The sequence below is a fragment of the Caretta caretta genome, chromosome 4 (genome assembly GCF_965140235.1).
Source record: "Caretta caretta isolate rCarCar2 chromosome 4, rCarCar1.hap1, whole genome shotgun sequence".
Taxonomy (NCBI): Eukaryota; Metazoa; Chordata; order Testudines; family Cheloniidae; genus Caretta; species Caretta caretta.
This window is the reverse complement of record NC_134209.1, coordinates 118,127,168-119,067,270: the sequence shown is the minus strand read 5'-3', so window position 1 is coordinate 119,067,270 and position 940,103 is coordinate 118,127,168. Positions and strand designations below refer to the sequence as shown.

The 940,103-nt window shown below is 40.8% G+C and overlaps 2 protein-coding genes and 1 long non-coding RNA gene across 4 annotated transcripts; all 3 read right to left on the bottom strand.

Annotated features, from left to right (window-relative positions):
- Nucleotides 1–352,601: 352,601 nt before the first annotated feature.
- Nucleotides 352,602–846,990, bottom strand: PPARGC1A (PPARG coactivator 1 alpha). Of its 2 annotated transcripts, none has more exons than XM_048848707.2 (13): nucleotides 846,703–846,990; nucleotides 426,466–426,645; nucleotides 389,754–389,948; nucleotides 388,238–388,360; nucleotides 387,163–387,367; nucleotides 382,931–382,976; nucleotides 382,749–382,822; nucleotides 372,408–373,311; nucleotides 371,770–371,874; nucleotides 371,513–371,633; nucleotides 362,423–362,544; nucleotides 361,912–362,063; nucleotides 352,602–356,229 (listed from the first exon to the last, which is right to left on the bottom strand). In XM_048848707.2, exons 1-13 carry the CDS (start codon nucleotides 846,787–846,789, stop codon nucleotides 356,126–356,128), a joined length of 2,418 nt encoding a protein of 805 aa, XP_048704664.2. In that variant the 5' UTR covers nucleotides 846,790–846,990; the 3' UTR covers nucleotides 352,602–356,125. The 2 variants fall into 2 exon arrangements, with proteins under 2 accessions (XP_048704664.2, XP_048704665.2); XM_048848708.2 differs by lacking the exon at nucleotides 846,703–846,990 and adding an exon at nucleotides 432,626–432,794.
- Nucleotides 567,281–569,975, bottom strand: LOC142071787 (uncharacterized). The gene is made up of 2 exons (XR_012667979.1): nucleotides 569,186–569,975; nucleotides 567,281–568,076 (listed from the first exon to the last, which is right to left on the bottom strand). It is a non-coding gene; the product is annotated as an uncharacterized LOC142071787 (long non-coding RNA).
- Nucleotides 846,991–865,478: 18,488 nt separating the features above from the next.
- DHX15 (DEAH-box helicase 15) lies at nucleotides 865,479–933,649 on the bottom strand. The gene is made up of 14 exons (XM_048848706.2): nucleotides 933,427–933,649; nucleotides 927,366–927,714; nucleotides 914,828–915,021; nucleotides 911,803–911,962; nucleotides 911,157–911,375; nucleotides 892,002–892,169; nucleotides 885,827–885,913; nucleotides 883,750–883,899; nucleotides 883,310–883,418; nucleotides 880,958–881,149; nucleotides 877,281–877,403; nucleotides 872,760–872,950; nucleotides 867,234–867,403; nucleotides 865,479–866,047 (listed from the first exon to the last, which is right to left on the bottom strand). Exons 1-14 carry the CDS (start codon nucleotides 933,495–933,497, stop codon nucleotides 865,930–865,932), a joined length of 2,301 nt encoding a protein of 766 aa, XP_048704663.1. The 5' UTR covers nucleotides 933,498–933,649; the 3' UTR covers nucleotides 865,479–865,929.
- Between the last annotated feature and the right edge of the window lie 6,454 nt (nucleotides 933,650–940,103).

Here is a 940,103-nt window from a genome sequence, read left to right as displayed (position 1 = left end):
TGTCTATACTCCCAGTATTACCATCATTGGCTGCTAGATTGGGCCCATAGGACCACTAGCATCCAGCTCAAGATAGAGATTCTCCCCTGAGTTACCCTGTGTGCACTTCAGATTCAGCCAAGGAGATGGGTCATAAACTTTTGTGGCTAATGTCTGTTGCTTATCAGTGTTATTTACAGCACAGGCATGTTTGAAACAAAGCAGGCCAGGGGAGAGTCCCGAGGAATCCTTTCAACCAGACTTCCTGTAGTTTTTTATTGAAATAAAAGCCAACTATAGAGAGTATGATCTAATATCACTCTCAAGCATATTGTGTAAGACGGACTGTGTGCATCTCTTGATATTCATGCAAGGTGAAGATAGGGCTTTAAGGCGCATCATCTAAATAATAGAAAGTGTAATTGAATTAGCATTTTTGTTAGTAACTAATCACTTCTGCACCATGCTTGACAGTTCCACTTTTGCACTGCATAAACAATGAAATGTCAGTGAGATTCTAACCAATCCAGTTTTTATATTTGCACGTAGTGTGCAGGCTGTTTGATTCAGTGGTTTTGGATCTAGAGCCCTGAGCAGATCTATTGAATGCTTCAAGTCTCTCTTAATTTGGGTTTCCTGCTTTTGCGAAATGAGATCATTGGCTTCCCATAGCAGGAGATCCTACTGCTAATCCATACAGTCAGGGACAGCGTTACTTTCTATTGTAAGAGAGCCCTACTTGGATTTCTGATATGTTAGACCTTTACAACTGTGTTCATGGTATACCTGCCTAATGAACATCATAAATAGGAATTCTGTAGTGGCATTACAGTCTTTCTGGGATTGACCAACTCCACCTTACTGAGATAATTTTCCTTCACTTCTTGTTGACTCATACATCTGAAACGATTACTTTCCATCCTCCCATTATTATAGCTGTCTAAGCATGTGCATACGTACACTATAATAGCTGGCACTGTCTAGTTCTCTGTTTGCATAGGAAGCGAAGTATGACACATTTTATTCCCAGTCTTTTTAAAAAGCAAAAAAAATTCCTATCCGTGGTCCTGATCCTGGAATATGCCACACACCTCATAGAATATGATGTATACCCTCAAATCCCGCTGACAGTATGTTGCAAAATTGAGTCCCGTATCATCAGGAAAGTGCTGATGAATTAGGGCTCTCTTGTTTGCATAGATTGTAGTGTGATCACTAAGGGAGCTCAGCCCTGCTGTTAAATCAAAGTCTCCTTGAGCCTATGTTACATTTCTGGATGTCTTTCATGTTCACTTGAAGATACCCTAAGTGACTTGGGATAGAGGGTTGAACAGCCCTAATGTTAAACTGGATTTACATTAAAAAAAAAAAAAAGGTAAAATAGGAATGATTTAATTTTTATTTAATATTTTGTACTTTGTCAATTGTTAATATCTAATTGCACAATAAAAGTTCTTAAACTACATTTACTCAAAACTAATCGATATTGTTCATTTTATTTGTCTTTCTTATGCAGTCTTTATCTTATTTGTGTTTCCTACCCATTCTTCCTTGTTACGTTTTATAGTGTATCTTATTTACAATTTACCTTCTCCTCCCATAGTACTATAGAATATAGGGGTATTTCTTGATTTTAATTAGGACATTAGTGGAATATTATTTTATTCTATAGGGCAGATTTATAAGTTTTACAACAATACAAATGGGCAATGCATTTTTTGTCTGCAAAAGAAATTAATAGTTTTCACTGTAAATAATATATTCCATCACATTTGGTCTACCAGGTTAAATAAATATTCTGAGTGCTGACATGCAGGCTTACTGAAAGTGCAGTGACCATCTGCATCTCTCTGTTGGGCTTTAAAGGCCAGTTCTCCCTTCCAAAGATTTATAATACAAAGGGCAATTCACTAATTAGTACTGTAAATTAGTGTTGCCATGAGGTTAAAATAAAAAAAAAACCCAACCCTAACAGCCCCTGCAGTATTTCAATTAATGTTATTTTTAATTGCTTGTATTAGCATTTGAGAACAAGATTGATTAGCTTTTGACCGCCAAAAAAACCAGAACTTGAAGAAGTTAAATACTGAAATGGAAGTTGTTAATTATACTTAAATATCCATAGATACTGTACATAGAAATCTGGAAGGTCATCAGAATGCTGGAGAGGGTGTGTTTTATTTCTATTTTATTTAAATGAAAACATATATGTTTGGATAGAGCCACATTTATTTCTCATGTTCTCTTAATTGATCACAGAAATTAACATCCCCCAAATCACTTTAAAAACAAAACAGCTTTACTATTGCATCTGTTTATTGAAAGTAATTTTAGAAGTTGCTGAACTTTAAAGTGATTAGTTAATTCTCAATTTTTGATTAAAGCTGCCAGCATGACAACTCCTATTAAAGCTGTCATGAGTTATCCTTTTTAAGGCCCCAATTCAGTAAATGGTCCCTATTCAGCAAGACATTTAAGCACCTGTTTAGTCCCATCAAAGTCAATGGGGCAGATCCTCAACTGGGGTAATTTGTTAGACCTCCATTGACTTCAACTGAGTGATCACCATTTGCACCAGCTGAGGATCTGCCCCATTAATGGGCTTTACCACATGCTTTGCAGAACTGGAGTCTAAATTCTTATACATGAGAGGCCTGGTTGTTTAATGGGAGCTGAAAATGCCTCGCACCCTTACATTACCTTCCCGTAAATGAAGGATATGAATCTTGCCATGGTAACAAAGACTGAAGTGTTAATTGACAATGTTGCTATGTCTTCTCTGTCCCCATCCCAACCTACTTGCTTGTGTCATCCTGTCACATCTTGTCTTTAGACTGTGTCTACACTTCAGGCTGGAGTGTATGCAGCTTGAGGAGACATACTTGAGCTGCTCTAATTGAGCTAATGAGCTAAAAATAGATCTCCAGCAACTCCTGCAGTGGTGCAATATTGTAAGCGGGTGCAAGGCAACCTCTTATGCCCCTGCCCCTTCCCACCATGGTAGCAGTGCGGGAGGAAAGCAGAGCTTTCCACACTTTCTTAGTGGTTTCTAACTTTTTGCAGTTGAAATAAAAGGGAGAGAAAGGGGCGAAAACTCTGAAAATCCAAACACCCAAAATGAAAAACCTGTCTTTCATTTCCCAAAAACTGAAAGGAGGAAACAGCATTTTAAGTCAAAATGAAAGAAAAATGGTTTTGTTTTGAAATTTCAATTCAGGCTAAAGATTTTGTTGTCTCAAATTTTCCAACTGGAAAAAAAAATTACACTAAAATCAACATTTTCTCAAAAATATTTTGATATTGAAAAACTCACATTTTCCAAGAGTAAATATTTTCATGCCAAAAATGTTGACCAGCTCTGTTTAAACTGAAGAGGATTTTTTGTCAATTTAATAGAGGATCAGGGTGTTTTTTGTTTTCTTTTTTAATATTAGAGGCAATATTTTAGATTTAATTTGATTAAGCAATGAGACTATGGTAAGTGAAGTGACTGAGGATCATGTGAGAAACAGTGATCACAAATAGACAAGGTTGCAAGAGTCAGTCATTAACTTTTTATGTATATAAATGAGCAAATCTATATCTTCAGTTAATACACTAAAAAAATCCCCAACATAGTGACCAGCACGGAATTTGTTTGATAATTCTTAAAAGCTGTTGTTGAATTTCTAGATGCAGTGCACAAGCCAAATAGGATGCTCTATGTCATTAGTAGAGAAGCAGATGATAAATCAAGTTAGATAGAATTAATAGTGTCTAATACTGGATTACCATATTTGGTAGTGATCACCATATTTTGGGATATAATTGTCCTTAGCGGATATAATAAAGAACATAAAGTATGAAAAAGCTTTAAAAAAGTGAAAAGGAAAGATGATAAATGTGAGACTTAAACACACCCATTCAGTTTTAAAAATAATTATCTTGAAGGATATTTTAAAAGAAATTGTACATGGACTTGTACAATCATAACACAGTAAGCTGTGTACTGGTGCAAGTAAACTATGCTCACCAATCAAGAAAGGAGAACAACCTTCCAAATGTTTTGCATTTTTCCACAAGAGACGAGGTATTTACAAGAAAATAGCACTGAAAGTACTTGGGAAAACTGGTGGGTTGGGTTTTTTTTCTTTGTTTTGCTTTTTTAATGCTTTACATTTGGACTTCATTAGTGTGAGTCATTTGCCTCTTATCAGGATTGTGGCACACAAAAATTGATACCTTAAACACTTTTTTTTTTTTTTTGCTTTTTGTTACGCTTTTATTGTATGTAGAAATGCAATGGGATTTTTTCCCCCTGTCCTGCCCCACTCACCACCAAAGAGACATCTGTGCCACAGAATTGGAATAATTGCTTCTCGGTGAATTCCACAGACTTTTAATTGGACCTCAAGTACCACTTTCTAGAGTCTGTTGCCATAGTTGTATATTTTGCTGTAGTTCCCAAAAAAGGGCAGCATTGGAAGCTTCAGTCAGGCACTGATGAGTGTACACTTATGCTCCATGCAAATTTCATGGTATACTGCCACAGGTACAAAATCTTGAATAGAACTACCCTAAAAAAACCAAGATAATAATCATCTTGCTGCTCACTACTTTCCCCAGGGTTTAGAGGAGTGAGCACAAAGCTGGCTACAAGGAAGTCCTTGGGTTCTCTTCCATTAGCTGACCATAATACTTTAAAACTATTATTTAGTTAGGCCACAGAGAACCACTGTGAACTAAACAGTTATGATTCCCACTTTAAAATGGAATAACCAAGGCAGAGAGAGAGAGTTTTAGGTAACTTTTCTCACACAGTAAGTGCTTGTTGGGGATTTGATAGACAGATGCCTAATCTACAGTATCACTGAGGGAAATCCCTTAACCTCTGTTTCTCATTTTATCCATTTGTATATTGGGGGGTAATATCTACCTATCTACGTATGTGAACGTTTTATTTCCTGTATATGTTTCGATTTCACCTGCTATATAAGGGTCATTCCTTCCCTCTCTCTCACACTACTAAGTCATGTACCCTCTCTTCATCCTCATCTGTAAAAATGGGGCTAAAAATATTTACTTCATAAGGACAACCCTGAGGATTAATTAGTAAGGTGCTTTGTAAATGTAACATGCTACATTATGGAAAGAAAATCTTACCACTATCAAAGTTGTAACTAACTTTCCTTTGTGCAGTTTTGATATGCCCACACCAGCAAACAGACATCAATTCACCCAGAATGGCGAGTAAGAATGTATCACCCTCTGGTTGCTGACACCCTAAGGGTAATCATCCTATTATGACAAATGACTGTTCTCCTTAACCTCAAGTTCTAGTGGTTTGTAACTGAGAAAGATCAACAAACACTAGGAGAGGAACAGGCAAATGGGTAGATGAGGATTACACAGCTATCCTTAAAAAGAAAAGGAGGACTTGTGGCACCTTAGAGACTAACAAATTTATTTGAGCATATGCTTTCGTGAGCTACAGCTCACTTCATCGGATGCATTCAGTGGAAAATACAGTGGGGAGATTTATATACACAGAGAACATGAAACAGTGGGTGTTACCATACACACTGTAACGAGAGTGATGAGGTAAGGTGAGGTATTACCAGCAGGAGAGCGGGCAGGGGGACCTTTTGTAGTGATAATCAAGGTGGTCCATTTCCAGCAATTGACAAGAACGTCTGAGGAACGTTGAGTAGGGGAATAAACATGGGGAAATAGTTTTACTTTGTGTAATGACCCATCCACTCCCAGTCTTTATTCAAGCCTAAGTTAATTGTATCCAGTTTGCAAATTAATTCCAATTCAGCAGTCTCCCATTGGAATCTGTTTTTGAAGTTTTTTTGTTGAAGAATTGCCACTTTTAGGTCTGTAATCGAGTGACCAAAGAGATTGAAGTGTTCTCCAACTGGTTTTTGAATGTTATAATTCTTGACGTCTGATTTGTGTCCATTTATTCTTTTACGTAGAGACTGTCCAGTTTGGCCAATGTAAATGGCAGAGGGGCATTGCTGGCACATGATGGCATGTATCACATTGGTAGATGTGCAGGTGAATGAGCCCCTGATAGTGTGGCTGATGTGATTAGGCCCTATGATGGTGTCCCCTGGACACAGTTGGCAACAGGCTTTGTTGCAAGGATAGGTTCCTGGGTTAGTGGTTCTGTTGTTTGGTGTGTGGTTGCTGGTGAGTATTTGCTTCAGGTTGGGGGGCTGTCTGTAAGCAAGGACTGGCCTGTCTCCCAAGATCTGTGAGAGTGATAGGTCATCCTTCAGGATAGGTTGTAGATCCTTGATGATGCTTTGGAGAGGTTTTAGTTGGGGGCTGAAGGTGATGGCTAGTGGCGTTCTGTTATTTTCTTTGTTGAGCCTGTCCTGTAGTAGGTAACTTCTGGGTACTCTTCTGGCTCTGTCAATCTGTTTCTTCACTTCAGCAGGTGGGTATTGTAGTTGTAAGAATGCTTGATAGAGATCTTGTAGGTGTTTGTCTCTGTCTGAGGGGTTGGAGCAAATGCGGTTGTATCGTAGAGCTTGGCTGTAGGCAATGGACCATGTGGTGTGATCTGGATGAAAGCTGGAGGCATGTAGGTCGGCATAGCGGTCAGTAGGTTTCCGGTATAAGGTGGTGTTTATATGACCATCGCTTATTAGCACTGTAGTGTCCAGGAAGTGGATCTCTTGTGTGGACTGGTCCAGGCTGAGGTTGATGGTGGGATGGAAATTGTTGAAATCATGGTGGAATTCCTGAAAGACTTCTTTTCCATGGGTCCAGATGATGAAGATGCCATCAATGTAGTGCAACTTCAAAAACAGACTCCAACGAGAGACTGCTGCATTGGAATTAATTTGCAAACTGGATACAATTAACTTAGGCTTGAACAAAGACTGGGAGTGGATGGGTCATTACACAAAGTAAAACTATTTCCTCATGTTTATTCCCCCACCCCCTGCCCACTGTTCCTCAGACGTTCTTGTCAATTGCTGGAAATGGCCCACCTTGATTATCACTACAAAAGTCCCCCCCCCCCACTCTCCTGCTGGTAATAGCTCACCTTGCCTGATCAGTCTCATTTCCGTGTGTATGGTAACACCCATTGTTTCATGTTCTCTGTGTATATAAATCTCCCCACTGTATTTTCCACTGAATGTGTCCGATGAAGTGAGCTGTAGCTCACGAAAGCTTATGCTCAAATAAATTTGTTAGTCTCTAAGGTGCCATAATTCCTCCTTTTCTTTTTGCGGATACAGACTAACACGGCTGCTACTCTGAAACAGCTATCCTTGACTCTTTAAAGCACTGTGAGACCCTTGGGTGGAAGGTGATACAGAAGTACAAATTGTTATTACTTCTGTCAGACGTGAAATAAGAATCAGACTTTCCCTGTAGCAGAATTTTGCTAATGTCTTTATCCACTATTGTTTATGAGAGCACAGCATTTCTCTGCTGAGAAGCCATTCCTTCCTGATTTTGCCTTGCCAATGGGAAGGAAACTTCTGTAAAGAATGACCTTCTCACAACATGTACTGTATACATATAGAGACAGACCTGAGGAACCAATATGCTGAATATTACTGTTAGCAGTGTTATGATTTAGGAGCTGCCACTCTGGGAATCCAACCTCAAGCCTTTTCATGCAGTTGGCTTTACATGCCTTTGTATATTAAGCCAGAGTATCATTCAGAACTGAAAACATTTTATTTACCACTATAGCCGCAATAAACGAGACTGTGATGGGAATTCTACATTATGTTTTCAGTATTCTTGTAAATGTGCTTTTATTCATAAAATATAATATAAAGTTCTTATTTCTTTAATGGACTGTGAATGGATTTGCTTGCACTGTAGAAGCAGTGAGAGGGTGGCTTTGACTGAGAATGACATCTTTCTTGTAATTTGATTTTTTACAGCAGAATGGGTCATGGAAAACCTTGCAAATCCTATATATTCTGATAAACCATTCTACTATAATACTGCCTGATACCAGTCTTCACCTTATTGACTCTAAATTACATTTAATCCTGTTAGGATCACCTTTATTGAAAGACAAAGACCACTTTGTGATGACACTGGAAAAGGGCTCCAGAGCTGAGAGAACAGACTGGCAGAATGTGAATCCTTTTGAAACATTCTGACACAGTGCCTTTACAACATTGTCATGCTGTGTGGGGCCTCAGCTGACAGTATTGGGGAGATCAATACAAGTCATTCTTTTTGCACAGGAAGTACATTCTGTACCACACAGGATAATACATGATGTGCCCAATGAGCTGTAAGCCATAGGCCATTCTGTTGAAGATGGTGCAATTTGATTAATGGGGATACCTTTCAGGGGGGAAAAATGCCGTTGCTGTGCACATATTAAAATAACATGGCTGCAGGGAAAATACCTATATAGAAGACGTTTGGGATAGAATGCATAATAATAGCCTTGTCACATTAGGATCTAGGGTGCCAAAGATACAGTTTTTTATTTTTTATTACAGTTTACAGGGCCTTCTTTACTGAACTTTTTTATTAGCAATAAATTCTGGTTTGGATACTAATTTGATGCATTTGAAAACTATGCCAAACCGCACTTTTGTTATTGTCATGAAAATATGGGGAATAAGGTCTACATATCACTGGCTGTGGCAAGTTGACACTAACAAGATTTATACTATTTGAAAATCCTATTCAATGGATTGCATAGGTAAGTTCACTACAGTTTACTTGGAACATTGCTGCTACAAATAATGTTAATATCTTTGTTTTGATATGACATACAAAATTTATTTAATCCGGTATCTCATTTTTCAATATATTCATGAAAAGTGTTGAATGGCGGGGTGGGGGGGAAGTCTGCCAGTACAAATGGTGTTCGTTTTCAATATGACAGCGTTCACAAGTCCCAAGAAGCAAAACAGTTGAATAGATAATGTCACATATCATAGCATTATTCGGATGGTGTGATCTTATTGATTGGACATCAGTTGCAAATTTAAAGCTTATGCTACATTTCACTAATAATTTGACAATGAAGAGCATGAGCAACAGTCTGTCAAATGTGTGAAAATTGTGCCGTGCAAGTAAATAAAGGCCCCCTTCATAATTCTGTGAACGGATGATGGTAACATTTATTCTGGAATTAAGCAATAATGGAATACAGGCTATGCTTTGCGCTCTAACCTAATATTGGGTTACAATACAAGAGCATTACTAGTATTAGGAAAAGGCTAAAATGTTTAGCTTCCCATCCCTCCATTGTAAGGAGATGACTTCTAAGAAAGATAAACAGAGAGATCAGTATTGAAACAGTGGTCTGAAACCTCAGTAGTTACCAACTATTTAGACAGCAGGTGTTTTATGCTGTTACATAACAGTGAGTAATATTCGAAGATTTTCTTAGTAAAGAGATACAGTGTAATTTGTTTTGTGCTGTTAAGCATTATAGGCTTGAGTGAAAGACCAAATAATTCTACTCCGATTTTAAATGGCACCCCTCACTCTGCTATGTGAGTTCCTAGCAATGGTGCATTAAGCAAGATGACTAGAATGTGTTACAGGTGGTTCCTTCTCCATTCCTCTTCCTAAGGGGGAAAAATGTGTATGGGTGGTTAGTTTATGTGCTTTGAACTTTAATTTGTGAGGGCAGGGCCAAAGAGATGCACCTTGGTCTTGGATCAGAAAGCAGTGCTCATCATACGGAAAAACTTATTCTTATTTATTCGAGGAGTGCCTAGAGGTCCCAGATGAAACTGGGGCCCCATTAAGCTAGGTGCTATGCAAACATAGTTATAGACATTCCCTACCTTAAGGAAATTCCAATTTAAATTGACAAGACAAAGCATGGAAGGGGAGAAATAAAGTGACTTTCCTGAGGTCACATCGCAGGTCATGGCAGAGACTATGAACCCAGATCTGCCAAGGCCCAGACTGCTGTCCTACCCACTGGACCAGTAGGTTGTTTATTTTTTTTTAAATTACTTGTTTTTCCTAACTTCTGATACATCCTCAGTAGAACTGGTTGAAAAAGGGGGAGTCAGTGGAGGGAGAGGGGAATTCACAAATGTTTATGCATTTTTTCCTTGAGGGTTTGTAACTTTTTTGATTTTGAAATGCCATTGAATAGCCATTGAATTAGTTTTCTATCTGTTAGCCTAAAAATGTCCACTTGAGAGTCAAGTTTTCATTTTATTTATACATGATTCTGAACTCTTACCTCTGATTTCCTTATTTTCTATTCACTTTTAAAATATTGGAAAGAAACTACCATCCCTGATTATAAACAGGTTTTTTTTTCAAGGCCAGTTCAGGAAAACATCACGACCCACCTTAGACTTACAGGGCCTGAATCTGTTCTCAGTCAAGCTGATATGAATCAGGAGTAACTCTGTTGAAGTCAGTGGAGTCAAACTAGTGTAAGAACAGTAAGGTTCAAATCCATACAATTGCAGTCAGAATCAGGCATCTGTTTTCCCACAACCCTGAGAAACAGGAATCAACAGTTCTAATTCCAGTCACCTCCATGACCAGGAATAAAGCTGAAGAAACCTCTGTCTTTCTATTGTATATAATTCAAGGAATTATACTTCCTTCTAGAGCAATGAACTCTTGCATAAGGAAAATAGCTGAGATTAGACAAGTTATATGGCATAAACTGTGGTTTACTGAAGATCGAAGTAAGCAATTTAAGCCAATTAGATATGTGCTATAAGTAATTCTACTATGTACTTTATAAGTGATATTTTTACACTCCTGACACAGTCTATATATTCTCCTGCTACAGCTATTCAAATGGGTTATGACTTTCTTTTCTAAAAACAGTAAAATAAGATTCCCTCAGCCTCTGGCAGCTACAAATGAGGTCCAATATTTTTACTGCTGTCAGCTACCTGGTGTGATCTATCTTTAGTCAAAGCAGCATACCAACCATGCTGTGCAGTAGCTCCATGAGAAATATAAGATTTCAAGCCTATGCCAAAATTTTAAGTTGTATTCACCCTAGAGTCACATCTGTGGAATGTGCTGGGAGAACAGCAAAACATACTGCCTCCTCTATGGGGTATCAAGGAATCCTTTATCTTGCTATTACCATTCATAGACCCTATCACTTTCAGATGATGACAGAAAATCATTGAAACTAAAGTCCCCACTGTCCAGCAATGACAAAGAAAACATCCCAGCATATCAGTTGTCTTGTAGCGATTGTCATTGGGCATTGACAGCATGCAAAATGTAATGTCATCCTAATAATTAAAAGATCTTTTAGACAAACTTCTTTTTCCCAGTGGTAATTGGTGTCAATTTATTTATCAAGTTTTCTTTATTAAATTGAGAAGAAATATTGCCACAGTGAGATAAATAGGCATTTCATAGCATTCCCAGGGAAAAGAAAACAACAACAGCAAAAACCCAGAAAAGCAGACAAAATATGTCTCTAGGAGAATAAGATACCTCATTCTCTTTCGATTTAAAAGCTTCATATAAGGAAAGTTTTACTCAGAATGTTAACAAAAAAATTGAAAAGTGAATGCATTGGATTTTTTATCTGTATTATCAAAGACTAGGGTTGGTTTTGATTCAGCCTTTTCTTTTTTCCCGATGAAATGTTTCATGTTGTAATGTAATAGAATTGATAAGATCTGAGACACTGAAATGGAATTTCATTTTTTAAAAATAGGCACATAAAATGTCTCCATAATAAACTTAATTAGAGAAAACAGAAGATTGTATTATTTCATCATTAATACAAAGAGCTGGATAATTAGGATGATGTGATATGCAGATTGATTGAAATTCAACACTCCCTGTACAAAACGAGAGCTATTGGGCCTTGTGTGGGGAACTCTCAGAGGCTGAAGGACAGACTTCACCTCCCAACCTGTAGACTCACTACAGAACTGCTCTTTATATCCTCACTCACAATGACCATATTTACAGCTTATGCGGCGCTTCACGTATACAGTATCTATGCAAGGATCTTGTGCCTTTGGATCTGAGGTACTGCAGACCTAATAGGCCTGTCCCTACTAAATTTACTTATAGCCAACATTGATATCTGTCCCTTCATGGCTCTGAGGGCTGCACAGACCCTCTTGCATGGCTGCTCTTGTCCACCCCAAGAAGAGGCACTGTGGACTAAAAGTGATCCAGCATACTCTATAGTTGGCCCTCCTTATTTGAGGGCAATTTCACCTAAATTAAGAAATTACCTATATAAAGGATGAAGAACTTTATGACAAAGCTCTCTTGTTCTGTCTTTTTATAACCTCATGTTGCTGGTGAAATCATTTGGGCCAGATCCCAAGGTGGTGTAACTTAATGTCGCTCCATTCCTTTCAGTGGTACTCTGGCAATTTCTGCCAGCTGAGGATCTGACCCACTATCTCCCTAGCCTATTATCCTATCTCCTGTCAATGTATTTCAATAGCATTCTATTTCATTTTCTTTGTAATCTGAACATTTCCTGTTAATTATTTTGTTCTACCTCTTGCTGCAGCATCATGACTTCCTAACTACAATGTACTGTGCTATTAATTCCATCCTTTTATACCATGTTTGCCCCACCATTTTCTCTTCCTTTATGCAGTTCCCCAAGCTACTTCCCAGCCTTTAAGGGCACTTTGCTTTCTTAGCACTAATAATTTTACAAACATTTGTCTTCATTATTTTGTACTACACATCTAAATATGTCTCACCAAATGTTATTGTCAAGGTCTTTCTATTTTATAGTTTCCAGTCATGGCAGTTGAAATACTGTACATGTCAATACCTCTACCAACTAACCATTTTTTACTGACAAAAAGAATAAAAACCTTTCAATCAATTTGAAACCAGTTTATTCCTGAATGTACTGTAAACTGTATTGTCCAAAACTGCACTTTTATGAATGAACCAGTTTCTGATTTGAGGAAGCATGGAACAAATTAATTTTCTGATACAATCAGAATGGAAGGTAGCTTTTCAAAACTCAAAGTGAAATTCAGGTCTGTGCTCAGCATCTGTACAAGCACTTAAATGTGACTTAACAGATGCATGAGACCTTTATATGTGTGGTCTGCACTGGAGTGAAATTTACAGAGCTTCATTAGCTCACTATGTTACATTAGTACCCATTGGAATAAGCTAGGGTTTTGACTGGTCAGATTTCTACTATCTCATGCTGTTCTCAGTCTTACGGTTGATGAGAATTTAACACTGTCAAGAATGGTATGCTCCTAAATTGTCCCTTATTTATTTAAAAATTTCAGTCAATATGTTTTAAAATAAATGTTTTACATGATGTATGTATTAAGATTCCCAATACCTAGAATTCATGAGAAATTGTATAATGATAAACCAATGGGGCAAGATTTGGAGAAAAAATAGTTAAGGAAACATATTTCCATTTAAAGCTTCCAAATATTTGTTATATACAATACAAATGTTTTGAGAATGAGGAAATGTGTGTCATTTTTCTTTCAAACTGACGTGCCTGAGATGGCTCTTGAATTCATTTGAAATTAATTTGGCTTCCATGGAATGCTGCATTGTCAGATTTCCCCAAGTCTGCCAAGTAGCTTATTTATTTCATTATTCTTAAGCTTATAACCCTGGGCTGCTATGACACATGGCATGGGACTTACTAAGCATTCCTAAACTAAACATCACAAAACTACCAGACCAGACACCATCTCCCCTTCCAGTTGCAAGAACCCAGAATTCTCACAGGGTTTAGTGGAGTCCATGACATTAGTCAAACCACCTATCTTCCCATGCTTGCAATCGGCATAGGGCCAGTGTTCCTTTGTGTGCCTGTTTCCCACAAGAAAAATCCACCAGACCTTCCTCTTGTGTATTCTTCCTATACTCTAAGTAAGCACATTTTATTGTCCCCTCCCTCAGAGTCCCCATTCCCTTATTTCCGCCCCTGATGGCATGTTGGCCTGTGTAGCTGTCCTTCAGATTTAGCATATAGCTACACCGTGGTATCTTCAATGACCCTACGAGGTGCTAACACACTCAGCAATCTCCCAGGCACGGCACTACGAATTGCTCCAATATCAAGTCCATTCATTTCCATATCGTTTGGGTCTCAGACTTGAACGAGTCAGTTGCCAAGTCTGTCAGGGCCAGGCAAAGGAGTAGAGCCACATTCCTAGAAAAAGAGGATCACCTTGAAACCACTACTGGGATTCTTCCTCAGAGACACATCATCAGTTTCATGGCCTCCATCTGTAGCAATGTCCTCATCTCAGGTCGGATAGGCGGCTTGTGCATGCACCATAGGAGGCCAGATAAAGAGATCAGAACTCCCACTGAGCTGTAGCAGCTACATACTTTTAAGAGAATAAGTCCTCCCCTGGGTCCTCTTCTGATCCTAAGGTGGACAGCGAATGGCTGGCTTACTAGCAGCATCAAAGGTTAATAACTTTCTGAAACGGTGCTGGAACAGTTTCCACTGTTGGGCTGCAGGCTTATTGTGTGTCTGTTGTTGTCAGGGTGGTCTTGCTGCTACTTTGTAAATTGCTTCAAGGCCTGTAGTGCTGCAGAAGAACACTGTCAGTTTGTTGTGCCACCAGATGTTCCAGGACTGCTTCTATTTCCTTCACTTTGTGCAGAGGGGTTCTAGAAATCCTGTTACTTGTAGTAATGTTAATGGCTCACTCCCCACCCCCATCTTCAGCAGAGCATGCAGACGTGGCGTTAGTGTGCAAACTTTCACTGCTTTCCTGCAGGTTGGCTTTAAGGATAACAATAGAACTGCATAAACCAAAGCCTCTAAGCTCCTTCCTGAGTTTAAAGAAAAGGAGGACTTGTGGCACCTTAGAGACTAACAAATTTATTTGCGCATAAGCTTTTGTGAGCTACGGCTCACTTAATCAGATGCATACAGTGGAAAATACAGTGGGGAGATTTTATATACACAGAGAACATGAAACAATGGGTGTTACCATACACACTGTAATGAGAGTGATCAGGAAAGGTGAGCTATTACCAGCAATGGCGGGGGGAGGGGAACCTTTTGTAGTGATAATCAAGGTGGGCCATTTCCAGCTGTGGACAAGTTTAGACTCCCTAGACCAACCCCTGAAGGGAAAATCCTGTTGCTTGTCTGCCCAGAGACCCACTCACACCTCCCTTATATCTTAGGTGGAGTTGAAAAGCCACACCAGCCACAAATAGAGTAGCAGAACATCAGCTGCTTCGTGCAGGATTTTAAATCCTGCTAACAGAATGGGGAAAAGGAAGCACCTGTAACAGCCAAGATGCCTTGGCTTTGCCTCAGTATTCATCTTCCAGCAGCAGAACCTACAGCCACAGCCTATAATTCAATTAACATTATCCCTTATATTCTTCTATCTGCAGAATTGCTCAAACTTATTCCCTGTTTACTCCTGTGATTGACTTTTTAGCTTTATTTCCTATTGCCATCAATCTCTATCTTTTTATTTCTTTGCTGGAAACCATGTAATTCTTATCAGCTCCCATAGTACCTCATCTAATCCTCCTTTACTTTATATTGTATGGTGCTATTAATATTCCATTCTTATATATATTTTTAATCCCAGACAATAGTTTCGTATCATCTTTACTTTTGCTCTGATAAAAGAAATATAATATTTTGGTGTGAAAACTACTTTGTAATCCACATGAATATACAAGAGATTTGATTTCTGTATTGTAAACAGGTCTGGGTTTTTTTGTTTTTTTTTACAATATCTTTAAATCTGATGCAACATTACAATTTTTTACGTTTTTCTCCTTTAAAAATGAATGTAGTGCTCATGAAAGCTGCCACATTGAAAGCACTGAGAAAAGAAGACTATTTAATAGACCATGGAATAGATAAGTAGTGACAATGTAAATTTCGGAGAGTGCTTAAACATTGACCTGGAGAAGCTACCTGGTCCTTCTCCCATTCAAGTCAATGGTGAAACTTTCTCACTCTTAGCCCTTGTTCTTGCTTCTAAGACTGAGACTGTGGTTTATAAGGAATAGTATATAGATACCTTTCCAGTAAGATCTGGTCTGTGCATATGTTAAAGAACAGCTGTCAGATGGTTATATCTCTGTCACTATGGAGCTGGGAAAGATTCAGATCAGTTGGGGATAGGTTTTGTATCCTGTTACCAGTCTTCCAAACCACGCAGTCCACCCAAATTGTATTTAAAATAAGAGTGTGGTACAGTTAACTTTGGCTGATATATGATGGGTTTCCATTAACTGTTCACATTTTGGCTATAAAAGTTGGCTAGATAGAAATCTGAAAATGAAGGATTTTTTTTCAATATATGTGATACAGTGACTATCATCATGGTTTTTAAATGTGATGGCCAGAAGAAATCCTTGAAATTTTATAAACAGATGGATCCTTTTTGCTTGATTCACTAATGTTTTACAATTAACTCATTACAAGGTTTATTGCCAAAATTAGCAATAAAAAGTGTTCATGAGCTTCGACCAAAAGCAGTTTTTTGCAATTACAGAGATACAAAACAATCTGTATGATAGTTTGGGGCTAAACATTGCTCAGATCAGAATTTCACCTGCTGTTTTCAAATAAAAGTTGACAAATAGGAAAGTGAACCCTGCAGATTCCCTCAGTCATTTCATGTCTGAGAGCCTCAGCCTTAATTAATATTAATTACAGGTAAGAGCAACAGATGAGTTTGAAAGGCTGGTTGTATCTATCCATCTTCATGAACAAAACTGCTTACTAGACTAGGCGGCTATGACGGACTAATTTCTGCAGGACTCCTTTAGTTATATTTTTCTGTACCTGAGACCACCATGCTTTCCATGTTATAAATAACATTTGGTTTTAAAGTGTATAATATGTAGAAATATTGTACATGGGACATTTCAAACCCAATTCTTTAATATTCACTGATGGTCTGGGACTGATTTAGGAAGTGAAAGGAGATTACAGCCAAGATTTTCAAAACGGACCAATTATTTTTGGACACCTCAATTTTTGGGTGCCCGATTTGACACCCCTTAAGGGGGCTTAATTTTTCAGAAAATACAGAGCACCTCCTCTCTCTGAAAATCAGGGTCCTCAACTGAGGCACCCAAAAATTACTCGTCCCTTCTGCAAACCTTGCTCATAAATTCTTATCGTGGATTCAGCTTCAGGATTGATAAGTGGAGACCAATCTTTCTCTTCTGACCAGATAGGCCAAAAGGAGAAACACAAACCAAAAGTACGAAACACAATGATGCCAGCTAGATAATATATCGGTTCATACAGTATACTGGGTTGGTGTATGTGGACCGTGAAATCCAAGTAATCCATACTGACTCACTGAAGATGCATTGTACTTATCCAATGTAAAGTGGACTTTCTCTAAAGACCCAGTATACCATAAGGCCCACTACACTTTCTCCTTTGCATTGTTGTATCTTGGACACTAGTTAGTTTGTTTGGATATTTTGATGAAGTAAACGTTTGCATTAACATTGCATTACACAGAGCACTCAGTCTTTAGTGCAATGGACAGATAATTAAGTGTACAACTACTATTATTGAGAATAGGAATTTTTAAACATCGTTCTCTTGAATACGGCATTGAAAACATGCACTGTCATTTCATCCCAGTTTCTGCTGGGGGATAGCAAAAATTGCTTAAATAATTATAATTAATAAAGAAATGGCTTATAAATTATCAGAAGAATAAAATAGCTTTCTTTTACAGGAAGGAGATAAATAAAATAGGCCATATTGTGTGGACTTATGAAACTCAGAGGTTTAGTTACATGCAGAAGATCTTGGTAGCACCATTAAACAAGCACAACAACTTTGCTATATATGTAAGAATGGATGTTGGACTTTGGAAATTAAGGTAAGATTTCCACCCTGTCTCCTACTTTCCCCAGTGGCAATTGCTGAGACTTAAGCTGTGGACTAAGATATTCACATGTTGTCTTAAGTGGGAGTTATGAGCATTTTTATGAAGGCAGAATTTGATCTTATTTTAAAACTTCAAATCCAGACTCCAGCGAGAAACTGCTGAATTGGAATTCATTTGCAAATTGGATACTATTAATTTAGGCTTAAATAGAGACTGGGAGTGGCTAAGTCATTATGCAAGGTAGCCTGTTTCCTCTTGTTTTTTCCTACCCCCCCCCCCCGATGTTCTGGTTTAACTTGGATTTAAACTTGGAGAGTGGTCAGTTTAGATGAGCTATTACCAGCAGGAGAGTGAGTTTGTGTGTGTATGGGGGTGGGGGGGATGTGAGAAAACCTGGATCTATGCAGGAAATAGCCTGACTTGATTATGTAAAGAGTTGTCACTTTGGATGGGCTAGCACCAGCAGGAGAGTGAATTTGTGTGGGGGGGTGGAGGGTGAGAAAACCTGGATTTTTGCTGGAAATGGCCCACCTGTTGATCACTTTAGATAAGCTATTACCAGCAGGACAGTGGGGTGGGAGGAGGTATTGTTTCATATTCTCTGTGTGTATATAAAGTCTGCTGCAGTTTCCACGGTATACATCTGATGAAGTGAGCTGTAGCTCACGAAAGCTCATGCTCAAATAAATTGGTTAGTCTCTAAGGTGCCACAAGAACTCCTTTTCTATTCACAACAAGGTGAGTTAAGGACTGTTTCCAGTTTTTACTTTCTTGTTTCTATGGATTTAAAAATAGTGTGTTTAAAAGTTTAATTGAAGATTATCATGAGAGATCACATACATATCTTGCAATGACTTCTCTGGACCTGATATATCTCTTATATCTAAACATAATGATGAAAGAGTAATTTGCATGATAAGCCATAAAGTTGTGGCTAGGCGTTTGTATATTAAAAAAACAAAAAACAAAACAAAAAAAACCCCTACATGTCAGATGGACAATACTGCACATTCAGAATGAGCATATGTACAAAAAGCTCCAGTTTCAATTTATAGTGATTTTTTAAATAGAGGATGTTATAATTCCTTAAGAAATAGGGTTTATAGCAATAGAAACATTGAAAGACCCTTAACTATATCAGAACTAGTGGGCACCACTGTAATGCACAATTTATCCTTTTTGATACTTGTCAATAAGGTCAGCGATCCATGAAGAAGAATCTTCTTTGAGTTTTGGTGTCTGAGAGTTTAAATTAATGGTTTGGGAGTAGAGTCTATTACCATGGGCTGTATAGCTAGCAATCATTTAAATTCAACATAAACTACATACAGTCTGGGGCATTCAAGGTGCCTAATTGTACCTGTGATTGGCAACCAATCATTTCTTTCTCATTCTCATAACAAGATGTCATCAAAAATACAAGTTTGTAAGATGTTTCCTCTGTTTACCATATGTTTGATATTCATGACCCAGCTGCAACAAAAAAGGAGTAACTTAGTAATATTGCTATCTGTTCCAAATATGAAATAAGTACATACCTCAGTTTTCAATCTAGCTGACCTTTAAAGACTAGAAAAGGAGAAACAGACATCAGCAAACAGCATTTGAACCTTTAGGGACAGTTGATGTTATCCTATGCCTGTGTGCCCTACACAGTAATATGATGTTTCCCAAGAATAATACAGATATTATGTCAGTGAAACAGAAATCATAGAATGATGATCTGAGGATCAGCAAGAAGTAAGGCTTTGACCTTGAAGGGGTTTAAGAATGCCTTAGGACAGCTATCTGGGACATAATTAAAGGCATTTTAACATCATAAGCCCTGAAGAATGCAAGCCATCATCAGTGCACACTGAGGAGTAAAAGATATTGCTTTTATAGCTGTGGAGCTTATGGTCAGAAGTGAAATGAAATATTAGAAATGTGACAGTTTTATAATAATTTTATACTTACTTATTGTAATTTTCATTTGCAGCTTTTTGCCTCTGACTGTCTGCAATAGCATTAAGTATTTCTCACTGCAGCATGTCTTGTAATATCAGAGACTTTCTGAGGTCTTCATTTTTGTCATTACAGTGAGCATAGCAGCAATGAGCAAACAGTTAATGATATTAAAACGATGCAAATTATTCATCCTAACAAAAGAATAGGAGATAAGGGTTCTCAAAGACATCAGGTTATCGTTTATTTTAACTTCCTATGTTAACAATACTCTACAGAAGAGGTGGCGCGCGGGACCGTCCAACCCGGCAGCCTCCCTTCCTGCTAGTCCCCGGCCCCGCTCCTGCTGTCCCCCGTCCTGCGCAGCCTCAGCGCGGGAAGGGGCTGCACTGCAGGGGCAGGGGACAGCAGGAAGGGAGGCTCACCTGCAGCCTCAGGGGAGCAGGTGGGTGGCGGGAGCACGGCAAACGCGGGAGGCCGCGCAGCCGGCCGGAGGGAAGCAGCGTTTTTCTCTGGCTGCGCGGCTGGCCCTGCTCCTCCGCCCATGTTCGCAGGGCCGCATTCTGAAAGGGGCTTTGGGGAGGGGGTCCCCAGGGGCCTGTCAGGGGGCGGGGGTGTGGATAGGGGTTGGGGCAGTCAGGGAGCAGGGGGGGTTGGATAGGGGGTGGGGTCGGGGGGGGCTGGATGTGGGCAGGGGGTCCTGGGGGGGACAAGGAGTATGGGGGGTTGGATGGGTCGGGGGGTTCTGAGGGGGGCAGTCATGGGGTGGGAAGTGGGAGGGGGCAGATAGGGTTAGGGTTTGGGGAAGCACAGCCTTCCCTACCCATCCCTCCATACAGTTTTGGAACCCCAATGTGGCCCTCAGGCCAAAAAGTTTGCTCACCCCTGCTCTGCTGGATCTGTGGGACCCCAAACAGAAAAGTCCAAGCGGACTATTTTGAGCTGGATAATACATTAATAATTGTTGACTTTTGCAAACTAATTATTGCAAAAAAAAAGAAAAAAGAAAAGAAAAGAAAAAAGAAGATGAAGAGAAAAATAGAGGAATAAGGAAATTAACAGAACATTTGAATGTTACTTGAAACTCTGGGGCTGTGTGATACAATAGCCCTCCTTGGAACATGGAGGACACAAGGCAGCTTAGCTCATCTGGGTACACCATGTGCCTGCGAGATCCACACTGAGTGTATGTCACAATGAATGTGCAAACCAGTGACACTTTTCCAGTATGAATTTGTCAACTCTTGGCATATGCAGGAGCCAGGAGTGCAGAAAGGCCTGTGTGGTTACAACAGAGGTAAGTGCTTTTATTATTAATAACCTGGAAGTGACACAGATCATCAGCACTACTTCTGGGTGTAGCGAGTCCTAAAGCATTAACTCTTAAAGTGCTCCTTTAACATCTCTCCTCTTTCACCTTTTGAAACACACTAAAAGTTATCTGTTTAATTTCCCTTATTGCGCCACTATCCTGTTATAAGACTACATCTTCACAGTCAGAACAATAGACAGTAATGGAATTCCACAATGAAATAAATGCAAAATTCTCACTTATGTAACAAGTATTTATGACTTTTTTTTAGGTTGTTGCATAATTCTGTAGCTAGCATTGCAAACCTAAACTCGGAGGAAATTCACTCTGAATAGATACGGATCCAATTCTCTCCTCACCTAGACCTTGATTATTTTTTAATTAGTGCTGTAAAGTGGCCTGGAGGGGCTGGTTACTTGGAAAGCTTTGGTTTGTGTAGATCAGCTGTTTTGTGAGCAATCTTTATGCCAAAAATGTCTTGAAGTCTTAGCACTAAAGAAAAAGTATATTATCCGCAACTTCCCCTAACTCAAAACTGGAAGAAGGGATTTTGTTTAAACCTTCAGAACAATTCATCTTTGGGCTAAGAGCAAGCCTGGAAAATTTAATCTCAAAAGAATTTTTCAGAGAGCTATAAACAAGTGAAAATGAGTTTATAATGGATATATGTTTGTAACCTTAACTGCAGCCTTTGCTAAGCAAACCCCATAATAGCATATAATTTTTCATTAGGAATGAATTTGACTCAACCCTGGTCTACACTAGGACTTTACGTCAAATTTAGTAGCGTTAAATCGATGTAAACCTGCACCCGTCCACACAATGAAGCCCTTTATTTTGACTTAAAGGGCTCTTAAAATCAATTTCCTTACTCCACCCCTGAAAAGTGGATTAGCGCTTAAATCGGCCTTGCCGGGTCGAATTTGGGGTACTGTGGACACAATTTGACAGTATTGGCCTCCGGGAGCTATCCCAGAGTGCTCCATTGTGACCGCTCTGGACAGCACTCTCAACTCAGATGCACTGGCCAGGTAGACAGGAAAAGAACTGGGAACTTTTGAATCTCATTTCCTGTTTGGCCAGCGTGGCAAGCTGCAGGTGACCATGCAGAGCTCATCAGCAGAGGTGACCATGATGGAGTCCCAGAATAGCAAAAGAGCTCCAGCATGGACTGAACGGGAGGTACGGTATCTGATCGCTGTATGGGGAGAGGAATCCATGCTATCAGAACTCCGTTCCAGTTTTCGAAATGCCAAAACCTTTGTCAAAATCTCCCAGGGCATGAAGGACAGAGGCCATAACAGGGACCTGAACCAGTGCCGCGTGAAACTTAAGGAGCTGAGGCAAGCCTACCAGAAAACCAGAGAGGCGAATGGCCGCTCCGGGTCAGAGCCCCAAACATGCCGCTTCTATGATGAGCTGCATGCCATTTTAGGGGGTTCAGCCGTGTTGTTTGACTCCTTCAACGGAGATGGAGGCAACACGGAAGCAGGTTTTGGGGACAAAGAAGATGATGATCATGATGAGGTTGTAGATAGCTCACAGCAAGCAAGCGGAGAAACCCGACAGCCAGGAACTGTTTCTCACCCTGGACCTGGAGCCAGTACCCCCCGAACCCACCCAAGGCTGCCTCCTGGACCCGGCAGGTGGAGAAGGGACCTCCGGTGAGTGTACCTTTTAAAATACTATACATGGTTTAAAAGCAAGCATGTGAAAGGATTACTTTGCCCTGGCGTTTGCGGCTCTCCTGGATGTACTCCCAAAGCCTTTGCAAAAGGTTTCTGGGGAGGGCAGCCTTATTGCGTCCTTCATGGTAGGACACTTTAACACTCCAGGCCAGTAACACGTACTCGGGAATCATTGTACAACAAAGCATTGCAGTGTATGTTTGCTGGCGTTCAAACAACATCCGTTCTTTATCTCTCTGTGTTATCCTCAGGAGAGTGAGATATCATTCATGGTCACCTGGTTGAAATAGGGTGCTTTTTCTTCAGGGGATACTCAGAGGAGCCCGTTCCTGCTGGGCTGTTTGCCTGTGGCTGAACAGAAATGTTCCCCGCTGTTAGCCACGAGGAGGGGGAAGGGTTGAAGGGGTAGCACGCGGTGGGGGGAGGCAAAATGCTACCTTGTAATGAAAGCACATGGGCTATGTATGTAATGTTAACAGCAAGGTTTACCCTGAAAGAGTGTAGCCACTGTTTTATAAAATATGTCTTTTTAAATACCACTGTCCCTTTTTTTTTCTCCACCAGCTGCATATGTTTCAATGATCACAGGATCTTCTCCTTCCCAGAGGTTAGTGAAGATTAGAAAGAAAAAAAAGTGCATTCGTGATGAAATGTTCTCTGAGCTCATGCTGTCCTCCCACACTGACAGAGCACAGACGAATGCGTGGAGGCAAATAATGTCAGAGTGCAGAAAAGCACAAAATGACCGGGAGGAGAGGTGGCGGGCTGAAGAGAATAAGTGGCGGGCTGAAGCTCAAATGTGGCGGCAGCGTGATGAGAGGAGGCAGGATTCAATGCTGAGGCTGCTGGAGGACCAAACCAGTATGCTCCAGTGTATGGTTGAGCTGCAGCAAAGGCAGCTGGAGCACAGACTGCCACTCCAGCTCCTGTGTAACCAACCGCCCTCCTCCCCAAGTTCCATAGCCTCCTCACCCAGATGCCCAAGAACGTGGTGGGGGGACCACCGGCCAACCAGCCACTCCGCCATAGAGGATTGCCCAAAAAAAAGAAGGCTGGCATTCAATAAATTTTAAAGTTGTAAACTTTTAAAATGCTGTGTGGCATTTTCCTTCCCTCCTCCACCACCCCTCCTGGGCTACCTTGGTAGTCATCCCCCTATTTGTGTGATGAATGAATAAAGAATACATGAATGTGAAGCAACAATGACTTTATTCCCTCTGCAAGCAATGATCGAAGGGAGGAGGGGAGGGTGGTTAGCTTACAGGGAAGTAGAGTGAACCAAGAGGCGGGGGGTTTCATCAAGGAGAAACAAAGAGAACTTTCACACTGTAGCCTGGCCAGTCATGAAACTGGTTTTCAAAGCTTCTCTGATGCGTAACACGCCCTCCTGTGCTCTTCTAACCGCCCTGGTGTCTGGCTGCGCGTAACCAGCAGCCAGGTGATTTGCCTGAACCTCCCACCCCACCATAAACGTCTCCCCCTTACTCTCACAGATATTGTGGAGCACACAGCAAGCAGTAATAACAGTGGGAATATTGGTTTCGCTGAGGTCTAAGTGAGTCAGTAAACTGCGCCAGCGCGCCTTTAAACGTCCAAATGCACATTCTACCACCATTCTGCACTTGCTCAGCCTGTAGTTGAACAACTCCTGACTACTGTCCAGGCTGCCTGTGTACGGCTTCATGAGCCATGGCATTAAGGGGTAGGCTGGGTCCCCAAGGATACATATAGGCATTTCAACATCCCCAACAGTTATTTTCTGGTCTGGGAATAAAGTCCCTTCCTGCAGCTTTTGAAACAGACCAGAGTTCCTGAAGATGCGAGCGTCATGTACCTTTCCCGGCCATCCCACGTTGATGTTGGTGAAATGTCCCTTGTGATCCAGCAGAGCTTGCAGCACTATTGAAAAGTACCCCTTGTGGTTTATGTACTTGCCGGCTTGGTGCTCCGGTGCCAAGATAGGGATATGGGTTCCGTCTATGGCCCCACCACAGTTAGGGAATCCCATTGCAGCAAAGCCATCCACTATGACCTGCACATTTCCCAGGGTCACTATCCTTGATATCAGCAGATATTTGATTGCGTGGGCTACTTGCATCACAGCACACCACAGTAGATTTGCCCACTCCAAATTGATTCCCAACTGACCGGTAGCTGTCTGGCGTTGCAAGCTTCCACAGGGCTATCGCAACTCGCTTCTCAACTGTGAGGGCTGCTCTCATCTTGGTATTCATGCACTTCAGGGCAGGGGAAAGCAAGTCACAAAGTTCCATGAAAGTGCCCTTACGCATGCGAAAGTTTCGCAGCCACTGGGAATCGTCCCAGACCTGCAACACTATGCGGTCCCACCAGTCTGTGCTTGTTTCCCAAGCCCAGAATCGGCATTCCACAGCATGAACCTGCCCCATTAGCACCATGATGCATGCATTGGCAGGGCCCATGCTTTCAGAGAAATCTGTGTCCATGTCCTGATCACTCACGTGACCACACTGATGTCACCTCCTCGCCCGGTATCGCTCTGCCAGGTTCTGGTGCTGCATATACTGCTGGATAATGCGTGTGGTGTTTAATGTGCTCCTAATTGCCAAAGTGAGCTGAGCGGCCTCCATGCTTGCCTTGGTATGGCGTCCGCACAGAAAAAAGGCGCGGAACGATTGTCTGCCATTGCTCTGACGGAGGGAGGGGCGACTGACGACACGACTTACAGGGTTGGCTTCAGGGAGCTAAAATCAACAAAGGGGGTGGCTTTACATCAAGTAGTATTTCAGGGAGGACTTCACGGAGGGTTCCAATAAGAAATGGTGCACCTAAGTTATTGTTCTTATTGGAACAAGGAGGTTAGTCTGGCCTCTGATTGATACATGGATAGATTTACCTCGCTGCACCTTCCCTGTGAGTGACTACAGTGTGACCTAGAGGAATGAGTCCCCTAGACAGGGGAGGGGGGGAAGCAAATGAGTACAAAACAAATCTGGTCTATTTCTTGTTTTGATCCACTCCATCTATCTTTTACATCTTTGGCTGGCAGCAGACGGTGCAGAAGGACTGCATGCCATCCACATCTCATGGCTGCTCGGCAGAAGATGATACAAAAGACTGCTAGCCATCTTCACCTCTTGCCTGCCTGGCAGAAGATGGTACAATATGACTGCTAGCCATCCTCATCTCTTGCCTGCCCGGCAGAAGATGGTACAGTACGACTGCTAGCAATCCGTATTGCCTGCCTGCTCACCATAAGACGGTTCAATAGGACTGACTGCAGGACTAAAGAGAATGACCTGGTCAAGTCACTCCAAATTTAGTCCCTGTGCCCATGTCTGTCCAGGCGCTCCCGGCCGACGTGGCCAGGAGCACCTCGGACATGACGATGACGGCTACCAGTCGTATTGCACCGTCTGCTGCCACAAGGCAAGGGGTTGCTGCTACTGTGTAGCAATGCAGTACCACGTCTGCCAGCACCCAGGAGACATACGGTGACAGTCAGCTGAGCAGGCTCCATGCTTGCTGTGGTATGGCATCTGCACAGGTAACTCAGGAAAAAAGGCACAAAACGATTGTCTGCTGCTGCTTTCACGGAGGGAGGGAGGGAACGGGGGCCTGACGATACGTACCCAGAACCACCCGCGACAATGTTTTAGCCCCATCAGGCATTGGGATCTCAACCCAGAATTCCAATGGGCAGCGGAGACTGCGGGAACTGTGGGATAGCCACCCACAGTGCAACACTCCGGAAGTTGACTCTAGCCTCGGTACTGTGGAAGCACTCCGCCGAGTTAATGCACTTAATGCACTTAGAGCATTTTCTGTGGGGACACACACACTCGAATATATAAAACCGATTTCTAAAAAAACGACTTTATAAATTCGATCTAATTCCGTAGTGTAGACATACCCTCAGAGAGCAGAAGTGAAGCCAATCACAATCAGAGCTATGGAGAGAAGTTTACACAGGGACTACTCACAAAGGGGCCCAATTCTGCAAACAGATATGAATGCACGTCTCCTAATGGATAGATACGTCACAGGAGTAGCAGTTTGAGCCTGCACTAAAACAGTCAGTGGGACTTTTAGACATGACTTCAACCACAGCAGGATCAAATCCTACCTGAGGGCAGGCATGGGCTTCATATACTGACTTCGTGGTCATGGGGCATGTAAATAGCTCCCAGTAAATAGATAATGGCTATAAACCCCTCACTTTCCCAAATATTACATTCACCTGAAATATGTTAAAAGCTTTTAGCACAAAGTCATCATTTGCTCTTATCAAATTTCAATAAAGGCCTCATAATTGCATCCAGTTAGCCCCATGTTCAGAATACCAGCTAACTAAGACCAAAATGAAAGCCACCACATTAGTTTACACTCACTAGGAATCTTTAAATTGAGTCACTTGACCTAAAGCTATAGTTGGTTTCTGAAATGCCAAATTAATCTGAAAGATACTATAAAGTCTTGCATATAGATAAACTGCAACAAGTAGAATGTAACAACTGTAGTAGTCCCTCTGAGATGAGGAAGATTACTTCCCTTGATCAGTTTTTTATTGTTCCTTGCTGATAAGGCCCTTTACTACCCGTAGGGTATTTCTCTTCTGTTTAACCAAGAACAAAGCGAGCTATTTTTATCACTGAACAATATTTAGTTCTGTGTAAAGAATATTTTTATATTTGTAATGCTTTGAGCTTAATGCCTGAGAGAAAGCCCAGAAAAAAGACTAGCTATTCTCAATGTATCCATTCATGTGGCTCAACAGAAACTTTTTGATTTCCTTTGTTTATTAATCTTTAAATCTCTGCTCTGTATTTTAGTGAATGTGAATGTCATTCTTATCTTTTATTTATGTCTGTGTTAGCCTCAACACTGATATACATTGCTAATTAAAGATGCATGACATTTATTTTATGCCATGACAAATACACTGCCAGTTTCTTCAGCTTGTAAACAATAAGACTGAAGTATGTTTAATCACATTAAGGGCTAGGGTAACAGTTTGCATGCTGCACATTGGTTTCCAATAGCCATAAAGGTTACTGCACTGAACTGAGGGGAAACTGCAGTATTTTCCTTCCAACATCAATATTGCTTCATAATTTTGACTGTTTGGAGTATCCAGTTCTTTAAGAAAAATCAGCAGGAGTGCTATTTAGTATTTCTAGCTAATTATTATTTCCCCTCCTTTCAAAAATTATGGCAAGGTTCAGATGGTTTGCTGACACTATTTAATAAAATCAAGTAGTTATTTTTTTAAAGGCTGCCCAAGAATATGACTTATTTTCAAGTTATTTTATATAGTTACAGAAATACAGTTTTTGTCTCTGCGTTGCTGCTTTCAAAAGCACAATGCTGACTACCACATAGATATTGATGTGCATGGTGTCTCTCTTAAATGTTCCAGACTGAGACAGATGAATGAGCTCTGCTGCATTTACCCACACTCCCTGTTAATTCTCTGAGGAAAGGAGATGGTATGTTTAGTCTGAACTACATCTAGCTATTCTCTTGCACTGCTCTCTCAAAATTTTTGCATTGAATGGCCCAGTCTCTGGATCTTGCTTATGTGGGTTCCAAATACTAAACAAAATTTCTTGGGACTAGGGGAAAAAATTGATTTGAATTTTTTTTATTGTGTTCTACTAACTCTGAATACATTACATCTCAATTAAACTTTTAAGTTAGAAACAGTGAACTGTGAGCTTTCTGGCCACATTACTGAGAAATGTCACGTTTACTGCTAACAAGGCATGTAATTGGTATGTAGTTGTCCTAAATGTTAAAACTAATGTCTTCAACAGTGTTGCCCCTTTCTTCCATGTCTTTAGCCTACATTTGGAACCTTGCAGGTTTGTTTCCAAGAGAATGAGAAATTGATGATATGAGTTAGGTATGTTCTTGGTGTATTCCTGTTTATTTACAAAAAATGCACACTTCATTCAGTTTTGCTGAGCACAGTAGAAACTGTGGTTTCCTTGCTCAGAAATCCCCAAGTATGCCACTCCAATGTTCTCTAAACCCCAAAAGCTCTGTCTCTTTGCTTTCTCTCAGGGTAACACTCACACACCTTCTAGTTTACTACCTCCAACACACATAGACTCCAACCCAATCTCTGAGCCTCTGGGTTTACAGCCAGGGCAACCCCTTAGCTCATATAAATTAGCTCTGACCTGCCATGCAGCCAGTGGCCTTGGGCAGTCCCTCCATTGGTTGCAGCTGTCTTTACTACTTAAAGGGGTTTGATTGCTTCCCTTTTGAGTATGAAAGACAGTGCTTGGCAGACTCACCTGATGGCAGGTGTTAGCACCTTTCAGCATGGCAACATAATTATGAGTCACACAAAGAAGGTAAAAATAGAGACAAGTTACAATTCAAGTCAGTGGGAAAAGATCTTTGGACATATCACACCATTGTTGTTTGAGTAAACTCCCTATTGAACCCCCTCAGAAGACACTAGAGGAAGAAAGTGTACAAGAAAAGTGTACAGGCAGCCTTTTCCCAGGAGAAAACTCAAAGGAAGTGACAGTGGGAACCTACAGCATGTTGAGGAAGGGGAGGAGGTCTCAGGCAATTCTGGGAGCGATATTCAGTTCAGTGGTAATCTGATTTGAAGTCTGAAGGTCAAATATAAACAGCATCTGAAGATCAACTTATTTGCTCATCTCTTTTAAAAGACTTTCTATAAATGATAAAGATCTTAGGCCTGGGCTACACTGTGGGGGGGGGGGGGGGGAGGGTTCGAACTAAGATACACAACTTCCGCTACGCTATTTGTGTAGCTGAAGTTGAAGTATCTTAGTTCGAGTTACCTGGCCATCCTCACGGTGGCGAGTTGACCGAGGTGGCTCCCCGTCGACTCTGCTTACTCCTCCTGCCGAGGTGGAGCACAGGCGTCGATTCTGGGATCGATTTATTGCGTCTAGATGAGAAGCGATAAATCGATCCCCGATAGATCGATCACTACCCGCCGAGCCGGTGGGTAGTGAAGACGTACCCTTAGAGGGCAAGCCTGACCCTTGAACATTAAAGAAACGGTTCCATGCAGAACCTGAATAGACATTAAAAATAAAAGCAGAATCAAGAAAATAACAGTCATAGTAAAAGACAGCATTTCAGCCCATTATACCAAAGGGCCTGTCAGGGTTCCTTCCCCACTCTGAACTCTAGGGTACAGATGTGGGGACCTGCATGAAAGACCCTCTAAGTTTATTCTTACCAGCTTAGGTTAAAAACTTCCCCAAGGTACAAACTTTGCCTTGTCCTTGAACAGTGTGCTGCCACCACCAAGCGTTTTAAACAAAGAATAGGGAAAGAGCCCACTTGGAGATGTCTTCCCCCAAAATATCCCCCCAAGCCTCTCCCTTTCCTGGGGAGGATTGAGAATAATATCCTAACCAATTTGTTACAAAACCATCAAAGATACAAATCTCTGGATCTTGGAACAATGGAAAAAATCAGTCAGGTTCTTAAAAGAAGGATTTTATGAAAAAAAAAAAAAAGAAAGGTAAAAATCATCTCTGTAAAATCAGGATGGAAAATACTTTACAGGGTATTCATATTCAAAACACAGAGGATCCCCCTCTGGGCAAAACCTTAAAGTTACAGAAAACAGGAATAAACCTCCCTCTTAACACAGGGAAAATTCACATAAAACAAAAGATAAACTAATCTGCCTTGCCTGGCTTACCTATACTGGTTGCAATATTGGAGACTTGGATTAGGATGGGTTGGAGAAGGTGGATTTCTGCCTGGCCTCTCTCAGTCCCAAGAGATAACACTACGTAAAACAAAGAGCACAAACAAAAGCCTCCCCCCCAAGATTTGAAAGTATCTTGTCCCCTTATTGGTCCTTTGGGTCAGGTGCCAGCCAGGTTAGCTGAGCTTCTTAACCCTTTACAGGTAACAGGATGTTGCCTCTGGCCAGGAGGGATTTTATAGCACTGTATACAGAAAGGTGGTTACCCTTCCCTTTATATTTATGACAGGGCCACACTGTGCTATTGATATTTAACAGACCAGCAGCCAAAGTCCCTTTAAAGAGAAAGCTGCTGTCTTTTGGAACCTAGCTCTTCCACTGCTATAGTTGGATTTTTATCAAGACTGAAATCTTTCATTAAGACCAAATAAATTGAGATGTTCACATAATTGTGTTGTTTCTCAATGACCTTCTTTAAAATTCTGGAAAGAAATGGAAACTTGGTAGATACCAGACTATACATGGAAAGGCTATATAACATGCTGGAGGGGGTTGGGCTTTGATTTAGTTTAATCAGAGGGCTAATGACACTAGACTGCAGTGGTGTGTGAACGACAAGTCCCTCCCTCCCCCCGTGAGGAATTAATATTATTCATGAAGGTTGAACAGAATATGGAAACCTGTTCATGTAGCAATCAGAAGTTTAGAGGAACAGACTTGGTGGTAGTAAAATTAAAACATTGCAGTTGTTTTGTTTTGTTCTTTTGTCTGCAATGCTACACTTTAATTTTACTACCACCATGTCTGTGCCTCTGAATTTCTGTTGCTACAGGAGTAAGGTTAAAACTTCCCCAGAGCAGAATCTATAAAAGGATTTGATACAATCAGCAAGATAATTATGTAAGACTAGTTTACAAAGTAGTTGCTCAGAATTAGAAACAAGGCTCAAAGAGGCAACAAAGAGAGAATTCTCACTTCCTCTTTCTTTCAAGATAGCTGCTGCTGCAATGGTGGGGCTGAAGGAGACTTTGTTCCCCCCAGTAAGTTGTTTGGATGTGATGGCGGAAGAGTCTGTTTGTCCTGGAGACTGATGCAGAAGTGTCTGTGCACAGGGTAGTGGATGCTGTGGTGCTATCAGCCAATGTTGTGAGCCTTGTTCCTGTGTTGCTGGGGTTTGTGCCCTAGGCCAGAGGTACCTGTGGGGTAGCTGCCTTGGGAACTGCATGGGGGTGGGGAAGGATTTGGGGTGAAGCCACAGGCAGGAAAAAGAATTTGCTTTCCAGCCTCATATTGTTGGGGTGCAGCTGCCAGAGGGAGCCCTGAGTATGGAGGTGGTGGAACTATATGTCCCCTTACTTTGAGAAATGATTGTCAGGGCGTGTCCTCCATTTCACACTCTGCATAGGGTCTTGAGGAGGGGCAGGAATACAGTGGAACTTTGCCACACATGTGCTGTATCAGTAATGTAGGGAGGGTTAAAGAGCAGTTTAGCAGCCACAACTGTGGCTTCTGCTTCCCCGTAAGTGGAGAGGGGGCTACTAGTATGGTCTCTTCAGTTGCAGGGGGTCCATTCATTTTAAGAACTCCATTCCGTTGACTAGAGGAAAAAGTGGTTGAAAAAACCCAATTTTTGGAATAATCTGAAGTGGGATCTTCTGTTCTTCTTGACCTTGGGGTTTTCAGCAGCACAGAGGGAAGCCCCAGTGCTAATGGTGGAGCACAAAGACCTGTCATGAATGAATAACTGAGGAATAGTGGCAATAAGGAAGGACTTGAGGTACCTGTTTCCAGCCGTGAATCTCCTGAAGGGCCATCTGGGAAGAAATCCCGTGCAGCAGTCAGAGGCAGTCAGGATTAGGCTTCATCCCAGTGGAAACATCATGCTACAATGCCCCAGCAGGAATACATAATTTGATTGTGCTACATGGGGGACATGGACAAATGTCCCGCTAGGGATTTTGTTGTTGGGACTCTTGTTAAAAATCTTTTGGATTCTCTCCTGAACAACAGAAAGCTGTGATACACCTGCCAGGTAGCAGAGGATTAGACATCTGCTTTTACTCTTACGGTGAAGTGGAATTTTTCTGGGAGCTGTTTGAAATTAAGAAGGGGACTAGGGTTTGAGATGATCTAATAGACATTTCCTTATACCAACCTGCTATTAAGACTGTGACAATTTTCTGCCTCAATGAAAATATACATGAAGCAGATGTTCTGCACTGAGTTTCATGTTATGCTAAAGTGTTGCAGCCTTCAGTTAAAGTTTATGATCAGTTTAGGGTTTGGAATAGTGAATTGAAAGGCATCATTTAATTTTTCCAGGTAAGTAATCAGTGCAATATCTTCCCAATATACTTTACTTAGGTGCTAGGTGGGGTTACTGTAGGTGTCCCAGCATGCATCTTGTCTTACCTGTGGCTCTACAGAGCATGTTAGGGTAGGCTGTGGTGTGAGGAAGTGGTTCTAATGCATGCTACATTGAGGACTGAAGGGACTTCATTAGATGCAACATGACTGGAAGGGAAAGTGGATGTGTTTATGGGCAGCACCCAAAGGCATGGCACAATAAAGACATCATCCCCAGACTATTGAGGATCCTTCCTTCTTCCATGACCCATCCTTGTTTAGAGGATTCTAAGCAGCCCTGCAAGGGTTGACGAAGTCGCCATTCTGAGTGTCGGGACCTTTGGGGGAAGGACTGACCTTGTCCTTGCCTGATAGAAGGTTGGGAAGGGGTCAGGGTGGGGGAGTTGGAATCACTGAGTCAGGACAACACAAATGGGGACATGAGCATGGGTAATATGGGGGAGACTATCAGAGATGGGGAGGGTGGCAAAAGGAAAACTGAAGAAGGAACATCCACAAGCTCAGTTGGTTATGCATGAATCCCAGTGACCAGGAATGGACAGGCAGGCTTTGGATATGTTAGACTTGTTAGCTGGGGAGTTGCTCAACTTTAGGAACAGAAGCGTTTCTTGTAATCGGACAGAGGGTCCAAGGAGAATGGTGGGACTATAGTAATTTAGGGTGGTCTATAGCGGTCCAAACCATACAGAATTTCCAACATTTCCAACACACAGCAAGTTTTCTGCATTAGACACTGTTGCGGATGGGCAAGAGTAGAGAGAAGAACCAGTTAATGTGTTACAAACATATTTGTTGAGGGAAAGGGACATGGGTTACTGGGCTTGAGTAACTTCGGAAAGAACTATCGGAGTTGGGATTGGGATTGGGATCTGGGGTCTCAACTCTCCCCATCCTTCCTCTCCTTCCCCATTGAGATAATGAACCAGTCAGCAAGAAATAAAGGCCAAAGAAAAGGGAAGAGTGAGAGAGAGAGAGAGAGAGAGAGAGAGAGAGGAGGAAGTCAGCAGGTTTAGTAGCAGTGACAAGGTGGTCAACTATTTAAAGATTGTGAGTTCTTGTGATGATTCAGACTGGAGCCTTTGTCTATGTAGTACTGAAAACTGCAACTTGGAACATGCACTCCATCCTGAGTATGCATGATGAGCTTTGTTTTTTGTAAAGGAAGGATTTGGATGTAATGGGGATCCAGGATACAAGACTATGTTCTGGGCATGATGTTATAGTAGCTCAGAGGGATTGAAGGAGAGACCCAGCTTTTTGGTCCAGAGGGCCTTGTACTTATGATGGAGCAGGGGTGTTGGAGCAGAAAGTGGTAGAACTGCAGCCAGGAAAGGGGCTTCAGTTGATTTCTGTTATTTGGGTGTTGGGTATAATTGTGCCTCCATCTGTGGCCCACAGTGTCAGAAGCTGAGGAAAGATCTTTTCATAGAGGTTGCTCTTTTCTTATTAATTTCTTAACAGGTTTTTTAATGGGGAATTTTAATTGTTTAGCTGCAGTGACTGATAGAGGGAAGCAACCTAAAGGGTTATGAGCTGATGAAACTTATTACAAGCAGTGTGTGATGCCACTGGGTTAAAGGTTGTTTTTGCACATCCTCATTTAAGAAAGCAGAGGGCATTTAAATTTTTTAGAGGGGAATCAGGTAGTCAATAGGGCAGGGTGTATGTGCAAGCTATCTCAATGACCGGATGATGTACAGGGCAGTGCAGCCTGCAGACTTTTCTGACTACTGCTTGGTCTGAGTTGACCTCTGGGTGTACAGGACAGTAACTTGGCTGGGGTTATTGGAAACAAAATATGAGTTTACCCAATGTAGTTACAATTAGGTATCTTTATGGAACAAGTTTCAGAGTAACAGCGTGTTAGTCTGTATCCACAAAAAGAACAGGAGTACTTATCTGTATGTATATAGGCTGTAGCCCACGAAAGCTTGTGCTCTTATAAATTTGTCAGTCTCTAAGGTGCCACAAGTCCTCCTGTTCTTTTTATCGAACAAGAAACATTTCAGGAGTTTTATGCATCTCCGATAGAGTGGTGGGAATTGATGAAGTAGATCCTGGTGATCTCTCTACGTTCCTTTTCAGGAAGTCTGTATACAGCTGATTGCAAGCATTATTTAGCATTGCGGAGCCATTTGTGAGCTCTTCATAGTTGACTGCAAGGTGGAGAATGCATCAAAATAAGAGTGTCAGAGGAAGTTAAGTTCCTCTGGTTCCATGTCAAAGGGGAGCAGGAATCAGCCACATTTGCAAAGGACTTTGGGGAAAAAAGGTTGGGGCAGTCTACTCTGATATATTCGCAGGATGATAGGAAAAGAGACTACAGCAGGATATGGTGGGGTTATGGGAGTATAGTACTGGGCAGGTCTGCCAGGACCCTGCTGTTAAGTAGAGGCTAGTTCAGGAATATTACAGCGAGCTCTTTTGAAGACAAAGTTCCATTCCTCCTTTCTAACAGATGTATTGCAGGCTTTCCAACATTGGCAGATGAGGAACGGAACTTGCTTGTGAGACCAGTAGAGGAGATGGAGATTCACACAGCTGTCTTGTCACTGATGAAGGGAACTTCCTCAGGTGCGGACAGTTTGACACTGGAATTTTATCAGAGGTTTATGGATTCCCCCTCCCCCCCATGGTTCCCTTGTGTGCTTTCAATTATGCCTTGATTAGAGGCATACTGGGATGTTCCTTTTATGAAGACTTCCCCCTCCCAGCCCCCCACAAAAGGGAGACTTGGAGGAAAATTTGAGTCTTGTTGCCATATTGAACAGTCAGTCTTATGCAGTTAAAGGTCTTACAGTGGCAGATACTTTGTGTAGTTTGAGGGCAGTTTTTGAAATCATGCAACAGGGACAGTGAGTGTTATGTTGTGACCTTGGATCAGGCCACAGCTTTTGACAGAGTGAACCTACCTTACTTATGGTTGGTCCAGTCTCAATATAGTATTCCCCTGTAGTTTATTAACTGGCTACAGATGTTGTATATTTATGTAAATGGGAGGAGGAGAATGGCTATACAGATAGATTCTTGGGTAAGGCAAGGTTGTCCCTGGAATCCATTGTTATATTTGTTTTCTTTGGATCCTTTATTGTGGACAGTGTATAACAACAGGGCGTTTCAGGGCTCAAATGTGCAGATTAAAGAGAATAGGAATTCAATTATGTCAATATTTTTTTTTTGCCTGCAGATGATGTCACAGTGCTGGTGGGCAGTACAGAAGATAGGGACATATTTTTGACACCTTACACAATTATTCAGCTAGAGGCTGTGGATTTAGCAGTGATCAATGTGAAGAAGAGTAAGTCTTTGTGGGAGTAAGTCTTTCAGGGTACTCTTTTGCTCTGCCTGAGGCTTGCAGGTTGTGGTAAGCCGTCCTAGGGTTATAGATATTTGGGGATTTATTTTCGGCAATGATACGGTAGCTGTGTTGAACTGGGAGAAGCAGTGTGCCTCCTGCAGGTTAAGGTGATGTGATGGAAGAGATGGACCTTGGCACTGGAAGAAACACTGGTATTAATGAAAATATTCCTGTTTCCCCTTTGCATTTATATGGCATATGTCTGTCCTCCTCCTGGAAAGTTTTTGGTCAAATTGATGGGTAATTTTATTCAGATGGTCTGGGGCAATAAATATAACCTAGTGAAGAGAAGCATAGCTTACCTGCCAGTTAAAGAAAGGGGTGCAGAGATGGTATTCCCTGAAACTTTCTTGATGGTGGTGTTCTTGTTTTTTAATTTTCATATGGTTCATATGGCTGTGGGTAGAGGATGGACTCTAATTTCCCAATATCCCTGAGAAATGTCACAGGGGAAGAAATGGAGTAATTGGTGGAGAAAAAAGGGATGCAGCCCCTCAAAAGGTATCACTTGCTGCGATAACCCAGCAGGCTCCCTCTTACATACCAGTTGCTTTAAGATTTATCTCCTATTGGCAAATTCAGGCAACAAAATTCCAGCATGGTAGCTCACAGTTTAGGAAAGTGCTGTACCAGAGGATGCCTAAGGAATATCTTTCAGAATGTCACTTAACAGTAGTGAATTGTCCAGAAGATTGTCTCAGTGGGCCATTTTTGTACCTTTGAAATAACAGAATTCCCTTCAAGTACAGGGCTACATGGTAGTGGGTATTTCATGTTAAATTGTATGTCAGAGGTAACCTACGAAGGAAGAACCTAGGAGATAAAGGAAGCCTGCTCTGCTCCTTTAACATCCACATTTTGGGATTTGTTGGACTCAGAACTGAGTCCCACTGTTGCATGGCCAGAATTGGCTTTTCAGACTTTTTTGGACACCAGAGGAGTCAGCGCTTGCAGTAAGGAAGGTCAAACCTTTGCAGTATATATTCTTTGAGATTTTGGCAGTTGTCAATGAGGCAGTTTTACACTACCTATGGCAGAGCCACTGGTTCAGCTTGTTTTCAGGGACATGATGACTCACCTGAAACTCCTTCTCACACTATTTGTGCAGTAAATTGGAGAAAAAAATGAATGAGTTTGGCAGAATGGAGATCAGCATGGGGACCTAGATTGACCTAGTTTTAAGGACAAAGGTCTGGGGTGAGGAGGTGGTTGGGATGGGGAGAGGGGTGAGCATTAGATGGCTTCTTGCTGTTTGGATTGTGACTGTAACTTTTTGGAGTTAACTTTTGAAGTGTTTGTTTAAATTTACATGAATGGCATGTTAAAATGAAAGAGAGAAGAATGACCTTATTTTTAAAGGTGGGGGTGTGAGGTGAAATGAGCCAAACTCTCACAGGCATGAAAAGATTTTGAAAGTGCGGCAGAAGAGTACTATATTGCTTTTGGTTAAAATAGATGATTTACCCACAAAATAAAGCTAAAAGGCAGCATTGTTCTCAGCATAATGTTAGAAAAATGGGAAAGTTTAGCTGTAATAACTATGTCTGTGTTCCTTCAAGAGTTGGATATCCATTAATGGCTTACAGTCCTCCTTGTGCCTGTATCTGTTTGCTCTTCATTTCAGGATCAAATGGTCTAAAATAGGGCTTTTGGAAAGATGGAATGAAACTTGGTGCTCAGCTTAGTATCTTGTGCACAATGAGATTTACAGGGGTACTCTCAAGAAGTAATTATTTGTCTTAGGAAGCTATTCTCCACTCTGTCATGGAGAACTAAAAAACATACTAGGACAACACTGGACAGAAGCCTGGGACACATAGAAGTGTTCACCCAAGTGAGTGAAAGTGTCAGGTTTCCTTCTCACCCGATTAAGACAACAGGGAAGACTGGGGGTAGGCTGAATGAGGGCAGGCACAGCACCACTGAGCTGGCAATCAGGGAGGAAGTGAGGGGGTGGGGGGGCTTAAGCAGAGCAATAGAACTGAGCTGCCAGTGTGAGGAGAAACAAATAGGTCTGGTCACTGTTAGTCATACAAACTGAGAGAAGAGATTACCTAAATCTCAGCCTCAGGGCTGATCTTCACACAAACTTGCATCAAAGTAACTCAATCTGTTTTAATTCACACCTCTTATTTTGATGCAAGTCTGCATGAGGACACTTATTTCAGAATAATAAATCCCTAAAGATTTCAAGTGTCCTTTTAAATGTGCAATCCTGCTGCCAGGTGTCGACTGGCAGCAAGAAGGACCAGGTTAAAAATGTCTAGTTGTTAGAAAATAACTCAAACCTTGGCTCAAGCCCCCACCCTATGCTTTTACCCTATACTATACAAATTTCATGGGGGGAGACGGACCAGCATTTCTCACACTGGGGTCCTGACACAAAAGGAAGTTGCAGGGGGGTCACAAGGTTATTTTAGGGGGTCATGGTATAGCCACCCTTAGTTCTTTGTTGCTGTAACCCACACACCTCTTGGGTGTGGTGTTCAGTCCCATCTACTGGTACTGAGACCACTTAGAGAGAGAGATTAATGAGTTTGCTCTACAGCTTTAGCTAACAGCCAGTTAAGCTCCAGAGGTCCCCGGTTCGATCCCGCCCGCCAACAACTGGGGACCTCTGGAGCTTAGTGCATGAGCTAAAAGCCACATGGCCTTTAGCTAAGGCTGTCGAACAAACTCATTAATCTCTCTCTCTAAGTGGTCCCAGTGCCACTAGATGGGACAGAGCACCGCACCCAAGAGGTGTGTGGGTTACATTGCCTTCAGAGCTGGGTGGCCGGAGAGTGGCGGCTGCTGACTGAAAGCCCAGCTCTGCAGGCAGAAGGGCAGAAGTAAGGGTGGCAAGATCATACCTATGCCTTCCTTACTTCTGTGCTGCTGCTGGCAGGGCTCTGCCTTCAAGGATGGGCTCCTGGCCAGCAGCTGCCGCTCTCCAGCTGCCCAGCTCCGAAGGCAGCACTGCCTCCATGCAGCAGCAGCAGTACAGAAGTAAGGGTAGCAGTACCGCAACCCCCCCTACAATGATCTTGCAACCACCCCCCCCCGCAACTCCTTTGAGTCAGGACCCCTACAGTTACAATACAGTGAAATTTCAGATTTAAAGAGCTGAAATCATGAAATTTATTATTTTTAAAATCCTATGACCGTGAAATTGATCAAAATGGACCTTAAATTTGTAGGACCCTACTCATATCTATTTTGAGACATGAATGATGGAATCTCTGGGGTGGGAGGTACACAGCCAGAAAGGGGACACTCTTGGGGCACTTTTGTATTATAAACAATAATAAGAGATTGAAAGCTAGAGGATGAATTGGACAAATTTGTATGTTTTGCAAAGCATTTGTTCAACAGTTAGCTGAGAAAGAACCTTTGTTGATTCTTCAAACTATTTAGCACTTTCTTTCTAGCATAGGCAGAGATCTATTTAGTTGGCATCTGCCTTGTACTTCATATATCATTGTAACTGTTTCTTCCCAGACTGACTGCTACTTAAGGGATAATAGGAGGGGTGCTCTGTTTTACTAGAAAATAATCTGGTTCCTGCTTGAATCAATTACAAGGCTGAAGGGAACCTGATTATTGCCAGAGAAAATGGGGCATCCCTCCTATTGTGCTTAATATACTAGAAGTGAAACAATAAAGTTTATTTTCTGATACAAAGTTAATTACATTGAAAAATCAGTTGCAATCCAGCTGATGAACACTGCTCTTAAACACCCAGAAGTATACCCATTTAAGCCTGTTATTTCCTATTTGTAGGAATTAGGGTCTCTATAAAGTTAGCCAATCAATTTAATCTTAATTGTTCCCTTATTATGGAAAGAAGTATAGAATGGGGCTAATACTTATGTACCTACCTCACAGGAGTGTCATGAGGATTAACTAGTTAATGCTCTTACAGCACTTTGAACATGTAAAGTACTATGTAAATTCTATTCATTATTAAGTAATGATTAGAATTAAGCAGAAGTTACCTAAAGAGGTACCACAGATAGATTTCTCATCCATCTCACAACCGTTTCCGCTCCCTTGGGGTGAATCCCAAGGGATGAGGAGACAGGCTGGCACAGGAAGATAGCTTACACATACCTGCACTCGCTTCAGTAATTCTAGCCCTACAGCTATCTCTTTCTCCATCCCATAGGTAAAGAAAAGGCTGAGGAGGATTGATCTAAAGTTTGTCTTCCAGCAATGCAATGTACAAGTGAGGTATGCATACAATCCAGGAGAGGAGGTGGGGTGTGTGTCTCAAAATGGAACAATTCACAGTTGATTGTAATAAAGACTCTCCACCTTGCAGGGCTAGGCCCTAGATGATGTATCAGAATTCACTGTGACATAAACCTACTACGGGAAAAATGGGCTTCATTCTGTCTAGCAGTGCACACACTCACCTGTCAGAAAACCTCTGACAGAGAGCAGGAGGAGCATGTGACAACACCTGACCTTACTGTCTTCACTGGTCCTCTGTAATTGATTTGATATAGTGGTGCATTGGGAAGTGAGTGCAGTTTGCATGTTGAAACACATACAAATGTAAGCCAACTAGACTAAACGATGGTGGAACTACAGAACCCTGTGCAAATTACTGCTTGAAGTGCCATTCTCGGGTGAAACATGGGGTTATCAATGTTACAGGGTGTGTGTGTGTGTGCACAAGTCTGCTTTCATGGGCGGGGGGGGGGTGAAGGGGAAGAAGGATGGTTATGGCATTTCCATCTCAATACCTAGAATTTAAATTGAAGTATATGTATATGAAAATTATGGCTGTGATAGGGGGTTGGTGGCTGGGGATTCACAGGAAGGAAACTGATGACAATGTCAAAGAATTTATCCGAAAAGCAGTCATTTGATAGAGACACAGTCTAACAGCAGCTCTGGGTTGTTTTCTTTGGCTGAGAGTCTCCACTTGTACCGAAACCTGTAATCTGACCAGAAATTCCTAGGGAAATGAAAGAGACAGTATTATGTGCTCCTGCCACACTTAGTTCTATCACAGGAGCAGGTCATCAGAGCTTTGAAATCTGAAGTTAATAAATTCTGTACACAGTTATACTGTAGCTAGGACTGGCAGGTGGGACCATTTAGCTTAGAGAAAAGAAAGGAAAAAGGGAGAAAACTCTCCCATCACAGGGGTGAGGGGTAATATTTCAAGGCCTTGTTTAAAGTAGCATGTAGTAGTCAACATACCAAGGGCCAAATTCTCTCCCTGTGCAAAGGCAGAGTACATGGGTTGTAGTCAGGGAACTTCTACAGTGCCTGGGAAGGAAGGATCCACCGAAGGCCATGGAACAATCATGCGAAGGCTCCAGAGCACCTGCATTTTCCCCTTACAAAGCCCCACTGGTCATGACCTCCAGCCAGCCATCAACTCACTGCATATCAAGCCTGCACAGAGCAACAGTTTTATGAAGAACCATAGCCTGCTGCCCTGCATGGCAGAACCCTTACAGTGCAGCTGACTCTGGTGCTATGCATGCTGGGGTTGATGGAGAAAGAGCAGGATGATATTTGGTTATGCAGATTGTTATTTTTTTAACATGATCTGCTTGCCTCGGAAAACAAATATTCTCATACACGTGTCTGAGTTATTTAACTATATCCTCAATTTTTAGCCAGCATTTATCCTTTGGCTGCACTACATTTCTGTAACGTATATCCTTTATGTGAATTTTCAGTCCCAACACATCAAGTGCTTTTTATGAATGCAAGTCTTTTGCTAGTCAGAAATATTAGTAATTAAATTCTCTCAAATACGCCAGTGTAAAGCAGAGGGAGAACACCCCAATTCTGTCAGTGCTGGTGTTAATTATTTTAGGCAAGCTGTCATTTATGTTTTCTAAAGTGGATTTTGTTCTTGCAGTCAGGAACATTGCTTAGTGCAGAATTAATTAATCATTATAAATATAAAACCTGCAGTATCAGCTTCTGTGTTCAGTAAGGTTTCAAGAGGCAAGGTTGAAGGAGTCAATAGGCTGCTGTGGGGAATCACAGTTTTTTCCATCTGACACAAGGACAATTAAGTTATGCACTTAATCTTTGCAGGGTCACTTATTTCAAGTATCATTGCAAAAAACATTATTGATACCTTGTGATAACTAAAATTTTCTAGTATGCAATGTTATTAAAAAAATAATGCACATAAACCAAAATTGGCTGTGTCAATAGCTGAAAAATTAGATTTACCAGAAACCTAGACATTATCTTTATAAGCATCTTTATTGTCTTAACTCTTCAGTAAGGGTCATTGATCTAGTCACAAAAATTGTCCAAAGAAATACAAGCCCACAAAAAAAAAATGAAATAAAAGCCCAACCTTCACCTATGGTGTGTTGCACAGGAATTAAGAATTACTGATGATAAAACTGTGGAGATGGCAATGTTAGTCCAAGATAGGTTGACAGCTCAGTAAAATTGGAATTGATATGATCTTGGGATTTCATCTCCTTATTTGACAGAAATGGTGCTGGAATTGTTACACTCGCCTGCTGTTTTTCCCTAAAGAAACAATTGAGCCAAATTCTCTGTCAATGGGCACAGTTCCATTGACTGGGTGTGGCACTCATTTACACCAGCATTAGTTGGCCCATTACTTTTCTCCAACTGGAATAAAGAATTGGATAGCTAACTACTAACCATTTCTACTGAAATGAATGCAGTAGTCATGGTCCGTGTCTTATTGTTCTGAGATTTAGATTTGCCAGTGCGTAATCTCCAAAAGCAATGTTTAGCCATGAAGGGTCAAAGTTCTTCTGTACACATGAACCTCTGAATCCTGCTTCATGTATTTTGACCTCCTCTTCAAATTTTACATGTCAAAGGCATCCTTTCTACATAACTACTGTCCATGATTGAAAGGTGTGGGTCTGCTTGGGCAGTCCACAGCATTAATTATACAAGCTTCCTCATTTTTATAGTTTATTGTAAAATATTATTTTATGATTTGTATCACTACAATTGTATCTAATGGGATTTTAATTGATTTTGAATCCAATTAAAAAATCCCTATTTTTAAAGCACACCTCAGCTGCTGCCACTTTGAATCTGTGCCAAGCTGGCAGACTGTAACTCATCATGTCATCATTTAAATGTCTTGCTGCAGTGCTGGCTTTAGGGATTTGGAAGTGACCCACATTTAATGCATTCTCTTAACTGTTGTAATAGTATTTGAACTTACTGATGCTGAAATATTAAATATACCCACTGCAGACCGGGTTAGCAAACATTTTGTATATGATTACATTATTTCACTTTTGTCTCAGTACTTGAGTTGACATATAATCCCGATTTTGAGTGTGTTTTTTATTGAGTAATCATTACTTTTTATTCTATATTCTTGGAGGTTGGCCTAACCCCAAACCCATCTCCTCCAAGCAGTCCCAGATTTTGGAAGGTGTATGAAATCTCATCCCAATCTGGATCAAGGCCACAAATTGGCCTCTTTCTTAATAAATGAGCATAACCAAACCCCTAAAATCCCCAGACTTTGGATTGTTTACAGTATGAACCCAGACTTCTCAATTTCGGCCCCTGTGTAGTTTATGAATATGTCCTTCCCACCACCTATGCCTAAACTGATTAAATGAGTGATTAAATGTCCATACTTGATAGTAATAAGTCATAAAAACCAGTAGTTGCTTTATACATGTGTTAAATCTTTAAATCCATTGGGGTAAATTCAAATATGCTTATCTGACCAAAAATATGTATTACCCCCCAAACTGAAACAACAGGCTAACAGCCCAGTGTAGAAAGTAAGAGTTCACCCAGCAAGATCATGCACATTCTGCTGTTTCTGCCATTGCTGAGAATCTCAGCTTGTATTTCAGCCCCTCTGTGTTTCCCAGAACAAACTTTATTTTAACCCATCAGCCCAATCCAAAAAATGTTAAACAAATGCTGACTGGGTTTCAGGGGAAATTGCAGTAAACTATAGGCCAAGGATATTAAAGCTTCCGGAGACTGGCTTCATAAAGTACTGTATAATCTCAGGAATGGTTTTAACCTACAGGCAATAGTTAACTGTAGCTGGTCTCAAATCCAGTCAATATTTTGTATTTACTATGTTACTCTATGTCTGCTTATTTTACTGTGGGAGAGGAGGGTATATATAGTACTATATATATGCATCCGATGAAGTGAGCTGTAGCTCATAAAAGCTTATGCTCAAATAAATTGGTTAGTCTCTAAGGTGCCACAAGTACTCCTTTTCTTTTTGTGAATACAGACTAACACGGCTGCTACTCTGAAACCTATAGTACTACTGAAACCCCAAGATGTGCATGTGCCTAAACTGAGTGACCTTATTGCTTTAATCCTTGTCCTTCCTCATCCCATCCCCATCATTATGTTTTACCTTCCCCTCCCACACTCAATATATTATAGTTACAAGGAGATTCTAAGATGTCTGGAAGCACAATTCTTCTATTTTTACTGTAAAAGCATCAGCACACTTTTGGCATCAGATATTACAGGGAAGGGAGCCACTTAACTAAGTACTTAATGGACAGAATTTCAAACAACCCTTCTATTCTGTGCTCATGGTTCTGAGAGCAGCTCAGCCAGCAAGACCCAAATACCACATTTGCAGGTGCAAACAGGCATTTGGGAGTATACAATAGGTAACCATGTGCATAAGTGCAGCTATGACTATTTAAGCATGTGCTTTTTAGGATTTTCTTTTGAAGATTTGGCTCACTGATCAAATGGTGGCCCTGCTGTAAACCTATGCAACTCCACTGCCCTATGGCTTCAACCTCTTATACCAAGTCTGAATATAGGCCAGTGCATCTCTTCTTCTCAAAATATAAACGTGCAACCCACTGAATGAAGAATAGCTGCCAATGCAATTACTCATATTAGCACAGATTCAGTTATATGGTTACTAATGTGTCTAAATTGAAGAAATCATACTGAGAAGGAAAATTATATATATATTGTTATGATATATTTGGATTTTTTTTAATCAGAAGTTTTATAAGTTGGTTCTATAGAGCCTGCACAAAATAGCATAGAATAAGTTTGTTGAATTATTATACAAGTTAAGCTGGCTGACGGCAATAAATGGTACCCACCAACTTAACAGGTAGCTGAGGTAGCTGAAGCATTTAGACACCTGATGGCAATCTTTCCTTAAATCTGATGATATATGATTTGTGCCTCCTACTGTACAGGGATGTCTCAGTATAACATAATACAATTTATTTTTGTATAGCATTCTTCAGACAAAGTATAACAAAATGTCTTATAATGAGAGGCATAATAGAGAGATAACATTTCTCAGAGTCAGGTTCAGTGGTTCTCAAACCGACAGCAGATGAAAAAATGACGTAAGTTGAAAGAATAAAAAAAAGATGAAATTTTAAAGCAATAAAGATGCAATTAAGCATTTTGCAGCCTAGCTAGAGAGAAAGGAGAATGAGAGACTGTTGCAAAGGGAGGGAGGAAAAGGTGAGTGAGGTTTATACTGTGTTAACTAATGCAATCTAAACTAATGCCATGCCTGGACTGTGTTACTTCCAAGACATAAACAGATGTTGTTTAGGCTTGATTTAGGGCTGAATGTCCACTGAGCTAAACCGCCACTATTGCTGTGCTAGGTATTATAATTAAATTTATTTTTGCAAAATGAATGTGACTGTCTATGACACACATCTTACCCTTTCCTCTGTATGCAGACTCCTCAAATGCACCAAATTTTGTGGTATGCTCCACCTTGAAGGCTGAGAGGAAGGTGCATGGGAAGGGAAGTTGCATTAAGCTGGATGGCAGAAGATCATGATGTCTGGGCTCAGTGCTACTGACTGTCATTTATATTTCTGTACAGTTTCCAGACTGTATTGCTGAGACTTCATAACCCTACCCTAAAAGGCAGTCAGTATTAGCCTCCCTCGCTTTACAAATAAGACAATGGAAAGGTTTCAGAAGATCACTTCAGCCAGTTGGAAATAGAAACCACATCTCTAATAGGGCAGACCTATAGTTATTTTTATAAAACTGGATATGCCAGCTCTACCATATGCAGCTATAAGGTCCCCTGGTGGATATCTTGAATCATAGACCTTCAGATGCCCAGGACAAGACTTCTATTACTTGAGCTACAGAAGACATTGTTATCCCCTATGTTGACCAGTCACTAGAAGATGACTTACACAATTTTAATTTTTATAGAACAGGGAGAAAGCATCCTTTACAACAAGGGTTATAGTTCAAGACATTATGATCTGTCAGTTATGGTGTGATGCACCACAAAATGCAAGCATTCCACATTTCAGTCACTTGTCACCTATGTTGATTGCTGGTATCAAACACAGGGAGACATGAAAGTTGTAAGTCCACAGGGTCTGAAGGCGGTGACCCAGTGGAACTTCTGCAGTCCTGCTGTACAGCAGTCACAGTTTGGCAGAAGTCTGTACAGAGGGGAGCCACATATCTCAGCCCCAATGGGCTCTTAGTGCAGCAGCATGTAGTAGCTCTTTGGGCTTCTAATGGGGCTTCCCCTATTGGATCCTTAAGCCCTTCCTTTATCTGGAACAGGGACTAAATGTCATCCTGTTGGAGCATTGGCTATGGAGTAACTCATTCCTGTTCCATTGGTTTTGGGTCTGGGAGTGAGTAGCTGAACATTAATTCATCTTTCTGTGCCCCCTGGAGACGTCCAGCTCAGTTGCTCAGGATAGGCACAGTGAAGAGGGTACTTATACTTGCACTGACTTCCATTTTATAGTTAAAATACACATATTGTATGAATCCATTTGCCTATGCTGATGGGCACTCACATTGCCTAGGAATGAACATGAGCATAACTTCAATTCCTAGCCACACTTTCTCACAGTTTGCTTCCATAATTCTGGTCACTGCGAATTAAATCCTCTTTAGTTTTCAGAAGATGGTAGTAAAGGCCCTTGAACCAGGCCCTGGCACTGTCTTCATCATGAAAATATAGTTCATTCCCCATGACAGTGTGAAGGAGAACTTTATTTCTTATTGTGAATGATTGATTAGTGATCACAGATAGGATGTTTGGCACTGTACAGAGCATGGAAGCACCTTATACTGGACGAGTTTCTCTGACTAGTGCATCTTACTTGGTGTATGACCTGTGAAGTATTCAGTCAAAAATGCTGGATTCAGAATGTCTCTTGGTTTTAATAAATGATATTTTCCCTTGGATTGAAAGCAAAAGCTGAAATTTTGAAAACCTTAGAAAAGAAAGAGGTAAAGATTAGTACAGAAAAAAGTGGAATATGGTTTTCAGTATTCAACCCTTCCAAGTACTGTAACCCATCTGATCCTGATACTTTGTAACATGTTGAGTCACAAAGTCCACATTTCCATAATAAACAAAGTATCTATTTTATAATCCGAATAAGATAGAATGTTAAAATTATGTTGGAAATCTCTCTGTGAGCAGTTCTCATCTCTTGGACATACATAAAATATATCTTTTTTTCATTTCAAGAAATTGCTTCTTGCTTCTGTCTTCTTAATGAATAACCAAAATATGTGATAGAAGTTTAATATAAACAAACTCAGTATTAACCACTGTTTGTTTATCTGGTCTCCTCCCCATTAACAATGAGGCTTCCTACAGTCAATACAGATACCGATGCTACTATTGTTTTAACTACTCTATGGTCAAATTTGACTTTCTTCTAAAAATTCAGGTTAGACGATATAGAACTTTTAAATTTGGATTCATAATTAAAACTTGACTCTAATCAGTAGCCGCTGAAGTCTTCCACACCCACCCCAGAGTGTCTTGGCAATAGTCTTAAATTCAGTCTTTCACTTACGGTTGTGAGTATCCAGTGAGGCAAGTCGTTCCTGCAGTAATGACTTCCCTCTTCCACGGCACCCCCCACTCACTGTTTGTTGTCTGGGGGTAGCGGGGTCCAGAGTTTGGACAGGTCTATCTCCAGCGCCTAAGGAAGTGCTTGCTGGCCTACTCTAGGGACTTTGTCACCTAACCCAGCTGTAGTGATTAGCACTTTGATTGCTGGATAGTGGGGCCCCTCACTGGAGTTTCTCAGCACCCTCTGTGACTTCAGCAAAAGCCATGTCTGTACCACTTCCTGCCTCAAAGTCATCTCTCATTCTCAGAAGCTGCCTTTTTGCCATCTTCAGAGAGGGTCAGTAGCATGTAGGACTCTGAACAGAGCGCTTGCCACCAGGCAAGGACTCCTACCAGAAGCTGAGTGCCACCATTGCCCCTTTCTTCTGTCCCCTGTCTGGTTTGTGCCAGCGGTGGAAGACTAAGGCTTTGGACAGGCACATTTGGTGCAGTTCTCTTGATGTTTATTTCCGAATCGGGATTATACCATCTGATTACCCCCAAACATAACTGATTTTTTACCCAAATGCCCCCAAACTGTCCCATAAAAGAAATGCTAATGAGGCCTGGTTCATTCAGTTGTTTCTCCTTACTCACCAGCTGATGCTGGCAGACAGCTCCCTCCCCTGTGGAGCTTCTGTCCACCCGGAGTTCTAAAGCAGCTTTGGGCTGTTTTCGCAGATGTGAGCTCTCTACTCTCTTGGGCTTCAGGCCACAGGCCTTACATAGGAAACAAAACATTGCTAAGAACATTATTTAATTGCAAATATCCATTATGATGGGCCTGTGGATGAATGATCACTATATTAACATCCTCTTGTCAGGCAGGCTGAAGGGACATGTGTAGCTGAGGCTCTCTCAGAGCTTTACTTCAATTTGATTTTTTTTTAAAAAAGTTTGTGTTGTTTTTCCCCCAAATGGCTTAATTTGTGTAAAACTGAAAGGCTGCTGTGAAGATTTTGAATCCAAAACTTCTCTCCTCTAAGGAAAATATCTTTGATCAGATGGTAGCTGCACAGTTTCTGTGGTGTTTGATAGGGCTGGGAATCTGGTCTGTAACTGAAAGACAGAATATGGCAAAAATATGGGATCTCTAAGTAAGAGACTTGAGTGTTCTGGTGCTCTTTAAAGGCAAGACAAAAGCCTTTGACAGAAGTGGAGCTAAGCCCTTTGCTACAGCTATGAGGTCTTTATTTTTTAGCTCATCCAGGATAATTTATTTTATTTAGATATAAAATAATAGTCTCCTACCCAAGGTTTTAATTAGATTAGGGCACCTAATTATACAATAAACCCAATTAAATTTCAGCAGCATTAAAATCTGTTCTGCAGGAACTCAGCCAGCCAGCCACCTACCTGCTTCCACCTTCTAGGAAGCATACTCATAGCCCTGTCCCAAATCCCTCTCAAACTGGTGTCTTTTTCAGCATTGCCTGGAAGATCACCAAATTCAAGCTATTTCAGGCAGGTGAAGTAGGCTGTGTGGGCGAGCAGGCTCCAGAGGCTCAGAGCCCTCTCAAAGTATGCCCTCCCAGCCACCCCCTCTCTTTTATAAGAAGAAGCTTCCAGCCCGAGTGTACTGCTGCTGACTGCAGCTGTGGCAGCGTGACACTGGGAGATAGGCAATCTCTCAGGTCAGCCACTCAGCATAAACCACTAATACAGAGATGTTGAAGGTAAAGGCATGAAATCTATCCTCCAGGCAATATAAACTTTGGAGAAAACTTTGGAAAAACATAATATATCAAAGAGCGAGATTCCTGAGCACTGAAGATGCTTCAAAGCTGAAGTTGGAACCAAAACCCTTTCTAATTTTGGTGCAGGTGAAGACATGGTTCTTGTAAGCTAAAGCTAATTGAAAACTCTGGAAACAGGTACATTTGGAGAAATTAGTTTGTAATTAAGCAAAAATTGTAATCGTATTTGTTTATAACTGTTACTGTTATAGCCGGGGCCGGTTCAACGGCTCAGGTCTTTTTTAAGTACTATCATTGCGACATGAGTGGTAACTTATCCCTATCAATCGTCCCTATTTATGTACAGTTAATTTGCATATTTCAAGTGTTAGGATATAGATATTCAGGCCTGTCTGTAAAGGCCTATACTCTAAGAATTTAGGTGTATTCTTATCACTTGGCTAGTGATAGAGGTATAAAAGAAAGAAAGAATCAAAACCACTGTCTGCCAGTGTAAGGGCCTTCTCTTACTGTGACAGTTTGTGGCCCTGTGCTTAGGCTCAGGCCTTTGGCTAAGCAGCAGAGGCAGCCATAAGCTGGGAAGCGAACGGTCACATCCTCACATTCCAAACTAGTCACATTGAAATAAGGTGCTATTGGGCTGTTAGGCACTATCGGGACAGGATTGTATTCCTATCACCTCCAGAGAAAGGGAAGTGCCTAGAAAATGTAAAAGGAAACTTAGTTTGATAGCATCCTGTCTGGCAAGAACTCACTTATCAATAGCTGGGATGTGAAATCCTCACTTCTGTATTGTTTTGTCATTATAGTTCCCACTTTGCTGTTGTTTGTCTGTATAATCTCTGTCTGGTTCTGTGATTGTTCCTGTCTGCTGTATAATTAATTTTGCTGGGTGTAAACTAATTGAGGTGGTGGGATATAATTGGTTACATAATCATGTTACAATATGTTAGGATTGGTTAGTTAAATTTCAGGAAAATGATTGGTTAAGGTATAGCTAAGCAGAACTCAAGTTTTACTATATAATCTGTAGTCAATGAGGAAGTGACTGGGTGTGGGGGGGGGGTGGGCATGTGGGTGTGTGAGATGGGAACAGGGAATGGGGGTAAGAAAATTGGAATCATGTTTTGCTAAAGGGGGAGATGGGAACAGGGAATGGGGGTAAGAAAATTGGAATCATGTTTTGCTAAAGGGGGAAATGGGAACAGGGAATGGGAGTAAGGAAGTTGGAATCATGTTTGGCTAAGGGCAGGAATGGGAACAGGGACACAGGTGTAAGGCTCTGTGGTGTCAGAGCTGGGAAGGAGGATACTAAGGAAGGAAACTGGAATCATGCTTGCTGGAAGTTCACCCCAATAAACATCGAATTGTTTGCACCTTTGGACTTTGGGTATTGTTGCTCTCTGTTCATGCGAGAAGGACCAGGGAAGTAAGTGGGTGAAGGAATAAGCCCCCTAACACCTATTTATGTACAGTTAATTTGCATATTTCAATTCTGATAGTTGAAACGTGTCAGTGGGGACTGTGTATGTGAGTCAAGTGTTCTGAGGGCTAAATGTCTTCATTGATACACAAACAGAACACTGGTTGGCTCCATCTCCTAAGGTCCTTAGGCGCAAGGCCTCATCTTCCTTCCAGCTACAGTTTTGTCTCAGTGCGGAGAGTCCCCTCAAAGGCTGTAGAATGCAAATGCTGCTGAACTTCTCCAGTGGCATAGGTTTCAGCCTCTTGTCCACAGGAGGCATGTAGTACTAGTAGCAGTTCTGAGATTAACACCCTCCAGCTACCTCCAGCCACTTCCCTTGTGAACCAGCCTCAACCCTCTATCCAACCTCTGCAGCCACTAGTTCTGCCCCAGCACGCCTCTCTATTTCCAGACGCTCCCCCCTGCGGCAACACCCCTGGCTTGAAGTGATTTCCATCACGTACAGGGTTTATAGTTTGGTTCAATGGCTCTCAGCATCCCCACTATACAAATTGTTCCAGCACCCCCGCCAGCAGCCTCCAGCACCTCCTCTATCTTTTCCTCCACCCCTTCTTGTTATCAAATCCTGCCTGCAACTTAGCCCTTGCTGTCTTCAGTAGCTGCTTTCCCTCCTCAGCAGCTGTCCAGTGGATAGGTAGGAAATTTTGATGGGACTCTGCAATAGAGGAACCCAAAGAACTGCCTGAGACCATGCTATCTGTAAGAGCACATTGGCCAACTCCCGCAAGAACTTTATTAATGCTAAATCTGCTGCTTCCAGCTGACTCAAGAAGGCTGTGGTTTCAGGTGAGATTTGTAACACACTGCACACTTTGATTCACAGGGAGAAAATACATTATACGTTTTTGCTAATTGCTTTATTAAGCCTGTTTTTATATTTTCATATTCCATTGTTTCTTTCAGACTCGCTTGTTTTTGTGTTTGACGTATTAGACTCAAGGTTTTGCTTTGCTGTGTCTTCCCTCTCTAGCATTAGCACTGACTCATTTGTGCACAATAAGCTGATCACAAAACAATCTGACTCACATTAATGTTGCAGAGCATGGAGATGGAAGTCTATAAACAAAGTTGACCAAGTAGTCTTTATAAGGAAAACTTCATTGTTTGTAGCTCAGGAGTACAGGACATGAGCTCTGCTGGGATAACACCATGCCATAGGTCACACCCAAGGGCTGACGTTATCTCTCAGCAACACACACTCCCAGAGTGCCTATTAATTATGTTTAATTACATGATGATTTTCCAGCAGATACTGGGCTATTCTACAGCTGCAAGACAAACTATGGTAACTTTCTTGTTTTATGTTTCTTGGTCTCTCAATGCTCAAATGCTCCCCTTTTATCTCCATTCACACTCCACTTTTCTGGGCATGCCACTTTCTTTACATTCTGCATTGTTTATCTGTGTCTTGCCTCTAGCTGTTTATGTAAGAAATTGTATCTACTATTTCTATATGAAGTTCTCCTCTGTGGGCAGTATAGCAAACTCATCTCAGCTGTGATGTCTACCAAAAACTTGACAGTGGTTAGTTAGCTGGTGTCCTGCTGACAGCTGCATTCACCCAGATGATGTTCATCTCATTGTCCCCTGGTGCTGCCTCTGTCTGTCTGTTATATCCACCTGTTATCACTAGTCTTATACTTAAATTGTAAGTTCTTCAGGGCAGGGACCATCTCTTTGTTATATGTTTGCACAGTGACCAGTGCAATGAGGTTGATGTCTCTAGGGGCTGGCACAATATGAATAATTTAAAAAGTAGCAGTATTTTTTTTCAGAGTAACAGCCGTGTTAGTCTGTATTCGCAAAAAGAAAAGGAGTACTTGTGGCACCTTAGAGACTAACCAATTTATTTGAGCATGAGCTTTCGTGAGCTACAGCTCACTTCATCGGATGCATACCGTGGAAACTGTAGCAGACTTTATATATACACAGAGAATATGAAACAATACCTCCTCCCACCCCACTGTCCTGCTGGTAATAGCTTATCTAAAGTGATCATCAGGTGGGCCATTTCCAGCACAAATCCAGGTTTTCTCACCCTCCACCCCCCCACACAAATTCACTCTCCTGCTGGTGCTAGCCCATCCGAAGTGACAACTCTTTACATAATCAAGTCGGGCTATTTCCTGCACAAATCCAGGTTTTCTCACATCCCCCCCACCCCCATACACACACAAACTCACTCTCCTGCTGGTAATAGCTCATCTAAACTGACCACTCTCCAAGTTTAAATCCAAGTTAAACCAGAACATCTGGGGGGGGGGGGTAGGAAAAAACAAGAGGAAACTTTTTTAAATGTATTCACCCCTTTTCATTTACTTTGATGAAAATAATTGTAGTTCAATATTCTAAAATACACACTCACACTGTCAAGTAGGGTAAGACCAAGATTTAGGTCCTGTTAAAATGCACATGTATGATGGTAGGTGATTGTTTTCAGGCATTTTTAAAATTTGATTTCAAATAGTATTTAGGACACCTACCCACAAGCCAAAATCGGGATGATGCTTAGGTATTATTTAGGCAAGACTCCTATTGGTTGAAGAGGAATTTGCCAGAGTAAAGACCTCAGGACTTGAGTCACAGTTTTGTTAGTACTTCTCTGTGTGTTAGAATCAGACAGTCAAGGTGATATTAGGGACTGAGACCTACATGAAAAAAAATTGGATCCCCCAAAACAGAAGTACCAAAAGTAAAAACCACCCTTTAAAATCTTTTATGCTGTCCTAGCTATGTGAAATGCAAAAATTAAATGGACAGCACAAATTACAATCTGTAACTTTTGTATTGAATTTGCTAATTTGGGGAAAGGGATTGTCTCTTCCCATTTGACTTGGCAGCTCTCAGTGAAATTTGGGCACTTCCATAATACGAATGATAAATACAGGATCTGTTCTTGCACTCCATATTCATATGGCCAGGATCCTTACCTAACATTCAAGATAAAAGATTTGATTCTATATTAGATTTTCTTTCTGTTTGAATATCTACAGGAGACTAGTTTTGTGCAACATACTGTAGACAGTTGGGGGAAATAATGAATTAATTGAGAAGAACCTGCTTAGAAGGAATATGGACTGTGTTGTGCTGTCACTGTGAAGGGCTATTCATTATGTGCTGTAAACACAGCTGCAGAATATTCAGTTAGGAACATTCACTAAGCCCAAAATATTTTATAAACCCCAGAAAAATAAATTCAAATTGTGAGTGTCTTCGATTTGTTTTGAAACATATGTTAGATACCTGTCCACCCAAAGTTAGGTTCCTAGAAAGAAGATTCTTCTCTTCCTCCACCCATCCCCCACAACCCTTCATAATATTTCCATTAGCACAATGAATGCCAATTTTTAAAATCTTTTTCTCTTCATAACATGCACAATGTTGGGCTTTCATGAACAACTGAAAGATGCTGTGCAACCTACTTACCTGTAAAATCTTTTCCTTGTAATAATAGATCTAAATGTTCTGACTCATAAAATCATTTTATTGAAAATAAGAAATGTTTATAAATCTGTTTAGACAGATAAGAGGAAAATGAGTGAGATATTTTAAAAAAGGTTGAGCTATTAAACAGTTTTTTTCATATCATATTTTGTGGGTGGGCAGGTTTTTCATTTTTGATGTTTTAAAGTTTCTATGTTTCGGGGAAGGAGAAAAAGAGAATATTAGAAACAATTGCTAGCAAAGTTTAGATGACTATTTAACTAATATCGAAATTACATATACTGCTGGATTTAACAAGATTTCTTTTCCTTCCTGCTCAAAACAACAGAAAAATAAAAAGGGTGCAATATGTCATAGAATTTCCAGTTTATCGTCCATCCATCGCAAAAGAAGCTCAGTCTATTTAGTTCATCCAAGGGAGTCACCTCTTTGCCTATATCACAGACTACAGGTACCTACACAGGGAAGAGATTTCTGATAGGTACTGAAGGGCCAGATTTTTAAAAGTATTTAGCTACCTAACTCCCACAATTAGTGCTTAAATATAGAGGTCGTTTATCTGAATTCAAAAGAGATCATTGGGAACAACTGGTGCTCAAGCACTTCACAGAATAAGCCAGTTAGGGATCTGAGAATCATTTTAATGTTGTAATTGGAAACACAAAAATATTGCCCTGCTTGCCCCCAATACAAATCTGAAAACTGAGGTATAAAGTGCTGATTTAGGTCTTCTGGTATATTGTCACTGCCTAGCCACATCTCCCCGCATCAGATTTTTCAGGTGCCCTGCATATGGCTGATAGATTTTTCCTTCCCCATGTGTAATCTCAAGTGTCTAGTTATGTCTGTCAGACCACCCAGTATGTGTTACACCATTACTTTAGTTTGTGGATAAAGACTTGCTATTTTCCACTTGGACATGGGATAGCTTTTGTGAAAGGATTTCAATTTAATGGGGTCTCATAGCCTTTTTCAAATGCGGTCTTATCAAGTCTCTGACATTGTGTGGATTTTCTCCTGCAGCCTTGGCTTTCTGAGTGGCTGTTCCTTGGCCTTGGCCCTCAAGTGGGTTCTCTCACACAAGGGTGAATATACCTTCTTATATATTGCACGAGTTATGTGGACTATCAATAAAAATCATAAGCCATGCAGAGAATACTTTGTTTATCCAGTTGGCAGCCCCTAACTACCACTCTGCTGTGCTTGGGCATAACAGTGAGGGGCAGCCACAGGGAGCCAGTTGTACCTCCTTGATTCAGGGATGCTCAGCCCCAGAGCAAGTTAGGGTTCCCTCAGGGCCTTTTTGATTCTGGAGGATTATGTATAACAAAGCTCTGCTGTGCCACAAAAACCACCCCACAGAGCCACCCAGGACCCAGCTGGAACATCTCTGGGATGGCCCTTATACTGGGATGGGCTCTGGCAGAGGGGAAAGCAGAATCATCTCTGGCAGTTGTACGCCAGTGGAGAATTTCCCTACACATGGTGATGCACCTGATATCCAGAAGCAGGGATCAAAAGGGTCCTCCAAAACCTGAGAATCCCAGAAGCAGGAATCAAAAAGATTCTCTGAAACCCGAGAGTGTCCCATAGCAGAGCAATATGTTAACATTCTGATACCAAGCCAACCAAGAAACCTGATCAAAGGATTCCCCCCACATCTACTCCTGTTAAATGACTTGTAAATATGCAAATTGTAAAGGTTATGCTTATTTTACAAATAATGTGCCACATAATATGCCAGAGAGGATCATATGTCCTTTTCTAAATGCAGGAGAGAAGATGTATAGTGGATTAGTGCTAAAGCCAAAAGCACAGCATCCCTCTTTAAGACCAAGTTAATTAGCTTGCTTATTTTTGAAAACTCATCTGTCATGTGAAAATGTACAATGACTTGAAAAGAACCTTCTAGAGAAGATTTGTCTTGCTACAGACCTTTTAGACTCAAAGATGTAACTGAAAAATATATTTCAGGTTAGATAAAAGATAAATCCTGAACACCATTCTTCATAAATTATTTTCATGTGTTACTCGCTCGGCTGGTACATACAGAAATATCCCTTTATGAAGAGGCAACTCTTATCAGCTATAGTATTTATAACTGCCTATTGATGACATACGGTGTTCTATAATGACAGTGCTAAAATTGGCTTTTACTTCCTTAAACTATCATTGTATTGAACCATGTAACCAGAAAATCACAATACAGCGATCTTTCTATGCTAATGCTTCTATAAGAGCTTAATGACTTGTCTGTTCATCTTGGAGATAATAAACTTCGCAATGAAAGCAATAGCTGTCTGGGTGACTTTGCATAAATCATTATTTGTACAAGTGAAGGAAAACCTATACATAGAAGCTAAAGTGATGTGATTGCTCACCTCTTAAGGCATTAACTCTGTGAATTGCTTTTAAAGCATTAGTAAAGTAGAGAATAAACAGAAACAAAGCAAAAAATAAATATTATCTCCAAGTGTAATCAACATGATCTTCTACATGGGCAGTAAAATTATTAAATCGTATACCTCAGAATGATTGACCTTTCCTGTGAAGAACCATGCTGTGCACTTGAAAATACTGCAGCTATTTAGAGGATTTGAGAATATAAAACATATGGAAGAAGCAAATGGAGTTTAGTAATTCTATAGCTGAAAACCAAGGTACTTGTTAAAGTTTACTGTTCTATTAAAATGTGAAAGATCTGGGACATTTTAAATTGAGGAGCACTGAACATGGTAGGATACATGTTTTGTGATTTACAAACTGTCTGTGGAAAATAATGCTTAGGATGTCTCCCAGAGAAAACATATCTGCAATAAATTGAACAAATAATATAGAAAGAGCAGCTACTCTGGCCGTAAGAAAACATGACCCTTAAGGAAAATAGTTCTGGTGTGTATGAGTTGTGAGTGCTTGGACACCCATTCAGCCTACATTTTGAACAGCAGAATAGATAAAATTAGTTAGCAACTTTATAGCCAAACGTAGGAATATAGAGTAAAGGGCTCAACACATCTTCTTGTGCTATTGGTTGGTTTAGTTTATCATTCTTTTAGCTGAGAAATGAGACCCCTGTGCTTGCCCCTGATTAGTTTTACTCTTTAAAAGGGCGGGGGGCTGGAGGGTGGAGAGCTGATGGATTCATCTAATTGTGCTCACGGTGAGCCCCTGTAACTGCATGTGCTTATTACTGTTGCTCTAGTTCTTCTTTCTTTCCTGTTGTCTGTTATTCTTTTTGTTGCATCTTATCTTTAATTAGACTGTAAGTTCTTTAGGTCAAGGGCCGTATCTGTATAGATAAAAATAATATAGACTGAGTCTGCAGCCCAGACTACAGAAGAAGAAGAAGAAAAGTAAGAAGCAGAATAGGATAGGAAGAAGAGAGAAAAAAGTGAAAAAACATAGGAAGGGGAAATGGACACACTCAGTTTGCAACCTTTAAAGGTTGCTCACTTGTTAGATCATTACGGGAGAGAAACCTTAAATATAGAACCTGAGAAATATTATATATGATTAGAGCTGGTCAGAATATTTTTCTTAACATGAATAATTTCAAGAAAACAAAACAAAATTGTTTTCAATGAAATTTTGGGTACAAAATTGAAAGTTGAAAAATTTCAGCTGAAAACTTTTGATTGAAAACCAAATATTTAAATTCAGGAATATAAACCAAGGTGCCTTCAGAGAGCTGTATTTCACTTGCTGCATGCCTCCATTCTTCCCTGTGGGCTGGAATACATGTCCCAGGGTTTCCTCTCTTGCCACCATGGTTCCTCTCTTGCAGAACCACCAGGATGCATTAGGGAGGACAGAGTTGGGTGTTTTCTGATGAAAAGTAAAATTTTTCTACATTTTCTGAGGAAAGCAGAACCTTTTGAATCAGCTGATGCTGGGGAGTAACTGGCCTGCCAGCAGGGAGATCCAGCCCACCTTAGGCATTTGCAATACTAACTAGCAGAGCATCTTAGCTGCTCTTTAACTTCTCCTCTGCACTGGACCTCTTGTGGATTTTAAATAGTCTAACTTCCTCACCCCAACTTTCCATACAAAGTCTCTCAAAAGTACCTAGGGCCATTATTCTCCATAAATAATTTAGAATTTAGTATGCTGTACACAGCATATTAAATATGCCCCTAATTCCAGGAAGGCTTAAAAAACCTCCAAGAAACAAAAAATAATACATCACCACATTCATAATGTATGTCCTGACAAGAATAGTTAAAACCTTGTTCTTTCTTAGCAGTTTAAATACATTTTTCACCACAGGTCTAGAAGCAGATGGGTAAACTATGACTAGGTGCATATTAGTGAAAGAGAGTAGAGTTCATTTATATTTTGAAATAAAGAATAATCACTCAATGTACATTTTCCCCTTGATACATCTGTATAGCTCTTATTTATATTAATGGACTTTCACATAAACTGAATAGACCCCTTAGTGTAAAAAGCTCTTAAGCCTCTATTTGGTAATGAGTTCTACTTAGTTCTTTGAGTATTGCTGAAGAACATGCTCATGAAAGGTGCATAACATACTAGGCATTCCATGTTTCAGAGTAGCAGCCGTGTTAGTTTGTATTCTCAAAAAGAACAGGAGTACTTGTGGCACCTTAGAGGCTAACAAATTTATTTGAGCATAAGCTTTCGTGAGCTACAGCTCACTTCATCCATGTTTCCTTAATTGTATTAAAGGGGACACTGCCCCACTGGTTGAACATAGCCACTTTATCTCTCTATGAATAATAGCTAAAAGATAGCATTGAACAGGACATTTCTTGTTTCACTCATTTATGTGTACAGTGAACAATTTAAGGGCCAAATTTTCCCCATTGTTCTCAAAGAAGTCTGTCAAGGTTCCTTCCCCACTCTGAACTCTAGGGTACAGATGTGGGGACCTGCATGAAAACCCCCCAAGCTTATTTTTACCAGCTTAGGTTAAAACTTCCCCAAGGTACAAACTATTTTACCTTTTGCCCTTGGACTTTATTGCTGCCACCACCAAGCATCTAACATATATATAACAGAGAAAGAGCCCGCTTGGAAACGTCTTTCCCCCCAAAATCCTCCCCAAACCTTACGCTCCCTTTCCTGGGGAAGGCTTGATAAAAATCCTCACCAATTTGCAAAGGTGAACACAGACCCAAACCCTTGGTCTTAAGAACAATGAAAAAGCAATCAGGTTCTTAAAAGAAGAATTTTAATTGAAGAAAAAAGTAAAAGAATCACCTCTGTAAAATCAGGATGGTAAATACCTTACAGGGTAATCAGATTCAAAACACAGAGAATCCCTCTAGGCAAAACCTTAAGTTACAAAAAGACACAAAAACAAGAATCTACATTCCATTCAGCACAGCTATTTTATCAGCCATTTAAACAAAACAGAATCTAATGCATATCTAGCTAGATTACTTACTAAATTCTAAGACTCCATTCCGTTTCTGTTCCTGGCAAAAGCATCACACAGGCAGAGAGAGCCTTTGTTTCTCCCCCCTCCAGCTTTGAAAATATCTTGACTCCTCATTGATCATTTTGGTCAGGTGCCAGCGAGGTTATCCTAGCTTCTTAACCCTTTACAGGTGAAAGGGTTTTTCCTCTGGCCAGGAGGGATTTTAAAGGTGTTCACCCTTCCCTTTATATTTATGACATGCCCCCCAAATCACAGATAGGGTGAAACGCTGGCTGTGATTTCTTCCTGGAGCTCTAGGAGAAAACAGAGTTAATAAGACACATGCACCTCTAAATATACTACCAAATATATAAAGACTAACAATATTTTCCACATCTCAAGGACGATTTTAACCAGTTGATTCTAGGAAACTTTCACAGGAGAGTGTATCAGCCACTTTGTTAGAAGCTCCTGAGATGTGTTGGATGTCGAAATCAAAATCTTGGAAAGCTAAACTCCACCGAATAAGTTTTTTGTCATTTCCTGTGGCGGTATGAAGCCACTGTAGCGCAGCATGGTTGGTTTGCAGGTGCAAACGCAGTCCCCAAACGTATGGGCGTAGCTTTTCCAGAGTGTAGACAATGGTGTAACATTCTTTTTTACTGACTGACCAGTTGCTTTCCCTCTCAGACAGCTTCTTGCTGAGAAACACTACAGGATGGAATTCTTGATCCAGTCCTTCCTGCATTAAAACTGCTCCCACATCATGCTTGGACGCATCCATGGTTACTAGGAACGGTTTGTCAAAGTCTGGGGCCCTTACTACAGGGTCAGACATGAGTGTCGCTTTAAGCTGGTTAAAGGCTTTCTGACAGTCTTCGGCCCACTGAACGGCATTTGGCTGTTTCTTTTTGTTTAGGTCTGTCAGTGGGGCGGCAATTTGGCTGTATTGCGGTACAAATCGCCTGTAATAACCGGCCAAGCCTAAGAAGGATTGGACCTGTTTCTTTGACTTTGGGACAGGCCACTTTTGGATAGCATCCACTTTGGCCTGTGGGGGTTGATAGTTCCTTGACCCACCTGGTGTCCAAGGTAAGTCACTCTGTTTAGGCCTATTTGACACTTCTTAGCCTTAACCGTTAGTCCTGCCTCCCTTATGCGCTCGAAGACTTTTTGTAGACGTTCCAGGTGTTCTGCTCAGGAATCCGAAAATATGGCCACATCATCAAGGGTTTGGGGAAAATTTGGGGGGGAAAGATGTTTCCAAGCGGGCTCTTTCCCTGTTATTTATCTGTTAGACACTTGGTGGTGGCAGCAATAAAGTCCAAGGGCAAAAGGTAAAATAGTTTGTACCTTGGGGAAGTTTTAACCTAAGCTGGTAAAAATAAGCTTAGCGGGTTTTCATGCAGGTCCCCACAGCTGTACCTAGAGTTCAGAGTGGGGAAGGAACCTTGACATGGTAGCAGAGGTGGGATTTTAAAGGTGTTTACCCTTCCCTTTATATTTATGACAAAGTCCATTATAGTTTTATGTATTATAGTTTTAGTATCCAAGGGCAAAGACTATTTCTCAAAATGTCTATATTTGTATTATTTATATTGCAACAAACAACATTCTTTTAACATAGTTTTGGCCTGTAATTTCCTAGCATTAAAAAGAAGTAAAAAACAGTTGTATTATATGCCACTGTTATAATCCTCTCCCCACCCCCATCATCCTCAACAGGTTTAAACCTTGAACCTTCAGCACTGCAGCACAGATTTCTATGACTAGAACTCTAGGGATAATTTCATTACCTGGCAGGAGAAGATTTATTGCAGAGAAGGGATATGGGCTGCTGGCACCCTGTACTGGCTGCAGAATGGGGTTGGGGGAGGGATCCCAGCCCAATCCAACTCTCTCCCCAACCCTACAGCTCCCATCATTCCCAGTTAAGCATCTACTGCCCCTGCTGCTGCTTTGGTAGCAGGACGGGCCAGCTCTTTAGAATGTTCACTTTGTGTTATTATTTCAGCATGTTGCCAAAATTTTCCTGAACAATGCTAATGAGAGAAGGGAAATGGAGATTTCAAAGATTTTAATCTCAGCAAAACCTGAATGGAATTTTAAGGAACAAAGAGAAGGCACTTCTGTAGCCTGAGGGCTTTTTTCTGCCAAATTTCAAATGCCTGCTGCAAACAATGCTAGAGATGCTAGAGCTTCTCAAAAGAAGGCTGCAAAAATCTTTCATAATAAAATGTGGTAAGCAACCCAAATATAGGGGTCACTATCAGATAATAATAAGAGAAGACAATGGGGTTCTATTTCCAGTTCCAACACTGCCCCACTGGTTGGCCTAGTAACTTTACCTCTCTATGCCTCACTTTTTCCAACAGTAAAGTGCCTTAATACTTACTTTTCTCAGTAAAGTGCTTTGAGAGCTATCATGAAAATACATTATAAAACAGCTGTTTTTCAAAATACAGTTTTCAGGTTGCTATCTTTTCTTGCTCACTACTGCCCTCTCTGGCCCTTGTGTGGCACTGCTCTGCACAGGGGACTTATGCCTTTGCCTTGGCTTCCTTCACCATTTTTGTTTTAGGAGCAGTATAACATGCTAAATATTTCTTTAAGAAAGTCCCTTGCCCTTTCAAACAGCCTTTTGTGTTCACACAGCAACTTTCAATTCTTATTTTATATTATAGGACATCAACTGGGAGCTCTTTAACACTCTCAAGTTAGTATTTGCGGCAGAAAGTGAAGTTAAATTGGTTATTGGACTACAAACTGCTGTTCCAGCAAGGCACTGCAAATAAGTCATCAATGCCTCATAGTCAATAGTATGCAAGGCAGGTGACAGATTTAATAAAAACTGCATAGACACAATTTCAGCATCCCTCGCTAGGAGCAGACTATCAACCAAAATTATTAATGCCATTTCTACGTCAAACAATGCTCCAAAAACTGACGACTGAGGATCAAGAAAATATGTGTAAATAGAATGTTTGATATGTGTGTATATATATACATATATATTGGGTAAGCTTTAGTTACTGGGCCAAGTTCAGCAGCAGTTGCAACGTGGATGTTAGTTATGGCCTGATCTGCAATATAAAGTTACGTTTATGTAAGTCACCTTGCATCAATCTATTTGTGTATGTGTCTACACTTAAATTTGTCTCCGGCTGACATAAGCATCCAGTTACAGCGGTAAAACCACTTCCCCAAATGGCATAGTGCTGTGGATGACCTACTGAGGCTGATGCAGTGCAAATAAAGACACTGCATGACCTATATCGACCCTAATCGACCTCTAACAGCTATCCCAAAATTTCCTCTTTCCTTGCGATAATGATCTCTGTGGGCAGGGGAGTTTAAAATTGTAACTGGGGTCACAGAGACTAAAAGCCCCTATCCCGCCCCTTAAAGTCTCCTGCATGTTTTCAAATGCCTTTTCCTAGCAGCTCACATTTGTTGTGTGAATCTGCCCAACTGATCGGGTCAGCTCTACGCACTCCTGCCTGCAGAACACAGGAAGCATTGGATCTCTTGGGTGAGTGGGGAGAAGAGTCTGTGCAAACACAGCAATGGACCAGCTGTAGAAATGTGGACATTTATGAGCAGCTTGCACTGGCAATGCAGGCAAAAAGGTTTGACAGCGATCATCAGCAGTGCTATGTGAAAGTGAAGGAACTTCGCCAGGCCAGAGGCACAATAGTAAATCTGATGCTGTGCCACACACCTGCTGCTTCTACAATAAACTGCATGGCATATGTGGTGGAGACCTCACCAGGACCATGGTGGGGACTGTGGATATCTCAAAGGAGCCCAAGACCCCAGCTGTGAACAGTGAGGAGGATGAGGAGGGAGACACAGTGTGGGACTCCAGCCCTGCCATGAGCCAGGACCTCTTTGAGACTCTGCCACAGTCTAGACAGTCCCTTCAGGCGAGGGTGGATGAGCCTGATGAAGAGAAAGAGAACTCAGGTAAGTGTGTGAATGCATTTTTCCCGGCAATGTTTACAATTAAAGATGGTACCTGTCCTGTCCCCGAGTTAACAAGGTACAGGTATCGACTTTTAGTTGTTTTATTTGTACTAGAAGAGGTAGTGGCATGAAAAAAAGAGGTAAAGTCGGCATCTGTTTTGCATTTTCCTGTTGGGTTATGTGCCTGTGAGGGGGTAGGAGCAGCACATGCAGAGCACTTTATGTGAATTGGGATGTCCCTTTTATCCTCCTGAGAGATCTCAATGAAACTTTTGTGGATGTACTCTGTAATCCTCTCCCAAAGGTTTCTAGGGATGGCTGCTTTCTTCCTTCGCAGTAAGACACTGTCCCACACCCCTCTGAGATGAGTTCACCATTACAGTAAACAGGCTAGCAGCATATGGGCCCAGGTGGTTTTGGGACAACATGTAGCAATTGTGTTTTCTATGCCTTTGTGACACTCTGGAGTGAGATAGCTAAAATCATCACTGTCTGTGGAAAACAGAGCCAATATTCCGTGCCATTGTTCTATACTTGTACCCATGAAATAGGGACTAAAATTTAATACCTTCATGCAACAAAAAATCCTTCACTCTCCTCATCCCTTCTAGCCCATACTTACCAGAGCTGTGGAGCAGTGCTTTGTTGAGGTGCCCTAAAGCTGAAGTGTCAATAAGTATTTCATATTAAAAATGTTTATGGGAATAAGGAAAGGGAGTTTGGAAACTTATCTTTCTCTTTCCACTGTTACTGTAATTCTAATGGTACGTCTGTCTATTTTTGTCACCATTTCTGGCGTTCCAGCCTGGAGGGGTGCCCCTTTCTTGCCCACAGAACACCGACCCTAATGAGGAGGAGAAAGAAAAGAATTAAAGAAGATATTCTTCAAGATCCTGAAAGATAGTGCTGCATTGAACAAAGGACTTGGCAGGTCAATAAGGCCAATAGCATAGACAGAGACAGAAAGGACAGGAAAAAGGCCCAGGAGTCCCAGCAGGACAATGACCAGGAAATGCACTAGGACTTAATGGGTCTTCCAGCCAGCAAATCTAAGTGCTATAGACCCTGGTTGGCCTACAGATCCAAAAATCCTAGACTCTCCACACTTTGCAGTCCTTGGAAAACTCCATGGTTGCTGCTTCCTACACCCTCTCAACTGGCACATGGCATCATGGGCCACATCCTTACCCCTACCACTTCACACTGGGGGACAGCAAGGAAAACCACAGCTTCACATATGCCGATTGTGGTTTTCACAGATCGGTGTATGTGTAGTGGCAACGGACAACATTTGTTTACTCAAATGGACATATATGTTTACTTCCTTTATATTTCTAAATTTTCACCCCACAGTTATGTAAAAAATTGTTTGATGTTCTTGTAGGGGTTTTTTCCACTTTGATTTTCTGCACGGTTGTTTCCACTCAGTAAAGTTCTATTTTTGGATAATCAAATTATCTTTATTAGTTCACAGCAAATATTGCAGAATGCATAGCAGTAGTCAAAGCAAACAGTACTTCTAAATGCACAGCAAACACCACAGAATTCATAACTTCACAAAAACACCTAGTCACATTTATAAATGTACAGCAAGCACTATACAATTCTTAGCAGCCCACAAAGCTCCAGGCCCAGAGAACAGTCCAGCAGCTAACTGTGCTGTGGCTGGCGGTTAAAGTCATCTTCAACAGCTCCCTCAACTGCATAACTCCACACTGGGCTCTTGCAATGACTGTTCAAGTTCAGCAGACAGCTGCTCACCCTCCAATCTGGCAGCAGATTTTCCCCCTTTGCCTCACAGATATTATGCAGGACACAACGGGCAGTTATAACCACTGGGATATTTTTCTCACTGAGATCCAATCTTGTGAGTAAATACCACCAGTTTCCTTCAATCTACCAAAATCATATCAGCTGTCAAAGTGGCTAGGGTACAGCTTCATGAACCAGGGGAGCAATGGGTAGGCTGGGTCTCTATTGCCATTTCAACATTGCCAATAGTAATCTGCCATCTGGGAAAGAATATCCCCTCTTGCAACTTTCTGAACAGTCCTGTGTTCTTAGAGATGCTAGTGGCATGCCCTTTCCCTGGCCAGCCCATATTGATATCAGTGAAGCATCCCAGGTGATCCTCCAGTGCTTGCATAACCCCAGAAACATGCATCTGTTGATGTACTCTGTGGCAGGGTGGGCTGATGCCAAAATAGGGATATGCATGCCGTCTGTCGCCCAACCACCATTAGGGAGCCCAGTTGCTGTAAATCCATCCATTATTTCCTGCAAGAGTCTTAGTCCTGCATAGCAGGAGATGATTGATGGCCCTACACACTTGCATGACAATAGCCCCTTACTGTGGATCTTCCAACTCCAAAATGATTTCCTACTGACTGGTAGTAATCTGGCATTGCAAACCTCCAGAATGCAATTGCCACTTACTTCTCCATTGTCAAGGCAGCTCTTATTCTGGTGTTCGTGCTCTGGAAGGCTTGGACAAGCTTGGCAGACAGATCCAGAAATGTGGACTTTCACATCCGAAAGTTCTGCAGCCCCTGCTCATCGTCCCAAACTTGCATTACCATGCAATCCCACCAGTCAGTGCTGACTTTTTAAGCTCAGAAGTGGTACACCACCATCTTCATCTGCTCCATGAATTGTTTTTCACTGTGTCCTTCAGCAAACTTTCCTAGAAGAACTCCTCATGTCCTCAGTTTCTGTGGTACTTCCTGAGGGTCTGCAAATATAGGAGAATCCTGTGTTAACAATGTTCATGAGAATAGTGCAGAGCTCCCCAGGCTCCATGCTTCAATCAGAGATGCCAGACACCGAACCGTGCCACATGGGTTTGTGAGTTTTTTTTTAAAAAGGCATGTAAATTATGGTATATGGATGACATTGTGGGACAGAGAAAATTGCATGCGAAGAACTTGACCCCTAGCTCATAGAGATATGTGGCATGTCATTACTATAGCACAAAACATTGCAAAAATTCCTAAAAGGCATTGTACTGGACAACAGGACAGGGAATACACTGGGATACCTACCTCTTGATGCACTGCACTTTACACCGACATAAGCACTTCTGGTAAGTACATGCAGTGTTAATGCAAGAAGCCAAGTATGCAGGCATCCAAACAATGCATACAAACTTGAGCAGCTGTACGTTGATGCAACTTGCCTTAACCAAAGTTTGTAGTGTAGCAATGGCCTATGTTTTCAAGCTAGAACCCAGCCATTCAGCATATGCAATGTAAGACATGTAAAACCCCATTGTTCAACTCTGAACAATGTGATTTACAAACTAAGGTCTGAATCCTCACATGTGGCATAAGTGTTTGGTGAACCCTGGGATGTGAAGGGGAAGGTGGCTTTCCACCATGGTTCTGCACCTCCAATTGTGGGAAGAGCTGAGGATAGGTTCAGCCCCAGTGAAAATAATCATATCTTCAGGGGCTCTAGATTGCACTGGCTTGTAATGGCCTGCTAACTCTGCTGTAGTGATGGTGGTTGCTGGATCTCCTCCATGCCCTGAAACTCACCCCCAAAATAGGACTAAAAATATGCTTTACAGAAATGTGCCCCATCTCTATTCTCCCCCTTTAAAAAATGTTCACACCAAGGGAAGCCCCAAGTTTTTATTCCGTACCTTAGAATAACAATATTCTGATCTTGACCCTGACTTGAACCAATTCTTTTCAGTATTTTGATCATTCTGTTTAATTTTTTCTCATCACAAAAAATAGCCACATGTGATTATTCAAAACCCAGAAAGAAAATGTAAGTTACAGCAAGCATGTATTAGGTCCACGAATTCTGAGATGAGCTTAAAACATAAGATTAATGCCTGTACAAATTTGTTAAATTGGCCTTTGCATTTCCATGTAGATCTCATTATTCCTAGAAAAAAATGAGTACATTTCACTCTTTGTCGAAAATAACAACCTCTCTTATCTATGAAGCTGGGGTTCCCAGCTGTTTGATGGAGGAAGCTCTTTTCTTATTACTCTCATCTGGTACTAAATGATAAGAATGACAACACACTATTTTAAAACTAGCTGTACCAATGAAAAGCCTTTATTGTTATATGGAGCAATGTCAGTTGTTAATATTAATCTCATAGAATCTAATAATTTAATGAAATCATTTGCATCATGGCTTATTTTATATGCTGTGGTTTACAGTAAATTGCCAGTAAAATGAAGAAAGAGCTTATTTTTTTACAATTTAAGCATCGTGTAGCTTGGGAGTACTCAACACAATGCAAATGAATTGATTTAAACAATGAGAAATACTGCAGCTTCTGTATGAATCCAACTGTGGAATATCTCTAAAGACTCAAGCTTTAGTGTTCTTAAAGGACTTAACATTGTTTATCGGAAAATAAAGACAACGAAGACTAAATTAATCATCAGGGTTTTGTTTTTTCTTGCTCTTTAACAAATACTTTGCACTATGGCTATATATGGCCAGATCCTCAGCTAGTGTCAATCAGCATAGCTCCATCAGCTTCAATGACTTCAAATGGAGTTGAACCAATAGCATATTGCAAGAATCTCAAAATACTTTACAGTTATTAATGAATTTCACCTCAAAAAACCCTAACTCTACAAGGGTAGTCCAATGCCAGCCATTTTCACATTCTCTTTTGAGGCAAATGTAGTTCTTCTCCTAAGCACCAATGCGTGAGACACACTTCTCTCTTCACTCATGAAGATGTGTCATATTAAGTGCTTAATTTGTGCCAGGGCTTGCCAGGGCTGAGCTCCGGCACCTGTAGGCCTGGCAGTTTATAACCCTGGCACCTCTGGGCTTGCTGTATCAGTTATGAATGTAAAAAAAAATTGCTTGAACCCTGGCACCTGTTTTATTATAAATTAAGTGGTCATATTTCCCCAGGTAGTATAAGTTCTAAAATAGGAATTTGTGTAGTCCCGCCAAAACAATCCTTGGTTTTGAAGAGTTTTTGTTGTTGATGATTATTTTAGGGTTGGGGTTTTTTTTTGTTTTGTTTTGTTTTTTTGGTAGGGATTTCTATAGCATTCATCACCATAGTACTTGCAGGAAGGGAAATTCTTTTTCATATGAACTCATATTATTCAACAGAAACCATCTTGCAGGGTGGAAGGAATTTTAAGGCTTTTGGACTGTTCCATAAACTCAGGATTAGAATGGATTGGAAATTTTTTGTAAAATGGTTTTGCAATGAAAAACGTGTCACATTCAGCAAAACCATTTGTTTAGAAAAAAACAAAATGAAGCGTTTTGGTAATGTTGAAATGTTCCATTTTGACCTTTTCAGAATGAAAACTTTTGAATTTGTGTTTCAAAATGACTTTTTGAAATGGAATTCATTTTTTAATATAAAAACATTAAAAAAGTAAAGGTCAAAATCAAAACAAAATGTAACATTGAGTGACCTGCAACATTTTTTTTTATGTTGCAGAATTTCCCACAAAATGGAGAATCCGCTTTCCACCGTGCTCTACTCAGGACACTAATCCACTCATTAGTTAGCAAAGCTTTACTAGTCACTCACAGGACAGGTTGTAATAATGTATCTTAGTCAAATTTGTGAAAAATTGTGCCTCATAATCTCATTCCTTTGCTAGAACAAAATGTACATATAAACACATCTGCAAACATATGTATTTCCATCTGAAGGTTTCTATTTCTTAACTAGACATGGCTACATTCTACAATTACACTGTTGCAAAAACAAAAAACAAACAAACAAACAAAAACAACCCTGGAGCAACTCCACTTAAATCAATGGAGGTACTCTATATTTACAGCAGTGTAACTGAAAACAGAACATGGGCCACCCTGGACCCAATTTTTAGAGCCCTGCATGGATACAAAGTTTGTATCTACATCTGATCTGCGATCCATAAACATGGTCCACAGATTTGCAGGGCTCTACCAATTTTACAATGTGCTGAGTAACTTCAACTCAGCATCTTCAAGGATAGGGACTATAATTTGGACATAGTGAATGGTGGGCATTAAAATACCTGAACTGCAAAGGTATCTAGGTAATTTCATCCACCTACTACTCACAGAAATGTCAATATTTGCTATCTGAATAGAATACTATTCTTATCTATAATACAGGATCATAGGATTTGCTGAATGAGATCTGATTGTGTGCATCATGAAATCAATAAACTGACTATAATATAAACCATCCCCAAATGTCACAATATTATCTAGAGGTCCTAATCATGGATCAAGGCCCTAACGGCACCAGTCCTTTCTCTGAAGTGCTTATGAGCTTTTGCATATGATGAGCGATGGCAGGCTGAGACACCAAACAAGTGAGGGAGGAGACTGTGAAGTTGGGAGGAAGACCAGATAAGAGTTGAATGATCTTGTTTAGTATAATAAGCAACAATCAAAGCCCACACAGTAGTGAATGCTTCTTATTTTTAGCAATTGACTTGTATTATAGGAGAAATCTAGATACAAGAGGGGTTTTCCAAACAGTTTTGCCTTCAGTTAACATGTGGGGGAAAGCAGGCACACACGGAGAAGTAAAGAGAAAGAAAGAAAGAAATATGAATGTACGTGTGGGTCTTTAGAAGAGCTGGTTGGGAATTTTTTTGACAAAACAGTTTTTCATTGGAAAATGCCAAAACTGAAAACTTTTGTGGAAATGTATCAGTTTCAACCAAACTTTCTCAGATCCAGGATGAAATTTCTTGTCAAAACGACCCTGGAATAGCCAACATCCCAGTGATTGGGCACTCCTCTGGGAGACTATGACATTAGGTACCCCTGTATTCACTCCCTTCACACTACTGCGATAATATTTGTACAAAATATGCCTTGTGAGGTATGATATGAAAGCTAATAACATTCTGGTTATTAATATTAATATATTAATTGTAAAATGCATGTGATAAGGTTATATGTGGTCATGGATTCCTTCTGTATGATGTTACTAGAACATGTTTTAGATTAGATAGCCTACAATATAGGTTTACCTCATTTCACAAATGAGCAGTAAACAAAGCCTTTGAGCTAAACCAGTGGGAGTTATCCTGAGCCTGAACTCAAGAGACAGAGAATTATAATGGCTCCTGCACTCTAGGGAGACACAAGAAACTGAATCCCCAGGAGGCCTTCCTGACTTGTGAGACAACATTATCCCTTTAGGGCAGTGGTTCACAAACTTGTTCCACTGCTTAAGCAGGGAAAGCCCCTGGTGGGCCGGGCCAGTTTGTTTACCTGCCACATCTGTGAAAATTCATTGTTGATTAGCTCTAAAAATGAGCATTTCTTGGCTGTGGTGAAGTAGTCTGGTAATTGCACATAGGCTCCAGTATAAACACATAAGGACTTAATTTCAAGGACTAAATTTGGGAAAATAATCTAGGTGATAACTTCGGGTCTGGAGGTAGCCAAACTGGCTTAGCTCACCTCTCTGGGGCCTGCTTCTACTGAAATCAGGATGAGGAGCTATGTTTCTGTTGATAGATAATTTGCAAAGTGTATTGTCAACACAACATTTAATCTCCTTCAAACAGCTCATAAGCAAATCTTTCATTAATTCTTCCAATCTGTGTCTGCTGGATGGGATTTACAGTGCTTTACTTGTTTGGATGAAAAATAGAGAGACAAGTTGTCACCACTGAGAAAAGAGGAGTATTTGTTTCCTTCACTTTGTAGCTTACAAAGTGTTTTATCATGACTTTACATTGTGAAAATGGCAGAAGCTTTGAATTCATGACTGATGGCAGAAAGTTGACAAACTTGATGGACTCAGGCTTGCACACACTGAACTGCTCCAGACTGTACACTTTTTAGACCTGGAACATTCAGTCCACCATATAAGAGTGACTTGGAAGAGGATATTCCATTAGTGTGTGATCTATTCATGGGATGAGGTTAGCCAATGACTTCTGAAAGAGCTGCTCATTTGTAGTGAGTCTTCAGCATGTACTGTAAGAATGTCGCAAGATGGCTCGAAGGGAAAACAAGTCATTTCAAAGACACACAATTCAGAAGAGGCTCTGTTACATGGGGGGAAAGAGTTTAATATGTCTTGATACTGAATAGTATTATAACAAAGACCTAATGAAGTACGGCTTACTTTGCTGACCTTGTCTTTTGTTAACATGTTCCTATGTATTCACAGCTCACAAGACCTGTTTGGCAGAGTAGTTCATGTTAGTTTTGGCTTTGAAACATTTTTCCATTGAAGTGTGTCTTTGAATGAGCACACCACTACTTTTGCTGATTTAGTGCAGCCAAGATATATGTATAGTTCTAAAGCATTGTTTACATAAGATTCTTATATCACCCTCAAACATAGTTATCATCCAAAAATTTGGGCATAAAAATTTGAAGTTGAATGCCATTTGGATAAAGTTCCTATCGCAGTGATTATGACACAATGTGTACAAGCAGTTTGTGGCTGATATGGAAAGATTAAAGCAAATAGCTATCTAATAATTGCAGGAGTATCAGAAATGTAAATGGAAACCTGACACAACAATTCCTTTTTGAATTCTAGCTTGTGTCTGCTATTCTCCTCTCTCTTGGATAAAATACCATTTTACAATCTGCATTTCTGAGCATGCACATTTGTAGCTTTAAAGCCAAATTTGCTTTGGTTTATTTCTCTTTATTTTTCATGCCTGCACCTTTTGGTTTTAGAAAGCCAAATCAAGTAGAAGAAGATGGATTTTTAAAGCAGAAATGAAATTCCCATTTGGAACTGACATAAACGTTCACAATGTAAAACTGCAAAGTCCATTTTCAAGGAATGACAGTAATAAAATAAGAGTTGTACATGGTTTGTCTATGAGACCCAGGGTAATACTTACCCAAATATGGAAAGCTGATAATTACACTGACCTTAATATGTGTCATCATTACCTTGCTTACAGCTCACAAAACCTGTTTAGTTGAGAAAGTCATCAAACCTTGGTTTTAGAACTATTTCCAGTAAGAAACTCCTTCTAATCATTACTTCAAGAATATTGCAATAGTAAGAATACAAAGGTATTGGTATATCTAATGGCAATAATTGTTCTGAGAGAGAATTCAGATAAATCTCCTTCATAGACTTCATTCAGATTACTTTCTTGTGCTTCTTGCAATACAGAACTATTTCAAAGCACGGTATTATAACAGATTATGCAAGATTAACATTCCTGAAAGGGAAAGAGAAGAAAAAGTGATTTAGAGACTTGAAACACCTGAAGTGAACTTCATTATTTCATAGTGTAGATGGCATGAGTTGAAAAAACTCCCTGATGTTTCTTCACTTGTAGAAAGCATTACTGTTGTACAAGATACATGCTGACAGCATAGCTAAATGTAACACTAGCCCCTGAAAAATGAGACACCCACACACCCATACAAAGAGCATAATACTCAGTGATGTTCAATCTTCTGAAAACTGCAGTGGGCTATGGGGCTTATTTCATGATTATAAAAGCCTCATACTCCATGACTACTGCAGGAAAACTGATTTATTGGAGTACTCTCACATGTATGAGATAAACCCATAACTTGCTGGCAGCCATTTTTAAAAAAAATGTGTATTGGGGAAAAAGTCAACAGCTTGCTTACTTTGTAGCCTCAAAAAGTGATGGTTTGCGTCTGGCTCTGAAATATCAGTTCTGATGAATAGTTGTGGTGAAATTATAACTGTTGTTCTACGATGAGATAAACTTTCAGCTCCGTGAAGAAAATACAGATTACGAAAACTGATTGTAAACGATCAACCTTGTATATTCTTCTTCCCTAACTGAGCAATGTTTGAGTTTGTGCCTTTCCGACAAATGCATTAGTAACATTTAGCCACTAGGTATTTGTGAAAGAAATTGGAAGTTGTTTTTAATTTGTTAGTTTGGTGAAGCGATAACACATGGAGTCAAGAGGGATGAAAAACTGTTAGTATGTGATTATTTGCATATGTAAATATATGAATATATGTATAAATATGTGACCCTGTGTACACACACACACACACAGAGGAAGATAAAGTATAGTAAATAGAGAACAAAAATATATAATCAATTTGTGAAAGATGTGGAAAGAACACATAACTCATGAATAGTAGAGCCTCTAGTGAGTTATGAAGCTTATTTCCTGAATATTACAGACAGTTTCCATATTCCATTTATACATGTTATGTAGTTTAAATTAATTTTATTTTATGTTCTTATGGAGTTTTGTGCAATACAGTATAAAATATACCATATATATATGCATTGCTAAACCATAGTATGATGTTTGGAAGGGATATTTTTAAAAAAAACAACATAGTGAAATTATGTTTAAAACACTTCTCATTTCACTGAGTGATCACTTTGAATTCAAAGTCATATTGTTACTTTACTAGAGGAGGTACATGCTGTAGGCATAGGTCTAAGTATTAAAGGGAAGACAGGGAGATGTACCTACATAACTTGAACACAGCTGTCAATCTTACCAGGCCCAGATGGAAGAAGCAATGTGTTACAATAGTCAAATGAGGGACACAAAAATTATGCATGCAGAAAACTTAAAATACTCTGTTTTGTTGGTTAGTGTAAATAAGTCTATTGCCTCACTTTCATGAATCTGTATTACTAATCTACATCATTTCAGCAGTAAAAGTGAGGAGGATACCATATATGTATAGATTGTGGGTAATTTTGGAACTAAAATAAGAGATGTCCTTTGAAATTAGGGACATTTGAGAGGTAACTGCCTGAAGAAAGTTTTTTTGGTCTCCTGTTTGATGAAAAAAACAGCGATAGGTAGCAAAACAGAAAAGCTAAGAGTTAGATACTGAAAAACGTTTATAACTGGGTATAGTGCCTACTAAGGGACGTCAATGGGATTAAGCGATGTTATGCCCAATAGTAAGTACTTGCAAAATCAGGCACTAAGATTATCTCCCCCCACTTGAGGCTCCCCAAAAAGAAACTTTTTTGCCATTATCTATAGAGCAATCAAGCTAGATTTTTGAGATACATCACACAAAAATGGCTTTAGGCCTTTCCAAAAGAAAGAACGTGTCGGTTTCTTGATGGGAGAAATAAGAATACAACAAAAATGCCCTGCCCATCTTAGGAGGGGTCTGGGAAAGGAGGTACCACCTGCATATATATCCATCGCCCCTCCTATCCTGTCTTTGTGGGAATGAGCAATGCATATGGAGGAGAAGGAGCTAGGAGGGGCTATTAGCTAAACTGAGGCGGTGGGGTCATAGAAGGTCCCTCTCAAGAGTGGACCACTATTTGCCCCCCGCACCCATCCACCCCACCCCACCCCACCTCACCTTTGCTGTGTAGTTGCCTGGTTGGACCTCCAGGTATGCTGTGAGCCAAGCCAAAATGTTTTTTTGGCAAGGGATTTTCCCACTGGAGAAGATTGGTTTGTGTCAAGTTGGATTTTTTTTTTTTACCTTCCTTTCTTTTTTTACCTTACTTTCAACCACACAGAGGTCTGGCTGGTTAGTTAGGATATTTAAAATGAAAAGGAATAATTGTTTGTAATAAAAATATCCCCTTCCAACCCTCCTCCACCCCCATCCAACCCCCTTTGAAACAACTTGCTGCCGGACTCCAGGGTATCTAGATGGAGTAAGTGGGTGACCAGATCCTGGGGCAATCCCAAGTACAGAGCTCCGAAGGCTACTGGGACAAAACTGGTTTTAAGTCTGATGTCAACTGAATCACTCTGGGAACCCTTGTTCCCCACATGAGGGGTGGGAACAAAGGAGCCCAGCTCAGGCTGAATCCCTGACTGGGGGCTGTTGGGTAGGGCTCAGTGCCTCCCCCCCCCCCCCTTGGTTAAACTGGATAGTCTCACCACACTGGATCCAAATACTGAAGGGGGATTAGTTTAATAGAATCATAGAAACACAGAACCACAGATTTAGAAGGGACCACAAGGGTCATCTAGTCTAACCCCCTGCCAACATGCAGCATTTGTTGTGTCTAAACCATCCAAGACAGATGAATATCCAGCCTCCTTTTGAAAACCACCAGTGATTGAGCTTCCACAACATACCTAGGCAGTCTGTTCCGTTGTCCTACTGTTCGTACAGTTAGGAAGTTTTTCCTGGGATTTAGTCTAAATCTGCTATGCTGCAGTTTGCACCCATTGCCTCTGTCCTGCCTCTGTGGGAAAAGAGAACAACTTTTCACCATCTTTTCTATGGCAGTCTTTCAAGTATCTTTAGACCCCATAAAATAATGGGGTCTAAAATAGCTGTTACCACTCAAGAAAGAGATCATGGAGTCATCATGGTTAGTTCTCTGAAGACAGCCACTCAATGTGCAGCAGCAGTGAAAAAAGCTAACAGAATGTTGGGCTTCATTAAGAAAGGGATAGATAATAAAACAGAAAATGTCATATTGCCTCTATAAATCCATGGTACGCTCACACCTTGAATACTACCTGCAGATGTGGTCACCCCACCTCAGAAAAGATATATTGGAATTGGAAAAGGCTCAGAAAAGGGCAAAAAAATGATTAGGGGTATGGAACAGCTTCCATATAAGGAGAGATTAATAAGACTGAGGCTTTTCGGCTTGGAAAAGAGTTGACTAAGGTTTAGAGGTTTATAAAATCATGACGGGTATGGAGAAAGTAAATAAGGAACTGTTATTTACTCCTTCTCATAACACAAGAACTAGGGATCACCAAATGAAATTAATAGGCAACAGGTTTAAAACAAACAAAAAGGTAGTATTTCTTTGCACAATGCACAGTCAACCTGTGGAACTCTTTGCCAGAGGATGTTGTGAAGGCCAAGGTTTAACAAGGTTCAAATAAGAACTAGATAAATTCATGGAGTATAGGTCCATCAATGGCTATTAGCCAGGATGGGCAGGGATGGTGTCTCTAGCCTCTGTTTGCCAGAAGCTGAGAATGGGCAACAGGGGATGGAACACTTGAGGATTACCTGTTCTGTTCATTCCCTCTGGGGCACCTGGCATTGGCCACTGTCAGAAGACAGGATGCTGGGCTAGATGGACCTTTGGTCTGACCCAGTATGGCTGTTCTTTTGTCCTTATCTGAAGACCTCTATCATATTCAATGTTCCCTCTAATTTTTTACATCCATGTGCGGAATGAATTTTGTTGTATGCACCAATATGGAGGTGATGTGTGGCAGGGGTGGGGCCGAGGGGTTCAGAGTGTGGCAGGGGGCTCAGGGCTGGGGCAGAGGGTTGGGGTGAATGGGGGTGAGGGCTCTGGCTGGGAATGCAGGCTCTGGGGTGGTGCCAGGGATGAGGGGTTTGGGGTGCAGGTTTTCCTGGGGCTGCCGCAGGGAGAGAAGACTCCCCCCAGCCTGCTCTTACCACAGTAGCCCCGGGGTTGGGGCCAGGGGAGAGGCACCTCTCCCCACCAGCAGCAGCTCCGAGGGAGAGGCGCCTCTTCCTGCCGGCAGCAGCTCCAGGGCCAGGGGGAGAGGCACCTCTCCCTGCTGGCAGGAGCTCTGGGGCCGGGGTTGGGGGAGAGGCGCCTCTCGCTGTGGGAGCCCTGCATGCCCCAGTTTGCTCCTCTCCCCATCCACCTCCCCATCCTCTCTCCGCTCCAAGCCCCGGTGGCTGCGCACCAAGCCCAATGCGGCTGCACAGCTTAGAGGGAATTGAAATCATATTCGCCCTTAATCTCCTCTTTTCCAAACTAAACATACCCAGTTCCTTCAGCCTCTGCTCGTATGGCTTGCATGCCATCCCTCTGATCATCTTTGTCACTTGCCTCTGGATCCTATCCAGTTTCTTTACATCCTTTCTATACATTGGTGACCAAATTTACTGCTGGCTGCATTAAATCCATTTCTTTTATGTCTTATTTCCTTCATGACAGGATCAATTCTCTTATGTAAGTTAGAACTGATCTGGTTCAGCTTTATCTTGGGCCTGATTCTAATTTTACTTTCTCAGGTTCAGATACGGAGTAATAGCATTGAAGTCACATCAGTATAAAATGGTGGGTAAGTGAGATCATGGTCAGGCCAAATCTCTAGATCTTCACTATACCTCAAGTCTAAGGCTTTTCTCTCTCTCTCTCTCATACACACACAAACCTTGTAGATGGGCCTCCTGACTTGTCTAGGCATAGACTTGTCCCAATTTAGACAATTGGATACACATTTCAATGGTGGTGTTATTAGTATGTGAAACTTAGTCTTTTACATATGTACAATCTTGGGCCTATACCACAGCCTATTCTATGGATTACTCAACTGTAGAAGATTCGCAGGGAAAAGAGAAGATTGGAGCCTCACATAAGTTAAGTATAAAGGTGAGTGTGAGTAACTTTAAGCCCATTCATGTACTTTAGCATGTAAGCCAAAAGGAAATAGTTCACTTTACTAACAGTTCTATTCTGGCAAGGGGGTTAATAGAAAAGAGGGGAAGGTAAAGCATGAATGAAAAATTAAGAGTGACTGGGTGGTTTAAAACTTTTTGAAAGATGTCATCACTTTTTATCAGCAATTTAACTTGCTATTTGATGTAAATTAAAATGGTCCATAACTTTGTTACTTATTGCAAATTGTACTCTTCTGTCATTTTTTTCAAGGCTTTTAAGGCTTCCAAATAAACTATTTTGGAATCACAGATGAGCTAAATAATACATTCATTTTATTCTTTCTTGTTTTGTTCTCAAACCCTTTGGCTAGATTTTTATCAAAGTGTAGACACATGTTCAGGGAAAGAACAATTCAACATTAGCCGTCAAGTGCCCTGTCTTTGGTCAGGAGCCAAAAATAAGGTTAATTATGTAATCTTCCAAAGAGAGATTTCCAGTTGCACTTTAAATGAAATATCCCCCAAAAGTATTTAACTTAGATTTAATGAGAGAGTTATTATATGTTAATTAAATACACACTGGTTACTGTGAATATTTATTGAAGTGCAACAATTTTTATGAAGATATATGTCAAACAATTGAATTTCAGTAAATATGCTCCTAATAATTATTTAATATGTACTAAATTATGCAACTAAATTAATTGGTTTAGCAAAGATATAAAGAATTTATTGTATATTGTGGGCCCAATTCTGTCATCAGCTACACAGGTATAACTCCCAATTACATCAGTTGGAGGCTGCTGTTACGGATACCAGTTAATTGTTAAGCATATTTAATGAGATTGAACAATAGTTGTCACACCTAAATAAACCACCATATTCAGTTGTTTCAAAGGCCCAACGAATTAGAGATGAAAAAGACCTATTGAATTATCCAGTCTCTCCTTTCCAATGCACTGTTTATACACCTGTGTACCATATTAAAAAATTCTAATCCTTAAGGTCAAATTCATTTCCTGTGCTATTCCATTGTTATGAGTGGAGTTATGACAGAGATAAATTTGGCTGTTGTTTCTTACATCTTTCAGATACTTGCAGACTGTCATCAGATCCCCTAGCTGTCTCTTAGACAAGATATGCATATTTACCTTTTTAAAAATTGTGTTCTCATAAATCATCTCTTCCAGGTCCTTGATCATTTTTTGTTGCTCTTTAATCACTTTCCAATTGTTTTCAAAATCTTTCTGTTATGGGGGTTTGTAAAGCAGAGTAGGTCAGTTAGGTCAATTAACCTTATATGTAGCACCTGGAGGAGAGCCAGGGCTTAGTGAAGCCTAACGGAATATGAAGTTCAGCTGGGAAGAAGCAGGTGGGGCCGATATAAAGGGATGAAGCCAAGAAGGAGGCTTTAGGGAAGAAGTCTGTAGTTATTCCTAGAGGGAAAGGGAGCTGGCTAGGAACAAAGGTGAGAGTAAGCACTGTGGTCCTGTCTCTGGACTATGGAGTCTAGCAAGAGACTGAGAAGGGTGAAATAGCCATAGAGAAAGCTCTGATGGTAAACTAGAAACAAGCAAGGAGATGGTGAGGTAGGAAAGAGCCCAAGGAAACAGCAACATGGTCTGAGATTGAGCAGATCTAGGTTGTTAGTCATAGGGTCCCTGGGCTGGAATCCAGAGGAGCAAGAGGTCCCTAATTCTCCTACTAGCTACTGAGAAAGTAGTACAGGACCTGGAGATGTGGAACAGAAGACTCTGAGGTAGCATCTGGATAGCTTGTTTGGTGGGACTTTGTTACCCTGGAAAGGGAGAACTACCTAGTGACCTGGCTAAAGGGACAAGTCCTGGAAAGCAAGGGGTGATGCAGTGCAAATAAGTGTTGGCAGGGGCGCCATCAGACCTGAATGAAGTTAATCCTCAAATATGCCCATAATTTAATTAATAATAAAAGTGCTAGCAAGCCAGCTGTTTCCAAAATAGCTATTAAAAAGTTACAGAAGTGACACCACAACTTTGATAGGTATTTGTTTTGACAGATGCAAACCCTTCTGCAAAAAGTTATGAATACTCATTCATTATAAATGACTACTAGATACAATATGAAATAGCCATTGATGCTGGTTACAGCCTTTTTGTACAAAATCTCTTAGATTGCCTTTGATTAATTGGAATAGTATTCTAAGGCAGCTAGAATAAACTGGTGAACATAGCATTGTTATTCATATACATTGCAAAATTACATTGTATTTTGTTAGTACTGTTTTGAAAGAGATCTCTCACTTCTATGATATGGTTTGGGTGGAGTGCAACTTTGTGCATACATTAAAACAAACAATTATTGAATCTGCACACAGAAATAGTTGTTCTCTAGTCACTTTCTGTTCCATAAATACTGAGTAAAATACTCCAGTAAAAAGCCTCATACTTTGACTTAGACATAAAAGAGCTTTAGTGTTCATAATACTCTACTTTTATTGGGTCATATTTCTACCTAAGATATATTACTGGGTTGTGCCGAGATTTAGGGTGTACAGCTGCAGAAATGTAAAGAGTTGCATCTAGTGTATTAGAAACAAAACATGCTACCTTATATTTTGTAAACTAAAAAAACAATGAGGAGTCCGGTGGCACCTTAAAGACTAACACATTTTATTTGGGTGTAAGCTTTTGTCGGTAAAAAACCCACTTCTTCAGATGCATGAAGAAGAGGGTGTTTTACCCACAAAAGCTTAGGCCCAAATAAATCTGTTAGTCTTTAAGGTGCCACCAGACTCCTCATTGTTTTTGTGGATACATTGTTACCCCTCTGATATTTTGTAAACTGTAACAAAATAGCTAAGTGTGTGATGTCTCTTTAAGAAAGGAGTTCAAATGGGATTCCAGCTAGGGCCCAATGAAGTTACTGTAGGATTTGCCCACAAAAGTACTGCAGCTTCAGGTACCTACTGGATACTGAAAAACAATTCTGTCACCTGGCAACAGCTCCTGGCTATCCCGAGAAGAAAAAGAGTGCCACAGAAAAGCTGTTCTCTATACATTGAGGGACATGGGAACTAAGGCCCAGATCCTTAGATGGATTTAAGTGCCTTAATGGACAGTACCAGTTGCATTCAGATCAAAGGGCCCTTTACACTTAAAGATGTATCTTTTTTGCAGCAGATTGATCTTTAAGAGTATGTCTACACAGCAGCAGAGAGATGTGTTTCCCAGCTCAGGTAAACATGAACACACTAGCTCTCTTCAAGCTAGCATGCTAAAAATACCAGTCTGGCCCCAGCTGCATGGGTGGTAGCTTAGGCTAGCCACCTGAGTGCAATCCTGTCCAGCTCCTTGGGTATATTCTCTCGTGGCTAGCCTGAAAAGCTTTCCACACCTCTGCGCTCATACTGCTGTTTTGAGTGCTCGAGCTTGAACAGAGCTAACGGACTGTAAGTCTACCTGAGCTGGGAATCACACATACTTTTAAAAAATGTGTGTCAGTCTTCTGTTTTTCCTTCCTTTTCAAGTGCCCAGCTGGCGAGTGGGAATAAGGCACCTAACTATCTTTGAGAACCTGGGCCTAAGTAAATAGAGACCTGATATGGTTCTAACTATAAGCTATTAATATCAGTTCTAGGCCATATAGTTGAAGGGGCTACTGAAAAAGTGGGGTCTTATTGGGCAATATAACAAAAGCTGCATTGGATCAACTTAACACCTTGAAATTTTGTTTCCACATCATTATGTTGCATTCCTAGCTACCTGTGGAAGCTAATGTAAGATTACAATAAAAGAATGTGCTATGACACTGAATTTAAAGTGCTTGTGTAGCTGGTGTGGCTATCAATTCTCAAAGTGAAAAAAGAGAGTTTAGCAATGACCTGGGCCTGTTGCAAATAATGGTTTTATTTAGATCAAAAATTAGTTAATTCAATGCATTATTATTTTTCACAATAATTCTAGTTGGATGTTTGGCTCATACTAATTAAGGCTGGGGTTTTCATTTTCAAAGGAGCCTAAAGAAGTTAATGGGATTTGGCATCAAATTCCCTTTAGGCTCCTTTGAAAATAACAGCCTAGATTTTTATAGAAAAATACTGTATCATAGAATCATAGAATATAAGGGTTGGAAGGGACCCCAGAAGGTCATCTAGTCCAACCCCCTGCTCGAAGCAGGACCAAATCCCAGTTAAATCATCCCAGCCAGGGCTTTGTCAAGCCTGACCTTAAAAACCTCTAAGGAAGGAGATTCTACCACCTCCCTAGGTAACACATTCCAGTGTTTCACCACCCTCTTAGTAAAAAAGTTTTTCCTAATATCCAATCTAAACCTCCCCCACTGCAACTTGAGACCATTACTCCTCGTTCTGTCATCTGCTACCATTGAGAACAGTCTAGAGCCATCCTCTTTGGAACCCCCTTTCAGGTAGTTGAAAGCAGCTATCAAATCCCCCCTCATTCTTCTCTTCTGCAGGCTAAACAATCCCAGCTCCCTCAGCCTCTCCTCATAACTCATGTGTTCCAGACCCCTAATCATTTTTGTTGCTCTTCGCTGGACTCTCTCCAATTTATCCACATCCTTCTTGAAGTGTGGGGCCCAAAACTGGACACAGTACTCCAGATGAGGCCTCACCAATGTCGAATAGAGGGGAACGATCACGTCCCTCGATCTGCTCGCTATGCCCCTACTTATACATCCCAAAATGCCATTGGCCTTCTTGGCAACAAGGGCACACTGCTGACTCATATCCAGCTTCTCGTCCACTGTCACCCCTAGGTCCTTTTCCGCAGAACTGCTGCCTAGCCATTCGGTCCCTAGTCTGTAGCTGTGCATTGGGTTCTTCCGTCCTAAGTGCAGGACCCTGCACTTATCCTTATTGAACCTCATCAGATTTCTTTTGGCCCAATCCTCCAATTTGTCTAGGTCCTTCTGTATCCTATCCCTCCCCTCCAGCGTATCTACCACTCCTCCCAGTTTAGTATCATCCGCAAATTTGCTGAGAGTGCAATCCACACCATCCTCCAGATCATTTATGAAGATATTGAACAAATATCATTTATTTGCAGTTTATTATTATATGTTCTGCAAAAAAAAATGGTATTGGTACAACACACCTCTAATATTCTGGGGGGAAAGTGTTCTAATGAATGAGCCAAATTTTGTTTGCTTTACTCTATGCAAATTATCCAGTGGAGCCAATGTGATTTTTGCCTAAAATTCCAGATCTTGAGTCTCCCTGTAACTCTTGTAGTTTGTATATCAATGTGGTTTAAGCCTGTATTGTTTAAGCACTTGCTTTTCACAGTTTTGCTAAATGTGATCTGTATAAATCCCTTTCAGGAAGCTGTGTGCTTGAAAAGAGAGGGAAAAAAATAAGACATGGAAAACAGGATACACATTTTCTTAAAGGTCAATCAGCTTCAAAAAAGATACATTTTTAAGTGTAAAGGTCCCTTTGATTGGAACACAACCTGTATTGCTCATGCTCTGGAAAGTTTGTATTAAATTACTCGATCAAAAAGCCTGTCTGGAAAGGAAGATAAAGCTCTCTTTAAATGGTCAAGGAGATGAGTCTCCTTTTAAAAATGTTATTAAAAAACTGACATACTGTATAGTCCCAGCATGTTCCCAAGAGCAAGTTATCCTCCAGTGTAACCAAACACAGCAGCAGGACTGGTTACAACGAAGAGGAAAACATTTCAAATTTTCCAAGTCGGTTAAGGAACAAAGCACTCTTATTTCAGAATAAGAATAACTCCATGTGTGGACAATCAGGAACAAGTCCATGCATAGACAAGCCCTTAGGCTGGAATTTTCAAAGAAAGCTAAGGGAATTAAGATCCCAAAATCTGAATGAAATTCAATGGGAGTGGGGATCCCTGACTCCTTTTAGTCCCTTTGAAAATGCCAGGCTTAATTTTTGATTAAAGGTAGAACACCCACACAGTAAAATACATCTTTGACATGGTCTTGTACAAAGGAGTCTTCAATCTGTTTCCGAACACTTTGAATCCCCAGGGGCTTGATTTTCAGAGGGGTAACTGAAATCACCAGGTCAGTGCTCAGCACCATGAAAATCAGGCTCAAAGTGGGTGGTTACTATCTGCTTTTACCTATTGGATATCCACAAGGTTTTCCACAGACAACTATATAACCTTACCACTGTATTTACAGTATTCGCTACACATGCACTTTAATTACAAGATAACAAATTCCTGCTTAGGCATGGAATTGCTTGCCTGAAATGGTTACAGTGTTTCTCAGGGTATGTCTACACTACAGCAATGCTGCTATAGCACTGAAATGTAGACACTACAGCAGTGTAAGGGGCTTTTCCATCGCTGTAGTAAATCCACCTCTCTGAGGGGGATAGCGAGGTTGACAGAAGAAACCTAGTAGTGTTCACACCAGGGCTTAGGTCATCTTAACTTTGCACAGCCCTGACAGATGTAGGTAGATTCATCCACGTCTTAGGTGTAGATCAGGCTTCAGTTTGTTCCAACTTTACTCTCTTTTAGTCCCTCCTTTAGGGTGTTTTTTCTGTCTGAAAAACTGTTTTCTGAGTGTTCCCTAGCCTCAGGAGCAATTCCAAGTGTGCTGTTTATTTTTTATGTGCATTGCTGGAACGTTATGGTCTGCACACTTCCTCTGTTTCACATTTCACCATATTTTCCTTTCTGTCTTCTTCACTTCTCTCATTTATCAGATATATGCTTTCCTATTCATAGTTAGCTATGGGACTTAAGAAATCTCAATACTATATATGGTTTTGGGGTTGAGTTTTCATTTCCCACTTCCTGACAAACTGTCTTCATTTCAAACATCCTGATTACTGGGCCTCGTTCTCCACTGCTTTGCACTTTGTATACCAAATCAGAAATGTTTACTCCCACTTGCCATGGTGTATATGAATACACAGTGTGTCAGGCCCTCTGGCTCTTAGCCTCTCTGTGTGTGCTTTTGCATACCACTGCAAGGAAAAAAACAGTTGTATTAAACAACACTCTTGGGGATGCAGCTGTATACTAATTACCTCTCCAGACTGCTAGCAAAAAAATTAAAGGAATATAGTGTAGTCCATTCATTTTACAAACCTTGGGTGAGATCCCCAGCTGATGAAAATGGAAGCTCTTTCAGTGACTTCATTTGACCCAATTTTTCCAGCTGAGGATTTGGCCTCTTTTACATAGACTTGTAAAGGCATTTCCATATTTTAGACCAGGCTTTACAGTACCCTTTGATTAACTGCTCATGTGGATCTTGTCTCTGTTTTTTGCCTTGCAGATTATGTTCCTCATACATCTGAAGTTTCAGGTTACTATTTTACTTTATTCTTCTGTGTTATATAAAGCTACTCATTGATTTTTAATCCATGGATCATTCTTATGCAGTGTTACAAGTAGATTTACAGAATCTTAATGCAATAACTCAGAAAACTGAACTGCTGTCAGCAGCATGATTTTCAGTCTAGCAGTGAAACAATTCTGCATTATTTTTGTATTTCAGCCAATACCTTAGGCTTTATCATGACAGAAAACACATTGTTGTTTTTAATATTAGTCTCAGTGCTACTTTTGGTAAAGTGGGAGAACATTCAACTATCATTGGCTAGATTCACACAATTGCTCTTCTGTTTCTCTTAACTGTAATGAGAATCTACCTACTCTCACAAGTGGGTGCTAAGTATGATGGTGTAGGGTCAGGGAGGAATATGGCCATATATTTCAGTATTGGGGTTTGTTTATGTGGCAGATGGTGATATCCACATCCTAAATGCATGTTTAAAATAATATTAAGCTGAGTGTTTTGTTCAAAAGGAAAGTTAAAATTGAAGGTGTATTTCTAAACTGGACTATTAAGGAGAGCTATTTATTCTAGCTCTGTGATGGGGTGTTCACCCCACACTTGCCCTGAAGGAGTTAATGTATCTAAAAAGGAAGCCAATTAACCAGATGGGCCACAGCTGAGGGGAATTAGGTGGTTTAAGTAATCCTCTGATTGAAAACTGAGGGAGTCCAGTTGAGGAGGAATAAGCTGGGCTGGGTATATAAAGACAGGAAGTTAGCAGCAGAGAAGTATCCTGTGTATCTGAGGGTTACAGAGCCAAAGAAATATACTTTTCCTCTCTAGAAGAAGGGAGTTTTGGGACTAGTAAACCTAAAGAAGAGGAGCCAGAAGGTTAGCAAAGGCTCAGGGAAAAGGCAGTAAGGTCTGAAATGGAACAGAGTTTGGCTGCTGATTCGAGGGTCCCTGAGCTGGAACCCAGAGTAGAGGGTGAGTCTAGATTTTCCTACCAGCCACTGGGGAAGAGGTACTGGGTGGACAGTGAATGGGAAGACTGCCTGTTCCAGTGTGTAAGAATAGACTTTGATACCCAGAGGGGAGGATGCATGTGATTTGTCTGGAGGTCTAATTCACAAACTGAGCATCTTGCACCACTGAGGGCTAGGAAGAAAAGGCAGGGCATGTGGCAAGACGCAGGAAGGAGGCATTGGTCCTGGAATCTGCTAATCCCCAGAGTGAATTCGAGGAGGTGCACTAGTGGAGAGCAGACCCTGTGACTGGGTCTCATCTAATAGACCAGCGACACCACAATGGGAAGTAAGACAGTATGTGGGAACAGATAATGCTGACCTGGGAAACAAAGAGAAGGAGTGAAGCACAAAAGTTAAGTGAGGGTGTTGGGAGATGACTTGAGCTTTCAACATGACTAGGGGACTCTTCCCCTTTGTTTGGATAGCTGTCTGACAGTAAGGGAAGCCCAATCTAAAGAGAGTTCATGGTAAATGAAGATGTGTAAGAGATCTGTACAGAAGAGAGAGCTCTGCCAAGGGAAGGTAGGATACACCAGGAGAAGCTATAGTAAAGTGACTGTTTTAGTCTTAGTGCAATAACATTCTGTTCAGCGTCTCATCCGATGTCAGTAGCAAGGGAGAACGTGTACATTTACTGTTTATCAATCAAAAGAGGGTTTGGATTTTTGCCTGGCTGGGAGGAATACTGGCTACCCCTTTGCAAAGGGCACTCCACCGGTACTGAGGAAGCATTGTGCATAATGGGTACTGGTGTAAAGACTTCTGGTACCACTACTCCTGTGGTTTCTTTTTGCGAATACAGACTAACACGGCTGTTACTCTGAAAAGGAGTACTTGTGGCACCTTAGAGACTAACCAATTTATTTGAGCATAAGCTTTTGTGAGCTACAGCTCACTTCATCTATGCATCCGATGAAGTGAGCTGTAGCTCACGAAAGCTTATGCTCAAATAAATTGGTTAGTCTCTAAGGTGCCACAAGTCCTCCTTTTCTTTTTACTCCTGTGGTATCGCTCCTCTCCTCACTGAATGTGGTTAAGCTCCAGGGAGTGCCATAGTAACTATAGTACTATGTATTAGTATATAGTCATGACAGACAAAAGGGAGAATTATTCATTTTTAAACAGATAACATTAATTAGATGTCCATGAAAATACAAAACAAATACATTGTCTAATAAAGATGAAAGCACAAGAATCCTTATGAAGTTTTAATCTGAAAAATAAACAGTTCAGTATGTTGATGGGGCTTAATTATGTCCTTAATTATTTAAATAACTTTCTGTATTAAAATGTTAGTAAATTATGCTAAAATACACTTCATTGTTTAAGATTTCTTTTATAGTTGCAAAACTTTTGTGAGGTTAGAACATAAAGCAACATCAAGTGTTTAAATACAAAGGACTTTAAGCAATCATCTTGATCAAAAATTTTAGTTCATTTATCTTTAAAAAAAACATCAAGAACCTTTACACTTTATTATAATTTATGCTTTCTTCAGTCAGAGAAATAAGTAATAACTTATAGTATTAGAAATGTACCATATCCAAAATATTTACTAGGAAAACAACTCCATTTTTTCACATTTCATTTCAGTACTGTTTAACTGTACACAAGTGTTACAGGTGTGAAAGAAAACAATGGCTGTTTATTACTGTTCGTGCCTAGTCACTTTTATTTTGTAACGAGCCTTGGGCCCAAGGCTGCTGCACACTAGTATTCTCTGATCTACTTAAAATATAAAAAATGCCACATGACACTGTTATGTTTGTTCATTTTGCCTAGTTTTGTCCTCTTCGACATCTTGTTGGGGGACAATGACATTCATAGGGTATGTCTAGACTGGGATAAAAAGGTGTTCTTTAGCTAGCAGAGAGTTCTCTCTGTAGCCTCTCTTCCTTTCCTCCAGTAGGGGCATACAAGTCATGGAGGTGGGGGGCACGTTGCCTTCCCCAAACTGAAATTTTCAGTGGGGATATACCTGTCGCTGTCCTTGCTAACTTATGCCCAAAGTTGTGCCTACAGATCTATTAGCTGATTGCCACAGCTAAAAATGTTCCCTTAGCCCTGGTATATCCCGTACCCACAGCTGCAAGCATCCTTTCCTTCCAGAAAAGCTTTCCCAGATTCTTCCATGAATCCTTGAATTTAGGCCCAGATTTTTAAAGGTATTTAGGCCTTGCTGAGCTCAGTGTTGAACACCTAATTGATTTAGGTCGAAACTGAACATAGCAACACCTAAACACCTTTAAAAATCTAGGCCTTAGTGACTATGCAGCGGCAACCCTTGAAGTATTTCAAGACGTTTCAGACAGATGAACTGCAGAGTAAGCTCCAAGCAGAGATTAGCATGTTTGGTGGAACATATCTTAGGACATGTGCTGAACTTTGAAAATTAGGCCTATCCTGCTGGTGTGCTCTTATGCATTAAAGAATTGTTAAGCACACATTTGTATTTTCTTAACATAACCTTTCTATTATGAAACAACCTTGAAAGCTTTGAGAAGAAAACTGTGACCAGCATTCAGATAGCTCTTGCTCTGCTTGCTCAAAAGCAATCTTCAGACGTAGACATCTGTACAGCCCAGCACGCTAGTTGTGACAGTGTCGTCGGTGGTCTGTTTGCAGACACTTAGTGTCACAGTCTCCAGGTTAACTGCACCTGTGCTCTCCCTCTGCTGTCCCTTGATGACACCCACTTAAGGTTTCCAGTTCCCAGACATCACGTATTTTAGGTTGAGACACACACGTCTGTCCTTCCTGACTGGGGTTTCAAGGCTGCATAGCTCCCTTCCTTACACTCTGATATTCCCAGCAAGCCAATTTTGCCTAAAGGCCCGTGCATTGCTTTCTCTCCAAGGGCTACAAATAGTATAGTGGTAGCAGTTCCAAGTTACTACACAGTTCTTTCTAAGTAAAAGCATTAGTGAGAAAAACACATAAAAACAATAAATGTTCCTATGTGCATGCAAAAGCTGACCAGAGGTCATCCATATATGGGTGGGGGAAGGGATAGCTCAGTGGTTTGAGCATTGGCCTGCTAAACCCAGGGTTGTGAGTACAATCCTTGAGGGGGCCATTTAGGGATCTGGGGAAAAAATTGGGGATTGGTCCTGCTTTGAGCAGGGGGTTGGACTAGATGATCTCCTGAGGTCCCTTCCAACCCTGATATTCTATGATTCTAGTGGGCAAAGCCTTTCTAACCCTTCCACAAGTGTTGAGGCTTATCTTGGAGCAAAGGTCCTGTTTTCTGGATCTGAAAGAAGGCCATAAGTCAGTTTAAATGCAGTCTTTTTATGCCCAAATCCATTTCTTTGTCAATTGGTTTCTGGAAAACCTAGTTTGAGCCTTCTCTAGGAGTGGGATGGTACCTCTCTGCAGGTTTTTACAATTTATGGGATTCACCTTAATCTTTGCTCACTCTTTTTTCGTTCCTGCAGAAGCTATGGTAACCCTCCCCCTGGAGTTGCATGCAATCTGTGGCCCACAATGATACATAAACGGAATATAATATGGTGTCCCATTTCCCCCCCCCCCCCCCCCGGCCAAAAGATACTGCATGGGGTTGGTGATATCTGTCACACTTACAAACAGGAACACTGCAACATGTTAGTTTATATTTTAACACATCAGCTGCTGGGTTAAAATATCGCATAACACACACATTTTGAATACATGGTGACAGCACCACCCTTGCCTTCTATCATATATCAGCCCGGGGCATTCTGTTAGGAGTAAATCCACAATGTACAGGTTGCAGTTGGGTTCTCACAGCCCTTGAGATGCTTTAAAAGCCAGTGCTGTACCTCAAATAAAGCTTTTAAAAACATGGTCCCCAAACTTCTGTGACCCCCACCCCCCAGGAGCTGTGGTGGGGAGCCAGGGCTTGGAGGGGGCCAAAGCTGCAGGTCAGGAGTAGAACTGGGGGTGGGAGCAGGGCCAAAGGCAGGGCTAGGGCCAGCACTGCAGCTGGGCTCATGGTCAGGGCCAGGGCCTGTGGCCAGAAGCGGGCCTGTGATCGGGGCTGGGGCCAGAAGCTGAGTTGGGGGCAGAGTGGGGCTGGGTAGCACTCCCTCCCCACCCCATAGGGGCTGGCCTGGGCCCCACTGTGCCCCCCAAACATTCCTCTAAGACCCCTAGGGGGTGCACCCCACAGTTTGGGGGCCACTGTTTTAAAACATATAAACTGCCAGCCTCCTCAGAGCAATCCATGATGGTGAAGGCAACATGAAAATAAAACAGTATGGAATCCTGCACACTTGGATTGTAATGCATGGACAGTGTATTTAGACAACTATGTGAAAAATGTTTGTGTTTTTTCCATATTGACTATCATGCTCTCACCAATGCTTCAGTGGCCAGTCATTTTCTAGAATTCTTGACAGCCCTTTTTAGATGCAGAAGCAGTCTAGATACAAAACACTGTCTTGCTTTTATCTGCTTAGTCATTTCCTTTGCATTGCATTTTACCTCACTGTATTTGTATTTTACCTCATCAGTTTCCATGATGAAGAGAAGGGACTGGGAGTGACTTTTTACAAAGAAAAAAAAATCTTGTCTAGGTTACAGAACAAGTCCACACATTTAGAGGGGGATTAGACTAAAGAGCATAGAAACTGGTATACCAAATCTTCTTAGCAGGAAGAAAGGTTAAGGTAAGACTTTATGTGCTGGACTCCAAAGAGAGTAGGTTAACAGCCTACTTACATCACATCTGGCTCTCATATAAACTTTAAGTAAGATCAACTACCAAATGGAACAATATAGCATAGTTACAACAGTCTCAGCTGGAAGAAGGCTTTCCATTAGTTCTCTAGGTAAAACTGCTGTCTAGAGAAAATAAAGGTACCAGTTTCTCAGCCAGGGTGATATGCAGGTCAGACAAACGCACGCAGGGCGTCCAGACACAAAACGGAAAACACTAACTGGGGACTGTGAGTGTCTGGCCAGCCTCTCCACAGAGACTTTATTTGAGAGAGCCAAATGAAGACTTCAGCCAACCATTGGCGGAGTAATTCAATCTGTCTGTGTGCAAGGATAGGAGAACAAACAAATTCTAAGGCTAGTTAATCCTAGGGGAAGCAGACTACACAGAACAATTAGGCAGAGATTTCTAATATTGACAAAGGAATGTAGCTGCCCAATTCCTTTACAATTAACAGTAATTGAGCATCCAAATCCTTTTGGTGGCATTGAAAACCTCAGCCTCTAGTTTCTGAGCCAGGAACATGAAACACAAATCAGAACTTGCCTTTCGTACTGGCCTGGAATGCACTGTCTCTTGAAATGTACAATAAGAACATAAGAATGGACGTACTGGTTCAGACCAATGCTCCATCTAGATCAGTATCCTGTCTTCCAACAGTGGCCAATGCCAGGTGCTTCAGAAGAATTAACAGAACAGGGCAGTTATTGAGTGATCCATTCCCTATAGTCTACTCCCAGCTTCTGTCAGTTAGAGGCTTAGGGATACCCAGAGCGTGGGGTTGCGTCCCTGACCATCTTGGCTGATACCCATTGATGATTCTTTTTTGAAACCATTTACACTTTTGGCCTACACATTTTCTGGCAACAAGATCCACTGACTGTGTGTCATGTGAACAAGTACTTCCTTTTTGTTTGTTTTAAACCAGCCCCCTATTCATTTCATTGAGTGACCTCTGGTTCTTGTGTAATGTGAAGGGGTAAATAACACTTTTTCTCCATACCATTCATGATTTTTATAGACCTCTATCATAACCCCGCTTAGTTGTCCCTTTTCTAAACTGAATAGTCTGTCTTTTAAAATAAATAATAATAATAATAAATTGGTTAGTCTCTAAGGTGCCACAAGTACTCCTTTTCTTTTTGCGAATATAGACTAACACGGCTGCTACTCTGAAACCAGTCTTTTAGTCTCTCCTCATATGGAGACAGTTCCATACCCCTAATGATTTCTGTTGCCCTTCTCTGTAATGTTCCAATTCTAATATACAATATGTAATAGTGGTATAATGTTGTTTGAAAGTATTTGTTTTCTTTCACAGTATCTTTTTATTGTGAGGGTAGTGAACTCCACTGATTTGAGTGGATTACTACCTTTTTTGAGCTTATCCCCCCAAGAATAAAGTGAGGTCTTGCTTTTGTGTGTTGTACTTGATGAATGATGTGTTTTTCTCCATGTTGTTATCTTTTTGCATTGAAAACATTTCCAGTAAAAAATCTTGTTTAGGAACCACATGAAACTGACACAAAGCATATGCATTCCCAGATTTATTTGTCTTACTACAAAGTGAGTCTCTAATACCATGTGTACCCTTTTTAAAGCTACTGAAGTATAAAAGCTTTTACCATTTGGCAGTCAGCTATTTTACGTTACTACTTTATGGAGTCACATCATAATCTGTCAAACTCCCCTTTATAATTATTAGTGAATCCTAAATGATAGTTCATTCCTTGACACCTTGTATGATGGTGAAAAATAAGACTTTTCGTGCAAGTTGCTTGCAATATAAACTAATTGGCATACTAATTGACTTTTACTATAATTTAAGTTTATTGTTTATTGCTTTTAGATTGCTGGTTGGCATTCATTTCTCTACTCGAACACAGTAGGTATTATGTTTTTGTAAAGACAAATTTGCTTTAATTGTATTATATCAATAATATGCCTGTGAGTTTGTATGAACAACCTGCATGTCTAAGGTGTAAGACTGTTTTTCTGACTTTAGGTTCCAGGAAAGATCCAGGTACATCTTATATTGGTTAGTGTGGGCAAATAGGCATACCGTACTATTAATAGTAATGGAATATGTACAGTCCAGTGTACAGTGGTATATGAAGTAATACATTCTTAGCTTTAAATCTAAATTGTCTTGGTTTTGTAACAATCTGCGTTGCTATCTGAACGTATTTATTAAATCTGATTTCTGCATGTAGTATGTAGTAGGTAAATAGTCAATGTGCATGTTTTAAAAAAAGAATTCATGGAGTTATGATTTGACATATTAAATTTCAGGATACAATGTTGGCAAATGGCTGGGGACCCAGTCAAATGTCTCACGAAGAGAGTGATGCTATTCCTTCATACCTCCAAGAAAATTAGTCTAGTTCATTTAAAACATGTTTTTATTTTAAATGTCATCATTAATTTCTTAAATGTGCATTTGAATATGATGTTGGTGCCCATGGAAAGTTCTATGCTGACAGCCCTGGAAAATCAATTATGTTCACATGCATGGCAAATTGCAGTGCAGATTTCTTCATGCTGCAATGCAAACATATAGATAGCCACTAAAGTCTGTAGCATATTTATCTGTATGTTAATTTTGTTTGAGTAGATATTTGACATGAATCATGATGATTCTCATTATCTGTTGCAACAAGCTGTCATTAGAAATCACTGTTTCCACCCCTCTTATAACTTTGGCTTAGAAACCTGATTTGGGCTTGTCAAGGTTCCTCCCCCACTCTGAACTCTAGGGTACAGATGTGGGGACCTGCATGAAAAACCTCCTAAGCTTATCTTTACCAGCTTAGGTCAAAACTTCCCCAAGGTACAAAATATTCCACCCGTTGTCCTTGGACTGGCCGCTACCACCACCAAACTAATACTGGTTACTGGGGAAGAGCTGTTTGGACGCGTCCTTCCCCCCAAAATACTTCCCAAAACCTTGCACCCCACTTCCTGGACAAGGTTTGGTAAAAAGCCTCACCAATTTGCCTAGGTGACTACAGACCCAGACCCTTGGATCTTAAGAACAATGAACAATCCTCCCAACACTTGCACCCCCCCTTTCCTGGGAAATGTTGGATAAAAAGCCTCACCAATTTGCATAGGTGACCACAGACCCAAACCCTTGGATCTGAGAACAATGAAAAAGCATTCAGTTTCTTACAAGAAGACTTTTAATAAAAATAGAAGTAAATAGAAATGAAGAAATCCCCCCTGTAAAATCAGGATGGTAGATATCTTACAGGGTAATTAGATTCAAAAACATAGAGAACCCCTCTAGGCAAAACCTTAAGTTACAAAAAAGATACACAGACAGAAATAGTTATTCTATTCAGCACAATTCTTTTCTCAGCCATTTAAAGAAATCATAATCTAACACATACCTAGCTAGATTACTTACTAAAAGTTCTAAGACTCCATTCCTGGTCTATCCCCGACAAAGACCAGCATATAGACAGACCCACAGACCCTTTGTTTCTCTCCCTCCTCCCAGCTTTTGAAAGTATCTTGTCTCCTCATTGGTCATTTTGGTCAGGTGCCAGCGAGGTTACCTTTAGCTTCTTAACCCTTTACAGGTGAGAGGAGCTTTCCCCTGGCCAGGAGGGATTTCAAAGGGGTTTACCCTTCCCTTTATATTTATGACAGGGCTGAAAATTGCTTAGAAATATGAGCACAGAATCATTTTCCATATTTGGTAATGGTGTGGAATTTAAGTGACTTGCCAAAACTTGCCCACCAAGTTTGGCAGAGCTGGGAACAGAACTTTAATCTCTGAGGTGACAAGAACCATCTCTTAACAAATAGATCACAATGCCTCTCATAACTAGCTTTACATCTGTATATTACAGGTTTCAGAGTAGCAGCCGTGTTAGTCTGTATTTGCAAAAAGAAAAGGAGGACTTGTGGCACCTTAGAGACTAGCAATTTATTTGAGCATAAGCTTTCATGAGCTACAGTTCACTTCATCGGATGCATTCAGTGGAAAATACAGTGGGGAGATTTATATACACAGAGAACATGAAACAATGGGTGTTACCAGACACACTGTAACGAGAGTGATCACTTAAGGTGAGCTATTACCAGCAGGAGAGCGGGGGGAAGGGAGGGGGAACCTTTTGTAGTGATAATCTGTATATTAGTTAGGCCAACTGTAAAACTGGGCTAATAATTCTTACCCACCTTGTAAAGTACTTTGAGAACTACAACTGAAAATCCACTATGTAAGTGCAAAGAAGCATTACTAGACACATCTTTTTCAGAGGGGATTCCTGAAGCTTAGAGAAATTCAGCACTGTGGCCTACTAGTTTAGGTGTTAGATGTGGACCCAAGAGATTTCTGTTACAGGTTTGGGTGACACTTTGCTCTGATTTTTTGGGCATTTCTCTTATCAACACTCAACATTTCTTCATGACAGAAATAGAACAAAGAGCAAAGGAGCACTTTCAAGAGTTGCCATGTAGACCAATACCACAAGGAACTATTGACTCGACAAAGAAATTCAACACCAAGAATGAGACATCGTAATATCTCACATCACGAAGAAGCAAAAAGACTCAATAAAAAAAAAACCTGGGAAAGCTGCAGGTGAGGAATAAGTTAGCTAGGAAATGTTGAAAGCTTGTGCTGATGAGACCATCGATTAAAATGAACACACTTTTCAACAAAATACTTGAAGCTGAATCCTTCCTGTGCCATCCGACATCACTTAGTACAGAAACAACACTTTGTCTTCCCAGCCTATCCTGGGCCTCTCTTTGCGTGTCCTCTGTGTTGTTACGTTCCATAAGATTTTTCCCTCTATGAGTAGCATTTGACAGAAGAATTCTTTTGGCTGGCCCCTTTCGCATGTTCCTCTAGATCAATAGTCTCCAAAGTGGGGTGCGTGCAAGGCGGCAGCCATGCTGATTCTTCGGTGGCACACCAGCTCTCCCCGCTCCATCTTTTTTTTTTTGCTTCCCTAGAGCTGGCCCTGGGGGTGCGTGATTCAAAAAGTTTGGAGACCCTGCTCTAGATCCCCAGTGGCACATCAGCCAAAGCAGATGCTCTGGCTTCAATCTTAACATGTCTTAAATATTTCCATCTTTTTTTCTGGATAACTTTGTAGACAAGGAGTTGTTGAGCATCTGCCATGGCATGTGTTCCGTAGAGCAGCTTGAGGAACATGCAAAAGGGGATGACCAAAAAAAATCCTTCTGTTGAAGGCTGCTCAGAGACATATGGGACTTAACAACATAGAGAATATGCAAAGAGTGGCCCAGGATAGACTGGTGAGGCAGAGCCTTGTTTGTGCCCTAATCAACATCTGACAATGCTGGAAGGATTCAGATCACTTACTCAGAGTTAAGGTAAGCTGTGCTGTGTATGTGTGCAGGGACAAAGCCCTGATCCTATACAGGTTTATCTATGTATGTAACATTAGGCACTATGAGTAATCCCATTGCAGGCAGATTTGGGGCTATGATGGGCTCTGTACACACCCTAGCTCTAGTTAACACTTTTAGTGCCAGAGTTCAATTAAGGCCCCTGAAATGTGGGGTAGATCCAAATGAAAATGAAGCCCAGTTGGAGGAGGAGCTTCATGGTGAGTATAAAGAGAGGAAGCACAAATAAAAGGGAGGCTGCAGGGATAGAGGTGAAGATCTCTGTGGTTGTTAGAGAGTAGAAGGCCTGGAGCCCAGGGTCGATGTGGGCAACTCCTCTGGGTGATATTGGGTGTCCCATATCCAAAAGGGGCTCTCCGATGTCAGGAGCTCTCACTGGGCAATTTCTGGTGTCTGTAACAGGTGCTGGGATGGCCAATGAGTGGTGTATGTCCCCAATAAAGGTCAGTGCAGGCCACAAGTGAGTCTTTTCTTGCCTTGCCTTGTGCCATCTCAAAATGAAAAAACCCGTACCTTCATTTAATTACACCCATGCAAAGATATATATTTTTAAAAAATGGAAAATTCCCAAAACAAAAAAGTTGCAAAGTGAACCAAGATAGTTACCTATTGCAACATTTAGCAAAACAAAGCACTTAATAGTAAGGAAATGAATAGTCAAGTACAACATATAATCTTACACTGTCCACATCATAAATGAACTATTATTTTTAACCAGTATAAGCAAAGCATATTTCATCATAAGCACTTTAATTCTGATCCACAATGAATCTTTTCATCACTGATATTAAAAGAGGAACACAACAGAAAACCCTTTGAAAAAGAAACAAATATTATGTTTAACTCTAACTGATCGAATGAAAATTCACGTACACATATAATTTTATCATAAAATGATTGTTATACTCTTTTCTATTAAACTACAATTTTGTTCTCAAAATACAAAAATTAAGTACTTTACAAAATTCTACTTTCAGTTGATTAAATATTCTGATTCTCCCCTCCCATTTTACAGTAACCCTTAAGAAAACATCTAGACGCCAAGCTCACAATAACAAAAATACATCAGAATAAAATCGAACAATCCATGGATCAAAGTTAATGTCATGTATTGTGATGAAATAGACTTTTTTTTTACATGGGAGTCTAAGGTTTAGGCTGTCCTTAAATAATTTCTTTGCTTTGAGTGTTTTGTAAATGCTATAAAAGGTATCTACATTTTGAATAAATTATGGTCATACGCATAATGATAGGGCAGATGTTCCCCCCAGCTTTCCGTCCTTGGTTGGAGGAGAGGGACCCAGGTGGGAAGTATGGGAGAGACTGAGCTTATACTGATATAACTTTCCTGCGTAGGCAAGCTGTGAGGCTGCTTTATGCGGCCAGATCAGTCGACTCTCCCCTTATCCTGGATGCTGGACTCAAACAACTGATATGTTCAGCAGATAGATGCAGCTGCCTTTCAGCCTCCAGCCAGTAGGGGATGCTTGGAACTTCTGCCTCCAGGCAGGCAGGAGGTTGCAATGAACATTTCATCTGCAACTGATCCACCTCACTCCCTACCTGCCTGACACTCTCCCTCACCCTCTGCTCTTTCCCCAGCCTGAATGCAGAGTGGCAACAGTCTGGCTCAGCAGGCAGGGAGCTGAGCTGGCTTGGGAGTAGACATAGGTGTTGCACAGAAGCAACATTCCTAATGCACTTCCTAATGTAGACACAGGTGTTGCACAGAAGCACTTCCTAATTTCCCACCTTAGATGACAATTACAAGTGGACAGGTACTGGTGTGGGACATGTGCAGAGCTGACTGTGGATGAAAGAGGCTTGGGCAGGGGGCCTGCTGAGGCAGACTGATGGGAGGAGAGCTAGTTGGATGGTATATCCTGGGTGGGGGTGAGACTCTGGTTGTGGACAGAGTCAATGCTTGGGACACCTTTGAGTAGGGGAGCTGCAAGTGGGGCAGTCTCATTGGAGAGACTTGGAAGAGGTGGTCTGGCATGGGGAGGCAGAGAGCGGAGGTGGGGAGAAGGGATGTAGAGGTCCTTGGGGAGGGGAGCTGGAGAGGAAGAGATGAGGGAGGTATGGCATGTGTTTCAGTGCAGAGGGGGGATTGTTACAGAGATTAAGAGAGAAGATTGGGGACCTTAAGATGCAGAAGGTATAAGCTTAAGAAAGAGCTTGAGTGCAGTATAGGGAGTGAGGAAGACCTCGTGCAGGATCAAATAGAAGGAGGATTTGCGGGGAGGTAGAAAAGACTAGGAATTTTGTGAGATGGAGGAGAGAAGAGGCTTGGGGAAGAGTAGGGGACACAGATGAAGGAAGAGAGCGAGGATATTTGTGGAGCGAGGGAGTGGTGAATGATAGTTGTTTGGAAGAGGGAGAGAGAAGAAAGAGCCGATAAAGAGCCTGGAGGAGAATGAAAAGTGTTTGGGGGATAGGAGAATGAGGCTTTGGTGTTATTTCTTTAGAGTGAGGGCTTGAGGGGGGCGGGGGAGGGCAAAGGTATAAGAAGAAGGAGGATGTTTGACAATAGTGGGGTTTTCTCTCCCCAGGTGTTATGGACAACATTACTCCATTGAGGACCAGGGGTGCTGGAGCAATATGTATAGTGGAGGTGCTGAGCACCATTGAAGCAAACTGCAAATCCTGTATATGATGGAAACCACTTCAAGCAGGGGGTCAGGCAGCACCCCCTGCACCACTAGTTCCAGCACCTATGTTGATGATATAAGAGGTGCATTTAAATAAATGGAAAAATTCCCATTGACTCCCATGGGAGCAGGATCAGTCCAGCTATATAGGGAGGTACTTTTTCAGTAAGTTGTCAAAATTGGTCTTAGTATTTTTTTTCAAGTCTCTGCAACAATTTTTGTGTCTTTCTCCACCAATGATTGTCCCCTCATTGATCTCACCACTACACAGACCTGACCTTACAATTTTTCTGGTGAAAAGAAAATATGTTTTGGAAAACCCACAAATTTAATGGACGTATTTTACATTAGGTATGTCTTTCTCTTTGAACCATCCCTGCTTCCTGCTGCACAGTTGGAACCCAGTGGCTACTTCCTTCTAATCCTGGTAACCATTTTACATCACTTGCTTATTTTACATGAAAGCTGAGATTGTTTTTTACATTTCTAGTTTCCCCAAGTCTGCAGCCCTGGGACTGTACATGGATTTAACAACATGACTCTTGTTCATATTAATACGAGTCGTGTATCTGCATCCCAGAAAATGACTTAAGGTGAGGGGTATGTTTACAAGTCTGCATCCTGATATATCTTGAAACTTGCAGTGAAAGTAGTAAGGCATGTTGTCCACCCAATAATGTTTCTAAATAATATTCTTCTAAAAAATTCAGTTTCCTTAAATAGGCAAAGGCCCAGGTTAGTGTAATATCCCAGCCATCTTTCTACATAGGGATATACAAATCATTGAGACTGAGGTTCAGAATAACTCCACACAGAGGTGGCATTCATGAGCAATCTGTGTGTCAACTAACTTTTTATTATTCTTTCATTAACCTATTAACCCTCAGTTTCCTATTTCCTGTGTGTCTACTCAGAATCATGCAGCAGATGTCAGCTCTGTGGAGTAGATGGTAGTGCTTTCTGCCATGTGATGTTAATCTAAAACAAGAGGATATTATATCCTTTCTTCCTTTTCAATCACACACTGTCTCACTGTAAACAATTGAAATTCTTTGAGAACTGCTACATATTTCAACATTTCCCCCCCCAAATATTATATATGAATACTTCATAAAACAATATATCTGCTAATGTCATTTTCCTTAGGCAGGAGAGATCTGCATATAGTCTTCCAGCATCTGTCTAATCAGTCCTTGTGGCTTGCAACATTTCAAAATCCTCATGGCTTTTTTTTTTAATTGTTTGGTCTAGCTGAAACAATTTTCTTCTCATTACTCTGACTAGTAAAGCCACCAGTCTCATCTTTGTTACCTCCTATTTCAGATTTATTATAGTCCCCTTCACTCTTACTTTGTACTGGATGAATTTCTCATATACATGGCTATCCTTCAGAGGACAGTATTCTCAGTTAGAGACTTTTCTGAATCACTTGATACGGATCATTCTCAAAAATAGTTTTAATCTTATCTTTGCATTTCTGCTGCAATAGTATTTGGTCTCCCAGGCTGTAGCTCAGAATTTTCAAGTCCTCGCCTTTGATCTGCATATCTCTTTTCCTTCTTCTGTTCTCTGTCTCTGACTTCTAAATCATTGCTGTTGATCTCAATTATTTCTGGCAATTTTGTCCTAATCATTCGTCTCAAGAGTTATTTAGTTGGGCTAAACTCCTGTTTTAGACTGTAATATGCTTCTATAATGTATTAAAAATAGTCTCAAATCACCTTTCCAACAGAGTATTTTATCGCTTGTGCTGTTCTGATAGCATTTATTAACCCTGTAGATGCTGAAGGCACATATGCATGTCCTAAGCTTTCATTTAGCAGACAGTCTCGGAAGATGCAAGCATTCTTTAATGTTCTATTTTGGTGCCAGCCACAATGGGGTCAGGGTTTTATATTGTGTCCCATTTTGCTCAAGATGCTCATTGAGTTGAACTGATGTAAATGTAACTAGCAGTAAATGTGGTAATCCATGAGTTATAAATTCTTAATCCAAGCAGTCAGTGATCTTATCAGATGATGTAGTTTGTAAAACAAGAATTTCATATACCTGCTATATGGAGTCTAAAAGTATGAGTACACTGGCTAATGAAGGTAATTTTCTTAAGACATCAGTTGTAAACTTCCTTTCCCAGGTTATGCTATCAGTCTTACCAGTCAATACTCATGGCAATATTTTGCCAAATATTTTTTCTTCTTTATTGCTGCCAGACCACCACACTTTTGATTCACCACTGTCCTTAGTATACCAGATGCAAAATTTCAGTTGCTGTCATGGGGCTGCTATTCCCTATACAAGGAAGTAATCTGTACACTCAGTTCGCCCTACTGATCTGTATGTTTCCAGTTTCATTTGCAGTCACTCTTCTGTCTGAATGCATCTCAGTTCCACCAGCTCTTCATTTTTCTTATTCTCTTCCCACTTCATTTGTGTTCATTTTATGAGGCAAAGAATATTCTGTAACACACTATCATATTCTTCTGCCATAGTCTGCCTTGTTTCATGGATAACCATGTCAATGTACTGTTCCCAATTTTTGTGCCTAGTTGGCACCTTTTCTGAAGTTTGATTGTAGTCATAACTCCAATTGTCCTGTTCTCATAAAAACTTTAAATGTTAAAGAATACACAGTTTAGAGTCATTTTGTGATCAACTCAGAGTCAATGTATGTGAACATGAAATTGCTTCACACCCACACTAGAGAAAAACTTCCTATCCAGTCTTCAAGTAGTTCCATTTTGTGTCCATTACATTTCTGCTAGTATACACTTTGCTATATATCGGCATAACCATTCTGTACATGTACAAGGACAGCTCCTAACACTACTGGATTAGTGTTTGTAATTACCCTGGTTTTAACATTGGTCAAAATACCTTAAAGTTTTATTTTGGCAACTTGTGATTTAAATTTCCCCATGCTTTCTGTTCTGTTCTCCATGTAAGGTCTCTTCTGCCACAGCTATGATCAACAGAGACCCTTGAGTCTGATATTCCTCATTATAAAAGGGCGGGGACTGCTGGCAGAATGTGATTCCTTGCCTTTGGAATGTCTTCCCCACAAAGGTCCAAAATAGCCCAAATTTGTTGACCTGGGCATGCTGCAAAGCCTGTCTGGTTGAGTAGGCATTGGTGATGGTTGTGGCTGTTGAGGGAGGATTTCTCTCTCTTGTCGGAGTGGGGAATGGGGATTTTAAACTGTGTTGATCACATGACTGGTGATCAACTGGTGTGGCAGGGTGGGGAGAAGAAGTAGTGTGACTGCTTTGGATGATCTAAAGCTTTGGATAGGCTTCCTTTGGAATGGAGTTCTTTGTAGTACATTGGGCTAAAATTCTCATTATTTGTGTATGGTGTGTGAATTTTGTCAGTCTTAAGAATCCAAGTCCTTCAGAGTCCTGCTGGTGTGATTTAGGCTTACACAGGCTCAGATATTAGATATCCGATTAAGTCAGTATGTTTGACTAGGGTAGAATATGTGCACTACGAATGTGCACAAACTTTGGTCATATAGCATCTCCTCCATCCCATAGCTTCCGTCTATTTTTTTAAAAAGCTTGTATATGTTTATAGTGCCAATTATAATACACCGAAGTGTATCGCACTTTCTCACTGTCACCCCATATTCTTGCTTGATTTTCTTGACCTCTTCTGTAAACCTGTTGCCAATTTTCCCACAACATCTGGAGGTTTACATGTCCCATGGGAAAATAGCTTTCACTTTGTTTTATCTGATAAACATTTAACACCTTGTTGCTTCAGTTCCATCCATAATGTCAGGTCAGTTATACTGTAGTCATTCATGAGTAAATTGACATCCTTACTAAGAGCCCTTAGCATTGTGAGTCACAGTGTTCCTTCCCCGTGTAACCCTTGCATTTTAAAAGCCTATACTTACTATTCTTTCCTCTCTTTCCATGTTGTTGTTGTTATTTTACATATCCTTGACAAGTGAGCCTTATATGATGCAACTTCATTGTTTTCATTTTTTTGGAAACCATTTTGTGAGTAGGCTGGTATATCATTTACTTTAACATTATTAAAAAAACGAGGAGTACTTGTGGCACCTTAGAGACTAACAAATTTATTTGGGCATAAGCTTTCATGGGCTAAAACCTACTTCATCGGATGCATGCAGTGGAAAATAGAGTAGGAAAATATATATACACAGAGAACATGAAAAAATGGGTGTTCCCATACCAACTGTAACGAGATCCACTTCCTGGACACTACAGTGCTAATAAGCGATGGTCACATAAATTCCACCCTATACCGGAAACCTACTGATGGCTATACTTACCTAAATGCCTCCAGCTTTCATCCAGACCACATCACACGATCCATTGTCTACAGCCAAGCTCTAGGATACAACTGCATTTGCTCCAATCCCTCAGACAGAGACAAACACCTACAAGATCTCTATCAAGCATTCTTAAAACTACAATATCCACCTGCTGAAGTGAAGAAATAGATTGACAGAGCCAGAAGAATACCCAGAAGTCATTTACTCCAGGACAGGCTCAACAAAGAAAGTAACAAAATGCCACTAGCCATCACCTCTAGCCCCCAACTAAAACCTCTCCAGCACATCACCAAGGATATACAACCTATCCTGAAGGACGATCCCTCACTCTCACAGATCTTGGGAGACAGGCCAGTCCTTGCTTACAGACAGCCCCCCAACCTGAAGCAAATACTCACCAGCAACTACACACCACACAACAAAAACACTAACCCAGGAACCTATCCTTGCAACAAAGCCCATTGCCAACTCTGTCCACATATCTATTCAAGGGACACCATCATAGAACCTAATCATAGCAGTCACACCATCAGGGGCTTGTTCACCTGCACATCTACCAATGTGATATATGCCATCATGTGCCAGCAATGCCCCTCTGCCATGTACATTGGCCAAACTGGACAATCTCTACGCAAAAGAATAAATGGACACAAATGAGATGTCAAGAATTATAACATTCAAAAACGAGTCAGAGAACACTTCAACCTCCCTGGTCACTCAATTTCAGACCTAAAAGTCATAATTCTCCAACAAAAAAACTTCAAAAGCAGACTCCAATGAGAAACTGCAGTATTGGAATTAATTTGCAAACTGGACACCATTAAATTAGACTTGAATAAAGACTGGGAGTGGATGGGTCATTACACAAAGTAAAAACTATTTCCCATGCTAATTTCCCCCCTACCATTACTCACACCTTCTTGTCAACAGTTTGAAATGGGCCATCCTGATTATCACTACAAAAGTTTTTTTTCTCCAGCTGATAATAGCCCACCTTTATTGATTAGTCTCATTACAGTTGGTTTGGCAACACGCATTTTTTCATGTTCTCTGTGTATATATATCTTCCTACTCTATTTTCCACTGCATACATCTGATGAAGTGGGTTTTAGCCCACGAAAGCTTATGCCCAGATAAATTGGTTAGTCTCTAAAGTGCCACAAGTATTCCTCGGTTTTTTTGCTGATACAGACTAACACGGCTACCACTCTGAAACCTTAACATTATTATTAATCATTATTTGTACTACAGTAATGCCCAGAGGCCCTAATTAGGATAAGTCCCTGCTAAATTATGCTGAGTGCTGTACAAACACCCCAATCCTGACCAGAGGTTCAATAGGCTTAAAGTTAAGCACATCTGTAAGTGTATACAGGAACAGGGCCTAAATTCAGACAAGATGTAACAAGTGGGTGTAACATGGAGATGAAGAGGAGGGAGGATATAATGGTGATGGGAACACTTAGTTACAGCATATCAACTACATGGTGTGTAGTGGGGTTTAACTGAAGATTTTTTTTTATATTTTTAACATAAACAAACCAGTAATCCCTGCTGGTTAACGGAGTATGCTGCTTCTCATCATCCACCAATCTTTGCACTCATTGAAATAGCTGGAATTCATGTGTCTATCTTTTATATCTGGATGTGAGACATCTTGGTTTCTCAGTACAATCTAATATTGGTGCTGCACCAACATCTGTATTTGCTTGCAACGTCTAGACCTCAGCACCATTTGTGATATTTATCTTTCTTGGTAAGGATATAGTAATGTTTGGCTTGAGCATAACGCAAACCCACACACACAGCACTTGCATGCTTAGAATTAGGAGCTAGGAAAGATCTTAGGTCATCCATTCCATCTCCCTTCCAATTCAGGATTGTACCTTATGATCCATTTATATTATTTTTTTCCAGTTTAGTTTTGAATGCCCCAAATAATGGGTCTTCTACCATTTCCCTTGGGGAACTAGGGCCTATGCTATTAGATGTTGTTGAAAGGAAGATTTGCATGATATTCAGATGAAATTTTGCCTTTTATACATTCCTCTGTTCTCCAGAGACAACTTTAAACAAATCCTCACCCTGTAGCATTTACGGCCTTCAAATATTTGCACACTGTCATCATAATCCATCTTCTCTTTGCCAAACTATACTGCAGCCTCAAAGGTATATGAAGGAATGATATGAGACCACAGTGTCAGAACATCTAGCAAACTTTAATAGAGCCACAGCCCTCACACACAGTAGCTGCTTCTGTTAGAATGGGCAACAGGCTGCCTCACTTCCTTGTAAAAGAACACTGTGGGCCTGACTACAGTACAAAATTAGGTTGATTTAAGTTTGGTCAACCTATAGTCACCACAGCAATTAAATCGGCTGTTGGTGTCCACACTGCCCTCCTTCTGCCAGTGGCTCATGTCCTCACTAGGAGTGCTTGCACTGACTGAAGTGTGATACTGTGGGGCACTGACTGTCTCGCAGGGCTCACACATTTTGTCTCCCCTGTCATCCCCATGTGGGGCTCACAGCTGGAGCCCCTCACCCCAGGTCTGACAGTTGGAGTTGGAAAGGAAATGTGAAATAGCAGCCCTGAAAACAACAAGAATGTCAATTTCACCGCTGGTAGGCTATCTACTGTGAAATTGAGCCCTGTGCCAGGCTGACAGCTTGAGCTCTCAGCCCTGAGGTGGGGAGAGGGACTCCCACTGTAAGCCAACTGGCGATGTAATTAACACAGCGTCTAAACGGACACTGTGTCGCCCTAACTACATTGACATAAATGCTATGCCTCTCACGGAGGTGACATTATTAAGTTGACGTAGTAGGCAACTTACATCAGTGGGAGCACCATTGTAACTCTGTAGTGTAGACCAGGCCTCAGTTTCAGTTCCCACTTCCCCAGCATCTCATAAGCTACACCAACTCCCCCTAATGGGTAACGCACTGGCCTAGGACTCAGGAAAACTGGGTTCTAGTCCCAGGTCTGCCCCTGGCCTATCTGGAGACTTTGGGCAACTCACCTTTCTCTCTGTGCTGCACTTTCCCCATCTGTAACATGCAAGTAGTAATACTGAACCTCCGTTGCAGAATGCTTTGAGATCTATGGATAAAAAGCACTGTATAAGATGTGGTGGTGGTGGTGGTGATTATACTGGTATAGCTTATTCCCCTTCCAGTATGGGAATAGCTACCAGTATGAAGTACCTTTTGGTATTAATATTAACTGTCCACTCACTGGGAGGGCTGTACAGCTTTAAAACTATACCCATATGGTTAAAGCAGAAGAACATTCTAGTGTAGGCAAGCCCTTTCTGCTCTCCTCATTGGTAGGACTCTTTCAACCTTCACAGTTTCCAAGTTTTCCCCTCTAGTTTAACTATTTGAGCTTCAGATCTTTTTTTGTAAGATATGCTAGCTTGAATATTTCCATATTAAATCTCATGGGTTGGTAGCCAGCTTCTTTATTACTCTCTCAATCTTTTAACCTTCTAATTTCTGTGCATTTACCCCAGAATCATAGAAATGATCTCTATGGAGAGTTCTCTATAAAATTGCTAGCACCCTCTCCTGTATTTTTTGAAAACAGCTAAACTTTCAGTCTCTGGATGCTGTGGGCTGATTCTGTGTTCATTCCACATTTACATGGGTGTGATTACATTGACTTCAGTAGAATTATTTCTGAAGTGGGTTAGTATGAATGAGAGAGGATTAAGGCACTATAAGTCAGATGCAAAGACCAATGAATTAATTGCTCATTGACCCAATACATTTTAGATTATTTGGTATAAAGTTAAATATTAGAAACAATGGGCTAGTGGCCTACACATTTTCATTTTAAAAATGAATGCAAAAAGTTGAGCCAAAAAAATTTCCCCTTAAATTTGTTTTAAAGGTTGGTTAAATTAATAGAGATACAACATAGGAAAGGATAGACCCTTTAAAATCAGTGCTAAAACTGCACAGCTGAAGACTATGTCTTTTAAACCCTTTAAAGATATGATTAATGTCTGAAATAGTAATTTTTTTTTGTGTAGCATAAACACAGAATTCTGAGGTTTTTTCTTTTATCTTAAATTGGTTTAAAAAAAAACACATCATCACAACTGCAAAACCACTCTGTGGATGAGACTCTCATGAAAAACTTCAACCCTGTGTGATTATAATATTAAAAATATCAGCATTATAGATCTCTGAAACGCAGGTTTTATAATGGTCCTGCTGACAGTGTTAACAGGGCTACGGTAATGCAGAGCCTGCAGAGGGCATATGGGCTTTCTTCAAAAGGATAAGACTAGACATTGATGTATCCCACAAAGCTGACAGGTCGTCACTATCCATTGTCTCATAGAACAGATTAATAGATTCATTGGTTCTTACGAGACAAAACTGTTCACAGCAGATAGAATTTATCCTGAAAAGTTGCTGCATTCTGCTTGCTGGTACAAAATGCTCTCCAGCTTTCCGTCTTTCAATTGTTGGCAGGTACTTAAATAAGGAACACAGAGAACCAGTTTACAGTTATGGGTCCCCATCCTCACTCATAATTATAGTTCTTAGATATATTTAAAAGATCTTTTTGTCCAAAATAGAATATTACATAGACCCCCAAGGGCACAATTAATCACTCTCCAGATAGGTCACCAGCATGGTACAAGAACTTCGGAAATTTAATACTATTTTTTTTTCTTGGATGAAAACCAAATAGGAACTATTTGACTGTGTGCCTCGGATCATTACAAAGTTGTCTAGTGTGGCATTCCAACCCCAACAATCACAGATCAGCTCCAGAGGAAGCTTGAGAAGTCAAAGGGCACCTGTGAAACCCATCTGATCACCACTTCTTTAGAACTGTATCGTTCCAGATATTCCCACCCAGAAGAAAATGAACATTCATTTATAACACATAGCCAAAAAGGAGGACATTTATCTAGTCTGTTATTTAAAGATAACCAGACCCTGTGACCCGGCCCCCAGCACACACCTTACTCATATTGGAGAACAGTTGAGTAGTCCCACTAAAATCAGTGGGATTCATCATTTGAGTAGCTGCTCATCAATATGAGTAAAGGGTACATAACCTGGCCCTGTGTGAACACAGGGACAAGCTACCAACTATGCACCATATGCATTATGCCCAACCTGTGCCAATGCCTTCGGAATGACATACAAAAATTAAAAGATCTAAAGAGATAATGGCGAAGATTTCTAGTTTATAGTCCACCATTATAGCACAAATGTAAGTTAGATATATGTGGGTTCACAATGTGGTGCTCTTACAACTGCAATTTTATACAGCATCACTCATTCCAGGGCATTTTGCAACAATTCTCATATGGTGGTAGCAGTTTTATTGTGTTTGAGATAATGGCACTGGTAGGCCTGTGATTGCTACTTGTTTTGCTCTACATACTACCTCTGTCTTTATTATTTTATTTGCAAACAATGGGTTTACAAGATAAAGCTTTAAACTGCTTCATCATGAGAATTTTCTAATCCTTGACTGGTAGGGTACTAGCATAGCATGCATCTCCTCCTTCCCTTGGCATAAAGCATTTCTAATGTGTCCCATGGATAACTTCCTTATCTGGACAGAACTAAAAAAATATGTCAGGGTGGACTTTGTTTTTCTTTCCCAGACTAAATGGGCAAACACACCAAAATATGTGCAAAAGGAATGGTCAAACCTGTTACTGGATCTTGTTACCTACAGTGCCCAGAATAGTCTGGGAGGTTTTGTATGGTTTGCAAGGTTTTGTATGGATTATATCAAATGGAATGACATTGTGACGAAAGAGTCCTATTTCTTCAAAAAACTGAGGATGCTGTAGACATTTGAAAAAAAGAGTATTCATCTTAAATTCTCCTGTGGCTTTTGGCAAGTGGCTAACTACAGTTAAAAAGCATGGTGAAAATTTTTTTCTCTGCAGGTAGAACCTCCTTTTATTATATTTTGTCTCTCCTATATGGTTCCATCTTGATGCTGAGAAATGACCCAGCAATTTTAAAATGGTCTTTCTACATGTCATTGAAAGATCAAGGTCAAAGCAAGACCATGCATTGATAAATTGGTCTCTAGTTTCCTGAATGTATGTTAGTAAGGTGGGACATTTTTAGAGTCTGACTCTTAGTTTTATTCTTCTTGGTAATAAGTAAGAAAAAGGTGAAATGTTTCTGTGGTTATGGTACTAGGCTATATTCAGTGTGAGTCTTGATTTGGGAGATTGATTTGTGTCCTTGTGCCCTAATTTCCATCTATACAATGGGGATAGGTTTTAGAGGAACAGCCGTGTTAGTCTGTATTCGCAAAAAGAAAAGGAGTACTTGTGGCACCTTAGAGACTAACCAATTTATTTGAGCATGAGCTTTCGTGAGCTACAGCTCACTTCATCAGATGTATACCGTGGAAACTGCACGGTATACATCTGATGAAGTGAGCTGTAGCTCACGAAAGCTCATGCTCAAATAAATTGGTTAGTCTCTAAGGTGCCACAAGTACTCCTTTTCTTTTTACAATGGGGATAATACTTCTCCCACCTCACAGGAATACTGTGAGCATAAACTAATGTTTGTGAAGCACTCTATGGTTATGGGGGGGGGGGGGGTCAAATAAGAACCCAAATTTCCCCCTGGGGAGGGAGTGGAGGGAGAGTTTTAATGCTCAATTAAAGTCTAAGTTCAGAAAATTCCCAATAAACAGGCTCTTCCAAATAAACACCAGTTTAGGGCTGATTGTTTGCATTTTTCTCTTCAAGACAGGTAGCAACCCCAATAGCAGAGTTTTGGGTGCCTTCCTTACGCTCCAACACCGTTTCTTCCTCTCAGCACCTCAATTTTCACACTGCCTTTAGGAAGTTAATATGGTATGATGCACTTTGTCAGGATTATGGTAAAAATGAAAAGAGGGACAATACCTTGGGGCTGCTTTTACTACTTCTGCTCATCTACAGAATTACCTCATCTTTTAAAGAAATACAATTTTACAACTACATCAGTAGCTGCTCTCAAAAGTTCTTATCTACACCAAACAGCCATGCATTTGTTCTCCCACCGAGTGATTGTAAAATGCCTGACCTCCAAGCACAGAAGCATTCAGGATAGTTTACAGGGGCCTAAATATGGTTTGGAGAAGACAGTGCACCAGCAGGGCTAAGCACCATTTCAGCCTCAATCACTCCAGCTACCCAGAAAGTATGATGCAAAGTGATTCAGAGCAGTGTCTGTTTGGATTCAGGGTAAATCTGCAAGGGCTCTTTAACATGGTTCAGCCTGGCTAGTGCGGTGGCACTGACCCATTTATTCCTAAATTGGTTCACTGCAACTGACTCAGGTATAAATAGTTCAGTTCTTTGGTATGGATAAAACCAAACTAATCTTCAGCATTCTTTCTTATGCACTTCAAAATAAAATATGTTGATAACAAGCAGAAGGGACGCCGGACAGGACAGTTATCCATCCTTGTGAGAACTGCTCTCTTCCAGAGGGCACTGTAAAATGAAAGCTACTGTGTGAGGAACTTTCATCCTCAGTCTTTGTTTGCCTTCAGTGACAGAAGGTCTATAGACCGACAGTAAACCCTTGTATGGCTCAAGTCCTGGGGAATCTCCAGTCAATAAGGGAGCTCTCAGCTTTATTCTCAATGTTCTTCAGTCACAAAAAGCCTGTTAGTGACTTTGCTCTTCTGCCTATCTTGTGAAATTGGCCACTGAGGCTATTGTTAGAGAATTCCATCCTTTCTTCCTCTATTCAGTTGAAATGTAATCTGTTTCACTCTCAGGATTTTTAAAAAAGAGAGAGAGATTGCAGGGGAAAGTATGAGGTGACAACATTCATATTTTTACTCTTTTACTCTTTCTTCTTTTATTTTTCTCTCTGACTAATGCCCCCTTTTCTTCATATTTTAGATTTTAAAGAACCTAACTTTCTTAATCTCCCTCCGTTGCTCTTTTCTGAGAGACACTTATGGCTCTTCCTCCCCCTTTGTAAAATTATTTCTCATTTTACAAGGACAGTATCTAAATGCAAATACCCAAAGAAAATCACGTAGAGGTAAAGTAGAATACTTCAGCGTTAAGAACAATGTGTATTCAATTGGCTTACATATAAAATCAGTGGTCGCTAAACAAACGCCTAATAATAATCCTTGGTAAAAAGAGGTTAGTATATTTTTAATCCAAAGGCAAGCCTTCCCTTCATATATCTTTTCCTGACCTTCTGATTCTTATTAGTTTATTTATAAGAAAATTACAAGTAATAGTATATGTATTTTTAAGAGTCCAGTGAGACAACAGTAAAATGCAAACAACGTATTGGCAAAGGTCTCAAATGATCAATACATTTAAGGTACCAAAACTCTCTCATCTAGCGTCTCATTTAGCAATATATTCATATAATCTGTTTTAGAGACTGTCAAAACAAGAAATTCATAACTGAATCTCTCCCATGCCTGAATTGGAGGGGAATTCTGATTCAGATCCTCAGACCCAGATGCACTCTTATAATTTTGGTTCTGACTTGGGAGAGTTTTTTTTCTGAATCCAATTTGGATGAGCCCCATAATAGCAGGTATCATGTGAAAACAGGTGGTAGAGAGAGACTTCCACCACATAGAGCTGCTGCTGATGGGCACTTGGAATTGACTATGAAAGATGGACTGACAGGTAGGATAAGCAGTTTTAAATGAATGTTCTTAATTTACCTTAAGAAGCAATCTCCTACTCTTAACATCTCCAGAATACTTTACAATAGTTTCCACTGGGCAACTCATCTGTAACACCATTCTTTATTCATGCAACTTATGCAGCCAGCACTTCATAGGCAAGGAGACTCCCTCACAATTTGTGTTTGCAAGATCCTGACATCCCATTTGGCTGTGCCTCTCTTTGCTCCCATCCTGTTCTGTCTCTTGTGGTCATGACTTTTGCAGCAACCCTACCCAGCAGCCCAAAAATAATGCTGACACTGTGAGCCACAGCTTGTCCCCCGTGTTGCTGCTACATCAGATCACAAACTGTAAGACTTCTCTTCAGGAAGCAGTCATTCCTTAAAACTATTGGCAGGTGCTGGTGAACAGATTCTATGTGTAGTGGGACAAGAAGAGCACATGTGTAAGTACAAGTGTCATACTCTGTCTTAGAACTATACCAAGATTCGTCTGCTATTTAAAAACACTATCTGGGTTTTGAAACATGCACAAGTAAATTGGAAGTGGGCTCTACGATCAGAGTGGACAAATCCCACATCTTTCCTGGGGAATCTATCTAATGTACTTATATGGCTCATGTCACTCTAGTATCTGAGCACCTCATAACATTTAATATCCTATTCTCATTACACACCCCTGGGAGGTAGGGAAGTGCTATTGTCCCTATTTTACAGATAGGAAGCTGAGGCACAGAGACTATGGGCCATATTTTAAAGGTATTTAATTGCCTGGCTCCCATTGATTTTAATGGGAGTTGGGCATCTAGATAACAAATCTGGCCATAAGTAACTTACTTGTCCAAGGAAGGAAGTCTGTGGTGGAGCAGGGAATTAGACTCAGGTCTTCCCTGTACCAGACTAGTGCCCTAACCAGTGAAATTCCTTCATTTCAGCTGAAGGGGTGTTGGAGAGAAAAATTGAAATTTTCTGTGTGGAATGACACCAGGTGAACTTGAGTCAGTCCTTGCTTTGCAAGATTTTGAAAAGCCATTATAGGGATACATTTTAAAAATATGTGCTTGAATTCTAGTAGTAAAACTTTCAGTTATGGGCATGTAACAGGGCTCCTGCTTACTGAGCAATATCTCGTGGCCAGTTCCTTTGCAGCATCCTCTCTTTGTTCTCCCTCTTCAAGGCCCCTTACAGACCCCACTCCCCCACCCACAGCCTCTACCACCTTCCTCTTGGGGCTAGTTTAATGATCACAAACAGTCCCACCTATAGATTCATAGATATTTAGGCCAGAAGGGACCATTATGATCATCTAGTCTGACCTCCTGCACAATGCAGGCCACAGAATTTCACCCACCACTCCTAAAAAAGACCTCACATCTATATCTGTGCTATTGAAGTCCCCAAATTGTAGTTTGAAGACCTCAAGGAGCAGAGAATCCTCCAGCAAGTGACCCGTGCCCCATGCTACAGAGGAAGGCGAAAAACCTCCAGGGCCTTCCAATCTGCCCTGGAGGAAAATTCCTTCCCGACCCCAAATATGGCGATCAGCTAAACCCTGAGCATATGGGCAAGATTCATCAGCCAGATACTACAGAAAATTCCTTCCCGGGTAACTTGGATCTTACCCCATCTAAAAACCCATCACAGGCCATTGGGCCTATTTACCATGAATATTTAATTACCAAAACCATGTTATCCCATCATACCATCTCCTCCATAAACTTATCGAGTTTAATCTTAAAGCAAGATAGATCTTTTGTCCCCACTACTTCCCTAGGAAGGCTATTCCAAAACTTCACTCCTCTGATGGTTAGAAACCTTCGTCTAATTTCTAATCTAAATTTCCTAGTGGCCAGTTTATATCCATTTGTTCTTGTGTCCACATTGGTACTGAGTTTAAATAATTCCTCTCCCTCTCTGGTATTTATCCCTCTGATATATTTATAGAGAGCAATCATATCTCCCCTCAACCTTCTTTTAGTTAGGCTAAACAAGCCAAGCTCCCTGAGTCTCCTTTCATAAGACAAGTTTTCCATTCCTCGGATCATCCTAGTAGCCCTTCTCTGTACCTGTTCCAGTTTGAATTCATCCTTCTTAAACATGGGAGACCAGAACTGCACACAGTATTCCAGGTGAGGTCTCACCAGTGCCTTATATAATGGTACTAAAACCTCCTTATCCCTACTGGAAATACCTCTCCTGATGCATCCCAAGATGACATTAGCTTTTTTCACAGCCATATCACATTGGCAGCTCATAGTCATCCTATGATCAACCAATACTCCAAGGTCCTTTTCCTCCTCCGTTACTTCTAGTTGATGCGTCCCTAGCTTATAACTAAAATTCTTGTTATTAAAGTCCATCACTGAAATCCAAACATTCACACTTATCTCTGTCTCTTTAGCCATTCACACACAAACTGCTCTCCACAGAGTCACCTCTCATAGCTGTCTCTCCCTGGAGTTTAAGACTCTGGCTTCCTTCTTTTGCCAGTGTCTCCCCTGTTTGAGGGAGAAGGCAGTCTATATACTACCCTGATCCAGAGAGTTCCTCCTAATTGGCTGAAAGAAAGGAGCACTCTGCCCCCACCCTACAGCCTCTCTTCCAGCCCTTAAAGGAACAGTTCCCCTGGGATCCCCTCATCCAACCCCTGATTCCCCAGGACTGCTTCCTCTCCTATGGACCTGGCCATTTCCTGGGACTTTGTTCATTCCAGCTCCCTGGAACAGGGGTCTTCTGCTCCCCTGTACTCTTAAAGTACCAGTATACTTCCTTACAGAGCACAAAACAAGAAACTACAAGAAAATCTGTATTTTCAGCACATTCCACAGCAATACAAAACACCAAACTCCATGCTTAAATGAAAGTGAAGGTAAGGGGCTGCCTAAAGATATGACCATCTGTTGAAGCTATTTTTTCTTATTTCTTCTAGAAACAAAAGTTGCAAACAGTCAGTTTGCTCAAGTTACTGAAAATACACAATGAGCAGGACTATTGCAAACCACACGATTGACTCCTACTGGGTGAATAATTGATAATTTCAAATAAATAAATTTGAGATTCATGATCTGGTCACAGAAAGCTCATGTGCAGAAAAGTTATTTATTGAGTAAATTATTAGTTATTCGTTGTCTCTAGCTCCTATCAGTTTGTTTCAAGAACTTGGTATCTATACAGGCTGTATCACTGATTGCCCTTGCCACATGCTATGTTATTCTTCTCCCATAGAATGAATGTAACGCTAAGAATTAGGTTTCCAATACTCACTTAAAATTAGCTGTTTCTGAAATCATTCCTGCCAATAAACTTGTTTGCTGGAATGTTGAAGTAAATGTTTTATGGAATCATAGATTTTAAGCACTGAAGGGAACATTGTGATCATCTAGTCACATTTTGTGCATAACACAGACCATAAATCCACACATAGTAACTTTTGCATGAAGCTTGTAACTTCTGTTTGAGCTACAGTATATCTTTTAGAAAGAGATTCAGTCTTTAAAGACTTCAAGTGTAGGGAATCCAGCACATCCCTAGATAAATTGTTCCAATGGCTAATTATCCTCTCTGTTAAAAGCTTGCTTCTTATTTCTAGTCTGAATTTGTCTAGCTTCAACTTCCAACCACTGGATCTCATTGTATTTTTCTGACAAATTAAAGACCCATCTGCTATTATAAATTTCTTTCGCATGTAGCTATTTGTGGATCGTGATGAAATGGTGGCGTCCCTGTAACTTGAAGTCTTTAAATCTTGATTTAAGGACTTCTATAATAGATCCATAACCGCTGACTGATTTACTGGAATGGGTAGGTGAGGTTCTGTGGCCTGCAATATGCAGGAGGCCAGACTAGATGATCACAATGGTCCCTTCTGTTCAGTTGTGGTGTCCACACTTTAAAAAAGACGGACCATTTGGAAGAGCTATAGGAATGATTTTAGACCTGGAAAACATACTTAATATGAGAGACTGAAGAAGCTCACTTTAGTTTATCGAAGAGACAGTGGCCAATGCCAGGTGCATCAGAGGGAATGAACAGAATAGGTAGTCAGCAAGTGATCCATCCATAACTCTTCACATATTTTCCATACATATATCTCTCAATGTTTGATTACCAGTGTGACACAGGTTTCATTAGAGATCTATGACATTCTTTTGGTGGACCCAGGAGATCTGTGTACTCCTGTGAACTCTGCGAGTTGGCATCAAGAGGCCCTTGGGTCACAATGTGTCACTAAAGAAGTGGATAAAGGAGAACTGACTGACATAATTTATTCAGGTTTCCAAAAGGCCTTTGAGGAGGGTCTGCACAAGAAGCTAATAAAGAAGCTAAGTAGACACAGATCATAAACTGGCTATGAGACAAAGTGAAGAGTAGGATTAAGTGATCAATTTGCTTCATAACTGAAGGTTAACAGCAGAGTGCTTTAAAGTTCTATGCTAAGTTCTGCGTAGTTTAATACATTAATGATATGGGAAGGGCCGGTGAGCAATGAGGTAGCAAAATTTGCAAATGTCACAAAGTTATTTAGGTTAGTCAAGACCAGAGAGGTCTGTGCAGAACTTTACAGAGTCCTAAACAACTTAGGTGCCATGATATGGCAAATGATATTAACTTTTGATAAAAACAAAAGTAATGCACATTGGAGGGAAAACTACTCATACACCTTACAGGTCTCTAAATTAGCAGTATCAATTTAATAAAGGGGCCTCAGCATCATTGTTGATGGCTCTAATGAAGTCCTCTGCTCAACCTGCAGATGGGGTAAAAAAAACCCAAGGTGTCGGGATGCATAAGGAATAGGACGATGAATAATACAGAGAATATTATAATGCTGTAATACAAATCAAAGGTGCAGCCTCATGTAGAATACAGTGTGCAGTTCTAGTCACCCTGATCTCCAAAGAATATTGAAAATCTAGAGGGGTTTCCAAGAAAGGCAATGAGAATGAGGAAGGGAGTGAAAACTCTCATAACCAGAGATTGAAAAGACTGGAGTCCCTGACATTAGAATAATGTAGAATAAGATGGATAAAAGAGGACATGACAGAAGTATATAAAATTAATGGCATGGCACTTAATTAAATCCATTTTTTCAGAAAGTGCTTTAGTTGACAATAAGAGGTAACTAGAAATATGAAAGTATGAGTATTTTTCTTTTTTGGTATGAAGGGGATCAAAATCAGACTAGCAGGGTACTAGCGCTCCATAATAATCCATACACACGTGCAGAACTGGAACTAGATCAGATAGTGTAGTCAGATCATTTGATGATAACACAAATGGAAAGAGTATCAGAGGGGTAGCTATATAAGGGTAGCCGAGTAGCAGTGCTGCTGACTTGAAAGTATAAGTTATCTCCAAATCTGAAATGGTTGTGGGTGAGGACAAAGTCACAAACCTCAGCGGCACTGCTATGGGTACCTGCATGGCCCCACAGTATGCCAACATTTTTATGGCTGACTTAGAACAACGCTTCCTCAGCTCTCGTCCATAGCGCCCCTGCTCTACTTGCACTACATTGATGACATCTTCATCGTATGGACCCACAGGAAGGAGGCCCTCGAAAAATTCCACCTGGATTTCAACAATTTCCACCCCACCATCAACCTCAGCCTGGACCAGACCACACAAGAGATCCACTTCCTTGCAAATAAGTGTGGTCACATAAACACCACCCTATACCAGAAACCTACTGACCATTATACTTACCTACATGCCTCCAGCTTCCATCCAGGACACATCACACGATCCATTGTCTAAAGCCAAGCCCTAAGATACAACCAAATTTGCTCCTATCCCTCAGACAGAGACAAACACCTACACGATCTTTATCAAGCATTCTTAAAACTACAATACCCACCTGGGGAAGCGAGGAAACAGATTGACAGAGCGAGACAGGTACCTAGAATTCAGAAGCCTACTACAGGACAGGCCCAACAAGGAAAATAACAGAACACCACTGGCCATCGTACAGCCCCCAGCTAAAACCTCTCCAGCACATCATCAACGATCTACAACCTATCCTGGAAAATGATCCCTCACTCTCACAGATCTTGGGAGGCAGGCCAGTCCTCATTTACAGACAGCCTCCCAACCTGAAGCAAATACTCACCAGCAACTACACACCACACCACAGAAACACCAACCCAGGATCCAATCTCTGTAACAATCCCTGTTGCCTACTCTGTCCCCATATCTACTCTAGCGACACCATCAGAGGACCCAACCACATGAGCCACACCATCAGGGACTCATTCACCTGCACTAATGTGATATATGCTATGTGCCAGCAATGCCCCTCTGCCACGTACATTGGCCAAACCGAACAGTCTCTATGTAAGAGAATAAATGGACACAAATCAGACATCAGGAATGGTAACATACAAAAGTCAGTAGGAGAATACGTCAATCTCCCTGGACATTCTATAACAGACTTAAAAGTACCCATACTTGAACAAAAAAACCTTCAAAAACAGACTTCAAAGATTTCAGAGTAACAGCCGTGTTAGTCTGTATTCGCAAAAAGAAAAGGAGTACTTGTGGCACCTTAGAGACTAACCAATTTATTTGAGCATAAGCTTTCGTGAGCTTTTTGCGAATACAGACTAACACGGCTGTTACTCTGAAACCTGTCATTATGCAAGGCACTGCATTTAGCCGTATGGAGTGGAAATCTAGACTTCAAAGAGAAACTGCAGAACTAAAATTCATTTGCAAATTTAACACCATTAATTTGGGCTTGAATAGGGACTCGGAGTGGCTGGCTCACTATGAAAGCAACTTTCCCTCTCTTGGTATTGACACCTCCTCAGCAGTTATTGGGAGTGGACCACATCCAACCTGATTGTATTGGCCCTGTCAACACTGGTTCTCCACTTGTAAGGTAATTCCCATCTCTTCATGTGTCAGTGCCTGCCATAATGCCTGCACCTGTAATTTTCACTCCATGCATCTGAAGAAGTGGGTTTTTTACCCACAAAAGCTTATGCCCAAACAAATGGAAAGAGTATCTCAGGAGAATTTAAATAACAGCTACTAAAGTTAGACATGTTTAAAACCATCAGATCTAAGTAACTTGCATCCAAAAGTTTTAAAAGAGCTGGCTGAGGAGCTCTCTGGACTAATAGTGATTTTTAATAAGATTTGGAACACTGGAAAAATTCCAAAAGAGTGGAAGAAAGCTAATGCTCTGCCAATATTTAAAAGGAGTAAACAGGATGACCTGTGTAAGTAAAGACCTGTCATACTGACATCAATCCCGGGCAAGATAATGGAGTGGCTGATACAGGACTCAATTACTAAAGAATTAAAGGAAGATAATATAATTAATTCCAATTAACATGGGTTTATGGAAAATAAATCCTGTCAAACTAACTTGATCTCTTTTTTGATGAGATTACAAGTTTGATTGATAAAAGTAATAGTGTTCATGTAATAGACTTAGACTTCTGTAAGGCATTTGACTTGGTACCGCATAACATTTTGATTAAAAAAACTAGAAAGATTATGAAATTAACATAGCACACATTAAATGGATTAGAACTGGGTTAACTGATAGGTCTCAAAATGTAACTGTAAATAGGGAATCATTATCGAGCAGTTGTGTTTCTAGTGGGGTCCCACAGGGATCAGTTCCTGGCTCTGTGATATTTAATATTTTTATGAATGACCTGAAAGAAAACATAAAATCCTCACTGATAGTTTGCAAATGACACAAAAATTGGGGGATTGTTAAATGAGGAAAAGGACAGGTAATTGATTCAGAATGATCTGGATAGTTTGGTAAACTGATTGCAAGCAAACAATAAGAGTTTAATATGGCTAAATGTAAATGTGTACATCTAGGAACATAGAAGGTTGGCCATGCTTACAGGATGGGGGCACTCTATCCTGGGGAGCAGTGACTCTGAAAAAGATTTGGTGGTTGTGGTGGATAATCAGCTGAACATGAGAGCCCAATGTGACACTGTGGCCAAATGGGCTGATGCAGTCCTTGGATGCATAAATTTGAATCTTGAGTCTGAGTAGAGTCATTATTTTACCTCTGTATTTGGCACTGCTGTTACTGCTGCTGGAATATTGTGTCCAGTTCTGGTGTCAATTCAAGAAGGATGTTGATAAGTTGGATAAGGTTCAGAGAAGATCCATGAGAATGATTAGAGGATTAGAAAACATGCCTTATAGTGACTGAGCTCTTTGAGTCTATCTATTTAGTTTAAGAAAGAGATGATTAATAAGTGATTCGATTACAGTCTGTAAGTACCTACTGTGACAGGGTCGGGCCAGATGGCTACAGGAGAGTAATAGAAGGCAGATACATTAGCCCCAGGTTAAGTAGGTCCCTTTTCCCTGGGTAAGGTAACAGGGAAGGTTCCAGAACAATCAGGAACTTTCTGGAGACAATTAAGACAGACAGGCTGATTAGAACACCTGCAGCCAATCAAGAAGCTGCTAGAATCAATTAAGGCAGGCTAATCAGGGAACCTGGGTTTAAAAAGAAGCTCATTTCAGTTTGTGGTGCACGTGTAAGGAGCTGGGAGCAAGAGGCGCTAGGAGCTGAGAGTGAGAACGCATACTGTTGGAGGACTGAGGAGTACAACCATTATCAGACACCAGGAGAGGTGAGGATAAAGAAGGTGTTGGGAGGAGGCCATGGGGAAGTAGCCCAGGGAGTTGTAGCTGTCGCACAGCTGTTCCAGGAGGCACTCTAGACAGCTGCATTCCACAGGGCCCTGGGCTGGAACCTGGAGTAGAGGGCGGGCCCGGGTTTTCCCCCCAAACTTCCCAACTCCTGGTCAGACACAGGAGGAGTTGACCTGGACTGTGGGTTCATGAAAATGGCCAAACTGAGGGCTACCGTGAAGCTCCAAGGCAAGCAAATCCACCAATAAGCGCAAGATCCACCAAGGTAGAGGAGGAACTTTGTCACACTACACAGGGAACAAATGTTTGATAATGCACTCCTCAATCTAGCAGAAAAAGGTATAGCATGATCCAACGGCTAGTAATTGAAGCTAGACAAATTCAGATTAAAAATAAGGCATAAAATTTTAAGTGAGGATAATTAACCATTGGAGCAATTTACTCAGGGCCGTGTTGGATTCTCAATTGCTGGAGATTTTTAAATCAAGACTGAATGTTTTTCTAAAAAATATGCTCTGGAATTATTTTGGGGAAGTTCTTGCCTGTGTTATGAAGGAGAAGTAGATGATGAGAATGGTATCTTCTTGTCTTGGACTCTAGGAATTTATGAATTTGTATAGCTCCAAAGACACAGGCCTCGATGTCTTGAGCTAAAGGAAGATCTCAGTTACCTGTTAAGCTATGGAAAAACCTATATGTTGTTTTACAGTAGCAAACTGTTAATAAAGAGCAACATGCCCACAAACATATTGTATTTTATCCTGTTTCCACTCAATTAAATGAGGAAAGGATGGGGCTCAAAACTATCCACAACAAAAATCACTATTTTTTCTTAATTGTTATGTATTTTTTCTATAATATAGCTGCTGCATGAGGTTTCAAGTAAATATAACTTTATGGAAAGTTGAAAGAGGTATTAACAAGCTGCTTTTGAGATAAAGGGAGACAGAGATACATTAGAGAAGTAAATTTCCAGTCAGGGTAATTTTTAAATGACCTCTAAATTAAAAACAGTTTGATTATGCAGTGTTTGAAGAAAATTAATCATTCTTCGTTTCTTTCAAAGTATGGAAATTTTCAGGTAAAACCAATTTTCCAAGCCAAAGTTAAAGAAGGACAAAAATTGGACTTCAGAAGGTGGCTGCAGCTGCAACAATAGAGGGGATATTTCTTCCCCATAATAAAGACAAGGTGGGCATGACAAAACTATTAGAGAGGATTAGAGGCTGCATAATAAGAGGGTTTGAACCAAAACTAAGCAAAATCCAGCATTAATTTCTTTCGCAAATGATGGTTATTGATGTTCAGAATGGCTTTCCAAAGATAGCTGCCAATCTGCATCAGTCAGTTACTTAGAAGATGGAAACTTTGAAATATGCAAGCCCTGGCTAGGAAGGCGGACAGTTCTGGCTTTCCACCTCTCAGAAATGTTATGCACTAAACTTCATCAAAAAATTTTTGTTCTAAAATTTAGCAATGGAAATGTTGTCCTAAAACATGTTTCAGTCAGGCAGCCACTACCTGTTATTCTTGGGCCTTAACTTCTTCTGTCAGTTGTTTGGTGGTCCTGTAGGATAAAAATAAGACGAAGATTTAGCCAAGGTGAAATGGTGTGTTGCATGTTAACTCAAACTCCTATGATATCGTCAGAATTGCTGACCTTTGCTTTCTGGATCTAGTGATGAAATCCAGCCACTGAATTACCTTGAGTCATCCATTTGCTGGGCAGTTGAGATTTTTTTTAAAAAGCTTGATTTAATAACTGAGATATTGGGTCAAGGTGGGTGAGGTACCATTTTTTCTTGGACCAACTTCTGTCGGCGAGGCAGACAAGCTTTTGCGCTTACACAGAGCTCTTCTTCAGCTCTGGAAAACTTACTCCGTGTCACAGATAAATACAAGATGGAACAAATGGTTTAGCATAAGTAGTTAATACATATTTCAAGGGATCATTCAAGGTGAAGTGGCCTGTTAATACCCCACCCAATCATAGGGAGGAAAAGAAGGGGGAGAGGAAAGCAAATGAAAGGAGGGGTTGTTAGTGGGTTATATAGATTGTTCTAATAAGCCATAAATCTAGTGTCTCTCTTAATTTCCTCACCTACCTTATCTCTCTCATATCCTGGGACCGATACAGGTACACACCACTGCATATTGGAGCAAGTCATATATCAGGAATAGAACTGGATAAATGATTCATAATTCATTTGTAAAGAGTTTTTTGCTTCATTTTCTGTTTGTGAATCTCTAATTTAATTATCTGAATTAATTTAATTTCTACAAATAGTCTTGGTATGCAGTTTATTTACAAGCACTTCAATCCATATATTTGATACTGGAAATTCAAAACTGGCTGTCTTGATTGGACACGTCACATGTGTTTTTCCTGATTGGATGAGCATAGTTCTTAGAATCTGTTTTCTAGTAAAAATAATAATTATAAATGGAAAGTCACTGCTGAAGTGAATATTCCTGCCAATAAACTGATATACTGGAATATTTGTGGAAAATGAACACAATAAGGGTGTGAATAGTTAATTGCAGCTCATTCATCTGAGTGAATATTTGCAGAAAATGTTTGAGAAGATTCACCCAACGCAACTCACTAATATCACACTCTCTTTCCTGAACTTGAGCCTAACTCTTTGTTAAAAGACAGGCTATAAACCAGTTGCTTTTCAGGACTTTTAATAAATTGTGACACAGAATTTAAATCCTGAATTTTAAATTCTATTAATAGGCAGCAGTTACCTTCAAATCAAATAGAGAGTACTGTTTCATTGTTTAGAATGCACAAATATATAGTTATTATTTACAAACAAGCACTTTAAACATTATCTAAAATATTAACTAAAAAAGAAATCTATGAATAGTTAAGCTCTGGGAAGCCTTTCTCTACATACTTTCCCAGTGACTTTTCCTGGTGATTTATGACAACTGCATCACAACTTGAAGTCCTCAGCATAATACTTATCCTCCTTTATGTGTGTGTATGCACACACACACACACATCCCTCTGATGTTCTACAGAGATGACTTCCAGTCTAATGCAAGGCCTAAAATGTAGAGATATTCACTTTCCTTCAGTTGTTGAAGTAGAACTGGAATGAACACAAGTATGTCTCAGTCCATACCGGAAAGCTTCTGTCGTTCTAACAAGTCATTATTGAATCTTTCTGAATAGCTGCATTTCAGACCTGACTACATTGGGCCATCGAAAAACTGGAGATAAAAATTTGCATATGGTTTGCCTACACTTGCCTGCTCACAGCTTTCCAGAAAACACAGCACTTTACACTTTCACATCTTCATGTGACAAATGGTATCTTTAAGGGCCATTCCTTCTGCTCTTCTGAGGAGAACTTTTTCTGAGGCTCTTGGCCTATATATGCACTTCCCAATTGCTGAATAATTCCATGTCTGCCTCTCCCCCACTATCTCTATTTTTTCTCCCTTCCCAAGGTCTGAGCCACCCTCCAGCTTGTCCTTCCTTCAGCTCTCCCCACTAGGCAGCTTTCTCTTCCAGTCTGTGTTCCCTCAATCAAGTCTCTTCCCTCCTACCTGGATCACCTCCTCCAGCTCTGCAACATCCCCATCATCAACTTGGACTCTCTTCAGCCTGAATATTCTGCCACCCACCTCTGCCTCCTCAGTATTTTACTTTCATGATGGAGAGAAGAGGATGGGGGCTGAGCAGGCTAGTGCTGCAGCTCTCCATGCTGGATGCTCAGCAATCTGCCCCTTTGCTACACTCCAGTCCTCAGTGCGCTGTTTCTTATTCAAGGAAAGTAGGGCAGGAGCAGAAGATTGGGAGTGTGCTGATAGCACAGAATTTCAGCTGCTAGCCACGGCCAACCTGGGAGCCAGCTGGACCAGAGGCAGAAAGCCAGCAGGGAGGCTGAGGCGTGGAGGTGGAGCCAACTTCCTGACTCCTATTTCTAAAAGTTGGAGGTTAGGCAGGTTTGCTGCAGTCCTCCACTAGGTTACTAATCCTAGTTACAGTCCACTCAGGTCAGGAAGTCAAGAGTTGCAGGAACTGCAACCCAGCACATAAAACAATCAATGCCCTGGGTTTCTGACTTGGAAAAGCCACTATCCTTCCACAGAAAGACCCAGCTAAATCAGCTGAGGAATGTAAACACCCTTTTCCTGTTGAGGTCTGCCTCTGTTCTGTTCCTCATTGGCTAAGACAAAATCCAAATGTAATTTAACTAGTTAATAGCTAACAGACTTTCTAGAGTCTACAACCTCTCTGTGGCAAAAGAATCCATATGGGTACTATGTGATGGATCTGCAAAACAGGGGACTACAGTACCCATTGGTCTGCTTTCCACTGCACATCCCCTAAGGTCCTGAACCAGTAAGTGGTTAGGCCCTGTTTGGGGGCGATGGCCAAATGGAAACCAGGAGCCGCAGCAAAGCTGAAGCAGTGGCCACATGACAAAAAGCTGCAGAAAGGCTGGAGGCAGGAATGGATGCAGAACTGCACGTGGAACAGCTTGTAAGTGCCAGACATCACAGCTGGGTACAGGTCTCTGTGGAACTTATGGGGAGCAGCAGCAGCTTGGCTGGGAGCCAGTGCACAGGGGCCCAAATTAAAGACACTAACTGAACCTGTCCTGAAAATCTGCAAGCTCCTCTTTGCTTCAAATAGAGATTGGCCTGAAGAGGGCACCTCAGGCATTAGGCCTGAAGAGTTTTGTTTCTCAGTTGGACTGTCCAGGCACCGAAACAGGAATTGCTATTGCTCACTTTGAAGTGTAACTGTTTCAGCCTCTGTACCTAGGGTATGTGCAACCATTCCTTTTCCCACCATCCCTCGTAAGATAACATTTCCCTGAGCCATGTATCTGAGTAGTTATTGGGAGCCACCAGGGCTAGCCCCTACAAGGCCTAGCTGCTGAAGCACCTGCAATGCTTGCCTGTCAGTCACTGTACACGTGCTTTGCTACTGGGATGCTCAGGACGTGGGGTACAGAGTTGCCCCAATATTTCCAACTACCTCTAGGTCTCCAAAGCATAATGGAAAAAGATCAGATTGTTTTTGTTTCTACAAGGATGTCCATCCTCTTGTTGGAGTGATGCTGTGGCTCAGATCAACAGCAGCAATGTCCAGGTCCTCTTCCTTTCAGAACACCAGTTCTCTTATTAAGGCTTTCAGCTGAGCCTGGCTGGCAAGTCTGATCATCTTTGACTGTCCCCTTGAGCTCTGATTTGGTGAGTTCCAGAAGATTCTGGAATGTATAAAATTGTTCATCCTAATGGAGGCTTCTACACACTGGCTCCAAGTGTGGCTACTGAGCATGTTGAGGAATTACAAACATTTCCTCTCCTGGATGTTTTGGGTTCTTTGTAGCTCTGCCCCCTGCTTTCTGAGCATGTATAGAACCACTAAGATGTATTACAAACCCATTCCTGATCTTCACTGCTACTCTCCCTTTATTTGGACTTCAGGTATGAAGATAAAAAACAGTAGTATAAAAGGGGTTGATCAGAACTGTTTTTGGCATTAAGCTGATTGGTCTGGAATGGGGGATTTGTGCATTTGAAGCAGGTTTCTACCACTCTTATCCCACTGCTTGCACTTACAAACAAGCCGATGAGGGGGTTGAGTGCTTTGTGGCAACTTTACTACTCAAGGTAATATGACTGAATGCGACCCTGTATTACACACCATTGTAATAATCTTTGTACAAAATATGCCTTGTGAGGTATCAATGGAAAATTAATAACTCACAGGTCAATAATATGATGGTGAAATGTATATAGCAACATTATATGTGAAGTTATAAACATAAGCTGAAATTATGACTGAAATGTGTTGACCAGACAAGTCTAGAGAGGGGGTAAACCTGTTCCTCAAAGAGAAAAGACAAGCTGATGCCTCTAGTCAAGTGTCATCAAAGTTGAATGACAATCACTGGTCAAGTGGCCATTCTTTAGCAACAAAGGGGAGCAGGAGCAGATTGATTTGTATTTTAACAAGCAACAGCTTGGAACCTCTTTCACCACATGACTCCATACCTCCATCGTCACAGCCAGAAGGAACTTTATCTAGGGGTAACCTTCAGGAAAATGCATTTCAAATGGGTAACTGGACTATAAAAGTAAGGGGCAAAACACCCTCCAAGTTCACACACTTTCTTTCTCCCTCTCTTTCACCCAAGAAGACAAAGGAACCAGCCTTTGGATTCTGTGAGAGAACCTGACTTGAAAATTTGATCAGCAGTGTTGCTAGGAACCTGTCACAAAGATTTTACCTCAAACTAAGTCTAGTTTAATTCTTAGCTACTAGGAAGTGTCTTATCTTTATTTCTCTTTGTAACCATTTATGACTTTAATAACTTGTACTCACTTAAGATAAGTTTATTTAACTACAAAGAGATAGGTTTTATTCTTTAATCAAAACTAATCCAGTGTTTGTGTTTAAACTGAATTGTTTGGTAACTCCATTTAAAGTAGCAAACTGTTGTTACCTGGGCAATGGACCTCTAATATCTAGACTTATCCAGGAGAGGGCTGGGCAGAGCAGAACACACATTTTTTTTGTGGGGGTGGCGGGGGGGAGGAATTCAGGACTGCGAGAGTGTTGGGGTCACACAGCAAGTAGTAACCAAGGCTGCTGGAAGCCAGAATCCAGCTGATGTGTAGCTGGCAGGCTGCACCTATACTCAAACACTCAGGGTGTGACCTGCATGCAGTCAGGCTGTTTGTGAGCAGCCCAGGTTGAGAGCTACAGCAGCAAAGCATTGTGAGGCACCCAAAGTTGTAGGGCAGGTGGTGACACAACCCCTCGCTGGTCTAGATTGCACCCTGGAAGGTGACTGGGAGGTTTATGCATTCGGTTTCTCTTGCTCTCAACATACATTATTACATTAACCTCTTTTAAGGTTGAAATTGTTCTGTAACAGAGTCAAGGTTCCTTCCCCACTCTGAACTCTAGGTATAGATGTGGGGACCTGCATGAAAAACCCCTGAAGCTTATTTTTACCAGCTTAGGTTAAAACTTCCCCAAGGTACAAACTATTTTACCTTTTGCCCTTGGACTTTATTGCTGCCACCACCAAGCATCTAACAAATATATAACAGGGAAAGAGCCTGCTTGGAAATGTCTTTTCCCCCCAGAAGTCCTCCCAAACCCTACACCCCCTTTCCTGGGGAAGGCTTGATAAAAATCCTCACCAATTTGCATAAGTGAACACAGACCCAAACCCTTGGATCTTAAGAACAATGAAAAAGCAATCAGGTTCTTAAAAGAAGAATTTTTATTGAAGAAAAAAAAGTAAAAGAATCACCTCTGTAAAATCAGGATGGTAAATACCTTGCAGTGTAATCAGATTCAAAACATAGAGAATCCCTCTCGGCAAAATCTTAAGTTACAAAAAGACACAAAAACAGGAATCTACATTCCATTCAGCACAACTTATTTTATCAGCCATTTAAACAAAACAGAATCTAATGCATATCTAACTAGATTGCTTATTAACCCTTTACAGGAGTTCTAACCTGCATTCCTGCTCTGGTCCGGGCAAAAAAAAACAACACCCAGACAGACAGAACCCTTTGTCCCCCCCCCCAGCTTTGAAAGTATCTTGCGAGGTTATCTTTAGCTTCTTAACCCTTTACAGGTGAAAGGGTTTTTTCCTCTGGTCAGGAGGGATTTAAAGGTGGTTAGCCTTCCCTTTATATTTATGACAGAAGCTGTTACCAAAGTTACAGATGAATAGTTCTGTGTGTCTAGATATGGCACCCAGCTATCTCAGGTCAAGCTATAGTGTTTATAGCTTTTTGTTACAAAATATCTATTAGTAAATTAAGAATATGTTCAAGACTGATCTGAGGAAATCTAACAAAGGGAATGTAAAGTCCTGCACAGAGACTACATATACTAAAAAGGTGTTAGAGCATTTAAAATCCAACCTTAATGTATTGGAACAGAATCTCTGGAAAAAAATTATTAAACTGTGTAGTGTGTGAAGGGTTTACCAGATCAGTAGAAGCAGAGAATGAGTATATGAGGTGTGATGGGGTGTACCAGCCCCACACTGGGCCGCCGGGGTGGACCAATCATTGTGGGCCCAGGAGGCCATGCTCTCTCTTCCCTGCTGCACATGCTCCAGATGGAGAACTCAGATAAAAGGAGGCGGCCCAGGCCAGTTGGCAGGCGGGGGGTGGGGGGGGGAATGGAGGAGGAAGGGAGTATGCTGCTGGCTCCTTCAGAGGTACCTGCAGCACCCCTGGTGGTAAAGCCTGGGGACCTAGACTACCTGCCAGGTGATCCACTGGCTATTGAGACCACCATGGAAGCCAGGCTCTCACCCATTAAGGAAGCTGCCTAAACTATGCCCCAGCCCAGAGAGATGTGAGGCCTGTAGACTGATCATTTGCTTGCCTTGCCTGGCCCAGGGGCTTGCTGCTTGCTGCTTCGCCCTGACCAGGGAACTAATTCCACAGACTGTTTGATTGTTTTGCCACTTAGAATCCACGGATTACCCATTTAGGTGACCCGTCTGGGGGCCGGGCCACACTTGGCAGAAATCACCTGCTTAACGGAGAAACCTACGACCAAGTGGTGGAGCAGGCCACCCCCATACTAGGCTGACGGGGGTGCCCCAACTTGACCGGCAAGGCTCCACCCATCACATGGGGTCTATATAATGTGGTGTTCTTCTAGAGGGCCTATCGCTATAATATGTAAGTACCTAGAACAAGATTAAAAGATGTATCGTAACTACCATCCTTTCTGCTCCTCCTTCAGCAGGATTGACTTTCCAAGGATCATGGTATGGTATGTGAAGAAAGTCCGTAATATGATCCTTCCCACAGGTTCAGGCTTTTTCCTTTGCCTGGGGGTGCTCAATCGCTGCTCAGCCTTAGACCTGCCACCACTCCACCTCTTCCCACAGGGCCCCACACCTGCCCCGCATCTTCCCACTCCATCCCCACTGTGACCTCTCCCTCCCAGTGCCGCCTGCATGCAGTGGTGTTACTGCAGGGATGGATTTAGTCCACACCATTTGCTGGACAGCAATCATAGAAGGAACATTCACACCAATAGTTATACTGCTACATTTAAGCCACAAAAGTTTTTGAAGTTACTTTTGGCTAGTTAAGAGCTGAAGGCCTGCAAATATCAGGGCTTTAATATATCATTAGTAATATCCTTGGCTTTTAATAAATGACAGATTTTTAGAATTTAGACTCCCTTTACTCATTCATCAGAATTACAAGCTTAATGGGTATAAGGTGACCTATACCATGCTTATGCTGGAAAACTAACAGTTCTTCAAGCAAAACTGGGCTAGGACATTATCAGATGATATTTATAATAAAAGGCTAACAGTTACATATAGTGCCTTCCTAGCATTAGTCAGAAATAACCCCTTTCCCCCCTGAATGAACAGTGCCTAGGTAGTAGGGTGAGTGCTTCTCTATAAATACTTTAGATAGACAGGAAAAGATTCCTTTATTATACTAAAGTGTGACAAATCATTCCCATTTTACTGGGGGGAAATGATTATTTTCCCATAATGGATCCCCGGATAGGAGCGCTGAGTTCCAGGGACTAGGTATGTAGCATTCCACTCTTTGTGTCACCTCGTCCTTCCAGGCTTTGCAGAGTTCTTCTAAACTGAAAAAGCAGCTTTATTTTTTCCAACATCGGTCCTTCAGGCACAAATGGTTCATTAGGATATCAGCGTTTACCTTCGTCACATATCTATGGTGCCTGCCTCAGTCTCACAGCAGGACCCTTGCATTTCTCCCACCCTGCCAGGATTTCAATCTGTTAGAGGCTAACAAAACTGATTTATTTTTGTTCACGTTGCAGGCTTCTGTCTTATTGGCTTCTCTAACACACTGGTCCCATACATAGATGAATTTGCTGCTTCTAAACATACAAGTGACACTGTTGCAGACACATGTCAAGAATTTACAGCTACATGTAATGTCTAACATTGACTTTGATGGGTCCACTAACAGATGGATTTCCAGATTCACTTTCACAAACATGATTTACGATAACACCTTTCCTTTCTACTTCACCTTTTTATATTTTTACTATTGTGAGTCTGATTTAGTATTATGCTTGAATTTCCTCTTGTTTTTCTTTTTTTTAATACTCAGCTTTTTGAATTGAGTCAAATTACACATTGAGTCAAATATTTTTGCTTTAATGTTTCACATGCAGGTTATGATATATATAATACTTTCCTGGTATACAAAGCCTTAAATTTTAGCTCTTGCTCTTGAATGCCTTCTTTCATTCTCTAAGTCTTACAGGGTTTTGGCTTATCCAATTTACACCTGCCCTTCAAGGATTTGTATTTCTTTTATTTCCTGATACAGATTATCTCTCATTTGATCTTGGACTGATGTCAGATCTTTTCTCACCAGCTGGAAGATATATATATGTGGTCGTTACAGCTCAGAGCTCTCTCTCTTTAAGATAAGACTTTGAATTCTTGAACTATGTGTTTTGACTGGACTCAGGAGTATTTCAAGAACTGCTAATATTGAGCTCTGCTGTGATTTCTTGAAACAAAAACTTTCCTCAGAGTCTATCTCCTTTATGTGTATAAATCCAGAATGCAGTGTGTTCATATATTTGGTACACTAGTTCTGGGAATTACAGAATCAAAAAATGGAGATAATGAATCATCTGGCTGAAGTCCACAGTGCAGCCAATATGGCTCAAACACATATTCTCAAATCCTGGTTTTGTTTAACTAACACTAATCCAAAGTGTGTATTAACAACAATTACAAGGACTCTCTACTAACGTACCATATTACACTAAACTTTAACATCTTGTTGAAGTTACTGTTCATTCAGATTCTTCTGCACACCCAATGCAGTATGGCTTTTTTCAGAAGTGGGAATAAATAATTATCATATTGCTCAATGCAAATGCAAGCGTAATTATTAAAGGCCAAATAATACTTACTAAGCAGAACTTGGCTATAACAAATGCCTCTAAAGTACATGTTAGCACATAAGGTCTCTGCTAGGGAGAAAGTTTTTATTTTTCATATTTTGAAAATAAAATGAGTTACCCTACATTTATATATGGATCTTTGTTTTAAGGTTTCCTTCACTATGATCTTGATCCTACAATTGGATTCACCTGTGGGGACTCCGTCGGGGTATAAGGCTCTGCCTGTTCAGATCCCACTGTAAGGTCAAGGTCTATATTAGAAAACCCCTCACCCATAGCCTTAATGACTGGGCAGTTGAAATCCTCCATAAGAACAAATTGAAATGATGCTTGCTAATAGTTTTAGAAGGTGCTATTCTGATCTGAAGTATCTCACCAATGATCCTATGGTTTAGGCTTCCCTAAATACTCAATAACATAACAGACCATGGCATTTTAAAAAGGGTCACTATAGTCCTCATATCATGATTCATAGATAGTAAGAATGTAACATACATTTCTGTTGAGATTGTTATGATCTCAATTTCAATGGGATAAATTATAGACTTTTCTAGTATGTTTTCATGTTTAACATTACTGTTGACTTAGACAAAACAAGATACATAAAATATAAATTAGTTGGCTGATTTTAAACTCACAAAATTCATTGCATTCAGCACTAAGGAGTTTTCATAAATATCTTTAACTCTTACTGTTCTGAGTGGGGCCATGTAAGTACGTAGGGAGGGAAGAGAGGGAATTTCAGCACATGTGCTAAGTATAATTTCAGACTTCCGCAGTAGGCACAATTAAATGGATTATAGAAGTCTGAGAAGGACAAGACCTGTTGGATCATTGAGCCTATTCCCTTGCAAAGATAGATTTACCCAAGGGAGGATGTACTGGATATTATATCACCAGTTCTCCAAGCTACTATCCTCTCCGTGTTCAAGTTCTTTGTAAATTCCATTGAATTCAGATTCTTATATCACACTCATCATGGTGTCTGTGTGCCTTTAAAGGAGAAATTAAACAAGTGACTGTCTATCATGGGTGGAAGGAAATATGCACAAGTGGGGTGTTTTTTGTTGTTCTGAAAGCTGGAGTGTTATGTACCGGTATTTGTGATGATATGGTTCAAAAAGTATGGTTTTTATTTGGACTGGACCATTTTGTAGGTATTTCCCTCCCAAAAGGAAGCCAAGAAGAAATAAATACCAGAAATAAAAGTTTATAAAACCTACCTGGTTAATTCTTCTTATGGGCTTCCCAGTGTCACCTATCTTATCTGTGTTGCTCTTTAACGTTTACTTCAGTGGGGCTCTGTGTGGGCAGACCAGTCTAGCCAGCTGCTACATATTTGCAGGATTGGAGCTTTAGATTGCAAACACTTTGAGGATCATTGATGGCCTTGCTTTGTGTGTGCTAGAGCATTGAATAATGTTTTGGTTCTACTACTAATAAATAGCTGATACTGTACTTTATCTTAGCCAAAAGGCCAAGCCCTAAATTCTCAGCCTTTTCTGAGCGTATGTCAGACCCATAAAGTAATTTCACATACAGTGAAACTTGTCTTAAGCAAGCACCTGAAGGACCAGCAAAAACTGGTTGCCTGAACAAGAGGTGGCCTTTAACCATCAAGCAAAGTGGCAGTGGAAATCCTGAACACTTTGAGTGATCCTTTAAGACAGGACATTGCCTTTCGGATGTGGTCTTTATTGCAGGTTTCTCTAATAGCAATATTACCTCCTTCCTTTTACTATTAAATAGTCAGATAGTAAATATACATAGTGCTTTACAAAACACAGCGTAAGATACAGTCTCAGGTCCAAAGATACTGCAATGTAACACAGGCAAGACGAAAAAAAAAAAAAAAGGAAAAACAAATCAAATGCAGGAGCATGTAACGACACTAGTGATAGGAAATAAGCAAGAGAATGGTTTGTGGAAGAAATGGAATTTAAGGGGCTTACGTGAAGCAGAAGAGTGTGTGTGGTGTGTGCACGCTATGCCAGGGGTCGGCAACCTTTCAGAAGTGGTGTGCCGAGTCTTCATTTATTCACTCTAATTTAAGGTTTCGCGTGCCAGTAATACAGTTTAACATGTTTAGAAGGTCTCTTTCTATAAGTCTATAATATATAACTAAACTATTGTTGTATGTAAAGTAAATAAGGTTTTTAAAATGTTTAAGAAACTTCATTTAAAATTAAATTAAAATGCAGAGCCCCCCAGACCCGGCCAGGACCCGGGCAATGTGAGTGCCACTGAAAATCAGCTCACATGCTGCCTTTGGCCCGCGTGCCATAGGTTGCCTACCCCTGCACTATGCTTATAATCTATGGTTTCTTTACTTTATTCTGTTCAGCTGTACATTTTCCATGGCTATGTTTTACAAAAAATTCCTCTGAAATTCTGAATCATTGTTTCAGAAATAAGTATTTCTAAAAACCTTGACGCAAACTTATTCTTACATTGTTATTTAATTCTCTAATGTACTTTGAGAATCACTTCCCACCCAACTATCATATGAATCCAAAGAAGCTAGAAACTAAGATTAATGTGAACAAACACAAGTAGATGGGAACCAGCCCCTTTTGCATGGGAATGGGCATTATCATATTTATTATTACAGGTTATTTGTTAAGTGCCAATAATGAACTTGGTATTGTACAACATACGAACAATCTCAAAAAGCATACGTTTTGAAAAGGACAGTTGCAGAATAAACACAGTAAAGCACAAAGAAAAGAATAAGTAGGAGGTTTAAGGGTTTAGGTTTGTTTTGGGTTTTGTGGGCATTATGAAAGAAGTGAGTCTTCATTTTAAGGATCGCTACTAACATTTATAGAAGAGATTACTATACTGTGGGTCTATTTGAATTGCTAATTCTAAGTAGCCATAAACATACAATTGCAATACATTGTTGATTCCACTAGAGGGGTCAATTGTTCCTGCATGATAAATGCTTTGCTATAACAGTGTCAAGTGGGTAGCCTCCTAAGAATACCGGTTAGTTTAACTATGTTGTAGCTACAAAACAAAAACAATATTAGTGTAAAAATTATTTGCCCTGGTAATAAATGAACAGACAGCTACTGGACTTTTACATGATGTTCATTTTACAAAAACCTATAGGAACATACATATGGTTCACAAATTAGGTTTAAATATTATGGCTTATATTATGTCTGTAAGTGCCATTTGCAGCTTGACTTCAGGCTGTATTATGTACTTATAGCCTCATTCTATTTTGAAACAGAATTATTTATTATATGGGTAAATTTGAGGCTATATTGGAAGAACTACGATAGTAAGGGCCATATTCTAATACTCCTACTCATATAGAGAATTATTCTGACCCCACAAGCAGCTCTATTGAAATCAGTGGAATTGTTCATAGATTCAGGTTCTACTCAACATGAGTAAAAGAGGCATAATTTATAAGTAAAAATGGATGGGGGGGGTTAATTCAATATATTATAATCTGAGATCAGTTTAGCCTTTCTAAAACAGTGTTATGCTAAGCCACATTGTTTTAACTGTTAAATAGCAATTTATTTATAATTACATTTTTGTAAAGCATGGGTAGATATAGTGATTACTAAAATCCCCTTATTTGTTTTTGATGAGTTGAAATATTGATGAGTCTCTCTATTTATTCCCTCTACTTTTGCTAATCTGCTCTCCAACTGGGTAGTGATGAGAAAGCATTGGGATAGAGGAAATGGAAATGCTGTAGTATAAAGTATGGTTAATAATATTTATTAATGCATGCAGAGAACTATTAAATTAAAAAAATTAATAGAGGTCAAAAGCCAGCCTCTAATTCTCTTCAGGCAAAAGAAAGAATTTATTAAAAAGCCAAAAAGGTATCCACAGAGAAACTTTCCACATTTGCTTTATGTGCATGAAATATAGACATCGTCTTGACATTCAGATGATGAAAAAGATGAAATGAAATCAAAATTAACGCGAAAGCAGTTCAAATAAGGAACATTGCCAGGGAAGGACAGCATACTGTTTTTGACATAGGCTATTCTACAGATGCTGCTGAAGTTCTGCAGAATGCCATTTTGTAAGGAATCTCTTTGTAGAACCAGCCTTCAACATACACTTTTTTCAGTGCAGATAATCTTAGCATGGCATTATTCCACACAACATAGCAAAGCTAAAAAGCTAAAGGAAGGATAGCCAGCACTTTAGACTGCGTGATCTGTCACAGAAAAATGGTGCACAGAGGAAAGAAGTCACAAACATGCATCAAACATGCCTTTTATTACTGCAGGTATTCATCTTGCTGACAAAAACATTTGTTTTAATTTTAATATCAAGACGAGATTCAAATGAAGTGGATCAAATAATCTATGACTGCATAACAAAAAACTATTAGAAAACACTAGAATCCCACGTAAGCCCTCAAAATAAGACTTACATGGGATTTGTATAGACCCTATGCTAGGCCCTCTGCAGAGGGGTGAATTTCATCCTGGCAGCGGACCAGGTCCATTGTATCATATAAATTAGGCTTTTTCTTTACACTTAGTCCTCCTGGGTTACAATTTAACTGTTTGTGCTGCTTTAACGTTGCTAATATCTGTCACTATTTTGAAAACTATATGAAATTCATGTTAACCCTGAATTTCATATTTGCTCTGGACTGTAGGGAAAGCAAGGTTTGAACCTGGGAGTAAAAGAAAAAATCCATTTCCCAAACAGCGCATTATCATTTTGTATTAATTGGCTAGTATTTTACATATTTGTGGTGTCTCACAAATACACAGCAAGATGAAGAGCTTACAATCTATTTATAATTAAGAATCAGGAATGAGGTTGGGAGCAGACTGTTGGAGAAGAGAAATAGCATCAGAAGGCTAAGCAAAGATTATTCTAGGTGCAGCCATATATAAAAGATATAAATATAAATGAAAAGCAAGTTTACCACTTTAAGGGCTTGTATAAATAAAAAAATAAAATTTTAAATTCGAACAGGAAGGGGGGTCCTATTCTGCACTCACTCACTTGGGTTCAGAGCCCCAAAATCAAGTGATTATATTACTTGATCTGGCAAATACTGGTATTTGAATTCACACACACACACTCACACAAAAACCCAGCCAAGATACTGTATTGAAGATCATATTAATTGATTCATAGAGTTTAAAGCCAGAAGAGACTATTAGATCATCTAGTCTGACCTTCTGAATTTCACAGGCCATTACATTTCCCCTGTATTAAGCAGTAACTTGTTTTTTACTAAAGCATAATTTGTGTTTGACTAACATATCTTCCAGAAAGGCATCCTCTCTGGATATAAAAAGACGGAGAATCTCCCACTTCCCTTGGTAGTTTGTTGCAATGGTTAATCACCCTCAATGTTAAAAATGTGTGCCTTATTTCTATTTTGAATTTGTCTTGCTTCAGGTTCCAGAGATTGGTTCTTGTTTGCTTTTCTCCACTAGATTAGAGACCCCTTTAGTACCTGGAATTTGCTCCCCTTGAAGGTGCTTAGACACTGTAATCAAATCACCTCTCAATCTTCCTTTTGATAAGCAAAATGGATTGAGCTCTTTAAATCATTGTGGTGCATTTTCTCCAGTCCTTGAATAATTTTTTGTGACTCTTTTCTGCACCATCTCCAATTATTCAACATCCGTTTTAAAATGCAGACATCAAAACTGTATGCAATATTCCAGTATTCGTCTCACCAAGTCCATATACGGAGGTAAAAATCACCTCTCTACCCTTACCAACCACACCCCTGTTTATATATTCAAGGTTCATATTAGCCCTTCTGGCCACAGCAGCACCCTGAACACATGTTGAGTTGCTTGTCCATTTTCTCTCCTATCTCACTGCTTTGCAGGATACAGTGCCCCATTCGGTAGGTATGGCCTGCACTGCTTGTTCCTAAATGTATGATCTTGCTTTATTAAAACACATTTTGTTACTAAGTGATACAGATCTCTCTGTATGATTGCACTGTCCTCTGCATTATTTTCCGTCCACCAATGTTTGTGTCATCTGAAAATTTTATCAGCAGTGAATTTAAATTTACTTCCAGATCATTGATAAAAATGTTTAAGAGCATCAGCATCAGGCCTAGTACCAATCCCCGAGAAATCCACTAGAACAGGGGTGGGCAAACTAAGGCCTGGGGGCCACATCTGGACCTTCAGACATTTTAATCCGTCCCTCAAGCTCCCGCTGGGGAGAGGGGTCCAGGGCTTGCCCCACTCCACATGTGCCATGGCTCCACACAGCTCCCGGAAGCAGAGACATGTTCCCGCTCCGGCTCCTATGGGTATGGACAGCCAGGGGGCTCTGCACATTGCCCCCACTCCAAATGCTGCCCCCGCAGCTCCCATTGGCCAGGAACCACAGCCAATGGGAGCTGCAGGGGCAGCACCTGTGGACGGGTCATGATGCAGAGCTGCCTGGCCATGCCTCTGCTTCTGGGAGCTGCTTGAGGTAAGCACCGCTCGGAGCCTGCACCCCTGACCCTCTCCCACACCCCATCCCCCAGCCCTGATCCCCCTTCCACCCTCTGAACCCCTCAGTCCCAGCCCAGAGCAACTTTCTATACTCCCAACCCCTCATCCCCAGTCCCACCCCAGAGCCCACACCCCCAGCTGGACCCCCCACCCTCCCCACACACCCCAACCTACTGCCCCAGCCCAGAGCCCCCTCCTGCACTCTGAACTCCTCATTTCTGGCCACACCCCCAGCTGGAGCCCTCACACCCTCCCGCACCCCAACCCCCAATTTTGTGAGCATTCATGACCCACCATACAATTTCCATACCCAGATGTGGCCATCATGCCAAAAAGTTTGCCCACCCCTGCCCTAGAAACACCCCCATCTGATGATTTCCCATTGACACCTACTTTTTGAGATCTGTCAGATAACCAGTTCTTAATCCATTTAACATGTCCATTATGGATATTGTATAGTGCTAATTTTAAAAATCAGAATGTCATGTGGTACTAAGTCAAACACCTTACAAAATTCAATTACATGTATGCAGTTACCTTTATCAACCAAACTTGTAATCTCAAAAAGAGAACAAAACCAGGTTTGTGTGAGAAATTTTCCATAAAACCAGGTTGACTGGCAGTAATTGTATTCTTATCCTTTAATTCTTTCATTAAATCCCATATCGGCTTTTCCATTATTTTGCCTGAGATTGATGCCAGGCTAACTGGCCTAGGGTTACCCAGGTCATCTTACTTGCTCTTTTTTAATATTGACATTCTTCCTGTCTTCTGGAATTTCATGGGTATTACAAAATGTATTAAAGATGAACATCTATGATCCAGATCTCCTCTGCCAGGTCTCTAAGGACTTTTGAGTGCCAGTTATCTGGATTATATAGCAACTCTCCATGCAAAAAAGATTTTCCATAGCTGAGTGAGCCATCCCTGATCTTATTCTGATTTCTTTGGAACAGCCTCTTTGGTTGGATTTATATGATCCCATATAATTAAGTTTATCTACTGCCTCTACAGTTTGTACATTAATCATCATATCCTCTTGCATCCTGTGCTTTTCTTTAAGTCATGTCAACGTACATGCATTTTGTTTTCATCTCATTGAGGAATAGTTCATATTCCTCACTGTTTCTCCAGGCTCCAACATTTATTGCATTGCATTGGTGGCTGTGGCAGAGAGCATCATGTCATCAGCATATCTGAGGCCAGTTAAGAAGTGTCCACAAATGGAAATCCCAATTCCTTCCATTATGTCAAAACCCTCCAAGGCTTGTCTGGTAATAAACTCTGCATCTATGTGAGAGGCTTGGGGACAAAATATATCTTTGTCTCACATCCTGCTCAGTGAAAAGCCACTCACTATTGCTTACTGCTGTTGGCTCTGTTTTTGGAGAGTAGACACTTGTGATGAGTTCAATGAAGTGCTTGGAATCCCCATATCTGACAGTATCCTCCAAAGAGGATTGTGTTGGATGGTATCAAATGTTTTGGAGTAGTCAGTGAAACACATGCACACTGGGTGATTGTACTCTCTGCATTTTTCAGTGATGTGATGGATAGTTGCAATTCGGTTACATGTCAACTAGGTTCTGAAAGTAGCTTGTGTGACGGTAGTTTTGCTTCTACCCTTTGTTTTATGCAATCCTAGATTATGTAGAGCAGAATTTTGCTCATGTGCAATATCAGGGAGATGGTACAATGGCATACTTTATGTTTCCCGTCTTTGTTTTATATATCCAAACTAGAGCTAGCAAAATGTTATCATGGTGATTTTTTTATTCTACAGTATGTAAAATCATAGAATCATAGAATATCAGGGTTGGAAGGGAACTCAGGAGGTCATCTAGTCCAACCCCCTGCTCAAAGCAGGACCAATCCCCAACTAAATCATCCCAGCCAGGGCTTTGTCAAGCCTGACCTTAAAAACCTCAAAGGAAGGAGATTCCACCACCTCCCTAGGTAACACATTCCAGTGCTTCGCCACCTTCCTAGTGAAAAAGATTTTCCTAATATCCAACCTAAACCTCCCCCACTGCAACTTGAGACCATTACTCCTTGTTCTGTCATCTGCTACCACTGAGAACAGTCTAGATCCATCCTCTCTGGAACCCCCTTTCAGGTAGTTGAAAGCAGCTATCAAATCCACCCTAACTCTTCTCTTCTGCAGACTAAACAACCCCAGTTCCCTCAGCCTCTCCTCATAAGTCATGTGTTCCAGTCCCCTAATCATTTTTGTTGCCCTCCGCTGGACGCTTTCCAGTTTTTCCACATCCTTCTTGTAGTGTGGGGCCCAAAACTGGACACAGTACTCCAGATAAGGCCTCACCAATGTCAAATAGAGGGGAACAATCACATCCCTCGATCTGCTGGCAATGCCCCTACTTATACAGCCCAAAATGCTGTTAGCCTTCCTGGCACTGTTGACTCATATCCAGCTTCTTGCCCACTGTAACCCCTAGGTCCTTTTCTGCAGAACTGCTGCTTAGCCAGTCAGTCCCTAGTCTGTAGCAATGCATGGGATTCTTCCGTCCTAAGTACAGGACTCTGCACTTGTCTTTGTTGAACCTCATCAGATTTCTTTTGGCCCAATCCTCTAATTTGTCTAGGTCCTGCTGTATCCTGTCCCTTCCCTCCAGCATATCTACCACTCCTCCCAGTTTAGTATCATCTGCAAACTTGCTGAGGGTGCAGTCCACGCCATCCTCCAGATCATCAATGAAGATATTGAACAAAACCGGCCCTCGGACCAAACCTTGGGGCACTCTGCTTGATACCGGCTGCCAACTAGACCATACAAAATCTTGTATTTCAATCACACACAGAGATATAAATGGAAAAAAATAATTAATTGAGCCACCAGGATGTGCTCGAACTGTGTAAACTAAGTGAATGGATATCTGGAACCCTTGTCGTTCTTTACTCTATCTCCTCCCTACTATTTGTTATCCTAACTCAGTGCATCATGTTTATGAAATAAGATTTTAATTAGTTTCATTCATATATATATATATATATATATACACACATACACTGTAATATATTTATATTCATTTTCAATTAATTTTGTTAAATATTTAATTATTATATTTTATGGACATCTTTTTCATTATTTGTTCAACTCTCCTCCTAGCTTTTTTGAAATGCCCCCATCTGTCATTATCAATGACAGATGGGGGCAACTCACCTTATTCATCATGGCAAAATAGGCAAGTGAATAAATACATCTACTATACATCTACTATATAATACATACAGCTATATAAATAATAATGAGAAAATCAATGCTAGGATTTTTTTTAGTGTATCTTATGAAGGACAGATATTTTAAATGAGGTTTATTTATCCTATTTGCTTTATTTATAAATGTTTTGATACAAAATGGCTAAAATTCAAGTAGGAAAAGTAAGAAGTGTGATCTTAATAAATTGCATTGTTCAGCTGTGCTGGTACAGACAGAGTCCTCCAAGGTATTTAATAAAGTAGGCCAGAGAACTCTCCTTTGTGGATAAAACTCTGTTGCAACTTTGGAGTTGTTGGTGAGATAGATCTGTTACATTATTAGCTCTGGGGTGAGGTCTCCCAATGCTGCTGAAATATGCTCAATTTAGATTCTATTTTATATCACTGCATCTGGATAATTATATATCTATATTTTACTTTTTTAATGCTTAACTGACTCACTTGTAATTTTTAAAAGATTGCAAACCACTTTTAAAAAGAAAGGAACATGAATCTTCATATTATATTTTGATTATATTTAATTAGAATAATAGAAGGGTCAGAGATAAGGTTAACCCAGGAGCTTCTGGTATATTTATGCTTTTTTTTTCAATTCTAGCACTTAAAAAGAGAGGACTAGCATTTAAAGTAGACTGGAGAAGGTAAAGAATGTAGGAGGAATGTCTGAGTATCTTAGAAGCTACCTGTTGAGTCAATATGGGGGAAATTTAGCCCCTGTCTCTGCCATTGCAATGGGCCCTTGGCAGTGGAACTGATACAGTTCAGCTCCACAAGAAGGAGCTGCAGGAGGTAAAGTGAATTCACACACCTCCATTGTGTTCTGGAACCCTGCTCTCTGTGAGCTGCTATTCTATGCAGGGAATGGGCATACTAGGATTCTAGCTAGGTACCTGTATGGCTTCTTGGCCATAGTCTCTAAGGGTGAAATTCACCATGATGCAGAAAGTCAACAGTACATTTATATACTGCTAAAGCTTTTAAAATTGGATTTAAGCAGTGCATAGTCCTAGTGATGTAGATTAAGGGGAGCTGTGTAACAGCCACAACTTCTACCACGTTTCCTCTCCTTCCTTCCTACCCATCTACTCTGTGCCAAGATGGACTCTGAATACCATATCCATATTTGTCCTATATGAGCATTTTGCCATACTCATGCTGCATACATACTAATGGATTGAGTACTAAGAAGATGAATAGAATGGAATAAATTATTTATCTCAATTGTCCTTAGAAAGGAAACATTGAAAGAAAGTTACATAAAGGCTTTTCTTACTCTAGACTCCAAGCTTTTGTCACATGATAATTCTTCACTTCATGATACCACCAATGGCCATTTCCACTTTTTCTCCCTCTTCACACTGTCCTCCTTTTATCTTTCTTTCCTTTATTTAAAAGGGGCTTGTTCCCTCCAGACAATGCTGGTACTAATTCAAATCTTGATTCAAACCCATGCTGTCATACTTTCTCAGGTAGAAGGTGTGTCAAATTATCTAATTACCTACTGACATTTTCATGGCATCTTTGGCACAAGGTAGGTATTTCAATATCTGCTGATCCTCAATTTAGACCTGGTTTGAACACACAAATGAGCCTTAAGTGATCTGTCCACAGCATTGAAATACCAACCTTAGTTTGGTACTTTGAAAACTCAAAGGCTTCACAAGATGAATAGCAAACTGTGGATGACAGCTCCTGTGGAGCCATTATTAAATTGCAGCAGTGAAGACTGCATTGCTTTGGATTTAGATAAAAGACTCCATACAAGACAAATGGTAGGAGGACATCAAACAAGACTGTGTCCATGCAATGACAGAAGCAATCCAATTGAAGAAGCTGTTGATTTCCCTAAGGCAACATACTATTTCTTCTTGAGTAATTTATATTAAGGAACTAAAGATTGTATATTCATCTTCTATTTACACCTTTTCCTAAAAATACTGCTTCTAGTTGTCAAATGTAAGTCTTGCTTACACTGTTTGCTAGGAGGAAAATATCAATATGGAAACATGTTAATTATTTTGCATCTGGTTTTATTTAACCACAAGAGCAGTATGTGTGAAGGTTATAGATGCAGAGTTACAATCTATAATGATCAGATAAAAAGATTAGTCAGCAAATCGATAACATGCATACCACCAGGAAGCACGATGCACTCAAGGCAACAATGAATACAAAGGGTACAGATAAACATCATCACCTTTATTTAGATGAAAGCTGATTGTAGAGTACTTCCACTGTCTCATTAATAATGTACAAACCTCTTGGAGGCTTTGTTTGCTATACAAGCCTAATCTAGTCTCTTGAATAAATTTGAAAATGTGTACATTTTTATGTAAAACCACTGTATATAAAACTAACATCTTCCTCTTTTATTGACTGTCACATAGATCCAAACTGTCCCCAAGGGAAAGGCCTGGTGTATTTGTGTAACTTCTTAAACTCTCAAGGCACATGCACAATTAAAGACCAGCATTTAATCTAAACAATGCTGTATGAAGCTGGGATTTACAAAGAAACCAAAGGGATTAAAATTCAGTAGAGTTGGGAGCCTACATCTCTTAGGCTCCTTTGACAATCAAAGCCCAAATTGCTTATTAAAGGTGTATAACTGTATCCATCTACATAAGAACAGCCATACTGCGTCAGACTAATGGTCCATCTAGTCTAGTATCCTAACAGTGACCAGTGCCAGTGGCCAGTGTCAGATTCAGAGGGAATGAACAGAGCAGGGCAATTTCAAGTGGTACATCCCCAGTTGTCCAGTCCCATCTTTTGGCCCTGGGAGGTTCAGGGACTCCCAGAGCATGGGCTTGTGGCGCTGGCCATCTTGGCTAATAGCAATTGGTGGACCTGCCCTCCATGAATTTATCTATATCTTTTTTGAACCCAGTTATACTTCTGGCTTCACAACATCCCATGATAACAAGTTCCACAGGTTGACTGTGCATTGTGTGAAGAAGTAATTCCTTATCTTTGTTATAAACCTGTTGTATATTAATTTCTTCGGGTGACCCTTAGTTCTTGTGTTTGTGAAGGGGTAAATAACACTTCCCTATTTGCTTTCTCCACACCATTTATGATTTTATAGACCTCTACCATATCCCCCTTAGTCATCTCTTTTCTAAAATGAACAGTCCCAGTCTGTTAATCTCTCCTCATATAGAAACTGTGCTAACCTTAATAATTTTTGTTTTTGTTGCCCTTCTCTGAACTTAAATTCTAATATTTCTTTTTTGAGATGGGGCAACCAAAACTGCAATCAGGTGTGGGCATACCATGGATTTATATGTTGTCATTATATTTCCTATTTTATTATCTATCTTTTTCCAAATGGTTCTTAACATTCTGTTAGCATTTTTTGACTGCTGCTGCACCTAGAACAGATGTTTTCAGAGATATATTCACAATGACTCGCTTTCTTGAGTGGTAACAACTAATTTAAACCCATCATTTGGAAAAAATAATCCCAGCTATACGTACAAATGTGCATTACTTTGCATATATCAACATTGAATTTCATCTGCCATTTTGTTGCCCAGTCATCCAGTTCAGTGAGATCCTTTGTCACTCTTCACAGTCAGCTTTGAACTTAACTATCTTGAGTAACTTTTAATCATCTGCGAATTTTTCCACCCCACTTTTCCAGGTCATTTATGAATATGTTGAACAGCACAGATCCCAGGGGGACCCCATTATTTACTTATCTCCATTGTGAAAACTGTCCATTTATTCCTACCCTTTGTTTCCTGTCTTTTAACCAGTTACTGATTCATGAGAGGACCTTCCCTCTTATCCCCTTACAGCTAACTTTGCTTAAGTGCTTTTGGCGAGGAATCTTGTCAAAGGCTTTTTGAAAGTCCAGGTATACTATATCAACTGGCTCACTCTTGTCCACATACTTGTTGACACCCACAAAGAATTCTAATAGATTGATGAGGCATGATTTCTCTTTAGAAAAGCCATTTTGACTTTTCCCCAACGTTAATCTATGTGCCTGATAATTTTGTTCTTTTCTATAGTTTCAACCAATTTGCCTGGTGCTGAAGTTAGGCTTACTGACCTGTAATTGCCAGGATCATCTCTGGAGCCTTTTTAAAATATTGTCATCTGTTACAGAGGCTGATTTCTGTGATAGGTTACGTACAACAGTTAGTAGCTCTGCAATTTAATATTTGAGTTCCTTCATTACTCTTGAGTGAATACCATATGGTCCTGGTAACGTCTTACTGTTTAATTTATCAATTTGTTCCAAAACCTTGTGTACTGACTCTTCAGTTCGGGACAGTTCCTAGGATTTGTCACCTAAAGAGAATTACTCAGGAGTGGGGACAGGGTTGCCAGGTGTCTGGTTTTTGACCAGAACGCCCAGTTGAAAAGGGACCCTGGCAGTTCTGGTCAGCACTGCTGACCTGGAAGTTAAAAGTCCGGTTGGCGGGGCTGACAGGCTACCTACCTAGCTCTGTGCGGCTCCCGGAAGCGGTGACACCTCCTTCTGGCTCCTAAGGGGAAGAATGGCCAGGGGGGCTCTGTGTGCCAGCCCCACAGCTCCCATTGGCCAGGAATCACAGCCAATGGGAACTGTGGGGGTCAGCACCTGCACATGGAGGCAGTGCGCACCATGCAGAGCTGAGGGACATGTCACTGATCCAGGGATGCCCCCCGACATAAGTGCTGCCTGGAGCCCACACCCCCTCCTACACCCCAACCCCCTTCCTCAGCCTGGAGCACCCTCCCACACCCAACTCCCTCTCGGAACCCACCCCCTGCACCTCCTCCAGCACCCTGAACCCCTTATTTCTGACCCCACCCCTAGCAACCCCAGCCCAGAACCTGTACCCCCCTCCCACACCCCATCCCCTGTCTCAGCCAGGAGCCCCCTCCCACACTCTGAACCCCTCGGCTCCACCCCCACCCCCAGCCCAGAGCCCCCCCCCAGCACCCCAAACCCCTAATCCCTGGCCCCACCCCAGAGCCTAGACCCCAACCCTGTGCCCCAGCCTGGAGCCCCCTCCTGCACTGTGAACCCCTCATTTCTGGCCCCACCCCAGAGCTCACACCCCCAGATGGAGCCCTCACCTCCTTCTGCACCCCAACCCTCTGCCCCAGCCCAATAAAAATGAGTGAGTGAGTGAAGGTGGGGGAGAGTGAGTGACAGAGGGAGGTGGGATGGAGTGAATGGGGGGCGGGGCCTCAGAAGGGATGGGGCCTCAGAGAAAGGGTGGGGCAGGGTCGGGTCAAGAGTGTTCAGTTTTGTGCAATTAGAAAGTTGGCAACCCTATGTGGGGATCTCCCCCATATCCTCTGCAGTCAAGACTGTTGCAAAGAATTTATTTAGCTTCCATGCAATGGTCTTGTCTTCCTTGAGTGCTCCTTTAGCATCTCGATGGTCCTGTGGCCCTCACTGACTGTTTGGCGGGCTACTTTAAAAAATTGTTAGTTTTTATGTCCTCAGCTAGTTGCTTTTTAGATTCTTTCTTGGCCTGCCCTATTATTATACTTTTACACTTGACTTATGCTCCTTTCTGTTTTCCTCACTATGATTTGCTGTCCGATTTTTAAAGGATGCCTTTTTGCCTGTAACCGTATCTCACTATATGTATGTATTTGTGTATATACATGTGTAATATATACACATACACTTATATGGGTGTCTATGAACAAGTACATGCACACATACTGGAATGGTTTAGTAGTAGGATTTGAGCCATGAAGAGCAGTGTTAGGATTTTATGGATATTTGTCCGTCTTGGTTGTCCAGGTTCTTCCATTACCCTTCCTTTCATCCTCTTTTACTGGATTCCACAACTGCCAATTCCTAGTTTCCTATCTTTGTACAGTACCCCTTCTATAAGAGTCATCTTCACACTCACTTCTTTCTCTCAACGTTTCTCAGCATTCTCATTCTCTTTCCCCCTTTTACTCTGTGATTCTTTTTCTAGACCCGTTTTGTTAAATATAGATTTGACTGGATTTTAAAAAAACAAAAGTGCCCATCTCCTCTTTTTTCCTCTCCTTACTCCCCCAGACTAGCACTGCTTTGTACTTCAAGTTTCTATAGCATCCTGGTTTACCTAGCACACTTTCCCACCAAAATTTACCACCACAACTCAAAATGATAGCTTCCTCTGATGCACCATGTCTGTCTTTAGTCTTTTCGCTCAATCTCTGCCCTATGTTTCAGTATTATAGTTCCCTAAAATCAGGGGCCATTTTCAAATGGTATTAGAGAAGGGCCAAAACTGGAATCTTTTCTCTGTCATCCCTCTCATAAACTCTGGTGGTTCAGATGACATGGAACCCAGATCAAAATAGAGTTTTGCAAAATAAAACTCAAACAGCAAAAGTTTTGTAAAACTAACCTATAGGCCTCCTTAGTCCATCTCCAAATGATATGATGCTTGCCAAATATAATGTATATGTGCATGTGTACCTCTGGGCTCTTGGCAGTGGTCTTTTCATTTTCAGTATTCAATTTCAGGGATACTCTGAGCAGTATATTGCACAATCTAAAAGCTGAGTTTGTTCTAAACAGATTAATTAAAAAGAACAGGTTTCAATATGCTAAACTTAAAAATAGCTTCAATAGTGTCTAATCTGTGATTCCTGCATGGTACTGATAATTAGAACTAAAAAAAAATACCCCAAAACCCCACAGAAAACTAACATGATTGATCTCAGTGAAAACAGTTTTGTTTTGTTCTCTTGAAGCTATTCTCAGAATACTATTTTGCATGATTTACTTGCAGTATTTTTCCATCTTCTGTGTTATTTTTCAAAACTGGTGTGTAATGATTTTCTTGGTTTGTCTGTAACTGAAATAACTATGAACAGTCAGGGTGGGAGAAATGGGTAACCCCTTGAAAAGTTATTTTCACTTTCCCTTTTTTTTTGTTAATGGCCAAAGCCCTACGTTTTACATGCATAGACAAAGCTTTCTTCTTCGTTACAGAGCTTTTTCTTTTAATTAGCTCCCAGTTCCTGCTGCATCACTTTCCTCTCGTTGAGAGGGTGGAATTTACCGTCTCTGCTGAGCCAGCAGGAGAATGAAGAGCTGGACCAGCTTCCTCTCTCATCCAAATACCTAGCAGCTGATTTTCAGAAGTGCTGAGCACCCACAGCTCCCATTGCCTTCAACTGTGCTTATGGGTGCTCGGCATTTGTGACGATCAAGCCCCAAGGGCATCCCACAAGGTGAGGGTCTTGAAGCTGCTTCCACACTTGCATTACATGCATAACAGCACCACTGCGGGAGCCCCACTGTTTTTTCTCTTATATTACTATTCTTTTCCTTGGGCATGAAGGATCACAAGAACAAAATGAATACCCCCATGAATCCTCTTCCAAAGTGGGGATTGTTTGCATAGCAATAGTATATTTTCTGTTCCTTGTAAAAGAGTCTCTGGCCCCTCTCCACCTTTGTTGTTGTTGTATCGCTGATAAAATTACTTTCTATTCTGAGGTGAATTTGTTATGTGACTTTCATCTATTAGGTCTTTTTACTTTTCTCGACATCCCAGTCCCTTCCTGCATACCCTTACCTATTTAGATTCTTCTGGTCTGAAGGTTTAAAAAGAAATTCACTGGTCATGACAAGCTGCAATGCTTCTTCAGGTTTCTCTCTCTCAGAAAAAAAAATCCACAAAGCCGGTGTCAACTGCAGGTCTCAATAGCATATGTTGATTCCACAGTACAAAGTCACTTTAAATCCCCTAGTCCCTCATTTCCCCTCCCCAGGAGGAATCAAACCAAACAGCAAACAGCTTACATTGTCAAGATCTGGAAGCTTGTTGTAAGAATAACTAGTTCTTGACATTTGAAATTACTCTGGTTTAAACATTTTTTGATCTTTCATATTAGCCCTGTGTCTTGAGGAATAAAAATATGATAATCAGAAAGTACATAATTGGGTTCAGGGTATTCTGTGGTCACCCTCACTGGCTCTAGAGATAAAAGTACTTTGAAAGATTACGCACAGATATCTGGAATTTATTCTGCACTGACTGTGAAATGACAGATCTTTTTTCTTAATTATACCGGCTATCAGTCTAACACCTGTAGTTAACCATTCTGTCTTGAAGAATCTTTTCTGATATGTTTTATTGTTCTACCAGACACTTGGCAGCAAAATGGCACGTGGATGGTAAGACATTTATTACTGCAGACCTAGAGTCTGATTTTAATCTCACTGATGCTTATTTTACATAATTGACTTAAGGCATTGAGGGACTGGCCACACAAGGGACAACCACACTTTTGCAAGCATTAGGGACTGGAAGCTACTTGTTTTCAAGGTGTTTGGCCAGAAATGCGTATTTCTGTTAGCCAACCAATGCAACTTCCAATTAGATGTTTTAGGAGTAATGTATATTATTATGTAGCCTGGCCAACTCCCTGTGAATTCGTATAGTGGTGCTGGCAGCAGCCCCCAGTGTGGTCTTTTGACAGCAATTCCAGTTCCCTGCTGCCGAGCCCAAGACCATCTCCCGTTAAACCTCCATGAGTACCCTTGCTGCGGCAATGAATCATACACAGAGGACTTCACACAAGCTGGGTTTACTGAGCTGTATTATAGGAAAATATATCTCAGATGGCAACACTGCAGCCAAAACAATCTGTCATTTTTAATTCTTTCTGTCACCTCATTAGGTATACAGCAATAGTGACAGGAAAAAAACCAAAAATACAAACAAAAACCTGCAACATTTCCACCACTCTTATTGAGACTTTAGCATAAATACAAAGTCATGAAACGATTCATTGACCAAACATACATGCCTTGGTACTGTATATTACAAAATGAGACACAGAATGGTCTCAGAAGGCATATAAAGCAATTAAAAATAACCGTGCTTCAAAGTATCATTCTATAACATAAAAGGTCATCCCTATAAACATGGAAAAGCTGATTGTAATTTTTTTTCTATAAACAGACACACACCCATACACTTAGAGGTTCCCACCTCACAAGGTAATCTTTACAAATCTCTGAAGATATGCCATATCCCTGTCTCCTCCTAAGTCTGACTGTGTCTTTTCATCAACAGTTAATATTTTATGTGAATACAGTGGAAAATTTTTATCAAGGCCAAGTTTGTGTCATAAGACAATATTGTACTCAGTACAAAATATTTATCCTGTATGTATATATGATAGTGAGGGAAACCTTGGCTAATCTTCTGTGAAAATGAAAAGCCTATTTTTTCCTCCTAAATCTTGCTTGTTTTCACATTAATGCATTAAAGTTGTATTCCACTGGAAGCCGCAGAGAGTACATTTTGAGGACTCTGATCATTTTTGCCGTAACACACTGCATTTGTGATAATAACGTTTATGCACAGATGTAAAGAATATGCTGACAGATTAAAAAGGAGTCAGCCTGTGTTTGCATAGTGTTCATTTTTATTAAAAAAAAAAAAACCCTCACCCTACACCTGACTATGAACAAACAGCATTTTCAGGAATGGAACTAGCTCAAGGTATATTGCAATTCCCCAACCCCTCCTGCACCCCCCGGACTAATTCAAAAATTCAGGTGATGGGCACGTCAGAGAATTGCAAGCTTTTATTTTATTGCAGTTAGAGATTTATCTTTAAATGATTGTCCATCTAATACTAAGAAAAGAATCTCAACCCAGTCAGCAATATAAAATTGAGAATGTACGCAGGCTTATAGAAGGCAATGTAAAATTATTGCAAACCCTCTGATGAACACAGTGATAGAGACCTTCTTTATACATATTCAGTGAAATTCCAACTGCACTAGGGAATTCAGTACTGTTCCCAGGAGTGCTTAATGGCAGTCTTGGTATTAATGTGGCATATGGCAATTGGTATCAGCTGTTTCTCAATATGATCTTATGGTATTTTAAAGCTAATTGGTGTGCTGGAACCTCATATTGCATTGCATCATGCCCTAGCATGGGAAGAGACTACAGGGAATGCCACTTGCTCTTATTTATCAAAGAAACTATCCTGACCACGGCATCCCTAATATCCAAGGAACTATACTGATTTGAATGGAAAAGCAAAAATGAAGAGCAGTGAGGAGAAAAGCAGGAAGGGGATTTGGGAGGGCATCATTTGGAAAGTTGAAGCACAGAAAAATATACTGTTCAGACTCCACCTTTGGAAAATGGAGGGTAACAGAAAGCAACCATTATCTGACCTGCGGGATCCTACTTCAGCAGTAGTAGATATTGTACATTTGTTGCTTCTTTTTTGGGAAGTGACCAGAAAACTCCAAATAATTGGGAGGTATTTATGACTTTCTTTTTTTTTATTCATCTGTTCCCTTTCAGAATACTTGATGCTAGATTGATCTGAAAAGTGTGTTTCATTTTGTCTAATCATGGGTCTCTTTGTTACACGCAGTTGATGTCATTTGATTTTCCTTGTGGAAATATAGATTTTCTTAGTTTCAAAAGTGGCCTCTGAATTTTTACCAGTGTTTTGAGCATGTGTGTTAGATTTCCACACGCAAACCAAGTCATGAGACGTCTAATCTAATAATTTAGACATTATAAATCTGAGATTTAGGTGTATAATTTGCCAGCATAACAGTTCACATAGATGTCTCACCACAAGTATTTGCAAAAGCCCTTTTTGAGTTTAAAAATGGAGTTTTTGCGCATATGTTAATTTACATGGGCAAAACTGCATTCCCAAGAAATTGCATCCATAAACATAGAGGCCAGGCTAAAACCATTTTAAGAATCTGTCCCTAACTGCTGGAAGAGCTGGGGAGGGAAGGAATAGGAAGGAAGTACAGGGAAACCAAGAACATTACTGTCCTGCCACAATAGTTTCATAAATCCAAATGAGAAACTAAAATCAGGTGTGCTTTGTCAGAAGGTGGGAGCAAAGGAAACTGAACATTTATCTTAAAAACATGCCAAAACAGAATTAGCAGTGATATTTTGACAATGAAACTTTCATGAATGCACTGTCAAGGAAAGTATAGACATCCCTTACAGACATCTGTCCAATTTCCAAAGGTGCTCTGAATCCACAATATGTATGAAAAAGAATGGTAATTGTGGGTGCTGAGCACCTTTGAAAATCAGGCCAGGAAACAACTGGACAGTCTATCTGAACTGCAACCCATACGTTGTGTAACATGATCACAAAAACTGCTGCAGTAGCTGGTAATTGACAGAGTTAATTAATTATGTTAAGCAGGTATAATACAGAAGAAGCTGTCCCCTGCAGAGTGATTGGCCACCTGGGAAATACTGTGACAATTGTCTTTGTGGAAAAATAATGTGGTACTCTTTCTTTGCCAACTCCTATCAATGATGAGATACTCCCCACTAGCACACACACATAGACTTTCACATGGACAAATATGTGCTTGCAGCTGGTGTATGACGATAGAGGATGAGATAAGGAAAGGGAAAGAGGTGTAGTGGCTAAATATACAGCAGCTAAGCTTTTTCCCATGATCCGTATGTACATCATTGATTACCAAAAACTAATATGTTGGCCAAATTCTGCTCTCACACACTGAAGTCAGTGGGGTTGCAAGCGAATAAATGAACTCAGAATTTGGCCTGCTAATTTTTTTTGTAAGATGCACAATTTACCTCAGTTATTTTTAGAAATTTTTAATAATCAACTGTCTAACCAGCCCCTCCTCAGACAGAACAATGAATTTAAACTGCAAAGGGTATTTTAGAGTAATACTGTTTTCATATTATCTTAGTATATGGAATGTGAACATTAACTTTGAAATGACAAGGTTGAGGCTTTGAAATATATAGATCAAGCTAACTGGTCACTGCTGGTCCAGAAAGATTCCCACATAATATTGAGTAATGAAAAAATATTGGTTATGTCAGTTTGGTTTGGTTTTGAAATATTCCATAATTTGATTAGACTATCTCAGTGCCTTATTAAAAACATCTCCATGGAATAGTCGGATTTTCTTGACTATCTGGCTCAAAATGTAGAGAATCTCGGATTGTCTCCTGAATCTTTTACGAGTTGACAGTGTCTTACTTGGATATAATATCACTGGCAAAAAACCAGATGAGACTGAAGCCTTTTTAAAGTTTTGGAGCTTATGGATCTTGAATTGTTCTTAGCTATTTAGACTAAGTTGAGAGAGTTTACCAAGGAAATAACTTATTGGACCTTTGAGTTTTTAGATGTAGACTTATCACCATCAGCTTAGTATAAATTCAGGATAAACACATAGGTAGTACCAAAAAGTACTGTTTCAAAAAGGTATTCTGCAAACAAAGCCACCAAAAGAAGCTAATTGAGAGGATCATACTATTGTTTCAGAAAGTAACAATATTTTGAGAGAGACTCAATACTTAGTAAAGATCTCAGGATGTAAACAAAGCAAATAATAATAAGCATTGCACTACAAGCAATCTATTAATAACCAAAAGATAGTAAGTGGAAAAGAGAATGAATGGAAATACTTGTTGATTGTACTCAAGATTTAGGCTTACAGAGATCATGATCTTTTGATCCAATCTTCCTCACGGATGTAAGTTTTGTATCGCCATTTGTTATGATGTTATCAAAAACAGCAGTCTGGACATTAAAATATTTTCAGCATAGCTAGTTACTATTGGGATTTGAAAATCGCTTCCTTACAATTTATTAGGGACCACAGTTTAAAACGTTTTTGTACCCAGAGAATCTCAGATGATGCCATTAAGACTGCATACAATACCACAAAATACCAAGAGATCAAGCCAAGTAGCAATTATCTAAAGCATTTTTCTGGTATCTACCCAGATTTTTCTTTGGGGAGTGCTAACTCAGTAAATAATCACAATACATAAACAAAGCACTGGCTATAACTCTGGAAAGAACCTAAAATCTTCGCTAAAGTGTTTTGCTCTGTTTGATAAAATAGTCTTTGGGGATGTACTAATGGACAAAAGCTAAAGATCCAAAGAAAGGGAACTTGATCCATTTGAAAGAGGAGAAAAGGCTGAAGAAAGCAAGTGCAAAAATGTGCTGGTGCTCACTCAAAAAATGCTGACTTCCTCTTGTAGGTCATCTCGCAGGCCCACCTTATACGACATAATAGTGTAATTAAAAAGTGCTGATGTTTTATGCTAGCAGGTATTTTGCCTCTTCAACCCACCAATGAGCCAAAGAAAAATAATACTCAGAGTCTGAATCTTGTGTATTGCTTCAAAAATACAAGGTGCTGTACTGTCACACAAAACCAGCCCCAGAATAGGACTTCTAAGCTATTAGCAATTGGGATAAGAATTCATTAACGCTGAAATGGTATATTATATTTTCAAGGCACTGTACAAACATACTTATGGTAAAGCTGGGATGTAGGTATAATAATGCTGCATTTAATATGTAGCTGCAAATTGTGTGCGTCTGAGAGAGAGAAAATATATGGTATTGTATAATTATTATCAACGCTGGGTATTTTTAACCAATCCTCTTGGTTACAAATGGGTCAGTATGATGGGTATACCACAGAGGCTGTCAGGGAAGAAGTTAATGTATTTTTTTTATTAGAAGGACCACAGTTTCCTGCCCTATGTGCAGGTATTTGAAGGGCAGCAAGGCTGGGCCAGTTTTGAATATTTAATTAAATTAATTAATTAATTCTTCCCAGTGTGCATTCTCTGCGCTGGCTTTGTTATACGGGGAATGATACTTAATTGCCTTCTAAGGTAGGGTATGATGTCTTGCTCAGTAATAAGGGCTTTGAAGTGCACAGAAATATAACAGCAGGTCAGTGAAGGTTAGACCTTAACTCATGGTCTTCTTGTTCCCAGATGAGTGCACTTCCCCAAGGCTATAGAGTGATGGGATGGCAAGAGTCTCGCTTTCTCATTGCCTGACTTGGCAGTACAATGGAACAGGCGGGCCAATGCAAATACAAGTCTGCAAAACCTGGTTCACTTTCAAATTTTAGTAGTGGTTTCTTCTTCTTCTTCTCTGGAACTTGGCTGAAGGGTATTTTAGACATTTTCTCTGCCTTGGTGGAAGCAAGCTGGGCCCTATAGTTGTGCTTCAGATTTTGGCTGAGAAAAGCTGCAATGGGCAACTATGCCTGAACATATAAGTTAGAATTTTCTCTCTATATTCATCCTCAAGAAATGTGCTAGAATGCTGCACTAGAGAGATGCTACAGGCATTTTATACAGGAATATTATTTCTTGGCGGTCTGGAGTTGGGTAAAGAAATGTATAGTGGATACAGTACGCTGAGAGACACCAACACATCAGGATGCCTGCAGAAAGGACAAAATTACTAATGAAACAACATTAATTAGTATAATATTATTGGACATCCCCATATAATTCTGCCCTGAAAACAATGACACAGACTTTTACAGAAGAAATAGAAAACATATGTCCCCTGGTCAATCTGTTGTGGACTTTGAAGGAGTTAGAAAGAAGATGATAAAAGGCACTAATAAAAATTATTACTGCTTACAACGTTTAACCTTTCTAACAAGGATGTCTAAGTCATCCTAATGAGGCTCAAGACAAGAACAGAACTGATGCTTTAAATTTATTTCTCAAAACAGTCAATAACAGGCAACAATTGGAAAGCAGTTCCCAAGTAAGGGAGTGTTTCTTTTGTCCTTCCCTTCCAATAGAGTTCCCTCTCATCATGAGACCAGCTTCCTTAACTCAAGGATTGAGGCAGCCTCTTTTGATGTACACCTGCTCTATGTCCCTGTATGTTGTCTCCATCTCCATCTGCTCCCCATTTCAGCAATCTGGTCTCAAGATGCAGTTCTTGGTCTCTGAGGATCATAAGCTCTTTGCACCATGTGCATGCATATGAAAATCTAGCCTTCCAAAGGTTATACGTTTCATAAAACAATTACAATACATATGGCAAGATTGTATGGTATGTTTGCCTAGATTTCATTATACTTTAGATATAAACCATCTCAAAATCTATTTTTCAGTAGGGACTGGACTCAGCTGAGCTTCACCACATTTTCATGTTTTCAGATAATCATGGACTGAACCAAAACTTGTAAGAAAAAGGCCCAGGCAAAAATTTTTACATTCTGATTTCCCCCCAGAGTTTTATAAAGAGAGTTGTTTGGATTTGCAGTTTTATCCTGGAACATCTCAAATTTTAATTCTGTTAAGCCTTCACAGAACCGCACATTTTGGTATAAATTCTCCCTTAATGCAGGCCATCTTATAAATACAGCAGCATCTCTTTGAAAGTTTGATGGACTCTCGAGCTATGTGAGATTTCTCTTCACAGGATTCATAAAACCCTGCACATATGTCATGTGGCTGCCACCTGGGCTTCAGATGGGCTTCTCATAGCGGTTGTAAGGGCTTCCTTTTAGAAGGTTTTTTCAAATACAAACAAAGCTTCAATATCATCTAAAGCTTCCTCCAAGATTTGTGTTTCATATTAAAGGACTAATCCTCTCCTCCATGCCCAGCCCAAGTTACTCAACTGGGTGCTGGGGAACTTAGTGGAGACAAAGGGAGAGGAAATGTTCCCAATAGGCTGCAGATAAGGGTGCTACTCCAGTTGAAGAGTTGATATAGGCTCCCTGGCTCTAGTGCACCTGTTTTCTTGTGGATGAAGGACCAAAGAATCAGCATATAAAGTATTGGGGTTGGTTTCAGACAATTCTCTCTTTTCTTTTACTGGAAAGTACCTTTCTAATAATAGATGGATGCAGTCTGAAAAACCCATCTTGCCATTTTCAGCAGCTGACACTTGGGCAAAAAAGCCTCAATCCTGCATGTATTTCCACTGAAGTCAATGCAGCCCCACAATAGAACAGGAATTTTTCTGCACAGATCAGACTGCAAGATCAGGGCCCTATACAAGAGCACAGAAACAAGTGGCTGGGCATGGAGCTGTGCCCATTTGTACAGCAGGACAGGGGTATATCTGGCAGAGTTGTGTGTGTTTTGTGGCAATCTTTTAAATTTGTTTTATGTGGCTTAAATGCAAAGGAGATGAAAAATAAAGTCTGTCCCTCAGCTTGCAGTGCTTGGCTTTCCATTTCCTTCTAACACAGTGTGTTTCAATAAATCATAATTACACTTACAAATTCATCAACTAAATTTGGGCATGCAATTAGTGGTCTAATTATACTTTGATTGTAACTGAGTACTTAAACAGATGACCATGTGTCAGCCCCAATCCCACCCAGTTGTTTGTGTGTTCTCTTTCTAATGTATGCAATTGTTTCTTCACTCTTGAGTACCTCCTGTTGAAATATTTACATACTATACTTGCAAATGCCAGCAAATGCAGACTGAAGCACCCAGTTCTACCCATGCAGCACAAGTGCATCTTTGTGAACATTTACTATTATTATTAGTTTTATGGTAGTGCCAAGAAGCCCCATCTGAGATTGGGCCCCATTGTCCTGGGTGCTGTACAAACACATAGTAAGAGACAGTCCCTACCCCAAAGAGCTTAGGTAACACACGTGCCTATTAGGAAGATATCTTTTTAAGAGCTCGAGAGAGAAGGAGAGAGAAGTGAGTTGACTGGGTCACTGCAACTAGGCAGATGCACAATTAGCACCCCATGCCCAGAAGTTTCTGGAATTGAGGTGTGGTAGTTTTGGGTATATGCAATAGGTTCCATGTAGGTGGACTCAGACTTCATTAAGGGCAATTAGTTAGGGCAGCTGCTGTACAAAATGGACATGTGACCTTCCTGGGTTGGGAGACACTTAGCTACAGGATCAGAAAGCATGTGGTTTTCCCCTAACTCTGAAGTGCTTTTCAGCAGGTTGATCCTATTGTTAACTTTCCAATACAGGGAAGCATAGCACTGTTACTTATAGAAAGAGGAAATTGGGAGGGAAAACTAATTTCTTTCATTTTAGTTGTACATCTTGAATGTTATTTGGTTTTAATCAGCATGGTTCACCAACTTCTTTCTTAGTTAAATGTGATTATGGGAAAAGAGCCACTTATAGTTTAGTTTTGTATATTTCTTGTAACAGGGTTTTTCATTTATATACTTAGTACTGGTTAGGTGGTTAATTCGTTAACTGACTGGCTAACAGTGATTCCACAGTCTTGTAGAGGAGGAGAGTCTGCCTGGGTTCCAACTGGACAGTTCTGCAAGCAAAAGGAGGGAAGATACTACTGCTTTTGACTGAGCAGACTGTGCAGAGTTGATGAACCATGACTAACTGAGACTCAGTGAACTCAACGTAAGCTTTTGAAACTTTGACTTACTTCTCACTGAGTGTTTGTAGGGACTAATCTGTTTAGATTTAATTTCTTTGGTTTATATTTATGTAAAACTGTGAAGATAATGTATATGGATAATGCAGTAGCTTTGTTATGTAGTAGAAATTAATCTATTATAAGATTTTATAAAGAGAGTACTTAATTCTTAGTTCGTTCTTTTTGTTCTTTTTGGACTTGATTGAGGGAATATTGATGCTGTGCAATCCTTGCTGAAAATCCTCAGTGACTTAATTCTGGATCTCTATGTGCTCTGCTATAGGAGTTGTGTTTAAGTACCAGGTGAGGGGTGGTGAAGTAAACTCTAGCCCGCTCAACGGTTATACTTACACTTTAAAATAAGTGTACTATAATCCCCCCTTTACAAATGAGACATAGGGTACGTCTACACTGCGGCTGGCAGTGTGCTTCTCAGCTTGCGTAGACACACACATGCTCATTCTGCTCAAGCTAGCATGCTAAAAACAGCAGTGTAGATGGGGTAGCACAGGCTAACAGCCTGAATACAAAACTGCCTAGACCCTCTGGGTATGTACTCAGGCTGGTAGCCTGGGCCAGCACCCTCAGGTACACTGCTATTTTGAGCAGAGCTAACACATCTGTCTATGTGAGCTGGGAAGTCCCAGATGCAGTGTAGACATACCCATAGCCAGATTTGTCCAAGGTTACACAAGGAGTCTGTGGCAGAGACAAGAACCAACCCCAGGTCTCCTTGGTCCCAGTCCAGTGTCTTAACCTTCCTCTCTACAAATTAACCTCTTTTATATTATTTTGAGATACATATACAAATAAGCTCTGCCTATCCTTTTCTAAATGTATTGATATCACCAATACTGGGTCTCAGAGTCAGTACTTTGATTACTGTTAGTATTCACATGTTTCAATAGAAATGAGTTTAGCTAAGAATAAAAATACTTTTTACACAAAATATAGCAAAATTTAGATATGTATTGATTTAATGTACTTAGCTTAAACCAACAGATTTTTTCACTGAACTAACTGCCATTAATTTCAATTAAAATGTATTGATCTGGGTAAATGTTGGTTAGATTAAATGTTGCCTGACTTTGAAAAAAATATTTGCTTAAGCAAAAATTGTATGACTATTTAGATATATGCATATTTTTGATTGCGGGGGGACTCTACTAGCATCAGCAAAAACATTTGGGCATTAATAAAAATCATTAGATATAAATGAAATAATTTGCTTCAGTGAAATGTGTTGGTTCCAGTAATACTGATTATTCTGTATATTAATTTTCATTTACTATTTTGTTTGACAATATTAAACACTCTTCAGAAAGTTACATTTGATTTCAGAATATCAGAAAATTAAATCCACTGAGGAGGAACTCGGGTTTCAGTATAAAGGCGTTTCTTAACCACAAAACTCAGATTCCTTGGTGCCCTCTGAAATGAAATTACTCTTTTGGATTGCAGAACTACACTGATACAGTGTATAGCATGTGGCCTATATTAAAGTACAATGTGCATATTAGGTATGGAATTAGTCTTAATTCATATAATCAAAAGATATAAATGGAAATAAAAGATATGCAAAGAATAAGGCTGATCTATCAGTTCTGTATTAGCCTGGAGACCTGAACACTGGAAGCCCTTGGGACTTTAAATCCAATCCTGCAAGGTTCTGAGCATCCTCATTTTTCAATGAAGACATGCAGCTGCCTGTGTGATTCTGCCTTCAGTTATATTCCCTCAGCTTCTCTGAGTGTAAATGTCCTCATCTTTAAAATATGGATAACAACTCAATTGGCATTGCAGGAGAGAGTGAGGATAAAATTTATCCCACAGTGATTTGCCTACAACCACACAGCAAATCAACTGTAGGGTTCAGGTTAGCACACTCGGGAGATTGCGACAGTCCTACATTCCTTAGGTAAGTTATGGTAGGGGACATCCAAAGGAAGAGTGACAGGCTGATGAAAGTTAGAACAGTACTGAGCAGAGACCAAATACTTAATGTAATATGCAGATATACCCCAAGCTGGCTATATGACAGAACAGGAGGAATTCCAGATAGCGCTGGACCAAGTGATAAATGAAGTACCACAAGCTGTGAGTGCCTGATTATCAAAGCAGATCGCAGTGGTCATGTAAGAGAACACAGTGAGAGCTAGAAGGACTGTCATGGAGGAGAAGGCTTTGGAAGCAGACATGAAGCTGGTAAGAAAATCTTACAGATAGCCAACCCCACCAGCACAGTAACCAGGGGGGCCAGTGAGCCATAGCACCGCCCCCTCCCACTTTTTAACAAAAGAATCATATGCACTCTCCAAAATATTTAAGTATTAATTCCTCCTTCTACAAAGGTTCTGGTGCCTGAAGAGCCATTGTCCTGTTCCCCCACACTACCTTTAAAACAGGCTGGGAGGAAGTGCACTGTGGCCTAGCTCAGTAGGCTGGCATCCAGGTCCCACCATGCATTAAGCCACATGCCAGCAGCTGGGCTCTCACCAGTCAGCTACCAAAACAGCAGCGGAGTCTTCTCTTGCTGTTGGAAACCTGGCACATCTGGGAAGCAGGAAGCACCTGTCACCCGAATGCATTAGTCTGGTCAGTAGGTAAGAAGGGAAGGGCAGGGGCTCCAGGAGGGTGGGGCTGGAGGGGTGGGCTTGGCCCCCCCCACTCTTGCAGTCCTTCCGATGCGCATGGCCATCACCCTTGCCTGCTTGTTGCCAATATATACTTGGCAAAGATGGAGGAACATTTAATTACATACAACAAAGGAGCCAACAGGACCCAGGTTCTTGATAAGAAGAAGAGATCTGAAAACTGTGAGAGACTGCAGAGTGATTCCAGGAGATCAGAGTGCAGAGCAACATAGATTGCTTGTAATGGATTTCTGGGTGAAAAGGCTAGCTGGGGACAAAAGATAAAGTGGTGAAGGCTTGTGAATAGGGAATGTAGTCTGAGATTTAAGGATGAGGTTCTACAGAGGTTGGACAATGATCAAACTGACCATGATCACACCAGTGAGGCTTGGGGAGAAATATCCAGATATATCACAGAAAGTGCAAAAGCTGCCTGTGACTAAACAAAAGGAGAGCGATTTCAAGGCAAGGAAACATGGTGATGGTCCATCGATGTGCAAGAGACAGTAAAGAAGAAGGAAAAGTTTACATGATGGCAGAAAGTAAGAAAGCTGAAAGAGTTATGAGGAATACAAGCTAGTAAAGGAAAAGGCCAAAAGATTGTTTGCAGATGCTAAGGGCCAGGCACTTAAGGCCTTTTGTGCAGGACTGACTAAGGAATGGTGGAAAGAATATACAGATTAACCAAGACTAGGCAAAGAAGAACTGAGGACATGAAAGTCATGAAGGTGTGTTAAAGATGCCAGGGAAACAATAGTGGTGGAAGACAGAGAAATCATTAGTGGTTTTAAAGAAACAGCTCAATGAAGAAAACCAGAGGGAAACCATGGAGGAAAGTAAGCAGAACCAACAACCTCACAAGACCAATCACTGTGACAGACTCAGAGAGTGCTAAGATGATAAAATATGGAAAGGCAGTGGGACTGGATGGTGTTCTAATCGAGGCATTTAAAGCATCAGGCCATGAGGGAGCGATGACAAACTTCTTCCACTTAATCATCTGAACTGGAAAAATGCCTGACGTGGAGGAAGAGCACACTGGTCTCCATTTTCAAGCATAAAGCAGATGTACAAGAATATAGCAAGTACAGACCCATCAAGGTAGTGGGTCACACTGTGAAATGATTGAAAAGAATTATTGAGAAAAGATTTCAACAGGAACTAGAATACAAAGTAAGTGACAACCAATTTGGGTTTATGCCAGGAAGGTCAACAATGGATGCAGTGCTTGCAGCCCAAATATTGCAGGAGAGGTACAGGAAGAAAAGCAAGGAATTGCATTTAGTGTTTGTGGATTTATTAGTTTTCAGAAAATTGACATAGTGGCGCCTGTGGTAGCGGAATCTGCTGGAGATGTATTTTCTAACCTACCATGGACATGGACAAAGGTAGCACAATGGTGGTGAGATGCAGCTGTGGCTACAGCATGTCATTGGCTGTGAAGGTGGGTCTACATCAAAGATCAGTCTTAAGTTCATTCCTATTTGTGATTGTAATGACATATTGATGCAGGGAGTTAGAGGAGCGGCTTCACAAAGCATGCTTTTCACCAATAAATACAAACTGGAAAGGGATCTAAAATGGGGAGTGCTGCATTAAAAGAATATGGTTTATGAATCAGCTGACAAAAGACGGAATACTTGCGATGCTTCATTGAGAGGGACAAGAAGCTAGTAAAGCTAGCTTGTACAGAGATAAAGTGTGTGCGACAATTCAAATATTGGTTCAGTGTTGAGTTATGATGGGAAGGTGGATGCCAACGTTAAAAACCACATGAAGAGCAGTTGGTGCAAATGGACGCAGTTGATGGAAATTCTCTGCAATAACAACATGCTACGTAAGCTGAAGATCAAAGCATTTAAGACCATAATTAGGCTAGCTATTATGTACAGTTTAGAATGCTGCTTGATGAGGAAGAGAAAACAACTACTTCTCATTGCCAAAATGAAAATGCTCAAGTGGATGGTGGTAAGATGAGCGCTGATAGGCTACACAATGAGATGGTACGAGCCATGCTGCAGATGGAAAAGCTTAGGGAGTATTGACCGAGACAGCTAAATCATGTGAGGCGACAAGATGTACTCTGCCCAACATATGCCACACTATTTAATAGTCATGGCACAAAGATCATGAGGAAGATCCAGTAAAAGGTGGTTCAAGATGTTGAAAGATGACATGAAGGTCAGTGTCAGCTTGCAAGACACACTTGACAGGAACACAAGGAGATAAAGAACAACAGCTGCCGATCCTGATTAAAGGGATAAGGTGAAAGTGAAGAAAAAATTGGGACAGGTTTTTTTTTTTAATCAGACATAGTGTGTTTTCCTTTGGTGTGCATTATATTAACCTGGATGGGAACTATTTTTATTTTTATGTTCACATGGTTGCTTAGAAAAAATGTACTGTCCAGTCTGTCTCACCTATAGAGGTCAATAGGACATTATCTGTTAGATCTGCACTAACTATGACACTGTACCTGTATCTACTGTATGGACAGGCAGCAGGAGAGTGACAATTAAAAACACCAGCACAGCAGTAAAGCAGGATGCAGCGAGCAAGGGGAAGAGTCAGTGGCATCATGCAAGGTGTAGTAGGACACAACTGCTGCACACGATTCAGCAATCCGGGAACATGCTCCACATGATGATGAGAACACGTACACTAAGGACGTTTGGGGGTAAATTTTCAGCATGATGCATTGAGATGTAACTGCATGACCTTCATTAACTTTAATAGGATTCACAAAGCTAAATCCCTCTGTGCTGTATTGGAACTGTCCCCCAAAGTATTAAGAACACACAACAATTAAAGTAACTATAAATAGACAGATATTGAATTCTGAATTTAAAGGAGCAACAAGTAATAACTGAAAATACAATGTAGTGGCTGGTGTATACATTATTGCCAAACCCAAGAATTCAGAAATCATGAGTCAGGCCCAAAACTCATGAGACATTATTTAAAATAATAAATGTTGTGCTTAGTTTTCTTTGATTTCTGGGTATCTGAGGTTTTAGGCTAGCTTTTCTGTTTTATAGTTCTTCTCTGCAACCATGAGGACTAGAAATTTCCTTTTTAAAAAATGAAAGCTGAGTTCATGATTCCAAGAGGTGGGGCTTTAAGAAGAATATCAAATATCAGTGTCCTGTAATACATTTCCTGAGGATTAACAGTTCTGGATATAGGTATTTATGTTCCCTTGGTGCCCTCATATTCATGTGAAGCAAGAATATAAGGTCATAGAATATCAGGGTTGGAAGGGACCTCAGGAGGTCATTTAGTCCAACCCCATGCTCTAAGCAGGACCAATCCCCAACTAAATCAGCCCAGTCAGGGCTTTGTCAAGCCTGACCTTAAAAACTTCTAAGGAAGGAGATTCCACCACCTCCCTAGGTAAAGCAGTCCAGTGTTTCACCACCCTCCTAGTGGAAAGATTTTCCTAATATCCAACCTAAACTTCTCCCACTGCAACTTGAGACCATTACTCCTCGTTCTGTCATCTGCTACCACTGAGAACAGTCTAGATCCATCCTCTTTGGAACCCCCTTCAAAGTCACAGACTTGGAAATGTTATGTGTATAAACTGTAGCATCAGGAAGATTGGGATCTGTATGTCACATCTATAATAACAGCTATTGCCACCCAGCAGAGAAAACTACAAGAGTGAATCCAGGTATACTGACCCACAGGACACCATGGGAGAGTCCATGGGACTTGGCAGGAAAAGTGTTCATAGCAGAGAAGTGGCAACATTACACTTAGTATTTTATTATTAGCTATTCATAATTTTTTACTACCCAGCAGTGTGTTATAAAAAGCACATAGAAGATGGGTCGTTTCCCAAAAGTCTTATAATCTAACTAATAAGCAAGGGGGGACTTTTCAAGAGTACTCAGCGTTAAACTAACCTGATCCAATGTTAAACTAACAAAATCCACAGAAATCAACAAGACGTCTCCCATTGAGGGGATTTTGGATCAGGCCCCTAATTTGGAGAAATCAGAACTGAGTGGAGGAGAGAAGGGAGAATCAATTCTTTGCTCCTTGACTTTCATTTCATATTTACATTATTTATTTATTTACATATTGCCAGACCTGCAAAACTGGGTTGGTAATTTACAACCTAAGCAAAAAAATATCTCTGCCTGCATGTTAGCATGACAACGATAGTAATGAACAAATTTAAAAGATTTTACTTACCCCTCCAAGACAATTACTCAGCCAGGGTGAGTAGAATTTTGCAAATCTGGAAAAGTACTTAGGAGACGGAAAATAATAATTAAAAAAAATTTTAAAAGCCTGATTTTTCCCTTACCTCAATGGGAGTTTTTACTGGATTATGGAAGGCAGAATAGGCCTTAGAGAGCACAGACTCACTCATATGTAGCCCTGCCCTTCATAAAATTCACTTGGCCTTAGACATCCAACTACCTATAGCCAAAAACAAAATAGAATCAACCAAATTATGTGCAACCTGAAGAGTGATTCAAAAGAAACCTTTGCAGCATGATGGGGCCCAAGTCTCAAAGGTAATGGCTTGGCACTGAGAATGCCCTGTCACCACCCCTACAAAATCTAATTTCAATCATCAACAGCCAAGGCACTCAGCTGACTTCAGTTATCATGGCAGAACATACTGAAGGTAGTGGTACTTACATTACTGGGTCCTAGAAGCAGTGGCATAAAACCAGCTCAGGTGATTGTACAAGCAGGTAGGAGTTAAATGAAGAAGAGGATGGCAGACAGTCAATAAAGAGGGATGAAACCAATACAGGACAAAGAAGGTAGAATAAGGCAAACACAAAATATCAGTATGAGGCACATGTAATAAAGCATATACACAAAGTTGCCCCGATGTTAATTTGTGCCAGAAGATTAAACAACAGAAGCTCTTCTACTGTCAGGTGAGAGTTGGTTTTTGGTGGGATTGTTGTTGTTTAGTTATAAATAAAAATGATGCCATCTTCTCCTTGAGTAGGTAGAATATTAGTGCAAGTCCAGTCAACTAAACCCTTTTCAAATCACAATTTTCTATTCATCTCTTAGACACAAAAGCCATCACAAAAATTTTGCAGAAGTCTTAAGACAGGACAAAAAAAAATAGAGAATGGGAATATGGTATCTTCTGATATTTCAAGTGTTCTCTTCTGGCAAGTCAACTATGACGATGTAAAATACTCCATTGTTACATTCTCTAAACTAAAGTAAGGTGGATGAAGTTATATGAAGTTAGACAAGGTGAAGCTACATTGGTAGCATTCGCTCTTTGTGCAATTATACATAGTCTAAAATACTGGGAAATCAGAGTTTCCTCACTTGGACTCCTTCCCATTTTCTGCTTCTGAAGCTCCTTATTCCAAGAGAGATTTTTCCAAAGGTAAGGAGACTGGAAAGTGGGAAAACAACGTGGGAAAGGGGAAGGCTTTACAGAGAGGCTGGAATTAGTCAGATAAGTGACTACTTTAATAAATGTTTGACTTTTCTCCTTCACTTTCTAGAGAGATTCAAGGCTTAAGAAATAAAATGACTATATTAAGAAGCTTAATAATTTCTGCATTTAAGCTGACTTGGTTGCTTGTGGGAGTGCTTAAGGTTTATGCTAGCAATTCCCTTGCATCCTAGGGATCAGGAGTGAAAGCTGATAAGATAACTTGAGGAGCAGGAGAGGCATGTCTCACTCCAGTAGCTCTGTCTTCAGAGAATATTAGTATCTGGCATGAGGATGAGTCTAGGTCTGTTTCAGATACACAAAGTAAGCAAAGGAAGATAGCTACAGTATACTGACTTCAGTTGCTACTGAACAGTCCCCTGAGAGTGAGAGCTAATTTCCATTGCTCTAGTGGGTTTTTTCACATTTTCCCCCTCATAATAGAAGTGATACCAGGAACAAAAGGGGGAAAAATAACAAAGTGCTATCAGAATCATATTTAAACATATGTCCAGAAATCTGAGGAATTGTGCTGTGGTCAGAGAAATTAGTGAGAAAAAATGTTTCCAGCTGATCTGCAAGCAGAGCCAAAAGAGATAGAAACAGTAGAGATGTAATTCAGGGCAAACTCAGACTACTCAGGTGTCTAAAATGGTAGTTATTACAGGCAGTCTGAAAGCTTGGGAACTAAGGAGTTGCTGAACACTAATATAGTTCCCTTCTGAGAGGCTACAGAGTATCACTGCTCTGGATTCTCCTGAAGAGAATTATACCTGGAATCGTGATCAGAGGATGAAGAAGTGCATTTTCTTTGGTGCAAACTAAAGAAGCAATTGAACAGATTTCATAAAGTTGTTTCCACCTGCTGAACAGGAAACAACTGATTTATCCAGGGCACCATTCTTTCTATACGTCTGGGAAAACTATCACCTAACAATCAGCAGGGAGGACATGTAACTCATGCTGCTGGACTTGTATAAGGGAACAAGAGATTAAAAGCCTACACACTGTCAAATAGTGCAGCCTAGTAATTATGTGTTCCCATTCCAAAATTTCTGCTGCTCGTTGTTGTTGTTTTGGGGATTTTTTGGGTTTGTTTGGGTTTTTTTTGCGCAGTGGTTTTCAGAAGGTCATGACAACCAATGAACCACAGTATATTGCTCCATTGAAACACCTTTTCACCCAAAGACCCATTTCACATATATGACAGCACATGGTAAGTACAAAGCTGTATTCTGTATTGGGAACTCACTTTACAAGATAGTGCTTTTAGCTACAGAGGTTGAGTTCATTAATTAAATTAAAAATAAATTAAATTATGTGGGAGTTTCACCTAGAACTGGCTGAATACTGCAAAATATTTCTGTGAATATTCAACAGAGGGATAGCTCAGTGGTTTGAGCATTGGCCTGCTAAAGCCTGGGTTGTGAGTTCAATCCTTGAGGGAGCCCTTTGGGACAAAAATTGGGGATTGGTCCCACTTTGAGCAGCCGGTTGGACTAGATGACCTCCTGAGGTCCCTTCCAATCCTGATATTCTATGATTACAGTCTAATTAAGCAATATTTCAGTCTATGATTTCAATCTATAATCAAATTGGGTTTGCCTGCATTCACACTCCTTCTACCTTCACTTTCCACAAATATTCTAGCTAATTAGGTTAATGTCAGGAATGTTTGCTGAAACTAGAGCAGTCAGAAAAGTCCTATTTCATCAAAAATGGAGAGTGGAGGTGGAAATTGTGAACATTTATAGCCACAGGTGTTTTTTTTTTTTTTTAAATTAACCGAATGTTCCCTTTTGTAACAAATTCTGGTCCTCTCTGGCAACTGTGGAGGACCCAGAACTCTATAACCCCACCACCCATGAAGTGTCAAACTCTAACATTCAAGCTGAGGAACATAGTTGGAGATGTCACTAAGGTCAAGAGCCTGCAAAGTCTCTGATATTGCCTACATCTCTGTGTCTCCTTCCCTGGGCTTTGAGCCCACCTCTGAGATGTACTTTCTCCTGCCCAAATGGCTGGAGGTTCAGCTGCTGCGGGGGTTGTTCCCACTCTTCTGTGGGTCTGGTGAAGGTGGAGTAGGCATCGGCTGCTCGACCCATACACTGCTTGCACAGCTTCTGCTGCCTGTGTCAGCAAATAACTCTGAATAATAAATATATTCAGGAAAATCATGGTCTGTTCATGGACAATTTGCAAACACAAGGAGAGGCAAAATTCAATGAATAAATGACTTGTTATGAATTATTTGCCCTGCCTGCTCTGTTTGCAACTCAACAACCGTGCTTGGCTGGTGGAGCTAGCAGCCCCCCTCCGCCCAATGCACAAGCCAAATCACTTGTGACCTTATTATTCTTGTGACCTTATAGCACTGGCTTGCAAAAGAAGCACACATATACAGATATCTTGGCATAACTTCAAGAGCAGTTCAGTAAGCAGTTCGCAGCTGCTGACCATCTGGCTGTAAGATCTAAGAAAGATCTGTTAATGCTAGAGCTCGAATGTGTCCAAACTGCAGCAGAGACTTTGAGAGAAGTGTATACGTATTCTCTTTTAAAAACCCAAGTGGAAATTATTACAGTTGTTTGATCGATTCATTTACTCAAGTAACAACTTATTTATTATTAATTTTTTAATTATTAATTATTCTGTTAACATAGTGTCCAGAGCCATCAATCAAGATGGGAATCTCATTGTTCTAGGTGCTGTACAAACAAAGGAAGATGTGGGCTTTGCCCTGAAGAGCTTCAAATCTAAGACAAGCAATATATGAAGGGTGTGAGAGAGGGGTGCATTCAAGATATGTACAATTTTAATATGAAGTGGACACACACATATGTACCACTTCTATAACCTAATGCCCCTCAACCTATCCTTTCTTGTCAGTGTCACAGGAGAAGTATTCTTCAGGAGGAATTTGGAGGAAAAGGTAGTTGACTTGTAACTGAATTTGGGGAATTTCATGCATGGGGGCAACAAGGAAGAAGGCGAAAAATGGCTGTTGATGAAGCAGACACAGGTTACGGGTTGACATTAGCCTTCATTGCTTTACCAAATGTTGTTTTGGAAGCCATAAGAGATGGTAAACCAGCATGTGTTTGTCCCCAGAGTTAAGATTTTTGAAAAAAAATCTGAATACAGTCACTTAACTGTGTAACTTTGTTGCATTTATTTGGTATCTGTACTGACTCCCAGCAATGTTACCCAGGCCTGGATTCTCATCTTTTTCTGAAATAGATGCTCAAAGGAAAAGCAGATATGGAAAGAACAAAACTTGTGGTATTCCACCCCTAATGCTTGAACCTCCAGCGCTCAGACAGGCTTACTCTTTCACTACAGAAGAATTAGAATTTAATTTACAGACCCCTTTCTCATTGGGGTCAAATGTCAAATATTAGCTCAAAATTGCTTTGTTCTCCTCTAAAAACCCTAAAGATCAGCTAAGCATCTGAACATTAGGGAGCTTATCTGAACTGAATCCAGTCCCTAACCCTTTTGAGGTTTGTCCATCACTGCTTACATTGCCGTTTTGAAAAATATCCTCAAGGCTATTTAATTAGTTGTTCTTGTTTTCAGTTTTCCAACCAACATAGATTAATACCTATGCTGGCCACAGATCAATGAGTTCTGGAGACTCCTACAGATTAGCACATCTGCAGTTTAAAGCCATTTTGCATTAGAAATGTGTGTGTGCACATGCGTGCATATATGTGTGTGTATAAATTCCCATGTGAAATACTCCAGGGATCAATTCATAGGCAAAAGAAAACATGCTATTCTCAGCAAGGAGACAATGTATTTTATAATCGTTACAGTGATTACTAATATGCGACAACTGGAGTATATTTAAAGGGTCAGAATCAATCTATTTAGGCCAAAAATGACCCCCTTAAAATATGATGGGAAATACCTTTATAATTCTGTGACTTTTTGAAAAGAATAATCTAAAGTATTACTTTAGCATGAAACAAATAGGGCTCCATAAAATTTCTTAGGTTTCTAGAAAAACTATTCTAAAAACCTATGGAGTTCAGTAGAGAAGCGGGAGGGTCAAGGGGTCCTGCTGATGATTCTGATGAGGTTCAACAAGGATAAGTGCAGAGTCCTGCACTTAGGAAGGAAGAATCCCATGCATCGCTACAGACTGGGGACTGATTGGCTAAGCAGCAGTTCTGTAGAAAAGGTCCTGGGGATTACAGTGGATGAGAAGCTGAATATGGGTTAGCAGTGTGCCCTCGTTGCCAAGAATGGCATATTGGGCTGTATTAGTAGGAGCATTGCCAGCAGATCAAGGGAAGTGATTATTCCCCTCTATTGGGCACTGGTGAGGCCACACCTGGAGTACTGTGTCCAGTTTTGGTCCCCCCACTACAGAAGGGAAGTGGACAAATTGGAGAGAGCCCAGCGGAGGGCAACGAAAGTGATTAGGGGGCTGGGTCACATGACTTACGAGGAAAGGCTGAGGGAACTGGGGTTATTTAGTCTGCAGAGGAATCATAGAATCATAGAATATCGGGGTGGGAAGGGACCTCAGGAGGTCATCTAGTCCAACCCCCTGCTCAAAAGCAGGACCAATCCCCAATTAAATCATCCCAGCCAAGGCTTTGTCAAGCCTGACCTTAAAAACTTCTAAGGAAGGAGATTCCAGCACCTCCCTAGGCAACGCATTCCAGTGTTTCACCACCCTCCTAGTGAAAAAGTTTTTCCTAATATCCAACCTAAATCTACCCCACTGCAACTTGAGACCATTACTCCTTGTCCTGTCCTCTTCTACCACTGAGAATAGTCTAGAACCATCCTCTCTGGAACCACCTCTCAGGTAGTTGAAAGCAGCTATCAAATCCCCCCTCATTCTTCTCTTCTGCAGACTAAACAATCCCAGTTCCCTCAGCCTCTCCTCATAAGTCATGTGTTACAGACCCCTAATCATTTTTGTTGCCCTTCACTGGACTCTTTCCAATTTATTCACATCCTTCTTGTAGCGTGGGGCCCAAAACTGGACACAGTACTCCAGATGAGGCCTCACCAATGTCGAATAGAGGGGGACAATCACGTCCCTCGATCTGCTCACTATGCCCCTACTTATACATCCCAAAATGCCATTGGCCTTCTTGGCAACAAGGGCACACTGCTGACTCATATCCAGCTTCTCGTCCACTGTCACCCCTAGGTCCTTTTCCGCAGAACTGCTGCCTAGCCATTCGGTCCCTAGTCTGTAGCTGTGCATTGGGTTCTTCCGTCCTAAGTGCAGGACCCTGCACTTATCCTTCTTGAACCTCATCAGATTTCTTTTGGCCCAATCCTCCAATTTGTCTAGGTCCCTCTGTATCCTATCCCTGCCCTCCAGCGTATCTACCACTCCTCCCAGTTTAGTATCATCCGCAAATTTGCTGAGAGTGCAATGCACACCATCCTCCAGATCATTTATGAAGATATTGAACAAAACCGGCCCCAGGACCGACCCTTGGGGCACTCCACTTGACACCGGCTGCCAACTAGACATGGAGCCATTGATCACTACCCGTTGAGCCCGACAATCTAGCCAACTTTCTACCCACCTTATAGTGCATTCATCCAGCCCATACTTCTTTAACTTACTGACAAGAATACTGTGGAAGACCGTGTCAAAAGCTTTGCTAAAGTCAAGAAACAATACATCTACTGCTTTCCCTTCATCCACAGAACCAGTAATCTCATCATAGAAGGCGATTAGATTAGTCAGGCATGACCTTCCCTTGGTGAATCCATGCTGACTGTTCCTGATCACTTTCCTCTCATGTAAGTACTTCAGAATTGATTCTTTGAGGACCTGCTCCATGATTTTTCCGGGGACTGAGGTGAGGCTGACTGGCCTGTAGTTCCCAGGATCATCCTCCTTCCCTTTTTTAAAGATTGGCACTACATTAGCCTTTTTCCAGTCATCCGGGACTTCCCCCGTTCGCCACGAGTTTTCAAAGATAATGGCCAATGGCTCTGCAATCACAGCCACCAATTCCTTCAGCACTCTCGGATGCAACTCGTCCGGCCCCATGGACTTGTGCATGTCCAGATTTTCTAAATAGTCCCTAACCACCTCTTTCTCCACAGAGGGCTGGCCATCTATTCCCCATGTTGTGATGCCCAGTGCAGCAGTCTGGGAGCTGACCTTGTTTGTGAAGACAGAGGCAAAAAAAGCATTGAGTACATTAGCTTTTTCCACATCCTCTGTCACTAGGTTGCCTCCCTCATTCATTAAGGGGCCCACACTTTCCTTGGCTTCTTCTTGTTACTCTTAACATCTCTCACTAGCTGCAGCTCCAGGTGCTATTTGGCCCTCCTGATTTCATTCCTACATGCCCGAGCAATATTTTTATACTCTTCCCTGGTCATATGTCCAACCTTCCACTTCTTGTAAGCTTCTTTTTTATGTTTAAGATCCGCTAGGATTTCACCGTTAAGCCAAGCTGGTCGCCTGCCATATTTACTATTCTTTCGACACATTGGGATGGTTTGTCCCTGTAACCTCAACAGGAATTCCTTGAAATACAGCCAGCTCTCCTGGACTCCTTTCCCCTTCATGTTAGTCCCCCAGGGGATCCTACCCATCCGTTCCCTGTGGGAGTCGAAGTCTGCTTTCCTGAAGTCCAGGGTCCGTATCCTGCTGCTTACCTTTCTTCCCTGTGTCAGGATCCTGAACTCAACCAACTCATGGTCACTGCCTCCCAGATTCCCATCCACTTTTGCTTCCCCTACTAATTCTTCCCGGTTTGTGAGCAGCAGGTCAAGAAAAGCTCCCCCCCAGTTGGCTCCTCTAGCACTTGCACCAGGAAATTGTCCCCTATGCTTTCCAAAAACTTCCTGGATTGTCTATGCACTGCTGTATTGCTCTCCCAGCAGATATCAGGAAAATTAAAGTCACCCATGAGAACCAGATCTAGTAGCTTCTGCGAGCTGCCGGAAGAAAGCCTCATCCACCTCGTCCCCCTGGTCCGGTGGTCTATAGCAGACTCCCACCACTACATCACTCTTGTTGCTCACACTTCTAAACTTAATCCAGAGACACTCAGGTTTTTCTGCAGTTTCGTACCGGAGCTCTGAGCAGTCATACTGCTCCCTTACATACAGTGCTACTCCCCCACCTTTTCTGCCCTGCCTGTCCTCCCTGAACAGTTTATAACCATCCATGACAGTACTCCAGTCATGTGAGTTATCCCACCAAGTCTCTGTTATTCCAATCACGTCATAATTCCTTGACATCACCAGGACCTCCAGTTCTCCCTGCTTGTTTCCAAGGCTTTGTGCATTCGTATATAAGCACTTGAGATAACCTGCTGATTGCCCCTCATTCTCAGTATTCTCAGGAGAATAGTGAGGGGGGATTTGATAGCAGCCTTCAACTACCTGAAGTGGGGTTCCAAAGAGGATGGAACTCGGCTGTTCTCGGTGGTGGCAGATGACAGAACAAGAAGCAATGGTCTCAAGTTGCAGTGGGGGTGGTCTAGATTGGATATCAGGAAACACTATTTCACTAAGAGGGTTGTGAAGCCTTGGAATAGGTTGCCTAGGGAGGTGGTGGAATCTCCATCCTTAGAGTTTTTAAGGCTCGATTTGACAAAGCCTTAGCTGGGATGTTTTAGTTGGGGTTGGTCCTGCTTTGAGCAGGGGGTTGGACTAGATGACCTCCTGAGGTCTCTTCCAACCCCAATATTCTATGATTATTTGTCAGTGCAACAATTCAGAAGTAGAGCAGGATTTTGGGTTTTTCCCCAACCCAAATCAGGATTCTTGAAAAGGGACTTGTCTTTCTCCTCCGATCCTTCTGAACCTTGTTAGCCTGAGCCACTAACGTGGCAGCACAAAAAGGGTGCATATAATGAAATGGGTGTTTCTGTCTCATAGTTTTGGTCTTAAATATCATTGGAACCGGTTAGTTGTTAAGCATTTCTTGAGAGCTGGTGAGGTGAAGTCAGTACAAATTGAAGGCACTCATAGTATTCAGGCAGAGTCATAGCCTTGAAGGCCAGAAGGGACCATCATGATCATCTAGTTGGACCTCCTTCACATTGCAACCCACAGAACCTTACCCACCCACTTCTGTAAAAGACCCCTAACTTCTGGCTGAGTTACTGAAGTCCTCACATCATGATTTAAAGACTTCAGGTTACAGAGACTCCACCACTTACACTGGGTTAAACCTGCAAGTGATTCATGCCCCATGTTGCAGAGGAAGGGAAACCCTTTCCCCCCACCCCCACAACTACCATTGGCTTCACTGAGAGTCAGGTGATTAAGTAACTTTGGAGGATTTGGGATTAGGAACCTTGTAAACCTGAGTTCATGAACCAAACATCGGAGAAAACCAACCCCCAAGATTGCCCCCGACCTCTCCAAAATGAGCCAGAGATCAGCGCTTTGTTGATATTATGAGAATCTGATCTGAGAGGAGCTGAACGCTGGAGTCAGGGGAAGTTGCAGATGTCCAGCATTTCTCAGGATCAGACCCTTGGGCCCCAACCCAGCAAAGCATTTAAGCCCAGATCCACAAAGGTATTTATATCCCTAAACTACAAACTTAGGTGCCTAGGGCAGTTTTAGGTTCCACTGCAATCCACAAAACTCCTGTTGCCTAAGCCTTTAGGCACCTAAATGCAGCTAAATTTTTGCTGTAAAAATCCCTAAATGCCTATGTTTCTTCCACTCTGCATGTGCAGCACTTGCCACCTCACACTGGGCACCCAGACACCATCTCCCACCTAAGCCAAAATGCAATCCGTGAACTAAGGGAAGATAGGCAAAGGAGCCGCCTATCTCACCTGTGGAGTTCAATCTGGCAGGTAAACTGAGCATGCCTACCAGAGTGGGGCCCATTCAAAATCTGACCAGATTAGCAAGAGGTGCTGCTGCCACCCACTTTATATCTTTTAGCCCAGGGCTTAAAGCATTCACCTGGGATGTGGGTTCAATTCCTCTGCCTGCTTGATGGGGAGAAAGGATTTGAACAGGGGTCTCCTACCTCTCAGGAGAGTGATCTAACCACTGTTTGCAGTGTAGTTGTAGATGTGCTGGTCCCAGGATATTAGAGAGACCAGGTTGTTAATATCGAATAAAAGATATTACTCTACCCGCCTGGTCTCTCTAATTGCTGGGCATCGTCCGTGTTTCTTGTGGAGAGAGGCTGTTGCCTAACTCATTCTTTCCAGAAACAACTTAAGCACCACAGCTCCCTGAATCCATGAGAGGGGTTTCTGGTTGTGGATCTCAAGCAGACACAGGCGCCTCCCTCCAGCCCAGATTTAAGCACCTAACTCTGTGAGAGGGGCAGGCACAACTCTCTTGTCAGCATTTCCCACTGGCCAATTTAGGCTTGAGAGCTGCCTAGCATACTGAGTTTTTATGGATCACATCCGGAGGCATCTCTTTCTCTCCAGGTTTGTATAAGGAGCCTAAATGCCTAATTCAGACTTTATGGGTTGCACTGTTGTTCCTGTGAATTTCTAGGTGCATAAGTCCATTTGTGGATCTGGGCGTTCAGCACAGGCATAACTCTTATGCAGGGGAGTAGTCCCTGTGACTACTCATGTGGGTATGAAACCCCAAACCATAAAAAGTGAGCGCAAAGAACTTAGAAAAAAATGGTCAAAATGTTTATTAAAATGAACAACACTTATTTTTTCTTACCAAGTGGAAAAATACTTTAAAGGGAAGGGCTCTAATCCTAATGAAGACAAAATCCAAATTATTAACATAAAACCAATAATCAAAATGGAGGATAAAGCATAAGCTAATCAAAGTGCTTAAAAAGGGATTTGAGATTCTAATTTAGCCTCCCATTTAAAAAAAATCTTGGCTAAAGTGTTCAAAAATCACATCAGATCCAGTGAGAGTGAAGCATGAGAGGCATAGTGGCTTGAATATCAAACAGCCAGGCAGAAAAAGAGATGGTAGCTGCTGAGTTTGAGCAATATCTTTATCTATATCAATAAACCAATAACTCCAGTAAGGCAGGTACAGCCAGCTGCCAGCATCCATCGCTGATACAATCCAGAATATGCCAGCCCTTCCAGTTAACTGGGCTGATGGAGCAAATGTACTCACCAGGGAACATTACAAATAATGAGGACATACAAGATGCCATGGGCCAAATCTTGGAAATGGAACAAAAAGGCTTTGCTTCACAAGAAAAGGTAATGGACTGATAAACAGACATTTATAGCCCTAATAGACCAAGGTGACTGTGCAGCTGGGCTGAAACCACAACTACGAGGCTCAGAGGTGGGGAGAATAGTGGCCAAAACCTGTTGATACCTGCCCCACCTGCATGCAGTGTTTTGCTCCATTGGATTCATGAAGTCCACAGATCCACATCCTGCCACACATAGGGATGCCACTGCTTTGCCCCCTTCCTTCTGTGAGGTTAATACATGGGGGCAGATCCTCAGCTGACCTCAGTGGAGCTATGACAGTTTTACAGCAGCTGAGGATCTGCCACACATCCTTGAACCCACTTTGAGGCGACAAGTGTGCATCTGGTGCTCCCCAGGATTTGGTCCTGCTTTAGCAAAATGTCATGAGGTAGCATTATCTGGAAGTAGTACATAATGAAATTCCTACTTGACTGCCAAGTGCTTTTCTGTAGAATATAACCAATGTATTTTCTGACCCTGCTTATTACTTATTTCTAAAACCTTCATTACAGAAGTAGTTAAAAATAACTTTCTCCTTTTAAAATGTTGATTTTGGTTTTTTTTTACAGAAAATGGGCTGTGAAATGTTGAGGTAAGCACTAGGTAAAGGGCTACTACAACATGCCAGCAGGAGAAATTTACTGCTTTTGCATATATTCCTAAACATCATTTTTGTTCCTTTTTTGTTTGCGAATGGCCCCCACTTGGCTACAGAAGTTGGAATGACTTTTTTTTTTTTTTCACAGCTACAGCCCCTTCTTGATCTGCAGGAGCATGGTTGAGGGCATGCACAGTAAAGGTACACATAGCAGATCTGAGGATTAATAAATACAATTGCCCCAAATGCATGCTGTTTAGACACATCAGCTCAAGCTGAAAATTCTACATTTTCTGCATGTTAAAATTGTGTTAAGCTGTTTAATTGTTTTGTGATTACCAGAGCACTTACCTTGTAAAGATATTAATTATCCAGACATAAAAAGACTTTAAGTTTCTCTGTGAAGAGAGAGCCATTCTGAATATTTTTTCTTTTCTTTTTAGTTATTCAAGTTTCTTTTAGTTATTCCGGTTAAATAGATCTTGCCTGGGAAAAAAAAAACAGGTCTAAATGCAAATTAACATTACTGTTTAAATATCACAGACCATTTTCTATGAGCCCAGTTACAATAACTAGTAATTATAAAAATTGCTTGCCTTGGGCTTCTGGCTAAGCCAATGCTAAACTTGTCCTTTTATTAGATCTGTCAGACTGAGTTAATTATCTTTATGATAATAGATGTGCCTTACCTCAAACAAAACAAATACCCTTATAATTAGCTTTTTAGTTAGAATTTTAATTTATTTATAAAGACTGTTTGTTTTGTTTTTTCATTTTACAAAGAAGTTCAATTTTTAACAGGTTACTAGTCAGTTTAGTACTTTTTAGGGAAAACAGATTAATTAAGTTGACCAATAGGGTCTGTGGTTAACGATGTGTCTCTTCTAGCTAGTGTGAAATCAATTCAGCTGCATGTGTGTGAGCAGGGGAAGCAGGCTTTTGATTTTACTCCAGAAAATGCTCTTTGAGCTGTTTTTTAAAAACATTATATTAACAGAATCTAGTAGAGAAGTGGACTAGCAAGCACTAAGCCTAGTCGGATGGTTTCTTTGGAATCCTTGTTTTGAAGTCTGAGCTGAACTTTCCTGAAACCACTGAAGATATATTAAACTGGAGCCACATTTTCCATCTGTATCTGCCTCCACAAAATCCCTTGCAATCTCTCTCTCTGTCTTCTTCTCCTCTTTATAGTCCATTGACCCAATCCTGCAACCCTCCCCCCACCCCTGAACTCCCAATAAGAGTTGAAGCTTGCAGAATTGGGACCCGCATTTAATTTCAGGTCATCACACAACTCTTTCCTCCTTTAAGGAAAATAGTGCCTGATGCCTTGGAACCATCAAACAGCTACTATAGTGTATGAGTATACTAAAGTATATGCGTAGCACTGGCTATTCCAAAATTTGGTTAGGGAGCAAGTATTGTCTAGTAGTTAAAGCATATGATTGGGAAGCAGGATTCTATTCTAGCTCAACCGCAGAGTTAGTGCCGAATCCTAAAAATGGAACTGCCCTGGGAAGACCCCTGTGCCCACATGTAGTCCTGCTAGAGTCGTAAAACATGATGTTGGGCAGATCACTTACGCTCTTTCTTCCTAAATTACCCCATCTGCTCAATGCTTACCTGCCCCAAAAGGGAATGTTGTAGGTTCTATTCATGATTCTATACCAATATGATGAAATTCAGACATAAATATTACTAAGATTATTGTATAATGTCTAGCTCCTCTCATTGCAGTAACAAAACAGGATTTATAGTCAACAAATGTGGAGTGAAATGTGCAGCAAGAATGTGATAGCAATTATTGTAAGTGGGGACATTAGCAATATTTACAAGTTTTTCAATTAATAATGTAATTTCCAAAGTAAATAGCTTTTCAACCAAATGAAAGCAAAAGCAGGTGTTTGGTAATGAAAAAGAATACCTATGCCATCCACATCATGAGAAAGAAAATGGGACTTAAGTGAGAACAATTGAGCTATAACTCTATACTGTACAGATACATACTATCAACAAAATTACTGACTGCCACAGGAGTCAGGAATTAATATATAAAGTGAAATAGGTAAGACTGAATAAAAAAACAATAGTGATGTTATTCTCAAAAGCAGTCCATTGTAGTCACACTTTCATATGAAATTAAAAATGTCTTCATTTATTTTTCATGAATTAAAGATTTTGGTGAACTTTTTTTTCTGTGGATGTTAATAAAGATTAATGTGACATTCTGTTATATTTTCATAACCAGGTGCAATCTATTCAACAGGAGTCTGATCTGAGTAACAACTGAGGACTGGATGATCCCATAAATTTACACAGAAATACTGTAAGTGTGAGGGGAGAAGGAAAGGAGAAATATGGTGACCTCACTTAATACATTGTTGGGGGTGGGAGGAGAGGAAATTGTTCTTCTGTGTTCCATATAGAGGTCCTTGAAGTGCTATGAGCAGTAATATTAGAACCTCACTGTTATGATTGTAAGATCATTGTTTTCCTTAGGTTTCCAGTTTAGATTGTAAAATCCTTGTGTGCTTAGATCAAGAGATCTTGGCTTTTTATTGATTATTATTTTATTTATTTATTTGTAATACTGTAATGCCAAGAAGCCAAGTCTAGCTGTGGACTGTACTATGCTTGATGCTATATGCACATACAGTAAAAGACAGTCCCTGTCCCAAAGGGCTTACATTCTAAATAGTGACAAGATATAGCTACAGGCGTAGAGCATACCTAGCACACCTGCATTATACAAATCATACTAGTATTATTAATAATCATAACTATCGGATGTAAGGTTTATAAACAGCCCTTATGGAAACCAGCAAAATAAAAAGTTATATAAGGAACTCTATCTTGTGAGTAATTGTGAGAATTTTCCGACACGTGATTCCTGGTTTCAAATGAAATCCATACAGTGCGATGGCTGAAGTTCCATTCCTTTCTTACAGAACCTTATACAATTGTACACAAAAAGCCCTTAAACATGGCTATGTCAACAGCCATTTGATACGTTATATAACATGTGATGGAAACTAAAACGGTTCTTTGTAAAACTGTCTCTCCTAAGAGTGAGTTTTCTTCCCTGGCAGCTGGGAGAAACCCCTACATAAAACCAGTGTAGGATGGGGCACTGTGGGTGTGTTGCTGGGAGGCTATGGTACTGGAAGACAGCCATGCTGGTCAGCAAGCTCCTGTCCTAACTTGGGGGCTTCCCAAGTGGAAGTCTATATGTGAGTTAGCAGGAATGATTCTCTTCCACAACACCAACCTTCCTTCAGAGAAGGAGGCAGACAGACTACAACCACAGCCAATGGCAGTATGGCTCCTAATGGAGACAGCAGCATCGAGAGGACAGAATCTCCAGGAATGAGACAGTGCATAGGACTATGCTGTGCTTTCCCATGGATCCTTTTGCTCCATGGCACATGTAACCTGTGCACTTTCATAGAATCATAGAATATCAGGGTTGGAAGGGACTTCAGGAGATCATCTAGCCCAACCCCCTGCTCAAAGCAGGACCAATCCCCAGTTTTTGCCCCAGATCCCTAAATGGCCCCCTCAAGGATTGAACTCACAACCCTGGGTTTAGCTCAATGCTCAAACCACTGAGCTATCCCTCTCCCCTCTCTGCAAGGGCAAAAATGCCTCCACTTGGAAGAGAGACTGTGGTGGCAGCTCCTCACCATTTCTGGAGTAGCATGTTTCCCTTCACACAGGTTTTTCTGGGAGTGGGGGACTTGACTGCCTGATTAAGGACAGCAGAGATAGATCTTATAAGTGTCATTGCTTGCACCTCTCTTCTGTGCATATAGATAAGAACATAAGAACGGCCATAGTGGGTCAGACCAAAGGTCCATCAAGCCCAGTATCCTGTCCTCTGACAGTGGCCAATGGCAGGTGCCCCAAAGGGAATGAACAGACAGGTTATCATCAAGTGATCCATGCCCTGTTACCCAATCCCAGCTTCTGGCAAACAGAGGTTAGGGACACCATTCCTGACCTAATAGCCATTGATGGATCTATCTTCCATGAATCTATCTAGCTCTGTTTTGAACCCCGTTATAGTATTGGCCTTCACAACGCCCTCTGACAAGGAGTTCCAGAGGTTGACAGTGCATTGCGTGAAAAAATACTTTCTTGTGTTTGTTTTAAACCTGCTACCTATGAATTTCATTTGGTGGCCCCTTGTTCTTGTATTATGAGAAGGAGTAAATAACACTTCCTTATTTACTTTCTCTATACCACTCATGATTTTATAGGCCTCTATCATATCCCCCCTTAGTCGCCTCTTTTCCAAGCTGAAAAGTCCCAGTCTTATTAATTGCTCCTCATATGGAAGCCGTTCTATAACCCTAATAATTTTTGTTGTTCTTTTCTGAATCTTTTCCAATTCCAATATGTCTTTTTTGGGATGCAGCGGCCACATCTGCACGCAGTATTCAAGGTGTGGGCATACCATGGATTTATATACAGGCAATATGATATTTTCTGTCTTATTATCTATCCCTCTCTTGATGATTCCCAACATTATGTTTGATTTTTTGACTGCCGCTGCACACTGAGTGGATGATTTCAGAGAACTATCCACAATGACTCCAAGATCTCTTTCTTGAGTGGTAACAGCTAATTTAGATCCCATCATTGTATATGTATAGTTAGGATTGTTTTCCAATGTGCATTACTTTGCATTTATCAACATTAAATTTCATCTGCTATTTTGTTGCCCAGTCACCCAGTTTTGTGAGATCCTTTTGTGGTTCTTCACAGTCTGCCTGGGACTTAACTATCTTGTATCCTCTGCAAATTTTGCCACCTCACTGTTTACCCCTTTTTCCAGATCGTTTATGAATATGTTAAATAGGATTGGGCCCCGTACAGATCCCTGGGGGACACCACTATTTACCTCCCTCCATTCTGAAAACTGACCATTTATTCCTACCCTTTGTTTCCTATCTTTTAACCAGTTACCAATCTATGAGAGGGCCTTCCCTCTTATCCCATGACTGCTTATTTTGCTTAAGAGCCTTTGGTGAGGGACCTTGTCAATGGCTTTCTGAAAATCTAAATATACCATATCCACTGGATCTCCTTTGTCTGCATGCTTGTTGACCCCCTCAAAGAATTCTAGTAGATTGGTGAGGCATGATTTCCCTTTACATAAACCACGTTGACTATTTCCCAACAAATTATGTTCATCTATGTGTCTGACAATTTTGTTCTTTACAATAGTTTCAATCAGTTTGCCCAGTACTGAAGTGAGGCTTACTGGCTTGTAATTGCCAGGGTAACCTCTGGAGCCCTTTTTAAAAATTGGCGTCACATTAGCTATCCTCCAGTCATCTGGTACAGAAGCTGATTTAAATGATAGGTTACAGACTACAGTTAGTAGTCCTGCAATTTCACATTTTAGTTCCTTCAGAACTCTTGGGTAAATACCATCAGGTCCTGGAGGCTTATTACTGTTTAGTTTATCAATTTGTTCCAAAACCTCCTCTAATGACACCTCAGATTTGGGACAGTTCCTTAGATCTGTCTCCCAGAAAGAATGGCTCAGGTTTGGGAATCTCCCTCACATCCTTAACAGTGAAGACTGATGCAAAGAATTCATTTAGTTTCTCTGCAATGGCCTTATCGTCTTTGAGTGCTCCTTTAGCATTTTGATCGCCCAGTGGCCCCACTGGTTGTTTAACAGTATTTCTGCTTCTGATGTATGTGGTGTTTAGATGTTGCTTGTAATTATTAGAATTGGGAGCACTGGTTATTGGAAGTCTGAAAGGACAGGAAACAGGAAGGAGTAGAGAGGAGTTGAGAGGCTGTGAGAAAGCTACAGAGGGTGCAGCAGCAGGTTGGTAAAGGGGCTTGTTAGTACCTTGCCTGGTTGATACAACATTTTGGTGATGAGGATGGATCTTCTACCTATGAACTCACCTGCACCCTGTCTGTAAACCCCAGGTGAGCCTCCATGCACCCTGTCTGTAAACCCTAGGTGAGCCTCCAATTGCTTTTACTACCTGGATCCATATGTTTGAGACTTATCTGCTCGCAATCAGTGCTACAGAGATTTCTGAAGTAAGAAAGCATGCTTTGCTAATCCACTGCCTTGGAGCAGAAGGGCAGCATATATTTTACACTTTTCCCCTTGCAGATGATAAATATGAGACTGCACTCACTGCATTAAAGAATTTTTTGGTTCCAAAAGTGAATGTACTAGCTAATTGCTACAGATTTCACCAGCATGAGCAGAAACCAGGGGAAACTATAATGCAGTAGTATATTGCTTCCCTGAGGAGTCTGATTGTAATTTGTGACTTTGGGAATATGGCAGATGAGATGATTAGAGACCAGCTCATTGAGAAAACAAACATGCTTCATGTAAGAGAACACTTACTTCTGGAACCACAATTTACACTAGAAAAAGCAATAACCATTGCTACTCAGATTGAGTCAGCTACAACTGAAGCCAAAATAATGAGCATGGATACAGGAGGCACAGTCCAGGCTGTGACTCCTTTGCAGAAAAGTTCACTACCACTGCAGACACACAATTGCAAGACAAAAATAATGAAAAACCACCGAATCAGCAAATTCAAAATACAGTAAAAGTATGTTTTCACGTGGATCCCCACAACACCTTGCAAGTTACACAGGATGTCCAGCAAAAGTAGCTCAGTGCAATCATTGCAAAAAGATTGGACATTTTGCTAAAGTATATCACAGTAGCCAGTTCAATCAACAGGTGCATGCAGTTACAATACCAGATGTTACTGTCACTACTGCACATATTCCAGAATCACTACTGCATATATTTCAGAACAGATAAAGTGCACTGTAAACGTTTCTGCTATACCCTCAGGCAAACCACACTCTATTCAGCTAATGTTGGACACTGGCTCAGCAGTATCTATACTACCTGATTCCATCTATCTGCATTACTTTAAAGAAGTGCCTCTTACTGAACCCAAACTTCACTTGGTATGCTATTTGAAAAACCATATTCCAGTACATGGCTGCCTGCCAGTAATAGTTACTTTTGGTGATTGCTGTGTAACTGCAGAGTTCTATATTGTTCACAAAGGCACTCCTATCCTTGGCAGAGATTTATTGGCTGCTTTAAATCTCAGGGTAGTTAATGGATGAATTGATCTTCTTCAGCAAAGCACTCTTGCAGTACACACACCAGTTTCAGCTCGGACCCAACACCAGGTTGAGGAGAAACTCGGCTGTGCTTATGGGTTTCTGCATAAAGTTAAAATCTGGAATAATGTGATGCCTGTACGACAGAAGTTATGGCGCTTACCATTTTCAGTCAGGGAAGCTGTTTCAAACGAACTTAGAAAACTTGTTCAAAAGGACATTATTGAAGAGATCAACTCCTCGGAATGGGTTTCATCTATAGTAGTGATGCAGAAGAAGGGTGGAGGTATTCGCCTTTGTGTGGACTTAAGGGAGCCAAATAAACCTATTGTGATTGACAGCCATCCTCTTCCTCACATAGAAGAAGTATTTGCAGAATTCCGTGGAGCAAAGATGTTTTCTACTCTTGATTTGCAGAGCGCATACCACCAGGTTATGTTGCATGAAGATAGCAGAGACCTCACAGAATTTATTACACGAGGGACTATTTCATTTTAAACGTGTTCCATACAGTTTCGCATCTGCCCCAAGTGCCTTTCAAAAAATGTCATTGATTCTGAAGAATCAACATGAAGTTCAGTGCTATCTGGATGATATTATCCTGTTTGGAAATGCTTCTGAGGAGTATGACAATAACCTGCAGTCTGTACTAAACTGCATCAGCACAGCAGGCCTCCAGCTCAATAGGTCCAAATGCAAATTTAGACAAACTGAACTCTTCTTTCTGGGACATACAATTTCACAAGCTGGACTAAAACCTGATCCAGATCATATCCTGGCAATTTCAAATGCTCCTCCTCCAACAGATTTGCAAACCTTACGTTCCTTCTTGGGTCTTACCTCCTGGTATGCAAAATTCATTCCCAATTATGCTTCTGTCATTGAACCATTACGGGAATTACTACGGAGAAGGTCAACCTTAGTGTGGACAATGGATGCACAAGTTAGTTTCGAAACGGTGAAAGACTTGATTGTACATAGTCCAGTACTTGCACTATTCAGTCCTGCATTGCCCACAATTGTAACTACTGATGCTTCTGATTATGGACTTGGGGCTGTTCTCACACAACTGCATGAGGACAACACAGAGAGGACTGTTGCATTTGCTTCAAAGACACTAAGTAATGCTGAAAGAAAATATTCTACGGTCAAAAAAGAAGAACTTGCTTGTGTCTGGGCTACTGAAAAATGGAGAACTTACCCGTGGGGCAGCACGTTCAAGTTGTGCACAGACAACGGCCCTTTGACAATGTTGCTCACCACGAAAGGACTGGGAAGAGCAGGATACCGTATTGCTTGATGGTCTGCAAGATTACTTTCTTTCAATTATGAACTGGAATATAAGCCTGGAAACCAAAATGTGGTCGCTGATTGCCTTTCTCGCCTGCCTTTGCCTTCACCAGATGGTCCACCGGAGGATGAGGATGTTGTGGTTGCGCTTTTTCAAGCACTCTCACTTCAGTTACAAGAGAACAATTTCAAGCTGCTTTTTTAGCGTGTCCAATTCAACAAAAACTATGGGAATTTCTGACAAAGAGATGGCCCAGTCACCCAAAAAACCTTGACCCAGTTTTCCTGTCTTATTTTAGAGTTCGGGATGAACTTTCTTTGTTTGATGGCTGTGTGCTACGAGGTACACACTGGCTCCTTGTGCCAGAAGAATTACAGTCAAAACTCATACACCTGACACATGATACTCATCAAGGAATTGTCCAAACCAAACAACGACTTTGGGATCTGTATTGGTGGCCAGGGTTGGACTCTCAAACTGAAGCACTCATAAAATGCTGGTCACTTGCCAAATGCATGACAAGACAGCAGTGACACGTACTGTTCCATTACAGACTGTTCCTCTTCCTGAATCTGCATGGGAAAAAGTGGCGATTGACATTGCAGGACCCTTTGATACTGCTCCAATTGATTGCCGTTATGCCATCACTTTAATAGACTATTTCAGTAAATGGCCTGAGGTAGCGTTTACATCGCAAATCTCTTCTGCTACAGTAATTAAGTTCCTCTCTTCAGTTTTTAGCATGGAAGGTAACCCCAAAGAACTGGTTTCAGATAATGGTAGTCAATTTACTTCCCTGGAGTTTGAAACTTTTCTAGCAGAGAGGAACATTTAACACAGAAGGTCACTCCTATATTACCCTCAAGCCAATGGGGAAATAAAACAGTTTAACAGAAGTTTGAAAGAGAGTTTGCAAACGGCTAAACTGGAAGGGCGATTGTGGATACCCTTCACTACTGATTTCTTGCAAGCATACCGGGCTACACGACATGCCACAATGCAAAGATCACCCGCAGAGTTTCTCCATGGGAAACAGATGAATACTAAACAGAACATTGGTGGATTGTTAAAGGCATGACCTGATGCCCCAAACGAGGATGATGTGAGAAAAACGGTTGAACAGAACCAAGCAAAGTCTAAGGCTTTCACAGACAAGTGGCGGGGTGCTAAGGAACCAAAGTTTGAGTGTGGTTCCTTCGTTAGAATATGAAAACCCTGGAATTTTATGCAAAGGGGACCATAAATTCACAGCTTCTCTTAAAATCATAGAGAAGAAGGGACCTTACACCTATCAACTTTCTGATGGGTGGGTATGGAATGCTTCTTATCTTGTACCTGCCTATGCACAAAGAGGAGATTATGCCAACACCCAGTCTGCATTGGATGACTTCACCATAGTACCAACACAACAAGACATTGCACTGGAACTGGGGCTTGAGAGATGGCCTGTCAGACCCAGACGACTACCTGTCTGGACTAGAGATTATGTTATGTAGTATCTACAGTGTTTTCAATGTAACATTTCTGCCAACAGTATGGTGTCTTGTTTCATATTTTTTCCTGTGGTTAGAACAATAATGTTTATTTTAATTGGGAGAGTTTCTTAAGAGAGGAGGAAATGTGGTGTTTAGATGTTGCTTGTAATTATTAGAATTAGGAGAACTGGCTGTTGGGAGTCTGAAAGGACAGGAAATAGGAAGGAGGAGGAGGAGTTGAGAGGCTGGGAGAAAGCTACAGAGGGTGCAGCAGCTTGGTAAAGGGGTTTCCACTTTGAAAATAAGGTCCTATTGAAGCTTGTTAGTACCTTGCCTGGTTGATACAACAATGTATTTTTTTTTAAATTGCTATTACTTTCGGAGTCTGTGGCTAGCTGTTCTTCAAATTCATTTTTGGTCTTTCTAATTATATTTTTACACTTCATTTGCCAGACTTTATGCTCTTTTCTATTTTCCTCATTAGGATTTATCTTCCACTTTTTAAAGGATGCCTTTTTGCCTCTCACTGCTTCTTTTACTTTGTTGTTTAACCACGGTGGCTCTTCTTTGGTTCTCTTACTATGTTTTTTAAATTGGGGTATACATTTACGTTGAGCCTCTATTATTATGTCTTTAAAAAGTTTCCATGCAGCTTGCAGGGATTTTACTTTTGGTGCTGTACCTTTTAATTTCTGTTTCACTAACCTCCTCATTTTTATGTAGTTCCCCTTTCTGAAATTAAATACTACAGTGTTAGGCTGCTGTGGAGTTTTCCCCACCACAGGAATGTTACATTTAATTATATTATGGTCACTATAACCAAGCAGTCCAGCTATATTCACCTCTTGGATCTGATCCTGTTCTCCACTTAGGACTAAATCAAAAATTGCCTCTCCTCTTGTGCATTCCAGGACTAGCTGCTCCAAGAAGCAGTCATTTAAGGTGTCAAGAAACTTTATCTCAGCATCCCTTCCTGAGGTGATGTGTACCCAGTCAATTTGGGGATAGTTGAAATCCTCCATTATTATTGAGTTTTTTATTTTAATAGCCTCTCTAATCTCCCTGAGCATTTCAGGGTCACTAACACCATCCTGGTCAGGTGGTCTGTAATATAGCCTGACATAAATATAAAGGGAAGGGTAAACCCCTTTAAAATCCCTCCTGGCCAGAGGAAAAATCCTCTCACCTGTAAAGGCTTAAGAAGCTAAAGGTAACCTCACTGGCACCTGACCAAAACGACCAATGAGGAGACAAGATACTTTCAAAAGCTGGGAGGAGGGAGAGAAACAAAGGGTCTGTGTCTGTCGTTATGCTGCTTTTGCCGGGGATGGAACAGGAATGGAGTCTTAGAACTTTTAGTAAGTAATCTAGCTAGGTATGTGTTAGATTATGATTTCTTTAAATGGCTGAGAAAGGAACTGTGCTGAATAGAATGATTATTCCTGTCTGTGTGTCTTTTTTGTAACTTAAGGTTTTGCCTAGGGGGATTCTCTATGTTTTGAATCTAATTACCCTGTAAGGTATCTACCATCCTGATTTTACAGAGGGGATTTCTTTACTTCTATAAAAAGTCTTCTTGTAAGAAAACTGAATGCTTTTTCATTGTTCTCAGATCCAAGGGTTTGGGTCTGTGGTCACCTATGCAAATTGGTGAGGATTTTTACCAAATCTTTCCCAGGAAGTGAGGTGCAAGGGTTGATTTTGGGGGGAAAGACGTGTCCAAACTACGTTTCCCAGTAAACCCAGTTAGAGTTTGGTGGTGGCAGTGGAGATCCAGGGACAAAGGATAAAATTAATTTGTACCTTGGGGAAGTTTTAACCTAAGCTGGTGAAAGTAAGCTTAGAAGGTTTTCATGCAGGTCCCCACATCTGTACCCTAGAGTTCAGAGTGGGGGAGGAACCTTGACATAGCCCTACTGCTATATTCTTCAAGCATGGAATTACTATACATAGAGATTCTATAGTTCAATTTAGTTCATTTAAGATTTTTACTGCATTTGATTCTACACTTTCTTTCACATATAGTGCCACTCCCCCACCAGCACGACCTGTTCTGTCCTTCCGATATATTTTTTACCCTGGTAATACTGTGTCCCATTGATTATCCTCCTTCAGATCATCATCATCATGGCCAATCCCAAAGGCATGTGGTTTCCTTGCAGATGGAGCATCACCTGAATCAGTCTCTGGCTAGGTGCTGCAGGTGGTCTGGCTGGATATTCAGTTTATGTTCATCACTGGCAATCTTACTGCACCACTACACAATGTTTTTGGTGCCTACGTGATCGCCAGCTCCACAGTGGCATTCTTAGACACACATGCTTTGTACACATACTTTGGAATTCATTGGTCTGTGTGTGTATAAATAAAACCTATGTTAAAAAAACATTAAGGTTGCAAAGTCAAGCACTAAAAGGTAGGAGCAGCCTGAATTAAGGCTGCTCGTGCACCCCTTTGTGCATATTCATTTTGACACGGTCTTTAATTATATGATCGATTTTTTTTCCACAGGAACCCTGCGTCATTCAGCACACAGGATGGATGCACAGTGCTGCTGCCTCTGCACATAATTTATGAATATGAAGCAGTTATTACACAAGGCTAAACACTATTTCTGAAATATGTAGGTGAAAGGTAGACTGCGGTATATAAATTCTTTGCATCTGTACTTGCTGTACATTATTGTGAGAGTTGTTCTCCCTGTGAGATTAATAGTGACAATTAGGCTGTCAGAGATGAGCGAGCCTGTCATGTGAGCTTTGACAGAATGCTTGGGCTGATTAGCTTCATGCAGCTATCATGGTTTAATATTTACATTTGAGTAACTAACATTTTACAAATGCTCTTAGCATTTTTCATGCTCAGAGAACTGCATCCATATATATAATTTATGCCTTACAAATAACAGCATCACGTACTGTACATCACTTAAATATGTTAGTTTACATAGGTTGTAGCCATAATTATCAAATGAAGATTAAAATGCCATTTCCCATTACCATATCCCTTCCCATATCCAGACAGAATAAGAGTGAGCTGCACTTTGCCTAAATACAAATTGAGGCTGTTGAAGGCGAAGACATGCTTCTTGTTCTTCTTGGTACGTTCTAGGGCCCAAGTGCGGGTTATGCAGTGATTAAAATAAGTGGGAGGGAAAGATCTTTTTCATGTGGAAAAGAAGAGGCAGAAAGGGGACTCCTGTTTAGAACACCTGTCCTCCAGTCAGGTGGTGGTGGTTCTGCTTCCCCTATTGACAGGAAGGCTAGGAGCCATAAATGCCCTAGTCAGGCACCAACTCTTCCTGCTGCTCCCTGGTAATACTTCGCTTCCTGGAGAGTCCTTGTTTCAGGACAGACGCTGCACTCCCCCAAGTTTGGGAGAGGGAGAGCGGAGGAAGAGGAATGGGAAAGGGAGATGTGTTTGCCTTTAACCCCTGGTGATATGTGTCCTGAATGACGTATGGTAATGCATGTTGTTGATGTGAGTTAACCACGTGGCTCATGAATTACACTGAAGTGCCTTCCACCCCTGCAAATGCTGTTATCTCTTTAATACCAGCAGGACCTCAGAGTATGTTTTCCTACTCATAAAAGACATCTTAAATTTTTAAAATTCTAATACAGTATATCAAAAGGCAGATTTCCTCCAAAATGTCACATATCCCTCTCAGCAGGGCTTTTACTTTTCAGTGATCTTGGTTATATACACCATCTGCTTTCACTGGTGTCCTGACCAAATCTCCTCCTTGATGCTGAATGTCTTAGACATTACAAGGTCAGAATACCTGAGAAGATAGCCTCATTATTATTGTGCCAAAAGAAAAACACCTTCCTCAGTTTTTACACAGGGAAAACTCCAATTAACATCAAATAAGGACTTCAGAATTTGGCCCATAATAATAGTGCTGCTAATTATAATAATATTGTTTGGAATGCAAAAAAATTGCTATAGTAAAATGCACTTATAATTGTACACAGTGCTTTAAAACATGAATTAGGATGTGTTTGTCCTAAATATGCCTCCCAGGGGAGGAAGGATTGGCTGGTGTCTAAGACACAGCCCAGTGCTAGAGACCTATAGTGCTAGACACAGCCCAGTGCTAGAGATCCCACCAGGGATCCTGTATAGCCTTGAGTAAGACACCTGAGATTTCCAAAGGAACCTTCAAAAAAGTTAGGAGCCCTACTCCCCTTGGTTTAGATTAAGAGCTATGCACCTAATTTTCAGAGCCTCTGTGGAAACCCTAGCCTTAATCTTTCTCTGTTTCAGTTTCCTCTTCTGTGGCATGAGAAGTATGTGTCCCCCCATCTCAGTGGGGTGTTATGATACTAAAACTAAAGGACTGGATCATTGGGTCTAGCTGAGCTATACTCAGTGCAAAATCAGAGGAGCAAGGGAGAGGTAATCTCTTAGCCACGATTCTGCTCTTCTAATCCTGGGGCTGGCCAGGAGTTAGTTCTGCCTCCAGCATAAATTAAACCAGCCAACAGACTACTCTAAATTACACCTGCAACGACGGTCCTTTCCACCCGCATCGTGCTCCTACTGTGGGGAAGGCCAGAAGAGACGTAGTGCCAGTCATCCTGCTCATATTCCACCGAATCCCCCTGTGTGAGGGGCTATTAGGCAACTCTTGTGGAGATTATTGACTCTGAGAAGAAGGGAGGAAGAATTGCTTGGAGAAGTGAGTTTTCAAGAGGGATCTGAAGGAACAGAAGAAGGGTAGATGGGTACAATGTGACACAGGTGATAAGAGCGGGAAGAGACAAAGGGTGTACTAAGCAGACGAGAGGGAGAAGGAGGAAGAGAGGAAATGAGAATGGGGACATAGATGGGAGCAAGATTATATAGAACCTTAAGGATGAGGATGAATGTGAATCTCATTGTTATTATTCTTATTTATTATTTATTTTATTTGCAGTGCAGTAGCATCCAGATCATGGATGTTGTGTGTAGGGGCTGCATGGGAGACGACATAACAATTAAAAATGGAGAAGCAAAGGGAGAAGTGGGGTTGGCATCACTGAAAGAACATACAAGGATCCTATCACACCAACATCCCTTCCTGAATGTTCCACCACCAATTTAAATGTATCATAGCCTCAAAAGAATTCACTTTTCATACAAAAGCCTCTTTACTCTCCAGGTCCTCTCTCACCAGAGCAGTGTTTCAGTTATGGAGTAAAAATGAAGAGCTCGATTTTTGCCATGTTAAGCTTCAGTTGGTGTTGGGAATGCCACAAGATGCGTAAGAACAAGATGCAGTGCTAAAGACTGAAAGGAAGGGGACAAGTAGAATGGTAGGTTTGTGCATTGAAATGGCAGTTGAAAGTGCTGAGAAAGGGTATCACAACGGTCCTGACCAACATTCCTTCCCTTGCAAAGGATCAGTGACCATGGTAGGGCTGCGATGAACACCACCTGTACTTGTGGCTAGGGGATAGGATTATTTTTTCCCTCATTCCTGCATGTTCCTCCCACCCAGTACCCTTTGTCTTGAGTTCCAGGATTTTGATCCTGGATGAAGGAAAGCAGAAGAGAACTAGAAGAAGAGGATTGTTTGAAAGAATCCCTCTCATGCTAAACTCCTCCATACCTTGTTAAAATTTACAATCCAATCTACATGGCCGATAGACAAAGGCAAGGGTGTATCAAGGCATTAAAATACAAGATCTACCTTGCCAACATCCAGTAATACCCAAGGAGCAGAATTACCTGTAATTTGCAAATTAGTTCAGCCCATCTTTACAACCCAAAACATCAGGGGAAAATGGGAAGTCACTGGATTACAGTTATTACCAAGACAGAGGGAAAAATTGCACAGTAAAACAGCATATTTATATCTACAAAAACCGGGAGAGCAAACAAACAGTAAAACAAAAAACAAAACAAAAAACACTAAAAAACCCCTGTGTTGGTTAGCACCAAAAAGACTGCAGATTGCTTCACAAATAAAGCTTTATATTAAGGGAAACATTTGCATACAAGAGAAATTAGATGTAACTTATGCTAACCATGGACCAAATCCTGAACAGCAAAATCTGACTGAGTGATGACTGAAAAAAAACTTAGTAACAACTTCCAGCTTTGGCCTAATAATAGGATTTGAATATACAGGTTAAAAATTAAGTCCCATGGGGTTGATTTTCTTCTTGATGCACACACATGCCTCTCACTAATAGTAATGAGAGATGTGAACACATTACAGGTAGAATATACTACTAGCACTTAACTGAGTTTAATTTAGATTAATGAGATATTAAATAGACACCTCTGGCTTATTAAGCTTTTATATGAAGAGTTGACTACTGTACAGTACTTTTCTAGCATTCACATTTTTAAAAAGTGACCACCCCTGAATATCTACACTGTAGTTTAAAACTCCACAGCCTGAGCCCTGTGAGCCCTCGTCAGCTGACACAGGCCAGTTGCCAGGTGTTTTATATACCCTATATACCCTAAGTCACCTAGGTGCTTTTGAAAATTTTACTTAGTATTTTCTAACAGGATTAACTGACCATGAGGACTGTGTCATGTCCTGGGAAGAATGACAGGCACAGTAATCGTACTGCTCTGTCTTAATCAAAACATCTGGAATTAAATACATAAATTGTTTTTATTATTTTAATCAACTGTATTGACCCCAATGTGGGAAATGGTGCATCACAAAACCAGCAAGACATCATCCCTGACCCAAGGACATTACAGTCTAGGAACCAATCCCAATACATAGTCATAAGTGATTAGTGATGGAAGGCCAGGCAAAATAAATGTTTTTACTGAGGAGAGAAAATATGGAGAATGCTTAGCACGGGGAAAGAGGAGAAAAAAGAAAGTGAAAAGTTTCGTACTTTGCTGTTTTTACAAAAACAAGATAAGGGTCAGAAAATGCATTGTTTTACTGTGATTGTGATTATGTCTGTGGGTCTCAACCAAATCCCATGGAAGTCACTGGAAAGACTCCCATTGACTTCAGTGGGATCTGAGTCTAGACTAAAATGAGGCAAGGGAATGACTCTAAATTAGAGAATGTAGACAACATGTCTTTCTGTCTGGGTACTTATATGGCTCCAATCTCTATATTATCTGAGCACCTCACAACCATAATTTGTCTATCCTCACTGTGCAATCATGCAGTTGGGAGGTATTATTATCAATTTACAAACAGGAAACTGAGGTCCAGAGAGATTAAGGACAGATTCAGTAAAGCACTTAAGTATGCGCTAAACTTCAAAGTCAATGGGATTTAAGCATGTACTAAAAGATTAGCACATGTGTGATGATGTGTATAAATCCCACGCTGAAAAGGAAGGTGCCAGCGATGTCCTGGGGGGGCCTCATGTGTGGTCGGAAGGAGGTCTTTAAAAGGGGCAGTCATCTGGAGGAGGGGGAGGGCAAGCCAACCCAAGCAAGCCAGGACTGCCCTAAGCAAGAGACTCTTGGAATCTCCAAAGGAGCTCCCAGCCAGGAGATCTTCACCCTGACCCTATGGAAAGTGCAGCAAACTCCCAGTGAAAGCTGGAGGGACTTAAAAGGGCCTGCAAAGAGTAGGTCTTCTTGCAAGTTGCAACCTGTGCTGGAGACACCCAGTGTAAAGTCAGATTTTCCCATAATCAGGGAGAGAAAATGCAGGGGATTTTTTTACGTCATGGTTCAGAGCTTTGCTGAAGAAGGGCCATAATTCTATTAGAGTCTATAAGTTAGTTTTAAAATGTTCTAGGATGGATATAATTCTCTATTTAATTCATACATTTTATAGTATTTCTGTGGGACCATATAAATATGTGTGCATGTAAATGTATATATACACATCTCCCTACTGATCACATCCTTAATAAATCTATAAGAGTGCACAGTTTTGAATGAAATAAGCACCAAATCAATTCTAAGCTTGAAATTCAAACCAAACCAAACCAAACTTGAACATTTTTGAGGCTCATGAAACATTTGATAAACTTTTTTAAAAACAATTTTCTCAGTGATTTTCAGTTGCCTGTTTTCATTCTGGACAGGAAGTGTAAATAGAAAAAACAGCATAAGAAAGACTATTATCATGATAGGTTTCAGAGTAGCAGCCATGTTAGTCTGTATTCGCAAAAAGAAAAGGAGTACTTGTGGCACCTTAGAGACTAACCGATTTATTTGAGCATAAGCTTCCATGAGCGACAGCTCGCTTCATCGGACGCATCCTCCTTTTCTTATTATCATGATATCTCTGATCTAGCCAAAACCAGGAAGTCAAGCAAATCTCATAGGAAAGTCTCTTCTTGTAAGCTTTCCTGTCCCTAGGCACACCACGGCTGAAACTTACTAATATCAACTATGCTTGTGAATGTTTGCTGGCAAGGTTCTAGCATGGTTTCCTGGATTAGTAGAACAGACATTTTCTTTTAACCTTGTTATAAAACCATAAAATATGGTACCTGTATCTGTATTAGTCTATAGACATGGTTAATAGCAGTTGTTTCTTTGTTTGTTTGTTTTTTTAAAACCCATCTTCGCACTAGTCAGAGAAATATACTAGGGCCTTGATAGCCACAACTGTGTTTAAACACGAAACTAGAAATCCTAGTATGGATAGGACCAAGAATTTCAGAAAAGTATCCATACTTCTGGCTGTCTAACTGAATTGAACTTCAACCCTTCTGAGGTTCACCTGTTGTTATTTTCCTCACAAGTGAAATATTTAAAACATGGTAATATGTTTGAGGAAGTAGTATTTACAAATAATGCAGTCTCTCTAGATGGAAGGGGATCTTTCTATATGCTAGACTAGGAGTAAACATTTCAGTTTCATGAGAAATGACATCATTCTCTGACATATGAAATATATGGCCAAATTCTGCTCTCAGTCACTGGAATTGTTTCACAGAAGTCAATAGTTACTCCTGTGTAAATGAGACGAGTATTTGATCCTTAATGTATTATACCATGTGACTTTCTCTGTTTACATATATCCAGCTATGTTTAGACATACCCCACTGTTTACTATTAAAAGCTGCTTTTATCTGATGAGTATTGGTGATCTCCTCCCACTTCTAAAGTAGCACTGTTTACAGTAAATAGAAGATGATGAAAGTCCTCTGAATCATTTGCAATCTTCAGTATCAAAATATTGCAGTCACCATTTTTCCTAAGGCTCACTCTCCCGCACAATACACTAATGGTGTGTGCTTTAATCTTACCATTTTCAGCTTGTGACAGAGTTCAGCTAACCACAATATCCTCGATTCAACACCACCCACCGTTTCTATCCATTTTGTACTGTCAGAAGCACATCAAGCGGCCTCTGAGTGTAATCACATCAAAATCGATTTTCATGGATGAGAGAAAAATAATGGAAATTTCTCTAATGTAGAAAATGTATGTGTTCCTTTTGGTTAACCAAAATAGACTATATATCAGGCCTGTCAAAATTAAGTTTTCTTGATTCAATGCTCTTACCCAGACTTGTATACAAATTACAAGGACTCACTGCAGAAGTGCTTAAAGTAATTTTCAGAAGGGCTGCCTCAATGTGCCTCTAACAAAATGAACAATCTTCCCAAGTTATAGACTCCAGAGTCACACCCCTCCCCCATGTTGGATCCACAAGTAAATTATTAGTGGTTATAAATGTATGCCTTGATCCTGCATTCGGTTCAGGATGGCTGGACCTTTATGCCTGCATGGAGTCCCATTGACATGAGTGAGGCTCTGTGTAGGCCATGGGCGGGCTCACATGGGTCCAATTGCATGAAAGGAAGCATAGTTTAAATAAAAGATCTTCTTTATGCCAGTGTATCTTCCTGTAAAAGTTAGAATCTAAATGTAATATGAGTAATGCTCAGCAAATAATTCAGAAAGAATCATGTATTCAGACACAAGAATGTCTACCAATAAGATTAAGATTTCTCAGATTTATTTACTGTTTGAAATTATTTGATGGTATTCTTTGTAAATTTGTTTAGTTGTTGGTTTGCCCTTTGAAATTTGTAATTTGAACTCCATTATCTTAGTTGTGATTGTTCATATTAGTCACACATTATCATGTCTGTTCATTGATTGGATTTGCTTAGGCAAGTGACTTTACTTCCAGTTACTCAAGTTGTAATCAATGACAGCTAGAGAGTGAGGGCCAAGAGCAGAAGCATAGCCAGTGCTGGGAAAACTGAACCTCCTATGCTGCTTATTCCACTGATGACATTTCCTTGGGGCCATCTTGGAACCCAGAGGCAAAGAGAGGGAGAATGGTAGCAGCAATAGCCAACTACTGGCTACTGTGATGGAGGAAAAACAATCATGAAGGAAACAGATTTCATCTGTAAACTTCAAAAGGTTGTTTTAAATGACAGTAAGTAAAATATTTTTAAATTAATGAAATGAACTAAATAGATTCTCCATAAGAATTAGATTCAGTTTCATTTATCCAAAAAATATGCTGTATTCTAGTATTTGTTTAGAAATAAATAGGCTAATTTGCATGGATGAAATTAGAGACTGATATTCCTGAACTTCCTTGCTAGCCTCAGTATTACACAGAAGGCAATACTGCTTGAAAAACAGCTTTAATTTAGGAGATTAAAACATCCTCATATCCTTTTAGAGAGCTCGATCATTTCTACATCTTTCAGTGTTACACCGGGAATGCTATAGATAGTATTTTACATGGTACAGAAAGTTCACTCAGAAGGGGATTGTGGCAGCACAATGTGGCTGAAGTGATCTCTTTGTTGGAGGTCCTCTGGCTGGAAGCAGACATAGCTGGGGTACAAAGGATGCCCTGATTCTGCATAATCCCTGGCAGCTTCTATTAGTTGCCCTCTGGCCACAAATTAAATCTTCTTTTCCACAGCAAAATCCTCAAAGGAGGATATAGGTGCAAGCTATGTCTCACCTCCCTTGGTTGAATCCTTCTGGGGCACCCCAGACCTCACAGGCCCCAAATATAGAATTGTAGGACTGGAAGGGACCTTGAGAGGTCATCTAGTCTAGTCCCCTGCATTCATGGCAGGATTAAGGACTAACATGCATGTATTCCCATCACACACAGATGTTAAAACATATAGATGCATGCCAACAAGCAGAATAGTTTTTTTAAAAAATAAGATTCTGCCCTCTCCTACCGAAAACCAGGACTCTATACCCTTCCTTTCTACATATTCATGTCCACTATGATTCACTTTTCTTTCACCCTTCCCCATCTAAATCATTCTTTCACCTCTCTACTACTCCATTCTGCTCCTCTTATCTTGTCCCCCAACTCTTCTTAATATAAGTCTCATTATTTCTCTCTCCTCACAGAGAAGAGGGGAAATGGGTGCTGGGGACAGATCTTTGCCCTGTGGAGAAAAGTAAACAGGATCTTAGATTCATAGATTCTAAGGGAATCATTCTGATCATCTAATCTGACCTCCTACATAATATAGGCCATAGGACTTTAGTCAGTGATTCCTGTATCAAGTCCAATAACTTGTGTTTGAGATACAGCATCTATTTCAGAAAGACATCCAATCTTGTTTTAAAAACTTCAATTCATCACAACCCTTCATAAATTATTTACCCTCACTGTCAAAAAATGCACCTTATTTCTAGTTTAAATAGCTCTACCTTCAATTTCCAGGCATAGGCTCTTGTTATGCCTTTGTCTTCCAGATTAAACAAAACCTCTAGTGTCGTAGATTGCAAGGACAGAAGGGACAATTGTGATCATCTAGTCTGAACTCAGGCCACAGAACTTCCCCCAAATGATTTCTGGAACATATCTTTTAGGAAAACATCCAATCCTGATTTAAAAATTGTCAGTGATGTAGAATGCACAACAACCCTTGGTAAGTTGTTCCAGTGGATAATTATCCTCACTGTGAAAAATGTACACCTTATTTCCAGTCTGAATTTGTCTAGCTTCAACTTCAAGACATTGAATCATGTTATACTTTTATCTGCTAGATTGAAGAGCCCATTATTAAATATTTGTTCCCTATATAGATACTTATAATTACATCACCCCTTAACCTTCTCTTTGTTAAAATAAATAGATTGAGCTCTTTGAGTATATCACTATGTGACATAAGCAGACTGACTGGGTCACTCCTGCCCTGTGACCCTGGGTGCCTTACAATGCCTTGCTGAAGGAGTTCCCACCTGGGCTACTCACCAAGAGCCTTCAAGCATGCAAGCCACACCCTGAGTGTCCAACTGTAACCTGTTACCCACACCTTGGGTTACACTCTGGCTCTCACCAGCCTTGGCTATGCTGCAGGGTGAGCCCAGCACACACGTCCCCCCAGTCCTAGATCTTCTCCCAGAAATGTCTGTGCTGTACTGCCCAGTTTTCTCCTAGACAATACAAGCTTATATGAAGTCCATCATTTTATTAATAGAAATGATATGAACACACCTTGTTACCCCAAATGGAGTTTCTCAAACATGTCAATTGAAACACACTGGATTCGATAAAACAAAAAAAAATGAGTTTATTAACTAGAAAGAGAGGGATTTTAAGTGAATACAAGTAATGAGGCATAAAAGTCAAAAATGGTTACAAGAAAAATAAAGATAAAACACAGCTAGTGCCAGCTTAACAAACCATGTTAAATTCAAATTAAAGTTTTTCTCACTGGATGCTCTCAGCACTCTTAGTGGCCAAACTTCTTAGGCCTTTTTCTGTGTAATAACTGCTTCTTCTGTTCCTTCTGGTGCAGTGAATAGATGGGCAGAAAGAAAGGAAGAGGGGGTGCCTTTTTATAGTGTCAGTCCTCCCCTTGGAAAACATTCCCAGATGAGGTTCCCAGAGATGCTATAGGAAAGTATGTTTCCTGCTGCTTTTTGTCACCTGTTTGAGGTTTCTTTGTCTACCTGTCCTGCTCGATGACTCTGTTTACTGCTTAAATGCAAATTAAGCAAAGCACACATTCCTTTGTTTGAGACAGACCTGTTTGCCAACCTTGTTTTGGAACATGTTCTAAGATCACCATACAGTGGAATCTTATACCTTCCCATACAATTTTGCAACACATATTTTATCAGGACAATACTGAATAGCAAATTACAAGTTTTCACATGATACCGTACAAGGCATACTTTGTACAAAGATTATTACAAAAGTATGTAGCATGTAGACACAGGGGTACATTCTGTCACACACTATAAGGCATGTTTTCTAATCCTTTAATCATTCTTGTGGCTCTTCTCTGAACCCTCTCCAATTTATCAACATCCTTCTTGAATTGTGGGCACCAGAATTGGACACGATATTCCAGCAACGGTTTCACCAGAGCCAAATACAGAGGTAAAATAACCTCTCTACTCCTACTTGAGATTCCTTTCTTTATGTATCCACCAGCTCACACTGAGCACTCATGTTCAGATGATTATGCACCATGAGCCCCAAATCTTTTTTCAGAGTCATTACTTCCCAGTATAGAGTCCCCAGTCATGGAAGTATGGCTTACTTTCTTTGTCCCTGAATGTATTTAGCCATATTATAACCTATATCATTTGCTTGAGACTTTTTACCAAGAGAGACAGATTGCTCTGAATCAGTGACCTCTCTTTCGTTATTTACCACTCCCCAACTATTGTGTCATTTGCAGTCTTTATCGGTGATGATTTTGTGTTTTCCTCAAGATCATTGATTAAAAAATTGAAATAGCTTAGCTCCAAGAACTGACCTCTGTGGGACTGCACTGGAAACGCACCCACTTGATGATGATTCCCCATTTACAAGTACATTTTGAGATTTATTGGTTAATCAGTTTGTAATCCATTTAATATGTTAATATACCCTGTTAATTTTACATTGATTTAGTTTTTTAATCAAAATGTTGTGCAGTACCAAGTCAAACACCTTACAGAAATTTAAATATATATCAACCAAACTTGTAATTTCAGAAAAAAAATATCAAGATATCAGACTTGAATAGGTGAGCAATAAATTGAGCTCTTTAGTTCTCTCACTGTACGATATGTTTTTCAGACTATGAAACATTTCTGTAGCTCTCTTATGAATCCTCTCCAATTTCTCAACATTATTTTTGAAGTATGCGCACATAAAGGCCAGCAGCCATAGAAACTCCTCAGTCAAAGGGCCTCTAATGGGAGTTAGGTGCCTAAATACCTTTGAAGATCTGGGCCTAATTCCTCTTGCTGATCCCATTTCATATTCTCCTGCCTAGTGAGTCCTTAATTCATCAGGCAAAAGAAGGGCGAGCTCCAGAGGAGCAGGGATGCCAAAGGAAGGGAGGGGAAGGGAAGCTGTTCCTTTATCTTTAGCAGTGGAGAGTGAGCTGTACTCCCCCACACTTTCCCTTAACTTAATATCTGACTGGAAGCTACTCTTACCCAAACCCAAGCGTACAAGAGAGAGGGTGCAGAGAAATTGTGGGTGCTTTGGCTGCACAGTTGGAGGGGAGAGGAGTTCTTCCATGCAATCTTCAGTGCACAGTGCTGTGCTAACAGATTAAGATTTGGCCCAAGATGTGTAAAAAACCACTGTTGTTAGTTTTGGAAAGGAGAGAATTTCTGTCCCCGCAAGTCTTAAACATGTTTATGATGGTCCATAAGCAAAGATCAGAGACCACAGAAAGAATCTATTATTGTCACTGAAAAGCCATGGTAGCTCGTGAGATTTTTCTTTTATTATTTGTTTTGCTATTGGGAATCACATTATTACAAGATTCTGACTGGCACAGATGGCTGCTGTGCTTTGAGGTCTGCTTTAGTCATGTTTTCGCTGCTTTCACTCTCCGGATTTTATAGGGTTTGGGCTGATTTTAGCTTCCTTTATTTGCTTGATAATTGTTTTGGTTTTTGTTTTAGTTTTTACTTAATTAGTAGGAATGTTTATAGTGTGCTTCATTCACTCTTTTTGAACTTGTGGTAACCAGAATCAGTGATGCAGTTTTACCTTCTGTTGTTTGTTTCAAACTGGCTCAGGGCAGCTGTTTTGATTACAGGAGCAGCTTTTCTGGAAGGTCAGTGTTAATTTGCTGGGGCTGCTTGACTGGTATTTTTCAACTGTTGATTACTTTCCCCCCTGCACTGCTTTTGTCTCAGGATCACTCTTGTTGCTAGAGTGAAGTAGAACTGTCCATACACTGGATCTATCCGCCCATCCCCTGGTTTACTACCCAATTTCTACTGCTCCTTTCCCCCATTCCCACCTCTCTTGTCTAATTAATTAATCTGCTCTGCTGCTATTTTCTGCTTGCCTGGTGGATTATCTGCATTTAATGCTTCTTGGTCCTAGTGCCTTTCACTTATATTGCCTGAGTAATAACAACAATCATAAAAGATTGTTTGGACCACCATATCTAAAACATAGGCCCTAGTTCAATCATAAGGCACGAACTTCACGTAGGACTCACTGGATGAATTTCTATGGCTTGTTATGCAGGAGGTCAGAGTACATTATCATAATGGTCTTTTCTGGCCTTAAAAATCTATGAATTAATTACTATAGCTCAAGGCTTCAGCATACTAGTTTGATCTTTAGTAACCTTCTGAAGACTTGTCACCTGACTACGTCTGTGTGGCAAACTATTTGGGGGCAGGGGTTTGCCATAAAGCTCTTGGTGCTCATTGGCTTAGATCAACTTTCTCTTCTCTCCCTCCCTATTCATCCCCCACTCTTCCTGCAAGAGGTAAACAGCAGAAATATGTTTTTAGATTTCAGGGATATTTTTTCTTTCATTTAATTGAAACAGTAGTACCTTGTAACAGTCTGTTCGAAAACATGTGGGGCTTAATGTTCCCCCCGCAGGATGTGAGTAATTAATTGTGATGGTCTCAGTATTATAGTATTGGGTTTCAGTGTTTTGCCCAAAGGGAAAATATCTTGAGCTGAACACCACTAACTTACGGTACATGGTTCCTATTCTTCTGCCATGTGATTTGAGTAACTGTCATTATAGTCAATGGCAGTTGCTTATATCCTATGGCAAGGGAATAGGCCCCTGGAGTTCTAACTTTTATCTGCTCTCCACGTTAGCCTGATTACAAAGAAATTACCCCAGCCCAAAACCCCAAATCCAAATACCCCTGAATTTTGGGGACGTTTGGATCTAGCTGTGAACTTCACAGCTCAGGCCCATCTCTAATTACAACAGACAAATTATTGGGATAATTTCTTCTGCTTTATCTTTGCAATTCACTGGAGCAGTTAATTTCCCAAAAAGCAGGCGCATCCTTTCTCATTAGAAATTCCTTTTTGGTCTTTTTAATACATGTTCCTTATTATAAAAAAAAGTTTTGCTGATAAGGGATTATATGACTGGTACCTAAGATAACATGAGATGTTTAACAGAAACTTGGCTTTAGCCACTAGATTATATGCCATTTCTTGAAAGGAGCCTCAGCTGATTTCTTTTCTTTTTCCATTACTACTGCCAAAATTCAGGGGTAGCAGAATAAGAATAGCCACATTTGTTCATATGCTTCCATAAGACGATGTCTGTGTTTTTGTTGGCAATTTGTTGTTATTTTTAATACTTACTCCATGGCATTACGGAACACAAATTTCACAATTTCCATAGTGCAAACTGTGAAGTACTTTCCCTTCTAACTACTGTGGAAATGGTGTATTTTCCATTCATATATTCAAATATTTTCTGACTTGCTTGTCTTCTCTTTACAGACATATCTTACTGTCCGGTACTGCTACATCATTATTATTATTATTTGTATTACATGCACACCCCATGGCTTTGAATAGGGAGCCTGATATTGACATCTGTTGGTGAATGGGGAGAAATTGTCCCAGATTGGCTTGAGAACTCCAAATGGACAGGGGCTCAATAGGGCACAGAGCTTTCTACCAGCACCATTGACGAGCAAAGGGGGAATGACTGAATGCGACGGGCCTCATTTGCATTTCTGTTATGTGACAATCTGTGGTATTTTGGTCAAAATGCCATCAAGTTTTGAGTTTGGGGGTAACATTACTAGCTCTGTTGGGAACAAAAGAACAAGACAGGCGCATCAAATGTGGCTGGGGTGAGGGGTCACCCTGAACAAAGGCTCAGTGTTCCACCACTGGATTGTAGAGCTGGCCCACAAACCAGAGTGTGAAAGAGGGGGAAAGCAGCTCTTACTTTCTGATAGTAGTGCAGTCTAGAGTATAAGGACGCTGTTCAGTGTCGTATGCGCCACTGATCCCTTAGCAAAGATTCTATGCAGAAGTAGTGCCAAGGTGGTTTTGAGGCAGGCAATGCCATAGAAGTGGCTGTGTGACTTGAGAGAATGCTGAGGAAGTAATTGCTGAAGCTACAGAGAGTAGCAGCATAAAGTAGGGATTGTGGTGAGGGCTCCCTATCCAGCAATTAATAGAGCTATAATTAATACCTCTGGGGTTAGATGATACAGGCCCTAGAGCAGACCAGGCATTACTTCCCTTAGGGGCTAGCAATGGACCTGCTTGAACTGTGGATGTTGCCACCCCTAAACAACAAACAGTGAGTAGTGGTGCAGTGAAGGAGAGGGAGGAGGGAAGTAGCTATTGTGGGAATGCATTCTGTTGACACTCACACCAGGATAGGATGACTGAGATTAAGACTATTGCCAAAACACCCTCGTGGACATTCATGTATTTATACACAGCTATTGTTGACCAATTATTACTGGCTTTCCCAATTTTATTCTATGACCCTTTTCTTCCCACGCACCCCCTCGTATAGTTTTCTTTATGTAGCACAGCAGTCTCTGTGCTTGCCTATCAAGGATGCCCAGGAGGTATTTAGTTTTCCCAGGTTTCTGGATACTGTTTAAGTTTTCAGAGGGAAACCCTAGATGTTTGAACCTGGCCCTTGCTGCTGCTGACAATACATGGGAGAAGGGTTACATCACTAGACCCCAGTTGAGATCAGGGCCCTGTTTTGCTAGTACAGAGACATGAGAGACAGTCTTGTCCCCAAAGAGCCCACAGTCTAAATATATGAGGCAAACAAAGGTGAGAGGAAGATGAAGTGACTTGTCCATGGTCACATAGCAGGTCAGTGGCAAAGCCAGGAATAAAACTATACATTGGACTCCCTCCCTCTGCTGTTGCACTTACTCAAAAGATAAAGAGAGAGAACTGATAACCTAACAAAATGCACTGGAGAAAGAAACTTTAGATAATGATGCTGCCTTGCCTCATGTTGACTGAGCATTATATTTTTTAGTTTGATGTTACTGCATAAGGAAACCGAAGCTGTTCGGGAGATTAGACCTGGGCCCTATATTTTTGAAACTGTTAGTCCGGATACTTTCTAGGTTTCTGCTGCTAAATCACTATTCATACTCCTGAAGTCTTAGTCTCCTGACTTAGTTACAAAACTGAATGATTCTCAGTTGCATAATATTTTGAGATGCATGCTTCATTGAAGTGTCATTGATTTTCAACTAAAGTGAAAATGCCCTCCTTTAGTGCTTTCTTAACAGAATTACAGAGAAGGCTGGGGAAAGATTGGAGAAAGTCATTATTAATTGTACAACACAAAATTGGGATTTATATAAATAATGCAAAGATTCTTTACAGCTTCTAAATCAAAATGTAGTTATAAAATTATGTGTCTAATTTTATAAATGGAAAGACCCTATTTTGTTCAAGACTTTTAAATCCCTTTGCTTTGCTCAACAAACCCCACGTACTTGCTGAGGGGATTGCTGATTGCTTTGTCAGCAAGACTGATGATATTCAATCTTTGATTTCTGATTCATTTGCTTCTTCCTTCCCTTTGATGAATAGAATAAACATCTAGCTTTCCTCTCCTTTCAAAAAAATTTCTCTAGCCTCTCATATTCTTAGTAGTGAGACTGTTTTATGTTTCAGAGTAGCAGCCGTGTTAGTCTGTATTTGCAAAAAGAAAAGGAGTACTTGTGGCACCTTAGAGACTAACAAATTTATTATGCTCAAATAAATTTGTTAGTCTCTAAGATGCCACAAGTACTCCTTTTCTTTTTACTGTTTTATGTGTGAAACATTCAGCCTGTCTGTTGGACTCTCTTCCTCTTCAGTGAGCTCTGAGCTATATAAATACTTTAGAATCTTATATTACAAACATAAAAATCTCTATGTTTCCTTTTATTGTTGTTCCTGATGTAGGATGTCAAGTTTGTCTTTGTGTCTCATATTGCCTGCTTCCCCCTGTGTCATAACCCCAAGCACCACTCTGGCAATGTTATATCAGGTGGCCAAATTGCTTCTGTGTTCCAGGAGTGGCTAGAGAAGAAGGCCAGATTCTGTTCTCAGTTACACTGGTGTAAATCAGTTACTCCACTGAAGTTGATGGAATTAGTCTGGGTTTACACCACGGAAACATAAGAACATAAGAACGGCCATACTGGGTCAGACCAATGGTCCGTCCAGCCCAGTATCCTGTCGTCCGACAGTGGCCAATGGCAAGTGCTTCAGAGGGAGTGAACAGATCATGTAATCATCAAGTGATCCATCCCCTGTTGCCCATTACCAGTTTCTGGCAGATAGAGGCTAGGGACACGTCACAGCATTGTTTTGCATTCCTACCCCCTGGCTATTAGCCATTGATGGACCAATCCTCTATGAATTTATCTAGTTCTTTTTTGAACCCTGTTCTAGTCTTGGCCTTTACAACATTCTCTGGCAGAGTTCCACAGGCTGACCGTGTGCTGTGTGAAGAAATGCTTCTTTTTGTTTGTTTTCAACCTGCTGCTTATTAATTTCATTTGGTGATCCCTAGTTCTTGTGTTATGAGAAAGGAGTAAATAACACTTCCTTATTTACTTTCTCCATTCCAGTCATAATTTTATAGACCTCTATCATATCCCCCCTTAGTCATCTCATTTCCAAGCTGAAAAGTCCCAATCTTATTAATCTCTCCTTATATTGAAACTGTTCCATTCCCCTAAACATTTTTATTGCCCTTTCTGTACCTTTTCCAATTCCAATATGTCTTTTCTGAGATGGGGCGAATAGATCTGCATGCAGTATTCAAGATGTGGGGATAAATGGATTTATATGGAGGCAATATGATATTTTCTTTCTTATTATCTATCCCTTTCTTAATGATTCCCAACATTCTGTTTGCTTTTTTGACTGCCGCTGCACATTAAGTGGATGTTTTCAGAGAACTATCCACAATGACTCCAAGATCTCTTTCTTGAGTGGTAACAGCTAATTTAGACCCCATCATTTTATATGTATAGTTGGGATTATGTTTTCCAATGTGCATTACTTTGCATTTATCAACATTGAATTTCACCTGCCATTTTGTTGCCCAGTCATCCAGTTTTGAGAGATCTTTTTGTAGCTCTTTGCAGTCTGCCTGCAACTTAATTATCTTGAGTAGTTTTTTATCATCTACAAATTTTGCCACTTCACTGTTTACCCCTTTTTCCAGATCATTTATGAATATTTTGAATAGGACTGGTCCCAGTATAGATCCCTGGGGGAAACCATTATTTACCTCTCTCCATTCTGAAAACTGACGATTTACTCCTACCCTTTGTTTCCTATCTTTTAACCAGTTACTGATCCATGAGAGGACCTTCCCTCTTATTCCATGACAGCTTACTTTGTTTAAGAGCCTTTGGTGAGGGACCTTGCCAAAGGCTTTCTAAAAATCTAAGAACACTATATCACCTGGATCACCTTTGTCACATGTTTGTTTACTCCCTCACAGAATTCTGATAGATTGATGAGGCATGATTTCCCTTTACAAAAAACAAGTTGACTCTTCCCCAACAATCACGTTAATCTATGTGTCTGATAATTCTCTTCTTTACTATAGTTTCAACCAATTTGCTTGGTACTGAAGTTAGGCTTACTAGCCTGTAATTGCCAGGATCACCTCTGAAGCCCTTTAAAAAAAATGGCATCACATTAGCTATCCTCTAGTCATCTGGTACAGAAGCTGATTTAAATGAGAGTTAGCAGTTCTGCTATTTCACATTTGAGTTCCTTCAGTATTCTTGGGTGAATACCATTTGTTCCTGGTGACTTATTACTGCTGAATTTCTCAATTTGTTCTACAACCTCCTCTAATGACACCTCAATCTGGAACAGTTCCTCAGATTTGTCACCTAAAAAGAATGGATCAAATTTGGGAATTTCCCTCACATCCTCATCTGTGAAGACAGATGCAAAGAATTAATTTAGTTTTTCTGCAATAGCCTTATCTTCCTTGAGTGCTCCTTTAGCCTCTCAATTGTCCAGTGGCCCCACCAGTTATTGAGCAGGCTTCCTGCTTCTGAGGTATTTAAAAATATTTTTGCTGTTATTTTTTGAGTCTATGGCTAGCTGTTCTTCAAATTCTTTTTTGGCCTTCCTAATTATATTTTACGCTTCTTTCTATTTTCCGCAATAGGATTTAATGTCCACTTTTTAAAGGATGCCTTTTTGCCTCTAACTGCTTCTTTTACTTTGTTTTTTAGCCATTGTGGCACATTTTTGGTCCTCTTACTATGTTTTTTAATTTGGAATATATACATTTAAATTGAGCTTCTATTATGGTGTCTTTTAAAAAGTTTCCAAGCAGCGTGCAGGGATTTCACTTTTGGGACTGTACCTTTTAATTTCTGTTTAACTAACATCCTCATTTTTGTGTAGTTCCCGTTTTTGAAATTAAATGCTATCATGATGGGTTATTTTGGTTTCCGCCCCCTCCCCCCGCCCCCCGCACCCTCTCCTCCACACACAGGGATGTCAAATTTTATTATGTTGTGGTCACTATAACCAAGCAGTTCAGCTATATTCACCTCTTGGACCAGATCCTGTGCTCCACTTAGGACTAAATAAATGGATTAATGTGCAGCTGGAGAGTACAGTCAATGCCAACTTATTGCATTGCTTAATTCACTACATACTCTTACCATTTATTTTATGGATATCACTACAAAACATGTGGTGTGTGTCCATTACATGTATACATATGTAGCATAACATCTAATAACATTTCTAGGTAATGCAGTTATATTTAATATATCTTAGCTGGTTTCATATATGTATTCTTTCCCTCTGCTCCACCAAGTAAAGCAAAGACATCAGTACAACTTACAACTCGCTATGCCCATTCTCCTCTCTCAGCAGAGGAAGTTAAACATGAACAGAGGGCATAATGAAAGGAGGTGACTTTCACTCCATGCCAGATTCTAGGAGTGTTCCTAGATTCTTCTTCTTTCTTCAGGTAGAGTGTACCGATGCTCTCATGCTCCCTGATTTTTATGCTAATAAGTATGGACCCAAAACCCATTGAAGTCAGCGGAGCTTTGGCTCAAGTCCTCTGATTGAGTACTGCTGATCACTGGGGTGAAGTTTCTGTTATGAAAATATGCTACAGCTAGCTGAACTTCACTTTTGACATCTACCTGCTTCCCTCCCCTGCCACACTCTGTGATATATAAATTCATTTTTCACTTTTGGCAAAAATGAGCAAATCCAAACCATGAAAAGAAAACTTCTCTTTTCACAACATAGAGTAGTATCCAGGGTTTGCTGCTTTCACTTAATATGCAAATCTGTTTGCAAAGCTTTAAGTGAGGTTTTTTTAATTTGTCTCAAAATACAGAAAAGTGTAAACAAAATGAAATGTGCAGTTTCTTCTCAGGCTGCCAATCTGTGTGCCTATCATATAGTACTGGAGAGAGCTCTTAAACAATTTATTTTCCATGGTTCCTGTAAGAAGAACATCACATGCATGAGTAGATTCCTCAGCTATGAAAATTATTCTGTGTGCTACATTTTTTGGAATTTCCCAGACCATAAAATAGGGGAGTGTAGTTTTAAAGTCTCTAGGGACACACAGGGAGGAGACCTACTCCATAAAAATACTTAGGCATTCATATACAGTACATGATCACTGTTTCATTGCTGAATATGGTATAAATTTAGGACCTTTCTTATGCAGCAATACATAACCCCTGTGCAAATTTGCCACCTAGCTAGTACACACAAAATAGGGATCAGATTCTGCAGTCTTGGCTCACCTGAGTAGTGTCAGTATAAAACAAACATTCACTTAGCTTGGTAGTAGTTAATGGATCGATCCAATGTATTTAATGGTGTAACAGAATGCTCAGTTACTCAAGAAAGAGAGAGAGCTTTCAAGCTATTGTAAGGGAAATAATAATCTTTTTACAAATATCCAAAATGTCTATATTTTACAATTTCTAAATATTTTAGACAATTTTCTTATCACTACTATTACATTTTCAAACTTTAATACAAAGGTTTTCTGGACTTGGGATTAATAAATATAGCTTCTGGAATATTGTTACAATCATGAGACTCCCAATTCTTACAATTTTTCTTTCTAGGACTAAGATGATAGAATATTATGACAGCATCACGCACTTTGTTAAGGATTTGCCATTGCTTATATCATAAAAATATGGGGTTTGAAGAGGTTATTGTCACAATCTAGGTCCAGATACCAAGGGGGAACACAGGGGGTTTGAACCCCAAAAAATAAGCTATTGAATGAACTGATTATGTACAATATTACTGTACTATAAAAGAGTATCAAGTAAGCTCTTTTATCAACACTAGTGACAAACTGGTGATTAATATCATTGTAAAATATATGTGTTAATGGTATCTGAGAAATTATTGATAACTCATTGATATTATGCTTTAAAATCTATGACCAAAGAAAGGGAGAAACAGGTTTTCTCCCAGACAGGAGGGAAGATAGCTATCTACTTGTCTCCAGTGTATCTAAAGCATTATGGAATGAAAACAGTGGAAGCCTCGTTTATAAACAAATCAGCTGCGGGGTAGAAAGTCAACAGGAAGTGAAGAACAGTCACAGTCATCCTGACTCTGGGGACAAAACAATGAGTTTTGGAAAATATAAGCGGAAGCAAAAAGCTAACAACTTGGTGTGGATAAGAAACTATGTTAGACAAAACTATATCTTGCTGGAATTAAGTTTTAGACACTAGAAAGCATGTTGTTTTTGTTTTGTTTGTAACCCTTTCACATCTCTTTCACTCTTGCTTAAAATCACTTAAATCTATGTTCTTTGTTAATAAACTTATTCTTAGTTTTTCTGCCAATCATTTCAGTGCTCTGGATTAAGGTAGAGCATATAACCTGAGCTGAGCTAACAAGCTGTTGTGTGTACAGGCTCTTCGGAAGCAGGAAACTTGGTGTTACCACTGTGAGTGTCCAGTAAGAGGGATTGAACTCTGTAGGGGAGATGGTTTAAGGGAGACTCAGGACCAGAGGAGTTGTTGGAGTGTCCCTTGTCTAGCTATGAAAATTTTAGCCCATTTCAGAATATTTTAAAAAAAGGACCATCTCTAGGTTTTTAACTTTCTGTATATAAGTGCTTCATTCATCCAACAAAAGGGAAATTTAAGTGATAAGTATTATCACTTAATATTAGAAAGATTAGGTGGGTGACATAGGGTGGCCAGATGTTCTGATTTTATAGGGACAGTCCCAACATTTGGGGCTTTGTCTTATATAGGTACCTATTATCCCCCAACCTCCTTTCCCAATTTTTCACACTTGCTGTCTGGTCACTCTAGGGTGACACAATATATTTTATTGGACCAATTTCTTCAGGTGTGGGCACTGTGTAAGCTTGAAAGCTTGTCTCTCTCACCAACAGAAGTTGGTCCAATAAAAGAAATTACCTCACCACCTTGTTTTTCTAATATCCTAGGACCAACATGGCTACAACAACACTACATACAAGTATTATTATTAGATTGTGAAGTATTAGTTTTTGAAAGAAAAAACATATCTTTGGAACATCAGAATTTCCCTTCCAGATCAGATCAAGATGTTCTGTCCAGGTCAATACCCTGCCTCAGACAGAAATGCAATAGCAGAGGCTTCAGAGTAAAGATGTAGGAAACCGTGTAGTGGACAACTCCTGAATAATGTGCCGATAACAGAAGATTTTCCTAAAGCCCACCAGTCAGTGTTTGGTTCATACATTAAGCATGAGGATTTCTATCCCCTCTAATTTAAAAAAAATCCTATCTAATGTAACTATATTTTGCAAAACATTTTTCCAAAGTTGTGATGCTTCTGAGTCAGGTTAAATACAGTATTAGATTATGTCGTGAGAGATTCTTGTGAGATATCTGCTCAAGTGTAAGTGATAACAACATTAAATGAGTTACATAAAATTGTAAACCTGTAGAAATTAAAGAAAAATGTGGCACAGTGAATTACCCCCTAAAAGATCCTAAAGTATGGTTATAAGCTAAATCTTTCTCCCTTAAAGATTTAGCTGAAGTATAATATTCAACCTACACTTAACAGTAACAAATAGTAAAAAGAGGGCTAGATGATCACAGGAAGGGACTGACCGTTGTATTAACCTGGTGTCCACATTTTAAGTCCTGCTTACAAGTTCTGCTTCATTTTGCAATTCATTAAAGGAGAAGAGAAGAGATTCCCATCAAACAAGAGAGACATCATCTTCTTCCCTCTAATAAAGCATGTTATGTTGAAAAGCTGCAGGGAGTGAGCTCCTGCCAAAAAAGGAGTGAAGGGAGATCAGAATATCTTCTGAAATATTAATGATGTCCTTCTGCCAAAACTTGTAAAAATGTGCTAAGACTTTGAGATTTATGAATCTTGCAACTTGGCATTTAATTCATCTCATCAGCTCCTTCGTTTGAGTTTTCACCTACCCCATACTTACCCCAGATGGGATCTCTGTAGGGTTACATGGAAACCATACTTCCTTCAGCCAAGTTATAATTGCACAGACCCATCAAAGCCAGACCTCTGACTGGGGCATGAAGTCTACTGCAAGAGGTTCCAGACACTTCTGTCTAGATTGTAATATCTGAGTACCTCACAAATATTTATGAGTGTACTCTCTGGGGCAAGAACAGCATTCTTTTTGCATGTAATCAAGCACCAAGCACAGTGCTCATGCCTAACAAATAACAGTAATGAAGTAGGTGATTAGAAATTGTGAATTTCTTAAACTCAAGGGGTTGCCTTCTAACTCTTCCACCAGGCAGTGACTATCCCATCCACCCTAAGAAAGAGACCATAAACCCTCAGAACCCTGATGATTCATTGATGGCAAGAGGCTTCCACATAGACTCTCCTTTGCCTCAGAAGACTGCCTGGCTCTTCTCTTAAGCCAAGGTCAAGCAACCAGTTAGGAGAGGGAAGGGGAAATGGGGTGGTGGTGAGGCATAAGAAACACTAAAAGTCAAAGAAAAGCCTGGCCTTGGCCAGAACACAACCTCACTCCTTACCCCTCCCATGGGATACAAAAGAGGTGGGACGAAAACCCCAGACTCACGACCCTTCAAAATGGAACACATGACCATACGTTGTAAGGGGTGTGACTAGGGGTGTGCACTGAAGGTATATTTGGCATGCTAAGAAGGAGGAGGTGGGAATGGGGACACAGGCAAGGCTCTGTGGCTTCAGAGCTGGGAAGTGGGACACAGGATAAACGGTCTGTAGAGAAAGTGCTGGGAACAGAACACTGGGAAACAGACTTTGCTGGCGTGTAGAGCTATGGACATGTTTGCTTGTAACTAATCCCAATAAACATTGCATTGCCTGCACTTCAGACTTCTGGTCTTCTGCTCTCTGTCTGCGTAACAAGAACCGGGGGCAGAGGGGAGGGGAAAGCCCCAACAGCAACTAACAACCTGGCACCAGAAGAAGCCATGCTGCCATGAACTCCTATTGTTGCCAACTTCCATGAATCTCATGATAGCTGGTGTATTTCTTAAAGCTCCAGCTCCTGGAGTCAAGAGATTGCATGAGAATTTCAGCTTTCACTTTTTTAAAATAAGTTTTCAGCCTTGATAGTTGTGAAGAAAAGTTTGAACACATGAAGCAAGTGCACCCTAAAGGCTCAGAAAGCGGATGGGAAATAAAAAGAACCCCAAACTCGTTATTTAAAAATATCTCATGATTTTTCAGCCAATCACATGATTTTGGGGGGCCTGGATTATGATTTTTGAGCACCTGGGTAATGTTGAACTTCATCTAATGCAGCTGCATCGGGAACCTCTCCACCCCCCCACACACACTGGAAGGTAGAGAAGGAAGCACCTTAAGTTACAGTGGACTCTGCATTATTATGGTTACCTCCAGAATTCATGTTAATGAAACAGACAAAACCAAGCACAAATGGTGTGTGGTAGAGCTATTCAGTAGGGATGCGTGGCATGGTTGCAGAGACCAAAGGATAGCCTCCATTTTGGAAGGTGAGGCTCGGGGTTGTGGGGCAGAGCTCAGACAGGCCTCACCTGTTGATAGAATACTGGCGAAAACCTCATATGCATGTGAAATAGCAAGACGGCATTTTTCAATGGTTGCCCAGGTTACTTCTGTATAAAACATATATAAGGGGTGCACATGATCATTATGCATATATGTGTAGCTGTCATGCTGGAGTAATAAAATACTTCAGTTTATGTTATATTTCTATAAATTGATAAGCACAATCATGAAAATGTAGAAGGTGGTTCCACTATGAAAAGTGATTCTGTAAAACCTGCAGTGTGAGGTTTCATGATATTGTCAGTTTATGACTTCCAGATCAGGTTATCACACTTACTGAATGTAAGTTGGGGGTATAAGAAACTCCACTTTGTATCAATCATACATTAACTGACAAATAATTTAAAATGGTATGGGCCCTAAAAAGAATCCATTGACTTCAATGGTCTTTGGTTCAGGCTCATAAAGACAGACCATAATTTAAGATATAAACAGAAGAAGCCTAAACTCATGTTGAATATCTGACCTTAACTCTACTTTTCTGATATTTGAATGTTTGATTTCTCAAACTTAGTGTTGCATTTAAAAGAAAATTGTTTTAAATGAAATTATAGGAAAAGAGATAGCAACCACTACGGAAAGCTTCACTAACATTTCTCATTCTAAAAAGTATGAACTATGGAAATGAATTTATATACACTGTGCTATCTATTGGTGTCTATCTGCATGGTTCCACTGTGGGCGGTGAAGCTCTGTCAGTACACCAGCTGAGGATCTAGCCCAGTGTATATCAATCCATTACATAGTTCTTTACGTATATCTTGCCAAATTATACCATTGGCCAAATATATGTATCTGCCACTAATTTCAGTGGGAGTTGTTCATATGCAAGTGAAGGCAGAATTCACATATGTAATTATGTAACTCTGAACATACCCCTTTTAACTATATTACTAAGTCTGCATAGTGTTTTGCAATACATTTCTATTGTATAAAGGACTCTAGATAAATTAAGGTTTATTATTAATTTTTATTTATTAGTAACATATTGGATTGGTTATTTATATCGCTTTGAGAGCTCTGAATTTTGCCACTTTATTCTTGTTTGTATAATAATCCATTTGCTCTCTTGATTCTGTCTAGGGTTTGGTTAGACCCTGTTGTAATTTGAGAGATTTTCCAAATAGCTTTTCAGATTTGAGCAGACATTTTACACATTATACTTTTAGATTTTAAATGTATTTTTTAATTCACTTTGAAAAGATGAATTAGCCACTGCTGAGGAAATTTCTCGACAGCTGCCAAACAGTTCCACGACAAGTGAAAAAAATTGGTTTTGGTCCATTTAGCTGTCAGTAAATTTTGATGCTGTCATTGGGATAATATTGATATACTTATGATATTGATATAGAATAGAAGTACATGTTCTTTGGGCTTTGTGGCTTTCTTAAACACCTTTCCCAAGATTAGTTAAGTGTTCTCATTTATGATATATAATACAATCAGACGCTGTGATGTATTTTACCAGCCTCCTAGGGCACAGAAATATGTATGTGCTGCATCCTTTTGCCTTCTAGAGCTGTTAGCACCAGTGTGGTGAGATTGCACTGCCAGTAGATTTTCCTCCTCCACTCTTCAAAACACAGGGTCGGGGGGAAGAGCCCATTCAGAGCTGCATATGATGAGGATTCTACTATCACCAGTTCTATTATACCCTTGGTAGGAGGCTAACTTTTGTTGGCTGTTGTGGAGTTAGTTGCTAATTATTTATTTTGGTCTTGTAATTTATGTAAGGGGTACATAGAGCTTTGGATAGGCAACTCTTGTTTTTTATTCATCTCATCAAAGTAGATACATATAATTAAATAAATAAAGGTCCAATCCAGTTCCCATTGAAATCACTGGGACTCTTTCAATTGGCTTCAGTATGAGTTGAATGTGGCCCTGTTAATTTTGCTCATGTCCAATCTTCACAAAACCCCAGACAATACCAAAGACCCAGAGGAAAGATTTGCAAATGCAAATACAGGGCCCAAACCTGTCTTGTTGAAGTCAATGCCAAATCCTCCACTGGTTTTAACAGGAGCACATGTGAAATGCAGGTATATATGTTATGCTTTGTTGAGGATTCCAAGGCCAGGAGGGCCCGCTGTGATCCTCCTCATAGACTTTAAGGCCAGAAGGGACCACTGTGAGCATGTAGTCTAACCTGCACATCACAGGCCACAGAGCCTCACCCACCCACTCTGGCAACAGACTCATGCATTACACAGCCCATGGGACTTCTCTCAAAATTTTGAATGTTTGAATTAGTTCAAACAATTAGTTCAAACATTTTTGAATTAGTTCAAAAATTTTGAATGTTTGAATAATACTATTATTATTAATAGTACAGTATTTAGGCCCCCCTGTTCTCAGATATTTCAAACACTGAGGGCCCAATCTTCAATCCTCCTCCAGCATCTTTGGGCTGTTCCAGTAAAGTGACGGTCCTAAAACCACCCTAACTGGCTCCTTGAGGTTTTCCTCTTCGTTATATGGCATAGAGCTGCTATAGTATGTCCTACCTCCTTCCACCAGCCCCTGGACCATGCTTGCAGCTGGGATGGCCCTATGCCTTCATTGATCCCCTGTTGGTGAACAACCCATTGGGAGGTGAGGGCAGCTAGTGTAAAACAGACAATTGTAAGGGTTGCTCTAATTTGTGCTGAAGGGGCCAGTCAGAGCAGCTTACTCTCAAAATCCACAATCCACATAGGTAGCTAAACTCCACTTTCATCCATCCCCCTCTACAGTCTTGTGCTGTGTACAGCTCCGATGAACAGAGAATTTGCCCTTTATTTTTCTTAATTCAAAGACCCACACAAAATAGGAATAGAAAAAATCTAGTAGATTATCTAGTCCATCCCTTATCAGGGCCAGAATGTTGCACACAGTGCACTCTTCTATCCAGTCTGAATTGACTCAAAAATGAGACTTTCGTTAGTTCCCTTGGGAAATCATTTGACAGTTTAATTGATTGCATCATTAGCACATTCTTCATGATGTTCAGGTTACACTTTTCTATGCTCGGTTTCATTCTATTACGCTTAGTTACACCCTCTTGCATTTCACTGAACAATTTATTTCCGTCTTTGATGGATACTTGTAGATGATTCTCACACTCTCGATGCTGTCACATAATTTGGCCAGATATAGTTTTCTCAACTTTTTCTTCAAATCCCCTAGTCCCTTAATAATTGTTGTTGCTCTTTTTAAAATTGCTTCTAGTCTGTTGATAGAAGTGTCACACTGAGAGTAAATACACAGTACAGAATCATTATTGATAAAATAGTCACTGCACTTTTGTAGCCCATTTTATCCAGGTACACTAAAATGTTTTACAAATGTTAAATAATCAACCCCTTCAACACCTCACTGACAAAGGTGTGTAATGATGCTTTGGCTTCACCTAGGGTTATAGGACCGGCACTCAATTTCTCAAGATGGGCAGCAAAAGTTGAGGGAACCAAAATTTAGAAGCTAGGTTGAAAATTTCGATCTAAATGACTTGCCCCAAAGGCTACACAATGATTCAGTGGCAGATGTGAGAAAGGAACTCAGGAGTCCAGACTCCCACTCACCTGCTTTAGTCCCTGATTCAGCAAAGTATATGCTTAACTTTACACTTGTTTAAACCCCACTGACTTCAATGGGATGTAAGCACAAATTTAACCTTAAGCTTAAGTACTTTGCTGAATCAGAGCCTTAGTTCCCAGACCACACTGCTGAGACTGTATAAATAAAGTAATATCACACAGAGCCTGCTCTTTGAAATGACTGAAACCTAGTTATACTACCCTTTGCTGTGCTAGGGAGGTTATGGAGTGTTCCGCTGGCTAGATGTTGAACTGAAAATTAACACCCTGCCCAATAATGAGCCAGCAGGATCATTACAAATATTTCCTACTCTCCTCACAGATGTAGATCAAGAATGCAAAAGCAGGAATTCAAATGACAGTGGTCAAGAGCTCAAGACTGATAATATTCAGTCCTGCATCAGTGCTGGGTTTAAGGACTCATCTCATGAACAACCAGAACGAGAAATGTCTGCTGTATACCAATGTAGGCCTGGAATTTCAGCCTTTCTAGTAATACACAGTCAAATTGTGGCCAAACTTGTGCAAGGAAGTGCGGCAACATAATGGTCGCCGTTAATCTCTTGTGCAGGATATCCATACTGTATGGGAGGAGAATGCTCTAGATGACCTCCCCTTCTGCATATGTGCAGGAGTAGTTGGAATGGTGTGGGGAGCCTTCAATCCACCAGTCAGTGTAGAAGCTAAGACATGCTGGGAGATATATATTGGACAATGTATGGACCTAATGCATATTGGACTAAAGGTCCACCTCCCTTAGAGCAAAGAGGAACTGGGTCCTGTTGGTCTGCCCCTAGGCCATCACAACAATGCACTGCCTTTTGCTTGGGGCTGGTGACAAAGCCATGATTTAAACCATATGTAGCATTGATTTTCAGCCCTAGCATGTCAGGAGATACTGGACCGTAAAACTGTGAAACCCTTATTTATAGCAAAGATAGACTGTAGAGGTTTGTAACAAATGACAGCCTTATGCAAGGTAATTGAAGCAACCTGACTGCAGAGGTAGAAAAATATGAAAAATAATATCAGTAACAATACTAAACATCTTAACTACTTTGTAAATTAGACTATGGCTCAAAGAAAACACATGGCGGTGAGGTGTAGTGTAAAGGTTTTATTGGCATTGTCTTGGGAAGCCCATGGAGAGATGGATCAGTGAGCAGAATACATGTGAGGATTGTCAAAGTTGCATAATGAATGCAATTTATCACGTGATCACATGTTTCTCATATGGATATATGGAGTATATACAAACAGTCTAAAAAAATTACCCCAAAATATAGTCACTGGAGCTGGTCAGAAAATAAAAAGATGTTGTGGCAAATTTCAAAGTTGTTTCCTTTTTACAGGGTTTGCAGTAAACTTATTTTTCGTTAGCATTTTTCTGAATGTATCTAAATGATTACTTTTTTCATTGAATTGGAAAAAAAATTATAACCATTTTGACAACACTCATGAAAAACCTCGTTTATTTTATTGAAAAACATGCTTTTGGCTAAACATATTTTGATAACTAAAAATTAACTAAAATATTGCAAAAATATCACAACAAACTCTTTTTTTCATAATGGCAGATGATTTTTCATAATAGTTTTTCACACACATACCCCCCAAAAAGTTTAAAAAAGGAAGGCAATTTAAAAATGAACAAGACATTTTCATTCAAAAATGTTGAACATGCTATAATACTCAGTGTTGCAAAGTTCTTTGTATTCTGGTCAAACCAGGACTATAATGCTACAATTAGTGTGAAGTTCATCTTCACATATAAATGTACTCTCTTGAAGTCTGTCATCTCTTCTGGGGCCTGATCCTGTACCTTTGATGTCAATGCAAGTTTGACCAATGGGCACAGGATCAGGCTTCTGGCACTTAAAAGCAGAGATGGTTATTTTTATTCAGGTAAATATCCTAGGTACCATAAGCTCCTAACTGCCCTGACATGGTCAAGGAGAGCCTGGTTTGCCAGCCTTCTCAGCTCTCTGAGTAGCAGCTCCCTCACATTCCCAGAGAGCCCAATTGCTCATGTCAGGGCCTGGCTCATGACCCTGCTATTATTACTACTTATAACTTTTATTCCAGTAGTGTCAGGGGACCCCAATCATGGACTAGGACTAGGCACTGTACAAACACAACAAAGAAGCAGTCCGTCCCCCCGTCCCCCCCCGAAGCAGTTATAAGTAAAAATGAACCTTTATTTTCTTAGTTTCTTTACAAAGCTAGTTATTACTGACAACCCATCACACTTTTCTACACTTTTTTATTAAATCCAGCATCAACCTAACTCAGTACAGAACCTGTTCTGTCTTCATTTCAGGAAAGATGTGGACAAATTGGAGAAAGTCCAGAGAAGAGCAACAAAAATGATTAAAGGTCTAGAAAACATGACTAGACATGCTGTTGTTTAAAATCAGGAGCTTTACAAGTGACCATCTCAGTATGTTGTGTTCTGTGGAGTCACCCTTGTGATTTATCAAAGGAGCGTATTCAGTAGTACAAGCATACTCATCTCATACCTATTTGCCAGACTATATTTAAAGGTCGATGTGTGCTTCTTGGGCTGCAATGTACCCTCATAACGGATATGTATGTATTCATCCAAAACTATGTGTCTCTTTGGTCAGCCTTTTGCTACAGGAGCATCACTGTTGACAATCAAATATATCTGTCAAATTTTGGTTTTCCATGGCTTTGATAATTTCCTGTTAGGCAAACTGTGCCAGACGCTTTCCCCCCAGATTGTTCTCCATGATACTTCTGACATTAATGGAAGGGATTACAACATAGACTTTGAAGTGCCATATACCCTTTCTATGGAAATTGTATTATCTTCTCACACTGAATGCTTAAGCAGGCTCAAATATTCAGTATCTTCAGCAATCTTACAATTTGTGTCTTCAGTTCAGACTTTTTATGTTAACATTCTAGTTCACCGTAATGTAAGTGCCTGACTTAACAGGGAGAATAATAATTTAGATTACCTGACTTTTGATTATAGTGGCTACAGCTTCTTTCCCCACATTCCTTTGCTGCTTCTCTTCTAATAATACTTAATGAAAAGACATTGACCTTACAAATGGGAGAGATCTGTATTGTACAACTGCCAGTGACCTGATTAACCTTACACTGTTTGTTCATATATTTACTTATTTGAGTGACAGCAGTAGATATCATCTTGTTTTTGTCTGTTGCTAGGATAAACACACCACCACCTATTCCTCGTTCGTGCTTTGCTTCACTTTATTTCTTTGTGAGTTATGTCTGGGAGGGATTTCCTGTGTTATGCAGAATCTGATTGCTCAAGATCAGTGACTGTAACATTTGTCTGTCAGTAACAGATGGTTGGTGTAATCCCATATTCCATACTCAGAATGCTGGGCATTACAACACAGACATTTGGCCTAAGATTGAGGATTTCCCCAGGGAACTTACACTTGATAGACAGGCCACATAATCCATGCTTGGATATTTTTCTTAGTGAATTGATCTCCATTTTGTCAGGTGAAAAGACACAAATGTAGGCGATCACCATCTGTTCCACACCCACACTATATTTTAATAAAATGCAATATATATCTCAGTGTAAATTTATGTAGCATATAAGCCTGAAATGTGCATTTTGAAATTTGCTTACAAAATACTGTAGCTGCCTTCCACATTTCCCTAGGGTTTATTTACTTATTCAGTAAGCCTTGAGAAAGATTTTGATGTATTGCATACCAGGATTTTTAAAATTAATCAAAATGTTTCAAAAGATTGTTAGCGAAAGTTAACCCATATCAGTCATGAGCTTGACATAAAAAATTGCCATGCACCTTTAAAAGAGAGAGGGAGAGAGAACTCCAATAGTACTAGCTGGTGCCAAAGTGTTCACAGCAGCACACATGCACCCCTACCAAGATGGAACTGGTATAAAAGCAAGCCAATCACTGATTGTAATGGTAGAAGTAATTAAATATCTTGTATCAAGTCCTGATACTCTTGAATGTAAATGCTATAGAGTGAAGAACTCAGACTCCATTTAATGCCTACTTGTTACTTTAAGTTAAAATTGCCATTGATTTCCATGAGGCTTCAGCTCATCAACTTTGGGTGTAACAGAGCAGCTCTTTCTCAGAGACAACAGTGTATATCCATCTTCCTCCCAACTGTATTTCCCCAACATTTAGGGTATAACTGTTGACCAAACAAAAGACCATGTTACTGGACTTTAAGCAGGATAGCCTCCTTTGATGTTCTCTAGCATGCTCCATGTGTAAGTAGTTATTAGGGCGAAACAAAGAACAGTAGGTCAAAGCTCTCATTGTTTCACAAGATATGAACACTGGAAATTTTTGTTTGGTAAATACTAATAGTACTAGTTATCACTCCTTGCCCAAAACAGACTAATAGGCCTTAATAAAGATGACACGCATCCTACAATTTCTCCCTTTCAATTACAAGTAAAGAGAAGAAGAGACTTATTTACTCAAAGTCCAAGCTGTATGCAGAGAAGTAAATCAGTTTCAGAAACCATGGTGAGGATAGTCAGGTCCAGTTGTCATAGCCAGAAGCAGGAGTCCAAAGTGGGGTTGGAGCAAAGTCAGAGTGAGAGTCAGGCTAGAGCAGGTTTAGGAACAGGGCTAGAATGAGAGCAAAGCTGGAGCAGACTAAGCCTTTAGGACTAGAAGTCTGTTGCTACTATCAGACAGGGAAGAGTTTCAAGCCCTGGAATAACCTTGAGAAGACTGAGTCTCTAGTCATCCTGTGAGGATTATATACCTGCCCTGAGAGTCACCAGACCAGTTCCAGGCTTGTGGATTGGCTGGAGCCTAGTATAGGAATGACTCATCAGTGCATGTGGCTTAATCAGGCTCTAGTTCAGGGATGACTCATCACCTTACAATCACCATCCCAGACTTTCTGTATTTGTGGTGAGTTTGGGTTGTTGTGATACTCTTTTGCATAGAATTAAACAGGATTCAAATGAGGAAATTCTTCACTTCCTGTGGTTATGGAAAACTTTACCTCTGTAATAATTTAGCTATTCTCCCACACCCTACTAGACAGGATGCTTTATAAAACCTTGTTAGTGCAAATCCAGCTTATTTCAAAGTCTTGATCTCCAAAGCTTCTTTATATTCAGATTTCTGATGGTTTTTCTACAATACAAGCATGTCATCTAATTTTATTCAAAGTTCTGAAAGGGCTCCTCAAATCTCTTTCAGCATTTCATCAAGTTGTGTAAGCAGTAATGCTTTCTGAAAATACTGTATCTACCTTAGGAACATAGGGATTGCTATATCAGAAAAAAAAAATCACTGGTCCATGTAGTTTGGTATCTGTCTCTGACAGGATACTCATATAAACCACCTGTAATGCACTTAAATACTGCAACCCTATATGCTATAGGGAATTGGAGGAAGGTAGTTTACCGTGCTGATGATATAATATGATAAATCTAAACTCTTACTGGCAATTTACTTGGAATTCTGTTAGCTGAGCTAGTATAGGGTCTATGAATGATCAACATTCTTAAATAACTCATACTGGACAGGAGTCTAATGTATAGCATACATAGAAATACTAATTTAAGAGACACCATTTAGACTAAATAAACAGTGATCAGAATTTTGTCTAACTCTGTGGGCAAAACAGTGCTTTCTCGCTGTGTCTTCCAACATTGAACACTGACTACACTCAGTAAATAATACATAATAATGGTCATTATAATAAATAATACAGTTCACGAGATAGCCCCATGAGATTTTCAGTCCAGAGTAGTTCAGATAACTTTGAATAGGCAAAATATTTAGAGGCTTATCTGAACTGAGCTACAGAACCATTTACATTGCACCCAGGAACACAACGAAAGGGCTGAAAGGCTACCGCTTGTTTTAATATTCCCGAAATGGAGAGAAATAAATTGGTAATATCATCCTCTTAGAAACTCATAGCAAATTTTGATTTGTATATCCTGTGCTCCACGCACAGACCTCCCATTAATGTCAGAAGAATATCAGAGTAAAAACCCGCTGTGCAGATTTGAAGGGAGAATTTTGCTGTTGGAGAGGCTCTTGTAAAGTTTGAGAGATAAGGAATTATTTTTCATGGGATTTGGTCATTGTTCCTGGAGCAATATGATTAGGGTTATATGTGTTGGGCACAATCCTCTCCTCCAGTGTGCATGCAGAACTCTCAGCGATTTCAGTGGGAGTCACAAAGGGATATATGAAGAGCACAACCGGTCCTTTGCTCTTGAAATCCGGTGCAAACTGAAATCATTGGGAGTTTTGCCCTTGACTTCAATAGGGCCAGGATTTTGCCCTGTATTTGGCTGAGTATGCAGTGGAAATGTATGCATATTGCCTCAATTTCGTGCACCCTATCTTCTTGTTAGGAAGAAATAAGCTATTGTTGTACACTGGATTAAAACATTTTAAACTGATAAATTTAAAAGCTGCCCTTCATTCAAGCTAAATGCAAGATGCAATTGTGGTCTTCGAGACAAAGGCACACTCAAGGCCATTCAGGACTGGAATTCTAATGACTCAGATGGAGAGGTTTTCGCTGAGTATTGTTTTTTGAGTAAGGACATGTGTGTGGAGGGGTTGGGGGATCACAGACACAGCACAAGGAAAGAGAGACACAGGGACAAATAAAAAAATAAAGGCAGGAGAGAGAGAAAGCCAAGCAGACATAGCCTGAAAGCATAGTAATATGGCCCCGAGATAGAGCTAAAGCTAAAAGAAAAAGATTCTTGGGTACAGAATGTTGGCTGGAAAGGCAGGTTAGGAACAGTGATTTCGACTATGTTCAAAGAAACAGGACTTTGTGTATTCCTTGTAAATAAACAAGATTGCATCAAAGAAAATAGCAGACCCCATTCTTGATTTCCATTTCTCACTGGGACACCAGCGGGACTCTGAACTTTGAGTAGCCACTTGGGTTTAAAAAAAAAACCAATATTTTAAAGAACAAATAAAAAGTAACAAACTAACCCAAGAATGTGTATAACTTAGCTATCCAATTCTACCTGGCACAAAAAAGGGGAAAAATGCTTCTACCGTTCTTTACTATTTCAAAGTGGCGTATAGATTGACAATTGAATGTAAGACCCAGTGGCCTCCATTTTGTTGTATAAAATATTGGGAAAATGGTTTACACTGGATGGAGCAATGTGCTGAAAAGAGCTTTCATTAAAAAATCCACCACCAGCTGAAGAGGGGTTGAGGTGATTTCCTTGAATCTGGTAGAATTCACCCCCTCTCTGGATACTGCTAAACTCTTTGGGTGAAATCCTGGAATAGTGGGCATAGTAACATAGATAATTTTTTTTCTCTGCTGTGTATGATTCTATGACATACTGCATATAGATTTGTTACTCCATAATGGGCTTACATTTTGATTGAGATCTCCCCTCAGTATGTCTTAAGTATTTTTCACTTTTCTAATGCCAAAAGTTCTTCAGTTGAGAAGCTCCAACAAGAAAGGGATGCAGAAAGTATGACTTTTGATGAGATCCTTTAATCCACCCCTAATCCCACTCAATTAAAGCTCCGCTGATGACAGAAAAACCTTTAAGTGGTGAAGAATAGGAAAATGAGGGAAAACAACCCTACATGAGAAACTAGATACAAGGCTTTTAACTGGGGTGGTCTGTTCCCTCTCCTCACACCATGTTTCATTCTCTTTCTGCCATTCTGAGTTAGGCAATTTTTTATTTCTTTTAGATGGCCTGGTAAAAGCTTAACCTATGCAGCTACCGAAATTAACAAGAATAGGGATGTGCCAAGCAAATAACACAATTCCCAAATCCCAGCGCTGCTGAGAGGAAAAGGGGAAGTTGAGACTTACCTGAGGCTTCAATTGGATAATTATTCTTCTCTTACTCTCTGCTTATAAACTGCTACATAGTAGTGCTACTAAACTGTGCATTGGATTCCAGCCCATAGGTTGCTTTTGTCTGAGTAATTATTAGGACTGTCAAGAGATTCAAAAAATTAATTGTGATTAATCACGTGATTAAAAATTAATCACGATTAATCGCACAGTTAAACAATAATAGAATGTCATTTATTTAAATATCTTTGGATGTTTTCTACATTTTCAAATATATTTATTTCAATTATAACACAGAATACAAAGTGTACACTTCTCAATTTATATTTATTTTTATTACAAGTATTTGCATTGTAAAAAAACAAAATATACAGTATTTTTCAGTTCACCTCATACAATTATAGCAGTGCAATCTCTTTATCATGAAAGTTGAACTTACAAATATAGAATTATGTACAAAAAAACTGCATTCAAAAATAAAACTGTAAAATTTTAGTGCTTGCAAGTCCTCTCAGTCCTACTTCTTGTTCGACCAATTGCTCAGACAAACAAGTTTGTTTACATATGCAGGAGATAATGCTGCCTGCTTCTTGTTTACAATGTCACCTGAAAGTGAGAACAGGCCATCTCATGACACTGTTGTAGCTGGCATCGCAAGATATTTGCATGCCAGAGGCACTAAAGATTCATATGTCCCTTCATGCTTCAACCACCATTCCAAAGGACATGCGTCCATGCCAAAGATGTGTTCTGCTTGATAACCATCCAAAGCGGTGTGGACCGACACATGTTCATTTTCATTATCTGAGTCAGATGCCACTAGCACAAGGTTTATTTTCTTTTTTGGTGGTTCGGTTCTATAGTTTCCGTATCAGAGTGTCATTCTTTTAAGACTTCTGAAAGCATACTCCACACCTCATCCCTCTCAGATTTTGGAAGGCACTTCAGATTCTTAAACCTGGGGTTGGGTGCTGTAACTATCTTTAGAAATCTCACATTGGTACCTTTTTTGCGTTTTGTCAAATCTGCAGTGAAAATGTTCTTAAAATGAACAACACGTGCTGGGTCATCATCCCTGACTGCTATAACATGAAATATGTTACATGGCTACAAAAGTGCCACACAAATGCCTGTTCTCACTTTCTGGTTACACTGTAAATAAGAAGTGGGCAGCATTATTTCTCGTAAATGTAAACAAACTTGTTTGTCTTAACGATTGGCTGAACAAGAAGTAGGACTGAGTGGACTTGAAGGTTCTGAAGTTTTACATTGTTTTGTTTTTGAGTGCAGTTATGTAACAAAAAAAATCTAGATTTGTAAATTGCACTTTCACAATAAAGAGATTGCACTACAGTACTTGTATGAAATGAATTGAAAAATACTATTTCTTTTGTTTATCATGTTTACAGTGCAAATATTTGTAATCAAAATATAACACTTTGATTTCAGTTACAATACAGAATACAAGATATATAATATATGAAAATGTAAAAAAAATCCACAATATTTAATAAATTTCAATTGATATTCTATTGTTTTACAGTGCAATTAAAACTGCGATTAATCACAATTAATTTTTTTAGTAGTTATTAAATTTTGAGTTAATTGCGTGAGTTAACTGCGAATAATTGACAGCCCAAGTAATTTTCTTGGGTAAATTATCTTGCGTAATTGTTGATGGTGCTATATGTAAGACAATTATTATCACTTGTACTGTAAACAAGACACAGTAGTGATTTCCTTTACCCTTTTCCAAAATGTCAACTTACATAAGTATTACCTGCTACCTTGAAATGCAGTTTGTCCCTCTGCCTGTTTCTCTGGTTTCCCTGTTTGTGTGGGTATGGTGGGGGAAAATTGTATAAAAAGCCCCTAAGCGGCAATGCATGCTGGTTTTCCGACTCCAGTACATTCCCTGCCACAAATCATCCAAATGACTGATCGGTCATGGGGATATATGGGCATAGCAGGGGAGATGTGAAAGGAGCTAGGAAGCAGTTGGTGTATATAACATTTTCTATTGAGAAGGCTGGGTACCATATGCTGTAAATGTTGAGTAAAGTAAATACGGCTTGAAGCAGCGTTAAGTCCTTCATACCCCTTCCTTACAGAGTGCATACATGGGTCAGGTAGCCAAAAATAGCATAGCTACCATCTGGGGCATGCTGTCATTACTAGCAGGGTGGTCTAAAGAAATCTCCAAGGCAGAGACCCTTCACACATCTGCCTGAGAATTTACAGACTTGTGGTCTTGGTTTCTCATAGATCTCCAGTCTCCATTTCTTCTCCTTTTTGTCCTGGTCTAGCTCAGCTGAGTCTGCTCCCCAGCCAGTCCCACAAACCAAGGGAGTTAGGGGAGGAAATTCAATGAGACTTTTATGCAGTCTTTATTTCTTGCACTCATTTGTTTCCCTCCATGTGATTTTCAAACAGGAGTAGAATACACAGATCTATATTCTTGTCTTCCTTCATCACTAACCTACAAGAAAAAAATGGTCTGGTACTTTTCCAGGCAATCTGTATGCACCTATAAACTGAAATGCATCTCATAAACATTAACCACGTTGAAACACTTGCTATTTGCAATCACATTATAATCAACTTGGAGTGGAGATGTAAGATGTTTCATTTGTAGATATCTGTATCGGCATGGCATAGCATGGCATGGAAAACCCAACCTTGGCACCCAAAATATATTATTAGATTGTCAGATAACAATGGATATACATTTACCATGCACATAAGCTCTTGAACGACAAATATTCTATATGACTATTATTTAATAAAAAAGGATACTCACTCAAATTTGCTCATGCAAATATTGCTGGCAGTCATCTGTGATCATTTTAATAACTGGCTTATACATTCAACCTGTCTCTACTCTAGCCTTGTCCTTCCACACCTCTTCCCCTTATTTCTCTACTTATTCACCTGTTGTCTAAACCCTAGATTGTGAGCGCTCTGGGGCAAGCACTGCTTTTATGTTATTTGTTTGCTCAGTGCCTAGTACAGTGGTACCCTAATCCCTGTTTGTGGTCCCTAGGCATTGCTATAAGAGAAATAATAATCCACTGGTCCTAATCCTGCAAACACAAACTAGCACAAGTAATAATCACTATGTCGGCTAAGCATTTCCAAGGTAAGGTCTATGATTTGTACAACTGGAAAACAGTCTTAACAGAGTTTGCTGAGGATTCACTTGATTGACCAGCAAATGTTGCCATGCTTGTATTCATTGACATTTATTTTGATGTAACAAAAAGCTTTTGAGAGAGATGTAATTTTCAAGTATTGAAGTACCTTGCAATGTGCTTGTAGATTTCACTTGGACAGCTCTAAAGTCCTGTCGCTATTCAGCCGCTAGAACCATAAATGGCTGCCAGCCATCAATTTCAGCTGCAAAATTCCATGATCTGCAAATCTTCCAGAGCTACTTTAGCTTCTATTCATAGAGCAGTACTGTGATGTACGGTAGTTGTTTCTGATGCCAGTGATAATTTTAGAGGGTACTTGGCTGGTTTATTCTGTCTCCTTATTTGCATTACTTTGATACAGGTACTCTGAGGCCACAGTCAAGACCTGGCTAAACAATTCCTCTGTCATATCACTTTACAGACTTGTGCTTATTATTACTTACTAACTGCAGGCTGCAGCAGAGAATCAACTGGCAGGCTCTCTCTGGCAGTTTGTGCTTTTCTATTGCAAGATATACAAAGCTGACTGCTCTTCAATTCTGGTATGTGTGTAATAAATACATATGTAAACTTTTTGGAGTTGGTTTTATGAGGCACATTCTAGGCTATGAGCAAGATTTTCAAAGCACTGCCACTGAGTTATTATTAACACCAATTAGGAGTACTGTAGCTAAATTCCCGGTCGGCTCTGAAATCTAAATCTGTTTGTATGTAGTTATGATTCCTGATAAAATTTCTGCCCAGTAATGACAACCTTGAAGCGGCTGATGAAGTTTGGAAATATTAATGTGTTGAGGGCAGTGTTGCCTACTGGATAGACTGAACTATGACTTAAGAGACATGGGTTCTAATCCCAGCTCTGCCATTGGCCTGCTGTGTCAACGTAGGAAGTCACATCACATGGTTGCTTCTCAGTGTCCCCATCTGTAAAATGGGACTGGTGTTACCTGCCTCCTTTGTAAAGTGCTTTGAGAAGTATGGATGAAAAGTGCTTAATGAGAGCTAGTTATTATTGTGAGGTAAGCTATTGGTCAGAGCTCTGTCAACTTTATAAAAATAATGGGAATCTACACAAAGAACTATTGCCAAAGTGATCTGATACTGTGCCTTTCAGAAAGCCTTTGACAAGGTCTCTCAACTAAGGCTTTAGAGGAAACTAAGCAGTTCTAGGATAAAAGGGTCAGTCATCTCATGGGTCAGTAACTAGTTAAAAGACAGGAAACAAAGGGTAGGATAAATGGTCAGTATTCAGAAGGAGAAAGGTAAATAGTGGTGTCCTCCAGGGATCTATACTGGGACCTGTCCTATTCAACATATTCATAAATGATCTGGAAAACAGGGAGGTGACAAAGTTTGCAGACGATACAAAATTATTCAAGATAGTTAAGTCTAAAGCAGACTGCAAAGAGCAACAAAAGGATTTCTCAAAACTGGGTGACTGGGCAACAAAATGGCAGATGAAATTCACTGTTGGCAAATACAAAGTAATGCACATGGGAAAATATAATCTCAATTATACATATAAAATGATGGGGTCTAAATGAGCTGTTACCACTCAAGGACTAGATCATGGAGTCATTGTGGATAGTTCTCTGAAAATATCCGCTCAGTGTGCAGCTGCAGCCAAAAGAGCTAACAGAATGTAAGGAACCATTAGAACAGGGACAGATAATAAGACAGTAAATATCACAATCTCACTATATCAATCTGTGGTACAGCCACACCTGGAATAATTCATGCAGTTCTGGTCGACTTATCTCAAAAAACAACATTTGAAATGGAAAAGGTACAGAGAAGGCAACAAAATGATTAAGGTAATGGGGGGATTTGACAGAGGTCTATGTAATCATGAATGATGTGGAGAAAGTGAATAAGGAAGTGTTATTTATCCCTTCATATAACACAAGAACCAGGGGTCACCCAATGAAATTAATAGACAGCAGGTTTAAAACTAACATAAGGAAGTACTTCTTCACACAACACAGTCAACCTGTGGAGCTTGTTGCCAGGGGATGTTGTGAAAGCCAAAACTATAACTGGATTTTAAAAAATAGATAAATTCATGAAGGATACATCCATCAATGGCTATTAGCCAAGATGGCTAGGGATGCAATCGCATGCTCTGAGTGTCCCTAAGCCTCTGACTGTCAGAAGCTGGTACTGGACGACAGGGGATGGATCATCTGAGGATTATTTGTTCTGTTCATTCCCTCTAAAGAATCTGGCATTGGCCACGGTCAGAAGACAGGATACTGGTCTAGATGGAATTGGTTTCAAACCCAGTATGGCCAGTCTTATGTTCTTCTATTCAACAAAGCAAAAATAGCATATACAACATTCTGGTCACAGAAAATATCCATCTGGAGAGAACTCTATCTCATTCCAACATATGCTGCTGCTTGTGTACACCTTTTGCCACTTCCTTCATTCCTGAGAATTATAAACTAGAGCGGATCAGAAAATTCTCCAATAAAACTAAGTTTAATCAGAAAATGCCAGTTTGTTTAACTTAAAATGTCTCACAAAAACAGATCAGGCTCGATGAACTTCCTTCAAATCATAGGCAGGTTTCTGATGGTTCCTTACCAGCTCACCTGTTGGACTACTGGAAGCCCAGACTTTCACGGTCCAGGGCTCTGGGGCAGCCACACTGTGTGGTCTGCCCTTGGGCTGGGCAGCCTGACTGTCCAGCATCTGTGTCTTCAGGGCAGCCCCACCATGTGGACTGCCCTGGGCTAGGGACGCCAGCCTGGGCTTCCAGACTCTGAGGCCAGCTGGCTCCTTGGGCTGCCCTGAGACGCAGACCTGGGAGCCGCCACAGCTGTGACTGCAATAGACTTTTTTGACAAGAATGTCAATTTCACTCAGCAGCTGCAGGTCTGGAAAGCTTATTTCATTTCAGAACAAAACACATATCGGCGTTTGTGAAATGACATTTGGAGGAGATTTCCAGTTCGGGAGCAATCTTGAAAAGTTTGGTTTCGTTCCAATTTAAAGCAAAACCAAATGTCATTATATCAGAACTTCTCACAAACCATTAACCCCACGTTTCAGTTACAAACTGCCGAGCCATGTGCACTGTTTGTCTATTCTGTATCTGTGGATCAGCATTTTTTAAATCCACACAGCTCAGGGGCAAAGGTACAAATTGAGGCTATTCTGTGGCTGGGGCACAAGTTTCGTGTCTGAGACAACAAGCTGTTGCACTTCCCTGGAGCAGCCCAGAATCCAGACTGTAGCTCAGAGACCCACTTTCTGCTTCCTGCACCAGCCCCACACCTAGGCCGCCCAGTACAGCTGCTCTGTCCAGTGGGTTGGAGGAGAAGAGCCAAGGCTCTGCTACTCTGTGCCCTCTTTTGCCCACTCCTCTTCCACCTTCACAGGAAAAGGGAGTAGTGGCTCTGCAGAGGGTGCTTTCCCTACCCTCCACTGCAACTACCCACCTTAGGGGTAGCTGCCACTTGAGGAGTCAGTCATGTCCCTTTACTTCCCTGGGTTGGCGTGCAGGGCAAGCTACTATCTGGCCCCTATAGTATAGGAATAATGAGTTGACATTTCTTTCATGAATGAATTAGTCTTTCCAGAATCAGCATTTCTTTTATGAGACAGGTGTATTTGGGTCTCATAGTCCAAGCAGGAAAAGCATCTATAAAATTGCTAATCTAAAGTGAACATGGGGATTATGCACATGTATATTGGGGAACAATGTGGGGAGAAACAGAGATGGCAGCAAAATAGAATAATATGTAGAAAGCTGAGGTTCAGGAGCCCTTTTGAGTCTTCAGTGGAAAAATAGCACCTATTCCAGACCCAAAGGGCCAGATCTTCATGGAGCTACACCAAATTACACCAGCGAAGGATCTGGCACAAAATGGACCCTGATGTCTGATCAGCAGAAGCATATTAGCATCATGGTAGCAAATTCCACGTGCCCTACTATTTAGTTAAGAAACAATACTTAACAGGAATGGGAGTGGGGAAACAACCTAATAAAAACACATGAAAACCACTAAAATTCACACAGGGTAAATTTGAAAAGGTCCAAACCATTTTCAAAAACTTAAGCTATTGGATGACTGAAAAGAGAGGGAGAGGGAGAGATTTGATTCACTATTGTTTTACTCCAGTTTTATGCCAGTGTAACACTATTGATTTCAATTGCTTTTCAAATACTGGATTAATGCAGCGGTGAAGCCCATAGTCTTGATCTAGTACTTACACCATGCACAGATAATTATCATTTAGCATGCCCCTAAATTTCAGTACTTAATTAAATTAATATAAAATTGAGACCAAGGTATAGGTAAAGAATCATGAAAAGATTAAGTGTATACGTATAAAAAAGACATTTTAAAATATAAAATGGCTGTGTGTGTTTGTTCTTAGAGTTAGCAATGGTTCACCTCTTTTATGAGTTTGTGAATGACAGCTTAATTTGCAACTAGAAGAGCAAAGAGTTTGGTGTGATAATTTACCCTGAAATAGCGTACACAGACTTAGCGAACCAATATATATACTGATTAGGAAACAGTATATGAACTAATTTTTTTTAGCCAATTGAAAATCACTTCTCTTGTCTTCTCAATGGCCGTTACGTTGGCAGTAGATATATTATTTGCCACTTGAAGCAGCAGTTTGTGTGAATGTGTGTATATATGTTTTAATATGCAAGTGTAATGGTGCTATTTGATTTTCAAAAATCAAAATGAACTATATTGTGTCCTAGATTGAGCCTACATATTGTGGCATTCAGAGTGAATTTGCTTCTTGTTAATTAAATTAGTAGTAGTAGTATTTTATTTATTTTTTTATTATTATTATTTTGGTAACCTAAAACAGGAAGACAATAGGATCAGTCAATCAAACCAAAATGAATGCTTAAGTACCTGGGCATTAATATTAATACTGTCCATTAATTTCAGTTCAAACTATTCTTGCTCTGTTGTATAATACAGTTCTACGCAAGACTATGTAATTTGCATGCTACAGCAAGGTGCATTATAAAAAGTTATCTTAAATTATCAAGAGCTTCCAGGGAACTGGTAGCTAACATATAGTGTGTATGTGTGTGTATATATCAAAGATAAGCCTCTAGTGAGGGTGCTCCTTGATTTCTCATTTAGGAGAGTGTACTTTGTTGCCTTAGCAATTCTTTCCTTTCCTAAAATCCAATCATACTGGCATCCCTTCAGGTTTCTAGAGGCTTAGCCATCACTGCTCCTCCTGCAAACTGTCAGTAACCTCTTACTTAGCAACTTTTAAAATTTCCTGCATCTATCTCAAAACTACAGGTGCACGGTATCACATCCTTCCAGAGGATTCGTGGCTAAATGGAGACTTTAATTCTAAATTGCTGCTTTAAATCATCACAGATCTATCATCTCCGCTGGGTCATGCTATCTCAGTTTGAGTGAGTTTTCTTCTTCGCATGAGTTTTGGTTTTGACTGTTTGTCACTCGGCGCACCCTCTGAAATCAGCAACGGACTTTTGGACCTGTGGTTTACAGTTCACCAGTGAATACATGTTTTATTATCTACATTAGGTATTACTGAAATAGCACTATCAGACAGATTACAAACCTGCTTTTTTCTAAGGCAGCCCCTCATGGTCTATCTGTTGAGGGGTAGACTATGTAGCAGTTAGTGAATGTAAATGAGTGGGATTTGCCAAACTAGCTGAAATGTTTTGTCCATAAATGGCTGCTTTTGCTGCTTCAGCAATGTCTGCATACATGTTAAGTATCAGAGGGGTAGCCATGTTAGTCTGGATCTGTAAAAGCGGCAAAGATATGCATCCGATGAAGTGGCTATTCACCCATGAAAGCTTATGCTCCAATACTTTTGTTAGTCTATAAAGGTGCCACAGAACTCTTTGCTGCATATATGTTGTGGTCACCTCACAAATGCAGTCAATATCAATTCCTATTCTTACATACATGGGTGGAGCTCTGATGCTATGGTGGAGGGGGCCACAAAAGTCGACAGGAAGAGGCAGCCATCTCTGTAAAGTGAAAACATTGAATCCAATAGACTGTGTACCACAGAGACAAAATAGCATGATTTCTTTTGGGTTGGCCACTGCAGGCTAGGGGCATGTCAGGCCAGCCAGGGCAGTTGTCCCAGACTGTGCCGTTGTCAGGCCTGTGATGCTGCCACCAAGCACTGCTGAGATGAACAGATGCACAACACCGTTCCTCCTGGCCACCAGAAAGTAATTGAGTGTTGCTGCATGGAGCCTGAAGTTCTCCTTCCCTCACCATCAGCTGATCCCCTTAGGGCCTCTTCTGAGCCCCATCTCCCCTGTGATAATGCCTGGAGAGGACCCTGTTTCACCCCTGTCTCCACTCAGTGGAAAGGCTCCTCCTGAAGCCTAAGGGGAATCAGGAGGAGAAGACGCTCCTCAGGCACAGGCTTAGCAGCACCCCGAGGAATAAGAAAGTGATTGTGTCTTGGTGCCTGGCTGAGAGTATGGGTGGCCTAGTGGATGTTCATTGGGATGGGTGAGTATATGTGTGCTTGTGCCTAGCTGAGTAAGCAGAGCATGGAGGGCTGGATGTGTGTGGGTAGGCGGCAGTGGTGTGTGGGCAAACCAGTTTTCTGACCAGATTAGAGTTAAATAGAAACATAAAGGTATAAGTGAGGGGGCACAAATGCAATAAGGGCAAGCCCTTTGGGGAGGGCTGAAGGAAGGACACTGTGGCAGCCACACGGGGCACTGCTTTGGCATCTTCTCCTGGCCCTGTGAATCTTAGCTTTGGCCCTGTGGGCACCACAGCTAGTTCACTTGATTGTAGACAGAGCTTTAAGAGTTTTGATATCTCTTGTGTGGGAGGAAGCTTCTCCTGCTTCATGTGTCCATTGAATTGATCTTGCTCAGTAACAAAGAATGTATTATTCACAGTAGGGCATACCAAGCAAACAGGACAAGAGCAAATTCATCATCCTGGGCGTTGTCGCAAATTTTCTTCCTCTCCATACAACTAACTCACAGGCTGTTCCCTCGGAAAAGATCTATTCCAAAAGTATCACAGCTAGAACAAATTTGCAGTCACAGAAATATAGGCTTTGCCATACTAGGAGACATCATTAGTTCATCTATCCAGTATCATGCCTCTTACAATGCCCCTAAACCCCATAGTCAGAAAAGAACAATAATACCCCTGGGCAGTTGTTGAACGTGGAGGCAACAACTCCTTACTCACCCCATGGGTTGTCAGTTTAAACTCTGAAGCTTGAGGCTTCATCACCTGTGTAACTTTTCAGCCTTGGTAGCATAGCTACAAAACTGCAAATGTTGTTCCTGTTCATATAGACACCTAATCCTTTTTTAATCCTCCCAAATAGCTTACCTTGGCGATTTCTGTGGCAGTGATTCCACCACTGATTGACTATACACTGCAGAAAAAGCACTTCCTCTGACTCTGTTTTAAATTCGCTGATGTTCAGATTCACTGGATGCCCTGTGATTCACAACTGATGGGACTAAGGGCCAGATTTTAGAGATGCTGACTCTTCCCCAGTCCCAAAGGCTTTGACTGGAGTGATGGGTGTTCAGTATCTCTGGAAATCAGCCCCTAAGTGAAATGCCCATTGCTTGATAAAATATTTAAAAGCCTGATATTAGTGTATCATTTGTAGAAAATGCCAGAGTTTTTGTACTCAACCATTTTATTACAATACACATGCACATGCACATCTACATCTATATCCAGTTATAGATAGACAGACAGATAGATAGATAGATAAACACATACAGAAAATGTAATAAATGTTTATAGATATCTGTATATATATCTATATATATATCTATATATAGATATAAGCAATAATTATTAAAGAAATACCCTGGAAATGTAAAGCTTTCTGATAGTGGATACCTCTATGATTACTTCCTGGAAGTAGCTATGTCCCTGTTAAAAGGCAGCAAATCTGGATAGCAGCAAACTCTTTCCTATTAGCTTGTTTTCAGTTCTCATCCCCGCTTTAAAAACTTTCCTTGTTCTTGTCAATGTGATTTTGGAATAAGAATAAAGAGAGAGAAGTTGGCTGGCATGGAAACCTCTCCTGTGCACTCCTCTGAGCCATGATGGGGGAAAGAGAGAATACAGAGGAATGTCCAAAGGGCTCACAGGAGCACTGGGGAGTCAAATTATATAGTTTCCTCTAGAAATCCCAAACCCCAGTGCTTGCAAAGTAAATAAAATCAATTTAAAAACCACACCCTAAAACCATTTAAACCTTAAAAAAAACATTTAAAATACATGTTGAAATGTATGGACTTACTTCAGAATTAACTGCTTTTCCCATTGGAATAAATGATAGAAATGTTCTTCTCCTCAGGGAATCAAACTTCCTTCCCTTTTGTTAATACATGGTAGCTTCCATTAATATTACCTCCTCTTTTGTTGTTGTTGTTTTGTTGTTGTCAAACACTCCAATTCAGTCAATTTTGATGGAAGACTGTATGATGCTGCAGTTGTGGGACATACTGTAGCTGTAGTTTTCCCTTTAGGCTGTCCAAGCCAAATCTTGCATAGCCATAAGTAAGGGGCATCCACTAGTCTGGTTAGGCTGTTATTTCCAGCTGACTTTTTTGCAAGCTGAATCTCATTTTGCTACTTTCCATATTTCCGACTTCTAAAGATTCTATTGTGTAATTTGCCCTCATTAGTATTTGCCTTCAATTTAATATCACCTGTACATTTAATCAACATTCCCCACTCCCACAACATGAATAAAGATATTGAATAAGTCCACATCTAACAGAAAGCCTTGTTTCAGAGTAGCAGCCGTGTTAGTCTGTATTTGGAAAAAGAAAAGGAGTACTTTTGGCACCTTAGAGACTAACAAATTTATTTGAGCATAAGCCTTCATGAGCTACAGCTCACTGTACTCGAAACCTCCTTGCAATATTACTATTTGTGTGGCATCAATAATATGTTAGGTACTTTCTTTGAAGTCAATTTAAAACTGAACTGGATAAAATATTATTTATTATTCGTTAGTAGTATTTGTACTGTTGTAATGCCTAGGAGTCCTAGTTATGGATCAGGATCTCATTGTGCTAGGCACTGTACAAACACAAACAAAAAACCCAAGTCATTGCCCCAAGGAGCTCTCAATCTAAATATAAGACAAGAGACAACAAATAGATAGAGACAGATAGGGGGATACAAGGAAACAATAAGACAATATGGGTCAGTACGATAGGCAGTAGTATCAGAATACATTGTAGAGCCCGGTTGGTCTTGCCTTAGAACAAGAATGGACAAATGGCCTAACAAGTTATTTCTCCTATTAAGATTCTATATCTACCACACCTGCTTTCCCACTTCTTGGTTCCCATGCAAGCTACTAAAGTTTCTTAGACTCCATTTTGATTTCCTCATATTTATATGTGAAATGAATTATCTGTTACTTGAGACAATGGGTAAAGAGCACAGCAATTGTTAAGTAGTCTCATTATTATACAGCAGTATCATGAAACACAAGGAGCCAAATGCAACTCTGGAGGAAGGGAGTGCAGCTCCCAGTGAAGTCAATGAGATCTGGATCTCCTTCCACCAGAACTGAGTTTGGCTTGATATATCAGACAGTGACTTTAACAAGAAAGTAGACAACTGGGCCAGACTTATTCCTGGTTTGTGTGAGCTTCTGTTAGTTTAAGTCAAGCTGTGGGGCTTCTAGTAATAGAAAGACCACTGGGGATAATTTGACACTGCACAATATGGAACTCAAAAAATTGTGTGTCCCCATCTGAGAAGTGGCACGACCATGGCAGCCAGGGAATATATTGATGTAGTGTGTCCCCTGCTGTCAGAATTCCTATGGAGCCCACAGCACAAGCTACAGCTGCTGTCCCCACTGGCCGAACTCCAATGGGAAATTGGGGGTGATGACATCACCTACTTTCTCTTAGGTGAATCCCACTGGAAAACAGTGGGGCTTTCTGGTGGAGAGAAGTGAAATTTACCTCTCTGTGCCCCATGGGAGAAAAAGGGGGTAAATATGTTTCCTTTTCATAAATCATAGGCTAAAATCCATCGTTATTTTAAATATGTTATTACACGTTGTTAGCCTACAGCATGATACTGGGTTTGTCTGATATTATTTAATGCACTGAATATTAATTCTCTTGTGTGCTCAGACATGAAAGTAATGGGCTCTGTGTAGTAACCTAAACAGAATAGACTTGGTGTTACAGCAATATTGCAGTCCAATATTATAAGACAAAACCACAACTTTGTGGGCAAAATGTTAGGAAAATATTCATTGTTACCAGGTGTGGTTGCCCCCTGTCGAAAAGCAATAGAAAAAAGTTGCATATCATCTTTTGGCATTTTTAAGTGATAGCCGTGTGTTTACACTATTAGCTCAACCAACATTACTCTGCTCCGTGCTAAAATAATAACAAGGACAGAACCGTTTGTTCAGAATGACTGTTAGGAAAGGAAAATGATGTTGTGTGGAGAACGGCAGGAAATTATGTTGACTGATAACAAATATAATTATTTCAGAATTATTATGATTGTGTCACAGTCATTCCAGGAATACAAAATATTTTCCCACCTCTCTCTCCCTCCTCTCTTCTACACTACGACTCCTTATCTTCGCTCTTCGTTCTTGTCTTCTGCAGCAGTTGAAAGGCTGGCACTGTGCCCCAGACCATGAAAGATGTAGCACTGTGGATTAATCTAAATTTTGCCCGGAATAGGACGGATGCAGAAATATTCTATTTAACAAAGGTCTGCTTTATCATTACACAGTCTTTTTGCTCTTCCACTGCATGGTGAAGCTCGAGTTAGGCAGAATGTGTCATAGGGCTGAGTAGAGGGTAGTTGATTTCTAAGGGACTGTAATGTGCCAGCAGGACAGATTTTTAGAAACAATAGGGGCCACACAAGAGATAAACCAGATGTAACTGTGTGGAAGGATAATGGTTGGGGGTTGAGATCTTGTTGGTTAGATGTAGTGAAAAAAAGAAATGGTAGGTTGGTGGTAGGAACTGAGTAGAATGGGAAGCAAGAGTAGGAGAAGGAATGGTGAAGGAGGGTTAGTTAAAGATATTGAGGAGGGCTGTTGTACATGGCACAGAGCAGATGTAGGAGGAAGAACTGGCTTGGGAAATCTACATCTAAATGAGAAGAAAGAAATGGAAAAATATGGGGAAGGGCAACGCTCATGGTCAGTAGGCAATAAGTTTTGATGGAGCTGAGGAAGAGAGAAAGCAGGGAGACAGAACAGGGAAGATAAATCAGGATAGCTAGGTGAGGGAGGCAAAAACAAGATGAAAGAATCAGAGAATCACTAAAATAGATGAGTTTCAGAGTAACAGCCGTGTTAGTCTGTATTCGCAAAAAGAAAAGGAGTACTTGTGGCACCGAAAGAGAGCCAGGGGCACTGAAGGGGTGAGTCTCTCTCAAAGTGCTTCATAATCTAAACTAGAGTCTGTTGAGTGGTCTAATGGATTAGCAAGTTCCAGGGAACTTTGTAAGAGAGTCCAAAGCAGGAGACCTTAATGGGAGCATTGTGGACAGAAAAGCATAATCTGTAAGCAATTAACACTACCCTGTTAAATAATATTGAGAAAAGAGTAGCCTGTGATGGGAGAAATGGTCCATAACTAATTGAAGGGTGCATTACTCTGAGTAGAGTGAGTGTGACAGAAAAGGACCATTCAGACCAAGCACTAGCACCAGGTTAGATTACCCCAATTAGTAGTTAGCAGAGGGAAAAAAAGGCACGAGTTTCTGTTCCTAATGCCTACTGGAATCAGTATGAAGAGACTCCATCCCCCACTCCACTCAGACAATCTACAGCTTCAATGGAAACCACATTCAAACAGCCAGCTGGCCCCGAGAACGGTCCAGGGTGCAAACGTGTAAGACAAGCATTACTGTACTACCAGTGCATACATTCACAATGGCTAGATGGCAAGAGACAGGACAGGTTTAAAGAGAATAATTAGAGAATATGCCAACACAAGACTCCAACTACAGCACATAAAAGCTCATTAGTGAGCTACAGTAGCCAACGTCCCTGCCCTGGCAGTACTAACTGTCCCCAGCCACCTTTCTTTGGGCTAGGAGCCATCGGAGCTGGAGGGTGGAAGGCAGATTTGTTTATCTGATTGCGTTTGCTGGCAGCAAGTTGTTGGCACTTCAGGTCAGTCATTCAGAACTGTGAAAAATCCATTGCAAAAAAACCTATATGTGACTGGCTGCCTTGCTGTAGCCAGTCACTACTCATCAGAGAGGTCTAATGTCCAAATGATGTCAGCAAGCTTTATTGATTGCTCACAGCTGAAGGGACAGGGTCTGGTAAGGACAGAGTCCATCCCAGGGACTTGCTGTACTTGTAAACTAGTTAAGTAGGATTAAAATTTGGATGGTGAGCAATTGTTCTCCATGTCCACAAAAGTAGGACAGGAAGTAATCGACTTGCTCTCTGCAGCAAGGGCGATATAGGTTACATATTAGAAAAAACTTATAAGGATAGTTAAATACTGGAATTAGTTACTAAGAGAGGTTGTGGAATCCCCTCACTGGAGATTTCGAAGAACAGGTTGGACAAACACCTGTTAGGGATTATATATATTTAGTCCTGTCTTGGTACAGGGGGCAGAACTAGATGGCATCTTGAGGTGACCTTCCAGAAAATGTAGTCAAGCTAACTGTAGCAAAACATCCTCTTTTAAAGCCCCTAGTCTTTGTGTGTGTGTGTGTAAACGTGGAAGTGAACACATAGTGGCAGATCTTAAAATCTTACCAATTGGATATAGATAATTGGATATTACCTCTATTTTCCCAGTATTTTCTGTTATTCCTTTTACCTAGGCAGTGCTAGAAATAGGAAGGGAGCATTAATTAGATATCTATCTATTACATGTAGTAAGGCAGTTGCAGTATTGACAACCTCAAGAGTTCAAAAATAATGAGTCAGGCCCCCCAAAAAATCATGAGATTGGCCCCAAAACTCCGAGATTATATTGTGTTCTTTGGCCTGTCTTCTGATATTTTAACTTCCCCCGCCCATCCTCAGTGTGTCTGAGAGAAAATTTATGTTGCCAACTCTTCTGAATGTATTGGGTAAAGTGACTTTGCCTCCTGCTGCAGGATCTCTGACCCCCTGACAGTGGACCATCCCCTACCTAGCAATAAATTTTGCTCTACCCCTTCAGTTCAGCCCCCTTCAGCTCAGCCTCACCTCTACTCCTCCTGGAGCTCTTATCCGTCCTCTCCCAGGCCTGGAGACTACAGAGGGGTTCCCTCTGCCCTTTCCAGGCTGGGAGAGGTAGTTTCAGTAGCTCTTCTCCATGTTCTGCCCGCTCCCAGGCCAGGTGCTGCAGGGAGGCGGGAGGAGTAAAGGTACCATCCTGCACCCCTTGCTCCTGGAGGGGATGAAGGAGCCTCAGAGGTGCCTAGAGCTCATGGAATTTTTCGCTCCCTCTTTCCACCTCTCCTCCTTTGAGAACAGCTTTGGGTTGCTGAGGAGAAGGGTGGAGGAGAGAGACCTTTTCCTATAGCAGCTCTGATTGGTTGTTCTGCCCTGAGGGTGGGTAAGTGGAGCAGGCAACCAGCCAGATGGCTTATATTTGCTAAAGGGCTGGGGCATCTCATGTCATCATGAGACTGGCTCCAGCCCCAGACAAAATCTCCTTACTCATGAAAAATGTCAAGAGTTGGCAACACTGCAAGGGCTGGCTTGTTTTTAAGGGTGACTGTTGTATCATTTACGAAACAGAAGGGCAAAGAGCAATGGCAATAGCCTAGTTTAGTGCAGGTATCACCATTCCAACTTATACACACAGGGCTTGCCAATGCCCCCCCCAACCATGAGCTCCATTATTAAGCTCCATAATGAAGTGAAAACTCATACTGAGCAAACTGAAAAAGGATTATTGTTCCAGCTTAGACCTTAAATGCAAAGAAAATGGCCATGTGAGGCCTCTCTCTATGTAAGCCACGCATCCTATCCAAGTTCTGGAATTTATGGTCCATCCCTGTCTTGCATTCTAGCAGCTGAAGTCTTGTGGAGCTGTGGGATCTGCAGTAGTTCCTCTGTTCAGTCCGGCTGCTCTGATTCGTGGAGTACATTCTGGAGTCTCTACCTCACAGTGTACCAGGGGATTATGAAATCTCCAGATACATAATGGCAGCAGTAACTAGTCAAAGCAAGAATATTAAACACTCCACAAGAGCCATATCCAAATCAAGATGATGCACTAAAACTAACCGCTGCTACCGCATGTTTTTAGAACAGAAAAGTGTTTATCACAAAGTATTATAAAGGCAAACTCCTCCTAAGGAATATTCAAGAAAACGGGTCACCTGTTCCTCAAAAACTGCCCCTTGAAACAATGAAGGTGGAAAAGAAGAAAACTCCAACATCCAGTGTCTGGATGTTTATCTTAGTAGCAAGCAAGAGAAGTTATCCAGCTACCTATTGAGCTAGCTAATGTTTAATTTGACTAACCTTGTGTAAAGGCCTGTGTAAGTGGCACAATCAAACAATGAAGGCAAAGAAAGAGATAAGGGGGGGGGGAAATGAAAGGATTATCAAGAAGAAAGGCTGGGGGGATTTTATCTTTTAAAAAAAATCTGAATGGGGAGTGCCAGACATAAAAGGAAGGATACTGGAACGTACTAAAGACAGAGATCTGAGCTACACAAACTGTATTGCGCAAGAGAATATATATATGAATTTTGCTGAGATGTGAAAAGCTTTATATCTTGAATCACATCCTAATCATGTTTCTCTTTCTGAAATCTGCATGCTTTGATGTTGGTGATGGGATTACACATTTGTGTTCTTTCTATTTATCTTTACTGCATAAAATGTGTTAGATATATATTATGTTACATCCATAGCTTTGATGCACAGGAATGCTTTCGCTTTTTAAATTATTACCAGTCCTTTTTACTCATCAGGAGCTGCATCACAGCTACCTGCCTCCAAGAGTCTAGTCTTATGCAAAACTCTGTCTGTTGCCAGTATTGATATATTGGTTCCCTAACTCTAAAAGAGAGCCATTCCCCATCCATTGTGAGCACCTTATAATAGCATGCAGGTGTGCATGTGCACACACACACACACACACACACACGCTCCTTAACCTCAGAGCCTGATGAAATTTGCTAGCTGGACACACATGAGAAGCCACTGTTCCAGGTCCCAGTATCAGAGTGCAATAGAGAAGAGAGTTCTAGCACTTCAGCCAGAGGGACAAGAAGACTTTTGCTTACGCTTCCCTTCACCACTGCAGAACACCGAGAACAGCAACAAAGAGCCCATGGTCCAACCCTAGACAACTGTCTGTCTATCTATGCCTAAAACTGGCCCTGAACACAGTCAATCTCTGTAAATCAGCCACAAGTGCAGAATGAGTGGGGAGGTGAAGGGACAGAGTGATTATTCAGTGTTCAGGACACAACAACGGCACATCCTCTGTTTAAGTTCCAGCAGCTCAGGCTCAGGCTTAGAAGGAGGGAGGGGAGTCCACACTCAGGACAAAGTTTTCAGAGAGGCCTCAAGCTGGCTTCCATTTACACCTGCTGAGCTTTGTCTGAGCACAAAGACCTGCACATGAATTTATGACCTGTGTGTGTGTGTGTGTGTGTGTCTTTGTGTGTGTGTAAATACACACACACACACAAACACACACAAATAGTGTTGGTGCATAGGGGTCAGGAGAGTTAGGAGAAGGGTGACAATGCTGAGAGCAGATGGTTGCTCACACGGTTAGTAAGGCACTTTTCAGAGGCTTTGCTGCAGAAATTAGTTTGGAAGAGGGATTTGAATGAAGGTGGCTCAGTGAAACGGTTTGGAGGCAGAGTTCCAAGCACAAGGGACGACATGGAAGAAAGTGTGAAGATGTTTGTGAAAGTAGGAGACAAAATTTAAAGGAGTTACTGGACTGAGGACAGAGTTTCAGTCTTAATGGCTTTTCTCTTTTTAGATTAATGGAACCTACAAAGAAAGGATGAATATAAAGCCTCAAAGTGCATATACAGTGTGTGATGCTCAACAACAGCAGATGGCCAGAATGAACTCGCAGGGAGTGATCTATAGACAGGTTAGGGTGCCCACTTAATTTTAAAGGTACAGTACATAGGAAACAACCTTACTGTTATATAGCTACATACATGAGGGCTAGTTCTACCACCTGTGCATGCAAGTCACTGTGATAATAATAAGAAAAGGAGAACTTGTGGCACCTTAGAGACTAACAAATTTGTTAGTCTCTAAGGTGCCACAAGTACTCCTTTTCTTTTTGCAAATACAGACTAACACAGCTGCTACTCTGAAACCAGTGATAATAATGAACATGAACAAATGGAGGCCAGGTACTTTTAATTCTTTTACCAAACCCAACTTTTAATTCTGTTACCACAGCAACTCTGACACAGCACTGTACCAAAGTGAGATCTTCAAGTATATTTACTCATCACCTTCGTTCCTATTTAGAAATATTCTTCATATCTTAAAGCTGAAACCACTTCAGCCATACAAAAGAAAAGGGAAAAGATCTGAAACAACTTGTTTATGACAAAAACATTCTAAGAACTGTAGGATATAACATGCTTATCTTTTTAAATACTTGCTTAATATACTTAGCTATTGAAATCTTTTCCCCTTTCCTGCACTTCAGTCTGCTTTAGTATTACTTCACTGGCTAATAATAACCTCTTTTGTAATTATTGGAAGATAGATGTATTTTTATTTGCCTTTTTAAATCCCATTAAATCTTCAGCCGTATATGAAGATAAAATATATTGGTTGGTGAAGTATGAATAGGTTTCAATAAGGGCACTGACTGTTGGGATGAGACATTTATTCCTCGCATAAGAAGATACATTCAGTACCTTCCAAGCTTCCTCAGGTGCTTGTGTCATAATGAAGACAAATATTTTAATTTCTCCAGGTTTTAAGCAAGGGGGAAATAGAACCATTATGATTAAAGGCCCTTTCTGACATTTGTATATTAGCTGTGGACCAAATCCTGAAGTCTTTGTTTGGGATCAAGTCATTACAAAGGGATGTCCTCCTTGGGAAAAGAGGGCACTAATTTAAATGAAGTATTGGCCAACATGGTGGGGATACACAGAAAGCGGGAAATTGTGCACAAGCGAATCATCCTCCTGAGAACCCAGAAACCTCTGAAAGACTATGTAGTTTCAAGCATGGTGCCATGGGAATGGCCACCCAAGATTATGCTGATTGTGTCCCCTTCCTCGCTGCGAGGGAACTGTGTGCTCATCAAAGACAAGGAGTCGCCTTCCTCTTTTCTCTTTCCTCCTTCCCTTCTACAGATGTATAGGATTTCACCCACATGCTAAAAGCATATCCCCCAGCCACATCACTCAGCTCAGAAAGGCCCCAAAGTAGGACACAATGTGTGACAAAGACCCCATATGAAGGAAACAAATGAAATAGACATACAGTAAAATTAACATTCTATGGGATTCATTCAACATCCCTCTAAGGTAGAGAAGTACTAATTTCCTCATTTTTCAGGTGGTGAACATAGGCACAGAGGGAAACAGGTGACTTGGCCAAGGCCGCAAAGGAAGTCTGTGGAAAAGCAGGGAATTGACCCAGGTTTCCCAAGTCCTTTGCTACTGTCCTAACCACTGGGCTACACCGTCATGGACCAGGACCCCACTATGCTACATATAATCACCCCCCAAAAGAGGGGCATTGCCCCAAGAATCTAGTTTTGTGGTCCTTTATTTCTGCTCAATTTTCAACAATAAGAGTGAGAGGGTAACTTTGGGGTTAAAATTAATGATGTTTCTCAACATTTGAGAGATATGCTCCCCACTATATCAGAAATGCCTTTTGGAAGTTATGCCTCCTGTAAGCAAACTGGTGGATAGGAAATCCATAGCTGAAGAATGGAATTTTCCTGCTCTGAGAAGGGAATTTCTGATTAGGATACACTTTGGTTCTCAGTCCTACGAATTTTTCCTGGGTGAAGATTGCAGGATTTGGTCCTATAACTGCTTCCGATGTATTAATTAGATGTGAAAAGCTAAGGTATTAATCTTTGAAAAGCAATTTTGAATGCTGAGTAACCAACTGCTTTTCATAAAGAGTTTTACTATGCACAGCCTAAAATAGTAATGCAGATTTACACAATAGACTGCAATTGCTCCAAAAGAGATCAGATTTATCTTAACAACTGAGAAAATCTCTCTAGAATTCATTCATAGTCTCAACACATCAGTCAGCATGTCTTTTCTTCTGTGGCATAAATGCAATAAGGCACGCTTTTAAAATAAATTATAAAAGTTATGTTTTGTTTGAGGCATGAGACATTCTTACTGGTGAGGGGGTGTTTATCTCCTGATGGATCATATTATTATTTATTTATTTTATTTCATATCATATCTCAATCGGGGATGCACCCAACTTATTTAGGCATGTCCTTGAGCACGAATGAGCAAGAAGGGGATAAATAAAGAGAGAGGTTAAGCACAACCACTATAACAAAAATAAAACCCTCAAAAAATCTCACCAAGTAACACAGCAGAATCTTAACAATTGCAGAGCCAGCAGGATGGTTGGATTCTTCATGAGTTCACCCTTTACGGCCCAGGGAAAAATACATTGTTAAGCAATTTTGCCGTTCCTACCAGCAGACCTTGAAGTGGAAATTAACGAATGGTGGTTTTCTCTCACACCCAATCCCCTGTACATTTGCATTCATTTGCATTTGAATGCCCAGCTAATTGTTTTGAAGTAACAATTAAGAGAACAATAGAGAAAAGAAAAGGAACTCCAGGCAGCAACTGACACCTGGGAGTCTGTATTAAAAAAGCTTTCACATATTTGAATTAAAAATAGACAAAGGAACAGAAACCTGCAGGCATAAAATTCATTACTTTTTAAAAAAATGTAGCACACCATACCTGTGCATTCTATCATACTTCAAAATATGATTCTTACTTATATAGCCAAGAGATTTACAATATACTGTATGGTAGGGTAGGTTTTTCTTCTGTAATACGTTGCAGAGAAAAGGTCTTATCTTACATTTCTTGTGCAGCTAAATTGGGGGAGCTTGCATGCACAAAGAATTCAGCATTCTGTCAAATTAGCAGTCACTGGATCAGCCTTTCCAGAAAAGTTCCAGTAGTTCCAAATGCAGCTGTATACTCTACTCTTCTAACCATTTGTTTCCTGCCAGAACTGGATCCTCTGCAATTGGGATGAGAGAGGAAGCAGGAGGGGTTCTCCTTACAGTTTAAACACCATCGGTGCACATGGAAACTGAGGCTGCACTGCACTTGCAGCCACCAGTCCATTTGCCTGACTGCTGATGCAACATGTGCAAGTGTGCTCTGTTAGACTCATTCCTTAGATGATAGCTCACTAGTGCTTACTTGAGTGTCTTTTGCAAGCACTAAGGGCTGTACTGTCCCCTTGTGCAAACAAAAGTTTGATGGTTAAAAAATAAATCAAAAACTAGAAAAGGAACAATACAAAGGCTATCAAATGATTCCCCGTTATCAATTTCTCTATGTTTATAAAGAGATCAGCACGAAAAGAAATAGCAGACAACTGATTAACAAACAGTAACAAACAGCTGCCATTTTTGATCACTGCTGCTCATGTTTTCCATTGTCAACTGGGTTCCATCACCTTCACTCTGGTTCCCTTTTGGGCTTCTCATACTTTGTGATTGTGGATCCTGGTGCACTAGATTGATTCAATGTGGTACATCTCTCTATATGCCATGCAAATGGATCTGTCAGTACATGCAGGACGAATGGATACTGAATGCACAGGTTGTACAATTGTTGCAAAGAACAGTGTTATACAAGCTGGGATCCCACTTTTGGAATCAAAATTATTAGCACTAGAATGAGCTACTTTAGAATCTGCAGATATTAGTGCTTTGTTGCTGTCCATTACCCTAAACTCACCATTAACAAAATTCTCCAACACCTAGCATGCCAATATTTAGAGAGAGGTCTTATTTTCTGGGGTAATCAAAATTCACTCTGCTGTAATTAACTAAATTTATTATCAATAGGAAAAACAAAGTCATGTTAGTACTAGGGTACCTTACTTATTATCCTGCCTTTGCTATCTCTAACCTGTTTTCTTTTGATAAAAATGACTGTGATGTAAATAAATCATATAATTGTATATTACAGCATAGTTATGGTATGTGAAGATATAGCATTAAATATGAAGTTGATCCCAATCATGAGATAAAATAGTCATAACATACTCTTCAGTGTTGTCATGTTTGAGTTATCTGAATTGCTGGAAGAATATATGTCATATCTATATATGATTATAATGGCTTTTCTCTTACTTTGTCACAAAGATAAGTAAGATAGTTCCACAGAAAGACCTATAGCGCTTGGACTGTAAAGGATTAGAAAACATGGAAAATATCCATCTCTATATTATTTGTTGAAGCTCTGTACAGTAAAGCATTTCTTCTTCTTCCTGTTTTATTTTTCCCGTTTTTCTATTCTTTTCATGTAGCTCTAATACATTAGATAGAATGTTACGGATAGAAAAAATAAAGGTCTCTGTTATGGATGAATTATTTTTTTCCATCAAGTTGTCTGAAGGTTAGACAGTCAACACCTACAAATTACACAGATGTGTCATATTCCTAAATGAATTGTATTATGTTGGAACCCCTATGCATACTAAAAGAGATCTGCCACAAATCTCAGTATAAAATGTACTCTCTCTCTCTAATTTATCCAGGAACGCCCTGTGTATAAGAAAATTCTGTACTTCTAAAAAGCAACAACATATTTTAAAGCGGTGTTCTTTACTAATTAGTTGTATTTGGTCTCCCTTACTTGTCTTTCTGCATAATCAGCTTCTAAATACACAAATGAATTAGTGACAAAATGGTTATATTGTTATACTGTTTTCTAATCAAAACACACAACTTTAAAAACATTCTATGTTCATGCTGAGAGGGGAGAGGGATACAGTAACAGAAATATATAGGATCCTGCATTCTGCTGCATAGATACTGTCCAGGGTGAAGGAAATTAAAGTGACTCCCAAAATCTACTCCTTGAAGTAGGTTATACAAATGGAATGTTCCAAGGTAGCAGAAATTCATGGAGTAGATTGGGCCTTTAGTCACAGCCCTGAGCAAGGAGTGATATTTAAGCGTCACTACCCCAGGAGTAACCCTGAGGCGCATTGTACCTCACAGATACCACTTTGAGGCATAATTCCCTCCCAATTTACCTCTTGCTCTGAGGAAGGGCAATTAGTTATTGACCTATACCATCAGCAAATTATGATACCTCCACCCCAGCTCAGGCATGCTGGCCAGGGCATTGTGAGCGGGACCAAGTCTAGAACTTTAGATGGGGAGCCAAGGAGGGAGTGATAAGCAATGTTGTTTATCAGGAAATATGATGGAGCCAAAAAAGGAAAGCATGGAATAGTAGTGGCCATAGGACTTTCCCCAGAGGCAGTTGGTGTTGTGGGAGCAGCAGTGGAAGAGGCAGACATTCGGAGTAAACCAGGATTGCTGGCTAGTGGAATTGACTTTGCAGTGGAAAAGAGGAGTAAAGAAGTCTGGAGGGTGGACTGGAGGTCACAGAATGGTGTGTAGTAGGGGCAATGGGTGATGTGGTAGTGATTGTGGTCAGAGAGAGGGAACTTGTACATTTCCCAGAGCAGAGAAGGAGTAGTGCTTAGAGAAAACAGGGTCAAGCATAAATAAATGGGGCCTCAGTCTCTAGGAGCTACAGTAATGCTAATAATAATAATAGTAATAATAATAATTAATAGCTTAGCATAGTAAATATTAGAGAACATTATAGAACTTAACATCTTACTTTTCAACTGATGCCACTATAAATATGGTTCATAATAATATATGGATATTTTGAAACAGTATACACTTCTTTGCTTGCATGTGATTTTAGCTTGGCAATTTAGTATGCATCGTATTACAAAGAGCTATATTATTTCATATTTATTAGTGGAAGCTTAACCTAAGTGTCACAAATTGTAATTTCGTTGGTGGACCTTATGAAAAGTAAAATCTATTTCCAACATTAAGTTCAAACGGTGGCACAGTAGTAGAATAATTAGAATGTATATTTGAAGCCTGGAATAAAAATGATACCCAGTGGGCCAGTGCTAATGCATAGAGTATTATAGCAGAGATACATAAAGAAAGATTATACACAAGATAGTCGAAAGAGATTCTAGTCAATCTACCATGAACAAGAGGCGCAATTGCCATAAACTGTAGGAAAATGTGCACCTTCTCAGAGGTCACTTCATAACATAAAAAGGACAAACATAATGATGTGTGGTCAAATCATGGAGCACATCCTGAAGAGCCTTGATTAGAGCACCTGCTAATTCTTTTAATATTTAATTGTGCATATGTAAGGCGAGTTCTCTGTGAAGACAATTCAAAGTTGCATCTTCTTATGTGTGAATCAATATTACTGATTGAGTAAGATGCACTCATTTGTTCACTCTATCTTGAAACATGACGTATATGTTAAGACTATATTTAGTGGGAGTACAGCTGAGATACTGATATCCAAATGATTGAGAGCTTGCCAGATAGGTTTTCAGATCTGTAGGAAAGGCATCTGGACAGGTGTTAGCCCTAGAACTGTCATTTAATGTGGGATCAAAGTGGACTGAATTTACAGTAGCTTCTGCTGTTTTGCTTCTCTCAACTGACTTGTTCAGTTAAAATTGGCTGCATCCACGTCTCCTTCTTGTGAAGCCGTGGGAGCAACAGTTACATGTTTTAAGAGAAACATCTCCAGACAATCCTACATGTTGTTGTGCACTCATTTTGGTCAGGCACACAGAACTGCAATGTGAGAGAGGACCATTCTTCTTATGTATTTAGGTTTGTGGTGCACACTATTGACTCTTCCTTTTTTAAGTACTGTTCCATTTGACATCCTTTAGTCCTTATCCTTTACTGCCTCTTCAGTGCACAAATATGTGGAGCATGTAGAGCTTGACTTTTCTCAACCAGCCATTTGAGTAATCTTGTAACTGCTTCAGATTACGTTTTAGATTTCTAAGAATGGGAATAGATATTTCACCTCATTAAATGGATGTTAAGTCACATATTTCTTCAGAGTTATACTGGGGTAAATAGAGAGTAATTCCATTGAGATCAAAGAGGCAGAGGAATCAGGCTCAGCAGTATTAAGGGAGTGTGTGCAAAAGAGAATTGACAAAGCTTCATTTGCTATTATAAAGTAGCATGTAAGCAAAGGTATATGAAACTCTTGCCCACTTAAAATTTACTGACATTTATTGTATCCATTATGGTAACATCTGTAAGGTCGTCTTCTTGAATCACTGGATATGAAAGAATCTGTCCACCACTGGCATTGTTTCTACTGATGCTGTTGTAGTTTCTTTCTGTGCTTAGAGAAGAAGAAAACATGACTGATGATTCTGAATTAAATGTAACCCAGTGAGTTGTCAGTGACAGATATGCAGTACGTGCACTAGTACTAGTCCAGATGTCATTGTTACAGTGTAGTATTCTCTCTCTAGCATCTCACAGATTATAATTAAAGTTTAACTTTCTTTTTAACACTTTCAAATCCCAAGGAGCCACTTTATTACTGTCAGTTGTTCGAAAAGAAAGAAGTTACTGGAATTTGCCTGCAAGTACTTCAATATTCTGAAAAATAATATTTCTGAAGCTAATGAAAAACGGATGATAATTTTGTTGAGCACAAAAAACAAAAAGAATTATGCCTTTGGATAAATTATATATTGCTATTAGTTTTCCTTTAAAACTGTTTATTTGTGATCATCTACATGAAGAGTAATGTACACCCCTGAGCACTAAACTCTGATTTTATCTGCTTCTGCTCTGATCTCACCTTTTGTCTCTTCCACTTGTTTTCTTGCCCCATTCAGCAATATTAAGCTCCACATTTTCTAAGTAGCACACTGGTTTTTAACAACATGACTCCCACTGACTCGAATGAATCTTGATAAAGATTTAGCAGTTGACTGATGGCTGTAGCCTACATGTACGGTATGCACACACAGATCATTACACTATCTTGTCTCTCTTGCGAGCTATAGTCTCTAGGCAATCAACTTAATTTGCAATGGGTTTAACACAAAATACAGTATCATTGAAATTGAAAGGAAGCATTATGTTTCTCCACACTATTCTGCAAGAAGTAGCCGATGATCTACTGGCCTGGTATTGTCTGATCAAACCAATGCTCCCCTTCTTCAAATAAATGATACATCTCATTTGTTTGCTAGTTGAAGAAGAGAGCTGATCCTTTTGACTGTCCACATCTCTGAATCACCAGTAAATCCTCTTTCTGTGAATGCAGATTGTTAATTCGCAAGTAAAAGGCTGTGCAATTACAGGGCCATCCATTACAAAACTGTAAGGACTTGAGGAGAAATGTATTTGAGTTTTATGGGTCCTGTGACTTTCCTGTCGAAAATGGATAGGAGACTACTGTCAAATGCTTTTTCTGCCACTGTCATCTTCGAGAAGAACGGAGAAGCAACAGGTATATCCGCAAAACAGCATAGGATTTTTGGCACGTGAGGCTCTCATAAGACTTTGGGAGAGACCTGTGCAAAAATGATGTTCCTTCTTTTTCTTTTTCTTTTTCTTTCATGTGGTCTCCTTTTTATACTTTCTGCCCCAGCATTGGAAGGAGAGTCTGGCAGGTAGCAATACTATTTTCATGTCTGTTTTGTTCTCGGAAAAAACTGGTTATGATCAGAGAAGCAAAGTTGCAGTTGTGGATGAGGACCGCAGTCCTTTTGGCTTGGTGCATTAAATGCAGAAGATGATGCCAGCACTAGATTTTTATCCAGCTTTGCCATGGCTTTGTAACTTTAATAAAAGGGCTGAAAAGATTTGTCTGTAGCTGTACAATCGGAACTAGTAAACCGAGTTTTTAAGCCTGCAGTTCCATTTGTCTCAATTCCTTATCCTTATGAAGATTATTATTGTAATCACCACTTGTGAATGACCTGCTCTATTTCCCACTTGGTCTAGTCTCAGATAAGTTTCACTAACTGAAGTGAAACCTCTATAAAAGTGTAATGTACAGTTTGAATTACTAACCGGACACTATTAAAATTTTCACCCCAGAACCACGAAATGGTTAGCACACAAGTAATTACTGGTAATGGAGGATACATGAGAAAGGACACCATACATTTGCCATTGCTTGAAACATGAATAGACAGATACACAACAAATGGGAAATTTTAGCTAGGAGCCAGCAAACAGGAGCAGTAAACAGGGGAGTTTTGTGAGGGAATTCACCAAGTGAAGGAGGAAAGACTACGTGACTCTTGGGGTGAGTTTGTTGTCTGTTAGTTCATTTGCTGTGTGCTTGCTTGCTTGAAATTTACAGTGCAGTCGGCTGGTGAGGCTGAATGCTGAGCTAAGCACCCGGCTAGGCTAGGTTGAGAGCTTCCTAACAAGGCTCTAGCCTGCTATCATTTGATCACTAATCCCTTTAGGATCCCTTGATGTGAGGGTGGGGCTAACTAAGGAAGAACAGGGAAGAAGCTCGCTCCTAAGTGACCAGAAGAGCTTTTGTAACGGGAAATCATGCCTCCTCAATCTATGTGAATTCTCTGAGAGGGCCAATAAATATGTGGACAAGAGTGATCCAGTGGGTATAGTGTACCTGGATTTTCAGAAAGCCTTTGACAATGTCCCATACCAGAGGCTCCTAAGGAAAGTAAGCTGTCATGGCACGAGAGGGAGGGTCTTCTCATAGTTCAGTAACTGGTTAAAAGATAGGAAACAAAGGGTAGGAATAAATGGTCAGTTTTCACAAATGGAAAGAGAAAGGAAACAGCAAGGTCTCCCAAAGATCTGTATGGAACCTGTGCTGTTCAACATATTCATAAATTATCTGGAAAACTGGTAAACAATGAGTTGGCAAAGTTTGCAGACATTCACAAATTACACAAGATACTTATGTCCAAAGCTGACTGTGAAGAGTAACTAAGGGATCTCACAAAACTAGGTGACTGGGCAACACAATAGCAGAAGAAAATCAGTGTTGATCAGTGCAAAGTAAAGCACATTGGAAAATATAATCCCTACTAGATGTATAAAATTAGCTATTACCACTTAAGAAAGAGATCTTGGAGTCATCCTGGATAATTTTCTGTTAACATCTGCGCAATGTGCATCGGCAGTCAAAAAAGCTAACAGAATGTTAGGAACTATTCGGAAAGGGATAGAAAATAAGACGGAAACTATCATAATGCCACAAAATAAATCCACGGTACGCCCACACCTTGAATACTGCATGCAGTTGTGGTCACCCCATCTTAAAAACTATATATTAGAATTGGAAAAGGTATGAGAAGGACAACAAAAATGATTAGACATTCCCTCTGAAGCATTTGGCATTGGCTACTGTCAGAAGACAGGATACTGGGCTACATGAACTATTAGTCTGACCCAGTATGGCTGTTCTTATGTCCTTACAAGAAGCACGTAACTTGGAGGCAGTCAATGGAATACGAATAAAAGCCATCCTAAGAAGTTTGTAATACTCCTGCCATTATTTGCCACAATAGAAAACATCACATGGATTAGTGTATGCTGTAATTAATGGAGAAATAAAAAAAGATTACCTCTTAGACATATGTAATATAGATGGACATGCAGATAATGGACACTTAACAGAAAAGAATGGGTGTGCAAAGCCAATTCACATCTGCTAACATCTGGCCCAATGTTACAAAAGCGATGTAATGATAATAAACTGTTAATTGAAAAGTGGTTAAATATGGTTAGTTTAAGCAATCTATACATATTATGTAGTTAATTGGATGCTATTTCGTCATGAGCAAGCATCAAAATATTTAGTGCATCCACCTATACAGTTTTTTATATGGTCTCCTTTACCATGGCTTCTGAATACCCAACCATCTTTAATGCATTTCTCCTCACACACCCTTGTGAGGTAAGGAAGTGCTATTCTCCCCATTACACAAAGGGGGATCTGATGTACAGATAGATTAAGGCCCAGATCCACAAAGGCCATAGTGGATCACAAGCCAAATATGAGTCAACGATGTAACACAGTTGCAAAAAAAGCAAACATCATTCTGGAGACGTGTTAGCAGGAGCATTGTAAGCAAGGCACAAGTACTAATTCTTCCAATCTATTCCTCTCTGATTAGGTCTCAGCTGAATTGTGTCCAGTTCTGGGTGCCACAATTAAGGAAAGATGTGGACAAATTGGAGAAAGTCCAGAGAAGAGCAACAAAAATGATTAAAGGTCTAGAAAACTTGACCTATGAGAAAAGATTGGGGGAAAAATGGTTTTGTTTAGTCTAGAGAAGAGAAGACTGAGAGGGGACAGGTTGTTAGAAGGAGGAGAGAGAAATATTATTCTGGTTAATCTCTGTGGATAGGACAAGAAGCAATGGAAATTGCAGTATGGGCAGTTTAGGTTGGACATTTGGAAAAACTTCCTGTTAGTGTCGTAAGCACTGGAATATATTGCCCAGGGAGGTTGTGGAATCTCCATCATTGGTGGATTTTAAGAGCAGGTTACACAAACACCTGTCAGGGATGGTGTAGATAATACTTAGTCCTGCCTTGAGTGCAGGGAACTGGACTAGATGACCTCTCGAGGTCCCTCCAGTCCTACGACTCTATGATTCTATGACTGTATCCTGTTCTGTGCTTTGCTGGGTTGTGGGGAGCCTCCTATTGGAATATGAAGATATTGTAGCATGTTGATAAAATATATCTGTCCCACAGAGCCATCTGTGTTGTACTCTGGAAAATGTGTCACCAGGAGCAAATTTCCTGGGCAAAAAATCCTCACATCATAGCACTGCAGCCTCAGTAATGTGTTGTTGCATGGGTACACTCTGCAATGACTTCATGATGCTTTCTAACGGCTTGTGATCAGACTGCACGTCTCCCTGATGGAATCATTCCATTTTAAAGGCTACAGTCAGTAGCTCCTTTTCCGTCTGAGCATATCCCCTTTCTGTGTCTCTCCGGACTCTACTAGCCAGTGCTAGAGGCTGCTGATTTTCCATCAGTGCTGCTCCTAGGCCTCCTTCTGAGGCATCACACTGTGGCTGTAGCTGCTCTGCAGAGATTGGATGGGTACCTCACTTATGATTTTATTTATTCTTTCAAATGCCTGTTCTTGAATCCCTGACTATTCCAGCTCTATATCATAGAATCATAGAATATCAGGGTTGGAAGGGACCTCAAGAGGTCATCTAATCCAACTCCCCGCTCAAAGCAGGACCAATCTCCAACTAAATCATCCCAGCCAGGGCTTTGTCAAGCCTGACCTTAAAAACTTCTAAGGAAGGAGATTCCACCACCTCCCGAGGTAACGCATTCCAGTGTTTCACCACCCTGCTAGTGAAAAGTTTTTCCTAAACCTCCCCCACTGCAACTTGAGACCATTACTCCTCATTCTGTCATCTGCTACCACTGAGAACAGTCTAGATCCATCCTCTTTGGAACCCCCTTTCAGGTAGTTGAAAGCAGCTATCAAATCCCCCCTCATTCTTCTCTTCTGCAGACTAAACAGTCCCTCAATCTCTCCTCATAAGTCATGTGTTCCAGTCCCCTAATCATTTTTGTTGCCCTCCACTGGACTCTTCCCAATTTTTCCACATCCTTCTTGTAGTGTGGGGCCCAAAACTATACACGTTCTCCAGATGAGGCCTCACCAATGTCGAATAGAGGGGAACGATCATGTCCCTCGATCTGCTGGCAATGTCCCTACTTATACAGTCCAAAATGCCATTGGCCTTCTTAGCAACAACGGCACACTGTTGACTCATATCGAGCTTCTTGTCCACTGTAACCTCTAGGTCCTTTTCCGCAGAACTGCTGCCTAGCCATTCGGTCCCTAGTCTGTAGCGGTGCATGGGATTGTTCCGTCCTCAGTGCAGGACTCTGCACTTGTCCTTGTTGAACCTCATCAGATTTTTTTTGGCCCAATCCTCTAATTCGTCTAGGGCCCTCTGTATCCTATCCCTACCCTCCAGCATATCTACCTCTCCTCCCAGTTTAGTGTCATCTGCAAACTTGCTGAGGGTGCAATCCACTCCATCCTCCATATCATTAATGAAGATATTGAACAAAACCAGCCCCAGGACCAACCCTTGGGGCACTCCACTTGATACTAGCTGCCAACTAGACATGGAGCCATTGATCACTACCCGTTGAGCCTGACATTCTAGCCATCTTTCTATCCACCTTATAGTCCATTCATCCAGCCCATCGGTCTTCAACTTACTGGCAAGAATACTGTGGGAGACCATGTCAAAAGCTTTGCTAAAGTCAAGGAACAACACATCCACTGCTTTCCCCTCATCCACAGAGCCAGTTATCTCGTCACAGAAGGCAATTAGATTAGCCAGGCATGACTTGCCCTTGGTGAATCCATGCTGACTGTTCCTGATCCCTTTCCTCTCCTCTAAGTGCTTCAAAATTGATTCCTTGAGGACCTGCTCCATTATTTTTCCAGGGACTGAGCTGAGGCTGACTGGCCTGTAGTTCCCCGGATCCTCCTTCTTCCCTTTTTTACAGATGGGCACTACATTAGCCTTTTTCCAGTCGTCCAGGTCCTCCCTCGATCGCCATGAGTTTTCAAAGATAATGGCCAATGGTTCCGCAATCACATCTGCCAACTCCTTTAGCACTCTCGGATGCAGCACATCCGACCCCATGGACTTGTGCTCGTCCAGCTTTTCTAAATAGTCCCGAATCACTTCTTTCTTCACAGAGGGTTCACAGCTGACTGGCTTTTTATAACAGTCAGGCCCACTCAAGGCTCACCTAGAACAAAGCACTCCCAATTCACACTTTTCAAACAATCAATCAAGCACACGGTCAAACTGTCAAATTGTCCCCACAACAGACACTCAGATACTCACCAACACAGCCTCCCTAATGCAACCCTTAGCGTACCTCCTCTCAGACAGATCCCAGGCAAACTCCCTCTGTTAGCCTCTCTGCTGTTTGCTGCTCAGCTGGTTCGCACGTATCATTGTGTGTTAACTGTTTCAAAGGCTCATAGGCTTCTGATAGGTGTAAGAAGAATCTGAACAGATATCTGGTCATCCCTATACACTGCTGGACTCCCTTCATTTATTTGGTATGGGCATTTCCTTAATGGTTGTTTGTGTCTCATGGCCTGGCTGGAGTCAACACATGTCCAATGTAGGGGACATCAGTTCTCCTGAGCTTCAGCTTGTCAGCTATCAACCTAATACTTTGCTCCCAGCACCTGTTTAGTAGTTTTTGCAGCTTGGTATCATGGTCCTGGATTGTCTCTTCCTTGATATCTCTCTCCTACAACTAGAATGTCATTAGATACAGGCTTGAAGCCTGCGAGTCCTTCTTCTGAAGCCTGGGAGTCCTCCTGGTGCCTTGTTCAGGTTATGCTGGATCACCTCTGGGGTTGGCTGATACCATAGACATTCATACCCAGTGCTACCTGATAAAAAGTGTGGCAAAGGTTGTCAGGTGACTGGATGGCTCCTTTAGCTCTATATTCCAGAACCTGTTCTTGACAACAGAAACAGTGAACCCTTTGCCCTGGGTAAATCAAATAGTATGTCCTCAATCACAGGCAATGGGCAGTGACTTCTTTTCACTCTCTGTTCAGTATTTTTGGATCAATGAAGATACTCAATTTACCTGAACGTTTTCTCACCACTATTAGGCTGCTGATCCATCTGTTCTAGTTTCAATGATGTAATGATGCCTCTTCTTTGCAGACTTCCCAAATCCTTGCTTCATGGCTCCACCAGGGCTAATGGAATTCTGCATTTCAGAAGTCTCATGGGCTACACATGAGGGTCTATTTCCAACTTCAACTTGCTGTCTAGGTGTCCATCTCCTTGAAATATATTCTTGTAATGTGTTAGAATGCTGGATGGTGAATGGATGGGAAGTTCTCCCTCCTGTCTCATGTAGAGGATATTCTGGTTTTGTCATGGGTGGCGTGTGAGCTGCCCATCTGGGAAAGGCTAGCTCTCAGCCCCACCTCTTCCGCCTGAGGCCCTGCTCCTCCTACCCTCCGTCCCCTACTGGAGCCCCAAGCCCCCCACCACAGCTACAACCACTCCCAGCCCTGGGCCACCCCAGCCAGCCCGTCCAAGCACCCCCAGCCCCAGAGCACCGGGCTGCCGAATTGCCGCTGAAGAGGAAGAGAGGGAATGAAGGACACGCCATCAAATTGCCACCGAAGACCCAGACATGCCACCCCAATAACGCATGGAATGCCGCCCCTTTCTATTGGCCACCCCAGGCACCTTCTTCCTTCACTGGTGCCTGGAGCTGGCCCTGTCTACACTGTAGCTGGGAACATGCCTCCCAGCCTGTGTAAAAAGACTCATGCTAGTGTGCTAAAAATAGCAGTGTGGCTGTTACAGCATTAGCTAGCCACACAAGCTCAGACCCAGGGAGCTGGCAGGCTTGAACTCATGCAACAACATCCATACTGCTATTTTTAGTGCACCAGCTTGAGTAAAACTAGTGCTAATCTGTCTACCCAGAATGGGAGGCACAGGCCCAGCTGCAGTGCAGAGAAACCCTCAGTAATAATGTTTTTTGTTTCATGGGTTTCTTCTTGACACTTGCATTTGTCCACTGGCCTCAGAATGATTTTATTGCACATCGCCAGCACTTGGTCACACTTGTCCAGTCTAATATTGCTGTTTATCATTGCATTTCGCTCTGCAATCCAGATGGAATTTAATTGGTTGTTTTAATTGAATAGTTGCAAGTAAGGCTGTTGAATGGCTGGCAGCCCTCTTCTGCGGCATGTATGCATTCAGTGTCTTTGAGTCTGCTAAAGTCACACTGCAGATAACCTCTCTTTTCATGGGAAGTCTCTACATTTCCAATTACTGCATGTATTGCTGCTTTTTTCTTCCTGGGATTGCTGCATCATTGGGACATAGAGCAATTCTATTCCACACATCCCTTATACAGTTGCCTATAGGTGGGAAATTTTTTTCCTTGTGTCTTTCATGATGTTTTCACAGGATATACACTCGATGACAATGTCTGTATTCTCTGTTGGTCTATCTCTGTCCTCAGGGCCGGCCCACAATATTTTGGAACCTGAGGCGGGGAGCTCAAATGATGCTCCCATGCCTCCTCGCTTGGGCCAAAACTTTGAAAGGTCTCAATTCTGCCTTCTTCCTAGTCTACTCCTCTCATGGTTCTGCTCTGCTACCTACCCCAATAAAGGAGAATTAACAACTTAAAATGCCTTATTCAAAAATTTAAAGTAACACTTAACTTTCAAACGCCTGAATAGCAAATGTAACTTTTCTTGTCTGCATAGTAAACACTGGCATTTTTATCTGTTTGAATAATCAAAATGGTGCTTTCCATGCCTTCTTGGTTGCAAAGGTTTGAACTGCTTCCTGAAGGTCCATAGTCTGGCCAAGCTCATTCTCTATTGAGATGGTTGCAAGGGCAACCAGCCTCTCCTGTGTCATTGTGGAGCGTAGATGTGTTTTTATTAACTTCAGCTTGGAGAAGCTGCATTCTCCACTGGCAACTGTTACAGGAAGTGTTAGAAATATGCGCAGAGCAACAAAAACATTTGGAAAGAGGGTGGTCATCTTATTTGTGCACATATATTCCAGAACAGCCTTTGGAGTTGATCCTGCTGAAATGTATCTTGAAAGGGCTTTCAGTTCATCACCTAAATCACTCGCATCAATATCACACACGTCATCATGTGTCAACACTGTCTCTAGTGCCCTGCATTGCTGATGTAGGTCTTTTTCAAGTACAGTAAGGAGTTTTGGAATATCATACAACATCCTAAATATACTGCTGTGTTCCTTAAGCTGCATGAAACTTTATTCAGCTGACTGTATTGAACAATCTAGCACCTGGTTAAAGAATTCAACTTTGAATTGTTGATTGGGGTCTCTTGTGTGATTATCCTGTGCCTCATAATCAAAATGTCTTCTTCTTCTTCGGTGACTCTTGTATTCTTGAATGGGTGGGAAAATAGCTTCAGTGTGAAGTTCCTCTGCCAACTTCTGTGCACTCTTCAGAACATTTTGAAATCCCTCATCTGACCAGTAAGACTGTAGGTATGACTTTGCTTTGTCCAGTTGTTCCATTGCTCCAGACATATCAAGGGCAACACCTTGGAGTCCCTTGCTTACAACATTTATTTCAAACAGTATGTCATGCCACAACACTAAGCCACACAGAAATTTGAAGTTATGTATTGTGACAGGGTCGGGCCGGATGACTACAGGAGAGTAATAGAAGGCAGATATATTATCCCCAGGTTAAGTAGGTCCCTTTTCCCTGGGTAAGGTAACAGGGAAGATTCCAGAACAATCAGGAACCTTCTGGAGACAAGACAGACAGGCTGATTAGAACACCTGCAGCCAATCAAGAAGCTGCTAGAATCAATTAAGGCAGGCTAATCAGGGCACCTGGGTTTAAAAAGGAGCTCAGTTCTGTTTGTGCTGCGCATGTAAGGAGCTGGGAGCAAGAGGCGCTAGGAGCTGAGAGTACAAACACATACTGTTGGAGGACTGAGGAGTACAAGCATTATCAGACACCAGGAGGAAGGTCCTATGGTGAGGATAAAGAAGGTGTTGGGAGGAGGCCATGGGGAAGTAGCCCAGGGGGTTGTCACTGTTGCATAGCTGTTCCAGGAGGCACTCTAGACAGCTGCATTCCACAGGGCCCTGGGCTGGAACCTGGAGCAGAGGGCGGGCCCAGGTTCCCCCCCAAACCACCATTCCTTCTGGTCAGACACAGGAGGAGTTGACCTGGACTGATGGTTCACAAAAACGGCCAAACTGAGCACTGCCGTGAAGCTCCAAGGTGAGCAAACCTGCCAATAAGCACAAGACCCACCAAGGTAGAGGAGGAACCTTGTCACAGTATGTTTCTGGTGATTCCATTTCCCTCTGTCACTGTTCTCCCACGAACAGTTCCTGTCATAGCATTATCCTCCATAATGGCAACTATGGCATCATCTATCTTCCCAATTTGGTGTTTGATAGGCTTTATCGCCTCCACTCGACTTTCCCATCGTGTGGCACTCAGTGGTTTCAGTGTCAGAGAGGATGTTCCCAGATGTTGCTTCAAAATTTGCCATTGATGAGCAGATGCAGAGAAAAATATATAGGTACTTTGAATTACGTTAAAAAATTCAGAAGCTGATGCTGCATCTATGACCACCAACTTCAATGAATGAGAACTGCATGGGACAAAAAAATCTCGAGGGTTTAACTCATGGATCCGTGTCTGCACTCCTCTGTTCTTTCCTCTCACGTTGGCACCATTATTGTAGCCCTGACCTCTCATGTCAGCTATTGCAATTCCCATATCTTCCAGCTTTTTCCGAAACACATTTGTCATACCAGCTTCTGTGGTATCATCAATGTCAATATATTCTAGAAAATGCTCTCTGACAGTCACCATTGCAGGGACATTTTCACTAGGTTCTGTTGTTGTTACAAAATGCATCATTAAAGTAATTTGTTCCGTATGGCTGATGTCAGGTGTGCAGTCCAGACTAACAGAGTAATATCTTGCTGAGTTCAGATCTGCCACAATCTTCTGTTTGACTTTTGTTGCCAGTAACTATATGATCTCATTTGGAATTGTTTTTCCAAGGTTGCGGTGTGTGTACATTTCTTGGGTGGTGACTCTTCTTAGATGCTCCTCAAGTACAGTATCACACTCAGCAATCAGCTCCACAATTTTAAGGAAGTTTCCATTGTTTGGCACATACAGCTGATCTGAAGTGCCACACAGTGCTAGGTTTTGAGTAGCAAGCATTCTCACAATGGCAATGAGCCTTTTCAGAACATTTTGCCAGTAAAGAGACTCTAATGCAGTCTTCTCTTGATGCTGATCATCTATGGTGGCCTTTAACCTTAGTCTCATCTCAAGCTCTTTCCACCTATGGAATGCTCTCTGGTGGTTTGCTGCCTTCTCATGGCATGCCAGATTTCTAGCCAGATTTTTCCAGTCCTTTGTTCCTGTAGAACCCAGTGTGGCTGGAACATTAGACTGGAAAAGTTTGCAACAAAAACAGTATGCAGCATTCTGGGTTTTTGAGTACATAAGCCATGGCCTCTCCACTTTGTCACCATTGGGGATTTCACGCCAGTAATGTGTTAGATGGAAACTTCTATTTTCATTGTCTTTGGGGAACATGAAGTTTTTCACTTGCAGTACAAGGAAGTATCTCAGGCTACTGCTCAAGTGGGTCCATCTGGATCATCTAGAATTAAGGAACTAAACTCAGCAGCAGCTGTTTCTTGCGCCTGCACCACACTCTTCTCTGATCTACACTTTTCTTCAGGAATGTGCCTGGTTACATCCCTTTGAGGTGGAGATATGGATGCTGCAGGAGCTGCCAGGTCACCTGCACTCTGACTAACTGGAAGATCAGGCATCTCCTCACCACTCACATCCTCACTGGCGCTGGAAGGCTCACTGTGAACATTTGTGTCTATGTATCTCAGGAGCGCTCCTTCCTACTTAGACAGATAGAAAAGCTTCCTTTGCTTTCTTTCTTTTTTCTGAATGCTGCCCCAGAGGGAGTTTTCTTCTTTCACCCATGACTGCTGTTCTGTGCCAGCTACAGTGGCTCTCAAAACTCAATTGAAGGGGACAAATAAGCAGGTTGGTAGGAGGGCCTGAGTGAGGGAAGATATCAGCGTCTTAAGGGCCTAACTGGCTCCTACTACTTCAGTTGACTGTCTGTTCTCCTCAAGTGGGTTCAGGGAAGCAGCAGGAAACAGGAAGCTCCCCGAGAAGTTGGTGTTAATCAGTCCAGGCTCCCGGGGTCCTAGAGAGGTACATAAGAGGCTCCTCCTCCTCCTCTCTCTCTCCCTGCAGCTCCTGCTGCTTTGTGTTATTCCCTCTCACTTTTCTCCTGCCTGCCTGTTATGTCTCTTGTGCCCTCCTTCCTCTAGCACAACACTCCACCATCTCTGTGAATCTAGAGCAGAGAATACATATGCACCAGCAGCAGACACAATTTGCTACACTCTGGGTCCTACTGGTGCTCCCCCTCCCCACCACAGTCTGGCACCTGAGGCAGCTGCCTCAGTTCGCTTCATAGTAAGGCTAGCCCTGTCTGTCCTGCTCCCTTGATTCCTTTAGTTTGAGCATGTGTATTTGTTCTGCACTAATGGCTATCATTGATATGATCTTTTCCCTTGCTATTTTAAGGTCTTCCTCTAGGGTTAGATCTGTTCTTTCAACAATCTCTCATGTAGGTGGAATCAAGTGGCCCACAAATGAGTCTGTCTCTAATTAGTGAATGTTTTATATCTCCAACATTACATGTGCATGCCAGAGTTCTCAGCTGTGTAATGTAAATATCTATTCCCACTTCTATTTCTTGCGCTTGGGTAAAAAAAACGTACCCATGTACTCTCTCTAGAGTCTCATTCTGTCCAGGGTTACAGTACTCAGCAAACACCTTCATCAGTTGTTTTGGTGTTTTGGGGTTTATTCCCAGCAACAATGTCCAACTAATTCTCATCTTTTTCTCCCAGTGAGATAGTAAAAAAGTGTTACCTTCATTTTCTCAGCTTTATCCCCCATGGTTGGCTCTATACAGACTCAATTCTTGCTTCCACTACTTCCATGCTTGTGCATGTTTTTGTCTGGAAATCCAACATTCCCAGTTGTCTGAGTCCTTTCAGATTGCCTAATAGCTCTGTCTCTAGGTGCTGCTTTGTTTGCCTGTTAATCACCCTCTCTCCCTTGTGGTGGGTCTTGCTAGACTGACTGCTGCCACCATGTTTCATATACTGCATCCTGGGTAAGAACTTGAGAGGATACCAAGTTCCTAAAACTAAACTGGCTCTTTGTAAAAAGAACTATTTGCAAAGATGCTGCAGCTGCAGTCAACATTCTAGCCACATGCACGTACTCTGGCTTTCTGGTGCCTCCTCCAAATTCTTCCCTCCTGCAACCTGTGCTCCTCCCTCCAATTTCCATACATGTTGCTACAAGTAATGATGGAGAGATTGGCCAATAAACTGGCCAATCCTGCCACTTCAAATATGGTCATTTACCTTGATCTAGAGAGGTGTAGAGGGGCCTTCATGTAAATAAAAACGCAGTCCACAGTCTAGACAAGAACTGTTATGTATAATATTGTCAGCAGGTCTTGGTGCCACCTTGAGGTTAACTACAACCAGCTGAAACAATGTCAAAGAGTCCTTGTCTGCCCTAACTGTTGTCATGTTTAACATCATGCTAAGAAACTTATGCTTTCACATGATGTAACTTTTCAGTGTAGTTTTCCTAGCTCTATTTGCAATGCACAATAGCCCCCAAACCATCACACATTTCACATACATTTTAAACCCTAATGTGAATGGAAAATGTTACATTACTATAAAAAGGTTGCTGTACACTTCAAAGAGCATTATCTGCCTGGATTCACGCTGTCCTGCTTTGGAGGGCAGGATTGGTCACAATGACCCTTTTATTTCATGATTCCATAGCTGTTGAATTTGCTTCAGCCTCCATCCCTTGCCACTGAATTGTACTGTAGAATCTGACCTTTCATTACAGCTCTCAAGTATACTTTTCATCTCTAGCTTTCATGGCAGTGAAGAGAACCTTGAAAACATGAACCAGATATAAATCAGTGTCATCTCCTTTGATCTGTATTCAGCCTGAAGCAATAGCTCTGAGAGGTGTTAACTGCCTAATTCCTCCCAATGGGTATTAACTCTGAAACCTTAATGGTGACAGTTTAAATGTCAATATTTTTAACTATTTCACTATTGATTATTTCAGCGGAAAGGTACAGTTTATGTGACTAAGCCCCAAACCCAAACTACCCAAACTGCCAAAATACCAAACCTTTCCTCCCACTCATAACTCCTACAATGAAATTATGTGTTGTCTCTACAAGAATCTGCATATAGGGTTGCCAATTTTGGTTGAACATATTTCTGGAGGTTTCATCACCTCACATAATCTTTAATGAAAGATTAATCTTTAATTCCTGGAGACTCCAGGACAATCCTGGAGAGTTAGCAATCCTAAATCTGCAGCATATAAGAAAATGTGGGAACAGCATAATATAAATTAAATGTAATAACACAATAAATAAAACAGGCCAAGGTATTGACTGTATTATTCATTCTTATATTTAATTCAGTAAATTCCTCTTCTTAATTTAAAGGAAGCAGTTGCAGAATTTCCAGTCTCACCCCATCAAAGTGGCACAGAATCCAGGGACTTTGTGGCAGAATGTGGGTCCAGCTGACCACGGAGTATGCTGTGTCTTGATAATAAGCAAACAGATTGGTGCCCAGATAAGTTATTTATCATCCTACCCTTTAACATGCAAATGCAATTATTCATATGAGTAAGATGCTGACCTAGGACACAATCCATTAAGGTGCTTAACAGCCTTAGCTCTTGAAGCAGTTAGCATCTTTCAGGATCAGGCCCTCTCTTATTTCTTTTTCCGTGTGGATTAGGGTTTGTTCACATTTGAAAATTATTTCGGACTAAAGTAGGTGGCAAATTCAAAGCATGACTGTTATTTTGATATACTCCCCATGTGGACACTCAAATGCATGCCTTTTTTCCAGATTGGCTTAGTCCACTTCCAAAGCTAGTCCAGTTAAATCCTAGACAAGCCTTTAATCCTTTGGGGCCTAATCCTTGAAGGTGCTGAGCACCCCCCTGGGAAATGCTGAGCACCTCAACCTCCCATTGAATACTGTGGGAGCTGAGGAACTCAATTGCTTTCAAGAGGTGCTCAGCCAGGCATGGCACAAGACTGAGCTCCTGTGATTATTTGTGGAGAGAGGGTTTAGCACTAAACTCTCAGAAACACTTTTTAGGGTAAGAAAGACATAATGCTAATGGCACTGATAAGTCTGGGTTTAGTTAGTTTTCAGAGGGAAACAGTAGAAGGGGAAGAGCTTGTTGAAATCTAAGTGTCTGGTTTACGAAATTTTTGCTGTCGCTGCTGGAACTGGTCAGCATTATATAGTTCCTTGCAGGGACTTTACATTCTGTCTTAGGCTATTTGTGCTCCAACAATAACTCTTACTGCTAGTTCGATGATATCTACTATTTGTAAGAAACAGTAAACTGTGCCTGAAAATCAGTATATAAAAGATTTTAAAGCAAGGAGACAGAAGGGGGAGAGGGGGTTGCAAAAAGGCATTAGGAGATTAAATAAATCCAAACAGGGAGAAAACCATATAGTTCAAATAAAGCCGAACTGAAAGATACAAATACATATATTTTTATTTTGGATGTGTTTGAAGGTTGTATTTGTTGGCATCCCCATTGCTTATTATTTTCATGCTTTAGGTTTCTATCTCCTTTTGTCAAAGCTTGTTAAAACCTTATTTGCCTTTCAGTATCTCGTTCTGCCTAAACCTTTAATGGTAAATCACATGGAAGTAAGGTAAATGGGTTACAAAAAACCCACATAAAAAGCCACTGTAGTGCCCCAGTTACAGAGATCGATATTGATTGGCTTGTTTTTATTCAGACTTGATAGGGGATGATGTGAAATAAGATGGAATCTCTTTCTTGAATAGCAAACTGCAGTGAAGCTGCTGGGTAAATTCTAAAGATTCGCTAGCAGAAAGAAGACAACTAGACTGGAAAGAAACATTTGGCATGAAAGATTTTTTTTCTTTTAAAGCCTTTTCTCTTTAAGGCCTCAGTCGAAAGGGAGGCCTTCTACTGACTCCAGTAGGAATCCTTCCATCTGCTCTGCTTTTCTGGCCCAAAGGAAAAGGAAGGAGAATTTGGTCTTGGACCACCTTGATGGCTGCAGAGTAAGTGATATAATCAAGCACACAACAGTTTGATCCACAGGATTTTACTTTATGCTTATTAAAGCAACAGGTTGGTGCGGAAATGTTTCTAATATCCCCATTGTTCAAGCATAAAAAGAGAGAGAGAGAGAGAGAGGCAGGGCAACATTCAGGTTTTACTCCTTCCTCTACATAAACAGTCCTCTCTGATCAAGCACTTCCTGAAAGCAGAGTTCTCAAAATTCCTGGACACTACCCTATACCTAATCAGACAATACCACCCTCCCAACCCCCATTGGGAAGCAATCTGTTGTAACATCCCTTTTGAGATAGAAAAATTAAATATGAATACCATGAACTGCAGACATATTTAACATTCTATTGCATTCTCTTAAAAAGTCTATCACAACATATATATATAACTTAACACCAGCTTTTCTTCTTCTTTTTTTTTTTTAAATTAACTCTTAGCTTGCTTCAGAACTAAGATATTTTCCTCTGGGTTTGAGAGGGTTATTCTTTCATGTCTGAGTGTTGTACAAAGTCTTGTGTATATCTTGATGTTGGAGCAAATGCAAGTCTTTCTTATGCTGACAGGAAACTGTTATGCACTTTTATTTCTTGTGATGGTCTCATGTTTTGAGAGTCCGTTCCAATATCCATTAGTTGCTTGTTGGCCTGTGCTCCTTACATGTCCTGCTGATCAAGTTCCGGTGGTGTGCATATTTCACCTGCCTCCAAATCCGTGTTTTGTGTTCATAGGGTGTGAATGTATTTGCAGTTTTGGTGAAATATAGACCCAATCACTGCTATGTTATATGAATTAGGATTTATCTGTTCAACACATGTAACTTGCTTCTAAGTGTATGATTTGTCCTCAGGAAATAATTAGATCCTTACACAGACTCCAGCTGTAGTTCTGGAAGGACTTTTGCTAGCCTGTCACAGTAGGCTTTGGCCTCTGCATGTCTTTTTCTTTTTGTCTGGTATTCCTTCCACCACCACCTGCTGTGACTATACACACATCTTGAAATTAAGCATTGCACCAGGCTGCTATTAAGGCCTTCTTTGAGAGTGTTATTCTATTTAAGAATGGTTTGTCATATATTTCTTTGCTTTTTGCAGATTTCTTTAATAGAGTCTTAGCAATTTCAACTGCCGATTTGGCTTTGCCGTTTGACTGCATGTGGTATGGTGATGATGTATTGTGACTGAAGATTTCCATTCCTTGGTAAATAGCACAACTCACTGCAAGTAAACTGGGGTTTGTTGTCTGATTCTACAGTGTGGGATACCATGCATGCTGAACTCTTTCATTGCATTGACTGCGATGCTCACTGTGATAGTGTCAGAGAGTTCCTCTGGCTCCTCAGATAGAGATCTGAGTGGTAGACTCCAGTAAGGAGGCAGTTTGTGTTTTGCAGTGAAAAGGTCCATTCCTAGTTTGCTCCAAGGTCTTCAGAGATGCCAGGTGTTTTCATTGTCTCTATTTTGTTGCTTGGCCTGCATTTCTCTGAAGGTACCACAATGGCTTACTGTGTCATGATCACTGGAAACGGAGTCGGAGGGCCCCTGTTCCCTGAAGGGACTGTTATTGGCGGAGCACCAGGAAAACAGGAAATGTGAGGAGCTGGGCTGGAAGCAATTCAGCGACAAGGACGGAGCAGTGCACAAAGTTTAATGAAGTTCTCCTTGTTTAGCTTAACCTGCTTTCAGCTTCACTCTTTGCTAATGAAACATGATGGCTGCATCTGAGCTGTGAGTTCTCTACAGTGCAGCAGCTGGTAGCGTGAGCCATGGAGTGTGGTCTGAAGCCCCCATCCAAAGCTCTGGATTTTTCAGACACGAACCTAGCCCAGCATGGGACCCAGTGGAAGGAGGCGTTCCAGCTGAACACAGACCTGGCCATGCAGGAGGACAACAGCAGGAAAGTACAACTGTTATTTTACCTTACAGCAGAGAGAAGTCTGCACTACTCTGAAGCTCTCCACTGCCTCAAGGCTCACAATGCTAGGAACCCTGGGGACCTATTGCACCCCAAAGCAGAATGAAACTGTGGAGCAAGATGTGGAGGAGAGGAGATAGAGTCCTATGTTACCACCTTATGCACATTTTGCAGACCTGACTAATTTGCCCTAATTCAGGACAGAATAGACATGACACTCCAGTGGATGTGAAAGGGGTTCAGCATGATACATTTTCTGTGCAAGTTCTGTCCACACCTGTTTGTAGTAGCAGCGTTCATACATCAGCTCACAAAGCAGGATGTTGTGTAGGACTGGGCAGGTTCCCAACACCAAGAGTTTGACACAGTGAGACAAATGATAACAGATGCCCCTCTCCTGAATATTACCAGCCAGGAGAACCACTGACACTGCCATGTGATGCATCAGAGAAAAGACTGGGTACAGCTGTTTACGGGAGCAGCTGGTCACTTATGCCAGCAAAACCCTGTCAGAGATCTGAGCAGAAGTACACCAAATAGAAAAAGAGCTGAGATTTGGAGTGAAGTGATACCATCAGTGCACCTATGGCTACCCAGTAATAGTTCAATGAGACCACAGACCACTAGAGAAAATCATGCTCCAAAGAGATTGCAGTGCATGTTGATGTGACACCAGCGTTACCAGGTAGAAATAAGATATTACCCAGGATGACTACCAATGTTAGCTGATATCCAAAGCAGAGCATATATACCCGGTATCCGTGAGGTAGGGGAAGGAAATCAGGACACTGAATCTATTAATATGCTGCACTATCTCCCAGTTTCAACAGCGAAGCTGGTGGTAATCAAAGAGGCTACAGAAAAGGACATCAAACTATAGGCAGTCAAGACAGCAATACTAGCAGGGTGACCAGAAGACAAAAGCCAAGTACTGGTAGAAGCAGAACCATATTTTCAAATTAAGGATAAGCTGATTGTACAGGATGGAATCCTATTTTGAAGACAGAGAGCAGTTGTCCCCACCTCCTTATGTATGGATGTAATCCAAGGCATACATGCCGCACACCCAGGTATGGGTGGGCTCAAGTGTGTGTTTACTGGCTGGGAATGAATAAACAACTCCACTACTTGATAGAAAGGTGTGACACCTGCTGGTCACATGATAACTGCCAGCAGCAAAAGACTCTTACGATATAAACTGCTCACCCAACCATGGGAAGAGTGGGAGCGGACGTATTTATCTTTAATGAAAAGCAACACTTGATTACAATGAACTACTAATCAAATTTTTGGTAGGGCATTGCCCTACTTGATACAAGAAGCAAGTCAGTGATTAGCAAACTAAAGGCCCACTTTGTAGATATGGCTGACAAATGTGGCCCATTTCTAGTTGTAACACCCATAATTTTAAGATATTCTTATCCTAAATAGAACAAACTTTTCTATTTTAATTTTCAAAGTATCATGCAGCCACTAAATTACAGACTTCCAATTTTGTTCAAAACTTCTTGATTGTTTCTAAAAATGAAACACTTGCAACCAGATTTTCAATAGCTTCTATTTAAGTGCCTAAATGAAGGGGACAGATTTTTTTCAAAAAGGCTGACAAAAATTATACATCAAAACTGTTTTTCAGTGGAAAATTGTGTGTGTGTGTGTGTGAGAGAGAGAGAGAGAGAGAGAGAGAGAGGAGGGGGTCAAATTTACATGGATAATTTAGATTTTTTGTTGAAAAATGGAATCCCCCAAAACAAAAATTAATAAAATCATTTTTTGTCTGAAAACCAAAATATTTTTATGAGGGTCAATATGCTGCTGTAGTGCCTCATGGAAGTTATAGTTCATTTGCCACATGTCCCCATTCTACTTTATGGGGCAGGCAGGCTCCCTAACTGTACTTAAGTTCCCAGGATGAAACCTAATCATTGGGTTCCAATGATGCACCTCCTCTCCTCATGAAGTGGGGAATCCATCATGCATCCTGGGAGCTGCCGTTTGACCAGGGAGCTCAGCCTATACAGGAGTATAGGAATATGAGACAGTCACACATAATTCCCATGAGATACCAAGGCGGCATCTCCAAATAGAACTTTTTGGCTTTTCACCAGTCAAAATTTTCCCTGGGGAAAAAATATTCTGACCAGCTCTGCTCAGTACCCAACAGTTCCCAATAAGACCAATGAGACCTTCTAGGTGCTGAGTTCTCAGAAAAAATCTACCCACCTGATTAAGGGCCCTAAATAGCAGCTGAGCTCTTGAAAATCTAGGCCCAGTTGTGGGTGCTGGGCACTTCTAGAAATCTGGCCGTGGAGAGAGAAGTTTACCTGCCAACTTCAAAAGACTGGCATCATTGTAAAGACTTAGACAGACTGCACTATTGGAGGATGTAAAGAGAGCCTCCCATAGCATTTTACCAGTGAGCTCACTTGTTCCTTTCATCTAACAGTACCACCCTCTGCAGGCATGGATGGTGCTGTGTTACAAAACAGCTCTGTGTTGGGCTGACTGTAAATCATGTTTTGGAATTTGGGCGGTTATCCAATACGTGATGAAATGAAACCATTCTTCACATAAACAGCTCAGTAATTTTTCCTGCCTATTACATTGGTGCTAAATATAACACCTGCTTGTGAGCTCTGCAGATTTGAAGTGGAGATGCTCTTGAGGTCTCATATTTATTTATTTAAATGAAAGTATTTATTTTTTATTTGTGCCCTCTGTTATTCCCAAAAGCACAACACATATACTCTCGCCTATGCTCACACTCACACAAATTTAAAAAAAAAATTGAAAACCATGATTTATCTTCTATTTGAAAAAAACATCTGCAGAATAAAATGATCCTCTTGATGCCGGAATTGTCATCAATGATGACTTTGACAAAATGAGCAATACATAATTTGCTAGCTCCCTTGCGAAGCTGAAACAGATTGTCGAATAAAACACTGGAGGAGATGCATATGGGGTGAGTAGACCAGCTTTGAATATGAACACATGCAGGTGGTGGTTTAGTAGTGGTTCTAAGAAGCAGGACATCCCTAATTTGGAGGGTCATTTGCATTTGAAAATGTTCAGTGCTAAATAGTGATGTATTCCCTACAGCATAGCAGGGCTGATATTGCCAAAACCACAGCTATTTCTGTTCCACAGTAACTTGAACAAACCAGACAGCCCAAGGCAAAGCAGAGAGTGGTTTACACTCCAACAAACCTGCCATTAATGGTGGGTTTGCAGAATACAGATGAGTAATATATGAAAAAAAAACAACTTCTCCACTCCCTTATAGTTAGTGATGGATTTCTAGCAATGAAAGCTCAAGAGGTGCTCTGACTGGCAGATAGTATATAACAGGCATTCTACAATCATCCTTCAAAAATATTATTATGGCTTTCAAATCTTCAATATAGCAACTGGAGGCAGTTCCAAAAGTGATCAGTACAGAACCAATCATCTGACAGAAAAGGTACCACTACATACATACATACCCTTCTCTCTCTCATAATTCTGGGGTTGTGTGTGTGTCTGTGTACATATATAAATATATATATATTCTGAGATTGTTTCAGTGATTACCCATGTCTACATTGTTTGTTTGTTTTTTGTTTAAGATTCCTAAGTGGCATTTAAAGAAATTCTGACTTTCTTTTCGCTATGAAGATACACTATTTTAAGCAAGACAGGTGTGCGGTCCATTTGACTGAATTTCATTCCATAGCATATGTGCTCTGTATATGTGATTTATGAAATTAGTTTAAATATTCCTCCTATTGGTATTAAGCAATGTTTCTCTAAGGCTCTCATCCTGCAATGAGGTCTGCTCAAGCAAACCTGGATTCATGGCCGGATTCTCAATTCTGTAAGGTATGGAGCACCTCATTAGAAGAGCTGACTGCCATCAACTCCCATTTAATTAAATTAGATTGTGAGCTCTTTTGGGTGAGGACTGTTCTTCTAGTCTGTATTTTGACAGAGCACAGTGTAATGGGGCCCCAGTCCTCAATGGGGCCTTTAGGCACTGCTGCAATACAAATAAATAATGATAATGTAGTCAGTGGAAACTGAAAACATTCAGCATCTAAGGGCCCTCACCACCTTTAGGATCAGGGTCTATAACCTCAGACTTTCAAAATATTACTTTTAAAACAACAGTTTCCGATGGAAGACGTATTTCAGGATAATTCACAAAAATCTTGCCAGTTCAGTTGCCCAGACTTCTCCCTTGCTCAGATGTACTCTCCTTGACACGTGAAAAGGAAATGTGATCCAATACTCCAATGAAATCTCATTCCAATTTGTTAATTACCTTTGATCAGACTTCTTCCATTCCATCCTGGTTAATAGTACAGACTGGGGGAAATAATAGTCAGATCTGTTATCCCAGCAATTATTGCGAAATGAAAGCGACAATTTGCTTACTTGCCTGAAAGATCCAATAGTAAAACCCTAATTTCAGCCACTTGGCACTGGATTATATATATTGAATCTGGCAGGCACACTCTATGCAATGTCCAACCTAAAATGACCCCAGGCTTTCATGGACTAAAGCACAGTATCCTCAAAATTGCAATGCATACTGAGTGGATGGTTTTTTTCATTACAGCCTATAAGTAGCTTGCTGAAAGCCATATAGATATAATCAGAAATTCAAAGCGTGTGGGCTAATGAGTGTGTCAGTACGTAGTACAAAGTACAACGTAGTGTGTCTTGACACTGAGTGTTTAATAGTCCATCCTAAGAGACAATGGAAAACTACAGTAATTGAGGAAGGAAGAATATTTGACTCCTGAGTATGACTTTTTATGAGTATAGTATAGTTCATAGTACACTGGGGATCTTTTAAATGCACAGACTTAGTGTACAGTAAGTTGACTCCTTTGACAAATGATTATTTTACCACATACTCAGTTAGGAAACTTCTACTACACAGATGAACAAAGACAATAAAATCAGAGAGAAATTTCATTTGCTCATTTTTGTGTGTGTTCTGTTTCTCCCTTTCTCTGTACCCGTTCCCCATTTTGCATTTAAAGAGCCTTAGTCAATTCTGCTGGGAGGATCAGCTTGCCAAGATCACCATAATCAGATTTCCACCTGAATAATGAGATCATCACTCTGCAATCATCTACCTACTCTATGCTGATCTATGCCCTGGAACCAAAGTACATGTAAGTGTGCTACTGAAAGAGTGTTACTTCTTTAGGGCTTGATCCTATACCCCCCCCCCCACACACACACACCTTATTAATGGAAAAAGTCCTTATTTCCATTATCAGCAATGCAATTGTAATTCTAAGCCCCTTGGGACAGGGACAATATTTACTTAAGAAGGGCCATGAAAACATATAGTGCTATATAAATGACAAACAATACAAACCTTTACCTCTACAATAAATTTAACTCTAAATCCATTAAAGCAGGTTCTCCATAGAATTATGGCTTATCTGTGCTATTTTAAGCTTTTAACAATTTATTCCCTTTTTAAACCAAAGGATTCACAAGACTGTACATACACAGCTAAAAAAAGTTCTCTGAAGATTATCTTGTATGGAAATCATGGTACACTCCATTAATTACACTCTCCGAGGAAAAGAAGGGTGAAATTTGTTATAGAATCAGTCCACAAGACAGAAAGTCCCAAGCATCCATTATATAATTTACTCCTGACATAGCACATTAAAATCTAAGAAAGGAAGACCATTTTACTGTTAAGTCAGCAAAATGCCACAGAACTAAAAACTCCTGCATGCATCCCACTAGCCATTTGTACAGTGAATAACTACTCTAAGAATCACATTGGTATTAAAGATACCAGAATTTTATAGCGTAGTGTACTTTCATTTCATCCTGTCATATATACATTTTAGTTGTTCTAGAAGAATTTTTTAGGTCTGAGTCTTTAGGGAAATATAATATTCCCATTATATACCTTCATGTCTTTACCATCTGACATGACAAAGATACATTGATACAATCAATTTTCTCATCTGGTACCTGTTTCTACATTCATTTGCCAGTCAGGCCTGTGAACATAATGAGCCAAGAACTTAATGGTATTAATCGTGAGCTAGTTTGTGACTTTAGGCACAGCCCTGAGTACTGTCCCAGAAGTAGCTTTGAGGAATGTTCCTCCTTTACTTCCTCCTTGTTCGTGGCAGATAGTAATTTTCACCCCTCAACCTCCCACCCTCACTGGCTAAGCTACTCCAGACAGTGGGTAGAGGGTGGAATCAAGACTCTGCCAATTCACCATCCAGTCCCAGTCCCTCCCCACTCTCCTGTTCCAGAGAAGGAGGGAGTGAGCTTGTAGCATCAATTTCTCCTCAGCACTTGGACTCAAAGTCCAGGTAAATGCTTAAAGGGGAGGTTGTTGTTCTCTATTACTCTCTTGCATGGCTGCATAGTCCAAGTCGTAGTCTAGCAGTACATGAGTAAGAAGAACAGGATTTGGCCCCCCAATGTAGTATTGATTTTATATCTGAAATGTACTTCAATGGGTGACTATAGCCTGCAGCAGCAAGGGAATGATGTAATAGGACTTGGGCATTTTTATCCACTACCCAAAAACATGCTAGGGCTGGCCAGAAAACTAGACTTTCATTTGGTGAAAAAGAAACTGTGAAGCACTTCAGTCCTTTCATTCTGTTCAGCTTAGAAAAGAGACAACTAAGGTGGGATTTGACAGAGGCCTATAAAATCATGAATGGTGTGGAGAAAGTGAATGAGGAAATGTTATTTACCCCTTCACATAATACAAGAATCAGGAGTCACCCATGAAATTAATTGGCAGGTTTAAAACAAACATAAGGAAGTATTTCTTCACACAATGAACCGTCAACCTATGGAACTCATTGCTAGGGATGCTGTAAAGGCCGAAAGTATAACTGTGTTCAGAAAAGAATTAGAAAAGTTCACAGAGGATAGGTCCATCAATGGCTATTAGCAAAGATGGTCAGGGACACAAGCTGATGCTCTGGGTATCCCTAAACCTCCAGGTGTCAGAAGCTGGTTGAAGCATCAGGTACTGGCCACCCTATGCCCATTAGAAGCTCTAGGATGTACCAAACTTTCACCCAACACAAAGCGTGGTTCTTCCTGAAATTTTCAGGACATGATTGTTAAAGTCGTTCAGGTTCAGGATACATGTGAAAAAGCTTGGTTGGAGACTGGGAGTATATAAAAGGCATTTTGGACTAGCAAACTGTGGGAACCGTGCATCAGCAAGACTGCCTACTCTGTAGCATAGAATGGCCACTGGTCTCCTGTACCCACCTACATACCTTCAGTCTGATGTCTTCAAAAAAATTCATGGTATGAATCAGGAATAAAGGTATCACCTTGACATCTGTGATTTATACTCAAAATAAATGGGAGTCTTTCCCCTGGGAGTAATCAAGGCCAGTCAGCAAAAGAAGTCCTGGAGACCTTTTGACTTATGGAACCTGTCCAAGAAAATGACCACAGATAACTGTTCACAATTTGTGATACAGTAGGATACAATAGATTCATGGTAAAATAAGTCATATGGAAGGCAGTGGAGTACGTTCCATTGAGGCTAATATCAGAGTTCTAGTCTACTTCACTCAAGATCTTTATGCTGAGTTGACACTGCAGGAAATTGCCCTGTGCAACTGGGCATCTGCCATGACTCAGTAAAGATGACTAGAATAATATAAAGTGTTCTTGTAAATCTTCAAAAATCACAATATGATTTGTGTACTCCCTGAACATGACATGTTGTATTGATTGAGTTACTTCATTACCCAATTAGAGCTGGGCAAGATTTTGTGGACGAATAGTTTATTTGACAAAAAATTCAGTCGATCCAAAACTATTCTCAAATTTGACACAAATTGTTGTGGACAGTCACAAACAGCCAGAAGAAAAGGAGAATGTGGTGCTGCTGAAGCTCCCCATGCTCCAATTTAACTTTTAGCTGAGTGGTTAGAGCACCCATGAGGGATCTGGGAAAACCAGGTGTGAATCTCTGCTCTGGAACAGAATCTAAGTGCACTTCTTCGATTCATTGACAATTCCAAAAAATTTCAGATTTGGTTGGATCCAAACCCAAACTGTTTAAAAAATTTTTAAGCTGCCATTGAACCAAAAAGTGATTTATTAACTCATCTTTATTCCCAGTCCTTAAAATGCTGCCAAGCATAGCTGCATTGGGCACACTCCTTCCATTCTAGACCAGGACAGCTTCCAGAAACTCATGGCTTTTTGTGTGCAGATCCTCCACCTCTCCAGATGTCATCTCAGCCTTGCTCCTTGCCATTATATTTTATAAATAATTATCCAATAAATAATCTTTAATAAACAACATTTGTATTGGAGGAGAGACGAAGGAGAGGAATATTATATTGGCCGTGTTATTTGCCTAAAAGCAAGTACTACATAATAAGTGAATATTAGTGTGCTATAGTGCCACTATACAAAAACAGTGTCCTGCTACTCTGAAACCTATACAAAAACAGTGTCCTTATAAGCATGTTAAAATTGGCAAATGTTTTATGTCTGTCATTCAGCATTGCCATCTAAAATCATCCCATAGTGGGGAGATATTATGCTGTAGAAACTTTGCTGAGAGCCATTTCCAAGCGAAAACAAAAAAAGTGTTGTGTAATACAATTGTGCAGTTACAACAGTGCAGAACAAACAGAGACTTCAACATTCTCCAACGTATCGTAGGTTCTGTGCTCTGTGCTCTGTGTCATAGTTAGTTACTCGTCACTGGCTTTCCTTGACCTCTCCCAGCTTTTGAGAGAAAAATACTTGCAAAACCAACGAACAACCTAACCAGGATAACCCCAAAGTAAGTGTACACATCCACAGCTGACACACTGTCTCTTGTGAGCTGCTCAACAGGCTGTGTCTCAGCTTCATGTTCGAAAATCCAACTTTGTCCTTGGCCCAGAAAGAATTTTTCAGAAACCACTGTCCTTATCAATTACATTGGAAAGCTGTCATGTCCAGGTTATAAATGAAGGGTGGGGGGTAGGTGGGAGGGAGGCTTATTTTTTGTCATGTCAGCTTTACTGTTCTGAATACTTTAAAAACTCTTTATAGTTCTTGCCTTTTTTCAGAGCTTCATTTTAGGTTGTTGTCTGCTGAAAATATAAAAATTAAAAATATATACTTTTAATTTTAAAAAGGGCCTAATTGGCTGGCTTAATGCAAAATCAAACACCTTTTATAATTGCTTTACATATGCATAAAAGTTTCCCACTAGCTGTGCCAGTGAAGCCTGCACCTTATCTGCATAATCTGCTGCTTTTGAGATCAGAAGGTTTCCGACTCAAACCACGTACTGTCTTTCTCAGTATCGCTTGCTATGTATATTACTATTTTCTCTTTCATATAATCTAACAATCTTCTAAAGATGTTATAGTTGTTCCTTAAGCATCTACATTATCTGGAAAAACCCTGTGAGAAGATGGGGGAGGAAGGAAACGTCTTCCCTGTTTTGAAACCATGTTTCATAGCGTTCTGTGGGTTTATATTTCTCATGGTATCTTGTTCTCTGTCTCCAGCTATCCTGTATGGCCCCCATGACTGTAGTATCTGAGCACCTGATAGTCTTTAATGCATTTATGCTCAAAACATCCCATTGAGGTAGGGAAATTCTATTATGCATTATATATTACTTGGATGGATGTTCAAAGGGCATGTGCTGTGATAATATTACTCTATAGTTCCAGGTGTAAACATTTAGGAACTTTCTATATATTTGGCTCTTTCTTTAGTAGAAAAAATTACTTATGAACATCTTAGGCCTATGTGACCTATGCAGCTGCAGAGAGCAGTGTTCATGTAGGTGGCCCAAAACACACACATACACACCCAACTCGGCATCCTGAATTCCCTCTCCCGAGTTTTTTTATGTGACTGCAGCGCCAGGGGGTCTGAGTCAAGACTGGATTCCCTAACACACTCTCTCTCTCTCCATATGGAAAACGAGGTTTTGGCTCCACCTGTTGTCTTCTAGGTTGATATAGGGACTGAGGTCACAGAGACCATGAAGGGGTCACCACAGCCAGAGAGGTCACAAGTGGGCAGTAGATAGCCTGAAGATTTTCCAGATGCCCAGATATGGCTGACCTTGAGACCAGATTATGGCCTTGTTGTAAATGGTGTAAAGAGCTACCAGAAAAAGCCATTTGCAGTGCACAACAAGACATTTTATTCATCCTACCAAACCCAGGAACTATGCTACATATTTTTGAGCACCTTCCCCACTACCTTATGTGTTAACTGATTATGTACATACAGACATAGAGCACTCCTGCAAAAAGGACATCAGTTGATTTTCACTACAGTGAAGGATAGGCTGCAATAGCGGTTGTGGAAGTACAATTCCCCACACAGTCCCTTTTAATCCTGTCAGTTTTTGCAGTAACTTTTCTGGCAACTGTTGCAAACCACGGTATGGTAAGTGAAGTGTGTGATGTGTCATTCCATATTCTTTATGAAAATATGCTTATGATATGAATATACCATAACTAAGATATACTTCATGCAAGATGGCTCCTGTGAGATATTATTGGAAAAGTTATGATTTACTGAATGTGATTATCCAAGTTGTATGCCTGAATCATTTCTGTATCTGAAGTTAGGAATATTGACTATGTATCTGTATTTCAACTATGATACTTTGGGTGATGCCCATTGCTAACACTTCAGTACAACAATGGAAAACGAGCCAGGGCGGAGTCAGGTGGTCTTGTCACCTGATACTAAAACATTACCTGGGACTTCTTGTAACTTTCCACTGTAAGGGAAGGGTGATGGTGGTCCAAGTTTGGGAAAAAAAGGATTCCCGCCTTATGTAAATCCTATTTAAGGGTGGGGAGGACTCCCCCCTCTCCATGGCCTGTCTGCCCAAGAAGAAAGACTTCAAAAGGGAAGGGAAAGGGGAATCTAGACTGAGACAGGGGTCTAGTATGAAAAGGAATATAACTGGAACTCTGAACCACAGAAGCTTTGCAAACTGCCTGCAACAATACCTAGGGTGGGAAATAATACTCGTAACCAGTTTCTTTAGTGAAACTAGCTTAGTTTGCATGTTTGATTTCATTTGCTTAGTAATCTGCTTTGTTCTGTTTGTTACCCCTTTTACCACTTAAAATCTACCTTTTATAGTTAATAACATTTGTTTTGTTTATTATTAAACCCAGTTTCTGTAATTTCTAACTGGGTGGGGGGTAAGAAGTTTGCCCACCTCTCTCCACATTGAGGGAGGGTGTGAATTGCATAGTATAGCTTTGGGTCTGCACTTCAAAGGAGGTGGATATCTGAGTTCTGGAACAAGTCCCTTAAGCTGAGTCTTCCCAGAGCTGATCTGCAGCTGGGTGTGGCCCTGCCTGTGTGTGTGTTAGAGGAGGTTTTAAGAGCCTGGCTCAGCAGGACAGGTTAAATGGGGCCCATGCTGGCAGAACAGATAGATTCAATAGTATCTGAGCACATCAGGTGGCTTTCCAAGGGGTCCAACCCATCACAGTGGTGGGGAATAGTATTTGGACATGCCTATTTTCTGGCCTTGCTCAAACAATTGTTCTGATTATGCTTCCCTCTGACAAGGGGCTGCAGCGGTGGCTCTAGAACCTTGAGGTGAATATGGAGTTGCAGTTACTCCACTTCCTGTCAGGAAATGTGCCCAGAAGCTCAAAAAAAAAAAAAAAGAGGAGAGGGGGAGCTGCTTTGAAGGGTGCCCTTTGGGTCTTATAGACCGGGACATTTTGGTGCTCTCAGCTGATGAGTTCATTCACCAGGCTCTGCCCTCACTTCTGGGTCATGCCCTACTGGTGCATCAGTGTTGTTCAAGCCTGCTGTTGTGATTTAAGCACTTAGTTTGAAGACAGAAGTGCACAGAAGTGTAGTTTGAGAGATTCTGGAGCACCTCCTGGAAACACTTACATGACTGGTTTGATTTCTAACACTGCTTGGAAACTTTTCCATTGTTTTAATAAAAGTTAAATGCTTTGGAGAGAAAATTCAAGTGGGTGCATTGTAACTCTTCAGCTCACATCAGTATTCATTTCTAAAAGCTATAATTGTAAGTTTGCAGCCACTCACTAATCTAATCTTAAAATCCAGCTAGAAATAAGTTTTAATGTGTACAGAGCTTTAACAATTCCCAATTTAGGAAGCAAATATAACTATATTACAATGTTCAAAATCTAACACCTCTCTCCCAACGTGAAGAACCAGGGTGCTATCGTTAATATTTCCATTTGGCTTGCAAACTGTGTCCAAAATATTCCTGTTGCAAATAGGAAATGATTTACAATATTATCAATATTGTAAATGCAATAATATATTATAATCTTCCATTCTAGAGCTTCGTCCATGCACAACATCCCAGGGCAAATTACAATCAATACAAAGCTAAACTTAGCACTGTTGTTCTGAGTCTTGATGTCCAGACGCTGAGCAGACCTGCCCAATTTAGAAAGCCCCTAAACTGTAGGCTGAACTCAGTGTACATTCATCCTGCACAATCCTTCAGGAGGGTCTCAAAACAGCACCTCCATAAGGTCTGCTCCTGTTTTGATGTCAGTGCAAGTTTTGTCACAGATTTCAGTGGAGACAGGTTTGGGCTCATAACATATAGGCAATAACAGTACAAGGTGAGCCCACAGATACTCTGCTGTCACTAGAGTCTGGTCCGCAACTCTTACACACCTAAGCAATTCCAGCTAGTCACACAAGTAAGGGCTGCAGGATCAGGTTCTAAATGAGTAGTGGCTGTGATGTTTTTCTCCGTTGATAGTCACTGTTTGCACAGCTTACAAGCACTGAGAATGAAACAGTAAAACATGGCGCCAGATCCTCAGCTGATACAAATCAGCATATCCCCACTGAAGTCAATGGAGCTATGCTGATTCACACCATCTGAGGATCTAGCTTATGACTAGTTGTACCTAAAAAGACACTCATTTGAAAAATGCCAAATGAAGATGTAGGCACCCTCTGCGAGAGGGGCCTCTGAACTTAACTGGGAGTGTTCCAGTTGGGAAGATCCTGAGTGCTGCAATCCAGCCTTGGAGACTACAACTCCCAAGATGCCTTGGGGAAGAGAGAGAGACTTCCACTTCTAGGGGATGCAGGGAGAGCATGAGGTGGGCTCCATCTTGGAGAGGAGTTGAGATTGCTTTGTGGAGCTCTGTCCAAGCCAGGAGCTGCTCCTCAGATGCTGCTAGGAAGCCAGAAGCTGCTGTTGAGAGTCTGCAGGGGCTTTGACTGAGCAGGCTGCCATGGAGGCTACTGCTGGGCTTCATTGGTGCTGGGGCAGAGAATATTGCTGTGCCCAGAACTGACTGAAGTGGGCCTGCAGTGAAGGCAGCGAGAGTGACCACCATCTTTGTTGTTTGGGAGAGTGCTTGCAAGGGAAAGGAGACTGTAAGGGGTTTCCTGAGTCTGAGAAGAGACTGGAGTGTTGTTGTCATCTAACCAGAATCTAGGGTTACTGACCTCTGGTTAAAACAACTCCAGTCTTCGAAGGAGTTGTGCAGCTTGGAATGATCCCAAGTTAGAATTGCTGCCCCTTTTTGCCTTGGCTGGACTGATTTACTGGGCCAACAGAGTCCTGTCCTCAGCTTCAAGATCTTCAGGTGAACCCATGCAAGCAAAGTCTAGAACTCTGAAATTCAGAGGAGTGTGCACTCAGGTGGGATAAATGGTGATAGTGTAAATGCAAGTTAGATAAGTTTTATTTACTACTGTAAACTGTATTTGCTAATTGATGAACTGCCTGCTGCTGATTTAAATTCGTTGTTACATTTAAAGTAATCTGTCTGTTTATATCATGGGTTTTTTTTTAATTGTTACGTAAAAGGTGTGTTAACTCTCATCTAAATGCATATTGGGTGTATATTGTTTATAATTGGTACTTTCTGAGTTAGACCCATTGCACAGATTAGCTCAGGTTTATTCCTAGAGGTTCCCAAGACATGTCATTGAGTGCTTACAGGGCCCAGCCAGGTGGAGGCACTGCCAATTTTAATTTCCTTTACAAGTAAAAAGACTGAGCAGAAGGGTGGAGAGAGAATTCCCACCTATCCAACATCACCACTGGGATACTCAGGATCTCCTGTACTGTCAACAACATCAGGCACCCGGGCACACAGGTGAGTGTAGCCTGCTCCCGAGTAACCAGGGAAGGAAAGGGGGGTTACAAAGGTTTAATAGTTCTAGCAGCTACAGTGGTTATTCCATTGCTGTGCAAGGAATGCTGATGTGGGAAGACAGTAACATGACTGAAATCTCCATAACCATATCACTGCATATAATAGCAAAGTCGCCAACTTCTATCACTGACACCTCTGAAAAAATCTAGTGTCCACTCTCACCTGCAGAGAGAGACTGTTGCCTACCAAGCTGCATGCATTGGATTAAACTGTGTGTTTTGGTAACTGATTTACTGTATGCTGGAAGCCAATACAATTATTGTGAAAAGGGGATCTTTATATACTGAGAGAAGACGACAATGCAGGAAAGACGCGTGACAGCAGCATTCTTACATGTCTAAGGGCCCTGAAAAACTTTACCATTGAATCCAACTAACAAAAGATGCAGTAAACAAGATATAGAGCATGCAGCCTTGTTTTCTAGCCAAGCTCACAAAACACTGAACAACTAAGTTATATTTCTTTGTTGATAAATGGACAAAAACACTGGGCCCACTGCTCCCATCTTGCTCTTCTGGGAGAAGGAATTAAAAAATGGACAGAAGTGGGTGTCGGGAAAGAAAGAAAGAAACTGCTCTTCTGCATTGTATACCCTGCTCTGAGTCTGCAAAAGTCCCTCCACAGGACCACCATTCAGCTGGAACAGCACAAGTAGAAGGGGCATATGAAGGACAGGAAGGGGGTTTCGTATTTGTGTTGTCTCCAGGGATAAGATGCAAACTCCAGGGAAAAAAGATGTCTGGGCCTAATTCAGTATTGCTTTGCTCCTCTTATAGGCATGTATATCTATGGCAAAACGTGTAAAATGCAACCAAATTCAGATTTAGAAGTATTTTACGGCCACTTTGCTCAGGTGTAATTAACTTCACAAGGTGCAAAGTAATGGAGCATCAGGCTAACAGAGTTTAATGCTGGTGGGCCTGATCTTGCAAAGCGCTGGATGCCTCCAGTAAGGTGTTGAGCATCTTTAACTTGTTTTAAATTCAATATGGGGTGAGACTTCCTTTCAAGAGACTCAGCACCTTGTAATGTCAAGTCTGCTGTTAACATGAGGCTTGAATGATAAAATTGACTTAGTTCCAAAACGCTGCTGGTTGTACTGGAAAAGAAAATACGATGGCCGCCAACAAAAACTCAAGGGAGCCGGGAAACAGTTTTGATAAATTAGCAAAGTCAACTCTCAGCATTTATGTTTTAACTTAAAAAACATTCTGTGCCATCCACATTTGTACTTTGGTAAAGCTTGATGACAGAACAGAGGCTGTCTTGGCGTATCACTTGAAAGAGCAAAATAGATTTGGCTGTTTCCGTAACAGTAATATTTCATATTCTAGCATCTAAAAATACATGTAAAGGGAGGATGTAGACATGTAACAGCACTGGCCCCAAAAAATTAATGGGTACATGATTAATGGGTACAAGGTCAGAAGAAGTTAGATTAAAAATAACAACCACACCCTCTACAGTAGCCCTACTAAGGTTGTGCTCTGATAATTTAGTTACTAAATGAACGAATGCATGGATATCGTTTTGAACATGTGGGGATTTATTAGCCACTCCCACCAGTTTTACTTTATTTCAGTTAGTTTAATTCAGTGTAACTTCACTGATAGTGCTGATTTACACCACTATAAATGATAGACCCATAAAGCACTATAGAAATGCAAAATGTTATATATTAATATCTAATCTATATGAGTATAGATAAGATCTAAGACTTGTTTACATTAAGGCCCCTTTATATCCACAAGGCCCCCCTAAACAAGCCTTGTGGATAGGGGGGAAACAATAGATGTGGTATATCTTGACTTTTGTAAGGTTTTTGATACTGCCTTGCATGATCTTCTCATAAACAAATGAAGGAAATACAACCTAGTTGAGCTGCTTTAAGGTGGGTGCATAACTGGTTGGAAAACTGTTCCCAGAGAGTAGTTATCAGTGGTTCACAGTCAAGCTGGAAAGGCATATCAAGTGGGGTCCTGCAGGGATCAGTTCTGGGTCCAGTTATTTTCAATATTTTCATCAATGAATGACATAGAATGTACACTTATAAAGTTTGCAAATTATACCAAACTGGGAGGGGTTGCAAGTTTTTTGGAGGCTAGGATTAAAATTCAAAGTGATCTGGAGAAATGGTCTGAAGTAAAAAGGATGAAATGCACTAAGGACAAATGCAAAGTACTAGATTTAGGAAGGAACCATCAATTGCATACATACAAAATAGGAAATGACTGCCTAGGAAGGAGTACTGCAGAAAAGGGGGGTCATAGTGGATCACCAGCTAAACATGAGTAAACAATATAACATTGTTGCAAAAAAGTAATCATTCTAGGATGTATTAGCAGGAGTGTTGTTAGCAAGACATGAGTAGTAATTCATCCGCTCTACTCCTCTCTGATTAGGCCTCAATTGGAGTATTGTGTCCAGTTCTGAGTGCCACATTTCTGGAAAGATGTGGACAAATTGGAGAAAGTCAAGAGAAGAGCAACAAAAATGATTAAAGGTCTAGAAAACATGAGGAAAGATTGAAAAAAAATTGGGTTTGTTTAGTCTGGAAAAGAGAAGACAGAAGGAGGACATAACAGTTTTCAAGTACATAAAAGGTTGTTACAAGGAGGAGGAAGAACATTTGTTCTCTTCAGTCTCTGAGGATAGGAGAAGAAGACACAAAGAATGGGCTTAAATTGCAAGGATGGTGTAGGTTGGACATTAGCAAAAACTTCCTAGCTGTCAGGATGGTTAAGCACTGGAATAAATTGCTGCCTAGGGAAGACGTGGAATCTCCATCATTGGAGATTTAAGAGCAGGTTGGACAAACACCTGTCAGGGATGGTCTAGATCAGCAGTTCTCAGACTATGGAATGGGCCTCCCAAGGGAGGCACAAGAATGTGTCAAGGGAGGTGTGAGCTGTGTGGCCTTCTCTTTTTTTTTTTTTCTTCTTTTTAAAAAGAACTCTGGCAGCTGGGGCTCATTCAGAAGGGCCATGCAAACCCAGGAGTGGGTGAATTGGATAAAGGAGACAGCTGGAGCCCTGCCACCCCAGACTCAGGCTCTCCTCCCCCTCACCCCCTGAAATCCCTCATCAGGAGGCAGCTCAGGTTCGGGATCTCCTTCCCTTCTCTCCCCCCAATCCCTCATTGGGATGCAGCACAGGTTCGGCCGCTCACTGGGAGGTGGCGGCAGGGCTCCCAGCTGTCAGCCCTGGGGTAGCAGCAGCAGTGCAGAAGTAAGGGTGGCAATAGGGCACTAAATCTGTGGTGAAAAGTGATATTGACAAATATCACTTTTCACATTGCTACCCTTACTTCTGCTCTGTCGCTGATGCGGCGCTGCCTTCAAAGCTGGGTAAGGATATATGTACCTGGGGGCAGGGGGATGTAAGCAGTGGTGAGCTGGAGCTGGTTCGCTGGAACCGGTTGTTAAATTTAGAAGACCTTTTAGAATCGGTTGTTCCACGAGGGACAACCGGTTCTAAAAGGGCTTCTCAATTTAACAACCGGCCAAAAGTGGTGCCTTAGGCGCTGACTCCATGGGTGCTCCAGGGCTGGAAAATTTGGTGGGTGCAGAGCACCCACCGGCAGCTCCCCGCCCCACCCCTGGCCCCAGCTCACCTCCGCTCCGCCTCCTCCCCTGAACGCACCACCCCGCTCTGCTTCTCCACCCCCCCTCCCCCGCCCAGGCTTCCCATAAATCAGCTGTTTGTGCAGGAAGCTGGGGCAGGCTGAGAAGCAAGTGGCAGCTTCGCACTCAGGCCCAGGGAGGCAGAGGTGAGTTGGGGCAGGGGGGCGTGAGGAGAGCTGCCCACGCTGCAGCAGGTAACCCGGGGGGCACGAAGGGGAACCGCTCCCTGCCCCAGCTCACCTCTGCCTCCCTGGGCCTGAGCACGAACCTGCCGCCTGCTTCTCAGCCCTCCCAGGCTTCCCGCCGAACAGCTGTATCGTGGGAAGCCGGGGGTGGGGGGGGAGAAGCAGAGTGGGGCGATGTGTTCAGGGGAGGAGGCGGAGCAGAGGTGAGCTGGGGCTGGGCGTGGGGCGGGGAGCTGCCGGTGGGTGCTCTGCACCCACCAAATTTTCTCCATGGGTGCACCAGCCCCAGAGCACCCAGGGAGTCGGTGTCTAAGGCGCCACTTTTGATGTGATCAGTGGGGGGAGCAGCTGCTCCCCCCCAGCTACGCTTTCCTGCCCCTAGGAGCCAGAGGGACCTGCCAGATGGTTCCTGGGAGCTGCCCCAGGTAAGCACCGCCGGGTTTCCTCACCTCACCTCCCAGCAGGTGCCTCTGGCTCTTAGGGGTGAGGTGGGCACCCACTCCTAAGAGTGGGCGAGACCTTCCTGCCTGGTTCTGGGGGCAGTCAGGGGAGGGGGGTGGATGGGTCAGGGGTCCCGGGGGGGGGGGCGTGAAGGAACGCGGAGGGTTGGATGGGGCAGGAGTCCTGGGGGGCGGGGCTGGGCAACGACCCCCTCATGGGGTGAGGAGGGAACCGGTTATTAAGATTTTGGCAGCTCATCACTGGATATAAGTGACTACAGACACAAAGAATGGGGATGCAATCAAATAACATTGAGAACCACTGGTATAGATTATACTTAGTCCTGCCTTGAATGCAGGGGACTGGACTAGATGACCTCTCAAGATCCCTTCCAGCCCTACAGTTCTATGGTTCTATGATTGGTCTGGCAGCTTTGGGGCCTTAGAGTGGACATGAATTATATTTTCACCCATTTGAAGGCAGTTTTACACTGCCAGTGATGTAAAGGGGCCTCACTGTAAATGAGAATCAGGCCCACAGATATAGATTGCTTTTTACTTACTCCCTTTTAACAGTTTACTACTCCATACTCTAACTTTTTTTGCAATGTGCAGCCAGGGTTTATGTTACAAGGAAGTAGGCACAGGTGACATTACATAGCACTGATGTCTGGCATCCTGAGATTACGTATTTCAGTACAAATAACAGCTGGTGTTCAAAAAGTGCAGGAAGGTTTATATATTCCTTTAAAATATGATCACCATATCCTGACTTCAAAATGTTAGAATTGCTTTGCTATTATAGTGTCTGGAACTCAAGCAATTTAAACATGGTGTCCTAAGTACTTTCTTTTTAAGTTTGTATGTCAAAAATACAAAGGAAATCTTAAAAGAAAGAATTAAATTAAAGAAAGGGTTAAATTTTCACAACCCCCTCAGTCCCATTTTCAAAAGTTTAGGACCAGATGTTTAAAGATGGTTAGATGTCTAAAGATGAAGATAGTCAACTAGCAAGGTTTTCAAAAGTGCCTAGATGCATAACTCCCATTGAAATGAATCACTGAATGACTAGGTGTTTTTGAAAATCCCTCTGGCTGCCTATCTGCATCTTTAGGCATCTAAATACCTTTACAAAGCTGGCCCGTTAATGCTTTTACCCAAGATAATGAAAAAAATAATTTATATAAAATATTAAATAATAGGTTAGATGAAATGTCTGACAAATGTTCCTTTATAATGTAGGTAATGTTTCCATAACCATCTTAATGTAGAAAATTATATAAAATCGCCATCTGCTAAGGAATTGTTCCAGTTTGTACTAATACTCTTTGAAATGTGAAAATTACAAGATGTAATGTACCCCCATTGGTCAACATTGCAAATGGCCCGTTGAAATGTAAATTTTACAATTCAACTTTGTAGTTTTCAGTTTTAAATTTGTCTTACATGGATAGTTGGCTAGTTAATCTTGTTCATAAGAATGTTCCTAGAGCAGGGGTTGGCAAACTATGGCCTACGGGCAACAGCCGGCCCTCCAGCTGGTTTGAGGCCCTCAAACTCCTGCTGGGGAGCAGCGTCTGGGGATTGCCCTGCTCCCGCAGTCTAGCCAGGGAGTGGGGTCGGAGGCCACTCCGCGCGCGCGTGCCAAGGCTCCTGGAAGCAGCAGCATGTCCCTGCTCCAGCTCCTACATTTAGGGGCAGCCGGGGGCTCCGTGCACTGCCCCCTCCGCAAGCACCAGGCCCGCAGCTCCCATTGGCTGGGAACTGCACCTAATGGGAGCTGCAGGGGCAGTGCCTGTGGACAGGGGCAGTGCACAGAGCCACCTGGCTGCACCGCCACATAGGAGCCGGAGCAGGGACATACGGCTGCTTCCAGGAGCTGCTTGAGGTAAGCCCCAGCTGGAGCCTGCACCCCTGACCCCCTCCCGTGCCCCTACCCCAGCCCTGATCCATCTCCCGCACCAGCCCCCTGCTCCACCCCAGAGCCCCCTCCCACATCCTGAACGCCTACATTCTGGCCCCACCCCAAAGCCCGCACCGTCAGCTAGAGCCCTCACCTTCCCCCCTTCACCCTAGCCCCAATTTCATGAGCATTCGTGGCCCACCATACAATTTCCATACCCAGATGAGGCCCTCGGGCCAAAAAGTTTGCCCACCCCTGTCCAAGAGAGAGAGAACTCAAAGGGACCATGAATATACTGAAAGTGAATTAATTTAAAAAAATGAAAATCAATGGAATTTTTTTGCAGTATTCACCCAGGTTTAAATCCAAACTTATTCCCAAAATTAGGCCCCAGTTCAGCAAAACACTTAAGCATGCGTTTAATTTTAAGCATGTGTTTAAGTCCCATGTAAGTCATTATGAGAGATACAGCAGCTGCTTCTTACATTTACAAAGCAATACTACACAGATACAAACAGAATGTGATGAAAAACTAAAACTACAGGGAAATCTAGCTAGGCAGAATAATGCAGTAATACACTGAGGACTATAACCCTGCAGCCACATTTGATCAAATTAGGAAAATCACTTTTCATTAATATATAGTCCATCCATCTTAATATTAATTTTTGCACCATTCAACATAAGAGATTTCCTATCAATAGGTCTTGAATTTAATAACAGTGAAAAGAAGAAATAACAAAAATCGACTGCCATAATAGCTCCAAGTGGAAGCTGGGGTTTTGGGGCTGTATCTTTATAGGCTGAGCTTCCCAGGTAGAAAGCCTGGGTGAGGTGCTGGGAAGCTCTCGTTGTTACACACACCCAGTTGGAATTGGACACAGAATAAATCAGAGCTCTTGCAAATACCATAAGTGCTGGGTGATCACTGAACATCGCATAGAACCTGGCATAGAATGGAACTAAAGCTATGTCTACACTACCACCTTTGTCAGCAAAACTTACATCGCTCAGGAGCAACATCAATTACACCGACATAAGTGCTAGTGTGTACAGCACTTTGTTGGCAGGAGAGCGTCTCCCGCTGACATAGCTTCTGCCGCTCGGGGAGGTGGTTTTATTATGCCAACAGGAGAGCGCACTCCCGGCGGTATACAACATCTTCATCCCATGCACTGCAGTAGCACAGCTGTACTGGTGCACAGTTGTACGTGTAGACATGGCCTAAGAAAAATACCCTGTGTGCAAGAATGGAGCAGGTAAAGCCCCACTAGAATTGAAACTCTCTAGAAATATAGAAGAGAACTGGCAAAGGTCAAACAGGACTTTGTATTGGCAAGCAGTGGGTGCCGGCAAAAAAGAAAACATACAGTAGCCATATTTCTCACAATAGTTGTTTTGGAAGCACCTGATATGTTTAACGGTTTTCAGTTAACTCAGGCAATGGAGGCTAACTGTGAAACCGTACAATAGAAATATGAGGAGTACAGCATCTCTCAATTTCCAAGTCACTGTGCCTTCATGGTCTGCTCAAGGGATGCCCCTGAGGTCTCAGGCCTCTAGCCATCACTCCTCTATGGGCTGGGATCTTCTTCCTCCAGACCTGGAATTTAGGATGCAGTTGCCCTCCAGTTCACTGTGATTATCCCAGCAAGTTTGACCTAGGTCAGCACCTGTAGTTTCACTCTGTTTCTCCAGGGACAATGAGAGTGGTTTACCAGAGATCAGACATCCTCCACAAAACACAGCACATTTATTCAAGGACAAAAGCCTTACAGAAAAAAACATAAAATACATAAGCGTATAGAGAGTTTATTGTTTAAGCTTACCAAGTTTCCTCCATCTTCCACAGGGAGACCCTGGCAGGTTCCAGTCCTTCAAACCCTTCTGTATGGTTTGCCCTCTTGAGTAAAGGTTCCTGTCAGTTTGTTGAATCGAAAGGAGGGTCCCTCAGTGAGTTTAAACTGACTCATTATATCAAAAACCTTTCTTTGTTCCCTGGGTCTCTGGAAACTGAGCTGATCCAGTATATGCAAACATCCCTAGGAGGTGGTGCCTCTTTGGAGTTGTTTACCTGTCCCAGGAAGCACAGTAATCACCTCACACTGAGAGTAGTTCCTGCTGGGGAAGCTCAGTAACCCTCCCCCATGGATTTAGAATACAATATCTGGCAGACACAGATGTATATAACAAAGTTAGAGTCATAGGCTCCAGCTTCCTCCGGACCCAGGTTGTGCTCAACCCCTCACTCCGTCCCAAGCCCCGCCCCCACCCGACCCCTTCCCCCAAACCCTCCATCCTCTTCCTGCCCCTGCTCCACCTCTTCCCACCCATTTCCACCCCCTCCCCTGAGTGTGCCCTGTTCCCACTCCTCCCACTTCTTCCCAGAGCCTCTGGCACACCACGAAAGAGCTGATTGCGGTGGGCAGGAGTCACTGGGAGGGAGCGGGGGAGCTGGCTGCCAGTGGGTGCTAAGCACACACTAATTTTTTTCTGTATGTGCTCCAGCTCTGGAGCACCTATGGATAGAGTTGATTCTGAAGTCCCAAAGATATGTTCTCCATACCAAGTGCAAGGGGCATTTCTTTGACTTTGCCTTCTCTAACACAAACACATAGCAACAGGTATATTTATACGGAAACACGCGCACACACACAAACACACACACACACACTGCCAGAACAAGACATTTTCCTGCACCCACTTCTCCCTCTGTGGAGAGAATGAGAGAACAAACAACAATTGACAGATGTGTAGGCACATTGCTTAATACACTATTATTAAGGCACTCAGATACGACAGTGACGAGTAAAGTATAAGAACCAAAATAGAATAGAATGCCTGTGTTCGTAATATCCATCGTACTGCCCGCCATGTAAAAATGAAATGTATGAGAGAGATGTTTTTAAACTGAGAGTACAAAAAGAAAATGAAACTATAAAAGTGTAACTGCTGTGAAGTTGAAGAACAAATCTTACAGCTTCATTCTGTAGTTACCATACATTTGAAAGACTAATGCCTTGGCCAGGAGAACTTTCATATTGCCCAGAATCAAGCACTAAAGAAAGGAGAATTGATATTTTGTCTGCAATTCTCCATTCCTTTATATAGATTCATAGATATTAAGGTCAGAAGGGACCATTATGATCATCTAGTCTGACCGCCTGCACAATGCAGGCCACGGAGTCTCACCCACCCACTCCTGCGATAAATATAATTGTTATGCCTGTGTAACTCCACGGACATTTACACCAGGGAGAGAGAAGTATGTCTTTCATGAGTAGGTTAATATTAAGGTCAGTAAGAGGGAAGAAATGAACTGGTTACAAAATGTTAAAGGCTAACAAAAAAAGCAACTGTAATATGGTTGGCAGTGAAATTAAAACACATTTCCAAGTAAAGGTACCAAACCTTGGCATTTAAGGTTAACATTTATCAATATTGATAAGCACAAAATAATGCCAATTTGAAAACATAATCGCAGCTCAGCATACAAAATGATGGGGTTTAAATCAGCTGTTACTACTCGAAAAAGAGATCTTGGAGTCGTCATCATCTCTGAAAACATCTGCTCAATCTTCAGGGAAGTCAAAAAAATTAACAGAATGTTAGAAACCCTTAGGAAAGGGATAGATAATAAGACAAAATATCATTATGCCATTATATAAATCCCTGGTAGGCCATACCTTAAATACTACTGCATACAGTTCTAGTCACCCCATCTCAAAAAATATATATTAGAACTGAAAAAAGTACAGAGAAGGCAACAAAAAATGATGAGGGGTATGGAACAACTTCCATATGAGAAGAGATTAAAAAGAGTGGGACTGTTCATCTTGGAAAAAGAGAGGACTAATGCGGGATATGATAGAGGTCTATAAAATCATGAATGGTGTGGAGAAAGTGAATAAGGAAGTGTTATTTACCCCTTCACATAACTCAAGAACCATGGGTTTTCCAATGAAATTACTAGGCACCAGGTTCAACAAAACTGTAAGTACTTCTTCACACAACACACAGTCAACCTAGGAAATTCATTGCCAAGGGATCCTATCAGTGTCAAAAGTATAACTGGGTTAAAAAAGAATTAGATAAGTTAATGGAGGGTAGGTCCATCAGTGGCTGTTAGCCAAGATGGTCAGGGGTGCAACCCCACACTCTGGGTGTCCCTAAACCTCTGATTGCCAGAAGTACTAGACTGGATGACAGGGGATAGATCACTGAATAATTGCCCTGTTCTGTTCATTCCTTCGGAAATATCTAGCACTGGCCAGTGTTGGAAGACAGGATACTGGGTAGATTGACCATTTCTAACCCAGCGTGGTTGTGTTTATGTTCAGAAGGAGTTGAAATTAACTGAGCATAGAACAGAGAGGTCAACAAAGGGGTGGAATCTTTAGATATTGGTAAGTTCTGGTTAAAGGGTCTTACTCTAAGATGTCCTAACTGACATGTTAGAAAGCCACTAATAAGTGAAGTTCACTAGTCGTCAGCAGTTCAGCTTCAGGAAATTTTGAAAAGGGCCTTTTAAGGCCTGGATCCACAAATGGAGTTAAATGTCGCAACCTCTACTTTTTAGGTGCCTAGAAAATCACCTGGACAACTCTGTGATCCATAAAGCTGAGTGAGGCACCTAGGCTCCCTCTACAATGAAGAGAGCTAGGAACATAAGAATGGCCATACTGGGTCAGACCAAAGGTCCGCCCAGCCCAGTATCCTGTCTGCTGACAGTGGCCAATGTCAGGTGCCCCGGAGGGAGTGAACCTAATGGGTAATGATCAGGTGATCTCACTCCTGCCATCCATCTCCACCCTCTGACAAACAGAGGCTAGGGACACCATTCCTTACCCATCCCGGCTAATAGCCATTAATAGATTTAACCTCCATGAATTTATCGAGGAGCATTAGCATGTGATCTACAAAACCCAGCACACTAGGTGGGGAGCCACCTAAGCTAACTAATGGGAGATACCAACAAGAGAGATGTGCCCTGGTCCGCTCTCAGAAATAGGCACCTAAGCCTGGGCTGCAGGAAGGCACCTATCTTTTCTAGCAATCTGTGAAATGGGGGAGGATAGGCACTCCTCTGCCTAAGTGGCATGCAGAGCTTAATCTGGTAGGCCGCTCAGAGACTGCCTTCCTCCACATAAAACAGCTGGGGGTGGGGGTGGGAGGAAGGTCCTCCCTTGTAACCTCTAGCCCAGTGGTTAGGGTACTTACCCACAGGCACTGACTTTTGTTTTTGCCAGTGGGTGCTTTTGAAGAGGTTTATGTGTTTGGAGGGGACACATTGCCAGTTTTGGAGGGAAGCAATTTTCAGCATATTTATACATCTCTTTCATATTCTAGTTATTGAATGTGTGTCTATCGTTGGTATCTTAACAATTTAATCGTTAGTAAAATAGTAATGAACTACATAATTACATTATCATGACTTACAGTATATAAAAATCATTGCACTCACCTGCAAGCTGTCTGCACTAACATCCCAATTTAATGATATAACGTCTCAGTATAGCTTTCAGCTTCACTAGGAGAGACTGAGGGAGACCCTCATCAGGCTGGAACATAGATGCTTAGGGAACTTTTTCTTCAAAAACTTCGGTTCTGAGTGAGTTTAGGTGCGTACAGGATTAGTCAGCAGCCAACTGGGAGCTATGTGGATCACAGTGGTACCTAAAAATGGGATTTAGGGACCTAAATCTGGGGGTTAGGCACCTAAATACCCTTGTGTATCCCAGCCTAAGGAATTAGGTGCTCAAATCCCAGTGGAACTCAATGGAAGGTCTAAGAAAATATGACAAAAGATGCTCATTCTGCAAATTTTACAAGATGTCATTGTGATGATTGTCATGTAAAAACATAAACCTAGATTAGATTAGATTGATTGATTGATAGCAACAGTAATTTCTTGAGTTTACTTTGTTCAGACAGCACTGAGAATTTTGGTTAAATTACAGTAGAACCCTATGAACCAATCTTATTGATGACCAGTTAGCTGAACCATTTTATCTGTCAGTCTACAAGGTACATATGTATGTACTTGAGTAGTGAGCAGAGATCACGCGCACTCAGTACATGGTGAAAGCACGCTGGTGAAAGCGCGTGAGCATTAGATAAGTCATGCCTTGGGCAGTGTGTGTGAGCATCCCTATGTTCTTCAGTGTTTTTTCACAATGACTGAGAAATGTAAGTAAACTATGCTCATTTTTCAATATAAAGTAGAGAGTGCTGAATGGCTAGACAGAGGGAAACAGCAACTAACTTTTCAGAGGAGGTTGGTACAATGAAATGCATGAATTTGCAAGTGAAGAAAAATCAGCAATTTTATTTCACCAGTGACATCAGGGACATGACAGCATAGTATGTATGATACAGTGTGCTTTGTTTGCATGTTTCTAATAAGCTCACTGTATACATTTGTTACCATTTGTTATGTACTCCATCATTGACTGATGAATAAATTAACTTATGCACGCACCATGCCTACTGTAATTTGAGATGTTTAATGTTAGGAACTCCTCAGTCCCTAACTAGTTCATAAAATAGGACTGTACTATCTATAGCATTCAAAAAGCCCCATGAATTCAATAGGGGCTTCTCCCAAATTCTTAGTGCTAAATAAAAATATCTGAATATGCAGATTTCCATAGAAATTGCCCTTGACTCAATAGGCTCATAGCTGTGTTCCCTTTGTGCTCCAGCTAGAGTTCTCTCAACCACCAGTTCTCAAACTATGGGACAGGCCACCCAAGGGAGAGGCGGGAATGTGTCAACGGAGATGCAAGCTGTGTGCTATTTTTTTTTTTTTTTGGTCAGTCCTGGATGGCTGCAGCTCATGCAGAAGAGCCATGCATACCCAGGAGGCTGGGATAAAGGGGACAGCTGGAACCCTGCTGTCCCGAGGCTGAAAGCCAGAGCCCCGCCACCTGGACTCAGGCTTTCCTTCCCCACCCCTTCAATCCTCACCGGGAGGCCACGGAGCTTTGGCTGTCAGCCCCAGGGTGGAAGCAGCAGTGCAGAAGTAAGGGTGGCAATGGGGCACTAAGTCTGCTGTGAAAAGCGATGACAAATATCACTTTTCACATTGCCTCCCTCACTTCTGAACTGCTGCATTCTTACTTCTAAGTCTGCTGTGGAAAGTGATATTGACAAATACCACTTTTCACGTTGTCATACTTATTTTTGTGCTGCTCCTGGCACAGTGCTGCCTTCCAGGGCAGCTGGGCACCCAGCCAGCAGCCGCTGCTCTCCACTCTGCCTTCAGAGCTGGGTGGTGGTGTGGCATAAACGACTACAGACACAAAGAAAGGGGGCCCAATCAAATCAATGTGAGGACAACTGCTCTAAACCAATCTGACAAATGTTCTGATTTCAGTTTCCACTCTAATCACCCTGAAACGAAACCTCTGCGTTCTTAACAAATGTGAGGGACAGATGTTCTAGCTAATAATTAGGAGCTTCCCAGCTCACTGCAACGAACCCTTGTTGTAATCAGGAGCTACATTTCTGACATAAGGTTTTTTTTCTTTTAAATACCTTCACTTACACCAGCAGGATTTATTCTGACTCCCCGTTGTTAAGAAAGCTAGTATGAAGAAAGTCCTTATCACTGTCAATGATGGTTCCTCCCCCTCCTTGCTCTCCAATTCATTTCTAGGCAAGTCAGCTCTTCATTTTGGGGGGAGGGGTTGAGTAATGTTGCTTGACTGCCATGGCCAACAACTAATGCTGAGAAAATATGTTTGATGGGAGGCAAGTCAATTACAGAGGAGCAAATTTTAATAATGCCAGTCACAGCAGCCTTCTGGGGTTTTTGCCTTAGTGAATTAAAAGGCTTTCCTTTTCATCTAGAAGCATCTTATCACTCATTTCACTATCGCAAAACCTCATTGAAGATAATAATAGCAGATTCTTTTAAAGGAAAATGTGACCAATTTTATTTCTTCTGTGTGTATATGTTGTGTTTTTGGAGGTTGGGGGCGGGGGAGGAGGTGGGTTTTGTTTGTTCTGGGTTTTTTCTTGTCTACTATTGAGGAAGAAAAGAAATAGGAAGCTGAATGTCAGTCATAATAGCAACATCTAGGTGAGCCATGTTGATGAGGATTGCGGTAGTGCTTACTAAACCTAACTAAAACCTATGGGGTGTTACAAAGTATAACTTTGTAACCAAATCTTCTATGCAGGTTTTGGTTCTGGTGAAGCTTATCTGGAAATTGACAATCCACTCATCCGATGAAGTGAGCTGTAGCTCACAAAAGCTCATGCTCAAATAAATTGGTTAGTCTCTAAGGTGCCACAAGTACTCCTTTTCTTTTTGCGAAGAGAGACTAACACGGCTGTTACTCTGAAACCACTCTTGCCTAGTCTTCCAAATTCTTACCTTCAGGTACCACAGTCTATTCAGGATTCAGCATACTTACTACTTTGTCACCCATTTATTCAGTGAGCAATTTACTCATTTCCTTTAAGTATCAGGCTACTATTTAAGGTTTAACTTTTAGCATTTAAGGCACTTAAGGTGTCAGATCCAGTTTACTTATGGCCGCTGATTTATGTCTACTTTCTCTTTGGAGTTAAACTCAGTTTTGGATAATCTCTTGCCAATTCCCAGGATATCCTTTGTGCAACTAACATGTGAGCATTTCTCCAGCTGCTGTCAGTCTGGTAGAATTCACCACCACGTCTTCAGCTTTTGCCTTTGTGTAATTTCAACAGAGCAATTGAAAATATTCATGGAAGGTTTGACAGTATGAAATTATACACCAGAATTTCTGGGTTTTATTTTTAAATTATAGTCAATCTGCAAAAGTTAACAGGTATTGGTTTTGCAAAACTACTTCCCACTTCAGGTGAAAACCCAAGACACTGCAGTCAGTTCTTTTTCTTTTTGGGGTGAAGCAGGCAAAATACCAACATTTACCAGATTTTCCTTCTTATGTGATTTTTTTTGCACATGTATCTTCTTTATTGTAATAATTTTATATATCTATAATGTTATTACACATTTATATATCATTTTAAAAATGTATGACAGATCTCAGAATACTTTACAAGTTATATATAATTACACACTAAAATACATTAAAAGTACATGATTAGGGCTGCACAGTCAAGCAATCTAAAGTTAGGAAAAGACAGAACTAAGGTTGCCTGTGCACTAACACAGTGGTATAGATATCCTTTAAATAATACTAATACTGTTTCCTAGACCACCACTTTGATTCAGAGCCTCATGAAACAATAACTGTCTTAAAGCCAAATTCCTGATCTTCTTATGCACAAGAAGAAAGGAAGGATGTTCCAGTGGTTAGGGTTCTAGACTGGGCTTGGGAGAGCTAGTTTCAATTCCCTGCTCTTCTACAGACAACCTATACAACCAAGTCACTTAGGCCCAGATCCTTCAGGGTACTTACGCACTATCGGCATCTTTAGGCACCTAAATCCTCCACTGAAATTTTCAAAGTTGGGGGTGCTTAAGTCCCCTAAGCACCTAAGTTTCTACTGGTCAGCTTTTAGGGCTTCAAGGAATTCCACCATGATTTCAACAATTTCCATCCCACCATCAACCTCAGCCTGGTCCAGTCCACACAAGAGATCCACTTCCTGGACACTACAGTGCTAATAAATGATGGTCACATAAACACCACCCTATACCGGAAACCTACTGACCGCTATTCCTACCTACATGCCTCCAGCTTTCACCCTGACCACACCACACGATCCATCGTCTACAGCCAAGCTCTGCGATACAACCGCATTTGCTCCAACCCCTCAGACAGAGACAAACACCTACAAGATCTCTATCAAGCATTCTTACAACTACAATACCCACCTGCGGAAGTGAAGAAACAGAGTGATAGAGCCAGAAGAGTTCCCAGAAGTCACCTACTACAGGACAGGCCTAACAAAGAAAATAACAGAATGCCACTAGCCGTCATCTTCAGCCCCCAACTAAAACCCCTCCAACGCATTATTAAGGATCTACAACCTACCCTGAAGGACGACCCAACACTCTCACAAATCTTGGGAGACAGGCCAGTCCTTGCCTACAGACAGCCCCCCAACCTGAAGAAAATAGTCACCAGCAACTACATACCACACAACAGAACCAGTAACCCAGGAACCTATCCTTGCAACAAAGCCCGTTGCCAACTGTGCCCACATATCTATTCAGAGGACACCATCACAGGGCCTAATAACATCAGCCACACTATCAGAGGCTCGTTCACCTGCACATCCACCAATGTGATATGTACCATCATGTGCCAGCAATGCCCCTCTGCCGTGTACATTGGTCCAACTGGACAGTCTCCACTTAAAAGAATAAATGGACACAAATCAGATGTCAAGAATTATAACATTCATAAACCAGTCGGAGAACACTTCAATCTCTCTGGTCATGCGATTACAGACATGAAAGTTGCGATATTACAACAAAAAAACTTCAAAACCAGACTCCAGCAAGAGACTGTTGAATTGGAATTCATTTGCAAATTGGATACAATTAACTTAGCCACTCCCAGTCTCTATTCAAGCCTAAGTCATTATGCAAGGTAACCTATTTCCCCTTGTTTTTTCCTAACCCCCCCCCTCCTCAGACGTTCTTGTTAAACCCTGGATTTGTGCTGGAAATGGCCCACCTTGATTTTCATACACATTGTAAGGAGAGTGATCACTTTAGATAAGCTATTACCAACAGGAGAGTGGGTTTGGGGGGGACGGGGGGTTGGGGGGGACCTGGATTTGTGCTGGAAATGGCCCAACTTGATTATCATACTCATTGTAAGGAGAGTGATCACTTTAGATAAGCTATTACCAGCAGGAGAGTGGGGTGGGGGGAGAGAAAACCTTTTGTAGTGGTAAACACCCATTTTTTCATGCTTTGTGTGTATAAAAAGATCTTCTATACTTTCCACAGTATGCATCTGATAAAGTGAGCTGTAGCTCACGAAAGCTTATGCTCAAATAAATTGGTTAGTCTCTAAGGTGCCACAAGTACTCCTTTTCTTTCAAACTAGGCATGGGATGCAAATGAGGGATTCTCAAACTAGGTCCTCTTGTCAGCAGGACCCATTCCTATAGGTGTGTTCTGAGCACACCTAAAACTTGATACCTGTCAGACCTTGCATCAGGAAGGCTGGATGCAGGCCATGGATGGGGAGGAGGGGTAGCACTAACTCATGTTGGTTGGTACAAACATTTCCATTGGAGGCAATGACACTAGTCACAGAACAGTAGTATGAATAGGGGGATCAGACTCTTTTTGATTAATAAATAGAAAAGGGAACATTCAGAAGCATCTCAGTTAAATTTATTCTTTAATCTCAGGTCTATATTTTAATTATTCTTATTTAATCTGGATAATGGAGAAAATCCTTACTGTTACACAAGAGTTGCTCTTGATCTTTAATGTGCATAAAGTGCAGGGCTTCAATTTGTAAGGTCTTACATGAAAGATCCACATTTGGGTTCAATCCTGGCTCCACTGAAATTCATGGCAAGGATCCTATTGACTTTAGTGGGGCCAGGATTTTATCCATGATATGCAGCTTACTTTACCTTGAAAAGATAAAGATCTCAAATGAGCCTGCCAGGAGTTGATCCTGGTGTTCTAGTGAGAGTAGATATTTTAAGCCTGTGGCATCCACTTAAACACTCTCCTCTGGAGATCTGAGTGACGGAGCCTATTTCTAACAAACTGATTTGAAATGGTTATATTAATTTTGTATTTGTCAGAATTATATTGCATTGTCCACATGCCTGACTAATCTAATTGCCTTTTATGATGAGATTACTGGTTCTGTGGATGAAGGGAAAGCAGTGGATGTATTGTTTCTTGACTTTAGCAAAGCTTTTGACACGGTCTCCCACAGTATTCTTGTCAGCAAGTTAAGGAAGTATGGGCTGGAAGAATGCACTATAAGGTGGGTAGAAAGCTGGCTACATTGTCGGGCTCAATGGGTAGTGATCAATGGCTCCATATCTAGTTGGCAGCCGGTATCAAGTGGAGTACCCCAAGGGTCGGTCCTGGGGCCGGTTTTGTTCAATATCTTCATAAATGATCTGGAGGATGGTGTGGATTGCACTCTCAGCAAATTTGCGGATGATACTAAACTGGGAGGAGTGGTAGATACGCTGGAGGGGAGGGATAGGATACAGAAGGACCTAGACAAATTGGAGGATTGGGCCAAAAGAAATCTGATGAGGTTCAATAAGGATAAGTGCAGGGTCCTGCACTTAGGACGGAAGAACCCAATGCACAGCTACAGACTAGGGACCGAATGGCTAGGCAGCAGTTCTGCGGAAAAGGACCTAGGGGTGACAGTGGACGAGAAGCTGGATATGAGTCAGCAGTGTGCCCTTGTTGCCAAGAAGGCCAATGGCATTTTGGGATGTATAAGTAGGGGCATAGCGAGCAGATCGAGGGACGTGATCGTTCCCCTCTATTCGACATTGGTGAGGCCTCATCTGGAGTACTGTGTCCAGTTTTGGGCCCCACACTTCAAGAAGGATGTGGATAAATTGGAGAGAGTCCAGCGAAGGGCAACAAAATGATTAGGGGTCTGGAACACATGAGTTATGAGGAGAGGCTGAGGGAGCTGGGATTGTTTAGCCTGCAGAAGAGAAGAATGAGGGGGGATTTGATAGCTGCTTTCAACTACCTGAAAGGGGGTTCCAAAGAGGATGGCTCTAGACTGTTCTCAATGGTAGCAGATGACAGAACGAGGAGTAATGGTCTCAAGTTGCAGTGGGGGAGGTTTAGATTGGATATTAGGAAAAACTTTTTCACTAAGAGGGTGGTGAAACACTGGAATGCGTTACCTAGGGAGGTGGTAGAATCTCCTTCCTTAGAGGTTTTTAAGGTCAGGCTTGACAAAGCCCTGGCTGGGATGATTTAACTGGGATTTGGTCCTGCTTCGAGCAGGGGGTTGGACTAGATGACCTTCTGGGGTCCCTTCCAACCCTTATATTCTATGATTCTATGATTTGGTCAAATCTATTTATCATGTTGTCAGGGTATTTAATGTTTAAGACATTAAACTTAGGACAAACAAACAAATAGATAACGGTAATAACAATAGTTCTCGTTCAGGTATCCATCCCATATTGTTTTCTATAGGGTTGGGATTTGTTCTACTATTGTGTACAGATATTTTTTTTATGGAAGAACCCAATTTGGAATTCATTGACACTGGCAATCAGATTTTAAGTGCAATTAAGTACACCATCTGGCTTTTCTTTCCTGTCTACATCTCTGCAACCGTGCACAGATATCTGCTATTCAAGGAGTGTCTGGAGCCTATTATAGCTGCACCAGTTGCACTAGAATCAGCTGAGTAGGCATTTCCCTTATGGATCCTGATTTTCAGTGTTTAACAACTTATTCAAAATTTCATCAAGCTGAAACATGGCACACACATTTTCAGGCCAGATGTGTTTTTGAAATACCAGAAATGTCAGGGTTTTAACAGCTATGGTCCATAGAGGCCTTGTGTTTAATCAGAACAAGTCTGGATGCAGGTCTTTCTCAATCCCTTGGTCATCAGTTGTAGTGTTGCCTTTTAGTCGCCTTTATTGGGCATTTAATTCTGTTGGTCGGAGGCCATGTCTATACTTACGAGCTTACAGCGGCTCAGCTGTACCAATTCAGCTGTGCCACTGTAAGAGCACTCAATGGGCGAGAGCTCTCCTATCAACATAATAACATTGCGGCAGTAGCTATGTCGGCAGGATAGCGTCTCCCACAGACATAGCGCTGTGCACATGAGTGCTTATGTCAGCAAAACTTATGTCGCTCGGGGGGGTGGGGTTTTTCACATTCCTAAGCGACAAAAGTTTTGCAGACATAAGTGCTAGTGTAGACATAGCCAAGGAGTTAGGATTCTGCATCGAAACAAAGAACTATTTTGTTGACTCATCCTGATAGCTAGACTAGGAGACCCCCTATTACTTCCAATTTAGGAGGTAGAAAAAGCCTTTGTGTATCTCTTTGAGGCAGAGGGATTTACAGTCTGATAGGGAGAAATCTTAAGGAAGTCCAAACTCCTGAACTGTAGAGTAGAAGGAGGTGTGGGAATTGTGAAAATTTTCATTTCTGTTTCTCTTTGAAATTTCATTTTCTCGGAATTATCCAACCAACTATAAGCTATCAGGGGCCTGGGCAGCCTACCTAGTGGGTGGAGGAGGACCTGGGCTGGTGGTTGTAGTGGCAGTTCAGAGTAGTGCAGAGCTTCGATCCAGGAGCCAGGTACCAGGCTGAGGGTGAAGCCAGAGTCAGAGTTGAGGAGCCATGTCAAAGGTGAGAACTGGGGTCAGGATCGGGACACCAAGCCGAAGGCTAAGCCAAAGTCAGGATTGAGAAGCCAAACCAAAGGCTGGAACCAGACTCAGGATGGGAAGTAGAGCAGGGAGGCAAAGACTAGACTGGAGCAGACAGGAGGAAAGGCTGGAACGTTGCTGGAGCAAGGACTGGAGGCAGGCCTGGGAACCAGGAGCAGGGCTGGCAGCAGGAGCACAGATGAAGGCATGGTGCACATTGAGAAGCCACTATGCTGCTGCCACTGACTGGCTCAAGTAGCAGGTTGCAAACATCCAGCCCAATCAGGAAGAACAGCTGCCTGGAGAAGACACATTGGGCCCAGCTGAACTTGCTACTAGGCTGGGAGCCAGCTGTGCTCCTGCCACCAACTGTTATTTCAGTCAAAAGTGCAGGCAAACTCCAGGAATCTGTTAAGTTTGGACCAGATTCAGGATGCATACGGTGCATTCGGAGCACGATGGAATTATGATTTATTATTTATGTTATCATAGCAGCTAGAAGCCATTATTACGGTCCAAGATTCCATTGTGATAGGCACTGTGAAAACACGAAACAAAAAGATGGCCACCCCCCCCGCCCCAAAGAGCTTACAATCTAAGTAATTCCACATGCTTATATTGTCTTGACTGTCTTTTGACTTATTCTTTTGATCTTTATCAGCTGTTCTTTTGTTTGATCCCTGGTCTTCAAGCTAGTCACGATTTGATCCCTTCAAGGAGGGTGGTTGGATGGTTGGTTTTGGTGATCTGACTATGTATTGTGTTTGGATGGTTGTTTATTTTTTGTTTGTTTTTAGATATGTTGTATTGTCCCTCCTCTGTTGAGAGGTATCCAATGTCGGGGCCTTGCAGGTCAGCTTTCTGTTGTAGAAGAAATCAGTGAAGTAGAGTGTGACTGGCTATATTCTTAGTGTAACTTTTTTATTTTGCACTATATACACCAGACCTTGAGCAGGGGTATCACAAGCACCACGCAGGCAATACCCTCTTTCAGAAAACCTAGTTCAAACACCAATCCCTGGTCCCAACATAATCAGCACTACACTACCTCCATTGAAAAACCCAATGTTTGGGCATGCAAGGGCAGGGCTGGCGGAGAAGGGGATGTCTCCATAGCACTCAGCATTGTGGAGCTTCTGGGCTGTGACACAGACCATAGATGACCAGGGGAGGCTGTTGTAAATTACAGGAGCCACTAGGGCTGGCCTAACCTGCATAGGTGGCAACACTGGCTCCCAGTCAGTGCAAGATCAGGGTGGCTAAAATGTGGCTTAAAGCCACTTTTGTCTCTCCTTCCCCCTGCAAGAGGCATGTTACAGAATCAGAACCTAGATCTTTAATTAATGTGGTCGTATAGACCTCATCTTGGGATGCAGTCTCACTTTTCTAGGGGATGCTTTGGCAGAACTTACCAAGAGTAACACTTCAGCTCTCAAATGGTGAACTGCACTGAGTTTCTAGAGCTTCTTTACAAATTCCCCACTGATTAAACTAGTCTGGGGAGTGTTAGCCAATACCTATTAGGGTCATTTCAGGCAAGAAAAGAGTCATTTTAAAGTAGCCAAAATCTTTGTCTGTGCCTTTTCCGTGAAGTGCAACATTTGTCTCTTGTGTTTGCAAGTTAGTGGTGATATGAGAGCACAATGACATTCTCTCTTCCAGCTCACACATAACTTACAAGGCCAGAATGTATGGCTCAGATCAAAGGTCTCCATTGAAATCAATTGGAGTTAGATTCCTAAATACCATTGAGAATCTGGGCCTATGTATATATTTAGCCTCTACTAGATGGAATGTTGGACCTACTCAGGTCTACTTAGGGGCAAGGACCTGTATTTTCTGTGCCTATAAAATGCCATGCATTGGATGGTGATGTAGAAAGAGAGGGTTACTTACTGTAACTGGAGGTTCTTGGAGATGTGTGGTGCCTATTTGGATTCCAAATGTGGGTGCGCATGCACACCAGGTGCCAAGCTGGAACAGTTTTGTAGTAGTAGTGTTCGTTCACCTGCGCGTGTGTCATGCATCATCCTCATGCTCACATCCGAGGTTATAAGAGGCCGTGTGGGTTGATGCTGCTCCAGTTTCTCTCTTACCAGCAAGAATGGAGTCAGTAACAGAGGGGATGGAGGGTGGGTATTGGAATCCAAATAGGAACCACACATCTCGAAGAACCTCCAGTTACAGTAAATAACCTCCTCTTCTTCATTGAGTGATGGTCTGTATATGGCATCCAAACATGGGAGGTTAGCGAGCAGTGCTCAGCATAGAGTTGGTTGCGAGAACTTGCGAGAAGCTACAGTCTATAACACAGCATGGCCAACTGCCACATCAACCACCACGGCTGGGGCATGGCATAGTGAGCGGTAAAGCCCTGCAAATGTCCAGCCAAGGTACATCTGCAAGGCAGGCTAATATGGTAGCATACACCCGTGTGGAGTGAGCTGTGACTCCAGGAGGTCAGAAGTCTGTGAGAAAGAGTGTAGCATTCTGCAATGCAATGGGAGATCCACTTGGAGAGGCATTGTGAGGAGTGAGCTAGGCCCTTGCAACGTTCAGAAATGGTAATGAAGAGCCTTGGTGAACCACGGAAGGCACGGGTGCATTGGAAGTAAAAGGCAAGTGCCCGGTGGAGATTGAGAGAATGTAAAGTTTTGGCCTCTGGGAGGTGTAAGGTTTGGGGTAGAAGAGGGGAAGGTGGATACTTTGGTTGAGGTGGAATGTGGAGACCACCTTGGAGATGAATTTGGGGTGTAGGCACAAGGAACTTTGTCTTAATGGAAGATGGTGTAGGGCGAGTCAGCCATCATGGATGCCAGTTCACTGATGCATCTTGCTGAGGTGATGGCCATCAAGAAGATCACCTTCATAGAGAGGTGAACAAGACAGCAGGTTGTGAGGGTTCAAAGCGTGGTTTAGTGAGAGCTGAGAGAGTGATATTCAGATCTCAAGAGGGGATAGGTTTTTGTACTGGTGAGCAAACCTTTGAGGAAATGAGTGGTGGCGGGGTGAGTGAAGATGGAGGAACCGTCTACCAGTGGGAGGAGGGCACTGAGCATCGCTAGGTGGACTCTGACAGAGGAGTAGACAGTGTAAGTTGGAGGAGGTATTCCAGGAGGATAGGAATGAATATGGAGTCTAGTTGGTAATGGTGGCAGCATGTGCAAGTAGCTTCCATTTTGCCTGATTGCAAGCTCTGGTAGATGGCCTCCTGCTGTGCCTGATTGCAAGCTCTGGTAGATGGCCTCCGCTTCCATTTTGCCTGATTGCAAGCTCTGGTAGATGGCCTCCTGCTGTGCCTGAGGATGTGGTGCATTGGGATGAAGGACGCTGTATCTACTGACAAGCTCCATCCAAATACCAAGCTGTGAAATGGAGCAGATCCGGATTGGAGTGTTGCAGTCATCCCTGCACCTGTGTGAGGAGAGCCAGATGGATGTGGGGGGCAGATCAGGGGTAATGGTGGTGGTGTGTCCAGGTGGTGAAACGCTTCCATTTTGCCTGATAGCAAGCTCTGGTAGATGGCCTCCTGCTGTGCATGAGGACGGGGTGCACTGGCTAATGGAGAGGTGGAGGAGGTCCGTGAACAAATACTGGTGAGGCCAAAAGGGGGCTATCAGTATGGCCATCGCTCGATCCCGTCAAGTCTTACACAGGACTTGTGGGAGTAGGGGAATGGGTGGAAAGGCATAGCAAACTTCGTTGGTCCAGGGCAGGAGGAGGGCATTGCCCTGTGAGTCTGTCTCCAATGCCTCTCTGGAGGAAAAGGTGAGTTTGCAGTTTTTGCTGGTCACGAAGAAGTCCCAGTGCAGAGTGCCCCACCAGCAGAAGATGGAGCGTAGTGTGGGATAGTGTAGTTTCCACTCATGGTTTGCATAGAAGGACCTGCTAAGCATGTCCGCTAGGGAATTGCTGGTGCCCAGAATATACACTGCCTGTAGTGTGACATCGTGCTCGATGCACCAGTTCCAGAGTTGGATGGCCTGTGCACATAGAGAGGGCGACCTGGCACCGCCTTGTATGTCGATATATACAGCTTCCACCATGTAGTCAGATAGCAGTTGAACGTGATGTGATCTTATCGGGGGAGACTAAGAAATCTTATGAGGGGGAGTCTCACCACCTCCTCTGACTGTTTTGTGCAATGCCTGATCCGGTTAGCAGAGCAACACAAAGTTTGATGATCTTGCTCGGGCTTAGATGTGATCTAGGCACCGGAATTTAGGTGGCTGCCAGATTTTTACGTACCATGGGGACTTCAGTGGAGACCTAGATGACTGGGAATTTTAGGTGCCTACAGGGTAGGTGTTAGCTAACAGGATTTTGAGGATCTAAATGTTAGATTTAGGTAGCAGATAACTGCCTAAAGTGGCAGTTAGGCACCTAAATTCCTTTGTGGATCTAGCCCTTGGTGTTTAGTTAGAGGCATGTGACTTGGGTCCCCTCACCCTACAAAGGATAATTATAAAAATTGGTAGTCCACATCAGACAAGTATTTTAAAAAATGGTTTGTTAATACAGAAAATTTGTTAGAAATGGTAAAACATTTTTCTGCAATTTATAGACATATGAACCACAATGCTTAGAATGCAGAGGGTGATTTCTGCCATTTTTCAATGGCCCTGCTAAAAAGATAATTTTAAATCTGAGCTATAGTATTAAGGTGCTCATAGGCACATTAATAAATATTGGGGCTATTGCATCTACTTCTTAGACACAATTTGTAACGTTTACTTCAGAAAAGCACTATCTGAACTGAACAGCAATGTGAAATCTAGGTCTGAAAAAGATATGGGTATTTCTTTTTCACAAGTCAGTAAATGCCCCAAGATCAATGTTGATTGCATCTCTAAAAAACATTGTTTTAGCTAATTTTCAGTGCTCCTTGCAATGCATAAAACTGTATGACGAAGTTCACATTTCTGGACTACAGAAAAATCTTTTCCTGAAAATTACATTACTGATTCATGTCTTTTACAATAGATTAAAAAAAGAAGAAAAGTATTTGGCTGCAGAAATATATTTAAGGGAATGGGGTTATTCACTTTATATGTGAAACATTGTTTTCTTTTCCATTAGTCCATTAATATAGTAGCAAATTACTTCCTGTAGTAAAAATATAAAATAAACTCTTCTATGTTTATTTTCTCTTGACAATGTTTTTTCCCAAGGATATGAACAGTTTAAAACTATTACCGAGTTACAGGTTTATGACTTAGGCAAATCAAAGACTACCAAGAAGTATTCACGTAAGAATCTCTCTTTATTTGCTTCTGCAGTGCACCATTTCAGAACCATTTCTTCACAGGATCAGATTGCAAAATGGGTATTGTTCCAATATATGCTCTTCATAAAAGCATGATTCTTACTCTGATAAAGGTTGCAACCCTCATGCACTCCCTGTAATAGTTCATTAATAAGAGCTATTGGATCCAGTTCACTTACTCCCTTCTAGTGTATTTTCCATTTCACAATTATTGGAACCGTGTAGGAGACTAAAAACTAATAGCATTAAAGCAAATAACATGGAAAAAGTACTTCAGTATCTAAAGAATCTGGATTGAAATTAACTATTAGAAACAATGCCCCACCCCATCCCCCATAAAATGGTATCTAAATAATGTCTTTGAAGTTTTGAGAGGTGAATGAGATATCAAGAATTGCTTGGATCATTTACATTTGTCAGCTAGAAACCTGCACTTCTACCTAGACTTATGGGGCTAGAACCAAAAAGGGAATTTAGACTCAGCTTTGCAATGCCTAAAGTTTAGGTGTCCTGCTACTGAGTGGAACCACAGCACTGAGTTAGGCACCTAGGCTCCCTATATAATGCCTGGGGAGAGAGAGGTGCCTAAGAATGGGATGCACAGAAACCAGCAAGCTGAGCAGGGAGCCTCCTAAGGAATAGGTGAGGAAATGCTGAGAAAAGGGCATAAGCCTTGCCCTTCGCAACACCTAGGTGCCTAACTCCAGGCCGCAGAGAGGCACCTTCCTTTGCCTGGGATTCACAGCTGTAAACCTTCTCCTGAAATTGCTCACCTATTCTTTTTCTCACAAAAAAGGGGTGGGGGAGAGAGGGTGCCTACTTGTAATCTTTAGTCAAATGGTTAGAGCATTCACACAGGATGTTGGGGACCCAGGTTTGAATTCCCCTCTAACAGGGATTTGAATTCAGGTCTCCTGTCTCTCGGGGGGGTGCTCTAACAATCTATGGGGTAGGACTTGCTTAACTCCTGCTTTTGAAGCTGTTACACTTTGTATAAAATATGTAAATATGCTTTAGAACGGGGACTTGAAACTCCTACATCCCAGCTGAGCGCCCTACCCAGTCGGCTACAGAGACACTCTATAATTCTGTGCCCCAATGTATATTTAATTATTTAAGTGTGTAACAGCTTCAACAGCAGAGATGCCTACTCAGGACCCATGTTCAAGTCCCTGCTCCTCTTCAGGCAGAGAGGGACTTGAACCTAGGGCTTCTACCTGTAGGTAGAGTGCTCTAACCACTGAGTTAAATGTTATAAGCAGAGCCCACCACCGCTGCTTCATCATCTTCTGCTTGCTGCAGTTTTTTTGTGAGATGGTTCTAGAAAGCAGCCTCTGAAAATGCCTACTGGATTGAGCCCTTCAGACAAGATAGTGAGGCAACATGACTCCTAGTTTGCAGATTCTGCCAGGGCTTAGACAAAAGGTAGGTTTCCATTATCTTATTATTCATAAGAATGTAAGAATGGCCATAATCAGTCAGACCAGTGGTCCACCTAGCCCGGTATCCTATGTTGGTGACAGATGCTTCAGAGGGAATGAACAGAACAGGGCAGTTATTGAGTGATCCATTCCCCATCCACTACCCACTCCTGGCAATCAGAGGCTTAGGGACACGTAGAGCATGGGGTTGCACCCCTGACCATCTTGGCTAACAGCCATTGATGGATCTATCCTCTATTAATTTACCTAATTCCTTTTTGAACCCAGTTATACTTTTGGCCTTCACAACATGCCATGGCAGTGAGTTCCACAGGCGGACTATGCACTGTGTGAAGAAGTACTTCCTTATGTTTTTTTAAAACCTGCTGCCTACTAATTTCATTGGGTGACCCCCTAGTTCTTGTGTTATATGATGGGGTAATTGCTATGATAATGATTATTTATTATATGTGTTGCAGTAGTAGATTCAATCAGGGATCAGGGCCCAATTTTATACATATATAATAAAAATACTGTCCCAGCCCCAAACAGATTATGATTTAAACTTGAATCAGGCCCCTAGTTCCGAATCAAGGACAAAATTCTGTTCCTCTTTCACAGATGAGTACTCCCACTGAAGTCAATGGGACTACTCACCTGAGGTGGTGAGAAGGGGAAAGGGTTGTTACTGGCCCCTGCTCTAAAGCTGAGCAAATACGACAACCTATTTTCTGCAAATATTAGCACCAGTATTAAATGCTTGCTCTAACTATGTCCACACCTTTTGCATTCAATTGTCATGTATATTATAGCAAATGGGCTTATTATTGGGAACAGCAACAGCAAATTTTAAGTGACTATTGCAGGATAGCCTCAGAATGCAACTTTCAGATTCATAAAGATGGCCATTCATACAATAAACTTGATTCTAAGAGTTATGCTCCTCCAATCAGGGATCAGGAACATGCATTATGCCTTGTGTGTCCAATTAAAGTAGTTGAGATGTCACATGAACTGTTTTCACACAATGTACAGATGAGTTCTGTTTCTGAAGAGATGACACTTTTGCAGAAATGTAAATCACTCATGTAAACTCATCTTTTCTAGCGTCTCCAGGTAAAAGAGACCTGGGAAAGAACACCATGCTGCTGTGTGTGACTCGTGTGCAAATAAGCTAAATGGGAATGCTAAATAGGACAGATTTATACAAAAGACAGACTGAGGAAGATTACTTGCAAACAACAAAGCTAGAAAATGTTCACTGCTGTAACTAAATCAATTGGTTACACCAGTGCATACCCCTGATATTGACGCACTGCACCAGCATGAATTGGGGCTTAAAGGTTAATTCAGTAAATCCCTGTCAGCAATTTTGTTGTAGCAAGAGATGTCATTGAAGAAGTTCATTTGGGGAAAAGGAACAATCTGACTACTACACAGTTAGGTACCTTCTCGTGTATTTCTCTATCTGGCTTCAAGTATATGCAGCCAACAGACTAAACAAGGTAGGGTCTGCTCATGATCTCATCTCACAGCAGAGTAAATAAGTAGTAATTTCATGGAAACTATGTCAAACTCATGTATGTGAGATCAGAATCAGACCCTCTCAGAAGTGTGTGTTGAAGGCATGATTCTCAGGTAGAAATGTTTATGGTTGTGTTTCATTAAGAAGATGCTCTGAACAGGATTATGAATGAAAATTTTAAATATATTCCAAAGTAATGAAAGGTGCATTTTAGGCCTTGTTGAACCAGTCAATGTGCAGGGTAAAATGTTCTGTTCTTTTTAGCCTGCACTAATTTGCCCTTTGCATAATTCGGATAGTGACCATAGTTGTTCCACCATGTTCTTCTGGAATAGCACCAGCACAGATATAGAGGTTAAAGCGTATTTGTGGTGTTTTCCCACTGTTAGGGTATCATGTACCTCTGTTGTGTATTTTATCCTGTGAAGCCTTCTACATCTTTGAAAAGTCTTTATTTTGTACTTAGGTGTCTTAGACTCTTTCTTTTTGCCTCAAGCATTTATCTTTCCCTCCTCCCTAAACCACAATCTTTTTTCTTAAGTATGTGTTATTGTATAGTTTATTATTATCCATATTATTTACACCAGAATGTGCTAGGTGCTTTTTCTTTGGGTTGGCACACTTAACCTGACTACAGCTGCTCCTTCCTGGCATGCCTTCTAACAAAGCTCTTTCTTCAGCACTCCTCCTTTGGTGAGTGCAGACTCTCCTTTCCTTCACAGCCTCCTACTCATTATGTGATCCTAAACTAATTTTCATTCTCACAAATCTTGTAATATAAGGCAAGTATAGGTGCTGTAGCTTAATAGCCAGCACCTCTTGGAATAACACCAGCATTGGGGTCCCCCCCCTTTTTCTATACTGCAGTATGGCTGAATCTATTTGTTTCCTTCTAGTTAGAAGAGGCACTGGTATCTGAGGGAATGAACATAATGTGTTTCACGCTATTGTTACAGGAGGTGGGTGCTTCCACACTAACCGCTTGCTTATTCAGAGATGTGCTCTGGGGAGGTCATCTGTGGTGGTACATGAAGCAGCTACAACAAAAGTACCTTGCCACCTCCTCCTCATTAGCGCTGATGCTGGTCACTAGTTTGGGCTCAGTTGTAGACTTAGTGGGAAATGTCAACATCTGTGCAATAGGTCTCATTTTCTCTGTGTAAGCTCTTTTATGCTGTCTGCCCTGTTGTATGGGAAGTTAATTTTACTGCTTCTCTTCTAGTTTCTCTGAACACCTTACTGTTTCAGGACAAAATATAAATTAATATAATATACACAACTATTGGATATTTTTTACTAATGTTACCTATAATCAGCCTTATATTAAACAGTTCACCTGGCAGCACAAGTTGATCAGACCCCATATGATATATTGCCCTAAGAAGAATTGCAGTATCTGAAAATGAGGGCTTCGGGTGGACATGAGACTTTAAAACGTAGAAAGTTCTTACACAGAAGTTTGACCAGGGATCTCTTTAAAAGAGATACAGATCCCTCTGCATATTGCAGCTTTCGAGGGGGTTAGCATAACTTCATACCAGTTAAAAATAACTACAAACACTAAGAGTGACTGTATGGTTGAGTGCTGCCATTCACCTCAGCTTTAAATTACTTTAGAATTGTTTAAGCATTAGTTAACTTGCTGCCTTGAATCCCATGATGGATCACTTAAGTCAGAGTTAAGTAATGGTTCACCATCGGCTGGTTAATGGTTATACAAGCTGTTCATGTTTGATTAGGTTTTTCTTTTCCATTACTGTAATTGTAGTATAATTATCTTAACGCCACTGCATCTCATTTTGGGGAAAATGTGTGTTTCGGTGATTTTAGGATTAACAAATTTTGCTGGAAAAACTTAGTTTACACAGCATGCCATCACATCTGTCAATTAGCTTGGATTGCAGAGTTTACACTCAATTTTTTCATTCTGAAAGAGCTGGGGTGAACCACACATTGTTAAAGTTTTCCACTGGCACCAAGTACAGACAACTCTTGATTCATTAGAATCACTAAATGGCAAGTAGCATAAACATTTAATGCAACCCACTAGTGGATATTAACTTAAAACAGAAAATGTAGCTCTTTGAAAGGAACAGCATTCATTCACAATATTTGATAGTTTGGTAAACTGAGTCACAGGCCACAGACTCCTTGTTTACACTGAGTAGTACCTTCCTCTGCAGTTTCAATGGGACTGCTTACGGAGGGCCAGAATGTGATACCCTCACCAAACCTATGATAATATTCAGAGGCAGAGTAGAATTCCAGGAACAGTCCCATTTGAAATCACAGTCTGGCCTAGAGCAAAGTACTACTCAACGTGAGTAAAGGTAGCAGAATCTGGCTCTCATGGCCTCATATGAGGATTCACATACTCATAACTTCACAACACTCACAGATTGGAGTGTGGGGTTCACAACCTCTCTCTCAGAGTTCAGGTTCAGAGAAACATCCAAAATATGGATACTGAACTAAGGCATATCCAAACCACTTGCACCTTTAAAACCTGATGGAAAATTTGCAAGAGTTGGCTTCCTCATGAGGCTCCAACAGTGCAAAGGGCTTGGTAAAATGACCTAATAGGGGCATATCAGAAGGGGGATGGGGTATGATCAGTATGTATGGCGTTCTGGTAATCCCTGGCAGGCTCAACAGCCCCTTGGGAGCTATTACAAACTAGACCAGTGGTTCTCAAACTTTTTTTTTCGCAGACCACTTGAAAATTGCTGAGGGTCTCGGTGGACCACTTAATGATCTTTCCAAATGTTGTTTGCACCAGTAGTTAAGTATTGTAAAGTGCTTTGGATAAAAGCACTATATAAAAAAACTTAATCATAATAAACTTTTTTGTTTTACAAATAAAAGCACACAAGTCACATTTTAATATCAGTAGTCTGACCTTTCTAACACGGTAGATGTGCCCTCTTTCCCCCACTGCAGCAGAACCCGAGCTGAGGCTAGGAAGGAGGTGGGTCTCTCCCTTTCCCCCCACCGCAGCAGCCCCCAAGCTGAGGCTGGGAAGGAGGTGGGTCTCTCCCTCTCTCCCCCACCACAGCAGCCCCCGAGCTGAGGCTGGGAAGGAGGGCCATCTCTCCCCGGCAGCTGCAGCCCTGGAGCTCGGGAAAGTGGCCTCTTTTTCTGGCCACTGCAGCCCTGCACATCCCAAATTCCCCCCACCTCCTCTTCTTACCCCCACTGCCCCCTCCCATCTTACCCCTAATCCCCCAAGGCCACACCTCACCTTACACGTGCGTCTTCTCCAGGGTCCAGGCACCTAATTAGTGGAGCCACGTCTGCGCGGCTCCACTAATTAGATGGGTGGCTCTTCATTCTCTCGTGTGTGGCCGCCCAAGCACGCACCCTAGAGGGAACTATCTGCAGACCACCTAAATGGAGCTCACGGACCACAGTTTGAGAACCTCTGAACTACAGGTATTAAGAATAGATATGAGGCTGCTCTAAGTTGCCTTTGGGGCTGAACAAACCCTAGTAATGTTTAAGACCACCTTTGCCTTCCTGCACCTCAGATTTGCCAGTTGGAGCTCTGGTTCCAGTGAGGGTCTGGGCCCTCTGATTAAGCACATCCAGAGTTGGCTCAGTGACTGGCTGCAGTGGCAGCTGAGACTGTGGAATATTAGAATGTAAAGAACTACAGAGGGGAATTATTTTGATCTCTGTTGCCCTCAGGATTGTGGGGATGTATTTAATTCAGTCTGAGGTATTTTTCTCCTGATCTGCTTGTCCATGCCCAGATTAGATTACCCACTGGAGGAAATCTCATGGCCCTCCCGCTTGGTCAAAGTAATCTTATGAGAATAGAGGTACATGCCAGAGCCATCTCTCCTCTCTCATAGGTGAGGGCAGCCTTTGAGCAAAAGGTAAATATTTAGTGGATGGGAGAGACTACTGGGCCTGCTTTTGAGGGAGAAGGAGGCAGCTGTGCTTGTTTCTTACCTATCTTCCAGCTCATCCCATTCCAGTAACTGGCTCCACTCCCAGTGTGGAAATGTTAGCTGACTTTGCAGCCATCATCAGGCTCTGTTCATACAGAGGGATGTATGTGGAAGCTGTTTGGATGACAACTTTCCCTGCTACCAGCACTGACTGACTTTAGCTGCCCAGGTCAGATGTCACCAATGACAGTATTGAGTGATGTCTGCTTTCATGGACAATGGTGCATCTTTGGAAATGTGATCAAATTTCAAACAATTGGATATAAAGAAAAATCCCATGGATTGATTAATTGAAATTTTAAATAAATTATTAAATGTGTGCCTTCACCAACAATTACACCGAGCCAACAAGAAAGAAGTTCAAAATTTTAAAAAGTTTCTTTTATTCTGTGCACAGCAGTTTCACCTGCTGTTAGTAGGAGTCAAATTTACTACCAAGGGAAAGCATAAAGAGCAAGGCTGTGAACAGAGGCTGACATTCATATTCATTTGGGGATTTTTAGTGCAAAATTCAGATAAAAATATGAATAAATGCAGATTTTTCCTAGTATGCCTTTATCCATGGGTGAAATTTAATGCGTAAGGCCCCTCCCCTTCTGCCCACTGAAAAAAATATGTGACGCTTTAGTCTGGTAGCTCTGATGTGCTCCTTTCACTCATTGATCTGAACAGCCTTTTGGGAACCAGGAGGGGGCCTTATACCAAGATGTCTATAGGTGATCTTAGCACCATGGTAATGATCAGCATGAGAGTCCAGTTAGGGTGGCATTTGACAAATCCTTACCTTACCACTGTCACTTCGCATATCACCCAAGATTCATCATGTGGTATTTGTGACAGGCATGGCAATTTCCTGCAGTATCATGGACAAACCTTATTGAATTAAGTTCATGTATCATTGTGGGCCAGGGATTGGATGTAATTCCATGGGGTTGGAGGGTAACACAGCCTTCTAGGAACTAAGAACAGTGAGGAGTGGTTTAGCAAATTCACTGGGGTTGTAACACCTCCAGAGAGCTCCACTACCTGAAGAGAGGTTTTCATATAATGCAAAAAGAAAAGGAGTACTTGTGGCACCTTAGAGACTAACCAATTTATTTGAGCATGAGCTTTCGTGAGCTACAGCTCACTTCATCAGATGTATACCGTGGAAACTGCAGCAGACTTTATATGCACACAGAGAATATGAAACAATACCTCCTCCCACCCCACTGTCCTGCTGGTAATAGCTTATCTAAAGTGATCAACAGGTGGGCCATTTCCAGCACAAATCCAGGTTTTCTCACCCTCCACCCCCCCACACAAATTCACTCTCCTGCTGGTGCTAGCCCATCCAAAGTGACAACTCTTTACATAATCAAGTCGGGCTATTTCCTGCATAGATCCAGGTTTTCTCACATCCCCCCCACCCCCATACACACACAAACTCACTCTCCTGCTGGTAATAGCTCATCTAAACTGACCACTCTCCAAGTTTAAATCCAAGTTAAACCAGAACATCTGGGGGGGGGGGGTAGGAAAAAACAAGAGGAAACAGGCTACCTTGCATAATGACTTAGCCACTCCCAGTCTCTATTTAAGCCTAAATTAATAGTATCCAATTTGCAAATGAATTCCAATTCAGCAGTTTCTCGCTGGAGTCTGGATTTGAAGTTTTTTTGTTTTAAGATAGCGACCTTCATGTCTGTGATTGCGTGACCAGAGAGATTGAAGTGTTCTCCGACTGGTTTATGAATGTTATAATTCTTGACATCTGATTTGTGGTGTGTGGGGGGGTGGAGGGTGAGAAAACCTGGATTTGTGCTGGAAATGGCCCACCTGTTGATCACTTTAGATAAGCTATTACCAGCAGGACAGTGGGGTGGGAGGAGGTATTGTTTCATATTCTCTGTGTGCATATAAAGTCTGCTGCAGTTTCCACGGTATACATCTGATGAAGTGAGCTGTAGCTCACGAAAGCTCATGCTCAAATAAATTGGTTAGTCTCTAAGGTGCCACAAGTACTCCTTTTCTTTTTGCGAATACAGACTAACACGGCTGTTCCTCTGAAACCTTTCATATAATGGTTCAAACTGGATTCTTCAGGGACCAACAGACAAAGAACCTGAGTTTAAACTAACTCAGGGCATGCTCTCTGATCCGGAAAACTGACACGACCTCTGCTCCAAGGAGGGGTCCAATCCTTAGGTAAGGGTTGGAAGGACTTTGGCCCACCGAGACCCCATAAACTGAGTGTGCTTGTTCTCAACTGATGCTGTGATGAACTTGTATCAGGGTAGCAGGGTGTTGAAAAACTAACCGCTAACCAGAGCCCTTTCAGAGTAAGGGGATGACCTCTGGCAAGCTTATTAGCATGCACATAGGTTCTTTTATTGTTTAATATGTTTTCTCTGTAATAGTTTTACTTTAAAAATGTGTTCACTTAGAAAGAGCCGTGTGGTAGCTTAACTCTGGGCAATTACACTGTTTACCATCTTTGCGGAGTGCAGTGAAGCAGCCCTGCTTAAGCAGTCTGCTTTTTGCTGGGAATATCATAGTATAATCAGGGAGCTTGCAGTCTGGAAATACCCCAGTGAGGAGGGGGAAAGATGCTGGTGTCCGCCCAAGAGTGGTGACGGCTGAGGAGCCAGGAGCTAGAGTGGGTGCCCTTGCTGGACCATGTCGGGGGAATACAGTTGTGTTGAACTATGACAGTATTCATGTGGTTGGCCCAATGGTTCTCTAAGAGGGACCCGCTATATCATTCTGACAAGCCAGAAGGACAGGCTTCAACCTTCAACAAATTTAACAAGCAGCTACAAACACTTGTTTAAATAAAGATTATTGATCTTGACTTCTGCCTTTGTGACTAGTGGGAATAGCAGTGATTACTCTCCAGGGCAACTGCCAGACTGATCAAATGCAGACCCCGTGCAGGTCCCTTTCAGCAGGGAGGGGAAAGACTACTCTGAGGATAGCTGGTGCTAGGCCCAAAGAGACTTAATGTATTAATGTTTGTAAAGTGTTATGAGATCCTGAATAGAAGACAGAGGTGCTGTAGAAATATACAATATGTCTAAATTCAGCCTCAGTCTTGATTACTAGGTGAGTCACATCTGAGACCCCTTTTTGTCCTTCTGCAGTGGACCCCTCAGGTGACAGGCCTGGTTTGCGGCACCTCACACTGGGTGGAATAGAACCACCTGGTCCAACTACTCCTATGCTAGATCTCTGGGCTTCAGTCTCCTGTTTACCAACATGTTAACACAACAGGCCCAACTGTGTTTCTCTAGGGGCCTGTGACTGTACCTGATTAAAGTGACTCAAAACACACATCTTCTAAAGGAAGTAACAATTAATTCATACCCCCATAAAGTACAAAGCCTTTAGAGCAAAGAATAAAAAGACAAGGCCTATATGCATGGATCTTACTTACACTTTAACCTTTCCTTGTCAGCTTGTGCAAGTTCTCCTTAGCCCTGCTAACTTCCATCTCTGGCTGGGAGAAACTGCCTCTCCTGCTCACAGCAGGCTCTCTCTGTCTCTGTATGTCCCCCTGCCAGGTTGTCAGCTTTCACTGTCACTCCCAGGGCAGTCTCTGGCCACTTGCACAACACCACTCCCCATAACCTTTTCTAGTCCCTGGGCTCATCTAAGGGTTAAGTGTTCCCTTTGAGCTCACTCTTCTCAGCCTTGGCAAAACAGTAACATCACCAGGTTGGGTCCAAAGATTCCCCTTTTCATAGCTGTAAACCTTGATATTGTATTTGTTGGGATGCTCTTTATCTAGGCCATTATGTTACCTTTTCTGCTTGTTTCTCCCGTAACAGCCTCCTTTGATTTAATACCTAGCAGCTTAATATCAAACAGAGAACTTGAGGGGCATGTGATGTTAGATATAAAAAAAAAGTACTGCACATAATTCCCTCATCCCATTCACCCAATTGCCTTTTTAAACGTTTAATGGGTTACTTTAAAGGGGGGTTGGGCCTGCAAGGTCTGCAAAGGTCACCAGCTTTGGGCTTCATGTAAAACTCAGGCACAAAAAGCACCTTTGAGGGGTGGTCATGGGGATGAATATTAAACTGCCATGTGGCTCATTTCCATGGACTTGCATAAGAAGCACAGCCATAATGAAGATGATAGATTTGTCTTCCTACTAAAAATAGCATGTAAATGAGGCAGCACCTTCTAGGAGCTTATCTTCTCCCATCATACACATTGCCAGTGCTCAATATCAAGCACAGTCCCCAGCAGTAGAAGGGAAATATCATTTATGTTCTCTTATGGAACAACTGCATGTGTGAAGTAGACCTTTACTTATAGAATTATAACAATAATAATGCAGGGAATAATGCAAAAAATGTCTCCACCACAAATAGTAACATACCATGTACTAGACCAACACAACTTGAAATACTTACGTTCTGAGGGAAAAACCCGTTCCTTTCAGGCATTTTCCTTATCAACAAAGCTTTTATATTAAAACTTATAAGTTAAATGTTGATCCAATAAAAAAAGACCTCCCACTCACCTTCTTAGCCAGTGGTTTTTAAAACTAGCAGAACAGCCAGTGACAAACTTTGTTTGAACCCTCAACACTTCTCTGGATTTTTGACCTTCTTGATTTTAAAAAATGGCGAAAAATGTAAAGTATATTTCTGGAGGAAAATTGGTATCAGGATTCAGAATAAATGTATTTCACTTCATCTTGATTAAACAAATTAGAATGGTCTGGTTATAAACATCTAACAATAAAACGGAGTTTAGCATGGAAATATTGACACACTGTTGTCTTTAGCTATGCTAGCAGCACCACTATAATGAACAACTGAGATACAATGCAAAAATGAAGAACGTTCAGCATACAGAAATTCTGTTGTGTTGATAGACTACTGAAAAGCTGCTCAGAAGACTGACAGAATAAAATGAATCTTTTAAATTGGACACAGATTTAATTCAATAGAGAAGCAATACAATACAAAAAAATTGACTTCTATTCATTTACATGCCAGTTATTAAGTGGATGAAAAATTATTCTTCTTTTCCTTTAAATTGCAGTTTTCTATAGAAATTTCGATTTTGCTGTATTTATGCGAGTTGCTGCCATAATCTAGTTTTTTCTCAGAGAGTCTCAATTTTGCTCATATAATATCCACTTTGTTTAGAGACCAGACAATCTCCGACTGAAATGGTGATCTACTTTGTGTGCTAATGTTATCTGTTCTGCTCTGCTTTTCTTTCTGAACTCTAGTTGAGTTGAGAAATGGGTCATAACTCGGTCATACGGCTCAGCTATTTCTGAGGCCATCTCAGTTCCAGTAAAACCAAAACGGTTCTCAAACTAACTTGACATTCACAAATTGGAAAGAATAGTTATATACATAATATAGTCAAAGTCTTAAGCTAATCAGTTTTTCATTGAAAAAAATGGTAAATTCAGTAAATTGTTGGCATTCAAGAAATTCAGATTGCTCGGTGGTTTTCTATTACTGTACTGTGGAACTTGCTTTTAGAATTTCTATTAAGATGTTTTGGATGTTTGGACTGCCCCTCTTTATAACCTGGCCACTCCCATTCTCTGAAGGCTGAATCCAGACATATATAGCAAGATCTGGCTCCTAATGAAATCTGTGGGAATTTGATCTCAATGGGAGCAGGATCAGCCCCTCATTGCTGATCCAGTGTTAATCCAGGTGCGGATTCAGTGTCATGTAGACTGGTAGCGTGGCACCAGTATTATTATGCATATAGCTGGGGTAGCTTGGAAAAAGAGAATGAAAGGAATAGGAAGAAGAAAGGTACAAAAAACATCCATGTATTTCGCGGAGTGATGAACCTGTGATTTTCATTTCAACTCAGAGAATGTGAGACAGCAAAAGTGCTCTGTCGCTGAAATAAATGCTATAGTCCTTGCAAGGTTTCAGGTCTGTGTGAGATCAGAGATCTGCATGATCAAATAGAGGACCTGAGTGATTTACCTGGTATATACTCATGCCCTTCACACTTACATACAAGCTCACATCATTATCAAAAGAGATAAATCTGCTACAAAAGAAACAGGATTAACCATGAAACTCATTAGATTTTTAAATAGCAAACTTCCTGAGCAGCCACCTGACTTTTCTTGAAAACCTGTTAACACAGAAAAATATTTCAGCACTTGCTGATACATGCGCCACCAAGGCCAGATTAAATACTAGGCTGATACCTAAGGCTCTGGTTCAGGGAATCATAATTACAAAATGGCATTGCCATGCTGTCATTGCACACAGGCTGCAAGAGAATACTGCTGGTATGAAGCATCCTGAAGGAGGAGCAGCAGCTTCGGCCATGGTGGGAACCCAGGCTGCTACCATAGCACCTCACAGTGACCCTGAGCTAGGTGGGAAGGACAAGGGTAGAGGGGTCCAAGGCTGCTGCCACACCAGCTTTGGTCAGGAAGCTACTACACAGCCTATGGCTCCCACTCTGTAGGTGGGCTAGGGAGAACTCTTAACTGAGACAAGTGGAATCTTGGTCAGAGGGAATGAGTTCAGAAATGCCAAAGCCTCAGACACTACAGGTGGGGTGGGAAGTGGCCTCAGCCAGGTGGGCAAAGATAGATTCTTAGCTATCCTGGAGGCTAATGTAGCCAGTACACACACCTGTGCACTTTGTGGTTTGCAAGCAGCTGTGCCTTTCAGAGGAATAATTCCTTTTCTGATCTCCGCATAGGTTTTCCCTATACGATGTCGCATTCAAACACAGCCTACTCAGTTCTGTTTCAAGACAGACACAAACCAGTCAGAGTGTGGGATTAATAAGTAAAGCAGAAAAAAGGTACAGAAGTGTTACCAACTCACAAATAATATGATTTTGGCTCCTGCTGTAGGCAGTTATACAAAGACAAGACAGGGAAAGCTCTAGTCCTCATAGGATTTGGGAGAAACACAATCAGAAAGAGAGAGAACCACACAATGCCTTGTAGTCTAGGGGAAGGGGCTCTAAATTGCCAGCCTAGACAGCACAAGCCCTTGTCTCCGGCTCTTCCACTGATCCCTGAGAGTGTTTCTTTGCCCTTCACAGCCCTTATTAAAAATCAAGGCCTACAATTGCAATTTAGAGTGTAACAGTCATTCGCCTTCATGGGTAAGATAACTGAGCACTCATAGAAGGACACTTTGAGCAGAGCTAGGGAAAAAAACCATTTTTCTAATAGAATGAAGCTACTTTGCCACCCTTCTCTTCAGAAGGACCATGCTGAGTTAGGTACTTTTTAACCATGCTACCACACAGTTTGTCACCCGCTACAGGCTCCCACATATAGAAGTTTGATGCTAGTACTCCTATGTCAAGTGGCAGAAGCTCATTCTTTAACACACAAAGTGCTGTGTTCAAGCCCCAGAGATAACCCAAACATTTGGCTATGGTATATGTAATCAGTAGGCAAACACTCTGCTCTCTGAGCCACAGATAGAAAGCCAGTGCCCCTATGCCCTGTGTTTCTTTTTTCTCTGCCTCCATACTGGCATACCCTCTTCACCAGCATTGCCCCTGTGTTGTTCAGCAGGATTGCTGGTGAGAAAGCACAACATTTCTTCGTACAAACAGCCAGCTCAAATTGGCTGCTGTAGTTTCCGGAGACTTCAGACCGCAAGTGAGCTACTCCTGCTTTATACTGGTTCTCACTGAATATGCTCAAAAGCTTAACAGAGGTGTTACTATAGTCATTCCCATAGGAGTAAGATGATACCCATACTTACGCCTCAGCTTGTGTACCCTGCTTACTTTTAGCTCCCTCTAAGTCGATGAAAGTATTATTAATAATGCTACTTAGATCAAGATTCACAAAAATATACAAGAAGTCCCAGTTTTAGGCAATGAGCTCCACAAAACCATCACTCAGCTGCCACCTCACCCTGTAGGTTCCTAAATTTCCACTGGAAAAGTTCCCCAGATGCCGAAAATTCTATCCTGGGCATGCCCACTGCTGCCTCCCTCTGAGCGTCCAGATGCCTATGTCCCTGCACAATCTACAACTGAGGAAAGGTAGGCAGGGGAGCACCCATCACACCCATGGGGGCCCAGTTTGATAGGTGTGCTCAGAGGCTGCCTATCCAAACAGGTCCCATTCAAAATTTTGCAGCAGGCAGCAAAACAGGTGATGGTGCTGCCCATCCTAAAACTTTACTTAGTTCACTTACCTAAGATGTGGGAGACCCAAGTTCCATCCTCTTCTCTGCCTGAGGGAAACAAGTTGAACAGAGATCTCTCATCTGTCACTGTTGCGCTATGGGGTATTCTGATGTGGGGTTCACTCAGTCTTCGCTGAGGAAGCTGTTCCACTGTGGATTAAATACTGAATGAGTCGTTGGGACAGTGTGAAATTGACTCTATAGCTTGATGATTAGGGCACCCACCCCTTTCTCTCCCTCAGGCAAAATGTGGACTTGAACTTGGGCCTCCCACAGGCCAGACAAGTGCTCTAACCACTAGCCTCAAAATTATAAGATGAGGGGGGATTACAACCACCTTTGCTCCCCCACCCCGCAGCCTGTTGTGTGGAGCGATGTATGCTCCTCGCTCATTCTCACAATAAATGATTGAAGCTGCCTGATGCCAGGAGATGGGTTCTGGGCTATGGCTCGCTAGCAGAGATAGGCATCTAAACCCAACCTGCAGGAAGATGCCTATCTCCATGAGAGAGGCGGGACTTAGGACACATAACTCTTGTCAACATCTCCATTTGGCTAGTTTAGGTGGCTCCCTCACTAACATGCTGGCTTTTATGGATCATATTCTTAGGCACCTCTCTCTCCCTATTCTCACCTATCGGCAACATAGGTACCTAACTCAGGCTTTGTGAATCGCCACATTGTTCCTGAGATTTTCTAAGTGCCTAAAAGTTAGGCATGGCTATGCTCAGTGTCGGAACACCTAAAGTTGCTTTATGGATCTGGGCCTTAACTCTTACAGATCGCTTCCATGTCTAACTGTTGAAAACTAATGATACTCTATCCATGCAGTAACACCACTTGGGAACTTTAGAGAGTATTAATAAGGGAGCACCTTATTCGAGAACCCAGAAGTTATGAAGTAGTTTAGGGTCTGTATGGTTAAATAACTTCTAGAACCCAAACATCTTTGGGAGAACCCAGCTCTAGTATGATGTGGAGGATGGAGTCCACTAAGAAATCGATCCATTCGATATTTGTAGCAGTGTTCCAGTAGGGTTTTAGCCACCAGTTAGAATATAGTTAGACAGCATTACCATAAAGAATTGATACATTCATATTATAAACTCTGTTACCAAATAAGCCCAAAATATTATTATTCAAAAACCTTAATTAGTCCACAGTCCTCGGTGTCCATCTTTTTTGCCTCACTGAATGTTTGATTATTGATAACATGGATGATTATTAACAAGACTGGTCAATAGTGGATTTATAGCATGTTCAAACTCTACAATAGAAAGTGCTACAATATTTAACAAAATAACTGAAACAAAAATCCATGGACATATGGGTTATTAAAAATTTGTATTTTCTCCAACAAGTCTGAAACTTTAACAAGATGTACATCCTGTGATTGTAATGGATAGTCAGATGGTTACGACAATTAATCTGGGTTTCCTGTATAAAACTGAAAGCTTGCTGCAGCAGGAATCATTAGGATGTAAAATGAGTAGAAAGTTCTCTCTCCCAGAATTCAAAGGAAGGAGGTGTTTTTTCAAGCTGATAAAAAAGCATGGGTTGCTAATACCTCTAGAGATGATCATCAGCCTTCCCAGTGCCATCTAAGCTGAAACACGCACTAACCATCTACTTTGAGACAAAGTTTCATGAGCTCCTTTTGCTGGGGAATTTGAGATAACTCTTCTGGAACTCAATTTAATTCTGACATCCTATTCATCTTTCTGCTTATTTCCCATCACTGACCCTGATCTTATTAAAAAAGCCTCTGAGAATGTCAGCAACTGCAGGGTTTTCTTTGACAGGTTACTCTGGAATGTATTTAATGTCTCAAAATTGTCATTGATTGAAACTAGCAATTCTAAATGAGCAATTTAAAACTAATTTCTCTCTTTTTTAAAAAAATTCTGTTTCTCCCCTGCCACATTGTTGGTATCATCTGGAGTAATTTCAAAAAGGACAGCATGGATGACCATTAAGAACATGCCTTTCCTTAGCCTGGTGCCTCATTTTCCCCCTGCAGGACACAAAGTCCATGGGACTTACTTGTACCTTGTACTGGTAAAACTGGAGCTCCAGAAACATGGAGTGGCGTCTCCATTTTGTCAAATCTTAGATGTTATTCATTGGGTGTGCTCAGAATGGCAGTTTTATCTACTAAAGATGATCTCGTATGTTTATGTGAAGCTAAATGAGGGAGGGACCAAGCAGCAGATCTGTTACTGGCTAGTCTTGTGCTTTCCCTCACGCAAAATGGTAAGTGTTGCAAGAAGGAAAAAAAGGCTTAGTTGTATTTCCGTGAAAGAGGCAAAACCTTAACAAATGCAGTAATCAGATTTGGTTCAGGTAAGTCTGATGTTTATCTAGAGGTTTATATGAGCTAGCCATATTTTTTGAATACGCAAAGCTGACTTGGAAATCTCTTGAATAGATTTTTTTTCCATGGAATTTGTTGGACTTCCATTTTTAGTCTCACTTGGAAGTGCCATGAGAAGTACAAACAAATTTTCTCATATTACTTCAGTACTTTTGGTACTATCTTAAAACCAGAGTGAAAAAAATCAGCTAGTCAAATAATTCCTGACTTTCAGTAAAAGTTTGGTTTAAATTCACCTTCTGCAACCAGCTAATGTATGGGAAGTCATTTTATCTGGACAGGTTTGTCTATCCTTTATGTCCACATTTGAATGGAATATGCCAGATCTGGAGGAATTCCTCTACACAACACACAATTTGTATAGACTCTTCTCATAACATTCAGTAAAATTATAAAAGTATGAGAGAGAGGATGTTATTAGAAGTTAATCTTTAATCATTTGTAAATAGTTAACTGTAGAGAACTGTGTTTTATTTTGTCAAACACACATATTATGCTTCAAAGCCAGTTACTTGCAAAAAATATATAAATTGCATCTGGCTATGCACATCTCATTATTTACAGCTTAATATTTTAGAATTATAGGACCAACATAAATTCAGTAAGAGATAGGGAGATTAACCTGAGACTCACTTACAAGGTCTGCGTCTGACCCTAGGTCTGTAACCGACCCTAGGTCTGTAACCTCATCTGTACCCAGCATATATTTTTCTTAATACTTGTTGAACTCCTCTTTAACATTAGTGAAAGCAGTTTCTCGAATTGTTGTATTTCGTATGTATTAGTTACTAGTCTTTCTGGCACTCTGTTAGGAGATTGGGAAGGTAACCAGTACACAAAGCTGGGGGTGGGGGTATGGGAATGCGCTAAACTTGGATTTGGGTTGGTGGCACTTCTGTGGCACATGAATATTTATCCCAAACCTAGATTGTAAGGTCTTTTAGAAAAGAGACCATTTCTTTTTCTGTGAAGTACGTAACACATGATGTGCGCTATTTTATTATTGGACTTCTGACTATACATTCTTTTAATTGCAACAGAATCTACAATTCATCTCTGATTTACACCACTGTAAATCTTTTGGCTGCAGTGGAGTTACTGATTTATTTACACCAGTGTAAATGAGAACACAATTAGGCCTGCGTTCTCTAATAACAATCTCAATAACTAGAGTGTGTCTTTTTCTGGTACTTCCACAATAAAGCAAATTGGTATGTCCTTTTGCGTATGTATCATGGGTGATCTGAAATGAAAGCACATTTCCTTCCGATTTCTGTTTTCCATGTGATTGATATTAATTAGGTTTTCTGCAAAGCATGGCTTATCTTGAACTGAACCCAAAGCAGATGAATATGTTGCCGTGCAGTAAAATTTTCTTTTCTTGAAATGAAGAATGAGATGAAGATACTTATCTGAGATCAAACAGGCTTCAGGTAGAGTTTACATCAGCAGCACTTTGAAATTCATTGTTAGAGTATGGTTGATATCAGTAAGGAATGAGAATGGTACCCACTATTGTGACTGCATTCATTAACTCATTTCCAGTAGTTAAAAAAAGTAGAGCTGCAGTCTACATCCAAGTGCAGCCTTTTCTTCCTAAGATGAAAGGGACAAGTACAGCTAGTCATGAAAATTAATGGATTCCCTGAGAAGGGCCAAAAATCTGCAAAAAAGTCTGGGAACTCCCTTCAGGGAGTTGGTAAATACGACAGAACAGTAGTTTAGAATCTAAGGTATAATATGTTACTTACTTTCTTTTGCAATTTGCTATGTTTCTTTTGTAACAACAACATATGTTTGAAGGTATGGATGGCTAAATATCACTAATTATTTTTTCCTAAATCTTGGGCCATATCCTCAAGTGGGGTATAATGAAATAGCTCCAACTGACTTAAATTGACTCCAGCTTTATACCACATTAGGATTCCCTCTAGCCTCAGTTGCTCCTGTGATTGGCAATTCAGCTTCATTGCTCTTTTCAGCCCACTGTGCCTCCTAATGCTTTTCAGTTCTCTTTGCTGCTCTTTCACTCAGCCCATCCAGCCATTCTCTTCTCCTTTCCTCATTGTACAACCCCTACTTGTAGAGCTGGTTTACACCACTGTAGTGTCCTTGTATCACTGCTACTTAGCCCAGAGCGGAAACATGCTGAAACCCCAGTGTAGACAAGTCCTTAGATACGGTGGTCATGGAAGACAAATAGCTAGGTAGATATCTTGCCCAGGCTTCCAAGCAACAGGATTTCCAGCTTTTTTTTTTTTGCATTTGTTCTCTGTACCACTATGTTCACCAACACTCTGCTGGTTATAGTAGTCGCTAGCTTCTTAATAAAAAAGAATAGCTGCAAATTAGCGCTGCCATCTGGCTTTCATTATAAGAGAATGAGCCTTTCCCATCTTTTATTTTCCTTGTTCCAGAGAAATGCTGAAATAAAGAAACAATATGTTTTATTATTTGTCACACGGTCCCAGAAAGGGCCATCCTACTTTATGGTTGACAGACGTGATTTAGTCTCCATGCTACCCTTCAACTTCTACGATGCAGAGATAGCCAATTGTACCTAATTGTGTGTGGTAGTTCAACGATATGGACTACTAGTCATTGGGGAATGAGCTGCTCATTACAGTTAGGACCACAAATTGAACTCAGACCAGAGTCCCATAGGTTAAAGCATGGTATTTTATACATTAAGTCATTCCTCCTTTCAACAATCTCTTTCTTACTTGGCGCATGAAATGAATCAGGGAAAGATTATTTTCTGGGTAAATTGGTAGTAAAACTCTGATGCAGACAGTTCCACAATTCGATTGCAGTCTGCCTTCCACTTATTGAATATCACATCAAGCAGTGGTTCAAAGGTTTTGTATGACAACTTTAAAATGTGCAAAGTTCTTAAAGGTACTTACCACATTGTGATCAGGTCACAGATCTAAATGTCAGTATTGTATGCCTGATTTGCACATTTCAAAACGATTTAGTAATTTTTTCATTTTATCTGCATGCATGAAGAGGTTTGAAATACAGAAACAATTTAGAATCATATTTAGTTTGTAACAGTTCAATTAACTTAAGTGCTGAAACATGCTTCTTTCTTACTAATTCGTTTAATCTGTTACTATTGCAATAACATATTTTAAAAGAATGCCCAAAAGGCCAGGGGCTAACTAAAGCCCACTTTAAGAAAGCATGTCCCTGAACAAGCATGTGTGGAAAAAAAGGCAAACAAACAGTTTAGCCTTCATATTACTGGCATGCTCTCTGGTGAAAAGAGTACATGTATCCTAAATAAGAAATGGACTATCCAACAACTGCTTTCATAAAACGTTATTTTTACAACCTCCAGTTTCCTCAGAGCAATTTTATTACCACTTGAAGAGAAGAAGACTTTAATAGTTGTATTATATAATACACAAACTTGAGTCTCTGATAAATATGAGGAAAAAGTAAATAATAGGAGCATTGTAAAATGACTTATTGTAGAATGGTAATACATCTATACATGGCAGGAAGTGCTTGTGTGGTTTATTATTTCAAGGAAACATCTGCTTTTCTTCTGAAAGCCTGACTCCTATTTTGCTGTCACCAGCAGTGACTCTCCTTTTTTGGACATACCCTTTAAAAGCCTTTTGTACAAAACACACCCCTGCCCTCCACCCCATGTCTATTAAAAGGTAGCAGTGCATAGTGTAGGATATTTCTGTGCACTGTTGCCACTAGTATGGACTAATACAGGGAAATGATCTGCATGAACTGAAGTGTCAAGCACGCTGGCTCTATTATCTGTGAGTTTCCAGGACCTCTGTGTGACCATGAAGGAAGGTATGGATATTCAGTGAGTTATTGTTCTTAGTTCTATTTCTCAGATTTGCATAACAGAACATTGCAATGTCAAAGTCAATATGCAAGCACCAAAGGCAAGAATCCACAGGGAAACAAATTATTAATCATCAATAATATCAGCTCACTTAATAACATACAGAACAAATCAAGAAGGTCTGATCACACTGAGGTTGTTCTGCTGTGTAAACTTGCTGTTTAGGGTAATTGGCCTGTTCCCCAACAAAAATTATTGCATAAGAAGCAAGAATAAGAATAAGAAGCAGCTTTGCAATGAAGGTTTAGAAGTAAATCAAGCTGTAAAATGCACAGTAAAGATCAGCAGCTGGGTGCCTATAGCTAAATCTAGATTGATATTAAGGGTGAATAAGAGAGCGTCCTGGGAAACCATGCCAAAGATAAAGTTATGACAGAAACAGGAGAGCTAAGAAATGAAAGAAAAAGCAGATAAGGGAACAAAGGACACGTGACATGCTGCAATCTCTAAACCAAGTACTCTAGTGGATGGCCTGTCCTTTGCGCACTACTGAGACCCAAATTTATGCTGTGTTCATAGGCCTAACATATTGGGCCTGATTCTTCTCTAATGCATACTGGTGTAAATCAGGAATAACTCCACTGAAGTCAATGGTGCAAAATTAATATAAGCAAAGGGAGAATCAGGCCCAATGTCACATGCTACTCGTATATGTTTGAAAGTATATTATCTCCTAACCCACAATTACCTCTGTTCTTAGAGTGGGATGGATTTTAGTCGTCCACTTACCAGTACTCAGAACAAGATGTATAGTATATAGCAACATTATCTCAGTTGTCCACAGAAATAGTTCTGCTAAGTTCTGCTTCTCATTTAAAGTCACATACCAAACCAGCTGGTCTTTCTAGCTAATGCCAGTGCTGTACCAACTTAGCGATATGACTGACTACATGAATTTTTGGCAAAGTAGTCCAGTTTCCCCAACAGCATAGTGCCAGTAGCAATCCATTTACACCACACCCTTCTCAAAGAGGCAACATGGGCTCTGCCTTTGCAAGATATTACATAGTGCATACTTTACCACTCGTTACACCAGTGAGAAAAGAGTCCAGAAGGGGTCAAGTTACAGCAAAGGCAAAAGGAACCAAAGGGCTTTGAGTTGCAGTGGAGAATGTGTTTTCAGTGAGCACAGAAGGTCTAATATACTTGGACATAAGTAAAGCATGTGACATGATACTGTGACAGTCTGTACCATTATGTTCACCCTTTTTACGAGACTATGATAAATTTTGTACAGAGTATGCCTTGTGAGGTGTCATTTGAAAGCTTATAATCTGCTGAACATTATTGTCCTGGTAAAATATGTGTGGCAACATCGTATGTAAAGTTATAAAATTTTACAGAGGCACCATTTCAGATTTTTTGGCAGGGGAAACTTTAACTGTGATTCCAAGGGCTACTTAGGTACCTGAAATCGCTAGGGTTTTTTTGGGGTTTTTTTATTTTGCAGATTACTTAGAAATTAGCTAATAGGAGCACTGTATCTAATTCCTATATAAAAGAGAGCATTTAATAAATATTAGACCCACTCAGCTCTAATCCTAACATGTTCTCACATCTTGTGCCAAGTCACTTAAGGAACACTGTTTAAGTTTAAAATTTTAATGTATATTATTTGTTACTAACTCTTGAATACAACAGTTGAAACAGTTGTAGAAAAATCTAAATTACTTCCTATCACATTTTTGTAGTTCATCAAGCTTGAAATAGATCATTTAACTTTGGTTCTTTTTATTTGCCTTCTGCTTTTTGAGCTGTTAGGGTGCACTGGGGTCACATTTTGAAGCTTTCTCCACAGCCATGAGGACTAGAAACTTCATTTTTCTTTAAGAATGAAGGCTGAAATCATCACATAGCCAGTTGATTCCAGGAACTGGGGCTTTAAGGAAAACAATTATCATGAGACATGACGAAGTCATGAGAGTTGGCAACACTGCGTTTACTTCTGTTTAAAGGCTAGTTAGTTTCCAGAAGGCTCTGAAACACAACACTACAGCGACTGAGTTGCAGTCCTCACAGGAGAATATTTAAAACCAAACACCAAAAAAATTCTGTATTTTAAAGCTGAGAAAAAAACTGGTCAGGGCCACTGCAGGCAGGAAAGGAAAATAAACAGGTACAGGAGCTGTGGGCAGCTCTTCCTTTAGAAAGAAAGTTGGAGGGTCAAATCTTCTAAACCTTAATCAACTGAAACTTCTATTGCCATCAGTGCCTCCACTCTCAGATATAAACATGACAGTGAACATGTGATAACATGTGTGGTCAATAACTATATACTCATACTTAAATATCTGAGCCATCTTATCCAGAGTCACACATCTTATATGCATTGGCTCAGGGACTGGGTTTTCTGGCATATTCTGAACAGTGCTGAACACACAGATGGTGCTCAGTGAATAATGTAAATCATGACAATGATCACTGACCTTATGGACTCTATGGATGCAGTTTCTGTTCTTTGTTCTGGAATTGGCCTAAATACAGCTGAAACCCTAAGACTTGGAGGCATAACACATCTGATATTCATATGACACTTTCTTATTCCTTCCTTTTCCTCAAACTCAGAACAAAAAATGACTGAACAAAATTTTTTTCAGTTAAAATGTAAAATTGCACAGCAGCCATTGCTGTACAACCCAGCATGGGGCAGACCCTGCCACCCCTTGGGAGTTAAGTGATCTCCTCTCATCTGATGACAGGTTTCAGAGTAGCAGCTGTGTTAGTCTGTATTCGCAAAAAGAAAAGGAGTACTTGTGGCACCTTAGAGACTAACAAATTTATTTGAGCATAAGCTTTCATGAGCTACAGCTCACTTCATCGGATGCATCTGATGCTCATTCTCCATCCTTCCTGACCTCTGTGTTGCTTTTCATGCTGTCAACCATGACATCCATCCTGGGACCATTTGCTGGAGACTCAGAGAACTGGCCGCCTTGGTTTTGCTCCGATCTATCAGTTCTCTTTTTTGCAGCATGCTAGCCCTGAAAGACCTGGGTTCTATTCCCCACATGGACTTCCTGTCTGACCCCAGGCCAGTGCTTTAAGGACAAAATGTCAAAGATTTGTAGGCACCCAAAGATGCAGCTAGATATCTAGTGGGATTTACTAAGCACCAAACCTTCTCAGTGATTTGAAAATCTCACTAGGTGCTTAAAAACAATGAGGAGTCCAGTGGCGTAAAGACAAACAGATTTATTTGGGCATAAGCTTTCATGGGTTAAAAAACTCATTTCTTCAGTTGCATCTGAAGAAGTGGGGTTTTTACCCACAAAAGCTTATGCCCAAATAAATCTGTTCGTCTTTAAGGTGCCACTGGACTCCTCATTGTTTTTGTGGATACAGACTAACACGGCTACCCCTCTGATACTAGGTGCTTAAATGCTTTTGAAAATCTGGCTTTTAGTCTGTGTGTGCCTCAGTGCCCCATTTGTACAATAAGGATAACAGCATCGCTCTACCTCACCAAGGGGCTGGGAGGAGAAATCATAGAATATCAGGGTTGGAAGGGACCTCAGGAGGTCATCTAGTCCAACCCCCTGCTCAAAGCAGGAACAATCCCCAACTAAATCATCCCAGCCAGAGCTTTGTCAAGCCTGACCTTGAAAACCTCTAAGGAAGGAGATTCCACCACCTCCCTAGCTAACGCATTCCAGTGTTTCACCACCCTCCTAGTGAAGAAGTTTTTCCTAATATCCAACCTAAACCTCCCGCACTGCAACTTGAGACCATTACTCCTTGTTCTGTCATCTGGTACCACTCAGAACGGTCTAGATCCATCCTCTTTGGAACCCCCCTTCAGGTAGTTGAAAGCAGCTATCAAATCCCCCCTCATTCTTCTCTTCTGCAGACTAAACAACCCCAGTTCCCTCACGCTCTCCTCATAAGTCATGTGCTCCAGCCCCCTAATCATTTTTGTTGCCCTCCGCTGGACTCTTTCCAATTTTTCCACATCCTTCTTGTAGCGTGGGGCCCAAAACTGGACACAGTACTCCAGATGAGGCTTCACCAATGTCAAAGAGAGGGGAGTGATCACATCCCTCAATCTGCTGGCAATGCCCCTACTTATTCAGCCCAAAATGCCGTTAGCCTTCTTGGCAACAAGGGCACACTCTTGACTCATATCCAGCTTCTCGTCCACTGTAACCCCTAGGTCCTTTTCTGCAGAACTGCTGCCTAGCCATTCGGTCCCTAGTCTGTAGCAGTGCATGGGATTCTTCCTTCCTAAGTGCAGGACTCTGCACTTGTCCTTGTTGAACCTCATCAGATTTCTTTTGGCCCAATCCTCTAATTTGTCTAGGTCCCTCTGTATCCTATCCCTACCCTCCAGCATATCTACCTCTCCTCCCAGTTTAGTGTCATCTATAAACTTGCTGAGGGTGCAGTCCACACCATTCTCCAGATCATTAATGAAGCTATTGAACAAAACCGGCTCCAGAACCGACCCTTGGGGCAGTCCGCTTGATACCGGCTACCAACTAGACATGGAGCCATTGATCACTACCCGTTGAGCCCGACAATCTAGCCATCTTTTTTCTATCCACCTTATAGTCCATTTATCCAGTCCATACTTCTTTAACTTGCTGGCAAGAATACTGTGGGAGACCATGTCAAAAGCTTTGCTAAAGTCAAGGAACAACACATTCACTGCTTTCCCCTCATCCACAGAGCCAGTTATCTCGTCACAGAAGGCAATTAGATTAGTCAGACATGACTTGCCCTTGGTGAATCCATGCTGACTGTTCCTGATCACTTTCCTCTCCTCTGAGTGCTTCAGAATTGATTCCTTGAAGACCTGCTCCATGATTTTTCCAGGGACTGAGCGGAGGCTGGCTGGCCTGTAGTTCTCTGGATCCTCCTCCTTCCCTTTTTTAAAGATGGGCACTACATTAGCCTTTTTCCAGTCTTCTGGGACCTCCCCCGATTGCCATGAGTTTTCAAAGATAATGGCTAATGGTTCTGCAATCACATCCGCCAGCTCCTTTAGCACCGTCGGATGCAGCGCATCCGGCCCCATGGACTTGTGCTCGTCCAGCTTTTCTAAATAGTGCCGAACCACTTCTTTCTCCACAGTGGGCTGGTCGCCTCCTCCCCATGCTGTGCTGCCCAGTGCAGCAGTCTGGGAGCTGACCTTGTTCATGAAGACAGAGGCAAAAAAAGCTTTGAGTACATTAGCTTTTTCCACATCCTCTGTCACTAGGTTGCCTCCCTCATTCAGTAAGGGGCCCATACCTTTCTTGGCTTTTTCTTGTTGCTAACATACCTGTAGAAACCCTTCTTGTTACTCTTAACCTCTCTTGCTAACTGCAACTCCAAGTGTGATTTGGCCTTCCTGATTTCACTCCTGCATGCCTGAGCAATATTTTTATACTCCTCCCTGGTCATTTGTCTAATCATCCACTTCTTGGAAGCTTCTTTTTTGTGTTTAAGATCAGCAAGGATTTCACTGTTAAGCCAAGCTGGTCGCCTGCCATATTTACTATTCTTTCTACACATCAGAATGGTTTGTTCCTGCAACCTCAATAAGGATTCTTTAAAATACAGCCAGCTCTCCTTTCCCCCTCATGTTATTCTCCCAGGGGATCCTGCCCATCAGTTCCCTGAGTCTGCTTTTCTGAAGTCCAGGGTCCATATTGTGCTGCTCTCCTTTCTTCCCTGTGTCAGAATCCTGAACTCGACCATCTCATGGTCACTGCCTCCCAGGTTCCCATCCACTTTTGCTTCCCCTACTAATTCTTCTCAGTTTGTGATCAGCAGGTCAAGAAGAGCTCTGCCCCTAGTTGGTTCTTCCAGCACTTGCACAAAGAAATTGTCCCCTACACTTTCCAAAAACTTCCTGAATTGTCTGTGCACTGCTGTATTGCTCTCCCAGCAGATATCAGGGTGATTGAAGTCTCCCATGAGAACCAGGACCTCTGATCTAGTAACTTCTGTTAGTTGCCAGAAGAAATCCTCATCCACCTCATCCCCCTGGTCTGGTGGTCTATAGCAGACTCCCACCACGACATCACCCTTGTTGCTCACACATCTAAACTGAATCCAGAGATCTCAGGTTTTTCTGTAGTTTCATACTGGAGCTCTGAGCAGTCATACTGCGCTCTTACATACAAAGCAACTCCCCCACCTTTTCTGCCCTGCCTGTCCTTCCTGAACAGTTTATATCCATCCATGACAGTACTCCAGTCATGTGAGTTATCCCACCAAGTCTCTGTTACTCCAGTCACATCTTAATTCCTTGACTGTGCCAGGGACTTCGAGTTCTCCCTGCTTGTTTCCCAGGCTTCTTGCATTTGTGTATGGGCACTTTAATAACTCACTGATTGTCCCGCTTTCTCAGTATGAGGCAGGAGTCCTTCCCTCTTGCGCTCTCTTGCTCGTGCTTCCTCCCGGTATCCCACTTCCCCACTTACCTCAGGGCTTTGGTTTTCTTCCCCCGGTGAACCTAGTTTAAAGCTCTCCTTGCTAGGTTAGGCAGGCTGCTTGCGAAGATGCTCTTCGCTCTCTTTGTTAGGTGGAGCCCGTCTAGGTTAAGTTAGACCTTGTGAGGCACAGCCTCAGATACTATGGTGAGGGGGCCACATAAGTGTCACAGGTAGAGTGGAAACTTCTCTGTATATTGCTTGCCCTTCCCTGGGTTTGACCCCTTCTTTTCACCTATGCCCCCAAATCTCCCCCTTTTCTGAATGTAACCTACGTTCAGTGCTTTGCTGTATTTTTTCTGAGTCCCCTGTGTTCTCCCTAAAACAACCCCTCCTCCCTCTCCCACCTCCACAGAGGGATTCCTCTTTTACAGGGTAAACTTCCATAATTTAATCACCAGCCATTTCTTAGCTTAATCACCCTACCTCTGTAAACAAAATATTGACTCCCTGCCCCAAGGGCCCCTGTCCTCTGCAGCAGAACTTACATTTCACACTAATGCTGTGCTGTAACAGCTGCACCTGGGAGCTTCCACACCTCCTGTATGAAACTGGGGGGCTCCCACCCTCCTCTGCCTCCCCCCTCCAATTGGCACCCTTGTGTATAGGTACATTCTAAATCTAGGGAAACAGCTTCTGACCTGTTTCCCAAAGACAAAAGGCTAGCCAGGACTTCAACCAGGTGTCAGAATAATGAAATGAACCTGATCTGATTAAACGGCCATTTGGCAGGAAGACAGGTGTGAGCAAGAAATTTGCATCTTGGCAATGGAACAGTTGGGGGTTCCTGTGTAAATAGACTGGCTGTCGCCTGAACCCCAGCTGGAAAGAATTCTCAAAGAGGAGAAAAAAAGATAAAAATGAGGAACAGAGGCCCCAAATCGCCACTCTCCCCTCATCTCTACTCATGGCATCAACAACATTGAAAGACAAAGAAAACATCATTGAACTGAGGGAGGGGTCCTGGCTGAAGGGATACAGCCAGACTGCTGTAAACATATGCTGACAGAAACCTTTTCACTTTGAATTCACTTAGCTTGTTAAGCTGGGTATTAGTTTGTGTTTTACTTTTTATTTCTTTGTAACCAATTCTGACTTCTATGCCTCATTACTTGTAATCACTTAAAATTTTATGTTTCTGTAATTAATAAACTTGTTTTATTGTTTTGTCTAAACCAGTGCGTATTTGGATTGAAGTGTTTAGGCAGCTCCATTTGAGAGAACAAAGTTTGCACATATCATTTTCTATTAATGAAATCATAGACTCTCCAGCTGGGCCACTAAGTAGTTCAGATCTCCTCTGGGAGTTTATCACTGTCCAGTTGTAGGCCAGTTCCCCAGTGGCCTGTGGGTGGAACCCAGGCCCATCCGCTACTCTGGGTCCAAGCCTAGGTACCCTAAAATAGCAGCCACACACCACTGTGCCCCTTTAATGAAAAAGCTTTCAGTTCCCTGGACCACTTCCCAGCAAACCAGAGTTTGCTACCGGATACTTCCGGGTATCAAGCAGAGTATCCCAGGGGTCGGTACTAGGGCTGGTTTTGTTCAACATCTTCATTAATGATCTGGATGATGGGATGGATTGCACCCTCAGCAAGTTCACAGATGATACTAAACTGGGGGGAGAGGTAGATATGCTGGAAGGTAGGGATAGGGGCCAGAGTGACCTAGACAAATTGGAGGATTGGGCCAAAATAAATCTGATGAGGTTCAGCAAGGACAAGTGCAGAGTCCTGCACTTAGGGTGGAAGAATCCCATGCACCACTATAGGCTAGAGACTGACTGGCTAAGCAGTAGTTTTGCAGAAAAGGACCTGGGGATTACAGTGGATGAGAAGTTGGATATGAATCAGCAGTGTGCCCTTGTTGCCAAGAAGGCCAACGGCATATTGGGCTGCATTAGTAGGAGCACTGCCAGCAGATCAAGGGAAGTGATTATTCCTCTCTATTCAACACTGGTGAGGCCACATCTGCAGTATTAGGTCCAGTTTTGGGCCCTCCACTACACAAAGGATGTGGACAAATTGGAGACAGTCCAGCGGAGGGCAACGAAAATGATTAGGGGGCTGGAGCACATGCCTCATGAGGAGAGGTTGAGGGAACTGGGGTTATTTAGTCTGAAGAAGAGAAGAGTGAGGGGGTATTTGATAGCAGCCTTCAACTACCTGAAGGGGGGTTCCAAAGAGGATAGAGCTCAGCTGTTCTCAGTGGTGGCAGATGACAGGACAAGGAGCGATGGTCTCAAGTTGATGTGGGGGGAGGTCTAGGTTGGATATTAGGAAATACTGTTTTCTAGGAGGGTGGTGAAGCACTAGGGAGGTTGTGGAATCTCCATCCTTAGAGGTTTTTAAGGCCCAGCTTGACAAAGCCCTGGGTGGGATGATTTAGTTGGTGTTGGTCCTGCTTTGAGCAGGGGGGTTGGACTAAATGACCTACTGAGGTCTCTTCCAACCCTAATCTTCTATGAAACCCTGCCTTCACCAAAGTTTCACCCTTACCTCAGGGCTCTTTTATGCTCAGGCCCACCAGTTAGCCGGGAGCTCTTTCTCACTCCCCCCCTTCTCCCATCATCCCTGCCAGACTCTATGCTGTGCTGCAGTTCCTTTTATACTAGCCTACAGCCCTCTGATTGGCTAACCCCTTGCAGCCTCCCCCGACTGGATGCTTCTTGTGCAGTCTCTTTCGGCGACGTGAGTTAGCTCCATTGCTTCTTTCCTGGGACTAGTGTGGCAAGATCCTGAGGCCTCCAGGAGGGGGCCTCTGGGTCCAGTCCACTCCATCACACTCTGCAATATAATTCAGGAGTGGCTGGCTAAGAGTGCTCATATTAATCAACTGGGAGTAGTTTACATGCTAGAGGCTGTTTGTGAGCAGAACAGGAATGGTTGCTATCATAGCAAAGCAGTGTAAAAGGCACTTCAGGTTTGAGAATTGAGGGGACACAGCTGTCCCGCTGTCCAGATTGTACCCTGGGTAATTTCATGGCTATTACATGGGAAGTTGTTAGAGAAGATGGAGATTAGTACAAGAATTGTTAGGTGAATAAGGAAGTTGCTAAAGGGGAGAAGGCAACAGGTTGTGCTGAAAGGGAACTATAGAACCGGAAGAAGGTCACCAGTGGAATTCCTCAAGGATTGATCTTGGGGACAATCTTATGCAATATGTTTATTAATGACCTTGGCACAAAAAGTAAGCATGTGCTAGTTAAATTTCCTGATGTGACAAAATTGGGAGGCATCATTACTACAAAGGAAGATCAGAATGTTATACAGGAATGAAGTTCAACAGTACAAAGGGTAAGATCATGTATTTAGAGTCTAATAACAAGAACTTGTGCTACAAGCTGGGGACTTATCATTTGGAAGCAATAGAGGATCTGAAAGACTTGGGTATATGGGCTGATCACAGAATGAGCCACCAATGTAATGCATCCGTGAAAAAGGCAAATGCACTCCTATCAGGCTCAGCATTTCCAATAGAGCTAGGAAAGCATTAATGCCAGTGTACAAAGTGCTGGTAAGACCTCATCTTGAATATTGCCTATAGTTCTGGTCACCCATGTTGAAGAAAGATTAATTTAGACTGGAACAGGTGCAGAGAAGAGCTACTAGGATGAGCAGGGGAAATGGAAGGTCTGTCTTATGAGAGGAGCCTGAAAAAGGTTGGCTTGTTTAGCCTAGTAAAAAGAAGGCTGTGAGATGGTATACTTGCTGTCTATAAATACATCAGAGGGATGTAACCACAAGGGAGGGTGAAGAGCTATTTAAGCAAAAGTACAATGTTGGCACAAGAACAAATGGTTATAAACTGGCCATGAACAAAGTCAGGCTGGCACTAGAAGAAGGTTTCTTACCATCAAAGGGGTGAGGTTCTGGAACAGTCTCCCACTAGGCGTTGTAGGGGCAAACAACTTAAGAGAGCTGGACAAATGTATGCATGCAGTCGTGGTGGGCGGGGCAGGGCTCAGCATCCCTGGGGTTCATTTCCAGTTTATGTTTCTAAAATCTCATGCTTCATGGCTTCAGCTGCCCACCTGCAGGGGTCAGGAAGATTCCGCTTCCCTGTGTATTCTGGGTGTGCAAGGGAGGTTGCTCTCCTGCCTCTGAAGGATCAGAAATGGCCAGGGCTGGAGAGAGGTACCAGATGGAGTGGGCCAGAGAGAGAGAATGATTCTGTGGAGTCTAGTGGCAACCCCCACCCCCCCAAGAGATGGCATACCCTGGGTCCAGTCCCCCTACTCTAATCATTCTTTCATTATTTATCCACAGCTTCAATGGAGAAACTGAAGGAACCCACATCAGACTACTCCATAGCTCAGTTGTTAGGGCATTTACCTGAGGAAATGGGAGACCCCTGTTCAGAACCTTTCTTCCCCCTCTGACAGAGATGGGGAGCAAATGAACCTGGGTCTCCCACATCCTAGGCAAGTGTTCTAAGCACCACCTTCTCCTTCTCCAGCCATTATGTGTAGATGGAGGCAGGCACCTAATTCATTCCCTCAAGACCCAACTTAGGTCTGACTCCAGGAAGCGGGTTCCCATGCAGGGATCACTTGCAGAGCTAGGTGCCTCCCTGCAGCCCAGACTTAGGCACCTGTAGCCGAGAGAGGGGCAGAGCTTAGAACACACCCGTCATCAGCATCTCCCATTGGGTAGCTTTTACTGTTCCCTGCTGGCGTTTGTGGATCCCATTCATTGTACAGAAAGCCTAGACACCTAACTGGGTTTTTGTGGATTGTGCAGTGTTGTTCCTGTGATTTTTCTAGGCATTTAAAAGTTAGCTGCTGTGACACTTGGCATTGCAATGCCTGATTCTCTTTGTAAATCCCACCACTCGAACATCCAGATTTTATCTATACATTGACAGAAGTGAGCACCGCAGAATAAAGAGAAGTAAAACTAATGGTTGGTACTGGTTTCCCCTAGAACTCAGCCTGCTGGCAGAGTTTTCCCAGCACTGTCAGGTAAAGTTGCAGGCATATGAGAAGTCCTGGGAGTTTGGCAGCTATACTGTGCTGGCTAAATGTTGTTGTGTATCATCTAAACCATTTGTGCCCAGATAAGATCGTGATGGAGGCCAAATAAGTGTCTGTGATATATAAATAAATTCATTACATAAATCTGAAAGCTGGAGTAAATCCTGATTGTGTCAACACTGTGAGGGGAATGTGCTGAATGAGCCAAGATGTCTGTTTTATGACCAGGGATTGGGAATGGCATTCAAATGACTAGTCAAGTATGAACTTTGTCAAGGAACCAAGCACATCCAGCTTAAGAAACCATTAACAATTACTCACTTGCCAGACAAGACCTCGTAGAAGAGAAGGGCTAGACACTTGTGAGCTAGGTTGATAGAAGAACTTGATGGCTGTTGACTACTTGTCTCAGATATTAGGAAATTGCATATTTTTCCTGATCTTCCCAGGGTAACTTTGAGAAGTTCCCTGAATAATGTTTGCACAGGGGGAAAGATTAGGGGGGAGATGCTCACACCCACATTGCCCCTTGTATGCTGGATAAAAAGGCCAAGACATCATAAAGGAGGTTCAAAAATCCCTGGATTCCCCCAGTGCAGGAACTCCAGGCTCTTCTGTAGCCACTCATTATAAATTGAATAAAATGTAGCTCAACACAGGTGAAGAATAGCCTACCACCGAGACCATTAATTCCTACTTATACATGGGTGATTTAAGAATTCAGTACTCCTCTGTTGAGCAACCCTACTTCCAGCTGCTAGAGCCTTGTGTAAAGATGCAATTCATGCTGGTAGGTGGATCTTGTTAGCACCAATCAAAAATGTAAGTGGGGTTGGGGTATCTCTCTGGGCTGAAGGAACTAGTTCTTGAGACTTAAGAGGTCTTGCAAGAAAATCCTACAAACAACCACGCTTGGGAAGAAAAGGTAGATTGAAGTTGATATTTCATTATTGTCATCTGAGTTACTAGTAAAGCCAACCCCGAGGAAAGGGGTATATGTGAAATAGATGTAAAATGTGCATATACTGTGACTGGAGGAGAGGGGAAATTCCGCCTACTTGCACGGTTGTAGAAGACTAAATGCACCCGAAGAGATCAAATCTAAAGTAAGGTCAGACAGCCTGAGAAAAGTGAAAAAGATCCATACACATTTCCCTTTGACAAATGGAATGCTTCCCGGGCAGCGCCTAGCTGGTGCTTGGTTGAGTGTAAAATTGGATGGTGTGAGAGAGAGAGAGAGACTGAGCAACACTTGCTTTTGTACAAAACAAATGAACATTTCAAAGGGCCCTACACAGCCAATATCAAGACACACAATCAAGAGGAACAGGAGAAATTTGCCACTCAGAGTCACTGTAAGGAGACTCAGCAATCCACCATCCCAGATTCAGAGATGCCTGGACACATGATGGACCGTTACCATTTCTACTGCACAGGAAACTAGGGGCAGAGCTAGCCATGCAGAGCATTTTGCCAGACTGTCACTATCACCAAAAGGCAACAATGACTGGTTCTTACTCTGCTAAGTTAAAAATAATCAAAATCATTTTATATATTGGAAAAAAAAACAAAACCCAAAGCCTCCCGGCTATTCCTTCTTCTGGATCTTGCAGAAATCTCCAAACTAGTACCTCCTCTGGCTAAGTCTTACTTTCTTTCTACCTGTCTTTAAGATTTTGGGGCAGGAACTATATTTTGTACAGCACCAAGCACATTATTATTTGTATTTATTAGTTAGGTGCCAACAAATAGTAGTCCTGAGATCAATGTTTCTAGAGGGACAGTGATAAGGAACTCCAAGTGTTCCAGAGCCCAGAAGCCAGATAGATGTGGCAAACACAGATGGGCCAGAACAATCTCCAGTCTGTCCTTGTGATGCATTTAGTACCTCACATGAGATAGTTTACTGTGTTACTATCTTTGTCTAATGTTGCATTATGTTATTTGTACTGTGTCTAAGAGTAGTTTTCAGAAAATACATTGTCTTCCTAATAATGAAGGCCCTTCATTTTTGGTTTTTATCTTGTTTAAAATTTCTCATGAATTTACCAGTGCTTATTTCTTACCAAAAAAATTCCCAGTAAGAATTGTATTGGTAAGAAATCAATACACCCCCCAGAGCAAATGGCCTTACTAAAAGTCAGAGAATGGGAAATGTGGGGCAGGGGGAAATGTAGGAGGCGCCTAGAGTTTTTATGAGCTCTTCGATGAGGTGCATTTGCTGTGAACATGCTGGCATACATGATGATGCCTGAAGCTGTTGTTCTCTTGCAAGCAATGTGTTACCTGACTACTTTGTAACTCCATTCAGCTATCCTGGTTGTATTCTATCCCTGCCAGACATCGGGGATGAGGGCAGATTTCCCTCCACTGTGCCTCCACTGTGTAAACGTAGCAGCAAAATACAGAACAACCTACTTGCTCACTGCTTCTTGTCCAGTCCCTGTCCTCATTCATTACAGGTTGCACACAGATCTCAATGCAGCTGCTGAGGCTCTCAGTATGCAAAGATCCACATTAGTCAGTGAAACCACATATGTTAGGCCACATACAGTAAACCACATACAATGTTCAGCCACCAAAATGCAGGTGTCTACCGTTTCTGCTAAAAGAGAATATCTTTTAGCTGTCTCTAGGATTAGGCTAGCTATTCAGCCAGCCAGTATACCACAATATCATAGCAGCCAGCCAATATCATACATGCTTCTGTAATGTTCCCCTTCTGGGGTCCAGTGCACACAGATGGATTTCCTCCAGTGTTCTGCTAAGCTTCTGGTATCACATGAAGGAATCTCATGGCTGCCTTCCACTCAGTGAAAAGGCACATAGCAATCTGTCATGGTTTGCATGACTGCCATGCACAGGAGGGCGAGGTGCAGGCTGAGGTTATGACATTGCTAGAGGGCAAGAGTGAGGCTTGGAGGAATGTCAGGATAAATACCTACTACATGGGAATGGAAGCACTTTAACAGTCCAATTAGCTACGCTTACCTCAGTAGCCTTTCATTGATCCCATATGATAAAGAAAATAAATAATTGGCCATTGATGGTCTCTGGAAGGAACAGGGAGTAATTAATTCATTGTGCCTTGCATAGAAATATAGCAGCACTGATCCAGTTATCAATGCAAGATGTGATTCATCATAAGCATTGTGTGCGAGGGAGGGCCCAGACTGTAAATATGTCCAGTAGAATGATACACAACTCTGAACTAACCGTACTTAGTAATTCATTCAGAATTTATAAAATCCAGTTCACTTAGAGGAAAACAGTTTTACATGACACCTGAAGGGCTAATGTAGGCATATAATGCATTATTACGGTTGGGATGGTGGCCTCATGTGCTGAGACACTACTGAGACTTGGCAAACTGGTTTGGATAAACTAGAATGTGACCTTAACTTTCACGAAGTGCATGAACCAAAAACAAATCAACCCTTTTTCAGGGTTCAGAAAGAGCTGTGATAATTGTTTTTCATGCCTGTATTACTAAATAGCCTCATTTTGGCCAGAAGTGGAAGCACAGAATGTCACACTCAAAAAGCCTGTTTGTATCGTCGTCCCAGACAAGCCAATACCTGGCTAGACTGAAAATCCTGTGTGCAAGTCTGCTCTCAGAAGATGTCCAGTAGATTTCCAAATCAAAGAGGGTTTGGAGACATGTCACATAAGTATCTAATCCACACAGCCATCACCCCCCCTCAGGGGTTTGCCCCCACTGCTGCTTGCTAGCTCACTCTGTCGAAAGAAAATACACTGAAGAGGATGATCTAGGAGTGTAAACAAGCTGTTATGTGGTCTTATGGAAAATGTCAGCATTGCAGTACCACCCACACCACTGCAGCACTGCGCTAAACTTTTGTACCCACCGGCAAATGAGAGAAGTAAATAAATGGATTTCCAGCTATACTCCCATTGCGCAAAGACATGCAACAAAGCATCGTTGCGATGTGCATCATTATGTCTCATTAAGTGATTGCAAGAAACCTCATGTGAAGCTGACACAGTCCACGTAACATGCTGTGTGACCAGTTTATGAAATGAGGCTCCTTCAGAAGGGTGAGCAATTAATCATTATTCAGTGATAGCACTTGCTATCCACTACTTGCTGGCAGGAGTTTGTAACCGAGAGCATGTCTAGCTAATATGATGCATTATTCATACAGTAGAAAACTATAGTTACAATGCCATGGGCCTAGTAAATGGTTAAAAGAGAGCAAGCACTGCATCGTTTTTCATGTGTGTGGTAGGTTTTCTTTTTTTAAAAAAAAAGGTTACTGCCAATACACTGTATGCATAAGACTGAGTCAGGAAAACTTTCCTGTGAGGTACATGTTTTTCATGATGCCAAAGTCAATATTATGAAGACACAGAGGAGATGTGATTAAATGCCTTGCCTGGGGGGCATAGGGCTGTAACTTTATGGCTGTAACAATTTTATTACTTTATCAAGTATTAATTTAATTGAGATTGGAGTGTACAGTGTCAAGAATAAATTGCAGCGAACATTTTATTCAATTAACAGGCCTCATAATCATTTAGGTATTTCACCATTTAGACCGTGGTTTTCTGTGCACTTAATGTTGGCTTTCATTTGGCCCGAATGTGGTTGACACGCCATCATGAAGCACATAAGGCACATGGCTCTTTTATGGTTGATAAGTGTCCACTATTTTCCAAACTGGTGTAAATACAAAGGGTGAAGTCATGCGCATCACTGAAGTAAATGGGCATTTTTTGGTCACTGACTTCAAAGGGATGAATATGTTATCCAAGATTTTTGTCCAGTTACCGCTACCATGGGTAGCTGAATTTCTATTAGCAAATACCACAAGAAACCGTTCAGTGAGGAAGTTGAAGCACTGGTTTCATACTGCATTTACAAAGGTATGTGGTCACAAAAGGTACATTGCATTTCAGAGTTCATCACGCCAATTTTTTCTGTGTGTACAGTTACTCTAAACTACTACATAATGCAATTATTGAAAACTATTTCAATAGGTTTCTTTACCAAGGATTCAGTCCTATTTATTACTTCTATTTACATTTGGATGGAGAGGTTGCCTCACCTAGTCCACTTGCGGTGGCTAGTTTATAGATTTTTATTTTTAACTAATATGAAAGGAGGCACATGTCTTTAAAATCTGTTGGTTCACAAAAAAGTTCGAGGGGAAGATACATGTCTATGGGTTTGGCAAAATAGGCATGTGTATATGTTTGGAACAATATTTGTAGTGTTCCAAAGTCTTGACATTTGAACCTACACATGAAGAGCAACTCTTCCCTCTGCTTTTAGTTCCTCTGCTGCTGAGGTTTAGAAGGGAAATCATCTGAATTCAATCACATCCATTTAGGCTTTAGTGCACATGACACATGGAAGGTTTACAGTGGTTTATGAGCGTATAGATTGTTTTTAAAAAATGTCCTCAGAACAAATAAGCAAAGGACATGTACTACACATATTCAGAAAAATGGGTTGGCCTCTAGGAAAGTGATTTGTTTGGTGCTTTTCCAGCTGAAAGGAAGAAAAGCAGATCAACATGAAGTGGTGGGATTGTCCAGAATGTTTTCACTTCCTCCCCTCTTCTCTCTTGCTGAGATTATTTTCCTTTGTCCCAGCATATTAACAACTATACTACATGCCAGTGAAGATGGGCTGCTCTGTGTCTAGCAATAGAATCTTTATAGAATCTTTTCCCTTAGGGATTAATTCAACTTTTGATTCAATCTTTTTAAGCTTTAAATCATGATGTTCCAAACCTCCGAGGAACTACTGTACTGTTTGTGACCTTATTTATTACTTTATTATAAAGTAGAGAAAAATGATTTATAGTTTATTTTTCTTGTGAACCTGGAATATCAATGTTGAACTGCAAAATATCAGGAAAAAGTTACATTGCTTAAACTCTTATAGAGTGGTTTATTAATTAATCCTGAATAACAGGACATGATGTTCAATGAGTTATACCTAGGAGTGTAATGATATTAATAAAGCAAACAATCTTGCAAAAGCCATATATAAAACTTTTTACACATTTTATTTAGGAACAACTGTGACTATGTGTAACATTTTCTGTTATTTCTCTATCATTGCTTTATTACTGAAAAATTTGCATTAAAAATATGACTTTTTCAAGAGACACTGTCACATTAAAGGTTGCAGCTAAGGCCTAACGTTTCAAGAATAGATGCTTAAAATTAGGTTTCTGAATCCAAATTTAGGCATGTAGACTCCAATTTAGCACTCCATCCCTAGCTAGTAAAGCATTTAAGCACTTGCCTTCAGTGGAACTTAAATACGTGCTTAAGTAATTTGCTGATTCAGGACTTAAGCACGTGTTTAAATGGTTTATTAAATTGTGGCTTTAAAGATATAGTCTGATCTTAATGTACTGAGCACCAGCCACTGTAAGTGAAGTCAGTGGAAACTGCTGGGTGCTAAGTAGTTTTGAAAATGTGGACACTTATTTAAGTGCCTAAATATGACCACAGAAGCTTAACGTTCAGTACTTAGCCTAGGACTCTGGGTGGAGCATAGGCAATAGACGAGACACGTTCTTAATAAATGAGATCCTGATTTTATGCAATAAACTTTAAATGATGGAATGGGAAAAAAGAAATACTTTACTTTATTGCAAATTTAATAGAGTGCTTTTTGCAAGCATTAAAGTGCTTTGCAAAAGTCATGACATGAATAAACAAATTAAATTAAATAGCACAGTAACTAGAGAAATATTGGGCTAAATTCATTCTTGGTACAACTCCACTGACATTGATTAATTACATCAAGGATGGATTTGGCCTGCTAAATTTTAGGCATTAACATGAACTGGAACAATGCGTCACTGTCAATCCCACACAGTGAAAAATTTCATTCCAAGAGCAATGTGAGCAAAAAGCTCAATATTTTGGATCTATAAATGGTTAAAAACATGCTACTAAATAGAAACCCCAGCATTATGGTTTATTATGTTTTTCAGCAATGGCCAACTGCTAGGGTCTGTACAAATGTAGAGTAGAAGACAGTCCCTGTGCCAAAGAACTGTAAGTTCAAATAGACAAGACAGGCAAAAGGTAGAGGAAAAGGACTATCATATATAAGCAGAGTGCAGGTTTTTCAACCTTCATGTCTATGCCATGGTTTTTGGTTTGGTTAGTGTTTGCTTTTAAACCCTTTGGGTGGGGTTTTGTGAGGAGGGACTTACATAGCCAGCCAGCCAATGGAAGGGATGACAGAGCAGTTTGGGATGAGCAGCCAGTCAGCACAGGGACGAGACTGTCCAGAGTGACAAAAGCAAAGAGCAGTCTAATGACATCATCAGGTGGCCAACAGACCCTGCTTGAACTGCTTCTGCAGCTGTTGTGCTGGCGTGCCAGATGCTAGTGTGATGCTGGCGTGCCAGATGCCAGCTTCTGACAGGCTGCAGGCATTAGCTAAGAACGGAGAACCTCGTAGCTGGAGACCAGACTAGGTCACTTGTTATAAGACTAATACCTATTTTGAGCAAAACTGTGTATTTAGTGCTTAGACTCTATGAAATGCCTGTATATTGCTGCATGTATTAATCTCACTTATAATATCAATATCCCATGTTGTATAATATCTATAGCCCTTCCCTGCAAAGTTCTGGGTCCAGGGGACACTGTGGGGTTGGCATAGCCCCAGCAGAAATCCATTCTTCCTCCCTCTTAGTGCAGCAGTACGTACTTAGAATCTCCTTTCATTTCAACAGACAAAGCAGTTGCAGAAGCAGTTTAAGTCGGTTCACTACGGAAACCGTGTTATTTAGTTAAGATGGCACCTTAAACTGGGTGCGTTGGAAGCACTTACGTCTGTCACACTCACATGCAGACAGAAGATCAAATGAATGGCAGGATTTGGAACTAGTTGTAATTTGGACAGGGTAGGAGCTGACAGACCTGAAATATGCGCTGTGAGCAGAATTGTTTTTAAAGTGAAATTAGTGCTTCTGAAACCTCTCAGGCAGATAGTCTGTAGATAAAGAGAGGACTATCTCTAGCATTGTATTGGCAACCGTCCCCGTGCTGCCTTGCCAATGTGCCTCAGCTCATTCTGGAGGAGAGGGTGACTAAAATCTCAAGCTAGCATCATGCACTAGATGAGCCACTGAGAAGGCCATTCTGCCTGGTGCTTTATTACTAATCATCCTTGAAGATTGCTGGCAGAGCAGCATAGCACGGGGTTTTCCTGGTCACCGGCTGCTCACTAATATACCATGCATGAGGGCTCAGTGTAACTGCAGCCGATAAACTCATTTCTCTCCCCTTCCACCTGCACCCCTTTTCCGTGCATTCACGCTGAAAATGTAGTTTGCCAGATCACCATGCGGGGCATGCACTTTGCATTGCAGTAGGCTTTGTACTGAACTTTGCAGTTGTTACCTGTGTTACCTGAGCCAATGTGAATGGCTCAGCAGGTGTACATCTTCCATTTGCAAAGGGGGCTTGAGCCCCAGATCTCCATGCTTGTTGACACTTTGGCCTCTCTACTGATATAACAATGCTAATGAGTGCCAGTTGTAACAGAATGGTGTTCCATGATACAGAAGCTTGTTATTCATTAGGCAGTAGACGGAGGCCATCAGCCAATATTAACGTCAACCCCTTTTACCAAATTGAGCTAGATTCAAATGTGTGACCTAGAAGTGAAAGGCTGTATCCCATTACAACTGCTCAACAGCCGGTAACTCTTCCTTAAGTAATTTCTAAACTGAAAGTTTTCCAGCATTTCCCATGAGTCATCTGCTGATCTTTCAAAGTGACTCTTAGTTACATCAGGTGAAAAAATCTAAGAGCAATTTTTCACCTAGCGGATTTCTTTTGTAAACCCACTGTTTTGGCCCGCTGCTCAAAACAAGGAACAATAGCTAGGATGCAAGTTGTACTACTGTTTGAAATCAGCTACGAACGTACATAGAGGTTAAAAGGAAACCCAATGCGTGTCCTGCTAGAAAATAGGCCACTAATTCACTTGTGATAAATAAGAGAAACAGAAATGGATTTGAAACATTCGTTTCCCTTTATTTGCTCAGTGAGGCTGATGTGTACAGCACATTTTAAAAAAAATCACAGGAATTTTCATACAATGAATTAAACCACAACAGTACATGTAGAATTGGCAGGTGGAAAATAGCCCAGCAAGGGCTAAACTAATAGTTCATTTTCCCTATTCAGCATAGTCCAACCAATAGCTTTACACTTTCACCTACTGTACAAATTTTACAGTAGCTCCATCAGATCAGTGGTTCACATTATTGAAAATGTCTGTCATATAGGTACAAATTTAGAATCATCACATTATATTACATGGCTATTCTAGGTCATTTATAGATCAGATCTTATACTACAGTGATTGAAGTTCTCATTACAGCCATCAAAAAGGACACATAATCATTACCTACTGTAAGCTTACATCTAACGAGATGAAAAGAAGGCTTTTTTCAGCTGACCCAACTATTATACCCTAGTAGCACAAACTTTTCTCTCCGTGCTGTTATCGGCAATGGCAACCCAACTGTTGTTCGGAGTTGTTTAACACAGATTGAGATTCCCACCGCCCCTCAATTTTAGACTCCTTCTGTTTGGATTCAGAACAATTTGTGTTATGTAGGAATTACATTGTTACATCTCTAGAAAAGACCATAGTTCCTAAGTACCAGTTCTGTTACCAGTATTGCAGATGTGGTACTTACCACAGCATGGAAGCAACGGTACAATCTTCATCTAAAAGACATACAGTTCTATACTGCAGTTTGCCTCTAGTGATGATGTGATACATGTGCTAATTTGAAATGTTCTCTTAAAAAAAATCCCTAACTTTACATTTTGATGGGCTAACCACAGTGTCTACAAAAGATACAAATAGCTTTATTCAGAGATCCTACTTCTACGTAAATTTCATATGTAATCTGTAAATCCACGGAGGAAAGCCATCTTCAAGAGAAGAATATTTGTCAGGCCAGTGAAAAAAAAATTGAGCTGTGGCATAATGTCTGTTTGGGGGGAAAAAAGAAGAAGAAGAAGAAGAATCAAAAAAGCACACAATTTGTTCATCTCAGCAATCCAGGGCAAAAGAGAACATATTTAAAATTTAATCACAGAAATTTAAAGGCAAAATAGGTAATGCATCTGGTCCTTGAACACATATGATATACTAAATATTGATTTCTAAAAAATAATTTATTGCTTTTAATATTCTTTTCTTTACAACAGAAGATACTCAAAATCCAGAAAGGAAAACTGTAAACTTTAGTTTGGCATTCACACAATCAAAGTTAAAATACCTGCATTTTAACCTACAGAGCAACGACAAGAATTATGCAGATTAACACTGAACCTGTGAAAAAGTTCTTTTTTTATTGCTATCTATCTACTTAGAAATAAGAAGCCAAAAAATCAAGCAAGCATCCAACAAGACAGACGTGGAATCTCTCAGAACACAATATGCTGGTGATAAAATGAATGCAGCTATCAAAATCAGCTGCATTGGCTTGGGGGTGAAATCGGTTTTCTAAGAGTCGGGGTGGGAAGGGAGATTAAATAGGTAGGTGTGCCATATCTTTAAAAGAAGTCATGAATGCCAAACAGTAATAGAATACCAATCTATAAACTTACAAGTGGACTCCAAACTTTACTGATTCAGTCTAGAAGCTCCAAGTTCAGATGAAATCCTGATATTCAGAATGGTAGTTTTTTTCCTGAAGTTTCTATTTAAGTTAGCAGAAGCAATTTCATCAACAATGTCATGGGCACATCTGAGGCCATGCTAGAGCACAGTAAAAATAAAACACTGCTCCTGCAAAAGCTGAATTTTCCAAATGAAGCACTTATTCCAACCTGACAAGTGTCATGCATCCTAGGTACAACATTTCCACTGGCCTTTTCATTATTTTAGTCGTCTCATAATTTATAATAAATATGTTAATTGCAACTGATAAATAGGTCTCTTTAGTAAACAAAGGAACAAAGGATTGGTATTTATACAGGATGCATAACTGTAAAAAATATAGATAAATATCATCAAGCTCTGCCAATGAAAAGATTACTGGCTTCAAGAACAGTGCTTAGACACACATAATTATTGTAAAAATCATACCGTGCGTAGTACCTCAGCATTTTTTAAAATCACAAAAATTAAAACAAAACAGCATTTTAAAAAGATTTTTGACTTCTAGTTCCAAAACTACTGTTGATACATAAAATAAAAACATTTCTTAATGATTACCCATTTAAGAGATTTTACATAAAATTATGATATCTCCTAGAAAATTTTAGATGAGAAAATTTCATTCCGCTAACAAAATCAGTGTATAAAACTGCAAAAGAAAAACAAACTATGAGAAAAATGTGGAAAATATTGCAGAAGTGGTTAATACCTTTTGGGTTTGGATAGTTCTTGACAAAATTCTTAGATAAGGTCACCAAAGAAGGGACGAATGTGTGTAAAGCATTGATATTTTTGCACTCAACACACACGCACTCACACACACACTCACACACTTCTCTTTTTTGTTACAATCAAATATATATATAAGCATAAGTTCAGCTTTCTAAATATGTTAGTGTACAATAATTGTTTCACCTCATATAATTACATTTGAATATTCTTGATTAAGAAAAATTTAGCAGTTTTTGAAAAGAAGGCTGCATTTACAGTGCATAGCTGTAACCAAAAAAGAACATTGGCATACAGTATGTACACAAAATAAAAATACTCCCATTTCATATTTGTAAATATTCAGCTACATTAGAGAATGTAGCAAATAAGCTATCTGTACACATCGCCCCCCCACCAGACAGTTATACCCTACTCTCGTTAGTAATACAACACCATGTCCGCTCATCAGAATAAAATTGCTGAACAAGCTGCACATTTGACCATTAACAAGGCTTTGAAAATTTCATTGTGGAAGATCAACAGTTTGGAAATTTACATGGGTGTCAGAATTAAAAGATGAAACTTCAAAATGTTAGGGAAGGTTTAGCCTTTCGATTTCTCCTCCATCAGAAAAACAAAATAAAAGGACAGTCAGCTTCTAGGACCTGTGGTTTCTTCTGGACTGCCATATTATCATTGTGTTGTGGGAAAAAGCGCCTTTTTAAAGAAATGCAGTGTCTGATTCCCAGACATCAGCAACTGTAGTTATCAATCTGATTTTTGTTTTGTTAAAATGTGATATGTACACATTTTGAAGTTCTACATTTTAAGTGTAACTCTGTGGAACTGCTGCCATTTCAAGGGGTTTGCACTTGCACTCTCTATGAACATCAGAACCCCCCCCCCCACCGCCAATCACCCCAGGAAAGTAAAGCTGACACCCATGGAGATACATGTGCTTCCTGGATATCCATTTTGCCTCTTCACTCTTCAAGCAGCTGTGTTCATGTAAACCATGTTTTTGTACAGAGAGTGTAAAGTAGGAGAAATTCCTAAGTATGACTTCTAAATTGTCCATTATTGAAGGACATGATGTCCGTGAGGTATTCGCCATCCCTCCATTATCCTCAGCTGTGATGCATGTTACCTACGCAGGCTTCGCTGTGCCTCTTTAAGTAAACTATCAAAATCCATGGAGTCATATTTGCTCTTAGTGGAAGCAGGATCAAAATCATCTGAGTTTGAGTCTGAAACCAAGAGATGCAGAGATGAGCTAAGAGGTCTCGCAAATTTCATTGACACTTCCCTCCCCTCTGCTCCCACACATACAATAATACACCCTAAGGCTTGCAGTTCATTCTTCAAACCAGTTTGAATCACTAACATTATGGAAACAACAAGGCATCAATGAGCAAATTCACATGCACCGGAATTATGACAGGGTGCTAGAACCAAGACTTTGGGTAGTGGAGAAGCTTTGTGTAAGAAAGGGGCTTTCTAATAAAATCATAGCTTGAAGAAAGGCAGGTTAAAATCATGGATTAAAGGGCTCTGCAGAGAGGCAGTGGATAGAAAAATGAACTAGGACCCAGGAGCTCCGGGTTCTATTTCTGACTTGGCAACTGTCCTGCTGGGTGACAAGTCACTTCACCTTCCTGTATTTTTTTCTCTCCCACCCTTTGTTTATTTTGTGTATTAGACTGTCAGCGCTTTAGGGCAGGGACTATTGCTTTGTACAGAACATAAGAACGGCCATACCAGGTCAGACCAAAGGTCCATCTAGCCCAGTGTCCTGTCTCCCATGGCCACAGGTGTTACAGAGGGAATTAACATTACAGGGAAATCATTGAGTGATCCATCCCCTGTCATGCAGTCCCAGCATCTGGCAGCTAGAGACCCTCAGTTGGGGTCTCTAGATGCTACTGTAATACAAATGATAAATAATAATATGGTTCTCAGACTGATTTGATCAGTTTGATTCTTTGGGTCTGTAGATGTTTATGGTCTTCCCCCCAAGTACCCAGCTCTGAAGGCAGAGTGGAGGGCAGTGGCTGCTGGCCAGGCACCCAGCTCTGAAGGCAGCACTGGGCCAGCAGCAGCGCAGAAGTAAGAGTGGCAATGTGAAAAGTGATATTTGTCCATATCACTTTCTACAGCAGTCTTAGAAGTAAGGGTGCAGCAGTGCAGAGGTAAGGGAGGCAACGTGAAAAGTGATATTTGTCAATCATTTTTCACAGCAAACTTAGTGTGGAAAGAAAGCCTGAGGCCCACAGCCCCCAGGTGAGGGATTGAGTGGGGAAGGAAGGAGAGCCTGAGCCCAGGTGACAGGACTCTGCTGTCAGCCCCAGGTTGGCGGGACCCCTGCTGTCCCTTTTAACCCTGCCTCCTGGGTATGCCCAGCCCTTCTGCATGAGCCACCCAGAGCTGACAGCCAGAAGTCCTAAAAAGAACAAAAAAAGTACACAGCTCACACATATCTTGACACATTCCCACACCTCCCTTTGGAGGCCTGCCCCACAGTTTGAGAACGGCTAGTCTATACTATTATGTTCACCACTTTTCCAAGCCTCTGATACATTTTAGCCAACATTGAGGTATTGTCTGAAATGTCATAAACTTCTGAACATTATTGTCCTGGTAAAATATGTGTATCAACATTATATGTGAAGCTATAAGTTTCTACTATATGTCCTTGCTGTAATATGCTCCAAGTTTTAAAAAAAAGCAGGCCCAAGCCAGTTTTCCAGAGACAAAGAGACACTGACACCAGAGTCAGGTGTTAAAAAACTATCACCTGCTCAAGCAGCCATTCTCCAGCAACAGGAAGGTGTAAAGAAGAAATTTATAATTCATCATAGGGACAGTTCAAGCTTCTCTTCTTCATCTCTGCTCACGACATCAACGGCTTGCAAAGAGCTGAACTAAGGGGGAAGGGTGCCAGGCTGAAAGGAGATCCACCCAGCGTACGGTGAGGCAAAACCTTTTGCTTTTAAGTTCTCTTAGCTTAAGTTAAGTACTAGCTTGCGATTTACACTTTTATTTTCTTTTGTAACCAATCCTGACTTTTATGTATCATCTCTTGTAATCACTTAAAATCTATTTTATGTAGTTAATAAATGTATTTTATTGTTTTATCTTAACAAGTGTGTTTGGATTAAAATGTATGGAAAACTCCATTTGGGATAACAAGGCTGGTGCATTATCATTTTCCTTTGATGAAATGACAGACTTCCTAAGAGCTTGTACTATTCAGAAGAGAACTGAACAGTACAAGAAGCACATTTCTGGGGGAAAAAGGCTGGGACTAAGAATTTGCGGGTGTTACCCTGTATGTAATTCATGAGTGACTGCTCAGAGTGCTCATGTATTTAGCTGTGAGTGTATTTGCATGCTGAAGGCTGTGTGAGTGGATGTTCTGACAACAAAACAGTGTAAAAGGCACCCTAGGCTAGAGAGTTAAGGGGACACAGCTGTTCAACGGTCCAGATTACAGTGATTAAACAAATATTAAGTTTGTGTTTTGGAAGTAACCAACCCCCTGTGCCCAAGACTGTGTAATCACTCAAACATGTGACTCTAGTCATGTGAATTCAGTGAGGCCACTCTCTTGTAGGAAAAGTTGTTCATGTAATAATATGTTTGCAGAAGTGGGAACATAGTACATTGATGAGGTTGCAGGCATTTCATTTCAGACACATCACTGGTTCTTGTGTTTGTGCTACACTACATATATGATAGTCATTCTTAACACCTGAGGTTGAATCATGAGATGTGTTTGTGTTGAATACACAATGCACAATACACGTTCTTTTGACTTTGAGATTAGGCCTCATCGTAGCAATACTAAAGTTCTGACCACTTCAAAGGGAGCTCCTAGTATTTTTGCTGCTGTTGTTCTTTAGATCAGATGTTCAACACACTGCTGATTAATTGCATCTGCCCTTGTATGGACTCATGAAGTTAAAAGTTCACTCCATCATTTCCCTATGTCTGACACACAGCCTGTGAAATTCAGAGAGGGCAATCTGAAATGGAGAGAGGCACAGGCTTCAGTAGTACAAAGCAAAGGTGTTCTGCTCAGAAATACTTTGAGGATCCCACTCAATATAGAAAGATCTTAAAGGGTCCACAAGCCAATGATGAATAATGTTCAAGAGGGTCCCCGTCAGGAAGCTTATTTTAAGCCCAGATGTATTGAGATACCAGATACCCCCTGGCTTCATCACTGCAGAAGATACGTCAAACCAAGTCAAGACTTCAATCTGTCTTTGCTGTTTTTATCAGCCAACATTTGAACAAATGACTTGCCACCTTTTATATTTTCATCATCAGTCCCAAATCTCTTCAGCAGTCAGCTGCCTTTTCCCAGCTTTACACTATCTATTTAGCAAGTGAAGTGAATTATAGCATATTCATTGTGAACAATGCATATCACTTATCATTTACTCTGAGAAGACATCAACTGGTTAGAAAAAATATATTTGTATTCACTTCTTGCTTCACACAAAGCCAAGGGCAGCGCATACAAGATTTCATTAGCCCCATGTTACAGGGTTATGCAGAGATTTTAATGATTGTTGTCATTAATTCATAAAAACACAATAACCAATTAATGAAGGTACTGTAATAACATTTCCCTTGGTATTTTATTCAGAAAAGAATATCTGCTATACCCGCATTCTATTTAGACAAGTACTAGCTAAGGTTTAATATTTAGTGAATAATCTGCATTTTAAAAGGTCATTAAAATAGGACGTATGTATGATGTATGTATGCATGATAACATATTTAGAAGAGCCAGTTTTCAGGTGGATCTATATGGCCTCTGCATGTGCACACACAAACACCTGCACGCATACTGTAAAAATTCTAACGCCTGCTGTCAAGGTTCCTCCCCCACTCTGAACTCTAGGGTACAGATGTGGGGACCTGCATGAAAAACCTCCTAAGCTTAACTTCCCCAAGGTACAAAATATTCCACCCGTCGTCCTTGGATTGGCCGCTACCACCACCAAACTAATACTGGTTACTGGGGAAGAGCTGTTTGGACACGTCTTTCCCCCCAAAATACTTCCCAAAACCTTGCACCCCACTTCCTGGACAAGGTTTGGTAAAAAGCCTCACCAATTTGCCTAGGTGACTACAGACCCAGACCCTTGGATCTTAAGAACAATGAACAATCCTCCCAACACTTGCACCCCCCCTTTCCTGGGAAATGTTGGATAAAAAGCCTCACCAATTTGCACAGGTGACCACAGACCCAAACCCTTGGATCTGAGAACAGTGAAAAAGCATTCAGTTTCTTACAAGAAGACTTTTAATAAAAAATAGAAGTAAATAGAAATAAAGAAATCCCCCCTGTAAAATCAGGATGGTAGATACCTTACAGGGTAATTAGATTCAAAAACATAGAGAACCCCTCTAGGCAAAACCTTAAGTTACAAAAAAGATACACAGACAGAAATAGTTATTCTATTCAGCACAGTTCTTTTCTCAGCCATTTAAAGAAATCATAATCTAACACATACCTAGCTAGATTACTTACTAAAAGTTCTAAGACTCCATTCCTGGTCTATCCCCGGCAGAAACCAGTATATAGACAGACAGACAGACAGACCCTTTGTTTCTCTCCCTCCTCCCAGCTTTTGAAAGTATCTTGTCTCCTCATTGGTCATTTTGGTCAGGTGCCAGCGAGGTTACCTTTAGCTTCTTAACCCTTTACAGGTGAGAGGAGCTTTCCCCTGGCCAGGGGGGATTTCAAAGGGGTTTACCCTTCCCTTTATATTTATGACACCTGCACACACACTTCAAACAGTCTCACCTGCAAGAAGCAGCACTGGATGAGCACCTCCTGCTCTCCTGGCCAAGGCCTGAGTCACAGTCTGAACAGGGGAGTAAGCTGAGGTCTTACACCCAGCATGCTCCAATACCATGAAGGGCCGTGACAATTTAGCCTTAAGTGCTTGCTATTAGGAGACAATCACTGGAACAGGGAACGCCAAGGGGGGCGGGGGGGGGTAAATTCTCCATCAATTGGAGTCCTTAATTCAAGATTGGATGTCTTTGTAAAAGAGATGCTCTAGTTCCGTTACAAACTTGGGCTCAGTGCAGGAATCATTGGGTGAAATCTATGGCCTGTGTTATGGAAGGGGTCAGAGTGGATGATCATAATGATCCTTTCCGGCTTTAAAATCTATGGGCATGTCTATGCCACAGCTGGCCTGGGTCAGCTGATTTGGGCTCGTGGGGCTTAGGCTGAGGGGCTATAATACTGCAGTATAGATGTTTGGGCTTGGGCTGCAGTCTGGGATTCCCTGGCTCCAGCACAAGCCCAAATGTCTACACTGCAATTTTGTAGCCCCATGAGCCCAAGTTAGCTGACATGGGCCAGCCATGGGTGTTTTATTACAGTGTAAACATAGCCTATGAGACTGTAGTCCTTGTCTCCAGCTGGTTCTACCTAACTAGCACCTAAACATATGAAAGGGCAAAAATCATGATGAAGTTTATTTTGGTGGGGACTCTACCATTACCTCTATTTATGGATCATATAAATACATCCGGTATCAGCACCAAGAAGTTATTACATTACAGAGAATAATAATGCATGCAGAAAGTTTCCAGAGTACTGTCATTTTGCCAAGGCAATATTTTCACCAGAGGGTCCATTGATTTCCATACCGATATAGATAAATTGCAAATGAATGGTACATAAACTCTATGAAAGCCTGCCACTCAGCCATTAGACAAAGTTGTAGTTTTTAAACTTGTTTTTGCCAAACAAGCAGAAACCATTTGCCTTTTAAAAAAACAGTAACTTCAATACAATAGCTATGAACAAAAACCAAACTCTGGATAGCCCTGGATTATGTGTTTCATTTTGATCTCTATATCAAGTACTCACATTTCATGTACAGCAAAATACTTACCTAGGTCTGCATAGTTAGACTTGCAAAATTGCTTGCGTCCACAAAAGTACAACTCAAAGTCAGGTTCATTTGACCTGCGTAAAGTGTATCCATTTTCGAGAGCAGCAAACGCATCACAAGTGTAGCGGTAGGTGATGAAACCATAGCTGTCTCTGTAATTGAAAAATACAATTGGGAAGAAAAGTTAAAAAGCGTTAATGCACATCAGTGTAACCCTTTCCTGAAAGCAGGAACATACTGGTGCTACTGTAGTGCAAATGTCAAAGCTACTGCATCCATTTTTCAGCATGATTGTCCTGTCATGCAGCTAAATACTTATTTCTGGGACAGGAAATCTCAACTAGCAACATTAATAAATAAGGCTGAAAGAAAATAAATAAGGTTTTGAACTCAGCATGTCATCTGTCACGGCACTTACACTGGTAACGCCCCTACCAGTGACCTTACTGTCATACTTTTTTTTTTTATATAGGGCAGCTTCTAAACAAGAAATAGCCTTGAAAGTTCTTACCCATCATCCCGCAGATGTACTGTACACTCCTCAATTTCACCAAAAACTTCAAACCGGTCCCTTAGTTCTGTTCGGGTCGTATCAGCTCTGATTTTACCCACATACATCACACGACGTTCTTCCTGTGAAGAAGGGGAAAGGAAGAAGAGGGACTTTTTATGATAGGTGCAGTCCAGATTACATATATTTACATATATAGGGGTGTGTTGGAGCTGCATAATGATGGTAGTATAGTTAGAAGTGGGAAAGACCTACTAGATCCATCTCCCTGCTAACAATAATATTGTTCTGAGGAAGGACATAGTAGACATTTAAATGGTATTATTACACGTGACGGATAGTGTGGTCCAGGGATAGTGCCCCAAATTAGGAGTCAGGAGACTGGGGTGCTTCTGTTACTGTCTAGGCCACTCTCCTGTTATGTGACATTGAACATCTCGCTATGCCTCTGGCTCCACTCCAGTCCTCTGTCTGTTTGTCCATTTAGACTGTAAGCTCTTTAGGGCAGGGACTGTCTCTTAGTATGTGTCTATATAACACCAAGCACAATGGGGACCCAATCTCAGTTGGGGGCAAATGTAATAAAAATAATAAATAACAAACGTAGCAATAATAAAAATACATTCTAGATACGTACACAGCAGACCTAACTAAGGGATAGTCAGTATTGCCGCCATAATCTAGTTTTTAGTGATTTATAACCTCAAAATGAAGGAAGACCTGTTTTCAGCCTGAGACTAGAGACAATTTCTAATAATTACATGAGTGGTTTCTTTGAGGAAGCAAAATAACACATTTCTTGTAGCTACAGTTACATTTTTGGTTTATTAGCAAAAATGTTGAAACATTCTTATTCAATTGTGCAATTTTGCAGGCACTAATGCTGACTGGTACTTGTGCTTTGGTACTTGGAACAAAGGTACTTTTCATATAGTCCAAACTCCAGACATAGGTCCCTCTCATATCCCCCAGAGCTAAAATCCATGACAGAGTGACCGAACCTAGGAAACTCTGGGAGTTTCACTTGATGGATTTTCTGACTAATGCTTCACTCAGGACAGAGGGAATTAGCGAGTTGCAGATGATGACAGGTGGAAAGAGATTGCCAAGGTCCCCAGATCCCCAGGGCAAAGACGCACTAGGCCCACAGCTTCTCCCAGGCAGCACAGTTCTTTGAAGACCTCCCCTAGTGTCTAGGAGCCCTACTCGTGGACCAGGACCCCACTGTGCCAGGTGCTGTCCAAACATAGAAAAGATGGTCCCTACTCCACAAAGCTTACCAGCGAAGTATAAGACAAGATATAACAGATGGTTATCGATAGGCAGATGGGAGACAGTATTAGTCAGCAAGATAGGTCATGGTCTCTCCACATCACTAGCCTCACCATTGTCAAGTTTTGGCTCTTCCCACCCACATGTATGTCCAATATCCTGTCTCAGAGCCAACTCTCTGCTACAGATTGGCACAGCTCTACTGGTCAATGGAACACCACCAATTTACATGAGTAGAGAATTTGACAGCAATGCAGCACAAAGAAATTAAGAGAAGCATTAACTTGCCCATAGATAACCAGGGGATTACGAGGGGGACGCTCTATGAACAGCAGCTGCTTCTTGGTCATATCCTCAACCTCTGACTCCAGGATGTCCAACCCAGATCCATGATCATGCAGAAGGTGGAGGAGTGAACAGAGGGTTTTCTGTTAACTACGAGGGATTTGAGGAGCGTGGAGCAGAGGTCAGCACCCCAACCTCCTTCTGCTCCTCCCTGCTTGCTTTCAGTATGGTTGGGCATGAGGAAGCACAGACCCCCGCCCACTCCAGACTTTAAAAACAGTAAAGACTGCATATGCACAATCATTACTTTCCAGACTGTCTTACCAAATCGAGGATGTAAACGCACTGAAACACTTGATAAGAAACAATTCCACTGACACTAGGTATTGAACCTAAATGACTGGCCAGATGGCGTATAACATAACATAGCAAACCGACTAACGCACGTCATCTGAGATACTACATTTCGACTGAAAAAACATAACGTATCACACACGGATGCTGAGATTGTTATATAACAGTGTGATGGAAAGAACTGTTGCACACACTTCCGTGTGACTGAGTGAGGCCCTGTGTGCACTGGTTTTGTTTTTGGGGTGGGTTTTTTTTCCCCTTTTATCTTTAAGATAATTGTAAAAAACCAAAACTGAACAATTAAAAAAAATCTTGCTAATGTATCAGTAAGGGAATAAGTTCAACCTACAAAATTAAGGAAATTCAAATGTAAAGCTGAAATGTACCATATGCCCTTCAATATGTAGGCACAACAAGATGTTCTCATTAACTGTTTGTTTAAAGGGGGTGCCATGGTGTCTAAGTATTAGAGAGAATAGGGCTCATTTCAGCACTGACATTGGCTTGGCTGGCTTTTGTTGATATAATTGTGATTGTAAAGAGATTATTTGTAATCTCCTCTCATAACAACACACACCTTTAATAACAAGAGCTACACAAGCGTAACAAGATTACAACATACTCCTTTTGTTTTATAAAAAGTAACACGTACAGGTCTGTATGTAGACATTAAATATGCCCTTTATTGCACTTGATGATGTATGAATAGGGACACTGGAAAATTACAGAGGAAAGTTTTTTGTCTCAAATTTAATGTGGGCAGAGAGAAATGTGCAGAAAACTCTGGAAAGCACTGTTGAGCTTTTCACTGCAGTCTGCAGATCATTTACCTTGCATCACAAATTCTGAGTATGGTTCAGTGATTTGCCACGTAAATGAAGAAATGCCCTGCCAACCCCCTCTGGCCCAACATGCCTGGTCCTCCTTTGGGCTTAATTTAAGATCGTCTTCCTGCTTTTTATCCTGTCCTCAGAAGCAGTAGCCTACTGACAGTGAGGGTAGAAAAACTTGTAGATTTATAAATAAAATTTATGGTTTCAAATTTTAAAAGCTAGCGAGGCCAGCATTCCTAGTGTGACCAAGCTTTCCTTACTGCAGTCAGAGTGAGACCCAGGTTTGCCATCTGCATGTCCAGTTTGGCCAGGCCTGCCATCCTATGCTAAGCTTTCTCTTGCCTCCTAAACACTCTCCCCCAAAAACTTTCTTCCTTCCGCGTGAACTCTCTTCCTCATGCCCAATTGTCAGCTTTGCGAGGAACAATGCTTTTTCCATGCCAGACTCTTCCACCCACTGTCTCCTGGGCTGCCGCTGAGTGACTTCTGGGCGCTGCGTTTACCAAAGGCAGTAGTGCTAGAGGAAGCCATGCTCAGCCATGTCTCTCCCCGCTGCTTCTCCTTCCCCTTTGTGCACTGCTGGCGTGCTTGCAGCAGTGTACTGGGAAAGGCTCATACAATGCTGCTCACCACATCCTTCCAAGATGGTCCATGTTTGCCCTGGATTAACAAAACACTGGTCCACCCTTTTTGAGGGTGTGGACTGCATGCAGTTCTCTGAAACCCACATAATGCTACATTAGCCAGCGTATGTAAAGCTGTTACACAAACTCAGGCAGGACCATGGGAGACCAAAGGGTAAATCTGAACTCTTTTCACCATTTCCTGGGAACTTTTCCGAAGGATTTGCTGTTTCCCCAAGAGTGAGTGGAAAGTAGCTTACAACCCTATCACTACCCTGCCCTCCATGGTGAGTGATCTGCAAGTCAGTTTTAGCACAAGATAATAAAGGAGCTGCTTCTTATATGTGCAGGCAAAGCCCCCATTTGAAAGTGCAATGGGAATGGTTAGATTGAGAAATTAAAAAGAAAAAAAAAGTTAGGAAAAGCTCAACCTTCTTCCAACCCAAGCAGGGTCATGAGGGAAGACCTGCTTTGGAAAGTGAATCAGCAAATAAATGCTGCTGTAGGGAAACAAGTGTGGCAAAAAGGAGAGCACGAAGACTTGAAAAGAAAGAGTGTCCTGAGTGGTTTTTGATTTCCATGTTTGCAACGGTCCAACCATGCACTTAGGTGAACGGTAGGAGAGTGGCCAAAAAAGGGTGATTGTTGATAGCATGTGGACCCAGTAAAACTCATGACATATGTACCTTGATCTGGGTTTGTACAATGAGGTAGAGCCACTTGGTGCTACTGCAGTAATAATAGTCATTATCAGGAGGAGGGGCAACAGAAAATCATGGAGACAAAGAAACCATGAACTTCTTTTCACTGGGGATTTACTCAGTTTTAGGCAGTGTTTGATGTGTTTTAAAGAAGTCAGATATTCATTTATAAAAAGCTCTGTCTCTTGCCTTCATGTTGCAAAGCAATGTATTTGATCTAAAATGATGCTTTCCTTTGTACTCTCCCTGTGTATAAGTTCTCTGGGACAGGGGCTCTCCTGAGATTTGTGTCCTGTCCATTGTCAGCACTTAAGAAATGAGAAGTAAAGACGTTAAGAGTAATTTTCTTGTTTCGTCTTTCAAAGGGGCATTGTGTTATCATCCCAATTCCTTGCCCGCAGATTGCGCAGGTTGCAAACGAGGGGAGACTGAGAAGTCTACAGAAAATCAGCATAGCAGCGCCAGCACAGATTTATAAATGCTAGGTTGCTAATCACATGGTTTAACCTTTCGGTTCTAAGGCAGCGCTTTAGTGGTGTGTCAAGAGCTGCTGAAACATCAAAGGGTTTCAGTGCTTCTGGAGTGGTAATGCTCTGAAGGCTGGCTCTGTGTTCCATCACACCTGTAGCTCTATAGCCTTTTCAAGCTTCTGCTGCAGTACAACTAGGCCTCCGGGCCACCACTTCTCTCAAGCCTTTGCCTTTCTGCTATTTCTTCCCCTCTGACATGACATAAAACTTCTTCCCACCGCATGCTGGGCAGCACACTACGGAGTTGCCACTCTGTTCTTCGGCCAATACGTCTTTTCTGTGACGTTCACCCATCCGCTAATTCCTCTCACTACTTAAGCATTGCTACCCCGGCCACAGATTCCAGGAATGTAAAGCGTTAATTATCATTCTGAAACCACAGCTTGAGAATTATTAGACACGTAGGAATATAGACTGTGGTGGCAAAAGCCTCTGCAGCAGCTCAGAAATTACCTGCAGCAGCTCAGAAATTACCTGCAGCAGCTCAGAGGAATTGGGCGCTTCTGAATCTTCATGGCACGTCACTAGTTTTGGTTTGGATTCTTAGTTCCTACAAAGCCCTGTATCGACTGTTCCAGGGCACCTCTACATTGCAGCCGGAGTTGTGATTTGCAGTTCGCGTAGACATACTGGAGCTAGTTGTAGCAGTGAGGACATGACAGTGCAGCCTTCAGTACAGGCTGCACAAGCCTGCCTGACCCCCCCCCAACCCTCCTAGATTAGGTACTTCCATTGGTAGCCTGCACTGAAGCCCACATCACAGCATCCCTAGCCAGTGCATAATTGGTAATGAAAGAGGTGCTGGACTCAAGTAATCAGGTGCCAGGGCTCAAGCAATTTTTTTTACTTTCATAACTGATGCAGCAAGCCCAGAGGTGCAGTGGCTATGAACTGCCAAGACTGACAAGACTGATTAAGCACTGGATCTAGCTAGAGGACAGCTAGCACAGGTATGTCTATGTGAGCTGCAAATTGCACCCCTGGCTGCAGTGTACATGTACCCTTAGGTTGTGCCTCAAATGGCAAGATGAAGGTGTCTTTATTGTGATAATTTAGAAAGCTGCCACTTAGCATTATTAAGTGATTTGGATAGATCTTGTTGGCTAAAGAGAGCTTCAACTATTGTTCTATGAACACACACACACACAGAGTAAAATTCTGACCCCACTGAGTTTTACTATTGATTTCAATAGGGCTAGGATCTCACACCAGGTATATAAAACTTGTTCACCAAGCATATCATTATGCCACTCCCTAGAATACCTCCTTTTACAATAGCATTAATAAAACGATTAAACTCCATTTTAAAAAAAATACTTATTGTCTGAGGCCACCATTTTCACACTTGGTTGCCTAAAATTATGACCTAAATCCTTATTGAGGCACCCAAATAAGTGGCCTGATTTTCAGGCGGCTGAACTCCCATTAACTTCAATGGGAGCTGAGGAGGCCCCTCATTTTGAAAGTTAAGCCACTTTCATTTAAATAGTCAGATATGAATTTAGGAACCTAATTTTAGGCATCCATGTTTTAAAATGTTGGCTCACAGTTTTAGTTAGCCTCAACCTGGCCTCAGTTACTACAGTAATCACACAGGAGTACGAAAAGGCATCTAGATTTTGGAAACAAGTATCTTCAGTATTTTGTGGCTAAAATATATATTTGCATCTGCCAAGATGCTAATGGCATATACAGACTGTTGGCCATGTGCAATCAGAAGGCATTTTTGCACATTTGGTTTTGACAGATTAAATTACCCAATTCTTATGTCTTTTTTTCATCTTCTGTGTGCATTTAAGCTGCTGTACCATTTAAGCTGACTCTGTATATTAATCCATTAATACCTGCCTGGATTTAGCTCAGTCATACCTGCTGCTACCCAGTCTTATGCAACCTCCTCCTTAGCATGTCTCCTGCAGTCAGCTCCTGAGATCCTGGCTCTGTGTCTCTTGTGGAGAAGAGACATCTGTCCAGTCCAACCTCAGTAGCATGAGACAGTGGGCTGGAGCCTTATATTTCAGGAATTTATGTTTATATGGAAAACATGGATCAGTCCTTGCAGAGGAAAAAGAGACTCAACAAGAAGTAGGGGAAACTCCCCAAGGTGGACGACAAAGCAACCTTAATCTGGGGATAGGTGGGAAGAGAGTCCCAAGGAAAGAATATGAAGGAAAGATTGTAGTTGTTGAAGAGAGAATGAGGAGAGTCTCTCAAGAGAGAAGCTGGGGAGAAAAGTGCTTTCTAAGGAGAGGAGCATTAGAGAGGGAGACAGAGAGACCCATGGTAAAACCCTGGGCCCAATGAAGTCAATGGGCAAGGATTTCACCCACAGTGCTTATTCACACAGGGGAGGAAATAACCTGCTTTCATTTTATACCATTTTTTTCATTTTATAAAGCTAATGATGGTGACAAAAAACTGATAGGATTCCATCATCTGCTGATGCAACATACACAAGGGCTCTATGTTTTTATTATGCTGCATTTATTGGTATTTTAACAGGCTATAATTTGCCACACTACTAGATTATTTTAGTACTGATTTATTTATGGATAAGTACACACAGGTACTTGCTTTTTTAATGGAGTTTTGATTTTGAAATATCTAAAACTCCTCTAACATACAGGAAATACAGCTGCGGATACCTAGACTTCATTTTCATTTTCGCCCCCTCCCCCCCTCAATGTAACCTTTCACAGCCTCCCCACTTTTACTTGACTGGCTGCTGACCTGTGAGAGAACAAAGGTGTTTGCTGTTTTAAGTTTCATACATTGTTCTACGTACTCAGTTGCATGATTGAGTACTTCTGATGGAGGTACATTTGGGTTTCAGATGAGCACTGTTCCTAACAAAGAAGTTCAGGTGAGAGTTACAGCTACTGAAAGTTAGTGTTCTTCTCTGAGTAGCTACAAGCCTGATATTTTACAAATGAATAACAGCTAACTCTTATGGGGACTGGTCCAGGGTAAAGTCAATGGGCTTTGGATCAGACCTTCAGAGCACATTTCATCTATAGATCTCAAAGCGCTTTACAAAAGACATCATATCTACATTTTATTAGCTGGGGAACCTGAAGCACAGAAAAGTAAAGTGATTTCCCGTTCGTCACCCAGCAGGGCAGTAGTAGAACTGGGAATAGAATCCAGGCCCCCTGAGTCCTCATCCAGTACTCTAGCCACTAACCCACACTGCTTCCCTTCATTGCAGTTTCTGTGGCCTGATCTCAGTATTTAAGGCCCCCAGAAGTGTGAGGAGAAACGTGTCAGTGCTGCAATCAGTTAAATGCGTAAGTGTCTGACACAAAGCCACAGAAAACAACGGAAAGACTATCATTGACTTCGGTGGGCTTTGGCTCAGGCCCTAGATGAGTGCTGTGGAAACCTAAAGGAGCCCAAATTGTGCAGGTAGAATAGGGCAGAGTAATCGGAGGGGCAGAATATGGAGCAGCAGTAGGAAGAATGGAAAGAACAGGAGAACGAGTAGAAAAGTAGGGGACACTAGGACAGACCACCAAAAGGAGAGGAGAGGGGAGCCAGGCTGAAAGTATCCCCCACATTTAGTTTTATAAAGACCATCATACAATGACAGCATGGAACCAAAGAAAACAGACACTGTTCTTCCCTACTGGATCCATCCTACTACCCTACTGCTACAACACTGCTACCGATCCCAGCAACAACTCCCTTTGCCCTGGCCCCATGTGTCCGGGGCACCTAGGATAGAAAAAAACCCACTGCACTAGGTATTTTGAAGACTCTGAAAAAAATATTTAATTAAATAGCACTTGTTCATTAGAAAAGGGCCAGTTTCAACAGTTGCTATAAAATCTCTTAAAATTAATAATGTCATAGACAGAACACAGACTGAGCTGGTGTGTTTGTCATTAAGGGCCCAATTTTCCCTCCCCCCACAGAACTATACTTCAGGCCTTCTGGGTACAGTTTTTGAGTACGGTGAAGACACGAGTTTTAAGATGTGCACTTATTGACACGTATTGTTACTTCTTGTGTAACAAAGCGAAATGCTGGAGTACATACTTGTGTCACATTGTTGCCAATTATTGGTAGATGATGTACTGTAACAGATGCTGCTTCTCTAAAAGATTAATATATTTATATGCTTCTTTATGATGAAGAGATGGGACCAATGCTTAATAATGCTACTTATTATCTGTGACAAAGCTTTGTCTAGTAAAGCCTCACTGTTTGTTGACTGTGACTAAATTTGAAAGTCACAATTTTCAGTGTCTTTAAAGAAATTAAATTGTACAATCAAATGAAAATTGAAATGAAAACACATATTAGCCTAAGAGATCAGAATTATTAAGGAATGTGTGTGAAGAGATTTTTGTGTGGATTTTGTTTGTTCTATTATAAGGAAAAGAGAGAAGGAAGCCACAGTTTTAGCTTTAGTAATCTATCAAAAAAATAACCAACCACCCACCCACCCCAAAACCGCTTTCAAAATGAAAATGATCTTCACAGTGCTTACAACTGCTTTCTGTCTTTGCCTCTCCCTTTGTTTGGCCCTTTCAGATTCCCGTTTTTCATACTCTTTGCGGTATTCTTCCCTCTTCAGTCTTTCATGCTGATATTCCTCATAGCTGTCATATCTAGGAAATATAACTTAATCATTAAATCAAGTACCTGAATTTGTCAAAGTAAAATGAATAATACAATTTCTGGAGCATCTCATTATCTCAGAAGAACAGAATAAAAAGTGAGCCAAATACAAACAAAACATGCTACCTGGGTCTACAACTATATGGTGATCTGGATCGTGATCTTGCATATAAAGGAGAACTTCTGTATGCTCGATGTCTACAGTGGCTGGACTCATAATAGTAACACGATCTGTAAGAAAAAACACAAAGGACATTTGCTTCTGTCATTTAGTATAAGTCTACTGACACCATGTTCTTGCGAGCTACATGTTACCTGACCCTACAATTTCTTTCAAGCAACCAGTGAGATTTTCTAGTGACAGTTTGTGATCTCATAGTTAACTTAGGGGCCTTGGAGTGATGTGTTTTGTTTTGTAGTATCCTTTATTCATGCTAACACAGAGCACCAAGTCAGCCAGTATGAACTTTATCTTATATGGATTGCAACTAGATTGGCACATGGTAGATTTGCAGAAAATGGAATCAGTTAACTAAGTAAATTTCTCACTGACTGCTCTGTTTATGATCTGACTGTCTCCACTAGGAGTATTCAACACTGGCAAGTTTAAAGGACAATGGCAACAAGTGTTTTGTGTAACAATCCCATTATCTTCAAGATTAATAATCTGAAAGGCAATAAAAGGAGCTGCTCTAGATTCAACTGCTTCTGGATTATTTTCCTTCATGTCCATTATAAATACATTTGCATTTCTCAGACAGTACCTGGAAGAGGATCTGCTACATGGCGACCTTGATCTCGATCGGGAATATGGAGAACGGGAACAAGACCTGTGTTGAGGAAAGGACCTTGATCTAGAGCGTATCCTTTGGGATCTTTGAGAAAATAAGGATTTGGGTGGAGACACTGAATCTCTGCTTGGGGAGTTAAAAGAAGAGCAAGAAGGCGATACATCAAACAATGAATAGGCTTCTGTCCCATCCCAAGGGTAGCATAGTTTATCACTTTCATCTTCACTGTCATCAAAGAGGCCATCCATAGCTAGTCCTGAAGTTATAAACATAGGTAGTTTGGAGAATTGTTCATTACTATAATCACTTTCCCTCAGTTCACTGGCCTTATCTGCCTCTTCATCAAAAACAGCTTGGCTGGGGTGACCAAAGTGCTTATTCAGTTCGGCCCGGATATCCTGGTCTTGGAGCTGTTTTCGGCTGCTAGAGTGGGAACCCTGCTTACTTGCCTGTAAAGTCTCTCTCTTGTAATACTGGTCTTGTTCTAAAGAAGAACAAATCTGACACTGCCACCCAGGTACAGAATCTTTAAATTCTTGTTGTCTGGAGTCCTGGGATATTTTAATGTGTATTTCGGTTTTTGAATTCACAGATTGACAGTAGTCATGGTCACCAAACAGCCGCAAACTAGGCCGTTTTGTCTTTCTCTCGTTATGTCCACTGGACAGTATCGTTGTCTTGCTAAGCTGTGCATACAGCTCAGACTGTTCTGGACTCTTCTTGATTGTGTTATGTCCTTGAGAACTGGAAGACTCACTGTAGCGGGGCTTTTTTGAGGGTGGTACAATAGTCTTGCATGATGACTTCAGCTTGGGTGAAGTCCTGAAAGGATTATCTTGGTTGGCTTTGTGAGGAGGGGTCGTAGGTGGAGTTAGGCCTAAAAAAATGAGAGAGTTTTAACAGAGAAAAATGCTTTTCCAGAAAGCACAGATTCTTCTTTGAAAAAGAAATTAAACCAAGAGTCCCTTCCCATGGCCTGAAAAAAACAACTTGCTTTCTCTAAGTACTTCTGTCACCATAAATTGATTTTACTAGGATGGTATGCACCAGCAAGAGTATTTAGTGTTTTGGACAGAAATGCTAACAACATCAAACACACGAGCAAATATTAACACATTGCCCCAAGGTCTTCAACATTATTTTTGTCACTTTTTTACAAGTACATCTACTACTCACTTTAATGTTGTGTGTGTATGTGCTGTGTGTATATATGTATACAGAGAGAGATAGAGTCCGGCACTAGCTTCAACTGTATTTATTACATAAGATGTATACTGAGGATGTTACTTTTAGCTTTCACACAGTTTCTTTTTTCTCCCAAACCAAAGAAGTCTGTCCTGAGGCCAAAGAAATTAACAGAGGAAAACCTGGATGAAAGCAAATCTGGAAAAATGAAATGAATACTACCAAAGTAACTTCTGTAATGCACAGTGCACTAATGCAAGGAACCACAGCAACTATCCAACTTGACTGCAATGACTCTTTGCCTCCACAGGTCATTAACTTAGTAAACCATTGTTAATGCATGTATAATACATTTCTGTAAGCATAACTAATACACTTTGCTTAAAATGTGGGTCTGCAGCAAAAACCTAAGTGAGCTGTAACAATAAATATTGCAGCCACAATGAGCCATTCTATTTAGAACTAAATATTCGTGGAGTGTCATGAAGTGGAGAGACTGACACTTACCTGAGTTTATCAACTAAACACATACGTAAATAAAGACTAGATAAATGTCATGTCAATAACCACCAGGTTTTTCCACAGCAGAATGATAATTTATTAAATTACATTTCTAGATAGAGATGAAAATTTAAACATAACTAATGTAATCCTTAAAAAAGCAGGGAGCCAAAGCTACATCCTACAGCTAATTTTACAATATTTCTGTGTGGAGAAAGTGTATTGCTCTCAAAGTTTCCTTCAGACTTCATACAAGGAGACATTCACATTGCATAAAAGGACAACTGTGTTCACAAATCTAGAACAATAGTAAATCGGGGCTCTTGTTCAAGAAAACGTTACTATTCAGGAAAGCACTTCAGCACATGCTTAACTTAGCATTCATTTACATCTCATTGACTTCCTTGTGATTTAAACATATGCTTGAAGATAAGCATGTGCTTAAGTGCTTTCCTGAATCTGAGCCAGAGATAGGAAAATATCGCAGAGAGACAGAAAAAACATACCAGATTACCTAGTCCACCCCTTACACCAACTCTGAACCCAATGCAGTGTACTTCTAATGCTGTCCAGCCCAGTTTTAAAATACCCAAGCAATGGGCCTTCCATCACTTCCCTAGGGAAAATGGACAGGGAATGTGAATACAGTTTGAGAAAATGCCTATTTCAAATATGGGCAGAGAGTTTCCTCTTGTTTTGTATTTTTAACCATACAATGGAGCTCAGCAGATCAATGCAAATGGAACATGTTTTATAGCAGTTTGCAGCAAAGAAGGAAAAGCCTCCATCAACGCATAGTGCTCTCTAAGGGACATAAATGGAGACTGGGAGTCCCACTGCATTAGTGGCAATGAATTTGTTCCAGAAAACAAAACAAAAAAACAAAAAAACAGATAGGAACAGCAAGACATGAATACCTGATGCAAAAGAAAAGCCTGATTTTGTCTGAACATTTGAAAATAATGTTTATGAACTTTTCATGTGTACTAAGGCCTTCCTCGAATGCCATCAAGGACAAGGAGTCCTAATACACAAACACTGGCCCTCAAGTTAAAGCTGCCTCAGAAAACTGCCCAAGTTTTAAATTCATGATTGGTACAACTATCCCCTTCTGTTCACGTCTTCCATTTTCTCCTCCTCTTTGCCTACCCCCTAACAAACTAGCCAAATGCCAATTACATGTGCATGCTGACTATTCCAGATGGGCTAATGTCAGTTGGGTAAATTGAAGAGAACAATTCCCTTTGATATTCTACAACACCATTTCTGGATTAAAAATAATGGCTCAGAATCAACAAATAATTAATGAGTAAATACCATTACTTTTGTCAAATAAAATTCACAAGGAGCATTTTGATTTGAAAAATTAGATACCCCATGAGTGACCCCAGGGTTAATTACTGAATTTTTATATTTATTTTTTTTAAAAAAAGCAACCCAAAATAGCCCCTTCAGGAAGAATGACCTGGGAAAATATTTATCCCCATCACTAGGTGCTGCTTTTCTATAAAAACAAGCATTCCACCCTCAGCATTTGAAATATTTATTTACCTTTGATTTTTAACCAAAACAAAAACTATTTATACTGTAACATGCCAAATAAAATCATCTCTGCATTCTTCCTTTGTTAAACTGGCCCTATGTGAGCACTGGCTTTACGCACAGCGTAACTGCTTTCAGGAGTAGTGATGCTAAGTCAACCACAAAGGAGACCAAGGCTCGGTGTAGAGAGGAACCTAAAAGTCCAGGTGCTGAGCCTGGCTACTGGAGTTTCTTTCACCTGCAAAACCACACTGGCAATGTCCTGAGGAACGGTTTCCTCATAGCATTTTGGCACCCGTCCTTCTGCTCTTGGACAGAAGCAGGAAGTGCACAAGTGAGCATAAATGAAAAATAAATTGTTCAAAAAGTTCAGTGGACATTTGAAACTTGAATAAAAGGTTTGTGTTTTAGTTTGCAGCAAAGCTTGGAGTTGGCTTTTGTTTTGTCTGTGTCACTGCTGAATTCTCCACTCCAAGCCCCTCCCATGCTCAGCATCCAAACAGCTAAACTTTGAGAAAATTAACTCCGTACTTATCATCATCAGTATCTTCTTTGCTCATCTTTACACAGTAATCTTAATTTCACACCATGATCCTAAATCAGTAGTGCTAAGATATTCTCCGACCTTTGAATTATTTCATGCACGCTGATTTCTCTGGGAATGTGTACATTTGAGCGTTGACAGTACAAGGTATATTCCGGGCTCTCTCTTGAACTTAGCAGGTTTTGACAGATTTATGTAAGGACAGATGGCCATTACAGGCTGAAGGCTGACAAGAGGCAGTTCAGAGCATTGTTAACACACTTGCACAAACTCTCAGCAGTGCAGCACTGTGCAGAATGTAATTCAGACTATAGCTTTTTTATTGCTGCCTATTTTCTTTTGTCAAAAGAGCCTGCTGTGCACAGCAACAAATGGCTGCCATTACCCAGAATGTAATGGGTGTCAGACAAATCACGTAACACAAACAATCAAGAGTATGTAGGTCATATTTCAACAGAGCACAACCTTAGCAATATTTATGATTACTGCATTGAAATGTGCTCTATAATAAACAAGTACCTCTACATCACTCACACTTATGTACTTCTGCACAGCAAATCTGTTAGAAGTGGTACATACGCTACAATCATCCCCCTTAAACAGTCTCTTTTTTTTTTAAAGTAAAAGGCAAGTATTTTTTCATGACATGCTATAAAACCATTTTCTTTGTAGGGACTTTTCTTTAATTGAATGGCTTTGGAAAATGGTAACTCTGTACTTTGCCTCGCTCCATCTATATACTATGAACTCACTCAATGATCTCTGCTTTAAAATAGTGTATATGCCAAATCAGCACCACTTCTTATATCCGTGTGACAACAGACTTTCATATGTACGCCAGCTCCGCCACCTCAGCTCAGTGACCTGTTTTAGAGAAAAGTCTGTGAGGGCAGGCAGAAGTTTTCATATCACCTAGACGCATTCCTTGAGCTGCAGTAAAGAAAACTTAGTAACTCATTTAGCTCAGCTAGGTTGATCAGAATAAATTAGGGGAATACATTTACAGTAAATGTCACATCTTGACTTTTTAAGACTCATTTACAATGCTGTTTCATATAGGCAGCAAAATCTAATGTTACTGTTAGCATTTAAATGTTTGATGATGCTTCTGCTTGTTGGTATATTTTTGGAGCCTTCACATCCTTCAGGAAATGCATCTCGATGAACCTTTGTACAAGCACACTGAGATTCTGAGGGTTATTAAAAATGGATTCCTTTATACCTTATGAGTTTAAAAATGGGATTATCAAGAGAAACATTATTTAAGGCCACTTAAAGCACTGAATGCAAGATAATAGCCTGATTCAGTAAAATAATCGGTAGAGCTTTTGTACAGCATAAGACTGCAGAAGCCAGGAAAATATAATAAAATTAAATAGCCATCATATAATAAAAAACTACATGCTTGTTGAGCAGTCAGTTTAATCCTGTTGTCACTACCGCAGAGGACAAATATAGACCCTGAAAATATCTAATAATTTACTAGATTTTATTCCCTCTGGACTAATATCTCTCTTTCTCTGTCTCAAGTACCAGAAATCATTTTGAGGCCAAACAAGTTTTTGCCTGGTAGAATTTAAGTATTTGTTCAGACAACCAAGGGACTGCTCAAGTCTAGTGATGGGTGAATACTGGGGTTTGCAAAAATACATGTGAATTCCAAATCACTATTCAATCTCTGTTCATTGTCAGATTTTCTGAGTGACCAAATTTTGACTGCATGAAAATTTGGGGAGGAGTTTTTACTCGCATAAATACAGGGATTTTTGTGTGAAGGAGTGTCACCATTCTGCAAGTGTGCACTAAGCCACCCCTTGATACACCTTATACAATGTCTTTGTGCTTTTGGGACAGAGCGTGTTAGGAGGCAGGGAGAGTATGTGGGGATGAGAAAGGCATTGATTTTCAAAAAACCATGAGCAGCAGTGGCCAGATACTGAAGCATAGGGATCAGCACCTAGGAACGACTGCCCTTTGCAATCACTTCTACACAAAGCACAGGTCCCCAAGCATACCCCAACAGTCACTTGATCCCCACATCTGTGGTTAACAAAGGGCTGACAGGGAGGAATTCCTCAACCATGATAACGTCAGAGGGAATTGGGGATAGGGGAGGAAGCACCAGAGCTTGTCAGGAAGGACCAGGCCACAGGCCCTTTGACCAGTGAGCAGCATAAAGCAGAGATGTGGCTTATCACTGGGTGTACCGTGTTGCTTTTGCTTGGCAGGAATGAGTCATGGATAGGAGAGAGGAAGAGCTTGCAGTGGTTGAGTGGGTCCTGAAGACAGACAGGGGCGAGGCAGAACCAGCAACAGCCAATGAGGAGGGAACAGAACCTGCTTACGCGAGGCTTTCGGCCGCTAGAGAGCTACAAGTGCAACTGCTTGACAAGCAAGAGGCGGCCAATCACGACTGGAGTCCTGCAGTGTCAGGCTTATTTCTGGCCTATCCGAATGATACTGCAGAAGCAGATACTGCTTGGCATGATGCCCTATGCCCCACTCCTGTTTGAGATCTAGCGAGAGGGGCTCTGCTGCTCCTTGCTGCTGCTGATGCTGGGGTGGTGACTCCTGCCACTGGTTCTGCTGCCAGTCAGGAGGACTGTGCTGATTATGGGGCTGTTGAGCTGGATACTGTTGCTCCTTCTGATGACAACCAGCAACAAGCTTCTCCATGTGCTGCTACAGCTGGGGCTACTGCTACTCCTGCTGCTAGCCAAGCAGGATTCTCCTTCTGCTCCTAGGATTGCTAGAGGGGATGCTGCTAGCCCGCATGATCCTACTCCTGCAAAACGACTTCTGGGACATTTATACCCCATTGCTGGCTGGCTGACTGTACAGCTTTCTCCAGACTCCATAAGCAGCTCTGAATCAACAACTCAGTTTAGCCTTAGCATGAGCCAGTTGAACTCCACTGGAGTTGCTGCTGATGACACAACGTGGGACATTTGACCCCCTGTATTTACTCTATACATTCCAGCAGTCCACAGTACATTGTGACATACACACATGTTCCTTTAAGAAACTATTTTATGCCTTGCAATGTAGAATTTGTGTAATATGGTTAAGGGCAGAGAGGTTTTACTCTTTTAACCAGCAGTAAGCCCAGGGAGTGGTGATTTTATGTAGCAACGGGACTTGATGTTTAATTGTAGACAATTTGGAGTATGTTCCAGACTAAGAACCTCTTACACATGTGCTGTCCCCTCTAAAAGCTATTTTCTTTTTTTTAACTTCCTGGAGTTATATGAAGTTTGTAGGCAATATTGGAATTATAAAACGGAAATTATTTTTTCAGTTTTAGAAAGGGGAAAAAAAGTACACATATGTATAATATGCAACCCCTTCGAAAGAAAAAGTTCATTTAGGTAAGAGAACAGGTTTTAATTCAATTTTACGTACGTGTGATGAACACTGATGGCTGGAGTGGGGAATGCTTTCACGTATTTATTTATTTATTTATTTTTCTAATGTACAGTTAATTCATTGGTGAGGGAACCATAGCTGCTTTCAACTGAGAGATCAAGGCAGCTGCAATTTATACTAACTTACTTTGTGCTTTGATAGTGCAAGCAACACCACTAATGGTCTTTTCAGTTCAGCAGTGAGATCAAGGCAACTGCCATTTAAATTATAATAGACGGTGCGAGTGCTGTAGAAGCTGACTGAGCAATGCAGTCATCTGGGTAGAATTTGGAGTTGCGAGGGGCTTTCTTTATACTACTGTTAAGTATTATTAATCATTACTGCTACTGTTACTTTTATTATTGATTAGGCCCTGACCCTGCAAAGACTGCCCACTTCGATTGTTATCTCTTTTTGTTTTATGTGCTTGTACAGTACCTAGCACAGTAGGGCTGGGGTCTCCAGGCGCTACCATAATACAAACAATAAATAAATAATAATACACTGGAAAATGGGTCACTTCCACTCACCTGTTTGCACATTGCATATGTACAAAAAGGCACAGATTAATACAACAAAACACACACAAAAAAGGCGAATATTTGGATGTACGAGAGAAATAGCTATGATGTGGCACCTGGCAGGAGTGCTGCTAGGTAGTCTTTTATGCTGTGTGTAAACCAAGTGTCAACTCCCAAGGCCAGTATTCCGCCTCTCTTTTTTGACCCCCTCCCCAGCCCACTTATTAACTAACTGAAGTGACACGGTCTACAGAAAAAAGGCAAGGTATATCCATGGTATAATGCTCTTGTTCACATAGCTCATCCAATGGTGGCACTTACCCATCAGCACATTGCAGTATTTTTACCTGCTAGTGCTACACGTGGTTGGATTGCATAACTATAGACTTTACTTTTTTCTGCTACACACAGAGGAGAATCTATGGAATGAACCTGATAATACCAGAGCAATTCCAACTGTCATGACTTGTGGCACCACTACAAAGCCTCAAGTCATATTGACTTCTTATTTCTGGCCAGTCTGCCGATGGGAAGTGCAGGCTCCTGATTTTCTAGGCTGGAAAGGATGACAGCTTGCTCTTCGTAGAGCCATTCCAACAATTATCATGTGGAACTTCATCATGTCACCACCTCCTCCTTCAGATGGTGGCAGGAGAATCCAAGCCTTAACATAATGCTGCTGCTGTGCCTCACAAAAGACTGGTCTTGTCCTGACGTGCTTTGCAGTGACGACGAAGGTGGTTCCACTGGGTCTGAGCCATTCTGGTGCTCACCCGGTTTCCATGAGTACACACGGTAGTTTGCCATGATTATTCTGGTTTTGCAAAGACATCTGATCTGGTTTTATAAAGATGAGGTCCATTGGGAGGAAGGAAGGTGTCTTTTACATCATATAGCATCTTTGTTCAATGACTGGGTTCAATGGCAACAGACTCCCACACACATGATTGTGCTGTTATGTGGATTACCAAGTGCTATACCCTGTGCTGTCTGGGTGCTATACTGCAGAAGTCAGATACCAGCAGCACACTATGGGGAGCTCTTCCTCCCTACCCACTAGTACCACCTGCCCTGGGATGCTCCACTGAAAGAACCTTATGTTCCTTCTCTTCCCAAGAGATCAAATGTCACCATTCTAGGGATAAGGTGGGTGAGGTAATATCTTTTATTGGACCAAGCGTGTCTTGAAAGCTCGTCTCTCTCACCAACAGAGGTTGGTCCAATAAAAGATATTACCTCACCCGCCTTATGTCTCTAATATCCTGAGACCAACACGGCTAGAGCAACCCTGCATACCATTCTGGTTTGACACGATAAGTAATCATTATTATTATTTGTATTGCATTAGCACCGAGGAGCCCCAGTTATGGCCCACGACCCCACTGTACTAGGTGCTGTATAAACACAGAACTGAAAGATGGTCTCCTGCCCAAAAGACCTTTTTTCCCTTGAATATTCACTTGAATAAGGAGCAACTAAGGCTGCAGATTATCAGGATGCCTCGTTTATGTTTAAATGCTGAATTAATGAAGCAGCTTCTGAAGAAGTGAAAGGATGATTTTGTGTGCATGAAATCAATAGTCCAAAGTGCCTTTACAAACTTAGAGCCAGATCCTCAACTTGCAGAAATCAGCCTTTGACATCAATGGAGCTAGGCTGATTTACACCAGCTGTAGATCTGACCTTCATAGAACACCGCTACAGTTTAAGTAATTTATATCTCAGCATCCGCCCTTGTACATGTTCATGAATGAAACACATCTCTACTACACTGTCTTTTAGTATTGTGCTGTGCAGGGAGGCAATAGTCTCTCTAAACAATGCTGGTGCAACTATACCCATGATCTTGTGCTCAGTTCTGGGCACCTCATTCCCATGATAATACAGACAAACTGGAGGGCATTCAGAGGAAAGCAACAGAAATAATCTGAGATCTGGAGTAACTGACTTTTGTGGGCAAAAGCAAATGAGTTAAACATGTATAGCCTGGTGAAATGTCAACTAAAAGGGAACAAGATGAAAGTCTACAAATATCTGAAGGATGAAAACACCAGAGAGCAAGGAGAGGAATGATTGAGATTGCTCAAAGGAGGTATCAAGAGGGTTAATGGGAGGAAATTAAGAAAAGGAAAGATTAAGATGAATATCAGAAAACCATTCTGTTTAGGCTGTGGCATAGTCTCCCAATGAAAGAGGAAGAAACTCTGTCTTTTGTAGCATTTAAATCTAGAACTGACCAAAATGTGCGGTGAGGAACAGCCTTACATTAGCATCAGACTGACTCAATGATACAACTTTTCCATCTGCAACCTCTGTATTCTGTGCTGGGGGATCTGTATTTGAAAAACAATGCTCGGCACTACACAAATCTCTGAGGGAATGGGGACACATTCCAGACAAATGCTTTCATTCACATTTTTCCTGAAACCGTGCTCCACCTGTAGGTTTGAAGTCAGTTTTAAACCTACCTCATGTGAGGCAACTAGGTAAAGAGTCAACGCTAAACCATTAAAATTAATCCCTTGAAGACCTCCTTAGCATCCCACGATACATTTCTTACCAAAGAAAAAAAGTCAGGCTTACAGAAAAAAAATGTTCACATTCCACATCTCTCACCTGCAGTTCCAGAGAGTTCCACACTTAAGGTTTGTTCAATAGTCTTGTTCTCAAATGGGGAACCCTTGGGATCACTGGAAGACAGGGCACATTTATAAAAACAAGCTGAAATTGAGTTGCTGTAGCCAAAATGTATTAAAGCCCCCTCCCTTTTGTAAACTTTTACATTTCTTAATACTTACTTTGGTGACTCAGGTGTCAAAGGAAGTGATAAACTTGTTGGTTTGGCTGAAGAAGGAAAAAAAGAAACTGATTATGAAATATTGTGAACACTCAGAAGTTTATATTTGTATATTGTTTATATCCGTGCAGGAATTCTACCTGAGTCCATTAGGGCTAAACTCCAGTAGTTCAAGAAGGCACCTCAGTTTATCTGATGGCTAAATAAAAACGAGATCCAGTCTGACCCCTTATTACTGGCACCTAAATTCCAACACTGATTTACATCAATTACTGAGTCTTTGAAGTATGGTATAAAGCCCAAATGCAAAGAACTTTTCAGAAAATAGAGTGGTACATGTTAACAGTCAATGGAGAAATTTACAGAAATGCTGTGAAAATGTTGTCTCTCTTAGATTTAATTTAAGCTACAGTTCACCTTTTATTTGGAAATGAGAGCAGCAGAATAACTACAAAGCACCAGGACGTTATGAATATTCAGTTGATTTTATTTCTACAGCATACAGTTCTATATACAAGGTTGAGAATAAGTTGTTTCTGTGAGGCCAACACTGAATCAACTATAATCCAAATTTTTGTAAGTTATTCTGCAAACTATGGCATGCCACAGATATAGTCACAGATGGTTTAAACTAACATAAGTGTACAGAAAATTTTAGTTACAAAATACAACTCTTTTGTAGTTTCCATTTGTTCAGATCTGCCTTTCTTACAAAGCAAACCAAGGACTAAGATATTTTCAACCAATTAAGCTTTCTTTAATTGCTAATAAAGTGATTAAAAATTAAAAACAGTACTACTTGCAAATTTTAGTTTGCAGGAGTTGGATTTAATTTTAAAGGCAGTGTGTGTTGTATCAAGAACAGCTACGGGGGGGGGGTCTCTTCTGCAAATTAATTATTTAAGACAACGTTTTCCTCTCTAGCACTCCTGTACTGCAGATCTCTTGTCCAGAGTTTGACTCTTGCATAATCTGCATTCATTCCTGGTGTGGAATTCCTACTGACATCAAAGGATTTTACATGCAAATTAATTATTTTTGTAAACTCTAGAGTATTCCCAATGAGATCATTCATTTTTTAAAAAGTCTACACCAATCCTCATGAGCCAGGCATTCTTTTCCTTCTATGAAAATTCAAGAAGGAAAATTAAGCATGTCTGTTCACCTTCCTCAGAAGCATCAGGAACTGGCCACAGCCTGAGATAGGAAATTGACAGCTCCCTTGTCTGATCCAGTATGGCTGCTGCCATATACTAACTAGTGAGTTACCATGAGATGAATAGGTGTTTTCTAGACATGTTAGCTAGGCACATACCTATTTTACTAGACAAATGTTTGTGTTCATTAAGACTTGCCAAAGTCTCCAATGGCTATCTACAGGTTTAAGTGGCTAAAAAGCATCAAGATATTTTCAACCATAGTGGCAATGAGCAGAAACAAAGTTTGTGGAAGCATATCCACCCTTATGGAGTAAAATCTATGTGGTGCTCTACAGATGACTGATACTTTCAATGGAGAGTAAGTGCTTAATCACTGTTTGTGCTTTTGAAAAATCTCCCCCAGAGTTTCACAACAGCAAAGAGAAGTATAAAATAACACATTTTTTACAGACTGGGAAACTGAGGCACAGTGACATGGAAATCTGGGACACAGCTGGGAACTGAACTCAGATGCTAGCTCTCAGACCTGTGATTTGACCCCAGATTTAAGCAGATAGTGGCTAAATCTCAAACAGCCCTAAACTCACGTAGCAAGCTATAAACCACTACACCAATTAGTGGTTTTGTGTGCTACTGAACTTGAATCTGAGTACAACAGCTATGAAGAAACACCCTCACACACAATTTTGAGGAAATATTTACTCAATACAATGCCAATTTTCTTACTAGCTGTTTATTAGAACTTCCAATTTCTATTCTATTTTAATTCAAATAAAAATTCACATGGGCATGCTTCCTCCTGTAGATTAAAAATGTTCAGTTTCAAAAGAACCCAGTTTCCTCATGGGCAAATCTCATTGCAAGACCACAGACAAGCTCAGCCTCAATGGATTTGTGGACATTCATGTGAATTTGAGATAGTGACCCTAAAGGAAAATGCCATTTGACTCACCCTGAGTGAGCTTTCCCAGTCAACAGAATAGCAAGCTCATATTTACGGATGGAGCAAAAAAAGCATTATCCAGCTTTGATTAAATGTTTAAGCAAACTACTGCTGATTGGGAATGTGGGTTGAATTTGGAAGGCTGATTTCAAGTGCATTTGTTGCTCAAATTGAAAGTTTCACACATCTCTTGTATTTATAATATATATGTTCTTGGTTTTGAAAGATAAGGGATGAGACTTCCAAAAACAAGTGCCTAAAATTACATTTCCAAGTTCACATTTAGGCACCTGAATAAAGATTTAGGAGCGTATCTTTGCCCAGTTTTGACCATTTTTGTTTCAGGGCCTAATTTTGCTCTCAGCTGCACCTATGCACTGATATCAATTGCGATGCTTTGGTGTGCTAGAGCAGTATTTGATGAAAAAATACATTTTTCGGGGGGCTTGAGACTGAACGGCAGGAACTCAAGAAAATACTATTGACAATATTGTAATATTACTAAAGCCACATCCAACAATCAAATTCTGTTTAAACTCCCGTAAGTACAATTCTTTGTAGGGACTTTTCTATTATTTATGTATTATTTGTATTACTGTAGTGCCTAGGAGCCCCACACATGGACCAGGACCCCACTGTGTTAGGTGCTGTACAAATGCAGTCCCTGCTCCAAAGAGCTTGCAATGTAAGTAAAAGACAAGAGACAGATACAGACATACTGGGACGTATTAATCCTCCTGTTCACCATTAGCCCAAACCCAACTTATCTTACATCTTTACACTGAATGTATCAAGTTGTTTCAGCACAATTTCAGCAGAGAGACCCATATCATCCCTGAACAATCCAGTCTGGTTTTGCGCTGAAGCAGTCTGCTAAAACCAGCAGAAAGGAGTGTCACTTGGCATTAAGCAGCCTCTTGTTTACATGAATTTGATCCAAAATGGGTAATACCACACTACGAAGGTCAGAATCTACAGCTGGGAGAAGATTAAAATGGATGGGGGAGGGAAGATTTAAACCTAGCTGTATTAATCAGGGGTCAAAATTCAGTTTGAGAGGAGGGATGGGGTTACAGGCAGGGAAATGGGGGCAAACAAAACAAAAATAAGATGCATATGTTTAGAACTGACACTCTATTCCTGCTTTAACAAATCAGAGTAGCAACCTTCGGGTCAAATTCCAATCTCAGATACACCAGGGTAAATGCCACTCACTTCAGTGAAATTATTCTGGATTTGCACAGATGTAACTGAGATCAGAACCTTGCTCTCTTGGAAGCACCGCCGGTACATAAGTATGTGTATTTTAAAATAACAGTGACTTTAAATCAGCTCCCTTTGGGCCCATAAGCCTATAGAGTTTTTCTTTATCCTAGCTGAAGGGAGGAGGGAGAGAGAAAAGAGTAGAAAATGTCTGCCAAGGGAGCTTCTTTAAGTTCTTGCATCTCTGCCACAGAAGCTACTTACAACACCAGCCAAGCTCTTTGTACATGGGAGGATGCTAAATGTCAATGCAGATGTTTAGTTTTGGCCATAAACAAATTTAAGAAAAAAAGAGAGAGAGAGAGAGAAGGGTCAGGCTGGTTTCTAAACCTTCAACTATTTACAAAATAAAAATACAAACTGGCATTCTCACTGTAACAGGAATGACACATTTACTGCCTCTTCAGTAGCTGCAAGAGCACTATTTATTGTCTCTTAAGGCACATGTGGCAAGTTAACAATGCCTTCATTTTCACACTGGCAAAAAGAAAGAAGCGCATTAATGAACTGGCTTGCCCAGCTTCTTCAGATGTATAAGTACTTCTTAGAGATACAGAACTCTATGGTTAAACCTCTGCGGACAGTTCAATGTCTGTTAATTGTTTGTAAATTGGTTAAAATTTTCAGGTTCCTTTTTTAAGGGGATTGTGATTTAAATTGTCTATATTAAAAAGGCTACATTTAACTAACTTCATTGTACTGACTGTTAATTCCCTCTATGCTGAGCAGCTTCTGAATTTACAGCACATGGATACCAATACAAAGAATAGAGGAAGTACTGGGTGTTAGTGTTTTCACTGTCATTGCATTTCAGCTTCCTGCAATTAACGCTGTTGCCAAAATTGCGTTCTTGGGTCCCAAGCCTACCTTGCAAATGATGTGCCTGAGACTGAAGATGGGGCTTCTTTTTGGAGATGCATTTGTCTTTGCTGCTGTTTCTGTTCTCTGTTGGCTTGGTCTGAGGAGGGTCATCATTTGTAGTCAGATACTTGAGAAGCTCAGAGCAGGGACGTCTTTGTGGCTTTTGCTGTTGACAAATGCTCTTCGGTTTATTGCTCCATGAATTCTCGGTCTTAAAAACAAGGCATAATAAAAAAAAAAAGCTAAAATTAGTGAACTGAACCTTATCAGAATGGATATAGGTTTTCTGAAGAGATGAGATTTTCAATGAAGTGTTCAGTCTAAGTGTACTAGATCTATGAGCTGTGAATAATTGTTTGCAGAACAAGGAAAGAAAATTACATTTAAAATTCCTAAATGACATTTATGCTGCTTTTTATTTCATTTCTCCTACGTTTCAATGTTCCTACTCAGCAACATGTAACTAACAAGACCCTATAGCACCTTTACTGTGAACAAAAAAATAAACTGGTTTAAACCTTAATTTGCTCCTGATTTGCTTGAGCCCAGTATTCACAACTCTCTTAAGTACCCCTAAATGCTCTGTTTTCAGTTACAGTGAATGGCAAGACAAACATTGTTTAATACAGCCTGCTAACAGAATTATGTCATTGCCAGCATTCTACCCAATTAATGGCTGAGACAGACCTTTTGCCGAGATTCCAGTGCAATCTTTCTTAGGTTAGACAGCTGGTAAAATGGCAGTACTGCATCTTGGAGTCATTCATAAACAACATCAGCCCATCAGCAAATTTTATTGCACCCCCTACTATTCTGTATATCAATAAAGTGGGCAAAGAGTGACAGACGGTGGGACTACCTCTTAATGCCAAGAGAGAAGGCATAAATAAACTATTCACAGCATAAAGGAGCTCAGGTGATTTTTTGGAACACAATCTATAATCTGTTCACATTTTCTGAAGCAGCTGCAGGATGCTGGGCAGATTAATACCGTACATATAGATCTACTGCTTACTCAGTTGCTGAAAGCATAGAAGTCTTTGTTACTTTTTTTGCCTTATTATAAAGATTAAGTTTGTACCTTAACAACCACAGGGCTTGTTCTGATCCTGTGATTAGTGTTTGCATGGTTTTGTGTGCTGAGACCACTGCATTCATTGTAATTTAGCTGAATGTTGGCTGGAGCCAGCAAGAGCTTCTTAAGCTACAAACACATCAGGGAAGAAGAAGGGGGGTGGGTTGGGGAGAGAAAAGTTATGCATCTCTAAGGATTAAAATAATTTATCTTATTTTGCACAGTTACTTAAAATTAGTTACATCAATATCTTCAAGCAGAGTATACTAACACAGAACAAAGTCCTCTGTAATCCCCAGGGCAAAAAAGGGTTGATTTTTCTCTGATGCTTGCTGTCATATTTCCTTTTCCTGTACTACAGTATACTGCAGTGCAGGAAGAAATAATGACTGCCTTGGTTTTCTGCAAAGCAAGGCAAAAGAGAATCTCCTCAGTGATCAGTGCCAACAATAGAATATTTCCGTTCTATCCAGAAGAAAAGTCACCTTAACAGACATGTGAATTATTACAATTAAGGTCCCGATCCTGCTCCTATAGCAATCAATAATAAAATGACATCAACAAAAGCCAGATCAGGAGTCAGGACCCCAAAGCAAAAGTAATGGGTTTGCACTACAAGTCCATTCACTTTGGGTTCATAAGGATATGGCCACACTGAACTGGAGGTGTGACTGCAGCATGGGCTGGCATACCCACGATTGCTTTAATCTAGTTAGTCTGGCTAAAAATAGCAAGGAAGTCATGGCAGCATGGGCTTCATCTCAGGCTGTACAAGGGCACTGGGGGTCCTAGAAACATACTCGCATTGCATGCTCACATTGAAGCCCAAGCTGATGCAACTTCACTGCTATTATTAGCTATGCTAGCTAAATAGCTAGCATGGCGATTGCAACCTGTGCTGCAGTCACACCTCCAAATGCAGCATACCCTTCAAGTGAGAGAGATTAAAAATTGACTATCTGTGAGGTTACGCAACTTGCACAACAGCAGGATGCTTGGGAAGCAGGTGTGATGCTACCGTTTGCAGAAGGGAAGAAAGCTAAAGGCAGACAATCTGCCTTTGACACCCCACCCCTATTAGCACTATGCTAGTGCTTACTGGTCAAGTCATTGTTAAAGGCATGTCAGCTAGTGTCAAATCCAGCCCGCATTAACGGGGATCTCTTTACCCATTATCAGAAGTGAAGTCTCTACATACAAACAGAGCCCAAAGAAAGGAAATGGGAATTAAAAACATTACGGTTACTGATGTGAATGCAATGATAACCAAAAGTGTCAGTCTCTAGAACAAGAATCTCAAATTAAAACTTCTCTCTTCAACACATTTTTTCAATAGAAGTTCTTAACATTTATCCTGGGGTTTGCCCCCCTCTCCTCTAGGCAAGTTTTAGTATTTGACTTGATTTTCCTTTGGTTTCAGTCTAAATGAAAAGTCCAGACCTTACTGTGACTACATCATACCCATGCAGCGGGTAGCCAGAGGCACATCCAATTCCTGTTAAACAGTAGGAAGGGTTCTTACTAGAGACGGCTCTTCTGCCTCCTGAGTCGGAGGGGTGCCGTCTGGCATTGGTGAAGGGCTAGCATCATTTTCGTTCGTCACATCTCCATCTGTCAGTGCATCAAATGAAGGCAATCCATCCTCATCCACAGGGATACTGTCCAGTGTCTCAGTGAGAACTGCTAGCAAGTTTGCTTCATTCTCTTCATCTATCTTCTATATGACAAAAAAAAAAGAGAGAAAGAGAGAGAGACAGATGTAAGAGAGATGGGAGAAATAAAATGGCGAATCTCTATAGGAAAAAGTAAAAACTTTGTCTAAAACTTGTCTTTGCAATAGCAACCTGCAATCGAGTCTCATAAAATATAATTTTTGGCAATGAAATTATCCATTTCCGCATTTGGCGGGAGAAATCTGTTTGCAATTGCAGTGTATTGTTCCAATTTACTTTCTTCCTTAGATTTTTTTTTAATCCAATGTAAACAACTACGGTTAAATGATCATGCACAGATTGTATTACAGAATGTACCTAAGCAACTGACATCTAATGAAGCTAGCACTGCCCCGGCTGTCTCTTTCTTTCTCTCTCTCTAGCACTGAACTCCAGTTAATTGACCTGACAAAATTACAAGAATCACAGAATAAGACAGCTAATCAGAACACCAAAATGTATTCCTTGAGAAATTAGGCAAGTCTTGATCATGTATGCAATCTTGTGCCACCCCTCACCTCCTAAAAAATTCTTGGTCCAAAAACAAATACACAAGTTTCTGTTCTCAATCAGCGCTCACATTATTGATAGATTCTTTGGGTTCTTTTAAAATAACTGTATTATGCAGGTTGCCTTTGAAGTTGTCCTTCCCAGTTATGTAGTTTGAGTGCTCAATGAGACTATTGTATATGTTTATCTAATTCAGTCTGCAATTATAAAAAGTAGATTAATTCCTCATCAGATGTGGCGGTAATGTGAATTTATATTAGATATCTTATTTCAGTAACAGGACTTGTTTGTGTCAAATCAAATACATTTAAATTCCTTATAGTTTAATGCACTACATTCTCAATTATCTATCTATCTATCTATAGAATAGTATATTTGGAAAACAACGTTTCCCAGCAAATAAAAACTTTATATATTAATTTTAGGGAGATTTGTCATATCAATCATTTATTATTTGGACTCTGATCTCACTCCCATTAAAGTCAATGAAAAGACTCCCATTTACTTCAGGAGCCTGATCCAAATCTCATTAAAGTCATTGGTAGTCTATCCATTGACATTAATGGAAGTTGGGCCGGCCCCCAACATACACCTTGTCAGAGAAATTTGACTAAACATTTTTTTAAAGTTCTCACAGTTTAGAAGATCAAGGAATGGACAAAGATTGCAAGATAAAATACCAATGAGACCTTAAAAATAAGTTTCTCTATACAGAGTGTAAATTGAATAATCTAACAACAAAATATTGTCATCCCTCAGCCAACTACTAGCAAACACTGGGGTCTTGCCAGTTAAGTGTTGGAGGAGAAATCAGTGATGTGGAGTTTGGGTATTTTCTTAGTGTAACTTTTTTATTCACACTAAATGCACCAGGCCTTGAACAGAGGTGGTCAAACAGCACTGAGGCAATTCCCTCTTTCAGGAAGCTCAGCCAAAATACCAATGCCCAGTTTTCAGAGAGCAGATCTGATCTAAGACTCTACTCTAGTTAGAAAGATTAAGGCAGTGAGAAAACTCTCTTATTGCTTGCAGCTGCTCCTCAAAAAGAAACAATATCACGAAACTAACAAGACAAGTGTTTATTCAAAGACTGAACAATGTTCCCATTCTGACAAAAAGAACTTGCAAATCTGTGTTTAACAGTGCCATCTAATGGTTCCCAGCATAACAACATAAATGACCACATCTTAAGCAAAACAGCAGAATCATGGGAAGAACTATAAGCATAATTCACCAGTTTATCAGAGTTGTGTTTTGAGGTGAAGGGGGTGGGGAGAAGAGATGGAAGCCAATTTTTTAAAGAGAATCTTGCTCTAACTTGGGTTGTCTTAGTTGCATTGTTGATATAAACAAGCAAAATTTAAGTCCAAATTCTGGTATATAAGGCAGCCTTTTTCCATAACAACTCTATGCAACCTAATAGAATAATATCCTTTTCATTGAATATTTAAATCTACCAATAGAAATTTATAGCAGACATATATTACATTCTGTAGGAGATAGACTACACGTTTAAAGTCCAAAAAGAAGATCTAAAAGCCACTCCTAAGCACATTGCCCCAAGTGACCCCAGAGGCATTCTGCCCGGTTGACCACTAGCTCTGCAAGGAGAATGCCTCTGGAAATTTTGCTGGTATGGTGCACCTCCAGCCCTTTCCACCTCCTCTCTGTGCACATTGCCTACCAAACCCACAGCAGAGCCCTAAGTGTTACTATTGCTGACCTGGAATGCCTCCTTCAATAATATAATGCCAGGAGAAACCCTGATATTTGCTGTTAGCTGCTTTGCCTTTGTGCTTTAAACAGACATTCAAGTGCACTGACATTCAAGAACAGAAAGTTGAGTGGACACTGCTCCTCATCATAGCAATTTCAATTAGTTTTGTACAAGTTTCAACAATCGAACACCCTAGAGAAAGCAAAGGATGTGACAAAGAGGACTCTGTTAAACAATTAATGTCACTTTCCATTATTGCTTCAGTCCCAATTTACAGAGCAAATAAATCAAAGTCACCACAGATGAAGCACACTAGCTGGCTAACACATGTCTGTTCACAAACGACATGGCAGCAGGAACACATTAGTCAGTAAAATGACATTGCAAGATAACCTTTAAAAGCTTTAACTATGCTATTGTTCCTAATGGTCCTAAATTACTGTTTATATAGAAATATATTTATTAGATACAGCAGGAACTGTGCTGGGGGAGGGGAGGAGTTGGGGAGAGTAAGATGGTATAGCAGACGAACGTCTGAGTAATAATCACAAAAGTGGCAACTCTGGTTCACTATCACAGTCTGAGTCTTAGTGTTGACGGCACTAGGGAGAAGCTATGCAACAGTTAAATGCAGTAAATTCCACCATTTTAGCCTTCCCACTTATGAGGGTCATTTTCTGTACTGGCATCCAGCCTTCTAATCTCACAGAGCCTGAACCTGTGAGTTGCTGAGTACCGTCTGCAAAACACTGAGCACCCCTAACTCCCATTGAGGTCAGTGGGAACTGAGGATTTTCAGCAGGTTATAGGAGGCACTCAGCAGCTCAGTGAATTGAACCCATAAATTCCAAACACAGTGACACTAAATTTGTACTGGCTTCCATCTAAATAAGAAGCTGATAACTGCCAAGAATTAACTGAATGGATGTCTGTATGGAAGATGAAGTGGGAGGATACCTTGTATGAGATTACAAATATATGTAAATAGGGACTTTGTGAAAACACATTGCAATGACTAGATCCTGCCGATTACTGTGACTTTTTTAACGCATTTACTACCAGGACAGTTATGTGCTGCTTTGTCACACATGCTTGATGTTTTGCTAAAAGATCGTTTGCTAAAAACAGATTAGGACCAGAACATGTCTGGCCCCTACAGGTGTGCAACACGATGCGGGAACCAAGAAGCATGGAGTCTTCTCCACCTTACACCGCCTGTGTAACAGCGACTCACAGCGGCAGTCCTTGAACACCTCTGAGGTTAAGGACTGTCCTTTGTCAATGCTTCCAGTGGAAAGAGGCACCTTGGGAGCAGAGGTTTTTAGCCACAAAGATATGTGCATGCTGCACCCAATAGCTACATTACAACAATTTACACCAGTTGACTCCGGGACTGTCTGCTGGGGCACAGCAACTCCTCACTGCTCCCAACTCATGGCTGTGGATTAATGTCAAATTAAGCCCTTAATCTTTCAATAGGACTCTAGGTAGGCAAAAAACAAGCCCCTTCTCATCATCCAAATGATCAGTCTGGAGAAAACTTTGGGGCACCGTAATCATTCACTAGCTGATTTTAGTATCTGAGGTCAGAGCACTTTGATGTGTATGAATGAGAAGTGCTATGCAAGAGGTAGGTATGATTATTATTGACTACAGTAAGATCAAGCTTCACATACCATGATAGAAAAAGAACCAAAGGACAATGTGGTGGAGTTACTACTAGCACTGGAAAAAAATTCTTTAAAATAATGGGCTAGATCCACATGTGGTGTAAAACTGCATAGTGTTACCAACTACAATAGAGTGATACTGATTTACACTAGCTGGGACTCTGGCCCCCTGTATGTTTAGGGACTTGTGATGTGGGGTTGATGGCGATGGCAGCCGTTTTTAAATGCCGTCTGATGATATCACTGCTGATGACATCCGTGGAGACTGGGATCCTCTTTTCAGGAAGAAGAAAGTGCAACTGCACCACACCACCTAGGTATCTCTCCTGGAGGAGCCATCTCCAGGAATAAAGGGAGAGCTCAGATGCCTGTCTCACTGAGTCTGTGGCCTCTATAATGAGACTGCCAACAAGTAACAAATGTGTCGTAGAATAAACTCCTAATCACCAGGAGAGCCAGCTCCACCAGCCAGGCAGAATAAAGTAGGGGGAAACTTGGGGCAGGGAAATGTAAGATAACTATTTGTGTGGGTAAAGGAGGCTGGTAAGAATAGTTTGCATCAGGTAGCAGCAAACCTAGAGCCGCTGGGAACGGTCATTTCAACATATCAACTCATTTCTTACAGTTGTTTAGTGGCCTGAGAGATTAGGAGTCCAGTAGCACAATTACTAAATAATAATCTAATAATTAAATGTTTTTTATAGCACCTGCCCGCTGAGAATCTCACAGTGCTCTACACATATTAAGGTATGAGGGCAAAATTTTCCAAAACACACATTAATGACTTTCAATGGGATTTTGGCGCCTAAGAGGCGTTTTTGGAAAATTTACCCTTAATCTTCACAACTGCCTTGTGAGGAGGGTATTATTGCCCTCACTTGCATATATGAAAACTGAGGCCCAAACAGGTTTTCTGATTTGTCTCTGGACACCACAGGAGTCAATTGAAAGGGATGGAGCACAACCCAGATTTCTCAGCCCCAAGAATCCTTATGCCCTAGGCCAGAATAGAATCAGTAACTAGAGGTAAACGACACTGTCTTCATTTATCAATCCCTGATAGCATCTGTTCAGAAAAGGGGTTTATTTTTATTTTACATTTGGATTGTTTTATTTTATGAATCCATAAACTTTTTTCAGTGATTTACAGTAAAAAATCCACATGATGCCCTAGCATTAGCAAGTTTCCAATGCGTCTGTTACTCTAGTCCCCAAAAGACATTCTTATAATTGAAATGCATAAGTTCAGAGCTATCAATTATCTTTAAAAACAAAATGGAGTCCCATTAGGAGAAGATTTCAGCCAGGTTCCTTTGTATGTAGAAGAAATTTAGGGCTTAATTATCCTTGTCCTTGTGCAGGTGTGCTTTCGTATGGCAGGGAAGCAAGAGGCCTTTCCCTCTTTATGAAGGAGACAGGCACAATCCGACTCCTTGCATTCACCGAAGAAAAAGTACTGTCTGAATCTAGTGTTGACAGTGGCACTAGACACTTCCTGGTCAGGCAGCCTGAAACAGCCCATACAGCCTCTCTTATATACAGGATGGGGAGTATCTGCCACGCCTATTCTAGTACTCGTTCAACAGCCTTACTCCCACTGGCTTTCTGGAGGCATTGGGCCTGCCTGTAGTAAGATGCCTTTGGAGCTTTCTCACACACCACCCAGGGCCACAAAGGGGAGTTACACTCAGCATTACAGCGTCTAACACTTAGGTGCCCTACCACCTAGGGGGAATCACAGCCCTCAGCTAGGCAACCAAGCTCTTCATTCAACACATGAGAAGAGTTAGGCACCTAAGGGTTGGATTCCCCAAAGCCAGCAAATTGAGAGGGGGTTCGGGGAGCTGCCTCAAGTAGCCATTAGCAAATACCGAGGATTGGGGTGTGGCCTATGTCCTGCCCTTCCAAGGGAGTCAGGTGCCTAACTGGAGGGAGGCACCTCCCTTACTTAGGATTCACAGCTGTCACCCATCTCCTGGCGTTTGTTACCTAAACCAGGTCAGCACTTCCTTGCAACAAACACACACCAAGGGAAGATGGTGATGTGCTCACCCAAGATGCAGGAGACCTGGGTTCAAATCCACAATCCGCCTGAGAATAGCAGTTACCTGAATCCAGGTCTCCCACCTCTCAGCTGGGCACCTGAATCACCAGCTAGTAAAATCACTCTCACGCTCTCTGGTCCAATGAAGATTGACATATGTCATACAAAGTGGGATGGCTTTAATAGAAGAGATTGAGAGAAATGCACCCCAGGATACCCTATAGCCTGGTAGTTAGGGCACTCACTGGGGAGATGAAAGAGCTGGGTTCAAGTCCTTGCTCTGAATCAGGCAAAGTGAGGATTTGAACTCATGTCTCTCACCCACAAGGTGAGTGCTCTAACCACTGGACCATAGAGTATAAAAGGGCTTTGTTTTGTGCAAGGCTTGATCTGAGAGGTGGCTTCTGAGCATGCCAGATGGGGCCCCACAGGCGAGATAGATGGGGGAATGCCTAGCTTGAAGATCCTGCCAGGCCTTAGGTACCAAGCTGCTTGGCAGTGTCAGGATTTAGGGGGTGGGGTACATGCCCACCAACAGAAATTTAGGAGCCTAGGAAATTCAGACACTTGCAGAATTTAGGCAGCAGCTCAACAGGAGTTTAGAGGAACTACATTTTGACAAAGGGGCAATTAGGCACCTAAACCCAAGACCTTAGCATAAGTATAGTTATTTTAAATACAAAGGGCCAGATTGTGCCATGTAGCTGCAGCTCCCCTTTAGGAGTGAGCAGCGTGGTCTCCCCAGTGCAACGAGCAAGCTCTACACGTTGCTGTTCAGTGGGGATGAAGGCATAGCTCTGCCTTCTCCCTACCTCTCTGTGATGGATTGCACTCCATCCCTGGGGCTAAATGGAGAGAGCAGTCCCTTTGTTCCAGTCTAGCTCAGAGCCAGGACGACCCATGCGTGCCAATAGTGGGAGGGCAGAGTGTGGGCACCCGGCTTCAGCAATGTTACTGAGCATGCTTAGTCTGTGTGAGTATGCTCAGTACAAGCCAAGCAGCAAATCTGGGGTGGGGATACATGTGACCCCGCACGCCCTCTCCACGCATCACCTCTGCTCAGAGCCATGTAGGGGGTATCTAGTACTCATTTAGAGTACTTCTGCTTTGCCAACAAAAAGTGAGTAAGTCAGCTATTCAGTGCATCATGTTCTCCACCTTTGTCTTTTAAATTGTACACTCCTCAGGACAAGGGCCATTTTCATTTCTTGTCTAATAGCGCCGAACAGAGTGGCACTACTTAGCAAATCAACAGTAATAGTAATAAATAAATAAATAAATATTCATACAGCCAGCATGTCATCTGCAACCTCCCAAATAATCCCTGCATCCATTTTTAGTATCTTCTCCCAACCTATCTTCTTTCTGATAGGAAGATATAGCGCATTATAGGACATTATAGCACTTTACTGCTGCCCACAAGAAATAGTAATGCACTATGCACAATTGAAGAGAAAGTGACATATTTTCAAAGGGATCTTCACTCAGGCTCTTAAATTGTGCCTGTAATTTTTCACAGCAAAGTTGTATGCAAAAAACCTGTGATTTGTGCACATGCCAATCAGGTAGTCAAGTATTAGCTGTACGTACATATATTCATTCTGTACTGGCTGGAGTTCACCAGAGAAACACTTAAACTTGTAATGAACCTGACTTTGTAAAAGCATTACCAAATCTCTCATATAGGCAAAAGATGTCAGCTGAAAACCACAGGTACAGGCTATATTCAGATAGGATCTTTCCTCACTTCCCCTTAATATGAAACTTCTTTCCAGGTGTAAAGTTTAGCTTCTATACTATACTCAAATATGGCATTTTAAACAAGTCCTCTAAATATTCTTCTACAAAAAGACACATTTGATTGCTTCTAATGAGTTGTTGCAGTTCAGAAGTTTCCATTACAGACTGACAATTAAGTTTCTAACAAACTGAGGAGCTACTAATTGACTTATCCATCTCACAAACTCAGGATCCCAGCTAGCACCCTGTGACACATTTTACATCTTTTGACCAAAAATCATTCACATTTTGCAAGCCACTTAATAATTAGATTTCATTTGTATAACCTGAATATCTTTCCTCTCCTTGACAGTAAGCTTCGATTCTGAGCAACAAAAAAACAAACAAAACAGAAGACACAACAAACCTACCACAAAAACACAGAGAACAAGCTATAATTCTGCTGACTGTGTTAAGAGGACCAATGATAAGATATTGTTATGCTGGAGCCAATGCCGTGGCTGTGGACCCGATATCAAAAATTTATGGTAATTGAAACCACAGAATCTTTGGAAATGCAGTCAATTTGACTCACTATCAAAAGGTCACTCTATTCAATTTATACTCGATGCTCAGCACAATATTGAGAAAACATCTGAAAGCAAATGATCTTAGCAGCAGTTCAGGCTTCAACATTTACTGACTACATAAGGTAATTTGCTGATTACTAAATAAATGCATTACGTATGTTTTGTACTGGTCTGGGCTCACCAGAGGGATGTTTAAACATGTAAGGAACTTGACACTATAAAAGCATTACCAGATATCTTATCATTAACATATTAACTGCATTTTTACAGTGCCGAGACACCTAGTGGAACTATCTCCTGCTCTGCAGAGACAAGAAATACAACATGCTACATTATGACCTCTCATGGCAAAAGCTCTGTCAAGTCCACGTCCAGAAATTGTATTGTAGAACTGCAATACAAGTGGAAACTAGGAATGTTCTCAGCATCTCCCGTTGTGGCGCACAAGAGCCCTGCCATTCAAATGCAAGGCTCTGCCCACCTCTCCTTGGCAGAGAGAGAATGGAGGACAATGGCAGGGGCTGATGGAGGGAGATAAATCTAATCAGGAGTGGTAGAGGAAAGGTGAGAGGGAGAAGATGGGAGTTTTCCTTTTTTCAGAGGAGGGACTGGCCGCCTGTATTAATGTGAGTGAGTGTAGCATGCAGCATGGTGAATGTGTGAGTGAAGGCAGGGCCAGCCCACAACATCGCTTGGGCCAAAACTTTGAAAGGTCTCAATTCTGCCTTCTTCCTGTTCTACTCCTCTCATGGTACTGCTCTGCTACCTACCCCAATTAAGGAGAACTTACAACTTAAAATGCCTTGTTCAAAAATTTTAAGTAACACTTAACTTTCAAATGCCTGAACAGCAAATGTAACTTTTCTTGTCTGCATAGTAAACACTGGCATTTTTATCTGTTTGAATAATCAAAGTGGTGCTTTCCGTGCCTTCTTGGTTGCAAAGATTTGAACTGCTTCCTGAAGGTCCACAGTCTGGGCCAGCTCATGTTCTATTGAGATGGTTACAAGGCCGACCATCCTCTCCTGCATCATTGTGGAGCGTAGATGTGTTTTTATTAACTTCAGCTTGGAGAAGCTGCATTCTCCACTGGCAACTGTTACAGGAAGTGTTAGAAGTATGCACAGAGCAACAAAAGCATTTGGAAAGACGGTGGTCATCTTATTTGTGCACATATATTCCAGAACAGCCTTTGGAGTTGATCCTGCTGAAATGTATCTTGAAAGGGCTTTCAGTTCATCACCTAAATCACTCGCATCAGGATTGCACGTCATCATGTGTTAACACTGTCTCTAGTGCTCTGCACTGCTGGTGAAGGTCTTCTTCAGGTGTAGTGAGGAGTTCTGGAATATCATACAACATCCCAAATATACTGCTGGGTTCCTTGAGCTGCGTGAAACGTTCAACTGACTGCATTGCACAATCTAGCACCTGGTTAAAGAATTCAACTTTGAATTGTTGTTTGGGGTCTCCTATGGGATTATCCCGTGCCTCATAATCAAAATGTCTTCTTCTTCTTCTGTGACTCTTGTATTCTTGAATGAGTGGGAAAACATCTTCAGTATGAAGTTCCTCTGCCAACTTCTGTGTACTCTTCAGAACATTTTGAAATCCCTCATCTGACCGGTGAGATGGTAAGATTTTGCTTTGTCCAGTTGTTCCATTGCTCCAGATATATCAAGGTCAACACCTTGGAGTCTCCTGCTTACAACATTTATTTCAAACAGCATGTCATATTGCCACAACACTAAGCCACACAGATATTTGAAGTTATGTATGTTTCTGGTGATTCCATTTCCCTCTGCCACTGTTCTCCCATGAACAGTTCCTGTCATAGTATTATCCTCCATAATGGCAACTATGGCATCATTTATCTTCCCAATTTGGTGTCTGATAGGCTTTATCGCCTCCACTCGACTTTCCCATCGTGTGGCACTCAGTGGTTTCAGTGTCAGAGAGGATGTTCCCAGATGTTGCTTCAAAATTTGCCATCGATGAGCAGATGCAGAGAAAAATATATAGGTGCTTTGAATTACATTAAAAAATTCAGCAGCCTCACTAGAACCTGATGCTGCATCTCTGACCACCAAGTTCAATGAACGAGAACTGCATGGGACAAAAAAAGCTCGAGGGTTTATCTCTCGGATCCGTGTCTGCACTCCTCCGTTCTTTCCTCTCATGTTGGCACCATTATCGTAGCCCTGACCTGACCTCTCACGTCAGCTATCGCAATTCCCATATCTTCCAGCTTTTTCAGAAGCACATTTGTCATACCAGCTTCTGTGGTATCATCAATGTCAATACATTCTAGAAAATGCTCTCTGACAGTCACCATTGCAGGGACATTTTCACTAGGTTCTGTTGTTGTTACAAAACGCACCATTAAAGTAATTTGTTCCGTATGGCTGATGTCAGGTGTGCAGTCCAGACTAACAGAGTAATATCTTACTGACTTCAGATCTGCCACAATCTTCTGTTTGACTTTTGTTGCCAATAACTGTATGATCTAATTTTGAATTGTTTTTCCAAGGTAGCGGTGCGTGTACATTTCTTGGGTGGTGATTCTTCTTAGATCAAGTACAGCATCAAACTCAGCCATCAGCTCCACAATTTTAAGGAAGTTTCCATTGTTTGGCACATACAGCTGATCTGAAGTGCCACGCAGTGCTAGGTTTTGGGTAGCAAGCATTCTCACAATGGCAATGAGCCTTTTCAGAACATTTTGCCAGTAAAGAGACTCTAATGCAGTCTTCTCTTGACGCTGATCATCTATGGTGGCCTTTAACCTTAGTCTCATCTCAAGCTCTTTCCACCTATGGAATGCTCTCTGGTGATTTGCTGCCTTCTCATGGCATGCCAGATTTCTAGCCAGATTTTTCCAGTCCTTTGTTCCTGTAGAACCCAATGTGGCTGGAACATTAGACTGGAAGAGTTTACAACAAAAACAGTATGCAGCATTCTGGGTTTTTGAGTTCATAAGCCATGGCCTCTCCACTTTGTCACCATTGAGGATTTCACGCCAGTAATATATTGGATGGAAACTTCTATTTTCATTGTCTTTGGGGAACATGAAGTTTTTCTCTTGCTGTGGCCCATGCAGTACAAGGAAATCCCTCAGGCTACTGCTCAAGTGGGTCCACAGTCCTGGATCATCTAGACTTAAGGAACTAAACTCAGCAGCAGCTGTTTCTTGTTCCTGTATCACACTCTTCTCTGATCTACACTTTTCTTCAGGAATGTGCATGGTTACATCCCTTTGAGATGGAGATATGGATGCTGCAGGAGCTGCCAGATCACCTGCACTCTGAATAACTGGAAGATCAGGCATCTTCTCACCACTCATCACTGGGGCTGGAAGGCTCACGGTGAACATTTGTGTCTATGTATCTCAGGAGAGCACCTTCCTGCTTAGATAGAAAAGCTTCCTTTGCTTTCTTTCTTTTTCTGAATGCTGCCCCAGAGGGGCGTTTTCTTCTTTCACTCATGCCTGCTGTTCTGTGCCAGCTATAGTGGCTCTCAACACTTAATTGAAGGGGACAAATAAGCAGGCTGGTAGCAGGGCCTGAGTGAGGAAAGATACCAGCGTCTTAAGGGCCTACCTGGCTCCTACTACTTCAGTTGACTGCCTGGTCTCCTCAAGTGGGTTCAGGGAAGCAGCAGGAAACAGGAAGCTCCCTGAGAAGCTGGTGTTAATCAGTCCAGGTTTCTGGGGGTGCTAGAGAGGTACATTAGAGGCTCCTCCTCCTCTCTCCCTGCAGCTCCTGCTGCTTTCTGTTATTCCCTCTCACCTTTTCTCCTCCCTGCCTGTTATGTCTCTTGTGCCCTCCTTCCTCCAGCACAGCACTCCACCATCTCTGTGCATCTAGAGCAGAGAGAATACATATGCACCAGCAGCAGACACAATTTTCTACACTCTTGGTCCTTGTGGGCCCCCCCCACACCCCAGTCTGGCACCTGAGGCATATGCTTCAGTTCACCTCATGGTAAGGCCAGCCCTGAGTGAAGGAAGTGGGGTCTGGGTAAGCATGGGGTGTTGATGAGTGAGGGAGCTGAGCAAGGGAGTACCACAGCTGAGAGAGAATCTGGGAACGCTGATGAAGGTGGTGAAACTGGGAGAATAGCCAGGCCTGTGCGAAGTATCTGAAACTGCAAGAGGCAAAAGGGTAGTTCACACTAATGGGGAGTATCTGAAGTTACCCAGGCCAACGTCTACGCTCACAACTTAGCAACTTCCTCTATGTAGGCATGTGGTGCCTACCATGAATGCTTCCTTCCTCACAGTATCATGGCTCCCCCCATCCACAGTTCTAATTCATAAGAGTGATGTGGTCCTGAGTGCCGAACAATGTTCCAGGTGCTTCACAGTCATAGGCCCTGACCCAAGGATCGTAAACAAAAAAAAAAAAAAAAAAGGGGGAAGCAGACAGGAAGGATAGACAATAATAAGATCGAAGAGGTGTGTAGGACTCTTCCCCCTTACTTGTTTTCTGCTGAAAGTGCCAATAACATTTCAGCCCAAATACTCCAACACTGTCTGTTTGCTCACATTTCTTTATTTATTTGAAGTGTGGTGCATGCCTATCCTAAACTCTGTGTGCAGTTGCAAGGAATTTTTAAATGCTCACCCACAACGCATGCTTTGCTCCAGATATCTGCCTGTTAAGCAGTATGTTAAGGGGGAAAGAACACCACTTCACTCTAATTTACATTGATTATTTCACACATTTAATCTATGCCAATCCTTCTTCTTGTTGGTAATGCCTGACGTCTCCATAAAAATGTGCTATTGTGGCATTATATACCCTTCTTCTGCAACATAATCATCTCATTATTGTTGTGTCACATTTGCTATATTCACAATAATTAAAGCTATGTCAGGACTTCCATCATAACCCTCACCTCTTCCTGGAGATTTATGACTCTATATAAAAATAAATTCCTTTTGGGGTGAAATTACACACAGTACTCAGGTTCCCAGACGAGGAGGAAGTTTTATTTTTTTAAAACTTTGGTTCAAATATGTGGAGCCCTTTTTTGTTGTCAGAGGCATTTAAAAATGTTTTCTAATGCTTTTTAGCTTCTTTTTAAAGATCAAAATGTGAGAGGCACTTTGAATTGATGCCTTCTGTTTAAAAAAACTGAATTTAATTTGACCAAGAAATTAGTATTTGTAAAGTGTCTTATTCATTAACTAATTTTTAGAATGCTTAACTGGTCAATGCGTTCAGCTTCATCAAATTTATAAAAGCGGGCCTATTGAACAGGTATTTCAAACAGACAGATTTTAGTCCTGCTCACACAGGAATAGCCAGCATATCTAGGTTTCTCTTAAACCTGTAGCATGAATGGATTAGCATATTGTTAACACAACGGAGCTTCCCATAAACTTTTTATTGTGATCCAGTTGGATGGCTGACAACACACTGCACATATTCTATATTCGTGGGCTGGCTGTAAGTGACTTGATGCAGACACAACACAAAATGCTTTCATAAGACTAAACCCAAGAATGACCAAGGGAAACACATTATAGGCAGGGGGACAAATTCTGTCCTTAGATATGTGTGCACAATTCTTGTGAAGTTAAACAGGCTTGTAATTAATGGGAGCTGCATTCAGGTATATGAGGAGGGAATTTGGCCCACCAAGTCCTTTGACACCTATGCACAATGGTGCATTTCCTTTACAAATCTCTTTAGGGGCTTTGGTTCGGCCTACAGTTTCCTCTATTTGTACCTGCATTATGGCATCATCACTTAAATGAAACCGAAAAAGATCATACAATGAAGCTCTAATTCAGAATGTAAAGACACTACTAGTAAAAGCAATGCTGTCAGGTGCAGGTACTCATGTAGCATGAAGCACAAATGTGTTTTACCATTTTCAGCTCATTTTATAAAGTTGTATTAAATCAAAACATAAACATTACACAATATTTAAACGACGCCTTCACTGCAAAAAGCAGTAACAGAATGGTGCAGTCAGCCACCATCTCCTCTCTAAAGAGAGGTGTCAGAATGTTCAACCAGTCAAGCAATCTGATTGGCTTAGCTGTCTCAGCCACCTCATAATACCCTTAACTATATATTTCCTCGATTTGTCACCATGTGCCATGACTTTAATGTTCTTTTAATACAGGTGTGTGTGTGTGAATAGAATCATAAACTGGAGGTAGAGATTTTAAATAGCAAACTACACAGAACAATCACAGCAAGGGGTCTCTGTTACAGGGGTTTCTCTGGAGTAAGTCTGCTGGTTTCTGATTTCGAGTTATACTGAAGCTCATTAGTCATTATAGACACTGTTGATTAAATGTGGTTCAGTATAACAGGTAAAATGCCTTGCTAGTTTGCTCCCACCAGTCTAGCAGAGACAGAGCTATTTAGTGTTAATGCTGCCGTGCATGTTGTGAATCACACAGGGGCTGCATGCCTTGCATTCAATGTTTACATTTCTTTATCAGAATTAAATATACTGCTCATTCTCTGACAGCCTTTTAAAGCTATGCTCCTGACCACCACCACTCACTGTGAAGGACATAATGGAGATTGTATCTGCCTATTTCTTAGATCTGAGAGATGCTGATGTTTTATCAAGTCACTATATCATGAGAGATGGTGAAAGAGAAGTGGGAAATTCTTCTATTTGCCTCTTTAAAAACAAAGATTGTGACCTCTAAAGGCTTGCATTAAAATACTGTACTGTATAAATTTAGATTTTAAGTTCCTCAAGGAAGGAGCTGTCTTTTTGTTACGTATTTGTGTGGTACCGAACACAATGGGCTATTGATTTATGATTGGGGTCCACAGGTGCAACCATAATATAAAAAATATATATATAAATAAATAAATAATAGAACCATAGGCTTTTATTTAATTTTTTCTACACAAAACCAAAAGAAATAGAATTAGGGATCAGATCCTCAGTTGGTGTAAATCAGTTCCTTTCCATTGGCTTTAATGGAGCTTCACCAATTTACACCAGTTGGGGAATCTGACCCTATATTCTTAATGAGTTCATATTCTCGCTAGCCAATATTCTAATACACTTACTCATGCTGAGTAGCATTTTTCTCCAGGAGTAATCTCACCGAAGTCAACATGAGTAAGTAACAGAGTAGAGAGCCTGAGGGATGAGCCTAATTTACAAGAAATGGAGCAAATTGCATCCGCCTTCATATTTAGTACTGAGATGTGATCTTTACAAACCACTGGTCACGACACACACAACATCTTGTTGATAATAGGTGGCCTCCATTTGTATCAAGATGGAGCATTATACACTGAGACTTGTGCCTTCTTCTAACTGTACCACTGTTTCAAAGTGGGGGTAACATCTGGCTTCAAGAGCTTACAAGCCACACTTTTGACACTCATGCAGCCCCTCATAATCCAGCACAACATCTTCAGTTAGGGCCCTTACTCACATGAACAGCTCCACTGAAGTGAAACCTGGGAGACAGAAGGCTGAAGCTCCTACATTAACCAGAAGCTCTTACATTAGCAGCGTGACCTCTAATACTATACATTTCAAACAAAGGGCAAGATACTCATAACAACTCTTGCACATTCAGCTGCTGAGGGAGTGTCTGGGACTCACTCATGTTTAGGCAGCAATAAAATAATGTTTTGTAAACTCAGTGAGGACGACAAAGGAAGGTACTATTTTATCTTACAAATCAATGCCAAAAAAAATGCATACCGTTTCAGGTGAAGAAAGAAATATTTGTAACTGAATATATTGCAACGACGTTTTGCACCACAACCCCCCACTCCACCCTACCGCAAGTTAATGCAGAACGATCAGCTGAGTGTTTTAAAGCTGCATTGTCTTTACTTTCTGCTCGGATAGGAAGGAGCGCATAGGTCCTGAAGTCAATGTCCTACAACTACCATGATCTTAGACTGGAGTCTCCTCCCTCTTACAAGAGTATAAACCAAAAGTAACTCCATTGAAGTCAGAGGATTTAAACCAGTTCAGGTCTGGTATAAGTGAGAAGAGGCTCAAGCCCCTTATGTTTGCCTTTCTTTCCCTAAAGAAAAACTGAATACATTCCCTTTTCTTTCAGATACATTGATAATGATATCTCAAACTGCAAAGATTCAGTGTCACCAGTGGTAACACAGCAATGTTCATTTCCATTAGCGTGGGTCTATAAAATCCTTCCTTTGCATCTGTTCTTCTACAATTTCCAAACAGCAAAGCTTGACATTTTGGTCTCTGACAAGCAATACTTAATATTGGGATGTTTGAAAAAATCTATATGAAAAAAGCTCTTAATACAAGATAGGCTGAACATTTTCACCACAAATGGTTTGTTTTAGCTATTTCTCTTCCTCATGTAAGATGGAAATCAGACAGCTTATTGGCTTTGCTTGTTAGGCCAGGTTAAAGGGATGCAACGCTGAAAGGCTCTTACAGAAGCTTACCCTTGGACTAAAAATAGCAGGCACTAGAGAATTATCTTAAATACTACCAAACTTGTTCTGCACTGTGAATGCAGATAACTGGAATAGGTTTCCATTTTTGGTAGTTTTAGAGCTTTTTAAAGTTATGCTTGCTTTAGCTGTCTGTTTAATTAGTTTCTGATTCTATTTGCCACATTTTCTCTCAGACATATAGCCTGGGGGGTACTTTGCCTATGAATCCTTCCTATTGAGCAATGGTGCTACTGTGAACATCTAATGAGCTGCTGGACCTCCCAAACACTCAGGGTAGGTAGAAATACCTCTTTGGAATATAAATGTTCAACACAGAGCAGCAAAGAGCAAACCAAAAGATACCATTCCCCTGCCACTCCCTCACCCTCCCTTGCATCCCTCAGGAAAAAAAATTTGGTTTATTATATTTTGTTAAGAAATTAAAATGTACTTTTGTTTACTGTTTTTAAACTCACTGGCCAAAGTTTTCAAAAGGGATTTCTGCTTTTCGGTGCCTCAGTTTTGGGGGGGGGGCTCAAACTCAGATACCTTAAAGGGGGTGAGTTTCGTAAAGCACTAAGCGCCTGCTCTCTGAAAATCAGGCCCCCTGAAGGTGGCTCAAGCTGGGCACCCAAAAGCACTAATCGCTTTTGAAAATCTTGGCCACTTTTCTGCACTGACCACTAAGCACCTCCATCATGCATAATCCAAACGCCACAGCAAAGACCACCTCCAAAGCACAGCACAGATATTCTCAGCCCTTATGTTCATTTGACCCAACTAGCAAAAGACTGAGAAGTATGATTACAAATGCAGCCATGCAACATTAAGAAGAGAATAAGAAGAATACCATGACTAGTATTCCCTGTTGCTGCTTCACCTCTCAGCACCTCTGGACACAGTCTGCTCTATTGTTGTTGGTAGCCACTGCATGAGGAACCTGCCCAAGATTCAGAACAGCACAAATGCCTCTAAACAATTTCCTATTCCCTCCCTTTCGCCTGGAGCTTTATGCTGGAAAACAATGGCAGCACTAGAGAGATTGCCAAAAACTGCAGTGTCAAATGGAACCTTATTCAGACATGTATTTTAGCATGTTTTCCAGTAAGGCTGGTTTTCCAGTAAGGCTGGTTTTACTACAATTTTCAAAGTACGCCAAACGTACGTAACTGAAAGATGTAAAACACTTGAGTGAGTTCAGCATATGGAGCAAAACTAAACCAGGACCCAGAGCTATGAAGCTGAGGAACAGATTCTTCCCATACTGGCATCAATATCTGGTTCTTTGGCCAGATGACTTGTTCAACTGCTGTGGAGCTGGTTGAGGCCATCCTTAGATATATTTTTTCTTTAAGGGTGAGAAAGGTGTTTGCTCTTAAGCAGTGGTGGAAATCACAGGTTCCTCACAAGATATATATGCAGTGCCTTTACATGCTAAAGCAGAGCGGCGTAACATAGCCATATGTCTTGCAACTGTCATTAAAACCAACCATACATCTTCATTTGGGAAGCAAGTTTTTCTCTGTGAGTCAGGAGTTAAGTTCACTGCCTCTCTGTCAAATAAACAACATGTTCATTGTCACTAGGCTGCCGAGCAAGCCCTGCTTTTGACAATATGCATTCAATTTTATTCATCTATTTCTCAAGCCTTTCCTTCATAATCACATAGGGAAACGTTAATCCATCTACATCATTATATATTATTATTACTATTATTAACATTTTTATCTAAAACAAACTTAAAAAAGACATAAAGGGTAACAAGAAAACATTCTACAAATACATTAGAAGCAAGAGGAAGACCAAGGATAGGGCCTACTCATTGAGTAAATGAGTGGGGGGAAAACAATAACAGAAAACGTGGAAATGGCAGAAGTGCTAAATGACTTTTTTGTTTCAGTTTTCAGCAAAAAGGTTAGTAGCGACTGGACGTCTAACATGGTGAATGCCACTGAACATGAGGTAGGATCAGTGGCTAAAATAGGGAAAGAACAAGTTAAAAATTACTTAGACAAGTTAGATGTCTTCAAGTTGGCAGGGCCTGATGAAATGCACCCTAGAATACTCAAGGAGCTGATGGGGGAGCTATCTGAGTCATTAGTGATTATCTTTGAGAAGTCATGGAAGATGGGAGAGATTCCAGGGACAGGAAGAGGGAAAATATAGTGCCCATTTATAAAAAGGGAAATAAGAACAACCTGGGGAATTATAGACCAGTCAGCTTAACTTCAGTACCCAGAAAAATAATGGAGCAACTAATTAAGCAATCAATTTGCAAACACCTAATAAGATAATAAGGTGATAAGTAACAGTCAGCATGGATTTGTCAAGAACAAATCATGTTGTCACAGTAACAAGCCTTGTGGAAAAGGGGGAAGTGGTAAATGTGGTATATCTTGACTTTAGTATGGCTTTTGATACTGTCTCGCATGACCTTCTCATAAACAAACTAGGGAAATACAACCTAGATGGACCTACTATAAGGTGGCTGCATGGAGCTACTATAAGGGGTGCATCACTGGTTGGAAAACCATTCCCAGAGAGTAGTTATCAGTGGTTCACAGTCAAGCTGGAAGGGCATATCGAGAGGGGTCCAGCAGGGATCAGTTCTGCATCTGGTTCTGTTAAATATTGTCATCAATTATTTAGATAATGACATAGAGAGTACACTTACAAAGTTTGCAGATGATACCAAGCTGGGAGGGGTTGCAAGTGCTTTGGAGGCTAGGATTAAAATTAAAAATGATCTGCACAAACTGGAGAAATGGTCTGAAGTAACTAGGATGAAATTCAATAAAGACAAATGCAAAATATTCGATTTGGGAATAAACAAATCAGTTGCACACATACAAAATGGGAAACGATTGCCTAAGAAGGGATCTGGGGGTCATAGTGGATCACAAGCTAAATATGAGTCAAAAAAGCAAACATTGTTCTGGGATGTGTTAGCAGGAGTGTTGTAAGCAAGGCACTAGAAGTAATTCTTCTGCTCTACTTCACCCTAATTAGGTGTCAACTAGAGTATTGTGTCCAATTCTGGGCACCACATTTCAGGAAAGATGAGGACAAATTGGAGAAAGTCCAGAGAAGAGCAACACAAATGATTAAAGGTCTAGAAAATATACCCTATGAGGAAAGATTGAATAAATTAGGTTTGTTTAGTCTGGAGAAGAGAAGACTGAGAGGTCAGGGTGCTTAAGCACTGAAATAAATTGCCCAAGGAAATTGTAGAATATATATAGTATTGATTCCATTGTTGGCTTTGCAGAAGTGAGTTTGCCAGCGGGACTTAAATTAGGAGAGGATAGTGGGTTGACCCGCAACTCCACAGTTGAGAGAGCAATTCATGCATCGGGGGTAGCATGAACAAGTCACTGAGATATTTGTATGAGAGATGAACATTGGGGATGGCATTACTGGCAGAGAAGAAGAAAGGGAGAAGGGTAGGCATGTAGGGAGGGGCCGAGTACCGTATGGTCTTAAAAGTGAGCAAAGACATTACTATAAGACTATAGAAATTAACATATTAAAAACCCACAGGGGAATAGGCTATAGTAAAAAGACAAATTGGTGAGTATCCTCACACAATGACATTTTCTGGAGGGATAGGGAAGAACAAGGTGTTTAAATGGGGCCTCCCATTTTATGTAATTTACTTTGGGAAGACTAGTAAGCATTCACACACATAAGCAAATGTTTGAGGTAGAGAAAGGTAGGTGTCGGGTAAACTTACGGTCGGTGGAAACTTCATACAGTAGAGCTTCACCTAGAGGTTCCCATGTTACAGTAAACTGAGTAGGGAAAGCTTTTATTTTGGGATTAGGATAATCTTTAAAATACAGAATGCTAAAAAGAATTACAACAATGGTAGCCTCTGTGCATCCTCATCTTCTGCCACGACTTCAGGTTTGGGCTCTGTTTCTTGAGAGTCTCATGTGGAGCAACTGCAAGACCAGCCACTTCCAGAGACAGAAAATAATGCTTGCATTACTGCCAACTCCTCCTTTCATTCCTCTTGATACCTTCGTATTGAATTTTTCTTTTTGCTAATTAGCAGCAAAGCAACTAGCTTTTTGTTCATTCTGGGATAGTTTTAACACTTCTAGATGAAAGATTAGCTAGTTAGTAACCCTAAGCCCCAGCACCTTGGTTAACAAATTGACTCTTGATAGTCCTGCATTTGAAGAGCAACTGAGGGATGAATGGTGGCCTACCATGCATAACTCCTTATAAGGTGGTACACTCAGCAAAAGTCACCCTGGAAGTTATGAGAGGACAGACAAATTAGTGACGAAGAAAACTTCCTTGGGACATGGAAAGGAGTGGAAGACTTCCACAAAGGTATTTGTGAGATATCAGTTACAGTGAATAGGAATCAGTGTGAAGAATCATGCCACTAATGCTGGCAGCCGATTGAGTCCTGTTGTTTTTCCTTGTTTGAAAGGTGCATCAGAGATAGACTAGATAGTGTGCGTTTATGGATGCAAGAAGGTTAAAGATAAGATATAATCTAACCAAATCACAGAATGCAATTTGGAAAGATGCTCAAAGTTATGGAGTCTGGTTGAAGGATTAATAGGCTTGTCAGATAACAGTCAGGCTAGCTGCATGTTGATGTAAGACTACAGTTACTGGGCTCCAGAAGGAGGAAAATCTGGTGAAGTGGCTGCAGTCCTTCATTATTTGCTGATATTCTGGTTACAAGACCAGCAAGGCTACCTACACATATCAGAGGTTGCACCAAGTGTTCAGAAAGTAGCAGGTGGATGTATTTCCAGAATTCTTGGTGTGTAGAAGCTTGGCACTGGAAGATGTGTTTGTTTTTGGTTTGTTTGTTTTTACATCCAACAATCTGAGAGGATTCAAGCATTTAATTAGCAGTCAGCAAGGTTTTGTACCTTTTCTTTCCATTCCCATTAACACTATGAATCCTCTGCTAATGCAGACAAGTATACTATTATGACGGACTGTTGCCCCACCACGGGGTATTTTGCCAAGATCTCATTTATGAGGAAGGTCTGGCTTATCATTTAGCAGTTACGAAGTTAAAAGCGGTATCATTTTAGGGCTGTGTGAGGTGCTTGCAGTAAAAACTGAAACCATGCAAAACTTCTCTGATTTCTAGTCTGATTATAAACACAAAACTCATTCCTTGAAAAGTTTGCAAACCTTTCAAGCAGAGCTGGGCTGATTTGTGCATGGCTTCTCTATGAAATACAGTGGCGTCTGATGAATTTTGCTTTTGATTTTTGAGGTCAGTCACACTCAAAATTGAGGCTGACACTGGAGGGTGGCAGTCCATCAGGGTTGAAACTGAATGCCTGGACAAATGCCTGCAGTGTGAAACTGGTCAGTTTCAACAAAGTTCTAGTAGCATTACCCTTTCTGAAGATGGAATGTATCAGGATGCAATGGGGCTATTCTGGCTCTAAAGAAACAACAGATGATCCTGTCACACACTGAGAACTTGGGGGTGCTCTGGACAAGAGATGGAAGGGGCTGAGTTTTTTTTTTCTTGTTTGTTTACATTAGCTTTTAAATTTCTTCTTTTTGGTGTGGAGGAGGGGAGATGGGGAAAACTCAGGGCAAACCAATTGGTTGTCCCCATTACAAAAGCAATGGATGGGCCAGGAGTGCTATTGCAGGATATCATCCCTTTTGCTGACTCAGTGAAGAAATGCATTTGTCATTCAAAGACAAATTAAAAAGGGCATGGATGACGCTACATAGATGTACAGACTCAGTTATCAGTCAGGTACAGGCAGCATCCAGTTACCTCCAAGCACATTTAAAAATCTCTTTTGGTGTATGTGGACAGAATGTCTTTGTCAAAATTTCAGTCTGAGCAAATATTGCAAAGCGATTTAATGCAGGGAGGATTTGTCCCTGCAGAAATTGACACAAATTCCTTTTGGGATGGGGCAGCCACCCCAACTGTATAACTGAGGGATTGCCAGAAGACAGAATTAAGAAAAGTGGAAGATAGCACTGTGGCCTAATGTAAACTCTTAAATCTGCTGTACACATAGCAGCAGCACTGATACACAATAAATTGCTATCTATCACTGCACTCCCAAAAGCAAGTACTGGAAGGGACAAAAAGCGTGGATGGATTTTTGCACATCCTTATGCATTCTGGTCAGAAAAGTGGCTAATACACAGGAGTTCTGGTACACAGTTAAGTATCCTATTGATAGACAACAAATTACAATAATTAGTGGAAATATTTTTTAGTGGAAATATGGTAAAATCAGGTGAAGGCCACATCAGTATACACAAGTGGGTCTCCCAGTGCCTGATATGTTAGTGGTACCACTTAGGATCTTGAGATGGCAACGTTTCGGAATGCTACCATTCGGACTGATAGAAGAACCCATTATTCACAAAAACATGTCAAGGATGGGGCAGGGACCATCTATTTTATGTTTTTGTACACTTTCCAACACAGTGGGCCCCGATCCCTGATGATGGCCCTTAGGCACTACCACTACAAAATAAACAATAATGTCTTCAAGAAAAAAAAAAAGTATGCTCTGACATCTTAATCGAGCAAGTGTGGTGGCAGACCAGTGACAAGAGTGCCTTAACAAAGAACCAAAAGTAACCTTAAGTAACTATATGAATTTTTTAGGGAGCTGAGTCACTGCTGATGATTTTAAGGGCTAAATACACAAGAGAGTAATGTGCTGCCAATATTCTAACGGAGAGATCCCACCCTAAATGAAGTATTACATAAGATTTAGCAATATCAAAGATACAATGAACTCCATCCAAGGCAGAGAAATCATCCTTATCTTCCCATCATCCATCTGTTGGCAGAATTTTAAAAAGAGGCTCTTGGGGTCTCCTCCATGGCTCAACACACAAATTAAGTAATCAAAGGCAAGGCAGGGATGATTAACTAACAAGAGTCCCTCCAGGCCATCACTGGCACAGGTTTATTTCACCCAGATGTTGTTCACCTATCTGAGACTGATAATGACAGTCTCAGATTGGATTTACAGAAAAACATAGATAATAAGGTGCTGGTCTGTGAAGCTCTACACTGCGCCAGAGGAAGCAGAGCTGTTTTGTAATGTTACCCTCTATTTTGAAATGTTATCCTCTCCACCTGAGAGACTTCTTCCTGCAAATGGGAGGTCTGGTCTCCAGCAACATTGAACTGCCTTTTATATGCAAGACCGGGATCAACAGCAAAGAAATTACAAGGGGTGGCAATACTAAAATCATGAGCAAGCAAAAGCAGATTGACACCCTTCAGTTAGAAAGGGATGTGATTTGCAAATGGAAAGCTCTGTGGTGTTAGAACTGAACATTTTCACACCTATCAGAAAACCAATGAATTTTGGCTTTTCTCCAGATATAATGGGGTGAAAAACTGGCAGCATTTTCCCCAAATCATCCTGCTAATGAAAGCAGTACATTTTGTTTATCTACACTTCCTCCACCTCCACCTATTCCTGGGAGAGAGGGAATTAAGCAAAGTCTAAAGAAGAAAAAGAGAAAATCTCTGAAGGATTGTAGATCCTCTTCCATACAACGTTCCAGTTCTTACGAGTCACATGCCACTTTGCTCCTTTTGTAAGTCCCCAATTCCCTGTGGACTAGTGGAATGCCCTGCAAGGCAGTTCCAGTCAAAGGTCTGCTATGCTCTACAGCCATGCACTTAGCTTTCTGTTTACTAAAGCTGCTGGAAGTTACACTATCTGCACAATTCTCTATAAAGTAAATGACCAAGTCAAAGATTGTGTGAGATATCCCACTAGTTCACCTTTCAAAGAATAGACAGCCTACCAGAATGGGCAAAATAGGACCCATGGAAATTGAGGGTATCCCAGTGAAATGTGTCTTTGCTTAATATAAAAGCCAAGTGCATATGAAGGATAAACAATGGAGAAAACTGGCAGCATAGCAGAACTGGAACCTGGAGACTTCCTAGAAGTAAAATATTTATTAACGCGTCACCCCATTATATCAGAAATACCTGTGTTTCACTCTGGGTCAAGAGAACTTTCAGTCATCGCTTGATTGTTCAGCCTTGCATTAGCTCCCAGTGTTTTCTCCAAGGTCAACATTATGGTGGTAAGTACCACTTCACCAAAGTAAGTTATCTTGTCTCAGTGACTGGCTTGCGAAAGGTCTGTCAGTTTTTGAGGCTCAGAAGGCAGCTTGGAAGGAGAGTGAATTATTTCCTTCTCAGAGATCAGCCTACTTGGGGGTAGTTTTTAGCACACCCCAGAGTCCTGTCAGGGATGTCCTCTTAACAGCTCACTGGGGAAGTTGGATGCCATCAGCCAAATAGCTCTTTCAGATGCTGGTAAGCACTATTTTTCTTAGAAATCATTCCATGAGTCAGGAGACATTCTCTCCACTTTCAGATTAAGTAGACCCCACAGAAGGGAGACCTACAAGCCACGTATCACTCCCTATATTGGTGTAAAGACATGATGAATGTCTGCAGAGAACCCTCAAGGAGCAGCTGTTACTGCAGACAAAAGTCATCAGGTGTGGGAAGTTCTCTGTGTCCCCTTTCAGCACACAGATCCAGGTCTGTCAGGGATTCAGCCCTCCTCATCAAATTCCATGAGATATGAGTGGTAAATTTGGCCTTTCTAGTCTTCATGGGCTGGTGATAATCCATTCAGACAGCTCAATGGTGGTTTCATAAATCAGTAAGCAGAGCAATACCAGGAAAATGAGGCTAGCATGTGGGTTCCTCAGAGAAAAAACTCTATTCAGATAGGCCAATCCAAAACAAAATCCAAAATCTGGGGGACTTTTTGGTGCCTTAAAAACCAAAACATGACTGAGGTGTGGCAAAACCCCAAACCAACAGCCACACAGGCTCATCCCTATCACAAACTGCAAATTAATATCCCCATTATGAAATAAGGCTGCTCTTGTCTGAGTTTCAGCAGACAAAATGTATTCAAAGCCATTTCCTATACACTCTATAGGGCTTGATTTCCAGAGGGGCCTACACCTGCCCCTGATGCATACACACGTGTTCCCAGTGGGGTTCTGTACATGAAAATTCTAACTCCTGCAAGTTCCATTGTTATATGTCACTTACAAACCACAGGCATTAGTACACAGAAAATATATACATGCATTTGTGCACGCACAAAACTGCATATGCACAACTGGAAGCTAGAGCCTGAAAATCAGGCCCAGAGCACTCAAACCCCAACACTGACTTCAACTGGAGTTGTAGGTATTCAGAATGTTTTAAAATAAGCCCCTTCATATTCTGTACAGCTAAGGTTTTAGTCAAGGATTTTTAATGTGTAATTATTAGAGTCATTAGGGAAAGCTGTTGCTTGTATGAATTATTTATTTAAAGGATTCACTGTATGAAGTCAACACCAAATCTCTCTTCCTATACAACTTTGCTCTCAGCAAACCCTTACACACTTATAATAGGTTAGTGGTATTGTGGAAAACAAAATATCCTACATTAAGCCTAACCATGATTTTCATCCTCCTTTAATAGCATGGGCCTGAGTTAATGTTACATGAGATGGGGCAGGAGGAAAAGAGCATATCAGGGTTAAGTTGTAGCATTTAGTAGCAATTAGCATTGATGTGCGGTAGGAAAATAGCAACAAAATAATAATAAAAGGATACCCTAGAAATACAAACCATTTGGGGGGGAAAAGATGAACAGTTTAGCCAATTAGCATTTGCCTAAGTAAATCAAACTTTTTTTTTTAAACAGGGAGAAAAAGAGAAAAGCCACACAGCAATATTTACTTCTGAACATCAATGACTGCGTATCCTACAAAAGGAAATGCTACCTTCCCACTTTTTGTGACCCTCTCTGCAATTCTAGGGAAAAATGTTTAGTTCAACATTATCGTAAGCCAGAATATGGCTCTATTTATGTGACAAGTTGACAACATACAATTTCATGCTTGTTGAACTGATCTGTGTTATATATTCAGTGTGAATATTATGAAGTCTCACCATTATAAATATGAAACAGTATACGCCTATTCAAAGTAACTCCAGCAGTGGCAATTTATGGCTTGGCTGTTTGTGTGCTGATGAAGTCCAAAAGCCACCCTAAGAAGCTGCATCTCACTAAAACAGATGTGCAGTGTGACTGTGACCAAAACGGATTTACGATGACCTATGTGAAAGGAGGCTAATATATTTTTGTCTGTATGGCAACTGACACCAGTTTGTATTTAGGTATGTGACTGGTGGGAACACAGTGGAACACTGTGTTCTTAAGAGCCTCTTAACACAGGCCAAGCCATTTGTCTGCCAGTATTTTACCACTGTTCTGGGTGAACATTATTTTTCCCTGTTGCAAAAGGGGCATGCTTAGGCTGAGTAAAGATACGGTGAGTTCCCAAAACCTTGGCCACTCCAATTGAAATGTTGGGCAGTGCAACGGAATGTACGCATAACAGGATTGTGCGGCTGATCATGTGCCCTTTCTTGATCACATGCCTCGGAATGGTACAAGGCCACTAAGCCATCAAACAATAAGCTCTCAAAGGAATTGTTTTTTTTTCATTTTGCGGGTTCTTTTTGCCTGAAGGTTTCAACTAATTTACAAGGACTTACTTCAACAGAGGCAAATTTGGACTAGTACAGAACAGCACAGTTTGTTCAGTTGGGAAAGAGAACGAAGAAATAATGCACCTTGCTGAAGCAAGATATAGCAAATTTGCATAAACACTTCCCAATAACATAGGAGCTGCTTGGAACAAAATAAATTGTACTTACGCTTGAGAGTTTTTAAACCCAAGCAAACTTTGTGGTGGATTATAGCTTACACACACCTGCCATACAGATGTAATGTTGTTTCTGAGACACACTTATTTAGTAGACTCAGAGCGCCAACGGTATGCAGTATTACCCATTAATCTCATTCTTAACTCTCTTATTAATGTGTTATACAACTCAAGCCAAAGATATTTGTAAAGGTAAACATATTTGCATAACGTATTTGACATTGCTACATTACCTGCTATTTTTCCCTATATCCTCTCTTCTGTTCCATTGGAACTGAGGGTCTTTCTCCTAGTTTAAATTTTTTTTATTATAGCATTGTTATCTTTTATTATTGTTATAAAGTTCCTATCCCAAATCTGCATCTTCTACCTTTTATGTTTATTGTTGTACTAAACCTACAATGTTGTCTGTTTCTCTACTAAATCTATCCTGTAACCACATACTGTACATTCATTTCTCTAGGACCTTGGTGGCTCTTATCTGCTTGCTTTTATGAGCTCTTATGAACTGCTAGGAATAGCAATTTGCAGCGCTGTTTGTAAAGCCATCTCAGTCTGAACTCAACCTTCCCCTTCTTTGTCATACAGTGATACTCTCTGCAGAGAAATCCCATTTGCCATAGCAAAAATTCATTACAAGATGCATTTTAGATGGACACAAGTTGCCAAGTATGCTAGACATGTTTATAATATATAAAATATTTAACATACAGTAGTTAGAATTTTAATAAACTACATATTAGTGCACTAATGTATGTATTCATATAAGATGGTCTTTGTGTTACCCTTAGATTTACTGATATGTTGCCCACTATACATTATTGCCCAGAGCTACTTAGTTTATGTTTGCTAAGGTCTAAGACATACTGCTATGCTGTTCACACAATCTCAATTCTTTTAAGTACTTTGATAAGCTTTATTCTGCCATTATACCATCTAGAACATTAAACACAATGTTTAAGTTCTATGTTAAATCACAATCAGTTCCTATTAACTGTTCCAAGCTCCCCATTTTTATCAACAGTTACTTTATTAAATCCTTAATAATATAGATGGAATAGTTAGTTAATTTGTGTGTTGAGCCATGGATGTTAATTTGTAAACATAATAACATACTGCAATCATTTGCATAATAGCATTTTAATCTTTTTAGTAAAAGCTGTAATTCCCTACAAAGTACACTGCAGTAGAAACTAAGTGACTATTGGTAATAATAAAAAAGGCCTTAAAATTCTGATCCTATTATAGTGTTGGAACATACCCAAACTGCTTCCATAATCTCTGAAATGTTACTGTTCTCTGATTTAGGTGTCTGTGTCAAGAATAAAAATGAAGTATAACTGGTAGCAGTAGACTATTTCCTAAATGTAATTTAGTATTCACTAAGCACCAGCACTTTGCAAATAGCTCTGAGGCTTTCCTTCAAAGTTCAGAGCTCTAGTTATGCATATTGTGTGAGGTACACCATGCAGCTCACCTCTAGACTCTGTTGTGCTGAATAGATGGCTATGATAAATCATTCTGAATTGGCACTGAAGGGCATCAGCCATCAAGGATTTGACTACTATGTCTTTTTCCCCAAGATTATATCTCCTTGAACTGCCTGCCTTGGGCTACTAGTTTTGGAGAAAATTAAAAAGTGGTAAAAATTCTGGAAGAGGCCAGTTCAAAAAAATCTATAGAGGTTCAGTCTCTGGAAACCCATTAACACCAGTCACAAGACTGGCAAAGAAAACACTGGTGGTTGTTTAAAAGTCAGGCCAAGTCATTTTACGTAAGATCTGGTAATTCATTAATCAATCTGGCTACAAACCTTGAATGAATAACTTGCAGTAGTAACAAAGACTGGCAGCACCACCGAAGATTAGAGTATATAACCTGAACCAATGCAAATTACCCTCCTGGTGTTAAAAGCCCCCCATCATCTTCTTCATGGAAACCATTCCAAATGGATAAGCAGTCATTTATCTTCATAAATTTCTCCTTTGCCAAGAACAACAGAGTATGCAATTCATTGTGAATTTCTTTCTCACTCCCTCATTCTCACTGCTTGTAATACAGCATTTTTGGCAGCCCACAGTGAAACACTGTCGCCTATTCAGGTCTCCAAATATATAACACAGAGCACACTCCTGAAAGTAACTTTGACTACGCTGAACAATTAAAAAGAAACAAACAACTCTTTAAAAATAGAGAATTGCATTTAAAAACAAAACAAAACAAAAACCAGCAATTAAATTCAGGGGAAGGCCAAGAAACTCAGGTCTTATTAAATCTGTTTAAAAGTGAAAAATATTTTGACAGAACACCATACTTGAAAATTCTTTTTGACACTACGCTGCTAAATTAGACTTTAATTGGCTGTTGTCTAGCTATATTTTCTCTTTTTAGATGGCTTCCACTGATCTATTTGTGAATGGTGCAGACAGCGTATACTTACCTTTGCGCACCTCTATCCTCTGTATAATGCTGTCCACTCTTCATAAATAATTTAAAATATGACTAGCCTTATATAGGGTTAGTATACAGGGTACAGTATATTTGAAATGCACCTCAGGAGGTAACAATTTTCATCTCCCGAGGAAGAACACAAAAAAGCCTTCTAATTCACATTACTCAAAGATCTACAGATCTCCACATGTTACATAGTAATGACTTTAAGAATTGAAACCAGTTTATTTTTTTGTAAAAGGACAGCAGAATCAGTTTTGTACAAATATAATTTTTGAAGGTCTGATCCTTTCCAAAAGCAAATCACAAAAGTGAATGAGAACGAAAGCCATCTACCTAACCAGTACACACAACCAGTTAACTATTTACTTGCATGAGCTTATGTCAATAGACAGTGCTCTTAGGGGTAAAAACTCCCTTAACATACATCTCCAATGATCAGAATCTCAGGCAATGAAAATCAGGGAAGAAAATAGAGGTAGCCAGGCTAAGAATAGAAAAAAAAATTAATAAATGTACAACACTGATAAAGAACATGCAACATCAATGTAACAGAAAGGCCTTAATTCACCACTGAGTTCCTCCAATTTCATGCCAGTGTAAAACCAGTTGCACCGGGATACAAATGGAGTACTGTAGTGATGAATCAGAAATATCTATTCTATAACAGTACCGTCAATTTTCGCATCACATTTAGATTGTTATCTCTCATTAGATTTAGACTGTAGATTCATCATATTTAAACTGAAAACTCTTCAGGGCAAAGACTGTCTCTTAATCTATGTTTGCACACTGTCTAGTACATGTGGATCATGTTTTCAGTTGGTCCCTAACCGCTACCATAATACATTCATAAACTGATAATAATTATTCCTACAATACTCAATTTTCAAAAAGGCAATTCACTAATTTTTAGAAGGAAAATGCCTTTAATAGGCTTCAGTTTTCAGTTTGAGACAGAAGTGCAGAGTATTCACCCTCTGAAACACAAGCCCCATTAAAGATGCCTCAGGCTGGGCACCCAAAATTTCGTAAGTCCCTTTTGCAAATATAGGCCCTCACCTAGACAGTGCCATAAGCAATGCATTGGTAACTCAAAGGAGAGAGTGGTTCACTTAAGGTTAGGTTTTCAATTATTGTTGTGCTGCTTGTACTTTCGATCTTTTGTTTGCAATTCCATTTTGAACAAATTTGGAATATATTTCATGTTTTCATAGCAGTCAGCTCTCAGATAGAGGCTTTAAGGCTTCTAAAACATATTGCCCCAGGATGATTAAGATACAATTATATTTTCTTTAAAAAGAAAGAGCTGAAATGCCAAAGCTAATCAATATAGAAAAATCTAGAAATTAACAAACAAGAGACTAGATAGAGCTTCCATTCTCTGCGCTAACACAAATAGTTTGTCTCAGAGCATCACCAAGATAATCCCCAGAGAAAGGACACATCTTTTATTGTTCTTGAGCACCCTCAGTTGTCTCATTAAGGAGCAGTAGAGACAAGAAATAGTGCTACATATATATATACACACACAGCTACATAATGGAGAACAGGGATAGGGGTTAAAGTTTGGAAAAAGCTGGCCCAAAAAGAAGGGCGAGTTTTCTATTATTCAGTTTGGATAGCCTGATTACGACTGCCTACCCTGTAAGAAAACAACTCCTTTATTCCCCTCTTTCCTAGAACTAACTAATGACAAAGAACGGTAGTGGTGGAAATTATTAATGTGATACCAAAATATAGAATATTAGTAACCTTCGATCAGGTTCCCAGAAGCTATATAGAGACCCTCCCCTTCTCCATAGCCTTTGTTGCATGTAGTTTAGCACAGGCTTATACACACAATGGATAATATTGTGACTAGTCATGAATACTAAACTGGGAGGAGTGGTGATACTAAACTGGGAGGAGTGGTTGATACGCTGGAGGGCAGGGATAGGATACAGAGGGACCTAGACAAATTGGAGGATTGGGCCAAAAGAAATCTGATGAGGTTGAATAAGGATAAGTGCAGGGTCCTGCACTTAGGACGGAAGAACCCAATGTACAGCTACAGACTAGGGACCGAATGGCTAGGCAGCAGTTCTGCGGAAAAGGACCTAGGGGTGACAGTGGACGAGAAGCTGGATATGAGTCAGCAGTGTGCCCTTGTTGCCAAGAAGGCCAATGGCATTTTGGGATGTATAAGTAGGGGCATAGCGAGCAGATCGAGGGACGTGATCATCCCCCTCTATTCGACATTGGTGAGGCCTCATCTGGAGTACTGTGTCCAGTTTTGGGCCCCACTCTACAAGAAGGATGTGGATAAATTGGAGAGAGTCCAGCGAAGTGCAACAAAAATGATTAGGGGTCTGGAACACATGACTTATGAGGAGAGGCTGAGGGAACTGGGATTGTTTAGTCTGCAGAAGAGAAGAATGAGGGGGGATTTGATAGCTGCTTTCAACTACCTGAGAGGTGGTGCCAGAGAGGATGGTTCTAGACTATTCTCCTTGGTAGAAGAGGACAGGACAAGGAGTAATGGTCTCAAGTTGCAGTGGGGGAGGTTTAGGTTGGATATTAGGAAAAACTTCTTCACTAGGGGGTGGTGAAACACTGGAATGCATTACCTAGGGAGGTGGTAGAATCTCCTTCCTTAGAAGTTTTTAAGGTCAGGCTTGACAAAGCCCTGGCTGGGATGATTTAATTGGGGATTGGTCCTGCTTTGAGCAGGGGGTTGGACTAGATGACCTCCTGAGGTCCCTTCCAACCCTGATATTCTATGATTCTATGAATAGTTGTGTGATAACAGTGAAACTGCAGATGAACTCTTAGGCCCAGAATTTTAAAGGTATTTAGGTGGTGTTGTGCTCAGCCTTGGTATGTCTAACTGATTTAGGAGCCCAAGTCTCATTTCCAAAAGTGATTTAGGAACTTAGGAGCCTAAATATCATAGACTGTCAATGGGATTTTGGTTCCTAAGTGCCTACATCCCTTTTGAAAATGAGATGCAGGTTCCGAAATCCATAAGGCATAGCAATGCTGAATGTAGCAATACCTAAATAACATTGAAAATCTGGGTCTTAGCCTACTCTGCATACTTGCAAGAATGCAGGAAGAATTCTGGCACTTGCCATTCCAGGCCTACAGGCTAGGTGTCAGAGGCGTATTAGTGCTGCCAACAATATCTCATGGCCCAAGGGGGGGCCTAGCAGCGTGTGTCAGGACCCTGCCTACATTTGAGAACTGGAAGCAGCTAGACCCAGCATAGGAAGAGCGTCCACTGCACTTTTCAAGTCTCTTGTAATTGCAGCCCTTTTGATGTAATCCTCCCACCTCTGTCTACACTCAGGTATGACATATGCAGACTAATGAGACTGTGACTTTAAACCCCAATGCCACATGATAGACCAATGGTTGTCCCTACTGTTGTGCACCAACTAAGTCAGTTTAAATATAATAAATGACAGACTGAATATAGTGTTGCCCTTATGCGACAATATGGTAAAGTGCTATTGGACAACAATCTGCTCCTCAGAGGAAGTAGTCTCTGAGCCAAAGCGTGCCCTCATTGACTTCAGTGCAATCTGTAATTCAAGTCAGTGAAGTCCCTGAAGTCTGAAGGGTGGCATTTGAGTAAATGATGGCAGAATTTGTCTGCTAGGGAAGATGGAAAACACTTCTCATCCAAATCTCGGTTTCTGACAATGTTAGTTGCTGCCTCACAATGCACTTCCCTAGATGTATTCCATCTATCTCTTTCTACTGAACCCTGGTGGGCTGCACTTTCAAATACACCTTAATATGACTGACTTTAAATGCCACGTGATGGACCAATGTCTTGATATTGCTGTGCACCAACCAAGACAGTTTAAACCTCATGTATTTATCCCCGTGTTTGTATAACATTTTGATCTTCAGGAATGGAATCAGCATACACAATAAATGACAATTTTATCCTTTATAAGTTTGGCCATTGATTCAGCAAGATACTTAAGAACATGCCTGACTTTAAGGCATGAGCAGTCTCATTGGGAATTAATTCCCATTGGAATTAAATGTATTAAAGTTACTCACACACTTAAGTAATTGCAAAATCAGGATCTTAATTTTTAGAAGACTAAATCATAAGAACATAAGAACGGCCATACTGGGTCAGACCAAAGGTCCATCTAGCCCGGTATCCTTTCCTCCAACAGTGGCCAATGCCAGGTGCCCCAGAGGGAATAAGCAGAACAGGAAGTCATCAAGTGATTCATCCTGTGTCGCCCAATCCCAGCTTCTGGCAAACAGAGGAGAGGGACACCAACCCTGTCCATCCTGGCTAATAGCCATTGATGGACCTATCTTCCATGAATTTATCTAGTTCTTTTTTGAACCCTGTATAGTCCTGGCCTTCACAACATCCTCTGGCAAGGAGTTCCACAGATTGACCATGTGTTGTGTGAAAAAATACTTCCTTTTGTTTGTTTTAAACCTGCTGCCTATTAATTTCAGTTAGTGACCTCAACTTCTTGTGTTATGAGAAGGAGTAAATAACACTTCCTTATTTACTTTCTCCACACCAGTCATGATTTTATAGACCTCTATCATATCCCCCCTTAGTTGTCTCTTTTCCAAGCTGAAAAGTCCCAGTCTTATTAATCTCTCCTCATATGGCAGATGCTCCATACTCCTAATCATTTTTGTTGCCCTTTTCTGAACCTTTTTCAATTACAATATATCTTTTTTGAGATGTGACGAGCACATCTGCACACAGTATTCAAGATGTGGGCATACCATGGATTTATATACAGGCAATATGATATTTTCTGTCTTATTATCTATCCCTTTCTTAGTGATTCCGAACATTATGTTCATTTTTTGACTGCACATTGAGTGGATGTTTTCAGAGAACTATCCACAATGACTCCAAGATCTCTTTCTTGAGTGGCAACAGCTAATTTCGACCCCATCATTTTATATATATAGTGGAGATTATGTTTTCTAATGTGCATTACTTTGCATTTATCAACACTGAATATAATCCTTTGCTGATTTTACTTCAGCCAATGAAAGAGGTCTATACATTTGGTTTTTAGTGATTTATTTGGAAGCAGAAGTTCTAACTCATTAATTCTCTCTGATATAACCCAATTTAACCTTGCTTACAAATGTTATTAACTCCTTCCCATACTGACCCTATAAGAATACTATAATAGAGCAGCCCAATTACTTGATTATAACATGTGTCACTTACTTACTATGACTGAAACTTAAGCACAAGACACAACATTTTGAAGTTTCACAAAACTTCAGAATACAGAATGTTTCAAAATTTTTCCCTTGGAGACAGAGAACGGGCTTCTGCTCCACTTACACTGGTTTTATACTACTATAATCCTATAAACTTGAAGTAAATTACTCCTGAATTACACCAGTGTGAATGATAGAAAGACCAGACTCAGAGGGCCAGTTTCTGCTCTCAGTGACATCAGTGTTCACCCAGAGTAAGTTAATTTGCTGCAGTTGAGTTATGCCAGCATAAGTAATAGCTGATTTTGGCTCAGAGTATTTCATAAAGTCTGTATTTCACCTCCAAATGCATTTTACCTTATTGAAGCATTTAGTATTTGACAGGTATTAAATTTAACAGTCTTTATTCTGGGGATTCCCCCAAGTAAGTGGACCAGGAATGCTTCTGGTCTGTGATCATCTGTGATCTGCTAGGCAGAGGTGAAGCAGGGGTGATAGCTTATTGTTGCCCAAGGTCTTCCTGCCAGCTATCAAATGTACTATTGCCCAATTTCCAAGCCAGAGGATGATCTACTGCATTTACTACCATCTAGGAGGAAAGAAGATTAGGGTTCAAGAGGGGCATGGTTGTCTGAGAATTAAGCAGTGGAGAATCTTGAGGTCTTACACAGGAAAGGAGAATTAGTGGTTGAGGCAAAGAGGGCATAGCCCATCTCTTATATACCTTGACCCCCACAGCAGTATTTTAAAGAGGGCATTTAAATCTCTCCTGAAATCCCTCAGTTCTCTCCTTAAGACTGCCCTCTGCCATTATGTCTATAAAACACACATCAGTGACTAGTCAGTTGGCGTGCTATGACCACTGCTTATTATGCTAATCAGAATAATCTGACTCTGATGCTGTGCTCCCCGCAGTCTGTTTGTTGCATTCACCTATGGTCTCATCTTGTACTTAGAGTGGAAGGACTTTTTGATATGTGCATGTACAACACATAGCACAATTGGGGCCTGTTTGGGACCTGTAGGTGTAATAATAATTACTAACCTATAAAATATTAAAGAGCCATCAACAGATGCTGTATTCCACTGCGTTTGTTTCTGCGAAATGAACGTGGAAGACGACAAACAGGTTTCAACTTTTGTTTTTCTTTGCAACAGACTATTTTGCAATATCTCAGTGTTATGCCATAGTGTAACCTGGTATCTCTTCAGCACTTTCATTCCAGAAATCAGAATTCCACTTAATTCTTTCCAAGCATTTCTTCTCTCCAGATAACAGGTCTGGTTTTGATCATGAGGATTAAGGGTGTCAGAGGGAGGCTATAACAGACGTCACAGCTGTACTTCAGCATCTATTGGCTCTTTTTTATTAGAAGATTGTCATTCCACCTGGTAAAAACATGAAGCAATCTGAAATATACTTTTGCATCCACTTCCCTTACCTCGAATATATTTGATGATTCATTGCTGTACTGATTGGTAATGATTTCTGATTGGTCGCTGTACCACTTGAGTCCACCCAGAAAACCGTCTGCATCCAAGTCATTCACATCTAGTTCAGAGAGGTCAAGTTCTGGGAGATCTGGGCAAAGAGGCTGGTCTTCACCAACCAGAGCAGCACACTGCAGGGAGAAGTACAGAAACACACACTTTCATTAATCACCAGAATGTGTTAACCATAACTGCATGGATGAGAATTAAGCCTTGATTAAGTCACTCACTTCCACAAATCAGGTCACTAGAGTTAATCTCATTTTTAGAAAGACACACTGAGTGTTAGATTGTGACTAGCCTGCACAGGTGAGCAAAGTGGTCACTACTTTTTTCTTTAAAAAAACAAAAGGAGTACTTGTGGCACCTTAGAGACTAACCAATTTATTTGAGCATGAGCTTTCGTGAGCTACAGCTCACTGTAGCTCACGAAAGCTCATGCTCAAATAAATTGGTTAGTCTCTAAGGTGCCACAAGTACTCCTTTTCTTTTTGCGAATACAGACTAACACGGCTGTTCCTCTGAAACCTACTTTTTTCTTTATCCTTTTTCTTCTGCGCCCTGGAGTGTCTAGCATCTGCAGCATTAGAAATCCAAACAAGGACTGCCAAGACTCTTTTCTGTCCCGGCCAGCAGAAAGGAATCAGCGCGGGTGGGAGTGCATGGGTAACCAACTGGTCAGTGTGTTTTATGCATCCTCCTCTATGCCCAAACCACAGAAGATGTGAGTCTGTTACAGCTGCCAGCTATACAGGCTAGATCTGCACCTCAAGCTGTAGAGGTTCATGCTTTCAGCTCTATATGGCCTTGGTTTAATCCCTTGGGTCAGTCAAGATGTTGACTGCCACATGTACTGCACCCTGTTGAAGGATACAGCAGTAGGTGCTCCACTGTTCACTTCCCAAAGCTCCCGGAGACACTGTGCCTGCCTGCCACAGGTCATGCACGTCTATACCCATGTACCAAAGGCTCTGGCTTATCAGCACCCTCAGGAACTGCACAGATTTTAACAACCTGGTTCTAAAATACTGTCCTCATAGTAAGCAAATCATGAAGTGTACCTCATGCCCCTGCCAAGTGCTATCGCAGTCATGGTTAGTTTATGGGGTCTTCCAACCTGTGGCTGTGCTGGTTGTACGTGCGTACACTGCTGTGTCTAAGAGACTTACGGTCTGTAAGCAGCAGTGATCTCAGAAGCACCAAGAGGGAGCTTTCCTCTGGCCTGCCCAGTCAGCACAATGCTACACTTGTCTCAGGCTCCTGTCATTGCTGGGGAAATTCATCGTAGAGCAGATGCAACATTTAAGCCCAGTATTAAGGGACTAAGGGGAGGGGACTAAAGTGGCCCTTCTTCGCTAGTGTGAATGTCGTCCTTTGCATACCTTAGAAATAGAGTACAGACCAGCAGAATATCAATTTCATTAATATATACCCAGAATATTTTCTTTAGTATGTCAGGATCAGTCATTTTAGGTATCAATGGAGGGCAAAAAAATACACACTTTCATACTATGTTTCTACCCTAGAACAGAAACTTTAATTCAAAAATACCACCTGAACCATTTTTTCATTATTAACAGAAACCAGGAAATACACAATTGAAGTCCACACCTTCAGTGATAACCAATGGTGTAGCTCCTTTCACTGCTGCCCCATATACATCATTGGAAAGAAAGGTGGAGAGTTCTTGTGTACAGAGGCAACTGGCAGTTCCAGCAATTAAGTGGTTAAAAGCCATAACAAAGCCAGTTGAGAATGGGTTTTCACCATTGCCTTTAATTGATTGTTTCTAGCTTTATCAGTTTGTGTTAATGGTAAGGATGGACCAAACAGAAAATCCAGACCTCAGAAACTCTTGGACTCCAGTTAGCTGATTGGGCAATTTGAATGATCTACTAGGTTCAACTTTGAACGAAGTCAGTCCCAGAAGTACCACCATCTAAAAAGGTAGATTTGTAGGGCAATAACTTTACCATGCCCACTGATGTGGATGACTCACTATTTGTTATGCTGCTCTTGAAAATGCTGCCTTTTGCAGTGATATGAGAGAGCTGAAGTTATGTTTAAATAAAATAAATTTCATAGAGATTTTTGTAGCTAGGAATCTTTGCAAGTCTACACTGCATGGGCTATATGCAGCAGCATAATGGTGAGCAACACTCTGGGAACCAGGAACAGAGTCAGCAGACTCAGTCCAGCTGCTAAAGGCTATAATTTACCATGCAACTTCCCAGAGCCAGCTGTAGGATTTTTGCCATCCCGCTTTTTTTTCATGCCCTCCCTTGCCCCCGGCTCCGCCCCTTCCCAATCCCTTCCCCAAATTCCAGGCCCCGCCTCCTCCCCCAGGCGTGCTGCATTTCCCCCCCTTTGCTTCCTGCGGCTCCCCCCCCCCCCCCGCAACCCTCCACCCTAGCTCACCTTCGCTCCGCCTGTTCCCCTGAACAAGCCGCCGCTTCACTTCTCCCCCCTCTGTCTCAGGCAAGGGAGAGGTAGCGCATTCAGGGGAGCAGGCAGAGTGGATGTGAGCGAGGGTGGGGGAGGGAGCGCAGGAAGTAAGGGGGGCACAGGGGTAGAGGAACGGCTCCCCGCCCCAGCTCACCTCCGCTCCACCACCGCCACCTCCCCCGAGCACGCTGCCGCTCGGCTTCTCCTCCCTCCCAGGCTTGCTGCTTCACGCAGCAAGCCTGGGAGGAAGGGAGGGGGGTGAAGCAGTGCGGCGCGCTCAGGGGAGCGGGCGGAAGCGGAGCAGAGGCGAGCTGGGGTGGCGGGGGTTCATTTCTAGGGGCAGCATGGCCAGCGCCGGAATGCCCCCCCTAGAAATGTGCCGCCCCAAGCACCTGCTTGTTTTGCTGGTGCCTAGAGCCGGCTCTGCAACTTCCACTAGTCTACCAGGATACTACAAGACAATTATACAATAGGCCAAGGGGCAAAGGAACCTAGGGATTACAAGGGGAGCCTTTGAAATATCAATTGCTTTTCTTCCGGTTATTTAAGAGGGCTTGGAACTTCAACAGGCCAAGGCCTTGCTTAGGTGAAATTTTGTACAATGAAATTTACTTCTTTTTATTTTGGCCACAGAAAAACTGCAAAGAAAAAGAAATTAAAAAGCTTCCCCATTTTCTAGCGCTGACATAACCTTCCAGCAGCAATCTTATAATGCCAAGATGACCTTTTTTTGATGCACAGATGAAATCTGTGATCTCATTAAAGGATAATCTAGTTTTTGACTGAAAAGGTAGATTCTCAGCATCATTCCCAGGTTTGTGTTGTGGAGGTCACTGGCTTAAAACTGATGCCGTAGACTTCTAAAGTATCCTGCTGATCTGTTACTACTTTCGTTTGTAAAAATAGCTTCACTCTGTACATCACCTACTTAAACATCTTAGGGCTGTAGTAATATGCATTGTGAAAGTCCTGCAATGGGCATTCTAAGCAATATAAACAGCTGTGTAAAAAATGTCCATTGCAGCTTTCATTTGTCTATAATGACGGCAATGTCACTTAAAAAATGTAACAGCTGAAATGAAGTACACATGCTCTTGCCAATGTTGACATGATAATAAAATCAATGTTTCTGAATATGGCATTATGCTTCTAATCTGAGACACATTAGTAGCAAGTGTTCCTGTTATTAATTTATATTTGGCTTTTGGATGATGTCAGGTTTAACACTCCAAGTCCTATAATTGTCCTCATCTGACATGTTGATATTTACTCTTTGCCTTTACATCTGTAACAGGTGTGCCTGCATTGCCATAACACATTTCACTGTCTTTTCACAGGTATGACAGTTATTTCACAACTATATCCTTAATTTTATAATAAGATTTAAGAGGATAGAGTAGTTGCTAAACACAAAAGGTTAATTATTGTGTATTATTTCACCCCAACAGACTTTTTTTTCTTTGTTAGGGAGCAAACAATAAATTACCTTAACTGCACTGATGATAATGAATCATTATAATTAAGTATAATTCTTCTTTAACCTTTTAGACGTCTTTGTGCCTTTGAAGGTAAATTAAAAAAAAGAAAGACTGGACTTGTACCACATTAATTATATTAATGTAAAAATAATCTTTGTATTTTTAATAAGTTTGTTGAAACAGCAAGGGGATGAACCCAGTAAAGAATGACAGATTTGATAGAATGTGCGCCATGCAGATTCTCTCTATCAATCTTTGCAACCTGACTGTACATCACCTTCATGAAACAGTGAAACACTGGGGATTCTGATCAGCTATAGGGACGCAGGCCTTTATTAAGCAACATGCTAGCCTGTCATTACGTGCAAGAGGGTATAATGCATTTTAAATTGACAACAAACATTAACAATTCAAAATATGAAAGCTGCCTACAGTACCTGCTGCTTGTAATACTGTAGATCATAAAGGTGATCCCCAGAGCCAAAGCAGCATGCAGCCACTACTATGTCGCTATACAAAGTAAAATGAAAGAGCCAGTTGGTAAAAATCTACCAACAGCTAATCCATCCGCCACACAATTAATATTAAGATCAACCCTTTTTTCCTCTGTGAAAAAAATGATTGCTATAAATGATCTATTCCATTACTAGCTTGAAATTACTGCAGGAACTCTGATGATTAAAATAAATCTCCAATATTTCCATATAAGCTGGTTCCTCAATCAAATCCTAGCAGCATTAAGAATAATACATGGATGGAAAAATGAAGCTACAGCAGCTGAGACCCACGTTATAAGCCAGACAACAACCCACAGGATACTCCAGCTACTCAGAAACAATTAGAACTTTGGAGCCAGAAAGTCATCCACTTACAGCCTTGACTCATAATAGCTACAGGACATATGAATTATCCATATCTATTCTATTTTACCAAGAAATCAAAACAAGATAAGAGCAATTACAATATGCAAACAGAAATCAGTGGATACAATGGCGTGCTGCAAATATTGAAAACACGACAAAAAGAGTTAAGAATCCGATGCATGCCTTAATAGATAGGAAAAATGTAATTGTACAAACAGAGAACACCAGCACATTTTCACTTAGATGTGTATCTCTGCACCACACATGCATCTTATTTAAGAGATGTCTAAGGGGAGGATTTTAAGTACTTATTCCAAACTTGTCGTCAGAGGGTCAGTTCCTTTGAGCAGGTTTGTCTTTCGGATTCCTCTCAACTGGGTCCAAAGAAAGTTTCCTTTGCTTCACAAGTTGCCAGAACTTTCAGATAAGGCTCCATTTTGCAGAATGCAAATATGCAGAAATCCTCAAACCTCACATTATACTCCAGAGATTACCAGGGAATTGCTTGCTTTTTTCCTTTATGAACTGTAGCCAGCAGAAGCTGTGGATTTGATGTATTGCCATCTATTTTTATAGAAGCAGCAGCAGCAGCAGCAGCTCACATAGTCCCGCATAAACTCTATTCTCATGGTTCATCCTGTTGTCTCTGCTGTACAGTAGGATTTAACTATTTGCTGGACTACTTGGATTAACTGAGAACCTCGTCCTATGGAACATTTTAACTGCAATACTATAATCCAGTTCAATAATCAGAAGTAAAGTAACATCTATTTCCAGTACCCTGTTTTAAAGGAATTTAAAACAATAAGGCAACAACATCATATTCATCTTTCTCAGTTTTTGTGTGTCAATTCTGCAAGTGATAAATGAGAAAAATCCTGAACAGAGCATAGCAAAACACAAAACCAAACAAAAATCAGAATATGAAACCACTGATTAATTTTAACTTTTTTTAAAAAGTCTTAATCTAATTATAAATAGACATGGCATTTTTCCAACCAGGCCACTAAATGCCACTGGAAAGACTTCAGACACTGATTCATATCACTATCTTAGAGCATAAATATTGCATATGACTGGAAAGCGAGCCAAAGGCACATGAAAATAGTTTCCAACTGCAGGAGATACTGATGACAGCAGCTAAGCTGTGATTTGCTCAAGGCATTATAAAGTAACCTTAAATTAGCAAAGTTCACATACGATTCAGACTTCTTTCCAACACATGATTTCTAGTATACTTTTATAATTATTCCATTTAAACGAATTACTTCCAGAAGGGGTTGCACACAAGACAATTCTCACTCTGTTCATAATGCAAAGCTCACCTCTATATCACTCCATACAGAGTCCTGGTTGCACATGTCCCACGCCATCCAGCTCCTGAATGACAGCAGTGTAGCTTTTAAACTGCAATCCACAGCCTCACACAGAGCACACACTCCTGCACAGGCAACTAGACCCTTACTGAGGGTGAACTGAAGGCACCTGTCTTACTACTGTTCCCAGTCACGTGACAAAGCTATTTAAAAAGTAGGCTGGGCTGTCACTCACCCAGCCTTCTGGTGCGGCTGCTGAAACTAGTGACGTCACGAGCCAGAGGCAGACCCAAGGCTTCAGTGGAGTCAGTCTTTCTAAAAACCCCACTCAGGCCCTTGAGTCTGCAGCACCACACTGGGATTAAAATCAGACTTTGATGCCACACCCCCTAACTTGTGCTGCTGCCATATAACTCAAATCCCCTACAATCTTTTTTTAATTTCTTTTTTTTTTCCAAAACAAGCAACAGACAAAGCTGTAGTTGTTACAAAGACAACCATGAAGGAACTCTCATATGCGGTAAAGCATGTATTTTTTGAATACCTTGATTCTAAGTGGGCTACTTCGGGTTGGCTAACTAGTGCTATTTAGTTTGGAAATGCTATTAGAGAGGTGTGTAAAAAGTTACTGCACAATTAATTTTTACTAGTCATTTTATACCTCGTGGAGTATTTTTTTTTAAATTGTGATATATTAGAAACTTCTGATCAATAACTACTGGAGCCAATTTTTTTTTTTTTTACAAACAAAGACATCTACACAGACTGTATCTCACAGTGATGCTGCAAACATCAGTGCAAACACAGTCCTTTACTTATTTAGCATCTGCTACAAACAAGGGGCCTGATCCTGCTCCCACTGAAATATAGATTTCTTTTTTCAGCTCTTCTCTATAATCATTTCCATTTCTCACACAGCCCTCCTGGAAAACAATGTTATTAAATACAACTGTTGTAGTCCTGTCCATAACTGCTCAGATTCCTGTCTCCATTTTCATATAAGTAGTATTTCCTCAGTGCTGCCTTAGGGTGCATTTTTGTATAAACACTGTATTCCAACCTCGCTGACCTGGGCTGTGCATTTTCTGTTTAAAAACAAGAATGCTCTCGTTGTCATGTGAAAACACGACATGCTATTAACAGAAGTGTTTCTTCTTTAAGCCTTTTACAGCTCTCTCCCTGAGACAATGGGAGCTGCTGCAGGTGCAACTGGTTTATGATGAAACTACACACTGAATACATAACAAACTGAAGGTACCAAACATAACTGCAGAACATTTCCCACAACAGAAAAAAATAAAGGTCTTGTTTAACCATCTCCACCTGCCTTTTCATTTTTAAAAAAGTTGTGTCTTTGTCTCTTTTTAATTAGCTGTATTCAAAAGCCTAGTTTGCAAAATATAAGTGCTAGATATGAGTCATGCTGTCCTGCTAGTTATAGTCACAAAACCATAATTGGTCATTCTCCTTGCTATGAAATATTCATTTTCATTGTTAAGTTATTTGCAAACTTGATTATTCTAAATGCTAAATGAATGTAGTTATTATCAAGCTACAGAGATTTTGCTGAGAGAAAAGACAAAAAGAGGCTGCAAGAGGTTATTTTTCAGATACTAAATGCATTCCAAAAATTGTAACAAGTCACAGGAAAACATTTGGCTTATTTGACAATTTATCATTGCCGGATTTGAAAAAAAGTACAGATTTCCCTGCTTGTGTTTAAGTTGCAAATCACATCACACTGTCATATTTTCATCAAACATGAATGACAAAAAGTGACATTGTTTCTACTTTACTTAATTAAAAAAACCCACAACAAAATACCCTATGACTATAGAAAGCCTTTTCCTACAAATGATTAAATTAACGGTATTACTTGGCTCTCACCATGAAAAAAACCTTATTTCCTTCCCAATTATATGCTGATTTAATGATAAAACTGCAGTAAATTATTAAGATCTGGGGCAAAGGTCATTACCTCTACCCTCAGAACAGTCAACTGTGAAATAATGTTGGGCACCCGACTGACTGAAGTGGAGTAGATTCTTATTAATTATTATCAGTGGATCCATGCTTGGTGGAATATTCTCCTTCAATACCTACTTATAATTGTGTTCATTGACTGTACAGAATCCATCATTTTTTTTAAGTTCCATTCACACCTTTTATAGAAATGTATTTACACTGGAACATTTGTATATTGCTGTTTTGGATATTTTGACCTGCTCGTGTTGTTTCTATTTTCTACAATTCCACCTCACTACGTTTGCTTCAAATTAGCAAGTTAACTGATAAATACAAACTGTAACCTCTGTGGTGATTTCATACTAGCTTTAGAGATGGGAGAACTTTCCTAGCACATAATGTACCAGCAACAACTAATAATAGTATAGCGCTTTACTAAAGGCCTGTCCACACACTGGCTTGACCTATTCTTGCAGCAACAATTTTCCAGAATGGATGTCAGGGAATGTTCTGACCAAACTGTACTTGAAAACCATTTTTCCAGCACGATTCTAGATCACATGGTTTAAACAAGGGTTCTCAGTCTGTTATGGAGAGGCTTACCTTTTAAAGACCTGCCTAGCTCAAATTTTACCATGAACTTGCCCATTAGATATCTTTTATCAATGTCCTTAAACATGGTTTGTAACCAACCATATATGTAATGCAAAACAAAGTTCCAATAGTATATCATGATAGAAAATAGTTTTGAAGTGATCATAAGCAATTGTGTAAACAATGGGTTTTAAATTATGGGATTAGAGTCTCCTATTGTTCATGCAGAGCAAAGAGCGCTGGCAGACCCACATCTATCAAGGAAGCAGGCAATGGCCACAAACTGCCTTCCAACAGGTGGGTAGCTTACGGAGGCGACACCAAAGTAAAAGATGGGTTCATATAATTGTGCAGTCTTTACACATGAATACGCAGCCTCTAATGGATGCTGACAGTAGAAATTAAAGCTACTCTCCCCCTGAGGAAACCTGGATTCTTACACCTCTCTGTGCTAGTTTCAGTGACTTTCACCCCTAATGCTTTGTAAATGCTAAAAGCTGAACAAATGTGTTTCCTAGGCAGTTACTGAGGACACACTCATTACAAGTAGACTTTTCAAACTAATTAGATTGCCCTACAGCATCATGTGAAACAAAAGATCTCCTCAGTCAGAGAGATCTTATGGTAAAGACTTCAGGCCTCCTTGGCACTGTTTTCGACCCCCCCTCAGGAGGCCAGCACCCTGTTGACTGCCATTTCTCTTCCTCTGCTTCCCGAGCATGCCATCTCTGCTTTGCTGTGCTTCCAAAATTCTGCCTTTTCTTCTTCCAGGATCCTATCTCTAGTCCCGCAATCTTTTTCTGCACACATCATTCACTCAGTCTCTTTCTCCTAATACCCTTTTCTCTCACCCATACCATTTGTCCTTTTGGTCCCTTTAGCCCTCACCTCCTCTCTATGGTTCAAACTTCCCAAAGTGGCCACTGCTTTTAGTTTCCTTCATTTCTGGGTGCCCCTCTTCAAACATCGTAAGTTGTCTCCAGTTGCACATTCAAAAACTGAGGCATCCAAAATCTGAGTTGACTTTTGAGAAATTTGGCCCAACTTCCTTCACCTATACCACTGATGAACAGGGAACTGTACTTACCCCCCCCCCACACACACACACACAAGTACTGTATGTTGCTGATATGCAACAGATTTAGCTACTTTATCAGAGGAGATGCTACAGTCTAATGATGAGCAAACCATTAGGTTTTACAAATCACAAACAACGTGTTAGATTCTCAGCAAGTTACAGTTTACAAACCAGTTTTCATGGAATTTAAACTCATTTCCGCTACCTGCCCCAGGAGTCATACAACTTTTTTTTAGGTTTCAGAGTAACAGCCATGTTAGTCTGTATTCGCAAAAAGAAAAGGAGTACTTGTGGCACTTTAGAGACTAACCAATTTATTTGAGCATGAGCTTTCGTGAGCTACAGCTCACTTCATCGGATGCATACCGTGGAAACTGCAGAAGACATTATATACACAGAGACCATGAAACAATACCTCCTCCCACCCCACTCTCCGGCTGGTAATAGCTTATCTAAAGTGATAATCAAGTTGGGCCATTTCCAGCACAAATCCAGGTTTTCTCACACTCCGCCCCCCCCCCCCAACCTCACTCTCCTGCTGGTAATAGCCCATCCAAAGTGACCACTCTCTTTAAAATGTGTATGATAATCAAGGTGGGCCATTTCCAGCACAAATCCAGGTTTTCTCACCCCCCCACCCCCCTCCAAAAACCACACACACAAACTCACTCTCCTGCTGGTAATAGCTTATCCAAAGTGACCACTCTCCTCACAATGTGTATGAAAATCAAGGTGGGCCATTTCCAGCAAAAATACAGGTTTTCTCACCCCCCCTCCCCCGACGTTCTGGTTAAACTTGGATTTATGCTGGAAATGGCCCACCTTGATTATCATGCACATTGTAAGGAGAGTGGTCAGTTTGGATGAGCTATTGCCAGCAGGAGAGTGAGTTTGTGGGGGGGGGGGTGAGAAAACCTGGATTTGTGCTGGAAATGGCCCACCTTGATTATCATCCACATTGTAGGGAGAGTGGTCACTTTGGATGAGCTATTACCAGCAGGAGAGTGAGTTTTTGTGTGTGTGTTTTTTTGAAAAAAAAGGGGGTGGGGGGGGTGAGAAAACCTGTATTTGTGCTGGAAATGGCCCACCTTGATTTTCATACACATTGTGAGGAGAGTGGTCACTTTGGATAAGCTATTACCAGCAGGAGAGTGAGTTTGTGTGTGTGGTTTTTGGAGGGGGTGGGGGGGTGAGAAAACCTGGATTTGTGCTGGAAATGGCCCACCTTGATTATCATACACATTTTAAAGAGAGTGGTCACTTTGGATGGGCTATTACCAGCAGGAGAGTGAGTTTGGGGGGGGGGGGGCAGAGGGTGAGAAAACCTGGATTTGTGCTGGAAATGGCCCAACTTGATTATCACTTTAGATAAGCTATTACCAGCAGGAGAGTGGGGTGGGAGGAGGTATTGTTTCATGGTCTCTGTGTATATAATGTCTTCTGCAGTTTCCACAGTATGCATCCGATGAAGTGAGCTGTAGCTCACGAAAGCTCATGCTCAAATAAATTGGGGTTAGTCTCTAACTTTTTTTTTAATGTAAGATAAGCCTGTGCTTTGTATAAAGGAAAGAAGAACACTGCTCAGAAGCTAAGTTAGCACAAATGGGTGTCCTCTATAAAGTATACATACTGTATTAATTTTTTATTAGAAATGTTCTCTCTACCCCTCTTCACTTTGCATTTGTTTACCACTCTTCCAGCCATGTGCTGCATTTTTGCCCTGTTCGATTTTTTTCTTCTCTGCTCCTTTTTCCTACCAGTCGGCTCTAAGCAGAACCAGAACCCAATAACATCTTGAACCTGTGACGTTCCAGAGAGTCAAAAATGGGTAAAAGATCTTTGTCTATCTCCAATACTGGTACAATGGCCTCAGGCCTCCACCACAGAAGATAATGGGAGTTTGATCAAGATCGGGTCTAAAAACAGATACTTTAACATACTTTGAGCCCAACTATACAGCCCTTACTCACACTGATAAATACTTACAGACATGAGTAACCCCACTGCCCTGAAGATGAACAGTTACCAGATTACGTGCTCATCAGTGGGAGTATGGGTTTCACAGTCATGGCCCTTTATGACTGAAAGTTTTGGGGAAGATTTTCAAAAGTGCCTAAATCCTACTGAAAGTTAGACTCCTAACTATCTTTGGCATTTCTGAAATCTCCCCTTAATAAACATTATGAAATTATTTATTAGTGAATATTATTAAAACAAGACAGGAGTAAGGGATTTGTCACCACCAAAAAATTGACTGTATAGAAATATGCTTGTTATAAGAGGTTTTTCCCAACTTTTGGAACACATGTTTTTCCAGAACCTATATTCACTATAAACAGCAAAAAAACCAAACAAACCCAGTTTGTCAGCCTCATTAAAAGTAGTACGACCAATGTCTTTCATTCCAGTATCACTGTTTTAAAGAAAAACTAATCTCTAAAGAAATGTACCCATTTTCTTATATCACACCTGCGAGCTTGGAATTTTTCAGTTTGGGGAGGCTGAACCACATAAAGGAGTCAGTTTCGTATAGAAACCTTTACAAGGGGTTGAGAGCAGATTTTGGGGAGGGGGAGGGAGAGACCAGGAAATTCCTGCTAGTAAGGAAGACAGACCCCAGTTTCACAACTTGCTGCACATGAGCAGACTCTTATGCCTGAGCAGAGCTCCATTGTGGTCAGTGGTGCTCTATACCAGCACGGGAAACTGCCTGCATAGAGTCTGTTGCAGGACTGGGGCCACAGATCGCTGTTGATACCTCTTTGTTACAGCAATGGGATGGGAATCACTGAGTTATTTTTCTCTTTTAAAAATCCATTTTTCTTAAGTCCCTAGGAAGCACGAGAGACTGACTGTGAGTACTAGGGGCAGGTGTCTTGCAAGCTCTTCAATTGCATTCCCACTCAGTCTGGCCCCAAGTGTTCAAAAGCACCATTTCCATACAGCAGGCTGAACACTTTACTGTTATTGCACTTTTCCGTGTGTGCAATTGCTCTTTCAATACAAGAAACAGCCAGGCAACAGTTCCAGAGGTGGGACTTCCAAAAGCACCTAAGGGATAAGACTGGTGCTCCTAACTCTCGTAAGTGCTTTGGAAAATCCCATCCAGATTCTCCTGGTTACATTTATTAGCATTAGTCGTAAGTTAATTTCCCTTAAGCTCTCATAGTAACTTCTAGAAACTTCTGTTCAATGAGCAATATTTTTCTGACTTGTTCTGAGCAGGGCCTAAGTAGGATAAGCCCAGTATCTGGTATCATATGGGGCATACTAGGTACCTTGCTGTAACCCTGGGGTAATTTTTTTAGGAGCTAAGACTGTTCTAACATTCTCATCTAAAGTACTCTTAAGGTGTAGGGTGTATTAAGAGTTAAGCTGTTTTTGGCAGGGACTCTGACTCCCTCTGTATCTGTACAATGCTGGGTACACTATTGGTGCTCGGTACTGTAAATACTAACATATATGACTATTAACAATATTAAATCTATGTTTAGATGGGTTGCTCTCTAAGGCAAATTAATTCTGTACATTTCTAAAGGGGAGCATAACACCATTTTCATAGATATCATCTAAAGAGCCCCATATCCACCCACTCAGACATAAAATGGGCATCATTTAAAGTTTTGCATTATTGCACATTAAAGAGTCCCTGGTGTGCTCAGGGTGCATTTGAACTAGTCTATGAGGACTTGGCTACCTCTCTAACAAACCATTACAGGGTTATGCATTTTCCTCTCTCCTGAGATGTCACATATTTGAACTGGACATGCTGCCATTTTCACTGATTCGACGTGACATATGTTCATATACAGCTGACATAACAGTTGAGAAATGCTGCCTTCTACAGGTAGTACTTATAGCAGAAGTGGGCAAACTTCGGCCTGCAGGACCATCCTGCCTGGCCCTTCAGCTCCCTGCCAGGGAGGTTAGCCCGCATCCCCTCCCCTGCTGTCCTCCCTCCTCCGCAGACATGCTGCCTTGAGGGCAGCGCTCTGGGCAGCAGGGCTGCGTGCTCCTACAGGGCAGTGCAGCAGCGTGTCTGGTGGCCAGACATGCTGCTCTGAGTGGCATGGTAAGGGGGCTTGGGCCTGGGTAAGGGGCAGAAGGTTCTGGGGGGGGCGGTCAGGGGACGGGGAATCAGGGGGAGTTGGATAAGCATGGCAGTCCTGGGGGGGGCTGTCAGGGGGCAGGGGGTGTGGATAGGGAGTCAGGGGATGGGGCACGGGGGGGTTGGATAGCGTGGGAATTCCGGAGGGCCTGTCAGGGGGCAGGGGTGTGGATAGGGGACAGGGAGTAGGGGATGGGGTCCTGGGAGGCACTTAGAGGCGGGAGTCCCGGGAGGGGGCGGTTAGGGGACAAGGAGCGGGGGGGTTGGATGGGTCAGGGGTTCTGAGGGGGGCAGCCAGGGGGCAGGAAGTGGGAGGGGGAGGATAGGGGGCAGAGGCCAGTCTGTTTGGGGAGGCACAGCCTTCCCTACCCGGTCCTCCATATAGTTTTGCAACCCCAATGAGGCCTTCGGGCCAAAAAGTTTGCCCACCCCGACTTATAGGGAAGGGTTGTTGTATAGGAAGCATACAGTTATGTACATTTTTGTTTCTTTAAAAAAAATGTGTGTATGCAAAGGTAGTGCTTGCAAAGGATGAGTTTAAAAACCATAGAAATTGAGTGCTTGGTATATCTACAGGATGGGTGATAGCAAAGGAAGCGTCCAGACCTCAACTCCGGACTGTAAAGGACAGCTCAGGCTCAGTAGCCATTCAGTTCTTGACCATTCTGCTGATAGGAGTGCCAATTCGACTCAGTTTTGGAGATGATTTTGCAACGTGGTCACTTGTTCATGGGGCTGGGATCTCCAAGCACAAACCAAAATGTTGGGAAGTTCCCATTGCTACGGGCGAGCACGACACCCTTCCCTACCAGCTCCACTTCAAAGCATTACTGTATTTAATGGGGGGGGGGAACATCACATAGCTTTCTAACTTTGTCTGTTCTGTAAAATGGCTAGGAAAATGGAGTGTACACAGCCCAGTACTGAAAAGAACAGTAACCTTTAAATGCTCTAAAATCAAGTCTTGTTTTACACAAAACAGCTATAGTAAGTCAACGTGAATGAAGCACCTTTGAGTGAAGGAACAGAGGGAAAGGCAGTGGACAGCTTTAGTGCCTCCTAGCAATTTTTGTTAATAAACTAGAGATGACAGACAGCCTTACCGACACATCTCTCATGTTCAAATAAAAACTTCCTCAGACAGAGCTCCATGGAACTGAGTCAGCCTTTTTTCTTGGGCCTCGCTCTTGGCATTTTTTATATTAAAACAAAGTATAAGGTGGTAATAATTCTACATGGTAGTCATTTGACCTAATTGTTGTAATATGGGGCATAGATATGGTTTTTATGAGCACAAAGGAAAATACAATATACAAAAACAATGGGAATTAAAAATCTGATTTTGCACCATATAAAGGGCCAAGTTGTGCCTGACTTCTGAGTAAGCAAGTATGGGGAAGGAAAGAGTGTGGAAAGGGTAGAAGACATCCCATTCAGCAGCTGGCACCAGCTTAGGCCATGTCTACACTACCTGCCGGATCGATCCCCGATCACTATGCTGTCGACTCCGGAACTCCACCAGGGCGAGAGGCAGAAGCGGAGTCGACGGGGGAGCGGTGGCCATCGATCCGGCACCGCGAGGATGCGAAGTAAGTGATTCTAAGTCGATCTAAGATACGTCAATTTCAGCTACGCTATTCTCGTAGCTGAAGTTGCGTATCTTAGATCGACTATGTCCACAATAGGTTAATGTTTGCTACTTGTTTCATAAATATGTACCAGCCCTATCCTGAAAGCTCTTCTGTATGTCTGCTCTTTCATCATTTCAATGTCAAAATCATAAGCCATAAGGGAGACCCAGTTAAAGTTCAAATCTATGTCAGGCAACAAGTAAAATGAATTTGCTGGTCTCATGTTTGTTCCTAGTGAATATCTTCCCCACTGTAAAGCTCCCAGGCAAGCTGACACAATTGAGCAATATTTGCATTCTCTGCTTAATAGAACTCCACACCTGAAACAGCAGATCTGGACTGAGATGCATGAGCAGAAACAATGCCTGCACCAAACCCTTGACATGGCTGTAGCATCAGTCTTTCACTCATATTCACAGATTTACCCTTCCTCTCCCACCAGAAAAGAACCAACCACCCAGCAAAAAATAGGAAGCTGCTTAATTTGAAGTTTATTTTAATTTATGAATTTCAAGTAGAACTTGCAAGTAAAAAAAAAGGTAAGCAAACCAAAACCAGAGAGCACTTCATCATAATATTATTACCAATTTATTAAACCAAAACTGCATACAATGGAGAAATGACTAAGAAGCATCCCCAAGGGTTTTGTGAAGGTATATCTCCAGCTGTTTCATTCTCATATGCAACCCTGTTTACAAAGAAATGGAAAAACGTTTGTGCTCCAGCTCAAGATAATATTACATTGTTTGCAGATTTTCTTTTAAAGCTGAATGGGAGTGTACAAAACCAACCATAGACATATACGTTAGGGATAGAGTGCTGACAGTTTTAGGATAGGGTGGGGGAAACACATGGTAAAGGTTAATCCGAGCCCCGGACAGTGCTATAAATCGTAGCATAGCTGGCAATTCCTGCCCAATATACATGTTCATTTTTGACTCCCATGAAAGGGATGCAGGTACTAAATAACAACATGTTTGATTTTCATTTAGCCATTTTAATGATAGGGGATATTAACCAGTACAGATAATTTATCTTCAGATTTATTTTATACCAGAGAAAATGCCTTACCAATTTTTTTTTAAAAAGTCATTTACACAGGGGAATAAATCTTCCCAAACAATAAGTGGGAAAGTCATATTTCTTTAATTTTGCTAAAGTCTAAAAATGCTCATCTAACAGTGAAATAGACAGTAAAGGTATTTTAATCAAGGATATAAAAGGTTCTCTTCTAAATAAAAGGCACAGCTTTACTTCAAAAAATCTCATCTGATTTAGAGAGCAGTATCTTTCATACATTTTGTTCAAAATCTCTGATAAACCAGGAGAGAGAAATGTAATTTTTATATCACCCTCATTTTTAGATCAGTCCCAATGCTAAAAATAGACAGAACCTAACCTTTCAAATATCTGTACTGCTGCATACCAGAAACGTAAGCTTTCTATGCTTCTTATGGCTTTCAGTGCCTTGTGATGTGCTTGTCTTCTCTATTACATTATCCCAAGTTGCATATTGCGCCAAAGCACGACAGGAGTTGCTAGCTGCGATGTGCAGTGCATTGCAATATGTGGACTAAGGACGAGCAGCAAGATCATTTAAAGCAGTATTTCCTCTTTGTTGTGCTGTTTGAGTTCACAGCATAAAGGACACTGTGGCAAAACTGAACATGAGAACTTAAGATATGAAAATGAAGCTGTGCTGGCTGATCCCAGAGTTCTGCTTAGGAAAGCCCTGCTCTGTGTTTTGCAAGACACCAACTTTTTTAAAGTATAAAAAGGAGAGAGGAAAGAAGAAAGGATGTATTCAAATCATTACTGTTTTATTGTTTACTTTGCTTCAGATCCATTTCTAAATATTTAATAATGGGACTTCTCAAACAGCACATTCAACATTGATTTACTATTTGGTGAGGAATTATTACATGGCAGAGCACACGACTATTTCCTGACATTTTGTTTTGTGTATAATAACTGTGCTTGGCTTTAGCAAAAAGGATCAAATTTATCCCTGGTGTAATTCCAATGACTGGAGTGCTAATGGAATTGAAAAGTCAATGGAATTTAAGGTGATGGAGTTACACTAGGGATAAATCTGGCCCAGTTTTTGTAGACTCTTACTTCCATTTTACATTCTTCACTGTCTCATACACTACAAGAAGTATAGTTTCATCTTCATTACTGCTCTCTGTTTATCAGGTTTTCATGCCAGACCATTACTTATTATGGGGTAAGTCAGTGAAGTAATATTTCAGGTTGTACCTGGTGCCTTTTAGTTTTTCTGTGAATTTTGCTTACAGGAAATCAAAATAAACTTTGTGCTGGTAGTTACCTGCATATTCCTTTGGAGGAACTAGCAAAAACAAGATCTGAAGGCCTTGTTTTTCTTTGTTTACTGTCATACTCTTCTGCACTGATTCTCTGAGTCAAAAGTTTATCAAGCTTTTTAACAGATCAAAAATGAACAAAATAACTTAAATGGGTCATAAATATGCAAACAAAGAAGCAATGGACTCCAATTAGCTTTCAAAGAGTTTGGATGGAGAATGTCTTAACTGTTGACAAAGAGGCAAGAACAGAAAACAAAGCCATAGAAATAAAAACTATTCAATAAAAAATCGATTTCATTATCACCACCTATACAACTTAATTTTCTTGGCATCCATATCCCTAATGCAGGTTTGTGATAGATTGTACAATCACTTTTTAATTAAGCCCTACTGCGCTTTGTATTAAGAACAACGCAGTAGACATTATGGCATAATATATCTACCAAAATATTTAGTGCTTACCCTTTGCATTTTGGAATTTAAAAGTTGTTCTCTTAGGAGGTGGTATCAGTATTTAACAACATATTTGACAGCAAGTGTATGAAACAAAAGCTTCATGCTTAATCTAAGCATGTCAAAACTGAAACCCTTTAAAATAATTGCTTTCTGAATATATGGTACTTTCATTGCATTATTTTATTATTACCCAGCTTTCAACATCTTAAGATGCAAAACTTGTTCCATCTCTTACATACTGATGAGATACGAAGAAACATGATGTTAGAAAGTGACATTTGACCAATACACTTGAATGGCATATAAAAATGGAGGTCATCATGTTACAAAAGAGACTTAACAAGAAGCTGTAGAAGACTGGAAACTTCCTGGGATGATAATTTTTTTTTCTCAGTTCTCATTTGGTATATCATACTCTGCTACATGTGATGGGGCAGATCCTGAAGGAGAATAACAGCTTTTCTTCCAGTAGAGCATTCGCACTTTTCAGAGGGCAACATTCACTTTAATTACTAAAATGTACCCGCCTTCTTCTTCCAAGGAAGAAAAGACTGTTGTTGCATATATAATGTGGCTTTAGTTTTTAATGCCAGAAATGAATCAGTAAACATAGTTACATTATGGTATACTATTTCTTATGCTGTACCCATAGTAACCAAATTAATCTCAAGGCACTGCTGGCATTAATTCAATCTGAAGCTTGTACTGTGGGTTTCACATAGGTGCCTTCATCCTATTCTTCTTCTCAACGAATAAAATGTTAATATATAGCAATATATTTATTTCTGGTTCAGTTCAAGTTGAGGAGTGCAGTACTTTGCACAAACCTAATTAATATCAATCATATATTACAGCACTGAGGGGTTTAGTATACAAGAGAATTCTGCGATAACATATGGGAATGGAATAGATGATCCAGGAGCTCCTTTCCAGCCCTAACTTCTGTGCTCTAGGAGATGACAAAGAGAACCACAGGCTAGTCATCCTTCTATCAGGGCTGAATTAGGGCAATTTGGGGCTATAAATTCATATTTTCAAGCATTTCTTGATAGCCATGACGACTAGATACATACTTCTAAAAATGAAAGTGGAGATTTTTGTCTCATCATGTGATCCCAAGAGCCCATCCCTAGGCATTGGCCCATAGCAAGGGATTTTCAAAAGTGCTTAAGTCACTTAGGATAATAAGTCCCATTGATTTTAAAGAGCATTTTTGCTTCTCAGTGATTTGGGTGTTTTTGAAATTTCCACCTATAGGCATCATTCCAGTCCTTCCTTCTACTAATGCACATGACCCTTCTGCCAAAGCAATAGGACCAGATTGTGTCACATTTACTCACATTGAGTAGTATCCGATGCAGCAAGCAGTCCCAACAAAATCACTGAGGCAACCCCATCATAAGTAAGGGTAGGAGAATGTAGCCCATAAGGATGAAATTGCTGACTTCTATAAAAATTCTGACAATTAGGCCATATGTAGCTGTTCAGAGTGAAAAGAAGGTCACTCCCCAATTGTGGGATGGGCCACTTGGCTGCAATAGATTACAGCTGAATATTGTCTGGAGTTCTTCTGTGTTCGCTGTGTGAGGGTTCATGTATCCACAGGTCCACTGGCTTTTCACCCAGCCCACCTCAAGTTTGCCCTGAGTCAGCACAGGGTCCACTTCTCTAGTGCACAATAGGTTCAAAAGTTCTCCACGTAAAACTGCTTCATGCAACTTGTTGTTTAGAGGTGCACCAGTGATTCTCTGGCACAGAGAGCCTTGGATGACCCTCTGCCAGTGTCTCCCCAAGGGCCAGATTTTGCAGTCACTGTGCATACAAAACTCCCATTGATTACAGGTTATGTCTTTATAAGAAAACATTACAACTCTTAGGGCCAAATTTTGCAGTCACATGTTCCCATTTGACTCCCACTGCCTTGAGTGAGAGCCGAACGGTGAATCCAAGGGCATAATATAGTCCTTCATTTTCACCAATTGCTACTGAATAAGAATTCCCAGAACTGCTCAAAAACTTGCTAGTTCAAGCTTGAGTCCCTGTTACTATTTCAGACTCTTCTCTTCTTCCACAAATTAGATACTTTGCTGGCTTCAAAAAGCGAGACGGAAAATACATCCCCAAATATGCACACTTCTGATCATTCCAAAGGGGAAACAACACCAAGTAGCTTAAAATGCTTGTTAGTGAAAGTCTTTTCCATATCATGCAATAGCAGACAAAAATATCTTCTAGGCAATTGATATACACACAAATATTGGTTATTTTAAACAGTAATTTCTTATTGAGGACATTTCACTGCATAAGATAATATTCAAATTCCTCAAGATTTGCATGAAAAAGGAGCTGGAGAGCACATGATCAGTCATTTAACTGTTACGTAAATGAATCTATCATAAGATCACACGGCTTTTAAGTGAGTTCAAACACATATTTAATGCATAAAGGTATGATGAAGAAACTAGTCAACTCACAGGTCTCAAAGCCCAATCTCAATCAGATACGGGCTTGGTGTAAATATGTATAGTATCATGTGCTTTCCAACAGCCTTATGTCTCCACGGAGCAGTCTGACATAAGCAACAGAGACAGGTGGTTCCCTTTCCAATTGACGGGAGAAAAAGGAGTTAAAGGCACTGTATAAATATAGAAGTAATTTTCCTTCACATTCTGCCTATGGTTTTTGTCCTTTAATGACACTTTATTGCATGACCAATTCTCATAACATCCTTGCTACAAATCACTGAGTGTATGTAAACTGGCTTCATGTCCCCAGATATTTATAACCGTAATGTAGTGGAAATTGATAGTGTTTGGCAGCATTGGTTTTGGAGTGCTGACAATTTTTCCCTTTTGGTTTGCTAAGAAAGGATTCCCAAGTAGCCATGAAACCCCAGTTTCCTTGCCTTAAATATATCCCTTTTATATGGTAGCTCGCTGTTACTAATAACTCCCAAAGGAATGACAAACAACAATCAAGTCATGGTGCGATCACATGCATAGAGCAGGTCACAACTGATTTTATCCAGTTTGACTTTGAAAGCTATAATGGTATGAGATGTGCTAAACCCCACACACTTACAGTTGTTTGCTTTTGAACTTTGCATTATCGGAATAAGAGCATACTGCAACCTGTGTATAAAATTACCTATTTCAACTTTTTTTTTCCCTATCTGAACATAGATACTTTTACACTGTGACAGCTACTGGCTCTTAAACCATTTTCTTTTGTTGCATTTCCTTAGAAACACAAATCTTTTTCCTTGGCAGCAGTTGCTGTAAGTGCTGTACCACATGCCCAAACTAGTTCTCACTCACAGCTTTAATTCACAGTAAGTGGCACGAAAGGAGGTCAACACTTCTCAAAAACCACTTTCAGTTCTTTGCTGCTTCAGTATCTATTCTAGAAAGCCTTCCTCCCTAACAGAAAGTTGTTTCTCATATTGAGACCCTTGCTTTCATTACTGGCATATTTATGAAAGGACTGCAGAATATACAACGCAGTAACTGGTGATTATGCATGAAATCACATGCATCACCTTCTCTTTCGCAGAATCCTGAAAATATTAACGAGACAATACGCTTCCCCAATAAAAAACAAAATGTTCTTAAGATGCCGTTCTTCTTTGAAAAGTGACTATGTGCAGATGGCATCTTGGGGTTCCATGTTTATTGTTATGTCTCACTCCCAATCCAATTTTCTCACTTAATAAAACGATTATTTTCAAACTGTCAACCTGTGAACACATCCTGAGATATGAATATCAATCAGAATTCTTTCTGGCTCATGCAGCATCAGGAAACAGAAAGGTCCTGCGGATCATATTCTGCTCTCATTTACTTCTATGCAACTCTGCTGCCTTCAGTGAGGGCAGATTTTGGTCCTGCAAATTCGGCCTTGAGATACACAGGTTCAACATTAATTGGTTTTAGTGGAAGTTCTGTTCATACATCACAGAGCAGACTTTGGCTCTTAACTAACAATTTGATAGATGATGCATGAGCCAGAATTGAATCTAGCTCTTTTTTCTTTAACTTCATTGGCTCTGCAATACTACCACAAGTAAAAAAGTAGTAAAAGTATATTTATATCCCTAATATCAGCAGAGCTAATGAAATAGACAGGGAGCAGATCTGCTGAGTAAGACGTTGCCATTTTTAGTTACTTTTCAGAGCAGACTGATAGTTATTGTATGTTATTTAGACAGCTTCTACTTAGTCTGTTTTCTTTCTTCACTTATAACCTCTTTTGTTTAACTAATGGGATCATAATACCGGAAAAGTACTTCCTAGTCTTGAATATTTTTAATTGGATTAATAAAGTAAACAGAGAAAAGATAATCCTCTCCACAACCATTACCTTTAAAAACACAAACACATAACATTGTATGCAGGGGCATTCACAGGGCGTATGGTTTCAGACAATAACTGGATGATCAAGTTCTCCATTAATCCTGAAGACATTTTGAAAACACTGTCTCCACTTGTGTGTGTACAACTGTCCATGGGCACACACAATTTTTAACACAGTAACCTGCAGAGATGATAAAATATACATATGCAAAACCCATTCAGACAATAGGGAATTGTGCATGTGTAATCTACTATTTAGTGTGTTACAGGTCCCCATCTGTGCTCATTTTACAGAGGTCTGTTATATGGGTCAGTGTCAACCCCAACTAGAGAGGCTTGGCTCATGCTTTTTAACTTTGGAAGTCTTTGGTTCAATCCCCAGTATGTCAGCCAAGATGGTGGCCATCTCATGTGTAAATCCTCTCACCCATGTGTGCAAGTCTACTCAAGAAACACACACAAGCAGAGATGCCTAAGTCGAGGTTAGGTTGAGGCCCCTTTGAAAAACTTGCCCCGTACATCTAATAAACTGCATACAAGTAGACTAATCTGCAAGAGATCTGGCCTATAGTAAAATAAACACCTTCTTAATATAACAAAAACACTAATCAACATGTTACATATTAGACATACAAAGCACAAATTATCTGGTAAAGATAGCAAAACTCATATTGATTCTCAACTGTTGAGAACAGGCCACTTCCACCTTAATTGAATTGGCCTCGTTAGCACTGACCCCCCACTTGGTAAGGCAACTCCCATCTTTTCATGTACTGTAATATTAATACTCATATAGTTCAGGTTACTATAGATATTTAACTATTTAAGTCATTTGAAGTTAAAGGAATTAACAGAATCAGGCCCTACAGAGCTCATTTTTTGTTCATCATAATAGATTATATGTATACATAAAATTACAAACACAAAGCTCTGGATACAAGGAAAAAACACTCAGCAACACAAAAACAAATAAGGACCTGAGGATCCAGCCCTGGTCATTTCGAAATTCCACTCATATAGATGAACATGATGGGGAGAGTGAGGAAGGTGATTATTCTTTCAGAGGATTTCATCGTATTGTATGGAGAATGTAGGTACAAGGAGAACTAGAATATATACACACATAGGATCTGATCCTACCCTTTTCCAGCTGAAGTCAATGGGAGTCTCACTGATGCCAGTGGGAGTAGGTGTCACCCCTTACTGTGGGCCAAACTCTGAGACTGCCTCACACTGAATAGTACTTTATTCCACAAATAGCCCACGGACTTCAATAGGACTTGTGTCTGAAGATGCTATTCATTGTGAGTAAAGGACTCGGCATCTTGTCCGTATAGCTACACTTGAAGACAAAATGCATAAGTAGGAGGAGATTTTCAAAGGCTTGAAGGGGAGTTAGGCACGAAACTTTTCAATTGATTTTTAACTTCAAAAAGTTTCCCATACATCTGTGGTTTTCTCAAAATCTTTAATGACCCTGTGAATCTACTAAGGTCCATCAATCCTGACCATGACCTACCTGAGTCTAACTTCTTTTTTTTATTTATTAATGGAGATAATGCACCTAGTACAAAATATCTGGGTGCCAGACAGGCAGATAGCCAGTTGATCAATTTCAACAAAAAACCTCCTGTATAAAATGAACTAAAAGTGAGCCCTATTTCTAGAGACACCACTTCTTATTCTAAAACTGTCCAAAAACACAGTTTAAGGGCTGAGTCCTGCTCATGCTGAAATCAATGGGAGGCCCTCTCTGGTGCTCCAGCATCATTTATGGAAGCATAACATACCAGGGTATGATCATTCAAGAAGTGTTGATTCAGTATAGAGAGAAAAAAGGTTGCTTGGTACATAAGGGAGGAGGCAAGTACAATAGATTCAGTGGGTGCACTGAGAGGTGTATATTATAAATCTAAATAAATAAATATGACAATATGACAGAATCTTTACAAGTGTTTAATTCTTTATATCACTGTTTAAAACATGTACATCGGTTCATCTATTGAAACAAAACCTGTTAATATATCTCTAGCCATAGGGGGAAAAATATTTGCAAATGCACAGAAGACTAGTAAATCAGAACTGCTGCTCTATTTTACAATACATTTTTTTCAATTAATTAATTTCATGACTCAGAGCAAATGTGCATGGTTGGAAACAGAGGACCCTGCTGATACCAATCTTACAGAATAGAATAGTTTGTTCATTGAGATATATAGCAGATGTACTCTTTGGCGCAGTTCCAGGTGTGGACTAGGTGGTTTAGTGGATAAAACACAGGCCTATAACCTCTTTAAGTCTGCTATTAACTCCTCAGTGAAAATTTTTGGGAGTCTCAATATATGGTATAATGAAAAAGCAGTTTAAAATCCAAATTCATAGAACTGGCGTGTTTATAATTAGAACAATTCGGTATGACTGGTATTAGCATGAGGTAGGAAGATATCATGTAGGGCCAAGCAGACACAGTGAAATATTTCTCACCCTTAAAAAGGGGAATTTTCCAAGTATGAGCTGAATTTGTGAAAGAGGCAGATTATACTGCAGTTACCTATAGCACACAAATCCTATAAATAAATGGAGCATCTCTGTTTTTACTACATTGAGTAATAAAAACAGATATTCTCGCATATAAAAAATGAGGTTTGACTGATACACTACTAATCTGTCAGGACCCTCTTGATTAAGAGCCGCTATTGACAACAAGTTCTACCATTTCATATGCTGATAAAGCTGTTTTTCAGACTGTTTGCACCCTAAGAAAGAAAAAAGGATATGTTGTAGCTACTGACTCAGCACAGTAAAAACACCAGCAGACAAAATGAGAGACCCTGCTATAGCGAAACTAGCAGTAGCCTACATGTTAAGTTAAACAATGGAGTAAAGTATGGAAGACAACAGAAACCCATAATTATTTTTGAATCCTGACTTACTATGCTAGATATTGTTTGACTGTCAGTGCCCACACCTGACTAAATACAAATGAAATTAATTTTACAGCTGCAATCGTTACACGTTTTAAACACGATTTGCTTAAAGAAATCCCATCACAATTTGTCAAAAATAAGCATAAAAAATGCCTACAATTTTCAAAGAAATATCATAAATATAATAATACAAAACTAAAAACATTACAAAGAAAGAAGGACTGGATGGCAAAACAGAGAAAGCAAAATTAGTATGCACAAGTCTAAATTGCATGCCCTTGAAAGCAGCACTGGTTTGTCCCTACATACGTACAGAACCTTACACAGTGTTGAGAGGAAGGCAGGTCACTTTTGACAAATAATAATAGTAATACACAATTTGCTCTGTTATCCAGCTATTGAAATCAGTGTGCAAACTGGGTGTGGATAGAAACGCAGTGTTCATGGGTTAAACTGGTGCCTTTCAACACTAAATAGTTTGGAACTACAAACCTTCCCCCCTTCCATCCCATTCCCACTACGTTTTCCCCCAAACCCAGATCAATAATTTTTTTAAATTTTCATTGAGTGTCCTCCATCCAATCCTGATCCTAAATTATTTATTTTATATCCCTTAAAGTCACTCTGAGAACCTGGAGTGGGAGAGAGATCCTGCTCCAATATAATGGGAATTTCTTTGTGAAATCATTTCTGTTAAGACCAGACTTCTGTTTGTTGAACAGACACAAGAATGGATTTAACTAGTTATCAACGTTCCTCACCCCATGGCTGGACATGTACCGAGTTTCATTATTGTGGTGTACATAGTTATGTGACTGAAAGATACTGCTATTCTCTATTCTGTGTACTACACCTTTAAATGTAGAGGACTCCTTCTACTTGCTGCAGGAGGAACTGGGTCAGAGGACTATCATTTTCAGCTCACCTGACTGGAGCTGGTGATGTAGAGGAGAGCTCCCCTTCAGACCAGTTGGAGCGGTGCTAAACTAGACTCAGTCAAAGGTCAGTTTTTTGCATAGCACACTTACTGAATTCACATTGGGGGCATTTCATAAAACACGTCAGTGAAGACTAAATGTGGCTAGAGGAAAATCACTCACTTTCCTCAGAGCTAGTCACTAAAACTGCATATTGTTTTGTGATGTTTCCCATCTCCCCAAATTACCACAATTACAGCAGCATTGACAGCATTGGTGTAACTTCACAGCTCTTCTCCCAGAGTTTGCCCCATCTGCGTGAATGAGGATCCTACTTTTGATCCTTTGGTCTATACATTAACAATTAAACTTTGAAAGACTTTGACCCTTTGAAAAACTGTAAACAGAAGACCTGTTGTCTGTAGATAACCATGTGGTACAGTGTATGGGGTTGGGAAAAAAGAGACCAAAATCATTCAGCATGACAAGCTGTATTTACATACAAGTTGGGGGTGGAGCGGGAGGGGAAGCTTTTTTGTTTTGGTCTTCAGTATTAAAGTTTGGGGTTAGTACAGAATATTAATCCCTTCCCAAATGCTGTATAAAACACAGCATAGTCCTGCTTCCGGGGCATTTCTAAAGCCTTAATTACACATTGTACACTGTATTGTTTGACATTTGACTGACAACAATGGCCCTTGGCATGGGAGTGTGAGAAGAGAGGGGTTAACAAGATAAACTCCATTTGTGTGGGTTTTTCATGGAATTTACTTGTAAATAGTGCAGAATGCACAGGATTTTCTGTTTCTTGAAGCCTACTTGTCTGGGGCATAAATGGTTATGCTGGTGCTGGGCTATGAGGAATGCTCAATCCTAAAAGGAGAAAAGGATTCTCTAAAAGAAGGAACATGTCCCTACTTTGACAGGCAGTATAACCATTGAGAATTAGAAATAAAAGGTATTAACACTATTACAGTGCAAGGCCTGCCACCATATACACTTGCCACTGGTGTGGAATTCGAGCTAACGCTTTGCATGAACAAAAAGATTACTTCCCATCTTATCACACAGCTAAAATAATAGCACTAAGAAGACAACACACTTCCTTACAGAAACAGACACCTCTTCACATACACCAACTAAGTGATGCTCAGCAGTTTCAGTTCCAACAACACAAAACAAAAACCACCAAGTTTTGCCTGATTTGCGCCCCCTCCTCCACCCAACCGAATGAAGCCACCAAATTTCACACCGTTTCCAGCCCAACGGTCAAACCATAAACTAGACGACTACACTCAATGCGGTTTTGTTAGAAACTCAGCCTAGATTTGCAAAAGGATTCTGAATACAGGAAGATGAATAGCGCAGCAAGCAGGAATGAGCCATGTTTAACATAGCTGCTCATTTGCAATGATTTTCCTCCCTCAGATATGCAAGAAAATGCTTTAATGAAAAGAGTGCTCAAGACAGTTTCCATCTATGACTGAGAATGGTACCAAAACAGTTAGGCTGGACTGAACAGCCAAGTCCATAACACACACAGGACCTGCTTATTTAAGTTAACTCTATCTACATACTAATAATGGCCACTTGTAACTGACCAGATACAAATGCATTTATTCCCTAGAGCTGGGTTATTTGCTGCCACCTTAGCTGACCTCTGCAACAATAGGGCAAGATCCAAAGAAGCTGCTAAAAACTGAAGTAGAAGTTTGCAAGTTAACGTACATGTTTTACAGTTCTCAGCTTTGCCTGAGGGCTTTTGCTTCCATGTTATCTGGTTTCCTTTGGCCTGTCCCCTATTCTGAAGTACTACATATTAGCGCCCTTTAATACAGCCTTTTAAAATCACATGACAATTTACCAGCCCGTGTGCAAAAAACAAACCAACCAACAACAAAATGTCTACTCATCTTCAGCAGGATGATGATAAAAATTAATGATAATGTACTTGTCCATCAAACAATTACTCAACCCCAACAAATGAATTTTCTAAGGGGTGCCTTACTGTCACTTTAAAGAAGAAACAATCGAAATTGGCAAACTTTAGTGGCCACCTAGCCCTAGTTGGCAACTGAACTATTGGCAATAAACAGACATGTTCCATCCCTAGCCACTTAGTAACAGAGGCCTGAATCTGTAATGTGCTGAGCACTTCCTATATTGTGTTGAGTGTCCTTAATAATTATTGAAGGTGAGGGTTGCACCTTGCTGGAAGTCTTCGGTACCTTGCAGAGTCAGGTCCCAATTTTGCAAGAAAACACAAAACACTTTTAGAACTGAAATACCAATATGTTTATAACCCTGTTCAAACGCTTCCTCTATGAAGGCAAGTGCTCTACACAGCAAAAGAAGGCTGTGGTTACTTTCTTACAATGGTTGTCTGTGACCTCAACCCTTAGTTATATAAGAGTAGGGAGCATGATTCATTCTTAATGCTAGCTCAGTCCTGGCCTCTCCTGGGCACTAACTGAAAATAATACTAAATCATGCTGAATCATTTACTGCAGTTTCATAATCTGGATTATCATTCACAGGGGATTGACTTGACACCATCAAACTAATTTCATGCAGTAACACAGATTGGACTCCAACCAGATTCTAAAGAAGGCCACCCATATTGGCAACAGTATGTGGATCTCACATTCATGATGAAAGGATCACATATTGAATAAAATGATTTAAAATCTTTCCTTGCATTTAAACCTTGAATAATTGATCCTTGCATGCCTTGCATTTCCAGGCATGATCCCTGCATTTTTGTCTGCATAGGCAGTGCTTTAAACTGTAAACCACTCAGCCTTATTTGCAGTTTTTATTTCAAACAGCTTCCCCACTCTATTTTCAAAAGGACATTAGGGCCATTATGAGAAAATATTTTGTTAATTAATGCTTCCAGCAGTTGTACAGATTTTTAATGCCTATGCTAAAATAATGGCCCTTTATTCTGTTTTTTCCCCCCTCAGACACAGTTTCTAGTCACAAGGCAGTGGAACAATTTACCTCCTCCTGGATACACAAGTTTCTGTGCTACAGCACAATGCAAAAATGTAAGCTTCTCAGTCATGCAGGACTTGGTCATATGGCTGCCCACTGAATTCCTTCACTTTCCACCATCATAAAAGGGAGTACTGGACGCTGTTGCCATTTATATTCTACTGATTACATACGCTATTTTCATTTCAGGACCCTGCTGCTGCATTCCATCTTATATACCCAACAGATTGAACTTTTTACTGGATTCTGTTAAAATGGATGTTTGGTTCTCATACTACAAATTCATCAGGTAGGGAGCTTTACTATGGTCATTTTAAGTAAATTCTACACATATCCTTTTAAAACAGTTTGAACTGGTGCAATGATAAAACTATGCATAAAGCAATAACACCTGTGCACTGAGAAGAGACTTTTAAAAGCATTTTTCTTAAATGGGAACTCAGAAAATTAAACTCCAACCTCAAAGATTTTTAATTTTAATTGGCTTTTCTAAGTGTTCTCATATCACTAATGATCTCTTACAGACACAGTTGAGTCTGGAGAAAACAAAGATTTCAACTGTAGGACAGTTTCAGTTTTACTAATGAACTGTTGTTATCAATCATCTTTGTTTTCTGTGAACTCCTGCACTAAATAAAAAAATGAATATAAGAATAAATCTGTTAAAAGAATAAATTTACTGCACATCAATCCCTGCAGGCCATGTGCTCATAAGTCAACAGTTTAAAATGAAAACATCTGATCAAGGTAATACACCTGTTAAAAGAACATAAAATTCCAAACCCAATGGAAAAATATAAAGATTATAAAACCTCTTAAAGGAGCCATCAAAGTAAACTATTAAATGGATACATCTGCTTCAAACCAGAATACATTTTATCAGTGCCTCTCCCAATAAAATAGCATTAGGATAAACATTTTGTAAAGGAAAAAGCTTGTAAATAGATTTTTGTGGACATGAGGAATGTGTGAATCAATTCTGGTAAAATAAATTAATAATTCTTTTACCTTCTATAACATGTTCTAGCCAAGGATCTCAAAACACGTTAAAAATTTAATGATTTAAACTCGTAAAGCACCTGTGAAGTAGCAATTTATTATTCCAATCTTACAGATGGAGAAACTGAGGCACAAAGAAACCTGGTGACTTGGCCAAATTCTCACAGTGAGTCAGAATAACCAAGCTGAACCGCTGCCCAAAGTGCAAACTGAATCCTTTTTATTTTTAATTCAGTTAACTTTCCATTTGTCTCATTTTTCCCCTGGCTTTGCACTTCATAGTTTTGCATCATAGCAATTCTGGTGGTATTGCCACAGGGGGAGGGATAGCTCAATGGTTTGAGCATTGGCCTGCTAAACCCAGGGTTGCGAGTTCAGTCCTTGAGGGGGCCATTTAGGGATCTGGGGCAGAAATTGGGGATTGGTCCTGCTTTGAGCAGGGGGTTGGACTAGATGACCTCCTGAGGTCCCTTCCAACCCTGATATTCTATGATTCTATAATCTCCCACAAACAGGAAGTGATACAAATTTCACAAGGGAAGCCTCTTTCTGTGGCATTCCTAGTATGAGGGGGTTTTACAAAATGGTTCAGAGAAGTATTTGAATTTTAGTCACTTATCCAAACCCAATGTCTAAGCCTTTGGAGGCTCACCCATCATTAGTCCACACAAAGCACTCGACCATGTCCTGCAGTCCTTACTGCCTCAGATCCAGTGGTAGATAAATGATTTAGCCGCCCCTTGGCCCTGAAATAATTGCCGCCCCCATATGAACTTGTGAACGGCACTAACTGATGCAACAAAAGAATCTATTTTGCGCATTTTTGCTATCATATCATTTTCCCTTTCTTTCTTTTGTATAGCATTTTTTTTTAACTGAGAACCACGTAATTTCTTCCTTCGGTCATATTATTAACGTTTAGGATTGTCGTGAGTATGTTTACTAAATGGCGTCGTGCCATCATTGGTGGTTTCAATATGCGCTATGATTGGTAGAATCACAGTGTCACTGATGCTTCAGTTTGGTGGGCAGTTACAATATGAACAAACGACGATACAGGTATCCGACAGGCCGTGGGCTTGTGCAAAAATGCCACGATTACAAAAATGCTGCTTTTATAAATTTGCCGCCCCTGCAAATTTGCCGCCCTAGGCCGAGGCCTTGTTGGCCTAGGCGATAATACGCCATTGCTCAGATCACTCTGCCTGGAGAAAGTCCAAAAGTGACTGGCACATGCAGAATGGAGGGGAGGGTTTTTGTTCACTGCATCATTCCTGCCCCAGGCCGGCACAAGCCCCCGCTGGGGGGGTCAAGGCTTTGCAGATCCAAAGGGAAGGGGAAATGTGGTGGAGCAGAAGGGGACAGTCACTCTTCATGGCATCATCTCCCTTTATGGCCTGATCCTGTTCCCATTGAAGTCAGTGATGACACTTCCAGTGACTTAGAAGGAACCAGGATAAAGGTCTTAATGTGCATGATAATGCTGATTCACACTCCAGTATTTGACAACTTTATAAAAGAAGAATGACCCCACGCACAAACTTTCCCTAGCCATCTACTTCCCCTTATTAGGTCCAGCCCCCCTATTACCACCCCAATATGCAGCATCCAGAGCCCCAGACTCTGAGCCTTTCTGCTCAGTGCAGGCCAGATAGCACACTCAGCACACACAGACCCAGAGCTGGGAATGTCTCACACTGCTTCTGTAGCAGCCCTCAAACCTCACAGCACACAGAAGATCAAAGGTATCCGCAGTTCAGTGACCTATTTCTGGCACACACATACACCCCAGCCCCTTTTAGGGAAAAAAAAATTAGGCCCTGATCCCACAAACACAATAGCACATGAGTAACTTTACTCCCAAAAACAGTGCCAATAGGGTTACTCACATGAGTAATGTTACCTGTTTCCAGGATTGGAACCTAAATCATTTACACCTTAAAAGTTATCTGATGGGAGAGGCAAATAATGGGACAAATCCCAGATAACAGGACTATCTGCACGAACCAGTACGCAGGATTTGACTCATTATGTTGAGTTATGATTAATATATCCATTGATTTGAAGCACTAACTTTGCTTGATATCATCATGTGCTACATTTAACACATTTGTCAAAACAATTTAAGTCAGACTTCTCTGCTACTACTGCACTTTATGTAACACTGCATTCTGACACTGTTTTTTAAACACTCCGTGCAGTTGTCAGACTGTTTAAAGGGTACAATATGTGTGTTCGCCTCACACTCCCCAGTCAATGTGCAAATTATTACCTCTCGGAAATCCTCACCTTCTCACTGCTGACATTTATGTATAACACTGAAAGTCTATTTCGCCAGCTAGGACTTCAGTGCATTTCTCAATAACTTTAAAGATCAGCCATGACAAAACAAAAAGGCATCTGAATTCTATTGCCACATACTGTTCAAAGAAATTCTGAAATCTCTGCACCTGCCACAGCTGATATTATTTAAAAAGAAAAAAGAAGAAAGCAAGCTTCACAATTCTGTTCCACAAATCTGCACTCCAATCTGCAAGCCACAGGATATCAAATGGTCAAATGAAAAAAAAGTTCTTCTCTACAACATGGAAATAAATATAATCATAGTTACCAAATGTTCTCTGACTAAGCTCCCCTCCATAGGGGTAATTTACAAGGAAAGCTATTCTGGAAAGAATGGGTTAATATTAGCTGCATGGTATACTCAGTGATGCCTTAAATAATCATCACATGGCTTCTGTAATCTGTTCCATGCTGTCAGCACTAGGTTAGTCATAATAATATCAGATAAGAGCTGTTCAAAGTGACATACTAACCAACATGAGAGCCACATGACTTTCTGGCTATACTGCTGCCCTTCATCTGAACTTTGGCTTAGATAGCCATAGCTGATCTGAGAGCAGTGCAACATGTGCTGTTGGAAGGGGGTGCCTTCTTGCATCTGCACTGGCAGACTTCCATTTGCCACTGCTGAAGAAGGAGTCCAGTGTGCTGCATGGGGCCCCTGGAAATGAAACACTGCAGCCCCCTCCCCAACCCTCAGTTTCTTCTCCCACAATGCCAGGGAAAGCGACCACAGGACCATGGGAGGAGAAACGGAGACTGGGTGTACAACCAAAAGAAATAGGGGGTCAAGGTGGGAAGATTGTGGGACAGAGAAGGGAGCTAATGGAGAGGAGAGACAGGAATAAGGGAGCAAAGGAGGCACTGGATAACAGACGGTGCTGTGGCCAAAAGGGGGTGTGGGATAAGGGATTGAAAGAACAGTATAAAGGGAAGCAAGGGGGAGGGATAAAATTAAACCAGGTGGAAAGTAAGGGGTAGAGAGAACAGAATTGGAGTAGTAGAGGAGAGACACCATAAAATATGGAAGGAAAAAGGTAGAATCAAGGCTTGTATCAACAAATCTGGGGACCCCAGATTCAAGGCCCAGTTAGGGTGCAATCTTCTCCTTACACCTACCTGACACTCATATGCCAGGCCAGCTGATGGTGTTAATTTCCAAGGTAGGGAGTGGACAAAATTGAGCTGTATACTGTGGTCCCACTGTCTCCTTGTATTCCCCTATCTGTCTGTCTCCGTCAGTCATCTTGTGTCTCAGATTGTAAGCTCGTTGGGACAGGCACTGTCTTTTGTTCTTGCTTGCACAGCACCTAGCACAACAAAATCCTGCTCTCTGAATGAGGCTTCCCAGTGCTATTGTAATACAGATAATAAATAATAATATCCAGAATGGGCATGTGAGTCTGGAGAATTAAAATATCCTGTTAAACAAGAGGAGAAGGGGGCATCTGTGCCAGGGCCACAAAAATGTGAAGACTTCCTGATTCACCAGGGAGCACAAGATATCCCCAAAGAACTCCAACAGCATTAATAATCTCATATTCTATACCCTGTGGCTCTGGACTAGGAACAATAAACATCAAGCATTTCAAGTGCCCTTCAGGGGGTAGGTCTCCCACACATCAGGGGCTCTATGCAACTGCAGGTTTAGCAGCATTGTTTGAACCAGCTATAGAGAATGAACCCCTCTAGTGGCTGGACTATATAGAGCCTTATGAGTCTTCAAATGGTTTTATGCTAAGAGCTGGATCTTTTAGCTCAAATGGCAGAGGTTCATGCTTTTAGATCCCAAAGTCACTGGTTTGATCCCTACTACCCATGACCCATCCAGAGGCACTGTTTTATTATTTTTTTCAGAACGTTATTATTTAACAGGGTCAAAAAGTGTGCTAGGTATATCAGGGCTCAGATAAGGTCTTCTCACAGTCCCCAAAGGGTTTACCCTCTCCCCAAAATAAATGTTTCTTGGAGAGACACCTATTAGTGAAGTTTCAGAGTAGCAGCCGTGTTAGTCTGTATCCACAAAAAGAAAAGGAGGACTTGTGGCACCTTAGAGACTAACAAATTTATTTGAGCATAAGCTTTCGTGAGCTACAGCTCACTTCATCAGATGCATGCAGTGGAAAATACAGTGGGGAGATTTACATACACAGATACACAGAGAACATGAAACAATGGGTGTTACCATACACACTGTAACAAGAGTGATCAGGTAAGGTGAGCTATTACCAGCAGGAGAGCAGGGGGGGGAAAACCTTTTGTAGTGATAATCAAGGTGGGCCATTTCCAGCAGTTGACAAGAACATCTGAGGAACAGTAATTGGGGGGGTATAAACATGGGGAAATCGTTTTACTTTATGTAATGACACATCCACTCCCAGTCTTTATTCAAGCCTCAGTTAATTGTATCCAGTTTGCAAATTAATTCCAATTCAGCAGTCTCCCATTGGAGTCTGGTTTTGAAGTTTTTTTGTTGAAGAATTGCCACTTTTAGGTTTGTAATCGAGTGACCAAAAAGATTGAAGTGTTCTCCGACTGGTTTTTGTATGTTATAATTCTTGATGTCTGATTTGTGTCCATTCATTCTTTTACGTAGAGACTGTCCAGTTTGGCCAATGTACATGGCAGCGGGGCATTGCTGGCACATGATGGCATGTATCGCATTAGTAGATGTGCAGGTGAACGAGCCTCTGATAGTGTGGCTGATGTGATTAGGCTCTATGATGGTGTCCCCCGAATAGATATGTGGACACAGTTGGCAACGGGCTTTGTTACAAGGATAGGTTCCTGGGTCAGTGGTTTTGTTGTGTGGTGTGTGGCTGCTGGTGAGTATTTGCTTCAGGTTGGGGGGCTGTCTGTAAACAAGGACTGGCCTGTCTCCCAAGATCTGTGAGAGTGATGGGCCATCCTTCATGATAGGTTGTAGATCCTTGATGATGCGTTGGAGAGGTTTTAGTTGGCGGCTGAAGGTGATGGCTAGTGGTGTTCTGTCATTTTCTTTGTTGGGCCTGTCCTGTAGTAGGTAACTTCTGGGTACTCTTCTGGCTATTCACTTCAGCAGGTGGGTATTGTTGTTGTAAGAACGCTTGATAACCCACCCAGCAACATTATTAATCTGTCCTACTATACTCTTAGCCCAGCAGAAGAATCTGTCCTATCTCGGGGCCTCTCTTTCTGCCCCTCCACCCCCACGAACATGATACAGTTCTGTGGTGACCTAGAATCCTATTTTCGACATCTCCGACTCAAGGAATATTTCCAACACACCTCTGAACAACATACTAACCCACAGAGACTTTCCTACCAAGACTACAAAAAGAAGGATTCTGGGTGGACTCCTCCTGAAGGTCGAAACAACAGACTGGACTTCGACATAGAGTGCTTCCGCCCATGTGCACTGGCTGAAATTGTGGAAAAGCAGCATCACTTGCGCCGTAACCTCAGCTGTGCAGAACACAATGCCATCCACAGCCTCAGAAACAACTCTGATATCATAATCAAAAAGGCTGACAAAGGAGGTGCTGTCGTCATCATGAATAGGTCGGAATATGAACAAGAGGCTGCTCGGCAGCTCTCCAACACGAGTTTCTACAAGCCATTACCCTCTGATCCCACTGAGGGTTACCAAAAGAAACTACACCATTTGCTCAAGAAACTCCCTGAAAAAGCACAAGCACAAATCCGCACAGACACACCCCTGGAGCCCCGACCTGGGGTATTCTATGTGCTACCCAAGATCCATAAACCTGGAAATCCTGGACGCCCCATCATCTCAGGCATTGGCACCCTGACAGCAGGATTGTCTGGCTATGTAGACTCCCTCCTCAGGCCCTACGCTACCAGCACTCCCAGCTATCTTTGAGACACCACTGACTTCCTGAGGAAACTACAATCCATCGGTAATCTTCCTGAAAACACCATCCTAGCCACTATGGATGTAGAAGCCCTCTACACCAACATTCCACACAAAGATGGACTACAAGCCGTCAGGAACAGTATCCCCGATCATGTCACGGCAAACCTGGTGGCTGAACTTTGTGACTTTGTCCTCACCTATAACTATTTCGCATTTGGGGACAATGTATACCTTCAAATCAGTGGCACTGCTATGGGTACCCGCATGGCCTCACAGTATGCCAACATTTTTATGGCGGACTTAGAACAACGCTTCCTCAGTTCTCGTCCCCTAATGCTCCTACTCTACTTGTACTACATTGATGACATCTTCATCACGTGGACTCATGGAAAAGAAGCCCTTGAGGAATTCCACCATGATTTCAACAATTTCCATCCCACCATCAACCTCAGCCTGGTCCAGTCCACACAAGAGATCCACTTCCTGGACACTACAGTGCTAATAAGCGATGGTCACATAAACACCACCCTATACCGGAAACCTACTGACCGCTATGCCTACCTACATGCCTCCAGCTTTCATCCAGACCACACCACACGATCCATTGTCTACAGCCAAGCTCTACGATACAACCCCTTTTGCTCCAACCCCTCAGACAGAAGCAAACACCTACAATGCTCTATCAAGCATTCTTACAACTACAATACCCACCTGCTGAAGTGAAGAAACAGATTGACAGAGCCAGAAGAGTACCCAGAAGTTACCTACTACAGGACAGGCCCAACAAAGAAAATAACAGAACGTCACTAGCCATCACCTTCAGCCCCCAACTAAAACCTCTCCAACGCATCATCAAGGATCTACAACCTATCATGAAGGATGGCCCATCACTCTCACAGATCTTGGGAGAGAGGCCAGTCCTTGCTTATGAACAGCCCCCCAACCTGAAGCAAATACTAACCAGCAACCACACACCACACAACAAAACCACTAACCCAGAAACCTATCCTTGCAACAAAGCCCGTTGCCAACTGTGTCCACATATCTATTCAGGGGACACCATCATAGGGCCTAATCACATCAGCCACACGATCAGAGGCTCGTTCACCTGCACATCTACCAATGTGATGTATGCCATCATGTGCCAGCAATGCCCCTCTGCCATGTACATTGGCCAAACTGGACAGTCTCTACATAAAAGAATAAATGGACACAAATCAGACATCAAGAATTATAACATTCAAAAACCAGTCGGAGAACACTTCAATCTCTTTGGTCACTCAATTACAGACCTAAAAGTGGCAATTCTTCAACAAAAAAACTTCAGAACCAGACTCCAACGAGAGACTGCTGAATTGGAATTAATTTGCAAACTGGATACAATTAACTGAGGCTTGAATAAAGACTGGGAGTGGATGTGTCATTACACAAAGTAAAACTATCTCCCCATATTTATTGCCCCCCCCAATTACTGTTCCTCAGACGTTCTTGTCAACTGCTGGAAATGGCCCACCTTGATTATCACTACAAACGGTTTTTTCCCTCCAGCTCTCCTGCTGGTAATAGCTCACCTTACCTGATCACTCCTGTTACAGTGTGTATGGTAACACCCATTGTTTCATGTTCTCTGTGTATATAAATCTCCCCACTGTATTTTCCACTGCATGCATCTGATGAAGTGAGCTGTAGCTCACGAAAGCTTATGCTCAAATAAATTTGTTAGTCTCTAGGGTGCCACAAGTACTCCTTTTCTATTAGTGAAGGCTGAACATAAGATAATGGAGCATTCAAATGCAAACTTTTCTTGGAGTATCCCTTTCCTTCTCCTTGGAGATAATTTCTTAAGTGAGGGGATGCTGGGGAACTGGGACCGGAGGTAAGTAGGGCTTTTTCTCAATACACCCCCTATTTTCTTGATCACTGACTGCTTTACCAACAAGTTGGCCACCCTAGTGAGATTCTTAAATGTCTCCAGAAAGTTGTAAGACTAGCTCTAGCAGGATACAAATTCACACTAATGCTGAAGACTCTCAACTGTGATAATTTAGCAGATCATTAATCCCACTCTCTAAAGAAGGCTGTAAAGCAGAACTAAATATGCAAATCCTCTTGTGCTTTAAACTTGCATCTGTCTGTCCATCCATGCAACCACCTACCTATTGTAGTGGAATTCTCATAAGATCCTACTCCATTTGAATCCATTAATGTAACTCAACTGGAGCATACAAGATTAAATAAAAATAAAGAAAAAAAGACATAAAAATAACATTAGGGCTCAGGCTATCAGAGACCCTACAAACAGCAGGTAATCTTACGTACTTTATGATCTCCAGTACATCTGCAGAAAGGGAGTGAGGTGGAACTAGGGGTTAGTAAATTGGCCTTTTATCGCAGAAAACTGACATTCAAACCCTGATTATTCTAAATCACAAGTGCACATGAGGTTGGTGGCCTCTTTCTAGCCTACTTCACTAAATTGCCATATGAACTGCCATGACCTGCAATGCCTATTCAAGAGAGTCAAGGCTTTAATACAGGTCAGGACTGAGATACACTGTTAGGGTTGTGAGGTAAATTTGCATAACACTTATCTACACAATGGGTCTAGGAAAGAGCTATTAACCCTTCACTTTCACGAGACCTGGAATCCGTCCCCAAAATTTAACTAAAAACGAGATTTACTCTCGGCAGCCCCTCTAATATAGGATCACTCTTGCCAGGAGCAACGGAAGCTCTCTAAAAGTGAGCGGGACACGGATGCCCAAACCGTGGTCCCACCTCCCACACCACCCTTTCTCCCCAAGCCCCTGCCCTTATGTTGCCTCTTCCCCCCAGAACCCCTCTGCTCACTCCTCTCCACCCACTTCCGCCCATCACTCGCCCTTATGGCCAGTAAAAAGTGGGAAGACACAGCTCTCCCGCTTTTATAAGTGATGGGCCATGGTCCCCGTCCTCCCCATGCCCCTGTTCTGGCACCCGTAACTCCTGCCTTAACTTAAATTCTCTTGTTTTTCTGGACTTAAATCAGAATCTGAATGTTAAATTATTAAAAATTAAATTAAAAATATAATTATCTTTGCTTTTTAAAAAATTGCAGTATAAACTTCTTTGGGCCAAATTCATAGGAAACACTTCAGTGATTTTTAAGTTGCAGTACAAACGATGTAGTTCTTACATTGTGTTGTAACACTCTGGGGGCTATCTTGGTACACAATACTATGTAATATTTTGTTTTACGATGTCCATTGGAAGCAATGTTACAAACATTCCAGTCACTTCCATAGCACTGTGTGTGTGTGTGTGTGTGTGCATGCATTTGCAGGCTTTCATGAAGTTGTGAGCATGTGAGTGTCCAAGCAGCTCAGAGGCTACTACAGCCTTGAGGCTGAACTATAAGCCACGGAGCAGCTCCATTACTGCTTTATGATCTGGTGAAGGAAGCTTCCTCCCACATCTGTCCCTGCAAAGATCCTTAGCACCCAGATCAGCTTCTTGAGTTAGGAAAAGGATTTGGAAACTAGTACCACATTTACCTACGAGGCAGAACAATGATTTTATCACAACCACATATCACATACAAGACAAGACAAGCAACTGCTTTATACTGGCATGTAATGTTAAGTCACACACTAAAACAAAATATGATGGCCTATTATTTTTACTTCTGAAATCAGCAGTGACAACAACCCATGAATTTCAATGGAACTTTGCATATCAAAATATTCAGAATAAAATGCAGTGAACATAATACTCAGGGAAACTTTTGCTAGTTTGTTTGTCTGCATGTGTATCTAAAAGCGTCATACACACACACACAAACACACGCACACATATATATACATATATGTATGTATGAGGAGAGAGAGAGAGAGAATTTTTTTTCGAAGTACCTTGAACCTCAAACAACTGAGCCTCATTCAGAACACTCTCCCTGACAACAGGAAGGAAAGAAAGAAAAGTAAAAAGAATCTGAGACCCATAGAAATGTATGTTTTTCTGCCCGATTGAGCAATAATCATAGAATCATAGAAATGTAGGGCTGGAAGGAACCTTGAGAGGTCATCTAGTCCACCCTTCCCACCATGCCCTGAGACTGGACCAAGTATACTTAGACAATCCCTGACTGGTGTTTTTCTACCTATTCTTTAAACCTCCAATGATGTGGATTCCACAAACTCCCTCAGCAACCATTTCAGTACAGAACATGGAAGACAATTGATCACTGTCCTCTTTATAACAAACAGTCCCGAATATATTTGAAGACATTTATCAGGTTCCCCCTTCGGTCTTCTTTTCTCAAGAGTAAACATGCCAAAAAAAATTTAAGCTTTCCTCGCTGGTCAGGTTTTCTAAACCTTGAAACATTTTTGTTGCTCTGGACTCTCTCTGGTTTGTACACATTTTTCTTAATGTGTAACACTCAAAAATGGACACAGTACTCCAGCTGAGGCCTCACCAATGCCAAGCAGAGTGGGACAATTACCATCTCTTTCTTACATAAGACACTCTTGTTAATACATCTCAGAATGATATTAGCCTTTTTCACAACTGCATCATATTCTTGGCTTATGTTCAATTTGTGATTCACTACAAACTCCCAATCTTTCTCTGCAGTATTACTGCCTAGTCAGTTGTACTGTCAATAGAAATTAAACCTGATCTACAAATATTCAGATCTACCAATTTGTATGCCATGGTTTAACCCAATCTGAAATGGCTGAGCTATTAAGCACTAGATGCCAAAATGAATAGCCCACACTAAATACTAATTGTAGAAAAAATGTCTCTTAAAATAATAGCCTGTTAAAGATGGAGCTTGGCAAAAAGAACAAACATCTAAAAACATTAAAAATCTATTCTCTTTAATGCTTTAGAACTAAAATAGCCTAACCAGTTTATGTTGCTCCATATAAGAACATCTGGAATGACCAGTTGAATATACACATTTGAGCCCACTGGGCCAATGATAACCTCCTGAGAACTGAGGCTGCATCGTGGAAATATACCAGATCCTTAACCCCCACTTACCTAAAAACAGGGTCAAATTAGGGGAATCAAGAGTCCTAGACACATCCCATCTGGCTCTTCACCCTTGCTCTGAGGCCATTGCCTGTGACTCTGCCCCTCCATAGGATGGCACCAGGTTCAGAGTTAAGATGAGTAAGGGTTGCTAACACTTCTTGGAACTATTGTTTCAGGCAGTCTGCAGGCAGGCGCCAGTTACACTTGGGTCATGTTTTCAAACTTTTCTCTGCATGCATGAGGCCTAGAAATGTAATTTAAAAGAAAGATGAAATTCTGACCTCATGTGCCTCCAGCAACTGATGTCTCTGCCTTTTTCTTTGGCTCAGCCAGGAAGTGCTTACAAACTTTCCAAGAACAGAGAAAAATGTTATTTCACACCTCTGTAGATTCCCAGCCAGCAATACAATATATGCACGTGAGCCTGTGTGTCCATGAAGAAACCTAAGCAGGCTCCAATCCCATCCAATTGCAGGTCTGGGACCTTATTTTGTAACCCATAAGATAACCTGTTATTCTGCCAAGTACCCAACAGCATAGCAAAGGGCACCAGTTACACCAGTTTTGAATATCAAAAATCATTAACAAGGCATGTGGTCTTATAAAAGTCATTTATTTCCATACAGCATGTGAGCTTTACATCCACAGAACTTTACAAACGCCACATCCATGGATGTGTGTTGTAAATTGTCCATAGTATATGCAAGAGAATTAGAACTGCCTGACTGGACAGCATTATAATTATAAGGAATAACAGCTATTTTTGTACTACTACGGCTTAGAATGATTTTAGTGATATTTGATTTAAAAATAAAATAATCAGATTTATACAACTCTACCATTTCTTTCATTGAATGTCTAGCTCTTGTTTAGTGAATGAATAGGTTTGGGATCACATGCCTCCAAAATTCAGGCTAAAACAACGAGCTACTCAAGAACACAATACAATCTATTCAAAAAACATTTTCTCATTGCCAAAGACAATGGATTTTTCAAAGAGAATAGCAAAAATAGCCAAGCACAGTCTTACTCTGTCTAGTCTCTGAAGAATTATCCCATAATTCTGATTCTCACCATTTCTGAACACAAGAATTCTTTTGAGGGGGCATTTTACTGATTACTGTAATATACTGCAGTACTCGCGCAAGCAGCATGATTGAAAGTAAAGTAGAGTAGCTAGTGCTTGTGCTAATAGAAAACCAGCATAAAATGTGCCCCTGTGGAGGAAGGATTAGCATTAATTGCCTGTTGTCAAATTCATCAAAGTTATTCCCAATTTATTAGAAGTTTTGTGCAATGCAGTACCACCAGAATGAGTCTGAGTACTGCAATACACCATGCTTTAGTCTGCCTTTGGCAAATTAATGCAGATATTTTGCCTTATGATAATTCCTAATTAACAAGAGGTTTAGGAAAAAGTCCCACTCCTTTGGAACTCCAGCGCTACCATTAGTCATTTGAAATTCAGCTCTAAACTTTTTTTTTTAAATGTGCAGCTCTCTCTTCACTGCCTCCCATTTAGTGTGAGAACACCTAATATTAGTAAATTGGTCCCTTTGGGAATCTAAACTTAGGCACATATAATAGTACACGTTAAAAACCATGTTCTGTCACAATCACCTCTCATTTGGGGTTTGTTTGTTTTTTGGGAGGTGCGGGGGTGTTAACTGAAAAAGGAGGTTTCCTCAGAAAAGATTTATGGTATGATTGCAGTATTTACATAAACAATTTATGTTTGGAGTGCAAGTTCGTTCATGCACAGATAACCTTTTCATATATGACGTCCTTCAACGTGAGGATATACAGTTAAATAAACTTGTGCAATACAGATTAGCTTCAGGTAACCTGTACAATTTTCTGCATATGAGGTCAGCCTGCAAACTGCTTATGATTGATTTAAAATATAGGAAAAATAATACAACACTGTGCATCAAAGCCTAGGGCTATATTTTTAAATGGTACTTTGCGTGGGTGACTCATGTGTACAATGTACAGTATTCTTATTTCTTGAAGGCTTTCTAAACAGTGGAAGGGAGAGGCAATTAACTCTTCCTGAGTCTGTAACTTTAGTAAATGAAAAAAATTACCAGACTAACTCCACAGTCAGCAAAAATTTCCTCTATAGCTCACTTCAGTGAACAAAACGCAAACAAACAATCAAGGGGGGAACCTAAAAAAGGGGCTTAACCTGATTTCCTGGTTTGCATTTCCAGTTCCACTGACGCATTTATCAAGAAGCTTACTCTCATGCAATCTGCAGAGGTGTCTGACTGCAGGAGACTCAGAACAGGCAGATCTGTGTCTATATGGGGCCTGCTGCTACTACCCTTCCTCACATCGCATAATATCTCACTCTATATGTAGTCCCTCTGTCATCAATGGACCTACATGCAGAGCAAAGTGATATTGAACTACAATAATGTGGCAGAATGGAGTCCATTGTGACTAGAATTTTTTTAAGATATGCAGGTTTTCCCTGAGAGAGAGAGAGAGAAAGAGAGAAAGATGACGGGGGAGAGGAAGGTATTGTCTTTCTTTAAAAGATAATACATTAGTGACTATATTTTTTGTTAGATCCCAGTTTGTCTAGTAGTGGAATTTATGGACTTTTAAAAATAGATTTTGCCAAACAATTGTGTGGGCAAGTGCTGACTTGCAGTCTGCAAGATACCTTTCCGTCAGCCCCAGGAAGATTAAAGCAGGCTCTGTTTTCATCAGGAGGGAGCTAAGGATGCAGGCACAAAGGTGAAATTCACTTTTTGTCTCCAACAAGATGAGCCCTTTGCCAGCCAATGCAGTGTTCACAGCAACAAATGCCAAAATAATGTGGTGCTTTCTATAGTCCCTTCATGTTGAAGAATTGCTTTGTACTGCTACGCGTACAGAGCAGGAGTATTTCCCAGCTCCTGGATCTCTAATTTAATACTAGGACAAATTCTTTCCTAATTTTGTGTGCCAAAAACCTGACAGAAAAATAACATTAGTGTACAAAGGAGGAAAATCTCACTGCATCATACAAACACGGGGAAGGAAATATAGGTGAAAATAAAATGTCCTCCAAAAGTTCAGAGCATTATTTACATCTTGATCTTTTAAAGCCAGATTCTAACCTCAGCAGCATGGCTCAAATCACTGCATATCATGAGTAAACAAGCAGAGAGAGTAGCGAGTCACAGAGTGAAATCTCCCCCTTTTTGTGGAGAAGGAGAAAAATTAGCTCTGCCAATGAATCAAACTAAGTGAACCTTGCACTAAGCAGTATCTTAAGTACTCAATTCTCATCTCATTTACACCAGTGTAAATCCACAATAAATCCACTGGCTTTGGTAGACTTTCTCCAGGTTTGCATTGGTATTAGTAAGCCACAAATAAGCAACCCCAAGTCCTGCTGCTTGTCCGAACCCTTGTGGCTTGCCGCTTCATTTTACATAGAACCAAGATCATACATGTACATCTTGATCACATGGAGCCAAAGCTTGCTGTTATTGAAGTCAATGGTCTTGATGCACTCCTAGGTACTCCAGTTTGATGATGGTTTCACTCCATTGAAACCAGTGGACTTTAGCTACTGCGAGATGGAAAACTCACTGAGGATCCTTGTGGAGTTCTCCCTGAAGCATTCTATAGAGGTGGGATAGGAGTGAGGGAGTGCTGTTTCCCCAGAATGGGGACTATGAGGGTTTATCCCAGACATTGCTGGCACCCTAAGACCCTCGCTGAGTAAAAGGGCTTTCCTCAACATAGGTCAGGCCATAGACAAGTTAATGGAACACTAGGCTGCTGTCTTTTATACAGCTACTGAGAGCATAAACTGGGCCTGCCACCTGCCCTTGTCTCTCCTCTCCTCAGCCATGGATTCCCCAACCCAACGCTAGGGGCGCTGCAGTGTTCCAATAGTGTGAATGGGAAGTGATACATCCGAACAGTGATACATGTGAAGTAGAAAATCACTCCAAGAAACTCCTAATGAGCCTAAGATTAACCAAACAACCTTACCCCAAGTATCTACATGATATTAATATATACATATATCTCAGTAACTGTGCATTTATAGTACTGCAGCCCTTCTGCACTGAGAATCCTTCACCAGTGGGAATAATATGAGCAGTAGAAACATAGGACATGGCCCGAGATTTTATTTATATAAATGCACCTGGCACTTTACAAATCGTGTAACAAGACAGATCTTCGGTCTTAGAGAGCTCATAATCTCACCCGAACAAACATGAGACAAGGAACACAAGTTATGGGGAGAGAAGGTGAGCTACCATGGTCAGTGAGGAGATAGGCACAAAAAAGCTTTGTGACAGACGTGTGTTTTATGAATGGATCTGAAGCAGAAGAGAGATAAACTTCAACATACAGCAAGTAAGGAGCCAGAAGAAAAAGGGGAAGTGAAAAGGAATATTTAAGAGAGAGGACACAGATTAGTATAGGAGAGTAAAATTTGTATATCAAGGAATAATTATTATAGTATCTTCCCTTTGGTGAGAAACCAGATAAACCCATCTATTTACCGTATAATGAAACATATCTTCAGAGTAAAACACTTACTATGTAACTTAATTGAATCAAACCACAGCTGCATAACTAAAGAGTACTTCTAAGATTTTTAGTGCTGTGAGCACATTTCCCATGAAATATTACCTTTTATCATATAAAAATGTTCCTTCACTACAGTTTCTCTTTCTAGTCACAAAGGTCCTGCATGGAGTATAAAATGTAGAGGCATGTTTGGGCAGAGAGAAGCATCTCCATGGTAGCTGCCATTACCTATTAGGGTATCAAAGTCAGTTTGAGCTGATGGTCTCCATGTCTGCCTGACAAGTAGACAGAAAGACCAAGAGCAAATCAGCTCACTAACCTTTTGAAGAGTCAGTGGAATCTTATTTATAAGCAGTAACAGATATATAGAAAATGAGTTAAATACTATAACACTTTAGCAACAGGAGAAGCAATGCAGCTTGCTGAAAGTCCCACAGCACTAAACAAACAAAACAAAACACTGCATTACATGCAGGTAGTGACTGCACATAGGTATGCCAGCAACCAGCAGGCTTTCAGCAACGTCCCACATAAGGCTAGAAACGATTGTGCCAGTTAATTAGCACAGGCATTAAAAAAGAGAAGGGACAATGACCAGGGCATTGGGGTTAACCTTAATCTATTTAAACAGCGCCATGTGATTTTTCATTCCATCTGTTATTAACATACTTCAAGATTAATCCAGTAATGTCACTACCCACCATTTTGAATAAGTGGATACCATTTTGTTATTCCATAGCATACTTCACAAGTCTTAAATGTTCAGAGGGTGATTGACAGTTTGAGATGGTGTCACAGGATTATATTACAGCCTATCACTTTTTCAAGGGTAAGGAATACTTAATCGGACATCCAGAGGAGATTTTTTCTGATAACATAGTTCCACTGTTTCCCTCACCTAAATCTCAAGCATACACCAGTTCTTAAGGATGTGCTCCTATTACAGAAACTCACAACCAGTGATGGGACAATATCCTTAGGGAGACAGCCGATAAACACTGTCCCCTCTGTCATAGAACGCAAGACTTCTCCCGACCCCAGGGCCATGGAGAAAAGATACATGTCATCACAATGTCTTAAGGGCAAACTACCATATTTCAACAATTACACTGAAAACAACAGGACTACTCATGTGAATAACATTACTCATACAGAAGAAGGCAGGGTTGGGATCTAAGACCTGTTGGCAGGGTGGCATTGGACGTTTGCATTGCTGCTAGTTATATTGCACCCCAGACGACCTCAAGCTCCACTCAGGTCCCACGAGTACTAAATTTACTTTAAAAGGCATCACCAACATAAAAGACACAAAATTTCAATAACCTGATCTAAAGTTTATACCAGATTTAGTACAAAGGGAGAAATCCCATCACATACTGGTTACAGCGACGTAAGTGGGAGAATGGAATAGTACAGCCATCTATGGGGTGCAGAAGCCATTCTATTGGTGCATGGAAAGATGGCCGACGGCAGGCAGGAGGACAGGTGTAGTGGAGGATATGCACTGCTACCTCTTTAAATAAAAAGGGAACAGAGTAAGCCCCTAGCATATGTGCAACTGCCCGGGAGAGTACAGGTATGAACATATGAACAGTGCCTTATGGTTGGCAAACTGTGCCACTATGGGGGCCATAAGCCCAGATCCTCAAAAATATTTAGGGTGCCTAACTCCCATTGATTTTAGTGGGACTTTGGCACCTAAATACTTTTGAAGATCATCATAGTCTCTCCTCCCTGCCCCATTAGAGTGCCAGGAATCTTGCACTGCTGCAAGATTCCTGGCACTGTATTACAAGCAAGCTAGGCGTCACCCTTCGCTCTCTTGCCCATAGTGCACCCACACAAGATAGGCAAGATTTTGACAGTTATTTACAGGAGCTCTTTATTAATTATGGAAAAGAAAGACAGTTAGCAATAGCTAGTCATTAATCTAATATTATGCTGTAAGTCAAAATGCCCTTCTCTTTATACCCCATTGTCGATTTCTTAGGGTTTCTCAGCATCATGAAATTCTGTTTGAAGCAATGTAACCTCATGCCACCATCAGTGTGTGTGTTCTGCTGCTTGTCCATGAGACATCCTGACACCTTGATATACAAACCAGAGACTAAAGTATGGCTGTAACTACTGCACCAAGATCTATTTCTACAAAGATCAAAAGAATCCAACATAGCCATTTGTATGCATATGTGTGTGTGCAAGAAAGAGACAGACCAACAGATGTGACAAGTGACATCAATAAAGAATAAAGAAAAAAATAATGCGGGAGTTACAGGGTTCTAAAGTGACAGAGTTAAAACCTATATGCAGCAATATTTATCAAATGTTATAATATGTGAATGATTGTTATAGTTATTGTAGCCACCGCTGTCATTTAGCATATGATACTCTGTGCTAGTGATGTCCTTTCACACCTCTCCTGCAACCCTATTACAGTCCCAAGTATAACTGTTGCTGAATTTAACCAGGAGTACCTGGTTAAATGACTATATTTTACTTGTTTATGCATCTGGTGCTTAATTGAGTCTCAAACGAAATATGCTGCATATATACTTAATTAAATGTGCTAAAGAAATAGAGTAGGTGCATTTAGAAAAGATTTGTTTGGTCAACTAAGATGTTTTGCAACTGTAATTGCATTATTGTTATTGGCATTTCTAAATCACTTTCTGCATTTCCTTTGGAATAAATGTCTCAGTAGCTCACCAGCATAATGTACTACTACATTACAAAACTGAAGGAACACATTATGTATTCATGGACACTTGGCTTTAACCACTTACAGTATAACTATGAAGTAAGGATTAGTATGCAGCAAATTTGCTGAATCATCATTCTTTTAAACCATAAATATACTGTGCCTATCTCACAACATCCAACCAATAAGAAATTCAGCATACAAGATCTCCAGTACTCACTTCTACCCTGAAGCTGTATAGGATAGTTAAAACTAAATTAAATCAGTCAAATAATAGCGTTTGTTTTAAATGTAAACTGTAGTTCATATACTCTGCTACAAGCACAGTATGCTGGTATAATAAGCACTTATTTTGCAGTACTATAAATATATTATAATGCATACTTCTAGGAGATACATGCATGTAAAATACTACATTTAAAAGACACGTTTAAGAATTAGATTTTGATTATGGTCTTAGGTATCTAAAATTCAAACGTGATGAAAATTGCCTTAATATTTTTTCTATAGCATCACCAATACTGCAGTAGAAGAAGAGACATCCCTATCACCATCATCAGCCTGTGACTAAGAGTGATATGTTTTTACCATGCTAATACTCTTTTTCTAACAGTATCCCGGATATTTGCTTTCTCAAAAGAAATCCAACAACACATTGACGCTATAATAATATAATGAAATAAAGGAGCAAAAAATAAAATAAAAATCATGGTCTTTATAACAAGCTGACTATATTCTATGTGTCCAGAGAAATAAGAATTTTTCCACTCTAGCAGTTTAGTAATGTGTGGGGATTTTCAGTTTCCATGTATTGCACTTTTGCTAATAGGCTGGTCCCAGACATAGGCTGGTATAACAGAATACGTTTGTTTTTAGCATTAGTAATTTCTTTAATTACTTTTTTAGTAATTGCATCATATTTGCAATTTTCATTTAATAGATCTTCCATGTTTTACATTTTTAAAACTCTTGAGATTTTTTCCCACTATTTTGGGCATCTAATGTAGCAGGAAATACTGTAGCTACAGTACAGAATTATGCTGAGCAAACTCAATTTTTAAAGTCTATTCTGTAATTATATAGAAGCAATCCTCTCTAGGTGTGGAGGGTCTCTTGACAATGGAATTGATTCAGTTCTGTTCTGGAAGGGTAGGGAAAGGCCATGCAGAGATATACATTCTTGCCCCAATCCAGTAAAGCCCTTAAGCACACACTTAACATGCAGCACAATTAGTTTCAATGGCTTCAATGGAACTACTCATCAGGTTAAGCACATGCATAAGTGCTTTGCTGGATTTGGGCCCCTACATGTGCTGTAGAGACTAGCTCTGCAGGGGTTGCCATGAGGATGTGCAAGATGGAGCTTGGAGCAGGGCAGTGGAGGACTGTCATTCATTCAAAGAAGGGTCATCCCCTACTGTGTGCTCTCAGGGCTTGAACCAACAACCGCTGATGTCAATGGAAAAAGTCCTATTGATTTCAATGGGCCCTGGAGCAGGCCCCTAATGTTTTCCACATTGAAAAGGCACGTGGGTGCTAGAGACACAGAGGTTGCCATTAAAGCCAACCAACATTTTTCTGTTGAAAAGTTTCATTGACAGAAAATGGTTATTTTGTCAAAATGGGACATTTCCACAGGAAATACCTGTTTTCGACATTTTTAAGGTTTCCGTTAAGAAACTTTAAACTTCCAAACCCAAAATTTTTTGGCAACTAACATTTTTCAAAAATGTTTGGGTTTTTGATAATCAAAAATTGAAAACTTTAGCCAAGCAATGAAAATTTTTTAGTAATTCCAAAAATGTGTGCCTGACCAGCTGAAATGTTCTGATTTTCAGGTTTGGCGATTTTCAACAAAAACCTGAAACATGTTGATAAAAACAGAAAAACAACCCCCCGAACCATTTCTTCATCAGCTCTAGTTTCCTCAGCCCACAGAGCAGTTTCCCCGTGTAGCTTAATGGGTTGGGGATGTAAGGGTGTGAAGATTCTTTCCCTTACTCCTACAGCTCTCCATAGCTCCAGGCCCAACTAGTCAGGCTGAGTCAAACTGGGGAAAGGATTTTCCCTTTAAAGAACCAGCACAGTTCATTGTGATTTAAGTGTCAAGCTGGCTAACTATTTAAATGTAAAGAAACTAAAGGGTATTGATGTAGAAATTCTAGATTTGGTGCTTATTCAGTGGCAGAATCACATTAAAATTATTTGATTTACATAATAGTTTTCTTAGATAAAATGCAATATAAAAGGCTGATTTTTATTATCGTTATTGTTTTCAGAAATGGGAATTAGGGGACTGGTGCTGAAAATTCTTGAAGTCTTGAATGAGTAAGAGATTTCTGGATCAGGCCTTGCTTGTCTATGTTAATATTTTAAAGCTGAGTTAATCACAGTTTTTTATAATAATGAAGATCTCAGTAGTCTGTGTGGATCTTCAAGCTACTTCAATATTTAGGTAACATGCCAAAAAGACGATGAGTTGTATTCCCAACAATGAGATATCACCATCACAGAAGCGCATAGTTTTGCTGCAGTCTTGCTACTTTCACTATGTGTCACTGTGTATCAGTGTTAGCTGGAGGAGAAATAAGAGCATGGCTAACAAGAGAAAAAAGGGAGATAAAGATGGTGACATACGATTTTTCTTGAAACATCACATTTCTTTTTTCCATATTTTGAGAAAAGGTTACACTCCCTTTGCTTGCAATTATAAAACAAAAATGTTAACACCACCAAGATTCATCATAAATTAAAATCTCAGTGTTAAACAGAAAAAGGAGTCCTTGTAATATATTATTCAAAATGGGGAACAAATTCCAGGCTGGGGTTTCTATTACTGATGCTTTCTAATTGTATCAAAAACACTGCATAACATTTATGTTTTTATTAATAAATATAATTTTTTTACACTGGAAAACCTCTGGAAATAGATGTGTTATCTGCACTGAATACTAAGCAAATCTGATTTATGCACCAAAAATGGTGTTTACAATGAATAACAAACAAATTCATTATGGTGGCATAAAAATATCAAACTAAATTATACCCAGTGTTTTATTAAAGTTCATGGAGCTATTGAAAATATAGTGCCGTTTAATAGTTATTATTATTATTACTACACATAAATTCTGCTGTAAAGGAAAAATCATTATTTAAATTTCCACACTTTGGCCGGATCCAAAGACTACTAAAGTAAATGGAAAAAGAAAAGGAGCACTTGTGGCACCTTAGAGACTAACCAATTTATTTGAGCATAAGCTTTCGTGAGCTACAGCTCACTTGCTCACAAAAGCTTATGCTCAAATAAATTTTAGTCTCTAAGGTGCCACAAGTACTCCTTTTCTTTTTTGTGAATACAGACTAACACGGCTGTTACTCTGAAACCTAAAGTAAAAGGAAGTTCTTCTATTGACTCCAAAAGGCTTTGGATCAGGCTTTTAAAATACAAGCCAAACAATTCAAATACAATCAGTAAGAATGAAGAAAGTAAGTAAGAAGAATGAAAGAAAACTCAAGGAGACTTAGGCCAGGTCTACGCTGCCGCGCAGTTCAGGCTAACAGGGTGTGAATAACAATGCGCACAAAAGCTGCAGTATAACTCTCCTGTATGGATATTATGGGCGCAAACTTAAAGGTCACACAAACTCGGGACCTTTGAATTCATGACCGCAGTGTCCACCGGGGGGGGGGGGGGAGGGGGGTTACAATGCAGCACTTTGGGGTACACTGCTATTCACTCCCCCTTAGTCAGATCTGTGAGTCAGTGTAGACATGCCCTTCACTTGAAACCTACCACAATATTTTTAAAAGATTAATGATATACTTTTAAAGTATGAAAAAATAAGACCTATATTTCTAATTCAAAGCTAAATCCCAAATGCAGCAGTCTAAACATAATCCCTGTAATTAATAGAACAGTCCAGCATGCTGGGGTTTCCCCTTTGACGCAGAGGAAAAGAGAGAGAGAAAGAAAGAGAGAAAATATGTTTTTCTATCAGATATAAAGTATTTATATGAAAAACCTTAATTCATATTTGGATATTTTAAAATATGTTTTAAGAGATAGCTGGCATGTGCAAACCTAGTGCTATTCTTATCTTAATGCATGGGGAGATATGCAGAAATCTCAGCAAACTTAGATGAGAATATACCCAACCAGTCAGTTCCAGAGATATGTCCAAAACACAAAATTGTCTCACCACATGGCACAATACTGGCAGTATCTGTTCGGCAGGGTTACCAGAGGGAAAACAGAATTCTTCATATTGAAAAGAATCCTTTCTTCAATGTCTGATCAGAGAATAAATGCAAATGCTACTGCACTGATTGAAGGGGAGGTATTGCTCACCATATGGTCTTTCAGAAAAATGAACTCTGATATGAGTGAGGAGTTCCTTTTTTGACATAGAACAAGTCAGGCAAGTGAGTGGACACCTGGTCAGATAAATTGCACCAGAATTTGAATGGGATGCCCATTCGCCAAATTGCTAGTGGGTATCGGAGCCAAGAATACATAAAATGTGTTTCCCTTGCACATTTCAGCTGTTGCGCTGTATCAGAATGTGTTCCGTGGTGGAATGTGAAAGCAAGTCCAAATTGACTTTCTGGATTTGTTAAAAAAAATCCTATTCGCTTTCACTGTGCAAACCGCATTTAACAAATGTTACAGTTACTGTATTACTTTCAAATTAGGACTAATAAAGTTCAGTCACTGGACTGATGTAAAACAAAACATATTTTTATTGAGTAAGGCCCAATCTGAATTCCAGCTATTGTACAGACAGCCCTAGAGGCACATGCTCATATTTAAAGAACAAAGAGGGAATCTAAAAATCAGCAAGCATCTACAATGGAGGAAAGCCTGTAGTTTTTGTTTGTTTGCTAAACCCATAGCAAGAATACCTGTAACCTCTCTAAGTCACTTTATGGATTTTCTTAAGGAGTTCTCTAACTCACTCATAATGGGGACCACATCTTAATATTTTCTGTTGGATACACACACACCCATTCAGTATTACTCATACCATCTTCCTTCGCATTCACTTTTGCTTAACATCCCTATATTGCTTACGTGAAAAAATTTGGAAACCAATGACCTAAACCTTTCATTTCTCTCCCTAGAGACTGCTGTATTAGTGTATGGTAAATATTTGTATTATTTAGTTTCATGTCATATCAGTTAAATACCAAAATTCTGTTATGTTCATTAGAAACTAACCGTGAACATTTACATTAATTAAGCTTCTGTCTACACTGGCTACTAATCTGACATTACAGCTGAACTACCAGAAGGATTTCTATAATGACAGATCTTTTTTTCTAGTTAGTGGTTTCTATCAGGCAGATAAATAAAAAAACTTAAAAGAACAGGGAGAGGTACAATTATATCATCTTACCATTTCAGCACAATACACACAATGATATTCAGCTCACTCCCAAGGGTGTTGTGAGGCATAATTCATTAATGTTTGTAAAGTGCTTGGATGGAAGACCCTATAGAAATGAAGATTATTAGTAGTAATTATCAAACTGAACAACTAGATTCTATTTACCAGAATACACAGGTTAAATTCAGCTCAGCTGGGCACACATGGGAGATCACCAGAATTATATAAAGATCTGACATCTATTAACCTACAAAAGATCTGTTTATGAAAAAGTAGTTCTGATTCAAATTTACAACAGCTGGAATTCATCACCCCCTTTTTCCACCCCCTTTCTCCCCCCCCAAAAAAACCCCCAGAGACTGTGACTTCTGTACATGCCCTGCATGGGGGACTGTGGACAGTGGGACCTCTTCTCCAGGCATTTTCAACCCTTCTCCTCCAGAGCTATTGAGGAACACAGCCCCACCATGCATAGAAGGCAGAGTCCCCCAGTCACCTGTTCTATGTGTGCCCTTTTCCTTTCACTATAGTACCACGATGCTGTTAGAGTCCTTCTTTGCCCCCTACCATGATGGATGAATTTCACCCAACAAACATAATTTCACCAAAGATAAAAGAAACAGACAACTTGAGCATCTGTATAACACATTGCACTGATCAGTCAGAACTAGAGCTAAAACTGTCCTTAATAACACGTGTAAACAAATGTCTAAAGTACTCTTGCATTGTTCATTTATGACTGAAAATAATGTCATCCAGTATCATTAGTATTTTCTAACTTCACTGGTTACATATTAAGTCAATTTTGTCCATGTTAGGCACAGCCATCTGGGGCTTTACATCTTTCTGTGCTGTCTGATGCATCTACCGGGGAAAAAGACATAGACAGAAAATGCAAAAGGGACAGCAGTAAGGTTACTATTATTTAGAAGAGAGCTGTGGAGCCTTATAGGGGAGTGGCTGCCCCACTCCTATCCTAGATGGAGCTTCAGCAGGCCAGGGAGGCAGTGCAGGTGGGCGGCCAATCAGAGAAGGCCTGCTAGGGAACCAGTCAAAGGCTGTGTTAGAGACAGCCAATCAGAGGCTGAGTTAGAGACAGCCAATCAGAGCCAGACTCAGCCATATATAAAGGCTGCCCAGGAAGGGAGCAGGTAGTTTCTCTCTGGTGGTCAAGGGAGGAGGGTTTCAGAGGAACAGCCGTGTTAGTCTGTATTCGCAAAAAGAAAAGGAGGACTTGTGGCACCTTAGAGACGAACCAATTTATTTGAGCATGAGGAGGAGGGCTGGCTCCTTGGCTGGAAGGTAGCACCTTGGACAGAGCAGTGCTGGGGAAGGCCAGAAGGAGCTGGGAAGCTCCGTCCAAGGAAAACCCCAAGCTGCTGGCTTAGGCCAGGCAGGTGCATAGGGCCGAAGGGGAAGTGGCCCAGGGACAATAGCAGGGCAAGGGGAGAGAAGGAGGGTGGAGAGGCTGCCGCTAGAGGGTCCCTGGGTCGGGACCCAGAGTAGTGGGTGGGCCTGGGTTTCCCCCCATTCCCCTTGTGCTACACCGGGCTGAAGAGGAGCGTGGCCCAATCCAGGCTGTGGCTGGGCCCTGCGATAAGGGGCTAGACGTAGAGGCTGCAGCCGGCCACTACAACAGGTACAGATCGTGGTCTGCTGTTAACACCAAACCCCTGGAAGGGGGTGAGACCAGAGCAGTGGGCACTGCCGGAGGGCAGTGTCCTGAAGAGGATGCTGCCGAGCGGGGAGCAAGGAGGGTCCCTAAAGCAGCAGAGTAGATGAGGGGCAAGGCACCATGCGGAAAAAGGTGCTCCATGATTAGACAGAGCTAATTCAGGGAGCAGCCAGCGGGAGGCACCAGCGGTGGTGAGTCCGAACCCCATCACAAGCCTCAAGAGGTGGATTAGGTTATGGAGTCTCCATCTCCTGCACAATAACGCTCCTGTTGGTTAAGAATAGGGGACACAGTATGAATAAAAGAAAATCTGGGATAGGGCACAAATCATGATTCCAAGAAAATACCAGTCTGAAAACAGAAGTCATGCAGCTTTTGCCCATCTCAAGGAAAGTATTATGGCTGGTATGAGGGTCTTCTCCTCATGAAAGTGATGGGTGAAAAATTCATCCCAGATGACTCAAGTTGGAGAGTGGCTAAGCTAAAATCACTCCCTCCAAGAGCCTATGAAGAGAGATAACACTCCAGCAAGAAACTAAGTAGGCAGGAAGGATGATCACAATGACTCTCAAAATACATTGGTTCATATAAAACATCCACCTTTTTTATTTTATTTTCAAAAGCTTATCCAAACTGCACCAAGTTTCCAAACCTTCTGAGTGCTGCCCATGACTGATAATCACAAGAATCTACAGTTTCCATACAGGCACATATTGCTACCTACCCCTATTGGAAATCTCAGCAAAGATGAGCCACAGAAAATGAAGTAGCCTTTCACTTGAGGTCAGGCACTGCACTTTGATTGGAAGAGTGCACTACACCGCCATGTTTGTTTATCCCAATTCAGTCACCAGTGCTGCTTTTGCCAGCTCTACATTTCCTTTAAAAAGGTCTGGAAATTCCTGGATAAGAAACAGTCTTCCAAACAGTGAGGAACCTCAAGAGTTTTGCTAAGGGGAATCATCCAATTCTTGGTTATGTATTTTCTTTTGTTTAAAAGAAAAACTCCACTCACTTTGCTCAGCATAACAACCTGAAAGTTCAAGCGGTAACAAGCTTTTCTTATCAGGAGCAGGCAATGAGATGTATTTGAAAAAGAAACTTTTAAATTACAGTGGCCTCATGATGGTGGCAGCTACATCCTGAAAAGTAACATTTGTAATGTTGTCTCCAAAGAAGAAGACCTCTGTAGAGCTTGAAAGCTTGTCTCTTTCACCAACAGAAGTTGGTCCAATTGTAAGGGGACTGTCACTAGGGGTGTTTTAGTTGCTAGCTCCCAGTACTAAAAAGGGGGAACGGTCAATGGGGAATCAGGACCCTGAAACTGACAGCCCGCAGGAACAATGGGGAGAGGCCAATGCTCCAGGTCAGCCTGAATGACAGGGCGGGCAGGCTAATCAGGGAGTCAGGAGGCCAGGGAGGTCCTGTCCTCTGTGTGAACTGGAATTGCCTGGGTCAGACAGAGTGGGGGCCGAGCTAAGGAGAAAGCAGGGGCCCAAGCTAAACTGGGGAGCAGAGCTGTGCCAGATCCAGAGGGATCAGAAAAGTAGCCCAGAGAGAGCAGACCCTGTCCTGGGAGCAGAGCTGCAGCCCCAAATCTAGAGGCACAGCCAAGAGAGAGCAGACTTGCCCTGGGAGCAGAGCTGCAGCAACCAGAGCCAGAGCGGCCAGAAGAGCAGCCCAGGAAGCAGGTCAGTGCTGGGAGCAGAGTCACAGAAGCAGCCTGCAGAGCAGACCTGTCCTGGGAGCAGAGCTGTAGCAACCAGAGGCAGAGAAGCCAAAGAAGCAGCCCAGGGAGCTGGAGGCAGAGCAGCAGCAGCAGTGCTGAGACAGAGTGGTGGAGCTGGGGCTGGAGCAGTCCGGAGCTGGGTGTTGTGAGCAGCTGGGGAGAGCGAGGGGGACCCTGGGCAGCGGGCCCAGCACAGGGAGACGCCTCAGCCAAGAGGCTCTGCAGGCCAGGCTTGGACTGTAACCCTGACAGGGCGGGGGCGACACTGGGAAGAAGGGTCCTACCACTTAGAGCCTGAGAGCATGTGGCCGCCACCAGAGCAAGTGTCCAACCCACAGCATCCCTACAGCACAGCCCGGGCCTGAGAAGAAGGCCTGGGACTTACAAGGAACAGACTGTGAACTGCCCTGACGTTCCAGAGACACTGTTTGTGATGTTCCCTGCCACAGAGTGGGTTGATGTGTTTCCTTTAACCTTTCCCATTTTTCCTTATTCTTTTTAAAATTAATTGTTGATTAAATAACTTGCATTTGCTTTAACTTGTATGTGATGGTCAGAGAAGTGCCCAGTGCAGAGAGAGTACCCCGGAGTGGGGACACCCTAGCCCCTGTCCTAGGTGACCACAGCAGGGTTGGGGGTCGAGCCCCTTAAGAATCCTGGGCCCAGCCTTGTTGGGGTTACGAGGACTCTGCCAGACAGGAGAGTGGAAGGGGAGTCCACTGGGTAAAGGAAGTGGGAGCGAGGACTCAGATCCTTTTGCTAGCCCACTTCACCGGGGTAGTACAGAAGCCAGGAAAGTTCCTGGCTATTTTTAGCAGTGCGAGCTACATTGAAGCTAGCAGGGGTATGCCAGCCCAGGCTGCAGTCATATCTCCGATTGCAGTGTAGACATACCCTTACAGACACACAGATCTTGCACAAAGTGGTGCTGATGTTACATTCAGTAATTGGTGCTCTTCTCTCTAAACTGATGCTGAACCAGTGCTGTAGCATTATAAGGATACCATGCTTCTTGGAGATGCTAATTTTATGGGTGAGATGCAACACCCCAGTCCATTTCAGGGATATATGTTCCATTTGCAGAAAGAAAGTAATCAACTTATTTGGTTTGTGGCATGTTAGCGTTACAATGCTTTTTCATGTGTCTTTCATTTTTATCTACAGAATTAAATCCAGACTGCAAGCAAACTCTAGTACTGCAAATATAATGTGACTAGGGATGTTTTGAGATATACTGAAAATGTGTCACAATCCCCCAGGGGCCAGCACCTCTCAATATGTCCTTCCAGCACCAAATAGACTGAATTGGGAGTATGGACTGAATTGGAGATGTACAATTTTTAATGCATCTACTATTGAATTTTTAATTTGCAGATTATTGACTGTATGGACTGTAATGGCTTTGAACAACAGGGTAAGTGTGTATGCCAGACATCTGAAGTAATTCCATGTGAAAAAAGAGATGGCAAATTGCTGGAGCCCTTAATTACACTGCTATTTAATAGTATTATGGAAGGGCCTCAGCAATGTAATATTCCCCTCTGCACACTCAGATCGCTCCATCTATATTTCCATAAAATGAAATACCACACTCATTTCTGCAGGGAAAAATGGTATTTTTGGTTAGTTTTTTGTTTTTTTTTTTGTTTTGTTTTGTTTTTTGTTTTTTCATTTAAAAACTAAATGGCAGTAACTCTAAAAGGCAGGTTGAAAAGAGGTCATCACTTGATTAGGTGGAATTTTATCCCTTTCTGCTTCTAGGATCCTAAAAGAAGCAAATGCTGAGAGGCCATTATATAAAATGCTGCCAGCCTTCTGCCATGCCCTGTCCTACGTCTGTGCATACCCAAACAGATGTTGTCACCAACCATCTTGCTGACACCTCACAGCAGCCTGCCCACTGCATGCTTTACAGCTATTGGGCCTGCTCCTGCTCCCAATAAAGTCAATGGCAAAGCAATCATTGCCTTCAGTAGGAGCAGGAATGGGCTTTTAGGTAAGCTCTTGATGGTACTATACCACACAACCATACTTTCAATAGGAAGCAGGCACAATGGGCACACGATCCAAATAATATATATGCCACCTGTAGGCTTCTTTGCCATAGGTAGGCCAAGGCCATCCCAGACACACTTTTCTCTTGGGAAGTGGGGATCTCTGCCTCTCCTTTACCTCACCATTTTATTTAGAAACAAAATCCTGTCAGCAAACATTTGTAAAATATTATTACTATGACTAAATTTTACCTGCGACAGCGAACATTATTACTATGAGAAGATTAGGAATATTAACACCCCCATCAATGCCAAAAGAGGCTGTTTGAATTACTAGGATGCCACAACAAAGCTTACTTGTGAAACAAATCTTTGTGAGAACCACTTCACAAAAAGCATTCTACATCTATTTTAGATTAAGATTTGTAAAATCAAGGCAAGTTCGCAACTCCAGTATGCAGTAAGGAAACAACCTCAGGATAGAAAGGCAATCTGGGTTCTTCTTTTACCACCATTTCCCCTAGCCTGATATTGGTGGTGAAAGTCCTGAACAAGTACAGGATCAGACCACAGTCTAACTGAAACTTGCTGCTGCTCATGATATATCTTTATCAGAAAGCAGCCTAACATGTCCAAGTCCAGTCTCTTCTGTGCGTCGTCATGAACTACTACTATTATCAATGTTGCCGTCATTTATGTGCACTATTACTATTATCTGCCCAACATCGATAAGCACTGTGCCTTGGGCTAAAGCAATAGGTGTCATCCATGCTACTTTTCTAACATTCAAAAATACCATTTACTGCAAAAATCATTTAAGATCAATATAGGTTAGTGGCTTTGCTTTGCTGTAAAAGTTGACATATATTTACCCACTACAGTATTTACCCGCCCACTCACTCTGTGCACTGAATATTTACTATCTGTAAACCTCACCAGATCTGTTGCTGTTGAAGAAGGGATATTTAAACAAATATTTCATTTCAAGCTGACCTGGCAGGTAGTGGGACAGAGTTTGCAAGTTGAGTGAGGGGATGGGGAAGGGTACATTACAAACTCTCCTCAAAGTCAGTCCTTAACTTTGCAAGTCTGGTTCTAAAATTTTGTTTTATGCCTTATATTTTTCACTTTTATACAGAATGCCTTCCAACTGTGCTGACTATTCTTAGAGCGCTGTGGTGGAGGGATGGAATGCTAAGAAACATGCGTCTTAAAACTTGCATTCACAATGTCTTATCAGTATTGGACATACATAATTTTTTTCTTACAAAGTTTTTGCTATGAAATTGGTTGTCACACAAATTCACGTTCTTCTTCTTGCTGAATTTTTTTACACTCATTGCATTACATTATTTGATGTCCATTTTAATGTTCCTTAAAGATAAAGCAAAAATTCTATACTAGAATTTCATTAACCCTTTTCTTTGGTTTAACAGAAGTGAATTCTCACTACACAGTCGAATTTCACATAGAATTTAATAACTCAGTAAACTCCACCCAGATGAAAATAACTACCTCTAAATATAAAACCTTTTTTCTTAAGTGAATTTAAATACAACTTCCCTCCCCCGTCACACACTGAAAATGAAAACTGCATGATCAATCTATGCAAGTCACTGTGGTTTAATGTGGGATTGCTTATTGACTATGGATTTGTTGGGTGACAAGTGAAGGATGAATTAGTGGCAATAAACATAAACTGGACGTAATTTTGGCCCACCTCTTGAGAATTGAAATCAAACTCTTATTTAAGTTTGAAGAGAGTCTCTCTTAGCCTCTTTGCCTGAGTTTCCCCTTCTATAAAATGAAGATAATATTACTTAACAATAGTGATAATGTGGGGATTAATTTGCTAGTTTGTTCAGCACTTTGAAGATGCAAATCGTCATATAAGTGCTAAGCATTCATAAATAATACTGCTTTATGTTACTGGAACTAATAGAAGCAGTCAATTTGCACCACTGGAATTCATAGCACATCAAGCAAACAGTTATTTTATTAAACTATAATATTTCTCACTTTGAGTGTAACCCACATAAGAACTTTCCAAAGACATTTATAAAAATGGATAATGACAGGACTACATTTATAATTTAGTCTGAAAGCTAGCAGATTTTATCACATACTGTTGAACAGATGTGAAAATACTAACCATTGAAAGAATAATTGCCATTGGTACAGTTATTGAACATAACCTATTGAGTAACCTATTCAGCCAAACTCTCAAGATTGGTTTTTGAAAAGCTTAAGTTGAAATATTTGCGGGCAAAGCACAGAGAAGAGAACTGATAGCTACAGAGATGGAGTGATTTAAACAGAGTTATAGAAGTAACAATTTCTGGATTTCTACTGCTGTCAGGAAATAAGGACTGTTCCAATGATTTCATGTTGAAAGCTCTGTGTGGAAGCTAGTTAAAATTAAGCCAATTTTGATAATGATGGAGTAGAGCTGAGATAGGCATACCTGCCTAAGACTCAGAGAACAGAATCATAGAAATGTAGGGCTGGAAGTGACCTCAAGAAGTCAAGCCCAGCCCCTGCGCTGAGGCAGGACCAAGTAAATTTAGACCTTTCCTCACAGGTGTTTGTCTAACCCAGGGGTCGGCAACCTTTGGCATGTAGCCCATCAGGGTAATCCACCGGCGGGCCATGAGCTCCCGCAACTCCTGTTGGCTGGGAACAGCAAACTGCAGCCACTGGGAGCTGAGGGCCGTGCCTGCAGACGGTCAACGTAAACAAAATGTCGTACTGAAGGTTGCCGACCCCTGGTCTAACCTGTTTTTAAAAACCTTCAATGACGGGGATTCCATAATCTCCCTTGGTAGCCTATTCCAATACTTAAATATCCTTATAGTTAGGAAGCTGTTCCTAATATCTAACCAAAGTATCCCTTGATCCAGATTAAGTCCATTACTTCTTATCCTACCTTCAGTGAATGTGGAAAACAATTGATCACTGTTCTCTTTATAACAATATGAAGACTGTTATCAGATCCCCCCCGGTCTTCTTTTCTCAAGAGCAAACATGTCACTTTTTTTAAACCTTGGCTCATTGGTTAGGTTTTCTAACCTTTAATCATTTTTGTTGCTCTCCTCTGGACTCTATCCAGTTGGTCCACATCTTTCCCAAAGTGTGTTGGCTCGACAAAAAGGTGGACATGAATGGAACCCTGCAGAACAAAAGGCCTAAATAACAAACCCCTGTTTCTTGTATATTTTCTACCCTCTATTAGACTTTTATTAATGAAGTATAAATACAATTAAGAAATGAATGATTCTCACAAACAGTAACTACAGGAGAAAATTTGTTTTTTTGCAGAAATCAAACTTCCAGGAACAAGAATCTAAGTTTTCACTTTCAAAATGTAAAGTAGAGACAATGATGCTGATATTAAATTATTATTGCTATTTTTATATTCTTTCACCTACCTCGTAATACATGAAAAGTGAAAATCTACAGCTTCTAAACCAACACTAAAAACAGGTTTCAGAGTAACAGCCGTGTTAGTCTGTATTCGCAAAAAGAAAAGGAGTACTTGTGGCACCTTAGAGACTAACCAATTTATTTGAGCATAGGCTTTCGTGAGCTACAGCTCACTTCATCGGATGCATACTGTGGAAAGTGTAGAAGATCTTTTATACACACAAAGCATGAAAAAATACCTCCCCCCACCCCACTCTCCTGCTGGCAATAGCTTATCTAAAGTGATCACTCTCCTGAGTATGCATCCGATGAAGTGAGCTGTAGCTCACAAAAGCTCATGCTCAAATAAATTGGTTAGTCTCTAAGGTGCCACAAGTCCTCCTTTTCTTTTTGCCAACACTAAAAAGGCACTAAAACATTTTACAACTGTCCACTGAACAGCAGCAGTTACTGCTTTTCAGCAAATATTTGTAGAAGGAATCCTCTCAGATACAACTGTGTGCCTGTATCTATCAAATTTATACCATTCTGAAAATCGATCGAGTTCTTCTCCAAACAAAGCAATAGACTTGTTCGGAGGACAAAGTTTTCCATGTAGCTAACAAGCAAAGTATAATACAGGATAGCCACTTCCAAAGATTTAACTTATTGAGAAGTTAACTTCCAGTACTAAGGTCATGTCACCAAAACACTATAGTTTTTCTGTGTTCAGCTGTTGACTGTTACTTCAATTCATTTAACATTGGGACCCTTATAGTCCATTTATTATAAACATTTATTTGCATACAAGATTTACAGTGTTTTATTAATCCATCACCAATACTTTTAAAAATATGATTAATGATGCTGCATAAAATGTCATTCTTTATATAGTTTAGCTGGTTGGGCAATTAACACTTCAAACCATTCAACTATATTGAATCAAATGCTTCTTTTTCTTTTTTAATAGAGATCCATATCCATAAAAAAATCTACTGAATTATAAAACATGATAAAAATGATATATCTAAACATGTGACAGTGTTAATTCTGTCAAGTTATTCCAAAATCTACCTTATTTGCAAAACTAAAAACAACACACAAAAAATAGTACTGGAACCAATATTTCATTAATAAAAAACCACCTGAAACTACTCCATGCTATTTCATCCTTACACAATCATGGAGTGGGCTTATTTTTAAAAAAAATGTTTTATTAAAAGAAAACAAACCGACAACAGTTCCTGTTCAGTACACCATGGCTGTGAACTAGAAGCAGCTCTGAAACACATCATAGTTTGCTTTTCTTGGCTGAACAGAGGCTTCTTCAATTATAAAAGTGTAAACTGGTGAAGATTGAATCTCAGCAATGAAAGTAATATAAATACATGTCTCATCGCACACAGCACATAGAGTACAGTTACAGCAGCAAGCAACACCTTGTTGCAAGTTGGCAGAGACAGAAAGAGAAAGAGACAGAGTTAATGTTATTCACCATAAAACATTACATTGAAAGGATATTAAAGTTTCCAAACTTGTGTCAATAACAGCGCTCTACCATAGCAGTGTCCCAAATATTTGGTTGCTATTTAAATAATTCAAGATTGCTAACAACACCACTTTTCTAACAGAAGAATAAAACCATCATGTTCAGATGCTGATCCTTTTACTCTGCTATATAATCCCATTAACAATACCAAATAACAGGTTTCAGAGTAACAGCCGTGTTAGTCTGTATTCGCAAAAAGAAAAGGAGTACTTGTGGCACCTTAGAGACTAACCAATTTATTTGAGCATGAGCTTTCATGAGCTACAGCTATCCGATGAAGTGAGCTGTAGCTCACGAAAGCTCATGCTCAAATAAATTGGTTAGTCTCTAAGGTGCCACAAGTACTCCTTTTCTTTTTGCGAATACCAAATAACAAACCCCAAACTTTAAAAGCTTTTAAAATGTCAATTTTAAAGCATACTTTCTGCTATATCCTTTATTATAAATGTTACCAAGACAAAGGCAGAAACCAAATATCAGTTTTAATATAGTTCTTTCTACCACAGAGCATCAGAAACATTAATGGCTTCTGCATCTACTTGTCTACAATTATAAGCTTTGCTCTTCCAATATGCATCGGTAAAAAACATGATTAATGTATAATTATATATACATTTTAAGCACTTCTGAATGGAAATTAATTAACAATAATGCAAAAGACACAAACAACTATTCTACTCTTTGTTTACCCAGAACAGCATTTTGATATTTGCATAGCTGCTTAAACTTGGGCAGGTGCACATTTCAAAACATTGTATGTTTTATATTAACCTACTTACTGGATCCCCAGTAAAGAGAGAATCCAAGCAGGAATGAAATAAGTCTTTACATATATTTTGAAGCCACTTCAACTCTGGTGTTCAATGTACTCTCTAAAGCAAATATTAGGAATGTTTTATGCTCCATAAAGAAGGGCCCTTCAAACTTTTTATGGCACTGATTAAACCTTACCAGTGACATTGAAAATAGTCATCAGAATAAAACTCCACCTAGGCGACTGATAGGTCAGTGGGAGTTACAGAACAGTCTGTGCATTCTAGGTGTATTCTGTGATTGGTTGAATAATGCCCTATGTCCCATTTCTCTCTCTTTTTTTTTTTCTGGCTTCTGGGAGCCTTGCTTCTCACTCACACACATAAGCTTCCCCCTATGCCTGTTTGTTGCATTTTTCAAATCCCTTTTCATTCCACCAAGCCCATTCTGCCCTCAACCCACCATCATCTCTACTCTTCCAACTAATCTATCACATTTATGGAGTCCCAATCATCCATGTGCTAAAAATAATCATTCGATTCACAGAGCATTGTCTATAAAAGATATCATGGCAGATTCTGCTTCTCTCCTCTCCCATATCCCACTTGAGATCATATGTATATAAATATATATTATATATATATATATTTATATGGTGTGTACTTACATATATGTGTGTCTGTGTGTGTGTATAAACCTACATACCCACACTATATATTATATATAAATTGAAATCAGTGGAAGTTGTTTTATCCTAGAATTCAGAGAGTAAGAGAGAAACTGGGAGGAGTGGTAGATACGCTGGAGGGCAGGGATAGGATACAGAGGGACCTAGACAAATTGGAGGATTGGACCAAAAGAAATCTGATGAGGTTCAATAAGGATAAGCACAGGATCCTGCACTTAGGACGGAAGAACCCAATGCACAGCTACAGACTAGGGACCGAATGGCTAGGCAGCAGTTCTGCGGAAAAGGACCTAGGGGTGACAGTGGACGAGAAGCTGGATATGAGTCAGCAGTGTGCCCTTGTTGCCAAGAAGGCCAATGGCATTTTGGGATGTATAAGTAGGGGCATAGCGAGCAGATCGAGGGACGTGATCGTTCCCCTCTATTCGACATTGGTGAGGCCTCATCTGGAGTACTGTGTCCAGTTTTGGGCCCCACACTTCAAGAAGGATGTGGATAAATTGGAGAGAGTCCAGCGAAGGGCAACAAAAATGATTAGGGGTCTGGAACACATGAGTTATGAGGAGAGGCTGAGGGAGCTGGGATTGTTTAGCCTGCAGAAGAGAAGAATGAGGGGGGATTTGATAGCTGCTTTCAACTACCTGAAAGGGGGTTCCAAAGAGGATGGCTCTAGACTGTTCTCAATGGTAGCAGATGACAGAACGAGGAGTAATGGTCTCAAGTTGCAGTGGGGGAGGTTTAGATTGGATATTAGGAAAAACTTTTTCACTAAGAGGGTGGTGAAACACTGGAATGCGTTACCTAGGGAGGTGGTAGAATCTCCTTCCTTAGAGGTTTTTAAGGTCAGGCTTGACAAAGCCCTGGCTGGGATGATTTAACTGGGAATTGGTCCTGCTTCGAGCAGGGGGTTGGACTAGATGACCTTCTGGGGTCCCTTCCAACCCTGATATTCTATGATTCTATGAAATATCCAAGGCTCTGGGAGCAGAGAGCAATAATGCCACATGAATGCCACACACCAGAATGCAGAGAGAAGACCCTAAAGAGAAAACCAAGGGCCACTGAAAGCATTTGTAGGAAATCTATAGACCACCGTTGGCCAAACTTACTGACCTGCCGAGCCATCTACAACAGAAGTTCAAGAGCTGGGACGTGCCTGCCGGGGCTCAAGGTTTCAGCCCCACTCCTGCTGAAGCCCCGAGCCCCAGCAGGAGTGCCCTGCTGGGCAGAAGCCCCTATCCCACCACCCTGCTGCTAGACAGAGATCCCAAACTCCCTCCCCCAGTCTGGTAGGTGGAGAATGGGGAGGGTGTGGGGGGCTCCGCAAGCCACACTTTAACCTTAAAAGAGTTGCATATAGTTTGCAAGCCACGGTTTGGCCACCCCTGCTATAGACTATGTTGGCTGTGAGTTTGAGATTTCTTTGGATCTCTTTTTATCTTCTTTAAATACCTCAATTTTTTAAGATTGTCCCATATTTAGGAACAAATTAGTTGTTTTCATGGACTGTGGAGGGGGAAGAGAGAACATCTTATTAGCAGAACCATGTGTTGGGAGGAACATTTCTGTGTTAGGCATCACAGGAACTCTCATTGCACCTATACAGAGGCATAGTCTACATTCCCCACCAGTAATAACAAATAACATGGATAGCAAGCTCACTAGCAGCACTAGTCAACCCTCCCATACGGACCCTGGACTTCAGGAAAGCAGACTTTGACTCCCTCAGGGAACGGATGGCCAGGATCCCCTGGGGGACTAACTTGAAGGGGAAAGGAGTCCAGGAGAGCTGGCTGTATTTCAAGGAATCCCTGTTGAGGTTACAGGGACAAACCATCCCAATGAGTCGAAAGAATAGTAAATATGGCAGGCGACCAGCTTGGCTTAATGGTGAAATCCTAGCGGATCTTAAACATAAAAAAGAAGCTTACAAGAAGTGGAAGGTTGGACATATGACCAGGGAAGAGTATAAAAATATTGCTCGGGCATGTAGGAATGATATCAGGAGGGCCAAATCGCACCTGGAGCTGCAGCTAGCCAGAGATGTCAAGAGTAACAAGAAGGGTTTCTTCAGGTATGTTGGCAACAAGAAGAAAGCCAAGGAAAGTGTGGGCCCCTTACTGAATGAGGGAGGCAACCTAGTGACAGAGGATGTGGAAAAAGCTAATGTACTCAATGCTTTTTTTGCCTCTGTTTTCACTAACAAGGTCAGCTCCCAGACTGCTGCGCTGGGCATCGCAAAATGGGGAAGAGATGGCCAGCCCTCTGTGGAGATAGAGGTGGTTAGGGACTATTTAGAAAAGCTGGACGTGCACAAGTCCATGGGGCCGGATGAGTTGCATCCGAGAGTGCTGAAGGAATTGGCGGCTGTGATTGCAGAGCCATTGGCCATTATCTTTGAAAACTCGTGGCGAACGGGGGAAGTCCCGGATGACTGGAAAAAGGCTAATGTAGTGCCAATCTTTAAAAAAGGGAAGAAGGAGGATCCTGGGAACTACAGGCCAGTCAGCCTCACCTCAGTCCCTGGAAAAATCATGGAGCAGGTCCTCAAAGAATCAATCCTGAAGCACTTGCATGAGAGGAAAGTGATCAGGAACAGCCAGCATGGATTCACCAAGGGAAGGTCATGCCTGACTAATCTAATCGCCTTTTATGATGAGATTACTGGTTCTGTGGATGAAGGGAAAGCAGTGGATGTATTGTTTCTTGACTTTAGCAAAGCTTTTGACACGGTCTCCCACAGTATTCTTGTCAGCAAGTTAAGGAAGTATGGGCTGGATGAATGCACTATAAGGTGGGTAGAAAGCTGGCTACATTGTCGGGCTCAACGGGTAGTGATCAATGGCTCCATGTCTAGTTGGCAGCCGGTATCAAGTGGAGTGCCCCAAGGGTCGGTCCTGGGGCCGGTTTTGTTCAATATCTTCATAAATGATCTGGAGGATGGTGTGGATTGCACTCTCAGCAAATTTGCGGATGATACTAAACTGGGAGGAGTGGTAGATACGCTGGAGGGGAGGGATAGGATACAGAAGGACCTAGACAAATTGGAGGATTGGGCCAAAAGAAATCTGATGAGGTTCAATAAGGATAAGTGCAGGGTCCTGCACTTAGGACGGAAGAACCCAATGCACAGCTACAGACTAGGGACCGAATGGCTAGGCAGCAGTTCTGCGGAAAAGGACCTAGGGGTGACAGTGGACGAGAAGCTGGATATGAGTCAGCAGTGTGCCCTTGTTGCCAAGAAGGCCAATGGCATTTTGGGATGTATAAGTAGGGGCATAGCGAGCAGATCGAGGGACGTGATCGTTCCCCTCTATTCGACATTGGTGAGGCCTCATCTGGAGTACTGTGTCCAGTTTTGGGCCCCACAGTTCAAGAAGGATGTGGATAAATTGGAGAGAGTCCAGCGAAGGGCAACAAAAATGATTAGGGGTCTGGAACACATGAGTTATGAGGAGAGGCTGAGGGAGCTGGGATTGTTTAGCCTGCAGAAGAGAAGAATGAGGGGGGATTTGATAGCTGCTTTCAACTACCTGAAAGGGGGTTCCAAAGAGGATGGCTCTAGACTGTTCTCAATGGTAGCAGATGACAGAACGAGGAGTAATGGTCTCAAGTTGCAGTGGGGGAGGTTTAGATTGGATATTAGGAAAAACTTTTTCACTAAGAGGGTGGTGAAACACTGGAATGCGTTACCTAGGGAGGTGGTAGAATCTCCTTCCTTAGAGGTTTTTAAGGTCAGGCTTGACAAAGCCCTGGCTGGGATGATTTAACTGGGAATTGGTCCTGCTTCGAGCAGGGGGTTGGACTAGATGACCTTCTGGGGTCCCTTCCAACCCTGATATTCTATGATTCTATGATTCTCTCTTGCATTCCTCAGTAAGTGTGCTCTCATAGTCTGGGTTATCTCTGTTGCAGACATCTACAAATGTTACTATGGAGTCTGCAAACTGATGGCCAGTCACTAACACAGACAAACAACCAATTGATGGATCTCACTCTGTGTGCACTTTGTACAATTCTGAGACTGAGACTCATATAGGGACCCTTGCTGCACAAACAGAGCCTTTTCCCCAGGTGAGCTAAAATGATGCTTACCTTTTTCCTAGCCAGGACGAGCTCTGCTCAACATAATTCAGCTGGAAGTCACTCGTCACAGTTACAACCTGGGTCTTCTAGTATCACAGCTAAGACACTGGTGCCTGCCAACATTTCAACTTTTTTTTTTAAAAAGTCACCTTTTAACTGCTAGATCAAAAAAATCAGCAGAAATTTATACCACCTGTGAGGGTTTGCTGTCTTTGAAGCACAGCAAAAAATTGTCCACAATATTTTCAAGTAATTTTACAGTTTCAGCCTGGAACAATTAAAATAAAAAGTCAACATCTGTTTAACTTATATTGACCCTGAGGATTAAGGTCTGTTGGATCAATATTGTCAGTTGCAAATTCCACCATTAGGTGGACCGTAACAGAAAAACTATCACTGGTGGAGATTTATACAATGTCCTGACCTCTGCTGGCTCCTCTGGAAATGATGAGCACTTTTAAAATGCCTGTGCATACCATGAATAATTCTGACTCCCTGCACCATCTTAGCACAACAGGGAACATTAAGACTACTTTTGTCCTTAGCTTTGCTGATAACCATAATGTCATTAAAATGTAGATTTCAGACTGGGAACAACCATAGTCAAACTACAGACATCATAATACCATTGTGGTAAAACCTGTTAAGCTCTAGCTCAAATAAATTGGTTAGTCTCTAAGGTGCCACAAGTACTCCTTTTCTTTTCTCAGTCAGTAATACATTTCCTGGAAGGAGTATAGCCTTCTTAAAACAAAGTGTGAAATGTGAAGTCTCTCACAAGAAAAAGATTTTGTTCATTTTTTCATGTTCGTCTTTGCTATCTATTGATATCCTCCTCGGCATGTTGCTGAATACTACAGAATACCAACTAAACAACCATAAGGTAAAGCTTTCACTAGCATGTATCTGAGCATTACATGAAATGCCTTAAGGCAGAGTAAAAATGCTTCTAAAACATTTACATGAGATAAACAGAGCTTGGATTTTTTTTTAAAAAGGCTACTCACAATGGTTTGCTTTACAACTATCTACATCAATTAGACTTTAAAGGAAATGACTTTTGACTTCTCAAAATTAAAATGCTTTGCAAAGAACCCTGGGGACTGATGCCACACTCAGCTCAAAGAAATATTACTAGAACTATTTTTATAAAAATAATACTTTATAAGGTTTTGTCCTTTTTAATAGAATGAGGATTAGAAGACATTGGATATTTTTTCTTCTCTAAGTCTACTGTGGTATATTTGTCAGGGAAAGTTTATTTATATTTCATACTCAAGCACATCATCCTTGCATGCACAGTAAGTCACTGCAGACAATATTACTGAATCTTAATCTTCCATAGCACAGTATCTACTGCATTTCTATAAGGAGGCTCAGTGTAACTTATAGCACTAAGGAAATCATTCAATTTTCTTTCAAATTACACCAGGCACCATGGTCATTTATTGTTCCCCTGATTCTTGTTACTGTGGGCTAGACTGTTGCTCCCACATTATACCTGCATGGGCTATCCGGATCTTAGGTCAAGACGTGAAAGCCTGCATGTAGTTTCCAAGAGCAGCTGGTGAGGAATGGGTGGAGTCCTGGCTCTACCGTACAATGCACCAATCAGTGAAGATGAGCTGGCACAGAGGTGGGTAACAATTTTTTGATGGTATAGGCCAGCAACAAGTTGCCACTGCTTGGGAGTAAGGAAGATGCATCCTGAGAATTCCCTGGTATGCTGAATGAAGCTCAGGTGCAGGACAGGGTCTGGGCCATAGTATTTATACAAAATGCATGATGTGACTAATTGCCCCTTTTGCTGATCTAGTGTCGGTTGGGGTAATGTACATGCCAAGTGTTTTGCTAAATGTTCATATTTAAACAAAATGTTAATTTTTAAACACTGAAGTTGTTTTGTAGTATCCTTATCCTGTTTCTTTTTTTCTAATAAACAGAACACTTCATGCAAAAGAAGAAGACAAAGATGGAGAAATGGTTAGCATGGATAACAAAATGTATAAACATCTAAATCCTTAAATTCAGTTATTTACCGAATGTTATAGTGGTAACTGTGGATTGCCTGGCAAAAGCTAGATAGTAAATCATGTAAAATTATACTCTTGTGCAACCTTCAATTTTGCATTTTAATTGTTTTTAAACTGATCTCATCAAACTTATAGCCTAAAATAAGCATTATAATTCCAGATAAGAGAAAAATAAAATGAGAGATCAGAAAAGAGTAATAAGAATAATGGATGGATGTGTTTCCTCTGAATGCAGTTCTTTTTATGACTAGTAAATTGCTAGTAAACAAGATGGAGTCTTTTCTTTTCTGCAGGCTGGTACATTGGGCTTTCATACTGCTTATGTCAAGAATAGCTACTGCCAAATGGAAGCTCAGAAGCGTTTGTGTGATGGCTGCTATTTTGGCTGAAACATCAGGCATTGAACCAATGACCACCAGAGCTAAAATCATGCTACTGCTTGAGCCAAAATTCTCTATATGGGCCTGTAACAGGCTCTCATATGCTGCAGGATTATTGGGGATTATTGGGGATATGTAATACACACTAACCAGTGTAATACACACTAACTTGCAGTATTTTTTAAATAAAATTTATTCACAGTAAAAAGTGTTTTTAAACATTCAATAAATAAGTGGAGTTTTCTTTTACGAATGCTCAGTTCAAATTTTTCTGGTAGTATGGCAACATTTTAATCATTCATGGGTCCTTGTGCAAGTTTGACTTTATATAGTGTTTCCCCGCCTTTGGTTTCTCAGTCAGGCTTCACTTGGTATTGACAGAAGTTGATACCTGTGAACAAGTAAGTGGTCAAAAGCTCAATACAAATGCAATAATATATATCCTAATAGACGCACTGTTTAGAGACTACTGTTTATTTTTATTGTTCATAAAACTTGTATTGATAACCATTTGTTTAAACTATATAAATAATTTCCATGTACAACTTTTCTATTAATCTGTGACAAGCCATGAAATATATTTGCCCTATGACCAACCTGTGAAATCAAGCCACTTTGTCCATAATTTACTCCAGGTTTTGAAAGTAATAATATTGTACACATTGTAATAAATTATGTGATATAAATACAACAGTGCACTATAATATGCACAGTGTATGCATTAATGCAGCCATTAAACAGCATCGCATTGCCACAGTATTAATACATATTAGATTATAGTAAGCAAAACGAATACACCTTAAGTTAGATCATTTTCCTACAGTAATTATTAAAATACTACATTATCCATAAGAAACTGTCATCCACCTTCAAGAAAAATAAGTAACACCATCTATCTACCATTTCAGAACAGTAAGAACACAGCTGGCCTCTCTGCAGACTAAGCTCCCGCTGAGCAGCACTACACATTTCATGAACACTGGAGATTTAAGTTACTGTGCTTTGGTCTTTTTGACTACTTGGAGAAGGAAACATTAGTGACATGAGAAACTGTTACAGAAATGCTTGGCACTTAGGTTGATCAAGACCTAGGTATTGCAGAGCACTGTATGTCTATGACTCCATAATTTCTTTGCTCAAAAAAAAAAAACCATGAGAGAGAGGAAGAAGGAAGCTGTTCTATATGATGCTGGAAGGCAGAGGTTTTTTCAGAGCTTATTAGTGTTGCTCCTGATCAGTGGAGCTAATGAAATGAATACAAAAAAATAAAATAAGAGGTTTTTTAGCCTAAACCAACAGATACTCATAAATGTGCACATGTACTTTAGCTGTTTTTAGCATGAAATGGTGGTTTAAAATATAAATTGACCAAGATCGGGATAGGCCCATTACTCAATGAGGAGGGAAAGACAGTAACAGTAAATACAGCAATCGCCGAAGTGTTAAATGCCTTGTTTGTTTCAGTTTTCACCAAAAAAGTAAGCAGTGTTTGGACGACTAACATAGTGAACATCAGTGTAAATGGGCAGAATCTGAGACTAAAATAGGAAAAGAAGAAGTTAAAAATTACTTAGACAAGTTAGATGTCTTCAAGTCAGTAGGGCCTGATGAAATACTGTACATCCTAGATACTTAAGTAACTGGCTGAAGAGATCTCTGAGCCATTAGCAATTGTCTATGAGAACTTTGGAGGACTGGAGAGATACCAGAAGACTGAAAAAAAAAAAAGAAAAGGAGTACTTTTGGCACCTTAGAGACTAACAGATTTATTTGAGCATAAGCTTTCGTGATGCATCCGATGAAGTGAGCTGTAGCTCATGAAAGCTTATGCTCAAATAAATTTGTTAGTCTCTAAGGTGCCACAAGTACTCCTTTTCTTTTTGCGAATACAGACTAACACAGCTGCTACTCTGAAACCTGTCATTATAGAAGACTGGAGAAGGACAAATATTAAAAGGACAACAAAGAGAATTATAGACCAGTCAGCTTAACTTAGGTACCCAGAAAGATAATGGAGCAAATAATCAAACACCTGGAAGGAAATAAGGTGGTAAATAACAGTCAACAATGACTTGTCAAGAATCAACCTAATCCTTCTTTGACAAGGTAACAAGCCTTATGGATGGGGGGAAGCAGTAGATGTGATATATCTCAACTTTAATAAAGCTTTTGCAACTGGGTCACATGACCTTCTCATACACAAACTAGAGAAATATTGCCTAGACAAACCTATTGTAAGGTGGATGCCCAACTGACTGGAAAACCATACTCACAGAGTAGTTTTATATGGTTCATAATTGAGCTGGAAGGGCATATCAGGTGGGGTCCTGCAGGGATCTATCCTGGATCAAGTTCTATTCAATATCTTCATAAGTGATTTGGATAATGGCATAGACAGTACACTTATAAAGTTTGCAGACAATACCAAGCTGGTGGGGGTTGCAAATGCACTAGGACAGCACTAGAATTAAAAAAAGATAGTGTCATACTGGAGAAATGGTCTGAATTAAACAGCATGAAGTTCAATAGGACCAATGAAAAGTACTAGACTTGGGAAGGAATAACCACTTGCACAAATACAAAATGGGAAATTACTGACTATAAAGGAATACTGCAGAAAAGTATCTGGAGGTTACTAAGTAGCAGCCGTGTTAGTCTGTATTCGCAAAAAGAAAAGGAGGACTTGTGGCACCTTAGAGACTAACAAATTTATTTGAGCATAAGCTTTTGTGAGCTACATCCGATGAAGTGAGCTGGAGGTTACTGTGCATCACAAACTAAATATGAGTCAACAATGTAATATTATTGCAAAAGAACCCCACATCTTTCTGGGATGTATTAGTAGGAGTATTGTAAGCAAGACACAAGAAGTTAATTCTTCCACTTTCCTCAATGCCGATAAGGCCTCAACTGGAGGACTGTGTCAATTTCTGGCCATCACATTGCAGGAAAGATGTGGACAAATTGGAGAAAGTCCAGGGTAGAGCAACAAAAATTATTAGAAGTCTAGAAAACATGACCTACAAGAAAAGATTGAAAAAATTGGGTTTGTTTAGTCTGGAGAAAAGAAGTATGTAACTGCATTTTATAAACAGAAGGGTGATAAATTGTTCTCTTTAACCACTGAGGACAGGACAGGAAGTAATGGGCTTAAAATTGCAGCACGGGAGATTTAGATTAGACATTACAAAAAACTTCCTAACTGTAAGAGTAGTTAAGCACTGGAAAAAAATTACCTAGGGAGGCTGTAGAATTTCTGTCACTGGAGGTTTGTTAAGACCATGTTAGACAAGCACCTATCAGGGATGGTGTAGATAATATTTACTACTGCCTCAGCACAGGGGACTAGACTAGATGATCTCTCAAGGTCCCTTCCAGTCCTACATTGCTGTGTTTCTATGAAAGCCTTCCTTTGATCACTTGGGAGACTTGACCTTCACCTGTCTACCCAGCAGAAACTACCTTCTCAGTCCATTCAATACCCAGCCACCAGGAAAAGTGTAGGCCCAAAAGATTGGGTAGAGAGTGAGTTCCCAGAGCTAACTGTGAAAGCTCTAAAGCTTTTTCTTTGAAAAGGAATTTTTGGAGTGGGGAGTGCTCAGAGGAGCAAAACTAAAAGGGGGGCGGGGGGAGGCAATGAATCGCAAGTGTTCTGTATGTCTCAGAAGGTCCCATGATGTAGAAATGTGAGGAAGTGACAAACACCTTTCAGAAAATTTTACACTAAAAATTGCTCCATTTGGTTTAGATGAGCTTGTGCCCCCCAAAAGTCACATTTTCACCAAATCTGGTGAAATGGATACCTTAGGAAAGGCCATGGGAAAGTGCTTCTTACATTTTCTAGAGCTGAAGGACCAGGGTTCTAATCCCTGCTCCCGGTTTATATGTGCTTAATATAGTTCTTGGGCCTTTTGTTTGCAGACATGATACTTTACACCAGTCTTTTCTTCAAAGCTACCCACACTATGTGGACTGACTTCCCAATGCGTCAGGCCCCCATCTTCTCTTCTTTCAAATCCCTCCTGCAGACGCACTTCTGTGAGCACCATCATTGTGAACAAAAATACTACATTACAAGATTATCTAACGTGAGTCCTTTCTCTCGGTCTCCCAATGCATCTTGTCTTTCTACTTCTGTCTTCTAGATTGTAAACTCTCTAAGGCCAGGTTTGCACTGAAAAATTTTGCTGGCATAGGTACATTGATTGGATATGTTATTTTTTATGACAAAGCTATGCTGACAAAAACCATAGTGTAGTCACAATTATACCAGCATAAAAGTGCTTTTGCCTCAATAGTTTATTCTGCTCACTAAATCAAAAGTGCTTTTGCCAGTATAACGGCCTCTGCATAGCAGGGTTTTGCTGTATAGCTATACCAGTGAACCTTTTAAGTACAGACTAGGCCCAAGTCAGCAATTATCTTGATATCTGTGCCTTGTACATCATAATAATTTGTTGGTGCTTAACAGATAACACATTCCATTGTTCAGTGTCAGCTGGTGCCCAAGATAAGGAGAGGTGTTGGGCGGGGCTGATTCCCTGCTAAGCAGCAGACCACCTCGACCAGCTAAAAGTCACCAAATACCCAGGCCCCATTGCAGGCAAGAGGTCACTAAAGAGCCCCCGTCCCTACTGGGCAACAGAGACCCCTCATCTTCCAAGCCCACTTGCCACCTCTGCTCTTCAAACTCAAATCATGGTGCAAGCAAGCTCCTCAGGTTTGCTGCCTCCCATGCAGACTACTTGTACAGTTCCAGGCGGAAGAGGGTGGAGCTCTGCACTGAGACCACTTAGGCTATGTGTGAAGAGCTAGGTATTATTCTGATTGTCTAATTTAGTTCTTATTGGAAAATTGTCCACATCACAAAAGCCACCCACAGCTGGCATAAATGGCAACTCTTAATGTTAGTCTCAGTGAAGAAGCTGAATCTTGAAAAAGTATGTGAACTGAACCACCCTCACATACAGCAGTAGCCACTACAGTCCAAGATGGAAGGAGGCATATTGGATAGGAAGATGTAAGGATTGGTATACTCTTATCAGTGCCAGTTCTGTGGATAAAGAGAGGGAATTCAGCCTCCGCTACTGTCAGCCTGGCACCTATCATAAGCAGTACATTCATTTACTAGAGGGAGAAAGAGAGGAGTGATTGAGAGCCTTGAGATAGTCCATTAATTTTATACCCACTTGTAGCAAATCACTCCATTTTATTTTGCAGACACTTACTCCAATTTTTAACCATTTCACTTCTCCATCATGCTGCCCCCACACAAAACATAGTACATCAAGCGAAAAAAAAAATACCTTCCTCCAACAACTTACCTCGAGATTTTAAAATGATACAAAACTATTGCTGTAGCCAAAAGTTGGAAGGCAAGTAGGGGCCTGATCTAGCTCTGCTGAAGTCAATGGGAGTCTTTCTACTGAATTCACTCAGGTTTGTATTGGCTTTCAGCAGTAAGAATGGTGGCAGGACAATTAAGGAGCAGGTGAGGTATTCAGAAAGATAAATTACAGAGGTTAAAATCTGGCTCCTCTGAAGCCAACAGTAGAACTCCCCTTAACCTCAGTGGGGCCAGGATTTCACCCAGACTGTACATGCGCACACACATGCATGCATGCACACATGCACATAGACACTCATGTGGTTCTTTTATTGTGTTGGGTTTTTTTAAGAATGAGTCTGTATGGATGTGATTGGTTCATCCTTACAAAGGTTTTAATACTAAGGTTTATGGAATGAGCAATGGTGGGGAAAAAATGGTCAAACACAAGTGCTTTGGGATGTACCCTGTCTGAAATCCTTGAAAACAGATGTTGGAATTTCTTGATGCTTAGTACTACTGCAATACAGAGCAACACCTCCTGGTTAATAAGAAGACTACACAACTCTCCAGTCTGAGTGGGCTCACAAGTAATTCCCCTGACTAGAGGATACACACCAAAAGCTTTGCCACTTTAATTTTCTCTTTTCTAAATTAGAAATACCCTTTCTTTTGAAAATGAGAACGATTCAGTGCCTCTTTTTTAACAGTTAGCTTCTCAGAAGAACAAAGTAAAGAGAGATATTTATAGTCCAAATCTAAAAGTAAACCATACCTGAGAAACCGGATTAGACAAAAGTCCTTTTTTATCTGTGGTTTTTGCTGCAGATTAGGCAGGATTAAGAAAACATTCTGCTCTCAGTGTACTGTGCACAACTGCAGCAAAGGAGACATTTTAGCAGGATCTCTATTCACATTAAATGCCAACAATGTGCAAAAATAGATATAAAGAAATTTTTCTTATAGCCAGTGCTGATTCCCTTCATTTGACAACTGTTATAGTTCAAAACAAGTAGTCTGGGTTAATAGTGCATTTTCATGTAAATACATAAAGCTTCAGTGCCATAAAGCTAATTTTAAAAGGGACATATATCTTCATAGTTCCCGTGAGTATTATAAACTCTGTGATATTCTTCCTGCCATAATATAAGTTTTATTAGAGAGCTGAAGCTATAATTGTCTACATCAGTATGTACCAGCAGACTGGATAAACTATCTATATAAATTGATTGATACAACTCCAAGCCCTTGTTCCAGAGTACAATAACCTGACCCTAGGAATGGTATCAGTGAGTCCCAGCTAGGATTACTCCACTTAACTGACACTTGGGAAGAGTCAAAAGGAAATGATATGACCCAACAAGCCCATCAAACAACAAAGTTCTGAACTCCACAAACATTTATGCATTAAAAATGAAAATGTTTCACTACATCCTACAATGGGCAAAACTAATGTCAATAATATTAAAGATTTATATGACAATTATCTATATAAAGTGATATGTAGACTATTATCATTCTTAATAAGTCAATAAAGTTGTATTAAAAATTAAACTGAACAAGTATGGACCATTTGACAGCAAATATATTTCAACCTCTTAAGCTTTGTCGTTTTCATTGCAATTTACCATCTTCACCACAACAGGGTTAAATCAGAGGCATGAATAAAGAAAAAGTGAAAGTACAAGAATAAGAACTATAGTATGTTAAATTGCAACTTCACAATAAAACAAGTAGGAGGGAGGACATTTTTGTGATAACACAGCCATAATTTTGTTTAAGTCAGTTTTGTCTTCAACTTGAAACCAACCATTTGTAAGGACAATTTTAGAGCTGTACTAAAATATACAGTATACTGCAAATATAGAGCTGTAATTTCATTGGTTTAAGGTTTCTGTGCATTATTACTCATAAATTATGAATGCTTTTATTGACTCGATAGGTAGGATGCAAAGCATCTCCTGTTTAGAACAGATGGTGGAGGGAAAGCTTTGAGATAACAGCCATCTTACTATAGTGATGCATAGGCTCAGTATTTTATAGACTAATTTTTTTTATCTTAATTACATGTTTACTATATTCAAAATATATTTGCATGAAATATTTACAGTGGCCAGTTTAGTCTCCTGAAACAAAATATACAGTTGTTTAATTCACTATGAATTGTGTACACTGACATCCATACATGAATGTAATAATACATGGTATATACACATACATTTATTGTATTTTTATAAATCTATGGGCATCTGAGGGAGAGTTTGAAATTTTTAGATCACATTTTGGTAGGCTTGATAAAAATAACAGAGTACGCAACATATGCAATATATCCCGCACTTCCATGTGTACAAGAATATCAAACGCCTCTTCTTGAGTGCCTTTATGAGTCACTGTATTCCCTGCCTTCTTTTATGGAAGTTATCTCTGCATTAGATGTTGTTGAACATATTTGATATGAAAGCATTGTCTGTTTGCTACCAGTATCTAACGAGTATCTCCCCGAGAGTTGCCAGCAAGGTGCTGATTAATTAACTGAAGTAGTGAAGCTGAATCGTACAACAGCTGTTTAGAGAATTGTCATTAACTTGGTCTCCTTTCCTGTCTATTAGCTTTCTTCTAGCGATACCACTAAAATGCAAATTTGGGAAACTTTACATCAAACCTACCTTCATTTGTCCACACTCCATACGGAAGAAAGAGTAGCTAGTCAAGGTTTATTTTTAAAGGAGGAAAGGTAGGGAGGAGGGAGATAAAGAAAATAAACTTCCTGGAAGTCACCGTTCTGCTATCACTTGTCAACGGCAGCTGACAATAGATGGTCCTCCAGGCAGAATGTCAAAATGGGAATTGCATATATCCTGATCTGACTGAAAAGTTCAGCAATCTGACAGTCTTTCACTGGGACCTCTTTGTGTCTAAGGGAAATAGTTCTGCTTTTTCAGAGTGGCTGTGGAGATGCAATGTGTGTAAGCAGATGCAGCCAGCTCCTGCTGTATAATGACAGTTGGCGGAGGATCCCAACCTGTGGACCTCGGCTGCCCCGCAGAATAAAGATGATTTTTCAGAAGAGTATTATCTGTATTTAGTGGCAGACTGGAGGGAGGGAAGTGTTGATAGGACAGTAGCTTGTCATTAAAGCACTCTGTGGTTAGACTTTTTGCATTTTAGACAGAATACATAGAATCTCCTTGGCAGGAGATTTCAAACACACAGTGCAGCAACAATTTATTTCATAATAATGTCAATGAAATTAATTCAAGATAAAGTCTGGCATATTCTCACCAGGAGGATCACCTGATAACCTGAGTAAACTCTACTTACTCCATCTGACATGTTCTGCCACGACATGTACTAGAGATCGAAAATGTTAACACCAGCTGCATTTGTAACTGCTACTCTGTGCCATTCAATTTAATATTATGCTTCTTCGCATAGGACTTGCTTTGTGATGCTTGAGAATTACAAAAACTGGGAATTGTACATGTGATTAAGCACCATCTAATCATTCCATGTACTAAAGAAGCCAAAATGCAACAGAAAATACATCAGGTACAATTTTTGTATGAAACAAATGAATGCAGGAATGTACTGCATTGATATAGATGGAGCATCTGCCTTATGATAAAATTAAGCCTTGTGACAGAAATAAATCACTGGTAGGGAAGAATGTGAACCATTATCCAATTGGATTTTCTCTTTTCTTCTTATGTGACAGGACTTATTGGATTCCCTGATGCTAGACAGCTAAGTGCATCCATGATATGATGATAAATCAGGAAGACTACATGATTTGAAATTTAACAGCTACTTATTTTTGAGATGTTGAGATAAAGGAAAAAATACTTTGATTTCTGTAACTATTAAATTGGGAATCTCCTTTCCTGATAATCTGATACTCTGTTACTGTGTCACATCATCAAACAATGCCAACAACCAGCAGTGGGTAAAATAGATTTTGGACTTAGATGAATAAGGGAACCTCTTATCTTTCTTTTTTCTCTTCCAATATTCACAGTTTTATCTAAAGAGCACCATATAAAGGTTACTGTTGACATAAAAACGTACTGTTCTTATTATATTTTCCTTTTTGTTTCAATATATTTTAAATGGAGATAAAAATTTGTTTTTGCAACTACTTTTTACATTTGAATGAAAAAATCCATATATTACGTTAAAATACAAAATAAATAATAGAACTTCAGCATATACAGTGGTTGATAAATGTGACTCACAAAACACAACTTCAGATTTTAATGGCTTTCCATTGTTAGAAGTATGCTATTAATTAGTGGAAAAATGGATTCATCTATCCAGACTTGTATCTCTTGTTTTTAACCCTTTTCTCTGCATCAAGATTTCTTGGCCACTGCCTGAAAACACAACATGATGGGTAACGTAAGTATATATAAATTATATTCATGAAGGTAAATTCTTAAATCATAAAAGGGCACACCATTGACACTTAAAATATGAATAAAACAAATTAATCAAAATTAAAATGATAATAAAATAAGAACTAAAATAATGAAAATAAATAATAGAAGTTGTAGCTATTAGCAATTCCATGAGCAGCAGCCTAAAACTGACAATCTAGCAAATATCCAGAGATCTTGTATTTACGGGGTACAGTGTATTTCCAGAATCATTCCTAAATGTTTGCATTCTCAACTAACTAACCAGTGTTCACTATAAAGTCACTTTCACTGAATTTCCTTTCTACAGCCTGCCTTGAAATAAGCTGTGCAAAAGGGGAGAGGGACATGGGGGGAGAAAGCACTGTATGTTGATCACTTGTAATTATGGTAATCTCTTTCAAAAGCTTTAACTGCTCTAAACTCTGGCTGTCTTCAGACAGAGCTAACTCCATGTGACAACACCATAAAAGCTGTTGAAGAAACGTAAACTACTACAGCTGGATATCAGCCTTTAATTAGAGTATAGTGCACAAACACGGGGTTCTTTGTGTAACAAAAAGCGATATAATAACTCTGTCAGACTAAGAAGGAAGAGATCTAATCTGTAAAGTTGGACTCTGACACAAAGCAAAACCAGTTTGATGCCACAAAGTAGAAGCAGAATGCTTTCTCCCAGCCACGGGAAGGGCAGGAGAGTTCATTCAATATTGTTTACCTAGCACTGCTTTTTTCACAGAAATTGGCTGACAAAGGCAAGCTATAACCAGCAGTTGCCCATGTACCTTTATGAAATGTAACTCTTTAATTCTCACACTGTAATGAGCCAAGATGTTCTGGGGCACCGACCTTGATGAATGGGGAGCTGGCTGCTACAAGGAGGTGGTGCTGTGAATGGGGAACATATATGCACAAAGAATAGAAGGCATCGGTCCAGCTATCATCCTCAGAAGACTTCCCCAGTCTGGATTTGGAATGCTGATGGCCTCAGATGGAAGCCCCCAAAGAAGGAATTGGGTGGAATGAACAGATAATCCCTCTATCTGAAGCCTAGCAAGGGTCAGAGGTATGTGGACCCTACCAGGAGAAGTTAAAATGATAAGTAAGGGAGGAATGGCTCTACTAGAGAACCTGGCCAGGTTTAGCTACCAGGCACACAGGGCATGGAAGGAGAAATTGGCTTTTCCTTTCCAGATTATTTAATATTCAGAAAAGGGAATCTAGCATTTGCCTTCCAGATTTGAACATCCTCAAAGTTCAGGAGCACTCAAGGTCAATTTGGGCTGCTTTCTGTTACTTCATTTGTCCCAAGTCAAATACTAATTCACTGTAATTCGCTGTAGAAAAAGTAGGATAAAATTGAGCAACAATTGCTGGCATCTTCCCAATGCTAATTAGGACCGGAATTGCTATTTTCAACAACCATTACCATTTTTTTTTTTTAGTTTTGTTTCCCATAAAAACATAGAAAGATGACAGTAATATTGCATTTGCAAGTTGGCAACAGAAACTAAGAGTGGAACAACAAAAGAACAGCAAAGGCATCTCAACTTTTCCTCATTATGTGGGACAGTCTTACGATATGGATCCAGATAGCCTCCAATCACAAAAATGGAAAATTGTTCCACTTTGCTGCACTTCTGTAACCATGCAGGAACCAGTCCCGCATTCTGTGCACATCCAAAATTCCTACTGAATTCAGAAGTGCCTTGCTTTTGTAACCATACCACTTTATATTTTCAGACCTTGTAAGCTAAGCAGGTTTACATTTAGTAATTGGGTCGGAGGCCTCTCAAAAAAAAGTTAAGTGCTGCAGGAGGTGTTGATTATTCATTAGGTAACGTGAGGTCCTCCTGTTTATAACAGTAAACCAGTGCAGCATAGTTTTAGAATGTACTGTGCTTCTAGAAGCAAAGGACCTCATTTTAGACTCTATACACAGCCCATTAGAGACAATGAAAAGACCCCCCCTGACTTCAACAGGATTTGGATGGAAGTGGTTATACACTGGGGTAACTCCACTATCTTCATTTACACCAATGTGAGATCAAAACCAGGCCTGAAGTTTTTCAGATCAGACACAAAATGGAGTATAGTGAGTGCCATTAAAAACTCAACATTCAGTACCTAGGAACTCACAACTACCATGCTGTCCTCCTGTACTTAGCATAGGAAATACCAAAATGTAATGGTAAACCATGCTCTGGCTGTTCTATGCAGGCGTACCAGTCATTGGAGCAATAGCCAGCTGAGTCCACAGCTGCTCTAAACTATGCTTGAGACCAGGCTGACACAGAACCAACTCCAGAACAAGGACTGGTTCCTTGACTCTTCCCTCACTCAGATGGTCCAGCAGATGTAGGCACAGCTGAGAATCTGGACCAGCATCTTCAAACTGATCATGGCCTAGAGCAGGTGCATAAAAATACTTTTAAAAAAAAATCCAATTCAGTCACTAGGCCAGTGAATGGAAAAAAATATGAGGCAAGAGGGATATAACATACTAACATGTGGCATGGAAGTGAATGTATGCAAAGCATGTCTCATTTCTAATTGTACCCTCTGAAGCACCTGGCATTGGCCACTGTTGGAAGACAGGATACTGGGCTAGATGGACCATTGGTCTGACCCAGTATGGCCGTTCTTATGTTCTTACCCACAAATATTTTATTGCTAAATTTATTTTAAAACCCATCTACACATTTTACAATTGAATTGCTGTTACAAATGAAATATCAACATTCTGGAAGACAAGTCCTAAAGCAACCAATATCTTGTCACTGATGGCATTCAAGTTTTGTTTCCCTTAAGGACTACAGAAGATCTTGTTCCTAATAGCTTTAAATATGAATACAGTATTTTGACTGAGAGAATCTAATCATTGGAAGGGCAGCAAACAAAAGCTACAAAAGATGAATTTTCTGTTAAAATTTTTGTTTAAAACATCTGTTGGCATTTGATCATTCAGTTGTGCAATTATCTGCTAAGTGGAGATATTATTATTCTGTTACTGTAGTAAAAAAATAGTGACCTTTCTTAGCAATGATAAAAATATGTGGGTTCTTTTCCTGCAGTTTATATATCTTACAACTTAGGTCATTTATAGAGCAGCTTGCTTCTCTACTCTCCCACCATTTATCTTTTCATTCTGAGAAAAAGCTAGTTTATTTAACACAAAAAGACCTTCACATAACTTTCTAGTATCAATTATTACAGTGACGCACTAGCTCCCCTGTGAAATGCTTCCTGCAATGTGTCTTGCAGACCAACAACAAAGAAGACAAAGTACACATAACCTTTTTGGTGTCCATTTCACAAGAATGTCTATAAGCAAATGGAATTAATTAAGATTTTGACTGTAAAACACGAGGCTTTTGACAGTCTGGCTTGCATTAGCAAGCCAATATTAACATTTTAAAACTGCCACTATAAGAAAATGAAGCAAGGAAGAAAAAAAAACGAAACAAGCAATTCAGAGAGTATTACTCTGTTTGAAAAGATTTTTTTTTGTGCTACATGATATGAGCAAGAAGAGTCTTCTGTTATATATGGGTTATGAAAACATATGCAGGACACTAAAATAATACAATTCTAACTGAAAATTAATGAGTTGTTCTGAATAGCTAATCAGCCCATTACCAGGACAAACACTGGAACTCCTCATGTTATGGTACTCTCAGTTTATTATTTAGTTACTTGAATACACATCCATGTATATTTTTATACACCATTACAGTCGTAATATCTGAAATTTGTACAATAATTTTCACTTTAGAACATTTAACACTATGTACAAATAGAGATCATTTTGTCCGTCACTAAAATACAGCCACATCTGGGTTAGAGGACAGCAATTAGCCAAACAAGAATATTGGGCCAAACCCTTACTCTTTAGGGTAAGTGTAGTCAGATCTTTAATGAGTAGGCAGAGCGAACAGGACAGGGTTTTTTTTTTCTTCTTGTCCAATCCTAAATTAGACTGCATGGAACACAATTTATCTATCGTGGAAGAATAAAAGACCAAGTTGACTCTGAATGGGATTTGAAAGCATGGTCTCAAGGAGTCTAGATATGTCAGATCTGCTACTTACCTCACAAAGCCATTCCCTCTAGGAAAAAACAAACCAAATAAGTCAAGGTACTCCAAGACTAGGGCATAGATAAGCCAACCAATGGTCCCACCATAGTCCTCCAAACCTGGTGAAATGTGGACAACTATAAAATGCAGTGCACATATTATAATTTGGTATTACTTCAGATTGGTAATGGCTTTGGTGGAAAGACTGCATGGAGCAATAAATGAAAACAGGGTGAAATACCATCACTTAATGCTTTGTGGGAGATCCTGAGGTAACAATAACAACTCATGAGCGTGAACAGAAATATCAGTGATCATTACTCAGTTTTTTCCCACTTTAACTGTTGTTGAGGACCTATCCCAATCAGACCAACCTAAACAACCCCCCTTTCATAGCGTATCATCATGAGTCTTGGACAGGAACCTGAATTGCAGCCTCAGAAAGCAGGCAGGTTACTCAGGCAGAGTGCCTAGAAGCTGAACCACCAGGCCAGCTTTGTTGCACATATTTCATGTGAAATATACTACAAATTGTACCTTTTAGAACAATGATCACCTTTTTAAGAACAGTTATGGATTATGTATGATATATAATTTATTCTGGAAGTCACTGGTTTATAAAAGAGTTGGGCACATTGCCAAGTTATCATCTAAACTGTAGTTATGAGTAATAATTTAGAGACAAAGTAGGTGAGATAATATTGTATTGGAATAACTTCTACCTCACCTACCTTATCTCTCTCATATTCTGGGAACAACATAGCTACAACAGCACTGCAAACAAAGGGTTATGGTTCACATTTATATTCAGTTTTTAAGTTAATGTAGTATCCAATAGGAAATCCAGAACGTGGATTTTTGTTTTTATGCTTCCTTAGATACTAGAATAGAATTTGGTTTTATAACTTGCCTTTCATACTGAAGGCATCCTAAAAATACTTTACAGTACTAAGTGAGTTAACTGTTAGGGCAGTGACTGTTTAGACAAACAGAGCAGCCATTGCATGCTCAGCAACAGCTCACATACACAGCCTTGGACATTAGTACCTCTGTACCTGCTCTGCTGAGAGAAGAAATGCTAGCTAGGACAACAGGGTTATCCCCTAATTTTTTTTAAAAAAACATTCTCTGGGTTATTTCCATTTCCACCTGGACACCAGTCACCAGCAAAAGGCAGAAGGGGCTTCAATGTAACATCTCATGCAAAGGACAACTCACAAAGGTTAGCACAACACCCAGTAGCAGCACTGTGGATGAGCCCAAGCCCTGGCATGGGACTAATGAACATGCGACCTTCTGGCCCAGAGGTGAGAGCCCTAGTAAATGAACTACACTGTCACTTGTGGTCTGGTTTCATCCATTCAACATATAGCTCATTTATATTAAAAACCGCGATAAAATTTAGAGCTGTGAGAGATTGGGATAACCCACCTGGGGAGCAGAGTCACAGTTTTTAAACAGAGCAAAAACAAATGCAGAACGAGTTTGATCAAAGGGGGGTGGGTGGATAGAAACAGGGTAGAACACCAAGAAGTAGATTTAAAATAGGGAAGTAATAGAGCTGATCAGACCAACGCAGGAGGAGCTACCAGGACTTCCTGGCACAAAAGTTCATTGAATGGAAAGACAGATTATGTCAGTGACAGACATGGTCATGCAGAATCTATAAAAAGGCTTGGGTCCACTACACTTTATCATCAGAGCACAATATTTATATGTACTGAATCCAATTTTCATGGATATTATGCCGGCAGGATTACCAGACATAATCTATCCATCCTCAAAGGGATACTTAAGGTAGCCCATTGGTATCGTATCCCAAGTCATAATCATCATTCCCACTCCCACTAGAAAAATAAAAGTAACAAATGATTAAGTCCTTGGCACATTGACAAAAAAGTAATAAATAGATGATGCCATGCCTGGACTTTTTGCCAGTCATATCCCAGTCATGGTTGTTAAGTGCTACTCTGGTGCCAAGTATTAATTATCTAAAAATAAGGGCTTGGTGATTGACCAAGTCTTTTCTCATCATCATTCAGTACCACCAGTATTAAATGACAGAAGAAAAATGTCCAGATACTAATAAAGGAAAGAATATGGGAAGACTGAAAAGAAGGCATGGTAGATTGGAGTAGCTTCATTTACTTCAGTGCAGAACCTAGAGAGAAAGAGAGATCAGTCCAGATAGTGCTCGATCTGCAATGAGGTTACATCCCTTTGGAATTTGCCATGATGAAGACAATGATAGTACTGATTGACTTCAATGCTGATTTATGCAAAATGAGAAGCTCTTGGCCTCATATTTATATCCCATTGTGAACTGCCATGGAACTAGGTTGGTTCCTCTCCCAAACCAGGCTAAATAATGTGATAAACATGTGGCAAATTCTGTAGCTGTGCCAGCTAGTGGCTCACACACAGTGCTGCATAACTGGTAACAGATATTTAATTTAGTACCATTTAGCAGCTAACAAGCAATAGGAAAAAAATTTAGGTGGGTGGAGAGGGGGAGTTTGTGGGGAAGGGCAGTACTGCAGGATCACCTACAGGCAGAAGCCAATCGGCAGCAACAATCAGACTCCTTACTGCAGTCAGAGCACCAACTCTGCTCCTTTCATCTCCCCAACTCTGAGTCACTAATGTTCTACGTACGAAAGGAGACTGTTTTAACTTCAATTTCATAGGAACAGGGGCACCATAATTCTTTAGGCCGACGTGAAAAACCTGATGAAAGTTCTTTAGATCAGTATATTTGTCTGACACCTTGGTATTGAAGTACCATCAAAACAGCTACTTACCTTTTAACAAATATCGTCAGTGGAAGAGGGAGACGGACTCTTGGGGCTTGACCCAGCACTGCTGCATTGCTCTAGCGTATCGCCAAATCTATTAAACCAACACTGGCATAACACTGCAATTCTGCAGTGATGAATCAGACTCCTGATGTTGTTCTAAGACTGGCATTCCTGGATATAGTATACTGCAGTGGGTACAATGGGGCAAATTTTGCCCTAAGGAACACATGCACAACTCTGATTGATGTTAGGGGAAGTCAAATGTTTACTTCTGAGGCCAGAATTTGGCCCATTGATGATTTGTTGTACATGGATTCCAGAGCACCCATGGCTCCACATTTCATTACAATTTTAGCAAAAATCCTTAGACATTACCCGTTTTTCATGGTGACAACATTTCTGTATGGCAAATTTTTGTCTTTTTTACCAGGTAGTCTTCTATGTGCAGAACAACTAGCATCTGTTTTACTTTTCTGCAGCAGAAGTCTCAGTAAGAGCTCAGTAACAACCCCATGAAGAGAAGAGGAGCTGTCCAGTCCCAATACAAAGAGTGAAAACAGTTTGAAAATTGAAAACTGTAAAGGCTGAATTACCCATTGACCTGGTCAAGATGGGTATTTAAAAAGCCTGTCTCTAGTCTCCCTGCCTAGTATTAAACTAGAAAATAAAATATAATTTCCAAGAAAATAAAACAATAATTAAAAATACTCTAATTTATGATCATCCTAGTCTCATATTTGGAGCCCTTCTGTTCTTCTACCTTCCTGACTGGTCGTAGATCTGTTATCTGGAGGATGGTATGATGGCACTGCCTACAATTGCAAATGGCCCAGCAGCAACTGCCAGTAGCAAAAATCCCCAGCTCCTAGAAACAGGACACCAGATGGGAAGGGCTCTGAGTTACTACAGAGAATTCTTTCCCAGGTATCTGCCTAGTGGGTCTTATCCATATGCTCAGAGTCTAACTGATCACCATATTTGGGGTCAGGAAGGAATTTTCCCCCTGGTCAGATTGGCTGAGACCCTGGGGAAAAGGGGGTAAGGGATTTGCCTTCCTCTGCATCATGGGGCCTGGATCACTTGCAGGTTTAAACCAATGTAAATGATGGATTCTCTGTAACTTGAAGTCTTTAAATCATGATCTGAGGACTTCGGTAACTTAGCCAGAGGTTAGGGGTCTATTTCAGGAGTGGATGGGTGAGGTTCTGTGGTCTGCAATGTGCAGGAGGTCAGACTAGATTATCATAATGGTCCCTTCTGACCTTAAAGTCTATGAGTATATATACAGACTGAACCTCCATGGAAAGAGAGTATTTGCACCTCTCTTCAGGCTTGTGCCTCTACACTCTCAGACCATCTGGTGGCTCTCTCATTCACACTTCAGATTATTATATTATTAATTATTATTAATCATGCCAACAATGTTCTAAGTACTTCACAGTGATAGAACACAACATAGAATCATAGAATATCAGGCTTGGAAGGGACCTCAGGAGGTCATCTAGTCCAACCCCCTGCTCAAAGCAGGACCAATCCCCAATTTTTGCCCCCGATCCCTAAATGGCCCCCTCAAGGATTGAACTCACAACCCTGGGTTTAGCAGGCCAATTCTCAAACCACTGAGCTATCCCTCCCCTACTTCCAAACATGCCCCTACTTTAAGGACACTACAGTCATTTCCATGAAAGACTACACTATAGTTACTTCCAAAAAAAAAAAGTCACATCCCAAACTTAGTGGTGTCCAATGCTCGAGTTCTTTGGCTTTTAATAGAAATGTAGGATTGGGAAGGACCTTGATAGGTCATCTAGTCCCATCCCCTGCACTGAGACAGGACTAAGTATTATCTACTCCACTCCTGACAGATGCTTGTCTAACATGGTCTTAAAAACCTCCATTGAGGGAGATTTTACAACTTGCCTATGTAATTTGTTCCAGTGCTTAACCATCCTTACAGTTAGGAAGTTTTTCCTAATGTCTAACCTAAATCTCCCTTGCTGCATTACTTCTTGTCCTGTCCTCAGTGGTTAAGGAGAACAATTTATCACTCTTCTCTTTATAACATCTTTTAACACCCCTAACGACTGTTATCCTTAGTCTTCTCTTCTTCAGACTACACAAACCCATTTTTTTTCAATCTTTCTTTGTAGGTCATGTTTTCTAGACCTTTAATCATTTTTGTTGCTCTCCTCTGGACTTTCTCCAATTTGTCCAGCTCTTTCCTGAAATGTGGCACATAGAACTGGATACAATATCCCAGTTCAGGCCTTATCAGTGCTGAGTAGAGTGGAAGAATTACTTCTTGTGCCTTGCTTGTAACACACCTGCTAAATACATCCCAGAGTGATATTCACTTTTTTGCAACAGTATTACGATTGTTGACTCATATTTAGTTTGTGATCCGCTATAACCCTCTGACCCTTTTTTGCAGTATTCCTTCCTAGGCAGCCATTTCCCATTTTGTATTTGTGCAATTGATTGTTCCTTCTTAAGTGTTATACTTTGCATTTGTCCTTACTGAATTTCATCCTATTTATTTCAGACTATTTCTCCAGCTTGTCAAAATCATTTTGAATTCTAATCTTCTCCTCCTAAATGCTTACAACACCTCCCAGCTTGGTATCATCTGAAAACTTCCAAAGTGTACTTTCTATGCCATTATCCAAGTAATTTAAAAAGACATTGAATAGAACCAGACCTAGGACAGACCCCTGAAGGACCACACTCAATATGCCCTTCCAGCTTGACCATGAACCACTGATAACTCCTCTCTGATTATGTTGGGGGTTTTTTTGCTAGCTTTAACTCAGTGGTCCTATTTCAGGTTCATGCTCACCTTGGCAAAAATCTTACAATTACTTCATTACCAAAAGACATTGTTCTCATTGTGTTTATGTTATAAATGGGTCTCAGTTTCTATCTGGAAAGTGGTGGAAAGTCCAGAAAGTAGCAAAGGAGAAGCATCATACTGTTATTCTTCATAAGCACAAACCAGAACCTAACTTCTTTGATAGTTGAATGAAGCTAATGCCAAGCCACCCAGAGGCCCAGATCATGTCAATGTTTACTACCAGGCAAAGTGCCTACTACTCTGAGCATTCTCATTGGATTCAGTGGATCTACTCATGGTAGCACACAATATGCCCAGTAAAAAGTATGCCCAGATATAGCCCACAGAACCAATGTTAGGCTAAACTGTATCTCAAATGTAAAGGGGCAGATTTTCTTTCCTTTTCTAGCTCCTATCCCCCATATGAGTGGAACAAGGAGCTGGAATCTGGCCATAGCTACTCAACTGAGACTGGATTCTCAGATGGCATAAAGCTTCTGGAGGCAACTCCTACATCAACTGCGTAGGGGGTATGTGAGGGGAGGGGAAATGACAGGGATGAGGATGGGTATGGCTCCACTGTGCGGCCACCTATGGACCATAGCTTCCTGTTGTTAAGTTAGAGCAGCCTCTAAGCTGCTGTCATTTATCCCAGGCCCAGAGTAAGAACTATTTAAGAATCAGAAAGTCATAACCATCTCTCTCACGGTCCTCCTAGTATCTCTAGTGCTGAAAGATATTGGTGAAGTAGAGAATCTGGCCCTAAATATCTAATGGTTATTTTTAAAAGTTACATGCAATAGAAATCACAAAATATTTACAATGGTTCAAACTATGGCTGCCAACCCACCAGGATTGTCCTGGAGTCTCTCGGAATTAAAGATTCATCTTTAACTAAAGATTATGTCATGTGATGAAACCTCCATGAATACATCCAACCAAAACTGGCTACTCTAGTTCACATACATTTGCTAAACTGTCCAACATGTGCTTTCCTATATAAGTTTGCAATGGTTTAAAGCTCCGAAAGAGATAAATGCACTGTTATCTATTAAAACAAACTGCATTGCTTAATTTTTGTTCCTCAGCTCACAGAAAGCCATTATATAGACACACAATGTATGATGCCTCACATAAAATACAAAAAGATTGCCTAATTCCCCAAATGCGGTTGTATAGTGGGGATATAGCAAAAGCAGCCTTATTTTCACTCTGTTTAGCTATAAAAGCAATGCAGTTTATTAGTCATTCTTTTGTGCTACTCAAATTTTAAAGGGGAATTTTATGTCACTTTATATCACTCCTCTTCAGATAGTTTTAGCATGAAAACACCTAAATATTAATGTCCTCAATTCATGTTGTTTATCACCCTTTATAAAACAATTGTTACATTGGCTTCAGTGCCTGACTTCAACATCTGGCACTAATCACTCACAAAAGTAAAGCTAGCTAAGCAGTATTAGCACTGTCAAAGGAACCCAGTTTTAAAAACCCACAAGACATTTTGGGCCAATCCTCCAGTCCTGCATAAGCCAAAGTCCCAGGAGATTCAACTGAGTTAGGGAGGACTTGTGGATCAGTCCCTTTATGGATTTTTACATTATTGACACTCGTGTGTTCCTGTTTCCAGTGGCTCGGGAGTCAAAGAGAGCGTTGCTTTAACACCGGAAATAAGCTATCTCAGATTGTGGTTTAAAAAACACAAGCATGCAGTTCTCGTTTCCACGGGCAAGAGGAGGTATAACCACCCAAAGGAGTTACATGGAGAAAATATCTGACATCTTTATTTGTTTAGTAAGGTTGATGTTTTCCCACTTTATTCTATTACGCACTTGGAGCTTGTCTTAAATACTGAAATAGGAATTTACTGTGATGTCAACAGCAGCATGGGGTTTGAACTGCCTCTTAGCTTTTGCTGGGAGAGGAGAACACAGCTAAGTGGCAACGTTAACTTTGCGGGAAACTATTGCTTTAAATTTTGTGAAGTTTCCTATCATTGCAATTCAATTTCCCAAAAAATATTGGTGCAAAGAATATAATTGAATAAATTAGGTAGCACTGACACTTTACGGTCAAATGTTTCATGACTTGCTAGAGCAGAGAAACACTCTGCTAGGAATATTATGGATGCTTCCAGAGTAGGAAAGTTTTCTAAGCCCTGGTACTGGATCAGTGATCAAAGAGAAATGTTTGCTCCTTGATTCTCAACACTGCCCACCCAACTAAACTCATCAGCCACAACACACAGCACTGTTACCTACCGCTTTTACCTACCTCAACTCAGAAGCACACACCAGCACTGAAGGTGGGTGTCTGAGTCTGCCTGTAGTGTTCAGGCAGGCTGGTTGCCTGCTTGAACTAGGGATGATGCATGTGTGCCGTAGCGTTGTAACATGTTATCTGAGCCAGCAATGCATCCTGTCTGCCCACAATTATTTCAATTTTTATAAAATTCCTTAGAACTGTGTCCATGCTATTGGGATAAAGGCCTGAAATGAAATAATTTTCAATTCTTCTCTCTCCCTGCAAGGTTCTCTCTCGCTCTGTCTCTCTCTCTATATATATATACACACACACACACACACACGAGTCAGCAAAGTGTTTAAAATGTCATCGGTTACTTTTTCATATTTCTATCCACATCTTCGCACCTCACAAGATGTAACCAGGTTTCTCCACTCACACTGATTTATGAAAACTTCAATTTAAAAAGAGGAGGAGGAAATCATGCCTTACGCTGCCCTTAAATGTCAGTCAACCTTAAGATTAAGGAACAGGTCCCTACTTTTCAAATGTCAGTCAGACTTCTCATAAAAAAAACATAGGCGAGATGTCTGTATAGTTCACACGCTGTATGATCTCATTTTCAAATGTTTCTGATCTTTCCTTTCTTTCTTGGTCTGGCTGGAGGAGTAAACCCATTCACAGTGCACTCCCGTCTGCATCTCTATCATAAAAACAGTTGTGTGCCACCCTGATATCTCGATCTCTTAACACTGGCCTTTCCTCCCCCCCTTCATTTTTAATAATACCTTCAAGTTAGCTTTAACACCTCAGAAAACAGTGCTATAAAAATAAACAAAAGACCCAGGACTAAAATTGAACATAAAAGTTGTTGCAGATATTGTTTCTTGACAAACAGCTTCTCCAAACATCATAAATTGTCCAAAAGCTCTTAAACCTTTGGTCTACATCACCCACATAGGACTGAAAAGGGAATACAGCCAAGGAAGTGCAGGCTAATTGAAAAATCATTCACTTGAGATACAGTAAGTATCATGCTCCAGTTCTATGAAAGTATACAGAAACTTGACACAAGTGGCATCCTCCATGAACTAAGCAATTGACTAATCAGCAAACTCAAAAGGAAAATAATCTGTTTTTTCCTCCCTTGCATTGCTGAATTCGCATTTAATAATTCATCTGAGATGCAAAAAAATTCTATAAGAAAGATTGGGTAGCACATATTCCTTCCCCATCTCCAAGTACTGCTTCCTCTTTGAAGGAAAGCTTCAGTATTGACTGGTAAAGCAAGTATAAGGACCGAATAGCTGATATTTCTAAAACCTATTATTCAAAGACTGTTATTGCAGTTTTCCATTAGCAGAAGTAAGTACATGTGTTTCTATATAACTGACAATGTTATTTTGGGAGAGAAAAAGGCTCAATCTTATATTGCAAAAGGAATCATATCAGCCCTCATTTTATAAGAATTTTTGCCCCTTTTCTTAGGGTTATTTAACATTGTCTTCACCTATTAATTTTACAGGTAGTAGGAGTTGCTTGATTTTATAGGTACAATGCTAATTGAACCCTTCTTAGAAGCTTTTATTTACTCAATTCCATGCTCTCTGCCCCCCAAATTCCCGTTTAACATGTCCCTCTTTTGTAAGAAGGCATTTTAGACACTTACAAGATTTCTAGCTTTGTCCTTCTAGCAGGTTCATGATGCAGTGAAAAAGGCCATGATGTCACTATTCCCAAAAGCCTGCTCAATGGGCTAACAGCATTTACCTTCATCCTCTCATTTCACACCTCAGTAGCTAAATTTTTCACTGTCACCAGTTTCCTCACACTTCTACTCCCTTTGAAGCAGCAGGAGAGCACATATGAGTTAGGACATGTATGCCTCTCCCCTGCGTATGACAGAGTAATTTTATTCAATGAAATACATCACTCTGTCCATTTCAGAATCCCTATGAAAATACCATCAAAGATGTTGACAACATCTTCAAAAGATCTTTCTGTTATCTTCCTTAGAAGATCATGCTGTGGGTTATCATTCCTATCTACAGTAGCTAGCTACTAAAGTGATGAGACAGAATAGCACATTTCTGAAGCCATAGAAACAACGATCGAACAAGTAATCCCATTTAAAGCTCCACATGGTTTGTGCACTATGGTGCTTTTTAAAATATATATTGCAAAACTCTGTAACAAATGTAGAGGAAAAAATAGTTTGGACAATATTCAAAGAAAGAGAATTCATTTAATATAGACATACTGTTCGTGAAAAACCAAGACAATAACATTTAAAAGCACAAATTTACACCAAAGAATGTCACATAATTTCTTATTGGCTTGTTAATACCATAATTTTTTCTTATTGGGTGTTAACACCTCATATAATTGTGTGAATTGAGGTTTAGGAAAGAGGAAAAAGAAGAGCTGAAGACAGAATAATAAGGGAAGGAAGTAGCTAGAGGATATTTAATTCATAATCTTGTAATGTGAGCAGCTAGTCAGACTTTGGGTGTCTGCATGGAGCGCCACTGATAGTAATGAGAAACCATGAGGACACAGAGCTCCTCACAACCACAATGGTCTGTGCAAGTAGGTTTAGGGCACAAGTGGCTTGTGAAATATGATACTATTGAGTTTATTAAAATAAATAAATAACCCCCTTTTTTTTTTAATTTCTGAAATTTTCTCCTCAGTCCAAGTCACTGCCAAAGGTGCTACAAAGGTAATTCAAATCAAATATCAATTAGTGCACACTGTAAAAAAGCCAGTGAAACTTTTGCATATTGTACCCACAAAGATAATCTCACAGCTCCAGCCAGGAAAATCCTCAATCCAGATAATATTTAGTTCTCGTTTATTTAGATGATAATTTGACAGTGCTTCAGGTAAGTATTTCCTGCATTACAGTGTTCCCCTTCTCAATGCTAGCCTTTGATTGGCTATTATAAATCCTTCTATTTTGATCTCACCTTACCCGCACATATTTATTCATTTATTTTGATTTATAAAACTACAAACAGATGTATGTCCGTCCAAAGTTCCCACAACAAACATGGCTCCTCGCTATCCCGGAACCTCATTCTTCTTAATTTTCCTTGTTCCCCTTTGTCCCACAAGGGAAACTTCCCCTCCCTCCTTTCTAAAGTCACAGCTATGTGCAACAGACTCATGAGACCCCGGCTCCTACATGCAGAACTCTGGAAGTCAATGGGGTTCTACGTGAGCACCGCGGTCTGACAGTACAAAGTTAGTTGCAGAGTCAGGGCGTAAGAATGGTATATGTGTTTTAGTTACATTGCATTTAATATAAAAATGGCAGCTGGGGTGGTCAGCACCCCTGAAAAATATACCAGAGATGTCTAAAATTGGGCATTCAAAATTAGAGACCACTTTTGAAATGTTCAGTCTTAACTTCTATACACCTCAGCTTCCCTAGCTGTTAAATTAACAATACATTCCCACTTTTGTAAAGAGCTTTGAGAATTGTGGATGTAAAGCACTATGCAATTGTTAAGCATTATATCTTATTAGTAGTAACAGTATTAATAATCAAAATCTAAAAAAGAAAAGAACTTGAAAAGCAAAGGATGGAAGTAGATGATTTATTAAATTTATTCAGGTTCAGGACTTGATTCTGCCACCCTTGCTCATGTTGAGCAAAAGTGGCATAATTTGACCCACAGAATTTCAAACAGAATTTAAATGGATTCTGCTCTCCTTAGCTCAAGATTGCCTCATGTACATTCCAAAACTATGTTCAAAGATTTTTTTTTCATGTTTGCAATTTTTTATTGTTAGTAAAAGAAAAGGAAAAAAAGCAAATACAAAAAAGTTATATAAGGCATTAACAGAAATGGAGATGGAATGAAATGCTGTGTCTACAGATACAGTCCTCATCACTAAAAATCTTTACAGTTTTATCTAACTCATACTGCAGTAAGATTAATTACTTTCAAATGAGAATGGTAACAGCGTTAACAGCGACCACTGCAAGCAGATAAATACAAATGCATAAAAATATGTACACATTGTAACATAAGCTTACTAAACGTTCCTCCTGATTTGTCAGCTTCTTGTATAAAGTTGTTTCTAATAAAAATAGTCAGTTAAAAATAATAGTCACACATTAAAAATTATGTGTTATTGAATTACTTGCATGGGTATGATCCTGCATTGAGGGAGTTGAAGGTGGTAAACGTGTCACGGTGTGCTACTTGCTTCACAAGTACAGTAATAAACTACAGTACAATGCAAGGACAGAGAACCACTGCCAAATATTTGTTATGCCTAACGTCCATGTACATTTATCTAATCTCTAATATAATACAGATTGACAGTTTAAACAGACCCATTGTATCTAATCTGTACATATCCTTAGTATATGTAAACAAGCTTTTTTTCCAGATTGTTTCCTTAAAGTATGTAGCATGCAATTATCGCTTACTGTTACAAAGGTAATGACAGGTTACTTAGTACTTTTAATAATGAGAAATTCAGTCATTGTGACAAGGGAGTTTAAAACTGTCAGACTATGAAGGTGCAGTGAAAATTTTTCCTATACATCACAATGGAGACCTTTCTTTCCAAAGGCTAAGTGATTTTTAGCCTTTACAGTTGTTCAGTCCTGGACTCTCAAATAAGGACACCTACTGTGGTGATCCTTCAGGTGCTAAATGAGATAAATTAATTCAACTGTAAGAAAGACCAAATGTGAAAAATGTGTCTTGGGGGAAAAAACACACAAGGCATATCTATGCATTTCATTAACATTAAACTTGAAGTAAACATCTGTGAAACTGCTGATACAGTCTATTGCACATCATCATCTTTATGTCACGGTTAGATCATTGTATTGCAGGAGTACTACAGAAATCTAACTACAGTTAGAGCCCCCAGATTAAAAGCCCTCTCTCGCTACCCACGTCTTCCATTTAATTATTATGTTTTGATGGATAAAATGTTTTTTCTTTCTTTCTTTCATCATCCAGATCTTCTTCGGACATTTTTGCCTAATCTTTGGTGTTTGACATGTCCTAATAATTCCTATTTAGAACTGTGTGTCACCTCTGACTAGTACCTCACCCTTTAGCAGATGGGTATTTTTCACTGTACATAGTTATAGGCAAGGCAGCTAAGAAAATCAAGTGCAGATGGCACGGAATGAGGTAACAGTTGAACCAATGGTTCAGCTATACCGGTGGGGAGGGTAAAACTATCTAATCACAAATCTCTTAAAAAAATGGGATCAGGGTGCTTACAGTGACACACACAGAATATACACAGTCCCTTATTTTAGCAATATTGTGGCTGTTCAAAGTGCAAATGCTGCATGTGTTATAGCACCATTTTGAGTGAAGTACTGAGGTGCTGAGCAACCGTCCCCTCACAGCTCTAATAACACAAACCACCGGCAGAGCAGACTACCAGATCAGCGGTGAATTGGGCCAAAATGAGTGAGAATGTTGTGATGTGTGCAAATATCCACTAGGCTATCACCCTTCCAAAAGCTTCTCGAGTGTGGAGAGTTGTCTAAAGGCCTGAAGAAAATGGAGACTGCAGTGTAACATTCTCCTGGGGTACTGACCTTCTCGTATTCTAATGGCAGCAAACTGAAATGGCAATGAAAATGTGAATGGGTAATCTGCTGTTTTCACTCATTAAATATCCCACTAGACACTGAAAATTCAGTAGTATCTTTCCCTGCAACCTGCAATCACCCTCAGTGGGCTTTTGTTGTTTTAAACTGAACTTTTAGCATTCAGGATAGCGGTTGGAAAGACAAGCCTAAAGACTGCACTCTGCATTTATCCACAGAACATACACAACCCAGGCAACAGAAGATCAAAACTTTCTTCCCCGCACTGCCTCCACCCTGACCTGGATTGACTTCCCATAGGACCAAGAAATGAGGTTCAACCTCCATGTCCATTTAATCCTAAATCTCTCTGCTGAGAACTCCCCAAAGAGTACCTATTATTAGGTGATGCAAATATAAGAGGAACCGAACTGAGACCATCAGCTCATTTTAACAGGCTACTGAACAGCCATCAGATGGTAATAACTGATTTAGCCTCGATTCATACTAGTCACCTAGAGCTGGAAGGTTCCACAGTATATTACTAATCCCCTAACCTTATCTCCAGCATTGGCTTTAAAGACTAACACTTCTGGTACAGCCACAGAGCATGTTATGTGCATTTGCTCCTTGTTAAATCAGTCTCTCTGTGTGTTTGGATAGTCACAACAGGAGCACTATTGCTATCAAACCTGAACCTCAAGTGGCAGGCAGTTACTTTACTGCTGTTTTAATATACATTATGCCAGTTGGAATTTCTGTAAAGTAAACTATTTTTCAAGTTAAATATCCCTTTTAAAAACGCAACAAACTGGATGGCTCAGGATGTGAATGATCAAAAATGGAGTCATCCAACTCTATGTTAGTGATCTGAACTCAGCCCAGGTCAGTGATAACAAGCCAGGTCAGTGGTCACCTTATGATGATCACTTGGTGGTCTACGGGAAGTAAGTAGTCCCAGTAGAGAAGTGAGCTGTAGCTCACGAAAGCTTATGCTCAAATAAATTGGTTAGTCTCTAAGGTGCCACAAGTACTCCTTTTCTTTTTGTCTCACGGAGTGACTCCTTTGCTGGACATATCAGCCATGAGAAGGAGGAATAAATTCTCAGCATCACTCCTCTGAGGCACAGCTTCCAGATCACAGTTCATGCACTCTTATAAGAAGTTCACACTACTCCACCTATTCTATGGCTAAATGTATTCTTAATGTTTTATAGCTATGTCAGATAAAAGGCATACGAACTAAAGAGTGCAATATTTATCTACCTTAGAGTTTTCTATAGCCTCCATCGCCATGGTATCTCATTGCTTTGTTACCACATGTAAAGTCTGCCTGATTTCCTGAAGATCAATGCCATATACAATCCTGAAATGTGGTATTTGAATGCTATTTATAGATAAACACAAAATACTTCAATTTTTCAAAAATTCACAATACAAAAAGAACAGGAGGACTTGATGCCTCCAATGAAGTGGGCTGTAGCCCACGAAAGCTTATGCTCTAATAAATTTGTTAGTCTCTAAGGTGCCACAAGTCCTCCTGTTCTTTTTGTATACTCTAGGAAGACAATCAGAACCTAGCTTTTTCAGGTGGCTCCCATTTACATGTAAATGTGTCTGAATTATAAATTCTATAGTTGGCAACTTTGTTTGCAATAATTATTCCTTAGGAAAAACAGTTCTAGTACTAACATTTAATGCATTTGTTGACTGAGATTTCAGTAGCAACAGCAGAGGAAAACCATTCTCTTTCTTTTCTTCTGTTTACACACACCTAATTGTATCAAAATTGTGCTGTATTTCCCCATCCTTTTTTCTGGCTTTTGTTGTAAAACTTGGGCTGACACATGCAGACTGAACTAGGAAATCAGGGTGAAGCCACTCCATTTGGAGGTATCGCTTCAAGTTCTGGAATAGCGAAGAGTATTGTGAATTTTTGAAAAATTGAAGTATTTTGTGTTTATCTATAAATAGCATTCAAATACCACATTTCAGGATTGTTCTTTTTGCGGATACAGACTAACATGGCTGCTACTCTGAAACCTATAGTATACAAGTGATTCCTACTTACTTCAATGGAAACTGAAATTGAAATCAGTGAGATTCACTCATATCATACTAGGAGAAAATCAGTCCCCTGGAGTAGATTTATAGTTTGGTATTGAAAGGGAATCTTGTAAATTAAGGCCAATATTGCACAGCGATATAGTTAGATTTCAGCTTCTATTATTAGATGATCAGATCACAGCAATGACCCAGACAGGTTTTTTTTTCTTCCCCATTTGCTTTGATCCAAGAGATTTTTATTTCAAATGTGGTCCTTGCTCACTTGAATTTCTGCTCACTTGAAGAATTGTTATATGCTAATTGTTCAAAGGAAAGATGTAGCAACCTGCCTGGAACTTGGAGGAAGGATCACAGGCTGCAGGAAAGAAGAACTTGGAGGAGGCACCAGGAAGCCAGACTGTAAACACATGGTCTGAATGCTAGTTTCACTTGTAGCACCTTTGTAAAAAGTTCTCTTAATCAAGAGCCAGGTTAGTTTTGTAAGCATGGAGTCCTCTCATGTTACTACCCAGCATGTGGTATATGAAACAAAAATCAAAGTTCACTACCATGCATAGTATTGTTTGGCTGGAAAACCATGCAGACCAGTTATCCTATTTTTAATAGGATTCAACTATGACCGGTGCTATAGCCTATGTCACTTTGAGATTAGACGACTGCAGCATGCTTTCTACAGGGTAATATCTCAAAACCATTCAAAAACTGATACAGATGCAGAACACAGTGATACACTGGAGCTCCCAACTCTCGGAGCCTCTGCCTATATACCAAGTACTCATATGGTCCACAATACAAGAGTATTTTAATGTCTTATCAGAAGATCATGTCAGAAGAACATGACCCTAGTTCATTGACATCTACACTGGTTCTGATAGTACTGGCCAAAACTATTTCACAGAAATGTTTGTATTTATTTATTTATACAAAAAAGGCTTTTTGTCTCAATGAAAGTACTCAGTAGAAAATTTTCATGTATATTGTATTTTTCAGTTTTCCCCTGAAAAACCCAAAACTGATTATTATGAATTTTTATTTGGTTTTGGCCCTCTACCCAATTTTCTTCTCTTCTTCATTTCCCTCCCTTTCTCTTCTTCTATTTTGCTACTGGCAATGAAAAAAGGGAAAGAGGAAAAAAGGAAAGATGTTTTAGCGACAAAAATCAAAGATGTGGATGTTTCAAAAAAACTCCTAAAATTTCTATGGAAATTTTTTAACAAAACCATTTTTTCATTTGTTTGGAAATTTTTGGCAGAAAATACTTACCATTTTCAACTAGCTCTAGTTTCTGGGTAGAATATATTGGTTTGGATCTATATAGGACTGGTCCATTAATGTCAGTGGAAAGGGTCCCTTTAACTTCAATAGTCTTTGGATCTGCCATTACCCCTAATTGGCCTGAATCTATCTGAAAGAATCTGTGAGATGCTATCATCACTATTGCAATCAGAGGAGGTCCTGCAGTTTACCACAGTCAGGGGATGCTGGCTGGGCTTTCTTTGTGAGGATCCCTCAACTCTAAAATTCACCTTAGTCTGGAATAGGCCAGATCTGTTGATCTTCAGGTCACTGTGCAAAGCCCACCTGTCCTCCAAGCTTTTGGGAAAGATGATGGAAGGGAGAGAATCAAACCTGTGTTTTAAATAGTATTCTTTTGGGGGCCAAATTCTCAAAACTGCTCTGCACCCAGGAGCACCTATTGTCACACTTAGGGTCAAATTTTCAAAAATAAAAGATGAGCTCCCAATACATGCTCTTTGGAAAATCTGGCCATTTATTTTGGTGCCTGAATTCCACTTGGAAACTCAAAAGTAGGCAGTGCAACTCTTTGAGCCTGTGTGCTATGTCGTCAGGGGAAAAGCTCTCTTCTGAAGAGAGACAGAAAAGATTGGGATTGTTTACTTTAAAGTGAAGATGAATTAGAGAGGGACATGATGAAAAGAAAACAATTATTATGGGACCATAAGACAATCAGGGTTCACGCAGCGCTGTTGTGACCATGTTGGTCCCAAGATATTAGAGAGACAAGGGGTGAGGGTGGGATGAGGTAATATCTTTTGTTGGACCAACTTCTGTTGGTGAGAGAGACAAGCTTTTGAGCTTATACAGAGCTCTTCTTCAGCTCTGGGCCCAACTCTGTGTCAGCTCGAAAGCTTGCCTCTCTCACCAGCAGAAGTTGGTCCAATAAAAAGATATTATCTCACCAACCTTGTCTTTCTAATCAAAGACCACACACAAAAGGTTTAAACCCCAAAATGAACAGTTGAACCAACTGATTGCATACTGTATTATTATACTATAAAACTGTATCGAGTAAGGTCTTCTATGAAAGCTTGTAATGTTGTAAACTTGGTCATTATGAATATGCATAGACTTGGTTATGATTCTATGTATACATGTACGTAGAAAACTGTACTCATAATTTGTAATACACTTTCAACTATATGTCACAGTAGCAAGGGGCAACTCCCAAAATGGGTGTTTACATGAAACCGACTTCAAGTATGGACCCATTGTCTAGCAGGGAAGAGACAATGGTGGACCATTAAAGTTAATGAAAAGATATTGAAACATCCCTGCTCTCAAATCAAGAGGGGGTTTCCACACTGAGTAAACATGAGTCACCACGGACTAAGAGAAATAAAAGAAGAGAGCCTTTTTAAAGCAGGCTTGTGTCTGACATTTGGCATCCAGAAACTGAGGGGCAGTCATAGAATCATAGAATATCAGGGTTGGAAGGGACCTCAGGAGGTCATCTAGTCCAACCCCCTGCTCAAAGCAGGACCAATCCCCAACTAAATCATCCCAGCCAGGGCTTTGTCAAGCCTAATCTTAAAAAACTCTAAAGAAGGAGATTCTACCACCTTTGTAGGTAACCCATTCCAGTGCTTCATCACCCTCCTAGTGAAAAAGTTTTTCCTAATATCCAACCTAAACCTCCCCCACTGTAACTTGAGACTGTTACTCCTTGTTCTGTCATCAGCTACCACTGAGAACAGTCTCGATCCATCCTCTTTGGAACCCCCCTTCAGGTAGTTGAAAGCAGCTACCAAATCCCCCCTCATTCTTCTCTTCTGCAGACTAAACAATCCCAGTTCCTTCAGCCTCTCCTCATAAGTCATGTGTTGCACTCCCCTAATCATTTTTGTTGTCCTCCGCTGGACTCTTTCCAATTTTTCCACATCCTTCTTCTAGCGTGGGGCCCAAAACTGGACACAGTACTCCAGATGAGGTCTCACCAATGTCAAACAGAGGGGAATGATCACATCCCTCCATCTGCTGGCAATGCTCTTATTTATACATCCCAAAATGCCATTGACCTTTTTGGCAACAATGGCACACTGTTGACTCATATCCAGTTTCTCATCCACCGTAACCCCTAGGTCCTTTTCTGCAGAACTGTTGCCTAGCCACTCAGTCCCTAGTCTGTAACAGTGCATGGGATTCTTCAGTCCTAAGTGCAGGATTCTGCACTTGTCCTTGTTGAACCTCATCAGATTTCTTTTGGCCCAATCCTCTAATTTGTCTAGGTCCCTCTGTATCCTATCCCTGCCCTCCAGCGTATCTACCACTCCTCCCAGTTTAGTGTCATCTGCAAACTTGTTGAGGGAGCAATCCACACCATCCTCCAGATCATTAATGAAGATATTGAACAAAACCGGCCCCAAGACCGACCCTTGGGGCAGTCCGCTTGATACCGGCTGCCAACTAGACATGGAGCCACTGATCACTACCCGTTGAGCCCAACGATCTAGCCAGCTTTCTATCGACCTTATCGTCCATTCATCCAGTCCATACTTCTTTAACTTGCTGACAAGAATACTGTGGGAGACCGTAACAAAAGCTTTGCTGAAGTCAAGGAATAACACATCCACTGCTTTCCCCTCATCTGCAGAGCCAGTTATTTCATCATAGAAGGCAATTAGATTAGTCAGGCATGACTTGCCCTTGGTGAATCCATGCTGACTGTTCCTGATCACTTTCCTCTCCTCTAAGTGCTTCAAAACTGATTCTTTGAGGACCTGCTCCATGATTTTTCCAGGGACTGAGGTGAAGCTGACTGGCCTGTAGTTCCCCGGATCCTCCTCCTTCCCTTTTTAAAAGATAGGCACTACATTAGCCTTTTTCTAGTCATCCGGGACCTCACCCAATCGCCATGGATTTTCAAAGATAATGGCCAATGGCTCTGCAATCACATCCGCCAACTCCTTTCGCACCCTCAGCCACAGTGCATCTGGCTCCATGGACTTGTGCTTGTCCAACTTTTCTAAACAGTCCTGAACCACTTCTTTCTCCACAGAGGGCTGGTCACCTCCTCCCCATACTGTGCTGCCCAGTGCAGTAGTCTGGGAGCTGACCTTGTTCGTGAAGACAGTACATTGAGTACATTAGCTTTTTCCACATTCTCTGTCACTAGGTTGCCTCCCTCATTCACTAAAGGGCCCACAATTTCCCTGACCTTCTTCTTGTCACTAACATACCTGTAGAAACCCTTCTCATTACTCTTAACATCCCTTGCTAGCTGCAACTCCAAGTGTGATTTGGCCTTCGTGAGTGCTGTCCATGCGAGTCCTTAGCGAGTGCTGTACATGAAACGGTAGGTCCCCCCTACGACTAAGGGGTATGCTGGGAAACTGTTCAAATGCAATGGGTAACTTGTATTAGAAAGGGGATTTCATCTAATATAGAAGTGTAAAGCCTGAGATTTCATGTTTGTTTATTTTCTGTGCTTTCCCTTAATATTTCATCTTTGAATCTGTGTTTTTTTTATTAAATAATCTTTTTGTTTATTTTTACCCCAAGCAGGTCTCTGTTGTGCAAACTGTATAGCGCATCAGTGCCAAAGCAAGCTGGTGTATGGGGCACTCATTTCACACAGTCAGGGGTGACAAACCAGAGGGAGAAAGAACTCAAGGAGGATGGATTTGGGGAGAGTAAAGACTAGAACGGCTGTTGGTGTAACTTTGCAAGGAGTAACTAGGCTGGTGGAAGCCAGGGTGAGACTCTGTGCTTGCAGGCAGGCTACTGGTGTCATGGATATGAATCAAAACTGCCCAATGTAAAGGCACTCCAGATTACCAGGCAGGTTGTGACAGAACCTCTTACAGGTCTGGGTGATCCCCAAAAGGTCAGAGCCTAATTCTTCACTGCCTTGCAAGAACCTGTGATTTAATTAACTGAAGATTTTATTTTCTCCATTATTTTTATTTCCTTTGCTTTTTCTGATTTCTTTTGTTCCTTTAAAATCACTAGGAAATGAAATGTAAAATTTGCTGTTAATGTATATGACATAACTCTAAACAGAGGGGTGTAGGAGTTACTTGTTTCCTCATAGTTCCATGTCTTGGTTTAGTACTCGTGAGAGAGCCTCTTACCAAATTAATAACACCACTTCCTGAAGCACCATGTACTGACCAAGCCCATGCCTGCTTAGCTTGTGAAACCTGAGGAGATCACAGCCAAAGGTAATAACTGCATATAAAAACACACTGAAAAACTGCATTTCACTTGCTGAAAACAACATTGACAGCCTCTGATGAGGCCTATGTTGCTCTTAAGAAAACACAGACACTTTGAAAATCAAAATAATCATTTGTGATCAAATGCTAATTTAGCAACCATCAGAAAATTGACTTCAAATCATCTGTCACTGTAATCGATTAAAAATCACATGAAAATTGATAACATGATTTTTGTATGTGTGAATGTGTGTGGCACAAACTCTCAGGAGCTCTATTGGCTTCCTATATTGACTTTCTTCCAAATAAAGCTATTTAAGAGTACATTAATCAGTCCACTAATAAACTTAAAATGCAGTCTAATTACTTCAATACGATGTATTAATGCATGTTGTGACTGTAGAATTTCATCCCAATAATACATAAAACTCAAACCTAGATAAAACCATAACACAGGACAATTATTTTGTTGTTGCCGTTCATGTAAACTAGTGATTTTTTTCTCTTGCTTTATTTTTCACTTACCATTTTCTCTACATTTCTTTTATTTATTCCACTTCTGTTTTAAGGTCCCCACTAACTTATGCACACATTCTTCACTAGTCTGAAGTTCTATTTGAAGTGTGGGTACAGATGTATGTACCTTTTTTCCCCCTCAGTGGATCATTTTCTGCATGAAAGAAATGCCATGGTGTACCCGCCTCTGAGGATCAGGGGGTAAGGCCAAGGGATTCTGAGTGTGGGAGGGAGCTCTGGGCTGGGGCAGAGGGCTGGAGTATGGGAGGAGGTGAGGGATCCACCTGGGATGGTGGGCTTTGGGGTAAGGCCAGAAATGAGGGATTCATGGTCTGGGAAGGGTCTCCAGGCTGGGGCAAGGGGTTGGGATATGGGAGCTCCATCTGGGGGTGCAGGCTCTGGGGATGAGGGGTTTGGGTGTGGGAGGGAGCTCAAGGCTGGGGGTTGGAGTGTGGGGGGTGAGGGCTGCGGCTGGGGGTGCACAGTGTGGGGTAGGGCCAGGGATGAAGGGTTTGGAGTGCAGGAGGGGGCTCTGGACTGGGGCTAACCAATTTATTTGAGCATAAGCTTTCGTGAGCTACAGCTCACTTCATCGGATGCATACTGTGGAAAATATAGAAGATCTTTTTATACACACAAAGCATGAAAAAATGCGTGTTTACCACTACAAAAGGTTTTCTCTCCCCCCACCCCACTCTCCTGTTGGAAATAGCTTATCTAAAGTGATCACTCTCCTTACAATGTGTATGATAATCAAGGTGGGCCATTTCCAGCACAAATCCAGGGTTTAACAAGAAAGTCTAAGGAGGGGCGGGGGTAGGAAAAAACAAGGGGAAATAGGTTACCTTGCATAATGACTTAGCCACTCCCAGTCTCTATTCAAGCCTAAGTTAATTGTATCCAATTTGCAAATGAATTCCAATTCAACAGTCTCTCGCTGGAGTCCTGGCCACTATGGATGTAGAAGCCCTCTACACCAACATTCCACACAAAGATGGACTACAAGCCGTCAAGAACACTATCCCCGATAATGTCACAGCTAACCTGGTGGCTGAACTTTGTGACTTTGTCCTTACCCATAACTATTTTACATTTGGGGACAATGTATACCTTCAGATCAGCGGCACTACTATGGGTACCCGCATGGCCCCACAGTATGCCAACATTTTTATGGCTGACTTAGAACAATGCTTCCTCAGCTCTCGTCCCCTAACGCCCCTACTCTACTTGTGCTATATTGATGACATCTTCATCATCTGGACCCATGGAAAAGAAGCCTTTGAGGAATTCCACCATGATTTCAACAATTTCCATCCCACCATCAACCTCAGCCTGGTCCAGTCCACACAAGAGATCCACTTCCTGGACACTACAGTGCTAATAAACGATGGTCACATAAACACCACCCTATACCGGAAACCTACTGACCGCTGTTCCTACCTACATGCCTCCACTTTCACCCTGACCACACCACACGATCCATTGTCTACAGCCAAGCTCTGCGATACAACCGCATTTGCTCCAACCCCTCAGACAGAGACAAACACCTACAAGATCTCTATCAAGCATTCTTACAACTACAATACCCACCTGCGGAAGTGAAGAAACAGAGTGATAGAGCCAGAAGAGTTCCCAGAAGTCACCTACTACAGGACAGGCCTAACAAAGAAAATAACAGAACGCCACTAGCCGTCACCTTCAGCCCCCAACTAAAACCCCTCCAACGCATTATTAAGGATCTATAACCTATCCTGAAGGATGACCCAACACTCTCACAAATCTTGGGAGACAGGCCAGTCCTTGCCTACAGACGGCCCCCCAACCTGAAGCAAATACTCACCAGCAACCACATACCACACAACAGAACCACTAACCCAGGAACCTATCCTTGCTACAAAGCCCGTTGCCAATTGTGCCCACGTATCTATTCAGGGGACACCATCACAGGGCCTAATAACATCAGCCACACTATCAGAGGCTCGTTCACCTGCACATCCACCAATGTGATATATGCCATCATGTGCCAGCAATGCCCCTCTGCCATGTACATTGGTCAAACTGGACAGTCTCTATGTAAAAGAATAAATGGACGCAAATCAGATGTCAAAAATTATAACATTCATAAACCAGTCGGAGAACACTTCAATCTCTCTGGTCACGCGATTACAGACATGAAAGTTGCGATATTACAACAAAAAAACTTCAAAACCAGACTCCAGCGAGAGACTGTTGAATTGGAATTCATTTGCAAATTGGATACAATTAACTTAGGCTTGAATAGAGACTGGGAGTGGCTAAGTCATTATGCAAGGTAACCTATTTCCCCTTGTTTTTTCCTAACCCTGCCCCTCCTCAGACGTTCTTGTTAAACCCTGGATTTGTGCTGGAAATGGCCCACCTTGATTATCATACACATTGTAAGGAGAGTGATCACTTTAGATAAGCTATTACCAACAGGAGAGTGGGTTTGTGTGTGTGGGGGGGGAGAAAACCTGGATTTGTGCTGGAAATGGCCCATCTTGATTATCATACACATTGTAAGGAGAGTGATCACTTTAGATAAGCTATTACCAGCAGGAGAGTGGGGTGGGGGGAGAGAAAACCTTTTGTAGTGGTAAACACCCATTTTTTCATGCTTTGTGTGTATAAAAAGATCTTCTATACTTTCCACAGTATGCATCCAATGAAGTGAGCTGTAGCTCATGAAAGCTTATGCTCAAATACATTGGTTAGTCTCTAAGGTGCCACAAGTACTCCTTTTCTTTTTACTGATCATTCTTGTGAAAATAAGATCCTGGAAAAGCTGCCAAGATTGGTAAGACCTATGGCAATAGGTACAATGGGTGAATTCACTCTACTGAAGAGTGCAAGCACTATGCCTGCACAGCTCCTTCAAGTCCCTCCTGAAAATTCTCCTTTGCCATCATGCCTACAAAATACTTGACAATGGCTAGGCCACTGGTGTGCTGATAATACTGTCTGTTACATTGATTAATATTGTCTCGTTGTTTCCCCGTAAACCCCCATCTGTTGTTCTGTGTCCCTCTGTTGTCTCTTGTCTTATACTTAGGCCTGGTCTGCATTATAGTGTTAGGTCAACGTAAGGCAGCTTATGTCAACCTAACTCTGTAAAATGTAGCTCCAACCAATATAACTTGTCCACAACACCGACTTAATAACTCCACCTCCCTTAGGTCATTGTAGTTAGGTTGATGCAGTATCAGTGTAGACACTGTATTATTTGACTGTTGCTGCCTTTAAGAAGCTGTCCACAATGCCCCACACTGACAGTTAAATCTATGCAAATGCTTTTCATGAGGATGTGCGCCGCAGACACCCAGGAGTGTAATGTGTACATGCAAACGTGATTTAATTATTGTGGTGGCTGTACATCAACATAACTTAGGTCAACTTAATTTTATAGTATAGACTTGTAAGCTCTTTGGGGCAGGGACCATCTTTTGGTTCTTAGATTATACAGCATTTAGTATAGTTGGGTCGTGGTCTATCACTAGGGCTCCTATGTGCTATGGTAATACAAATAATAAATAATAACACTACTTTAGTTTCACTTAAGCCCTCAAAATAGTGCTTAAGTGAGACTGACATGGTGCACAGGCCACCTGCTGGCCCTCTCTGCACCAGGTTGCACTTTCACCCAATAGACAGAACTCTGTGTACACAGCAGCCCACTGGAGCAGCTGTGTTGAACTCACTGACATTTCTTCAGCAGCTTCGAGGAAATTCAGAAGCAGAAGTTTTATTGAATTAGATGTAAAAACAAACAATGCTATCAGTAGAGCATTCTTGTGCTATTTCATTAGATACTGAATTCAGTGCAGGTTGGGAATATTTTTCTGTTTATATTTTGCTGCCCCCAAAATTTCCAGTTACCACAAGAACTTGTATTTATTGACAATTTATGATTGCCTGGTAGAAGCTGTTGTGGGAAAGATGGAGATTTTCCACTGGGTAGGGGGCAGTTAAGGCTTTAGGCAACCAGGAAGTGGTTTGGGTTTTAGCATCCAAAAGACCATTGGGGCATCTTGAGTTGTGGCTGGGAAGCACCTCATCTTTCGTTTCCACTTACAGGCAGGGGCACAGGCACCTCAAGATTTTTGGTAGATCTTGAACACCTAGGTCTCACCTCTATTCCCTTGACAGCAACCAGGTCCCCCAGCTGTCTATCCCCAATGATGAATAAGCACATTAGCTGGTCTTTTCAGCAGCGAAATGGGCTTTGCCCATACAAGTGATGCAACCTGGACAGAATATAATTCCTGTGTCCATGTTTAAATTTGCAATGTCGTTTACCTTGGCTCTTAACAATTATTATTCAGCATTTCAAGTACCATCTGTGCTGATAAGTAAATGCCTTCAAGTATATTGGAACCAGATTTTCTGAAGTTTTACCTTCTACCAGGCACAGCCAACATCAGAAATACATTCTCTGTGGATGTTAATGGGTATTCAGCTGGGTTTTTTCATAGACACTGGTGTATTCAAAATATTTAAAATGTGTATAGCTAAGTTACACAATAGAAAACACACACAAACTATGAGGAAAAAATAATTTCAATTCAAAGAATACATCCTCTTTCTGGATCAAATTCAGATCTAGCATACGTGGGTGCAACTCCGTTACACCAGGAATGAATATGGTCCTATACCTCTAACTACGATGTGAGATAAACCTTGACAATGAGAAAAAATACCCATAAGCTCAATGCCTAAATGGTTCAGCATCTCCTGACATACACATCACTGGGTATTAAAATTAAATTGTGAAGTATAATGACTGATAGCTACAAGACACATGATGCTGACTGTTCTGAGGTTCTCACAGAGAGTTTAAACTAGTCCAAGTGACACATGGGAACAGATCCAGTGCAACACAAACAAGGTCTTCCCTGCCCACTGTTATAGTGTAAATGTCAGCATGGAACTACAGTGTGTGAAAAATATTTTAACAGAAGTTTTCTTCTTCTTTTTTAAATCAATCATTAACAACTGTTTGTTAATATGTCATGCTTTCTTCTCAAATAATGTCATGGGTGTTGAAAGACTGGGGTCGGTGATTTATTTATTCCTAGAGGGAGTAAACTAGGCACAAATCTCAATACATAAATACTGTGAAATGATATATTTTAGGCAAAAAAAAAATGCAATCCACAGGAACGATATTTAGAGAAGCAGCAGACAGCAACCAATATTTTCTGGGAGACAAGTTACTGAGTATTTCAAATGAGGAAACAGACAGAGGTAGGGGAAAGAGAGAGTGGGAATTTCCTTTAGTTTCCCATCCCCCAAAATGCATTACTGACTGTAATATTAATGTTATTTATATTGCAATGGGGTCCAAAATATACTAGGCACCGACAGACATATACAAGGCAAAAAAATAATATATATAGAAGTAGAATGGGCATGTGAAAGGTTTAGGATGTACGGGAGCGGTGAGACAATGTGGACCAACAACCAGTGCCAAGAAAATAATGAGAAATTAGACTATAATTAGATCAAGTTTAAGAGTTGCGTGGATATGATGATGTCAGAGGCTGTGAAAGGCATGATGTGGGGAGTAAAGTGAGGCTGGAAGGCCCTGACTTTCCCCTGCGCTCTCAGCTTTCCCTCAAAGAGAAAATAGTACAATGATCAAGATCCAGAATCTCACTGTTTAAACAAGTCCCAGAAGTTGCCAGTGTTCACAGGTAGACCAGAGAGAGAGAGAGAGAGCATAACAAAGAGCCCACTGAGCAGCCATGATGTTGTCTCCATTGTCCTTTTTCTCCCCACTCATCTTGAGTTAGAGATCTACAAAGTTTAATTACAAACCACAGATGTGTGCAATTCTATTAGCAAGCCTAAAGCACTGGCATTATGTAAGCTTGTGCTCTGAATCCAGTTACTAAGACACTACCAACAGACTCAGATTCTGAGCCTCTCTCCCAGGCAGGTCCATTTGGCCTGAAAATAGCATACATATACACTGGCTTGAGTTTAACAAAGAGCGTTAATTTGGGTCAGTGAACTACCACTAATTGAATTCTAATAGATGTCACCATAACTCAAGTGCTCTAGCTCTTTCAAGCAAAATGGCAGCAGACTACAGCAAGGACTTCTACTACAACCAAGGAGGGAAATACAGTTTGTCCTTCAACAGGGTTGGTTTCTATCTTTTCCAGTTCCAACTACCATTCAGTCTGATTAAAAAGCAAATAAGATGCTGGCTTGGTGAGACCCTCAAAAGAGTGTTTAGGGCAGCTTTTACACTTAAAACTGCAGCACTTTGCATCTTAAAGAAAAAAAATCCACGGCAGCATAGCAGCAAGGATTTTGAAATACAACGCTGTCCCTTTAAAAGCATATCAGACTTCTGGGTCCCACACACATTTATGCCCACCATTTTGAATTCTCTCTGCTGTAGAGCGACTTCGCTGTGATTATCTGGAGCATTAAAAGCTTCAGTTTACTTGTTAAATTTTTTGAGCATAGGTTCTAGGACACTAATATTCCGTGGTGCTCATCACAATCAAATATCCAACCCCATAAAAAGAAATCAAAGAACTTCTCTGTTCAGAAGGAAAAGTGTAGTTTATTCTATCTGAAACAAGCCTAGCACAACTCACACTAGCTTAGCCAGAGGAAGGCTGCCTTTTAGCTCATCTACTGCTGCTAAATTTGCTATAATGGACCATGAGGGTACCGGTTTGCGCTTAGGCTGAGCTGAAGTGCAGCGCACAAACATAATGGGCCTGCTTTTCCACTGCTTTGCACCCAGTGTACTGCTTCAGACCTGTGCCAAATGGATGTGAAATGCTGCCAAACCAGAATGATGGCCTGTTACACAGTTATACCAGTAACTACACAAAAATGCAAAATCTGGCCCAGTGAGTCCTACCCCTGCCTAGATAATTCTTCAGTAACAGACCACACAGGTGAGGCTCATAAAAGTATTTTAAAGTGACTTCTGAAATTTGAATCTAAGGCTACATCTGCAACTGGAACGCGGGTGTGACTCCCAGCTCGAGTAGACATATTTCTAGCTCTCAGCAAGCTAGTGTACTAACAATAGTAGTGTAGTCATGGTAGCACAGGCAGGGGCGGCAGGGGCTAGCCACCCCAGGTACGTACCCACATACACGCACCACTCATGCTACCATGGCTGCAGGACTGGTGTTAGCTCTCTGACTTGATGAGAGTTAGTGTGAGTATGTCTGCTCAAGCTAAGAATCACACCCCCATCTCCAAGTGTAGACAGAGCCTATGTGAACTCTGAAACTGAGATGGCAATTATAAGCCACTGCTCAGTAACAGGAGTCAGAATAGTGGAAAAATCAGACCACTTATACACCAAAATGACAAAATGGATATAGGAGCACAATTTCCACTTCTGAAAAGCTTCACCATTCTTTTTAACTTGAGCATAGGTAACGTTCAAAGAAGACTATTTGGGGGGAGAGTGTGTGTGAGTGTGTGCAGGGGCGGGAGAGGGAACCTTCAAAATACGACAATGGTGAGGAGAAAATCTAGAACAGCAGCCTCAGTAGGATGGGTTCAAAAGGACACTGCAAAATCCAGCCAGAAAACCACACTTACAACCAGACATGCCAAACCTGCGGAAAAAATGCAGAAACTGGACTTGGTTTTGGCTTAATTGGCTTGTGAGTTGCTTGTTGGCTAGTTTTTGGTTTGTTGCTTGTTTGGCTTGTAGCTTGTTGCTTGTTTGGCTTGTAGCTTGTTGCTTCTTTTTTTGAGCAGTTTCTGGCAAGCAGGGGCAAGCAGGGGCAAGGGGGGGAGAGAGTCAGGGGTGCACAGCGGGCCCACCACAGTCCCAGACTGCATGCCAGGGGGATCTAGTCACATAGAGTGTTGGGGTTCCTAGGGATTGGCTTGTTTTGGCCCTGTTTTGAAATGGGATTAGCTTGATTTTTGGCTTATTGTGAAAGTTGGGGTGAAAGTTGGCAACTGTGCTTACAACTGTTCTAGATCTAAACTATTGTACATACCACATAGTGGCTTAGCAGAGGATTACAACTTATTAGACAAATCTAACCAAATATCTGATTTTAGAATTTAGCCCTCCGTTTGGTCCAATATGTAAACCCCTGTGTACACTGCAGTATACTGAACCTACATTCAGACACACATACACAAATGTTACTAGTAGAAAAGCCTTCCTGGTAACATGCTTTAAAGTGATCCCTGAAATGGCACTCTGAGTCATTCTCAATGTGAAACATTTCAGTTCAACATGCCCTGTCTTACTTGTTTATGCTTTGATACTGGCCTCAGGACTATGTTAATACTATATTGGACCTGAATTCAAACACAATTTTTGGGCCCCCTGGACAGCAGGCAGCTTGTGCTGCACATACCAGGCATGTCAAAGTCACAAGATTCTTAGCATCTGCCTCTCTAAGGGTCATGTTGTCACATATCCTTAAGACTGGAAGGGGATATCCTGGACTCACCGTGGGTCCCTTCCATGCAAGAAGCACTTGGCCAACTGGCTACAATCAGTTGTGTGCTGTGATGCTGCTCACTGGCTCATTGCTACATAGAGGCCTCTTTGAAGCTTAAGGAATCATAGAATCATAGAATATCAGGGTTAGAAGGGACCTCAGGAGGTCATCTAGTCCAACCCCCTGCTCAAAGCAGGACCAATCCCCAATTAAATCATCCCAGCCAGGGCTTTGTCAAGCCTGACCTTAAAAACTTCTAAGGAAGGAGATTCTACCACCTCCCTAGGTAACGCATTCCAGTATTTCACCGCCCTCCTAGTGAAAAAGTTTTTCCTAATATCCAACCTAAACCTCCCCACTGCAACTTGAGACCATTACTCCTTGTCCTGTCATCTTCTACCACTGAGAATAGTCTAGAACCATCCTCTTTGGAACTACCTCTCAGGTAGTTGAAAGCAGCTATCAAATCCCCCCTCATTCTTCTCTTCTGCAGACTAAACAATCCCAGTTCCCTCAGTCTCTCCTCATAAGTCATGTGTTCCAGACCCCTAATCATTTTTGTTGCCCTTCGCTGGACTCTCTCCAATTTCTCCACATCCTTCTTGTAGCGTGGGGCCCAAAACTGGACACAGTACTCCAGATGATGAGTACGCCAGTACTCCAAGGAACTAACCTTGATCCCCACTTTCCCAATAATTATTCTATTGCAAGGACTGGGGTGAGGAAATTGGAAACTTAGGAAGTCAGCTATTGCTTTGCTCTCAGTTTTTACTAGGAAATTTGTCTGAGCCACTTCAGTCAACATTTTATGGTCTAGGGCTAAGTGCTTTAACCACACAGTACCAAAGAATCATAGAAATGTAGGCCTAGAAGGGATCTCAAGAAGTCATCAAGTCCAGCCGCCTGTGCTGAGGCAGGACCGACTAAACCTAAACCATCCCTGACAGGTGTTTGTCCAACTTGCTCTTAAAAACCTCCAATGATGGGGATTCCTCAATCTCCCCTGTAAACCTATTCCAGTGCTTAGTTACCCTCATAGTTAGAAAGTTTTTCCCTAATATCTAACCTAACCTCCCTTGCTTCAGATTAAGCCATTTACATCTTGTCCTACCTTCAACGGACATGGAGAACAATTGATTGGTTTCCTCTTTCTAAAAAATCTTCAGGCCCCCATCTCAGTCTTCTTTTCTCAAGACTAAACAGGCCCAATTTTTTTAACCTTTCCTCATAGGTCAGGTTTTCTAAACCTTTGTCATTTTTGTTGCTCTCCTCTAGACTCTGTCCAATTTAGCCACCTCTTTCCTAAAGTGTGGTACCCAGATTTGGGCACAGTATTCCAACTGAGGCCTCACTAATGTTGAGTGAAGTAGAACAATTACCTCCCGTGTCTTACATATGACATATTCCTATTAGTCCACCCCAGAATATTAGCCTTTTTCGCAGCTACACCACATTGCTGACTCATATTCAATTTGTGATCCACTATAACACCCAGATCCAATACTACTGCTTAGCCAGTTATTTCCCATTTTGTAGCTGTCTGTTGATTTTTTCCTTCCTAAGTGTAGGAAAGAATTTTGTACTTGTCTTTATTGAATTACATCTTAATGAGTTCAGACCAAGTCTCTAATTTGCCACAGTCATTTTGAATTCTAATCCTATTGTCCATAGTGCTTTCAAACCCTCCCAGCTTGGTATCAGCTGCAAATTTTATAAGCATATTCTCCACTCCATCCCACCCATTAATGAAAATACTGAATAGTACTGGATCCAGGACTGACTCCTGCAGGGCCCCACTAGATATGGCTCCCCAGTTTGACAGTAAACCATTGAAAACTACTCTTTGAATATGGTCTTTCAATCAGTTGTGCACACACCTTATAGTAATTTCATCTAGACCATATTTTCCTAGTTTTCTTATGAGAATGTCTAGTGGGACTGCATCAAAAGCCATACTAAAATCAAGATATATCACATCTACAGCTTCCCCTCGATTCACTAGACCAGTAACCCTGTCAAAGAAAGAAATCAGGTTGGTTTGGCATGGTTTGTTCTTGTCAAATCTATGCTAGCTGTTACTTATAACCCTATTATCCTCTAGGTGCTTATAAATTGATTGTTTAATAATTTGTTTCTGTATTTTTCCAGGTATTGAAATTAGTCTGACTAGCCTATAATTCCTCTTTGTTCCCCTTTTCAAAGATGGATACTATGTTTACCCTTCTCCAGTCCTCTGGGGCCTTACCCATCCTCCATGAGTTCTCAAAGACAACTGCTAACAGTTCCATTCACTGCGTATTTCCACTTGTACATAACCACATAATGACAGATAATAGAGATTAAAAGAACCTTGTGGGTCATCTAATCTAAACTCTTCTCCACCTGCACTAACATATTCTACCGTAATCTCATAAGTGTTTTGTCTATTTTTCACCACCACTAGCACTGTTGCCACAAACACTTCCATTGGAACATTATTCCACTGCCTAAGTGACCTACGGTAACTGGAAATATGGTGCACTTCCTTTCGTATCTACTTAACTTAGCAAGTATTCTGGGAAAAACAAACCTGCCAGTGCTGCCCCATGTATCTTTTATGTCCTCTTTGAAATGCCAACATTCCAGCAGAAAAAAAATGTCACCACATTCTGCAGCAGCAGAGGTGTTAAATAAATTACTCACACCCCTTCCTCGGTCATTACTGCTCTTGTGTTAATAGTGTTATCTATTCTATCCCTAAATCCTGTAGTCTCTTCACTTGACTATGCATTCCATTCTCTTAATCTCTCTTCATATGTCACACCCTATAATTGATTCAGAATTGTATTCCCTTCCTCCCCATCGTCACTCTTTGTATTCCCTCTACTTAAACTTCCTTGTCCATTTTATAATGAATAGCTCTCAAACAACTGCATGTTTGGCCTTACCATTGATACACACAGAAGAATTTATGTTCCTCTTTTTCACATATGCGCGATATGTTTGCATCTCTCAGTAGAACATTCACTTATTGGAACTGCATCATACCCTGAGTGCACATAAAATTATTGTCCATTGTCATCCACTGGGGTCATCTCTGAATTACTGCAGTAAATGTAGAATGAGATGTAAAATCAAGGTCTTGACCATTTGTGGCCATTAAAGATCCCCTGGCACTTTTCAGAAGAACAGGAATATTAAATAGTATCCTGGACACATTCTAACTGTCCTAAATCTCACTGCAATTTGTTTCTTTTGCCCTAATTTGTATAATTGCTGTGTGCTGTTGAATAGCTGCCATGTTCTGCACCAGAGATAGCTGCATTATAATGGAGGATAAACTAATCCCTGCGTGCAGTTTGCAAATTAGTTTATTAAATTTGTAAGGCATTTTGGGATCCCTTGTACTGAAGGTGCTATATGTATGTAAAATATATCACTGTTATTGTTGTTTTCTAACCAGCATTCTTCCATTTTGTAGTTGGTATTTTTCTCCCTTCCTGTATGACATTGTATTTTATCTAAATTAAATCTCATCCTGTTAATTTTTTCCACACTTCTTTAAACTTTCAAGCGCCATGTGTTATTTCTCTCAGTCTTCTACTGTGTTTATGATCCCTCTTAATTTTGTATCATCTGCAAGTTGTGTTACTGTGTGTACATTGTTTCAGAAAGTATTAAATAATAATAGGACCAGTACTGACCCACGTGAAACCCCTCTTGGTAATTTTCCTAAATTGATGTTTTAACGTTTATAATCATGGTACAAGAGGACATCAGTAGACATAACAGTCTGCAATTAAGCGAAGGAAAATATAAGCTATCAATAAAAAAAACTTTCTGACTATAAGACTGTGGAATAGTCTCCACAGGAAGAGGTTGAAGTACCGTTGTTTAATAATAAAATACATTAGCAGTAAGTAAAATACTAAATAAGAATTCAAAGCTATTCAAAAAATATATCTAATCTTAGAGATATTTAAAACTTTGCTAGACAAAGCATTCAAGATTTTATTTTATCTTTAGATTTATGAAATGATCCCTTCAACATGGCTCAGGGTGCACATATTCCTGGAATAACCCCACACTGGCAGGGGGATGCACATGATGATTTATTATTAGGAAAAGAGGGCATGATGACCTAACATTCTCCAGTTTCTGTGTTTCTATGGCCCACACATACGCTTCATAAACACCATGCAAAGCAGGTGTTTAAAGTGGGAAATATAATGTTCCCACTGACCAAAACTGGTCTTCGTGATCCCCAAAGCTCCTGGATACAACTCCCACTGATTTTTGGACTCTATAAAAATCTCAGGGTTAATTTTGGCTTGCAAGCAAAACGAGGTAAGTTCCTAGCCCTTTTTCCTTGTGAAGACAGCCTTGAGAAGCCATGTTGCAATCCACCAGGATTTTTCTCAAAAGCCTTGGTTATTCCTTGTCTCCTCTATAGTACCATGGGGTCAACCTGTGGTGGGCAAAACATATAGCCTCAATTTTGAGCCAATCCCAGAACAATACAAATATGTAGCAGGGTCCTCCCAAGTTGCTGCTGACATTAGGGCCAATTCAAGGGCCTTCCCAGCCCTTGGCTGACTGCCAGCAGCTGAGACAGCATCTCTGCTGAGCAGTCAGATGGTAGGTCTACACTGCAATAAAACCCTGATGGTTGATCCAGGTCAGCTGACTAGGCTCATGGGGAGGGTCCCAGAACCTGGGCTCCAGCCAAGCCTAAACATCTACACTTCAATTTTATAGCCCCACAGCCCAAGCCTGAGTCAGCTGACCCTGACCAGCCAGGATGTTTTATTGCAGCATGAACATGCCCAATGTGGCCACTGGCTACAGGGAACAGCAGCTCATTAGCATGAGGCTCAGTATGGTCCTTTGAACTAAGAGTGGCTCTTGAGCACTCTGGCCCTGATCCAGCAAAGTACACAAGCACATGCTGAACTTTAAACATGTGGGTATCCCACTGACTTCAATGCTTAAATGCTTTGCTGGATCAGGGCCAATGTGCTCAGCACCTTGCAGGATCAAGCCCGGACAGTGACTCTGCCTAAACCTTTGGTCAAGTCATTTGGGACCTGATTTTCAGAGGCTCCTAGCACAAGAGGACAATTACATTTCACCACTACTCCTTACAACTTTGCTCTCCTTGAAAACATACCCTTCCACTCTCTCCAAAGTATGGAATGGATATGTGCCTCCAGTTTCTGTGGCTAGTATGTATCAGATACTGACGCAGCAGGTTGAGGGGGTGGGTGCAGAGCCTTTGGGCACCTTCAGTGCTGTTATCTGGAATTCCCTTGAGTATCACAGAATTTAAATAATAGTGATTTCCTGCCCCTCAACAAACTGTGCTCTATTTAATTCTGAATGTCTCTCGAATCAGATCACAGTATAGGGGTTGCTGATATTTTAAAAGTCACCCACTGCGTGTGGCCTTTTGCAAAGAAGACATTCAAGTGCTTCTATTTATTAGAGGAAGTTCCCTAGAAGTGTGATAAATGCACCAAATTTAAGAATTAAAGCCACATTAGAAGGCATTGATTTTCTTACAATAAGATGAGCCTCTGAGGGAGCTGGAGAGAGGTAGTGAACTGAGCAGACACAGCATGGTTCTGGCGAGGTGGAGCATTTGGGGAATTACTCCTTCAATAGGAAGAAAATTGTTTTAATTAGGTTGGTTGGTGGTTCTGAAAGCAATGTGCTATGCATATGGGGGAGGAGGGGACTGTCAACAGCTTGTGCTCTGAGCTTGTGAGTCACAGCACAGAGAGAGAACTTGCACTCCTGGGTCAAATGCCGGAAGAGTCTTCACAGAATTCAATCTGGGGAGGGGAAATGGGAGGTGGCAATTATGCAATGATCCTCTGACTATTCTGAACTGCTTGTAAAAATCAGATGAGCTTTTGTTCTCCTGGACTAGGGAAAAGATGCTAGGAAGAGGATAACAAGCAAGTATGGAAGGAAAAACATCCAACAACAAAACTGACTGAAAATAATAAAATTAAAAAGTGAGTTAGAGACGTTTTGTCATTTCTGTCTGAGATTATGTTGGGGAGGCTGAACTCAATTTTATTGAGAAATCAATTCTAATTTGGCACTCCATGCAGTATCTGGCAGAGGACACTGGTAACAGTCTCCATTGAAATCTGCCAGCTAATTTACTTCTGCTGACTTTACACTAACAAACAGAAGCAGGGAAAAGTCTTGTAGTAGAGATGACATTTCCCACTTAATATCTCATATTAATGTGGGTTCTGAATCCTCCTACTCTTGCTTTATAGATAAACACTCAGTTTGCAGGGGAAAAGATTGCCTAGGATAAAGTGGGATGGGCTAAAGGTCAGACGTGCAATATGTGTCCTAAGGACTGGGCCTGTGTGTTACAAGTTTAGCTAGAGGAAAAAGCTTGGAAGCAGATTCCTCTGTCAGCTTTTATAAAAGTTTAACACCATCTGTTCTCCAATTAAACTGATCATTGAAGTCCAGCTCCAGCAAGTTTTACAGACACCAAGTCCTGCTATTGATTGTCAAAAGAAAAAAAAAGCTTTTAAAGGCTTGTGAATTATTGAAGAAAATGTGTCTGTAGATGTTTCAGAAATGTACTGCATAAAATGTATCATGAGTTACGTGTCTGGGAGCACAAAATATGCCGTTTAATGCTATGCTTTACTGACCTTTAAGCAATGGCAGCTGTCCTAACTGTATTCTCAGCTGATGTGTATTCACTCAGAATTCATACAAAGTATCGTTTATTTTTGTGAGGTTTGTGCCACTAAAGATTTTACATGCACTGAAAAGCTATTGCTGGCTGCACTGTTCGTAACAAAAGGAAGGAACAATTTCCAAATGTCAATATAAACAAGTGAACAGGTTTCAGACTTTACATTTACCAATACATTTAACGGTCAAGGAGCCTGATTTTTCATGAAATAGTTCTATTTTGTACACAGCAGAGAAAAATATGTCTTTATTTCTTTGACTTAGCAGAGAAAAATATGTCTTTATTTCTTTGACTTACCCATTGTCTTTTTCTTAGCTCCTATAAAACCGCCAGGCCCCTATCTCCTCGGCACAGAGAAATGTTCTTTTTTTCAGGACAGGTTTCCCTCTACAGTCAAGTAATAGCCATACAAAAGGCCCAAGTTTGTAAGTGCACAATGACTTACATTTCCACACTCCATTTATAAACCAGGTTCAATGCTCCGTAAGGACCCAGTTTCTCCCTCTCAGCAGTATTCTTCAAGTCTTCACAAGGATCCATTTTCCCACCCTTATTCCCAGAAGTCAGTTAAATCTAGGGCAACGTGGCCTAAAATTACTATTTTCCTCAAAATCCCAGAAAACCTACAGCCAACTGCACTTCTGCCTTGTAGCACAGCTATCACTTGAACAATACCGTGAGTATGCCTATAAGCACTCGGCTAAGACTGTACACTCTTGCACCTTCTGGTTCCCTGTACTGTGTGCATCCAAAAATATGCTTTTACTTAGTCTTATGAATAGGTCCATCATAAAGCTATGGACTCCTGACCTAAGAAGGCATCTTGTGGCTTTAAACTCCAAGAACTTGAATTTGAAAAGACTGATCTTTATCTCTTAGCAAAGCAGTAGGGTAAAAAATGGATGTAACATTGTTTTAAATAATTGATGTTACACTCTAATACTGTTTTTCTTTGTATTACTGCAGATAGGCTTCTTAAAAAGATTTTCAAAAGCTGTTTATTATAGGAATAACTACATTTTTCTTTCTATTTTAGCAATAGTGTTTTACCCATAATGTTGTCTGCATATAATGTATTAGGGATACAGACAAAATAACTGTATGGATTGTATAGCAATGTATAGGTTGTTAAATAGAAAACCTATGATTTAGACTTGAATTCGCTAGTGCTGATTATTTTGTTTGCTGCCTTTTGATTTTTGTTGTTGTCTGCTTTCTGTCTTGCTGCTGCCTGCATTCATTTTGACATTTGTACAATGCTGCAAATAAAACCTAAACACTTTCACATTCATCTTTAATTCAACTCGCTGTAGAAGAAACAGACTTCCATGAATAAAGCATAGAAATCCAGCCTTAAAACTTAAGCTTCCTATTGATTATGATTTTGTGTCGCAACTCCCAAGTTTTTCCAGCAGGCAGTGATTTTTGTAATGGAATTTCTTTTTTTTTCTTGGACTAATATAATCGAAGGGCAGGAGTTCTGCCTGTTTTACTTCTAGATAGGGCCCAACCGAATATGATTTACACAGGAAAATCTTCAACTGAAAGTAGCACTTTAGAGGCCCATGCCAAGATTGGGCCCCATTGTGTTACTTGTACGTATATGTAGAAGAGACAGTCCCTGGCCCGAAGAGCTTGCCATCTAAATAAAGAAGACAGACAAAAGAAGCAGGCAGAAAAATGATAATGCCCATTTTACAGATGGGAAACTGAGATAATGAGCTACATTGAGCAACTCTTATGGTGGTGAGCATTTACTGATCAATGGAACTACTTGGGTGAGTCAGCTCGCCAGTGTGAGTAAGTGTTACACAATTCACTCCTAAATTATTTATTTGCTCAAGTTCAGACAGGAAATCTGGGACAGGGTCAGATCTTCTAAATCCCAGTTCAGTGTTTTAAACACAAGTTTATCCTTCTTCTCTCAGTGGGAGATTTTTTGGCATGGAATGTACAAAATTAGGCTCGATATAAGTGTAATTGGCTACTATGGTTCACTACCTTTGCCGTCCCAATAGCACTTTACCTTTTTTTAAAAATCTGTCCCAACCGTGGATATTTTGTATCCTATGAATCTGCAGTAACACTATCATGATGCTAATACCTAAGATGTGTATTAGAAATATTGTGGGGCTGTCCTGCTGGTTTAGAGATATCTCAACACACAACCAAGCAAGTTAATGTAGGATTTACAAAAAAATGCTAAGCACTGGCCTAATTCAGTTCTCACTAAAGCTAATGACTCCAATGAGAACGGAGATAGGCCAAGGCTGGCCATTTTGGAAAATCCCACTCTAGCTGTATCTGAGGCTCTACCTTGGTCTCTCTCTTCTGGAATAGCCAGCAGGAGACAAGAATGATGCAAAATCATCATGCTCAGCAGGGGTCAATTGAAGCAAATCTAGCAAAGCTATTCAAATGAACTTTGAGCCCCAGCTGCCAGGGTCAAACTTCAGCACGTAACTACCCCCTTGTGCCTGCCCCAAACTCCTATGCCAGTGTCATGAGCTCTGTTTCATACAGAAGGGTCACAGAATGGGTGTGTAACCAGAACTGCAGTGCACATCGACGGGAGGCTTTAGGAAAACAGTGGATGGAGGCTATCTGTTAAACAGGATGAGCCTGTGACGGCCCATCCTGGGCTCTGATACTCGGGGAGATATCCTGTCAGGAGCAGATGGTAGGTCTCCCTGAAGCCTCTAGGGGAATGAGAGTAAATAATACATACATCTGGCATACATCTGGCTTGAAATACTCTAAAACTGCACTATGTATTTCAAAGAAAAGCACTCCCTCTGCTCCCAAGAAACCCTTTTTTGTTTAGTTTTTACATCAATACAGAGTCCCATCCTGGCTAAAACTGGGATGGGGGGAGCACCAGTATTGTGCTCTGACTCAGCATTGCCAGTTGTATGTGCACGCATGCATGCATCCACAGAGTAAATTGCCTGGATATGGCTCTGCTTCGGGCATGAACTCCTCCATATCCCATTTTGTCTGTTGCCCCCACTGTCCTCTCCTTGTTGCATTCCATCCCGATAAAATGAGGAGATGCCATGTCACTATGTAACACTGACACCAGGGTTGACAATCATCAATTTGACAAGACCTTCCTCCTATCTCACTGTATTTTAATGGGTGCCAAGAAGTAAGCCAGGAGGTCCTTCCCCAGTTGCACTGTACTTCTTCCAGATGAAGGCTCCAATCTAGCAAATATTTATGCATATGCTTAATTTTAAGCATGTGAGTAGTTTCACTGACTAGAATCGGACTTACTTGCATGCCTCAAGTTAAGCATGTGCATAACTGTTTACAGGATCAGAGCCTTAATTTGCAGCACCACCTGATATGCTAGAAACTGAGCTGGTCTTTCCAATAAAGCAACATGTTTGGCTTACCTATGTTTTTTGCCTGAAGACACTATACCCAATGAATTCTGCATCTGCAATACTGCAGCATATTCTAAGACAAATGCTATTTTAATTTGCTTTAGGCACTGAAGACCTACACACATTTCAGTGAAGGGAGTTGTGTGTTTTAATTGGTTTATGAAGACAAAGCATATGCCATGACACAGTTAAATGATTAACAGATTCCTACGAATGCCTTTGGCACAGAATATCTATACATTCATTAGCTGGAACAATTCATCTTCTTGATAAAACTAAAATTAGTTATATAACAGGTTTACTTTTTATGATTAATAAATGATAAAAATCTAAATTATCCATCTGAAATGACTGCTTTCTTAGCCATTAATCTCACATTTATCAGCTCCTATAAAATTCCTGTTATTAGTTTAAAAATCAATTTTACCAAATATTATTTTTAATTTGCTATCAAAAACAAGCAAAATACATGAACTGTGAAGTAGCATCTCAGTTACAGTGATATTCTGGAGTGATTTCTAAATCAAGATATAAAAAGTTGTAGCATTTGAAGTATTTTGCCATTATAAAATAAACAGACACAGCACATGATTGAGCCTGTATTGTAAATGCTAAAATTAATAAAGCTGCTTAGTAATAAGATATCTGTAAAAAAAGCCATTTCAGCTCATTTGGATTTTTCAGCCTTCTATATTCGTTTTGCAGAGAAGCAAAATCCAGCTCATGTTGCAGAAAAATACCCTGGGACAAAGTGGAGTGGAGAATATGCCAAGAGTCAAAAGTACAGTACAGTCCGTGTCCTAGAGATTCGGCCTACAAAACAGGCTTAGCTAGAGGGAAAGGCTTGGGAATAGATCCTTCTGACAGCTGTTTTAAATGTTGAAGACCTTCTGTTCTCTCGTTAAACTAATCAAGGAAGTTCAGAATGGTAAGCTGGTGACTTTGCCCTATAGCATTCTTATTAATGGCCAAAGGCTTATTAAGGAATCTAGTTACTTCATTCCTGTTGTCAAACACTGGTTATTCTGAACTCTTAGTGGTCCCGGAAAAAGTACTCTTTGGAGAATTGGAGAAACTACATTTGTAACATTTCTTGTTGTCTTGTCTCTGCTTTTTTTTTTTTTTTTAATTCTAGCAACATCTGCTGGAGACCTAAGCAACTTGTTACTTAACAACTGGCTCAGCTGCAACATGCTGCGCTGCCTTCCAGGATTGGGAACGGACTAAAGGCTCTAACTCCCTGAATAGATGAGGGCTGGGGGGCATATCAGAAGGTGACACACAGAGCTGCTGAAGGAAGGAGTAGGCAGCAACAGTTACTTGCTAACTAATGGCTCTTCTTCCCAGCTTGAGATAAGTATTAGAGTTGGTTCAAGTCTCTTATCAGGGGTGCCAGAAGGCCATTTCCCCATCACTTTCTACCAGTTGTACAGGCGAGTGATGAGGGGGTGGAAGGGGGCAGCGAGGAGCGAGTGGGGGGCAGGGCCTTGGACGGAAGAGGTGACATGAGGGTGGGGGCTCAGGGGAAGGGGTGGTGTGGGGGCAGGGACTGGGAGAAGGGGTGGTGTGGAGGCAGGGGCTGGGAGAAGAGGTGGTGGGGAGGCAGGGGCTCAGGGAAAGGGGCGGTGCGGGGGCGGGGACTGGGAGAAGGGGTGGTGTGGGGGTAGGGGCTCAGGGGAAGGGTTGGCACAGGGGCAGGGCCTCAGGGGGAAGGAGCAGCATGAGAGCGGGGTCTTGGAGAGAACGGGGGAAAGGGTGGTGAGGGGGCAGGGCCGCAGTTGAAGCACCGGTGGCTCCCCCACTTTTAGGGAGCTTCTGTCACCCCTGGTTCTTATACTGTACTCATCATAGTAGTATCTGAACTTATTCTTGTCATGCATTAAGCAACATAACTACACACCAGTCCTGTGTTATTTGTTCTTATCGTCTCCCGGGGAAGGCAGTGGGGAATCCTGCACACTGGAGTGTCTTGTTTTGGTAGTTGTACAGTTTGTTTTTTTAAATATACACATTGCTATGCTGCATTTATAGGCTATGAATAGCAAAAGAATGATTAAAAATATTTGTGTGAATAGAAGTGCTGAATGTGGCTCACTGTAATTCCTGGGGTGACACTATTAATTAATCGGGGGTATTCAGAAATCCTCTGGGTATTCATGAAAATCTCAGCAAATCCCAAAAGGTTCATGAACTTCTAGATGACTGGTTTATGGCTGAACAGGCACCCTGAAAGTGCGCTGTTACTCATTACCCACGTTTTTTAAAAAATGAGGGACCAACTATGCACCACAAAAAATAGTTGAAGCAAACAGTTCCTGAAAACCCCAGGCCAGAAAAGGTATTTGTCCAAATTACTACAAATGGGAAACACATTCATGAGCAATTCATTACCCAAAAAACAAGGGGTTAAATTCATAAACAAACAAGGGCTAAGTTTTCCTGGATGGACTGAGCTTTGCTTGGCGGAATCTGGAGTGGTAGCTTTAAACAACCTCAGCAGCTATCAGATCCTCATGCTGGAGGATGCAGACCCTGACTCTGGAGAAAAATAGAGTAGTCTGATGGTTGCGCTCTCTTACTCCAGTTGCCAAAAGCCCCATTGGGCATCCCCGTAACCAAGTACTACTGGGGTGCAGGGATGCCCGGCCATACCTTTTTTCCCTAGCCACCCCCCGTTCACCAAGAGCCAGGAGGAGAAGTTGTGTAGGGGTGGTTTATGACAGCTCTACATCACTGGAATATTTTCCAAACTAGGATGAATCCTTCCCGGGCCATTTAACTGGGATTATTTCTGCTCTGGTGTGGTCCAAAGCAGTCGGAGAACACTGGAGAATTGGGCCCATTATCGGTAATTAGTGCTTCAACCTTTTCCCTCCTCAGGAAACTTTCTGAGGAACTGAAAGGAAGTGCGGGAGGAGGGGAATCTAATAAGACAAACAATTTATTTTTATGTGGCATCTCCCTGTTGTGACGCCAAGGCCCAGCATCTGCACAAACATTAGATGTAGAGCTTGTCCAATAACAGTCAAACAATTTATTAGATGAATTCTGACAGCCTTCACCCCTTCAATTACTCAACAAATAATTTTTTCCATTATTCAGGCAGCTCAGTTAGAGACTCAAATGGCATATGTTAAATCAATGATTTGGTTATTTTTGTCAGTTGTCAAATCATTTGCAATTTTTTTTATATTAGTTGAGCAGGTATAGGGCCAGATCTCGACCCACTTACTACTGGATATAATAGTGCTTACCAGTGGGCTTACATCCCAAGTCAGTATCCATCAAGATACTTAAAATATGTGCTTAGCTTTAGGCACGTGCTTAAGTCCCATTGAATTAAGTGCTTTATTGAACAGAGATGGAATTCAGCATGTCCTTAAATGCTTTGCGGAAATGGGGCCTTAGTTCTCTTGATTTCATTGGAACAATGCGGGTGTTAAGCATTACTTCGGGTAAACAACGAGGGGTCCGGTGGCACCTTAAAGACTAACAGAAGTGGGGTTTTTACCCACGAAAGCTTATGCCCAAATAAATCTGTTAGTCTTTAAGGTGCCACCAGACTCCTCGTTGTTTTTGTGGATACAGACTAATATGGCTACCCCCTGATACTTCAGCTAGTGCTTTTGGGTTGGGCCCCCAGCATTTAGCCTCCACTCACACTAGTAGCAAGGTGGAAAAATGGAGGACTTATTCAGAGTCACCTTAACAGCTAAATGAAGTTCCAAATGAGACAAGCTGCTAGTTAAATAATAACCATGCTCAAAAACAGACATCTGTATATCGGTACTCTCCAAATAAATAACTAAAGAGAGCCTGAGAATAATTTAAGTTAAAAAGAAGTTAACAGGCTACCTTGGGAAAACAAAAAGATAGGGTTTATTTACTTTATAAACATACACACATGCTTTATGTATGAATATGTCACAGAGAAAGTTATCTTAAAATAAAATACCCATTTCACCATCAAATTTCTTTAATGCAAAATAGCTCATAAATAAATTGCATAAACAGTTCTGTACTAGCAATAAATTGAGAATAATTGACCTTGTCCTATCAAAGGATGAGTGTATCTTTAGATCCTAAGTGCTGTGAATGGTTATGAACAGACAAAGTATTGAGCAGAAACTAAGCACAAACAAACAAAGTACAGCAAGCACTGTGCATTTCACAGAGTATTAAATAACTGACGTTCACCAAGCAGATCTCTTGATCTTTCTTATGGTGGTCTTAAGTTGTTTAATTGCTAAAAGCATCATCTTTATAATATCGGACTTTGCTCCTAATATCTTTACTTTCTCTTTTCCCTATTTATATATCTTATGATCCAAAACCCACCACATGTTATCCTTGAGGCATCTCTGATAAACCTCTTGGGACTACGAATGAATCTGATTTTTTGAAGGACTGATGGAGTCTTGTTCTTTGGGGATGTTTCCCTTTCAGTGCTAGTAAAAAATGGTTACCTACCTTTCCATCACTGTTGTTCTTCAAGATGTGTTGCACACATCCATTCTACTGTACATGTGTGCACGCATTGTGCACAGTTGTTGGAGATTTTTCCTTCCATCGGGGCAGCGTGAGCACCCTTTGGTGCCTTGTGCCACTTCACACAGGTATAATGGGTCCTGCTGCCCCAGAACCACCTCAGTTCCTTCCTACCGGAGAGAGCAGGGGAGGAGGGAGGGTCATGGAATGGACATGCAAAACACATCTTGAATAACTGTTACAGAAAGATAGGTAACCATTTTTTCTTCTTTGAGTGATTGCACACGTCTATTCCACTGTAGGTGACTCACAAGCAATTCAAGCTGGAGGCTGGTTCAGAATCTACTTGAACAGGGATTGTAGGACCACCTGTCTGAATGTGGCATCACCTCTAGACTGATGAGCAATAGCATAGTGGGAGGTAAATGTGTGTATCGAAGAGCAGGTTGATGCCTTACACATGTTCAAAATGGGCACCCAGGCCAGAAAGGCCTTGAAAGCTGCCTGTGATCCAGTTGCACGAGCCACCACTTTTGACGCAGGTTCCACATTCACACTATAGACTGAAATCCAGGAGGAGATTCTCTGAGCGGACACTGGGTGGCCCTTTACACTGTCTGAAATTACCATGAATAGCTGCAGTGATGACCTAATAAAAGGCCAAAGACCTTCTAATTTCTAATGAATGTAGTTTCTCTTCGGATCTACTTGAATGAGGCTTTGGAAACTCCATTGTGGAACTGGGTGGTGAACATGTAGATATAATCTGTCTAAACCTGTTAGAAATCTAATGGACGTAGTGTTAGAAAAAACTAATCTGTTATCCACTGGAGGGTGGAAAGCCGAGATAGCCACCAGGTGAATGTTGATGGAACTACCAGCAAGCGCTCGTTTCAGGAACAGGAAATAATCTAGGATATGAGGATTCGAAGCTTGGGCTGGGAGGATGCCTCTTTGTACATATCATATGGAGAATCTCTTCTATTTTGCATGGTAAGTAGACCTGGCTGAAGGCTTTCTGCTGTTAAGGAGACTTTATTGTACTCCTTTAGAGCAAAGACTTTCCAAAGAAGTTAGCCATGTAGCATCCCGCTGTCAAGTAGAGGGCCTGTAGATTGTGATGGAGGAGGTGGCCATTGTCCTGGGAGATCACATCTGCATCTCTTGGGAACAGTGCAGGGATTCTGACAGATAGGGCTAGTAGAGGAAAAACCAATGCTGGAGAGGTCCTGCTGCGGTTATTAGTATGATGTGAGCACCACTTTGTTTGATTTTGGACAAGACCTTGGGCAGGAGCAGAACTGGTGGGAAGGCATGCAAGCTGGCCTTTTGGCCAAATCAGGAGGAAAGCATCTGACTGTAACTCCAGTCTGTGACCCTCCAGGGAACAAAAAAGCTGACCTTTCTTGTTTTCTTTAGTTGCAAATAGGTCCACCAGTGAGTACCCCACTGATAGAAAAGGGCATTGGACACATCCAGATGAAGGAACCACTCGGGGTGGCCTGCAAACTATCTGCTCAGGCATTCTGCCAGGGTGTACTGAACCCCTGAAAGGTAGGCTGCTTTGAGGCTGATGGACCTGGCTATGCAAAAGTTCCAAAGGGAGACTGTCTCTCGACATAACTTCATTGACTGGATTCCCCCCGTCTGTTTACATAAAACATGGCTGTTGTGTTGTCTGTGAGTACTAACAACGTCTGCCCCCAATATGCAGGAGGAATGCCATATGAGCCAAATAGCCCAGAGCTCTTCGATATTTATATGAAGAGTGAGGTCTACAATGATCAATGCCCATGAGCTTCATGGGGGCCTAAGTGAGCTCCCCAACCTAGATTTGATGCATCTGTGCCTAAAGAGATTGTCTGTCAAGGAGAAGCAAAGTGAACTTCTGTGCAAACATTCAATGGGGCTGTCCTCCCTGGACTGGTGGACAAGACTCGAGCTGGTACCTGAACTACCCAATCCACTTAGTGGCAGCATATACTGAGGCAAGCCAATCCTGCAGTTCCCTGAATTTCATTTTGGCATGCTGGCCCTTGTAGGTGCATGCCGCCATGTACTCTAGAAGTTTGAGGCATGTTTGAACTGTAGAGAGAGCATGTGCTTTTAGATCTAGAGTAACAAGCTGGAGTGCCTCAAACCTTTTTTGTGACAGGAATACCCTAGCTTGTGTGGAGTCAGGATAGATTTTTCTATATTAATTAGGAGCCCGAGAGTCTAAAAGGATGACTGGATAGTGGTTATGCTGGAGAGACCTTGAAATCTAGATCGGCCTCTCACTAGCCAGTCATCCAGATAAGGGAACACATGGATTCCCAACCAGTGCAGGAAAGTCACCACTGCCACGGTACACTTTGTAAACACGCAAGGGGCTGCTGCCAGGCCAAAGGGGAGAACTGTGAATTGGTAGTGTGAATTGTTGACCATGAATCTGAGGCACTTTCTGTGGCTGAGATAAATTGCCACATGAAAGTAAGCATCTTTTAAGTTGAGAGCAGTCTGTCCCCTGTCCCCGTGTCTAAGGAAGGGATAATAGAAGCAAGAATAACCATCTGGAATTTTGTTTTCTTCAGAAACTTGTTCAGTTAGCTTAGATCTAAAATAGGTCTGAGGCCCCCCCTTTGCCTTTCAGATTAGGAAGTATCAGTAATAGAAACCCTTTCCTCTGAAAGGCATGGGAACTTCCTTTATGGCCACTCAGGAAGATGAGAGACTGGACCTCCTGAACCATCACATTCTCATAAGAGTAGTCCCTGAAGAGGGATAGGGATGGAGGAGGGAGTTAGAGGCAAACTGGAGGGTATAATCCAGTTCCACCATGCTTGGACCCACTTGTCCATGGTGATGGAGGCCCAAGCACTGAGGATAGGCAGTTGCAAAAATAGGGGAAGGGAATGATGGTTACCCTGGGAAGTGATAAGCTGCTCTCAACCAAATGAATGCTTTGAGGAACCAGTCTGGATGAAGTGGGCATCGTGGAGGTGGAGGCCATCTCTTATAACCTTTGCCCTTCTTTCTCAATAGGTCCTGGGTATGAAGCATCACTCTTGAGTCCTTGAGGCTATGTAGCCTTGTGTCCGTCTACTCAGAGAAGAGTAAAGAGTCTTCGAATGGGATGTCTTGTATGTTTTGTTGCAGTTCTGGGGGCAAACCTTACAATTGCAGCCAAGATGAATGATGCGTGAAAATGATGGAAGCCATAACACAAGCTGGTGAATCCACCACATCCAGACTCACCTGCAGGGCTGATGTGGCCACTAATTTACCCTCATCAACCAGGGTGGCAAACTCCTGCTTTACCTCTTCAAGAAGCTTGTCCTTAAACTTTAGGATGCTTTCCCACAGGTTAGAATTGTACCAACCACACACAGCCTACTAGTTCGTGATTCTCAGTTGTAACCCTCCTGTGGAATACATTTTCCTGCTGAAGAGTCAAGCTTCTTTGCATCCTTACACTTCGGGAATGAGGCCTGACATCTCTGGTATCTCCTTTTCATTCGTAGCAAGTATGCCTCATCCCGCATCATAGAGGAAGAGGCCAGCGGTTGTTGATGGGAGGCCTTGTCCAACTCTTGTACAGGAGAGTCCCAAGATTCCTCTTTCATGGTACCAGTCCCAGTACCTGCAGCAGGGAAATGGCAACCGTGGTGTCCATGCCCCCCACCCCAGTGTCTACTGGGTGTTGATAAGTATGAGGGAATGTCCCGAGAGCTCAAGAAAGGCCACTGGTATAATCGTGGGATCCAGATGTGTGCTGGCCATTGGTCATTAGGTTGAGATCTGTACCAACCTGTCACTAGGGTAACTAGGGTTGCTTTGGCCTGGATGCATAAGATCTGACCTCAGAATCTGAGGAGGAGGAGGACGAGTACACTACCTCTGGACACAGGGGAATTGACCCCAATAGTACTGGGGAGACTAGTTGCAAATCCGGCAAGGGAGGCAACACCACAATCATTGCAGGCTTTCCCCTTGATGGAATCTGCCAAAATACTGCAATTGTAGCAGTCACTAGTATCGACTGGTGTCAGAGCAGGCACCGGCAGATCCAACATGCCCACTCCCAGTGCCAGATGGGAATCTTGTCCCACTGGTGAAACCGGTACTGACAAGTTCAGTAGTTCCCAAGCTGCCTTGAACACTTTGGGAGTAAACAGGACTGCCAAAGGCTCCTGACCCTGCAGTACTAGGAGTTGTGTCAGTCCTGAGAGTGGTCTCAAAAGGCCCTTCCTAGGTTCTGGAGTCAGCAATCCTTCTTTGCAGGGCAGTTGCGCCTGGGGGTGCCTCATTTTCGAGTGCTCCATAGTGTCCTTTGCTGCACCAAGTGCCTTGCCTGCAGATCTCGAAGCCCCTAGTACCAAGTCCTTTGAAGACTTACACAATCTTTTCTTCAGTACCAGTGAGGCTGGTATGCCTGAAGACTCAGATAAAGTGGGTGGAGCACTCCTGACTGACTCGGATGTGCTCGGTAGCCATTCAGAGCAGGAAGGTTCTGACGCAGGGTGAAGTGCAGACTCCATGAGCAATATTTTAAGCCTGGGACCCTGTTCTTTTTTTAACGGAACTTGAACCCTCTACAAATGAGACATTTTTCACCTACATGGGTTTCCCTCAGTCATTTCAAGCAACTGGGGTAGGAGGTTGCTGACGGGCATTGGCTTGCCACAGATGTGACAGGCCTTAAAGCAAGGAGAGCACAACATGAGTGCAGTACTGAACCCAGTACTCAGTCACCGAAGAGTGGTCAACACTAAGAACTAGACTACAATTATTCTAATTGGTAACTATATACAAGAAACAGTATTCTATCGGACGGGAACTATACACACAAGAAGGTGAGGGATGATTTTTTTAAACGCAAAGATCACAGCTCCAACAACTGTCTCTGGTGGTAGGAAAAAACTCAGGGGGAGCTAGGGGCAGGAGTGCCCTTTATACCTGCCTGGGAAGAATAGCCGACAACTGTGCACAAGATGCACATACAGCTACAGTGGAATGGACATGTGCAATCACTCAAAGAAGAACTCTCATTTAATGCTCATGAGGCGCATCAAAGAGAGAACATACTTCTATGAATAATGGAAATAAGGGGAATCATTTTGTATCTCTGGGGATGGGGTTTCATCCTCAAACATGCCCTGGTAGCCAGTAATGAACTATTGACAGCACTCTGAAGTGGGCATAACATGTTCTTCCCTTTAAAATATAATGTACCTAAATATGTGCTGTCTAATGTGATGGGTTGAGTAAAGGTCAAAAAGTACATGCTTAATCTCAGGTGACAGAACACCAGCTCTGAGGTCGAATAACCCTAAAATATAACTTCACTGACATTCATTAGCTGCCTTTTCTCTATAATAGGCCATCTTTTTCTCATGATATTTCATATTTATGTATAATGGAATTTCCTGTGTTAATATTATAGGAGTCAGTAAAGAAATAAAATATGGTAAGATCAGCAGCCATCGCTAAAATTAAGCATTTCCATTCTGACTACCTGTTTTCAGTTGCTTGTAATTCTCACCTTTCAGGCTGTGTCTGCACAGCCTCATGTGTTTGTGATACAGGATCCAGCGCAAGGCAGGGAACTAAGGCCCAATCCTACAAACTGGTCCATATGGACAGACCCATGTGCTCTCATGGAGCACCACTGATTTTAGTGGGGTTCAATTAGGGTATAAGAATCTGACCATGTGAAGCAGCTTGCATAACTGGGACCTAAAAAAGTAATAAAGTGCGGTAAATTTTCAAGGAGCTTGTGGATGGCCTGGATTCAGCAAGGTACTCAAACATGAAACATGAAAACTCTCTCATACTTGAAGTTAGGTGTGTGTAATTTAGTATCTTGTTGATTCAGGGTCTAGGTCTCCAAATGACCAAATAAATAAATAAATAATATAAAGCACCAAAACACATGTTTAGGTACATCCTGAGCAAAATACTTATGCATGTGCTTAACATTAAACCTCTGCTTAAGTACCATTGTGTTCCATTGGATTTAAGCACACGTTTAAGTACTTTGCTGAATCAGGGCTTAAATGAGGGCAACTAATATGCTATCTCATAAATGGTACTTTCCCCTCAGAGTTGTCAACATGACTATTACTATTACAAAATGTATTTTGCAACTGAAGACATTTGTATGACAAAAAATATACCAACAGTGACCCCTTTAAAAATATTTATTCAAAGAAATGTTCTGTAAAAAAAAAAATCAGATGTGAAAAATTATTAGCTTGGAGCCAAACTCTGAACCCTTTATGCACAGTTACGCAGACAAGTAGCTCTATTGACTTCACTATTTGAAGGGGTTTGCAATATTGGTCAGTCAGAGCAAATGTCACATGATGGTGCACTCGTTATATAAATTAGGTCTCAGTTTTAGATGGTTTGGGTAATATAATCAGTTTTACTTGAAGGGGTTGGGAAATCCAGTGCTGGGGGGCAAAGAAGTTTCTTTTAGATTGTTGCACGCTTGTCTGTAGTGCATTGGTAGATCACTGGCTAGGTAATAGTCCTGCTGGACTATCACCAATGCAGAAAACTGTGCCTACAGTACAGTGATCAGCACTACCAAATATATATTAAATAATATTAAATATATATATTTAAGTGTGAGGTTTTTTCACTCAGTGCTTTCAGAAAAATGGCATTCATTTCCTTAAGGAAAAAAAAAAGTCAGTCACTTAAAATTTCTGATTCTCTTACTACACGTGACAGAAGGATTTCTTCAGGCTAAATGCTTATTAATTTAAGAATGGAAAATTTTACAAGCTTTAGGATAGATTACTCCAGACCACAGAACAGGAATTAATATAAGAATTTACACATTATTTCAGCCAAGTGATTTCTATACCTCCTTTTCCAAAACCACCCCCCTCCTTTTTTTCTTTGTATTGTAAGACACACACACACAATGATAGACTGCAAACTGTTTTTTCAAATAACATTTACTTAATGTCATGACATTGGGGAGGAACAGGAGTCTTTCACTCTTTGTATTTTATATTACGGTGTTTCCTTCTTTTCTGAACCTACACAAGATCTCATTTCAGCCAAACCCTTCCCATTCCCCACAAATATAGAATAGAATAAAAATGTAAATGGAAGTGGCAGGGAATGTCTGTTCATATTATCCTGTCAGAAAGTGATCATCAAACTGTTCAAGGCTCTGACAAAATGACTATTTTTAATCAACCGAGTGCCGATCTTGGTGAAGGATCTTAAATGATTCCAGAATGACTTCACTGGTTTTTTTCACTGTATCCTCCTTGCCTAATAAAGACATTACTTTCAGGCTATATAATAAGTCAGCATGCCAAAAGCAAAGCTTAAAGTAGGCTTTAGACAGAGGACATAGTCTGATTGAGCCATGAATTAGGTAGAAAACTGTGGCTTTTGAGATCTCAAATGTCAGCAAAGGGATTCGCTGCTCTGACAAGTAGCTGTCACTGGAGTATTTCTCATTTCTCAGGACATTTTGGACTAAATTTTCCTCTTATTTATGCAGGCAAAACTCCCATTTAAATCAGTTGGAGTTACGCCAGCAGCCCTGAGGGCATAAATTGGCCCTGGATGTATAAATGTGAAGTAAAATCCATTTGTCTCTTTAAATATTCAGGGTCTAGCTTCTTTTTTTAGGTTTTTTAAAAAATGTTAGCACCCATACACTTTTGTATTCTTTTTACCTTCAGTCTCCCTGCATAGTAATGGTCACTCCAATGAGTGATTGGCATATGGTAAAATTGTGCCAGTTTCATGACAACTATCATCTGTAGGAAAGTTGTATCCCAAGGAACATCAGGAAAAGGGATTAGACACGGTTTTGGAAACCTGCTCTGAAGAACTGCTTAACATCAGCAAGAAGGCCCATCTTTCTTTATGGAATATCAACAAATAAACGGTGTCGCAAACACTATTACAGAGGACTCTACTGTGTATGGGAACAATGTGGGACAAACAGTTAAAAAGTTAAGTGATAGGGAATTATAATTTTATCGCATTTTACAGAAAAATGTGTCCATTTAGGAGCCTACACTGCAATGTAAGTCCAGGGTTAGTGGGATTTGAGTCAGATAACCCTGGGTTAGCAAGCCCAGTGCTTGAGCATCTACACTGATTGTCAACCCCAGGTTAAGAATTTTCTCATCCGGGCTTGAACCTGAGGCTCTGGTATCTACACCACAGCACACAGACCTGAGTCAAACCAATCACATTCCAGACTCCCTAGTACCCTCCCAAAATGTGGCTGCTCTAGCCCTTTGACCATGGTGCACTGTGGGAAAATCTGACTGTCCCTCCTGCACATTACAGGGAGTTTGAACAGCCTACCAACACATCCCACCGAGCAGTCATTTTGGTCTGTGCGCTCCCAGCAACTGGAGCCAGCAGTATGAAGGAGGCACCTTTTGAAGGACTTCTCTTGCTGGAGCTTTCACTTCTGTGTCAGGAAACAGACAGAGCTTCCATGAGACATTGGTAGACACTTCGGTGGCATTTTCTGACCCACTGAAGGCACCTGACAAGAGCTTATGATGGTGTAGGAAGAGGAGGACACAGACACAGTAGACTCAAACTGGCTGATGCTGCTCATGACACTCGGTATAGCCACTGATGCCCGCTACATAGACTGGCACTTCTGATACAGTGCCACAAACAAAGAGTCATAGGATCATATTATCCAGACCTGGGATGACCAGCAGTGGGTCCAGAACTTCCCAGACTGCTACAGGTTCATTGCCAACCAGTTTGGTGTTGGAAAGTTGACGGGGGTAAAGTGGTGGCAGAAGTTTCTGAGGCAATCAGGTGTAATTACTGAAGTAAATGCTGGCTTTGACAGACTGGGGTTTCAAACTGTGCTTGGGACACTATGGGACTCATGCCCACACTGTCCCCTCCTCAAGGAGCACATGAGTACGTAAACTGCAAAGGGTACGACTCTGTTGTTCTGCAGGCCCTCGTGGACCAGAGAGGTCAATTTATGAATGTCAGCATGGGTTGCACTTGAAAAGTTCATGATGCCAAGGTTTTTTATTGATCAGACGTCTACAGGAGTTACTGTCCCCATTGTTATTCTGTGCAACCCTTTTGCCGTGACTGATGAAACCAAACCCTGATTTCAGAGGCCCTGGCCAAAGATGATTTCATTATGCTATCAGCAGGTTTAGAATGGTTGTTCAATGTGCTTTTGGCTGACTGAATTCCCATGGGAGATATTTGCAGACTCATTTGGATTTCAGTGTTATCAATGCAGTCCGCATCGCTGTGGATTGCTGTGCGCTTCACAATCTTTGTGAAGCCAGAGGTAAGCCATTTTCTCCTGAATGGGCATATGACACTGTTGAAAAGCTGAACCAGTTCACTCAGCCAAAAGATGCACCTATTACAGCTAGAGCTGGATATACCTGGGCGACAAAGTCAGGGCTGCCTTCTGCTCCCGCTTTATGGACTGAGATGGCCCAGTGGAAGAGGGGAAATAGTACGATTCTATGATTCTATATAGTATGATTCTATGATTCTACCTTTAAATATGTCCTTGGTGGGGGAGGAAGGAGCTGATTGCTTGTGGGGAGATTCAGTGCAGGGGTTGATTGCCATACAATGGACTTATGATTGATCAGACACCTTAACAAATGAGGGGAGGGGAGCTGATTCCCAGTAAGTTTGATGTAAGGAAGTGATTGATGTATGGATTGATGAAGCTATCTATATTGAGCAACAATCTCCACTTACTAATTCCCAATTTTCCCTGATCGTGTGTTTGCCTTTATTATTTTAAATACACATGGTATGATGTGATGCAGTGATAGCAATAAACTTTCTTGATAAAATAAATATCTTTATTTATAAACATGTATTAGAAAAGTACATTCACCTATTGCCAGGCAGACCAGCTGCCATTACAACACCAAAACACCAGTAACAACAAAACCTTTAAAAAAAACCCAACAAAGTGTATGAACAAGTTCAAACAATGAAACAATGTATGAGATAGAAACCACCTACTGATGCATGTCCCCTGACCCTATGTTCTTCTTTCCCGTCTTTGCACATTGGCCACACATTTAGTGCCAGGGTATGGGGGTGGAGGCACTGCAGGGGGAGGGGATCAATATGGAGGACTGCATGGGGCGAAGTTGCCTTGCTCAGCCACTCATGGGATCCAATTATATGGGCCACCCAGCCATGGAGTTTCCCAAGCTGTTGCTGGAATACATCGCAGGGTACCGCATAGAGGACTCAGTCTGTGGTGTAGGTGATGCAGCTGGAGCTGGTACTCTGGTGGCCATGAGTGATAGCAGCTGCTCGAAGAGTTTGTTCTGCTGAGCTCTGTCCTCCTTCCTTAGCTGCTACGAACTGCAAAGCAAATGCCTGCTCCCATGCTGAAACCCCATCCTCATGCTGTATAGCCAGCCTGAGCCTTGCCTCTGTCCTCTCGCCATGCCTTTCCTCTTTGGCACTGGACCTTCTTGTTGGCCCTCTCCAGAACGTCAACCATAAGTTGGTCATGGAAAGGCCTCCTCTTGGAATGGTACGTGAACATGCATTGACCCAGGCTTCTGCTGCAGTGTGGGTGAGCTGTGGAGGGGCTGCAGCCAGCAGAGGTTGAGGGGCTGGAATAAGACAAGACACAGCGGGTTATGGTCTGAACTAGCTCCGTGCAGGAGCACAAAAAACTCCTTGTGGAATTCCAATGACATAAAATGATACTTTTCCAAACTGAACTTCAACATATTGTAAGAGGGATCTTCAGACCACAGAAGCTCCCTGGACACAGCCACATTAATTGCAGCATAAGAACTTGTGGGCAGGGGGCAGTTGGTGTCCATGCTTCAAAAAGGTGTTTCTCATTTTAAGACTTCCACATTTTGGAGGACATAACAATTCTTGTGGTGCTCATTTGGCCAAGGGAGATGTTATTCCAAGCCACTGGTGGGAAACCAGCAGTGTATGCAACCAATGTATTCAAAGGTATAGTGACTGAATAGCACATTTACGAGTGGCATGGACTGGTCAGCTACCAAGGTGTCCCTAGAAAATACACCCTTCCCAGAACTGGACTATCTATCTGGATTTCCTGCTACAGGAAGAGGTTGCAGCTATCAGCTCTCGGGACTGGGTCAGAATTCAGGAGGATATCAACAGGATGTTACATTAGCTTCCACACAGCTTAGCCTGTTTTGACTGCATACCAACACACAGAACTCCACAGCCATCCTAATCCCTCTCACCCCACATTCTGGCACCTTTCTGGACAAAATTTCAAACCCCAATCATATTTGGGACAAATGATTTTGTCACGTATGAACTACATTTAACTGAACGGGACTAGATTTGTAAATGGAGCATGTTTCCCCTTCCCCCCAGACAGTTTGCTGTTTCCATGAGGTTCATTGCACCACTGAGCAGTTACAAAGTGGCGTCTTGACAGACACAGTTATTATATTTAATACACAGGAATGCCCTAGCAAAAATCTGCACCTTTCCAGTAAAAATCCACTTTCAAGGCACTTTTACGGTTTGCATTCCCCAGTCGCCATTTTGAAATCCACATGATGGGAGTGGGCGGGGGTGGGGAGACACCACAGTGCTGACATACAGTCTACCATTAGCGGATACAAGCTGCTAGTTAGGGCTTCTAATAACTTTTACATTAGCCTGTAGAGTGGAAATCCCACTCATTCCTATATTATTAAACATTAAAATGAAGCCAGAAACTTACCAGGCTCCGAAGTGGCTTCTGTCCCTTCCTGTCTCCTGCAGTCTCCACGACAGGCTATTCCTTGGGCAGGCGGGGGGGGGGGAAGAATGTGACTTGGAAAAGCTCCTCCAAGTACAGTCCCAGGGTGTGCTGCTGCGGCAAAGCCTCCTCTGGGACCAGTTTCAGCAACAGTGTCACTTGGTTGGCATCACTCACTGCATCAGTCCCGATGCTGGATTCTAGGGCCAGCAAGTTGCCATCCCAGCCGACCAAGTCATCATGCACCACTCCATGCTTGACACAGTACCTAGCAGCCGGTCAAATTCCTCATAAAATGGGAATGTTTTCGGCGAGTTGCCCGAGCTGCAGTTCTGAACCCCGGCTTTCCTGTACTCTGTCTTGAGCACTTAATCTGCTCCCTGCACTGGTCACCAGTCTGGTAAATTTCCAAAGCTGCCAGCTTCTTCGCTATTTGCTGGTGTGCGTGGTCATTCCTAGTGCTCTCACTAAAGTCCAGGTTTTGCACCACAGATTCACCACAATCCAGCTGTGCTCCTGCAACCATGGAGCAGTGCGCTTTGCAAAGGACTTCTGTCAATCTGCATTGCAAAGACAGAAGGTTCTCTGAAGGTGTGTCTGCAGCTCAGAAAACAATGGAAGGGTTAAACGCTGACTAGCCAAGCTGCAGCACTGCAAGAGGGGCTGCTTCCATTTCCCTGGATTTGACTGGCGATTCTTGGGATAGAGAGGAAAAAGGAAGTTGGCCCATGGGATTGTGGGATACTTTTGGCAGACTCCTAAAACCCAAGTTGGAGGGGCTGAGACTGCATTGCAAAACAATAAGGCTTGGACCCTGGGTCCAGGCTTGACTTGGGTTTGAATCCTCTACCCCACAGGGTCCTATGACCCTGGATCCAAGCCCAAGTCTCAGAGATTTTTATGTAGCTGGAAGAGGGTGGGGGGGAAGGAGGGGGTTGAGTTCAAGCCTGAGTCTGACCCTCGGCTTATATTGCAATGTAGAATATCCACAATATATATGCAATTTTCCAAACTATATTCCCTGGAAAGCAAGACTGTAAACCTCTGTTTCTTATATTTGATGTTTGTTAATGTGTATTCGATTATTGCACAGATCTTTCACAGTAGGATGTGTCCTAAAGAAATAGCCTGATTCTGAGAAGTGCTTAGTTCTAAGGATGCTCAGCCCACTTATTTAGGAACCTAAATATGGATTTAGGAGCCTAGCTTTAGGCTCCTGGTTTTAAAAGTCGAGGCCCATTTAAAAGAGAGAAACATACGCAGTATTCATTCTAGTTCTGTTCTTTTGTTCTATCCAGATGCCTTGCAGAGCAAAAAATACAGAATTATTTACAATTTCAATGAAATTTGGGCACTCCATTCCCTCAGGTGTCTTTGAAAATCCCACAGTAATTTAATAGAGAGCCAATTCTATGGCAAAACAACTCAGACCATAAAAATGTGTGAATGGGTAAAAATTAATACAAAATGTCCACAACTGTGAAGCTGCAGAAGCAGTAATCAGATGCACAGAGAGGGAGCAGGGTATATAGTATCCTAAGGCTGTGGAGTTTAAGGATCTCTGGATCCCATCCCTGTGCATCTCGGTGGAGTGTCTGAGACATTCCCTGTCCTCCACCCTCACTTATTAGCAGCAAAGGTAGTTCAGTTGCTATGCTGGCAGTGGCCCGCATTCCGCAGTGGTGCAGTACCTCTTCACCCCAAAAGGAGGCAGATGTGACAGACCAAAAATTAATGCTCCTCTTAGCACCAGTAACTATCAAGCCATTTGTTATAGGAAAGCCAGTGGGTTCGGAGAGAATCATGTTGCCTAAAGAAGTAACTCCCTTGTTCTGGCTCCAAAACACACAGAAACCCATGTATATGGAAATACCACAAGCTAGAACATCACAGGGATAAAGGAAAGCATGCTTCAAATCCATCTAGCCATGCACACAGACTAGCTGAAAATCCCCATGTCCCTATCACCATTACTCTCATCCTTGCTTCTCCCATGACTCCTGTGTACTAACTCACTCATTGCATTCTGTTCTAATTTAGACCACCCTTTCACCCTGACCACACCACACGATCCATCGTCTACAGCCAAGCTCTGCGATACAACCGCATTTGCTCCAACCCCTCAGACAGAGACAAACACCTACAAGATCTCTGTCAAGCTTTCTTACAACTACAATACCCACCTGCAGAAGTAAAGAAACAGATTGATAGAGCCAGAAGAGTTCCCAGAAGTTACCTACTACAGGACAGGCCTAACAAAGAAAATAACAGAACGCCACTAGCGGTCACCTTCAGCCCCCAACTAAAACCCCTCCAACGCATTATTAAGGATCTACAACCTATCCTAAAGGATGACCCAACACTCTCACAAGTCTTGGGAGACAGGCCAGTCCTTGCCTACAGACAGCCCCGCAACCTGAAGCAAATACTCACCAACAACCACATACCACACAACAGAACCACTAACCCAGGAACTTATCCTTGCAACAAAGCCCGTTGCCAATTGTGCCCACATATCTATTCAGGGGACACCATCACAGGGCCTAATAACATCAGCCACACTATCAGAGGCTCGTTCACCTGCACATCCACCAATGTGATATATGCCATCATGTGCCAGCAATGCCCCTCTGCCATGTACATTGGTCAAACTGGACAGTCTCTACGTAAAAGAATAAATGGACACAAATCAGATGTCAAGAATTATAACATTCATAAACCAGTCGGAGAACACTTCAATCTCTCTGGTCACGCAATCACAGACATGAAGGTTGCTATCTTAAAACAAAAAAACTTCAAATCCAGACTCCAGCGAGAAACTGCTGAATTGGAATTCATTTGCAAATTGGATACTATTAATTTAGGCTTAAATAGAGACTGGGAGTGGCTAAGTCATTATGCAAGGTAGCCTGTTTCCTCTTGTTTTTTCCTACCCCCCCCCCCAGATGTTCTGGTTTAACTTGGATTTAAACTTGGAGAGTGGTCAGTTTAGATGAGCTATTACCAGCAGGAGAGTGAGTTTGTGTGTGTATGGGGGTGGGGGGGATGTGAGAAAACCTGGATCTATGCAGGAAATAGCCCGACTTGATTATGTAAAGAGTTGTCACTTTGGATGGGCTAGCACCAGCAGGAGAGTGAATTTGTGTGGGGGGGTGGAGGGTGAGAAAACCTGGATTTGTGCTGGAAATGGCCCACCTGTTGATCACTTTAGATAAGCTATTACCAGCAGGACAGTGGGGTGGGAGGAGGTATTGTTTCATATTCTCTGTGTGTATATAAAGTCTGCTGCAGTTTCCACGGTATACATCTGATGAAGTGAGCTGTAGCTCACAAAAGCTCATGCTCAAATAAATTGGTTAGTCTCTAAGGTGCCACAAGTACTCCTTTTCTTTTTGCGAATACAGACTAACACGGCTGTTCCTCTGAAACCTGTAATTTAGACTGAAAACTCTTCAGGGTGGGGATTCTCTCCCAGCCTCTGTTTGTACAGCATGTAGCAAAACAGGATTGCGGCCTCTGGGTGCTACTGAAATAAAAATAAATAAATGATGCCCACATAGATGCCATTTGCCGCCTTCTGCAAATTCTGGGCCTCGATCACGTTTTCTTCCCTTGGTGGTACAGATGGGAGGGGAACATTTGGCCTTTACGACAGAAGATCCTGATTTTGTATTAGACAGGAGAGTTGCATTTCACCACTTATGCAGCTAGTTCACATAAAAATCAGTATCAGGACTCCTCAGAAGAGGGAGTTCTACACTCTTCTCTGAAGTGAAGTTTTAGGGAAGGTGTCAAATTAAACAGAATTTTCTTCTTACAGCGGAAAAAATGCTTTTTGGCATGAGGGCTACAGTAGACTGCACCAACCCTGGACTCTTGCACAACTTCACCTGATAGAAATAGATCAAATCAGCAACTTGTCCGAATTTCCCTTTATAATGCCATCGCAGAACAAACAAACCGCACCCACACATCCCTTGTAGGGAGCAGCAGAAGAAAGAAGAATCAACTTCAGGACACATCTCTTGATTATTGTTGATTAACTAATTAAAATGCAATAGAGCAGAAAAAGTGCATAGATGATGTGTAGAATGTAATGTAAAGAGCAATCAAAGCCACTCAGTGGGGCTGAGCAGGTATGAAATGGCAGTATCTAATTCTGCAAATTTGGAAGAGGTACAGCATAATGTCAACATTATTGCTTTGCACACTTTAATGAAAACTGGCTGCCTTTTGGCTGAATAGCATGCACACCTATTGTGAGTACAACATAATAAGGAAAAAATGCACTGTGCATTAAAAAAAATGGTCACCTCGTTAACAGAGGCTAAAAGAAGCCCCCTGTTACAAGTTACTATGACACCATGAAGTAATAGGATGACAGGTGTTGTATTACAATTTTATAATGGAATGAACTTGCATTTACACAGACAAAACCCACATATTTCCTTTGATATTACAGCAGACACCTGCAACTTGTTAATGTAAGGACCTTTATTAAGCAAGTGTAAATTTAGTAATGTCTGTAGATTTATAAAACCCTAGTTACTTGTTCTGTAATTTGGAATAAATGGATTTGGAATCCTATAAACTATTCTTTCCAAGAAAATGAAAACATAATGATCACATATCTCATATGAATATGCCTTCAGATACTGCTGTGATACAAATCAACGTGCATGCTTCCCCTCTACTTAGGGCTAAAAAAGTTTAGAGATTTTTAGTACTTAGATTTAATGCACTCCCAAAGCATATGTCTTTGTATCACTAACCTGCCAGCTAGCTTCGCATCGCAGCCCTTTTATCCAGTCTTTCTGTCCTTATTCTGTCTCGTGGATGTTTCATCCATAGCTGCTGTAGCTTGCACAAACTTGATTGGCCACTGGCTGTTACACTATCTTTGTATGCCTTTACCAAGGCAGCAGCAAGTGCAGTTCAGAGGCAGACTGTCCTGAAGAAAATGTCACACCACGGGGGATGAGGGGTTTGGACATGAAGAGCCCACATGTGAAAAGATTTGAAAAAGTGTGACTATGCTCTGACATGTGCCACCTGCTCCAGTGAATGCATAGCTACAGCCAGGGAGTTCACAATACAATATAATGAAAAAGCTTTGGTAAAATAGCCGTAATTAAATGTCAAGTATATTAGGATTGGTGACGATTATGAAAATATTTTCACACACACACACAATATTATTTCATAGACTGTACTACTGCTTGTTTGTGTCATTGTAATTAAGATTGTATCAGTGGAGTGGATTCACGCACAGACTACGCAACCAGCTTCACAGTCTGGTTTTAGAAATACGTATATATTTCAATGTATCTTCATGAATTACTCAGTAGCCAATAAACATGAATAATAATATGGGCCATTTTGATAGAAATGGGCTCATTACCATAGTGGCTGCTGAGCCGTTTCAGACACCAGATTCAGCAGTGCAGAAATAGGTACTGTCAGACGCATGCATTTCTACCCAACAGCAAAAAAAATTAGTCCCTATCTAAAACATATCAATAAAAGTCACTTGAGCCTTCTCTTTCCACATTGTGCCTGAAGATGCCCGGCACAAAGAGTCTACGTGTTCTCAAAAAGAAAAGGAATACTTGTGGCACCTTAGAGACTAACCAATTTATTTGAGCATGAGCTTTCGTGAGCTACAGCTCACTTCATCAGATGTTTACCGTGGAAACTGCAGCAGACTTTATATACACACAGAGAATATGAAACAATACCTCCTCCCACCCCACTGTCCTGCTGGTAATAGCTTATCTAAAGTGTTCTCAAGACTTTCTTTATAATATTTTTCATCACTCCTTAACCTAGCAGGAGTATCCCTCAGCCTACATACTAACTCCCCAGAGCAGAGACTGACATTTGTGCCACACTGCAAAATATTAGGAGCACTGGTTTCCTACTGTATTGTTTTGTTCTATAGAGACTAGCAGAGATCACCAAACTCATTGCAATTAGAAAATCAAAGCAGATTTCAACTGATTGTAGGTGAAAATTAAACGACGGGTCCTCTGAACTATTCAACCTAAAACAAACCAAAGACTAACATACCAGCTTGTTATAATTAAAGGGACACAGTCATGTTTAAAATTATATATACGTAAAGAAACAAACATCCAAGTGTTAACAAAATTTGAGATTATTCAAACTGAAAGAATTTTTAAAATCCTATTTATTTTTATCATTCATAGCATTTGTTTGCTCTTTTTATTGCACTCTGCAGGGACAATGAAAATAGACAAGTTGGTTTCATTTTGTTTATCATCATTTTCACTTTGGGACTTTTAGACACTCCTGCAGTGCTGTAAAGTATGGAGTGTTAACTCTGCACAAAAGTGTTTAAATACAAACAAAAACCATTTCCCTTGATTTTTTTGTATTTTGTGGAAATATTTCTATTACTCTTAGGTTGTACAAATATTTGTTTTCACAAATCCTTACCTTTGGACCTTACACAACCTGACGATGGCCCTAATATAAATCTGAATCTGACATTTTACATTCCAGGCAGACCTACACATACATCATGCATCTAAAGTACAATTCTACTCTTCAGCTCAGAATTTTTTTTAATGTTGCTAAAGTAATCAAAAGATTTTTGTGTGGACTATAAAGCAATATTCTTTGGAGAATTCAGTTTGACTTTAGAACTCGTGTTACATAACAAGAGCAAACGTGAACACCAGATTCTATTACACACACGGATATTTTATTTTTAGATCAAGAGCGCATGAGGTAAACCAATACGAACACAGGAAGTATTCAGATACTTTCACAGACAGAAAGAGACATATCAGACAAGCAACAAAAGAGATGGAAAGGAACTTTTGTTTAAGAGAGTGTTGGAATTCCTTCTTTTTGGGGATGAGTAAATTTGCCATTAATAAAAACTGGAGGCACCAACTAATGGTGGTTTCAACACACTTGCAAGAATGCTGACCTCCCTGCCTTCTCCCCATATTCAGTGTTATGAGCCCAGCAATGTCCAGTGCAATATAGTATAGTAACCAATAACATATGAATGCTTTGAACTGAATTTGTGTGGTTACAATAGGCCACTTGCCAATGCAACTGACAAATCATATGATTCAGTGTCTGGTGAGAACAAAACATACCAAAAAAAAATCAACACAAAACAAGCTCTGTTTTAAGAGTGCTGTAGTTTGCAAAGGACAGCAGATGGTCTGATTTTGGAGGGATAAGAAAAATAGAAGGAATTCTTGTCTCACTCTTAATATGGCAAAGACAGATGCAAACCAGCACGCTGACATATCTTTATTGGGCAAAGAGGGTAATTCTACATCAGACAGGATACCTGATAGAAAAGGCTTAGTTGTAATTGTAAATATTTGCAGTGCTTCAAACCAAAGCTATGCTGGACTTCAATTAATTATTTCATGACTTTAGCTTGTCTTTTTTATAATCATGAAACAGCACAAATTGTGTATGAACTGTAGGAATATGAAGACATTTATTGATGGAAATGAAGCTACTTTTTTCATCCATGATGTCTGAATAACTTTGATATGTTAGAGCCCGAGGCAAAGAAAACATAATAAAAAACAATATAGAGATGAAAACTTCAGTTTTTCCCTACATAAGAATCTGTCACTTATTTGCTAAGAATCACATCTAACTCTACACAGTTAAAGAAGTGCCATATACTGTATCATTCTCTGTAAACCAGTATTCTACTCAGATATATCTTGCTAGCAGTTCATACAATATACTTGATTTTACACTGCTCTAGACAAAACATCTCTAGATATTACAGCTCAGAGTCTAAAAGGCTTTAGTAGCAATTCAACCGCCACCAGGGAGAAAAATACCTGTGTGAAAACAGATTTATCAATACACAGTAAATGGGATGCTTCCAAGGTCCATTCCAAAAACTGACTTAGGCCATAAACATGCAGTAAAAGTTTCCATTTTTTAAATATCTCCACAGTTTGTTATTGTGATACCACATACTGGCAGCAGTATAAAGAAAGGTTTCAGAGTAACAGCCGTGTTAGTCTGTATTTGCAAAAAGAAAAGGAGTACTTGTGGCACCTTAGAGACTAACCAATTTATTTGAGCATAAGCTTTCATGAGCTACAGCTCACTTCATCGGATGCATACTGTGGAAAATACAGAAGATGTTTTTATACACACAAACCATGAAAAAATGGGTATTTATCACTACAAAAGGTTTTCTCTCCCCCACCCCACTCTCCTGCTGGTAACAGCTTATCTAAAGTGATCACTCTCCTTACAATGTGTATGATAATCAAGGTGGGCCATTTCCAGCACAAATCCAGGTTTTCTCCCCACCCTCCCCAACAAACCCACTCTCCTGTTGGTAATAGCTTATCTAAAGTGATCACTCTCCTTACAATGTATGTGATAATCAAGAGTGATCACTTTAGATAAGCTATTACCAGCAGGAAAGTGGGGTGGGGGAGAGAAAACCTTTTGTAGTGATAAACACCCATTTTTTCATGGTTTGTGTGTATAAAAACATCTTCTGTATTTTCCACAGTACGCATCCGATGAAGTGAGCTGTAGCTCACGAAAGCTCATGCTCAAATAAATTGGTTAGTCTCTAAGGTGCCAGAAGTCCTCCTTTTCTTTTTTAGTATCAAGAAACAAAGTGAGAAATACCCACGTTTAAGCATGGAATGTAATTTTAGCAGCTAAACACTGAATTTCCACAGCCAGATTTTCAAAACATTATAGAAACAGTGAAAGATACTGTTGCTGAATTCTCAGACTCTGCAACTTGTATATGCCTTTCCAGCTGTGCATAGTGGCATTAAACATGTCAAATGTGGCCAATGGAGGACCCACCTTGTCTAGGGAACCCTCTGATAGTTTAGAGCTGCTGTATCAGCTACTATGCCGTCCTCTCTCACCGCTCCCAATGTAGGGTTAGTGGTTAGGTGGGAGAGGGGATATTCCTGCATCCCAATGACATCAGCTGCTAAAAAGGCCCTTTGGGAATATTAGCAGCTGGTATAAAGTACAGAAGCCCTGAAGCTACTCTACTCTATGCTGGGTATCATAGTAGACAAACTGTTCTTGGTATGGGACGTTGGGGGAATGCAAGGCTGGGTTAAAAAAAACAAAATATGTGTCCCTCCCCCTTTACCCGCACACAAGTTGTGACGAGGACATGTTGGACACAGCCCAGGATACGGCCCGTAATCTCTTTACATGAGCCTTCCAACCCCCTTTGCTCTGCCAATAGTGTCAGTCACCCCTTCATTTCCTTCTCCCATTGCCCAACTTTGTATCTTGTTCCATGTTACCGCATTAGACATGGAATAACTGCTCAAGGCCAGCATGTCAAGCCAGCACCTGCTGCTCATTTAAATACCTCCTAAAGATTCCATTTTTCTGCCATGCCCACAAGCCACATCATATGCCTTCTGAACCTCAGCATCAGAAAAGAAGAGCATGAGATCCTGAAAAGCAAAGCTCTAAGCTTACATTTTCCCTGAGGTGTCTTCCCAATGCACCTTTTCTTGTGTATTTTGGTTTCCTAGATGGCAAGCTCCACAGGGCATGGCATAATTTCTATTTGTGTCCTGAACAATCCCAGACTAATTGTTGGTGCTTAATATAACAACAACAACAATAATAATCCTCCCTTCTTTTGTTCTTCACAAGGCACAGGATCACTACTCAAAAGTTCCCTGCAATGTAATGAACTTATACAGGGATGGAGAAGTACAACTGACAGAGATCTACAATATGGAGCCAGATCAAGATGGTGAAAAATGTAGGCTAAAATTTTCAAAAAGCATCTAAGTGACTTAGGAGCCTAAATGCCATTGACTTTCTAAAATCCTAAATCACGCTTAAATTGTGTCTTAGGCTCCTCAACCACATAGGTACTTTTGAAAATTTTTACCCAAAGACTTTACAGGCCACTTCCTCACATTAGAGATGAGAATCAGTTGCAATCCTGAAGAAGTAACTGCAACCCTGGGTAAGTGGACAGTATGGCAGCTCAACGTTGTTTACACATACTTGCCATCTTATTAGTATTGCTGCATGTGTAATACATATTGATTATATGTGGACAATCTGTAAATAAAGTTGCCATCAGAGTATCATGGTGTCTGAAATTCAAAAGGTTGAATCAGAGTTCCATTTCTTCGTTCCTTAACTTAAGTGTTCTTTGACTACATGATAGGCTTTTTCTTTCCTGCTGGTAAATAATCGGGCTGGGTTTCTTTCTCTATCTTGCCTCTTATGAACTTCTGACTGAGAGAATTCCTCATTTGTTAGTGCCAGATTGTCATTTCTTTGAGAGCAGCCACAAGATCTTAACAGATTGATATACATGGCTGTTACATTTATTAGTTCTAAAAAACCCAGCAAATGACAAGTGAATAAAGCACTCCTTTGGACATTTGACTACAGATTTTGTATAAATCAATACTGAGTGCTATAAAATGTCAAAATACCAAATGAGGAGAAAAGAATCAACAGATATCCTGTGAATTATATGAGTGATGAATATTGGTCACCAACCAAAATAAATTAAGCCCCAGAAAAACTATGTTAAAGTAACATCCACCATCTGACTTAAAACCATGAAAGAAGGTGATTTAGAATTAAGGCTGAGACTCCTGTATAGCTTATATCACGGAGGGGGGGGGGAGAAGGGGGGAGACGAGGGGGGGGAGAGGAGCAGGAGAACCATTAAAACACCCCAAAATGGGTTAAGAATGCAGTACTGACCAAGTAATTTCAAATTTCACTCCAAATTCCCTTGATTTTCTTGACTGGAATCAAAAAGGTAGGGTTCATTTTTTTGTTGTGTTCGGACAGAGCCTATTGCAATGGGACCCTGATTTGTGCCTCTAAATATTACCACAGTACAAACAGTAACACCATCATACATAATTCCCTGTTAGTTTAACTGGGGATTCATTAACATGAAGATTGTATATTCAAAAGTTCTTATGACCTCGTTAGGAACCAGTATGAGGGAATGCATCAAGAGGTCAGATAAATATGCTAATATTTTGCCTTTAGCTACCAGGTAGTTTTGGATCTCTACCAACCACGGCCTGTAAAATCAGCTAACTAAGTTCTACCTCAACCACTTAGCCACCTGACCAGAAATTCTCAGTACAATCAGAATTCTCAGAGCTTAAAAAACAAACAAACAAAAAGCTTGTTTTGGGGGCTAGATTTGCAGCAGGTGTAAATCAGCAGAGCAGAGAAGCACATAGGTATTTTATTGTCTCAAAATGGTGCCAATATGGAAAGCACTTTTATGGATAACATACATACTCACACATAAAAACCGTTCACTTACCATTATGCTTCCTTTATCTGTTTTCCATTGAGTAACATGCACTCATAGCATGGTAAAAGCATTACACTATTAAGTTTATTTTATTTCTCCCAGTCTTTAGGACCAACATAGGACTTAGAGATAAGCCAAGGAGTTGATAATTGAGGCCAATGATTTAACCAAACATTATCTGTTCAGAAAAGACACATGGGCATCACTGTGGACAGGTCAATGAAGCCCTCTGCTTAATGTTCAGCTGTGATCAGACAAGATGTTAGGATGTATAAGGAATGGGATGGAGAATAATACAAAAAATACAATAATGCCACCTTGTAAATCAATGATGTGGCCTGATCTGAATTCCATGTGCAGTACTGGTCACCCCATTTCTAAAAGGACATTGCAAAACTAAAAGAGGTTCAGAAAAGGGTGATGAGGATGACTAAGGATGATCTCCCCAACAGCTGGAATAAGTGATCTATTTTGCTCATACGGGTCCCTGTTTGGTTTTAAGAAACTTTTGATCCTTTATTGTAAGAAGCCTTCACAAAGTAAACTGAACTGATTTTCAGCCCGCTCACTGTTATCGTCTGCTATTTCAGACAGTATCCTGAATATGTGGTCTGTGATGTGCTTGTGCTCCAGTTTCATTGTATGACTTCTATCCTCCAGGATTTTCATGAAAATAATAAATTCTTACATAACTTGCAAATTAATTTGTTTAAAAACAAGAATAGTGCCCCCAGATGATCCTTAATTGGGTTTTTTCCCCCAGAAATATCAGAGGCAGAGTGGATCAGTACAAAGTTCATAATTATGTTAAAATTCAGCCCTCCCACACAAAGCTTGAGTAACTGGACTTTGCACAGAGCACTACATGTCTACACAACATGGGCCAATGCGTCTCTTTTGCAGCTACTGCTAGTCTGCACCTCATTATGCAGATTTTGGGCTGCTACATTCACACTGAAATGGAGCTAGTGGCCCCTATCCTTAATGTCCTTGAAGCCTCCCTTCTGCATTAGCCAATTCAGAGCCAGCACAAATAGGTGCTGTGATGCACAGGGACTGCAGACACACTTTGCGCAGCTCTCTCCATGAGGCTTAAGTGGTGTAGAGGGCCAGGTACAAGGGACCTTTGTCATCCTGGTGAATTTCACTCTTTGATCCTGATCCTACAAACACATACTTGCTTAACTCTAGGCATGTGAGTAGTTCCACTTCAGGACTGGGGCCTACTGTATGACTGCTAATATTCTGGCTATTTTCTTATCACTTGAGCCATTTAAAACTAAACTATGAGCAAGCCTGCACTGGTGCATGGTGTTTCTAGATGGGCCACCACAACCAGGCCTAAGAGGTCTCTTCCACCTCTAATTTTATGATTCTATAAAAATTTGAGCAACTGAAAGGTGGGATTTGCTTATAGTGTGGGAAAAGAAAAAAAATCCCTTTATTTTCTGCTTCCTATGATATAATTGTAGGTCACATCAATACAGAAAGTAGAGAAAATGTGTTGAAAGTCCAGTGAAAAACCACCACTTATGAAGTGCCTTTCCCAATACAACTTTAAATAGCCATTGCTGTTCTATGGAGAGTTAACAAGTGTGGTGTCTGGAATAACAAGGAAATAACCAGTAGCTTTACTTAACCATGGGACAGGTTCGATACACAGGGCCCAATCCCAAGTTTGGCATGCAGTGGGTGCAAGGCCCAGCCACAGCCTGGCAGGTTGTCCAGGCTCTCCACCCACAGAATGCTAGTTTCCAAATGAGAAAGGTAGGACCCTACAACCAGCCCTTCCTCTGAAGGAGGAGTTTCCCACACATGCTGGCAATAGCCATAAGGCTTGGTAGACTTGGCCAGGAAATTTCCATCAAATGCTTTTCCAACAGAAAATGAGGTTTCCATAAAAGTGAACTTTCTATAGGAACATGTGCTTGTGTTAAGTATTAATTATTATAAGAACTTTCTGGTGGGAAAATGGAAACAAAATATTTCATTTTGGGCTGGGTCGACACAAATCAAAATGTTTCAGTCCATCATTTTGGAGCACCTTGTGAGTCTCTGTCTCCTGGAGCTGCCACAATGGCTCACAGGAATTGTATTTAGGTGCCTCATGCCCCCATTTTCCTCTCTGGGCCAGGCTCCCAGGCTGAATTGTAAATTATTGTTACTGATAAGACTCTTGCTACTCTTTGAAATAAAAAGAAAGAAGGAGAATAAATGTTGTTTGACCCCATCTCAGCTATCTTTTGTTTGACAAAGAAGCCAATTCACACAGTTTAAGCAGCTGAACTTTGTAAGGTCCTGAATTGTTATTTTTAATTTCCCACTTATAAATGGAAGGTATCTCTTGCAGCATTTTAATGGGAACACTCTCTCTAACTCTCACACTTATTACCCTGCTTTTATTTAGGCATATGGTAAAAAGCAGGCATTCTTGCAAACTAATAATCATTAGTTTAGCCACATGATCAGTGCTGAAGTGGAGGAGAGATTCCAAATGTCTTTAGTTTAAATTCTCACAAATCATCACGGACACTTGAGCAACAAATCGTCCACTCCATCTCCCATGTTAGAGGATTACTAACACTAACAATGCACAGTAGAGAAGATGGGGAAATGGTATAAATCTTTAAAGTAATATATTGCATAAAATCCTCAGACAAGTTTGCTAGTGACAGATGGAAGCTCTATTTGCTCCTTTTATATTGTGCTAGAAGTGAGCATCATTTAGGGAAAAAGAAAGAATGAAATAATCAAATTCATTGTCATTTTTCTCTCCATTTCCCACTTTGAGACAAACTGGAATTAAATCTGCCTGCCTTTGAGAAGTAGATCTCCTCACAAGCACTGCCAGTCAATCTGCATTTGATACCAGCACTCAATACAACTATTCTGGTGGAAATGTCAAGGTGTGCCAGCAGATTGTCTACACTTGATTCTGGCTGTTTTTTTAAGTTGGGTTATAAATGCCCTGAAAATACATAGAAAAAGAAATCATGATTTGCCCATCTTGACCAACAAAATTAGGACATACAAGCCAACACTGACTTCAGACAATCACTGCTCTGGTGTGTGGTTACATCACTCACCCTTATACAGCTATGCTCCCTGTGGCACACAGAAACTCTTTGCCGTCACAGAGGTATTTGTCTTGATGGTTGAAAGCTCTCCTAAGTCTAGTTGTGTTATGGGCCAGGCTCATTTTTAATGAAAGATTTATAAAAAAAGGTAAATCTTCATTATTACCTTTGACATTCACTCCAGTTACATGAACACTCTATTGTTACAACTATTATTATTTAAACGCCTTGAAACTGTATGTTGACAATTCTAGCACGTTACAAACATTAAACAATGTAGCTTAACATTCTCCTAACATGTGAGGCAAGTAAGTAGCATTATTCCCAATTAACGGATGGTGAAAGTGAGGCTCAGATATTTAGGGGAGGGGGTGATTCAACACCCATGACAGTCAATGGAAAAACTCCCACCGGCTTCAGTGAGATTGGAATGAGCCCTAAGTGATTTGTCCACAGTCAGAGAGGAGTTCTAGGCAGAACCGGAGATAAAACTCAAATCTTGCCACAGAATCCAGTGCTTTAACCACAAGACCTTCTTTCTCCATCTCTATGTTACAATGTTACATATATACAAATCCTGTTCCTGCTCCAAAGTCACAGAAGGCCCTGAACACGGAGCTGATATGTGGCAAGAGGTCTGCACAGAGGAGTTGCACCTATGCACAACAACCTATGAAGCTCTGTTCCACACACAGGCTTTGGAGGACTAGTGTGTACTGTGGTTTTAAGACTAGTGCTAGTTGCAGTGTATAGAAATAGGGCAGTATCCCTTCAAATAATTTGCAAGCCCTCTAATCACACTCACCATGTTCTATGTTTTAGAAGCTACCTGAAACCAGCAGAGTGTGTTTAACTAGGCTTTGCATGTTGTGTGTATGTTTAGTTGACAGGGTTATTAAGGACTCAGCCATGCCCAAGTGGTTTTGTTGCATTGTTCTGTCGTGTAAAGAACTTCTCCAGGGGGAATTCTGAGCCATTGCACAATGCAGAATTTTGCAGAAATTAATGTTGTGAGTGCAGAATATCCTTTTTCCCTTCACAGAAATGGACTGCAGAGCTGCTGGCCATCACTAGGGGCCGCTGGACCTGGCAGAGTCCAGCTCACAAATATAAGACAACCCCGGGGAGGGGGAGGGAACTGCAGGGTTCCCAGCAGCTGCAGTTCCCAGCGCGCCCTGAAGGAAGGAGGCAGCAATGCAGAGGCAACTCTTTGCAAGCCTGGGACCCACCATTAGGCTGTTTCTCCCTCTGGATCCCTGTGCTCTGGTGGGTAGTGGGTGTGAATGTCTTGGTTGGGGGGAGGCGTGGCTGGGCTCCAGGGGATAGAGGGTGTGAGGGTCTGGGTCGGGGGGCATGGCTGGGCTCTGGGGGGTAGAGGGTGTGAGTGTCTGGGCTGGGGGGGCAGCGGCTGGGCTATTGTGGGGAGGGGATGTGAGTATCTGGGCTGGGGGGGGGCACAGCTGGGCTCTGAGGGGATAGGGTTGTGAGTGTCTGGGCCAGAAAGGGCCCCACACCTGGGCTCTGGGGGGGACAGGGTCGTGAGTGTCTGGGCTGGGGGGGGCCATGGCTGGTCTCGGGGGGGGGGGAGGAGGTGTGACTGTCTGAACCCCTGGCTGGGCTCTGGGGTGGAGGGGGCAGAGAACCAGGAACTGGGTTGTTGTAGGGGTTTCTTTAAATCTCTGCTCCTGGGGGAATTATTGTGTGTGTCTGTATCGTTACAGACATACTTGCTGACAGGTATTTTGAAATAAGTGAAAGTGGCCTGGTTATTTTGACAAAGTTTGCAGAATTTTAAAATACTGTGTGTAGAATTTCTAACTTTTTGGCGCAGAATTCCCCAGAAGTAAAAGAGGGAAAGGCATAACACTGGTGAATCTTCATGATGAGTTAAGGGCAGAAAAAACCTCCTGGCCCAGGCCAGCAGAAGCAGAAGCAAGCAGCTGCAGCAATTACAGCTACAACACAGGGAGGGAGCAGTGTGTGTGGAGGGGGAGAAGGGATGATGAGTCCCAGTCCCTCCCAGGTACAGCCACAGCACAAGGGGGAAAGATGAGGCCCAGATGGGCTTCACCTCTCCTGTCCAAGCAACCTAGACCTTTGAAAAGGGAAATCTCCATAGGGCACATGGGGCCACCTAGCCTTCCTCCTTCCCCACAGCAATGTGACTCTGGGGAAGAAAGAAACTGCTAGGAGCAGAGAGGAGCAGCTGCAGAGAAGGGCCCTTTGAACACTAGTAACATCACCACTGTCATGTCCGACTGCTTTCTACAGCAATGCCATGTGCTGACTGGCTGTTTGCACCAAACCCTTCCCGCCCTTACTAACCTCTTCTGCCCTCTCCTATTCCTCCAAACCCCAAAGTGCAATATCCTCTCCCCGTGCTTTTGTCTTTGTCTGCAAACAAACATAACCCTACCCAAAAAATTATAAAACAAAAATAAACAAAGGGCGGCACTATAATGCTGTTTGCAGAACATCACACTGTGCGCTGGGCTTGCATGATGTCTCTCCTTCCTCCATCAATTAGCTCTCGGGGCAAGGACTGTCCATTACTCTACATTCGTACAGTGCCTGGCACAAGGGGGCCCTGACTTCAGGTGGGGCCGCTAAGTGCTACTCTAATACAAAGAAATAACAGTAATAATAATTTTTTTATCCACTGGGAAATAAACTTGGGCCCCTGAGGACCAAGGGAAGTACAGCAGCAGACACTACCATAGGCACTGACTCTGGCAGCCCTCCTATCAGCTCCCTGCTAGCGCCTCCCACCCACTGGTGGGCCCTGTGGATCAGCACTTCCCCCTCCCTCCTTGCACCTCCTGCCTGCCACAATCAGTTGTTTCGCAGCTTGCAGGAGGCTGGGGGAGGAGGGGGAAGGAATAAGGATGCAGTGCGCTTGGGGGCGGGGGCAGAACTGGGTGGGAAGAAGTGGGGTGGGGGTGGAGCAGGAGCGGGAAGAGGCATGGCTGGGTGGGGTCCTGGGGGAAGGGGTGGAGAGGGGTGGGTCCTGGGGTAGAGCTGGGGGTCGAGCACCCCCTGGCACTTTGGAAAGTTGGTGCCTGTGGACAGTACTACTGCAGCCCTGAGACCTTACTGGGTGAGATTCCTTTCTCATCCATCTGGTCTTTACACCTCTGCAGTGCAGAACCACTTATTTTCAAACTGCACTGGAGAAAGGATTTGGCCCATAGACGGGTCACTGTCACTAGGCATTCATTAAGTCATAAATCTGATGTTTTTATAACTATGACTACAGTAAAATACATTGCATTTTTATTGCACCTTTGATCTGAGAATCTCTAAGCACTTTAAAATAATTAAACAATCACTGTTTGGGAATAATGGATTAAGTATATAAACAGAGATGTACAACATTTTAGGGTTTGCTGAGGTGACCTAGCCTCGACCAGATGTTACCACACATTCTGAATCCCAGCATCCCATTACAAACCAAAGAGCACTCCATCTATAAATGTAACAGCTGCAGCCACAGAAGTCACATCTGGAGCAGCTTTAAAAAAAGAACTATTTCTTTTAGAATAATTTTTTTTTATTAAAGGGCCTTGCAGGTACTCAAATTTTAATGCAAGGTTTCATGTAGAAGTCTAATGCTGTATATACATACACCATCAAAGTGGTTGTGTGTATGTTAGCATAAAGTGGGTATGACATAATAAGTCAAAACAATGTGCTTGGCTACGAGGTAATATTGCTGTCAAGAGGCAACCTTGTGAAGCACCAGCGTAAAAGAGTTTGTCAGCTAAGGAACAGGGATGACAGTGACCAACTGCAGCAGGGAACAAAATGAAGAGGAGAACTAACTATTTGCACCAATGGCATCAGGGATCAAGGTCTGGAAGAAAACAGGGATTTTATTTCTAACATAAGGAGTGGTTGCTCAAGTCAGTGGTAAGTAATAGCAGTAATACACACCTGCTGAAGAATATTACCTGCACAAAATGACTTTCCTGTCTGAGATTGACAATTCAGGTACTCTCCTTTTGTTCTCATTTACTTGCAAATAATGGTTCCCTTGCATGCCTACCAAACAATATTTATGGTGGACTGGATATATAGCTCTCATTAGGAAGTAGTATTTGCTCTAAATTGGGCTATTTGTGACTCTACACCTCAAATTTCACTCATCCCAGATCGGAAATGCACTAAAAGCACATTATTACTGCTTAAGATGTAAACTGCTATGCTGAAAAATATCGTTTTTTACTTCCGGCGAAAGAAGTTAAAAATTAATGGTTTGTTGAGACTAAGGTGAATAGTAAACAGAAATTCCTTGTGACCATGCGTGGGCTATTCTCAATCGATAATGAGGTTATACTTGCTAATAGATTAATTACTCTTTTTCCTCTATCTTAATTTATTTTACGCTTTAAGATACTAACATGTCCAGTGACCACTATGGATGTGATAAACAAGAAACACAATAAAAGCTATTTCTTTCTGACAAAAAAAAAAAAAGAAGCATTCCCAGTAATGCATTTTTGAATCCAGCATACCTTCTCCTAATGAGGTTTCAGCATGCTATAAATAACACTAATGAGACTTTGTCTTGCCCATGTAATATATTTCCTTAATATAGCTTTACATTTTCTCTTGTTACGTGGAAAACTAACAGTCAAAGAAAGAAATGTCCTCCGTAGGACATTAAAAGCAAAAGTACAATTAAATACAAATGAGTTCAGTAATTTAATTGCACCATTGTCATTTTAAGAAAATCAGGAGAAAAGTAATGTCTTTTTTTCTATCAGTAAATAATAAAAGCGCTGAGGAAACTAGTTAATATTTAAATAAACATTATTGTGGTTATGGGTGATGGCAAAGATACCTTTTATTGCTATGTAAATCCTGTGTTTGTTAATGAACAGATAGTTTGCTGCTTCAGAATGTATATTGCTTTAAATATCAGTAGCATCATGTAGTCATTTAAATATAACTTTATAATGAAACTGTAGCTCAAGCTAACTACTAGGTAAACACTTACAGGAATCTTCATGTCCTAACATCCTATGAGCTAAACACAATTTTTCTTGAAGAAATTAATTTTTCTGCTGAAAAATATAGTTTTATCAAAAACGATGTTTGTTTGTATGGAAAAATGACAATTCTGAACAAAAAACTGATTTTCGTACAGGAAAAATTGAAATGAAAAATTTTGTTTTGAATTGAAGTGTGATTGAAATTGTCATTTTTTCTTTTGTTTTGTTTTTAACTTAAAATCTGAAATGAAACATTTGAAATCAAAATTAATTTAATGTGAATTCAAAATTTTCATTTCAAATTAGTTCAAAACTTCCCGTGGGAAACAATTTTTTCTATCAAAACGTTTAAACAAAAATTTTTGATTCAAAGTTTCTGTTGAGAAAATTCTTGTTTTTCTGGTTTTTTTTATAAACTGCATTCTATGTCCTTGTAGAATATCAGGGTTAGAAGGGACCTCAGGAGGTCATCTAGTCCAACCCCCTGCTCAAAGCAGGACCAATCCCCAATTTTTGCCCTGGATCCCAAATGGCCCCTCAAGGATTGAACTCACAATCCTGGGTTTAGCAGGCCAATGCTCAAACCACTGAGCTATGCCCTCCCCCCTGCAACTATAGGTCCTGCTACATCTCTCGTCATTAAAGAATTAACACACACACACACATATATATTTATTTTCACTATGTATGTTTACACAATGCTGATCCATTTTATCTCAGGGCAGTTGCATGAATTTACCATCAAAATGCTGAAGATCCTGTGTGACATCAATGCTATACTAAAATGATTGTTTCCCCAAGAATGACTTTACTTTATACAGTTTGTTAAATAGTGTTATCACATGGGGAGTTTTACCACTACATTAATGGGAGCAGAATTAGGCCATCATTTAGCACTTTTGAAAATCTCACCTCTAGTGGCTAAGTTTAATAAACATTTTAAGCTACATTGTGCCCTGATACTACTTAAAAACTGCACTTCTGTGTCAGCCCAATGGTCCATCTAGACCCACATCCTGACTTCCCGCAGTGGCTGGTGCCAGATGCTTCACGGGGAATGAACAATACAGGGCAATTATCGAGTGATCCAAAATCCAGTCTCAGCTTCTGACAGAGGGTTTAGGGACACCAACAACATCGGGTTGCATCCCCTGGTCATCTTGGTTTATAGCCACTTATGGACCTATCCTCCATGAACTTATCTAATTCTTTTTTGATCACAGTTATACTTTTAGCCTTCACAACATTGCACAGCAGTGAGTTCCATAGGTTGATTGTGTGTTGTGTGAAGAAATACTTCCTTTTGTTTGTTTTAAACTTGCTGCCTATTAATTTCATTCAGTGACCCCTGCTTCTTGTGTTATGTGAAGGGGTAAACAACACTTCCTTATTCACTTTCTTCACACCATTCATGATTTTATAGACCTCTATCATATCCCCCCTTAATCGTGTCTTTTTTAAGATGAACAGTCCCAGTCTTCTTAATCTCTCCTCATATGGAAGCTGTCCAATATCCCACAGCATCGGGTTGCATCCCCTGGTCTTCACACCATTCATAATTTTATAGACCTCTATCATATCCCCCCTTAGTCGTGTCTTTTTTAAGATGAACAGTCCCAGTCTTCTTAATCTCTCCTCATATGGAAGCTGTCCAGTATCCCTAATCTTTTTTGTTGCCCGTCTCTGAACTTTTTCCAATTCTAATTTTGAGATGGAGCGACCTAAACTGCACGCAGCATTCAAGATGTGGGCATACCATGGATTTATATAATGGCATCATGATATTTTCTGTCTTATTATCTCTCTCTTTTCTAATGGTTCCTAACATTGTTACCTTTTTTGACTGCTACTGCACATTGAACAAATGTTTTCAGAGAACTTTCCACAATGACTCTAAAGTCTCTTTCTTGAATGGTAACAGCTAATTTTGTACATCTAGTCAGGATTATGCTTTCCAATGTGCCTTACTTTGCTTTTATCAACACTAAATTTCATCTGCCATTTTGTTGCCCAGCCACGCACTTTTGTGAGATCTTTGTAATACTTTGCCGTCAGCTTTCGACTTAACTATCTTGAGTAAATGTGTATTGTCTGCAAACTTTGCTACCTCACTGTTTACACCTTTTTCCATATCATTTATGAATATATTGAACAGCACAGGTCCCTGTGCAGATCTTTCAGAGACCCTACTATTTACCTCTCTCCCACCATTTATTCCTATCTTTTAATCAGTTACTGATCCATGAGAGGGCCTTCCCTCTTATCCCATGACGGCTTAATCTTCTTAAGAGCCTCCAACATGGGACGTTGTCAAAGGCTTTCTAAAAGCCCAAGGACAAGATAGCCACTAGATCACCCTTGTGCACATATTTGTTAACCCCCCTCAAAGAATTCAAATAGATTGATGAGGCAAAAGCTATGTTGACTTTTTCACAACATGTTGCGTTCATCTATGGGTCTAATAATTCTGTTCTTTACTACAGTTTCAACCAAATTCCCTGGTACTGAAGTTAGGGTTACTGGCCTGTAACTGCCAGGATCAACTCAGGAGCCTTTTTTTTTTAAATTTCCATTAGCTATCCTTCAGTCAAACTGGTAGAAAGGCTGATTTTAAATGATGGTTACATACCACAGTTAGTAGTTCTGCAATTTCATATTTGAGTTCCTTCATCACTCTTGGGTGAATACCATCCGGTCCTGGTGATTTATTACTGTTTAAATTATCAATGCATGAAAATGCAGAGGAGAAAGAGAAATAAGGGCCCTCCCATATGGCTGTGTAGGACCTGCCTGACTAAGGCTGCGTAGGACCTGCCTGATTATGGCTGCAGGTGTGCATCCAAAACTCCCCTTCTTGAAGAAGCGGATGGAGCCATAGCTCTCCACTTCCACACGCTGGCTAGAGGAACTGGATGGTCCCACTGGGATGAGAGGGACTATGTTATACCCCCCATAGAATCATAGAATCATAGAATATAAGGGTTGGAAGGGACCCCAGAAGGTCATCTAGTCCAACCCCCTGCTCGAAGCAGGACCAAATCCCAGTTAAATCATCCCAGCCAGGGCTTTGTCAAGCCTGACCTTAAAAATCTCTAAGGAAGGAGATTCTACCACCTCCCTAGGTAACGCATTCCAGTGTTTCACCACCCTCTTAGTGAAAAAGTTTTTCCTAATATCCAATCTAAACCTCCCCCACTGCAACTTGAGACCATTACTCCTCGTTCTGTCATCTGCTACCATTGAGAACAGTCTAGAGCCATCCTCTTTGGAACCCCCTTTCAGGTAGTTGAAAGCAGCTATCAAATCCCCCCTCATTCTTCTCTTCTGCAGGCTAAACAATCCCAGCTCCCTCAGCCTCTCCTCACAACTCATGTGTTCCAGACCCCTAATCATTTTTGTTGCCCTTCGCTGGACTCTCTCCAATTTATCCACATCCTTCTTGAAGTGTGGGGCCCAAAACTGGACACAGTACTCCAGATGAGGCCTCACCAATGTCGAATAGAGGGGAACGATCACGTCCCTCGATCTGCTCGCTATGCCCCTACTTATACATCCCAAAATGCCATTGGCCTTCTTGGCAACAAGGGCACACTGCTGACTCATATCCAGCTTCTCGTCCACTGTCACCCCTAGGTCCTTTTCCGCAGAACTGCTGCCTAGCCATTCGGTCCCTAGTCTGTAGCTGTGCATTGGGTTCTTCCGTCCTAAGTGCAGGACCCTGCACTTATCCTTATTGAACCTCATCAGATTTCTTTTGGCCCAATCCTCCAATTTGTCTAGGTCCTTCTGTATCCTATCCCTCCCCTCCAGCGTATCTACCACTCCTCCCAGTTTAGTATCATCCGCAAATTTGCTGAGAGTGCAATCCACACCATCCTCCAGATCATTTATGAAGATATTGAACAAAACCGGCCCCAGGACCGACCCTTGGGGCACTCCACTTGATACCGGCTGCCAACTAGACATGGAGCCATTGATAACTACCCGTTGAGCCCGACAATGTAGCCAGCTTTCTACCCACCTTATAGTGCATTCTTCCAGCCCATACTTCCTTAACTTGCTGACAAGAATACTGTGGGAGACCGTGTCAAAAGCTTTGCTAAAGTCAAGAAACAATACATCCACTGCTTTCCCTTCATCCACAGAACCAGTAATCTCATCATAAAAGGCGATTAGATTAGTCAGGCATGACCTTCCCTTGGTGAATCCATGCTGACTGTTCCTGATCACTTTCCTCTCATGCAAGTGCTTCAGGATTGATTCTTTGAGGACCTGCTCCATGATTTTTCCAGGGACTGAGGTGAGGCTGACTGGCCTGTAGTTCCCAGGATCCTCCTTCTTCCCTTTTTTAAAGATTGGCACTACATTAGCCTTTTTCCAGTCATCCGGGACTTCCCCCGTTCGCCACGAGTTTTCAAAGATAATGGCCAATGGCTCTGCAATCACAGCCGCCAATTCCTTCAGCACTCTCGGATGCAAGTCGTCCGGCCCCATGGACTTGTGCACGTCCAGCTTTTCTAAATAGTCCCTAACCACCTCTATCTCCACAGAGGGCTGGCCATCTCTTCCCCATTTTGTGATGCCCAGCGCAGCAGTCTGGGAGCTGACCTTGTTAGTGAAAACAGAGGCAAAAAAAGCATTGAGTACATTAGCTTTTTCCACATCCTCTGTCACTAGGTTGCCTCCCTCATTCAGTAAGGGACCCACACTTTCCTTGGCTTTCTTCTTGTTGCCAACATACCTGAAGAAACCCTTCTTGTTACTCTTGACATCTCTGGCTAGCTGCAGCTCCAGGTGCGATTTGGCCCTCCTGATATCATTCCTACATGCCCGAGCAATATTTTTATACTCTTCCCTGGTCATATGTCCAAACCCAAAAAAGGTTTATAACTTACTGCCACCGTGCATGCATGAATAACAGTCAAAGGGACATGGCACATCCCTGATGCCATCCAAATTCTGTAAGGTGCCCCAGATCCTCTCACACACTCCATCCCTCACCCCAATTAAACAGTGCCCCAAGTTTCCAACTCCATGAAAAACAAGCCTGAGCAGGATTTATCAAGCTCCAGTGCTACAGTGCTGCCTGAAATTCTATGGAGTGAGGGAATGGAAAGTTAGTAACACAAATCAACTTGAAAGCGGCAGGAGCTGAGAGAGCATGCCTGGAAATGCTATGCTAGCAGCAAGCAAAGGTGATAGCATGGAACTATTGTGATATTAGTCCACTTCCATTCCAGACTTTCAAAAATTGTAGGTTTTCATTTGAAAATTGGACTATTTGTTCAAAAGCAGTTTGACCTTTTTTAAGCAAAAAGAAAAAGAAAAGAAGAACTTTGCACATTTTACTCAAAACACACCCCTGTAAAAAAAAATTTGGAAAAAACATCAGATCCTGAGAGTTTTTTATGCAGCCACCATAGTGATTATCATCACAGATCATATAGATGCAACTGGACAGTTTTGCCAGATGTTTGTGCAGTTCCCAAGGGTTGTTTTGGAAGTGGGAGTGAAAGCTGGAAATGGTGCATCAAACAAAGCCCTGTTCTGCTTAATTTCATTGACTTTTTATTTAACTCCAACCAATGAGGGATCACAGTACAGGATCTAACTATTAGCAGACAGAATTATAGAGATGTTGATTTTCTGCGATTCCATGGTAACCTGCTTATGTGGGTGTTTCCTGAATGCTGTCGGGGACTCTGATAGTGAAAAGCATGTCATAATTTAATATACAAGATCAAACAAGGACCAGTGTAAACAATTATGCAGGAAGGAAAATCTATTGAGGTACATGAAGGGAATGGAGAACAGTCCAAGGTCTTCTGTCTCTGTGAGAGCAAGCACGATGGATATTAATGGTGTCAAACATCATTTCATATCCACTCAATCGGCATTTCTATAGGACTGCCAGAAGGATCATTTTGGAAAGCCTTGTTTAGACACACATTGGTCAATGATCTGGAGGTAGTACTATACTACAATCTCATGAGGCCGGTTAATACTCGTTTGGAGCAGCAACCGTCAAACTACTTTGGCTCACCCCTAGTCTCACACTGACTCAGGAAAAAAATCCTGAAATTTCACTGACACTGTTTATTACACATCCTCTTTATTTCCACAAGACATGGCTACAGATGTCTTTATGGGAGCTACAGATGTCTTTATTTTTTATTCTGGCATACACTGCTGTCCTTTAAAGAATGTGTGATCACTAGGAAAAAAGTAAGGATGAAATCCTGGCCCCACTGTAGTCAAGAGGAGTTTTGCCATCAACTTCAGTGGAGACAGAATTTCACACTGCATCTATTCTGGTTATCTGTAGAACATTCAATAGTGTTAGCATCCTGGCTGTAATAAACAGGCCATGAGCTATATATGCATTAAAAACTAGCACTTTACTCCTATAATTGACAATGCCAGATGGTTTGATTCTCCTTTCTCTTATACTCGCAGAAATCAGGAGTAACTCCACTGAAGTCAATGGAGTTACACTGGTGTAAAATGTGATGTAAGTGCCATCAAAATCAGGCTGAAACTTTAGCACTTTGATTTGCCTGCACACTAAAGTCTGAAGATCACAATACAAGAAACAGCTACAGGTCACACAAAAAATAGGACTGCCGCATAGTTTCATCAATTTTAATGCTCGAACTGGTTAAAAGATTGCAAAACGGTAAACAGGCATAGTTCATCTTCAAGTATATAGGCTGTAGTGTTCTTTGCTTGTGCTGACATCCCTGCCTCTTTTTAATTTCAGATTGAGACAACACAAATATATCATTCTATTCCAATTGTTTTAGTCAAAGCCTGACAAAAGGCAAAAACATACTAGTGGAACTTTTTTGTATATAACACCATAGAATTTTACCTTTTCTAGGCCATGGAATTTTGATAAACTTAATACCTTTCAGATGAAGTGCCTTATTTTCTGTTCTGACGTATATAATGATCCCTATATATACACACACACACACTATAAAAACCAATAAAAATCGCTTTTCAGTTCAGAGATTGATGCCACATCAGTATCCATCTATAAACATGACATACTGGTGTGATATTAAAAATTGAACACTGTGTAATCAGTAATACTCCCCCCCATATATGTAGAATATTAAATAGAGGTAAATGCAATGTAATATTTTACAGTCAATTCTGCTTATTAACATGTTAGGAATAATGGACCATAATCTGAAAAATGTCCATACAATCTAAAAATATCCAGGATGGACAACAAATTTGTCCTTATTCTGCTCTTAATAGAAGGTGTTTCTTGTGTAGCACCAGTGATGATCTATCAAGAGGATAATCTTGTATAGTCAATTAATTCCTTTATCAGGTATTTATTTGTGAAGAATTTCAATGCATGCTGTTTTAGCATAAATAGATGTAGAACATATGTTTTCATTTAATACATTAATTCATACCGTTTTTAGTTTAATAACAGGATAATTAGTCACTAGCATGCAGGAAATACAGTAAGTTTATCCCTGTACCAATATTTGTTAACATGCCCTCTCTGTTTCTGGGCATCAGATAGGACTTTTCTTTCAGGACAGGGAATATGTAATTAGGTGTTTTTGGAAAATTTGAAGTTTGTTGCATTCCTTAGCTAGCTGACACAGTTTTTCATATTTTCATTACAAATAAGACTTGATGACATTGTCTATGGCATTAAAATAAATGCATAGTCAGTTTCATCTGACAAATGTGATAGCATACAAAGTTCATTGTATTACAGTTTTGTAAACTTAAGGGGAGTTCTGCAGATTCATTGAAAGGAGAACATACCTTACAGTGGATTCTAGCTTTTAACACTGAATTTCAGTCTAGTGCTTTTTCATTAAAGCTGCTGATAATTTAGAATATTTCAGATCTAAAATTAATTCTATCCTTAAAACAAAAGGGTTTACAAGTTGGAGGAAAAACAAACATATTAAGGAAAATAAGATTTAGGAATAGAAGAATATCAAGGAGAGTTCAGCTTTGGTTTGATAATTGATCAACATGGAGCATGGATACTCATCTGAACAAAACTAACCCTTTGAGTTGGTAGGAATGTTCTGGAAAATCCATGAGAAAAGACTCTGATATTTCTTATATTTTCTGCTTCCAATTTGGCTCTTTCAGGATATTTCATTACTCCCAAATTCTATCAGAAACCTAGAACTATACAAAAATGAGGGTGAAAAAAAGATATGAAAAATTAACTGGATATTTTAGAACCTTACAAGAAGGCCCAGTTTTACATTATCCCTAAAAAGGAGCAAGCTGTGTGAGAGGATTCTTACCAGCCCCCTTATACACATGCACATATACAATTTTGTTAAGAAGGAAAAAAGATTCCACATACAGTAAAAAGAAAAGGAGTACTTGTGGCACCTTAGAGACTAACCAATTTATTTGAGCGCTGTAGCTCACGAAAGCTTATGCTCAAATAAATTGGTTAGTCTCTAAGGTGCCACAAGTACTCCTTTTCTTTTTGCAAATACAGACTAACACGGCTGTTACTCTGAAATCCACATACAGTATAGCACAAATAAAGGTGGCATATATATACTCTGAGGAACACTAATCCATTATATTTATGAAAATAAACCAATACATCCATATTAATTCTTTTATATGTGTCTGTATTTAATTGAGAACCCCATTTTGTTTCAGGCGCTGTACCTCGGATTGTAGTCTTCATTTTGGAGTGGGACTGTCATGTTGTATTGCAGCCTCCTTTATGGATCAGAGCATCCATTTTGGAACAGGAAATTGATACCTTGTGGAAAGACTATTCTTGAGAAGCTATAACAGAGCAATCAAGGGCCATCAACAGTGAATGAGTCTTCCCTACTGGAAAAATGGATTTTCTACCAGTAGGGCCATTGACTTTGACTCTACACAGAAGTCCAGAAGGCCCCTTACTGGTGCACACAGGCAGTTTTAAAGAGTGGTTCTTCTCTAAACAAGGAGTCAGACCAATGCCACTTACTAGAAGACTAGGCAAAGGAGGTAGGAAAGGCTTTCTAGCCTGAGCATGCTGATCAAACCCAGGACTCACAGGAGGAGCAAGATCAGACTTTGCGGGATGTGTTCAACACTGTTGTTTTTCAAAGATGTGTCACGCTTGCATGTGCTGTGTTTGTAAAGTGTGTGTGGTTAAGGAATTCCGTTGCTATGCTTGAGTTCCTTGGTTTCCTTTTGACAGGTTTCAGAGGAACAGCCGTGTTAGTCTGTATTCGCAAAAAGAAAAGGAGTACTTGTGGCACCTTAGAGACTAACCAATTTATTTGAGCATGAGCTTTCGTGAGCCACAGCTCACTTCATCAGATGTTTACCGTGGAAACTGCAGCAGACTTTATATACACACAGAAATCATGAAACAATACCTCCTCCCACCCCACTGTCCTGCTGGTAATAGCTTATCTAAAGTGATCAACAGGTGGGCCATTTCCAGCACAAATCCAGGTTTTCTCACCCTCCACCCCCCCACACAAATTCACTCTCCTGCTGGTGCTAGCCCATCCAAAGTGACAACTCTTTACATAATCAAGTCGGGCTATTTCCTGCATAGATCAAGGTTTTCTCACATCCCCCCCACCCCCATACACACACAAACTCACTCTCCTGCTGGTAATAGCTCATCTAAACTGACCACTCTCCAGGTTTAAATCCAAGTTAAACCAGAACATCTGGGGGGGGGGGGGTAGGAAAAAACAAGAGGAAACAGGCTACCTTGCATAATGACTTAGCCACTCCCAGTCTCTATTTAAGCCTAAATTAATAGTATCCAATTTGCAAATGAATTCCAATTCAGCAGTTTCTCGCTGGAGTCTGGATTTGAAGTTTTTTTGTTTTAAGATAGCAACCTTCATGTCTGTGATTGCGTGACCAGAGAGATTGAAGTGTTCTCCGACTGGTTTATGAATGTTATAATTCTTGACATCTGATTTGTGTCCATTTATTCTTTTACGTAGAGACTGTCCAGTTTGACCAATGTACATGGCAGAGGGGCATTGCTGGCACATGATGGCATATATCACATTGGTGGATGTGCAGGTGAACGAGCCTCTGATAGTGTGGCTGATGTTATTAGGCCCTGTGATGGTGTCCCCTGAATAGATATGTGGGCACAATTGGCAACGGGCTTTGTTGCAAGGATAAGTTCCTGGGTTAGTGGTTCTGTTGTGTGGTATGTGGTTGTTGGTGAGTATTTGCTTCAGGTTGCGGGGCTGTCTGTAGGCAAGGACTGGCCTGTCTCCCAAGACTTGTGAGAGTGTTGGGTCATCCTTTAGGATAGGTTGTAGATCCTTAATAATGCGTTGGAGGGGTTTTAGTTGGGGGCTGAAGGTGACCGCTAGTGGCGTTCTGTTATTTTCTTTGTTAGGCCTGTCCTGTAGTAGGTAACTTCTGGGAACTCTTCTGGCTCTATCAATCTGTTTCTTTACTTCTGCAGGTGGGTATTGTAGTTGTAAGAAAGCTTGACAGAGATCTTGTAGGTGTTTGTCTCTGTCTGAGGGGTTGGAGCAAATGCGGTTGTATCGCAGAGCTTGGCTGTAGACGATGGATCGTGTGGTGTGGTCAGGGTGAAAGCTGGAGGCATGCAGGTAGGAATAGCGGTCAGTAGGTTTCCGGTATAGGGTGGTGTTTATGTGGCCATTGTTTATTAGCACTGTAGTGTCCAGGAAGTGGATCTCTTGTGTGGACTGGACCAGGCTGAGGTTGGTGGTGGGATGGAAATTGTTGAAATCATGGTGGAATTCCTCAAGGGCTTCTTTTCCATGGGTCCAGATGATGAAGATGTCATCAATATAGCGCAAGTAGAGTAGGGGCTTTAGGGGACGAGAGCTGAGGAAGCGTTGTTCTAAATCAGCCATAAAAATGTTGGCATACTGTGGGGCCATGCGGGTACCCATAGCAGTGCCGCTGATCTGAAGGTATACATTGTCCCCAAATGTGAAATAGTTATGGGTAAGGACAAAGTCACAAAGTTCAGCCACCAGGTTAGCCGTGACATTATCGGGGATAGTGTTCTTGACGGCCTGTAGTCCATCTTTGTGTGGAATGTTGGTGTAGAGGGCTTCTACATCCATAGTAGCCAGGATGGTGTTATCAGGAAGATCACCGATGGATTGAAGTTTCCTCAGGAAGTCAGTGGTGTCTCGAAGGTAGCTGGGAGTGCTGGTAGCGTAGGGCCTGAGGAGGGAGTCTACATAGCCAGACAATCCTGCTGTCAGGGTGCCAATGCCTGAGATGATGGGGCGCCCAGGATTTCCAGGTTTATGGATCTTGGGTAGTAGATAGAATATCCCAGGTCGGGGTTCCAGGGGTGTGTCTGTGCGGATTTGATCTTGTGCTTTTTCAGGAAGTTTCTTGAGCAAATGCTGGAGTTGCTTTTGGTAACTCTCAGTGGGATCATAGGGTAATGGCTTGTAGAAACTCGTGTTGGAGAGCTGCCGAGCAGCCTCTTGTTCATATTCCGACCTATTCATGATGACAACAGCACCTCCTTTGTCAGCCTTTTTGATTATGATGTCAGAGTTGTTTCTGAGGCTGTGGATGGCATTGCGTTCCGCATGGCTGAGGTTATGGGGCAAGTGATGCTGCTTTTCCACAATTTCAGCCCGTGCACGTTGGCGGAAGCACTCTATGTAGAAGTCCAGTCTGCTGTTTCGACCTTCAGGAGGAGTCCATCTAGAATCCCTCTTTCTGTAGTGTTGGCAGGGAGACCTTTATGTAAAGAGTTGTCACTTTGGATGGGCTAGCACCAGCAGGAGAGTGAATTTGTGTGGGGGGGTGGAGGGTGAGAAAACCTGGATTTGTGCTGGAAATGGCCCACCTGTTGATCACTTTAGATAAGCTATTACCAGCAGGACAGTGGGGTGGGAGGAGGTATTGTTTCATGATTTCTGTGTGTATATAAAGTCTGCTGCAGTTTCCACGGTAAACATCTGATGAAGTGAGCTGTGGCTCACGAAAGCTCATGCTCAAATAAATTGGTTAGTCTCTAAGGTGCCACAAGTACTCCTTTTCTTTTTGGTTTCCTTCCACATTCTTCCTGAAAGGTTTAAACAAGGAAACAGAACTCCACATCCAAATGGACTCTGGGGGAACATATCTAAGCAGCTGGGGACATAGAAAGGCTGTGGCACTGGTTCCATGGTCTAAGACAGCCAGACTGTGAGGTCCCACTGCCGCTGAGGGGTGATTGACTTGGGGTCTGTGCAGGGAGTGTGCCAGAATTAGGAACAGTGACAAGTTACTACTCAGACCCAGAGGGCTTAGAAGCACATAGGATTCAGCAACCACTAAGCTCTACTCACAACACACTGGTGTCTGCCCAGAAATGGGGACTGGGCCAAGTTCTGATAATGTCATCAATACATAATTTCAAGATCACATTTCATCCACAGAAAGGTTGTTCTTGTTTTGGTTTATTTTTAATCAAAGGCTAACCCAGCAAATATTATGTTGAAAACTGTGGCTGCTACTGAATTCTAGAGAAACAGACTTCACCTACACGAGAAGGAAGAAAGGGGGGGGGAAGCAGGAACAGTACTCAGTGACTCAGTGACATTGAGAACTTAGCACAAGGTGAGAAAAATATGAAAAGGGACATGCAGATGCTTAGTACAGAGAATGACAACATCTTACTGCAAAATAAATTACTAATCAATATCTGATACCATGCTGACTGTCCACTGTGACTGTAAGAGTTGTATTAAATCTGTGATTTTAGACATTTGAAAGGAAAACTACATCTTTTACATTTTACTCATGCTTTGTATTCGGGAGTAAATAAGCTTGCTGATCGCCTCACAGCCTCAGATTTATGGTGAACACAAAAGAGCTGAGGAATTTTAGAAAACCCTCTTAGCTCCTGCAATTACTCAAAATAAATAGTTTATGTCCCTATCTAGAAGGTAAGAAATCTATACTCTGACTTTACTGAATCATTAAGTTCTGGTTTGTACTCAATAACACCAACTTGCCTGGCTCTTCCTTAAAGTCAGTGGATGCTATCCTAAAAAGGAAAATTACAGATCTTCCAATACCTGCATTTTCAGTGCAAAAAGAATCACTTAGCAGTCAGGAAGCTTTGGAACTAATTTTCCAAATTCAGTTATAGCATTTTACAAGTACTAAATCATTAATTCTTGCAATAATTTTGGGAGTTAAGCATGTATTACTGTTATCCTCATTTTGCAGCATAGGAAACTGAGGTAAATAGATTAACTGATTTGCCGGTGGCCACAGAGGAAGTCAATGTAAATGCTGGGGGTGAAACTCAAGAGTTTCCATTTACCAGTCAGACTACTAGCCCAGTGCTCTCTAGTTTTAATGACAGAGTGTCTGATTCTCCACTGCCTTGCACCTTATGTCTTACATCCACCTTGTAAATCAACATATAAGGTACAAGGTAGCCAAGAATTGGCCCCGCAACATGTAACTTCCGGGATTTGGGGACTGATTCTACTGTCAGTGACACTGGTGTAAATTGGATGCACCTCCATTGTTTTAACTGGTGTCAAAATCAGCATAAGTAAGATCAGAACAGGATACTCAGGTTCAAAGCAGAAGAAACACTAATATTTCAGCATTGGGCCAAGACTGCCCATACACATCTCTAGATGTCATCCAACTGATTGGAATGTTTCCTAGAATTTTTTTTTTAATGGAGAAATTTGATCTTCATCTACCACTGCCAGAGTCAGCCCTTTACTTAATAAAAGATCTCAGGGTGTAGAAATATAATCAATTCACATTAAGTATTGATTTCTAAACAATGTAGAATTAAGTTAGACATTTACAAACTGTAAATCACTGTTGTTCAGTATGATTCATCATCAACTACAAGGCAATAGATGAGACCATTGATAGCCTGAGCATGAGGTAATAGATTCCCAGCAAGCTCGGTAGGGCACTCCCAAAAAAGCTTAAATATCTGAGGCAACCTGGTATGTGAAGAAAGCAAGCACTGAAACAAAACAGACCAAAACCTGCTTCTTACATTTTCTCCAAACTAAGATAGCCATCTATTTGCAGGCCAAATTCCGTAGTAAGTCCAGAGAAACTCTTCTGGAGTCAGTGAACTAATTTACACCATAAATAAGACTAGAATTTGGCGCTCTCTTTCTAGCATGTCACTTATATAGTGCTTTGCACATACAGAATGCTTTACAAACAGAACTAATCTTCATAACTGTCCTACAAATCAGGTATGTAAGTACTGTATTATCTCAGTTACACAGATGGGGAAAGAGAGGCACAGAGAAGACCACAGAGCTTGCCTGTGGCAAGGTCAGTAGTAGAATCCATGTCTCCCGACACACAGACAGTCATTTTAATCGCTAGATGATGATGCCTCATCTATCTGAGATATTTCTAAGGTGCCCATCACCATGTTCATTTTATCTTCCCCCATGCTTGATGCAGTGGGATTTCTGATATTGTCACTGTTAAATTTTTCATGTGCCTCACTCTGTGAATGTTTAGCTTCAAGGTTGGTGTTCATTTCATTTTTTAAAATAGTTTACTTGGTGAGATGCTGTCCATAGCCAGGGTCACTGTGAATGAAACTCAAGCCATTGGGGTGAGTCAAGAGCTCTTCTTGAAACCATCCCAGCAAAGTAACAAAGGACTGCAGGGGGAATCAGGGCTGTGTTCAAGATCATGCCTCTTCAGCAAAGCAAGGAGAAAAAGTGTAATCTTGTAGTTAAAACAGATTACTGGGAATCAGGAAACCTGGGCTGTGTTAGTATCTATGCAACAGACTGAGTTCTGCAGAAATAATCTTAGATATACAGACTGACCTTGAGTAAGTCACTTAGGAGCCTAAATCCCACTGACTTTCAATCAGACTTAGGTTCCTAAGTGCATAAATCACTTTTGAAAACTGGGACTTTGGTTATAGGTAAAATGTTCAAAAGCACTGCTTTCTTCCTCAGTTTCCCCACTTATAGAGAGGGATAATATTACCTGCCTGGCATGGGTATTGAGACACTTAGTTCATTAATGCCTGAAGCACTTTCAAGATCCTTGGATAGAAAGTATAAAAATACAAAGTAGCATCATAAAGCAAATGGACAGGTAAAGAACACAGCTGTTTTTGCATTTGCTTCACTGCCTGATAACTGAATATTGAGGGATCCCAATCATATCAGAGATACATTGAGGTGGTGATGAGATGTCAAGAGACATTCACTATTGCAACCACATTTAAAACAGTAACAGATTTGGGGGTCTTAACATATACCTCCTTCCCCTCTCCCCTCCCCCCCCAATTCTAGCCTGATTACCGTATTTTTAACAGCAGGATGGGTTAATGATTCTTTTCTCGCTCATATATAAAATATATAAACATTAGCGTCTCATCTTTTTTTGGAAACAGAGCGATGACCATCCCAAATTTCCAGATGAGACACCCAGGAAAATGTTTTTAAGAAACACAAACAGTTATCAGTACTTAAACATTCCAGACTTCCATTAATCTGCAAATACATTAATGCAAGAAAGAAAGAAGAGTGTGATGTTGGGAAGAAGGCTGCCTTCGATTTATCACTGCTGTACAGACGTGTCCTGAAAAGAGAACTACACAGAAAACCCAAATTTAGGAACAGCCTTATTACATGTATATCAGTGGAAGTTATTTACTGAGTTGGTCCATGGGACTTTCCAGAATCTCCCGTGGTATAAGGATTGGCCAGCCAATCAAGAGGCAGCAGTGAAGTTGAAAGGACACATCAATTGTGATGGTATTGCAAATGGACTTTTGCTGCTTCATGGATGCGTTCCTTCAGAAGCAAGAAAAAACCCTATTTTCCACTCTGCTGATTGCTGAGCAAGTTCCTTATATACATTGTACCATGGCAATAAGGGCTATTGTGTACCATACAGAGATACCTTCTCCATTTCAGAACGACAGACTGTTGTGAGTAACAAAAATAGGAAGGGTTTGACAAATTGCTTTCAAATAATCTGCCCAGTGTCAATAAAAAGCTACAAACATCATTTGCTTTTAAAAATATATATATACAGGGCCAGCTTCTCAAATGGTGCAAATCAGTGCAGCTCCTTAAGAATGGAAACAAGGAAGGCTGGCTAGCTTATTTTACTGCAAGAAAAAAGGGAGTAGTTGTGTTTTGGTTTTTTATAGGGATACATCAAAGTTACACAGTTCCCAAAAGGGTAAACAAAGTCCTCTCCTTTCCCAGCTGTACACTCTGAGGTGTGCTCAGAAAGGTGATATAATTTTGGTAGATAATACAACCAGTATTTTACAACGGACTATTTGATTTAACTTGTTTTATGCCTAAAAGATTATGTCCTGGAACTGACTACATAATGGAAATTTAAGAAGGAACGAGGAAGCCTGTTAATAGTACTACTTGCCAAGTAAGGTACAACTCAGCATGAGTAAGAGTGGCAGAATCTAGCCCTATGGAACTCTCATATGCATGCTGTGAGACTTTTGCTGTAGGCTGTTATATTTGGGTTTTCCCATACAGTTCTCTTCCCAAGACATGCCTGTATACCAGTAATAAATCTAAGGTAGCTTTCCCCCACTCCCCCCAATATTCTAACTTATACAGTCCTGCTTCTTAAATTTCTTATCAGTGGAGCAACTTAATGCCTTATAGTTATGCAGGGAAGGAAATCCCTTCTTCTCCAGATGTGTACTTAGCTCATCTCTCAAGGTAAGAGTGTTTCTCAAGATATGGCATTCAAAGATATCATTTTCTCCTGCGTGGTCAGCTTTGGTCCCTCATTCTGTTCTGTTTTACAGAACTTTTTTCTATCTTTAGGAGTGTTTTCATTTTCTCCGGTCTGCTTTCAAAGTTTTTATTTTCCTGACCACAAAACTTCTCTCACCAATTGCTTCTGCCTGGATTCAGAAAGTGCTAGCCTAACGATCCTAAAGACAAATTATTCTAGTAAAAACATTTAAAGACACCCATTCAACTCCAGTCTCAATACCTTTACTTGTTTCCTATTCTGCAGTTTAATATACTGTTAGTTCAGCAAGGTGTTCCATGATGACTGTAATAATTATTTTCACAGGGCTCTAAATCAACTGCAGTTACCCACTCCGGAAGTTATAGAATTGGATCGCAGCTCTGCTATGATCCAACCAAACTACCCAACTGAAAAGCTGGCTAGAAGCCTTTTTCTTTAATTATCTGGATCAGGGCTTCTCAGACCCACAGGAGGACACTCCACTTATGCACTCTCCTGCCTCTGCACCTAAAATAATTTTCCAGTGAATCTGGATGGCCATTTTGCAATGAAGAATAAAATCTACTTATCTAAATATTTTTAACATAACTTAAAGAGTTACATAAACAAAGAAACCTGTTTCAAACCCACAGCTAACCAGCTGAGTTCCGGGCTCACAGTTGGCCAAACGATCTAGATAAATAAAGAATAAAAAAACCTCTTTGTTGTTCAGGGATTTTAGTCTGATTAATCAAGAACATTATGTCCTTGATCTATCTTTATTCTTTTTGGCTTTTTAAAAACACTACTTGCTTTAAAGGCCACTATGGATGTATGGAAGCTGCCCATCAGCCATCACAGGCCTGACCTACATAAAAGAAATGTCAGGACAGCAGACTCTCTAAGGAATGCTTAGTGGAGTCTCCTTAACTCACTAAAGGCCAGATGCCATATACTGTACTTGGCATGTGTTTACAGGCCGTTCCAAAATGTTCACCAGGAGAGGGAGTGAGCAGCAAAGCAGAACGTGTACAACGAATTCTGATACACCAGGCATTCTGGCCCTGATCCAGGACAGCTCCTAAGGCACTTTGAAATCAACAGGGCAAGTCACACGTGTAAAGTTAAACATGTACTTTAGTCCTTTGCTGAATCAGGTCTGCAGCCTATGACATAGTGTCCCACGGCACTCATGCTTAAACGCAATGGACCCGGTCCTGCAATTAGATCAAATTAGGAAGATCCTGCTTGGAGGGAGTCCCCTGGAAGTCAGTGGGGCACTTGTGTGGGCACAGGGATCTGCCTATACAGAGCAGCTCGCAAGATAGGGTCTGTAGTCACCAGTAATGAACAACACAATGGAATAAATGTAGGGACTCTTTTTAATGCATTTGGATTGTCATTTCTCTCTCATTTATCAGCCAACTCTCCCTTAAAGCTCAACACACTTTAACTAACTGATTAAATTTTACACAACTTCACATTAAAGTGGACAAAAAAGGGGCAGAAGCCAAGGTTACAAAAACGTTTGGAAATGTTTTTAAAATATTCTTTGCAGAACTAGCAGTCAACAGTTTATCCCCTTAGAAGCAAACAAGAAACAAAATGCACACATTTTTTTAAAAAAAGATGTTTCTATTGCCTAGTAGAAGGGGGAAAATGATTTACGAATTTCAGCTCAAAAAGTGGCTTGTAGTACAATGACTTTGCCAGGACAACATACCCTGTTCCATACCTAAGTAGTAAAATAGTGCAGAATTGTCAAGTAATATAGCAGCTGCTAACAATGCTGTCACACAAACATTGTTTAGTCAGCAATTGCACCTATGACTCTCAATACTTGATGAATGCTCAGGGTGCCAAATGAAATCTGATACCTTGCTAATGCAAAATGTAGCCTAAATCATGTTGCTTTCTTTCCCCCCACACTGACCTTACATTTAGTGTCTTTCACAGTTAACCTTCTTGCAATTGCAATATTTACCACAATCCTACTTAGCTATTTTAAAGGTATTCAAACTCCATTCCTAGCACTACTGTTAACTGCAGTACACTGCACAATGTATTCTGGTTTTCACAAGACATACAATATGGTTTAAAAAGTACTCTGCTTGTATCTCTGTCACTTGACCTCCCTAATTTATACCAGCAGCCTCCAGTGTGGCATGGATGCTGTCTTTGTTGAGCAGTTGATCTGTGATAGCTAATACATGCATACATTACTGCTGACATTTAAAAACATTCCTAACAGTTTGTGTGAGAACACAGTAAACAGATGCTATGGGATTTTTTTACCCATTATCAGTCATCTCTGAAGACTGCAGTAAAGTGACAAGGTTGTTTGAGACTCTTCGGTCTAACAGTGAGAGATTTATTTTTAATAGAATATTGATATTATGGCACAAAATGCCATTTGGTGTTTATTTTTTTTCCTAGAGAGGCAGTTTAGCTTTTTTAAGCTTTAGATACCCTCTGTTATATCTACTACTCTATTTTTTATGAAAAAAGTTAGAGACTTTTATGAACTCTCTGATTAAAGTACCTCCATCTGAATGCAGATTAAAAAGTTGCAACACCTGAGAGCACTAACCCAATGAATATTTATATAGAAAAACAGCAGATGAATGCACTTTAAATCTTCAATGCAAGTCTAGTCATGGGGTTTATCTTATTTTAGGGCTTACTTTTTATTAAAATGAATTCTTGCATATTTACACTACAGAAATAAATGTTATTTGCAAGCACAATACAGTAGAAATCTTACAAATGCATAGCCTTGGTGAAAAGTAAATTCACTCCTCAGACAGATTTATTTCTTTATCAGATACCCGTTTAAAAAGGTTTTTATTGTATTCTATTGGCATAATTTGGTAAACAGCAGATGTATTCATTTTTATGGGCCTGATTCTGATTTCACCCTGAAGCAACTCCATTGACTTAAATGAGATTACTTGTGATTTATATGGATGTAACGGAGGGAGAACCAGACCCTAAAAGATTATACATTTCACAGGCAGGACAATTGTGTCCATCTCCTGGGATACACGCTTGCACTGATTTAATAATTTTATTTCTTTATCAGAGATTTGTTTTTAGTGTGCTTTGCCACACAGACAGGATTTGTGAAGATTGATGTGCACTAAAATCATTCTTGCAACAAGTTTATTATTGCAATATATGTGAAGGTTTCAGTGTTTGTATTATAGACTAGTTAACAGTCACTTGGTGCACCTGACTGCTAAAACTACAAGGGAATTCAAACTGTACCTTTAAATTATAATCTGTCCTTTCAGAACACAATCAAACTGAACAAACACTATCCCCTGAACCAATTAGTTCTAAGAATTGTACAGGACTGCCAGGTCACTCTAAATCCTGATACAACCCAGAACAGAGACTCCAAACTTACCTTGGTCAATAGCTGTAGTAAAAGTAAATATTGTCATTGACCCTGATCACATGGCAAGTAAACCACATCAATAGAAAGGGCATATTTTATTGCAAATGAAAGTAAATGCTAATTTATGTTCTCATAATGAAAGATTCCTGGGTCTTTATGTATATTTTCCTTTATTACTAGAGGTTATGCCTCTATGTTCACAACAAAGATTTACTAGTTGTTTGAATCAGAAAAAAATACTGGTTAAAGTAGTTCCATCAAACTTTGAACGAATCCTTGATGCATCTTAAATGTTTTTTATAGTCAATGTGATCCTCTGCTCTCTCCAGCTCCTGTGTTATATAGAAAGATGTGTTACAATGTCTCAAAAGCTGTTCCTTTCTTCTTCTATTGTTTTTAAAAAAAGAGGGTAACCTTAGAAATAAAATGTTTACAAATCAGCTCATTGTTTTTTTTGTTTTGAAGCTTAAAAACTCCCTTTGACTGCTGCCTTTTTGACATTTTGCACAGGAAATATGTTTGTATGTTCACATTGTTATTGAAACAGCAATTAGATCACCATATTCCAGCTGTTACAAGGTTTTGTAATGTATTTTCCAATAAACATTTTCAAGAACACAGAACTATTTTACTATAAGTCAAGCAGATACTTTGGAATTTGTTTGTTAAAGCTTTTTTTCCCTTAAGAACCATATTTTCTTGTGTGACATCATATGAGAATTTTTTTTAACATTGCTTCAGTTTGCAGTATTTATATTTCATACAAATGACCAAAAAAGGCAAAATTCTCAGAAGAGGCAAGTGATTTTGGGAGCCATCAATTTTTGAGTGGTCATCCTGAGACATCTTGGGGCCTGATTTTCAAAGAAAGACTCAGACTGAACAACAAAAATTGAGACACTCAAAATCACCAGTCACTTTTGAAAATATTGGTTGGTATCTTTTTAAGTAAGTTTTTAACACTTTCAGGAACTCTTCTTGGATTTTTTTTAGCTCTGCTGTTTTTCTATATTTCCTGTACACATTGTAACATCAATTCTTCTACCTCTAACAACTGCTGTTAAAATCTATCCATCTTCCCTATATTGCCCACCAAAGCATCTACAATCAGGTTGGAACACAAAAATTATAACTTCCACTGATGCAGTAGAACAAGGGCATTACATGCAAAAAGAAAAGGAGTACTTGTGGCACCTTAGAGACTAACCAATTTATTTGAGCATAAGCTTTCGTGAGCTACAGCTCACTTCATCGGATGCATACTGTGGAAAGTTTAGAAGATCTTTTTCTACACCAATATTCCACATAAAGATGGACTACAAGCCATCAAGAACACTATCCCCGATAATGTCACGGCTAACCTGGTGGCTGAACTTTGTGACTTTGTCCTTACCCATAACTATTTTACATTTGGGGACAATGTATACCTTCAAATCAGCGGCACTGCTATGGGTACCCGCATGGCCCCACAGTATGCCAACATTTTTATGGCTGACTTAGAACAACGCTTCCTCAGCTCTCGTCCCCTAACGCCCCTACTCTACTTGTGCTATATTGATGACATCTTCATCATCTGGACCCATGGAAAAGAAGCCCTTGAGGAATTCCACCATGATTTCAACAATTTCCATCCCACCATCAACCTCAACCTGGTCCAGTCCACACAAGAGATCCACTTCCTGGACACTACAGTGCTAATAAACGATGGTCACATAAACACCACCCTATACCGGAAACCTACTGACCGCTGTTCCTACCTACATGCCTCCACTTTCACCCTGACCACACCACACGATCCATTGTCTACAGCCAAGCTCTGCGATACAACCGCATTTGCTCCAACCCCTCAGACAGAGACAAACACCTACAAGATCTCTATCAAGCATTCTTACAACTACAATACCCACCTGCGGAAGTGAAGAAACAGATTGATAGAGCCAGAAGAGTTCCCAGAAGTCACCTACTACAGGACAGGCCTAACAAAGAAAATAACAGAACGCCACTAGCCGTCACCTTCAGCCCCCAAGTAAAACCCCTCCAATGCATTATTAAGGATCTACAACCTATCCTGAAGGATGACCCAACACTCTCACAAATCTTAGGAGACAGGCCAGTCCTTGCCTACAGACGGTCCCCAAACCTGGAGCAAATACTCACCAGCAACCACATACCCACACAACAGAACCACTAACCCAGGAACCTATCCTTGCTACAAAGCCCGTTGCCAACTGTGCCCACATATCTATTCAGGGGACACCATCACAGGGCCTAATAACATCAGCCACACTATCAGAGGCTCGTTCACCTGCACATCCACCAATGTGATATATGCCATCATGTGCCAGCAATGCCCCTCTGCCATGTACATTGGTCAAACTGGACAGTCTCTACGTAAAAGAATAAATGGACACAAATCAGATGTCAAGAATTATAACATTCATAAACCAGACGGAGAACACTTCAATCTCTCTGGTCACGCGATTACAGACATGAAAGTTGCTAAATTACAGCAAAAAAACTTCAAATCCAGACTCCAGCGAGAAACTGTGGAATTGGAATTCATTTGCAAATTGGATACAATTAACTTAGGCTTGAATAGAGACTGGGAGTGGCTAAGTCATTATGCAAGGTAACCTATTTCCCCTTGTTTTTTCCTACCCCCCGTCCCCGCCAGACGTTCTTGTTAAACCCTGGATTTGTGCTGGAAATGGCCCACCTTGATTATCATACACATTGTAAGGAGAGTGATCACTTTAGATAAGCTATTACCAGCAGGAGAGTGGGGTGGGAGGAGGTATTTTTTCATGCTTTGTGTGTATATAAAAAGATCTTCTACACTTTCCACAGTATGCATCCGATGAAGTGAGCTGTAGCTCACAAAAGCTTATGCTCAAATAAATCGGTTAGTCTCTAAGGTGCCACAAGTACTCCTTTTCTTTTTGCGAATACAGACTAACACGGCTGTTACTCTGAAACATTACATGCAAAGTTTATCAGATAAATGCTCAGATACAATGGAAGGCTCTCCTCTTCCCTGATCATCCTAGTATACCTTCTCTGCATCTTTTTCAGTTTGAATTCATCTTTCTTGAACATAGGTGACCAGACTTGTACAAAGTATCCCAGATAACGTCTCAGCAGCGTCTTGTACAATGGCACTAACACTTCCCCTTGTATATGAACCTGGATACAATGGAGAAAACTGTTACTATATGAACCTGGATGAACGGATGGATGGATAATTAGATCCTCAGATGGTGTCAACTAGAGTATCTCCCTGGAAATCAATGGAGTTATGTTTACACCAGTTGAGCATCTTACCCATAGCATGTACCAGACAGCTGAATTTTGTCCTAACTGAGGAACACGTAAGAGGGTTGGAATCACACTCTTACTTTATCTAAACTACTGTTTGTTCTGTCTTTTTGTCTTGGTTTAGGTAATTAAAAAAACAATACGTTCTTATTTGTACAAGACTTCATTGTGTGCTTACAGATTCATGCATCTGAACATTAAAATGCAACACAACATTAAAATGTTGTGTATGTTTTCTCACTATCTCAGTACTGTGTTATAAGATGCTGTGAAGATTTTTGCTACTCCTGCCTCATGCAAATGATAGAAAACCTACGACCCATCTTTTCGTAAAAGATTGCAAAATGTCTAGTTCTGTATAGAGCCCGTGAATTGCTACTGATCTAATAGATTTATCTTCTATGTTCTGATTGATCATTTTGAATTTAATATACACTAAGGGGATCAGAATATTGATTTTTTTTATCATTATTGGGAGTAACTGGATTCTATCTCCAGATGGCAAGAAAAGCCACTTTTTATCCGGAACTATTACAGGTAAAAAGGGTTAGATAATGAATTGTTCCAAGACACGAGAATATTGTGACAGGCACTAAACATCCTTCTCACTTTCTTACACTATTTCAAGCTTGGTTATCAACCATTTTTCTCTAGTGACAGTTCTAGACTGAAGGATTTTTAATTTGTTTAATATGTTTCCCCTAATCATTCTAATAAGAAAATTATATTTAAAAATCAGCATTTAATTTGTAAATATCTCTCTTTAGATGTACACAAAGTCAATGTATGTAACTATTTTAAAGTCAGGTAAATTAATTTAAATGCTCTTTAGAAACAATAAGTTGTTCTGATATTTGGTGAGGCCTGGAAAATGTGCTGAACAAAATGACTTTGATGGAGTTATACCAGGGATGGATTTCTCCCAATGTGTCTTCTGCCCTAGGCCCAAGTTTCAAACATCAGGTCAAGTTTTCTGAAAGTGACTGGTAATTTTCAGAAAGTGCTGAGCACCTGCCCTCTGGAAAACAAGGCCCTTCAAAGTGTCTTATACTGGGCACACACAAAAATTGATGTACCAAAAATCACTGGTCACTTTTGAAAATCTTGGCCTGGGTACTTAAAGTTAGGCACCAGATTTGAAAATTGTGACCATTTAAGTTTCAAGTGGTTCATATAAACATAACCACACAGTCATTGTGTTCAATGTTGTAAAATGTTACAAAAAATGAACGCAGGTGGGGACAGCAGACAGAGAGATATGAAGGGGAAATTCAGGCATGTGGAACCGGCAAAGCTAGCAGATGGCGATTTGGAATTGCATTCTAAAAAGGACTGGTTAGTCACTGAGGTGAGAGGGAGATAACTTCTCTTCCAGATAGCTGGTGCAGATACAGAAGAAAGAGGAAGCTGGGGATTAACCAGAGGCCAAAATTAGCAATGCAGAGGGAGCAAGTTCAGGTACAGGGAAATACTGTCTGAGATCACTGGGGTAAAGCGAGAATTAAATATTAAAAACTTAATAAATACACACTAATGCCAATATTGAATCTAAGTCAAAGACATAGTTAAACAGGTTTATGACATTTAATTGAAAGAGCCACCAGCAAATAATAGTCCAAAAAGGAGTACTATATTGGTGGGCTTGAAAAGTAGCTGGCAAACAAACAATATGAAGTTCCTGGTTTGCTTTCCATGTTCCAACTCCAGTCCACTGAAAGTCAGAGTTGTCACAAACAAAGGGTGAGACCAGATGTGGGATCACACAGCTGTTTGGAGAAACTTTCATCAAAAAGCAATAGCCCCTTCTTTGGTTGCACCTCCCACTGACAGTATGTAGTAAAACAAATGTTACCACAAGATTAAATAACTGGCACATAGAAATCATAGGTGAGAATTTACTTTCTTAGTTTAGAACAGACCTATGTGTCTAACATGGAGACTAGCGAAAGGGAGAGCAGCAAACACTACCTGAGGCGTAGGCATTCTAAACACAACGAGCTGGAGCTGGCAAGTCATTTGTGCCCTTCTTATTCTCACTGAATATCAGCACAGATCACCCACAGGATGAAAATGTTACAAGAAATGTTATAGTTTTCTGCCTGTTCTTGGAGGGAGCACCCACTCCAGCCTTTGAAGGAGGAGAAAGAAACACTTCTCACTGTGCTTTCTCCCCAGTGCCTCTAGCACCACTTCTCTGTTGGTGCTCCTCCTCCCCCTCACAGCTGGGTTATGCCTCTTAAGATGCATAAGTTATCCCACAGTCTGTAGATATTGTTAAACTGTTGGCATTTGGGGGAGGACCCAGCAGCAGTATGGGAAAATGTCCAACTGCAGTGAACACAGAGCTTGATTTTGTATTAACGGTGAATACAACTTACACACTCTTATCCAACAGCAAAGTTAAGATCTCTTACAAAAGCAGAGATTTCACATTACTAATTATGATTTCTATTCAAGTAACACCTACAAGCCTCAACATTTGTGCCTTGCATTGTAAACACACACAATGAGAAGCAGTCTCTCCCTACCCTGGAAGAGTTAAGACAGACAAAGGGTGGGAAGGGAAACAGATGCAGATAGAGGGGGAGTAACTTGCACTAGCTGATAGAGCTGGTTACTGGAAGAACCAGGATTAGGACGCTCATGTCTTGACTTCCAGTCCTTTGTCGTACCTACAGGACCACACTAATGACTGGGACCAAATTTACTGTTACTAGGAAGATAACTTTAAGGGATAATTCAACTGTTTTTTTTTATGGATAGCCTAATAAAAGCAGAGATCCTAAAAGGGTCTGTAGGTGGTTATATAGCCCTGTGTGAACTGACAAGCTGCAGAGGACAAAAGGCAATGTTTAAAATCTACATGTAGAGATCAAATCTGGGTGTGCTTGAGCACGTGTCTTATGATATGAACTACTGCGTTTCCATGCATGTTCACAATAGGTGGTTTTACAAAACATGAGGTGATGTGCTACGACGCAACTCAGGCCAAGACTGAGCCCATAATATGTAAAAGACAGACAGGGTGACTGCCTGGTTGCACTTCAGAAGTGATTTATTATAATTCAAAAGCCCTCAACCAGAAGTGCAAGCATATGAAATTTACAGTAGGCTAAGAGGTTATTTTAAGTCTTCTTCTCATCTTTTGGAAAAGATCTATTGTAAATTCTGTGGCTGACTTCCTGACAATTATGGGACATCACCAAGTTATGGCCATTTCTATCTCCATCAGGTTTTTAAATGATTATTCAGGCTTTTGTCACATCAAGGTTAGATTATTTGCAACTCCCTAGTGATTTACATGTCTAACATTGCATAGTACTTTAGCACAGATAACAAGACAATGTTCTTTGTGAAAAAGGAGTTGTTCTTAACACATTTCACCCACTCTGAAACTACTACCGTGGTTCTGAGTTAAACAAAAGTGTTGATTTTAAAATTACTCTTTTAACCTACAAGGTACTACCTGGCCTCAGTCCAGCATTTCTTAACTTTTTTTGTTCTTGGGTGTACACTCAGGGAAATCTCTCACTTGTCCTAAGATTCACTTGCAAGCCTTATGGAATAACAGCTTTTACACAATGGTATTCTCTTCCTTTAAAAATGAAGACTGAGAGGATAGCACATCTTTTGTTAAATATAGGTTAAAAGGCTTTATTTTTATTGCTCTATCCTACTGTTTAAAGAACTCTGTGACAATGTTCTACATTCCAGTATTGTTTTATTATCAAATAGTTATATTGTATAAAATACCCAATTACATACTGTATGAATGATAATATAACATAGCTGTGTATGGTGGTAAGGACATTTAAAAACGCCAAGTTTTGCATTATAATTCACTGTATGACAAAAGGACTTCTGGCTGTCCTTTCAATATCTACATGCTCAGATGGAACCTGCAAAGAGCTACATGCAAAACTCAAAGCCAAAGGAAACCTTATGCAGCTTTAACCTCTCAAATGCTGATTTTTCCAGACTACCAACAAAATTAATGTTTAGAAGGACATTAATTACAAGGAGCCAAATTCTGACTTCATTTTCTCTGGACTTACACTAGTGTAACTTACTTTGGATTTACATCAGTGAAACGGAATTCAGAGTTTGGCCCAGTATTCTCCAGTCTTGACGCCAGGCAGCTTCCTTCGCAGTATTAGATATGGATACCAATAGACGCCATTTCAGCTAACCTGGCCTTCTCTGTTTTAACTCCTGCATTACACTCATGAACACATTCGTCTTCGCACTCAGTCACCTGAACAAAAAGTCCAATGATCTGAATGCCTGGAGCAAAACATAGAGTTCGCTCGTTTTAAAATAAAGGTAAAGCCCTGGACTTGGTAACGAATCCCAACTACAGGGGATCCACTGGAAATTAATGGGTCAATATAATTCCACTCCTCCCCTCTCCCACCCACCCTGGAACCTCTACTAGTCTAGATGAAGCAACATGGGAAATTAGGCAGAAGAATCTGACAGCCTAGTAGAAGGATATCCTTAGATCCTTAATCACTGATCATATTTATTGCAGTGGTGCCTACGGGCCGCCCAAGAATGGGGCCCCATTATGTTAGGCACCATATAACAAAGTATCAGACAGTCTGTGCCACAGAGAGCTTGCAATCTAAACAGAGAAGACACACACAGGGTTGGGAAAGGGGTATAACACGCAAGCAGAGTGATTGGTGTGATGGTGGCAAATGTCATGTTAGTTCCACAATTTTTGGGTGGGGCAGGTTTAGTGGGAGGGGATCAGCTAAATGGAAAGAAAAGTGAAGGGGGGGGATGTTGGAAGTAAGAGGATTAGGGAGACAGAAGAGAAGATGAGGGGGCAGGTATGGAGTGAAGGCAAGATGAAGAAATTGTGAGGGAGAGGATTGGAGCTGTAGTAGAAAGAGAGCGTGAAACATGAAGCCTGGTATAAGGGGCCTGGTCTGAGGCCTAAGGCCTGAACTAAGGTAGTCAGGTCCTGCTAGTTAGCAAGAGTCAAGCTACGAGCAAAAGTCAGGCCCTATTACAAAACATGCCTACTTCCAAGTTCAAAGAAGCTGGCAAGAATAGGGCTGATATTGCAAAAACCCTGCACAATTCTGGATTTGAGTGTGGGGGAGTTCTAAGGGAGGGGTGGTCCCAACGGGCTTCATTTTACTTCCTCCCGAATGTGGCAGTCCCTGCTTAAAGAACCTTAATAATTCTAACAGGGGTCATTTGGCTGTTGAAGAGATCTCAGGAGCCATGTTCTAGCAGAAAGTGGCATTATATGCCAATAAACTAAAAACAGGTGTGCTCAATAATGGGGAAGTTCTAACGAAGGAAAACAGAAACTCTCTTCATATGCAACTGCCAATGATGAAAATGTGACCCTTGGAACTTGTATATTCCCATTCGCTGTTACACTTCTTGTTGGAACACCTGGGATAAGAGAGAATTGTCTGGTGACTAGCAGAATCTTCTTGAAGGAAAGAAAGCTTCTGCTGCTTAACGTGATTTTCTATAATCTGTCCCAAGCAAGATAGGCTGTTTTTTTGCAAGGCATATTGAATTAAATTTCAGATAAGAGAAAGTCTGAAAGGAGTCTGGAGAGCTCATAGGCAAGCTAATCGTTAAGCACAGATTCTGGACAACCATTACAGGCAATAGAAGATGCTGAGCTAGGATGCTTTTATGAGATACAGAGAGAAGGGAAGTTAGAGAGCCAGAGAAAAGAAAGAAAGAAAAATCCCTTATTCCTGTGGGCTGCTATATCAATGATAATGTTGACAAAGTAGCTCTAACAAGTGAAAGTCTGAAAGGAAACTTTTAAAATGAATGTAAATGTCTTATAAAGGGAAGAGAAGTATGAATCAAGTCCAGAAAGCACAGGGAAATCCCAGGATGGAATGCTGGATCTAAATGATGAGCTTCTATTTCAAAAAAGCTAGTTACATAGAATCATAGAAGTACAGGTTTGGAAGGGTCATCTAGTCCAGTCCCCTGCACTCAAGGAAGAATTATATAATCACTAGACCATCCCTGACAAGCGTTTGCCTAACCTGTTCTTAAAAACCTCCAATGACGGAGATTCCACAGCCTCCCCATGGCAATTAATTCCAGTGTTTTAACTATCCAGACAGTTAGGAAGTTTTTCCTAATGTCCAACCTAAACCTCACATGCTTCAATTTAAGCCCATTACTCCTTGTCCTATCCTCAGAGGTTAACAAGAACAATTTTTCACCCTCATCCCTGTAACAATCTCTTATGTACTTGAAAACTATCATCATGTCCCCCCTAAGTCTTCTCTTCTCCTGAATAAATAAACCTAATTTTTTCAATCTTTCCTCATAGTCATGTTTTCTAGACCTTTAATCATTTTTATTGATCTTCTCTGGACCCTCTCCAATTTCTCCACATCTTTCCTGAAATGTGATGCCCAGAACTGGACACAATACTCCAGTTGAGGACTAATCATCACACAGTAGAGTGGAAAAAATACTAGAGATCATACACAAACCTAAAGTAAAAAGAAAAGGAGTACTTGTGGCACCTTAGAGACTAACCAATTTATTTGAGCATGAGCTTTCGTGAGCTACAGCTCACTTCATCGGATGCATACCGTGGAAACTGCAGCAGACTTTATATGGGGACAATGTACACCTTCAGATCAGCGGCACTGCTATGGGTACCCGCATGGCCCCACAGTATGCCAACATTTTTATGGCTGATTTAGAACAATGCTTCCTCAGCTCTCGTCCCCTAACGCCCCTACTCTACTTGCGCTATATTGATGACATCTTCATCATCTGGACCCATGGAAAAGAAGCCCTTGAGGAATTCCACCATGATTTCAACAATTTCCATCCCACCACCATAGAATCATAGAATCATGGAATATAAGGGTTGGAAGGGACCCCAGAAGGTCATCTAGTCCAACCCCCTGCTCGAAGCAGGACCAATTCCCAGTTAAATCATCCCAGCCAGGGCTTTGTCAAGCCTGACCTTAAAAACCTCTAAGGAAGGAGATTCTACCACCTCCCTAGGTAACGCATTCCAGTGTTTCACCACCCTCTTAGTGAAAAAGTTTTTCCTAATATCCAATCTAAACCTCCCCCACTGCAGCTTGAGACCATTACTCCTCGTTCTGTCATCTGCTACCATTGAGAACAGTCTAGAGCCATCCTCTTTGGAACCCCCTTTCAGGTAGTTGAAAGCAGCTATCAAATCCCCCCTCATTCTTCTCTTCTGCAGGCTAAAAAATCCCAGCTCCCTCAGCCTCTCCTCATAAGTCATGTGTTCCAGACCCCTAATCATTTTTGTTGCCCTTCGCTGGACTCTCTCCAATTTATCCACATCCTTCTTGAAGTGTGGGGCCCAAAACTGGACACAGTACTCCAGATGAGGCCTCACCAATGTCGAATAGAGGGGAACGATCACGTCCCTCGATCTGCTCGCTATGCCCCTACTTATACATCCCAAAATGCCACTGGCCTTCTTGGCAACAAGGGCACACTGCTGACTCATATCCAGCTTCTCGTCCACTGTCACCCCTAGGTCCTTTTCCGCAGAACTGCTGCCTAGCCATTCGGTCCCTAGTCTGTAGCTGTGCATTGGGTTCTTCCGTCCTAAGTGCAGGACCCTGCACTTATCCTTATTGAACCTCATCAGATTTCTTTTGGCCCAATCCTCCAATTTGTCTAGGTCCTTCTGTATCCTATCCCTCCCCTCCAGCGTATCTACCACTCCTCCCAGTTTAGTATCATCCGCAAATTTGCTGAGAGTGCAATCCACACCATCCTCCAGATCATTTATGAAGATATTGAACAAAACCGGCCCCAGGACCGACCCTTGGGGCACTCCACTTGATACCGGCTGCCAACTAGACATGGAGCCATTGATAACTACCCGTTGAGCCCGACAATCTAGCCAGCTTTCTACCCACCTTGTAGTGCATTCATCCAGCCCATACTTCCTTAACTTGCTGACAAGAATACTGTGGGAGACCGTGTCAAAAGCTTTGCTAAAGTCAAGAAACAATACATCCACTGCTTTCCCTTCATCCACAGAACCAGTAATCTCATCATAGAAGGCGATTAGATTAGTCAGGCATGACCTTCCCTTGGTGAATCCATGCTGGCTGTTCCTGATCACTTTCCTCTCATGCAAGTGCTTCAGGATTGATTCTTTGAGGACCTGCTCCATGATTTTTCCAGGGACTGAAGTGAGGCTGACTGGCCTGTAGTTCCCAGTATCCTCCTCCTTCCCTTTTTTAAAGATTGGCACTACATTAGCCTTTTTCCAGTCATCCGGGACTTCCCCGGTTCGCCACGAGTTTTCAAAGATAATGGCCAATGGCTCTGCAATCACAGCCGCCAGTTCCTTCAGCACTCTCGGATGCAACTCGTCCGGCCCCATGGACTTGTGCACGTCCAGCTTTTCTAAATAGTCCCTAACCACCTCTATCTCCACAGAGGGCTGTCCATCTCTTCCCCATTTTGTGATGCCCAGCGTAGCAGTCTGGGAGCTAACCTTGTTAGTGAAAACAGAGGCAAAAAAAGCATTGAGTACATTAGCTTTTTCCACATCCTCTGTCACTAGTTTGCCTCCCTAATTCAGTAAGGGGCCCACACATTCCTTGGCTTTCTTCTTGTTGCCAACATACCTGAAGAAACCCTTCTTGTTACTCTTGACATCTCTGGCTAGCTGCAGCTCCAGGTGCGATTTGGCCCTCCTGATAACATTCCTACATGCCCGAGCAATATTTTTATACTCTTCCCTGGTCATATGTCCAACCTTCCACTTCTTGTAAGCTTCTTTTTTATGTTTAAGATCCGCTAAGATTTCACCATTAAGCCAAGCTGGTCGCCTGCCATATTTAGTATTCTTTCGACTCATCGGGATGGTTTGTCCCTGTAACCTCAACAGGGATTCCTTGAAATACAGCCAGCTCTCCTGGACTCCTTTCCCCTTCAAGTTAGTCCCCCAGGGGATCCTGGCCATCCGTTCCCTGAGGGAGTCGAAGTCTGCTTTCCTGAAGTCCAGGGTCCGTATCGTGCTGCACCAACCTCAGCCTGGTCCAGTCCACACAAGAGATCCACTTCCTGGACACTACAGTGCTAATAAACGATGGTCACATAAACACCACCCTATACCGGAAACCTACTGACCGCTATTCCTACCTGCATGCCTCCAGCTTTCACCCTGACCACACCACACGATCCATCGTCTACAGCCAAGCTCTGTGATACAACCGCATTTGCTCCAACCCCTCAGACAGAGATAAACACCTACAAGATCTCTGTCAAGCATTCTTACAACTACAATACCCACCTGCAGAAGTAAAGAAACAGATTGATAGAGCCAGAAGAGTTCCCAGAAGTCACCTACTACAGGACAGGCCTAACAAAGAAAATAACAGAACGCCACTAGCCGTCACCTTCAGCCCCCAACTAAAACCCCTCCAACGCATTATTAAGGATCTACAACCTATCCTAAAGGATGACCCAACACTCTCACAAATCTTGGGAGACAGGCCAGTCCTTGCTTACAGACAGCCCCGCAACCTGAAGCAAATACTCACCAACAACCACATACCACACAACAGAACCACTAACCCAGGAACTTATCCTTGCAACAAAGCCCGTTGCCAATTGTGCCCACATATGTATTCAGGGGACACCATCACAGGGCCTAATAACATCAGCCACACTATCAGAGGCTCGTTCACCTGCACATCCACCAATGTGATATATGCCATCATGTGCCAGCAATGCCCCTCTGCCATGTACATTGGTCAAACTGGACAGTCTCTACGTAAAAGAATAAATGGACACAAATCAGATGTCAAGAACTATAACATTCATAAACCAGTCGGAGAACACTTCAATCTCTCTGGTCACGCAATCACAGACATGAAGGTCGCTATCTTAAAACAAAAAAACTTCAAATCCAGACTCCAGCGAGAAACTGCTAAATTGGAATTCATTTGCAAATTGGATACTATTAATTTAGGCTTAAATAGAGACTGGGAGTGGCTCAGTCATTATGCAAGGTAGCCTATTTCCTCTTGTTTTTTCCTACCCCCCCCCCCCAGATGTTCTGGTTTAACTTGGATTTAAACTTGGAGAGTGGTCAGTTTGGATGAGCTATTACCAGCAGGAGAGTGAGTTTGTGTGTGTATGGGGGTGGGGGGGATGTGAGAAAACCTGGATTTGTGCTGGAAATGGCCCACCTTAATTATCATGCACATTGTAGGGAGAATGGTCACTTTGGATGAGCTATTACCAGCAGGATAGTGAGTTTGTGTGTGTGGTTTTTGGGAGGGGGGTGAGGGGGTGAGAGAACCTGGATTTGTGCAGGAAATGGCCCAACTTGATTATCATGCACATTGTGTAAAGAGTTGTCACTTTGGATGGGCTATCACCAGCAGGAGAGTGAATTTGTGTGGGGGGGTGGAGGGTGAGAAAACCTGGATTTGTGCTGGAAATGGCCCAACCTGATGATCACTTTAGATAAGCTATTACCAGCAGGACAGTGGGGTGGGAGGAGGTATTGTTTCATATTCTCTGTGTATATATAAAGTCTGCTACAGTTTCCACGGTATGCATCCGATGAAGTGAGCTGTAGCTCACGAAAGCTCATGCTCAAATAAATTGGTTAGTCTCTAAGGTGCCACAAGTACTCCTTTTCTTTTTGCGAATACAGACTAACATGGCTGTTACTCTGAAACCTAAAGTATATGAACTTTTTGACTACCTTAAACTAGATGTAGTAAATGCTTTGCGTCTTTCACTTGCAGTAAGCAAGTTTCGTTGTCCCAAATCTAGGACACTATTTAGAACTCAAATACTCAAAATCATGAAAAGGGGGTAAGAGTAAAAGCCAATCTTAATATCAACACTCTGCTCCCTTGATGAGATCTCTTCACTTCTGACTTTTTCTTTCATGCTGTCCCTTATGACCAGAACTGCCTCCCACATGTTGTGTGCCAAACAATCAACTCTTCTTATTCAAATCCTTCCTTAAAAATTCTGCAAAGTCTTTCCATAATAAACCATCAAAGAAATGGAAAAAGCCAAAAACACACCTGAACCTTTATCTGAACTCACACTCTCTTTTGGGGCTGTAGCATATTTGGGGGCCTGACCTCCGGCGAGGGGTTCAGCTCAATGACTGTCAAGATCATATCCCTATGCTGAAAGCCCTTGGAGTTTGAAACATGTCTTCTTATGTCAAATACACAGCCTCAAAAACACTTGGACTCAAAATTAACAAATAAATACACAATCCTCTAAAACAATATGCAAAACACAAAAGGACTGGCTGAGACTGAGCCATTCCAAAAAGAAAATGAATGGCCTGTCTCACTATTGGAAACTTTCTTCAAATGATCATTGTACAACAGCTAAAATTTAGAAAAGTGCCAGTGGAGAAAAGAGGGATTTTGATTGCATTTCTTACTCAGTTGGAAGGAATATCTGCTGTTGCATTTGAGCACCAAAGAGACATTTGGAACCTAAAGATACAACCATCCAGAGAATGTAAACTGGCATTAATTTTTGTTTGCTTGAGCAAAAATAAAGCACTTCAGGACTACGGGATCTTTCAAGCACCTACAAGAATGCTCCACTTTTCCTATTAAAGGAAAGTTACTTTAGCTTAGTAAACCCCTGCTCCCCCCCCCCATTCACAGCCATAGGAGACGTCTCTGACTAAATTAAAAACTGTAGGCCTGTCAGATCACAAAAATCATTAACATGTTACAGATCCCCAACAAATAAACAATGGCATCTGTGCTGCAAATACAGTATCATCCGAAGATAAACTGAACTAGATGATCTCTGTTAAATACTTAACTGAACCCTGAACAGCATCACTAGCAAAGCAGACAACATTAGATTTTGCAAAGGCTTTGACTGTGACTGCTGACATTTCATAGCGTAGTTCTTCTAAAGAGACTGGACAAATTCTCCATTGCCCTAAAGGCACTCTTTTTGCAGCTACTGGGCCATACAGGAGCTTAAAAGTAGTAGACCTCAATCTCAGGGATAGTCCCTATATAAATGAGTTTCTTAAAAAGTGAAGAGCTGCCACAAAATTCATCTGCTGGCTCTCCTCACAGCATGGGAGGATGGGGAGTATACTCTTTTCTAGATACTACCTGCCCACTGTCCCTGGGGCCCATAAGCTGCTCAAGAAGATGTCCAAATAGCTGTAAGAATGCGCTGGCTTATGCCACGGGTTGGGCAGCCCACCACCTACCTCTGGAATATGGGAAACAAAAAATGGCTTAAAGTCACTTTTGCCTCATTTCTTTCCATTCTCATGCTAAGCATGGAAATGGAAGAACTGAGACTCAAGGCTACAGTCGCAAACCTAAGCCTTTTCCCTTTTCTATGGGAGGAATATGACTGTTGGATATTACTTTGATCTTAGACAATTTTGTCTTAATAAGGAACAGGAGCCAAGTAGGACCACCCAGACCACAGCAAACCTGTGACAGAGGATGAAAAGGTGCCCTCAAGGAAGTTACTTAAATCCTGCCCTCATCAACTGAAATGGGAAAAGACAATGCTATAAATACTACATTTTCCCCAGGGTCAGATACTATGCTTTTCCATAAAACAGTTAAGTCACAAACCAGAAATAAAACATTGTTATGTACTCAACAGATTTTATCTGCATCTAGATCTAATTTTTTTTCAATGACTTACAGAAAACCTAATGGTACGGTACTAGTGCTTAGCTGTAATTCATTGATTCCTAGCAGAATGAATGAATATCCTTCAAAAAAAATCCTTCAGAAATGTTGAGGGCCAGTGACTATTGGTATCAAACAGTTTTACAGATCATAGTAAATCAATAACTCATAGAAGGCATGACAGATACAGAATATCCTTACTTTAGATGGAAAACAAATTGTGCATTATGATCCTTAAATCGATAAATATCTAACAAATCAGCAACACAAACAAGATGAGAGAACTTTATTTCATCTTCAATCAGAGAGTAAGCAAATATACAGAGCTGGGTTGTTTTAAAGGTAAAATAGCTCCCATGCTAATTTTCTATCCATACAATAACAGCAACTCTTTGCATTTCAGCATACCCTTCCTCTCTCACTCTTATATTGATATCCACAAAGCTCTCAAGCCTAGGTTACAAGCTGTTAAATTTGTTAAACTATTGCTATTTTTCTTTTTTATTAAAAGTGAAAAATGACAATAAAACACTTACAAAAATCAATACACTCTAAAGTGACATATCCTTTTATTTTGTATTTATAATAACATAAAAAATATGTAAAAAATGTCAGCAAAAATGGATGGGATTCAAGTGTTAGACAGAAAACGTAAAGGGCATGTAAAGATTTTTGCATTGCACATACAAGGGAAATATCTCCCCACTTCCAAAGTGGAAGGAAGATGGACCTTGACATACATTATTATACAGGCATTTGTATGGAATTTATCATGGGAGTATCTGTGGGCACCACATTTTACATTAAGGCAGCAAACAATCAGGGAGAAACCAGATTCTCTTGTCTATATACATGAGTATAGGTTGAATGGATGCATTTTATTTCCAAGCACAAAGAATGTTTTTGTTGCTAATTTTTATGTGTCAGATCTCTGTGCATTTTGGTTGCCTTTGACATTGCCTGATGTTAGAAGTCATTATAATAATACCCTGCATTCGTATATCATAATTCAAGAAAGGATCTCAAAGATCTTATCAAGTAAGCCTCACAAACCTCCATGAAGGACAGCAGGTGCAAGCTGTGTTCCATCTACAGTAACTGTATTCTGTGTCTGTCAATCCTGTTTGGCATGTGGAGAAATGGAGGCAGAGAAACTAAACAATATGTCCATTTTCAGAATTTGCTTGATTTCCTGGCTCCCAGTACCATGCTGTAACCATTAGAGCATCCCTCCCTTTAAAAAACTGTAATGTTCAAAAACTGAAAACGTATGTAAATAGGTAATGCCATGGTCTGTCTATGCAAGAAATTCCCACTGACATCGTGGTAGTTGTATGAACAGATCAAGGACAGTGTATAGTTTCTGCTTTGGCGTATGGTCTCTTTGTGTCTTGGTGCCTTTGAAAACTATCATTTGTGAGCATAGGGTGCAGAATGACAGGTGAGATTCCTAAGAAAAAAAGAGAAATAACCTCAAGAAAAGCAGATGGTCTGATTTTTATGCCATGATTTAGGAACATGCATTATTACTGATTTATATTGCACTTTTGCAAGCATCAAGGTGCTTTACAGAATCACACATTGCAGCCTCTATTTCCTCTATACCATGAAAAAAATATGCAAAAGGGAAGAATTTATGTGAACAGATCAGCAGTAGTAAAGTCACAGAAGTTGTATCAGATCATCCTCCTCGCCATTGTATCCGCACAAAAGAATGTCAGAGGCAAAAGCCAGAAATTCACATATACATTGCAGGTATATGCGTATAGGAAGTCAGACATATTCATTTTCTGGGCCTCTACACAGCATTCTTTTATTACACATGAGGATCCAAATTTCTTTCTGTTGTAAACTTAAAACCATCTTTCTGAAGTGTGCAACAAAATTAACATCATATGGCCTCATATACTAATAAGGGTCATTCCAACAAGCACAAAACAGCAGCCAAAATTGGGATGGAACAGTGCAGCCATCCCAACGCCAGCAGCAGCAATCTCATTAGTTTTTGTGGAAAATTTAGTAAAAAATCTGATGGTACATATGGCCCACAGTTTTGTAATTCTCTAAAGCATCTTGATGTTTGTGAGGTGCCAAATTATTTTAAAATCTGCAGGAATAGAAAATGATTGACATGCTTATATGAAACAAATGAATTGAGATTTTATATTTTCTTTCCAGTTACCCAAATATTTTCTACTGGAAACTAGTTATGAACCAACACATGCCTTGAGAAAGAGTGGTTTTGAGTTGTTCAGGATTTTTTCCCCCCTTCATGTTTGCTTGCTGCAATGGGTACTATGGTTTGTACTTCATTTAAAAAATCTGGGAGAAAGCGGAAATATTATTGTACTCTACATTACCCAATTACCCTTTTTCAACCAGACACATTTGTCATTGTTGGAAAAATAAGTGTCTGATACTTATCATATTCTCACATATTTCACCCGCTATTATTTCTTTTAAAATGTGTGGTGTTTAAAGGGTCCTTTTTATTATTTATTTGATTTGTCTGCAAGTGTCTGTGCATGTGCTGTATGTCTTGCTGGGGGAATAAGATCATCGGCAATAAGGGCCAAATTCCAATATAAAATATTTAGTGTTTGCTGTTGTGCAAGGCTGCACAAACCCAGCAGTAGTGGATTGTGGTTTTGGAGCTGCACAGACAGGAACAAAATTCTGCTCTCCGATTCACCTGCCAGACCTCACTTCCAATATTCTAATTTCTCTGTATTTACAGATCTTCCATCCTATACTGACACAGATGGCAATGGGTGTTATCTGGTCATGTAAGGAGAGCCTGATACTGGGACTGTAATCTGCCAAGGGCATCTCAGGGCAGGGTTCTACCCTACATACTGTATATTCAAGCAACATAAACAAACAATAGCTAATATGGGGCTGATTTAGAATATTTTTACACAGATTCTGATTCCGTTACAATTAGTAGTACCTTATTCTGCCAGTAGCCCCATTGAGGATGTAAGTAATGGTATCAGAAACTTTTATCATTAGTTGCATACATAGTATCATACACAAATAGAAGGCATGAACTCTGCCCCAAGCATCTTACAGTCTATGTTATATAAAATTAAGCATGACATGGTGGGATATGAGAATGGGAGGAACGTTTTTGTATCTTATGCATCATGTTGGTTTGTTTTGACTGTGAATCTGATGGGAGAGATCATCATAAACTCTAGGTTACAAGGAGAGATCTGAAAGAGGTTGTATAGCCTGTGGGATAGAACGACTAAATCCAGATATAGTGGGAAGCAGGGGAGAAAGTCCAGAGATACTCAGGAGAGTATTTGTATACCTGTGCTACTAAACATGGGGAAGAATTCTTCTCAGACCGTATGGCAGCTCTTGACCTTGGGATCCGACAAAGCTTTGGACTCTGCCTGTCTGGCCTGAGTGCTTCTCTGATCTCTAACTCCACACAATATGAAAGCTGACAAGCCAGCCCAGCATTCCCCTGACCTGAATCAGGAAGGGAATGCAGTGGCTCAGAATTACAAATTACATCTAAAAATCGCCATATTTAATTTAAAACAAAAACAAAAACAATAAGGTATCTTGCTCTATCTGAAATGTGTAGCTTGGGAACCATGCTTTAAAAAATGAAAACATTTTCTCCTTTGTTTAGTTTCCCGGGTCCCAACATTCCAGCCTGGCAGAAGTAAAGTATCCTTGATTTGTCTGTTCCCAGGTCTTTCAAATGAGCATTTTTCACAAAGTTTTGCAAAAGTCACCGACGAAGTGGGTATTCACCCACGATAGCTTATGCTCCAATATGTCTGTTAGTCTATAAGGTGCCACAGGACTCTTTGCCACTTGTGCAGCTAGTCTAAACCAAAAGTCTGTATTCCTTGTCCTCCAAAACTCCTTTCCATTTCCCATTCTTAGAATAGTCCTTATAGTGGTTACATAGTAAACATTTCCAGGTACAAAATTACAAATATCCGGAGGGCAAGGTATCAGCAGCCCTAGTGGAACCCATTTTAACCACAGGAACATTATACACAATGTTTCCGTTAGGTCCAGCACAGAAAATGCTGCCAAGCCTTCAGATAATGGAGACCCAACTGATATGTGATGTTGTCTGATCAAGCTCCCCTGCCTTATCAGATACAGAATGAGGTGTTTCATGGAGACAGAGATCTGTGCAGACAGTAACTTGAGCTCCCTAGGGATCTGGGTTGTCTTCCCCCATATCATAGGTTTCCCCCCATGCTTATGTTTTTAATAGCTAACCTCCCTCTATTACTTCCGTCACATATATCCCAGTTATGGATACATTATCTCTTCCTCTGTTCTTTTTCCATAGGCGTACCAAACCCACCCCCAGCTGGCATACCACAGGAGTTTCAGGAAAGGTAGGGTCACAGACTGAATACTGAATGCTTCAGTCTGAGTTCCTAACTGAATGGCTTCGCAGGGGACATTACTAATTGCTATCACCATTTTTATTGTTGCTGGCATTGAATCAGCTCAGCAGAAAGGACTAATGAAAAACAGCATCAATCACTTCTCCAAATGGGCTGGTGCATTATTATAGTATGATAACTTCAGCTGCAGATTACATGCATTTTCTGTCTTTGACCAACTGGCACGAGTCAGTTCTCTATAAATTCACAATATATATTAGAACACAGAATTATATTTTAAGTGGATTTCACATACTGCTTCTCTTCATTCTAAATACTGACAAAGTTTACCACTTTGCTATTGCAGTCTTTTCCCCATATAATGAGATATGAATAGTCTTCACTGCCCTTTATTGCCCCTTAAGCAACCTGGATGGAAAAGCTAAAGACCAACTGTGCCTGAGCACTGAATTTGAGGGGAAAAGTATATCGGTGAGCATATTTTTAATTGCAGTGGTTTCAGCTAACAATTTCCTGAAAATGCTTCAGTAGAGAAAATGACTGACAGGGATAGCAGGGTGCTTGTTGCAAATTCTCAGGGAGTAGATAAGAAGCATCTTTTGTACTGCATGTGGCTTAAACAAATAAATTACAGTCTTGATAACCTTTTCTTTCAGTTTTGTGCCATTTGCACTGCTTTAGTTAAGTTGTGTCACTCCCAGTATAAATCTTCACTTGCAAGGCTTCATAACTAAACTATAAAAATGTGCTCTGGGCAGAAACTTAGAAAAATTTAACAAAAATAAGAGCAAGGGAAAGCAGCCTAAAAATAGACCTCAGAGGTAATACAGTTTTTAAGCCCCTGTCCAACTTTTTGTCACATCCACTCTGGTAAGAAAACGGGAGAAGTGGGAGGCTGATTTTTTTGACAGATAATGATGATGGCTACTATGTAAAAGTGAAGACCTAATCTTATTGTCAAAGCTCGTAAAAGTGGTTCATGGAAATGGGATGGTCACCAGATCTTCCATAAGGGTGAAGGAGGTTTCAAATAAGAAAGGATGAGGTATACTGAAAGATGTGGAGTGAACTTCAACCTTTAGGTGATTATTTTTAGTTTTAGAAGGCCATCCCAGCAGTTGAGTCATCCCTTACTATGTAAAGGTAAGATGGCATTATTATTATGATTATTAATCATTCATATTGAAATAGCTCCTGCTTAAAGTCTTATCAGAATTTCTTGAGTCTTGCAATCAGAACATTGCAAGCTGGGACTGGGAAGACAGACTGGTAGTCATTCAAAAGTCATCATTTACCATGTTGTGGTACCTATGATAATATCCTATTTACCTATGCTTACAAAATGAAATCATGTATGTAGGTACTGGCAAATGTTGGCTTTCAATGGTAACCACTGTGGCATTTAGCTGTGATCAGGATTACTTTATAACACGAGTCAAAAGAACCTGCATATCCATTACAGGAGCCTATTCCCATTGCATTGGTGATAGGACAGTCTCCTAAGTGTGAATACTCCTTGAATAACACAACACACCAATATCATAACATTTGCATCAAAACACAGTCATGACACAGTTAAGATTGATTTTACCCAACTTTCTGGCTTACAACCTATTAAACACCCATTGAACATGCTGGGCCAAATTCTGCTCTCACCTACACCAGAGTAAATGAGAGCAGAATCCAGTTTACGGTGTGTATTGACTTTCTTTAGAAATATGTATAAAATATGAAATAAACCTACAGCTTTTGTTTAAAATTATAAAACTAAAATGTACAGGAAATTGAAGTATTTTAATGTGTCATTCCTTTGCGGTGCTGGAAACTCAGGTACGGGTACACTGCAGTAAAACACAGACAGCTGGTCCATGTCACCTGGCTCAGGCTAGTGGGGCTATAAAATTGCTGTGCAGACATTCAGGCTTGGGCTGCACCCCGGGCTCTGGAACCCTGTGAGGGGGGATGGTCCCAGTGCCCAGCTCTAGTCTGAGCCCGCATGTCCACACTGCAATTTTATAGCCCCGGAGCCCAAGCCCTAATACAGGCCAGCCATAGGCATTTTATTGCAGTGTAGACATACCCTCAGGATCATTCAATTGCTATATGTGGGGGAAAGTAAAATTTATTTCAGTTCTGCTAATGTAAGTTGTCTTTATTTATTTAATGTGGTTTTTTTACATGGGAGGAGCAGGAATTTTAGGTGCTGGCTGCCAAATGTAATGATGATAGGTGCTGATGAAATGTCTCAGCATACCCCAAAGTTATGCAAAATAAAGAACTACTTATTTGAATTGCATCCAACTCTCTATCTTCAGGGCAATCAAAGAGAAGATTTGTTTGAATGTTTTTCATTAAATGCCGTCGTGCATTTCTAGATAAGAGATTCTATTTGAAATAGCAGCCACTTCCAATTTTACCCCCCAAAATAAAGGAGGGTTTATCAATTCCAATCATTCTTATCCAGAATTAGTTGTCAAGTTTCAATAGCTGGCATGGATCTGACAACATAAATTTAGCACCGGTGTTGAATGACTAATACAACCTTGTGGAACAGGCCTGAATATATAGGCCTGCTGGGGTTGACCAACTACATTTCTAATATCAGCACTTTTGTGTTACAGTTCCTATTAACAACATCTGGCTGACATTAGATGTATTCAGATTAAGCATCAATTTAAAAAAGTATTATCTGTTTGAAAAATCTGAAAAGTAGGTACTAGTTCTCTCTCTCTCTCTCTCACACCTCCCCACCATCACAGGGGTAAGAGAGAGAGAGAACATCACATCACTGCATTACTTTGACTAACAGAGGGTGCTATTTATTCTCTGTTGTGTAAAACAAGAATTACACATATCTGTCTGTGTTCATACCCTGCTGTACTGTGTTTCTTTATTATTTTTCATTAGTGAAATGGTATCAACTTCAGGCCCTAACCAAAATCAGGTGTTCCTCGTGCTGGATACAGATCAAACCCAGAATAACTAGCTCTACCAGCATTAGTAGACAAGATAGACAAGGAAAGTGTTAATTTCATAATTTTACAAATAGAAAACTGAGGCCCAGAGTTATAAAGGCAGTTACTGGCAGTGCTGTGAATTAAACCCAGATCTCCTGAGTCCCAGACCAGTGCCTTAACCAAAAAACCAACCTAATAGTAATGCTGGTATTTAAAAAGGACTCTCAGAACCAGTTTAAGTAAGTGTGAACTAGTTAAAATGCTGAACACACTAACTAACACTGAAAAAAGTTAAAACCATGTTTCAGCTAGTTAAAAAACAGCATGGAAACAAAACCATACGGTACTAAACTGTGCTTCAGTGAGCCAGTCAACTTAGAAAAAGAGGGTCTCTGAGCCAATAAGAATAAGGTTACCCCAAAATAGGAGTCAAGCACTAGCCTCAGTTGCACCAGTGCCTCTGTGAATTTCTGGTTGTCTGGTCGGATCTTCCATTGTTCACTTCATTGTACGTATTTTTTCATTCATCAATATAACAAACTCCTGGTAATAGGATGTTGTTACTAGAAGCTGATTTCTCGCTTTCAAAATAAACATAACAGCTTCACCTTCACTTTGTTTTTATAGTACAGTAGGAGATCTTCATCCTGTCAGGTTTTATTTTCCTCCCACTGACACTATCTCTTAATTAAAAGAAAAAATAAATAGACAGATTCAACCAGGTGCTATGGCTGTTATGAAGCACAGTTTCATGAAAAAAATGTCAAGTCAGACAACTGAGTTTGCATGGCAGTTGATGTTTGCAGCAAACCACAATCAGCAGTAAGTGGGGTTGGCTGGCTTTTTCTTTTTCTTTTGTTTCTTGTTGTTGTTTTTTTAAATGAACCTAAGTTTTAAAATTCCAGTTAACAGCGCATCACAGTAATGGCTGCAAAGAACCATCTCCATTCTCCTTGCCCAGTGGGTGAGTAGAGATTTTGCATTTCATACATCATTTGCACCATTCACATCATTCATGCAGATCTAGTATTTCCATCGAGTCCTCCCAATCTGCAGCAACATCCCCCCCACCCCACCCCCGGCCACCTGCAGCACACTGTACAGAGTTGGAAATTTTACTTTACAACTTTATTGAAGAACTTGGGGAAGGGGTATGTAAAAAAAAAAAGCCACCACTTTGAAAGATCTTTGCTTTTAACTAGAACACTGCAAATTTCAAATCAGCTGCAAACAAAACTCTCTTAAATCTACTAAGTTCATTATCTACTAAGTTCATTATGAGTACTAAATATCCAGACATTTCAGAACCAAACTGTAAAATGCGCGGTGCTAAATCTTTTTGGACACATCACATAATTTTTGCTACATTGTTTGAGTTGTTCCTGAACCGCTATTTTACAAAACTCAACATGCAATTAAAAGAAATACACCTATTGATAGCCTGGAAAAAAGAATACTGTATTCGTTCACGAATACACCAATACCAGAAAAATGATGACAAGTTGAAGGAACAAAGAACAGCAACATGAACAATTAAGAGCTGGACATATGAGGAAAGATTTAAAAAGATCTAAATCTGTATGGTTTGGTCAAACAGTGACTAAAAGATAGGATATGAAAGCTACTTACAAATATTTAGAGTATAAATCATTACAAGAAGGGAGAGAAATCATTTACACATTTTTACAAACAGAAACAGATCATGTCAGGATACATGGATCTCGGGAATCCAAGCCCTGTGCTTAGTGGGAACTTGAATGCAGTAGTGAGTCAGACACATTGCTGGCGGCAGCAAAGCAGCTAATGGCGGCTGCAAGCTGTTTGTTGGGGTGAACTTGGCTGCTTCACTTGGGAAACAGATCAAGGACTCAGACATATGAGAAAGGCAAGCGTCCAACATGGAAGGGCTGAGAGGAAAAATCTGTTCAGGGATAGGTGGCTAAGAAAGAGTCTGTCCAGAACTGTGGACATATTATAATTTTTAAAGTAACCAAGTACATTACATGAAAAAGGTGATGTTTAAGCAAAAATACAATGTATACTTTGGATTTTGAATACAAGAAAGAAAGCAACTCAAAAAGTATGCTCCTACAACAATCATAAATTGATTACATTGCATGTATATTAAGGCGTAAGAGTTAACAGACTTAGGTATGTGGCACTATGTACAAATCTAGGGGCGCAAGATCGGGACTGGGGTGGCAAGCTGTGTCTGAGTGAGAAGCAGAAAGCCAAGAAAGAAAGTAGACATCAAGAGAACCAGTGGTGAGCATGGCCCATGAGAAGGAACAGAGACACAGAGCTCCTGGGAACACAGTACTGACTGGATGGGCAGACTTTGAAATTGTGAGCAAGGAAACTGCCAACTGTTTCTGCACAGACAATCCAGGAAGTTTTTGGAAAGTGTAGGGGACAATTTCCTGGTGCAAGTGCTGGAGGAACCAACTGAGGCAGAGCTCTTCTTGACCTGCTGCTCACAAACAGGGAAGAATTAATAAGGGAAGCAAAAGTGGATGGGAACCTGGGAGGCAGTGACCATGAGATGGTCGAGTTCAGGATCCTGACATAAGGAAGAAAGGAGAGCAGCAGAATACAGACCCTGGACTTCAGAAAAGCAGACTTTGACTCCCTCAGGGAACGAATGGGCAGGATCCCCTGGGAGAATAACATGAGGGGGGAAGGAGTCCAGGAGAGCTGGCTGTATTTTAAAGAATCCTTATTGAGGTTGCAGGAACAAACCATCCCGATGGGTAGAAAGAATAGTAATAGTAAGTAGGCGACCAGCTTGGCTTAACAGTGAAATCCTTGCTGATCTTAAACACAAAAAAGAAGCTTACAAGAAGTGGAAGATTGGATAAATGACCAGGGAGGAGTTTAAAAATATTGCTCAGGCATGAAGGAGTGAAATCAGGAAGGCCAAATCACATTTGGAGTTGCAGCTAGCAAGAGATGCTAAGAGTAACAAGAAGGCTTTCTTCAGGTATGTTAGTAACGAGAAGAAAGTCAAGGAAAGTGTGGGCCATTTACTGAATGAGGGAGGCAACCTAGTGACAAAAAGAAAAGGAGTACTTGTGGCACCTTAGAGACTAACCAATTTATTTGAGCATAAGCTTTCGTGAGCTACAGCTCACTTCATCGGATGCATACTGTGGAAAGTACAGAAGATCTTTTTATAGACACACAGCATGAAAAAATGCGTGTTTACTACTACAAAAGGTTTTCTCTCCCCCCACCCCACTCTCCTGTTGGTAATAGCTTATCTAAAGTGATCACTCTCCTTACAATGTGTATGATAATCAAGCTGGGCCATTTCCAGCACAAATCCAGGATTTACCAAGAACGTCTGAGGAGGGGCAGGGGTAGGAAAAAACAAGGGGAAATAGGTTACCTTGCATAATGACTTAGCCACTCCCAGTCTCTATTTAAGCCTAAATTAATAGTATCCAATTTGCAAATGAATTCCAATTCAACAGTCTCTCGCTGGAGTCTGGTGTTGAAGTTTTTTTGTTGTAATATCGCAACTTTCATGTCTGTAATCACGTGACCAGAGAGATTGAAGTGTTCTCCGACTGGTTTATGAATGTTATAATTCTTGACATCTGATTTGTGTCCATTCATTCTTTTACGTAGAGACTGTCCAGTTTGACCAATGTACATGGCAGAGGGGCATTGCTGGCACATATCACATTGGTGGATGTGCAGGTGAACGAGCCTCTGATAGTGTGGCTGATGTTATTAGGTCCTGTGATGGTCCCCTGAATAGATATGTGGGCACAGTTGGCAACGGGCTTTGTAGCAAGGATAGGTTCCTGGGTTAGTGGTTCTGTTGTGTGGTATGTGGTTGCTGGTGAGTATTTGCTCTTGTTAAACCCTGGATTTGTGCTGGAAATGGCCCACCTTGATTATCATACACATTGTAAGGAGAGTGATCACTTTAGACAAGCTATTATCAACAGGAGAGTGGGTTTGTGCGGGGGAGGGGGGGCATAATCAATTTTTCTATTTAGAAAAGCTGGACGAGCACAGGTCCACGGGGCTGAATGCGCTGCATCCCAGAGTGCTAAAGGAGTTGGCGGATGTGATTGCAGAGCCATTAGCCATTGTCTTTGAAAACTCATGGTGATCGGGGGAGGTCCCGGACAACTGGAAAAAGGCTAACGTGGTGCCCATCTTTTAAAAAGGGAAGGAAGAGGATCCGGGGAACTACAGGCCAGTCAGCCTCAGCTCAGTTCCTGGAAAAAATCATGGAGCAGGTACTCAAAGAATCAATTCTGAAGCACTTAGAGGAGAGGAAAGTGATCAGGAACAGTCAGCATGGATTCACCAAGGGCAAGTCATGTCTGACTAATCTAATTGCCTTCTATGACGAGGTAACTGGCTCTGGGGATGAGGGGACAGCAGTGGATGTGTTATTCCTTGACTTTAGCAAAGCTTTTGATACAGTCTCTCACAGTATTCTTGCCAGCAAGTTAAAAAAGTATAGGCTGGATGAATGGACTATAAAGTGGGTAGAAAACGGCTAGATCATCGGGCTCAACGGGTAGTGATCAGTGGCTCCATGTCTAGTTGGCAGCTGGTATCAAGCGGAGTGCCCCAAGGGTCGCCAGTTGTGTTCAATATCTTCATTAATGATCTGGAGGACAGCGTGGACTGCACCCTCAGCAAGTTTGCAGATGACACTAAACTGGGAGGAGAGGCAGATACACTGGAGGGTAGGGACAGGATACAGAGGGACCTGGACAAATTAGAGGATTGGGCCAAAAGAAATCTGATGAGGTTCAACAAGGACAAGTGCAGAGTCCTGCACTGAGGATGGAAGAATCCCATGCACCGCTACAGACTAGGGACCGAATGGCTAGGCAGCAGTTCTGCGGAAAAGGACCTAGGGGTGACAGTGGACGAGAAGCTGGATATGAGTCAACAGTGTGCCTTTGTTGCCAAGAAGGCTAACGGCATTTTGGGCTGTATAAGTATGGGCATTGCCAGCAGATCGAGGGATGTGATTGTTCCCCTCTATTCGACATTGATGAGGCCTCATCTGGAGTACTGTGTCCAGTTTTGGGCCCCACACTACAAGAAGGATGTGGAAAATTGGAAAGCTTTCAGCAGAGGGCAACAAAAATGATTACGGGACTGGACAGCATGACTTATGAGGAGAGGCTGAGGGAACTGGGATTGTTTAGTCTGTGGAAGAGAAGAATGAGGGGGGATTTGATAGCTGCTTTCAACTACCTGAAAGGGGGTTCCAAAGAGGATGGATCGAGACTGTTCTCAGTGGTAGCTGATGATAGAACAAGGAGTAACGGTCTCAAGTTTCAGTGGGGGAGGTTTAGGTTGGATATTAGGACAAACTTTTTCACTAGGAGGGTGGTGAAGCACTGGAATTGGAGTTACCTAGGGAGAAATGGAGTTACCTAGGGACGTGGTGGAATCTCCTTCCTTAGAAGTTTTTAAGGTCAGGCTTGACAAAGCCCTGGCTGGGATGATTTCGTTAGGGATTGTTCCTGCTTTGAGCAGGGGGTTGGACTAGATGACCTCCTGAGATCCCTTCCAACCCTGATAATCTATGATTCCTACTGTGTTCAGGAAACTAGGACTTTGTGTACATTTTTTGTAGATAAACAGTATTGCACAAAAACAAACAAAAAACCCACCTGACTTGTATCATCAATCTCTCCTCCTAATGGAAATAACCCAATAAGGTCCTGAATATTAGCTAAACACTTGGGCCAAAAGGGCAACAAAAATGTTCTTATGCAGTCAATATGAGCTCAGTCCACTCTGTACCTGGCAGGATCAGGCCCATATAGTGCTATCAGAAACTATGTTTGTGCAATGGGGATGAGTTAGGACTGTCCACAGGGGGAAGATAAGTTTGAATTTCCTGAATCCGGTGCATTGAAAATGTCACCTATAATGTATTAGCATGGAGCCCAACCCTGCAGTCCTGACTCTGGCAAAACTCCCACTGAAGCTAACAGGAGTTTTGCTAAAGCCAGGGCCATATGACAGGACCCACAGAGTTTTATAACATTAAATGCAAAAACTTAGATCCATGGTCTGTCTTCTCTTGCCACTAAACAAACTCTTAAAAGACACAAACCAACAGCTGCTAAAGAACAAAACACAACTAAAAACAATGCAGCAGGTGGCACCACCTGCGTCTGTCTAATTCTAACCCAGACAATCTGCTATTCAGAGGGGCACGGAGATGGGTGGAAAATCAGTGAGTGACTCAGAGTTGGGAAGTGGAGAAAAGTAATTTTGGCTTTATAATTACAGCTGGATATTGACAGAGGATTTCAGCTGATTGTTAAGTGGACATTGATACTACACTATACTGCACCAGTTCGGCCAAGCTGGCTAAATTATTCTCTCTTCTCACAACAGAGGCAAAAGTAAAGGGAGAAAAATCACTGAATTATTTCTTTGTTTTTATGTCACAAATAGAAGCATAGCAACTGATTAAATTTTTTACATAACTTTCCCTTCCAGTACATGAACCAATAAGTGCGTGAAATACATTATCATATACAGAAAATGAAGGGGAACTGCATCCTCAGATGGGTTAGTGGGTTGATTAATTTTATTTGGGAGACTGAGAATTATTTGGAGGGAGGTAAATTGGGGAAGAGCAGAAATAATTTTCAAAGTCACAGAACTAGACCCACTGAGGGTGCAAGGAGATACAATTGATGGGATTGACTTTATACACATTTTGCCATCCTCCAGTATTACAGAAGATGGCACTATGCATATAGATGGCAGAACGTAGTGTGTAGAGAAATGCATATATATTTGTGTTGCTCTACCTTATCTGTAAAAAATGGTCAAATGCAACCTAAGCTTTATTTAGTAATTTCCATGCAGATCAGATCCTCCTGAGATACACAATGCTCTTTCTTTTATTTTGGTGTGATTCAAGCTAGGAAATATCTGGGGTATTTGTTTATATAATTTGTTCTGGTCATGAAGGACCTGGCCTGTCTCTCATGCCTAAGTTCTTGTCTTGCTGTCAGTCTCCTTTCTGTTATCCTGGCAGTTCATCCCATTGGAATCAATAGGTAGGAATCAATAAAATGCAAACACTGCACTTTACCCTGGCTCAGTTAAACTATGTACCTTTGGCACTGGAAATGTTGCAGTTCTCCTTTTAAAGCTTGGTCTGTGATGAGCTGGTAGCAACTTCTTTTTAGGCTAACATTGTCCTCCTTTGCTTCCAGGGACCCACAAACCATTATTAGTGGAGCTGAGGGTCATTTAAGAGGTGCACATATAGCATCCTTTTACCAAAGTGTAAACTACATACATTATGTCTAAGTGCTTTAAATCCACAAAAGAAATGTCATTTTGGTAGAAGTCCACCTCCAGTCTACCGTGTGAAGGCAAATATGTAAACAAGAACTGCAGCTGGTAGCTGCCCACAACAGGACTGTATTAAAGGTACACTACCTGCACTAAGGTTCAAATTTAACACGTTTTTAATGCTTCACTTATTTTATGTTTCACTAGCAATAATATCATTTGTATGGACAACAATGCATCACATTTCACTACAGAGTTAGGGCCTCCAGAGGGCCTCACTAAAATCATCTTGACATAGTCAGAAACATAATTGCCATATGGTCTCTATGGACTACTATTGAAATTGCTTTCCTATGATAATATCAAATAGTACCAGCATCCCAACAGGGTCTCGGAAGATTTGCAATGGAATCATGTTCCCATCATAAATGGTCTCGTAATGATCCTCCACTGGGATTTGGTCCTGCTACTGGGATTTGGTCCTGCTTCGAGCAGGGGGTTGGACTAGATGACCTTCTGGGGTCCCTTCCAACCCTTATATTCTGTGATTCTATGATTCTATGATTCATTGACATTGTCAAGGGATTGCTGCAACACAGTGTTTATTTTCTGTGATGTCCTGAGAAGGACATAAATGTTCTCTCCCTTGAATCCTGGAGCTCAGATCCTATTAAAAAAACTTTATGAAAAGTAACTACTGCTTCACCGCAGTACCCCACAGAGCCTGCAGTATATATATTATTATTTCACAAGCTTCACTGTTGGGTAAAGATGCAATTAGAAAACATATTATTTACCCAATAGACTGGAATGGATCCCAAGGAGTTATTCTACTCTATCAGGTAATTACAGGGGGGGAAAAAAAACCCATGTATTATTTACCCGAGAAAATGGAGCATCTCCTTGGGAGCCATGTGGGTCCATCCATGCTGTCCATAATAAAGAGATTATCACACTTAGTGATAAAAGCCACTGCCTTTGCACAGCAGAGGGTTTCTAAAGATGATTTTCTTTGCTGTTTTCACTGGTTTTATATATATAGAAAGTGGGTTAAGTCCACATTAAGCAGTAACACCCTGTGAAAAGTAATTTAAATCCAATTTGTTTTTTAAGTTGTAGGATGGAGGCAAGAATCTAAAACCAGTACATTCCTTTATATCTTTGACATTTCTTAGACTCAGAAAATGCGCAATCTGAGTTTTCTGAATTTCTGGAGAAACTTAGTCCCTAATAGGCCAGCAGAACATATGTTCCAAGTTTCTACACAAAGCAAATTTTGCAAGCCAGCTTTAGAAATCCTTTGAACAACAGATTCTATTGTGGGAGTCTTCTGCCTGTCGATTTTGTCTTTAATTTACAGAGTTTCACATTACACTGAGAAAGAAACATTCACTACTGGTCTGAGCAAAGGACTCAGAGCCAGGAATTGTACTCCTAACTGGGATACTAACTCCGTCTGTTGCCTGGGGAAAGTCACTTGACTGTTGTGTACCTCAGTTTTCCCCACCTGTAAAATGGAGGTAATAATTACTCACAGGTTATTTGGGACATACCTGTACTCAATGATGGAACTTCAAATATAAAAAGAGAAAATTAAGAAAATAAAAATGTAACTTATTCCATCTTTTATGAAGTTCCACTATTACTATGGTAGCACTCAATAGCAATGAGAGACCATTAATTGATTTATACTTATTCAAACTACTTTACTTGGGCAATCATGTTGAAACAGATTCCCAGTAGCTCCTGCTTTTTGCTGTCTCTCTCGCAGTATCTGTGTACTTCTAAACCCACCCAAAAGCAGGACATGCAGAAGCATACCAAATTGAACAAAAATTAACAATGTTTTTTTTAATTAAAAAACAAAACCAAACCATAGTGGATTGGCTCAACTTTTTCACCCATGAAACCTTATACTGTGATTTCATAAGACCTTGCAATTTATAAAGGGTCAGGACTGGTCTGAACCTCCTACGACAAGCTAGCATACTGTGTCATGGCTCTCAAAAACTGTGGTCCCTGTACTACTAATAAGGCACAAAGTGAAATAGTATAAGAAACAAGCTACAGAAGTGACTGATAAGAAGATTTTTCTCTGACAAAACAGCCTGCAAACCAAAAAAGATTAGTGTACCTGGCACTCATCCCTCAGAACCCCCACAGGGATAGGGGTCACTGTGCTTTTGGAGGTGTCATTTTTCAGAGGCAAAGTAAAAATCAAGTACCAGATTTTCCAAAATGGGTGCCTAAAGTCATATTCTTAAGTCCTAAAGTGCAGAGCACTCAACATTTTCCTCTGAAGTCAACTGGGGTAAAAGATGCGAAGCACAAAGAGGTGTTCACCCCACAAGCGCTGTAAGATCAATCCTGGGTATGTTACTGAAATAAACAGTTCCATTGGAGTCAATGGAACTACTTAAAAGGGAAAGGTGAGCAGAATTTAGCCTTTTGTTTGTAATATTCTTTGGGATACTTTAGAATATGTAGCTGTGTGTGAATGTAAGATATTGTTATTATTTATTACTAATGCACTGGTAATGTTTCAGTGGGCCAAACTTGAAGTCGGTATTCATTGAGAGTTGTGCCTAAATAAAGCATATTGGTATTTGGTCTTATATGTTTGCATCATATTTAACATAACAGCCTACAATATGCTGAATTAGTTCTGTAAGCACTACATATTACTGCTATTATTTTTATGTTAAAAAAATTGCAAATCTAATAGGTTAAGTACAAGCATACTTAAAATGTGAGAGTACCTTTACCTATGGGAAGGAGTCACTTGATTTTATAATTAAGTGGTAGCAGGGGTGGTAGTATGTCAGAATTGTCGTTTTCCTATCCTGTAACGAACACTTACTGAAACAGGCATTAGCATGCAGATCATTTATCTGACGCTTAATGCTTTATATAAAAATTGTCTCTAAATGGTACTGCTAGCATTTTATTACAGATTTTTGGTGCAAGTAATCAAATCATCCTACAGCTAATGAACCACCCAACAAAGCAAGCTCGATAGTTAATAAAAATATATTATTTTTAAAACAGTCAGGAGATTAGAAAAATATGGCTTTCAGTAAAGAACTGAGTGTACATTTTAAATTAATGGGCATATTTTATTACTTGGGTTTTGTGTTTGGTTTTGTGATTCTAATAAAATTGTAATAAGTGTTCAAAAATATTGGATATCTAATTTTTTATTGAGGGAAAACATTTTGTCTTATCCTAGAAAGATAAATATATGAAAAATGGACAACAAAATAATTATTTCATGTAGAGGGACCTAGAGAATAGGTGTCTGGCTACTCAAATGATGGATAAACACCTAGTGACATTCATTTGTAGTAAACATTCTCCTATCAGTCTTTAATATTCAACCTTTAATCTTTAACCTTTGAATAACAACATTAAAAAGATACTGGGACAGATCAAAACAAGGCAATGTTTGTCCTCATACAGTGGGAGTTTAAGCTGATCATTTATATATGTAAACACACCCCACCTAAAACACTGCAGATGTGTTTACAGTTGTACAGCCACACTCTGTCCTTCTCCCACACTTTTCAGCTCTTTCAATATTGAAAGGCAATCCATAGATTTTTTTTTTTTTAAACATGAGGATCTTTGTGAGAATGACCTGTCTTACAAGTAACTCATTTGTGCTTCAAGGCCTTTGTGGTTGTGCACATATTTGATGATGGATAGATATACATAGAATTAGCTGGAGGTTTTTTGTATGGGAGCTGATGGAAATCTTTTCATCAAAACATTTTTGACAAATAATAGCTTTTCAACTGAAACAATAAATTTAAGGGGTAATTTTAATTTTGGTCAGAAATTCCAATTTTTTTGACCAAAAAGGAAACTGAAAAATCACATTTTGGGTTGTTGTTTTTTTCAGGTTTTGGTAACATTTTTCATTTTTGGTCCATTTTCATAAAAATTATCAGGTTTTGGTTTTCAAAACCCAAAAAATTGTACCAACAGTTTTTTAAACAAAAAAAAAACAGTTTTCAAAATAAAACCAAAAAGTATTTATTTAATAAAAAATGGGTTTCATAAAACAAAATTATTTCAATTTTTCATTTTTTGTTGAAAAACCCAAAACATTCTGAGGGATTTTGAAACAGGATTTTTCAAAATTTCTCTTGGAAAAAAGCTCTACTTTCCAGATTATGTTTAGCCTTTTATCCTGCTGTAAGCATACTTGTTCTTCAGCTCTATTTGGAGAGCAACTGAACTTACAGGTCTTGTACTTATACAAATACCCTTTAAAGCTAATGGCAGTTTTGCATGGTCAAGGATTGCAGGATCAGACTTGCTTTAATTGAGATGGAAGTTGGCTAGTGGGCAGGGACTGTCAACTACTCTGTTTATCCAGTGCCTAGCACAACAGGGACCCATTCTTGGTTGGAACCTAAGATTTTCTGTAATCAACATTCTTAATAATAATAATACTCATTAGGTGAAACCCAGGACCTACAGAAGTCAATGGTGTAACTCCCAGATCAAGGGCCACACTCATTAGCTATCACAAGAAACTTTCAAGAGCCGGAATTTTAACCCGTGTCTTGGCCAAATTTCAACTCAGATAATTATATTCTGCCTTCTTAAAATTCCTTTGACATTTCAGCTGGTGAAGTTATTCTTTACTTCCCTCCTAAAAAATTTCCAAGTAGAGTGGCTGGCACAGCATACCCCAGAAGTAGCTACACTTCAGTGGTGAGCAAATGATTTCCACCTATGCAGCTTATGAAGCATTCTAGATTATAAGGAAGAAAGGGTTATGTACTAGATGGGGGAACCTGCAGTGCTGCCTTCAGGATATATTCCTATTCCATATTTCAAAACATCCATTCTCTGCTTTATTCCTGTCTTTGACATTTATTCTGTACTTATCTTCCTGTCTCTTCCTCATCTTCTAATGACTGTTTCTTATATCAGTGAAACTTCCTGAAACTTTAATAAAACATCACACTAAAATATATAAAAGCAAAACATACGTCAGTCCTTGGAAATATATGATTATTAACAGGTTTTCTGTCCTAAAACAAAAGCCCACCCTCATTAATATTTACACAGTAACCTTCAGAATCTTCCAAAATAATGCGAGATTAGCACCAGCCATATATGCATTGCTGAATTGTAACTCAGCAGCACCTGATGTATTCCTCTCAGAAATTATAGTGTTCTGTATGTACACAATCAATACATAACTGCAGCTTTTTCAAGGGCAGTAAGATCTGATAGTTGCTTTTCTTACCTTACCAATCTTAAGACTAAACAAAACAGCCAGAAGCTTCCAGTTAAAAACATTACTTTTTTAAAACTTCTGATTTAATGTAGGCTTATTGCTACATAGAACTGTCTTTAAGAGACAAAATATTTTTTCAGTTCTGTGTGATTCTTTTAAAACACTCTTCTCAAGACAATCAAAATTAAAAGTACCGTGTATAGAAAGATGCTTTCCTATGCAAAATCCAATCACCTGATTTAATAAATAATCTAAGGAATGTCTTTGTAAACAGTTATTAATTATAAAGAGTAGATTATATTTATTTAAATATTCTTAAATTGTTACTGTTCTACACTTTTTTCCAGACTGATGGTCAAATATTTAATGGGAAAAAGATTATTATTAAGAAAAAAGAAAAGAAAAGAAAAGAAAAGAAAAGAAAAGAAAATGTTGGCATATTTTCTTTGTTTTATTCTTACAGAATCCGGGACACATTCACCTAAAAGTTCAGTGCTACCTGCTGTCTGAATTTGTTACCTGAAGACTGCCCCGAAGCTGCATATTATAAGGTAGCTGGAGCTAACATCATAAATCTCAAAAAATCTTTTCACTGCCTTTGCGATATGTATGTTTTGTGAGGGAAGCTGAGTATGGCAAGAGGTATCAGAAATGAAAACATAAGGAATATTCATTAAAGGGAATACTTTGTCCCAAGCACAAAGCCAAACTGCAGAACCTGTGAAGAAAGAGGACATGAGCTAAAGCCCACTGAAGTCAATGAGAGTCTTTACCTTGACTTCCTTCAGTTTTGAATCAGGGACAGAAAGCAGGAGAAGTCCTTCTGCACAGGCCAGGGAGTTGTGGAAACACCTGCAACTGCGGTAGCCCATGTGTTTGTTGTGCCCCATCCCAACTCCCAGCTCCTCCCATACACTCTGCTTTAACACTGCCATCAAACCTTGCCTCTGTCACAGCACAAAAGACGACCTCACAGAGCTAGACTCCAAGGTGCAGTGAACACATTCCCCCTACTGCAGGCTCTCAGCCTCCTGTCACCATCCCCCCTCCCACACAGAGGAACATCACTGGTTTTTAGGTGGATGAGAACATCTGTGGCCATGGACAGGTTGGTAGGATTTAACATGTAAATGACTTGACACTGTTGATGTGCAGCCATTCGGCAGGTATGAGGGGAGCATTATATGAAGAAATCCACCATGGCGTTGCTCTAAAAATATAAACAAAAAAAATCACTCATATTTTCAGAGCCGTATGTTCCCAATGGGCCACGTAGGTGTTGTTACATGAACTAGTAGCATGTGCACACTTGTCAGGAGAATGGTCCATTTTCTATTTTGATCCGTGGCCTTCTTCAGCCAGATATTTGGGCTATGGCTTGCTGCCAGCAAACTCAGTTCTAAATCAAACTATGCCCCTGGTTCATTCCACCCATGAATGATGCTGGGCTGCTGTTGTATCACCATTTTCACCCTATCTAGTCACATGAGGTTATCATTCTGAGAGGATGGGAAGCCTGGATTTTAATTTCAGAGTGAGTGAGAAAGAGAAAAAATGTACTTGTACACAATGAATCTTTGTTCTTAATTCACTCTTTTAGTCAAACACAAAATGCAGATTTATATGAAAGATATATTTCACTTTGGCATTATATAAACAATAATAATCATTATTATTAATAATAATAATAATAATAACAACAACAGACTGATCAGATACTGTACACATCCTGCAGCCACTTAGAATAATGCAGTTGACAGCATCACAGTCAATGAGCCACACATCTAACCAGGACCCTGAAAAGAAGGAATAAAATCCCTTCAGTCCTTTTCACATGATAGAGCCACTTTCTTAGCTTAGCAAAATAGCAAAGGCTTCAATTCTGCTGGGTGGAATACAGCTGAAAAAATAAACATATTGCCATGAGAGAAAATTACTGCCCATCATCAAAATAATGGAGCGTTAGCCACATTACTATTCTCTGTGATAGAGATAGTACTCCTAAATTTAAGAGAGCCCTCATTAAAATATTCATAGACACTCTGAACATTTAACAAGTTTATACCGATCAGTGTAAAAGAAAACAGAACAATTTGGTTTTCAAACCCACAGCACTGATACTATTGACATTTAGCTTTTTTCCCCCCTTACTCTTAACCTTATCTTCTTTGTCCTTGTCTCTCCCATTTTGCTTCCTTTCTTTGTTTACTTGCTCTTATTTTTCCTGTCCTGTCATTTACACAGCAACATTATTTTAATGAGTACATTTGAACGGGAACTATACCAATTACTACATCATCCATTTTTCCTTTGCTTTTAGAAAAGAGAGGTGACAAAAAGCATGGGAAAGAAGAGCTACACGCAATAGTTTGGAATTCTTTGCAAAATGTTACAGCATCTTAAGTTAAGCCTGTTCTTCAGAGAATGTGTGAAATATATTCAGCACCATATAAGTAATGACATATCAATTAACTGTGTCACAAGGTCTAAAAATATGCAAATTACTATACTTCAATTAGAAAAATCTACATCCTTAGAGAATATTGTAAATCAGGAAATTTGGGAGACATTAAGAGTAATCAGTGAGGGAAAGCATGCACTTTTTCCCGTATCCTATTTTTATACATACATAATGAAATAATTATAGCTACACTGTATTTATGCCTCTGCAAAAATATTAAAATCTTAAAATCTTTACAATGATAAACTTAATCCACATTACGTTTGCAGACAACATTAATTATACGAAAAAATCTATTATCATTGAATATAAGTATGTTGAAACTAATTTGGACACGTAAATTAGAAATATAACTTTCCATAGTATCAGTCTATTATAAAACAGAAAACTAGGAGAGATATTAGATTAATTACAGAGATTTTAAATGTGAAAACTAATGTGCATTTATGTATGAAAATCAAATACATTTCGTTAGTTTCTAAAACTAAAACCATGTTTTAAAAATAAAAAGCAGTTTTGTTCATATCTCAATAGAAAAGTCTATATGATTATTGTTATGCTAGGAATCCTGTACTGTATCCAAAAACTATTAGTGCAGGATGCATATCTGCACATTTGTATGGTAGTGTCAGTTTTCAAAGAGTAGGTCTTTCACTACTGTCGCAGCAGAAGTGGGCACCTTTTGTTTGAAATTCAATTTGCATCTGTTTCAGAGATGCCATAAGAATGCATATAAGGAGCAGGCACATGACTCAGATCTGCAGTGGCTCCACTCTTCATAAGCTACTATAGCCTTCAAAGGCTTGTACAGTCTGGTAAGAAAGGTGCCAGAAGGATGCCCCTAATAGAGGAGGAAAGGACTGCTTTTTCCTATTCTAAGCTTCTACATACTGGAGAATTTATTCAAAAGTTCTGTTTCTTTTTCTCAGGAAGTTTTCTAACAAAACTCCATTCACTGAAAATTGTGTTATTGGTCACTGCGAGCCTTATCCTGTGAGGTGTCAAGTGTTTCTTGTAAGGGTGCTGAACACCAGCAAGTCCCAGTGACCCTCAAAAGGATCTGAGAGTGCTCAGTACCTTAAAGGTTTGGGTCCTTTCAGAATGTATGTTAAGTCAGAAATGTGGAACCTGCAATTGTTATAGCCCATAGTTCCCTTACGTGTATGCATACACCCCCCCCCCAAACACACACACCAAACAAATATGCAGTCAATTCATGTACACACAAAGGAGGCAGTCCAAAATGTCACCCGTGGAATACAACATTTTCAGTACCAAAATGAATGGGCTTGTAGCTGCATTTATGTGGGACATCAGGGGCATCCAGTGGCCAGTCAGATCAACCACAGGTGACTTATCTCTACTCAGTTATGAAGAAGTCATGTTCAGTGGTGTAAAAGTCACAAATCAGGGGCACAATCTTCTAAAAGGCTGAACACCCAGAACTTCCTTATGGAAGTAGAGGGTAGTCAGAACCTGCACGAGGTGCTTAGCATCTCACAGGAGCTAACTTTGGTGCCACCTGCTAAATTGCAGGGCACGTCTCAACTTCTACTAAAGTTAATGGCCTGTGAGGGTACTCGAAATCCATAAGGCGAAGATCAGTACGTTGTAGGATCAACCATGTAGTTCCTTACATGTAATTCAGGATCCAATCCTGCTCTCAATTAAATCAACATATGTTTTACCATTGGCTTCATGGGAGCAGGAGCAGGCCCTTAATGAAAAAATATTTTCATAAGAACTTTCTAAGATGTACACTGTCCCACTTTTAAATTTCTGTAATATACATGTATCAGTCTAACTGGATCTGACTTCTATGTTTAACAAAATCTGCTAGACACGCATTAAAAAAACAGTATATAGGCCAGTTTTACTTAAGCAGATGAGATTTCCGATAAACATGCAAATAGGAATTTAAACAGCAATTTAAAAAACCAGGAATTCAATTCTCATTACTTATGCAAACGATCATGGTCTTGTCATGCTTTATTTCTCTGCCTTATCATTTTATCTATGGTATTTCCCCTCTGTCGCCGTATTTTCTTTTTTTCCTGTCATCTACATTTTCTGGATGCCTTTTTAATATCCTACTCTCCATATTTTAACCTTTCAGGTAATACAGGATTTACAGCAGCATCCAGAAAAAAGGCACTCACATTTAACTAAGGGCACACACTGTAATTCCTGGTATATAATTGCTGGAAACAGAAAGCTTCAAGATACTATCAAAATATAGCATGAACCTGAGGGCATTTAGATGCTACAAAGTGATAAGTTAGATAGTTTTTTTAAAAATTAGTTAAAACATTTTAAAACTCTTTTGAGTAGCTAGTACTGATTATTTTCAAGGGATTTCTTAATCTGTCTTTTCTAATTTCCCATTATTCAGCCAAATTCTACCTTAGGAACTATATTAACATTTATTCATCATTGTTTTTGATTAACACAATAGCTTTGGAGAATGCCAGAATATTCATCCTGCCTCCTCTATAGGATAGGCATCAGATTAGGATCAGGTCAAATTCTAAAAACCATGAGTTCATCATAACTCTGTGTAAAAAGGGGACAAACAAAAAAAATCAATCATGATCTACCATTCCCGAGGAGGAGTGGGAAGGAAGATACACTGTTAATATAGGATTCATTTTATTAAAGCTTACATTCTGCTGTATCCTAAGACTTTGCAATTTAGTTGCCTATTATTTGCCTTTAAACATTAGCAAAAAGAGATCTACCATTTTTGAAAGGTAATTATACTGTAATGCAGATAGCAGTAATAACAATTACACAAGATAAGCCCTTGCAATGATCTTTACAAAAGCAAACCAAAAGTAGTACTGAATCATAAAATGTGGAGAAGGCTGCAATGCAGCAATGTCACTCTGCTACCACTTCCCCCTGCAAAAGTGGCAGAGCAGTATTGCAAACAGTGTAGGAAGCAGACATAGTGAAGGTTAAGCACTTCATAAGTTTAAAGGATTCTTAATCCTAGAGTAATCCTTTACCGCCTTCATTTGGTGAAGATTCCAAAATACTGTAAGTGCTAAAGAAACATTTGTTTGGGGGTTTTCCCTCCCTTACACAATCTAACTTTTACACTGTATTTCTAAACCACAAACTGAGCTGGTGCACTCTATTTAGTGACAGGATTTTTCCTACCTCATGCAAGCTGTTGAGACATGGTGAATGTAACTTCTTAAAAAAAAGAAAAGGAGTATTTGTGGCACCTAAGAGACTAACCAATTTATTTGAGCATGAGCTTTCGTGAGCTACAGCTCACTTCATCGGATGCATACTGTGGAAACTGCAGTAGACATTATATACACACAGAGACCATGAAACAATACCCCCTCCCACCCCACTGTCCTGCTGGTAATAGCTTATCTAAAGTGATCATCAAGTTGGGCCATTTCCAGCACAAATCCAGGTTTTCTCACCCTCCGCCCCCGATGAAGTGAGCTCACGAAAGCTCATGCTCAAATAAATTGGTTAGTCTCTAAGGTGCCACAAGTACTCCTTTTCTTTTTGCAAAGACAGACTAACACGGCTGTTACTCTGAAACCTGTCATTATGCAAGTAACTTCTTAGCAATCATTAATTACTATTAATAGAAAGCTTTCTAGATTAAATGAACTATAAGTAAAAGAAAGGGTGTACTGGATTGTCACATGCGTGCACTTAATATTTTTATGACTTGTTAGTGATTCAGTGGGGATCTCAAATGGCAAAAGGTGCTTAGTCAACCCATACTGATTGAGATTGCCAGTTTGAAATAGATTGCTTTTGTTTTAAACTCTGACACCCTTCCAGCAAATCAGGACGCACACTTGTGATACATTACAGAATGAAGCTAGTATCAGACATGCAAGAGAAAGAGGACACACAGGAGATAGTATCTGATCTTTGCTATTTTCCAGTGCATAAAGTAGCAGCCTGTCATCTACCTTTTGCAGGTCATTTTTATCAAGTTGCAGGCCAAAATGAAATTTGACCTCCATTTTCTAGCTGCTCTGGTGATGATAAATTTAATGCAGACAGGGTAAACTAATGGACTTGCAGAAAGTCAGATTGGTGCAGGATTGTTAGCGGTGGAGTTTTTGCTTATACGTTTTTTATTACGTCTTCTGTCATCCTCTTCCCATTTTTCCCCTCTCAAGTCCTTAAACCATGATCTGACATCTTTTCCACTTGGCAAGGATAACAGTGCATTTACACACACCCTGACAAGCATCCACACATTCTTTGTGTAATGAAGGATATTAGTGCATCAGACCTTATGTCAACATAAATTATGGGGCTTAGGGGTGTGAATTAGCCACCCCTTTGAGCAACATAACTTATGCAGACTTAAACGATAGTGTGGACAACACTAGGTCGGTGGGAGAGTTTCTCCCGCCGACATAGCTACTGCCGCTTGTGAGGGCTGGAGTAATTAAGTTGACGGGAGAGCTCTCCTGTCGGCTTAGAGCAACTACACTAGAGAGTTTACAATGGCGCAGCTGCATTGGTGCAGCTGTAAGCTCTCTAGTGTAGCCACAGCTTCAGTATTTGCCAACTGAGAACACAGGCTCCAGATTTATAGAACATTAGACCCCAATCCTGCGAACACCGTCGCAGGTGCTTACTCAGAGGAGTAAAGTGAAGTACATAGTTAAATGTTTGAAGGGTAAGGCTTGAGATTTCTGGGGCTAAGAATCATCTTTCCATTAAACACACACACACACACACACACAAACAGCAATGGGCTTCAGCCCCTGACTGGAGCGGTACCACAGTACAAATCACAGAAAGGAAAAAAAAATGAGTAAAGTGGCATCTTTCTTTGACTGTAGAAAATGATCCTTTATATTGAAAATACTCTTCCATTAACACAAATGCTTCGATGGAGAATGAAAATGAAGACTAATGGTGGATTGTTCCACCTGGCTACAGTTTACATGCACAGTCAGCCATCCTAGAGAGCATTCTGGATATCCCTCCTGATGGAATTTGAAAACGGTGACTTACTGCTAATGTAAAATACGGTTTAAGAAAAAGTGATTTTATTATCAAAGCAAGATGCCTCACTGGAGAAAATTTAGTATCACAGAAAACAACTGGATATATTTCTTAATTGTTATTGTATAAGTGGGCACACTGGTTGTAAGGAGGCAAGGAACATGTACTGTGTGTGTCTTAAAGGGGGACATGAATGTATACCAGAAAAATATCTCAACTTACAAAGGAGATGCTGTTGAAATTTTAGACAATTCAGACTACTACTGTGCATCCCACCATGGCAGCTACATTCAACAGGGACATATCAGCTGACGGAGACTATATTTGAACTCAGGGCTAGGGGCATAATATTCTTAGTGGCCTTCCTTGTGGAATTCACTGTCAATGGAGATCATGTTGAACCCAAATCTCAAAACCTTCAGACTGCAATTTAAAACTGGCATTGGATCTGTATTCCATAACAACATAAGAATGGCCATACTGGGTCAGACCAATGGTCTATCTAGCCCAATATCCTGTCTTCCAACAGTGGCCAATGCCAGGTGCTTCAGACGGAAAGTACAGAACAGGCAATCATCGAGTGATCCATCCCATCATCCACTTTCAGCTTCTGGCAAACAGAGGCTAGGGACACTTAAAGCATTGTTTTGTATCCCTGCCCATCCTGGCTAATAGCCATTGATGGACCTATCCTCCATGAACTTATCTAGGTTTTTTTTTTAAAAACCCTGTTATAGTTTTGGCCTTCACAACATCCTCTAACAAAGAGTTCCCCAGGTTGACTGTGCATTGTGTGAAGAAATACTTCCTTTTGTTTGTTTTAAACCTGCTGCCTATTAATTTCTTTGGGAGACCCCTGGTTCTTGTGTTATGTGAAGAGGTAAAGAACACTTCCTTATTCACTTTCTCCACACCAGTCATTATTTTATAGATCTCTATCATATCGCCTCTTAGTCATCCCTTTTCCAAGCTGAAAAGTCTCAGTTTTTTTAATCTCTCATCATATGGAAGCTGTTCCATACTCCGATCATTTTTGTTGCCCTTCTCTGTATCTTTTCTAACTGTAGTATACCTTTTTTGAGAATGGGTGACCAGATCTGCACGCAGCATTCAAGATGTAGGACTACTATGGATTTATATAGAGGGAATATGGTATTTTCTGTCTTATTATCTATCCCTTTCCTAATAGTTCCGAACATTCTGTTAGCTTTTTTGACTGTTGATACACATTGTAGATAATTCTCTGAAGACATCCACTCAGTGACTCCAAGATCTCTTTTTTGACTGGTAACAGCTAATTTAGACCCCATCATTTTGTATCTATAGTTCAGATTATGTTTTCCAATGTCCATTACTTTGCATTTATCAACATTGAATTTCATCTGCCATTTTGCTGTCCAATCACCTGTTTTGTGAGATCCCTTTGTAACTCTTCGTAGACTGCTTTGGTCTTAACTATCTTGAGTAGTTTTCTTTCGTCTGCAAATTTTACGACCTCACTGTTTACCCCTTTTCCAGATCATTTATAAATATGTTGTACAGCACTGGTCCCAGTACAGACCCCTGGGGGACACCACTATTTACCTCTCTCCATTTATTTCTACCCTTTGTTTCCTATTTTTTAACCAGTTACTGATTCCTGAAAGGATCTTCCCTCTTATCCCATGAATGCTTACTTTGCTTAAGAGCCTTTGGGGAGGGACCTTGTCAAAAGCTTTCTGAAAGTCTAAGTACACAATATCCACTGGATCCCCCATGTCCACATGCTTGTTGACCCCCCTCAAAGCATTCTAATAGATTGGTGAGGCATGATTTCCCTTTACAAAAGCCATATTGACTCTTTCCCAACAAATCATGTTCATCTATGTGTCCGATAATTCTGTTCTTTATGATTGGTTGAAACTATCTGCCTGGTACTGAAGTTAGGCTTACCAGCCTGTAATTGTCAGGATAACCCTTGAAGCCTTTTTTTAAAATGGGCATCACATTAGCTATCTTCCAGTCACCTGGTAACTTAAATGATAAAGTTACATACCTCAGTTAGTAGGTCTGCAATTTCATATTTGAATTCCTTCAGAACTCTTGGGTGAATACCATCTGCTCTTGGTGACTTGTTACTGTTTAATTTATCAATTTGCTCCAAAACCTCCTCTAATGACACCTAAATCTGGAATGGTTCCTCTCAGATTTGTCACCTAAAAAGAATGGCTCATGTGTGGGAATCTCCCTCACATCATCTGCAGTGAAGACAGATGGAAAGAATTTATTTAGTTTCTCTGCAATGGCCTTCAGTGCTCCTTTATCATCTTGATCGTCCATTGTCCCCACTGATTGTTTAGGAGGCTTCCTGCATTTGCTGTACTTAAACATTTTGCTGTTAGTTTTTGCGTCTTTGGATAGTTGCTCTTCAAATTCTTTTTTGGCCTGCCTAATTATACTTTTACACTGGACTTACCTCCAGAGTTTATGCTCCTTTCTATTTTCCTCAGTAGGATTTAACTTCCAATTTTTAAAGGGATGCCTTTTAACCATTTTCACTAAGAGCTGAATCATGGAATGACCTCAGCAATGTGATCTTGAATTAAACTGCCCAATTTCAAGTATCCATAAGCAAGAGATTTATAACTGAAGTGGAGGGAACTAGAACTGGGCCCTTCTCTTGAAGGAACTGAATGCTTTAAATGTATGTATTGGCACCTCAATAGCACAGTGATGGACTCCTTAGTGATGCATTGAACAGATGATGATAATGATAAAGTCATGCTATTTTTATCACAAGGAACTGATCTAGCAAATATTATCTTTTGTCCTCAGGTCAGATAAACTAGAGAAGACTGTGGATGCCAATTCTGTGACAAACTAACATATCAAGAGAAATAGTTGTGTTGACGTTCATGGAAAAACAAAAAAATTCCCTTCCTGTTATGGCAGAGAGATGAGGAGATATTCGGAGACGGCATTTCAAAATGGTACCATCAGTCAAAGAGATCTGACATTGGGCTGTGGTCCCAATATCATTCACTTAGCAGCAAGTGTCAGCTGAAGAGAATACGCAGCCAAGTGAAAGTGTAAACAGATGCACTAAACCGGTCATTACCATAAACTAACATCACCTAGAGAAAGGCAACAAAATTACGAGAGAGAAATGGGTTTCTGTGAACCACGAGGTGAGGGTCCAAATGCCGCTGTCTATTACATTAGCGCATCTGTAATAATGAATGCTGTGTCAACTCCATTAAAATGAGAATTTGGTGCTAGGTGTAATTTGTTTGGAAAGAAAAATAAGAGGAGACAGATACCGGCAAAAGAAAGGAGAAAGTCACGAAATTAAGAGGCCACACATTTAAAATGGAAAGTGAATCTGTACCACGGTGGGGCAGATCAGCCCCTTTTCTGGAGAAACCCGCAACAGGGGGACAGCAGGCACCAAAACACCACAAGGTGAACCATGCAGGATTTAAAAACATTGTTCCACCTATTGGGATAAAGTGGGGACCATGATCTGGGAAGGAGGATCCAGGAGAAAGAGCAACATCAGATCCACTGAGTTAGGAGCCTTGGATCATGGCTGTCTTTCTGTGCTGTTTTGCTTGTCCATCTCCCCTTGGCATGCTGTGAAGCAACTATGAAGGACTTTAACCCTGTCTACACTACTACTTCTCCTAGCATAGCTCTGGTGGTGTGAAGAGAGTGATCCTGCAGTTTTGCTGCCATAAGCTGTGTCCACACTAGAAGCGCTTTGCTGGTACAGTATACCCATACCGGCATAGTCTTCCTGGTGTGGACATGGCCATAATGCTGGTTTCCACATAGAAACAGGCTGAACAGGATTGTCACTACAAAGACCAGCTGGTTTCCTGCTCTACCTCCTCTTGCTCAGACCCAACCTGGCTCAAAAACCCAGTGGAGCCAATTTCCAAAAGAATTTCCATGAAGTCCCTGGCAGGGAGGGATGGTGCCACAGAACCTTGGTTCTTCACAGACCACTGGATTTCAGGCCCCTCTGGTCACAGAATTAGGGAAGATAATCAGAATAAGAATAGTTAAACTGTGGATATTGCAGGATATTATTAAGGCAAAATATTCAGTAAGATTCAGGAAAGGATTTGTTTATGTGACTAAGAACTGCCTCTGCAATTACTTTTTAGGGGATTCACTCATGGCTTAGAATGTCAATTTCTGAGAATTATTTTGGGATCAAAGGGTGCAGGGGAAGAATCCCTCCTTGCTGCAAAGCAGCTGCTTTTGGCCACCGTTAGAGAGCTTATTCCTTCACTCTCCCACTTCCCTGATCCTTCTTGCATGAACAGAGAGCAACAATACCCAAAGTCCGAAGGTGCAAACAATTTGATGTTTATTGGGGTGAACTTCCAGCAAGCTTAAATCCAAGTTCCTTTTTCCTTATTTTCGAATCCCAACTTACTTCCTGTTTGCCCCTAATTTATATAGTCTATACCTAACCAGTCATTCTACTGAAATTTACCAAAAAATTTACCAAACCAATCCTAACACATGATTAGCTAACCAATTATATCCCACCACCTTAATTAGTTTACACACAGAAAAATTAATTATACAACAGACAGAAACCATCACAGAACGAGACAGTAAAGTAAACAATAGTAAAAGTATAATGATAAAACAATACAGAAGTGAGGATTTCACAAGTACATCTATAAAGACATAAGGGTTTATTGCTGTGTCTATTGATAAGTGAGTTCTTACTAAACAGAAAACTATCAAACTAAATTTCCTTTTACATCTTCTAGGCTCTTCGCTGGCTCTGGAGGTAATAGATTGGATCACTTTTCTAACAGCCCCAGATTGCCTTATTTCAATGTGACTAGTTTGGAATGTGAGGATGTAACCGTACGCTTCCCATCTTATGGCTGCCTCTGCTGCTTGGCCAAAGACATTAGCCTAAGAACAGGGCCGCAGACTGTCACAGTGAGAGAAGGCTCTTACACAAATGCTCTCTTTTATACTTCTATAACTAGCTAAATGATAAACATATACCTACATTCTTAAAGTATAGGCCTTTACAGACAGGCCTGAATATCTATATCCTAACAGCCACCATTGGTGAAAGTATACTGGACTAGATGAACCAATTTTCTGTTCCAGTACAGCAGTTCCTATGTGTAAATATACTTTGAGATCATTTTTAAAAAGGTGTTCTATGTGCTTGGTGGTTTACCAACATCAACACCAACAACCTAAACAACTGGATTCAGAAGGTGGTATTACAATAGCTACAACATACTCTTTCATGCAGATCTACCTTTGTAATCTATATTGTACATCACAACAGTCCAACTGCAACAAACCACATGAAGATAAAATTAGCAGTGAGCTACATACTTGTATGATACAACAGAAGTCTGCTGTCATCACAAAAACAGCTGGAACAATTCGTGGCTAAGCACTTCGGCAGCAGGCACAGCCTTGCTTATATGAGGATTTTCCAAATACAGAGAGGATGAAAAACTCATGATCTGGGTATTAAAAAAGTTACTTCTGAACACAGAGGTTGCAAATTTTAGCTTCTTATGACCATGAAAAAAGTCAATAAATACTTTTGTTCAATATCCTGTCATTTCTGTAGTTCCCATGAAGAAATTTTCTGACCAAGCAAAACACGTTCATCAAAAGGGAAAATGAATAGATGTATTTGGGGTTTGTATTTTAATGAATGACAGTGCTACAACTATTTTTGAATTTTTATTAACTGTTCTAATGATAATTAAGGTTAAGATTTTGTCACAGATATTTTTAGTAAAAGTCACAGACAGGTCACAGGCAATAATGAAAAATTCATGGAAGCCTGTGACCTGTCCCTGACTTTTACTAAAAATATCCATGACAAAATGGGGAACCTGGGCAGCTGCAGGTGGGCTGGGAGCTCCAGGGGTCCCCTCCACTGATGGCTCCGACTGCAGGGGTCCCCCCTGCCTCCCACGGTGGCTGGGATCTGCAGGGGTCTCCCCTGCCACCCGTGAAGGTGAAGAGCTGTGGGGGTCCCCCCTGCTGCCCAGGAGGGTTGAGGGTCCCCCCACCACTTGCAGAGACGGAGAGCTCTGGGGGTCCCCCCTGCTACCTGCTGGCGGCTGGGAGCTGCAGGGAGCTCCCGCAAGCCTGGGGTGGCAGGGGTACCCCACAACTCCCTGCCTCTGCAGGGGACCCTGCAACTTCCAGCCGGTGCTGGTTGAAGTCACGGCGGTCTTTGGAAGTCACAGATTCCATGACTTCCGTGACCTAGGTGACTAAATCACAACTTAAATGATAATTACTGAATTTCCACAGAAAAAAAACAGAACATACACAGATATTAATACTACAAATCTGAATTTATGAAGTAAAGACTTTTTGAGAAGCATAGACAAAAATAAGTATTCTTTTCCCACTATTTTGCATCACAAAAAGGAAAAACCTAAAACACTGCAAAATAAGGCACTGGCAATGAGCTTTTCTACTTAGTTTTACTTGCACTACAATGGACCCATTGCAGCTGCAATATTTTCTCAAGCAATAGATACCACATTTCATCAGAGACAGAAGGCACAGACATAATTCACTTTCTGGAGTCTGCTGACATCAAACCACAAGAATGGTACTCAACAGGTTCAAAACTCAGTAATTCCTTGGATTCATTCCTGTGATTCTATTAGTCCATATGTTTTTAAACTTGTAAAATTAAATGAGATGAAGGTTTAACTGGGCAAGGCAGGAAACTAAGAGAGTGATCCTGCAAGGTACTGAATACCTTCAACTCCTATCAACTTCAGTGAGGTCAGCAGCTTGCAAACAGGGCATCATGTTGGAAGATTAAGCTCTTAGAATTTGTGGGTGTTGTTATTCTTGGCTCTATCTCATATGTAATTTTCTGTAAGTATGTTTACTTTGTTGTGTCTCAGTTTGCCATCTGTAATATTAGTCTGTTTTTAAGGGCTATCAGCTCTTTGGATGAAAAGTCAATAAAGGTTGTGGTTTCTCTCTATAATATGTTCAAAATTGAGGGCATGATTTTGCAATTCTTACTCATGCCAATAGTCCCTGAAGCTTCAATGTCATGAGTAAATGCTACTCAGCATGAGAAGCGGGTCCTCAGTGGAAAAAGAGGAAAATAAAAGTCAATGCTTGAAATTCCGTGTCTTAAAATAAAACAAAAACTCTCTGTAAAATCAGACATAATGAAATAAAACAACTTACCAATAAAAAAAAAAATCTAAGAGCCACTCTCAAAGCCCCACATCCTTATTAATACATTATACATATTTTCCACACACAGAAACAAAATTAAAAGAATATTATTCGGGTTGCATTCAAAAGGAATGCCAGAATTAAGGTAGGCCGTACAACACTATAATATCCAAGTGCTTCAAAAACATTCATTAACTTAGCCTCACAACACCCAAAAGATGAGGGGCTATGATAATCTCCATTTTACACAGATGAGGCACAGAAAGATTATGATCAAAAGTATCCACTAATTTTGGGTGCCCAATCTGAATGGTCTAGAACCTGATTTTTCAGATAATTTAGCATTATATAAGACTTTGAGCTCATCTCCCACTGACTTCATAGTTGCAGCTGTGAGTGGTCAGCACTTGTGCAAATCAGGCCCCAGCGTCCGAAACTGGGCACCCACAATATGAAGAACCCACAATTAGTGACCACCTGTGAAAAGTTTACTTTAAGTGACTTCCTGAGAATCACATAGGAACTCTGTTGCAAAGCAGGCATAGAATCCAATTCTCCAGGGTAGCATTCAACTGCCTTAACCATGCTCCTTTGTCTTCCCACAATCCCCTGCCACACTCACAACACACCTTTCAACATCTGTAACAAATGAGGCACACAATCCTGATTCATCCCCAGAGAAGGTCCATCCTGTCCATACTGAATGAGGCAGAGGTCCTGTGGAAAAAACAATATGTGGTCTCATGTAATTAAAGATCATCATAGTGTATGCACACAAGGAGGCCGAATTAAGGTTGCACAAGCAACTTTAATTCTGGAATTTCCTAACTTTGGAGTGCCTGCTTTTGCAACCTTAATAATGTTCTTTTAATGTAATTGTGTGTGTGTGTGTGTGTGTGTGTGTGTGTGTGTGTGTGTGTGTGAGAGAGAGAGAGAGAGAGAGAGAGCGCGCGCGCGCGCACATGTAATTTCCTAAATTTTGAAACACCCACATGAGAAGTCAGCAAGGTTGAAACTTTTAGATCTACACAGACAAGAGAAGTAATTGTTCCGCTCTATTCAGTGCTGATAAGGCCTCAACTGGTGTATCGTGTCACGTTCTGGCCAGCACACATCAGGAAAGACAGGTTTCAGAGTAGCAGCCGTGTTAGTCTGTATTCGCAAAAAGAAAAGGAGTACTAGTGGCACCCTAGTGCCACTAGTACTCCTTATCAGTAAAGATGTGGACAAATTGGAGAGAGTCCAGAGAAGGGCAACAAAAATGATTAAAGGTTTAGATAACATGACCTATGAGGAAAGACTGAAAAACTTGGGTATGTTCAATCTGGAAGACTGAAGGGGGACATGATAACAGTCTTCAATTATGTAAAAGGTTATTATAAAAAAGGAGAATGATAAATTGTTCTCCTTATCCACTGAGGACAGGACAAGAAGTAATGGGCTTAAATTGCAGCAAGGGAGATATAAGTTAGATATTAGGAAAAACTTCCTGTCAGGATAGGTAAGCAGTGGAACAAATTATCTAGGGAGATTGTAAAATCTCTGTCATTTGACAGGTTTCAGAGTAACAGCTGTGTTAGTCTGTATTCGCAAAAAGAAAAGGAGTACTTGTGGCACCTTAGAGACTAACCAATTTATTTGAGCATAAGCTTTCGTGAGCTACAGCTCACTTCATCATACTAAGGTGCCACAAGTATTCCCTTTTCTTTCTGTCATTTGAGGTTTTTAAGAACAGGTTATACAAACACCTGTCAAGGATGGTCTGGATAATACTTAATCCTGCCTCAGTGCAAGGGAGTGAACAAGGTGACCTCTCAAGGACCCCTCCAGTCCTACCCACATATATGTTGGAAAAGACAATGTCAAAAAATGCACCTTGCACTTGGAGCAGAAGGCAGTGAGGCCTGTGGTGGTCCTTAGTTCCTTTGGAAGTTTATTCCATAGTCCCTTTTGGTAGGCCAGGCCCCGTATTATTCCAGACTTTAAATCATCAGGAAAAAAAAATTAAAATAAATTCTTACGTGATTTTCAAATGCTGTTTTTAAGCTCTCCTTTTTTAATCTGACTACTTTTTTATTTAAAAGTGTAAAGCAAAATATGTTTTCAACACTCACTCCAGGCCATTTGGCAGTAGTGAACTCTTCTTGGTTGCTAGAGGCACCCAGCCAGCCTGGGGCATGAATATAAACTTTGCTATGACCTCATGCCCTATTGTGTATTATTGCTTACATAACTCCAGCCTACTTAAAATAAAAACTATTGATGGAAAGATGCACAGACGGAATCGCACTGACATTATGGCCTTTTACTAGATAGCTGGAAGCATAAAAATGATCCCACTTTATCAGACAGCACAATAAAATATGGATGTTAACTAAACAAGGATGTGTGCGTATGCACGTGCGAGAGACAGAAATAGGGCTGTTTTGTTTCAGAGAATTTTTAACTTACTAGCTTGCATAGAATTTGGGTTTGAGTAATTTGGTAAATTAAAAGTATATGCGTGTACACAGGTAATCTGTGCTTTAGAATATCTGATAGCATCGTGGAGAAAACACAGATTGACGCTTAAAAATGTGTTTCTAGCAGGTTTAATAATGAGATAATACAAAAATACAGACTTGGAGAGTTATGTGACTGAACATAAAAAAGTACCAGCTCACTGAGCACTGTAGCTATCTAGAAAACACACATAAAAATTCAGATAAGAACTGAATGTGAAGCAATAGCACAATTTACTTACAATCTGGAATATCAGCAGGATTTTAGTTTGTTGTTTGTGGATTGCTGGGGTATATGGTACATTACAGTAGAGCATCAGCACTAATTCTACATGGCAGCTCCTCAGAATACCATCTGCTTCCCCGGTAACTCTTAATATAGTTGTAATTATCTACTTCTGAGCACTTTATTGGGAATATGATTTGCAAATTAATCAACTACCGACCGGTAAAACAAATGACATGCTTGTCTGAAAACAACAGCATTATTTCAAATTATTTTCCTAAGGATTAAGAAATATCAGCTACAGCTGAAGGAGGGAGGAGGCCACGGGAAGGGTTATATTCAACTTTAAAAATACACTAGATTTACAGGAATAACCACAAATCATTAGTGATGCCTTGTTCCCACAAAGCTCTGTCATGTACTATGGAATACCTGAATTTCTCCCTCTCTGCGAGCTCCTCTCTTATTTCCCCATTCAGCTCTATCTTCTCCCAGAATTCTCAACATGCCTATCATCTCCTGATCTTCTTTCTTTAATTCAGGTTCCTCAATCTCTCTCTGCCCCCATGTCTCTCTCCTTTCAAAACTCTCTCCTTTCCCTGTACCAACTATACCCCTTGCCACCAACCTCACTGCTCGCTGCTCTGCACCAGAAAGACTTGGCCATGATCTCTTCACTAGTTACTGAAGTTTGCCATTAGCATGGAAGTTTGCCATTAGCAGGCCTTCTTAAATCTCACCCCAGCAAGGTTCCTAAACCTTCACAAATCCTATTTACTACCAGTTTTAATCCTACATCAGGATCTGCTACACTGAAAGTGCCAAAGCACAGTTCTTTTGGATCTCTTGTAGGACCGAGATCTTGGTTTGTTGGTTACACGTTAAAAATCTTGTAAAAATTCTGAAGACTGCATCGTGCCCATGCAAAATATTGTTGCGTTGAGTGGCACCTTCTGTTCAAATGGAGTGGCTTTAATTATTCAAAAGCCAATTGTATCAGGAGCTACAAGAAACCATATTAAATGTACTGTCCACATTGAAGTTTCCCATAAGCAATTAGGGAAATGATTTTGGAGGACCAAAATAAGCAACCAGGCTGCTATCCGTTTACCCATGTAGACATCATAAACAGCCCTTGCATGATAATACCATTGAACCAGAGATTTTTAAAATCACTCTACTTGTAATTCTTGAAATATCAGAACCTCACAAACTATATATACTAATCTACCTCATGGAACATGCATGATGTGAGCCATGTTTTCATGACGTCCTTTATCCAGCAGTAGTTGTAACTGAAGCACTGTGTAATGGCAGGCAGTGGGGTAAGCTGATCGATGATCACAGAGTGGTATTTCTACATTCATGGTTGGGAGCTCACAAATAGAAGCTAGTCCAATAAAAGATATTACCTCAACCATCTTGTCTCTCTCACTTCCAAGTCAGTCATTTTAATTTATGCTGAGCTAGCACTGGGTCACACAGTGTGCTAACTCCACCTGTAATTATTAGAAGATTTTATTTAAATTAATATTAATCAAAAACATCAAAACTAACACAAAACTCAAGTTGTCAGATCATTTTAGATCCATGTGTCCAAAAAAAAAGCATTACAAACAAAACAAAAAACACTTTATAAGAACATTTTTTAACGGGCAGAACAAATAGCTTTCAGACAATTCTGCTCTCTGTTAACAAACATGCATCCCTACTACACCAATGGAGTTCCATGAGTGTTGGCTGAAAGCAAAATGTTACCCATAGAATTTTGAGCAAAACCTGTTCAAAAATTGCCAAAACATTTCTGTTTGAAAATTAGCTACAAAGCACATGCAGCAGCTATTTTTCTTCTTTAACAACACACCCTGTCTTAGAAATACTGAACGAGGTGCTTGATAACTGTATCATACAAAATTCCGTTGAGTCTCTTGGGAGCATATTACAATACAGGGTGACCACTGACAAAATATATGGTCCAGAGGAATAAAGGGGCCAGATCCTCAGCTGGTGTAAAGTGCCATATCGCCATTGAAATCAGTACAGCTATGACAATTTACACCAGTTAAGGATCTGGCCTTTTAATGTGCCTCTGAAAACCCACATATATGCATGAACTAGTTTGTATGCACAAAATCCACATTTGTGGATGAAATTCACCCCTGTGTGGAGGTCCAACACGAGGCCTATGCTCCTCTTAAGTCCCATTAAACATTATGGGTGAAATGCAGGCCATTGACTTCAGTGGGGTCAGAATTTCGCCGTATGGGTTTAAGTTGTGGTGAGGCCTAGTGCAGGTCCCTTGCATATTGAGTAAATTTAATCCTTGTGCGTGTTTGTTCACAGAAACCAGGTCCTTTCACATCCTAAACATGATTGGTCTCATGCTTCCAAAATTTATTGGCAGAATTTACAAAACCTGTTTAAAAATCCAGCCCTAAATGACAACAAGTGAAGCAGTGGGTGGTTTGTTTTCCTTAGTTAAAAAACGAATGGTTAGGAGAACATTAAGGATATCACTTAAATCGACAAAAGCAAAGAAAGGACAGAGCATTTGTCTGAATTAACTCACCTGTTCCACGCCTAAGTATCTCAGGGATCTCTGAACAGGGAGTATTCGTTCGTTCATGTCCTAGGAACTAAAATACCTCGAATAGGTGCAACCATGCAAGAGGGCAAGCTGAAGTTGAAATGGCAGCCTTTGCTTTGAAAGTTCTTGGTTTGTCCACTGAATTTTGCCCTTGAGATCACTTGTTTGCCTGTATTTAATTCTGTATGGGAATGCACACTATTGTGAACCAACTGTAATATAATATTTTCTGCATTAACTAAGGAATATCATATAGTACAGAGAAAGTCACCTTTAAAAATGTGAATTCTCACTGGTAAAGCATAACTAATGCATAGCTTATGAATACAAAGATCTTATCTGCCTTGGTTAACACACTGGAAGTCTGTATCTACAAGTCTTACTTACACTGAGTAGTGCTTAGTCATGTAAGTTGCTGCATTGAGCTTGCCTGAATAAAGTTTGCAGAATCAGGCACTTAGATTTCAGTAGGCTGGCATTACTTCTAAAAAAAAATCCCCCTACCATTTTCCTCCAATACTTCTGTTAGGCAGCAGAGCTTTTCTGCTGCTTAGAAAGACATCTTCTCTGTTCTCTGGAGTTTTGCTCACCTTGTAGCAATTCCTTGATGGCCCCCTGAGGTTGCTTTTAGCGAAGCAAGACCATATCCTGAGTAGGCACGGACATCTTAGCTAGTTTCAGTGCTACAGCTTACTCATTTCCTTGTTCCATTGCGGTTCTAACCTTCTTTCAGATTAAGAGCAATTTACATCTCTTTAACTAGACATATTGGTGTTATTACCATTGCAGGCCTATTGATTGCAATGCTGCACTTAGAATCACTGTTCCAATTTTATCATCCTTAGTCATTCTTGCGTGACTACATATTTATGTATGGTCCTGTAATTTAAATTAGTATATTAAACATTAGAAAGGAAGCATGATACAATTAAAACAAATATAAAAGCATAAAAAGACTGATGTCAAGCTGTTGAATAAATGCCTCCCTTTTTACCATGTATTAATGCCCAGTGGTTTGTTTCTTTAAATGGGGAATTTTGTTAGCTTTCTGAAACCACATAGCCATAAAACAACTTATTAAACCTTGAAAACAAGTGAAGTGATTGTTTAAAGGTTTCAGACACTGCTCTATGGTATAAAGTGCCCCAATACCTAAGAAGGTGTAAACTCATATATGTATACCACCACAAAGAGACACAACACTGTATAAATGTTTACAAGGAATAATAAAATGACAAAAGCACAATTAAAAATCAAAAGACAGGTGATTATACTATAGTAATGATATTTAAAAATCAGGAAGGCCCAGAAACTTTGCAGTCATTACATTATTATTTCTACTGCGGTAGTGCCTGGACCACAATCAGGTTTCATAGTTCTGTTGTGCTAAGCTCAGTACAAATGAGTAGAAAAAAGAATCCTTTGCAGAACAAAGCTCACAGAATCTTTGCCATCATCTGGACCAAACCAAAATCTTCTTTCTAGGTTTACTAAGGTACAGATAAAAGCCACCTTCGAAATTACTATAGCCCATTCCCACTTCATTCTCTGACTCTCATTTTTATACTGAAATTAACAGCAAATGCAACATATACAATACACACAAAAAACAGACTCGTGCTTTCCAGTGATTCCCAGTTCTCACATTATTACTGTCATCTTTTAATTGATTGGAAAGAGTCAAGGGGGAAAAAACAGAGAGAAACTTGGTATGTGGACAAGTTTTTAATGACCAAGTAGAGTTATACTGTTTCTCCATAAACAAAGGTGATTTCAGCTCAGCTTGTGATGGGCAGAACAGAGATTCCTGTCATTCCTCTGCCATAACTTTGCATACTTGCAATATGATGATCCCCAATAAAGATACAAACGTATCATCCCCCTCAGGCCCACAGAGAACGTCTTAGAATGGTTTCAGTCTAAAGAGATATAGAACTACTTTATCTTTTTAAAATATTGATAAACTTTTCCTTGAATATTTTATTACGTAAGTGTGAACATGCATGCATTGCATCTAAAACTTCAGCAGCTGCAGTAATCAATAAACAGGTCATTCATACTTTGATGAATTCACATAAAAAACCCTACTTGCTTGAGAAACACACTGTTTCATTTGCAAAGATTGATGCTGAATGCAGATTAAATTGAACAAGTGGAACTTTATTAAACCCTGTGCACTGCTCTGTCCATGTGGTTGAGTTGCTTCCAGCCTAACTCCATGTGTTTCCTGTTCCACTGTCCCATCAATAACAGACCCGCAAGGGAACATGGGGTCTTGGAGTCCAGGTCCACTGATCATGATAGATCTTCCCTATTTTACAAACACTTTAATATATAAGCTTTAAAAACAAGTAATTGACACCTAGACCCCCACCCATGACTTTTCAGCTAGAGGATGCTAGCAGACAGCTGAGTTGGAGTCTTGTCTTTCCTCAGACTGAGCTGGTTACAGTTTTTGAGATTTTTTGGTCTCCCAACAGGCAACCACATTGGAAGTGACCTTTCTCCGTTTCCCTGTCATGTCTCCAACTCCAGCAAACTCTCTCTGTGGAGTCTCCTCCCTCCCTGTGGGGTTGGCTTCATGATAGTTCTCTGTCTCTCCATTCCATGACGACCTTTGTACCTCTGTAGGATCTCTCTGGGTGTTATGTCTGCTGGCTCTGCTCCTTCAGATCACTTGTCCCTCCTGTCTAGTCACCTCATATGTCCTGGGTGCCACTGCATCCCGCACAACTCCTTTAGTCCATTCTTTCTGGTGTCTCTCTAATGGCTGGATCCTCACAGGAGTGCCTGTCTTCCAGGCTGACAAGTCCTTGGCTGACCTGTCTTTCTCTAGTGCCAGCTTTAGCTGATTGTCGGCCATCTTCTCTCATCTTTATGGCTGCAACAGGTCTCCACCCATTGATGGCAGGGTTTTGGTACTTCACCCCTTTAATGCGTGCACTGGACTGTTTCGGCACCCCTGTGATGGGCATTCCTCTGTGCCAGTCCAGAACACCATATATCTTACAAACTGGGCCTTCACGGTTTGCCACTGACTGACTTGCTTCTTGTATCAGGCAGCGCATCAAGCTAACCAAAATTTGAATAGCTCACCATAATCAAATACTGCTTTTCACTGAAGGTAAATAGGTCCATTCCCACCTTTTTCCATGGTTGGGTGGGCAGCTCATGTGGTAACAAGGTCTCTTTCTGCTGGCAGTTTTCACAGAATCTGCAGGTGTCACATCCTTTTATCAAGGAATGAAGGTGTTTAGTCATTCCTGGCCAGTAAACACACTCTCAAGCCCACCTAAAACAGCTGTTGATACCTAGGTGTGAGGCATGTATTTTCTGCCTGACATCCCTACGTAATGAGGCAGGACAACAGCTCTCTGCCCTCAAAATATGATTCCATCCTGCACACACAGCTCATCTCTAAATTGAAAATATGGTTCTGCTCCTACCACTACTTGGCTTTCACCTTCTGACCACCTTCCTAATATCACTGTCTTGGCCGCCCATAGTTGGATGCCACTTTTCATGTTGATTTCCACTGTTGAAACTGGGAAATAGAATCTATTTACATGCTACATTATATCTTGATCTGCACCCCCAATCTCACCAATACTAGGTATATATGCCCTTCTCAGGGTGTCAGCTAACACCAGTAATCATCCTGGACAGTACCTGATCTCTACCTGGGAGCTCTGGTGTCACAGCAACATATACTGCAATCTCTTTGGAGCACAACTGTCTCTAGGGGTTTGTGACCATCTTTTTGCTCCGAGTAGCCATAGATGCACTGATGGAATCGCTTCACTTCAAATACCACAACCAGAAGCTCTTCCTATTTGGGTGTTCTCCTGTTCAGTCTCTGGTGGGGCTCTGCTGCCATAAGTGAATGACTGCTCCTGCAAAAGAGCTACACCCAATCTTTTCTCCAGGGCATCTCACCAGAGGGTCAGAGGTTCTCCTGGCTGGTGGTACTTCAGGACAGGGACATCCATTATTATTTGTTTCAGCGTGTCAAATGCTTGCTGTTTGGGACCTGCCAGTCCCACTCAACATCCTGCTTGTGAGCAGATTTACGGGTTCCATGACTGCAGCCAGGTGTGTACAGAACTTGGGCAGAAAATTTATCATTCCTATGAAGCGCAGTACCCCTTTTACACACACTGGAGCTGGCATTTCTCTGTTGAGATCTGCTTTCAATCTTTCTGCTGTGAGCAGATGTCCAATGTATGTCACCTCACACTGTCTAAGTCACATTTTTGTTTATTTGAGTTTTATGTTCTTGTTCCTGTACTGCTGTAGAAAAGCTTGCAATTTTTTGCCATGATCTTGTTCAGCTTCTGTATCATTGCTTCCGCCACCTACATTGAAATATCATCTGCACTTATTTTTACCCCATGAAGTCCTTTCAGAGCTTGAGTGAACCTTCTCTAGAACACCTCTGCTGCTGGGCTTATGCCCATTGGCATGCAGAGCCATCTGTAACAACCAAATGCTGTTGCAAAGGTTGTCAGCATGCTGGACTCTTTACCCAGGCTTATGTGCCAAAACCCATTTGTCACATCACAGATTGTAAAGATTCTGGCTTTGTAAAGTTCTGGCAAGATGTCATCAATTGTGGGGAATGGATAGCGGCACCTTTTCAATGCCTAGTTCAGTGACTTTGGGTCTATGCAGATGCTCAATTTGCCTGATGGCTTCTTTACCACCACTGTTGCCTCTATGATATCCCTGCTCTGCAGACTTTCAAGTTCCTTGAGGACTGGATTCTGCAGTGTCACTGAAATTTTCCTTCGTGGTAAGCACACAGATTCCACTTTAGGGTCTACTTCCAGTCACAGTTTTCTTTTGAAGCATCCATTAACCTTTGAAAACAGATATCTCCACATGCTTTTAAAACTGGCTCCATTGTCCATGGGACTCCCCTCTTAATTTTTATACTGCATGTATAAAATGCTGACACTGCACCCTGAGCAGATCCATGGTGTGGATGGCTCTGTTCCCCAGGAGGGGTCTGTAGTGCTCACCATCCACACTCTTCAGTTGGTAAGTTACTATGAAGTCACATTCTCCTTACAGCTGCATTATGCCCTCATTTGTCCATGATTAGAAGGCACCTGCTTTTTGTATTGAGTGTGTTAAGAGTCCAAATTACCCCAAGGAATCACACTGCAAGAGGCTCCACTACCCAGCTGAAATTACAAAGCGTGTTTCCGCATTACCATAGTTGCCTACATGGAGGTTGGTATTGTGCCTTGTTGCTTTTCTGCCCCGACAGCCTGAATCCGATATGCTCTCAGACTCAAGGAGAGTCTCAAGATGTCATCACTGTTGCCTAATGTACAAGAGGGGGAGGGCACAAGTTTGACTGAATCTTTCTGGGACCTTCTTTTGTTCTTGCACACACTGCTAAAATGGTTCAGCTTGCCATATTCCTTGCATGTTGTCCTGGTTGCCGTTACTTCTCCTTTAACCTCCCATGCTGTTTCCCACAGCAAATTCATCTCACTAGGAGTATCCAACAGTGGCCAGGTGCTCTCCTTTGCTGTTGATTCACTGAATGTTTTTCTGAGGGTGTTGTGCCATCTAGGGTTTTCATCCTCTCTCTTGAGGCTCCTGCTGGACATCCTATGTCTAAGCATCTGTCTAATGCGAGATCTCCTTGAAGCAACCACTCCCTCAGGTGGTGACCCCAAGTGCCACAGACTATCCTATCCCAAATCAGGGAGACTGCCAAGTCTCCAGAATTACATGTGCAGCTATTTTTACTTTCCTGCTGCTGTCATCCTGCTGCTTGTGCACAGCTGGAATGTCTCCTTCCACCATATCCCTTGCTGGATTAGGTTTGTGTTTGCAAAATGCAGGGCTCCGGGGGTTTAAGACCAAGTTACGTGGCTCATACTGCCAGCTGCTGCACTTCAGAGAACCCACCACTCAGAGGCTGCCACCTTGTTTCATTCACAAAAGAATGAAGCTGAATGCAGGTTAAGCTGAACAAATGGAACTTTATTAAACCCTGTGCACTTCTCTGTCCACGTGGCTGCACAGCTTTCAGCCCAACTCCTCAATTTCCTTGTTCCCTTGATATCCCATCAATATCAGCTACTCCAGGAAATGTGGGCCCTCTGACTCCAGCTCCACTGGTCATGATACACACTGCAGTACAGATATCCATATATCATTACTTCATGTTAACACCTTGCAGTCATCTGCCAAAACAATGTAACATGATAGAAAAACTTAAATGGAGATTTTGGGGTCAAATGTGTCCCAAACTGGACTTTCAATTAAAATCTGCTTTTATAAAACCTAAGAAATCTCAAGTGAATCTTTACATATGTGTCTGCAGAACAGGCCAGAGAATGCTAGATCTCGTTCCTCACTGAACCCACCATTCCTTCCTACCCTCTCTTCTACGTCTCTCCTTAAAACGCATTTCTTCAGAGAAGCGTAAAGAACCGCAGTCTAAAAACATCACCACACTACTTAAACTGTTAATAAGAAATGCTGATCCCTCACTTAGCAGAGGGTTATATGGCCATCACCTTGTCCTTCCCTTCCTCAATCTCCTGTGTTTGTCACCTCTTCCAAATGTTCTTGCCTTAAATTAGGGCCTAAACCTGTAAATACTTCTGTTAAAAAATAAAGTTGCTCATGCGCATGCTTGCAAAATCAAGCCCTTGTATTGTAAACGCTTCTGAGCAGGGACTGTGGTCCAGATTCACAGCCACACTGCAGCTGCTCTACACCCATCTACTGGTATGAAACAACTATATACCTGGCAGATCCAAACACTGCAGGATTCCCCATGTGGTGGTGGTGTAGTACCTCTGTTTACCTGCCTCCAGGCCCTTACCGCAGGGGCATGTCTGAAGAAAAGGGTGCCAGACAGAACACAGAAAAAGACCATACTCAGTCCCATTTTAACAATATCAATTTCAAAGTCATAGTGGCCTGCTTTGGAAATACAACAAAACGTTATGAAAAAAAAATGACCATCTGGAAGCTTTCCCCTTCCTTCACAAATCACAACTCCAAAATTTTATTTTATTTTTTTAATTTCAAAAGTGAGAAAGGATACAGTCAAGAGTGGATTTAAAATTGGTCGAGCCTATAAACTCATAATAGACTAGAATCTGGCCTGAGATAGAGATGATGGAGGTGAAGAGTTTAATGGATAAGTATTGAAAAGAGCTGATCCATATAATCCAATGAATGTCAGGATCACAATTTAAAACTCAGTCCGGCACAGATTTCAAAACCAATGTAATGGCAGCAAAAGCTGGGAAGTATATGCTGCACAAATTTAGTGCCAGCTAGAACCTTAACCGCATAATTCTCCTCTATGCCATTTGAACTCTAGAAGACCTATTAAAAATAAAGTACTGCAGAGTAAGAGGAAACATTCGTAAGTTATGACACAAACATAATAATCATCCGGAGCCAAAACTTAGGAAGAGCCTTCCAGAATGTTTGCTTGCAGTGGGTTGGTTTTAAACGAACATTCACGTCTGCACAATGGACAGCAGAGTACTTTCCTGTATGAGTTTATAAACAAGCATCTCAACGTACAGTAGATCAAAAATGAGTGATGTATGACAAAACAGATTTGATGAAGTGACTTAGTAATCTTCACACAGTTATTTGGCATTCATAATAACTCAATTTGTTTTCACACTATCTGATGGGGGGCAGCTCAGTTTATTATTAACAAAGTGCCAACCCTAGAGGCAGCCTCGCAATCAACTCCATTATTTACAGATATTCACTCCATGATAACAAACCAGCACTGGGGAAGACAAAAGAGAAAGAATTTCCCGCTATAAAAATTCTGGTTTTGTGTGTGCATAAACCCACTCTCACCCTCTCAGCAAGACAAGATGGTGTTACAAATTAAAGAAAGCCTAGGAACCCCAAATGGAAAATTGTGTGATTTTACATTAATTCAAACTGGTCATCAAAGCATACATTGTGGAAATAAACTGAGGATTCTAAAGCAAACAGGATCAGATCTATACCTTTGCATTCTCTTGTATACCAATAAGGGGTCCCAAGAACGTCATTATCTATGGCAGGTGTCGGCAACCTTTCAGAAGCGGTGTGCCGAGTCTTCATTTATTCACTCTAATTTAAGGTTTCAAGTGCCGGTAATACATTTTAAAGTTTTTAGAAGGTCTCTCTCTATAAGTCTATATTATATAACTAAACCATTGTTGTACGTAAAGTAAACAAGGAATATAAACTGTTTAAGAAGCTTCATTTAAAATTAAATTAAAATGCAGATCTTATCACTTTAGTGCAGTGGTTCTTAACTTGGGGTGCATGCACCCCCTTTGGGTGCAAGATGCCCTCTCTGGGGGTGCGAGACATGCGAGATTTTTTCAGAAGGTAAATCATCAAAAACATAAATTAAGCACAGGCACATAAGTACAACTACTTTGTTTCATCAAACCTATGTATTTATTAACATTATACTTTTTTTAAATGATTACTGTAATTACTGGAATATACAAAGCTTTTAAGTTTTCAAGATTTTAAGCTAATTGTAGTGTAATTTTTGATAAGGGCTGCAGAGCAGTGGTCCCAGGCCAGGAACAGAGCCCTGGGCTGGCTGCCAGTACCCCAAGCTGGCAGGAGGGATGAGCATGGCCGGAGGCCTGGACCCCGGCTGGCAGGGGGCTGGGCGGCTGGAACCCCAGAGCAGCAGCAAGTCAGCGGGGCCGGCGGCTGGCATCCCAGGCTGGCAGCAGGCCGAGTGGGGCCGATGGCCGAGACCCCGGCTGGCAAGGAGCCAGCGGCCGGAACTCCAGACCGTCAGCGGGCTGGTAAGGAGCCGGCAGCCGGGACCCGGGCTGGGCAGCAGCATGCCAGTAAAAATCGGCTCACATGCCGCCTTTGGCATGCGTGCTGCAGGTTTCCGACCCCTGGTCTACGGCATCAAATACGACTGCACAGAAATCAAACAGGAGAGTAAGAAATAAAAGTATGTGTTTGCAAAGATGAGTCATCAGCTTTTCCATCACAAGCTTTTAACATTTTAATAAGAAAACGAATGTTGAAGTGGAACAACCTTCAGCGGAGCCAATTCTGTAAATTCTTATTATCTAGGCATAGTACTTAGTATCATAAGCTTTCTCAGAAGTAAGATTACTTCCTGTTAGGCTAACACACTACGAAGAATCATATTAGTTGGGGAAATATGTTTCAAGCTGACAGCTGCTGTTGACATACATCTCACCTCACTATCCAAGGCAGTGACCACAATGAAGTTGAAAGTGGCGATAATAAAAAATTCTGAAGACACTGTAGATTGATTTTTTACAAGAATCAAGAAAGGAAATGCTGTAATAAAAGTGAGGGGGAAAGGAGCACTTAAACTTGTGTGCGAGAAAACACACCCTTCCTTCTCACCCCCAACAATGGACACAGGTGCTGGTAGATGTCCTGAAGTAGTGAGCCTGCACCTATTCCTCTACAAGTCAGGAATTTGTCTCCTTTGCTTACATTGGTCCAGAAAATCATGACACAAAACCGAATTACACACAGAGGAGTTTTATAACCTTTTTTATAAAAAAATATTAGGCAAGTGATTGGGTACAGACCAACAGGCCAGAATGGGAATGGGAAACTTAAGGGAATTCAACAACAGCAAAACAATAGCACAGTCCCTTCCCCTCCAACTCCAGTGGTGCCCAAAACCTCTACCCCTCTCCCACCTGAGATCTCTGATCCCACTGGTAGTGCACATGAAGGTAAGATGCACTAGCCTGGTGATGTACGCTGCTGAGTGGCTGGTCAGTCTGGACCTCTAGCCTGGTTGGCTATGTTACTCCTTGGCTAGTTGGCCTTCACCTTCAGCTTCCCTCGAGACATACGCAAGTTCAAAGTGCTCACAAGTCCCAGTCTAGCAGTGTCCATCACAGTCCTTTCCCAAGGCTCATACACAGCCACATCCAGGGCAACACAGTTCTTCCTTCCACAGAGCCCCCCACCATCCGCCCACACAATACACTACAGCCAAGATGATGCCCGCCTCCCCGTTCATCCAAAATGTCACAGAATCCTCTGGCTTCTTGCCCTTTTCAGCCATTGATCCTCCAGGACATGGTAGCTCACACTTAGGTGCCATCTACCGTCTTATTACATTACCCCCTGCTTTTAAGGGGATGCATCTCTACATCCTTCTGGAAGCTACTTCAGATTGTCCTTAAGCCGCATGGACAGCCTGGGCACTTCCTGTGCTCCGCCCTGGGGTTCTCAGACTGGAGTTGGGTGGCAGTCTCAAGAATGTTTCCCTCCTGTGCCCTGCCCTGACGCCAACTCAAACGTTTGCTCATCCTGACTATCTTCATTGGGGCAGGGTACCCACTCTGCACTTTCTGACTCAGGAACATTTTTCTTTGGGGGTTGTGTGTTAGAACGTGGGTGGGGGCTATAATATGGGACCACTGAGAGTATCTCATTTTAAGTTGGGTGGTCACCCAGGGCTACTGTGTAGGATTAGTGTCCCCACACTATGATTTCACATACAGCTGCAGATGATTGGAGTGCACCACAAAAGATTGTCCATCTGGCTCAGCGGACAGCATCCTGGACATCCTAACTGTATAGGACCATTAAACTTAGAATCATAGAATCATAGAATATAAGGGTTGGAAGGGACCCCAGAAGGTCATCTAGTCCAACCCCCTGCTCAAAGCAGGACCAATTCCCAGTTAAATCATCCCAGCCAGGGCTTTGTCAAGCCTGACCTTAAAAACCTCTAAGGAAGGAGATCCTACCACCTCCCTAGGTAACGCATTCCAGTGTTTCACCACCCTCATAGTGAAAAAGTTTTTCCTAATATCCAATCTAAACCTCCCCCACTGCAACTTGAGACCATTACTCCTCGTTCTGTCATCTGATACCACTGAGAACAGTCTAGAGCCATCCTCTTTGGAACCCCCTTTCAGGTAGTTGAAAACAGCTATCAAATCCCCCCTCATTCTTCTCTTCTGCAGGCTAAACAATCCCAGCTCCCTCAGCCTCTCCTCATAACTCATATGTTCCAGACCCCTAATCATTTTTGTTGCCCTTCGCTGGACTCTCTCCAATTTATCCACATCCTTCTTGAAGTGTGGGGCCCAAAACTGGACACAGTACTCCAGATGAGGCCTCACCAATGTCGAATAGAGGGGAACGATCACGTCCCTCGATCTGCTCGCTATGCCCCTACTTATACATCCCAAAATGCCATTGGCCTTCTTGGCAACAAGGGCACACTGCTGACTCATATCCAGCTTCTCGTCCACTGTCACCCCTAGGTCCTTTTCCGCAGAACTGCTGCCTAGCCATTCGGTCCCTAGTCTGTAGCTGTGCATTGGGTTCTTCCGTCCTAAGTGCAGGACCCTGCACTTATCCTTATTGAACCTCATCAGATTTCTTTTGGCCCAATCCTCCAATTTGTCTAGGTCCTTCTGTATCCTATCCCTCCCCTCCAGCGTATCTACCACTCCTCCCAGTTTAGTATCATCCGCAAATTTGCTGAGAGTGCAATCCACACCATCCTCCAGATCATTTATGAAGATATTGAACAAAACCGGCCCCAGGACCGACCCTTGGGGCACACCACTTGATACCGGCTGCCAACTAGACATGGAGCCATTGATCACTACCCGTTGAGCCCGACAATCTAGCCAGCTTTCTACCCAACTTTCTGCATAATTTTTGACACAGCTCCTCCTTATAGTCTGGTCCCATATCTACATCAGTTCTCCTGGTTTGTACACCTTTCTAGTGAAACTGAGGTCTTAGTATTCATTCTGTCTTTGTGTGGCCCTAACAGCCTGGCTCACACTATTCAGGTAGTTCACTATGAATGTGACATACTCAGATGGATTGCTGAACTGTTCCAATACATCTGCCCCAGATATAAACTCAAAAAGTAGGCATATCCCATCCAAATAACATCACATATGGTGTATATCCTGTAGAAGACTGGTCACTGCTCCAACAGGCCACCATAACATAGTGGAGTAACACATCCCACACACTTTGATTGCCTTTAATCAAAGAGGATAGCCTACCAACAAGCATGCGGTTGAATTTCTTGACTAGTTCATCAGATAGGGGGTGAGAAGTTGTAGAGCAGATTTTGTGGCTCTCCAAAGGTCACAAACCTTTTGTAACAATCGGAATTCAAAATTTCCTCCCAGAGCAACAAGCAGTTAACAACATCCTCAAGAATGGCAAAGATGCCGGCCTAGACAACAGTTGTACTCAACAATTCAAACACTTTGGACCAGCAATAAAGAACTCATTACTCAAGTTGTTGAGCACATGCTCAGCCATATACGAAGCACCCAAGATCCAGTGACAAGCTCACCTTGTGGCACTCTTGAAGCAAGGGAAGGATGCAATGGAAATGAAGAACTTCAGGCCTATACCACTACTATGTCACCTCTACAAACCATAGCAGCATATCATCCTAATCTGCCTATTACCACTCAGTGAAAAGCACATAAACCCAGAGCATGCTGAATTCTACCCAGGCAAGTCATGCACTAGTAATGTACTGAACATGATACAGTATATCAAAGATGGTTTTGAAAAGGGTATTGTAACAGGAGCCGTGTTTGTCGACCTTTCAGCAGCATGCAAGACAGTAAATCTCCAAAGGCTCCTTGCTGAAATATAAATGATGAAAGATCATCAGCTCATACAATTAATGTTATCTCAACTAGAGAATCGACATTTTTACGTGAAACTATGCAGGAAGGGAAGCCGATGGCAGCAACAGAAACCAGCCTACCACAATGGAGGGTAACCCCTCCAATATCATTCAACATATATACAAATGATCAACTGATCCATCATAGCACAAGAAGTTTGATCTATACCAACAAACTACGTCACTGCCCAAGGCAAGGATTTTACCCAGATCAAAGCTATGCTAACATTGGCACTATCTGGGCTCTTAGTCTATTACACCAAGAATCAATTGAGCACCATCGCAGCTGAAACACAAGTGAATCTTATTTAATCATTTTATTACTGACCTCAGCACAAAAAGTGGGAGTCTGCTAATAAACTTTACGGATGATACAAAGCTGGGAGGTATTGCCAATTTAGAGAAGGACCGGGATATCATACAGGAGGATCTGGAAGACCTTGTAAACTGGAGTAATAGTAATAGGATGAAATTTAATAGTGAAAAGTGTAGGGATTAATAACAAGAATTTTAGTTATAAACTGGGGATGCATCACTTGGAAGTAACAGAGGAGGAGAAGGACCTCGGAGTATTGGTTGATCACAGGATGACTATGAGCCGCCAATGTGATATGGCCGTGAAAAAAGCTAATGCGGTCTTGGGATGCATCAGGCGAGGTATTTCCAGTAGAGATAAGGTGGTGTTAGTACCGTTATACAAGGCACTGGTGAGACTTCATCTGGAATACTGTGTGCAGTTCTGGTCTCCCATGTTTAAGAAGGATGAATTCAAACTGGAACAGGTACAGAGAAGGGCTACTAGGATGATCCGATGAATGGAAAACCTGTCTTATGAAAAAAGAAAAGGAGTACTTGTGGCACCTTACAGACTAACAAATTTATTTGAGCATAAGCGATGAAGTGAGCTGTAGCTCCCAAAAGCTTATGCTCAAATAAATTTGTTAGTCTCTAAGGTGCCACAAGTACTCCTTTTCTTTTTGCGGATACAGACTAACACGGATGCTACTCTGAAACCTGTCTTATGAAAGGAGACTCAAGCAGCTTGGCTTGTTTAGCCTAAGCAAAAGAAGGCTGAAGGGAGATATGATTGCTCTCTATAAATATATCAGAGGGATAAATACCAGGGAGGGAGAGGAACTATTTAAGCTCAGTACCAATGTGGACACAAGAACAAATGGATATAAACTGGCCATCGGGAAGTTTAGACTTGAAATTAGACGAAGGTTTCTAACGATCAGAGGAGTGAAGTTCTGGAACAGCCTTCCAAGGGAAGCAGTGGGGGCAAAAGACCTATCTGTCTTCAAGATTAAACTCAACAAGTTTATGGAGGAGATGGTATGATGGGAAACATGATTTTGGCAATTAATTGATCTTTAACTATTCATGGTAAACAGGCCCAATGTTAGATGGGGTGGGATCCGAGTTACTACAGAGAATTCTTTCCTGGGTATCTGGCTGGTGAATCTTGCCCACATGCTCAGAGTTCAGCTGATCACCATATTTGGGGTCGGGAAGGAATTTTCCTCCAGGGCAGATTGGAAGAGGCCCTGGGGGGGTTTTGCCTTCCTCTATAGCATGGGGCACAGGTCACTTACTGGAGGATTCTCTGCACCTTGAAGTCTTTAAACCATGATTTGAGGACTTCAATAGCTCAGACATAGGTGAGAGGTTTATTGCAGGAGTGGGTGGGTGAGATTCTGTGGCCTGCATTGTGCAGGAGGTCAGACTAGATGATCATAATGGTCCCTTCTGACCTTAATATCTATGAATCTCTTCTATCTTCAGAATCATGAGGCCAATAGACAACTCAACATCATCTGCAATGAGGTATTGCTTGCCCACAGCTGGAATCCTGACTACGCTGGAGTGATGCTAGACCACACACTATCTCCTTCAAGGTACACATGGAGAAGAAAAAGGGAAGGTTAGGGCCCAGAATAACATACTCAGGAAACTTGCAAATTCAAAATGGTGAACCAACCCACCAGCACTGAGAGCCACTGTACTTGCAGACGCTCAGTGCAGGAAAGACTGGCTCACGCAAAGAAGCTGGACCCTGTGCTGAAGGATAGCTCCTGTTACATCACAAAATGTCTAAAACCAACAAACATGAACAGCCTTTATGCGCTTGGTGGAATCACTTCACCAGATATCAGGAGCGTGGAGGCAAACCTGAACAGTTACAATGGGTTGAATATACTAGACATCTGCTACACGGCCACACCACAGCAGTTAGCTGCCTGAAATCACAGAAAAGCACCTTAGCAGCAACAGAACCACTTTAAAAAAAATCAATAGTGGCTACGTGACTGGAAATGTGGCTTCCTTCGCTCAAAATACTTGACAAGGATGTCAAAATACACAGACATTGCCGAATGCATTCTTGCAGGTGCAGAGAAGGATTGTTTGACCTAGAGATGTTTAAATCACCTCCAAACAAGAGTTGGCAGGTCAAAAGTCAACGTACAGAAGTGGGGCTATTCCAAAGACCCAGTGGTGAAGCAAATCCTATGAAACATCTGTTGGTCTGCGCCTCCTGGAGAAACCGTACACCATAGAAGATCTCATCAGGGCTACCAACCAGGATACATGTTCCCAACAGAAGAAAAACCTATGAGTGTGGTGGACAGACATGAGAAGCACTAGCAGTATGCAAGGACTGAGACACTCCATGGTAGTACACAAACCTCTTAACAAAAGCCCTTTCTACAGTCAGGAAGGGGGGTAATAAATAGTCAGCCATTATCAGCACATATTTGTTCCCTTTGGGCTTAACGGGCAGAGGTCCCCAAGATATCCAATGCCACCCTTTCAAGGGACCCCCAACCTGCGTGGAGACCTTTGGAGCCCTAGGTTTACTTCCTATTTCTTTCTGAACCCCACACATTTTGCATGACCTACACCAATCCCTCGCAGACTTTCTCCATCCCAGTCAGAAATACTGGGACTGGACCTTATGAGCGACTTTTTCTATACTCAAACCTCCTTCTTTATTTACATCATGAAGGGCCATTAAAATCACCAGCATTTCCTTCTTTAGCACTACTACTGAACAAGTTCCAACCTTTCCTCAGATACTGGCAGTCTCTACACCAGTATCCGCTGTCTAACACTCAACTTGGGCCACAGAGGCAAGGATGATGCTGAACTTCCTCTGGGAACGCCCCACGATCAGTTCTGTCCCATCTTATCAATTTCTCTATATCAGTATCTTCCTAGGGGCTCCCATGCCAACCTACTGACTCACTGACAGAAAATGGTTTTAGACATTTTCTGCATCTCTGAGTATTATGATCCTTGACCCTCAGCCCCAGCCCCAGCCCCTAGAGAATGGCAGTACCTCCACGACCTTGGTCTCTGCTTCAGCTTCTCCCAAATCAGGAGAAGGCATTGCCATTCTGGTGTTTCTTCCCCAGGCGGTACACAATCTGCTAGTCAACCTGAGCCTACCATTCCAACCATCTAGCTAATTCCCCTTCAGGTTGATGGAAATTGTGCAGCCACTGGACAGAACTGTGATCTGTCCTCAACATGAATTTCCTCCCTAGAAGAAAATGCCAAAAATATTTGGTAAAAGAGAGCAGCTCCTTCTTTGTCATCACATACTTGCACTCTGCTCTATTTAAAGCTCAGCTAGCATAAGCTATCACTTTCTCCTAGCCATCTTCCACTTGTGATAAAACTGCTCCAATGCCTACCTCATTTGCATCAGTGTCCAACAAGAAGGCAGTTGAGTATCTGGATAAGGTAAGATAGGAGCTGACATCAATCCCCACTTCAGGTCCATGAAGGCATCCTGTCACTCCTCTATCCCGAGGAACTTTGCCTTGTCCAAAATCCTATGAAAGGGGCTAACAACAATAGCAAAGATGCTCCAAATCATCTGTGGTAGTAGCCCCAACCCAAGAAACTGTGCAGCTCAGTTATATCCCAAGGTAACGACCACGCTCTGATGGCCTCCGCATTAGGGTGGATGTGGGCCTACTCCTTCTGTAGAAATCACACATTCCAAATATTTTCTGTCCCAGCAGGAAAGTTCACTCTTTGCTGGTTTAACTTTCAAATTGGCACCCTCTCACCTCTTGAGTATCAGTTTCAGTTTCTGCAGGTGTTCTTCAAAGGGTTCACAGTTTCATAAATTCTAAGGCCAGAAGAGACTACTTTGATCTTCTAATCTGACCTGTATAGCATAGGCCATGGAACTGCCAAAATAATTCCTAGAGTATATCTTTTAGTACAACATACAATCTTGATTTAAACATTGTCAGTGATATAGAACTAACCACAACCCTTGGTAAGTTGTTCCAATGGTTAATTACTCTCCCTTTTAAAAAATAAATACCTTATTTCTGGTCTGAACTGTCTAGTTTCAACTCCCAGCCATTGGATCATGTTATACCTTTTCTGATAAATTGAAGAGCCCATTATTAAATATTTGTTCCCCATGTAGGCATTTATATGCTGCAATCAAGTCACCCACTAACCTTCTCTTTCTTAACCTAAATAGATTGCGCTTCTTGAATCTATCCACAGGTCCTATTAAAATACCATATTACATATATATATATATATATATATATATATTACAAGTTTGGACTTTATTCTTCTTGGACGTTATAAATATTATCAAGTCATGATCACATTTTCTAATCCTTTAATTATTCTCATGGTTTTTTTCTGAACCCTCTCCCAATTTATCAATATCTTCTTCAATTGTAGGTACTAGAACTGGACACAGTATTCCAGCAATAGTCACAGCAGTCTCAAAAATAGTGGTAAAATAACCTCTCTTCTCCTACTCAAGATACCCCTGTTTATTCATACCAAGATTGCATTAGCTCTTTTGGCCACACTGGGAGATTTTGTTCACCTGGTTATTCACCATGATCCCCATATCTTTTTCAGAGTAACTGTTCCCCAGGATAAAGTCCCCCGTCCTGTATGTAATGGCCTACATTATGTGTACATTCACATTTAGCGGTCTTAAAATGCATATTGTTTACACCCAGTTTACCAAGCAACTTAGACTACTCTGAATCAGTGACCTGTCCTTTTCATTATTTACCACTCATCCAATTTTTGGGTCATCTGCAAACTTTATGAGCAATGATTTTATATTTTCTTCCAGGTCATTGATAAAGATGTTAAATGGCATAGGTCCAAGAACTGATCCCTGCAGGAACCCACTGGAAACAGACCCACTCAAAGACTACTCCAAATTTACAGTTACATTTTGAGACCTATCAGTTTTAATCCATTTAATGTGTGCTATACTAATTTTATATCATTCTAATTTTTACCCAAAATGTCATATGGTACCAACTCAAATGCCTTCCAAAACTACTACCTTTATCAACAAAACTTGTAATCTCATCAAAAAAATCAAGTTAGTTTGACAAGACCTATTTTCCATAAAACTATGTTGATTTGCATTAACTACATTACCTTCCTTTAGTTCTTTATTAATTGAATCCTATATTAGCCACCCCATTATCTTTGCTTGGGATCACTGTCAGCCTGACAGACCTATAATTACCCGGGTCATCTCATTTACCTTTTAGAAACATTGTCACACTAGCTTTCTTCCAGTTTTCCGGAACTTCCCTAGTGCTCCAAGAGTTAGTGAAAGTCAACATAAATGGTCCAGCAAGCTCCTCAGCCAGCTCTTTTAAAATTCTCACACAAATTATTTGGACATGCTGATTTTAAAACGTTTAGTTTTGGTAGCTACAGTTTAACATCCTTCTGAGATACTAGTGGAATGGAAAGAATGTTATCACCCTATGATGAGACTTCATCTTCTGTTTTTCCCCAGATATAGAACAGAAATATTTATTGAAAATTTCTGCATTTTCTGCAATATTATTGATAATTCTACCATTTTCATCTAGTAATCTAACAATATACTATTGTCAGGATTCTTTTTGTTCTTAATATATTTAAAAACGCCTTCTTATTCTCCTTAACTCTGCTCGCCATAGATTTCCTCTTTGTGTCCCTTTGCTTCCCTTAGGAATTCTACAATTCCTAACTGATGTATATTCATTACTATCAACTTCCCCTCTCTTCCATTTGTTGTTGGGTTTGTTTGGTTTTTTTAACTTTTTATAGCAACCTTCATTTCCCCTCTAAACCAGGTTAGGTTTCTTAACCAGCACAGCCTTCTTCCTCAATTGTGGGATGGGGCTTTCTGGATATCTAGTAAGGTATTCTTAAATGATTGCCAATTATTATTCACATTTTTCTGATTAAAATTCTTCCTCACACCTCATTTGGCTCATAATTGTTTTCAACTTTGTGAAACAGGTCCTATTAAAATACCATATTACATATATATATATATATATATATATATATATTACAAGTTTGGACTTTATTCTTCTTGGACGTTATAAATATTATCAAGTCATGATCACTTATTCCTAAGTTACCATTAACTATTAATTCTGTGATTAGTTCCTCTTTATCTGTTAGGACAAGGTGTAATATAGAATTACCCTATGTTGGCTGGAACACTTTTTGAGTTAGGAAATTGTCATGTATAATGTTTAGAAATTCCAAGGATGTTTTAGTACTGGCAGCATAAGACCTCCAGCATATGTCACTCAAGTTGAAGTCCTCGGTGATCACACAGGTTTTTTTCCCTACATATTATAGATAGCTCCATAAGGAGCTAGTTTTCTCATGCAATTTGGTGATCTGTAGCAGACATCAACTAGTACCCCATCTTGCGCTTTATCTATTAGGACACTGATCCACAACCGTTCAAGATCATTTTCATTTGAGTTATCAGTGACTCAAACAGGTAATACCATTTTTGACATAGAGTGCCACTCCCACACTTGATTCTTCCTAAATAGGTTATAATAATTGATTTTAACATTCCACTTGTGCAAATCATCCCACCAGGTTTCAGCAATACCAACTAGATTGAATTTATGCTCATTGATGAGCAATTCCCATTCCTCATTTGTTACCCTGGCATCTAGCATTAGTCTATAGGCAATTCAAGAATTTCTTTTCTTTGTGTCCTTTGGTTCCTCGATTTTGCTCTCAACATCTTGATTTTATGTGGAGTGCTCATATCATCCCTCTTTTTACCCTTCCTATATGCTATTAGTTCAGCCTATCATGATGATATCATCCAGGTACACCAGGCACGATATTCCCTGCAAGACTGCTAACATGATGTCCATGAGCCTTAGGAATGTACCAGGTGCATTACATGTACCACGTGGCATTACATAGAACTTAAAAAGTCCCTGCTTGGGGCTGAATGCTATTTGAATTTTATCTTCTGGATGGACATCCCCTGGCCAATACCTACTAGCCAAGTGAAGGGTGGATACTCATTGGGCTTAAACCAGGAAATCCAATGCATCATCAGTCTGCGACAAGGGATAAGCATCTTTAACAGTATCATTACTCAGTCTACAATAATCCACACAGCCACAAACCTCCACATTTGTTCTTCCCAACACCACTGAAACAGCCCATAGGCTCACAAGGGGCTTAATGATCCCTCTTTCCTCCATCTCTCTCAGTTGTTGCTGAAACTGCTGAAAATTTATGGGGACTCTTCAAGGTCATTGTTCAATAGGTCTGGCATTCCCAGTATTAGTCTGGTGTTTCATTACCCCAGTGTCTCCTAGATCATGGTCACTATAACAAGTATGTTTGTGTGCTCTAAAAAAACCTCCTGCACTGCTCATACCTGTTCAGGATCCAGACAGTATTGATTTAACTTACTCTCAAGGCCCAACTTCTCTACATCTCCATTGGGCCTTTCCTTCCTTTCCAATGTGCCCATCTTGAATATGCCAATCACAATCCCCTGGTAAGCAGCCAAAGGCTCTGTTTACATGGCTTCTTGCACAAGGACTTTGCCCCATCAGCTCCTCCCAACTGAGTTTCCACTAGGAGCTCTAGCCTGCTTGAAGGCTTGGGCTCAAACAGGTCCACCTCACCTTCCCAACACCAGCCCTTCAATATGTCTCAGATAATCATCTCTCTTCCACTGAATGCATCCGATGAAGTGAGCTGTAGCTCACGGAAGTTTATGCTCAAATAAATTTGTTAGTCTCTAAGGTGCCACAAGTACTCCTTTTCTTTTTGCGGATACAGACTAACACGGCTGCTACTCTAAACCTCTCTTCTAGGGAGCACCATTAGATTCTTTTCCACCACTTCATGCACTTCCACATGGCTATCCAGAGCAGACAGTGGGAAATACCTTCCCAGCAGAGAACAGGAAGAGTCAGTGAAACTCACAGTGGCTTGGTATTTCTTCAAGAAGTTGGTCCCAATCAGGGCGTCTTGAGTGGCATCTTTTGCAACAAGAAATTCCCAGGTCAATCTTAAACCCTGGAGGTTGATGACTGAGTACCACATTCCCAGAGTTTTAAGCATGCTCTGTTAGCCCCCCCTACAGCCAACTTATAGGGTTGAAGACTCCTCTCAATTTCACATGCTGTTTGCTCCCACAAATGGCTATACTCAATAGACACTAGGGCACTCAAGTCTTGGAGAAACTGGCAGTGGACTTCTCCAATCTTGCCTCTAGCTAGTATCCCAACCTTACTGCATAAGCAATCACCCTCTCCTTCTTTGGGCGCCACAATACTGCAGCAGTGGATGGGCTCTTATCCATTCCTCTCTTCAATTTCCCTGCCCTGAGAACCCCTTCCTCTTTAGGCATTTCCTCCGAAAGTGGTCAGTGCTATCACATCAGCATCAGTCATCTTCCTCTCTTCAATGTCATCTCCACTGTGACCCGACTTGATCTTTCCATGGGAGCTTGCCCTGAGCCTAGATCTTCACAGCCTCCTTAAGATGATCCAGTTCACCCCCATTGTTCTTCTAACACTCCCAGCTCTATCTGCATAGCTGGTGACTCATCGGATGGTGTCTTTACCCTTCTTTTCTTCTGTAGAATGGGCATGTACCCTTGAGCATCTGAAGCTTCCAATCTCCTTGCCAGTTCCATCTCTGTAGTTAGCTGACGGCTTCATCTAATCCTTGGGGCTTCCCCATCCTGAATTGTCTTCTTGTCTCCTCACAAGAAGTGTGATTGATGAACTGATCTCATGCTAGCACATCTTGTGTCCTAGAGACTGCTTGTGGGAAAGCCTTCAAGACCAATCTCCTCAGGGTGTTACTAAATTCCAAAACTGATTCCTCTGGCTTCTTCCTATAGTTGGAAAAAACCACCCAGTCCCAGTCAGTGCATGCTGCAGGCTCCAAAGAATGTTTGAGGGCATCTGTTAGGCACTTATGGTCCTGCCAAACCTCACTGCTAAATCTTTGACAGGGTCCCTGGCTTTCCCTATGAGCAACAGACTCAAACTCCAACTTAGTGTACTCAGCCTACCCATTCAACTCTGCTGCCATTTTGAACTGCTCTACTCCTTTTGCTTCCCACTATAAGGTGCTGGATTAAACATGGGCCATGGTACCCTTCTCGGAGGTGGCATATTTGAAAGGGGCCCCCCTCCTCCCTGTCACTCATTTTCTTCCCTTCAAATGTCTAATAACTAGCAACAACTAAAACTGACACAGCAGTTTCATCTTATGACCTGGACCACAGACTTTCACTTGCCTCAGTTGTGGGATAATCCCCACAATTACATCCTTAACAACAATTTGTGCCTACCTCACTCCACCATCATGCTGGACACATGTGCTGGTAGATATCCCAAGACAGTGAGCATCTATTCCTCTCTGGGTTGGGCATGTGCCCCCTTTGCTTATGTGGATCTAGAGACTGCTGACATAAAACTGAATTATACACAAAGGAGTTCTGAGACCGTTTATATAAAAGAATATTAATCAAAGGAATGGGTACAAACACAAGGGCTGGAATGGGGATGGGAAACTTAAGGGAATTCAACAATAAAAACACTGAAACAATAGCACAGTCTGCTCCCCCACCTCTGGAGGTGCCCAGCCCCCCCCCACTCCTTCTGCCTCCACCCCTTCCCCTCTGACCTCTAACCTCACCAGCAGGGCACACAAAGCTGAGATGTGCTAGTCTGGTGAGGAGCCTTGCTCCTCTGGTAGATGCATAGTCTGGACCTCCAGCCTGGTGGGATGCATTGCTCCTCGGCCACCCTGCCTCCACCTTCCCTCAGAACATGCATGACCCTAAGTTCAAAGTGCTCACCCTACCAACTGTCATGGAAATCTCCACCTTCTTTCCCCTATAAGTCATTGATCCTCCAGGACTTGGCTACTTGCACTCAGGTACCATCTACTAGGTTATTACTATGGTAATATCATTAATCTTCCGCATAATCCTACCTTGAAATCTCTGCATCTCTCCTTTATGAGGGAATAATATTTTTGAACGTGTGATGTGACAGAAAGAGCCCACAGAAGAATATCCTCGGACACCATCAGAAGAGCATGATGCCCTTGGAAATCTCTGCAATTAACAATAAACTGCTCTCGCTATTGAAAATTGACCTTCAAACCTTGGTGACACTACTGATACTTCAATTTCTGATCCTCACTCTTCATTTTACACAATGTCTTTGTAAGCCAAGGGCAACAACAACCTGGAAAATATTTTTCAACATTTGGACTGTTGCCATCAAATCAATAATGGTGGAACAAAATGAATTACAAGACTCAACAGCTTCAATCTCAGGAGAAGTAGAGAGATAGCCAAAAGAGAAACCACAACTTGTCTTGAAAAACCAGCTGGACTGAACTGTACATGGACTTATAGCTAATTAAATGACACTGGGGCAAAGGCAAGGTATAACCATCTCAAAGCTTGCAAGGAACTGGTCAATATTGCAAAACTCAGCTGCATGAAATACATAGTCTCTCATAATTGGTCCCAGGGAATACCGATATTTTATTTTCAGGCCAGAAAGAAAAGGGTAAGGTTTCATTCTTATTATTACAAGTTGTCTCTTGTCACCAGTAGTCCGGATTTTTCAACACTTCAACAGGTCCATAAGGTTTTAAATAATTCATTGCATTTTAATCAGATGAGGCTGAGAACTATAGGTATTTGAGATACAAGTGGCTTGTACTGAAAACGGATGTGTGCATTGTTTTTGTACATCTGCACCAACACTCCCACCTCTCTAGGACTAAATTCAGTCAACAGCCCCTACCACTGATCGAAGACCCACTAGCTTCCCTTTAGCAATAAGCAGAAGTGGAGCAAAAGGCAGCATTACTCTGACAAAGAGAATGAACTGCTCAGGTCAGAGGGGCAGCAGGTATGTTCTGAGAGATCCTCTGGGGAACTGGCTGCTTGTTCTCTTGCAGATGGCACTGGCATATATATGAGAAGCGGATACTACCTAACACCATGACCGTAGGTTTATCAGAGTAACAACACAGAGGCATGAATTTCAACAATGCCGACACTTACTCCCGTGCATATCCTAGTGCTGTTCCCAGAACCACTTACACTGGTTTTCAGTGTAAATTTAGCTTTACCGCCACACAGTGAAATACTGCATTTTCAGTGATCTAGAAAATTCTTTGGTGGGGGGGGGGGTGAAATGTTGCCTATTTTACCAACTACGCTGCTTCTGAAAACCAAACCTGAGAGTAGAATAATATGGACCTGCACCGATGTCACACAGGTCACTGTGAGAATACTGTCTTGTGCTTACACCTGTATGACTGCTGGGTGCACTAGAGAAGATTACATTAAACTTTCATGGCTGATGCTTAGGTCAAAGAAACTGCAGTGAGCTACAATATAATCTACAGCTTTCCTCACAGATGCACAGTGAGCCATGCAAGCATTTACATTAACACTTACAAATACAGGCTTCTCTAAATGCATATAAGTAATACATTGTACATTTAAAATACACTTAAATAACAGGCTGACTTACTGGTTTTAACCTTGCATTCTGAAATGCCAAATATAAGCTAACTACCCTGCTGAATAAGTAAATAAATACAAATCCCAAAATAAGTTTGATGGCTTTAAAAACAAATGCAATAAGTAAAATGGTATACCTGGCAGACCAAAGACTAAATTACATGAATCCTGAGACACCATTTCACCGCTCTTTTAAACTGCATTCATTAAAGGATAAGCTATCTCTTGCACAGGAAATTACAGACCTTCTTTGGGAAATGTGTGTCAGATGCCAAAAGCATTTAAATTCTATCTTTTTCCAATTCACGAAGCTCATTGTAGCATTGTATTGTAGCATTGTTAGATTTATGCATTTAGCAACCAAGTGTATTGTAATAGTAGCTGTAAGTAATTATTCCTTTCTAACAGCAGAAATCATAGTATTGTCCATGGTACGTTGTTTTCCCTAAGAAAAACAGGCATTTTTTTTTAAAAAGACTTAAATGTTTAAATAAAAATCCAAGTATCTTATTTAATAATAATCCACAGTCCTATCTTGTAAAAAGAGTAAAGTTGTTAAAAATATAAAGCAACAAATTTTATTCATTATGGTTTATTTGTATCCTGTTCAAAAAAACGTATTTATACATTTAGAGCACATTCATGCCAGGACTGGTTTTGTAATGCACTTTTTTCAGGTGAGATTTTGGCAAGTATGAAATCAAACAGGCAACCTCCTGAATCACACATACCACAGCTGGACTGATCAAATGTTCAGACAACTCTAATTTACATTAAAGAATGCTCATTAACTGTAGCGACCATTTTAATTTCTTGATAGCAAAGAATTGGGGCAAAATTATCCTCTCAGAACCTCACAGTAAACATTCTGAAATCCAAGATCTTGTTCTCCAGATAGGTATAGAGCAGTCCCTGATGGGAATAGAACTTCTTCACAAACAGAATACCAAGATTTGCTATGCAGATCTGAACTAAGAATTTTGTATACAGGCCCAAATCGTGAAGTCTTTGCTCACATTTTACCCAATTCTCACTCAGGCAAAAGTTTCGGTGAGGTTAGTGGGCATTTTGGTTGAGCCAGATCTTCAAGATTTGACACTTAATTTGCTATATAACACCAGAAACGGCTTCATCTGTCTCTAGCACCCACAATCTGTCACAAAACCTTGAATTCTCTCAGAATATGCTGTTAATACACTTTTTTTTAAAAAAAAATGCTGTTCATTGGTGAATAAAAGGAAACCAAATACAATTTATAAAAAATATGTTTACAGAATTTAAGTTTTCCAGGAGTCAACCTGCAATGCTTTCCTTGCCCAAGTAGCCACATTGATTTCCAGGAAGCGACTCATGTGAGTAAGGATTATTTGTATAAATCAGGCTTGCAGGATCAACACCTCAGGTACTAATGCTTCCACCCAATAACGCAGTTTAGGGCATCAAGCAAATCTTGTACTAGCACAGGACCTATGTTATAAATGAGTTTATTCTGGATCTCAATGGAGTTTTATGCCAAAATGCCACAAGTGAAGAACAAATTTGGCTTGATGCTGAGGTATTGATAATGGAATCTCACAAATGTAGGACTGGAAGGGACCTCAAGAAATGTATAAGGATACAAGGATATTAAAACAGTTGCAGCATTTCAGTGGTATACAATCTCTATATAGTTGCATGACAATCTACATAGCCTGCAAACCTATGTCCACGTAGTTAATCACTGAAATCCAATGGGACTGCTCTTGTGAATAAGGGTTTGAAGTACTCAACTTATTTTGGACTTGATACTGAAAAATATCAAGCACCATCAGGTCCCACGGAATGTTCAGCATCATGCAAAAGGCACTCACTATCTTGCTGTCTCAGGTTCTGCTGCACTCAATCCTACACCTAGAGAAGCAAGGAGGAGATTTACCATTACTTCAATGAGTGCAGGATTGGACCTTAAGTTTGTAAAGTTCCATGTGATCCTTCAGAATGAAAGTCTCCATAAAAGTATACGGCATTATTATTACTATATTATATGGAAGGAATATCTCAGGGGAGGAGATTAATTAAATGTTTATTTTCTCATTTAATTATCTGATCTTCACATTGTTCTTCTTTTGCTGCCTTCGGCTAAAAGCAATAAGGAAAAAAGAGACCCCAGTAAATATCATGTTGGTCCGGATAAAGAAGAGTGAAAAGCAATGTTTCACAGGACACCCTGCTTTTACAGCTGCTGTTGAAATATTATTGTTAATTACCTGGGCAGTTTATAAATAAACCCTTCCAAAGGAGTATTTTTATAAAATCATAAAACAAATTAAACTATCCAAAACTCATGCTGTTAATTAAAATAGTCGTGTAGGAGGGCAAAATACCTACAAGGCTGAGGTAAACATGATGCTTTTTTATTGAACAGCAGCTGATTGATTTTATTTTCTATTTACATTTATTTGCTAATATCATTAAAACTGGCAAATAAAGCAATTTTGTATTGATCGATTAAAGACTATAAATTGACAGTGGTTCAATTGTTTTAAGCTGCCAGCAAAGAGTTCTTTAGTACTTTATTATATATATAAATAAAAAATCAACGTGACCGCTACACCCTAAAAAACTGCCAGCATAGAAAACTGGGAGTAAGAAATATGCTGTATTTGAGTATGTAGATCTGGGCATTTTACACACAAGTGATAATACTGCAAATGTGGTTTAAAATGTGATGTCTTGTGAAACACCTTTATGGAGTTAATATATATTACAGCTCACAGTTTTCAAATAAAAAGCAGTATTTATTAGGGAATAAAATTGATCACAGAGGATTGTGCAGGAGCAAAATTAAAAGAGTCACTTTTATTTAGCAATTATCTTTATAATTCTAATGGACAATACAGTCTCATTTCACCCAGCAGGTTCAAGCTAAACTTTTATAAAAATAAAAAAGCTGAATACTTAATAGAGTCACTTAAAAAATTAATATGAACATACTTCTAGTGAAGTGATGATCTGGTCATAGATTATTACAGTTTACACCACAATTTTGTAATTTTATGGAAACCTATCGCCAATGTGATGCAGCTCAATCTACCAGAAAAAGCCACTTTTAAGAGTGTATAGCCCACCCTTTTAGTATACCTTCATAACAATAGAGGAAGTTAGAGGAATTATCAAAGGGGGAATGAAACCTCACATACATATGATATAACATGGAAAATGTTGCCCTCTGTGAATTGTACTGGCAGCCAGTGAGCCAACCACCAGTGCATTTCAAGGTCTCACTGTTGAAATACAATGCCCTTAACCTAGGACTGATCTACTCACATGATTGTCTTTCACCTTATATCCTGCCAAGGCAACTGAGATTGGTTAAACTGTCATTGGCTTGCCACCAGAGATTCAAACTGGATTAGAGGTAGGGCAAGGTTTCTGAGAGCAGGGGCCTTCTCTGTGTGTCTCTGAGACAGTTCTTAGGGCTCCCAGGACATGAGCCACCTTGCTAACCCCCTGCTTCCAGCATGGTTCAGTCTTCTCTGTGCATGGCTGGATGTCCTCGCCCTATCATCACCAGCCTTCACTCAAGTACTCTCCTCTGGGCTATGCCAGCCCTAACTTCACCTTGCACATTAACAATAGGTGCACCCCAGTCACCGAGTCCTTTTGAAGCATTCCTGTGTGATATCCATGCCATTGGCTACTCGCAGAAATTCCAGATCCTCTGTACCCTCAAAGGAGCAGTGTACCCCTGTTTACCAGTGTTTACCTTAAACCAAGTAAACAGTTTCTCTTCCCCTCAAAGTAAGTTTTCCCCTCAAAATTTAGTCTGTTGCAGAGGTGGCTAGTTTCACAAGAACCAGGATCCAAACATTTATGAAAATGCCCGTTCCACAAGGGGTTTCCTCAGTGAATGGATCCAGAGGACCTCTCCCTCCGTGTGCTACTGAAACAGTCTTCTGTTTCTTTTCATAGGCGGGGGGCCCCAGTCTTGTTTTAATGTTGGGGAGCTATTTACCTTCAAGTGGTTTTGAGTGTTCGCAATTGCTTCTGATTGCTGTCCACTGAAAGTCTTAGCATTGTACAAGGATTGAACTTTGCATTGCATCACACGCTAAACAGGATGGGGTGACAACTCCCTCCTGCTTGAATGGGCCATCACTGAGATACATTATCCCTTGGCGACCAATTTCTACTCCAAGTCCATAAAGTAGACTTTCAAAATATATACATTATTCCTTAAATATTACCCTACGCACATCTCACAATGATTATGAATCTTGACAAGTTCTGAGCTTTCTGTAGATACCTTTCTTGTTGCCCTTTATGGATAAATATTCTGCAAAACATGTGTTTGGTGTAGTGAGTTTGTCAGGTCTCAGGTTAGAGTTGTTTGTAAAGAACAGGGGAGCCTTTGCTAAGGAGCCTCTGTTTCCAAGATTCCTTCTCTGAAGATGTCCATTGGAGTCTCTCTGTGGCTATGTAACTTTTCCATAATTACTTCTCATTTTCAGTTCCTTTTCTGCTCTGCATGGAAGTGGGGGTCTCACTGTTGAACTGAGACTCAGGGGCAAGGACAGGTCGCCATCTGTCCACTGTACCCAATATCTCTTTAACAGACTACATGCAGTGCCCCAACTCTTTTACTGGTTATGGATGCTTAATGAGCTACAGAAATACTGTGCAGCAGAAACTCCATAATCACCACACTTTATATCCACACCACAAACTGACAGGCTCATCCCAGCTCCCAGAAAAGATTTAATAGCAGAATGTTGTAGTAATATCTCATGTTATTGAGAAGCCATTACTTTTACAAGATCTACTACAGTATGTTTATTAATAATTATAAGTAGTATATAAATAATTAAAAATAAACTAATTGTTAAAATAAATGAAAAAAGGCCTTCCTGTAATGCATTGTCTTTAGTCTTTTTTGTTTGCTTACTGGCTAATTTTCAAAAGTCACGAATGTGCAATTGTGCTCTCAGGGACCAGCTGTTCCCCCAGATCCATTGGCAGAAGGAACCCCACACATTTCCCTGGCCAACACAGCAGGAGTCAACTTTTCCTCTCCTTTTATTACTAATGATTTATTATTTATGTTACTGTTCCACCTAGGAGTCCTAGTCATGGACAAGGACCCCTTTCTGCTAGGCACTGTAAAAACACAGAAGAAAAAGACAGTCCCTCCCCCAAGGAGATTATAACCTAAGTAGAAGACAAAAGACAGATGCTGACAGACAGGGGAGTACCAGGAATCATCATGATATGTAATGGTCTCAGCAGACCATCAATTGCCAAGTTTTTTGTAGCCAGTGGCAAAAGAGAATTTTGAGGAGGGATTTGAAGGTAGATAATGAGGTAGCTTTGCAGATGCATCCAAGGAGCGCCTCCTACATGAGAGGGGCAGTATGGGAGAAAGCATGAAAGTATTTGTCTGAAAACAAGTGGGTGATGGAGGTTGGCATTATGGGCCAATCAGAGGTGAGCATTGGTAACTTGACAATGAATGGTTTCAGAGTAACAGCCGTGTTAGTCTGTATTCGCAAAAAGAAAAGGAGTACTTGTGGCACCTTAGAGACTAACCAATTTATTTGAGCATAAGCTTTCATGAGCAACAGCTCACTTCATCGGATGCATACTGTGGAAAATACAGAAGATGTTTTTATACACACAAACCATGAAAAAAATGGGTGTTTATTACTATAAAAGGTTTTCTCCCCCGCCCCCACCCTACTCTCCTGCTGGTAATAGCTTATCTAAAGTGATCACTCTCCTTACAGTGTGTATGATAATCAAGGTGGGGGGGGAGAAAACCTGGATTTGTGCTGGAAATGGCCCACCTTGATTATCATACACACTGTAAGGAGAGTGATCACTTTAGATAAGCTATTACCAGCAGGAGAGTAGGGTGGTGGGGGGAGAGAATACCTTTTGTAGTGATAAACACCCATTTTTTTCATGGTTTGTGTGTATAAAAACATCATCTGTATTTTCCACAGTATGCATCCGATGAAGTGAGCTTATGCTCAGATAAATTGGTTAGTCTCTAAGGTGCCACAAGTACTCCTTTTCTTTTTGACAATGAATGAGAGATGATAGGTGAAGTGGGAATTGATCATGAGGGGCTTTAAAAATGAAGACAAGCAGCTTATGTTTGATGCAATAGAGAAGGGAGGGCAAGCAGAGTTATACTAAGAGAGAGGTCAAAGTGACAGGAAAGGAAAATGATCTTTGCAGCACCTGAGTGGGTTTGAGTATGGGTATGAGTGAGACAAGAGTCCATTTGTCAAGGCCAGAAAGAAGGATGTTGCAGTAACTGAGATATGAAATGATGAGCTGTATGGATGGATAGAAAATGTCTTATCTTAGAGGTGTTATGTAGAAAGAATCAGCAAGACTTAGACATAGCCAGTATGTTAGTATCTAGAGAGAGATCCGAGTCAAAGATGACGCTCAGATTATGGGACAGAATAATAGGAAGGATTGTTTTCCACGCTGATCGAGAACCAAGGTATCAGGGAGGGATTGATGTTGGGGAGAGATTAAGAACTCTTTTTTTAGACATCTTGTGCTTGAGCAGATTGCCAGACATTCACAAGTAGATGTCAGAGAGGCAGGATGGAATCTTAGTTTGGACAGATGAAGACAGATTTGGAGCAGAGAGGTAGTTTTGTCAGTCATCACCATAGACATGGTATTCAAATTTGTGTTTATTGATGAGATGACCCAGAGATAAGATATGGAGAGAGAGAGAGAGAGAGAGAGAAGGAGACCAGGGACAGAGCTTTATGGAACAACCATAGAAAGATGGAGGGTGGATGAGGAGGATCCCTTGAAGGATACACTGAAGGAGTAACTGGAGAGGTAGGAGGAGAACCAGGCCCCAAGGACAGAACCATGGAAGCCAAGAAAGGACAAGATTTCAAGAAGAAGAGCATGGTTCAACAATGTCATAGGCAGCTCACAGGTCAAGGAGGATGAGGATGGAGTACTGATTCTGGGCTTGGAACTTGGAATCCACATACACAGGGGAGGATGAACATGGCGTCATCATTCCCTCCCAAATGCCTCAGTGCAAAGTTCCAGAAGCAGTCACTTAGATGGGATTTGCTGGCTGCAAGACCCCATTTGGAGCTGTGCCACCAGGAAACTGGAAAGTCCCAGAGCAGGTTCAGCGGTTCCATGGAATTTGGGAGCAAGCTCCTCTGCTTCCATGGGGTGCTAGCGCACAATGAAAATCAGGAGGCTATTGTGTTACTCTCCCCACCTAATCCATTTCCTCTGTGGGTCTATTGGAAACTCAGATCATTGTTTGTTGTCTTTCCTCATCAATTATACCTGCCTCTTCCCCTGTAATACCAACAGGCAGGTATTTGGATAACAATGTTTCTGAACCTACAACAAAAATAAATTGGGCTACATCAAATATTTATGTCAAAGATTAGGCTATTTTTGAGTGCACCAACCAGGATAATTTCACAGAGGGGTACACCACTTAATGCCCATCCTGACAATTAAAGGTGGGCCCAAGCCACAAGCACTCCATCTAGAGCTAAACTTTCTTCAAATTCAATGATATTTATATCTCAGATGTTGGTTCGGGTCCCTTTCTACCCACAATTTTGGTGAGGGTGCAGAATAAGAAAAAATTAGGAGTCTTATAAGCCAGATTTCACATCTACTTCAAGGAAAGCAGGATTGGGCTCACTGTGGAGAGGAGACAGAATTTTAAGAGGCTCCCAGAATCCTGTGGTGTTTAGCTCATTTGAATTCTTTGCGTACTCTTGGCTGAATTCCTGTAACATGCAGAAATTCCTGTGGCTATATCGTGAACATGAAAGGGCTGCCTGGTGACAAGTCAGGTGATGGGATTCATACATTAAGATACAGTACACTGGAATGCTAAATGCTCTTGTAATGCAAAATGACATCTCAGCTAGCCAACACCACGTCTCTAACTTTCCATGGGAAAACACAGGACTGTGTCTCACTTCCTGATATAACGTTACTTTTCAGTGTGCTGGAATGATGCCAAAGTTCTTTTTAAGAAACAAAAACAGCTAATGTTAGAAATAGAAAATCTACAAAGCTCAACAACTGGATAGCATTACATGTTAAGCAGCCCCAATGACAGTACAACAGGCATCTTTGTGTCTTCTCATGAATAACACAATATGCCAGTTAATTTTTTCTCCATTTAGAAACAGGTAGTTAATGTGAATTGAAGTGATCAAATGATATGTGCCCCAAGGTTACGTTCATCATGGTGATGGCAGCGCAGTGCTCATAAATAAAGCATAAGGCCTTCTTATTTTAGGTCAGGTCAAATAAACAGGACTTGCATCATGTGAACTGAGCCTGTAGTGTGATGTGACACCGCAACTATTAATTCCGGGACCTTTTGGAATGTGACATTTCACTCACAGTACACTGAGTTCATACCCAGTGGAAGCCTCATGATCCAACATCTTTTAGTTTTCCATCTCCTTGACTCAGCTGTTGAAATGGAAGCATGTAGCAGTATTGGATTTCAAATTATGCAAAGCAGACTCCCATCCATGTAAAAGTTTTAAGGTTTATTGCAAAGTCTCTTTTATAGCTAAGCTTTTAACTGTGATCTTACTATTGTAACAGTGTTACAAGTGACAGGTAACTTAAGGAGGATGCATTGCTGACCACACTGTTTATACAGCACCCCTGCTGACCAATGCAATTGTACTAATAAGATATACGGAGAAAACTGTTTAGCAACATAACTGACTAAATAATAAGTGAAAAGGAATTTATCACAGAAAAATTCTGGAGAAGAATAAAAATGTATATATTTTTGCAAAAATCATCATATCAAGTCCCTAATTCAGATATTTAGATCAGTGGTTTAGCTTTGACAGTTATTAGCTCAATATTTGCTAAATAAGAACTATATATATATATGGCAAAATGGCAGATATGCACCTGAAAGTAATGTCCTCTTATGAACGTGTAGCATGTTTAAAATTTATATGTCACAGTTCTTCACTGATTTGATCAGATAGGTAAACATATTACACTTTAAATATTTTCAATATTTCACAGTATTTATTGGCCACATTTCTTGCTAAAAATTGTATCCATAATACCACATGAAACTATGCTCTGTTCCAGATTTATTTTTCTTGACTAGAAACTGAACTTTTAAGAAGTCATTCGGCAGCACATCTTTCAGCTTAAATTTTCATTTTAAATGGGTAGGTATCCAGATATAAAATCTACTGGACGATGGGTGACTAGAGGCCCAATGAATCTCCCTGATTCTATGATCTATGTAAGTGTAAGCTGTTTTCAATATCTGCAATAATATCTAGCCAGTTAGACACCATCCCAACAATGCATTTCTGGGCAATTTAATTACAGCACAAGGCCAAATCCTTAAGAACAAGAACAATAATCCCTTTCCTGCTATATATTATTGCTACTATAAAACAGAATTTACAAATATGAATAAGATAGTCAATCAAGCCCATACACTGACCAGACTTTGGGTCTCATCTGGAACTTCTTACTCAGGCAAAACTCCCACCGTATTGGCGTGCATATGAATATTATTGTTAATGCTAATATTGCTCCATGACAGTTTTGCCTGAAAAAGGACCACAACATCAGGACTATTATTGACAGGCATATGAGATCATTGACAGACAAAAGAAAAGCTGCAAAAATGCTGTAAATCCATTTACTAAAAAGATCAAAAATGCCTATCACAGAACAACGTGTTTCCATATATCTAAAATCCATATAGCTTTACCTATAGCCTGTCAGAGCAGCACAGCTGTATTTCTAAACCCTGCTGTAGAGTCTGCTTCCCAAAATAAATCCCAGCAGTGACCTGTGGGATTAAAATAACCTTTTGGGAATATACAGGAGAGAATAATAGCAGATTTTCACTCTTCACTTTTGACAAGCAGCAATCATACAATCACTCACTCACCAGTCTCGAAGAAAACATACTAACAGAAGCAAACCAAGGTACCACAGATTTTATAATCAATCTTTAGAGTTTGGTAGCTTTGAGACTAGACTTTGGAAAGCTATAGCTAGGAAAACATTTTTGGAATTTGGGGTAATTTTAATTAGAATGTGCAAAGAAACAAAAGATATAGTGATGACAGCTTGATTATCCTCTGTGGATCTTTTTGCAACTGGCATGAGAAACTGAACAGGGCCCTCCAGCAGTCTGATTATCATTCCACAAAATCCACAGCTCCTCTTCCCTTAATATTACATATTCATATACAAAATAATGTTGTGCGTTTAGCCTTGTATATTTTTAGTGGATGAGAAATACATGATCTGTGAACAATGCATATATTCAACAGCATGGTCAAATAAATTATTATTAGGGGATGTGTACTTTGTTTTTCTTTTACTGATTTATAATGGGTTTTTACACTGTTAGAACTGCAGTTAGTTTGCTCTACAATCGCATACATCTTCTTCCAGCCAAATGAAATTACAGTCTTGCAATTTTTCAACCAAATTACTGCTAAAATGTATAAAAACTAGAATTTTAATCAGATCATCACAAACATCTTCCCTTGGAAATATTTGAAGCCAGTCTTGCAAATGGTCAGCTTTTCCATTTTTCTTTTAATTTTACATATAAATGCCATATAGAATCTGTAGTTACAATAAATCTTTAACTACATAAAACTGAGTCTATGAGAGAGTGAAGGGTATCACACACACACACACACACACACACACAGAGTAAAATGTATTATTTACTGATGTTGGTCAGTGAGTTGGGCTTTGCACACTACATACAGGATGTGCCTGCCCCGAAGAATTTACAATCTAAGGATGCAATCCTTTAATCTCTTAATCATGTAAGAAGTCCTTATTCACAGAGTTGTTCCACTGAAGCCAGTGGGATTACCTCTGGCAGCAAGGACTTCTCCCATGACATATGAAGGATAAAATAGCTAGATGGTCACATCTTGAAGTTACTCTTTTTACTCTAAGTGAGTTACATGTCTTTAAAGAACATTTTTATTTTAAATTACATTAAATTAACACAAGATGGTCATCTGGCTGAAGTATTTAAGCAGAATTTTCCTAAGGAGGAGGCCCAGACCTTCCTCCTGCTGCCCTACACCCAGCCCCACACACTCATGCCTCCACCCCCAGCCTTGCTGCTCCTCTCCTCCCCCCCCCCCCCCCCAATAACCGGTTCTAAGCTGTCTCACATTGCCTCTGCACCTGGATCCATGCTCTGCCTCCTGCACCCAGCTCCACAAATACTCCCCTCCTTCTGCCCCACATCCAGCCCTGAGCTCTTCCTCCCACATTGCCCCATACCCAGCTCTGAGCTGTTACCCTACAAATATATGTTAGGTGTAGTCTACACATCACATTGACAGGTATTATGTGCATGGTATTAATGTAACACACATTACATATAAAGTGTTAGGAAGTTATGGTAACTGAACAACTTACGCTCTCTCCACAATTCTGTTTATGTACGTCAAGTATCCCATAACACCTTGCAAAGCTGACCTCAGATTTGGCATTAGAAAATAGGAAAATTGTCAAAGGCAAAATACATTAATGTTCTGTCCCAGTACAAGCTGGGGAAGTACCCGCGCAGACCAGAACCTGGAATGGTACTATCCCAAACAAAGATAAGGGAGGTACAGAACAACAAGATAAGAAACTGGTACTAACTGGTCGGTTGGATTTTAGTGACATGTAAAGAGTTTTGTAACTTGTAAAATCTTCCTATAAATACAACTAGCTGGAAATGCATATCTTTGAAGCATCCCTTCTGCGTAAGGAGAACATGCTGTAAGAATCTGCTTCCCAGAAGGAAGGTATGTATGTCTCCTTTTCGTATTGTACTGTTTTGTCTTCAGACAATACATTTGGCTCAGTTCAATTATTTGGTCTCTTGAACATTTTCACAGGTGTAGTCAAACTACTGTCTATACCTCTGAGTCAATAAATCTCTCCTCCCTACACCCAGCGTTGTACTGTTACCCAGAGCTGTCGTCAGGTTGAAGTGCACTGTCCCCACCAGGAGCCAGTCAGTTCTGGAAGCCCCAAATCCCATCCTCCTCCTGCATCTCCACTTCCCCAGGAAGCACCAAAAGCCTGAATCCAAACCTCTGGCTGACTGGGGTTTCCCAGAGCCCAGGAGTGCCAAAGGACTGCAAAGATTGGGGTGCGGGGGGGCGGGGAAGCAGGCACACTGGGTCACAATAACACTCGAATTTGGACAACTTACCCCTCCATCATGCCAGCAGGGAAAGGGCTTTGCCATTACACCACCCACCTCTAGCCAGGGGCCAAGGTATCATTTCCTTTCCCTGATACCCAACTCCCTGTCACTGACTTTCTTCCTATGCACACACCCCAACTCCTCCAAAAGACACCCCACGGCTTGTTATCTCCCTCTCCCATGACTTAAAATATTTCTACAAAAAGAACCAAAATGTTTCACTCCTCAAATTCCAATAGGCCTCTGCCTCCAGGACCACTTTCCCATTAACCAACAGTAACCAGTGGTGGATCCAGCTAGGCTCCAAGCTGACCCCTCATCTTAAATCTCATGCACTCTGGAATGTCACCAGACAAAGGAATCTCAGAACACAGTTATAGCAGTAAAAAACTAGGGCAAATGTTTAAGTACATCAGTGAACAACATACACAGGCAAAGAGAAACACTATGGGAAAAACATCTTCCATAGCTAAAGAGTCCATTTCTGCATTCCCGATTACTCAGAACTCCCCCGAAGTCAGCAACGAAGGCTCAGAAAACTGTATACCGCCAGCCTACCTGTTCACCCTTCAGAACTTCACTTTCAAGCCCTAAATTCGGTATCACATTGATTCCATGCACTGCAACTACAGCATCAACTAGACAATTTCAAGTCACAATCAGGAAAGAACAGAACAAAATGTTTTTAACAAAATACTTCCCTAACCCAAAGTCAGATTTTGGGCAACTTCCATAAAAAACTTTCACTTGTCTATTTAACCATTTTTCCCCCAAATGGGAAAGTGTCATTGTAGCCTCATTATATATAGTATGTAAGTATCTGGTATTAGTTAAAATACTTAAGCATGGTTTTCAACATCAGCAACTCACACCTTGTGATCAGAAAATTAACTTTCCTATTATTGAAATTCTATATTGTATTTAATTAGGTCATTATACTTTATTGTATTAGCAAGTGCTTGGGTACAGTAGCAGTTTCTAGGATTTCTGCATATTAGAAGGGCAATATTCATTCTTTTCAACAGCTGATTGATTACTTTTGGTGATTCAATACTGTATACCTTTTTCCGGAGTTATGGTGATTATTTTATTTTGGTTCATTTCTTCTAGTAACCCTGCAGCAAAAGTGAAACTCCTTCTTGAAACCCTAATCCATGAACAGACAAAGAACGCGATCCATGTGTAGTCAGTGGGCCAAATTAATCTCCAATGTAAATCCATGTAATTTATGCAAACCAATAATTAAATTTACATAAGAGACAGATTTGGCCCAATGACAGCTGTTGTACTAATCCAGATCCCATTTTGTTTCTAATGCCCAGTTGATTATTCATAGCCTCTGCAGAGAACATTTAAGTAATAATCAACGGCTAGAGTCTATTCATACCAAATTCTATTCATACCAAATGACTCACATTACAGGCTCACGTAAAAGGCATCCCATTATTATTCCCCGGCAGGCATGGTGGAGCCTCTTCCCACTCCTTGCCGAAACTCCACCCACCTGTGCTAAGTCCCACTAAGCAGGTAGGAAAAGCATGGACAATCACAGTTTGAAATGGGAGAAACCAACCCCCCGCCACAACATGTGAGCAAACACAGCAACATCAGCATGGAAAAGGAAGCAGTCTGAAGCAGTAAACTTGCAGTAAGGGCTGGCTCATACCACTTGACGCAAAGAAGGAAATCAGAAACTGAATTGTGACTCTGAATCATACAGTAAATCTACAGAGCCCAATCCTGATCTACCTACACACATAAAACTCCTATTAACTTCAATGGTACATAAGGGCTGCAGGATTAGGGCCCACAATCAGAAATATTATATAATAATAAATCATGAATACATTTAACGTACATGTAGTGCAAAACACAAACACAATAAAACTAAATAAACAAAAGCCAATATTTTATTAATTCTTTTTCTTTTCCTTTGCATTTGATTTATGTTATCATGAACTCTAAAATGAAAAAGGAAACTTAAAACTGCTTATAAAACATAACATGCACCGGTTTTCCTTATTCTGGAAATTTCTCGTAAACATGAATAGAAATATAGAAAAGTAGTTGAACAGACTTGACAGGACCAGGGTGTGACATATTCTTCATAGCTGAATGATTATGATGTAATTATGACATAATTATGATACATTTTGTACAAGATGGGTCAAGTGAGGTGTCATTGGAAAAGTTATGATTTGCTGAATATGATTATCCTATTTGTATGCATGTATCATTATTGTATATGAAGTTATAAATATTGACTATGTATCTGTATTTCAAATGTGCTTCCTCTGGAAAACATCCACAGCTAGCCTTTGAGGTACAACAATGAAGAAGCTACACAGTGTTGATGGCTCATCAACAAAGACAATGGCCTATGAAAGTGTTTAGCCTTCCTGTAAATGTTTCAGTTGGCCTGCAAGTAATGGCTGCTATGACTCAGCAAGCGCATGTGACCAGATCACAAGATACTGGACTCCATTTTGGGTACCTGTATTTTTTCACAAACTGGGCTGGGAATTGTTTTTGGAACAAAGGATTCCCACTATATGTTAAAGCTATACAAGGTAAGGTGTGACATCATCAAATGGCCTCACTCCCCACGCAAGAGAACTCCGGGAAACACTTGAGGAACAAAGACTGAAGTGGGGAAAGTGCTAGTTCCGGGCTAAAGGAATTTCTAGCCTGTGTATGGAAATTTGGTGAACTGCTTGTATCATCAGCCAGGGTGAGAAATTGCTAATTCATATGCAATTTATCTAGAATGTTAGACTTAATTTGCGTTTTTGTTTATATTCTAGGTAATCTGCTTTAATATGTTTGTTGTCACTTATAATCACTTAAAATCTATCTTTTGTAGTTAATAAACTTGTTGTTATTTTGCTTTATCTAAACCAGTGTGCCTTTGAGTGAAGTGTCTGGGGGAAAATCTCAGCTTGGTTAACACAGGCTTGTTGCATATTCTTCTCCACATCGAGGGAGGGAAAAACTGAGTAATAAATTCATACTGGTTGGGGTTTTGACCAAGGCAGAATGGTAGAGATCTGGGGTCTTAGGCTGGGGAGCTGGAGGTTATCTTGGCTGTAGCCTCTCTATTGTTGGACCAGCAGAGGCTGGTCAGAACCTGCATGTAACTGCAGCTGGGTGTTACCCTGCCTGTGTGAATGCTGGTGGGAGCGTAGGACTGGGAGCAGTCTGTAACTTGTCACAGCAGCACAGTGTGTGAGGGAGCCCAGGCTGGTGAGTCAGAGGGCTCAGTGGTAGCTCAATTCCAAGTGGCACCCCAGGGGGGAACCCGTCACACAGGGTATCTTCATAGCAAGGACCACTCACTAACTAAAGATGACACTGGCCATGATTTGCAAAATTGAAATTAATGGAAGCTTCAGGGTGCTCACCAACTGTGAAATTCAAGCCACTTATTTAGATACTTCAGTATGATTTAAGAAGCCTAATTTAAGACACCCATTTAAAAACATCTTGGCCACTGTCTTTATTTTAGAGATGTCAGAAATATTGACTGGTTGGCAGTGTGAAGTCATTCCCATAAATACCATTTCTTAGAAGCAGGAGTTTAAGGGCTAACAATATTGGATCATGACTGTTCAAAGTACTTACTGGTATATCAGTGGTTTAAGAAATGCCACTGATCAATGGCCATTTAACTCTGGTTCATGTCTAGTAAATGGGAAACTATTGTTAATTATTCTCTCTCCTCCCCACATTTTTTTGTCGATCCCACAAAAGAATACTTCAGCTCTGTTCACATTTTCTCCCCCACTATAGTAACTGAATGATAGACACTATCATGCTCCACTGCTTAAAAGCATCCATGTTAGTCTGTAGTTCCTATGCCTTTCAGACTAGTGTAAGAAGCTCAAAAGAGGTGAGAGTTTTGTGTGGTTTTTATTACATTTTATCAGCCTCACAACCACTTGAAATAAAACAACAAAAATAGCAACTTTATTTCATTTCATCTAAAGTAAAACTATATGGACATAATATATGTTCAGCTCACACTCAACTTCAGATCATATAACTTGGTAACAAACGCTTTTGCCAGACAATTTAGTAGGTGATGTCTAGAGTTATTTTTCTTTATCTATAATACATTACAGTACACAGACATTACTGTACTTGAAAATATTTAATTCCTGAAATGAAATTAGAGGATCAGTGTCTAAGGTGGGTTATTACACATCTCCAATAGATCAAATATCATCCAGTGACTGAAGATACCTGATATCAAAATATGCATTTATCCTGTTCTACATAGTTACAGTACACTTTTCACATGGCTTATTTCAACTTTATAAATGTAATTAACAAAGTTTAATTTTTATTTGTGTTACTTTACCAAATAAACACTAGAAAATGAACTTCTGGAAATAATCCTGCAATGGGAATATTCTGTGATTTCCCATGTATAATTTTTGATAGATTGTGCAATTAAGCAAAAAGAAACATTAATACGATTTTTTTTCTCTTTTAAAGCAAAGCACAGGAAAACATCAACTTCTCTGAAGACAATGCATTAAATATGCATTACCAGGAAGGGAAAAATACTAAATAAGAGGTGACAAACCAAATCATAGCAGTATTTTTACATCATCATTTTAATTATACAGACTCACTAAATATAAACTCATCTTAAAAAGCTAATAAGGGACATCATTTAATATCACATCTGATGAAGTGAGCTGTGGCTCACGAAAGCTCATGCTCAAATAAATTGGTTAGTCTCTAAGGTGCCACAAGTACTCCTTTTCTTTTTGCGAATACAGACTAACACGGCTGTTCCTCTGAAACCTGTCATTTAATATCAAGCAGATGAGAATTCCACAGGAAAGGATATGGACTCTCACTGCCTCCTAAAGCACACTGATTTGGATAGACACTGTTGATATTTAAATGTTGAAAGTCAATATGGCTTACTCTGCTATCTCATTACTAACATATGACAGACATGCAAAGAAAGATGTGAGATCTGCTGTTTATATCTCAAGTCTCAGGCACTTCATTCAGATCTCTAAACAGATTTATTATTTACTTGCCTGTTAATAAAACTAGCAGCTTTACCACTTAGTATTTTTTCCCCAAGCATTTGAACTCCAAAGAGATTTGGAGGCAATTAACATTCACCAGTAACAGAGCAATCAACATGGGGATATCTAATGGGACTGGACAGAATCCAAAAACAGATATTAGGATAATAGTGAGTCACTGACATAAGGTTATGATGTTAATTCTGGAGGGTAGAGCGATGGTGTATTTTCGGTAACGTTGACTGTGATTGCCGTCACATTAATATAACTCTTCCTCTGTATATGGCTCATCTGCGTCTCCAATAAGTTGTACAAACATCAATTTGAAAAGCAGGTACTTTTGCCTAGGTGAATCAGACAACCATCATCATAAATGTTAAATTCGATTCAAGCTTATTTCTAAACAGTCTACCTAACAAAACCTTATGTGTGTCGGTTTTCAGGCTCACTTTCTAAACTCTGTTCTTCAATTAGGTCTTGAAAAGAAGAAGTTACTCACCTTGTTAGGCAACAATGGTTCTTTAAGATGTGTGTTCCCATATGTGTTCCACTATAGGTGTCTGCCAATCTGGGAATTTCAATAGCAATCTGTGCCACCCCCAGCCACACAGCTCCCCACCCGCCACAAGGCTAGCCAGCGTGCGCAGGCATTTCTTCCTCAGTTCTTTCTCTGTTGCACAGCAGCCAGTGGAACTCCGAAGTAGAGGGGAGGCGGGTGGGTTGTGGAGCACCCATAGGGACACACATCTCAAAGAACCATCGTTACTGCACAAGGTGAGTAACTTCTTCAAGTAGTGTCCCTATGGGTGCTCCACTATAGGTGACTCCCAAGCAGTACCCACCACTGGAGGCTGGGACTTCGGAGTCAAGTCCAATATAGATGCCAGTACTATGGCATCAAATTGGGCATCTGTAGCCAAATTCCCCATGATGGCATAGGCATGCGCAGATGCCCAGGTAACTGTTCTGCAGATCTCTGATATAGGGATACCCTTAGAGAAGGCGATCAACAAGGAGACTGACCTCACGGAATGTGTGCATATTGAATATGGGGGTGTTACTCCACGCAATTGGTAGCAGAGTTTAATACAGTCCAAGACCCAGTTGGAGAACTGCTTAGCGGAGATCATTGTACATTTCAATTTATCCATAACGGAGAGGAAGAGTCTCTGAGATTTTCTGAAGGTCTTTGTTCTGTCCAAATAGAAGGCCATGGCTCTTCTTACGTCGAGCGTATGGAAGATGGCTTCCCTGATGTCCTCATAAGGTTTGGGATAAAATGTTGAAAGCTGAATAAGTTGATTCATGTGAAACAGAGAAGTCACTTTAAGGTTGAACTTCGGATGTGGTCTGAATGTGATCTTGTCAGGGAAGAACACGGTAAAAGGGGGATCAGTAAAAGGGTTATCTCCTCTATCCTTCTAGCCAAAGTGATGGCGATAAGGAATACTGTCTTCGTGGAAAAGCGAGCTAGTGAACAAGAGGCCATGGGTTCAAATGGTGGTCTAGTCAGTCTTTCTAACACTAGACTGAGGTCTCACTGGGGAGTGTGAGACCTGGTTGGGGGAAGAGGTTTGCTATGTCTTTAAGAAACCTCTGCATAGTTGGGTGGGAGAAGACTGAGTAGCCTTCTAGCCACTGGTGGAAGGTTGTGATTGCTGTGAAATGAACCTTCAGTGAGCTAACAGAGAGGCCTGATTTCTTTAAGGTTAAAGGTAGTCTAGGACCACCGGTAGGGTGGCTGAATTCGGAGTGACACCCTGGGGTTGGCACCAGATCTGGAACCTCTTCCATTTCTTAAGGTAGCTACAATGAGTAATACCCTTTCTACTGTGTAATAGCACTTCCTCTACCTCCTCAGAGCAAGATTATTACGATGGAATTTGGAGGTGGGTGGGAAAATAAAAAATTTGTGCCCTTTTTGTCTGCCCACTTGCATGTCAGTGGGATGGACAAAGGCATCTGCCATATAACTCTGGAAGGATCCAGGAGTGCCGCACTAACTGGGGGGAACACTCAGAGTTGGAGGAGTGGAGAATGTCTACCAGTTGTATTTGCAGGGCTTCTGCCACCCTCTGAGCTAAGTCTTGGAACGATTCAAAATCATCCGCGATGGGTGGCGAAGGGGGCATCGCTGCCTCATCAGGTGAGGACAACGAGAGACGAGCTTGAGGGGTGCCTTCCCTTTCTACCTTAGCTTCAACTTCCTCCAGCAGTTGCTCAGGAGGTTCCGAACCCTTTGACTCTGCAGCTGAAGGAGGGTGCCTTCTTACCTGTTGGTATGCCACACTAGAGGCCTGGGAGGCTTGTTGCCTCTGGGCCTGCCAGGGGTCCCAGCATGGTCATTGAGGGTAGGGGGCTGGTACTATGGCTGTCCAAACCATGGAGGATGAAGGTTGGGCAGGTGGTATGCCTAGAGTCCATGATGACATTGGGTCCCATACAGCAAGTAGGACAAGCGGTGGGAACCGAAGTCCTCTCACTCGCTATCTGAGAAGAAAGGTGGTGCCCTGCATGGAGATGTCATTGGGTCCAATGTTCTGGGAGAACTCAGCACCAGAGTCCCAGTACTGAGTATGGGCGAGTCCAGTGCATTTGACCACGAGAGAGCCGTTGCGCACCAGAAATCCACTGGAGAATTTCAGCAGCAATCACATGCTGCCTCCTTAAGATTCTTTATTAGCTGATCAAAACCCAGACTCGTTTAAGATTTTGGAGGACATGCTGACCTCAGCACATCCCTCAACATAATTCTCCTGAGCCTGCTGGCAGTCAGGTTTTGTAAAGCCACAGAATCCACTCAGAGAAAGATGGTCATCTTAGCCAGCTGTATAAGATGGAAGTCAGGTTTGGGTGCCACGGGCAGGGAAGAAGCGTGTTCTTCCCAACAGAGAGCAGCCTCCATCGATGAACAGCTTGGAGGTTCATGAAGCCTGAGTCCTAGGCAGGCACAGAGACGCTATTCAACCCTCCCTGACTATTTTTACTGCCTCTTCCAGTGACACTCTTTTCTGTTTTATAAACTCTCTCCTTTTCTTTCCCCTTTTATTGAGGTTTCATTGTTCAGTTCTGTGTCTGGGCTTTTTCTCTTGTGCATTCCTGCTTCACTTTTTTATATTATCAAAGCCTGCCCCTTTCTATCCCCCACCTCCCTGTTTTGTTTCGATTAAGGCCTTGTCTGCACTTGGCATCATTCCGGAACAGCTAGAATAGCTACAACTTTCAAAGTGGACAAGGCTAAACAGGGACAAGGTACTCTTCTTCAGGAATAAAAGTGTCCATACATGGAATCATTTAACAATAACTACTGGGCTTTGAATTCACACCCTACTTTAATCCAAATTAATTTTGGAGAGTAGACAAGCCCATAGTCAGGCTATGCTGCTCGGGGGCGGGGGGGGGGGGAGGAGGGATTTCCTGCATAGTAGAGATAAAAACCTACTTACAATCTGTTTCTCTATCTCTGCTGCAATGGTTAAACATTTCTCCACTACAACCACAGGACTAGAAGATTAAAGAGCTAAGTACAGTCATCCGCTTCTACAGCATGGTCCCACCACACACGTCTCAATCACTGGATTCCCTCAAAGCAGCAGTGGTAGGGATTAAAGTGCTTCTGGACCGTGGTAATCCAATCAGAGCCAGAAGTGCTTTAATCTCTGCCATTCTATGGACAAACATTTTGGCAAAGTGCCTTTTTTCAGTATTCTGAATTCCATCTGGTTTGTGTTCTCCTTTTGCAAGGGACTGGGGGAAAGGGATGGATTACCTCACCTCACCCAGCAAGGTGACAACAGCTCTCTTTCCAGGGAACTGGCTAGCACTGCCTTAAATAAACAATACATGGTTGTGAGTTTTGCCAGATCAACAGCATATTATTCCCAAAGTTTTGCAGGTGTTTCGTGGAAAACAGTGCAAATTCTCTGGGGAAAAACAAAAGAGACCGAGAGTGCCATTTTCTCATATAATTCAGAGATAAAGGTGTTTTTATTTTTTGTAGTCCCACTGGATTCAGTGTTTAGGTCAGTTGTCACCAACTAAGACAGGAAGGGAAAGAGCTACCACCTTGCTGTGCAGAGTAAATCCCTTTATAAAATGAGAAGACAATCAATTGAAATTCAGGAGCAAGAGTCACTCTAGCCAGGCAACTTGCATTATGCCCCAGGCTAGTGAAAGAATATTAAAATTCTGCCGTCAGATATTTATAGAATATGGCATGAACTTTCTTGAAATGTTAGATTCATGTACATTTGTTTGTGTCAGCCACATTACTATGAGTAGCAAAAGAAAGTTCACCCAAAATGGGTAAAACAGTCATCTTGAACAACTGTTTAAAAAGTCTATTATTTCAGGTAGGAGTCATGCTATGTTGATTGTACTGTGCTTGCTTTTGGGAAACGTTGGCAAGGTAAGGGATTTCCCTTATTAATCATTATTGCGTTAACTATCGTGAGTGTGCCCTTGGCATAGGCTTGTCCACAGGGTGGTAGGCCAGGGAGAGATTACTCATGGATGTCTGCCTTTCACTACTGAAAAGAAAAGCATTAAATTAGTCTACATTTTCATTAAAGAACAAAGGAGGGGAGATGGGGAAAAATCAATACGAAGGCTAAACAAAAAATAATAGATGAAGGAATATTATTCTTAAGTCAATGTAAGGCTTTAGTTGTACAACTCCCACTAGCATTGAAGGGATTCGCACAGCTAAAAACTCATGCATCAAGTTGACAATATGTCCGTAAAGATCTGAAATTTAAGGGTAATTTTGTTTTAGTTTGGATTTTGTTTTTTAAAATAGGTTATCAAAAATTAAAAACCTACTGGTGAAAACAGAAAAGTCAAAGGATTTCATTAATCCATATAGCTGTGAAAAAGAACTTCGCTGGTTTCCACCTGGTAACTAGACTTATACTCATTGGTTTAAATGGGTCAAGATAACCAGGGATTAGGCTCTCTCACTGGCCTAAATCACCCCAACCTATGGAAAAATCCTCCATGAGGAGCCCCAAGGGAGGCAATTTCTCTGAAGATATTTTCAGGAAGATTCTCCAACCTCCGACATTGCCCAACTCGGGGGGTGCTCACAAGTTTGGCAGACCCCTGGGTATGTGCAGGAGGCCAAGGTCTTCCTTAGGTAGGCTCTGTGCCTCCACACCAGCTCTAGGATAGTAATAGTAGGGAGCCACACTGTCCAGGCCTCTCTCTGACCCTGGTATATTCCAGGACTTCCAAGTGGCTGTATGAAAACGATACCATAGCTGAGGTTTGTGTTGTCCTTTAAGCCTAATTTCAACAGTGCCAGAGTGGGGATGATGTAAGGTAACCTTGGCTCCAGCCACTCCACTCCCCTGCCCACCCAATCTTCACCTCTTCAGCATAGACCCCCCCGTTCACAGAGACACCACTGGTCCAGGTGAGTAGCCAACAGTGCCACAGAAGCCCTCCTCCATGTGTGAACCTAGGCAGAATGATTAGGCCGGTGACATTATCCTGAGCATTGGTACATTTGAGATTCTAGCTAGGAACCTTGTACTTCATATACATAAACTCTGTAAAATGACCAAAACTGATTTTTCCCCATGACTGAGAGAATAGGGATGCATTAAGCTTATTTCAGCCAACTGTCTCTTTGCATATTTTACACTCCTACACTATAGTATTTAGAAAATGTGATAATTTTACACAATGAGTTTGTAAATGAATTTGTTTGTAAATGAATCTTCCTTATATATCACCAAATTTAAAATAGCTCTTCAGCTACATTTAAAATAGCTCTTCAGCTACACACCAAGTACTATGTTATTCCGCCACATTACAGGTGCAGATCTTACCCAATAGCTGAACCAGTTTGATTATTTCTGCAAGATAATAATCAATTATTGCATCAATTATTTGATTATTCTGATATTTCTGAAAGGTCAGTTTCTATTTCCCACATGCCTGCTACAAGCAAATTTACAAAGGGATGCTTGATCTATATTGGGCCAGATCTCCAGTCCCACTGAAGCCAGTGAAGTGACTCTGATTTAAAACAGCTGAGGATCTAGCCCTTAGGGTTTATAGATTAATTTCTCAGTATAATTCCCTCCCCACAGTATAATCATCCTCCTGTATAATTTTCCTCTCTTCATTCTATCCACTGGTATAAGAAAAATATGTTCAGCATCTTTCATGGCATAAAGAGGTCTCATCAGTTGCTTGCCAAATCCCTGGCAATTATTTGCTTAAATCAATAGTTTCCACCTAACATATTAATTGGTATACTTCAGTCCCTTTCTTTCTGGGCTTTTGGCATGCAATTTGTCTTATCAATTTACCTTAAAAAAGAACGTCAAAGGTTAACTGTCATGATGCAGAATTTAATCAACAATGAGGATATTCTATTTTAGAGAGTAAAACACAGATTATTTTTTAAATTACAAGTTCAAAAGAACAGCTTAAGCAAAAAACGATAGAAATGTATCGAATCTGAATAAACAATAAATAAGACAGTATGAAAACTGTCAAAGAAACTTAGCGTCCCTATTCCATTTGTGCTCCATTTTATTAGCTAATCAAAGTGTCATATTATTTCTGCTCACATCTATTTACTGCTATGTAATTTTGATAAGGGCACCATCTGTATTTACAAAAAAGAATTATCTTAATAGCTGCCTAGCAATCTACAAACATAGGTGATATTTAACTTTTCTAAGGGGATCAATTTTAAACCAGGCTAAAGGACTGATATGAGTCAATATGCTGTGCTGGGCATATTCACTGAGGGCCCTATTCAGATCTCCCTGTGCTGTGTGTGCACTTATCTCAGCTTTGCACATAGACGAGAAGGTGCATTTATTTAGCATAGCATACTCATCTTTGTTTTATTAAGATGTACAGCCATTGATTTTGGTTGATAGGGCTTAGAACCACACAAATTTTAAATCCACAGCAAAATGGTATTGTTATAGGCAAGAACTATCTTGCTGCAAACTAACAGAGTTTATTTAACAATGGTGCTTACTCAACCATTTTGTGAATTATGCTACAGGACTTGGAATTTTTTTCTTTAACGATTCCCCTGATCATTTAAGGCCAGATTCTGATAGTCTTGTTCACAAGTACAGCCTTACTCCACAAGTAGCTCTTTTTCACCACAATTGGACTACTTGTGGAGTAAAGAGCTGCTAAGCCTGAAGAAGAGTGTTGGAATCACATCCTTAATAATATATAAATTATATATATTAGTCCTAGCCCTATGGGTCTGATCTGATCCTGCAATGGGTGTGTTGGCAGGACTGGGTCCTTTGGGATTTTCTAAAAGTATGGCGTGGAGGAGGAATAGTAGAAAATACAATCCGTCTTCTACTATATGACAATTATGTGTCAAATATTCTTAGAGTAATTTTAGTACAATCATTTCTAATACATTTCAGTGCTAATTGCTGTCTCCCATTTGAGATAATAATTATATGTAACTGAATAACTATAAAATTGCTGCCTTATATTGCAAATTAGTAATTACAGTAGTAAACGTTAACAACATGACATATACAATAGTGATTTGTATACTGAAATGAATTAGAAATAATTACAATGTGCGATAATTTAAGTTATAATTGTTAGGTGGGGATAGTTTTTTAATCTTATACTTATTTGGGTGCTAACTGAAGGAGTTAAGAGTTCATTGCTTGGGAGTCTTTTTAAATATACATGTTTAGGCCAATATGGTCAAACTTGGGGTGCCTGCAGTCAGGAGGAGTTGTGGGTCCCTTTTCTGTACTTGTCTAAACGTGGGACTGAGGCCTGGCCCAACTCCTCCCGCATATAAAACAATGAAAGGCGGCTGTGGAGAGAAACCTCCACAAGGCTATGTGGCTCACCTGCAAAGAGCATTCTCTGGGATGCATGGAAGGCCAGGATCACCTGTGCAGCGGTATTGGTGGCCACTGCAGCTGCAATACTAGGTACTCCTGCACCATCAAGGCCCCCAGGACTTCTGGGAGAAGGCTCAATGGAAAAAGCACTACAGCCTGAGCCTGTACTCTCTTTCCCATATTTCATGCATTGTGAGGCCTGGATGTAGGGTTGCCAGGCATCCAGTTTTCAACCAGTACGCCCAGTTGAAAAGAGATCCTGGCGGCTGCGGTCAGCACTGCCGACCGGGCTGTTAAAAGCCCGGTTGGCGGTGCTGCGGGTCTAAGGCAGACTAGTCCCTACCTGTTCTGGCACTGCGCTGCGTCCCGGAAGCAGCCAGCAGGTCCGGTTCCTGGGGGGCGGGGGGGAAGGGGTGCCACGGGGCTCTGCCCGCTGCCCCCTGCCCCGAGCACTGACTCTGCACTTCCATTGGCCGGGAACGGTGACCAATGTGGGGGAGGGCTGTGCCTGTGGGCAACTTCCGGGGCAAAGCACGGAGTCAGGACCGGCAGGGAGCCTGCCTTAGCCCTGCTACGCTGCTGACTGGGAGCCACCTGAGGTAAGCCTGTGCCCCAACCCTGAGACCCTCCTCAAACCCGGAGCCCCCTCCTGCACACCAAATCCCTCATCCCCAGTCCCACCCCAGAGCCTCCACCCCTAGCCAGGGCCCTCCACCCCTAGCCAGGGCCCTCCACCCCCCTACACTCCACCCCCTGCCCCAGTCCAAAGCCCCCTCCCACACCCTGAACCCCTCATCCTCAGCCCCACTCCAGAGCTCGCACCCCCAGCCCAGAGCCTGTACCCCTTGCGCTCCCCACCCCCTGCCTCAACCCACAGACCCCTCCCACATTCCAAATCCCTCAGCCCCACCCCCCTCTTGCACCCCAAACCCCCCAGGCCCACCCCAGAGCCCACACTCCCAGCCAGAGCCCTCACCCCAACTCCCTGCCCCAACCCAGAGCTGCCTCCTGCACCATGAACCCCTCATTTCTGGCCCCATCCCAGAGCCCACACCTCCAGTTAAAGCCCTCACCCCCTCCTGCACCCCAACTCCCTGCCCTAGCCCAGTGAAAGTGAGTGAGTGGGGGAGAGAGCAAGCCACTGATGGAGGGGGAATGTAGTGCTTGGGGAAAGGGCGGGGTTAGGTTGTTCGGTTTTGTGCGATTACAGAGTTGGCAACCCTACCTGGATGAGGAGTGATGTGTGCCCCCTACAGTCCTTCCTACTCCTTCTGCATCGACTCCGGACCCGTCTACCCCTTATCATGAAAGGATCTTCTCTGCACTGAACAGGAGAAAGCCTAGGTGCCTAACTCTAGGCACCAGCATTTGAAAATACTGATCTTAGATTTTATTTTTGCTCTGGGATTTTGGGGAGATCTAATTAGTGGGATCTGGACACATGCATATAAAAGTTAGGTCAAAGTTTAAAGCACCACATAAAGCTGCCATTGAAAGGTAAGATTCATTTTATGCTAAACATTTTTACCCAAATTATTTGCTCTTTTAGGATCCAGTCCCAAAAGGTCAGGAGTACCCATATTTCCCATTGTTTGTAATGGCAATCATGGATGCTCAGCATAAATCAGAATCAGGCCTCCAGAGAGGTAAAATTGGAGGAACTTTCACATTGGAACAAGTTCCTCTCATTTGTCCACAACTTCTAACCCTTTATTTCTTACTTATTTTCTGCTTCTCCCCAATCCCCCCACCTCCATTTGTGAAACATGCACAGAACTCCTGATGCACAGGAGAGGTTTAATACACAAAATGAGTAAGTTGCCATGACACATAAGCAAGAAGCAGATTAGAATGCTAAAATGATGTTATGAACCTGTATTTATCTGCTACGGAACATCTTCAGTATTAGTATAACACTGCAGCACTAATCAGAAAACAGTCTGGACACATTATCAGCAGCAGTGCAGCCCCTTCATGAAATTGTTTTCCTTTGATAAAGGGAGTTTCTTAGTGCCGTAGATCTAACTCACATGAGTGATCACATAGACACAGGTACAATACTCTTTATTAACTAACTAAAGAGTATGTCAAATCAATTAAAAACAAGTTTAAAAGGAAGGTACATAATTTAGATCTACCTCAGTGCAGCTCTGCTCTAATTTATCTTCTTACCACTTTCAAGGGATTTTACTTAGGTGTTTAATCTAACGTTCATTGCAAAGGGTAATTCTCATGAAATTGCTATGGCATCTCCTGCATCACTTAATGCAAATGCTCCACTGCCTCAGCAATGGAGAGGAGCTTTTTCAATAAAGACACACATCAAAGTGTAACGTGAAGTGCTCTCTTTGTTCAAGTTGTTTTAAAAGGAGCAAAATGTTTCACAGCAAAGAAACATTCAGTCTATAGCAGTGGCTACATTTAGATGACAAATCGCGTTCCAAATAGTGGATGTTCATAGCATGTTCATGATGAGGTAAGGAATATGAACCCCAGACATATTTTGCGTATAAAATCATGCCACCGCTCATGAATTTTTACTGACAAGCTGGACATGAACATGCCACTTGTATGGTAGTATGGAGTTGAAATCCCTCATGTTTCTATAGTGTTATAATTCATGGTAATTGAGTTTTTATTTCTACCATGGCTAAGAGATTATATTTTTAGGGAGCCTAAAGTGAGGCTCCTAAAACGATATTTAAGCACCCAAATTAGTGGCCAGACTATCAAAGATTCTGGACATCTGGCAGCACCTATTAACCTCACTGTCTACTGTACCTAGCGCCACATACTGCCTGCACTGTGTGATGAGGGAGAGAAGCAAATGTGCAAAACTCAGGAGGGTGCCTATGTGACAGGAGGCGACAGCTAAACTAATGTTAGTGGCAGCCTGAACACTGCGGTGTTCTGCTATAAAATCACAGGTGTAGCTAGCTAGTGAAAAGGACTGTCGCAGCCATTCTACATGCTTCCCTGGGAAGTTGGATGTAAGAGTCATAAAACACCACAGCTGTAAGAGCGTGCACCCACGGCGAGAGATCAATGACAGCCCATCAGGTGAGACATCCATGCTGCTGCAGGAAGGCCATTGGGGAGAGGGGGCATTTGAGAGGTCAGGGAGTTGTGTGGAAGGATTTGCGCCTGATTCAGCTCTCATTGGCATTTTAAACTGGCATCATTCCATTAACTTGAGTAGAGTTACTCCTGATCTTTTGACTCCACATGCTTGGCGGGAGATCCAGAAAGTTTGGATTAGCGTTTCCAGGAGATCGCAATGTGTGCATGGAAGGTCCTGTCCCTTCTGTGAAGCTGCCATCCCTACCTCAACAAAGTGACATGCAGCGCAGATGGGTCAGAGACAACCTTGCAGCTTTCTATACATACATTTTACCCATCTGCTTGTTTTCCTTGGAGAACAGAACAATTCAACTGTTTATTTTTTAATTAAGGCCCCACCATTGTTCCTGCCCCACCTTTCAGGGGAATGGCTCTGGTGGACACCCGCTTCTTTTGATCGTCATTTCTCCCCTTTCACTCCTGCACTGAACGCACAAAAACATCACAAAGGTTCCAATAGCAGCTTCCAATAATTAGAGGCACCGATATAGCCACTATAACTCCTTTTACTCCTGCGTAGTGCTCTTTAGGAGTCACCATTATCATTCATCTGGTTAGTAAATATATTTATTCAATGTGCATGTTTTCACATCTCTCTTCAGTAGTTGATCAGTAAAGTGTCATTCTGTCTGCTAATCAATGAGACAGTTATTCAAATCCAGTATTGCAGGTCTGCTCTCACAGAGCCCTGGGCACCAGTTGGACTGCAATCAAGCAGTAAGCCTACAAATATATAAGCTCTGATTGGTTAAATTTGTAAACTAGGATTCTGCTGACAGGAGGTGACATTTTTACATTATTGGAAGGTTGTGGGGTGTGTTTTTTTTACACTCTATATATAAATAATGCTCTACTCGAGAAAAGACATTTATTGTCATGTATGCTAAGTCAAAATGCCAACAAATCAGTAATTTAAAATCATTACTAATCTTTAGTCCGTACGACAGAGTAAGTAGAAACGTTAATTTAAATATCTTTCCACACAGCAAAACTCTACTGACATCAGCATATTACAAAAACCAATTTTCTTACATCAACTCACATCTTCCTCTAATTCTGTAGCATAGCTCTGGGGAGTTGCTACAAGGTCTGTGTAAACCGAAAATCTAAATAACATTATGACGCCTGTTACAGAACTAATTTATAATCTAATACCCTAGTTGAATGTAATATATTTATTTATTCAAGCAAAATATCTGGAAAAGATGTCACATCATAGTGCAGTTGTTATGAAAATGGGAAAAATAAAGAAGAATTTTAAGTACGCATAACAATAATTACGAGGGACAGGTACAAGAAAGAATTGTTGGGTGCCCATCAGATGAGTAAGAAAAGTTACAGTACCTAAACAATTGGAATGTTTGTTTTACAATTCAAGTATTGACAAACTAAATATCTTCCATCAAATTTACAATTTAATATGCTGCTCCTATTAATGTTATCAGCTGGAAGCTACAGCAGCATAAAGCTATTGGCCAAACAGATGCTGACCGATCAACTGTCCTTAATAAGTCCATTCCCTTCCTACAGATCTTTACAGCAGTATTTATGAGTGTGTGCTTCCAATACAAATGCAGTACTCACACACAACTATATACACACACACATATACATACATACATACACACACACACAAAAGTTAAGATATATTTATGTCTGAATTTCCCTTTTCTAAATCCTTCTGAGGGAAATAATCTCAAAAGCATAGTATTGTGAAAATATTTAAGACCACAGCACTAGAGGAAAACAAATACGCTAAAATCATTAACAAAATATTTTTTACAACTGTAGTACCACTGTTGAATAAGCCCAGTGAGCCAGGTTGGCAGAGGAAGTATTTTATAAAAATTTAGCAGACTTTAATAGCATACTTATACAGCAGAACTGGGAGCCTAGGGAAAGGACAGCCAACTAAATACACACCATGGAGGCCCTGAGTAAATCACGTTACAGTAAATGCATAACCTTATTGCTTGACTTGACTTGGGTTGGAATCCAAGCTTTCATTCTGCACCTGGGGTACAGAAGACCAAGGATAGCCTTTTACCATAATGCTTTGGCTATCACCAGGAGTCACATGGATAGCATCAATTCACTGCACACACACAAAAATGTACTGTTTTAACCACCTGAGTGCTGGAATTTAGTTTGCAATAAGGGGCTACAACATGTACTGCAGAAATGGGCAAGGGGAGGGTTGGAATGGAATGCAAAGATGTAAGACATGCATTTTCAGGTTCACAGAGTGCTGCTTTGTAAGATTTACATTGTCACACAGCCAGAAGACAATGAATTATTTTAAAAAGTTTACTCTTTAAGCAGATATTTATTGAAGGGCCAAATTCAGGCCTCAGATGTACACAGGAAGCTTCCATTCATTTTAATAGGAGATGTAAACCTGCATCTGAGGGCAAAACTTAGGGCTTGGGAGGACTCCATTGTTTTACAAGAGACAATCTGTTTTGGCATGCCAAACAAAAATGTTTTTTTGTTTAATGGTTCCTTTCTTTTGACAGGTCATCTTTCTCCTATATTTCAGCTTTTGCTATGGCAGAAATGTGGACTGTGAATGGGGCCATTCTTTAAACAAACACTCCCTCATAGGAGGCTCATTTTCCTTGGATACTCTAAACATTCCAAGGACCAAATTTCCAAAAACAGCCTTCAAATTTCTTTGCACAAATAGGACTTGTGCAAGGCAGATGTGTGCTTGCCCGTACCAGTCCTGTTTGCACATTCTGCTGCTTGTGCACACAATTCACTTATAACTAATACATAATTAACAATTGCACAACAGATTTACCAGGTTGAGGCCATCTTAAAAACTTAGCCCCATAATCCATTCCTTTAACCATTTTAGTGTATCATTTATGTACAGAAAAGCAGCACCTGTATGTGCGTTTGACCATAAGACCTCTCTGTAGCTACAACATTAATTTACAATGGACAGCTGCATACAGGAGATTAGCAGCTGTTGCCCAAGATAAGTGACAGGGCTCAGGCTAGCAACTAGATATTCCCCACTAGGACCCCTCAAAAAAAATTATGACTCCCCACACAGACACACAGAATCATTTCTAATTTGCCAAATAAAAATCAACCAACTAGACAACTGGGGCACTCTCTGCTTCAATAAATTCCTCCTCCCCCACCAGCAGCTCCTTTGCTGTAACTCTCACTGCTGCTCCCCTGCTCCTCCTGAAAATGAGCAGGTAGCACCCTACTGCCTGTCTTCTGTCACCTTCAGCCAGGTCGCAGACTTTCTTTTCTTGCCCTAAGCCACATTCTGCCCCTGCACCTAGGTCCCTTCCTACTGCCTTCTTGAAATCACAGACTGACCAGCTCCTCACACCTTCTGCCTCAGCCTCCCTCCTAAGGTGCCAGTGGGAGCTCTGCACTTATGCTGGCCCTGTGCTTACACTCCTTGGAGCAACTTTTCTGCTGCCAGAAAGGACACTGAGAAGGCAGCCACTGAGCATGCTCTGATCTCAACCCTGCTCTATGCAACGTAGCTCATTAGAGGCCAGGAGCTCCACCCGCCCCTTCCTCCATCCTGCACTCTGTGACGCTACAATGACAGAGCTAGAACATGCCAGCCCCTTTCCCCTGCTGCTGCTCTCTCTGTTGTGCTACTGGAGATAAATGGGGGAAATGAAAGGCATCTTCCACATGGGGAGTTTGTTTGTAGATATAAAGGAGAGAGGATTTAACTGGTAGGGCTGAGCCCATTACTAGCCGCCACGCTGAAGAGAATAACCCTGAGGTGCATGTAAGATGGAGCCATCTTTCAAGTGGACTCTACCAAAAACATTTCTAAAGCATTAGTTTCAGGGTTTTAGCTATTTTCCTCATTTTAAAATATACATTTTACCTACAATCCACAATTTGAGTTTAACTTCAATTATATATTTAAGGAACAACATTATGCTGAGGGAAACAAAGTTAACAGAGTCACGTAACCCAGGAGGGCATGTGAGACTGCATTAAAGCCCTCTTCCACAAGCATTATCGGAGGAACCCCCCTGCCAGTTCTCTAGCTGCACTACAGGAGTGCTGAGCACACCTAGGAAAATCTGGTCATAGGTGGCTTTCCATCTTTCTGCTGTCTCCAGTTCTGAGAACTGCCAAGGGCAAAACCAGACTCCAGCTCTGGGGGAATCCTCATTGGCTGCCTTAAGGCAGTTTTAACTTCCCTTTGTACCGCAGGAGCAGCACCAAGGGGGCTTACAATGGGACAAGTATCTGGCTCTTAGTTCCCGGAGCAGGCATGAAACCTTACCTCTCTCTCAACCAGCCAGTAAAACATTACTGTATTTTTCTTCTCATCCCTTTCTCCAGGGGAAATTATTTTAGGCAGCAGCAGGGCCAGATGCTCCTAATTATAAATCAGGGCTGAAGCATATGTACACAGGATATAGGGCCACTCTAGCAGTAGGAAAGATAAAAACAATGTATGTGATCAAGACTCTGTAGGAGGAAATGATTACAAATTATTTGAATGTGGGCTATTGTAGGCCCCCAGAAGGGACTGTTTTTATACAGGCTGAACCACCCACCGCTAAGACTGTGAGCAATGCACAAATCACTTACCTTACCTCACCTCCTCCTCATCTTTTTTTGTTCTCTTTGAAGATGGCCATTAATAAATATTGATGAACATTAACTAGGATTAAAAAAATAAACAACCAAATGGGCAAGCATGCCCTAAGGGCCAAATGTGGCCCAAGAAGTCCTATAATGTGGCTTGAGGCCACCATTTCATTCACTATATCATCTCTCAAATATTTATAGGGCACAACTCATCATATTATTTATACAGAGATACACCCACCAAAGAGTGAGGCCAAGGTTTTCAATCATGGGTGCCTAAAGTTAGGCTTCTATTTCCATATTTAGGAATCTAAATAAGTGGGCTGATTTTCAAAAGTGCTGAGCACAAAGCAGCTTCCACTGAAGTCAAGGTGGGGTGCTCAAAATCAGGTCATTTATTTAGATTTTTAAGTACAGATTTAAAACAAAACAAAAAACTTTGGCTCAACAAACCTAGCAGTTCAGAGCCTAAATCTGTGATTCCTTTTTAATGGATCTGTAAATGCTTTCATTTTTCTCAACATTCACCTCCCCCGATTGCTGGAAAATTCAACTTCAGACATTTTATGAAGGAAAAATGTAACTATATATCCAGCCTTTGTATTACAAGGTGACTCACCACATTATTTAAGTACTGTGTATAAGCAAATATGTGTGCATATATTTTTTTATTTATTTGCATTTATTTATTTTTATCTTAGAAAGGAGATGAACATTAAGCGCAGCCCGCAGGTTCTCAGAAAGTTGGCCACCACTCTGGGTAAGAGAGACAGGGAGATACAAGATATGAGGAAAGTAATGTGAGAGGAAGAAAAAGACAAAGGAAAGAGAAGCAAAGGAAATGGGGAAAAGGAGAGTAAGGAGGAGGGGAAATGAAGAAAGAACATGATATTCTTTTTAAAAAATATTTAGTGTTTTCACAGTTGAATGGCAAGTAGGGTGACGAGACAGCAAGTGTGAAAAATCGGGATGGGATGGGGGGGTAATTGGCCTCTATATAAGAAAAAGACCCAAATATTGGAACTGTCCCTATAAAATCAGGACCTCTGGTCACCCTAATGGGAAGCAGAAAGCACAGCTGAGGTTTTAGTCTGGTAACTAGTACAGTCACCCAAAAAGGGCAAGCAGCACTGATCTATGCCATTTGTTTCCTGCATCTGTGGTGAGGGAAGAATCACCCCAAATCACCAGGTACAGTTGGTCCCATGTTCAAAAATAAAGCACTATTCTTGCTGTTTATTTTTTTTCCTTGAGTTTCAGAACCTACTGAGAAAATCTGTCATCTTCTGATGACAACAACAGGGAAGATTTTCAAAGGCAGGCATGTGGAATTAGGAATGCCTACCTTATGCATACAAATAGCAGATGTGCACGCACAGAGACCTGATTTGCACACAAACACACAATTACACAATTCTCAATGCACATGCAACTTAGGCGAGCACAACTGTGGCATACAATGGCACTGCCTAGCTTTGAAAACCAAGTTGTAAATGTCATTTAGAGTTTTGCATGCATATCAAAACAATAATAGATGGCCTTTTGTGTGTACCTCAGCTACGTACCAATATTCAACTAACGTTGAAAACATGTTCCCAATAGAAAAAGTGACTTGATCTTAAAAGAGAAGCAAGAGAGACATATTTTCATCAACAATGTAGGAGCCTATAATATTTTACTGTATTTACCATTGTACTGTGTATATTACTGTCCTACCTAAAAATAATTTCAAGAATGATCATTTTTAGTATTAGACCTTGGGAGAAAAAATTAAAGGAGTGCATTGTGTGTTCCACAATCAGACTATGGCAAGTAAAATTGTTCTACCTGCATAAATATGAATGGCAACCATCCATCTCAAAAGACAATGATATAAGCGCCCAGGCAGTTCAGTTATTATCTATGATAAGCAAAATAAAAGAGCAATTAATTACGTACAGGGTACATATTTTGCCAAGTGCCTTGTGCAAAATATTATATCCCCTATGAAATCAATGGGATTTGACAGTGCTCAGTATATTGCAGGATCAAGCCCATGAATTGTACTCGGAAATTCACCAACAGGACACAATATTTATATACTCCCCCCTCAGCAGTAAATTCAAAATAAAAGGTAAATTATAAATTCCATTCAATGAGTGGCTACTGACTCATGATGCCTTAATGACCACTAATCTATGAGTAATCAGTCAGTTTACACGCATAAATGTGTCCTTTAGACTTTCCACGGCAGACTTAATTTATGTGCTCTCACTGTTTGAACATTTTCCAAGGTTTTGCTTCATGAATACTGTAGGTTTAACCTACTTTAGTTAGAAACACTTCTTATTCAAGCAAATCTCAGAACAGTATAGCTGAGGTCAAGAATTTTGGAATAGAAATAAGAATGAGCAAACCAGTTTGGTTAAAATAAGATACAGCAAGGATCACTGCCTTTTTTTCAAACTGAAACAAACCCTAGCCTTTTCTGCTACTCGGGAAAATTTGTTTAAGGATCCCAATCCTCTTCTTCCCAGCTGTTGGATGTCTCTACAATGTGACTCAAACATCCCAATATATTCATGTTCACCCAGGAGTGATCTTCTCAGGAAAAAAAAAATCCCCTTTCCATTGCCAATGCTTATGTAATAGTCCTATTCATATATACACACATTGGATTGCAACCTTTCTAATTGCTGGTAACCAGACCCACAAAGCCCTGCCCCCTTCTCCACCTTTTCCCCAAGGCCCTACCCCTCTTGCTTGCTGGATCGTCTCAAGGAGCCTGCCTGCAAGTAGGAGGTGGCCCCAGTTGAATAGGGGATAGCGTGGGTTAATGTCCTGATGTCTCCCCCTACCCCACAGTAACTGGACTTTTGGTTTGGACGACATGTAGGGTTGCCAGGTACCCTTTTCAACTAGACTTTCCAGTTGAAAACCAGGCACCTGGCAACCCTAAATGGCATCCAGACAAAGAAGCCAAAAATCAAAATGTGCATGTAAAAACTGGACGGGTGGCAACACTACAAACACATAAAATATTTCTATCTAAAACTGTAATTCAGCTTTGAAAGATTTAAATGACCTGACTTAAGATCACCAGAAGATCAACTTTTTGAATTAGCTGCATACCCAAACTGTATTGCAACATACATTTACAGGAATTCTTCCTGCTGATATGGCTTTAACATATGCCATAGAAAAGACTTTTGTTCCTCTTTGCCTGATGAATATATTGTGGCAGAGAGTTGCAAATCAACAGTTTTAAGTAACCACCACTGGTTTTACATGTTGTATTTGCTCAATAGTTTCAGCAAAAACAGAGGATAGTTGACATTGTATTGTAGTTTGAGGCTTTTCTCCAGGCAATTATATCTTCAGGACTATTCTTACACTATACGTATACTACACATTTCTATACAAAGTATACATGTTTATATACACATTTGTAGCCAGTCAAAAAGATTTTGTTGAAAAGTAATTTTGACCAAAATATGGCCTTTTTGTCCATATGAAAACTTTTGTGGAAAACAAAAATAATTTTTGGCAGTTTTTTCATTTTTTGTGACAAAAACAGAGCCAAAATCTAGAATATTTTACTGAGAACCAAAATGTTGTGCTGAAAATAATTTTTGAGAATAGAAAGTATTTCAGTTTTAGGTTTCAGGGTTTTTTTGTTGAAAAACAAAACCCAAAAAATTAAAATTTCACACAAAAAATAATTGTCATTTTCTGCCAGCTCTTATACCCTCGCCCAGCAACAGGGAGCACAAAGGAGCTGCAAGAGAGACAGGTTTACAGAGAGGAGGTGTTTTAGATCTGCTACGGCGTCAGTTTCTGCAGTTGGCCAGCTAGCCACCCGAGTCCCACACACCTTACCAGCTTATTCACAAAGGAGTTCCCTCTAGTTAGGTCCATGGGTGGCTGTGTGAGGGAAGCAGAGAGGGAGCTAAGGTGAAGTCTGACTGGGGCTCCAGTCAGAGAAAGCAACCTGCTTCCCTGGCCCCTGTACACCCTAGTTCCACATCCCCACCAGCCTCCAGTCCCAGTGCGTAGACCAACTACTTAGCTCATTAGTAGGCCTACCAGATGCTGAGGGATGAGGTGAAGAGGCACAAGAGGAAAACCTGGTTGGATACTATCTAATGAGTGGAGATTTGAAGGCAGAGAGACCGGGAGGGGGGTAGGGGGGGAAGCAAACAGCAATATAACCGAATTGTTTATCAAAGGCATTCTTTATCCACCTACATAGATATAAATAAAAGTAGTTAGGACAAAGGATGCTAAGAAGTGTTATAATGTTAATGGACCTAAAGTTGGAAGTGTTATAACCCAGCCATTTGTTAGCTAGCAGGAGCCAAAGAAAAGGGTGAAAAGCAAATCTAAGTCTCAGAAAGGAGTTAAACAAATTATAAATCCTAAACTATTGGACAGATCTACTTCTAACTTTCCTGAAAATTTAGACTTCGCCCTCTGAGAAAGTGCTGCAAGTTTGATGCTGATATACATTATTTTACATACATAATGCAACAAAGGGATTTAATCCACAACAAACCTCAATACAACCACAATGATAGAGATGCTGCCTGTGCCTCCTTAATATATGAAAGGCACCATCTGGACTGGTGAGAAAAGTCAATGGAAAAAGTCCCACTAATGGTCTTTGGATCCAGCCGTAACTGAGGCCATAATCCTATTAAAAACATTTCCTATTAAAAACATTTTCAGTTCCTTTGTACTATTTTCAGTTCCCATCTTCTCAGCAAGGTTTATTTCTGATCGTACACACAAGGCCTACACATTTACTGGGACTCTGCAGGCATATCTTCCAAAATGTTTTTTGTGTCACACAGGCATTTCTGATGGACCTACGCTCCAAGGTAATGAAAATGGAGCATTGTCTAACCAAACGTTAAAGGAATTAGTATTGATCACCAGTTATTTTCATGGTCTTGTCTTAGGCTACCCTGTCAGGAACATGTTTCCTGAGTGCAAACATATTCCATACACCTGCTGGAATAAGTAATGCAACAAGTGCCATCAAATGCTTAGTCAAAGGGAAACAGTCTTCCTGACTGTGATTTTACAGATCTTTCAGTTTACTCAGAGATCCAAATGCAAAATCCAGCGTGTGTATTTGTAACAGTCCCTGCGGGACTACATGTTCATCAACCAATGAACAGATTACACTCATCCATATGTAGGGTTTTTTTTTAAATCGGTGACAGATACATTTTGGATAATATTCTTCATATAATAAGTAATCCAAACATCATTTAATACAAGTTATTAAGGTAATTCAGCCCAAGTTACTGATATGAGTTTAAAACTACTGTCACTTCATTTAACTGTTTGAAAACTCAATGTGTGAGAAAATATAAATGAATCAAAACGGCAAAGCAAAAGGTGAGGGGAGCACAGCACCTTGCGGAAAACTTTTCAGCGATGTCAATAGCATGTTACAATCTGTTTATTCAGCTCCAGCATGCCACAGCCAATGCAGCACATCACAAGCAAAAAGCTGACTTATGATATGTGTTTCATGTCGGTCAAAGACATGCCACGTTTAAGTACTGCAAATTTAACTGCAATACGTTAAACCCATGAAAACAGGAAGTGCAGTATCAAATCGGGCCATTGGTCTATGCACTTCAGCATTCTGCCACTGGCCACTACCAGATGCTTCAGAGGAAACTGTAAAACACCCATAATGAACGATTGTGTAATAACATGGTGTCATGGGGTGAACAGACTCCAGGCTGTCACAGCTGCTAATGGAGAAACTGACTGCTTAGCTGGGGCTTATTGGTGGACTCTCAAAAGGACTGCAGAGATAAAAGGACTGCAGAGCAGACAGATGGAGTGGCTGCCAGAGAAGCTAAGGAGACATGGAGAGAAGGAGCCTTCAGCAACAGGCTGGTGAGAAGACTGGACCCTCTGGGGGAGGAGAGCACAAGGGTTAACTCTGAGGATCAGCTGTAGGACAGGCACAGTAGGAAGCAGGTCAAGGAAAGAGCAAGAGGATGAGAGAGACCTTGGTGCCAACCACTTTGTACAAGGTCTTTGGCTTGGAATTCAGGAGAGTGGATGGGCCTGGGGTCCCCTACCAAGCCCAGCAAGGGATCTTATTAAGGCCTTAAACAAGTGAGCCATACCCAAATGGACCAGGGACTATTTGTGTGCCCCTCTAGTGGGGCCACTGGCCGTGAAAATCAGGGTCCAGAGACCACAAGGAGAGAACAATAGGACTGAACCCCAAAGAATAAACAACTGAATCAACTGGCTATGTACAATGTAATTGTGTATAAATGTATGTCAAGTAACGTCTTTTATGAAAGCATGCAATGTTTTGAACCTGATGATCCTAAGGGGATATGTATACAGCTGTGGTTATGAATGCATGTATCTACATGTAGAACATTGTCATTGTAACCAGAGTACAACTACAGCATCATCTCACAGCAGTATTGGGGGAGCAATCAGGCAGGGAGGAGCACCTCCCAGGCTAGTTGTTGATGCAAAGCTAACCCCCAGCACTTAGCTTTGTACCACCCTGGGAAAGACAATGGTGGACCACTAAAGTTAATGGAAAGACATTGAAACTGAAAAGAAAATCTCAGTCTCAGAAAACTAAAGAAGGAGGGAGCTTCCCCCGCTCTGTAAAACCATGAATTACCAGAGTCAGAGCGAGAGGAAAAATAGCCCTGCAAACCCTGTTCAAAGGGAAGTAGTTTGAAGTGAAGACTTTCCAGAAACGGAGGCCCAGCATCTAAGCCGGGTGCTGTCTGTGGACGCTCGGTCCCCTCTAGGACAGAAGGCATGCTGGGAAACTGTTCAGCAGCAATAGGTAACTTGTATTAGAGAAGGGAAATTAGCTAATATAGAAGCATAAAGCCTGAAGCTGTGTCTTTATGGTTATTTTCTGTGTAACTTGTATGCGTTTGCTTTTCCTTACTGTTTCATCTTTGAATCTGTGATTTTTCTATTAAATAAACTTTTTGTTTATTTTTTACTGTGCAGCCCCCAGTGAACTGATAACTGGGGGCAGGGTTCATTCTTCCGGGGGAGATGAACAGAAGGGAAAAGTCCAAGTCTCTGGCAGTTAAGAACTTGGGTGGATGGATTTAGGGAGACGTGGGACCAGAAGGACCGCTGGGGTCACTCTGCACTGAGTAACTAGTCATGTGAAAGCCAGGGTGAGACCTTTATGCTTGTGTAAGAGCTCCAACCCTTAGCAGTACAGCATTAAGGCACCCACAGTTACAAGGTAGGTGGTGACAGAACCTCTTCCTGGTCTGGGTGAGCCCCAAAACATTGCACTGGCCTATGGACTTATTGACTCTTAACACACCAAGGGTATGTCTACACTACAAAATTAGGTCGAATTTATACAAGTCGGTTTTTTAGAAATCGGTTTTATATATTCGAGTGTGTGTGTCCCCACAGAAAATGCTCTAAGTGCATTAACTCGGCGGAGTGCTTCCACAGTACCGAGGCTAGAGTTGACTTCCGGAGTGTTGCACTGTGGGTGGCTATCCCACAGTTCCCGCAGTCTCCGCTGCCCATTGGAATTCTGGGTTGAGATCCCAATGCCTGATGGGGCTAAAACATTGTTGCGGGTGGTTCTGGGTACATATTGTCAGGCCCCCGTTCCCTCCCTCCCTCCGTGAAAGCAAGGGCAGACAATCGTTTCACGCCTTTTTTCCTGAGTTACCTGTGCAGACGCCATACCACGGCAAGCATGGAGCCCGCTCAGCTCACTGTCACCGTATCTCTCCTGGGTGCTTGCAGACGCGGTACTGCATTGCTACACAGCAGCAGCAACCCATTGCCTTGTGGCAACAGACAGTGCAATACGACTGGTAGCCGTCATCGTCATGTCCGAGGTGCTCCTGGTCACCTGTGTGAGGTCGATCAGGAGCGCCTGGGCAGACATGGGCGCAGGGACTAAATTTGGAGTGACTTGATCAAGTCATTCTCTTTAGTCCTGCAGTCAGTCCTATTGAACCATCTTATGGTGAGCAGTCAGGGGATATGGATTGCTAGCAGTCTTATTGCATCATCTTCTGCCAGGCAGGCAAGAGATGAGGATGGCTAGCAGTCCTATTGTACCATCTTCTGCCAAGCAGCCATGAGATGTGGATGGCATGCAGTCCTTCTGCACCGTCTGCTGCCAGCCAAAGATGTAAAAGATAGGTGGAGTGTATCAAAATAAGAAATAGACCAGATTTGTTTTGTACTCATTTGCAAACCCTCCCCCCCCTCCCCCCGATCTAGGGGACTCATTCTTCTAGGTCACACTGCAGTCACTCACAGAGAAGGTGCAGCGAGGTAAATCTAGCCATGTATCAATCAGAGGCCAGACTAACCTCCTTGTTCCAATAAGAATAACTTAGGTGCACCATTTCTTATTGGAACCCTCTGTGAAGTCCTGTCTGAAATACTCCTTGATGTAAAGCCACCCCCTTTGTTGATTTTAGCTCCCTGTAAACCAACCCCGTGTCATCAGTCGCCCCTCCCTGCATCAGAGCAACGGCAAACAATCGTGCATCTGAGTTGAGAGTGCTGTCCAGAGCAGTCACAATGGAGCACTCTAGGATAGCTCCCGGAGGCCAATACCGTCGAATTGTGTCCACAGTACCCCAAATTCGACCCGGCAAGGCCGATTTAAGCGCTAATCCACTTGTCAGGGGACCAGTAAGGAAATCGATTTTAAGAGCCCTTTGAGTCGAAATAAAGGGCTTCATTGTGTGGACAAGTGCAGGTTTACATCGATTTAACGCTGCTAAATTCGACCTAAAGTCCTAGTGTAGACCAGGGCCAAGAGGGGAAAGGACTCCAGTGACCTGGCCAGAGGGCAAAGGTCATAACAAGGAATCAATAGGTGGGCTAGCAGGCAATCCAACAAAGAAGGAGAAAAAACAAGGCAGAGTTGGTGTGCCACTGGGTCTTGCCATGATGGCGTACCGAAGACAGAAGATCAACACATTGGTCTGGAGGAAATGTCTTCCTACGCCAGACAGTTGGTTTATGTCCTGAAGCTTCAAGATGGATTATTCCTATCATTTTTATCCAATCCAGTGTAACTATTAATAATATTCTTATTATTCATGTAAAAGCCTCATTCTCCTCTGATCTACACTGGTGTATAAACCAGTGTAACTCCATTGTTTTCAACTGAGTTATTCCTGATTTATATAGGTATAAGTCACAACAGAATCAGACACATCAATATCTAGTCCTTATTTGATACAAAGCTCTCTACTTCAATAATGTTTGTGGGTACCTATGCATTCTGTCTGCCTCACCAGACAGAAGTGGCATTAATCAGCATAGTTATTTGAGTTTTACAGATTCATCACAGGTGGGTGGGTGGGTGAGTTTATAAAAAAAAATTTAACAGTTTTAAATTTGTTACCTTTTTAATTGCATTTGTTACTTTTCAACAAATAAGGATGACAGGTGAGGTCCTGGAAGACTGGAGAAGGGCTAACAGTGACCATCTTTAAAAAGGGGGGAAAGGAGGAGACTGGAAACTATAGACCAGTCAGCTTGACTTCGATACTTGGGAAGCTACTAAAGAAATGTATAATACATTCCATTTGCAAGCACCTGGTGGATGAAGGATGAAGGTCAAACCTGCTTGATTTCCTTCTTTGACTATGTAACTGGTTTGGTGGAGAGGGGGAATGCAATGGATAGAATCTACCTGGACTTTAGCAAGGCTTTTGACACAGTCTCACCTGACGTTCTGATAAGTAAACTAGAGAAATGCAGGCTCAGTAGAACTACAATTAAGTGGATACATAATTAGTAAAACAACCGCAAACAAAGAGTAACTATTAATGGAATTATGTCAGATTGGAAGAAGCTCTCAAGTGAGATTCCGTAGGATCTGTTCTGGGTTTGATGTTATTTAACATCTTTATTAATGACCTGGATGGAGGTATAGAGAGCATACCTGATCAAATTTGCAGATGACACAAAACTGGGGGACAGGGGAGGGAGGAAGAAGAGTTACAAACACTTTGGAGAATAGAACTAAAATTCAGAGGAACTTGATAAACCGGAGAACTGGGCTACAGACGACAAAATGCAATTCAACAAAGACAAATGTAAGGTGCTACATTTCTGGAAGAAAAATCAAATGCACAAATACAGAATGGGGGATAACGCTTGGCAGCAGCGCTGGTGAGAAGGTTCTGGGAGTTGGTGATCACAACCTCAACATGAGTCAACAATGCAATGCTGTTGCAAAAAACGCAAATGCAGTTTTGAGTGGCATTAACAAAGGCATAGCATGCAAGTCATGGGAGGTGATAGTACTGCTCTACTCAACACTGGTTAGGCCTCAGCTGGAGTACTATGTCCAATTTTAATCACAGCTGTGTAGAAAGGATGTAGAGAAACTGGAAAGGATCCAGAGGCAAGCGACAAAGATGATCAAAGGGATGGAATGCAAGCCACATGAGCAAAGGCTGAAGGAACTGGGTAGGTTTAGCCCTGGTCTACACTGGCGGGGGAGGGGGTGTCGACCTAACTTTTGTCGGCGTATCTTAGGTCGACTTACCTGGCCGTGAGGACGGCAGCGAGTCAACCGCTGCCGCTCCCCCGTCAACTCCGGTTCCGCCTCTCATGAGCTGGCGTTCCAGAGTTGACGGGGAGCGCATTCGGGGATCAATTTATCGCGTCTAAACAAGACATGATAATCAATCCCCGATAGATCAATCACTAACCGCCGATCCAGTGGGTAGTGAAGACCTGCCCTTAGTCTGAAAAAGAGGAGATTAAGGTGGGGACATGATAGCAGTCTTCAAATACTTGAAAGGCTGCCATAATGATAATTACCTGTTCTGTTCATTCCCTCTGGGGCACCTGACAGTGGCCACTGTCAGAAGACGGGATACTGGGCTGGATGGACCTTTGGTCTGACCCAGTGTGGCAGTTCTTATGTTCAAAGAGATGGAGAAAAAATTGTTTTCTTGCTACAGAGAGCAGGACAAAAGGCAGTGGGTTCAAACTACAGCATAGCAGATTTAGATTAAATCTCAGGAAAAACTTCCTAACTGTAAGAACAGTAAGACAATGGAACAAACTGCCTAAGGAAGTCGTGGAATCTCCTTCACTGGAGATTTTCAAAAAGAATTGGATAGCCATCTGTCCTGGATGTTTAGAGGCAGCAAATCCTGCATCTTGACAACAGGTTAGACTTGATCACCATTGCGGTCCCTTCTAGCCCTATGATTCTATGAAAGAGGTTTTGTGCCTAAGCACTGGACTGGGTTTCAAGAGAAATAGGTTCGATTCACAACTCTGCAACAGACATCTTGTGTGCATGTCATTTAATCTCTCTGCCTCAGTTCCAATCTGTAAAATGAGGATGATACTTCCTTGCCTGACAGCGGTATTGTAAAGACAAATTCAGAAATACTTTGGAATTGCGCAAACACTACAGTAATGGAGCCCACCCCACTACCTAGATAAACAGATTAATTCTCACACTCTATACCATTCACTATTTCATATACTTCTAATATGTTCCCTTTTATTAATCTCCTCTCTAAAACAAATAGTCCTAATCTGTTCAATCCCTCCTCATATGGAAGTCTTTCCACAGTTCTGATCACTTTCATTGCACCATTTTATTTCTGCTGTACATTTCTTAAGGTGTGGGCATGTGACCAAAACTGATGTTTCACATGCATATGAATACACATACAGATCAATACACATTAATCAGGTATATAGTGCTGTAAGGCTAATCGCAATTTATTACTGCAATAATCACAAACAAAATAGGAAAAATATGATATACTGGATGAAAAGGAAATGCAATGTATAAGTTGCTTAGATCTTGCCATTTCAGCCAATGATTGCTTATTTCTGATAAAATGTCAGCTGTTTTTCTGGTTTATGTTTAAACTACTAAAGAAATTACTAGGAACCCCATCCTGGATTGTGCAAGCATAAAGAGGCACATGGGAAACTACAGCAACACATGGGCTCAGGCAAGGGTTAAACTCCAGCCAGAAGAACAGACAGGGATACATGGCCACAGCCAGATCTGCATACACAAATCTAAAAGAACAAAGAAAGCAATAGTAATAGTTCTCTAGTCCTTACAAGTGCACAGAGATACTTAGTTCTTTTGAATCAACCGTCTTTTTCAGCACAGAGCAGCACTAGGCAGTAAGGTTTTCCAGGTCGATCAGAACATTTTCTCTCACATGATGAAGTCAGTATATAATAGAGTTGTTCAGCTGTGGACATCATTAGAGTTGGTCATCTTCTGTATCTGATGAACAACGCCATTACATACTTTCCACAATAAAAAAAAATTAATTGCATTGAAAGCGCCACTCCAGGTCTGCTTAAAATACACTGAGATATCTACTCATTACAGGCTTCGATGTCCATCGCTTGAAACTGTGTATTTATAAATTCAGAAGTGTGATTAAATATTTCATGAAATAATGGTTCACTAATAGCTCCCAAACTTGTAAGTGGAAGTATCAAGTTCTGACTATTTAGGGCCATCACAGGCAGATGATGAGGCCTGTTGATTCTGAATATGTGCAGGAGTTCTGTAAAAAGAATCTATATGGGGCATTGTCCTAGCTGGGCTGGGGCTCCCTCACCACACCCAGTTACCCTTGGGTTGCCCTAGTCCAGGCCACAGCCTCTTAGTACCGGTAGCAGCCCCACCCTTGTGGGCCTGCTTACTTTGTTTCTGGGTGGGAAAAGCAAAAGTTCAGGTCAACACAAACCAAGCCCCTCCTGGGGTCAACGAAAAGGCAAAAAAAGCCTGAGGCATGGACTTACTTCCAGGGTGCCTTGGTAGCAGCTTTGTTGGAGTCCTTACGGCTTGTAGCTGAGTAGCCCCTCCCTATCTGGCTTGTCCCTGGGGTCACTGGACTCCTTGCAAAGCTGAAGGGGTTCCTGGCATGACGGTTCCCAATCGTTTCAGGAGCCAAGCCACTCACTCCCTTCTCAGGGCTTCCCCCACTGGTACTGCAGCTTCCTCCTTTTTAGCTGTTCTCCCTACCATGCATGATTTACAGGGCCAGAAAGGCCGAGCTATTTTAGTGCACACAGCCTCCCAAGCGCCTTCCCTGTCAGTGCAGGGTTTATACACCCCATCACAAGCTCTGTTAACTGCAGGGACATGTCCTGCCATTTACCTTCAAGAACATATAACTTGTCATGCTTTTCAGGGGCAATACTTCACAAGCACATTAAATGCAGCAAATCTAGTGTTGAGATTAGTTTGTTTGTAAATTTAAATTTGCCTTCTGAACTTTTATTATTTATACTTTCATCTTTGTATTGAACTGATAGAGTCAGCTTTTATTAAGTTAATATTGAAAATGACTGATTTTTATAATGTGAAAATAAGGGATTTTTTGGGGAGGATTAAAATTTATTTGAAAATGCCATTTTTTTAAAAGGCAGAGACTATAAACTTACTGCTTATCTGTGTTTCAGTAATTAACTAACTCCGAGTTTTCAGAAATCTGTATCTATGCTCTTTGTTTTGCAAATGCACAAGATCTCTATAAACAGTGGCTCCAATGAAACAATCATTTTGCAAAACATGTCATCCTTGTATTAGATACAAACTCTCTCTGACTTCCATTTTAGATTTGTTCAAACTGTTGTACTCACTACAAGGTGTCTGTACTCCTGCATCACTCTAGATTCAAGCCAGCTCATAAAAATCTCACTTCCTTCTGATTCATTCATCAGCATGAAGAAAAGGCTCTGATGCTAAAATAATTAATAGTTATATCTGGTGCACTACAAAAAGCTTGTTTTTATGAGCTCATAATGGTTTACAGTACTAAAAATGTATTCTGAATAATGTCCCTTCCTCAGTCTCATACTATGGAAGGAAGTGTGCAACTGCACAATGATTGGTAGGCAAATTTAAAAAGTAGCAGTTAAGAGTGCTATACAAGCCGATGAACCAGCAGCAATGGTCTTGTCCAGTTGATCCCATTCCAGACTCGGCAATTTGGGACATGGATTTGATCATTGGAGCTGTAGTGTGAACGGCAGAATAATTCATGCTGTGTAGTAACGTGATCTCTAAATAGTTGTCTCATGGATGAATTAGTTATGGTTCATTGACTTCAGGCATCACCATGAGAATATTTAAAGGAAAAGAATAGGTGGTTGTCATTCTCATGGTGCTTCACTTTCCATACCATCGTGCTTGATACGAGTAGGGAGGGATGGGGAGTGGGACTGAAAGGAAGAGAACTTTCCATGAGTGACAAGACTGCTTGGAGATTAGTAGATTCCAAGGCCAGAAGAGACGGGATAATATAGTCTGAATTCCTGTATAACACAGGATATAGAACTGCCCCAAAATAATTCCTAGAGTATTTATTTTAGAGACATCCAATCTGGATTTAAAAATTGTCAATGATGGAGAATTCACCAGGACCCTTGGTAAGTTGTTCCTGGGGTTAATTAATCTCTGTTAAAAATTTATACCTTATTTCCAGTCTGAATTTGTCTAGCTTCACCTTCCAGTCATTGGATTGTGTTATATTTTTCTCTGGAAGATACTTATTCTAGAATGAGTAAAACTCTCCCTGGAGGTCTAAACACTGGTTATAGCCTCTTGAGTGGCTAGTGATGTGTAATGACCTAAGACAGGGGGAAGGATGTTGTCAGGGATATAACAACCATGTATAAATGTCATTATTGTGAATTCTTCATTATTGTAAATTGTGCCTTTAATAAAGCTGCAGCTTTTCCCCACAGACTCATTTTGATGCATTTTGTGGCATCTAAGAAACAATTACAAGAAAAATAGTTGAAATTCTATTGCAAAGAAATTCATTCTACCTGAAAGGTAAAAAGCTATTTCTGAGTGCAGAGGAGAAAGGAAGTATTCTCCATAGAAATTAGTTGGCAAAAACAGAGTCTAAATGGAAGGATTATCAACCCAAGACACCATGTGTCAGAGTCTAATAAGACAGGCATGATGCAAAAATAACATCTCAGTATAACCATTAAACTAAAATAGATGCTGTTTACTGTATTAATGCAGCCTTTACTGGTGTAAAAAACAAAAACGGATTGTATTAGGCCATCACACTCCCATCTTTTCAATTACAGAGATAGAACAATCTCAGATTCCAAAGCTAACTACAAATCAAAATTGTCTTATGTTATCTGCTGAGACACAAATGGAAAATAAATACTGTTAACTGTCACTTTCCATTAGGTAACAGAAATTCAATTACCTTTCAAACAAGCCTCCATGTCAACAGAATAAATCTGTTTCATAAATGAGTAGGTAATCATTTTTTATTCCAACTTCCCAAAGGGAAAAAAATCAATTTTAATCACAATTCTTCAAATTTTTTTCCATATGAGTGTTTTGGAGCAGAGGACATCACCTGACCTAATAAATATTTTTGCATACGAGTGCGGGAGGGAGGGAAATTGTTATATTGGTTGTTGTTACTTTATGGTGCTTTTTAAACTAGAGTTGCATGATGCCCAGCTAAATTGTGAACTATCTGCTTTTCCCGCTGTCCTTATTTTAACCAAATATTAGAAAATCAAGGAAACAGCAGAAACTGCTTCTAGAAACAATCAAGATGATCATCACAGAGTAACAGCCACTGTAAAAACAGTGATGTGTTTAATCAGAGTGATTACACTTGGACAAAATAATGCAAGCAGCCAAGGAAGTTGCTCCAAAAAGAAGGAGGACCCAGTTGTCATGAACAGACATGGACATATAGCCATATGTGGGATGCTCACTGTAGAATAATTTGCTGTGTGCATGCAAAGATACCTGATTTAGTAATGGATACTGAGGGCAGAGGACTGGGGACAGAGAAATCTGAGGAGGAATCTATGGGTGTGATATCTTTTGTAACAACTGATATAGGAATTTGCAAAGAGCACTGGAAAGCTACATTCATATGTTTTACCTTCTCAAAAGCATTTTCATCTGGTCCTCATAGCATTTTCATCTGGTCCACGGCACAAGACTAGCAGCATTTGAGCTGTCCAGCCCTCTCCCTCCTTCCAGCCATACAGGGGAAAAGAAAATCTGCCAATCACTTTTACGACCATTCAGAGGGGAAGAAATGAAGCCACTGCCCCCTATCTTATCTGTAAGGGTAAGACAATAAGAATCTGCTGGTGCTACGGTCCCACCACTATATGTGCGGTGAAAAAAAGGACACCACCACCTTCTCTGTTCTAAGTAGGTTGGCAGGAGGAAGAAAAGGATACAGCAGCAGTACTCAAAAGTTGGGTGACTCCTGCTCCTAACTCATAAGTACGGTTGATATCTAGAATTAAAATTCTCCCAAATTTAGATTTGTTTGGCAGCGGTGCACATCTGTAAGCGATACGTATTTGAACAGGAAGAATGGATGACTTCAGCTACCCAGACAAAGTGGTTGAATGTCACATCAGGATAGAGTTGAAGAGCTCTGTGTAAGCTCAAAAGCTTGTCTTTTTCACAATGGAAGCTGGTCCAATAAAAGCTATTATCTCACCCACCTTTCTTTCTAATTTGCTGGGTCCAACATGGCTACAACAACATCGGGATAAAGACTGAAGAAACAATTTCTCAATACCATAAATGTTTTACCTCCGAAAACAGCTTGTTGTGGAGCACACACAAGTCTTACTCAAATAAGAACAGCTTATTGTAACACACAGGAATTGGTACAAGTAGTAAGTATAGTTGAGCCATTAAGTAACAGTGGTCACAGTATAATTAAGTTTCACATCCTCTCAGGGGCATTATACCAAGAGGTAGTGCTGTGGCACTTAACTTAAAGGAGGGGATTTTTCTAAAACGAGTAAGTAAGTTATAAAGCCTGAAGCGGAAAGTTAAGAAATTAAAATCCATACGAACAGCATGGAGGCTGCTAAAAAATACCTTATTAGAGTCACAGCAGGTTTGCATACCTCAGAACAAAAAAAAAAATAAGTAAAAAGTCAAGAACAGAACAGTATGGTTAAACAACAAACCACAAGAGTTTATTCAGGCCAGAGAGGTAACCTTTAAAAAATGGAAACCTAGCCTATGGGAAACTAATAGACAAAAACAAACTTCAGCAGGTAAAAATATAAAAAGGAGATTAAAAGGGCTAAGAAGGAAGCCTAAAAAAAAGCCAAATACACCATGACAAATAAAAGATTATTTCAGTACATCTGAAATAAACAGTTCACAGGAAAGTCAGTAGGTCCATTAGACCACCTGGGTATCAATATGTCAGTTAAAGAAAATAAGTACACTGCAAAGAACCTAAAAGGTTTCTTGGAATCATTATTCACCACAAAGAATAATGAGAAAATAACTATGAGGAGTTATTCTTTGTAAGCAGTGAAGTTCTGGAGTTGTCAGAGATATCAAAAACACAAAACAGAGAGTGAAACTTGATTAATTCAATTGTCTGTTCTCTCTATGATCAGCAGCCCTCATCCAGGAGTTCTGAAAGAACCAAGGACCAAAGGAGCTGACCACTAAGAAAATATGCAATTTATTATTCAGAACAGTCACTGTACCTGAGGACTGAAAGTGAGGAATGTGGAATCCATCTTTTAAAAATATATGACGTGTGAGCTGAGGAATGAAAGACATACAGACTCTTAAACCAGGCAAATGGCTGTGAAATATCATTAAAACCAGAATCATAACACACATACTAGATTATAAACAGAATACAGACATATCAGAAAGGTGATTGTTGTGGCAAGTTATGCTTTAATAACCTGCCCAGAATTATGTGAATTATAAAAATGATGGCTAAAAAAGAACTAATGATATACATTATATAGACTTTCTAAAGGCTTTGTTATAGTCATTCATATGAGACTATAATGTAAAATTGATAACCACACATTAAGAGGTAAATTCATGTTGTGGACTAAAAACTGACTCAAAGACTGGGAGTGGGGGAACAGTAGGAATAAACAGCTAATCCTCACTGTAGGAGGAAGTTAGTATTAGGGAGATCTAGGGATCAATACTGTGATCACTGTTGTTATCCATATTTACTAATAACAATAGGGTGACAGACTATGTGAAACTTGATGGTGAGATTTGCTGACTACACAAAACTACTTGGGTTAGTGAACCTACAGAGGATTGTGAAAAATTCCAGAAGGACTTTAAAAAATGAAGTAATTGAGGAACCTAATAGCAGATGAAATTCATTGTATAAATAAGTGCATCATAGGATAGCCTGGAAGGAACAAATTTAAAGCTACTTGTACATACTGATGGATTCCGAATTAGTTATATCATCTTAGGGAAAAAAAGATACAAGATTCATCATGGACAGTTCAGTGAAGATGTGTGCTCAGCACACACACAGGATCAACAAAGCGACTAGGATGTTGGGCTGTACTGAGACAGAAATACAGAATATTATGGAAAATATGATTATGCTGCTACTGTATTTATATTGCCATTGATATAAATTAATGGGTTATCCTCACTACATGTTCAGTTTTTGTCACCTTATCTCAAAAAGGACATCAAAGGAATACAAACATTCCACAGAAGCACATCAAAGATAAAAACCCTCATGCTCCAGCACATAAACCAATCTTAACTAATGGGGGTTAGGAAGAAACTTTCCTTGAAGGCAAGCTATTGCAGAGCTGCCTTGTGCAGAGCTTCTTGTACCTTCTTCTGAAGAACAAGTATTAGTGGCTGTCTTGCTGAGTAGATGGACCTCTGATCCAGAATGCAAATTCTATAATCCAGCATAGACTGACAAAAGACATGGAATGCTTAAATATGAAACTTTGTTTTTAAAAGTAGTTATTTAACTTGGAAAAAAGGAGGGTAAGTGATGAAATATAATAGAGATATACCAACTAAAAAAGGGTGTAGAAATGGGGTGCAAGTATCCAACCAGTATCCTTTAACTTGCCCTTACTACAAGAAGAAGACTACATTTCATAAAATTAAAAGAGAACAAAATTCTGACACTTATTGTAGGTTTTTGGTTGTCAAATGTGGAACATCACACTGATTTGTTCTAGCAAGGCAGTTCCAAAAAAAATAAAATTGTTCATTATTCTGTTTGTAATTATAGCATCATGACAGCCATTTCCATTTCACAATCCTAACTACTAGAGACATGAGAAAAGGCCATTTATGCACAACACTAGATCCTTCTGTTTTGCTAAAACTTCTTTTGAGATCACTGAATTGTCAGGCAGCAAAGAATGCAGGATTCTGGACTCGCCATTTGCCTTTCTCAGGCTTCCATATGTCCTTTTCTATGATCTTATATGCCCACTACCATAGAGTTGAAGTAACATCCGCCTGCTTAACAGCACATAACTGTCATCTTCAGGATGAGGAAGTAAATTGCTAGATATGAGGAGATGTGCTTCTGCTGTGTTAGTGTTTGCTTTGTCTAACTCTTCTCAGTCTGGACCATTAAGTTCAGCAGCATCAAATATAGATGTCATCTATATTTTCAGAATATTGTGCAGCATTCCAGGATTGATCCATAAAATAAACAAAGATAAATATATTTACATCCTGTTATAGTCAGGATAGAAGCTGACAAAACACAAGAAATTCAAAATTACGATTCTCGCATTTCCCCCATTGTGCCACATTATTCACCACATTAGGAAACGTTAAAATGGATTGTCGTCTTTAATTCTGAATAGCTTTAGAGCTTCGTCTGGCTGCTGTGACAAACATATGACCTCAGTTTAGTTTATTTCCTAATGATTTTCTCTTTTTAAAAATTACTTATGACAAAAACTAAACAATTGGATGTCAATTCTACGACCAGAAAATTTTCTCCCCTTCATTCTTATTATTTAAGTACATTCAAGACTGCCAGATTTCAGCCTATGGTAAATGTATGCAGCTTAGTTATAACCCCTTGATTATCAGACTTATAAATGCTGATCTCTCACTGAACTTCAGCAGTAGTGACACAGTAATGATGAAGTCATGAAGGCACTCTGCTCCCCAGGTAACAACTCGCTATGGTCACAAGGTTGCCAGTGCTCATCTACTGTCATGTATCCCCCTCTTCCCTTGGGGGGAAATCCACACATCAAAGGCAGGCTTTCAATGCACAAAATCATCACAGCTCTACTGTGCACGAGGAGTGGGCACATGGGAGGGCTTCACATCCCTGGAGCATCGCACAGCTGGGCTCTGTGCCAGTTCTGCATAGTGATGGAGCTGGGGCAAGCTGGGGAACGGATGAGCACGGCTGCCAAGTCCGTGTTCATGTCACTGCAGAGAAGAGCATGGAGGTCATGCCACAGCCAGCCCCAAGGCTGAACTAGCAGCTGTGGAGGGCTACAGCAGTGGTTCTCAACCTTTCCAGACTACTGTACCCCTTTCAGACGCCTGGTTTGTCTTACGTACCCCAAGTTTCACCTCACTTAAAAACTACTTGCTTACAAAATCAGACATAAAAACACAAAAGTGTCACAGCACACTATTAATGAAAAATTGCTGACTTTCCCATTTTTACCGTATAATTATAAAATAAATCAATTGGAATATAAATACAGTACTTACATTTCAGTGTATAATATATAGAGCAATACAAACAAGTCATTTTCTGCATGAAATTTTAGTTCATACTGACTTCATTAGTGTAGCCTGTTGTAAAACTAGACAAATATCTAGATGAGTTTATGTACCCCATGAAAGACCTCTGAGTACCCCAGGGGTACACGTACCCCTGATGGAGAACCACTGGGTTACAGGATTGCCCTTCAGCCTTTACACAAGAAGGGGGGACAGTTAGTGGTTTCCACTCCATAGACCCCACACAGAAAGCCTATTTCTGTGCAGGGGAAGAAGGCATAAAATTTACCCTTAAAGAATGACAGCAGAGTGTGGAGTTGTCTTCCTGATAGGATTGATACCAATGACCAGAAATGAACCAGCTGCTAGAATGAATTACTGGGTAACCTTCAGGACAAGTAGGGGTACCAGTTTCATTCTATTTTATTTTTAATTTTGCTCCATGATCCAGGGTATAAGGTCCAGTCTACTGCAGACTTCAGTATGATGTCAATGAGAGGTTTGCAGATGGATAGAATATAGGGGACTATTACCATTACTTATTAATGACATAATTATTTAGTGGCCAGATTTTCAAGAAAGCCCAGAACCCAGCAGTTCCCACAGAACATTCCCATTGAGAATACGTTTGCTGTATTTTGTTGTTAGAGAGCAATGGTAGTTGCTGGGTGCTGAGGTCTTTCAAAATCTGGCCCAAAGCATGTTACTATCATACCACTCAGTGCAAAAATATGCGACCTTTAGTCATACCACATTTTCTGCCCTTTAAGTTTCTCTTCCTTCCTCTTTTTTCTGTTTTTCTCTCTCTCTTTCCCATCTTGTGTCACTCATCTTTTCCCCCTTCTGTATTTCTCTGCCTGTAACAGCTCCCAATTCCTACCTCTTTTCCCATCTCCATCTGCTAAAATGATCAGCAATGAAGTAATTAATATTGACATTCAGAGTATCAACATCATTAGGCTTTTGAATTAACATCTCAATTAGATAAATGGGGAACAAACAAGTTCACACCTCTCACAGCCATTGTTCTGAGCTGTCCACTTGCAGGCTTTGGCAGACAACACTACATTGGTTTGAACTCATTTCACATTAGGAAAGTTTTCTTGACAATTATGAAGGCTAAAACTTAGCAGAAGGTTCAGGGGAAAGAGTAGATACATTCAGATTCATCAGTATCAAATAGGCCACAAAATCCATCCTGTGGGCAGGATACAGCTTGTGAGTTGTTATTTGACACCAATGATGTAAAGCTGCTAAATATAAAATATATATTGGGAGGGGGACATTTTCACCATGATTGCAACAAAAATCACCATGATGGCAAGAAAGACCAACAAATAAGGGGGTGAGGGACCAGAAAGGAATAACCCAAAAGCCAAAAAACACAAAGTATGTGTCTTTGGAACTAACAGCATTAAGAAATAGTTAATCTGAATTTGATTTGTTGATTCACTTCTTCTTGGAACCTGTGCCCCAACATAATGAGTAATCCTATGATGACGAATATAGCGAATCCTACATTAACTCATTTCTCTGCCAAGCATAACCAGAGGCAAACTTTCTAATAGGAGGTGCTATTCTCTCCAATCTTTGAAATCTAAAACTAATTTCAACCTAAAAAGAATTTATGGTAAAATGACTGTACCAAAATATGTTGTATGCAGTGTTGTTTTAGCTGTGTCAGTCCCAGGACATTAGAGAGGCAAGCTGAGTCAGGTAATATCTTTTATTGGACCAACTTATGTTGGTGACAGAGACAAGCTTTTGAGTTTACACAGAGCTCTTCTTCAGGTCTGTGGGTGAAACTATTTCTGAAGAAATGATAAATGCATGAAAACATACAGATATATATAAAAACACATGCATATAAGTTCACGAGAACTACGCTGCCAAAATCTTGATTTACCTGTAGCCTGATTTAGTAGCAGGATGGACACTGGTTTCAACTGTTTAGTTCTGCAAAGGCCATTGCAATATTGACCAGAGATCAAATATATATCAATTTCTTTCCTATGCACATTAAAAGAAGAAAAAAAAGCTTGCAGATCTGAAGCAGTCAATAATCCAACAGAATGACTATCAGAATTCTTTGTAACTGGTACACAACCTCTATACTGCTATGACACCAGTTTATATTTGGGTAGCTGAAGTCACTCATTCCTGTTCAAATTAATATCATTTATGCATGTGCATAGCTGCCAAACAACTCTGCACGTCAGATAATTCTAGCCCCCAATCACACTGATGGGGGTCAGTAGCAGGATTCACTTCTGTCAGTTAAGAGGGGGAAAAACAAAACAAAAAACAAATTACAACCACAATCTCTGTCCAAGGTGCTCAACTCAAATCTTGTTTGCTGCACTGGCTAGGTTTCTTTCTAAAATTGATATTAAATTAATGGACATTGATCTGATGGAACTGTCGACAACTTTTTTCACATTGCTGCACTGGACAGGTTTGCTTGGAATTGTACAATTTAGTTATCTGCAGAGTTGGAATCATTTCAGTTCTGTCTATCTGGGGAGACAGTTTACACCCCCCCCCCACACACACACACAAATAGAGAGAGATGTGTGTTGATAGGATCCATCTAAACTGCTTGCTCGCTATACTTAGAGATGTTTTGAAATTGATAGATATACAGTTAGTTTTACCTACTGGAAATGCTACAAATTAATATATTTTCCTCCAGTTTAATGTGAGGGGGGAAATTAATTAAGAAACATTGGTAGAGACTAGAGCCTGACTGACATCTTAGTTATGACAAGTGAACCTGGAATACTCAAAGTCTTCCATCTTGAGGAAGCTGTTGATTGATTTGGTAGGATGAACATTCATTCATACACATCTCCTCCAAGTGATTTTTGCCATGTTCATTAGTTATTCTTTATTGTATCTTAAAGAAAAACATTCTGTGCATTTCTCTCCCATCAGCTAAAGTGATTCTGCATGTTACATTTCCTTTGATTCAGTAATTGGCAATCATGAAAAATGGAACAGAAAATATTATTCATAGAGGCTGTGGGTGTGCTATACAATTTATCACATCTTCAAAGCACTTCACAAACATTAATTCATCCCCACACTATTGGTGTTAGGTGGATAAGCATTGGTTACCCCATTTTGCAGACAAGGAAACTGAGATACAAAGAGGTTAAGGCTAAACTTATCAGAAGAATCCACTAGTTTTTGGTACCTAATTTGAACATGAGGACTAGGATTTTCAGAGGATTTGAGCAACCCCTTAGCTCCCATTGACAAACTGGAGTTGTGGATGTTCAGCATCTCTAAATAATGGACTCAAGTGGGCTACAGAAGTGCAAAGTTGAGCACCCAAATCAGCAGATGCTTTTGATAATCTTAGCCTAAATTAGCTAAGGCCATAGTGGAAGTCCATGTCAAGATTAAATCACAAGACAATTTGACTCCTAGTCCAGAGTTGTGACCATTAGACCAGTCCTATGATAGAACAAACTTGTTCTGTGCAACCAAAGATTCAAATGTCCATACAAACACACCAGTTAGTTGTCAATGCACAAGACACAGTGTCATAACTGAAAAATACACAGAAGAGATTAAATTGACCACATTTTATTACAGAATAAAAATACTGACAAGATTTTCAAAACACAGGTATCTAAAATTAGTCTCCTTATTTAGGCACCAGAATTTCAAAACTGCTAAGTATCCAGGACCTCTCAAAATCAGCCCAGTTATTAGGCATGTAACTATGAATTTAGTAGCTTAACTTTATGCAACCATTTTTCAAAATCTTGGATTATGTATTATCATTTGTGTAATCTTTTTGAGATACATGTGTATATGGCACCAATGTTCAAATAACTGGCTACTGATAGAATACAGACCCCTCCAACAAAATATATGTGAATGGACCAAACACTGGATGTTTTTGCAAATTTAGACTGCAAAGATTTTGCATATAAAATAGTTTAGGATATTGGAAAGCACAGATTCTGTGTTGAGGTCATGTGTTTACCACATACCTTAACGTCTTCTGTCACAAAGAATATGACTTAGTTGAATTACAGTTGATTGTTGGAGATGTCAGTTTCCATTAACTAAAGAAAGAATTCACTAGAAGATACTACCCTATGCTCACATATTTCTGTAGGAGAGCGCTTAACCCCTTGGTGATAGGAGTCAGGACTTATCAACCCAAAGCGCTGATGCAAAATACATTAGTACCTAATGGCAGGAGATCTGGATCAGTCAGCAGCAAGGGAGTTAATTTACTAAAACATCTTCTCATCCGTTCTTGTTTCTTCTTTCAGAGGTAAATGGCCCAAGATAGACAGCATAGTGAGGGCCACGTGTCCCCTTTTTAAAACAGGTTCTCTTTTACCATTTTCATCCCCATTCCCTCTTGTGCCTTCTTTTACCCTGCAAGACCACAACCTGTGCCACTCTATACATATGGGTATTCAAAGAGCCATCCCATGGATCCAACAGCTTCTCAAACAGGTGCAATGATCTGACAATGCCATTTTCGAAAGGCAGCCAGTCAAGCAGGTGGGTGGCAAAGCAGCAGCAGTGAAGAGAGGTGGTGGAGAAAGAAAAGCTGGAAGATCAGCAATGGCCAGCATTCTTAGTAGCCACGATGCCAGTCAGCCTTGGGGAAGAGCCTGCCAAATGATGGGATACAGGGGGAGTGAAGAGGCAGGCTTGTAAGGTAAAGAGAGGTGGCTGGGAGCAGGAGGACAGCTAGGCATGGGGAAGGGAGGGGGATGGCAGAGGAAAGCTGGTTCAATTAAAAGAAAGCAGTGCTGTGCAGTGAATCCTTTGATCACTGCTTTGAAACATTTAATTAGTTCTTGTTGGTTTAATCTGCCCCTGCCTGGGAAGGCAGGAGAGTTGCTGCTGAAGAAGCAGGGGGTGTTAGGAGGCTGAGAATGGGGAATAGGATTATGCTGGTTACTACAAAGCGTGGGGAAAATTCAGGAAGGAAAGTCATGGGGGAGGGCGGACAGGGTAAGAGACAAAGTTGAGTTGGTAGGGTTTGGGAGGAGAGCTGGTGCTGCAAATTGTGCCAGCCATTTTCCCCAATATGTCTCCTCTCCAGACTGTTGCAGGCAGAGGAAGCAGAGAATTGAGCCTGCAGCTGCAGAGGAGAACATCAGCAGCACAAGTGATATGCACACCATCCACTTTCCACAGGTTTTCCAGTTCTTGCACCCTGCACACACTGGAAGCTGAATTATGCTAGCTACCCATGCATTTAAAAATAATGGCTGTTGCCAGCAGGGTCTTCCACAAAAGTTTCCCTGGCCTACAGGGACAGACACTTCCCTTTTTGGAGAATGTCAGAGAAACCAGGCAAGGGTGGTGTTTGAGCACTCAACTCTGAATGAAAGAATAACCACCACAGTTAGAGGGTGGCCATGGAGGCTTCAGAACTAAACGTAGTTCTTGCTAGCATGGTTCCGATCCAGCATGGAAAGACCCCTGTTAATTGAGAATGACAGTCCCGCTGACATGCAGCATTGGGAAGGGGAACTCCTGCATTTCATGGATTCATTTTTTTCCTCTCCTTTAAATGGACTCTACCGTTCAACTGAACAACGCAATGCCCAAATTGCAAAACCCTATTCATTAATTGCTTTATTTTCCCAAACACTCCCCCCTCCCCTACACAATAAAAACAAAACAAAAAACCCAAACATACCTAGAATCAGTCATAAAAATGGATCACTTAAGGAAAGCCTCCCTTATGGAAAATGAAAGCAGGGGAGTGTTTCTCTGGAAAACCAAAGGTGAATGTTGGAAATCTGTTTAGCACAGGTTTGTACTACTTATCAATCATTATGTTCGCGTTTAAAAATTATTCTTTCTCGCCATAACGCTTACCAGAGTAATAATAACTCAGTCATCCAAGAATTACCCTATATGTATTTTTAAATCACTTGTTCCATTAAACCTGTTTTGGTTTCTTCTAAAAGCATTCCCTTGTGTGCTGTAAAAGACTTTTTTTAGCAAAAGAATCTTTTAATTTCTAAGGAACCAGTTACCTGGATAGCAAAATAAATAAATAAAAGCCTCTCTCTCTGAATCTGTTATGCAGCTGAAAATAGAGCTCACTTCATGAATTTATTTGCTAAACGTGAAATGTGGTTCCTGACATGTTTTCAACTCATTAAAGTTTTTAATTCCACACATAGATACCCAATTCTTTATGAGCCCACCAACGAAACATGCAGTGACAGGGCCTTTCTAAGCAGCACATTAAGTCATAAATAAACATTTTATTTCAAGAATAGTAATCTCTGAGCGGCTGCTATCTTGTATTTCACTGAAATATGAGGAGAAGCAGCAATACTTGAGTTACATGTGCACTACAATATTAATCACAAACATACATTGACAATATCAGCATATTGTCATGACTGATTTTTAAAGGGTTGCGTGGGATTTTAGCCAAAAAAAAAAACTCATTCACTTTAATAGGAACTCTGTGTATAAATTCCCAAGCAGTGCTTTGAAAATGTAGCTACTCAATGGTCTGACTTAAACCCACAAACATACAGATAATGGGTGAAATTGATCCTTGTGCAGGTGGCCAGCACAAGACCTAGCCCCACATAAGTCTCACTTAAACCCTCAAAATAGGGCTTACGCAGAACTCAAGTGGTGTACAGAACTTGTGCCGATCCTCTGCACAGGGTGAATTTTAGCCATTAAGAGAAATTAAGTCTTAAACTCCTTTCATTGTGCCTTAGGAATATGAAACAGAAAACAGGTTCAACTGTAAGATTAATTCATGATTCATGACACCTGAAATTGTGCGAGTACAGGGTGGAGGTTTAGGATTCACTCCTGCAATTCTGATGCCATGAAGCCGCCATCAAGTCAATGGGAGCTGTACTTGCAGAGTTTATGCAGGACTAGCCCTTAATCTTAACCCTGAAACCCCTTACTTGGCAGTCTGGTTATGGTAAATTCATTAACGTTATCTGAATGTGGCACCAAATCCTCAGCTTGTGAAAATCCGCATAGCTCGAGTTCAATGGTGAAGAGCTGGCCCACAGATTTTTCTCATGTGTATTCGGTCTACACCACTCAATGGTACGAAAACAAAGCAGTGTGCAGACTAATTCATTTTTAGATTATTGATGACCTTGTATCTTTTTGTTTGTTTGTTTTGGAGCTATTACAAAGGTGTTTTGTCATAAAAAATGCTGCCTCATTTTTAGAAAAAGCAATTGTGGTTGCACAGCGGATAGTTTTTAATACAGCAGAACCTCAGAGTTACAAAAACCTCAGGAATGAAAGTTGTTCATAATTCTGAACAAAACGTTATGGTAGCTCTTTCAAAAATTTACAACTGAACATTGACTTAATACAGCTTTGAAACTTTACTATGTAGAAGAAAACCATCTTAATTTAACCATTTTAATTTAAATGAAACAAGAACAGAAACAGTTTCCTTATCTTGTCAAATCCTTTTTTAAACTTTCCCTTTATTTGTCTAGTAGTTTACATTTAACACAGTACTGCATTGACTTTTTATTGTCTCTGCTGCTGCCTGATTGCATACTTGCAGTTCCACATGAGGTGTGTGGTTGACTGGTCAGTTCGTAACTCTGAGGTTCTACTGTAGTTAATAGACTGGCCATTTGAATTGCAAAAAGGTACATGCTAAAAAGAAATTAAGTGCTGTGTGCATTGTCAGTATTTGTGTTATTAGAACACCTAAAATCCTCAATCAGCAATTTTGAACCCCTTGTGCTAGACAAAGTAACACATAAAACAAGAACACCATCTGAGCCCAAAAGAACTTACAATCTAAGGCTCTGAATGTTCAGAAATTCATGCATGACCTAAACTTTATGCACAGGAGTAGTACCGTTTACTTCAATGGGACTACTCATGTGCATAAAGTTAAATCTTTGTAGGATTGGGGACCTAGCAATATCTCATTGGAACTAATGGTCTACAAAATTATATATTTTTTTTAAATTTCTTGCAAATGTAGTGCTTGTGGAAGGTGTTTGGAGACTGAAGGACATATAAAGATTGATATTCAACTGGACAGGTACAGAATAGCAGTGGCACATGCTTCCCTGCTCAACCCTGCCAACCTGCCTCAAGACTGAGCTGGAAAGGGTAAAAGAATAGTTCACACCCCAACCACATTCATGTATTGGCCTCGCTCCTAAGAATGTCAATAAGGTTGCCAAAAAGTACAAATTCAACAGTGGAGTTTTTGTCTTGGTATCAAACAGAATTTACTCTTGATGCTTATGGGACATTTGAAATATCTTAATACCAGCTCCCATCTATTATAAACTTTCCTAATCCTACAGCTTTCATGTGTTAAATCTCTACTATGCTCCTCTACCCATTAATCGTAAGTTACTTTAATTAAATTAAAAAATTGGTGAGCTCGTCATACATAATCTAGCCCATCCAAGATGGTGCACAAAATAAGTAGAAGGAAGAGACAATTGCACAGCTTTTGCTGCATTATTACTGGAACAGAGAATTTGGAAGGGTTTTCTATATATGTAAAAATGTTGTAAAGACAAGCAGTAATGATTACAAGTAACTAGTAATGGAATGTACCATCATCCACTCTTAGGGTAGGTACATCTACACTTTGAGCAGCAGGTGAAATTACCATCTTCCGGAGACATACCCATGCTAGCTCTGAATGAGGTAGTGCACTAAAAATAGATGTGTAGCCACAGCGGCATGAGAAATAGGAGGGACTAGGTGCCCTGAATACAATCCTAGCATCTTGGACAGGTATGTACTCAGGGCGGCTAAACTCTCCAGCCGGGCAACGCTTACCTCGGGCGGCTCCCGGGCGGCGGCGCAGTGGGGCTATAGCAGGCTCCCTGCCTTCCCTGGCCCCGCGCTGCTCCCGGAAGTGGACGGTATGTCCCTGCAGCCCCTGAAGGGGGGACCAAGGGGCTCCATGCCCTGACCCTGACTGCAGGTACCACCCTGGTGGCTCCCATTGGCCACAGTTCCTGGGAGCTAAAGAGACCCCCTGCCCCCTCCCAGGGGCTGGAGAGACATGCCGGCCGCTTCCAGGAGCGGCACGGGGCCAGAGCAAGTAGGGAGCCTACCTTAGCCCCACTGCACCGCCGGACTATTAGCAGCCTAAAATCTCCCAGTTTGGCTTCAGTAGCCTCCGGGGGAGAGTCTGATTCCGGGAGACTCCCAGCGAAACCACAAGGGTTAGCAACCCTACCAGCCAATCGCACTGGTAAATATATACTCTATATTTAGCTTGCTAGTTCAATCAGAGTGGGCGCGGGTATGTCTCCTCAAGCTGGAAATTACAGCTCCAGCTTGAAGTGTAGACATACGCTTAGAAAATGGGGGTGAAATACATGAAAATCCTAGAGTGAGAAGCAGGATGTCATCAGCATCTAAGGGCAATTCCTAGTCAATGGAGGAAATTGTCGTGACGGCTACTCCAGAATGATATTTGACTTCTGGTTAGGAGTTCTAGTTCCAGAAAGAAAAGTAAGGGAGAGCTGGAGGCAGCTTTGTTCAAAGCCCTTTCACACAATAAAGGCAGAGGCATTCAGGGTACTGGAAGTATATCTAGACATTGATTTATTCATCCTTTGGTCCTGCTATGATAACTCCAGCATGGGCAGCCATCTGCACTCCTGTGACAGCAGTACTCGGAACCCCTTTCCTTCCTCTTTCAATTCTGCCTCCTCGGCTGACCTCATTCCCGTCTTAACTTAATCAGTGTTCTCAGAGCTCCCACTTTATACAACAGAATATCACTGAGACACAGGAAACATCCTCTTCCAAACTGCAGCATGGAGATCCGATTTAGCTCTTTCAGTAATGACAAATACAAAATCACCCTCATTAGGAGAGCCAAACTGGACTGGTTTTCACAGATGTGAGAGATGCTACAAGATATTTTCAGGCCATAAAATAATACATTTTATCACAGGTGATAACTGCAGAAGGTAATGTGTCCATTGAATTCAGTGGGCTTAGATTTCCATAACATAGATCTACAGTTACACCAGAAAAAAGGACACACAAAATAGACCTGGCAGATTTTTAGGCCAGGATTCAGCAAAGTACTTAACATTTTCTTGAAGTTTTAAGCATGGAGTTAAGGGCTTTGCTGAGTAGAGACAGACTTAAGCACATGCCTAAGTAATGTGCTGAATTGGGGCCTCAACTGTTTCTATGACACCTCAGATATCCTGAACAAAAACAGCTTCTCATTGCTTGGCTTTATCACTGCTAAGCACTCTCTTCTCAGTTGCAAATAAGCTAATAAATGCAGAAGCATGCTGCTGTACCAACAAAAAGGCACCATTGCTTCTTTTAGTTAACTGCATACCAAAAATGCTGCATCAATATTTTGCTCTGTGTAAGATCTGTATGGCACCAGGATTTAAACAGGTTTTCCTTTTTCTAAGCTACATTAATAGTAATAATGCTAAAATCTTAAGAACTAGTAATATTACATTTAATTATCCCTCTATAATTACACTGATTAAACACAGCATAAGAGACCATAAAGATAGATAAAACATTATGGCTCCAAAACTTTTTTAAAATGACCATAAAATGACTATAAAGCCCAAGGTGACAAAGTTAATATCACAAGCTTGATTTTATGGGGTTCTCTGATGCCTCTTCCACTTCTAACAATATCATGTGCAATGGCAACAGAATTTCTTCAAAGCAGCAGAGAAAATGAGAGCTAAGTATTAAAACGTTGCAACCCAAGAGGGAGGTCAGCTTAGTCCACTGTTCCAACTGATAGGTTTCAGAGGAACAGCCGTGTTAGTCTGTATTCGCAAAAAGAAAAGGAGTACTTGTGGCACCTTAGAGACTAACCAATTTATTTGAGCATGAGCTTTCGTGAGCTACAGCTCACTTCATCAGATGTTTACCGTGGAAACTGCAGCAGACTTTATATACACACAGAAATCATGAAACAATACCTCCTCCCACCCCACTGTTCTGCTGGTAATAGCTTATCTAAAGTGATCAACAGGTGGGCCATTTCCAGCACAAATCCAGGTTTTCTCACCCTCCACCCCCCCACACAAATTCACTCTCCTGCTGGTGCTAGCCCATCCAAAGTGAAAACTCTTTACATAATCAAGTCGGGCTATTTCCTGCATAGATCCAGGTTTTCTCACATCCCCCCCACCCCCATACACACACAAACTCACTCTCCTGCTGGTAATAGCTCATCTAAACTGACCACTCTCCAGGTTTAAATCCAAGTTAAACCAGAACATCTGGGGGGGGGGGGGGTAGGAAAAAACAAGAGGAAACAGGCTACCTTGCATAATGACTTAGCCACTCCCAGTCTCTATTTAAGCCTAAATTAATAGTATCCAATTTGCAAATGAATTCCAATTCAGCAGTTTCTCGCTGGAGTCTGGATTTGAAGTTTTTTTGTTTTAAGATAGCGACCTTCATGTCTGTGATTGCGTGACCAGAGAGATTGAAGTGTTCTCCGACTGGTTTATGAATGTTATAATTCTTGACATCTGATTTGTGTCCATTTATTCTTTTACGTAGAGACTGTCCAGTTTGACCAATGTACATGGCAGAGGGGCATTGCTGGCACATGATGGCATATATCACATTGGTGGATGTGCAGGTGAACGAGCCTCTGATAGTGTGGCTGATGTTATTAGGCCCTGTGATGGTGTCCCCTGAATAGATATGTGGGCACAATTGGCTCAAATAAATTGGTTAGTCTCTAAGGTGCCACAAGTACTCCTTTTCTTTTTGTTCCAACTGAGAATATTTCTGTGTTCAGTGCTTCAGGCACGTGCCAATACAATCTATTAGAATGCCTGAGCTCTGAACACACAACTCACAATGGGTAATATTTGTTTCCTCTCATTTCCCTTTGCTTTTATAAGTACACTGTATGACTTTGCAGTGGTTAAGCAAGAAATCAGCACTCAAGAGCAGTCACATCTATTTTCTGAGTAATGATCTAACAAGAGATCCAAGGATTTTGAAACTCGGTGACCAGTACTGCTATAAAGATTAAAAAAAATGACAAAGTCCCAAGAAAAAGTCTTACTAAGAACTAATATTATGCCAAAAAAAAAATCTAATATTGGAAATCTACAAGGTCTTCAAAAATATACAGGATTGGATTAAAGGGGTTTTGATTTAACAAAAAATATTAGGTTTCAGAGTAGCAGCCGTGTTAGTCTGTATCCGCAAAAAGAAAAGGCGGACTTGTGGCACCTTAGAGACTAACACATTTATTTGAGCATGAGCTTTCGTTGCATCCGATGAAGTGAGCTGTAGCTCACAAGCGCTTATGCTCAAATAAATGTGTTAGTCTCTAAGGTGCCACAAGTCCGCCTTTTCTTTTTGCAAAAAATATTAGAGATTTTTCTGACCTAAGGACAGGATACACTCATTTTGAGAAATATTTTCTTGATTCTTTGAATTATATGTTTAATTAGTTTTATTATACATAATTACTGAAATGTATCATAATTATTTGACACATTTCAAGAAATATGGTCTCACTTCATTTAATTACATGATTAATTAACTATGGTACATAATTGCTAAACTTCAACAAGATTACTTTTTTTCTTTTTAGCCAAAACTTAATAGACAGGGACCCATCCTGAAAACACTCAGGCACATGACTATCTTTACGCAAGCAAGTAGTCCTGGAAAAACCACATGTATAAGTCTGGCAGGGCTGAGCTCACAATATGTACGATGCTTGTGTATATTCTTTTTAGGTGCTTGTGTATGTTATATTTGCTATGTTACTCCTGGGTTAGGAGAAAGAAAAACAGAAATGAATGTGGATTTTTTGTAAAGCTGATGTTGCTTTGTTACATACAAAGCCAAAACAGTCAACATGTAGGTGGAAAAAGTTTGCCGCCTGATATGTCATTTATTGAGCCACTTCCTTCGTCCAGGAGCTAGCAACACAAAAGAAACTTAAAGCTGCCCTAAAAAGGCAGCTAGAGATTCCCCTATTGGTGTAAGCCTGGGGCAGCCACATCACATGTGATAGGAGTCGAAGGCAGCATAACCAGAGCACAACATATACCAATGATCCTAGACTGTCAGAATGGCTCGCAGGAGGCCTCTCCAGCAGGCATAAATTAAAGTAGCCCCTATGTCTTCTCTAACTTATGCCAGGGATCAAACCAGCCCCCAGCTTTCCCCAGGATTGAAAGGAGGGTGGACAGAAAAGTGACATAAGAGCTTCTCTGATAACCCCTCTGGTGCACCAAGCAGTTCCCTGTTACACACAAGGATGCAACTCACAACATACTGGGCACATATGTAGTTTATGCACACGAATACAACTGTCAAAAAATATCACAGTAGGTTAGCAAAAGTACTGGTTTGTTTGTTTTCCACCTTTTATTATATTAATTTCCCACATAACAAAGGGAGTGTAAATGAATAATGGTATATATTGCATTACATTCCTCAGCAGATACCAAAATATATGTTATGGAGGTTTTACATGCACACCAAATAATCAAGTCTGCCCACAAGGAGATTTTTGTAACACAAGGATTCATTTAAAAAAATTCTAAGTGTTGGTAATTTAGGAAATTAGGGTGTCTTTATTTGTGATACTTTTAATATGAATTGATTGTCTACATTTGTAACGTGTTCAAGAATTATTTTGCAAAATTGTCTCATCTTAACTGAAAATGCATAAACACAGCCAGCCCTCAATCAACAAAATGTATTCCTGCATTTCAGAGAAAACAGCAGTCATTTATTAGAAATATCCTTCCCACTTTTCACTAGGTTTATGGAACTATTTAATACCTGGCACACAATCTCAGGATTTCAGTTGCATGCTAGACACTCCTAATCCAACTAGCACTGCCAAGAATCGAACCAAAGTCTGTCTAATGCAGTAGGATCTATAAGCCAGTCCCAAATGACACTTTAAAATAAAATCAATCTTTTTTTTAATCCCCATTTTCCCCCTAAATAACAAACTACTGATTTCTTTACAAACTCATTAGGTGCCTATTCTGCAGGCCATCCTGTCTAGCTGATTAGTGAGCAAGATAAGCAACCAGGTATGGGGAGCTGTATAGCTGGATCAGTGTCTGGCTGTCTGTGAGGCAAAATTGAGACCAGGGGCTATATTCATCAGTGCTTTATCAAGTGAATCAACACACTGATATATTTTTACTGCCCCTGTGCACCTACACAGCAAAGCATCATTCAGAGAGAAGCGCAAATCTCTACTTGGGATTCATGCTGTGAACGAGTGGAGTTGGAACAATTTTTATACTGGATGTACTGAGAGTCATTGAATCAAATTGTAAACCCTGTATATGATGGAAACCACTTCAAGCCAGGGGGTGCACAGCACCCCCAGAGCCCCTAGTTCCAGCACCTATGCTGTGAATTCTCCCCTGGACTTAGGCACCTAAGCCCTTTCTTGTTAAAAAAAACAACCACACATAATGTGGAGGAGGAAGAGGTGGTGGTGGTACTGCCTCCTCTTTTCCCTCTCCCCCCAGAAATGTTTATCCCAGTGTTTAGGGCACTCACCTGGGATGTGGGAGGTCAAGGTTCAAATTCCTGTTTCAGTGACTATTAAATTATTTATACAAAGTGAAACAGCTTCAACAGATGAGACTGAGAAAGACCCTCCATAGAATACCCCCTAGCTGCCTGGGAGCACTATCCTAAGAAGTCAGAAACATGGGTTCAAATATCTGCTCCTCATTATACAGAGGGGGATTTAAACCTGCGTCTCCCACAACCTGTATGAGTGCTCTAAGCACTGGGCTAAAGGTTATAAGTGACCTGGGACCACCACAACTTTCTCCTCCAACTGTGTTTTGTGTGGAGCGCAATCTGTTAGGTAGCCTCTGACAACACCTACTGAATCAGCTGAGAATTGGGAGAATGCCTAGTTTGAGGATCCCACTCGGGTGCCAGATGTCAGGATTCAGGTGGCTGTGCAAATGGTCACGAGCAGACCTTTAGGCACACAAGGGACTTTATCAATGGAAACATAGGCACAGAGGGACTTTAGGGGCCTACAGGGTTAGGTGACACACTGAATAGTGGTTCTGAGAATCTGAATTTTGGATTTAGCAAACAGTGATAGTGAACTAAAATGATAGTTCAGCTCCTAAATCCCTTTGTGGATTTAGACCTATGTCTTTGCAGACTGGGTTACAGCCCCTGAGTTTAAAGTGGCTCAGGAGAAGAGCACTAAATTCCTACTGTGAGGGGGCAAGGCCAGATGGCTATAGTAAAGTAGTGAGGAACAGGCATGTTAGCCCCAGGCTAAACAAATCCCTGGTACCATGGCAACCAAATGGCAGTTGCTCCAGGTTAATGAAGACACCTGGGACCAATTAAGATCCTTCAAGAAAGCAGTGGAGATAGCTAGGTTGATTGGGACACCTGAAGCCAATCCAGGGCTGGCTGGAACTAGTTAAAAGCCTCTCAGTTAGTCAGTGAGGTGTGCGTCAGGAGTTGTAGGAGGAAGCTGCACTGTTGGAGGAACTAAGCAGTACAAATCCATATCAGGTGCAAGGAAGAAGGCCCTGAGAAAACAGTGAAGGAGATATTGAGTGGGGGCTTCTGTGGGGAAGTGGACCAAAGAATTATACATGTCCTATTTCCAAAAAGTCAGCTACCATAGCTGCTAATATTAGGGTCCCTGGGCTGGAGCCTGGAGTAGAGGGCAGACCCGGGCTCCCCGCTCCCTTACCGATTAATCATGGAGACTGGAAGACAACAGAGACTGTGCGAGGGAGGGTTGCTTCTCCTCACCTCCCTTGCTGGTTTATGATGAAAATGGCTCAGTAAGTTGTGACCCTTGCCTCTAGAGAGAGAAGGGCTACGTGGAGGATCACAGAGAGACCCTGAGGCTAGCGAAATCTGCCAGGAAACACCAGACCCACAGAGACAAGGACAGAGCTTTGTCACATATTCAGTACCCTAGAGGCTGGTGCCATATTACAGTCTTCCTTCCTTCTACATGCTGAAGAAGTTTAGGGCACCTGAACATAAGTGCTTCTTCCTGCAAAAAACAAAAACAACCTCCCCCCGCCCAACACTTCATATAAATATTTGGAAGCACTTTAAAATAAATGCATATTTTATTACTACTGAATTACAATGGCAATCCTATGGAAGTACTTCTGACACAAAACAAGCTCCCATGATTAACATTAACAAAACATTCCGTACAATAATAATGTGCCATAATGATTTTGGCCATTATTTTAAAGTGTTACTGAACAATCAATCGCTCTGAAAACAGAGCTAGGCCTTATTGTAGGATTTAGATTTAAAAGAGCACATAACACTTAAGATATTGCACTATATGAATCATAGCAAACAAGCCCAACAGAAACGTTTACAGAGGCACAAACAAAGAAGATCTGCAAAAGGAATCAGTTTATCATAAACAGTACAAATATTTACTCTATTATTTAATATGTGCCCAGCACGTCTGTCCTTAATGTAGCATTAGCTGACACCAGGCTCATGCCATATGTGCAAATAATTAATTCAAATTATGTTTTCTTCCAGCGTGTTGTCTCAGAAATTAGCTGAATTAATGTAAAGATATATTCAGCCACAAATACTGAGATGATCTCTCTATGTAACAATCTAGCCATGTTTGCCTTTATGACTACATAGTTTTTAGTATTTCATCCTCATTGTTATTCCAGTGCCAAGGGCTGATGGTATTTGAAATGCTCCTACAGTGTCCCTTATGTAATCACTGGGATGAATAACACAGCGATTAAAAACCTGACTTGGCTAAAGATTTTCTTCAAATAGCAAAATCTTAAGAGCAAGTCCACCCTTTTTAAACCAAAAAACTAGCATGAAATGTGCTTCCAATATATACAGTAGGGCTATCATTATAGGTTCCCAGAATGGAGAGAGAGAGATCAATTATCCCTATATCCTTCGGTGTTTTTCAGTTAAGAGGCTGGTAGATTATTTATAATAAAGATACACATAGTCTATGAAGGAATTCCTGTCAGCAATTATACTGTACCTTACCTCAGTGAGTTACTGCATTGTAAAGTTCTGTTTGTATGGCATTTCAAACGGCAATTCGCCTAACAAAAAAGTTATGCTCCGACCCAAAGTGCTCCATAAAAAAGTTATAAGCACTTAACAAATCTTGAAGGCAGTACTTTCCTTTTACTCCATTCTATAAACCTCTATTCAGATATCTACTGTAATATCAGCAAGATACTATTTTACTTCTATGCTCTCCTCTGCATAAATTTTCTATGGTTTACTCTTCATACCTAGGGACACACCGTTCTTCCCTTCAGCTACACAACTCCTGGGTGGGGGAGGACAGCTTTTGAAAAAACAAATCCTACATCCCAACATTAGCCTTAAGAATCCCAATTTAAAACTGCTGCAACAGCTAGCCTTAATTACACTGGCAATCTAAATAATACTTCAAAGCATTTTTGACTGCATGGGAGACCCAGCAGAAGGTAATAGTAAGGGACAGGGAAAGAATTAGGGATATGGGGCCTTATCAGCATTTATGACAACTTTGTATAGTGCCCAGCTCAATGGGGGTCCAATCTGGTTGTGGCTTTAAAATGCCACCTGATTATAAATATTCAATAATAATAATAAATAGTGGGACTAAGAAACCCCACTCCTGGTCAGACATTTCCAAGCTCCCTCATTTTAGTCTCAAAGTTACTTCCATTCCATGCAAATTTTGTGTTGCCTCACTAAGGTTACAGAACAAATTATTTCCACTAAAGGAATAAATCCCACAGAATTTTAAGTTTTCTGCACTAATTTTATTTAATCCCTCATTTTGGGTCTTTGTCACATATCAGGCCCAAGATTCGGGCCTTGACAGGTTAAACAGATATGAAGCTGGTGCCTTAGGTCAAGGTATTTAGGTGCCTAAAGATGCAGATAGGCATCTTAAAACCAAAGAAGGAAAATAATTATTTAGAGCAGTGAAAGGTAGTATGCCTAAAGGGAACAGGATGAAATTTAGGTAAAAGCACCATTGCTTGGGATGGTTAGAGAGCGTCTGACCAAAGCAATAAAGAATATACTGTAGGGAAATATCCTGGACCTGATTACATAACATCTTGAACAACCAAAATAGGGTAATAGACAAGTTGTAATCCTGTCTACACTTACAAGCTTACAGCAGCACAGCTGTACCCGCGTTATGCCAACGTGTAGCCGCGTTATGCCAACGGGAGAGAGCTCGCCCATCGACATAATAAAACCAGCTCAACAAGCGGTGGTAGCTATGTCAGCGGGATAGCGTTTCCCGACAACATAGCACACAAGCGGTTATGCCGGCAAAACTTATGTTACTCAAAGGGGTGGTTTTTTTCACACTCCTGAGTGACAAAAGTTTTGCTGACATTAGTGTTAGTGTAAATATGGCCCAACACAAGCCCAGTACTTGTAAACTACTCCACTGAAACCTTTTATTTGACTATGTTTTCTCCATACTCAGTACATACAGACAGTAGATTATACAAGCTATAAATCATCTTACAAAGAATAAATAACAATCTGAAGGAATAATGCCAAGGATATAACTAACTCCACTTTTATCATGCAGCACCAGTATTTAAATACGGTGTCAGCTTTGTAGTGTTTGGATAATTCTGCCAAGACTAATCCAACACAACCCTTTTATATATATTAAAGAACATAAAACATAAAACAGTGGCCTTTTACATATATGAAATCCCAGTGACTGGAGGCATTTTCTGATGCATGTCAGTTCATGGAATTCATACTGTTTCTTCATATTCTTTTTCTTCATTACTTTCATCCCTAACAGTGTTATTAACTATTCTTTAACCATCAAACATAAACTATGAGATAAGGAGCCACAGCCACAGTAATCTACTCCTCAGCAAAGCATCTCAGATTGTGAAATAGATTTTGACAGACCAAATGCAATGCAGCCATGCTCTGTGATTGCAGCAGAAAGGCATTTTGAGATAACTGACTGGGATATGCTGAGCTTTGCACCATAGCAATGAAAAGCCATGTATGTAGGGTCACTCCCAAGGTTGGTATTTCCTAAAAGTAACCTTTATTTTGGGGCTAGTATCTATTTTCAAATGCCCATTAATTCTAACATATGTCCTTCTAAAACAAATACCTCAATGCTATTTCATCTAAAATAAAGAAAGACAAGAATTTAAAAATACACAGGATGAGAAACCCTACCATGCCCAAACCACTGTGCACATATTATGGGGTAGAGGGAAGGGGAGAGGATAAGGAATCTGTAAGGTGGCTTTCACCTTCCAACATCTAAGGGGTTATTACAGACAACAGTGAGAAAAGAAATCATTCTAAAAAATGATGAAAATACCTTGATGGTGTTCTTTTAAAGTCATAACTTATTACGTGAAATCAGCATTCACAAGCATAAATTTGTTCCTGTATAATTCACTGCCCAGTGACATTTGATTCCTTCCTAACGAATCTGTGTTTAAGAGGAAAGTCATAAAATTGAAACAATGGCAATGACTGAGTAATTCAGGACTCAGTGCTATATTAGCAATTAATAAATCCACCCAGCAATATCCAGAAACCAGTCATCTGCCACTTTTTATTTATTTTATTTCATTTCATTTTCTGTATCTTGCATATCCTCCAGGGCACTCATACATGGTACCTTTACCTTCACTGCAGAAAACTAATAATTCCTCATTGTACTTCAGCATTTCAGGCATCATCTTTACTGCATTATTAAATGCACATGAAATAAATACTTCCCATAATGTAGTGGAGAGCACAGTACTTGTGAACACTCCTCAACTGCTTCACAAATAGCTATCAGGTTTCTGGAGCTCAAAGTGTTCATTTATATTTCATCATTCATGACAGAATTGTATTTATTTATTTGACTTTTGGTCACCTAGAAGCCCTATACCAAAGGGTATTTATTATCTTCCAGAGCCATGGGAGCCCTTGATATAGAATTTGTAAACCCAAAACCCAAGGACATATAAGGGGAAAACTGATCAAAGAAGCATATTCCTTCCATCCCATCCATCCCAGCCAGTGGTACAAGTAGGGTGGTACGGTCAGCTATGCCGCACCATTAAGATATTTATTGCCAGTACACCACACCAGAAAGACACAGGACCAGAATGTGGGGCCGCCCCTCGCTAGCAGCTCCTCCAGCACGGCTGTACTGCCCCCTGCCCCACCCCCAGCCCTTCCACACAGTTGCATCTCCCGTCTGGGGTCTGTGCAGCCCTGCTGGAGGACAGAGCTGGGGGCACTACAGCCATGCCAGAGAAGCTGCCAACGAGGGGCTGCCGGGCTTTCTGCTTCTTTTATCACTGCGGTTCTGAAGAGCCCTGCGGTTCAGAAGTCTGTACCCGGCACAACGGGAGGACAGAACCCCTCCCCACGCCCCCCACAGGTAACATGGGATGGGGAGGGGACAGGGAGAGCGCGGGGTCCCCGGGCTGGGGCTGGGGTCACGTGCCCTCCCCTTTAGCTGGTGTCCCGTCCCCGTGTGTCCCTCACATGAGTCACCTATGTACAGCGTATCAGTAAGAAATAAATTCTGCTTGCATCACTGATCCTAGCATACCACATATGATCACCAGTCATGACCAATAAAGCTTACAAACCTCACTGGGCAAATCCTACTTGTAACTGCTTCAGCCCTCCAGAAGTGCTTACTCAACCAGATGGGCCTTGCAATGTGCCCAGAAGGTCAACAAATCTGGGGTCTTTAGGACCTTGGGTGGGGGGGAATATTCCAAAGGAAAGGGGACCTTGCAGAGACCACTTTGCCAGCAGCCCTCTTCCTTTGAAAACAACAACGGCCCAGCTGATAAACTGTGGCAGTATGGCCAGGGAAGAGAAGCAGGCTCTCAAGTAGGCCAAAGCCAACACCTTAAATTCCTTCAATTGCTTTTCCTTTTAGACAAGATTGTGAGTTAAGACTCAGCCCTGAGAAAGAGATTATGAGAAATCTGCACTGATCCCAGAGTAGCTTCAGAGATACCCTGAGTCACAATCCCTTCCCCTCTTTCTCCTGGTTTCTCCCAGGGGAAGTAATTTACTGCTGGCTTACAGCAATAGTAAGTTACCAGCCTCCCTGCCATGGGTCAGTGACTGTATGCCAACGAGGATGGAGGGGAGCCAAGGCTCTGCCCACTCCCCATCCCTTCCTGCCCAACTTCTCCAGAAGGGAATGACCTATACACCCCAGATTGAGGTAGTGCTCACACAGTTCTTATTAACCCTTATTCCCTTATGCAAAGCGAGTCACTCAAGCCCATTCTTGGATTTTTTTACAATTTAAGATTTCTCTGTCTTCCATGCACACTAGTAACTCCTATTAATAATTATTAATTTTTTATTATTATTATTAACAGGAATGATAAAATAATATGGAAAGGAAAGTGAAATAGATCCCTAATGGATAGGTCCTGAAAAAAGTCAATATTCAAAAATACTTGTAAACTAGCTGCTCTAGAGAATGGCTCTGCTTCATCCTTTGGCCTGCACTAGCGCTGACTGGGACGAGGGAAAGAATTCTCATAAAAGGGATTCACAGTCCAGTTCTCCGTTCACTGGTTGGTTACATACCAATGTAACTTCACTGTCATATATGGACTGACTCCCAATTTCCATTGCTGTAGGAAAACAGTGGTTTTGTTTCAATCAGACATACAGCATAACGTCTAATGAACTTTCATTAGTAACAGTGTCAACAGCAACCAAAATACCAAACTCCAATAATGTCCTTTTTCACACTGAGTAGCGACATTTGATGCTCACAGCCACTGAGGCTGTCAGATCTGACCCTAAGATTTAGCAATGTTTAGCTACAATTCACAAAAGCAAGTATAAGGCATGATTCCATGTGTACAAACAGATCTTTGACATTTGATTTAAAAATCAATATACTTCCTACATCAATCTGCTAGCCTTTCCCCATATTTTTCCCAAGACAGTCTGAATTCACTGGAGCCACCTAACTGACATAAACAGGTACTAATATGTTTGTGTAAAGTTAGGCAGGAACCATTTTATATTTACAGAACTGATTATCCTGATTCATATTGATTGTCCAGCATTTCTTGAGCAACCTTCAAAAGCTGCGAAACCGTTCCCTGAAATTTTCTTTTGTTAAAAAAAAAACAAAGATCAATAATTTGCTGTGCTATAAAATTTGATTCAACTTCTGCTGATATTAATAAGGTAGGAAAAATTAATTTGGTTTTGTTTGCCCTACATTCTATTTTGAATTTTTTCCTGCCAGCTTCATCTCATTCTCCTTTCTTTCTATGGCCTCAGCTGTATCAAAGCTCCTAATGGCAGTAAACACCTGGCAGTACTAAAAGGTCATCCAGAGAAAAGCTCTGTCAATACCATCCATAGGTCAGCGTTATGTGCTAATTCCACTGTATTATCTTTCTTTATTTCCTAACCTCTCTCTCTATTTCCTGACAGGTATGGGGGGAGGGAGAGGTTCCTAACAAAATTTGTATGTGTGTTACTTTCCAAAAAATCATCTTGAACCCTGGCTGGAATTGTTGAAATAAAGCACTACCACCTCACATATTTCTAATTTATTTTTAGGTGGTGATAGATAGATAGACAGATAGACAGATAGATAGATAGATAGATAGATAGATAGATAGATAGAAATAGAAAGTGTGAATACATATAAAGGGTAAAATAAGACAAGATAGAATCTGCAAAAGGGAACATCATTTTAAATGTCTTCAGCCAACTGATCCTTGGTGTAAATCCATTAAAATCACCTGAGTTACCCAATGATGAATTTGGCCCCATGTAACCAAAAGTGAACTCTCTCAAACTGAAAGAGCTCAGTAATCTGCTAAAAGTACGGCACTGACGATAACAACTTTCTGGCTTGTGCTTTAGAATTCTGAAATGTTGCCATTTAGGGGGCATCTGGAGAAGGTTAACAGAAGCTTTAGATCAGTGATAAAGATACTTAGTAACCTTGGTAACTCGAACTCAATTTAGAACATTAATTCATTACACAAATTTAAAATTCTTTTCCCTTCTCCATTACTCTTTTCTATGCTCATATCAGATTCCATGTCAGTCTTCAAGTTTTAAAATTCCAAGTCCTGTTCACCTGGTTTTCTGCTAAGACAATTACCTCATAACTGGTCCCTCTCAATAATTTTTAGTGATACTCCTCTGAGGGAGGAGAACTTTTAATGTCAGTATGAATATGATTTTGTACCTCTGTAGCATATAATTTATAGCACACATAATGTGCAAAAATCTTGTAAACTGGCCTGCTCTTGAGAGACTGTGCAGTAAACTGTATACTATTTTAATTAATTTCTTAATTACAAACCTAAAGTGTGGTAGCTGAAATCTAACATGCACGCACAGCAAATACTGTGGTTTTAGCTTGACAACTAGAAAGAGGCAGATCACGACAAGGGTACTCAAAATAAGCAGAACCAGCTGGAAAGAAGGAATGTGTTCTCTATTGGTCTGATTTACTCACCTCTTATCTTCCAGCTCTTTAATGATTAAACCATTGATAAACTGATTACTTTTTCTAGGCATTTTATCCCAAGATGTTTTACAAATCTCAGAAGCATGGATGACTGTAATAGAGGTCTTAGCTCTGAAACACTGACGAGTTCAAAACACTCTTGGGATGACCTAAATGGCCAGGAGCTTGTGCTCTGCCATGAGAATGCAGGTAGCCTTTTGTTTCTCTTCACAACTTATCCAAGTAAGTTATAGCAGGGGAAAGAAGTGTGTAAAGCTGAAATTCCAGGGCACACCTTAGCACTCAGTCATGTTCAGCTCCCATTTGCATGACTTGATCATATAACAAATACATTTTTCTCTAAGGACTACATTTGTGTAGGTGAGTCTTCTTGCTGATGACCCACTTCTGCATTATTCTCGTCTTTTAAGGCCTCAGTTCAACATGACAATGCCTAATTTTAAGCAATGGGACTACTCATATGTTTCAAGTTAGCCACATTCATTAGTAGCTGTCTGCATCTGGGCCCAAGTCTGAAAAGTGGTTGACCTGGGACCTACAAATTGAAAAGTTTAATTTGGAATTTCAATTCTTTTTGAGATATCGGTGGCACATGGTTTATACTCTCTCACCTAGGGTGTATTTATCTAGGTTCATGGCCCCCTTCCCTGTAGTCTCCATGTCCATGTCCCTAACCTAAAGCAGAGTATGGTGAAGGCCTGAAAGATGCTCAGCCAGAAAAGCCTCCATTACTGTCACTCCAAGAAATCCTTCAGCTGAGGTTTGCCCAGGGCCTGACTGCCAGGACTTGAGGGATCACCCTTGAGGTCACATCTGTTCCCTTAGTTTCTAGCAGGGCTCGAGTCTCAAAGAAGCACTGGGCCTCTTTCTGCCAGGAGACAGGATTTCATTAGTTCATAAAATATATTTTAGGGCTCAGACAGCATGTTCAAATACATGTACAATACTACTACCTCCTCTGAGATCTTTCATACAGTTGAAGTGAAGCAGATACTAAGGTGAAATGGTCTGAATTTGATGATAGCTCTGTGACTACATCAACCACTTCAGAGGTCAGCTGCAGATAGTCCTGCAGTGCCCTTATTAAAAAAAAAATAGTACTATAATATTCGACCATAACACTATAACTTCCAATACAGAGAGTGCAGTGTTTGCTCAGTCAATTCCCAACTCTGACATAAGACTTACTGTGTGATCTTGGGTAACTCACCTAGTCTCTGTCTCAGTATCCCATTTTACAAATGAGCAAATAACACTTTCCTACCTCACAAATATGGTGAGGATAAACCTAATTATTGTGAGGCATTCAGATACTGCAATAATGGGGTCATTAAGCACCCAGACAGGAAGAAATCACCTGAAAACAGTAACAGGAAATTTGTACATTTAGTTGCAGCTGTTTTGCTTTTTTACCTTTTGTGGAAAAGATGAGAATTTAGCACAGTAACTGCTAAACAAGTTGGCACTTACTGTGACTCGTGGATTCATAGATTCCAAAGCCAGAAGGGACCACTGTGGCCTATCTCAAACATATGTTCCAGTGCGACATGAAAAACAGTTTAAGGGGAAATCATTAAGTAAAAAAAAATTCTCCAGATTTACATTTAGATTAATGTACATTATTGGGGAGAGGGGAGGAACATGACTGTAGAGGAGCTTGGGTGATGGAAAGGAGTTTGATGCAGCAATGCCTCTTCTGTGACACCATTTTGTACCTTCAAATGAAAAAAAAAACCTGACATCCCTAAGGAAAGACACAGTCTTGCTGTCCTTCATTCTACACAGAGAGTCTCCACCAAAGCCAGTGGGAGGCCTATGTGGTACAGACTCCTTCCCCTAGCCATGTCAGGGGCTGTAGCAGAGCCTTGCGGGGGTTTTGGCTTATGGATCTGTAACTGAACGGACCAATCAGCTATGTCTTTAACCTCCTCCAAACTCCCCTTCCACAAGCCTGCTGCTGAGACAGACAAGCAGGATGCAGATGCATCTTACAGAGACAGACTACACCTATTTCACTGCATTCTGGGCTTTGTGGCCTTTACTTTGGGCAGACTGGGTCCTCTATACCAGTGGTCTCCAAACTGGGGTGCGCGGGATGATCCCAGGGGGTGCAGCAGGAGCGCCGCCGGACAGCACTCTGCCATTTTTTTTCTTCAGCGGCATCTTTGCACATCCACGGCTGGTGTTCCCCTCTGGCGGCATGTCTGCAGCAGGCCTTCCGGTCTCCACCCTGAGGGTGTGCGAGCCAAAAAGTTTGGAGACCACTGCTCTATGTAGCTAAACCAACTATTATTGCCCATAGTAAACAGAGTTTTTAAATGTACTTAATAACCAAATTGCCTTCCAAACTCAAATGAAGCCTTGTATTTGATGCTAAGTGTACCATTACTGGTTGGTACTCTAGTTGTATATGGCAGATATGCCGAATTTAAAAAAACATAACAATGGTGCAGTCTCCTGAGAATACATTTATTTCTGCAGTATAAAATAAAATTAAATTCTTCAATCTCAAAAACTATTAAAAGGTTGTATTTAAAATGCATGAAGCATTAAAAAGACATCAAAATTAAAATAATCTCATAAATCTCTTCATTTAAAAGACTTATTAGAATACAGATAGAGGCAGAAAACAGCTGCCCTGCGGGCTGAAGCAGTAAATTATGACTATTTAATTTTTTTCATTTTCATCAATGAAATGTCCTTTGCAGAATTATTGTAGTAGTATAGAAAGACCAACTGCCCCTATGTTTAGCATGTGAATAGTAAATTATTTTTCAGTGGACTTCACAACGGATAAGCTGTATATTATTTCAAATGTCAGCAAACTATCGGATGGTTTCTAGTCAAAAGAGGTGAGGAGTGTTTGCAGGAAATAGTTGTGCATGCAAAACTGATCTAATTAATCAGCAATGAATTCTCTTCAATACAGAAGCACAAGGAACACTCCTGAATTTGGTGGCTGTAGGACTCTGAAACAGCTCATCTGTACTTGGGCCACTATATTCATGAATAGAAGCGTAACTTGAGACTCCTAAATAAGGACCTGATTGTGAAAAGGTCTGAGAAGCCAGCATTTCCCATTGGGCACTCAGCACTTTTGAAAATCAGACCACTTATTCAGGAGTCTAAATAAGGATTCAGGAGCCTAAGTAAGTTTTTACAAAATCTTGTTTCTGATTTTACCACGTGAAACACTAAAAGGTGGTTGGGAAGGAGGAAAGAGAGGGAAATCAGCAATATGAGGGGGAAATGTATATGTTTCATGATCAATCAATAAAATTCACCACTCATTTTTTCATAATGACTGACAAGTAATGCTTTTAAATAAATGCTCTCACTTCTCAGATCATCATTTGTCAGTCCTGATTGTATCAGAGCATTCCTTGGAGTACACTTAAACTATCACGCTGATTGCTCCTCAAAGTAACTGAATCCTGGGAGAAGGAAAAGAAAAACCTGAGGAAAGGAGATTTCACACCATTTATCCATCGTCTCCTCCAGCAGCATGCTCTCTGCCACAGCCAGACTGTAGGTATTCTAGTAGAATACAGCCAGAAATGCCTTGAATATATGGAAGTAGGAAGCTTTGAAATACACACACACACCCCTAGTGGGTGTGGGGAGGTTAAATCAAGAGGCTAAAGAGTGCTCCCACATAGCCATTTACTGTTTTTGCTTCACTGCAAATTATACCATATGATATTATAAACCACCTTTCCTGACAGCAATGTGCATTAGTGTGCACTTTAACTTCCTTCCTGCTTACAAGAGATAAGATTAGTAAATGTTTGCTTTATTAATAACAAGTTGAAATGCTATTAAACCAACTTAATTGATGGTACAGTTGCATGGTGTCTGCTTCTGTTTATATTTTTCAGAATTTACCCCTGCAACAGAAGTTGACTCCTTTCCAAAAAACTGCATCCGCTGTTCTAATTCCGCCCATTTCCCCCAATACGGATGTCTGCTCAGACTGTGCAAGGCTCCTTATCTAGGACTCCAATAAGGATAACTGGAGTGTCAAATATAAAAACTTTAAGTATCTTCTTTACCTTTCTCACTGTTAGATTACCATCATGTCTGGTCAGTGAGTTTTGTCTTTTGGGCTTCAAATGAATCAAGTAGTCAACCAGAAGGTACAGTTCTAAACCCCTTGGATTAGTGCAGGGGTTCTCAGACTTTTGTACTGGTGACCCCTTTTACACAGCAAGCCTCTGAGTGCGACCCCCTTTATACATTAAAAACACTTTTTTATATATTTAACACCATTATAAATGCTGGAGGCAAAGCGCAGTTTGGGGTGGAGGCTGACAGCTCACAACCCCCCATGTAGTAACCTTATGACCCCCTGAGGGGTCCCAACCCCCAGTTTGAGAACCCCTGGATTAGTGCATCATCAATTAAAAAAACCCAACCACTTCTGTCCTTTCTATTGCTTTAGCCTAAGGTTAGCTTCCTCATGAGTGGCTTTGGATGATTCTATAACCTTCCTTGCAAAATGCTTAAGCAGAACATTGTAAACTGCTGATAAGGGCAAGCTTAAACGTAAACCACTAAGAACATACCAACTCTCTATTTAAAAACTGGAGAAGAGTGTCCTATTGGGAAAAAAACTTTTCATTTAACTGCCAACGTAAACTGCAAAGGACAATGGTGCTATTATTCTGATGTGATTCTTGTTCCAGTCTGTGGGTTCCCTCATCCTACGCCTGAACCAAACTAATCATTGTTATTTAAAGCAAATAGAACATAATTTAAAAGCTAATTTGTTATTAAAAACACCTGCAAAGCAAATCAATTACGTAAATCTCTAAGCATAATTCTCCATTTAATATAAATATATCAGATAAATTGCAAGCCAGATCTTATTTAGTTTGCACAACTTTGACAAGCAACATTATTATACTCTTAATTTATTATGTCTTCAGTTGATCAGTCTCTGCTGATCTGATTGTTACAAGAATGTAATGACTGCTACACATTTATCAAGATAGTCATATAAACAAGTTAGTAAAACCACAATGAAGTTTTTTTTTAAAACAAAATCCATCAAAAGCTATTTTTTAATGAGAACTAATGATGATTTGCAAGCTAATGTTGTCTGCAGAAAGGCAGCTAGTAATTATGCTTCCTTAGAGCATTTTCTTCTTTTAAACCACTTTGACATAATAAATGTTGATGTCTGTTGGAATGCTCTCAAAATTGTAGCCATACAGTCATAGGGTTCATTGGCATAATATGGAAAGAGTCTGACTGGTCAGTAACAAATTTAGTGTGAGGATATGATACTACTTTACATTTCAATCACATTTTTAGTTTCTGCATGGCAGAAGTGTTTATAGTTGGTCCTTCAAACATTAAGTGCAAACAAGAATCATAGTAATATTTCTGATGGCTCCTGATGTAAATTGGCATAGCGCCATTAACTCATCAAGAATTTACATCAGTCAAGGATCTGCCCCATAATCTTCCTATATGTTCTCCGAGATTCCCCACAATCTAATCTTCTGTGGAGATAACCAGCATAATGTAAGCATCTGCAGTGGTTCTCAACCCCCAGGGTTCCCCAGACTATGTCCACAAAAGAGTGTCATTCCCATAGAGCAAAAAGAAGAAGAGGAGTACTTGTGGCACCTTAGAGACTAACCAATTTATTTGAGCATAAGCTTTCGTGAGCTACAGCTCACCATAGAGCAGTGGTTTTCAACCTGTGGTCCGCAGACCCCCAGGGGGTCCGCAGACCATGTCTAAGATTTCCAAAGCGATCCGCACCTCCATTAGAGGTTTTTTTAGGAGTCCGCAAATGAAAAAAGGCTGAGAACCACTAAGCTACTGCACAGTCATAATTCAGGCCCTGTATACACTCAAGCCAATACAAGAATTGGCCTTGCATTTTTAGGTGGGCCTGGGAAATAAATGTTTACTACACAAAAAACATAACCACCTCCAGCACCCACTGCCAACAATCCCTTATTACAAGGGATGTCCCTTGTTTCTATATCTCTGTACAACAAGATCTGGAATTGCTGAGTGCTACAAAGAACAGCAAGAAATACCCTGGGGAATGTATTGCTTATTATTAATAATAATGATAATAAATAATCATATTGGGAGGAGGAGTGGGCTGGTGGTGCTAAAAAAACAGTCCCTTATTTTTGAAATACAATGTTGGCAACCCTAGTGCACTCTGATCACACCATTATGGCTATGTCTGTACCTGAAGCTTAGGGATTGGGGTGATTCCCAGCTCCAGTGGACCCATTCATGCTGCCTCTCATCAAGTTAGCTGTAGCCACAGTAGCATGGGCAGCAGGAGAAGCTACCTGCCCTGAGTACAAACTGGACTGGACCAGGGGTGCTGGAACAATTTGTATAGTGGGGGTTCTGAGAGCCAATGGAGCAAACTGTAAACCCTGTATATGATGGAAACCACTTCAAGCCGGGGGTGCAGCAGCAGCCCCAGCACCCATAGTTCCAGCACCTATGAAATGGACCCCATGGTACGTACTTGGGTGGCTAGCCTGAGCTGTTAGTCTTGCTATCGCGAGTACACTACTATTTTAAGCATGTTAACTCAAGCAGAGCTAGCACGAGCATGTCTCTTCAAGCTGGGAATCACACCCCCAGCTCCAAGTGTAGACAAACCCTACAGTTATGGCTGGCATAAGGATCTGAAAGAGAGTTATCACGAGGATCCTTAGCGGGGAGAGGAGAGAGATAGCATTCTTTGCTAATTATTTTTTAAACTAAAGATATAAAGGGGGGAGGGAGAGAACTTTGGGTCCCCCATCGCCAACCACCGCAACACTCTAGGGTGTTTTAGCTCCCCATTTTACAGATGAGGAAAAGTTAGGGCGTGGACTTCAATGTAAGCTGCAAATGGGTGCTTCATGCCTTTGGAAATTGAGTCACTTTTATTTAGATTCTGAACGATGACTTTTAGGTGCCTGACTTTAGGCGCCCAAGTTTGATTATTTTGGTCTACATATTTCACCCAAGCCCAGAGAGGGAGTGTCAGTATCAGAGGAAGGTTTGGAATATTGAAGACTTTGCTCTCAGTCACATGCTTAGTCCACTAGATTATACTGACTCTCACATGACTGAGCTGCTCTTCCCTGTGACCAAGAGTTGCCACGGCTGCTCACAGGAGGGCTGAGTCAGCTGCTGGCAGCCAGAGGGAGTTTGCAGCAGCCTTAGTGCCCTCTGCTCCTATGAACTGATCAGAGGACCTTGCAAATCACCAGGTGCTTGTGACCATACTTTTAATAGACATCATACAACAATCTGAGGCAGCTGGAGGGAAAGACCACGTATAACCTGTGATCTGCAGGGCAAGTTAATGACAATCTTTCAGCTCTAGTGATGGGTTTGCATTGGTTTATATTCTCACCAGGAGAAGGGCTAGAATCTTATTGCTGAAATCAGGCATGCAATCATCACATTTCAATAGCACTGTTGGACACACGTTTCAGCAGGGTGCTGCTAGCCAGCTTTTAGCTCATTATTCCAGGCCAATGAGACCACTTTTGTTGGCTTGTTTTTTCCCTGCTAATTTTTCTCTCTGTAAACAGAGCTGCGCTAGGAAGCCATGTTTTAAGAGCCAGCTACGCAGAGAGGAAGATCCTCAGCAGGTGTCAACTGCCATAACAGCCATAGAACTACGACATCTGACACCAGCTCGGAATCGGCCCCATTCAATTTGACAATGTTGAGGATTGCATCGCAGGTGAACCCTGGTTAACTGGACTCAGGGATGTCTCCCAGGTTTACAAGACTGACAGCTCAATGGAGCTTTGTAGGGCTGAAAACTTCTGTTTATCCAAACTGCTGGTTCGCCAAAGGTTTTGGACATTCTCTGGAGGCAGTCAGACAACCAGATTTTACGTGTAGAAAACACACTAGTTCTATGACCATACCGTAATAGGGTTTTGTTTCAGTGGTTGAAGTCAGGGCTGCAATACAATTTAATAGCAACGGTAAATTGCTTTCATCCACATCGACAATCCAAATCATGTTATAACACTCAGGGCAGGAAAAAAAAAAACTATAGCTCAATCCCCCAGCGTCATTTTGTCTGTAACTACAATAAACTCTCTAGGTTAGCACTGGATAGCACCCAGAGCCCAGTTCTCAAGTAGGCTAGCACAGTTCTTGGGAAAATATAAAACTTTCCACACCATGCAGGGAAACTATGAGAGAATTGTAGTTGTACTCTACTGTTGCTAATGTTCTTTCAACAGGAATGTGGGCAGGGCTACCATGTCTGCAGCCAGACGGCCTTAAATCAATAAAACCAAAAAAAGGTGTAAATGCCCCCAGTTAATCTTTTCTGTAGAACAACTCATGATCACTTCACTGCCAATATTATTAACCACTTCCACCGCTGACCACCATACCAAAACCATCCTGGCTCCAACGCAGAGGCCATGCCAGGGTGGGAGAGGGTGAGGGGGAGTGCTGCTACACTCCAGCTGCTGTTGGTTGGTAGATGATCCCTTTGAGGCTACTGCCAGCTGGCATAGGCTCCAGCAGCCTTCAGCCTATGCCAGGGCCAAGCAAGAAGAGAATAAGGAGTCGTAAACAATTCCCTCACAGCCTTTCCTCTCTATTGTGTCAAGCAGCTCTCAGCTTTAGTTTTGTTTGAGTTTTTGTTTTGTTTTTTAAGTATTTGGCTCCTGCGATCTAGTTTACAGGAATTGTCAGAACACTTCAGAATTTGTGAAACTTCTACAGAACTTAATCAAGAATGAGATAAATTCACAATGTATATGAATGGCAAATATAACTTCTGGCATAAGCATGTAAGAGTACAACTAAGGAGAACAGCAAATAATTATACCACTCACTCCCATAAAATGCCATCAATTTTGGGAGGAATTGGGGTTCTTGAGAACGCTCTGTCTTTTCTTGTAAGATTTTGCTACAAGCTTCCCTTTGAGTTTCTGTGCATCTAACATAGATTAAAACTGCTCCAGGCAGGGACCGGACATGCTTTATTTGTCTATAAAGCATCATGTGGCGCCTATGCTAATGTATAAAACTGTAACAAAAATGGCAGCCCCAAAAAAGTAATCAAATGTCATTGAATCTTAGGCTATGCCTACACAGCCTGCAGTTCAGACTACAGAGGTGTGAACTCAAGCATGCAACATGAAATAAAAAGTACCTAGTGCGTGTTAACATAGTCCTGTAAGGTAACACGAACGAGGTATCTTTTAGTTCACACCGCTAGCATCCACATGGGGGAATTACAGCCCAGCACACTAGTGCGCACTACAGTTCACACCCCCATAGTCCAAACTGCGGGGCAGTGTAAACAAGCCCTTACAATCTATTTAAATAAATGTCTTAAGACTTACAATGGCACGAAATCCCCTCGCATTTGAATAGCATTAAGTTGGCAGGGTAGCCCAGCAAATGGGGCAACTAAATGTGATTCAGGAGACCTGAGCTCTTTTCCCAACTCTGCTATTTGCTCACTGTATGACTTTAAGTCACTTAAATGCTCTGTGGCTCAGTTTCCTCACCAGTAAAATGGGCATAATAATGCTTCCCCATCTTTGCGAAGGACTTGGATATCAATGGATGAATACTCAATGCTCACGTATTACTATTATTCATATTACTGGAGTGCAAAGGAGCCCTTGTCAGGACCAAGACCCCATTGTGTTAGGTGCACTTTCTCACTTTTAGGCAACAAGACTCAATCCTTAAAACTTTAGTTACATCATTAGTCCTTACTCATCCAAGTAGTGCCACTGACTCCCCTGAAATGAAAGGTTTGCAGGACTAGGCCCTCAGCGTGTATTTATTTTTCCTTTACCTTGCACACATTCTCAACGGTGATCATTTATTCTCATTTAGTATTTATTCCAAAATGCATAAAACAACAAAGAGCAGGACGGATCTTTAAAAAACAGTTACTTAAGAAGGAGTTGCAACAAAGTTCTCCCTACAAAAAAGTAACTGACAGCAAATGTTTGGTAACTCTGACAAGAAAAAAAAAGGGAGAGATAAAATGCTTTTATGCAAATTTGATTTCCCTATAATAATCTAGAGCTATTCTGCTAGAAGGAATTATCTCCACAGGCTGGCAGCTGCAGTAGGCAGTGAATTAAAAATGGCTCTATATGGGAAAATCTGTTCTATAATCAGTGCTATTCTTAGAGAGGACATTAATCTCACCCGGCTCCCACGATGCTCTCCTCGTGTGAATGACATACAAGTGTGATGTAGAAACTCCCATTACATCACTGGCATTGATTTCCTCAACACAAGGAATGTACAACTAAGACACATGGAAAATTTGGTTCAGGACTGACTTCAGAGATTCTGTATTTTCTCCTTTTAAAAACCTTCAACAATAAATGACCTTAAGCAATAATCTTTCAACTATGATTTATCCAAGTAGACTTTAAATGACCTGCACGCACTTAGAGCTCATTGCAAGCCTCCATAGTATTTGCTTGCTGTTTTTATACACTAGGCTGGGTTCCCAGGTCACAAGACACTGGGATAGGAAATGTTATACGAGCTTTCTTTGTACATTAAAATGGCACATGGTGCAGAAAAGTATTTTAAGAAGCAAGCAACCACTGCAGTTCTACAAATAAATGTCATCAGGTTTTTAATGATGCAGCTGTGTGGGAAGGAAACATGCATTTATACCAAGTAGATTATATTTCTGACTTAACTTGCATGCTCAATGTAGCATACAGTGTCATTTCATAGCAAAGAAAGTTATATTGTTAAGAAATAATACCTTCCCTATACAACATGATGATTCCCTAGTACATTTGACCATGGTATTTCCCAGGTAATCTGTGTCTTCATGTTTCACATACACAGTAATCCTTCTTCTGTGTCACATGCATTGTAAACGGTCTCTGCTTGAGTGATGGATATGAAAATTAAACAACCTAGGGAGCTCGCTGTTTTTAAAATCATCTTCTATATCATCTTAAAATAACTTGAAGTACCTCATCACTGAATACTAAGACATCAGAACTCTTAATTCAGCATTTACTCTCCTCGGTTACAATTTCCTCTATGAAATTGATTTGCAGAAAGTATAAAATGCACAGAAAAACAAACACAAAATAAACGGAGTAAACGCCAAATCTGTGTGTTTCATGAAAGCTCTTTAAAGCGCTTTACACCTCTAACAGTTGTGCAAGGCAGGCAATCACCTAAACAGGAGATATGCTTAATTCAAAGGCAGAAACTCCAACAATGATTATCGTAAAGTTAGGACCTGATTAAAGTTCATGCCTTAACTAGAGTGGTAAAGATAGCTATTGTCTGGAGGCGCTAGAAGCTTTAAAAATAAAGCACTTCCTTTTAATAAAAGCTCCCAGAACAGTAGGCCTTTTGCATTATCAAGCAGCTTCCTGCAACACCAAAACAAGTGGCTCTTTTGTTGAATTGATGCCCTGGGAGCTATTCCACTGTTTTCTTTTGGGGGTTTGTCTCCATGGCAATCTGTGCTCTCTGATGACACACACACACACTTTCACCCCCTAACTCTCAAATGCCAGGAAGAGTTGGGATTTCCTGATGTGAAGAGAGAATTGAATTAGCACTTCTCTGGGAACTCCAAGCTTGCTGGCTTTACGGGGTTAATTTAAGACAGCTGCATCCATTTTGCTCATTTCTCTCCATGGATAAATTGGAAATTTCATTTGCAAATAAAATAAGTTATTTCTAACCTTTCAGCTGGCAGCCAATATCTTGCCAAAAAAGGACATAATTTATGACACTGATGATGTGTGGCCCCTTTCCGGAGACAGTAAACCAGTTTCCCGCATGCCTTAATACTAGCTTAACAATCAGAGGCAGAGTTTTGCTGTTAAATACATGTAAAATAAAATGCTGGTATTTGGGTAAAGTTGTTACCTCATCGCTTGGTGTCTCCCAACCACTAATATAACATGTAACAGCAGTGACATTTCAATCCCTGGAACTTTATGTTCCCCTCCTTTTCCTACCTCTGGTCTTTGTATGGGAATAACCCTTGTCAGAGAGGAAATGCCTCAAGTGTCAGCTCACAGAGTTTCCTAGAAATGCTATCAGCGGATAGGGAGCAGGGCTCACCTGCTATGATAGAAGCCAGGGGTTCTACTCCCAAAATCTAGCGCCTAAAGGATCCACAAGAGGCATCTACACAGATGCCCCTGGCCTCTTTTTTAGTGCCCAGCCCCACTACTTCTCATTGTCACTGGGATAAGAAAGCTCCTGCAAGACCCCTACTTCCACAGGCTCCTACAGTTGCATACACCCTTAACGCACACCAAAGAGGCTTCCTCTAGGCAGAGAGGCCATATGAACTCTCAGTCTGTTTCCCCACAAGCTTAGAGGGTAAGGCAGAATACCGAGGAGCCACACCTGTGCTCCTACTCACCTACTCCTTTGACTCGACATAGCTTGAAACCTGCAGTTCCTCAAGGAGGGGCTTGCATAGCATGTGAGAGGGGAGAGGGGAAGAGCAAGCAGACTGCAGACGTGTAACTCCCTCATTCCAAAGACGCAGGCTTGTAGAAGGGAGCATTGTGCCCCCACTGCTAAGCTTCTGGGCCACTGCTGCCTTCCTTCCTGGTGCTCTCTCTAACCCCAGATGTAATGTCTACTGCCCCAGTGCCTAGCTTCACAAGCACATTGGAATGAAGTTAATTACAGCCAATGACAGCCAATTGCAGTGCTCTGTATTTGCATAATTATACCTCTCAACAGTCAAACAACTTTTTGTTGTGCACACAGTACCTTAAATCACCAGCAATCACCCAAGCTAGAAGTTACACAGACACACCTGGCCACTCACAAAACTGTCTCTCAGGAATGGACAGGTACTAAATACTCCTCTCCACTTACTAACCATAGAGTCTCAGAGGCAGTGAGTCTAATGGTTAAAGGAGACTTGGAATCCAGTTCTGCCATTAACTCATTGAGTGACTGAGCAAGTCACTTGAAACATTCTTGTGCCTCAGTTTCCCCATTTATAAAACAGGGATAACACAACTCCTTATTAGGGTGTCATTATTTAGCACTTGGACTGAATACTCAGAATGATCTTTAAATCCACACAATACGAGGCATTATACAAAAGTTGCCTATTCAGATAGGGTTCCATTATTTGGGTGACTCCTGATAATCCTTGGAAAGGAACAGCAATTGATGCTATGGTGAGAGGGCTTCATCCAGTGGCCACTGAAGTCAATAGAAAAACTACCATTAACTTCAACAGACTTTGGATCAGGCCCACACAACCTAACAACGTGACTTTACCAGATCCCATAAGCAGGACTGGACCTTGATGTGAAAATCCCAAACAAGAAACAGAGCTGTGGCAGGAATGGAAGTGGCACTATTCCCTTTGAGCTAGGACTGAATCAGTGCACTTGCATGGTGTTAACAAGCTCTTATCTTTTAATAGTCATCTTCTAAAAGTCCTGTGACACTTTTCACAAGAGATAGGGAATTAGCCCTAGAGTCCTGTACATAGTCCAACCTGTGTGATTTCAGTGTTTATCTAGAACTTTTCATTTGCTCCTCTCCTCTACAAACTGTTGAGTCGTGTTGCCAGCACACCACAGAACAGCTGTGTTCCATCCCAGAATTGGCCACATGTCAGTGATCATCGTATGATCTCCTGCTATATGGTTTGTAAAGTCCATCTGGATGAAAAGCATTTCATGGATTAGGCCTGATGCTTCTAAGGTAAAACTATCACTCAGATCAAGGGAGCACTATGATAAACATCAGTGGGAGTTTTCCCCTGTGCAAGACTGGATCCATTCTGCATTCTCATTCACTCAGAGCCAAACCCCACCACCCAATCTTGGCACACAGGCCCACATAATGAGACCTTAGATCAAATGTTCCACTAAGTATACTGAGGGTGATCTGGCCTGATTTAATTAAGTACAGTGTCGTACTTTTTTTTTTCCCCAGGTTTAAGAATTTTATTAAGATCATGTTAAAATAAAAAGAAAACGGTACAGAGTTTAAGCACAGAAGTTTCTGGTTGTCAGGGAATAACCTACAGATTATCAAGGAGTGCAAAATTCAGTTTAGGATCGGATGGCATTAGGAGTACATAATCTGCAATACCCCTACTACTAAAAATATCTATTAGGCAAGGTAGCCCCTTTCTAGTTCACAGGTTCCCTGTAGCAATCCAGCATCAGTCCAACAGAGACCAGCTGAGTTGCATTACTTTTGCCATTGCTTAACTACAGTTTGTCACATTGGTCCTTACTACTTTAAGGTTCATTTGTACTCTGAAAGGTGACTACTTACAAATGATGTTTACTTGTAGCTGTGTCGGTCCCAGACTATTACAGAGACAAGGCGGGTGACGTAATAATGTTGGACCAACTTCTGTTGGTGAGAGACAAGCTTTCGAGTCACACAGAACTCTTCTTCTGGTCCAGCTAGAAGAACGCAGAGTGAGCTGAATTCAGTCCCTTCTTGCACATCAGCAGCTGAATTGCTTACCAAGCTAAAGTCAGTTATACCTCCACAAACCCACTATGCCAATGGGACTGCATAGGTCTTCCCTATTATTATTAATGAGGAGGAATGTTAGAAGGAAAGAATCCAGATTTAATTCACCAGACTCACAGTTAGGAAAAAAAATATTTTCCTTGTAAACTGCACAACTTTTATATGCCAATTACTGGAACAATAAACCAGGAACTACATTTTTAGAGACTCACTTTTCAGAATAGAACTGCACTCTAAAAATAAAAATGTGCACTGAGATTTTATGTTCTTTAGGTCAGAGGTTTTCAGACTTTCCCATCTAGCCAGCATATAGACTTGGCCTTCCCATTTAACAATCTGGGAAAGGCAGGGTAGCTGCAATCCCCTGAAGCCTACCTGAGACACCCGGGGGGGGGGCGGGGGCTACAACATAGATTCATAAATCTTAAGGTAGGACTATTATGATCTAGTCTGACCTGAATAGCACAGGGCACAGAATTTCACCCATTCATCCCTTCGTGATGCCCATAACTTCTGGCTGAGCGACAACATATCTTTTAGAAAGATATCCAGTCTTGATTTTAAAACTTCAAATGATGGAGAATTCACCACATCCCAAGGTAGGTTGTTCCAATGGACGATTAGCCCTACTTAAAAATTTGCAGCTTATTTCTAGTTTGATTTTGTCTGGCTTCAGGTCCCAGCCACTGGATCTTTTTATGCCTTTGTATCCCAAAGTAAAGAACTTTCTACCGACATAAATCTTCTCCTCATGTAGGTGAGAATAGACCATAATCATGTTACCTCTTGGATAAACTAAATAGAGCGGACTTCTTCAGTCTCTCATTGGAAGGCAGGTTACCTTCTTGTAGCTCTTTTCTGAGCCCTTTCCCCTGCTTGAACACCAACACTGGATAACTTCTGTATTCACAGTCACATTCCCCCTCACTATTACCTCTTCAAATAAAGTACTCTTTATATAACAGCATAAAAGCAGACTGGCAATTATTACGGACATGAGTATTTTCCCCTCCTCAGTCTTTCCTTTTGTCCCCTCTGATGAAGCCTAGGATTTCTGGGATGTTTGGATTTAACAGAAAAATGTTGCACTTGGGGAAAAACGTTTTTAAGGCTTCAGAGGGTATGAATGAAAAAGAAGATTATGACATTTTCCATCTGTAAAGACCTCAATGCAATACAGTTCTTATCCATTTCCTCCAGCTGGTGACCACCAATAATGGTGGCCTCTTCCTGACACTAAAGATGAAGAACGGAAATCTGTTTTCATTTCCTTGTGATAGAATATCACTGAGTCAGCAATAATAGACCATGTTCCTTTCCCACTGATATGGCTGGAAATGGGATGATCGGATTCCCAGTCAACATGGATGCCTAAGATACATAGGATAATGTTTTGCCATCTAACTGCTTTCTATGTTCCCAAGTGTACTGTCTAATGATGTGCCATACAAGCAAAACTGATCTTTACAAACTTCTGCCTTCCAGGGCCACCTTACATCACAGCCAAAAAAATGCAGGTGCGGCCATTTTACTATGGAGCAACAGTGACATCTAGTGGCCAGGAAGGGTAACCTAAAGCTTTTATTTCCTTTGGATGCTCCATATATCAGCTATTTTACTTCTACAGTTTCACAGAGGCAGTCAAAATAAACTTGGGCACAAATTGCCCATCTTTTTCAGCAATATCACTATTACTCTAAGTAACTATTGTTCATCACATTTTGAATGGTTCTCTATTAAGGAAAAAAATATATTAACTCCTCACAGGGATGTACAGAAAACCATGGAACGGGAAAATAAAAAAAGACTGCTTGCGGGCTTACAAAAATTAGTGATGATCAGGATAAAATATTTTTAAAAGCAGAAGGCTTGTAATGGTATCTTTGTATTTTATATGTACATAAAGTGCTCAGTCTGCACTTGATGTTGGAAATGTCACGAGATCTTTGTGATTGAATCACACTCTTGCATTCCATAGAAGACTGCAGTTTGTACCATTGTGTGTACGTTATAATCCCACAAATAAGTGGATGACAACTGTTTGGTTTGAAATTATGAAACACACAGATCACCTATGTTTAAAGCAGAATTCTTTTGATTAAATAATATACCTTTGAATAGGATCTACACGCCATAGATAATTATTCCACATTAAAAATAGGTTAAGATATGACATGCTTTCTTTTTAATTAAAGTTTAACATACATTAACATTTTTAGATGAAAAACTGGCATTCTGAGAACAGTTTTAAATTCTCCTTTGATTATTTTTTTCCGGAGCACTGAATCCATCATATAACTGCATAAAAAGGACTAACAATGTCAGATTCTTTAGTAATTAATTTTGTGTCCTACTGCAGATGTATGAAATTCTATCAGCATTGCCTTGACAGGCACATCAGCTCATTTTGAAAATGTATTAGACCCCTTCCCCTTTTAATATTTATTGCAATTTTGTATTTTATTTCTTGAAAATATATACAAGCATTTGGACTTCATCACATTAAATAAATAGCCTGGAAAATTAAAAAACAGTAGTTAACAGTAGTCGGAAATAATAATAGCCACAGCCAGAATAAAAGAAACATAAGAGGCAAGATATCTGGGGTCAGATTTTATATGATTTTTTTATCTGCTAGAATAGATCTACAATGATCTACTGCACAATCTATCATCTTTATAGCGTATCATTTCATATTAAATTTTAGCAAATGTATCAAAGAGGTATAATGATAACTTTTATAACCTCATACAAATTTCTTCTGGAAACTACAGGGGGTTGGAAAAGGAAAAGAATACAAGCTTTTATCAACTGTAAATGTTTGAGTAAGCATTCTTACCCTCATATATGGTACTTGTAGGTATATTATTATGACAATCTAATCAAAATTGGTCAGTGAGACTGAAGTATATCCTCAGCATGATCATTATAGTAAGGAAAAGTATAATAGCTACTGTACACCTTAACCTGTTTCTGCGTACTGGGTTTTTCCTTAAAATTGAACTCACATCCCCTTTTCATTTACCGTCCCAGTATTAATAATAGAAATGCAATTTTTTAAAAGATTACCCTCTACCCCCAACAAAGAAATTTAGGAATTAGCGGAGAAATATAGTTGGATACTTTAAGACCAACAAGGCTATGGACACGGCAACCATTCGGTTTCTATAAGAATACAGACATCTAGTATGGAAGAAAAACAGCATTTCTCCTACTAAATTCATAATTTCTGAGTATAATCATGTCTGACAGATGAGCCAAACAATGGGCTGATTTCTGCTCTCAGTTACCACAGTTGCACCAATGTGACTGAATGGAAAATTTGACCCAATATCTTGCACTAATTTCCCTAACGCTGACACTGGGCAAAATCCTACATGGTGTTGAGCATTCTGGCTCCAATCCAGCACAGCGCTTCAGCACATGCTTATCTTAAGGACACAAGTTTTTCATAGGATTTTCATAGGATCATTCAAGACCTTTCACTTAAGCACTCAACTGCTTTGCTGGATTGGGGCCACGGAATTTGCAGGGTCAGGCCCATGGAAAACTAAAATAAGGTGTATTTAATTCCTCAGGACTATCTGAGCTTGCGGTATCGTCACCATATTCTCCCAAATGAGCAAAAAGGAAGGGGGTAGTGTTTGAGAAATCCAATACCGAAGATGCAGATGGTTTGGATTTACAGCTAACTAGACAGTACTTCACCCACCAGTGTAGTTTTCATGCCAGAAAAATACGTATGGACCAAAAGAAAAAAAAAATTAAGACACTCTCCGGTGTCAGTTTTTGTACCTAACCCCATTTGAATGTGTGTCAAACCCAAGGGAGATATGTCATAAAAACATAATTTGAGTATCATCTCTCATCATTCAATACAGTTTTTCAACCCTTTCAAAATTACATTGAAAAAATCTATATAATGTGTGCTTAGATTAATGAACTGTTTGAATCTGGATCAATAAGCACTCAAAGATTTGAACTGTTGACACCTGCTGGATATAGCTATAAGAATACTTCATTCAGCTTATAGCCAATCAGTACTTTGTAACTACAGGGGTTCCACTTAATAAACAAGCAATCTAATATATGACCTCTGTAGATTAATTTCCTGAGAGCAAGTAAATAATCTGGATTCGAAATTTCCATGATTATACATATAATTACAGTATCACTTACCAATTAACACATTGATTTAAACCTTCTTGGGACTATGTACTTAAATATAAAAGAGATCATTCAACCATCACTCAAATACTCAACATCTATTTAAGATGGCAAACTCGTGCACCACATAGCATTACACCTCTAATTTCTCTTGTAGAAGAAAAATGTATTATGATAACAGAGATTATGCGAGTGGTATCATAATTATATGTGCTATAGCTATCATATTATACAATAGCTGGGCCACACTGATAAACCCCATGAAAATGCTCTTCCTTTGCGCTGGGAACAAGCCTTTTAGAAAGTTCAATCCATCTTAAAATCTTTCCCAGTCTTTTACTTAGTGATTTACAAAAGTGCATATGTGTTTGGGGTTGTTTTTTATTTTATTTTTTTAATGTGAGCACAGCAACCTAGCTATAGTTATCAGTCATCTGATAGATACATAAACAGACAGAGATCTATCATGGTTTACTATTTCACTTTTGACAAGAGAAATAATTAATGCAAGTCTATATTATTTAGTAGTCATTTGTAAAAATGCCTGTTATAAATGTAAATACAGCCTTCCATCCAGCAGCAATGCAGTGAAAGAAGACAAATGAAATCACTACACTCCTCCCATACAGATATGAAAGAAGTTAAAATATTAATTCAGGGCAGCAAATGAAACTGTTGATGATTGTCCAAGGTATATACCTGTCCAAGGTATATTTCCTGTCACAATCTGTTTTTAATATTAAGACCTTTTTATCGTGCCATTCACCCAAATATCTTTCATTTCAATTCTACACCTTTAGGGGAAAAAGAATTCACATCTGGAAGCAAATCATTATGTTGTATCATTTCTCATCTTTTCCCCTACCTGTATTATTTTGTGACAATCCCTCCATATCTTTATAGAAAATAAAATTAGAATAAAGTAACAATGAATCACAACAGAATTTCATACATAACATTGCTTATGGTTTTATAACTGTATGCCAAAGATTAATACCTTCTCTAACATTAAAAAAACTAAACTAACTAAATCAGAATATTCCAGCTGTCCTAATTATAAGAAAATATAACAAAAAAATTTAATTATAGTATAATGTAATATAACACTCTTGCTACTAATGACAAATTTGTTGCCAAAAATCTTACTTTTGAATGCCTTGACACACCCTACCTCCCCCAAAAACCCACAATTTTTTTGTTATAGGCTGCAAATCAATTATCAATTTTATATTCATTAATGATCAGTTACTATGAACAGTGTAGGAAAAAGAATGCTGAACAATTCTGCCTCCTCTCCTACCATGAACACTTAAATAATAAATTTAAAAACAGAGCGATAGGGGAGAAAACAGTATTGTTTGCTCAAAAATGCCCTGGCAGGTTTCACATTCAACTTTTTGGTAGTATATAAATAAGAACAATGGATATATTGTTTTTTATTTAAAAAATAAAATTAATAAAGAATAATAATAATAATAATAAAAAAGACACCAAACCAAACCAGCAAATTTCTACAACGTCAACCACTGTAATCCAGCTCAGAGATACTCTAAGGAAGCCAGAAGCTATTCAGTAAAATGGGAAACTGAAAATAGTACAAAAACAGTTCATAATAGCAGTAATGTATAGTTTCTCAGTCATTACCGATCTGATAATGACCGGTAGCGACCTTAAAACCATACATTATAGTTTAAGTATGGTCTGATGCTCACAGCAGATGCATAGCTAGGAAGTAATGCAATCTCACTATAAATGCTCATACCGTTACAAGGCTGTCTTTCATACATGGATTTCTCCTTCTCCAATGTTATCCCACCAGGTATCTTTATAATGATCTGAAAAATACATGCCTTGAGTAATAGTCCTACACTGAAAGGAAAAATAGCCAGGCCAATATGCTCACATAACTCAGAAAACACATCCCCAGAACACAGGTATTTTTGTAGCACTTGCACCTAGATGTGCCCTCGAGTTAGACAGTAGCCATTCACATTGTGTGTCTATTTACTGGGTACTTCAATGGGCATCCACATGTGCAGAAAACAGAGCATCCTTCTACCGCTTTCCTATTGTTAATGTGTTGACTATCTTAAATTATATGCTCGGCAGGACAGGCACTTTTTCTCAGGATGAGCCTGATCCATCTCTAGCAGTGTCAATGGAAGCCTTTCATAGACTTCAAATTGTGTTATGTTGACCTTGGCATGCCTGGAGAGTGCTTAGTATGATCGGGCTCTGATCATGATGGGAGCTTTTTTTTCTTTCTTTTCTTTTTTTTTTTTTTAAAAACACTTCTGCAATACACATAATACAGCATACAAATAAACGGACGGCTGTGCTGTGGGACCCAACAGAATGGAGTTCAATTGCCAGCTCTGCCACAGATTGACAGTGTGACACTTCACCTCCCTGGGCAACAGCTCCCCACTGGTAGAACAGAATGGTCATAATGACACAGTCATTAATATTTAGGAAGTGCCCAGATAGTGTGAAGATGGGGGTCATGTAAGAACGAGCGGCGCAGCTGTGCCGCTGCAGCAGTTTAAGTATAGACAGGTCCTAACTTCATGGAATAACTTCCAAGGTAAAGATGGGGTCTAGAAACTCATTGGGGCCCAGCAATAGATTTTTATCGGCATAAATGAGATTTGCTTTGGTCTATTCTGCTTGTGTGTGAACTAAACCGAAAAGGGGCCTTATCTCCATCATTGTTAGTTCTTCAGTGCCCTTAAAAAAAATCAAGTCCTCTCAGAAGGGGTGGATTGATAGTTTCTAGGGCTGGGGGCTGTTAACTCATCAGAATCCCTTTTAAAAATCTGGTTCCTTTTTTCACTTTGAAACCCAGGACAGCAGGCAGGGGTGCTGGGGGGAGGGAAGGGGGCATTGGGGCAGTGTACATATGGAAAGGTGTAGGCAGCAAGGAAGGTATCTTGAGGAATTTGGAGACACACCCTTCCCAATCAGAGAGCCTCTTCTTTAGGGGCCAGGTAGCACTGCCCCTTCACCACTTGTGGCCAGTGGTTCTTGTGGCCCACTGTCCTTTTTAAGCGTGGCAGCAGAAGATCTGGCTTTGAACATGGCCACAACCTTCTCACCGCTGAATCCCACAAGGAAGTTCAACATGCCCACTGAAGTTTCTGGCAGTATTGCTATGGGGGTGAGGAATGTACCATGTGAACAGGCTGCATAGATAACTGGATATGCTTTTACATTACAGCTACCCCAGCCAGCTATGCTGAGGTACAGTTCATTTTCTGGATGTTTAGGGGCTCTGGGACAGGTCAGCAGGATTAAATGACTTGCCCACGTTCCCAAAAATGGAGGACAACCCTGGGAGGGCAGGTTCGAGAAGCCAGAAGACTGCCTGTTTTCCAGGGCATTTGGTCACTCTACTTACTTGACACAGGAACCGAGTGCTCAGCACCTCCAGTGATTTTCTTCATTTCCCCTCTAAACTCATATTCCATGTTCTATTTAAGTACATCCAAGTACAGAACTCCACCCAGTTCTACGACTTGTAGGGCTTTTTCTTCTTCTCTGGTTGTGAAGAAGAATAGAAAGACAGCTGCCTCATCTGTATGCTGTTCAGCTGTGCATGTTTTCAGCATGTTAGCTCTCACAGTTACGCTCACTGTTCGTGTACATCAGACTAAGTGTTGTGCAACCGTCACAGATCTGTTCTCAAGAAAGTCTGCGGCCTGTGTACCATTAATTCGATACCTTCTTTGCTTAGTGGGTGCATCTTCTTGAGTTTCACCTGGTTTGCAAGTGAATTTTTGAGACAGAAGGAAACAACGACCAACAATTTACCTTCGTTATTTTTATTTCCTGGATGTGGTTGTACAACGGTAGAATGTTTTATATTAAACCTAGCAGCATGGTTTCATAAACGGCTCTGTAAGGCATCCCATCCAGGAGAATTGTAATAGAATACTCCCGGAATACTCAGGGCCTTAATCGCAACCACCACCAAACATAATGGGCCACGTTGTCAAAAGAGCTCAACTCCAATTTAGGCACCTAAGCAGGAACAGAAAGGGAGCTGGTGGGTGCAGAGGGCTTTTGAAAATCGGGCTATTCAACTCAGGTGCCCAAACCGGGAGCAGAGCGGTGTTTAAAATCTAGACCAATATTTTTCTTAAAAGAAAAAATGCAGTTAGGGTGTGTAGAGTTCATCCTTAACCCTAGAAAGAGGAGTCTGCATCCACAAGCCCACACATTTTATAGGAAAGACTCTTCCCCCCGCACATAAATGCTCTTTCCCTGTAATCACTGTAGTAACTCATGCTGATTCCAGTGACAGCCTCTTTGCAAGAATTACCCGCGCTAGCTATTCAAACGTAACCTGGGGAGGAGAGGGGGGGAAATACAAAAAAAAGTGCAATCTACATTTGGCACCAGAACTTCCTTTAAGGTGTTGCCTTTATATGTCTTCTGGGGCTTTGGTTCTGTTGTTGCATCTTAAAAATACAGTAGTATTTGGCACTCAGTAATTATTTTCATATAAGTAAATTCACAATGGTAGGTGCTATTATACTTACTTTATAATCAGGGAAACTACAGCACATGTAAGTTAAATGACCTTCCCCAAGTCACAGTCTGGATCATTGGTGATCATAACCAAGCATTTCTGAAACCCACTGGATCATGCAAGTGTCCCATCCATCTCAGTAGTGCATCCAGAAACAAGGGCTTTTGACTGCTAACTATTGAGCTTATGGAACTCTACAGGCCCATATAATGTGTGCTTCTTTTCTTAGAGCTTCACCCGAGTGTAGAAGTTCAGTAGCTTTCTATATTAAGATCCTAGGTTTAAAACTCAACTCAACTAGAAAGCTGACCATTGTGTTCTTTTACTACGGTGGAAAAAATTTCTTCTTCTGGGGGGTTCTCATGAGATGACTCTCTGGAGGATAATCAATTCTTTTCCTGTTTAATTTCATGAAACAAGTTACCAAGTTTCAGTATGGTTTATAACATAATAGAACAGAGGTGGGCAAACTATGGCCCGCGGGACCGTCCTATCCGGCCCCTGAGCTCCAGGCTGGGTAGGCTAGACCCCGGCGCCTCCCCTGCTGTCCTGCCACCCCTGCAGCTATGCCACCACAGTGGCAGCATGGCTTGCGCCCCCCCACCCTCTCTTTCCAAGAAGCCTGTCCTGCCGCTCTGAGCAGCATGGTAAGGGGGTGGGGGAAAGGGAGGTTAGATAAGGGGCAGGAGGTACTGGGGGGGCAGTCAGGGGACAGTTGTATGGGGCGGAGGTTCGGGGGGGGGGGTCAGGAGATAGGGAGCAGGGAGGGTTGGATAGGGGGTTGGGACCCTCCTTCCAGAGGATGTCATGGTATCCTCTTGCACTGAGGATACCTTTCAGGGGGAGGGAACTCCAGTTATTAGGAAGAGACAAGTATTAGTAATGTTGGTGATTCGATCATCAGAAACATAGATAGCTGGGTTTGCGATGACCAGGAGAACCGCATGGTGACTTACCTGCCTGGTGCGAAGATTGCAAATTTCTCAAGGCATCTAGATAGACTTATGTGTGGTGCTGAGGAGGAGCTGGTGGTTGTGGTACAGGTAGGTACCAATGACATAGGGAAGGATAGGAGAGAGGTCCTGGAGGCCAAATTTAGGCTGCTAGGTAAGAGACTGAAGTCCAGGACCTCCATGGTAGCATTCTCTGAGATGCTCCCAGTTCCACATGCAGGGCCAGTTACAGAGGCAGAACTGCAGGGTCTCAATGCGCAGATGAGACAATGGGGTAGAGAGAAGGGGGTTAGATTTATTAGGAACTGGGGAAACTTTGGGAAAAGGGGGATCCTATACAGGAAGGATGGGCTAAGCCTAAACCAAAATGGAACCAGATTGCTGGCACTTAACATTAAAAAGGTTGTAGAGCAGTTTTTAAACTAAGGGCTGGGGGAAAGCCGAGAGGTGCGGAGGAGCATGTGGTTTGGACAGAGACATCCCTTAGGGGAGGATCTATTAATGGAGATTCTCTGTGTCATAGTAAGAAGGAGAGGATGGAAGATGATAAAATATGGTAGGATCTAATGAGAAACAGTCAAATGAAAAGAAAGTCCTGTTCAATTACATCATGTAATGGGAGGCAGCTAAAAAGTGACAAGTTTTTTAAGTGCTTATATACCAATGCTAAAAGTCTAAATAATAAGATGGGTGAACTAGAGTGCCTTGTATTAAATGAGAATCTTGATATAATAGGCATCACAGAAACTTGGTGGAATGAGGATAATCAATGGGACACAGTAATACCAGGGTACAAAATATATCGGAAGGACAGAACAGGTCGTGCTGGTGGGGGAGTGGCACTATATGGGAAAGAAAGCGTAGAATCAAATGAAGTAGAAATCTTAAATGAACCAAATTATACCATAGAATCTCTGTGGATAGTACTATAGGTAGTAATTCCATGATTTCATAATAAGAATATAGTAGTAGGGATATATTACAGACCACCTGACCAGGATGTTGATAGTGACTGTCAGGGAGATTAGAGGGGGCTATTAAAATAAAAAACCCCAATAACTTTTTAAAGACACCATAATAGAGGTTCAACCTTAAATGTATACCCCAAATTAAAAACATAGTAAGAGAAGCAAAAATATGCCACCCTGGATAAACAAAGTAAAGAAGCAGCAAGAGGCAAAAAGGCATCCTTTAAAAAGTAGAAGTTAAATCATAGTGAGGAAAATAGAAAGGAGCATAAACTCTGGCAAATGAAGTGTAAAAATACAATTAGGAAGGCCTAAAAAGAATTTGAACAACAGCTAGCCAACGACTCAAAAAGTAATAGCAAAAAAAAAATTAAGTACATCAGAAACAGAAAGCCTGCTAAACAACCAGTGGCACCACTGGACGATTGAGATGCTAAAGGAGCACTCAAGGATGATAAGGCCACTGTGGAGAAACTAAATGAATTCTTTGCATCAGTCTTCACGGCTGAGGATGTGAGAGAGATTCCCAAACCTGAGCCATTTTTTTTAGCTGACAAATCTGAAGAACTGTCACAGATTGAGGTGTCATTAGAGGAGATTTTGGAACAAACTGATAAACTAAACAGTACTAAGTCACCAGGCCCAGATGGTATTCTCCCTAGTGTTCTCAAGGAACTCAAATGTGAAATTGCAGAACTACTAACTGTAGTCTGTAACCTATTATTTAAATCAGCTTCTGTACCAAATGACTTGGGGAAAGTGGCGAATGTGACACCAATTTTTTAAAAGGGCTCCAGATGTGATCCTGGCAATTATAGGCCAGGAAGCCTAACTTCAGTACCGGGCAAACTGGTTGAAACTATAGTGAAGAACAAAATTATCAGACACATAGATTAACATAATTTGTTGGGGAATAGTCAACATGGTTTTTATAAAGGGAAATCATGCCTCACCAATCTACTAGAATTCTTTGAGGGGGTCAAAAGCCATGTGGACAAGGGGGATCCAGTGGATATAGTGTATTTAGATTTCCAGAAAGCCTTTGACAAAGTCCCTCACCAAAGGCTCTTAAACAAACTAAGCTGTCATAGGATAAGAGGGACGGTCCTCTCATGGACTGGTAACTGGTTAAAAGATAGGAAACAAAGGGTATGAATAAATGGTCAGTTTTCAGAATGGAGAGGTAAATAGTGGTGTCCCCTAGGGGTCTGTACTGGGACAAGTCCTATTCAACATATTCATAAATGATCTGGAAAAAGGGGGTAAACAATGAGGTGGCAAAATTTGCAGATGATACAAAACTACTCAAGATAGTTAAGTCTCAGGCAGACTGCAAAGAGCTACAAAAGGATCTCTCAAAACTAGATGACTAGACAACAAAATGGCAGATGAAATTCAATGTTGATAAATGCAAAGTAATGCACATTGAAAAACATAATCCCAACTATACATATAAAAGGATGGGGTCTAAACTAGCTGCTATCACTCAAGAAAGAGATCTTGGAGTCATTGTGGACAGTTCTCTGAAAACATCCACTCAATATGCAGCAGCAATCAAAAAAGCGAACAGAACAGAGGAGGATTTACAGTAAAACACAGGGTGTCCTGGCATGGGGTTCCCCAACAACAGGGGAAGCTGCGGGGGCAGAAGCTTGGTCCTGGGGCTCCTGCTGCAGACTCCGCATCCACCAGCAGCCAGGCTCCCCCCCCCGCCGCCTCTTCCCCTCTTCCTCCCCCAAGCGTGCCACTTTCACGCCCCTCCCAGTGCCTCCCCTGCCACAAAACAGCGGTCTCCCAGTGCTCAGGTCGCTCCGGGAGGGAGGAGGAGGAGCAGGGCCACAGCGCACTCGGGGGAGGAGGCGGAGGCAGAGCAAAGGTGGAGCCCCCACACTCCTCCTACACATACCCTCCCACAGCCCCCTGCCATGATCCGCTCAGGGATGGGGTGGGGTCAGGCAGGGAGCACCCCTATGACCCCCCCAGCCCCTTGCCCCGACTCCTGCACCCCCTCACACACCTCCAGCCCTCTCCCCTCCCTGACTCCCCACACATACCCAGCCCCCCACACTCCATGTCCTGTCTCCTACATCCCGTCCATTCCCACCTGCACCCCTCACACCAAATGGGAGCTGCCCCAGGTACATGCTCCATACCCCAACCTCCTGCCCCAAACCTGTGTCCCCTTCTGCCTCCTAACTCCTGGAGGGACCCTGAACCCCACGCCCTGACTCCTGCACCCCCCTCCTCACACACCCTCAGTCCTCCCTGACTCCTGCACCCCCCTCACACACACCCAGCCCTGACTCCCTCACCCCCTCAGCCACGTGCCCTCCCTGACTCCTGCACCGCCCTGACAAACTCCCAGCCCTAACTCTGCACCCCTCTCACACCCCCAGTCCCCTGCCCTGACCCCTGAAACCCCTACACCTCCTGCCCTCCCACATACCTCCAGCCCCCTGCCCTCCCTGACTCCTTCACCACCACCATCCCCCCACATCCCCACCTGCACCCCTTGCACCAAACGGGAGCTGCCCTAGGTAAGCGCTCCACATCCCAACCCCCTGTCCCAGCCCTGAGCCCCTTCCCGCACCCCAACCCCCAGCCTGATCCTTCACCCTAACTTCCTCCCAGACCCTGCACCTCCAGCCCTGAGCCCCCTCCCGCACCCTAAGTCCTGGCCAGACCCCACATCCCAACATTTTTTACCTTTTTTTTTTTTTTAAATAAAGTGTTCTTGTCCAAAATGTTTTACAGTAGTTAGCTAACGGTACAAACCATATTTGGAAAGATCAAGTGGTCCGCTGAGACCCTCCGAGATTTTCAAGTGGTCTGTGGAAAAGTAAGTTAGACTACAAAAAACAATCAGGGTACCTCACTTTATTTTCATTTACTTCCTATTACTTATAGGAGGCGGATGAAGAAAAAAAAGAATGAAAAATGGGGGATGGGAGAGATGAGAGAATGTTCTTTTTCTTGGCTGGGTCCCAAGGAGGGGCCCCACTAACTCTAAATCCACCACAGGAACAGAACGTTGAGAATAATTAAGAAAGGGATAGCTAATAAGACAGAAAATATCATATTGCTTCTATATAAATCCATGGTATGCCCACATCTTGAATACTGTATGCAGATGTGGTCGTCCCATATCAAAAAAGATATATTGGAATTGGAAAAGGTTCAGAAAAAGTCAACAAAAATTATTGGGGTATGGAACGGCTTCCATATGAGAAGAGATTAATAAGACTGGGACTTTTCAGCTTGAAAAAGAGACAGTGAAGGGGGGATATGATTGAGGTCTATAAAATTATGACTGGTGTGGAGAAAGTAAATAAGGAAGGGTTGGACAAACTGGAGAGAGTCCAGCGGAGGGCAACGAAAATGATCAGGGGGCTGGGGCACATAACTTACGAGGAGAGGCTGAGGGAACTTGGCTTGTTTAGTCTGCAGAAGAGAAGAGTGAGGGGGGATTTGATAGCAGCCTTCAACTACCTGAAAGGGGGGTTCCAAAGAGGATGGAGCTCGGCTGTTCTCAGTGGTGGCAGATAACAGAACAAGGAGCAATGGTCTCAAGTTGCAGTGGGGGAGGTCTACGTTGGATATTAGGAAACACTGTTTCACTAGGAGGGTGGTAAAGCACTGGAATGGGATACCTAGGGAGGTGGTGGAATCTTCATCCTTAGAGGGTTTTTAAGGCCTGGCTTGACAGAGCCCTGGCTGGGATGATTTAGTTGGTGTTGGTCCTGCTTTGAGCAGGGGGTTGGACGAGATGACTTGCTGAGATCTCTTCCAACCCTAATCTTCTATGAGACTATGATTCTAAGTGTTATTTACTCCTTCTCATAACACAAGAACTTGGGGTCACCAAATGGAATTAATAGGCAGCAGGTTTAAAACAAACAAAAGGAAGTATTTCTTCACATAACGCACAGTGAACCTGTGGAACTCTTTACCAGAGGATGTTGTGAAGGCCAAGATCATAACAGGGTTCAAAAGAGAACTAGATACATTCATGGAGGATAGGTCCATCAATGGCTATTAGCCAGGGTGGGCAGGGATGGTGTCCCTAACCTCTGTTTGCCAGGAGCTGGGAATGGGCAACAGGTAACGGATCACTTGATGATTACCTGTTCTGTTCATTCCCTCTGGGGCACCTTTTGGTCACTGTCAGAAGACAAGATACTGGACTAGATGGACCTTCGGTCTGATGCATTATGGCCGTTCTTATGTTCTTACTGTATGAATGGGGAAGCTAGAAAGGAGGATGATTTAACAGTACTTATGTAGCAAAATCTTATGCTTATTGTCAATGATGAGACTGACAAACTTAGTTCAAAAAAACAAATTATTTCTTTTTGCATATTTACCAGCAGCTATGTTCACTCAACAGAGCTCTGTTCCCCTCCCTACCAATCCCAAGAGTTATCTTAAGCCCTCTCACTTATTAAATAAAACTACAGCTCCCTGCCATTCCTGAGCACATGGCTGACTCCCTCCATGACCCAGTTTCTACTGCTGAAATTCAAGAAGCTATTAAGTCTCTTCTGTCTGGCAAAGCCCCAGTTCCAGATGGCTTCTTTCTGATTTTTATAAAGCCTTTATTGACAAAATGACACACAGTCTAGCTGGTCTGCGTAATGACTCCTTTACCCACCCACTCAACCACCCAGTTTTCTGCATAGCCTTGACGCAGAGCATGGCCAATCACATGCCCGTAGCTACAACTGCCAGAAATTCTAAGCATATTTCCACCTCCAAATGTTATGGTAACCTCACGGCACTGCCTTTGGTTCCCAGTACAAAAATGATTAAAATTGCATTCCTATACCAACAAATGTGCTTCATTTAACAAGGATAATCTGAAGCTACGTATAGGTCATTTGGAATGGGTTAGGGTTTTTTATTTTTGTTTGGGGGGAGGGGTTGAAATGTTTGGCAGTAATCTAAATGTTAATCGTCGCCCAGTGAGGAAAGACCAGACTGTTAATTGCTACTCCAGTGTCATGGGATTTATGTCCAGAGGATTATTTTTCACTCTGCTGTAGTCTCTCATCTTGAAATGACACTGCATGCCACTCACTGATATCAGCATCAACAGCTATATTGGGGGAATGAATGGCTCAGGGGACAAGTAATGTAATATGAAGTCTTTCTCTTCCACATCTCTAGCTCAAGTCGAGGGCCAGGCAGCTAAAAGTCATTTTCATCTGATTGCCACTTGATGGCCTATGAGAAATAAGTGGGTGAGTTGTGTCTTTCAGCCCAGTTCATAATAAAAAGGTGTCCACATTTGCTTGCAGGGGTGGAGGGAAAGGGTAAGGAAATGGCAATTGCCACATTCTTTATTGTCTCAACAGAAAGGCCAGAGCTTGAATGAACAATGAGAGCAAAGTACCCTCTTACTCCTCATAACAGTTCCCATTCCACTAGTATCTCAGAGGGATGCTAAACAACAACTAAAGTTAGACATTTTTTAAATCAACAGATACAGATAACTTACATCCAAGAGTTTTATAAGAGCTGGCTGAGGAGCTCACTGGACCATTAATGTTGATTTTCAATAACTCTTGGAACACCAAGAAAGTTTCAGAAGACTGGAAGAAAGTGAATGTTGTCCCAGTATTTAAAAAGTGTAAATGGGATGACCTGAGTAATCATAGCCTGTCAGTCTGATATCAGTCCCAGGGAAGAAAATAGAATGGCAGATATGGGACTAATATGGGAGAAAGAATTGGAGAAACAATTTGCTAAAGATGCAAAAAGTAAACAGTAAGAATTTTCTTAGTGAATCAGAAGGAAGAAGTGTGCCAAGCAGGCAGTGGGGCCACTTTATAACCAAGCTGCTAAAGGAGAACTCAAGGAAGACAAGGCCACTGCTGAGAAGCTAAATAATTTTTTTTGCATCGGTCTTCACTACAGACAATGTGGGGGAAATCCCCACATCAGAGCTATCCTTTTAGGGCAAAAAATCTGAAGTACTATCCCACACTGATGTATCAGTAGAGGAGGTTTCATAACAAATTGATAAATTAAACAGCAATAATTTTGATATTCACCCAAGAGTTCTGAAGGAATTCAAATATGAAACTGCAGAACTACTAACTGTAGTATGTAGCCCATCACTGGAACAAGCCTCTGTAACAGATGATTGGAAAATAGCTAATGTAACACCAATTTTTAAAAATGGCTCCAGAAGTGATCCTGGCAATTACAGGCCAGTGAGCCTAACTTCAGTATCAGGCAAATTGGTAGAAACTAAAGAACAGAATTATCAGACATATAGATAAACACTATTTGTTGGGGAGGAGTCAACACAGGTTTGGTAATGAATTCATGCCCCACCAATCTATTAGAATTCTTTGTGGGTGTAAACAACCACTTGGAAAGGGTGATCCAGTCAATACAGTATACTTGGACTTTCAGAAAGCCTTTGAAAAGGTCCCTCACCAAAAGGCTCTTAAAGAAACTAATAATGGGATAAGAGAGAAGGTACTCTCATGCATCAGTAAAAGCAGCATCCGACGAAATGGTATTCACCCACGAAAGCTTATGCTCCAATACGTCTGTTAGTCTATAAGGTGCCACAAGACTCTTTGCCGCTTTTACAGATCCAGACTAACACGGCTACCCCTCTGATACTTGTCTCATGGATCAGTAACTGGTTAAAAGATAGGACACATAGGGTAGGAATAAATGGTCAGTTTTCACATATAGAGAGGTAAACTGCAGAGTCCCCCAAGGATCTCTACTGGGACCAGTGTTGTTCATCATATTCACAGACGACATGGAAAAGGGAGCGAACAGTAGAGTGGTAAAGTTTGCAGATGACACAAAATTACTCAAGATAGTGAAGTCCAAAAGCACAGTGAAAGGGGTTACAAAACTGGGTGACTGTGCAACAAAATGGCAGATGAAATTCAACATTGTTAAGTGCAAAATAATGCACATTTGAAAAAATAATCACAACTACACTTATATGATGATGGGTTCTAAATAAGCTGTTACCACTCAAGAAAGATCTTGGAATCACTGTGGATAGTTCTCTGAAAACTTAAGCTCAGCGCACAGTAATGATCAAAAAGGCTAACAAAATGTTAGGAAACTATTAAGAAAAGGATAGAAAGTAAGACTGAAAATATAATGCCATTAAATACATCCATGGGGAGGCCACACTTTGAATAGTGTATCTAGTTCTGGTCACCCCCCCTCAAAAAGTATATAATGGAACTAGAAAAGGTTCAGAGAAGGGCAAAAAAGATAATAAAGGGTATGGAATGGCTTCCATACTAGAAAAGTCTAAAAAGATTAGGACTGTTCAGTTTAGAAAAGAGACGACTAAGGTGGGATAGGATAGGGGTCTGTAAAATCATTCATGTTGTGGAAAAAGTTATTTACCCTTTCCCACTTCCAAAACCCAGGGTCACCTGATGAATTTAATAGGCAGCAGGCTTAACACAAAGAAGAGAAAGTACTCTTTCGCACAACACACAGTTATACCTGTGGAACTCATTGCCATGAGATGTGATGGCCGAAAGTATAACTGGGTTCAAAAAAGAATGAGATAAGTTCATGAAGGATAAGTCCACTAATGGCCATTAGCCAAGATGGTCTGGGATGCAACCCTAAACCTCGGACTGCCAGAGGGGGAAAGATTGGGAAGACACTCCAACTGCTTTGTTCTGTACACTTGCCCTGAAGCTCTGGTATGGGAGACAAGATACTGGGCGAGATGGATCATTGGTATGGCAATTCTTAGGTCTTGCCTAAAAGAGAATTAAAGTAGACTAATATAATTAATACAAAATAACATGGGTTTATGGAAAATAGATCCTATCATACTAACTTGATATCTTTTTTTGATGAGATGAGGAGTTTGGTTCATAAAGGCAATAGTGCTGGTGTAATATACTTAAACTTCTGTAAGGCATTGACTAGGCAAGGCACAACATTGTCTTTAAAACACTGGAATGATATAAAATTAACATGGCACATGCTAAATAGATTGAAAAGTGGCTGATTGAGAGGTCTTAAATTGTAATTGTAAACAGAGGATCATCATTGATTCAGCATGTTTCTAGGGGAGCCCACAGGGACTGGTCCTTGGCCATATGATATTGTGCCATTTTTATCAATGATCCGGAAAAACAACTCACTGTAAAGTTTGCAGATGACACAAAGTTTGGGGAAAGTGGTAAATAATGAAGAGGACAGGTCACAGATACAGGGAGATCTGGTTTACTCAGTAAGCTGGGTGCAATCAAACAATAAGTGTTTTAATATGGCCAAAAGTAAATGCAAACAACTAGGTACAAAGAATATAGGCCATACTTACATGATGGGGAATTCTATCCTGGGAAGCATTGCAATTTAGCAAAACAATTGTTTTTAAAATAATAGCAGTACAAATGTCTAAATGGGTCAATTTCACGTTGCCAACTCCTATGATTTTAATCACTGACATCACAAAATTTCATGCGTTTCTTAAAGCCACAGCTTCTGGAATCGCATAACTATAGGAGAATCTCCACTTTTAAAAAAGCATCTAGCCTTTGTGGTTCCAGAGAAAAGCTTGAAAATGTGACTATGCTGAAAATGCAGAAGGCAAATAAAGAGACCCAACATTTATTATTTTTAAAATATCATTATTTTTAAGCCAATCTCATGATCCTACTAAAATCAATTGGAACCTTCCTACAGATGCCAGAAGAACAAGGATTTGGTCCTTAGAGATGGAAAGATATGAATTGTGCAATAAAGACCTCCTAAAGTCAACGGACAGACTCCCACTGATTTCAATGGCTGCAGGATCGGGCCTGTATTTGGCTACAGGAATCTACAAGCTCAGCTCCTGAAGCAAGAGGTTACTGTCAGATCAAAAGCCAAAGCTTTGGCTAACAGGGGTGGAGGAGTTTAAACAACAAGCCACCTAGACACAGACAGGGGAGCTTCCGGCACCTTTGCTATTGCATATTATTATTATTTGCATAGATTAATAAATGTGGTTCAAAGAACTTACAAGCTCCATTGGCAAAGAGTTAGTGTTGCAGCAGAAACCTTTACTTTTGGAATTTCCTACTCACAGTGTTTTATTTTTAAACCATAACATTGCACTTTTGCATCCAACAGCTCAGGAAGACATCTGTCAGGGAAAAGGTAGTGTTTCAGGAATGGGTCTTCTCCTCGAAATTCTTGTGATTAGAGAAGCTTCTTATCTTCAACCTAGTTTTCTATTTTTAGTGCACCCGTCACCATGCTATCTAGGTCTTGGTTTAAGAGGAGAAGCTGCTGGAACAGAACACCCAGAAGATATAGGATAATGTTGGTTGGAACCTCTTTCTCATTAACCAGACTATGCCTAAAGGGGTGGGGGGGCTTCAGACTAGACTTTTTCCACTGCTCTTCCCCATGCCCTTTCCTTTTCCAAGCAATACATTGCAAATGAGATTCAAATATTCATCTTCCATTTAGAATAGGGTAAAGTAGCTAGGATATAATGTGTGAGGTTCTGGGGGAAAATTTTAAGTCATTGTCAGATTTGGTGCATATGCATCAGTCATACCTACCCACCATAGGGCACAAGTACTGTAGCACTCTCCTTTTCAAAATTTTGCCATAGGACTTCAATGACATCATGTAAAAATTTAAACAAGTATTCCATAAACTACTGCCGAGGCATTAAAGAACGGTGTTCTTTACCTACCTACCCTTTTTCTTTACCTGTGTAGTGCAGAATCCTCATTAGCCTTTGCAGCATGTAGCAAATTAACTTCCAGTGAACTGGCTCTTCCACTTTGCAGTTGTACATAGACACACTGTTTTTCCCTTGCAGCTCTCTGAAGAAGTGCACTTACATTTTAAACTGAATTACGAAAATAAGTGGAGATTTAATGAAATTCTGCCAGAAGATGTGCAGTAATAGTGTCACATTAAAGAATGTTATTTAATCAGCAAATGCTGATACAGTGTAGAGTGGGGTACGTGGGAATTTGCCGTACAATGACTCCTTGGCTAGAGACACCCTAACTGAGGCTGAATTTGGGGGTTTTCCAGGCACATGGAATTGCTATCTAAGGGAAGCATAGCACCTCGTACTATGGTAACTAAGCACTAATTAGTATTGCTAGCAGAACTCAGGCCCAGAAATGATCTCCCTAGAATTCCTGGTGGCAGAAGAGCTCTGGTGCCAAAGTGTTTGCCCCATGCTGAACAGTGCATGAAGGCTGAAATTTGAATGGGGGAGGGGAACCCCACCCACCATACAACCTTATCTATTTAGGAATTAGTTGGTTTTGATGCTCTATGGAGTCCAGCTGCACAGTCCTGGCAGAGATCTGAACTACCAATGTAACTGATTCATAGCAAAATCATTCCAAGAGCCCTTCCTCCCTCATCTGGAAGCCATTAAAGGACATTCTTTCATCTCAGCTCCCATTAGTTTCCTATGCATTAACTTTTTCTTCTCTCTCAGCTTTGGTTAGATGCTCTGCTCCATTGCTTCTTGCATTTCCTGATGTCTGAACAGGCTTGACTGACAAAAGCAGCTTTTTTTTGGTAAGATGGATTTTGGGTAAAAATTTCAAAAGCACCTAAGTGACTTAGGAACCTTAGTTCCATTTTCAAAAGTGGCTAAGGCACTTCAGAGACTTATTCTCATTGAAAGTCAATGGGACATAGGTTCTTAAGTAACTCTTAAGTAAGGTGCTTTTGCAAATGTTACCCTTTATCTCGCCTCGCACTCTAGCCTGCCTCTTCACTTCCCGCCTATATTTCTCATCTTTTTCTTCTGCTTCTGTTTTTCTCTTGTTTACTCAACACTTATCTCATTTCCGTTGCCCCTTCTTCACCCTTGGATTGAAAAAGTGACATTACATCTTGCCTCGGGCCTCTCTGATGCCCTCATGCTGCTCCACTGGAAGCCAATCTACCTATAGAAGAGAATAAAATGCTGCATTTGAACTCAAACATTTCCTCCTCCACTGTAGGTAGGGTTACGTAAATACTGCCACACTGCTTCAGTGCCATGACAGTATGCTTCAACAGGAATAGCAGAACAACTAGAGTTCAGAAGGAGGAAATGGTGCCCCTCAGTGAGGCACCCTGGAGTGGTCATCTTCCACAAGTTTTGCCATGTATCTCTCATTCTGTTTACAGTATAGCCTACTTTTTATAGGTAATAAAATCTCTGGAGGAATATTAAAAAGACAAGCAGATCTTAAGACAGAAGCAAATATAATTGTTTTTTATATTTCAATTTATGCAGTATGCTGGCTGCAGTGTCGTCTTAAAGCTAGAAATGCAGACTCCAACTTGTCTTCACAATTCAGTGGTAGTGGCTATGAGTACTTTCCAAAATGACCCCCGGGGAGCTGAGACACTCAAATGATCATGAACCTTATGCTCTTCTCACTTTCATTGGCTTTATACAGGTGAGGCACCACTGATTTCAATGGCATTACTCCTGAGTTTCAGTGAGAGGAGAATCAGGTCCATGGCATGTTGTCTGCCGACGTACCAGTTATGTGAAGATGTGTAGGTCTACTCTGTTTTCAAGCAGTTTAAATACAAATGTTGATCCAGCAAGAAGCCTCCAAAGAAACATTTACATTTTATAAAGTGAGAAAAAACGGTCAAAGAAAATTAAGCAAAGTATAAACCATGGGGAAAAGACTCCTACATTGATCATTCATATTTCCATCTTACCCTGAGTTACACAGTACCTCAATTACAGTGCATTGATGGCGCATGGCAGCGTATGCTACCTCCTCTGGAGAACAGTGCTATGGGGAGGATTTGCCCCATCAATGGAGCGCTGGCAATATTTCCACAACTACCCTGCCCTGGATGGAAGATTTGGGTGATTCCAGGCACTCTACAGAAACAGAAGCTATAGCAGGAGACATGTTGGATCAACAGAACCGTGTCTGCCCTGCAGTCTGGGGGGCTACAGAGCAGAAGCTGTATTCTCTGTACTTACGTCCATCTTCCTCTTCCACTTCCTCCTTTTTACCTCTCTGGAGGAGGATTAGTGTTGCTGCTGCACTTGAGGGACAATTGGAAGGCAGGGGGTGCCAAGGCAGGTGGCCCTGTTTCGTGCCTGTTAAAGCCAATGGGGCAGCTATGAAAAGCTGCCTGAGAGAAAAGGGGAAGCCTTCAACAGTAGTGAGAACAGCCACCTCTGGCGGCTGGGAGCAAAAACTGCTGGAGGGAAAAGCTCAGAGAAAAAAGGCTTAGTTCTGAGTGTCTTGCCCCTCCCCCTCATATCTGGGCGATAGCTCACAGGTCACTTGGGCCTCAAGAAAATCAAGACAAACCAGGGCTGTAAATACACCACCTCCAGCCTCCATTTCAAGTGCTATTAGACTCTTCTCTCATAATATTACAGCAGTTCAAAATGAAAGGGCAGCAGAACACTATGTGGTAGAAGCAACTTGGTCTCCATATTGGAAGAGAAGGTTCAAGGTCTCGAGAAACAAGTACCGACCCTGCGTTGCATAAGAGAAACTGAAGATTTCCTGGACAGATGTCAGGATACGCTTCTACGGACACAACATTCTGAAAATTCAGAGGAGGCTGCACTGCGGGGACAGGAGGACGGTGAAGAAATTTGGCAGCATGTGACCTCCAGAAGAAGAAAGGGGAGCATCCATGTACCAGCAATGCAGATACAGGTAAGTAACCGTTTTCATGTTCTCTCCACAGGTACTAATGCGGAGAGTGGACTAGATGATACATCTGAGGGAAGGGAACAGAAGGAGACGTCGCCGATTGGAAGGCATGAGATGCACTGTCCTAGGGTTGGGGGTTCCATGGCCACCGCTCCCAAGAGAAGGAGGCGGGTGGTGATGATCGGGGACTCTCTCCTCACGGGGACTGAGTCATCTATCTGCCGCCCCGACCGGGAAAAGTCTGAGAAGTCTGCTGCTTGCCAGGAACTAGGATTCACGATGTGATGGAGAGACTGCTGAGACTCATCAAACCCTCGGATCGCTACCCCTTCCTGCTTCTCCACGTGGGCACCAATGATACTGCCAAGAATGACCTTGAGCGGATCACTGCAGACTACATGGCTCTGGGAAGAAGGATAAAGGAGTTTGAGGTGCAAGTGGTTTTCTCGTCCATCCTGCCCATGGAAGGAAAAGGCCTGGATAGAGACCATCGAATCGTGGAAATCAACGAATGGCTACGCAGGTGGTGTCGGAGAGAAGGCTTTGGATTCTTTGACCATGGGGTGGTGTTCCAAGAAGGAGGAGTGCTAGGCAGAGACGGGCTCCACCTAACGAAGAGAGAGAAGAGCATCTTCGCAAGCAGGCTGGCTAACCTAGTGAGGAGGGCTTTAAACTCGGTTCACCGGGGAAAGGAGACCAAAGCCCTGAGCTAAGTGGGGAAGTGGGATACTGGGAGGAAGCACAAGCAGGAGCACATGAGAGGGGAGGGCTCCTGCCTCATACTGAGAAAGAGGGACTATCAGCAAGTTATCTCAAGTGCCTATACACAAATGCAAGAAGCCTGGGAAACAAGCAGGGAGAACTGGAAGTCCTGGCACAGTCAAGGAATTATCATGTGATTCGAATAACAGACACTTGGTGGGATAACTCACATGACTGGAGTACTGTCATGGATGGATATAAACTGTTCAGGAAGGACAGGCAGGGCAGAAAAGGTGGGGGAGTTGCATTGTATGTAAGGGAGCAGTATGACTGCTCAGCGCTCCGGTAGGAAACAGCAGAAAAACCTGAGAGTCTTTGGATTAAGTTCAGAAGTGTGAGCAACAAGGGTGATGTTGTGGTGGGAGTCTGCTATAGACCACCAGACCAAGGGGATGAGGTAGATGAGGCTTTCTTCCGGCAATTAACGGAAGTTACTAGGTCACAGGCCCTGGTTCTCATGGGAGACTTCCATCACCCTGATATCTGCTGGGAGAGTAATACAGCGGTGCACAGACAATCCAGGAAGTTTTTGGAAAGTGTAGGGGACAATTTCCTGGTGCAAGTGCTGGAGGAACCAACTAGGGGCAGAGCTCTTCTTGACCTGCTGCTCACAAACCAGGAAGAATTAGTAGGGGAAGCGAAAGTGGATGGGAACCTGGGAGGCAGTGACCATGAGATGGTCGAGTTCAGGATCCTGACACAAGGAAGAAAGGAGAGCAGCAGAATACAGACCCTGGACTTCAGAAAAGCGGACTTTGACTCCCTCAGGGAACTGATGGGCAGAATCCCGTGGGAGAATAACATGAGGGGGAAAGGAGTCCAGGAGAGCTGGCTGTATTTTAAAGAATCCGTATTGAGGTTACAGGGACAAACCATCCTGATGTGTAGAAAGAATAGTAAATATGGCAGATGACCAGCTTGGCTTAACAGTGAAATCCTTGCTGATCTTAAACACAAAAAAGAAGCTTACAAGAAGTGGAAGTTGGACAAATGACCAGGGAAGAGTATAAAAATATTGCTCGGGCATGCAGGAGTGAAATCAGGAAGGCCAAATCACACCTGGAGTTGCAGCTAGCAAGAGTAACAAGAAGGGTTTCTTCAGGTATGTTAGCAACAAGAAGAAAGTCAAGTAAAGTGTGGGCTCCTTACTGAGTGAGGGAGGCAACCGACTGACAGAGGATGTGGAAAAAGCTAATGTACTCAATGCTTTTTTTGCCTCTGTCTTCACAAGGTCAGCTCCCAGACTGCTGCACTGGGCAGCACAGCATGGGGAGGTGACCAGCCCTCTGTGGAGAAAGAAGTGGTTCGGGACTATTTAGAAAAGCTGGACGAGCACAAATCCATGGGGCTGGATGCGCTGCATCCAAGAGTACTAAAGGAGTTGGCGGATGTGATTGCAGACCCATTGGTCATTATCTTTGAAAACTCATGGTGATCGGGGGAAGTCCTGAACGACTGGAAAAAGGCTAATGTAGTGCCCATCTTTAAATAAGGGAAGGAGGAGGATCCGGGGAACTACAGGTCAGTCAGCCTCCCCTCAGTCCCTGGAAAAATCATGGAGCAGGTCCTCAAGGAATCAATTCTGAAGCACTTAGAGGAGACGAAAGTGATCAGGAACAGTCAGCATGGATTCACGAAGGGCAAGTCATGCCTGACTAATCTAATTGCCTTCTGTGACAAGATAACTGGCTCTGTGGATGAGGGGAAAGCAGTGGATGTGTTGTTCCTTGACTTTAGCAAAGCTTTTGATGTGGTCTCTCACAGTATTCTTGCCAGCAAGTTAAAGAAGTATGGGCTGGATGACTGGACTATAAGGTGGATAGAAAGTTGGCTAGATTGTCGGGCTCAACGGGTAGTGATCAATGGCTCCATGTCTAGTTGGCAGCCAGTATCAAGTGGAGTGCCCCAATGGTCGGTCCTCGGGCCGGTTTTGTTCAATATCTTCATAAATGATCTGGAGGATGGTGTGGATTGCACTCTCAGCAAATTTGCGGATGATACTAAACTGGGAGGAGTGGTAGATATGCTGGAGGGGAGGGATAGGATACAGAAGGACCTAGACAAATTGGAGGATTGGGCCAAAAGAAATCTGATGAGGTTCAATAAGGATAAGTGCAGGGTCCTGCACTTAGGATGGAAGAACCCAATGCACAGCTACAGACTAGGGACCGAATGGCTAGGCAGCAGTTCTGCGGAAAAGGACCTAGGGGTGACAGTGGACGAGAAGCTGGATATGAGTCAGCAGTGTGCCCTTGTTGCCAAGAAGGCCAATGGCATTTTGGGATGTATAAGTAGGGGCATAGCGAGCAGATCGAGGGACGTGATCGTTCCCCTCTATTCGACATTGGTGAGGCCTCATCTGGAGTACTGTGTCCAGTTTTGGGCCCCACACTTCAAGAAGGATGTGGATAAATTGGAGAGAGTCCAGCGAAGGGCAACAAAAATGATTAGGGGTCTGGAACACATGAGTTATGAGGAGAGGCTGAGGGAGCTGGGATTGTTTAGCCTGCAGAAGAGAAGAATGAGGGGGGATTTGATAGCTGCTTTCAACTACCTGAAAGGGGGTTCCAAAGAGGATGGCTCTAGACTGTTCTCAATGGTAGCAGATGACAGAACGAGGAGTAATGGTCTCAAGCTGCAGTGGGGGAGGTTTAGATTGGATATTAGGAAAAACTTTTTCACTAAGAGGGTGGTGAAACACTGGAATGCGTTACCTAGGGAGGTGGTAGAATCTCCTTCCTTAGAGGTTTTTAAGGTCAGGCTTGACAAAGCCCTGGCTGGGATGATTTAACTGGGAATTGGTCCTGCTTCGAGCAGGGGGTTGGACTAGATGACCTTCTGGGGTCCCTTCCAACCCTTATATTCTATGATTCTATGAATATCTTCATAAATGATCTGGAGGATGGTGTGGATTGCACCCTCAGCAAGTTTGCAGATGACACTAAACTGGGAGGAGAGGTAGATACACTGGAGGGTAGGGATAGGATACAGAGGGACCTAGACAAATTAGAGGATTGGGCCAAAAGAAATTTGATGAGGTTCAACAAGGACAAGTGCAGAGTCCTGCACTTGGGACAGAAGAATCCCATGCACCGCTACAGACTAGGGACTGAATGGCTAGGCAGCAGTTCTGCAGAAAAGGACGTAAGGTTACAGTGGACAAGAAGCTGGATATGAGTCAACAGTGTGCCGTTGTTGCCAAGAAGGTCAATGGCATTTTAGGCTGTATAAGTAGGGGCATTGCCAGCAGATCAAGGGACGTGATCATTCCCCTCTATTCGACATTGGTGAGGCCTCATCTGGAGTACTGTGTCCAGTTTTGAGTCCCACACTACAAGAAGGATGTGGAAAAATTGGAAAACGTCCAGCGAAGGGCAACAAAAATGATTCAGGGACTGGAACACATGACTTATGAGGAGAGGCTGAGGGAACTGGGATTGTTTCGTCTGCAGAAGAGAAGAATGAGGGGGGATTTGATAGCTGCTTTCAACTGCCTGAAAGGGTGTTACAAAGAGGATGGATCTAGACCGTTCTCAGTGGTAGCAGATGACAGAACGAGGAGTAATGGTCTCAAGTTGCAGTGGGGGGTGGTTTAGGTTGGATATTAGGAAAAACTTTTTCACTAGGAGGGTGGTGAAACACTGGAATGCGTTACCTCGGGAGGTTGTGGAATCTCCTTCCTTAGAAGTTTTTAAGGTCAGGCTTGACAAAGCCCTGGCTGGGATGATTTAGTTGGGGATTGGTCCTGCTTTGAGCAGGGGGTTGGACTAGATGACCTCCTGAGGTCCCTTCCAACCCTGATATTCTATGATTCTATGATTGTTATCCACAGGTCTTGGGGGACACATGAAATCTCCAAACAATCATGGGTCTGAATAACTGGGGGACCCTGCTCTGCAGACTGTGAAGGCCTGGAGTTAGGGTCCCTTGAGGCAGCACACAATTTAAAGCCTGTTGAAGGGTTTCCTCAGTCACTGACAGACAGCTTCCTTCCCCCAGCCAGATGGCTCAGAAGGAGCCAGAGGTAGCCGAGTTCCAGGGTTTCCAGACATAGAATCCTAGAAGTTAAAGAAGGAAAAAGCCTAATAGGTCATCTAGTCTATTTACCTGCCAGTGCAGTGAAAGATTTATGTGCTGACATGTAACCAGTGCACCAAACACATGAAGACTTATGCAATGAAATCAAACCTCGGTGACCTTGGGTAACTGAGGGGTTTGGTTAAACAGGGTTCAGGTTACTGAGGTCTGACTGTATTGACATATGAAAATGATGCTAAAAAATTAGTGCATTCATCAGACATTGCCAAGACACTTCATAGCCCAGCAGGAAATCGTTTCACAAAGCAGAAGCTGCTTTGGAGACTGGAGTAGGTGGGATGTTCCTTTCCTATAAAACAAAGTAAAGCAAACGTACATTAGATTTAGAAAGGATGAAGCAGAGAGTGGAGAAAAAAAGCCATTCCCATAATGGTGTACTACCATCACTGCAAGTATTTGAGGTGCAGGCTCCTATAATGCTGTTGCCAAGTGATTCATTTGCTCAGTTGATAAGGGCCCTCACTATTTGTGCCCTCATTGCTTGGCAGTAGGTACACTGTTCCTCTTTTACACAAATAAGACACATGCTTTGACCTTGGCTCTTTTTGTCCTGCCAGCTGCTGCTCTGCTGATTCAGTCTCCTGTGTCAAGTAATACTCAGCATAAGATGACAACTGGTAAGAGCTACTGTCAGACACTGAAATTTTTGTTTGAGCCAAAGCATCTTTCTGCTACATTCATAAGGCCCAACTGGGCCACCGCAATTGGGACAGTATGCATTGCTCTGCATCAGGCAAACAGCAAAGCTACTCTGACAAATGGTAGATCAGATCCCTTAAGAAAGGGCAACCACTGCTCTTTCCAGGTTCGGGGATTGATGTTCTTTCTCCCTAAGAGAGGTGCTTTGTCATCTGTTGTTCTATCCTGAGAGTTAATGCTCTGTTGCTCTTAACAAGAAATACCAATTGATCCATTTGTACTACTGACAAATTAAGAGGGGTTCTTTTGTGTCTCCACTGCTAGGGGGAGAGTGTCTTCTATCATATACACTTGTACCTATGGGTGTCATTTGCACCACACATAGCACAAGCAAGTAGCAACCCTGAAAAGAGCAGGGTCAAGTTAGCAAAGAAAACAGCTTCTGGTAGTAGTGGTGATGGAAGCAAAGATAACGGCCCCACTGTCTCAGCGAGCAAACAAGTATCAAACACCAACGCTTTGTCTGACAAAGAAGAAACATCTGTTGGCTGGGAAGGAACCTTACTACCCTCAACTGGATTCTAAAATAGGACAGCTCGTGCTTCTGCTGTGTAAAGGGATGCAGATTGACATGGCTGCAGCTGCAAGCACAGGTAAGACAGAGGAAACTTAATATTGTGCCAGAGCATGGACATGTGGATAGCTCTTCAGAAGATAACATTAGCAGCATTTGTGGAGAACTGAATCCTAACAATCAGTCTTAGCCTGGAAAAAAAAAACAAGTAGGAGTCCTCCAACCCGCAGATACTCCTGCCTACCAAAGGAAACCTTGAACCTATGAACAAGTTCTTGGGGTTACTGAGTTGCAGCACTTCAAAAACTGGGAAAACTGAGAAAGTCCTCTATTAACCACTATCCTCATTCAGGGGAATCCACTGAAATGGATACAAATCACAGTGCACAGTAGCATTACAAGATCTTTTTCCATTTCTGTTCCTGCTACACTTTGTGTTCTGCCTATTCATAAGTTCCACATTAAGGGCCAGTCACAGACTCAGACTTTAAGGCCAGAAGGGACCATCATAATCATCTAGTCTGACCTCCTACACATTGCAGGCCACAGAACCTCACCCACCCACTCCTGTAATAGACCCATAACTTCTGTCTGAGTTACTGAAGTCCTCACATTATGATTTAAAGACTTCAAATTACAGTCCACAGGCGATAGTCCCACTCTCACAGGAAGGAGCCGCATGTCATCTGCATGGTGTGTTTTCCTCAATCAGTAAAAGCTCACAAAAGAAAAAAAAAAAGAATATGATGAGCTAGCAACATCATCCCTCCAACCCCTCTTAAGTATTCACTATTGAGGTCTGTTGGTGAGAACAGTGCTATACAATAGTAGAGACAATCCTGAAACCACCAGTCCAATGACTGTCATTCCCTCTGCAACCACCATCACCTCTTAGCATACTACTGTGTCTGCCACCAGAACTGCTAGTCCACCTATAGGAAGGCTCCAGTTGGTAACACTATTGCCAAAAAGTTGTTATTCAACAAACTTACAAAAGAAAATGCACCGCTTAAATCAGAAGTTTTGTGAGAGCTACAGCTCTCACTTGAAAAATACCAAACGGTAGCTAGAGATATGCTATTTTCCATGCTAAATTCCTATTTCCAGACATTCCTTCAGTGCTCAGAGCTACAAGTTCTCCTTTAAGATTTATTTTCTGTTCTATAGAAATTCCCAATATGTACACCTGGCCATATCAAGTCTCTGTTGTGTGGGCTAAGAGCTGGAGGGGGTGGAAGGTGAGTCTCACTTCTCATTGGCATCATTTGTTGGAGAGTCACTTGCACCAAGGCTCTAACAGTTGTGCCTGAAATATAACTAAAGCTCTGGACCTGAGGTACAAATAAGGGGCTGGCTTTTGTCACAAGGACTGAGAACACCATGCTTGCCAGTGGTGATGGCTGAACACTCTTTAGAGGCAGTGCATTTACAAACATGGCATGTTGCATAAATTTTTTCAGTCTAAATAAATTTTTCCATTTCTTCCAATAATCCATGCACATGAGGAATTTGATTTCAACAGAAAAAAAGTGGGTCATTTCAGTCTCCCTTCTAAGGCTGTGAAAATCCTGTTTATTATACAGGGTGAAAAGGATCAAAAAGCTGCACCTTGCACACCTTCATGTATGGAAACAAGCTGTGCTTGTATACTTCTTAGATTACACTATTTCCAAACTACCCTCACGCTCAATGAAATCTGACACAGCAAATATGCACAGAACTTGCCCCATTTGAGACTGTCACAAGAGATACATCTGCTGAGTCAAACCAGACCACGTCTAAGACTTGGGCAGCATGAAACGTTTCTCACAAAAACATTTTCCTGACGAATTAAGTGTGCGTAAAGAAGTCTGGTTCACTAATGGATCCAAGGTTCAAGCCTTCACAGCTTCACCAGAAGACAGCCCAAATTAGGATGGTCACAGAACTGTGTCTGTGCAGGAATGGCAAATCAACTGGCATGACAAAATATACTTCTCAGTTGGGCACAGTGTAGGAAGCAGCTGCTCCAGCAATTACCTCACAGAACTCATTTCCCAGCAGTGGCTAGAGAAGCAGTTCTAGGACACAACATTTTATAGACAGGAGCATTAGAAGAAACCTGGTACAAGTTGCTTCTTTGCCAACCAGGCAACAGGCAGAATAATAACAGTGTGCTGCTACATCAATGAACCACTTAAGGATTTTAAAAGGTGTCCAATTATACACTGGAAAGGAAGATACTACACTGCCCTTGCCAAATTAGGACGTAAATTTACTAAGCTGTCCACCAGCAACTGCATGTTCCAGAAAGATGTTTAGTATGGGAGGAAGCATTAGAAGGCCAGAGATCCAGATTGCTCCATAAATGCACAGCCTCTGTAAGTTCCGACAGTGGTCCTGCCAATATTTAGCTCCTGCTGGATACATTGCTTGACTTGATCACAAATCAGACAACGACAGTTACACTTTCTTAGTGGAAAATTATTCATGCCTGTCTTTGCCCATGTATCCACCCTGACAGGATATTTGGGGGTGAGGGCTCAAACAGCTCTAACTCTCCTCCACCTCACCATTACGCTGGGCTATATCAAAATCTATCACAGAGAACCACAATAATTTGATTTAATAATTAGACATTGTGCTGCTTTGCTTGTTCACCCTACAATGCATGTTTAACCTTGAGCCACGAATTACCTGTACATCCTACATGGTGCACACCTTAACTTTCCATTGCACCTGTGTAATATTTTGGGGAGAGTGTGACAAAACTGATCTGCTCCCAACTCTGCAGCTGCTTATTAAATGATACATCAGGCAGTAGCAAAAGCTGGCAGAAAGATCCATGGATTCAGATTACTTGGCTCAAAATAGACTAAAAGATGTCTAGATATGCAAAAGATAAAAACATTCTTTGATACCGATTAATCAAACTAGAATTTTCTGTGACAAAGACTTAGTTCCTTGCCCATACAGAACAATGGAGTCAAAAATTCATAAAAGGTGATCTGCAAAGGAAAAAAAGGGGGGGTTCTTTACGATACTTGAAGATGGCTGACATGGTTTTCTTCTGAAAAAAAAAATAGATTTTTCTATTAGTATTGTTATTATTCCCAACTTATTTATTACAGAAATATCAGGAATGCCAATAATAAATCAGGCATTCCCTGGTTTTGCTGGAGCTCTCTTTGGAAGACCCAGAGATATTTTATTTCTTCAGTTTATATGGAATTTTTTTTGTTTTTACCTGTTTAACTAAAAATGTTTTAAAGAATCGGAATAAAGATAATTTTCACCCTTAGCCAGGTTACACCTGCTTGGGACCTGTGATATCTATAATCCTACCAGTTCTCCATCATCCTCAGAGATTGTTCTTGGAAAAGAGTGAAGGGTAACACTTGGAAACCTTTTGGGACGTCTTCATACAAAACAAAGGAAAATAAAAACAGGAACAATGGTTTTCCCTTTGTAAATCACTTTTCAAGTAGGATAACATCAATCCCCAGCATGGCTGTCTCCAACAATAGAAACACAACCTTCATGGCCAGTCATATAGAGCTCTGTTATGGCTCTGCCCCAAGTAGTGGGCAGCATGTAACTGCACTGTTTCAGAAGCAGACTGTTTCTGGTTCCTGGTTTCCCCCTTGCTCCAAGGGAAAATAATCTGTACCAGCTCCTATACTTGACACAGATTACTATTTCCTCTGCACCAGCTCAACTCTACTGCTCAGGAATGGGAAGCCCCAGAAGAAAGGCTCCACCCAATTCTCACCTTTGTGCACCGTGTGCTGGACAAGGAGTAGCAGCCCTGCAGAGAACTCTTTCCCCAAGAGCTCTACCAAACAAGGAGGGTAAAGGGACACCTTATGTCTTCTTACTCCCTTTGCATAGAGCAAGTCACCATCTCTCTCGCTCCCTCCCCCCCTCTACACACACACACACAAAATGAGAGACAGAGACAGACAGAAACAAGATGGCTTCCATCAAGACCCTGCATATTTATTCTAGTGCCTTATTCAACTTATTCTGTGAGGCAAATTAATTTCTACAGTAATTCAGCTGCTACTTCATCCACCTGTGGAGTGGATATTTTATGGAATAGATTAACACTGCCATATCAAGTCATCTTTCGTTTTCTTCAGTTGCATAGAGCTTTTCAAGATGTGATGCAGATGCCTATTCTGTTTGTGTGTGTGCATGCCCAACACAGCAGAGCCAGAGAATTCTGCCTAGCAGTACCGTAGAGGGGCAGTGCTCACGGCTTGCAGCAACAGTCCCTCCACTGGCTATATGAGGTGGCACTCGCCCAAACCCCCAACGTTCCTTCACACCGAACGGCCAGAGACTAGACTCTGATGCAGAGGGAACCAAGGGTGGGTCGTGGAATACTCGTTTGCATCACATCTTGAAGAACCACACTTACAATAAGTAACCATTTCTTCTTCTTCGAGTAGATGCAGCCAGGGCTGGCTCTAGGCACCAGCAAAACAAGCAAGTGCTTGGGGCGGCACATTTCTAGGGGCGGCATTCTGGCGCCGGCCATGCTGCCCCTAGAAATGAGCCCCCGCTGCCCCAGCTCGCCTCCACTCTGCCTCCGCCGGCTCCCCTGAGCGCGCTGCCGCCGCTCCGCTTCTCCCGCTCCCTCCCAGGCTTGCTGCAGGCGAAACAGTTGTTTCGCGCATGGGGACAGAGGGAGGGAGAAGTCGAGCAGCAGCACGCTCAGGGGAGGCAGCAGTGGTGGAGCAGAGGCGAGCTGGGGCAGGGAGCGGTTCCTCTACCCCCCCGTTACTTCCTGCACTCTCCCCCCCCCCACTCACCTCCGCTCCGCCTGCTCCCCTGAACGCGCTGCCTCTCCCTCACCTGAGAGGGAAGGGGGAGAAGAGGAGCAGCGGAATGTTCAGGGGAGGAGGCAGAGTGGAGATGAGCTAGGGCAGGGGGGGAGCCGCAGGAAGCAATGGGGGGGGAGGGGGAAATGCGGCACGCCCAGGGGAGGAGGGGGGGCGGGGATGGGAGACACAAAAAAAAGCGGGGGTGGCCAAAAAATTTTTTGCTTGGGGCAGCAAAAATCCTAGAGCCAGCCCTGGATGCAGCCATATATTCCATTTTGGTGACTCACAAGTAGTACCAGAAGGCGGGGCTCAGTCTATCTAAACAAGGATATTGCAGGACAACCCTACCAAAAATTGCATCTGCCCTGGAAGATGGGGAAATGGCATAATCCATATATGGATGACCATGTAGCAAGTGTCCAATATTGAGACGTCACTTAGGAGCGCTATTGATTTTGCTTGCGCTCTTGGAGAATGAGTTTCTACCCGCTGAGGGGCATAGCTGAAGCTATTTCATATGTCCTCTTAATACAGACTGTTATCCATTTAGAAATCATTTGTGAGGAGACCGCTTATGTCTTCATACGATCTGCATATGACACAAACAGGCAAGGCAAAGCACAGAACAGTTCAGTCCTGTCCATATAGAAAGCTAGACATCGTGTGTATGGAGGCACTGCTCCTCCAGAGATGTATGTGGCTTATGAAAAAAAAAAAAAAAACCACAGGTAAATATACCGCCAAATGAAACTGAAAGACCACGTTAGACAAAAGTTGTGGGTGCGGTCATAAAGTCACTTTGCCCTTAGAGAACTGCATATAAGGAGGCCCTGCTATCAGAGCTGGCAGCTCACAGACTCTCCTTCTGGATGCTACCAAGAATATGGTTTTCTGACACAAAAAGTGGAAAGGGACAAGATGCCAGGGGCCAATAGTGGTCCTGGAACAAATTTTTATAGTTAACGAAACTGTAAACCTGTATGGAATGGAAACCACTTCATGCTAGGGGTGCAACAGCACCCCCAGCACTCCTAGTTTCAGCACCTATGGGCTTGAACGGAGCCTTAATGGGCTTAAAGCCGCTAGGACTGTGTTAAGGTTCACAGAGGAACTGGCTCTCAGAGCAGAGGATGGAGACGAAGAAGCCCTTTTAAGAATCTTGCTACCATGGTACTGGATCTTCCCTGAATGGGAGAATGAAATACTAAAATTGTTGCCAGATACACTCTCAGTGAGCTACACTCAAGGCCCAACAACTGAAGATGCAGCCATTACACCAAGATGTCTTGGACAGAAACCAGAGTCTGTCGAGCTCCATGGGCCAATGACCACACTAAAAATGGCTTCCATTTTTGCTGAATACGCCATTCTGGTAGAGGGTTTTCAACTGTTGAATCGCACCTGTTCAAACAGCCACCGAACTACATTCTTTCCCCCCGCCCCCCATTCAGCCACATAGCAACCACGCCACGAGATATAGGGAGCTGAGCATGGGATGCAATGTGTGACCGTGATTCTGTGCAAGTAGGTCGGGATGAAGAGGAAGGGGTATGGGAGGCTGAAATGACAGTGTGAAGATCGGAGAACCAGCACTGCCTCAGCCATACTAGGGCAACAAGAATGAGCTTTGCGTGATCCATTTTCAGCTTGAGGATGACCTGTGGGATGATCTGGGACGCAGGGAAAACATACAGGAGAGCCGACTGCCAGCTGAGATGGAAAGTGTTGGATATGGACACCAGAATTAGGCCCCTTGAGAGCAGATTAGATGACATTTCCTGTTGTCCCTCAGAGCAAAGGAGGTTGACTGCCAGAATGCCCCAAGCTGTGAAGATGACCTGGAGGACACTTGTCTTGAGAAACCACTCATAACTAAGGGAAAAATTCCTGCTAAGATGGTCCATGAGATGATTCTGGACCCCGGGCAAGTGGCTGGCTATTGGATTAATGCTCTCCTCGATGCAGAACTACCACAACTGGCTTGCCTCTTGGCAGAGCATCTTAGAGAGTGTGTTCCCCCTTGCCTGTTCACATAATGCATCGCTGTGGTATTGTCGGTAAGCCCCTGATACAGTCCAGAAAAGCATGATATGCACTGTAGATGGCCCAAAGCTCCAGCACGTTTATATTCAGTGAGGACTCCTGCACTGACCACAGGCCTTGAACTTTCCATGAACCCAAAGCGTGCTCTCCAACCCATCCGGGAGGAGTTGGTGACAACAGATCTGGCTGGCAAGGGCCGGATGAAGGGAATGCCATGGCAAATGTTCTCTGGATATCTCCACCACTGCAAGGAATCCAGGACCAGAGGAGGTAGACAGAGCAATCTATCCAGGGGGTGAAGAGTGAGATGGTAAACTGTCCTGCACCACATTTGGAGAGGGCAAAGGCACAACCTTGCAAACTGGACCACTTGCAAGCAAGTGGACATGTAGCCCAAGAACCTCAGGCGCATCCACACTATTGTGGAAGGCTGAGACTTTAGGCGATTTGTTACCTGTGCTTCAGCCTGCAAATCGTCAGTCGGCAGAAACACTTTCAAACTTGTAGAGTCTATTACAAAATCTAGTTCATTAGGGACTTAAGTGGGAACCAAAGTTGACTTCCTGGATGAGACTCAGGCAGTTGAGCAAGCATAGTCTAGCATCGTTGTCAGTAAGAACTTCCTCTCTGGACCTACTTCTCAGTGTCATCCAGATACGAGAAGATGTGGATTCCTTTCTTCCCAAGATACACTGTCATGACCACCATACATTTGGTAAAACCCCAATGGCAGAAGAGAGGCTGAATGGAAGCACAGTGTACTGAAAATGGCACTCCACCATGATGAATCAAAAGCATTTTCAGTGGCCTGGCAAAATTGCCACTTGAAAGTAGGCGTCCTAAAGATCCAGAGCAGCAAACAAGTCACTCTGAGACAATGCAGGGAGGATAGTCGATAGAGTGACCATTCAGAACCTCGTGTATCTGATATATTTGTTGGGGCTGCAAAGGTCAAGAATTTGGGCACCAGAAGATACTGGGAATAGAAGCCGTGACCCCAATGTTCTGGCGGAAACTCCTCCACCAGTGCCAAAGCCAGTAGAGAGTGAACCTGCTTGAGGAGTAGTATCTCGTGAGAAGGGTCCATGAAGAGGGAGAGGTGGAGAGGAACTGGATGGTACAGCCCGCTCTGATGGTGCTAAGAACCTAGCTGGTGGTGATGTTCAAACCCCAAGCACTGTAAAAGCAGGCCATCCTGTTGTAAAAGCTTCCCTTTATAACTCTTCAGATTGGGGTTTGGGTTTGTTTAAACCAATCTGAAGCGGAGTCAAATACATTTGACTTCTTCACTTTCACGCCTGTTTGTATATATTAATGTTTTCAAGAGACAGTCATGCTACACGTTGCTTGGTGACCTAAGAGGGTATTTTGGTCTTCTGTTAAGTAGTGATCAGTCTTTTCGTGGTAGAACACTACCATACACATTTGTTCTTATTATTAAGCATCTTTTGTAAAGTTAGATACAGTGTATTAGAAGTGCGTGGAAGCAATTGTCAAAGTTGCAGAGGCATATATTAAACTAAAACCACACAAGCAACAGAATGATTGAGCTCCCTGTTCCGCAGCAAAGAAAGTGGCAAGTAACCACAAGCCACAGTCATTATTTTAGTCACTGAAGTAATAATCTGGCTAACTGGCAGTTATTTTACTTTCTATGCCATGACCTCCTTCCAAGTTTGCTTGGCTTTGCTGATGTGGGTGTCAAACTGGTGCAAGCAGACTCTTGTGGGTGATGCAGCCGTCTCTTGAATCTCTCCCTCCCCACAATTCCAGTTATAAAGGAACTGCACAGGCAAACCTCTGTATGCGCAAGGAGCCCCACTGAGGACAAAGGGAAAGTGTCTGCTAGCCAAGCACTGAAGTCAATAGGGCCCGGGAAGGGAGGGGGGGTCTTCACTCACTGTTCTCTTTGCATGATAAGGGCTGTAGAGACTACATAATATTAGCTCACCATTTCCTTGTTACCCCATCTCTCTATCTCCACCTGCTCTCTCTTGTATATTTAGACTATAAGCTCATTGGGAGACAGACTCTTTTCATTCTGTGCTTATACAGCACCTAGCACAATGGGGTCCTGATCCGTGATGGTGACTCCTAAGCACTACCGCAACACCACCACCACATTGTTTGGAAATGATGGCCAAGCGTAGCTGTGCTAGGACGGGTTCTAGCCTTGCCATGACGCCTGCAGATGTTTCTATTCTCATGATTCTTTAGAGCAACCAAAGGTTGTTTTCCCAGTCAGGCAGGAGTAGCAGCACGGCCACACTTGCACTTTCAGTTCCACCGATCCTTTTTCCACTAACTCCCTTCTGTTCTAGGATAGAGAGTTTTCTGGGGGAACTTTCCTGATCATGTCACTTACTCCTTCCGCTCCATCAGGACACTTCCCCTTTGTTTTAGCCTCTCCCTTCCTCCCCCAGCTCTCCCCCTGCAGCTCCTCCGATTTTTCAAAGCCCCGAATATTTCCTCTTTCAACTCCTCAGCCTCAGGTGCAATGTCTGAAAGAGACTTTTTCTGAATGTAATGCATACAGAAAGCTGCCATCTGATAACAGCTAGGCAGGTGGCGAGTTGTGATTACAGTGATTGCTGCTACTGATTGGCTACAAATTGCATACACAGCTAGTGTGTGCTAAAACATCCCATTATTTTGTTAATTCATCCGCCCTCCGTTCCACCTGCTTGTTTTTCTCATCTACATGTTACATCTCATCTTTCGGTCTGTGAGCTCTTTAGAGAGCAGGGACTGGGCTACTACATGTTTGTACAGCACCTAACACAATGGGGCCCTGGCCTGGTTGAGACTTCTAGGCACTACTGCAATCGCTACTGTGATCAATAATGATTATATTTTGGCAACTCCGAATCGAAGCTGCTGCTATTACATTTGAGTGGTTCTAATAGGTGCATTGTGTATAAGAACTTCAAATGGATTGTTCTGCTGTGTGCAACACCAGCCACCAAGTCACTCAGTTGTCCTTCCATTCCTGACATTATCATGCATTTGGAGGAGAAGGCACACTTTGTATTCCCTTGCTTCAAGGACGACATCTCTGCTGAAGAGCCAGGCCTAACTTTTCACTTACATAGTTCCTTCTCAAATTCTTTGTTGTCTGTCTTTCCCCTTTCTCCTGAAGATGTCCTTTTACACATTACCACTACATCTAATGAAAACTACACCCGTGTGCTCTCTTCTCCTATTTCTTTCGGTTACAGAAAAGAACCTACTTAGAATGCAAGAATGCAGACTTTGGATAAGATATATTTCAGCATTTTCTTTAATAAAAAACAAACAACCCAAACAAAAAAACCACAGCATAATTCACTAGCTTCCATGTTTTCGATACATTTCTCTCCACAGAGACAGCATGACTCATGGTCCCAGTAGAGAAATCACTTCTTGTGGTAAACACTAGAAACAGTTATAACACTAATAGCGTTATCAGTTTATGACACTAGAAGAACTACCATCATCTAGTAGTAGCACCTCTGACATTACAGACGGCCCGTTTCTCCCACAAGTCTCTCCATCTCTTTTCCTGCACCCCTTCCCAAACTAGTCCTTAGGGCCACTTACCTTCTCATTTAAATCCCCCCTTAAGTTCTACTTCTATTGCAATTCCCACAAACAGTGGGGTAAAGTAATTTAGTCTGTTTTATGTGTAGGAAAAAACCCCACCCCACCATGATGCACACACACCTTTGCTGAGTGAGGTGCTTGGACAGCACTTGTTGCTGTAACCCGTTTTCTTCCCCATCCCTTTTATTCTGCTTCCTACATTCAGCTCTACCAAGTTCACAGTCTATTTTGGTCAATTTCATGGTAATGGGATTTTTAAAATCATAAATGTCACTGTTTCATATATTTAAATCTGAAATTTCACGGTATTGTAACAGGGGGAGGGGGGAAAGGCGGGTCTTGACCCAAAACAGGGTGGCGGGGGGAGTTGCCAGGCTATTGTAGAGGGATCACGCTATTGCCGCCCTTACTTCTGTGCTGGGCAGCTGCTGCCCGGGAGCCCAGTTCTGAAGGCAGCGCCATCACCAGCAGCAGCAGAGACGTAAGAGTGGCAATCCCATACCAGGTCACCCTCACTTCTGTGCTGCTGCTGCTGGGGGCAGCGCTGCCTTCAGAGCTGGACTCCCAGTCAGCAGCCGCAGAGCTTCCTGCGGCCAGGGGAGATGGGTCTGACCTGGCCTCAGGAGCGGCCCGTGCAGAGGAAGAGGAAGTCCTGTCCCTCCCCAGCCCATCCAGGACTAGCAGCTAGAGCCCAGTGCACAGTAGGAGCCCCCGGCTGGGGTGCCCTCAGCCCTGCCCCTCCCCAGCTCCAGGCCCAGCGCTTGGGAGTTAAAGTGGCCTTGGGCTGGCTATGGATGTGGGTGGGGGGGTGACCAGAGCACCCACTCGCCCTCCTGTGCGGCCGGCCTCCCCCCAATACCACCCAACCTTCATTTCTGCACCGCTGCTGGTGGCGGTGCTGCCTGCAGAGCTGGGTTCCCGGCCAGCAGCCGCCGCTCTCCAGGGGCCCAGCTCTGTGAAATCTTGTCTCCCCTACAATAGGCAGATTTCACAGGGGAGATGTGTTGGTCTGAGATGCATTTTTCACAACCATGAATTTGGTATGACCCTACACATGACATATAAGTTAATGTGAAAGCTTCTCAGGGGCATGGACTTTTCTTATCTATATTGAGAGGTGCCTAGCAAGCTTCTGGGTGCTGCAGAACAATAAACAAACCAGAAGAGGCTATTAGTGCTATCAGTAATAGACACGAGAACAATTGTACAAGCACTCAGCAGTTTCCTCTGCAAGTTAGGGCAGTGACAGGTCAGTGCTGCTCAAAACAGGACCCTCGCACCCTGCCTCAATGGCCTACAGGCTGAGCTGCCAGAATTCTCTCACCGCATTACTTTGAATAGTCAAATCTCGCCACCATGTGGTGGAGGGAAAGAAGGAGCTGCAGACGGAAGTTCACAGCTCTCGGGTGAAGGGAAAAAGGTCATTTTCAAAATAGTTACATGCAGACAAAGAAAGTGTCTCACACCTGAATAAGATTTGTTAAATAGCTTTACACATGCTATGTTGTTGTAATTCTTTTTCTCTCTCTGGTCATTGCACAAGAACCCTCAGGCAGTGGACCTAGCCAGATGGTCTTCCATCCCCATGATAAGGAATCCCCAATGAACAAAAAGACACCATTTTAATAAAATCCCCAAAACTAAATATTTCATTTAAAACAACAGTTAATGTTACTAGGCAATAACAATGATGTGATGGAGAAGTTCATTTTCACAACTTCAGTACTCACAAACATGGGAATGAGTAGTTAGGACTGGATATCTCTTACCCAAACTACGTAGCACACACATACTGGACCAAAACTTCAGTTGGAGTATATCAGCTACCCTGATTTACACCAGCTAAGATTTGGCCCAATTTATTAATTATTATAAGTGTATAGTTCATCCATACCACAACTACCTCAACCTTGACTCCAAGTTTGCTGACTTTTTTTTTTTTAAAAAAGCACTGTGGTTTTGATATCTAAATATTTTGTAAGGTATTCTGATAAATTGTGATTATCATCAGTTAATATTTATTGATAGAATGTTTTATACATTACTTATTACTATTTTTGAGAATATTTCTTTTGTAGTTTAATAGGAAATGTGCATAACCTATTTATGAAAATGTATGTATGCATATTGGCTTAAATTAGAGATTGATCTCTCTCTATATAAAATAATTGGTGTGTACATATATAATTTTTATGATTCTTTTACTGGGGAGATTTGTGTTGTTTATATTTGGATATTACTGACGAAACAGGATTTATTTGGTCAAATGAACTGTGGAAAAATATATATTTCTTCATAATTGAGAAGACTAAAATATTTGATTATCTGGGTAGTGTTAGATTTATTTTCTTAATTATTCAATTGCTTCTTTTTTTTTTTTTAATACAAGTGCTTGAGTTTTGTAAAGTGTGATATAGGCAAGTACACTGTTCTCTTAACTAGACTTTGAAACGAAGTTGTGCGTTTCTGGAATGTCCCAGATGACGAGGAATTTTTTGTCTTAAATTATTTTCTAATTTTCATTTATGTAGGTAAGCAGAGATAGAGATTGTGGGGGACAAACTTGAGACACCAAAAACAGCAGCCATTTTGAAAATCTTGGCCACAATTTTTTAATACATGGATGGAAAGATCACCACATTATCAATATTAAGGTCAGTGAGACACTGGTCAGTCTACTAGGCCACTGGGCATCCTAGTCAAGTCATTGACAGTCTCTGTATTTTCTGTAGTTACCTTATCTGAAGAACATGGCTAATAATAATGCTTTACACTTGTGGTACTTTTCCCATCTGTGAATCTCAAAGCTGTTTACAAAAGGAAGAAAGAATGCTTCAAATCAGGCTAAGAAATTTGCATGAGAATTGATATGGCTGGTGGAGGAAACATAAGTTTTCATAGAATCAGAGAAGAATCATAGGAGTAGTGGTTCTCAAACCAGGGCTGCTGCTTGTTCAGAAAAAGCCCCTGGCGGGCTGGGCCGGTTTGTTTACCTGCCGCGTCCGCAGGTTCGGCCGAACACGCCTCCCACTGGCCGCAGTTCGCCACTCCAGGCCAATGGGGGCTGCGGAAAGGGTCGCAGGCCAAGGGAGGTGCTGGCCGCCCTTCCTGCAGCCCCCGTTAGCCTGGAGCGGCGAATCGCGACAAGTGGGAGCCGCGATCAGCCGAACCTGCAGACGTGGCAGGTAAACAAACCGGCCCGGCCTGCCAGGGGCTTTGCCTGAACAAGTGGCAGGCCTAGTTTGAGAACCACTGTCATAGAAGATTAGGGTTGGAGGAGACCTCAGGAGGTCATCTAGTCCAACCCCCTGCTCAAAGCAGGGCCAACCCGAACTAAATCATCCCAGCCAGGGCTTTGTCAAGTTGGGCCTTAAAAACGTCTAAGGATGGCAATTCCACCACCTCCGGAGTTAAGCCATTCCAGTGCTTCACCACCCTCCTAATGAAATAGTTTTTCCTAATATCCAACCTAGACCTTCCCCACTGCAGCTTGAGACCTTTGCTCCTTGTTCTATCATCTGCCACCACTGAGAATAGCCTTTTCCGCCTTAGAGGTTCCTGGCTCTGCCAAGGGAAAAAAAAGGGGAGGATTGTTGGAGGAGGAGTAATTATACCAGACCTGAAGTGTCTTTTCACTTCAGAAAAAAGGGTAGCCTAGGCTGGTTCTGAGCTTGATGACAAAAGTATTTTCCATTATCGTGCAGGTTTTCTTTTTAAATCTCCACAGGTTTTGTTGACATAGACTCTTGTCTAGTTTTCAGATAATGGCAATATCTTAAACATTTTATTGTTGCTATCACTGAAAATTGCTTCTTGCAGGAGTCAATGTCAAAACCTACCTATGTTTCAAGTTTTGTAGCATAACATACGCGAGGACACAGAAACATTAGATACGCTACAAACAATCTAAAAGGGCCCTTGTAAGTCTTCAAAAAGCTAAGGAGATAAATTGATGTAAAAAGTTAACAGAGCAGATAGGAAGAGCCAGGCTAAACTTTGAAGAAGCCAACAAGTTTTTCCAGACCAAAGTTATAAGGAATAAGGGGAAAATGGAGGGGAATAAAATAGGGCTCTGTAAGTGGAAGCTGCTTATAACTTTAGCTATGGAGAGGCTTCAGATTGCAGGGAGCTGAAGAACCTAAGAACCTGTATGGGTCAGGCCCACACAGCAGGAAAGAGGCCATCCCAGTGAAGGTATTAAGACAGAACCAAACCCGAGTTCTGCCCTTGGACACACAACATGGTTGCTCTGCATGTGTAGCTAACATAGTACTGTCAACCCTTGTGATTTTATCACGAGTCTCCTATTTTATGTTTTACATAAAGCCCCGCCTCCTGGAGACAAGTGATTACAAGAAAATCTCAGCTTTCATTTACATTTCTAGCCCTCATAGTTTCAGAGAAAAAGCTTGAAAATTTTCACCCAACAACACCTTAAAGGATCAAAAACCAGAAGACAAATCAAAAGAACCCAAAATCCATTATTATAAACCTCAGTATTTTGTGGGGGAGTGGGGCTGGTTCATGACTTTTAAACATTTTGGGTTGACAATGTCGCTAAACTGAAAGGACCAGACTAACAGCCAGCAACAGGCAACACTTCCTACTCATGCTGAATGTATCATGGTTCAATATTGAAGGTCTGGAAGCTGTTTGTAGAAGAGCAAACAGAGCCACACATGAGGGAGACACAAGATGGAGCACTAATAAATCATTTGAAGGTGTCCCCATTGCATGTAATTACCATCCCCATTAAGCAGCAGTCATTGCAATTAAGTATTGTTGGGCTTAAATCAGTTACCTGGAATGTCTTCTGATCAAGTGTGTAGCAATTAAGCAGTATTTACTATATTACCTTAATCATGCAGTATCTTTTCAAAGCAGCCCAAAACAGCTTCACCTTGAAAGTAATCACCCTAACATTTGGCTAATAAATGTTTGTAAAATGCTTTGAGATCCTCAAACAAAAAGGTACTAGAGGTATAAAAGTGCAAAGCATTATAACATGATTTTCTTTAGTTTCCTGTCAATTCTACAACACTACTCACGGATTTTTTAAACCTGCTGCCAGTTGAAGCATATCTGGTAAAGATTAGATGGTTACTAAATGCCATACATTATCTTACTCCATAAAAGGGTGTCGGGGGGCGGGGGGGAACATTTTGCTCAGACTCAGTAAACCACTATTTTAAAGGCTTTTAGTAGGGATTTATCTGAAAAATAAAAACAGACATCTGCCCCTCTGCTATATAGTTAGTGGAGTTTTTTAATTTGCCTGCATTTTTAAATGACTACTGCCATATTTTAAGTCAATTCTTAAGTTAGATGTTTGAAATCACTACATTCAGCTTTGTTTGTTTTATATTATCCATGTTGTATTAATAAAGAATCACTGCTCTTATCTTTAAACAATCACTTAAAAATAGAGGCATATACAACACTGCTTTTTTAGCAAATGTTATGCAGACAGCATTTTTATTGCCCAGTGGGAAAATACTGAGTGGTCTTTGACATTTTCTAATAAATCTATGTTCACATTAAAACAGGTGCTTTAATGTGTACTTATATTTTTATTAGGTGAGCTGAAAAACTCAACTGTCACCTTCCCTCTCTTCAAGCAGTTTTAGCTCTGAACCTTTCAACCTGACCTCAAAATAATTAAATATCAATTTCTGATCTTAGCTTGGAAGGATTTGGCAGAGATTTTCTGATTTATTTTAAGGGTAAAATTTTCAATGAGACTTAGGCCTGGTCTACACTACAAAGTTTTGCTGGCATAGCTACACTGGCTAGAAGGCGGGGGGGGCTGGGGGGGGAGGGAAATCACACCCAACCAAACTAGCTATGCTGGCAGAAGGCCTAGCATAGATGTAGTTTTACCAGCAAGAGAGTCCTTCTGCCAACATAGTTTATGTTGTGCGGGGAGGAGATTTAGCCAAGGGCTGATCTACACTGGGAATTTATATCAGCATAGCTACATCTCTCAGGGGTGAGAAATATCCACACTGCTGAGAGACATAGCCATGCCAACCTAACCTCCAGCGGAGACCGTGCTAGGTCATTGGAAGAGTTCTTCCATCAACCTAGCTACCACCTCTTGGGGAGGCAGATTACCTATGCTGACAGGAGAACCTCTCCCATTGGCATAGCAAGTGTCCACACTGACGTGCTGCAGCTGTGTCACAGTAGCAGTTTAAGTGTAGACATATCCCAAGCCAGAAAAAAAGCACTCCTTTTGTCTTTATAAGCTATGACTCCATGGGATGGGGGGTTATCAGCAAAGCTAGTGTAGACTAGCCCTTAGGGTTCAAACTGCTTAAATCACTTCTGAAAATGGAACTGACGTGCTTTTGGCAATTTTACCCTAAGTCTGTAGAAACCAGCTCGCTCCAGCTCTAATCACTATTACAAAATCCTTAGTGGTCACTCACTGTTTGTAGTGATACTATTTTAGGCCATTTTAATTTTTGAAGCACATTGGAGCATTTGTCAAGCACTGCCCCCTTCCTCCCCTATTATTCAACCTATGCTTGAAAGGGTTGCAAATGTAACCAATTGTCTTGGCCACTGAAACATCAAACAGCTTTGGCTACCAAGATAACTATCTGTATAAACCAGAAGAGAGATTTTTCCACATGGTCACTGTATCTCTAACAGCAAAATAACCATACCACAATCAAAATATCTCTTCTAGAAAAGACATGGGCACAAAGTACATGATGTACATAGCCTATCACAGAAGGGTCTTGATCCAAGATTGGCAGTCCTAGGCACTACTGCAAAACAAATCATAAATACATTTTAAACACAAAGTCTTCTAAGTTCGATCCCTGATTACTGAAAGTTGTGAAAATACCGCATTAAGAGTACATCTTGGCTTATAGCAATGAGCTTCTCCATGACCACAATCAATTCTCTAGATAACTAGTACTGACAAGGTCTGCCTCCAGTCTTCCCCACCGTCTATTAGAAATCTCTTGACATTCATTAGGAGATGTTATAGACATCCATGCCAAGATGTTCAAAGCAGACAAGTAAGTGATTCTGGGTGCCTTATTTTTTGATTGCTCAAACTAAAAATATCTTCAGGGGGTTGATTTTCAGAAAGCACTGAGCATTCACTCTCTGAAAGTCAGCCCCTTTAAGGTGTCTCAAACTGAGCCCCCCCCAAGATGGAGGCACCCAGAATCATTAGTCATTTGAAAACCTCAACTTTAAATACTTAAAGAGAACTGGATTAATTTACCTATGTCTCATAGTTAATGCCAATCAACTTGGGTTTATGGAAGACAGATCCTATCAAACTAACTTGAAAGAATTATAGGAATGTGGGGCTGGAAGGTACTTCAGGAGGTGATCTCCTCTATTCTCCCAAAGTGAGGCCAGATTAAGTACACCTGTCACAGATTGTCTAGGTATTCATCTACTTGGTTCTTAAAAGCCTCCATTTACAAGGATTCCAAGGCTCCTTAGGTAACTTGTTCCAGAGCTTAATCATCATCATAGTGAAAAAGATTTTCCTAATATCTAACCTAAATTTCCCTTGCTTCAAACTGAGCCAATTATACCTTGTCCTATCCTTGGTGGACATGGAGAACAATCGATCACCATCTTCTTTGTAATGAGCTTCTACATATTTGAAGATAGTTGTCCTCCCCCCCCCCCACCTCTCTCTGTAGACTAAATATGCCCAGTTCTTTCAACCGTTCCTCATAGGTCATGTTTTCTAAACCTCTGATCATTTTCATTACTCTCCTCTAGACTCTATCCAGTTTACTTGTATCTTTCTTAAAGTAAGTGCCAAAACTGGATACAGTACTCCAGCTGTACCTCCCCCATCTTACATACAACACTCCTTTTTGCCTTTTTCGCCCCAGGATGACATTGTGATTCATATTCAGTTTGTAATCCACTGTAACCCCCACTCTTGATCCTCTTCAGCAGTATTGTTCATCCAGCTATTCCCCAATTTGTTTTTGGCATTTGAATTTTCCTTCCTACATGTAGTATTTTGCATTTGTCTTTACTGAATTTCATCTGCCTAATATCTCTTTTTTTTTAAATGAGATTACAAATTTGGCTGATAAAGATAATCGTGTTGATGTAATATATTTAGACTTATGTAAGGCATTTGACATGGCACAGCACAAAAACTAGAATGCTATAAAATTAACATGCTACACATTAAATGGATTAAAACTGGCTGACAGATCTCAAAACATAATTGTAAATCACTACTGAGCAGTTTCTAGTGGGGATTGGCTCTTGGCCCTATGCTATTTTACCATTTTTATCAATGACCTAGAAGAAAACAAACTCATAATTGATAAAGTTTGCACATAACATAACAGAAAGAATGGAACAGTAGCAAACAAAGAAGAGGATAGGTCACGGATCTGAATCACTTGGTAAGCTGGGCACAAGCAAACAGTGTTGTTTTTAAATATGGCCAAATGTATACATTTAGAATCAAAGAATACAGGCCATATGTATAGGATGGGGGACACTATCCTGGGAAGCAGTGACTCTGAAAAAGGACTGAGCGCTCACGGTGGATAATCAGCTGATAAAGAGGTCCCAGTGCAGCACTGTGGCCAAAAAGGCTAATGAGATCCCTGGATGTATAAACAGGGTAATATCAAGTCAGAACTGAGAGGTTATTTGGCACTGGTATCCAGTTCTGGACACCAAACTTTAGGCAAGATGTGGACGAATTAGAGATAGTCCAGTGGAAAGTGTATATTAGAGAGAGTCCAGTGAAAGGTTGTGGAATCCCCGTCATTGGAGGTTTTTAAAAAACAGGTTGAACAAACACCTGCCAAGGATGGTCTAGGCTTCCTTGCTCCTAGTCAGGTCCCCTGTGCTGAGGCAGATGACTAGCCCAAAGTTTCTACAATTGGATGTTTTCCTAACAGATATGCTCTAGCTCAAACAGGAATTAAACCTGGGAAGTTATATAGCCTGTGTTATGCAGGAAGACAGACTAGATGATCAGGGACTAGTGGTCCTTTCTCATCTTGAAATCGATGAGTCTAAACAAAAGGTGAAATCCTGTCCACACTGAAGTCAATGGCAAAACTCCCATTGACATTGGTTAGAATTTCTGAAAAAGGAAATTTTATTCAGACTTTTCTGTGGCCTTCATAACTAAGTTACAGAAGCATATTCCCCAAGTCAAAGAACACCTTCATTTAAACATACGAGCCTAAATCCAGCCTTTGTATAAGCCAATTGACTTCAGTGGAGTTACATTAAGAGTAAATTTATTTCTAGGTTGCTCAAATTTTGAACAAATTTCTAATTAGAACTCTACTTGAAAAGTGACAGAAGGGTTTTTAAGCATATCAGGTCAAATGTCCGCATGTGGTAGTGTTTTTTCCCACTGCCTACTTAGATTCTACCACAATAGCTGGACTATTTTCTTCCTCTTAGGCAGACCAAGTGGAAATTCAGTAATGGATTTAGCCCCCGGTTATGCAGGTGAGTAGTCCCATTGAACTTTACATACAATACTAGTCCCATGAAGTTAAGCACACATGTAAACTGTGTGCAGGATTGGGGTCTTAATCTTAGAAGGGAAGAATGGTCCAAAGGTTAAGGCACTTTCTTAGGCTGTGGGAGATCTCAGTTTAATTTCCTGCTCTGCCACAGACTTCCTGTGTGAGCTTGGTCACATCACTTAGGCCCAGTTTTCTAAAGATATTTAGGTGTTGCAGTGCCAAAATCCCAGATTTTGGCTCCTAAAGTGCCTAAATCCCCTTTTAACATTAGAATTAGGCTCCTAAATCAGTTAGGCATTGCAACGCTGAGCACTAACACCTAAATACCTTTAAAGATCTGGGACTCAGCCTCTCTGTGTATCAGTTCCCCCTCTGTAAAATATGGAAAATAATGCTTCCTTACCTCCCACCATTGATAAGATAAATACAATAAAGGATTGTCCAGTTGGAGAGTTACTGATGAAAAAACACTACATAAAAAAATAGATATTACTTATTAGTAATCTAAACATTTTGGCTAACACTGTAAAATCATTAATTTAATTTTTTGATGAAATTACAAATTTAGTTGATAAAAAGTAACTGCGTAGATGTAATGTACTTAGACTTTTGTAAGATATTTGATTAGTACCACACAAAATACGGACTAAAAATTTAACATTACGCAATAATCAATAAAGCGCAAGTTACATGGATTTAAAACTGGCTAACTGACAGATCTCAAAAACAGTTATCAATGCGGAATCATCACTGAATGGGAGTGTTTCTAGTGGGCTTCTGCTGGAATCAGTACCAGCCCTCACACTATTCAACATTTTCTTCAATGATCTGGAATTAAATATAAAAATCATTGCTGATAAAATCTGTGGATGACCCAAAATTGGCAGAGAGGTAAATAATGAGGAAAGGGCAGCCAAACAGAGATACCTGGATCTCTTCCAAAGATGGGCCCAGTCAAATAAAATGTGTTGTAATATAGCCAAATACAAAGTTATACATCTAGGAATAAGGAATACAAAATATGGCACTGTATCATGAAAAGCAGTGAGTCTGAAAAGGATTTAGATGTCACAGTGGAAAAACTACTGAACATGACCTCTGGGTATGATGCTGTGGCAAAAAGGGTTAATGCCATCTTTGTAGAAATAGGAGAGTAGAAGTAGGGAGGTGATTTTACCTCTATATATGGCAATGGTGAGACAGATTCTGGAACACTGCATATGGTTCTCGTGTCCACATTTTAAACAGGATGTCTAAGAACTGGACAGGGCACAGAAAAGAGCTACAAAAATGATGTGTGCTGGAGAAAATAGATACTGTGAAAGGTTTAAAGATCTCCATCTGTTTAGCTTATCAAAAAGAACATTGAGAGGTGACTTGATTACAATGTATAAGTGCATTCACAGGGAGAAAATACCAGCTACTAACGAGCTCTTTAATTTAGTCAAGAAAGGCATAACCAGAACCAATGGCTGGATAATGAAGCTAGACAAATTGAATTAAAAATAAGGCACATTTAAAAAAAAATACTGGAACAAGCTACCACGGGAAGTGGTGGATTGTCCATCTCTTGATGTCTTCAGAGCAAGACTGGATGCCTTTCTGGAAGATATGCTTTAGTGAAATACAAGTTACTGGGCTCAATAAAGTAGTATCTGGGTGAAATTAAATGGCCTGCAGTGTACAGGGGGTTAGACTAGATGATCTAATCATCCCTTCTAGTCTTAAACGCTATGAATAATTGGTACCGTTTTGCAAATCAAACCTATTTTAAACACCCATACTTTCTATCCTTCCATAAATATGCTAATTTCAAATATTATGGGTGTTCAACAAGTGCTTAAAAAGGCATATGGAGTTCTTTGAAGATGCTATTTCATTTACTATATATTTGACCAATTGAAGACAAAACAACTCTTCCAGAGGTTATCACTTTTGGTACCTTTGGTATATCACTTCACTCAGGATGGATGCTTGCTCCTTGTTTCTCAAATTGGAATCATTCTGTTATCAAAGCCTGTCTCAAAAAACAATTATTTTTTTCTTCTGGTTGGTCAAAGATAAGGGCTTACAGGGAGCTTGATTAGTTTCACAAACAGATATAAGAGTAGCATCAGTGGAAAGATGACGAAGCTAAGGTAATCAGCACTATTAATAACTTTTTGATTCCTAATCAAATACAGCTGATTTTGCCTGCTGCTTATATACTAGTTCTATTATCATTATGCATCTTCCAGATTCTATAAGAGGATTCATTCTGATGCTTGTAAAACAACACCACAAAACCCCCATAAACTTTATTATATTTGCATCTGGCTTCATCCTGAAAACCGCCTTTGGGGGGAGGGGAGGAGAGAAAGAGGTATGTTATCATGTAATTAAAAATCCTGGGGGAAATCCTGGCTCCAACAAAGTGTTTTACCATTGACTTTTAGTAGGCCCAGGATTTCACCCCATATCATAATGCATACATATGCACATATGTTTCCCTAATTTCATTCTCAGAAAAAGCTAAATCATTTTTGTTGAAACCTTCACACACACACACACACAAAATTCAGCCCAAGGCAAATACCTGACATGGAAAATTTCAACCCTTATAGTTAAAGTTCAGTAAAGTTATAAGCAACTGAAAACATGATCTTATCATGGATAGTGCTAGACAACTTTAACTACAGACATCACTACCAGAGCAACCTATAATAGATTGCCTTATTTATGGGATTTATGTGCCTGGCTGGCACAACAAACAGGTGTTAGATTGTGGTAATCTCTCTGCCCTTCTCAGACTGCTGACAGTCAGGTGTATTCTGTTATGGGAAAACATGAGAACCACTGCCTTTTTTGTTGCTTATTTCGGAAGTGAAATGAATCATCTCGCCTCCTTTCCAAAACTCTAGTTATGCTGCACACTCTTTGAAAAGATGCACCGTTTTTCATACAAACTCTACCAGTGGGAGCCAATCCAAGACTCTGAATGCACTCTGCCGCATGCAGGACAGTTTACACACCTCTGAGGAGAAAGCATCGACCATGGTATCTCAGACACATGGATTTGGTTGGCTCCACAGCAATTGTTATGCAACACTCCCTTAAAAGTCTTTTTTCCAAATAAAAAATGCGACTATTTTACAAGACAACTATGTACAGTAAATAATATGATCAATCTTTTTGGTATTGTTGGTTTACACATAAACTTACAGCAGTCTTAGTCATATGGCATGGCGGCTGCTGGATGAGACTATGGTTTTGTTTCAGCATGAAGGTTTAGTGATTATTCTAAAGACACTTGTACATCTGGGGTTTTACTATGTACCACATTGTGCAGCTTTAGTGTACGCACATTGTTTTCTTGTTCCAGGATGCTCTGATTAATCGCTTTCCCTTTCATAACACACGTATTTGCAACAAGAGTAACAAAAATTTAATGAGTTGCTGCCAACTTTATTGGCATCCTTCATCATTTGTGACATTAAAAAGAAAAAGAAAGAAACACCACTGACACAGTTTTCATATAAAAGGCATCTCTTCTCCAGAATACTTGTATTGTGCTTGCTAGCAAATTTTAAAATAGATTTAAAAAGCATAAATTTCAGCCAAGATAGAAATATGCATGTTAAAAATAGAATGGAGGAAAGTATATGAAACATGACAAATAATTTTCCAGAGAAGTTTTCATCAAGACATTTCTTTGAATGAGGAAACACACAACAGAAATGAAATATTAAAAGAGCAAAATGTGACAGGTGTAAAGTATACGTACACCTAGTTTTTGAAAAGGGAATATTGTCTGCTGATCAGAATGGCCAAATAATAAATTTTAAAATGTAATTTGCTGAAAAAATGAACCACTCATTTGTTAGTTTTGTCACCATTTTTAATAGTAAATTATCACTTTAAACACTTTGTTTTAATATTCTCTTCTTTTTATTTTCCAGTTCCCTTAAAAATAAGGGGGCATATTCTTTTTGTCATGGACAGGCACATCCACAAATTTCCCAATAATAATGCAGGTATTCCCTATCTGTCCAATTTCTTGCCCATGCAAATATCCTCCCTTTCTAATATATCCTCTCAGTCCCAAATTAAAAAATAAATAAATAAATAAAGGTCTATTGCATAAACCTCCCTTGGTAACACTACTTCCCAAAACACGCACACATCTGTGTTCACAGCTGGAAATAGTTCAACCATTGGTAGCCAAAGTAAGGCTCCAGTATGTTAAGGCAAGCTAGCCAAAAACTGGCTTCCCAACAATTTGAACAGCTGTTAGCCAGAGCATTTATTTATAGTAAAAAAAAAATGATGAGTGATAATAGCACCATGATATCTTGCAAGAACGGTTAGGAGTACATCTTGTTTGAAAGATAGCATTGGTTGGGGACAGGCAATGTAAACACACAAACATGTACTTTACCTATCAAGCAGATTATAATTCTGTCAGAAACACTGATGTTCAATTAATCTACCCAGTTTTTCACAATAGATTCTGCAGGGCTCTGCTTCTGGAAAAAAGTTCCTATGTAAATTATTTTTAATTTAAGTGTTATTAGGAGTGTCAGAAAAATCAATTAACAGTGGTGGCCTAACTCTCTAGGGAAAAAAAGGTCTTTCATAAATAGAAATAAGATTATGCCATTTCTTCTACTGCGTTTATTCTAAAAATGACATCAAAGAGACATGACCTCTTTTTTTTTTTTGGGTTGTGACATCACACAAAGTATTATTTTCACAGCTTCTTGTGTAGTTGGAGCCTCCGTGCTTCTGCACATTATATGCTGTTATCACTTTCTATCCTTGCATATGAATAATTTTAATCCTTTAGCAATTAACAGCCTTTTGGACTAAAATAAAAAAAAAAACCTTAAGCGCAATCTTACTTTTGTTTTGTTAATTAATTTGGTCAGCAGTTCATTTACTCATTGTTTTAAGAGGCTTAAATATTTAATTTTGTGTTTGTCCCATTTAAGATCCTTTTTACTTTGGCTGTGATTGTTTCCTGTCATCTTTTTTTTTCAAATCTGTTTACGATCCAGGTGAAGTTTCCTATCCTCTAGTATCTTTCTTGCATGGCTTTTATCATTACACATTACTTTGCATTTTTAATGTGCCACCTATTCATTCTGGTACAAGTCTCAGTTTACACATTTTTTTAAAAAGGTTCTTATTTGCATATCCATCTAATAAAGAAATAGATTAAAATTTTAAACCATTAGCAATAATCAATACTGTAAGCCAGGCTACGATTTCTTGATCTCCTCACTGTTTTCTCCACACTTTTTTGGGCTTATTGCCATAGGTTCTAAGACCAGAAGGGACCATTGTGATCATCTCGTCTGACCTCCTGTATAGCACAGGCCATGGAACATCCCGCAGGTAATTCCTAGAGTGTCTTCTTTTAGAGAAACATCCCATCTTGATTTTAAAATGGTCAGAGATGGAGAATCTACCACAACCCTTGGTAAATTGTTCCAATGGTTAATTACTATCACATTTAAAATCTATGTCTTATTTCCAGTCTGAACTTGTCTAGCTTCGACTTCTCACCGCTGGATCATGTTATGCCTTTTTCTGTAAGACTGAAGAGCCCATCATCAACTATTTGTTCAGCATGTAGGTAATCACAGACCGCAATCAAGTCACCCCTTAATCTTCTCTTTGCTAAAATATTACAATTATTTATACAATACTGGTGGTGTGCTAGGCAGAACTCCTCAAAGGTGTTTAGGCACTTAACTCCCTAGCCTAGCACTCCCATAGTAGTTAGGTGCCTTAATTCCTTTGAGGAACTCAGCCTTAAGAAACAGGTGGGAGACAAGATCCCCGTCCTGAAGATCCAATCATCTAAACCCCTCATCCAGCACATCACTTCAACACCTGCTCAATTTTAAACATGTGTGCAATTCTACTGACTTCATTGGCAGTACTCAAGTGTTTACTCTAAAGCACATGGCTAAGTGGTTTACTGGATCAGGGCCTAAGTAAACAAAGTGCAAAGAGAGGTAAGGGTGAGATATAATGAGAGTATGAATGTAGTGTCAACATTTAGCATACATCACTTAATGCCATAATTTCTTGTTTGAAGCTTTTTAAAAAATATACAGTATTTATTTCTGTCTTTGTGGTGAGTTTTACAGGCTTTTGATGTCCCATATTAAATTCTCATAAGCAAACTATGGAAACATGGTCTAGATGATACTACTGTAAGGTGAATGCATAATTGGTTGAAAGGGTGTACTCATTCAGTAGTTATTAATGGTTCACTGTCAAAATGGAAAGACATCATCTGGTGCGGCCCCAAAGGGTTCTCTCCTGGGTCTGGTAGTGTAACAAGAGAACTGAATTTTACTGAACTGCAGCCATTTTGTATATCCAGCCACTATTCACTGAAAACCAAATACCACATATTTAGGAAAAATTCTTAGGCCTTTCATAGGCAAGACCAAACAGCTGTATGATTGCAGTTTTGCTAATCAGAATGGGAGGATGGGACAGAGAGTTAACGTACCATGAGAATGGTAGGGAGTGTGTGACCTTGGCTGACCTTGGACCTAAGTGCCCCTGACATACAAGTTTTATTGTTGTTATGACTAGAAATGCTTTGCTGATAAAGATAATGAGCAATTCGCTGAAGGTAGGTGACCCACTAGGGGTTACTATGAGTTATGTGCTTTGACTGAGCTAGCTATATAAGATTAAGTAAAAGAGTACACCTTGGAGCAGTTTGTGGCAGCTTTTCTTTGAGCAGAGACTGACATCCTCCCCCCAGCAGCTGGACGGAAGGAGTGCTCCCTGGAAGCCCAGTAGTTGCCCACTCAAAACTATGTTAGACTTTGGGTAACTATGCTTGGGGTGCTCTAGAACTACTGCGTGTGTGTGTGCACGCGTGCACGCTTGAGACTCAATAAAGAAGGAGCTTTGGGTTAAAGCATTCTTGTTTGTACTAATCATTTATCAGATGGAGGAGCCGTGTCCCCACTGATTTATTCCTGACACCTCCTGAAGAAAACAAAGTTAAGTTACCACAGTTTTGGGTTCTGAAAACCCTGAACAACAGTACTATTGAGCATTTTCATTGTTGACTTGGATAGTGGAGTGGAGAGTATGATTATAAAATCTGCAGATGACACCAAGATGGGAGGGATTGCTAGCACTTTGGATGACAGGGTTAGGATTCAATATGACCTTGACAATTTCTGAAATCAACAAGATGAAATTCAATAAAGACAAGTGCATAGTACTACACTTAGGAAGGAAAAATCAAATGCATGAATACAAAATGAGAAATAACTGGCTAGGCAGTAGTTGTCATAAATATAAAGGGAAGGGTAAACCCCTTTAAAATCCCCCCTGGCCAGAGGAAAAATCCTCTCACCTGTAAAGGGTTAAGAAGCTAAAGGTAACCTTGCTGGCACCTGACCAAAATGACCAATGAGGAGACAAGATACTTTCAAAAGCTGGGAGGAGGGAGAGAAACAAAGGGTCTGTGTCTGTCAGTACGCTGCTTTTGCCGGGGATAGACCAGGAATGGAGTCTTAGAACTTTAGTAAGTAAGCTAGCTAGGTATGTGTTAGATTATGATTTCTTTAAATGGCTGAGAAAAGAATTGTGCTGAATAGAATGACTATTTCTGTCTGTGTGTCTTTTTGTAACTTAAAGTTTTGCCTAGAGGGATTCTCTATGTTTTGAATCCAATTACCCTGTAAGGTATCTACCATCCTGATTTTACAGGGGTGATTCCTTTACTTCTATTTCTATTAAAAGTCTTCTTGTAAGAAAACTGAATGCTTTTTCATTGTTCTCAGATCCAAGGGTTTGGGTCTGTGGTCACCTATGCAAATTGGTGAGGATTTTTACCAAACCTTTCCCAGGAAGTGGGGTGCAAGAGTTGGGAGGATTTTGGGGGGAAAGACGTGTCCAAACTACGTTTCCCAGTAAACCCAGTTAGAGTTTGGTGGTGGCAGTGGATATTCCAAGGACAAAGGATAAAATTAATTTGTACCTTGGGGAACTTTTAACCTAAGCTGGTAAAAGTAAGCTTAGGAGGTTTTCATGCAGGTCCGCCCATCTGTACCCTAGAGTTCAGAGGGGGGAGGAACCTTGACAGTAGTACTGCAGAAAAGGAACTGGGGGTTACAGTGGATCACAAATTATATATAAGCCAACAACATGATGCAGTTGTGAGAAAGGCTAATACCATTCTGAGGTACATTAACAGAAACGTTGCATGAAAGACAGTAAGTAATTGTCCTGCTCTACTCTGCATTGATCAGGCCTCAGCTGGAGTAATGCATTTTAGGCACAATGCTTTAGGAAAGATGTGGACAAACTGGAAAGAGTCCATAGGAGAACAAAAAAAAATGATAAAAGGTATAGAAAACCTGACCTATAAGGAAAGGTTAAAACCACTGGTAATATGTTTAGTCTTGAGAAAAGAAGACTAAGGGGGGGGGTGGGATACCTGTTGTAGTCTTCTAATACGTTAAAGGCTCTTATAAGGAGGATGGTAATCAATTGTTCTCCACGTCCACTGAAGGTAGTACAAGAATTAATTGGCTTAAATTGCAGTAAGGGAGATTTAGGTTAAATATTAGGAAAAACTACCAAGGGAGGTTGTGGAATCTCCATCACTGGATGTTTTTAAGAACAGGTTACACAAACACCTTCAGGGATGATCTAGCTATACGTGGTCCTGCCTCAGTCCAGGGGCTGGACTAGATGACCTCTCATGGTCCCTTCCAGCCAGCTATGATCCTCAGCTTATGGTCCTACATGACATGGAACGGGTGTTTTTGTCACAAGTGACACAGAATGGGTGGGAATGGTGAGGGTTTCTGAGGAAAAGTAAGTTTATTTTGGCCAATGAATTGATCTTTTGCCAAGAATTAACCACTCAAATGTATAAACAAACAAGAATTGGATTTAGCAAGTGACAAAGGAAATGGCACTTCATCGTGAGACCCAAACCAAAATAAGCACAATACAGTGACTAAGGACCGTTCCACAAAAGGAATATTGTTATTACGAGGCATATAGTACATATTGCCATGACAGCATCCACCAGTTCAATGGTGTATTCTCTTGTGTGGATCTTCTCCCCTCCTATCCTACTCTTCCCCATCCCTGCCGTATATAGGGCCTGATATAAAGCCCACTGAAGCCAATGAAGAATCTCCAATCAGCTTCACTGGAGTTTGGATCAGGCCCACAGTACACACACTTCATTTCTCCCTCCTGAAGAGTATGAATCCTTGACTACCAACTTTAACGCATCACAAAGCTTGCTGATAATTAGCATCTGTGCAAAGTGCAGCTCAGTATTTCCCTATTTTGAAATGGATATATGGGTAAATAACTATGCAATCAGCTTGTAACACTGAGGCAAACTGCAGTTTTCAAAATGCAGATATTATGTATAGGTATGTATTTTGTGAGGGGGAGGGTCACAGCCTCCTGTGAACAATTACTAAGTTGTCAATGGAATTAATTTGTTTTTTTATTTTAAAAATGCAGATATTGTTATGCAGATATTTGTTACAATAACCAGCTACTACTATCTCTTTGTATGTGGAGATTTGTAAACTACTTCCATTTGAGAAGTAATTGATTCCATTTTTATCATTTGCACAAGTTTATGTGGTTGTCGTCATCCATAGAGCTTATAATATCTATTTGCTGCAAATTATAGTTCTTCATTCAAAAGCTGTATTGGAAAACAAAATGCTAGTTTATGCTGTAAATGGAAGTACAGAACCTTAATCACTCATTGTTAACATTAAGAACTCATTTTATTCTTTGCAAGAACAATTTAATTAAAACTGTGGAGAATTTGTGTGTGTGTAAAAGTACCAAAGTTTCAAACATATTTACACTATATGACAGGTGATGAAATGAACTTCTTCTCTTCATGCTGACATGAACCAGACTGTTTTGGGAGCGAATGGAGGTCTTATGATTAAAGCACAGGACTGCGAGTCAGGAGACTTTGTTTCTATTCTTGGTTCTCCAACAGATTTCCCATATATGCACTTGCACAAGACACTTAGGCTCAAGTTTTCAAGTGTCTATAGGTGCCTAAACTGCAGCATATGGAGTGTGATTTTCAGACATGTTGATCACCTGCAGCTCCCGGTGACTTCAAATGGAGCCACAAATACACAGCATCTCCTCCAAAAATAAGACCCACAGAGTCTCAAATTAGGCACCCAAAACCAGTGACCACTTTTGAAAATAGTGCCCTTAATCGGCCTGTACTTCAGTTTCATCTACAAAATGGAGATACTACTACTTACTTACCCCAACAATGTGCCCCTGAAACTTAATCAATGTTTATAAATAGCACTGGGATTCTTAGGTACAGAGCACTTTAAAAGTATGATTTTCCCTTCCTTTTCAGCAATTTTACAGCACTAAAATTTCAAATCTATGAAGAGATTTGCTCACAAAGCAAAGAGAATCATAAGATGGAACCAAAAAAAAAAACAGATATTAGAAATGTGCACCTGCTTTTCCACATTTCATTTAGCCTCTACACCTAAATTTAGGTCAGGTTTTCTGCTATGTATGTCCGTTGTGCTGGTATCCCTCAGTGATACCTTCTGGTCATGGCGAGACTCACCCTATCTCAGGCAACCACACTGCCTCAGGAAAAAAAATATTACAAAACCCATTAGCTTTTGGTAAGTCAGGTCAGATGATTATAATCTAAATGATAAAGATCAGGTAATATTTTCAAAAATGTGTACACATTTCTCAGTAAGACTCCATCTATAAATGAGGATCTCAAAGCTTAAGGTACATCAATAAACCCTTCTGCAGGGGTTAGAACTATCAGCTCATTTTTGGACATCTGTATAAAAAGAAATATTAAGATATAGTTATGGTCTCAAAAAATGAAAATCCTCTCGGGTGACCCAAAAAAAACCACGTCACACTGCCTCATATAGTAAATCATTTTACTGTTGCCCTTTTATATTTAATACCCTTCTGCAGGACACATTTATCTCTACACTAGCAAAGTGTACTCATTGATTTCCTATGGACTCTCTGGAAGAAGGTTCTGCTTCCCTGATGATGAGTACAAAGGGTGGATGACCCCATTCTCATTCCAATGCAAACCCTGCACTTTTACATTTCTGCGTAGACCATATGAATGTGTGGCCAGCTAAGAACTCTCTGCCCTCTTCCTACAGAATGCATTGCTGCTGTAACTACAGGCATTTTTTCCTTCTTTATGCAACAGTATTTTTGAAGACCACAGTCTAAGGTGTGAACCTCTGAAATGCATTCATTTATCAGGAACATAACCGTACCTTGCAAATTGTAGCTAAATCTTCTGTTCTAAACCAATATTCTAAAATGACATCTTGCCCCTTTTGTGCATGTGTTTTAAACCAACATTATTTTGCTCTACTGTACCGTTATTTTGCTGTTTTGCTCAGGGACATGAGGAAATGGTATGGACCCAGTTTAAATCATATTTATGTGCCAGATAAAAGTGGCATCAGGAACCCACTTCCTTTTTACATCCAGGATGCAGATGAGTTTAGTAAACAATAAAATGATTTTGAAAATTGGCCAATCATTTTATTTGACAACCCTAGCAAATAAAATTTTAAAATCAACAGTTACTACTGATCACAAATTTTTAAATACATCTTTTATGTGGAACAGTAAAAACTATTTTTTGAAATGATCATTTCAGGTTCTAAAACAAATATAAACAAAAATTCCCTCAACTGTGATACTAAGGACACCTTGAATTATTCTAACTGAAAGATTTTTAAATCCAAATTACATTTAATCAAGTATGTTATTTGTTTACTTTTTGTACTATTTAGTTTATTCAAGGGAAAAGTGTCTTGTCAGTTTCAGTTTTACTTGGTTTCACTTTTTGGTTCTTATGTACTAGCACATAGTGCCACTAGGATTGCAAAAGACACACGACAATCTTTAAATCCAAGATTAACACTTTTTAAATTTTAAACATCACAAAGCCCATCTCTGTTAGTAACAGATTAGGCTATGTACAACTTTTTTTATTAAGCAAAAAACCTAAACTTTGGATCTAATCTATCAGACATTGTCTTTTTAATCTCCAGAAACCTTGGGACAAATTTTGCTTAGATTACAACTGAAAATAAATGATAGTATCAATCCAGTGTTTTACAGACTTCTGAAAAAACAACACAAAACGTATCACAATTCACAGTCTTTTTTTCATAATAAAAAGTCCCAGTCCACAAAAACCTAAGACACCTTGTTGGCAGGGCAACCTGAGAAAATCTGTACAGCATCTCACTCAACACTTGGTTATCTCATATACACATATAGTACATATTGGCAGTATGCACAAATACTTACACAGAAATTTCTAAAACTGCAGAAACTCTAAAGTCTGGGGATCAGACCAAAAAGGCCAGAAATACTGAAAGCCGCGCTGACTCAAAGGTATGACTTGACTGAGGGGGGTCAAACGCAAGCTGAGCCATTGGAGTTACTCTCAACATAGGAAGGAGAAAATGCATAGAGCAAAGTATTAAATTCAGTCCAACACCCAGGAAGTATTGACTGGATTGTTTTTCCTTGGCTATTCCATATTCAGAAACACACAAAGCCAAGCCACAAAACCAGCTCTCAGCTCAAGCTTTCAACAACTTACCTATATCCACTGACTGCTTTCAGTGGAAGGGTTTATATAAAATATTACCAGGTTTAAAAATAGTACAAAGAGGAAGGGGGGGCCTAGTTAACAAGCATACAGCTTAGAGTTCCAACGGGAATCAGTGCCTGCTGCATGATGAGATGGCATATAAGGGAGAGTACTCCCTCAAAACATCACAGTTTTGTATTTCCACTACAGGGATTTTCTTGAAGATGAAAGACCAGGTTTAAGCCCGCAATTATAGTTTTAAGTTTTTATGGTTCCTTTCCTTTCAAAGGATCCTAAAGCACCTAACATCACTACATAGATTCAACACCACTGCAATGCAGCCACTTCTGGGGTGGACAGCAGCAGCTAACCAGTACACAGAACATTAATCAACAGCGAGGGGAAGGAGAAATTATGGACACCACCACTATGTTAGACCTTTGCTCTGAGAAAACCCATAGCTATTTTGGTAGGGGTGGGGTAAGCAGAGGTAATGGTTAGTTTTTCATGACTATTAAATAAGATGAAAAAGAGAATTTCAGTTCGCCAGTTAGTCTCACTTGGTTTCTGTTGGACAAATGTCCATAAAAATCACCACCAGAACTGCCAGTTTTGTTGACAGTCTCAGAGAAGTCAAAAAATTAATCAACCTAAAGACAACTGGTTCCTTCACTTCACAGGGGGAAGCTTGTGCCATCCTGTAAATAGAGAATTTCAGTCTCCAAGGTTGGCAATCCGAACTCTGAATCCTACTAAATTCTCTTTAAAAAATTAAGAGAAAAAAAAACTTTAGCACATAGGTGTTATTTTTAGAGTTCTCTTTAATAATGCAAAAATATGGCAAGCATCAACACAACAGACCTTCATTTTCATGCAGAGTGCCTTGGAACTGGATTCAAAATAGATTTCTTGGTACAGTCTCCAAATTTAAATTTTCCAGGTATGGCTTCCCTGATGTTTTTCAGTTTTATATAAAAAACAAAAAGTTATTTCTAAGAACATTACCAACAAATCACCCCTCCACAGCCAATGCTGAAAGATGAACTGCAATGATATGTCGAAAATGCAAAAATTAAAACTCCTAAACCTAAGGTTTAAGTCATAGAGTAACTGTCCTACTTCTGATTTTAAAATTGCTAGTTTTTATATGGTGTTTACAGGAGAATTCACTTTACTCTCCTTCATTTGGTTGTTTATATTGAGAAGTGTTATTTTGATTACATTTAATTTTATTAAGAACATGGCTTGTGATGCCAGGAAGAAATCTCCTCAGTGAGGTATGGTTGAACTGCTATTGATATTGTACAAAGGATCCTTTTACAAGGTACTAGATGCTGGGAGTGCATCATATTGATTTAGGAATAAAAAGCTATTTTTTCAAGTAGAGTCAACCCTTCCTTTCATAAGCACTTTGTAATGCTTTAAAGTTTGAGGGCTTGTTTTTTTAAAAAAATGAAGTGGAGTAAACAAAACAAATTAGATTTGAGCAATGTTGCTATATTTAGTGAGAAGAAATGGTTTGTAAGCTTTTTTGGCTGCAGTTCAGATTAAAAAAACCATTAATATGTCTGGCTCTCAAATTTAGACCAAGGCTACTTTTTAAGTGTTAAAAAACATATACAAACGGATTCTCAGCAATACTGTATTAATTTTCTGATTATGTATCAGCAGTGAGCATCCTATTGCTAATTTTCATTTGGGTGAATCTGATTGTTGTAAATGCTAACATGAGACATATAAGATAACAGAAGGGACTCATGTACACCAAAACCGGTATGTATCTTAAATTCTTCATAGGTTAGCCCTTGGAAAATCTTGGGGTGCCCATCTATTCTTGTTGCACTGCTGTATAGTGCTTATACCTTCTACTTCTAAACTCCCTCCCTAATCATGCATATTTAATTCAAGTTTGTGTACTATAACTTAGAGTTTATATAGTCCTACTAAAAATAGATCAGCAGCATCCCACATTTTCTTCTGTTTTCCCCTTAGATACAATACAACACTGGTCTCCAAAAGAAAGCAACTATAGATTTGTCAGTAATTCGCCCTAGTTTTCATTGCAGTTTGGTCATACTTGAAAAAAAATGCATAAAAGAATCTAGCATTTAACACTGCTGTCCTTTTATGGAAATACATTTCACTATAGAGTGGAACTAACTTTATCTAAATGAACTGGTTTAGACCTGATTTTATTGTCTGCGTCCTTCTTAGCAATTTCCCCCCTCCTTTGGTTTCCAAGGAGCTTTCCTTTGACTGCTTGCTTTCAACCAGGCATAAACCCTTGTTAGATTACACTAAATGGTGTGGATTCATATAATGGGAGAAAATAATACATTGTGCATTATATAAACACACTCGCAGCGGCGGTCCTGCCTTTTAGGGCGAGTGCAAGGCGCAGCTGGTTGGTGGGGAATCACACACAGCAACTGATCATGCTTTAGCTGCCCTTGCCTACTTGGCCGTGCTGCGCCGTCGGAGACCGAAGCTTTGGCATGCGGACAGTCCTTGGTTCGATGCTTCCAACAAGGGGCTGGCCTGGAAAACGGGGCTCGCTCAGTCTGACTCACGCGGCCGATGCCCCGCGGGTCTGGTGGTTCCGCGCACGCACAGACACGAAACGCCGGCAGGCTTCGCCCGTCCCTGAGCACAGCACAGCGTGAGGGGGCTCCTGCCGATTACTCCAACAAGCCTCCCACCCCCACGGGTCAACAGAGGCAAGGCTCCCTTGGTCCCTGGTCGCCCCAGTGCAGCCCCGCGTGCCCATGCCCGGAGCAGGCTGGCCAAGCGTTCGCTCCCGTCTAGCCCCAACCAAGTGCCTTCCAAGTTGGGGCTGAGAAATATCTGCTCCCACCCCAAGACCCGGGCAGCTCGCTGTGCACTCGGCGGCTCAAGCGCAGCGGGCAGGGCTCCCGGGCGGCCGCCGGCCCCGGGCGCTCGGGCTGGCTGCGGCGGCGGCCGCCGGAGGAGGAGCCCGGCCTCCGGCTCTCGGGGCTGTGACCTCCCGGAGGCAGCGAGCCGCGTGCGGCGCCTGGAGCCCTGGCTGCGAGGGGGGTAACCTTAAACCGGCAGCGGCTCGTTCCGGGAGCTCAGTTTCCTGGAAACCGGCCCTGTGGGCCGCACGTTTTTCCATGAGCTCAGCACAGCTCTGCCCCCAGCAGGGCGGGAGCCACGCAGGCGAGCCTCCCCCGAGCCCCTCCGCCACCTGACACACACACACACACACACCCCGCCGCGCAGCTCCCCCCCCGCCGCGGCCGGGCTGGGAGAGCTTCCTCTCCCTCCCTCCCTGGGCGCTGCTGCCTCGCCCGCTCCGTGGTGCGGTTCACCTGCCCGGGGAGCCTGGACATCCACGGCTCAACTTTTCCCACCGCCGCCCGGGAGAAACCCGCTCCCTTCCCCACCGCACGCGCGTCGCCTGGGGACTTCGCCAGGCCGGCAGCGGGGGCAGCAGACGACAACCGTTATTTAATTGAAGACCTTCGGGAGGCTCCCAGAATAGCTCTTGACAACCTCAGACTGGGATTTTTTTTTTTTTACCCTTCTTCCTCCTCGCTGCTTTTCAGCTGGCCGCGCACCCTCCCAGCCTACACCTCCTTGCAAAGCCACTGGCTGGGAGACTGAGGGGTTCCTTGGGATGCACGGGGTGCATTGCACAGTCATCAAAGTTAAGTGGTGGTGGGGAGCTCTGAAGCAGGGAGGAACGATCGGGACTATTCCCATCCAGACAGGGTCAGTAATTAGGGCATGTGATGCCTATTCAGCCATTTTGGGGGGGCTTCCAAGCACCTTAGCAACTAGCACGGTTATCCCCCCAAATACTCACATCCCCCCCCCCCCGCACCCCTCAGTGCAAGGCGAAAGGAAGAGCGCAGCCACGGTGGGACTTGGGAAGGCTTCGCTTGAGTTGTCTTGTGAGTTGTTTCTGGGTAACGCACCGCTCTCCACACAGTGCCAGCACCCGCTCCCAATTCTCCTCCTCCTGCTGCTGCTCCTCGGTCCTCCCAAGAGGGGCTTGGGGGAAGCGGAGATCAGGCACATTCCACGGCTCAAAAGCTCCTTCTCTGTCATTTTTGCACCATCCTCCCCTTTTGAATACAAACCCACACCCAGGGCAAAACCACTTCGCCCCCCTCCCCACCTCGGCGTCCCCTGGGGCGCTAAGGGGGTGCAGAGGAGCGCGCGTGGCCGCTCAGCCACCTCTTACCTGGTTGTAGGAGCTTTCCCAGGAGGAGGTGTAGTTGTAGAAGAAGGAAGAGAAGAAGGCATCTTCTGACAGCCCGCAGCCAGCCATCCCCCGGGTGCAAAGCCTCTTCGGCCAGGCAGAGCAGCCTTTGCAAACTCTTGCTTCTTGGTTGGTCGCTGCTGCTCCTGGCGCTGCCACCCCGGCGTGTGCCTAGAGCTTTGCCCTGGCGGCGGCTCACAAGGCGTGTGCGTGGGAAGGGGGGGGGGGAGAGAGACTGGATGGAGAAGAGAGGGGATGTGTGTGTGCGCGCGTCTGGTTGTAGAAGCACTGAGGAGCCAAAGCCGGAGTCACGTGTACGCGCTCACTCCGCCGCCGCCGCTGGGGACGGGCTGTGGCTACAGCCCCTGGTACTAAATCACCAGCGCCAGGTGACCTTTCCTCCCCCCCACCCCAATTTCCTCCCCGGCACCGCGGGCTGCGCAAGGAAACAAGAGGGCGCTCGCTTGCAGAACCTGCTGCTACACCAAAGCAAAAAAAAAAAAAAAAGGACGGGCAAGTGAAGTGGGGATGAGGCTCCTGCGTCCCCCCCACCCCAAGATCTGAGGTGCAGACTCCTAGCACAGGCGTCGTCTTCCCCAAGTGCGTTTAAACGCGCCCTTTGGCTGCAATTGATTGAGTCAGGTGGCAGCGTGAAAGAATTACACGCCGCCAATTTTACTCCCCGCCTTCGGGATTTATGCAAATCAATACAAAAAAGTTTATTTTTAGTTTCCAGACTATAATCAAGCAAAATCTACATTCTTTAAAAAGATAATCTGTGTGTGCATGTGCACATAGGCCATTTCTCCTCTCCCTCACACTAAATAAATAAATCAGGTCTCAGTTTAGCTGTCCAGCAGTATGAGCCTCCACAGTAACTGGGATGATATTTGAAGTAGTCCTGTACATAAAGTCTTTTGCAGCATGGTATAAGGAAGCTTTTCCCAGCCCCTGAAGCCTCATGGGAATCTTGGAAAAACAGTGAAAAAGAAGTGTGTTATATCATTTTTCTCTTTCTTCTCCCACACTAATCTTTCAAGGGGAGGTGTATAAAATTTGTTTCTCAAAAGTGGTTAAGAACTTAATTATTTGTTTTTCTTTTAAAGTTTAAGTAGCTGCAGAAGTTACTTTTCATGTGACTTCATTTTGTGCTTTTCCCATTTTTTTAAATGTTTCTCACTCTGGGTTATGTGAAAGCCCCCCCAAAGTTAACAATGAACATTTTCTAATTACAGGTTGCAGAGTAGCAGCTATGTTAGTCTGTATCCCCAAAAAGAAAAGGACTTGTGGCACTTTAGAGACTAACAAATTTATTTGAGCCTAAGCTTTCGTAGGCTACTTCATATCCAATGAAGTGGGCTGTAGCCCACGAAAGCTTATACTCAGATAAATTTGTTAGTCTCTAAGGTGCCACAAGTACTCCTGTTCATTTTCTGATCAGAAAGAGGAAATAATAGAATTGACTATACACAAACTGCTGTCAAATGAACAAAGTAAAGATGAATAAAAAAAATCTCTAATCTTTGTTACAGTCACTTAGGTGTTTGTATGCCATTGGCCTTCTTGGCAACAAGGGCACACTGTTGACTCATATCCAGCTTCTCGTCCATTGTAACCCCTAGGTCCTTTTCTGCAGAACTGTTGCCTAGCCATTCGGTCCCTAGTCTGTAGTGATGCACGGGATTCTTCCGTCCTAAGTGCAGGACTCTGCACTTGTCCTTGTTGAACCTCATCAGATTTCTTTTGGCCCAATCTTCTAATTGGTCTAGGTCCCTCTGTATCTGACCCCTAACCCTCCAGCGTATCTACCTCTCCTCCCAGTTTAGTGTCATCTGCAAACTTGCTGAGGGTGCAATCCACACCATCCTCCAGATCATTTATGAAGATATTGAACAAAACGGGCCGCAGGACCGACTTTTGGAGCACTCCACTTGATACCGGCTGCCAACTAGACATGGAGCCATTGATCACTACCCGTTGAGCCCGACATTCTAGCCAGCTTTCTATCCACCTTATAGTCCACTTATCCAGCCCATACTTATTTAACTTGCTGGCAAGAATACTGTGGGAGATCGTGTCAAAAGCTTTGCTAAAGTCAAGGAACAACACGTCCACTGCTTTCCCCTCATCCACAGAGCCAGTTATCTCGTCATAGAAGGCAATTAGATTAGTTAGGCATGACTTGCCCTTGGTGAATCCATATGGACTGTTCCTGATCACTTTCCTCTCCTCTAAGTGCTTCAGAATTGATTCCTTAAGGACCTGCTCCATGATTTTTCCAGGGACAGAGGTGAGGCTGACTGGCCTGTAGTTCCCAGGATCCTCCTCTTCTTTTTTAAAGATGGGCACTACATGAGCCTTTTTCCAGTCATCCGGGACCTCCCCTGATCACCATGAGTTTTCAAAGATAATGGCCAATGGCTTTGCAATCTGTAGCCATGGAATCCTTATGACCACCCTCCTCCTAGTGATGGAGGTTCAGGCCTTGTCTACACAACAAATGCTCTTTCCAGTGTAACCATAATGATATTGCTGTATCGGCAGAGCCCCCATAGACACTGCACAGATGCAGCTTATCCCAACAGGAGTTTTTATTTTGGCATAGTAATGCCACCACCCCAAATGACATTAGTTCTGTCATGAGAGTTTTGCCAGCATAGCTATGGCAGCTAGGGGTTTTTTTCCACACCCCTGGACCCACATATCTATGTCAAGCAAACAGGTTGATGTAAAGGCTTCCGGGGTCAAAGAATGCCTCTTCCTCCCCCAGCTCAGGTGAAAAATACAGCAGAGAAATCTCCAGGAACTGAATATGGGAGAGACTTAGGGCAGGTCTACACTAAAAGGTAAGGTCGACCCAGCTACATCACCCAGGAGTGTGAAAAATCTATATCCCTGAGCAATGTAATTAACCCAACCTAACCCCTACTATAGACAATACTATGTCAAAAGAAGAATTCTGTCAGCCTAGCTACCATCTCTCAGGAAGATGGATTAACTACAGCAACAGGAGAAATCCTCCCATCCCTGCAGTGAAGTGCTACAGTGGCACTGCTGATGTAGTGATTTAAGTGTAGACATGGCCTTATCCACCAAATTGCTGATTACCCCAATTATTTGTTTTATGTGTTGCCCTATCATTTTCTTGAGAGAGCCTTCAATTTTAATTAACATCAGCTGCCCATGAAAACTGCATTTGGTGTAGAAATTCTTCCATCATCGGAGACCGCAAAGACTAATGCAGAAAATTCATTTAATTTCCTTACTGCTTCATCATCCTTTTAAAAATTATTTTCCCCTCCTCTTTGGTGGGCTACAGGGTCAACTTTCCAACCTTTTTGTTTCAAACATTTAAAACTACGTAATGTGATAGTGTTGGATAATTACTGGGTCTCTGTGCACTCTGTTTTGAATTTGAATTTGTATCCTTGCATAGTGTGTGTTCTAATCTACCTACCTACATTGTTCATGCAAAATTTGCATTTAAGGTGCTGGAGCTTTTTTTTCCAGTCCCTAATGAACTTGTGTATTTCTGGACTTATCCATGCCGGTTTTACTCCACCGTGTACTTTGCCTTTGTTTTTGCTCATAGGTATACATACCATCTGTGCCTCTAATGCAAGATATTCTTAATTAGCTTCTAGGCCAGTGGTTCCCAAACTTGTTCTACTGCGCGTGCAGGGAAAGCCCCTGGCGGGCCGGGGCAGTTTGTTTAAACCATTTTTTTTAACCACCAGATTTAGCAATTTCTTCAACATGCTAAATTATTATTCTGATTTTGAGGGAAGAAGAGGAGAGAACACTATTGCGCTCTCAATGTTATTTCTGGTAGCCGGAATTTGAAATCAGATAAGATTCCACCCCAGTGATCATCTCCATTCTGGACTGAAGGTCAAAGATGTATTGAGGTTAGATGTACTGAAGTCCAAAACCTCGGTTTAGTGAAAAGGCTTTTACAAATCAACATATGTATTTCATTTTTTTTATTCCAGTGCAAAGTTTGGAATTTTAATATAAACATTCCCTTAGAGCATTTGCAACCCATGAAGTAATTTCTCTTACTCTTATTTCTAAGAGACAAGGTAGGTATCAAAATAGATGTTTTCTCACATAAGTAACTTTTGAACAGAGATAAGGAGGTAAAATAAGAATACTTTTAGCCTAGGGTCACTGACTATTCAAAGTACCCTCAATTTGGCATAAGAAAGATTAACTTTCCATCCCATCCAGGCCAGAGCCTAAACATCTATGTAAAGCACTAGTCCACCAAGACAAAAGGCTGGGAAGCTGGAGCAGTAAAACCATTCTTTCTATGGAGAATGAGACCAGGTCAATGAAGTAGGGCTCTGCCTGGCCATTCAAGACCTATGATAACAGTGTTTGCTTTTAACTTTGTTTTTAAAATCACTGTCAAGGGGAAAGAATGGAAGACAGTAACAAAAGGACCTGGGACCATGGGATGAAGGCAACACCTTCATAAGAACAAAACTTGGAAGAATTGGAATTTCACTGGAAAATTCAGAGATCCATGATCACAAGACAGGACTTGTGTAGCACTACGGATTAAAATATTACAATGGGGAAAACCAGTTCCCCATATTTCTGCTCAGCTCCAGTAGTTGGGTTAACTTTTCCCACTAAATGGGCAGCCCTTCAAACAATGTGATTTCTGTCTGCTCAAGAGGAATATGATGCTTGACTCAAATAAGGCTGAAGTTCTTGGTTTGCCCTTGATGGCTGAGAACTACTGCCATGGACCATATTATTTTTCCAGATGCTCACTGGTTTCCTTGACAGAATTCTCTGAAAGGTAAATAAGGTCTCTTATGGGTCTTAGCTGTAGGATGTATATATAGAACCTTAAGACTTCAAGTGTGCCCTTCAAGCAGACATTCATATTAGTTAGAACAGTTCAATGAAGATCAGAGTTCCCTTTTAATAAATTAAGTTCCAGAATCATCATCTGAAGCTTAGATTCTGGAGTACAATTTCGAGGCATATTCTACAGCTGTTGATTTTATCTAGGTACTTATATGCCCTACCCCCCAGGTAATTAAACAGAGTACCCAAGATCCTGGATAAAAGCAGCTCCTCTCTCTTTACGTAAAGCCTGTAGCCAAGAATTAACATCTCAATGATTTTGGTCATGCATCACATTTCTAAGAAACCAATTTTGTCAAATCCACTTCTCCCAAGTCAATTAGGCCAGATTTGCAATTTTTGCATTTTCTTAAACGCTTCTAGCATTAATATTGCATATTTTTATTCCTAACATTACTAGGGCTCAACAGTTGAAAATCTGCTTTTGCTTGGACCAATGTCTATAATCTCAAACATTCTAAAACACAAAGTGAGCATCTTGTGGTCCATGGATCCTATATGCAGGAAAAAAAAGAACGTCTCCACTTCACCAACATGTACATGCATAACAAGCCTTTTAAACATACTTAAGAGTGTTCATAAAAATGGAAGAGGAAAGGCTTTAAAAGTCCTCCTATATCTTAATGAAAATGTAATATTTTAAAGCTTCCATAGTACTTTCTATCAGAAGATCTCATTTTGCTTTATGAACACTTTATGGGATAAGTATTATGCCCTTGTAACATGTAAGGAAATTAAACCTGAGAACTAACAAACATACTAAACCCTGGTCCCCTTAAGCTGATGTCCATAATACAATGTAAAGGTGGTATATTCAAGAATGAAATCACCAAGAATACATGGGCTCCAAATGGATCAGATATATGCTATGCCACTTATAGCATATCACCCCAATCTGTTTTTTTGTTTGTTTGTTTTTAACTGGCTTCCTGTCATATCCCAGATCAAATCCAAGATTAGTATTCTCATCTTCAAAGCCTCTCAAAGGATTGTTCCAAGTTACCCAAGGAATCATCTCATTCAAGAGATCATGAGCCCCCACAACAGGGATGTCACACTGGAACAGCCAACCTCAAGCATGAAAGTTGCGCTTACAGGAGACAGAAGTCTCTGAGGTCAGGATGACCTGCAGCACCTTTGGAGAAAAATGCAAAATTTACTTCAACCTATCCTTACCTGAATAATGTCCCCATCCTCCACAAAATAAACAAAACTACACAAAATACAGATCCTGCAGAATGCAGGGAAAAGACAAATATATCCGTACAAATACACATTTTAAATCTCTAAGGCACTCAGATACCATGAAAAAACTTAATTCTTGTGGGAGTTCATGTTGAAGTAAAAAGAAAACGGTACAGAGTTTAGGCACAGAAGTTTCTAGTTATCAGGGAAAGTACAGACATTGAGCTATAGGGGTATGTTGTCCATATAATGGCTATATTCAGGTGTGGAGTATAATGAGCGGATACAATGATGAGGATGGATCTACCCTCATATGGTGGGATTTAATATTCAGTGAGTTTATGGTTCCAGTTCATATGGTCCCATGGAAAAAGTCTCAGTCCCTTTCCCATAGTTGATGCATGATGTCGTTCTGGTTCACTCCTCCTGGTACTGTCGGTGGCCAGTGATGTGTTTGATGTAGACACCACATCGGATGGTGTCCGAGACCATGAGGTGCCGCATGAGCCGTGCGTAGTGTCGACCGATCCCACAAGTCCGCAGCACACGCTCGTTGCAGGGCTCCCAAGCGCCCAGGGCTCCGACGATCAGGGCATCCATCTACAGTCTTTGACTGGCCCCGCTGAGAAAATTGTCTCCTGCACAGATGAACTTCACCCTTATTGTTGAGCATTCCATTGAACCAGAGGAGCAAAGCTGTCAACTATAGTCTTTATCCCAAAGAGGAGGTTTAAGTGATCATTTAGATACACTAGTCCCAGGCCACTGACTGCCTTGAAGAAGGACCAAGTCTTTGAACTTCATTCAATATTCTATGGGAAGCCAGTGCAGGGCCCAAAAGACAGGTATGATGTGCTCTCAGTAGCCAGTTTCGATGAGGTGTGCTGCGGGGTTCTGTACCAGTGAAGCTTCCTAAATGCTGAAAGGCTTCAATGCAAAGGTATATTACATGCTGTAATCCAGCCAAAAAGTAATGAATGCACAAATGACTGAGGTCAGGTCATTGTTCAACAGGATGGGACAGTCTTCTAGCCCACTGGAGGTGGAAGAACATATTACTATTGGTTGCTACTAGACGAGAGTTTAGCATCTCTGAGGAATCCACGACACTCCAAAGCTATAGTATTAATTGACCAATTGTGGGTTTGTATCTTCAACCAAAGGAGACTGCAATGTGGCTGTACTCTTCAAAATGCTCTCTTTCCTCTGCCCACCAGCATCACCACTGTCTTGTTCAGGTTCAGCTTCAGCCAGGTGTTCTTCAACCATGAGCTGATCTCATCCAAGCACAGGGTCATCTTGACGGTAGTAGAAGTGATGGGGAATATCACTTATTATTTATATTACTGCAGTGTCTATGGGCCGTAAGCATAGACCAGGACTCCATTACGTAAGCAACTGAATGGACTGAAGTAAAACCTGAATCTTCAAAAGTAAAATGAAAACTCAAGAATTCAACAGCAAGATAAAATGGGTATGTCTCATCTAAGAAGTCCAAGAAATCATTTTCTTTGGAATCTACAAGATCATATGTGCCATTGAATGAAACTTTGTCTACTGAAGTGGAAAAGCAGAACATTGATGATTTTCGTGATCCAGCAAGCAAGATATTTTCAGTGCCATTTTTGTCACTGAAATAAAGCCACAATAATTTAATTCCCAATTCAAGCCTTCCAACAGCTGTTCAATATCATTGTAATCCAGGGGCAGTCTCCATTAGAGTTCCACACCTACAAAATGGCAGAGTTCAGTCCATGAATACATGCCATTAAAACTCAGGCAAAGACTTGAACTTGATGTGATGGCTGCAATCTTCACCAACTAGCAATATGAAGTGATTAAAGCACTTCATCCAGAATTTAATGCTCCACAGAGGAAGTTTTAAACTCAAGTCCACTACTAGCTACTGTAAGATAAAGCAGAGAAGACAAACAAAAAGAATCAAAATTGACAGTAATACAAGATGGCTGGTCGAACAGGAGACATGATGTGATAACTGACAAGCATCCACATATGGAATAAATGCAATCGCATTGAATGCTATTGATTCTACATGTCTGAAAAGAAACTACAGAATATTCTGCCTTATCCTGAGCACATTGAAGTCAGTGGCGAAGTTTCTACTGACTTCAATACAACAGGATCATGCCTATTATGTCCAAACTCCTGAATATGCAATCCAAGAATGAACTGAAAGGTGTGACAAGGAAGTCAGTCATTTGTTTACAAGAACTTCTGAAGCACAAACATCCTAAACGTCTGAATGGGTGGTCAGTACATTATTTAAATCTTAGAACACCTAATCGTCCTGAAGCATTCTGCGAAAGTAAAAAAATTCTTCTGCAACCACTATCATGATTGGAAAAAAAGGTCTTCCAATGACACACAGTGGAAATCAGGAAGATTGTTTCTGTATTTGCACTTAACTACCATCAATACATTGAAATTTGCTCTATGCACAAGAAGAACTTTTGATCATAGTTTACATTTTACACAAGGGACTCTACAGAGAAGCACCAAAGCTAAAAAAGTAATTGACGAATATTTCAGAGGGATTTAGACTGTAGGCTGAAGACACTGTCACAGCTGAAATTTGTCTTGATCTAATTAACAAGAATCTGAACCTCACAAGGACAAAATTTAAGAACTATTCAGGAGCACTACGGAAACTATTCTGCTTCTGTTCTTTTTAGGTTTTTACACCTCAAAGAAGGAGATCAGGTTGGTTTGACACGATCTACCTTTTGTAAAGCCATTTTGTATTTTGTCCCAATTACCATTGACCTCAATGTCCTTAACTACCTTCTCCTTCAAAATTTTTTCCACTACAGATGTCAAACTAACAGGCCTGTAGTTACCCAGATTGCTTTTTTTACCTTCCTTAAAAATAGGAACTATGTTAGTAATTCTCCAGTCATACGTTACAACGCCTGAGTTTACAGATTTTACAGTAAAAATGCTTGCTAATGTCCTTGCAATTTCATGTGCCAATTACTTTAATATTCTTGAAGATTATCTGGGCCCCCCAATTTAGTCCCATTAAGCTGTTTGAGTTTGGCTTCTACCTTGGATGTAGTAATATCTACCTGCATATCCTCATTCCCATTTGTCATCTTACCATTATCTCTACGCTCCTCATTAAAGATTGAGGCAAAGTATTTGTTTAGATATTGGGCCATGCCTAGATTATCCTTCACCTCCACTCCATCCTCAGTGTTTAGTGGTCCCACTTCTTCTTTCTTTGTTTTCTTCTTATTTATATGGCTATAGAACCTTTTACTATTGCTTTTAATTCCCTTTGCAAGGTCCAACTCTACATGGCTCTTGGCCTTTCTCACCTTATCCCTACATGTTCCGACTTCAGTAAGGTAGCTTTCCTTGATAATCCCTCCCATCTTCCACTCCTTGTAAGTTTTCTGCTTTTTCGTAATTACCTCTCTGAGATGCTTGCTCATCCAGCTTGGTCTACAACTCCTGACTATGAATTTTTTCCCCTTTCTTGGGATGCACGCTTCTGATAGTTTCTACAACTTTGACCTGAAGTAATCCCAGGCCTCCGCCGCCATTAGATCCACACATTTTTCAGTCCAATCCATTTCCCTAATTTCTTTAATATTTTAAAGTTAGCCTTTTTGAAATAAAAAACCCTAGTCACAGATCTATTTTTGTTTATCCTTCCATTTAGTTTAAACTGAATTAGCTCATGATCGCTCAAACCAAGGTTGTCCCCTACAACCATTTCTTCTATGAGGTCCTCACTGCTCACCAAAACCAAATCTAAAATGGCATCCCCTCTTGTCGGTTCAGCAACTACTTGATGAAGTAATCCATCAGATATCGTATCCAGGAAAATCTAAGCCCTATTATTATTACTAGCACTTGTCCTCTAGTCTATATCTGAGAAGTTAAAGTCTCCTGTGACCACACAATTCCCATTAGTATTTACTTCTTTAAAAACATTAAAGAGGTCTCTATCCATATCCAAAACAGATTCCAGCAGTCTATAGCACACCCCAAGCACTATCCCAGGGGAGGCTCTAGTAGCTTTCTTCCCCAATGTGATGTTTGCCCAGACAGACTCTGTCTTATCCATTCCATCACTTCTTAATTCTTTACAGTGTACCTCATCATTGATATACAATGCTACTCCACCACTTTTGCCTTTATTTCTGTTTTTCCTAAACAGCACATACCCTTCAATACCCGTACTCCAGTCATGACTACTATTCCACCATGTTTCTGTTATCCCTATAATTTCTGGTTTCACTTCCTGCACCAGTAGCTTTAATTCCTCCATTTTGTTACCTAGGCTTCTCACATTAGTGTACAAACATCTTAATTTTTGCTGTTTGGCTTTGCTCACATTCTTTACCCGATTGGTCACAGACATTCTACCGCCAATATTACTTATTAGATTGGTATGTACATTGCCCTTCTGCCTTATGTCCATTCTCCTATCCACGGCTGAATCCTTTCTTACTTCATTTTCTTCCCTCTCAAAGAGAAAATCTGGTGTGGAGATTACTTGGACATCTCCCAACCATTTCCCCCAAATTCCTAGTTTAAAGCTCTCTTGATCAGTTGTGCCATCCTCCATCCTAGATGTCTATTTCCCTCCTTACTCAGGTGAAGTCCATCCCTAGAGAACAGTCCTCCGTCCATGAATGCTTCCCATTGGCCCTTCTTATAGCGCTACTGCCTGAGCCATCTGTTGAGCATCATAATCTTGTCACACCTTTGTTGCCCTTCTTTAGGAACAGGCAGAATCCCACTGAAGATCACCTGAGCCTCGATTTCCTTAAGTGTCCTCCCGAGGTTGGCATAGTCTCCCTTGATACGTTCCAGTGAGAATCTAGCCATATCATTTGTTCCCACATGAAGGATAATCAATGGACACTTTCCCGCTCCTGTTAGGATCCTCTTCAGCCTCAGGTCCACATCCCATATCTTAGCACCCGGCAGACAGCACACTCCTCTGTTCTCTGGATCAGCTCTTGTTACAGGCCTGTCTTCTCTTCTCAGTAATGAGTCCCCAATCACGTAGACCTGCCTTTTCCTGGCGATGGTGCGATTCTCCAGTCTATCCCGTTCCATATGGCTTCAAGTCCTCTCGATTCCTATTGTCTCTTGCAATCCTCTGCAACCCATCCCATATCCTCCTGGGGCTCATATTTGGTGTTATCTCCATTGACTTTTGCCCTCTTCCTATAGGACTATCTGCTCTTCTCTTCTTCCTTGTGCTCTCACCTTCAGCGACCACCTGCTGAGCCCCTTGTTCATTTTCCAACTCCACAAACCTGTTCCTGAGCGCTATTTCTCCTTCACTGGCCCGTCTTCTCCTCTGCCTGGTTATTCTAGTCACATGCTTCCACTGTCCACCTTCCTCACCCAGAAGTATCCCCTCAGAGTTCTTTGGTCCTGCTTCCATCTGCAAGTCTGAGCTTTTCCCTTCAGCCTCCTCATGTTTTTGCTCAATGATCCACTCAAACCCCCTTCTAAACTCAACCAGAGTCTCCACTTGCATCTCCAATCCTCGGATCTTCTCTTCCATCAGATCTATCAGGCTGCACTTCATGCAGACAAGATTATTTTCAGGTACCCCCTCCAGGATCATGTACCTGCTGCAGCTTCCACATCCCACCATCTTCATTGTGTCTTTCACTGCTTGGGTCACTACCACTGCTGCCTCTGTGTCTGTCATCGCCTTCTTACTTAAGTCCTTTTAGTCTTCTCCTCCAACAGAACTCCTACTCAAACTCCCCTGTTTACAGGCTCCTGTGCCGCTGCAGCTGTCTGTGCTGCTGCCTGACTGGCTGACTACCTTTATAGGACCCCTAGTCAGAGAAGCTCCGCCCCCTAATCAGGGCTCAGCTTCTCTCCTAGCACACTGCCCCTACAAGCCTCTACAAAATACCAATACAAATACCTTCTCCTCCTACAGAACTCCCACTCAAACTCCCCTGTTTAGAGCTCTGTTTGCTGGCTCCTGTGCCACTGCAGTATTTTAATTTTCTTGTTTCTATTCACTTTATGGATTTTTCTTTAAGACTTATTTGACTATGGGGCAAAGCTGTTTATTGTCCATAAATTTCCTGAAAAGAAAACTAGTCTCAGCTGTTAACAAAGGGTGCTCATTATTTTTGAGCACTAAGGCCCTGAATGCTAAATTCTTGCTAATCTTTGGTCTTTAGTTTCTGTTCCTAATCCAATGACATTTTAAAGTCTCTGTAAAAGTAGCAGTAATTTAAGATTACTTCCATATTACTGCACAATCCAGTAACTCATTAAAACAATGTTTTTGATGTCCTCTTTGACAGCTACTATCATCCATATTTTTTGTGAATTCCACTGCTTTTAACCTTCTGCCCCTGTACAAACTGTAGGCCTTTTAGGAAAAGTTCATAGTAAATTAAGCTTTTTAAAAGAACGATACCATTCCCGTTCATAATAAAAAGCTTATAAATGACCTGTTATTCAACATGGAAGATGAAATAACCTCAACTATCTCATTCTAAGGTCTAAAGAGCCAAGTCTCTATGCTTTAGTTTGCAGTGCTCAAAAGTGGCACATGAATTTTGATAGAGAAAACTAGCATTGTTATAGAGCTGAAAAACTTGATATTTTAGAAGAGAAAACCCATCACTAATATAAGCAGAAGTGGTTTTACTATATGGTTGAAAACTTGAATTGACAAAGCATTCAGGTCTATCTGCAATCCTCTGGTGCATGAAGCCCAGTAAGTGCTTGATGGTTTAAGTGTTTATTGTTTATGCTACTGGAAGCAATGAGGCTAGAAGCATTAATGCAATAAGCCTACAAAACAGACACTGAATTCAAATGGAAGGCAAGGACATGTTTTACATAAAAGAATAAAATCCAACCAAAAATTAAGAAACCATTGCAGCCACAAGAAATATTTATTATCAGCATTCATTTGTGAGGATTTTTTTCTATACAATGATAGTTACTGAATAGCTGCCATTTGCAAAGTGGGATATGTTTACAGAATCACTTAAAACCATATGTATACATATGAAAATTGTAGTGCCCCTCCAACATTCAGTGTACTTGACAGGCTCTATAGTATCTTAATTGAGACTACAAAATTAAACCACCTCAAAATTGTCAGAACAAAACTACAGACCACTGCAGTTGTGACGTTATTCACTGGCTGTCAGCATTTTTCTTTTAACCTCTTGATAGTGGAAGTCAGTGTCCTCAATGATAACTACTTATCTCAAATGCAATACTGCATAATCAGAACACAGCCATCCCTCTTCCATGTAAAATACTTGCAAAAGGCAAAGGAAGAAAAAACTTATGTACTGCTTTAAAGCTACCAATTTCAACTTCAAAAATACTTACATTTTTTATCACTTGGAACATTTTAAAATTTGATTGGACAAATGCAAGAAAGAATACTGAAATGAGCTAGCAGTAGTAGAGAAAAGAAATATAGATGACTACATAAACCTTTTCTATCTCTAATTTCTATTCTCTTATGACATACTGTACTCCTTGTAAAGTAGATTTAAAAAGCCTACAAAGCTGTGGTTTAAGATTAGGACTAAAAAGGTTTAAAAGCATTGTCTTTCACTGCTCAAACAGTAGGATAAAAATTAAATTATTTACTCGTCATACAAACAAGATTTTTAAATGGCCAACTGCATTTATGTGGGTTCTCACTATCTGGTAATTCCATGATGTCATGATACATGACCAGTTTTCTGTTTTAGTAACTGAAAAAAGAAAAATCGTAGCAATCTGTGACTATAAGTTAGTCATGAATTTGTATCTAACAGAAGAGAAACATTACCTTTAGTAGTGACTGCCATCTAAGTTTTCCTGTGACTTTTTAAAAATTCCTTTTTGAAATTTTACACTCCAATAGAAGACAAATTCAGTTTACACTATTCAGTTATACAGTACTTCTGAGTATTTTTCTTGATGCATATACAAAATGAAGTCCAAGTTTCAAACTTATGCTGTGTTAGTTTCACATTAGACTTGATCCAAAGAGTGGGGAAAAGCACACAGAAGTTGATACTATACTAATTAGATGTGAAGATTTAAAAATGATCAATAATAAATAACCAGATCTACAGCAAACAACTGCCCCACGCCAAAAGAATTTGAACTTAAAGAAAATTATTCACCATCATGCTACCAGAAACACATTCAGGTGCATAATTTCTGCAGATCATTGTTCTTTATATGTGCAGACAAATTTAATAAGTAAAAACTCAGACTTTTACATTCAGGATTACAAGTGCGAACTGGCTTTAATTTATTCTATTACACTGAAAAATTAACAAATGCTATAAGGGTACAGAGAAAATCGGAAAAGCAAGTATGACTAGTCACTTCTGTATGACAAATCACTAACATTAGCAGGTATCTCTCTAAATGCAGTTTTATGCATCCAATCACAAGTTAGTTTAGTCATCCACACACAGTTAAACATACTTACTACAGATCCACATTAGCTCTAGCTGCTTTGAGGAATTAAGTAGAAGCACTATTATAAAGTGGAGGGCTCTCCTTCTCATCCAAAAAAATGCATTATTTTGATTTACTCTCTAGTACTAGGTTTCAGAGTAGCAGCCGTGTTAGTCTGTATCTGCAAAAAGAAAAGGAGCACTTGTGGCACCTTAGAGACTAACCAATTTGTTTGTCTCTAAGGTGCCACAAGTACTCCTTTTCTTTTTTCTCTAGTACAACTATTTCCTTATCTAATCCATACTATAAAACAAAAATCTTACAATCCAAATTGAAGTTAATTTTACACCACTCTGATATTTTCAGATAAAGCAACTGAACTCCCCTCCCACAACCAACCACTCTACAAGTAAATAGAGCACTTCTTTCCCTTCAGTTGTTCCAAGGGAACCAGTTAAGTCTCACATTAAGAACTCAGCTGCTGTAATTTTTCAAAAGCTAAACCAACTGATCCTAACTGATACAACTCTTCTGTATTCTGAGTATTCTAAAAACACACTCGCTGCGGTTTAGAACATATCCACTAATTTACAAGAAATTATGAAGGTTGAGAACACAGCAGAAAGAAAACAACCCGACAACAAGCAGCTGAGTCTGGCCAGGTGCAAACTAGTGCTCAGTAGCATTACTTTATTCAGAATCTCTTGTTCTATGCACCAGCAGAAATCTGCAGAGCATTTCATTTTCTCAGAAGTGATATTTTCAGCTCATCAAGGAGCAGAACTGACACTAAAAAGGAGATCTGTCTAGCCTCCTAAGAAGAATAGTGGTGTTATTTAATGTGAATAGAATGTTACACAGCATAAAAACCTTTGAATTATTTTAGTCAGTTATGGCCTCTGACATCCCAAAATGCATAAAGTATTTTGTTCAATTTTAAGTTACTAATTTTCCATTGTTTGGCCATATATTAACACCTGATTTAATATTTTCTTTCAGTTTGCTGTCTTCCCTGTTATAAATCACTAAAAGTAAAGTTATAGTGATGAATAGGGTAATGCTATTTTAACAACATTCCCTGAGTGACAATGAGCCTTGCATGCTCAGTTAAAATATAAGTACTACCAAACAAACATGATTCCCTAGCTCTGTCACTGACTTGCTGTGTGACCTGATGAAGGAGTCTCTTATCCTTATTACCCCTCAGTTTTTCTACTAGCAAAATGGTGAAGATTTTGAAATATATATATATATACAAAAAGCATTAAGCAACATTATGCATTTATCTCAGTTGTGTCCTTAAGAAAAGCACTTCATTCAAAAAAAGATTGTTTCATTATTGCTGTTGCCTGTCAGAAATTGAAAATTCTCTTTCCCTAACCATTACATCCAGTAAGTATGCCTCATTCACTCCTTTCCAATTCTCTCTTATGGAGCCAAGGACTAGTTTACTTCCTGTATTGGCACAAGTGCTGACAGCACGTGTTAGTCAACTTGCTCTCCCTTTTATTGTACGTCTCTTACATAACAAATATACATCTGTATTTTAAATAATTATGTATGAATTATGCAGTGATTTAAGAATTGTGCATAGTGGCTTCAACAGTTTCATTTCAGAATGTTGAAATAAGGAGTTTAGGCCAAAAAAGGTAGCCTTCAGTTCTACTCTTATTTATAGCTAAGATAAATATTGTTCAACTGTAGAAGTAACACTTCGTACACTGTAACTGTACTAAAATGTTTTATTCGCATAGTTGGTAGCTGTCACCCATGTGAGCTTTTTTAAAGGTAGAGCATAAATTAGCTGAACATAAAATTCAGCATTACTGAATGTTTCTGTTGACAATGTACAAATACGTGTAAAACCTTTGATAACAAGTTGGTTTTGAATTGAAAAATTCCATTTGAGTTTTTAAAAACGTTCCCAAGTTCAGTTCTAACCTAAAAAAGTGCGTAAGTGGCATTGTGCATCAGGTGTAGCACTGATTTCTATAACAAGACTATTAAATTTCCAGGTTAGAAAATGGGCTGCTTTTTTTTTAACCAGCTGCTAGCCCCTGATTGTCTTTCCATCTTGTACATCATCACTACTAGTAGTGGAGATACTACAGGCCAAATTATGTACTCAGTGACAGCTGTGCAACCCTGTTGTCTTCCAGGTAAGTCAATGACACCTCAAGAAGATGGGGTTGCACAAGTGTCACTATTTTCTTGAGGTGGTTTTCACAGGTGTCACTGACTTAACTGGAAGACTACAGAGTTGCACAGCTGTCACTGAATACATAATTTGGCCTGTAGTATTTTCATCCCTAGTAGTCATGATGCATGTGACTGAAAGATTCCAGCTTGACTGTCATGGCCAAAGCTGAGTTTGTGGGGCTGGCTGTTAGAAACAACAGGCCACATTCTCTCATATCAATAACTATTTGAAGCTATAACCAGCTGCTCTCCCAATTCCCAAGCTGTCCCAGCCCTAAAGTTAGAGGAGCATCTAAGCCTCCATAGCCTATGCCAGCTGACTATGGGACCATATGCTAACTGAAAATTGGCAGAATACTGAGAGACACTGCCACATCAAGGGAGAGCTAGCTGGTATAGGAGCTGCCTTTATAGCACTATCCGAGTGGTTTCCCACCCACGCTAGGGGAATTCTCAGCTGGCCAGTTAGAGCCAGACTCCAGCCACTTTACACTGAATTGTACACAGTAGTTGGAACAGTGGAAGAGAACATGACCCCAGTATCTTTTTCCTTGCAAACTGAGCACTGAGCAAGTGTGATATGGAAATTAGCAAGACAAAACGGAACCCCATAGTAGATTTTTAAAGTTATTTTAGAGCAGAGTTTGTTTTCCGGAGGGTAGAACTCCAATTAGTGAAGTAGTGGAGAAAATAAATTAAGCATTTTGTTTTATAATGTCTACATTTTAAGTACATATTTAATCTTCCAATTTGCAACCTTAATTTTATTCTAAGACATTTCAGTTTATCTTACATTTACTTTTTAAACAGTCTGCTTCTGCCCCCTCCCTACAACCTGAATTTTCTATGCTCTTACCAGAAATCCTGACAGGGGGCAGTAAAGTCCACTGTAGGGAATGGGAAGATTTCACAGAATACCTCGTACTTTATCTTGCTTCTTGTGCTGAATCCACACCCAAGAATTATTTAACTTTTAGACAATGTTATAGCATCATTCTCCATCACAATGCTAAGAGTTTTCATTAAGCAACAGTTAAGAGATATTTTCCCACCATCTCACATTCTCTCCCCCCCCCCCCCAATAACATTTTAGAAAAGGATTCAAGATTTGTAATTTAAAAGAGGTAGGGAAACCTGATAAACTTCATTCCATGTATTTTTACAGCCACATGCTATAACTTAAGCAAAGCCCCCTAAATGTTAGCACTCAAGATCCATTGTCCTTGGGTCAGACAGTCTGAGCAGTATCCCCAGCAAGGGACACTAGCTTAGTTCTCCACTCTCAAGGCCAGAAGGACTTAAAACTTCACCCTAGGTTGTGAAAAAAATGAAAAGCATTGAGCATAATATTAATGACTATTATAAGCAATTCAGCTACAGCATGGAGACTGGTGAGAGTTGCTCCTACCTTCCTTTGCCAGAAGGACTGTTAATTTAATACTTGTTTCAGAGTAGGGAAAATCTTAAATCATACCAAACATTTGAATTCCATCTAGGATCAACAAGTTCCAACTTTCCTCTTTTGAAAAAGCTGTCAAGTCTTATTTCATTATATCACTATAAGACTACTATGTCTGGAGTGTTTGTCAGTCATATAGCTCTGAATCCAACCTCATAAGAACTACTGCATTTTAACAATGTAGTATAAACCTTATCTGACCACCAACTTAAAAGGGTAACTTCCAGCTGGCCATAAAGACTCAAACAAGATGCTTTCTTATTATTACAATTCTGACCAAGAAAGTCTGTACTAACGTGTTCAGAGGAAGAGCTCTGTCAAAACTGCAACAAGATTACATGGGATTTCCATTTACAACAAATCACTAAATCATTTAAAGAATTAGGCATGGGAATTCATGTTACACACTATATATTAATATCTCACTTATCACTATTTGTAGTAAGTGCAATACACCGATAATTGCAACACTCTGAAAACTGTGGACTAAAGTGATGTCAACAAAATAAGCAGTTTAATTGAAGATTGGAGATTGAATGATTCTTCAAATTTTTGATCAAAAACAATAAAAATACTGACGTACTGTGGCACAAAATTAGTATAAATAGACTTTATTGAAGTCAGTACCTCTGTACTGAAGCTGAAGATTGTGTCTACATAAGCACAAGTTGTAACATTTCACAACTTCTAAAAGGAATGTCAACAATTACAACGATCATGCATACCATGGTCGATAATCACATTTTAGAAGCATTTTCAACCATTTCTAAAGAAATGCTTATAACATTGTTATATATAGAACTACTTTCAATAAACTGCAAAACATTGATCAGCTTTTCCAGTATGAGCTACAGTGTCAACACAAAAGGGAGGCATAAATGTTTAATTTATGAAATCAGAATGGAATATTTACTGTAAAGAAAAAAAAATTTAAAAGCTTTCAAATAAAGGCCATTACTGAACCGAAGTGAAGAGCACAACTTGAACTCTGAGTTCATTCATCTTTTAAAGTCGTCCTCTGAATAACTTCAGTTCAAAGCATAAATTCAGTACTGTGAGTATTCCTTCGACTGAAGTTTGGCAATGATGCGGTCCAACTGTCTCTTTGCTTCACACTGTGGGAAATTGCTCATGTCATAATATTGAGGGGCAATTTTCACCAACCTGCCAAAAAGAGAAAAAAATTGTCACTAATATACAAGTTTGAACATTATACAGCCTGTAGCCATTTTGCCTAATTAGCAGCTATGTAAAATAATTAAACATTATCCATCTCTTTAGTACTGTCTAGAAATGTGCAGATCCATCTTATGACTCCTAGGTCCAGCATTACAAAGGCAATTTTAAATTTTCAAAAATAGAAGTGGCTTTACATACAAAAATATCCAGTTTTAATGCTTACTTAAGCAGTACAAAAGTTATGAAACATGTTCACACTAGCCTCAAGGCTGTGGCCATTTCAAAGATCAAAATTTCCCAGTAATTCTTATTAAGAAGGAATAAGATACCTAATTTTTAGTGTGACAAGGCAGGTGAGGTAATATCTTTTATTGAACCAACTTCTGTTGGTGAGAGACACAAGCTTTTGAGCCTTTAATAGAAAAATCAAGTTCTGATTGACCCAAGTGCCAAATACTAATATTCAAATGATCCAAAAAAGCATTCTGAATTGAATCATAATACTGAAGTTGTAAACATTTTAGGATATACTGCAAAGTTTTTGATTACTTCATAACCAGATAACAATTCCAAAAAAGTACTGTATTCTACAACTTAAGATTCCAAGAACCATGAAGTCATATGTACAACACACAGAGAAACAAGTGACAACCTATAACGAGACACAAAGTATGCAGCACTGCCTGCCTGACTGTGCAATCATGCATCTACCACCAGGAAGTTAGCGCCTAGAAACTACAGTTCTTGCACCAAGGGAAAAATCCTAGCCGCAATGATGACAATTGGAGTTTTGCCATTGACTTGAATGAGGCCAGGATTTCATCCCAAGTCTGTGACACAATGTTAAATCCTTCCTGCTCAGTCCTCAAAACAAATCCCAGGACTCCTCATTACTAACAAATATAAACATCTAAAACAGAAACCAAACCCCCTTGTTCACACATATAGCCCCCACTAATGTATGGGAGCTATATGTACAGATCAAGGGAGCTCAAGTCACCTGTAAGTGCACAAATCCAGCTACTCCATCAAAACATTTTATAGGAAAACACGTTTTATAGAGACAGTTGTGAAAAAAAGTACTAACTTTAGGGAATTTTGAGAAAACATCTTCAGATTTAAAAAAAAAGATTCTTAGAACAAGAGAAAATGTTCAAGTGTTTTTGCTCACCATTCTGGCTTGATATCTGTACATGTGCGGATGTAATTCTTTGTTGTAAGGACAAATTCATTATAAAGCACCCATTCAGGTTTGTGATCAAGAACTGTGGAAGGATGTAACTGCACCACCTGGTTGTCCTTCACTGTTAAGTAATGCCCTGTTCGCTCCAAATGTGCCACCTAAATTAAAAACAAAACAAAAAACAGAGGTTTTCATTACATGTAAGAAACTAAATCTCTTCTTTGTGAACTGTTTGAAATTGTTTAAAACTACTCACCTGTTTATTGTCTGCACAACTCTATAGCAGACGTCTTACCTTGAAAATACTTGTTTCTTTTTCTAAAATATATAAGCTTAACTTTCTAAACCTCATATGGACTTTGCATACTTGCCAGCCAAGAGTAACTATTTATATTGCCTGTCAAGATTTCTGGTGTTTTTGGAAATTGCTAGGATATACTTAAACATTCATACGCAATTTAAGCAAGAGACAAAGTGATACAAAACTGGCTCATAGTTCTTACTTTAGGAAGAGGATCTCTAGCACAAAAGCATACCAAATACAGTTCTTTAAAATGAAAACTTTGGAAGAAGTTTTTAATAGCAATATCTTACAAATCCAGTATCAGTCCAACAAAGACATCTAACTCAAGCACTTTAGTCATTCTACTGCCTCTTGGACTGACAAAGGAACAATATGTTGATTCTTAAATTCTCATCTGACATCAACTACAATAGTACTTTGGATTATAATAATGGACCTATAATAATATAGTTTCTACTAACACTTTGGATCTGAAAAATGCATAAGCCCAATAAAAGAGCTGGAGATCCAGTATGACAGGAGGAAGAATGGTCTTGTGGTTATGGCATACGACTCAGAGCTGAGAGATGCAGGTTTAGCAACACACTTTTGCTGTGACCTTGCTACAGTCAATTAACCTCTCCATGTCCAAGTTCCCTGTCTGTGAAGAGATAATGCCTACATCACAGAGATGTTGCAATACTTAATTTATTAGTATTTGGTAAAGTATTCAGAGATCTTTATATCACTAGTTTTATTTACAGAGTTAATCTAAAGCTAATTCATCATCCCTTTATTGAAGATATTTTGTACTATCAACAATTCTATTTGTTTTGTCACAAATATTAAAAGGGTGATAGAAAAATAATGAAAGGAAATAACAGAGTTGAAATAGTCTAGATTATGGAGGTAAGCTAGTTATATCAATGATTTTTTTTAATCAGTTCATCTTAGGCCATCTTTCCTGAATTGTGAATCTAGCACAGGCAGTAAATTATTTCATTTATCTTCATTCTTTTGTTCTTACCAACCACATTTCTACAGTTGTTTTTCATTTCTGCTACCACAGTAATTAAAAATATTTATCTGCTTACGTCACAAGTATTTGAAAGAAATAACTACCTGTCCTTACTTATAGCAAATCAGGATATTTCCCCAATGTCATATTAAGAGAAATTCTTATATATTTTTAAAGTTTTTGTGCTTATGTTTCTTACACCTTTTGTGGCATTATCTAAAATCTCTGGGATATTATTTGCAGTGGTGTGTTTTGAAATATCCCTTTTAAAATATTCCTAAAGAATTGGTAATTTTTACCTAACTTCTCATTTTCAACACAAAAGGAAATTCACAGATTATACCATTACTTTATTTCAGGTTTGGATGACCACCCAATAATGATTCACTCTTGGATAATTCCCACTATTTTAATAAAATATTTTAATCAATTTTGTTTCCTGGATTGGGAATGGAATATATTGGTTAAAAATATTCCTGGGAGAAAAATTGTTTAACTGGTTCTATCATATGTAGAAAAGGAAGGGAAGAACTCCTCATTTATTTAAATATTTTATTTTAGGGAATATTTGCTGTAAATTTTCTTATTAATAACATGTACATTTAGTATCTGAATCTCTCTTGGCTCTATTTAAATTTATACAAAAATCTCAACTTCTGGTTTCCTCATGCTTAGCATCATAGCTTCCATTTTCCTGTCATTTATCTTATAGCCAGAAACAGTAACACTCGATCATTTTGAGAAGTTCTGGATTGATCTTGACGGTTTTGAAACATACAATAAAACATATGCATAAAACCAATTTTATATGACGTTACCTATTTTTATTCCCCAATATTGATTGCCAGTGGTTCCACTGAAGCGACAGTGGAAGTGGAGTGGGAAAAGAAGACAACTGGCACATACCACTTTTTAACAAAAGGTTTTGAGTTACAGCCATTAACTATAACTTGAGCATCAAGAGAATCATAGTTTGAATGCACTATATATAAAATAAACAACAACGGGATCAGGGCATCAATGCATTAAGCACTGTAAAAGCATATACATTTACCAGGACAAAAACATTTGCAGCAGCAAGGTTTTTTCCCCCCTTCATTTTTGTAACAATATTCAAAAGCCTACTATCTGCAATAAAACCTGTCAATATTTATTGAATACTTCACTGATGCTAGTAATCTTTTTGAAATTATTTTTGATAAAATGTTTAGATTTATATAGAAGATTCCGTTTGTTTTGCCTTTGCCTCCTCAGGCATCGCTGAGATGCAGGTATCCTCCAAATTTTGGGACAGTGCAATTATACCTGCAATTACTTCCTTTTCTTGCACTTTTCCAATTCAGTTATTTTCCCATTTTGTTTGTTTCCTTAACTTCCTTTTTGGAGGCTAATTATCCCACCTTTTAACACAGTTTAGTACTTCCCATGAAGTTATTTTGGCTCCGTCCTTAAAGATTTCTAAAGCCACACAATTTCAGTTTTTACACTTAAACAACTGTTTATTAGAGCAGAAATATATTATTTTTTAAAGCATGAAAATTTAGTTCTTCGTGATCTGTTTTTATCAGATCAGACAGGATTATGACCAGGTAACAATGAAAAGGGAAATAAATAAATGTGCTGCCATTTTTCTAATAGATACATAAAATTTAAGGCCAGACAAGATGATTAGATCATCGAGTCCGATCTCCTATATATCAAAGGCCATTCATTTTTCTATTTTCCCCTTTCATTTTTATGTATTCTAATCTGAATACTATAGGCTAATGCAAAGCATACAAAATATATAGTCTCATCTCTTAGGGCTTCTTATGTCTCAACTATCTGTTAGACCTAGGTGTGAAATGAAGGAATATTTATGTACGTGTCTGTCTAATAACGCCCTTACTGAGGACCATCTCCTAAGGCACACTTACAAAGAGTTACATGAAGTACTATTTTTGACGTATTTCACGAGCCAATACTTCACATTTGCAATAGCATCTTTCACTTATGTTCAGAACATATCTATTTATTTTAACATTTATGTAATATTTTCTCACAGCTTTCCAAAAATAGATTTGAAAGTAGAAATTAAAAGATGCAAGTGCAAAAGAAGTGCTGAAGTTTCTATATAGCTATTTGCGCCCTGAAGGCCAAGGAATTTAAATACTTTAGGGCCTGAAATTTGTATGAGGAAATAAAGCTTAGACTGAGAAGAGTATGTGCGCTGCAAGTGTTTTAACAATTATGAACTACAGTTATAAAACCATTTTTTCTCCAGCACTCAAATTTAACTAATGTAGAATTTAACATTTTCCCCTCTTAAAAATGAAAAAAATTAACAAAGTATAAAAAGTCAGAACATTCTCAAGAGTAACATTAAATCTGTCAGTGTATTTTCCATTTATTTCTTAGTTAAAACTCTGCACTTCTCTAGTAACTTATACCAGTGTCAATAATCAGGTCTCAATGCCCTTGTCAGGTATTAGTACAGATAGGAAACTTAATCCAGCAAGCTTGTGGCAGATCTTTTGGCGATTGTTTTTGGTTTAAACCACAGACTAAACAGGTTTGTTCTCTAAATTTCTGTCTTAATACATTACTGTTTATGAGAAATGTTTACTATAATTAAAATATACAGTCCATTGTTCAGATAACATTAGTATGAAAACCGTGATTTCCATTTTTGGTTTATATGTAATTTTAATGGTACATAAATGTAATCTTTTGTATTTTAATATAAAATAAAACAAAAGATCATAATACTACTGTTAAAGAGTTACCCACTAAAAGGTGAATTCACACAAACATAAAACATCAAAGTCACATGAGCTTTTCTCCCATCAAAATACACAAAATCAATGGACATGTTAGTAACTTTTTAAAAGAAAGAACCTGGCACAAAATAAGTCTATGTAAACTACGCTTTCACTAAAAGGCAGACTGGCTTACTGAGTAGCCATTTAGCAGTCCTCTCCTAAGAATACAGCTCTCCCGCATTTTCTGATCAGCTAAAATTTTCTTTTAGAAAGTAAACAGTGAATATGGCTTGATTTCCTTGCAAGTACCAAGTATACAAATTTTATGTCTGCTGGTATTCTGGAGTAATTCCTCACTATGCATCAGAGCGCACAATTATAGAAACGTGGACAATTAAAAAGCAGACAGGGGCCAGTGCTATAACTCTCCCAAGAGAACTAACTGTTGTGGGATATATCACCATTCTACATAGGGAAAAGAAGTTTGAGAAAAAGGTTGACAGTCTTGCAATATTTTTCTATCTCCTTCCCTGGGACTCTGATAGATCAATTATGGAGTCTGTGCTCCACCCATGGTTTATCACTGACAGTGTCAAGGCTGAAATGATCAATCACTGGTTCAGCTTAAATATTTATCAGTATTTATAAGTCACTTGCTGACAATTGTTGGAGCACAAGTTTGCAGTCCATATATATTATGATTCGATAATTAGAATAACCTCAATGTTTAACACAATATCCTGTCCAACAATGAAGCTCTAAATAGAGCATTAGTCATGACAAGCGTAACAATTCCTACATATTTAAAAATAATGAGTCAATACTTTAATCAAAATGCTCAGAGCATTTGCTTTTAGAAGCAGTTGACCATTATCCAAATGGAAACTTATTACCACTGTAAAACTTAATTTTTATTTTAAACTTGCTAAAGCAAACAGCTACCTGATCCTCCCTCTTTCATATTGGAAAACCAATATGGCAGTTGTAATGCAGTTTCCTTCTCATGCTTCAAATATCAGAAACAATTATACAAATATATTTTCTGTAGTTCTGTCAGATTAGACACTGTCTATTTTGCATTTTAAAATCATTTTATTTGAAAGACAACTGTATTAGGACTGTGCTTTGGTTTGTTTCTTTTACAATATTTACCAGGGATTAATCGCCAGCTATTCAGCAAGGTAACTAGTAAAGACTAAAGAAATAACATTTGAAAAAATTAGATTAGTTTAACTGCAATTTCTCTTCCAAGTGTGTGGTTTTCTTGAGATGACTGCCATTTGTCAGGTTGATTGCACACTCCTACTCAATAAATCTTCTACTAAATAGATTTGAATAAATTATGGTTAAACATTTTTATAAGTAATATTCATATAAGTTGTATAACTGGTGATAGTTAATTAAGGTAAAGTTAAAATCTACACAGCAAAAACTGAGGAGTCTACACATTTCATATACAGATACACACATACCTGCATAAAATATCCAGTAACCAAAGCCTTTCTTATATTGATATAATAGTCTCTGCTTGTAAAGTCTGTGCTTCTACGAGGCAAATTAAATCTATCCATGATTCGTGACAGCTGTTGGCGTACATTGTCTGCAGACATCAGGGACCTGTAGTTAATGAAGTTGTCATAACACCACTGAACCGACTCATGATCTGCAACATTAAAAAAAAATCATTAATCATCCAAAACTGAACTTTTTATCCCATTAAAACAAATAAATAAAACAGTGACCAACTGAATGGTCAATCAGATGAACCAGAAACAAAATCCATATTTTGTAAGTGCTAATCGTTCTTAGGCTCTTCAATGGATTTTATACATTAGATAACTTGGCTAAATTGTCTTCTACTCAGAAAATGTGTGGCCAGAACCACAGAATATACCTAGCATTTTTTGTGTGCGGTAATACACATACATGTCTAAACACTATTGTCTTGCTCACATGCTATGCCAATAAATGTCTTTCTTCCTAAGATGAGAGGCACTATGCCACACAAGTGCAAATAACCTTGGCCCACACTGCTAGGAAAAATGAACAGGCTGCAAGTAGCATGTGGAAATCTTTACTAACTACTGTTATATGGGTAATGAATGCATGAGAGAGACTAGTACAACTATATTGCATTGATGCATCAACTAAATCAAATGAATAATAAAACCTCCTTAAATATTAAGCCCTTTTATAGAGCTTTTTCATCTTTAAAGAGCAGCAGAAGCATGCTTTAGCTACCTTAGAGGAGTGGTAGGTTAAGTGTTTTCTGCCTTTTGAAGGGAAAATTAAAGCAGACATAAGCGGCTGGACACAGCCTATCACAGTAACATCTCCAGAATTCCATACTTCTAGTGCTCTAGATTATCCAGACTAGTTGCCTACCATGGGTACGCTCACACTTTACTCCTTTTACTGTTCAGAAATGGTGGTTCTATCGAGACATTGTAACATTAGCTCATTTCAGTGTATTTAAAGAAGGGTGATAACATTAAACACAGCATCAGTTCCCTTCAATAACAAAAATCAGAAACATTTAGACAATACCAAAAGTACTTAAGAAATGTAGCTCTGCAATGCCAGTTTCTCTTCAAAAGATGCACCTGAAATTACCTTTGCGGCTTTACTAATCTGACAAAAGCAGCATTACTTAATCATAGATATGAAGAGCTGAAAGGAGCTCAAGTCCATGGACCATGTATATCTAAGACCATCCCTGACAGGTGTTTGTCTAATCTGTTCTTAAAAGCCTTCAAGCATGGAAATTCCACAATCTCCCTTGGAAGCCTGTTCCACTACTGAAACAATCCTTAAATCAGAAAGTTTTCCTAACACCTAACCAACATCTCCCTTGCTGCAGATTACTTATCGTACATTCAGTGGCCAGGGACATCATCTTTATAAACAGCCCTTATCATATTTGAAGACTTGGTTTGAGCACTGGCCTGCTAAACCTAGGGTTGTGAGTTCAATCCTTGAGGGGGCCATTTAGGGATCTGGGGCAAAAATTGGGGAATTGATCCTGCTTTGAGCAGGGGGTTGGACTAGATGACCTCCTGAGGTCCCTTCCAACCCTGATATTCTAGGACTTGTCAGGTCCCTACCTATCTTCTTTTCTCAAGACTAAACATGCCCAGTTGTTTTGTTTTAAAATTTTTCCTCATAGGTGATATTCTCTCAACATACCATTTTTGTTGTTCTCATCTGGACTCTCTCTAATTTGTCCGCACATCAAAAAAGATGTGGTGACCACACAGCTGAGGCCTCACCAGTGCCAAGTAGAGCAGAACTGCCTCTTTTGTCTTAATGTATTATTACTATATATTATTTGTTAAAAAGAAGTCTTCCATGTTCATGAACACTTTATATATGCTGAGTGAAATTAGACTGTAGGATCACTTCATTCTTAAAGGACACTGGCCTGAACATTTAGAGAAGTGATCCTTCACTTAAGTATAAGTGAACAGGTGAAAAGTACAAAGTTGTGCAAAATTTAAGGTACTTGTTTTCCGAGTATGTTTTCTGTATTTTCAGACTAGCAAAAAAAGATAAATTTCGTATTGAGGAAGCTGTCAAGTTATTTTGTAGAAGCCAAGATGTTGTAACTATTAAAAATAGATTATACTTTCCTCTCATAAGACACCTTACAAACAAAGGATTAATGTAGAGGCTTTTTGGTAGAATGAACAGTACAAACTAGCCCTAGAGTAATTTAAAGTTATTAAGCCAAACACTGGAGAGAAAATCTCAACTGCATGCCATTTAATCCTTATCATCTTCACTGAACTTAACCGGAGTTTTATAATGTCCTGTACAAAAGAATATCCACTTGCAGTCCGCAGCTCAAAATAAGGTACCATAGGAACACTGTGAAATTAAGAAAAAATTGGTTCCCCAGGTATTTCCACATGCAGAGAGTGGCATCTTACTCAAACTGAACACATCACCACAGCTCCGTTGTAAATGTACTGTCACGTCAGTTTTCCTTTAATCATTACTGAACGTATGTTTCACCAGAGTACTTGTAAAGAGACAGTGGTTTAGGAGGAAAAACTGTATTCATAACAGCACATGACTCTCTTTTGGGGGTAAAAACAGTTGTACTAACACTAAGGTATTTGCCACAACTGCTGGATCCCAAACAAGATAGACCTAGGACCCAACACAACACCACCAATAAATATTATTTTGATGCTAAGTGAGGACTGAAAGCTGCTATCACTTTCGGCAGAGTATTCTAAATCTCATTTTCATAAGCAGCATTGTTTTCACCCTCTAAGTCAAGCACTTCCTTCACTTGCAGGCTTCCAAAAAATGTTCAAATTAAGTGTCCATAAAAGGTACATGGAGAATCCTAGAGCCTCAAGTCCTCAATCTAAAGAGCAGATAGCATAAAGGTGGCAGCAGTGCAAGCTTCTCCAAAACTAATAGTGAGTTTTCACAGAAGCCTCTTAACTGCTGCTCAAAGTGAAGATCTGAAGACATCTGTAGGCTCTTTTATCAAAAAAAAATGGACACTCTCTCGCTACTGGAGCGCCACATGTGGTTATAGTCAAAAAGCAAATAGGTAATAATGGCATTTTAATTCTACATACAAATTTAACTTTAAAAACCTACAGTTTTTACTCCTGTTAGCGCTGCAATAAGGTTATGGAAGAGTAAACTGGATTCAATTTTGCATCATACACCAAAGCTGCCAGCCAAGTCTTGAGTTCAAATTTTTTTAAAATCTACCTTTTCTTCTACTGATTATGTAAAAATACAGCTGGATTGTTAAACTCCATGTGAAGCTTTCTTGGTGGTTCATCTAATCTTTTGACTTACAAACAAAGCAAATTTGACATGGAAATGGTTGATGGAAAATACTGAAACCCAGGATGCCACTTTTATAGTTATTTTTCAAAAAGAGATAGAACTGCTTATCTTAACCTCTCTGTCATTTGATCTTGCTCAAACTGCCGAAATATTTTTGAACAAAAAGAGTGATGGGTTTGGAGGAGAGTATACTGTGTTTGTATATACACATACAAGCCATATATGTACAAGTGATATCCATGTGATAAATTACAGAGCCATGTGATAAACTTACCATTCACTATTGACATGTCACCTATGCTCTTCTAAAAATTAATCTCCTTGAGACTTATTCCAACATTTCGGCCCCCTAACCAGCCTTTTTCCCAAATCAACCTGGTTCCAGAAATGCTCCTCTCCTCCCAACTCTGAAATATCCCCTCCTCAAAACTCCCCAGAGACATTACCCTCTGCCCAAGACAAGCAAAATTCAGGTTTTCTATGCCTAATATTTCATATGCCTGGGAAAGGTAGATTCCTTGCTGTCCAAGGCTACCCAGCACTCACTTCAAGACCTGGGCCAGACCAAGATACCCAACTTTAAAACAAAAATTTTGTTTGAGGGATACAGATGTGCTATTTCAAGTGTCTCTTAAAGGGATTTTACATTTGTAGGTTTTATTCTCTCTCCCTCTCAGCTCAACAGGTGGACTTGTGATAACTTTGGCATGTAATTTTACAGGAAAAGAAACATCAGAAACAACCCCAACATTTTATAAAACTCTACAATATTCTTAAAATAGTTTCTTAAACTATCTGCATCTGCCACCTGAAAAACTCAGTGCCTAAGTCCAATTCAGAAAGGCACAGAGGCAACCCATGGCGCAGATCTAACAAAAGCTGCAGGGGAACTGGTAGTCAAGAAATACAACTGGGCAGCAGCCAGAGTTCAGGTGTTAATAAGTCAATCTTCCAGATAAATGAGATTACTTCCTAGTTCTAAGGTAAGAGAGATAGCATTGTTAAAAAGATGCCAATCTTTCCTCACATGATAACATTTATTTATTTAAAAATTCTCTGTTATATAAAAAGCTGGTACTTTGAAATAGGTTCGCTTAATTCACACTTGACACCAGGCATAGAGGATGGTAATATTAAGAGTTAATGCATATTATATAAATGCTTAGGTTTACACTTACTTTGTTTGAAAGCATGGTAGACATTCAGCAAGGTCAAATGATCTCCATCTATGTGGGCAAACCTCATCTTGGCTTCATCTGCTGCTTTCTTGGCTTCCGTGGGGCGAACAAAACACTGTGGGACTAAACAAGGTTGGTATGGGCCCAACACAAACGCCCATATCGATGAGTCACGCATTCACAGATAGAGGAACAAGGCCTAGCTAGGTCAGTTCACAGAGCATAGGGCAGGGCAGGATGGCCTCCAACTGCATCTTGGACTGTTTACTACCTTGATTTGGTACATCAACACCTAACCACATCTGTAAGACAAGAGGGTTTCAAAGCTACAGAGTACCTGATTATTTTGACTAGAACTATATGTAGGCATCAAAATCTCTATTCTGAAGGCCATCAAGATTGCCTAAATATACTAGAAGGCTCAACAGATCTTAGTTCAAGACCCAGTGCTGATAGCTGTACCACACAGCAGTATCAAAGTGACAACGATTGTCTAATTAAGAGGAAGTCTTTTTCAGAGAGGCTCTCTGTGGACAAAAGTACAGAAGAGAATTTTCAAACTATATTGCACTAGTGCAGCTGGTGAAATTTTACTACTAGTCTGCTGCTAGGTAATTTCAACCTTACATGTATTCTGTCACCTCCAGTAGGTATTGCTATCAGCACTGGTACACAGAAACTTATGTGAATGAGAAAGTATAAAGAAGTCCAAGGTCATGATGGTAGCGGTAGTGGTGGAAGGTTAAACCGCCCTTTGGCACTATTTGAAATAAAACTCCCACTCTGAAGTTGATGAATTCTGCCTATCCTCAGTTTCTCTTATACACGTGATTTTATCCATGAGCATGCTTTGACTTTTAATTCAAAACCAGAAATTAAGTGCCAAAAATCTAACAGACGAATAGACAATTTAAGTGCACAAATATTTACTGCAGCATCACTTAGTTCTATGGTCTGTCAACGTTTTATAAGCAGCCACCCCAATTTGATAGGTTTGCAACACTTATCTTAATTCATGAGGCTGAAAGTTGTTATACAAGGTCTTCACCTCATTTAAAAAAAAAAACACAGTTTGATTTTTCTTTAAGTAGACAGCAACATAAGGTTTTGTATGCGTTTTAAGTTAATTTAATGCTATGAAACATGCTGAAAGAAGAGCCCTGAAGGCCTATGTTCTTTATTTTTTCCAGTCACTTGGGACTTTTTGCACTTTTTCACAACTAAAGCCCACAAACCTAATTAGAAACACTATTCTAGATATCATTTGCCTGTAACACAGACAAGGACCTTTTGATTTTTCTCTCTCATAAAAGCTAGTAAATGCTACATTTAAAGACTGGCTATACTGCACGAGTTGAATACTGCATGAAATTCCAATAAAAGGTGGACATTGTAACAGCAATGTTAGTGGAAGAACCCTACTCTTCAATTCACATGGTAACAAATCTGAAAGACCAATGGATCAAATACAATGTAAATGAAGATGTTTCTTCCACAACCCAACATCTTTAAAGTCCCATATTTGAAAATAAAGGAAATAAAAAAATATTAAAAAGCTAAGTTTAACTTGAGCAAATAAAAAACAAATTATGCTGTCACTCCACTGACTCACTGTTTTTCCTAAATGTGGAAGAGATCTCCATAAGCCTGCAATTTAGCAAGTGCTACAAAGTATTCAAAACAGTGAGTTAAGGAATGAATAATAGCAAATGTCCTGGCTTTACCTAATTTAAACAAGCCTTCACATCCTCAAAACAGCTTTTTGTAAAAGGAACTTATTGTATGAAGGTTTAACTAACTTATTTGCTGTTGTGGTCAATAACGCTATTCCTTCCTCCTTTTTGGTATTTACCTCTTCCATTTAATCCGAAAAACTAATCTCAGAATTGATACTGGATAGCTCCTATATGTGCTTTCTGAAACATGTTGTGACCAGCCCAGCTGTTTGCCTTGTAGAACATTTTTTGGATTTTTGGTTTTAACAAACAGTAATTTAACTACATCCAAGAAAGACACAATCCTAAGCGGCCAGCTTTCTACATATTATTATTAATCCTAATAGATGGTGGTGATTTTTTTAAATATAGGCTTGGAGGGGAGAAAGCTAAATAGAAAAAAAAAGTCTTGTCTAGACAAACAGATAGTGCACAACAAGCTGGGGTATAAATCTACAGCGCACTACATGCCACACACTGTTTGTGTGGTCCCCACAATCTCCCACTAGAAGCTTTCTAAGGTGCCCTCAGTTTTGAAATAGCAGCAGGTCAATGTCCCCTTAGAAACTTCTATTGTATGGTAGCAGGGACCACACAGACAGTTAAGTGTGTGACATGCTGGTGCCCTGTAGAATTACACCCCAGATTTCTGTGCGCTATTCATCAAGATGACCCCTAACATACTCAGTAGAAAATAAAAGGCAAGATATTAAATTCAAAAGTTTATTTGCCTTATACTTTCTCTTTAATATAACTTTTGGGGTGGGTAGGAAGGGGAAAGGAAAATGTGACAGAAAAGGCAGGCACCAACCTACCACCACCTCCGCAAATAAGACTACAATTTAGTTAAAAATGATTAGATTCTGCCCTGCCCATCTGCTCTGAGTCTGAACAGTCAAAAACTCTGCAAACATTTTAGCTTGTTCTTACAAAACTTTCACATCATTAATATGCTGAGACTAAACTAAAGCAAGATTTTACACTTAGCCAAAACATTTTTCTAATCATCTACATTAAGCTTGAACCATTTCAAGAAAGATCAGAAGTATAATTGTATTGTAAACAAGTCTGTAAATGGTAAGAACCAATATTAATATCCTCATCACCACAATGGACTAAAACTTGCTGCCATCTTGTTAAGACTGCGCAAAAGTCAATCATTCTACAGAACTGGAGATTTAAACATGGAACCCGCTTGACTTCTTGTTTTTTTCCTCAGACGACATTTCTTGACAATCAGCTCTGCTACAGCATACTAACATTCATGTTTTGCAACAGCAAAATATAGCTGTACACACATATCCATTAAATGAAATGAAATTTCCTTTTCCATTTTTGGAATAAATATGCTACTACCCTTTTTGGCTTTCCTTTTTACTTTGAAAACTTGGGAAATTTATGTAGTATTTAATTTATCTGAGTTTAAGGTTAGTAATTTTTTTTTTTTTTTTTAAATAAGATCACTTTGGGAAGAGTTGAGTTTACAAATTATATAAAGGAATACCACAAATTAGATGGGGGTTGTTAAAAATAAAGTGGCTGAACTGATACTCCTAGTCCTCAACAGAAATGGACAACAATCCTCATAGACACTTCTGTTCCAATGGCCTGGAATTCTTCCATACTAAGCAAAGCAATATACATTTCTGTTTCAATGGCCTAGAATTCTTCCATATTAAAAACAAAACAAAACAAAAGATATTTTAGCTACAATCTAGGAAGTCAAATTCTTGTTTCACCATTTCATGCATATTGCATGCTTTAGTAAGTGTTAATTTCATTTCTAAACTTTAACCCACTATGAATAATTCTATAAAATAAGCTCTGAAAGGCACAGTTCTAGTTTTATTAAAAGGTGTGTTTGTAGTAATTTATATGTACAGATGTTGGAAAACTAAAATGTTTTCTCAAACTGGAGATCTGGACTTTGTTTGGCATCTCTTTCCCTCCCCCTGCTATTACCTGACAACATGGCAGTAATAGATAGGATCTCATTAGAACAGTTGTAGTCACAACTTGCAATAACCATTTTAGCCAGCTGTGGATCCAGTGGAAATTCAGCCATCATGGATCCCAATTCAGTCAGGTCTCCATCATCATTTAAAGCAGCTAGATAATTCAAAAGCTCTAGGGCTCTCATCAAAGTTTCAGGAGCTGAAAGAAAAACACTCTATTAGTCCAGCTGCCTTTAGTAAGCAACAATCTGACCAAGTACAAACTATTATACACTATCATTTTTCTTTCTGTAGCGGACCAAATTCAGAACACAAGCTGTCATCAAATTCAATTATAGAGATCTAGCAACCAACGAATCACATAATATTATCATCATACACATTGTAAGGAGAGTGATCACTTTAGATAAGCTATTACCAACAGGAGAGTGGGTTTGTTGGGGGGAGGAGGGGGGGGCGACCTGGATTTGTGCTGGAAATGGCCCACCCTGATTATCATACACATTGTAAGGAGAGTGATCACTTTACATAAGCTATTACCAGCAGGAGAGTGGGGTGGGGGGAGAGAAAACCTTTTGTAGTGATAAACACCCATTTTTTCATGATTTGTGTGTATAAAAACAAACATCTTCTGTATTTCCCACAGTATGCAGCCGATGAAGTGAGCTGTACCTCACGAAAGCTTACGCTCAAATAAATTTGTTAGTCTCTAAGGTGCCACAAGTACTCTTTTTCTTTTTGCGAATACAGACTAACACGGCTGTTACTCTGAAACCTGTCATAATACTCAAAGTTTGATATAGGCGACTTCTACACAAGATTCAAAGCCTTTTTCTAAGTCAGCTAATTTACCCTATTAGAGATGGTTACAAGTTTATCATGACATCTGGGTTTCAACTGTAATGAACTTCAAAAATATTTACTATTATTCTTCCTTTAACTTGGGGCATTTAAATTTTTTTTTTTTTTTTTTACTGTAAGTTTTTCTGGGTCTACAGAGAGAAAAAGTGCATGCAAACAGGTCCATACATATGAGAGACAGGGCAAGAAGCTCTCTATTTGCGGTCACTTGCAAAAAGGCTGTGTCAGAGGGCACAGTTTAATTATTGCTTAACTGACTAAGAATGCATTAAATTTATCTTGCTCAAAATACATATTACACCTCCACCCTATTTCTTGACAGTTTTGTCATTCTTTCACAAAAATTGTGTTAGTAAAAGTTTACTATCTTCACGAACAAGAAACTCAGTTTTTATTGCTAAGGATACTTAATCTGCAGGCTGAGTTTTGTTTTTAAAAGCACTTTTCAGAATCCAGACACAAGTGATATGAAGAGTGTCAAATATTTAGTGACATCGACATCTATTATTATACCAAGTATGCTGATATATCTTCCCCTTCCTTTAGTTTCATACAAAGTAAGTCCAAAGTCACTTTTTGAATACCAATATTTTAAGACAGGACTTTTAAAAGGAAAAGAAAAGAAGAACTTTGGATGCCTGCAGTCTCAACAAACATCCTCTGGTCTTACAAAAATGCTGTCCTTGTCCTCTATTTCTCCAGATGTATGTATACACAGATAAAGTATAAAGTAATACTATTTACCATTATACAGATCTCCTGCATGGGAACAAGGATTCTGACATATTTGTATGACTGTATTCCAGTGCTTAACAAGGATTTAAAAATACTGCCATATATAGTTTTAAAAATCAGAGCCCAGACTGATATTTAAGTAGCAATATGAACTGGCTTCTTTTACATTTTTAAAGGTTTACAAAAATGAAATTCACAATTGAGATGGTACTTTCATTTTATGCTTCAATATGCCAAAGTGTGCATTAAACTTTAAAAGTACTGGCCAATCTTATTTACATGGGATTGTTAATTGATGTGCAATCAGATTGTGTAATCAAGGTGTTAAGTAAAAAAACCTCATTAACTAAACTAATAGGTTTTCTACCACAGATGACTTGATTTTGCCTTATCCTCTCCGAACAGGGGGCATACTGTGAAACTCCTTGCTCAAATAAAAAAGAAAACACTCATGCAAGCAATGACAGAAAGATGAGTTGTGTTTTGTTTGTTTTGTTATTGGGGGTTTTTAGTGGGGGGAAAGGAAGAGAGGAGGTAAAAAAAGGGTGTGAGCACTAAAAATCAGAATAACCTGAGAAAGCTGATTATGGATGATCACAAAATAGTTAAAATACAACTGGCAGATTGAATTCTGGTTCATTTTATTAGTCTCTACTTACACAATATCCACTGCAATTAAAATTTTCTAGAGTAACAAAGTAAACTCTTACAAAAGCAAATCCACAAGATATAATTCTAAACAAACTTGATAACAAGTTCATACCTGGTGGGTCCATAAAATCAAAGTGCACCAAGTCATCTATACCAAGTTTCTTCAGTTGTAACACCACAGATCCCAAGTTGGATCTCAGAATTTCAGGATAGGTGTTGTCCTGGCCAAAAAAAAAAAAAAAGTTTGTTTTCCACTTTGCTTTTAATTCTCCTGCCTTTTCATCAACCTTAAAACACGCTGGCAATATCTGGTAAAAGTGAGACAGGTGGGTGAGGCAATCTCTTTTCTTTGAGTACTTTCTTTTTAAATTCTGTGGGTTGTGGAGTTGTTGTACTTTGTTTTTGTGATGAGTGGTTATTAGGAGGTTGTTGTTGGTTTTTTGTTCTGTTTTTTTTTGGCGGGGGGGGGGGAAGCAGTGTTTGACAGTTGTTTTGGGTTTCTTGCACGGTAAAGCAATTTTTGAGATTCTACATTCAACTAAGCAATCTTACCTGCATTTCAGTTTTGTACGCCTTCTCCGTATAAAGCCTGAAGCACTTGCCTGGCCTAGTACGACCAGCACGGCCAGCTCTCTGCTGAGCAGATGCTTTGCTGATCGCTGTCACCAACAGAGATTCAACTCTAATACGAGGATTGTATACCTATATGATAGTGGAGTCCGAAGCAGGGAAAAGAAAAGTGAGTAACACTCACATGTAGGTAAAAATGCTACGCAGAAAATAAAAAGGTTTTAGTCTAAATTTTCAAATACTGCTTCTAACTGGAAGATTATGTGCATTCATTTATGTCAGAGAAATTTTCTGGCTACATAAAACAACTGGATTTGTAATGGAAAGCTTCAAATACATTTGCCCCTCTAAACTAAGAAATGTTTACTTTTCAACTCATTTGTTAACATCTTTTCCAGTTAGGCTCCCTGTCCACTTTTAATGTGTGTATGTTTAGATTATAAGATTCTCATGGCAGGACTCATGTCTCTCATTTGTTCTATACAGTGCTAAACGCACTGCTGGTGCTCAAATAATTCCATGTAAAAACAGATAGCCTCAACGTAATTATAAGGTTGAATAATCAAGTACCGAGGGGTCAGGAAATCAAAAACTTGTAAAACTGTGCTGATGACATAAAGCAAGACTGTATTTTAAAACCTAAGGAATCTGTCACGTAGTACAAAATACAAAGTGGAAATTAAAGAACTTTCCTTACACTAGATACAATACATGTAGTCTGCAGACTTGCTTGAATTTTTGTTTAAAATCTATGTTTGGGTGCTACAAAAAAAATTAGTTCAGTAGATTACGTGCATTCATTGATGTCAAAGAAACTTTCTGACAAACTCTGGGCCACATTGTAAGGCACCCTCATGATTTAGATTGATTTAAAAAAACTGAAGCATTTCAAAACATTCCAATGTTGTCGATTGCTATAACTTTATATTAATAAGCCACAAGCACAGTCATACTGTATATAAGTGAAAATATTTGAACACGCAACTTAAAACTTGCCCTATTTTTTCAAACACAGCTTTTTGCTTAAATCTCAGTCTGCAAATTGGGCAGAAATCAAATAAGCAGCCCAGCCATTTTTGAGTTATGCATGTATAATATTTTACTGCACTGATGGGATTTTCATGATTTTTCTTAAAACATGCAGAAATCTCAATAATGGATGAACTGAGTTTGCTCAAACTTTCAAAAAAATCATTTCTGGACTTCAGACCAAGAAGACCATTCTAGCCCAAAAATTGCAGAAAACTACAAATAATTAAAAGGAGATGGTTTGGGCAAGTCTATAATGCAAGGGAGATCTCTTTTGTTGCCCCGATCTCTGAAGTCAACACACAACAGTAATTCTCCTTTTGACTGAGGAGGACGGGACACTAATTTTCAGTCCAGTGACAGTTCCTTCTAATAGCCTGAGTTTCCTATAGTAAGCAACAAAGCAAAGCTTTCCTTCGGTAGGTGAATGTGCTACCACAAGTGCACTTTCAGCCCCTACAAACATGGGTCCTGAACTCTGTTACAGTGCTATTTGTCCACTTGGTCAGCCCACATCTTTCACCCCTCCTTTCTACAGAGACTGAACCTGTGCTGCTGCTCCTTCACCCCATACCTGTCCTGAGCACCTGTGCAAAAAACCCCAAACCTCTCACCAATACCCCACCTCCCTCGCAAAAAGAAAAAAAAAAAATTAGAAGCAGAGTGAAACACTAAATCAGTTTCATTTGGCTGCTCCTGAGCCATATGGTAAAAGAAAAACATTTTATGTAAGAGCAGCAGAAACAAAATCTTGCATTGTATTGGTGACATTACATAACAAGGGAAGGAGGGTCAGGGAAAAGAAAACATGGAAGTCTCTGTTCCTGTTCTCAGTTGGTCAGGCAGAAGTAGAGACATTCACAGCCAGAACACCAAAGGCCTAATCTTCCCCTCACACGATGAGATTTCTCTTTTACAAAAGACATTAAACAATATTTGTAGAAATAAAAGTTATGTGCAAGCCAGGTTCCCAACATTTTCTGCCCTAATTAAGCAAGAAGCAATCTAGGTTAAGACATCACATATTTACCTTTTGCTTAGCAAATCCAGGATCAATCACAAACACAACACCATCTATTGTTAATGATGTTTCAGCAATATTAGTGGATACGACAACCTGTTGGGGGAAGGGGAGAACATGAAAATTTGTACATCAAGATACATATACTATAATAAATATAAACAACTTAAACATGCAATAATACATGCAGCTATGATGAGAGGAGTAATTCAGTACCCACACTAACTTTTTGAAGTCTTGTGAGCAAATTCTCAGTTACAGTACGTTAAACATCATTTAGAGCTGTGACCTAGGACACAGTCACAAACAAGAGTAAGTCTCACTGGAACCTATTAACTGGCATTCTGCTGATGAGAAAGCCCTGATTTTGCCCACTAAGAACTCCCCTCTCTCCCTTGTTTTCTCCATTGAAAACTCAATATAATTACAAAACATGCTAGTTTAAAATTAAAGTTCCAAGAGCTAATACTTCATACTGATGTTAATCATGGCTTTACACATCTGTTTCACGCATGCAGGTACAAACCATTAAAATGAATTTTACCTAAAAGATTAAAAAAACCAGTGAAAACTAGTTAACTAGAATTGCAATCATGTGTTACACAATGCACTACAGAGGGTACTGATACAAAGCTTTTTCCCCAGCCAAGACCTGAATTCAGGGTTCTGAATATTTTCTGCATTTCTTTTCCTCCTATGGGTGTTAACGAAATCCTCTAACAATCACAGAACCCTGAATTAAGATCTTGGTAAGTAAAATCCAGAAATGTCCATGTTTAATTACTCCATTTTAAAAATAAAAAAATTATCACGTGTCCAAATACCACCTTTGTGGTCGTATTTTTAAAATTAGTGGAATAAAACAACTGGACATTTAAAGTCCAACTTGTGTTAAAGTCAAACTGATTTTCATGCCAAGATTCCATTCAGTTCAATTATACCTGTGTGTATAAGAATTAAGTGGAACACACTCCACCACAAAACATTAAGTTGTCATCCAACTACAGTGACTGGAAAAAATTAAGTTAAAAGTTGTTCTTTTACATGAGTTTTGTTACTTGTTTAACTACAAAAGGAACATCTCTAGAACTTCTCCAGCATAACACCAAGGGAATTTAAACATGCCTTTCACCTGTGAATTGCAAAGTGTTTTACAATGGTAAATAACTACATTTGATGGATTAGGAACTTGAGGAAAACAATGATTTGTCCCAGATAAGAACAAAGCCAGTGACAAGGTATAGCAGCCCCTTCCCCTAACCACTTTGCTACTCATTACCCCAGCTACCTCTCCCAACAAGCCCACACTCTAAATGCTAAATACTAGACAGTTAAAATAATACAGAAGTTGAAAAATATTTCTGTAGTGAACTGGAGTTGTATCAAACTTCAGTAAGAAACAGTATGTTATATGGAACAGTTCAAACAAAAATGAATATATTCATCCAGATGTCATCAGTACAAACTCGCCACATAAATAAAAAAGTCAAATACTTGAATTAAAATAAATGACAGAACAGCTTGATGCATTTTCACATTAATTTACATTTTAAATGATTTATAGAATTAAACTAGTGTTGTGTTAAAGGATTAAATTAATCCACCTCCATAAACTACATACACACCCCGATCCAGCTTGCTATGAGATAATTATTTATTACAAATATTTTTATGAGAGCCTAACATGCATAACATTTTTTAGCTCTGCAGATGTGCTGGGCATCCATGCCCACATTCTGAAAGTCCCAATTGGAAGTGGAAGCCGTTGGCAATAGGCTCTTCAGGGGAATATTAAATATTATGGGTGGAGCCAATTAAGGCACTTCTGCTGCTGAAAATTCTATGGGCTCACCTTGCTGCTATGTGCTCGGTCCATATAGACCCAGTAATAGTTATTGCACTTCAATCTTCAAAGATGCCACTCAGCATATCAGGTGAAAAAAAAATATGCACTGCCCAAACATTCCATAGTCCAAACCCATTGTAAGTTTTCTATTGTGAATGTCACATGAAACTAAATGGTAAGCAGACGTGCTTAACTGCTATTTTAAGTACGTAAAAGCCTTTGAAAAAATCCTACCCTTAAAACCAAAATGGAAGTTAAAGCATGAAAAGTTGTTTCGAAATTAAAAGATTAAATCTGCTAAATTACACAAAATATAAATCATGACTATTTAACAATTTACATGATTTTATAATTGCAAAGTGGTTCTATTATCTTGATATTTGAGTACCTATTTAACAATTTACTTCATTGAATTTTCTTTTTTGAGACTTGCTTAATTTAGTTATTTATTTGACTACTGAATTAAAAATTGTATTTCTATATACAGTGGCTTTACCCAGTGCCTCCAATGAATCTGAAACTGTTCATGACAGTACAACAAACTTGGGATTTCAATTCTGGTGTGTTCTATTTATACAGGTTAATTGACGAGTAGAATTTCATGATATGACCAAAGTTCTCTTCTCATTTATGCCAAATGTTATATAAAAACATTCCGTTTTTAATATATATTTAAGATGAATAATTTAATCCGTGAAAAGCAATCAACCAATAGGAAATGCAAAGTATCCTTCCATAAAAGGTGCTGGAACTAGGGGTGCTGGAGGTGCGGCAGGCTTGAAGTAGATTCCATTATCTGCAGGGTTTACAATTTGGTTCAGTGGCTCTCAGCACCACCACTACAAAAATTGTTCCAGCACCCCTACCTTCCATGAGAGAGAACGAATAGCACATATGGCAGCAGATCTCTGGCATACTGACCTGAAGGAAAACATACTCATCCTCGCCCATATGCCAGGTAACAGTTAATTTAGTAATTGCAAGGGAATAGTGATTAGATCTATTCCCTTGCAATTACTGAATTAACTGTTACCTTTATTAAAAAATATAAAAACAAATAACGGGACAGTACTTTGTGTTTATGTCAGCACTGGGGGCCTACAACAAAGATATTTACTGATCTTCTCTAGGGTTACACCAAAGGATAAAACAGTTTAGTCTCTCTCCAGTTCGACTATAGCTTTGTTAAATGTTAGGCTCGTTACAGTAGTAAGCCCTACAACTTTCAGACCTGAATTTAAAATTATATATCTTCTATAATGAAATGCTTAATTAATAATACTGAACCTTTTTAAATGTGTCTACAAAATCTAATAATTTTAGAGGAACTGAGATGATATGACAATTAAATTGCGTTTATTTGCTTTGCAACCACTAGAAATTGTTGGCAATTTTTGAGGGGGCGGGGGGGACTATATAAGTGACTTAGGAGCCCAAATTCAGTTTGAAAAGTGATGTGGACTCCTAAATCAATTGTACTTTTTAAAGAATTTTACAGTCTTAAAAATTTGATTTTAATTTGAAGGATTTTAACGGAGTAATTAGACACATCAATACAACATGTAGAAAAGTATAACATGATGGCATCGAAGCAGCATTGCTTCTTTAAAGGGGGATCATTTTCAGATAACTCAAGATTAGATAAACAAGTTAATAGAAAATTTGGCATATATGGTTTAGATTTTGAAAAAATATCTTAATAAAAAGTATGATGATCTAAAAAAAGCTATATGAAGGGTAAGTAAGCTGGAGGACAAGTCTACGAGTGATTTAAAAGCCAGAGTAAGCAAGCAGAGTCAAATACCATCCATAACAGATTCAGATGCCACAAATCTAGGTTTTCCTTTAAAGAAGTTTATAGCCCTTATGGTTGCAAAGAAAATCTTCAAAATGTGAACCAAGTGTAAAATGCTGGAAAGAGATTAAAAAGCCTTGCACGCAGCCTGCAAGAGATGAAAGATAACCTGATTAATTAATTCGTAGGCACTGTGTGAACACCTTCAAGGAGCTTAATGATCTAATCCAGGCTTTCTAACCACATTTTCAAACATGGCTGTACAAATCTGTGTCTAAGTTTGCACAATTACAACTGTATGTACAAATAGGATATTTTTTTCCCCTGCACCTGTAGTACCCTATGTAACAGTCACATTACCAATTTAAAAAGTTATGGCCCAGAAAGAGGGCAATGTTCTCAATTCCTTTAAAATCTAGAGCAGTTGTACATGGGGGTCTTAACACACTTACCAGCTGGTCAAAAAGTAAGGTGCAAAAATACAACAAGCCTATTAGATGAGTGTTCCTGGCCCAGGTACAGCAATTGTGGCCTTTGTACATTCCTGGCCTAAGTCAAAAAAATCAGCTGTCTCAAAGAAATCTTTCCTTGTTGCATCCTTATCCTGACGTTCCTCCGTATGGGCGACGGAGTCCTCTGGATCACCTAAATCTAAATAAGCAGACATCTTCATCCTAAATCTGAAGCTGCCTTGCACAATTGTCTTTTCCAAAAGATTTGGGGAGTAAAGAAGGCCTTGAGCTTCAATAACGCATCAGGAAACACCAATACCGGGTGTACCAATAGCTTTCCTGCAACCTATGCTATAATCCAAGTTCTGGCCCTTGTTCCAGCCACACAGCTAAAATTCAGAATGTCCACATGAAAGGTGTTTTTTTAACTGCCAACAACCTGAGATCTGAAAATCAAGCTGCATTCTGGGTTGAGTATCTTGGCCACTAATAAAGATCCAGAAATCGGAATTTATTTAACAAGTCTATTAATAACACATAAGCCAGAAGAGAATAAAGCTTACTTTTTCATTACTATATTAGCTCTGCAGAAGAAAATTATTAAACATTTCGGTCACTAAAGCAACCGAACACAAATCAGAACACAGAGAGAACAGGCACCATTTTTACACAGACACTTTAGATTAGAAGCCATTGCATGCATGTTTTTATGACTGCTTTTGCTCACAACTTATACTTTTCCAGTCTAGCAACCCTTGTAACACAATACTTGCTAAGGTTAGAGTGCATTGTTGAACACTAGCACTGGTTTGTCAGCAAGGCATGCTGAAAGCTGTGCATCTGCATCCGTTATCCACTTATCAAGAAAACCAGACACTGCCTATTTTGAAGCAAGTTATATTTTAAACATAAAGGAAAATTTAATGAAATACAATGCTATCACTTGTTCATCACTGAGAAGCGATTTCATTCATTTAAGTCATTTACTAATACAATCTTGTTGCAGCATTAGTTTCGTGATTTCAGATTGTATGCTTTCTGCAATCAATGTCAATAGGAAAAAAGGATCATTTCACTAGATTTAATAAGTGATTTATTCATCCAGAGCACAAGAAGTTGTCACTAGTATTCTACATGCACTGTACTGCACTGAAAAGGCAATAATCAAGGAACAAACCCTGCCTAGAGCGCATACAATGATTCAGCTTTGACCTTCAAAAATCTTCAGTTCAACTTTATGAATGTTATAATTTAACAAAGCCAGTGTAGAGTCCAATATTTAGGTGACCTTAGTTTTTTTTAAATCTATTTGGAAAATTAAGTGACTTCTATTGTTGTTTATACCCAGATGCACCAAAACTACCAATCTCTGGTCATAACATGTAATTTTTCAGCGTTATGGTAAACCCCAATAGGACAAGGGGTTGGTATAATAGAGGAAAGGGGACCTAAATTCAGGGTATTTCCCAAAGAAAAAAAAGGGCTTCTGACTTATTATTTGATTGTTTATCTTAACCCATCAAATTCTTAAAAGACAGTCAGGGCGGAGGGAGAGAATCAAGAGACCTTACACCTTAGGGCATCCCTTGAAGATCAGCAGATAAGGATTCTGCTGAGACCAAATTCCACATTCAAGATCCCTTAACTGGCTACCCACAGTATTTAAAATAAGGATTTGATCATATCCTGTTTCAGCTGATCTGAATTATCATGGTATTACGTGAGCAAAGCATTTTCTGATAGCCAGGTCCCATTTGATTCAGAGCTTTAATATTCAACAATTTAGGGCTTTGTAGGTGGAAGTCTGTGCCTTGAACTGCACCCAGAAATAAACTGAAAGCCAGTGCATATCAAAGCAGATGTAATATTTAATTTGAGAGCATCCCTGTAAGTCTTTAACCTAAGAAACATTTGATTACATTGCTCAAGTCTGCTTCAAAGTAAGAGTTGAGACCTATCTTTCTATTTGTTGCTGTCCAAATACATTTAAGATTAACAGCGGAAACTCACTATATTTAATCCCCCCCACTACTATAAGCAGTTTGATAGTAAAAAGCACACTAAGGTACCAACATTTTCTGATACTATTACCTTTCTTCCTATTGCTCCACTTGGTTTTTTAGGAGGAGGAGGTTCAAAAATCCTCTGTTGTTGCTGTGGGGGAAGCGTGGAATATAATGGAATGATTTTGATGTCACCCACTTCAGGACCCAAATCATCAATTTCACGCTTTATCCTCTTACAGGCTTCATCAATCTCCTACAAAGCAAAAGTTGGCAAAAATAAAAACCTCATGAAAAGACTAATTTTATTTTAAAAAAACTTTGCATGGCAACTAAATTATTTCCAGCTATAAAACAGCAGATATCATTTTTACTTTTAAAACCAATCTGGGTGCTTGCAGAACTTCCAAAGGGATTTCCACAACAGTCCATGATACATGTTCATTAGCGTACAGAAGTTGAGGTAACAACCTTATTTGCATTCAGCACTCTTTTTCTTTTAGTCATGTTTCCTAATTAATTCTCTACAATTTGTACTAAAATTGAAATCTCTCACCCAGGAATATTAAACTGCACTCATGACCTTTTCAATTTTCACAATCTAAAAGAAATTGATGTGCGAGATATTTTAAATAAGCCAATTAAGCTTTAATGTCACGTATCACTAATGCAATTATATGGAAGATTTGCTTCATTGTACCTAATGAGAACAAACACCTTTACAGTATAAACACGGATTTTCAAGAACCAGATAGAACTCAGTCCAATATTTTAGAGTTTATTTTAAAATTTGTTAAAATTCCATCTAAACTCAAAATCACTGAACTATTCTCAATCAATCTGAATGAACGCTGGAAGAATATATTTTGTGCATTTCTATAGTACCACAGTATCTAGCTTCTGGACTACAGAAAATATTTAATGCTGCCCATTCATTTAGAATTCAATTTCACTTTACCATAAATTTCATTTAAAATATGTGAAATGACCCCTAATTATGGGAAGGTTTGATTAAAATAGCAAATTATAACAGCAGAATTTTAGGCCGGTTGCTGCTGATCCAATGAAATATTCTCGGAATAGGAAACTATAGCAACCCCTGCTGGTATAATTGACAGATGTCAGTATTAGCTATTGAGAGATCCCTCAAATAGCCCTCATACTAAAGAGTGAATTTAAAAGTTTTGTTTAAAAGAGGGAAACAATGTTTTACAAAAAAAGTCAGAAATTACTATAATGTATGTCTAAACAATAAGGCTAGATATCTCTCACCTTATATAACTAGATGCCCTTTGTGGATTATGCTGTTAAATTGTCTGATTAGCCAAGAAGAATCTTTTTTAAAAAGCTTTTTTAGAAAGTTAATCTAAGTCTCAGGAATTCTCTCTCTGAACCAAATGTAAGAAGGTCAAAGTTACTTCTCATGTTAAAGAAAGCAGCAACATATTGCTGAAACATCTATTAGATGGAACTTACAAAAAACCACGGGAAATAAAGAAACATTTTACTAGCGTTTCACTTTTCTGCATAATATTATTCAATATCAATTCAGTATTTACAATTTGCAACATTACACACATCATTTTACAATGTTGACAGATGAACACCCTATGTAGACCCAACGAAGCAGAAACTACACATGCTTTGCCAGCTTTCTTCTGACATTAGTTGAAGTGATATTTGGTTACACAGACTTAAGTTTCAGATCTTCTTGTAAGTTTAAATATAGTAGGTACTTAAGATAAACCTCTTCTAGACAAAGTTAAGCCTCGCAAATTCCAAGTTTACTTTCATTAAAAGTCTTCAAGAATCTGGGCTAAAATGTCCCCTACTGGTCTGTTAAACAAAGGAGGAACTTCAAGTCTTAAGTGAAACTGCTTCAATAGACTCAAAGCACCTATACTGTAGCTTATGAAATTGGTGAATATTCAGAAAGAAGTAGCTAGCTCGATGCAGATGTCTGAAGCTGTTAGACACATTGCACTCCCTGGAGTTGGAATCATACTTTCCAATTTCTAAGGTACTTATATTATCTAGGCACTTCCATTACAAATATTAACACAAATCAGATATGTCACTAGCAAAATCAACAGTCAAATGATAAACAAAATAAATGCAACTTGCATTACACCCTGAAAGTCAAAAGACTAGCTCTGATGGGATGCCACTAACAAATGCCAAAGACTCGCCCCCTCAAATGATAAAGCCCTGCTGCTGGTCATAAAGTGCTCAAATTTAAATACTAACTGCAGAATCTCACAAATAATTTTATGTTTAAACTGGGCTTAAGACAAGCAAGCAGTCTGTCAATGAGCAGCGAACAAAAAAGCCAGGTGTCTTGTTCAAAGCCACACATTTCTCTTCAAAAAGTAGAAGCTGTATTCTGTACCAGCTGGCGCTTCCAAATATAATTTCAAGAGTAAGACTATTTTAATGAGTTCTGATTAGGATAACATGGAAATGATAAATGCATAGATGACCATTACTATAGTCACCTTATGGACCTTATAATCATCTTCTCAGCTGCACATGGTGAAGGGCAACAATGGCTACTTCTGCTAGTCTGAGAGCAATAATAAACTCAGGAGGATCCTGTGGTTATGAACCATTTTGATGGAAAGACATCGAGTGTCTTCACCCTCAATAGATGGCAAATTATTTCTCTAAATGCTTCCCCCCTGCCAACAAGCACTACTTTAGCCTTATCTATAACCAGCTCGCTTTCTTCCAAATCATTGCCTTTCACATACTAGGGGTCTGCAGCATATAAAAGCATTTAAAATACTCACTTCCAACTCTGAGCAGAACTGAGACTTCTTTCAGAGAAAAGAGAGCTTGTTTCTAAGAAGTTGTCCTGAGATATGCTAATTTATAAATGTATACTAACAAAAATGTGCTATGAGAGCATTAAGGATTCACAGCTAAGCATTCAAGAATCAGGAAATGCCAGAGTTAAGGCTGCAGGCGTAACTTTAACCCTCTCTGTGGACACATTACAATGTCTTGAATTACACAACCATGCTCTATTTTTCAAGTACCAAAGACAACCTTTTTTTTTTTTAACACAACCATTGTAGCATCTTGTACTACCCTGTGGATTGCAAAGTGATTACATAAACACGAGAGACATTAGATGAAGCGAGGCTTCTCTGGAGCCCTTGCTTCATTCACTATTCATTCTTCACAGAAAAAATTTTTACAAGGCTGTAGATAAAAAGTCACAGGGTATGATGTATGATCTGAAAAACAATATATGATCAATGAACCTTCACCATAATGTATTCACATAAGAGACGTCTCCTAAAGGTGCACATTAAATTAAGCTTTGAAGGAGGCTGGGCCGCATGTATATATCATACAACATGCTCATTCATCTCAAGCTTCCAGTAAACACTGTGTACATGTATTGCTGTTACCATCCATAAATACACAGTGCATGCCAGTTACACTTCATACCTATTTCATTAGAATTATCCCCGGTGCAGATGAGTTTACTGTAGAGGAGTGGAGAGCAGTTTTTAAAGACTTATAGCTTGGCAAAATCAAAACCAATTTTCACCAAAACATTCAAGAAAGAGCAAGAGCTACAGTGCAGGTTACATACTGTAATACTTTACTGAAAGAGCATTTAAGCAAACTAGGGAAATGTGGGCCAGATGAAATTACAATTAAATGGGTGCACAACTGGTTGAAAAACCCTACTCAAAGAGCAGTTATCAATGGTATGCTGTCAAACTGGAAGGATGTATCTACTGAGGTCCCACGGAGGTCTGTCCTGGATCAGATGCTAAATATTTTCATTAATTATTTGAATAATGGAATGGAGAGTATGCTTATAAAAATCTGGAGAGGACACCAAGCTGGAATGGGTTGCACACACTTTGGAAGACAGGATTAGAATTCAAAAAGACCTTGACAATCTGGAGAATTGGTCTGAAATCAACAAGATAAATTCAATAAAGACAAGTGAAAAGTACTACACTTAGGGGAAAAAAATCATATGCACAAATACAACATCGGGAATAACTGGCAAGACAGATGTACTGCTGAAAAAGATCTGGGAGCTAAAGGGAATACAAACTGAATATGGTCCAATAATGTGATGCAGTGGTGAAAAAAGCTAATACTACAGGGTGTATTTAATAGGATTGTCATATTAAGACACTGAAGAGACCTTGGGTAAAGCAATTTGTCCAGTTTTAGGTGCCACATATTAAGAAAGATGTTGACAAATTGGAGAGAGTCCAGAGGAGAGCAACAAAACTGACAAAAGGTTTAGAAAACATATTCTATGAGAAAAAGGTTAAAAAACTGGGCCTGCTTAGTCCTGGAGACAGACAATGGGGGACCTAATAGTCTTCAAATATGTACAAAGACGACAGTAATCAAGAGTTCTCTATGCACTGAAGGTAGGATAAGAAGTAATCGGCTTATTCTGCAGCAAGGGAGATTTAGAAAAATCTTTCTAACAATAAGAATACTTAACTACTGGAAGAGGTTAGCAAGCAAAATTGTGGAATCCCCGTCATAGATTTTTAAATATAGGTTAGATAAACACCTGTCAAGGATGGTCTAGGTATACTTAGTCCTACCTCAGCACAGGGGAATGAATTAGATCAGTGTTTTGCAAGAACCTGTCAGAGGACTGGCACTGGTCTCTGAGATCTCCCTGATACAGTTTAGGAAGGCAGCAAGCTGGTCCCTGGTATCAAAAAAGTTGAGAAACACTGGATTAGATGACCTCTCAAGGTCTCTTCCAGCCCTACTTTTCTATGATTCTATTACATTACTGTAATGTTTAAAGACTACTAATCTGAATTTCTCAAAGTTCCTTAATATACCTACTAGCAGGTGTTATTTAAATTTAAATGGAGCCTGAGTACTCAGTTCAAACTTTCACATGCACTAAATGATATAGAACTAAAAAAATATGGCATTCTATGGTTATGCTAACAAATGTGGGGTATCTGGGCTACCATATACAGGGACTTCAAGAAAATAGGTTGGCCATTGCATCCTTTGCCTCTTAAACTCTTCAGGAACACGCCATAACAAGGAAGAGATATTGACCTAGACACACAAGTCATATTAAACTACCACAGCTTGATAGTTTGTAAAATGGAAGGTGAACAAGAATTCCAGCCTGAAAGATCAATTTTCCAGGCATCTTGGTAATTTATGGTAGTTTTGTGAGGTCGTCCAAAGCCCATATTTTATTTTCTAGAAATATAACTAAAGAAGTTGGGTTTAGCTGCTGGGAAAAAAAAATTCAAATTCTTAAACTTAAGCAATCTGCCTTCCAAGAATTGGCAGGCAGAGACTGGTGTTATCCATAAATCCTTGGCCGGAAACATAAAACCTTCAAATTCAACCAGACCGAGTACCTACCAACGTTTCAGGTTAGACTACAACCTATAAATCTTGGAAAGCTCTGTATCTAATAAGTTTTCAGTCTTCATGAGGCCTTGAAAGGATTTAAACATTTTCCAGACCTGTCAAGCAAGTGTCCCAATCATAATATCCTCTGGAGACAAAATAATGTTGTTGGAATTACAGCCTGAAGTGTTTTCCTCATCTGTGGACTCCCAGTAGACCCTCTGTGGAGGCTAATCAGCAGGTTAGAGGCTGATCTCTCAGATGTAGTTGCATGGCTTGGGGGGGGGGGGGAGAGGAAATGGGGAGAAACAGGACTAAGCAGTGATTTCTACTCCTATTCTACCTCTGACTGGTGACCCCAAAAGTGGCTGCCCATGAGACTCAAGTGCCCCAAGAAATACAGCTGGAATAAGAATAGGGCAGTGAACAGATGGTCCACATGAAAAAAAAAGCCTAGAAACCCTGAAGAAAGTTGGACTGTGCTACTTTGTGCCAAAAATGGAATCGAGAAAGGGAGAATCTGAAGCAAAGGGCACACAGAGCAATCGAACGGCTCCATCCCAGATGACATCAAAGCAGATTCTGATAGCCCTCTAATTCATTCTTTGAATTATTTTAAGTACCGTGTCTATCACCCTACACTTGGTAGAATCGAGGTAGACATCTACTTGGCTGCATGAAAGACAGAGCTTGAGATGGGGATAGAGTGGAAGTTCTCTACTTCTATCCCCTCTTAATGAGGGTGTGGAACTGGAACCACTCCAACTTTGGATATGACCTAATTCTCAGCACCGTGGATGAAGACTTCTCCTTTGGAACTAGGAACTTCCTACCTTTGCTTTGTTTAGTTCCACTACAGCCTACGATGACTCTTAGAAGAGGAGTAAAAGTATCATCCTTTTCCTGTTCATTAAGACCAGATCTACACTAAAAAGTTACATCAATCCAGCTACATCAGCCAGGGGTGTGAAAAATCCACAATCCCTGAGCAACAGACAAGTCAACCTAACCCTTGTGTTGACAGCAGTAGGTCAATGGAAGAATTCTGCTATCACCTAGCTTCCACCCCTTGAAGCGGTGGCTTAACTAGAGCGACAGGAGAACCCTACAGTGGCTGTAGGGAGTGGCTACACTGAAGCACTCCTGCGGTGTGTCTGCAGAGCTCCAGCTATGCTGCTGTAGCAGTTTAAGTGTAGAGACAGAATCACAGAAATGGAGAGCTGGAAGGGACTACAAGAAGTCATTGAGTCCAGCCCCCTGCATGATGGCAGGACCAAGTAAACCTAGACCTCCCTGACAGGTGTTTGTCCAACTCGTTTTTAAATACTTCCAATGACGAAGACTTCACAACCTCCCTTGGAAGCCTATTCCAGAGCTTAATTACCCTTATAGTTGGAAAGTTTTTCCTAATATCTAACCCTATATAGCCCTTGCTGCAGATTAAACCCATTATTTCTTGTCCTACCTTTAGTGGACATGGAGACCATCCTCTTTATAACAATCCTTAACAGACTGGAAGATTTATCAGGTTGCCCCTCAGTCTTTCCTCAAGACTAAACATGTCCAGTTTTTTCAACCTTTCCTCAGAGGTCAGATTTTCTAAACCCATAACAATTTTTGTTGCTCTCCTCTGGCCTCTCTCCAATTTGTTCACATCATTTCTTAATTGCGTTGTCCAGAACAGCGCACAGTACTCCACCTGGGGCGTCACCAGTGCCGAGTCTCAATACTGAAAAGGAAGGTTTCAGTGTAGAACAGTGGTTTTCAACCTGTGGTTTGCGGACCCCTGGGAATCCGCCGACTTTGTCTAATATTTCCAAAGGGGTCCACACCTTCATTCAAAATATTTTAGGTGTCTGCAAATGAAAAAAGTTTGAAAACCACTGGTGTAGAACACAAAGCTATGCTCTTGGTTTCCCACACCTGGCAGGCAGCATTTATGATCTTTCTGAAATAGACTTAAGCATACTCTGGGATCCAGACTTCCAAAAAGGGCCTGGAATCTGCTCCAACTTTGAATCTACCCTGGAAGCTCATACGACTTTTCATCAGCCTGGAGCTAGACCAGATACACATGGTCCTTGCAGGCATGAGGGGTGAACTTCAAGCAGGCAGAAAACCTGTTGGAAAAATTTCCTTGATCTACGCACCACGATTATCTGGTCTAGTCTGGACATCTCCCTCCCTCCGAAAGGTAGTCATTAAATCTAGTAATTTCCCCCACAACCTGTCATTATAGTGGAAAAAACTAATCCAACTAGGGATACAGGGAATAGGTTTCTACAGAACCAAAAATGTAAGTGCCTAACACTTAACACCAATCTTAACTATTTACATTAAAACTAGATTTTAACTGGGGGGGAAAAACAAACAAAATACAAGTAATCTCCAATGAGTTGAAAGTTCAAAGACTGGTTCAGCTACTTTAAGAAACTGAGCATGCATGAGGGCTATGCCTCCTTATATAGCATTACCTAGAGTATTCCAGAATGAAATCTGCACATCTACTGATAATTTAAGCTTTCCTAAGGGCCCTGGGCTTATGCAGTATGCTTCTCACAAGTAAGCACTGACAATACTCCAAGAAGCATAACTGAACAATGCAAACATATAATTCTCAACTTTTCTGGTAATACAATAAGTGAGTCTGTAATCTGCACTTCATATAAACAGTTAAAGGCAATTTCTTTTTCTATAGCTACAATCCATGCCAATATCACGAAAGCCTGATCACAGAGCTTACTACAAAATCTAAGAAACATACAGGTGAAAGGTTAAGTTTTGAGTATTCACCCCAAAAACTGATTTGTGACCACACGTGGATTCATACTGAAAGGCTGACAGTAGAGTTATGCTTCACAGAAACACATGTAAGAATCTTCATGTAACCCTAAACAGCACAAGTGAATATGCAAGTAGATAAAAAGGAAAAACAGCAGCAGTCCTGAATCATTATTCCTCCCCAATGAGTGATGAATGCTACAGTAACTTTATCTAAGAGTTTAGTTACTGTATAAAGGCCATTGTCTACCTTAGACATTTGTACCAACCGCTCAGTTTTATGGAAGATCTGCATAGACTGAGGGTAATATTAGACAATGGCAGCATGCAAAAAAAAAAAAGCAATGGACATTTTCTACACTGTGACAGAGTTGGGCCGGATGGCTACAGGAAAGTAACAGAAGGCAGATATATTAGCCCCAGGTTAAGTAGGTCCCTTTTCCCTGGGTAAGGTAACAGGGAAGGTTCCAGAACAATCAGGAACCTTCTGGAAACAATTAAGACAGACAGGCTGATTAGAACACCTGCAGCCAATCAAGAAGCTGCTAGAATCAATTAAGGCAGGCTAATCAGGGCACCTGGGTTTAAAAAGGACCTCACACCAGTTTGTGGTGCGCATGTAAGGAGCCGGGAGCAAGAGGCACTAGGAGCTGAGAGTACAAACACATACTGTTGGAGGACTGACGAGTACAAGCATTATCAGACACAAGGAGGAAGGTCCTATGGTGAGGAGGCCATGGGGAAATAGTCCAGGGCGTTGTAGCTGTCCCACAGATGTTCCAGGAGGCACTCTAGACAGCTGCATTCCACAGGGCCCTGGGCTGGAACCCAGAGTGGAGGGCGGGCCCAAGTTCCCCCCAAACCTCCCAACTCCTGGTCACACACAGGAGGAGTTGACCTGGACTGTGGGTTCACGAAAACGGCCAAACTGAAGGCTGTCGTGAAGCTACAAGGCAAGCAAATCCGCCAATAAGCACAAGACCTACCACGGTAGAGGAGGAACTTTGTCACAACACACAAAAGAATACATAATCTTTGTTCAAAGATTGTAGTGTTATCTGCCCAAAAGCGCAGTTAACAGAGTTAAGGTAGCCCAGTGGTGCCTCGTGCCCTTCTAGATTGTCTAGTTCAGCTATGCTCAAACCTTAAAGTTAGGGCACTCACCAAACCCACAATGCAACCTTAATTCTGCCTTCTGGGGTTGAAGAAAGCTGTTTGGAATGGCTCACTAAGGTAATGCCATGATAAGCAGACAAGAAGGACTAAGAAGGCACCATTGCTTGTGTTATGTTTCACAAATTTGAATTCCAGCATTTATTTGCATGCACTCCTGTTGAGTTCAGTGCTGGTGCAGTAGCTATATTGAATGGTGGAACGATTAGTTGGAGCACATTGACAAAGTTGTCACTACGATATAAGGAAAGGTGCCCAAGTAATTTGATAGATCAAATATGCTTCATTTCAGCACTAAGATCTGTAGGTTGTGTCAGAGGCACACAAGGGTGTCTTTTTGCCATAGGATTATAAACACTGTGGTAGCATCCATGAGGGGTCTCCACAGCTTAATGAGGGTTAAGTGAAAGCAAATAGATAAAATCCGCAAGCCAGCAGCCAGTTTGCATGGGGCAAGCTCAGTAACTGTAGGCAGCTCCTGTCTGCTACACATGAGCTAAACCCAAGTTCTGCCTTAGCATAGAGAAGGTGTTACTTTGCCCTACATACTCAGGTGCTCTGTTCCCAGAGGGATCCATAGAAGTTGCAAGGGTAGAGTGGTGTTATTGGGATGTTGAGGCATCACTGAAAGGGCAGAATTAAGGATGTGTAGCAGGGGTTGCATGTACTTCTAGTCTTTTTATTTCTGTTTTTTGGAGAGTAGAGGAACTTCAAGCCCTAGAAAGGCAATGAAGCAGTACTGGGCATCCTTAATTCTACATTAAAGTTTTTAGGCAGCTAATTTTCTTCTAATTTTTTTTAAAAAAGTAACTTCTTAGTACTCCCATGTTCCACAGCCCAACTCCCCCATTCCACTGTCTCTGGCTCCTTACCAATGACGTAATCAACTACAAAGGGCACTGGCAGCATGGTAGTCCTTTCACTGCCCCTGAATCATCTCATCTCTCTGCCTGTCCAGCACAGTCCAGTCCTCACTTCTCAGCGCACTTTCCCAGAGAGGAACAAGCATCAGTCAGGGCCCCAAGAATGGAGGAGCTGAGCAGAAAATATAGGACTAGTGCACGGACTGGCATGGAGTCAGTGGGAATGTGTTGTGAAGAGGAAAGAAAAATGGAGGGTTTGAGCAGCCCAGCTGTAGCCCCCCAGGACATTCCTCCTTGCACAGCTCTAATCACATCTTTTCCTCACCACACACTTCCACTGCTCGACCTCCTCTTTTCCAGTAGAAGCAAAAGAGTGAAGGATGAGGTTGGTGTTCCTTTCATGCTGCTCAAGACAGCATGCAGAAAGGAGGGAGTTCTGGGTTCTTTCCCCTGATCAGGGAGCACTGGAAGAATAAGGAGCCCTTGAGTTCCTTCCCTTGGTTAAGCAGCTGTGGAGAGAAATTGTGGTGGATGAGGAGGGCATAGATGGCTCCACTTTCCCCCAAGAATATCTGACTTTCCCCATTATGATTCTGCTATGTCAGTATATCTGAGCTCTCAAAGAGCAGCGGTCCTTTTGAGGACAATTCCTTATTCCACTGAGGACTCAAAAAACTTACTTTTTTTGGAAACCCTGTTCTTTGTCAAAGCTCTAATCACTGAACTGGGTTTTCAAGAACAGTGTTTGCATGATTCCTTATGCTAATAAGGGACAGAGGTGGAGACTCCCTGCCTTGCATCCTCCTAAGCCCCCACAACTCCTGCACTGCTTCAATATTCCCCTCACGCCCATATTCCTCCTCACTGCTCCAACCCCAATATTCCTTAGCAGCACCAAAAAAGTTAAGAATCTGATAATGTTATGATCAGCTCACGTTAGGGGCACAGTTAATCCCTTACCAAAATGCCAAGCAACTTACTTTCTTTTGATCATACTCAGTCCCATTGTTCAGGAAACAGCTGAGGATCACAAGTCATGATTACATTCACTTAACTGCTTATTAGAATCTTTTATTTTCTCTCTAATGTTAAATTCCTTGACTAGTAAAATCAGAGCCTATGACTTTAGAGCACTTTAAAATATCAACTCAAATGAGGGCAAAACCTCCCAAAGAAAGCAGACAATGAACAGCCAGTGTCCCGTTTTCTGCCCGTTGCCATACGTAGGACTTGAACTCAGAGTACAAAGGTGTTGCTCAGGTTCAACGGCCACAGTATATCACCTGGAGTCACTTAGCTATTTGACAGCACACGGCTGACAAATGTTCTAGCTCAAAACGAGCCCTAGTTTTGCAGCATATGCACATTTCGTTCTGGCTCATGACGGAGACTTAACCTAACCTTGAGTTCTAAACTTTACCCAGAATAGCTTTGAAAATATTGCTTCCCCAAAGGGGCAGTGAGTGCCAGGCACTAGACGAGAAATTCTGAACATGTGAGATTAGTTTGGGTAGGATTACAGCCATAGCCTGATTCCCAAATATGCAAAACAACATTAAAAGTAATCAGTTGATTTTTAGGGGGACTAAATCAGGAACCCTTTGCTCAAATGACCCCATATTTGGAGCACTAATCCTACCCACATTCCCAGGATGTACACCAAATTTCAAGAAAATCTAAGCATGTCTAAGTAAGCATGTGTATTTTAGAACACTCAGAATCATCATGTTTTAAACGGTTAGTGAGGTTCAACTACAGAGCAGAATTACTGCTCTGCTAGAATATGGGTTTACCTTAATGCAAACCTTAAAAATGTCATTTGGTTATTCTCCATAGAATGGACTGTTACCTTTTATGCAAAAGAGTTCTTTGATGGAAGGAGGGAGCCAGAGATGGAGAAGAGAGACAAAACTTACAATAGAGTAACTGTCTCCTTGGCAACATGTCATGAAGCAGATAGAGAAAGGAAAAGGCAAAAAGGAACAGAAGTGGATTGATAAGCAATATACTCGCTACATCAACTAACTTTTGTCCTTCGTAACCAAGACATCTAGCATGTTCTAGTAAGATGGTATGTCTCTGCCTAGTCAGGAATGATTAGCTTTTCTTCCCTTTGTAACAGAAGAGCTGTATTTATCAAATATAAAGTGAACACTATTGATACATATTGATGGAAACAAGAGGCAACTGATCAGCCCAAGGCACAAGGAAGGTTTACATCCTGTGGGGAAAGAGGAGAATACTTGAGGACTGACTGACTAAGAGGTACTCCATATTGGAGAGGGTTGGAAGGGACAGGTGTTTATATGTTGAAGTGTAACAGTCATGGCTTGTCTTCATGTACAGCGCTACAACTGTGTGTAGAGAGCAGGAGAAGCTCTCTCACCAATGTAGTGCTGTCTACATGGGAAGTTAGATCAGTATAACTACATAGATCAGGGGCGTGGATTTTTTTACACCCTTGAGTGACACAGTTATACCGATACAGGTATGTAGTGCAGACCTGGCCTCAGTGAATGGGTGATAGAAGGGGATTTGTATTAGCATCAAAAACAACCCTTTTAACTATAAGGCTGAAAGGCACAGTTATCCCCTGGTAGACAATTCACACCACCGGGCCATAGGTACTTCGGCACTGCCAATTCTGTCCTCAAAATTAATTGTGTGTGTGTGTGTGTGTGTGTGTTTCTTTCTTGTAGAACGATGGAAACAACCTCTTTTGTCTTGCCCAAATAAAAGGCAAGGTGGTAAGTCATTGTTTCCCTCACCCCACCTAACAGGCTACTGAGCTATATTAATGCAGTAGTTAGCTTGAATACTGGCTCAGAAAAAAAACCAAAAACTCTCCTCTGTGGGAAGATGCATGTGGGAGGGGAAGACTATCATGGCAATCACAGAAACAAGGCTCAGCACTTGTATGTAATAAAGGATTGCTGTGTCAACAATGGGGGTGAACATATCCCAATATGTTTAGGCATTCAGGAATTTTTCCCTAGCCTAAACCCAAGTTATTTATGTCAGAACACTCATGCGTAAACAGAGAAGACTCTTGTCCTGACAACATTTCCTTTTCACACTTGAACACACTGACTAATGCTGTCTCCATCTCAACTTATGCCTTTTTGTCCCTACTATCTTTCACCAAGCCCAGAAAGGGAATACTCTTGCTGAGTTGGTATGCAAGGCCACTTCCTTAACTTAGTTCAATTCCTTCCTGACTATCCATTCATACTGAAACTACAACAACAGATCTATAGATTTTAAGGCCAGAAGGAACAAATCAAATAATCTAGACTGACCTCTTCATACCAGACTATTTTACCCAGTTACCCCTTTATCGAACCCAGTAACTTGCATCTGACTAAGCACACCTTCCAGAAAGACAGCCAATTCTGAACACATCAAGAGATGGAGAAACCACTGCTTCCCTTCGTAGTCTGTTCTAACAGTTAAATCACCTCACTCTTAAACTGAAAGTGATTTCTAATTTGAATTTGTCTGCCTTCAAGTTTTTAGTCACTGGTTCTTATTTTCTTTCTCTGCTAAATTAAAGAGCTTGTCAGCACTCAGTATTTTCCTATATCCATGAAGGTTCCTATACACTAATCAAGTCATTTCTCAATCCTTTTTTGATGAAATAAAAAGATGTTCTTTTAGTCTCTCACTGGAAGGCATTTTCTCTAACCTTTGAAGCATTTTTGTGGCTCTTTTCTGCACTCTATGCAGTTTTTCCACAATCCGTTTTAAAATGTTGACACTAAAACTGTATGCAGTATTCTAATATCTGTCTCACCAATACTATATACAAGGTAAAAATCACATCCTCATCCCTAGTCACTACTTCCATTTATATAAGGAAGAATTGCATTAGCTCTTGCATCACACTGGGTGCTCATGTTCAGTTGCTTGTCCACTATGACCTGTAAATCCTTTTCAGAGTCACTGTTTTTCGGGATACAGTGCCCGGTTCTGTATATGTGGTGTACATTCCTTGTTCCTAGAAATATAACTTTGCATCTGGCTGTACTAAAACACACTTTATGTGACTGGGCTCAGATTACCAACTGATCCAGACTGCTCTGTCTGAACTGGACTGGCCTCATTATTACTTACCACTCTGCCAATCTTTGGGTCATCCATGAATTTTATCAACAGTGATTTTATATTTACTTCCAGATCATTCATGAAAGCACTTAATAGGAGTTGGCCTAGTAATGATTCCTGTGAAACTAAAAGCATTTCCATTCCATTTCACCTCCATATTGGTGCACATAACAAAATTCATTCTGCACGTGGACATAAAAAAATAGAGGGAACATTATCTGAGGGCAGCACTTTTGCTACGGCTCCTGTGTTTATCAAGTGATCTACAGCAGTGGTTTTCAATCTTTTTTCATTTGCAGACCCCTTTGGAAATTTCAAACTGAGGTGCAGACCCCCTTTGTAAATCTACTGTCTGTATATAGTTGAATTCTCTTCAGTAAGTTTTCAGTCTAAGTTTTTTTGCAGACCACAGGCTGAGAATCGCTGATCTACAACATCCTCAGACTCCAGCTTCTGTAGCCACTGCACCCACGCACTGGCTACATAGACTGATTTGACAGCTGTCTAAACCGAGGCCCTGGAACATTCAGAACACCGCCTTAGTGGCGACCTACCTTTCAATTTCTAAAGCTGAGCTTTAGCCCTTTTTTGGTTTCTTTATGAAGTATAAATAAACCTTCAATTTTTGTATCTTTACTTTTTTCTGCTTGGTTTTACCTCAGATATCAGAAATGTCAAGTTTACTCTTCCCCTGATCTTGCTGAAGGATTCTCGGAGGTTTCAGGGGTACTTTTTGTGAGCTCTAACACATTAATAGGGCAAATGTACTGAATCTATAATAAAGGCTTCCTTTATTAAAGATATTAAATCAGTTAAGTTAAAGATGTTAAAAGTGTTAATCTAAGAATTCCTTTCCCTCTCAATTGGCTTTCACTCTCTTCACTCTTGTGATGTCACCATTTCACTAGTTCTCCACTAGTCTTTCAGATCAGTCATAATGCAAATTTCTAATGAAAAAAACCCCAAACATTTGGAGTTCACCTTTTTAGAGACGCTTCTGTGTTTCAGTTCATCAGGAACTTAAGGGTCAAAAGTCGATGCACAGGAGAAGGGCTGTTTTCCTGGCTAAATTAGACACTGGAATCTGAGTGGGGACAAGGACGTGAACCCACTAATTTAGCAATGAAAGAGCCTTGAGGAAGTGAGAGGCTTTTTTTTTTTTTTTAGCAGTGAAGTCCACTCTGCTTCTAACGTACCGAATTACAGCATGGACTTCTTCTGCAAAGATGTGTCAGATAAAAGGTTCAAGCGGCTCACTTCATCAAGATGTGAAAATCATTCCTCACAGTGACCTGCTCAGAATAAATCTCCCCTCTCAAGGTCACTCTGTACATCATCCACAGCCTTGTGAGATTGAGGAACAGATTATCCGAGTCAGAAAAATTGACAGATTATGTCTTGAACTGCTCTATTCACCTCCACTGATCTAGGAGCAGGATCTCAGAGGGAGAATCTAGGCAGGAAAGGGCACGAGAAGATCTGCTTCTGCACTGGCAGTCACTATCTTGGTCCCTTCAGAGCTGCCAGAAGCCATTATATCATGTAAGTCTTTTGAATCTTCTGGAGAAAAGCACAACTAAATCTGTATGACTGGCAAGACTATCCAAGGAGAGGCCTGTGAATGTTGAGCATCCAAGTAAATTATCTGTACCAGGTTTCTCAATAGTCATATTGTGAGCAACACATTAGACTACTTCAAGAAACTGAATTATTCTGTGCTCCTTAAAAGCACTTTCTTCAAAGGGCCTACCTGCAGGACAAACCAAACAGACAAGCAGTGGGGAAGAAACAGGACCAAGGAAATCAGGTGTTGGTAAAAGGATGCTGAGCAAGATAAGGAGCCACCTGTGTGAAAGCCAGCCATTACCTTCAGTAGTATGTCCCTGACACTAAACTAAGCTCATCAGAGAAGGTTGTGGAAGTTTGCAAAGAAGATGTGTGTGACTGTATCTATATGTTCACCCCTTCTACAAGACTATGATAAATTTAGTACAATGTATGCCTTGTGAGGTATCATCTGAAAACTCATAATTTGCTGATTTTTTATCCTGGTAAAATCTGAATGGCAACAGTGAATGTAAAATTATAAGATTCTGCTGTAGGATATTACTGAGACATATTCCAAGGCTGCAAAAAAAAAAAAAAAAAAAAAAAAAGCAACAAACCGCTCTCTCAGAAACAGAAGGTCAGGGGTCAACAAGCTCAAATGGACTATCATTTGGTCAAGTGGCCATTCTTTGGCAGGAAAAAGCGTGTGAGCAAGAAATTTACATCTTGGCAAAGAAACTGCTGGAGGTTCCCATCTCCACAGACTTTGTCTCCTGAACTTCAGCTGGAGATGATTTTCAAAGAAAAAGAACTATAAGGCAGGAAAACAGACACCCCAAAAATACCTGTCCCATTCTTTCTGCCCACAGCATCGTTGCCACCTGAAGGACAATGAACTGGGGGAGGGGGTCCTAGTTGAAAGGAATTCAACTCATAAGACTGCTGAAAAGTGGTGAGAGAAACCTTTTGAATTCGTTTAGCTTATTAAATTAGGTATTAGCCATGTTTTACCTTTTATTTCTTTGTAACCAATTCTGACTTTTATGCCTCATTACTCGTAATCACTTAAAATCTATCTTTCTGTAGTTAATAAACTTATTTTATCTAAACTAGTGTGCATTTAGATTGAAGTGGCAGGGAAGCTTCATTTGGGATAACAGAATTTGTGTATATCATTTTCTACTAAAGAAATGGCAAACTTTATATGAGCTTGTATTGTCCAGGAAGGTGCTGGGCAGTACAAGATGCACATTTCTGGGGGAAAGTCTGGGGCTGGGAATTTGCAGGTGTTGCTTTGCAGTGTAATTCAAGAGAGCGTCTGGCCGTAGCATTCATACTGTATAGCTGGGAGTAATTTACATGGTGTAGGCTGTGCGACAGCAGACCAGAAGTGGTTGCTCTCACAGCAAAGCAGTGTAAAAGGCACCCCAGGTTGGAGAATTGAGGGGACACAGACTTTAGCTGTCAAGACTGTACCCTAGGTAATGTCACAATATGTACCAAAAAACCCAGTTCAACCAGCAAGAACACTATCTCACCCTCTGCAGAACACAAGATTTTGAGGACATTAATCCAGCCAGTCACTTTCATAACACAACTTTCATCTCCTCACCTCCTCCCCCACCCGCATTTCTTAATTACAGGGAGGGACACTTACACCCACCGTCCTGGCTGGCACAAAAGGATGTCGGAAAAACAGTTAAGTTTAAACAAGAGAAGACAGAATTTTAAAACTTTGAAAAACCTAAATCCTCACTTTATATACACCAGACCCTCGCTAGAACACGCGTCTATATAGAGCAAATTCACATATAACGCGGTCACAGCCATGGATCCCAAATTTAACTACAGGAACTCCTCACTTAACATTGTAGTTATGTTCCTGAAAAATGCGACTTTAAGTAAAACGAAGTTAAACGAACCCAATTTCCCCATACGAATTAATGTAAATGGGAGGGTTAGGTTCCAGGGAAATGTTTTTCACCAGACAAAAGATGGTATTATATTATAATACACACACACACAAAACAATGTAATGATGATTGTGAGGCTTGGTTGAGGTGGTGAAGTCAGAGGGTGGGATATTTCCCAAGGAATGCCTTACTGCTAAATGATGAACTAGTAGTTGGCTGAGCCCTCAAGGGTTAACTCTCACACTCTACAAGGCAGCAGGAAAGGAGGGAGGGCAGAGAGAGAGAGAGATTATGTGCATTTCCCCTTTAAGTATGCTGCCTTGTTAAGTAGATCAGCAAGCCGAGACCAGGAAGCTCCCTCCAGGACTGTCGCGTGTCCCCCCTGCTCTATGGAAGATGGGGTAAGAGGGGTGCAGGGAGACACCCTGACATTAGCCTCCTTCTTCCCCCTGCACCCTCCCTCCCCCCCGCACAGCAAGCAGAAGGCTTGGGGAGCAGCACATGGCAGTGGGCGAGGGACAGCTGAACTGCCGGCAATTGACAGCCTTCTAGGCAGCTGCTGCACAGGGAACTTAGGGGAGCTGCTAGGGGGGCTGCTGGTCCACCCTGGTTCCAAGCCCCTACCAGCTAGCTGCAACGGTCTGCTCTTCCTGCAAGCAGTGGACAAAGCAGGCGGCTGCCAAACAAAGTTAGAAGGGAGCATTGCACAACTTTAAACTAGCATGTTCCCTAATTAATCAGCAACGTAACAACGTTAACCGGAATGACTACGTGAGGAGTTCCTGTAATTTAATTGTGCCTGGATCCGCGCATGGATCCCAAATCCCGCATTCTAGCAAGGATCTGGTGAATAGTGAAATAGTTTGTATTTTCAGTTCTACTCTGTCTGAAAGCTCATGCTCCAAAGTATCAGTACAGTGACAATCTCCTCAGAAATACCACTCTGGTTATTTATAGTTATCAAGATATCCCCACCTGTTTCTCAAAGCTACTTAAAAAATTAAGTCTCACAAATACACACACATTTCTGTATCTATCAGAGCCAATTTTTTTTTTAAACAAGAATATAAAGTTTAAGTTCCAAAAAAATGGATCTAGGAACATAAATAAATAGTCAATCTGATTTTCAAAAGTGCAGAATACCCAGAGGCTCCCATCCAAGTAAATAGGAGCTACTGGGTGATCAGCACTTTTCAATTTCAAGTTATTTAGGTCCTAAATATGAGCCTAGGAACCTAATTTTAGGTTTCTACATAGAAAAGCTTGGCCCTTAAATAATCTTAGTAATTTTGTTTTAACAAACATCTTTCATATCATATAGAGTCAGCCCAACATTTATCTCCTGCCTCACTCCCCAAAATCTGTTTTTTTAATCAATCAATTCCACATTTGAAAGTCAGGGAATAAAACATGAATGTAAAACTAAACCCTTCACATGTATAAGCTTCTGAATCTAGCTCCTACAATGAAGAATACAACAGATACCTCTTGTCCAGTAAGAAAGAGTAGAAGATCTCCCTCCTCTTCTTCACACATGTGAATCTGGATTACTGTTCGAATAGCCGCCTCAAGGTAATCCCTCTCTGGCTCTGGAGTATAGAAAATCTCCACAGGATGGGTACGACCAGGGATAGTTAGGAGAGGACAATTATCAAAATAAATCTGGAATTTGCCAGCATCTAGAGTAGCACTCATAACGATAACCTGTAAGTTAGAGGGAAAACAGCATTACTTCAAAGTTAACATCAAGAATCTACAGAACTTTATACTTAATACACAGACAGTGAGAAACTTAACTTAAAATGTATGATTTAAGGATCAAATTGAAGATTTCATTCCAAATTTCCTTGCTTTAGTGGTCCACTCAACCAATAAGCATTTGTGGGAAAAGTTCTCTTTTGTTTAATATGTTGAAAGAAACGTTAGGAAAACAGTTTTATAACAAACTACTTTTATATTTACATGGCTTCCACTAAAGAGAATAGAAGCCCATATATTTATTAGAAGGTAAATATGACCCTTATTAACAAATCTATTAGTAAGCATAGTGAAATCCATACTCAGAATTTTTTTTATACTTCCGTGCTTCCTGAGTATATACTGGCTTCTACAAAGCATAATTGCTACTGACCTTCAAGTCAGATCTTTGCCTTACAACCTCTTTCAGAACTCCCATCAAAATATCAGTAGCCAATGTTCTTTCATGGGCCTCGTCAAGAATTATAACACCATAGCGCTCCAGCAAAGGGTCATTCATAGCTTCACGAAGTAACATACCATCAGTCATATACCTGAGGACAAACAATATTTTAAATATTCCAAATTAATACTGAAGTATCAGCTGTGTAGAAACTTTTCACAGTACAATTCCTTCTCACTCACTACAGTTTCTATCTTCCCCATCCCTCCCCCAAACAGCACCACCCAGGCTAAATGTTCACAGGAAGGTGCAATTTAAAAAAAAAAAAAAAAAAGGCTGTGAGGCCCAGGGTCACATTTTTAATCAAGAGAATTGGGTACAACAAGAGCTAAAGCTTAACGAGTTGTAGTTTGATAAGGATTTCTATTTTTAAAAAAGCGCAATTTTGCATAGTATTATCCTATGCGTCCACTTAATTTTATTACTTTTACCCTCATCTTCCACACCCCATTCCCTCCTATTGTTTGCTACAACTCACTTGTATGTAATCTTAGATTAAAAATTCTTTGGGACAATGACTATCTTCCTAAAGCAAACAGTTCAAGAGAAATCTTCACGTTTAGGACTGTGTTACCCCAATATGAATAAAAACCAACAAGGAGTCTTTGTGGCACCTTAGAGACTCATAAATTTTGGGAAGCATAAGCTTTTGTGGGCTAAAACCCACTTCCTCAGATGCCTGGAGAGAAAAAATAAAGTAGGCAGGTATATATATATTACAGCACATGAAAAGATGGGAGTTGCTTCACCAAGTGGGGGATAAGGGCTAACTAGGCTAATTCAAACAGAGTGTATGTAGAATATTCCCAACAGTTGACAAGAAAGGGTGAATATCAACAAAGCGAAAATTACTTTTTGTAGTGACCCAGCCACTCCCAGTTTTTATTCAGGCCTAATTTGATGGTGTTAAAGACTTCAACGAGAAACTGCAGAACTGGAATTAATTTGCAAACTTGACGCCATCAAATTAGGCTTGAATAAAAACTGGGAGTGGCTGGGTCACTGCAAAAAGTAATTTTCCCTTTGTTGATATTCACCCTTTCTTGTCAACTGTTGGGAATAGGCTACATCCACTGTGTTTGAAGTACACTCGTTAGCACTGCCCCCCCACCTGGTGAGGCAACGCCTATCTTTTCACATGCTGTAACATATATACCTGCCTACTGTATTTTTCACTCCAGGCATCTGATGAAGTGGGTTTTAGCCCACAAAAGCTTATGCCCAAATACATTTGTTAGTCTCTAAGGTGCCGCAAAGACTCCTCATTGTTTTTGCTGACAGACTAACATGGCTATCCCTCTGAAAGCAAATATGAATGTTAACAGCATAATGACCAGAGTCTAAAAACAAATTTATGCTTCATTCTGCCATCACAGGTTTTTTAGCATATGCACCAGTAGTGTAAATAGATAATTCAGCTAAAAAAAAAGAAAACCCCTAAGTATTTTTCTCTTCAAAGTCAACACAGAAATCATCTTTAGGCCCTGTCCACACTACAGCTTTTAATGAAGTTTGTAACAGTGACTTACCCTGCACTTCCCACATCATAAATGAGGGCACTAACCACCAGGCTATCATCTCTCTATCTGGCTCAATGAATTTTTTACACAAAATGGAACAGCTCCAACAGGAGAGAGAGAGAGAAAATGACTGGGTCAATAGCCTGATGATTAAGGAACACCCCTGTAATGTGGAAGACCCAGGTTCAAGTCCTTCCTGCCTGGTCTTCCACATTCTAGGTGAGCCATTGGCTATTCTTTGGTGGGAAGGGGTCTTTTTGTGAAAGTTTTTGACATTTGCTTTGATACACATTGGAATCACACTATTCATATCTGGAAATACTCTGGGTTGTTTTGGTAATGAACTACCTGAACGTGGCTTGCAACTCAGGCAAAGATAATAAGTGGGCCTCTTCCAGTGTTTTACACACCTGCTCAAGCTAACAACCTTAGCCCCCATAACTCTGGATTTCATATAATTTTCTCTGGATTTCATATAATTTCATAGCTACAGGTGAATTTTGAAATATATAGATCAGTGCCTCCTTATTCAAGTAAGCTGAATCTTACCGCAATTAATGGACAGAACTGCTCAGATGGGCAGCTTTTATTTCCTTACACTACTAGTCTACTTGCTTGACTGACCAATTGACCATTGCACATGCCCATGGTGAGCCAGGGAGCATAACTGATGAGGGACTTGTAGGAGATGGGACGTTAGCAAGCATATCCATGAGTCTAGGGGGAGAGACTCCAAATCTGCACAGGACTAGGTGAGGGAAAACCCAGCGTGTGTCTAAGTACACCAGCACTTTTGGGGCTCCACTACTGCAACCTCAGTGCACCATGGAGGCCATGGAGCAGTGTAAAAGGAGCCCTCGATGCACGAATGTCTCAGTACAGGCATCCCACTTTATCACTCTGCTCCACTTTACATGATTGCTCATTCCCCTCAACTCCAAAGTTGCTGCTCTACAAGATGTGCATACAGAAACCAAGGAGATGAGAGGAGTTAGTGGGGATATAGAAGAGAGTTTTAGGGGCATAATGTCTTGGCTGGAAAACCGAGGAGGGACTGGGACTGTTCCTGTGACCCACAATGGTAGAACAACCCAGAGTTTGTACTGGGAGAGTAGCTCCAGACAGCACCTGTTCTAATGAACCTCATGCAATTCATTAGTATACAATTCATCTCCAGTATACGATAGGATTTTTGAAAGACAAGTTACTTTCACCTTTCACTTCACCACCACCAGATCTGCAGGTCCCCCAGAGCTTAAGCTCCACTTTTCCCCTACTCTTCCTGGGCATAGCCCTCTGTCCCCACAGATTTTCCCCATTCTCCTCTCTCACAACCTTTCTACCTCCAGACTCCCAATCAAAACCTTTGGCCCTGCACAAGCCTGCTACCCAAGATCGGCAATTGTCCACTTTTTGTTGACTGTTACAATACTTACTTCAGAATTGTTTTTGCACTACTGCAATCTTCAAATCGAATCGAGTAACCAACTTCCTGGCCCAACATCACATCCATTTCATCAGCAACTCGTTGTGCCACACTCATTGCAGCTACTCTCCTAGGCTGGGTACAAGCTACACCTCTCTTAGGTCCAGGTAAAGACCGCATGTAGTCAACACACCACTGAGGGATCTGTCAAGAACAAATTTGTAATTTAAATACACTTTAAATGCCCACTCAGATGCAACACAATTTATTCAGTAGTTGTTGCAGCAGGTGGTATCTAAAGATAAAAGTCCTGTTTTACAGCCTAAAACTTCAATTAGAAACTGACGGCAAGATTTTTTTTTTTTTTAATTTTGGAGAAAGCAAGGAGTCAGCTGGCTTATTGGTATTTTAAAAAAAGCAAATTACGAGGAGGATAAGTTACATTTATATTTCCTGTCCATTTACCAATAACGTGGATCAAATATAGATGTGAGGCTGTGGAATGAATGAGAAGTACACTTGTATTAATTCAAAATGAAGATAAAATACTTCACAATTAAATAGTACCAGTTTTCACAAAACCTGCCATTTTTCAAATTAGTGAGAAAGCGTATTGGTTGGCTGTACATTTAAGCAACTGTCAGATGACCTCAGTTTAGCAGAAGTGCTGACACTCCAATGGCATCTAAGAAAAGTAAACTCATATGAAGTTTCATGAAGCCTTAATGTATACATTTTAGGGTGTGTCTATACTGCAGTTAGCTGGGTCTGAGCATTCGGGTAGTCTACCTCGGCTAGAGAATTACAGCTCCAAGAGTAAAGCTCTACCCGTGTTACTGTGTCCTTCCTATTCCTGCCCAAACTCACCCAGATGTCTTTGGGGGCATATCCCATGATTTTGTGTGTTGAGACACTAACATTCCTCTTCAGTCAATTATGAGAAAACTTGTCAGACCCTGTAGAGTAACTTTAGAAAGGGACTGGAGGACTGAGTAGAGTATTGCCTGGGTCCTCACTGAAAAGAGGGTGGGTTCAGCAAGAGATAAAGCACAGCTCAGGCCTTAAAACAAACTCCCAGCCTGCAAACAAGCATGGATTCAAAATATAGATAAGCACCTGTTTGAGTGCTGTGTATGTGAATGGCAAGGTGGTTTGGGCAAACACACATGTAGAAGCATGGGCTAAGGCCACACGGTAGACATACCCTTGAAGATTGCTATAAAACTGTTTAAATACGTTATAAAGCGCAATTTAAAATTAAACAGTATTTATTACAGGTGCAGATCCTTGAAAAAAATACTCAAGTATTAAAAATTTGGCTGAACCAGAAAATACCTTAAAATATAGTTAGAAGTAAAAAGAACAAAAAGTCTGGCATCTCCATTTAGTTAGAGTTCCTAAAGAAACAGGAAGAGAACCCAACTTTTACCAAACAGATATGAATTCCTGGTATTACCAATGGAATCAGAACATGTTTATTTTGTTTGCCTAATAAGCAATTTACTGATCCAAGAGATTTAGTCTCCCACCCCCATCATTTACAGTCTGTATTAAACTTTATTCTTAATACAGAAAGAATAATCTGCACCTCTGATAATCTGACATGCAGAAGACAGTAAATGAAATATACTTGGATTACACTCTTAATTTGATGAGAGGTTCAGTAAACCACATTCTCTGAAGACATCTCCAGGGATAACCAGTCATGGGTCTAGAGGTCAAGCAGAACTCTCATAGCATTAATGTCAATGTAACCAGGCACCTAGTAATTTCCTTTCAGAATACTCCTAGATTAAGAGTTAAAACAAAGTGCAAAAAGAGAAAGATACAAACAAAACTACAGAATCCAACTAAACATGGAGGATGAATGACTTAATCCATGTAAGTTTCTCTTAATAGAAGAAAGTACTTTTTTCTTCAAAACTGTTTGTCTATAGATTGCTACTCGAAGAAACTGACAAGGCCAGAGATCCTAAATGCAACAGAAAAATCCACAAGCTGCAACAGGAGACAAACACAGATATATTGAAAAAGCAACATTTTTAGGATTAAACATGAAAAATACAAGAGGTCTAGATCTTCTCAAAGTGGTGGTCTGTGGACTGGTGCCGGACCGCGAGCCATTGGCTGCCAGTCCGTGGCGAGTTTCCAGGAAAGACAGAAATAATAGTATAATTTAAAAATGGCACCGGAATGCCACCAAGAATAATCATCAGTTGATAAAAGTCAACAATATTAAATATGTTTTCAGAAGCACATATTATAATATTGATAATTATACCATAGTGCTACAGCATGTTTTGCATGAGACGTGCGAGTGCACGCTTACCCCACTCCTTCGCATATAAAGACCCCGCCCCACTGGCGGTTACCATCAAGAAGTTGAATAAAGAGTGTCATGCGGATCTCTGCGCGTTTGTCATTTGGGACCCCGTCCAAACCCACTGATCGTTGAATGTAAGTACTAATAATAATATAAATTTTAATAATTATTTTCTATCCTATCATGCCATAGCCCTTACGAAGTAGATGGAGACAATTGAGCACCACACACCTAAAGCCAAATAGACAGTCTTTGTAGGTGCAGGATTTTATAATTGTACTGTAAGAATTGAAGTAAACTTTGATTTCATTCTGCCAGCCACCCTTTTTGAATAACAGAAAAGAATGACCATCTGAGACTGGGATCCTGTTTCCAATATGCACTACCATTAGGACGTGTTATAAAGTTTAGTTAGGAAGAGACAGGATTTTGTATTGTGTCTGTGATAAATAGATTAATGTTGAGGGCATGAAGCCCCAATGTGAATTGTTTTAGTTATAAAATTTAGCAAGGCTTGATTTACAATGTATTCTGCTGAATACTGCTCTCCGTATACCTTTGAAGGTTTCTGTGAGAGACTGTTTGTGTGAATGAAAATGAATACATTAGGAAAAGATAAGCTGGGAATGCCATCACAAACGTCCAGATGGTCAAGAAAAAGTGAAAAAAAGAAAAAGGAGTACTTGTGGCACCTTAGAGATGAACAAATTTATTTGAGCATAAGTTTTCATGAGCTACAGCTCACTTCATCAGATGAATGCAGTGGAAAATACAGTAGGGGGATTTTATATACACAGAGACCATGAAACAATGGGTGTTACCATACACGCTGTAACGAGAACGATCAAGTAAGGTGAGCTGTTACCAGCAGGAGAGGAAAAAAAAACCTTTTGTAGTGATAATCAAGGTGGGCCATTTCCAGCAGTTGACAAGAACGTGAGAGGAACAGTTGGGGAGGGGGAGGGGGGAGAAAAAACATGGGGAAATTGTGTCATTTCACAAAGTAAAACTATTTCCCCATGGTTTATGCTCCCCCCTCCCCAACTGTTCCTCTCACGTTCTTATCAACTGTTGGAAATGGCCCACCTTGATTATCACTACAAAAGGTTTTTTTTTCCTCTCCTGCTGGTAACAGCTCACCTTACTTGATCGTTCTCGTTACAGCGTGTATGGTAACACCCATTTTTTCATGTTCTCTGTGTTTATAAAATCCCCGTACATGCATCTGATGAAGTGAGCTGTAGCTCACGAAAGCTTATGCTCAAATAAATTTGTTCATCTCTAAGGTGCCACAAGTACTCCATTTCTTTTTGCGGATAAAGACTAAACACAGCTGCTACTCTGAAAGAAAAAGTAAGAGACTTGGAAAGACCAGGAGACAATCAGAAAACATCCACTGTATCGGATGCTAAACATGTTAGCAGCACTGATGACCTCAGAGGTGAGACAGGCACAGCCGAAGGCGAGACAACAAATAGGAGATAACGATGGGAAGCCCGACAATAACCATCAAAAGATAAGCGCAGAAAACTCCAAGATTAACACCATTTAAGGACTAATGATTACAGGATGACGTTGCAAAATGCATGAACTCAAATGGGAATTTACAACTATAAAGCTGGGGTGTTTTGCCATGGAACTCTGGGTTCAGTCCCGCACAGCCTCAGAGCATCGGATCGCGACTGACAGAGCCCAGCTCCTCACGCATGCTCAATCTAACCAGCCATTAAATTGACTCGAGCTACAACAGACTGGTAACTATAAACAACAATTGGAAGGACTCTCTCTCTCTGTGCGCGCGTGTGTGTGAAAAGCGTATGCTAACTGTTGTATTTTCAATAAATGCGGCGTATCTGCCTTTTCCCACTGAAAAGATCCTGTGTGCTTTGTATGAGCATAACATCCTTGCTTCCTCCATATCCATATATCATTTCATACACGTTCTCATACAGCCTTCCCCTCTTCTAGAATCAAACCTACGTGTTTCTGCCAGGAAGTTCTCAAAATTCCTTGCTTTCTCACTCCATATCTTTCAGACAGGTAAATGTTATTTTTGACATTCATTATTCATTCTTTCCATATGTTCAAACCATCTTAACTTTCCTATTATCCTGTTTGCAATCTAATTTTAAAATTTGTATTTTCTTATCCTAACATTACTTACCCTATTAATCAATGTTCTCCCGCACATATTTCTCAATAAAAGCATTCCCACTGCATTTATTAGGCTTTCATCCTAATATCATAAATTAAGTATATACCTGGGGTAATGGAATTGATATTATTTTTATGCCTAATTTACAGATGGCGAAGCGAGGCGCAATCAACATCTTTATCAAGCAGAGACATCCGGTTGCTGAACACGTAAGTAATTCTGAATCAGATGATGGCAACCTAAATGAAACTGAAGTATTGTCAACAATAAGAATTCGTACTAGCTTTACTCGGAAATATGACTCCTCATACATTCAGTTTGTTTTGTAGCCACGAATGATGGTGGAGTGCCAAAACCGCAGTGCGTTATTTGTGGCGATGTGTTGGCTAACGACACAATGAAGCCATCAAAGCTCAAGAGGCATTTAAATACAAAATATAATGAAATTAGTTCAAAGCCGAAAGAGTTCTTCGAAAGAAAGCATGTTGATTTAAAAGGCCGAAAGAAACAGATCTTTGAAGTATCACCCATAAATACTTTTGCTTTGCGAGCTTCTTTGTAGCATTTCGCATTGCTAAGGCTAAAAAGCCATACACAATCAGTGAGGCACTAGTGATATGCCGTATTAAAGATGTCTGCATGGAAATGCTGGGTGAGCTGGCAGCAAAGAAAGTGGCTCTGGTGCCACTTTCAAATGACACTATAGCTCAATGAATTCACGATCTGGCTCACGATATGGAAGATCAGCTCATAGGACAGATTAAATTAGCAAAGTACTTTTCTTTGCAGCGCGATGAATGTACAGACGTTGTTAATAGGGCAATTCTGATGGTGTATGTGCGCTTTGAACATGAGGGTGATTTGAAGAGTTTGTTTTCTGCTTTACTACCAACAAAAACAAACTAGTTCTGAAGCGTTCAAGACTGTGAGCGACTACATCATTAACAAATGTGGGCTGGATTCAAGTTTTGTGTAGGCGTATGTTCTGATGGCGCTGCCACAATGACAGCATGGCATTCTGGAATGGTTACCCAGATTAAGGTGCTTGCACCTGAATGCAAGGCGACGCACTGCTTCCTTCATTCACCAAGAAAGTCTTGCAACAAAACAAATTACAACAGAAGTAAACAGTGTGTTCAGCGAGGTCATAAAAATTGTGAACCATGTAAAGGCAAATGCTTTAAATTCAAGACTATTTGCTGCATTATGTGATGACATGGGAGCTCCTATTGCATGCCGATGTACGTTGGTTATCAAGGGGAAAAGTCCTGTCAAGAGTATTTGAGCTCCAAAACGAGCCTGCCGAGTTTCTTCAGGACAAAAAACCAAATTGGTCACAATTGTTCCAAGATGTGGATTGGATAGCCAAGCTGGCTTATTTGGCTGGTACCTTTGCCATCTTTAATGATCTCAACACCTCCATGCAGAGAAGGATGGCTTCGTGTCTTACAATGGCAGACAAGATCGATGGACAGAAACAAAAGCTAAAAGTATGGGAGTGTCAAGAGATTGTTATGAGATGTTTCACAACTTAGCGACAATCACCACCAATGCAGGTGAAGACCTTGATGTAACATCTCTACGAAATGTAATCAGTGAACATTTGACGAATTTGGCAGAACGTTTTGAGTTTTACTTTCCAGCAGAAAAAGATCCACGGAAAGGGACTGGATGGATCCAAAATCCATTTGTTCCATTGAAAGATGACTTAACTGTCGCTATGGAGGATAAACTGTTGGAGCTGGCTGCTGACGAAAGATTGAAGATGAGTTTCGAAATTACAACATCACTTGCTTCCTTTTGGATAAAAGTGAAAGCAGAATATCCTGAGCTTACTGAAATTGCTCTGAAAACTCTTCTCCCATTTCCTTCAACATACCTCTGCAAGACTGGCTTTTCAACCATAAATGTCATTAAGACAAAGTACAGGAATAGTATGGATAGTCATTCTCCATTGAGTGTGGCACTGTCTTCAATTGAACCACGACTGGATAAACTGACAAAGAAGAAGCAAGCTCACCTTTCACATTAGTAAAGGTTAAGGTTTTAATATGCCTATTATTGTGTTAATAAATTTTTTTATAATATCTTTGTTAGAAGACTTTGCTGGTTTGATTTTAATTTTTTTTATTTGTATTGTAATATTGTATTGTTTACAAAATAAAATAAATGTCTGCCAACTTTTATTTTATTATATTGTTTCCGATATAAATTAATATTACTATGAATGTTCAAATATTTTCTTGGATCATAAATGAATAATAGTCATTTTATACTATCCGCACAGACACACAGCCTTTCAGTCAGTCTTCCCATTTAAATACATTGAACATCTCCGCATGTACGCCACACTCCCATTCCAATTAATACAGTGAAGAATGTTAGTTTTTCTGATCTGATGTGCTACGTGCCTATGTGAAAACTATAATAATATGGCACAAATATGGAACCAGTCCCTGGCAAATACGGTACCGGTCCCTGGCACACTGGGGGGAAAAAGCTGCCGGTCCGCCACATCAGATAGTTTGAGAAGCACTGGGCTAGAGTACCTCCTAAAATTTGTCAGAAGAAGGATAACAGAGACATCTGAACAGAAAAGAACCCTAAGGAGCAGAAAAGTTTGGACAAGATAGGCAAAAGAATAGGTTCTCTAACATAGATAATCGGCACTTGGATTCCTGAGTAGAAACATGCACCCAAGAGCTTCACACATGTGAAGAGAAGAAATGAGGCCACTTTGCAAGACACCAGTAAAAATGCAAGTCTGAGGCTAGTTGCTGAAGCATTACCTCTACAAACAGAGTAAGTCTCAACATGACCTTAAAACAGCAGGCTTGCCAGGCTACAACAGTGAGAAATATAATCAGACAGCCATTTAGAAGTGGTTTTCTTGGTAACAGCAGAATCTACTATAATGGTGTTAAATGAAAAAAGCTGGGTGGACTTTAAGGGCTTTAATCTGATTCAAATAAAAACCAAAGATCTCTTTACATCAAGTTTACAAAGAAAGGCCTCTCCAGGACCAGCATGCAAGCACAAAGAAAGATGACTGTTTCACAATAAAGTGGAACTCAGTCATCATCCCTAGCATCACACGGTCCTTATAAAACTTAGCATCATGTGGATCGATAAGAATCTGAAGCCACTGCAGGAGCCAAAATTACTGCCACCAGGAAAATGGACTTTTCCTGAAGCTATTTCACAGATGTCAAAGGGATCAGGAAGAGCTTTCATTAGCTTTGTCAGCCCCTTGACACAGAGGGTCTTTCTAAGGGAGGCTAGAGATTTTCAAACACAAAAACCACCACATGAACCTGGTGACAAGGGGCTGCAGAGGTAACAGTCTACACTGGATACATTTGTGACAGGCCAAAATAATAACCAAACGAACATTCAGTAGAGTTCTTTAAAAAAAAAGAACTAAAAACAGATCAAGCCAAATGAATAACGTAATCAAGCCAAGAGTTCCTTTTCTGTTGTTAGTTTTGTTGGTGCAGGGATAAGGAAAAGGACACAGGTACTGTTTAAAGGATTTAAATGATATTCTTCAACTACTAAAAAACCTTCACTGCTTAAAAGTTTACAGGGTGAAATCCTGGCCCCATGGAAGTCAGTTGTAAAACTAAGATTAATGTCAATAGAACCAGGTTTTCACCTGTAATTCTTTCCTTGTGCATTGTTGCCCCACGTGCTCAGAAACCCCATGTATTTGGCCTCAGTTCTCATAAACCATACAGAGGGCAGAGGCATCACTGGGGGTATGTTGAACAGTGCTCTGTTCTGTGTGGTGAGACTCCTAGTGGGAGCAGCTACTATCTCTATGGGTCAGTCTACACTAGGAAAATTTAAGAGCATTACAGAAGTGCCAATTACAGTTCCACAGTTAAGGTGGACTTGAGTTTTGCATTTTCAGCAAGGATGCAATCACTTATTGGCAGAGGTGTCAATAAACATATCTTGTTTAATAAACTTTAAGAGAGCAAGGCAAGGGAGCTCTGAATCTTAACATGCACCTTCCACTGTGACTATATCGACAACAGTACCTCTGTGTGCTTTAATCGTAGTTGCTGCCATTGCAGCCTTAAGGGGTTCTCTCCCCAAACCGGTGGAATGCCTGAGCCAGATAAGGAAGAGAAAGAAGAGAACTTGGGATGACATTTTCAGAGAGATCCTACAAGCCAGTGGGAGCAAAGGGCCTGGAAGGTGAATACTGCAGATAACCTGGAGAAGGAAAAGAGTGCAGAGGAGAACAATCCATGAGTCCCAGCAGAAAAAAGGAGTTCCAGCACATAATGGGGCTACTCCACCAGCAAACACAGATGCTGCAGACTCTTGTGGTCCTACAGGTTCAATGATCCTGGGCTCGCCTCCCACTGCAATCCATGGAGAACTCCATTACAGCACCTCCCTACATCTCCCCCTCAACATTCCACATGGCATCAAGAGCCGCATTCTTAACCCTACCACTCCTCTCTGGGATCATTAAGGACAATCACGCCTCACATACACCTCTGAATGCCACAGCTGCTGTTTGTGTAGGTAAAATGGACATACATGTTCTTTCCACTTGTTAAGTTCTGTTCCGTTAAATGTATTTGCTTTTAAATTGCACAGATTTTTTCTTTGCATTGGTTTTGTTATTGAATAAATTCTATTGTTTGGAAAGTAATTAACCTTTATTAGTTCACAACATATGCTGCAGAGTGCCTAGCAGTTCTGAAAGTACCCACTTGTTACTGTACAGTGACCCAAAACTCATAGGATCAGTGAAAAATAATCAAATGTACACCAAGCACTGAAAAATTAATAGGAGCACTGACAGTGTTGTACACCAAGCACCAAAACAGCAGGGCCAGGTAAAGCATAGTTCACCACAATGCATTACTGTGGCTCACTGTTAAAGTGCTCTTTTCAAAACCTCTGAGCCGCACAGCTCGACACTGAGGTTTTCTTATAATCCTTGTATCTGGCTGTACAAATTCAGCAGACAGGCGCTCCACTTCCACCATGATAGCAACTTTTCCCTCTTTGCTTCACAGACACTATCTAAGAGCAAGCAGGCGGCCATAACCACTGAGACGTTGTTTCACTGAGATCCAATCTTGTGAGTAAACAACGCCAGCATCCCTTCAATCTACTAAAAGCATATTCAACTGTAATTCTGTACCTGCTGAGCTGGTAGATGAATCTTTCCTTGGTGCAGCTGCGGTGGCTGGTATATAGTTTCATGAACCGGAGAGCAAGGGGTAGGCTAGAAACCCCAGGATCACTATTGGGATTTCAAATTTTTCAGTCAGAATCCGCTAGTCAGGAAAGGAAGCCCCTGCCTGTAGCTTTCTGAACAGTCCCGTTTTTAAAGATACAAGCATCATGCACCTTGCCTGACCAGCCAACATCGAGGTCGGTGAAGTGGCCCCATTGATACATCAATGCTTGCATAACCATAGCCCTTTCTAATGGTGTAGTCTGTGGCAAGGTGGCCTGGTACCAAAATAGGGATGCGTGTACTGTCTGTTACTCTACTGCAGTTCAGGAACCCAATTGATACAAATCCATCCACTGTGTCGTGCACACTGCCAGGAATCACAGTCTAGCGTAGCAGGAGACAATTAACAGCTGTACATGCTTGCATGACAAAAGCCCCTGCAGTAGATTTTCCAACTCCAAAATGATTTACCACTGACCAATAATGACTCAGCGTTGCAAGTTTCCACAGTGCGACTGCCACTCCATTATCCACTGTCAGTGCAGCTCCCACTTTGTTGTCCTGACACTGCAAGGCTAGGGTGAGCTCAGCGCATATATTCAGGAATGTGGCCTTACACATCCAAAAGTTTTACAACCACTGCTCTTCATCCCAAACCTGCATTACCATGCAATCCCATCATTCAGTGTTCATTTCTTGGGCCCAGAAGCAGCACACCACCTGAAGCTGTTCTGTGAACACCACTGCCAACCTTGAATTGGTTCTTGCTATGTACAAAACCAATCCGTCTTCCAAGAAATCATCATGTTCCCTGTTGATTCAGTTCTTCTGTGGCCCAGCAAATATCGGAAGATTAGCTGTTCTGTGCTTGCAATGCTTATGACAACAGAGCAGAGCTGTACAGGATCCATGCTTCCAGATGGCAGAGAGCAAGGATGGCCGAGCAGGTTCATGGGATTTTTTTAAAAGGCACAATATTATGGGACAGATGACATTATGGGTTGGAAACAATTTCATGCTGGGAAGTTGACCCTTTGCACCCATTCATGCCTGCGTGACTAATTTCTGCACCATTATGCACTGTCAAAACTTACCAAAATACACCATGCTGGACAGTGGCAGGTTGCACAGTGAGATACCTACCTATGGTGCTCTGCACTGTCCATCGACATAAGCACTTCTAGCAAGTACACACTGTGCCGATGCAAGATGACAAGCATGCATGCGCACAAGTGATGTACTACCCATGGCGGCTTTATGTCAATTTAACTTGTGTTGACCAAAGTTTGTAGTTCAGACATGGCCTAAGATTTAGGCTACTAAGTCCCTCAGTCAATTCTGAAAATTTTAACCCAAGTGACCTACATTGTAACCAAGAATACTGGAGGTTTAAGCCATTCATATGAAGGATACAAGCCACCTTATACCACTGCAGATGAATTCTCAGAGGCTGCAGTTAGTATACTTGATGGACTTTTATATATTAAAGTGACTGATTTCTTTAATGGACTTCTGAGAACATTTCTTTTCCAAAGGATCTGTATATTCAGAGTTGCCTCAGACAACCTATTGCACAAAGTGCTGACTTCAGCTGAAGTACTTCCAAAAAAAAAAAATGATGTAATATCATTGAGGTATGTTATCATGCCTTCTTCCACTGACAAACAACTGGTTCCAGAAACCTGCAGTGAGAGGGGCATCTTGTACTTATGTCCTCAACATTTTCCAGACTTTCAAATTTTATTTGTCTAAAATCTATCTCCATAATTCCTGCTACAAATTCATTACAATCTGTTTAAAAACTTAAATTTTTTTTAGTCTTTATTAATCAATTCTTCTGCCTATGCAAGGAGATTTATGCGTGTAATTCAATAAAGGACTTTTCCACATCAGCCCCCCTGAGGAGAAACCAGGAGCTATATAGTGTTTGTACCTGTATTCAAACAAGCAATTTTCTGACGCCTTAACAGATCCACTTCTGTGTGCCACTCCCACTGTCTTGCTTATTTTGTAAGTCCCCAAATCTCTGGTGGGTTAGCAGGAGGTCTTTAGATCTAAATATCACATTGTCCAATGCACCAGTAGCTTTGGAAAGCTATGTATTCTGTACAAATCTAACCCAGGGAGTCTTCTACCTAGGATATAGAAGGGCATCCCACTGTCCTCTGAAGGAGCCAGCAACATATAGAAGTAGTATAACAACTAGAAGCACCACTAGTTAAAGAGAAAATAGATAATGTTCTCTTTCGACCGGAGTATGGAAGATTTGAGCTTCCGTTTCTTTGATGAGCATAGCCCAGGGGCAGCAGTCAGGAAATGAGTTCTAATTCTGGTTCTAACACAGACTAGCTGTGAAGTCATGGATAAATCACCTAACTTCTGTAGCATTGTTTCACTATCATTAAAGCATGAATTTCTCTCCTTCATAAGTGTTGACATTAAATGTATCTTTTAGAGTACAAAGTGATATTCAAGTACTATTGAGACATTAGATTTTTGTATGTCAATTTTCTGATTAAATTCAACTTAAGATCACTCAGTGCCATAAAAACAGCAGTACACACATTTTTGAGAAATGCTTTTCCTTTAGTTTTCACCCATTAGCTGGACTAGCATCTTAAAATTAAAATTATGTGTAAAATAGAGATCAATGTTTTAGCAATTAAGCAACTGAAAAGTTCATTAAACAAGTATTGCTCAAGAGGGTAAGACTTGTGATGTATCACTAAGATACTGAAATAAAATCGTTAACACAATACTAAACAATTTATCATAGTAATCCAAAAAAACATGGATATAAACACTCCACCCTGTGACAAAATCTTAAACTTTAAGCAGGAAGCATCAAGTGAATAAGAACTCACCTGTGTCGTTTTACCAGACCCGGTCTCTCCAACCAATACAAAAGATTGGTTCCTGATCAGGATATCTGTAAATCTTTCCTTATACTCCCAGACAGGGAGCTGAAGCCGCTTCTTTAGGATTTCATAGTATCGAGGTGTATGTGGTAGGTTTGTAAATGGATTAATACCCTGTGGAAGTATTGCTGGTTTTAAAGGTGGTAATCCACCACCAACAAGCAGCATAGAATTAGATGAAGGACGCAAATCTTTTTCCTTGTCTCGCTCTCTGTCACGATCTCTCTCTCTGTCACGATCCCTGTCACGGTCTTTAGAACGATCTTCACGATCCCGGTCACGATCCCGGTCCTTCCTAAAAGGATTTCCAGACACAGAAAAATACAGAATGTTGAAGTTAATACTTAAAGACAGGATATCGCCAATGTATGCAGGAAGTGTCAAGAAAACTAGATAAAAATGAAGAGTTTAGATTCTTTTCCTTACATTCAGTAGTTTTAAAACTAAGAAATAGGAGCTAATCTAGAACAAAAGAAACAAAGAAAGTATTAAACTAATGTTTCACCATGGAATACATTATGCAGCTCATGCAAACTGAATGCACAGTAAATATTTTAAATAGTTTTGTAAGCAGCTTCACTTAAGTGTACGGCAGAGAAGGAAAAATATCACTGTTCACTTGCTTGCGTCATTACAAAGACCAAATTTCATGTCTGATGCAGATGCCATATTAGTTATGCAAAAATTACAAAAACACTCACTGCTCATGAATGCTGTCATGTGCCTTTACGTACAGGTAAGGTCAGAAAAGTGACTACAAGAGTAGCATATTCTTAACCTAATACATGTAATAAATATCAAGATCCAGGCTCTCTTTATATATCTCCTTACTTTTCTGACAGCTCTTTCTCAGTCCTTTACTTGCTACCACTACAGAGCCACTTATAGTTATGGGAGGAAGCCGGATTCTATTCTTGCTCATGTGCAGTAGCAGAACTGTACCAACTGCCAAATCTTTTGTTATTGATGATGATGCATGAACTAGAAAGAACACAGCTTGATTCGCACATTCCATGAAGAGTTTTTAGCCCTAGCAGATAGAAAGTCCCCTTTATACTTAAGCTGAGCAAATTCGATATAAGTCACTGAGACTCAAAAATGAATCCCATGACTTTTAAGACTATAACTGCATTTAAAAGTAGTTTCCCCCTCCACTCTATCCCTAAATCTAGATCTAAAGGAACCTGAAATGTATAATGCATCGTTAAGTGCTCTCGGTTATAGAATAGTGGACTAGTAGCATCAGCCCAATTGTAGTAATGGGGGGTGGGGGGGGAGAGAGAGAGAGAGAGAGAATACACACACAGAGAGATACTTTCACCTACACACACACAAAAAACAAACTTTATAAATAGACATAATTAAGCTTCCTAGTAATAATGCTAGAGAAATCAGGGTAAAAGCATTTGTTTTTTAAAGGCAGAGAAACTGGGGTTCAAAATGCACCATGGCATATCAAATGTGTGGCCTAAACTGTATGATAAATTCCCTTTAAATTAAGAGGGAACTGCAAATTAAAATTAATCCTAATCAGGCTAGAGGGAATATTCAGATCAGATATCTGGAGTAAACTCAATCTGCCTTTTAGTTTTACAAGTTGCCTTCAAACGGGTATCAAATTTAATTTGGCCTCGGATTCAGATTTCAAAAGAACAAAGACCATAGACCAATAAAACTGTTTCTCCTAATTCCCCTACCCAATTCACCAGAACCAGGTTTTTTGTGCAAGGAACATGGTCAATTTACAATCTAGTCCTTTGGGGGGGGGGGGGGGGGGACGACAGACACAAAAGGGGAAATGGACTATGCAGTGGAAATGGAGAAACTGACCATCCACAAAGAGCTGACAAACAAAACAAAAACACTGGAAAAATGCTCATCTTTCAGTGACAAACACCACTTAGAATCACTGAAACAGGTGAACATTTTTAGCCAGAAGTGTGATTTAATTTGACAGTATCCCTTTAAATTACAAAAATTTCCTGGGATGGTTGCAACCAAACCCTTTGCAGGATTGTGCTAGTGACACCCAAATGCTGAAATAACTAACTAAACACAAGTAAAACAAAGGCCCCAAACTTTGGGGGGGTGGGGGGGAATGTATACTCATGCTTAACTTTATGCACTGAGAATCACCACACTGAAGTCAATGGGGCTACTCACAGTGCATAAAGTTAAGCACACGTGATAGTATTTGAAGGACTGGAACCCAAGCACGTTTCCACTATCCAAGATGAGAACAAAAGTAAACTTGGAAAAGCAAGATTATTGAAAGACATAATTCTGAAATACCAAGAGGGCATTTGTAATATAGGTTAAGAAATTTAGTGATTGTCCACATACATACCCCTTCCCTTCAAAAATTTCTGACCCATATTTTCAATAACCACGACTAGTTTTGGGTGCCAATCTTTCAAATACCTAATGTCTGATTTTCAGGCCTGGACTACACAAGGTTATGTTGGCACAGCTATGGTGGTTAGGAGTGGGAAGAGGAAAATCACACCCCCTAGCCAACATAGCTATGCCAACAAAACCCTCAGTGTAGATGCAACTATGCCAACAAGAGTGCTTCTGTTGGTTTAGCTAACATCTGTTTGGTGAGATGGTGTTACTATGCCAGCAAGAGAATTCCGTCTGCCTGCATACACTGCATCTACACTAGGTGCCTATGCTGCCATGGGTCCTGTGGCGTAGACATGAACTCAAAGTTACACAGTGCTTATTTGATTAATTTCAGTTGAAGATGCAGGTGTTCAACGCTTTTTAAAATTAAGCCTTCAACAGAAAGCTGATCACCTAAATCCAGAGGATACTTTTGAAAATCTGGCCCTTTGAAACAAGACAACTGTACTTGGATACGGTATACTTGATAGTTTTGTTCCTGGAAAAGATTTACCAGTAAACTGAAGTTTAGTACCTCAAGGTAGCAGCATTGTCTCTTGCTGCAAGAGAGATAATTTAGCCTATACGTTTGGTCATAAGAGTTGTAAATAAGGTATTTATAAAATTAACACATTTTAAATAGGAATTGTGTCTTTTACAAATCATTTTTTTAAAAACTTACAAGTACCCCAATTTTTTCTACAGAATTTCTAGTATGCTGTTGATACAAATCAAACTGCCTCAAAACAGTTCAGTGGTCAGGTACAGCAACTACACAAACAATTCAGAGTAGCAGCCGTGTTAGTCTGTATTCGCAAAAAGAAAAGGAGTACTTGTGGCATCTTAGGGACTAACCAATTTATTTGAGCGTAAGCTTTCATGAGCTACAGCTCACTTCATCGGATGCACTGTGGTTAGTCTCTAAGGTGCCACAAGTACTCCTTTTCTTTTTACATAAAAAACTGTTATACTTACATATTTAAAAATCAAAGAATAATTACTGACCTTTTGGCTTGCAGCTGAGGATTCCCTCAACTTCATATCCTTTGAATTTCAATTCACAAGCTTCAAATGGCGCAACAAAAATAATCCTAATAATCTCACCTAAAAGTAAATGGACAACTGATCTCTTTAGGAACTCTTCTTATTCTCCCTCTCTATTTTGGGGCAACAGAAACTCTTCCTATTGGGCACCAGGCTGCCTCATATTATTCAGGGAAATAACAAGAATAGGCAGAGTTCCTGAAGAGAGCTCATGGCCAATTACTTCCCCCCACATCCTACACTATTCATCCTAGGCTGCTGCTGGCCATGCCTCTTTTTAACATACAAAGTAGATGAATAGGCATGGGAGCTTCCACATACCAAAAAAAAAAAAAAAAAAAAGAAATTGCAGCCAGCTACAGTTAGCACATAGAGTAGTTTTTGTATTTTACAAATTCTAAGACCAAGACTGTTTTAAAAAGTGGCTGAGTGACCGAGCAAAGGCCAATACTCCCTGCTCTTATTAGAAAAGGCCCATAAGAGCTCTAATTTACCATCTCTAGATCCTCAATTGATTGTATGGCTCTAGAGGTGACCAGTAAGAATTACTGACACCATTAATATGTTGTTTATTTATCTTTAAAAGAGACCTAAATTTTACAATATTTTGTGTCACTGTTACCCTCACTTTCCCTCTGCAGTGCCTCTGGTTTCAAAAATTTGTTCCATTTTATCCTAATTCATGTACTAATCCTGCAATGAGCTTTAAGATGATGCATCAGGACCTTGGACTGTAAACTGTCTGAGCCAGCACCTGTCTCATGCTATCTGTTTGAACAACACCATTACAATGAGGGTCTGATGTGACTGAAGCCCCTGTACACTAATGCAATACCAATAATAAATATAGCAAAAGCTTAAAACTTAACTTTTAAATTAAAGCTTACATTTTGCTGAAATTAATGTCTTCTGATGCCCCCACACTAGCCAGGAAAAGTATCCTTAGTTACAACTAGAAAAATGTCAATCTGGAAAAATGCAAACTACACCTGGCAAAAAATAGATATTTGATTGGAGGGAGAATCTGGAAGCAGAAGGAGACCCCATGACAATGAGAAGCTTTTCACACCTTTTCTTTGAAAATATAAGCCTACCACTAGGATCAGACTTTTATGAAGGAGACCACCCAGACCAGCATTAGATAGGGTAATAATTTGTTTCTAAATAAGGACTATGAATCCTCTTGCTTCAGGGCATATACCAGTTACCAACTGACATTGATTAGGACAAAATTCTCCCAAAAGGGAAAACTATTCTGTGTGTGTCTACTTTGGCATTTCTTGCATCTTTCTCTGAAGCTTCTGTTACTAACCACTTTCACAGAGGAGATACTGGATTAGATGGTCCGGTGATTTGATCCAATGTGGCAATTCCTATTAGTCCTCCATCATTTTTCATTATTCCATTAAACTTTTTCTGTTGTCCACACACAAACAAGAAAAATCTACAGAATACTATTTTAAATTTCAGAATTCAAATGCTTCAACCAAAACGTAAACTAATTTAAGGACACTCCCTAAATTTTTGTTGTTGTTGAACATACTCCACCCCATCAATTTTCAGTGTAAGCTAAAAACAAAAATAAATTATGTCATTAAATTCACTCCTGTGTCTCCTACCATCTCTTCCAATATTTGTGATTTTACAATTACTTTTTTTTTTTTGGTAATGCTTTCCCCTCTTTTGTTCACCTGTGGATAATCTCACACAAAGAGGAATGACTGATCACACAGGGGCAACAGTGAAACTGATTAGACACAAAATGCTGAAAGATGCAGAGAACACAAACAAAAGAATCTTTTGTCGTACCCTTCCCCCGCCAACTTCAGTTTCGATAATCATAGCGGTTACTCGTAAACAGCAGTTTGCAAAACTGCAGACAGAAGTTGCCGAGATCACTCTAAATTACTGAGGGAAGATGACCAGCCTTGGGCCGAAAACTATGATCTGGTTCAGGCCATGTCAGAGTGTTAAGGACACGAGTTTAGAAATACTGATCCCCGCTCAGCCCTGCGCGGGGACCCGGGCTCACGGGACTCTCTCACCCGGCCGCGGCCAGAGTGACCCGAGGAGCCGAGTAACGAGAGAACAGATGGGGTCACCGTTTGCACGGATGCAGGAACATTTCTGCAGGAAATCGGAGCCCGCCCCAGCCAGGATTTCGGATTCCTGCAGGGAAAGGAGCAGGGACCGGCTCCCTGCCGCTCCCACCCAGCTCGCCCGGCGCCCCCGCCGTGTCCCCTACCCCGCACCGGGGCTCCCGGCTCTTGGAGAGGATGGACGGGGTCATCTCTAGGCTCTGGGAAGCCGCCGGGCTCTTCGGCCCGCCGCCCCTCCCCCCGAAACGGGACGAGGAGACGCGCCTACCCCCAGGGACTTGCCATGCGGCTTGTGTGCCGCGCCCCGCCGGCCCCTCGCCCCGCCGATCCCTGCCCTCCCGCTCCTCGGCCAGACCCAAGACAGCAGGGAGCGAGTCTGGCGCCGAGGGTACAAAGCGGATTAGGCGGGAGCAGCTCCAAGAGCGAGAGTGACCGACCCCGACCCACAGGCCGCGCGGCCAGGCCCCGGCGTCCCTCACCCGTCAGCCGTGGCGCGCTTCTTGTTGGAGCTGTAGTCGTCCCCCAGGTCTAGGCGATGGCGCTTGGACATAGTACCAGCGGCAACAGGGGGCTTCGGGCGGAGATGGGTGCGGCGGCTCCGCGCTCTCTGCTCCTCAGGCAGCAGCGGCAGCGCCCCGAGGCCAGGAACAGCAACTAAAATGGCGGCCGGAAGGAAGCCCGGCTCCGCGCGAGACACTGAACGAGCGGCTTCGAAGAGGGGGAAGTGGTGCAACCACTCCTGGTCCGGCTGGGAACCTTACCCCCACGCGTCTGGGTCCGGCCTGCGGATCGCTCCTCGGGAACCCCATTGCCACCCCCGGAGTGGAGAGGGGGCCACAACGTGAAGCGGTGCGAATGGGGAAAGGGGTGGGGCTCTGACATGGCGCTCACAGGCGGAAAGAGCCGGTGCTGGGCCAGCGGGCCTGCCAGGAGTGGTGTGCACGGGACAGCCTGGCCCTCTGGGCACTGCCCCATGGCACAAAGCAGGACCAGCTCCCCACGCACCAGGGACACGGTGCCTTGCCTAGAGACACCAGACTGAGCCTTTGGCTTCAGCTGGTAGTGTCCTCCTGCAGCGTGTCCAGGAGTAGCCTGCTTAAAACAGCCCATAGCCCAGACCCACAACTGGGCCTGGGAACCATCCCCACCCCTTCAGCACCAGTGGGCAGCGCTTCCCCACAATGACTATGCTGTACCATTGTCATTGCTTTTCTGACATGACCTTGTGACTTGCTGTGAGGGCTCACTTAGCCTTGCTCCACAAACAAAGACCCAATCCTACAGACTTGTTACATGTGTCCATCATAACTTTACACATCATGGGACCGCTCATCTGCACTGTTCCCTCTAAGCTGTGCGCATGTGCATGCACAGACAGATCCTAAACCCCGCGCACACAGCGAAACACCGCACACACAAAAAATGAAATATTACATCGGAGCCAGGCCGAAATATCATTTACGGGCGACTTTTGACATTGTTCGCACACCATCTATCAATACAGCCAGACTCTACTAGCTGGCAAGGGGGGGAAAGGGAAAGGAGGGCAATGAATCATACCCTCCCCGCCAGCATTTCGAACGTGAAATATTGATCACGTCGGGACAGTCAGGACCCACACATGTCCATTTTCCTGCGTTTTTTTGCTGCAGATTCATGGATGTGATGGGCGCTATGCACAAACTTCCAGTATTCTGATCTGAATGAGCTCCCGTTTGCCCTTTTGTCGAGTCTCGCTGTTAAGCGCATTGAAATAGTAGCCATATAATAAAAGTATTAATTTTAAATAAACCAATCTGGTAAAAAATCAATCCCAAAATGTCACTGTCTAGAGGTTTAAAGTGTAAAAGAACAGCGACTTCATTTAAATCTGGATGGCTGGATGAGACAGACGGTTACACCAAAGTCACATAGTGTAATGCTTGTTAAACTTGGTGAAATATTCACATATGATGAAGACAACGGAGTGCTTTGTGTATACTGTTGAGATGCCAGAGCTTCGGGAGAATTTTCAACAGGAAGAATGTGGAACAATGTATGGAAGTTGGATTTCTTAAAAACGTCATCTGTCAAATCCCTATGTTCAAAATACAAAGACTTTCTTGCTGAAGAGATTTTTATAGTCAGTCAGTACAATGACTTCAAGTTTGCAGTAGCCAAAAGAATCAAAAGCCAATTGGTTTTAAGTTTCCCGGATATGGTGACATTTGCTCATTAGAACGAACAGTTTCAGGATCTTGCAAACTTGATGGATATTGGAGGAACATTCCTAGCATCAAGTGCAGACTGTGAGCGTGGCTTTAGCTTAATGAACACTCTAAAAAACAAACTACAGAATCGTTTACAAGTAGATCATTTGGACATGCTGATGTGTATTAAGAGTTACCAGCTGGATGGAGGACTGATAGAGACTCAAGGAGCTTGGCTTGTTTAGCCTAACTAAAAGAAGGTTGAGGGGAGATATGATTGCTCTCTATAAATATATCAGAGGGATAAATACCGGAGAGGGAGAGGAATTATTTAAGCTCAGTACCAATGTGGACACAAGAACAAATGGATATAAACTGGCCACCAGGAAGTTTAGACTTGAAATTAGACAAAGGTTTCTAACCATCAGAGGAGTGAAGTTTTGGAATAGCCTTCCAAGGGAAGCAGTGGGGGCAAAGATCTATCTGGCTTTAAGATTAAACTCGATAAGTTTATGAAGGAGATGGTATGATGGGATAACATGGTTTTGGTCATTAAATATTCATGGTAAATAGGCCCAATGGCCTGTGATGGGATATTAGATGGGGTGGGATCTGAGTTACCCAGGAAAGAATATTCTGTAGTATCTGGCTGGTGAATCTTGCCCATATGCTCAGGGTTTAGCTGATCGCCATATTTGGGGTCGGGAAGGAATTTTCCTCCAGGGCAGATTGGAAGAGGCCCTGGAGGTTTTTCGCCTTCCTCTGTAGCATGGGGCATGGGTCACTTGCTGGAGGATTCTCTGCTCCTTGAAGTCTTTAAACCATGATTTGAGGACTTCAATAGCTCAGACATAGGTGAGAGGTTTTTTGCAGGAGTGGTGGGTGAAATTCTGTGGCCTGCGTTGTGCAGGAGTCAGACTAGATGATCATAATGGTCCCTTCTGACCTAAATATCTATGAATCTATGAATCTGGACAGAGTTTATATTGAATGGACAAATGAAAAAGATCGCAGGGAAAAACAGTAAGCTTAGTTTAGCACTCTTTGACATTTCAACCAGTTAGGAAATTAAAATGCATTTGTAATTACATATCTTATTTTTGGCTGATAATCATTTATTGATATTTTTAGGAAAATTTTAAATTTAAAACACAAACTCTTGTTTTTCTTTTTTTACTTATGATGTCTTTATCTGAAAACCCATATAAATTGACATAATGGCATACTTATTAAATTGTCTTTATTATATGTTTATCAGAATCTTTTTGGACATGTTTATAGAATGAAAGGTGAAAGTGGACACCAACAGGCAAAAGCCTATGGACTGATAATGATCATGATTAATAAGTGCTTGATATATGCTCGTGATGTCTATAAAAAAGATCATAAAGTATAATGCTTAAAACTAACTTCTGCTTCATGAAGAATGGTTAAATTTCCTTTTTCTAAGTATTTAAAAATGACATTTATAAAATAACATGGTGTAAAACTATTATTATCACAAATTGCAAATTAAAACTTTTAAAATATATAAGCATTTTACTCGCTTGGGTGCATTTGCCTCATGGTGCACAAATTTGAATTCTGCTTCAAAAATTTGCACAAAAGAAATTTTTTGCACACACGGCCTGTCAAAAATTAGAGGGAACATTGCTCACCTGTTTAAATCTTTGTAAGATTGGGGTCATTCATCAGCAACACCAGCTCAGAGCAACTCAAGCCCCACTGTAGGTCTGCACACACAACTCTATCATGCTAGTCGTTTCAGCTGATGTCAATGAGAGCAGGAAAGACTTGAGAACCATCACAGTAGAAAGTATCACTACTGAGACACATCCCAGAAGTTAGGAACACACATATATCTTAAAAGGATCATAAAATAAAGAGAACCCCTTCAGGAAAGATGGTGGTGTGCAAAAGGAACTAACTGGTACTCATGAGATGTGAATTTAATTCCTGCTTCTGCCACTTTCTCCTATTTGTTGTCTTGTCTCATCTATATAGGGCTTGTCTACATAAGCAAGTAATATCTATATAAGCTAAGGTTTTAATTTAAACCTTTATAGTTATACAGGTGTAACTCCCCAGTGGACACTCATAAGTCTGTTTGTTTGTTTTGTTTAAGCTAAACAACAACATAAAAAGCCATCTTATTTCCAGAATAAGAATGTCCAAAGAGGGAGTTATACCAGTATCATTTTTATTTGGAGCTATCAACTGTCTGCTTTAAATTTGGGGACTCTGGATTTTGAGCTTTGTAGTGGCCAATCAGGAGTCAGCATCCAAGCAATACTTCAGATTTATACACAACTTTGGGGTATCTATTTCAGGAGGGGTCATGGCAGAATAGTCTTATATGGGTGTGGCTCTATTTCAAATTTTGACCCACTAAAGGTGATTTTGGCATTATCATTATTTGTTTATATTCTGGTAGCACGTTGATACCCCAACCCCATTGTGCTATGCACTATATAAACAAATATAGTTAACAAAATAACTAAATAACACTAAACTAAATAACATTAAATAACAAAGATACAGTTCCAGCCCAAAGAGTTTCCCATCTAAGGTCTTGATTCTGCAAACATGTATTCATCTGCAAGTAATCCCCTTGATTTCAAATGGACTACTCAGGGTGGTAAAGCTGAGCACATGCATTAGAGTTTCCAGGATCAATGCCTAAATACAAAGTGAAAGATAACAGATAGCTAGAGCAAACAGATGGGGGAGCACAAAGATAACAATGAGACAAAAATGACCAATGAGATAAGTATCTTGCCAGAAGTTTGAGGGATGCAGTACAGTAGAATCTCAGAGTTATGAACACCAGAGTTACGAACTGACTACTCAACCACACACCTTATTTGGAACTGGAACTTAAGTATGCAATCAGCCAACAGCAGAGATACACACACACAGAAAGCAAATACAGTACTGTATTAAACGTAAACTACTAAAAATAAAAGGGAAAGCAGTATTTTTCTTCTGCATAGTAAAGTTCGTATTAAGTCAATGTTCAGTTGTAAACTTCTGAAAGAACCAAAACATTTTGTTCAGAGTAGGGCCCTACCAAATTCATGGTCCATTTTGGTCAATTTCACAGTCATAGGATTTTTTAAATTGTAAATTTCATGATTTCAGCTATTTCAGGTGTTGGAACTGTAGGGGTCCTGACCCAAAAAGGAATTGTGGGGGAGAGGGGTTCACAAGTTTATTTTTGGGGGGGTTGCGGTACTGCTGGCCGCGGCACTGACTTCAGAGCTGGGCAGCTAGAGAGTGGCGGCTGCTGGCCAAGAGCCCAGCTCTGAAGGCAGATCCACCGCCAGCAGCAGCAGCGCAGAATAAAAGTGGCATAGCATGATTTTGCCACCCTTTCTTCTGTGCTGCTGCCTGAAGAGCTGGGCACTCAGTCAGTAGCTGCCACTATCCAGCCACCCAGCTCTGAAGGCAGCATAGAAGTAAGGGTGGCAATACCTGTGCCCCCCTAAAATAACCTTGCAAGCCCCCTGCAACTCCCTTTTGGGTCAGGATCCCCCAATTTAAGAACTGCTGGTCTCCCCCATGAAATCTATATAGTAAGGGTAAAAGTGCACAGAAGACTAGATTTCATGGGGGACGAGGAGACCAGATTTCACAGTCCCTGACGTGTTTTTCATGGCTGTGAATTTGGTAGGGCCCTAGTTCAGAGTTACAAACATTTCAGAGTTACGAACAACCTCCATGCCTGAGGTGTTCATAACTCTGAGGTCTTACTGTACATATGCAAAAAATGGAACAGAGTAGTCACTTGTCTTTCAAAAGTTGTTTGTTGAGAAAGTATTTTTTAAATTTCTTCCATGTGCATCTGTATCAATAAAAACCCTGATTAAAGAAACTGAAGAAATATTTATGATTTGTTTCCCTATTTATTCCTTATACTTTCCATTTCTTATTCTAGCTAACAAAGATTTAGTCGTCAGTTTCATATTCCTTTTAAAACATTTTTAGCCAGTTTCATTTTCACTTTTTTCACTTCTAATATATTAATGTAATACTATTTTGTTTGGGTTGCAAACATTGCAAAGGAGTGTTTAAATGCAAACCAAAAACTGATTTGATTTACATTTTTTCTCTTTAAATTTACTAAATGTTTATAATTTTATTAGGTTTATGCAAAAAAAAAAATCCCTAAACATTGGGCCTAAACTATCTATTACTTTAATTCAACGGTGCAGCCCACAGAGACTTACAACTCCTGCAGTACAAAGATATGTTGTGGCTGGTTGAACCAAGGTAGAACAGAGCTCCCCTCTCCATTGTAGAACCCCCTTGTCACCCCTACTCTGCTCATATTGGATACAAATGTATTTTTATTTTCAATTTGCTTATTAAAAAACAATAAAAGGCCTAAGTGTACATTTGTATTAATAAAGCCCACAGGTTTTTTTTTTTAAAGTTGAGCCATCTAAAATTGGCTGCAACAAGAATACTGCCTGTGTTTATCACTATCATTTGCTGTGATAAAAACATAGACACATGAACAGTCCTAAACACAACATCCATCACAGCTAATCTGTCTCAGAGAACAGCCTAAGTGAATTGGTGGACTTCATGCCACACCCAAAAAGGTAAACTTAGGGTATGTCTACACTACGAAATTAGGTCGAATTTATAGAGGTCGGTTTTTTAGAAATCATTTTTATATATTCGAGTGTGTGTGTCCCCACAGAAAATGCTCTAAGTGCATTAAGTGCATTAACTCGGCGGAGTGCTTCCACAGTATCGAGGCAAGCGTCGACTTCCGGAGTGTTGCACTGTGGGTAGCTATCCCACAGTTCCCGCAGTCTCCGGAAATGAGATTCAAAAGTTCGTGGTTCTTTTCCTGTCTACCTGGCCAGTACATCTGAGTTGAGAGTGCTGTCCAGAGCGGTCACAATGGAGCACTCTGGGATAGCTCCCGGAGGCCAATACCGTCGAATTGTGTCCAC

Bases quoted from the DNA above. Each gene is read 5' to 3' on its own strand.
- DHX15 (XM_048848706.2), bottom strand. From the start codon at position 933,497: ATGTCCAAGCGCCATCGCCTAGACCTGGGGGACGACTACAGCTCCAAC. The intron at 911,963-914,827 runs GTAAGTATTGTA...GTTTGTCCTCAG, and splicing joins AGTGCAAAAACAATTCTGAA to GTATATGACTGATGGTATGT. The intron at 883,419-883,749 runs GTAAGATTGCTT...TTTTTTGGCCAG, and splicing joins CGTACAAAACTGAAATGCAG to GACAACACCTATCCTGAAAT.
- PPARGC1A (XM_048848707.2), bottom strand. From the start codon at position 846,789: ATGGCTGGCTGCGGGCTGTCAGAAGATGCCTTCTTCTCTTCCTTCTTC. The intron at 426,646-846,702 runs GTAAGAGGTGGC...TTCTCCCTGCAG, and splicing joins GGGAAAGCTCCTACAACCAG to TGTGCTGCTCTGGTTGGTGA. The intron at 388,361-389,753 runs GTAAGAACCCTT...ATGTGTTTGTAG, and splicing joins AGGCAGAAGAGCCGTCTCTA to CTTAAGAAGCTCTTGCTGGC.